Below are 1,153,433 nucleotides of genomic sequence, written 5' to 3'. Positions count from 1 at the left end.
GCTGAGTAGAATTCTATCATGTATATATCCCATAATTTTGTAATCCATTCATCTATTGGTGGACATCTTGACTGGTTCCAAAATTTGGCCATTATGAGTGAGGCTGGGATTGGAGCCTGCCATGAGGCAAGGCCGGTGCTGGGGCCTCTGAGGCCAGGATCAGAGCCTGCTGTAAGGCAAGGCCATTGCTGGGGCCTCCGAGGCTGGGATCAGAACCTGCTGAAGGGTGAGGCCGGAGCCAAGGCCAGTGAGGCTGGGATTGGAGCCTGCCGTGAGGCAAGGCTGGTGCTGGGGCCTCCGAGGCCGGGATCAGAGCCTGCAGAGGGGTGAGGCTGGTGCCAGGGCCAGTAAGGCTGGGATCGGAGCCTGCCATGAGGCAATGTCAGTGCTGGGGCCTCTGAGGCCGGGATTGGAGCCTGCTGAGAGGTGAGGCTGAGGCCGGGGTCATAGCCAGCAAGGCCAGGATCAGGGCCTGACATTTGGTGAGGCCAAAGATGGAGCCAGTGAGGCTGGGACAGGAACCTGCCTAAAGGCAAGGCCGGTGCAGGGGCCTCTGAGGCTGGGATCAGAGCCTGCCATGAGGCAAGGCCAGTGCTAGAGCCAGCGAGGCCAGAAACAGAATCTTCCTGGTGACCAGGCCAGTGCTGGGGCCTTCGTGAGTGGGATGAGAATTTGCAATGCAGCATACACAGAGAAATATCAAAGAAAAATAAAAAATCAGACGCTCTTCCTAATATGCAAATACTAGGAAGAAATGGGTAATAGGAGGGAATCTAGTGGAAGAAAGGGCCCTATGAAGGAGCAATTAAGGTGATCAATCAGAGGGGATGGGAAGGGGGAAGATGGAATCTCATTAAAACAGAAGATGTATATAAACAAATATATCAATGTTAAACACTAAATCAAGCATGGGATTGAAGGAGAGGGAGAGAATGGGATGAATATTGGACAAAGGCTAATTGGATGATGTGTACTTGGATATCCACACAAATCTTGTATTCCATTGTGATGTTTGATTACAGTGCACCAATAAAAATTTATAAAAAATATTTGGCCATTATGAATTGTGCAGCTATAATCGTATTACTATAGTATTACTATGGTAGTCTCGTTTCAATTCTTTTAGGTAGATATCTAGTAGTAGTGAAGCTGGGTCATAGTTTAGGTTCTTCCCATTCTTCTAAGGATCCTCCACACTATTTTCCAAAGTTATTGCACTACTTTTCAATCCTACCAACGATGTATCAGAGTTCTTACTTCTCAACATTTAATCAGAGCAATAAGGCAAGAGAAGGGAATTGGAAAACTACAAATAGAAAAAGAACTTAAATTATCTCTATTTGCAAATTACATGATTCTACACTTAGAAAACTCAACTAAAAGACTTTTAGAACTAATTAACAAATTCAGCAAAATGTCTGGATACAAATCAATCCAAAAATAAATCAGAAGCCTTTCTATATGCCAACCATAAATTCACTGAAAAAAATTTCAGAAAACATTTTGATTTCTAAGAACCCCTTAAAAAATAAATTTTAGTAAGGAGGTAAAAGATATCTACAATGGCAATTATGAAACATTAAAGAACAAAATTGCAGGGCGTCATGGTGCATGCTTGTAATCCCAGCATTTGGGAGGCTGAGACAGGAGGATTGAGGTTCTCAGACAGCCTCAGCTACTAATTATTGAGGCCTCCTGCAACTCAGTGAGAATAAGACAAAAACATGGCTGGGGGTGTCACTCAGAGGTAGAATTCCCTGGTTTACCTCCAGTACCTCAAAAAAAAATTAAAGAACAAAGTTGAATATCTTAGAAGGTGAAAAGGTCTTCCATGCTTTTGAATAAGTAGAACAAATATCATCAGCAAAATGGCCATCCTTCCAAAAGTGATCTACAAATTCAATGAAATCCCCATTAAAATACTATGGTCATTCACAAATCTAGAAAAATCAGTCCTTAAATTCATATTAAACTACGAAAAAACACAGAATAGCCAAAATGATTCTCAGCTATAAGAACCACGCAGGAGGTATCACAATACCTGACTCCAAACTTTACCACAGAGCTATAGTAATGAAAACAGCATGGTATTGGCACAAAAGTAGATACACACACCAATGAAATAGAAGATTCACTAACAAATTCACACACAGACAATTGATTTTTGACAAAGGGATCAAAAACATACACTGGAAAAAATAACCTCTTCAATAAATGGTGTTAGCAAAACTGGTTATCCATATGCAGAAAAATGGAAATAAATCTCACTTTCTCACTCTGCACAAGAGTCGATTCAAGATGGATCAAAGACATGGAAATTAGATCAGAGACTCCAATTCCTTGAAGATGGCATAGGACCAACACTTCAAGAAACATGCATGGGTGAAACCTTTTCAACAAGACCCCAAAGGCATAAGAAATTAAAATAAGAATATGTGAGATTACATTAAACTGAAGAGATTCTGTACAGCACATGTTTATAAAACAGTTCTATTTTAGAAGCAGTTTGATCCATTTAATCCAAGCCTAGCAGGAAGACCAAAAAGTAGGCTAATTTATATTCCAAATCAGTGTAGGTACATTGAGCTTCTTTCAGAATTATCGATAATGTTTCTCTTAACATTGTGCTTTCAGCCAGTTTTGATGGTTAAGGTCTGTCAATTATAACTTCTATTGACCTTTCATTTCTACTTCAACCAACCCTTGCTCCACATCCATTCATCACAGAATACCTTGCTCATCTCAAGTAACAACTTCCTCAACAAGCCTGAGAACATTCCTTCTATTGAATTGTATTCTACTGAATACAACAAAGAAGAGCAGGAGTGGAGTTGGAGGAATGGATAGATAACATTAAATATTAAATGTGCTGGTCAGGATAAAAAAGAAAAAAATTTTACATTTTTTTATTCAATAGATGCCATTTTTAGTTTTGTTTTTCAATACTTATATTTGGTTATGTCCTAAGGTTTAAAAAAACTCAATATGATGAAAATATCAATGTTCCCAAAGTTAATAAATCAATGCAGCTGAAATTTAATAACCAGATGATTTTGAGGCAACTAAAATAAGAAAGTTTTATGTAAAAATGTTTGTCCAAAGATAGATAGCATTATTATTAACAATAAAAGGCATGAAAAATAATAATATCTTATATGGGGAGGACAGAAATTACCAATGCATTTTCTCATTCAAGAGCACAGACGACCAGAAAATAACATGACACAGTGCACAAGTGTTAAAACCAAATCAAATTTAGGAGAATTCTTAAAACTGATATGATATAATGTTTCTGAGAGCCAAATATAATGACATTGTAAAAGGAATGAATAATTTGTAAGCAAACATTTAAGTCATTCACTCTTTCTCTCTCCCTCACACACACACCACCATCATCATCATCATCATCGCCATCATCAATACTTGTCTCTCCCACCCCTAAACCCCACTTTCATCTTAAGTTTCCCAGCCAAGCTGTGTGTATGAAGCATTGTATCTGCTCCTCTTGGATGGCTCTCAGGATCTGCTTGTGTGATTCTAGTCTTCTAGTGAATTCATCACTAGAAGACTTGATCTGCAGCACAACCTCTATTTACACTGGTCTCCTCACAGTGGACCTGAGAGGCCCACAGATTTTGAATATAGAATATCACTGTCGTATATTTTTTCTTTCTTGTATTTCTCAAATAATGACACCTGACTCCTACAGAATTGCTGTACCTGTCCCAGCAGGAGGGCTATCTCTCGCTAGACAAGATTCAAAACAAATTGTCCACCCTCAACTGAGACTGACAAAGCAATAATAGGATGGGGAATTTCTTTGTTTCCTGGAGCTTCCAGAAGAAGTTAGAGTAGCTAAAACTTGGAGAGGATTTGAAAAGCATTAAAATGTATTTCTCTCTTTCTTATTCAGTTCAAATGGACTGAAAGAAAAGGGACATTTATTTCCATGACTACTTCAGGTAAAACCTCAAATCCTCTGGTTTCTCTAAAGTTTTCACTTTTGTGTGAGAAATCCTACTGTCTTTCATCAATAAACCCGTAAGGGCTTTAGAGCTCTGCAGTCCTTGTAAGCAATCCCAAAATGATTTAATGTTATTTTCTGGGTTTTGTTCTTCACCTCAACAGCAATTCAGAATGGATTATAATGAATCCATTTTGGTTTCTAGGCTTCCAATTGCTTCACAAAATATGCTTTTAAAAGAAATCAAAATTATTTCAATGCTACAAAATTGTTCTGTGCTTCTGTACAGGCCTGGAAGAAACCTCAAGGGTCCATAACAGGCAATTTTGTGACCGCAAAGTGAAACCATAGTAAAATCATCCCAGAGAAATAACTATCACACCTTATAAAGACACACAAAAAGGAAGATTTTGTAATTTGTTTCAGCTACTCGGAACATTAACAATTTTTAGTGTAAGCAAATGTATTCCGATCCATAGCATCCCATGTTCTAATTAAACCTGTTGTTTGTTCTACAACAGAGACACATTACTTAGATAACTCATTTTAATTCAATCATCATTTATGAAGAAACTGTTATGTCCACTTTAATGAGCTTCAAAGCTATAGAAATGAAAACTATAACCCCATCCTCAAGAAATGTGAGATCTATTGAATAAAACAGACATATAGACATTATAGTAATATCAGTTACAATAGACACTGGGCAATATTCAGAATATTTATTTTTTAATTTTTATATTTTTGGTAGTACTGGGTTCCTGGAAGCCCTTCTACCTCCGGGCTACACTCCCAGATCTATTTTATACTTTTTTTATTTGGAAACAGGGTCTTTTAAGCCAGTGAGGCTGGCTTCCAACCTGCACGATCCTCCTGTCTCCGGCTCCCAAGTGAGGGGATTACAAGCATGTGCCACCACGCCCGGCTATTCAGAATATTTAACTGTTAACAGCATGGGTACTCACCTATTAAAATAGACATCTATGGTAGAACCAGAAGAATGTTCTGGAGAACCCTGTGGTTTTGCTTCAATGATAGCATTACAGGGAAATGTAAGGAATTATAAAGAAGACTAATACTGGTCTTGAAACAGAGGGCATGGCTCAGTAGATCAAGGTACTAGCTATCTTATAATTGATATTTTTAATACTTTTATTGGTACATTGTAGTCATACATCTTAATGGAGTACAAAATGGTAGAGGCATACATGCACACATCACCCAATTAACCCTTACCTAATTCCCAACGCATTCTCCCCCCACTCCCCGTCTCCCTCCTTATGTTTGGCTTAGTGACTGATTTTGATATATTTGTGAATGTACATCATATATATTAGAGAATTTCCCTCATCCCCCTCCCACCACCCTCAATTAGATCACCTTATTTATAAAAATACTATTTTATAACTAGTGTGGTCATTCTATCACCAAAAAGCTAAACAATAGCATCATATAAAAAGAATTGCTTTTAGAAGAAACCACACTTAAGTACCATCAGCCTGGTTCAGGGTGATTACTGAAGATAACTTTGATAAATCCTAACACTGTTCACCTAATATTCTGGTTACGCTTCTTCCAAGCACTTGGTAGGGTTGTATGTTCTGCTTCTTCTAAGGCAAAAATCTAACCATGTGATATTTCTCCAGTGAAATGTAAATAGATGCCATGAAAGTAACAGAAGGTTTTAAGACCTATGGTTGGCCTGATGTGCGCATCTACCCCAACACTATAACCGAATGAACAGATAGCATGACCCAGACACATGCCTTTTCTGCTTTAAGCTGCTGAGAGTTGGTTGTCTGGTACTATTTTAAATCCAGAATAATGCAATGACTAAGTTTAATTATATAGAGCAAGCCAAATTTAGCCACAAGAGGAACTGATGGCCAATCTAAGCTTGGGAAGTAGGAACATAGGTATAGAAGTAAGACTCTGCCCGGGTACCATAGGATGATGACAAAGATGAGTTAAAGAGATAGGTGGAAGTCTGCCATTAAGTGATTGTATAAGATGTTAAGGAATATTCACTTTACCTTACAGGCAGGATCAAGGAGGGCATAGGAATAGGTCTTTCACATTACCTAGTTCAACAAACTTATTTTTAATAATATTTTTATTGGTGTATCATAGACTCACATCATAATGTAGTTCACGGTGATAATGCCATACATACACACAGCATTCTCCACACTCCCTCCCTCCCCACTCCTCCCCTTCCTCATATAGGGTATTAAGATTAACAGTGGTATTCTCACTTACATAGATGATGTCAATGGAGGCGATGCCTTAATTGACTTTCCCTCTCCCCATTCTCCTTCCTCTAGACCACCTACCTGGCTCCACTGAAGTTTCTCCTCAATTATCTGAAGTCCCACTTGTATCCCAATTACTCCCTAGCTTCCCCATATGAGAGAAAAGACATGAGCCCTCACTTTCCGTGACTGGCTAATCTCATCTAATAAAATGTTCTTCAGGTTCATTCATTCTCCTGCAAATGACATTATTTCGTTCTTCTTCATTGCTCAGTAGAATTCAATTGTGTGTATATTCCATAATTTTATAACTCATGCATCTGTTTATGGATACCTAGGTTGGTTCTATAATTTAGCTACTGTGAATTATGCTTTTTTTAAAATGGATGTATCTATATATTTCTATATTTTCTGATTTCAGTCCCTTTGGAAAGATACCCAGGATCCATTCCCAATTTTCTGAAGAATCTCTACACTGATCTCCATATCAGATTTGCAATCTCATCTATGCAGACTAATTCCTAGTGCTCCACATCCATTTATTGTTTGACTTCTTGATGATTGCCACTTGAATTGGGGTTAAATGGAATCTCAGTGTAGTTTTCATTTGCATCTCCCTAAATGCTAATGATGTTGAACATTTTTTTCATGTATTTATTTGCCATTTGTATCTCCTCTTTTGTAAATTGTCTATTTAGTTCAATTATCCATTCCTTGATTGAGCTGTTCTTTAGTGTTAACTGTTTTAAGTACTTTGTATATCCGAAATATAAGAGGAATAGCTGAAAAAGATCTCCCATTCTGTAGGCTTTCTCTTTAGGCTCTTAATGGTTTCCTTTGATGAGCAGAAACATTTCAGTTTAATGCCATCACATGTATTAATTCTTGTTTTAACTTCCTGAACTTTGGGGGTCTTATTCAGTAAGTATCTACCTCTGTCTATGTTGGATTTATGCCTTCCTATAGTAACTTCAAAGTCTCTGGTCTAGTTTCTAGGTCTTTGATTCATCTCAAGTTGACTCTTGTGCAGGATGTCAAGATGGCCAAGTGGAATTAGGTGCCAGACTCAACTTTTATATCTGTTTTTATAAAGCATTTTACCAAAGCCGTGTGTGTGTGTGTGTGTGTGTGTGTGTGTGTGTGTGTGTGTGTGTTTGGTTTTGAGGACTAAACCCAGAGACATTCTACCTTTGAGCTATACACCCATCCATTTTTATTTTTTATTTTTAAATGGGGTCTTACTAACTTGCTAAGGGCCTCACTAAACTGCTGAGGCTAGTCTCAAACCTATCATTCTCCTTTCTAAACCTCCCACATGGGATTACAGACATGAGCCACCATGCCTGGTTCCAAGCCATCTTTAAGTATCTTGCTTTCCATAGTATTCCTCTCTTCTCACTCTGGGTAGACTAAGAAACAAAAGAAAATCATGTATGCATATATGTCCCTATTACTCTGAACTTCATTATGACTTGTGATTACAGTGTACCAATAAAAGTATATTTTAAAAATAGACAAATTTAGAAGAGAAAAACAAATAAAAAAGAAAACTTTCCTGCAGTTTTCACTATTGGCTTAATGACTAGTACTCATTTCAAAATCTGACTTCTTAGCTAGGCATGGTAGCACACCCTTGTTAATCCCAGTACTTGGGAGAATGAAATAGGAGGATTGCAGGTTTATGGCCAGCTTCAGCACCTTAGTGAGGCCCTCTGCAACTTAGTGAGACCCTGTTTCAAAACAAAGAATATAAAACAGGGCTGGGGGAGTAGCTCAGAGGTAGAATGCCCCTGGGATCAGTCCCCATTACCATAAAAAAAAAAACTGAATTTTTGCTTGAGCCCCCTCTACTATGTTAGTTTTATTCAATTATAAAATGGTACATTTATAACTGGCCTGCTTCCCCTTCAGTGTTATTAACTCACATCCTAAACACAGTGTGAGAGGAGCCATAGGCCACAGAGTCCCCACTATGTCCTTGGCATGCCTCCACGTGGGTGACTGAGAAGGCTTGTCTTGACTCCTTTGTGTTATGGTGTACAATGATGGTATTGAGATAAAGCGCTGAGTGGCTACCTTGATGGGGCTTATCAAAGAGAATACCACCAAATATAATTAAGCAAGAAATGGCATAATAAGTATTTAACTTAATTTAAAATTTTAGGGTGCCCTAGAAAAACACTGAGCATTAGTTGTGTGATCTTATGTCTTAATTTCTGCATTTGTAAATTATTATGTAAAGAATTATTATGTAAAAAATTATGTCTTAATTTTCCTCATTTAAAATAATTTTTAAAGCATCTAACATGTTGTTTGATAAATTGTTTGCCTATGCATATATGCCTATGATTAGATTAGTTTTCTTAACATGTGAACACAAATTAAAAGCTAAAAATTATTTCAAATGTTTGAGGAGACAAAACTCAAAATTTTCAATTTCAATAATATTCATATTAAATCATCATAATTATAATATATAAATCACTATACAGAAATAAGCTATGCAAAAATACATTTTGTTTTCACTACTCAAATTTCAAAACCACAGAATTTTGTTTTAAAAATGTTTTTAAGATAATTTCTTGTAAGTTTGATTCAATATATGCTAAAAATTTGAACAAATTTTGTCAAAATGTTTACCAATGACTGCAAACCATCATTATTTGAAAATAACAATTTTTTAAAATTTTTATCAAATGATAAATCTTAGATACAAAGTTATTTCTCTGAAGTATGTTATGAAACGCTTCTTGCTAGATTCTAGTTTGGAATTTTCTATCTAATGTTTTTGGACCCCATTTGTCCTCTCTGAATTATAGTTTGGAATTTCCTAACATTTTTGGAGCCTACTTGACCTCAGGGAACTGAAACTGTAGAAAGTAAAACCGGGAATAATTGGGGATTACTGTGTATAAAATGTCATAAGGGTTGACAAGAGCCCTCATTGAATGTGTAGCAATTCCACTTAATTCTCATTGTTTTTAGAAAAAGTATATGATTTTTTACTGTTTCCCTTTCCAATAGAAAACACTAATATTTTTACTGGTGTGCCTCCCGTATGATAAAGCTATGTGTGTGTTATATAAGTGTGTGTGCGTGTGTGTGTGTGTGTGTGTGTGTATGTGTGTCTTTTTCTAGAACATCCTAAAGAAGTAGAGTGTACAAGATAAAATCTATTTGTGGAGTTGTGATTATTCTGAAATATTTTATATACCAAAAACATGACTTGCATTGTTAAGTACATGTTTTCCACCTAAAAAGATCATACATCAAATGTAATATGATAAAAAATTTGTTCTGCTAGCCATTCTTCCATGTGTGTAAGTAGCTGGAATGGGCATAATAGTTAAATATATATATGATTTACCCTGGGATAGGGGTGACAAACACATTAAATAGCTGCTAAAAGTCATGTCCTTTACTAGAATACAAATTCCATCCTGGAAGGAACTCTTTCTCAATCACTGCTCTATTCCCAACAATTAGAATCAGTTTGACATATGATAGATTCAATATATCTTTTGCAGTGAACGACTAAATAAATAAATTAATTCTTTACGAGAATCATACATAGATACACCTCTACAACTCACACCAAATACATTTTGGCATACAATCCCCAAATTCCATGATGTCTCATCTGTCGTCCTTAGTTTAAGAAGGTTCTACCACCAATAAATTCAAGAATAGCATTACTTCAAAATTTCTATGTTTTTCCATTTGTGTATTTTGACATTGTACTTGTTTAAGAGACTTAAATTAAAATAGAAAGAGCCAGATACAAGAAAAAGGCAGAAATATACAACCTACCTACAGAAAATGATACACTGAGGTTCTCAGGTTCTAGTTTGGTGAGCTGTTAGCACCAGATTATACACAGCAGTTTTTCCAAAGATATATGTAGATTTAAACATAGCTTTTTGATTTTCTCTTTTCCAGTAGTGAGTACGATATAATGGATTTGTGTTTCATGAATTGGTCTCTAAATTATTCCATAGAAAATGGAGGGAGAAAAGAGTATAATAAATGTCATACCTCAAAATGTCTATAAAAGTTCTTTAAAGTCCAACTTATCAGAGGCCATGAATATCATCTTTAACAGAGCCATAAAGTGCAGTAAAGGCCATAGGGTTTTAGGTGGAATGGAACTGCCAAGATCCCAACCCACTGCTACTTAACTGAGGCTAGGGAAAAAAAAATTGTCCCAACAGTACTTCACTGAGTTCAGAGAGCAGGAAACTCAGCTCTCAAAACCAACTTGAAAGAAGGTCATTCGAGTCCAAAGAAGCATGAGATGGAAATAATGAAAGCTAACAAAAAATCAAGGTCATTTGAGAACTCTCAAGGCAGCAGCAAATGCTAACATTACAGTGCACTTAACAGAATGTTTAAATCACATGAAAATCTAATAATGTAAATACGATTTTAATTTAGAATAAATGTGGCTCTGACGTGCTAAGTGACTAATAAGCAACAGAGATGGGCTTCGTATCCTTAGACCACATTTTCTGAGACTCAACCATACCACCAGAAGCTTTTACGTTGGACTAGCATGCAGTGTGAATGGCTAACAGAAAAGAATACCAGCTCAGTAGCACGAAGTAGATCACCTGCTTCATGCTCAAGTGACAGAGTGATTGTGCGCATCCCAAACATCTGCAACCTGAACAGCAGAACACGTTTGCCCTTCTCACCATTAAGACAACTTGTCCACGTTTACTTCCTTGCAGAATGTGAAGTAAACGGGAGCATGACAAGATGTGGCTGACCTTGACGACACTCTTTGTCTATTTTAAGCTGTTCAAATCGGTTTCCTCCTTGCTAGCAAGTGTTCTCTGGCTGAGGAAATTAAATAATGTTGCAGTGTGCCTTTTATTCACATATATTGTGAACCAGATGAGCATTACCGATTTATTTTAGGGTACATAGGCTTTATTTTTCTTTGTCGTAAGCAACAGGGAACATTTCAGGAAATCTGTACTTTCGTGAAATACACAGGATGTTTTGACATTTAAGAATCTCAGTTTTCTGCACAGGAATATGTACAATATGCCCACAAGTGGTTTGGCAGTTATATAATCTTGGCATTTATTTCCCAAATATTTATCAGGTAATGAAATATATTGTTACTCCAATGCTTTTACTGTTTATTACAGGCTTTTAAAAATAAGTTGGAATAGAGCTTGTTTCTTCTGATCTCTCCAGGAAAAAAAAAATGTTTCCCTTCTACGAAACAATCTAATATTTTTGATTATGCATGTTTGCAAAACATTACTCTGACTTCTATTTTATGATATACTAAATAGGACACTGGTCATGTAACAGTAAAGTTCATAGCCCACATTCCATTTTCCAAGTTTTGTATCTAGAAGCCCATAAAGGCTTTTTCTTCTGCTTTGTCTTGTTTTCTGTTTACATCTGCCCACCAACAGATGCTGTTACTTGACATGGCATTGTATATCATTGCCATGTAGGTGGCATAAAGATTTATGTCCTATTCAAGAATAGTTGACAAATTCTATTTTCATTTCACAATGGATGAATGCAAATCACTTGGCCTTATTGTTTCAAAAACAAAGTCATTACTGTTTGGCATTCTTTTGGGCTTGGAAAAAATTTAGCCTTTGGATACACACAAACACACACTGCATATTTGTAAATATGTGCGCACATACACATCTTTTCTTTTAAGTTTGGTTGTTCTGAGGGCTGACTGCCTTTACATAACCTTGAGTTTCAATTCTCTTGCCTTTAGATCAGCATACTAGGAAATATGCATGGCTTTATTTTTCATTTGCATTGCTTATCTTCAATGTGTGATTTTTTTCTAAAGCACTAACTTACCAGGGCGTCTGATGGATGCACTTGTTATCTCGCATATTGATTTGTAACTGACTTTCTCATTTGTCTTCGCAATTCCATTTTTCATAGACTGGAGTCATTCCCAAACACATCAGATTATATCATTGTAGAGATCAGATATTTTGTTCTTTTCAGCCTCAGGCCTCTCTGTACATGAACTACTCGCCTTTATACAATCTGTCTATTTTTATGCTTCAAATGTATTTTAGTTCTCACTTTAAATATGGCAAAGAATTGGCAATGTGCTTTTACAAAGCAGTTTGATTTTACAGTATTAGTGCAGGCACTGATGTCTAAGAAATATTGTAAGAGGTTATCATATCCACACTACCTCTATTATTCTAGCAGTACCATAGCAAGTGCTCAAAACTGCTTTTTGACAGACACATGTGGAATTGTTTCCAGATTACATAGAAAATAGTTATCTGTACCATATACTAAAATACTTTGAGAGTATAGGATTACAGGGGCAATATATTCCATGGCTTAGAAATTGTGTGTGTGAGAGTGTCTGTGTGTATGTGTGTGTGTGCTTCAATTCTGAATCTCAATTATAAAGCTAAAAAATAGAGGGCTGACATTATCCTAAACAGATAGAGGGATCCAGTCTTAATTTTCAAGATATCACATTCATGACTTCAAGTTCAAAAGCCACAATGAAAGTACTAAACAAAAATACTGGGGAGAATTTGTGATTAGGCTAAATCGGTTCTTCTGGACTTCTCCAAATTAGAAACACCATTCAGGAGAGGATGAAGAGAGATGAGAAAGGAAGTGTAAATTGACTTTAAGAGGCTATCCCCGGGGGGTTACAGTCTTCGTTGAAGTTATACATGAGGCAGAAAGACAGCTTTCTGTAATACTCAGATTCTGAGAGTTGGATGATCTTGTACCTTGCTTCCTAGATCAATCCCAAGGAAGTGCTCATTTCCTGTGGAAGCTAGCCAAGCCTTCCCAGCAGGCAGATGTAGAATAGAATGGTAGCACACCCAGCTGGGTCTAAGAACTGGAGAGTTAAAGACCACACTTGGAGAGTTAAAGAGCACCTCTGTACCAGAGTGGTATAGGAGATTATCTCGTGTCCCAGCACTCTCCAAAGAGAAATGAAGGGAGTTCTGAGATAGTGTTCTCAAGGCCAAAGGAAGTCTTGAACACCCATTGAATGATGCAGTTAGGAGCCTCTTCAGAGGTCTGATGAAGAAGACACTGTATATGCCGGAGGACTTAGATCAATATCTAAAAGAAAATAGCCCCTTCTCCCTGTGATGATGAATTTTCATGCTCTCTTTTCTAACTTTAATTGAGTTTAAAGTTAAATGATTAATGAATTTGTTCCATGGAGCTGATCTATAGCTGACTAAATAAATTTTTACAGATATATATATATATATCTGTGTGTGTGTGTGTGTGTGTGTGTGTGTGTATTATTGGTGCATTGCAATTATACATTAATGTGAGGTTCCATATGTTTAAAACATACATGAACATAGCTTTTTGTGTGTTTTTATGCACAACCCATCCTCCTCCCCCATCCTCCCTCTTCCTTGACTGAGTTAGTGAGATGGGTAATAATACTTTACATATTGCTGTAGTGTTATTTGAACTGTTGCTTTCCCCAGCCCTCTTTCTTTCTCTCCCTCTCAACTGAAACTCCCTCCAACTATTTTATCAATCTGCCTTTGCATTATTTACAGTACCTAAGTGACTTTTTATTAACTATGGTAAATGTGCTATTGAATACTGTTAAGAGAACCCAGTCTGGAATCAGATCAGTTGAGTTCATATTCTAGCTTTGCCTAGGATTTGTGACATTGGTAAGTCACATTATCTCTGTACTTAATTTTACTCATATATGAATTGAGTAAAGTAATAGTAATTTACTTATATTACTATGAGAATTTAATGAGTTGGTGTGTGTGTATGTGTGCATTATACTTAGAATAATACTGTTTTGTATCGGATGGAATGGGTGCTAAAGATAGGAAATAATTTTAAACAGCATTCTTTTCCATGCCTAAGTTTATGGCATGTTAAATGCATAAGTACTACAACAATACATTAATATTATACATTTTCAGAGATATATTATGAAGATCAATTAATTCAAGACTTATTTTTAGAAATAAGAAAAATTAGTCTTAAAAAGGTCAAATAATTTGCCCATGGTGAGATAGCTAATAAATCTCAGAAATGGAATTAAAACGTAGGTCATCATTTTTCCATTCACTGTGCCAAGTACATATATGGAATATATGCATGCAAGGCACTTACAGGCCTAAATCTCAAAGAATGTGCAATAAATATACCAGTAAAAAATAAAGAATGTAGTGATAGAAGATATACGGAGTTCTATATCTCTTGGAGTCAAACAATACTTTTTAACACAATAACTTGAAGTTTAAATCTAAATAAAGTGTGGGGTTTAGGCAGATGAAGAGTTGGGGTTAGAACCCTCCAGGACAAGCAAGAGTTATATAAGAGGATCCAGGGTTGAGAAACAATATATTCTGTTCAATGAGTTGATATAAATTTAGTATATTTTATGAGAGAGTACAGAAACAGAGAATAAATAGGAAATAGTAATAGACTGAAGTGACATTCTTAGGTTGTCTTGCAAACTATGGTGAGAAATTCAGATTTAATTGTACAGATAAAGAAAGCTATCACAGCTTTTAAACAGATAATCAAAAGTAGAAGATTTACAGTTTTAAAGGATCCTTCTAAATATAGTAGAATAAGGGGCTGGAGAGAGAAGTTTAGAGTTGAGGAGCCTTGTAGAAAGCTGCATATCCAAGAAAGAAAGCAAGAATGTATCCCTTTTGTTCTTTTGAATGTCATCAGTGTAGGTAAACAGATAAGGTAGAGTTGAGAAAATAAAGAATAAAAGTTATTCTTGTTGAATTGTGGCATCTTCAACCCGTTCCATATTGATCACAGATTTTCATGGCAAGAAGTCACCTTAAAAATATTCAGCCTCTGAGTTTTAGGAATTGGCTAAGTCAGTACTGCATCTCATGTCTAACCTGCCAGCCCCAGCCTTCCACTACAGCATCCTGGCATAGACCTCTCAGAAGGCAAACAGCCACAGTAATTAAGAGGTTGAGCGGCCTGGAGTCTGAGCAAATCTGAGGAAAGGAGTTCCAATCAGGGTACCCGCAGCCTAGGCCAGAGGGACACTTCAGTCTAATGGGAAAATATCTGGAGATGTGTGCCCTGAATTTTGAAAAATGTTTTTTTTTTCTCCTCTGTCAGTGAAATCTCAATAAAACCAATTTAAATTTCAAATACAGTGAAAAAATGTCATCCAGTTAGTATGGAAAATAGTCTAATGGAAGCCACTTGCTCTCAATAATCTAATTGTTAGGCTGTCCAGTCATAAGGGAGAAATTTTACATTAGGCTGAATTCTTTCAGCTCATAATTTCCACTAACTGGCCTGATTTTTATTCCCAAGATACCTCAAGTGTATCCTCAAAGTGAATAGGAAAGAAAGAATAAAGTTCTGCCCTTTGATTCTTCAGAAAGTAATCCTTGGAGTATCTTTAAGTTGATTAAAAAACACTTGGGGTCAATCCTGGACTTGGAGAATGGACTTAGTTAATTCAGATTCACTTTAGGAGAAAATTCTGAATTAAAAATAATGCAGTTCTCTAATAATTTCTGTGCATAATAGATAGGTAGCAAAGAAACTAAATGCCCAAGGATTTGAGGCCAGAGGCGAGGTCCAAAGACACAAGGCAATGATAACCCCATATCCTCTACCATTGCAACCGTAGGTTCTCTACAGCATGTCCTGGAATGGCAGGGCCTCCAGTAGAAAGGGTCTGTTGTGAAGTTGCCTTAAGAATGATGTAATCATGCTGGCAACACAGTGATGCAAATGACTAATGTATTCTGGAACTGCATTATGTTTGAGGCTTGGATTTGCAAATATATACCTATTTCACTGAGCTCCTAGTTCCACACCAGGCTCCCATTCATCACTGCAGCTGGTAATTCTCCCTCAGGCCAAGGTGTCAAAGGTATAGGTCCAAATCTAAGGATTTCATCTACTCTCTCTCCTTCAGACCATGAAGTTTCCTCTTAAGGGTACATGGACATCTTGACTTTTCTCTTAGGGGTATATGAAAATCTAAAATAACCCCTAATGCCTGTCATATAAGTAGGATGAGACTTATTATCTTTAACCAAAGTAGAATAGTGAATACATCAGAAAAGGTGAAGCCCAGTTTGTGGTGGCTTTGAACTATAAATATCAGTAAAAGTTTTAACCTACAAAACAAAATCATTTGGTCAGTCATTACCAGGTCCAGTATTCAATTCTAAGGAATTCCTCTATTTCTACCATGTCTTCAGGCTACCCACCAAGATAAAGGATGTTAGAGACTAGTACTATAATGGCAAAATAGCAGAGACATCTATGATCCTCAGCCTCCACAAGTCCAAAAGTTTATTTGGTTGTTTTTATAGGTTTTAAAGAAATAAAATGGTGACACTCAAAATGATCCAGGGATATTTATTCATTGATTGTTCTACACACGTGATGCAATTACTCCAACCAAAATCAAACTGGGGGTGGCTACTGCAGGCTGGGATTCACTCTGGGACATGCTGTTACTATCTGTAATATTGTTCAGAATTGCAATGAGGCACGAGAGAAAAGTTAAAACAACCTAAAGGAAGTTATGACAACCTGAAAGTAGAAGTATTTGGAGGGAATGGAGCATCTCTCTTCTTTCTACTTTGCTAAGAGATTTCCCTATAACTGGATTGGATTGAGATCCAGGACCATTTTTTTTTACTAATTAAATCACACTATAAGCCTAAGCATTTAAATTGGTCAATACTAGGCTCTGTGTGTGTGTGTGTGTGTGTGTGTGTGTGTGTGTGTGTGTGTAAATACACATGTACATACATGCTTGCACATAGACACACTAACTTTAGAAACAGGATTTTTGTATAGCTACAAAGTGTTTCTCCTTTCTGGAGAAAAGAACATTAAGTTATTTCTCAGTCTACCCCAGCCAATACCATTTCAGTCCAACTTAGTGAAAACACTATGATTAACTTTAGCAGACAGCCCCTTGGGGAGCAATTGCATCCATGATCCTGTATCCACACAGTGGTAGAGAATATTTGGCTCCAATTTTGCACTCCCTTTCTGCTAGAGAATAGTACTTAACCTTCCCTTTGCCATATGATTTTGTTGAATGTTTAATTAGAGTAAGACAATGTGACTTGATTATGTTATTTGCTTTAGCCAAAGAAACATCAGTAGATGCAATGTGAACGGAAGCTTTAACCATGCTTACATAACTTTATTTGGCTCCTATTATGTCTGCCATCATGATGAGAAAAGAATGCCCCAATAGTCATCCTTTCCAGCATGACACATGTGGTGCAGAACTGAACCCAACCTACAATCTACAGTCAAGCCCAGCAGGAGCCCAGCCATTCCACAGATTCATGAGCCACAAAAATAAATGTCAATTGTTATGAACTTGGAACAGTTTATAAGATATTTTAAAGTTATTTGTTATACTAATCTATTGTTTTAATATCTGAGTAATATACAGGGTGTTCCAGAATCAAAATTAACAGTATTGATGAGATACACTGGAAAATACCACTTAAAATATATAATTTCCATATAAGCAATTGAGTTAGATACAAATAATCCTCCTATTTTTAAACTACTTTAAACTAATTCATTAAATTGTTTTCCTCTTTTTTATTTTACATATGCCTCTCATTAAGAGAATGAGTTAAAATTTGAAAGAAAACCAAGAAAGAAAAAGTAATACCACTAGGCTTTCTAGACAGGTCCCAAATAAATGTTGGCTGAAAAAATTAGAGTCCAAGCCGGGCGTGGTGGTGCACGCTTGTAATCCCCGCGCTTGGGAGGCGGAGACAGGAGGATCGCGCAGGTTCGAAGCCAGCCACGCGCGCTGGCTTAGGAGACCCTGTTTCCAAAAATGAAAATGTAAAAATAGGTCTGGGAGTGTAGCCCGGAGGTAAAAGGGCTTCCAGGAACCCCAGTACCACCAAAAAAATAAATAAATAAATAAATAAAAATTAGAGTCTATCCTTTCCTAAAACCTCTTATTGAAACTAAACGTTTTTCTCAAAATTAGTCATTCTTTGATGAAAATATGGCAGCTTAAAATATATAATGCATTTTAATTTTTTTAATGATTGTGATTATAAATGGTTAATAGAGGGGAAAAGATAAAACATCGTTCTTACCTCTGTCTTAGTAACTTATTGAGCCATTTTTATATCTCAAAAAATCTAATAGGTTACTGAGTTGACACATCTAAAATGACCAATTTAATCATGCTAGATCATTCAATAACCAATGAGAAATTGTCTAAGATTAATATAGTGGTAGAAACAGTACTGAATGTTAAGGCAATTGAAATTTCCAGATCGTAGATTTATTACAACCTTTCAGAACCAGTTAAAAAAATAAGTAAAGGGTCTCCTCTGTCTCTACCATGTCTCCAGACCTTCCAAACACAAGTATCAAGGACCCCTTCCTAAAATACTATATATGATAATATATATATACATATATACACACACACATACACACACACACACACACATATATATATATATATAGAGAGAGAGAGAGAGAAATATAGATTATATATATATATGAAAATAAACCAAACCAACTATCCAGCAGCTAACAGGCATCACCCAGTTATTCTCAGATCATGAGTATTCTACCTATTTAGACCATGTTGTTCCTGGAAACAACTCCTAGACATTGTTTGAGTCTAGAAACCTATAATTTTACTTCCTCTAGCCCTCTTTTCGTGTCAAAAAAATCTACCCATTCCTCAGAGACACCTATTTCCTTTAGCTCATCTTAAAAAAAATAATTTTCCTTTTAATTTTTTAACAACAGATCTTAATGGTCGAATAGACCCAGTGCAAGAATTAAGCCAATAATAATCCAACCAGTGTTGAATATATATATATATATATATATATATATATATATATATATATATATATATTAAATTATTTAAATTTCTAAATTACCTTTCAAAGGTTTTGTAGGTCATTTAAATCATATAACAAACATTAGGTAGGTATTTTACCTTTTTTATAAAATAAATGGAAAGCCAGAGAGGCTAAATAACCTGTCCAAATTTATACATGTAGTAGCAGATTTTGAACCAGGCATTTTGTTTTTCTTAAAAGCCCAGGCAAGTCAATCCACATTGTTTTACGTCTAAAGAAGATGAAGCTAGAAATAAAAGGTCAAGAGTTGGGCTGTAAACTTTCTTCTTGTCTCAAGGACAAAGAAGGACTCTCCTTGTTAAAGATACCCAAGAGATAGGACTTCCCTGAACTGAGATGCCTACATTCACTGCTAATGTCTTTTGTGACATCATGGACCAAAAGTAAGGATTGCCTGAGATGTTCATAAGTATTGCCTTCAAGATAAAGACCTCCACAATAGTATTGCCATACTTGCTTGCCTGCTGCCTCTCCTGCAGGCTTGCTTAAAGCTAAGCAAATATGGTGATGGGTAAATGCAATGGTATTTTGTGAGTTTGTCAGTCTGAATCCAATGCCATGAGGCTAATTAAGTTCAGAGCATTTGGGCAAAGGCTAGAGAGGCTGATTCTGTAACACAGTGAGCTCCTTGCAGAACTTTGATGAAAACATAGCCTCATGCCTTCTGATTCAATTTATCTGTTGCTATATTGCTTCTATGCAGTTTAGTCACCTCAAATTAAAGTTTCAAAGGCATGAATTTTTACTACATAAGGTTCTGTGTATACCACTTCCCAGTCAACCTTTAAGCCATATGTAAAATGAAACACTTAACATGAGGATTTCACAAAACGTTCCATAACACATACACCATCCCCGTCTTCCTGATGTTCACATCATGACTCTTCTGTATGAAGCACTTGTGCACTTAATTATCTTCTGCCTCATGTTGTTCTCTACTTGCTTCACATGTTGTCTGCTTTTCCCTTCAATTAGATAGTCAAGTCTTCAAGGGCAAGAAATATGTCACATTTCATCCAGCTCAGAACTCCATATTAAGCAAAACTAAACAGCAGCTTCTTAAACAAATGAAGCACAATAAAGATTTTTAAATTCGCAGTAGAATATGCTCAGACATCTATAATTTAAAAAAAAAACACTTTCAGTTAAAACCTAATGATATAACAGGTCTAATTAGATTAAATTTTTGTTAGAAATGTTCCCAAGTAAAAACATTTAACACCAAGAAGAAAAGTCCTGGAACCCCCATTAAAAAAATTATTAGATATATAAAAAAATGAAAAGTAGGGTCCTTGTCATCACCAGTCAATTTCGAAGGCACATTAGCTTCAATTTGGCTAAGTCCTGTCATACGATGTAACTAGAAACTGCTTTTCTCCAAAAACACTGTATCATTTTCTTCCCTGGGTTTTATTTTTATTTTTATTTCTAAGAGAACTCAACTCTAGAAGCTTACTTCTGTTTAACAACTGTCTTCACTTGCAATTATAATCTCTGATGTCAGCACATCTCTGCAACTGGTGCTTGTTAAAGCAATTTCTGCAAAGCAAGCACCAAAAACACTGATTTTTCTATAACGTGTCTTGAAACAATAGGATTGTTTTCTCCATGGTAGTTTTTTTTTTCTTCCAAATAAGCTATTATTTACTGCTAGGCTAAATTTTCAGCTAAGAAAAGCTTTCACTTGATTCCTTAAAAATGATCTTCAGCAGCAGGGCGATTATTACGAGGGGAAAAAAAAAATGCTGTCTAAGTATCCTTACCCATAGCAGGTAGCCTGGCCAATTTTTCTAATGATCTTTTATAATTTCCAAAACTGAGTCTATAGAATTCATTTGTAACTTAAACATAAAGTGGCTAGAAAAGAGAAATAGCTGTCTTTCTTTAAGGGTCTAATATATAAAGTCACGCCAAAGCAATAGCGTAATTTAACTGCATTATAGGAAATTACTTAAATTGCCTCAATTTGCTACTCTAGAGTTGGAAGAGATGAAGTTTGCATAGTATATCTGTAACCTAAGATTTCTTATACATGAAATGGAAAAAGAATATTCTCTAAAAGTGAAATTTATGTCAATTATCTGAATAAATTTTCAAAGATACTTCTGGGAAATTAATCAAATAAATACAGGAAGATCTCTTTGTTAACATGAAATTCATTAAATATAAAAATACAATAAAATAAAAATTAAAAAGACACACTCAACAACCTAGAGAAGTATTTTTCAAAAGTAGTCAAATCATGTTTGTACCATAATTTTATGATATGTTTATTAAAAACTGATAGTGATACTAGTCAAGCAGAAGAGGTAACTAAATTTTTAAAAACAGAAAACCATAAAAACAAATAAGACTATAGACAATATTATAAAAAAATATATTTAGGAATAAACTTCAGATGGATAGAGAGTTATATATTGAAAACTAAAACACTGACAAAAAATTCAATGGACATAAATAGAAAGATATTCATATTCATTCCTGAATTAAAAGGATTAATATTTTTCAAGTGTCTATACTATCTAAAGTAGTTTGAAGATTCAGTGTAACCTCTATCAAAATGCCAATGGCCTTTTTACAGAAATATTAAAATATAGACCTATAGACCAGTCAACAAGGGAATCAATAATAGACAATGAGAAAAGGATACTCTCTTCAACAATGTTTGTAGGAAACTGGATATCCTTATACAAAAAAGAATTAAAGACTTTGGTGTAAGGTAACATGGAACTCCTAGAATAAAATGGATAAGCCGGGCATGGTGGCGCACGCTTGTAATCCCCGAGCTTGGGAGATGGAGACAGGAGGATCATGCAGGTTCGAAGCCAGCCACGCTGGCTTAAGAGACCCTGTTTCAAATTTAAAAAAAAAAAAAAGTATTTAAAAAAATAGGTCTGGGAGTGTAGCCCGGAGGTAGAAGGGCTTCCAGGAACCCCAGTACCACCCCCCCCCAAAAAAAGGATGAAAATCCTCATGACTTTGGTGTGGGTGATGATATTTTGGATGTGACACCAAAATTAACAGCAATAAAAGTGATAATAAGCCAGGTGTGGTTCTGCATGCTTGTAACCCCAGTACTTTGGAGGCTTAGACAGGAGGATCTCAAGTTTGTGGCCAGCATCAACTAATTGGTAAGGCTCTCTGTAACTTAATGGGATCCTGTTTCAAAAATAAAGAATTAAAAAATAGGGCTGAGGGTGTAGGTCAGAGGTAGAATACCCCTGGATTCAATCCCCAGTATTGGGGGGAAAAAAAGGTGATACTAGACTAATAGGATTACATTAAATTAAAAAGTTTCTACATAGAAAAATAAACATCAACACAGAAAATGCAACTTAAAGACAGGGATAAAATATTTATAAATTGTCTATCTGACAATGGGCTAGAATTCTTAAAGAACTACTATAACTCAGCAGCAACATATAAGCTCAGAACCAAGTTAAATAGGGCTAAGGACTTCAAAACACATTTATTCAAATAAGACAAACAAACAGTCAAACAGGTAATTATTTTTAAATGCTGGACCTTGCTAACCATCAAGAAAATGCAAATCAAAACCCCATTGAAATAATCATCCCACATCTCTGAGGATGACTATCATAAAGAAAAGAAAAAACAAAGTGCTGGAAAAAATTAGAACGATTATACACTATTGGTAAGAATATTAAATAGTGCACTCATTTTTGGAAAACAGTGTGGAGGCTCCTTAAAGAATCAAAACAGAAATACCATGTGATCTAGCAATTCTGACTGTTTTTTGAAGAAATTGAAATCAGAATCTTGAAGAGATATTACCACTCCTATGTTCATTGCAATACCATATACTGTAGGCAACATATCAAAATAAACCAACTGTCCATTATTAGATTAATGGATAAAGAAAATGTGGCATATACAAAAAATGGAATAATATTCAGAAGTAGATACACATAAGCAAGACTCATTGTAAGTATGAAAAAATAGATGTTAGCCTCCGCATGAATACTACACATAAGGGATAAAGTATGGGTTTTGTTTTATAAAACATAAAATTCTTTGACCCCCACAATACCTAGATGATCTATAATATTAGGAGATTAAAATAGAATAACTTATAGAAAGCATAATATTGTGAATTATGAAAACATATAAGCCTAAATATGGTTATAATAGCATGATTTAGAGGGTCTTCATAGAAGCCATTTACTTTCAAGTAAACAATAACCAATAGAGCAGTGAGACTGATTTTTCTGCCTTTCTGAAAAATGGAAGGTAAATCCAAAGAAAGTAACTCTACATATGCTTTGAAAATTAGAGTAATAGATGATATTTATTTTGCCTATCCAAGAACATGAGATATCCTTCCATCTTTTTATCTTCTTTAATTTCTTACTTTAGTGTTTTGTAATTGTCACTATACAGGTCTTTTGCCTCCTAGGGTAGATTTATTCCTAAGTATTTTATTGTTTTTGAGGTTATTATGAGTGGAAATGCTTTCTGGATTTATTTTTCAGTGGACTTATGGTTGACATATAGAAAAGCTTTTGATATTTTTAGATTGTTTTTGTACCCAGACACTTTGCTGAATTTGTTAATCAGCTCTAAAAGTCTTTTGGTTGAGTTCATTGGCTCTTGTAAATACAGAATAATGTCATGTGTAAATAGAAATAATCTTAGTTCTTCTTTTCCTATTTGTTTTCCTTTTATTTTCTTCTCTTCCCTTATTGCTCTGGCTAGAGTCTCAAATACTATGATGAAAGGAGTGGTAATAGTGGGCACATGCACTGGAAAAATAGCATTTTTAACAAATGTTATCAAACAAGTTATCCATGTGCAGAAAATGGAAATAAATTCTACTTTCTCATCCTGTGCAAGAGTCAATTTAAAATGGATTAAAGACCCATAAATTAAATCGGAAACTGCAGTTACTTGAAAAGGGCACACCACCAACACTCCAACATACAGACATGGGAAAAACTAATAAAACTTCGAAGGAACAAGAAATTTAAACAAGGATTAATACATGCATTAAACTGAAGAGCTTCTGTGCAGCAAAGACACATCAAGAATTTAAAGTGAGAGTTGACAGAATAGGAGAAGAATGTTGCCAGCTACTTCTTTGATTGAGTACTAATATCCACAATATACAAAAAACTAAAGAAACTCTGCCAATAAAACAAATAATCCAGTAAAAATATGGGTAAATGAACTAAATAGACACTTCAAAAGGGAAGAACTAAGAATGGCCAATAAATACATGAAAAAATGTTCAACAGTATTAGCAGTCAGAGATGAAAATCAAAACTACTCTAAGCTTTCACTTAACTATTAAGTGAAATTAGAATGACAATCATTAAAAACACAAATAATAAATGCTGGTGAGGCTGTGGAGAAGTAGGAGCTTGATACATTATTGGTGGGGTTGCAAATTAGTGCAATCACTTTGGAAAACAGTGTGGAGGATTCTCAGAAAAATGAAAATGTACCTACCATATAACGCAGCTATACCACTTCAAGGTATCTACCCAAAAGAACTGAAACTAGACTACCATAGCAACGCATAAATATCTATGTTTTATAGCCACACAATTTATAATTGCTTAACTTTGGAACTAGCTGAGATGTCTTATCAACAAATGAATGAATTATAAAATTGTGGGATTATATATATACAATGGAATTCTATTCAGTCATAAAGTAAAATAAAATTATGATATTTGCAGGAAAATCGATGGAACTGGAGAGTGTTATGCTAAATGAAATTAGTCAGTCATTAAAAGTGAAAGGATGGATGTTCTACTTCATATACTGAAGCTAGAGAGAAATTGGGACACAGGAAGGACTCTAAACAATGGAGAAGAAACCTTACTGGAGTGAAGGAGACAGCATAACTAAGGGAGACAGGGGTGGGAGGAAGACTTGAGAAAGGAAACACTTCAATGGACAATCACTGAGTTGAACATAGAAAAGTAGAGAAGGAGAGGGAGTGGGGTGGGAACTGGAGGGAGAGCTTAATGACTGCTGCATGCATCTATGCCTCTATCATCTTTAACGTCATCAAGATGTACTATTATAATGAACCAATTTTTAAAAAGAAGTAGAGTAATAGAAGTATTGATGAAATAAGTTAGCCTAGAAATTTTTGAAGGAAACATACATACACACATTCTAGAAAGTATGTTTCAGAATAATTTATGGTTATACCTCTCATAAAATAAAAAGCAAATCAAGACCCTACTTATTTTTAAACTTTGAAATTGTATTTATTTTTTAAGCCAAACTGTTCTGAGACATTTTATAATTCTCTGATTTACCAATACTCAGTGAGAATCAATAGATCACACAAGAAAATAAGTTTGGAGCTTCACCTCCCCAGTAAGTCTTTATGTTTAAGAGAAAACAACATCCCTTAGGGAGGTGGCTACAAATTTTCAAATCTGCCAGATGACCAGAAGATGTCATAGATGTATGTACTTTCATTTATGTCCTAAGTTTAACTGCATATCTAACTTGGATGTTTGTGACAGCCAACTTTAAGATTTACATTAAGGCTATGGTGATCAGGATAATGTGGAACTGATGAAAGAATAGACAAATGTATTAATAAGATAGAATAGAGGCCAGAAAGAGACATGAATAATTATAGTGAAATGATCTTTGACAAAAAAATCAAAGATAATACAATAGAAATGATCTTTGCAGTAAATGGTAATAAAAAATCTGTACATACACATACAAAAATCAAAATGAATCTAAAAGAAGACCTTATATCCTTCACAAAAATTAACACATCATGGAATATATACTTTCAAAACCAAATAATAAGCAACCCATTGAAAAAGTGGATTACTTTGAACAAACGCATCAAAAAAGTAAAAAGCACAGAAAGAGGCTTAAGGTTGGTCAATTGAGAAATAAAAATTAAAACCACAATTAAATGCTACTATACACACACCTACTGAAATAGCGGGTCATACCAAGTATTGGATAGGGAGGAAGTAGAACTCCCACATACTGTTGATTAATATGTAAAGTGACATAACTACTTTGGAAAATATTTTAGTGGTTTTTAAAAACATAAACATATACCTATTATTTTCAATTCCTAGATATTAACTCATGATAAACAAACTAGAAATAATCCAAATGTGCATCAACAGATGAAAAGATAAGCTATTGTATAATCACCCAAACAAGGTAATACTATGCAGCAAATAGATGAGATAGTGGTAGAAGTAATAACATAGATAAACTTCAAAGTAATTATGCTGAAGGAAACAAGTCAGAAAAAGACAAAGAAAGAATATGATTTCATTTATATGAAATGCTAGCAGCTGCTATGGAGGTTCCTCAGAAGACTGACCCAGCTATACCACAGCTTGTTATCTTTCCAAATGAAATGAAATTAGAATATTATAGTGATATATGCATATCCATACTTATAGCAGGACAATTCACAATACCCAAACTATGAAACCAACCTAGGAGACACTAAGATTATAAGAGGGACTCCAAATAAACAGAGAAAAAATACAGAACAACGGAGGGGGCCTAAGGGATGGAGGTGGGGAAGGAGATTTGATGAAAGGAAACACTTCAAATAACACTGCACATATAGGAAATTATCAATTCCAAACTCAATATCACATATGGGGAAGGGAAGAGATAAGGGTGGTATCTGGAGGGACGTTCACCAAGTGCTATGAGCGTATATGTCCTATTACTCTGAACTTCATTGTGATGTGTGGTTATTTATGCACCCATAAAAGTGTATTTTTTTAAATTCTATGACACAGATATTGTTATCCTTCTTTTACATATGAGGAAATTAAGACACCAAGATAATATAACTAGTGTCAAAGCCCAGCATCTATCTAAGACACCTCAAAATTATAATTAAGTTTAAGAAATTCCTTTCCACCCTTTGTCATTCTTTGGCCCATTTGTGTTTGATAATACACTCTCTGATAATAGTACCCTAGAGTTTTAGAAAAGTTACCTTATAAAAGATTCTAGGAAATCAATGACTGCATTATCTATCTCAACACCCTTATTGTGCACCATGACATGAACAAGTCAAGATAAGCCTCCCCAGTTACACCATGTGGCCAGTGACATCAGGGAATTCTGTGGCGTTTGGCTTGTCTCACACTTGTGTTTCAATTGTGAGTTATTTAGTTTAAAAAGTACTCTAGCATTATGTGATGGTATTGCTACCAATTTCACTAACAAAATTGTGGAAGGAAGAGATGGGAGTGGGGTGGGATATGGAGGGAAATACTGACAGAGCTGTGTGCATACATGCTTTTAACACACTGAATTTAAATATGATGCTTAATTGCAATGCACCAGTAAAACATTTTTAAAGGAACAAAAGTTATTAATATCAAAGGGGAAAACAGGCCAGTTATAATCATGTCATTTTACAAATGAATGGACATAAATCAGTGCAGAGCCCTCAAGCACTTAGATTCAGTTTTTAGATGGATATTAGTCATTACACCAATAATGGAAACTGTGTAGGAAGATTTTCTTCAACTTGCTTCCCTGCCAATCTAGAAAGAGAAGAAACTTGTGGAAAGAAAGATGCTTAAAGATGACTTGAGTAAATGCTTTTTTAAAAAATAGACCATAAATAACAACTGCTCCTATGTATCACTAAGTGGTGTTTAGTCATTTATGACACCATTAGGGGTGTGTGATTGTTACATAGTGATTATTAACTGACTCAGAGGTACATGTGTTTTGATTTCTATTCTTAATATGTGCCCAATGAGAGAAATTTTATTATTCCTAGCAGTATGGGGCGGGGGGTAAACTGTAGTTTGGGGAGAGCAAGGCTTTATCGATTGTGTCCTCAGCTAGATCTGTGTCACACCAGGTACAGGTTCTTGGGTAAATGAATGAATTAGAATAACTGTACTGTGCTCCTAGTCACTACCCCTGAACACTGCCAGAGAGTGTCACAAGAAAGTCTCATGTTTTATGCCCTGTTTCTTCCTAATCCTTAGATACTCATTCTCCTCACTCACCCTTTCCAACCTATCAGGATCCACAGAGAAGGTTGAGCCTTAAGTACTGAGAACATTAGAGCAATCCAACATGAATTCTTCACATTTCTTTTTTCAAGTATTGTCTTCCAGACTTGCACAGATCTGGCCTGTATACAATAGAGTCTGGAGCAGAAGTAGAAATGGCAACTCATGTTCACAATATTAAATATTTTAAAGTTATTGATGCAGCTAATGAACTAATAAATATATTCTAACTTCTTATGTAAGACAGTTATACCTTCATAATAACTCAACGGGCCATGTTGAGATTTAGGAAACTCAGAACTCCTCCATTTTATATAACAGAACCTGGAATCAGAAGTAGACCAGGCCCAGGGACCCACCTCATCCTTCATTGGCCCCAGAGCGGCATGCTGAACTTCAAGAAGCCTAGTGTTTGAACACCTGGACACTACCACTATGCCTGTGTGTCCAAGACTAAAGCCCTTGGCCATGCTTTTTCTCAAAGGCCATTGTGTCCTGGAAAAGAGATCCATGCAATTTCTGGTCTCAGCTCAGAGCTTTCTGGGTGCTAGATAAATGGAGCACGGTTTAATGGCCAAATGCATGGGCTCGGTGCCGTATTTTTTACCCATTGAACGCCTGGGAAAAGTATAGCTTGGGGAAAGCCAGAAGAGAAGATTCAGGCATGGCCCCTGGGCTGGGTGCTTCTCTTTGCTGAGTCATAAGGCAATGGTGCCTTAGATCTCATCTCAGGAAATAATTGTTTTTTCTACTTCTAAATTTGCTCTTTTATAACAGTGATTTGCCTGCTCTTGATATTTATTCCACCATTTGTCATTTCTTTTTTTTTTTGGCTTTTATTGGCACATTATAATCTCACATTATAATGTAGATTATGTTGACACTGGCATGCATGCACCCTGCCTCCCCATTTTTCTCCTTCCCAATTCCAAATGTCCAGATTGACAATAATAAATTCACATGTATACATATAATCGATGGTAATGTTTCCATTATGAACCTCAGTCTTCCTCTTCCCCTATCCTTCCTCCCTTGCTCCACTGAGAATCACCTTTATTATCTGGAGTCCCTCTGGTATCCAAAATACTCCCTATCTTGAGCATATTAGAGAAAACATATGTCCCTCTGCTTTCTGTGATTGGCTAATCTCAATATAATGTTCTCCAGGTCCTTCCATCTTCTTACAAATGATGTAACTGTTCTTCTTTATTGCTGAGTAGAATTCTATTGTGTGTATTTCTCATAATTTTGTAATCCATTCATCTGTTGATTGACACCTAGATTGGTTCCATGTTTTGGCTATTGCAAATTGTACTGCTATTAACATGGGTATGAATAAGTTACTATATTTCTCTGATTTTAAGCCCTTTGGAAAGATGCCCAGTAGTGTATAGCCGGATCATTTTATGGATTCATTCTCAGTTTTCTAAGGAATCTCCACACTGAACTAATTTGTACTCCCACCAACAGTTTAAAAGAATTCCTATTTCTCCACATCCTTGCCAGCATTTGCTGTTATTTGACTTCTTTATGCTTGCCATTCTGACTGGGATTAGATGGAATCCCTGTGTAGTTTTGATTTGCATCACCTGATTGCTAATGATGTTGAACATTTTTCCATTGGCCATTTATATTTCTTCTTTTGTGAAGTATCTATTCAATTCAGTTGATAAAGGGGTCAAATACATAAACTGGAGGAAAAAAACAGCCTTTTCAACAAATGGTGCTGGGAAAACTGGCTATCTATTTGTAGAAAAATGGAACTACATCCTTACCTCTCACCCTGTATAGGAATCAACTCAAGATGGATCAAAGACCTGAAAGTCAGACCAGAGACCATGAAGCTATTAGAGGAGGGCATAGGTTCAACATTCCAACATACAGGCACAGAGAGCAACTTCTTCAATAAGACTGCAAAAGCTCAGGAAATTAAAACAAGGATTAACATGTGTGATGGCATCACACTAAAAAGTTTCTGCTCATCAAAGGAAACCATCAAGAGTCTAAATAGAAAGCTTAAAGAAGAGGAAAGGATCTTTACCAGCTACCACTCTGATAGAGGGCTAATGTCCAAATATACAAAGAATTAAACCTTTACACTAGAAAACACTTGTCATTACTTGGAGTTCTACTATTTTCCTTACTTTGCTTCCCTGGCCGTAAAGCATTGCCCCATTTCATTCCAAAGCAATGACCCAATGCCCCTTTCCCTTCCATACCAAATGTTTAAATAACAGAATCAATTCATCTTTTCTAGAAAATAAAAAAATTCCAAAATATTCACTCAGCAATAATAACCAATGCCACCTCGTGGTAAAATTGTTCTAGATACTCCTCTCTGTATGTATACAGATAGATTGCTATATAAATGGGTAGATAAATAACAAGAACATTTCTATTGGAATTGTGTCAGACATGGTATTTAATAAAAATCATCAAAATTACTTTTTCTTTAGTTCACCCTATAAAGAAATTGAAATGAATCAGAATTACTCAGCTGCAATTAAATATTTCTTTGTACAGTCAATACTAGATTGTAGCAGATATATTTAAAGATCATAAAGAACAGTTAGGCCTTTAACCTTATTTTATGAATACTGCTAGAGTGTGTAAGTGGGTTATCTCTCTTTTATCTTCAAACATTCCCCAAATGGCCTTGATCGCCTCCATCAAGGGGACACTTGGAAGCACATTTCCTTTACCTCATATCCATAGACCTCCCAAAGAATTTGTGGATAAAATTCAGGGACTTGTGTCTGTGAATTATTAAAAATGATATTTTGTCTAGCCTTTAAATGCAATTTAGAATTTCCCTCAATTATGAACTTGGGTAACAAACCACAGTATTGTGTGAGTTTGTCACTAGTAGAAACCACTTATATTTCCAAAATGTCATTCTTTCTGATATTAAGTGGTGTATCACACTCAATAGTGCTCCATTAATCAAAGGGCATTTATGTTTTTAGTACAATTTTATTTTAGTATACTTTCATAGTTGTATTTTGATATAATTTGCTCCCCATATAATCTTATGTGTTTTATTTTACGTATTTAAAACATACAGAGATGGCATCCACAAAACCCTCAACTGCCTGCGAGGGCATAAGGTATCCAAGCAGTTAAGATTCCTGCCTTGAATGTTTTTGTCAGCCCCAGACCACCAGTTCTTTTTACCTGAATTACAGAAAGCAGGTTAGATCTCCTCTTATTTCTGGTAGAAATTGATTGAGAGTAAAGGTTCAACAGTCACAATCCCCTAACAGACAAATTCAGCACCCATCATTTCCAAGGATACAGTGTCTTTATTCTCAGCAAAATAAAATCACATTCCACAGATGCCAGACCCTCCGTATCACTGGCTTACAGATGGGTTTCCTGCCAGTCAACAAATGCGGTTGCCAGGACTTCTGCTCTGACATTCTGATAAGGTTGTAGGTATGCCTTAGAAAATAAGAACATTTTTAAGGCAAATGATTGTTTCACAGTGGCCTTCTGACAATGTCCATATACAATGAAGTAGTTAAGTCAATCAGATCTGAATCACAGGATCATTCTACTTTACTTGAGTCAATAGCATGACCACTTATCACCTGCTGCTTTTTATTTCTTATAAAACAGTGTTTCTAGCATGTACTATTACTACTTCCATGGCTTCCTTGATTCTTAGAAAGTATAAGGGATATTTTGAATATAGATAACTAATGTATGTGTGCATGAATTATGATACATAGTCTTAGCATGGGTGTATATACATACATTTATAGTGTATGTATATATATTTATAGGTGTATGTATATATAATAGTTTTAGATGTGTAGCTATATATGATTTTAAATATCTACATACCTTTATGTAAAAAAAATGAAACATCAATATTGGTAGTATAGTAACAAATACTGTACATGTTTATAGTACTTTTAAAAATTTTATTGGTACAATATAATCATATAACTTTGTGAGATTCAAAGTGATACATTTGTGTTTCTGTCAGCCTTTATTTTTTCCAACTGCAAAATTCAGCATGTACTCTAACGCACTGCAAAAATATGAGCTTAGTAATTAGTAAAATTACCACCTACCCCTATTATGCTGTAAGAATCGGAAAACCAGAAAATATTATTTTATATATCTACATGTGTATGACTAGTAGTAATCAAAGACTAGCAAATTATCTAAAGATTTTTCTATATAAGAATAAAAGCATCCTTGAAATCTGTGGGTGTTTTGCTTAAGGTAAGATGGAAGTGCAAATAATCATATGTCATAGTTTCAAAATGAATTTTTGTTCCTTACCTTACTAGTATTTACAGTTGGGTTTCTTTTAACAAGCATAGGTATGATGCTGCCTATAGTTCTTTAAAAACATGGGAAGCAAGGGGATGAAGGGAGAAAAATTCTGGAAATAGGATTCAGAGATTATCCTCTACATATTGCTATGCTAAGCACACACAGACTATATACATAATATTAGCTCATTGATTTGGTGTTTGTTTGTTCATTTGTTTTGGTGCTAATAATTTAACCCAGGGAATTTCTACCTTTCAGCTACATTCCAGCTCTATTTTATTCTGTATTGTCAAACAGTCTCACTAAGTTGCTGAGGCTGACCTTGAACCTGTGATCCTTCTGTCTCAGCCTCCCAAGTACTGGCATTACAGGCGTGCACCACCATGAGCTCATTCATTTGTATACTGGAAGTTGCTGACTTACACAAAAGGTTGCCATGAGTATTAATTAAAATAATATGTGAACAAAGTACCTGGCAGAAAATAGCTACCCAATAAATATTAATTCTATTATATCTTCCCTCTTTAAATGATATCTCAAGGCATAATAAAATAAGAGTGTTCAAAGAAACACTCACTGTAGCCAAACTCCTTAAATAAAAGGTCACAAGATAAAATACTCCCAGGACCTAGAAAAGTGTAGAACAGCCCTCTGGAGTGGTGAGCTCCATGGAGCGGGACTCACGATCCCAGCTAAATCCTCACAAACTGTAATCACTAAATAGTACAGTGTGAGCTAAAGGAAGTACCAGAAAGGCAGCATTCAGTCCTCGGGGCAAGCCAGCTACACTGGACAGGAGGTGCTCAGGGAAAATAAATCCCTCACCCAAAGAAGCTCTATCAAGGGCTCCAAAAATGTCCTTAAAAAATCACATGCTTTTCTTAATGTGCAAAATGTTAGGGAGAAATGGGTAACAGGAGGAACTCTAGTTGAAGACAGGACCCTATAGAGGAATAATGAAGATGACATATCTGAGGGGATAAGAGGGAGGATAAGGGAACCTCTTTAAAGCACACGATGTACTTAAACATATCAAAGTCAATCAGGAAGCCAAGCATGGGTAGGAGGGAGAGGGAGGGAGGGGTTAGAGATTAGGTAGGGGCTGATTGGGTGATGTGTGCATGTATATCTCCAGAAGATTTTTATCCCACTGAGATGTATGACTACAATGCACCAATAAAAAATTATTTAAAAAAAAGCTCACATGACCTAATACTAGTCAATTGGCACTGTCATTACTAGTACTTGTAATTGTTGAACCTATTCACGTCCAGATTCTAAGGAATTTGTTTAAAGTCCACAGATATGTAGTATGCATTGACCCTAAAACAAGTCCTGATTCTCTAGGCAATAACCATTTTCTTTTGTGACAGTGCCCTACACGAGAGAAAAACAAAATTGTAAAAAATGAGGTACAGGCAATACAAAATCTCTGCCTTCTACCAGGTACTTGTTTTGTTTTTGCAGGCTCAAACTTTCTGTCTAAAAGAAATTTACATTTGCCTATGACAGTTTAGTTTCTCTCATTCATTTTTCTCTCTCTCTCTTTTTTTTTTTTTTGGCAAGGCGGGAGAAATATAAATCATGCATCCAGCCATTTGAGACTATTAATACCACCTAACTGGGGAGTTTGGGTGTATGAAAAGGTTAAATGAACTTGATTCATCTACTCTCTGTGAGTGTCATTTTGGGAATACCAAGTTTCTAGCGGAAGGTAAAATTTGAGCCACATTTCTCATACAGAGCTGAGTTACTTCCCTATACTGAGTGATGTGACTTGATACATGTGTCCCTCATCTGATGTATGAGCATATTCCTGGGTCCATGGAAGATGAGAACCACAGACTGGTGCACATGGACCTTTACAAGGCACAAGCAGCTCTGGAATCATAAGGTTGCAGGTGCATGAGTAGCTGAGGATAGTCACAATTGACAGAGCATTAATAATGAGGACACAAGCACATAAAGGGAGAAATGACTGAGTCAGCCTTACATACATTCTTTCTTTGGGACTAGACAGTCGATGCGGCTTAGACTAGATCAGAAGAGCCCCAGAAGGGGGAAAAAAAATCTCAGAAACAAAACCATATCTCCCTGATGACCATTTGTCAAACCAGATGCAGGAATAATCTGCTGGTCAGCTGGAAATATGGATTGAGTTATTCTCACTGTTGCCTTTGAAAGCCACCAAATAATAAACCAACTTGGCAGACCCACAAATCAGAACACACAATGCACTAGTGGCTACCCAAGAAAATTTGGTCCTGGAACTCAAGAGAGGTTCCCAGCATCAACTCTCTAGGCACTGGCTGTGCTCACAGGTATTTTGTTAGATTTATGGTTCCAGGGATTCCACCAGCTTTGAAAGAGGATCTTAGCCAGCATTATAAGAACAGAGGCTGTGATCTGGCCTTCCAGGTACAGGATCAAGTGACAAGCAGATTGTCTGGCAGGACCCAGCTTGGAAGGGTAAACTTACTCACATATCTAGACAGAAGCCCAGGCACATAAACTGTCCAAATACATCCAGACTTTAGTCTAATGAACACAAAACTATCCAAGATTCGAGAAGGCATGCTGGTTCCAGGTTTTCAGCTGCTACACTATTTCTAGACCCTTTCCTTTACCACTGCCATAGATCCTACCATTTTACAAAAACACATTCACATGTTACCAAAGATGGCGGGGTGTCCACCACAGTTTCTGATTTCCCCATCCACAATGTATAGCTGTTGCCAAGCATAACATTCCCTAGTTGCCTTGCCTCAAGAGATGTCATATGCATGGTTCTTGCCAAGCTGAGTGAACCTGCCTCTTTCAGCTGAGTTGCTTAATAATTAAATGTTCATATTCTCCTTCTCTATTTGTCAGCTGAATACAAAGGACCATGCAACACTAGGGGAAGTTTGGACCATGCAATGAAGGAAGCCTGGGTCCCTGACCCATAGTGAGGAAGGCAGCCTACTGACAGCACCCCCCAGAACTGAATGCTTGCATGAATGAAATATAAACTCACATTGTGTAAGGCCAGTGAGAGGTATACCAGCAGCAAGCATTGCTAAGATCAATGCACTGACATACATACCATGCAATTAAAATTAGGAAATAAAATCAGGGCAAAGGAAAAATGTATAAAGTCAAAATGTAATGTTAGTACACAAAAGTAAATGCCTAAGGTTTGTAGTGTTTGCCTCAGATGTAAACAGAGCAGATATTAGATTAAGACATCTAGTTTAAAGAGTTTGTCACCTGGGTCTTCATAAAGGGAAGCCAATGGTATAATGAACAACTATAGGCCCAGTTAAAATATTTTGGTGTGAAGGAGTCTGGCTTCCAATTCTGGTTTTGCAACTCATTGGCCGTCTGAACTCAGTCAAAATTATTTAACCTTCTGAAGATTTCATGTTCTGAACTGTCAAATGAGGATAATAAAAGTACATCTCAGGATTGTTGTGAGAATGAAATGAAGATAATACATATGAAATGTCAGAAGAGTACAGCCCAAGCCAGGAGTGGTGGCGCATGCCTATAATCCCCACGCTTGGGAGGCGGAGACAGGAGGAATACACAGGTTGGAATCCAGCCGCGCTGGCTTAAGAGACCCTGTTTCCAAATATAAAAAAAGTATAAAATAGGTCTGGGAGTGTAGCCCGGAGGTAGAAGGGCTTCCAGGAACCCCAGTACCACCAAAAAATAAAAAAAAGAAGAAGAAGAAGAGTACAGCCCATATGGTGCCTAATGAGTGTGCTGAGCAAAGCTGAAGCTGAGCCATCCTCAATATTACTACTTTTTTAAAACTCTAAGTCTGGCTATCAGAAATGATAATGATTTCTGAAACATAGTATGCTTCTGAAACAGCAGAATATAGAAACCCAGATCCTAACTGACATTGTCTGACACCTGGGAGAGATTAGGAAGGAGGGTGCCAATCAGATGTCACAGCTCTGAGCTGTTTTGGGGCATGTCAGAATTTGAGTCTATTCCTCACCCCTGTTGGATATGTGTGGCAGGATTCCAGATTCCACCTGCTGTACCCATGAGGCATCTGATGCTATCCCTGCCTTACTCAGGAGCAACCCAAAGGCTGGATAGAACTGAGCTTTACCCTGTTACACAGTACTGCCTAAAAACAAGTGGAACTGGGGAAGACTGACTACCTGCCACCAATCTTCAAGATTAAGAATTTGAAGTTTTTTGGCAGTGCAATTAAGCTGCCCACAAAATTGCAAAATTATATCAAATTATGTTACTTCCTAACTTTTCATCAGTACTATGAGCTTGGTTTATTATTCTTTTCAAAGAAAGCTGATTATGTCATAAAAGTCATATTAATGTACCTCAGATAGAGGAGCTATCCAGTCCTGGGATACAGGGTCTCATCTCACAGACCTGTGCCTTCTGAGACTCCCTCTCACTTCTCTGCTTGGAAGATTTAGACCATGACCTCCCCCCTCCCGACACACACACACACACACACACACACACACACACACACACACAGTATTCAATTCATTGTCATCCCTCAAAATGTGACTTTTTTCAGCATTTAACTGTCTTCCCTTGAAGAACAAATTATGCTATCCTGAAATAAACGTGAATCTTTTAGTCCACAGAGAAAAGGCAACAAACAACCAAATATCCGCTCATCACAATGAGCTCAAATGAAGCGTGGATTTAAGCTGCTCTTATGTGTATAACCCATGATCTTTATTAGAGTTTGCTTTGCATAATTACCTCAGGGAACTAGGAGAAGCTCAGAGCTGCTTCTGAGTCCTGATTCGTTTTGTGCTGCTGTACCCAAGGAAGTAAATATAAATTGGAGAGTACTGCCAAGCTCCCCGGCTTCTCGAATTAACCCCAACAAAGTGAGAACTGCAGCATCTTGGAATCCTTCGGGTATCTGAGGATACATTCTGAGCCGAAGGAGAAATCAACAGACGATTTCTCTGCCTTGAGGAAAACTAGAAAGTTGCTGAGGGGGCAGTTAAGATTATGACAGTGAGTATTTATACTGATTTTTTTCCCCAAAGCTAATCTAGAGGACTCAGAACAGCTTCCTTAAAAATCTATTATTTGAAAGAACCATAGCATTAAAGAGTTGTGAGAAAAGCAGGTTGTCTTAGGGTAGTAGCTGGGATTCTGCTAAAAATTGTCCTCTAAGCTAGTCATAGGAATGAGAGAGAGCTGAAAGACCAAGAAATAAAGGAAGAAACTAAAAAAATTAAAAATGAGCATGTGAGTAGATGACAAATCCAAGACATCAGAAGCTGCACTCGAAGAGAAGGCAAAAGAAAAAAAAAACCCTTAGCCCACTCAGGAGTGGTGAGACATGAAACAAAGCTTTCAGCAAAGAGGGGTCTGAACTCCTGAGAATCTTGTTCCCCTTTCCAAGGAGCATTGACTCCTCAGCAATGTCAACCATTCAGGAGGAAAAGAAATTCGTTTCTAGGAGAGATAAAATACTAACTATTCATTAAATAACATGGAAGATTTTAAATTCCAAAAATTCTGGCAGGAGTTCAAACCACAGGATTAAAAAGGACACGACAGGAAATATGGGTGAACCTGATTTACTGATAGAGTTGCCCTGCCGAATTCCAGTTATAATTTCTAACAGGAAAGTATACCCAAACCCTAGCAGATTTAGTGATGCTAGGAAAAGTGTGGGGGTTGTATGTAATTCAATTGCTTTCAAACTGTTTTACCATGCCATCCTGTTTCATGTACGTTTTTCCAATTATCTGAACTTTTAATTGAGATTTTCTGTAATTTTCATCCTAACAAGCATGGGGTTAAACTGTATCCATGTATCTTATTCTGAGTAGGACCCAGGATCAGGCATATTCTAGAACCATTAAAACACTGGGAACTACCCTGACTACATCCAAAAGGAAAGAAGTTAGTGAGAAAGTTTCTAGGTCTAAATTGCAATAGAAATTTTTCCTACTCTAATCCCGTGGCTATATCACAAATGGGTAGGATTGGATGTGACACTTGAGACTTGAGATTATTATTATGACTCCCTATTCAAAAGCACCTCCTTTGCTGATGTGGGCATTAACATGTCAGCACTATTACAGAGAAAGGCAAACTGTAGGAATTCCTAGCTAAAATGAAATTTTAATCTGTCAACATGCAATAATGCCTTTTGTTGAATTAATATAACAAATCAACCAATTGCTATAAAACAAAAGAAATGGAGGGGAAATGCTAGTACATGTAAGCATGTGGGAAAGAAAAAGAAGGATATGTAAAAATATGAATTTATTTTATGTGTGAAATAATTTAATGAATAAATGAAACAGGCTCAAATATATAAGGAGGTTGGATAGATACATGAGCCCCTAAAACTAAAACCGAGAGCAGACCTGAATGCTAGGACACTGGTAGCTTAGAAAGAAAAGCTAAGTAGACCATATGTGATCAGAAAAGGAGGACTAAAAAGCAAATATCTTCAACTTTTATCTTTACCCAGGCAAGGCTTCACTTGTCTAATTCTCTTTTTCAAAACTTACATCAATGCAGTGACCACTAGATCAAAAACTCACTGTAAAATTATTAAAAGAAATGGGTTTATGTGTGTATTTGTATTATCTGATTTTTAAGTAATATTTCTTTTCTTAAATCTTTTCTGTGCTGGCATATGTGACATTGTAAATGACTTTGAAAATAATCCTCACTTCCATCTATTCAGCTACTTTCATTTCCTGTACTGCTTTCTGAAATCCTCGCATAATATTTAGATGGATTTTAGACTGTCCTTTTATAAAACCCGCTAGGAGTTCCACAACTGCGAATTGGTCAGAGGGACATGATTAACAGTCCCATCATTGGTACTTTCTAGGTGGCTTCACACAGGTTAGCCTTTGGGGTCCAAAACCCAAAATACTCATGCGTCTCCATTTAAAAAGTGAACTGAAGACTGCTTCAGACCCAAGTTCTTTCCACCAGATTTTTCATTCATGTTTTAAATCTCATTTAACAACTTTTGTCTTGTTTTTTTTTTCTCCCTGTATCTTTGCATTTCATTTACCCATGCGAATTGTTTTAAGCTATTCATTGTATACTAACAGCACAAAGCAAGGTTAAATTATATGGCATTGTTAATGCCATTTTGAAAGCTAATAGCTCTTGGTTTTAAGACTCTGAACATTCCTCAAAGAAACCTCCTAGTGCCCCGCCTCCACTTCACTGCGGTGGTTCATATATGGAAGCAATCAGGGTCAAATCCTGTGCTTTCCTATTGAGAACCAATGGCTGAGACTATGATTGCAGTGGGATTGACCACTATAATTAGCACACACTATGTAGCATGCCACCCTTCACACTCATAGTACCTAAAATAAGCCTCTGTATCACTTTACTTTTTTTTTGGATATCAACATTTATTAACACATTGTCAGTGAATCACTCAATTTACATTTAAATGGCTTCCCACGATTTGTAACCTTGCAATAAAAATAACTTTAAAATTTTAAAGACATCATGAAAATAGACCTTAACTGAAACTTCGTGTCTGCTAGCCAATTGAAAAAAAAAAAAAATCTTTCCCTTGAAACAGGGGAAGAAAAGCTGCAATATAATTTTTCACAAGAATAGTGTTCTGCTGCAATTTGCTAGCATGAGAATTTCTAAAAGCCTGCCTCGTAGGAAGACTCACTTCTTAAAAAAAAAAAAAAAAAAAAAAAAAGCAAAATTTCACTTACTTAACAGGCCCACAAGCCCGCAGAGACATAATTACATCTTCTCTACTTCAGCTTATAATTTCTTCAGGCTCTCAGTTTCCTACAGAAGAGCTGCAGAGATCTGGCATATCCAAAAATGGGACTTTCATTTGATACCTTCAGATTTGCTTTTCATTTCCAACAACAGAAGCCCAGTGTAAGCCAATGGAGTTGATGTCAGAAGTTCTATTTCAGTAGAAATCTGGAATACCCTGTAACTGGAGTATAATTCTCACTTGATCCAATATTTAAAAACCTTTGGATCCATTTAAAAGCAGAATGATTAAAATTTGTGGTACAGACCCTGTGTATTTTGACGAAAAGCCATGTGAAGTATCTAGGTTAATGAGCAATATGAGTTCCTTTTAGAATTGGACAAAAATTCTCCCTAGCTAAAGAAATGTGGAGGTGCATTGTATGTTCCTATGCACCACTGATGTGGCTTTCCTGCTCTCTGGAAACAAAACAACGTGTTCATTAACCCCATTATCCAGGCAAGGACAAAAATTGCTTTTTTCAGCTGGATGATGGGATTCAGGTGTCTTTGTGCCAGCCCAAATCCTCAGAACAAAGAGGAGTTGATGAAATCCCACATTTCATAAGAGGAATCTCGGACTGGGTGAACCATTTATTTTTCAGCTACAAAAGCTTGTCAAGTTCCAGAAGCTTTAGTACCTTCAAATGGAAAATACAATTGATACAGTAAGGGCTTAGCCAATTGTGTCTTTTAAAAAGCATAATGGGGTAGACACATTCCACACAGAACATTCAAAGAGATCAAGTACCCAGGACTGAATAGGACAGATCAAAAAGAACATTCTTTGTTATAACCATAGGCAGTATCCTAATTCCACAGCATGGTCATATTGCCTATCAAAATTCCCCAAATCATGGCATTTGGAGGCTGGAAGAAATCTCCAAAATATCTCCTGACTTACTTGAGGTTAGTGAGTATTAGACAACTAATCTAAAATTTTTTGAAATGAATAAATAAGAAAAGATGTGCTTAATGGATTACTCATGTTATTAAAACTACTCTAAAAGATTAACTGAAAGATTTTTTGGTTCTAATTGATGGGATGGTTCAAAATCCAGTGATATTTTAAAGCAAGTCTTAGCCCATTCTTCTACCCTGCTCCAAGTTTAAGACTGCAGCAAATTTATTTGACTCGTGCTTTTATCACATAAAACTGAAATTTATGAAAAGTTCAACCTGTCACTTCCCTAGAAATGCCTCCTGATGAACATTTATTGATGACTGATTGATATCAAACCATTGTGGGGGAAAAGAGAGATGTCATATTAAAATTGCACTCGCCTGAAGCAAATTATAATAGTAGATCCAGCATATAGTCCATTTTTATGATTTATTAAATTACAAAAGAAATGAATATTAATTTCAGTAATTGTGGTAAAAAAGTAACAAACCAATTGCCTTGTGCTAAGTTGAGATAAAAAAATTATATATATTATATATAATTTTATGGAAAGAGTGGAAAAAATATGAATATATTCCTAAGTCATTGCCAATGTATTTAATAAGTATAATGAAAACATTTCACCTTGTAGCAACTGATAGGAATACCCAGTAACATAATAGAAATTAATAAAATAAAAACTACGTTTCTACTGTACAATATGCAAAGAACTGTTTCTGCACTGTTCTTAACCACACCTGCACACACAGATGGTAAATTGCCACCAGGGGCTTGGCTAGGAAGGAAAAGGAAAAAGAAAACCATCTTTTTAAAAGTATCTGTTTAAGTGTTTTAACACATACCATACCCCCTATGCAGAAAAAAAGAACAGCTTTCTTTTTTAAAAGCCAATTTTCTTTTTTGCTCACTATAAAAGTAATCCTACTCACAGCAGAAATTTGAACAAAAAGTAGAATTTTCAAAAAAAGTAGGAGGAAATTATGATCTTACAAGTCTATTATTCAAATAAAATTCTGGTTTATTTATTTTTTCTTTTCATTTTTTGGCAAGGACTAATTTATTGTTTGCATTTTGTTTTTTATCATTCTAGTCACTTGGAGATCAAGCTGATATAAGTTCAGAAGTGGTTGGCAATTATCAATGTTTGTTAAAGTTGAGTGACAAAATAAAGTCTGGAAGAATATGTATATCAGAAGTTGAGAAGAAATCATATACCTAGAATAGTTGACATAGCTCAGGGCAAAAGAAAAAAACATGACTCCAGAAGTACTGAAAACAATTTCATGGAAGCATGTAAACATATTTTAAACAATATAAGTTTAACTAGAATGCACATAGCAGATTTAGAATATAGACTCAATATATATAATATATAGTCATATATACAGTCACCTGATTCTTTTCTCTGTGTGTGTGCATATGTGTGTGTGTGTGCGTGTGTGTGTGTGTTACTGGGAATTGACCACAGGGACATTCTACTTTCAAGATACACTCTAGTTCTTTTTATATTTTTATTTTTAACTAGGGTCTCGCTAGGTGGCTAAGGGTCTCACTCAACCTGTAGCTGTAGTTGGCTCCAAATCTGTGATCCTCCTGACCTCAGCCTCCCAAGTATTGAGATTACAGGTGTATGCCGTCACTCCTAGCTATAGTCATATGATTTTTAGTAACAGAGATTCATTCTGGAAAATATATTAGGCAACTTTATTATTGCACAACAGCATAGAATGTACTTATACAAATTTATTTTTAATACATATTTTTATTGAAAATAAATGGTATACATTTAAACTGTACTTGGGGTCTTCTCCCCCACACTTCCATTTTCTCTTCCTCCCTCCCACCAATGATTGCCCAGAGTAACCATGTCATATTCATACTTTTACACATATTCGGATGTGGACCCTCATTAATCAAGTTCAGCCTTCCTCCTCTCCTACCTTTCCATTCAAACTTTGCTGAGGTTTCCTTTCCATTATCTGGAGTCCCTCTGGTATCCCCTATGCTCCCTAGTTTGGGCATATTAGAGGAAACATATGTCCCTTCTCTTTCTGTGCTCGGCTGATCTCACTTAACATAATGCTCTCCAGGGCTTTCCTACTTCTTACAAATGACATGATTTTGTTCTTTTTAATAGCTGAATAGAATTCCATTGTGTGTATTTGCCATAATTTTGCAATCCATTCATCTGTTGATGGGGACCTGGGTTGGTTTCATATTTTGGCTATTACGAATTGTGCTGCTATGAACATAGGTATGCATATGTTGCTGTAGTTCTTTGATTTCAACCCCATTGGAACAATACCCAGGAGTGGTAGAGCTGGATCATATGGTGGATCTAGTCCCAGTTTTCTAAGGAATCTCCACACAGATCCCCATAGTGGCTGAACTAGTTTGCAATCCCACCAACAGTGTAAAAGAGTTCCTCTTTCCCCACATCCTCGCCAGCATTTGATGTTATTTGATTTCTTTATGCTTGCCACTCTGAGGTTAGATGGAATCTCATTGTAGTTTTGATTTGCATCTCCCTAATGTCTAATGATGTAGAACATCTTTTCATGTATCTATTGGCCCTTTGTATCTCTTCTTTTGTAAAGTGTCTATTCAGCTCAATTGCCCATTTCTTGATTGGGTTGTTTGTTTTGCTAGTGTAGAGTCTTTTGAGCTCTTTGTATATTCTGGATATTAGCCCCCTATTAGAATGGTGGCTGGTAAAGATCTTTTCCCATTCTGTAGGCTTCCTCTTTAGGTTATTGATGGTTTCCTTTGATGAGAAGAAACTTTAGTTTGATGCTGTCCCACTTGTTAGTTCTTGCTTTAGTTTCCTGAGCTTTGGAGGTTTCGTTGAGAAAGTTACTGCCTGTGCCAATATGTTGTAGTGTTGAGCCTATGCTCTCCTCTACTAACTTCACAGTCTCAGGTCTAATTTCTAAGTCTTTGATCCATCTCTAGTTGATTCCTGTGCATGGTGAGAGGTAAGGATTTAGTTCCATCTTTCTACAAATGGATAGCCAGTTCTCCCAGCACCATTTGTTGAAAAGGCTGTCTTTTCTCCAGCATATGAGTTTGGCCACTTTGTCAAAGATTAATTGACTATAGGTATGTGGATTTGTTTCTGTATCTTCTATTCTATTCCACTGGTCTGTATACCTGTTATTGTGCCAGTACCATGCTGTTTTTACTACTATTGCTCTATAGTATAATTTGAAGTCAGGAATTGTGATGCCTCCTGCGTGATTCTTATTGCTGAGAATTGCTTTGGCTATTCAGGGTCTTTTTTCTTTCTCCATATAAAGTTCATGATTGATTTTTCTAGGTCTATGAAGAATATCACTGGTATTTTAATGGGATTTGCATTGAATCTATAGATCATTTTTGGCAGAATGGCCATTTTGATAATATTTATTCTGCCTATCCATGAGCACGGGAGATCTTTCCATCTTCCAAGGTTTTCTTCAATTTATTTCTTTAATGTTTTGTAGCTTTCTCTGTAGAGGTCTTTTATATATTTGATTAGGTTTATTCCTAGGTATTTTGTTGTTTTTAAGGTTATAGTGAATGGAATTGTTTTCTTTATTTCTTTCATTGTGGATTCATTGTTGGCATAAAGAAAAGCCACTGATTTCTTTAGGTTGATTTTGTATCCAGCAACTGTGATGAATTTGTCATCAGCTCCAGAAGTCTCTTGGTTGAGTTCTTTGGGTCTTCCAGATAAAGGATCATGTCATCTGCAAATAAGGATAATTTTAATTCCTCTCTTCCTATGTGAATTCCTTTGATTTCCTTCTCTTGTCTTATTGCTGCAGCAAGAGTCTCAAAGACTATATTGAAAAGGAGTGGTAATATTGTGCATCCTTGTCTTGTTCCTGATTTTAGAGGAAATTCTTGCAGTTTTTCCCCATTCAATATAATGTTGGCTTTAGGTTTTAGTATATTGCCTTAATGATGTTTAAGTACATTCCTTCTATTCCAATTTTCTGCAGTGTTTTTAACATAAATGGGTGTTGGATTTTGTCGAATGCTTTTTAGCATCTATTGCTATGATGATGTGGTTTTTGTTCTTGGTTCTATTTATGTGGTGAATAACATGTATTGATTTGTGTATGTTGAACCAGCCTTGTTTATCTGGGATAAAACCAACTTGGTCATGGTGTATTATTCTCTTGATATGGTTTTGAATGTGTATGGCTAGTATTTTGTTTAGAATTTTTGCATCTATGTTCATTAAGAATATTGGTCTGTAGTTTTCCTTTCTTGAGGTGTCTTTATTTGGTTTGGTGATTAATGTGATACTGGCCTCATAGAAGGAATTTGGGAGAGTTCCATCTCTTTCAATTTCCTGGAACAAGTTATGAAGTACTGGTATTATTTGTTCACCGAAGGTTTTGTAAAATTCAGCTGGAAACCCATCTGGGCCTGGGCTTTTCTTTGCTGGAAGAATTTTTATTTCCATTTCTATTTCTTTGGTTGCCCTTGGTTGGCTTAGGCTTGCTGTGTCCTCTTGGTTCAGTTTAAGTAGGTTGACTGTGCTTAGAAATCTATCAATTTCTTCCATGTTTCCTAGTCTATTGGAGTATACATTTTTTAAATTAGTTTCTGATAATCCTTTGAATTTCTCCACTATCTGTGGTGATGTCTCCTTTTTCATTTCTAATTTTAATAATTTGAGTTGATTCTCTTTTTCTTTTGTTTAGGTTGGCCAGTGGTTTATCTACTCTATTAATCTTTTCAAAGAACCAGCTTTTTGTTTTGTTGATTCTTTGAATTGTTTTTGTTGTTGTTGTTGTTGTTGTTGTTCTCTATTTCATTTATTTCTGCTCTAATTTTAATGATTTCTTGCCTTCTGATGGCTTTGGGATTAGACTGTTGCAGTCTTTCTAGGTCCTTGAGTTGTGTCATTAAGTTCTTTACTTGGCGATTCTCTGTCCTTATGTGGGCACTCATTGCAATAAACTTTCCTCTTAGTAGTGCCTTCATAGTTTCCCATAGGATTTCGGTAGGTTGTGTCTCTGATTTTATTTGCTTCCATAATTTTTTTTTATTTCTTCCCTAATTTCTGCTCTTACCCATTTGTCATTTAATAGTGTATCATTCAATCTCCATGTATTTGAATAATTCCTTTTGAGTTTCCTGTTATTGATTTCTAATTTTATTCCATTATGGTCTGAAAAGATGCAAGGAATTATATTACATCTTTTGAATTTGCTGGTGCTTTCTTTGTGTCCCAGGATGTGACCTGTTTTGGAGAAGGTTCTATGGGCTGCTGAGAAGAATGTGTATTCTGTAGTTCCTGGTTGAAATATTCTGAAAATGTCTATTAGGTCCATTTGGTTTATAGTTTTCTTTAGTTCTAAGGAGTCTTTACTCATCTTTTGCCTTGAAGATCTATCCAGTGGTGTGAGAGGTGTATTAAAGTCTCCCAAACTTATTGTATTTGGGTCTATTTGAGATCTGATATCCAGAAGGGTTTGTTTTACAAATGTGGTTGCCCCCACATTTGGGGCATAAACATTAACTATCATTATATCTTCTTGGTGTAGTTACTTTTAATAAAAGGAAGTGCCATGATTTGACTCTTCTGATGTGTTTTAGTGTAAAGTCTGTTTTGTTGGATATCAGGGTTGCTACCCCTGCTCTTTTTTGGTCACCAATGGCATGGTATATCTTTTCCCATCCTTTCACTTTCAGTCTGTGAATGTCTTTGGCTGTAAGGTGAGTTTCTTGCAGACATCATATATTTGGATTATGTTTTTTAATCCACATTGCCAGTCTTTGTCTTTTGATTGGTGAGTTAAGTCCTTTGACATTAAGAGATATTATTGAAATATGATTTTTGTTTTCTGTAATTTTGTGTTCTGTCTTCTGTTTGGTAGTTTGGTCTTTCTTCTTTACTTAAATAGCCTACTTATCAATTTCCTCTCTGAAGTCTGCTTCTTTATTCTTCTTTATGTTTTTTTGTTTAAAGAATTTCTCTAGTGTTGAATTCATGAATTTTTTGAGATTCTGTTTGTCTTGAAACACTTTTGTTTCTTCCTCAATTTTGAATAGTAGTTTTGCTGAATATAGTAGTTTTTGTTGAAAGTTATTTTCTTCCAGGGTCCGAATCACATTGTACCAGTCTCTCCTAGCATTCATGACCTGGGTTGTATAGTCTGGGGTGATTCTTATTGTTTTGCCTCTATATGTCACCTGTCCTTTTGTTCTCACTGCTTTTAAGATTCCTTCCTTGGCCTCTATGTTGGTTATTTTGACTATTATGTGGCATGGGGAGGTCCTTCTTTGATCTTGTCTTAATGGTGTTCTGTATGTTACCTGGGCATGAAGATCTGTGTCTCTTTTCATGTTTGGAAATTTCTCTGAAATTATTTCTCTGAATATATTACAGATGCCGTTGGTCTGTACCTCTATCCCTTTTTCAATGCCTTTTACCCATAAGTTAGGAAGCTTCATGTTGTTCCATAGTTGTTGGATATTTAGGTTTCGTTGCTGTAATGACTTCTGTATGCTGTTGACTGTGTTTTTGGTTTTGGATAAATTGTCTTCTTACAGTCATATTCTACTTTCCATTTCATCTAATCTTCCAGAATTTTTTTCTATTGCTGCCTTTGTTTCATTTATTGACTCTTTCATTTCATTCCAGACCTCTTTCTGATTCTTTCTTAGTGTTTCTAATTCATCTTTCATCTCCAGACATGTTTTAAATCCTTTCATCATAATGTAGATCAAGATTTGGAACTCCCCTTCTTGCATTTTTGTAGGTCAGTATTTGTGACTTCTGTCATTTCTCCATTATTCCTGGTTCTCATATTTTCAAAGTTCAGGCCTGTTTTTTTTTCTTCCCATTGTTTGTGGGTATTATGTTTAGTCCAGTCTTAGTAATAGGGATTTAGAAGAGTTAACAGGTAAGCAGTACTTTTTCAAGTGGTGAGGGTTGGGTGATGGTGGAGTAGCTAGGGTGATGGATGTAGGAGTCAGATAAGGTAGAGGATATAATTAGGTTGTGGAAGAATTTTAGTATAATAAGTTTGAATCAGGTTGAAAATGGGAGAAGGTTAGATAGTAGGACACTTGTATTTATTAGAATATTAAAGTATGGAGATGTGAGAAATTTTGTGTGTTAAATGAAGAGATACAGTTAGGGGACAAAGAGAAAGTTTTGAAGGAAGATAGTTGATAGTCTAATTTGTAGACTTTTGTATAGGGAGTGGGGGAAAGGAGCACACACAAATGGATAAAGGAACAAAATAAGGTAGAAAGACTATTACACATCAAATATAAACAGCAACATCTAAAATACAAAAATGGACCACCAAGAGAGAACAAAAAAGGTTAAGAGTATAAACAGTATAAACATAAATTAAAATAAAACGAACTGACAACCATGTGATATGAACTGAAAGATCCAAACAAACAAGAAACCCAAATAAAGTTCAAGAAGAAAAAGATAACCTCCCCACATAAACCAAAAAACAAACAAAAAATAAATAAAACAAAATCAGCAAAAAAAACAAGAGAAAAAATGAAAGAAAACAGTCCTATTTTACTAATATATGGTGTATATGCCAATGTCTCATACTTGCTTGGAGCAATCCCTTGTGGCTCTGTGCAGATATCACGCCTTAAGTGCCCTTGCTGTGTCAATGGAGTTGAAGGTGCCCCCTGGGTGCACACTGGTGCCCTCAGTTATCACCGTGTCTAGTGGCACTCACTGTGTGACAGCTGGCTCCCTTGAATCATCTGAGCTCCGCTGACCAGTCAGGGGCTCTGAAGGGCTGGCAGCTCCTCCATATTCTGATTCTCTGGGAGCACGACAGGTCTGTGAAGGTTTCCCATCGCCTTTGCGGGTGCCTCCTCTGGTGTGCCAACGGTGCCACTCAGGTGAGCTCGAAGCTTAAGATGTTAGAGTTCTATGTCCAGTTTCAGACTCTTGAACAATTCTCAAGACTGCCAACCTTGCAGTGCCCCAAAATTCTTTTTTTGGGCCAGCGGCTCGATATGGCACCAGCGGCTGCATTGTCTTTCGCACGGTTGTGCTCCTTTTGTGTAGGATGCAGTGACTCTCACAGGTCCGAGTTACTGGGTTTCTTCCACTGTAGTCCCTGAGTCTGTTTTGGGTCCTAAGCTGGGCTGGGCCACGCTCTCTTGTGGCTGGGCCTTGGAGCACCCGGGTATGACTGAGCGGGCTTGGGCTCAGGCTGGGGCTCTACTTACACAAATTTAAATGTTAGAGTCTAGAATATTCCTAGGCTAAAGTGATTATTAGCCAATTGCTCCTAGGCTAAAAATCTTCAGCTTGTTATTGAACTGAATACTGGAGGCAATAGTAAAGTACTGGTAAGTGCACCTAAATACATATCTAAATAGGTTTGTTTATACCAACATTACTAAAAACCCATGAGTAATGAATTGTGCTAAGCTTCTACAATGGCTGCATCACTAAAGGGTAGAAATTTTTCAGCTCCGTTATAATCTTACAGGAACCACTGTCACATATGCAGTCTGTCATTGACCAAAATGTTGCAATGCAGCACTTGACTATATATTCAGGATATAGATACACCTTCTCTTCCCACAATGTTTCTGCTAGCACCAAGTATGGACTTACAGAATGTCTTATGCCCTTCTTACTATATCAAATGCTTCTGACAAGAAAACATTTACTCCAGAAAAGAAGAAAATGAGCTTGTAGGGATTGAATTTGTTAGTTTTACTCTCTTAACCCCAAAAGCTGCCCTGATGGAACAGAAGCCTAATCTAATAGAAGAGTCAGCGACTGGGCCAGTAGGATTACTTTATGGGTCCCAGGATGCTGCAGGTTGAGTTTCTCAGGAAACTGAAAGATGAAGTTAGCATCTGAGACATCTTGCACTCAACTCTTGTGGCAGAGAGGGAGGAAGAAGGACTGAACACAGAAGCTAAGCTTCCCTGCAAGCCCAGTGGAAGGTTTGGTCAACTCTGTAACCCTCCTTGGAGTTAGTTCTAAAGATGGAAGTGCTGATGGAAGTGCCATGCAGAGTTGCCCAGGGTGGGGCAACCCTGTATTAAACAGTCACTGAGCACTGGCCCTGGAATGGGGGTCTAACTTGGGACAGGTGGCTTTCTCAGCCAAGGCAATCCTTAAAAAGGGCTGGAGCTAAAGGCTCTTTGTCAGTAATATTTTTAGCAGCTAGGGATATGAGGGGTTTTTTTTCCCCTGAAGCAGGACCTGGGAAATGAATCACCGTTTTCACCATTACATAAGTGTGTACTAGAAGATGTATTACATGACCTAATCAGCAAACAACACAGGTTTCTGGAAATTAGATGGTGAGAGTGGAAATTACTACCTTACTATTAGTATTAGTCTTGCCTTTTTTTTTTTTTTTTGCAGTACTGGGGATAGAACCCAGGGCATTCTAACTCTGAGCTATACCATCAACCCTATTTTTTATTCTTTATTTTAAAACAGGGTCTCACTGAGTTGCAAAGAGCCTCACAAAGTAGCTGAGGCTGTCCACGAACCATGATCCTTCTGTCTCAGCCTCTCAAATGCTGGGATTACAAGTGTGCGCCACCATACCTGGCTACTATTATTCTTAATAACCTACTTACAAAATGTTTGCTTCCTATGTCTCAACAGCTCTGTGCTCTGGTGTTTTAGTTGTCTTGGATCCCAAGAAAAGGATGCTTTTAAGAGAAAACAATAAAAATTTTTGTTAACTGGAATCTGAGATTACTACCTGACCATGTTTGCATCTTCGTGCTACTTTGTTGGCAAAAAAAGGAAGTTACTATATTTCTAGGGTAACTGATCCTGGGTTATAAGGGATACCTTGTTGCTAATATACAATAGAAGAGGAAGAAGTATATTTGGAATTCACCGAGTAGAAGTTATTTGTATACTCCAATAACTCAAGGAAGGATCACTAATAAGAGTAACCTTTTAGAAATGAAAATTTAGAGCACTCTATTAGGTGAATAATTCAAACAAGGTAAGGTGACATGAGGAATGAATACTAGAAAAATAATTTGTAATTATGAAGTATAGTGATGTGACCAGCTTCACACACAAAGATAGAAATAACTATATGTGCTTTGATCCTTGCTTATCTGTTAATTAATCATTTTCTTGATTCTATATCAACCATTATGTATGTAAATAGTGGTAAACTTTGTAATCCAGCATTAAAATTACAAAAATCAAGAATTATAACTCATCTAGTAAACCAATAAACATCCTCTGCCTGGCATATAGCTAGAATAAAAGCATTGCTATGTATAAAGCACCAGAAACAAAAATCCTATTTACTAGGTCATCCTATTTTGATTCTCACAGAAGTATTAAAAATGGAGATCTCTTATATGCATCAAAACCAACACATACTGGTTAAATGAGCTATACTGAGCTCATACAACCTAGAACATTGCCAATTTCTGTCAGAAAACCTACACTCTGAATTTTCTTTTATGTCTTTCTTATTCAGAATCATTCATCTCCAAGTTGAAGATTCCCTCAACATATGAGAGGAAGAGAGGAATGGAGGTAGGGAGGGAAAAAAGCAAGATCCTGAAACACTTTGTGTGGCCTCAAGTGATATCACATGTTCCTCTTCCTCTTTTTTCTCTCAAATTCTCCTCTACTGGCTCCCCTTCCTCAACATAGCTCTTGGTAGTCCCTTGAATTCCAGCTCTATCTCATCATTATCAGGGTTTTCTTTTTTCTTCTGTCTGTGCTTTCTGTCAGCAATCTCATCAGTGCTCATGGACACAATTAGCACATGCGGGTATTTCATAAGTGTATGTCTCAAATACAACCCAAGCCCTTCCTCAAACTTGAGACTTAAATGTCCAACTTGCCACTCTACACATTTACTTGGAAATCTACAAGGTAACTGAGACACATGTCTAAGATCAAACTCACCAAAACCCAGCACCCAACTCAATGAGTCACATCCACTATCATTTGGTTTCTCAAGGCGGAAATGAGATGTTACCTTTATGGCCTTCCCCTCATCCTTTATAGCCAGTAGACCTGATCCATTTTATTTCAGCTCTCAAGATCCTACATCTGCATTTCCACTGCCACTATCCTATTCCAAGTGATAGAGGTAGTATAGTCTTCTCAAAGAAAACTGCCTAAACTACTACCATAACCTCCTGCTGCAATCCAAGACCTCCTTTACCTTTTTATAATCTGTTCTTCACAGTAAGAGAGGTCTTTCCAGAATGTGAATTTGATCGCATCACCTAAAATGTTTCAATTCATTTTCCTTAAGTTTAAGCCCAATAGAATTCCCAAGAACTGGGCCCTGCTTGTCACATTCTACCCTTGCTGGGACCACAGGCACATTGACCTTCTTTACAGTCCTCAAGCATCCTCCTCTTTTCTTAGAACTTCTGTACACACTGCTTCCCTGTCTAGAATAAGCCTGTGCCCCTATCTGGAATGAGTCTATGGAGACAACACACACACACACACACACACACACACACACACACACACACACACCACTAATTAACTACTATTTATTCTAATCCAGTTTGAGTAGTTCTCAGAGGAGCTTCCTCAATGCCCTGTCAAGGACAAGATCTTTATTATGTGCCCTATCTTACATGTTCATTTCCTATATGGCTTTTAGTTAACCTGTCACTTCTGTGATTTTCTTATTTAATCCCATCTTCATCATAAGACTCTGAGCTCCAAAACAGCAGGACCATGAGGATTTTGTTCATTTTATCCTCAGCTTTTAGCAAAGTGCCTCATACACAAGTGGCACTTCCAAAATGTTTGTGGAAGAAAAATGACAAAGGATTTATAATTTTATTGTTGATCTATATCCCAACATTATATGATAAAGTTTATAAAGCACTTTCATATGCATAATTTCATTTTCTATGAACAGTAATATATAAAGTGAAGTGTTAGCAATGCATTGCCACTAGAATTCTCTCTTCCTGACACTAAAAGAAGGTCATCCCAGCCTCCTAGTCCAACTATAAGCATTTCTGCTCCAGGGACAAATATGCTATTATTAGTCAGGGTTCTCTAAAAGAATAGAACCTACAGGGTATTTTATATATTCTAGTATGTGTATGTATATATGTATATGTGTGAATATATGCATATTCATATATATGCCTGTCTATATATGTATACATACATATATGCATATATGTATATGATATATGTATATATCACATATATATGTATTATATAGGTATGTTTAGGTATATGTATATATTGCTTTCTATATACATACATATTTTATATATATTTATGTGTATATATATTTTTATGTATATCTAAGTCACTGTGTGTATGTGTATATATGTATATATATGTATATATATATGTGTGTGTGTGTGTGTGTGTGTGTATGTATACAAACAGAGAAACTTAGAGAGATTTATTATTAGAATTAGCTCATGCTATTATGGAGGCCAAGAAGACCCATCACATACTGTTTGCAAAATGGAGAACAGAGAAGCCAGTGGTATCATTCCATCCTAGTCTCAAGAATGCTAATGTCACAGGGCAGGAGAAAAGAAGATGGATGTTCCATCTCAAGAAGAGAGAACAAATCCACCCTTCCTCTGCTTTTATTTTTTACAGGTTCTTGGTGGACTGGATGATGCTAACGCACATCAAAGAGGGCCATCTGCTTTACTCAGTTCACCAATTCAAATGCTCATCTCCAGAAATATAATCACAGACTCATCATAAAACATTTTATCATCTACCTGAGTATCCTTAGACAAGTCAGGTTGAAACATAAAATTTGCCATTTCGTATGCCTTCCTGAAAAAATTTCTGTGCTTATTGGGAAAACAGGATTAAAACAGAGCTCTCTGTAGAGCTCTATAATCAGGAGACCAAAAGCACCCATCTCAGTTCTGACAAATCCACTAGCACAGTTACCTCCATTAGCATTCACACCTAAAACCGTCCTTGGTCCATCCTTTGCAATCCTATGCCTATGGTTTTTTTAAGGATCTATTTTTGAGATATAGATCAGGGCAGTATTCACTTCCAATAAAAGGCCTATTACATAAAGTTAAAATTCAATCCAGGGAAATTCTTCATGAATTCTTCATTAATTGCGTAGGACACATTTCTTGAAGCCACTAAATTTGAAAGGTACATTTTTTCAGGAAAAAAAGATGTTTCTATAGGTATTTCCTTATGGTCTTCTTAATAACTAAGACTTTCTCCTCAATTGTTAAAAAGTTGGCATCTGACAGCATAAAATATTAATTTTCTCAAATATAACAGAGCCCACCCTCGAGGTTTTGCTGACATCACCCTCTCCTCTTTACCCATTGCATGAGCTAATCTTCATTAACGAAACATGCATTTCAGGAGAAGAAATTTTACACTGTTCATTTCATTTAGTTTATTTCTGAGTGGAATGGAATTGTCAAGCTTATTTCATGACTGAAATTTTATTTCATTATTGAAAATGTATCTCTTAAACTACTATTTGCAGTCAAAGAAATTTATACACAACCTATCTTGCTGATCAAGTTGTTTAATAAACAACAACCGAGTAAAAAGTCCTTGTCAAAAAAAAAAACATTAAGTTGATTTTTCTCTCTGAAGGTTCATTAAGGTTTTCTAACAGCCACATAATAAATATAAAACAAGTACCACTAGGTATGATTATCTGGACCACAGATGAAAACACCCCATTGAAAGCTTACTGAAATTCATATTCTGGTTTATGAGGCCAGCATTTTCAACATAATATCATATATGTAAAAACTGAGTCTAACTGGTATGTTTTACAATTTGGAGCTGTCATGTAGTTGACAAATAAGAAAAATCACACCAACTATAATATTTTTCCATGACCACAGTGTTACACATACTGGGGTCAAAATCTTTCTGAAAGATGCTGTCATATGCTATGACATTTTACTTGACATATGACTTATCCTTGAAGAAAATGGAAGGCATTTTTGTGGTGCTTACTCTGTTGAAATTTTGTGAGATATTCTAAAATTGAATCTCATTTTTCTTGAGATCTTCAAAAAAGAAAACTTAGTTTCCTCAAACTTATCTTTAGATAAGGCAGAGTTCCCTGGATTCTAAAATCAAATAAATATATGTATCCTTTTAACTGAAACATTTACAAATTTGCTTAATATTGCATATACCTATCACAGTGTATAAGAAATGGCAAATATAAAACATTTACACCTTCCTATTTAACCACAAAAATAGAAATATCTAAAACATCAAATTACAAATTACTAGACTAAAGATCTTCAAAAATGGTGGCAATGTGAATAAAAGTAAGACAGACCCAAATCCCATATTCTTAGTAGCTCTGAAAGGATAACCATCAGAATGGGAAAAAATGATCAGTGTGCATGATTGCTTTTTGTGAAATAAATTATTGCTTAAAGTATGAATCTACAATGAATAAATGTAGAATTTGGCTATGTGGTAAGAGTCTTAGAAATAATAATACTTGAAGACTGAAGACAGGGAGGTTCAAGAAAGGAGTAGTGAATGGATCTCATGGAATAAACACAAAGTATAAAATATGTACTTATAATGTATTTGTGTGTGTGCACAAATATTGAACAGAGTACAGAGCAAGTATTAGAATAAATCATCCTATGATGTCCTCATCATATTTTCACTACCATTCCAATGTTTAATCACTGGGACCATGGAAAAGTACTGGGGTAGCACAAACAGAGGCTATGACAAGATCAATAACACAGCCTTCCAATCACCTGCCAACCATGACTGCAGAGTGCCCTATCTGCCAGCCACAGGAAGCAGTGATGAGACTATCCATCCATGGCTGGCAAGGTGATTATATTGCACACCATTCCTCATGGATAATAAAAATGCTTTCCATCAACTCCACCATCCATGTGCTTTTTAAGTGCCTTTATTGTTATACCATTACGCTATTCCAATAATGATATTAGTCTAATCAGCTTTGCTTTTGACTAAGGCCTACAATTTGTGACCAAAACCAGATGGGGTAATGAGCTGACACCTCTGATATTTCCTGTTACTTTAGGGCAACATCATGGAAAGCTAATGACATCACAGAGCAAAGTACTGGCTCCTTGAACACTTGGTTAAAGCACCAGCTCAGAGATGATAGCGTTAGTCAGGACTCCACTTCTCCTACTGGAGAACTGGCTATGATCAGTGTTCTGAATCAACACTTGTATAGCGTGTTTTCTCTTAGATAGAATCCATGTGTCTAGAGAAAGTAATAATTTTTATCACATGTAATTACAAAAGTTTACTTCACAACACTTAACTTTGGGTTTTATTTCTTTGGCTATCTTGGTGCAGAATGAAGAATGCTTCCAACAGGGACCAAACAATTGGTACTACTGTACTTGAAAATGAAACAGCTGTATGGGCATTTTAAAGCATTTACAGCATAAAATGCATAGGGGGAAAGGGGAAGTCTACACTGCCACTTGGAGCAATTACTTTTGATTATCAAGGAATAATATTTTATGCTACGTAATGAAAGTGAAGTAGTACATTTCCATCCTAGTAGTGCCATGGCTGGTGAGTTAAAAGTTTATAACACAGTACAATCAGGATTACTTTTGCAATCCTCATTATTAATATTTAGAGACAACCCAACCAACCCCATAAATAAATACTTTTAAAAAAAACAAGCAAAAATGCAAAAAACTAACTTAGGTCCTCACTTTGGGGAAAGGAAATATAGATAGTAAAGAAAATTTAAACACTGTTTATAGAGAATTCATGGCAGTTTTTTAAAAGGGGAAAAATACTGTAGAAGCTGTGTATTTTCCTTCCTTTTAGTATATAAATTATTCGTGCTTCTTATTTTTAAACATTGTTCCCCTTACATTTTGCATAAAGTATATTGCTAATGGTTAATATACAACTTCATACTCTGTTATGTCAAAATCGGATTGTGACTAAGCTAGAAAATCAGCCGGACATGGTGGTGCACACTTGTAATACCAGCATTTGGGAGGCTGAGACCAGAGGATCATGGTTTACAGTAAGCCTCAGCTACTTTGCAAGGCCCTTCACAACTCAGTGAGACCCTGCTTCAAAATTTTTTTTAAAAAATGGGCTAGGGGTGTCTCTTGGAGATAGAATGCCCCTGGGTTCCATCACTGGTACCCCAAAAAGTAAATATATAAAATAAACTAGAAAATTAATAAACATCATTCAGAGATAGCAACTGATGGGGCTTTAGGTCTTTCCTTTGGGTAAAGAGATTTATTTCACTGGTATAAAGAAGAGTTACTTTATTCCAAGCATGAGCATGAAATGTTCCTCTTTAGAAGGTTCATGTCTTGTCAATTTTCCCATCATTGTATTCATTATATACTCAGCCTCATGACTGGCACATATTGAAGGAACATCAATATGGGACTTAAACTCATGGGTTGAGGCAAAGAAACTTGCAATAAAATCAGAAGTAGTAGTTTTATCATAAGCAAGAAAAATAATTACTGGCTTCTGCCATAAATGCTAAAGTCTTACTAGCATACTTCTTATCAATTTCATAAATTTTACATTAATATTTATTAAAATTTTTAGGCTTTTAATCAATTCTTTTGCTGTCCAGTTGACTGACTATAGAAAACACTACAGCATATAATCTATTAATTTACTTGATTGGAATCAAGTAGTCCTTGAAGATTCATAGTTACATTTATATTCTAGTGTTTATAATTCTAGAATTTACAGTACTATTCCTAAAATTTATGTGCTTACATTACCAGTCAACCTTTATTTCTATGATAAACACTTATTGGCCCACCAAGCACTATATCACTATATATGTACTGTACATATATATCGCATAGTAAATTTTTTCTTTTCTTTTGTTCAGTGATGGAGATCAAACCCAGGGCCTCACACATATTAGGCAAGTATTGTAACACTAATCTACATCTCTAACCCCTAGTAAATCTTATTCTTTGACCACTGACAGGTAGATTATCCACACTCTCAATGACTTCAGAATTTTTCATTAATTCAAAAATTATATTGATTCTAGGCTTCTGAACTATTCTTTAACAGTGTATCAGCATGATCAGATATAGTGCAAGAAAGTACATTTCAAGGTCATCATTTGAAAAAGGAGAAAGCAGTTAAAAAGTTAATATAATCATACAGATGAGAAATTATGTAAATCTGATCTAAAGTGATGATAGTTGGATAATGAGAAAGGAAATGAAAACTATGAGTCAGAGCGACTGGGCTGAGTGACCACTTGGATATGGAGAACAAAAGAGAAGGAGTAGTCTGGAATGACTCCTAGTGTTTTAGTAGTTTTAAGCATATGAAGTGTGGTACCACCAAATGAACTCAAGAAAAGAAAAAGGTCAGTGGTGGACAAATTGTGCTTTAGGTATCATAATGCTCACTAACCATTGTCCTGTAAGTAGCTCTCTGGGCTGGAACTGATTTGAGATTCATCAGTGTCTGGGTGACCATTAACATTGTGCATTTTATAACACTTTACTGATGAAATTGGTTGATACTTGATTTTTCCTTTTCTCAATCTGTTTTCTACCTAGATACATAGCTATATTGATCCTGCCTCAAGATCCAATGAGAGTGAGTCAGGGTAGCCCTATTAGGGGGCTAGCAGAGGTTTATTTGTGCTAATCAGTTTGCTCTGGGCTTGAACAAGGACAGGTTAGTTGTATTGCCTCCATCTTCAGATCTTAGGGAGTTCTAAGTATGCATTCAGAAGTGCTAAGAATGAGCCAGGAGTGGTGGTGCATGCTTGTAATCCCAGTACTTGGGAGGCTGAGGCAGGAGGATCTGGGTTCATGACCAGCCTCAGCTTCTTAGTGAGGCCCTCTGCAATTTAGTGAGACCCTGTTTCAAAATAAAGAATAAAAAAATAGGGCTGGGAGTGTAGGTGTAGCTCAGAGGTAGAATGCCCCTGGATTCAATTCCCCAGCAACACACACACACACACACACACACACACACACACACACACACAAAGTGAGTATGAGCCCAGCATCCCTTTTCCCCAGATGCTGAGGAGGGCCTTCCCTCTGCTCTGTTCTATCCACTGCATAAAGCTGGGAACTGAGTCCAGCTCCATCTAAAGTATCTGTTTAGATTAACTTCTTCTGCCATTCTGCTGTGTGTTGGACCATGCCACCTGTTCCTTCTCCTGAGTTCTCAGCTTGCTTCATTAACTGGGCTTTTTTGTTCTGGCTCCCATTCATAATCATTAACACTTCCCATAGTCTTTTTTATTTCCAGTATCATGCCCAATGTTCCTTGTATTAGTTACTTTTTTATCAATGTGACCAAAATATCTGACAAGAACAACTTAGAAGAGGACAGGTTTGTTTGTGCTCAGAAACATAATGGCATCAGGGTGTGGAAGCAAAAAGCTGTTCAGCATCAAGAAAGCAGAGAAAGGAAAGGACCAGGGCATATATAGTTCCCAAGGTCACATCACCAGTGACCTCACTCCTCTAATCATTACCTTCCTACAATCCTACCCAGCAAATCCATTCAAATTATTAATCCATCAATGGATTGTTTCACTGATGAGGTTAGAACCTACTGATTCAATTATTTCACCTCTAGACATTTTGGCATTCCAATACATGAGCTTTTCCTGAGAAAAAATCTGTATTCAAACCATAGCAGCCCTTCAGCAATATCTCCCTTTTATGATTAGCCAAGACATTGTGGAGAAATGAGGACTGAGAATAAAATATTATGCAAGAGAAAAAAGAATAAAGAGGCTCCAAAAACAGAATGAACAATCAAAAGATGAAATGCTACTGATAATCAAAGTAAGAGAAGTCTCAGTCTCTGAGGAGGAAAATCAGTGGGTTAAGGAGCATGAGGAACTGCCTAAGGTAGAAATGTACACTGCTTTTCTAGAAGCTTGGCCATATTAAAATATGGAATACCAATTCATATATATATATAATATATATAATATATATTTAATGATATATGTAAGCCCATGAACTTTATCTATTAGAGAGTTCTTTGGAAACATTTACCTTTTCTCTAATTTTGTACTTCTGATAATCTTGGTTATCTAATTTTTCATTTCACATAAAAACTACAATGAACAAACCAGAAAAATAACATATTAATAATAGTAAATAAAAACATTACAATTTGACAGAAAAGACAAGCCAAGGGTGAAAGCCGACAGCAGAACTCAAACAGAACAATACTGACTCACTTAGTGTGGACATGAGCTACTCTAAACAAGATGATGGCACAAAAGTCATCACAGTTCATCATAACACCATAAGTGAAATTCTCAAGATGATTTTTGGTTATCAGGAAAATGCTAAGCAGTATTTAGTGGATTCAGTTTTAAAGAACTGTACAGTGAAGAGATTTTTGCTAAACTTTTCTTAGAAGTTTTACTGCTTATAATGTTAGCCTTCAATTACCTAGGAAATGCATGCATACAAAACATTTTATTACCCAAAGATACTAAGCAAATGAGGTTTTATTTGACACAGCACTGGACTTGTAACCAAACATCAAACTGGTCTTAGTCAGACACTAAGACCAAATCAGCATTGGATAATTTGGGGACAATCCATAAAATACCTTCTGCTTATTATTTTCTTTATTGCTGAATTTTCAATGAAACCTTTTATTTCTGCATATGGTGATTTTATTCTCTAGATAACTTCTACTTTTCACTGCTGTTACAGTGTAGATCTTATATGGAATTGTTAGGGCAATGTTCTTCTAGAAAATAACTTTTATTTTCTCCAGTGCACAAGCACCAATTCCATAAATGTGGGGCTTGTAAATACTGATGGATAGAATGCCGTCTGGATTTGCATATTCCTGACTTACCATTCTAAATGTTCACCCTCCATTACTAACAACCTACTCCACCTGCTGGGGCAGTTCTAGGCTCCAGCCTCTCACTTCAGCTCGCAGCTATAATGTGTCTACTTCAAGTCAAGCCAGTCATGAAAATGAGGGAAGTGGGAATTAACAACATATGAGAATCTATTGGAAGCTTACTTCTTGCTTTAGCCCTAAAAGAAAAGCTTTGAAGAGAAAGTTTGTATTTGAGGAAGATGTCTTGCAAAAAAAAGTGAAATGTTTCTGCTTTATGCCTGTAGCATAGGTAAAAAATAAATTGATTTTTAATGTCTATGCTTTATAGAAAATATTTCTCTTATGTCTTATTTAAAATGTACCCAGAAGGGAGGAGAAAGGGCATGTAAGGATCACTATGACACTTATTGTCATACCTATAGTTTCTTCTTGGTTAATCTAAAATGTTGTATCTTGAGTTTTTTATTAATTGGGAAATAGTTGACCATTCTTATATCTCTCTTTAAATACAGACAATCCAAGTTTAGCAGTTAGAACTAGCTGGGTATTGCACTTGGTAGAACATTCTAAACGAGTTTCCAAGGCTCTGAGTGCAGCTGAAAAGTTACCCATGGTGAACACCAGAAGAGAGGGCTGATAAGCAGAAGAGAAAGAGATGGGACAAATCCAGGAGAGGCACTGCACCCTGGAAATGAAGCCCACTTTCACTGCAGAGCCATAAACAGTCCCATTAATATTTTGACTAACCAGATAAAAGGCCTTGCAACCCTGGGCATGTCGGCTTCATCTCTGCCTTCCCCTGATTCCAATCACTTTGGTGCCTACATAAAGCTGTCCAATAAAAAAGTATTACTGCTAACTCCCTTTAACATATTGTACTTTTCAAGGTTGCCCAACCACAGTTATGTTCTCCTGTTACCATTTTTCAAGTGAATTACAGTGTTCCTGTTCCCTCTCTCCCTCCCTCTGTTTTTGCCTCTCTTATGCAGGGGCGTTCATGGTCTCCATATTCTCTCTATAATAATGCTGCTTTCCATCACACACAAAGAAATAGAATTCTACTTGAACAAGCATCCCAGACAGGCATTAGGTACTAGTGAATCAATGGGACTGAGGTTCTTTATAATTATTTAACCTGGAAAAGCAACTGGAAGAAGCATACCAACTTAATGTTCAGTAATGCACTAGGTAAATAAAAAGAAATCCTGGGAAAAGGATATCATTTTCCATCTGGCAGTTGCCAGAAAAAGTAGAAAGCAGACACTCACAATTAACCACATTAAAACCAAACAATTTGTCTGAATTTTCCAGAGCAGTAATAATGTGAACCCTGCCTTTGTGTGTCCAGATTCTGTTTTGTTTTGTTTGCTACCATGTTATGCTGCACCTGGCTCTTTTATCCTCTGCCTAGCATTCTGGTTTTAGCCCCAATATTCTCTAATTAAGTTCTTCTGAACATATTCTTTCTTCTTTCTGAAACAATGGAAGATATTATTTGGAATATATAAATAGAGAAAGAAAACTAAGAGTCACCCAAATTCTCAGCATACAGAATTGGTACTCTGGTTTTATTCTTCATTTTCTAATATTTTCTGCACCTATAAACCTTTTTGATATACATGCATTATATGAATTGTTTTAAAAAACTAAAGATCACAAATAAAAGTAAAGTCTTATTTCAGTATAAAAAGGAAAACAAAGTCCCCTTTGACCATCATTCCAATACACTCCCAACCCCAGTTTTGAGGGCATTACTAGTTTGATGTATATCCTACTATTTCATTTTTATACTTTCACATAAATATGTTGAAATCTAATAGTATATTTTGTGCGTGATTCTGAATATAAATGTATCCTGGTGAATGCATTACTTTACAGTTTGCTTTTTCATTGGACAATTCTCCTTCAAGCACTTGCACTCTTTGTTAGGTTTATTTCTAGATATATAGATTTTTTGCAACTTTAAGTGGAATCCTTTTTCTATTCCATTTTCTAATGGGTTATTGCCAGGATATGGAAAAGCAATTGATTTTGATATGTTGATCTTATATCCAACAACCTTGCTATACTCTTTTATTACTTCTAAGAAGGCAAGTATTTTTTTCTACTTTCTTATGACTTTCAGAACTGAGTGCCACATGTCATCTGTATTTCTGAAAACTAGATAATTTTAGTGAGGTTCTGAAAATAACAAAATCCCACTACAATGAAACTGTGATACCCCATGAGAGTCTTGGCAATGGGAATTGGGCTGTCATGCTCTGCTGATTCATAGCTTGGTCAGATTTTACTTTGTGGCTGCCTCTCCTCATATATGCCTACAAGATAATTCCTCCTTCTATGTTTTTCTTTATATCACTTTTTCAAGTCCAAAGCCATTTCTAATTTTTCTCTGGTGGACAAAGCTAATGCTGGTGACAGTAAGCTTCTGAGAGCTAACCTGCAGGAGATTATGGGAGAGAAGCATTCTTAGCTAGTGCACTGAAAGTTAAAGTAGCTGGGTGTGGAGGTACATGCTTGTAATCCCAGCATTCAGGAGGCTGAGATAGGAGGATCACAGTTTGCAAACAGCCTCAGCTACTTAGGCCCTTTGCAACTCAGTGAGATTCTGCTTCAACATAAAGAATAAAAAAATAGGGCTAGGGGTACAGCCCGGAGGTAGAATGCTCCTGGGTTCCATCCCCAGTACCGAAAAAAAAAAAGTTAAAAGTAGTGTCTTAGCATGATTCTCAAGCACAGCAGTAACACACACACACACACACACACACACACACACACACACACACACACACAATAAAAGTTATAATAAAAAGTATACCCTACAAATCAGTGATTTTATTAAAGCTCTAAATTTAAATTATTATTATGCCAGTCTTCATTTTCATTTACATTGTTCTAATAAAGGAATGGACTTTGTCCATATCTACCTATGTATAATAAGCCATGGTATAATCCATCTCCCCACTTCAGTTGAGTTAATAGTTAATTAGCCTGATCTATGTAATAGATTTACTGGACGATGATCACTAGCAACCATAAAGTGTCCAAAGATAACCAATTAGCCATCTTTTTATTCTGTCTTCATAATCTATATAAATATAACCTCTAATGGAATGCTTACTAGCTCTTCTTCTTTATTTCCTTCCTTTCTTCTCTCTCTTCTTTTCTTCCAGTCCATCTTTGCAGAAGCATTTCATTCAAACAAAAAGGAGAACAAACGCCAACAAAAAACCCCAAACTGATAAAACATTGTTAAATAATTTTTCAATGGTAACTGTGGACTCAGCCAGCCTACTCTCACCTCCCAGTTAGGTTTTAATGCTTGCCAAATGCTCTGTCGAGGTAAACAAAGGTCCATGTCCTACAAATGTCTTAGGGGAAAGTCAAGACACAGTGCATCTAAACTGCTCCAAACTGTGAAAGGTGCCAGAGTATAATGTTGTCAGGATTCCCCTAGATTCATGTAGCAGTTTTTGTGTAAGTAGGTATACATTAAGTTGAAAAATAGCATACTCCAAACTAAAAAATAATTTTTATTCCTAAATTATCATTATAGAAAAATAAATGAAAAAAATAAAGACTTGACACCCACCATCAATCCAAAAGCTACTATTTTTCCTTTTTCTTACTTGATTTTAAAACGCCATTGTGGAGCCTGGCATGTTGGTGCATGCTCGTAATCCCAGTACTTGGGAGACTGGGACAGGAGAATAGTAGATTTGGGGAAGCCTTAGTAACTTGGTGAGATCTTCAGCAACTTAGCAAGGCACCATTTCAAAATATAAAATAAGAAGGCTGGGGATATGGCTCAGAGGTAGAATGTCCCAGGGTTCAATTCCCAGTACCAAATAATAATAATACAAATAACAATAACAACAACGACCAACTGGCCATGACTCGATTGGGTCACTCTCACTTCTATTGGAAAAGCAGAAAACTGATGAAGTCTCTGAGGCTATTGTTCTAACAGTTTGAAATTTTCTTAGTACTAGGTTAAAATGTTAAGTTCTGAAGCTACAAGTTTTTATTTCATTCTTAATTTTATGAGGCCAAAGGTAAGATGATTTTTAAGACAGAAATTATAGGATATGGGTGCTCCTGTGTGGTTAGTAACCTGATGGAGAGGATCACCAAAACTCATCCTATACAACACAATATATATCCTTCCACTGTGATAAGAAAATCACAACAGAATAAAAATCTTTGAATTGTATAGTTATCACATCCAAAGATCTATGTCACATAATACTATGCTTTTTATTCAAATTAAAAAGAAATATTATTCACAAAAAGAACAATTTCCACTGATCATGATTAAAAGATGACAGAAATTTCTAAAGAAGTTGTTTTAGTAGTGTCTTAATATCACCTTTAAGAAAATAAATTTTACCTAATGGTATTTTTTTCTTGTTTAAATAACTCAAACTTCTCTCCATAAATTTAGTCACTATACAAAAGGAGTTCTATTATATTTTCACACTTTATAGTTGTGATCTACTTTGTCATATTGGGATCTTTTGAAAAAAATTTGAGTGCATGAAAACAAAACTAATTTAGTGTCAAGAAGGATATTGAAATATGCCATGAGTAGTAAAAAAAGAATATATTACATCCTTTAACAGATAGTCTTGGTGGAATGCAGTAGGTTTAATTGTAAAGTGTTTTTAAGAGTGAAAAAAATAATTCATATGAGTGCATTATTACAATAATTTAAAATAAAGATTTAATCATTGGACTAAAAGATGGCTCAAATATGCAATTCTCTTCTATGAGTGAAGGTTTTAAAGTGCTTTAATCATTAGCCCTATATTTCTACTTTTTTTCATGTTCAACCTCTTACCAAAATATAATGAGGGAAGACAGTGGAGAAATAGTGGAAGAGAATGATAATATTGAGACCTCTGGTTCTTCTGGAGAGAATATTACTACCAGAGCATGTTCTGCCCTATATGTGTAAAAGAGCTGAAAGATTAGAGTGGCCAACATAGGAAGAAAGTGACAGCTCAGTAAGACATCTCCAGACCAAGATTTCTAGTGGCTCAAGTTCAGACGCCTATGAGTTGCAGGGACTGTGCGCTAACCATTACCATAGCACTTCTATAACAACCTTCAACTCAGTGAGGACCAGCTACTGATTGCTCTTAAGTATGAGAGGAAAAGCATGCAAACCTGGACAAGAATGCCATGCAGCCACAGAATAGTTCTCAGAGTGAAAATGGTTTAGAATGAATCCTTCTCTCTTAACTTCCTTCCAAAAGACAACCCATTGGAAGTTCATAATAGAAACAAAACAAAACCAGGGTCAAAGTGGAAAGGCATGAGTGGCTTAAACAACACCTGCCTGTGTTCTCTGGAACCACTGGGGCAGCTCAGATGTTGGGAAGTCATAAGCAAAGGCCTCTTGAGGAGAGAATGATTGCTTAGTTGTTGGGTATTGAGGACACTGGGGCCTGGCAGAACTTGACTTAGTCCATTTTTCAATGGATACAAAGAATCTCAGTGAAGCCAGACATGGTAGTGTGCATCTGTAATCCCAGTACTCAGGAGACTGAGACAGGAAGATCGCAGGTTTGAAGACAGTCTTAGCAACTAGTAAGACTCTCATCAACCTAGTGAGACCCTCTTTCAAAATAAAAATTGTAAAATAGTGCTTAGGGTATAGCTCAGAGGTAGAATGCCCCTGGGTACAATCTCCAGTACCACAAAAAATAAATAAATAAATAAATAAATAAATAATCTATCTCAATGATAGCTTTTGCATCAGTGAAGTAAAGAAGTGTCTTGAGATCAACTGTTGGAATTTCTGGAATGTCTCACATATGTCTCCTTACAATCCCAGTCTGTGTCAATTTGCAGAAATGCCATATATACCCAATGGCACATAATTGGCAATAAATTGTCACATAATAAAACGAATACAGTTACTAAAAGGAAAAAAAAATCTCTAGAGGAAAATATTTGTGAGTGAGCAATTTATTCATAATCATTTCTCTATTAAAATTCTACCAAAATTCCCTGTTTTTACAAACTTCTGCCTATTAGAGGCAAAATCAAAATATTTGTCCTTGTAAAATCAAGTCAAAGACAACAAAGAGCTTTTCCCAGTTCATTTGAAGAACTCCATTCAATGCAGCATGTTGGAAATTGAGCCGGTAGTTTCTTGGTCCTTTGGAGAGTTGTTTTTCTTACTCAGTTTTGAATGTAGAAAGAAATCATATAAGAACTTCAGGGAAAAAAGGAGAGAGAAGCATGACATCATTCTGTCAAAGTTATTTAGCTGAAAAGAATTCATTATTTTAATGTATGTTCCTCACAACACACTCCATGGTGGTTCAAATGCTATGACTAGAGAATGCAAACCATTGTTAATACATGTTGGAGCTCCACCTTGCCACCTGCATTAATTGTAATTCAATGACAGATTGACAGCTATATATTGATGAATTGTGCAGCACGAAGGCTCTTTTAAAGTTACTATGAATAGTGTGGATACATATTCACAGAATTAATAATTAGCATATTTCAGACTGAACACATCTAGGCTCATATATTTTCCTGTATCTATAAATACAACTAGTATAGTAAAAAAAAAATCCTTGCACAAATTGAGAATAACTAAACAAGCATTTGTCCTCTCATTTGTATCCATGGCTATTTTAAAGTATAAAATAAGTGATCTATCTAGTCTTAAAATTAAAAAATATAACAGTAAATTCTAAATAGGAGGATTATTTTAATACCATTGGTAAAAATATCAAATTTACGTGCACCAAGATTGGCTCAGATAGGGCACATCTGCTTATTTTCTTGGTTCCCAAACATGGGCAGAATGGTTGATGGGAAGAAAGAGGATGGCAGTTGAAACTGTAAGGGTTCTAGAGTCAGGCTGACATGGACTTAAATATGTTTTATCATTATTAGCAATGGCCTTTTACAAACTATTAACACAATGAGAATTATAATATAGACTTCAAAGTTTGGCTTTCACATAAAGAATAATTTTATGAAGCATTTACCATAATGTCTGACATAGAATAGATGCCATACAAATCATAGTTACTATTGGTACTAAAATAGAATTAAAAGAAGGCTTTCTTGCTGTCACTTTCAGAAATTGAGGTTTCAGTGGACAATCAACATAAACTATAGCTTTATGTTTTTTTTTTTTTCTTTTCACAGCTACTTTTCACTTCCATTCAGTTCTCATTCCTTTTCTGGTGAATTTTGCCTTTCTTCACCCAAAAGATTCTGAAGAAGTCAAGAGAAGGGATTAAGACAAACATCCTACCTACAATCAACATACTCCATCTTCCTGTGAAATAGGAATTGACAGGTAGCTGCTGAGTCACTCACTTTAGAATAAAGCTCATGTTTCTTTCCTTTATATGGCACACCTTAACATGATGATTCCTGATTGCTAGACAATGATCTGGTCAGAATTAGTGCTAAAGAATCTTGGCCATACAGTATATTGAAGCATCTTCTATCTTCCTGGTACTCTAGAAATTTTATTAACAAGGACTTAAGCAAATCAAGGCATATTATAGAGTCCTTGCTACTTTTAATTAGAAAACATTCCAAAATCCATAGTTTGCATAATCTAGTGCCCTCATGAGGCTATTTGTTCCAGACAGCACTATGCTTGGGAATTAGAAAATCTAATAATGCATGCTAATGAACTATGAGATTCAGTGTTCCGGGCTAGCACTCAGGCAATCAAAGAATATGTCATTTGCTTAATTGTACAGATCATTGGGAAATAGTGAGGAGGTAGTTTTTCAGTACGCTTACCAAGTTTTATTGCATACACTATAGATTGTCGATGCTCTAACCTCGTGAAGTTAGCACTGATGTAAATTTAATCAGTTGTCACTGATAGACTGCAAAACTCTTGTATGCTGTTTATATAAAATTGATATGTTTTATATTTTCTACAACTCTGCTATTATCTTCATGAACCCTAGATTTGCATAATCCCAAATCTTTCCATGGACTTGGAATTAAGTTTTTCTTTTTTCTCCTTTTTCTTTTTTCTTTTTCTTTGAATACAAGCCCTTATTCTGACAGAGAAAGAGACAGCAAGAGAGATTAAGGTCTATTGTATTTCCTACAAGGCACTGTACAGATGACTTAGATGCTACTAAATAGATGAATCATCATTTAATACATCAGCTTTCCTCACTACCACCTCTATCCTACATTTTGTGGACTTTCAAATCCTGACACTACTATAAAGTGATGCCTTTGTTCATTTCAAAGTACAAGGAGAAAAAAATATCTATCAACAAAGATTTCACTTGAGTTCTTCTGAATTCCAGCTGTGTGTGTGTTCTCTCACATAAAAGCAAACAGAGTTGCACGTCACCTCAGACAAGTCTGACAAACAAATCAGAAGGTCTTGTGGTGCCTTTCCTGTGACATTTCAACAGCAGTATCAGTCAGTCTCATATTTAAACTGTGGCTGACCTTCCTGGGAGCTAAAACAACACAGTTAGTGGGCCTACCAATGACCTTGCCTGGAGTCCATCTTAAAATCTGGAAGAATTAAAGAGACAATTCCGAGCAGTCATTATTAATTGCTCATATAATTTTTGTTGTAAATTTTCATCTACTGCAGCAGCATTTCCAGGAGAGGTAATCATGACAATTGCTGAATAAAATGAAATCTCAAGACAGATGACACATTTGTCTCCCACCAGAGACAAATGCATTTTGAAGTATTTTGGAATACCTACGTGTACTTGCTTAGAGCCATCAGCAAAGCTTAAAATCTAGAAATTCAGTATCCATTTGTGGTGAAAGGATGATGATCCAAGAGGTCAGCTGTCAACAGCCTGCAAAGACCATTGGCCAGCAGCAAACAGTCTTTAGGTAATATTCCAACCTCTTTTGGCTTTGCTCCATGAAACTATACATAAGGTTCTAGATGAACAGTCTATTAAAATGGATATAAATCTAAAAATAAAGAATCATGGGTTCTATAACTTGCAACCCATGCAAAAGAGACAAACTCTCCATTCTGGCTTCTCCACTCTGGCTGTCTTGACAATTACAGCAATAACTTTCCCATCTCTTCTGCCTGCCCATAAGGCCCACCTGTGAGGCCAAGATATGGAAGTTCTGGCTTTGCTAACTATGAACTGAATTAATGATCAAGAATTTGGTTTGCCTTGGGCCACTAATCTTTCCTCAGTCCATTCATATAAAAAGTGAAAATAAGAAGAAAATATCATTTTTGTGGTTAAGAATTCAGAGAAATAATAATTTATTAATGTGAAGAAATAAAAGGAAAATATAAATGTTATTCATTACTAAAACATAGGCTGCATTTGGTACCCCACTGATTATTTTTCAAAACAGGAAAACATCTTTTGGAGCAGACTGACATTTTTTACTTCATCAATTCTCACTGCTCATTAAGGCATGATCAACTGTACATTGGAGCTTCATTGCTTTTAATTCTCTTGTCTCCTCTTGCTGAGCACTTCTCTAAATTAGTGCTTCATTTCATACTAATAGCCTTTGTAAGCTATTAGCAGCAGGTGGTACCCCACTCTCTCTCCTTACTTCATACCTTAATTTCTAAACCTTGCACTCAGCCTCTAATGCAGTAATAAGAGGCAGCCACCTGGTGGGATTACAAGGAGATTTGGGATTCTTCATTCCTACCTACCTGTGAGCAAATTCATACATGCACACATATACACGCACATGTGTCCCCTGGACCCATGCTGCTACCCTTTAAATCCTTGCTGTCTTAATTAGTCTATTGAAATGAAAAGTTGTCATGACAAACACAACAGGATTGTTAGTATACCTACTGGGACTAGTAGGTCATTTCTTACTGACAAGGATTAAGGAAGCTAACCAGAAAGATGATCCTGGGTGAAAAGAGGGGTGAAAACAGTCAAGGAAGGGTGGAAAGTGATCAAGAACCCCATAAATCATCCATGGCACTGAAGAGGGAAGCAAACATTACTTCATACAAGTCCCAAACTCCATAAGACCTGCATGTACACAAAAGCACATAAGTCGTATTCTGACTCTATTCTCTGTCACAATCACTCAAGGACTCTTTGTACTGAATTAGTAACTATAGCAATGTGGCCTTGTGGTCTAAGTAGCTTTATTTCTTGTACTTCTATGGAAGACGACGACGACGACGACGACGACGATGATGATGATGATGATGATGATGATGATGATGATGATGATGTGTTATGCACACACATATTGAAGATTTAACCCAGGGGCATTCTCCCTCTGAGCTACATTCCCAGCATTATTTTATTCTTTATTTGAAAGAGAGTCTAAGTTACAGAGGCAACTTAATCTCACTATTTGCTGAGGCTGTCCTCAAACTTGCAATCCTCCCTCAGTTATCCAAGTACTAGGAGTATATGTATGCAACCACAGCATCCAGCCTCTTGGATGATTTTGACATATGACACCGGCTGAGGATAATTAATAATAACTCTTGAGAGAAAGAAATAACTCTGCTTATACCCTTTGTGCCCACAACATACAATGAAGAAATGTAAACAGTGTTTAGGCACTGCACAACTCCAGGGAATACCCATAACAAACTACAATGTGAATGGGACCCCATAAAATTATGTGGCTCCATTAGCCTCAGAAGACATAGGAAGGATCTGAGCACACAAAGACCATAGAAAAAAATTTTCTGATGACTCGAAGCCATTAGTATTTATAAGTTCAAATCTTACCACTGTCTGGCTTGCTTAGCAGTCAAAATTAAAAATTTTTTTCATTAAGAAAAAAGAAACTGACCTATCATTTCCAATTTCCCCCTCAACAATCATGGAGTATAGCAAGGAAGCCACTGCTTTATTTAATACCTCAGAGTATAATCCTAAATGCTGCTGATAGCGTTAAAGATTCTAATTTCCAATAAAATGTCTACCATTTCTTTCCTAGGGGTTTATTAGGACCACACCCATACCCACAACCCTTCCTAAGAAAACTCTGCCCAATACCTTCCCAAACAGCTCCCTTAGGAAGTGACTCTCTCAAACATAAAAAAAGGAGTACTTTACACAAAGCTTTGAAAGCTTGGAAAATGGATTGCAGCTGTCATTTTGCTGGAATGAACCAGAAATGAACTTCCAAATGTGGTAAGTGTAAAAAACAGTAAAGTGCCACCAACATTCATAGAACATGGACATTCGTGCATGGAGGAATTTTGTGCTATTACAGAATTTGCTTTTTACTGGGTAATACATCAAGTCTCCACTGGACATTCCAAGGACAAGGAGCCCTGTGACTACAGGACAGATTATTTGGACTGATATATTTTGGCTGGAGCTATCTTCTCATTTTTTTCTCCAAATTCTCTACAGTACCACTTCAAACTTAAAATGTGCTTACTAATTATGCAGGGATCACATTCACATGCAAATTCTGATTCAAAAGGTCTTAGACTGGGCCTGAGGTTGCAATTCAAACAGGTCTGGTTGATGCCAAGGTTGCCTGCTGCAAGTGACATTTTGAGTAGTAAGTACTGAAGCACAACGGTGCATAGTTAATGCAGAGTCAGCTCAGGTAAATTCTCTGGAGCTCATAACCCCACTGTGTTCTCTAAGCACAGAATGCCTTTGCCCCACACATTTTTCTGATAATTTGAAAAGTTGATGAACAATAACCACATACAAAGTTGTTTTTCAAAGGGAAAAGATTGATTTTGTCCTTAATTTACCATGATTCAATAAATTCTAGGGACAGAATTAGATAGTAGCCTCCAATGACAATTGCAATATGTCTACACTCCAATTATTCTCTCTGCTGCTATTGATGACCTCAAATCTTTTGTGAAACATTATTACTCTGAATGAAAAAATTTCAGAATGCTATCTAAAGTAACAACAGTGACAAAAAAAAAATTTACCCAGGGCTCTCTTCTACAAAAGAAAACATCCAGTACTGGAAGAAAGCCACTCCCACACTCAAGGCTCTTCAAGACCATTAGAGCCACTCATGGAGCAAATGGAATGAAAAGCCACAGCAGCCATGCATAGAGAAGTGAGAAGCACAGGCCAGGTTTGCACTGCCTGACACTCCACCTGCCCTACACAATTTTTCTGCCATGGTGTTCTTGTTCTTGATTCTGAAGTCTCCCGTTTTCATGACAACTGAAGAGGATAATTTTTCCCTTGATCTTAGCCCAAAGGCCAATAAGTGATGAGGATATTTCTTAAAGTTCCACTTGTGATTATCTAAATTTGCTCTTGGCTGGGAAATGTGAAGCCAATATGTGGAAATTTTCCTCCACAGGTATATTATCTTTCTTTGTGGTAAGAGTCAGGTTGAGACCATAGAACTGATCAAGGTTTAGTTAGTAGGTGTGTTTTCAATCAAAATGTATCAGGAATCAAAAAGTAATTTTGTGCTGGCAAATGAAAACCAACCAGATATATACCCTAATGTATTAGTGTTACTTCCCTGTATAAGATGAAATGGTTAAGTCAGTAGTACAGAGCTTGCTACCTATGCCATGTCTTAGGACTGAATAAGCCCCACACAGTCTGACAGAACAGCTTCAGGGAAAAGGATTTAGAGACAGGCTTTCTGCTTTTGTGTACAAAAATAGAGTAGGAAATTTCTTTTTTTTTAAATTGGTGCATAATCATCATACTTTTTTTTTTTTTTTTTTTTTTGCGGTACTGGAGATGGAACCCAGGGACATTCTACTTCTGAGGTACATCCTCAGCCCTATTTTTTAATTCTTTATGTTGAAACGGGGTCTCACTGAGTTGCAAAGGGAACTAAGTAGCTGAGGCTGTCCGCTAACTGTGATCCTCCTGTCTCAGTTTCCCAAATGCTGGGATTACAAGTGTGTGCCACCACACCTGGCTGTATAGTCATACATCTTAATAGAGTATATGATGGTAGAGGCATACATGCACACATCACTCATTTAGCCCTTCCACACTTCCCATCCCACTCTCTCCCCTTCCTTCCTTCTCATGTTTGGCTTAGTGATTGCTTTGATATATTTGTGAATGTACATCATGTACATCAGGGAATTTTCCTTTTCCCCCTTCCCATCCCCCTCAGTTAGGTCTTCTTATTTGCTCATCTATGGTTTACGCTTCTTTGTCTAGAGTTCCTCCTATGACCATTTTTCTCCCTAGCTTTGGCATATTACAGAGAGCACACAATTTTTACTTTCTGTGTTAATCTCACTTAGCATGATGTTCTCTAATTCCATCCATTTCCCTACAAATAATATAATTTTGTTCTTCTTTATGGCTGAATAAAATTCCATAGTGTACATACTCCATAGTTTTGTAAGCCATTTACCTGATGATAAACAACTTGGCTGGTTCCATAGTTTGAAATTGTGAATTGTGTAGCTATGAACATAAATACCCATGCATTTGTTTGATAGTTTTGTTTCCATTCTTTTGGGTAGATACCCATGTCGGTCGCAGTGACGACTCTTACACGATCTTCCTCAAGCAGTTTTATTACCCCAGGTTCTTGTACAGTTCCCGTAGATCTTCTCCATCTTCTCCCCCATCACTCCACCAACCCTCTTAGCTCCTTCTCCTTCTCCCCGCTAGGGCATGCGCGCTTTTTAACCTTCTCCTGGGCGGGCAGGTGGTAGCACGAGGCGCTGCGTCACTAATCATCCGTAAGGCGCCTGATAGGGCTCACTGCGCAGGCTCAGGGCACCGCCAGCCTCGTGAGCCTCGTGACTTGGCTGCAAGCCCAGGCGCCATCTTGAGTCCACGCTGGCAACAAGCCTGGGTGCCACCTCAGTCCTGCCGAGTGGGCCCCGACATATCTCCCTTTTTGTTTTATTAAAATAAGGCTCGGGATCGTGCCTGTCTTAGGTTGCCGACCCTCAAGGACCATTCTTACCCGTCATTGGGAGAACAATAGCATGATTGTTTCCCTGTCTTAGGTTGAAAGGTCCCGGGGACGATCTTACCCGTCACTGACTACCGATCCAGCATACTGAGCCATACATGGGGAGATAAGCCAGCTTCAAGGGCTGCCATAGCTTGCACCAATATGCGCTGTTGTTGCAGTGTGCGTTGTCGAGTTCGCCTGATATATCCAACCATGAAACATCATGCTACCATCAGCAAGAATGCCCAGAACGCCATGCCACCCCAGTCTTTTAAAAAACCCAATGTTCCATGTATTAAGTCCATTCATTGTTGTACTGCGGCAACTTCCACGCGGGTAGAATTAATTGCAGCGATGGATGCTCATAGCTCAATCATGGTGTGTTCAAATTCACGGCTCCAAGTTCCTAGAAGCGTCTTGCTTAATTGACGAAACAAATTGCCTGCATGGGAGAAATTCTGATACTGCACATACGTTATACATATAGTCCAGATAATTGAGCTTGCTGAGCCATGCCAGCAGCCACATGTGAGGATAGAGCATTCATAGTGGCTGCAATAACTGCCACGGCCACAGAGGCCACAATTACAGCAATAAGAGCAGAAATTCCAAAGTCTCCAAGGGTGCATAGAAGCATAGCAGAAAGTCAGAAAACAGGTATCAATAAAACAACCTCATTAACCAAGGTAAAGGAAGAGGGAAAGTAGAAATAATTCCCCAAAGATCTTAAAGAAAACAACTCATCTCTACGGTACCGAGCAGCAGTTTACAACTCTTACGTTAGGAACTAATCTTCTGACCTATCCTTTACACATTAGGCGCCTTTTCCAACTAACCTCAGGTGTCTTCCATCTATGGTGGCGGATTAGGAGAGGGAGGGGGAGGAGCGGAAGGTTTAGGGCGTTTCATTTTTTCTATGAATTCTAACAGAGCTTCTTCCTTCTTAGAAATCTCTTTCGCTTTCAAATTTTCTAAAATGGCTGCTTTCACTTTAGCAACCTTAGACCTTTTCGTCACAACACCTGTGAACCTTCACAACGCTGTCCCTCGCTTATCCGCGAGCCTCGCTTATCCGCGAGCCTTATTTACTTCTATCTTGTCGAATCAGGACCAGCCCGATTCTCTAACTTGCTTACACTAAAAAATATCCTCCTTAATGGAGCCCCCTTTGATCGGGGTAACTTGCTTACACTAAAAAATATCCTCCTTAATGGAGCCCCCTTTGATCGGGGTAACTTGCTTACACTAAAAAATATCCTCCTTAATGGAGCCCCCTTTGATCGGGGAAAATAACCCTCCGTAAACGGAGCCTCCTCCTCCTTTTTCGGAGTCAAAGGAGTACTTACCAGCCAGCTGCCCTGGACTGCCGAGGTTCTGATCAAAGACACGATCTTCCTCAAGCAGTTTTATTACCCCAGGTTCTTGTACAGTTACCAGCCAGCTGCCCTGGACTGCCGAGGTTCTGATCAAAGCGAAGGTCCCCGTACGGGCCACCACTTGTCGGTCGCAGTGACGACTCTTACACGATCTTCCTCAAGCAGTTTTATTACCCCAGGTTCTTGTACAGTTCCCGTAGATCTTCTCCATCTTCTCCCCCATCACTCCACCAACCCTCTTAGCTCCTTCTCCTTCTCCCCGCTAGGGCATGCGCGCTTTTTAACCTTCTCCTGGGCGGGCAGGTGGTAGCACGAGGCGCTGCGTCACTAATCATCCGTAAGGCGCCTGATAGGGCTCACTGCGCAGGCTCAGGGCACCGCCAGCCTCGTGAGCCTCGTGACTTGGCTGCAAGCCCAGGCGCCATCTTGAGTCCACGCTGGCAACAAGCCTGGGTGCCACCTCAGTCCTGCCGAGTGGGCCCCGACATACCCAGAAGTGGTATTGCTGGATCAAATGGTAGGTTCATTCCCATTCTTCTAAGGATTCTCCATATTGTTTTCCAAAATAGTTGCACTAATTTGCAATCACAACAACACTACAAAATGTCCACACAATGTTCATTTAACCCCCAAGCCTGTTAGTCTCAAACAAATCAGCTAAACTGTGGTTTAGTGATATGATAAGAACCACAAAAACACCTTATTTTTTTCTCTTGCATGTAGAAGCTAGAGAGAAATTGTGAAACCAAAGGAACTTCAGACAAATGAGGAGGGATACAAGTGGAATAATAGAACAGGGTTTGGGGAGAGAGGTATGGAGAGTAGGAGGAGGATTTGATGAAGGAAACAGTTCAAATAATGCTAAATACATGCATGAAGTTATCAATACCAGTCTCAATAATATGTATGGGGAGAAGGAAGCAGGGTGAGATCCGGAGAAGAACATACCAAGTGCTATGTGCATGTATGTTTCTATCACTCTGAACCTCATTATGATGTATAATTACAACATACCAATGAAAGTATACTTAAAACAGATCATTTCCCATTAGCTTCATCTATCCCAAGGGCTTAAACACTTAAACTCATGAGAATATTTCACTCTCGTAAAAGAACTTAAAGCAGAAGAGAAGCTGATAAGTAGACTATTACATTTTTCCCTCTTCTATACATGCATCACACATGTGAATATTTTAATGTCCTGAATAAGAATACTCATGATAGTCAAACCATGAGGAGAGATATGGAGAATGAAAGAAATCACAAATTATTAAAGTTGGTTCATGGGAAGCCCTCTAGCACTGCCCATTCTTGACAGGATGTGCTTTGACTTTCTGATTTTCTCTCCTCCTTCCCTGGCCCAAATTCAATGAATCTGAGTTTCAACATGGCTGAGAGCCTAACTTTTTTTTTTTTTTTTTTTTTTTTGTATGTGTGTGATATGGGGATGGAACCCAGGGGCTTTCCACCTCCAAGCTATACTCCTAGCCCTATTTTTTTTTATTATTATTCTTTATTTTGAAACAGGGTCTCACTGAGTTGCAAAGGGCCTCGCTAAGTAATAGCTGAGTGTGTCCTGAAACCGAGATCCCCAGTCTCAGCCTCCTATATGCTGGGATTACAAGAGTGCACCATCACACCTGGCTTTGTTGATTTTTGAATAAGATCATAGTGCCCTTCATCTGCCCTAAGGTTCCAGCTCATCTGGAGCTATCCTGGACTTTCAGTCACACCTCTAGGGAGCATGAATAGTAGAGTAATTAACACTTAAAAAAAAAGAATTCTGAGAGCCTGGTGTGATGGCTGACATTTGTAATCCCAGCATTTGGGAGGCTGAGATCCGAGGATCTAGGTTTCTTTGGCAGCCTCAGCTATTCAGTGGGCCCTTTGCAACTCAGTGAGACCCTGTTTCAAAATAAGGAATTAAAAAATAAATAGGGCTGGGGGTAGCTTGGAGCTAGAATGCCCCTGGGTTCCATTCCCAGTACCACAAAAAGAAAAAATAATAAATTCTAAGCTCCAACAAAAGTAACTTATCCTCCAAAGAGGATATACTTAAGAAAACAACAAAAATGAAAATTAAGAGAACTGAAGGTGGGAGGGGAAGAAGAGCACCACATAAAAGTTCTAGGTCTTAGTCATGCATCTTTCTTACTGACTAGATTCACAGGATCATGTTTTCTTTTACACATTCTATTTATGGATATTAAGCCTCATGCTGGACAAAGTACAGTATCTTCCGTTTATGTGGCGATGGTGGAAGGGGTACAGCTAGAGAAGCATACCAGAGAATCTTTTTACTATAAAAAATGAATGAGGTGGTTGAATGAGAAAAGAGGACTGTAATACTTTCATATAAATCTTTTAAGACATAATTGAGTCTTTATTTACAAAAATTTAAAGTACCAAACAAAAGGGATGAAAACACATATTCTATGTCAGCCCTAAACACACACTAGCCCTTGGATACCCTTATTCCATATTCCAGAAACTCTGGCTGGGATATATATATATATTAAAAAAAAAAGGTCCTGGATTACTTTCATCAAGTCTATGCAGAAATATCTTTTTTTTTTCAGTACTGAGAATGGAACTCAAGGTCATTCTACCGCTAAGATATACCCCCAGTCCTATTTTTTTATTCTTTATTTTAAAACAGAGTCTCACTGAGTTCGAAGGCCCTTCTCACTAAGTAGCTGAGGCTGTCCTTGAACCACAACCCTCCTGTCTCAGCCGCCAAAATGCTGGGATTACAAGTGTGTGCCACTATGTTCAGCTCAGAAAGATCTATTCATTTTTTTATTTTTTTATTTTTTTTGTATGTGGTACTGGGGATGGAACCCGGGCCTTTTCTACCTCAGGGCTATACTCCCAGACCTATTTTATACTTTATTTGGAAACAGGGTCTCACTAAGTTGCTGACAGCCTCACTAAGTAGTAAGGCTGGCTTCGAACCTGTGCGATCCTCCTGTATCAGCCTCCCAAGCGCTGAGATTACAAGTGTACTCCACCACACCTGGCTTGATCTATTCTTAACATAAATTTCAGCATCCAGTTTGATCTGAGACATTTTAGCCCTTATTTCTATAAATATCCACACCAAAAATGATAAAAATATGATAGAAGGCATAGTTCTAATCATTTTTCTTTTTGAAAAAAATGGATAGCTGTTCAAACTTGTTGAGCTGCCCCTTTGTGATGATTGTGTGTTAATATTAACTTGTTAAGCATAAGTGGTCAACTCATCTTGATTTTTTATTGAAAATGTACTTTTCTTCCCCTGAACCCTCTATGCAACTGCAAGTTTGCACACCTACCCTAAGTCTTTTCTACTAAAAACAGACAGTCATGCTAAGTTGAGCACTAACAGATGGGTTTGTGGTACTGTGAACTAGTTGGGATCAGCAATCATATTTCAATCCATCCATCCCAGGTCTTCTAAGCATGCACACCTGCCCCATAATTCACGAGCCAAGTCCTGATAGAACATTTCCTTTTCACAATGTTTCATGCACAGAGAGTCACACATTGCAAAGAAATAATTTGCTTGAGCTTTCTGCAAAATAACTCAGACTCATGGTGTTGGGTCAGCAGCTGGTAGTTTTCCATTTCAGCTGCCACTCTGATTCACTGGATTGGTCCCCAACAGCACAAGATGCCTTTGATCTCTGCTCAGATAAATGTAATCTTATATCAGACCAGAGAAGCCCAGGGATTCCAATTAATCCAATGCTACCAAAACATCTTGGCTTCTTAAGGGGCAGATTTTAAATAATACGATTCGTTTCTCATCTTGAAATGCTCACAGAATCCTTTAATTAGATGGTAGTCTATTGTAGCAAGAGCAAAAATCTAATTCTTTGGCAGTAATATTAGACTTCTAAAGGCAAAAGAAATTCTCACCATCATTTTCATCAATTGGCATCCTGAAGAGGTCTCCCAAGAGTACCCTTGCTGAGGGGCTCTGTAATAGGTGAACCAGAGCTATAGCAAGGTCATTCTGGCACTTAAAGAAGCAAACTGCTTTGACTGCTCCAGCTGATCTGCTTCACACAGATTTTATGCTATGGTAAGGTTCCTGTGTGTTTAATGATGTGTTTGTCCTGTGGTGACCAATTAGGGAGGAAATAACATACAGTAAGGAAAAGGATCCCTGTTTGACTCCTTATGTGCTTATTTTATGACACGTTAAATAATGAGCAAAACTACCAAGACAAATCCCTAAGATATCTTAACCTTCTTTTTGAGTTTTATAGCAGTTTTCCTTGCAACTATGCTGTACGTTAAGAACATTCAAAAGATGATTTACATGTATTCTCATTTTACATAGAACCCAGATATACTCTGATTTACATGCACACATGAACTTTACTGTATATATATATATATATATATACATACACATACATTCTTATTGGTGTGTCTACCTCTGATTATCAGCTCCAGTGAGAGTGTCTCGGTTGAGCTAAGAATCTTGGCACAATACCAAGACTGAACAGTCATGTACTTATTATCTGTCTTTTTATTCTCAAAATGTTGGATGTCTTATAAAGGAAATGAGCAAATTTGAAGCAAAAATAACAGTAGCAAAGCATTGTGGATGCTAAATTGATTTATTGCTGCTTATTTAAAATTAAGATATGGCGATCTTCTGTTTAGATTTAACCAAAGTCGTGCAATTATCCATATTTAACATATAAATCTTACAACTGCTTGGGAATGTATCATATATTTTCAGAGAGTGATATTCATGAGCACAGAAGGGTCAGAATCCTAGCTTGGCATCTTAGTGATTTGTGAATTGGAACAAGCTTCTTAACCTCTTGGGGCCCCATTTTTCTCCTTTTTAAAGTTTTAAGAATAACATCTGTTCCATAGGTATTGTGAAGACTGAAAAGAGAATGTATAAAATCCAGTTAAGTTTGTCCAGTAAGGTTCCATATATGTATCTGACATCAAAAGTTACTTTAGTGACAATTTCTGGGCATGTATTGAGCACCAACTCAGTTTTAAGTCCTATTCTGATTATGTGAACTACAAAGAACTCAAGCTACTTCCTTCCGATGACCTCACATGTCTATATAAAGGGCTTATTAAATCATACCAAAAATATTCCTACCAAATAAAGACATATGATAATGCTGTCTGGTTTTCCTTCTCAAATCTTTCTATTTGTATATGAATATGCAGATGAAGAGAAATGAAGAATTTCAATAGTTCTAGAAACTACAACTATTTACCAGTGATCCACTACATTATGAGTCTAATTTGTGAAGTGCTGAGACAGAAAGCAAAACCCAAGAATGGAGGTAAAGAAAGAGATTCCATCCAATAGCTCTCCCCAGACATACTACTTCTCTCCCCAAAAGCTAGGAGAATATTCTATCCCCATTTAAGAGCTTTCCAGGGTAACAAATGACATTTTTCTTCTTTTTCTATGACACTCATTATCTCCCCACTCTTTTTTCCCTGTGTACTGTTATTTTTAACTGTTTATCTTGAAATGGTCTTAAGACATACAGAAGTACTGTTTCCCATGTATCCTTTAAGTAGCTTCCCTTAAGTCAATATCTTATATAAGTATCAAAACTAAGAAATTAGCATTAGCACAATATCATTAACTATAATACAGACTTTATTTGGGTTTTTCCTGTTTAATACTGTCTTTCTGCTTAATGACCTAATATTTTATCAAATTGTATCCAATTGACACTGTGATGATATTGCATTTGTCATGTCTCCTTAGTTTCCTCTACTTTACAGCAATTCCTCAGTTTTTGTCTTTCATGACCTTGACACTTTTGAAGAGCACTTGTCAGTTATTTTGTAGAATTTTTCTCCATTTGGATTTGTCTGAGGTTTTCTCATGATGAGATTTGAGGTTATACACTATTAGAAAGAATACCAGAGAGATGATGTCCCTTTCTCAGTGGATCATATCCAGGGGTACAGGTTGTCAGTGTCTTAATTTGTGATATTAACCTTGGTCACTCAGATATGATAGTGTGATCCTGGTTTCTCCACTGTAAAGTTACCATTTCCCCCTTTTTATTTAATAAGTGTTTAATTTGGGTCTCCCTTATCTTTTACTTCTCATATTAGAAATTCTCTCTTTTTCTCCTATATTTCCAGATGTGTTTTACATCAAGATTCAACCATGACATCATAGTAGTCATTCCTCAGGTTACTGGGGATTGATGGATGGCACATGTGCCTCACAGTGAGACAAAAACATGCCAGTGTCATCTGACCCTTTCACCTGCAAGTTGCAGGTGTCCAGCTTAAACCACTAAGTTTATCCAGTCATGGATTTGTTCAGGAATTGTCAAATCTTTGGTCTCAAATGACATCATTAAATCCCTTTCTTTTTTCAACTCTGCTATCCTCTTTGTGCTCATTTTATTTGCAGAGCTTCTCTCCACATGGGGTGGAAGAAGACTACACACAGGCAGCTCCAGATTCATTACCTCTCAAACCCAGCATCACTGAGGATAAGGCCATGTGCATTTTGGTAAATCTGTATACCATTTCAGTAAATTATTCTATTTGGCTATTGAATCTATGCAGGACCTCTGCTGAACCAATCCCCATGGGCACTGGAATGATGTACTCTGTTGAATGATGTTTAATTTTTCTTCTCTAAAGTTTTGTGATCTTTACCAAAAACCAGACATTAACACATTTTAAACAAAAAATATGTTCGCTATAAAAATGTCATCAATGCTTTGAACTTCTCTTCAAGTGGGTTTCATAAAATCTTGTGAGGTGTTTAACAGTCTTTGAGAAGGTTAGACACTCTATTAAGAGTCTTTCTTGCCAGGTGTGGTGGTAAACACCTATAATTCCAGTACTTTGTTTTTATTTAATCCAGCATTCTAATTTGTTTTTTTTTTATTGAACATAAATGGTATACATTTAAACTATACTTAATGCCCTCTCCTCCCTCCTGCCCCTGTTTTCCCTTTCCCCTCCCAGCAATAAAACAATGATTGTCCCGGGTAACCATGCCATATTCATAATTTTACATATATTCAGATGGGAACCCTCATTAATCAAGTTCAGCCTTCCTCCTCCTCTATCTTTCCATTCAAGCTTTGCTGGTATTTCCCCTCCATTATCTAGAGTACCACTAATTTCAGTACTTTGAAAGCTGAGACAGATTGGAAGTCAGCACATAGTAACTTAGTAAGACCCTGTTTCAAAAACTAAATTTAAAAAGGGCTGGGGTGCAGTGCAGAGGTTCAATCCCTAGTACTATCAAAAAGAAAAAAAAAAGTATTCATTGTTGCGATCTTCTAAATTAACAATGCTGACAAACACAGACAGAACCCCAGAAGGGTATGGTGAATGTGAACACTTCTCACAAGGTTCTGCCTGAGATCTCAGTGCCCCATGGTTTATCATGGCTTGGTTCTCTGAAGTTTTCACCATCTCCTCCATCACAGAATGCCTTACCATTAAGAGAGAAATGTATATATGTATATACTTAAATAAACATATGTTCATGTACATATATATATTTTACTATCTACTTAACATGAATTTATAGGCAGAAATCATTCATTTTTACAATACTCCTTATTAAAGAATGAGTCATATTTACCCACCAGAAAACCCAATGAGAAACCTGGGAAGCAAGTATATCTAGATGAAAACTTGGGTCAATCACAAACCTTCCTGAGACTATTATTTAGCTGGAAGAGTCATTAGATGGGAAATACTTATGTAACCCAAACTTGTTGTTTTACCACTTGGAAGATTTGGGGATACTGTACTTTAAGAAGCTCTGACATTATAGTAATAATTCACTGAGAATTCTCTCAAAAAATAGAATGATATATCCTAGCAACAGCAAAGGCAAGAAGCCATTAAGGGAGATTTTTAACAAGCATTACTAGCACATGGAAGGACAATACATTTGCCTACATATCCAGTGGCTTTTATTAAATCAAGACCAGGATGGCAACAATGCAAACCTAGATATTTCAGTTTAAATTATATCTCCCAGTAAAAAAGTAATGCTAGATCTTTCCTAATGTCAGCCAGAGTCCCTAAAGCATCTGGTAAATTTGAATAATGCATAGACAAGAAAGGATTATTGAGACTTTAAAAACAAACAGCATTAACTGTTAGACCTCTAGTCCTCATTTGCTTCCCCAAAGTAATCCTACATTAAAAGAAATCAAATCTAATACAACCTCAAAATTACACTTCTGGAGAAGCACAAAACCGCATATTCTGTGACATTGTGTGTATGTGTTCGTGCATATGTAAATATAACTTTATTCGTTGTCAGTAGAAGTTTTGTATAATTGAACTATAATCTAGTCTCTATTTCATATCTTCTCCTATGCATACATATGGAGAGGTTCTGGGATCTATGAGAGCTAGTATACTTTATCCTCAGAGGCCAAACATGTCTGCGTTATGGTTCATTCAAATTCCCCTGGCTAATTCCATAATTATTTTAATTAAGCATAATTAACTATTACTTAAAATAGCTTTAATTAAACTGCCATAATTAGCTAAAAGGGCACTGTGATTTTTAAGGGTTTCATAACAAATCTTTTGTTCTTGAACCATCTCTTTGGATGCAACAGGATCATATTACTTAGATCTGAACTCTTCTTCTCTTCAGGGAAAGCAGGACTAAGTTAATTGCCATCATAAACGAACATTGAATTAACTTCCTTTTTGTTACCCTAATTATCTAGATGTTAAATTGCAAGCAATTTCTGGAATATTGAGTTTATTGACTTTTATGAACTCACATAAAACTCATGCAGTAAATAAAACTCCAAGTGCAGAGGACAGACAAAGCATAAAACTGTTGTCTTACACAGGCACTTAGTAGTAGTGATTCTGAGATTTTCTTTGGTAAATACTTCAGTTATGTAAGAAAAAGTAAAAGAAAATGTCACAGAAGCACTCATATTCTTCTCGTTCCAGAGCTGCTGAATGGTATCTTAGACAAAGCATGGTGCTTCAGAAAAAAAGTAATTCTAGGTTCACATCCTGGCTCTTCCTTTAATTGATAATGTAATTCACTTTAATTTTTTCAAATTTTTTTTAAAATAAGAAAAGTTTAATTTCTTTTTTAAAATAGTAAGAATACTTTGAAAAGGTATTATGAGGATTCGATAAAACTTTCTCAGTACCTGGGACTCAGTAGATACACAAGAAATGGTGATGTCTTTTTCTCTGCTTTATTCTTTTTCTCTTAGATACCATTTCATGACTCTAAATGGCTTTCACATTAGATGGAATAACATCAAAGATGATCAGTGTAGCTCAAGTGTATGGACACACTGAAAACTATTCTCAGAAAAAAAAATTCAACTGTCCAGTTTTCCTCTATTTCTGACTAAATTTTCTCATAACACTTTCTAAAACATTCTTCTTAGTCTAAAGTCTCTAGACCACAGTAAAATTCAGGGTTCTATAGGACCAAAGAAGTTATATTTAAAATTGTATAAATATATGGTATATGGGTACACACAACCTTTGATGCACATCATTTTTCTTGAGTGTATATAATCCATTAAATTCTCAGAAATTCATAACCATCAATGTAGAAGACAAAGCTCAAGCATCTTAATGAGAAAAAAAAAAGCTCTTTGACCATACACCCTATTATTCTCTTTCTTGCTGGTTCCAGGATTATTGAACCATCTGTTGTCTTTCTCCTCCACATATTACATTTTGTTTCTCTTCTGTGGTTCTGATCACACATTGCTTCTCTGTGTGGTCCTCTCTCCCCTTTAGCTATTTCTAGCTCTAGACTTTTCCTCACTGATTAAGATTCATATGAAGTCACCTTCTCCAGAAGCCTTCTTCAATGACATAATCTTCAATGATCCCAACCCCTCCCCAGATAAATAGAGTCTCCACTGAGCTACCATGATGGAGCTATAAACAGGTCCTACACATATCTGCTTATTATGGTCTTGAATACATACCCATCATGGATATGCCAAAGACCATTGTCATTGCTAAATTATGTCTGTGTCTGTTTTTATCATCTGATTGAAGGATTTTAGGTAGAAGCTGGGTGATTTTCATTGTCACAGTCACATTATTGAGCATAGTGCAAGTATCAACAAGCCACACCATATTATTTGTTAAGTGAATGAAAGGCAATATATCAAGTTAAGAGCATTTAGCTTTGGTTGCACAAATATGTGGCTCTCCATTCCAGCTCCACTACCCAATATGCAACTTTGGGAACCCTCCTTTTGAGGTTTCAATTTCTTCTTCAATAATAATAACCATTATCAACTATGTACTGTTGTAAGATTATGGATGGCAATGCATGAATCATCTGTAAAGTGCTGGGCACATTTGGGAACAATAGGGGGAAGGTAGGAGTGCATTTGTGCATAATGCCATGTATAATTTCATATATTATCAATAGATCAAAGAATAAAGATGTTATTTTGGAAACTGGCACTCTTGTGTTAAATCAGAGAGTTCTATTGCCATTTCCTAGGAGATTCTTAAAAACAAACCCATATTTTATTTGTGTGTGTGGTACTGGGGGTGGAATCCAGAGGCTTTCTACCTCTGGGCTATACTCCCAGCCCTATTTATTTTATATTTTATTTGGAAACAGGGTCTCACTAAGTTGCTGAGAGCCTCACTAAGCAGCTAAGGCTGCTCCAAACCTGTGCGATCCTGTCTCAGCCTCCCAAGCACAGGGTTTACAAGCATGCACCACCACACCCAGATAAAAACAAACCCATATTATCTTATATTATAGACAGGAATCAGTATATCAAGAAAAACCTTGGATTTAATAGGTTTAAATCCTAAATTCTCTAATTTCTAGCTGAGAATGTAGAGAAATCACTATACTTTTCTGAACTTTAGTTTCCTCAATTAATAATAATTCCTAATGCCTGTGGACTAAGGAAGATGCTTCATGATGGAGCACCTACTGTGATGTTTGTTACTCAGTGGGCAATGAGTGGGTTTGTTCTCTCTACCTCCCAAACCTCCTTGAGCTCAGTGATGGGCCTGACGGTACCCACACTGAGTTCACCCTCCATGAACACCACCTCCCTACTGGAGAAGGGAGGAGATGAGAACATCCTGTGTTAAGTCTGAGGCCCTAAAGTACTGGTTGTGGAAAAACTCAAACCCCATCCATTTTGTCGTTCTTTTTCAATTCAGGATATCGGGAATGCTAGGAGAGCATTTAAGGAAGAGTAATAGAACGAACAGAATTCAAAAATTAAAGGAACAGAACTGGCTGGGAAGTCATTTGTTGCCCATAATCTCGTGATTTCTTCTCATGCAAAGAGCAAAGAAGACATAAGGGTCTTCAAATCCATCAGCCCTTCAGGGTATATATGTATATACTGATTGCTTCTCCGTGTTTCTTGAGACCTTGATTTCTCAGTTTCCTAACAGCTTAGCTTCAAAAACCCTATGAGACATTTTTCTCCATCAGGTCTTAACAAGCTAATTTTAATCCTCAGCTTATACAAGATTGAAGCATGGATCTTTGTTGGTTCATTCTAATATCTCCTGGCCTCTTTTTAAATGTAGTGAGCAAATGAAGGAAAATATGTCCTAGAGCAATATGTTTGTTAAGGACTATCTTACCCTGTGAATCCTCACCCCATCTTATTGGCAGCTGCCTTGCTTGGCGCTGAGAGGTAAAACATGAGACCTTGTGCCAAATGCCTATTCTTTGTGACTTTCTCAGGCAGACCCTGTTCTCTCTGCTTCCCTAGCCTGGGGGAGTGAGCTGGACAATTGCAACTGTTCCTTCCTGTACTCTTGAAAAAGTTAAAAATGTTGGCACTGGAGATTCAATAGCAAGCAAAAGCAGACACAAGATCTGCCTTTTTGTAGCTCATAGTCTAGTGGTGAAAATAGATATAAATCAGAGCAACATATAAATAAATATGCAGGATTTTAAAGTCACATTGTCCATAAAAAGGGAGAAAGTGAGTACTCAGGATAGCATGACAGGCCTCAGCCTAGAAGTTGATGGACAACAGAACAAGAAAAAAGAGGAGTCAATGTTATTGCTGTGTGACCTATTATATGTCAGGCTAACCAGGCTGTGGCTCTCAGTTAGTCGAACATTAATCTAGATGTTACTATAAGAGTGCTTTGTTCTGGAATTTATTATTTGTTTACAGTAATTAGCCTTTATAAGTGACTTTAAGTAAAGCAGGTAACTCTCCCTAAGATAGGTGAGGCTAATCCAACAATTGAATGACTTAAATGAAAAGACTGGCATTCCCCAAAGAACAAAGAGTTCTGTATCCAAACCGCATAGAAATCCTACCCAAGTTTCCAGCCTGCTGGCACAGCCCATAAATTTCATTCTCAAGACTTAAACATCAACTCTTCAAAATTTCAAGCCAGCTGGCCTGCACTAAAGATTTTAAAGTCACCAGCTCAAAAAAATTATATGAGCCAAGCACAGAATAAGTTGTTTCTCTGAAGAACCTAATAACAGACAATGCAAATAATCAAATTCAGAGAATACCAGTCACCTTTTCTCTTTAACATCTTTTGATCTTAAATAATATAGTTTATAATAAGGTTTGCTAAATGATAGAGTGAGCCCCCTCTTCTTTTCTTACTTAAAAATTGTCCTTTTGCTCTTTAATAAAAATTCTTGAATCAACTTTTAAAGATCCCAAACAAGACAAACCACTGGTCCTTTCCTGAACTGCACACATGCATACTTATAAACCCTCCCCCCAAAAATGTGCACACACCCACAAGCCAAGTCAATTGATAAAAAGCTCAAAGCCTAGACATCAAAGCTGTCTATGTAGTAGTGACTCTGCCCTGCCCTCAGGAATGAATTGTGGCATCTTCCAGAAGTATCTGGCATATGTAACATTAGGCTGAGTAGAAATTTTCCTGTTGCCTCATAGATTAAGTAAACTGAGGCTCCAGAGCTCAGAACAGAAGTTGATAAGGACTTCACACTGATATGTTGAAGCACCTATGTGTGATCTGCTAAAAGCTGAGCCAAAGCTAGTTATCAACCTTTTGCTTATTCCCTATCTCTACCAGGAGATGAATGAGCAAAGACCATTGAGTCAAGAATACTTCCTGGAGAACTGTGGAGGTGACGGGACTGTCTCTCACCCCCACTGCTACCTTGAGCCAAATGAAAGGGCTTCCATGAAACTGTTCAGAGTCTGGCCTGTAACCCTGATATTTGAAAAGTACGAAGAGAAAGAGGATGCCTCAGAGTCAAATATACCCAATGAGAAGGATGAGTTCGGCTGAGGGGAAGCAGTATGGGTCATTTTACATGATTTACACAAAGAAATCTACAAAATTACCTGGGTACAAATTTACCACTGCAAAATGGCTACCACTCTAGAGCAAGAATTTGGATGTGAAGAAAGTGAATCAGGGTACAGGGTGGTATTACAAATTCCCTTAAGATATCAGCCTAGAACTTAAAGAAGTGACCCAGAATAGAAAGAACCAGCTATGGGACATCATCTCATAGAGCAGATCTAGGTCGGACCCCAGCACCAAGAGCTGAATAAGCCACTGTCCTTCTCCTCCAATTCCCACCCACCTTCTCTCAGGCCCTGAAACAGGGTAACAGGTAGGAAAGGATTAAGACAAAGATGCTTCCCCCTTCCCACCCCAGGCTTCTACGACTGGAAAGAGGAACTTTCAATTAGACAAACAGGACTGTTCTTATCAACACATGAAACTTACTGAAAGGATAAAAAGCTACCACATACTCAAAAAAATAAAAAAAAAAGGAAAGGACCCACATTTTTACCCGAAAGAGCAGTTTTGCCCTCTTTGTGTCAAACTCCTCCACAAAGTGTAGCTTCCTTTGCTATATTTCATTTTTTTCTACTTAGTAGGTGTAGCAAATTTCCATTTTATTCAACATATCTAGAGAAAACAATTTCCAGTTATAATCCTGTCTTATTCTAACATAACACAATTTTAAAGCACTTTTAAATAAAATATACTATCATTTTGAAGTATAAATACAAAATGATCTTTCTGCATGCTAATAATTATGTCTGGATAGCTATAAAAAGGCAAGGTATTTTTTTCATATTTTAATCAAGAATCAGAAAGAAAACTGTAGAAATAAACCACTCATTAAAACAAACATTACTATATGTAATAAATAAAAATGCCTATGAACTCTATACTAACAGAATCAGATTTAAGGAATCATAAAGAACAGCTACATACCTACACAAATTACCAAGCAGGGATTGTTCTTTTCTATTCAGACAACAAGAATAAAATAGATAAGAGATAAAAACAGATTATATAGACAGATGGGACCAAAAATCAGGGCACTGTTTTGTGTTGTGAAAGATTCAAAGTTCTGAAAACATGAAGACATTTCAAATAATGGCAAGATGAGTAGAAGTGATGAATTAAAAATGAGTAGGAATTCTTTGTGTGTATATGTGGCACTGGGGATTAAACCCAGAGGCACTCTACTACTTAGCTAGAACCCTAGCCCTTTTTTTAAAAAAAAAATTATTTTCAAATAGGGTCTCAGGAAGTTGCCTGAATGACTTTGCAATTCCCATCTTAGAGTCCCAACTTCTGGGATTACAGGTATACAGCACCTTGCCTAGCTAAGTAATTCTTTTAATTAAAACATAATAATCATCACTGACATTTTATAGCCATTTAAATGTTTTCATTTGAAAAGTATTGGACAAAAAAACAAATAATCTGATAATCCTGGCTTCTCCATTACTAGTTAGAACACTAGACAAGCTACTTAATCTCTATGTCACTATTTTACTCATCTATGAAATGAGCAAACGTGTGCCACTATGTCCAACTGATAATCTTTAAAGTTATACCTAAGCCAGGCACAGTGGCACACGCTTGTAATCCCAGCATTTGGGAGGCTGAGACCTGAGGATCGCGGTTCGCAGACAGCCTCCCCTACTTAGCGAGGCCCTCTGCAACTTAGTGAGACCCTGTTTCAAAATAAAGAATAAAAAAATAGGGCAGGGGGTGTAGCTTGGAGGTCAAATGCCTCTGGGTTCCATCCCTAGACCCACAATAAATAAATAAATAAATAAATAAATAAATAAATAAATAAATAAAGTTACACCTAAACATAATATCCAACACATCAATTTAAACCTCACTGCTTCCCTTAAAGTTTAACTCCATTTATCTAAACCTTTTCTCCTTCCAGTGGCAAAGAAGGCTGTACAAAGGCAGAAACAGGAGGTGAGGAGTGAGGAAGCTCCATGCAAAGAATGTAAATGGAATCTCCACACCACCTCTCTCCTAATGGTACTAGTTTGTGCTGATTTATTATTTTCCCAGTCACCATTTTATCTCTCATGAGGGTATCCCTCAGAAAACAAATATGCTTGTTTTTCCCCCTTTAGGCTAGTTAGAGAGGAAGTGATACAGAGTCCCCAGTGGCCCTCTGATTGAGCAGCTCTCCCATGATGCACTGAAGGCCACTTGTCTCATGGGGCCCATGTAGGGTGCTTAGGATACAAGATGCAAAGTTGTTCCTAGAAAAATGGATAAAAATGAAGTTCAATCATATTCAGTTTTTTTTCTGCACTTGAAATGGAAAATCTGTATAACCAAATACAATTGCAAACATAACCCCCTGGTGAATTTGTCTGGTATAGGATCTTGACAAGCTAATTCAAAAATTTTTATTAAAGAACAAAAGGAAAATTTTGAAGAGCAGAGGGGAGGCACTCTAGCATATAGCAAGACTTATTATAAACTATATCATTTAAGACAAAAAGAGATTGAAGCAGAGTAGGGAACCCAGAGATGGAGAAAATAGGAAAAATAGAGAACAGGGAGCCCAGGTCTATGTATATTGCATATCTTAATATATAAAAGAAGTATCATTAAAGATCAGTCAAGAAAATGTGGACAATTCAATAAACCGGGCTTGGAAAATTGGTTGGACAAATCAAAATGCTAAAATATTCAGAGGAAAAAATTGTTTAAAAGGCTGAACGCTAAAAAAAAAAAAAAAAAAAAAGGCTGAACGTTGAATCATAAAGGAAAAGATTAGTAATTTAGACTACATTGAAGTTGGGAATGTCTGCATATTAAATGGCAATATTAAAGGAAAAAGAAACATTAGAAGAGAAGCCCTAGCCTAAAAGAAGACTAACCAATTTAATCTACAAGAGATCAATACCCAGGACAAGCAGCCAAAAGGAAAACATGGGCATGCTATTAGAAGGTAATTCATGGAAAAGAAAGCTCAAATGATCAATACACTTAGGGAAAGATGTTCAAGCTCACTAGAAATCACAGAGATACATTAAAAAAAAACCTAAAACACATTATAGCTTTTACATCCATCTGATATTAGCAAGCATTGAGAAAGACATAGAGTAATAGAAACTCATGTACATTATTGGGAGTAAAACTCTGATGAATAATTTAACAATATTTAATGATTTAAATATGCAGAGATCTTTTTTAACCCATGTAATCCACAGAAACAGACAACCAAGAGCAAAATCATGAAAGCAGCAAAAGTCTGAAATTTATTTTTATTTTTTTATTTATTTTTATTTATTATTTTTTGTAATCATACATCACTTTGGAATACAAGACTTGAGAGGATATACAAGCACATATCATCCAATAAGCCCTCATCCAATCCCCATCCCATTCCCCCCCTCAATCCCATGCTTAATTGGTGATTATCTTTGATATAACTGTTTACGTACCTCATGAGTTTTAAAGAGATTCCATCCTCCCCCATCTCCTCCCCTCTGATTGGTTACCTTAATTGCTTCTCAATAGGGCCCTTTCTACTACTTGACCTCCTCCTGTTACCCCTTTCCTCCTAGTTCTTGCTAATTAGGGGAAGCATCTGGATCTTTTTTTCTGTGCTATCTCTGTGCATGCCCCATTGCAAGTTCCGATCCCACTCTTGACGGCCCCAGTAGTGGCCTGGCCACCCGGAGAACTCTTATCACAACCTCGCTGGCTCCAGCACCAGCCTTGCCTCATGGGAGGCCCCGATCCTGGCCTCGCTGGCCCCCGCACCGATCTAACGCCTCGGCTGGCTCCTCTCCCGGCCTCAGAGGCCCCAGCACTGGCCTAGCCTCATGACAGGCTCTGATCCCAGCCTCGCTGACCCTGGCACCAGCCTAACCACTCGTCAGGCTCCTATCCTGGTCTCGTAAGTCCCAGCTCTATCCTTGCCTCACAGCAGTTTCCAATCCCAGCCTCGCTGGCCCTGGAACTGGCCTTACCCCTCGGCAGAGTCCAATCCCAGCCTCAGAGGTCCCAGCACCGGTCTTGCCTCATGGCAGGCTCCAATCCCGACCTTGCTGGCCCCAGCACTGGTCTAACCCCTCGGCAGGCTCCTATCCAGGCCTCGGAGGCCCCGGCACCGGCCTTGCCTCACAGCAGGCTCCGATCCCAGTCCCGGCATTGGCCTAACCCCTCGGCAGATTCCGATCCTGGCCTTGGAGGCCTCAGCACCGGCCTTGCCTCGTGGCAGGCTTTGATCCTGGCCTCGCTGGCTCCGGCACTGGCCTAATGCATCAGCTGGCTCTAATACCAACCTCGGACGCCCCAGCATCAACCTCGTCTCACAGCAGGCTCTGATTCCAGCCTTGCTGGCCCCAGCACTAGCCTAAACCCTTGGCAGGCTCCGAACCTGGCTTCGGAGGCCTCAGCACCGGCCTTGCCTCATGGCATGCTCTGATCCCACCCTCGCTGGCCCTGGCACTGGCCTAACCCAATGGCAGGCTCTGATCCCAGCCTCAGAGGCCCCATCACCTGCCTTGCCTCACGGCACACTCTGATCCGAACCCCCTCTTCACCCAGCAGGTTGTCCCACGTTCCCGAGCTGTGTGGTGGTAGTATTCTACCTCTGAAGTAATTTCTTCAAAAGTTCCAGGTGTATTACGTCAGATCTCTGCCTCCCCTGAGTATTTGCAACTGCTTCCACAATTTCAAATCTTTCCCAAGCTTTTTTCCCATACCACATAATGTCCAGTGTTCCTAAGCATGCGCAACAGTAGCATTCGACCTTTGGGGTAATTTCTTCAGAAGATCAGGGTGGGTTGGATCAGATGTCTGCCTCTCCCAAAGACAAGTCTCCACCGCCATCCCAGCCACTGCTGCTACCACCGCCTTCCTCCTAGGTCTCCGCTAGACTCTCTCCTTACAGGTGATGTCCAGGATTCTTAAAGATGTAGAGCAGCCTCAGTCATCCTTCACAGGGGATTTTTCCAAAAGTTCGAGTTCAGATGTATATGTTTTGTATGCATCTCCAATATTCTAGCTGCCACCTTGGCCATTTTAACCCGTCTCGAATATTTCTTCTTTCTTTTCTTTTATTAAAAAAAAAAAAAGGGAAGAGAGTATGTGTGGTTTGGGGAGGATGTGGGATCAGGCACTCAGTAACGATGAAATGTTTTTTTATTCCGGGTGTGTGGGGTGGGGGTCGCCTAAGAGTGCCCCGCCAGTGCCTGCCCACGTGTCCAGGGTTGGAGCCTGGCGGCCCGGACCAAAAGTCTGAAATTTAATAGGAACAAGAAGGAATTCACTTTGAGGGCTCATGTGAAGATGTGTTGGATGAAATAAAACCTTTGGCTTGACAAGGGGCTCTTCAATCTAGCCACAAGCTAGATTTTCCCCTCAATTCTATTCCATGGACAGTGAGGACCACTGGAAACTGATAAGCAGGAGGAACATGGCACTTAGAGTTTAAACTTGGGACAAAGAAACCTCTGACTGAATATAAACTGAAGAGTAGCATAATCCAACACACATTTGGAAAGATCACCAGTACAAGATAACATTACTTCATCTCTATGTATTTTTTGCCATAATTGATACTCAGAAATAGGGTCAAATGCCCAGCAGAAAACCGTAGATGAACAGATTACATTAGATGAAGGTAAGTGTTGAGAATGTTAATATCAAAAGGTTTTCTGACACGTATCATATCTCTGGAAAAAAATTCATTGTCAAATATTAAGAAAAGGATGTACTATGGGATTTGAAGATACTATTATAATTTGCCTGTTATTGATTTTTGCTTCTTTTAATAAAGCTTTCCTCTTTTGATTAAATGTCTCCCTTTTTGCCAACAGGCATTTTGATATCAGAATTGTGTGAGTAAAAATGTTTGCCTTGTTATTACTTCCATATTTTTCCTTGTCTAGCTGTCTAAACAGCGCCTGCCTGAGAGAATAATCCATGGGAAGAAATACATCAGTGCTTAGAGGAATGTGAAGACAATCAAAGAAATATAATCATGTACCCACTCCCAGTGCCACTTTGTAAATGAATTAAGCTCCTTTGCTATGGCTTAATATTCTTTACAGAGATCTGTAACCAAAACCAAATCCATACGTAGTTCCCAAAATAGTAAAACTCTGATTATTGTAGATTATTGCTTATTAATATAAAACATTATACTATGGAACTTATTATATTATGAATAGCATTACCAGATTTTTATCCCATAAAGACAAAAGAATTCAGTATATACAAATATGGTATGTGACAACTAATTCAAGCATATTACCAACTCTTGAGAATAGTTCTACATAGAGGCAATCAGTTATAATCGTATAAGTAAATCAGATAGTTATTTTTCACACTGATTATTCCTTTTTCTTCTTTTCTTACAATATCTAAAACTGAAAGAATATCTGAAATTTTTCTCAAAATTTATTATAAAGACCTATTGTTTCATTCACTAAAATCCCAATTGTGAATTTCTTCATAACACTAACAGGTACATAGGGTTTCCTTTTCAAATGTACCCTTGAGAAATATATAAATGTCACTCGATTTTGTATGACTGCTTTAAAAATTGCATTCTCCCTAAGAAAAATATAATTAGTCTCATTAAAATAGTGTTTTTTCCAAAATGCTTATTAATTTTACTTTAATATTCCTTTATAGTATCTTAAGATTATATTACCTGACAAGAGTATTATTAGTGTTATTTGGGTACTGGAAATTTAACCTAGGGGCATTCTACTTCCACACTATATCCTCAGCCTTTTTATTTTTTAATTTTTTATATTTTGAAACAGAGTTTCACTGAGTTGCTGAGGCTGGCCTTGAACCTGTGATCCTCCTGATTCAGTCTCCTAGGTACTGGGATTATAGACATGCACCACCATAGCTGACTTGATAAGATTTTTGTTTTGTTATTTTCCTAGACTAAGAATTGAACTTGGAAAATATCCCCCAAGTTCGTACCATAAATCTAGGAGACCATTTTTAAAATGCTGCTGTGTGCTACCTTCTTGCCTCCCACATAACCCCCAATCCCTGAAATGGCACTGGTTAGTCATCTTGGTAAACAAAAATAGATGCTTAGATGCTAGATTTTGAATAGGCTATTTTCTGAAGATGATCATTTTCAACTACTTTTAAAACTTTAGAAGTAGTATAAAATCACTTCCTCCAAACACAGCAGGGGTCAGGTTTGGATACAGTCAATTTTGTCCAAACCCACCTCACAAATGAACAAGATAGAAAAATGGAACATACGTGAGGAATCACTGGTTCACTTCCATGTATAACTGTTGACATAACTACTGTTACCACCGGAAAATACATAGAATTCAGGCACAACTAAGGAACACAGAGAAAAGGCTGAATTTGGGGTTCAATTTTGGAACATTTTTTCCATTATTCTTCTTGGCTTATTACCAGTGTGTTCTTACTGCTATTATAACAGGGGGGAAAATACTCATGCCCCATGAATATAATAGTACCTATTCTTTCCTTTTCTATCTCTACAATGTCTCCTGAATAACCACTTTAGAAAAAAAAATCACAGAATTACTTATTCACATAGATAATTTTCCATAAAACCAGCCTCTACTGAGACACCCAGATAAAGGAGAGTATCAGTATTAGAATCAAATCAGGAAGACCACAAATACCCTTCAAAACTGTTAATATAATTCTATGAAATAATAAGCCTTTAACTTCTCTCATATCTGACCATGAAATCTGACTTCTCAGTATCATTTTGATTAGAAAATAACATTTATTTGATGAAGCATCATAACTTTGGAAGTAAAAGCAACTATGTAAGTAAATTTTCACTATTTTCAGAACTCTTTTTTTTTCAGGAGAAAAATGCTTTTGTAAATATCTAAAGAAAATTATTTTATGTTTCTGGTGTTCTCAGTTACATTCCTGGTAAAAGAACATTTTAAAAACTTGAGAGGAAACCAAAAGAGTAGTGGACAGGTATTGAAGGATTTGGGGCGGGTGAAGAATTGAGGAAGAAAACAGTTCAAATAATATTATGTCTACATATGAAGATATCACTACCAAGCTCACCAACTTGTATGGGAGGAGAGAAGGGTGGGATCTCCCCAAGTGCTGTGTGCATTTATATTTTATCACTTTTACCCTATGATATATAGTGAGGGTAAAATGCGCCAAAAAGTATATTTTTGCCATTTCAGCACTAAAGAATATCAACACTTAATTTTCTAGGCTTTTTTTTACTTATTAAAGAGCCTATTAATTATTATATAGCTATTATATATAAAAATGACCTAAAACACCCCAAATTTTACAAAACTTTTGAATCAATTCATTCTTCATTCTGTGTCATTGTATTTTTTTTTAAAGCCATCTTAACCCATTTCCTGTTGCTAATAACACACTGCCACAAACTGGGTTAATTATAAAGAGAAGAGATTTACTTTGGCTCAGAGTTCTGGCTCAAGGTCAAGGAGCTGGCTACATCTGGCAGTGGCTTTCTTGTTGACAGAGTTCTGAGGTGGCCTAGTGCACCAGGTGGTGAGAGACAGAGATCACTAGAGAGACCTGGCCAACTGGCTCTTGATCTACCCACTCAAAATAACCTCGAATTATTAATCCATTAATCACAGGAATGGCCTAATCCATTCACGCAGGCAGAGCTTTTAAAAGCCCCTCTTAGTACTGCTTCTCTGTTTAAGACAGGGTCAAGTCAAGTCTAGTGGTGCACACCTATGATCCCAGTATTTGAGAGGCTGAGAATTACAGGTTCCAGGACAGCCTCGGCAACTTAGTGAGATCCTGTTTCAAAAAAATAAAAAAAGACAGGGTCTTGCTGTGTTGCTCAGGATGGCCCTAAGTCCTGGATTCAAACTTTCTGCCTCAGCCTCCCAAGTATCTGGTAATATGGTACTATAGGCATACACCACTGTGCCTGGCCAGTCCCAACTTTTTATAATGAGAATTAAATTTTAACCTAAGTTTTGGAGGGGACAAGCCACAGTTATACCACAGCAAAGACCTCTGGGTAAAATGTCCACTTTGTACGGAACATAGTTTTTAACTGCTAAGGGGCCAGAAATGTGCCTTGACTTGTGCCGCCCTCTTTGGGAGCCGCGTCTTCCTGACAAGGCTCCAGCAGAAACCAGGTTCTCACCGCTGCCTCCATTTCCTAGAGTTGTGTTTAACTTCTCTCATCTTAAAAGCCTGAAATCTCTTCTAGGACAGGAAAGCTATAATTTTTGTCTTTTTAAAAGTAATTCCTGACCCTGATTTGATATATTTAAAATGAGGGCAAAACATTCAGATGATGCGTCAGGTTTACGGGAGCCAGCCCTCGCTCTCAAGAGGATGTTTAAAGCAGCTTCATAATGCGACGAATTAATTCTAGCACACTGTCAAGAAGAAACAAATAATTAAGTACCCACTGAAGCAAAACAAATACTCCAATTTCAATACAGCACATAAAACACCACAACTTGTCAGATAATTTAGCATGCTGGAATTCTTTCAATGTAACTGACAGTAGCGGCCCCAATTCTCAAGGTAATCTGGAAATTTTATCATGTATTGAAATGCAATTCCTTTTAAATTTTGGATCCTGCACATTTTAACAGCAGTTATATCGCATCCTCATACATATTCTCATTTATTCTGCTGTCAAAAGCAAGCTAAAGCTGGGGGAAAGAACCAAAGAAATCCCAGTAGTGTATTCCTCTTTCCCTTCCGAACGCACTTTAATAAAACCACTTGCCATTCACAAAGGTCCAAAATTATAAGAGCAAACAGTGGGATTTTAGTGACTTATGTGACAACCACAACTAAGGATGTTAGGAATTACTTCCCTCACTAGCCAAAAATAAGCAAAAACTAATGAGTAGAAACAGGAAGGGTAAGAATTTCCCTAAAATATTTCGGTCTCTCTTTTTTACTGAGTTATCAACAGTGCCTATAGCAGTGTTGATACAAATTAGGCATTTGTTGAATGAAAAAGTGAATGAATTAATATGTCTATTTGAATCCTATATTGGCCTCCACTCTTCAAACAATTTCAACAGTTTTCTTCTATGGAGAGCATTCTACTTCCAAGCTCTACCTCCAGCCCTATTTTATTTTTTATTTTGAAACAAGCCCTCTCTATGTTGCTGTGGCTGGCCTCAAACAAGTGCTTTTGTCTCCATCTTCCAACTACTGAGATTGCATTTGTGTGCCACCATGCCCAGCCACAATATCTTTTTTTAGTGTGGAAATTTAATGCATCAAGTGCACCTCTCTTCCATGGCTTAAAGAAGCAACCTAAGACCCCAAATTATCTCTTTCTCCCTCCCTGCCAACCACACCCTGCCTTTAATTCAGTTTTTACATTTGACCTATCTGTACCTGGGTGAATTTACTTGGTTTATTAGTTAGAGGAGGCATAATTACTGTAACTAATATCTGAAAATTCCCAAGATCCGACATAATTAAAATTTCTTTCTTACTCACCCAATAATACTGAGCAGGAGAACAGAAGAAATAGTCCCTCTGTGAAGCCACTGAACCCACAGTATTATGTAAGTTCTGCCATCTTTACCACAAGGCTTGCAAATTTGTCTTGGGGATTATCTCCATCCCAACTCACTGGAGGGAAAGAAGAGACTGGGAAAGAGTATGATTGAAAGCGTCTATGAGTCAAACCTGAGAGTGATGCATCGCTTCTAACCACTTTCCATTTACTGAAACTCAAACAACAGCTGCATATAATTACCCAGGGGTCCATGAAAATGTAGTCTACAGCTGAGTAAGCACGTGCCACCAATAGTTCTGCAACATGTAAGAAAGTGATACAAGGGGTACAAAATATTTCCTTTGAAAATTCAATGTCTGCCATATTTCCTCATCAGAGATAAGAGGTCCAAGGAAACCTGGAGCCAGGGCTGGCTCCTCTTGATGCTGCCAAGCTTGGGTTACCTAGTAGTTACCTTTGAGAAATGAATGCATTGAAGAAACCCAGGAGAGAGTCGATATGATTGGTGATTATTAACTTTTTAATTGCTGAGTAAATTTAAAAATAAATGCCATTTTTGACATCTAGGAACCATGAGAGTGTTGCAATTCAATTGACAACACAAACTGCTCATTACTTGTGACCACTAATGCAGATGTCTAGGAAACAAGGAAATAGTAGCAAAAAGCGAATTTTTATCTGCTGGAGCAGAATTTGTATTTCTGATAACCTTTCTAGATTAAATTGGTACGGAAATAGATCAAGAATGGCCTTTAATATAGCCATAAATTGCAGAAGCATTGTATGCCATAAATATGATCTTATTTATTTTCTACCCTCAAATTCTGATCATAACCACAGTAGAAACTCATAGTTTTAGGAGTAAAACTTGAAATTCCACAATGGTATTTTTTAAAGGTTTTAATGACATAAATCTCTGACTTCGACCCTGATCTTTTTCTTGGTTATTCAAAGAGGATTAAATGAATCTAATGAGACTATTTAAACTCTTTCCACTTTTAAGTGGCCAGTAATCTAGAGGAAATGCACAAGTTAGAAATAACTGATGAGCCAGGGCGCATGCTTGTAATCCCAGCATTTGGAGGTTGAGACAGCAGGATTGAGGTTCTCCACCAGCATCAGGTACTTAGTAAAGCCCTTTATAACTCAGTGAGAGCCTGTTTCAAATGAAAGAGAGAGAGAGAAAGAAAAAGAAAATAGGGCTGAGGGTGTGGGTGTGTAACTTGGAGGTAGAATCCCCCTGGGTTCTATCCCTAGTACCGGAAAAAAAAAAAAGAAAAATAAAAAAGAACTGATGCCTAATCTATTTCAAAAAGACTGAGCAGGGCACCAGGTGATAACTTTCTTAATAAATCTGTTTGGGTCTGCTTAATGAAATCATCTGTGACAGAAAAAAAAATTAAGATACTATGCAGCTGCCCCCACTATTAAATAATTAAAGAACAAAGTAATTTGCAGTGGAAGCAAATGGGGGTAAAATATTTGTTACGGTAAGTGGTAAAAATAAGTATTTAACCCTGTCGAGAAATAGGCTGAAAGTTAAAATGGTGAGAATTCTTTATGTGCCATCTCACATTCTCTCTCACTTTAGACAGAATGAAAAGATAAGGGAACCTCTCACTTCTCAACATCATTTACTGCCTCTGCAATATCTTCTACCCACTCACCTGAGTTATATGCATGTCTTTGCAAAGCACTTGTCTCTCAGAAATTCACAGCAGCAAGAAATCTACATATGAACTCTAACATCATGTGAATTTCATTTAACAGTGATTTGGTTAAGTATAATTAAGGCCACCCAGATTAGAGAGATAAAAAGCATGTTAACAGCGCTGACAATATGTTGTACATAGCAACCTTGTCCAATTTAGCTTTTGATCAATAACAATGCTAGGAAATAAAAAGAAAACAGACTGGGCAGATTAGTTAAAAGAAATGGTCTGAAATAACAGGAGCCACTTTAGATGAACCTTAACTCCACTGAAAACTAGAACTTTCTGAAAGGCCAAAACAGCTGCTGGCTACCATCAATGGACTCCACTTTTACATTAGTTAGAAAACTGGATGCCTGCCACTGACCTGCACAAAGTATAACACTTGCCAGTTTGCATTTTGTGATTTGAAAGAGAAATGTGCTAGTTCTTCACTCAGATGAACTGTGCAGTAAATGGCAAGTATTCCCAGGCAGATACCCACATGCTGTGGATTGATTTTCACTTGTGAGGCTGCTACAACGTGAGCTGCAGCTAAGCTTCCTAGGTGCTCTCTTGGGATCCTCCCCACATCCCCTAGCCACGCTGCAACCCTGTCTGCCTCATTCAACATAACACATTATGGAAAGGCAGAAGCTGATCCCCCAAAGATAGCAACAAAAATCAACTTGGAAACCTATTTCTCCTCTCCATATTTACAATTTTGTTCCTTGGGTTAGCATGGCAAGACACTCATTCTTGTTAGCTTCTCAGGGGAAAAAAAGATCATCCCACTATCTTTCTCTGGTCTCTGTTTCATTTCATATATAAACATTATTCCCAGTCAGCCCTGAGTAACTGGCAAAGTATAAGCAAGAAGAGATTTTTGCTCCAAATTACTTAGTAATATTTAGATTGGAGGGACTTTAATTTTCTCGTGAAGTATTACTAAATATTCCATATAAACTAATTATTGAAAACAATAATCTTAGTAAGGCAATTCAGTATCCTCTTTACTTTGAAAAACTTCCACACAATAGGTATATGATACTTCACACATAAACTCTAATTACACTAATTATAATGCAAGAGGAAACAGCTTTGCTTTATAACTGCCTAATAAAATTGAACATCAGTGCATTCAAAGTGAACACACAAGGCACTGGTGAAGCAACAGATCTCTTGTTCAGGTTATTTACAGGAGCCAAGAGAAATAACCTTCCTCACACATTTCCTTTGGCCATAATTATCCTACCTGGCCACAAATATTTATAACTGAACTTAAATTTTAAACTGGGAGAGAAAACAGAACAAATTGATGTCTGTATTTATAGACCAAACTAATTTTGTTTAATTATCTTAGATGAGGCTAATCAAATAACATCACTATTTTATATCATGAAGCATCTTACCCATCTGGATAAAAATAGGCTGGGGTTGAGTTAGGCAGAAAAACAAGGACACTGGTAGTTATTTATAGCTATTTCTAAGAAGGCTAGAAAGCATTGTAAGCTCTATATAAAACCCTGAATGGAGCAAAGCACCATATAAGAAAGAATATTAAAAAGGAAAATGAAAGTAAAGAATGTCATATAACAGTAATAGTGGCTAATAACCATCCTGTGATTTTTTAAAAAAATGTTTTAACTGACAGTATTATCACCCATGCTGTGATTACACATGAAGTAAACATAAGTCATGAAACTACTGAACTCATACAAGATTCAAAATGCCCAGAAGTAAAGAAACACACTAATGGGACTATTTCTCTTCCTATTCTTACTTCACCAGGGTTAGAGAGTGTCTGAGAAGATAGTGACCATCTGAGAAGATAGTGCTGAGACTTTTTTGGTCCTGTGGGTCCAGAAATATTCTATTTCCAAGTTTCACCTCCACCCCTTTAATTTTTGCTTTTTTGAAACAGGGTCTTGCTAAATCGCTAGAGTCTCGTTAAATTACTGAAGCTGGCCTCAAATCTGTGATCCTTCTTTCAGCTTGCCAAGTACTGGAATTATAAGTGTGTGCCACAAAACCTGGCACCACATAGTTTTATAATCTTTCTTAATCTTATATAAAAATATATGTAAACAAAGGCCAGGCGTGGTGGCGTACGCTTGTAATCCCTGCGCTTGGGAGGCAGAGACAGGAGGATCGCGCAGGTTTGAAGCCAGCCGCGCGAGCTGGCTTAGGAGACCCTGTTTCCAAATAAAAATGTAAAAATAGGTCTGAAAGTGTAGCCCGGAGGTAGAAGGGCTTCCAGGAACCCCAGTACCACCAATATATATATATATATATATATATATATATATATATATATATATATATATATATATATATTCGAATTGGCAGAGCATCCCCACAAGTCAAAAATCACAAAGCAAATGGCAACAAATCACCAACCACCAGAGATCTACAGGAGATCAGGGTTTGTACAGAAGCAAGCAAAGGAAAATTATAGAATGTCTGATGGGTCTGAGTACAAGAGACTTCAATAATAGGCAATACATGTTCTCTAGAAACCATGATAAGTGTATTTGAAAACTGCACCTGAAATTGGAAGGTATTTGCCAGATCTAGCAGGGGGAGATTATTAGGAAACTGCACTAAGAACTAAAGGAGCTAGAGCAGTCAAGACTTTATGGAATTGACCAGGCAAGCCTTGCTTCCATGTCAAACATTCATGCTGAAAAGAAACAACTTACCACTGTTAAGGAAAACAATTACCCTTGCATCAAAATCAACAAATATGTGTAAGTGCATTAACTCATAATATGTAATTAATTAATAATTTTAAATTAATTGATTATCTTCATAGGGATGATAAAGAGAATCGAGTGCTTACTCTGCCTTTCCTATATGACTTATAGTAGTAAATAGCCAAGTAATAGATGAAGGAAAGTATCTGTTTATAAAAAAATTCCAAATAGTTATTATTTTAAATGCTAGATTATCATTACTTTGACTATTCTTTAATAGATTAATAAATCTATATATTAAATATTAATATCTGTTAATAAAAGAAGAGGTGATTAAACATTTTATGCATACTATACTTTTTCCAAGATGTCAAACATGAGTCCTACCAACCCTCTGGACCTTGCTCCTGTTTCTCAGGAAATAGAAAAGAAAAATATAAGAATTTTATTATATGAATAATCTCAAAAAAAAGAAAAAAGAAAAGTAGCAGCAGACCTGTGGCATTCCAAAGATGTTAGGAGTTGTGTTATAGGTTCTGTCGAAGCATCAGAAAAGGAAGGAGTTAAGACTCACACACATTCAGCTTCCATCTCCCATGAAGCCCAGAATGATATTACAATAGAGCCCAGCGTCAGGGCTGCAGTAGAAAGGGTTCTGTCTCCCCATCTCTGTTCAGATCTCTTCTCACAGCATTTTCACAGAACTAGGCTATAGTAGTCACTATAGATCCTAGGATCAAGGAAAATAAAAGCAGTTCTGGGAAAATTATACTTTAAGTTGACATAAAGAAAAATATGTCAGCTCAATATTCTATCACATGTGAAAAACAAAAAGCTACAATTGAAATGTTTTGGAGGATTTTATTTTACTGGGCTTTTTGCTTTATATATTCCTCACTTCTATAACAATGAAAAAGTTTTGGATAATAATATTTTGTTATATACCCTATAACAATATATGAAAGTATGATTTGATGAAATGACAATCTTAAAGCCTGAAGCAACTACAAAACTGAACACAAACCAGAGGATGCGACTACATTTGAGTTAAATCATAAAGCATACATGGCTCTTCTGTTGGTTCTTCTGCATTCCATGACACTAGACCTCATATAATAAAAGAAAGCAAAGACATAATCAACAACCAAAATGGTCCGTCTTCTTCTGTCTGATGGGGTCCTGTGGAGGTCTTTTTACTACCCTGCTTTCCACTCCAAGGGAATCTAGACATCAGTTGGAAAAGGGAAAGAAAAAGATATCTACCACCCATCTGCCATGAAGCACACAAAGAAATATTAAAAACTGTTTGGTTGGATACTTATTGCAGGTTTAAGCAATATAGAGTCAGTTCACAAGAAAAGTAGAAATTTAAGAGGTCTCCTTCAAAGAAATTCTGGTCCTAATTAAGGCACAGAGGCCTCATTCCTAACTTTCAGAGGACAGCCCCCTGCTCCTTCTTGACAAAAGAAACTCTTTCCTACAGACCGCGCCATGCACTCAGAACTGCTCCTCACTCTCATGCACTCACTGCAGTCCATAGCCCCCTTTTTGGCCTCCAGAGAGGGTCTTCAATTAGTCTCTTTTTTCTCTAGACCTCTCAGTGTTAGGCAGAAAGGGTGCTTGGGATTCTCCATCATGGTCAGCCTTACATGAAATACCCAACAAACAACAACACAATCTTCTAGGAAAGATGATTCCCTCCTGGCATACCTTTTTGTTATGGTTTGAATAGAAAATGTCCTCCAAAAACTCATGTGCTGAAGGCTTTCGGGAAAGAATTAGATCATGAAGGCTCTAAGTTTCAGTGGATTAATCCATTTATAACTGAATGGATTACTGGGAGGCAGTGGAAATTGTAGGAAGTGGGGCCTGGCTAAAGGAAGTAAGTGAATGGGAATACACCCTCGAAGGGCATTTCTTATCTCTTTATCTGTGGCACTGTGTGGGTTCATACTTTCTCTCTCTCTCTCTCTCTCTCTCTCTCTCTCTCTCTCTCTCTCTTCTATGCAGTCAGTAGATCATGGATGGAAACTTTTGTTAAGTATAAGCCAAAATAAATCTTTTCTCCTCTAAGTTGTTTTGGTTAGATATTTGTCACAGCAACAAACAGCTGACTAAGTACTCCTCAATATCATTTTTCTAAAGGAAAAATTTTGATTTCCCTAGCCTTTACCATCTGTTGGTTTAGCTGTAACATCTGGGAATGTAGGAGGATAGACTCAGAGGTAGAGCCAGGGAACCCATAGTATATGGTAAAATATGAGTTGCAAAGTTATACTATATCATACATATGTTTAGTACATAAACTTGCCATACTTTCTATGTTAAGTTAGTTGCTTAAAAAATTACAATGGGCAGTGGCACACATCTAAAATCCCAGTACATAGGAGGCTGAGACAGAAGGATCACAGATTTGCAGACAACCTTAGCAACTTAGCAAGGCTCTCAAAAATTTAGCAAAACCCTGTTCCAAATAAAAAATAAAGTAGGGCTTGGGTATATGGCTCAGAAGTAGAATGTCTCTGGGTTCAATACCCCACAACCTCCAAAAAAAACATCCCCAGGAAAACAGTGTTAAAGGAGAAGGTTATAAAGTTTAGAACAGGTCTGCCTTGAGGGAACACAGGATTGGATTTCCAAAATCTCAGCTTGAAAAGGCTGAATTTTACCCTAATACCTAGCTTACACAGGTCCAAAATTTACCTGCAGTTTCATGTCACTGAACATCTGAAGAGATAGGGTTAGTGTTTCAGGGTTAGTCAAAGAACCAGGACTAAGCCAGGATTCCTGGTGTTTGGTCTAATATTCTCAAGATTCTTTTTTTTTCAGAAGACAAAAGTGCTTTCCTAAAATTTTTTAAGAAGATGGGAATGACTTGTTTGTTTTTTGCAGAATGGCTATCTCTAGAAAACCTCAGGTATATTAGGCATGATGCTAGGTACTACTGATATGAAGATAAGACTCTGCCTCAGTCTTGAAGGCACAAGAGAATGAACACTGGTAAGTATTGTAGGAGAGGAGAGGAACACGCAAAGGCATATAATGGAAGTACCAAAAAGAAGCAACTGAACAATTAGGGTGTCAGAGATAGAGAAAAACAGCTGGAGAGAATGAATTTGAACCAGGCAAAAGAGGAGAAAGGAAATTGCAGTATGGCACTCTATGGGCTGAATTCACAAAGATGCAAAGGTGCTTTGTATGCTCAGGAAAATTTTGAGCACTTGGTATTGCTAAAGCAATTTAGCAAGATTTCAGGCAGGAGAAGTAAGAGATTTAGTCAAAGAGAGCCTGGAGATGATCCTAATGTGCTGTAACTCCTGCAAAAGGGAAAATGTGACCAGATTCACAATATACTGCTCCGGAGATAGCATGGAGAATGGCTAAGAAAGACAAGAGTAGAGTCCAAGTGACCATTTTATAGGCCGGTGTAATAACTCAGGCCATGGGCCAGAATTATAAAGAAGAAATATGCCAAAGAAGAAGAAGAAAAGCTACAAAAGGGTCAGAATCAGCAGTACCAGTCTCCCTCTCCCCCATCTTTGAAGCAATAGTTAAGACCCTCTCATAAACTTATATGTAAGTAAATATTATACAATATTAGCTGTCATCACTGTTAGGATAAGCAGCCCAGTCATGCCAAAGATGGCGCCTCTTCGGCTTCTCTTCCGGATGGTGCTCATAGCTTGCCAAAGGGGCCACGGGATGCCCAACAACCCGTCCCCTGATAACACACTCACTGGGGTATGAACCATTAAATCAGTAAACGCCCGTACTTTGTGCGATCTTCCGCTGTGAGCAGAAGCCCCCTCCCTCCCAGCTGCCTGATATAAAAGGGAGCTGGGCTGTCTAAATAAGGCTTTTGCTTGCTTTCTTGCTTGCTTATCTCCAATGGCTGGCCTTGGGTCTTTCCTGAGCTGACCCCCCTTCAATCACAATACTGAGTTTCAGAACACCACAAATTCTTTCTCCCAACTAATTTTTTGACTACTGACCACTGACCAATCTCTTTTGATCATCCTCTCTTTCCGACCCTCTGCAGACCAGGTAGTCACTATTCTCCTCGGTGGTTCTGTAAGATCACCTTTTTAGATTCCACATAGGAGTGAGATCACGAGGTATTTGCCCTTCGATGCCTGGCATGTTTCCACTTATATTCATCTTTACGTTAACAAAAGTAGAAGATTCTATGTAAACCTTTCCAAAGTATAGGAATGAGAAAGCACCAATTTTTTTTTTCCTGAAGCAAGTAAAACTTCTATACTACTATTTGATTAAGAATAATGGTAACTTGATTAAGCACTATTCTAAGCATTTTTCATAAATTACGTATAATCTTCAGAATAACAGCCAATAAGTGGCAAGCTGGAATTTGAGGCCAGCTGGTCTGGTACTGGCCTGTGGGCTCCCTCCACCTCTTAATAGTCATTGTGATGCAACCAGAGGAAAAATTATATGCAAAAATAAGTAAACCTTTTATATAAAAATAAGTAATTAGAAACTATGAATCGGATAGCAAAAAAAGAAGGAAAAAAGACATAATACTTATAAGTCTACAGAAAAATTTAGGTGACAATTTTTAATGCAAATGAAGAAACTAAAGAGAAGATCCACATAAACTAAAAAGCATAACCTGCTCTTGGGTAAAAAGAAGTCAATTCTTACTATGTTACTTTGTTAATTTATAAATATATATACTCGCCGGGCGTGGTGGCGCACGCTTGTAATCCCCGCGCTTGGGAGGCAGAGACAGGAGGATCGCGCAGGTTTGAAGCCAACCGCGCGCGCTGGTTTAGGAGACCCTGTTTCCAAATAAAAATGTAAAAACAGGTCTGGGAGTGTAGCCCGGAGGTAGAAGGGCTTCCAGGAACCCCAGTACCACCAATAAATAAATAAATAAATAAATAAATAAATAAATAAATAAATATATACTCATAAATTATTTGTCATTTTCTACTGTTGAATTAAAAGACACCTTTTGCCTTTATGTTTAGGAGAAGATGTTAAGAGACTGGATCTAACTAATATATTTGGCCCTATCTTAATTTGTTTGGTGTGTTTAAAGGGGCTAATTGGAACAGACTTCTTTTTCAGTGATTTTTCCCCCTAAAAGATAATACTGATGTTTTTATCCCTTTTACATATAAAGTACAAATCATTGTCCATTATTTAAAGCCAACAACATAGTATAACAGTTTTAAGTTCAATAATGTTAAATATTGTATAGAAATATATCGGAGGCAAAGTTTTTTGTTTGTTTTTTGTTTTTGCGGGTCTAGAGATGGAACCCAGGGGCATTCGACCTCCAAGCTATACCCCCTGCCCTATTTTTTATTCTTTATTTTAAAACCGGGTCTCACTGAACTGCAGAGGGCCTCACTAAGTAGCTGAGGTTGTCTGCAAACTGTGATCCTCTGGTCTCAGCCTCCCGAATGCTGGGATTACAAGCCTGCGCCACCACGCCCGGCTGGGGGCAAAATTTAATTGATGACAATTGTGTATATATTTTAACAAAAATTGTATTATCAAAAATAAAATATATATGACCACTAGAAAAATAATAGCCTTCCATACAGTTAGATACAGAAGAGCTCATAAATTGGTGCTCAGGACTGATATAGTTAAGTCATGAGAGTTTTAATATCAGCAGTAAAACCGGGTGGTAACCTCAGCCAGTGGGGTATGGCTGGAGAAGTGGTCCTGGGAATGTGGCCCCAAGGCCTTTGTGTTTTTGCATCCCCTTACCTGCTTGCTTGTTCTCTCTGCTTCTAGCCTCCATGATGTTGGGAATCAGAGCCTGTGTGGTCTCCCTCTCCCTGCTTCCCACCACTATGCCCCAGCCTCACATGGACTGAACCTAGAACTTCCAAGAAACTATAAGCAAATAAATCTTTCTTCTTCTAAGTTGTATGATCAGGTATTTTGAGTTACAGCAGTGAGAAGGTTGACTGAGACACCTTTTTTATTAACAATGTCTCAAGCTGATTTTGTTTTTGTTTTTGGTGGTGGTACCGGGGTTCGTGGAAGCCCTTCTACCTCTGGGCTACACTCCCAGACCTATTTTATTTTTGGAAACAGGGTCTATTAAGCCAGCACAGCTGGCTTCAAACCTGTGCCATCTTCCTGTCTCTACCTCCCAAGCGCGGGGATTACAAGCGTGTGCCACCACGCCCGGCATTCAAGCTCATTTTTAAAGAACATATGGAGCCAGGTGTGGTGGCACACGCTTGTAATACCAGTACTTGGGAGGCTGAGATAGGAGGACCACGTGAGTTCAAAGCCAGCCTCAGGTACTTAGTGAGGCTCTCAGTAACTTAGTGAGACTGTGTTTCAAATAAAATATAAAATAGGTCTGGAAGTATAGCCCGGAGGGTTTCATTCCCAGTACCACAAAAATAAATAAATAAATAAATAAATAAATAAATAAAGACATGGAAAAATAAAAGGAAAATCAGAGACAAGAAAATTCTAAATAATGAGTAAGTCTACAATATCAAAACACATTTAAACCTGTAGTAAATAAAAATGTTCAGTAGTAAAGAGCAAATAAATCTATGAGCTATCCAGAAACTAACCCAAATACAGATAGAAATTGAGCATTCAAAAAGATGACATTCTGTACGAATGGAAAAAAATAATTGTTCACTAAATGATATTGGGACAATTGGATAGCCATAAGGAAAACTACAGTTGAATACCCTACCCTTTGCAACACAATAGATCCCAGATGACACAGGATTTAACTGTTAAAAGGAAGTCAAAAAGAAATAGAAGCCTGGTGTGGTGGTGCATGCCTGTAATCCCATTACTTAAGAGACTGAGACAGGAGGATCTTCAAGGATAGCCTCAGCAACTTAGCAAGACCCTCAACAACTTAGTGAGAACCTGTTTAAAAATAAAAAATTTTAAAATATGGCTGAGGATGGGCTCAGAGGTAGAATGCCCCTGGGCTCAGTCCCTAGTACCAAAGAAATAAAAAAGGAAGGAAGGGAGAAAAAAGGAAGGAAGGAAGGAAGGAAGGGGAGAGAAAAAGCAGAAGAAATGTTTCATAATTCACAATAAAAAAAACCTAAACTAGTCCAAGAAAAGAAATGCAAACACATTTTAAAAGAATGATAAATTCAAATATAATATGTTAATTTAATACACAGAAAAAGATTTACAAATGAAAAACTAGCCACAACAAAAGCAAAATATATATCATAGACAAATGCTTAATTTCCTTAATATGCAATGTTCATTCTAAAACAAAATAAAATCTACTAATATTCTAGAAGAACAATAGACAAAAGATATGAACCATCACTAAAAAGAAAAAAAAGCATTTAAATATATGTAGAGAATTTAGCATTGCCAAAAGCTTAGCTGAGCTGCCAGCTGTCAGAGTTAAGTGTATTAGTCAGCTTCCTGTCACTACAACGAAAAACCTGAGACAAGCTATTTATGAAGTAAAGAGAGATTTATTTTGGTTCCTGATTCTTCAGGTAGTCCAAGATCCAAAAACTGGTTGGATATCCCCACTCTTCCAGCTTCTGATGAGACGCTGCCACATTATGGCAGGTGGGTGTGGCAGAGAAAAGTGTTCACTACACAAGTCAGGAAGAAGAGACAGAGTCTCACAGTTTCTTTTCAGAGTAAACAGGGATCCAGAGACCACTTGTCCTCACCACCTAAAGGTCCACAGCACTCCCTCTTCCACCTCTCTGAGGACCAAGTCTTAAACAGATTACCTTTGGGGGCACTACTCATATTCAAAACAGGTCAAAATGAAAGTTGGAGTCAAGCCTTTAAACACATACTACAAGAGTGTTAGCAGAAATCTAAGCTGGAGCAGGTGCTGGCTCTTACTCCATCCTCCATGGAACAGTGTTGGGAGAGGCAATGGGTTTGCACAGAGGGAACTCTGAACAAAAGGCTCCCTCAGGTTTATGAACCCAATTTTAGAAGAGGACAATGGAGAAGTACGGGGAAGAACTGGGACTGGGGGACTGAGTCAAAGTGGAGATAACATCTTCAGATCTACCCCCCAAACACACACACAGACACACACACGTACACACCTCATACCCTACTGGCCCAAAAAGAGATGTTAGTAAGGGTACTTGAAAAAGGTCTCATCCCACAGGCCCCAGAAACTTTGGGATGAAAGACACTGGGAATGCATGGGCACTTAGGGCCTGAGTCCCTGACTGTATCCCCCTGAGAGATGCTACGAGCTGCCATGTACTTGAGCTGCGTGGGATTAGGGATGAACAATCATAGAAGTTAGATCTTTTAAACATCAATTACATTAAGAGAATTTTAAAAATAAAACTATCAAGTACTTTTTGTTTGTGTGTTACTGGAGATGGAACCCCAGGACTTTCTATCTCCAGGTTACACTCCCAGACCTATTTTATATTTTATTTGAAAACAGGATCTCACTAAGTTGCTGAGAGCCTCACTAAGTAGCTGAGGCTGGCTTCAAACTCACGTGATCCTCCAGTCTCAGCCTCTCAAGTACTGGGATTACAAGCGTGCGGCACCATACCCAGCTTAATCAAATACTATTTGAATGTATAATTCAGCCAAATTCAAAATAGTTAAAAAAAACAGTTGTGCAATATGAGTGTGGGGCGATGTTCACTTGTATACTTTGTGAGAATATAAGTCATACTTTTTGTTATAAAAACAATCACATAGTAGAAAAATTTGAAAATGTCTGGGAAAAGTAAATATACATATAGATTTTGCCCAGCAATTTTACTTCTAAGAATTATTTTTCTCCATCTGCTTACATATGTTTGAATATATACAAGCTTTGAGATTATTTATTTTTATTATTTTTATAATAGAGGATGAAAATAAAATAATGGTCATAATGAGAGTAGTTAAATGATGATCTCTTCATACAAAAGAGTAATGTGTAACTTTTTAAAAGTCCAGGTTTGGAGACTTCCGGGAAGATGGCAACCAAGAAAAGCGGGGCTTAAGAGCCCCGCTAACAACCAATCTCCATTACCACAAAATCAGCGCCTTTCATAGCCAGAAAACACCATCACCAGAGAAACAAAAAAATCACCAGGCTCCAGAGAGAAAGCGGACTGAGAACAGAGCTCAGAGCCACAGAGGACATAACCGGCCTCACGCCCGAGGACGCGGCAGCAGCGCCATACTGCCGGCGGCAGTGGCAAATTCACCGGACGGCTACAGCAAGCCGAGGTGAGCCGCTACGGAACAGCCAGGCAGGATTTCTCGCCGCAGGTAAAATCTAAAGCTCCCAGTGGCTGAGCTCAGCACACGCCGCAGGGATTCAGAGTGGAAATCAAAACCAAGAAGAAATACGCCAGCCTCACGGCCGAGGGAGTGACAGCGGTGCCATATCGCCACCGGCGGCAGAGGGAGAGAATTCACCGAATCCAGTACAGCTACATCTGTGTACTCAAGAACAGTGAGTCAAATTGTGGGCCACAGAGGAGAAATCCCAGTACTGTACTCCCTGGGACTTGACCCAGTGGGGGAGGGGCGGTGGCAGAGATATCACACCATAGGAGAACGTGCAACCTGGCACCCCCCACAGTCTAAAGCAGCCTCTATCGACTCTCTGGGTCGGAGACTCTGTGATACAACCCAGTAAAGGAGTAGTGGGGTCTGAGATACTACTGACTTAAGATCCAGAACACCTTAAGTGAAGTCATAGTGACCCAAGGGAAGAACCCAGAGAAGGCACAAACTTCCGAAATCATGGGAAAGAGGAATAATACTGGAGCAATGAATGCCCACAACCCCACAACATCAGAACCCGATAAAACAGAAAATCAGAGATTTCTAGAAGATCAAATCAGGAAAATAACTGTAGAAATAATAGAGGTGCTTCGAAAAGAACTCAGAGAGAGCCAAAAAGAGATAAAGGATGCAATTAATGAAGTAAAGGCCTCAATTCAAAGCACAAACAACCGATTAGAACACATGGAGAACAGAATCTCGCTCTTAGAAGGTGAGCAATCCAAAAATGAACGCATAGTTTCTAATCTAGGAAAATATATCCGACAGCAGGAATCTGATATTGAAGAAATATGGGCCCATTTTAAGAGAGCTAACCTAAGAATAATTGGAATAGAGGAGGGAAAAGAAAGTGAAACCAAAGGGATCAACAATCTCTTCAAGGAAGTAATAGCAGAAAATTTTCCAGACATAGAGCAAGAGGTCGATATGCAGGTCCAGGAAACGTATAGAACTCCTTTTAGACAGGATCGGAGAAGAGGATCCCCACGCCACATAATTGTCAAAATGACCAATGTGGAAGCCAAGCAGAGAATCTTAAAGGCAACAAAAGCAAAGGGCCAAGTGACATTCAGAGGCAAACCAATTAGAATCACTCCAGACTTCCCAAACCAAGTCATGAGAGCCAGAAGGGCTTGGAGTAACATATTCCAAACTCTGAAAGAAAACAACTTCCAGCCAAAAATTTCCTACCCAGCAAAACTTTCTATCAAATTAGATGGAGAAATAAGAAGCTTCCATGACAAACAGAAACTGAAGGAATTTTTTTCTTCAAAACCAGCACTAGAGAAAATACTCAAAGAGATTAACTACAAAGAAGAAATAGGTAACACACACCAGAACCAGAGAAACAAGATTTTCTATCCAACAGTCAACTAAGATTGGTTATCTGTGGAGATTCATTACTTATGTTAGTCTTTTACCTATCTCTAAATGGTATTGTTTGCCTTTATTGTTGTTAATTTTTAGGATTTCTAGTTGGAATATTAATATACCTTCAGATATAGCATTTGGAAATATTTTATCCCATTCTATTAGTAACTGTTAACTCTGGTTACATTGTCTTTGGATATACAATATTTTTTTTTATTTTTTAGGGAATTTGTATACTCTTCTGTTGCCTGTGCCATTGAAATCATATCCAAGAAATCACTGCCAATTTCAGTGTTGTGAGGTTTTATGACCCAGATTTTCTCCTAAAAGTTTATAGTCTTAAGATTTATATTTAGGTCTTTTATCTATTTTGAGTTAATATTTGTATATGGGATTAGGTAAGGGTCCAACTTTATTCTTTTCCATGTAATTATTATGTTTCAACAATATTTAGTTAAAAGATTATTATTTCTACCACCAAATGTTCGTGGAAACCTTGTCAAAAATAACTTGACAATATAGGGAAGAATTTAGCTCTAGGCCTTTATTTAACTCCAATGGTTTATATATCTGCCTTTAGAATAGTACTACACTGTTTCAATTATTGTAGCTTTATATGGTTTGAAATCAGAAAATATATCTTCTAGCTTTGTTCTTTTTCAAGATCGCTTTGGGTATCTAAAGTCCATATTCCATATTAGGATAGTTTTTTTCTGAAAAATAAATATATAAATATATGATAGTTTCACCTAAAAAAAATAGAAAAAAAATATTCTCTGGTAAGAAAGAAAGTAAAAAGAAATATTGAAATGTTATCTTTAAGTCATCAAAAGCTTGGTATCAGACAAATGAAACTGTTATGTGAGATTATCATTTTTAATTTTGGATAAATTGCTATAATACTAGATGTCAACCACTAAGCCAAGCATGGGAGGGAGAGATGGGGAGAGAATGGGGTGGGGATCGGGTGGGGGCTGACTGGGCGATGTGTGCATGTATGTCTACAAAAGTTTGTATCCCACTATGATGTATGAATACAGTGCACCAATAAAAAAAAAAGTAAAAAAAAAATAAAAGTCCAGGTTTATATGTACTAAGATTAAATAATATTCACTAAATTTTTTTTGGTACTAGGAATTGAACCGAGGGGCATTTCACCTCTAAGCTACAACCTGACCTTTTTATTTTTTTTATTTTGAAACAGAGCCTCACTAAGTTGTAGAGGATCTCACCAAATTGCTTTGCTGAGGCTGGCCTGAAACCTGCAATCCTCCTGAAATCCACAATGCTCCTGTCCCAGCCTCCCAAGTATTGAGATTACAGTCATGTACCAGCACACCAGCTTCTCCTAAATATTCTTGAACAAAAAAACAAAAAAAGGTAAGGTGGGACACAGATATGCATTGTGTAATGAAAAAATACAACAGAGCGGGTAATCCCGGCTCTGGTCAGATGGCTCAGGTTCACTTTCAGCCTCTGCCACTTTTAAGTCAACTTTGAGCAAATAATATTCAGCTACTCAATTTACTCATCAGAAAGGTGGGCATAATTGAGGCCACTAGGGCACAAAACTACTGTAGAATTAATGAGCTAAGATGTAAGACAGAGGGCCCGCTGCCTTCTCCCGGCAGGCACCAGGCCACACTCCCTTTAAGTGAGAAGTGGCATGTAATTTGATTCTAGCCAATACTCCACAGGCCTGGCACAAAAGAGCTGTCCATCCTCTAAGCCACCTCTCCTTGTCCCAGCCAAATGCTGATGACCAGAGCAGTCTTGGAAGAGGTGTACTGAGGGTGACCAGGCCTCCATTATGTTGCTGACTATGGACCCCCAGCCCCTCACTACCCATGCATACTGCTGATTTAGATCACGTTGATTTGCATTTGGGGGATAATAGCCTTTAGAGTCAATTGTAACAGCAATTAATGTTACCTTAACTAATGGAGTAAGCTTTTATTATGTGTTTTGTTGCCATTACCACAATTATTACTGTTTTGATATTAGCACCTAAAATATCTCTGAAAGATAAATAAGAAATTAATGATGGTGTTTGCCTCTGACAAAGGGGACAGTGAGCGCTGTACGTTTATATGCTCACATCATGACTATATTTCAGAGATGAGCTGTATTATGCTGTAGTCAGTATACCCTGCAGTCTCAAGTCCTTCACACAGTAGAGGTTTATTTCCCCTTGAAATTAGTCTGATTCGGGCCAGTTCTCTCTGTGAACAGACTCAAACACCCAGACCACTTGTGCCCACCAGCTCCTTCCTTGGCTGCAGTCAGTTCCCATCTCTCAGCCATCGCTGTTCGCATTTCAAGAACATGATCCTACTCAGATTATGAGATCCTAGAAAGGTACTTCAGCCTTGTCCTCTGAGAAATTAAATGGCTTGATGGGCACACACCTTTGCTTCCCCCTGAAGCCCTGAAAATTGACAATGTTGATGACAGAGACCAGTGGTACTTGTGTGGCCCTTTTCCATGTCACATTGCTTCCTCCAATTGAAAGCATACAGATTAGAAATCTGTCTCTAGAGGCCAGGCATGGTGACACACCTGTAATCCCAGTAATTAAGAGGCTGAGTCACAAGGACCAGAGGTTTGAAGCCAGCTTTAGCAACTTGGAAAGACCCAGTTTCATAATAAAAAATAGGGTTGAGGATGTATCTCAAAGATAGAATTCCATGGATTCAATTTGAAGGAAGGAAGGGGTGTGTTTCTAGAAAAGCATGATATAGCAAGACTTAGGTCATTCCAGGTGCATCAGATAGTTTATATAACAAAAAATAATTAGTGCTTAGGTCTTTAGTCATTATACCCTACTATGTTTTAAAGGCTATTGTGTGCTTTATATATCAATATATTAACTAAGAACCTGTAAGTACAAGGAAGTCTGGGTATTTTCTGATCCTCAGGTCAAAAATTCTTTTGAAATAATGCTATTAATATTTTTAATTAATTATTTCCAAGTTTAAGTGAACATACCAAAAATAAAATAAAATAAAATGAACATACCTGACTAAAGACTAAGTGTAAATATTAATCATTGGATGTTATTTTGCTTTTTCTCTCTGCCTCCACAGCAGAGGCATTTACTGCTATTGCCCAACACATTTTCCCTGTCCTTTGTGGTTGGCAGGACCAAATGACTAGTTCTTGCCAAAGGGCTGTAAGCAAGTGTGTCATTTCTGGACGGAGGCATTCCAGAGCCAGTGAGTAGCACGTGCACTCTCTCTCTCCTTGTCATGGTGACCTTGAAGCCTCCTGTTGTAGACAGCAGAACTACAAGGTGCCAGAGCCTCGATCTTAAAGTCATCATTTGGAAAACAGGTTTTCTGGGGAGTTACCACATCTGTGGTGCATTTTGCGTAACGGAGAAGTAAACCTACACATGTTAAGCATTGACATTTAGAGGTCTGTTTGTTATCATAACATAGCCTCACCTTAAAATCTGGCTTTAATACATCTGAAGAACCTATTCTAGTATAACTCATTAACCAATGCACATTAAATATATTTTTATGTAAACAGGGCAGGCTGTTAGATAACCAGAAATGCCTGAATACAGTCGGTATGCAATAAAAGTACTAAAAGTCAGACATGGGCAAAATGAAGAAATTGTTATCTCTCCAAAAGTATTAAAACTAGTAGGTCAGCATATCTTTATTTTACTTTAGTAAACATTTACTGAAGGTTTATGAAGGGCTTATTAAAGCATCTTCTAGACAAAAGGCAGCAAAGTTAAATAAGACAAAATCCCTGTCAGACTATGCAGATGACAGAAATGTCCATAGGTACTTAGAAATGCATGTGGAAGCTAAAGGCAACCATGAGGTCCAGCACCATGGTCTGAGGAGCACTGAGGGTTCCAGCTCACATTAGGAGAATTCTGGGAAGATTACCCCAAGGGAATGATGCCTACACAGAAGTAGTTAGGCTAATGCCAGTTCATTGTGTTTTACAGAGGAGGACAGCAATCAAATCTGGATGTCACTTCTCCATTCAGTTGGAATTTGACATATGTAAAGTTGTCTCTTGAAGAATATGGAAGCAAAATATTGACTTCACATTTTTTGGAATTTCAATTTGCTTTCGGCAATCAAGGATAGACAAAACTTATCACCTCTCATTGTGAAATCCAAACCATTGTGAATCTCACCCACCCTTGATATGTGTTTACTGTAAATGTTATGGTCTGTTATATCTTTTACTCATCCATTTTCTTAGAGATGGGTGACCTTTGATTGAGAATTTCACACACAGGCGAAGAGAGAGTTGCTTACTACTCTAGCTTTATTATAAATAGAGCAACTATATAATCAATTAGTGGTCTCACTGTGTTGTATCAATAAAGAAGTCTTTATGTGTAAACATAAAGGTAACTTCATGGGCAAAAGCTTGAAGAGGAAAAACTAGATAAGTGTTTACATGGAAATCTGCAAGGGTACCTTCTATTTTCCAGCCAGGTAGGAATCTGAGTCACTGGACAAGGCTCCAAGCTTCACTAAAACTCATCTTCGGGATTTTCCCAGCTGTGCTCAAGGCCATCCCACTATTTCTCAGAGTTTAACAATTAGTCTGTGAGAAAACACATTCTGGGTCCAAGTCCAATCAGTAAATATCATCTCCATCTGCACATATATATGATATGCTTCTCAAACACCCCTATATCCTGTTTCTGTGCTTTTCTATAGAGTAGATGCCCATATCAGCATAGCTTAGAATGTCAGAGGTATTTAGGATGTTGGGCCCCACAGTTTTGTACAGTGACAAGAACTTGGTTTTGGAGTCAGCCTGTCCTAGCTCTGACCACAATCAACTGAATGACCATAGACAGGCTACTAAACTCAGTGACCTGTTTCCTCACCAGTGGAAAGGAGATCTTAATGAAACCCACCTCAAGCAATCATTATGCCAGCTCTTTAATATAGAGGCGCTACTAGAGACTTCCTCAATAAGGCCAAACTCAGGAAATGAAACAGATTTAATAGATAAGATGGCATCAAATTAAAAGCTTCTGTACCGCAAAGGAAATCATCAGGAGTCTGAAGAGAGAGTCTGCAGAATGGGAGAGAATTTTAACTCTATTCTTCTGATAGAGGATTAATATCTAGAATATATAAAGAACTAAAAAAAATGCCAAAATAACCCAGTCAAAAATGAGTACTTGAAATGAATAGATACTTCTCAAAAAATAGAAATTGCCAAGAAATATATTAAAAAATGTACATCATTAGCAATCAGGAAAATGCAAATCAAAACTACCCAGAAATTCCGTCTAACTCCACTTAGAATGTCAGTCATCAAGAATACAAACAGCAACCTGGCGTGGTGGCACACACTTGTAATCCTAGCATTTGGGAGGCTGAGACAGAAGGGTTGCAGTTCGCAGACAGCCTCAGCTACTTAGTAAGGCCCTTTGCAACTCAGTGAGACCCTGTTTAAAAATAAAGAATAAAAAAATAGAGCGGAAGGTATAGCTTGGAGGTAGAATGACCCTGGATTCCATTCCCAGTACCACCAAAAAAAAGAACACAAACAGCAATAAATTCTGTCAAATATGTGCAGAAACAGGAATTCATGCATTGTTGGTAGGATTGTAAACTAGTACAATCACTGTGGAGATCAGTGTGGAAGTTCTTCAAAAGACTAGGGATGGAACCACCGTATGACTCAGTTATACCACACCTCAGTATCTTTCAAAAAAAAAAAAGTTAGACTACTATAGTGATACACACATAACTATGTTCATAGCACAATTCACAATAACAAAATTATAAAACCAACCTAGGTGTCCCTCAACAGTTGAATGGATAAATAAAATGTTGAATTGTCTATAAAATTTTACTTGTCCATAAAGAACAACAAAATTTTGTCATTTGAAGGAAAATGGATGGAACTAAAGATTATTAGGCTGAGATCAGTCAGACTCAGAAAGTCAAGGGTCATATGTTTTCTCTTATATCTGGAAGCCAGAGAGAAAATAGAAAACGAAAGGGAGTTTAGATAAACGAGGAGATCAATAGAACAGTGAAAGGAAATTAAGGAGGAAGGTTGGGAGGGGGAAAGAGGATTGAGGAATAAATAATTCTATGTTCACATATGAAGGTGTCATGACAATCTCACTGATATGTACAAAAAGGGATGTGGGAGGAGAAGAGAGAGGGGAGGGATGGACGTGGAGGGAAATATACCAAATAATGTGTGTATATATGAATATCTCACTTTTAATCTCACTACGTGGCATAATTGTAATGCACCGATAAGCATATAAAAAGAACTATTGTGAGGATTAAATAATTTTATAGTATTTACCTAGACCTGTAAATGGTTGATGAACTACCTAATATTATGAGTATTATTATTGTTTTGTTGCTCTTAATGCTATACAGGTGTTTTATTTTGGAATTTATAGTTCTATCCCAAAATTGGATACTTTCTTTTGCATGGAAATAAGGGAATAAAAATAACAAAGTCACATAATAAATTACATAACTTTAAAGATAGTGGTCATTTAATAATATTAATAAACTAAAAAATAATAATTCTCCAGAAGTCCCTTGAAAAGGGAAAATAAGAATGGAATTGAAGTAGCCATGAAAATGGGAACTCATGCACTGTTGATAGGATTGTAAACTAATAAGACCACTGTGGAGCCAATCCATTCAGCAGCCCTGTGTCTCCTTTATAAGAGGGATTCACTTTTTGCCAGTTTAAGTGAGAAGGTCTGTTGAAAAGAATATGAACATCAATACACTATCAATTTTATGTCTCTGAGAAGTGCAATCTCTGGAACCCATTCTTTTATACCTGAATAAGAAACATTGAAAAACTTTAAGGTCATGAAGTTATCTGGATCGGTCTCCTAACTTTAGTAAAATTTAAAACAGTTCACTTTATAGATAATACCACTGAATTCCAAACATGTTAGTATTAATTAAAATTAAGAGTTGTAGTAGGGACTAAAACTTGATATTTCTTCTTCCTGGTAAAGTGGCTTTACTGGACTTTACCAACCAGGCAGTGGTTATTATTGCCAAGTATAATATGCCAGAAAACTAAAGGAGGAAATAGATCAATTGTGTGCCTGACCATAATCCTGGAAATTAACAATTGATTTTAAGCATTATTTTGGCTCTCTTCTTGTCTATGCTAACCTTCAAGTCATTTATCATCTCAGAATTTCTCATACTTTAACAACAGAGAACCAAATCACTTTGTAAGGTTCTTGGGGATGCAAAAATAATCGCAAAGTTCTTTGAAATGGCAAAGAAAAAATACACAATTGAATTTCTGTTCCTATTTTAATATCAAAGCCCAATGCTGTGAGTTAAGGACAGAATAAAATCACTTGAAATCAAATAGTTGATGAAATTTTTCAAAGCTCAGCTGTATTTCATTATACCAGATCTTTTCTTTACTAGAGTACACAACTGCTACAAAAAATACACAATGTCTATTCAGAAGGTAGGCTGACAGTCCCTCCATTTCTGCATTATCACAAATATTTGGTCCCTAACATTATTCCAAACCATCTTAGATTTAATAATGTGTGTGTGCGTATCTGTGTGTGTATGCAATGTTCAAATCAAGGTGGAAGTTGACAGAATATGAAAACCCCATTCTTTTCAAAGGAAGAATTCTGTTTCATTGGTCCCTTTTAAATATATTTTTTCAAAAGATTTTCTGCTTCACTTAAACAAAAATAAAAATCTGACATCAGGATAGTAGGTATTTTAATAAGTTAAGCAATATAGCATTTTAAAGGCAAAGACTTCATTTGAAGGACCGATCGGCCTAATTTCTGGTGTTCATTGCTATTCCACTGCACAATAGAAAGGCCTTGTCAAGTAGCCCTCTAGGTATCAGCCGAAAGCTTCCGTGAGTTCCTGGGACATTTATTCTCTAGTCTGTGAAATCATGTAACAGTGCTCAGCCACTGTCTGCAGATAAAGAGAAGACAACAGCATCAACCTTAGGTGTCAATGGCACCACATTTCTCTGTGATACATGTGAAATTCACCTCCTACATATAGACTTGATAATGCAATTAATTCATTATTCTAATCAAAGAATATGGTAGGGGAAACTGACAGTAGGGAAGACAGTGGTTTAGGATTCATGTAAATACTCGTGAATTGGACAAAGCTGTGCTTTGAATACTCCAAATAATTCAGAGATATCAGAGCAAATGGAGAAGTTTGAAATTCATAAAAAGAGGCTGAACATGGAGTTATGCACATAATAGGAGAAAGAGCGTGAAGAAATAAATATAAAGGTATGTAAATGAGTTTTAACTTTAATCTACTGAATATATTGAGTAAGAGATTAATATAATAAGGCATGTGGTTTAGGAGCAGAGATTATGCATTGAAGTCAGAAAGATTAGTCAGGAGGCTAATATATTAATTTGGGAGAAGTTAATGAAGCGGAGCCAGATCAATAGCAATGGGAATGAAGAGGACAGATGAATTTCACAGATAATCATGAGGTAGTTTTGAGAGAAGAAAAATGAGAGGGAAGATGAGAAAAATCGCAAATTTGTGGAAATTTGGTTTCAGTTTGCCATACTGGATAACTTACTGCAAAGTAATGTGATTCAGAGAGAATAATTGCATGATGAGGATAAGGAGCATGTATGAAACACCTACTATGCACCAAACTTTCTTAGGAGCTATTATTACATTGAACAAAACTGCGCCTTGTGTAGATGAAAGGATAAACTGTGGTATATCCAAACAATGGAATATTATTCAGCACTAAAAGGAAATAAGCTATCAGCCATGAAAAGACATGGAAGAACCTTAAAAATATCTTACTAAGTGAAAAAAAGCCAACTTGAAAAGGCTACATTACTTTATTCCAACTCTAGGAGATTCTGAAAAAGGTAAAACTATGAAGAAAGTAAAAAGATAAAGGCAGGGGTATATGAGAGATCCTTATAAGTTTTCCTGTGAGCATAAAACTTCTTTAAAAGGTAAAGCCTATTTAAAATGCATCCCCAACTTTAAAATGTAAATTTTAGAAAACAGCAGTGGTTGGATGAAGATGAGCAGTTGAAACATGGGATTTGGGGAGCAGTAAAACTACCCTGCATGATGCTACAATGGTAGATACATGTCATTATGTATTTGTCAGAAGCCAGAGAAAGTGCATCAAACAGTGAATCCTAATATAACTATGGGCTTTCAGTGATTATGATGTGTGGATGTAAGTTAATCAAATGTAACAGACATACCATCTTATGTCATGTGTTGATAGTGATGGGCACTATGTAAGTGTAAAGACAGAGTATATGAGAACTATCTTTCTTTTCTGCTCACTTTTTTTATGAACTTAAAATTGGTCTAAAAAATTTATGCCTTAGTGGGGAGAGAAGAATTGTGTACATTAAAGAAGGGGAAGCCTACATTTTAGAAAAGAATGACAAATTGTACATGAAGGCAAATCATCATCTGATTGCCAGTGAACCAGCATGGGACATAAAAGTTTATTGAGTGATTGATCTCAACTATGAAGAAAAAAGCTATAACATTGCTGAGCCCAGGAGGAGGGGTAGGGGATACTGGATATCTTCATGGGATCCATAGTCAGGATCCATCCACTTCAGGATCTGTTATGTTCTACAATAATATATATGACATTAATATAATAATATACATTACATGACATTATATATCATGTATAATATTGGGTACATTATAATATATAATGGATTACATACACATATATACACATTACATATACATACATTCTGTGAAAAAAAAACAATAAAAAGGGTTAAGAAACCACAGGAAGAGTGACGTTGGTACTTAAATAGGATGATTACTGCAGGTTTCACTGATGTAGGGACATCTGAGCACAGACATATATATATATATATATATATATATATATATATATATATATACCTATATATATATATATATACCAAAATTTAGGAGCATTTGATTATTAATAAGAAAAAACTCTAAAATTAGACTTTAAACTGGGTATGATGGTGCACGCCTATAATCCCAGCACTTGGGTTGCTGAGATAGGAGAATCACCTTAAGGTAAGTCTCACAACTTAGTAAGACCCTCATTAACTTAGAGAGACTCTTTCAAAATAAAAAATAAAATATGGCTGGCCATGTAGTTCAGAGATAGAATGCCTCTTAGTTCAACCTCCAGTAGCAGGAGGAGGAGGGGGGGGGAACATATGTAAGAAGTCCCCGAGGCATAAGTATTCTTAGCATGTTCAAGAAATAGCACAAAGTCCAGTGTTTCTAGTGCAGACTAATCCAAGGGTTTCTGTACAGACAGGTAGGCAAAAGTAGATTCAGTGACTATAGGACTTTTTAAGTATTGTTTTAGCCTTGACTCTGAATGACATGAGAAATCACTGGAGTATCTGGAACAAGAAATGGCATGATCATACCTGTATTTTAACAGGCTCTGTTTTTGTTTTTGTTCTCTACTTTGATAAAGACATCAGGAGTAAAGAAAGAGAAGAATCAGAAAGAATAGTTAGGACTTGAGACCAGCATGCAGCAATTGTAAGAAGAATTTGATTCTGCCTATAATTTGAAGGTAATATCAACAGAATTTGTTGATGTTCTGGGGATGAGTTGTCAAAAAGGACATCAAGGATGACACACAATTTTTAGTTTTAGAATCTGAAATTCAGAAGTAGTCATTTACTGATAAGGAAAAGGTTGAGGATAGGAAGGGAGATCAGGAGTTTGTTTTTAGGCTTGCTAAAGTTCTTTTAGACATCTAAATGAAGACATCAAGTGGGCTCTTAGGAGAGGATTCTAGAGACCAGGGGGAGGTTCAAGCAAGAGGAGTAAAGCTTGGCATCAGCACGCAGGAAGTACATAAAGCTAACACTAGATGTACTTACCTAAGAAGAGGGGACAGAAAAAAATTTAACAGAAGCCTAGTGCACCCTAACACACATATATACCATGACAGTTTGGAAAGATAAGGAATAAACAGAAAAAGGGTCTGAGAATAAAACAGCCAATGGATGAATGTATGAGAGGTGAAACCCTTGGACAAGTGAAGAGAGGGTTGCAAGAAGGAATGAGTAATCAGCTGAGGAATGAATTTAAAAATGAGAAATTAGATTTAATTCTGTTAAAGCTAACAATGGCAGAGACATTGAGGAACTTGAGAGAGCAGTTTAAGGAAATGGGCGGGGGGAGACCCTGACAGAAACCAATTCAAAGGGAAAAAGGGAAGAACAGAAATTGGATTGGATATTACAAAGATCTTACTGAGTTTCATTATAACTGGAAGCAAATAATATGGTCATAACCAAAAAAGGATATGGGATTAAGAGAGCATTTGTCTGTGTAAATTGAAAATAAATATATCTGACTGATCTGGTGGGAATGATACACTGAAGAGTAATTCATGAGAGAGAGAGAAAGAAAAAAAGAAACAATTGCACTACCAACATCCCTGAGTAAGATCATGGGTCGAGATTTTGTCACATAAACAGAGACTCAATGACTAAGATGGAAATAAGAAATTTACTATAGAAATTAGAACTTACAGTTATGTAGGAAATGCTGGAGAAGTGAAGGTCTTTGAGAGGAATTTTCAGGGTAAAGAGTTACCAATCAGCCTGCCTAGTTGTCCTAGGTAGATAATTTGAAGCTTTCAAAGAAAACCAAGAATTTCCAGTCAGCAAAATAGGACCACAAGGAAGAACTCTTAGAGCAATTTATGGGAAGTTGTTTCTGTGTGGCTACCACCTGTGTAGGTGTACAGACAATCATCTGTTGGTGGGTCTGGGGCCTCTGTTGGCAGCCTAGCCAGCACTTAGGAAGGCAAGCTAGACATGAAGCAGAGAAAAGAAAGCAACAGCCAGCTGAGGCCCCCGAGACACCTCCCCATCTGACTGTCACCCATGCTAGTACCTTCCAAAAGTAGGCTGGCTACTGATGTACTCTGCCTCCTGAATTCTGTGTAAGTTTCTCCCTTGGTCATTTATAATCTAATCATGCAAGGATTGCAAAAAATATAGTTCCTAGATTAACAGTAATATAGTTGAGGATCTTAACTCTTTTAGCTTAGCATTCACATACATTTCTTTTAACCATACTTAACTTTCAAATAGAGTTAATGGCAAGTAGATGCTTTTAATTAATATGATACAACTATCTCACAACCAAAAAGTGCTCGTTCCCCCCTCCCAACAAAAGATGATTATATACATACTTATTTCATTCTTTTTCCTGAGTTACAATCTCACCTTGGTAGTTTATGACTTAAGTAATGAGATAAAAATTAAATGTCATTTATTTTACATTAGTAAAATAAGGAAAAATAGGAGCCTAATTATATTCCTCTACATATGGATATTCTTTTTTATCTTTCAAAAAAATTATAGGCAAACACTATAGTGATGCATGCATATCCATGTTTATAAGCAGTACAATTCACAATACCAAAATTGTAGAAACAATGTAGGTGTCCATCAATAGATGAATGGCTAAATAAAATGTGGCATATATATACACAATGGAATTTTACTCAGCCATAAATTAGAACAAAATAATGTGATTTGCAGCAAAATGAACAGAACTAGAGAATATTATGCTAAATGAGATCAGTTAGTCTCAGAAAGTCAACAGATGTGTTTTCGCTCATTTATGGAATCTAAAGAGAAAACAGGAGACAAAAGGAAATTTAGATCAAGAGAAAAATAAGTATAATAGTATAGTAGAAAAATAAGTATAATAGTGGGAGAGGACTGGGGAAGGGATATAATGACAGAGAAAAGGAAGATTGAAGAAGGAAACAGTTCAAATAACATTATGACCATCTAAAAAATACAAAACTACAAAAAGAAATACACAAAACTACAATTAATTTTTCCACCAGTCACATAATCATAAGGGTATTTATACTGATTTTCTCTTTTGTGTGTGTGTGTGGGGGGGGGTCTGGGGATGGAACCCAGGGGCATTTGACCTCCGAGCTACAGCCCCTGCCCTATTTTTTATTCTTTATTTTGAAACCGGGTCTCACGGAGTTGCAGAGGGCCTAAGTAGCTGAGGCTGTCCATGAACCACGATCCTCCAGGTCTCAGCCTCTGAATGCTGGTATTACAAGAGTGTGCCACCAAGCCCAGCTTATACTGATTTTCTTCTACTACCTATGCTATATATATAGCACTTCAGCTGGCCAAGGTTCCTTACCTGTGAAAGGACACACATTTTCATTCCTGAAGATCTTTTGGGTTTTCAGTAGTTTTTTTTTTTTCTTTTATAGAACCTCTGAGTACTAAAAGGCTTCCCAAGGATCTTCAGCATTCCATATATATTCTTCTTTGGCCCAATTATGTCATTGTAATTCTTTTGAAAGTCAGGATTAGCCACTTTAGTATAGTAACAGTTTTTTTAAAACCTCTTGTCTCACTGACATCAGGAACACTAAGCAGAAAGTGAATGGCAATAAACAAAGTCTCAAAGTCCAATAGGAGAAACATTATTATATATGGGTCAGCAATTCAGAGTTACTTATTCTGAAGGCACTGCTCAAGTCCCAAAGGTGTTGCCACCCAGATGTTGTTCTAATGGAGTCTCCAGAAGAACATCCCACAATCCTCTCTAGTAATACAGTCTCCTCTGTAGTAATAGACCAGCTATTCTAAGGTAAGGACAATGCTGGTAAGACCATGCGCATGGTATTCCATGAAAGCATGATCCCATTTTCTATAAAAGGTGTAGCTTTGACAAAAGCAAATGTATGGATCACCATGACAGTGAAGACACTGTTCTGTACACCTGAAGATAACAAATTTTTTAGAAGATATCTAAGCAGAGAAGGCAAATCCAAATGCAGAGTAAGTATTGAATCAATAAGAACAAAGTTTGCCTCTTTTAAGATAGAGATGGTACAGTATAATTTGCTACTAAGTGATAAGATAGAGGTGGTGCAGTATAATTAGCTACCAAGTATCTGGATGGTTCCCCAAGAAAGTACTGCCAAATCAGGAGCTTAGGACTGATCTCTTCTATGGCATATTGTGTGCTTAGAGATAGACATGGTGTAGTATAAATAATTAGCTACTAAGTGCCTGGCTGGTTCCCCCAGAAAGTGCTGCCAAGTAAGGAGCTCAGGGCTGATCTCTTCTACGGCATATTATGTGCTTAGCAGTGGTTACAGGCAAATCATAAGTCCACATTGCTGAGTGAATGTCACAATGTCCAATTGTTCCTGAGGCAACCATATGGCTAATATCCACAAAATTGGTAATTTCATTCGCCTAATAATTAAAATCCTTCTCTGAAAAGGTTTCCTTTTGGTGGGCATTCACATGAAACACAAATATATTCACATCCTGAACCTTTTGTGGAGATTCATTCATGGACCCATGCTTATACCTCTTCCCATACCCCTAGTTACCAACTTTCCAACAATGTTTCTACCAAGTCTCTCTCCACACTAAGCAAAAACTGTTACCCATTTGCCATGAAATAATGTAGATCTACCTACCTCTGACCATCTCTCTTTCCAAGAAAAGTTAAAAAAAAATTAAGGGTCATGCTCAAAGTTCTGTTTATGTGGGAAATTGTTTATGACCGTTATTCCTAAAGAGCACTCCAGACTAGTGTTCTAGGGATCCTTGTCTACTTTCAGATGGTATCAGCATATTGTGTAGAATCATCTGTAAAATAGACTTTAATTTTTTTCTTCTTCAGTCCAAGTAAGAGAGAACATTCTTTGAGACTGAAAAGGAGGAGATATAATGACTAGAGTGAGGACCATGGGAATCTGAACTACTTTCTTATGCAACTTACTTGAGATTTCAAGTTCTGCTCAAGCCTAATCTCACATTTACCACCTACACTTGATGAAATGCTGCTGAAATTGTTGTATGTAGTCAGACAACAGATTATGATGGTTACCTTGGTAGTCCATAGTCAGGTATAGGACTTGATAGCAAGCTGAAAGCTATTTCTCAAAAGGAGAATAGTTATCTGCAGAAGATGATATGCCTTTAATGCCAAAATTCTAAATTTCTGAGATGGGATTCACTTACAGAAAAGGTTCCATAAAGCATCCCTCTCTCTTCAAGCATCATCAAATGAATCTGTTAGATCCCATGACTTGTCTTAATGGTAGATCAGTTTTATGGCAGGCTCTACCCAGAGATAAACTCTTTACCTCTGAGATACCTTAAAATTGACATATCTTCAAGTTATTTGACCAACATGTCTAAGTAGTGTTCAAAAACAGAGAATATGTTACTTCTCAAATCCAAACAGGCTCAATAGGTGTTATGCCACTATCACTGTTGTAAGAGTGTTCATGCAGCAACTTATCCTTCAATTTGAAAGGGCTATGATAATATTCCAGGAGAGGCCTAGAAATATCGCAGGGAAGAGGGCCTCTAAATAGGAGGACTGGGAGTATTATTTCCAATCCTCTGTTTTGCATGTGTTTTACCAGGATGGCTGAAGTAGTTACTACTTTCTGCTCACTAATCCAATTAGCATAATAACATCAAATTAGTAGAGCAGCATGATGTCTTATGGAATGAAGAGGTAATCAAGGCCCCTATGGACAAAATTATAACCAAGAATTGGAAAGGAATTTTAACCCTGAGTAGGACAATAAAAGAATATTGCTGGCTTTGTCTACTGAAAGCAAACCGCTTCTAGTTTATTAAATGGTATAGAGGAAAAGCATTCACATTAACCTCTGCATTAGTCAGAGTTGAACCAGAGAAAGAGAGCCAATGGGAAGTATATATTAAGAGATTAATGGCAGGCTTCATACTCTTAAGAAAGATAGCCCACAAGTCCACACTCTCCCTTTAATGTGTCTGTACTTTCCTAACTAAAGTTTTGTGCTTATCTCATGTGCACGAGAGAGAGAGAGAGAGAGAGAGAGAGAGAGAAGAGAAGAGAAGAGAAGAGAAGAGAAGAGAAGAGAAGAGAAGAGAAGAGAAGAGAAGAGAAGAGGAGAAGAGCTGCTGGCTGGTAGTCTGTCAGGAAGAGCAAGTTGGAGTACCCAGGCAGGGGCTAACACTGCTATATGCAGATGAAATTTCTTCTTAATCAGGGAAGCTTTAGTTCTACTCCTCAGGTGTTTCAACTGACTGAATCAGGTGTGCCCCAATATGTAAACTTGTCTCCTTTACTTAAAGGTAACTGGATTTTAATAATATCCGCAAAAATACCTTCACAGCAACACCTAGATTCATGTTTAAGTGAAAAACTACAGGCTATAGCCCATCAGTGTTGCATAATTTTTCCAATGAAGGAAGCACATCTTAAAGAAGTAGTTGGAATTAGACTGATAACTCAATAACGTTTACAAAAATTCCAGGGTCATTCTCCAAATAATTGAATTGAATCAGGATGTGGTAAGCATCACCACACACACATCCACCACCCTTTAAGTCCTTGATAAGGGCACAAATCTCTACAACCCCTACAATAATGCAATATTGCTTTTAGGTTAAGACTTTTGTAGGTAAAGCTATTGTAGTGGGATATCTATAGCCTTTCCTACCACAACAGTCCTCTCTCTGTGGGTCTGGAAAGCAGTGTGAGGAGTTTCCCAATGGCTACATACATCTCCACCAACTATAAGTTCCAGGATCGAGGGGACAAGCACTGAATAGACTGGAGCCACTCTAAGATGGACACATGACAAAGTTCCATTAGTTATCATATCTCCTTAAGCCCTTGATTTGAAACCACTGAGGTATAATCTTACACCTCAAAAATTGAAATGTTTTGAGCCCCCAACATTCAGTATCAGTTCAGAGCTAAAAATAGTAATTAGCTCTTCTTTCCCAGTGCATAGTCTCCCAGGTAAGTAACTGCAGGTGTCTTTAAGAAAAAAAAAAAGAAAAAAAGGCTTATAATATAATGTGTACCAATGCAATAGAATACGTCCTCAAAAGAAACTAGTCTCCTTATTTAAGGCAATCTATTTCTGTGAACTGGCTCAGTCTTGGAAGTGGTTGATAAGCCATTTTCTATTGCTTTTTTTTTTTTTTTCAGGTCTGGGGATGGACCCCAGAAGCACTCGACCTCCGAGCTATATCCCTTGCCCTATTTTTTATTCTTTATTTTCGAACCTCTGGTTTCAGCCTCCCAAATGCCAGTATTATAAGCCTGAGCCACCTTGCCTGGCTTTCTATTGCTTTAATCGGATATCTGAGCTGGGCGTGGTGGTGCATGCTTGTAATCCCCACGCTTGGGAGGTGGAGACAGGAGGATCACTCAGGTTTGAAGCCAGCCACACTGGCTTAAGAGACCCTGTTTCCAAATTAAAATGTATAAAAATGGGTCTGGGAGTGTAGCCCGGAGGTAGAAGGATTTCCAGGAACCCCAGAACCACCAAAAAAATAGGATATCTGAGTCTGAAAAAGAGGGAGGTTCTGGTAGCTCACAGTTGTCGATGTCCAGGAGACTGTCATTGACCTTTGCTTAGCCTTGGTGAGGCCCTGAAGATGGCATCACAATGGTGGAAGTGCCTTCGAGAGGGAGTGATCCTGTACAGGAAGCCAAAGCTCATGGGGAGGAGCCAGTCCTTTGATTTCCCAGTAAGCACCCCCCCCATTAAAGTTTCCATACCTCTCAACATTACTGTGCAGAGGACCAAGGTCCCATCACATAAAACTTGGGGGACAAACTCAAACCACATCCAAACCATAATAGGCTGCAACTCTGTTTTGTGGTCAATGAAGTCATAAAACCTAGAACTCTTTCTTCTATTGAAATCAAGTATAATTTTAGTATACTAGCCTGACTACCTTTAATTGGAAGGCTGAAATGGGAGGATCACAGGTTTGAGGGAAGCCTCAGCAAATTAGTGAGGCCCTCAACAACTTAGGCCTTGTTTCAAAATTAAAAATAGGGTTGGGAATGTAGTTTGGATGTAGAATGCCCCTGCATTCAATCTCTAGTAACAAACATTCACTCACATGCATGCACGCGCATGCGTGCACACACACATACAGTTTAGTATACTGCCCAACTATTTCAGTTTAAGAACAGCCTGAGGCCGGGTGTGGTGGCACACGCTTGTAATCCCAGCGCTTGGAAGGCAGAGACAGGAAGGTCACGCAGGTTCGAAGCCAGATGCGCTGGCTTCAGAGACCCTGTTTCCAAATAAAAAAGTTTAAAAATTGGTCTGGGAGTGTAGCCCGGAAGAAGGGTTTCCAGTACCACCAAAAAAATAAATAAATAACAGTATGACCAACTAGCTATCACCAAAAATGTCAATGTTCAACCCATCCTGATTAATATTTTAGTTCTTCTGTTCAAGACAATCATGCCTACTTTATCTCATCTGATCACCTGACCATCCACCCCAGAAACCTTCCTCATTGTCCCCATTATATTCTCATTATTTTCATTGATGCCTGAACAGGCTCCCTGAATTCCTGTCATCCTGACTCAACTCAGTCATTTCAATGGGAGAATTCTCCACTCTCGTTTATGATTACAGACAGTAGCCACCACATATGCTGAGATATTCCTTGCTAATATATTCCTAATGCCTTGTCTTAGTGTGGGCTGCTATAACAAAACGCTATAGACTAGGAACCTTAGACAAAATTTATTCCTCATATCTATAGAGGTTGGAGGTCTGAAGCCAAGGTGTTGGCACAGTCAGGTTCTGATAAGGATCTTTTTCCAGATGGTAGACAGCTGACTTCTCCTTGTATCACATATAGAGGAAAGAAACAGCTAGCTTTCCAGCCTCTCATAAGGGTTTTAATACCATTTATGAGGGCTCCTTTCTCATAAGATAATTACTTCCCAAGGACTCTACTATAACATTAGGATTAGGTTTTCAACATATGGATTTGTAAGGGATACATTCAGTCCCTAACATTTGTTAAATGGAGTGCCTGCTGGAAACACCCTCTTCAGCTGGGTTTTTAGAGGATGCATGAGCAAGACTTCAGAGTACATCCATGATATAGATATTTTCCTCTATTTTATAGATGAGAAAATTGTGAGATGTTTTTACTCAGCTCATTCAATTAACTGGTGATTTCAGAATTTTAATGCTGATTCTATTTGACCCCAACATCATGCTTCTCATGTTAACGAGACCCTTGGCATATAGATGGTGAGTTTACTCCAGCTACTCAGTGAAGACTAAGTGGTGCTTAATACCAGAATCCACCATGTGTCTATTATAATAATAACAGCTCTTTATGTAATACACATAATTTTTTACTCCAGATTCTGGACTCAAATGTTCTTGACAATTTATTGTCCCAGTAAAATCACATATATAAGCATCTTTTCAGATATTGTTATAGATATCTGCTTGAACTTGGTGGACTTTGCCTATTGGAATCAATACTAATCATATAAGAGAAAAACAAGGTAATCAGAATCTAGAACTTGACTCAACCTGACAGAGGTCTACTTCTGCCCATACATGTGCTATACTACACTGTCGCCTTGATATCTCTACTTTTTTACATAATGTTCCCTGTTCTTACACTGCCGTTTCTCTTTGTGAGAATGCCTACTCATATCCTTAAGTAACAAATCTCTCTTCTATCAGGTCTGACTGAGCTCTCCTAAGCGAGAAATAACTGCCCCTTCCTTTAGGCCATACATTTTCAACAGAAGTAACGCCACTCATGTATTAGTTTTCAGTGTTATAACGTAGTACTACAAGTGGGTGGCTTAGAAACAGAAATGTGTCTCTTCACAGTCTGGAAGCTGGGAAGTCCAAGATCAAGGAGGCAGCGGATTCACCATCTAGAGAGGTTTTCTCATTGTATCTGCAGATGTCAGAAAGCAAGAGTGAGCGGCCATTTCTCTTTTCTATGATGGGCATTCTACCACCACGCCCTCACTACCTCCCTAAGGATCCACCTTCTACTGCCATCACATGGGTGGCTAGTATTTCAACATACAAATTCTGGGAGAACCACAACATTCAGTTCTTCACAACCCCAATGAGGCAAACATTCATTTTTTGGGGAGGGGGCAAAAAATGATTATGCTTTTTATGTAGGACCAAAGAATAGATACATAAACAGATATATAGTATATATATAGTATTAAATTTAATTAAAGAGGAGCAACTAGAAAAATGTCTAAAAAGTCTCTTTTTTAGACTGATAGTGAAAAGTTGAGAAACACTGCCCCAGTTTGATACAGTATCTAGATATAACTGAACTTTAGTCCTTCTAATTATTTGTTTCATCTGTTCATTTTTATGTCTATATCTCCTGCTAGACCATAAGACCTTGAAAACAATATATAAGCCTGATTACTTATAGCCCTTACTAAAGCAAAGTAGATACTCAAACACATGTTGAACAAATTCATGAATAAATCAAACAAATGATAATTTGCAAACTTAGGATGAGACCTCTGCCTGTCTGGGAAAACAATATCCACCTCACACTTGTCTCCAGTTTAGAGAGTTGTATTCCGGGGCCCAGAAGCCATTCACTCTCAGGCCTCAAATATTTCACTCTCTTTCTCCCAGGATCTTTTGGGCAAAAATCAGTTGGAAGAGAAAAGTCCTAGTAAAATTACCATGCCTGAGTAAAACCTGCACATGGAAATTTCCCAAGAAAAGTATGTGGACTAATTACTCCTTTCTCCTCCCCACCCTTTATAGGTATTAATTGGGTCATTTTAGGACAGGACTGTTTTTAAATATAGTTATTCAAGTCATCACTAACAGCATAGGACTCCTTTCCAAATTACTTCTGAGATCCAAAGACTGCCCTAATAGAATGTGTCCAAGAGAAAAAAGTAGAAACATTGCTATCAAATTGGATTTTCTGTGTCCCAAAGGCAGTGTTATTTTTGACAGGGTTCAATACAAAATACTTCCACAAATGAAAATGTATGATTCCTAGTACTGCCTTTACCCACAGTCTGAGGTAGGGCTACATCAAAAAGCCACTGGGTGCTCATTAAAGGCTGCCCTTGAAAATAAGGGATAGTTCTCCACCAACCCACAGTAAATAGAAAGACCGAGCAATATCTTCAAGGGTTTCAGAACAAGCAGTTATCCAGCCAGCCGCTGCTCGCTGCCAACAGCAACCGTCTCTCAAATGGGAATGTGCATTTGGCCTCTAATAAAGAGATTCTGTGTACTTGGTGCAGCCAGTGATATTCCGGTACAAACGGAGCTCTAGTTTCAGCGGCTTTTCTTCCTCTGAGAAGCCAGGCTGGGGATGTGTAGGTGTAAAGCAATTAACCTTTTAATACAAACATGGAGATTGGAGCGAGAATTGACCCAGGGAAGAGCTGATTCCATTTCCTAGGTAAGATGAGCAGAGGCGCTGAAGCGTCTGCCAGCTACTCTGTCCACAGGAAGGGAAGGGCATCTGGGGATGCTGGGTGTCACGTCTCAGGGCTATGCTCACAGCCCGTGCCTCCCTCCCACACACTACTTTGCATAGTAGCTCAGGTCTGCAGGCCGCATTCACAGGTTGAAATGCGACACGCAGTAACAAGAGATTAATCAATCTTGGGGCAGGGTTGTGGGAAGTGGGACTCAGCCCCTTATCCACAGGGAGCACCCAAGATCTACTAGGAGAACAGCTTGCCTAGATTGAAAAGGAAAGTGACAATACCAAGGACATCACCCAAAAAGGCATGGATTGTAGAAAACATTTGCTCCCTTGTTCTACCAGTTTCTATATATTAAAGACTACCTTTGCTATTTGGCACATAATAGCGGAGGAATTTTAAAAAATGATCCTTGGCTTCAGGGTGCTTACAATCTAGGTTGACAGGAAGCCAAAAATAATCTAGCCATCCGTGTTGTTTTGAATCAAGGAGACTATAATGAAGAAAACAAGGTTCTGTGGCTGAAAATAAGGCTTCTTAGAAGGCTTTGCTTAGAGATCTCTCTGCTGTGTGTTTCAAACAGTAGGCAGGCAGGGCTGAGGATGTCTGTTCTCATGAGCTGACCCAGTTTCCTTTGGAAAAAGGTCTGTGAGGATGAGGTTTCCCCCTGGCACCTGGGGGAAACAAATCCATAATCCCAGTACTTGTGAGGCTAAGAGAGTAGGATCGCAAGTTCTAGGCAAGCCTCAGCAATCTAGCAAGACTCTGCTTCAAAATAAAAAAGGGCTGTGAGTGTAACTTGGAGGTAGAATGAATGTATGAGAAACATGATGGAGTTTCCAGGAGATGCAATGTGTCTCTGGGAAATGCAATGGTGTGTGTTTCCTGCTGGAGCCCAGAAACTCACTGGTGTACCCAGAGGAGAGGAGGCCAGGGGCAGAAGGTATGATTCATAGATGTTTAGCAAGTGACTTTGCCTAGGTGCCATGATACAGAGAGAGTCAGAGTGGAGAAGGGACATGGAGTCCTTCCATCAGGAACAGCTGGCTGTGATTCAAAGAGAGGCCAGGGCAGGCAGAGTGTGGACACCCGGATATGCACCCTGGACATGGCTATCACTAGAGAGGTCACCCTGGAACTCCACTGGCAGTTCTGCCAAAAAAAAAAAAAATCAGTACCCAGGAAGTTGGAGGCACAGGGCATCTGTAGGATACCTCCCCTTCTCCCAGCTGTGTGCCCATGTTGTAAGATCCTGACAAGAGGGTGCTACACTATTAAACAAAACATACAAAAGAAGTTCAAAGTTAACATGTAATTGCCACATTATGCACCTGGCCTCTATCAGACACTGTGGTAAAATTTTTGTGCATGTACTAACCTCCATATTTTTAAATAAGAAATCTCAGGTTCAAATCCTCATCCAATGTTTCAGACTTATTAAGAAGGAGGTCAAATATTCAAGACTGAACTTTCTGCCTACAACTCTAGGGTATGAAATATTCATCACGTGCTTGAGAAAGTACTGTTACAGAATTATTAATAGTTCTTCTCATTCAAGCATGGTGACACAAGTCTCTAATCCTAGTATTTAGGAGGCTGAAATAGTAGGATCGAAACCAGCATCAGCAACTTAGCAAGACCCTCAGTAATTTAGCAAGACCTTGTTTCAAAATAAAAAAGTGCTGGGAGTATAACTTGGAGATAGAATGTTCCTGATTCAATCCCTAGTACAAGAGAGAAAGAGAAAAAGAAAAAAAGAAAGAAAATCCCATATTTGTATTCTCTCTAATTTCCAAATTATGCAAAATAAGAATGATTTGTTTGTTCTCCCTCATGCCCTACTCTCCTCCCTTCACTTCTCTGCATTCAGTGACAACCAAGGCTTAGCTCAGAGTCCTCTTCCCATCTTAGGTACCTTTCACAGGATGAGTAGTTACAAAAAGTGGCAGACATATAGGCATGTCCTCTGGTCTGGCTCTATTAAGTGATGACCTGGGTGCCCCCCAGAACCATTTTCAACCAGATGATTGCTTGATCCATTTCACAAGTACCATGTTATTATGTTTTCCTTCCATGGAGTCCAAAAGTCCTTACTGGAATAAAATCTAAATAAAAGTTTTTGTTTTCTTGCCATTGTGTGATGATATTTTACTGCATGGTTTATTTACACAGTACCTAGAGTTGCGTATGTCATTTCTATGTTAATATATTTAAGGTCCAGATCTCAGCTTAAGGATGCCATTAAGAATGTACTTCTTGCTACAACCATATTCAATATTCTTCTAACAAGTTTGAAGACTATAATATGTAAGATTATAGACATTACCAGTTTTAATACTCCATTTATATTATTCACAATATTTTACTAAAAATTCATCTTACAATACAGACTCTATTGATTATATAGAGGTAGTTATTACCAAAAGGTTGAACACTGCATAAAATGAAAGTGCCAATTTGCAGTCAATTTAAAGTAGTTGTTTCCTGTTTCTACACTTGACTGACATGTAAAATAGATTCCTTTGTTTCTACATAATAGATATGTGGATAATAACAATGGTGAAGGAAGTAAACATCAACGTACTACTCAATAGCACAAAGAAAAAAGGTTCATGTCCAAGAATGAGTATAAAATCTGTTCTGGATTCAGGGGACTATGTTGAGCCAACATACTAAATCGTCACCAAACTGTGGTTCATTCTGAAATTAGTAATGCTTGCTTTTCTTTAAGAACTTGAAAATCAATTCAGAGGTCAGAGTAGAATGACCCAGTAGCAATTTGTGCATCTGCAGGAAGTTCTTAGAATGGAAAAATCATGTAAACAGCATTGATTCGTGTAAAGAACAAAAGCAGTCATACAAAGCCCATCAACCCAAGAGTCTGGCTCTTTTGCCCTCTCATGTGTCATCTCCAGTAAATACTGCCCAGCCCTCAACAGAAGCATGACCCCTGGCAGTTAAAGTATAAAGACAGAAAATATGCAAACAATCACAAGGTCTTTGTACTGGAACAGTCAACTCATACATCAGACCCTCAATTCCCTAAATCAGAACCTGACTCCAGCCAGCATTCAGGATGGCCACATAGCTCCTCCAAATCCCCATCTCTCATCTGCAGCCCAAGGAACTTCACACCTGTCCTAATCTGTAAACTTCTTTACATTATTTCTTCATGCCCATTGGTGCAGAGTTACACAAACATCACTGCAGTTTAGAGATGCACATTCTTATACATGTATATAACTGTGTAAATAAAAGTAACATTTTATAAATCTTACCTTATTTCGTAATACCTATGAACACCTAAAATATGTTCACCTAAAAGTATGTTTTTGTATTCTATTAATAAGTTTGTAATTGTTTTTACAAGATTGAGGTAAAAGTAGCCAATATGAGTCATACCCTTTTCAGTTTGTCAAGTATATGTGAATCCAGTAGTTCTGCAAACATACTGTGTCTGCCTGGTTTCTGAACTACTTTAATTTATAAAAGTACCTGGCACAAGCAAGGAATGAACAAATACTGAGTCAAAATAAATGGCACCGAGGAAACACTAGACTCACAGAATACCTATATTCAAGTTTGGGCCGGGCGTCGTGGTGCATGCTGGTAATCCCTGTGCTTGGGAGGCTGAGACAGGAGGATCATGCAGGTTCGAAGCCAGCTGCCCTGGCTTAAGAGACCCTGTTTCCAGATAAAAAGTATAAAATAGGTCTGGGAGTGTAGCCCAGAGGTAGAAGGGCTTCCAGGAACCCGAGTACTACCAAAAACAAAACAAAACAACAACAAAAAAACAAGTTTGGACAAATTCAAGTCTTTCTGAGCTACAAAATGGGATGTATATTCCCTGCTTGGATCTGCCTTCCTCCTAGATATCTTCAGTAATAGTAACCACTTCAGTAGCAACAATAACACCAAGAGAATTGGTTTCAGTAGCAGAAACAGTGGCAATAATTTATGGAAATTACATTTGCTATAAACAGTGTACTAGAATGGATTCATTAATTCATTCATTTGATTGTTCCAGGAGCCACATAATTGGCTATATGCTCAGGAAGAAGACAAAATTTCAACCTTATAGACTACCTGAGAGAAAAATATTGCATGACACTTGAATAAGTGTTTATACATACAGATTTACATGGATGCTTTCTCTGCACTTCTTGTCAAGGTAAAATCATCTACCATAATTCTCAAATAAGCATGACTATCCTCTTCATGAGTCTTTTTCTTGTCATATAAATTAGAGCAAGTTGTTTTTTTTATCTTAGGTAGATAACTTTTACTTCCCCTCCCATTAGCCTCTTTTTTAACAAAACACTCATCGATTCACCTGCTACATAACAGGTACTTTGCTAAACCTTGGTTTTCAAAGATAAAAGAATAAAAGAGTCCTTCTCAAGCAAAGAACTTTTCCCACTTTCAGGAAAGCAATAAAAAATTTCCAAAGGGACCACTTTGAAAATAGCTATAAGCTCACTTTGTGACTAAAGTGTCAGTATTGAGGGGTAAAGTGTCATATCTAAAATTTACTTTTAAATGTTACAGCAAAAACTATGAATGTACACATAGAAAAAGCAAATATGGCAAAGTGTTAAAGTTTATTAAATTAATATTTCATCTTCCTTATATGTTTGAACTATTATAAAAAGTGATGGGAAGCCGGGCATGGTGGCACATGCTTGTAATCCTAGTACTTGGGAAGCTGAGACAGGAGGATTGCAGGTCAGCTGTCAGTCTCAGCTACTTAGTGAGGCCTCCTGCAACTTAGTGAGACCCAGTTTCAAAACAAAGAATAAAAAGTAGGACTGAGAGTGTAACTTGGAGGTAGAATGTCCCTGGGTTCAATCACCGGTTCCTCAAAAAAAAAAAAAAAAAGGGAAGGAAAGTCAGGTGTGATAGTGCACACCTGTAATCTGACTACTTGGAAGGCTAAACCAGGAATATTTCAGGTTCCAAGACAGTCTCAAGTAGTGAAACTCTTATCAACCTGGCTAGACTCTGTTTCAAAATAAAAATAATAAAAAATAATAGGGCTATGGTGTAGCTAAAATAGAATGCCCCAGGGTTCAATCCCCAGTACCATTAAAAAACAATTAAAGGAAAGAAAATAAAAACCTTCAGTAGATTCAGATCACCCTGGATCCAAAACAGTCTAGCAGTATGAACTGAAGCAAGTTATTAACCTTTCTAGATATCAGTTTTCTCACCTCTAAAGTGAAGATAACCAATTTTTTTTTCAGAACTGGGGATTGAATCCAGGGGCATCCTACCTCTGTGCTATACCCCCAGCCCTATTTTCTATTTTTTATTTTGAAGCAGAGTCTCACTAAGTTGAGGAGAGTCTCACTAAGAACCTTAGGCTGGCCACAAACCTGTGATCCTCCTGTCTCAGCCTCCTAAGTCCTGGGATTACAAGCCTGTGCCACCACACCCTGCTGAAGATAACCATTTTACATACCAGCATGAGTTGTTATGCACAACAAATTAGATAGAAAATGTAAAGCAGGTAGCATAATCTTGGTACTTAAGAAAAATTATTTTTTGTGTGTGGTACTGGGGGTGGAACCCAGAGGCTAGCTACCTCCAGGTTATACTCCTAAACCTTTTTTTTTAATATTTTATTTGGAAATAGGGTCTCACTAAGTTGCTGAAAGCCTCACTAAGTAGCTGAGGCTGGCTTTGAACCCGTGCGATCCTCCTGTCACAGCCTCCCAAGCGCGGGGATTACAAGTGTGTGCCACCACACCCAGCTATTATTTTATTTTAAAAGAATACTTATGTGAAGTGTTGTAGTGTTTGAAGTATGGAGACCATCTCCATGAATATGCCACACTAGAAATATAGATAGTTCTATTCATATAAAACCCCTAAAAATCGTTTTTAAAATCTTTATTAAGCGTGGCTGAACTGACTGGCAAACTGAGGGAAATCTACATATGTGAGAGGCAGGGGATTAGTAAGTGTGTTTTCAGAGAAGTAGGCAAATGGAAATCTCAGGCACCATTCTGAGGGTCTTTAATCAATCTCTGGTGGGTTTGATCTTGAGTTTTAATAGGTTTCCTGACTATGGTGATCAGGAAACAAAGCCTGGAGTTTTCAGAATGCAGACTTTAGATCAGAGATGATTGAAAGAGTCTGGGTTTAAGTAAGAAGTGTACTTGAGCACATGACACAAGCAAAAACAATCCTTCATGTTCCATAGGTTTTGATGTGTATGGTTTAGAGAAAACTGGATATTAATATGCAAAAGAATAAAATTGGAGCATTGTTCCATATCACATGAAAAGATCAATTTAACAAAGAAGATGTCAGACTAGAGGAAGACAGCATGTTTGGTTGCTCTAAGACTCAAAAATCAACCAGCAGGAAGACTGCTTCTTGGAAAGAGAAAAAACACAGTCAGAAGTCAGCAGAAGAAAGACAGTCAAAATGTGGTAGAATTGAATGCAGCACAAAGAGGAGAGAATTGACCAAAGCTCCAGGCATTTCATCTGGTGTACAGAGAGCAAAAAAAGGCAACAAATTGGCGAGCCCACACTGGAGCTGGTGGCTACTGGGACCCACCAGTTCTTAGAGATTAACTCCAGCAAAGAAGCAGAATTTTGTAAAGCCAGTGATTTCAGAGAACCATCATAAAAAGCAATTACATTCTTCTCTTCATGCTCAAATACCTCAAGGCAATTCCCCAGACCAGACAGCCAAACACCTCCCACGAGCACCTGCAGCTATAGCTGAACTCAGGCCAAGAAACAACATAACATTCCTGTAGGAAACCCAGTGACTACAAGTCACCTGATCAAGATCACTGTGAATCTACAGACCAACCAGCCAAACAGGCCAGTGAACTATAGCTGTAGCTACAGCTGAACTCATCCCTTTCTGCAGGGACCCAAGCAGCATTCAGCAAGACCCTGACTTTACAAACCATTCCAGTGGGAGCCTGCATGGCTGCAGGAACTTGTGGTAACAAAAAGATCTGCAGAGTCTGTGAGCTTGCAGTTCATCCCTACTGAGGTAGAGGAAAGGTCTACAGTTAGACACAGTAGAAATGTGAATTGACAAATACTCAGTGGTACAAGCACTAAGGCCAGAGGCCAACTAGGTCTCTTGTGATGTCAGCTGCATAGAGTAGCAGTGACAAATAACTGAACTACTCATACTGCAGGATCATAATGGTATAATCTCCCCTACCAGAGCCTGAGCCCTGAAAACAGGGAGGCCAGGGGCTAGAAAGGGTTCAAGTGATTGCAGCTACAGGCTAAGAATGCAATACTCTTCACCAGCAAAGTTTGGTCCTGACAAACACACATGCCAGTGTCTGACAGCATCCCACATGATCATAACCAGCAAACCAGCAGTGGTGTCCCTGGTCCAACAAACCCCAGCCATCCAGGCCACAAGCTTAGAACACAGTAATTTTTGTCCCTGTTGAACTTAGGCCCAGTGACCAAGAGACTGGAGAGTTTCTGTTTTGCAACCAGCAAAGTAGTGGCACTATCTGTGGGGCATTAAGTCACAACCAGCAGGCCACAGGCTTTAAATGGAATATCATAGTCTCTGACCCTTCTGAGTTAAGGTCTACAGAGCATGATGGCCTACAGCCAACCAAAGACTCCTGTTTTCTTGTACTGACTAAGAACTATATATTATTAAAAAGGTTCTGGGGGTCAAAACCTCAAAAGTCTGATCATATAATACATATTTGTTGAGGCAAATATATACTCCAAGATACACCTTATTATAAAGGAATAACAAATAGACATAAGATTCTCATACAAAAAGTATTAGGATGACAAGACAACATATACACAATCCCAATAAGTCTGAAAACATGAGAATGAAGACAAATAAGGAAACAAACTCCCACAACTCAACAGCATCACCAATACTGAGCTGCAGAAATGCCAGGAAAATTCAGAATGTTTTCAATATGATCAAAAGCCTCAGAAATTAAATCAGAGAAAGTGTGCAAGAAACAAAAGAACATATGAATAGAGAAATTAAGGCACTAAGTAAAAGAAGAAGCTTTGAGGGAAATGAATAAGACATAAAATGAATGACAGACCACAACAGAAACCATCTCTGGCAGACTATACCACATGTAAAATAGAATGTCACTCTTGGAAGACAGCTCATTTGAAACTGTGTAGTCTCTGACCCTTCTGAGTTAAGGTCTACAGAGCATGATGGCCTACAGCCAATCAAAGACTCCTGTTTTCTTGTACTGACTAAGAACTACATATTATTAAAAAGGTTCTGGGAGTCAAAACCTCAACACAGAGAGAAGTCAACAACACAGAGAAGACAATATGACAATATGACCAGAACAACCAAGGAATATGGAATAATATGAAATAACCTAAGTTATGGGTAGCAGGCATTGGAGAAGATCTAAAAGCACAAAGCAAGGGCATTGGAAATCTCTTTAGATAAATGAAGCAAGAGGATTCCCCGCACAGAAAAAGATTTGGACATCCATGTATAGAACACACTCAGAATTCCAACAAAATAAGATCAAAGAACTTCTCCATACCACATAGTAATTAAAATGACTAACAGAGGCCAATAGAAGAATCTTAAATGTATCTAGAGCAAAGGAACAGTGACATTCGAGGGCAAAACACTCCAGACTTCTCAACCAAAGTCACAAAAGCCAAGAGTGACTGGTACAGTGTATTCCAAACCCTAAAAGAAAATAGCAAAGATTACATTCAAAATTAATGGGGAAACAAGAGTCTCCAACACAAGCAGAAACTAAATGAATTTATTACTATCAAGCAGGTACTAGAGAAAATACTTAAAGAAATAAAACACAACAAATAAATATCAGAATGAGAGAATAAGTGGATTCTATTATGGTTGTAATGGCACTGTGGGATCTTTTTCCTCTATTCAACTAAAATTTGCTGAATAGAAAAATTAAAACTAATAGACAACTCAGTGCAGCTTCAACAAGTGATTATTACAAAATTAGTAGAAAATATGAATGGAAGAGAAGAGAAGCAATGTGCCTGAGGAACCCTGAAAATGCTCACTCCCACTGTCTTCAGCACTGGAGAGCCTGAAAATGAAACTCTGCCCCTTCTCCATCCCCAGCCTTTAAACAGATCTTGTATTTATATGTTCTTAATCAGCATTACCAAGACAATGGGCCAGTAATTTATTTCTTTTGCCAGGTGGTGCCTCTTTGCCTTTGGACAGTGCACTTACTAAGTGCAGGGGTCAATAATCTACCTTGTTTCCACCTTTATTGTATTAGACTGTATTGGTTGCTCAGGCCAGGTCACAAACAGGAGGTAAGCAGAAGCACTGATTGCCTTTACATATTTTTAGGCCTAAAAGGTTCAATTGTCTCTAGGGCTTTTAAGGCTAAAGGCCTTAATTTCCTTTATATTCTTACTATAGGTTAGTCATTAAAACAAAGGGCAGAAAGAAAGGGCAGCTCTGCAGTGTAACAGCTACCATCTCTCCTTGCCTGAGTGTCTACTCAGCACCCAGACTCTGACTGGTTTTTACATTTTGAAAATTAATACAAGAGCAGTTTCCAATATTGGCACAAAGTCTAGCAAATGCACAACCAAGTGAAATGGAAATAACACTACATCAAATGGAAAATATAACTAAAAATGAGAAAAAATAAAAATTATCTCTCAGTTACATTGAATAACAAAGGACTAAACTAGCCAGTTAAAATCAGACTGGCAATGTGGATTAAAGAACATAATCCAACTATATGTTACTTGCAAGAAACTCACCTCACAGGCAAATCCGCCTTAGGTTAAAGATGAAAGAAAGGTAAGAGATATATCATGCAAATGGACACTGAAAATAAGCAGGAATAACAACATTCATATCTTAAAAAGCAGACTTTAAGCTAAAATTTATTAGAAGAGACAAAGCAGGTTATTTCCTACTAATAAAAAGAACAATCCAAGAAGAAATATGATAGTCACCATTTATGCTTCAAACATGGTTGCATCCACTTTCATAAAACAAACTCTATGGAAAATTAGGTCTCAAATAGACCTGACTACAATAATATTGGAAGACTTTAACATACCACAAAATCAATATTCCAGGCAAAAGATGAGTAAAGATTCCTCAGACCTAAAAAACACTATAAACCAAATGTACCTAATAAATATATACAGAATATTTCAAACAAGAGCTGAATAGACATTCTTCTCAGCTGCTCATGGAATCTTCTCCAAAATAGACTACATGCTGGACCACAAAGCAAGTACCAGAAAATTCAAACAGTGTAATATATAACTCCTTGTATCTATTCAGATCATAATCTAATGAAAGCAGAAATTAACAACAGGAAGACCAAAACAAATTGCATTAATACATGGAGACTAAATGATATACTTTAAATGAGGACTAGATGATAGAAGAAATGAGATGAGAAAAAAAATTTTTAGAATTAAGCAAAAATAGAAACATATCAAAAACTATAGAACACTTTAAAGGTGGTTTTAAGAGAAAAACTTACAGCAATGAATTCCAACATAAGAAAAACAAAATGTCACCAAATAAACAACCTAACGACATACCTCAAGGACCTCAAAAATAAAAAACAAACTAATCCTAAAGACAGGAGATAATTAAAATTAGAGCAGGCTGTGCATTGTGGCGCATGCTTGTAATCCCAGCATTTGGGAGACTGAGACAGGAGGATCCGGGTTCACAGACAGCTTCGGCCACTTAGTGAGACCCTTCGCAACTCAGTGAGACCCTGATTCAAAATAAAGAATTAAAAAATAGAACTGGGCCGGGCGTGGTGGCGCACACTTGTAATCCCCGCGCTTGGGAGGCAGAGACAGGAGGATGGCGCAGGTTCGAAGCCAGCCGCCTGCGCTGGCTTAGGAGACCCTGTTTCCAAATAAAAAAATGTAAAAAATAGGTCTGGGAGTGTAGCCCGGAGGTAGAAGGGCTTCCAGGAACCCCAGTACCACAAAAAAAAAAAAAAAAATAGAACTGGGGTGTTGCTCAGAGGTAGAATGCCCCTGGGTTCCATCCCCAGTACCAAAAAAAAAAAAAAAAAAAAAGCAAAGCAGGAATCAATGAAATAGAGAACAAAGAAACAATACAAAATATCAACAAAACAAAAAGGTGGTTCTTTGAAAAGATTAACAAGATTTATTAACTTGTAGACAACCTAACCATAAGAATCAATCCAAATTATTAAACTCAGAAATGAAAGAGGAGACATCACCACAGACAGTGGAGAAATCCAGAGGATCATTAGAAACTATTTTAAAATATATATAATCCAATAAACTGGAAAATATAGAAGAAATAATTCTAGATATATAAAACCTACCTAAATTGAACTGAGTGGATTTAGAAAACATAATCCAACCAATGGCAAGAGAGGAGATAGAAACAATGAAAAGCCTTTTATCAAAGAAAAGCCCAGGTCCAGAAAGATTCCCACATGAATTCTACAAAATCTTTAAAGAAGAAGTAAACCAAATACTTCTGAAGTTATTTTGTGAAATTTAAAGAGATGGAATTCTTCCTAACTCCTACTCTGAGGCCAATATCACCTTAATATGAAACCAAATAAAGATCCCTCAAGAAAAAGTTACAGACCAATATCCTTGATGAGCATAGATTAAAAAAATTCTAAACAAAATACTAGTGATATACATTCAAAACCATATTAAGAAAATTATACACCATGATCAAGTTGGTTTCATTTCAGGGACACAAGGCTGGTTCAACAAACACAATCAATACATGTTGCCAGGGTCCAGCCCTAGCATGAGTTGAGGTTCATGTGTTGGTAAGAGGAGAACCGAGGTCGAATGAGAGAAGATCTATCACATGAGACTAGGTTAAAACTTCTCCATTTTATTCAGGATTTGTTATAATTTTTATACTTTCTTTTTTGGCAGAAAAGCAAGGGCACAGCCATGCAAGCAGGAACTCCAAGGACAGGACAAGTTTTATTTTTTACAGAGTTCAGGGCAAGGGTGCCAGACATTTAAATAATCATAGTATGCTTTGTCTTACTTCACAAGGCTGACTGAAACTTAATCTTATACATTGGCCCAAACTAAGGTCAGTTTGAACTTAATGTTTGGCCCAAACTTTATCCTTGGGAAAAAATCATTGTTGCCTAAGTCTCTCACAAGCCGCTGCCCATCAGTTTTAGTTATAATGCTTATACATAAAATTCCAATTCTACATATAGATCCAAATAATCCTAAAATAATTTTTTTGAAGAAAAGAATGCTAGACATACTTCATGGGGGATTTACGCCATTGCAGATCCCCTGATTGAGCTTTCTCAAGATCTGCATGAGATGCTGTAGCAACATGTCATTTACCACATATGTAGAACTAAGGACAAAAATCATGTGATCATCTTAATAGATGCTGACAAAGCATTTGACAAAATCCAGCACCCATTCATGTTAAAAAACATTGCAAAAAATCAATAGAAGGCACTTACCTCAACATTATTAAGGCAATACACCAAACCCAGTATCATACTGAAAAGAAAAAAAAAAACTACAAGAATTTCCTTTACAATCAAGAACAAGATACAGATGCCCACTAACACCACTCAATATAGTATCTGAGACTCTTGTCAGAGCAATGAGGCAAAAGAGTGATATAAAAAATTCAAATAACAAAAGCTGAAATTATCTCTATCTACAGAATAAATGATTCTTTCTTTAGAAGACCCCCCAAAACAACTTAACCAAAAGACTTCTAGAGCTAAAAAATTCAGTAAAGTAGCAAGATATAAAATTAATCTTAAAATTTAGTAGCTTTTCTGTATGCCAACCAGATTATGGTTTCATTCTCAATAACTTCAAGAACAGTAAAATACCTAGGAATACATCTAAATAAGGAAGTCAAAGACCTATACAATAATGAAAACTATAAAACACTAAAGAAAGACATTGAGGAATCTTAGACAATAGAAGGATAGCCCATGCTCTTGGATAGACAGAATATTATCAAAATGGCCATTCCACCAAAAATGATCTATAGAGTCAATGTAATACCTAGCCAAAAAAATTCTCCACTAAAAGAACCATGCAGGAAGCCTCACAATTCCTAACTTCAAATTATCCTACAGAGCGATAATAAAAACAGCATAGTATTGGCATGAAAACAGACACACAGACCAGTGGAACAGAATAGAAGATACAGAAACAAACCCACACAGTTATAGCCAGTTTATTTTTGACAAAAATGCCAAACACATACATTGAAGAAAAGATAGCCTTTTCAACAAATAGTATTGGGAAAACTGGCTATCCATTTGTAGAAAAATTAAATATCTACCTCTCACCATACACAACAGTCAACTCAAGATTGATCAAAGACCTCGAAATTAGGCCAGAAACTAAAACTTCTAGAAGAGGGCATAATGTTCAACACTTCAAAATATAGGCACTTGTAAGAAAAACTCCCCTAATAAGAGCCTCAAAGCTTAGGAAATTAAAATCAGAATTAATGAGTGAGATGGCATTCAACTAAAAAATTTCTGCTCATTAAAGGAAACCATCAAGAATCTAAATAGAGAGCCTACAGAATAGGGAAAGATCTTTGCCAGCTATTCCTCTGATAAAGGACTAATATTTAGAATATACAAAGTACATAAAAGATTTAACACTAAAAAAAATAGCACAATAAAGAAATAGGCAATTGAACTAGGTAAACATTTCACAAAAGAAGAAATACAAATGGCCAATTAATACATTTTTAAAATGTTCAACATCAGGCCAGGCATGGTGGCGCACACTTGTAATACCCAAGCTTGAGAGGCAGAGACAGGAGGATCGCACAGGTTTGAAGCCAGCTTTGCTGGCTTAAGAGACCCTGTTTCCAAATAAAAATATAAAATAGGTCTGGGAGTATGGCCCAGAAGTAGAAGGGTTTCCAGGAACCCCAGCACCACCCCCCAAAAAAATATTCAACATCATTAGCAATAAGGGAGACGCAAATCAATACTACACTGAGATTCTCCTTAATCCCAATCAGAATGGCAATCATCAAGAAGGCAAACAATAAATGCTGGAGGGGATGTGGAAAATAGGAACAATTCTACACTGTTGGTAGGATTGCGATAAAGTATAGCCACTCTGAAGATCTATGTGGTGTTTCCTCAGAAAATTGGAAATGGGTCCACCTTTGATCAAGTTATACCACTTCTGGGTTTATCTTTCCAAAGAGAATAAAATCAGAATATTATAGTAATGTATACATATTCTAGCAGCACAACTCACAATACTCAAATTATAGAACCAGCTTAGATTTCTATCAAGAAATGAATGGATTACAAAATTATTGCATATACACACAAGGGAATTCTATTCCACAATAAAATTATGTTATTTACAGAAAAATGGATAGACCTGAAGAACATTATGGTAATTTTCTCATTTCTTTAATGCTGTTTAATTATAGCAACTGATTTCTCTGTTGTCTTCTACAGAAGTTAAAAAGTTGACTATTCTTGATTATTCACAGCACTGATAGCATTGTTTCTGCAACCCCTGTGCCCACACCATCAACCAGGGTGAAAGCACGGGACTACCAGAAACCTGTCAGAACTGCCACAAACTTCTGCAATCATCTATGTAAATTGTGAAACATGCAGTTATTCTAGTTTCTTGCAGTCTCAAATTTTCATAAAGAAACAAATTAAGACCTTGACCTACCATAGCCAACGAGTCTCATTGCCAGACACATTGATTATCCTCTGATCTTACTTTCCAAAGTAACACTACTGCGTATTGAGTGCCTCCAAGGCAGCCAGTGCTGTTGGTGACATTGGAAGGAACAGCTGGCTTAGTCCTAGCTCCAGCCCTGGGAAGAAGTTGCTCTCATTGTCTTCAATCACTATACACCAGTTCAAACATCTTTATTGCTTCCTGAAAACTCACACCACACGGTGTGTTGAAGCAAATTCAAGTTATACTTGGTGGATCTGAAGTATTTTTACTGTTTGTTTTTGGTGGATATACCAATATTCACAAAAACTAAGGAAACGGACAAACATTGGAGAAATGAATCAATTTTGCCCCTGAAAAAGACTGAGGATAAATTATTCCTCTTTGACAAAAGAGGTAAACAGGAACTAGAAATGCAGGGATTTCTAAGCAAATAAACACTATACTGAAAGTATTCCAAATGTTATAGAGTATATGGAATAAAGCCAGTAAGACTCCAAAAATCTCACTTAATGCTAGAAAAATGAAAAAAGAATATGACATATGAATAAAAAAGCTTGTGTCTTTTTTTTCCCAACTGTCACACCCTAAAAACAGATTTAACTTAAAGCTTTCTCAGAAGCCACAAGAACCTCATGAGTTTGTTGACAGAGGAGCCTTGTCTCCAAGGCAGAAGTATCTCTCTTACTTACACTTAAATATTAAGCCTCTAACAAATGGTTTAGAGTGGTAGTAAGTCAGTAATTCACAATTTATACTGTTTTATTAATCTTAGTTATACATTAATATCACCTGGGGTGCTTTCTTAAATATCTTTTCCACCCCGAAAAATCTCTTTAGTTTTTAGCCAGGCATGGTGGCACACTCTTGTAATCCCAGCATTCCGGAAGCTCAGACCGGAGGATCTCGGTTCGTGGACAGTCTCAGCTACTTAGTGAGACCCTCCGCAACTCAGTGAGACCCTGTTTCAAAATAAAGAATAAAAAATAGGGCAGGAGGTAGCTTGGAGGTCAAATGCCCCTGGGTTCCATCCTCAGACCCACACACACACACACAAAAAGTCTGTTTAGCTCATGTGGGATGATCTCTGGTACCAGGAGTTTTTACAAATCCCCAGGGAATTCAAAGTGCACCTGGAGCTTGTGAACTGCTGCATCAGACACCTTGTGGAGGAGCTAGCCATTATAGCTAAGCTCTTGCACTTATGTGTTGCACAGCAAGAAAATCAAGAAGCCACGGCCATTTTTGTACAACAGTACAAGCACTGTGGATGGAATTCTGGCCTTTTCCTGAGCCCAGACTGGGGAAGCCGCATATAGGCAGGACCTGCTTGGAACCTTAGCTGTGTGCCAAACTAGCCACTGCTGATAACTTCAGACTTACTCCCTGCGACATAACCTGCAAATGCTCTTGGAGGGAACAGTACAGCTTTCTTCACTGTAACTATGAATTAGACAAGGAAGAAGGAAACATGAGGAGAAACTGTGCCCCTAATATGTATTAGTCTTTATATTTATTTTCCTTCTAATCCTTACAACAAACCTATAGGTTCCTGTTCCTGAAAAAACTGGGGCTCAGGAGATTGTTAATTGACTTTCCAAGGTCACTGGACTACTGAGGAAAACTGAGACCTTGGTACAATCTTCTTTTTCCTATACCACACTGCCCCCTGTGGCTGCAAGAGTCCATGGCAGATGCTGGAAGTCAGGAGAACTTGAAATAACCAAGAGGCAACAGGCTTTGACATCTTCCCTGGTGTACATAATTGGCTGTGATTGCTCCTTCCTCCCAACACTTATAGCCTTTTTGTGGGTACCAACAGCTTGGCACGGAACTCTCACTGTCTTTTGTTAATTGCCAGTTCATGTGCCTTCAGCTAATTGCCATTGCAAGCAAGCTCAGACAGGGCAAAGACATTCCCGATAATTTTTAATCCACCGCAGAGCCCAAAATTGCCTTAGAGCAATACTTCCCAATCTGTGATGCATGTGTGAATCACCTGTGGACCTCTTCAAAATGTAGATTCTAATTCAAAGGAGAAGGGTGGAACCTGAGACCCTACACTTTCCAACAAGCAACTCCTGGGTGTCACTGCCACAAGTGAGAGGGTCAGAGAGTGCGTAGCAAGGAGCTAAGGATTCTAAGTACATGGTTTTTCAAACAGTATTTGAGACAAGCCAATGTGAGTGTATCTTGGGAAATAAGTATTACTTTATCTTTCATTGCTAAAACCTAAAATGAGTGTCTCTGTGTTGCATGCAACCAAGTTATTAACCCTGTCCGGTCATTCCTTTCCTGTTCAGTGAGTCTTTTTAGATTGATTCAGTTAATAGGTAGGACATCTCAACATGAAAATAAATTATCTTGCCGGGTGTTGTGGCACATGCTTGTAATCCCCGCGCTTGGGAGGCTGAGACAGGAGGATCGCACAGATTCGAAGCCAGCCTCAGCTACTTAGTGAGGCTTTCAGCCACTTAGTGAGACCCTGTTTCCAAATAAAATAAAAAATAGGTCTGGGAGTATAGCACAGAGGTAGAAAGCCTCTGGGTTCCACTCCCAGTACCACCAAAAAAAATTATCTAAAGAAATGGAGTTGAATTTCTTATGAAGAACACAAAAGAATGTTAACTGCCTAGTCAATGGTGTTTTTTTTAAATTAATGATAGTAATCCATCCCTCCCACTATTGCTCCTGTGAACGCTGGATTCCCCCTCCCTCACCTGATGTCCTTGGGGATGCCAGCGGAATTCAGATGCTTCCCATAAGAAACCTATGGATGACCTCTGTTATGTACTCTGTACTAAACACAGTCATTAAGAACACCAGCCTCAGGGTCAGCCGACCTGAGTTCACGCCCCTACTGACATTTTACTTCTCAAAGACTTCATTTCTTGCCCAGTGTCCACCTTGAAGCAGGACTCAGAACTTTGACACAATCCAAAAATAGTCCAAACTAATACATTAATAGCAGTATAAACAAGTCAAGCCTAGTGGATCTTCATTATTTCCCTACCATTAGCAAAATTAGATGGGGAAATATTAACAAATCCTCTTAATTGGTTTTTTGCAGCCTCCCTTCACAAAAAGAAACAAATTAAAAGTACTACCAATATTTAGATGACATTTGAGAAATAGTGCAGCAACCAGAACATCAAGCTATCAGAAATACTGTTTTACTCTGCCTAAAGCTCACATATCTCCATGGTAGTTTTTTAAATGTATATAAAACACACAAGAAATTGTTATGTTCTGTGGGATGTATGTTATCCACTTGAAACACACTTTAAACTCCTAAATGAGTTAACATTATCCCACATACTTACAACCCCTCATAAATGAATTCATATTATTATTTTACATAGGCATTTGTTATGGAGAATGAAGACCATGCTATTTGTCTATTTTAGAAGTTAACACTTTGTATATATTAAGGAAGGGATCCATCCAATTCATCTGGATAGCTATTTCCATTTGATAGGCATGGGGGCAAAGAGTGGCCAGTACTTAGTTGACAAGTTTCTTGACTTTAAAAAAAAAGAAGCAATAAAAATCTGACCATAGTATTTTAGGTGTGAAACAATCTTTGCTCTTGTAGTCTTTCAAAGTCTTATGAGAGGGGATGTCAAATTCTAAAACATATAGTTGTCCATGTACTATTAAATCGAATGCACCGGCAGAGGAAGGATGATAAAAAACAAAGCAATGACAGAAAGTCCCATCACTGTAAAAAAAAATTCATAAGAAAAGATCAAATCAGAACACCAAATAACAGGCACTAATAAATCAGGGACACTAAAAAACCTATAAAAAAAACCTGAAAGAAAACTTTACCTAAAGAAAAGCGAAGAAAAGAAAACAATAGTTTTTAATTGAGTAAAATTTACCCTATCCACTTCAATTTTAAATGTGCAAAAAAGATTTTTCTCAGAGATAAAATCTTATTAAAATAAAACACAAATAAACTGTCCAATTGAGTAAGAATAATTACCATCAAACAAAATTCACCGCAAGATGTCAGAGCTAATTGATTCTATCGCAAACATAAATGACAAGACAGAACAAGGGATCGTGGAAGGTATTTTATATTGCATGTTTGCTTATCAATGAAATCACCTTTTCTGTTTTTACCTAAAACTTTTGAGCATTCAACTAGCAATTGCCTTAATGTACTAACTGAAAATCTATTCAATATTTTGTTAAATAGGTTACACACAATTAAATCTTGGGGTTACAGTAAACATATTCAACTGGAAGGTACTCATTACAAAATCCTATTATGTATGATTATATTGCTAAGGCCAGTCAGAGAGCCCATGGGAACGAAGGTAATTTCCACATATGTGGAAAATGTCACACTTCCTCCTTTCTGGGAGGTTTCTGAGGAATGTGTTTTATTCCATTTGCAGCCTAAGGCATGTTAGAACTCCTCAGCCAATGTGCACTCAATAGCTTTGCCTGCCCTCTACACTGAGGCACAGTACCTTAAAAAGTTATATAAATGATTATGCTCAGGAGTGTCCTCTGGTTTTGTTGTTTGTTTTTTCTTCCACAAATTCACATGTCCATCTTCCTGTTTTTTTCCCAAGCTGTGATTTTAACACAACACTTACTTTTAGAGACCTTTGAGGCCTATGAGAAAGCTTTCTCAAATCTGGAACCAAGAAAGTACTGACTAAACATCATTAATAGCTGCTTTTTTTCAAAAAGGTGATCAGACATACCACAGTGCAACACATTCATTCATACCTGCTATTGAAAAGCAAACACAAATTGTACTACTCATAATGCAGGTTCTCTGTGTGAACTGGTAGTAAAAACTGAAGGTACCACTCCATCTCAAAACCAGCCCCTAAGGAAGAAAAAGTCATACCTTCAACCTCAGATTGGAGCTTATGATTCACCAAGAGAGTTAATCTCTGCCGGAGCCAGCCAGCAAAAGTACGGGTTCTGAAGAAAGGCGTGAGGATGAAGAATTCAACCCTTAGAATTTTATTCTCAGAATATTTCACTCTAACGCGGGGGGTGTGGGGCACCAGCCTACTGTCTCTACTGGCCGACCCCTGCTTCTGGGTCAATATCATCTCTCTTGGGCCGACAACTACTCCCGAGTCAGTATTCTCTATTGGGCCGACCTACTGGCCGACGCCTACTTCTGGGGTATTTATGCAGTTACAGGTCAATCAATACTCTTGTGCTATCAGCACCGGAATACAATACAGACCAATTCAAAGCAAATACATTACAGGTAGGTTAATCAATACCCTCATGCCATCACCACCTGATCTTCTCTCAGACCTTTTACTTTGAACTTTCCATGATCCCAAACCTTGTTGACTCTGGGTGAAGGACAGTCAGCTGAGTCAGAAATATTCTTTTAGGGGAAAACCTTAATAGCTTCCCACAAATCTGTTATATGGTAAGTTTCAAAGGTTCCAGAGAATCATCCCTATCCCAATCACATCATATTTCATGTGTGCCAAATAATATACTTTCTGTACCTCTTGGATGATGGTTGAAATTCTACTATTAGAAGTTTTTCCCTTGGCTCTGAGTTGTCCTCCACTGAGATAAAGTATGAGAAAGGCAATGTCCTTGGCCTTAGCAGCCATAGACCCACGTGTTCTGAGTTATCCACCTTTTCAAGAACTGCTTTTTGCAGGTGGCAGTAGTAGGATGATTGAAGAACATGAGGTTCAATGCAGGAAGAAGGAGGTTTTTACTAAGACATAGACATTATATTGAACTCAGTTATGCTTAAGGCTTTATCAGGGGAACTTTTGTGCAAATGAAACTGTAAAAGGAATCAACACATTTAAAGTAGATAAGCCCAAATCTGCTCTACTGATGTTTCAGTTGGAGTCTGCACCTCTACCTACAGTACTTGTCTTTTCAGTCTCAACAACAGCTCAGAGAGAATGCAGGGTTCCAGGAATGGTGCTAGGAGAACCACTCACCAACTGGATTATCACTGTGAAGGAGACATTCTCGGGTATAAGAATCACCCCTTCTTCTATACCTATAATGAGGAGTCAAATCATTAATTTTTGGATAGGTGATTAGAAGGATGAACATAGGAAAGAAAAGAAGAGTAAATAGAAAGCAGGGTAGATGGTTGGTTTTCAGTCAAATCCTTTGTGTTGACAAATTAAATTAACATGCATCTAGTGTAAGTCAATAAAGGGGATCACATCATAAACAGGGACACTCTGAAAACAATAGACACCCAACAACAACATTTCCTCCCCTACACCTCCTGCTTCTCTCTTGTGGCAGGTGGATTTAAGTTCATGTGAAGAAAATGACCATTGTACCAACTCTGGTTTATATTTCCTCTGTTCATTAAACCAGCCAAGCCAACTGCAAATCAAGTTTTTTAGGAAACACAGTGCTTGGGCCAGCTTGAATCAAGTGTCCCATACCTTATCAGAATAATACAGCTGACATCTATGCAGTAGGTAGGGAAAAATTAAAAGCCAATCAAGATGCTAGACAAACTAATAATAGTCATTCAGCAGGCCCTCCCAGAGGGTGCCCTGGTGGCAGTGATGTGCTGGAGACAGCTGCACTGATGAACATGAGCCAATGCTGCCCATCACTTCCCCAATCCTTACTCACTGATGTCATACTAAGATCTTGAAATCCACCCTGGTAGAGTATTTATACCATGAAACCTGACAAATGCTATATATCATGACTTCTTTCTTTTTCTTCTTCTTTCAGACAGACAATTTACCAGTATAGCACTGTCACATAAGTCTCCGTGATTTGTGACTGGAGTCAAGCACATCTAACCACACACTCTGAGGTACAGCTGATAACCTTGGTATTCTTTCCCTCATAAATATAGTCCTCTAGAAGTAACCCAGTGGACATGTTCACCCAGGTATGATGATGTGTTAAAGAAATAAAATAAAGTAGGGCATGCACATTCTATGGGTCAAGTATATTACATCTCTGATTCTCCACACAAAACGTTTGCTTACTCTATCCTTTAAGAAGTTAGACATAGGTTAAAAGTATTTGAAAAATTATCCACATTTGTGGTGAAAATTAACAAATCAAAATCAGATACAGATATCTAATATATGTGGTGTGAAGAAATGGTAGAAAAGAATTGCTGGTATACAATAGGATCTCAAAATTTTGAGAAAGGATGAAGAGAAGAAAGAAAGAGAGAATAAGGAGAGAGGTTCAGGGACAAGAGGGGAGGAAAGAAGGATAGAAAATATAATAAAAATGAGACATCAGCCGGATGTGGTGGTGCACGCTTGTAATCCCTGCGCTTGGGAGGCTGAGACCAGAGGATGGCGGTTCGCGGACAGCCTCAGCTACTTAGTGAGGCCCTCTGCAACTCAATGAGACCCGGTTTCAAAATAAAGAATAAAAAATAGGGCAGGGGGTGTAGCTCAGAGGTCGAATGCCCCTGGGTTCCATCCCTAAAACCCGCAAAAAATAAAAAAATAAAAGAGACATCAACCAAAAGAGATAGCCTTCTACTGGAAGATAAATAACAGACATATTAAATAATAAACACAAAAGCATTCATCCACTCAGCAAACTGCATCAACACACATACATGAACACATGGCAGGGGCTGGACAGAAAACAAAAAGACATGGTCTCTATCTCAAGTATCTCAAGTACCATGCAGTTTAGGGTGTGTGTGTGTGTGTGTGTTTTGGTGGTACTGGGGTTCCTGGAAGCCCTTCTACCTCCGGGCTACACTCCCAGACCTATTTTATAATTTTTTTAATTTTTGGAAACAGGGTCTCTTAAGCCAGCACAATCCTCCTGTCTCTGCCTCCCAAACGCGGAGATTACAAGCATGCGCCACCATGCCCAGCCATGTAGTTTGGTGCAGAAAAGACTACAGGAAACTGTCATTCAGTGTAAGAAAATGCTATGATTAGTTGACCACCAAGTGCTCAGAAAAACCTAGCAAAGCTTCTGGCCCATGCTTGGGAGTCCCAAAAGGTAACATGAACAAAGGTAACATATAAATAAAGACCCAAAGAACAAGCAAAAGCTCCTCAAGTGAATAATAGGCCAAAGGCAGTTCAGATGGAAGACAACATGTTTATAAAGGATTTGGTGGTAAGTGGAAACAGGCTATCATGAGTTGAGTAAGTTTGGACTGGCTGAGTAGCATTTTAGAGGCAGTTGGAGATGTAAATCAAGCCAAACCATGGCAGCTTTATACACAAAAAATCATTTTGCCTCTTGAATAACTCTGAAATTAGTCCAAGTCTCTTCACCGCTGCAACTTTTCCTTCTAGATAGCGATTAATACTATCACCTCCAGTTGTTCTTCTTGACTCCACTTGGTCCCACCTCTCAGCTGTTTTTCACAAGGAACACAAGGAGACCAGCTGTAGGTTGTATTGACAATCTTGTTGAGAGATTGACAGTCTTGTTTTGGTAAAGAGGGAGGAGCCAGTTTGGGAGTTGTTCAGAATATAAAATAAGTGGGACTTATGGGTTGAAGGAAGGAGTTAGGAGGCCCCAAGATTCCTGACTTGGGCAGCAGGATGGATGGTGGTGTCATTAACTATGAGAGGGACATGAGAGAAAAATCAGGCTAAGTGGGGCAAATTAGAAGCTTAAATTTGAGGCTGAATTGCCATAGGACATCCCACCAGAGAGATTTAGTGAGCAGTTTACCAGACAAAAAACAAGAGAGGGATTGCATGATTTACAATTCTTTATATAATTTATAATTAGTTACATGATAAGAGGACCAATAAATATCATTGCTCCTTTTCATCCCCAAATAATCAAATGAGACATGAGTAGAAGTTGTCAGAAGTAAAATATTACTTTTGATTACTGATACATATGATGTTTGGAAACAAGGGTTGCCAGTTAGTCCTGATTTAGGAGAATTCAATTGTCTTCCAAATAGCTCTTAATGATCCCTGCCATCTGGTATTCATGACCTGTGTAGCCCTCCATGATATTGGATAGGGCTGACTTACATGACCAATGAGATACTGCAAAAATGAAAGATATAACTTCTAAGACTAGTTCATAAAGGACATTGCAACTTTTTCTTGCCCTCATGTAGAGCTCTCCCTCAGGGGGAACCTGGCTACCACATTATAAAGTTACTCAAGGAGCCTCTGGAGAGCTCATATGGTGGGAAGCCAAGGCCTTTTACCTACAGCCATGTGGGTAAGCTATCTTGGAAGCAGATCCTCCAGCCCTAAGTCCCCAGATGACTGAAGGCCCAACCAATATCTTGACTACAGCCACATGAGAAAACCTGAGCAGAGCCACACAGTTATGCTGCTTCTAATTTTCAACCCAGCTGTGGTACATGCCTGTAATCCAGTATTTGAGAGGCTGAAATAGGAGGACAACAGGTTCACCAGAGCATTGTAGCTTAGCAAGACCTGTTTCAAAATAAAAAGACTTAGGTTGTTCAGTAGTAGAATCCCCTAAATTCAATCTCCAGTACTACTGATAGATGGATAAATAGATGATAGATAAGATAGATAGATAGATAGATAGATAGACAGATAATAAGTGAAATTCTCAACCCACAGAAATTGAGAAGAGGTCAGTGTTTACTGTTTTAAGTCACTAAATTGGGGGGGGGGTATTAAAACAGTAATGGATAACTAACATACCAATTTCTCTATCATGTTATAGTACATATACTAGAGAACTATACACCTTCCCAGTGCCATCCTGCCTCTACAAAACTCAAAGCAATGGTTATCAAACTTTAGCATGCAACAGAATTATCTAAAAATACTAAGTATTGGACCCCACCCAAAAGTTTCTGATCCAGTAGGTCTGGAGTGGAACTTAAAAATTTGCAATTCAGTAGTAAACTCCAGGGTCTTTGGGGCAGCTGAGTGAAGATGTACATGATGTGTATTAACACACATATCAAAGTCAATCACTAAGCCAAACATGAGAGGGAGGGAGGGAGAAGAAAATGGGGTGGGCTAAAAGAGTGATGTGTGCAAATATGCCTCTACCATCTTGTACCCCGCTAAAATGTATGACTACAATGCACCAATAAAAAATTTAAAAATAAAAAATTTGAACAAGCAACTTAAAAAAAGACATGACCACTAGATGACAACAACACAAGCTTTACTTGGGCTACACTCTGACAAGCTTGCACATGGGGGCTGCCTCTCACAGCAGGAGATTATCCAGAGGCCATCTAAAAGGGGAATACAAGAGATCTCCTGAGAGGAAAGAGAATCAAAGTGGGGGGACATCTCAGCAGCCCAGCAGGGAGTCTCTGGGTCAATGAACTCCCAAGGGTGGTAGCAACTTGAAGCCTTATTTACTGTGACAGGATCTCTCTTTCTTTTGCTAACAGATGTTGGGTACAGCTTCACAGGGTATACAAAGCAAATAAGTTCTCAGTGGCTAGGAACCTACTTATCTGGGTGATGTTTAAAACAACTGCATGTATAAAAATGAGTCCGAAACTATTTGACTTCTGAGCTCAATCTCTGTGAGCATTCCAGAGGCTTGGGTGTTGGCCCAAGCCTCTTGTGAGAAAATAAATAACATAAGGCCAATATACACTGCCATCCTTGGCCCATAATAGAGTCTCCAGGAGATGATGACAATGCTGGCCCAGGAACATGCTTTGACAACTATTGACCAGAGACAACGTGGGCTTCTCATAGGCAGGATGGCTAGAAAAGAGGGTGAACTCATGTCTTCTTGAAGGTAAACTCATGTCTTCTCCAATCTCTTCTCCTAGAGATAAATAAAAAAGAAAATGAAAGAGAAATTATCAGAAGAAGTTCTATCCACATGGAAGGAAGCATTAGAAGTGAGGAATAACTGTTCTTTTTCCTAAACGTACTACCCAAGATGAAGATTCCACATCTTACTCAAACATATTTTTCACACAAGTTTTTTTTTTTTTTTTTTTTTTTCATTATCGAGAAGGAACTCCAGGGAGGACTGTCTGGCTTTCTATAAACAGGAACCGATTTCATTACTCTGACAAATGACAGTACTTTGCCTGTGGGTGGTTAAAGCTGTTTATATATCCTTACTTTAATTAAGTAATCTCTGGCTAAAAATGATTATCTCACAAGTGTTTGCAACAGATTTCCCTTAAAGAATTCCAAGAAATACATCTATTTTCAGCGTTGTAAAAGGTATGCAGATTGAGTTCTAATATTTAAGCTGTTTCCTTTAATCTGGTTTTTTTTTTTTTTTTAACAATTTTTTTTATTGAACATAAATAGTATACATTTACACTATATTTGGTGCCCTCTCCCCCCGCCCCCGTTTTCTCCCCCCCCCCCACCAATGGTTGGCCAGGTTAACCATGTCTTATTCATAATTTTACACATGTTCAGGTGAAGATGCTCCTTAATCAAGATCGGCCTTTCTCCTCTCCTATCTTTCCATTAAAACTTAGCTAGTATTTCCCCTCTAATATCTGGGGTCCTACTGGTATCCTTTGTGTTTTCTAGTTTGGGCATATTAGAGGAAACATGTGTATCTTCTCCTTCTGTGCTTGGCTGATCTCACTTAACATGATGCTTTCCAGGGCTTTCCATCTTCTTGCAAATGATAAAATTTTGTTCTTCTTTATGGCTGAATAGAATTCCATTGTGTGTATTTCCCACAGTTTTGCTATCCATTCATCTGTTGATGGTGATCTGGGTTGGATCCATATTTTGGCTATTACAAATTGTGCTGCTATGAACATAGGTATGCATATGTTGCTGTATTTCTCTGAATTCAACCCTTTTGGAAAGATACCCAGGAGTGGTATAGCTGGATCATATGGTGGATCTATTCCCACCTTTCTTAGGAATCTCCACACAGATCTCCATAGTGGCTGAACTAGTTTGCACTCCCACCAACAGTGTAAAAGAGTTCCTCTTTCCCCACATCCTCGCCAGCATTTGTTGTTGTTTGATTTCTTTATGCTTGCTACTCTCACTGGGGTTAGATGGAATCTCAGTGTAGTTTTGATTTGCATCTCCCTGATGGCCAGTGATGAAGAACATCTTTTCATGTATCTATTAGCCCTTTGTATCTCTTCTTTTGTGAAGTGTCTATTTAGTTCATTTGCCCATTTCTTGATTGGGTTGTTTGTTTTGTTGGTGTAGAGCCTTTTGAGCTCTTTGTATACTCTGGATATTAGCCCCCTATCAGAATGGTGGCTGGTAAAGATCCTTTCCCATTCTGTAGGCTTCCTCTTTAGGTTATTGATAGTTTCCTTTGATGAGAAGAAACTTTTTAGTTTAATGTTATCCCACTTGTTTATTCTTGCTTTAATTTCCTGAGCTTTGGAGGTTTTGTTGAGAAAGTTACTGCCTGTGCCAATATGTTGTAGTGTTGAACCTATGTTCTCCTCTACTAACTTCACCGTCTCAGGTCTAATTTCTAAGTCTTTGATCCATCTTGAGTTGATTCCTGTGTTAGGTGAGATATAGGGGTTTAGATTCATCTTTTTACAAATGGCTAGCCAGTTCTCCCAGCACCACTTGTTGAAAAGGCTGTCTTTTCTCCAGCGTATGTGTTTGGCCCCTTTGTCAAAGATTAATTGACTAAAGATGTGTGGGTTTGTTTCTGTATCTTCTATTCTAATCCACTGGTCAGTATATCTGTTTTTGTGCCAGTACCATGCTGTTTTTACTACTATTGCTCTATAGTATAGTTTGAAGTCTGGGATTGTAATGCCTCCTGCGTGTTTCTTGTTATTGAGAATTGCTTTGGCTATTCTAGGTCTTTTCTTTCTCCATATGAAGTTCATGATTGATTTTTCTAGGTCTCTGAAGAATGTCACTGGTATTTTAATGGGAATTGCATTGAACCTATAGATCAGTTTTGGCAGAATGGCCATTTTGATGATATTTATTCTGCCTATCCATGAGCACGGGAGATCTTTCCATCTTCCAAGGTCTTCTTCTATTTCTTTCTTTAATGTTTTATAGTTTTTGTTGTAGAGGTCTTTTACATCTTGGGTTAGGTTTATTCCTAGGTATTTTATTGGTTTTGAGGTTATAGTGAATGGAATTGTTGTTTTTGTTTCCTTCATTGTGGATTCGTTGTTGGCATAAAGAAAGGCCACTGATTTCTTTAGGTTGATTTTGTAACCTGCGACTTTGCCGAATTTGTCGATCAGCTCCAGAAGTCTTTTGGCTGAGTTCTTTGGGTCTTCCAGGTAAAGGATCATGTCATCTGCGAATAAGGATAATTTCACTTCCTCTCTTCCTATGTGGATTCCTTTGATTTCCTTCTCTTGTCTGATTGCTGCAGCAAGAGTCTCAAGGACTATATTGAAAAGGAGAGGTGAAAGTGGGCATCCTTGTCTTGTTCCTGACTGTAGCGGAAATTCTTGCAGTTTTTCCCCATTCAATATAATGTTGGCTTTGGGTTTGCAGTATATTGCCTTGATGATGTTGAAGTACTTTCCTTCTATCCCAATTTTTTGCAGTGTTTTTAACATAAATGGGTGTTGGATTTTGTCGAATGCTTTTTCAGCATCTATTGCTATGATGATGTGGTTTTTGTTCTTGGTTCTATTTATGTGGTGAATAACATGTATTGATTTGCGTATGTTGAACCAGCCTTGTTTTTCTGGGATGAAACCGACTTGGTCGTGATGAATTATTCTCTTGATATAGTTTTGAATGCGTATAGCTAGTATTTTGTTTAGAATTTTTGCATCTATGTTCATTAAGGATATTGGTCTGTAGTTTTCCTTTCTTGAGGTATCTTTATTTGGTTTGGGGATTAATGTGATACTGGCCTCATAGAAGGAATTTGGAAGAGTTCCATCTCTTTCAATTTCCCGGAACGTGTTATGAAGTATTGGTATTAGTTGTTCACTGAAGGTTTTGTAGAATTCAGCTGGGAACCCATCTGGGCCTGGGCTTTTCTTTGGTGGAAGAATTTTTATTGCCGTTTCTATTTCTTTGGTTGTTATTGGTTGGTTTAGGCTTGCTATGTCCTCTTGGTTGAGTGTAGGAAGGTTAACTGTGTTTAGAAATCTGTCAATTTCATCCAGGTTTTCAAATCTATTGGAGTATAAATTTTTAAAGTAGTTTCTGATAATGTTTTGAATTTCTTCACTATCAGTGGTGATATCTCCTTTTTCATTTCTAATTTTGGTAATTTGAGTTGATTCTCTTTTTCTTTTGGTTAGGTTGGCCAGGGGTTTATCAATTCTATTAATCTTTTCAAAGAACCAACTTTTTGTTTTATTGATTCTTTGAATTGTTTTTTTGTTCTCTATTTCATTTATTTCTGCTCTAATTTTGATGATTTCTCGTCTTCTGCTGGCTTTGGGAATGGATTGTTGCAGAATTTCTAGATCCTTGAGTTGTTTCATTAGGTTCTTTACTTGGTGGTTCTCCATCCTTTTTATGTGGGCACTCAATGCGATAAACTTTCCTCTTAGTACTGCCTTCATGGTGTCCCATAGGTTTTGGTGGGTTGTGTCTCTGTTTTCGTTTGTTTCCATAAATTTCTTTATTTCTTCCCTAATTTCTGCTCTTACCCATTCGTCATTTAGTAGTGTATCATTCATTCTCCATGAATTTGAATACTTTCTTTCGAGTTTCCTGTTGTTGATTTCTACTTTTATTCCATTGTGGTCTGAAAAGATGCATGGGATTATATTACATTTTTTGAATTTGCTGGTATTTTCTTTGTGTCCCAGGATGTGATCTATTTTGGAGAAGGTTCCATGGGCTGCTGAGAAGAAAGTGTATTCTGTAGTTCCTGGTTGAAATACTCTGAAAACGTCTATTAGGTCCATTTGGTTTATGGTTTCCTTTAGTTCTAAAGCATCTTTACTCATCTTTTGCCTCGAAGATCGATCCAGTGGTGTGAGAGGCGTATTAAAGTCTCCCAGAATTATTGTATTTGGGTCTACTTGGGATCTTATGTCCAGAAGGGTTTGTTTTACGAATGTGGTTGCACCCACATTTGGGGCATAAATATTTACTATCATTATATCTTCTTGGTGTATTGTTCCTTTTAATAAAAGGAAGTGCCCTGATTTGTCTCTTTTGATGTGTTTTATTTTAAAGTCTGTTTTGTTGGATATCAGGGTTGCTACCCCTGCTCTTTTTCGGTCACTGGTGGCATGGTATATCTTTTTCCATCCTTTCACCTTCAACCTGTGAATGTCTTTGGCTGTGAGGTGAGTTTCTTGCAGACAGCATATGTTTGGATTATGTTTCCTAATCCACATTGCCAGTCTATGTCTTTTGATTGGTGAGTTAAGTCCTTTGACATTAAGTGATATTATTGAAATATGCTTTTTGTTTTCTGCCATTTTGTGTTCTGTCTACTCTTGGGTGTTGTGATCTTTCTTCTTTACTTAAATGGCCCACTTATTAACTTCCTCTCTTCTCTGATTCTGGAGTCTGCTTCTTTTTTCTTCCTTATGATTTATTTCTTTAAGAATTTTCTCTAGTGTTGGCTTTGAATTCATGAATTTTTTGAGATTCTGTTTATCCTGAAAGACTTTGACTTCCCCATTGATCTTGAATAGTAGTTTTGCTGGATAGATTAATTTGGGCTGGAAGTTATGTTCTTCCAGGGTCTGAATCACGTCGTACCAGTCTCTCCTAGCATTCCTGACCTGGGTTGTATAGTCTGGGGTGATTCTTATTGTTTTGCCTCTATATGTCACCTGTCCTTTTGTTCTCACTGCTTTTAAGATTCCTTCCTTGGCCTCTATGCTGGTCAATTTGGTTATTATGTGGCGTGGAGTGGTTTTTCTTTGGTCCTGTCTCAGTGGAGTTCTGTATGCCTCCTGTACTTGAAGATTCAAGTCTCTTTCCATATTTGGAAAATTCTCTGAGATTATTTCCTTGAAGATATTACATATGCCCTTGGTCTGTACCTCTATCCCTTCCTCAATGCCTATTATCCGTAAATTAGGGCGCTTCATATTATCCCATAATTGCTGGATGTTTAGGTTTTGTTGCTGTAAAGATTTCTGTATATCGCTGACTGTGTTTTCGGTTTGGGATGTACTGTCTTCTAATATTGATATTCTGTTTTCCATTTCATCTAATCTTCCAGAGTTTCTTTCTATTGCTGTCTTCATTTCACTTATTGCCTCTTTCATTTCATTCCAGACCTCTTTCTGATTCTTTTTTAGTGTTTCTATTTCATCTTTAACCTCCTCTATACTTGTTTTAAAACCTTTCATCATATTGAACAACAAGATTCTGAACTCCCCTTCTTGCATTTCTAGTAGGTCAGTATTCGTGATTTCTGCTGTCTCTTCATAACTCCTGGTTCTCATGTTTATAGTGTTCTCTGTCCTGTTTTTCTGATTTCTACCCATCGTTCGTGAGTAATGTGTTTAGTCAAATCTTAATATTAGGAGTTTAGGAGTATCGGCCAGTCAGCTGAGCCTTTCCAGTGTTGAAAGTGGGTGATGTGGGAGGAGCTGGGGTGATGGGTAAAGGAGTCAGATTAGGTGGAGGATATGTTAGGTTGAGAAGGACTTTAAGTATGATAAAGTAATAACTTGCTATGAATGAGAGAGAGTTAACTACTAGGACTCTTGTTGTTAGTAGAGTAGTTATGGATATAAAAAATACTTTGAGTTTTAAACCATGAGGTATATTATGGGGAAAAGTTTTGGGGGGGAAATGTATGTAGGTTAGTGTGGGAAGGTTTGTAAATAGGGATGCTGGTAGGAGCAGACAGACATAAAAAAAAAAAAAAAAAAAGAATCCCCTCAAGATACCAAGACTATTATGTAATCCAAGAAAAAGGAAGGTAAACCAATCAAAGGAGGAGAATGAAAGAAAAGGAAGGAAAAGGGAAGAGAGAGGAAAAAGGAAGAGGAATAAAATAAAAGGAACTAGCAGCCGTGTGAAATAAAAAAATAAGGCAAACTATCCAATGTATATATATATAAAACAACAAGTTAAAGTAAGAGAAGTTTGGATTAAAAGAAGAAAAAAAAAAAAAAAAGAAAAAAAAGAAATCAGCAATAACCATACTAAAACAAAAGCACTTTAAAAGCAAAAGAAAACATAACATCCACATTAAAAGTAAAACAAACAGTCCTCCTTATTTACGCATATGGGGTCAGGTCCATATAATATGTGCGTATCTGATTGCTTGGTAGCTTTCAGGATACCGTCCAATGTCTCTTAGTTTTCTTTGTACTCTATTTTTATCTTCTTAAGTCACTCTGGGTGTTTGGACACCTTTTTCTCCTTTAGCTGCTTTAGGTTTATGTGTCCGGGTGTCTGGTTTCACTGTTATTTGATTCTGTACAGTTCACAGATTCTGCGAAATTCTAACCTGTGGTCAGCACATCTGCACTCACCACCCTCGCCTCCAGCCTGTGCTTCCCTACAGCAGGGGTGGAGAGTGACTAAAGTGTAATTGGAACTTCCCCCTGAGGTCCTGAGCAGATTTTGTGGCCCGATGGATTTTCTTGTGTCTCTGGAAATTCCAGCTGGGCTAGCCGGTGTGGTCCCAAGATGTGCCCTGGGCAAATGAATGCTGGTTCCTGGGTGGCCACACTTACTGCCAGAGCTCTGCCTATTCCAAGAGTGCAGGCTGGATGCACTGTTAATACTGGACCCTAGTGAGAGTGGGTGCAGCTGTCTATTGCTGCTGGTATGTTCTTCCAAGGTGTATTGAGCTGTGTTCTCACTTAGAACTAAGCATCTGGCTACCAGGAGGTTGGGAATACCCCGCGGTGGGCCAGGGGTGCAGGGTAGGTGCTCAAGGGTCCAGTGTGCGGTGTCCAGCAATGGTCTCTGCGTCCCGCGGGACGTAGAGGCTGGGGGTGCCCCAAGGAGATTTCCGGGTCTCCCAGTGCTTTTGCAGCCTGGAGGGTAGGCTCTGGCAAGGTGGCAGGGGTTAGCCACAGAAGCAGGCTCCAATTTAGGAGGGCAGTGTACAGGCACTGATTACTAGTAGGGGACAGGCGGGATGCGCGAGGAGAGTGCTCTGAGGCTTGAGCCCGTGGTGGGGGGTTGAGACTGCGACTGCGCACACGCTAGGACCCCAGTTACTAGGGCGCCCTCAGGTACCTGTCTTGGTGCAGGAATCCGTGTGAGTCTCTGTGCCGATGTGATCCGGTCGCTGGTGGGCAGACAGAGTTCTGGTGGGTGCTGCTCGCTGCTTAGGATGCGGTCCTAAGTCCGTTTTTATTCCCGGATTATCTTGCCGTGGAAATATCGGGCAGGCAGCTCCTTGGACAGCTGCCAAAGCAGCCCGCGGCTCAGCGTTCTGGTCCGCGGTCAGATTGTATCTGCAGCAGGTCCCGTGTCCGATCTTTGTTCTTCTTGTTCAAGTTCAGGGTTCCGCCGAGGTACCAGGATGTGTTTTGGTTCCTGGTATGTATTTGTTTTGTTGATTTAGACACTGCTTTCTCAGTATTTAAACTTTATTTACTTCAGCTACTGAGAGGTGCTGTGTCCCTCAGTCGCCATTTTGGAAAAAAAAAAAAAAAAAAAAAAACTTAATCTGGTTTTTGCTTTTATTTCTCCTTTACAACATTCATGTCTCCATAATCATCCAATCTTTCAACCATTAATTTATTCATCTGGTCTTAATGACCATGTTCTATGCATTAAGAACAGCCCTGGGTGCTCTGAGATGACAGAAGTTGAAGCCAGAGGTGGGAATAAAAATACAAACAAAAACAACTTTTTTGTGTTTTAGACTAGCAAGAACTTTCATAAAGAAAACTTGGTTACTGGGAGCATTTGATATATTCTTCTCAGCTATTTTATTTTTCCCTTCCTCTCCATCCACATTTAGGAGAGTGAATTAACAATAAATTAGTATAAAAAAATTCAAGGAGAAAAAAGTAACAGTGCCACCTTCCCAACAAAGAAAAACTCTAGCTTAAGATTTAGTGAATAGAAATGTGTCACTTCACAGTAGTTTTCATGACACGTGCTGAACCTTTCATGGATCTTACACTTTTTCCTCCTGGCTGAAGTCTATTGGCCCAAAGAAGCTCCAGTCTCTTCATTCTTCAGTGTCAATACCATTTACATAACTACCTGTCATTATCCCCTACCAAGTGCCTCCTTTCCAACCTTGAACATTTCTTCTGGATTCATTATAATTAAAGAGCTAATGTAGCCATTCAAGTTCACATTGTCAATGACCATGTAATCATCTTCCCTAGTGACCAGAATTCCTTTCTCTTTATGAGGTTACAATTAAATTCCTTCTAGCCATAAGGTCAAAAGTATCTGGAACAGTTAGCCTTCCCAGTGACTAATTTCACACCTGCGACTCTGACACATATAAAATAAGACCTCTTAAATAGAAGGTGTCAAATTAAGAAATAATATACATTTGACTACACCACCACTGAAGTCAATTAGACGTAAAAATTAAAGACTGTGGATTCTTTTCCTGCTACTGGAAGTGATCCTTGACACTCCACTTATCAATTTAAGACACATCTGTGTCCCTTGGAAATGTGAAAGTAATTTGTAAGTTAGAAGAGAATTAAATGGCCCAAAGCCTGGGAGAGTACTCTCCAGGAGATTAAGATAACGTACTTATGTCTGTTCCTTATGATAACTTGTCAATCATCTATTTTTACCTTTCCCATGATTTATGTTCTTCTAAAATAGATTTTGTTATTTTTCTGCCATTTTGTAAAGAATTCTAATTATTAGATCACTAGGCATGGCTAAAAATGCCACAAGCAGATTTAGCCTCTGGCTTGCAAGAGGTATCGGTGACCAATGAAGCTTTCCTTTTTTCTTCCAGAATTAGATGTGGACCTTCCTCTTCACCTGCAGCTGTCAATGTCTCAATTTCCCTCTCCACACTCCAATGCTACTGCCAACTCCCTGCACTTTTATCCTTTTTCTCCTCCAAGACAAGGATTGCTTTCAGCAGTAAGGCTATTTAGTAGAAGGCTCCCAAGTCAAACTTCTACTGGAAGTTTCTGTCCATGTATCTCAAGGGGATTTCCAATGAGGAGACTGCCTACTGTGGCCCCTGTGCTTCTGCCTTCTCAGCGCCAAAGACTCCTCGAAGGATGAGGAGTGAGACTAAGCCGAAAACTCCAAAGCCTGTGGTTCAGCTTCCATGAGACTCTAAGAAGTCAAACAGCCAAGTGAGCCGGGCGTGGTGGCGCATGCTTGTAATCCCAGCATTTGGGAGGCTGAGACCAGAGGACTGAGGTTCATGAACAATCTCAGCTACTTAGTGAGGCCCTTTGCAACTCAGTGAGACCTTGTTTCAATAAAAACAAAGAATAAAAAATAGGGCTGGGGGTGTAGCTCAGAGGTAGAATGCCCCTGGGTTCCATCCCCAGAGCCCCTACCCCCAAAAAATAGCCAAGTGAGAACTCTAAGCCCTGAAAAACAAACATGATCCAATTCTTGTACTTGTTGAGCTTGTTGTTGGTACCTCTTGATCTCAGAAGAGAAAAATATCTCCTGCCTTTTCTTCCACTAGCTCAGTTTCTTTCGATCACTACACCTGGATTCCCTCCAGGAAACCATGCTTTTCCACTCAAGCATATTTTGTAACATTTGAGGTGCATAAACCTGACTCTCTAGTCACTGGTGGACTGAGCAATATGAATATGAAATCTAAAAATAAAGCCAAACCCAAAAAGAAAAGAGTCTAGAAATAGAAAAGGGAAAAAACCAGGTTCTAATGATTACTGAGCTCTTTCATCAAGTCACATCTGACATAAAAATTACTTGCAATAGCTCAATTCACTCATTTATTTATTAAAATTTGTATCGAGCACTTTTATGTATCATCCCCTCTGCTAGAGATAGATACACATTGTAGTCCTTGCCCTCAAAGTCTTCACTGACATGTTAAGAAGCAATGACCACTTGGTGCAATTTGTTTTATCACTAGGGAATGGCAGAGCTTCCTGAGGTGCCCATAGAGCAGCAACCTCAGTCAAAGGACATAGCCTGTGTCCTACAGGGCAAAGGATTTGAGGTATTTGGTTGGAGATTTCCTATAAACTCTCTGACTATTCTAAAGTTATTAAGCACCATGTTGATGAGTCCAGCCTGTGGCACCCATCTCAGTTTTTTGGAGTATTCCTGGACAGTGCTTTTTTTTCTTCTCTTGTCCATTGTTTCCTACATTAAAACATGAGCTTAGGTTTTACCTGGAACTTCTGTACCTTAAATAAACAATCAAGTACCCCACTTTCTCATCACAATAAGAGTTTCTCAGTCCTTTCATTCACTATTTCTGTTGGGTCATAGACCCTGGTACTCTCCATCACCCATCTATCTTGTCTTTCCCACCCAGCTACATCCTTACTTCTACTCTTATGAGCATCTTCCCTCACTCCATCTCCTTCACCCTTCTTGGCCTGGCATGTCATGCAATATATATTATCCAATTGTGTGTTTAATACTTTATCTTTCCTGCAAAATTGTAGACTATAAGAAAGCAGCTATTTCTTAATCTATTTTAATTAATATATAATCATTGTACATGTGGGGTAAAATATGATGATTTGAGACATGGATACAAAGTATAGTGAAAAAATAAAGTAATTAACATTTTAATCTCCTTAGACATATCTGAAATGGGGGGGAGTGTATTTATCATTCACTCAGAAAAGACCTACACTAATTATGCAGTAAAAAATACTCTTTAGACATTTATGGTTTTTTTGTGTTTGGAGCCTACAAGTTTCTCTTTTCTAGTTCTTTATAAAAATATAAGGTGTAAACTATTGTTACCTTGCTGTGCTATAAAACACTAGAATTTATGCCTCTATCCACCTGTAATATCCCCACTACTCCCTCTCTTCCTAGACTCTGGTGACCACTATTCTACTGTCCTCTTCTATAGGATCAACTTTTTTAGCTTCCACACATATAAAGCAGGTACCTCTTGCCAGCCATTGCGTCCCCAGAGCTCAGTTTCATTGTGCTTGACGACTAACAATTAACTCCATTTACCTAAATCATATGTTTTATGAATCTACTATGTGCAGATACTGTGTTGATAACCTGGAGTTGAATGATCAGAAAATAGGAACTCAGCCCCACCTTCTTGGGACTTCCAACCAATTGGGTATGGCAGTACTGCAGTGAGCAGGACATGGTGCCAGAAGTCCATCTGTAACTCAGTCAGCGGTCCAGTGAAAAACTCAGACTAATAAATCAGCTCAGGGTTTATCTCTATATATGTGACTTACTACAGTTTCATTTTTTACTATCACACTTTGGGATAAGAAAGAATGAAACTTATGTTTATTATGTTTGGTTATCATGATTTAATTATCAAGATAAACTGAGGAACATTTGGGACCAGTTAGCAAGACCTGGTCATAAGAAATTTTAAATGCTTAGGTGTGTCATCTAAGTAAGATACAGTAATTGAACAAAAAGAAATTATCTTCTTGTCTCTGAATGGGTCTTAGGAGAAATAAGTCTATTTATTTATTTATTTATTTATTTATTTATTTATTTATTTTTGTGGTCCTAGGGATTGAACACAGGAAAATTCAACCACTGAGCTACACTTCAGATCTTTTTTTTTTATTTTTTGTTTTGAAATAGGGTCTCACTATGTTGCTGAGAGTCTCACTACACCACAGAGACTGGCCTCATACCTGAAAGCCTCTTGTCAAAGCCTCCCAAGTACTGGGATAACAGGCATGTCCCCCTCCATCCAACTTAGGAGAAATTAATTCAATGAGAGCAAAGCTACAGCATCAGAAGTAATGCCCTACTCCAGTGGACAAAAGCAAAGGATATGTGAAACACATACTTGGCCCTGGATACAAGCACATCCTAGAAAGTGCTTTGAGACCTGACTTGATCCCTAGGATTTCCCTAGACCAGATCAAGCTCCTGAAAATAGGAAGCTGACAGTGGTCTCAGAGTGTTCAAGTCAGAGCGCTCAAGCCTATCAATACACAGATAAGAATTCGTAACAGGCTGTCAAATTATTTGCTCTTATTCCTAATGCTGGTGCTAAGATTATTTGAAATGCACTGCAGCTATCTAGCACATCTCATAAACAAGAAAGGATCTAATTGTGGGAAACCAAAGTGAGTCAGAGCTTTTGGGATGCTGAGCTCTCTCAGCATGAAGAACTGCTGGAGTTGGCCAATAATCCCGGTTTGACCAGCTGCCCAGATCAAATGGCATGTGGCCAGTGGGGCTTTCAGTTTCCCTATGCCAGCCTGAGACCAGAATTTCTCTGTCTAATTTGGAGGAAGCTTAGATAAATCTTGTTTAGTCCTATGAGATTTTACACGACACCTGGTCTCATATAGCTGGGGTAACTAACTGCCCATATGTCTAAAATGTTCCCAGTTTTAGCACTAAAGATCCTACATCCTGAGAAATCACTCAGTCCCAGGAAAACTGGAATGGTTGTCCATACTACACAAAATTGTATGTCAAGGACCTCTCCTTAGAATTCTGATATAGTGGGATCCTGGGACCTCAGAAGGTGATGCATGAGAGGACCGGACACCTCAGCCATTGAAAAGTCTCCATTCACATCCTTGCCTCTTAATGCAGCGAAGCCTGGAATGGAAGGAGCATTGCCTCATTTTAAAAGGTTTGCAGAGCTGGTGAGGACATGCTGTTTCTCCTTTTGGGATTTGGTTTTGAATAGGATTATGGAATAAAAAGAGAAGGGGAAAAATTTTGTCCAGATACTCACAGTTAATTAGACAACCGCACCAATTTAATTTTGCAATGAAACAGAGATCTTCTGCAACTGAAAGACAAGTGTTGAGACAAAGCATGGTAAACAGAGCTGCAAGTCTGAGTTTAGTGTTTAAGACAAAAGGCAGCCACAGAGCCAGAGAGTAATTCATTAACATTAAACTAGTCAGATTCCATTACCGTGCACTTCTGTGGGTACATAAAGAAAATGGGCATGAGCTAAGTCTTTTTAATCATTTGTGTGTATGGAGATTTTCAACATGAAAGTATCCATTGCTCTAGGATCCGTGAGTCCCAATTATACCAGACAGGCAAGTGATGGTGATGTTTTGTTGATTTATTTTTGAGTGCCAAAAGCATCAATGTCATGATTAAAGATTCTTTACCTGATAAGTGTATTTGCACAAAACATTAAAATTAAATTAGTGGAGAGAATAGGCAAATGGCCCATACAAACAAATAAATATTTCAAGAATACTGAAACCTCTAGACTCCAATTTATGTTCCTTGCCTTGAGTGATGTTTATCAGAGATAAAATTCAGTCAAAACAAAGGCCTAATTTAGACCAGTTAACAAAAACTAGAAGCCCGCAAGATAAAGCAGCCCAGATAGTCTATGGTTGTGTTGTCGTTGCTATTGTTGTTGTTTATTCTGTTTTTTATTATAATTAGGATTAGCTATGGCAAATCAAACACATGTGATTATCTCCACTCGTTCAGGAAATATCACTAAATTAAAAGTAAATTATTAAAAATAGGACAGTAGCCCTATTTGTCTCCAATTTCATTTTCTCAAGTTACAGGTACACTCAGACAACCATGATCCAAAATATTAAATGGAAGCCAGGTGTGGTGGCGCGCGCTTGTAATCCCCGTGCTTGGGAGGCGGAGACAGGAGGATCGCGCAGGTTCGTAGCCAGCCACTCTGGTTTAAGAGAGCCTGTTTCAAAAATATAAAATAGGTCTGGGAGTATAGCCTGGAGGTAGAAGGGCTTCCAGGAACCCCAGTACCAACAACAACAACAACAACAACAACAACAAGTATATATATATATATATATATATATATATATATATATATATATATTAAATGGAAAAATTCAAGAAAAAATGAGTTTTGAAGTACCTTCTGGGGGCTGGAGGTATAGCTAAGTGGTAGAGTCCTTGCCTGGCACATAGGAGACTCTGGTTTTAATCCCCAGCACTACAAAAACAAACAAAGTGCATTCTGTTTTACATATGTGATGAAATCTTTTTCCACTCGGGTCTTCCCACATTGGACATTAATCATCCCTTTTTCCAATGTATCTATGCTGTATATACTACCTGCCAGTTAGTTGCTGGTATCCATCTCAGATCAACTATCACTGTATTGCAGCACTTATGATCAAGTTATTTCATTTTACATAATTATGGTTCCAAGTCTCAAAAGTAGTGATGCAAAGGAAACACCAGGACATAAGACATGGAAGGACAGATTCACTCTGGTACTATGTGGTGATACTGTTCGGCATGTAGGACAAAACATAATAAGTTGCATTCAGTGCTATTGGCAGTTTTAGGCATCCAGTAGGGATCTCCAAAACATATCGCCCACAGATAAGGGAGAACCACCATATTATCTCAGTGAAGAAGAGGGTGGGGAGGAAAGCGACAGAGTACAAGAGATGCAAACAAAATTCTGGAAGACAAAATGTGAATTAACCTAGAAAAGAAAAAGGTAAAACTTCAGTGACTTCACAGGGCAGTGGTTAAAAAAAAAAAAATTGCATAGTCTATCCTTTGGAACTAAAATCTTAGAGCTCACTCCTATGGTGGAAAGCTTCTTTAAGAAGTTCTTGGACCCTTAAGCACCCTTTGGCAGTCTGTGTGGTTAGGCAGTCCTTGCTTATATTCACCCCCAAGAAGATCAGATAATACTTTTATGAATTGTATATCACACAATAGAGGGTCTGAAGAAAGGGAATTAACCAAAAGTCTACACACAGGACTATTCAGAAGCCTAAAGCTCCTGGACTCTTCCTAGACCCTGGGACAACAACAGCTAGACTCCTTCAGCTAGGAAATCTTTTCTGAAAACCTAAACCACCCTAAAGGAAAGACTTAATGATGCTGATATTCTATAGCTCCAAAGAAAGCACAATATTGCTACTCAATAGCTCCATAGCAAAATCACCAGTCAGCTAGCCCTGCCCCTGCACATAGAGCTTACAAACAGCTTTCAATGCTTGCCTGTGTATCAGTAGAATCAGGGGACACCAGGCATTTGAGACATTCCCGAGAATGAAAGAGGCAAAGCAAAAAAAAAAACAAAAACAAAAACAGAAAAACATACTCAGGACAACTCAACACAAATATTATTCCATATCCAAAACACTTGGGACAAGAAGTGCTTCAGATTTCAGAGGCTTTGAGACTTTAACATATTTGCATATACATAATAAGATATCTCAGGGCTGGGATCCATGTCCGAACATGAAATTTATTTATGTTTTATATGTGCCTTATACACACAGCCTGAGGCAATTTTATGCAATGTTTTTATTATGTCTGCATTTTGACTGTGACCCATCACATGAGGTCAGGTGTGGAATATTCCAATTGTGATCTCATGTTGGCACTCAAAGTTTCAGATTTAGGAGCATTACAGATTTTGTATGTTCAGATTAGGGATGCTCAAAATTTGTAAGAAATAAAGGTCTCTTAAAAAATTCAGTGGAAGAAGCAGAAGCAAACTTTAAAGAGAAAGAGAAAGAGCTAAGATGTTACTATAAAAAATTCAGAGACTAAAATAGAGATCAGAAATTTTAAAATATGAGATCGAAGTCTATTTTAAATCTATAAAAGACATTGAAAATATGCCAGAAGGAAAAGCAGAAATATAAGAAATATTCAGAGATAGACAGACTGTGGTGGCGCTAGCCTGTAATCTCAGTACTTGGGAAGCTGAGACAAAAGAATCACAGGTTCAAGGACAGCCTCAGAAACTTAGAAAGGCCCTCAGTAATTTAGTTAGACCCTGTTTCCAAATAAAAAATAAAATAAATCTGGAGGTGTAGCTTGGAGGCAAAATGCCCTTGGCTTCAATCCCCAACATCACCAAAAAATAAATAAAGAAAAAGAAAAAGAAGAAAGAAAAATGGAGGGAGGAAGGGATGAAAGGAGGGAGGGAGGGAGGAAGAAATATACAGAGATAGGCAACAGGTAAGAAGTAATAAAAAAAATCTGTCAGAATCTCTAGCTTAAAACACATTCTTGTGATTTGAAAAGAAGGTTAAAAGGAAATATAAAACTATGAGGTATTGCATAAAGCTTCTTCGTGGAAGTAACATATATCACATGCCAGAGTTCATCAGAGTTGAATCATACAATCTATATACAGGAGGAGACTACTACTGAGCCCACATTTATCTTCAGCAGAACCCAGCAGGAGCTGAGTAGCAATTATTCCTTTAAACACATATGCACACTTCAATGTGCTGGTCTTTGTACTCTAACGTCTCTGACATCAAGTGTTAGTTACCACTCATTATCGCACTTGAGATTTTATTTTATTTTTTTTTTATTTTAATTAATTAATTTATTTTTTTTTATTTATTTATTTTTTTTTAATTTAATTTAATTTTATTTTTTTTTTAACAATTTTTTTATTGAACATAAATAGTATACATTTACACTATATTTGGTGCCCTCTCCCCCCGCCCCCGTTTTCTCCCCCCCCCCCACCAATGGTTGGCCAGGTTAACCATGTCTTATTCATAATTTTACACATGTTCAGGTGAAGATGCTCCTTAATCAAGATCGGCCTTTCTCCTCTCCTATCTTTCCATTGAAACTTAGCTAGTATTTCCCCTCTAATATCTGGGGTCCTACTGGTATCCTTTGTGTTTTCTAGTTTGGGCATATTAGAGGAAACATGTGTATCTTCTCCTTCTGTGCTTGGCTGATCTCACTTAACATGATGCTTTCCAGGGCTTTCCATCTTCTTGCAAATGATAAAATTTTGTTCTTCTTTATGGCTGAATAGAATTCCATTGTGTGTATTTCCCACAGTTTTGCTATCCATTCATCTGTTGATGGTGATCTGGGTTGGATCCATATTTTGGCTATTACAAATTGTGCTGCTATGAACATAGGTATGCATATGTTGCTGTATTTCTCTGAATTTAACCCCTTTGGAAAGATACCCAGGAGTGGTATAGCTGGATCATATGGTGGATCTATTCCCACCTTTCTTAGGAATCTCCACACAGATCTCCATAGTGGCTGAACTAGTTTGCACTCCCACCAACAGTGTAAAAGAGTTCCTCTTTCCCCACATCCTCGCCAGCATTTGTTGTTGTTTGATTTCTTTATGCTTGCTACTCTCACTGGGGTTAGATGGAATCTCAGTGTAGTTTTGATTTGCATCTCCCTGATGGCCAGTGATGAAGAACATCTTTTCATGTATCTATTAGCCCTTTGTATCTCTTCTTTTGTGAAGTGTCTATTTAGTTCATTTGCCCATTTCTTGATTGGGTTGTTTGTTTTGTTGGTGTAGAGCCTTTTGAGCTCTTTGTATACTCTGGATATTAGCCCCCTATCAGAATGGTGGCTGGTAAAGATCCTTTCCCATTCTGTAGGCTTCCTCTTTAGGTTATTGATAGTTTCCTTTGATGAGAAGAAACTTTTTAGTTTAATGTTATCCCACTTGTTTATTCTTGCTTTAATTTCCTGAGCTTTGGAGGTTTTGTTGAGAAAGTTACTGCCTGTGCCAATATGTTGTAGTGTTGAACCTATGTTCTCCTCTACTAACTTCACCGTCTCAGGTCTAATTTCTAAGTCTTTGATCCATCTTGAGTTGATTCCTGTGTTAGGTGAGATATAGGGGTTTAGCTTCATCTTTTTACAAATGGCTAGCCAGTTCTCCCAGCACCACTTGTTGAAAAGGCTGTCTTTTCTCCAGCGTATGTGTTTGGCCCCTTTGTCAAAGATTAATTGACTAAAGATGTGTGGGTTTGTTTCTGTATCTTCTATTCTAATCCACTGGTCAGTATATCTGTTTTTGTCGCACTTGAGATTTTATAGTGTATTATTCTTATGGCAGCAATAAAAATAAAAGAAAATATTTTTCTATATTCCTGAGAGACAAGGAAAAATGCAAGTGCTTCTAAATAATGAAGTGAATCTTTTATTATCACAGAAGTGATGAATATTCATATTTTAGTCTGCAAACAAAACGTACTTTCTTGCATACCCATTTTCTTTACCTTTATTTGGTGGTTTAAGTTGTGCTCCCCCAAAATACATATTGGATTCAGTGTGAATTTACAATGACACGACCACAGTCAAGATATTTTGAGATGTAACTACCAGGATTATCCCTGAGTAACCCTGGTCACCCCTCTGCTTTGCACTGTGTCCCAGCATACTATATATAAACACACATTAGAATAAAATATGAAACTTCATAAGTATATTCTTGTACCCTCAGCACCAAGAATGTGCCTGGCTTCTTTGATTTTAACTTAAGATTAAAGAGCCTTGAATGAAGTCACTTTTGTCTGACTGCTTTGTAAGCTCTGTCCTTCTGACCCAAACTTCAGGGATAGCAAATTTTGCTGCCACCCAGAACCAGGCTCCTGTCTGTGAGCCCTCTGTGCAGTCCTGGAGTTGTCTGCCTCCTCCTTTGTTCTGCACCTTGGGGCTGGTTATTCTGGGATAAATTCTCATCCCCAGCTGGGCATAGTGGCGCTCACTTGTAATTCCAGCATTTGGGAGGTTGAGACCTGAGGATTGCAGTTTGCAGACAGCCTCAGCTACTTAGTGAGTCCCTCCGCAACTCAGTGAGACCCGGTTTCAAAATAGAGAATAGAAAATTGGGCAGGGGGTGTAGCTCAGAGGTCGAATGCCTCTGGGTTCTATCCCCGAACCCGCCCCCCCAAAAAAAATCTCATACCCAGTTCTTCAGAATATGATCTGATAGTGTCCTTGCAGATGAAATCAGTTGGGATAAGATCTTGATGGAGTAGAGTGGGACATTAATCCAATATGTCTAAGGCCTTTAAAAATAAAAAAGGAGGAGGTAGAGTACCTGGGACCATATGCATGGAGATGTAAATGGGATTTCTATACCACCAGCCAATGGTTGCCTGGGGTTATGAGAATCCAGAAGGATCTTCCCTGGAAGCTTCAGAGAAAACACACCCTGGCCAACATCTAGATTCCAGACTTTCAGAACCGTGAGGAAATAAATGTCTGTTGTCCATACACTCAGATTGTGCTACACTCTGTTAGCCAGCCTCAGGACACTAATGTGCTTCCTAATTCTGATGGGGCTAGAGCCTCCTAGTCCCACTATAGAGCACTTATTTTTAGTACCAAGGATTGAACTCAGTGGCATTATATCTCAGAGCTATACCCCCAGCCCTTTTTACTTATTCAATTTTTGGTATTGGAGAATGAACCCAGGAACATCCTTCCTCCAAGCAACAAACCTAGCTCTTTTTATTTTGAAACAGGGTCTCACTAAATTGCTAAGGCTACCCTCAAACCTCTGATCCTCCCATCTCAGCCTCCCCCAAACTGGGATTCCAGACAATGCCTGGCCACTACCGAGCACTTCTGAACCACAGAGCTGGATGGGAACCGCACAAAACTTACCCAACTTCTTCATTTGTCTGTTTGAGTGAAGGCTTCCTTATTTCATTACATATTTAATCGTGACAGAGCAGACTGCAGAAATCCTTCTACTGATAATATCAGTCAGCAAGTCATGAGTAATTCATCACCAGGCAGTTCAACCAGGTTTAGGATTGTGAACATTCCAGACTGTCAAATGCTGCACAAGCCACAGTCTCACTAGGAGAATGGCTTCTCAGAAGGGGGTTAGTGAGCAGCACAAACCTCCAGGGAAAGCTGAGCCCTGAGCTGAAAGTTCTGAGCAGCTGGGAGAGAACAGATTCCATGGTGAGCCAGCTAGAGTTAAAAGCCAAACAGAAGGGCATGAGGAAGATCATTCCAGAGAGCAAGGATGGGAATGTGGTCTCAGACACAGAATTAATTTGTGAAACCAAGCAACGGGCACAATAGAAGATGACAATTTATTCTGAGACAAGATCAGCTGCCCGCTGCAGGGATGTGTCCAGCAGCTTTGCGCAGAGCGCTCTAGGTTGATAGCACAGCTGCAGGTGGCCTCCTAGCGCCCCTGAGAAAGTTCACACCAAGCAAAGTGAGACAAGCAGATCTGAGTCAAGGACCTAAACCATGGAGATGCTGTTTTGTCAACAGGAAAAGAGAACACATATTTTGCTTGTAAATGCAAGGTTGTTCTGGGGAAGGATGTTTTAATTGTTTGTTGGTAATCTAGCCTTGCTTTACATCTCACAGTTCAAGGCTTAATGCTTTCTCATTTGTATTGTGTCAAAGCTGCCCCCACTGTATTGTATCTGTCGTGCTTTCTCTATTTTTCACAGATCACATACTTTTTCATTAGGGAATTACAACTTGTGTCTTTATTTTCCATCATGTTCAAGCAGATATAATTCTTTCTAAATCATTTGTTTCTCCTCGAAAGACAAAGGTTCATTGATACTAAAGGGCTAATTAATTAGGACTTTCATCCTGTGTTTCTTCCCCATCCCTCTAAGTAAAATGGTCAAAGCATGTCATTTGCTAGACACTTTTATAACAAGTGCTAATTTTTAATCTTAAGTAGTTATTGATCTAAATAGAAATCACAGAAGAGTCATTAAGAGAGCTAAACAACTGCCACATAATGGAAGATCAGCACAAACAAGCATGAGGGTTGAAAATAATTTTTTTATACCTTGAAGAAAGACTTGCAATATGGTAAATGAAAAATCAGTTCAAAAAACACAAATACAACATTGTTGTAGTCATGTAAATATATATCAAATTCTAGGTGGTATTTCATTTTCTTGCTCATCCTTTGCCTGCTTTTCAAAGTTTCAATAATTAGCATATATATAAAGAGGGCACCAAATATAGTATAAATGTATACTACTTATGTTCAATAAAAAATTGTTAAAAAAATAATTAGCATATATATAAAATTCTTAAGTATTTGTTTTTTATGTTAAAGTTTCATAAACAGAAAAAAGTAAACTTCTCAAAATTTGGAAGATTAATTATGTCCACATTACTCATTTTTGCAATAATGAATCCACACCCACATTCAAATCATTAAATAATGTTTCATAATAAATGGGATTAAAATTGTATGAATCTTTACATTTGTATCTAGGCTACAATTTTCACACCTGCCATGTGACCTATTAAGGAAGGATACCAAAAACAATGACACTGGAACTCAAGAACATTGTCTGCAAACTGGGTTTTTTTTTCCATTTTTAAAAATTTATTTCAAATAATTGTTATATTTATGGTGTACAGTGTGGTAATTGGACACATGTATACAATGTGTGATGATCAAATCAGAATAAATGGAATTTCTCATCTCCTTAACCTGAAAAATATTCCTTAAGGGGCCAAAAAGTAAATATTTTAGACTTTGGCAGCCATCCAACTTCTGCTGCAGTGTCTCAATTCTGACTTTGTAGCACCACAGCAGCCATGGACAACACAAACATGTGGCTGTGGTTGTGTTCCAATAAAACTTTATTTATAAAAAATCAGATGGCAGTATATGAGTCACCTGAGGGATGTGTTACTAGCCGATTCTGATTCAGTAGATGTACAGTAAAGTGGAGCCTGAGCTTCTATATTTCTAACAAGCTGCCAAGTGATACCATTGCTACTGCTCTGAGGACAGGACAACACTTTGAGTAGCAAGGGAGAGCATATATTGCATTAGCCACACAACATATAGATTAGAGACTGCTGAAACAAACCTCACTAAAAGACAGAAATACATTGTTTACCCACAACACATTTGCAGCATGATGATGCTCTTTTTGCTTAATAGATTTTTATGTGGCACTCTGTTTTACTGAAACAAATTAAGGATGTTAAATGGAAGATAGATTACTTTAAATATTGGAAAATAGTTCACTCAAGAAAAAGAGCTGATTTTAATGTAGAAAAAAAGAAGTGATTTATTTCTCCATTCAATAAGCATTCATTAGTTGCCTCTAGACACAAGGTTGGTGGTTGCTTAGAATATTGGGATAAAGAGAATATACTATCTGTCTTGGAGTAGCTCATAATTGAACAGGAGAGATGAAATAATTACTTCTATTAAAATAAACAAGTGGACTCCAAATAACTTTTGCCTGAAAGCATTTCAGTCATTGTTTAGATTGTAGATAGTAGTAGTAGTCTTGTACTTCTAGTATTTTCAGCACTGGCATTACCAATGCTGAAAATCCAACTGCTTACCAAACTCTTTCATGGACTCATCCAACTTCTAACAAGTCATGGTGACTCTTTATACAAATATCTCCTTAAAGCTTTCATCTGGATTATGATGTAACCCATATGTTCCCAAATTCATCATTACATCATGCCACAATAACTGAAAAAATTCAAGTCTTTACATTTCCGTGTGTAGGATGACCAATAGACAACACAAAATCAACATGGTCAAAACCAATTCCTGAGTCCCTTACTTTCCTACCTCTTTTGTGTCAGTTCCATCCTTCCTGTTGCTCAAGTTGGCCACCCCTGCCTTCTCCTTCTTTCTAGCCCCAACACATCCTGTTGACTTTAAATTTATTTTGCAAAATAAATCTAGAATCTAAGCACTTCTCATTATTTCCACCACTACCATCTAGCCCAAGTTTTCACCCACCCACATGACTGCAATATTCTCTTAGCTGTCCTCCCAGATTCTGTGCTATCCTCACTTTGTTTTCTTCATTGATATATCCCCAGGCCCAAGAAGATTGCCTGGCATAGGTATGTTAATGATCAAATGAGTTCTAGCCCATCGTTCGGTACAGGGACTTCTATGTCCGCCAAATTCTTAACCTGTGATCTGGGGGAGTTTCTTGGAGTGCCTCCCATGAGTTCATGAATAGCCTGCTCACATCTTGACCCTGTCAGTGTTTGCTGCTCATTTTGCTTCTTAGGAAAACCTCCCATTGACCTATGCTGCCAGACGCATGGCCAGTCTAACCATGCCCAGCCTGTGTGAAGGATGAAGCCTCCTGACATGCGAAAGCAGTGATTCTGTGCTACAGTCTCTGTATCCCTCAGTGAGCGGAGCATTGTATTTCTGGAAGCAGAAGAGACTTCACTCCTTACACTGTAACCATGATCGTCATAAGGATATCATAACAGACCTGGACTCAGAAGCCTCTGAGAGCCTAGAAATGCCTGAATTCCACGAGAAGATATAACTTAGGGATGTACAAAGATCCTTCTCCCACAAGTTTACCATTCTTCTTTTCTCAAATAATGATTCCAGGTCATGTGGATAAATGGGTAGACAAGGTAAATTCGTTACTTTGCCAAGATGCCTGGTTATTAAATGTTCTTACAGGCTCAAATCTGTACTGTGGTATCCAGAATTTAAAGGTTAAGTGAAAAAGCATGTGTATGACAAGCCACATCTAACCTAAGGGCACAAAATACTTGTAGTTCCTTGAAAGAAAGACAATAAGTGAATAAAGAAAGTCTTTCTGGTTATACATTATTCAAAGGCAATTTGAATATACATGTTGTTATACATTATTCAACTGCAGTTTTCACGATAACAAATAAATACTCTAAAATGCTCCAAAGCTAAAGGATATATCAATATTAGATGAAGTTCATTCACAGTATTTTATTTAGAAACAATGTCAGAGCCAGACTTTTTCTATTACTTTTATAAATGTTCATTTGGTAGTTTTTTCTTTGTTGAATTTTACCTAAATTCCCTTTTCTTCGAACTACTCTAACTCTAGCACTTTTATTTTTGTGGGAAGCAAAATAAGTGCATCAGACCATTTCTGATAAGAGTGGGCTGCATGATGGTGAGCACCTGGCTTGTTCTCCCTTTTGTTCATAAAATAAAGTGGTTCACAAAGAAATAAGCAATGCTCGAGGTGATGGATAAGCCAATTACTCTAGTCTGACACAAAACAATTGTATTTGTCTACTGAAACATCACTCTGTACCCCATAAATATGTACAACTAGTATGTCAAAACAATAAGTATATTGAGCAATAAAAACAAGACAGTGGTTGGATCAGATCACCCATAATATCTTCTCCAGGAATACGTTTTCATGATTTCATGATCTAAGATGAAACCACCCAATTTAAAGGGTTAGAAGTGACTCTTAGTGTCCACTTAAACTCAAGATCGAGTGATAATTAACAGTTTCAATTCATTTTTAAGAGTTCTCACATGTAGAAGCTAGGGAGAAACTGGGGTACAAAAGGGACTCAAGAAAAAGGAGGAGGAACTCCAGTGGAGTAAGGAAAGTGGTCTAGGGGAAAGGAAGGTTGAGGGGAAGAGAGATTTGATAAAGAAAACACTTTAATTTACACAATTTACATATACAAATTATCAATGCCAATCTCAATATCATATCATATATGTGAAAGGGAATGGAGGGGATGTTCACCAAGTGTTGTGTGCATGTATGTCTTTATCTCTCTGAACTTCATCATAATGTATGATTATAAATCACCAATAAAAATTTTAAAAGCTCTAAAACAAGCTGAGTACAGTGACTCATGACAGTACTTAGAAGGCTGAGACAGGTGGATCACAGGTTCAAGACCAGACTGTGATTCCTTACAAAGCTCCTGATTCAAAATAAAAAATAAAATAAGGCTAAAGGTTTAGCTTGGAGTAAAAAATCCTCTGGATTCAATGCTCAGTATCCCCCAGCACACACAAGAGTTCTAAAACTATATAACATATAAATTTAAACTATTCAAACTATTTAAAACTATATAAAATATAAATTTAAGATTCTAAATTTCCACATATATTATCTGACATACTAATATTTGAGGTAAAATAACCCAGGGTTCAATTCACAGTACTGCAAAATAATAATTGTTAACTGTTGTTTTAACTAAAAGTAAAATAAAAACCAGAGGGTCTTAAGGCCAAAATGAAATAAATGAAACTCCAACTTTCATTTTTGGCCAGATTTCTTGAATTCCACAAGTTTTATTTTTGAGACTACAAAATGTCCCTCTTTGCCGCTCCCTTCATCTTAAACATCAGTGATTATGTGTTTTGATCTGCTCTCATCTCGCAGAGTGCTTCCACCCTCATTGTCCTGTCTCCTGAGCCTGTGCCTTCCTGGTCCTTTAACCTGTCTCCTTTGAAAGGTGCAGTTATCCCTAGACAAGCAGCTGTCAGCAGAGTGCCTCCCTCCCACATATCCTTGCAAGCTGTGGGGATGACCGTTGCCCAGGGCCATTAGATCACTGCCTACAACTCTGACCCCCACATTTTCTTTCTCTTCAGGTTTGTCTCTTAGATTTACAGCTCTGAGGTCATCTTTAGAAACCTTCTGTTCATAGCCAAGTTCTCACTAAATGTTCCTAGCATTTCTTATTCCACCTGACAGAAGGCTAGAGAGGTGAGGAACTTCGTAGATATTTTCTTCCCACTCCTTCCCTGGCACAGAGCTGGAGGTCCAGGGGCAGTGTGACTGCCAGAAGGTGCTGTCCTGAGCTCTCAGCAGAGCCACCAAGAGCACCAGCCTGGGAATTGCGCAGCTATTATTCTTTCCACAAGACTACTCGGATTGTTCAGGTTTATATTTGCTGCTTCTCCTCCAGGAGCCTACATGTTTTATTTTTATTTGTTTGTTTGTTTATTTATTTGTGAGTCTGGGTATGGAAGCCAGGTGCATTCTACCTCCGAGCTATACCCCCTGCCCTATTTTTTTATTATTTATTTTGAAACAGGGTCTCACTAAGTTACAGAGGGCCTCACTAAATAGCTGAGGCTGTCCGTGAACCACAATCCTCCTGTCTCAGCCTCCCAGATGCTGGGATTACAAGCGTGTGCCACCACGCCTGGCTACATGTTTTAGATACTAAAATACTTCTGCTTAAATTCTCTACTTCCAGGCCCTTTTAAAATTGTGTGTGTGTGTGTGTGTGTGTGTGTGTATGTGTGTGTGTGTGTGTGTTACTAGGGATTGAACTCAGAGGCATTCTACCTCTGAGTTGTACCCCCGACCATTTTATTTTTATGTTTTTTTTTAGTTTATTGGTACATGGTAGTCATACATCTTAATGGGATAAAAGACTTGTGGAGACATACATGCACACATCACCCAATTAGCCCATACCCAATCTGTTTGCTGAGAGTCTTGCTAAATTCCTAAGGCTGTTCTCGATCTGCAAACCTCCTGTCTCAGCCTTCCTATTATTTTAACCTTGGCTCTAAGGTGTTAAAGGTAGAATTCCCTTGGAAACACATCTTGAGCTGGGACTTGGTGTGTAGAGTGAGCATCCATTAAAGAATGCTTCAGGACCAACAGCTGTGGCAGCAAGGGACAAAGTAAGTGTAAACAGAGAGAAGATCAAATTGCCAGAGCCCCCAGAACCTTGAACAAGCCCACAGAGATGTTCTAGAGCTAGAACAGCCGTTCAGGGTGGCCCCAGCCAGGAACAGATGGTCAACCTGTGTGCTGGATATGGCCAACTCTGCAAGGACAAGACCTGGGAATAAGGCAGCTCTCCACAGAGCAGCCAGCCAAGATGAGCTGAGAGCTCAGGGCTATCCATCCACTGACAGTCCCCCAGTAACAAATAAATAAATAAATAAATAAATAAATAAATAAATAATAAAAATAATTTAAAAAAAACCTAAAAGGGTCATCTGGGTTGTGAACCACATGCCCATCACAGATACTGTTTACACACACACACACACACACACACACACACACACACACACACACATACCCCTCCCTAATACCAACAGGCTACTCCGTGTGAATTATTGTCTTAGATGTTTCTCATGATCCTTGCCTTAAAGAGCTTAAAAGCTAGTGGGAGAGGCAGTTAATAAATTTTGAAACCATGCCGGGCGTGGTGGTGCACGCTTGTAATCCCTGCGCTTGGGAGGCTGAGACAGGAGGATCGCGCAGGTTCGAAGCCAGCCGTGCTGGCTTAAGAGACCCTGTTTCCAAATAAAAATATAAAAAATAGGTCTGGGAGTGTAGCCCGGAAGTAGAAGGGCTTCCAGGAACTCCAGTACCACCAAAAAATAAAAAATTAAAAAATTAAAAACCAGGTGCAGTGGCCCATGCCTGTAATCCCAGTACTTGGGAGGCTGAAACAAGAGGATTATAGGTTCAAGGACACCCTCGGCAATATAGCAAGACCCTCAGCAACTTAGTGAGATCCTCCTGTTTCAAGCTAAAAAATAAAAGGGCTAGAGGTACAGCCCAAAGTTAGAATGCCCTTGAGTGCAGTTCCCCAATATAAAAAAAAAAAATAGGACAACAATAAGAAGCACAAAATTACACACGTAAAGATACATAGACACATAAGGAGGATATAATTTTGTACAAACACTCAAAAGAGGTAGTGACTGCCTTCCTTTAGAAAGGACCTGAGGAGGAGCATCCAGGGAGACAGTGGAAGGAGAGCTGAGCAGTCTTGTCCTCCTTAGCAAGAGGAACCTGCTCGGGTTTTATGGTTTATTACGTTTCCTTTCTTTTCTTCAATGTCTCTCTTTCTCCTGCAGTGTCTTTTGTATGGATATAATCCTCTTAATTGCATTTCTCACTATTTCACACAGTTTTCTTGTTTCCTTTAATGTATATATATAGAAAGCTATTTTTCTCTAGCTAAAATGCTAGTCCTTCTGCCTATTTTAAGTTAAGCTTTAAAACCCAATCATTGTTCGACATCTTTGCACATTGACTGTGATCACACACCTGGCAAATGGCATTTCCCAGGGATCCATAGACTTAATGTGTTCATATTTCAAATATGTACATAATTAAATTTCTGATCTTAATAAAAAGGTGTTCTAGGCTAGATGTTAAGTAAAATAAAATCCTGAAAAGGGAGGGCAGTGGGGGACTAGAGTCAGGTCACAAATATTTACTCTTTAGAAGATTTCTAACAGGTTACGTTGCAGAATTTACAAAGAGGATGTAATCAGGAAGTGCCAAATTGGGACTTAAAATTTTGTGCCCTGACAAAAAACAAGACAAAAAGAAAACAACTTGCTGCCTTCTGATTCGAGGATAGGAAAAAAATAACACACCATGGTGCATTTGAAAATAATTGGCAAATCCTAAGGCTCCTTCACACCTGGCTGCTTGCCATTGCCAGGTACCTTCAGACACACAGCGGAGCATCACTGCGGAGCCCAGCATGCCCGCCGCGGCCTCATCCCCTGGGGAACTTCCCACACACAGTGAGGACGAGTGAGAACACACCTCAACCGCACAGAACCCTGCGCTGGATCACTTTCAAGCCACTGCACATTGGCAATAGCTCTTTGGCAGGTGACAAATGGAAAGTGCCCCAAAGCTTTCACTGTCTGTGCCAAGAAAAGCCTGTGCAGTCAGAGACCGACCGGGGTTCTGTGCCCAGAGGGCTTCAGCGGGGTGGGTGGCGATGTTACTAAGATCCCATAATCATACTGACTCACAGACTTCCCTCTTCTCTGAAAGTAGAGTCAAGCCCCATCTGCGTTTGAGGGCGTGTATGAATTTGTGATACTATTCGCTAAAATGTTGGGAAGCGGAGGTGAAATTTTATCCACCTTGCTCATCCTTACCCCAGGGCTTGTTAGACGCCCTGGGACACAGATCCATTTTGTGAGATGCCACAGTGGCTTCCCAGCGGTGTGACCTTTACATTGGAATCCCTGGGCTCCAAAGATGAATTATAGCCTAAAAGCAAGGCAGAAAGGTGTGGCAGGCCTCTTTAAACCCATGAATTATGTGTGCTCCTGAGAAGAGGAAGCAGACAATTACACCGGGGTTTAGATGTTGGCGCCTGTCCTTGTGGCCTGAGCTCGGAGGGTCATATTGCAAAACTGAAAAGGACTTGGTGACATCGGAAACCAGAGCCACAACACCACCTCAGCCCTGGGTGCTCTTAGAATAACAGAGAACAAGTGGGTGTATGTCTGTGTCCATGTCTAGGTTACACAGAGTGAGAAGAGCAGGCCATGAAACTAAATGGCCAGCAGTCACCAAAGCCCCAAATGTTGGCATTAAAACTCAATTCAAAACATGACTTAATTTTTTAAATAAGCAAATTATGCACAAACATGGTTTCCCTGTAGGTTGCATTTGGTATATGTAACATTAAAGTTAACCATTCTTTGGGTGCATCATCTATGCTTTAGGCACTATGTCAGATGGCAAGAGAGCATAAAAGGTATGTAAATTTTAGCACAAAAGTGTTCACATCTTCCCAGCATTTGGAAGACTGAGACAGGAGGATCATGGTTCACAGATAGCCTCAGATACCTAGCAAAGCCCTTTGCAACTCAGTAAGACCCTGTTTCAAAATAAAGAATAATAAAAAAAAAATGGGACTGAGGCTGTAGATCGGAGGTAGCATGTCCCTGGGTTCCATCTCTGGTACCGCAAAATAAAAGTGTTCACATCATAGGGAGTCCTGAGAAATTGTTGTGTGCAGCATGTCAGAATGGCCATTATTACAGACTTTGAAGAAAAATACAAATATCTTTCTTAAAGAGACATTTTCATGGGGATATGGCATCTGCTTTTAGAATGTCCCTGTGTATCGATGGTCTCCTCACTCTGTAGGTGTGACAGTAACTGAGTCCACATGAAGCAATATGTATGATTGATGATGATAGTTGGAGCTTCGACCATTGATAGCTCTTGCTGCTGTAACTAATACACTTCCCTCAAGTAGCAGTATGTTAGACAAAAGAGAGAATGAACAACTGGAGGAAGATGTAAATAATAGGAATGAATGGTCCTTTGCATTGTCATTATAAATAGAATGTTTTCTTCCAAAAGAAAATTACCTCAGCCAGATGTGGTGGTGCACACCTGTGATCCCAGTACTTGCGAGACTGAGGCAGAAGGATCGCAGGTACAAGGCCAGCCTCAGCAACTTAGTGAGACTCCCAGCAACTTAGCAAGACCCTCCCTTTTTCCAAATAAAAAAATAAAAAAGATGGGTGGAGGTGTAGCTTGGAGATAGGATATCCCTGGTTTAATTCTCAGTGCCAAAAAAGGGGAAAAAATACCTCTTTCAATATTTGCTAGAATTCTTAGAGAAGTAACAACAGCCAATTATAATTAAATATTTAATATGTACAGGCATAGAGCTCAGTGGTTTACATTAATTTTTTTCACTTACAGTCATAAGATCCAGTGAGATGGGTGCAGTGATGACCCTCACATGAGAAAACTGAAGCTCAGGGAATAACCAGGCGAGTAGTATAGTGAAGGATGGCATGCAGAATTGTACCTGAGCACACGGACTTTACAATTCTGCCTCCTCCAGTTGCCACCCACTTGGAATTGCTGCTTTTCGCTGCTGTCTTGTAACTGGAGGGATGTTTTAAAGGATTGATAAGACTACTTGGTTGAAAAGCTCTCCACAGGACATGTTATGCATTGCCAGTTTCCAAGTGAACCACACATCTGTTCTCTACTTGCCCCTAGCTGCCAACACAACAGCAGTGTGTTCATTTCTAGGCTCTTCCACAGTTCTCCTCTTTGATTATCCTCTACCAAATCCATTTGTTTACTCTTTTACCTCTACTAAATGGTTATACTCAAAATGTGACTTTGAGTTATTCACCTTTGGATCTTCAGTTGTGTCAGGTATATGTGATGAATGAATATTTAATTGAACAAATAAATGAATTAAGTAGAGACTCAGATATAAAATAATCAGAATTAAAATAAATCAGGTAAAGGGAGTAAAACTTGGATTTATTGAGTAATTCTTGGATTTGAACTGGGTTCAGGGGTGCACATCTGTAATCCCAGTGCTTGGGAGATTGAGTCAGGAGGATAACAGGTTTGAGGCCAGCCTCAGGAACTTAGTGAAACCCTATTTCAAAAAAAAAAAAAAAAAAAAAAACTAAAAAACTAAAAGGGCTGAGAGTGTAGCTCTAGCATACTCCTGGGTTCAAGCCCCAGTACCAAAAAAAAAATATAAAAAACAACAACCAAAAACTCCAAACCATAATTTGTTTATTTTAACTCAATTTTCAGAACAAAGTAATGCTATAACATCTCCCATTAATTTAAACGCAAGAGAATTAAAGCTTGGAGGGTTTAAGAAGGTTGCTCTGGGTCACACAGCTAATAAGGGAGACATTGGAATCTAAACCCAAATAATCCATCTTCAAAGCCCATACTTTTTTCAATCTGTCTTTCACTTTCCCTTAAAGATGAGTTTTATCTATTTCTGAGTGCTACCTCAAAGTTCAAAGTTATCCCTTTCTGAGTTGCATCATTTCTCCTCCTCTCTCCTAAGCTTCATGAGGACAGCATCATAATGTTAATCCTCTTAGAATCCGGCAGAGCCTCAGAAGTAGGTGACGAGAGCTTAGATCTGTAGTGTCCCCCAAAGGCCAATGAGTTAAAGGCTTGGTCACCAACCTATGGCACTACTGAGAGGTGGTTAAACCTTTAATAGGTAGGGCCTAGTGGGAGAAAGTGAGGCCACAGGGGTTGTGCCCTTGAAGGGGATATTGGGATGACAGCCCCTTCCTCTTTTTCTCTTTTCTTCCTTGTTGCTATTAGGTGAGCAGGTTTTTGTTGTTGTTGTTGTTGTTATTGTTTTATTGTCATGCACTCCCACCATGTGTGTCTCATCACAGGCACAAAAACAATAGAGCCAGTTCACCATGGACTATCCTGCAGTCATGAGCCATAATAAGCCTTTCTTTCTTTTAATTTTATTTTCTTCAGTATTTTGTCACAGTAATAGAAAGCTGACTAGCACAGTGATAAACGGTTAAACTCATGACTGAATGAATAAAATCATGAATCAATAGGTGGTGAATGGAGGAATAGGTAAATAGATGGGTAGATGGATGGATTCAGTAATACCTTATATCCTTATTATTACAGTGGAAAAACTAGGGAGTAAATGTCTAGCTGTACAGCAAGAATATTCTCTGTAGTTGTTCAAGTGCAAGATTTTTAATTGCATTTTTAATGTTTAAACATTTAGTTTCTTTGCTTAAACCATAAGCATGGAAGTAAATTTTTTGTTTTGCTGTACTGGAGATTAAACTCAAGGGCATTCTACCTCTGAGCCCCCTCTCCCGCCCTCCTTTTTTTAAAAAAAAAATTGAAACAAGGTCTTGCTAAGTTGCTGAAGGTCTTACTAAATTACTGAGGCTGGACTTGAATCTGTGATTTTTCTGTTTCAGCATCCCAAGTACTAGGATTACTAGGATTACAGGCTTATACCACTATATCTAGGTATTTTTTCTCTATATACCTTAAAATATAATTAGAAACAATTTAGAAGAAAGTTAAATTGCACATTAGCCATTTTTAAATTTGTTTTTTTTTTTTTTTTTGGTGGTACTGGGGTTTCTGGAAATCCAACTACCTTTGGAGCTACTATATATATATATATATATATATATATATATATATATATATATATATATATTTTATTTGGCTGGCTTCGAACCTGCGCAATCCTCCTGTCTTCGCCTCCCAAGAGCGGGGATTACAAGCCTGCACCACCATGCCCGGCGTGCACATTAGCCATTTAAAAACAGTTCATTTAAAAATTTCATAACTTAGCCAGGCATGGTGATGCACGCTTGTAATCCCAGCATTTCGGAGGCTGAAACTGGAGGATCGCAGTTCGCAGAAAGCCTCAGCTACTTGGCAAGGCACTCCGCAACTCAGTGAGACCCTGTTTCAAAATAAAGAATAAAAAAATGGTCAGGGAGCTTTTTTTTCCTTTATTCTTCTTTCTCTCTCTCCCCATCTGTCTCTATTTCTTTCTTCCTTTCATACCGGTCCCTCCAATAAATCTCTTGGCTACAAAAAAAAAAAAAAAAAAAAAAAAAAGGTCAGGGAGTATAGCTCGGAGATCAAATGCCTCTGGGTTCCATCCCCAGACCCGAAAAAAAAAAAAAAAAATTCCATAACTTTAAATGAAATTGCAAATGAGTTTAATAATAAAAGCTAAATTTTTCATATATTATATTTAAAAATACAAAAATAGGCCCTGTACCATACAACATTCAACTGCAGTTTCCTTGCTTTAAGTTTTTGGCCCCTTTGTCAAAAATAAATTGGCTGTGTGTGGATTTGTTTTTGAGTATTCTATTCTGCTCCATTGGTCTATGTTTTGTACCAATACCAAGCTGTTTTTATTATGAAAACCAGAACAGCCAAAGGAGTTCTCAGCAACAAAAACCATGCAGGAGGCATCACGATACCTGACTTCAAACTATACTACAAAGCCATAGTAATAAAAACAGCATGTATTTAAGATTTTGGTTTTATTCCAGTTGAGTGAAGACAGTAGTTGGGTGAGGACAACTGATAAGGAGATGTTCACTATTGAAAATAGTTTATCTCAACATCCAAGAGAAGGGCATGCTATGCCATGCATGGCTAACAGGAGAAAATATTCAGGTTGGCTGCAGTTGGAGATAGCAAAGAAACTAGGGAAAGTGTTTATTGTATATTTTCCAGGAATGAGTGGGCGAGGCGGAGTGAGTAGACTGCTCAGGTTAGGATGAGCTAGTTGGCAGTCACTTTTGCAGGTTCAAGGTGTAGGGGCTGCTGCAGTTGAGTGATGTGTGGTACAGTGTCTTAGGGAGTTGAATGGGTTTTAGCTTGGTCTGTTTGCATATGAAAGGCAAACTCTAGAGTCCTTGGCTAACGCAGCAATGAGCAGTTTTTCTTAGTTAGCAAGGACTCAGATGTCAAAATATCAGATACAGAAACTAGATGATGTGATTAACACAATAGAATTTGACCTCGTGTTAGGAAACTTCAGGGAAATTTATAAGAAGTGGGCAGTGCCTTGCATTGGATCTTGTTAAGAACAGTATATTCCTATGATTGAGTAACTTAATAATTTTCATCTGGATAATGAAATAGAACATAGATAAAGAAGCAAGTTATTCAGATTTGCCAGAGAGAGAGGGGGGGGAGAGAGAGAGAGAGAGAGAGAGAGAGAGAGAGAGAGAGAGAGAGAGAGAGAGAGAGAGAGAGAGAGAGAGAGAGAGAGGGGTTTGGTCTTTGTTGTGATTTGGACAATATTCTTTTGTTTTGGCTCCTCCATCCTTTTTTTATTCTTTTCCTTTCCTTTTTTTCTTTTTGGTCTTTAGATATGATTATAAGTGGCTTTTCTTTAACATTTTATCCTGGTCACAGTGACCTTTGTCTGATATAGGTGTCTGTGAAATCGCTTATGGGCCAGTCCAGTCAAGTGCCAACCCAGTGCCTAGACATCTGAGGCTGCTTCTGTTTTTTTTTTTTTTTTTTTTTTTTTTACTGAATAATCCTACAGAATAAGGGCTATTAACATCCTGTTTCCCAAATGTGGAAACATATTTAGAAAGGCTGAGCTATGCAACCAAGGTCACAGCAAAGAACCAGGAGAGCCTCATTCCCAGCTATTCCCAACTACTTTATGATTCTATTTTCTCTCTGTGAGAACACAGTGATTTCTTCTGGGGAACTTTATGGCTGAAGATAAAGGGAAAACAATACTGAGAAAAGGGAGGCAGGCTATATAAACAATTCAAAAGATTTTTAATATACTACAAATGTGTTTAGGTGAGTTAGTAAGTAATTCCACTGGTGCACTGTTTGTAGCACTATTCTGATAATAAAAATAGTTTTCTTTTATTGGTGTTTAAAGTATAAGATTCAGAGATTAAAGTAAAACACCTTTACCTAGGAAATCCCAACTGAGCAGCTAGACATGACCTTGATAATGTATATAGGAACTATCTACTGTGAGGACTCTTAAGAATTAGGTACCAAGAAGTGGTATAAATGGTATAAGGAAAACTCCTTTTAGAAGAAGCTGATTCCATAGAGGCAGATTCTTTAAAACAGACATTACAATTAGTTTGTACTGAATTAAGTTAATTCATGGGAGAAATTATTTTAAAACTACAAGATCTGTTTCTATCCATGTTGTCCTTAGACAAAAAAAAAAAAACACAGAAAAAATAATTTAGCAAATGCCCTGAGTTCTCCAATTATTATTTCTCAGTGGAACACAGAAATTCTTTTAACTTTTCAAAAACATAGAAAGAACTGAGATGGAAGGAATTGTATACAATGGGTATTATTTTACAAACACCATGAAGATAGGGAAAAATCACTTCTATTCATGTCTAAATGGAGTGCTTCATATAAAAGTTATAAAATTCTTCAACCTTGTGATTATTGCATATATCTGGATTTTTCTATTGAGCTTATAAGTTTTAGCATACTATAAAGCCAAAGCAATGGGGTTAGACAAAATGTACATTTTTTCAATGTTCATAAACCTAAGTACACAGAACAGTAACTACAGTAAATATTTCTATAGTATTTTATGTTATACAGCTCTAATGTGAAATAGGTGGGGAAGAAATTACTCTATGCTTGAAAAAATGCCAGGTAAAATTTTGAAGAATTCAAAGGACGGTAATTATGCCAAAACTATTAATCTGAGTTGTATTTTCCCAAGAGATCAAAAAGATTTATAAAATTAAAACAAGTGCCTATTAAGTAGCAAATTAAGTACCGAGTTTTGTCTGTCAGTACTTGAAAACTACAAAGAAACAACATTAATGGTCCAAATGGCCAACTGCTTCCTATCAAAAACCCTAGTTCTTTTAAACCAATGCCTAGGACTAATAGATTTAAATCTAACAAAAGGATATTTAGGTATACACATACATATATAAGACCCTAAACCACAAGGACAGTTATTTAAAAGTCTGATTTGTAGTAACACAACCAAAATAACAACAATTACAACAAATGTTGTCCTCCAAGAATCAAGAGCTCAACAAATAACCAAAACAATTTAAAATGTCCATTTCTTTAAAGTGATTATAAAGCTATTAATATTTCTGCTGTTAACTATTTCCAAATAAAACAATTGTAACCATCATTATATTGTCTCAACAATCTAGTGAAGTTAAAACAGGATTTATTCACTGAATGCAGTAGTAATGCTCTACATTATTTCAATAAATTAGGTAAAGAGCAAGAAAATGCCTACATTGGATTCACTATTGCTTTTTGAAAGTAGTCTTATTGAGAAATAGTTGGAATTTAGAAAAGAGCACATATTTAATGGGTACAATTTGATAAATTTTGGCACATCTATACTCACTAAGTCATCACCGTAATCAAGACAATAAGCATACCTGTGCTCCAGAAAGTTTCCTCCAGTGCTTTGATAATTTCTTCCTTACCCCCCAACCTCCGTCCCCAGGCAACCACTCATTGATCTGGATTACTTCACATTTTCCATAGCTTCCTGTAAATGTAAGCATGCAGCATATTTCCCCACAACTCAGAGATCTCGCCTTTTAAAAATATATACTTTTATTGATACGTGCTGATTATACATCATACTGAGGTTTAAAGTGATCTATGCATGAATGGCACACAGCACTTGGTGTGTTTCCCTCCAGATGCTGTCCTGCTCCCCTGCCCATACATGTTAGTGAGACTGACAGTGATACCTTCATATATGGACACAGAATTATTTGAAATGTTTCCTTCCTCAATCCTCCTTTTTCTTTCCAACCTCCCTCCTCTAGTACCCTTCCACTAGTCCCTTTTCTTTCCTATTTTCTCTCTAGCTTCTATAAATGAGAGAAAACATACAGCCCTTGATTTTCTGAGTATGGCTGATCTCACATAGCATAATATTCTCTAGGTGCATTCATTTATCTGCAAATGACATCATTTTATTTTTCTTTATGGCTGAATAAAATTCTATTGTGTGTATATACCACATTGTTATCCATTCATCTGTTGATTGAAAACTAAGCTCCATAATTTGGTTATTGTTAATTGTGCTGCTATAAACATGGATAGGCATGCATCACTATAGTATTCTGACTTTAATGCTTTTAAAAAAATACTGAGGAGTGGTAGAGCTGAATCCTATGGTGGTTCCAGTCCTCATCTTTTGAAGAACCTCCATACTAATATTCACAGTGGTTATATTAATTTACAATCCCATCAACAGAGTTCCTATTTCCTCACTCAGCTTTGAAATCCATTCATGTTGTGGCATGTACCAGTAATTCATTCCTTTTTATTGATGGGTAGTATTTCATTTATGGATATACACAATTTGTTTACACATTCACATGTTAATAGACAGTGGGCTAAGGGATTACAAGTGTGTGCCACCACACCCAACTCCCCATACTTTTTATTTTGAAGCAGGGTTTCACTAAGTTGCTGAGGGCCTTACTAAGTTGCAAAGGCTGACTTTGAACCTGTAATCCTCCTGACTCAGCTTCCCAAATACTGGGATTACATGTGTGCACTACCATCCTTGTCTCCTATTTTCTTTAAGTCATGTACCAGGGGCCCCTCCACACTGGAGGCAAAGGAAAGAAGGCTGAAGATGCACACTTTAAAGTGAAGCTACCTTGGCACCAGGTATGTCTGCATTTCTCCTTGCACGGAATTCTGCAGAGAGCCAGAGACAGGCCTGTGCTGCCACCCACTGCTATTGGTCAGGCTTTCTCTGGTACTGAGCAACAGGGGATCCCTGGGCAACCTCTCCTGGCATAAGAACTTATGTCTCTGGCTAGACACCTCCTTCCTTGACTGAACTTCTTCCTTCCCATTCTAAATAAACACTATGATACAGAACTCAAGGTTTTCACAAGTTACAGTGGCTGCATACCTGCAATGCCAGCTACTCAGGAGGTTGAGGCAGAAGCATACCAAGTCTAGGCCAGCCTCTACAACTTAGCAAGACTCCATCTTAAAATTAAGGACTTCCTGGAAGATGGTGACGGAGAAAAGCGGGGCTTACGAGCCCCGCTAACAACCAATCTCTATTACCACAAAATCGGCGCCTTTCATAGCCAGAAAACACCATCAGCGGAGAAACAAAAAATGTAATTACAAGGGACAGATAAAAAGAGGGCTGGAAAAACGAGACACCAGAAAGAAACCAGACCGCAGTGCTGCGGCCGGAGCCGCAGCACGAAGTGGCGGGCACCATCTTCCCTTGCAGCACCAGCCCCCAGAGAGGAGGGGAACTCAGAACAGAGCTCAGAGCCAAAGAGGAGATATGAGGATGCGGCAGCAGCGCCTTACTGCCAGCGGCAGCGGCGAATTCACCGGATGGCACCAGACCAATGCACTCAACAGCCCACCAGGCTCCAGAGAGGAGTGGAGGACAGCGAGCTGAGATGAGCCGCTGCGGATCAGCCGGGCGGAATTCGGCAGATTTCTCGGCACAGGGAGCATCTAAAGCTCCCAGGGGCTGGGCTCAGCACACCCTGCAGGGACTCAGAGCGGAGTTCAAAAATAGAGAAGAAATACGCCAGCCTCATGGCCGAGGGCGTGGCAGCGGTGCCATATTGCCACCTGCGGCAGCAGCAGCAAATTCACCGAGTCCACTACAGCTCCATCTGCGCACTCAACAACAGTGAGTCAAATTGCAGCCCCTAGAGGAGAAATCCCAGTACTGTATTCCCAGGGACTTGACCCAGTGGGGGAGTGGCGGTGGCAGAGATATCACACCATAGAATACCCAACCTGGCACCCCCCATGGTCTAAAGCAGCCTCCATTGACTCCCAGGGTCTGAGACTCTGAGATAAAACCCAGTACAGGAGTAGTGGGGACAGAGATATCACAGACTCGAGATCCAGAGCACCTTAAGTGAAGTCGTAGTGACCCAAGGGAAAACCCAGAGAAGGCACAAACTTCCGAAATCATGGGAAAGAGGAATAACAATAGAGCAATGAATGCCCACAACCCCACAACATCAGAACCTGGTAAAACAGAAATTCAGAGATTTCTAGAAGATCAAATCAGGAAAATAACTGTAGAAATAATAGAGGTGTTTCAAAAAGAACTCAGAGAGAGCCAAAAAGAGATAAAGGATGCAATCAATGAAGTAAAGGCCTCAATTCAAAGTACAAACAACCGATTAGACCACATGGAGAATAGAATCTCACTCTTAGAAGATGATCACTCCAAAAATGAATGCATAGTTTCTAATCTAGAAAAAAAATCCCACAGCAGAAATCTGACATTGAAGAAATATGGGTCCATTTTAAGAGAGCTAACCTAAGAATAATTGGAATAGAGGAGGGAAAAGAAGGTGAAACCAAAGGGATCAACAATCTCTTCAAGGAAGTAATAGCAGAAAATTTTCCAAACATAGAGCAAGAGGTCGATACACAGGTCCAGGAAACTTATAGAACTCTCTTTAGAGAGGATCGGAGAAGAGGATCCCCATGCCACATAATTGTCAAAATGACCAATGTGGAAGCCAAGCAGAGAATCTTAAAGGCAACAAAAACAAAGGGCCAAGTGACATTCAGAGGCAAACCAATTAGAATCACTCCAGTCTTCCCAAACCAAGTCATGAGAGCCAGAAGGGCTTGGAGTAACATATTCCAAACTCTGAAAGAAAACAACTTCCAGCCAAAAATTTCCTACCCACTCAGCAAAACTTTCTATCAAATTACATGGGGAAATAAGAAGCTTCGACGACAAACAGAATCTGAAGGAATTTATGTCTTCAAAACCAGCACGAGAGAAAATACTCAAAGAGAGTAACTACAAAGAAGAAATAGGTAACACACACCAGAACCAGAGAAACAAGATTTTCCATCCAACAGACAACTAAGATTGGTTATCTGTGGAGGTTCATTATTTATGTTAGTCTTTTACCTATCTCTAAATTGTATTGTTTGCTTTTATTTTTGCTAATTTTTAGGATTTCTAGTTGGAATATTAATATACCTTCAGATATAGCATTTGCAAATATTTTATCCCATTCTATCAGTAACTTTTAACTCTGTTTACATTGTCTTTGGATATACAATATTTTATTTTTTAGGGAGTTTGTTTACCCTTTTGTTGCCTGTGCCATTGAAATCATATCCAAGAAATCACTGCCAATTTCAGTGTTGTGAGGTTTAATGACCCAGATTTTCTTCTAAAAGTTTATAGTCTTAAGATTTATATTTAGGTCTTTTATCTATTTTGAGTTAATATTTGTATATGGTGTTAGGTAAGGGTCCGATTTTATTCTTTTTCATGTAATTATTATTTTTCAACAATATTTAGTTAAAAGATAATTATTTCCTCCACCAAATGTTCGTGAAAACCTTGTCAAAAATAACTTGACAACATATGAAAGAATTTATCTCTAGGCTTTTAACTCCAGTGGTTTATATATCTGCCTTTAGAACAGTACTACACTGTTTCAATTATTGTAGCTTTATATGGTTTGAAATCAGAAAATATACATCTTCTAGCTTTGTTCTTTTTTGAGATCGTTTTGGGTATCTAGAGTCCATATTCCATATTAGGATAGATTTTTTCTGAAATATAAATAAATAAATGTATGATAGTTTCACCAAAAAAAAAGAAAAAAATATTCTCTGGTAAGAAAAAAAGCAAAAAGAAATATTGAAATGTTATCTTTAAGTCATCAAAAGCTTGGTATCAGACAAATGAAACTGTTATGTGAGATTACCATTGTTAATTTTGGATAAATTGCTATAATATTAGATGTCAACCACCAAGCCAAGCATGGGAAGGAGGGATGGGGAGGGAACGGGGTGGGGATCGGGTAGGGGCTAACTGGGTGATGTGTGCATATATGTCTACAAAAGTATTTTTTTATCCCATTATGATGTATGAATACAGTGCACCAATAAAAAATAAATTAAAAAAATAAAAATTAAAAAAGGCTGGGGATGTAGCTCAGTGGTAGTACACTTTTGAGTTCAACCCTCTAGAAATAATATAAAACAAAACTCAAAGTTTTCTTGCTATGGTTAACAAAAATTGAGCTAGCCCTTTTTCTTCTCTAACTACAACTACCCTTTTTCTTCTCTAACTACAACTATTTTTTATATCTGTGGCCTTGCTTTTGGCACAAACATATCTTAATAGATACTTTTATCTTCAGCATTTTACCTTATGAAATGTTACTAGAAGGGAGATAGGGAAGAATGATAAACATCCCAGCATAGTTTTCATTTTTAGTTAAGAGAAAATAAACTGAAGATGTATTTACAGTATCCACCTACTCCAGAAGGGTACAAAAGACAGGCTAGCAAGGACCCCCAACCTATGCACTGGCCTCCTCACTTGCTCATACACAGGACAAGATCTTGCCTTCCTGGGTGTGCCAATCAAGGGCCAGGCCAGCAAGACTGTGGCTGCTCTGCCTGGTCACTGTTGAGCATAAAAACAAATAAACAAAAACTCTTAACACTATCAGTCATGCTTGCTCCTTCTTGCTTCTGTGTTTATTCCTTGCAATCAGCTGAACTAGGCATGGACTTAACTGTGTGTTTTGGTTAAGAGTCACAAAGAAGGTCCATGGGAGATATAACTTTACAGCACCAGGAGACTGACATGAGGCTGGAGTGGCATTGTTATGGCCTAAGCCTGAAAGATCAAGTAAACTACTAATCCTTCTATTTAATAGATCAAAGGTAGCCTTCTTATAGTCTTAGTCCTATGCTGCCAGAAGTGAACAACAACAAAAAGAATAAAAAGGAGAGGGAGCAGGAGAGAAAGGGAGAGAGAAGAGTAGAGGAGGGGAGAGAGGGAGGGAGTGATGGATGGAGGGAGGAAGAGAAAGAGAGAGAGAATGAATATGAATAAGAATGAATATTATCTGGTGAAAGTAACCGTAAAGATTTGCTTACTTTGTTTTGAAGGAGAGAGGTTTAGGCATCTCTCAGAACCTATTATCCTATTGTCTTAGTTTTCTTTATTAGGCCATAGTTGCTTCTATGGTATCTTAATAAGTTAAAAAGCAATCCTAACAATTCTTCAAGATGGGTTCTACTTTGGGGAAGGAGTAAAACTCTGGAGACATCATCTATTTCCCCACAGCTTGAATACTTTATTTAGAAAACGAATACTCATAAACCCAGAGGCAAAGAAACATTCTGAGATTTAAAATATTTTTATAGAGAACAGAATATAAAACAATAAAAGTTGAAAAATAATAGTTTGGCAAAAATAAGTCAATGAAAACTACATTAAAGAAATCAAGTTTCAGCTGAGCACAGTGGTATACACCTATCCAGTATTCCAGTACTTGTGAAGCTGAGACAGAAGGATCAAAAGTTTGGCTGGGCGTGGTGGTGCACACTTGTAATCCCCACGCTTGGGAGGTAGAGACAAGTGGATCGCACAGGTTCGAAGCCAGCCGCGCTGGCTTAAGAGACCCTGTTTCCAAATAAAAATATAAAATAGGTCTGGGAGTGTAGCCCGGAGGTAGAAGGGCTTCCAGGAACCTCAGTACCACCAAAAAAAAAAAAAAAAAAAAAAAAAAAAAAAAAAAAAAAATTTGAGGCCAGTGTATAACTTAGCAAGATCTTATTTAAAAATAAGAAGTAAAAGGGGTTGAGGGTGTAGTTCAGAGGTAGATCACCCCTGAATTCAATTCCTAGGGAAGGCAGGCAGGCAGGCAGGCTGGCTTTAATAAAGAAGTAACTGTTGGGAGAGTTGGAACACACCAGTAATCCCAGTATTTGGGAGGCTTAGACAGGATTATTACAGGTTTTTTAGCCACCCTCAGCAATTTATTAATACTGTTTCAAAATAAAAAAAATTTGAAAGGATTAGGGGTGTGTAGCTTGGAGACAGAATCCCCCTGGATTCAATCTTCAATACAAGAAAGAAGGAAAGAAAGAGAAAGAGAGATGGAGGGAGGAAGGAAGGGAGGGAAGTAGAAGGAGATAACAAGGAAGGGGGGAGAGAGAGAGTTTATGAGAGAGAGAAAAGAGAAACATGAAAAGGAAACCATTCAGATACTAAAACAAATTGATAAAGGGAGCATGATCATAAACTCTGTGAAACCTGAGAAAATGTTGATCTTATTTACAGTCCAGTGTCTAGAAAAGTTGATACTCAGTAAATATTTACTGCATATATAATATATATATAAACATTTAACCATACTAAATATTTGAAAAGAAAAAAATTGAGCCATGAATATAAATATGTAACGTCAAAAAAAAAAAAGGAAAGGAGAGGTTTGAAACAAGGAGATTTGAAAGAAAAGATAGGAAGGGGAAAAGGAAAGAGACAAGGCCATGAGGAGAGAGATGCATCTGCCACAGAGCTGGGATGAAAACATAAACATAAGCAGCATATTTCATGGCAAAGGCACAGCTAAAGCAAATCTACGGTGCTGATTAACATGACAGAAGATATCCATAAATAAAGCAAACCAAACCCAAACTAAAAACAAGGAGAAAAAAGAGGAAAGTTATAAAAGCTTCCCTGTTGGCTCTCTTCCAGGTTCTATTCCTTCCTGTGGCTTCTCTGCTTTGGATCCTGGCTCTAATACCTTCACTTTGTAACCTGGGATAAATGGTTTAACCCTTCTGAGGGGCTTCTGACACTTCACCTGCAGAATGGAGGCAATAATGCCTTCTTCACAGGTGTGGTGAGAAGAAATAAAAATGTTTAGCATAGTGTTGGGCACACAGGAAAACCTTGGCAAATATGAGCAATTATTTTATCACTAGACACCCCATCCACACCCCCAGACCTTCAGCTGGCTTTAGTGTATTGGAATTTAGTTTCTGAACTTAGTTGTTGTGTTAGAAATGAATTCTACCTTCAGTACCCCAAGCAGTTACCAGCAATCAGTAATAACAGGCAGGTTGGCCTCACCACTGTCCAATTTAAACTTTTCTTGATGTGGTCAGGTCAAATCATAAATCATATATTACCATATCAAACTTTCAGGAACTGCAGAATAATAATAGCTACCAGCCAATGCTAGTGTCATCCACTGAGAGTCTATTCTAGGCTTACAGTAGGTTGTATTAACAGTTTAAGTTCCTATGCCTCTTTGCTTATTGACTTAGTTGTCAAATTCATCAAAATGACCTTGGGCCATTTAAAATACACCTCTGAATCACTCTGAGACCTTAAAAAAAAAAGAAACAAAACGAAAAGCAATGCCCAGACCTACCCTACTCCTAGGTGATTATGATGGATTAGAAAAAAAAAAAAACACAACAAAAATAACGCCCCTCCCAATTACTGCTAGCCCCATCTACTATCAACAATGAGCTAAAAAGCAAAACTAAGCGTAGGCTTTGAGAGAAATCTAGGTACTCTCCTTCAAAGCAAAACACTATACTTTGACAGTTACTTTGACCAGAGTATTCTTTTTTCTTTCCCTCCATTCTTTCTTTGCTTTCTCTTTTCTCATTTTTTAAATTGTTTATTTCTGTTTTCAAAAAACTGAGAAAACAGGAAGGCTTCCATTCAACAAAGAGTTCGTAAATGAGACACAACTGGTTCATTGTGATGGTCACAGAGGTTGCTTCACCAACTCCTCTCTCTCCTCTTTGATCCTGCCCTGCCTCTAGATTCATATCCTCTGCCTCCAACCCATCCCCACTGACCATCCCCAGTTGTAAGGCTGGGACACCTGGATCAGGCCCAAAATAATCTAGACCCCTGCTCAAGTTACTGGTTCATAGGAAGACAAGCAGTCCATACAGGTGAATGTGGCCTAAGGAGAAAGCTTCTGTTCTCAACACGCTTCTGGAAGCAGCCCTTACCCTGCCCATAGATTTAACAGCTCTCAGAGTTGTTAGGAACCACCTGTGGCCACATTAAGGCAGTCTGTCTTGGAATAAAGCTGATTCCAGAGAAAGCAGAAATGAGAGATGTGAAGAATCAGTCGTTCATATTTCTGAAAGATGACTCACTATATTAAGCCCATTCTAAAAACCTACTGCATTTCAGGCCATGAAGTGAGTCTGTAAATTTTCTTTAATGTTTAAGGGGTTTGAGATGGGTTTTCTCTTGCTTCCAACCAGGTGCATCCTAAAGATTCACTGCAAAATTTATAAGGAAGAGAATACCTGTTTTTAAAATTGAATTACATCTGAAAAGCCATTAGAGTTTTATAAATTTAACACATTCAATTTTCAATGATTTTTTTTTTTTGTCATATTCAGAAGCTATTACCATACCACAGTAAGATCGGCTTTTTGGCTTTGGGTTGTTCTTGCAAGAAATGTGGCAAGCTATATAAGCCAGTTATTATTCTTTAATTACAGGGAAAAACTTTGTATGCTGTAACTGCTATTCTAGAGAAGGTAATTAATATGGAGTTAATGCCAAATGAAAAGAAAGCTAACAATAGGCAAATAAAATATACAGTGAAGCAATATATATAATAACACAATGGTTTTATTGACAGCAGAAGAAAAATTCTTCCTTTCACTGTAAAAGGTATCTGCTTTAATTCAGATTTTTCCCATTCTTTGTTAGTGTTGAATTTTCCCCCTAAAATCTGTTTTTTCTTTCTTCAATTAATAATATCCACCACAGTCGCATATCTTATTCTGAAGGGAAACTGGAAGGTCTAACAACAGGTTTTGACCAGGATGACTCAGTCAATGGCTCCTTTCTTCACAAAGATCCTATTTTAAAAAAAGAAAAGAAGAAAATGAAATTGGATCCTTAAATTATACTTTGTCAAGTCACACCTCTACTGCAACTTATTTGCAAATGTGAAGTATAATATCAATAGATCTTTAGAATAAATCAAACATGGCTAACTTGTACATTTAATCTCTGAAAAGCAATACATAAAGAAAAAAAATTTCTAAAATACTTTTTTCTTTTAGAAATTAAAGTACATCTTTGGCACAATATTGCTAGCATGATGTTTTCGGGAATTTGGACTATCTGAATAGTTTTCAAAAAGATAGGACCTAAAAAAGACCCACTGAACTTCTTCTCTATCCTACCCACCTCTGCTTTTTCTCTTTGAACACCATTGAATTGGGTTCGTCCACACAGGTAACTTATGTTTAAGGGGCTTGAGATGGGTTTGTTACCTATCCCTGCCTATTCCTCAGCTTTGTTAGGTACCACTGTATTTGAAACCACCAAAACTTTGTGACAACAGAGGAGCTGAGGTAAATAGTGAGAGATAACTTGCTTGCTCCAGTCCTGCCTGCTCAGCTCCACACATGAACGAGTGCAGGGACAGGTCATCCCGATGGCTGCACAAATAGCTCCTTGGTCATCTGAAGTAAATATCTTCTGATTAGAAAATGGAGCTCTGGATACTATTATCTTCACATGATGCCAGTCCTGTTGGCATCCCAGGGTTCTGTAACAACTTTTTTTTTTAACTTTTTATTGGTGCATAGTAGTCATACATCTTAATGGAGTACAAGATGGTGGAGGCATACATGCACACATCATCCAATTATCCCTTATCTAGTTCTCACCCCATTCCCTACCCCTCCCTCCTTCTCATGTTTGGCTTAGTGATTGGGGGAAATTCTCTAATGTTTATGATGTTCATGCAATTGTACCGACAGTCATACTATTCTGTCAGCACCAATAAATATTCTTAACACCTAATTTTGGCTCACACATTAACAAACATTATCAATGTAACAATTATCTTTATAGTGATCATTTCCCTGACCTGATGTGAAAAATTCTACAAAGGGATATACATACATACATACATACATACATATATCAACGTTTAAAATCACATCTTTTGCTAGCTAAAAATGGCATTAAAAACTGGATATTTGAAATAAAGCCACAGTTCTGATATAATATCTATGCTTAGTTACTGGTTTCAAAGCTTCTGGCTAGTATATAAAACTGTGAAGATCATTCTTTCCATTCTTCCATCAAACAAATAAGAAACTAGAAATGAAGTTAAAAGTAGTCAGCAGTTATTGATCTGTTTTTCACCCTGAGCCTAACCACCACAGCACTGGGGAGCTTACAGCTGGTCTGCCTCACAGACTCTTCCTGCACAGGTCTGCTTTTCACAGGCCTAACTGCCCCTCTAACCTCTTTTCCAGCGGCCCAGGAGAACTGGGTGCTGCAACCCATTCCACACCAACATCAAGCCCTAAGTTTAAATTATTTCACTCTCCTATTCAGAAGTTCATAATTGTACCAAACACAACAAATTCAAACAATTTGTTGTACCAACAGTCATACTATTCTGTCAGTACCAATAAGTATTCTTAACACCTAGTTTTGTCTCACACACTCTTACAGCCACTGAGAGCCACTTGTTATGGCTCTCTTTCTTCCCCTTTTAAAGCTTCCCACTGCCTTTACAATGTCTTCAGGGAACTCCATCCTGCCACTGAATATGGAGTTTAAACTCATCTCTAAGAGCTGGACCTACTAATTGGCATCCTGCTCCTATGACTGCAATCATGTCAGAAACCTTTGGTTTGTTTTAGTGAATGAGGAGCTGTGTATAAATTCTCTGCCCACATTTCCAAGCTGTCAGTGACAACGATGGCAGTGTCCAGGAAGGAGAAGTTTGGGATTGGGAGCTCTATCTCAAGTCTTATGTCCAACTTTTCAACACTTCTCTAACTTGGCCTATTTCTCCACCTCTCTGAGCCTCCTCTCACTTCCCAGGTGTCTCTGCCTTGTTCAGTCATGGTGGCCTAAGTACCATGTTCAGGTGGAATCCAGTTCTCACCTCACGAGGGGGAAGCGATGAGGGGGCTCTGGGAGTGTGGAAGTATTTAAAAACTTTAAGATAATCAAAGAATGTGGAAACTACATACATCATTTTTTTTTCTTGCAGTATGGGGGATGGAACCTAGGGGCATTCTACCTCTAAGCTACATCCTCAGGCCTATTTTTTTTATTCATTATTTTGAAAAAGGGTCTCAATAAGTTGCAGAGGGCCTCACTAAGTACCTGAAGCTGGCCACGAACCCGAGATCCTCTGTCTCAGCCTCCCAAAGAATGGGATTACAAGTGTGTGCCACCATGCCTGGCTCCCTAAATCTTTATCAGTACATCCTGATTTAATAAATACTTATGAATAGCTACTATGTATCATTTATTACCTAGAAAAGTACCCAAAACTTAAAGACTATGACTATGAAACTACATTTTTAAATAGTGGTAACAGAAAGCACCTTAAGTGTTTTGTAATATCCTGAATAATTTTAGACAATAAAACCTTGTAAAATTTGCAGTATACATTAGAATTCAGGTTTATTCTGCTAACAGTCAAACAACTGGCTACCAAGTTTATCTTCTTTTTAGATATTTACGTTGGAAACCAGCAATGAGAAAATAAAAAGAAAATTTCTTGTCTCTCAAGAAAATAATATATCCAATTGCATAACAAGAAAAGCATTATCTTATTGTTGAATTTGCCATTCAAACATAGTATCTTGAAAAGATATTTCATCCTACTTCAGTCTTCCATAATACACATGAATTAAAATGCAAAAATAAATAATTTTCTTCAGCCAAGATCACATGCTTTTATTGTTATTTATTTATTTATTATTTATTTTATTGTGCTGGGGATTGAACATAGAGGCATTCTACCTCTGAGCTACACTCCACCCCTTATTTTAAAAAATATCTTATTTTGAAACAGGACCTCACTAAGTTTCTAAGTCTGGCTTTGAACCTGAGATCCTCCTGTCACAGCTTCCTAAGTACTGGGATTACAAGTGTGCACCACCACACATGGCTGCTTATTTCTTTTTTAGGTTAAATTTTTGTAGTAAGTGTTTTTTTTTTTTTTAAATGATACCATGCTGAGACTGTCTCCCCAAATTATTTTTCTTATTAATGTCAGAAATTCAAAATTTCTGTGCCACATATTTTCCATGAGAACAGTATAAACCAAAATAAGCATTTGGTCAAGATGAAAGTTTTATTTATTTTTTTAAAAGTCTGATTGGTGTTGGGGATTAAACCCAGGGCTTTGCACATACTAAGCATGAGCTCTACCACTGAGCTATACCCCTATCCTCCAAGATCAATGTTTTAACACAGGGAACACACAAAGGAAGACTGAGGGATTTAAGTTAATTAGGAACTGTTTGCATTGTAGTATTTGAAATGAATAAAGAATAGTTACCTTAGGGCTATGGTTTATATTTTTAAGCAGCATATTATTTTTCAAAAGGAAATTTCCATAGAAGCATGATATATAAAATAATACAAAAGAAACTTCAGAAAGGTTAGGAAGATCAAGAGCCCCCACCTGACAGTACCTTCATTCACTTGCCCTGCCTTATCTGCACTAGCCCTTGCTAGATCCTTTCCTCCTCCCACAGCCTCAAAGGCAGCCCTGAGAAACTGTAGTCCTGCAGTCCTCACTCAGACAACCACAGCCCTAGAGCAGTCAAGGAGTTGACAGCCCTTGCTTCATTTTAAAACTTTCCGCTAAGCAATTTGGAAGACCTCAGGAAGCTAAGAGGAATACTCAGCTTCCATTTAATTTTATAAGACATTAATTATCAGCATAATGAGCTTATTTTTAAAAGTGTATTCTCAATCTAAACAATGCAAAGTTCCTGTACTCCTTACACTTACTTTGACTCTGTTTAAATAGTCATGAGCACCAACTGAATAACCAGGTCTTGCATACTCCAGAAAAATGCCCAGAGTCAAAAAGTAGCTCTTCTGTGATACTACAAACAGTGGGCCAGGGCTGTTTACTTAATGATCTTGTATTAAGCACAAACAAAAGCCAATAATAAAGGAAAAGACTGCTACATTGGCTTGTTCAGATAATTCAGAAGTCAATTAGCATTAGACTTTTGCTCTAGGCAGACTGCCACACATACAGAAAAAAAATTTCTTTTAGGACAACAGAATTTTAACCTATGAAAAAAATCTAGAGAAGATGGAGGTTCTAAGATTCTAGGTTCCAAAATTTAGCAAAAATGCCACATAAGACATAAATGTGATTTCTAAATTATTTGAACACATTAAAATAAGAAAAAATAAGTAGGTCAATTTTAGTAACACTCATTTAACATAATATACTTAAAATATTATCTCAACATGTAATCTATATAAAATCATTGAGATAATTTTCCTTTTTTTTAAACCAAGTCTTCTAAATTTGGTGTATACTTAGACCACATCTCAATTTGGCTTTGGTGAATTTCAAGGGCTCAACAGCCACCACTGGTTTGAAAAACTGAGTCACTTAGGGAAAAAATACAGCATGAATAACAGCCATTGCAGAACAAATAACTGAAGTAAGGAATTGAGAGCAATTTCTAACAAATTGTGAGTAGTCTTGCTATTGAGTTACTTTCTCGCATAATATATATTAAAAGCTGTAATAGAAAAACTGATTATGTTTAAATATTCAAATGTATTAGCATAATGAAAAAAGGACTGTTACCAAAGATGACAAAAGTATTTCCTCCCAAAAACATATTAAGAAATGAGGTTGTTGTTCACTATCATGAGATGCCTTAGACTGGTTCCATAATTTCCTGAATTTTTGTTATCTTTCTTTCCCAGCAACTCATTTTAAAACTCTGGCATGCAAACTGCTAGATCAATAGCATATAGCCCCCAAATTACATTTCAATAAGTAATTATATTTTTAATCTAATTTATGAAGATATACTATGAAATATTTCCTTTCTTAAAAAAGTTAAAAAAAATTAAGCAATAAAAAATAAACTAAATTATCCAGGTTGTTTAGTCCTTTGTTTTCTTACAGGTCTTTTATGCTTTTAAAATTATAGTTATTTCAGAGATTATAATCATTTCTAATATTAGAAGACAGTAAATAGAAGAACGGGAATTAGAAATAGCATTTATGAGAAAAAGTTTGTTGGAAAAGCAGTATGTTATCATTCCAAATACATTGTAATTGAAAGCTGTTTCAAAGATCCCATTTTTTTCTATGTATATTACTATGAAATATCAGTAACTGAACTTACACATTCAACATGAAGCACATCTTTATTTGGAAACCACTCTACAAGGTCCAACTTTACCTTTTCATTTTAGTTCCGAGCCCGGGGAGGTTGGTAAAACTGTTGGGTTGGCCGAGTGGATCGTCTTGGCTGGCCATCACCTCCTCTACGGAACTCAAGAGTTTGGTCATAGGTGCCTTCTTCTTCCTATTTGTAAAGAGTAATTTTTTCAACATGTTCAAAGTTGCTCCAACTTTCCTAAGTACACCTTATGGTCCCACATTTTAATATGCCCTCTTAAGCTGCCCTGGGATTTGCATCTGTCAACTCTGACAACAGAGGGAGGCAAGGGGAAGGGGAAAGAAAAAGGCAGGGACATTGTTAAAATTCTTTGGTTCTTGGTAATAGAAGAATGTAGTTTATAGTGGTAAGATAAGAAAAGGAAACTATTTCCAAATAATAGCATGATTGTCTCATTGAACGACTTGATACAATGAGGTGAAACACATACAAGACCAAATATTATAATAACAATTTTCTTGAATAGTTGGGAGTCTAAATATTTTTAAGTATTTATCATGGAAAGGAGTCTTGGAAAAATATGAAGAAAGGGTTGAAGAGCCAGAGAACATTCACCAACTGCCTGTCCTCACTTGATGAAATCTCCAATATCGTTAAGAACCTTACATCTAGAGACAGAGAAAAATAATGAATTGGAATAGGGAGAAGATATACAATTTACATATAAAGAAAGCTTCATGCAAGATAGAGGGTTCACCACAAGTAAAACTCAAACTGTTTTGTCATTTTCTTTCTTACTGAGGGGGTAGATGATGTACTAGCTCAAGGAATAGCGTGGGGGAAATTAGGATAAGCAGATTAAACAGCAGAGTATAGTTAATTATAATATTTGAAAAAGACTCAAAAGCAACAAAATATAGCCAAAGACACACTGGTTTCTTACTGAGTGCTGCCACCCTGTTATTTTCATGTTTCTGAATTAATTCAGCTATAAAATATGTGCCCTGTTAGAGATGGAAAAAATTGGCTCTCAGTTTTGTTTATGAAAGAGATAGCATCTATTTCCCAATGTAGAGAGTTTAAATTGCAACTGAATTATCAGAGCACAATAATTTGCATGATTTTGGAATTTTTTTTCGTTCTTTCACTTTCACTGTATCTCTGCATCTCTTTTCTCAAAAAATTGTTTTCCTTTGACCATTAGTAATGTAAAAAACTTATATAAAATGCTGAGTTTTCTTTTTTATGTCTTTACTGATCCAACTATTGCAATTTTACCTAATGGAAACAAAAAGATCTAAGATAATTTGATTAATTCCTATTATCCAGAAATGATATCTAATATTTGACATGAACATGATCCTCATTATTAGGCATGCCTCGCAGTACTCTTAAGAAAAAAATAAAAACCTGTTATTTCCACTACATATATATATACATACATATATACATATATATATATATATATATATATATATATATATATATATATATATGGTATTGAAGTACATGAAAGCTTTGTAATTTTGCCCTAATACTTCTAAGACAAATTCGGTTTTGAATTCAAACACTATTTAAATCTTTAAGTCTCAATCTCCAGGTAAAAGAAATAAGGCAATAGCAAAAAAATTAATGATCATCCTCAAAGGACTATCATCCCAGAAATTGAAAGAGAAATTGAAAATAATCTGACAATACATCTGATATAATAGCCACCTTTTAGAGACAAACTTCCAGATGAATTCTCCTCACCCTATACCCCTTTCGTTAACAATCTGAAAATGGTTAGAAGTGTCAGATATCTTAACTGTAATTTAGCAAAGCAATAAAAATACAGAACGAAAAATATGAATGTATTCAGGAGAGTTATTTTTATTATTCTGGTCACCATTCTGAATGATGATTGCCAAATATTATAGTTAAATTTGAAAAGAAGCTATTTAATTTTACGAGAAACAACAACATTTACAGCTTTGCATATTAACTGAAAAGGATGAAAATGTATGTTACTGTAGGAAATGAAGTAATTATTTCAGGAATTAGAATGGAAGGTTATTTTTTTCCATACCCAGCTTCAGAATCTGCTGGAAAACATCTAAAAATCTGTACTTTGCCAATAAAATGCACTGTTAAAGATAGGATACTGCATTTACTGAGTGAGTGAGCTGGGTTTATATAATAAAAATGACAGTGCTATTTGAAAAGCTGTCTCTTCTGTGTTTAAAAGATTCACAGAGTGTACTAACCAGAGCCAATTAAATAGTTTTATAGAGATGACCAACCATGAGATTTCTTTTGCATAATGTGATGTCTTTACAATCTTTTTAAAAAAGTAGAAGTCCCCCAAAATAAAAATGATTTTGACAGTTTTTTTTTTTTAATGATTGTCAAAGGTACAATCTTTGCTTTTTACTTTTTTTTTCTTTTTTAACTTTTAAATTCCTTCTGGAGAGCAGCAGAGGGCAAATATGGTTATTCACAACAACAATTTCTTAGTGCATAGCCAGTAATTTTTAGCACCAAATGGGTACCTCTTTCTACTTGATATATATAGCACACAGCTCAATTTAATAGATTAGTTTATTCGAAGCTGATTTTGAATAAAAATTGTATGTTCTTTCTCTTCTAGCCTATCTTCTTCCTTTACAGTTCAGTACTCCATACCAGACTAAAAACTAAAAAAAATTTAAAAATTTAAAAAATTCATAGTTCTAAAACATGTTTTTAAAATATTTGATACTATGTTAGAGCTGCCATACTCCAAAAAGGACATTTAGTCCATCTGTCTAGATTTGACGAACCAACCTGTAAACACAAGACCATGAAGTAATTTTTCCAAGTCACAGAACACATTAGAAGAAGAACCCAGGCTAGGGCCACTTTGTTTCTGACCCTTAAGCAATGTCTTTATAGGGTTATAATAACTTCCATAAAATGGAACTGTCCAAAGTCATCTTCACCTTGGCCATGTTATCAGAAAAAAAAAAAAAAACTGGTTTTAAAAACGTAAATGAAGCTGGGCATGGTGGTGCACGCTTGGAATCCCCACGCTTGGGAGGTGGAGATAGGAGGATCACGTAGGTTCGAAGCCAGCCTCACTGGCTTTAAGAAACCCTGTTTCCAAATAAAAATAATAGGTCTGGGAGTGTAGTCTGGAGGTATAAGGGTCCCATCCCCAGTACCACCAAAAAAAAAAAAAAAAGTAAATTAATAATATTCAAAATGAACCCTCTTTTCATGCCAATATTGAATGCTGTATTGCTCATTTTTCATGAAAAGACACAAAACTACAAAAAACACCATAACATCAAGCATAAATAAAGTGGTATTGTGAAGCATAAAAAAAAAACAATGCAAAAATTAGATAGGTACACAATCTCATTGTTAAAATACATTTCACAGGTCACAACTACATCTTTCCTGCATACCATTTAGTCTCATTAGTTGCACTGTAACTCAACTGACACAAAAAAACTACATATTCTCCATTTATAAATGAGCTGTGTTATGAAAGTTCATTGTAAATTGGTCACTTGGAACCTAGAATATATTCCAGTTAAGTAGAAGGTAAGAAACACACATAATAGGCTATTTGTTCCAAAAATATTCAGGTGCTGTGCAGCTAAGCACACAAACAAGTATTCTACTGGGAGACAGGATAGCTCAGTGGTAGAGGCCTTGCTTAGCACACATGAGATTTGGGTTTGATCACCAAAACTACAAACAAAACAAAACAAGCAAACAACAACAACAACAAAAAGCAAAGGAGTGCTCTCCTGAGAGCAGAGGTCCTCAACTGGGAGCTATTTTGTTACTAAGGGGACATGAGGCAACATCTAGAGGGAGTTGAGATTGCATCTAGTAGGTATTGGACAGAGATGCTGGTAAACATACTACAATGCACAAGATGGCCCATAGCACAAAGAATTAGCCAGTCCTAATGCAAACACTACTGAGGTTGAGAAACTCCAGGCCAGGCAAATAAAACTTGGTGCTCCTAAGGAAGTCCCAGGGTAACCTGAAAAAGAATTCTAAAATTCAGAAAGTTTGGGTTTGTATCCCCATATGCTTTGTTTGTTTGTTTGTTTAACACTTCTTTCTCTGCCTTTGCCCTAAGTCCTAAATCCAACTCTCTGTGGAACTTTTTGGAGGGAATGGAGGAATCTATTTGCTGATAATACCTATTATTTTCCTCTTTTAGCTACAAGTTATTTATCATCCCAATAAATCAATTTATATTAAATTACCATTCCTTCAGGATTTTTCTACATTCATAACGATAAGCTCACAAGAGGAAGTAGGAATGACAATTCTATTTAAAAAAAAAAAAAAAAAAGACTTAGAGCCCGGCATGGTGGCTCACGCTAGTAATCGAGAACTTGGGAAGCTGAGACAGGAGGATTGCAGGTTTGAGGCCAGCCTCAGCTACTTTGTGAGGCCCTCTGCAACTTTGTGAGACCCTATTTCAAAATAATGAACAAAAAATTTGGAGTAAGGGTGTAGCTCAGAGGTAGAATGCCCCTAGGTTCAATCACTAGTACCTAACAAAACAACAGACTTAGAAAATGTGCATAGTACTCACAAAACATAAGCCAGTGTATAAAATTAAATGTCCCCTCAACAAGTATCTTTAAAATTTAGGATATTTTGAACCATCAAATGCTAATTAGTATGCATCTCCTTCAGTTATATACTACTTTGTGAATTTTCAGGTCATATTTTGCTTGCCTGATTAGCTATATTATGAAAATATAACTAATTCTAGCATAAAACCCATGCAAACAATCATTGTAAAGACAAATCTGCTTTCCCAAAACATTATGCAATGAACTCCAAAGGTAGAACTTAAAATGTTTATCATCTATTTTTAAGTTTTGCTACTATTCCATTATATTAGAGTAGCTGAAAACTTAAAGTCAATGCTGGACCAGCTCTTACTTTCTGTGAAGATCATGAATAACCTCTGTGCCTATAAAAGAGCTGTGTAGAAGCAACACAGAATCTCAATTTGCCAAGTACCTATAAGAAATATGTTGCACCTCAGTATTAATACTTGTAATACAAAATAAATCAGGCCCCTGGCATACTAGAACTACAAATTATAAGACAAAGTTCTTATTAAGAACTGTTATTATGACTTGGAAGCTATTGTTTGCTCAAGTAATGAGTGGCACAGTCTGAGCTGGGACAGAGGTCTGACTCTCAGTCCTGGCTGCCTTTCACTATGCTTCCAAACAGTGAAAGTGAACATAGACACCGCACATTCCAGAACTGGAAGGAGAGCTGGAGATAATCTTATAAAGCAGATTTATACTTTTATTTTGGATGTAAATGCAGCACTCTTTTTTACAAATGAAACTTTATGTAAAATACTAACATAAGATAGATGGGCTCAGGTTAAAAGGTGATTTTACATGTGGGAACGGTATCTATGGCCTCCCTTTTACTTATTGTCCACAAGCTTTGAAACCCTCAAGGCACAATAGTTGAAAGATCAGCCATCTTTAATCTCTGCTATATACTGGGAACCAACTGGGTGGAATACTTGGCTAGTATTAGAAAGTGAGCCAGCCAGGTGTGGTGGCGCACGCTTATAATCCCAGCATTTGGGAGGCTGAAACCAGAGGATCGTGGTTCACGAACAGCCTTAGCTACTTAGTAAGGTCCTCTGCAATGTAGTGAGACCCTGTTTCAAAATAAAGAATAAAAAAAAAAAATAGGGCAGAGGGTGTAGTTCAGAGGCCTAATGCCCCTGAGTTTCATCCTCACACCCACAAAAAAAAAAAAAAAAAAAAAAAAAAAAAAAGAAATGACAGGAGTTAGAATGTGGGCCACCGACTCAAGTTAAGAGCCCTTTCTCCTTTGCCTTCCACCACAGAGAAAATCTCTGCTCTACTTCTGACACCCACAAATTACGTTTCATTTGATAATAAAAATTCATTTATATATACCTAGTTGAAAAAAATCTCTGGTGTCATTAACATTTGAGTAAGCTATAATATAACCAAATATAGTAAATATTATAAGACTCATTTTTTTTAGTTTTTGAAGCTTTGAGTAAAATAAAATACCACTTTGGAAAAAAACACAATGGAGTATTATCCCTTTCCCTCGGAGATGCTCTTAGATCATTTCTTTCCATATAAACTGTCTGGCAATATTTCATTTAAACTAAAATATTCTATGACAGAAAAGCAAAAAACAATAATTTAAGACAAAACATTACATGACTAACAAAACAATGTTTTCATTCCTTTATCATATAAAGGATTGTGGGACATTTCGCTAAGGTTCTGATTTTTCCTTTTTAAACTTATTTTCTAAAGTAATATTAAACTGAATTAAAATTGTTGCTGATTCTACAGGGTATCATGAAATTGTCTGAATACTTCACTTAAGAGTTTTTTCTATGCTCTGTTAACTAAAGCACCATCTGAAAAGAATTAAATTCCAATATGAAAATTTAATTTTTAAATGATGTTGAAAGCACACATAATACTGTTCATTATTGCCCTTACTTAACATCTGTAAGATTTTTCTACCCTTTAATACAAAGTAAACAAGTTAGTTTGGCAATTTAGGCACTCAAGAAAATTCAACTAACTATCAAAAGGCCTCCAACCATATTTTAAGCAGAAGAATACAGAAAAAAGGCTTCGACATCTGTGTCATATTTCAAATAAAAGCTATAGATCTTCTTCCATTAAAAATAAAATAATATATATATGTTAACTACATCTTGAAATAGGAAAGAAATGTCTATTATGTGCTTGACATATTGCATGCTGACGTCTAATCCTTGCAGTAATACTCTGAATCTCTTCATTTTATAGATTAAGAAACTAACAAAAGTGGCCATGCTTCAATAAGACCCCTTGGCTGTACAACATAAGTTCTATTACATTATATTTATATTTCTTGCTTTAAATAATTTTCCCTCTTTTTTCTAATAGTTAAATTATTCTATCATGAATTCATTTTCTTTAAATTTTTGTGCAATTGACAAAAAATTTTAAATCGCAAAAAGAAATTATATACATTTTTTTGTGTGTGTGTATAGTACTAGGGGTAGAACCCAGGGATTTTTCTTTTCTTTTCTTTTCTTTCTTTCTTTTTTTCTTTTTTTGGTGGTACTGGGGTTCCTGGAAGCCCTTCTGCCTCCAGGCTACACTCCCAGACCTATTTATTTTTGGAAACAGGGTCTCTTAAGCCAGCACAGCTGGCTTTGAACCTGCACGATCCTCCTGTCTCCGTCTCCCAAGCGCGGGGATTACAAGCGTGCACCACCACGCTCGGCTACCCAGGGATTTTTCTATCTCCAGGCTATACTTCCAGACCTATTTTATATTTTATTTGGAAACATGGTCTCGCTAAGTTGCTGAGAGCCTCACTCAGTAGCTGAGGCTGGCTTCGAACATGTGCAATCCTCCTGTCTCAGTCTCCCAAGTGCTGGGATTACGAGCGTGCGCCAGGACACCTGGCTGTAATTATATAAATTTAAGTTGTACAACTTGATGTTTTTATATATACTGTGAAATGATCACAAATCTAAATAACATATCTACCAACTTAGTTACCATTTTTTGCCTATCCCCTCTTATGGTGAGAACACTGAAGCTCTACTCTCTAAGCAAATTTTAGGTATACAATACAGTATTATTGATTTTAGTCCCCAAGCTGTACATTAAATCTCTGTAACTCATTCAGTTTGCATAAATGAAAATTTGTACCTTTATAACATCTCTCCATTCCTTCAACCCTTGCTCCTGGTAAACATCATCCTATCTTTGATTGTATGAATTTGACTTTGTCTTTATATATTAAGTGAAACCATGCAGTACCTGTCTTACTTTACTTACCATAATGTTATTAAGGCTCCACAGTTAATTGTGAATAAATGGGCTTCAACCCTGAAGGTAGTATAAGCATTATTTTATGGTCATCATCTTTGCTGAGATACTATAGTTAAGTCCAAAGAATGAACATATCACTTGAAAAATGTGTAACTCTCTAAAACTCATCATCTGTGTTAACAGTTAAATAGATTACATAATTTGCAGATGTCAGAGTAGGGGATAGTCCTGCTTTAAAAGATGTTAATCTGCTTGAAAATTTCCTTGAGAAAGACTATATTACAGCATTACAGCCACTGGCATATAAGATCTCCTTTGCCCTCTCTCTCTCTTCCTGTTGGTACCAGTGACTGAATCCAGGAGTATTCTACCACTGTACTATACCAGCCTTTTTTTTTTTTTTTTTAAATCTCTAAGTTACTTGCACTGGCCTCAAACCTGTGGTCTTCTGGTTTCTGCCTCTCAACCCTATATTTACAGGTGTGTGTCATGGGACCTGGCCAGGAGCTCTATCCCTTAAGTCAGATCTGAGTTTGTGTTTAGATTCCACCACGTCCTAAGCACATTACTCAATTTGTCTATGTATGTCTATCTCTTTCTCTCTTTTTCACATAAGAAATAATAATTACTTCCTAAGTTTATTAAGAAAATTATGTGAGATAATAAAGTGTTTAGAAAATAAGTGGTTTACACCAGGCGTGGTGGCACACACTTGTAATCTCTGTGCTTGGGAGGTGGAGACAGGAGGATCGCGCAGGTTTGAAGCCAGACTCGTTGGCTTAAGAGACCCTGTTTCCAAATAAAAAGTATAAAATATGTCTGGGAGTGTAGCCCGGAGGTAGAAGGGTTTCCAGGAACCCAAGTACCACCAAAAAAAAAAAAAGAAAAGAAAAAAGAAAAAAAAAAGTAGTTTATGTTGGCTATTATTCTGAATTACCTGAGGTTAATAAAATATGCATGCAACCTTCACTCAGATTTTGTAGGAAACCAGAAACTTAGTTCCTAGTTAATAGTATTCCTCAAATCATTTTGTGTACGTAAAGAAAGTGGAAAAGCCTTTTGCGAAAATGAAAAGGCCAATGTAAGGAAAAAGGTTCTTGCCACCTGCCTTTCTTTTACTTATTCAGAGGTTCAAAACTACACACAAAAACTATCATTCCACACTAGAAATTATTCTATTGTTACCGTTTTTTGAAGCAATAGTTTTATTCCCTTTTGTAATTACAGAGAAAAAGAATAAAAGGGAAGATATTGGCAAAGGAGCATGACTAAAGAATTAAAAAGTTACAGACACTATTTGCATAAAATTAACCATACACTTAAATTTTTAGTAAATGTCATAAAAGGAAACCAGTCAAGATATTATTTTAAAAGTAGAAGTATGGCAGCAATGGTTAATAATGGAAAATACATACCCTTCTGTATATCTGTTGATATGTTTTCAGGTCAATGTGCAAAATTTATCTTTAGAAAAGCAATGTCATTCCCAAATATGCTAGTAGAGCAAATATCTAATAAAATATATCATAGCTAAAACAGATGAATACTAATTATAAGTGGTTAACTATTTCATTTTTTATAATTTATATCATTTTATATCTTAAATTTGTAGGCTAATATAACTCACTGTAGGTTAACTAAATTCTTTCTCTGAAAGTAATAATTATTACATCATAACACTAGATTTCTTTTTGCTTTAAAACAGTCAAATGCATTTTATTTAACTGACCAACAGGGACAGATAGATATTGTATGCTACAGAGATCTGTAATATAGATTTAAGAAACTGAATTAGAAAAATACTTCATGACAAATTGATAAAACATAGGCCAGATATTTTCTTTCAAAAAGTACCCAGAGCTTTAGTATGAAGAGGAGATCTGATATAAAATGCTCAGCATATTTATAAGATATACATAAATAAAATAATTTGCTGATGTTTTTGGTCCCTTTTTCTGAGAATTAAGAAACACGACACTGGCAAAAAAGGATGGAAGTTTTAAAGTTTAAAGCAGGGAGAGCCCCAATTAATAAAGAGCATTATCACATTTAATTCCTAATCATGTTCAACTACCCACAATAACAATGTTTGCATAACAAACTGTAATTATTTCTCTTCAGTGAAACATAAAGAAAACATGTTTAGAAACCTTTTTGTCAATTATTAGGCTAGTTAATACAGTCATCATTTTAGGTAACCCTATAGGTCACTGATCTCTATAGTACAAAATTCCTCTGTCACATCATATACAAATGGTGCTCCTGTGTCCTTGGAATAATTCTGGTGTAGGGAGCTCAGATGTGCTTGGGCCACAAAGTCCACTGCTCTGTATCCTTCACTATAAGGTATAAATTGGCATTTCTGGAATTTTACCTATATTTTCCAGTTATGTCTGTTTCCTCTACCATATAAGATATTTTAAATTATTTAAAAGCAAATACAATAACTCTCCTTATTCTGTTAGTAAGAATCATTTGTCAAACATCACTACCTCCAGAATCTCCATCATCTTGATGATCCTTCTTTTATAGTTTGGTATTTAGTACTCTATATAGCCTAGTACTTTGAATAATATTCTAAGTATGGCCTGCCTAGAACACAACACTATTATGTATTTCTCATGAGGAAAGAACTTTCCTAGGCAATATATAAATTTATAAGGCAATTGCTTTAATGTTTTTATCAGTTGCTCAATCACCATTCATACTGTGCTTGCCATCCAATGCAATCTGTACAACTTGACCTCAAATATACTGTATTATATATTTGTAGAAAACCGTTTCTCAATTTAAATACAAAGTCCTAAATTTAAGTGCATTTGAAGTCTGTGCACTAATGAAAGATATTATTTTGGCACAGTATTATCATCAGTAAGTTCTAAATAACTGTAACATATCAGGTATTTCTCAAAAGGTTATTTTGGTGATTTCTTAGCCTTTATTTTGCAGTGTGTGGAAATTAAGAGGACTATCAGCTAAAGGAGCATTATCTTGATGAGTTGTTAAAATTTAGCTTAGCTTAACTGGGTGTCATAGCATGCACCTATAATCCCAGTATTTGGGAGGCTTAAACAGGAGGATTGGAGGTTCAAAGCCAGCTTCAGACATCTTGTTTACAAATATAAAAAAAAATTAGGGTAGAGGCATAGCTCCAAAGTAGAATGCCCCTCGGTTCCTCAGCATCACAAAGAAAAAAAAGTAGCCTAATCTGGAAACTAGAGCCTAGGGGAAGTTCAAAATTGATAGGAGTCTCAGTTTAAGAATGAACTATAGTAACAATGGAATGGTAGAATTAAAGGAATAGGAATTATTTATTAATTCTATGTAAAATATCTTCTATCTCCTTTAGAAATATCAGCTGACACCTCTACTTACATCTTCAGTTGTCAGAACTAAGATTAATGAAAATAAGTGTTTGAAAGGAATTTTACCAGAACAATGTATCCCATACTAAGTAAGAACTTACTACTATGCTGAATATATATATATTTTCATTAAACGCACATAAAAATTCTCAGGTTGATTTCATTTTCTTCTATTTATAAGTATAGTATCATACTCTAGAGTGTCAACAAGCATTAAACCTAAATATCAACTCTGCAGCATAGCTCTGAGCTCGCTTTTATAGTGTTCCTTGTGTGTAAAATAGAGATACTGATATTTATTTCATAGAAATTCTGTAGATATTAACTCAGTTAATATATTTCAAGAACTATATTTTGGTGCCTGGCATATGAGAAGTGTTCCAACAATAACCACAGTGATCAGAATGGACTCAGCTCACATTTTTAACCATTTGTGCTACATTTCACCTCAAAAATAAACAGAGAAGCAATATAGCATCTTGTTACTATCTCAATCTATATTTCCCTTAGTATGTTTTAAATCTGTTAATTATTCCTCAATTCCAAGGTGTTAAATATGTGAAGTTAACTTTCTTTTTTTAAAAAGAATTATTTCCAAGCATAGAAAACGTCAATTATTTTTGATGACTAGATGCCTAAAGAAAAAGGTATCACAAAGACTTCCTCCGTGAATAAGGGATGTAAATTTATTCTGTCAAATTAAGTAAAGGAAAATCAAACATTATGTGTCACACAACACAAATATATGGTTTTATTTTTATGCTTACTGAAATTTAGGAACCATCCTTTAAGCACCTATAATTCTATAACTGAAACATCTAAGATATTCAACAGAGGGTAGAGGAACTGATTATATACTCTTTGGAGAGTAATTTGCTTATCATTTATACAAAAGAAAAACAGATTAAATGTGTAATCATATTAAATGTTATATTCTTCTTGGTGCGCAAAAATGAAGTGATTCCCCTTCTGCCATTTGACCACGGCAGGAACAATGACAAAAGGACAAGTTAGAAAAATATAAAGCTTCTGTATTATAGAATCAAAGATCTCTTGTTTTTCAAACATTTTTTTGTGTATCGAACTGAAAAAGATAAAATATTTTTTATTCTAAATTCATCCATAAGATTAAAGTATTTCCCTTTGTGCAATTTAGCACCCCCCCACACACACACACATGCCACATGCAACTTGCTGATATTTTATGTTTGATTATGGTCCTGAAAATTGAACACAGGAGTATTTTATTTCCCAGACAAACCTGCAGATCTTTTTATTTTTATTTTTCTAAACAGGGTTTTGCTATGTTGCTTAGTCTCACTGAATTACTGAAGCTGGCCTCAAACTGCAGTTCTCCTGTTTCAGGCTCTCAAGTGCTAGGATTACAGGCATACGTTACCATGCCTAACTTATACAACAATTTGAAAGATTGAGGGTTATTAGTTAAATCTCAATGAGGAATAAAAAAGACTATACCAGTTAATGGTATTCTAGAAACTTATAAACTTCTCTCTACAGAATGTAACACTTATGATACAATAGTCAAATTTTACTTTCTTATTTCTAAATAAAAGTAAGATGGTCATTTGAAATCTGCATTGAAGTAAGGAGAAGTTTATGCAAAACCCAGGTTTTGACAAGAATCCTGTCAATGTTAAGCAGCAGGTATACTAACTGCAAATCTGGCTAAAAAGCTTTGTGTCAGAGCTAAAACAGAAGTTGCTGATTTATGAAGGCTGTTATAAACAATACGATTAAAAAGTATGGAGGAAAATGGTATGCATAAAGAAAAATGGAATTTTTTTATAATTTTGTAGCCAGTATTATTAGCTTCAAGGAGAATGGTTCTATCATTTTGTGAGAATGTGGATTTTACATTAGAAATAAATTTTAAAGGTCTTAATATAGAAGATCATTTTAACAGGAAAAACAAAGATAAAAAATTAGCTCTACAATAAGCATGGTGCAAAAAACAGACGTTGGATAGCCAACTCCTAAGTTTGATTAGTAGCTGCTGCTCCAAACCAAAGTCAACAAATATCACTTTCAAGAGGAGAACAGTAAGAGAAGCTGCTCTTTCCAATGCCGAACAGGAAAACTAAAGAAACAGAACCAACATTATGAATCCAGGTGCCAGGCCTTTCAATCATCCAGTGACATAACAAAATATTTATTGAGAAGTGTCTATGTTGCTCACAACAGCCCTATGAGGCTACATGTTTTTCAATGCTATTTTTCAGAGGAAAAAACATAACAGATTTGAAAAGATTACTTATCATGCTCAGGTTATGTTGGACTCTGAAGTTCATGTTCTTTCCATATATCACAATGGATTCAGGGGTTACAAGAGAAAATTAGGTTGAGCATTTAAAACATAAACAGATAAAACTCAAGTGCTTTCAATCTCACATTTTAAATATATAATATAAATATAAGAGATTATAGCTAATTAATGTAAATAAAGAGATTACAGTTAAATTAAGTGTTCAATAAAAGCATTATTATTAGTTCCCAAATGTAAAGTTCTATTTTTTATAATGCCAGGTACAGCAGTTATTTTTTTCGTTTGAGTCAAGCTATCTGACTATTTTATTCCAGTGAGTTAGAGATGAAGAACTTAACACACAATAGCAAACTAGCTCTTTTTGGCAATTTACGTTTACAAAATCATTTTAAAATTTATTGGTATTAAAAACTAATGTGATACCAAAGAGAGACGAAGAATCTCACTAATTGGCAACATGTTCGTTTTTATTTTCTTCTAATGAAGAAAGGAAGTTAGAAAGTGACCTTTTTCATATCGTCCCCTAAGACTCCGACCCGCAGGGGCTTAGAGAACGACAGACACCTCTTCAGCTGAAATATGAATTCTTCTTTAATGGATCCTTAATATGTTTCTTCTTCATGTCTCTCAATATATCTAATATGTCTGACAATGCATGCAACAAGCACAATATATATCAGCATCATAATCCCTCCTTCTATTCCCTACCAACCCCAAACTTCCACAGCTAGGGCATGCACATTTCTGACTCTCTCATAGGCAGGCTGGTGGCAGCACAAGGCTTTGCGTCACTGATCATTCTGCAGGCACGTAGCATGGCACACTGCGCATGCTCAAGGAGACATCCATATTGTGAGTCTCATGACTTGGCTGCAAGCCTAGGCGCCATCTTGAATCCACGCTGGCAACAAGCCTGGGTGCCATCTCGGTCCAGCCGAGTGGGCCCCGACATTTTCACTGAGTCAAATCCAACCAACTTATCATATACAGTAACCATGTTTATAAAATCATTAAGTTTTACCTCCCTTGGTATGAACAGACATGGAGCACTAACTCTTCTAAGAATATGACTACTGAGAATAAAGTATAATAAAGCAGTAAAATTCACCAATACAAATATTGTCGCAACAAATTATTGATATAAACTACTATACATTCCAAGACATTTATCTTTAGAAGCTTAGATAAATGCAAATAATTCTGTTTTGTATACTTAATTGTTAAGTTCATAAATAAAAAATTTGGCACCATTATTTTTGTAGCACTGGGAATTGAACCTACGGGCATTCTACCTCTGAACCACAGCCCTTTTATGCTTATTTTGAAATAGGATCTCACTAATTTGCAAAGGGCCTCACTAAGTAGTTCAGGCTGGCCACAAATCTGTGATCCACCTATCTCAATATCCCAAGTACTTGGATTACAGGTGTGCCCATGCCCAGACAAAACAATTTTTAAGTAAAGAATGTTAGTCAGTTTTATCATTTGCAAACCCACAGATATGTTTTCTGCTTAATGAATGTTATAATATTCAGTAGTCCAGTTATTAGGTAGATTTTAACCATCAAGTTTCTACTGAGACCTGTTGAAAATTTACTAAGTGGTTAACTGTTAGCTTGTGCTTAATAAACAAAGAAGAGTTGAGTCATTTGTGTATCAAATGTTTTTCTCGTAGTTACTAAAAAGACTAGATACTAAAAATGAACTGTCACAAAAATTCTTATTTTATTTGCTTTTGCTTTTTTCAATTAAAAACATAATACAATAACTATAGGAAGTTTATAAAACAATTTATATAAATACACAGGTGGTACAAGGGTTGTTTACTGCTTTAAAATAATCATTATCGCCGGGTGTGGTGGTGCACGCTTGTAATCCCCGTGCTTGGGAGGCGGAAACAGGAGGATCACGCCAGCCATGCTGGCTTAAGAGACCCTGTTTCCAAACAAAAAAATATAAAATAGGCCTGGGAGTGTAGCCAGGAAGTAGAAGGGTTTCCAGGAACCCCAGTACCACCAAATAAAATAAAATAAAATAAAATAAAATAAAATAAAATAAAATAAAATAATCACTATCTTGAAAATATTCTCATTCAAGTCTTTAAATTGTTTTTATTTACTTAAAATTTTTTCAAGGCCAGGTGTGGTGGCACATGCTTGCAATCCCAGCATTTGGGAAGCTGAGACCAGAGGACTGTGGTCTGTGGACAGCCTCAGGTACTTAGCAAGGCCCTTCACAACTGAGACCCTGTTTTAAAAATAAAAAGACATAAAAATAGGGCTAGGGGTATAGCTCGGAGGTACAATGCCCCTGGGTTCCATTCCTTGTATTGCAAAAATTTTTTTTTCAAATAATGTAATCTTCATAATGATCTCAACACAGCTATAGAATATTTCAGATAGATGCTACCTTACCATTCTCTTCCTGTCAGACATTTACATAGATTCTAGGGGTTTTTTTTTTACCATTATGATCATGCTGCAATAATAATCTCTCATCAATTGGCTTTTATCCTTTCCTATTCCCATGGGAGACATTAGTAATGAAAGGAATACTGACTTCAAATTTATGAGCCTTTTAAGTCTTGGGAAAATAAATCAAATGGATCATACCAATTTACACAGCCATTAGCAATTTATAAGAGTATCCATATCACTGCATCCTTGCCAGCATAAAAATTGTCATTTACTTTTTTTCCATTAATTGATAAATTTAAAACTGTACCTAATTGTTTCAATTTTCATTTGATTACTACCAGAGCTCAATATTTCTCTCTAATTTTTAGTTATAAAAGATGACGCTGCCACTTCAGCAAGAAACCATATTGAGCATAAGTCAATGGTTCAAGGCTAAAAAAAAAAAAAAAAAAAAAAAAAACCAAAATCTTAAATAAAATTAATCTAATCATGACATGAGTAACTGTTATTGTGCTACACGGTAATTAGGCATTAATGGCAAGCAGTTCATGTAAGTGGTTGTTATTACTATCATTTACACATAGCCAGACTAAGCACTCTTAGATTGGGGGAAGGGTTGTACCAAGTAGAGATATAGGTTATAAGCCTTCATAAGGACCCTTTAATATTGAAGCCAGATGTGATCCAGAAAGCAATTTTCTTTCTACCTCAGCTCCATGCACGTTCTATAAACTAAGCACCTAGTAAAGACAGGCAATATGAACTAAGTTTGTCTGAGAACAGGCCAATACTTACTCTACTAAGAAGATAAGATCATATCAAATATTACTCAAAGAGATAACCAAAGACACAGTCATCAAGTCCATTTCCTCTTCTATACTCCATAAGTTAAGGATCTAGGTTTCCAGTAAGACTTCCAAAAAACTTTTAATGCTAAACTATTTCTATCTCCTTTTCCACGGAGAACACGAAAGGAGTAGAGGCACATTTATATTTCAGTTTCCCAGTCAACTATACTAACAAATAGAGCAGTGAGCTGGGAAGCAGGAATTAAAGGACTTTCCTGTGCCAAAACCTTTTTTCCCCAACACTGACGAAATTTTCATGCATTCTTTGATGTTTCTAAGCATCATAATTCTGAGATTAAAGAAGGGTGACAGAGTGGGAAGGGTAAAAAGGGGTGATAGTAATCCACACTCTATAGTGAAGATTAATTTAATCAACCTGGTTCTACATCCTTAGAATACTTAACTCTGAAACATGCAGAGGGTAGGAATAATAGTTCTGGTATAGAGTGCATATAGGAAAAAGCAAAAGGCATTAAATCATTCCGGATTGCTTTTAAAATGCATAGCTGAGAAGACTAAATTACAGAAAAGAAAGGGAGGAGGCCAAGTCTATAATAACTAAAATGTATGCTCCTGTAGATTTCAGGAGGTTACAAATAACATTTATCTAGATCATATTACTTAATCCTCACAACAACCTATACTGATACTGAGACCCAGAGATGTTAAGTAACTTACCTAAAGTCACACAGGTAGTAAGTGGCAGAGCCGGGACTCGAACCCAGGTCTTCTGATTCCTCCTGTGCATTTCCAGCTCCCCTGGAGCTGAAGCAGGGGCAGAAAGGGAGGTGGAAGTAATTTGCCCAAGACCAGCTTTGCCCTCTCCCTTCTTTCAAAGGCCAAGCAGAGCAGACATTTATCTCTCTTGGTGACCCCTTTTCACCAAATCCTTTCAGGATAGATAAAGCACACAGAATCTGAAAATGTTTCTCAGCCTTGAGCCCAAGAATGGCAACCAGCAGTAAACAACATCAAAAGTGATTTTGAGCTATACTTTGCCATCTATGTATAATTCATTGGAACCTCAAAGCACAGTAATTCTCATTTTAGAAAGCCAAACTTTTTATAATTAAAATTACTGAATGCAGTTTGCTTAAATTTTTTATTTAGCAGTTTCAGTTCGAATTTTAAATGATACTATAAAAATTATTTTGAAAACTGCCAAAGAACCAAGATACCAATCTACCTGAAATATACTCTGTGGCCACTTTATAACTAGCTTAATAATCTTTCCTCACTGATTATTTTCATTAAAGCAGTTATAATCATTAAAATTGAAAATTTGTTCACATATTTACATTGGCAACTTTAAATATTTTCAACAAATAGGAATATGTATGCATCATCTTCAGATAGAAATCTTGTATTTTTAAATAAAATTTACCCTTTCCAGTTTCTAGTTAACAGACTAACTCCTTAATTATCATAAAAATTATATATTTTAATTCTTTGTCATAACTATGTTTCTAATAGGTTTTCAATACATTCAATGAGAAATTTTATTTCATTTGCTAATATTCTAAGAATACAAGGATACAATCCAAGTGGACTTCTAGATCTTTTAGTAATAAGCCCAGTACCCTAACACCTATCAGTAGGACCTAATGCAAAGTAAGCATTTATACAAATCAGGGCATACAAAAGATAAACCAGGGTTATCAAGGCATTATAAACTTTAGATGATACTCTAACCCTTCACTTGAGCACACCAACTTGGGTAACAAAATATCGAAACTAATAATTAAAATCATTTGACACCTTCAAGATGAATAAGGTGGCAAATATGAAACAAAACACAATAAAGGAGAAAGAAGATGAAAAGAAAGAGATTGATAATGAGGAAGAGAAGAGGTAGAAAGAAGAAAAAGGAAAATGGTTCACGTAGATGACCTAACAAATTAGAGTAAGTACAAATCCTCTCAAGCTCTTGATATTTCTCCCGTTTTCCTTTAAGGCTTCAGTTTCATATTTTAAAAATCTAATTAAGTCTAGACTTAATATTTTTTGATATGCTAAGATATATATTATCTTTTCACCTTCTGGGGAAAAAAAGGACATTAGTGTACTTTCTCCATGTTATTAGTTACAGTAAGCCTGGTTTACTTAAGGTGTTCCAAGATAAAATGCGCATTATATTATCCTATGTCATTCATTAAATATTACCAAAAATAATCCAACACTTTAAAATATTACATGTTCATAAATTTTAGAATTTGAAATATATAGAACTAGAATTGCTATTTGTTAATTATGAGCAAGGGGGTTGACCCTAATTTCTTAATCATACAATCCAGGAAAAACAAGAATATTTATGCATGATAAAGATGCCAACGGAGGATTTTTAAAGTTAAAAGATTTAGAAAGTCAACATTGGGTTTCCCAAATTACTTCCTTCACACCATCTCAGTCATTTAACTTGCCTAACAAAACTATAATCAGGAACCAAGCCAGCAATAGCTCTCACACTGGTGTCATTTCAGTCTGATTGTAGCTTTATCAATATTTATGAGGTGGTTTTTGGAGTGAAGAAAATATATATTCTACTTTTCTTATATCTGTTTAATCTTTTGTGCATACAGGTCAATTTACTTTCCAAAGAAGTGTCAGTACAAAAAGAATTCAAGTAATATTTAGTAAAAAAAAAAAAAAAAAAACTATCAAACTGTCATGTTCAGGATTGATGTCTAGAAAGAACTGTTCAGTAATAAAGATGATCCTAGGACCACATCAATTATTCAGCAAATAATTACTGACCTCCTTCCACTGTTTCAGATATCAAACCAATTCATGTACTAACTTAAAATTCTGATGCTATCAAATTCTAAAAGAGATGGTACTTACTGTACATAACTACTGATTATTTCTATAATTCTTTTGCATTTCTGCCAGTTACTATACAACAGTAAATTCTCATTTATAAGTGGCCAAAAAGAGGATATTTCTTGAAATAAGAATATTCTAACCTCCAGATCTCTTAAGGAAGCCCTGGAATAGGGTCCAAGATTATCAGTTCACCTGATTTAACAAATGGTATCAGGAAAATAAAAACAAGAGATCTAAGGCAGTTAAGTATAATAATTTGTTTTCCAGGAGGCTTTGGTTTTTGTTTTGTTTTGTTTTGTTTTGTTTTGGTGGTACTGGGGTTCCTGGAAGCCCTTCTACCTCCAGGCTATACTCCCAGACCTATTTTATATTTTTATTTGGAAACAGGGTCTCTGAAGTCAGCGCGGCTGGTTTAGAACATGCGTGGATCCTCCTGTCTCTGCCTCCCAAGTACAAGTGTGCGCCACCTACAAGTGTGTGCCACCACGCTCGGCTTCCAGGATTCTTTAAATAACACACTTTTAACTAATTAAAACAATAATATCCCAGTACCACCAAAAAAAAAAAAAAAAAATCAAAGGCCTCAGAGACAACATACTAGCATACTATTAAATAAATAATACAAATTTTGAAACAAAACAAATTTTGGTGGAAGACTCTTCTCTTTTTAAGAATGTCTGCAAATTCAATGGCATTAACTTGTTTTGATACTTATTTTAATTTAGTAGCTAATGCTAGTTTAACAAAAAAAAAACTAAAAAAAAAAAACGGGATTGAGGGACTTCTGATTTTACTTTAGACTAGATTACTGGAGAATAACATTGACAAGATTCAAAGAAATGACAAAAATACATTACTGCTGGAACATATAAATATCACTTGGGTTATTAAGTACGGATTACATACAAAGAAAGCAGTACTATGAAAGCTATGATTAAAGTCTTCACAAATGTCAATTTCTGAAATACATAAAAAATCTAAAAATAGGTAAAATAAAATTATAAGATCAGTGAGTTGTGTATAATTAGATGCAAAATATTTTTATGCACTAAAATCTTATTACTGAGAGCATAATGACATAAAGGGACATAAAATTCCAGGAATATATTTTGTACTTTATTCAAAGAAGGTATAAAGTGTCTTGGAATGTTTAAGGAAAACTGCTTTTTAAATATTTACTATCCACTTATAACAAAATACCATATTATTACAGATTTGGAAAATCTATAACTATATATATATTAAAAATAAATTTTATCCATTTTATAGGTGGGAAATTTGAAAACTAGCAAGCTGTTTTCCAAATACCTCATGTAGACTTTTTATAAAAGGTTCTTTATAAAGGGGAATTTTCAGAAGAAGGTAAGTTTGTGAAACAGTGTATACTACTCTGTGTCTCTTGGAGATTTAGCTTACTAACTTATTGACTCAATGAAATTCTGTAATAAAAAATAATTCGTTTTTACCCAGAATTTTCCAAATTTGTTTAACCACAATGTAAAACTCATGTTCTTAGAATACACTTTAAAAAACTGAATGGATGAGGTATTAAAAAACATATACAAAAATAATGTTAGTATTGTTATGATGCTCTAAGATGCTTAAATAGAACCCCTTCATTAGGTTTACTCTTAATAAGTCATGATATTTTAAAGGCAAATAAAATATACTCACTGTTGTAGTACTTCCTGTACCTTCTGAATGGAGCTTTCAGCCAATGATAGACCACTAAGGGAGTTATTTCAAGCCAAGGTGTAATATTCTTGCCAGTAGTTTCCAAATTTAATGAAACTGAAGCTCTACGATACCAAAGTATTTCTCACAAGGAGACAGATCAACTCTGCTTTTACTAAAGGCATGACAGTAAAATCTATTGTACATGATTCTTGAATAAACAGCATATGTCCAGTCACATTTGGGAAATTAGGATCAGTAGTAGGAGTTGTCCACTTACATAAAAAGATACCATCCACCAGGGATTAAAAAAAAGATGCTTAAAAAGCCAAAAAGATAATGTTTAAGTAACAGAATAAAATGAGCAATAAATAATAAACAAGAGATAAAAATGAGTATATAGAGAAATAATAGAGAAACAAAAATGACTGCTTAAGATTAAAAAGGGAGTGGAAGCTGGGCACAGTGGTACACACCTATAATCCCAGTACTTAGGAAGCTGAGACAGAAGCATCACAGGTTTAAGGCCAACCTCAGCAACTTACTGAGACCCTGTTTCAAAATAAAAAATAAAAGGGCTGTGGGTGTGTCTCGAAGGTAGAATGGCCCTGGATTCAATCCCCAGTACATATATATATATATATATATATATATATCAATCATCACAAGTCCACTTTGAGCACATCATCAGGATTAACCACTGCTGAATATAGAAGAAAGAGAACCACACTAAAGGAGTTCCAAAGAAAAGGCCCTATGATAACATGAAAAATTATTTTACTATTTTAGATGCAAGGGAAAAAGGCTTAGAAATTCAACAGAAACTAAAACAGAATTGTATATACTTTTTTATTCAAGGATGCCTGCTCAGATTAATAAAAATCTTCAAACATACTGATATTTATACTGTAAAGGCAAATGCCCAATTAATATCTTTGGGAACACAGAAATAAAACAAAACAAAAATATACTTCAGATTCATTTATTTTACTACTTTATCTCCTATACAATGAGTATATTAGCAAGTCTTCTGCATATATTTTCAAAGGAATGATAAAATTCAGTGCAGTTGGAAATTATAACTTCAAAAGTTTCCTATAGGTGAAGTAAATGAAAAGACAAACTTTACACTTGGAAAGAATAAGCCCTGGGTCTAATGAATCAAAAATGTCTAAAGAAAGAAAACTGCATCTGACAATTCCAGCTCCCTTCAGTTATGGCTCTCACCTATTAAGTCCTGTTAGTACTACTTCAAAAGAAAATTAAAATGATATGATATTCAATGTAAAGACATCATGAATTACTTCTTAATTAACCAGCACAATATATTCAGAGATCATGTTTTCAATTGCCATTAATAAAAGGGAGACTTAGGTAAGAGAGGATTAATGTATACAAAAATGCTGTGAATTTATCAAATGTTTATGCTAACCTGATATATATTTAGTAATTTGGGGCCTAAATTGTTTATAAACTCTAAAGTTAGAAACAAATCTGAGGAATGTCATTAAAATAACTTTCAAAAGAAAGATAAAAGCCGGGCATGGTGGCGCATGCTTGTAATCCCAGCATTTGGGAGGCTGAGACAGGAGGATGGCGATTCATGGACAGCCTCAGCTACTTAGTGAGGCCCTGTTTCAAATAAAGTATAATAAACAGGGCAGGGGTGTAGCTCGGAGGTCAAATGCCCCTGGGTTTCATTCCCAGAGCCGCCCAAAAAAAAAAAAAAAAAAAAAAAAAAAAAAAAAAAAGACAGAAAGAAAAAAGAAAGATCCATCTTAGGTAATACTCTGTCATTTCACTTTAGGAGTTATATCTCCTTCAGGGAAAAAAGAAACATAACCTAATAATATAATCTATACTTTAATTGATGAATAAAAGAAACTCAGATTACCCAAAAATCTTTGAAGTTTTTATATATAGTTTAAGATCACATTATAAAAATTCAAAATTTAAAGTACACTTTTGTACAGGTTTTTCAATAGCATACTATTCTCAGTATTGATTTAAATGATGAAAAAGAAAATCTCTACTGAATAGTATAGCCAGGTCAAAACTAAATCTAAAGATTCTCATAAAATTCCACTAGATTTATCACAAATTAAATTTGAATTTCAAGGGTTAGATATAAGCAGTTTTTAAAGTGACATACTTATGTATATACAGTACATTTATGAATAAATCATTCTCTTCTCTATGGCAGCAGCTTCAGTATCTCCACTAAAGTCTTTTTACATAATCTACAACCTTCTGTAGAAATCATTAAGGGTTTGGGTAATTCAAACAAAGAAGAAATAAAGCAAAGGCAGCTTAAAGACATTGCATGGTGGGCTGGGAACAGAGCTCAGTGAGAGCATTTGCTTACTAGCATGTGCAAGGCCCTGGGTTCAATACCCAGCCTTGGAAAGAAGGCTGGAAGGGAGGGAGGGAGGGAGAAAGGAGGGAGGGAATCTTCAAATTCTATGGCTCATAATTTGAAAATTATGTTCCTAAGTGGGACTAAACTAGCCATAAAGTTTCTGTGTGATGTATTCTGTGTTTATACTGCAAAGGAAGTGAGCATTGCCCATATGTTTAAATTTGAAAGTTTACCAAAATATGTATAGTGGAAGCAAACATATACCAGTGACTTAATCAAATTATGCATTTAGTCTAGAATCAAAGCATGATAAATCATACGTGCCAATTTATTTAAGAATTTATCATAGCTGGGAGTGGTGGTGCACACTTGTAAACCCAGCATTCAGGAGGCTGAGGTGAGAGGATCACAGTTTGGTTGTAGATCTATACAGGCCTCTCACTTAATGCTTAACACTTAGTAGATGTGCAAGGAACATGTAATGTATAAATGAGTATTCTACAGAAAAATATTTCAAATAGGATTATAACCTGAAAGAAAGTAAAAACCCACTGTCTGTCTCAAGAATTACTACACAATAGCATTCATATGATAAGGTCTTAAAACTACACAATCATATATTTTTCTATTTGGAACAAGAGATGAAAAGGTATCATTTCCTGACAGCAAGAAGCAGACACTACAATCTTTTAAAATTTCAGATTCCAGCATGTTCAAAAAAGTCTCAATAGATTTAAAAAGTTTCAATAGGATCCAGCAACTGAACATACTTGAAAAATCAGGACTCAATAGTGTCTTCCTAGGTTCAGAAGAGCAAATCAGAAGTAACAGCACCCACAAAACACAAAAGGTTTGTCTGAGTAGTAGCTTGAGTGGCAGAGCCAAAGTATTCTACAGTGCTTCCAAACTGCCTGTGGCATCTTTTACTAATTTCCTGGTATTATTGGTTTTAGAGTTAAAAGGAACCAATTTGGAAAGGTCCTGCAGGAAAAACAAAGAGTAGGGGTTTTCTGTCCATGTTTTTTCATATAGTGGTGAGAAATAGAAAATGATACTATGGTTTTTTCCATTTATAATTTTATTAGTAATACACAAGACTCTATAATGCTTTATTTACTTTGCTAAAATAAGGAAAACCCCAATGTTCAAAGAACCAAATCTTAAAAGAAAAAAACAGAAAAAAATTAAGCATTTATCCATTACACAATGTGCTACAAACCTCACATTACATGTGATAATTAAAAAGGTGACTATAGTACAGGTATTAAAATTAAGAGAGAATATCTAATGGTAGGGGGAGAAAGAAAAAGAAAAAAAGTGAAAAAAAAAAGACAATTAGAGCAACAACCAAATCAAGGATGAGTTACCAAAAAGTTTATATTAAGTTATTTTGAAAGAAATAGTCTTTACTCATAATCAAAACATATATTTTGGCCATCTAAAATATCATCCCTGAGTATGTTCTGGAATAAAAAATGTATAGCCAGAGAGGAATAGGGAAATAAGTATTTAGCCTACAGTCAGATGTGAGGGGGAAAAAAATCCCAAACCTCATGAGAAAATCATTAACACTTAATGTTTTTACATAATTTTTATTATGATTTTCTGTACAACAGACTATTAGTCATTGAGTTCTTAATAGCTAATGCTTTTAATTAATGATTTATCCTTACACCTTTGAGAAACAATACAAGCAACTGATTTCTATGAAAGCTTCTGGTTTATATGCAGACCTTTTTTATGTGTAGAAACTAATTTTTAAAAATATTCACTAAATATTCACTGGTACATTGGTAAAAACTTAAAGAGGTTTTCCAAAGCTTTGTGTCAATAACAAATGTAAACCTTAATAAAAGATATAGTATCATTTCACAATAAAAATACTAATGTATATATGTAGTGCAAGAGTTAAAAAATAAAAAATTTAACAGTCCACAGAATATACCTATAACTGTGCTAAGGAGGCCTCTTAAGAACTTCCCTGTACCTTTGCAGCCCTTTAATTTTTCTTGTATGACTTATCAGTTAGCTTCCAATTGGTAAAGTGAATACTTTGCTTTGGTAATTTTTTATATATTTGATTCATTTAAACTTGGTTACCATCCCTAGTTACAAAAATTGCTCACGGATTACAACATCAATACTTTCAGATGCTAAGAAAATTCCACACTAACTCTACATCACATGTACATCACATGTATGTACATCCATATAGATGGTATATCTGCAGAGGCTTTTTATGTATATATGGATATATTTTTTTAAAAAATAGAGAGACATATGAAGAAATGTTAAGCTGGTGGTCTCTATATTTCAGAAAGAGACATTTCTCTCAACTGGGTTAATTATTTGTACAGATAAAGAAAGCATATTTTCCACAATAATTATATACCTGATCCAAACATGTCTGTTATATTATGCAAAATCATAAAACATCAAGAATCACTTGATTATCTGTAAGAGAAAAGAAATACTAAAAGCTCCGAAAGATGTAGTGATTTTCTTGCTTTTTTCTGAAAAATATTTTAAACATTGTATAAAAAGACTTTTAAATTTACTATAGAAAAATAAGTTTAAGAAAGAGCAAAATAAAGCATGAATGAGTATACACAAAGAAGTAGAAAAAGATAAACACTGTTGTCCAGAACAGAATCACTAAATGGGTATGACATCTGAGAAATTTATTATCCAGTTAATTTTGCACAGACCTAAAATCAAGGATAAAGCAATGAAGACTAATAAGGGAGAAAAAGGAAAGGTCACTGATTGTAGAAAAAAATTTCATCACTTCAGGACCAAACACCTCTGAACAGAAGAGCTACAGTAAGGAAGGAATAGTGAGGAAATAGCTACAGTGAGGAAGTGTGCTCATCAGTAATGGCCACTCTGGAATAGCAAAAGGGAGGTGAGAAGAAACAAAGTAAGAAAACTTAAGTTTTTCATTCAAGAGAAAGAATAAAATTAATCTTTTACTAAGACTTCTAATTTTTTAAACTAAATAACTTTAAAAATAACTTTAAGAATTTTATGTTGACTTTTTGATTAAAACTAAACTGAGAACATATAATAGCAAAGCAGAAGGCCGACTTCTAGAAATATATATTCAAGAAATGATTACTTTCATCACCAAAACTAGATTAGAGTGTATTAGTGAAACAAAAGAGAACAAAAACAGGCATCACATGAGAACCAGAAGAGTAAAATTATGATTAAATCAAGTTTCTCCCAAAAAGAGAAGTGTTAATTATATATTGACAGTATTTCAGTCTTTTAGAGAAAAAAGTAGCTAAACTTTGAGACTAACAGCAAGGGAAAGGATCTCTTGATTAAACATAGAAAACCATTAGTAATATTATCTCATAAAATATGTAATAAACATTTAGAAAATGACAGCTTTTCTAAAATAAAAAGGAAAGAAATAAAGATTCAAGGCTCCCAACATAATTACTGCTATTAGGATTTATAGCTGTTGTTTTATTTATATTTGAGGGTGAGGGATACCAGTGAAGACATGACAGAAAAAATTTAAAACCAAAACTAAAAGCAGTTCATGAGAAAACAACTTATGCTTCAGTGATGAAGCTACTGTCTGGATGATATAATTTTCAGGCATATTTTGATATTTTAGGGAAATGCAATAGATTACACTTATAATGATAAATTCATTAATAACAATCCACAAATTGGAAAGATGATAAAAATAATTATTTTAGGGAAGTAATTCTAATGGCTTGTATCCTTGTTTTTGCCTAAATGTGGCTGAGAATCTTTAAAATCATGTAAAATGAACTCTATATGACATAAGTTCTAAACTACATCAGTTATCACACAGCTTTGACAAAACATTTGGCAGTAAAATTAAACAATTATTAAAGAGATGTTTATAGTTAAAGTGTACATATGTGTGTAAGGTAAATGCAGTATGAATTCATATATAATTTAAATATTTTTTCTTAATTTTACATCTAACTTAAAGAAAAAACATACATATATCCAACAGAGATTTAAATGTGACAACTGCTGGACATAATTTAGTTTAATTTAAAGTAACAATTTGGAAAATAACAAAACATCCGTAAATCATTTTACACATACAACTTTTTGGTAAACATATAAATAAGATATCTATTTCCAAAGCATAAAAGAACACATTATACAAGAAATGTAATTCCAATGCACTTGTTTTTATTTTAGCTCAGTGTAATTATTAAATTAAAAATCTTATGTTGGGGTAACTGGTTTTAAGCAAATTCAAAATATTTTTCCACTTGCAAATTCTGCCTATGACTAATATTGTAGAGCTCTATGTTTTCTTCAAAATAGTTTATGCCTTTGTACAGAATTTGGATCACATACCCATGCCTCTGTTTGAATGGGCTTGATATTGCTTAGAAGCACCTCTTCATAGTTTCCATAATCAATGAATTTAACCACTGCTGTCATACCGGAAGAATGAAGGGCTTCAACTTCTGCCCGGTAAAACTGAGGAGGCAAAAAGGAGTTTTAAACATGACAGTCAATGTTGTCTACAAAAGCAATGTTTGATGAAAATATAAATTTTCAAAGCAAGACACTATAACAGCATAAAATATTTTAAAGACTTACCTTTAGATAACCTTTTGACTAACACTGATAAGGTAATTATTATCTACCTATCAGAATATATAACAAGTAATATATTTAAAAAAAACAGAAACATATGACAAAAATACACTGCAAAGAAGAATGATATTCTCAGATGGAGAAAATGAGGTAAAGAAATTGGGTAAGAAAGTAAGTACTTTCCCAGGGTTGGATTTGTAGGGTTGAGACACTACAAGACCAAGAACTTTTATCAGTTTACCCAGTGTTTCTTGACTCTGAGAACTCTAATACATTAACTAATAAAGAACTGATTTATACAATAATTATAATTAAATTTTTGTTATAAAAAAAGAGAGTAGGTCATCTAATGGAAGTACTTCTCCAGTATGAGTCAGCAATTCAGGATCCAAATTATAAGTTTGAATGTTGTTTAGTGAAAGTGAAATGGATATGAAAATAATTTGCTTTACAAGAGTATTTTCTTCAAACTAGGGTAGTTGGATGCTTGACTACAATACTATCTGCTCTAATAATATCTCTTTAAAAGTTATCAGAATAAAGGTAACAAAAATTCTTATTCTCTACATCCTTCTAAGAGAATAAGCTACTCCATACACACCAGAAAATTGTGTTTTAGCCAGTATATTTCCTTGTATATTGAACTAGTAATGAGCATATTTTATATTACAAAATTATTAAGTGAATCCATGGTGTTTTCTCCTCAGGTCTGGATACTAGAAAGTTTGGAGACACCATATTGGAGTGAAACACAAAGATGAGTAGAAGAAACTAAAAATAATTTTAAAGTAATTGTATTTTGATGTAAAAAGATGGTTGAACCAAAAAAAAAAATTAGTCAAAATAAGGTGAGATGATGGAGTGCCTTACATGCTGCCTGCTAGAATCAGTATCTATTTAATATATGAAAGACTGTGTGTGTGGGAGATACTGGGGATGAAACCCAGGGGCATTCTAATTCTGAGCTACACCCCCAGCCCTATTTTTTATTTTGCAACAAGGTCTCACTAAATTGCAGAGGGCCTCACTAAGTACCTGAGGCTATCCTCTAATCCTCCTATCTCAGCCTCCCAAGTACTGGGATTACAAGCATGTGCCACCACGCCTGGCTTACATAAAAGATTATTATTATTATTTTTTATGGTACTGGGGATGGAACCCAGGGGCATTGTACCTCCCAAGGTACACCTCCAGACCTATTTTTTAGTCCTTTTAGTTTTGAACAGGGTCTCACTGAGTTGCGAAGGGCCTCGCTAAGTAGCTGAGGGTGTGCACAAACCGCGATCCTCTGGTCTGCCTCCCGAATGCTGGGATTACAAGTGTGCGCCACCAAGCCTGGCTTACATGAAAGATTTTAAAGAGAAAAAAATGGCACCATCTAAGACAAGGAACACATTGGTAGCAGTATAAATGACAAATTTAAGAGGAATAAGGGAAGACAATGAAGCCAACTGGAAGTTGTTACAGTATTCCATTACAGAGGGCAGAAAGAGCTGCATTAGTTTGGAAGCCTGACAAAGGATAGCTATCCCAAATTCTCAAACCCTTCTCTACAAATAATGCTCAAGAAAAGGCAAAATAGCGTGAGGATTTAAAAAAAATACAGATTGCACTAATTGATTATCTCCAAAACATCACAACAATGCAATGAAGAAGATTATGGTTATCTTAATGACAGTTACAAAAATTTTTTTTCTTAAATTTTTACCTTTGTCTCTGGCTACAAAATCGAAAAGTGTCTATTCTTGAAGACATTTAAAAGCTACCTTCTTAAGTTAGGTAGTTTCAGAAGGTAACTAATTTCATCTCTTTCACAGGGTGAATATTGGTTATCTTATTTTTAGTATTTAATAGTATAATTAGAGTCCACAGTCCTTCCTAAAATGAAATTATACCAACTTAAATCAAATTGGTATTCACCTTAAAAAGAGAATCCAGTTACTCTAAGAATACATATTGGAAATGTCATGCGTACTCTTGTTAGGTACTGTGTTCTAGATATTTTTTGATATTTTAAGTATATTCAACAGAGGCAAGAGCTGAATTCAATATTACTGATTTTTATAGATTACAATGAAGATTAAAGCTTTATTAATAATCTTATCAAGTATTAAAAGGTGTCTGGGTAATAGAACACACAGCCAGAACTATGTTACACATCCCAAGCACCTGGCACTAAGCAGCTACTCAATTATGGTTTGTTCAATACTCGATTAATTAACATTTGTTGAAGGAACTTGTCTACTAAGTCTAGTTATGAATGTAGTTTTGTTATTTTTCTCTGTTGCTTCCTTTGCGGTCAATCATTTATATTCATTAGAGAGCAACAAGACACCCTTGATGCTGTAGAGGGCTGATTTTTGGCTTTGTAAAGATTGGCTGTCTCCATTTTGCCTTTACTACTTTGGATAAAATCCACGTGAGATTTCAGTGGGAAACCTGAAGCATTTACAAAGCCTTTCAAACATGGATGAACTTGGACCCCAACCTCTTACTTCTCTGGCTCTTGTCAAGGTCACCAGCAACCTCACATGGTCCATGACAGAAAACACTTTTGCATCTTCATCTTAACCTTGGACAAAAGCATCTGACACAGTGGTCATTCCCTCTCATGCAGACAATGTTGGTTTGATAAAGACTGATTTCCAACTACTTCACTTTCTCTTGCCTCTACAATAAGAGAGAAATAGCTCAATGTAAGAAATTCTCCACTACCCAAATCAAACAGTTCCTTAATTTTGGAAAGCAAGTGGTCTGAGTTGGGGTTCTGAGAGTCTAGGTAGTGAAGAACATCTGCATTTGCTTTCCAAGTCTCTTTAAAGCAAGGCCATGTGAGATAGTTTCAAACACTGAAATTTAAATAAAGGCTTGCTGATATCCCTGGGAAGACTTTTGCCTTTCTAAGGGAAAAAAAAAAAAAAATAGTAAGGACACATAGCCTCCTCCCTTCCTTTTATACTTAAATAAAGACTTTGACAGCCAGAGATACTGTTCCTACTATCCAACATTCATTAAAAAAAAAATTTTTAAAGTCAATGCCACCTAGCTTTATCACCCTGGACCTGTCCTTGTTGCTATCATCAGGTAACGATTAACATACTGCTTATACCTCATAAGTCATTCAACACAAAAGGGCCTAGTTCTTGATTCTAATCTGAATTTCAGTTCCTTGAAATCTTCAAATCTTCAGTTGCCTTTACTTCTACCACTCCATTTAGTCACTCTCTCATGGATACATCCTTATCAAATAAAATAATTTCATAAAACTTTTATTTCAAATATATTTTTCACATAAACCTCACATCCACCATCATCCTTCAATATATAACTCCCTTACATCTGCTTTTCCATGTATCTCCAAATCCCTCATCAGTCTATTTTTTTCTACATAACTTAAACTATATAGCATCCTAATTAATTAAGAGTCAACAAACAACTATGAAATCCCTATACTGGGCAAGTAACAGGGCTACAGAAGAAAACTAGATACAGTCCTGCCTTTAAGGAACATATTATCATGGTAGGGTTAAGAGATACCAGTTAAAAACCAAAATCAAAAATATTTATAAATTGTTATAAGTTTTAAAAAGTAATCAAGGCACTGGTTGAGTGGAATTATGTACTAGGGAAGAAACAAAAGTTCAAAGATGCTCCTCTAGGAGATGTTGTTTGAACCAACCTCAAGCATAAGAATAGTAGTTGGTAAGAAAACATGTTGGGCAAAAGGAAAAAGCACAAAAAGCATTCTTGCTAAGGAATGCTCTGTCCTCTTTCCACTTCTGTACTTCCTATGTTGGTCTTCTAGCTCTGACAGAGCTCTTACTTGATCTACTTATTATTCTTATCTATTCCTTTCCCGTCTCCCCCACAACTTCCTCCTTTCGCTTTTAATTACCATATAATATAGAACAAAGAGATGTCTATAAAGTATTTGTCTGACAATTTTAAATTATTTATTTTAAGGTGATTTTTCTAGAGTAGGTTATTTTGTTCCTTAGGAATCAGTAAAATTTTGCTAGAACAAAAACATTTGTAATTTGGTAAATAAGTATAATAAAGTAGGGCTACACTTAACTATGTAAAATATTTTTTCTGATACATAAGCTAAAACCAAATCTAACTTAACCAAGTCTTATGGAAAAAAATTCTACCTAAGCATTCACAAAAAAACACTAATATTTTATAAATTACATACCTATAAATCTGCTTAAAAGCTTTAAACAGGTATAACTAGAAAATCAAATGCATAGTCTCAAAGTGATGGCATTCCATAAAGTCCCACCAGAATGTTACATTTAAGTAATATTAGTACTTAACATAACATGTTTATAGTATCCATACCTTATTGTCTTCCCAATAAAGTGCAAAACATTCATCTCCAGGTTTCCATATTTTTGCATACTCCATAGGAATAGAAGACTCTAGAACTCTTTCTGGCTTAATTGGCCCAGATCTTCTTTTGGGCCCAGTATTGTAAAATATTTTATCATCATAGGGTATAGTTGTGACAGGTCCTGCTGGCTTAATTGGTCCAACTCGCCTTCCTTTTAGTGGCATTTCTGTCTCTCCATTTGGAACACCAATGAAACTATTACTTCGGACAGGATTCTGGTAGTCAGTATTTACATTAAAATGTTTGTCAATTTTTACACCACTGAAAGCTTCATTATTTATTGTTCGTGATTTCCTGTCATAAAAATGATCAGGGTTACCTGTTTGGTTTTCTCTTCTCCCCCGTTTTTGGTTATTATAGTCTATGGATTCTTGAGGAAGTGGATTTTCTTTTGCCTCTGCATAGGATAGACCTTTTCCTGATCTGCTTTGCATACAGTTATCTCTTTTTTTAAAAGCACCATCATTATGATGAGAACTCAAAGGATACGAAGTATCTTTAGTTCTGTCATATCTAGAATATGGCCTATCACACTTGATTCTTTCTTCGGCCCATACTTCAGATCCTGAAGAAGTACTTGGTCTTTCAGAACCTCTATTTCTAGATAATCCATTGCCATCTAAAACTGACTTTGAATTTTGTGTGTCTCTTTGAAAACGAGGAGGTTTTTCATTTCTTGGCTGTCTGGTATCATTTCGAGGAAGATATCTTGGTTGATTATTATCTTTTACTCCATTTTGTTCGGTGTTTGACATCCTGTGTTGTCCCTGATGAAGCTGCTGCAGCTGTGACTTAGGTTCTGAAAGGTAAGAGTATATCAGATGAATATCAAAATGAAGACTAAGAATTAAACTTAATTACTAAAAAATGTCAAAAAATTATTACATTAATAAAAATTGATCAAACTACTATTTTAACATTTTATCCCATTTTCCCATTTCATTATCCTAACTCCTCTGTGCTACTTTAGATTACTTATTTCTAACATTCCTTGGTTAGCCATACTAGAGATGCAAAATGATATAAACGAGGAAAAGTGGTGAGTAATCAAGTCATTTATCCTTGTCGCTGAATGTTTACATTTTTATAAATAGCCATCTATATATGCCATTTCTATAATTCATCTTTGAAAACATTATAAAACAAAACTGTAAACTGCTAACTCAAAAACAGCTATGAACTGCACAAGTACACATGCTCACGTCCTTTCTGTATCCCACTCTAATTGAGAAATGTACAGATATCATTACCAGTCATTTCCTAGTCTTTGCAAAAATGATCCTTCTCAAATCCTTCAGGATCTGGAACTGATGCTTATATTTCAAACACATATGCTACTATAGAAAAAAATTAATTTCTTGATAAGAGTGGGTACTACTTGAAAATATAGAAAAAAGTATCAAACATATTATTAAGTATAATGATATAATACCCAACTTGAAACCAAAAGCAGTAACATGGTAAATGTATACTAGTAGACAACATAGTTCACCTAGCAATTTTATTCTAATTAAGTCTGTCCCTTGTCACTTACTCTCTTCCTTAGTCGTTTTACACAGCATATCTGTAACATTATTATCAAAAACACTGAGTAATCTGGTGAATAACGTTTTCTTCAACATATACCACAATCAGCATGCAGGTCATAATTATTCTAATATTTCCTGAGAGTCACAACATTTCCAAGAACAGGTACTACTGACATTTTGGCTGAGCCTCTTCCCTACATTACAAGAAAACTTCACTGACCTCCATACACTAAATGTCATAAGCACCCTCCTCCAGTCACTGCAATCAAAACGATCCCCATATATCTCAAAACACAAACTGGCAGCCAAAGGGTATCTGGTAGATTATTTAAAACAAGGAATAAAGGAGATGTTTAAAGGTTCTGAGTGAAAAAACAGGCTACAGATTAAAGATCAAGATTCAACCAGGCATGACAGTGCACAACCTGTACTTGAAAGAAAGACTAAGGCAGGAGGCTGGCAGGTTCAAAGACAACCTCAGCAAGTAGTGAAACTCTCAGCAATCTAGTATGACACTGTTTCAATAAAATAAATAAAATAGGGCTGGAGGTGTAGCTCAGAGGTAGACTGTCTGTAAGTGCAATCCCCAGTAAAACACACACACACACACACACACACACACACACACACACACACATTAAAAATAAAGGTCAAGACTCAAAATGGCAAAGAATACTCCAATAAAACTTTTCAATGGCCAGGCGTGGTGGTGCACTCTAGTAATCCCCGCGCTTGGGAGGCAGAGACAGGAGGATCGTGCAGGTTCGAAACCAGCCTCTCAAATATGCAAGATTTCAAACACTCTCCATGACCAGTAAAAGAAACTTTTTTCAACATCTGATTTTTATTTTTATACTGTGCTTTTATGGATGCATCATACTCTCACATCATAATATAAATGTCAAGTGACATCCACAGCACTTGGTAGCCCCCTACCTCCCCATTTCCCCCACATTGTATATTCACATATGTACACACATTCAATGGTAGTATTTACATTAATGATCTTCAGTCTTCCTCTTCCCCTTCCCTTAGACTACCTCCCTGGCTCCACTGAGGTTTTTCCTCCATTATTTGGAGTCCCTCTAGCATCTGCTTTTTAAGCATAACACAAATGTATTTTTTTTAGATTTTTTTAATTGGTGCAATATAGTCTCACGTCATAATGTAGATCATGTTAACAACGACATATAGTCATGCAGTACTTGGTACACTTCCCCCCCTTTCCCTTTTCCCTCCCTCCCAATACTGAGTGCCCAGGTTAACAATTTATATTCACATGTATACACATATTTGAGTGTAGGTCTTCCATTAATTAACCTCAACCTTCTTCCTCCCCTACCCTGCCTTTCTGGCTTTGCTGAGGTTTCCCCTCCACTATCTGGAATCCCATTAATATTCCAAATACTTCCTAGCTTGAGCATACTAGGAAAAACATATGTCTCTTCTCCTGTGCTTGGCTAATCTCACTTAATATAATGTTCCTCAGGTCTCTCCATCTTCTTGTGAATGGCATGATTTTGTTCTTCATTGCTGAGTAGAATTCCATTGTGTGTATTTTCCATAATTTTGCAATCCATTCATTTGTTGATGCAGACCTAAGTTGGCTCCATATTATGGCTATTATGAATTGTGCTGCTATGAACATGGGTATGCATATGTTACTGTAGTTCTCTGATTCCAACCCCTTTGGAAAGACACCTAGGAATGGTAGAGCTGGATCATATGGTGGATTCATTCCCAGTTATCTAAGAAATTTCCACATTGATCTCCATAGTGGCTGAACTAGTCTGCACTCCCACCAACAGTATAAGAGTTCCTATTTCCTCACATCCTTGCCAGCATTTGTTATTTGACTTCTTTATGCTTGCCATTCTGATTAGGGTTAGACAGAATCTCAGTGTAGTTTGATTTGCATCTCCCTGATGGCTAATGATGTTGAACATTTTTTCATTTTTTTCACCAGCTACTGGCCATTTGCATCTCTTCTTTTGTGAAGTGTCTATTCAATTCAGTTGCCCATTGTTTTAATTGGTTTGTTTTGCTAGTGTAGAGTCTTTTGAGCTCTTTGTATATTCTGGATGTTAGCCCTCTATCAGAGTGGTACCTCGTAAAGATCTCCCATTCTGTAGGCTTTCTCTTTAGATTCTTGATGGTTTCTTTTGTTTTGTTTTGTTTTTGGTGGTACTGAGGGTACCCAGAGGCTTTCTATCTCCAGGCTATACTCCCAGACCTATTTTATATTTTATTTGGAAACAGGGCCTCACTAAGTTGCTGAGAGCCTCACTAAGTAGCTGAGGCTGGCTTTGAACCTGTGCAATCCTCCTGTCTCAGCCTTCCAAGCGCAGGGATTATAAGCATGCGCCATTACACCCGGCTCCTTGATGGTTTCTTTTGATGAGAAGAAAATTTTTGGTTTGATGCCATCCCACTTGTTAATTCTTGTTTTAATTTCCTGTGCATTCAAGGTCTTGTTGAGGAAGTTACTACCTGTGCCTAAATGTCTTATTTCAACAACTGTACTCAATTTAAAATTTTTCTAAAGTTCTTGCTGGGATTGTTTATTCTATCTAGAAGTAAAGATCAAGAGAAGAACAAGAGTGACTATAAGCAGTACATAAATGAGTACTTTCAAAAGAAATAATGTACTAGCATGTTTTTCCAGACATTATTAGAGAATAAAACAGCAGTTGCATATGTTGATTATCTGCTATGGGTACCTTCCATGAGCACTTTATAGATCTTATCCTATAGGTCTTACCCACAGTGGTTTTATGATATACTCATTTGAGGCTTATTTAACAGGGAGGGGTGAGGTCCCTTGTATAGTGAACTGAATCAGCTCCCAAAATAAATCCAATATGTCTTTCATTGGCTGTCAGCTAGGTTTGAATAGCTTTCTGGGAGTAAGGTTTTTAGACCTGCTGTGGTTCAGGTTGAATTTTTCTTAAATTATTCCAGGAAGGGCCACTGATATCTATGATGGTCAGAAAGTACAAAAAAAAAAAAAAAAAAAAAAAGGTCATTATGACAATGACTATCTTGGACTACTGATGGGGCTAGGTAACCACCATATATATCAAATGAAGGTCCAACAAGGTTTGTAGGTGGGGGAAATCTGCATTTAATTCTAAAAGAAAAAAATGAGAGATTTTCTAGTCTCCAATATAGGAGTAAGGGGTACTTTTGAGTATGTGGAACAATGTTGGGAAGCTATATTAGTAGGAAAATATCAACTCTCTTCCTCTGAATACAGATCCAATCTACTTTAAAATTTTCTGGTCTTTTCTATTATTGTCCTTACTAACCTCTAATACCTACATTCATGTACTCAATCACTCTAACACACCAGCTTTCTTACATCAGCAGTATAGTCCTAAATGAGACCTGAGGAAGGGAATGGTTCAAATAATGTTAGGTCAATATATGTTATATCACTACCAATTTCACTAGCATGTACAAGGACAGAGAGGTGGGTATAGAGTAGGATGTGAAGGAAAATACATCAGGTTATCCATGCATTTATGAAAGTGTCATTTTGACTCTCACTATGATGGACAATTACAATATACCACTAAAAGTATAAGAAAAGTACAGTCCTAAAAAAAAGTAAACAAGAAATCCTGGTACTTTTAACAAATAAACAAGTTTAGGAATTTGATAATAAAGTAAAAAATTATTTCATTATTATTTTCAATTATTAAACTGATTATGTTAGTGAGATTACAGAATAAGACAAGTACTTTTACTAATAATACTTCAGCTACTATGCTTAAAGAAAATTGTTATTTTAAAAAATAATATTACCCTTTAGAATAACTCACTGAGAAAATAAAAATAAAAAGTGCTTTAAAAAAGATCATTTTCATATATATTTTTCCAGATGAAAATAATAAAGAGAAGTTTGTAAATGTTTCATCATTCTCAGATCTTAATCTTAATATCATTTAACTTAAATAGTTAAGTAATAAAGTCCTAGATAAAGTATTTTAAATCTGAGCTACTTTATTGAATAAATAATAAAATAGAGACACTAAATTACTATCCTATGAGAAAGGGTATTTTAAATAAATTAAAGAATATCTCCCAAGTCAAGGGGAGACAGTTCCTCAGTTAATGAGTCCAAGCCTAGGTGCCCTCTACCAGGCCTTCTGAGAAGGCATGATGATGGCGAACACCCCTCTATGCCAGGTCTATAATTACTCAAATAATAAATATACTGGTATGTTTTTCCTGTACAGGAAGCAAAGTAAAATGCATCATCTTTTTCTTTCTAAGTAACCCAAAATGGACCAAAAATGAAAACTGTAGAGTTGGGCGTGGTGGTGCACACTTCAGTACTTGGGAGGCTGAGACAGAAGGATTGCAGGTTCGAGAACCGCCTCAGATAATTAGTGAAGATTTTGGCAAGGTAGTGAAACCCTGTTTCAAAATAAAGAATGAAAAATAGAATTTATTATCATTTAATTTTTTTCCTTTTTTATTCCTCCATGTTTCCAATTCAAAATAGGATCTTCCTGAAAATAACTACACATGGTAACAATTTATAGTAAATAGCAGAAAAAAAGAAAGATCAACAAAATGATAAAAAATTACAAAATATGTGAAAGCATCTAAAAGATCAAGGTGGCAAAACTTTATATGTAAGACATTATCAAAGAAAGCTGCATGAATTTAGTAGGACCTATTAATCCAAAGGAAACTATCAGAACATCAAGAGGGGTTAGAACAAAAATCAAAATGATACTCTGATTTTCATTTTTTTCTATATTATAAACATTCTCCAGATTAAAAATGTATATACACTTCAAATTTTTTCTAGATTAAAATATGACAGGAAATATTTTGAAATTTAAAAGTAATTCAGTCCTATCATTAAAAAATACCTATTTAGCCCGGGGTAGTGGCGCACGCTTGTAATCCAGGAGACTAAGACAAGAGGATCGCGGTTCGCAGACAGACTCAGCTACTTAGTGAGACCCTCTGCAACTCAGTGAGACCTGGTTTTAATATAAAGAACAAAAAATAGGGCAGCAGGTGTAACTCAGAGGTCAAATGCCCCTGGGTTTCATCCCCAGACCCGCAAAAAAAAGAAAAAACGCAAACTATTAAATCTCTCTTTTCATGACACTTTCCAGGGACTTATTCTAAAATACTAAGTCCTTTGAATTTGGCCCCCAGTTAACTCTAGAGATGTTTTTGGATAATGTTATTAATCTAAGAAAATATTCACACTTACAATACATTCAGAATAATTAAGCCCTCTGAAATAAGCAGCTTTGAAATCACAAATACTTGGGCAATTAAGTATGATACCAAATTATCTTTTAAAATGTATTTACAAAGATGAGTGTACCACTTCTTGGTATCCTTATAAAAGAATTAAAGTCAAAATACTAGAGTGATACATGCTTATTCATATTTATAGCAGCACAATACACAATAGCCAAACTATAGAATCAACCGAGGTATCTATCAACAGATAAATAGATAATGAAAATGTGATATATGCATACAATAAAATTTTACTTAATCATAAAGAAAAACAAAATTATGTCATTTCAGAGAAAATGGATGGACTAGAGAATATTATGCTAAGTAAGATCAGCCAGTCACAGAAAGTCAAGAGTCACAAATTTTCTTTCATATGCAGAAGCTATAAAGAAAACAGGAAACAAAGAGACTAAGTGAGGAGAGAGACCAGTAAAATAGTGGAAGGAGACTGAAGGAGGAAGATGAAGAAAGGAAAAGGAAGAACTCATGAAGAAAACAGTTCAAACAATGCTATGCCCAGATATGAAGGTATCGTTACCCATCTCACTAGTATGTATACAAAGAGATAGGTAGTGGGGTAGGATCCAGAGGGAAATATAACAAGTACTGCGTGCATATGTGTTTGTATGACTCTGAATCTATGAAGTATAATTACAATGCCCCAATAAAAGTACAAAAATAAAAGAGAAGCTAGATCACAGCTCTAACTGAAATCTTGACACACAGAAAATATGAGATAGTAAATTTGCATTTTTTACATGGCTGACTTTGTGGTAATTTGTTATGCAGCAATAGAAAACTAATATATCATACTTTACAACCAAGGAAAATATTGCTCTTCCATGTTGTTGCTTATAAATCTCATCTATATCAAACATTTATTTTCTCAAGCAATGCATGCCTTTTCTATACAATTGAGCAAATAGGCTTTCATTTTCATGAAATCTAGACACTTCATATCTATAATAAGAGCATTTTACCTCTAAGCTTATTTCAATGTTTCTAAATATATGTGAAAGAAAAACAAAATTTAAAAGTATATTTTTCTTAGCCTTTTAGAACATTATATATATATATATTGTGTGTGTGTGTGTGTGTGTGTGTGTGTGTGTGTGTGTGTGTGGTAATGGGATTCCTGGAAACATATATATATATATATATACATACATATGTGTGTGTGTGTGTGTGTGTGTGTGTGTGTGTGTGTGTGTGTGTATGATGTATATATATATTTTTTGAAACAGGGTCTCCTAACCCAGCGAGGTTGGCTTTGAACGTGCGCGATCCTCCTGTCTCAGCCTTCCAAGCGCGGGGATTACAAGCATGCAGCATCATGCCTGGCCATTTTTTATATTTCTAATTGATGCATCGTATTCATACATCTTTTTAAATTTTTTATTGTTATATTGTAATCATATATCTTAATGAAGTACAAAATTGTAGAGGCATACATGCACACATCACTCATTTAGCCCTTCCCTATTTCCTAAACCATTTTCCTTCTCATGTCTGGCTTACTGATTGATATGTTTGTGAATGTACATTATGTACATTGAGGAATTTCCCTTTTCCCCATTCTAATACCCTCCGGTCACCTTATCTGCTCATCTATAGTTTCTCCTTCTCCATCTAAGTGCCTCCTATGACCCTTTTCTCCCTAGTTTCCACATATTAGGGAGAACACCAATTTTTTACATTTATTTATTTATTTAAATTTTTTGTGGTACTGGGAATGGAACCCAGGGGCATTCTACCCGAGCTACATCCCCAGCCCTATTCTTTTCTTTATTTTGAAACAGGTCTCACTGAGTTCCCGAGGCTGTCTGTGAAACATAATCCTCCTATCTCTGCCTCCCAAATGCTGGGATTATAAGCATCCGCCACCACAGCCAGCTCAATTTTTTACTTTTTATGACTGACTAATTTCACTTAGTATAATGTTCTCCAGTTTCATCTATTTCCCTGCAAATGTCATAATTTTGTTCTTCTTTATGGCTGAGTAAAATTCCATTGTGTACATATCCCAATTTTTAAAACTTACATTTTAAAAATTATTCACTATATATATATATATATATATATATATATATCAAGCTTAGAAAAAAGATACATATTTAACAATTATTTCTCTTTTCAGTGTTTATATTACTCATAAAAGTATATAGATGAGGAAATTCATTTCATTGTGAAAGCATATTCTCTTAGTAAGTGAACATTCTTTAACAATATGTAGTATGTAGAGAAAGAAGAGGCAGTCCAGTTCCAAAATCAAAATAAGTTAAATAAGATTCTGTAATAACAGGTTTTCCAAAACAGCAATCTGTTTACACAGCTACATCTCTCATATGTTAGGAATAAAGTTGGGGGAACAAGTTTGATGATATTACTCATCATACAATTAGGGACAAAATAAGCGACAATTCATGTTTTCAGAATGCAACGATTAAAATTAGGTGATGTGTGCTGGGCATGGTGGTGCACACTTGTAATCCCTGTGCTTGGGAGGCAGAGACAGGAGGATCGCGCAGGTTTGAAGCCAGCCTCGCTGGCTTAAGAGACCCTGCTTCCAAATAAAAATATAAAATAGGTCTGGGAGTGTAGCCCGGAGGTAGAAAGCCCCTGGCTTCCATCCCCAGTACCCTATCTTGCATCCTATTAATATGTATGAATACAATGCACTAATAAAAAAATTTTAAAGAATACAACAACTAAAATTTTTTCCTGTGCTTTTGTCAAGCAAAAAATTCATTAATTTCTAAACAGATACTCAGAATTAGAGTTTCATATTGTAAATTGTTTTATTAACTTTTCTATACATTTCCAAATGGAATATAGTCTTTTAAAAAATCGATTGAAAATGAAATCCATTTTAAGTTAGCCTACCTTCCACATTCAAAGTCCCCATTTTGGATTCTAAGAAATCAAACAATGTGCTTGGTGCTGATGGCCGTGCATTTCCCAGGTCCTCTTCATCTTCAGATCTTATTCGGCCCCTGCCTTTTCCTCTACCTTAAAATTTAAAAGCAAGATTGTATGTGTGTGTGTGTGTGTGTGTATATATATATATATACATACATACATATATATATATACGCACACATATACATGCATACACATAAATGTATGTATATATGTATGTGTGTGTATACATACATATATACATGCATACATACATACATACATAAATACATATTGCATATGGGAAAGCAAAGGGAGAAAATATATTAAAATATAATCAGTAATCATTTTAAGCAGGCTTCTACACATATTTCTTTCCATATTTTTCTATATATTCTACTTCTTTCATAGTTAAAAAAAACTTTTAAAAGTTTATATTAAATAATACCTTTAACTCAATGTGTCACAGTGTTCCAGACACAGAACATTTATAAAAACCTACATTGAGCAACAATTACACCATTTATGGTAACTTAGAAATAATTATTATGTTCATAGAATTTAAGACTTAGTTGGTTAATCCCCTAAATAATCTATCCAAAAATTTGAATTTGCTTATATGAATTATTTTTAATGATAAAAATAAGATTTATATTTTTTTTAACCACAGACTTTTTTTAAAGAATATAGACTTGGGATTTGAAAAAGCACACAATACTTTTTATCATACAATGATTAAAGAATAACACCAAATAAGGCTTTTATTTTCTTGTTCATTTTAAGTTTATATATGACTCAACAGTTTACAAACTGCTGAGTCATTTATAAAATAGCATAATTCTAGAAATAATTAATTGTGCCAGTCATTTTATGCCACATTTTCTCTATTATTCATAATAACCCTATTATAAAAAACAGTTAGACATAGTTTATATAACATGAAGACAGACAGACTCAAAGGTTAAACATCTCTGTGGTTCCAAAACTCATGCTCCCTTTATATATATAACTGTTTCATAAAGTTATAGCCCTTAAAGCAATTTAGCTCAGCCTCTATTGATAGCATATTGCCTAATAAATGATACCTCTTGGAGGTGGACCCATAACAGGTTTCTGTTTATTGCTGTTAAGAAGTACATTCAATGCTGCTTCTAAGTTGTTGCCATTATCCATAAGCGCTTGCCTTGATGCTTCCTTACTGAAGCCCATTTCTGTTATGTGCTTCAGTGCCTTCTCATCGACCTGTAGGAAACAAAGAGGAAACTATACTGTCAGTCTGTAAATAGAACTAGATATACATTTTTAGCTATTTACTTTCTTTTAACTCAAAACTTTATCAATATTTATGGAGAAAAAAATGTCATGCTGATACAACATTCACTTGATGTTTGTTCATACTAATAGTCAAGGAAGAATCCATGTGATATGTGGGCCTATGTCTTGAGTATTCTCTAACTTAGCAAGTTGTACTGTAAATGAAAAACAAAAGCTGTTACAATGCATTAAAATAGTCTCTGAAAATAATATAGTGAAAACTAGCCAATGAATATTTTCATAGTAAAAACTGGAAAAATTTTGATACTCCTCCATCAAAAAGGGAAATATATAGTATCTTGCAAAAACTGCAAAAATATATACAAAGAAATACTGAGATTATTTTTAAAAAAAAGAATATTAACTTTGCTGTTAACTCTTTAGCCTTACCAGTTCTCTATAGACACCTTCATGTTTTCCCTCTGATTTGGTTGACTTTTCTTTCTGTAAAACTTCCCTGTTTCGATTACCCACAGCACTCATATTGAGATTACTTCTGGCACCACCTCCACCTCCTCCAAATGTCTTGGTCTTTAGGATGAAAGAAAAATAAAAGAGATATAAATAAGTATCATTTAAAAATAAGTTACAAATTAAGCTATTACCAAAATATAAAGGAAAATAATTAAAAGTTTTTAAAATTAGATTATACATAAAAATTAAGTAGCTTATCCTTTTTATACAACACAGATCATTAATATCTAGTAGCCATCATTTATTCTTTTACATGTCCAGATCAAGCAATATAAAAATTATATAATTATAATCTTTAAGTCTTTCTAAGGCAACTTGCCAAAATAAACTTGGGTGAACAATAATACAAAAGTAAAAGGAATGAACATTATTAGTTGTCAAAATGATCCTATGATAAAATATTTAATGCATTAGACCTGGGTTCTAACTCCAAATACCAGGTGAGTTTATCCTAGCAAGGTTTTAATCTATGATTCAATTAAAATTATTCCACATTTAGCAACATGATTCAATAACCTTAGAAATTAAACAAATAATATAAATTTGAACACTGAATTAAAATTCTACTATATAATTCTTTACATTAATCATATGTCATTTCTTACCAATTACATATAAAATCATTTTAAATCTATATTCCTTTTTTGTGTGAATTATTTTAAAAAGTATGTATATAACAAAATTTGAAAATTTGATCTAATTTTTTTCAAAACTTATGCAAAAACCATAAAAGAACTCTATTTTGTAAAGATACAAATTCATGACTGAATAACATCTCACAGATGTTACTTGTATAATATCAAACTAAAAATCTGGTTACATAAATTTTCTTTGCTCTGATAGCTTTAAAAAATGGAAAAAGATAAAGCTTGATTTTATTGGAGATAATGATCAATTATTTCTAGATGTGTTTTCAAATTATCATAATAAGAAAACATTTTAGATATAAATTTTACACACTGGTAAATTATTTTGAATCATATAAAATATAAAGAAATAGAACCTAAAAATAAAAAATCATGTTAGATGAACATTAATGGATAACAAATTAAATATCTCTTTCAGAGAGGTGATATAACAGAATATTTAAGTTAAATTCAAATCAAAATTAAAATTATATCTTCCAAGACAAAAACTCATTATTGAATTTATTCAACTTTTAGGTTATGGAATTCCAGCAAAAGATGGATTTGAAGCCCAGCATGCTAGTAGTTTTGGCTACTTGGAAGGCTGAGGTAGAAAGATTACTTAAGCCCTCAAGTTCAAGACTAGCCTGGGCAACACAGGGAGACAAGACAAGAAAATGAAAGAGAAAGAAAGGAAAGGAGGAAAGATGGATGAATGAATTTGAAATGTATTAGTCATTACTTGTTTAACTGTGAAGAAAAATGTGGGTTTGTATTAATGTAAAATATAGTTTGTCAGAAAGGAGACAATGTAGACTAGTTAGGTATACAGGCTTTGGACTAATTAGACAGGGGGTGTACTAATCTTTGTACAATCACTTAGTAGCTCCTATCCTCAGGCAGACCATTTAATGTTTTACCTTTCACAGATCTTCAAGGTTTTCATCCTTAAAGAAAGGATGAGAAAAACTTACCTTGAGAAGATTAAATTAAATTATATCATCAATAGCAAGTGAATATCTCTGTAACTGGCACATGGAAAATACTCAACAGATGGCAATTACCATTTTGGTTAATATATTAGAACATATTTACCTGAAAAGTCTGGAGCCTGACCTGTTCCAAATTAAATACATTTCTGAAATTTATATTTCGTTATTCCAAAAGTGCTTTTTCTTTTGGTGACAATGATATAGTCCCATCTTCTGGAGGTATTTCCTTATTATTTTCTTTTTATTTTATGAATTAAGGAATAGGATCAATAGCATTTTCAAAATTGCTTTTCACTGTTTTAAAACACCTATTGCTCAAAAAGATGCATAAATATCTAGAACCATCACAACTTAAACATTACCCATTACATAACTGGTGTTGCCCTTTATGAACCACATCATGTTCAGGATAACGTGAATGAGGCACAGGTGAGATTATCTTGACCATAAAACCCAAGGGGCTCTTATGCTGCCTAGCATTCTTACTATTTTCGTTAACCATTTTGCTCTCCTACTCTTCTAGACCTCTCTTTTACACATTCTCTTCACTTCTCAAATTTCCAATACTTTCTCCCCCATTGTTACTGTTGCCTTGCATACTTCCTTGATTAAAAATTGAAATAATCATTAAAGAATTTGCACAAATTTTCACATCAAGAGGACTGTAGAGGTAATTAATAATCTCCCTGATTCTACATTGTCAGTCCTATAAGATTTTTCAACTGCAGCTGGTAAATTCCTCCCTCCTTTCTTTATGATATACTTTCAAAAATTCTGTTTCTTTCTTATATTATGAACCACACCCTGGCTGGTTCAATATCTTCCATCCAACATCTAAGGTTAAAATGCCACCAAGTTTATTCCTTGCCCCTTTCTCTTCTCTATCAACACTCATTTCTTTGGTGATCTCATTTGGCCTGATGACTTTAAATACCATCCACATGCCTACAATTTCCAATGCATCTATCTATCCCAAAGCTGCTTTCACTCATACTCTTGTTTTACTGCCTATTATATACTACTACATTCACACCTAGCAGGCATCCCAACACTCACATATTTAGGATAGAGTACAGGATCTATTCTCCTCACATCTGCCACACTCCAATCTTCACCATTTGAGGTAAGCTAATTTTTTAAATTCATTTTTAATTGGTGCATTGTAGTCATATATCAATCACATTGGAGTACAAGACTTGAGAGGATATACAAGCACACATTATCCAATCAGCCATCATCCAGCCCCCATCCTATTCCCTCCCCCTCCCTTGATCCCATGCTTTTTTGGTGATTAACTTTGATACATTCGTTTATGTACCTCCTGCATTTTAAAGAGGCTCCGTCCTCTGCTATTCCATACCCTCTGATTGGTCACATTAGTTGCTTCACTATAGGGCCCTTTCTATAGCTCAACCTCTTCCTGTTGCCCTTTTCCTCCTAGTTATTGCTGATTAGGAGAAGCATCTGATTTATATTTTCTGCGATATTTCTCTGCTCTCAGGTAAGCTATTTAATATAACATCTTGCATAGACTTTGAGTCACTTTTGACATCTTCTCTCATGCCCCATAGCCAATCTCTCAGAAATCCTGAGGGTTCTATTTTAAATTATTCAGAAACTGACACATTTGTCCCACCTACATAGTTGCTATCTTTGTCCATACAACTCTCATCCCTTTCACCACCTTGATTACTTCAATAATCTAATTTATCTAATTCCAAACTTCTTTTTCTACAACCTAGTCTGAACACAGCAGCCAGAATTAGCCTTTTAAAATGTTGATCAGCTCAAAACCTTCAAAATGCTCCCATTTCTCTCTGAATAAGGGCCAATTTTTGGTTCACAGGGTTCTATGTAATCTGACTTCATTCTCTCTCTTGATTTCCTTCTACTTCTTGTCTCTTTACTTACTCTGCTTCCAATGGCCACCCTGCTTTTCCTTGAACATTCCTGCTTTATAGCCTCTGCAATGACTTTTCCCCCTCCCAGAGAACTTCTCCTCAGATAACCACATAGATAATTCTCTACCACCTAGAAATTCTAGATCAAATAGCACTATCTTGAGGCCTAAGCAGACCACTATATTTAACATTACAACTTGCAATTTACTTCTTTTGTATGCTTTTATTATTTATGATATAAATCTTCTATATTATATATAGGTTTTGTCCTAGAATTGTCTTGGGCAACCTTGGGCAAGTCCAAGTTTGTCTGTTAGTTATAAACATTCCAACTCTCTCATATGTAAATCAAGAAGTTCCTTTAATTATCAAATATTTGTAGAGAAAATAAAGTATTTTCAATTATGACTTAAAAATGAAGCATATTACAACATGTTAACTATATTCCAAAAAAGAGCAAGTTGTGTGGGAAGTAGGGAAGGGTTAAATGAGTGATATGTATATGTATGGCTCTACCATACTGTACCCCATTAAGATGTATGATTACAATGCACCAATAAAAAAAGAAAAATATGCTTATTTTAAAATGAATTTACTTGTTTTTAACTACTGATCTAAATAAATTTATGCACGAAACTTAAACAAATTAAAAATAATTCCTTGGGAGGAAATTTCTAAATACTTATATAAATCAAAAGAAGCCGGGCGTGGTGGCGCACACTTGTAATCCCCGCGTTTAGGAAGCTGAGACAGGAGGATCGTGCAGGTTCGAAGCTAGCCTCAGCTGGCTTACGAGACCCTGTTTCCAAATAAAATATAAAATAGATCTGGGAGTGTAGCCCGGAGGTAGAAGGCCCCTGGGTTCCATCCCCAGTACCACAACAAAATAAATAAATAAATAAATAAATAAATAAATAAATAAATAAATAGAACAAGTTTCCCAAAATCATTAGGAATATATCATTATTTTTCTGAAATTCCATAATTTTAATATCTTTTGGGAGAGAAGTAAGTATATTTCATGTAAACTATATAAAGTATATTAATGTAAGAAATGTTTATTTTGAAAGGTGCCTTATAATAGAAGACATACTAAAGAATAGCAATAGTCATGTTTATCAAGAGCTTAGAGAAAAAGCATGTCATGATCTATGCCAGGTGGTAATAGTAATTTTATATGCTTTAAACACTATCAATTTTAGCCAGGCATGGAGGTTCACGCTGGTAATCTCTGTACCTGGGAGGCTAATAGAAGGATCACAGGTTCACGGCCAGCCTCGGCTACTTATTGAGACCCTCCACAATTTAGTGAGATATTTTTACAAAATAAAGAATAAAAAATAGGGCTGGGAGTGTAGCTCAGAGATAGAATGCCCCTGGGATCAATCCCCAGTGCCGGAAAAAAAAAAAAGATTATCAATTTTAATTTATACAAAAGCCATATGAAATAGGTATCACTATTGTTCCTGAAGTTCTTATATGAAGAAAACTGGGGTATAAAAAGCTAAGTCTTCAATTCAAGGCTGTTGCTTCCACAATGTCTGTAATTTGTGCTTTGGGCCCCACACTACATTGATAGAAAAATACTGCAAGAACCAAATTTCAACAAGTCTTCTACTTAAACACTGAAATTAAATAGAAAAGCAGTTGTTAGCTAAGTTTTATTACAGGTTCTAAATAAAAAAACTGTTAATCTCACTGGCAAAGAAACATCTGTCTAAGCAACTCGTGAATTTACATTTTTATAAGGAACTAGATAAGAGAAAATACCAATTCAAAATAAGCGAAATATTTCAAACAATTAAGAAAAACCTTACAAAGTATAAGAGGGAGTGTATGTGTGTGTAAGTATACAAAAAAGATAAAAATTATTTTTACTAAAAACTAAAATAATTTTAAAAAGAAACACTTCAAAAATGTTAATTCTGACCACAGATTTATCCTTTGATTTTTACTCATTCTTCAGAAGTTGCCATTTCTCAGAAGCTCCAATTAGAGGGGAAATCATGCTGAAAAGTGGTAACTAGCCCAACTAATGACAGAAAACCTTCTGCTATATAAAAAGTACGTTCAGTTGTTACTGTTAAAAAGAAAAAGAATGAGGAAAAACCGAAAGGATGATAAGCTAACAAAAAGATTTTACTGGAACTAACAAGGAGATTTGGAAAATGAATAAGTGAATACAATGTGTAAGCTTATTACCCCTTGAAGTACCAAGGTATTTTTCTACTTAAGGAATATGCAAGAAGTATAATGTTAGGGTTTGTTGAATTAGTTATCTTATGTGAAAAGACATTAAGGAATGTAAGTAATCCAAATGAAACACAATGTTAAGAAATAAGAAATATTTGTGACAATTTAATTCCTTACTTCTTTACTCTTCGCAACTTCTGCAATAGCAGCAGTCCTCTGCTTTTCAAATTCATCATTATCATTTGCAGGTTTGGCAGGCATTGTAACTTGCAACGTCTTTCTTCGATCAAGTTCTCTGCTATCCACTTGGACATGAGATACACACTTCTGGAAAAACAAATAAAATAAATAATTTTAGAAGCGATTAAGGTTTTCATTAGAAGTAAAAAAAAAAAAAAGAAAGAAATAGAATGTTCTCCCCAATATGCAGAAGCTAGAGAGAAAATGGGTCATAGGAAGAACTCTAGTCGATGAAGGAGATACTATAGATGAACAAATAAGGCAACCTATCTGAGGGGATAGGAGAGGGAGAAGAGGAAGTCTCTAATGCACATGATGTACTTTGCAGCAGCAAGGGTCTCAAGGACTATATTGAAAAGGAGTGGTGATAGTGGGTATCCTTGTCTTGTTCCTGATTTTAGAGGAAATTCTTGCAGTTTTTCCCCATTCAATATAATGTTGGCTTTGGGTTTACAGTATATTGCGTTAATGATGTTGAGGTACATTCCTTCTATCCCAATTTTCTGCTGTGTTTTTAACATAAATGGGCGTTGGATTTTGTCGAATGCTTTTTCAGCATCTATTGCTATAATGATGTGGTTTTTGTTCTTGGTTCTATTTATGTGGTGAATAACATGTATTGATCTGCATATGTTGAACCAGCCTTGTTTTTCTGGGATGAAACCAACTTGGTCATGATGTATTATTTTCTTGATATAGTTTTGAATGTGTATGGCTAGTATTTTGTTTAGAATTTGCATCTATGTTCATTAAGGATATTGGTCTGTAGTTTTCCTTTCTTGAGATATCTTTATTTGTTTTGGGGATTAATGTGATACTGGCCTCATAGAAGGAATTTGGGAGATGTAAAAGACCTCTACAAAAAAAAAAAAAACTATAAAACATTAAAGAGAGAAATTGAAGAAGACCTTGGAAAAGACCTTGGAAAGACCTCCCGTGCTCATGGATAGGCAGAATAAATATCATCAAAATGGCCATTCTGCCAAAACTGATCTATAGATTCAATGCAATTCCCATTAAAATACCAGCGACATTCTTCAGAGACCTAGAAAAATCAATCATGAACTTTATATGGAGAAAGAAAAGACCCAGAATAGCCAAAACAATTCTCAGCAATAAGAAACATGCAGGAGGCATTACAATCCCAGACTTCAAATTATACTATAGAGCAATAGTAGTAAAAACAGCATGGTACTGGCACAATAACAGATATACTGACCAGTGAATTAGAATAGAAGATACAGAAACAAATCCACACATCTTTAGCCAATTAATCTTTGACAAAGGGGCCAAACTCATACGCTGGAGAAAAGACAGCCTTTTCAACAAATGGTGCTGGGAGAACTGGCTATCCATTTGTAGAAAGATGGAACTAAACCCCTATATCTTACCATGCACAGGAATCAACTCAAGATGGATCAAAGACTTGGAAATTAGACCTGAGACTGTGAAGTTAGTAGAGGAGAGCATAGGCTCAACACTACAACATATTGGCACAGGCAGTAACTTTCTCAACGAAACCTCCAAAGCTCAGAAATTTAAAGCAAGAATTAACAAGTGGGATAGCATCAAACTAAAAAGTTTCCTCTCATCAAAGGAAACCATCAGTAACCTAAAGAGGAAACCTACAGAATGGGAAAAGATCTTTACCAGCCACCATTCTGATAGGGGGCTAATATCCAGAATATACAAAGAGCTCAAAAGACTCTACACTAGCAAAAAAAAAAAAAAAAACCCAATTAAGAAATGGGCAAATGAACTGAATAGACACTTCACAAAAGAAGAGATACAAAGGGCCAATAGATACATAAAAAGATGTTCTTCATCACTGGCCATCAGGGAGATGAAAATGAAAACCACACTGAGATTCCATCTAACTCCAGTCAGAGTGGCAAGCATAAAGAAATCAAATAACAACAAATGCTGGCGAGGATGTGGGGAAAGAGGAACTCTTTCACACTGTTGGTGGGATTGCAAACTAGTTCAGCCACTATGGAGATCTGTGTGGAGATTCCTAAAAAGGTGGGAATAGATCCACATATGATCCAGCTCTACTACTCCTGTACTCCTGGGTATCTTTCCAAAGGGGTTGAATTCAGAGAACTAAGGCCACATATGCATACCTATGTTCATAGCAGCACAATTCATAACAGCCAAAATATGGAACCATCCCAGATCTCTATCAACAGATGAATGGATAGCAAAACTTTGGGAAATACACACAATGGAATTCTATTCAGCCATAAAGAAGAACAAAATTATATCATTTGCAAGAATTTCGATGAAAAGTCCTGGAGAACATTACATTACATGAGATCAGCCAAGCACAGAAGGAGAAGGTACATATGTTTCCTCTAATATGCCCAAACTAGGGAACAGAGAGGATACCAGTGGGACTCCAGATAATGAAGGGGAAATATCAGCAAAGTCTGAATGGAAAGATAGGAGAGGAGGAAGGCCGATCTTGATTAATGAGGGTCTACATCTGAATATGTGTAAAATTATGAACATGACATGGTTATACTGGACAACCATTGGTGGGAGGGGAGAAAGAGAAAATGGGGGCGGAGGGGAGAGGGCACCAAATATAGTTTAAATGTATACCATTTATGTTCAATAAAAATTTTGTTTAAAAAAAGCAAAAAAACTAATTAAATAAATTTTGAATAAATTTTATCAGTAAATGAAATTAAAAGCTGTTCAAAATTTCAATTATCCAAACAAGACATGCATACTGGATGACAAGATCCACGTTTCATTTTAGGGTGATTACTTAAAACAATTTTAGATTTTTAGCAGTCTATACTACTCATAAGAAAAGTTAAATTTGATTTTGCAATTAAGAGCTCAATTTGCACATTGTGCCACAATAGCCAATTGTGAGTTAGGAAGAATAGTTATTTTAACATATCAAAGATGTTTCTGAACTTATAAGCCAAAAGTTTAAAAGCATACCCTCTTCTCCATTTATACTGTATTATTATTTTTTTTAAGTTTTGACTTGTAGTCTCATAAAACAAATTTTAAAAGCCTTTGCTGTTTAAAAATAAGCCCTGAATTCTGGTTTCCATTTCAATTCTACCAGTAAAAATTTTTTACAGCATAACCCTTTTCTCATGCCACAATAATAGGGGGAAATCTTCTTAAATGTAATATATAAACAATACATTTCTAGTACTATAAATATCCTATTGATACCAACAAGGAGCCAGCATGATCTATCCTTAACCCATGTATAACATTGCAATATGATGCACAAGAGTTCTTCAGAATAAACTTTATAAGTAAGTAATATTATTGAAACTGTTTTCTTAGAAAGTATAAATATGAAAAAATATTATCACTAAAATATTTAAGGGCAATTCTTACAAATATATAATTTATCATTTTCAAATATAAGTTTTTAGAATGTTTTCACTTTCTTTTCATTCTGGAATTTTTTACTCCATTAGGAGAATATCATCAACATGAATGGTATCATAGAACTTCATAGCACCTTTTATCTTGACTACCCCTTGTTAAATCAACGAATTTTTAAAATACTTTTAAAATAGCTACAACACAAGAATAACTCTAATTTTCACTAGACCAAATTTTTAAAAAATATAAAATAAACCTTGTTATAGAAGCATAAGTCTATGTTTCCTACCTTTAAGTCCCCAACTCACCTTCACTCTCAGCCAACACTTTTGATGAAAACACCAAGAGTAAGTGTAAGGTAGATTATCATGGGTGATTCTGGTGGAATCACAAAGGGAGCAAGAACCCATGGGGAGAATTCTTAGAGTTATCAAGAATAAAGCAAAGAATGGAGGAAAGGCTGAAGGACATTGATGTGAAAATAATTTGATATAGAGCACAATGAAGAAGACAGAATATTGGCCAGCTGGAGGTGTAGCCTCAGGTAGCACTTTGTAGCAAAGGATATTGAGAAATAGGGAAGGGACCTTGCAGCTCCTTGAAGAAGGCAGAGACCCAACACTTCAACACAGAGACACAGGTAAAAAGTTTCTCAACAAGACTGCAAAGGCACAAGAAATTAAAAGAAAAAAAAAATATGTGGGATTACATTAAACTGAGGAGCTTCTGTGAAGAAAGGGGATAGACAAGAAAATTTTGTTTTATGTAGGAAAAGAATCAAGAATACTGTGGTTGGAAAGGAAAATATTAACTGGAAGTAAAATCAAATCCCTGTCTGAGATGAGTATTTGGATGGAAGTAAAAGAGTAAGATCAGAAGAAACTGTGACATATTTTGGTCTTCTTTTAAATGTCCCATATTATAAAAAACTTTATCATATCCTCATTAGTTGTTAGTTGCTCTTCAGTCAAATATGGCTCTTAATTGTTCAAAATCATTGGTTTAACTGCAAAATCATTAAATTCCTTAATCTCTATATGCCCATATAACTCCATTACTGCTGAATATATAGTTTGGAACCAAATTAAGTCAGCTTACATACAAATAAAGAACACTTTTCCTTGATTTGCTCTTTTCATTTTGGGGAGAGGATGGGTAATTGGATTGAACCCAAGGACATTTTACCTTCTAGCTATACCTTCAGCCCATTTTATTTTGAAACAGGGTCTCACTAAGTTGCTGAGGCTTGCCTCAAACCTGTGATCTTCCAGTCTCAACCTCCAAAACACTATTCTTACAGGCATGTTCCACCTTGCCCAGTTACTTTTCCCAAATTTAAGCTCATCTGCCGCCGGGTGTGGTAGTGCATTCTTGAAATCCCTGTGCTGGGGAGGCTGAGAAAGGAGGATCACACAAGTTCTAAGCCAGCCGAAGCTACTTAGTGAGGCTCTCAGCAACTTAGTGAGACCCTGTTTCTAAATAAAATATAAAATAGGTCTGGGAGTATAGCCCAGAGGTAGAAAGCCTCTGGGTTCCACCCCAAGTACCACCAAAAAAATAAACAAATAAATAAACTCATCTGCCAACATGAAAATCTTTACCTGTCCAAAAGGCACAAAAGGTGGTGGTCCACCTTCAGTTCCAATATTGCTTCTATTGTGTTTTGATAAGCTCTGTGAAGAAAAACACAAAACTCAGTCACAAAACAGAGACTAATTATAAAAATAATTTATAATATTTATAATATACCAGGAATAGTCTACTGCTTCAGTAGAGTCTTATAAGAAATAGGCAAAAGACTTTCTCTAAATTATTTCAAACTATAGTATGTAAAATATTTTATTCCTCACTTCAGTAACTAAGTACAGGCTCTTCCATCATCTCCTCTGACCAAAACAAATGTTCACATATTTTCAGAAATATTTACCAAGCTGTTCTAAAGATAAAACAGTTATACTTAACAAGCAGTAAATTCAAAGATAATAAACTTTGGCAGCAAGAATTTCACATTAAATCCTCTAATTTAACAGAGAAGTATAATCTGGAAATTGTCTTCAAAATGTTTTTAGATACAAATTTTATTAGGAAAAGTACCATTAAATGATTTCTAATTATTTAAAGAAATCAGATTGCTATAATATAGAGGTTTATAATATGAAGGTCCTTTCAAATAAAGTAAATTTTCTTAATGTTTTATGCAGACTTTGAACAAGCATTCAACCAGTTAATTTTTTTTTTAACAAAAATAAGTTTCCAAACTGTACTAACTTCAGTATTCTTTATCCCCATACTCTTAGAGTTAGAAAAGTCATCTGGAACAACAACAAAAAAAAAAAAAAAAAAAAAAAACAGAATAGCCAAAGTGTTCTCAGCAGCAAAAAACATGCACAAGGAATCTCAATACCTGACTTTAAACTATATTATAAAGCCACTGTAATAAAAACAGCATGATACTGGCATAAAAACAGATACATAGACCAATGGAGCAAAATAGAAGACTCACAAACAAATCCACACACTTGCAGGAAATTGATTTTTGACAAAAGGGCCAAAAACATATACTGGAAAAAAAGATAGTCCGTTCAACAAATGGTGTTGGCAAAACTATTATAAAAATGGAAAGAAATTTTTTTAACAAAAGAGATCTTGAAGTATATTAAGTCCTTCTACAATGCACTAAGAAACCTTCAAAAGTACTAGTTTCTGTTATATACTCTTCCTATTCATTTTGCTTTTTAGGTGTAAACAGGTATCCTACACACTAAGTTGTTATTTAACACATTTTCTCAACTTTAAAATTTGTACACTTTAATTATTTCAGAAATGTTACAATTAAAATACAATGTAAAAGGATGACAAAGTTAAAAAAATAACCTGTACTTTTGAACATATTCCAGAGTTCCTGAATTATGTAAACAAACTATGTATTTCATGGAAATTATCTGAAGAGTAGTAAAATTAATGACAACCTAACATTCTGTTCATTGGGGAAAGACTAACTTGTTTGCATGAATGCCACATTTCTTTAGAGCCTTTACTTAAGATATTAACCTACCTATTTCTTTTTAAAAAAAAAAGCACAACAAATTCATAAAGTTATACAGGGATCTTTTTCCCAGTTTTTACATGTTTATAAAAAAGATCATGCAAACAGCTTTAATCATTTCAATTTACATATAACTTTAAAAGTTCATTTAAATTACCAATAATGCCATTTCTAAATAACATTATATAATTCAAAACATCTTATAGAAGTTCTATTTTCTGCCCTGATTAAGTTACAAAAGCCATACTTAACCTTGCACCTGGCACGGTGGCGCACGCTTGTAATCCCTGTGCTTGGGAGGCGGAGACAGGAGTATCGCGCAGGTTCGAAGCCAGCTTCGCTGGTTTAAGAGACCCTTTTGCCAAATAAAAATATTAAAAAATAGGTGTCTTGAAATGTAGCCCGGAGGTAAAAAAGTTTCCCGGAACCTCAGTGCCACCAAAAACAAAAAGCCATACTTTATCTCCCTCTATAGACCAACTGTTTTAAGACAAAGAACAACAGGTAGTACAAGATTATTGTCCTTGAGAGAAAGAAAAGAAGAAAGTGAGCTCTGGCTTTCTGCTTGGAGGCAGGATGTACACAGACAGCATGGAAAGCTGAGTGAGTAAAAACAACCATCTATGAAAAGATGCTCAACATCACCAAGCATTAGGGAAATGCAATGAAAACCGTAAGATTATTTTTCACACACATCAGTGTAGCTACCATAAAACACTAAATAAGAAATGTTGGCAAGTATATAGAGATATCAGAACCTTTGTGCCCTTATGGTGGGAGTGTAACATGGTACTGCTATGTGGAAAAAAGAATGGCAGTTCCTCAAAAAGATCAAAATAGAGTATCACATGATCTAGCAATTCCATGTCTGGGTAGATACTCCAAAGAAACTGAACAGCAAAGATTCTGTGCACCTGTGCTCATGCAGCACTATTTACAAGGAAACCAATTCCATTCAAGAGTAAATGAGCAAAATGTGGTATATGTATAAAATGAAATAAAATTGGCCCTTAAGAAGGAAAGAAATTCTGACACATGCTACAACACAGATGAGCCTTGAAGATATAATACCTTATGTGATAAATACTATCTAATTCCACTTACATGATGTACCTAAAATAGTCAAGCTCATAAAGACACAAAGTAGAATGGTGGTTGTTGGAGACTAGGAGGAAAGAACAGAAATTATTTTTTAATAGGTAGAATTTCAGTTTGAAAAGATAAAAATATTGGAATATGAATGGTGATAACTGCAGGACATGAATGTAACTGATGCCAGTTAACTTTACACTTAAAATGGTTAAAATGTTTAATTGCATGTATATATACTTTACTACAATAAAATGTTTAATTGCATGTATATATACTTTACTACAATTTAAAAAAGGAAGTAAAAAAAATCTTTCATGGGAGGTTAGGAGGGGGGCACTAAAATATAACAGAACCTAATAACGTTGCAATACAGTTCTATAACTCCTAGGACCATACAAATGTACAAAATACTTAGGGTTTGAAGGTATTTTTTATCTCTTTTCTTCACCTTACTGTAACTAACTTGCTTAGCTACAACACCTGCATGTCGTTTATTGACCAATGCTCCCTTTCTCTATTTAAAAAACTGTTTAGGGCTCCACTTACTTCCAAAATTAACTCTTATGACTTAGGGTTTTACATACGCATTTGATTTCTATGTGTAACACCTGACAGCTGCTCAAGCAATTATACCCTCTGTGTTTTCTACATTGCTATGGTTACCAAATTAAAAAAAAACTATAAAACCAAAAAGGACTACAATCATATTAAGATGTTTTTAAACTATTTTAGACATAAATTTTTATGCATACACATACTAAAATATTTCAAAGACAACTGTCAAACTACTAAACTCTGTGTGTGTGTGTGTGTGTGTATGTGTGCGCGCGCAAGCGTGCGTGTGCGCTCACACATGTATGCATGTGTTCAAATGTTTGACTGACTTACTGGTTTTTAAAAAGTGAAGTAGCTCTGGCTAGAATGTAAGAAAATTATGTAAGGTGTTGGTCTGCACTGAGAACTTTTTATCTTTCTTTAAATAATCTCTAGTGAAACAAAAATACAATATATCACCTATAAAAAACTCACATGAAATGAGTGGGATTTCTTTAAGAAATTGAAAGTCCATAAACTTGGCTTATTATGTAAAATTATTAAGCCACTGAATTATGCTCTTCTGTGACATTTTCAATTAAACAATGCAGTAGCACATTACCTTGTATCACGTAGTACAGCAACCCAATATGCAGCACATTAGTGTCATAGGAAATAAGTACTAAAAATAAAAACGTATCTAAATCTCTATCCAAACCCAGGTATTTCCTTACTCAGAAAATAGAACAGAGTAATATATAGTAAAACACCAAAAGCTTGAAAGATTGCTAGGTTCTTGTCTCTAAAGAGACAAGAGAAAATATTTGAAGGTGGCATGAGAATATCAACTTCAGCTAAAAGAGTAATTAGCTTTGCATGCTTTGTAATTTATTCATCCCACAAAATTATCTATGATATATATTCCATGTAAGTCTCAGGAATACTACTCTGGAGACAGAGGAAGGCTGCTCTGATGTAATGATGAAAGAAAAAAAATGTCCAGAATTTTTCTCAGACCCAACACTTGCCCATCAGGTGTCTAACCACAAAGTTATTTAATGGTTCTTAAAAGTGAATTTTCTGATCTATAAGAAAATAATGCCCCCTTACTAATACTAGGATCATAGGAAATTATGAATGCAAGATTTGAACACCATATTTACATACAGCTCAAAAAATATTCGTAGAACTGAACAATTATACAAACAATAATTGATATCAAAAAGGTTGTAACCTATTAAAGGAGATGACAAAATAATTTTAGTGCTAGGCCAAAAGTAATATATTGTTAATATGGATAGTATGTTTCAAGAATTCAATAAAGGGATAATTACCACACTTTGTAAAAAGCAAGCATATGTGAGTCTGAAAACACGGGATGTCTGGGCCATGAAAGGATTAGGAAAGAAAAATTATGATGAATGGATGAATGTGGGAAGGTCATTTTTATCCATAAGTATCACTAAAGAAAGAATCAAAGGAAGAGTAAGTAAGTCCATTTGGCTATAAGAAAATCTATGCGAAAGAATTTAGAAAGTTGAACAAGTAAACTGGAAGTAGGGCTAGATTTTAGACAGCTTTGAAGCCAAATTAAGGCATTTGAAATAGAAGCAGTATGTGACATGTTCTGACTTACACTAAAGGAAACTAATATAGCATAAGTACATAAATAAATTAGAAGATGGAGAAAGGATAAATAATGGAACAGGAAAATGGCTACTGCTAACCATACTTGTGGCACACAACTGTAATCCCAGGATGTGGGAGGCTGAGAAAGAAAGATTGCACATTTGCAGCCAGCTTCAGCAACTCAGCAAGAACTGCAATTCAGTGAGGCTGTTTCAAAATAAAAAAACAAAATAGGGCTGGGCATGTAGTGTAGCTTAGATACAATGACATTAGGTTCAATTCCCAGTACTCCCCCACACACCACACACAGCTATTACAGTAGCTTATGCAAGAGATACTAAAGATCAAAACCAGAGAAATAGCAACAGAAGAGCAAGAGACTGATAGGATATTTGACTATAAAAGATCAACAACTGCAGGAAGCAAAGTAGAGGAACAATTACAAGATAACCCACATGATTAGCAGGATAAAGATAGTCTAAACATAAAAGAGAAAAACATCAACTACTAAAATTGGGAAGTCAAATGCAACAAGAATTCTTTCATTATAGTAAAATTCTAACTTGTTTCCATTGACATGCTTATGCGTATGCAGAAAAAACAAATACACATACACAATATCTATGCACTAGTCTATACACAAACAGTTGTTGTTTGCAGAAATAATTATGTGCAAATACCAAAAAAAGCCATATAGCTGGGCATGGTGGCACATGCTTATACTCCCTGCGCGCTTGGGAGGCTGAGACAGGAGGATCGCACAGGTTCAAAGCCAGCCTTTAAAGCCAGCCTCAGCTACTTAGTGAGGCTCTCAGTAACTTAGTGAGACCCTGTTTCCAAATAAAGTATAAAATAGGCCTGGGAGTATAGCCCAGAGATAGAAAAACCCCTGGGTTCCAACCCCAGTACCACCCAAACACACACACACACACACACACACACACACACACACACACACACACATATATACATACATAATATGTCATATACATATATATACATATATATAAGTCATATATATATTATAACTGCCAAGATACCAGTTATATGACTTATAACTGGTATCTGGGCAGTTTTGAAACTTGTCAGTAAAGAAGGATTTTTTTAAACATGTAATGAAATGTAACAAATACTGAAAAATTATACCTAAAAGTTACATTCCTTAGAGGAAGAATATAATTAGACAAAGGTAGATGGTTTCTCTAAAGATCATCATATTCTATTCTATTCAACCTTGACACAAAGGACTAATTTTATTACTCATTATAGAAAAAGATCCTTAAAATAAGGGAATGCAATAAAAGGCACAGTGTTTTAAAAGTTCAAGCCATTCCTCTTAGTTTATACTTACTCTCTGTAACTCCCATTTCTCAATAAGGTGTTCCACTTCACCACCAAGGACTGTGGTGTTGGAGTCATTCAAGAGCAGAAAGCCATTTTTTACATCAACAATGCCTGAGAGCTTAACTTTAGTTCCAGGTGGTGTGTTCAAACTACAGCAAAGAAAAAGAGAGTTTACACATTGAAAAACTTCTCCAAAACTAGAATTTAGTTTCATATTATGAACTAATCGAGTTCTTCAAAATACATTAACACCAAAACTGTTTAAGAAACTAGGAATAAAGTATAAATATATCACCAGGGAGGAAATCAGAAGACCAGGCACAAGACTCATTTTCTAACAATAAAGAAATGAGCTTCACTTTCCACATGTTAAAAAAATATGTAAAATAATAATCACACCTACAAAGTTACGATAAACAAGTTAAAAGATGAGAGCACTTTCTCAACTCTACCAACACTATACAAATATATTACTGGGCTTTTTACCCCCTGCTAAGTTTTTACTATACATTACAAAAATATACTATGTGATAAAATTAAATTTCAATACATAAAAAGATATCTGACTAGTAATAATCCTAAAAATTCAACATCTATATAAGCTATAGGAAGCCACAAAAAAATGCTATCTTTTGTTTACTATCTAAAGATCAAATAAGAATTACTTGCACAGCAACTTTAAAAAGGCCTTTTAACACACTATTTACACACCGACCTTAAACTATTTATACTAACTGTAAACTATTTACACACTAACTTTAAAAGACTGTTTTTTGGAGGTTTTATTTTGGTTTCTTTGTGGTACTGGGGATGGAAACAAGGACATTGTCTACTTCCGAGCTGCACCCCTAGCCCTATTTTTTATTCTCTATTTTGAAACAAGGTCTCACTGATTTGCAAAGAGCCTCACTAAGTAGCTGAGGCTGTCTGCAAACCACGATCTTCCTGTCTCAGCCTCCCAAATGCTGGGATTACAAGCATGTGCCATCACAGCCAACTCTAAAAGACTATTTTTTAACAGGTTAGTATTCTTAGATTTGGTGCAAACATTATACCATGATCCTTTTACAAAATCCAGAGACAAGATCTTTACCCCTCTACCAACCTTTTAGTAAAGGAAACAAGGAAAGAAATCCATTTCATCAGAAGACTGTTCTAAAGTAAAAGCATATATCCCGAACCCTACCCCATCAATCCCACCTCACTGACAGCAAGGGACAAAATATTCTAAATAGCACTCCTAAAACAGACTGTCCTAAGAGACTTAGAATAAACTGGAAAGTTATTCTGAAATGGATTTACAGCATTCACACTTTAAAAGCTCATGAAATTCACCACATGCTGACAAATGTAGTAACCAATCAGTAAGTGTTAATATCACTGGTCTTTTTTGAAGAAAAATAGATAATAAAATATTTATTAGTAAGAGGAAATAGAGTATAACTATTTTTAGAACTTCAAAGAGCCCATATATTCTAAATATTACTCTGTGCATCTTCTGTGTATATAATACTTACATCACAATATTTCAATAAAGCTATTAAAATTATTCTGAGGATCCCAAAATTATCATTCTTAGTCACAACTCATAACTTAAAGAAGAATGGCCATGAACAATCTTTCTTAATCAAAGGTGTCTCTCATTCTTCAGGATCAGCAACAACTGAATACAGTAACATGAAGTTTTTTCAACTCCACAAAATCAGAAAACACAGATTTTCATAACTCTATAGTTAACATTTGAGGATAAATAAAAACATAATCACCAAAAACTCCAGGCTGCTGTACTCTTTTCCTCTAATGAAATTACTTAATTATATAATTTACCCATGATATAAGTCTATTCTTCAAAGCCACTTCTAGCCAATAATTTCTTGAAATTGATAAAACTGAAAAATGCAATGAGAATACATTGAACCTATGGACACTGCACAAAGACTCATCAAAATAGGGTGTGAATTACAGAAGCATTTAAAATATAATAATAAAACTTTAAAAATAATACCTAATCTATGAGCAAATGATGAGCTAAATTTTTTGTAAAATGACTAAACTCTCTCCATTCTCCCTAATAGTCAAATTAGTTGAGAATGAACCTATAATTTCAAATTTCATTAAGACAATAGACAAAGTCCCACCTGATTCAATTATGGTTTTATTCCCACAAAAAGAAAACACATTTTTCTTTTTTTTTTTTTTTTTTTTTTTTTGGTACTGGGATGAAAACCAGGGACAGTCTACCTACAAGCTACACCCCCATCCTCATTTTTTTTTTTTTTTTTTGTAAACAGGGTCTGAGTTACAAACAAAGAACCTCACTAAGTAGCTGAGGCTGGCCACGAACCATGATCCTTCTGGCTCAGTCTCTGGAATGCTGGGATTACAAGCATGCACCACCACACCTGGCTACAAAAGGAAAATTCTAATACACTATTTTCTACATTGCCTTCAGGACCATAACTATTACTTAGGGAGTATGTCTTGGTTTAATAACTTTTTTATTGCCCCCTTCCAAAGCACTTTGCTCTTTCTTCACTGCCATCAGATAAAACAAAAACAAAACCAAAGAAAGAGTGGGGTAGGAAAGAAGAACAGAAACAACTGCCTCAGAGAAATGCAATACCCATTTGAAGCAACACATCACATACCAGCATTTGGTTTATCCTGGTTGGAGTTCTTTCACTTTCTTGCCAAGATAACCACTAACCAAACTTACTTTGAAAAGAGTCTTCCAAATACATGTGCAGTTTTGTAAGCTGTCCTTTTTATAGCACCAAGGAAGACATGCTGCTTCAATGATGAGTGAATGAGCATATGACAATTTTTTCAGTTGTCAAAATGTAATAAAAGAGGACAGCAGACAGCACTGGCTTGGTCTTGTGTTTTCATTTACCTCAAAGAAACATACTGCTGTAAAAATCTGAAAATGAGCCATTAAATGGCAAGTCATCCTTTGAGTCATCCATGAACTCCCTTGTAGGGGACCTGACTGAATTTGTCAAAAAAGTAAAGGCTGTTTTTCCACAGAAGTAGGGATCCTTTCTAGTCTTTAAAAAAAAAAAAAAGACAGCAATATTACAATGTCATGAAACTTCCTTTTGTATAGGGAAAATGACATTTTAAAGAAACATTCTCCAAGGAGGAGGCCTCCCTTAAAGAAGGCAGAGACACTAGTTGAAGGAAAGAAAAGAAGAAAGGAAGTCACTGAGGATGACTTTTTTTTTTTTTTTGGTGGTGGTGGTACTAGATGTGAAATTCAGAGGCTTTCTACCTCCGGGCTATACTCCCAGACCTATTTTATATTTTATTTGGAAACAGGGTCTCACTAAGTTGCTGAAAGTCTCACTAAGTAGCTGAGGCTGGCTTCAAACCTGCACAATCCTCCTGTCTCAGCCTCCCAAGCGAGGGGATTACAAGTGTGCACAACCACGCCCGGCTGAGGTGAAGGTCTTAACCTAGCATATTTCTCCCATATGCCACTATCCCAAATCACCTAGGTACCACCAATTGGAGCTCCACATCCTATTGCAAGGACACTGCGTCTCTGCACATGCTCTTTCCTTCTCACTTCCCTCAAAACACCTGCTCATATTTCAGGTCTCACTCCTGGCTTCCCATAATTTTCTGGACTACAGAAAAATAATTGTATAACTGTGTACTTATCTCATTAGTATATGAGCTATGAGGAAACAAAATTTAACTCTGCTTACCTTTGTACTTTCAGAACTGAATAGAAGGGCTAAGATACACTGAGTGCAAAGTACTTGATACATACTTGCTCAGGAGAAAAGGTTGATAGAGGATACTTTTTTACATAACATAAAAAAGGTCAAGGAACCCACAATGACAAACATATACACATTAAAGAACTCAGTAGGGAAAAAAGGGAAGAGGGAGTTTGCAAATGTCCAGTGAAAGTGCTTGCCTCATAAAACAAGAGTGCAAGCTGGTCAAATAGGAACAATGAGAATAAAATCGGCACTTTCCTTTCCTTCTCATTACTTTTCTCCATTCTAACAGACAGGATTCTAAATGTCTCATAAAAATAGCTAAAAGGATTTGGAAAGTTGCTCCTTAGGGAGTTCTCTCTTGACTTAGGAAGAGTGAAGTGGACAAACCTCCCTGGCTTCAATCGTTTCCTAGGAAAACTTATTAAGCTACAAATCTTTACTAGAGAGTCAATGATTTAATGGGCATACTATTATACATGCAATTAGCTACAGTGCTATCAGGAAATCATAACATATTAAAGAAATTCTGTTTGTTCCCAAGAATAAATGACCTAAAATTTTCTAAAATAAAAAAAATTAATCTTCATTCAAGAACATCTTAAATTTATTTTTATAATTAACACCAAATCAATGAGTAACAAATTCCATTTAACTATTTTCCATATAACTTCAGTTAAAGTTAAAATGCAAAGCTCTAAAATTTCTTTTGAAATTTTTAACATTTACTTAAAAGTCTATTTCTTCTTTTCAGAGTTCTCTTTAAACCTATTTTGAATAGCACCTCAAGCATTCTTAAACAAGTTATAAAATGAAATGCCAATCACCTTATTTTTGGCATACAACTATATTCTATTGCTGTGCAACTTATATGACCATCAGTCATCTGCAAACGCAGCATCCTTGGTGCAGCCTGAGATTCTTCATTATCCTTTGGTGCAGCAACATTGCGAATTTTTTGAATTTGCAAAACACATGGACCTTCAAGCTGTCAAAACAGAAAAAGAATCAAAATCACTCTCTGGTCATCACTGTTTCCATTTATAGCGTTCTTTTTTCCTTAATGATTACACATTATGATTTACAAAGATAACTTTAATTAAGGTCATAACTGAAATAACATACATATCAAGAAGGATTTGTTTTTAGTACTTAAAGATAAAATTTCAAAAGAGTAAACAATTTTTAAATTTCTGAATCTATTTACTATTCAGATCATAACAGAAAAACACCCTTGAAAAACAAAGCTATATTCAAAGACAAAAGATGTATTCTTTGACGTTTGAGTCTTAAATGTTCTAAATGGTTCACATGCATCTTGCTTTTCCCTGCACAGAGACATTAAAGGACAGTCTAGAGATAAAGAATTTGGCAATTCTTTAAGGAACATAAGCTTTATAGTACAAATTCTAGGGACTGCTATCTGTTCAAAGACATCAAATTCAAAATGCACCCTCTTCTGGTATAAATGAACAATACAATACCCCAAAGTATAAACTATATAAAGTTCAAAAAGTGTGAGTTATACTTGACTTATTCTCATATTTTCTTTTTCAAATAATGTTAAATCAATGCAAAATTATTTGTATTTACAGTGGGCAGAAGTGTTTTCTCTTGCCAAATTTCAATCTAATACAAAACTAAATCAATGGGCTAACTAGATATAGAAGTTTTATATAAGAAAATGCTAACGGCAAAGTTAGAAAATGACAGTATAATCTGCATACAAGAAATTATCATTTCTGCATAATAAAATATATCCTTAAGTAGTTTTATACTTTAGGAGGAAAAAGCTACTGCTCAAATAAAGTCCTTAAGTAAAATGTTTTTGTATATATCTAATTTCTATTTTCAGCAACAAGAAATGTGATTGGGAAACATATATACCTAATTTCCTCAGCAAAAATGCCCCCATGTTGTTATAAATTTAGAACTTGAGAATATAATTAGAAAAAAGTCTAAATTTAATCTAATTTTCAGTTATAAAAAATTCAAAGCTGAAAGAAATCCAAAACCCTTAACAAGTATAGATAAGCTGCTAATTCAGGATGAACTTTTTCTTTGACTTTTGTTAATATCATTAAAAATCATTTAAATTTACAGACATTTTATGGTTATTATAATGTTCATGATGCCCTTTAGTTTAGCATTTCCATTATTTTTAACCTAGACACTGAAAAATATCTTGCTTATGCTGTTTAATACAGACCACCAGTCACATGTGGCTATTTAAGTTTGCATTTAACTAAAATGAAATGATATTAAAAATTTAATGGTTCAGTTGCACTAACCATTATTTCCAGCATTCTATATCTGAAGAGCATAATGAAAGACCATTCACCTCATTGAAAAATGACTGCTAGAGTGTTGGTGGTAATCTAGTCTCATGTATTCCAAAGTGAGGCTCATATATCCTAAGGACTGCACTTTCACTAAAGTGTGGGAAATAAACATTTACTTTTATTTAATTTTATTTAACTTTTATTAATTTAATATCCAAAGTGACAAGGTTACCCTAAGTCCTCATGATGCACAGACCATAGGCATCTTCATAAAATTTTGGATGCCCTATATTTCATGCAGGGTGACATGGCACTTCCATTGGTTTGTTTGCTTTTAATGGGTTATGACAAACTGCATTTATGCACATTAAATGGACATATGGACTATATTACCTAGTTTTAATACTAATACAAAATTGATAAAATATCTTAAAAGATTTTACCAAAGACACAAAGTGAAGATGACAACAAGGATACAAATGTACAGTAGGGATAGAATAGCTAGAAAATGATAGAAAGGAATACCTGCCCCGAACTCCTGATGTGTCCTAGCAAGCAGCCAGTTTACTTGTTTAACCCAAGTCCTGGCCTCTTCATTCCTTTTAATAAACTGAAGAGCAGGCCCTTGAAAATAGAGGACCCCTACGTCCATAAGTATGGTATCATTTTAGGAAGAGGACCTTTTCAGGGACAATTTAAGTAAGGATCCAGAGATAAGAATATACTGAATTAACACAAACCCTAAATCTAATGATGAGTGTACTAAGGAGACATAAGGCATAAAAACCATGTGAAAATGAAGGCAGAAATTGAAGTTATCTATCTATAAGCCAAGAAAGACAGGGAGTGTCAATGGCTACCAAAAGCTAGGGGAGGAGCAAAAAACAGATTTTTCCTCAGGGCCTCCAACAGGAACCAACCCTGTTGACACTTTGATTTTAGATATCAGGCCTACAGAAATGTGACAAAATACATTTCCACTCTTTTAAGCCACCAAGTTTGTTGTAATTTGTTACAACAGCCTCAGTTAACTAAGATGCCCACTTATAGAATGACGGTCTAGAGGAAGAATAAATTGTACACATTAGCCTGAGCCTTGTCCTTTTTCCTCTTGGGATCTAGCCAGGTGCCCTAGGAGGCACATATTTAGCTTCCTCACTGAAGTGAGAATTCCCTGAGTGAGAATATAAGTCTGGATGTTTTGTGATTCAGATAACGGGTCCATTTTGCTATCCCACTAAGTAACATCTTTAAATTAAAATGTTATCAGTAATAAAGTTGATATTTGGCTCATGACTGCCACTCCTTAACTTCCCAATTGGTTCAAAAACAAAGTAGAAAAGCAGGTACTATTTTACCTGGGAAATCTTCAAATTAGGCAAAACCTGATAGTCATTTCTCAGTTTGAATCATAAAAGCCTTAATATTATTCGTTCCACATTAAATATATTCTATAACTAAACCAACCAGAAACAAATTTTTATTACTCTGCTTATAAAATTAAGTTTATTATACTATACCCTGGAGTCAAAACATACATAAATATTAGACCTAAATAACACACACAAACAATAGAAAAAGATACTGTGATTCCAAATATTAATAAAAGGTAAATTTACAGAGAAAACATGAAAAAACGTAGGTATATTATTAACAATGACATGTACAAGGTAGCAAAATTTAATTAGTAAAAAAATATAAATAGCTTGTCTATCACAAGTAACAAATATTTAAAAATTTTTAAACAACATTTACAGTAACAAAAATAGAAAGATCTGGGGGGAAAATATTACAAAAAATACACAATCTCTATATTCTCAGTAAATCATAAAACTTTATGGAAAAATTAAATGAGATACATCCCTAGAGCCATCTTGTAATAATCCACAAGAGCTTATTATGTGCTTTTCTTCCTAATTCCAGTTACAATGGCTTCACAATTGTCACAATTGTCCTTGGCAGGAATATTATACTACCGAAAAAAGTGCCAAATGTCACATATGAGGTAGGCAGTTTATCAGCATTCTATTGAGAATATCATCATATACAGATGCCAATTGTCTTTAAGCTGATCTGCCATTTAAATGCAATTTCAATCAAAATTCCAACATATACTTTAGGAGAATATATGTTGGTTCTAAAATTTATGTGGGAGAAAAAAATGAATAGCTTAATAAAAATAGTGTATTTTACTGCCACAGATCAGAAAACTGATCTTTCCAAGTGCCATAAAAGATATGGTTCAAATAAATCTTGTATACACTACTATAGGTAATGTAAGTTGGTACAACTGCTTCTCAAAATTATTTGGCATTATTTCAGCCATAAAGTTGAACACTAGTTTAATTTTATCATACAGTAGTTCAATTCCTGATTAGAGTCCTACGTAAACTTTCAAATGTATATCAGGAAACATACAAAACATGTGCTTCTAGAAATATTGTCTATTATCAGAAAGCAATAATCTAAATAGCCATCAGCAGAATATTAATTCATAGTTATATTTACATAGTTGAATACTGTGCAAAAAAGAAGAATAATGTACAACACGTATATGCAACATGAACATAAATTAGTTATAATACTGAATCTAATGCAAGTTAGAGCAGAAAATAACATGATAATCATTTTGAAAAGCTCCAATACAAATTCAGATTGTTTAGTAATAACTACATATATAACTAAAATATTTTTAAAAATTAAAACCAGACTCAAAATTCACCACAGCTTGTTCTTGGGGAGAGAGCTTGGATGAGGAGTGACTAGGATCCATAAGTAAAATAATTGCAATGTTCTAGTTTTGAGGCTTCACAAAGTGTTTTGTTTTTGTGGTGGTGGGATTGAACCTAGGGGCTTTCTACCTCTGAGCTACATCTCCAGCTATATTTCATTTTTTATTTTTGAAACAAAGTCTCACTAAGTTGCTGAGGGTCTTGCTAAGTTGCTGAGATTGGCCTCAAACCTGCAATCCTCCTGACTCAGCCTCCCAAGTACTAGGATTGCAGGCATGTGCCACCATACTCAGCTTTACTTTATTATTAACCTTAGAATATGTATTAACTATTTCAAATAATTTGCATAATGTTTTAAAATTAAGACCTTGGGTAAGTCATTTATTTCAAATAATTCACATAATTTTTATAATTATGACAGTAGGTAGATCACTTAAATGTCAACAACAACAATAATAAAACAAAACAAAACAAAAAACTAGAGAACTAGATCCACAACATACAGAGCAGCACACACAAAAAAAATCAAGAGCACATAACTGGTTTTCACCCTAAAATCAAAGAGATGCCGACAACATCCATGAACTAGAACAATCTAGATCTAGCACACAGAAAGCATGTAGCAGTGTGTTACATACAAGTGATCTCATTAGCCCTGGACACTTACCCTAGCATCACTATAGCAGATTAAATATAATTTAGATCAAAATTCCATGATATTTTAAGAGACTTGGTTACTAGATTGCAGAAAGCCTTGCCCCCCTTATACTATTACCAGATGCTTCTTCTCCACAGTTCCTGTTTTTCTGTTAACCACCCCAAATACTTATGTATACACACACATACCACACACAAACACACACAGTCTTAAGATTAAAAGACGTGTGTGTGTGTGTGTGCACGCAGTGTACATGTGTATGTATACTCTAAAACTTTAAATATGCCCTTATAGGGATATCTGCCCACTACCCTGACTGAAAATCACATCTCTCTCACATCTCAAAAACTAACAGTCTAAAAAACAACCTCATCTCAACACTCCTAAGCTGAGATGCTGCCCATTTGTTGTGTATTTTAACATTTGTTCTACTTTGTTGACATTGTTGGATTTTTAATATCTTATCTTTGCCTGGCAGGTGAGGGAAAGACATTACAGGTACTGTAGCAACAAAAGACATTTATTTGAGGGAAACTATAATCCCCATACCTGTAAAGTAAAAGAGAAGGTACACAATTTCTGTTTCTAGTGTTCTAATGATTGCATGAATAACACATGCAAATGATTCAGCACGGGACTTAGCACTGACTAGGTTCTGAGCAAATGGAAGAAGGCAGGAGAGATTTATTATAAAGCAGTTTTCCTAGATAAGTTAGGAGCTTGAACAAAAGCAAATAAATATACTTAAAAAGGCCAAGAGAAAAGAAAATCAAAAGCATCCCAAATACTCAAAGAAATAGCTTTGGGAAGGTACCCTAATCCTGATATCAAATTTTTTAATATTCAAATTATTTTTTCAAATATTCAAACATATCAAAGTTAAATTAAAAAATAAGCAATAACAAGAAAAACTTTCTAAATCATAAATATGATATTTACTGGAATATTTAAAAACTTCTATCATTGTAGAATTTTTAAGACATTTATTTAAATGCCTGATAACTGAGTAAATAATATAATCTTAAACAGGTTTTCTCTAACTTGAGAAGCCTTTAAAGTAAAAAAGCATCAATTCAGTCATCAAAATAATTTACTCTTAGTCACTTAGAGTAACTACGGCAAATGAAATACAAGGAGAACATTGTGGGACATTCAGTCAAAAGTTACACTTCTCATAGTGTGTAATTTCCCAATTTCCACATTTTTATTCTACTTTGATTTTTCTCTCTGACAGAATTAAAAAATAAAAAAGGTTAGGCAAATACTTTATTCCAATTCTCAGAAGATTATCTAATATATAATTCTTGCCATAATTTTTAAATTCCATAGAAACTATTAATAATTACTAATGATCATTTCTAAGTAAATTTAAAATCAGAGTTTTAGTGGTTCACTTCTAAAATTAAAAGTACATGTTTAATTTTAATAACTCACTAAAAGGAACACTGATAAATTATATAGTTTAGCATAGAATAAATTAACATGTAAGAAACATGGAACAATTTTATTTAAATTAAACTTAAACTTTTTTCAAATTATTTAAAAAATACATCTATTTTCTACACTGCAAAGGTCACAGGCAACTATTTGAAGTCTAAGGACGCAGCGCCATCTTGTGGTTGATGTTGGTACTGCAGAGTCTCTGCAATGGCCACTTCTACTTGGAAAACCTAGGTCTTTATCAGTTTCACATTTAAAACAGCATACACCTATGGCAGTCCTAGGATTTATATAGAAAAAAATAAACACAGAACTGAAAGCCTTTCCTGTCAGGGCTCCAAAGCAATACATAGAGCTTCCCAGACAGCTGGAATAGCAACAAAGCATTCCTACATTAATCTATATTTTATAGTTTACATAGTTCTTTAAAATGCTATGAAAATAAGTACAATGAAATGTTGAAACTTACAGAAGAATGCTTAAAATACTGGCTAAAACTCAACCACTGGGGAGACTGCTTCTCCATAAGGAAAGAAAAGTAGTAAAAAATCCAAAAAAGTCAACAACAAAAATGAAAACTGAAAAGCAGCAGAACCAGAACCAGAATAAAGAGCAGAGACCTATAAAGTGCTCCATAGGACCTGCCTGAGAATTCCATCTGGGACAAGGTGCGCCAAAGAAGCTGGCAGCTGCAGTCATTGTAGATTCCAGAGACATCCAGGAAGAAACTGTGGATCACTATGAGGCTGACAACTACAGACCATCAGCGAAAGCAGTCAGTATCCTGCCCTACGCACAGCTGGCAGGAACTCAAAAGAAATAGATGATTCTGATGGACACCTCAGCAACAGCTAAACTCATCTCTTCTCACAGCAATCTGAAGCAGCACCCATCAAGTAAGTTAACAAACCATACCTGCAAGTAAAGCTGGCCATGCCTACCCACAGGGGCTTACATGGCAAGGAAATAAGACCAAATGGGTGCTGAGACCTTGGAGGCTTACTACTGAACATAGTGGAAAATTGAATTAGTAAATAGCCCAAAGAAAGAGAACTATAGTCCACAATTTGAAGAGCGGTAGAGACTACAGGAATCACCATGGTACACCAACTAGTGGTACCAGGGAGAAATAGTGCAGCCTACTGAGTTGCAGACTACAAAAGCAATGAACTCACACCTGGTTGTATCTGGGAGCAACAAAGCAACAGCACCTGAGGCCAGCAAGGGCTCCTGGGAGTGACCACCCAAGTCAGGAGTAATGTCCCTGGAGCTAATGAACTGAGCCACTCAAACTCCTGGTTGGAACTGAACACTCTCTTCCTGCCAGACCCTGGGCCTTGGACTACAACAAGAGGCTAGGACACCACTTGATCACAGCCAAAACCTGGGAATTCAATATTCTTTCTGCCAGCAGAGTTTGTGCCTGGCATACATGTAAGCTAGTGATTGAAAGTACCTCATGTGACCATAATAAGCAGATCTAGAGTGGTGTCCCAGGGACCATCAAAGCTCAACAAGCCAGACTATAAGTTTGGAACATAGCAATTGCTGGCTTTACTGAGCCCAAGCTCAGTAGTCACAAAGGCTGTATGTCAGCACTCTGCTGTATCACAGGCTCACATTCAGCAGAGCAACAGTGGTCTGTGAATGCATAAAGTCCCAACGAACAGGCTGCAAGCCCTGAATAAAGCAACATAGTATCTGACCCTGTGGAGTTTGGGCCAAGGCAGCACAGTGATCTGCAGCTAATCAGAGACTACTACTTACCTGCACTAAGAACTATATCTAGAGACTCTGGGGGAAAAACTCAAAAGTTTGAGTATTTCAGTCAAATTGGTAAGGGCAAATATTTACCACAAGCATTGACCTTATTATTAATGAGTAGGAAATAAACACAGAACTCACACACAAAGAGAAAGAAGATGACATGACACTGGAAACACAAACCCAAGAACTCTTAAAATATGAGAACAAGGAACAATGAGGAAACAATAAACTCCCATAACTCAACAACAAGGGAGCTCACCAATACTGATCTACAAGAAATGTAAGAAGGAGAATTCCTAATCTTGATCTTCAATATGATGAAAGGCCTCACATTAAGTGTTCAGGAAATGAAAAAGGAAATTGAGAACTTAAGAATCAGAAAGAGGTCTGAAGGAAATGAAGAAGTCAATAAATGAATTGAAGACAGCAATATCAAACAATTCTGGAAGATTATATGAAATGGAAACAGAATATCAGAAGATAGTTCATTCAAAACTGAAAGCACAGTCAACAGTATACAGAAGACATCACAACAACAGAACCTAAACATCCAACAATTATGGGACAATAAGATACATCCTAACTTACAGATAAAAGGCATTGAAGAAGGAATAGAACACAGACCAAAGGTATCTATAAATCTCTTCAGAGAAATAATTTCAGAGAATTTTCCAAACATGGAAAAAGACTTGAATATACAGGAGATATACAGAACTCCATTAAGATCAAAGAAGGACCTCGCATGTCATGTAATAATCAAAATGACTAACACAGAGGCCAAGGAAAGAATCTTAAAAACAGTGAGAACAAAAGAACGGGTGACATTCAGGGCCAATAACAATAAAAATCATTCCATATTTCACAAACCCAAGTCATGAATGCTGGAAAGGATTCGTATTAAGTACTACAGATCCTGGAAGAAAAAAATTCCAACCAAGCAGGACTGATAACATTAAAATTGATGGAAAAATTACAACATTCCAAGATAAGCAGAATCATAAAAAATTAATGACTACCAAGCCAGCATTAGAGAAAAATACAATAGCAAGCAAAGAAATAGAAACAGCAATATAAATTCTGCCATCAAAGAAAAGCTCAGGCCCAGATGTATTTCCAGTTGAATTCCACAAAACTTTTAGAAAAGAACTAAACCCAATACTTCACAAGTTATTTTATAAGGTCAAAAGTGATAGAATTCTTTCAAACTTCTTCTATGAGGCCAGTGTCACATAATACCAAAACCAAATAAAGATACCTCAGGAAAAGAAAATTACAGACCAATTTCACTGATGAACAAGGATGTAAAATTTCTACACAAAACACTAGCCATGTACATTCAAAATCACATCAAGAAAATTGTACACCACAGCCAAGTTGGTTTCATCCCAAGAAAGGAAAGCTAGTTTAACATACACACATCAAGTAAGTCAAATAAATACTTAATTCTCCTGAAGAGCTTTCAGTAATAAGAAATTTAGCTGGGGGGTCATAAGGATTCATAAGATCCTAGATCTCTAGGATAAAAATGCCATCCTAAATTGCTCATAATCCTCAAGACTTGTCATATGCATTGCACTACATTTAGCATTTCACATATATTATCTATTTAACTCTTTAATTTCACAAGGAATATTTGAATAATAAAAAACTAAAATCTAACAAGATTAAATAACTTGCCAAAAGTCACAAAAAAATAATAATCAGGAGAAACAGAATTAGAACTCAAGCTAATGACTACATCTGTGTCTCTTCAATCAGTCCCTATGGTTTCTTCTCCCTCCACACACAATCTGATGCATGCCAAGGAGAGGCCCTTCTTGGAATAGCTATTCTAAACATTTTAGGTTTTCTGTCTGAATTCATTTTTGTGAAGGTGGTTTCCAGGATACTCTATTTGAAAAGTATCTAAGTAACCTCTCCCTCACATACAAACATATCTTTCCTCCTTTCTTTCTTAATATAAAAACAAAATTAGGAAATATCACTTTATACCAAAATCTGAGGGTCAACAGGCAGGCAGATTAATTACTCAAATACTAAACTTATTAAATGTTGCCTACAGCTTATGTACAGACTTAAAATATGTTTGCTTTAAACTAAAACTGTAACATATGTAATTTAGTGACTGATAATTCTCAAGTCATGTCTTGATAATGATTCAGTCACCATTAACACCATAAAATGGTAGTGACAAAATGTTTCAATAAAGGCACAAATGTAACAGATGTTAATGCACTGGTCTTATTTTACAAAGAAGCCAAAATAATTCAATTCGTGTAAAAAATATATTCCGCGAACACTTATCTTAGCCTAAAAAGAGCTATGTTTTATATAATATATGGAGTTTTCACTTACTGCAAACAAAATGGGTGACATCTATGTATCAGCTTCTTAAATTTCTAGAAAAAATATTTTAAAAATCTAGGCATATATTTGGTGTCAAGTAAGTAATGAAACAAAAAAATACAGTTAAGGAAGAAGAGCAGAAAATGATATCTAATAATGTGTTTCATGTGAAAGAGGCTAATCTCATGCATTCATTTACATATAAGGTAAAATTAGCATTTAGAATATTTCCAAAGGTAAACTAGCATAGAATACTCAAGAAAGTTTTGTTTTTCATTGCGGTTAGCTATATTCAAAAGAAATCTTAAAAATACTACTAAACAAAACTTTTACAAGAAAAATGCTCTGAGAAAGAAGAGAAAGTGGTGCATGTCACCAGTACTATCTTAAGAGCTCACAACAGAGGTGGGTTCCCAGATTCTCCCAGATTCTTCAAGACACAGAGAGTTAAAAGGAAAAAACAGTAATTCAAAAAGCTCCACGATTTTCTTCGGTAAACTAGTGTAAGGATGTGTAGACACCACTTTGATGTTTTTTTACATTTCCTATAGAGAATTATCACACTCATCAGGCCTACCAAAGACCAATGTCTAATTTGGAGTTTCATAACCCAGTATTTTTCTGTTTTCCTCCTGGACCAGCAAAACCAACATCCCTGGAAATTTTATCAAAATGCAAATTCTTAGACTCCACTCTATCTCTACAGAATCAGAAACACAGGCAGGGGCAGGGGTGATATTCAGTCTAGGGATCTCTGTTATAGCTAGATCTCAAGGCAATTCTGATTTACAATGAAGCCTAAGAACTATTGCAACCAAAAATCAAATGTAAAGAAACTATATAGGACTCAAAAAGTATAACAAAGATGATAGAAGAGCTTGAGAATGAGAACAAACAAAAGAACACACAAAAGATAGATGGCTTAAGCAAAGAGAAACCTGTGGAAATGGTGGAAATGATATTTACAAGTCTCTAAGTCTATAAAAGATTATTCACAAAAAGTAGTAACCAGATGTTCTCCATTTACTCTGAAAGAATATAAAAAATATAAAATTTAAGTTGCAGCATAAAAATTTAGGTTAAAATACAATGTTTTCTCAAAGAGTATTAAATATTAAAATGAATTTCTGCAGGAAGGTATAAAACCCTTCTCTCTGAATATCTTCCTCAAAATTGTTAACAATGCATTAGCAACTCTCTTATAATCCTACTTACCAATACTACCAAATAAATTAATATTTAGAAATATGAAAAATGTTGTGATTATCCTTTTTACCCAAAATTTAAAATATCTATAGTGTAATAAGTACTACAAATGTAAGAATTAAAGATAAGAATATTTATTGAAACACAAATAAATCTAAGTATAATACAAAATGATAGCAAAAACCAAATGAAGAGCTTTGCCTAATAGCTCATAATATTCTCTCATAATCTTATACTTTTATATTAATAAGTTTATTAAATATGCTTAACATTTTAGTAGGTTAAAGTAATTAAAATAAGGTAGGAGGCCTTTGTCCTATGCTCCAGTAACATTTGATGAGTCTCACAAGTAAATTAACTATGACATATTTGTAATTCCTGACAAAAAAGGGTTTGTTTTTTGATGTTAAAAAGTCACCAAAACTGAATTTTTATTGGTTTTGTTTATGTACAGAAAATCATTATAATGATGATTTTGTGACCTTTTCATCTCCAAAATCTTTTAGAATTGCAGTCTGTTGAAAAAATTCTACTAATTTGTTAGGTATTCAAATTTATTATAGCTAGTAAAAGTCAGAAAGTTAGCAATTTTCTTTACCTTTTCTACCTTTCCACCATTGATGTCACTGGGAAGGAATTTCTTGCCAATTGTTCTCAAATCTGTCTAAAATAAAAATATTATTATTAAAATAGAATTACAGAAAAAAGCAAATCTAAACCTAATCTCATGAAAATAAGATGAGATTACTTAAGGTTTATGAACAAAAATTAGTGTCTTTAATTGATTTTAAGATTCATAGATATAATCAATCTTTTCAAATAACATAGTCCCATATATAACTTGTTTAAAGTATGGCATTAAAATGAATAGTAACATATAAGGCCCATATTTCTGTGTGTGTGTGTGTGTGTGTGTGTGTGTGTGTGTGTGTGTGTGTGGTACTGGGGATGGAACCCAGGGACCTTCTACCTTCAGGCTACCCCTAGACCTATTTCATTTTTATTTGGAAATGGTCTCACTAGTTCCTGAGAGCCTCACTAAGTTGAGGAGGCTGGCTTTAAACCTGTGACCCTTCTATCTCAGCCTTCCAAGTACTGGGATTACAATCATGTGCCACTACACCCAGCTTCTCATATTTCTTTACGTAACCTTTTAATTTACTTAGTATTATCTATTAAAATCCCAAACTTGATATTAAATTATAGTCTTATTAAAATCTTAAGGTGTAATCTGAAATCAAATGACAACTTTTGAATACATAAAAATAGTAGCATATTTTTTAACAAATGAATCCTCTATAACTTTGATAAGCAGACATAAAAGCATTTCCCTGTAGGCTATAATATCCATAATACAACAAAGTGAGGTACATATTTGTATATGTGTAACATACTACTAAGCATCTGTAATCACTACTAAACAAACAAACCAGGGAACAATACCACTGAAAGAGCAAAGTAGATTTTACCAAAATAAAAATTTATTTTATTTGCACAAATTATAGAAACAGAACTTGGTGTACAACTAAATATATAAAAATGCAACATGTAAAACTGCAAATCAAAGCAAAACATAAAAAGGAAAATGTATGAACATTGTAGCATTTCTGACATAAAAATAAAACTTCAACTACAGTCTGCATAAATAATAGAACTTTTAAGGATTGTGTCCTCTTGAAAAAATGAAAACCTAAAGAAATGGCAAAAAAAAAATTTGTTTAGAGCAAAACTATCAGCACTCATGAAAAATGTCCAATTTAACCTAAGAAATTATCTTTATGCTTGATAGTGAGATTACAACAATAACTAAAGTTGTACTGTTGTTATTCTTACAATATAGTAAATTGTAGCTCTTCATCACCTTTAGAACAAAATAAAATAGACTTAAGTGCATTTGATCAAATAAATTAGAAGAGAAAATAGAGACAAAAAATTTGGTATAGTTAAGAAAACAATAAATAATTAGAATTACTGTGATACAAAATGAATATAGAGGCAGAATAGTATTCTTTGAACACCTACAATAAAAGAATATCTTATTTGAAAGAGCCAAATATAGTTAGCTTAAAAAACAAACATGAGTTACACAACTCCCCCAGATCCTTGTCCATTTTTTACTACTAGGCTTCATAATTTATTTTATACTGCAATGCAAGAATCACTACTAAACTAAAACTTGCCATATAGGACTGCCAGGCAAACTAAGCCCCAACACAAACATTTGTGCAAAAATGCTTTAGGTTTATGGGGTTTTGCAGCCTCAGCTCAGTGAAATAGGGAAAAAAGAATTATCTACTGGATCTCAAGCTGTATGCTTTTTCATTTGAAAATAGCAGGGTGTGGCTCGTAATCCCCTTGCTTGGGAGGCAGAGACAGGAGGATCGCGCAGGTTTGAAGCCAGCCGTGCTGGCATAAGAGACCCTGTTTCCAAAAATAAAATAGGTCTGGGAGTGTAGCCCAGAGGTAGAAGGGCTTCCACGAACCCCAGTACCACCAAAAACAAAAACAAAAAAAAGAGTAGCATACTGACAAAAAAAATACTTTCATATCCTAGCATTCCTTCTATCAGGACTGTTTTGAATGTTAACAAGTATGTGCACTTGGCTCAATGACTTGCACAGAGTAAGCACTCAGTGAATGTTAGCCATAATTTTTTTAGTGAAAATAAAACATACATTTTGTTATCACCTGAACATATCAGCCAAATCAGGTTAAGATATTTTTTGAAGTCACGTAAAGGCTGTAATATTTTATTTTTTATACTTTTATTGGTGCATTATAGCCTCACATCATAATGTCATTAATAGTGATGACAAACATGCACATGACACTTGAATATAAAATTTTATGAAACAGTATATACAAATCTGATATACCATAGTTTCCCAATTCTGTTTTTTATCAATAATTATGAGATTGATTCAACCTCAAAACAACCTAGGTAAAGTAAATGAGTACTAGACAAGACTAAACTATGATGCATTCCAACTGCAATTAACTAATCCTATGACCTTAGACATTACCACAAGCTTTCTAAACTTATTCTATTCATCTGTAAAATGAAAAACTTTTGCAGCTCTACAAAGTTGCTGTCAGGTTAAACAAAACAAAATATTCAAAGTGACTTTTAAAATGCTATACACATATATATGAAAAGTTATTTCAGTGTGCTTTTAATAAAAGAAAAGTGACATTTTAAATCTTTACAAATTTAACATAAAAATTAAGTATTTAACCTGGGAAAAGTTTATGTTAAAAAATAAAAACAAAAGAAAGTAGACTTAAGTGCATTTAATCAAATAAATTAGAAGAGAAAATAGAAAAAATTTTGTTATAGTTAAGGAGAAAACACTAAATGATTATATTTAGTGAATCACTAAATGATTGAAACACTAAATGATTAGAAACCAAAAAATACATTAAAATTTTGTTGAGTTTTCAAAGCTTCTTCCTACATACACATACCACGCACACATATATTGCTGACAATTAAGTTTAATAATTATTTGGCAAAACATTTAATATTATACAGATTCTGTGTTATTACTTTTTTCTGAATAATTCACATTTTTTTGTGCAGAGTTTTCTTTTGTTTTTTTTATTTTTTGCCATACTGGTGCTAGAACCCTGGGGCATTCTACCTCTGAGCTACACCCCTAACCTTATTTTTTAATTCTTTATTTTAAAACAGGTTCTCAATGAGCTCCAAAGGGCCTCCCTAAGTATCTGAGGCTATCCACGAACTGTGAGCCTCCTGTCTCAGCCTCCCAAATTGCTGTAATTACAAGCGTGTGCCACCATGCCTGGCTAATAATTCACATATCTGAACCAAAATTATATGCAAGATTTCAACTTTCTTAGTATTTCTTGTCACTTCTTAGTATTCTTACACCCTATTTCAGAGAGTAAAAAATTAAGAACTCTCCTTTTCAACATAAAAATCTGAGCAAAAAGACTCTTGCAACAAGGCTGAGGCAGCTACAAGGTTAGGCCTGCTTACAAGGTTAACTCTAGGTAAAATTGCACTTGAATTATTGCCTATCTGAAAATGTGGCTCACTGCCTATATACTGCTGATACAAACAATTCAAATACTTTCTTTGGAGGAGACACAGGGAAGCAGGGAGGAGAGGGAGGATTTTGAGTTTTGATACACACTGGGAAGAGGATACTATGTGAGCAATTCAATAAAAGCTCTGGGCACTAATCTTTAATGGACTTCCTTAATCACTGCACTTGTTATTCTACTGTTCATTGCTAGATAAAGGACCAAGCATTAAGTGTCTCATAGTAGGAAGATAAGAAAGCTTTTGCATGTATTATTCTCCCAGTACACAGTAAGATATATATAAAATCAGATATTCATATATATATAAGATATACATATAAGCTACAAATATAGACATGTGCATTTATAAAATAATATATACATTTATGAAATAAGATATACACATATCTATAAAATAAAAATCAGTAATACAAGGCCTTTCAACCACTGGTTAATATCCTGCAATCTTTCAAAAGCTAAAAAAATTCAACAGGATACTAAAAGTGCCTGAATTTTATTAAAAGGGAATAAACTTGAAAACTAAATTTGAGGGATATAGACTTCACTCTGATTTAAAAAAATTTTTTTTCTATTATCATGTAGTATTTGGTTTTTTTGTTTGTTTGTTTGTTTTCCTATTACCACGTAGTTTCAATAGCTGTGGACTGAAACATTCAACTATGTATTTGGAGAAAATTATAAAGACAAATTCCTTCATCCAGATAATGATCATCAAGTATTTCTTATGGGCACAACACAAATAATTAATTTTTACTTAGTCTGAAGTTCACACTAATTACATAGAGTTCATTGCTATTTCCCTAAATATATATAAGACAATATATATTTAATATATATATATATTTAATAAATATATATAAGACAAGTAATAGCAGAAGACTGTCATAAAATCTCTTTACTGTTTTGGAAAGGTATTCTTAAATTAAAAAAAATTATTTACATCATTTTTAAAAGTAGAATTCACTAATGGGTGCAAGTCAAAGAAAGTTTAAGTATCCAGAAAATATTGCCATTATAGTTATAGATATGAATAATATCTGACCAATGCCTTTTACTTTAAAAAAACTTTTATTAAAAATCTAAATACTCAGCTCAAAAACAAAAAAGATCTTAATTTTACTGAATAAAACTCAAAGAAGCTGTAAAAAATAAGAGCTCAGAAAATAAATTTTATGTTTAAACCCAAGTTCAATTCTATAAATGTACATTTATGCAATTTCAAAAGAAAAAGCTATACATAGTTATACATTTATTTATATTTTCAATATTTGTAGTACCCACTATTTCTGCTTTCCCTTACAAAGTATGCTGTGATATGACTAATTTGTTCGATAATGGTTTTTATTAACTTCATTGATAACATGTTAAAATACAAAGCTTTGATTTAATAATTGTCATTATATAGTCAACATAAAAAACTACCAAAAAGGTAACTGCAGAAATAAAAATGAACATTTGTTTACTTACCTTTTTGTTTCAAATAATTTTTTTAAATTCTTGATAAAAGCCAATCTAATTATAGAATAGATATACCTACACATGTGAAAGAAAACAGTTGGAAAGAAACCAACACACTAAAATATTAACAGTAATTAAAAACAAATTTTGTTTTTTAGTTTGCTTTGTTTCTATAGTCTATAATGTTTTACAAATATTACTTTTATCATTAGTTAAAATTATTATTTTAAATCAATAATTATAATTAGCAAAAGGCTATACCTAAAGTTTCTAAGCAAATTAATATGGCATAAATGAATGGTTTGGGGTTGTTTGTTTGTTTTGGGTGCTGGGAATTGAACCCAGGGACATTTTACCTCTGGGATATACCCCCATTCTTATTTTATTATTTTGAAACAGGGCCTCACTAAGTTGCTAAGGCTGGCTTTCGACCTCCTGTCTCAGCCTCCCAAGGAAGTACTGTGATTACAAACATGAGACACCATGATTGGTTGAATGATCAGCTTTTATACAGCTACTGTAAATGTTATAAAATTTTACAACTAATAACAAGGTAGGCAAAAAGGAGCATTAAACTTTTTTCTTTTTTACTGTATTATGTGTAATAGATGTTAATAACCGGCTATTATGAGATTATATTTATCAAAATTATTAAGCATCACTACAACTTAAAATGGACAAAATAATAAAATATACTTGCCATATTAGTTATCATAAAATCCAGTATACTCTATGTGATGTTTTCATTAGCATAACTTTCAGATTAAAATGTTTGTAAGTTAATAAATATAACCTACATTGAGCGCAATCAGGATGATGTCATTTACATTGACTTTGTCAGGAGAACTTGTGCAAGCTTCAATGCCTTCATCTGAAAGATACCTGTTAAAATAAAATAAATGGATTAATAATATCTAAAACCTAAATTAACCAAATTTCTTTTTTTAAGACTACATGCTATTTTGTCCTCTACTATGAAATGTTTCTATTCCTATACTGAGGAAAGAGACTTCATACAGACTCCCTTTTTACTAATTCTGATAAAAATAGAATGCAAATTTGTATTTTTTCTGTGGACCCTGAGAGGGACATTGATCCAATAAAAATACCCATCCCTACAAAATATAAAAAGTGAAAATATATCTAATAAAAATTCTAAAGGTAGAAACTGTTCAGGGTGAAAATTTATGTTTATATAAGTAAAATATCATTTACCTAAAGCTGCTTCTTCTGTGTATGGTACTTGGGATGGAACAACCCAGGGACATTCTACCTCTCAGTTACACCCACAGCCCTATTTTTTATTCTTTATTTTGAAACAGGGTCTCACTGAGTTGCAAAGGACCACCCTAGCTGAGGCTGTCCACAAACCAAGATCCTCCTGTCTCGGCCTCCCAAATGCTGGAATTACAAGTGAGTGCCACCACATCCAGCTCTGCCTAAAGCTTCTTGAACATAACAAATTATAAAAGTGTGGCTAAAGTTTCACAAGGTCTTCCTCAAAGAACTTAAGCCTTATACCTTTACCTTAAAATTATAAGAAAGCAGGACATTCATTCACAACTTTCCCTGACATGTTAGTGAAACTTCTGTAAATACCAGATCATTTTCACAAAGAATTGAACTAAATTAATCATGATTTGGGATTTCAGATTTACAAATTACTTTCTGTAAATATTTAATCAATATTTAATTAATATCAAATAATTAAGCAAGTGATAAAAATAAACAGTAAGTGCCAAAATTTGCTTCAATATGTACCACAAAATGCAGTAACTGAAAGAAGAAAACAACACAAGATTAATCAGGCTTAATTGTGGTCATCAGGAAAGAAAGGAACTAAAAATTGGAGCAGGCATACCAGATATGGTCCCTGTGGATACCTGCCGGTTGGATCACAGGGAAGAGAATAATAATCACGTCCCATGAATATCACTAAGTATGAACCGGAAAGAAGAAAAATACAGCAGGGAACTCTTGTTTACTACATCCATTTTTTTTCTTCCTAACAGATTTTTAAAACAGTAATATTATAAAACCCTCATTACTGTTTTGAACTTTAAAATACATCTGAATACATTTTATTGTCAATCAGGGCCCAAAAGGGCTAAATTTTTGCCTAACAAACAACAGACTAATACCACTCATACTTTTTTTTTTTCTTTTTATGGTACTGGGGGTGGAACCCAGAGGCTTTCTACTACCTCCAGGCTATACTCCCAGACCTATTTTATATTTTATTTGGAAACACGGTCTCACTAAGTTGCTGAGAGCCTCACTAAGTAGCTGAGCTGGCTTCGAACCTGTGGGATCCTCCTGTCTCAGCCTCCCAAGTGCTGGGATTACAAGTGAGCACTACCACGCCTGGCCTCCTCTCATACTTTCAAATAAAACAATTTCAAATCACCACAGTTTAATAGGCAATCAATAAAAATGTAAAGGAACTTTTACAAAATACATTCTTTTTATATATATACATACTAAAATTCTGTCTAGAGCCACTTACCCAGCCATCCTAAGCAACTTTAACTTCAGAAATAAGAGCCTTAAAATTAGTTACATCTACCAATTTGACGTTTGTAAACTTTTTTTTCCTAGAACAAGTAATGAATTCAATAAGGGCAGCTGTATTCCACTTCCAGAACTATCTTTACTTCATGTTCAGAAGTCACTTGGCATATAAAACAGACATGTCCAAACACAGTTCACAAATCTCAGTGGGCAGAAAACTGTGATTAAAATGAATACTATCACTTTAACTTTGTTTATTAGTTCTAGATAGTGGACATCCATTACCACCCTTTAGCACTAGTAAGAAAAAAACAGAACCAATGTTCCTTCATTCCTCTGGAAGCAGGTAAGAATCCCCAAGTCGAACTTATTCACTGGCTCTGACTTTCACATCATGAAGAAGCTGAGGCAAACTAGAGAACATTTGCCCATCTGAAGGAGGCAGCTGTAGTTTCAGTGCCTGTCTGTGTGACCATGTACAAACCAAACAAAACAGGTTAAGCCTACGTGTGACAAAACAGGTTAAGCCTATCTGTGACGCATACACTTTGTATTTAGTTTTGTCTGTTTGTTCCTATTCACTTCCAAGTTGTTTCTAACATGCAGTGCTAAGCCATAAGTGTCTCAAATAATAGAACATTCAAAGCTAACTTCCTTTTCAGGAAAAACAAAACAAGATATATTTTATATAATTTTGTAAGACACTATGAAAGCAAAGAACACAAGCCCATAAAAAAAAAAAATGTCTTACCGGAGTAATCTATAGCTGACTAAACGGTGTGAAAGGTATGACCAAAATATTTTACAAATTGGGCATACAGAGAAAACCCACACAGAGATCTAGACTACCTATATTTTTAATTGGGAAAAATGTTCTAATTGCCCAGAAACTGAGCTATAAAAGAAAACTCCATATTGTTTCTCTCCAATTACCTCCACCCACTGGAAATAATAAATGCTCACTTAAACCTGAACTGAGATCTGAATTTCTAAAATAAAGACAGAATCTATTACACACTGGTATAAACTAGGTCAATGACATATGAAAACTTAAAAATGCCAATGAGAAAAAACACTAAAACATTCTTCCCAAATGGATATATACTTTATCAAATAAAATGAAGGATATACTTGGATAATGACATAGTATTCACTATTTCTGAATAAAACCTTAAATCAAATGGCTTCATGTGCTTTTTAAGGTTTCTAACCTATAAATGATTATTTGCTACCACACTTAGACTAGCCCCTATATATATCAAAATACAAAATATTAATGTAATATATCCCTAATTCTATTTCAAAATATCTTTATTTTAAAAAAAAGATAGCTAACTCCAAATTACCCAAGCTAATGTGAGGATAAGAGAAAATAAAATAAGCAAATAATAAAAAATTGCTTATATAAAAGATATTTATTTTTATTTTAGAAAATATGGATCTACTGAGAACTACCAAAATATTAAAATAATTTTTTGAAATAATACATATAAAATCTCTCTACTCTAATAAATGTATAAAAATTTTTCAACATCATTAAAAAAGAGAAATGCAAATCAAAACTACCCTGCTATTTTACCTAATTTCAATTAGAATGGCAATCATTCGAAACACAAACAACAACAAATGCTGGCAAGGGTGTGGAGAAGTAGAAACTCTAATACATTGTTGGTAGGATTGCAATTTAGTGCAACCACTTTGGAAAACAGTATGAAGAATCCTCAGAAGAATTAGAACAAACCTACCATATGATCCAGCAATACCATTTCTTCTGGGTATCTACCCAAAAGAATAGAAACCAAACTATCAAACAAATGCATGTGTGTCTATGTTTATAGCCACACGATTCACAATTGACAAACTATGGTACTAGCCAAGATGTCCATCAACAGATGAATGGATTATAAAACTATGAGATATGTACACAGAGAAATTTTACTCAAGCCAGGCGTGGTGGTGCACTCTTGTAATCCCAGCATTCGGGAGGCTGAGACCTGGAGGATCACAGTTCGCAGACAGCCTCGGCTACTTAGTGAGGCTCCCTGCAACTTAGTGAGACCCTGTTTCAAAACAAAGAGTAAAAAATAGGGCAGGGGGTGTAGTTCGGAGGTCAAATGCCTCTGGGTTCCATCCTCAGACCCGAAAAAAAAAGAAAAGAAATTTTACTCAGCCATAAAGAAGAACAAATTTACATCATATGAGGGGAAATGGATGGAACTAAACTGGAAAACATTATAAAAAGTAAGATTAGTCAGTCAAAAAAGGTAAGAAATCGGATGCTCACCCTAATATGTTTTCACATAGGGAGCTAGGTGAAAAGTTAGGGAGGGTCATAAGAGGAACTCTAGAAGAAGGAGAAACCATAGATGAGCAAATAAGGCGATTTAACTGAAAGAGATGGAAAGGGGGAAGAGGAAAAAAATCCCTAATGCACATGATTTACATTCTTAAATATATCAAAGTCAATCATTAAGCAGAACATGAGGAGGGAGGGGGGAGGGAATGGGGCAGGAATCAGGAAAGAGCTAAATGAGTGATGTGTGCATTTATGTCTCTACCATCTTGTGCCCCATTAAGATGTATGACTATAATGCATCAATAAAATATTTGTAAAAAGTAAATGAGATAAAATAAATAAAAAATAAAAATATCTCTACTCACTACCTAGTTGTTTTCATAGTCAATGTTTAAGAAGACTGTAATACATGTGCCAAATTTTTGGTTTTCTATTCTTAAGATTGATGCTGTATCACAACAGAAACACTGAAATAATTAGTGGTTTCCTCCTCTAGGGCAGAAGAAAATAGCTTATAAGTTCCTATTTTGTATATAACTTTGTAAGACACAGTATTCAGCCATATTGAGTAAAACGATTAGTAAGATAAAAAAGAACTAATGTTTAGACACAAAGTGTTTCAGATAACCTGATGCAGATGAAATCAATAGAATTCAGTACAGCTTAAACATATGGGATGGGTAAGACAAGAATAGAAAATGTAATACCAACCATAATTAAATGAATGCATGAGATTCCATGCCCAAATCTCTATTAAGCCCAGCAAAAAGGAAGATCAGAATTATACTAAAAGAAAATCAGAAAAGTACTAGGATAAATGCCAGAAAATGAAAAAAAAGGGATCTTTAATTTCATGTCCCTTACAAAGATCTCTTCCACCACTAGCATTTTTCTTTTCTTCTTTATCTACAGTAGATACCTGCTACCTCAAACAAACACCACAATCTTTACTCCAACAATTACAAGAAGGATTTAAATCACTGCTAACAACACTAAAATTATCAGACAAGACTTCCGGGAAGATGGCGACAGAGAAAAGCGGGGCTTATGGGCCCCACTAACAACCAATCTCTATTACCACAAAATCAACGCCTTTCATAGCCAGAAAACACCATCAGCAGAGAAACAAAAAATGTAATTACAAGGGACAGAGAAAAAGAGGGCTGGAAAAACGAGACACCAGAAAGAAATCAGACTACAGTGCTGCAACCGTAGCCACAGCGCGAAGCAGCGGGCGCCATTTTCCCTTGCAGCACCAGGCTCCAAAGAGGAGGGGGACTCATATAACTGAGCCCAGAGCCACAAGGAGATACGCCAGCCTCACGGCCGAGGACGCATCAGCAGCGCTTTACTGCCAGCGGCAGGGGCGAGCTCACAGGACGGCACCAGACCAATGCACTCAACAGCCCACCAGGCTCCAGAAAGAAGCAGCGGGCAGCGAGCTGAGGTGAGCCACTGTGGATCAGCTGGGAGGCTGGGCTCAGCACACCCTGCAGGGACTCAAAGCGGAGCTCAAAAACAGAAAAGAAATACGCCAGTCTCACAGCCGAGGGAGTAGAAGCAGCGCCATATTGCCACCGGCAGCAGCAGCAGTGAATTCATCAAGTCCACTACAGCTACATCTGCACACTCAACAACAGTGAGTCAAATTGTGGCCCCTAGAGAAGAATCCCAGTACTGTACTCCCAGGGACTTAACCCAGTGGGGGAGTGGTGGTAACAGAGATATCACACCATAGGAGAACACCCAACCTGGCACCCCCCATGGTCTAAAGCAGCCTCCATTGACTCCCTGGGTCTGAGACTCTGCAATACAACCCAGTAAAGGAGTAGTGGTGACTGAGATACCACAGACTCGAGATCCAACGCACCTTAAGTGAAGTCGTAGTGACCCAGGGAAGAACCCAAAGAAGGCACAAACTTCCAAAATCATGGGAAAGAGGAATAACAATGGAGCAAAGAATGCTCACAACCTCACAACATCAGAACCTGTTAAAACAGAAATTCAGAGATTTCTAGAAGATCAAATCAGGAAAATAACTGTAGAAATAATAGAGGTGTTTCAAAAAGAATTCAGAGAGATCCAAAAAGAGATAAAGGATGCAATTAATGAAGTAAAGGACTCAATTCAAAGTACAAACAACCGATTAGACCACATGGAGAATAGAATCTCGCACTTAGAAGATAAGCAATCCAAAAATGAATGCATAGTTTCTAATGAAAAAAAAAAAATTCCAACAGCAGGAATCTGATATTGAAGAAATATGGGCCCATTTTAAGAGAGCTAACCTAAGAATAAGTGGAATAGAGGAGGGAAAAGAAGGTGAAACCAAAGGGATCAACAATCTCTTCAAGGAAGTAATAGCAGAAAATTTTCCAAACATAGAGCAAGAGGTCGATACACAGGTCCAGGAAACTTATAGAACCTCCTTTAGACAGGATCTGAGAAGAGGATCCCCACGCCACATAATTGTCAAAATGACCAATGTGGAAGCCAAGCAGAGAATCTTAAAGGCAACAAAAACAAAGGGGCAAGTGACATTCAGAGGCAAACCAATTAGAATCACTCCAGACTTCCCAAACCAAGTCATGAGAGCCAGAAGGGCTTGGAGTAACATATTCCAAACTCTGAAAGAAAACAACTTCCAGCCAAAAATTTCCTACCCACCCAGCAAAACTTTCTATCAAATTAGATGGGGAAATAAGAAGCTTCGACGACAAACAGAATCTGAAGGAATTTATGTCTTCAAAACCAGCACGAGAGAAAATACTCAAAGAGAGTAACTACAAAGAAGAAATAGGTAACACACACCAGAACCAGAGAAACAAGATTTTCCATCCAACAGACAACTAAGATTGGTTATCTGTGGAGACTCATTATTTATGTTAGTCTTTTACCTATCTCTAAATTGTATTGTTTGCCTTTATTGTTGCTAATTTGTAGGATTTCTAGTTGGAATATTAATATACCTTCAGATATAGCATTTGCAAATATTTTATCCCATTCTATCAGTAACTTTTAACTCTATTACATTGTCTTTGGATATACAATATTTTTTAATTTTTAGGGAGTTTGTTTACCCTTCTGTTGCCTGTGCCATTGAAATCATATCCAAGAAATCACTGCCAATTTCAATGTCGTGAGGTTTTATGACTCAGATTTTCTTCTAAAAGTTTATAGTCTTAAGATTTATATTTAGGTCTTTTATCTATTTTGAGTTAATATTTATATATGCTGTTAGATAAGGGTCCAATTTTATTCTTTTTCATGTAATTACTATTTTTCAACAATATTTAGTTAAAAGATTAGTATTTCCTCCACCAAATGTTCATGGAAACCTTGTCAAAAATAACTTCACAATATATGGAAGAATTTATCTCTAGGCTTTTATTTAACTCCAGTGGTTTATATATCTGCCTTTAGAACAGTACTACACTGTTTCAATTATTGTAGCTTTATATGGTTTGAAATCAGAAAATATACATCTTCTAGCTTTGTTCTTTTTCGAGATTGTTTGGGTATCTAGAGTCCATATTCCATATCAGGATAGATTTTTTCTGAAAAATAAATAAATGTATGATAGTTTCACCTAAAAAAATATATATATATTGTCTGGTAAGAAAGAAAGCAAAAAGAAATATTGAACTGTTATCTTTAAGTCATCAAAAGCTTGGTATCAGACAAATGAAACTATTATGTGAGATTATCATCGTTAATATTGGATAAATTGCTATAAAACTAGATGTCAACCACTAAGCCAAGCATGGGAAGGAGGGATGGGGAGGGAACGGGGTGGGGATCGGGTAGGGGCTAATTGGGCGTTGTGTGCATGTATGTCTACAAAAGTATTTTCTTTATACCATTACGATGTCTGAATACAGTGCACCAATAAAAAAAATAAAAAATTATTAAAAAAATAATCAGACAAATAAAATTATATACTATTTAAACCACCTCTAAGTACATGGTATTGATTTTAATCTGGTAAACTATATTTAATACTAGATTTATTTTATAAATAAGCTATTTTTTAAAATGTATTATTTTTCAATATTTAGTTTTTGTGATTTGTTTGCATGCACAAATGTATATTATTTTCACCATTTAACTAAACTGTGATACCTAGTTAGATACTTAATTTTTCTGAAAATATGTACACACATGCACCAGAAAATCTATTTTAACTTGTTTAATTCTTTTGATTTTTGTACAAGGATATAAGGTCCAAAATCAAAAACGGTGAAAAAATCATTAAAATCTTAACACGTTAAAATGCAAATGTTTCACAAAATTAACCTGCACCAAAACTGAAAGGGTGAATACCTAAAAAGTTATTGAAGCCAGGCATAGTGGCACATATCTGCAAAACCAGTACTTGGGAGGCTGAGAAAGAGATGTGAAGTCAACCTCTGCAACTTAATGAAGCCCTTGGCAACTCAGTGAGACAATTTCAAACTAAAAAATAATATAAGGCTGCGTGTATAGTTCAGAGGTAGAATACCCCTGGATTCGATCCACATTAACATACAGATACATACATACAGATATACACACACAAACACACATACACACACACACACACACATGCACAGTTCTTTAAAAATCACCTAATACAGAAGCATCCTTTTTTCCAAAATAAACAATTTCAAGAGATATGAAACAATATGAAATGCCCTGATGTACATAATGATTAATATCTATGCTAACCAACTTAAAATATTTCAGTGGCCAGATCCTTCCAAATTTTTTTTCAGAATTAAAAGACAACAATTAGGAAATGTTCTAGGGACAACCCTTGGTAATGCTGGTAATGTTGTATCTAATTTAACAACATCGAAGTGTTTAAATTCTGGAAAAATAAATAAAACCTATATTTTTGTTAGGCACTGAAGATTATTAGATAGCTAGTGATGTACTACTTGAAAACACCACTAGATGACAACCTTGTTTCACAAGTAAGATTATCAAACTACTATTGGTAGCTAAGAACCCAAAGATATACTAAACTAGTTATAAAGATTTCTAACATTAGGGTTTTCATTGGGAATTAGAAATAATAAAGTAAATTACATAGACTATAATATTTTTTATATTTGTTTGAACTCAAGTTTAAAAAAATTTTAGTAGGCATTCAGAAGATAGCTCCCCAAAAGAAAGAAGTAATAGAAGTTGAAGTATATCAAAATAGAATTTTCACTCTTATTTTTCTCACATCCTTTGGAAATATGCAAGGTATACTTAAACTATCAGAGATGAATCCTTTCTTCAATATTATTTCAATAGCTGTTTTTCTCTAACATATTAAAATAAATAAACATGACGATTTTAAAATAATAAACTATGAAAAGTTGATATACCACAATAAATCACAATTCTAGTTTTTGACTCATATTCAAAATGTTAAAATATTTTTCCTAGATATAAACCAACCCATGGCCGGGCATGGTGGCACACGCTTGTAATCCCCGCACTTGGGAGGCAGAGACAGGAGGATCGTGCAGGTTCGAAGCCATCCTCTCTGGCTTAAGAGACCCTGTTTCCAAATAAAAATATAAAAATAGGTCTGGGAGTATAGCCCAGACGTAGAAGGGCTTCCAGGAACCCCAATACCACCAAATAAATAAATAAATAAACCCATGAAGATGGTAACTTTGGGATGATTTAGCATAAGCAATATTCTAAAAGCTGAGCAAATAATTTATTTGAAATTCTATAGTTGATATAAAAAGTAATTATACTTTTTTTTTTGCGGTACTGGGGATAGAACCCAGGGGCCTTCTACCTCCAGGGTACACTCCCAGACCTGTTTTATATTGTGTTTGGAAACATGGTCACTAAGTTGCTGAAAGCCTCACTAAGTAGCTGAAGCTGGTTTCAAACCTGCGCGATCCTCCTGTCTCAGCCTCCCAAATGCTGGGATTACAAGCATGTGCCACCATGCCCAGCTTGTAATTATACTTTTTTATTACAAAGTAAGTGGTAGTGATTACCTGTGTTATGAACTTTTGCAAACCAAATTTTCATATAAATTTAAAAATATAAAATGAAGGTCTGGATATTTTTACTTTTACTAGGGATAGCATTTATATCCTTTTACAAATTTAATATTTTGTACTTTAATGTAGAAGCAGAGCTAAGGTTATTTTTTAATAAATCAGGTTTTTAAGATGTAAGATTACTGATATTTCTGACTTTTTTCTCGGCATAGAGGTGACAGCTATAATGCCATCCATCAGGTAAAAAGACTCACCTGATGTCTAAAATCCTGCAGACTATACACTGACTTAATGCACAGCATCAGTAACTGCAGAAATCATGCCAAGCCCCCCCACCAGGGTAAGCCCTTTCAGGATTAACCCCAAGGAGACTGTACATTTGGTTAAAATTACATAAGAAATGCTATTTAGAAATGTAAAATGCCAGAAAAATAGAGATGCACCTACACAACTAAATGCAAATCTCAGCCTCACCATTTAAAATAAGCAGGATTTTAGTCAATTTTTTTCATCTTTCTGCACCTCAGTACCTCCCAACAAAAAGATAATGGTGACACTACTGAAAATGATCTATGGAGTGCCTCTAAAATTAAATGAAACAGTATAAAATACTTAACATATAACTGACAGAATAGATGCTATACATTACTTTTCTACCTTCCTAAACACTGTCCTCGTTAATTCTGAAAAAATATTCAAAGTATAAGGATACTCAAAAATCTGCTGTGTTCTGATGAGAAAGAAAAGGGGTGAAATTTCCCTAACAATAAAGGAAGTGTGTCTTCAAAGGCTATAACTAATAAATGGTCAAGTGTATATGCTTCCTTATTAGTCAGCATACACCATGTATTCCTAAATTGTCAAAGGGAATTTACTGAGAACTAAAATTAGAGTGTCAAGCTAGATGAAAAAGAATTGTACTATTTCATTTTTTTTTAATTTTGAACAATCACACATATACATATATGTTTTTTTAACAAGGAAACAAGTTATTCTATTAGACTATGCAACTGTTTCTGACCCAAAAAGAATTTCTAATGCAAAACACATTGCCATCATTTTTTCCCCAATTTGCCATTTACATCAAGATTTAAAATAATGAGTAAGGAACAAAGATAGTTAAGTAGAGGATGACTGCACTTAGGATCCTAATTCTACACAGCTAGAATCTGAGCAGGATGGGTACTGAGAGAATTCACTGAGATTCCATATTAGACAGCCAAGAGACTCAGAAAGACCCAGAAATGCTGGTGTTTTGAAGACTAGAAAGAGTACACTAGAGCCAAGCCAGTAGCAGCAGAGGCACCACATCACTGCAGAGGGTAGGAGTAACATAAAGGAAAAGAGAAATATACTGACAAATTTGGCACTTGAACCCTATAAAACAGAAAAGCATCATGAACTTAGCTAAATAAGAGGGTACACAGCAAACTGGTGTTGAAAAGTGTTCTGTGTTTCTCCCCTTATACACTGGAGAGCTGAGGCAAGAAGCCATCTTGGGGAGGTCACTCTGGAGCTTACTGCTGCAGGAACCCAGGAGATCTCAGCAAATACAGCCACACTGTCCTGGCCAGCATTTTACTCTTCCTGGGTGGCTCTGGGTGCACCTGGCAGAACACAATGGAAACAGGCCTAATACAGAGAAGACTGTATTAGGGGACTCAAGTCAGAGATATAAAGGAGAACAACCAGCTTTCCTTTAAGTTTAATGGATCACAAGACCAGGTGAAATAGGTCAGGAAACCAAAGGAGCAGGCCTGAGCATTGGAAGGCCATACCTGTGAGTGGTAAAATGCCTGGGACAACTGTGCCCCTTCATTCCAGAGCAGCTGGATACTCTGTCCTAGGAGTAGAATTCTTGGAAGGCACTTGAAATCCAGATGCCCAGCAGAAATCAGCATCCACACAGCCCTCAGGGAATGTTGATCTAATCTCTGGGGTAGACTTCACTGTAATATTCCTATCAGAGCTAGATCCCAGCCTCAGGCATTTCCTATTAAGAACTTTGCATCAACCCTGCCTTGAGAGTGCATCAATCCAGTTTGTATATCAGAATTCCAACAGACAATACTTTTTATTCCATCCTATCTTGTACTGGTGAGCAGAGAAGTCGAGTCATTTCAACCAGCTTGGTTCCAAGCTGCTAAGGCCAACAGTCTGTCAAGCAACACAAAAGGAGGAAGGCCTTAATAACTCCCAGCCCTTGCTCTCTGTAGTTCATAACCTAAGAAGAAACAGAAAGAACTGCAAACTGGCAAAGGCAGTGAATATCCTCCTGGTCCACAGTTTTGACTGTTTCAGCAGAGATAATTTAATTCTTCAATAAAAAATTTGTTATTGTTTTGTGATATTTGTTTTATATACTGTTGTATATACATATACAACCATACTTCTTTTGTAAGACTTTTTTTTTTTTTTTGGTGGTACTGGAGATGGAACCCTCCTACCTGCAGGCTACACTCCCAGACCTATTTTATATTTTATTTGGAAACAGGGTCTCTTAAGCCCACGTGGCTGGCTTCAAACATGCTTGATCAAACATGCACGATCCTCCTGTCTCTGCCTCCCAAGCACAGGGATTACAAGTGTGCACCACCACTTGACTAAGACTTTTTTGTTTTTTCAAAGAAAGTTTATTTTATACCAAATGCCCCTAAAGTTTCTCTTGGCAAAAAAAAAAAAAAAAAAAAAACTGTGGACAAATTGTGAAACAATTTATGCGTAAATTCATAAGGAAGCAAGCTTCTTAACTATAAGCTTGTATCAGCTTTTGGAACCTACCACTCATTCCAAGATTCCTTTTTCCCTCTCCTGGAAAAGACGCTGTTCATTTTGTTTTGTTTTATTATTGGTGCATTGTAATCATACATCTTGATGAGGTTCAGGGTGGTAGAGGCATACATGGACAGAGCACTTATTTAGCCCTCTCCCAGTTCCTGCTCTATTCCCTTCCCCCTCCCTCCTTCCCCTGTTCAGCACAGTGATTGATAAGTTTGTGTATGTACAACATGTCCACTGACGTGTTTTCTTCCTCCACCTCCCCTCTCCCTCAGTTAGGTTATCTTTTTCACTGATCTAAGGTTTCTCCTCTGTATGGGTCCCCCCTCCTATGTCCCATTTTCACCCAGGTTCCCCATATTAGGGAGAACATCCAATTTTTCACTTTTTGTGACTAATTTCACTTAGCATAATGTTATCTAGTTCCATCCATTTCCCTCCAAATGACATAATTTTGTTCTTCTTTATGGCTGAGTAAAATTCCATTGCATACATATCCCATTATTTCGGTTCTGTTTTTTTTTTTTTTTTTTTGGCAAAGGCTTGAATTATTTGTTCTGTTTTGTTTTTATTATGGTTTCTTCTCCAATAGTCAATTTTTTGTGTTTTCCCGCCACTTTTAATTATTGTTTTTCTCCTTATCGATGTCCTTTACTTTCACTCTTTCCACCTTTTGAATATTCTTATTCTCTGTCATAGATGTCATGGTTGGCAACTGGCATTTACTTTAATGCTATATATTGTTCACTGCTGTTGTTGATATTGTTTCTCCCCTTTTCTGTAAGGAACTGAAGATCAAATGTGACATTTCAAATTAACTGAGTAGATACTCTGCTACTAAGCTGCTTGCTACACACAACCTAACCCCAATCCAACATCAGCAATGCTTTAACACAGAGCATAAGAGAGACAAAAACCTCAAACTAATAACCAGGCTCCAAGAAAGAACAGATAGAGAGGGACTTCAGCACACTCATGGACATCTGCTCCTACAGAAACAGCAGAGAAAAATAACACAAAGACTGGACACCACATATGAGAAACTTAAACCTCAGTCATTCCCATGCCCTTTTAGAATATACCCTTTTAGAACTATCAAGTCTAGAAGAGCAATCACAGAGGGTGTACTCATAGAAACTGTTATATACAAGACCTAAAAAAAGAACTCTGCTCTTGTGAGACCAACAGAGAAAGTGGTATCCTCAAGCTCCAACTCAATATGCACTATGTCAAATTACACTGATCATCACCAAAGAACTATCAGGAAAATGATATTATAAACCCACTTGGAAAGCTATTCAACAATTCACAAAAACCTGATATCCCAGAATGCTTCTCCAAGAGAAGGCTATGCCCTAAATGGCCCTCACATAAAAGCGAGGAAATATATATCAAAAAAACATTGAAAAGACATGGTCTCAAGTCTCCAATTAGAAGACAAAGGCTGAAAAGACTGGAAGACTGGATTTAAAAATAAGAAACAATTGTATGTCGCCTCCTACAAGAAACAAACCACACAGATTTAGATATCTACAAGCTGAAAGTGAAATGATAGAAAATGATATTCCATGCAAATGGAACCCCAAAACAAGCAGTAGCAGCTAGTATGAAAGAGAAGACTTCAAGCCAAAATTATTTAAAAGAGACAAAGAAGGTTGCTACATATTGATAAGAACAATCCAACCAGAATATATGGCAAGAGTAAATATTTATGCCAAGTTACATAAAAAAATACTACTTGACATAAAGGCTCTGACAGGCCCAAATACAATAATACTAGAAAATTTTAGTATTCCTTTCTCACTAATGGATGTGTCATAAGACATAAAATTAACCAAAATACTATAGTTAAATCATGCTACAAATGGAATTAATGCAGAAAACATTTTTCTATGTTATGACATTTATTCCTCAACCATAACCCACTGAGAAAGGTACCAAAAACAGATGCTCAGAGAAATCAATTAGTGTATTTTTTATTATTTCTTTTATAAAATGTAATCATGATAGTTGATTACTGTTATACAAATGTGCTAAATTCATGAAGTATTTAGCAACTATCTCTAGTGAGGCAGTAATATTGCTCAGGACAAGCTGGGCATGGTGGTGTACATTTGTAATCTCAGTATTTGAGAGACTAAGACAGAAGAACCACCAGCCTCAGCTACTTAGTGAGGTCCTCCTCAACTTAGTGAGACTTTGTTTCAAAATAAAGAAAAAAATATAGGGCTGGGGGTATAGCTCAAAGGTACAATGTCCTTGGGTTCCATCCCCATTACCATAAAAACATAAAAATGGGGAAAAAATAATGCTCAGGATGATTTCCTTTGAAGAACTCCAATGTGGAGAGGACTAGTCTCCACAAGAAACAAAACACTGCGATATACTGTGATAAGGTAGCAATTGAGGAAAAAGTTCCACTGAAGCCTGATCTTAAAGAAACCAGAGATTTTTGAGCTGGGTCTTGAGGATCTATTAGGACGTTGGTGGAGACAGAATACAGAAAGTGTTTCAACTAGAGGAAAAGGGGGAAAATGAAAAGAAAATGGTGAATGACATGATTTAAGGTAACTGGTGACTTGGACTTAGCTAAGGTAACCAGTTTGTGAATGCATGATGATGACATTTCTGGAGGTGACACTGGAATGAGTTTCTGGGGGAAAGTTATGTGTGGTTTATTTCCTGTGTGCCTTGAACACATCTTTGCAGGCTCCTCTTTCTTTGCTTCTTTTTCTTCATTCTTTTTTTTTAATTTATTTTTTTAATTGGTGCACTGTATTCATACATCATAATGGGATAAAAAAAACATTTGTGTAGACATACATGCACGCATTGCCCAGTTAGCCCCTACTTGATCTCCACCCCGTTCCCTCCCCATCCCTCCTTCCCATGCTTGGCTTAGTGGTTGACATCTAGTATTATAGCAATTTATCCAAAATTAATGATGATAATCTCACATAACAGTTTCATTTGTCTGGTACCAAGCTTTTGATGACTTAAAGATAACATTTCAATATTTCTTTTTGCTTTCTTTCTTATCAGACAATATTTTTTTCTTTTTTTCTTTTTTTTTTTGGTGAAACTATCATACATTTATTTATTTTTCAGAAAAAATCTATCCTGATATGGAATATGGACTCTAGATACCCAAAACAATCTCGAAAAAGAACAAAGCTAGAAGATGTATATTTTCTGATTTCAAACCATATAAAGCTACAATAATTGAAACAGTGTAGTACTGTTCTAAAGGCAAATATATAAACCACTGGAGTTAAATAAAAGCCTAGAGATAAATTCTTCCATATATTGTGAAGTTATTTTTAACAAGGTTTCCATGAACATTTGGTGGAGGAAATACTAATCTTTTAACTAAATATTGTCGAAAAATAGTAATTACATGAAAAAGAATAAAACTGGACCCTTACCTAACAGCATATATAAATATTAACTCAAAATAGATAAAAGACCTAAATATAAATCTTAAGACTATAAACTTTTAGAAGAAAATCTGGGTCATAAAACCTCACGACATTGAAATTGGCAGTGATTTCTTGGATATGATTTCAATGGCACAGGCAACAGAAGGGTAAACAAACTCCCTAAAAATTAAAAAATATTGTATATCCAAAGACAATGTAACAGAGTTAAAAGTTACTGATAGAATGGGATAAAATATTTGCAAATGCTATATCTGAAGGTATATTAATATTCCAACTAGAAATCCTACAAATTAGCAACAATAAAGGCAAACAATACAATTTAGAGATAGGTAAAAGACTAACATAAATAATGAGTCTCCACAGATAACCAATCTTAGTTGTCTGTTGGATGGAAAATCTTGTTTCTCTGGTTCTGGTGTGTGTTACCTATTTCTTCTTTGTAGTTACTCTCTTTGAGTATTTTCTCTCGTGCTGGTTTTGAAGACATAAATTCCTTCAGATTCTGTTTGTCGTCGAAGCTTCTTATTTCCCCATCTAATTTGATAGAAAGTTTTGCTGGGTGGGTAGGAAATTTTTGGCTGGAAGTTGTTTTCTTTCAGAGTTTGGAATATGTTACTCCAAGCCCTTCTGGCTCTCATGACTTGGTTTGGGAAGTCTGGAGTGATTCTAATTGGTTTGCCTCTGAATGTCACTTGCCCCTTTGTTTTTGTTGCCTTTAAGATTCTCTGCTTGGCTTCCACATTGGTCATTTTGACAATTATGTGGCGTGGGGATCCTCTTCTCAGATCCTGTCTAAAGGAGGTTCTATAAGTTTCCTGGACCTGTGTATCGACCTCTTGCTCTATGTTTGGAAAATTTTCTGCTATTACTTCCTTGAAGAGATTGTTGATCCCTTTGGTTTCACCTTCTTTTCCCTCCTCTATTCCACTTATTCTTAGGTTAGCTCTCTTAAAATGGACCCATATTTCTTCAATGTCAGATTCCTGCTGTGGGATTTTTTTTCTAATTTAGAAACTATGTGTTCATTGTTGGAGTGCTCATCTTCTAAGTGCGAGATTCTATTCTCCATGTGGTCTAATCGGTTGTTTGTACTTTGAATTGAGGCCTTTACTTCATTGATTGCATCCTTTATCTCTTTTTGGCTCTCTCTGAATTGTTTTCGAAACACTTCTATTATTTCTACAGTTATTTTCCTGATTTGATCTTCTAGAAATCTCTAAATTTCTGTTTTAACAGGTTCTGATGTTGTGAGGTTGTGGGCATTCATTGCTCCATTGTTATTCCTCTTTCCCATGATTTCAGAAGTTTGTGCCTTCTCTGGGTTTTCCCTTGGGTCACTACGACTTCACTTAAGGTGCTCTGGATCTCGAGTCTGTGGTATCTCAGTCACCACTACTCCTTTACTGGGTTGTATTGCAGAGTCTCAGACCCAGGGAGTCAATGGAGGCTGCTTTAGACCATGGGGGGTGCCAGGTTGGGCGTTCTCCTATGGTGTGATATCTCTGTTACCACCACTTCCCCACTGGGTCAAGTCCCTGGGAGTACAGTACTGGGATTTCTTCTCTAGGGGCCGCAATTTGACTCACTGTTGTTGAGTGTGCAGATGGAGCTGTAGTGGACTCGGTTAATTTGCTGCTGCTGCTGCCGCCGGTGGCAATATGGCACCGCTTCCACTCCCTCGGCCGTGAGGGTGGCGTATTTCTTCTCTGGTTTTGCGCTCTGTTCTGAGTCCGAACAGGGTGTGCTGTGCCCAGCCACTGTGAGCTTTAGACGCTCCCTGCTCCGAAAAGTCTGCTGAATCCCACCTGGCTGTTTCGCAGCGGCTTCACCTCGGCTCGCTGTTCGCCGCTCCTCTCTGGAGCCTTGTGAGCTGTTGAGTGCATTCATCTGGAGCCGTCTGGTGAACTCGCTGCTGCCGCTGGCGGTAAAGCGCTGCTGCCACGTCCTTGGGCGTGAGGCCGGCGTATGTCCTCTCTGGCTCTGAGCACCATTCTGAGTCCCCCTCCTCTCTGGAGCCTGGTGCTGCAAGGAAAGATGGCGCCCGCTGCTCCGCGCCACGGTTCCAGCCGCAGCACTGCGATCTGGTTTCTTTCTGCGTCTCGTTTTTCCAGCCCTCTTTTTCTCTGTCCCTTGTAATTACATTTTTTTGTTTCTCTGCTGATGGTGTTTTCTGACTATGAAAGGCACTGATTTTGTAGTAATGAAGATTGGTTGTTAGCGGGTCTTCTCCGTCGCCATCTTCCTGGAAGTCCTCTTCATTCTTAACAGATATTTATTGAAGACTTTAGTGCATGCTACAAGTTTCTGTTCTAAAGGCTGCTCTTCTCACTTACTTGTTGTGGGTCACATAAACTTCTCTGTTTGACTAACTGTTATCTCCATGTTGATAACTCTCCATTGTTCACCTCAGTCTCAAACAACTCTCCTGAATAACAGCTGACTGCTGGACATTTCCACCTGGCTGTATTATAGGCATAGCAAGTCAAACATGATTTACACTGAACACATCATCTTTCTCCCAAAATGTTCCTCACTAGTAACTTTCACCCTTCATCCTCACTCTCCCTCACGTCCTCTGAAGCCTCAGATACTATGGATTTTTATCTCCTGAATGACTGGTCTCTCTGCTTACCTTCCTTTCACCACGTCATCTAAGATACCATTATCTTTTATTTGGTTTGATGGAATAGCTTCCTACTCAATGTCTGGACCTCTAATATTGCTTTCTTTCTATCTGGTTTTCTGTTGCGTGTAGCCAAATAATTCCTAGATCATCCATATGGATCAATATTCAGTTTTCAGCTATTTTATTAAAAGGTTTATAAAATTTTCATATAAATTTTGCCTGTGACAAGTTTATTTCTTGATAATTTACTATCGTGGGTCTTTACTATAAAGGTTCCTTTTAATTTGCTTTTCTATATTTTACTAAAAAATACTACTTCATGTAAAATATAGACATGGAAAAAAGAGGAATAAAAAGGGAAAATGATAAAAGAGAAAAATAGTTACTACTGTCTTTTCCTCTACTGCCCGATAGAATACATTGGCAGCAAAGTATTTGGTTAAAAAAATGAAGAGCCAGGCATGGTGGCGCACGCTTGTAATCCCAGCATTCCAAAGGCTAAGACAGGAGGATTGCTATTCTTGGACAGCCTCAGCTACTACTTAGTGAGACCCTTTGCAACTCACTATTTCAAAATAATGAATAAAAAATATGGCTAGGAGTGTAGCTTGAAGGTAGAATGTAGCTGGGTTCCATCCCCAGTATGTAAAAAAAAAAAAAGAAATAAAGAAGAAAAAAAGAAAATAAATAAGAAAGAACAGAAGGGAAGGGAGAAAAGGATGTACACTCATATAAACACAGTTTTTCTTTACAGAAACTGAATGATCTCTCTGGCAAAAATCAAGATAGTAAATAGAGTTACTGGGGACAGAACAAACAAGGTACTGGGGACAGGATAGGTACTGGGGACAGAACAAATAAGCCCATTCCAATTCTAGCCTTTCTAGGTCACAATTTGTGTTATTTAGTATCCCACTAGGTTGCTCCAGAGCAAAACTTTTCAATTTAAAAGCTTTCCCAAAGGATACAGAGCTCTTCTGCTGCATTTTTATTTTTTTTTTTTTTTGGTGGTACTAGGGTTCCTGGAAACCCTTCTACCTCGGGCTACACTCCCAGACCTATTTTGTACTTTATTACTTGGAAACAGGGTCTCCTAAGGCAGCAAGGCTGGCTTCAAACCTGCGCGATCCTCCTGCCTCCGCCTCCCAAGCACGGGGATTACAAGCATGCGCCACCACCAGCTCCTGCTCCATTTTTAAATTAAAATAATAAATGCCATGAGTTAATAAATGCCATGAGTAATTGAGAAAAGCCCATATGATGCAACAGAGATCATAACAAAAACACTAAAGAAGCCGGGCGTGGTGGTGGCACACTTGTAATCCCCGCACTTGGGAGGCGGAGACAGGAGGATCGCACAGGTTCGAAGCCAGCCACACTGGCTTAAGAGACTCTGTTTCCAAATTTAAAAAAAAAATAATAATATATATATATATATATATATATATATATATATATATATGTCATATAGGTCTGGGGGTGAAGCCCGGAAGTAGAAGGGCTTCCAGGAACCCCAGTACCACAAAAAAAGGAAAACTAAAGAAAGAAATTACTAAAAGAAAAATCACTAAAAGATCACTAAAAGAAAAGAAATGAGAATGGGAAAGATTCAAATAAAAACAAGTTATCATAAAAAATACTAATATAACTTAGAAATCAAAGGGCAGCTCTTTCATGAATTAAGCATTAATCATGGTACCAAAGAATATTATGTTGAAAATCTGAGAATCTAAAAAATGAAGCTTAAATTACTTCTTCCAAGACATAGATCACTCAAAAAAAAAAGAAAATTAATTCTGAAGATTAATTCCTGAATATCTTTTAAAACTATGATTTTTAAACCAGAAAATTTTAAACATCAATTTGATCATATCTAGATAAATTTTAAAGTTCATTTCCTATAGCCCAGCAATTTCAATTCTACATAAGCAATAAAATTTCAACACAAGAACAAGACAACCCATATAAATATGCTCCTGGACATTGTTTCAAATGAGAACCATAGAAATGGTCTGTAGAAGTGTGGATAAAATAAGTGTAATAGGTGATATATTCATAAATGGTCACATGTTGCAGAATGACAGACAAGTCCTTAGAAATACACGTTAGGCAATTCTGTCACTGTGCAAACAGCATAAAAGTATATTTATGCAAGCCTAGGTATATCCTACTATACAACTAGGCTACATGAGGTATGTATATGTACATACACATGTATATATAGAGGTATGTATGCATGTTTCTACAGCCTTTTGTCATAGGTTAAATTCCAAAATGCTAAGGCCTGCCCTGGTACAAATCCCTGTAAAGTATCCCAATACTAAGAAGTCTTAGGATCATGATGAACAAAAGAACACAAGAGGAAATCAAGCACAAAATGAAAGAATGTAGTCAGTAGAAATAGTAAACACAAGATGCAGGAGGCTACTATCTGTATAAAACAACATACTGTTTTACAGCAACTTTTTTTTAATAAGTAGCAGTAGATTCTAAAATAATGAAATATAACAAATACATGAATCAGTAACTTACTTATTATCATTTTCAAGTATTATGTACTGTACATAATTGTACATGTTATACTTTTATAGGATAGCAGCACAATTGGTTTGTTTATACCAGCATCACCACAAATACATAAGTAATGCATTGCACTCTGTTTACAGAGGCTCTGGTATCACTAGTTGATAATAATTTCTCAGCTTTATACTTTTATGAAACCACAGTCCATATGCAGCCTGTTGTTGACCAAAATGTTATGTGACATATAACAATACTTGACTATTATGTAGCAGTTAGCAATAAGCTAATTAGTTCATATGAAAAATATATATTGAATGAGTAATATACAAAGAATACTGTTCTATGTGCCATTGAAGACAAGTGCAGGGAAATTACAAACAGATCTCCATATACCAGCACAGACAGAGGGCAGAAACATCATATTAAGAGGAAAACACAAGCTTCAAAATAATGTATAAATTCATAAATTGTCTATTTAAATAATCCTATATATTATTTATATACACATATAGGTAAGGAAGAACAGATTAAAAATTACAATAGGTATACTCTGGAAAGGGAAAGAATAGGACAGACCTAAAGATGTGGGTCAAAGTAAATTCTACTTGTAAGTTCTCTACTTCATTAGGAAAAAAGATAAGGCAACTACTAATATTAATAACCATCAATTCTGTGTATTTGAAACAGGGCAATTCTGTGCTTTATTTTTATTACCAAAAATTAAAAGAGGAACTTAAAAGTATAATCCAAAGTCCTACATTCATCTAATAAAGGCTCTAAAAAGAGAAAAGAATAAGAGAGGAAATTAGCAAAGAAAAAATGTTAACTTCCCAAAGGTAAAACAAGAAAGTATTAATGGTATTTAAAGAACCCAGCAAAATAAATAAATAAAGTTTCCAGTAAAATAAATGTGGAGGAAGAAAATACTCAAACATGTATTTAGGAACTTTCAGATTACCAAGGATATACAGAGAAGATTTTATAGACAAAAAGAAAAAAGAAAAAACACTGTTAAATAATAAGAATGAGGCTGGCACCAGACTTTTTATGATTAATGCCCTCCAAACTGTAAAACAAAGTGATTTCCTCTTATAATTCTGTATCCATACAAAATATCATTAGATATAAGAGAAAAATAACCAAAGTTTCAGACATGGAACAGCAAAGACATTTACTTTTATTCACTCATTCATAGGAAATTAAATTACATGAGAATGTAATCTAACAAAGAAATGAAATAAACTAAGAAAGGGACTGGAACCAGAAAATGGATCCAACCCAAAAGAGTAAAAACTGAAATTCCAAGCCCTGCGTGGTGCGCATGCTTGTAATCCCCGCACTTGGGAGGCGGAGACAGGAGGATCACACTGGTTCAAAGCCAGCCTTGCTGGCTTAAGAGACCCTGTTTCCAAATAAAAATATAAGTCTGGGAGTGTAGCCCAGAGGTAAAAAGGCTTCCAGGAACCCCAGTACTACAAAAAAAGAAAAGAAAAAACTGAAATTACAAAAAAGATACACAGCAGGACTAAAGAACAGTTACTTCAGAATTGGGGCAGGGGGAGGGTACTTTAAAGGGAAATATCCAAAAGGAAAAAAGAGGCAAGAAAGACTATGGAACCAGCCAAGATTTTCATCAACATATAATGGGATTACAAAACTATGGGATATGTACACAATGAAATTTTAGTCATAAAAAGAACAAAAATTATTCCATTTATAGGAAAATGGATGGAACTGGAGAACACTATGCTAAGTGAGAGATTAGATAGTCACAAAAAGAAATCAGATGCTATCCCTAATATGCAGAAGCTAGAGAGAAAAAGGGTCATAAGAGGAACTCTAGACAAAGGAGGAGAAAACAAAGATGAGCAAAAAATGAGGCCTAACTGGTGATAATGCGGAGAGAAAGAGAGATATCCCCAAACATGATGTACATTCACAAACATATCAAAGTCAATCATTAAGCCAAACATGAGAAGGAGGGAAGGGGAGGGAAAGGAGTGGGAATTGGGGAAGGGCTAAATGATGTGTGCATACATCTATGAAGATGTATGACTACAATGCACCAATTTAAAAAAATTTTTTTTTTAATGTTGAAAACTCAAACAAAAAGGCAAGAGAGAAATCCACACATTTGATTTTTATTATTATCCTCAACTTTGCTATACTGACATTTTGGGTTGAAAAATCTTTGTTATAGGGGGCTATGTTGTGCACTATAGAATGTTTAGCAGCATCTGTGGGCTCTACACACTAGATTCCAGAAGCACTCTCCACATTATAATATCTAAAACTGTCTTCAGTCATTACCAAATGTCCCCAGAGGACATCTGCTACTGACTGACAATGTCTATCTTAGAAGAACTGAAGAATATGATAAAACAAGCAATGCAAAAAAGAAAAAAAATAGCAATTAGAAACTTAAGAAACAAAAAAAGCTTTGAAACAATGAACTAAAGCCAAGTGTCATGGCACATGTCTGTAATCCCAGAAGCTAGGGTGCTGAGAAAGAAGTGTGGGTTCAAGGCCAGCTTGGGCAATTTAGCAAGACCCAGACTCAAAATCAAAATTTAAAAAACTAATCTTAAAAGCTGGTGCTGTGGCTACTAGATTTTCAGAGTTCCCCTTGGTTTAATCCCCAGTACAGAGGAAAGTAGGTAAGTAGGTAGGTAGGTAGGCAGGCAGGTATGTAAGTAGGTAGGCAGGCAGGCAGGCAGGCAGGCAAGCAGGCTTGCCAGAGCATACTAACATAATCTACTATAATGAATATTTGCGATCCTGATTACAAAAACACCTCAAGCTTAATGTGGCTATAATATCAACCAATAAGAAAGATATGGGATATTTAATTACAGTTGTATCACAACATGTATAGATTATCCATCTTGACACTAAAAATATAAATATGTAATGCAAATAATGGGCTGCTAAAAATTAATTTATTACAAAGGGCAGATAATAGAACTTAGCTATATTAAAACTTAAAAAATAAAGACAGCATGATAAAAACATATTATTTTGAAAGAAAAAGATAATCACCAGAAATATTTAAGAGCTAAAAACAGGAAAGGAGAAGGGAAGAGTGATGTGTACAGAAGAGACTATGGTTTTTCATTATAAATCCTAAAGTGTAATTTTTAAATTATAAACATATATTAATTCAATAAAAATTTTAAGTAATTATTTAAAACTCAGCAACTATTTTACAAGAAGTCATTAGTTATGTAAATGAGAGTCGAATAGCATAGGCAACTATACACTGAATATTTCTTCAACCTAATTCTATCTATAAGTATTATAAGACACATTGATTCAACTTATCCAAAAATATTAGAAAAAAAAACTACTAAAATGTTTGAATGGCAAAAAAAAAAAATTGGGGGGGTGGTGGTACTGGGGGTGGAACCTAAAGGCTTTCTACCTCCTGGATGTACTCCCAGACCTATTTTATTTGAAAACAGGGTCTCAATAAGTTGCTGAGACCCTCACTAAATAGCTAAGGCTGGCTCCTCCTATCTCAGTCTCCCAAGAGCAGGTATTACAAGCATGTGCCACTACGCATGGCGGCAAAATGAGTTTGTTTAATGTCAAAGTTTGACACTATGAGCAATGGAAAATAGTCTCTTGATTAAAACTTTAGATAAATCAGCTTGAAAAATATAAATAAACTAGAAATTGGAGGTACATGCATCAGTTAGGAGACTGCTGCACAAGGTTAAATGCAAAGTAATAAAAAGCAGTGTGCAGATAGATTATGTTGGTGACTGTTAGGACAGAAGATGATCACATCAAAGTAGGAATGGTGATGATTAGAATTATGATAAAAATTTTATTATCAAATGTTTACTTACTTTTAAATGAGACATCACTCTAGATATATATTATTTCATTTACACCTCACAATAACTTTATAAAGAAAGTATATTTAATATTTAACTAATCTAATCAAAGTTATCCACGTAGTAAACAATGGCATGGTATGTGAGAGAAATGGCAAAAAAAAAAAAAAAAAAAAAAGAGTGGCTAGAGAAAGTGCTAAACGCTTTTAGAGTAACCTGCCTTGGGAACCATCTAGAGCTCCATATACTCGTCCAATAATCATGCTCCTCCTCATACCATTAAGGAACTGAGGCAGAAGAAAATAAAACAGGGCTTGCTGAAGGCAATAAAAGAAACTGAAAATCTCATAACTATATTTATTCAGGATATAAGAAAAATATCATGCAGTACTGTAAAGTCACTCATAGAAGGTGCAAACCATAGTTTTCTGAAGCCGCTCACAACCAAATCACCATTTCTTAGAAAAGACTGGGGAAAAAATACTTACTGGGTCTGTTTTCCTTAAAATTAAATAAATAAAGTCAAGTATGGTGGCACAGACCTGTAATTCCAGTACTTGGGGAGGCTAGCACAGGAAAATCACAGGTTCCAGGCCAGTCTCAGCAAGTAAGCGAGACCCTATTTCAAAATAAAATAGGAAGGTCTATCTTAGAGGTAGAACTGTATTCAATTCTCAGTACCAAAACAAACAAACAAAATACATACATACATAAAAGAAGTAATGTGTATCTTATACTACACTTAAGTAAAATTTAGCTTATTTTTTTAAGAAGCAATTTTTTTCTGTGATACGGAACACTCTACCTCTAAGTCCACCCTCAGCCCTTTGTTAAAATTATTTTTCTGTTTTATTTTTACGTGGATCATACTGAAAATGGCATACATTCAGACAGTTGTTGGCAATGCTTGGTGCCCTCCCCCCCCCTCCGCTTCCCCTTCACCCCCTTCTCAACAATGAAAGTCCAGGTTAACCATGCTACATTCATATTTTTACACATATTCGGATATAGCTCCTCCATTAACCTCAGCCTGCTTCCTCTCCTGCCCTTCCATTCTAGCTTGGCTGAGGTTCTCCCTCCATTATCTGGAGTCCTCCTGGTATCCCAAATACTCCCTTAGTTTGGGCATATTAGGGAAAACATATGTCCCTTCTATTTCTGTGCTTGACTGATCTCACTTAACATAATATTCTCCATGTCTTTCCATCTTCTTGCAAATCACATGATTTTGTTCTTCTTTATAGCTGAGTAGAATTTCATTGTGTGTATTTCCCATAAGTTTGCAGTCCATTAATCTAGCTTTTAATTGTAAAAATGCGCTAAATTTTTTTTAATTCTATAATTCCCCGAATTTAGCATTTTACAAGTTAAAAAAGATTGGTATGGGGGGGGGGCAAGATGGCAGCAGTTGCAGCCACAGCAACAATAGCTGACAGCGGCCAAATAGAACATGTATTCCTCTGAGAAACCCCTGACATCAGATTTTGGCTTAATATCTGATTGAAACAACATATAGAGACATTTATAGCCATGCTCTTTCTACCTAAAAGAGAAGAGACAGACGTAGATAGCAGAGACAGTGGTGGTGGTGGTAGTGGTATCAGCCAGTATTCAAGAGAGGTAGATAAATCCAATCCAACCCTCATTGAACTGTTGGAGAAATCTCCCCCCAAAAAGACTGCTCCTGCCTCACATGCTCAAGAATTCTGGACAACATACTATGTAGAAAAAATACTATGTAGAAAAAATGGGAGGGAAGGGGTTAGAGACTGGGGAGGGGCTGATTGGATGATCTGTGCATGTATATCTTCACAAGTTTTTTAATCCCATTGAGATGTATGACTACAATGCACCAATAAAAATTTATTAAAAAAAGATTAGATAAGAAAAAGATTGGTATCTCCTTGGCAACCTAAGCTTTTCTGCACTCTTCTATTTCCTATCATTGATTAAACAAAACATTTGCTGTCATCTACTTCTGGGAGGCTACACCTTATATTTTTGTTTCTTCAGCTAAAAAAATGGCCATTAATTTATACCTACCTGTTACAGGTCTGAAATGAGAGCTACCTTATTTTTATGATTAAAAAACTTAAAGCTACTTACATTGCGGTAGGAATTGGGTAAGGGCTAATTGAGTGATGTGTGCATGTATGCCTCTACTAGCTTGTACTCCATTAAGATGTATGACAACAATGCACCAGTAAATTAATTAATTAAATTATTAATATCAAAGCACAAAAATTATGAAAAATATCCTGATACATAAAGCAATTTAGCCGGGCATGGTGGTGCACGCTTGTAATCCCCACGCTTGGGAGGCAGAGGCAGGAGGATCGCGCTGGTTCGAAGCCAGCCTCGCTGACTTAAGAGGTCTGGGAGTGTAACCCGGAGGTAGAAGGGTTTCCAGAAACCCCAGTACCACCAAAAAAAAATAAATAAATAAGGAATTTAAAAGAATCATTACTCATAACTACTAATCTGTACTATAAATAAACCACATCGATAATTATCAACAGATTTTAGATAATGTAATGCTTACATTTAAATCAACTTATACCTATAATGCAACTTGTATTACAGAAGAAATAAACACAAATAATTAGCACCCTAGAGAAATAATGTCTTCCTAAACATTTTAAAATTCAAATTAAATTCTGAAAAACACAAGATAAACAACACATAATAAAAATTACAACGTAGAAATCTAAAGCATAAAAATAATGTGCTAAAAAAGATAAATGAAAATGCAATTACTACAGAAAACTAAGGAGCATATGGAACCTCATCATGGTTAGACAGAACATAGCAGTATTTTCCCATCAATAAAATAAAAGGATTAAATTTCATGACCATTCATCTTCCACTCAAGAGTTCCATATCACAGTGATCAAGAGGCACATTTGACAATAATAATTCTTTGCTCAATAATCCCCTAGGACAGTAAGCTAGCTTGTATTATTTCAAATTAAGAGTAGACCCTATGAACATTATACCTCAAATGTACAATAATAATAGGCTTTAAGGACAATTTAAAAGATCATGAGAGGGATCGGAGCCTGCCGTGAGGCAAGGGAGAAGCTGCGGCCTCCAAGGCCGTGATCGGAGCCTGCCGAGGGGTTAGGCTGGTGCCAGGGCCAGCGGCCGACATCAGAGCCTGCCATGAGGCAAGGCCGCTACTGAGGTCTCCGAGGCCGTGATCGGAGCCTGCCTTGAGGCTAGGCCAGTGCTGGGGCCACCGAGGCTGGGATCGGAGCCAGCTGAGGGGTTAGGCCGGTGTCAGGGCCAGCGAGACCAGAATCGGGGCCTCCCATGAGGCAAGGCCGCTGCTTGAGCCAGCGAGGTCTGGATCAGTCCACTGGGTAGCCAGGCCACTACTGGGGCCGTCAAGAGTGGAATCAGTACTAGCAACGCGGCATGCACAGAGAAATATCGCAGAAAATAAAAACCAGATGCTTCCCCTAATCAGCAATAACTAGGAGGAAAGGGGCAACAGGAAGAGGTCAAGCTATAGAAAGGGCCCTATAGTGAAGCAATTAAGGTGACCAATCAAAGGGTATGGAATAGGGGAGGATGGAACCTCTATAAAAAGCAGGAGGTACATAAACAAATGTATCAAGTTAATCACCAAACAAGCATGGGATCGAGGGAGGAGGAGGAAATGGGATGGGTACTGGATGAGCGCTATTTGGATGATGTGTGCTTGTATATCCTCTCAAGTCTTGTATTCCAATGTAATATATGATTACAATGGACCAATAAAAATAAATTTAGCCGGGCGTGGTGGCGCACGCTTGTAATCCCCGCGCTTGGGAGGCAGAGACAGGAGAATCGCGCAGGTTCGAAGCCAGCCGCGAGCGCTGGCTTAGGAGACCCTGTTTCCAAATTTTAAAAAATGTAAAAATAGGTTTGGGAGTGTAGCCCGGAGGTAGAAGGGCTTTCAGGAACCCCAGTACCAGCAAAAAATAAAAAATAAAAATAAATAAAAATAAATTTTAAAAAATAATAAAAAATAAAAATGAAACTAAGGTAAGAAAATGATTATAAAATCATCTATGCTAAGGTGAGAAATAAGAGTAATATATTTATGGAAAAAAATTTTAAAACCAAAAAATAAAATAAAAGATCATGAGAAAGAAGATTTATTGGTTACTAACTGCAGTTTTGTTTTGTTTTGTTTTTTTTTTCATTATGAGGAGTAAAGGTTCAATAAAATTAGAAACATTAAGAAAAAAAAGCCAGGTACAGAGACACACACCTGTAATTCTAGGTACTAAGGAGGCTCAGGCAGAAAGATGGCAATTTCAAGGCCAGCCTCAGCAATATAAGAGAAAAAGAAATCATTAAGTCTTAAGTAAAATGATACAAAATGAAACCACAGACCTCATGGAAAGAATTTAAAGTAACTGAAAAATAAAATATGTAAGTACAAAAAATCTAATATTATATGAAGTAATATTCTATCTTATAGTACCATTTTATCTTTATCTTGAGTAAGTCCCAAACACTACTGGCAAAGTATACTTTATTAGGAGATTCAAAATCCGAAGATAACACTCTCAAACAAAAGACAGTATTCTAAAATATATCAACTTTTTCCAGTAGGGATACATGACTAGAAATCCATTATATATGCAAGTCATTTGCATTTATCTAACTGGCAACAGTAAGAGAGTCCAACCTTGATGTACAATAATATGAAAAGTGTTATCTACTGGGTGTTCAGCAAATGTACAGCAGTGTTCTAAACACTCATGTTGTTTATTAATCCATTAACACTCACATTTACACTATGAGATAGGAAATACAAGTGACACCATTTTACAAATGGGCAACTGAGGCAATGAGTAAAGAAGCATGCCCAAGTAGTTATAGCTAATAACTTCAGCTTAGTAAAGTGGCACTTCAGACCCTGCACTTTTAACCACCAGCCATACCACTTCTCAACACTTTGGAGTTCAATCATCAGTACCCCAAAGGGGAAAATAAGTAGATGTAAATCTAACTGAAGATCAACAGTAGTACACAGTGGCATTTTTTAACTATTTCCTTTTTCTTAATCATCTATCATGACAACAAAGTTCTGCTATAAACAGAATTCTAAGTAAATCTAATATGTTTATTAATCTGTTTCAAACAAATGGGCTTTTAAGCCCATTCCTCAGTAGAACACTCACAATGCTCTATTTATTTATTCATTTATTCTTTCATTCATTGATTCATTTACTTGGGTGCTGGGGATGGAACCCAGGGCCTCATTCATGCTAGACAAGCATTCTTCCACTGAGTTGCACCCACAGTGCTGACTTCTCACTGCCCCGTTAATTCACACATATTAAATTAAGTACTCAGGCAAGAGAGAAAACAATTGTGTGGGAGAAGGTTGCTGCACAAGTATACAAGGCAGGCCATAACAGGAAGTTAAATATATTTAACAAGGAAGTTAAACATAAATGTCAGTTACACAGCCTATTCTTCACTTAGAAGTACATGCTCAGATGCACAGAGATCCATAATCATGCACTTTACATATACTTTTGCTTAAAGCATTAAAGTATTACCAGTAACTATAAACAATCCAATTTATACATGAAAGCTATTCGTAAAAACATGAAGCATTTAGCCAATATGATAATGGCACAGATAATTTTCATAATACCAATTTAACCTAATAATTTTTTTGTGTGGTACTGGGGATGGAAGCCAGGGGCATTCTACCTCTGAGCTACACTCCTAGCCCTATTTTTTATTCTTTATTTTATTTATTTACATTTATTTATTTATTTATTTATTTATTTGGTGGGACTGGGGTTCCTGGAAGCCCTTCTACCTCCGGGCTACACTCCCAGACCTATTTTTACATTTTTATTTGGAAACATGGTCTCCTAAGCCAGTGCACGCTGGCTTCGAACCTGCGCGATCCTCCTGTCTCTGCCTCCCAAGCGCGGGGATTACAAGCGTACGCCACCACGCCTGACCTGATTCTTTATTTTAAAACAGGGTCTGAGTTGCAAAGGGCCTCCCTAAGTGTTGAGGCTGTCTGTGAACCTGGACCATCCTGTCTCAGCCTCCCAAATACTGGGATTACAAGTGTGTGCCACCACCACGCCTGGCTTCCAATTTAACCTAATACTAATTCATAACAAAGTTATAAAGTACTATATATAAAAAGACATTATTTCCTAACAAACATGACCACTTTTTGATGTTGTCATACTAGGTATCACACATATAATTAAACCGATAAGGTTTGCAATCCTCTTTTATATGCAAATAAAATATATATTATCCATTATTATGGAATGCCATATAATGTAAAAAGGGGGCTTTGCAAGTTGGAAAAACCTTTATAAACAAAATTATCCTATTTTAAAAATTTTCAAATAAATCTTAATGTTAGGGCATTTATTTACTCAAATCTACCATAATTCAAAAGTATCACTGATTGAAAAATTCAAAATATGTCCAGGTAAAACAGAACTACTTGAAGTGTGGTTCAACAGATCAGTGCCAATCCATAAACTCTGTTACTGCTGCATGATGGGATGGGTATAGAAACTGAAAAAAGCTTCTAGAAACTTTTAGAGCAACTTGACATTGCCATGAGGCTTTATACTTTACAAAAGTATTGATCTGTCAGAATTAGAAAATTTTTTAAACTGGCAGGCACTTTTAGAATCACTGAGCTACACACATAGTTCTCAGGATCTCTTTCAGGAAATGTGAAACTAAAGTTCTTGGAAACCAAGGACATGATAAATGACACCTTCTCCCATCAACAAACTAAGTCTGCCTCTCTGCGTCCCTTCTCTTTCATGTTAGCTGAAACCCAGATGTGACATCTACTCTGCTATGACCATGAAGACAATGACAATACCCTAGAGCTCCTCAAACTTTAATGTGCCCAACAATCACTGAGGGAATCTTGCTAAACTGCAGTAGGTGTCTGGTGAAGACTGAGATTCTCAAGATTTTTAACAAGCTTCCCTGGTGATGACAACACTGCTGGGCTGTTGCTCAGACTCAGAAGTGACAAGGGGCAAGAGGACAACAGAACAGTAAAAAGCGAAGGAGCCTCAATGCCCAAATGACACAGAGAGCAACTGTCCCAACATTGTGGGCTGTTCTGTGACACAGGGAAAAGGCTATGTCATGTGGGCCTCTATAATGTGGAATCTCTGCCTAGGCTTCAACCTAATTTATATATATATATATACTAGAAGGATATAGCTCCAGACAGTTTTGTACTTAATCTGTTTCTATATTTTCATTAAAATAGTATCAATGAGAATGCTTATTTGCTAAGTATAAAGTAGTAAATACGTCAAGGCCTTGTTTGCCCTTTCAAGATAATCAGACTTTAGTATGTAGAGAATGATTTCCATCCTGAATCATTTACATATTAAGTCCATTCTCAAAACACTGTACTTATTAAATAAAGTATATATGCCACTGTACTCTTCTTCATATCAAATCAAACAAACTTTCAATTTATTAAGAACCCATATCTAATTATATGAAGGAATCTTTCAGTTATAAAATAGAACAAAAGAAGTCTTTATAGTTGCTAAAAAATTTAATAAATACAATGGTAGATGTTTTATGTAGCAAAGAGCAGCTAAGGCTGTTATTCAACAAAGTCAAATGCAATTTGGGGTGACTAAAAGAATATAAATACTGACATTAAAATGGTCACTAAACTTCACAGTATTGGTATAGTCATCAGATTTTTAATATTTGTACATTAAAACTTTCATTATATATCCAATTTAATTATCAAATACCTAAATAATATATGCTTATAATAAGTACTGCTGTTAAGTATGCAATTCATTAAATACACAAGAAAAAAAAAGAGTAAAGGCAAAGCAAAAAAAAAAAAAAAAAAAAAAACATAATCAGACAAAATAATTGGTCTACTCAGTTTTCCAACTGCTGTGACCAAAATACCTGACAAGCAAAACTCATGTTTGGCTTAGTGATTGACTTTGATATGTTTGTAAAGGTACATCATTACAGAATTTCCCTCTTATGCCTTCGCATCCCCTCAGTTAGGTCACCTTATTTGCTCATTATAGAATCTCCTTCTTCATCTAGAGTTCCTCTATGACCCATTTTCTCCCTAGATTTGCAATATTAGTGAGAGTATCCAATTTCTTATTTTTTGTGACACTTAGCATAATTTTCACAAGTCCCATCTATTTCCCTGTAAATGATGTAACTGCATTTTTCTTTATGGCTGAGTAAAATTCCATTGTGTATATATCCCATAGTATTGTAATCCATTCATCTGCTGATGGACATCTTGGCTGGATCCATAGTTTTGCAATAGTGAATTGAGCAGCTATAAACATAGATACACATGCATTAGTTTGGAAGTTTGGTTTCCATTTTTTGGGTAGATACCCAGAAGTGGTATTACTGGAACATATAGTTAAGTTTGTTTCCATTCTTCTGAGGATCCTCCATACAGAAACTCAAGCACTAAAAAAACAAATAATCCAATCAAAAAAATGGGCAATGAACTAAATAAATACTTCACAACAGAAGAAATTCAAATGGCCAATAAATGCATGAAAAAAATGCTCAACATCATCAGAAATCAGAGAGATGCAAATCAAAACTACCCTAAGATTTCACCTAACAACAACTAGAATGGCAATCATTCAAAACACAAACAACGACTTCCGGGAAGATGGCAATGGAGAAAAGCGGCGCTTACAAGCCCCACAAACAACCAATCTCTATTACCACAAAGTAAATACCTTTCATAGCCAGAAAACACCATCAGCTGAGAAAGAAAAAATGTAAATACAAGGGACAGAGAAAAAGAGGGCTGGAAAAACGAGACACCAGAAAGAAACCATACCGCAGTGCTGCGGCCAGAGCCGGGGTGTGGAGCGGCGCGGGCGCCATCTTCCCTTGCAGCACCAGGCCCCAGAGAGGAGGGGAAATCAGAACAGAGCTCAGAGCCAGAGAGGAGATATGCAGGACTCACGGCCGAGGACACGGCAGCAACTACTTACTGACGGTGACAGCAGCGAGTTCACCGGACAGCACAAGACCAACGAACTCAACAGTCCACCAGGCTCCAGAGGAGCAGCAGACAGCAAGCCAAGGTGAGCAGCTGTGGATCAGTCGAGCAGAATTTGGCAGATTTTTCAGCGCAGGGAGCGTCTAAAGCTCCCAGGGGCTGGGCTCAGCACACCCTGCAGGGACTCAGAGCAGAGCTCAAAAACAGAGAAGAAATAATCCAGCCTCACGGCCGAGAGCGTGACAGTGGTGCCATATTGCCACTGGTGGCAGCAGCAGCAAATTCACCGAGTCCACTACAGCTCCATCAGCGAACTCAACAACAGTGAGTCAAATTGCGGCCCCTAGAGAAGAAATCCCAGTACTGCACTCCCAGGGACTTTATCCAGTGGGGGAGTGGTGGTGGCAGAGATACCACACCATAGTCAAAACTCCCCACAGGAGAACGTCCAACCTGGCACCCCCCATGGTCTAAAGCAGCCTCCATTGACTCCCTGGGTCTGAGACTCGGCGATACAACCCAGTAAAGGAGTAGTGGTGACTGAGATACCACAGACTCGAGATCCAACGCACCTTAAGTGAAGTCGTAGTGACCCAAGGAAGAACCCAGAGAAGGCACAAACTTCTGAATTCATGGGAAAGAGGAATAGCAATGGAGCAATGAATGCCCACAACCCCACAACATCAGAACCTGATAAAACAGAAATTTAGAGATTTCTAGAAGATCAAATCAGGAAAATAACTGTAGAAATAATAGAAGTGTTTCGAAAACAATTCAGAGAGAGCCAAAAAGAGATAAAGAATGCAATCAATGAAGTAAAGGCCTCAATTCAAAGTACAGACAACCGATTAGACCACATGGAGAATAGAATCTCGCTCCTACAAGATGAGCAATCCAAAAATGAACGCATAGTTTCTAATTTAGAAAAAAAATCCGACAGCAGGAATTTGACAGTGAAAAAGATGGGCCCATTTTAAGAGAGCTAACCTAAGAATAACTGGAATACAGGAGGGAAAAAAGGTGAAACCAAAGGGATCGATAATCTCTTCAAGGAAGTAATAGCAGAAAATTTTCCAAACATAGAGCAAGAGGTCAATACAAAAGTCCAGGAAACTAATAGAACTCCCTTTAGACAGGATCAGAGAAGAGGTTTCCCACACCACATAATTGTCAAAATGACCAATGACCAATGTGGAAGCCAAGGAGAGAATCTTTTCGGTTTTCGGTTTTTTTTTTTTTTTTTTTTTGGTGGTGACATGGGGGTCCCTGGAAGCCCTCCTACCTTCCAAGCTACATTCCCAGACCTATGTTTATATTTTTATTTGGAAACAGAGCAGTGCAGCTGGCTTTGAACCTGCTCGATCCTCCTGATTCCGCCTCCCAAGCATAAGAATTACAAGCATGCATCACCACGCCTGGTGCATGGAGATTCTTAAAGGCAACAAAAACAAAGGGGCAAGTGACATTCAGAGGCAAACCAATTAGAATCACTCCAGACTTCCCAAACCAAGTCATGAGAGCCAGAAGGGCTTGGAGTAACATATTCCAAACTCTGAAAGAAAACAACTTCCAGCCAAAAATTTCCTACCCAGAAAAACTATCTAACAAATTAGAAGGGGAAATAAGAAGCTTCCATGACAAACAAAAATTGAAGGAATTTATGACTTCAAAACCAGCGCTAGAGAAAATACTCAAGGAGATTAACTACAAAGAAGAAATAGGACATACACACCAGAACCAGAGAAACAAGATTTTCTATCCAGCAGACAACTAAGGAAAAAAGAATAAACAGTATTTCAAACAGAAATAAAGTCTTAATGTTTGGAATTAAAACTTATCTCTCAATAATCACACTGAATGTAAATGGCCTCAACTCCCCAATAAAAAGACATAAAGAGGCAAAATGGATTAAAAACCAGAATCCATCCATCTGCTGCTTACAAGAAACATACCTTATAAGTAAAGATAGGAAGAAACTCAAGTTAAAGGGCTGGAGCAAGGTAATCCATGCTAATGGAAATCGAAGGTAAGCAGGAGTAGCAACTATGGTATCAGACAAGTTAGACTTCAAACCCAAATTTATTAGAAGAGACAAAGAAGGTCATATTTTACTGGTAGAAGAAATAATCCAGCAAGAGGAAATAACTATGCCCCAAACATAGGTGAAGCTACTTTCATAAAAAAGAAAAAAAAAAAAAAAAAAAAAAAAAAAACTCTCTGTGACATAAAGTCACACATAAATCCCAATACAATAATACTGGGAGACTTTGAAACACCTCTCATATTAGACCGATATTCCAGACAAAAGGGCAGTCAAGATGCCTCAGAACTAAAGAACACCATTAATCAAATGAACCTGCTGGACATACATAGAATATTTCACCCAATTACAGCAGACTTTACATTTTCCTCAGCTGCACAAAGAACCTTCTCCAAAATAGATCATATCCTGGGACACAAAATGAGTACTAGCAAATTCAAAAAATGTTACATACTTTCCTGTGTTATTTCAGACCATAATGGAATGAAACTAGAAATCAACTATAAGAAGACCCAGAGAAACAACATAAACATGTGAAGACTGAACACCACACTTCTGAATGAAGAATGGGTCATAGAAGATGTAAAGTTGAAATAAAGAATTTTTAGAAACAGAGGACTTCCAGGAAGATGGCGACCAAGAAAAGCAGGGCTTAAGAGCCCCACTAACAACCAATCTCTATTACCACAAAACCAGCACCTTTCATAGCCAGAAAACACCATCACCAGAGAAACAAAAAAATCACCAGCCCCAGAGAGGAGGAGGTCTCATAACGGAGCTCAGAGCCACAGAGGAGATACGCCAGCCTCACGGCCGAGGACACAGCAGCAGCGACTTACTGCCAGCAGCAGTGGCGAACTCACCAAACGGCTCCAGACCAACGCACTCAACAGCCCACCAGGCTCCAGAGAGGAGCGGAGGACAGTGAACAGAGGTGAGCTGCTGCAGAAGAGGCTGGACAGCGAGCCGAGGTGAGCCGCTGTGGAAGAGCCCGGCGGGATTCGGCAGATTTTTCGGCACGGGGAATATCTAAAGCTCCCAGTGGTTGGGCTCAGCACACGTTGCAGGGACTCAGAACAGAGCTCAAAAACAGAGAAGAAATACGCCAGCCTCACGGCCCGAGGGTGTGGCAGCGGCGCCATATTGCCACCAGCAGCAGCAGCAGCAGCTCCATCTGCATATTCAACAACAGTGAGTCAAATTGCGGGCCCCAGAGGAGAAATCCCAGTACTGATCCCAGGGACTTGACCCAGTGGGGGAGTGGTAGATATCACACCATAGGAGAATGCCCAACCTGGCACCCCCCATAGTCTAAAGCAGCCTCGATTGACTCCCTGGGTCTGAGACTTTGCGATACAACCCAAGAGTAGTGGTGACTGAGATACCACAGACTCGAGATCCAGAGCACCTTAAGTGAAGTTGTAGTGACCCACGGGAAGAACCCAGAGAAGGCACAAACTTCCGAAATCATGGGAATGGAGCAATGAATGCCCACAACCCCACAACATCAGAACCTGATAAAACAGAAAGTCAGAGATTTCTAGAAGATCAAATCAGGAAAATAACTGTAGAAATAATAGAGGTGTTTCAAAAGAATTCAGAGAGAGCCAAAAAGAGATAAAGGATGCAATAAGTGAATCAAAGGCCTCAATTCAAAGTACAAACGATTAGACCACATGGAGAATAGAATCTCGCTCTTAGAAGATGATCACTCCAAAAATGAATGCATAGTTTCTAATCTAGAAAAAAAAATCCCACAGCAGAAATCTGACATTGAAGAAATATGGGTCCATTTTAAGAGAGCTAACCTAAGAATAATTGGAATAGAGGAGGGAAAAGAAGGTGAAACCAAAGGGATCAACAATCTCTTCAAGGAAGGAAGTAATAGCAGAAAATTTTCCAAACATAGAGCAAGAGGTTGATACACAGGTCCAAGAAACTTATAGAACTCCCTCTAGACAGGATCGGAGGAGAGGATCCCCACGCCACATAATTGTCAAAATGACCAATGTGGAAGCCAAGCAGAGAATCTTAAAGGCAACAAAAACAAAGGGGCAAGTAACATTCAGAGGCAAACCAATTAGAATCACTCCAGACTTCCCAAACCAAGTCATGAGAGCCAGAAGGGCTTGGAGTAACATATTCCAAACTCTGAAAGAAAACAACTTCCAGCCAAAAATTTCCTACCCACCCAGCAAAACTTTCTATCAAATTAGAAGGGGAAATAAGAAGCTTCCATGACAAACAGAATCTGAAGGAATTTATGTCTTCAAAACCAGCACGAGAGAAAATACTCAAAGAGAGTAACTACAAAGAAGAAATAGGTAACACACACCAGAACCAGAGAAACAAGATTTTCCATCCAACAGACAACTAAGATTGGTTATCTGTGGAGGTTCATTATTTATGTTATTCTTTTACCTATCTCTAAATTGTATTGTTTGCTTTTATTGTTGCTAATTTTTAGGATTTCTAGTTGGAATATTAATATACCTTCAGATATAGCATTTGCAAATATTTTATCCCATTCTATCAGTACCTTTTAACTCTGTTTACATTCTCTTTGGATATAAAATATTGTTTTATTTTTTAGGAAGTGTGTTTTTACCCTTCTGTTACCTGTGCCATTGAAATCATATCCAAGAAATCACTGCCAATTTCAATGTTGTGAGGTTTAATGACCCAGATTTTCTTCTAAAAGTTTATAGTCTTAAGATTTATATTTAGGTCTTTTATCTATTTTGAGTTCATATTTGTATGTGGTGCTAGGTAAGGGTCCAATTTTATTCTTTTCCATGTAATTATTATTTTTCAACAATATTTAGTTAAGATTATTATTTCCTCCACCAAATATTTGTGAAAACTTTGTCAAAAATAATTTGACAATATATGGAAGAATTTATCTCTAGGCTTTTATTTAACTCCAATGGTTTATATATCTGCCTTTAGAACAGTAATACACTGTTTCAATTATTGTAGCTTTATATGGTTTGAAATCAGAAAATATATATCTTCTAGCTTTGTTCTTTTTCGAGATTGTTTTGGGTATCTAGAGTCCATATTCCATATTAGGAAAGATTTTTTCTGAAAAATAAATATATAAATATATGATAGTTTCACCTTAAAAATAAGAAAAAAATATTCTCTGGTAAGAAAGCAAAAAGAAATATTGAAATGTTATCTTTAAGTTATCAAAAGCTTGGTATCAGACAAATGAAACTCTTATGTGAGATTATCACTTTTAATTTTGGATAAAATGCTGTAATACTAGATGTCAACCACTAAGCCAAGCATGGGAAGGAGGGATGGGGAGGGAATGGGGTGGGGATCGGGTGGGGGCTGACTGGGCGATGTGTGCATGTATGTCTACAAAAGTTTTTTGTATCCCACTATGATGTATGAATACAGTGCACCAATAAAAAATTTAAAATAAAAAGAAATTTTGAACTAGAAAAAAAAAAGAATTTTTAGAAACAAATGAAAATAAAGATACAACATATCAAAACCTCTGGGACACTTTGAAGGCAGTATTAAGAGAAAATTTTATAGCACTGAGTGCTCACATAAGAAAAACAGAAAATCTTCAAATGAATAACCTAACGACACCCCTTAAAGACCTTGCAAGGTAGGAACAATCAAACCCCAAAGCCAAAAGAAGACAGGAAATTATTAAAATTAGAGCAGATATTAACGAAATAGAGAATAAAAAAAATACAGAAAATCAACAAAACCAAAACCTGGTTTCTTGAAAAAATTAACAAGATAGGTAAACCACTAGCCAACCTAACTAAAAAAAAGAGAGAATCAACCCAAATTATGAAGATAAGAGATGTAAAAGGAGACATTACTGCTGACAGTGTAGAAATCCAGAGGGTTATCAGAATCTACTTTGAAAAACTAACTCCAACAAAATGGAAAATCTGGAGGAAATTGACAACGTTCTAGATAAAAATAACCTTCCTAAACTGAGTCAAGAAGATATAGAACACTTAAACCAACCAATAACAAAGAGATTGAAACAGCAATAAAGAGCTTACCATCAAAGGAAAGCCCTGGACTAGATGGTTTTCCAAGTAAGTTCTATAAAACCTTTATAGAAGAGCTAACCCCAATAGTCCTCAAACTATTTCATGAAATAGAAAAGAACAGGAATCTCCCAAATACATTCTATGAAGCCAACATCACACTAGTCCCCAAACCGAATAAAGACAGTTCAGGGAAGGAAAACTACAGGCCTCTATCTCTGATGAACTTGAATTCAAAACTACTAAATAAAATACTATCAACAAGCATTCAAAACCACATCAAGAAAATCATACACCATGACCAGGTAGGGTTCATCCCAGGGATGCAAGGCTGGTTCAACATATGAAAATCCAAGTAATTCATTATATACAGAATGAAAGACAAAAATCACATGATCATTTCAATAGATGCGGAAAAAGCATTTGATAAAATCCATCATCCATTTATGATAAAAGCACTGCAGGAAATCAGAATAGAAGGAACATATCTCAACATCATAAAGGCAATCTACAATTAGCCCACCACCAACATCATATTAAATGGTGAAAAATTTCAAGAATTCCCCCTAAAAACAGGAACGAGACAAGGATGTCCATTATCACCACTTCTCTTCTGCTTCCAGAGCAATAAGGCAAGAAAAGGAAATCAAAGGAGTACAAATAGGAAAAGAAGAACTCAAACTTTCACTGTTTGCAGATGACATGATACTACATTTAAAAAACACAACAAACTTAACCTAAAGGCTTATAGAACTGATCAACAAATTCAGCAAAGTGTCTGGATACAAAATCAATCTTAAAAAATCAGAAGTTTTCCTGTACATCAACGATAAATCCACTGAAAAACAAATTCAGAAAACATTTCCACTCAGAATCTCCCACAAAAAAAAAATTAAAATACTTAGGAATAAACTTAACCAAGGAGGTAAAAGATCTCTACAAAGAAAATTATAAAACATTGAAAAATGAAATTGAAGAAGATCTTAGAAGATGGAAAGATATTCCATGTTCATGGATTGGCAGGATAAATATCATTAAAATGGCCATCCTTCAAAAAATTATCTACAGATTCAACGCAATGTCCATTAAACTACCAAGATCATTCCACACATAGAAAAATCAGTCCTTAAATTTATTTGGAATAACAAAAAGCCCAGAACACCCAAAGTAGTTCTCAGCAACAAAAACCATGCAGGAGGAATCACAATACCTGACTTTAAACTATACTACAAAGCCACTGGAAGAAAAACAGCATGGTACTGGCACAAAAACAAATACATAGATCAATGGAGCAGAATAGAAGACCCAGAAACAAGTTCACACACTTTCAGCCAATTGATTTTTGACAAAGTGGCCAAAAACATATATTGGAAAAAAGATAGCCTCTTCAACAAATGGTGTTGGCAAAACTGGTTAACCATATGCAGAAAATTGGAAATTAATCCCACTTTCTCACCCTGCACAAGAGTCAATTCAAGATGGATCAAAGACTTGGAAATTAAACCAAAGACCTTGAAGCTCCTTGAAGAGGGCATAGGTCCATCACTGCAACACATAGGCACAGATAAATACTTTCTCAATAAGACCCCAAAGGCACAACAAATTAAAAGGTTAATCAAACGCTGGGTGTGGTGACGCACGCTTGTAATCCCTGCACTTGAGAGGCAAAGACAGGAGGATTGCACAAGTTAGAAGCCAGCCATTTGCTCTGGCTTAAGAGACCCTTTTTCCAAATAAAAATATAAAAATAGGTCTGGGAGTGTAGCCCGGAGTTAGAAGGGCTTCCAGGAACTCCCGTACCACCAATAAATAAATAAATAAATGCCAAATCAATACGTGAGATTGCAAGAAACTGAAGAGCTTCTGTTCAGCAAAGGAAATTGTCAAGAACCTCAACTGAGAGCCAACACAATGGGAGAAGATTTTTGCCACTTACACCTCCGATATAAAGCGAACTCAAGCAACTCAACACTAAGAAAATAAGCATTCAATAACAAAATGGGCAAGCGAAATAGACACTTCACAAAAGAAGAAATTCAAATGGCCAATAAATGCATCAAGAAATGCTCAACATCATTAGCAAGCAGAGAGATGCAAATCAAAACTACCCTGAGATTTCACCTAACTCCAACTAGAATGGCAACCGTTCAACAGAAACAACAAATGCTGGCGAGGATGTGGAAAAGTAGGAACTCTAAACCATTGTTGGTGGGATTGCAAATTAGTGCAACCACTTTGGAAAACAGTATGGAGAATCCTCAGAAGAATGGGAACAAATCTACCATTTGATCTAGCGATACCACTTCTGGGTATCTACCCAAAAGAAAGGAAACCAAACTACCAAACTAATGCATGTGTATCTATGTTCATAGCTGCACAATTCACCATAGCCAAACTATGTAAACAGCCAAGATATCCATCAACAGATAAATGGATTACAAAACTGTGGGATATGTACACAATGGAGTTTTACTCAGCCATCAAAAAAAAAACCCTCAATTACATCATTTTCAGGGAAATGGATAGAACTGGAGGACATTATGCTAAGTGAGATTAGTCAGTCACAAAAAATAAGAAATCAGATGCTTTCCCTAATATGTGAAAGCTAAGGAGAAATGGGTCATAGGAAGAACTCTAGATGAAAAAGGAAATCCTATAGAGGAGCAAACAAGACAACCTAAATGAAGGAATGGGAGGGGGGAAGAAGGAAATTCTCTAAAACACACCATGTACTTAAACATATCAAAGTCAACCACTAAGCCAAGCAAGGGAAGGAGGGATGGGGAGGGAATGGGGTGGGAATTGGGTAGGGGTAATGTATGTAGGTGTACATGTATGTATACACAAGTTTTTTACTCCGGTATGATGTATGAATATAATGCACCAATAAAAATTAAAAAAAAAAAGACAAAACTGAGAAAAGAGGTCAAATCAACGCACTACTGGAGAAGTCTCATTTGCTATGGTTTGAATACGGTTTGTTCCCTCTGAAACTCACACTGGAGTTTAAGCCCCATCATGAAGTATTAAAGAAGGTAGAAACTTAAAACTACTACAGTGCTTAGGGGCAGGGCGTTTGGGAAGTGATTAGGATCATATAACGTCATCAGGACGGAGCTCGTTATTGAATATTACCAGCTTTTTATAAGAGAAAGACCAGAAGACACACACATAAATATGCTGCTCTTGGTCTCTCGCCATACAGTTCACCACCTTAGGACTCTACGAAAAAGGCAGCTATCAGCCTGGGGTGGTAGTGCACACTTGAAATCCCAGTATTTGGGAGGCTAAGACAGGAGGATCGCAGGTTCCAAGGTCAGCCTCAAAAACTTAGGAAGACCCTGTTTCAAAAGGGGGGGGGGGGCTGGGAGTGTAGCTCAGAGGCAGGATGCCCCTGGGTGTCATCCCTTTATCAAAAAAGAGAGAGAGAGAGAAAGGGGGACATCACCAGCTGCAGCCCCTCCACCATGGACATTCAGAACCATGAACCAAAATAAATCCCTTTAATTTAGAACCTACCCAGTCTTTGGCATGGTGATGTTAGCCACATAAAATAGACTAATATATCATTATTCTTCAATTTAAAGTGAAACCTACTTAGGAAATCAGTAGGCAGCCTGGAAAAAAGATCCTAGTAAACCCCTAACTGAGCTCTCAGCAGAGACAAAAAGGGTCACCAGTACTTGCCATTCTGACCTTGGTCAACTAAACTGGGATATTGAGAAGAAAATTATTTCACAAGTTTTGTGTTCTTATCAGCAACATATACTTTCTGGTGTTCATAATTAAAAGTTAGCAATAGAGAAACCTATGCTTAATAGTGTCTCCAGGCAAAACTCCAATGAACTGCAACCCTATATGAGCTTACCAGACTGCAGAGTGCCTAGATACCTATTTCTGTGCCTCATTAAAGGCCCTAGCATGAATTACAATCTCAACATCCAAACTCCTTTCTAACCGGGAACCCACAACTGTAAGCAATTCTGAAATATCAAAAAAAGAAAAAAAGAAAAAAAGTACTACTTTGTATTACTTTGTATTATGTAATACTTTATGTATTACATATCTCATAAAATAATGAATTGGGTAGAGAAAAAGTTAAAACCAGGTACAAAATCTGAGAGGGAACATTTCAAGGACTCTACCAACTCAAGTTAGTAGTCTCAATCAAAGAAATTGTATAAACATATTTCAAAAGTTACTTCTAATTAAATACAAATACATATTTTATATGATAATTATTTACATATGCATTAATTATAACTGAATTTTATCAACAGGTAGAAAATATCAATAAATTGAGAAAGCATTTCTATAGATATTTTTCATAAAACTTTAAATTTCACAAGTCATTTCAGAAACAACAAACTTTTTATTCTACAAAAACCTTGAAGAAATCTCACATTCTTTGACAATACAACAGCAATATGATGGAATAATCAAGACCAATTAAGATGATGTTAATATTCATTACACAGGAGCCAGGTGTTGTGACAGCACACTTATAATCCCAGCATTTGGGAAGCTGAGACAGGAGGATCATGGTTCTCAGACAGCCTCAGCTACTTAGGCCCTTTGCAACTCAGTGAGACACTGTTTCAAAATAAAGAATATAAAATAGAGCCAGGGGTGTAGTTCAGAGGTAGAATGCAGTGTTTCATCCCCAGTACCGCAAAAAAAAAAAAAAAAAAATTTCAGTGCACAAGCATTTATGTGTATCTGGTAAGCCACACATGCTGATAAATGTTAGGAATATCACAAAAATATGAAAAAACTTGATCCTTCCCTTAATATAAGGCATTAATCAAACTATTTTAACTGATCAAAAAAGCCAACTCTTTATTTCTAAAAGTATGGTATATTTATGGCACAGGAAGAATCATTTCATTAGCTTTGTCACAAAACTTTCTATACAACTTACATATGTCCCTATTTCTCTCTTAAAGTTTGAAATGAATCAATTCCAAGAGAAAAATTTACCATCAATATATTTAATTTTCACATTAAGTACTTTACCATATCCACCTTAACTTCCAAATTGCATGGTTCCACTTAAGAGCATAGTAAAATAACCAGATACAGATAATCTCAGTTCTCAGAAGGGTGAGATGGAAGGATCACAAGTTCCAGGCCAGCCTGGGCAATTTAGTGATACTGTTTCAAAGTAAAATATAAGCTGGGCATGGTGGTACATGCCTGTAACCTCAGTACTTGGGAGGCTGAGATAGGAGGATGGATGGTTTGCAGACAGCCTCACCAACTAATTGAGGCCCCCTATAGCTAATGAGACCCTGTTTCAAAATAAAAGAGTAAGATTAGGCTGGTGGTGTAGGTTAGAGGTAGAATTCTCCTGGATTCCATCCCCAATACCACAAAAAATAAATTAATTGATTAATTAAATATAAAAAGGGCTGAAGTATAAAGTGCCCTTGGGTTCAATCCCCAAAGAACTTAGTAAAATAAGTAAAATGTTTTTTTCTTAACATCTTCATTTAGTATCCCTGACAGACTATACTTTGAAAAGCTGCAGCTGAATTTTTTTTTTTTGTATTTAAATTTTATATTTAGAGGCACCAGTGGGTGGGACTGAGGGAGACTTTTTTTTTAACTGTCATATATCTAAATTTATAAATGTGTATATATATATATATATATATATATATATATATATATAGAGAGAGAGAGAGAGAGAGAGAGAGAGAGAGAGATTTTTGTGTGTGTGTGTGTGGTACTGGGGATGGAACCCAGGGGCCTTCTACCTCCAGGCTACACTCCCAGACCTATTTTATATTTTTTATTTGGAAACAGGGTCTTTTAAGACAGAGGAGGCTGGCTTCGAACCTACACGATCCTCCTGTCTAAGCCTCCCAAGCATGGGGATTACAAACGTGTGCCACCACACCTGGCTTATATTTTCAAAACTGTTCTTGGTCTTTAATATCAGTAAGTCAATAAACTAATATTGAGATTATTCATATAATATTACTTAAGAACTGGTAAAGATACATCCATTTCCTGTTCTTAGAAAACCCAATGACTTTATAAAACATTATCAAGCATTCCCCCAATATGCCAGCTTCTTAAAATCTAATCTCCTCTAAAATTTATAAAACTTCTCAATATGTAAGCCTAGCCTCTTATGCAAAAGCTTAGTCCTTAGATCAGTGCTATTCAAATATCAAACTTTAGTTCATGATCTACACCTCAAAAATGTGGTGACCTTCTAATAGTCCTATCTAAGTGATACATACTCCCTATATAAGTGATTATCATATTAATTATATCCAAAATCTAGAAGCTAACTCTTTGATATCTTCTTAGTCATCTTCATACCCAATCCATAAAAAAGTTCTGTCCATTTATTTACCTTACAAATGCCTCTTAAATAAATCAGTTTTCTATCACCATCACCATCTACTCCTATGCAGCTCCATTTTCTTCAGTTTAAGAATACCTTAAAACTTAACTGTAATGTCATCCCTGCATTAAGTCTCCTATCCTCTGATTACAACTCAACTGATTTCTATCAACTGCCAAATAAAAACAAAACTTAACATGGACTCCAAGTGTCCAAGCTACATGATCTAGCCCTTCGGTATCTCCCAGCCTCACCTCATTACACTATCCCACTTTATTGCTCTATAGCTACCCTGGTCTTTCAGAGAGTCAGGCTCTCCATGCTCCCCACTACCATGGGACCTGTATCCAGGCTCTTCTCCCTTACTTAGGGAGCAACCCCATTAATCCTCCAGGTCTCAGAGAAGCACTGTTTGGCTACCATGTAGAAGCCAAATTCCCATATCTAAGCACATCTGGAAGAATATCTCTTTTCCTTTCCAGTATATTTTATAGATGCAGTATGTTAAATATGTTATCAATGACTTTCTCTTCATAAGACTACATCTGATTACACTAAAGAAAATGCATGCCACAACACAGTGTTCAGTAATTATTTGTTGAATAAGCGCAGTGATAAATCTGCCTTACTTCTTCCCTAAACAAAGACCAAACACAAAATTAAAAGAAGACATATACAACAAATTTTGCTTATATATCATTAGTACTGGAAAGCATTCAAGAATTCCCAGGTCTGAGTTAATTGCTCTCAGATGTGTCTGAACAACACTCTACCAGTAAAATACCAGTGTCTAACATATTTAAAGTTTGCCTGTCATGCATCCCTACATCCCAACAACAAACACAGTGCCTTGTATACAGGAGGCATAAACATTTACTAAGTATATTTCAGTATACACACTACTGTATTGGGTTACAAATGTCTCTACATTGACTTATTTCTGTATAGATATCATCTTTAATAGCACTGTGCTGAGATGAGTCTCTACCTTGAAGCCCATAAAACTGTAACGCATGTGAAAAGGGTATGCATACACACACACACAGGTGCACACACACAAAACCAGAGAGACACACGCCCATCAAGTACATGTGTGAAACCCACAGGGGTTGCAGTCCTAAGGTTCCTACTTATAAGGCTGTCTATTGAGCCAAAGAGCATCATGCAGTTCTTTGCTCTTTCATCACCAATGTGTCTGGTCTTGCTTGTTTTTTCTTTCTTCTATCAATATAATCAATCTAATACCCTTTGTAATACATTACTACCACACATTTTTTTTTTTGTCCCTCTTTGCTGCTTTTCTTTGTTCTATAGCTTCCCAAACATTCTCAAATTTTTACCTTAAAAATTAAATTTTGCATTGTTGGGAGTATAGTCCACTCCTTTAAAAAAAAAAAAAAAGTCTTCAAGTGTTCTTTAGCTACTACTACTTCCATAGACATTTCAAAAAGGAATAATTTTAAGCTGATGAGACGTAACTATACCACAATAAGTCAAAAAGCCAATGTTCTTTTGTCAAAAAGAGAAAACATAAGCTAAAATAAGTTGATATTGTCATATTTTCATGGTTCTTGTAGTGTTACTATGCAATTTTTAGTTGCTTTAGCAAATGCTGCTGTGTGAAAGGAGAAAATTATTTTCAGCCTGCTGAGGAAGCAAGTTTCTTTTTATACCTTCTTTATGCTTGAGGCAGTCAAGTCTACAAGCAGTTGAAACTAGATTTATAGGTTAGTCACAAAAAAAATCACTGCAAACAGCACCTCGAAGCTGAAAAGTTTCATAAAACACCCAGTCATTTTTAGCAGTTTTCAATTATCATCAGAATAAATCAATACATAGCAGATCTTGAGACAGAAGGTCAACAGTGTATCACCTTTGAGCACTTTAATGTTGCAAACAATACACACTAAAGATATAGTTACAACTGTTCATTAAAGAAGTGGGAAATTTTTCAAAAAAAGTATGTTTCCAATGAGTTTCTCCAAAGAACTGAACAAAAAGAAATTAATTTCTTCTAATGTTCTTCAGCTCCTAAAAGGTGTTATAATTGCTCTAATCCTTTCCAAAAGAGTATACTGAGTCTATTTATACGAAAGTGGTAATGAAATTTCATAATTACAGATTTTAATTGCACTAAATATATAACCTTAAAAAGAACTACCATTATTCTCTAGAAATATACCTATTCCTAAATTATAATGGAACAATATAAGGGAGTAAACTTCTGATACACTTTGTATAAACTCTTATTATATGGGCTTGTTATTTGTATAAAATCTTATTATATGAGGTAAAGTTATACTGATGCTACTGTAAAGGGCATATTGATGCTACTACCAAATATTTTCATTCTGAAGATTGTGATCATTCATTCACCAACAATTTTCTGGAAATAGTATCTTCCTCAGAAAATTGAAATCAAACAAACAAAAAAGGTTCAGTGTTAGGAATTAGAAAGCCAGCAAGATGGTGCATGATCAGGATTCACCGCCAGCCTCAGCTACTTAGGCCCTCAGTGTATATAATTAAACATTATAAAGGGGAAGGCACCACTTAATGCATTATTTAAACATAAGCGTAGCCGGGCGTGGTAGCGCACACTTGTAATCCCAGCACTTGGGAGGCTAAGACAGGAGGATCGCGCAGGTTCGAAGCCAGCCTCAGCTATTTAGTGAGGCTCTCAGGAACCTAGTGAGACCCCGTTTCCAAAAAAAAATATAAAAAACAGGTCTGGGTGTATAGCCCGGAGGTAGAAAGCCTCTGGGTTCCACCTCCAGTACCACCAAAAAAAAAAAAAAAAAATTAAAAAAATAAATAAATAAACATAAGCGCTACTCTATAGAAGTCACTCCAACTTCTAAATTCAAGTCAGCAAAACCTAATACTGACCATAAAGGGAAGACAATTATTGAAAGTCTCCCATGGTGGTTACTATTGAAGTTTTTGTTGGTTGGTTGGTTGGTTGGTTGGTTGGAGGTACTGGAACCAGGGGCTTTTCTAACTCCGGGCTATACTCCCAGATCTATTTTATACTTTATTTGAAAACACGGGTCTCACTAAGTTGCTGAGGGCCTCACTAAGTAGCTGAGGCTGGCTTTAAACCTGTGTGGACCTCCTCTCTTAGCCTCCCAAATGCTGGGGTTACAAGTGTGTGCCACCACACCTGGCTGAAGTTTTATTTTAAAATATTTATAATTTTTCTACTGAACATTAGTGACCTAAGAGAAAAATATGTACTAATAAAAATGTAAACTTTACTTATAAATTGGTCTTTGCATCCCCCTAACAATCACATTTTGAGAAGCCTTAGCTTCCAAGGTCAACTATATCAGACTTTACTGAGAACCTACAATGCAGTACACTGCCTAGGATTACCAATATGTAGAAAAATAAGATAGGGTCCCTTGCCCTAAAGGAGATAAGAGTCCAAAGAAGACAAAATTTAACATGTGTTTGGGATACATATAATGAGGCTCACCTTTCTAAAGAAGGAAGTTGTTTTGGAAAGCAGTAAAAAACTGAATGTGTAAATAAAATCATATTTCTAGTTTGAAGAACTAAGTCTAAGGAGGAATGGAGAAAAAAACTCAAAAGTAATCCAAGATCAGGATCACTTTACAAGGTAAAGAAATTAAATGGGAAAATTTTCAGCTAAAGAACAACAATAAAACTGAGTAAGGTAAGCTTTTTAACTTTATACTTTTTTGTTCTAGTGACTTTCTGGGGAGAGAGGGCCATAAGCTATAGAAAAAATAGTACACAAGCATTAAAAGCACCAATTCTGGAACCAGGCTCCCTGGCTCACCTTCAGATTCCACCACTTTCTAGCCATGTCATTAGGGAAAATTACTCAACTCTTTGCTTCTGCTTCAGCGCCTGTGAAATAGGATGGATAATAATAACTGCCTCCTCCAGTGTCTGTAAAGGTAGGAGCAGCTTCTCCAAAACACAGGTGTCATGGTACTGCTCTACTGATGAAACACATTCCCAAAATCAAGTTCAGTTTTGAGCGATGGTGGCCTCTGGAGGCTACATCCTTTTTGATCTTAAATCCTCACTGAACACCCTCCTACGTCCATGAATCATATCGACGGATCACTAGATCCATGTGTCAATTTTACAAAACAATAAGCATTTTTCCAGCTGTGTCTAGAAAGCCTTTTCCTCACCTAGTTTCTAAGCCACTTCTCTAGGAAATGAACTCTCCCTTAATTCCACTGCACACTTTGCCTCTTTTACGTTTTACCCGCCACTCTGTTTGGTCTTTGAATGCCTCCCTCTCCCTTCTCACTGAGGTGGTCATTTCTGGGAGCCAACAAGCCCACCTCTCGCACCCGTCAGCCCAGCCTGAGCCTCCGCCAGGCTGGAGGAAAGCCAGCCTCGCCCGACTAAACTGGATGTTTACCACCGTCATGGCCGCAGTGGTTCTAGAAAAACTGATGAAGAGCCTCGCTTCCTTTGCCGGGGCTTTCAGATATCTACGCTCTTAACCCGAAAACGTCTGAGAGAATCAAAACAACGCCATCCTTTGGCGAGAAGTGGTACCGAGCACCCCGCACACACGAGTCGCCAATGCGGTCATCCTTAGCTCCAGAAGTTGCGTGTGTGCGTGCGTGTGTGCGCGTGTGTGTGTGTGTGTGTGTGTGTGTGTGTGTCTCCGCGGGCGGCTTCACACCGCTCCCTGCTGTACTTTGAAATAAGAAAGAGGCGGCGGCCGGGCTGTGCTCCGCGTCCCCCGAACTTCCCGCGGGCTCCTGCAGCCCCGCTCCTCCCGGCCTCCCGGCCTCCCCGCCCCCGGCCGCCGGGCCCAGGCCGCCGCCGCCCCGAGGGAGCCGGGGACTCGCCGGCTGCGCGGCGCCGGGGGCGGAGCCGCCCGCTGGGCCCGGGGAAGCCGGGGGCGGCGGCGGCCTGGGCCTCGACGCCGCGCTCCCACCGCCCAGCCCCGCTCCCGGGCCGCGGCCGGCGCGACCCGCACTTACCAACCCGCCTGGGACAGCGCCGCGCCGGGGGCCTCGGCCATGGTCGCAGCTTAGGCCGCGGGCGCTGGGGGGCCCGGGGTGCGGGCGGGGGGAAGCCTCCTACTTAAGACCAAAAAAAAGAAAGAGGGGGGAAAAAGGAGAAAAAAAGAAAAGAAAAGAAAAGAAAAAAAAACTCCTCTGGTCGGCTCCAGCACTGGGCATGCTCAGTGCGGCCGGCGCTTCCGCGTGCGGGTTCCGCTCGCCGCGTTTTCCGAGCGGCCGCAGGGGCCGGGCGTGGGCTGGGAGGGCGCGGCGCGGCGACCCGCCCCGCGGCCGGGGCTCGGGCTCGCCCCCCAGGCCTCCTGCCGCCGGTTTTTGTGGTCACTTTTCTGAGTGGCACGCCTTGGGAGCTGGCGCAGAGGTTCTTGGGGAGCAGAAAGTAAGGTCCGTGTGGCCAGCGCCCACAGGCGGCCACCTTAGGGCAGCGCTGGAGTTGGAAGGCTTTCAAGGCCAGCGCCAGAGGGGCGCTGATAAAACCGGGCCAGCTCAAAGGCGTCCCCACCGTGGTCTGCACAGGGAAAAGTTTCCTCTGTCAAGATTCGCCCCATGATTCACCTCGGCCGCTTTCTGCTCTGTCTGGACTCAAAAGAAAGCAGTTCCGGGGGTGCTCTAGGTCCGACACAATGAAAATGAATGGCCTCGCCAATAAAACCTGCACTTAGGAAACCTAGGGAAACCAGGTGTGTCAATGTTTTGTTTTTCCCGTCCCCCTGCGGCTAGACGCGTCTACGTCCCAGCGTGGCCCTGCGATCTTGGCACTGGAGCCGCCAGGCCAGGCTCCCACCGTCACTCGCCGGTGCCCTTCGCCGCGTTCAGCTGGGCTGAAGCCCAGAAGGGTCCCGCAGTGGGCATGCGCGGCGACGCCACCGAGCGGCGCGGAGGACGCTGCAGCGTGATTGGACGGCCGGGATTCACGCCAGCCAATCAAGGAGGAGCAATCGGAAAGGTACGCGGGTCGCGGAGACGCTCCGGGAAAGTTTGCTCCGCCCTCGCGTTTTTCACCTCTGAGGCCGCGGGAGGAGGAGGAGGAGGAGCCTGGGTGGCGCCGTTCCCGGCTGCCAAGGCGAGAGATTGACAGTTAAAAATTTAAATTCCATCACCACTCACAGCGGCTGAGCCATTGTCAGGAAAAGTGACCTGGAACCCAGAGACTGCGGAACTAGGGAAAACTGCTCTTGGGACTGGGGAAGAAATTGGTAGTTACAAAAGGAAGGGGGATGATGACCCTGAGTGCAGCTCAGGTTCCCAGTAGGACTTTTCTCATTTTCACTGAGGTATTTTTTGGCCTTCACAAAAGTTATAGTTCTAAATCGCGATGCTTTGTTTAGATCAAGTGCTGTGAATTTCGTTTCCAAGCTCATTGCTCTGATCATTTCAGGAAACATGTTTCCAAGCACTTTTAGAATAAAAAGTGACTCGTAACTCCAGCCCATTCCGTACCATTTGCAGTACAATTTTTAGGTCATAAATATGCTGTAAGTATATTTCAATTTGTGGACAGCAGTAATCAAATCCAGGAGCCAGAACAAAAAGTTATCATTTTAAAGAAATAGATGACTCGAAATTAATTTGCCAGTCACTTTTATTGATTGTTAAATTCAGTAGTCTCTCACCAGTTATTTATTTTGCAGTTTGTGTAACTTGTTAACTGTGAAAGTGATATGTTGTCTCAAAAATAAAAATTCCTGAGCCAGGCGTGGTGGCGCACGCTTGTAATCCCAGCATTTGGGAGGCTGAGACTGGAGGATCGCGGTTCGCGGACAGCCTCAGCTACTTAGTGAGGCCCTCTGCAACTCAGTGAGACCCTGTTTCAAAATAAAGAATAAAAAATTGGGCAGGGGGTGTAGCTCGGAGATCAAATGCCTCTGGGTTCCAGCCCCAGACCCGCAAAAAAAATAAAAATAAAAAAAATAAAAATTCCTTACTGGATAAATGAGAAGCCTTTACACGTTTGTTCTGTCAGGCAGTATAATACAATTAAAAATTTACTGCTGCAAGGTGAGCCAGATGTGGTGGCTCCCAGTACTTGGGAGGCTTAAACAGGAGGATTTCAGGTCCAAAGTCAACCTCAGTAACTTAGTAAGAACTTGTTTCAAAAAAAAAAAAAAAAAAAAAGGACTGGGAGAATAGCTGGGAGGAAGAATGTCCTTGGGCTCAATTCCCTAGTACCAAAATTTAAGAAGAGTTTAACCATTCCATACTGCCTATAATTTACATAAAATGCTTCACAAGACATTGAATTACTTTAAGAACAGGATTCCTACTGAAGAAATTTGGGGAAATATGAGTATTCAAAATAATAATGACATTAATTGGTAGCACACATTAATTTTTTTATTTTTATTTATTTATTTTTTAATGGTACTGGGGTTCCTGGAAACCCTTCTACCTCCGGGCTACACTCCCAGACCTATTCTATACTTTTTTTTTAATTTGGAAACAGGTCTCTTAAGCCAACGCAGCTGGCTTCGAACCTGCGCAATCCTCCTGTCTCTGCCTCCCAAGCATGGGGATTGCAAGTGTGCCACCATGCCCGGCTGACATTAAATTTTTTAAAAGGCCTAGGTTCAGAATGCTACTTTAAAAAAAAGAAAAGAAAAGAAAGGAGAGAAGGAAGACAATACCTCTTGTGAAGAGGAATACCGGATTATAAGTGAAGAACAAATAAGAGAAATAGAAAAATCATAATTTTCCAAATCAAGATTGCATCAAAGTTGATCATAGGATACGAAGAGCTACTGGATCAAAGATTGTAGGAGTACTGGATCCTCTCATGGTTCAAAGTAACAAAACATAATGTATTTCACAAGGGGAAAATATGTATCTTTACCTTGAAAAAAAAAGATCAGTCTTGATCAGATGACCAAAGCTTGAATCACAGTGAGACAATCTGATGTTGTGTGCTTATTGATGTAATGCAATTAGAAGACATACTCTTTATTTAAGAAAAAGTCTTGTTAAAATTATTTAACCTGAACATAATCAAGCTTGGAGATGGGTTCCCCACAAAGGGCTAGATCCTTAGACCCCTGGGCACATTTAGCAATGTCTAAAGATATTTTGGGTGGTCAAAAACTAAGGGGAATGGATTTTACTAAATGCATCTGATGGGTAGAGGCCAGAGATTTTGCTAATCAGCCTACAATACACAGGACATTTCTGCACCTCCAACATAGGATTATCTAGCACAAAATGTCAGCAGTGCCAAGGGTGGAGAAACCCAGGTCTAACGAAAGCACAAACTAAAAAGGTAAAAGGAGATGAATATGAAATGAATGCACTTTAAATTTAAATCTGACTCGAAAGTGACAAGCTAGACCAATTATCAAGTAGAGATTTGAGCTGTAAAGAGATGGAGGGTGGATTTGGAGATTATAATTTTTATTATAATACATTGCCAAAGCCAAAGAAATGAACTGGCTTCTGAAAAGTCATGTAAAAACTGAAAAGAGGCTCAAAGATTGAACAGCCATAATAAACAATAGAAAGAAGCCACAAAGAACAAGAGAAGGCATAGTGAGATCACTGAAACTATGATGTTAGAAAGACAAATAATACAGATGGATTGCTAAATCAAATAAAACAAATTGTTAAAGCACATTTGCTTAACACCTGTAGACAATTCTTAATAAAACAGCAGTCCCTTCCTTAGCTCTGCATAACTATATTCATGTTATCATCATAGCAACAAAGTTTCATTGAATATGCTGTTATGGTCAGATATAGAGTGATCTCTGAAGAGCTCAGGATTGATATAGTTAAGTCATGAGGGTTGTCATCTCATCAGTGAATTAATGTATTAGGATCAATGTTTCTGGGTGGTGACCATGGCCAGTAGGGTATGGCTCGAGAAGGTCGATCCCTGGCAGTGTGGCTTCAGTGATTATATGGTTCCTTTTTCCCTTGCCTGTGCACTGTTGACTTCCAGTCTCGGTAAGGCCTCTGTGACTAGCAGAGCCTGGGCACTCTCCCACCCTGCTTCCCACTACCATTCCCAAAGAGATCCAAAGGCACTATCATATCCACTGAACTTTGAATCTCCAAGAAAACTGTAAGCAAATAAATCTTCCTTCCTCTTAAGTTGCCTGAATAATTCTTTAGATTATAGCAGTGAGAATGCTGATTCTAAGACATAGGCTAAATATTTTCCAAATAAAAATAAGGAAACAGGATTATAGAGCTGAAATTACCTTTTCAAACAGCAAAGCTGGGATTTGAATCCATATCTGTTCAACACTCAGACCACCCTCTTAACTGGACTGCCATTCCTGAAATGGGAGACAAATAGACATGGAGATCATTTCTAGGTATTGATTGACATGACATTAAGTGATATTGACTCAAGAAATATTTGTTGAATCAATCACATGATGAGAAAGATATTCTTCTGAGTTCTACTTGTCTAATGAGTTCAAATAAGAGATTTCTTCTTAAGCCAAGTAGTGCTAAAACCCCTCTAGCACTTGGCAACCTCCATCTTAACAGAAAGATGGCAGACATTTAGGTCAGAATCTTCTGTAGATTATCTCTCTCATACAATAGACTTTTTCTTCCTTTCTTTTTTCTTTTTCTTTTTCTTTTTTTTTTTCTCTCCTCTCTTTTCCTCTACTTACTAGCTTTCAGAGTACTATCTGGCACACTATGCTTCAGTGGAATTTTTTCGGCCAAAAAAGTTGAGCTGGGCTTTGAGACCCTGCAAACAAAGGCCAACTCTTTTCACTGGCTTTCAAAGCTAAAAATTTGAGACTTTTGACTCAGTTCTGATAACTTTTTTGTTATAAAGAACTTAGAAGTGAAATTTTCTATACTCAGAGGAAACAAATCAAGTTTATATCTCTTTTATGCCTAAAATGCCATACTAATAAGTAAAAGGTGCTTATACTTTTCAAAGAGTAACACTTTTTTTTCTTTTATTTTTCTTAAAACATCTCTCCTCCTTCAAAACTACCCAGTAACATTCATGCTCCACTTCTGGAGGAAGATCTTTAGAAATAGGTTAATTCATGCAAAAGAATGTCATATGAGCAGAGAAGGGAGGTACTGGGAAGAGGTGGCTTTATCCAGTAAGAAAAAAAAAATTGGCTCATAAACTTGGTCCTCTCTTAGGACCCAAATAACTATTTTTTACAATGATTTTTACATCCTTCAATGTATTAGTTCATTAAATCTTTTTCCCCTTTGACTTTAGGTCCTTTTTTATTACAATAGATTTTAGAACATAATAAGTTTTATAATACACTAGAAATAACATTTTCAAATGTGATTTGATTTCTGCTTCCTTGACATGTTTCCTGGGAATGAATAACAAAACTATGGTAAACAACTGTGTAGTCTGAACAAAAATGTTGTGGACTATTCCAAGAAATCTCTGCCAGGAAAGATAAATACAGTTCAGTGGTAAAATTCTTACACTTTACATTATTAGTAGAGAATAATTATTTACTTATCAATATCATCATGACAGAAAAATTTTCATTTCTGTCCATAGTTGTTATGGTTGTGCTCATTAATTGAAGTTTATATTTATAACATATTTTTATCATTTAATAATCCAAAGGACTCATGATTTATAATATCTTTTTTTAACTCTTTTGTTTTTTATTTTTTTTATTTTATTATATTGGTGCACTGTATTCATAAATCATGGTGGGATACAAGCTTTTGTAGACATACATGCACACATCGCCCAGTCAGCCCCCACCCGATCCCCACCCCATTCTCTCCCCTTCCCTCCCTCCCATGCTTGGCTTAGTAGTTGACATCTAGTATTATAGCAATTTATCCAAAATTAACAATGATAATCTCACATAACAGTTTCATTTGTCTGATACCAAGCTTTTGATGACTTAAAGATAACACTTCAATATTTCTTTTTGCTTTCTTTCTTACCAGAGAATATTTTTTCTATTTTTTTAGGTAAAACTATCATATATTTATATATTTATTTTTCAGAAAAAAAAAATCTATCCTAATATGGAATATGAACTCTAGATACCCAAAACGATCTTGAAAAAGAACAAAGCTAGAAGATATATATTTTCTGATTTCAAGCCATATAAAGCTACAATAATTAAAACAGTGTAGTACTATTCTAAAGGCAGATATATAAACCATTGGAGTTAAATACAAGCCTAGAGCTAAATTCTTCCCTATATTGTCAAGTTATTTTTGACAAGGTTTCCACGAACATTTGGTGGTGGAAATAATAATCTTTTAACTAAATATTGTTGAAAAATAATAATTACATGGAAAAGAATAAAATTGGACCTTACCTAATCCCATATACAAATATTAACTCAAAATAGATAAAAGACCTAAATATAAATCTTAAGACTATAAACTTTTAGGAGAAAATCTGGGTCATAAAACCTCACAACATTGAAATTGGTAGTGATTTCTTGGATATGATTTCAATGGCACAGGCAACAGAAGAGTATACAAACTCCCTAAAAAATAAAAAGAAAATATTGTATATCCAAAGAAAATGTAAACAGAGTTAAAAGTTACTGATTTAATGGGATAAAATACTTCCAAATGCTATATCTGAAGGTATATTAATATTCCAACTAGAAATCCTAAAAATTAACAACAATAAAGGCAAACAATACCATTTAGAGATAGGTAAAAGACTAACATAAATAATGAGTCTCCACAGATAACCAATCTTAATTGTCTGTTGGATGGAAAATCTTGTTTCTCTGGTTCTGGTGTGTGTTACCTATTTCTTCTTTGTAGTTACTCTCTTTGAGTATTTTCTCTCGTGCTGGTTTTGAAGACATAAATTCCTTCAGATTCTGTTTGTCGTCGAAGCTTCTTATTTCCCCTTCTAATTTGATAGAAAGTTTTGCTGGGTGGGTAGGAAATTTTTGGCTGGAAGTTGTTTTCTTTCAGAGTTTGGAATATGTTACTCCAAGCCCTTCTGGCTCTCATGACTTGGTTTGGGAAGTCTGGAGTGATTCTAATTGGTTTGCCTCTGAATGTCACTTGGCCCTTTGTTTTTGTTGCCTTTAAGATTCTCTGCTTGGCTTCCACATTGGTCATTTTGACAATTATGTGGCGTGGGGATCCTCTCCTCCGATCCTGTCTAAAGGGAGTTCTATAAGTTTCCTGGACCTGTGTATAGACCTCTTGCTCTATGTTTGGAAAATTTTCTGCTATTACTTCCTTGAAGAGATTGTTGATCCCTTTGGTTTCACTTTCTTTTCCCTCCTCTATTCTACTTATTCTTAGGTTAGCTCTCTTAAAATGGGCCCATATTTCTCCTATATCAAATTCCTGCTGTGGGATATTTTTTTCTAGATTAGAAACTGCGTTCATTTTTGGAATGATCATCTTCTAAGAGCGAGATTCTGTTCTCCATGTGGTCTAATCGGTTGTTTGTGCTTTGAATTGAGACCTTTACTTCATTAATTGCATCCTTTATCTCTTTTTGGCTCTCTCTGAGTTCTTTTCGAAGCACCTCTATTATTTCTACAGTTATTTTCCTGATTTGATCTTCTAGAAATCTCTGACTTTCTGTTTTATCGGGTTCTGATGTTGTGGGGTTGTGGGCATTCATTGCTCCAGTATTATTCCTCTTTCCCATGATTTTGGAAGTTTGTGCCTTCTCTGGGTTCTTCCCTTGGGTCACTATGACTTCGCTTAAGGTGCTCTGGATCTCGAGTCTGGAGTATCTCTGACCCCACTACTCCTTTACTGGGTTGTATCACAGAGTCTCCGACCCAGAGAATCGATAGAGGCTGCTTTAGACTGTGGGGGTGCCAGGTTGCACGTTCTCCTATGGTGTGATATCTCTGCCACCGCCACTCCCCCACTGGGTCAAGTCCCAGGGAGTATAGTACTGGGATTTCTCCTCTGTGGCCCGCAATTTGACTCACTGTTCTTGAGTACGCAGATGTAGCTGTACTGGACTCGGTGAATTCGCTGCTGCTGCCGCTGGTGACAATATTGCACCGCTGCTACGCCCTCGGCCATGAGGCTGGCGTATTTCTTCTTGGTTTGAGTTCCACTCTGAATCCCTGCAGCGTGTGCTGAGCTCAGCCACTGGGAGCTTTAGATTTTACCTGCGGCGAGAAATCCCGCCTGAGTGTTCCGCAGCGGCTCACCTGGGCTTGCTGTAGCCATCCGATGAACTCGCCGCTGCCGCCGGTAGTATGGTGCTGCTGCCACGTCCTCAGGCGTGAGGCCGGTGTATCTCCTCTGTGGCTCTGAGCTCTGTTCTCAGTCCGCTTTCTCTCTGGAGCCTGGTGATTTTTTTGTTTCTCTGGTGATGGTGTTTTCTGGCTATGAAAGGCGCTGATTTTGTGGTAATGGAGATTGGTTGTTAGCGGGGCTCATAAGCCCCGCTTTTCTCGGTCGCCATCTTCCAGGAAGTCTTATAATATCTTAATATTGGACATTTACTTATAGTTATATAATTTTATTACTTATATTTATAATATTTCTAAAAATTATGGAATAAAAACTGACCCCAGAAAATTAGGATGTGATAATATATAAATGTATTGTCTAGATGATTAATGAATTTCTGCATCACATCAAGAGTTTTTTTTTTCATCAATTGGATTAGTAGAGTCAAATAAATTTGGGCTTGAATTCCAATTATGTTGTGTGATTATTGGCAAACACTATCTTTTTTTTAGTATCCATTGATTTTACAGAATAGTGAATTTCATTGTGGCATATGCATATACTCACATTACATGATTTAATCAATCTCACTCATCTATACCTCCTCATATTCTCCTCTCCCCTCAATCCCTTTCTCTTACCTCAATGGTGTCCCTTCTATTTTCATAATGTTCTTTCTTATTTTTTTCTTCTACTTTTTACATATAAATAGCTCATTAAATCTTAACAACAAAAGGTGTGTGTGTGTGTGTGTGTGTGTGTGTGTGTGTGTGTAAAATTCTCATTTTGCAGATGAGAAAACTAAGGCTCCAATTTGCACAGCTGATCAACGGCAGGGCTGGAATTCGTTGATGAACTACTGATAACACATTGTCCACCCTTCACCATCTACTTTCACACACCATTCCAACTGCACTTTTGTAGTTTTTTAGGAGATGTGAAAGTTATGGGACTAGCAAAGACTAAGACAGGAAATAGGGCATCCAGATTGAAAAGGCTATAAATTTCTACATTTTAACAACAAAACACCATAAAGGACATTTTCAAGTAGCTGTTTTGATAAATGTTTTTGTAAAGAGTGAAAATTGGAATAATTTTTTTAATGCTTTTCCTTGAAGGGAAAAGAAGTTAATAGTTCAGTTTTTAAGACACAGATTATCCAAATAATTCTCCAAATGCCCTTCAAAATTCTAAACTGTCAAAATCATTACTAATTAAATGTTAATTATAGATAACTTATTAGCGTGAGCCAAATTTTTACAGGCCTTATCTGCTTACAGGTTCAAAGAAAGCTTCATTAACATGTGTACTCAAATTTTACTGTCACTCTTCACAACATAACCACAGGATTTAAACATCACCTTCCCCGCGCTTGGGAGGTGGAGACAGGAGAATCGCGCAGGTTCGAGGCCAGCCATGCTGGCTTAAGAGACCCTGTTTCCAAATAAAAAGTATAAAATAAGTCTGGGAGTGTAGCCCGGAGGTAGAAGGGCTTCCAGGAACCCCAGTACCACCAAAAAAAAAAAAAAAAAAAAAAAAATCACCTTCCTAACCCGTACCAGGCAATCATTCATTACAGTTCTGCAAGGATTCCTCAGGAGCTATATAACACAAGGACAGAACACTTTGCTTCTTTGGTTCTAGCCTCTTTATCCACTGCTCACAACCCACGGGGAGAAAGTATCTGGATACGGTAATTACTGCAGTTACTCCTTTGAAAATGCTCTTTCTCTGCTTAGGGGTTAGTCTATTACTACCCCCAAACCTGCACAACTTCAGTATGTCAAAGAGCAGAGTGTTTCCTCGACTGTGTTTGTGCATTTTACATGGGACCTCTCTCTAGATCATGGTTGTCCTTGTGTCACCTGGGACCCAAGGCAGCCCTACTTCTTTTATGGTCTCAGCGATTCCTTCTGAAATAGCATTTTCATCAACTCTCTGGTTTTCTACCACTCAAGCAACTGTACAGAATGGGGTAAAGGAAGAAGCGCTTCCTATCTTGGTGAAAACTACCCCAGACATCCCGCTCATATAAGCAGATGATATGTGGGAGCTCACAAGCCAGCCTATTTTTCTGGCATGTTCTAAAAATCCCAACTGGGAACACAGCCTCTGCCAATATTTGTTTTTGTTGTTGTTGTTGTTGTTGTTGTTTCATTTTGTTATGTTCGCAATATTGGAGATTGAACCTAGGGACTCTTGTACCATTGAGTTACACCCCAGGCTTTTTTAGTTTTTATTTGAGGATAGGGTCCTAAGTTTCTCAGAAAGGTCTTGAACTTGTGATCTTCATCCTGAGTCACTGGGGTTAGAGGCATGCGCCACTACACCTAGCTTCCAGTATCAGTTAGTTTTAATAATTCAAATTTTTCAAATAGAAGAATAATTTTTATATAGGTAGATAGTTTAAAATACTTTAAGCCTCTTTTCTAATCAATGAACAAATCTGGAAACATTTTATGGAATATTTATAAAATAAAATACTAAACAATGGAGATTCAGAAAACCTGAGTTTAATTCTTTTTTTTGGGGGGTGGGGGTTGGTACTGGGGTTCCTGGAAGCCCTTCTACCTCCGGGATACACTCCCACAGGCTACACTACCAGACCTATTTTTTAACATTTTTATGTGGAAACAGAGTCTCTTAAGCCAGCGAGGCTGGCTCCGAACCAGCGCGATCCTCCTGCCTCCGCCTCCCAAGCACCGGGATTACAAGCGTGCGCCACCACGCCCGGCTGAGTTTAATTCTTGACAATGTAATTTCCAGTTGAGTGGACCCACTCATATAACTCATTTTTCTAGAACTGTTTTTTTTTAAAGACAATTTAATTTCTTAAATACTTGGATCTTAAAATATTCTAGACCCACCTACTTTCTACAGTTTCAAGTGCAATTTTATTATTTCAAATTATTGGCAGGCTGACCAACTGCATTTCCTCAGATGGCAGTATCAACATATATCTCATCTCATGACCTTCTTACAACGTGATATCTACATGCCTCTCAGGAGGTGAGGTTTATATTTCTTCCTTTTTATATCTTTGTGGTCTTTTGACCATTAGAATGTCATCTAGCTTCCATACACAAGTAAGGAAGCAAAACAGCTTCTGCTAATATCTCTGTATCTACCCATCCATCCATCCATCCATCCATCCATCCATCCATCCATCACCTACCAAGCTTTCTCACTGCTCGCTCATACTCCCCAATCACTATTCTGTGAGGAGACTCAGAAGACAGAGGCCACATGTAGAGGTTACTGCTAACAGCACTAGTTAAGTCCCCAACAGAAAGTCACCATCTGCTACCAGATGTGTGAGTGAATGAGCCTCCAGCTGCTTCAGCCTTCAGGTGAGGTTTCACAGACCATGGAGCAGAGAAAAACTGAGCCTGCTGTGTCCTGTCTGGTTTTCTGTCCCTCAAGAAACATGTGACAGAATAAATGATTATTATTGTTTTTTGTTTTTTGCTTGTTTTGTTTTTGCGGGTCTGGGGATAGAACCCAGGGGCATTTGACCTCCAACCCACACCCCCTGCTCTATTTTTATTATTTTGAAACAGGGTCTCACTAAGTTGCGGAGGGCCTCATTAAGTAGCTGAGGCTGTCGCAAACTGCAATCCTCCGGTTTCAGCCTCCCGAATGCTGGGATTACAAGCTTGCGCCACCACGCCCGGCCGATTATTATTGTTTTAAGCTACTAAATTTGGGGGCAATATTTTAGGCAGCCAAAGGAATCTGAAACTAGAATGCATAGATTGCCACTGTCTGCCAGGCTTTCTTGCTAATCCCCTTATTTGTATCAATTTCCCTTAGTCTGCACTAAGTCTCAGTGTTTGCTTTTATGCTGTATTATTGGATGTATTTGTGATTTATTTTATGCCAAGTGTCTGTGCAACAATGCAACTTCCAGATATGTCATTGTCTCTTGAGGAAAAATAATCATTATTTTAAGATGTTCCATTTCTTAGTGCTATATCCAGCAATTTCCTACATTGTCTGTATAGTACAAAGGAAAAACTCTCAAAAGGTGATGAAGACTCATTTCAGGGTTGATCTTCAGAAAGAAACTTTAATACTGACAATTTTTTTTTTTTAGCTGATTACAATTGAACTCTAAACTGCCTTCTATCTGTAAGGTTTAATTCTATAAAATTATCAATATAGGTTTTTTCAGATTTTTTTTGTAAAAAGGAACTTTACTCATTCTTTTTAAGTATTTCTTCTACCTCCTATAAATAATATGCATTTTTCTTAAACATTGCTGAAGGTAACAAGGATAAGGAAAAAGTAGTCAATTATGATAGATTGTCACTTCTTTAATTTTGTAAAATATATTTTATGCCAGACCCTAATTTATTACATAAATTCAGCTGGGGTTTATAGCTAATATTTGAGTAAGACACCTTTTTCCCTAATCAGTCTCTCTTATGCAATCATAAAAATGGCAAACATAGAAATATTGTAGAATTATATACATAGAAGTTAATATCAGTGTTTGATTTACGCATTGATTATAATTAATGCTAATTAATATCAAGTATAAATATTACTATTTATTATAAGTAGTATATAAAGGTATTGCAAATATCATTATTATTGAAATACTTGGGGCAGAAATTCAACCCATTTTGAGTTCAAGGCAGCAATTCAAACTGCTTTGTTTTATCGGTCATCAACAAATGGAACAGATGCAGTATTTTGTTGACAGATAATATTCAGTGGTATATTGGATCTTGAGCTAGAAACACTGGTGAATATTAAAGTCATAAATAATGCAATTCTTTGTAGCATCAGCGTATGACCTTAAAATAACCCTGTTCAATCTGAAGCCACTGTAATGGCCCAAAGTTCGGAAAGGCCAAATCATACCCTGCCATATTTAGTAACACACAATAATATAGAGTTTCAACAAAGAAAATATGGTTAGCATAATAATGAGGCATTAGCTGAAATGCACATGGAGTTGTTGACCTGAGACAAAAAAAAATCCACAGAAAGAATGTGTTCTGAAGGATGCTGACAACGCAATTAAAATACCTAGAGAAATAGACCTAGCTTAAAACTTAGCAAGTCGTAAGTCCTGTCTTAGTCACTTAACCTCTAACTTATACTCCCCGATCCTTACAGACTATTTTAATATTCATTTATTCAATAGAGTAAATTCAGAGAATTGCTGTATTTAATTCCAGTGCTGCACCCACAATCTCCTCTACCCCAGTACTGAACTTTGGTGATTTTGTATGCTCAAATGCCTGAATGCTTTCTCTTCTCTGTTGGCCCTTTACTTACTGGGCTCTTAGCCTCGAATGCCTCTTTTTTCCTTTTTGCCTCAGATACCACTTCTGTGAGCCTTCACCCCATTTACCTAGACAGAGCTGCTGCCTCCTGCCTCTTACATGCCATATTGTTTATCTATTTTTCTATAGTTCTCACTATGCCACATTGATACCATTTCTGTGTTAATACATTCCTTTCTGAGGTGTAAAGTGCTCAATGTCAGGGCCTCAGTTTCACCCTTTTGCTACCCAGCCTGGTCACAGAGCTTGGTGTGGCCTTGGAAGTCAGACATCCATGTTTGAATACTTTTTCCACTTTTCATTAGAAATGTGTTATCAGAGAGCCACTTAGCTTCTTTAACCCTTATCATCTTCTAATGGACCCTCCAGGTATGATTGCTTTGGGAATTAAATGAGATTAAATCCATGTACAGTGCCTATCTTACAGCAAAGGCACACTAAACATTAATTATTAAATATATTAATTGTTTGTACCCATCTGGGATGTTTACTCTAGGTTAGACCAGACTAAAATCAGTATATTGATAGCATTCATCTTTCCTAAATTAAAACAACTTTAGATATTTATGTATGTTATTTAACAAATTTCTGACACATCATGAAATGTGATTTTTAAAATCTTTAAAGATATAGCTGGGTGTGGTAACATATGCCTGTAATTCCAGTACTTGGGAGGCTTAGACAGGAAGATTGCAGGTTCAAGAACATCCTCAGCAACTTAGTAAGACCCTCTGCAATTTAGTGAGACTCTGTTTCAAAAAAAACAAAACAAAAAAAAAAAACAGAGTTGGCAGAGTGGAGCTCAAAGGTAGAATGCTTCTGGGTTCAATTCTCAGTAACACAAAATAATTAATTAGTTAATTAATTAAAATCCCTAAAGATATTATTTGAGCCAATACCTCTATCTGTTGCAAGACATTCTCAAAATGACAAAATGATCACTATCATAATAATATATATGAGCTGGGTGTGGTGGCGCACTCTTGTAATCCTCCCCCCTCCCCCCTCCCCTTGGGAGACGGAGACAGGAGGATCACGTAGTTTCAAAGCCAGCCGCTCTGGCTTAAGAGACTCTGTTTCCAAATAAAAATATAAAATAAGTCTGGGAGTGTAGCCCGGAGGTAGAAGGGTTTCCAGGAACCCCAGTACCACCAAAAAAACAAACAAACAAACAAAAAAAAAAAAAAACCATAATAATAATAATAATATATGTGAGTTATACCAAATTTGTTCCCTTATAATATTTATTAATAGGAGCCTGTATTTAAATTGATTAAAGGAGCCGGGCGTGGTGGCGCACGCTTGTAATCCCCACGCTTGTAATCCCCGCGCTTGGGAGGCAGAAACAGGAGGATCACACAGGTTCGAAGCCAGCCGCGCGCGCTGGCTTAGGAGACCCTGTTTCCAAATAAAAATGTAAAAATAGGTCTGGGAGTGTAGCCCGGAGGTAGAAGGGCTTCCAGGAACCCCAGTACCACACACAAAAAAAATTTGATTAAAGGAAACTTAATGTGCTAAGGTTTAAATATGAAAAAGGGTACATTATTACCATTACAATAAATGTTCTTATATTTTGTTATATACAAAATGTTCAAAATATCAATTATTTAATATTTTAACATATATAATTTAATATAATATTTAACAACAGTGCATGGTAAATGAATAGGAACCATGGTAGGATAGTTTTCTATTATATTTTCTTATGAAATAGCAGTGGCATTATGCTTAGCTCCACACTAAATAATAAGAAAATCAGTATTCCAAAATGTGCATCTACAGGCTTGCACGAGACATATTACCCAGGATCCATGCACTGTCGAAGGCACAGCAGGTGGAGTGAACTTGGTGTGGGAATCTGACTGGGCTCCTGCTCCAGGTCCAGGAACTTGAAACCTTTTGCATTTTTCAGTATCAAACTGGTGAAGAATTTAGTCTGGATAATTGACTGGTAATAAGTTAACCTTGTTCATGGCCCTGGACAGTAATAATAATGAGCTGCCAACTGCTGGAAGCCTTAGGTCTGGACACAGGACAGTGGCTGAATGAAGGGAATAAGTCTGTGTAGAGCAGAGAAGCCAGAGTCCTTCCCAGGGGACCTGGAAAGAGTTTCAGAAATAAAGCAAAAATGAACCTTGTGTCTCTTGTCCAAGTCAACCTCTTTGTCTTATAGGGATCGGAGACAGTTCCCTCCTCCCCACATGAAAAGACAAAGACACACAAAGAACAGCCCCTACTGTTTAAAAACAGCGTGCCGGCAGGCGGTAGAGATGGGAACCAGGCTGAATGATAAAACTGCTCAGCCTTTACTGCCATTATCACTGCTCTTCATTTCTTCTTGTACTTAAGCTCTTTTCAGAAATGTCAAGCAAATAGCCAGTGTGGTATTACCTCAAAATGCACATTCTGTCTACAAATAATGGGGGATTTGATCCTTGTTATATATAAACTGTAAGGCTTTTAAAATTCATGGCTCTTAGGAAAGCCTAAGTAAATTCATTCATTCTGAAATTTAGACCTTCCAGCAGATGATGGCTTAAAAATTGATTATTCTGACTTTACCAAAGTAAAAGGAGATTTCCTAATAAGTATTGATAAATGGAATTAAATGTAATGAATAAAAAGTAAATAGATTAATAATGCCTTGGCTTTATATGATTTTTGTTTGTCAGACTTCAAGCTACGCGATAAGCATGTTTCTGTTCTTATTTCAGCATTATATAGGCACTTTAAAAATCTTCATTTATTACTGAAAAATAAAAATATGTGGAGTGTGTGTGAGGGAAGCGGAGGATGGTGGTTAACTATTATTGGTAACTTTGAAAAAGTTAAAAAGAAAACTCAGGGGTCCTAACAATTCATATCAGTAAATATGCTAGTTCTCAAAATATTCTCAACCAATGGCCCTAGCTGTGAGGATCCCTGCACTATGGAAGAACTACAAAAAGCAAACATGTACTATCTATAGCTACCAGCAGGTGGCAGTAAGTTGGGGCTCATTAGAGTAGTTACAGCAAAGTGATAAAAGAAACACTTCTAGGGACATGAAGTCAAACAAAAGCTTATCAGGAGCTGGTCTGGGTGGTGCACGCTTGTAATCCCAGCATTTGGGAGGTCGAGACAGGAATCGTGGTTCGTGGACAGCCTCAGCTACTTAGTGAGGCCCTTTGCCACTCAGTGAGACCCTGTTTCATAATAAAGAATAAAAAATAGGGCTGGGGTGTATCTCAGAGGTAGAATGCCCCTGGGTTCCATTATCATTACCCCAATAAATAAATAAATAAATAAATAAATAAATAAATAAATAATCAGGATAGAAATAATATTGGAAACTCACAGCAAAACTCCATCAAACACCAGATTTCTCCAATTCCTCTCCTCCCGTCTTCACTTAAACCCTCTACATTTTTGCCCCCACTATTCCTTGAAACTGTTCTCATCAAGGAAACCACATATCACATTGCCAAACCTGGTACCCAATCTTTCTTTACTGTTTCTGACCAACCCATCTTGACAATGAGTACAAATGAGCCTCTTTTCCACCCTGATATACATTCTTCACTTGGCTTGCAGGACAAAAAAACAACTTTATAGTAATTGACCTATTTGAAATATTTTGAAATATATAGATTTTTTTTTAGGGAGGCATTTTTGCCTACTGTCCTATAATCTAAGATGCCTGAGGGTCCAATGATCTGAAGGTTTGCAATATCATTAAAATAAAATTATCTGCACCAAGATCAAGAAAGGTAAGAGGTAGAAAAACTAGTATGAGATGAAATTGGAACGCAAAAGAAGTCCAGTAATCATGCTCTACTATCTAGACTCTCTTGTTAGAAAGTCTCTCCATGTGCTACTCAGGACTGAACACAGAGGCATTCTTACCCCTAGCCATTTATTTATTAATTTATCTATTTGAAACTGGGTTTTACTAGGTTGCGGAGACTCTTGCTTAGTTGTTGAAGTTAGTCTCAAACCTGTGATCTTCCTGTGTTAGCCTCACAAGTACTGGGATTACAGGCTTGCCCCAGCACACCCATCAAGGGAATAATTATGTGTGTGTGTGTGTGTGTGTGTGTGTGTGTGTGTGTGTGTGTGTGTGTTTGTGTGTAACTGAGAATTGAACCTAGGGGCATTATAACTCTGAGCTACACACTAGTCCTATTCTATTTTTTAATTTTGAAACAAGGTCTCACTAAGCTGCTGACGGACTTGCTAAATTGCTGAGACTGGCCTCAAATTAGCGGTCCTTCTGTCTCAGGTCCCTTAAGTACTGGAATTACAGGCATGTGCCACCACACCCAGCCAAGGGTAATTATCTTAATTGCAAATATTTATTGGGCATGTAGCATGGGGGCCAAAAACTAATGACCTATTTCCTCTTCACCTGCAGATGACAGTGTCATTGTGCTGTGAGATAAACAAGATAAAGGACCTCCCTAAAACTGGAATCTGGTTAAAGAAAGAAGAAAATAATGGCAGGAGACTAAATACAAATTCCCTGGCCAGATTCTAAGTTGAAGGATTCTCACTTAGTCGACGGATTTGGTGATTAACTCATTTAATTAGACTCAGAACCAACTAAATTTTTCAAAAAAAAAAAAAAACCTGAATAAACAAACTTTTTAGTAAACAAAAGTTGGTAATTATTGGACCTCCAAGTCCTAAGTAATCCATAGGCCAGCTTCCAGTGATTTCCTGGTAAATGGTAAAAGGGGATATGGAGGCAGGGTACCTTGATTCATGAATCATTTGCTGCTTTCTGCAGTATAAATACTCCTTCCATGACCATTCAAGCTCCATGTGTGCCACTGATTACAGAGTGGAGAAGAGATGCACACAGCTGACTCTGACACTCCTGTTTCCTCTGTACGAACATGAAGTAGGCTGCTAATGATAGCCGCAAGGGCTTTCTCCCTGGTGCCTCTTATCTATGAAGGATATTAGACTTGGAAGGTCTTTACAAAGAGGGAGAACCAGAGCCAGCAGAATTGGCTGCCCAAGCATTTTCCTTCACTGCCCAGGCAAACAGTTCCTTCTCTGCAGGATATAATATGTCCTATTGAATCAGCAGCCACTTCTAGTTGTTTCCCATTTTACTTTTTTTTTTTTTTAAGTGTTCCAAATTGGTACGAGCCTTTCCAATCTATAATAAAATTTAGAATATATTGAGAGTGATTAGATTTGCTATTTATCCAGAGGTTCTTTTTTTACCCTATTTTATTTTTTATTGCATTTATTTATTTATTTATTTTTGCAGCACTGGAAATGGAACGCAGGGGCATTCTACCTCCAAGCTACACCCCATCCCTATTTTTATTCTTTATTTTGAAACAGGGTTTCACTGAGTTGCAGAGTATTAGCTGAGGCTGTCCAAGAACCAAGATCCTCCTGTCTCAGCCCCCAAATGCTAGGATTACAAGTGTGTGCCACCACGCCCTGCTCCCAGAGGTTCTTAAAACATGGGAATCATATCCACACTTATTCAAAAACATGCACAGTCTGGATATCCTAGATTTAGAATTAGATGCAGTAACTGGACCAAATGCTACATGTCTCTTGGGAGAGGGCATGAGTACACAAACTAAGGCTTGCTTGGAAGTTCATATATGTGAAGAATGATGTGTATTGATGTTGAGCTAATCAGACCTCAATTGACTTTCTCTAATAACCATTACCCTCTTAAGCTAATAGTATTATATTTGGCTTTCTTCTGGGATCCTATCTTTCTCTAACTCTCATCCATATGACTCAGGTATAATTTTATCTCTTGTCCTCAGGGTTAAATATATGACTCAGGCCTGGCCAGATTGATTTCCTCTAGAAAGAGATTCAGTCTAGAATGGGCATATCACCTCAGTTTGTCCAATAAGAAAGAAATCTAGTTAGGACTTCTGAAATAATAGAAGGGTTTTCTCTTTTTATCTAGACTTGAATCTCAGAAGATATAGGTTTGGAGATACCAAGGACACCAGCAGGGGCCTTAAAATGATGTCCCACAGTGGGAAGCATTGTTTAGAAACATATACTGATTTGTTTTAGCCCCTGGATCAAGCCAAACCTGAAAAAAAAAACAACATAAACAAGTCCTTCAACCCATTTAGATTAGATTTTCTATCTCATAACTACTTTTAAGTACTTCTTTTAGCATATTCAAATTGAAAACAAAATATTTTACCAGATTATATAAATTTTACAGATTAATGTATTCTTCAGATTCTTTTAGCCACAATCTACTTATTTAATTAAATATAATGCTACCATTTCATGAAAAGACAAATCACATTTAGAAAAGATAGAAGACTGATTACTATATTCTACCTGGTACTTTTTCAAAAACTCCAGAAAATGAATGAATGAAAAATACTAGAATATTTTATGTTTACCAAGTTAAATTGAAAATTTGAAGTTTCTACAGTAACTGGCTTCTGACATTGTCCCAGCCCTGTCAACCTATGATAAAAATTCTATTGCCATCAAAACCTTGTCTTTACTGTGTTTCACTCAATTTTACTGATCTTCAGACCTGTCAGATTTCTTTTTATCACTATAGAAATCAAGATGATAAATACCTCATACAATTAAATAATTTATATTACCATAACAGGAGAAGGACATGCTCTACTAAAATATCCCTTTTGACATGACATGTACACATATTTTGGAGCAAGCTGACCTGTCTGTGCCCTTTAGATCAAAATTGTTCTGGAAACATCCACTTTGTCAAATTATTTCAACAATACTAGAAAGTCTTAAATTTAAAAAATATATCTTGGAAGAGCATGGAATTTTGATTATAACAAAGCTTTACTTTACTCACATTAAAGATGATTAAGTATCAGATACAGGTAAATTATAATCTCTATATAAATTGATATATACATTCCTTAGATTTAATGATCTATAACATAACATAATATATTTAATCTTTCATTGAACAGGGACACTAATTTTCTTTCTTTTTTTTAACCATGTTTATTTAACATCCATCTTCCCCTTCTTATATTCCTAAAGAATGCTTGCCCCCCCCCACTGCATGAGAGTTAGGTCCATCAATTAAAATCATCTTTAAGTTTTTCTCAATTTTGTGACCTTAGTGGTATTTTTCAGCCTTTCAAGGTTTGTAATTTATTGTGATTTCCATCATATTCCTAAATAAATTTCTTACCAAATATTATGTGAATAATTTTGTATTTTTTTAAACATTGCTCCTTTCTAAACCCTAAATTGTATAAATTTCAGGACACACAAAACTAGGATTCACACATGCCTTGAAAATAAATATTAAAGCAATTCTATATGAATGCAAAGTAAAATATTGTGTTTATCACTCAGGAGTTTCTAAATATCTAGTTGATTTTCTGAATTTTAAAAAATGTTTCATCAAAATGTTCAGCATCAAATATCCATAATCAATGACTGGCATTCTGGGAACAAACACACACACACACACACACACACACACACACACACACACACACAAGGATCTGATTTACAGCTTCTGCCAATTCCCCAGGCAGTGAAACCTCATTTGTTTGAAGGTTTGGTCCTACTAAAACTTAAAAAAAAAGTTTTAAATTACTCTAGTTATCATGAAAAATCATTTCTGGCTCCCTCCTTCCTTGTCATATGGTTCTTCTCATCTGAACCCAGCAAGTTCTTCCTTTACATTTTTATTCAATATCTTTTGGCTAAGCATAAAACAGTCACTATCAATTTCTCACCAGTTCCTGAACATTCCTAAGTTGAAATTATTTTAGAGTACTTATTCATGGGGCTTGCAAGTTGAAATGAAAAAAAGCACTGAAAATCAATTTCATTATAAGCTTTGAAGTAAAGGGATGTTGCATCAAAAAAAAAAATACTTGACTGGTTGGTAGGTGGTATTTACTTATTTTATTCTGGAATGCTACAGCACAGCAGCTTTTAAACCACTGAAAACCCCAGCTGGTGATTTTCTGAATACATTCCCTGTACATAATCAGGGAAGTCTCAGCTTGACTGGGTGTTTGCACAGAATTCACTGAAAAGAATACATCTGTATTATTTCATGGCAGTGACTTCATTTATAACATTTTGTTCTTCTGTTCTCATAGTGGCTGCTTCAGTTAACGATCCTGTTCCATAGCAGGTTGGATATTTTCCCTGGTGGGGATCAAAACAGTGAGACTAACAAACGGTTCTCAAAACCCTGAGGACAGTTCAAAAATCAAAGTTTACAGTATTTAATGGGCCAAAAGCCTAAGGTTTTAAAGCTATGCATACACAAGCAATGCCATGGGGAGAATAGCAATCGACACTCAGAAATTTTAATACAACGAAGCGTTAGTAGCATGCTAACTTCTGTGAGAAATCAGAGAGCTTCCCTAGCCCTATTCACTCCAATTAGTGGAAAGAGTCAAGGACAAAATGGAGTCCCAAGTTCACCAAACCTGGGTCTTGTTATTCGGGGAGGACATTTTAGAGGGAATTGCAATGACATGGGTAAGAATTCTAATGTGGCCATCAGCTTCCCTTCCTAAAACCCTGGGCTGGTTTTGTTTATCCTATTCCCCTTGCTGTGACTAGTGTATCAAGGCAAAGCCTGCAGGTACTTCCAAACATAGGAACCCACCCCATCACCAAGTAAAACAGCATAGTTCTTCAGAATACTGGTATATCTGAGAGCAAAGAGAAGGCTTTTCACCAGCTGCATTCTTGCTGGTGATGCCTTAACTTTGGAAGGTTTCATGGATGGCAGGCTGGGATAAGGGAAAGAACACACACAAGTAACTCTCTAGTCCTGAAACAAAGGTTTTATTTTTCTTTACTTAGTTCTTGGGTGAAATGCCAGAGGTTGGTCAGCTGGTGTTGTGAATAATGGTCTCCTAAAAGCTGTCCACATCCTAATTTTCAGAACCTCTAAATGTTGTTACCTTATAGTGCAAAAGGGACTTTGCAGATGAGATTAAATTCAGGATGCTGAGATGAAAGAGTTTCCTGGGTTATCCAGATGGACCCAGTGTAATCACAGAGGATGTGGTATGAGAAAGGCATGATAGAGATGGGATACAGTCACAGCCAAGGAATATGAGTAAACTCTAGAGGCTGACAAAGGCAAGCAGCACTCTTCTCTAGGACTCCAGGAGGAATGCAGTCTAGTCCTGACTTTGAAGAGGCCAGTGAGACTCATTTTAGAGTTCTGACAACTAGAACTGTAAGATCAGGTGGTGGTGGTGTTTTCAGCCTCTAAGCGATAGGGGTTTTGCAGCAGCCAATATAGGAAATTAATACAACTGCCATGCTTCCAGTTCTTCAAATATTGTGTAGATAAGAGAACAGATACCTAGTTAATACTATAATCTAAAGATAATGTAGCACTATAAGTAAAGATTTTAATATAAGAAGAGATTTATCCACAACTCCAAGGTTATTATAACAAGATGAAACAAAAAAACAAAATTTTCAGTAAGAAAATAATTATCAAATCATTTAAAAGGTGGAAATTATTTTATTAAAATTAAAATCCAGGCATGGTGGTGCATACTTGTAATCCCAGCATTTGGGAGGCTGAGATAGGAGGATCGTGGTTTGCGGACAGCCTCAGTTACTTAGTGAGGTCCTCCATAAGTTAATGAGACCCTGTTTCAAAATAAAGAATAAAAAATAAGGCAGGGGGTGTAGCTTGGAGGTCGAATGCCCCTGGATTCCATCCCCAGTACTGCAAAAAAAAATTAAGTTGGATTAAATAAATTTTCATTTACCTAGGCTGGTTTATCAATCAAAGTCCGAGTTCCAGTTGAGCTGATCCAGAGCCATCAAGCTAAGCAGAAAACAAAAGCAGGATGGAAGTTAATGGAACTGCCATGAGGCCATGAGAAGATGTGCATGTTTCTGGAGGCAGAGCATGGACAGCAGCTCTGATGCAGTGGTGTGCAGGAGGGACCTGCTCCTGACCTGCTTCTGCATCTCCATCTGTACCTGGGAGGAAAGACAGTTATTAGGATTTCCTTCAAAAATTAAAATGGCCAGAGTGACTTGGCTGATTAGTTTTTCATGCTTCAGCTATAACTCAAACATCTACAGAACACAAGTAACTTTTCACATTCTCAGTCAATAGTCTAAGACTACTTGACCCTCATAGTCATCATAATGTCAGTGCAATAAGCAGTATAGTATCTACACCTGGCAACAGAACCTTTGTTCCCTTCATACAATGTCCTAGAAGAATGAAGAATCTTGATAATACAACTTTCTATCTCTTACTTCCCTCCTTTCACCTACTGTCACTGGGTTCTTGGGCTCAGTAAAACTGTGAAATATTTATAAAAACCTATTCAACATATCTTTGTTTTAGCCTTCTTTGCCATGAATTTTTGTGAACATGAACAATAAAAGAAATCTGGGTGGGGTGGTGCATGCTTAGAATCCCAGTATTTAGGAGACTGAGACAGGAAGACCACAGGTTTGAGGACAACCTCAGAGAGTAATGAGACTCTCATCAACCTAGGGAGACCCTGTTTCCAAATAAGAACTAAATTCAGGATGAGGAAATAGTTCAAAGGTAGAATGCCTCTGGCTTCACTCCCTAGTACCACAAAATAAATAAACGAATAAATAAATAAATCTATGCCTGTTCCAAAATCTGTTTGCATTAAGGCAATTTATTAGTAGTTACTTAATTACGTATTCTTAAATATTTTAGGAACTAAAAATGGGAAGAAGGGAGTGTTGCTCAGTAGAATGACAATTCACTGGTAAAACAGAATTAACATTTTAATGGTATAAATATGAAGAGTTAAATTTTATATAGATGGACTAATATAATTTCTATTTCACTTCTTGACTTCTAAAACAAATTTACCTAACTTAACACAAATTGGAAAAGTTAGTGGTCTTAACTCATTTAAAATAGGTTAAATATATTATGATTAAATGGAATATATCTAACTATACTTTAAGAGATAATTCAAAGAAATACTTATATATGTCATGAAACTATTAAACTTGTACTTATTGTGCTCTAGTTAATTACCCTATTATCTGCATCTTACAATTCTCTACACCTAGTTAAATACTTGGTTTATAACATATTAAAAGATGAAACCTGGAAACAAGAATTAGATAAGCTGATGATATGATCAGTAAATCAAATTAACTTCACTCTAGATTAAAACTAATAGAAGAAAAACTATTTTTACAGAGAGGTGAAGAATCAAGAATATTATAGACTGAACACTTTTTCTGTTGTCATTTAAAGCATTTTTGTACCATTTAAGCAAGACTGAATTTGAGCCTTGCTCTTAGACATAAGTAGTTATTACTCAAACTTTTTTCTCTTGACTTTAGAAATAAAGATTTGTAGACCTTTGAATATTGGGAGTTGAGGGTGGCGTCTCAGTTATGGGCTTCTGCCCAAAGAGCAGACTTCCCAGCACACAGGGATAGATCCAGGAGCAAGCCCTCAGTCCAAGCCAAGCTGTTTATGACACCTTGCCTTCCTGCACTGGGATCCCAGAGGATGGGCGAGGGATTGAACCAAACCTTTTGAAACCCACTCCAGTGGCTGAGACTTTCCTCCTGGTGATGACAAAGCTGAGAAGCAGTAAACTTGGGGTTTGGCTTCTGCTCCTACCACATCCCTAAAACTGCCACCAAGCATCAAGATCACCCCATTGCTTCAGTTGGTCACTGTTGAAAGCTGCTTTTCTCTTCTTCCCTTACTTGACCACTCAGCAGAGGCATTCAAATGCCATTGACCTTTGTCTTTTCCTTTTTGAAGTCTTTTTGGAGCCTATATTAAAGAGCTCTGCTTTCTTTTTCATCAATATTCAGCGTATTCTTAGGTGTTGTGTGTGTGTGTGTGTGTGTGTGTGTGTGTGTGTGTGTTTGCCATTTGAAGAGATTTTGTTTGAAAATGCAATTGTACTTAGAATTCTGTCCTAAAGGTTTTTCTCTGAATGTGTTCTCAGTCTTTCCTAATGATTTCTCTTTTCTCTCTTTTTTTCACTGCTGAGACTTACCTGATGTTTGTCTATCTTACTAGCCCTTTAAAGATTTTAAATATTAAGTCTAATATTGTTTTCTGTCTGTTTTATTGTACCTATTTAAAATTCGTCTTTTAATTATACATTGATTTGTTAATTCTTCCTTTTTGTTTATATTTTTGTGAGCTTCCCATCAACTTTTTAGTTGTGCACATTATTCACTTAAAATTTAATTTTGTCTACTCCAAAATAATTTTTCCCCTGAAGTGTTCTTATTCTTAATTTCTAAATTGTCAGGAAACTTTCATTTCTGGTAACTCTGGGCAAAATAATTCAATATTTCCATGATAAGTAAAAAACCAACTCTTTAAAATAATACTGATTAAATTGATGAAATTCTACATATATTTATTTATGTCCTGCTTTACTTACCAGTTTTGGTTTCTACATTTACTTCTTTCATCTTTCTGAAATTTAGGTTTGATGTATATCTGGCATGTGTGTAATAAAACCAGAAGCATTCTACCTCCGAGCTATACCCTCATCCTTTATTTTTATTTTATTTTGAAACAAGGTCTTCCTAGGTTGATGAGAGTCTCTCTTTGTTGCTAAGGCTGGCCTCAAACCTACAATATTCCTGTCTCAGCCTCCCAAGTACTGGGATTATAGGCATGTGCTACCATACCCAGTATGCTATCTCTTGCTGTCCAACAAATCGCTATGACTTAGTGACTTACTACAGCATATATGTATTATCTTATAATTTTCATGGGAGATAAGGCCATGTGTGGCTTAAAGAGTCTTCTGCTCAGATCTTACAGGCTGAAATCAGGTATTGGCCAAACTATGATTCTCTTCTAAAGTTGTGGATTTTCATCCAAACTTTTGCACTTAGAATTTACTTCCTTGAAGTTTTATGATCCTCTTTCTTACAGACTATCAGCCACTGAGCATTCTCAACTCTGAGAGACCCCCATACTTTCTTGCTATGTGATCTCCATATAGCATGAAAGTTTGTTTTTTCAAGAGCAGTAGAAACGCAGACATCGAAAACCTCCACTAAAGAACTCATTTGATTATTTTAGGCTCACCAAGATAATTTTTCCCTTGAGTAATTTAAAGTCAATTGATCAGAAACCTTAATCACATCTCCAAAATCTCTTTACTTCTTTTGTATAATATAATCACAGCAGTGACACATGTCCATAGGTCCTGTCTATAATCAAATGAGAGGGATTTCAGAAGAAAGCTACACTAAAAGACAGGGATTGTAGAGGTCCTCCTTGAATTCTGCTATGATTTAGATGTGTTTTGTCTTCCAAGGATTCATGTGTTGGAAGTGTGGTCCCCAATGTGTAAATATTAAGGGGTGGTCGTACATTTAAGATGTGAGGCCTAGTAGAAGGTCATTAGGTCATGGAGATGCTGCCCTTGAAATAATTAAAGTAGTTCTGATGAGGCACTGCTTATCTCCCATGAGAGAGCTGTGAAAAAGCAAGGCTGACCCATCTTCATGCTCTAGCTATCTTTCCGTCTCACCATGTAACCTCTCCTTCTCTCGCAGGCTCTCATCATAATGTCATCTGTCATGGAGTACCATATCCAAGGGAACTCTTACCAGAGGAACTCTTACCTAGAGGACTGCTCGATCTCAGACTTTTATTTTCCAAAACTGGGAGCTAAATAAACTTTTCTTTTTAAAGCATCCAGCCTCAAGTATTTTGTTATAGCAATGGGAAACAGATAAATACATAAAGTGTGAAACATCTTAATTTTTTTCAGAAAACACCCAGTTTCCATACTACTCTTTGGTTATTTCATTTTCCAACCATTTCAGTTATTACATTTAACATCTATCAGTTTTTTTGTTTGTTTGGGGTTTTTTTGGGGGGGTAATACTGAGATTCCTGGAAACCCTTTTACCTCTGGGCTGCACTCCCAGACCTATTTTATATATTTTTTTTAAATTTGGAAACAGGGTCTCTTAAGCCAGTGAGGCTGGCTTTGATCCTGTGGGATCCTCCTGTCTCCACCTCCCAAGCGCGGGGATTACAAGCGTGCGCCACCACGCCCAGCTCAGTTTTTATTGTGGATATTAATATGTATTTGGCTCTAATTCTGTTTGATTCTTATCTATTTACTTTTCTGGAGGCCTTGTAACACTTTAAAATCTGGTATGGTGCCGGGTGTGGTGGCGCACGCTTGTAATCCCCGCGCTTGGGAGGCAGAGACAGGAGGATCCCGCAGGTTCGAAGCCAGCCGCGCTGGCTTAAGAGACCCTGTTTCCAAAAATAAAAAAGTATTAAATAGGTCTGGGAGTATAGCCCAGAGGTAGAAGGGCTTCCAGGAACCCCAGTGCCACCACTAATAATAATAATAATAATAATAATAATAATAATAATAATATCTGGTATGGTTAGTTCTATCTTACTATTATTTTATTTTTAAAAGAATATTCATGTTTAAATCTTGCTTTTAAATATTTTGTGTTAAAATTTTTAATAAATTTTTATTGGTGCATTGTAATCATACATCTTAATGGGATAAAAAATTTGTGGAGATATACATGCACACATCACCCAATCAGCCCTTACCCAATCCCTAACTCCTTCCCTAACCCACCCTCCTACCCATGCTTGGCTTCCTGATTAACTTTGATATGTTTAAGTACATCATGTGCTTTAAAGAGTTTCCCTCTTCCCTCCTCCCATCTCCTCAGATAGGTCACCTTAATTGCTCCTCTATAGGATCCCTTCTTCATCTAGAGTTCCTCCTGTTACCCATTTCTCCCTAGTTTTCACACATTAGAGAAAGCATCTGATTTCTTATTTTTGTGACATTTCATTGTAAATGCCATAATTTTGTTCTCTTTTATGGCTGGGCAAAATTCCATTGTGTATACATTCCATAGTTTTGAAATCCAGTCATCCATTGAAGGACATCTCGCCTGGTTCCACAGATTGGCAATGGTGAACTATTGCAGCTATGAACATGGTTGGTAATGCATTAGTTTGGTATTTTGTTTTTCATTCTTTTTGGTAGATACCCAGAGGTAGTATTGCTGGATCATATGGTAAGTTCGTTTTCCTTCTTCTGAGGATATTCCATACTGTTTTCCAAAGTGGTTGCACCAATTTGCAATGCCACCAACAATGTATTAAAGCTTATATTAGAGCTTCTATTTCTCCACATCTGATCAATTACAGTTTCTTTCTTCCTTGGAAGTTCTTCTTTTAATTTCCAAACTTATTCCCACTTACTGAAATCCTGAAAGCCAGAAAGTGAGTAAATTTGACAAGATGATCTACTCACAACCAATTTTTTTTTAATAGAGGTCACTTGGATCTGGAAATCTGCTGAGAGATTAGATGAGGCAGAAGTAGCTTCTGGTGCTTCCTGGCCACACAGTTGGAGGGACCTGCTGGCTCTTTGCTGTGGAGCAGGCCCCAGTTCCAGGCCTGCCGTGCAACAGGCTCTGGGCCTGGCCGCGTGGCAGGCTCCGGTCCCTGTCACCATGGCCAGGACTTCTACAGAGGTTCCTATTTTTCCTTCCATATATTTTTTTTAGTAGGAGAAAACAGCATTTGTCATTTGCAGAAGCTGGGAGCCTAATTCTCTAGCAGCAATGAATTTTATCTTCCCCACTAAAAACATAGGCCCACAGTCTCACCATGGAGAGTGGGATCCGCTGCTCCAAGCACACTCTGGCCCCCAGGATGGCACAGAGAAGTGTGGTGGCCATGAGTGCTGAGGTCTCCTGAGAAGCTCGGCGCAGTGAGCAGGCCCGGCCATATGGGCAGGGCTCCCTCAGACTCACCCTGGACATTTTTCTTACATAGTATGTTGTCCAGAATTCCTGAGCATGTGCAGCAGGAGCAGTCTGTTTTTAGGGAGATTTCTCCAACAGTTCAAGGCAAGTTGGATTGGCTCTGTCTGCCTCTCCCGAATACTGGCCACCTCCGCTGCCACCATCTTGGTCCATCTCCATGAAACTTTTTCTTACATAGTATGTTGTCCAGAGTTCCTGAGCATGTGGGGCAGAAGCAGTCTACTTTTGGAAATATTTCTTCAAAAATCAAGGTGGATTTGATTGGATCTGTCTGCCTCTCCTGAATACTGGCCGCTGCCGACGCCACCTGCCGCCTTCTTGATCTTTCCTAGAGTATGTTGTTAAGAATTCCTGTGCATGTGCAGCAGGAGCAGTCGACTTTCTGATCTATTCTGGGATGTCCCTCCAAAAATCACTTTTCTTGCAGTGGCAGGTGCCACGCTGCAGTCTTGCCTCTAATTTCGCCATTTTCCACTCTCTCTCCTATATTTCAGATGTCTCCATATGTTGTCCCAATCAGCTATTAAACCAAAATCTGTTGTCCAGGGTTTCTCAGAGGGATGCATGTCCTATTCAGTCACTGCCAACCGTCACCGTCGTGGCCGTGGTCACCTCTGCGGCTGCAGCTGCCACCATCTTCCTCCATCTTCAATATTTTTTAATAAAAGAAAACACTATATGTCTTTTGTAGAAGTTGGGGGCCCAAGTACCTAGCAGCAATGGGTTTTATCTCCCCACCAAGAGCAGGGGCCCATAGCTTCACCATGGAGAGCGGGTTCTGCTGGTCCGAGTGCACCCCGACCCCTTTCACAGCGCAGAGGAATGTGGCGGCCAGGAGCGCATTTGTCTCCCTGGATATGAGGCACCGGCAGACCGGCTATGCAGGGCTCCCTCTTATATGCCCCAAAGCTTTTTCTCACATAGTATGTTGTCCAGAGTTCCTGAGCATGTGAGGCAGGTGCAGTCTACTTTCAGGGAGATTTCCTCAAAAGTTCAGGGTGGTTTGGATAGAATCTGACTGCCTTTCCCAAATACTAGCCACAGCCACAGCCACTGCTGCTGCCGCTGCCACTATCTTAGTTCTCCTCCTAAGCATTTTTTCTGACATAGTATGTTGTCCAGAATTCCTGAGCATGTAGGGCAGGAGCAGTCTGTTTTCAGGGAGATTTCTCCAACAGTTCAAGGCAAGTTGGATTGGATCTGTCTGCCTATCCAGAATACTGGCCGCCTCCACTGCCATCTTCGTCCATCTCTTCTCTCTTATATTTTAGGTAGGAAGTCATGGCTGGAAATGTTTCTGTATGTTGTCCCAATCAGATATTAAACCAAAATTTGTTGTCCAGGGTTACTCAGAGGAATACATATCCTAATCGGCTGCTGCCAGCTGTCGCCACTGTGGCTGCTGTCACCACTGTGGCCGCTGTCACTGCTGCAGCCATGGCCACCACAATCTTCATCTTTTGTGTTAAATTTAAGAACAGTTTTTCTAAGTGAAATAATTTTGTTGTATTTTCATCAAGACCATAATAAATTAATAAGTTAATTTAAAAGAAACTAATTTAAATACTAATCAAGTACATGTCTTTCCATTTCTTCAAGTGTTTGTATGTGTTCTTCCTTTGTGTTTCAATATTTCCTTTATATAGGCCTTATAAACTTATTAAAAAATAGATTTGGAGCTTAAATTTTTTCCATGCTTGGAACAGTTTCAACAGCAGTGGAATTAATTTTTTGAAACATTTTACAGAAATTCCTATAAAGTTGTCTGGAATTGGTAATTTTTTAAAGAAGATCACTCTTTGACAACTGCTATTTCTTCTTAGAAATTGGTTTGTTTGCATTTTCTATCATTTTTATGGTAATGTATTCATTTCATCCAGGTTTTTCAATTTATTTGCATAAAATTGAGCAGAGTAATCTCAGGATTCTTTGAATGTCTTCCTTCTGGGGTTACTTTTCCATTGTCATTTATTAATTTATGTAGTTACATACTCCCTATATTTTTCCTTTAATAAGCAAGGTAACTTGTGTATGCCATTTTTTCTCCTTCAAATAGGTTTCAGATTTATCAGTTCTATTTCTCTGTTCTTTAATTCTTTTCCTTTTGTTTTATTAATACTTCTTTGTGTTTTCTTCAGTTTGCTTTTCTTTTTCAAATTTTTTGACCTGATAGCTTAACTCATTTATTTTAATTTCTTCTTTTTTTAAGGAATATAAATATTTAGGGCTATGATCTCTTTCTGAGGAGAATTTTATAGTTATTGTTATTTAATAATGAAACATTTGTCATTAATTTCTAGAAATTTTGCAATTTCAGTTTATAGTTCCTAAGAATAAAGTGTTAATTATATTCTTAATTCTTAATTATATAATTAAGAGGTTAATAATATAATTCTTAAATTTCCTAGTTAAGAATTTTTAAATTATCAGATGAAAAATATCTTTTACTTTTATTTGATTTTGCTTACAAAGTTATTAATTGTGATCAAATGTGTTGATTAAGGATTACTCTATAATCTAACATATTATCTATTTTTATCACTTTTCAATAGACATTTTAAAAGAATATATATATATATATATATATATATATATATATATATATATATTCAGGATCAGAATTTAACATGTATCAAATTATATTTCTTTTAACAATGTTGTTTAGAAAGTAGACTGGTTGTTACCAAAAGCTGAGATGGTTGGAGAGTGGGGTGGAAAAATGTTGATTCAAAGATATATAAATACAGTTAGATAGAAGACATAAATTTCACAAGGTCTATTAAACATCAAGGTGACTATAGCTAATAACATTTGTATTTGTATTCTTAAAAATTATAAAAAGAGTATAGTTATGTGCTTTCACCACAAAAATGATAACTATGTGAGGTAACTCATTTGTTAACTACTTGGATTTACCCAGTGCACGAGATATATCTATATATCTCGTGCACTGGGTAAATAATTTTAAACATCATGTTGCAAACAATAAAAGCATAAAATATTATCTGTCATTTTTTTTTTTGGTAGTACTGAGATTCCTGGAAACCCTTCTACCTCCAGGCTATGCTCCCAGACCTATTTTATATTTTATTTGGAAACAGGGGCTCTTAAGCCAGCTGAGGCTGGCTTCGAACCTGCGCGATCCTCCTGTCTCCACCTCCCAAGCGCGCAGATTACAAGCATGCACCACCAGGCCCAGCTTATCTGTCAATTTTTTGTTGTTGTTGTTGTTGCAAGTCTAGGGATGGAACCCAGGGGTATTCAACCTCCGAGCTACACCCCCTGCCCTATTTTTATTCTTTATTTTGAAACCGGGTATCACTGAGTTGCAGAGGGCCTAAGTAGCAGAGGCTGTCCACAAACCGCAATCCTCTGGTCTCAGCCCCCCAAATGCTGAGATTACAAACGTGAGCCACCATGCCCGGCTCTTATCTGTCTATTTTATTTATTTATTTATTTATTTATTTATTTATTTATTTATTTATTTTGTGTGTGTGTGGTACTGGGGTTACCGGAAATCCTTCTACCTCTGGGCTACACTCCCAGACCTATTTTATACTTTTTTTTTTTGGAAACAGGGTCTCTTAAGGCAGCACAGCTGGCTTCGAACCTGCGTGATCCTCCGGTCTCTGCCTCCCAAGCGCAGGGATTACAAGCGTGGGCCACCACGCCCGGCTATCTGTCAATTTTTTAAAAATAAAAATAAAACTCTTTTAGGTAATCTCTTACACAGTATGTTTTTGTCCATTTCTCCTTGTAATGTTTATTATTTATGCCTTATGGATGTTGCTATTTTGATTCGTGAGTGCATAGATTTTCATGATTTTTCTATCTTCACTGTCAGTTCTTCCATTTGGTGTTGGACATTTGCTATAAAATGATTTTTATCCTGAATTCTACTTTATTTTATATTTACATCTCAAGAACTTTAATTTCAACTCTTCTGAAAGTTTTAGATGTGTCCCCAGCATGCAGAACAAAGTTATGTTTTACTTTGAAAACTTTTCAATCTGAAAACTGTTTTCCTTTTATAAGTGACCCAGACTGGATTACTTTTTTTTTTTTTTCTTTGTGGTACTGGGAATTCGACCTTTGAGTAAAATCCAGGGGCATTCTACTTTTGAGCCCTATTTTATATTTATTTTGGAACAGTGTCTCACTGAGTTGCTGATGTTCTCACTAAGTTGCTTGGGCTGGCTGTAAAACCGCGATCCTTTTGTCTCAGCCTCCCATGTACTGGAATTATAAATGTACACTGCCATGTAGGCAAACTTACATTTATTGATACAATACATTGTCTGCCTTTAGATCTGTCTTGGTGTTGTATATTATGTTATCTGATGACAGTTGTTTTTAAGACTTTCTACAGTAATTTGTTTTATATTGAAGAAGACCTATACTTTCATTTTTCTATTTTCCTCTATTTCTTTAGATGCCATTAGTTCCATATGAGGACCAATCATAAAACTGGAATATTTTCTCTTCTTCCTTGTTTTCCTTTGTCTCCATTATGAATCAATAAAATTAAATCCATAGGGTTCATTATATTTTCTTCTATTTATGATATTAATTATCAACTTGGAATAATACTTATGACTTCAGATATTATAGATGAGACAGTCTCTCTCTCCCACACTCTCCCAATTTATTAGCTAATTAATTTCTACACTTGATGTTAGCCAAAAGACTGAGCGTAATTAGTGTTTAAACTGTGAGCACATACAAGTTTTGCTTTATCACTCTAATCTTCTTACTTGTAGTTTTTGTTCTATTGTTAAATATATTTAATACTTACTGCAAGTTCTTTTGTTTCCCTAGTTATTCTCAGTTAATTAAGTTTATCCTTCCATGATTTCCTCAATGAGGGCTCATAGACATCTTATTTCTTGAGTTCTTATGTGCTCAAATGTTATGTTTTCAAACTGCCCATCAAAACCTCTTCCTCTAAAATTTTTCAACTCCTTAAATTTTTTACTTTCCCAATATTTTCCCTCTATCCCTTATGTCCTCACAAATTTCTACAGTACCTATTTTTCCTATATTATTTTCTCAGTTGGTTGATTTGTCGTTTGTTGTTTATGGTGGTATCGTTATTGTTTTGCATGGCTGAGAATCAAATCCAGTGCCTTGTACCTGCCAGGCAAGTGCTCTACCACTGAACCACACCTTCACCCTCTTCTACTTTTTTCAGTTGAGTTTTGCCAACTTCTGCTTCATTTTTGTTGTTGTTAATTTACAATACTCATATATACTCTGTGGCCTCTTTTTACAGAAGTAATTTTTATGTATCATTTAAAAAAAATCTTCATTTAACCTGCTGGATCTCAGTTTCTTTACCTTTAAGAGCCTAGGTTTAAACTCAATGATCTAAAATTAATATTCAAGGGGACTATCTCTCAGTACCGATTGAACTGAGATACAGCCATGACATCTTGAATCAAGCACCAGACTCAATCACAAGATGAGACTTACACCTTACCTTTTCTGTAAGAAAAGTAAACACAGTTTCCTTACAGAAGATACCATAGGAAAGACTTTCTACAGATCTCCTAATGTGTCTCTCTTCCAGTTCATTTTTATCCAGTAACTTAAGGCAAGACAGACAGATACTAATGTCTGAGGTGACTCCTGGGATGGAGAGCTGACAAAGCTCTTTTTTTTTTCTTTCTATATTTTGTTCTCTGTGTGTCTCCCTTCATTGCCTTTGATGTAACATCTACTGTGGTTGTACTTCCTTTACTCAACAGAGATCTGGCCTCCTACATTTCAACATGATACTTAGTACTGGGGTTAGTGCTTGAGAACAAATTCTTATTGAAAGTGACTTTCAAATTTTGATCTATTTGAAGAAAATATGGAAATTCAATCAATAAATTAGGGAAGCTGTTGTGCTATATCTTATTGTTATCTCCAATCTGAAAATGTAGCAACAAATATACTTTGTGGTTTGCACAGTTTTTGTTTATTATACATCATTTTCTCCTTCAGCCAGATTTGTGGTTTATAAAAATAACCAAATATTTGCTTACAAATTGTTATAATGAAAATCTGTAGTCTGCTGCAGTAAGATTCATGGTCATGATAACTTTGAAAGCATTTGTTTGCATTTGGAGTGTGGGGGAATCATTTAAATTTAAAATTTTTGCATAAATTATTTATATGTTGAGTCCAAGATGCAGTGCAATTACTACCACATTTTTAGAAGGGAGGCAGAAGTTTAAAATTTATAAATACCTTTTTGCATTTTGGTAGCACTAGATATAGTTTTCTAGAAAGCTGTATTTTTTGTTGTTTGAATAGCAGTTAGCTGTTTTCACTCTCTCTAACAGATGGAGCCAAAGCATTGTGAACATTTTTATTAAAACAGCAAATGAAGCTATGAAAGAAGTGTCACATTGCCAAGTATTCATCTTGCAAATTAAATTCTACAACTTAGCAGGTGGTTTAAGTTCCCTTTAGAAATTTAAAATCAGCTTATTTCATTTCTCTGTGGTTTAACAGAGACACAGGTTCACTGCTGCATTCACTTACACAGAATCTGTTTGCATATTTCTTAGAATTGACAGTTGGGGAAATATTTGCTAACTCTCACTCAAAACGGCTCATGATTGCCACATTCAGATGGTTGAGTCTTCCATTTTCTTCCCTATTTCTGCCATTTGTCTCAAGTCTGTAAGGTCCTGATGAATCAAAAAATGTAAAGCCCACATTCAGTATGGCTTTTGACTATTTTGATATACCATACCATTCAATACCCTGGCACTATACTGCCCAATATAGAAAACTTCAATACTCAGCTAGTCTGCTTCTAGTTCAGAAAATGACAGTGAAGTACCATCATCCCTTGGTATCTATAGAGGATTGATTCTAGGTCTCCCACAGATCCCAAAATCCATGTTTGCTCAAATCCTATATACAAAATGGTGTTGTACTTGTATATAACCTAGTTATGTCCTTCTATATATTGTAAGTCATCTCTATATTACTTGTAATACTTTATATAATGTACATGCTACATAAATAGTTGTTATATCATACTGTTTAGGGAACAATAAGAAAAAAGTCTATACATGTTCAGTATACTTTTTATATAATAATTTTTATCCAAGGTTGTTTAGAAAACCAACACTTCCAAGTCTACAGATGCAGTGAAGAGCTAAGGCAAATCAGATGCATGAAAGAGCTACCTTTAATGGTCATTTCAGATGTGAGAAAGTAGAATTCCCTTTACTGCTTCAAATGTCACTACTGTAAGATTAATTTCAAGATTGTTTTGGGTATTTAGAGTTCATATTTCATGTTAGGATAGATTTTTTTCTGAAAAATAAATACATAAATGTATGATAGTTTCACCTTAAAAAAAAAGAAAAAATATCCTTTGGTAAGAAAGAAAGCAAAAAGAAATATTGAAATGTTATCTCTAAGTCATCAAAAGCTTGGTATCAGACAAATGAATCTGTTATGTGAGATTATCATTGTTAATTTTGGATAAATTGCTAGATGTCAACCACTAAGCCAAGCATGGGAAGGAGGGATGGAGAGGGAATGGGGTAGGGATTGGGTAGGGACTAACTGGGTGATGTGTACATGTATGTCTACAAAAGTGTTTTTTTTTTAATCCTATTATGATGTATGAATACAGTGCACCAATAAAAAAATTTTTTAAAAAGATTAATTTCACAAAAGCATCATTTTCCCTACACAAAATGTTTCAATATTTCTCCAATACCTATAGAGCAAAGCTTAGACTCATCATAAACAGACTTCTTAAATTTAGCCCCCAAACTCTTTTTTTGGTGGTACTGGGGGTGGAACCCAGAGGCTTTCTACCTCCAGGCTATACTCCCAGACCTATTTTATACTTTATTTGGAAACAGGGTCTCACTAAGTTGCTGAGAGCCTCACTAAGTAGCTGAGCTGGCTTCTAACCTGTGCGATCCTCCTGTCTCAGCCTCCCAAGCGCAGGGATTACAAGCGTGCACCACCACACCCGGCCCCCAAACTCTTTTTGAATTACTTTTCAGAAAGATCTTTTTTTCAGGTAAACTGAACTATTTATTTATTGCCTCCCAAGCAAGACGGTACTTCTTTACCTCCCCATCTGTTCACATGTACCAGTGCATCTTTTCCTTTTTTATTATCTGAGTGCTTATTTTCTCTTCAGACATAATAAGTCATAGTACAGTGAATTCTTTCATAATTATCTAGCTTGCTCTCGTTTTTCACCTTTAAGCCTTTTTAGCACCACTTATCACATGGTAACTTGAATTTCTATGTGTACATTCTGTCTCTCCAATTAAAGCATAAGATCTTAAAGGTAAAAATATGTGTGTATAACTGGGGATTGAACACAGGGACATTCTACCTCTGAGATAAACCATCAGTCCTTTTAAATTTTTATTTTGAAACAGGATCATGCTAATATGCTGAGGCTGCCTTGTACCTGTAATCCTCCTGTCTCAGCCTTCCAAGTACTGGGATAACAGGTGAGTGCTACCATATCCAGGTTAGAGATGTTATTTTATACACTGAATAACTAGCCCCTCAGTATCCAAGACATAGTAGAAAGTCATTTGTATTGATTTTGAAAAGTAACCAAGATTTTCCCAGACTACCTTCAGAACTATAAAACACAGTAAGGGCTGGGTCAAAGATCTTACTATTTAAACATAAAGTGCTGTATTTAGCAGGATAGGCCAGTATACAAACAACTTTAAGATATTAGAAAATTCAAACAAAAGTTTAGCTCCCCTGCATACACCCAGTGAACCCAATCCTTTGTACAAGGTAGACATGTGTTCTATGGCTGAGCTACATCTCCAGCCTCAGCTCTTAAAACTTCACATAGAAGATACACATGTGTACTGGCAGAAAGCAAGGCATATAGATCAATATAATAGAACAGATAACCCAGAAGTAAACCTTTACATTGATGTTCACTGAATTATCTTAGCACCATTTTGAAAAGGATGCTGAGACAGTTCAGTAGAGAAAAAAAGAGCCTTTCAAATAACTTATGTTAGAACATGCAGATATTCACATAAAAAAGAATGAAATTGAACTACCACTTCACATCATATACAAAAATTAGCTCAAATGGATTGTAGACTGAAATGTAAACACAAACTGTAAAATGTAAATGTAAAGCTGAATGTAAAAGCTAAAATTACAAAACTTTTAGCAGAAATAAATCTTCATAACCTCAAGCTTCTTATATATGACACAAACAACAAAAGAAAAGTAGATAAATAGTACTTCATTGGAAATTTAAAACTTTAAGCTTTAGGGTACACTATCAAGAAAGTAAGAAGACAACTCAAGGAATGAAAGAAAATATTTACAGATAATAAATCTGAAAACTCAAATCCAGAGCATATAAAGAACTCACAGAAATCAACAATAAAAGGTGAGACCCAATTAAATTTAAATATTTAAATATTTAAATTTAAATATTTAAAAATTTAAATATTTCTCCAAAGAATATATACAAATGGTCAATAAGGAAGTAAAAAGATGCTCAACATAATTAGTCATTATGGAAATGATGATGAAAGTCACTATGAGATGCCACACAAAAAAATAACTACATTTAAAAATAAAGAAAAGAAATAGGGCTGGTAGAGAACAGAGACCCTTAAACATCGCTGGAAATGGAAAATGATATAAGAACTTTGGAAAACACTTCACTGCTTCACTGGCAATTCTTCCAAAAGAGCCTCAAATCTTAGTCACCATTTTTAAGAGAGAAAAAGAGCCAGGGTTATTATTTAATCTAGTAGTCACTTCCTGGGTATATAACCAGGAAACAAAAATATATGTGTACACAAAAACCTCTTTGCAGATGTTTATTATCAGTATTTGGTATAACAAGTCCAGAAATAGAAACAATCCAAATGTCCTTGAATTGGTAAATAAATGCAATGTGGTATTTTATGGTATATTCATAAAATGAAATATTGTTTAATTATGAAATGGAATGAAGTAATAATACATAACACAACACTGATGAAACTTGAACATTTATGTAAAAGAAGCCAGTAACCAAAAGGCCATTTATTGTATGAATTGTTCATGATAAGAAAATCCATAGAGACAGCCAGGCATGGTGGCTCATGCTTGTAATCCCAGCATCTGGGAGGCTGAGACCGGAGGTGGTTTGCAGCCAGCCTCAGCTACTTAGTGAGGCCTTTGTAACTCAGTGAGACCCTGTTTCAAAATAAAAAAAAATAAAAAATAAGGATGGGGGTGTAGCTCAGAGGTAGAATTCCCCTGAGTTCCATCCCCAGTATCACAAAAGAAAGTCCATAGAGACAGAAAATATATTAGCAACAACCAGGGAATGCTAGAAGGGAGAAATGGGAAGTAACTGGTAATGAATATAGAGTTTCTTTGGGGGATAAAAATGTTCTGGAATTAGTGATGATAGCTGCATAACTCTGTGGATATATAAAAACTAGTGAATTTGAGCTGGGTGTGGTGGTACACGCTTGTAATTCCAGCATTTGGAAGGCTGAGACCGGAGGATTGCGGTTCACAGACAGCCTCAGCTACTTAGTAAGGCCCTTTGCAACTTAGTGAGACACTGTTTCAAAATAAAGAATAAAAAACAGGGCAGGGGGTGTAGCTCAGAGGTCAAATGCCCCTGGGTTCCATCCCCAGACACACACACACACAAAAAAAAAAATAGTGCATTTGTATGATTTAAGATGTTCTGCATGTAGATTATAGCTTACTAAAGTTTTCTTTTTAAGTGACATCCATTATTTCTGCTCACTTTTATGGGTCCAAGAAAGTCACATGGCTATAAGTTACTCTGATGGTATAGGGAAATTCAATCCTTCCATGTGCCTGGAAGTAAAGTGGAAATATTTGGCAAGTGTATTAGTGCCAAAATTATTGGCACTAATTACTGCAACAGAGGGTCTCAGACCTATGTACACAGATGGACATGGGTCTCAGGGTAGGTCAATTGTTATACTGTATCCTTCAGGGTACAATTATTGGTCCAATAATGGGTATATAACGTGAGCAAGCCAACCAGCTCTTTTATAGAATTAATATATGCTACAGGCAGAAAAATGTTATGATTACTAAACAGCAAGTTCTCAAGAGTCTGCAACTACCCAAAACTATCTTACCAGCCTTATGGAGAGAGATTGCATCCAGCTGTGATAACTCAACCCTAAGAGGCAGAAAAATCCTGATTAATAAGTCATTGGCAGCAAAATGGAATTCTAACCTTACAGTTCTTTGTCCAGCAGATGTTGCATGTATTTCCAGAAATACCTATATAGTATTTTTTCTCTGCTAACTTCTGGAGTGTCTGCTCTTCCCTACACTGTTTCTAATGCCTAAACAGTAGGTTCTCCCTTTTCCACAACCTCAGGCTCCATCTCTCTTGTTGCCCCAGAGCAAGAGACTTTTAACAGAGCCTATTTTTTTCTGTGTTTTACTTCTGGTGCTAAATGGCTTCTAATATGGCTCTCAATGGTTCCTACCTAATCACATGTATGCGTAATCCTCCCCTTGACCTAGTGACTGCCTACTAACAAATAGAACACTGCAAACACAGTAAAGCAAAGGGAAGTCACATCCAAGATTAGGTTACAGTAAGGCTCAGATTTGTTTGCCGGCTGAAGGCCACCAGTTTCCATACTATGAACCGTCTTATGCAAAGGCCTACTTTGCAAGGAACTGAGGATGGTCCCAGTCAACAATCTACAAGAAAATAAAACCCTACTAACAGCCATGTGAGTGAACATGGAAGTGGATATTTCCCTAGACAAGTCTTTAGACACCCAGAGGGAATCTGGTGAAAGACCCCAAAGCAGTAGGCCCATAAGCATGTTTCTGATATTACACAAATGGCTAGATAAATATTGTTGTTTAGAGTCACTAATTTTTTTTGTTGGGGGTAATTCGTTATATATCAGTAGATAACCAATACAATGCTCCTTTCTCACAATCATGGTATGGTCTTTCTTTAGGTCTGGATTAGGAGTCATTATTTCTAACTTTTTTCTAAACTGCTCTTAAAAAACAAATGATTGCCGGGCGTGGTGGCACAGGCTTGTAATCCCAGCATGTGGGAGGCTAAGACAGTAGTAGCTGAGGACAGCCTCAGCTACTACTTAGTGAGGCCCTTTGCAACTCAGTGAGACCCTGTTTCAAAATAAAGAATAAAAAAAAAAGGCTGGGGGTGTGGCTTCGAGGTAAAATGCCCCTGGGTTCCATCCCCAGTACCTCCAAAAAAAAAAAAAAAAAAAAAAAAATCCCTCTCCTCTCTATTCTCCAAGCCTAACAGACCCATTTCAATTCTCTTCCTTTCAGTAGCTGCTTCCTTATCTCCATATGCTGCCTGGAGAGGTAAAGACACAGTTTCAGTCAAGTGTCCCCAGTATCTTTCCTCTCTTAACTACAACTCTGCCCTCCCACTGGTGAAACCTTACTCCTCCTGGACAGCCTCCAATATGTTCCAAATTGCAGTGAACATGTAGTTAATCGCCCACTATAGGAATCTCACTTCACAAGTTCTGGGACTAGATGAGAATCAGAAGAGTAGCAAGCAAACTGCAGAATGGACCCAAGTGGGCTTTTTCTATGAAAACATGATGTTTTTACATAAGCATCTGATCATGTCACTGCTCCTCTATCATCTGATGACCCATCAGATTGCTACAAAGTGATGCCCAGCTACTTAGCATTCCTCCTCTCAGCTCTGCCCCACCATCCTTCCTTATATTCTGAGCCTAGCCATGCTTCATTTCCTTGAACTCCCTGGATTTACTGCTATCTTTCATGCCTGGTATCTTCAACAAAGTTCCCTCTCTTCAGAACACTCATTTCTAGTTTCCTTTCTACATCAACGTTTCACTCATAGAATAGCTTCTCCAGAGAAGTCAGAGATCCTCTCTACCCTGTCCTTCCTCTACAAACTCTTTAGATGCTAAATACAGTCATGCTGAAAGCATTTAATTGAGCATCGTGAGAGGAATAAGTTTTTTCCAGGGCTGAGAAAAGAAGCCAAAAGGTGAGTTTGTGAGCAGACAGCCCTGGTGGTTCCCTCATCTGCTGATAAACAGGTGCTGTGGGCTCTGGAAACCAACCTGTCAGCTTGAGGCTGACCTCAAGTAGATGGTCAGCTCTTGGCTGGGAGTCAGAGGGAAGGACAGGGCAGAAGACGGCAAAGAGGGATTTTGAGGCTTGGTCCTAGCCAGCTTGGCTTGCACAATCCTTACACTGTCCTAACTCATTCATTCAACTGATTTAGGGCCAAGCTGTCTGTTTATACATTTATCTGAAGCACTTTGAAAATGAGGAACTATAGATTTAAAAAGGATTTAGTAATCCAAGACTCCCTGAACCAGATATCTGTCTCTCTATATAAATATATAAATGTATATTGGTGTCCCATTTGACATGACTTTTAACCTCTGGGAAGCTGTCTTTAGCTCTCAGGCTGAGTTGAGTGTCCTCTTCTGAGCTCCTGTAAGATCTGATAGAGCACATAAGGCTTTACTGTGTCTTTTTTTTAACTCATGTGTTTATCATCCAGGGAGTTTCTTTAAAACAGTGAGAATGACATTCATCTTTGTGTCCTCCATACCTTAGAATGTTTTTTTTTTTTTCTGTAACACTTTCTCAACATTTATTTATGGTATGAATCAGTGCTCTACAATGCCCTAGTTTTTATTCAGGCTTTGTCATATAATAACAATTGAGCATATATTGTCTCAACTTGTTCTGTAATAAATTATCATTCACAGAAATCAGACTGTGTCCACACTGATATCAATTCTTGTCCCTGTCTTAGTCACTTTCCGCATGGTCTCGACGGCCCTCAGTATCTACAAGTTACTCGGCCTCACTTCAAAATTGAAAAAGATAGTGAATCTGCATATCAACTTTCTCATCCAAGGAACCAACAGAGTGTGAAATATTCAAATCTGATATAGCATTGATAAGTCAGTTCACAAATCCACGTAGGAAAACCTCATAAATAACCCCACTGAGGCTATGCTACCTCACTGGCTTCTCTCTGATCTTTAGGATTCCTCTTCCCTGGCCCAACACAGACTTACAATCCCAGTTCATCTCACACGGACTACTTCAAACACCAGGCTCCCTGTGGGGCTTCAGCGATCATGCCCTTTGAGTAGCTGGGATCTGTCCATCACCTTGGTCCTAAGAGCCCTGCTCCAAGGGGACTGGGCCCTGCTCAGCTCCTGCCCTGACACAATCTGGTGACACTGGTGATATAAAAGGCCTAGTGACTAAGTGTTACGTGCATTATGTCACTCTCACTATGAGTTACCTTATGATGTGAGACGATAACTCACAAATAAAAGTATAAATATAATAAAGAACCTAGCTAGCTAGGTCTAACATACGGTACTTGATATTCAGTATAATCTAGTGTACGCCTGGTATTTCCCTCCCTCTCAGGTCTTCATAACAATTCCCGTCCCTTCCTGCACACATCTGGAGCCCTCCCTGTGACCCCCTATAGCTCTCTGGAAAGGCGTTCTTTTTTATTTCATTGTATTCTGAATACCCATCTCCACCTTTGCACCAGTTTCTATAGAAATCCAACCAAATTTTGCATTCTGTAGTTTTCTGTAGGTTGTTATTCAAGTTGGGGTGCTGGAGGAGCAAAATGGGGGAGGGGAGTCTAGAACAGTGTTTTACTATTTTGGCTTTATCAGCCTCTCCCACCCCACATGTCCTCCAAATGACCTTTCCTGTCAAGCACAGATGCAGATATGAGTGTCTAGCCTTCTGAAGTTATGATTTAAAAATTTTTGTCCTTATCATCTCATTTAGGATGCAATTTTTTAGCATGATCTGGTACTATGATAACAGCTTCCTTCTCTGTAAATACCTCTACTTTTACGTTTTCCACCACCCTCCTCTCAACAACAGAGTACCCCTTTGGTTTTCAGAGCTTGCTCTACAATCTGCCAGGCCTTGGATGTACTGGGCTGCACCTCAAAGATTGTTCTCCCTTCCCCCAACTGATCCCCTATTACTTACCACTACACCCCTTCTTTGGAAAAGCCCTAACAATTCTCCAGAAAAGTGAAGCTTTTTTTTCTTTTTATGGCTATGTGTGCTGAGCCCCAGGTGGTGTTTCTCCTGATTCTGCAAGAGGGGAAGCAGATTAATCAAAAAGATCTTAAGCAGGCACTGTTTGTTTTGCGTGAACAAACAGCAATTGCTCTTTGTTTAAATTTAATAGTTAAAAATGAACAGTTCTGGTGATAATTATCACATATTTCTATTGGCACTTTACCTTTTAAGTTCTAGAGGAGCAGCAGTTTAACTCAATTGAATCATATTTATCAAGTCAAAGTTTAAGTACTGCTGCATTTTAAAATTAGAGAAGACAGTGAGTTTAATAAGAAAATGCTTTGAATTAATAGCCATGTAAACATCCAACTCTTTTGTGGGGGAGGGGGTACAAAAAGAAGTAAGAGAAATAAATAGTGGATGGAAGGAAGGAAGCATAGCATTTGACTGTTAGTGTGGGGGAAAGTGTGTAGACGATTGTCATGCATCACTGCTGCTCACATTTGCACACACTGACTTCGGTCATTACACCAACAAAACAGTTTGGTGTAGAAGAGACCGCGGCACAGACTAAATTCTATAAACTTCGCATCACATAACTAGCCTGGTTTATGCAATATGTAACACTATAAATGGAAACAATGGCATTTTTAATAAGAATGTTGATGATAATCCCATGGTTTATGAAATATATTACTGATTTAAGAATCACTCTCACTTGTAATCCTGCTTCTAGCCACTACAAAAAAAAAAAAAAAAAGAGCTTGCTTTTTTCATTATGACAATCTATTTGCACCTTTCTTTAAAATGTGTCTTGCTAGTGCATGGTATGTAAGTATTTTAATTAAAACTAATTTATATGGAAGCTTCTTACCTATTCCCAGTAAATAATTCCAAATAGAAAATGTTTGAAAAGAGACAAAATTACAAATTGGAAGCAATTACCAGTTTGGAAGGAAATTGAGTGGTTTATAAATAACGTGTTTGTAAATATCTGTTATAGTTTATTTTACTTTAGAAATTTAAGACATAAATCATAAAATTATAAAACTGGAAGAATTTTGTAGGTTACCAAACTCTCCTCACTTTGCTAGATAAGGTAATAAGAGGTTAATTGTGTACCACACACCAGGGGGAGGGATGAAACTAATACATAAAACTCCTGATTTCTAGATTAGCATTCTTTCTATATTTTCAGTGTTTTTTCCAGTAGTAAATAAAATTAGTTTGAAGAATTAAGCTAAATTGTATTTTAATAGATCAATTCTGTAAATGAAATTAAGATATCAATATTTCAACCAGCCAAACCATTGACTTTGTGTGGATATATTTTGTTTTATAGTATTTTGCATATTTAATATTCAAGACATTCCTTCCATAGACCTAATTTTCAATCCCTACAATTACTCAAGGTTGAAGGAAGGATAAGACACAGACTTTCAATATTTGCATCTTTTATGCCAAATGAGAATTCAAAAAATTAGTTTCAGTGAAGTTTTAATATTAAAATATGACTTGAATTTTAGAATACATTAATGAGAAATATATATTCATTCTCAGATAAGTAAATTGCTTAATCTATTATTCCTAAGATGATTTTTTGTTGTTGTCTTATAAGATTAGGTTGCTGATTCCATTTTATTACAAAAGTGCTTTACAACACTAGCTGAAAATACTTCATACAAATAATCTTCCTTGAGAATTTGAAATAAGTTGGTGACTCTGACAATTAAAAATTGAAGCAGCCTTCATATATCACTGTATCAGATAAGCTATTTCCAGCTACAAGTAACACAAATCCTAAATTAAGCAGACTAAACAACAAGGGGATGTATTAACTCATATAACAGAAAGTTTGTTGTTGTAGATTTGGCATGTCTAAAAGTCTGGTTTCCTTTAATCTCTTTGCATTGGTGTCCAAAGTGTCAGCTTCATCACTTCTGAGGTAGATAGTAGATAGTACCATTATCTTCATTTAACAAATGAGTAAACTTACGCTTTTACATGGTGGTTTCATGGTCACAAAATGGTAATACAGTCATCTTTTATCTTCAGGTTTACTTTCTATAGTTTCAGTTAACTAAAGTCAATTACAGTTAACTTTTTAATTCCAGAAATAGCATTTTGAGTAGCATAATAAACTTATGTATGATCTTTCTCTGTCCTATGTGGGATATGTTAGCCCACGTATCCATACTGTGTACACTGCCCTCCCATCAGTTACATACTAAACATCTTGGTGATCAGATCAACTGTCATATTGTAATGCTTACCTTCAAGTAGACCTTATGGTAATGACCTGATGCTGTGTCACACTGCTTAAGTCATTCATCCAATTTCTCATCACATAGGCATTATATTATCTCACGTCATCATCATCAGAAGAAGAAGAAGAAGAAGAAGGAGAAGGAGAAGGAGAAGGAGAAGGAGAAGGAGAAGGAGAAGAAGAAGGAGAAGGAGGAGGAGGGAATAAAGTACAATGAGAGATTATTTTTTTCCTGGTAGGGTTGAACCAAGGAGCATTCTACCGCTAGCTATACCCACACACCTATTTTATTTACCTTTGAAATAGGGTTTCACTAAGTTGCAAAGAGCCTCACTAAGTTATTGAGGCTGGCTGCAAACCTGTGATCTTCCTGTCTCAGCCTCCAAAGTACTGTGATTACAGATCACCATGCCTGGCAAAATAAGAGATTTTGAGAGAGATAAATGCATTTGTATAACTTTATCACAGCATTGTTATAATTTTTCTCTTTTATTGCTGTTTATATCTAACTATACCTAATTTATAAACTAAACTTTATCATATATATATATATATATATATATATATATATATATATATATATATATATATGGAAAGAGAGAGAGAGTGAGAGGGAGAAGGAGAGAAGACTGTGTGTAGGGGTCGGTACTATCTGCAGTTTCAGGGATCTATTGTTGTCTTTGATGTATCCCCCACAAATAAGAAGATACTCCTGTACTCATTATTATATTATTAATACCCAATGAAAAGGACAGACACTTGCTTTTTATTACTCTCTATTAAGAAAGGAAGAATTTTTGCAAAAGTCTTTAATATACTTCCTCTTGCATTTTATTGGCCAATATAGAGCCTCATGTTCATTCTTCTACCTGACATTGGCAAGATAGAACTATTTTTTACTCCATCAGACCCACCCTTGAGTCAGAGTCAGGGTCAGTACTCCAAAAATACACTGTTATTACCTAATGAGGAGGGTAGAATTTCTGCATTCAGCAAAGGCGGCCCCTACTTCCACCCTTAAAACTACATTTTTGACTTCCGTATCATCACACTCTTTGCTTGCTCCTCTTGGCTTCTTTTCAGACTCCTCCTCCTCTTCCTTCCCTTTAAATGACAGCTACCCATTCCTCAATCCTAGGTCCTCTTTCTGTTTTCATCTCCATCCCAATTCCTAGGTTATCTTACTCATCTTTATGGCTTTAATTATAACATTAAGTTGATCCTCTCCCACCCAAAACATTCTCCTAAACTCCACATTGAAACAGCTTTGTTCTACATGGACATTCAGATACTCAGGTTTCTTTCATTTTGTACCTCCTCAATTTCTAGTACAGAGGTTCTCAAGCTTGACTGAGTGTCAGAATCACTGGGAGGGGTTGTTAAAACATACTTTGCTTGTTTCTAGGCCCCATCCTTTAATGAATGATGAGCACCAGCTCCGACAATGTAATTCAAGCCTTAGCACTGAGTTGTAAAGGAAGTCTCTTTTTCTGCTGTATGCTTCAGGAAGGGTGTCTAAAAGAGGAAAATAGACAAGGAGAAAATCATCTTGCTACTTCCTTTTCCATGTGTTTTTGCCCCACTGAATTCAGGCTGTGGTATTTTAGAGTGTCAGCAGCAATCATGGCTCCATGAGGAAGATCTCACTCACACACTGAGGATGGCTAAGTAGAAAGACTCAGGAAACCTGGGTCTTTGATGACATTACTGAATGGTTGAATCAATTCTGTATCTGCCTGCTCCAAGTTGACTAAGTAAACAGCAGATATATTATTTGTGTGAGCCACTATTTATCAACAGTTGCCTGTGGACACAGATTCTCCTTGATGCTGATGGAAGGCATCAATGGCAATGGATTGATTAAAGTAAAAACACGTGATAGTAAAACAATTATTGAGCACATCTTGTGTGTAGCCACTAAGTAAAAAATACATGTATAGCATTTCATATGAAGCATGTTGCTCCTTTAATCCTCATAAAGCTTCCATGAGACAAGTACTATTATTTTTCCCTTTTTCCAAGTGAGAAAACTGAGTCATAGACAGATGATACAATTGGTCTGGGGACAGAGACATAGCAGATAACAGAATATTTAATTAGGCAGTCTGATTCTGGAGCCTGTACTCCTATCCATGAGTACATATTTACACACAAGCACATAAGTCCTATAGGGAAGATACCATGGTCATGGCCATTTTTTATTTTATTTTTTGATACTGAGGATTGAACCCGGGGCATTATACCTTCAAACTACAATCCCAGACCTATTTTATTTTTTATTTTGAAACAAGTTCTTGCTAGGTTGCTAAGAGTCTTCCTAAGTTGCTGAGGCTGGCCTCAAACCTAAGATTCTCCTATCTCAGCTTCCCAAGTACTGTGATTACAGACATACCTCCACCATGTGGAGCAATTACATTCATTTGAAAGACAAGTGAAGTGAAACAGAAAAGTTTAGTAATTTAAGGTCTCAATGGGCCTTCCCAGGGTCCACTAGCGTAAATCCTTAATCACTTTGTTCTTTCCAGTTTCAGTACCTCTTTCTTAGTTCCAGTAATCACTGTAGAAGTTTAGCTCCTGGCCAAAGCATTGGTTTTGGATTGGTAATTACTTTTTTTCATCTCCACCTGAAGCTCTATTGGTGGCTTCTAGAAATTTATCTTAGTTTATTCAATAAACTTCCACTAAGCATTGACTAAGAGCCTGACGCCACGCTAAAAGGTTAAGGCCTGTGACAGTAGCACTTCTCCAAATGAAAGGTGCACTGGAACCACATGGCCATCTTGTTAAGGAAGCAAGTGTGAATGCAGGAGGTCAGGGTGGGGCTTGAGAGTCTGCATTTCTAAGAGGCCACAGGGGAGGCCCTTCTGGCTGTTCCTAGGAGCCTATTTTGAATAGCAATAGATGAAGATGGGAATATAAGCAATGGGTCCAGTAAAAAGTTACAGCTGCTCTGATAAAAGTGTAAAACCAGAATGAAAGATGGCAGTGTCTCTCAAATCTCTAGCCCCCTCTGACTCCTCAGTAACCTTTCCAGGATGCTCCTTTTTCATTTCTGTCCCAATAAACCTCTGCCATCAACTCCTAGAAATTTACTAAATGCCTACTAACAACTGGTGTTTTTCTTTTCATCACGTTAACAAAACCATCTCTCTGCTGTACTCTGTCCTTCATTTGGTTCACGCCTTCTTTTTTGTCACTTCAGCCTTTGTGGAATTGCCTCATTCTGTCTTAAAATGTCTCACCTTTGGTCATTTGTCACCTCTCAGGAAGCTCCATTTTCCAGGCACACAATGCAAGTCTCATCTTAGTGAACACTACTAGTAGTGTTCACTACTAGTATAAATATGTACAGATAAATATATACATGTACCTATTGATTCTTTGCATATAATAATAATAATAGCTAACACTAATGAGGTTAAACTAAGATTAAATGATATGCTGCTATATTATAGGCTTTTTTGAGACAGATATTAGTAATATTAATATTGATACTATATGGTAATATTAGTATAGAATATATGGTATAGGTACTAACATAAGTAATATTAGCAGCATAGATACTAATAGTGCCATATTTTGTGAGTCAGATATACCAAGATAGAGGTTATGGCCACATTACCATGCAGTGGTATAGACGTGAATTTTTTTGTTTTTATTCTTTTGGTACCAAGAATTGAACCCAGAGGCATTCTATGTCCAAGCTACACCTCCAGCCCTATTTTTTTAAACAGGGTCTTCTTAGGTTGATGAGAGTCTCACTACTTGCTGAGGCTGCTCGCAAACCTGTGATCCTCCTGTCTCAGCCTCTATAGTACTAGGATTACAGGTGTGCACCACCATGCCTGGCTGACATGATTTGAATATGGACACTTAAGCCCTCAGAGAATAATGCTTTTTAAAAATACAATAGAGCATTATAAAATCTACTCATCATTGTGGTAAGGCTGGGAATGTGTATGTTAACTATTCCTGTGACATGAGAAGCCTCATGATATGGAAGGAGTTGGGCATTTTCTCCTCTGTCTGAGTGGAAAGGTATTGGAGGGATCCTGTATCTAACAATCATGTTTTCAGACCTGTTTAAATGGCTGTGCCTTGGTAACTTATTTCCCCAAAAGAATCACTTAAACTCTTAATTCAGTTCTGCTTTATTTAGATGACAGAGTCTCTTTTATTTGATGCTTTAGGTTCTGATCAAGCCTCTCAGTCAAGTATCTCAAAATGCAAATACAAATTTTGGTTTTATAAAATCATCTGGGTTTAGCAGTAAATCTGATCTCAACAGAGAATTGTATCATATTGGGCTCCTTTTATGGTGTCACTATAATTGAATTGCCTTTTCACCAAAAGGATTATTTTGAACTTGTGGAAACTTCTAAAAAAAAAAAATGACAATGAAAGCCCAAAGGACATTCAATATGAAACCAAATTATTATGGCATTAAAGGATCTAAGTTAAATCCACAAAGGCAAGAAAATTCAAAGCGAGGTTTTAGGAGTAAAATTTCCTTCAGTCTCATGCCTCACCGCATGTGCACGAGCACTTCCTTAATATACAGGAAGAAGTAGAGCAATTCAATTATTTAGTGATGACAACTCCCGTGGGTCTTTCCATCAATGTGGGAACTCAAAACATTGGTAATAAGAGGAGGATCATGAGGGAATATACGTTTTAAATAATGCCTTTAATTGTTATTGTTCTCCTGTCTCTCTCCACCCTTTGATATTTTCTTCAGAATACTCCCTCCAAATAATATCATAAAAAAAAGGAAAGTCTGGGCTGGGGATGTATCTCAGGGGTAGAACATTTTCCTAGCATGCACAAGGCCCTGGGTTTAAACCTTAGCACTGCACAATAAATAATACAGGAGAGAGTCTATTTCAAGTCCTATACCCAGCACTTTACCTCGTCTAATCCCCTTCCACCCACAACCATCAGTACTTCCCATATTCTATCTCCTCATCTCCATTTTCCTTCTTTTAACCCATTCTAACAAAGACGATCTTCATTCTGTGTGTGTGTGTGTGTGTGTGTGTGTGTGTGTGTGTGTGTGTGTTGCTGCAGACTGAACCCAGGGGAGTTTTACCTTTGAGCTACACCCACAACCCTGATTTTTGCTTTTGTTTTTGCTTTTGAAACAGGGTCCCACTAACTTGCCAAGGGCCTTTCTAAGTTGCTGGGGTTAGCTACAAACCTGCAATCCTCCTCTCTCAGCCTCCCAAGCAGTGCACCACCATGCTGGGCTATGCCCCCCCCCCATTTGGCTCCTGTATAAAATCTCAAATCCAAATCCATTTCTTATATTAGTGACCTCACCAGATCTATGTACTACCCTGATGATGAAGCACATTTGTTTTCAATGCACATGCCTGTGGGGTGTTCTAACATGCCTGTGGGGTGTTCTAACATGATAAGCTGTAAGGGGTGATGCTCCTGCATCGGTTGGAATGGAGAAGATTTTCTTCTCTGTCATCGAATCATTCAAAGGACCTTGAACTTACCCATAAAGTGCTTCACATTGAGCCTAAAAACAAACATTTCCTATATCTTTTTATAACAAAGTGAGAATTCAGGAATCAATTTCATTAATAAAGGAAAACTCTTTTCTGTATGTTACAATAAGCTCTGTCCACTCTCCAGATTCTCCTTCTAGGCCAACTAAAGGATATCCCTGCCTTGTATACTTCTGATGAATTCATAGTACAGGTGTTTAACCAGTGTTGGGAACAATTCCTTCTTCATTCAATAATGTTTAGAAACCTCTTGTTCAGTCATGTACCAAAGACTGCAGTTCAGAACATTGGGCCTAATTTTTTCCTCCTTTCTTTCTTCCCCTTAGAACCAAAACTATTCTGAAAATTGACAATTTCCTTTGCATAGTTTCAACTCAATATATTAACTTTTTCTTTCTGGCTCTTATCCATGCAACAGAAATATCTAGAAGGGTGTAAAACTCATTTTGATTATATATTTTAACATTTAATCTAGAAAGTTAACAGAAATATGCTGATTAATCTTCACCGTGTACAACTTTTAGCTCTTTGTCCCTTTCTCCACATTTCAACTTACTCAAATAAGTTAGTACAGTGCAGTTCTGAATCTTTTCCACAAGATGGCACTGCAAGTTTCTGTATTTCTTGTCAAGCCGGGAAATTCAATAGAATTTTAAAATTTATAGTTTAAATTACATAAATTGTAGTTGAATATTAAAGGGAATATAATAGCACAAAACTATATGATGATCTAATTTTCTTTAAGATATTTTTAACTCCCTTTTAAAAAGTAATAAGTGAAAATCAGAATGAACTCAGGGAAAATTGTGTTTCTATTTCTTCCTTGTTTTTAATATGTATTAAATCAGGGAAGCCTTCTCTCCTTCAGAATAATATGACATGATATTTCCACTGGTGCAGAGATTCCAGACCTCTATTTAACTTCTACTTTCTTGATTTAGCCTTTCTAATAATGTAATACATACTCACCAGGATAAAAAAACCATTCCATTGTTACTAATAAATAAAAATGTCAGAATCCCCCTCCCCCGAAACAGTCTGGGAGGAAGTCACAGAAGTATGAATTCTAATTGGGTTCTTAGTGCCATCTATGAGCAAGAGTTTATAAAGATCGGGCGTTTTTCAAAAGCAGATATAAATTACAGAAATGCAAGGAAATAAAAGAAAAAGGTAAGAAATGTACAATTACTCAAATTCTTCTATGTCTAGACTCTGAGATATGCAGTTCAAGTAACACTGTGGCATAACAACAGTAACAGTTAACATTTGTTGAGCTCTTCCTCTCTCTATGCTAGACACCATGCTGGTCTCTTTGTGGGAATGAGCTCACTTTATTCTCCAAGCCCTGTGGGGTGGTTACTGTGATGATCCACATTTCACATGGGAGGAGCTGTTACTTGGCAAGATCATTTATCCATTCATTTATGCCTTCCCAAACTGATTACTGAGAGCCCACAATGTGACTTGAACATGCGAACATGGCAGAGTTGGTATTTAGACCCAGAATCTGCTGAGACCAAAGCCCAAGACCCCTTCACTTAATTAAAGGGCTGTAAAAAACCAATTGCTCAGATAGAGCTCATGAGCTATTCAGACTAGGAAAGGGGAAAGCAATCCACTGTAAAATGAGTAAGCAAATCGACAGGCTACCAAAATCAGCATTCATCTGTTACTTTATGTATTTTCCAAAAGGTTTCTTAAGCTTCTTTCTTTATACAAGATTTGACTTGGCCAAATTATGATTTATATGTTAATTATACAAAAAATCAGTAACCATTTCATGAACACCTAATTTATACCAGAGTAACAAACAATGTTGTGGCCAAGCTATAAAAAGCCTAGAATGTCTTCCGGTTAAGATGGTAGATGGAGCAGAAGAAATCCTCTCTACTCCTCCAGCATAGAAATCTGGAATCCTCAACCAGGCATTTAAAGCTAACTCATTCTAGAACAATCTCCAGGATACATAAATGAAGAGTTTAAGAATCATGAGAAAATCTTAGAAGTAACCAGAGAAAAAATCAGACTAACTTCCAAAATATACAATCAACATGAACATTGACGTAAAAATGTTAAAGTACAATGAGACAATCTGTATTCTAAGCTAAATTTATTCTAAATTGGAGGATACTTTACTTTCAGATAAATATACTTCCAGATTTATTTATAATATCTAAAAGAAACATATGTTGGCCAACATTCCCCTCTTGTACAACAGAGCTTTCTTTTGAATAGAAAAGTTGCCCAGAGTGGAGATAAGGCTGATAGAGACTGATGAGCATGGTAAAGTTCACTTCTAGTTAAAGGGATCTATAACAGTTCAGAAATGGGAAGTACTTTCTCATTTACTGTCTTTCCTGCTAGTTTGCCAGGCGTGTTATGCATACCTATAACCCCAGTACTTGAAAGGCAGAGACAGGAGGATCTCAGGTTCAAGACCAGCTACAGTAACTTACGCAGACTCTGGGCAACCTAGTGAAACCTTGTTCTGTTTCAAAATTAAAAATAAAAAGGGCTGGGGGTGTTGCTCATAGGTCAAATGCTCCTGGGTTCAATCCCCAGTAGAGAGAGAGAGAGAGGAGAGTAAATTTCCTTCCTAAGAATTTTCTTATTATGTAAAAGAAAAAACAGATTTAAATAACTTTTGTGTCCGTGAGAAAGCAGTGAGGAAGGGGGCAGTATACTTTCAGACAGCAAAATGTTGACAATAAAGGTTGTACTGTAATAGTCTTATGTATAGCTATAATCCCAAAGCATTATTTTTTTTTTTCTCCAGCTTCCAGGTATGTTGTTGGACCAGGAAGTATATTAGGGATGTGAAATATGGGGAATTTTCATTTTGGGGCAAGCCAGTTCTACTTGTGTGGGTCTGACCTGCGTGTTGCAGAGAGTTTCACAACTCTGGTCTCCACCCACTAACTGCCAGTGAATCTTCTAGCTGCAGTAATTATTTTCACTAGAAATTCCCCCAGACTTTTGGAGGAGCAATTCCACTTCACTACAGGACTAATTGCTTTGCTTTTCCAGTCACCACCAGAACTACCATTAGCACAGTGCTTATCTAAAGACAGCTCTTATCACCTTCATCTTCCCTCCCGTTATCACCTAGACACTTAAACAAAGCTGGCTGCACCAGAACGGCAGTTTCGTTCTGATTAATGCTAATTCCCAATCCCTACCCAATTATAGGCAATGCAATCTACAAAATATAAAGGTTGATCCCTAATTAATCAATCACAGAAGAATCAGTTCAAATTATAAATGCTTATGTTGTGGCAAAGGGAGGCCTGATCTCCCGAGACCTTGTACCACTGTTTCGGTTACCTGTCTATAGACAAATCCTTCAGCTTGTACTTAATTCTGAGCCCTGGTCAATTGATAGAAGAAACTACAGGATGATGTGAGGAAATGTGACTTCTGCCTGGGGTCATAGAGAAAGCTGAGAAATACTTCACTTTTTTTTTTTTTTTGGTGCTGGGGATGGAATACAGGGGCATTCTACCTTTGAGCTACACCCTCAGCCCTATTTTTTATTCTTTATTTTGAAACGAGGTCTCAATGAGTTGCAGAGGAACTGAGGCTGTCAGTCAACCACGATCCTCCGGTCTCAGCCTCCTGAATGCTGGGATTTTAAATGTGCACGACCACATTTGGCTTCTTCACAGACTCTTTAAAGGGTGAATAGAAAACCCAGGACAGAGACAGAGGGCAGGATGTTGTAATGCAGGGGCCAGAGTTGGTCCACAATGGTTAATGCCTTGCTGGTCAATGGCAGAGGGTGGGGCATGAGGCTACAGAGGTAGGAAAGGGCCTGTTTAGAAATTATCTGTGCACTAAATGGAGTCTTATGTGGTAAGAAATTCAGAGAAAATAAGGATTTTAATTATGGAAAATGCTATGATCTCAATGTTTGTGACCCCCTAAAATTCATTTGTTAAATCCTGATCCCCAGAGTAATACTGTTAAGAGGAGGGTCCTTTAGGAGGTGAATAGGCCATGGAGACTTTGTAAGATAGGCCTCAGGGAGCTTGTTCACCTCTTTCATCTGTTGAGGACATGGAAGCCTCCATCTAGGAGCAAAAGGCCCTCTCCAGAAACCAAATATGCTGGCACAACATGATGTAGTTAATAGTGACAACACCTGGTGAGGTTTTTTGTTGTTGTTATGTTTTGGGTATTTTTTTTTCCAGTACTGGGGATGGAACCCAGAGGCATTCTACCTCCGAGCTACACCTCCAGCCTTATTTTTTATTCTTTATTTTTAAACAAGTTCTCACTGAGTTGCAAGGTACTCACTAAGTAAATGAGGCTGTGAACTACTGTCCTCCTGTTTCAGCCTCCCAAATGCTGGGATTACAGGCGTGCACCACCACGCTCTACTACCTGGTGAGTTTTGAAACAAGTTTCGCCAAGTTGCTGAAGGTCTTGCTAAGTTGTGGAGGCCGGCCTTGAACCTGTAGTCTACCTATCTCAGCCTCCCAAGAACTGGAGTCACAAGTATGTAACCACAGCCGGCTTATTACTGGGTTATTTTAAAGATTAAATATGAAGCCAGGTGCAGGGAATACTGGTGTATTTCAGTATTTAGAAGGTAGAGATAGGGAATTCACAGGTTCAAGGCCAGTGCACAGTTAACTAAGACAGACCCTATCTCCCAATAAAAATTAAAAAATACTCTGTATATCTTAGCATGCCTCTGGGCTCAATCCCCATTATCAAACACTCAAAAAAAGATTAGATTTGACACTGTGCTCATATTATTCTCATAAAGTATGGGCAATTCATATATATGCTTTCTGAAATACAAGTATTCCTGTTTTCCTCTTTTCCTCTTTTGGGGAAGCATTCTTCCTTCCACAAGGACTGCCAGGCTTAGTGTTATGTTTGTTTAGATGCTGCTCTAAGATTCTCCCCCTGGGATTGCCTAGTACCTTTAGTCACCCTGCAGAGCTCTGCCTTGCAGTCCATTCAAAAGCTGGGGCCATCTTCCCTGAGGTCACCATTTTCTTTGGGTCTCTTCAAAAAAGCACACCACCCATTGTGCAGGTATGTGAAAATTCCTACTGGATCTCTGGCAGGGTAAAGAAGAAGTTTCTAGCTAACATAAAATTATCCTTTTGGTGTCAAAAGGAAGGGCACAGACTTCTACCTTTGTAAGGAGATCACTCTCCGCTCCCAGCTGCCTTCCCGGTATACACAATCATGCCCCCTTCTTCAGTTCTTTCCTTCTGGCACTCTGTTCTCTTCTGTGAATACTCCCCACCTTTCCACGATAAGAAACCCCATTTCCTTTTTCCCCCTCTTCCCATTATACAAAACCCAAATATAAACTGCCATCAGGTGATTAGGACCGGGTTCTATTTCCGTGTGCGAAACTGGATATAGATTTTCTATTCTGAGTTACTGTTCTATTTTCCCAGTGGTTTCTTCACCTGTAACATGCAGATAATAATAGTACCTCACTTACAGAGTGGCTGGGAAGATTATGCAATAGTTCCCAGCTTATAACAGTGACAGACACACAGAAACTGCTGCAGAGACGTTAGAAAATATGTAGCAGTCCTTTGTCAAATATTTCTGCTGAAGATGGGTCTTTTCTCTCAATGAGAGCTGCTAGGTTTTTTTTTTTTTTTTTTTTTTTTTTTTTTTTTTTTTTCCGATGTAGAATGGTCAAGTTCTGGTATGGATCTGAATGTCCCTCAGAAGTTCACATGTTAAGGGCTTGGTCTCCAGTGCAGCAGTGTGTAAGGGTGGGGCTTGTGGAAGTCACTGGCTCCGTGTTGAGTGCTGAGTGGAGTATTACTGAAAGGTGGTAGAAACTGTAAAGGGAAGTAAGTCACTGTAGGCATGCCTGTATCTTGTCCCTGGCGTCTCCTCTTTTCTTCTCTCTTGTCTCTTCTCTGCCTGCTCTTCTCTCTCTCACCTGGCGGCCATGAGCTGTCATTTTCCTATGCCACACCCTTCCACCATATATTCTGCCTCATCTTAGTCCCAAGACAATGGAGCCAGACAACCACGGACTGAATGCTTTATAACCATGAGCCAAAATAAACATTTCCAGCCGGAGGTGGTGGCACACACTTCTAACCCCAGTACTTGGGATTGCAAGTTCACAACCAGCCTCAAAAACTTAGTGAGGCCCTCTGTGACTTAGTAAGACCCTGTTTCAAAATAAAGAATAAAAAATACGAATGGGGGTGTACTGGGGTGTCATCCCCAGTAGGGCAAAAAATAAAAATAAATGTTTCCTTTTTAAGTTGTTTATTTCAAATATTTTGGTTGCAGTGATGAAAACTTAGTGAATATGGTATGTTTAGGCAAATAAATGAAGAATTACTGCAAAGTTTAAAAAGCATTATTCCATCCCCAGACCCACAATAAATAAATAAATAAATAAATAAATAAATAAATAAAATCCAGTTTCTCCCCCTGTATTTCTGTTTGTTTTTTTTTGTTGTTTTTTTTTTTTTTTGGTTGTTGTTATTGTTGTGGGTCTGGGGATGGAACCCAGGGGCATTCAACCTTGTAGCTATTCCCCCTCCCCTATTTTTAATTCTTTATTTTAAAACAGGGTCTCACTGAGTTGCGGAGGGCCTAAGTAGCTGAGGCTGGCCACGAACCATGATCCTCTGGTCTCAGCCTACCGAATGCTGGGATTACAAGTGTGTGCCACCACGTCCGGCTGATTATTTTTAAAAACAACATATAACAGGACATGGTGCTTGAGAGGCTGAGACAGGAGAATCACAAGTTCGCAGCCAGCCTCAGCAACTTAAGATGTTCCACAACTTAGCAAGACCCTGTTTTCAAATCATATATATATATATATATATATATATATATATATATATAATATTATATTAAAACAAAAAATAATGAGCCTGCAATACAGTACTTTGGAAGCTGAGTCAAGAGGTTAGAGGCCAGCCTCAGCAATTTAGGGAGACCCTGTTTCAAAATTTAAAAAATAATAAAATAGGGCTGGGGGTAAAAAACAGAAAGGAAGAAGAATAAGAAATTAAAAGAAATAAGAGAATGGAAATAGAGTATTCACACACAGTATGGAAGAACAAAGTGAAAAAGAGTAAGAAAATCAAGTTGTTTGTTCCATTAAGCAAGCCTCAGAGTTAATAAATCCAGTTTCCTGTGGATTACGGCCAGAAGAAAATTAACAGTTTAGGTAATAGCCAACCCTCACTGGTTGCACAGGTCCAGAAAATTGCCAAAGCAATAGCAGCTATTTATGACATTCTGAGAGGAAGGGAGATTGGGAATTTCTTTTTATTAAGCAGCTGAGGCTATGGCAGAAAACCATCAAATGGCAGAGCCGAAGAACAGAGCATGTCCAAAGCCCAGCAGAAGCACGGTCAGCAGAGGTTCAAATGGAAGGGATGCACTCGGAACTCAATCCAATTCAGCTGACAATAAAAGAGATGTAAGAATAGGGGGGAAATACGGAAACTAAAAGTGAAACAAAAGGAGCAACGCGGGGCTTTACAGCCTCTATAAAGGTGGGACACGGTTTACGGCTTGTAGTGCCAAAACAAAACTTGGCTTTGAATCCTGACCATATGTTACTGGACAAGTTACTTAAGAGCTATGCACCTCAGCTTCTTACCTGCAGAAAGGAGATGATCTTAGAGGATAGTTGTGAATTTAAGTGAAATATTGATATGTTGATCCTGCCTGTCTGTTTTATAGTAAGTGCTTCATAAATTTTCTCTCTCTCTCCCTCTCTCTCTCTCTCTCTCTCTCTCTCTCTCTCTCTCTTGCCCTTTATATGGAGAATTGGAATATTCAACAATTAGAAAGCATAAAACTAAAAAAATTGCCTAATGATATTGTGTTTGGACTAAAATTAAAATAAAATTAACTAAAAGCCAGGCGTGGTGATGCACGCCTATAATCCCAGCACCTGGGAGGTTGAGACAAGAGGATTTCAGTTTCAAAGCCAAACTCAGTACCTTAGAAAGGCTCTCAGCAACTTAGAAGACCCTGTTTTTGTTGTTGTTGTTGTTGTTGTTGTTGTTTTGTTTTGTTTTGTTTGGTGGTACTGGGGTTCCTGGAAGCCCTTCTACCTCTGGGCTACACTCCCAGACCTATTTTATATTTTTTAATTTGGAAACAGGGTCTCTTAAACCAGCGAGGCTGGCTCCGAACCAGCGTGATCCTCCTGTCTCCAACTCCCAAGCACCGGGATTACACGCATGCTTCACCACGCCCCGTGCTTCACCACGCCCCGCAGAAGACCCTGTTTTTAAATTAAAAAAAATAGAGCCAGGCGTGGTGGCGCACATTTGTAATCCCCACGCTTGGGAGGCAGAGACAGGAGGATGGCGCAGGTTCATAGCCAGTCTCGCTGACTTAAGAGACCCTGTTTCCAAATAAATATATAGAAAAATGGGTGTCTGGGAGTGTAGCCTGGAGGTATAAGGGTTTCCAGGAACCCCAGTACCACCAATAAAATAAAATAAAATAAATAAAATAATAAATAAATAAATAGACCTGGGGGTGTAGCTCAGAGGTAGAATGCCCCTGGATTCAATCCCCAGTAACACACACACACACACACACACACACACACACACGCACACACACTAGTCATTGAAAGGAATCTAAAGTTTATTTCAACTCTCTAAAAAAAAATCAAAGGATTAAAATATATAATCCTCTATGAGGTTAACTATAGACTATAGCCTTTATAGGAATACTATGTATATTTAACAATATCTAACTTAAACTCATAGCTCCAGTTTCCTAACTTACCTCCTTTCCTGACTATCTCATAGGCATCTCAACCCCCTGCATGTTCAAACCCAGTTTCTTGGTTCTTTCAATGCACACATCATTTTTGTAATACTTTGCAGTACACCACATGGCACCATGTTCACATACCAGACATCAAACCCAGGAGGTTTCCTTGATGCATCCTTTCCTCCAGCCCCCACACCCAATTCACCTCCAAGTCCTTTTCATTTTATCTCCCAAATCTGCCCATCGGTCTTCACGTATTTTACCACTCTGTGCTCCAAGCCACTATCATCTCTGGCCTGAAAGAGTGCAACTGGCCGGTACTCAGCTTTTGACATCCACTCTCACTTTGCTGTCTATTCTCCACCCTGCCGTGAAAGTGGTCACTTGAGAACATAAATCAGAGCATGCCACTTGGACCCTAAAAGCCTTCCATGAACTCTCTTTGAACTTAGGGTAAAAGCCCACTCCTTTTTAGGGCCTCCAAGGCCCTAAATGATCCGGCCCATAACTACAACTTCCTCATCTCACACCGCTCTACCCAGGTTCACTGACCTTCGACAGTTCTAGACTATTTCATATTCTTTATTATTTGGGGAATTTTGTGCTTGCAATTCTCTTTGTCTGAAAAACTCTCTCTCTGATTTTGACACAGCTGACCCCACTCTTCCTTTAGTTCTCAGACAAGTCTTTTCTGAACATCCAATGTAAACAATTCCTTTACTTGCTTTTAGTCACAACTTTTACTATCACAGCCTGTAATTATGTATTGACTTGTTGCTTCAGCTCCTACCTACTCATTTCTCTCACTAAAATTTAGGTTGCATCAGGGTACAGACTGACTCAGTCAGTGGTGTATACTTTACATTTAAGATGTACCCAGCACATATGAGATACTGAATAGCTATGTGCAAATGAATGATTTATAGCTTATGTCCTATGTTTTCCTTTTTGTTAATGGATAGACATGCACATTTGCACACATATTCAGTATTCAGAAAAAAAATAAGCCGTCCTGAGAGTGCAATCCAAAGTTTTTCTTCCTTTAATTTTTCCATCATTTTAAAAATATTTGCATCTTGTTTCTGTGGTTATTCAAGCCAAACATGAAATTTACTTTCCCCCAAAGTAATTAGCTTCTTCTGGGAAAACTTTTTAGGAAAACTCTTTGTGGTCTTGCCCAATCTGAGCTCTGGTCTTATGTTAACTTTTTAAAAATTGTTTTATCTCATATTATATCTCAACTGGCAAAAATACTGATTGACGGTTTAAAATCCATGTTCCTTTTTTGGAACAGAATTGATAAAGGGATTTGGAAATTCCAGCACAGGGTAAGAAATCCAACTGGCTGCTACAAATTTGAAGTCCTAAAGAACACCCAGAGCAGATGGTTTAAACATGCCTTTTTACTAATAGCTTAGTAAAAAGAAGAAAAATAACTCCCTTGCTAGGTACCATGTTTCAAATATTTAAAGATGAGAATTAAGGTAATGAAAACCACGTGAATAAATACCAATTTTTCTTATTAAAAATGCAAGTGGTACTTTCAAGTAAAGCTGTTATGTTTTGGTGGAAGATAATAGAGATATGTTTTTTCTGATTTTACTATTTATTTATGTGTATGTGTGGTACTGGGGAATAAATCCAGGAGTATTCTACCTCTGAGCTACACCTCCTGCCCTATTTTATTTATTTATTTATTTATTTATTTATTTATTTATTTATTTATTTTTGCAGTACTGGAGTTGGAACCCAGGGGCATTCTACCTCTGAGCTATACCCTCAGCCCGATTTTTTATTCTTTATTTTGAAATGGGGTCTCACTGAGTTGCAAAGGGCTATCTGCAAACAAGGATCTTCCTATCTAAGCCTCCCAAATGCTGGGACTACAAGCGTTAAGGCACCACGCCTGCCTTTATCATTTATTATTTATTTATTATTATTTTTGTGGTACTGGGGATGGAACCCAGGGGCATTCTACCTCTGAGCTACACCCCAGCCCTATTTTTTATTCTTTATTTTAAAACAGGGTCTTACTGAGTTGCAAAGGGCCTCATTAAGTAGCTGAGGCTGTCTGAGAACCTGAGATCCTTCTGTCTCAGCCTCCTAAATGCTGGAAGTACAAGTATGTGCCATCAGGTCTTACTAAGTTGCTGAGGTTGACCTTGAGCCTACAATCCTGTTTCAGCCTGCCAAGTACTAGAATTACAAGTGTGCACCACCACAACTGGCTTGGTATTTTAAAATTTTATTTTTCCTTAGAAAAATTTTAAGACATTATATAAATGCAGGGGGTTTCATCATCATCATCATCATCATCATCATAATTATTATTATTATTATTATTATTATTATTATTATTATGGTGGTACTGGGGGTGGAACTCAGGGGCTTTCTACTTCCGGGCTATACCCCCAGACCTATTTTATATTTTATTTGGAAACAGGGTCTCACTAAGTTGCTTAGAGTCTCACTAAGTAGCTGAGGCTGGCTTCAAACCTGTGCAATCCTTCTGTCTCAGCCTCCCAAGCACAGGGATTACAACCGTGCGCCTCCACACCTAGTGACTTGTTATTATTGATATTGACATTATTGTCAGTATTAGTTACCTGTGGCTATTTAGCAAATTATCCCTAAATCATGTTAGCTTAAAACAACAGTGTCTTTAAGCAGGAATCTGGGTATGGCCTGACCATGTCCTCTGCTTTTTATCTCACAAGCTAGAACCAACATGGCAGCCAGTCTACAGAAGGGCTGTGCTCACTCACACAACATTCCTTCCCTTGTAGGCTCTCCTTAGGGTGCTCAACGTGGAAGCTAGTTTTGTCAGAGCAAGCAAGAGGGCAGAAGAGAGTGCCCACTAGTGAAAGAGCTATTCTGCCTGAAATCACAATCTTTTATAGTCCAGTCTCCAAATGCGTCTCAGCACACTTGCCACATTCTGTTGGTTAGAAGGAGTCACTAATCCATTTTTATACATACAGGAAAGGGGATTGTGTAAGGCTGTGACTAGCATGAGGCTGGCCAGGATCATGGGGGTAATTTTAGAAACAATCTACCATATCATTATGACTCTAGGTATGTAAAGGCAATGTCACACTGTGCTTCAGAGCCCAGTCTTTAAGACAGAAGAAATTGAGGGCCAGGGTCATTATATCTTAGCCTTGTGTCTAGACAAGCCACTTAACCTCTACAAATTTTTATTTCTTCATCTCTAAAACTTGTACCTACTGCATTTAGTTAGAGGAAAATTAAAAGAGACATCAGAGTCTTAGAATAGAACTTGGCACATAGTGAGTGCTTAATATTATCAATTATTATCAGTATAATATGAAATCATATAAGTGGCAGGGTTATCAGTATTCAGAAAGGATTCTTATATGCAAAACCCAAGACCTGGATGATGATAATGACCTCATGATGAGGCAGTCAGGTGAACAGCCCATCATCCTTTCCTGTGAATTCTACCTCCAGATTATACCCTCAGTCTATAGGTTTCTTCCTTTCTCGTCAGACACATTCTTTTGTCTAGATTATGGGCATTCCCTCCCAACTAGTTTCTTGAATCTCTCTCTCTAGGGTCCTCCACTGAAATTTCTACTGGACAACAAAAGTGACTTTAAAATATGTTAAAAGACCAAAGTACTCTCTCTATATAATACCTTTCAATGGCTTTACATTTTACATGAAATGTAAGCGTTTCAATACGTCTGCAAGGCCCTCCCTATCTTTCCAACCTCCTTGTGTCCAGCCTCACCTCAGCCTTTATACTCAGCCATATCCACTTTCTCTTGAGTCCTTCAGCTGTCAAGTTCTTGCACACCTCAGGGCCCTTGCACATTCTACTTTCTCTGCCTGAAACCCTCTCACTCAAACACTTTTTCTAGCTGACTCCAGGCATCTTTAGGTCACAGTGAAGAGCACTCAGTATGAACTTCTGTTTCCTTCCTCTTCCAATCCAAATAGGCTCTTTATTTCTTAGAGCACCTTGCTCTTTCCTTCACAGTCTCTGACTTTATAAGGGGGTGGAGGGTTCATATGTTCTATGTCTGCCTTTTTGGAAAGGGCTGAGACTCTTTTTTATTCACCACTTTATATTAAGATCTAACAGAAGGCCTGACACATACTATCTAATAAAGAAAGGAGAAAGGGAGAAATCTCAAAATTCAAAATGTGATATGTATCCTAATACTGAACTCCTCTCTTTACTAGCAGCATCTCATTCTACTTTCCATATTATATTCCCTATTAGAAGAGGCACATGCCTGGAATCCCAGAATTTGGGAGGTTGAGACAGAAATATTATAGGTTCAAACCCAGCCTTAGCAACTTGGGCTGCCAGCAACTTAGTGAGACCCTGTTTAAAAAAAAAATTACCTGAGGGCTCAGCTCAATCCCTAGCACCTCACAAAAGAAAAAAATCACCTAAATTATCTATATCCACTATGGAACAGTTTTCTGTCTGTTTCATTTATGTATAGTTTTAGGGTTTTTTTTTGTGGTACTGAGGTTCCTGGAAACCCTTCTACTCCCAGGCTACACTCCCAGACCTATTTTATACTTTTTAAAATTTGAAAACAGGGTCTGGTCTTTTAAGCCAGCGAGGCTGGCTTCGAACCTGTGCGCTCCTCCTGTCTCCACCTCCCAAGTGCAGGGATTACAAACGTGTACCGCCACGACCGGTGTTAGTTTTTAGTATTTTTAAGTTAACATTTGAACACTAAGAATAATCTGATTTAAAAGCATTTTTATATTTTACTTTTGTCACTGAAATAATAATGTTGGAGTTTTTATAGTTACGATTACATATGTATATTACATGTTATTTACAGGTTAAATGATATATTGTTTAGGTTTCGTTTTAAATAATTTGGTGTGTTGGTGGGGGCATGAGGTTAGATGAAACATAAGTATTGAGGCTGAGCAATGATGCATAGGTGTTGATTATACTGTTCTCTTCATTTCTGTTTTCCTGAAAATTTCAGGAATTCAAAGTTTTAATGATTTTTAAAAATAATACAAAGCTTAAGTGAATCCTTAGAATATATTTTTAAGATTCTGTAAATCTTATATGCCTGCATTCCTTCCTCTCGCCCCACCCGAGGTTATGACACTTTCCAAAGTGGACTGAGAACCTCAGAGACCGGAGTGTGGTCAGGTGATGTAGACTTCCTGGGTTCAAGGCCGACCACGACCCCACCACTCACCAGCATGCTGGAACAGCCCACGCTGGGAAAGGCAGCTTAACCTTTCTGTCACTCAGCTTCCTCTTTTGTAAAGTGGGGTTAAAAACCCTAATGTCAAACTATTGTGAAGATACAATAAAATAACAAATGCAAATGGAAGAATCTGACACGTAAAAAGTGCCTTTTGATGTTAATAATGACAATCACTTATAAATTAATTCAATCGATTACCTACTATTTACTTTCATTTGGGAAACTGATCTGAAGATAGCGATTAGTATTCCGAAGTGAGATTTGGCTATCAGCCCTACATGCCCAGAAACACTGAGCAGGAGGAGGTTATTTACAGAAACTAAAGGGGATGGGACTGCCAGAGAAAGGGCATGGAGGAATCAGAATAAGGAAAAAAGGAAATAAAGCCAGGGGTGCCCGGGCTTGTCTCTGTTTTCCTCCTTTGTCTCTGTTCTCTTTATTCAGCGAAGGAGATAAGAAAATGTCTTCCATTTCTGAAGGACATAAGACCCTCTGGGCAGAAGATGTACTTTGAGGGTCCTCCTCACAATGGATGAGAACACAATTGCCTGGTTAATTAAAAAAACTAAAATTCTATGTGCTGGGAACACTCACCCACTTAGTAAGGAAAAAACCCAGGAGAATTTTTATCTCAGGCTCAAAAACTCAGGGGAAAAGATTCATGAGGATTTGATATGCATTACTTTTTCAGGCTGCAACTAAGGGGGGGAACCCTCACCTCCATCAGGAGTCTTGTGTTGTGTATTCAGCCACAGCAACCATGGCCTTTGAAAGACCCAGAAGCAGAGGAAAAGAATTTCTTCCCAAGGATAAACTTGGTTGACCTTGTGAGTGCCTGTCCTCACCATCTGCAGCTGCCTGGTCCTGTCCCTGCTCAACAGTTTTCCCCAGCCTCCCTCTCTGGTCAGGGGTCTCAGAGTCCCTGGAGTCTCAGCCCTGATGAGATAGATCTCCTCTACTTTCCAGTCTTCTGCTTCTGCCTGTCCACAGCCCGTGTGCCCAAGCCCTGCTGCCCTCCTGGTCTCCGGGTCAGCAGTTTTGTGAACCTGCTGCCACCCTGTGCCTTGATGCTGTCAAGAGAAAGAAAGAACAAGAATCATGACCTTGGTGCTTAAGATTCTTAATAGGAGCAGAATTATTGAGAGTTGTATTATGACAAGAAGCAAAGAATCCAAGTAGGATAAAGCTTTTGTTTCCCCTTAAAGTATATTTGTTTCTTAAAATGTGGAAGCTTTCTTAGGGAAAGAAATCTTCAAATGTGTGTGAAAGACTTAGAAACATAAGTTGTATTTAAATCTCAATTACGTGATCCAATTCAGGTTGAAGACAAAAGGACTGCTTTTTTGGGGGGAGGCAGGTTTCCTCTTCCCTGAGCATGTGGAAGTCTGACACAATAAGCTGGCCACCATATTCTGTGCATGCATGCTGAGAGAGGGGAAGGACTGGGGATTTAACCTAGGGGCATTTTACATCCAAGCTATACCTTCAGATCTTTTTATTTTTCATTTTGTAAAACAGGGTATCTCTAGGTTGCTGAGAGTCTCACTAAGTTACTGAGGCTGTTTCCAGACCTACAATCCTCCTGTCTCAACCTCCCAAGTACTGAGATTACATGTGTGTCACTGCACCCAGTTCCACTGTTTTTTTTTTTTTTTTTTTTTTTTTTTTTTGGCGGTACTGGGGATGGAACCCAGGGGCCTTCTACCTCCGGGCTACACTCCAAGACCTATTTTATATTTTATTTGGAAACAGGGTCTCTTAAGCCAGCTGAGGCTGGCTTCGAACCTGTGCGATCCTCCTGTCTCAGCCTCTCAAGTGCGGGGATTACAAGCATGCGCCACCATGCCCGGCTCCACTGTATTCTTTTAAAAGTCATTTCTTTGTGTTATTGGGTATTTGTCAAGATATGAATTAAAGGTAATTTTTCCTTTTTTTCTTTCATTTTTTTAAGTCAATAGTTGAGAACAGGAGAACTATCCCATGGTATCTATCAATGATCATTATAGCAATTACAGAGAAGAATTGAAACTCAGATGATTCTTACAGAATAAACGATGCTCTCCAATGATTCTCTCTTATTGTTTTTGTCTGTTTTGTTTTGTTTTTGTTTTTCTCCTTTGACTGCTTGTGTAGGAATGGTTTGGGAGTTGGTGGCATGCTCTTTTCTGGAGGGATGCTGGCAGGATCCAGTTATCTATGTGCTCAGTGTTGCTCGGTAACTCTCCTTCTCATGGACATTTCCTATTCCCCTTGAGTTTCCAGGCTGTCCTTCCTCTATTCATTGTTTACTGCTAATAGCGTTTCCTCCTCTCTTTAAAAAATCAGAGCCATTGAATGTGGTTGTCAGCTTCCCCCCTCTCCACTGAGATTCTCAAAATCTGTCTAATCTCAGTAAAGATTAAAATGTGTGGGTGTGTGTGTGTGTGTTGAGGGAGGCAAGCAAGAGTTTTGTGAAAATACTCGCAGTGGTATTCTCTAGCAGGAAAATTTTAAGAGATTGTTACTTGCTTCTTAAAGCTTCTATCCTTTCCAAGCTGTCAGGAAATACAATTAATAACATTTAGATCAGAAAAATTCCATTTATTTTGCAAACAGCCTAAGAAATATTTTCCTGTTCCCTTCAGTATCTCTTCCATTCTCCATCCCCTGCAGCTCTTCATCCCCTAAAAGAAAATGAAAATCAATTTCAGAGCAAGAGGGGAAGGCAACAGACTTATTTTGACACCTCAGAAGAAACTGTTTTTCTCCTCAGTCCATTTCCCAGAGGCACTGTTTCTGTATATAATCACAAGACTCTTCCTTCCATGTTTATCCCTCACCCTGCTCTTGTTCCTGGTTGCTTTTCAGACTCTCTCATACAGTGCCTGACCTTACCCAATTCCTTTCCTTAGGCCTTCTTGTGTCTCTTAGGCCTTCTTGTGTCTTTTAGAGTCTAGATCCATAATTAATGAACTTCACTATAACTCCAATTTCCTGCTTAAACCTGAAACCTTGCTGTTCTTCAGGAAGAGTTAGTTCCCTAACAACCTGCACACACTCCATTCTTATCAAGGCTACGGTTAGGCACTCAGTGCTCATTTCCACACCCAAGCCATTGCCTCCAAAGCTCCAGGTTCCGTGAGTCCCCTGGCTTCTTAATTCCCTAAATATTCTTCCTTTCTTTGGCTGTCACTAACCGAACTACTTCTTAAACTTCTGTCTTTGGAAATTTTTGTTCATAGTCTCTCTGCCTCTTCAGGTGTTACCACTCGCAGTAACTTTTAACATCACAGGAATAACACACCCTGGCCTCTCTGTTCTTGTCCCCCCACCCCAGACTCCATTCTGCTCTTCCTCCATCCCACCAAAGCCACCCACCTGTGGGAAAAGCATAATCCTTGTCATTGCCAGAAACACTACCCCTCCTCTGAGATGACACTTTGAACATCACCTTCTAGCTTTCCAGCTTACCTGTTACATACACACATAAGAATACTGGGATCCCCTTAGTTTATACAAAAGTGACCACTCTAAACTTTTCTGTTTTCCGGTCCTTGCTTCTCAGTTTAGATTTTATGACCCATCACTCCCATGGTCCCACTCAACACACTTCCCTCTCTTCTCACACTGCATTCACCTCTTAAGACTGCAGCCTGTTTAGAACCAAAGCTGCTGACCTACACACGACCTGGGCAGTAACTGGGTTGTGTTCAGATTCATGATCATAATGCATCCAACATGCTCATGACCATGAGCATCCAACAGTGCCCAGTAAGCCACTCCTTATCTGCGTGTGTTCGCTTTCCCACTATCTGAAACCAACCGTTCACACCTTCTCTCTTTCCACACTCACTGATGACTTTTCTTCACTCCTCATCCACAAACTAGAATTAGGAACTCCCTCTTCTTCCTACTACTAAATGGAAAAACCTACCTAGTTCTCAGGGCCCCCTGCCTTCTGGTGTTACCTGTTCCTCTTGTTACCTTCCTCTGCTTGTGTCTTGGATTCCATCACCCCTTTCCTTCTCAAAGGCTTTCTTTCTTTGCTGGTTTCCTTTCTCTAGCACCACCATCTCTCCTTTTCCCCAGGATTGTCATATCAGCACAATAAGCACATTGTGCTGTGTACTATTTTAAACCCAAACCAGCTAGGTAGGTATGGTGGCACATGCCTGTAATCCCAGTACTTGAGAGGCTGAAATAGGAGAATTGCAGGTTCAAGGCCAGCCTCAGCAACTTAGTGCTGCCCTCAGCAACCTAATAAGATAGCGTTTCAAAAAAAAAAAATAATTAAAAGGGCTGGGGTAAAATGTCCCTGGCTTCAATCCCTAGTACCAAAATATTTTTTTTAAATAAATAAAACCACCATTCTCTTCCTTTACCCCACATTTCTTTCCTGCATTCTTTTTTTCTTTTGCTTTGCACTGCAAGATACCACTAAATAATATTCTCTCTTCAAATAATGTCAGTGTAGATTCTGTGTCACCATTCAACTGAAATGCTCTTCTCACCCTACTAACAACCTCCATGCCATCAAGTAATAGTGATACTTCTGTGTCTTCCTCCCAACCTTTCTGGAGTTTTCTTATACAACTGATAAGCTCTTTTCTTTGGGAATAATTTCACCCTCTAGAGCTTCTGTAATCTCTCAGTACTCTTGTTCTCTGTCTCCTTTACTGACTTACCCCTCTAGCCCTTTCCTCTAGTCCAAGTACTAGAGGATTTCAGTGCTTCCTCTTTTTCATTTATGTTGCTACTTTCTCCAAAAGTGATCTCATTCCCCTGCATGGCTTTGAACATCACCAATATGCTGCTGCTTCTTGGATTTAGTCTTTGCCCTCATCTTTCTCCTCTGAGCGCCAGACTTGTGTATACAGCTATCTATAGATCTCAATGTCATATGCACATCTAAAAATTACCTTGTTTATAGCCATCTCAGCTCTCAACATTGTCTGTCATCTAGTCTTCTACATCTGGCTAATGGAATCTTCCACTCAGATGGTCAAGCAAAATTTCCAAGGGATATTTTATTTCATCTTAGTTCCTCCTCTTCCTCACCCCAATCAATTAGCAAATACTGTGGTTTCTTCCACAAAATATATCTGGAATATGGTCATTTCCCTCTGGACTGAGATTATGCTTCCTCTCATTCCCCTCTTAGCAACCAGGAAGGGTAATCCGTCTAAATGTGAACTGCTTCTTTAAGTACATCGTGTGTGTGTGTGTGTGTGTGTGTGTGTGTGTGTGTGTGTGTGTGTGTGTTACTGGGGATTGAACCCAGGGCTATTATACCTCTGAGCCATACCCCCAGCCCTATTTTTATTCTTTTTTTTTTTTGGTGGTACTGGGGTTCCTGGAAGCCCTTCTACCTCAGGGCTACACTCCCAGACCTATTTTTTTTTAATATTTTTATTTGGAAACAGGGTGTCTTAAGCCAGCACGGCTGGCTTCGAACCTGCACGGTCCTCCTGTCTCCGCCTCCCAAGCACGGGGATTACAAGCGTGCGCCACCACGCCCGGCTTATTCTTTATTTTGAAACAGGGTTTCACTAAGTCTCGGAGGGCCTCACTAAGTAGCCAAGGCTGACCATGAACCTGAGATCCTCCTGTCTCAGTCTCCCAAGTACTGGAATTATAAATGTGTACCATCACACCCAGCTCTCAGTACACGCTTGATGGCACCTCCATATACATAGAGTACACTCCAAATCACCTTAGTCCTAACCCTCCTTCCTGAATCACTTCCTCTATATAGCCCTTTCTTCCACTCCACCTCCCAGAGCCACAGAGTAATCCTCTTTGTCCCTCCTCTTGCCCCCGCAGGACTTTGCCTACAACTCAGTCCTACTACTTATCCTTATCTGCCTCTTTCATTATGCAGCAAATAGAACCCACACTTCAGACTTTTGACCAGGGATTTTGCCTCCTGTGCTCGTGACTATAACCCAGGAACACAATGTCTAGTAGATAGTTATAATATAAATAGACAAATTATTTTCTCTACTACATATATCCCTTCCCTGTATGGACCATACTTCACACTTACCATAGTCCAGGTAGAGACATGTTCCCGCGTGTAATTGATAAAGAATTTTGTTACAGATTTAAGCAAAATTTTTAGTCAATACAGATTTATTGATCTTCTCTTGATGAACACAAAGCAAATAAGACAAGCAAGCAAGTTTTGCCATTTGTAGACGATTCAGGACATGAAATGGTTCTGCGAATGTTTTCTCCTATAGTTCCAGTTGCCATAATGGCTTGTGGAATGGTGATAGATATTCAGCACCTTCAGCCTTCAATTGCTAATCACACAAAAATATATCCCAAGAGCCTAACCCCATGTAAGATTGTCAGTGAGAAAAAAATTTAAGGCGCAACTACTATAAAAAACTTCCAACTTAATAGTTTTCTTCTAAACATAGCTTAAAATGTATCCAAAATGTAAAGTTTATCTCATTTGAGTTCTTTTGAACTTTTTTCAAACTACCTATACTAAATATTAAATATACAGTTTATTGTCATTCATTCATTCAGTCAGTCAGTCAATGTATACTTCCTGAAACCTTCTATGCATAAGGCATTGGGTCAGGTATCAGAAATCAGGTCAGGTAGCAAAGAACAATACCCAAAGATTAGCTGGTAGGTACAAAGTCACTAACCACTCATTATACAATCCAATTTTAGTTAAAATAATGACAAATGCCACAAACAGAAAAGTGTGAGAACACATAGAATGGACATACCCTCCATGTGTGTCCTGGCCCTTCTTGGCCTTGTGCCTTGGGACAGCAATTTAGTGAGATTGCTTCAAAAATAAAATAAACCGGTCGTGGTGGTGCATGCTTGTAATCCCAGCACTTGGGAGGCTGAGACAGGAGGATCACGCAAGTTCAAAGCCAGCCTCGCCTGGTTTAAGAGACCCTGTTTCCAAATAAAATATAAAATAGATCTGGGAGTGTAGCCCAGAGGTAGAAGTTCCCTGGGTTCCATCCCAGTACCACCAAAAAATAAAAAAATAAATAAAACCAGACTGAAATTATAGCTCAGAGGCAGAATGACCCTAGGTTCAATCCCCAGTACCAGAAAGAAAGAAAGAAAGAAAGAAAGAAAGAAAGAAAGAAAGAAAGAAAGAGAAAATCAGAGAGATATTCTCCAAAGAATGCTGATATTTATTTGGGAACAGCAGAGCTCTGCAATGGGAATACTCATGCCATGATAAACTTTAGGCATAATCAAGAAGGTTGAGATAAAGGATAGGTTTTAAGACAAAGGAATGGAGGATTATATAAGATACTTTGAGACAGTATTCTTTGGCCACAATGACAAATAATCAGAGTGGTGATTGGTTTAAGTTCAGACAGACAAGCGCGTCTTCTACAAGGTTGCAATGACCTTCCTGGGAAGCTGTGGTCCAGCAGCATCTATTGTGGTAGTTATGATCAGGCACTTGTGCCTAGGGACTCTTTCTTACTAACCTCCTGGCTTTATTTACTTTTTTCCTGTTAGGTGCCTCTGTTCTGCTTCTGACACAATCCCATGCTGTTCCCATTACTCTCCCGTCTCCCACCCACCCACGATGGCGTGACAGTAATGGCACTCCTCACTTCCATATCCCGAAGACACTTCCTCCATTTACCAACACTCATATCACAGCTCTCTCCCCTGGCTGGTCTGCATTCCTCGCCATCCCTATTGGTTTCCCTTAACCCCCCACACACCTTAAGGAATCATCTCTTTGTCGGACTCATCAGTTTCCCAGTTTGTGCCATCCATTTCCTTTTGGGATCCTGACAAATTCAGAGCAGAGAGCTGGGGAATCCTACTCATGCTAACAGAGGAGTGAAGTCAGAGGTTTCCTTGATGAAGAAACGCTGATGCCTGACCAGCCCTCCTACATCTTCTTTCCTTCTCTTTCACCCTAGAAACACCTGCATCAGGGGAGAGTAGGGGCCAGCAGCAGTGGTGCAGGCCTGTAATCCCCATACTTGGGAGGCTGAGATATTTGGAGGAGTTTAAGTTAGAGGACAATCTCAGTAATTTTATGAGACCCTGACCCTGTTTCAAAATAAAAAAGTAGGACTGGAGGTCTAGCCCAGTGGTAGAATGCCCTCTGGGTTCAATTTTGAGAGAGAGAGAGAGAGAGAGAGAGAGAGAGAGAGAGAGAGAGAGAGAGAGAGAGAGAGAGAGAGACAGGAGAATATATCCGCTGTGTTCTTTTCTTTATCCTTTCTTCTACTGCCCTTCACAAATGCCAGAAGTCAACACATTCTTTTTCTGGTTAGACCAGAACAGTGCCTGTTCATAGGTGTCTGATCTCTGAGACCTTTCCCTCTTCCTTCCTGATTTTTTATGTCCTGTCAGTATCACTATAATATTGCAATCCCTCCTGGTGCTACCCACAATGTAACTGCATTTTCCTCACCTCTCCCCGCCCCTTAGAATCCAGCCACACCAAACCACTCACTGTTCCCACGCCTTTGTTCACACAGTTTTCTTCTGGATCTGTCTAACCTCCTTTGTCCCTTCTGTTGAAATCTTTTCCAGTTTAAATGCTACCACTCTAAAGCTGGCCTAAAGGTCTTGGCAGGAAGTCCCCACTTCCATTACTTTGTCATTTGCACAAATACTCACCTTTGTTCTACTTCCTGCATGCTTTATAGTTTTGATATTTGTGACAGTGTCTTTTTTCTCTCCCAAGACTATCAACTCCGAGAAGGCAGGGATCAGTTTGTCTTTGGAATCAACAACATCTAATAAAATCAAAATATCCACCACATAGTAGGAACATTATGGCATTTAAAATCAAGTAATACATATTTTATATTCTATGTTGTGGAAGATCACTCTAAAGTTACTCCCTTACACAATGAAATAGCTAAAAGCATTAGTGTGCTCTCTCTGCATGTGCTCTTTGGCATGGTTACTTTGATAATGTGCTTTTTTATGGCAATGTAATTAAATTGTACAGTTAAACCCAATATAAGTAGGAGAAATAGAGCTAAGAATATTTCCTCCCGTTCAACCTTGCAAGGCCTGATTTTATTTCTCCACTTCCAGTCTTTTCGCATTTGAGAACCATTGGTGCTGAAATATTTGTCATCTCAGGAAAAATAAAATAAAAATCTTTTAAGAGCCCCTAGATACCATATGGCTGCATAGAGCTGGAGAAGTAGGAGTGAGACCTAGACAGATTAATTGAGGGAGAAGTGAAAATATGCTTCTCCCAGCTTCATGCTCCACACTTTAGACTCGTATGTCTGAAAGTTCTCCTCCAGGTTTTTGTGATATCTACTGTTTGGTTTGAGGATGTTGGAAGGTGACAGATTTGAGAATTTTAAATCCTCAAAGACTTTTTAAATCATTGTTTTCTGTGAAACTGAATTTGTTTTTAAGTGACAACACTTTAAAGATATATTTAAAATGAGGCAATAGTAACTACCAAATGTCCTCATCTAATAATTCTCTGAATCTTGTAAACAGCCCCAATAATATAATATTGCCCCCATTTCATTGATGAAGATATCGCAGTTCAAGATGTGAATTGCCTTGTTCTAGGGTAGTTTTCTAGTGACCATTCTTCTTTGTCCAATGTTCATGTTCTTAAAGCCAATATATAAAACCCTTTTTGTAAGCCAGGCATGGTGGCACATACCTGCAATTCCAGTACTTGGGAGGCTGAAGCAGATCTCAGATTCAAGTCCAGCCTTGGCAACTTAGCAAAGCCCTTGGCAACTTAGTGAGACCCTGTTTCAAAATAAAAAATAAAGTCGTGTTGGGGTGGAGCTCAGAGGTAGAACACTCCTGGGTTCAATCTCTAGTACTACAAAAAGCAAAGCAAATGTTGTGAGTGCATACATTCTCAGCTGTGCTCTACAAATACTGCAAATGTTGTAGAACCCAAAAACCTGTACTGACCCAGAACATCCTTGCTCATCAGAAGCAGGGCTACACAAAAGCTAAAGATGGCTGGAAACTGGGCCAGACAGGATATGCCCGGTGTGGACCAGGTCTACTCAATGCCCTGCTAGGCTTCCTGTGCCTTCCAAATCAACAACAGCTGGAAAATGAGTCTGTTAATCTGCTGGGAATGAGAGTCTGTGGAAGGACAAAAGAAGGACTTCCTGCCCTGCATACACACTGGGTGCATATATCACCCTCTACTTCAAAATCACTCCTGTACAAGTGGGTTTCATAGTGATTGGGGGTAGATGTTTTACATTGCTTTCTATGCATATTTAAATACACTTTTCTCAGTAGTTACATAAATTGTCTAAACTTCAAAAGCCTCAAAGACACAGAAACCTGGAGAGAACATTTTCTCTTGAGTTGAAGCTTTATTTTTTAATCGAGAAAGCCGTCATCTGAGTGATTTTTCCTATTTTCTATCTCACATGTAACAAACCATCTCAACGGTTACATGAGAGACAGTACTCAGAAAGTAATTCCAAGCACATTAAAAAAGAGCGGCTTTGGAAAAACACGTTAAGTGAGTCTTTTCCCCTTTAAATGCCATAAAAAAGAAAGAGAAAGAAAGAAAGAAAGAAAGAAAGAAAGAAAGAAAGAAAGAAAGAAAGAAAGATGGATCCTTCTTATAGAGTAAAAGGTTGAAAAGGGTATAGGAAGGGAAACACAATATCTCACCTAAAATCTTGCAGGCAAAACGTTTATTATTGCAGGAAGCAGAAGGTGAGCCCAGCTTATAAATGAGATCCTGCAGACCAGGGAGATGTATCTTGCTGAAGTATTACTATACAGAATGAACCTTTAAAGCTTGGACTCTGGAGGCAAAAACCATTGTCAAATAAATCTAAACCGATGTATTCATTTTTAATAAAAGGAAACATGACATAGCTTGACCATGATGATACAAAATTTCATCCTTGCATTTTAAGCCTCAAGACTTACTTTTCCTCAAAACATTACAAAAAACTGAAAGTGGTAAGATGAAAATAAATATTCTCAATTAGAATGGCATTAATTTTGTCAACATTTTCCCTGACACTGAAAAATAATTTTACAATAGTCAAATATGAAAGCCATCAATGGTTTATCTAGAAAATTTTAAATAGCCTCAATGACACATAAACAGGAAAAGAGATGGTTTAATTTTCTTTCTTTAGTTTTTTATTTGGACATTTAAATTAAAAAAAAACAGGAAAACATAAATATAATATTAGTTGTTAATATGGATAACTGAATAAACAGAAATATTTTCTTGAAAGTGTTTTTCAATACAAATAATAGAATTAATTGCAGCCCTGAATCCAAGTGACTGCCAAAAAATGATTCTAGAAGACATTTTCTCTAATGGTATATTAGACTTTTAACTTTAGTTTTTTCTCTTTTTCTTCTTCTGTTCTTCTTGCATTTTTTGATATTTTCAAAGTAACATTTAAATTAGTTATTATAAAGAATAATAGTGATGCATGCATGTAATCCAAGTACTTTGGAGGCTGAGAAAGGAGGATCACAAGTTCAAAACCAGCCTCAGAAACCTAGCAAGACTCTCAATAACCTAGAGAGACCCTGTTTCAAAACAAAAATAAAAAGGGCTAAGGGTGTGTCTTTGAGGTAGAACTCCCCTGAGTTCAATCTTTAGTACTACAAAGAGGGGATAGGGAGACAGACAGACAGACAGACAGACAGACAGACAGACAGAAGAATAAATCAACAGGAAGATGTTGATTTTTAAAAAAGTTACTTGAAATTAATGTTTTTACTACTCAGGTGGATGTTAGATCCTCTTTCTCAATGACTAGAGTCATCAGTTACTTGCCTTCCACTAATATCTAACATATCAGAGAAACTTCTGACTTCTATTACATAGCTGTATTCATTGACTTAATGTAAGCATACTTTGCTTTGCTTTTCCTTTTTTTTGTTTTTTGGTGGTACTGGGGATTGAACCCAGGGGCATTCTACCTCCAAGCTATACCCTCAGCCCTATTTTATTTTATTTATTTATTTTTATTTTGAAACAGGGTCTTGCTAGGTTGATGAGTCTCACTATCCTCAAACCTGCAATCCTCCTGTCTCAGCTTCGCCAACTACTGGGATTACAAGCATGCACCACCACACCCAGCTTTGTAAGCATGCTTTTCTTTGAGCTCATATCATAATAGATACTGTTAATAAAGTTACTACTGATTTTGATTTTAAAATTCTGGGTATAATTCAAGGAATGATGACTTCCAGGGATACATTATCTAAACTTTAGTTTTTGTATTAAAGGGATCCTTAAAAAACTAAGAATAAACACAGGTTTATTGTTCCTCAAAACATTACACAGAGAATTATCATACCACACAGCTATCCTATCAACCCTTCTAGAGACATACCTATAAAGAGTTGAAAACAGACACTCGAACAAATACATGTGCATGCCTATTAGTACAACACTATTAATAATGGCCTAAAGGCGGGTCACCCAAATTTTGATCAATGGATGAATGGACAAACAAATCATGATATGCAAATACAATGGTATATTAATTAGACATAAAAAGATTAGATACTATCCATGTTACAAAAATAGATGAATCTTGAAAACATGCTAAGTGAAAGAAGTCAGACACAAAAAGTCACATATTGTATAAATCCGTTTATCTGAAGTATCCAGAATAAGGAAATCCATAGAGACTAATGAAGGCCAGTGGTTGTCAGTTGGAAATAGGAAGCAACTGTTGAATGGGTACAGAGTAACAAAAATGTTCTGGAACTAGATAGAAGTGGTGGTTTTATAACAATGTGACTGTACTCAATGCCAGTCAGTTGTTTCAAACAGATAATGTTAGGTTTTGTGAATTTCACCTTAAAAAGCAACAGCAAAAAAACTGGGAATAGATCCACCATATGATCTGGCTATTACCACTCCGGGGTATCTTTGCAAAGGGGTTGAAATCGGAGAACTACAGTAACATATGCGCACCCATGCTCATAGAAGCACAATCCGTAATAGCCAAATATGGAACCAACCTAGGTCTCCATCAACAGATGAATGGATTGTGCAATTATGAGAAACACACACAATGAAAAACACACACTATTCAGCTATAAAGAAGAATAAAATCATAGTATTCGCAAGAAGATGGAAAGATCTGGAGAACATTATGTTAAGTGAGATTAGTTAACCACAGAAAGAGAAAGGACATATGTTTTCTCTAATATGCCCAAACTAGGGAGTAGTGGGAATACCAGAGGGACTCCAGATAATGGAGGGGAAACCTCAGCAAAGCTAGAATGGAAGGATAGGAGAGGAAGAAGGCTGAGGTTGATTAATGGAAGAGATACATCTGAATATGTGTAAAAGTATGAATGTAGCATGGTTAACCTGGACACTCATTGTTGGGAGAAGGGAAGGGGAATGGGGGGGAGGGCACCAAGCACAGTTTAAATATATACCATTTTCAATATGTTCCACATATAAATAAAATAAAATATGAAAAAATAACAGCAACCCAGAAGAAAAAAAAAAGTTAAGTTATGACGACTTGAAATATGGCAAACACACACACACACACACACACACACACACACACACACACACACAGCACCAGACAGTCAGAATTTGATATAAATGAACAGTATCAGGATATGGAAAAGAAAAATGAGCCCCCAAGCAAGTATAAGGACAACATACTTCCACAAACCCAACAAAAGCACCCCCCACTCTAATATAAACTTAGCTTTTTTAAAATGAAAGTAAAATATTTTAAAATTTTATGTTATTGAGCAAATTATCTAGTAGAGGTTCTAACTGAATTTTTGTTGATAATAGACAATTCATTTATAATTAATTAAGTTATATAATTATGCATAATATAAATCAAAGAGTTTAAGTATGCTCCTTCAATCTTGTTTGCACTAAAGTTCTGTTTCATACGCCCTGTTTTCAGAAAGTAATACAAAGGAAATTTAAAACTCTCTTTGGTCTCTTGTCAAAACAAAATCCTATGTAAGCTAGCTTTAAATATATTTAGCACACAAAACAAAGGCCTCTGTAAAAAAGGAATATTAAGCAACTTTTGAATACAAAAGGAAGATTATAAAAGTCCACCTGTTGGTCTGAGCTATAATGATAGTATGGTATAGTCATTTCAAGTAATTTTAATGAGTAGGGTAAGCTAATCGAAAAAAAAGAAGAAAAGCAATTCGGAAAAAAAAAATGGAGACCACGTTGAGTACAACACAGAGGGATAAGAGTACAAATAGGAAAAGAAATGGAAAGTGTTCAGGAAGCAATTACTGGCTCTCCCAGGGTTCTGTGAATGATCTAACAGTAGGTGCCCTGGGAGTGGAGAGGGGCCACTGAAGTGAATAGGACCTGAGGGAAGTAATCAGAGATAAGAATAAATAGCATCGAGGCCGAGATGCAGCCTAGAGAGAGAGGATGACAAAGTTTACAGCCTGAACTTCAAAGGCATTGCAGAACGAGCAAGCAAGCTAAAGCTGAGAGTTAAATGAAGGGTCTGCTCGTAAATACTATGAAACTGTAAGATGATGGAATACCAGCTCACTGAAGGAGGCGGTGGGGGCGTGAGAGAGAAGCCCCGGAATGAGCTGCAAACACACAGTCCCATCACCAAAAGCATAAATGAATTCTTAGCCCTCATGCTCAGATGTGTAGATGGGAAAGTTGAATAGTGCTATGGTTAGGGGCATAATTCTCCAACAAAAGCAACTTGGAAAATCAGAGTCTCATCTAAACCAAAACACAGAAAATTAGTTGCTGGCAGTCAGAGAAGCACAGAGCCAGTGTGTCCCTTCTCGAAGTTTCAAGAAAAGGCAGTTAACAAAAAATAAAGCAGAGAAACCTAGAATTTCCCTAGCAGTGATGGTGTATTGGGGAAATAAAGTAAATATTGGAAAGAAAATGACTAATAAAAATAATATAAGAAAAAACTCCTTACTCTCTATCCACATTTATAAAAAATGTGAAAACCGAGGAGCATATTTAACGACTTGAATGATGTCAGAAACAGGGCTACAGCCTTAGGCCCTTCAAACATATTTACCTCTATTCTTTTATAAAAAATGATATCATGCTGGGCGTGGTGGTGCACGCTTATAATCCCCACGCCTGGGAGGCCGAGACAGGAGGATTGCGTAGGTTTGAAGCCCGCCTCAGCTACTTAGTGAGGCTCTCAGCAACTTAGTGTGACCCTGTCTCGAAATAAAATACAAAATAGGTCTGGGAGTATAGCCCGGAGGTAGAAAATCCCTGGGCTCCATCCCCAGTACCACCAATAAAATAAAATAAAATCAAAATGATAATAGCCAAGTGTTTTATTTTGAGTATTCTAAATGCCAGATGATACAGCTTTTGGGTATGTGTGGTGTTAGTGATTGAACTCAGGATCATTTTACCTCTAAGTTATACCCCCAGATCTTTTTATTTATTTATTTATTTATTTTGAAATAGAGTCTCACTAAGTTGCTGAGGCTGGCTTTAAACCTGTGCTCCTCCTGTCTCAGCCTCTCAGGTAGTGGGATTCCAGGCATGTGCTGCCACACGCAGCTAGATGATACAGCCTGACATACAATGTTGTCTCTTTCCAGTTGCATCATTTCATATTCCTATATCCTCATTTTCTTACCTGTGAAAAGAAGCTAGAGACACTAGCAGTCTATGCCACACAGTGTCGTCATCGTAAGGAGAGTATAATATAATGTTGTGATGTAGCCTTCAATTTGTGACATGCTATATTAATATTAATTTTTTGTCATTAGTTTTACTAATACATTTCACTAATGTCATACTGCCAATATGCATTAGTCAAATAGCATGAAAAGAAAATGAAAGTTTTTCTGGTTAAAAACAATGAAAGTTTTTTTTTTTTTAGTAAAGACCTAACATGATGTAAAAGAAAATGATGAGCTTGCTTTTTCCCTATGAATTGTTAAAAATTAAATTCTATTTTTATTAATAATACTTTTTTAGAAAAGAGGCAATATGCACATTAAAAATGCTTCAAGCAGAAATTAGACCAGTATAATTAGTGTGAATTATCAATATACCAGCATGAAAACATATATTCATGCCCTATTCTTTAAAAAACACAGGTGTTTAAATAAGATAAAACTGCCTTATGAATTAACAGTGGATTTGAGATGTGTTATACTTTTTAACTATAGGAAATATTGTTTCTAATTGCTTTTGCATAGGTACCACATTTGTACATTTTATGAAAATGTTTCAAAAAGAAGTTTTCGATGTGATGAGAACATTTGTATGCATTTTATCCCCTCTCAATGTATCTTCACCCCTGACTAAGAAAGGGAATTTAAATATCAATTTAGTATAGCATATTAGTTGGGAACATGTTAACCAAAATGGAAGAAAACAATTTGTTGTAAGGTCTTGAACCTAGCATATATTTCTGCATAGATTTTTAAATCCCAGGAAGGGCATGTAAAGATGGGGCAAGGTCTGAAAAAGGGAGAAGGTGATGTCTCAAGGCACAGGCAGAGGGTTCACCCTTGAACAGGAGGAGGGAGTACCTGAGCCCATGAGACAGGGTGAGGGGACTGAGAACCAGTAAGACTGCAAACAGTTTATAGGTAAGGGGTCAGGACTTAAGAAAGTTCATGCTCAGTGGCCTTAATTATTTTTGATTAATTGGGAGGCATGATTGTCTGTTGAGAGTAAGGTGGGTAGATGCAGGTTGGGGAGCTAAAATTAAAAGCAAAACTAAATAAAGCATTAATTACTGTCATAAACTCCAGAATTGGGATTAACCCTGAGAAATGTTAAGCATTTTTTTTTTTGATTATTACATCCCTTCCCAAAGAGGTAAGAGATCATAATCAGAGAGATGCAAATCAAACTGAGATTTACCTAATGTCAATTTGAATGGCAATCATTAAAAACACAAGCAACAACAAATGCTGGCAAGGATGGGAAGAAGTGGGAATTCTAATACATTGTTGGTAGGATTGCAAATTAGTGAAACCACTTTGGAAAACAGTGTGGAAGATTCTCAGAAGCATACGATCCAGCTATACTACTCCTGAGTATCTACCCAAAAAGAATGGAAACCACACTACCAAAGCAATGCATGCATATCTATGTTTATAGCAGCACAATTCTCAATTGCCAAACTATGGCACTAGCTGAGATGTCCATCAAGAGGTGAATGGATTACAAAACTATGGGACATGAACACAATGAGATTTTACAAGACCATAAAGAACAAACTTATGCCATTTGTAGGGAAATGGATAGAAATGAAGAACATTATGCTAAGTGAGATTAGTCAGGCTCAAAATTCACAAAGTCAAATATTCTCCCAAATATGTGGAAGCTAGGGAGAAAATGGGTCATAAGAGGGACTCTAGACAAAGGAGGAGGCACCTTAGTTTGAGTGAAAAGGGCTGTCTAACTGAGGGAGATGGGAGAGGGAAAGAGAGAGCCACATCAATGGACATGATCTACATACACGAACTTATCAAAATTGATCACTATGCCGAGCATGGGAAGGAACAAAGGCGGAGGGCATAGAGAGGGAACTAGGGGAGGGCTAAATGAGTGCTATGTGTATGTATGCCTCTACTACCCTGAACTTCATCATAATGTTTAATTACAATGCACCAATGAAATAAAAAAAATCCTAAAATTTTTATGTGATGATCAAATTATCTTTTAATTTTCCATGTAGCTTCCATACTATTTCTTCTAAGTATTCTTCACTAAAACACATATATATTTTGTTCTGGCTGAAAACCCAAAGCATGGATCTTTAATTGTCCCAAGTTAGCCATGCTTACAAAAATTGGTTTTCAGACCAATAAGAGAGGTCTTTTCGGGCCCCTTATATGCTGTCTCTTAGCAATAACATCATTAAGATATTTCAGTTATTACTGAAAATCTTAGCCTTTGAAGATAATGTTGTAGGTAGGGAAATGCCTATAATTCCTACCCTAATTACTACAGTGATCCATGGGAGGCTCTGTTTGAGGGCAAAGTCAATTTACCCTGCTCTTTCCGTTTGCCAGAATACAACATTGGGATCTTGTCCTTTCCATTTTTAACAAAAATTTGTCAAAGACAAATATTGAGCATCTTGCCAATAAAACTTACTTGTCTGATTAGCTCTATGTATCTGTTCAGTCCTCAAATATCAATGGTGGGATGTGGACTTTCAAAGGGAACTCAAGCCTTCCTCCACATAACATCAATTTGTCAAACCACAATGAAGTGGGACTTGTCACATGGGCACCCAGTGAAATAACTGCTTTACTTTTGGGTAAGTCGTTTAGGTGTATCCAAGACGATTACATCAGTTTGCATTTCAGCTCCAGGCAAACAAGAGGAGCCCACCACTACTTCTGTTGGGGCCCTTTGCATCTTCAATTAATCTTTGCAAAGTCAGAGAAGAGTTTTTTAAATAGTAAGGGAAGGATTTCTGACTCCAGAGGAATCAGAAATACATGTGGAATATATGTGAAATATATAGGTATGTATGCATACGTATAATTATGTATATAAGATTAGATATTAACATGTATTATAAAAATAAACAGAAAAGGAAGGCAAAAAGGTGCAGTGTACAATTTTATCTATGGTGATTGAGGAAGTCTTCACTGATGCATTGGCTGCTGAGCAAAGACAAAGGAGATAATGGAGTGGACCATTAGTGTGTCTGAAGAGGAAGGCTTCAGGAAGGGGAACAGCAAAAACCTCAAGGTCACAGAAATGGGGCGGGCAAGGGAAAGAAAAATAGCTGAAGGCCGAGAGAGAAAGCCATAGGATCTGATTCATTTAGGGCTCTGTAAAGTCTGGCTTTTACTCTAAGGTACAAGGAAGCCATCGGAGGCTTCTGAGGTAAGGAGACCATGGTTAAAGAAATGCTCTGGTTGTTCTGTTGATAGCAGATTCTACAGAAGCAGCAACAGAAGGAGGGAGATGATTTAGCTGGGTGGTAACTCAGAGGAGAGAGAGAGAATATGATAGAGATGGTGACGAGTGTCAGACTTGAGACATATTTTTGGGGTAGACTAAATAGGGTTTGCTCAAAGATTGGACATGACACACAAGAGAAACAAAAGGGCCAAGGAAGACTGACATTTTGGATTAAACAACTGGAAAAATTAAAAACTGAAAGTACAAAATAGGTAAAATGTAGTATAAGCAGTGAAAGGCAAGATGTAGGGAGATAAAATATAAATCCACAGTTTGTATTGTGTTGAAGTTGAGATGCTTTTATACCTCCAAGAATCAGGATATGATAGTATTCATTCCTAAGTCAAGGCCATAAGTATTTTCACATATGTATAATTTCAAGCCCCCTCCAGTGATTTGCTTCTACAGTCATATATACACTTTGTTGTTTAAAATTAACTTCATTTTTGCCAGGCGTGGTGGCGCGCTTGGGAGGCTGAGACAGGAGGATCGTGCAGGTTCGAAGCCAGCCTCAGCTACTTAGTGAGGCTCTCAGCAACTTAGTGAGACCCTGTTTCCAAATAAAATATAAAATAGGGCTGGGAGTATAGCCCGGAGGTAGAAAGCCTCTGAGTTCCACCCCCAGTACCACACACATACACAAAATTAAATTAAATTAAATTAACTTCATTTTTATGTTAGCCAAATGCTCATCTTTTCTCAAATGAACAGGAATTATAACAACCAACTGCAAAATGTTGTACATGAATAAGCAAAGGTAGAATCTGACCCAAGTCCTTTTGCATGTCAATCACACAATTTGAAAATTATTGCATTAAAAATGATAAACACATTCTTCATTTTATCTTCATGTATATGAGAAATAAAATTTGACTTGTTTCTAATTTTTAAAAAATTCATGAGCTTATATCTGGTGTTCAGTCATGCAGGACTGTAATTTGCTACTCTTATATTCTATTCATTTTTTTAAGTTCAGCTTCTTTGACTTTTGATGTCAGAAAGAAAATGTGTCATGAGTATTCCTGATGTGTTCCAGAGAGTTTTAGAGAAGTCAGGATTTATGCAGTAGACACTCAGAACACAAGTTGTATATAAATGACGTTTAACAAAAATAAAGAGAGGTCCTTTTTCAGACTGAGCTCCTGGACCCAAGAGACCAACCAAACCAAAATGGGGTCACTCTTCCAGTACTTGGGAGGCTCAAAGGAGGATATATAGGAAATTTGAAGGCTTGAGGCCAGTCTCCACAACCTAGAGAGGTCCTTAACAACTTAGTGAGACCTTTTTTCAAAATAAAAAATAAAAAAGGGTTGGGAGTGTAGCTCAAAAGTAGAATGCTCCTGGGTTCAATCCTCAGTACCATCTACATATGCACACACACACATGCACACACACACACACACACACACACACACACACACCATGCACAAATGGAATCACTCGTGCTAAATGCCACATAATCAAATTAAAGCTTTAAGAATGCAAAATGATCGATCCCCAAACAGAACAGTTTTTCCTGAAAACAGGAAGTTTCAGTCTACCTGAGTCATCCCAATAAGAAATTCTCCTCAGCTCTAACCCTTACTTTAAAAAAAGTAACCTGAAGCAACCAAATGTAAACCAGTCAGTGCTATTTTTCCCATTGTCCTGTTTCCTTCTTACAAAACCCTGTTTTCTTATTGCCCAGTAAGAGCTCTTACTGCATTTTGTAGAGTAGAAGCCATTCAGACTCATGAATCCCAAATAAAAGCCAATTGAATCTATAACTAAATTTGTTGTAATATTTATTTTAGGGTTTTGTTTGTTTGTTTGTGTGTGTGTGTGTGTGTGTGTGTGTGTGTGTGTGTGTGTGTGTGTATAGTACTAGAGATTGAACCCAGGGGCATTCTACCTCCGAGTTACTCCCCCAAACCCCTTTTTATTTTTTTCTTGAAACAAAATACTTGAAATAAGTTACTAAGGCTGGCCTCAAACCTATGATCCTCTTGTCTCAGCCTCCTAAGTACTTGCATTACAGGCATGTGCCACCACACCCAGCTTTAATTTTGTGTTTTGACAGTGAGTCCTGGTAATCATTACCATTGTGCTCAGAGGCAAATGGATATGCAAAGCAGAAATACAGTTTCATGCATGCCATTATTTCTGTGACTAAACTGATTTAACTTGGGCTATTTATCACATAAATCACTTGTTTCAACAGGTTTTATGTAAACAATAAAAAGACTCAGTATTTCAATTAGCTGAAGAAATTTCTGGATGGTCAAAAGAATTAAAACAGAAATAAGGAAAAGATATAGTTCCGGGCATGGTGGTGTATGCTTGTAATTTCAGTACTTGGGAGGATGAGACAGGAGGATCCAGATTCACAGACAGCCTCAGCTACTTAGTGAGGCCCTCCGAAACTTAGTAAGACCCTGGTTCAAAATAAAGAATAAAAAATTGGGTTGGGTATGTAGCTCAGAGGTAGAATGCCCCTGGGATCAATCCTAAGCACCACACACAAAAAATAAAAATAATAATAATAATTTTTTTTAAGGAGGGAAGAAAAAGAGGGAAGGAGGAAGGAAGAAAATAAGGAATTCCTGAAATTTGGCTTTATGTTTATTTTATTATTTCCAGTTTTCCCTATCTCTCATTTCATAGTCACTATAGTGTAAGTTTTAAGTTGCTGATTAAGCTGACTTTACAATTTGTGTCTCTCCCCCTCCTTTTCCCCTATTCCCCCTATTACCCCTCAGAGAGCTTTGAAACAGACAGAATGTCCATTAACCTAGACACAATAGTTCAATGTAGGTAAAATACCAGAATGAGTAAATGTTTGTACAATTAGCAGGGTACTCTCTTTTAACTTAAAGATTACCAGGGATTCATTCTCAATCATTCCTCAGAAAGAAAAGAAAAATCCACAATCATATGCCTGACCTTGTATGAGAGAATAAAGTATTTCAATAGTGAAGGCTGCAGACTGGTATTTAATTAAATTATCCAGATAACTGTGAAATTCTTCACATCATTCCACTAATATATGCACAGACTGAGCTAGCTAGAGTCTTGTCTAGGATGCTATTTATTCGGCTTAGGTGCAACTGTGGAGTATTTCTATGTTCTTTGTAGTTGCTAGTTTTAAAAGAAAAGTAAGCATGGGGGCGGAGGGTGGGGGAAGAAGCTGGAAAGAAGAAAAGATGAGCGATTTGATAATCAAACCCCAGAGCCCTGTTAAAAAGTATTTGTACTTTAAAAAAAATCTTTTTTGCTGAAAGCTTTTTCAGCAGAAATAAATTATACTGACTCTATATAAATAAAAGCAGAAAGAGCAAAGACGAACATGAACATATATTACCAATGCCATTCATCAAATATAGTTGACACTTCAATCTAATCCAGCAAATGAAAACACAGAAGTTTATAGAGTTATAGGAAGTAAGCAATTTAAACATACCGGGGCACAAGGTCATCTAACAACACAGCTAGCAAGATGTCCCTTTTTCTTTTCTCCTTTTCTCTTTTTTTTATTCGTTCGAAGCTCTCAACTACTGATTGATAATCCATCTTTCTCACAGGATGAGGTGATCTTTAAATCGGATAATTAATAGCAGCAGTCCAAATGTTCCTTAACAAGTCCACCTTCCTCTAATGTCATAAAATAAAAGGATACTTCATGCATTTCATACTATCATTATAGTGCAAGGTTTCTCTTTCCATAATAAAGTAATACATTTCTTAACTAATTAGTTCATTAATTTTAAATGTGATTCCCAGTAAAAACTCTTTGAGATAGTTAATCTTTCTTAAAAGTGTATGAGATTATAAAAAAAAAAAAATATGGTTCTGGGAGCTCTGTCACCACCAATCGTTAAAAGTCTGAATGGGCCAGGAACTCAGAGCTGCAAAAAACACATCTCATTTGTTTTTGAAAGCAAACCTCCAAGGCCGCTTTATCACCAGAAATCATACCCATGTCATGCAGATGCCGTGGTAAACTTTATGGTTCCAATTAAGAATGGACAGTTTTCAGTCACTGCTCAAACACTTTGCTAGTCTATATGTAAATACTTTACTAAAACCACTGAACGGTGATGGAGTTCAATATTAATATCGCAAATTAAAGATGACATCTGAAAGCCCAGTATCCAGAAGAGTGATCAGAGCTCATGGCAAGGCAATAATCGGAGGCTTAAGCAACTTTCAAGCACCATAGGGGAGAAAACAAATGTGACGGTGCTTGGAAATAGCACTGGTGCATGAAGAACATACCGTATTAAAGAGCAAGTGCTGATTGACCCGCTGATGAAGTGGAGGATACGACCATATGTTTCCATAAGGGACATTTGGAAATGGCTTCCAGATGATTCCCCGAGAGCTCATGACTATTACCCGGTGTATTCCCATTAATTGACAATGTAAACTTTATCTGTAACAGTGAAATAAGCTGTCAAAGTAACTGCCTGTCCTCCTGAGAGAAAAAAAAATTACCTGAACAATTATCACACCCAGCATATTTTCCAAACAGAAATATCAAAGGGTTTCACCAGCTCGGTTTCCCTTGTGTATTGTAGTCACTGCCTTGGAAAGAGGAATGGTTTTCACTTTTTTACTCCTATCATTTGGATGGGAAAATAAATATGTTAACATGGGAATTAGAGGATGAAATTGTAAGAGAGGCAAGAGATGAATCAATGAATAGTTCATAATCTCATCCTAGCACCCTTTGCCACAGGCTAAGAAATATGTGGTCCTACTTCTTTTGGTAAATCATGTTTTTACTTATAGAAACCTATTATCGCATGTGTAAGGAAGATTGTCACAGTCAGTCATGATACCCAAACCCATGATTCTCACAGAGGAATCAATCTCAAGATACCACATCATCATTTCTTTTTTTTTTTTATAATCTCACATAACAGTTTCATTTGTCTGATACCAAGCTTTTGATGACTTAAAGATAACATTTCAATATTTCTTTTTACTTTCTTTCTTACCAGAGAATATTTTTTTTCTACTTTTTAGGTGAAACTATCATATATTTATATATTTATTTTTCAGGAAAAAAAAATCTATCCTAATATGGAATATGGACTCTAGATACCCAAAACGATCTTGAAAAAGAACAAAGCTAGAAGTTATATATTTTCTGATTTCAAACCATATAAAGCTATAATAATTGAAACAGTGTAGTACTATTCTAAAGGCAGATATAAAAACCATTGGAGTTAAATAAAAGCCTAGAGCTAAATTCTTCCCTATATTGTCAAGTTATTTTTGACAAGGTTTCCACAAACATTTGGTGGTGGAAATAATAATCTTTTAACGAAATATTGTTGAAAAATAATAATTACATAGAAAAGAATAAAATTGGACACTTACCTAATCCCATATACAAGTATTAACTCAAAAGAGATAAAAGACCTAAATATAAATCTTAAGACTATAAACTTTTAGGAGAAAATCTGGGTCATAAAACCTCATAACATTGAAATTGGCAGTGATTTCTTGGATATGATTTCAATGGCACAGGCAAGAGAAGAGTATACAAACTCCCTAAAAAATAAAAAAATATTGTATATCCAAAGACAATGTAAACAGAGTTAAAAGTTACTAATAGAATGGGATAAAATATTTGCAAATGCTATATCTGAAGGTATATTAATATTCCAACTAGAAATCCTAAAAATTAACAACAATAAAGGCAAACAATACCCTTTAGAGATAGGTAAAAGACTAACATAAATAATGAATCTCCACAGATAACCAATCTTAGTTGTCTGTTGGATGGAAAATCTTGTTTCTCTGGCTCTGGTGTGTGTTACCTATTTCTTCTTTGTAGTTACTCTCTTTGAGTATTTTCTCTCGTGCTGGTTTTGAAGACATAAATTCCTTCAGATTCTGTTTGTCGTCGAAGCTTCTTATTTCCCCATCTAATTTGATAGAAAGTTTTGCTGGGTGGGTAGGAAATTTTTGGCTGGAAGTTGTTTTCTTTCAGAGTTTGGAATATGTTACTCCAAGCCCTTCTGGCTCTCACGACTTGGTTTGGGAAGTCTGGAGTGATTCTAATTGGTTTGCCTCTGAATGTCACTTGGCCCTTTGTTTTTGTTGCCTTTAAGATTCTCTGCTTGGCTTCCACATTGGTCATTTTGACAATTATGTGGCGTGTGGATCCTCTTCTCTGATCCTCTCTAAAGGGAGTTCTATAAGTTTCCTGGACCTGTGTATCGACCTCTTGCTCTGTGTTTGGAAAATTTTCTGCTATTACTTCCTTGAAGAGATTGTTGATCCCTGTGGTTTCACTTTCTTTTCCCTCCTCTATTCCAATTATTCTTAGGTTAGCTCTCTTAAAATGGGCCCATATTTTTTCAATATCAGATTCCTGCTGTCGGATATTTTTTTCTAGATTAGAAACTATGCATTCATTTTTGGATTGCTCATCTTCTAAGAGCGAGATTCTGTTCTCCATGTGGTCTAATCGGTTGTTTGTGCTTTGAATTGAGGCCTTTACATCATTAATTGCATCCTTTATCTCTTTTTGGCTCTCTCTGAGTTCTTTTCGAAGCACCTCTATTATTTCTACAGTTATTTTCCTGATTTGATCTTCTAGAAATCTCCGATTTTCTGTTTTATCGGGTTCTGATGTTGTGGGGTTGTGGGCATTCATTGCTCCAGTATTATTCCTCTTTCCCATGATTTCGGAAGTTTGTGCCTTCTCTGGGTTCTTCCCTTGGGTCACTATGACTTCACTTAAGGTGTTCTGGATCTCGAGTCAGTAGTATCTCAGTCCCCACTACTCCTTTACTGTGTTGTATCACAGAGTCTCCTACCCAGAGGTCGATAGAGGCTGCTTTAGACTGTGGGGGGTGCCAGGTTGCACGTTCTCCTACGGTGTGATATCTCTGCCACCGCCACTCCCCCACTGGGTCAAGTCCCAGGGAGTATAGTATTGGGATTTCTCCTCTGTGGCCCGCAATTTGACTCACTGTTCTTGAGTACGCAGATGTAGCTGTACTGGACTCGGTGAATTCGGTGCTGCTGCCGCCGGTGGCAGTATGGTGCCGCTGCTACGCCCTCGGCCGTGAGGCTGGCGTATTTCTTCTTGGTTTTGAGTTCCACTCTGAATCCCTGCAGCGTGTGCTGAGCTCAGCCACTGGGAGCTTTAGATGCTCCCTGCGCCAAGAAATCCCGCCTGGCTGTTCTGCAGCGGCTCACCTCGGCTTGCTGTAGCCGTCCGGTGAACTTGCCGCTGCCGCCGGCAGTATGGCGCTGCTGCCGTGTCCTCGGGTGTGAGGCTGGTGTATCTCCTCTGTGGCTCTGAGCTCTGTTCTAAGTCCACTTTCTCTCTGGAGCCTGGTGATTTTTTTGTTTCTCTGGTGATGGTGTTTTCTGGCTATGAAATGCGCTGATTTTGTGGTAATGGAGATTGGTTGTTAGCGGGGCTCTTAAGCCCCGCTTTTCTCAGTTGCCATCTTCCCGGAAGTCATCATTTCTTTTTTTTTATGTCAGGAAAATTACAAGAAGTAAAGATGAGAACAGATATAAATAAATATTATTCCCCTGTGACGGTGTGTCCAATGGTAAGAAAAGGAAGCCCTGGGGTTCAATACCAGCTGTACTATCTCTAGTTGTGTAACCATAGGTAGGTTACTGAATCTATCTGTGCTTCATAAATTGGACCACCTCCCACATCAGGTCACAGAGTGAGCTCTCTGGCTATTGCTTCATATCATCTTCCTGACCCTAGAATAGTCTATAAGTAGGTCTAGGGAGCAAATCAAGAATTCATTGGTGGTTCTGGCCCCAGTCATCAAATTTCCTCTCTCTGGTTCAAAAAGTGAGAAGAAGAATTTGAGGTCCTCCCATTCCTCCAGTTGGCTGCACCTGACTGGCTTCACACAGAATTTGAAGCCTGGGCTACTGCCCTGTTGAAGCTGGGCCCTGGGCAGGGATGCTAGTCCACAGGCACCTTCTCCAGCAGGCCTGGGCTACTTGGCCTCTTGTCCCACTACCTTTCTCTTCACCGTGTTTTCCCACAGTTCTGCTTCCAAAAATCTGGAGCTGAGATACTGCACAATGCAGAATATGGATCCACCCTTTTGTGTACTCCTGTCACCCAAGTATCTTACAACCATGAAATGCACCAGATCTCAGACAGCAGACAGCATCAGCTCCTCTGCTTCCTGGAATTGTCTCCTAAATAAACAACTTGTCCTAGGATGTTGTGCTGGACTCTGCTGCTGAAGAAACTCAAACTAAGACAATGGGTCACCATTGTTTCTGGTGAGATCAGTGGGCCCGAGATACGGGTGCAGATACCATGTCATTAGCAGAAAGCAGCAGGGCTGACACCTGTCAGCGGTGAGCAGAGTGAGAACTGACCATCAACATTCTCATCTCAGGCCAAACATTGTGGCTTTTATTTCTGGCCTCCTCTTTTTCTGAATATTCTTTTGTGCCAAGAGACATTAAAGTAGGAATAGTATAAGAAAAGAAACAGGATAGGAAACAGCACTAGAGAGAATGCTGCTTTCTGCTCTAATTGCCACAAGTAGAGAGACAGACTGGAGCATGGGTGCCACACGGGGTGGAGAGTCTGTCACCTGTACTTTTTCCCCCGGGGGCTGACATAAGAGAAGGATGTGACATGAGCACAATCTCACCGTGACAATCGTCTACACACCCATAGGATCCATAATAGCTGTAATAGAGAAAGCAAACAGTAATAAAGGTACATAGCCTTGCCTCTGTGAGATCAAACAACGACTGGGTTGACAGAGGGTACACTTTAATGCTGTCTAAAAAGTCCATATTTCTGGATATCGCTGAACTACCACATCTTTTCCTAAGGTAAGGTTAAAAAAATAATTGTGGTTTGGGCATCTGTATCAAAAGGAGAACAAACTGTTATTTAAGTTTTGTGAGAGAACAACAGAGACACTGAATATAGACCGTGTCTCTGACCCATTGTATAACAGAAGAAAAATAAAGCTGGGGCCATCCATTAATACCCTGCCCTGAATTCAGGAATTGTCAGAGTGACGGGGGGCATTATTATTTTTTTAATGGCTACTTCAACACAGATGTTCATGCCATCATTGTTCTTGGGACGAAAGCTTCCATTCCGTAAGACACTTGCCACACTCTAATTAAAAACAGAACTTATTGTTAAGGGGCAAGAGAGGACTGGTTTTCTTCCACTTGTATTTTGTCTATTGTTAAAAAAAAATCTTACATAATAAAAAAGTTGGAGGCTTGAGAAAGAGCTTTTTATAAGCCTAGAGTGGGAAATACTGCCACTTAAAAAATATCATTTTTGAAAGAAAGCAGAGGTGTCAGAGACAAAGAAAAAGGAGGGAGATGTGTCAGTCAGTCGATAGTATTTATCGAACACTTGCTGTGTGGGGAGAGTGTGAGGGCATAACACACTGGCTACTTGTTCTCTGGGAGTCTCTGAACTAACGAACAGAGCAGCGTTAATGCAAGTAAACACTTTTAAAGCAGATACTGGTAAGAAGCCACCGACTAATTGCAACTTGTAAGAACTGTGTGCGAGTCTGAGTGTGAGTGCTTGTACGTACATGTGCTTAAAAGGAGCCGGAAAATAAGAAATGGCATAGTAATGAAATCAGAGAATAAATGCCACTGAGCACAGGAGCAATGACACAAGCATTACAAATTATCCTGTGGCACTTTTGTCTTTCAGTTGACTCTCCTCTGAGTGTAAATCAGAAGTGGAAACACAGCTCAGGGTACCTTTCTTGTCATGGGGACATCGGAAAACTAGCGTCTCCCCATGTCTCCCAGCGAGTGCTTCAAAGATACGCATTGTAAGTATTACTGTTCCACCTCATGGAAGTGATTTGACTTGAAAATGCAGTGACAAGGAGCCATATTGGGGAACAGAAATTGTTTACATAATTGCTTGCTCTGTTGGTGAATCCAGGCCTTCATTTAGAATTCATTATTTTATAAACTGCACAAAGGGATTTCCAAGTTGTCAAGCTTGGTTTGTAAAAAATAAAATAAAAAGATATGATAAAATGTCTGGCACAAGCTTTTCTGACTTTAATTTTTTTCCTCCATCCTATTCATCTTCCCAGTCATAGCGGGTACTCCATCAGCTGTGATAGCTGCTATTTTCTCTGGATTTAGATCAAACAACCTCAGAACATCCATCAGGGCCATTTTTACATCCTTTCTCCTTTGATGCCAAACCCCAAAGATTCCCCATCATATAGAGTCTGCAAGTTGTTGGACTGACAGGTATTAGTAACCTTGGAATGTCACCCAGACACCAGCTTTCATCCTGAAGGAGGCTAATGAATTTTGCTGCAACCAGCTTGGTCTTGAAATGATTTTTCTTTAGGTCACCTTTCATAGTTAAAATAGTTTGCTTTCTTAGAGTTTACTTTTTGTCTGCTGAGTTAAAGTGGCAAAGAGAATGGAGCCCAAGGACAAGAGAGTCTGGAGCACCACATTTTAATACCATTAAAAATTTTTAATTACCTGGGTAAAATTTTAATTTCTTAAGAGTGTCCTCATCTGTTAAATATGATTATAAAACTATCATCTACAATTTAGGATTTTTCAACATTTGAAGCAGATGAGCCCCTGTATGAATATATATACTCAATTAATACACCTGTGTGTGCATTCTCTCTCTCTCTCTCTCTCTCTCTCTCTATCTCTATCTCTATCTCTATCTCTCTGCCTCTCCCTCTCCCTCTCCCTCTCTCCCTATCTTTCCTAGGTGAAATTAATTATAAATTTGGTATATCTTAAAGAACAATATGCAAAATGATATAATGCACAATAGTAAATAGTAATACATACTTATTAACAGGGTAATATAAACAAGTGTGATACATATCAATTGCTTGTGAAATTTTGGTATGCATTAAAATATGCCTGTTCTTGCCGGGCACAGTGGCACATACTTGTAATCCCCGCACGTGGGAGACTGAGAAAGGAGGATCGCGGTTTGAAGCCAGCTTCAGCTGGCTTAAGAGACCCTGTTTCCAAATAAAATATAAAATAAGTCTGGGAGTGTAACATGGAGGTAGAGGGCCCCTGGGTTCCATCTCCAGTACCACTGGAGGTCCCACCGAGACATCATCTATGAGATATCATCTATGGAAGGGTGAGTAATTGCGTGAATCTCCTAGTGTTTCTAGTGTTTTTCTATAGGATGTTTTCTGTAGCTGCTCAAAATTTCAGTAATATGCCATCTGAGCAGAGATTAACTAGTTGTGCCTTTACTCGATACTAGTGGAGATGCCTTGTACTTTTGGAAGGAAATGAAGCTCACAGATAATATCAGAAATCCCTCTCCAAAGAAATAGAAAAAGGGAAAGATTGGTAACTTAAAATGTGCTTTAACATCGGGCTTATTTTAGAAGGAACAAAGTTTGAAGCTGGGGACGCAAAATGTAACAGACTCTCGTCAGGATTCTCTCCAGAACCCTCTCCTCATCTAACAAAGGTTCTGGGTTTATTCAGCTAGGGCGGAACCAGGCTTATTCACCTAAAACTTCTCTTGGGGATTTAGGGCCCACAGACAGGCACTAGGGGTACATGCACAGCAGCATGTGCTGACGGTTGTCAGGGTGCTTGGGCGCAGCTTGCTGACATCCTGCCATTAGACCCGGGTGTCTAATTGTGGTGACGGATGCCAGTTCCAGCCTCGACGGTATAGCATGGATGAGTCCAGTAGGCCCAGGCATACTTGTTTATGGCCATGCATGAAACGATATGCGAGCCCAGAGGACGCTCTGGAAATGTTGTGATGGTGGGAGAAATTATGGGATGCCGTTATTTTTTTCCCCTGTCTTTCTGATGGGAAATCGCCCATCTCCAAAGCTCACCAGCACCCCCAGTAGATTGCATACAGAACAACTGGGGATCCTTATCCCCAGACACTGAAGAAGAAGAGTTTGGCCTTCTTCTCCACCCGTGCCTGGCCTCTATCAGGTGGGAGATGGTAGAAGCTGCCCCCACCCCCCCGTGGAAAATACAAATTGTGATACCATCTTAGATGCCTTTTGCGGGCGAAAGGCTAAATGGGCTGAATTGCCTTATGTGCAACTATTCCTGGCTTTAAGGGAAGATTAACAGCGTGTAAATACACTGGTTGGAACAACTCAAATGCCAGTAGCACCCCCAGAAACCCCAGAAAAGGAGAAAAATATAGCCAATGTTCCTTCAGCACCTTACTCAGGGTCCCTAGATCAGAGAAGGCCTATACCCCCATTGTATTGGATGCTCAGGGTGCACACAGGCATCCTTTACCCCCTCCAAGCTGGGGATAAACTTGGAGGAACTATTCAGGTACAGGTCCCATTTTCTCTTCAAGATATGAGACAGATTAAGGTAGATCTAGAAGAATTTTCAGATGGTCCAGATAAATATAGTGGGAAGTTTCAGGAACTTACTTAGACCTTGATCTTTCCTGGAGGGATGTGAGATTAGTAATGGATCAAACTCTCAACTAGTGAGAGGAGGGTAATTTTAGATGCTGCTCAAAATTGTTAAAGGTTTAAATCTATTAAAAATTGTTTATGTTTAACTTAAATGGCAACTTCAAATACAGAGATATAGTCCTACAAGATATAGAGGCTTTAAACTAAAATTCCTTTGTGTAATTGGTAATTAATATTGGACTAATATAGCTTGCTTTTATCTTTAGCCTAAACTGTTATAACAATTTATACAATAGTTTTTCTAAGTGTAGGTGTTTATGTTTTAACACTTGGTGTTAACTAGACTAAGGGTCAGTTTTGTCTGACCAAGATCAATGTTTAAAGCAAAATTATAACTCTAGCCTGACGGCTCAGAGGCAAAAAAAAAAAAAAAAAAAAAAAAAGATTTTATTGTTTGGCCTATATATAAAGGCTTCTTCTTGATACTGGCTCAATCCTGGAGGCTCAGTGTCCAGCAGCTTGTTGTTCTTAAAGAAAAACTTTGTTAAATGTTGTTAAATGAATAAAAAAAAGTAAGAAAACATCTTAGTTCATGTGGCTTAAATTGCTAAAGGTTTAAGTTTGTTAATTTCAAAATTGTCACTGAAAGATTAACATACTTTGGTTTCTTCAGGTTAAGACAACCACCATCATATTGTCTTCCTGGTAATAGATGTTTAAATTGTAATGTCATTCTAAAGATATGTTCTGTTAAAACGATAGTTTAATCCACTGGCTGGTTACTAGAAGGGATAAATTAGTAGGCAAATGTAAGTAAACTAATTGTGTCTATACATGTGACCATAAATGTATCTATATCTAAAAACTAAATGTGTTGTGTATCTAGAGTCATCTAAATGTACTAAAAAATTTCAAAAATCAGAAGTTAAAGGTTAAAGGTATAAATTTAATATTTGTATGTGAACTGACCAATAAAGACTTATAGTTACCAGTGTAGTCCATTATAAAATTGGGTAAATGGACTACCAGAGCAAGGCCAGCATAAAAATGGGTCAATATACAGAAAACCTTTATAGATATATAGACCTAGCTATTATGTTTGATCTAAAAAAATTAGATACATATCTTGTCTCTGGAATGAATGCTCCCATTAATCAGCTTTTAAATTTTACCTTTGGGGTGTCTCAACAACAGAAATAAGGAGACAAATGCAGACACAGGGACAAGCCCATTTAATAGTCCTGCATTTGGGTAATAAGTCTTTGCCCCCTCAAGATATCAATGGCTTCCTATACAGAGAGGGAAGGAGCTAAAGGCTTTATACCTGCCAGCATGGCAAAGGTGCCTGGGTGTTGTGTCGAAGACTGCCCAAAGAGTCTGTCTGCATTTGGGCAGTGCCACCTCTAAAAGGCATGCTACCCTCACCTCCGAAGGGAAGTAAGGTCAGTCTGCTTCCTCGTGGCTACCCTCAAAGACTGAGGACTAAAGATGTCCAAGGCTCAGCAAGGCCCCTCTGATCAGCCCTCTGACCAGCTTGGAGAAAGCCTGGGTAGCTCTTGAGGTGATAGGCAAAATATTGGTTTTTTTTTAATACAGGGCTTAGTCCTCTGCTTGCTTTGTCTCTTCTGTTTTATATCTGGGGTTGACAACACCCCAAGGCCAAAGAAATTTATAATGTCTTATAATTCAATTATTAAATTGGGAAAACACAAAATGCAATGCTTTAAAATGCTCTTAGCTTTATAAGATTTAAAGTGACTCCTAAGTCTTTTAAATGGTTTTAATTGCTGGTATATGAACAAAATTAAATAACATACTTTCTTTTGGGTTTGCTTATATATAACAACAAAGACAGATATATAAAATATATATGTTGGTGAATACAGAGAAAGGAAAGTTTGTAAGGCAAAGAAAGCATATTGTAAGGTTTATCCTGGTTGTCCCAAAGGGAAAATAAAGGACCAGATAAAAAGTCAGAGAGTTCAAGCAAGGTGTAAAATATTGATGGAATATTTGTTTGATTATAAATTTTATCCTGATTGTCCCATATTGGAAAGAAAGGACCAGAATAAGACACGAAGGCTAAAGTAAGTTGCAGAAGGTGTGTGATAGGTTGCAAAAAATGTCTGTAAAATGTTTGTTTGCATAAGTGATGAAGATGGATTATTAACAGGATGGAGGTTTCTAAGAAACCTACTGTTTGTATATTCCCACAAAAAGAGTTCAACAACAGAGCATATTATGATACAGTTTTAAGGTACGTGGTCAAATAAGATATCCATTGTCTTTAAAATTACTCCTTTTACAAAATTAAAAATTGTTGCTGGTTTAGGAGCAAAAAATCGCCCTAAACGCAGCCTCAGCGGCTAATTTAACTACAGTGACTCAAGTGGCCAATGACACTAGACTAAATTAACACACATTGGCACACATGGTTTTAAATCAGACTAGCCCTCAATTATTAGCTAGCTGACCAAAGAGGAGTTTGTGCTATTGTTAATACTTCCTGTTATATACATGTAACTCCTCAGGAACAGTAAAAACTAAAACTGAGAACATTCTAAGACAAGCTCAGTAGCTACAAGAACAAGCTGCAAAATCTCTGTCACCCAAATATGGGAACAGATCCAAAATATGTTTCCATCCGTTACTTCATGGCTGCTGTCCTTTCTGGGCTCTTTAATCATGTTAATTGTCATTCTCATCTTTGGTTCATGTCTTCTTAACATGCTAACCCAGTTCATCTCTTCTCATTTAGAAAAATTCAAGCTACAAATGGTCCTTCAAATGGAGCTTCACATGAATTTCCAAGCCCCAGTCTACCCTGGCCATTTAGATTGCCCACCTCCGATGGGGTCCTAACTGCCGCTGGCCTATGATGCCCCCTTACAGCAGGAAGTCGCTAAGAGTGGTCGTCGTCCCATTTCCCTAATGGCAGTTAGGGTTTCCTATTCGGAAGCGGGGATTGAGGAGATAGAAAGGAAGTAGGCAGATAGGGAAAAGGCCTTGGTAGAAAAAAGTTAATTTCCTGAGTTTCCTGAGGGGTGACAAATGCCTGAAACTCCAAAGGCTCAGAGATAAGAAGGCCAGAGCTTCACAAAGCCATCTGTTTACTAATCAACAAACCCACAGAGCAAGTCTGGCATTCCTGAAAGGAGACCCTTCAAAGGACTTGCAAATACCCTATGCAAATTCTCCTTGGAATCCCAAAAGGCACCCTAACCACAGGCAAGGCCTAACCAGATGGCAAAAGGGGGACTTCCCGCTCAGGACCCCCTCCCCTTTTGGGGAGCTGTTCTCTCTCTTGCAGGTCCTGTTGGCCCTGAGAGAAGGCAGAGTGCATCTGAGGGCACGTGGCTCGGGCTACTCTCAGGTATTGTCCTGAAGGCAGCTGCTGGACCCAGAGTTCCAGCCCCTTTGTGGGTGTTCAGCCACTCTCCCCCCCATTCCCTGCTGCTTCCAATAAAACTTTTACTCCCCTTCCTGAGGTCTGAGTGTCGGTGTCATTCTTCACTCACCGTATACAAGAACTCGCCAGGTTTTCTCTCAAGAAACCTCTGTTTCACCACTACAAAAAAAAAAAAGTGCCTGTTCTTTGAGATAACTGAGTTCTGTGTGGATGCCACAAACTCAAAGCCCATTGGCCTGGGGCTATAATATGCAATGATTTAAATGCAGTGAATTACTCATGTAGTAAAGTGAGATAATGGAGCCTGATTCAAGTGTCCTAACCCAATAATTGTACATTTATGAGATTATTGCTTGTTGATGACTTGCCACATGTATGTCACCCCTGTTTACACAGTCATTGCTTGGAGCAGAGTAGGCCCTAAAATTTTCAAATAAACCCCAAGTTTTCTTTCTCTCTTTTCAGTTCATGACCTCTGGTGTAATTCTAAGATTCACAGATATCCTCACTGACTCTTGCATTTGCCTGGACTTCAGACCCCTGGCCCCCTAAAAACAAAAAACAAAACAAAACAAAACAAAACAAAACGCCTAAGAATTCCTGTATCCCTCGTCCTCAGAAGTATCTAGATGCTGAGTCCTTTCCTGTGCCTTGATCTAGTCCCCACCCACAGATCCACATGAGGGCGCCAGTGCCTTCCAAGAGAAAACCCCATCGCCCAGGGCTTCCAAAGAAGCTGCAAACTAGTGGTTTGGAGATTGTTACATTCCCTGGGATTCCACATCTCTCACAGCAGAGGAAGGAGTGCCCCCTTCCCCCACCTGTGCCACACTGTATTCACTAGGCATCCAAGGAGCAGACATCTCCCCTTACCCCTCACCCCTCCTGACAACAGTACCCTCTCAGCTCTTCCTGTAGCCACTGGCCCAAAGGCTTCAGGAGGAAAGCCTGCATTGTGTGAAATGTGTTCAAGTTGTCCCCCACCCACCCAAGTCCCTGCCTCCCTCACTCTCCCACCTCCTGACCCCAAGACCACGTCTTGGGTCATCTACAGCAGATCTTCTTGAACAATCACTTGGAGATCTTGCTAAAATACAAATTCTGATTCCTAAGGATGCCTCGGGGTCTGAGATGATGTGTTTATCAGGGCCAGAACTCAGAGCAAAATTTCAGAGGGTGACGGAAACTTAACAATCAACTAATGTTTTAGTGAAAAACTTTGAAAAATCCAAACTAATATCCCCAAATCTAAGGAAGAACAAACTATCCATATTTTAATGCAGAATTAAAGATCCCAGTCGACATCGGTCAGACCTTATTTTTTGTTTTATTTTGTTTTGTAGAATTGGGGATTGAACCCAGGAGTGTTCTACCTCTGAGCTATACACCTCCATATCATTTTATTATTTTGTTTTGAATCAGAGTCTCACTAGGTTGCCAAGAGTCTTGCTACATTGCTAAAGGTGTCCTCAAACCTGTGATCCTCCTGTCTCAGTTTCCCAATTACTGCGATTATAGATGTGCACCACATCTGGATCGTTCGGCCGCATTTTAAGCAACAAGTTTTCATACATTTTTAAAAATGTTAATTTGCTGCAAGGGGCCACGTCCTCCATTTTACCAATTATGTACTAGTCTGCTAAATTGAGTATATGCTAGGACAGCATCTCATCATATCCTTAAAAAAACAACCCTGCAAAGAACTTATCATTATCCAAGAAAAGTCACACTCTAGAGCAGTGGATCTCAACTGGGGAAAGGGGTAATTTTTCAATTTCAGGGAGACTTAGGAATGCCTAAAGACAATAATAGTTGTCACTAGATCTGAGGGGTCTACTGACAACTGGTGGGTGGATGTCAGGATGGTCTTAAAGGTTATACAATGCACAGGACAGCTCTTCAGGACAAAGAATTACTTGGCCTAAAATATCATAAGTGTCAAGAGTGAGAAATCCTGCTATAAAAATAGTATGCCACATGTAACTATATACCATAAACAATGGATGTCATAACTGAGTTTGTACTCAAGTTTTTCTGATTCTTATATGTTTTTCTACTCATATGCACTCACCAGAAAGAAAGCATTTCTACTTTTAAATTTGGGTATTGACTAAATCACAGCTGATAAATAATACCTCTCTATAGGTAAAGGTACAATATAAGAAAATTAATACTCTCAGAAGCTTAGGGGAAAGGCCATTGGATGACAAATTGAAAAGGTTAGGAAGAGTTGCTACATGTTACTAATTTATAGCCAATTAAGGAAGCAAGCCCACTGTGATTCTGTAGAAACCTGGCTTCAACAATATTTAAGGAAAGTAGATCTGGAACCACATTATCTGGTATGGAATTTAGAAAATTTAACTTACCCTGAAGATCTGTGGCTCCTCAAATTTTTTTACTCAAATAATTTTTACTTAAAATAGTGATATTAATTATAATATATATTTTTCTTTTGAATATCATATCTAAAATCTTCTTAGATTTTATTGATTATAAAGTATTAGTATACTATACAGTGCATAGTAAGTTTCAAAGTGATAAACACCAAACATGCACACAGAATTTTGTGTTTTCCTTCCACATCTGACTTCAATCCCTCTTCCTACCTCCCTAAGCATGTTAGTGAGATGGGTAGTGATACGTTCATATGCCAACTGTTTCCTTCCTCAGTCCTCCTATTTCTCCTCCCACCTCCCTTCCCCAGTTCCCTTCCACTATTCCACTGATCTCTCTCTTCATTTATTTCAAGATGCTTTTGTTTCCTATTTCCTCTCTAGCTTCCATATATGAGATAAAACATTCGACCCTTGACTTTGTGAGACTGGCTGATCAAACTTCACATAATATTCTCTAGTTCCATTAATTTTCCTGCAAAGGACATAACCTTATTCTTCTTTATGTATGGTTGAGTAAAATTTCATAATGTATATATAACAAATTTTTGTTATCCATTCATCTATTGATGGGCACCCATGTTGGTTCAATAATTTGGCTATTGCGAATTATGCAGCTATAAACATGGGTATGCGTGTAGCACTGTAATATTCTGCCTTTAGTGTTTTTTGAAAGATATTGAGGAGTGGTATAGATGTGTCATATAGTGGTTCCATTTCCAGTCTTCTGAGCAACCTCTATACTCACCTCCATAGTGGTTGTACTATTTACAATCCCTCTAACAGTGTGTAAGGGTTTCTGTTTCCCCACATTCTTACCAGCATTCATTATTGTTTGTATGCTTGATGATTGCCATTCTAACTGGAATTAGAATCTCGGTGTAGAATTTCGGTGTAGTTTTGACTTGGTTTTTTCTGATTGCTAATAATGTTGAACATTTTTCATTTGTTTGTGGGCCATTTGTATTTCTTCTTTTGAGAAATGTCTATACAGATTTAAAACCAATAAAAACTCATCTAGGTTTCCAAAATTTTTTAAGTCTGTCAGTTAAATAATAATATAAAAATAAAAACAAAACCCCAAAACACCTTTGGAATATCATTTAAATAAATGTATGAGTATATTAATTAATAAACATTAGCAGAATGCTTTCATTTCATATTTTAGAGATATTAAAGATGATGCAATTGAACCTTACACTATACACCTTATGACCACGACGGTCCAAGGTTTTTAAAACTATAAGTAATTTTAAAGTCTTAAAGAAAACAGTACAACTGGCCTGCTCTGTGCAAAATGTAAACATAAATATATCATATTAGTTAACTATAGCAGAGCTATGGTTTGATGATTGCCACACTGACTTCCAGCTCAAAAGCCTCCTTGCTATAATATACTATGTGATGCTGAGGTTCTAGTCTACCTTGACTTCTGCCCTCTCTTAGGTTCTCCAGTGGAAGGCATAGATAGGATATTGGAAAGCAGAGGGAAGGTGAAGGTATTTGGGTTGTTTTCTACAGTTTCTGGACAGTAACTGCTTCAGCCTCCAGGTTCCTTTGCTAGCATCAGACGTGTTCTCTTCATTCAGGGAGCCAACAGCAGTGTGAGTGAGGTAGATGGTTCTTCTGAGCTTCCAGATTTATACCCTTGTCTCCTCTCTTTTATTTCACCAGGCCTAAAGTTTGTGATTGTCTCCAGCCTTTAATATCAGAGCTTTCAATGGTTAATTTTATGTGTCAACTTGATTGAGCTAAGGGATGACAAGATAACTGGTAAACATTATCTCTGGAAGTGGTAGCGTTTCTGGACGGGATTAGCATTTGTACCAGTGGACTGAGTAAAGAAGATCCATCCTAGCTAATGTGGATGAGTGTCATTTAATCTATTGAGGACCTAAACGGAACACCAAGGCTCAGGAAGGTCAATTCTCTGCCTCTCTTCTTGAGCTTAGACCTCCATTTATTTTCCTGTTCCTTCTAGTCCTCAGCCTTCAGTTTTAGACTGAAACTATACCATCAGTTTTCCTGGGCTCCACCCTTGCAGATAGCAGAACTTGGGACTTCTCAGCACCCAAAATTGTGTGAGTCACTCCTTTGTAGTCTCTATGTATCTAGGCAGGCAGACAGAGAGGCAGACAGACAGACATCCTATTTCTCCAGAGAACTCTGGCTACTACAAGACTACTTCAGCATTTTTTTTCTGTTCTTTCAGCCTTCAAACTCCAATACAAATAATTCCCCACACAAAGTCCCCTCTGCTTGAAATACTTATTCTGCCTTTCTTTTTTTCTGTCTAGAACTAACTGATGTGGTATACTACAACAAAAGTGTTAGATATATAGGGTATAGCAATAAAATGCATGCAAGCATACTTATTATACCTTTTCATTTACAGTTTATCATTGTGCATTGTCTGTGACCCTAACAGAAATAAAATACATGAAACATTATACTATACACCTGGAACAGAAAAAGAACTTAGAAACAGGGTATTTTCCTTTGCTATTCATGTTTTCTTTTCTTTTTTCTTTTCTTTCTTTCTTTTTTTTTTTTTACACACCCAGAGAATGTTGAAGATGAGGCTCATCAAAATTATTTAAAGTATTTTTTTTAAAAAGGGATTCCAGCTGTTTGACCAAAAGAAGCAATGTCTGGAATGTATTTCAATAATGTATCATGACCAGATGTTAACTAGAGTTTTCTCCTTTTTAAAGAGCAATGAAGCCTGTCCAAGAAAAACACTTTAATCATCCCACTCTCCCTTTGGGGCTATGGAAAATTGCCACTTGCAAATGCTACAGGCCTAATTGATCATGTATGGGTAGGTAAAAGTGACTGCATAACTTCTGACTTGCCTGTTCATTTTAAACAGATACTTATATATTTTTCTATGCATGTTGGATGGACTCAAATCTTAAAGAAACACATATTTTGGCAGCCTGGATTCAGTCATCTAAATTATACTATGCCATAACTGTGAATGTTTTCCCTAAAACACAGAATCCTAGGAATGAAAATTTTCTAAATACTCTGACAATCATTTTATTTTATATAAGCACAGCAGTTAGTGATTTTATATCAATTCAGTGGCATTTGGTAGATTTGGAGAAGACAAATAAATATCTATATCTTTATAAAACCAGTTAGACATCTTAAAGGAAATATACTAGTTTGTAATATTCATGTTAGTGGAAATTATTTCTTACCTTTGTTATGTAACTATACTGACTGAGGTCTATACTGTACAGGACCTTTTTTCTTTTTTGCTGGTCTGGGGGTGGAACCCAGGGGCATTCGACCTCCGAGCTACACCTCCTGCCCTATTTTTTATTCTTTATTTTGAAACCAGGTCTCACTAAGTTGCAGAGGGCCTCACTAAGTAGCTGAGGCTGTCCACGGACCTTGATCCGCCGGTCTCAGCCTCCCAAATTCTGGGATTACAAGCATGTGCCACCACGCCCGGCCTCTGAGACCATTTATTTTTAACTATGTTTTATAGGATCATTTATAGGACCGCTTTCTTCAGGTTATCAGTGGTTCAACACCAGGAATTTCCCAGTGAATTATTAATAACATCTTGGATGCTATTAGAAGGTGCCAAAGGACATAAAATATGGGCCTACTTAATTAACCAACAATCTAAAAAGAGGTGATAAGATCACCATGTGTGATCAATTCATAAATACATGCACCTATGGAGGGCTCTTTGTGATGCACTGAGATAAGCTTAACTGATAGAGAATTCATGGTAGAAGTCAGGTAGAAATTTAGGGAATAATTACAGTAGCCAATAGTACGAGTTTGCTGTCTTCCTTCTAAATAAACAAAGCCTGAGACTCAGGCTTTGTGCAGATAGTTTATTTTGAAAAGCAACCCCTAGGAACAAGTAAAGGACCAGAGAGAATGAAACCAAGAGAAGGGAAAAGGCAAACCAAGTGTGTGTTGTTGTGTTGGTCGCCACTGTGGGCTCTTGGAGTTCTATCGTACTGTTACCTTATAGAATACTTGACCAAATGATCCAAATAGAATACTCAACCAAATGATCACAGGGAAAGGTATTTATCCACTGGCTATCCTTTGGGAGAGTTACAGTTGCCCATTGGGAATTACTTCTCTCCTGTGCCGGGGGTCATGGGCACCCCATACTACAGCATAAGAACCTAAGGCAGGTTGAGTGCTGTATCTTCAGCATTAAATGGGTCAAACCTTACACAAACTTTTTACAGTTGCCATGACTACAACAAGAAGCCACACTGAGAGGACATGTGTAGTGCTCAAAGGATTCCGATAGGTCCAAAACTAAGTTGAAGTGAGGAAGTCTCACAAGAGAAATTTAGCCCTCTCTATTACAGTATATGTTTTTATAAAGAAGTATCTGCCCCATCAGCATGCCATGGTTTATCTGTCTTATTTTGTTTTTTCCTTTCTTAAGAAGTGAATCATCTCATTTTTGCAGACCTCACACCAATAAAAGCTAATTAGCTTCTTGGCTCTTATGTAAGTGATACATCATTAACTTTAAAGAAAGGAAAAGTTGCCTCATTTTAATCTGGTTAGATTTTAACTCTTGTGGTTGACAGGAACTATCCATAGGACTACCCTTCCTTGAAGGGAGGCAAATACGTTTTTAGAGAGCTTCCAACTGTGCACACAAATTGAATCTGCCCAAATCAGCTGGTTACCACTATTCTGACAGCCCACATCAGACGATCTAGCAAAAGAGATACTGAACCTCTAGCAAGAATGATCTGCTCACCTGGCTTCCCTCCAGGGAACAGCAATTGGTCACAAGGCCCTAAAAATGCCCAGAAGATAGGAGTCCCAGAGCTTCTCAAAGCATCCAGCTGACCCATACTTGGTACAAAGACAGAGAAGATTGGAAAGCACACAAAAGAATGGCAGCAGGGGCTTGTTCTGGCTCCAGGTGTACTACTTGGATAGCACTATTGTTCTGGCTGGTCCTAACCAAAAGAAGAAGACTTAAGACATCTTCAGGAACTTGCTGGTCCTAACCAAAAGAAGAAGACTTAAGACATCTTCAGGAACTTGATCCAGAATGCAAGAGGGAGAGAAGGGTGCAAATGCTCTTCCCATTCACCCCTGTCCAGGACCCAGAGTTAGGTCTTCTTACCTGGGTCTAAGAGTAACACCAGTTCTCCATGTCACATGCTTTTATGAAAGCATCTTCTTGAGAGGCTAACTCTGATTCTGACAGGCTTAAATACTTGAAGGAATGAATTTTATAAATTGGATTTTGTAATGTAAAAACATATACACATATTGGAAACCTGTTTTTATCTGTAATACAACTGAGGGGTAACCTGTCAGCAGTATTAAAAAAATCTTCATGTCTCATTTATTACTCCCCAGACATTCACATTCTACTTAGAGAGTAGTCCTGGTTTAAAAGGAATGGAACTGACCTCATTTTCATTTTATATGTGATAGAATCTATAGTTAATGCCTTATGTTTTCATCTTTCTTTTATTTGTTAAGGTGACTATTATTTTAGTGTTTGGTTAATATTTCTTACTACCTATATTTATATCATAGATGCTACATAAAATAACATTACCAAGGTCATACAGCACAGACATGGCCATATACACCCTTTCTTAAGAAGACAACCTTAATGCTGCTGTTACTGTTCAACTATTCTCGTTTCCATGAGGTTAACATATAAAAATGTATTATTCATGATAGAAAATACATTTCATATATTTCACCAATTGTTATTATTGTTCTAGAGGGAAAAATAAATGAAAATGGTGGCAGTTGTAGAAATGCATCCTTATTTGGAACTTAATATACAATACCAATTTAGACTACTTACCTTCTTCAACTTTAAACCTTCCATTAAACTGCAAAGCTTGATGTCAGCTAAACTCTATAAATGTTAATTTAAGGTCAAGGTGCTCCTGGGAAGCATTTGAATGCTTAGAGCAAAGCCCAAGAAAACTTCTTTTCAAAGATTTATGGGATGATATGGCTCCTTTCTAAAAAATAGGAACTCTATTTCTACTTTTTCCAATCATTTTCTATTTCAAGCTCTAGGACACACTTTCCTTTATGGATCTCTCTAAGATATTTAATAGCATTCTGGAGATGTTAAAATGCAAATTTTTTCCATGTGTAATGTATAGTGTCTCTTCAATTTAAACTTCATTTAGTAATGCCAAATGCTTTGTACAGTGAGAAATGAAGCATCCATAACTCAGGAGCACCTTTGTCCATAAAGATGGCCAAAACACAGACGCATCATTTCTAACATCAAAATTATTATAAGTAGGGTTTTTAGCCCATAATCGCTTTTGCTGAAGCTAAATCACATACCAAATGCATTTTAAGTTGGTTCAAAGAGGCCTAGGGTCCAGTTTGTTGACTAATTGACTACATGGCATAAAGTTAAGTATACAAGAACATTTTTGATAACCTAAAATGTTCTTTACATTTAGTTTATTAAAAGTTTCAAAGATTGGGAATTTTTTTTGTGAGATCAGAGAGAGCAGCACAATTTATTATTTGCCTGGAAGCCATGAGATCCTATCATTCCATGCATCAGTGTGATGCATGAGGATAAGGGTGATGCCATCACCATAGGGGTACTTCTTGCTGGTATATGGAGTAGATCAGCCAAAATTCACTCATCCTAAAAAGATCCTATTTCTAGACATGGTCAAAGAAGGCAGCTCTGATGGTCTGCTCACATTTTTTATGACATTTTCCATCACACACCGTGACCTAGTGATAAAAGGCTAGCCAATAGAGAGGTATCCAAAAGTTTATCAGGGGTGTGATACAACAGCTTTGTTCTGAAAGTTATGCTGTTGATTAGGCAGAGCAATGAGCTTTATCTCTTAAGAATTTAAAAGTGAAATAAAAACTCAGAGTTGAACAATTAGCAGAGGGACTCAAGGTGAAAGTTCACAAACAGAAGGCCATTTTCAGAGGCTGTGCGGCAGTAAAGGTTATAAATGAGCAGATATTCTAATAAGGCCAGAGTCATAAAGGAGAAAATGGGCATATTGAGAGAAATTCCTCAGAAACAATAGGGTAAAGAAGTTAATCTATGTTAATCAACCAAAATACAAGGATACAGACCTCCATACGACCTTGATACAAGCCCCCCCTTTAATTGACACATTATAATTATACGTTATTGTGAGGTTCGACATGATACAAAAATACATGCATATAGCACTTGGTGTGTTTCCCTTTGCATCCCATTCGTATGTGTTAATAATATTGGAGGTGATAACTTCAAATATGGAATTAGTATTTGAACTGTTTTCTTCATCAATTCTCCCTTTTCTCTTCATTTTCCACCCCAGTCCTCTTTCCCTATTTTTTTTTTTTTTTTTAGTACTGGAGATGTAACCCAAGGGCATTCTACCTCCAGGCTACACCCACAGTCCTATATTTCAGTCTTTATATATTTTTTGAAACAGAGTCTCACTGAGTTGTGAAGGGCATTGATAAATAGCTGAGGCTCTCCTTGAACCACACCACGATCCTCCGGTCTTCGCCTCCCAAATGCTGAGGTTAGAAGCATGCACCACCACACCCAGGCCCTCTTTCACTATTTTATTGGTCTCTCTTCATTTATCTGAAGTTCCTTTTTTGTGTGTGTGATATTGGGGATTGAACCCCGGGGCATTCTAATTTTGAGCCATATCTCCATTCTTACTTTTATTCTTTTATTTTTGAAATATGGTCTCACTAAGTTGAGGATGGCCTACTATGTAGGTGAGGCTGGTGCGAACCTGCAGTACTCCTGTCTGGGCCTCTCTATTACTGGGATTATGAGCATGCACCACCATGCCCTTCCTGAAGCCCCTTTTGTCTTCCAATTTCTCTCTAGTGTCTACATATAAGAGAAAACATGTGACCTTGACTTCAAATTATCTAATTTTGATATTCTTTATGGCTAAGTAAAGTTCCGTTGTGTGGATGTACCATATTTTCTTTATCCATTAATCTACTGATGGACGTCTAGTTTGGTTTCATACTTCAGCTATTGTGAACCGTGCTGCTATAAACGTGGATATTTATGTATCACTATAGTGATCTGACTCTAATCCTTTTGGAACAATACTGAGGAGTGGTATAGTTGGATCATATGTGACAGGTTGGGTCCCACGGGGCGGGACCTTAGAAAAGGAGGAGACTGCTGGGTGATATCGCGAGACAGGCGATATCCCGAGAAGGACGGAGTTTCCACACGTAACTCCGCCCACAAGATGTAAACTTTATTTTTATTTTTTTAATTTTTTAATTATTTATTTTTAATTGGTGCATTGTAATCATATATCACATTGGAATACAAGATGTAAACTTTAAAAGGAAGGGCATTTCCCTTCTAGTATGGCGGAGATCGGAGGTCTTCAGGAACGGTCCAGCTCTGATCCCCGGGAGAGACTGCATTAAAATTCTTTTTCTTCTTGGCGCACCAGTCTCTCTCGCCTTTTTATTGCGCCTAAAAATCTAACATCTGGTGCAAAAACCCGGGACAATTTGTTTTAATTTAATTAAAAAATTTTTTTTTATTTCTTGCCGCCGCTGCTGCGGCGTGCTCTGGGCTGGCTTGGTGGAAACCTCCGCCTGAATCTGCCAGGGTGCTTGGACAGGTCCCACCCCACCCGCCGCTCCAGGACCACCATCGCTCAGGACCATCACCACCGCCGCCCCGTGCCTGCCCGGACCCTCCACAGCGTGCCCTCCTGGCTCTGCAGCCTCTCAGCACTTCAGTTTCATTGGCTGATAACACTACACTGTGCTCCCTACCGGAACAGCTGCAGTTTCTTCTGAGGATCCCCACTGGGATTATGATGACAGGGGTGAGAGAATAAAAAAGAAATATCACATGATGTTATGCCTTCAAGCAGAGCCCAGGGTAACTCTCCAGGTAGCGGGTAAGCCAATCTCCTTTATAATTGATATAGAAGCTACCTACTCTGTCCTCCCTTCTCAGGACCTAATTTTCCTTCACAAATCGAGGTTCTGGGGATTGACAGCATGCTTTCTTGCCCACGTACTACAGGCCCCCTTTAATGCCATTTAGAGACATTTATGGCTAACCATCCATTCCTGATTATCCCTTCATGTTGTACCTCCCTTTTAGGTAGAGACTTTTTAACCAAAATTGGGGCTGAACTCTCATTTAATTTCCCCATGGCTTCTGTTTCCTGTAATATAAGTTTAATGGCTGCAGCTACACTTGATGACCAGAAAGTCAAACCTCCCCTTCCAATAGATTTGGTTGACCTGCTTAATCACACTCTCCCTTCAGATCTCCCTCCTTTGGCTTCCTATCCTCCTTACTTGTCATTTCTCAGGCACCTTCTTAAGGAACATACTGACTGGTATCTTCCCCAACCCGGCACTGAAAAAGCAGCTCCACACCGGCAGTCAAGGCCCTTAAGCCAAAGGATCAAGTCCTCCTCAAGTCACCTCAATCAAAACATCTCCAACTATGGTGGACTGGGCCCTTCACAATGATCCTCACCACAGCCATACTCCCACTTGCCCACTTCTGAAGGACCCAACCTGTCCCAGCTGCGGGGCCCCCTTAAGATTCCCCTTGACAGCAGGAAGTAGTTTAAGATTCGAATCTCCACCCATTATCACCAAAAGTCCGGGATGACAGGTTGGGTCCCACGGGGCGGGACCTTAGAAAAGGAGGAGACTGCTGGGCAATATCGCGAGTTTCCATGCATAACTCCGCCCACAAGATGTAAACTTTAAAAGGGAGGTCATTTCCCTTCTAGCGTCGGAGGAGCTCGGAGGTCTTCAGGAGCGGTCCAGCTCTGATCCCCGGGAGAGACCGCATTAAAATTCCTTTCTTCTTGGCACACCGGTCTCTTTCGCCTTTTTGTTGTGCCTAAAAACCTAACAATATGGAAGTTCCATTCCTAGTCTTTTGAAGAAACTCTATACTGATTTCCATAATGGTTGCACTCATTTACAAGCCCACCAACAGTGTATGAGTTCCTGTTTCCTCACCAGCATTTATTATTGTTTGTATCCTTGATGATTTTCATTCTAATTGGAGTCAGACTGACTGTCAAAGTAACTTTAATTTGTATTTCCTTGATTCTAATGATGTTGAACACTTTTTCATATATTTATTGGCCATTTGTATTGTTGTTTTGAGAAGTATCTATTCCATTCAAGTGCCTATTTTTTTTAATTGGGTTACTGATCTTTTAGCGTTAGGTTTTTAAAATTCTTCATATATTCTAGACATTAGCCTCCTCTTAATTCCCTAAGATAAATGCTATCTTCATTCCTATACTTTTCTGCTAATAAATTGCCCATTAATTGAGATAAATTGAGTTCTTTGCATAGCACCAATGAAAAAGGGGCAAGGTAGTAGATTATGAAGCTGCCAGATAAGGCTTTCAAAGTAACCAATGAGCCCTTCTCTTCTGATAGAGAACTCCTGGGATCATTTGACTGACAATGGGTTGAATTGTGCAAACTTAATATTCAGTGTGTTCCTGAGGCAAGCACTATCTAGAAAGCACCTCCTTTTGGGTAGAAAGTAGCCAAGTGGAAGCTGGTATGGATGTGGACCACAACAGCAGCCACAGAAGGCATCCAGATGAGTCCAAAGAAAGGCAACTCTGAAGGGCTAAAGGAAGAAAGTCAGTCCTGAAAATACTACTACCCCTAGTTAATGCTGTGAGGCCTCTTTTATGAAACAAAAGCATATCTTCAAGCCTCTTCCTCTTGGGTATCTGAGCATGGCAGAAAGAATTCATAATGAATCGTTCTCTTAAAGTCCTTGACATACAGATTTGTTTCTGTCAGTGTTTGCCTCCCATTAGGAACAGTCTCTCAGTGAAAATCTAGTCTAAAGTAATTAGAAACAAGAGGGAAGAGAAATTTCAACTAACTCAGCCAGTTTTGTTTGTTTGTTTGGTGGCAAAATCTGGCAGAGAAAGCATTAGAGTAAGAATTTGGAACCCATCTGTGACTGATAGCATCTCACTGTCCCTCTCTGGACCTCAGGTTCTTTGAGGGCATGGTCGGGTGATGGGCTTTGATAAACAGTAAGGCCCCAATCCTAAATGCTGAGGTCTCTGATTTGCCTTTGATACTTCCATAGTTTAGAGCTCTGCTCTTTATAGCACAAAGTCAAGGGTGAAAAAGAGCATCTTTCTAGTAAGAGTTTTGCCATTGTTGGCTTTAATTGCCATACAGTAACTTCCAAGGGTACAGATAGGTATGTATGTACTGAGCCATACACTGATAAGCCTCTATAATATTTTGGCTTTATTGAATCTACAAGATGCCTTCCTATAAGAAAGGTTGTAATTATCTTTTCTAAACAATACAAACAACACACTTAGTGAAGCCATTTTTATATAAACCTGGCGCTCTGAGCCAACCTCCAACCGCAGTCTCCTGCCTTTCAGTCCCACATCTTTTGAGGAAACAAGCCCCTCATGGCAATCCTCACCTGACTAGTGTATGCCCAAGGATGAGAGGACATTTACATTAGTTTGGGGTTCCCTTACAAGCAAATCTTGAGACAAGAATTTGAGCTTCTTTGAGTGATGATCTAGGAAACTATAAAGGAGAATGTAGTGGAGGAAGAGAAGAGAATCTAAGCAAAGTGTGTTATCAAGCTAGCTTTCGCCAGGGAAGCTCTGGGGCTGGGCATGACACATGCTTGAAGTCATCTCACCTTAGGGGCAGTCATATCCCAATTCTGTTCAGTCTCTGCTTGAGGGTTGACAAGAAAATCAATTCCTTGGTACTTCCAGCCTGCCCTACTGGCTATGAAGAGGGCTTTGACTCTTCTAATATGTGCTACCAGTTTGAAGTCACCAACATAAGGATTGAGGAAGAAAAGGTATTTTCTTAGGATGCTGCAATTTTTGCGTTGCAAAATTTTTTAAGGTTTGAAATTTTTTAAGGTTTGAAAATTTTTTTAAGGTTTGAAAAGAATAGACAAAAGGCCTTATTCTCCTTAATCTTTGCTAAGTGGCTTTGTATTCTAGCAGTGTGTGTGTGTGTGTGTGTGTGTGTGTGTGTGTGTTAGTGGGAATTGAACCCAGGTGCATTCTACCTCTGAGCTATACCTCACCCTTATTTTATCTTTTATTTTGAAACAGGGTCTCACTGAGTCTGGTCACGAACTTGCTATATTCTTGTCTCAGACTCCCAAGTACTGGGATTATAATCACATGCAACATGCTTGGCTTCTAGCAGTCTTTCCAGCCAGCTGTATGAAGCTTGCTGAACTCAGTCTTTCTTGCTGTGGAGGAGTATTTGTGGTGTTACTGCACCCTAGGTATTGCACTTTGAAGTTAGAGTTTTGCCCAATTCAGAAAAAGTGTGAAGAAATTTTTAATGTTTAAAGTTTTCATAACACCCACACTACTGAAGTGTGTAACATGTATTTGGATACTAATAGGAACTGGGGTCTTACATCCTCACAGTTTTTGATAACACTATTCAATAGTCTTTTAAATTTACTCATCTATTAAATATATAATCACCTTTTACAATGCACTTGGAAATATGCTAGCTGCTAGCTTTGGGGAATAGTGATGAGTAAGATACGGGCCCCAAACTCAAGGAACTTTGCCTCCAGTGAAAAAGATGGGAAAGTAAATAGCCAAGTATGATAGTATGTATAATATAGGGTGACGAGCTCACTGTTCAAGTACATACAGAGGGTGCTGCACAATGAGTGTGCTCAAAAGAGGGATAACACTGAGATGTGGAGTGCTGTGGACCAGAAGGAAGGAGGAATGAGTTAATAATCATAGACAGAAAAGGGACATGTATTTGGTGGATGCACACAAGTGTGTTTGTGTTTGTGTTTGTGTGTGTGTGTGTGTGTGTATACACATGTGCACAAGAGCACATACATGCATATTTTTCTCTTTTCACACATCTGAGGGGCCTCAATTTTGAGGACAGGACAGGCAATTTCAGGAAGAGAGAGATTCACATGCAGAGGCCCAGAAGTCAGAAAGAAATGATGACTTAGAGAAATGGCAAGTAATTCAAAGTAACTGAAGTTCAAGGTGAGGAGCAATGGAAGAAAAGTTAAAGATGAAAGGAGGAGCTAGATTAAGGGCTTAGGTTTATGTCCAAATGGAAAGCTACTGAAGGCCTTTTAGTGGGAAAATGGAGTTTTCTTTTTGGAAATATTATTCTGGCTGCAGTATTAAAGAGTGGAAGAAGAGCAGCCTAAGAAGCTGGAGGAGTTTGAAGATGAAAGATGATGAGGTTTTGGACGAGGTGGTAGAAGTAAGGACAGAGGAAAATGGGCTGTTACTCAAACTCTGCTCGGCACCCCAGCCAGGTCAGGGTGCCTTCCTCTGTTCTCTTGTTGAACACGTGGATACCTGTCTGGTTGCATTTATCATGACCTATTGCAGTTGCTGACTTCTAGGCTCAACAGTCAAATCCTTTCAATCATTTTCTGACTTGGTTTTGAATCCTTCATTTTTCTAGTTCACCTAATTTTTCGCCCAGAAGCCTGAAAAATCCAGTCAATACTATACCATTGAATAACACCCACTTGTAGCTGGCATGATCCTTTTATCCAAAGTCAAGCTAAAGACAAAAAAAAAAAAAGAGCCCTTCAAAGAAGTGAATGGTCTCCCCACACATTCTACAACAATGTATTTTTCCCCTTGTGACACTGAGGATTGAATCTAGGGGCGTTCAACCTCCAAGCTATACCCCCAGCCCTTTTTATTTTTTTATCTTTTGTTTTGGAATAGGGTTTTGCTAGATTGCTGAGAGTCTTGTTGTGGCTGAGGATGTCCTCAACCCTGTGATCCTCCTGTCTCAGCCTCCCAAGTATTGAGATTACAGGTGTGGGCCACCATGCCAGCTACAATAATTTATTCAATGTAAAGAATGGTGATGCTTGGAGTAAGGGTCCAGGTGGGCACAAGTGAATCCAGCCCCACTACAAAATGAACAAAGAAATAAAACAGTTGAAATGAGAACCTAAGAGGGTCTACATTGAGTGGATACATCTGGTTATCAAAGCCCAAAGTATCAACTTCATCCCACTATCAAGTACCCAACCATCTTTCCTACAACACTAAAATATGTAACATTCCTTCTTATTTTTCTTTATATATATATATACACGTAAGCACAGACTTTTTGGCAGAAGAAGAGAGAGACAGCAATATTGAAGAATAAAAGTTCCATTGTTCTGTTGCTTCTAAAGTAAATGATGGAAATTATAAGCTAATTTACATATGGGAGATTAGCAGAGTATCCCTTTATTCCTATTAATATATTTCCCCTTCCTAATTATAAAGATTTGAATCTTTTTAAAACAACTTTATACAAAACATTTGTGTGGATATAAGAACTGCATGTTAAATGCTAATTCAGGATGAGTTATTTGCATAACCTTACAAAGGAGCTAAATTGCTTGTATTTAATAATAAATAGAGAGGTAAAAAGGATTGCAGATATCTTGAGAGAATGTGAAACAGAGAAAAAATTTGCTTCTATTTTAAGACATAGAACTTTTTTTCCACTTTGAATTTAAAACCACTCTCCACCCTCTAGGGAAAATTTGTCCTAACTTTCTGATAAGCTTAATATTCCAAGGCTCCTACAACATGACAATTCAAATACACTGAAGGTGAAGAGCTAATATGTTTTTAAATGAACATGGATAGTTTTCAAAAGATAATAAACTCCATCTTAAGATGGCTTTGCATTTGAAAAGTGGAGGCTTTTGTATTTGTACTCTGCATATGGTGGCCAAAGAGAATTGTGGAAATTACCCAGAGAATTCAGGGATAATCAGAATTCATAAAGAAAAATAGATTAAAGGTTTTTCTTTAAAGTTTGTGATCTAACGGTGTTCATAACTCACATAATAGCTATCATTTCTGCTGATAAACAGGAGAAACACCTTAGCAGGTGAAACACTCATGAAATAATTAAGGTGTTAATACATTAACTTTGATTTGACGCTATGCTCTTTGAAGTCAGGAACTAGCATCTTGCCAGCACTCAGTGCATCAGATGCTTCATCCTTCTTTCCCTCTGTGCCCCTCAACTCTATGTTAATTGGCACCATACTTTCTTGGGTTTCTTTCTAACTACTTGCCAAATCCCCCTCCAACTCCTCTGTGGACTATTTCTCTCTTTGACCTCTAATTGTTGCCTTTCCCCAGGATTTAGTCCTGAGCCCTCTATTTTTCTCCCTTTAAAGCCCTCTCTCTATGTGTTTTCTTCAGTTCCCATGACTCTAAATTCCATCAATAGGCTTCCTAATGCCACACTTACACTCCAAACCCTCCTCTCTGAGTTTGGTTTGCAGATGCCTGCTACCTCCTCTCAGATGCCTGCTAGCATTTCAAATGCAGCAAGTCAGTCCTACACTGCACTAGCCATGTAGTCCACCACTTCTGTCTCCCTAAATGTCTCTACTCAGCAACTAACATCACATCCAGCCATTCCACCTGCGAGACAGCAACACAATAGCTCTGTCATTTCTACATTGAAAATGCAGGTCCAGTTCCTTACTTCCACCACTACCTCCCTAACCTACGCCACCACTTCACAGCATCTGTAGTCTTCCCTGCTCACACTCATGACTATTCCAGCCAGCTTTCCCCACAACCACCACAGTGACCTTCATGTGACATGATTTATTACTGGCTGCTTTCCTCAGAGTTAACAATCTGGTCCTGCAGAGCAAAAGCACTGGATGGCCACAAGTTTGCTCTGATCTAGGAGCGTGCTGCTTTTTCTGTTAAAACCCATTCAATGATTTCCTAATGCATAAGAATCAAATTCAAACTCCCAAGGTCTACAAAGATCCCACATGATCTGGCCTTTGGTTGTCTGACAAAATTAACCCTCATGATTTCCCCAATCTTGGGGACTTTATGCATGCTGGGAATGTGTAAAATTGCCCTCTTCTGGAAATATTATTTCCCTTTTTCATGTGATCCACCTGTTCAATGCTTAGTTTAAGTGTCCTTTCATCAAAGAGTTCTTCCTCTACAATGTATCATGCCTCACCTGTTTGTTTCCTTCAATGCATTTATCATCACTATAAAGATACTTGTCTATTGACTTCATCTTCTCTAGACCAAAAACACCCTGTAGTACCCAGAACATAGGATACTTCCTGCCATATATGAGTTCTTCAAAAATTGTTGTTAACTGAGTGAAGGAATGAATAAATGAATGAGCGAGAACAATTATGGAGATAAAATGTTCTACAAAATATCCTGGGGACTGAATGAGACTAGTCAACTACTGGGTACCCAGAAACTCAGGGATGGGTGCTATAGTTTGCTACTTGAGAACTTGATACACTTTTAGGAAGAAATTATGTTCTATGGCAATATTTTCATGTCTGGAGAATAGAGCTTTGGAATGTAGCTATTTAAAATGTCAAATATCTGTCTTATTGACGTTGTAAATGTTTTTAAGTGATTTAAGCCAAATTGTATTCTCATTATTTGTTCACAGAAACTCTTGCATGGCCCCAAGGAACAGAGTCAAGCCCTACAAGTGAAATCAGGAAGGTGGTCAAATAGAAACTGAAGTGGGTCATCATTACAGATCTCCAATTTTCCTGGCATGAGACGGAAAAACATCATGGCAAAGTGACTGTAGAGTCGAATTACTCATCAGTGTGGATTACGGCCAAACATCTTTAACTTTGAGAGTATGTGATTCAGTGGCTCTCAACATATTTATTGAGTTGACATGGCTCTTGAACATCTATGCTGTTTTCTCTGTTCCAAGGTGATTTTTCTTCAAGTCATAAATATTGCTTCTGAAGTTATCCAGAACAATTAACTATGCAAGGAAGATGTCGAGTCCTTGAAAATTAAAAAAAAAAAAGTGTAGAGACCTTCCAGAGAATAGCCTCTGCCCTGCTGATTCCGTCTGAGTGACATTTCAAAGCTGATTACTTAGCCCTATTCAGACAGATATCCCACTGCAATCAACATCCTTCTTGTGCTAGCCTAATAGGGATTTTGCCTTAATAAGAAATATAGAATTGGGTTCTTAGCGATAATTATTACAATAATTTTCAAAGGATAAGTTTTTCCCTTAATAAATAATCCTTCTCTGAGAGCAAGCATCCTTGAATCTTATCTCTGCTGTTTTCTAAATTAACATTTTAAAAAATCAATTTCAATACTTGAGACTACGAGGATAAGTGGGACGCAGAAGTGACAGATTCCACTTTTACGTGGATATGAATGAGTACCTGTTGCCAGCTGTAGAGGGAAAGCAAGCAAATTGACTTAGTAAGGTGTCCTTTCCTTTTTCAGACATCAATGACAACTTTCAATGTATGTTTAATAAAATATCCCACCTTCCTCTTAAATTAATGAATTAAAAACAGTAGCGGCTATCATATCAGCATATTGTTATCATTGTAGCTCACTGTGGTTTTGATTGTTTCTCTGAATGATTAGTAATGTTGGACTTTTTCCATGTATCTTTTGTCTTTCTTTAAGAATTATCTTAGTGTTCTTAGCCCACTTTGTAGACAGGTCATTACTTCTTTATTGAATTGTGGAAGTTCCTTATACATTATGGAAGTTAAACCCTTATCAGACACATGGTTTGCAGATACTTTTTTTCCCAACCTGTTTATTCAGCTGCTGCGCAAAAGTTTTTTAGTTTGATGTAGATTCAATTATTTCTTTTGGGTTTTGTTGCCTGTGCTTTTGGTATTGTGTCTATTTCTTTAGTCTGTTCATACTGCTATAACAAAATGTCATAGATGGAGTAGTTTATAAACAAAATTTTATTTCTTATGGTTCTGGGGATTAGAAAGTCCTGGACCAAGATCCCACTGGATTCAGGGTCTGATGAAGGCAAGCTTCTCATAGATGATCTTCTTGTTCCATGTAAAACCTCCCATGGCCAAAAGAGTGATAAATCTCTCTGGGATCTCTTTCAGAAGGGCACCAATCCCAATCCCTTATGACCTAATAGCCTTTCAAGGCCTTGCCTCCAAATACTCTCACATTGGGGTGTTAGGTTTCAGTGTATGAATTGAGGGCACACAATCATTCAGCCTTTAGCATCCACAAGATCTTTGTCAAATGCAGTATCAAGAAGGTTCCCCCACCCCCTTGTGTTCTTCTGGGAGTTTTATAGTTTGGGATTTTACTCTTGACTCAACCCATTATAACTGAGTTTTGCATAGGGTATAAGACAAAGGTCCATTTTCATCCTACTGCAGGAGGATATCCTGGTTTCCCACACTACTTGTTGAAGAAACTGTCCTTTTCCTATTTTGTCCTTTTGGCAATAGTTAGAGATCAGCTGATCATAGATATGTGGATTTATTTCAAGACTCTTCTATTTCAGTTTTTATGTCTGTGTTTATGTTAGTACTATACCATTTTTATTACTGTAGCTTTGTAATATATTTGAAATCAGGAAGTGTGATGCCTCCAGCTTTGGTATTTCTCAAGATTTATTTGGCTACTGGTGGCCTTTTGAAGTGCTATATAAATTATAGAACTGTAGAAGTGTGGGTGAGAATATGGAGAAATTGGAAACTTTAAGCACTATTGGGGGATACATATTAGTATGGCTGCAACAAAAACTGTATAGACTTCTCTCCATAAATTAAAAAAAAAAGGACTATTACCCAGGCACGGTAACAAACACCTGTATTCCCAGTACTTGGAAGGCTGTAACTGGAAGAGTGTAGATTCAAGATTAGCCTCAGGAACTTAGAGAGATCTCATTTCAAAATTAAAAAAAAATAAGAGAGAGCTGAGGGGATGTAGCTCCAAGGTAAAATGCCCCTGGGTTCCATTTCCAGTAAAAAAAAAAAATAGATAGATAGATAGATGATCCAACAATACCACTGATGAGTGTTTATCAAGAATATAAATCCTGAAATTAGAATCTTGAAGTGATATTAGCACTTCTGTTCATTGCAGCACAATGCATTCAATGTGGAAACAAATCTCTATCAATAGATGAATGGATAAAGAAAACATGGTATATACATATGAAGGAGTACTAATCAGACTTAAAAAAAGAAGGAAGTCTTGACACTAGTAACAAGATGGATAAATTTGGATGACATTATGATAAGTAAAATAATTCAGGCACAGAGACAAATATTGCACAACTCCACTAACATGAGCTATAATAAAAAATAGTCAAATTTATAGAATCAAAAAGTGAGATGGTTGTCAGGGAATGGGGAAGGGGAAATATGGAGTAATAATAAAAAGGCATAAAATTTCATTTAAGCAATATGATATATTCTAGAGATGTGCTGTAGAACATTGTACCTATAATCAACAATATTTTATTGTACACTTAAAAAGTTTGTTGGCACTGGGAAATAAGCCCAGGATCATTCTACCTCCAAACTACTCCTCCAGCCCTATTTTATTTTTACTTTGAAACAGGATCTCACAAAGTTGCTGAAGCTGACCTCAAACCTGCGATTTTTTTCGGTTTCAGCCTCTTAAGTACTGGTATTATAAGTGTATACCACCACACCCATCTTATACACTTAAAAATTTGTTAAAAGGGTTGATTTTATGTTAAGTGTTCTTAAAAAATAAAATATAAGGCAGGTGCTAGATATGTCATCTATCAAAAATTTTGAAGAGTTGAGTTTGAAGTCTATACCTCTATTGAATAAGAAGATGCTAAAAAGTGGAGCAGACAACTATTATATACCACTTTACTTCATGGTTAAATTGTATCCATGTTGATTCTTTTAAGTTACTTTAAAATAATTTTTAAATAATAAAAGCATAAAATAAGTGGTCATCTAACAGGCATTTAGAACTGGTGACCAATCTGTCTTAATATATGATTTTTCTTTAAGCTTCTTTTTTCTTTTTCAGAATATACCAGTACTTAGGCCTATTTGAAAAGTAGATGAAGAAACAAACAGAAATATCATGAATAAGGTATAAAAATAATGAAAACATTAAGAGCTATTAAGACATATGATGAAGCCTAAACATTAAAATATATAAATCTAGATAAGTTTACTTTCTTTTAAATTAGTCTATAAACTACTATCTAAACCTATTTCTAGTACTTAATTGATATTTAATAATACTCCCTAGAATTTATAGAATTAATCTAATTAATTTTACTAAGCTGACAACAAAAAGCACATAGAACAACTCAAATGCATACCATATAACAAATGATTTTTCTTATTACCTCTGGAAATAATAATTCCCAGGGAAGATAAAGCATTCATCATACTGTTGTAAAATGACTGAAAGCTGCAATTTAAAATCCCAAATCCTGATAGCATAACTGTACAAGAGGGGAAAGTGAAATTTACAAGGAACAATTAGAAAAATTATAAATACGTGGGCTTTCTAAAATTATTTTATAATGTATTTGATCACTGAGCTATTAAGATCTTTCTCTCATAAAATTATAATAAATCCTAGCCAGTCTGAAAATCCTATCAGCAGGAAGCATGTGTCTTTTTTTACTGTGATGTGGCTTTAAAATGAGCAATTCCCAATTATTAACCTTAAAACATCTTAACAGACAGAAATAGAGATAAATGCTTTGTTTTTCTGGATCCCACACCAGGCATTTTCATCATCTCCTCCTCCCTTGATAGGAAGCAATTAAATCTTTGCATATAAGATTTTCAGTTCTCTGGAAAAGCAAAATTATTAGAACAAAACAATGTGGATATTCGAAAAGAGTATCAGAGTAGGTAATAACAATTGAACTTTGAGTTATTAAAGCAATACATTTTTAATCAATTTGGGAAGTATGATGAGTATCTGAAATCTTTACCTTGGTACTAGATGATTTTTTCTCTTCTGAAACAAGCCTTCTCAGAGTGACCTCTTAAAATATCTTCAACATCTAACTCAACTCAATTTCCTTTTCCAATTTCCTAAAGAAATATAAAATACTTTAAAAAGTCAGCACGGTGTTAATTTTGTTTTGCATAATTTTTGTGAAGTTCCTTGGCCCCTAGGTCTTAGGAGTTTATAATCACACATCAGCTTTTGAGCCTGATGCACTGCCGGCATTTGCCAGAAGCAATGACACCATCATTTCCCACTCCTGAGTTGAGGCTAATACGCGATGCAATCTGGTGGGTCATGGTTGACAACATCATGTTGGGGACGGACCCATCAACAGCAGAGGAGTGAAGCAAAGCACCTATGAGATCCAGTTTTTGTGTAAGCATGCTTAGAGTTGCCAACAGGATCTAGGAAACTAACATTAGACTTCTTTCAAGTCTTTGGGGAAACTCAGCTCCAGAGAGTGCAAACACCATAAAAAAAAAAAAAAAAAAAAACAAACTTTCGTTTGTTGAACTGCTGAATGGTGAGACTTCCAGGAAGATGGCGACAGAGAAAAGCGGGGCTTAAGAGCCCCGCTAACAACCAACCTCCATTACCACAAAATCAGCGCCTTTTATAGCCAGAAAACACCATCACCAGAGAAACAAAAAAAATCACCAGGCTCCAGAGAGAAAGCGGACTGAGAAGAGAGCTCAGAGCCACAGAGGAGATAAACCGGCCTCAGGCCCGAGGACACGGCAGCAGCGCCATATTGCCAGCGGCAGCAGCGAATTCACCAGACGGCTACAGCAAGCCGAGGTGAGCCGCTGCGAAACAGCCAGGCGGGATTTTTCAGCGCAGAGAACATCTAAAGCTCCCAGTGGCTGAGCTCAGCACACGCTGCAGGGATTCAGAGTGGAACTCAAAACGCCAGCCTCACGGCCAAGGGCGTAGCAGCAGCGCAATATTGCCACTGGCGGCAGCAGCAGCGAATTCACCGAGTCCAGTACAGCTACATATGCGTACTCAAGAACAGTGAGTCAAATTGCGGGCCACAGAGGAGAAATCCCAGTACTGTACTCCCTGGGACTTGACCCAGTGGGGGAGTGGTGGTGGCAGAGATATCACACCATAGGAGAACGTGCAACCTGGCAACCACCACAGTCTAAAGCAGCCTCTATCAACTCTCTGGGTCGGAGACTCTGTGATACAACCCAGTAAAGGAGTAGTGGGGTCAGAGATACTACAGACTCGAGATCCAGAGCACCTTAAGCGAAGTCATAGTGACCCAAGGGGAGAACCCAGAGAAGGCACAAACTTCCGAAATCATGGGAAAGAGGAATAATACTGGAGCAATGAATGCCCACAACCCCACAACATCAGAACCCGATAAAACAGAAAGTAAGAGATTTCTAGAAGATCAAATCAGGAAAATAACTGTAGAAATAATAGAGGTGCTTTGAAAAGAACTCAGAGAGAGCCAAAAAGAGATAAAGGATGCAATTAATGATGTAAAGGCCTCAATTCAAAGCACAAACAACCGATTAGACCACATGGAGAACAGAATCTTGCTCTTAGAAGATGATCATTCCAAAAATGAACGCATAGTTTCTAATCTAGAAAAAAATATCCAACAGCAGGAATCTGACATTGAAGAAATATGGGCCCATTTTAAGAGAGCTAACCTAAGAATAATTGGAATAGAGGAGGGAAAAGAAAGTGAAACCAAAGGGATCAACAATCTCTTCAAGGAAGTAATAGCAGAAAATTTTCCAAACATAGAGCAAGAGGTTGATACACAGGTCCAGGAAACTTATAGAACTCCCTTTAGAGAGGATCGGAGAAGAGGATCCCCACGCCACATAATTGTCAAAATGACCAATGTGGAAGCCAAGCAGAGAATCTTAAAGGCAACAAAAACAAAGGGCCAAGTGACATTCAGAGGCAAACCAATTAGAATCACTCCAGAATTCCCAAACCAAGTCATGAGAGCCAGAAGGGCTTGGAGTAACATATTCCAAACTCTGAAAGAAAACAACTTCCAGCCAAAAATTTCCTACCCAGCAAAACTTTCTATCAAATTAGATGGGGAAATAAGGAGCTTCCATGACAAACAGAAACTGAAGGAATTTATCTCTTCAAAACCAACACTAGAGAAAATACTGAAAGAGAGTAACTACAAAGAAGAAATAGGTAACACACACCAGAACCAGAGAAACAAGATTTTCCATCCAACAGACAACTAAGATTGGTTATCTGTAGAGATTCATTATTTATGTTAGTCTTTTACCTATCTCTAAATTGTATTGTTTGCCTTTATTGTTGTTAATTTTTAGGATTTCTAGTTGGAATATTAATATACCTTCAGATATAGCATTTGCAAATATTTTATCCAAATCTCTTAGTAACTTTTAACTCTGTTTACATTGTCTTTGGATATACAATATTTTTTTATTTCTTAGGAAGATTGTATACTCTTCTGTTGCCTGTGCCATTGAAATCATATCCAAGAAATCACTACCAATTTCAATGTTGTGAGGTTTTATGATCCAGATTTTCTTCTAAAAGTTTATAGTCTTAAGATTTATATTTAGGTGTTTATCTATTTTGAGTTAATACTTGTATATGGGATTAGGTAAGGGTCCAATTTTATTCTTTTCCATGTAATTATTATTTTTCAACAATATTTAGTTAAGAGATTATTATTTCCACCACCAAATGTTTGTGGAAACCTTGTCAAAAATAACTTGATAATATAGGGAAGAATTTAGCTCTAGGCTTGTATTTAACTCCAGTGGTTTATATATCTGCCTTTAGAACAGTACTACACTGTTTCAATTATTGTAGCTTTATATGGTTTGAAATCAGAAAATATATATCTTCTAGCTTTGTTCTTTTTCAAGATCGTTTTGGGTATCTAGAGTCCATATTCCATATTAGGATAGATTTTTTTCTGAAAAACAAATGTATAAATATATGATAGTTTCACCTAAAAAAATAGAAAAAAAATATTCTCTGGTAAGAAAGAACACAAAAAAATATTGAAATGTTATCTTTAAGTCATCAAAAGCTTGGTATCAGACAAATGAAACTGTTATGTGAGATTATCATTTTTAATTTTGGATAAATTGCTATAATACTAGATGTCAACCACTAAGCCAAGCATGGGAAGGAGGGATGGGGAGGGAATGGGATGGGGATCGGGTGGGGGCTGACTGGGCGATGTGTGCATGTATGTCTACAAAAGTTTGTATCCCACTATCCCACTATGATGTATGAATACAGTGCACCAATAAAAATAAATAAATAAATAAATAAATAAATAAATAAATAAAAGACTAAAAAAAATAACTGCTGAATGCTGATGAATGTGTGCCTAAAGAGTGCTTATTCCTGCAGATTAGCCAAATATGGGACTGTTTTACTTATTTATCTTTTTATTTTGAAACAGGGTCTCACTGAGTTGTGGAGGGCCTCACTAAGTAGCTGAGGCTGGCCATGAAACCAGATCCTCGTGTCTCAGCCACCAAAATGCTGGATTACAAGCATGCACCACCATGCCCTGCTTGATAAGAGACTGTTCTAGAAAGTCAGCACAATGTTGTGCACTCATGATCAACCAAAGACCTAAGACAGGCTGCAGCCCAAAGATATGGACACCTAAAGGCACAGTTCAAAAACACACAGCCAAGGGCTAAAATCAATTTTAAAATGTACCCAGAGAGATGGACACTAAAATCCTTCCCACACTTTTTCCATTCTTTCCATGGCCCTAATATCACTTACCAGAGCTCCTGATTCAGCCTCTGTCTCCTTATCATCAGTCTCTTCCATTACTTTTCAAATCTGCCTGTGGGCTGTTGCCAAACTAATCTTCCTTGGGAATTGTTTTATTTATTTTTTCATAGTCTCTATACTTTAGTGAGCTGACCCCAAGTTAGCCCCTGTCTGATATCCATGCCCTTTACAATGTGACTCTGCAGCTCCTCTCATTAAGAGGTGGAGCCTAATTATCTACCATGCTCTTGAGTCCTGGCTGGCCTAGTGAGATGCTTTGACCAATAGAATATGGTGAAATGATAATGGGCCATGTTCCATCAGGCCTCAGAAGACCTCGGCATGCTTATGTTCTTGCTGTCTTGTAGCCCTGCCATGTTTAGAGAACAGACACAGAAAGAAGCACTGACTAGTGTGTTGGAAGGTGGGAGACTGAGGAGGGGGCCAAGGCACTTCAGCCCACAGCCAGCTGATGCGCCTGATGTGTGGGCTGTTGCAGGCCAGGTGACCTTCCAGGGGGACCAGGGAGCTGGCCCACATCAGCAGAACCACTTGGCCAACTTGAGAATCATGGGCAATAACAATTGGCCCTTGTTTTCAGTCACTAAATTAGGAGTTGAACAACAAATTAATGTAGAACAAATCACTCCACACATTCCTTGCTTATTCTCACTTCTGTGTTCAAATCTATACATCATTGTTTCTAGAATAAATTCCTTTTTTCTTTTTCTTTAATCTACATTCTAACTCAAAAACCCTTTTTTGTTGTTGTTGGTTTGTTTTTTGGTACTGGAGATTGAATCCAGGAACATTCTACCTCTAAGCTACATCCCCGGCTCTTTTTCATTTTTATTTTGAAACAGTCTTCGTTGAATTGCTGAGGGTCTCACTAAATTGCTAAGGCTGGTCTCCAATCTGCAATCCTCCTGCCTCCCAGGTACTGGGATTCTAGGCACATACCACCACTCAGCTTTACAAAACCTTCCTTGACTACACTAATCCAAATAAATATTGCTGTTCAGTTTAGAAAAAGTTTATTATTTTCTAATATTTTATTTATCTTTTATCATATTATTCAAGCCCTGAGTTACCTGAGTCTCTAACAAAGGAAGCTCATCCTGAATGAGTAATAAAAAATAATATATTTATAATATTTTATTTTAATTATAATTTATATTTTATATTTATTATAATAATAAAAATATACTGGTTGAATACAAAATAATTTTATATTCTTCCCACCTATGCAACCTGTGGCTTGATTTAGGCATCAACCAATTTCCTCAACTTACTGTGTCTTGGAACTGATTAACAGGTGCAAAAATTTCCCAGTGAAAGATCTTTATAAAGAGAATCAATGGATATATAAATACAGTTTATTTAAACCAACAATTTCCTTTAAATAAAATAACTGTGTTGATATATATATACACACACATTTATATGTATGTATGTATGTATGTATGTATGTATGTATGTATGTATAAAGCATAAAAGAATTCCTCCTTTGTAAGGGCTATCAATTTTTGTTTCTGTTTATTAAGGATACACTTCATATTCATTTTACTTGACACCACAGGAAATTGTGCATGCCTCAGGCTACATAATTCTGAGCCTATTTCCAAGAAGCTTTGTCTATTCAAACTGTCACAAGGTCGGTTTACTCTTCTGCATCCAGTAAGATGAGAAACATGTATATATGTATTAAGTTAAACACCATAATAAATTCCTATGTTCAGTATCATCGATGACCACCTCCTGTTATAATGTCCCAGTTTTCTAGAACATATGATGCTTACATATGACAGTACAAATATTACAGCATTGGAACTTCAGTGAAATAAATTATAGTTATAGCATACTTGCTACTTTTTTTTTATTGGTACACTATAGCTTCACATTGGAATGTGGATCATACTGATAATGGCATACATTCACATGGTACTTGGTGCCCTCCCCTCCACTTCCCCTTTCCTCTTCCCAACACTGAGTGTCCAGGTTGACCATGCTACACTCACACTTATACATCTATTCGAATGTAGCTCACTTAACATAATGTTCTCCAGGTCTTCCATCTTCTTGTGAATGACATGATTTTGTTCTTTTTTATAGCTGAGTAGAATTCCATTGTGTGTATTTCCCATAATTTTGCAATCCATTCATCTGTTGATGGGGACCTAGGTTGGTTCCATATTTTGGCTATTACGAATTGTTCTATGAACCACCTCAATAAAATTCTAACAATTAGTCTGGATAACTTACCTACTTAAAATAAATGTCAGCTGGGCAAGGAGGTGCCTGCTGAGCTTAGGAGGATCACAGGTTCAAAGACAGCCTTATCAAATAATGAGACTCTCATCCACCTAGTGAGACCCTGTTTCAAAATAAAAAATAAAAAATAGGTCTGGGAGTGTAGCTCAGAAGTTCAATCTCCAGGGCTAAATAAATAACTGAATAAATATATTTTTAAGTATAGTTTTTTTGAAATTGGAAATGCATATCCATTACAAAAAAAAAACTGTCTCAGCTCCAAACTTTATTCTAAGATTAATGTTAAATAATACATTACTGAATATTATACACATGCCATTCAAGAAGCAAATTGAAGTCAATGTATAAGTTGGCTCATAAAGGTGATCTGTTAGAAGTCATGCTGGTTAGGAGTGATTTAGCCATCATTATTTTTGTTTTTATTGTTGGGGTTTTTTTGTTTTGTTTTGTTTTTGTTTGTTTGTTTGTTTTTGGTTTTTGATGGTACTGGGGTTCCTGTAAGCCCTTCTACCTACAGGCTACACTCCCAGACCTATTTTATACTTTTTTATTTTTGGAAACAGTCTCTTAAGCGAGAATGGCTGGCTTCGAACCTGCGTGATCCTCCTGTCTCCACCTCCCAAGCGTGGGGATTACAAGCGTGCATCACCACGCCCGGCCTTTATTCTTTATTTTGAAACAGGGTCTTATTGAGTTGCAAAGGACATCACTAAGTACCTGAGGCTGATTGTGAACCGCAATCCTCTGGTCTCAACCTCCCTAATGCTGGGATTACAAGTGTGCACCACAACGCCCAGCTGTACATTACAATTTTAATGTTTACATTTTCACTTAAAGTCAACTAATTTTACTAGTGTTAAGTTTTAGAAACTTGATATGTTAAATTTTTTTTTTAAATTCAGGGTTTTTAAAATTATTTTATTGGTGCACTGCAGTAATACTTCATAGAGAAGTTCAGTGTAGCCGGGCGTGATGGCGTACGCTTGTAATCCCCGCGCTTGGGAGGCGGAGACAGGAGGATCACGCAGGTTGGAAGCCAGCCATGCTAGCTTAGGAGACCCTGAGGTAGAAGGGCCCTGAGGTAGAAGGGCTTCCAGGAACCCCAGTACCACACACACACAAAAAAAAGTTCAGTGTGATGTAAACATATGTGCGTACAGCTCTTTGTGTATTTCCTCTCACTTCCCACTCTGTTTCTTGCTCCTCTTCCCTCCCACATGGAATGAATTAGTGGGGTTGGTAGTAATATCTCCACATATTGCCATAGTTTTCTTTTTCACTTCTTTTTCTTTTTCACTTTCTCTTTCACTGTGTGTGTGTGTGTGTGTGTGTGTGTGTGTGTGCATGCTTGTGTATAAGTAAGTAGGTAACTAGGGATTGAACCCAGTTGTACTCTACCTCCAAGCTACACTCCCAGTAGTTGTTTATTATTATTATTATTATTATTATTATTATTATTATTGCTTTTGAAGTGTCTCCCTGGGTTGCTGATCTCAAACCTGTGATCCTCCTGTCTCCGCCTCTCAAGTACTGGGATTACAGGCATGCACCATCATGTCCAGGCCCCTCTTCTTTTAAAAGAAGTTAAACAAAAGTAATTGTTTAGTCCAAAGGAAGCAGTTACTAATGATAGGATCTTGGGCAGCTGTGAGAATGTATAATTAGAGAAGTGGTTCTCAGTCTTAATAGCACATTAGAATTACCTATGAAGTTCTAGACCCCAAAGATTGCTTTGTGTGGTGAATACCAGGTGCCAGTGGGTTTTAGAAAATCCTCCAAAGTGATAATAATGGCCAAAATAAGAAAATCACTGCTTTGGATAAGGAGGTCCTAGACTTGTTCACAAAATATTTACATACACAGACATTTAGATCTGGCTCTGGGTTTTTCTCAAACACTGCATCAATGTTTAAACATTGAGCTTGCTGACCAAATAAAACACAAATTTCTCACCAACACAAAAGTATATGCACTTTAAGACTAAAAACAAACAAACAAACAAAAACCTTTGTATGAAACTACAAAAAAAATTGGAAAAATATTTGAAACTCTGAAGTGAGAAATGTCTAAGTAAGATGTAAATCCCAGAAGCCAAAATAAAAATGATTGATAAACTGGCTACAAAATTACAAAATTCATCACAAATAAAGTCAAAAGAAAAACCTCAAACTGAGAGAACCTATGGGCAATACTTAGCACAAGTGGAAATTTTTCTTGATATATAAAAAGCTTGAAAGTGCTTAGAGGGCCAGGTTCAGTGAGCACACCTGTAATCCCAGTACTTGGGAGGCAGAGACAGGAGGACCACAGGTTTGCAGCCAGCTTTAGCAACCTTGTGAGGCTTTCCACAACCTAATGAGATAATGTTGCAAGATAAAAACAAAATAATATTAAAATAGCTCAAGGGATACAGCTTAGGGGGAGAATATGCCTCTGAGTTCAATCCCCAATACCACAAAAATCCCAGTACTTAGAGGGCCTGGGAGCAGGCAATCCAATAGCAATGAGTACATGTAGTGACCAAAGCTTGGTTTTGCATACAATTCTCCATTAAAAAGAATTAGGTTCCAAGACAAACATCTTGTTGTGCCAAGTAAGGAAATGCTAAAATATGATGGGGACATTTCAAGGGGACATGGAAATCAGCTTTAAGATTCTTGCTGGCCAAATCTGGGACAAATAAAGTATCAAAATATAGAAACTTCATCAATTGAGTAAAACGAGGATCCATAAGATTTATTGATAAATGAGTAAATTGAAAGTTATATTAGAAACAGGATATTTACATTGACTAGAGTATCTTTGCACAAAATATTAATTAAAAAGGGGGAAAGAAGAAATAAAAATAGCCAATACATAAATTAAAATATATTCAACATCATTAGCAATCAGGGAAATGCAAATCAAAACTACACTGAGATTCCATCTATGGAATGGCAATCATCAAGAAGCCAAACAACAAAAAATGCTGGTCTAAATGTGAGTAAATAGGAACTCTTCTACACTGTTGGTGGATTGCAAATTAGTACAGCTGCTATGGAGATCGGTGTGGAAATTCCTCAGAAAATTGGGAATGGATCCACCATAGGATCTAACTAAACCACTCCCAGGTATTTTTCAAAAGGGACTGAAATTAGAATATTATAGTAATATATATAGCAGCACTATTCACAATAGCCAAGTTATGGTGCCAACCTAGGTGCTCATCAACAGAGGAATGAATTACAAAATTATAGGATTATAAACACAGCAGTATTTTCCTCAGCAATGAAGAACAAAATCATTTGCAGGAAAATGGATGGACCTGTAGTACATTATATTGAGATTAACCAGTCACAGAAAGTGAAGGGTCATATGTTTTCTCTCAGATGCAAAGGCAAGAAAGTAATCAGGATACCAGAGGGACTTGAGATAATGTAGGAGAAGCCTCAGTGGAGCCAGGGAGGTGGTCCAGGGGAAGGTTGGAGGAGAGGTAAAAATCAATGAAGGAATCACTTCTGTGGACATCAGGTACATATGGGAGAACACCAGTGCCAATCCTAATAGTTTGTATAGGGAAAGTTCACCAAGTGCTATGTGCATGTACATCAATATCACTATGAACTACCTTATGATGTGAGCCTGTAATGCACCAATAAAAGTATAAAAGTGTAACTATAAAGGAGACAGGCAGAGCCAGACATGGTGGCACATGCTTGTGATTCCAGCATTTGGGGGGCTGAGACAGGAGAATGGCGGTTAGTGGACAGCCTCGGCTATTTAGTGAGGCCCTTTGCAACTCAGTGAGCCCCTGTTCCCAAATAAAGAATAAAAAATAGTGCTGGGGTTGTTGCTTGGAGGTAGAATGCCCCTGGCTTTCATCCTTAGTACCTAAAAAAAAAAAAGGCAGACAAATCTTTAATCAGGCCATCTAACTGATTAACTGCTTAAAAATCAAATTCCATCCGACAGAATGCAGTAAAAACCCAGTATTTCTTTGGTGATATTTCTGCTCAGGCTGCATAACATGGATATAATCCTGACTTTCTAAATGGAAGGGTTAGGGTTAGGGTTAGGGTCATAAAAGTCAAAAGAAAAACCATGGAACTTTTCTAAATTGAAGGAAACTAAAGATACATAACTACTAAATGTAACATTTTATTGTGAACCAGATTTTTTTTTATAATAGATATCATTAGGGCATTTGCCAAAACTTAAATTGGGTCCAAGGATTAGATGACAGTAAAACATGAGTTTTGATTGCCTTATTTGGGTTCTTAAAAAAATAGAGCTTTGAACTAAATCACTTGATTATTATGGGACATCAGGTTAGCAACTTACTCTCAAATATTTCAGGGAAAAATTGTACTATATTTGCAATTTTTATAAGTGAATTTTTTTCCAAATGGGGGCATTACAATTTATTAGGAAAGTTCAATGAGATAGAGATGTGAATCTGAGTATTTTCTCCTAAAGAAAGTAAGAAGAATCCTCTAGGTACATAGCTAAAAAAATACAAGAATTTGGTAGGTCAGTGCTATGGTTTGAATGTGGTTTAAGAGTTCAATTGCCAAGTTGTATTTATGATTTTAAGAGGGTAGAAACTTAATCTGACTATGTTGTTTAGATGTTGTGTCTCTGGGAAGTGATTAGATTAAATTAGGCCAGGAAGGCAGAGCCCCATGACTAAATCCTGGTGCCTTTAAAAAGAGGTGGAAAAGATCACACAGACATGTCTACACACACACACACACACACACACACACACACACACACACACATTCATGGCGTGATATGAGGCAACCAATGGGCATCTCAAGAATTTATACCAAGCCGGGCATGATGGCACACGCTTGTAATCCTAGCATTTGGAAGGCTGAGACAGGAGGATTGCAGTTCGAAGACAGCCTCAGCTACTACTTAGTGAGGCCCTTTGCAACTCAGTGAGACCCTGTTTCAAAATAAAGAATTAAAAAAAATAGGGTTGGGGTGTAGCTCAGAGGTAGAATGCCCCTGGGTTCCATTCCCAGTACTGCCAAAAAAAAGGGGGGGAGGGGTTTACACCACACTGTTTGGACTTCCAGCCTCCAAACTATGAGAGATTGTAACCACATTTTACTCTTTCTTGTGACATTTAATATGACTGCTATAAACTGTAGCAGACTGCTGGGAGTATAGGAACTTCTTGGAGGAGAAATAGCATATATTTCCTTCTCAAAATTTAGTTAAAGAAAGAATCTATAAAGAAAAAGATTGTGTAAATGAAGTCCAAAGCTTCATCAGCAGACCTCTAGAAAATTTTAACATTTAACTGTAGTTGGAAAAAAAATTTTTTTATGGTACTGAGAATGGGACCCATGGGCTTTCTACCTTTGGCCTACATCCCCAGCCCTATTTTTTATTCTTTATTTTGAAACAAGGTCTCACTGAATTGCAAGGGACCTCACTAAGTAGTAGATGAGGCTATCCGCAAACCTTGATCCTCCTGTCTCAGCCTCCTAAATGCTGGGATTACAAGTGTGTGCCGCCACACCCAGCTGAAAAAAAAATTTAATAGCACAGACACTTATAAAGTTTCAACAAATATCTCACAAGAACAATTTTTCAAAAGTACACTACGTGTTTTTAGAATGCTACCTCTTCTTAGAGATAAGAAAAACACACTGTTGAAGGGGAGTTTAAAGAGACCTCGGGAGCTCATCTAACCCAAATACCTCCTACTGGATTATAACCCCATCCTTTTTGTTTTGTCCTCTGGGTGTGGAGAACAGATGGAAGTCCTCCTCTGATCCTGGTGAGCTCCGGGGTCTGCAGTAGAGAGCCTGCCCCCTGCACAGGCTGCAGTCTTACTGTGCAGATTCCCCTTCTCTCTCCTCTAGCTGGATGTCAGGGTTGATGTTTTGTGGTTAATACACCCCCAGGAGAAACAGCTGCAGAACAACAAAGCTAATCCTTCTGAACTGTGTTGCTTCAGGATCAAGCTGGAGTAGAAAGGGTAGAAACTGGGCTGGGCATATAGCTCAGTAGAAGAGCACTTGCCTAGCATGTGGGAGGTCTCTGGGTTTAATCCCCAGCACCACAAAAAATGGGGTAGGAGGAACTGTCTCATTACATTACACTGTGAGGATATCTGTGGAGATGCCTGAAAGTTACATTTCATCCCACTCAGAGTATAATCATCTTTTAAAGAAGATGCCTCTTAAAGCCACCTGTCTTCTCTTCTCAGACTTCAACTTACCCTTCAGAGAGTGTCGCACGGTCTTGTGTTTTTCTCCCCTAGTCCCTTCCTCCTACAAGATGCATTAATCCGCTATCACAATATTGTGCTGTCACCTAATATGAGATAAGTGGGTCCAAAGTGGACAGCTCCACAGAAGGGGGAAGCCAGAGACAGAGATAATGCTAAAAAACAGGAAAATAGCCAGGGAAATCTGTCTTTGAGAAATCTGAATTCACATGTTTTATACCTGAAATAAACTGCAGGAAATCAATGCATCTTCATAAAACCATAGAGCATGAACAGATTTTATAGCTCCTCGTTCCATCTGAATCCTGTTCTTCATGAATACTCACAGAAGTTCTTGAGCTATAATCCACACCTTTCATTTACAAATAGCCTTCTTTCTTCCTTCAATCCATAGGAAGCAAGTTTTTGTAGAATGGTTTGATCAACACCCTTTATAATGTCTTTACCCTCTGCCTGGATAAAAATATACAGCCTGTATTTCTTAAATCTATCAACTTCCATCTGAAAAAGGAGTTATTCTTTTCTCCACTTTTCAGATAAAAAAATTAATTTTAGAGAGATTAAGTGACTTATACAGGGCTGCGGAGCCTAGGAGAAACAGAAGTGGGATTTGAAGGCACAGATGGCTGATTCCAACATATCTTAGTTATCTAATTTTTTCAAAATAATTGTAATATTTGCATTTAAAAGAATGTATATGACATACAACATTCTGGTTATCTCTTTCATGACAACTTCTAACTTTGTGACTTGAAATGGCAGTTGTTTACCATTACCTGATTGCAGTCAAGTAATGGCTGGGGCTACGTCATCTGCAGACGCAACAGTGCTAAAACACATACGGTAGCTTCATACACCTGATAATTCAGCTGAAAATACCTGGCCAGACTTTATGCAGCCGGAATCTCTGTTTGGATAACTTGGGCTTCCTCGTGATATGGTGATGGTTGGATTTCTTATATAGAAACTTGCTCTCCAGAGGCATGTTTTAGGAGGCTTCATATAACCAGGCTTGGAAGTCACACAGCACCACTCTGCTGCATCCACTCAATTATACTCCAGGTTCACTCTAGGAGAGGATTATGTAAGGGTGTGAATACTGGGAAGCATAATGCATTGGCGAACTCATCTTTTGCAGAGTGGTTTCCAAATATAAATTAGGAAGCATTGTTAAAATACAAAGAGCCATCAACCCGCCATTCAAGTGAAGAAGGAAAACATGAGCAACACCATTGTCACTATTGTGTCTTTCCTCCTGAGTCCATCCCCCAACCTCTACAAATGTGAGCGCTACCTTGAATCATGCATGTTTTATTTGTTGGCTTTGTTGAAAGCAGTGTATGCACATATACTATTTAATTTGCTCATTTTAAAATTCTATTCAAATGGTGTGATGTAATATGTAGTCTTTCATGAATTACTTTTTACTCCCCAAACTTGTAAAGTTCACTTTTTCAGTTGAATATGGATTTGACTCATTTATTTTCACTGTTGTAGAATTCTCTTTTTAAATTTTTTATTGGTGCATTGTAGTCATACATCTTAATGGGGTACAAGATGGTAGAGTCATGCATGCACACATCACCCATTTAGCCCTTTTCCTCTTCCCACTTTGTTGTAGAATTCTCTTGTGGGGAAAAAAACACAATTTATCTATTTATTGATATTTGGGGTATTCCTGGTTTTGCCACTACGTGCATATATCACTACTATAAGTATACTTCTACGTGTCTACTAAGTTCCATATACTAGAGTTTTCTCAGATATTTAGCCAAGAAGGTAGATTGGGTGATAGGTCATAGAGGAAATTAGCATTTCATCAGTTTCTCCATCACCACATACACAGCCCTCTAGTCCATTCTCTACAAACTTAGCAAAGCAGTCTTTTTAAAATACAAATCCCATGTTTCTCCATTACATCAGGGCCTTTGGTGTCTCCCACTTGCTCTCCAACTTCTGTGTAGATTTAAACTAATGAAGGACCTTATCAAAAACATTAGTGTTCCAGTCCTGTCACTCGAGATGATCCAAGTCAAGTCCAAGGGTATACATGCATGTTTTAATATTTTTCCCCAAATAATTCTGTTGCATACCAACATTTGAGAATCAGTACACACATGATAAAGTCCAAAATTTGTATTATAATGTAAAAGAAACCCCATAATTTGGCTCTTGCCTGCCACTCAACCTTGCCTTTGAACTACCTTATCAAGCACCCTAAAGCCAAAGCTGTGAGTTAGATATGGTTTGAATATTTCCCCAACATTCATGTGGTGGAAAGCTTGGTTCCCAGCAGTGTTGAGATGGTAGGACCTTTAAGAGGTGGTGCCTAGAGGAAAGTGATTAGATTATTGGAGATGCCACCTTTATTTTTTTTTATTGGTGCAATGTATTCATACATCATAATGGTACAAAGAAAATACTTTTGTAGACATACATGCACACATCGCCCAGTTAGCCCCTACCCGATCCCCACCCCGTTCCCTCCCCATCCCTCCTTCCCATGCTTGGCTTAGTGGTTGACATCTAGTTTTATAGCAATTTATCCAATATTAACAATGATAATCTCACAAAACAGTTTCATTTGTCTGATACCAAGCTTTTGATGAGTAAGATAACAGTTCAATATTTCTTTTTGCTTTCTTTCTTTCTTACCAGAGAATATTTTTTTTTCTTTTCTTTCTTTTTTTTTTTTAGGTGAAGCTATCATACATTTATTTATTTATTTTTCAGAAAAAAATCTATCCTCATATGGAATATGGACTCTAGATACCCAAAACAATCTCAAAGAAGAATAAAGCTAGAAGGTGTATATTTTCTGATTTCAAACCATATAAAGCTACAATAATTGAAACAGTGTAGTACTGTTCTAAAGGCAGATATATAAATTATTGGAATTAAATAAAAGCTTAGAGATAAATTCTTCCATATATTGTCAAGTTATTTTTGACAAGGTTTCCACGAACATTTGGTGGAGGAAATACTAATCTTTTAACTAAATATTGTTGAAAAATAATAATTACATGAAAAAGAATAAAATTGGACCCTTACCTAACACATATACAAATATTAACTCAAAATAGATAAAAGACCTAAATATAAATCTTAAGACTATAAACTTTTAGAAGAAAATCTGGGTCATAAAACCTCACAGGATTGAAATTGGCAGTGATTTCTTGGATATGATTTCAATGGCACAGGCAACAGAAAAGTATACGAACTCCCTAAAAAATAAAAAAAAAATTGTATATCCAAAGACAATGTAAACAGAGTTAAAAGTTACTGATCGAATGGGATAAAATATTTCCAAATGCTATATCTGAAGGTATATTAATATTCCAGCTAGAAATCCTAAGAATAGCAACAATAAAAGCAAACAATACAATTTAGAGATAGGTAAAAGACTAATATAAATAATGAATCTCCACAGATAACAAATCTTAGTTGTCTGTTAGATGGAAAATCTTATTTCTCTGGTTCTGGTGTGTATTACCTATTTCTTCTTTGTAGTTAATCTCTTTGAGTATTTTCTCTAGCGCTGGTTTTGAAGACATAAATTCCTTCAGTTTCTGTTTGTCGTGGAAGCTTCTTATTTCCCCATCTAATTTGATAGAAAGTTTTGCTGGGTAGGAAATTTTTGGCTGAAAGTTGTTTTCTTTCAGAGTTTGGAATATGTTACTCCAAGCCCTTCTGTCTCTCATGACTTGGTTTGGGAAGTCTGGAGTGATTCTAATTGGTTTGCCTCTGAATGTCACTTGGCCCTTTGTTTTTGTTGCCTTTAAGATTCTCTGCTTGGCTTCCACATTGGTCATTTTGACAATTATGTGGCGTGTGGATCTTCTTCTCTGATCCTCTCTAATGGGGGTTCTATAAGTTTCCTGGACCTGTGTATCAACCTCTTGCTCTAGGTTTGGAAAATTTTCTGCTATTATTTCCTTGAAAAGATTGTTAATCCCTTTGGTTTCACCTTCTTTTCTCTCCTCTATTCCAATTATTCTTAGGTTAGCTCTCTTAAAATGGGCCCATATTTCTTCAATGTCAGATTCCTGCTGTCGGATCTTTTTTTCTAAATTAGAAACTATGCGTTCATTTTTTGAATGATCATCTTCTAGGAGCGAGATTCTATTCTCCATGTGGTCTAATCGGTTGTTTGTACTTTGAATTGAGGCCTTTACTTCATTAATTGCATCCTTTATCTCTCTTTGGCTCTCTCTGAATTCTTTTCGAAACACCTCTATTATTTCTACAGTTATTTTCCTGATTTGATCTTCTATAAATCTCTGCATTTCTGTTTTATCAGGTTCTGATGTTGTGGGGTTGTGGGCATTCATTGCTCCATTGTTATTCCTCTTTCCCATGATTTCGGAAGTTTGTGACTTCTCTGGGTTCTTCCCTAGGTCACTACGACTTCACTTAAGGTGCTGTGGATCTCGAGTCTGTGGTATCTCAGTCCCCACTACTCCTTTACTGGGTTGTATCTCAGAGTCTCAGACCCTGGGAGTCAATCGAGGCTGCTTTAGACCATGGGGAGTGCCAGGTTGGGCGTTCTCCTATGGTGTAATATCGCTGCCACCACCACTCCCCCACTGGGTCAAGTCCCTGGGAGTACAGTACTGGGATTTCTCCTCTAGGGGCCGCAATTTGACTCACTGTTGAGTGCGCAGATGGAGCTGTCGTGGACTTGGTGAATTCGCTGCTGCTGCCGCCGGTAGCAATATGGCGCCACTGCCATGCCCTCGGCCATGAGGCTGGCGTATTTCTTCTCTTTTTTTGAACTTTACTCTGAGTCCCTGCAGTGTGCGCTGAGCCCAGCCCCTGGGAGCTTTATCTGTTCCCTGCGCCGAGAAATCTGCCGAGTCCCGCCCGGCTGTTCCGCAGCGGCTCACCTCGGCTCGCTGTCCGCCGCTCCTCTCTGGAGTTTGGTGGGATGTTGCGTGCGTTGGTCTGGAGCCGTCTGGTGAACTTGCTGCTGCCGCCAGCAGTAAGGCGCTGCTGCCGCGTTCTCGGGCGTGAGGCCGGCATATCTCCTCTCTGGTTTCTGGGCTTGGTTATGAGTTCCCTTCCTCTCTGGAGCCTGGTGCTGCAAGGCAAAATGGCGCCCGCCACTTCACGCCGTGGCTCCGGCTGCAGCACTGCGGTCTGGCTTCTGGTGTCTCGTTTTCCCAGCCCTCTTTTTCTCTGTCCCTTAAAATTACATTTTTTTTCCTCTGCTGATGGTGTTCTCTGGCTATGAAAGGCACCGATTCTGTGGTAATAGAGATTGGTTGTTAGCGGGGCTCGTAAGCCCCGTTTTGCTCCGTCGCCATCTTCCCGGAAGTCCGAGATGCCACCTTTAGAAGGGATCAGCCTAATTCCAATGGCTAGTTCCCAGAAGAGCAAAAGTAGGTTGTTATAAAGAAAGTAAGCTGGATCCCTGGGCCTCTCTCACTTCCTGGCACCATGTAATCTCTCTCTCTTGCATGTGGTCTCACCATGTCATCCACCATGGTGGGTCATAGACAAGGAGCAATCACCAAAACACTGAAAATGTGCCCTCGAACCTCCAAAACTATGAGCTAAATAAGCCTCTTTTCTTTATATGTTACCTGGACTCAGTTATTTTGTTATATCAGTTTAAAATGGACTATTACATCAAACAGGGCCAAAGTGCTGAAGTTCCTCAAATACTTCCTCCTGCACCTAATGCTAAGCCTGTTCTACCTACTCCTACTACTGTATCTGTGGTTCTTTATTGTCATTACTTTTTGCTGTCAGTTTCTCTCCACAAAAAAGAAGACACTTGGAAATCAAGGAAACTCTTCTATTACCATTATATCTCTAACATCTTGAGTAGTTCCTAAGCCCTTAAGAAAAATTTGTCAAATTCATTATTTTTCCCAAGGTCACAAAATCAACTCTTGGTACATCTAAGATGAAAATCTAGAATTCCTCCTTTCTAGGCCAGTGATCTTTCTGGACAAAAAAAGAAAGAGGACCTTCATTTCCCCTTCTCAGGAAGAAAGTGAAAAGTCATTCCTGAAGGGTTACAATGTAATATAGAGTGTATATGTATATACACATATACATATATATACATATATGTAATGTAATGTACAGCATATATATACATATATATATATACAAGAAATTGAAAGTATGATTGCATTTAATTTTTAAAAAGCCACCATTGTTTTTAAGGTTTGCCTTTGGGAAAGTCATAGAGATATATTTTTATTATTCAGCTGTGCCCACTCATTATAATTTTATAATCTTTTATTTTACCTCATAAATCTTTACCGTAATATTTATAGTTGCTCTCATTCTGTTAATAGACCCACCCAGAATATGTGTAATCTATATAAACCTTCCTATAGGTGATAGAAATTTTTTGTTGGTGGTGGTAGTAGGGATTGAACTCAGGGGCATTCTGCCTCTGAGCTATACCTCCAGTCCTTTTTGTTTTTTACTTTGAAACAGGGTCTCACTAACTAGTGGAGGCTGGCCTCCAATCTGTGATCCTTCTGTCTCAGTACTGGGATTATAGGTGTGCACTACCATACCCAGAAAACAACCTTTTTAAAGGTGTCTTGGAGAAGTATTATATTTGAAGATCTTCCATAGTGAAAATCTGAATGGAATTGTAGTTGTTGTATTTTTAGATTTGTCTTCCAGCACTGGAATTTTCCCCAAATGCTTTCTCAAGATGACTTATAGGATCTTCTATAATTTAGTGTTCTCATGCTTCTGAATTTCTGCTCTTTGTAGAAAAGTCATGTTGCACACAATTTCACAGAAAATATAAAGAACAAAAAATTATCTGGAAAATCAATTCAAGTGACTATTGGGTAAATGGGGTTAATTCCACATCGAAACAAGCCAAGATATTTCCCTTTTGTGACAGATACTATTTTACTGATATAAATTCTTGCCCTGACAATTAGCCACAGCAGACAATTTGAGACAAGAATAATTAATTAACAGATACTTTTCATGAAGCAGATGACATTGACAGAGTACGAAATAAGCAAAGCAGGAAGGCGAAGCAGAATTCACAATCGAAAGATGAGGCACTAAAAGAAAAAAACATCTCAGCTCCTTCAAGTGGTATAGGTATTTTATTCTGATGAACAAAAATGCAGAAGGCAATGCAGCCCTTTAGAGGTCTGTTTTTCATCAGCTTTGATCTGAAAATTGAGACAAGTGTTTGGAGTACTGTCACTGATAAGGAGGAAAGTGAGGGCTGGAAGCACACTTGAACAGAATGTGGTTACTCGCACCCTGAGCGATTAAACACTCACTGCATTTTTTAAGGCAAATTCCACAAGTCACACAGCTTCAGAAATCATTACAGAGAAAAAGAACACCACACACAGCACTTTCATGAGAGCAAGAGCTGTCATGACCACAGACTACCAAAGCAGAAGCTGTGCACATATTCCCAGTTTCATCTTTAGTTTTTCTTATTTGTTTCTAGACACTGTTTTCCCTGCCACCGACAGTGTTTACAGTCTCTGACTGTCACATAATGAAACAGAAGCAGAAAGCCTTTATTATGGTGTTAGTACTTTAGAAAGACACCAGCATAGCTGGGTGCTGGGCTTGCTTTTGTTTTACTTCCTTTTTATTTTCTTTCCCTGGGAATGCTATTTCCTTGCTCTGATATCCTATGAAATTTGAGGCCAACAGGTCATTGCTAATTGAAATTCATGAGACCAGTGATATGGTTAATATGCAACCTAAATTTTCATAGATGAAACCTAAATTATTATAGACATTTGCCCCCTAGAGTGAGAAGTGCTATTGCATAAGTCAACACTTGATGACAATTCTAAGATCTTTGGGTCTAGGCAAGAGGTAGTCCAATAGGAGCAAAGCTTCTCCACTTGACCTAGGTTGGGATGGTGGGAAATCTGACCATTTTTATTCATTTCTTCTCAGTTGTAGAGTAGTGGTGGGGTAAGACTCAATGCTTCTCACCCAATCATTGTACTTTACCTTCCTCCTTTTCAACAAGCCATTTGTTTGTTTAGTTGGTTGATTTGGTTTGATTTTTTGATGGTGCTGGGGATGGAACTCAAGGCCCTTGTATGCTAGGTAAGCCCTGTACCTCTGAGCACCAGCCCCAGCCCTAGCTCCCCTTTTCATTACCAGAATGCATAGAATCACTTCCGAACCATAACTTTTCTGTATCTGTGAAAAGTGACTGTACTTGTATGACATATATAAATGAAATAACTTAAGCATTATGCAGCATCCACCATGTGGCAGTTACTGAAGGCACTGGAGACACAAGGAGGAGTAAGCCATAATTACCCTAGGCCTGGAGCACTCATGGTCTAGTGGGGAAGACAGATCTACAAACGCTAATTATAATAACATAATGAGGCAAATGCTATCTATAATGCAGAATACACAGGGAGCTGTAAGAGAATGGGCGAGGGTGGAACTCATGGTGCTGGGCTTTCAGGAAAATGGAATCTGGGACCAAGTGACAAATGAACTGATATATTTATCAGCCAGGCCAGAGTTCCCCAGGTAGAAAGACATAAAAGGCCATTTGGGAAAAGTAAACAGTGCTGGGGATGGTGGTACATGCTTGTAATCCAAGTACTTGGGAGGCTGAGACTGGAGGATTGCAGGTTTGAGGGCAACTTAGCAAAACTCTGTTTCAAAAATTTTAAGAAGTGGCTGTAGCTCAGAAGTAGAATATATCTGGGTTCAACCCTCAGTACAAAGAAAAAAGAATAAAGGAAAGAAAGTTATAGAAAGAAAGGAAAGAAGGAAGGAAGGAAGGAAGGAAGGAAGGAAGGAAGGAAGGAAGGAAGGAAGGAAGGAAGGAAGGAAGGAAAGAAGGCCGGCCAAGCCTGACTGAGTGTTTGAAAAAGAAACTAGTTTGAAAAAGAACACTAGTGCATGACATCATCCAATAAGAAAAGCCTTAGAGAAATGAATAATCTCTCCTTCTGGTTCTTGCACACAGAGGAAAAGAGAAACAAATGTTAGAGTTGCCTTCAAAGAGAAAAGAGATAGAGGTGCTCAGAGGTACTGGGCTCGTGGTGGGGAGAGAGAAGGTGGCATAAAGCAGAGCCCAGACAGACCAGTGGCCTTCCTTTCACATGCAGTTGCTATGTTCTTGCCTGTGTCTGGAGGTTTCTTTTGCATTTTTTGCACGTTGCCCTCGTCATGTAGTCTCTGAAGCAGCCCTGAACCCCCGTAAGTGACTGGATTAAAAAATATATCTAGGCTTTTCCATGCCCTAAGGATGATGTTGTTTAAATCTCAGGAGAGAGAAGAACAAAAACAGGAGGAAGACAAACACTACCTTGGTGGAATTTGAGCTCTAGAGAAGACAAACTTTAGAGAAGTGAGCCCTGGGCTGCAGCGTATTTGAGAAACAACACAGAGGCTGGTACCTGAGTGACGAGGGACACTTGGCCAGAACAATTACTGAGAAGTTCAACTCAGTTGGGGGCTCTTCAAAAGGATTTAAACCCAGCTGGGTGTGGTGGCACACATCTGTAATCCCAGTACTGGGGTGGCTGAGGCAGGAAGGTCACAGGTTTGAGGACAGCATCAGCAATGAAGCAAGACTCAGCAGCCTAATGAAAGCCTGTTTCAAAATGAACAAATGAAATTAAAAAGGGCTGGGGGTGTAGCTCAGAGGTAGAATGGGTTCAATTTCCCAGTACAAAAATAAATGAAAGGATTAAGGTTGGATTGAAATTGGAATAGCAAAGACTTTACTTACTCTTTGCATAGGCCCGGTTTCTTGTTATACTTCCTTCAAGATTCACTTGTCGTCTTCTTTTTTTTTTTTTTTAAGTACTGTAGATGGAACCCAGGGGCATTCTACCTCTGAGCTACACCCCCAACCCTATTGTTTTGTTCTTTATTTTGAAACAGGGTCTCACTGATTTGCAGAGGGCCTCACTAAGTAGCTGAGACAGGTCGCAAACTGGGATCCTCCTGTCTCAGCCTCCCAAATTCTAGGATCACAAGTGTGTGCCACCACGCCTGGCTCACTCTTCTTTTCTTAAAAAATATTTTTATTGTTGTGTCATAGTCTCACATAAAATAAATCATAGTGATAATGACCTACATGCACACAGCACTTGATGGGCTTTCCCCCAGCTCTATCCCCACACCCCCACTTCCCCATACAGGACAATGAGATTGACACTGGTATTCTCATAATCACATAATGGAAATGTTGCCTTCATTAATTCTCCCTCCCCTTACCCTCCTCTGGACCACATCCCTCCATCCACTGCAGTTTCTATTCATTATCTAAAGTCCTTCTTGTATCCTTACTACTCCCTTGCAGTCTATTCATCTCTTGATGGATACCTATGATGGTTCCAAATTTGGCTATTGTGAATTTTGCTGTTCCTCTTATGCCACACAACTTAGCTCATGGTAGATGACTCATTTTTATTTTTATTTTTATCCCTTGATATCTTTTGATGAATGATTGCAAAGTAGGCTCTCCTATTTGGGGTGGGGGGAGATTGTTCCATAATTATATTTGTGATCATAACCATAAAACAACTGTTAGATATTTAAATATGACAATATCACCATTCATCTAAGAGTATCTCACAGATGACTTACAGAAGGAGATAAGAAGAAGAAAAGCCGGTTTGCAGTGTGTAAATGTGCAAAAGGAATTGCCAAACTCCTCTGGTAATGTTACTGAAGATAGGTAACATTCAATCAAACTGTTTTTCTTCCTCTTTCCTCTACCACATTGAATTTCTTCCTGTTCCTTGAACATGATGTGTTCTTACCTGTCTCTAGATCATCACACAAGCAATTCTTTCTGTCCTGGTAACATTTATCACTTGATTATATAAATAAAGTTCTACTGAAACAGTATTATGGACTTAATGTTTGTACCCCCTTGCCCCAAATTGGTATGTTGAAGCCTTACTCATCAGCATATTTGGGGTAAGGAAGTCATTCAAGTTAAATGAGGTCATAAATATGGGATCCTGAGAGGATTAATGTTCCAGGTAGGTTGCACACACACCTGTAATCATAGTACTTGGGAGGTTGAGACAGGAGGATTGCAGGTTAGAGGCTAGCCTCAGCAACTTGGTGAATCCCTGTTTTTAAATTACTAAAAATATTTTAAAAAAAGCTCGGGGTATAACTCAGAGGTAGAATGCCCCAAAGTTCAATTACCAGTACCAAGAAACAAAAATAAAAAGGAAGAAAGGAAGGAAGAGATAGAAAGAAGGAAAGAAAGAAAGAAAGAAAGAAAGAAAGAAAAGATGGAAGGAGAGAGAGATATCAGAGATCTCCCTCACTCTCTCCTGTTCTCATTAGGATTCTTGTCTATAAGCCAAGATTATAGATTCTTGTCTATAAGCCAAGAAAGAGTACCCTCACCAGAAACTGACTATGCTGGTACCTCAGTCTTGAATGTCTGGCTTCTAGAACTGTGATAAAATATTGTTTAAGTCACTCAGTCTCTGGTATTTTGTTATGGTGGCCCAAACAGATTAAGACACACAGCCATGCCCTTTTATTTATATATTGTCTAGGGCTGCTTTTCTGCTACAGTGACAGTGTTGAGAAGTTGTGATAGCATATTGACTATATCTACACTCTATTCTTTTCCAGAAATAAAGTTTGCCAATATCTGTTTTAGATCTTTGTTAAAACTTTCGGGAAATATAATAGGCATAAGATCAAGTTAAATGTTACAACAGCGATATAATTAGCCAAATTCAGAATGTGGTACATTCTACCTCAGTTCAATCAATGGATCAAGAGCATTATAAATGGACATTTAGGGGAGATGAGAGATGACAGTATTCAATAAACTTACCAAACACAAATGTTTATAAGAGACCAAGAAAATAAATAAATGAGTAAAACTTACCAAATACATATAGGAAAGGAGTGGTAGGACCTCAAGTAAATTCAAAAGCAAAATTTAAAAAAAATGTTATGAACTCAACAGAACATATTGGTTTACTGTCTGAATTTGATCAGACAAAACAAGTTTGTGACCACTTATGTGGATGACAAATGCTCCTTAATACAGTTCATTAGTATCTCAATTTCTTCAAATTAAATACGAATTATTATAGTAGCAATTCTCCTATTAGTAATGTATCATTCAATATTAGTATTAGGTCTACCTGTTACTTCCAGGAGGTGAGAAGCTAATGCTCATGGGCCTCTAGAGACGTGCAATATCAATATCTCCCAGATGAACATTAGTTTTCCCAAGATTAATCATGTCATGGTTGCCTACCCACATATTTCCAACCTTGCTAGCTCCAAAGGTACTGTTTTTGCATTATGTCTTGTGTTGAAAATTTCTGGGTTAGTACCAATTGCAAAATTTAATATTCTTTCTTTTTCAGACGAACAAGAATATTAAAGAAAATTTTTAAAGTTGTAACGGGAAGTCACAAAGCTCAGTCTTTGACTTGGTCTGTGGTCTTTGCCGAGATTTTTACTATTAAAGCCATTTAACATCTTCTCATTTTCTTCTCTGCTTCATTCTCTCCACTTCATTTATTACTTACCTTGATCACAATTACTTATGGGACTGTCTCCTCTTTTTTCAAATGTTAGAGTCATACAATAGTCAAGCTGTTATAATTTCTTTTTTCAAAAATTTTTTTGCTTATTTGTAATCACTAAGTAAATATTGCATGAAGGTGTCACATGAAGAGCTCTTCAATGAATTTGCTTTTTTTGCTTCTTCTGTGTCATTAATCCACTTTGTTATTAAAATTGTGATTGTAGCAGGGCATGGTGGTGCATACCTATAATCTCAGTACTTGGAAGGTTGAGACAGGAGGATTGCAGGTTCCAGACCAACAGCACACAGTAACTTATTGAGACCCTATTCCAAAATTAAAAAATGGTACTAGGGGTTTAGCTCAGAAGTAAAGCATCCCTGGGTGCAGTAATATATTTTTATAATCATTAATTGCAAAAATATATTTTATACATATATATGTTTATCCACTATATATATATATTTTTTTTATCATATATGATAGAGTCTAATCTCTCACTATTGGGTAGAGAGATAGATAGGCTAGAACAAACCCTGTGGTAGTGGTCTAGAATCTAAAATAGCAGCATAAACTTATGTTTTTAATATAGAGATATTGATAAAGATGTAGGTGAGTGCATGTATGTGTGTGTACACATAAATATATTTTTATCTGCCTTCTCTGAGAGAACCTAGACAGAATAACACCATGGCAATGAGCCCACCCTGCACTCGGAATTTTGTTTTATCTTAAAACCATTCTCCAATAAGATGAGCCAGGCCTTCTTGGCTGATTCCAGAGCTGAGGCAAGAACAATACAACAGATGCATGAAACATCTTACAGAGACAGTAAGGAAGGAAATGGTCAAAAATTGATAGGGCAAGTAAAAAAGACACAGGAATCCACCTAAGGAAAATCCCAGTGACCAAGCTTGGTGTTATGGTTAGATAATGTTCCCTGAGCGGCTCATATATTAATGTTCAGAGTTTCTGTAATGAAGTCACGAAGGTTGTAACCTCACCAGTAGATTAGTCCATTGTAATGGATTCACTGAGTGGTAACCTAGGCTTGTGGGGTGTGGTTAGAGAAGGTGGGTCCCTGGGGATGTGACCCTTATAACTGTGCTTCTGTCTTTGAATCCCCTTGCTTAATGCTCTCTCTTGCTTCCAGTTTCCATGTTGTGAGAACAAAGCCCTTGCTCTCTCCTCTCTTCTTCCTACAGCCATGTCCTGAGACCCCTCAGACCCTGGCCTCACATGGATTGAACCTGGAATCTCCAAAAATTGTGAGCAAATAAATCTCTCTTTCTCTAAATTGTGTGGTCAGTTGTTTTAGAATTATAGCAGAGATAATGCTGACCAAAGCACCTGGAAAATGCAACAAAATAAATAAGATTATAACCTATAGAACTAAATATGGATCCAAGTTGACATGGATTCAAATCAATAGCATTTTTATGTGGACCTTTCTGTGACTCCACCTTTCTGTGGACTACAATATCTTTACCTACATAAAACAGGACCAGTAATATTTATCTTGTAATGTTGTGAGAATTCATTGAGGGAGAACTGTAGAATATTAGATCAGAACACATAAAGTCTTCCTGTAGTCTATAAATGAACTTTCTCATTTATTTCCCTATCTTATTCTCTTTGTACACAGTAATATCCCAGAGAACCAGAATATCACAATTTTAAAGTGGAGTTAATGGTAGAATTGGATTTAGTTTTAGAAACATAGCATTAGTCATTCTTTTTAGCAGTCTCCTTCAAGTACTTATTAGGAATTCGTCCTTTCCCAATGCATTGTCTTCAGCTCCATCCCTGTATGTCCATGATATTCAGGTATATGATGTTCAGACTTCATCTGTCAGGATGCTGTTTTTCTGCTGCAGGCCCTGGACAGCTGGCCAGTAGGAGATGCTGCAGGCTTGGAAGTGGTGACATTTCTCCCTCCATGTACTGCCATGAACCTCTAGGTTCAACAGCTTTCATGAATAAGGATGTTGAACCCCCATGAAAGAAGTCTCAGATTGGCCATAAATACACTTTCAGCACTTTGTCTGTCTCAATATTTCATTAGCCTATTTTTTAGAATTGGCAAAAAGAGTTTGATGAATCTATTTTCCTACCTATTTTCTATGAATATTGTCCTCTCCTTCAGTTGGTATGGTCCTTGAAGGTAGAGAATGTTTCAACTTTTCTTTGCTAATCCCTCAGCATCCAATTTAATAATCTGCACACTGGACTTGATGTGATGTTATCAATCCAGATTTGGGTGCAAGCTAATCTTAGGAAATAGATATAAATCAAATCCTCCCTCTGTTAGAGGGAGATAATACTGCCTGCTTTTTACCTATTATACAGAGATGTGTGGTCACATTATTTTTTTAAAAGTTAGGAAAATATACTGCGATCTGTGTATAAGTGCTTCAAACTTGGCATAAATATAAATAATTGAGTGATACGCTATTGGTTCACTTATTCAACAAATTGTCAGGCATTCCTAGTATCCATAATACTGTTAAATAGTAAGGATAAATTAAATGTGGGGCCAATAAAACAGAGTGTCTACCATCGGTGGGTTACAGTCAACAAGCGCATGACAGATGTGCAGATGTATGCAGTGAGGTACCATCTGTCATGATAACCAGGGCACAATGAGGCACAAAGAAAGTACAGCGAGGCATGAAGCTTAAGCCATTCTACTGATGCTGCAGAGGAAGGCTTCACAGAGTAAAGGTGGAAGGACAATCTAGCAACAGCATGAAAAACATATAGTAAGTCAGGTGTGCTGGCGCAAGCCTGTAACTTCAGTACTTGGGAGGCTGAGACAGGAGAATCACAGGTTTGAGGACAGTGTTCGCAATTAGTGAGGCTCTCATCAACCTCGCAAGACCCTGTTTCCAAATAAGAAATGAAATAGATCTAAGGATATAAGGATATAGCAGAGAGAGAGAGAGAGAGAGAGAGAGAGAGAGAGAGAGAGAGAGAGAGAGAGAGAGAGAGAGAGAGAGAAGAGGGAGAGAGCGAGCAATATAGCAAAGAGAACTAGTTGTGAGCAAGAAGGCCAGTTTGGGGACAATTGCAAAAGCCCAGACTGGAGACAATGCCATCTAGGGAATGGCTGGCACTCAGCGCTGTGCAGGCCTTGTAGGAGGATTTAAGTCAATATTCACCAAATGTGTGAAAGACAAAGCTAAGGAAGACACTAGGTGTTAAAGAACAGATACAAGATGAGTCATCTAACAATTTTAACAAATCTATATTGTGCATCTCAGTTCTAGGTGATACGGATCTCAAGTCAATAATGCAGACCCTCTTTTCAAGAAATGCGTGCACAGAAGGGAAGAAAACTTGGGTGATGGAGAAAGGTGTCTGTGACAGCAATCTCCTTCGGCAGAAAAGTGAGGGAAGGAAGATGAGGAGCCACGGGAGTGTCTGCAAAAGACACATCCAGACAGCAATGGCAAGGCTAGAGTTCCCTCTGCAGAAAAGATAAGTGAAGAGAGAAACAGATGTGGGTGGAAGGGAGGAAGGTGATGCATTGATCTTGGACTCATGACGAGATATTTATGCTTTTGCAGGAGCATGGTTGTCCTGTAGGTCTTGTTTCCAGATTTTTTTTTCAACACTGGGAATTGAACTCAGGAAATTCTACCCCTGAGCTATATCCCCAGCCCTATATATTTTTTTAAATAGAGTATCAGTAAGTTATTGAATATATTGCTAAATAGCTGAAGCTGGCCTCTAACCTGTGATCCTTCTGTCTCAGCCTCCCAAGTATTGGAATTATAGGCGTGCACCACCATGCCCGGTGCTCGGTGTGGACGTTATGTAGAGTCTGGTGCTTCTGTTGGCAGCACTGATGATGATGGAGACCATGTCTCCAAGGTATTCAGGCTCCAGCCCACTGAGGAAAGGGGAGACCCAAATGTGACTCCAAACTTCTCTGTTAGTTCCTAGGGAAAATTAAACAGATTCATTGCAGGTAAAGCAGGCTGCGGTTGGGGGTGCTTTCAATGAAGACATGTTGAGCTTGCAGTATCAACAGGGTGACTAAGAACAGAGGCTGAGTAGGTGCTTTATATAGGAAACTATTGTTCCAGAGAAATTTCAGGAATGGAAATGAAAGTCACACGCTTAATCTGTGATAGATATGGGAATTGACGTGGTACCCAGGGAGAAGTGAGAGAGGAGTGTTGTCAGCACCTAAAAATTACCAACATTTTAAGAAAGGACAGAAATGACACTGCAAACTAGATCAAGAAGGAATTTGGAAGTAGGAGGAGAAATAATAGAAAAGTGGGATCACAGAAACCAAAGGAGAAGAGATTTCTCAAGGAGACAGAAATAAGCAACATTGTCCATGAAGAAATGCCAAATGGAGGTGAGAATAGAAAGGCATTAGGCATGAATTGCTTTTCAGAGGAACGTCGGTGCACAAGGAAGAGAAAAGAAAGGTTTTAGAGAGGAATCAAGGCAATTGAGATGAGGCAGGTCTTGCTTCTGCTTTTTGCTTTGAAGGTAGCATATGTTGGCTTTGGGGAATGAGTGGCTATCTAGCAGAGGAAACTGACAATTTAGGAGAGATAAATTGTGCACAAGCAAACTCACAAGAGACTAAAGAATAGGGTATACCACTTAGGAGCCTGGTTTACTATTGAGAATACCACCCTCTTTGCAAAAAACATGATTCAGCCTTTATTTCAGATTTTGAAATTTTGTAATAACATAAATTTTTCACATTAATTTTGATTTTGTGTGTGGGGGGGGGTCTGGGGATGGAACCCAGGGGCATTTGACCTCTGAGCCACACCCCCTGCCCTACTTTTTTTCTTTATTTTGAAATCAGGTCTCACTGAGTTGCAGAGGGACTCACTAAGTAGCAGAGGCTGTCTGTGAACCACAATCTTCCTGTCTCAGCCTCCCAAATGCTGGGATTACAAGCATGTGCCACCACGCCTGGCTTAATTTTGATTTTGAAAAAATATTGCATTAAAGTGTTGTTTTTCAGGTAGGCATGGTGGGCCATGCCCGTTATCCCAGTACTTGGGAGGCTGAGACAGGAGAACCCTGGGCTTGAAACCAGCTTCAGCAAGTTAGTGAGATTCTCAGCAACCTAGAGAAACCCTGTTTCAAAACCCAAACCAAATGGGCTGAGGGATGAAGCTTGGAGTGCCCTTGGGTTAAATACCCAGTGCTACCAAAATAAAAGTTATTCATTTTTATTACATAGCTTTTAGTGCCCTAAAATTTTGTACCAGAACCTTCGTACACACACACACACACACACACACACACACACACACACACACACACGTTAGGATTAAGAGTGACCTTTGGGATGAGGGATGTAAGACTTAAGGTGGACACAAATACCCTGGGGCTCAGGACCTGGACTCCATAAAAGCAGAAATGCTGAGTGACTTCCTTGGTAAAGGAAACTAAGTGGGAAGGCACCACACAAGGCACTCGCACTCTACAAAAGGTACTGACTTTGATTAGATCTTCACTAAATCATTATTCCCTGGATATTCAGTAGTCTTCTTTCTATCAGGGATAAACTACTGCCTAGCAAAAGCACACTAGGCCCTTGCTAATGAACTCACATTATTATCAAATTTATAAACTATGCAATACATTTTCTTATTTTAGTATGTTTCTTTCCTTTCTCATAGCACAATTTATGTCCTTTCTCTTATGACAACTTTTTCTCCATTTCTGTCTAATACATTCATGCAATAGATTTATGAGTTTCATATCTTTAATACTTTTCTAACAGCATGAAGTGCTACCCACATAGCTGATTGGCATAGTTTTCATTTCTTGTTGAAACCCAATTTAATTCTTTATTGCCACTGATTTACAATTTCCACTGGTGATAAAGAGAATGAGGGAAGATTCTTGTGAGTATCAGAGCTTACAACATTATAAAAATAGCTAGTTGGTGTCAAAATGTGCCACTAGCCAGTCATGTAAACAAACATAAGTAATGGCTTTGTCAGGTATTGGCAAGGGACTGACATCTATTCATACTCTAATTGCCAATGATGTGATGGGAAACCTAACATCTAGCTTGCCTACATTTTTGTGTTTGCCGATGTCTGTGGTGTAAATGCTCATGTTTGGTTTCAAGCTACTCAACTGACATGAGTGAATGTGAACTGGGTTAGTTGCACCATGGCTCACCATCATATGTTATTTATTCCATAAAATGAATGTAAGTCGTGAATGCACATAGTCACAAAGTGTAGTGAAATGACGAAGATGTGATGAGTTTCGACTATTTGTTATCTTTGTAAATAAAAACTTTTATTCTGAATTCTAAATGTATACAATTTGGTTTTTAATAATGGCTTGCAAAATTCCCGGAAACAGAACAGTCAACTCCAGTGAGGTCATGTGTCCTGACGTCAGCACACCCCTGTTCCTCACTGACCTTAGTGAAAGGAGTCGCTTATAAGGAAACAGAGATGAAGCACAAAACTCATTACTTATAGGAATAGCAGCAGCTCTGAGGGATGGTGGCTGCCTGCTCCGAGGACACAATGGAGAAAGCAGGAGATTCAGGAAGAGAAGCTTTTCGATGCAATGGTACAAGATTAAAATATTTTATCACAACTGCCATGTCCCCTGAGCCATTCATAATGCTTTGACATATCTGGCTTTGTGTTATGCAAGTAAGGCCGGTTCTTGAGTCAGCCCCACTCCACTGCTGTGCTAGATAACTTTGTTTAGAAGATGGAAATGCTGCTTTTTTTCTTTTCAGGTTTATAAAATCCAAGGGCCTACTCTGGCACTGGAAAATGAGGGTTCATCCTAAAGACAGTTAGTCTTCTCAAATACAATACAGGGGGAATTGTTATTTGTATAGGAATGCCTCTGGGAACAAAACTACTTTTAGCAAAATAAGATTTGACATGCTTGTGTTGGAAATAAAGTCTCCTTCGTTCCAGGCTTGAAGTCAGAACAACTTAGAGAAATATTTTTCTATGATCTTCACTATAGGTTTCTTCTTGAGGGGCCATCTTCTGTACTCCATCCCCGGGGTTTGGATAAGTGACCCAGGTCTGAAAGTCCTGGCCTTGAGATATGTGCAAATTTCATCTATTGGGAGGATATCCATCTAGGAGATAGGCAAGAAATCAGGCTGCTAATGTGCTGCCCCAGCACCCCAGCCTATCACACATAGGGAATTCAGTCTTGAACCTATTGCAAATCATGTTTTTCATGAATATAGTTACTATATATTATTATTTTCTATTTACATAATACTTGATAAATTTCCTTTGTTTTTGGGGGGGATACTAGGGATTGAACGCAGGGGCATATTGATCCCTCAACTATACCCCAGCCGTTTTTGCTCTTTATTTTGAAACAAGGTCTCACTAAGTTGCAGTGGCTGGCCTCAACTCTGCAATCCTTCTGTTTGAGCCTCCCATGTACTGAGATTCAAATATGTGCCACCATGTTCAGCATGAATTTCCATTCTTTAAGAAAATTACATTTGAATGTCTCTCTTCTCTGCCTGTGAAATCTGCCACTCAGACAAAGCATTCTGGTATAGGACAGTGCTTTTCTAGTGATCTTCCCAACAGGAGATACTTCCTGAGCAGTTCCACTCTGCTATTGCATTCTGAAGAAGATTTTATCAAATAAAATTCAAGTTTGAAAACCACTGGTAAAAAAGAAAAGAGGCTGTACCTTTGCTACACGACAAAAGAAAGAATTAATCTGAAAGCATTGGAAAGTCGCTGTTGGAATTTAGACTGTGATACAGGCCAGTTGGTTTAAAGCTAAAAGAGATGTGAAAAAAAAGCCCTCAATATTAAATTGAAGATTGTTGTTCTGATATCATTCTTACTCAAGGACTATTGATTTTTTTTAAAATCAAGCTGTTTAAAAATGTTGTGCTAAGGATGAAACCATATTCAATGACAAATGGACTACATAAACTGTCTTCGCAGGGCCCTTATCAAAGCCTTTCACATGGTGCTTGGATGGTTTGTTTTGATGGGCAGAATCTGAGTATGGCGCCCTTATCTAGCTTCATTATTATGGATATGAACACGCTTCCCTAGACTCTGGCTAGTTCCACAAAAGAAGATTTTTTTAAATGCAGCCTGATAAATTCTCCATTCAGTGAGAGCTGGAGAATGTTTTATTCTACAGTATTGTAGTTTTAAGACATCTGACCTGAGTCTCTGCAGGAAGTTGTCCTTATAGGAAGAATATTTAGGTTACAGTCCTTAAAAATTACTCCTTTCTTTTCTCTTTTACCTCCTCCAAATCAGGTTTCAGAACATTTTATTTATTTAATTTATTTATTTAGGTTAATTTTCCACAATGAACCACCCAGGAAAACTAGAATGAAAGACAGAGGTTGGGAGAGAAGGGATTGAGAGCTTTGCTAAATAGCTGAAGACACATTTTAGAGAAAGACCACTTTACCACCATATTAATTGAGATCAGTCCAACGTTGAGGAGAAAAGAGTAATCTTAGAGTTGAAGGCCCACAGACCTGCATTCTCTAGTATAGATTCTTCCCCAGTTTGAGCAGTTGTTCGTGTGTGTGTGTGTGTGTAATATATATATTACACATATAATATATATATAGTTCATATGTAAATATATATACATAATTTGAAAATTGAAAAGGATTTAATGAGAAGATCAGGAAAGAAAGAAGCCTGCCGTTGGAGATAGTAACGTTGTGCTCTTAATTTATTAGCAGGAGTATTTACTATAATCTGGGCATTATGCCAAGATTATTTGATCCATGTCTTAGAACCGTGAAGAAGGAAACCTTAGTGTCCTCGCTTATAGATTAGGAAATTGAGGCTTAAAGGGGCTAGGTAAATTTACAATGTTGTTCAGCTACATGATGGTAGAAAAAGGATACAAAATCAGGCATCCATCTCCCAGGGTCTGAGCACTTAACTGCATACCATAAAATAGTAGAGTAAAATGAAATGCAGGGAGAAGCATCAAGAAATGACAGAAGATGAAGAACAATCATTCTTTTCTTGGTAGGGGCTATTTTGAGTTTGCTTCTTAGCATTTATGTGTACAGAAAGACAACTATTTGTTTACATTCATAATGTAAAACTTCCTACATCTCTAAAATCTTAGATGTGTCTATGTAATCATTTCTGTAATGTCAAATTTACATGAGTCAAGTGTTGAGCAACCTGGTAAGCAGCTACGCATCATTACGCCACAACTATTTATATAATTATAATAATTATAGGAAGGAAAAGGAGAGTGGTGGGCAGGACAGGATCTGTATTTGAAGGCTGAGGGAGAAAGGACTACAGGGAATTAAAAAGTAGAAATGGGAGGAAAGCCGAAATTATGAGAAAAGAATAGTAATTGGAGAGGAGGCTCTTACTTGATAAAAAAAAAAAAAGAAGGCATGTTCTAGCCTTGAGCAGTCCTATTGCTTTCTCTCTCTATCTCCCTTCTTTCTTCCTCGGTATTTTTATTAAGCTTTTAATATCTTAGAACTATAAATGTTCGTGACCAGCCTCAGCTAACTAGTGATGCCCTCCTCAGCTACTTAGTGAGCGAGACCCTGTTTCAAAATAAAGAATAAAATTGGGCTAGAGATGTAGCTCAGAGAGGAATAAGCCCTTGGATTCAATCTTCAGTACCACAAAAAAAAAAAAATCTGTAAATGTGCAAGAGGCAACTCAGTTAATGGGAATTACTTGCAAGGAGACTTTAAGAGGTCAAGAATTAGGGGAAACAAAATCAAGTCCAGCCCTTGGGCATTATGGAAAGGCCTGGGGGAAAACAGCCCTTTCTTCACAAAGCCAGAACTTGGGAAGAACAGGAGCAGTATTCAGCTACAACATGGTGGACTCTCGCTGTTCACCCGCTCCAACGACAGGTTTCCAGCATATACACATCTCAGCTTCAACCACTCTTGACATCACCGATTCTCCTCTGTCTCTCTTCTACCTCATACCTTTTTCTTGCTCTAGTCTTTTACTGCTGTGTCTCTTTAACTTCCTTCTGTGTAAATCACTGCTTTGGCTACAGCATTCTACACAGTTCACTTTATTCAGTCTGTCATTCAGAGGACACTTAGCCTGAATTAGATGCTGCTCCCATATGTCCCCTTGAACCCATTTCTTCCCTGTATTGAACACCTTTTAGAAGTTCTGGCCAGTTCACAGGAAACTTCCCTAACTGTCCCCCCTCAACCCAACCTACATGACCCAATAGTCAGTGTTCACAGGATCCCATTCTTCTGTCACTCAGAACCATGCAGAATTTCTTTCTTCGGCAATAAGAAATTTTTGTTTTGTTTTACCACTTCATTCAAAAAAGCAATAATTAATTTTTTTTGGTGGTACTGGGGTTTCTGGAAGCCCTTCTACCTCCGGGCTACACTCCCAGACCTATTTTACATATTTTTTATTTGGAAACAGGGTCTCTTAAGCCAGCGCGGCTGGCTTCGAACCTGCGCAATCCTCCTGTCTCCGCCTCCCAAGTGCGGGGATTACAAGCGTGCGCCACCACGCCTGGCTAAATTAATTTTTAAATAACTCTTCGTTATCGTCTCCTATAGCAGTTTTTTTAAGGGTTAGACTATACATGTAGCATTTAGTTTTGCTGAACTTCAGTTTAGCACTTTGCATTGAATGGGATTGGCTTAGATTCTAGTGCTACTAAGTGTCAAAGTATAAAGATGAGAAACCTCAAAATGGCGACTGAGGGACACAGCACCTCTCAGTAGCTGAAGTAAATAAAGTTTAAATACTGAGAAAGCAGTGTCTAAATCAACAAAACAAATACATACCAGGAACCAAAACACATCCTGTACCTCGGCGGAACCCTGAACTTGAACAAGAAGAACAAAGATCGGACACGGGACCTGCTGCAGATACAATCTGACCGCGGACCAGAACGCTGAACCGCGGGCTGCTTTGGCAGCTGTCCAAGGAGCTGCCTGCCCGATATTTCCACGGCAAGATAATCCGGGAATAAAAACGGACTTAGGACCGCATCCTAAGCAGCGAGCAGCACCCTCCAGAACTCTGTCTGCCCACCAGCGACCGGATCACATCGGCACAGAGACTCACACGGATTCCTGCACCAAGACAGGTACCTGAGGGCGCCCTAGTAACTGGGGTCCTAGCGTGTGCGGAGTCGCAGTCTCAAACCCCCACCACGGGCTCAAGCCTCAGAGCACTCTCCTCGCGCTTCCTGCCTGTCCCCTACTAGTAATCAGCGCCTGTACACTGCCCTCCTAAATTGGAGCCTGCTTCTGTGGCTAACCCCTGCCACCTTGCCAGAGCCTACCCTCCAGGCTGCAAAAGCACTGGGAGACCCGGAAATCTCCTTGGGGCACCCCCAGCCTCTACGTCCCGCGGGACGCAGAGACCATTGCTGGACACCGCACACTGGAACCTTGAGCACCTACCCTGCACCCCTGGCCCACCGCGGGGTATTCCCAACCTCCTGGTAGCCAGATGCTTAGTTCTAAGTGAGAACACAGCTCAATACACCTTGGAAGAACATACCAGCAGCAATAGACAGCTGCACCCACTCTCACTAGGGTCCAGTATTAACAGGGCATCCAGCCTGCACTCTTGGAATAGGCAGAGCTCTGGCAGTAAGTGTGGCCACCCAGGAACCAGCATTCATTTGCCCAGGGCACATCTTGGGACCACACCTGGCTAGCCCAGCTGGAATTTCCAGAGACACAAGAAAATCCATCGGGCCACAAAATCTGCTCAGGACCTCAGGGGGAAGTGCCAATTACACTTTAGTCACTCTCCACCCCTGCTGTAGGGAAGCACAGGCTGGAGGCGAGGGTGGTGAGTGCAGATGTGCTGACCACAGGTTAGAATTTCGCAGAATCTGTGAACTGTACAGAATCAAATAACAGTGAAACCAGACACCCGGACACATAAACCTAAAGCAGCTAAAGGAGAAAAAGGTGTCCAAACACCCAGAGTGACTTAAGAAGATAAAAATAGAGTACAAAGAAAACTAAGAGACATTGGACGGTATCCTGAAAGCTACCAAGCAATCAGATACACACATATTATATGGACCTGACCCCATATGCGTAAATAAGTAGGACTGTTTGTTTTACTTTTAATGTGGATGTTATGTTTTCTTTTGCTTTTAAAGTGCTTTTGTTTTAGTATGGTTATTGCTGTTTTCTTTTTTTTTCTTTTTCTTTCTTCTTTTAATCCAAACTTCTCTTACTTTAACTTGTTGTTTTATATATATATACATTGGATAGTTTGCCTTATTTCTTTATTTCACACGGCTGCTAGTTCCTTTTATTTTATTCCTCTTCCTTTTTCCTCTTTCTTCCCTTTTCCTTCCTTTTCTTTCATTCTCCTCCTTTGATTGGTTTACCTTCCTTTTTCTTGGATTACATAATAGTCTTGGTATCTTGAGCGGATTCTTTTTTTTTTTTTTTTTTTTTTTTTTTTTATGTCTGCCTGCTCCTACCAGCATCCCTATTTACAAACCTTCCCACACTAACCTACATACATTTCTCCCCCAAAACTTTTCCCCATAATATACCTCATGGTTTAAAACTCAAAGTATTTTTTATATCCATAACTACTCTACTAACAACAAGAGTCCTAGTAGTTAACTCTCTCTCATTCATAGCAAGTTATTACTTTATCATACTTAAAGTCCTTCTCAACCTAACATATCCTCCACCTAATCTGACTCCTTTACCCATCACCCCAGCTCCTCCCACATCACCCACTTTCAACACTGGAAAGGCTCTGCTGACTGGCCGACACTCCTAAACTCCTAATATTAAGATTTGACTAAACACATTACTCACGAACGATGGGTAGAAATCAGAAAAACAGGACAGAGAACACTATAAATATGAGAACCAGGAGTTATGAAGAGACAGCAGAAATCACGAATACTGACCTACTAGAAATGCAAGAAGGGGAGTTCAGAATCTTGTTGTTCAATATGATGAAAGGTTTTAAAACAAGTATAGAGGAGGTTAAAGGTGAAATAGAAACACTAAAAAAGAATCAGAAAGAGGTCTGGAATGAAATGAAAGAGGCAATAAGTGAAATGAAGACAGCAATAGAAAGAAACTCTGGAAGATTAGATGAAATGGAAAACAGAATATCAATATTAGAAGACAGTACATCCCAAACCGAAAACACAGTCAGCGATATACAGAAATCTTTACAGCAACAAAACCTAAACATCCAGCAATTATGGGATAATATGAAGCGCCCTAATTTACGGATAATAGGCATTGAGGAAGGGATAGAGGTACAGACCAAGGGCATATGTAATATCTTCAAGGAAATAATCTCAGAGAATTTTCCAAATATGGAAAGAGACTTGAATCTTCAAGTACAGGAGGCATACAGAACTCCACTGAGACAGGACCAAAGAAAAACCACTCCACGCCACATAATAACCAAATTGACCAGCATAGAGGCCAAGGAAGGAATCTTAAAAGCAGTAAGAACAAAAGGACAGGTGACATATAGAGGCAAAACAATAAGAATCACCCCAGACTATACAACCCAGGTCAGGAATGCTAGGAGAGACTGGTATGACGTGATTCAGACCCTGGAAGAACATAACTTCCAGCCCAAATTAATCTACCCAGCAAAACTACTATTCAAGATCAATGGGGAAGTCAAAGTCTTTCAGGATAAACAGAATCTCAAAAAATTCATGAATTCAAAGCCAACACTAGAGAAAATTCTTAAAGAAATAAATCATAAGGAAGAAAAAAGAAGCAGACTCCAGAATCAGAGAAGCGAGGAAGTTAATAAGTGGGCCATTTAAGTAAAGAAGAAAGATCACAACACCCAAGAGTAGACAGAACACAAAATGGCAGAAAACAAAAAGCATATTTCAATAATATCACTTAATGTCAAAGGACTTAACTCACCAATCAAAAGACATAGACTGGCAATGTGGATTAGGAAACATAATCCAAACATATGCTGTCTGCAAGAAACTCACCTCACAGCCAAAGACATTCACAGGTTGAAGGTGAAAGGATGGAAAAAGATATACCATGCCACCAGTGACCGAAAAAGAGCAGGGGTAGCAACCCTGATATCCAACAAAACAGACTTTAAAATAAAACACATCAAAAGAGACAAATCAGGGCACTTCCTTTTATTAAAAGGAACAATACACCAAGAAGATATAATGATAGTAAATATTTATGCCCCAAATGTGGGTGCAACCACATTCGTAAAACAAACCCTTCTGGACATAAGATCCCAAGTAGACCCAAATACAATAATTCTGGGAGACTTTAATACGCCTCTCACACCACTGGATCGATCTTCGAGGCAAAAGATGAGTAAAGATGCTCTAGAACTAAAGGAAACCATAAACCAAATGGACCTAATAGACGTTTTCAGAGTATTTCAACCAGGAACTACAGAATACACTTTCTTCTCAGCAGCCCATGGAACCTTCTCCAAAATAGATCAAATCCTGGGACACAAAGAAAATACCAGCAAATTCAAAAAATGTAATATAATCCCATGCATCTTTTCAGACCACAATGGAATAAAAGTAGAAATCAACAACAGGAAACTCGAAAGAAAGTATTCAAATTCATGGAGAATGAATGATACACTACTAAATGACGAATGGGTAAGAGCAGAAATTAGGGAAGAAATAAAGAAATTTATGGAAACAAACGAAAACAGAGACACAACCCACCAAAACCTATGGGACACCATGAAGGCAGTACTAAGAGGAAAGTTTATCGCATTGAGTGCCCACATAAAAAGGATGGAGAACCACCAAGTAAAGAACCTAATGAAACAACTCAAGGATCTAGAAATTCTGCAACAATCCATTCCCAAAGCCAGCAGAAGACGAGAAATCATCAAAATTAGAGCAGAAATAAATGAAATAGAGAACAAAAAAACAATTCAAAGAATCAATAAAACAAAAAGTTGGTTCTTTGAAAAGATTAATAGAATTGATAAACCCCTGGCCAACCTAACCAAAAGAAAAAGAGAATCAACTCAAATTACCAAAATTAGAAATGAAAAAGGAGATATCACCACTGATAGTGAAGAAATTCAAAACATTATCAGAAACTACTTTAAAAATTTATACTCCAATAGATTTGAAAACCTGGATGAAATTGACAGATTTCTAAACACAGTTAACCTTCCTACACTCAACCAAGAGGACATAGCAAGCCTAAACCAACCAATAACAACCAAAGAAATAGAAACGGCAATAAAAATTCTTCCACCAAAGAAAAGCCCAGGCCCAGATGGGTTCCCAGCTGAATTCTACAAAACCTTCAGTGAACAACTAATACCAATACTTCATAACACGTTCCGGGAAATTGAAAGAGATGGAACTCTTCCAAATTCCTTCTATGAGGCCAGTATCACATTAATCCCCAAACCAAATAAAGATACCTCAAGAAAGGAAAACTACAGACCAATATCCTTAATGAACATAGATGCAAAAATTCTAAACAAAATACTAGCTATACGCATTCAAAACTATATCAAGAGAATAATTCATCACGACCAAGTCGGTTTCATCCCAGAAAAACAAGGCTGGTTCAACATACGCAAATCAATACATGTTATTCACCACATAAATAGAACCAAGAACAAAAACCACATCATCATAGCAATAGATGCTGAAAAAGCATTCGACAAAATCCAACACCCATTTATGTTAAAAACACTGCAAAAAATTGGGATAGAAGGAAAGTACTTCAACATCATCAAGGCAATATACTGCAAACCCAAAGCCAACATTATATTGAATGGGGAAAAACTGCAAGAATTTCCGCTACAGTCAGGAACAAGACAAGGATGCCCACTTTCACCTCTCCTTTTCAATATAGTCCTTGAGACTCTTGCTGCAGCAATCAGACAAGAGAAGGAAATCAAAGGAATCCACATAGGAAGAGAGGAAGTGAAATTATCCTTATTCGCAGATGACATGATCCTTTACCTGGAAGACCCAAAGAACTCAACCAAAAGACTTCTGGAGCTGATCGACAAATTCGGCAAAGTCGCAGGTTACAAAATCAACCTAAAGAAATCAGTGGCCTTTCTTTATGCCAACAACGAATCCACAATGAAGGAAACAAAAACAACAATTCCATTCACTATAACCTCAAAACCAATAAAATACCTAGGAATAAACCTAACCCAAGATGTAAAAGACCTCTACAACAAAAACTATAAAACATTAAAAAAAGAAATAGAAGAAGACCTTGGAAGATGGAAAGATCTCCCGTGCTCATGGATAGGCAGAATAAATATCATCAAAATGGCCATTCTGCCAAAACTGATCTATAGGTTCAATGCAATTCCCATTAAAATACCAGTGACATTCTTCAGAGACCTAGAAAAATCAATCATGAACTTCATATGGAGAAAGAAAAGACCTAGAATAGCCAAAGCAATTCTCAATAACAAGAAACACGCAGGAGGCATTACAATCCCAGACTTCAAACTATACTATAGAGCAATAGTAGTAAAAACAGCATGGTACTGGCACAAAAACAGATATACTGACCAGTGGATTAGAATAGAAGATACAGAAACAAACCCACACATCTTTAGTCAATTAATCTTTGACAAAGGGGCCAAACACATACGCTGGAGAAAAGACAGCCTTTTCAACAAGTGGTGCTGGGAGAACTGGCTAGCCATTTGTAAAAAGATGAAGCTAAACCCCTATATCTCACCTAACACAGGAATCAACTCAAGATGGATCAAAGACTTAGAAATTAGACCTGAGACGGTGAAGTTAGTAGAGGAGAACATAGGTTCAACACTACAACATATTGGCACAGGCAGTAACTTTCTCAACAAAACCTCCAAAGCTCAGGAAATTAAAGCAAGAATAAACAAGTGGGATAACATTAAACTAAAAAGTTTCTTCTCATCAAAGGAAACTATCAATAACCTAAAGAGGAAGCCTACAGAATGGGAAAGGATCTTTACCAGCCACCATTCTGATAGGGGGCTAATATCCAGAGTATACAAAGAGCTCAAAAGGCTCTACACCAACAAAACAAACAACCCAATCAAGAAATGGGCAAATGAACTAAATAGACACTTCACAAAAGAAGAGATACAAAGGGCTAATAGATACATGAAAAGATGTTCTTCATCACTGGCCATCAGGGAGATGCAAATCAAAACTACACTGAGATTCCATCTAACCCCAGTGAGAGTAGCAAGCATAAAGAAATCAAACAACAACAAATGCTGGCGAGGATGTGGGGAAAGAGGAACTCTTTTACACTGTTGGTGGGAGTGCAAACTAGTTCAGCCACTATGGAGATCTGTGTGGAGATTCCTAAGAAAGGTGGGAATAGATCCACCATATGATCCAGCTATACCACTCCTGGGTATCTTTCCAAAAGGGTTGAATTCAGAGAAATACAGCAACATATGCATACCTATGTTCATAGCAGCACAATTTGTAATAGCCAAAATATGGATCCAACCCAGATCACCATCAACAGATGAATGGATAGCAAAACTGTGGGAAATACACACAATGGAATTCTATTCAGCCATAAAGAAGAACAAAATTTTATCATTTGCAAGAAGATGGAAAGCCCTGGAAAGCATCATGTTAAGTGAGATCAGCCAAGCACAGAAGGAGAAGATACACATGTTTCCTCTAATATGCCCAAACTAGAAAACACAAAGGATACCAGTAGGACCCCAGATATTAGAGGGGAAATACTAGCTAAGTTTTAATGGAAAGATAGGAGAGGAGAAAGGCCGATCTTGATTAAGGAGCATCTTCACCTGAACATGTGTAAAATTATGAATAAGACATGGTTAACCTGGCCAACCATTGGTGGGGGGGGGGGAGAAAATGGGGGCGGGGGGAGAGGGCACCAAATATAGTGTAAATGTATACTATTTATGTTCAATAAAAAATTGTTAAAAAAATAAAATAAAATAAAAAAAAATAAAAATTAAAAAAAAAAAAAAAAAAAAAAAAAAAAAAAAAATAAAGATGAGAAACATAGAATAATGTGTCTACTACAGTATGTTGGTAAGTAAAACTACACTTCCATTCTTAAAGTAGAAGTATGAAGTGTAACAGAGAGAATGGGTCAGTCTCTTTAGGTGACTGTAACTTGTATAAGGTGATCTTCCCTATCCCTTGGCTGTTAATGTATGGACTCATTTTGCAAACCTGTACAGAATTTGGCTCTTTCACTAGTTTCTGTTCCCAGCATTTGAGAGGCCAAGACAGGAGGATCACAGGTTCATGGCCAGCCTCAACTACTTAGTGAGGCTCTCTGCATCTTAGTGAGACCCTGTTTCAAAATAAAGAATAAAAAAAAAATAGGGTTTGGGGGTGTAACTCAGAGGTAGAATGCCTCTGGGTTCCATCCTCAGTACTGCAAAAAAATAAATAAATAAATAAAGTCTTGCCAAATATCTTATGAATAGCCTATACCTTAAATAGGATGGAAGGGAGAGTTCATTCAGTCCCTTCCCTCTTTCTTTTGGTCTGTCTGCCTGTCTGTTTGTTTCCATGGCTGCACTAATTTTCCTTATTGTTTTGGGCATAGCAGTTTAGAGCAATCATCTTTTCCAACTTGAGCATATCCTGCAGGTTTATCCACTTAAAGCCTGTCAGCTTATTAAGTATTACTTCTGAAACAAGATATTCCTCCTTTGGGAATTCTCGTCAATACAACTGTCTTCTTCTCTGGACAAGCCTATTCTTGGAAACTATGGCCAGCTTTACAACAACACTCAGACCATGAGGACAAAGGGTAAAGAGAAAAGTAAAGAGAAACAAACAAGAGAATCTAAAGAGAACATTTTTCTGGGGAGACGGTAACTCTTTAGTTCTTGGTCCCCTTTCCTCCTAAAGCCAGGCTGCAATCTTCTTCTTGTATTCTGTGAAATGCCTGTTTTCTTTTTAACTTGGAGTAGCTAGGCTATTGACATGTCCCCTTAAAACCACAATTAATACATTTTCCAATAAAAAAAGTATCACTTTTAGTACACTTGCCAGTTATCTTCTCTATATTTTCCACTTGATTGAAAGCTTCCTTGGGCAAAGACTGCATTTGTCTCACTCGCTATCCTATGCTCAGCACTTGGCAACACTTCATCAGCACATTTTGAAAGACTGTAGAGTCATTGACTGCCCACTGTGTACTAAGCACTATTTTATGCACTGTGACTGTAAAAACAAAAGACAGGATCTGATCCTTCACCTTACATTGCTTTAGATTATCCCTAAATCAGTCTAGTTCCTCCGTGACTATAATTGTCTCTTTCCCTAGCTCGAACTCTTTCGAGGGGCAGTTTGAGGTCGAGTGATGAAATCTCATGATCTCTGGAAGGGCAGGGAAAAAAACCTGAGGACAGCTGGAACTTGGGACAATTATGTCAGGGCCTTTTTCCTTTTATTGTCTTTATCAGTGGTTGACTTCACTACATCAGACTCATTTCCTCCCAAGTATGAAACAGTAACTGCTAGAAGTTTCCAAGCTTACTTACGTTATTCCAGCTGTATCACTCAGTATTTCACACTTTCTATGGTTCCAAGGTGAAAAATGTTTGGAAATCCCTTCAGTTGGCTCTGCTTGTGCTAAATGTATCTCTCTGGGTCAATGTCTGTGAAGGAAAGACACTAGGATTATTTCAGTGTGGGTTTCTATCTTGACACCAATCACCACCAGCTGGATCTTTAAGAAGACAGCACCTTTGGATCCTGACCACATATGAATGGGGCAGGGCCAGAACAGTGTGGGTGTTCTGGGCAGACAAAATTTACTGGGTGTCCATCCAATCTATCTCCTCGTCCTCACATCTGTGAACTCTTTCTTTCTGACTTTACTTAGTAAATATTTTTAAAATACTCATTTAGTGCAAAGCTGCATGCTGGGCTCTTAGACTAAAGTCTTATATTTTATGCATCAAAACTAATTTTTATAGCCAGACATGATGGCACACATCTGTAATCCCAGTAGTTGGGAGGCGGAGACAAGAGAATCACAGGTTCCAGGACAGACACAGCATTAATCTCTTGCGACCTGGTTTCAAAACAGAAAATAAAAAGGACTGGGGGTGTAGCTTGGAGATAGACTATCACTGTGTTTAATCTCCAGTAAAACACGCACACACGCACACACACACACACACACGCGCGCGCGCGCACACACACACACACAATTTTTTATAAGAAAAACAAACATTTTTTCTTAATCCTTATAAGTATTGCCTAATCTTTCCAGAGTTACAGCATAGTAACTTCAAGCGCTGGCTTATTTGGACCATCTCCACGCACATGAATCAGGTGATGTTATCAGGTTGCGCTTATCCTTGCTGCTTCTGATCTGCCAGGCAGTCCTGAATCTATACCATCGGGCTTGCTTGTGCTACTTCTCTATCCCTTTATCATGGTTCCATTAACTCACATCCAAAGATGTCGAGAGAACAGATAGCCCAATAAAACAAAAGAATCTACTTCCAGACTTAAAAAGAAAGAAGCAAACAAGAAATACATAAATCATAGTATACAGTGATAGCCCAGAAGATTGCATAGAAGGATCTTTGTGTTTCCTGTAAAAGGAAAAAAATAGAATTTCTATTCCTTACACCAACACTTGACAGCAGGAGTTATTGTACACTGGGCACCAAAAAAAAAAAAAAAAAAAAGCAGAGATGGGCATCAGAAACAATTTGGACTTCAATAAGTACAATTACATGAAAGATGACAACACATTTTCCTAATGATTGTCTTATAATCTGGGACAATTAAAACATGGATCTAACCTCTGTTTCATTTAACTTTTTGTTTCTTTGTTTTGGGGTACTTGGCATTGAACCCAGGTTCATTCTACTTCTGAGTTATACCCTCAGCCCTATTTTATCTTATTGTTTTGAAATAGGGTTTTACTAAATTGCTAGGGTCCCTCATAAGTTGCTGAGGCTGGCCTTGAGCCTTTGATCCTCCTGTCTCAGCCTTCCAAGTACTGAGATTACAGGTGTGTTCCACTGTTCACTCCAAGCTCTAAAAAATTCTTCATCATGAACATTTGCTCATAATAAAGCTTGTCCCCTCACAACACAGGCTTGACTTGCCAGCGTCCTATCACTTGATATCACACTTATATAATGGGGACTCATGTCTCAACAACTGCTTCCTAGATAAACAGAAGGCACTTGTTCAGGAGTAATAAACACCTGGCATGCAGGTATCTAAGAGCTCAAATAAAGATAAATTTGTTGTTCTACCCGAACATTCTCTGGATCTCAAATTAATCTAATGTTATCTGACATTTGCCACATCCTCTATCTGAACCCAAAAGACCACACTTTAGACAGGATCTCATTATTCTTCTTGGAGACATAGTTGTTGTTTTACTTCCAGGTGAGCAGGGTGCTGTCATCTCCACATGAAGCACCCTCACTGGAGCAGAACATCAGCCTAGTCCTTCTCAATCAGAGGCTGGGTTCCTGGAATTAGTCCTAATATACTGCTAAGCCTAACATCAAAAGAAAACTTCTTTTTTCAGATTCTCTCTCATTTTTTTTTAAACTGGGAATTGAACTTAGGAGCATCTTACCTCTGAGTTCCACCTCCAACCCTATTTTATTTGTTTTGAATTATGAGACAGGGTCTAACTAATTTGCAAAGGGCTTTGATAAGTTGCTGAGGCTGTCTACCAATCTGTGATCCTTTTGTCTCAGCCTCCCAAACACTGGGATTACAGGAATGTGCCACCACAACACCCAGCTTTTTTTTTTTTTTAAGGTTCTCTACATGACTTGATTTAGAAATAAATTATATTGGGATTTAAAAATGTACCTTAGAGATTTCCTAAATTAAGCTTATCCTTTTACAGTTAAGGAAACTCATACTCCAAGAAGTCATTTCCCCAAGTCATCTCCCCATGGAGATCTTAATGACAAAGTACTAACTTACACTAGAACATAATTCTACTTTACTTTCATTACGGAGAAAGCAAAACTATTAATCTGTTTGAAAACATGTTCTGTGCATTTTAATATATTTAGCTATGATAAAGAAAAAATGTTTTTTTCTGTCGATAAAAAGATTCACAAATTAGGAGTAACCTTACCTTTCTAAAAAAATAAAGATTCAGCATGGCAAGCTCTGAGCAGGGGAAATCGATGCAGATGGAGAAGAGAAACCATTGAGGTCACCAGGTATAGATGCACAAAACACTCATCCCAGTCTCCCCTGCTAGATAAGAACAGACTCACACTATTCATATTATTATTACTATCATTTTTCTTTAGTAACCTAACCTAATCTCCCAGGGTAAGCTGTGAAATGCAGTTTATATCTCTTCCAAATCTGTCCTCTTTTGCTGACCAAAGCATGTCTGCTATTGTCTAGGGGCCTGGGGTGTGCAAACGCAGCTTGCAGACAGCTAAGACTCCTCGGAAAGCTTGTCCTCATCTGTCCCACTGGACTAAGCCGATCTTGGGCCTGAAAAAGGAGAGATGGCCTTAGAGCTTAACAGACGAGGCCACTGGAATCACACTGTACATGCATCAAAGCCTGGAGTGCACGGGATGTTTTGACAGTGTGTGTTGTCTGCAAGCTCTCCTGGCTTGCCAGCTTCCTTTTTATACCATTTTGACCAGTTGGTCCATTTTCTCTTTTCTAGATGTGCCTACAGTCTCTATAGGATTACCATACAACTCAATAGATTTTTCCCATTTTGCTTATCTGCAAGTAACGGTTCTGTTGTGGGCTATAGCTGACCTTTTGTTGGAATCAAATGCTCTTAAGTAAATATTTCTATTTCAAACCTTGTCCTCTTAATGAAGTTTGTTTTTTAACTAATACATAAATTTTTACATAGATTTTTACAAAATACATAGATTTTTTAATGAATACATAAAAGTATAAAAATTTTATGTATTGATGGAGTACCATGTGAGTTTCAAAACACATGCATTGAATAATGTTAAACACCTCTATCTTCTCAAACATTTATTATTTCTTTATGATAAAAACTTTCAAAAAGTTCTTCTAGCTTTTTGAAATGTGTAGTGCATTCTTATTCTCTGTAAGCATGCTACCATGCAATACCACACCAGAACTTCTGGCTCCCAGCTAACTGCAGTTTACTAACCATTGGACAACCTGTCCCATGCTCCCTCCCCACCACTTCCCCAGTCTCTGGCAACCACCATTTATTTCACTCTCAACTTCTAGAAGATCATTAGTGGCTTAGTTAATCATGCAGTTATTTCACATCGCAGTAAATTTTAAGTAAAAGGAAATTCACTCACTTTGCTATGTCCTGCATAAGCAGATCTGAGAGATCTAAGTCCAGTGACAATCAAGAACGCAGTGCTACTTGTACACACTTCTTGTGGGTGACTCTCTCAAAGAGAATGTTGAACAAGAGAAAAGGGACGAGGAAGAATGCATAGTGAGGAATTCCCATAGCAAGTTCAAAAGTAGCACACCTAGACTACAGTGTCAGGTCGTGGATGATTTAGGCAGAATCATCAGCTGCCAAGTGGGGAAGAGGAGGCTCTGGTGGTACGGGAAAAGTTCTATTTTGGTATATATAGTAGCCAAGTGAATTTATATTTGTATAAATAATCACCCAGGTTGTAGACTTAAGATTTGTGTACTTGACTTTGTGTAAATATATATTGTAAGCTGGGCATGGTGGCACACACTTGTAATCCCAGTACTTGGGAGGTTGAGACAGGAGGATTGCAGGTTTGCAGCCAGTCTCAGCAACACAATGAGGACCTCCACAAATTGATGAGACACTGTTCCAAAATAAAAAAAGAAAGTAATGTGTATTGTAAAAGTTCGTTATACTTCTATTTAAACAAGTGTTTTAAGAGATTCAAGGATGTGCTCTAGTCTCTCATTCATAGTAAGGACATTCCTCAGGGTATGTATAATTATAGCATTTCTGTAATTATACATTTCTTGTCCAGGGTGTACAGATTCTGTGGTCCTACTTTTTGTTGGTGGGGAAGACTCACATCTGCCCAACAACTTGGTTTCCCAGCAGGGGACAATTCTGGACAGGCTGCTTTGCAGAGAAGGTAGGATTTCCACTCTTAGGAATTCATAAGCAAAAGTGTGTCAGACCTATAAAAAAAAAGCATGTAACTTTCCCCATAGTTTTGTCACTGAAGATGGTATACATGGTATAAATTTCCAAGGGCAGAATTACTAGATGGGAACACTTATACTGCTCATAGAACATGTAGTCAAATTTGAGTTAAAAAACAAATACTGATTTCTAAGCTGCTAGCAAAGTATAATTTTACCAGTCTGTGAGTCTTGAAAATACCAAATAATAGCAATCATTTTAAAAATAATAGCTTTATGGAGATATTATTATTCACATACCACTCATATCCATTAGTAGTCACTTTCTATTTTTCCCTCCTTCCAGGCATTAACAACCACTATTTACTTTTTTCCCCTTGTGGTACTGGTGATTTTATCTATCTATCTATCTATCTATCTATCTATCTATCTATCTATTGAAACAGATTCTTGCTGAGTTGCTGAGGGTTGGCTTCAAACCTACAATTCTCCTGTCTTAGTCCCCCAAGCACTGGAATTACAGGTGTGCACAGAGATCATGCCTGGCCACTATTTACTTTTTATGTCTGTAGATCTTCCTATTTTGCATATTTTATATGAATGGAATCATATAATGTGTGACCTTTTATGTGTGATCTCTTTCACTGAGCTCAATATTTCTTAGATTCATTCATGTTACAGAATGAATCAGTATTTCATTCCTTTTTAGGGACAAATAATATTCTATTATATGACTATATCGCATTTTGTTCATTAATTGATTAATTGGCAGACATTCAAAATGTTTTTAGCAATATAAATAATGCTACCATAAACATTTGTGCACAAGCTTATTTGAACATGTTCCAAATTCTCTTAGATATATACCTAGGAGTAAAATTGCTAAATTATACTAACTATGTTTAACTTCACGAGGAATTCCCCAAAGATTTTCCACATTTTGTGCCATTTTTGCATTCTCACCAGTGAAGTATGAAAGTTTCAATTTCTCCACATCCTTGTCAACACTGAAAGACATTATTCAGTGAAAGGCATTGGATGTCTTTCGATTTATTTAGGTCATTGTTTTCAATGATGTTTTTTGATTTTTAGTACATGAGTTTTACTAGCCCTTCATTAACCTTATTCCTAAACATTTTATTCTTTTGTTTTTAATTTTTTTTATTGGTGCTTTGTAGTCATACATCTTAAAGGGGTACAAGATGGTAGAGGCACACATGCACACATCACCCAATTAGCCCTTATGAAAATTCCCACCCCATTCCCTCCAACTCCCTCTTTCTCTTGTTTGGCTTAGTGATTGGCTTTGTTTTGTTTGAAAATGTACATCATGTACATTATGGAATTTCTTTCTTCCCCCTCCCATCCCCCTTAATTAGGTCACCTTATTTGCTCATCTGTAGTTTTTCCCTCTTTGTCTAGAGTTCCACCTATGACCCATTTTCTCCTTAGCTTCCATATATTAGGGAGAAAATATGATCTTATTTTTTGTGACTGACTAATCTCACTTAGCATAATGTTCTCCAGTTCCATCCATTTCCCTCTAAATGATGTAATTTTGTTCTTCTTTATGGCTGAGTAAAATTCCATTGTGTACATATCCCATAATTTTATAATCCATTCATCTGTTAACCCAATAAAAAATGGGCAAGTGAACTAAATAGACACTTCACAAAGAAATTCAAATGGCCAATAAATGTATGAAAAAATGCTCAGCAACATTAGCAATCAGAGAGATGCAAATCAAAACTACCCTGAGATTTCATCTAATTCCAATTAGAACAGCAATCATTCAAAACAAACAACAAGTGCTGGTGAGGATGTGGAGAAGTGGGAACTTTAATACGTTGATGGTGGGACTGAAAATTAATGCAACTACTTTGGAAAACAGTTTGGAGGATCCTCAGAAGAATGGGAATGAACCTACCACATGATCCAGCAGTACCACTTCTGGGTATCTACCCAAAAGAATGGAAACCAAACTATCAAACTAATGTATATATACCTATGCTCATAGCTGCACAATTCACCATTGCCAAACTATGGAACCATCCAAAATGTCCATTTTATTCTTTTTGATGCTATCCCAAATACAGTTGCTTTGTTAATTTCATTTACAAATCATTCATTACTATCTATGCAAATGCAATTGTTTATATATAGATCTTTTATTCTGAAACCTTATAAAACTTATTTATTAACTTTCTTTTTTGTGGATTTCTTTAGATTTTCTATGTATATGACCCTGTCATTTGCAAACAGAGACTGTTTTACTTCCACCCTTCAAGTTTAGGTGCCTTTTATTTTATTTTCTTGCCTACTGGCTGCAACTAATACTGCTAGTACAATATCAAAATATCAAGTAGAGGTAATGAGAGCAGATATACTTGTCATGTTTTTTATCTTAGGGAGAAAGTATCAAATTTTTCACCATTAAGTTTGATGTTAGGCCGGGTAAGGTGGCATATGCCCGTAATCCTAGTACCTGGAAGTCTGAGGCAGGAGAATTGCTGGTTCAAAGCCAACTTCAGCAATTTAGGAAGGCTCTCAGCAACTTAGCAAAATTCTGTTTCCAAATAAAAAAGAAAGTCAGGATGGGGGAGTATCTTGGAGGTAGAATGTTCCTGAGTTTAATCCCTAGCAACACACACAAAAATGTTTGATGTTAATCATTATTTTTTTGATGGCCATTATTAGGTGGAGGGAGTTTCCATTTTTAGCTCATTGAGTACTTTTTCATGAGCGTTGTGTTTTGTGTGTATTTTTTTCTGTGCATTGCGATGATTATGTATAATTGTAATATACTACACTGATTATTTTGCATGTTGAACTACTCATGCATTCCTGGAGTAAAACCTACTTGTACTGGGGCATAATCTTTTTCTATATATTGATGGATTTGGGTTGCTAGTATTTCAGTGAGGATTTCTGCATCTGCATTCAATAAGAGATAACAGGATACAGTTTTATTTCTTTGTGATGTTTTTGGCCAGTCTGGTATCGGATAATACTGGCCTCATAAAATGAGTCAGGAAGTGCTCCTTTCTTCTTCTATTTTTCCAGGAGCTTGTGGAAGATTCAAGGTAATTTTTCTTAACTGTTTGGTAGAGCTGACCAGAATATCATTTTCTTATGCATTTAGATGGTGTAGGATACTAACACAGTTATTTTGGCTTGTTTTTCTTTGATAACCAGCAAGGTTAAACATCTCCCCATATGTTCCTCACTAATTATCTTTGCCGGTATGTATTGTTGTTGGTGTCCTTTGCTCATTTTCATATTGGGGTCTCAGTAGTTTTCTTATCAATTTTAATGAGCTCTTCATATTGGTAACCCTCAGACCATTGTATTTTAATAAAATAAATTTTCATTGCCCAGAAGTATTCATGTAGTTTGGGCATAGAGAAGATAAGTCAGACACTTTTGACTTTTAGAGACACTTCTGTTTATAATAATTATCTTACAATTTTTATTCTGTTAGCATATAAATTAGTTCATATGTAGGAAAGGAAGCAGGAGTTCACAAATCTAATTGAAAATAAATTTATGTTCTTGATGTCCAGACCAATTTTTAAAATTTATTTTCTTAAATATTTGTTTCAGAGGTAGGCATGGTGATGTATGCCTGTAATCCCAGTACTTGGGAGACTGTGACAAGAGGATCATAGGTTTGAAGCCAGTTTCAGCAACTTAAGTGAGATCTTGAAAAACTTAGTGAGACCTTCCTTCAAAATTAAAGATAAATTATGACTAGGGGATGTAGCTCAGATGTAGAATGTCCCTGGGTTCAATCCCCAGTACTAAAAATATCCATATATAGATAGATAATGTATATCTAAGTGTAATATATATATAAATCCATATATATTTATATACACATATTTATATATACATATATATTTATATATATAAACCCATATATATGGTTTTTAGTACTATATATACACATACTTTAGATAGTATTTATATATTTTTATTCGCACACACATTCACAAATATACACACATTCTTAGTTTTTGCTTTTAGTTTTAGTTAATATACCTAAAAACTTAGCTTAACATCTAATTTAGCTTATCCTGACTCCCTGAGGTTGTTTTGTTTTTATTTTGTGTGCGTGTGTTTGTTACTGGGGATTGAAACCAGAGGCATTCTACCTCTGAGTTACACCCCCAACCCAATTTTATTTTTTATTTTGGAACAGGGTCTAAGTTAAGGAATCTCTGACTTTTTCATCTCAGGAAGATATGAAAATGGGAATAAAAAATTTAACAACTCTATACATTCAAAACCTAATTTTGTTCGCCATGCTAATAAAGACCCAGTATTATAAGGAAACATTTCATGAGCCCTCTGTAGACTCGAGGATTTGATTAAGAGACCAGTTGTATAAATTGTAATTAGAGGATTTTACATTTGTCACAGGCATATCACAGGACCTGAGCCTTCCCCACTAAATATACATTATTTGTGACTCACCCTGGAACAGGCCTGTCCCTGGCATATTCATGTGGACTGTGTGTGCAGGCAGGGATGTGAGGTGACTGTGTGAAGTTAAATGCAGGAAAACTAAAAACACACCGTGGTGCACACAGGGGACAATGGCACATTTTTATTAATATAGATTGAGAACCAAATTACTCTGTCTCCAGAAACTAGTTTAAACTGGCCAGTGCATAAAAGTTTGCTTAGCTCCTGTCAGTACTACCAGAGCTGCCATCTGCCTCCGGCAGTATCTCCCATTCAGTTGCCACTGTGGACCGGTACTGCACGCAGTGCTACAGCTTCTCCCCACACCAGACCTACACCAACAGTGTCAGTGCTGGCTATATAGGAAGTGGGCCAAAAGGTGTACTTTATTGTCATCATTTTTGGGTTTTCCATCCTCTTTTATTTTCTGATATTGGAAATTGTACCCAGAGGGATTCTATCTCTGATCTAGACCCCCAGCCCTACTTTATTTTTATTTTTAAATAGGGTCTTCCTAAGTTTTTCAAGGATCTTGCTACATTGCGAAGACTAAGTTTCATTGTGATCCTCCTGTCTCAGCTTCCCAAGTACCAGGATTCCAAGTGTACTCCACCACTCCTGGGTTTTTCTTTTTTATTCTATTTCTCCCAATGACAAATTGTCACCTTTCTTGTGGTTTACAAAGCAGGCCACAAAATGTATATCTAAATGTAAATTTTAATAAAAGTATAGCTACCACTGGAACTTGCTAGAGAGTAAATTAAGTAAAATTATTTTTTCCGACAAATTTTCTTTTTTTTAATGATACTGAGAATTGATTTCAGGGGCATTTTATCTCCAAGCTATACCGCAGTACCATTTTGTTTTTATTTTGAAACAGGATCTCTCTAGGTTAATGAGAGTCTCACTATATTGCTGAGGCTGGCCTCAGCCTGCAATCTTCTTGTCTCAGCCTCCCAAATACTCAGATTATAGGCATGTAAGCCACCACACCTGGCTTACTTTTTTTTGTTTTAACTAGACAAAGTTTCAGGCTCTTTTATTTTTGCCTACTTGAACTTTGTACAAGCTGCATAAACTCAGTGGGCCTCAGTTCTCTCATTCTTAGAAGGAAGATTTTTCTTTCCTCTCAAGGTTGTCAAGGGGGCCTATCAAACGTTCCCTCTCATTAACCTGCAGTTGTGGGACTCCTTCCTCATAGTCCCTGGAATGCAACACATCCATTCTCTTCATTCACAGCTTGATCTGTGTCGACAGAAGACCTGGGAGATTAGGAAATGGGGAGGGGTTGCATACTGTTCCTGTATCCTTTCTCATTATCAGATTTCCCATGGATGTCCTGCCATCATTATGTCCTAAGTATTGATGTCAGTACTTATACACAGTCTTTCTTTTGAAGCTGAAAGATTTGAGTCACTGCTTGAAAACTTTTCTCTAACCTGATCATTTATGTTTGGCCTATTGCAAATGGAAATATTTTATCCAAAGTTCAGGAAAAAAGTACCCTTTCCTTACCTTATTCACATAAGCATTTCCATTATGAAAGTATCTACAGTCTTGACTGTGTGAACATTACAAATAAGTGCAACTAGGTCATCGGAACCTGGAGCAGAAGATGAGCATCACCATTAGCAGGAGCCCAGAGAGCAGAGGTTGAGAGTTAGGTTTCCATCCAAAGCCTTATCAGAGGAGGCTGTTTATTATATCTCTTTACAACCAGTGACTTGGCTAAGTCTACTCATCGGAGAGCACACTGATGCTGTGAAGGGAGAAATCTCCTCCCTACTGCCATTGGCAGTGAGGCTTCTGATCAGAAGCAACACACCTCCTTCACAGGATCTTCTCCCCCAACTGTGAACTCTGCTTAGCATGTTAAGGAGAACAGAAAATGAAAACCTGAAAACAACTTGAAGAAAGAGGGAGTACCTCCTTTCTCATTATGGAGTTTAATTGAACTGAAAACTTTCCCTAAGTTTGGTACAAATTTATTTGGCAGCAAAACCTGAACTGATATGAGGCTATTTAAAAAAAAACAATTTATTTACTCTACTTAGTATGAGTATTTATTCATTTCTTTCCACAAATGCCAATGTGCTTGATTCAGGGCATAGACAATTTGGGATATTATATAACATATTTCAATACATTAATTACATAACACCTTCCCTCAACACCTTCTGAATTCTAAATACTGCTAGCCTCAAAGTTTCTTTATAAGGAAGTATGAATTCTACTTAGGTTACATGGAAATATTCTAGACACTTTGACTTGATATATAGAATTATACTTGACCCATAGTCCTGCTCCTAGTTTTTTCATCTAAGTCTATAAATTATAAAGTCTCATTTTTAACCCAAGAACTAGATAATAATAACTAAGCACTTAAAATGATATGTGCATCAGGTGTGGTGGAGCACGTGGGTAATCCCAATACTTGGGAGGCTGAGACAGGAGAATTGCAGGTTCAAGACCAGCCTCAACAATTTAGTGAGACCTTCAGCAACCTATCAAACTCAGTTTCAATTTTTAAAAAAATAAAATAGGGCTTAGGGTATCTCTTGGAGGTAGCACGTCCCTGGGTTCACTCTCCAGTAAAACACATGCGCACACACACACACATACACACACATACACACACACACAACACACACACACAATGATACGTGCATATATGTATATAAAAAGTTATATTTATGTGTATGCAAACACACAGAAAGCTGCCATGGACAACACTAAGAGCCCTGCATGGCAACAGATAAGAAGGCATGCCACTAAATGTTGATTTAATAGAGGATATCTTTTTACTGCTTCTTATTGGTGTGTTTTAGCTATACATCATAGTGAGGTGCCAAGTCATATGTGGCATGTTTCTCTTCATGTCCCAGCCCGGCACCTACCCCTCCCCACACTTTATAGACTGGCAGCGATACCTTCATACACGGGCAGAGTGTAGTTTGACTTGTTTCTTTCATCGGTTTTTCCTTTTCCCCTCCCTCCCTTCCTCTCTCTTTTTCCTTTATTATTCTACCGGTTACTCTCCTCAATTATCTCAAGTTTCTTCTGCCTTTTGTTTCCTATTTTCTCCATAGCTTCCACATATAAAACATTTGTCCCTTGACTTTCTGAGACTGGCCGATCTCACTTAGCATAATATTCTCTAATTAAGGCAGAAAACACAGAGGTCCCTATTTTTATTTGTTTATTTGTGTGTGTGTGTGTGTGTGTGTGTGTGTGTGTGTGTGTGTGTGTGGTTCTAAGGAATCGAATCTAAGGGCATTCTACCTCGGACTTATGCCCCCAGTCTGATTTTATTCTTTTATTTTTGAAACAAGGTCTCATTAAGTTGCAGAAGGGTCCACTAAATAGCTGAGGCTGACTGCAAACCTGTGATCCTCCTATCTCAGCCTCCCCAGTGCTAGGATTACAAGCCTGCACCACTACGCCTGGCTAAGATCTCTGTTTAAAATTGCTAAACATCTTCAAGAAGCTTGGGGGTCATACTAAAAACTAATTTATCAATAGATTTTTTTTTTACTAGCTTGTATCAGCCCTCTACTTCTATGCTGAGCACAGCAAGCATTTCTTCTTGATAACATTGCAAGATTTTTTTTAAAGTTTCCATTATCATTTTTCAAAGAGCTGCAATATATACTCTCTATATTTGATTTTGCATAATGGGATAATAATAGTCACATCAAGAGTTATTTGGAGGATTAAATAATGCATTAAATGTCAAGCCCTATTCATTCCACATGGTACCAAGCACATTACTATCCCATTTTCAGATGACACCCCCTCCCCCAAAATTATAAGTAGCTTACCCAAGTTTACATGACCAGTACAGTGAAAAACTGACACTTGATCTAATTTTGCTGGCAACAATTGTTCTTGTTCTTCCTTCCTTCCTTCCTTCCTTCCTTCCTTCCTTCCTTCCTTCCTTCCTCTTTCTTTCTTTCTTTCTTTCTTTCTTTCTTTCTCTCTTTCTTTCTTTCTTTCTTTTTGGTGGTACTGGGGTTCCTGGAAGCCCTTCTACCTCCGAGCTACACTCCCAGACCTATTTTTACATTTTTAGTTGGAAACAGGGTCTCCTAAGCCGGAGCGCGCGGCTGGCTTTGAACCTACACGATCCTCCTGTCTCTGCCTCCCAAGCGTGGAGATTACAAGCATGTGCCACCACGCCCGGCTTGTTCTTGTTCTTTCTATGCCATCTCTCTATCTAAAACAAATGATAATATCACCCCAAAGCTTTTCTTTTTTGAAATGGAAATGATTTTGTTTTTACTGATTATTTAAGTAATACATGATTATTATACAAACAATTGCACAGATCTAAAATTGGGTTGATAAAAAGAAAAAAGTACAAAAATCACTCATCATCTAATCACCCACAAAAAGCCATGCATAAGAGGGACCACAAACTTTAAGACATTTTTGTAGGCATAAACACATGTAAATATAGCATAACAACTAAAACTGGATAATAGAATATATCATGTTTTGAAATATGATTCTTTCATGTAATAATGTAGACATCTTTCCATATATTGTATTTATGAATTTAAAAATACTTACTATGATGTACCACCTCTTTCTAAAATGCTATATAACTTATTAAAATCCACAACTAAGTTGGATGTGGTGGCACAAAGCAGTAATCACAGTACTTGGAAGGCTGAGACAGTAGGGTCACAGGTTTCAAGCTCGCCTCAGCAACTTAGTGAGGCCCTCAGCAACTTAATGATACCTTGTTTCAAAATAAAAATAAAAAATAAAATATCTGGAGATGTAGTTCAGAAGTAAAATGTCCCTAGGGTCAATCTCCAGTTACCCACCCCGCAGAACACACAACTAGCAGGAAAGTCAATCTGTCCAATTAATAACGGCCTCAGTCACTCCAGTGCTTTCTTGTCTGTTAATTGTTTTGCATAGTCTCATTACTTTGGGAATTTTTTCTCTCTTCTCCTTCCCTTCACCTGAGCTAATTTTTCAGTACGTGGAAAAGAGCTGGGAATCATCTAGATAACAGAGAGATTTGAGTTGGATCTTCCCTTTGGTTAGTGGCTTTTATTCTTGCTACATTTGCAAGGATGACTGGAATCTTCCTTTACACCTAGATGTCAGATTCCACATTCTTCATCCTCCATATTTCCAACCCAAAGCCCCTTCAAGTCTACTCGCCATTCCATCTGTAGCCTCGGGCTGCGTTTCCAGCTCCAGGAGAGCCCACTTGCAAACACATACAACACAGTCATTGCTATTCTAATGTTGGAGTATCATATTATGGAAGAATGATTAATGATCCCCAAAGCTGTTGAAATTCTTATTTATAATCTTGTGAATATGTTACCAAAAGTGGTCAAAGGAACTTTGCGTGTATGATTAATTTAGAAATTTATAAATGGTAAAATTATGATGGGTCATTTTGGTGGCCTGTCCAGTATGGAGAAAAAATTGGCAAGATACTTTCTTCCAAATATATTTTTTGTGTCTCCGCCCCAACCTTTGGTACTGGGGGTTGGACCCAGGCAAATTCTACCTCCAAGCAATATCCCCAACTCTTTTTATTTATTTTGAAACAGGATCTTGCTAGGTTGCTAAGGATCTCACTAACTTGTTGAGGCTGGGCTACAATGTGCAGCGTAACTATCTCAGCCTCCTAAGTGCTGGATTTCAGGCACAGGCCACTATGCCTGGATCTATTATTTGTTATTAATACTTTAGAGTTTTAGCTTTTAATATGCATGGTCAAACTTTACAAACTAAGGATCTTTCAAAGTCTAGCTCTTGCAAGCCTATAGCTTAAGTTTAGGAAGTATTCACAAACTTATTTGTTCTGTTCTTTTTGTTCTTTTTCCAGAGCAAGAGCCAATGAATACATTGATTCATTGGTGAAGTGGAGCCTGAATTATTATTTTTGCAGTTTAATCCTATTTATATAGACCATCAATATAAAATATTATATTAAGTGGCTTCTCCAGAATTTACTGACTTCTTCTACTTATTATTATTATTATTATTATTATTATTATTATTATTTTATTTTTGCAGTACTTAGGATGGAACCCAGGGTCATTTTGCCTCTGAGCTATATCCCCAGCACTTTTTTTATTCTTTAGTCTTGAAACAAAGTCTCACTAAGTTGTTTAGGGCCTCACTAAGTAGCTGAGGCTGTCTACAAACCATGATTCTCCCATCTCAGCCTTCCAAGTACTGTGATTACAAGCATGTGCCACCATGCCTGGCACCTGATTTCTTTTTGATGGAAAATTTGATGAATGCTAAATTTTTACTAGTATGGAAAATAAAGAAAGGAATATTATTATATATATATATATATATATATATATATATATATATATATATATTCTGAACAGGTATGTATTCAGTTTTTTAAGGGAAGGCTCTAGAGACATATTTTCTAGTTTAAAGTGTATGTGTATTTTAGATTGTGTGTGTGTGTGTGTGTGTGTGTGTGTGTGTGTGTGTGTGTATGGTGCTGGAGATTGAACCCAGAGGCATTCTTCCTCCTAGCTACACCCTTAGCCTTATTTTTTATCCTTTATTTTGAAAGAGGGTCTCACATTGTGGAGGGCCACACTAAGTAGCTGATGCTGGCCACAAACCCAGATCCTCCTGTCTCAGCCTCCCAAGTACTGGGGTTACAAGCATGTGCCACCATGCCTGGATCATATTTTCGATTTTAAAAGAACTTTTCACTAAACTTCTTTATTTTGTGGTTAAAAGAAGAGGGGGGGGATCATCCTACTGGTTGTACAAATTTTTGCATTACATATACTTCAGTGTGCAAACATATTAGTTTATCCATAGTTTGTCCAATTATAGACTTTATTTTTTATTATTCTCTTAGTAGACCAAAAATAATATTAAGTGGGGAGTGAGCCGAGGATTGAAAAGAGCTCCCTGCATCTTTCCTGGTGAGCAGAGAGCAACAGTGGTGCATTATTTGCAAGTCTGCACCAGGGCTGGCAGTTGCCTAGACCGCAATTCTCGGAGACCAACTCCAGCAAAGCTACAGAGAACCGTATTGATCCAATGACTACAGACCATCATCAAAAGCATTCACCTCTTCCCTCCATGCTCAGATACCTCAAGAGTCCCCAGACAGCCCACACAGCAAAATTCTATGGCTGCAGGTGAACTCATCCCTTCCTATAGGTATTAGAGCAGTGCTCATCAAGACCAGAAGTTAACAAACCATCCCAGCAAAAGCCTTCTCTGGGAGGCCTCAGGGACCTGTGTGGCACCAAACACACCAGTGGGGTCTGTGACTTTGCAAATCACACCTGCAGAGGTGGGGATGGAGACTACAGTTGGACACAACAGAAATCTGAATTAGCACACAGCCCCTATGAACATTGGAGTGCGAGGGACCTAGAGTCACCAGTTCACAGTGCCCTTGCAGAGTCTCCAGAGATCACGAATAGACTTTCAACCATGGTGTCTGTGAGGTGGAATAATTGGACCTACTAGTTGCAGACTCAGAAAGCTATAAATGCATGCCCACTGTATTTGGGCACTGCAAGCACTAAGGCCAGAGGCCAAAAGGTCTCACAAGATCATAGCCACAGAGATTAGCAGTGATGTCCCTGAAGCTAAATAATTGAGCCACCCAAGCCTGATCCTCAGAATGGTACGATCTCTCCCTGCCAGGGTTTGGGCCCTAAAAGCAGAGAATCTAGGGGACCTGCAAAGATTCAAGAGATCACAGGTACAACCTGGGAACTCAACATTCTCTGACTGCAGAGTTTGTTCCTGGCATGTATGCATGTCAGTGTTCCACATAATCATAACCAGCAGGTCAGCAGTGGTGTCCTTGGGCCATTAAAGGACAGCAATCCCGGCCACAAGTTCAGAACATAGAAATCTCTGGCCTTACCAAGCTTGGGTCCAGTGGCCCCAAAGGCTGAATGTCAGTGCTTTGCAGTTTTATGGGTTCACAATCAGTTGAGCAGTTGTGATATCTGTGGGGCATTGAATCCCAACTAGCAGGCTACAAACTCTAAACAGAATACCATAATATCTGGCCCTACAGAGTTTGGGCCTAGAGACCACAAAAACATGTAGCCAATCAGAGGCCTCTGTTTGCCTACACTCAGAACTATATCTGTTAAAGAGGCTCTGGAGGACAAGCTCAAAAATTTGATTATATGGGAAAGATTTGTAGAGGCAAATATATACTCCCACCATAGACCTTATTTTAAATATACAACAAATAGACACAGGACTCATACACAAAGAGGAAGTAAATGCTAAGACAGAAGAAATACAAACCTGAAAAATTTGAAAACATGAGAATAAAGAGCAGCGAGGAAACAATAAACTCCCATAATTCAATAAGGGAAGCCACTAATAAGGAGCTGGAAGAAATGCCAGAAAGAGAATACTGAATTTTAATCTTCACCATGATTAGAGGCCTCAGAAATGAAATCAGAGAAATTCTACAGAAAATAAAAGAACATATGAATAGAGAAAATGAGGCCCTAAGTAAGAACCAAAAAGAGGATTTGAGCAAAATAAAGGAGTCAACAAATGAATTTAAGAATTCAATAGAAAACACCTCTGGCAAGATAGACCACATGCAAAATAAGAGTATCACTCTTGAAAGACAGATCATTCAAAACTGAAAACACAGCCAACAATATGGAGAAGACATTAGAATAACATTGCCTGAACACCCAAGAAATATGGAATAATATGAAATGACCCGACATACAAATAATAGGCATTGATAAAAGGTCTACAAACACAAACCGTGGGTATCAGAATATACTTCAGAGAAATAATATTAGAGAACTTACCACAAAAAAAAGATTTGAACAAGAGAATGACATCAAAGGAATTCAAAAAGAAAAGGAAGATTTTAAATTAACTCTATTGGTGAAAATGATTGCTTAACATCATGGTGTGATAAAAATTTTATTTTCTTGGCCAGTGTACTTTTCATCAGTATACTCTTATGTTGTTTGACTATTGTCTAAGGCTAAAAAATATTACATATAATAAAGATGGTTATATTTTAAAATAATTCAAAAAGTTTGCAGTAAGTTTCTATTAAAATAATTTCCAGCTGGGCGTGGTGGTGCACTCTTATAATCCTCATGCATGGGAGGCTGAGACAGGAGGATCACACAGGTTCAAAGCCAGTCTCATCTACTTACTGAGGCTCTCAGCAACTTAATAAGCTCCTGTTTCCAAATAAAGTGTAAAATAGGTCTGAAAATATAGCCCGGAGATAGAAAACCTCTGGGTTCCATCCCTAGTATCACACACACACACACACACACACACACACACACACACACACACACAAAAGATAACTTTCTGTGTTTTCTACTATCTGTTTTCTATGATTATCTCTTCTATGGTTTCACTTTTAAAGTAAAAGTTAACTCTTGTGTAAAAAAACAAAAACTCTATTTTCAGATTACATGATCTTCTATTAAAAAGACCCAAAAGATTCAACCAAAAACTACTAGATCTGATTAACAAATTCAGCAAAGTAGCAGGATGCAGAATCAACCTAAAAAAATCAATAGCATTTCTATATGCCAAGCATGAGTCCACTGAAAAAGAAATCCAGAAAACAATGCCATTCACAGTAACCTCAAAACCCAAAAAATACCTAGTAATAAACCTAGCAAGGAGGTAAAAGACCTTTACAATGAAAAGTAATAAGCATTAAAGAAATTGATGAATAGCTTGGAAGATAGAAAGATGTCCTTTGCTCTTAGATAGTCAGAATAAAAATTATCAAAGTACCATTTTACCAAAAAGGATATATAGTCAATGAAATCCCTATCAAAATGCCAATATCATTCTTCACAGACCTAGAAAAATCAGTCATAAATTTTATATGGAGAGATAAAAGACTCAGAATAGCCAAAGCAGTTCTCAGCAATAAGAACAATGCAGAAGGCATCACAATTTCTTACTTCAAATTATAATACAAAGATATGGTAATAAAAACAACATAGTATTGGCACAGAAACAAACACATAGATTAACAGAACAGACTAGAAGATCTATGCAATTATAATCAATTTGTTAATTTTCAACAAAGGTTCCAAACATATACATTGGAGAAAAGACAAACTTGTAAACAAATGGTGTAGGGATCAAGTTATAGAAAAATGGAACTATATCCTTATCTCTCACCCCACACAAGAGTCAACTCAAGATGGATCAAAGAGCTGGAAATTAAACCAAAAGCTTTGAAGCTACTAGAATAAGGCATAGATAGATACAACACTCCAAAATATGGACACAGGTAGAAACTTCTTCAACAAGACCTCCGTAACTCAGGAATTAAAACAAAACTTAATAAATGAATTGCATTAAACTAAAAAGTTTCTTATCATCAAAAGAAACCATCAAGAGTCTAAAGAGAAAACATAAAGAGTGGAAGAAGATCTTTGCCAGTTATCTCTCAGATAGAGGACTAATATCTGGAATATACAAAGAACTTAAATTATACTAAAAAAAAAGTAACCCAATCAAGAAATGGGCAATTGAAAACTTCACAAAAGAAGAGATACAAATCACCAATAAGTACATAAAAACATGTCTAACATAGTCAACAATCAGGCAGCTGCAAATCAAAACTATGCTGAGATTCCATCTAATGCCAATCAAAATGACAAGAAGTCAAACAAAAATAAATTTTGGTGAGGATGTGGGGAAATTGGGACTCTTCTACACTACTGCTGGTGGGATTGCAAATTAATTTAACTGCTATGGAAATCAGTGTGGAGATTCCTCAGAAAACTGAGAATAAATCCACCATATGACCTAGCTATTCTATCTAGCTACTAGCTATCCACTCCAGGGTATCTTTCCAAAGACACTGTAGTCAGAGAACTACAGTAATATATGCATATTCATAGCAGCACAATTCACAATAGTCAAATTATGGAACCAACCTAGGTGTTCTTCAACAGATGAATGGATTACAAAATTATAGAACATTCATACAATGGAATTCTACTCAGCAATAAAGATAGCCAGGTATCCCAGCACCATTTGTTGAAAAGGCTGTCTTTTCTCCAGCATATGAGTTTGGCCCCTTTGTCAAAAATTAATTGACTATAGATGTGTGGGTTTGTTTCTGAATCTTCTATTCTGTACCTTTGGTCTGTATACCTGTTGTTGTGCCAATACAATGATATTTTTACTAATATTTCTCTGTAGTGTAATCTGAAGTCAGAGATTCTGATGCCTCCTGCAAGTCTTTTATTGCTGAGAATTGCTTTAGCTATTCTTGGTCTTTTCTTTCTCCATATAAAAATCATGACTGATTTTTCTAGGTCTATGAAGAATGTCATTGGTATTTTGATAGGAATTGCATTGAATATGTAGATCAATTTGGGCAGAATGGCAATTTTGATGATATTTATTTTGCCTATCCATGAGCACAGTAGATCTTTCCATCTTCCAAGGTCTTCTTCAATTTCTTTCTTTAATGTTTTATAGTTTTTATTGTAGAGGTCTTTTACATCTTTGGTTAGGTTTATTTCTTGGTATTTTATTGGTTTCAAGATTATAGTGAATGAAATTGTTTTCTTTATTTCTTTCATTGTGGATTTGTTGTTGGCATATAGAAACTGATTTCTTTAGATTGATTTTGTAACCTGCAACTTTGTGAATTGATTAATCAGCTCCAGTAGTCTTTTGGTTGAGTTCTTTGGGTTTTCTAGATAAAGGATCATGTCACCTGTAACAAGGATAGTATTAAGCCCTCTCTTCCTACTTGAATTCATTTGATATCCTTCTCTTGTCTTATTGCTGTGGCAAGAGTCTCAAGGAGTATTGAAAAGGAGTTGTGATAGTGGTCATCCTTGTCTTGTTCCTGATTTTAGAGGAAAATCTTGCAGTTTTTTCCCATTCCTTATGATGTTGGCTTTGGGTTTATTGTATATTGCCTTAATGATGTTGAAATACATTCTTTCTATTCCAGTTTTCTGCAGTGTTTTTAATAAAAATGGGTGTTGGATTTTGTCAAATGCTTTTTCAACATCTATTGATATGATGATGTGATTTTTGTTCTCAGTTCTATTTATGTGGTGAATAACATGTATTGATTTGTGTATGTTGAACTAGCCTTGCTTTTCTGGGATAAAACCAACTTGGTCATAGTGTACAATTCTCTTGATATGGTTTTAAATGTATAGTTTTTAAATGTGTAGTTAGTATTTTGTTTAGAATTTTTGTATCTATGTTCATCAAGGATATTGGTCTGTAATTTTCTTTCCTTGAGGTATCTTTATTTGGTTTTGGTATTAATGTGATACTGGCCTCAAAGAATGAATTTGTGATAATTCCATCTCTTTCAATTTCCCAGAACAAGTTGTGAAGTACTGAGATTAGATATTCACTGAAGGTTTTGTAGAATTCAGCTGGAAACCTGTCAGGGCCTGGGCTTTTCTCTGATGGCAGAATTTTTATTGCTGTTTCTATTTCTTTGTTTGCTATTGGTTGGTTTAAGCTTTCTATGTCCTCTTGGTTCAATTTAGGTAGGCTATATGTGTTTAGAAATCTATCAATTTTTTCCATGTTTTCCAGTCTATTGGAGTATAAATTTTCAAAATAGTTTCTGATAATCCTTTTAATTTCCCCACTGTCTGTAGTGATGTCTCCTTTTTCATTTCTGATATTAATAATTTGAGTTGATTCTCTCTTTCTTTTGGTTAGGTTGGCCAGGTGTTTGTCAATCTTATTAATCTTTTCAAAGAACCAGCTTTTTGTTTTGTTGATTCTTTGATTATTTTTATCTCTATTTCATTTATTTCTGCTCTGATTTTAATTTGTTTCTGCCTTCTGCTGGCTCTGGGATTAGACTGTTGCAGTCTTTCTAGGTCCTTGACTTGTGTCATTAGGTTGTTTACTTGGTGGCTCTCTGTTCTTCTTATATGGGCACTCAATGCTATAAACTTTCCTCTTAACACTGCCTTCAAAGTGTCCCATAGATTTTGGTAATTTGTTTCTCTATTTTCATTTAATTTCAGATATTTCTTTATTTCTCTTATTTCTGATCTTACCGACAAATAATTCAATAGTGTATCATTCAATTCCCATGTATTTAAATAATTTCTTTTGGTTTTCCTGTTGTTGATTTCTACTTTCATTCCATTGTGGTCTGAAAAGATGCTAGGAATTATATTACAACTTTTGAATTTCCAGGTGCTTGATTTGTGGCCCAGGATGTGATCTATTTTAGAGAAGGTTCCATGGGCTGCTGAGAATAATGTGTATTCTGCTGTTCCTGGTTGAAATATTCTGTATATGTCTATTAGGTCTATTTTGTGTATAATAATATTTAGTTCTGAAGATTCTTTGCTCATCTTTTGCCTTGAATATCAGTCTAGTGGCATGAGAGGTGTGTTGAAGTCTCCCAATATTATTTTATTTGCTTCTAATTGATATCTGATGTCCTGAAGGGTTTGTTTTACAAATGTGGCTGCACCCACATTTGGGGCATAAACATTTACTATCATTATATCTTCTTGGTGGATTATTCCTTTTAACAAAAGGAAGTGCCCTGTTTCGTCTCTTCTGATGTGTTTTAGCTTAAAGTCTGTTTTGTTGGATATCAGCAGTGCTACCCCTGCCAGTCTTTTGTCTCCATTAGCATGATATATCTTTTTCCATACTTTCACTTTCAGTCTATGAATGTCTTTATCTATAAGGTGAGTTTCTTGCAAGCAGCATGTATTTGGATTATGTTTTTTAATCCACATTGCCAGTCTATGTCTTTTGATTGGTGAGTTAAGTCCTTTGACATTCAGAGTAATTATTGAAATATGATATTTGTTTCCTGTCATTTTGTGTTCTATCTTCTGTTTGATATAATGTTATTTCTGCTTTGCTTAGTTACCCCACTGATCAACTTCATCTCTTCTCTGGTTTTGAAATTTGCTTATTTTTTTCTTCTTTATGGTTTATTTCTTTAAGTATTTTCTCTAATGTTGGCTTTGTGTACATGAATATTTTGAGATTGTGCTTACCTTGAAACACTTTTGTATCTCCATCAATTTTATAGAATAACTTTTCTGGATATAGCAATTTTGGCTGGAAGTTATTTTCTTCCAGGGTTTGGGTCACATCATACCAGTATCTCCTGGCATTCATGACTTGGGTTGTAAAGATTGGGGTGATTTTTATTGTTTTCCCCTATATGACACCCATTCTTTTGTTCTCACTGCTTTTAAGAAGCTTTCTTGGCCTCTGTGTTGATCATTTTTAATATTACATGGCATGGAGATTTTCTTTGATATTGTCTTAACATTGTTCTGTATGTCTCCTGAATGTGTATGTCCAAGTCTCTTTCCATTTTTGGAAAATTCTCTGAAATGATTTCTTTGAAGAGATTATGAATACCCTTGGTCTGTACCTCTATTCCGTGTGTGTGTGTGTGTGTGTGTGTGTGTGTGTGTGTGTGTGTTACTGAGGTCAGAACTCAGAGGCATTACTACCTCTGGTCTATACTCCCAGACCTATTTTATACTTTATTTGGAAACAGGTTCTCACTAAATTGCTGAGAGCCTCACTAAGCAGCTGAGGCTGGCTTAGAACATGTGTGATCCTCCTGTCTCAGCCTCTCAAGTGCTGGGATTACAAGCATGTGCTACCATGTCCGGCTCCTCTATCCCATGTTTAATGCCTTTTTTCCATGAGTTAGTATACTTCATGTTGTCCCATAGTTGTTGGATGTTTAGGTTTTGTTGCTATAATGACTTCTGTATGCTCTTGACTATGCTATCAGTTTTGAATGGACTGTCTTCTAACAGTGATATTCTATTTTCCATTTTATCTAAAATTTCAGAATTTCTTTCTGTTGCTTTCTTCATTTAATTTATTGACTCTCATTTTATTCCAGACCTCTTTCTGATTCTTTCTTAATGTCTCCATTTTCTCTTTCATTTTCTGTACACTTTCTATGAGGCCTTTCATCATATTGAAGATCAGGATTTGGAATTCTCCTTATTGCCTTTCTTGTAGGTCAGTATTTGTGATTTCCCTTATTTCCTCGCTGTTCTGGTTCTTATATTTTCAGGGTTCTCAGGCTTATTTTTCTGTCTTGGCACCTTCTCTTTTGCATGTGATTCTGTCAGTATTCTGTCTGATCCAATCTTAGTAATAGGAATTTAGAGGTACCAGCAGGTAAGCAATGCTTTTTACAATGGTGAGGGTTGTGTAAAGGAGGAGGAGCTGGGGTGATGGACAGGAGTTGGATAAAGTAGAGAATATGATTAGGTTGAGTAAGAATTTAAGTATAATAAGGTGGAATCTGGTTGAGAATGAGAGAAGGTTAGATAGTAGGATTCTAGCCAGGTGTGGTGGTACACACTTGTAATCCCAGTACTTGGGAGGCTGACACATGAGGATTGCACAGGTTTGAAGCCAGCTGAAGCTACTTACTGGGTTCCACACACAGTACCACACACACACACACACACACACACACACACACACAAATAAAATAAATAGTAGCACGTGTGTGTGTGTGTGTGTGTGTGTGTGTGTGTGTGTGTGTGTAACCCAGGGACTTTTCTACCTCTGGGCCATACTCCCAGACCTATTTTATACTTTATTTTGGAAATAGGTTTTCACTAAGTTGCTGAGAGCCTCACTAAGTAGCTGCAGCTGGCTTGAACATAAAACAAGGAGATACAGTAAGTTTTGAGAGAAGAGAGTAGATGGGCTAGAGTGAAGACGTTTGTAAAAGGAATAGGGGAAGGAGCAATTAAACATGAATAAAGTGACAAAACAAGTTACAAAAACTAACAATTATAAATCAAAGAAAAAAACAAAAGAAAAAAGAAATAAAGAGAAAATAAAGAAGGGACAAAAAATTAAAAAGATCTAACAACAGTGTGAGAGAAAAACAAAACAAACAAACCCCCAAAAAACCTTAAAAAAATCATTAGTTTTATTTAGTTAGTTTTATATTTTCTTTTATTTTTATGGTTACTCTGTTCCCATGAAGTTGTCAAGTATGTCGATCATTCCTGTACATTTCCTGATTTTGGTATTACTGTAACTATTAATTTTGGTGCTGTGTGTGATTTGCAAAATACAATATCTGAATGTTTGGATAACATAGAAAAGTTTTTTAAAAGTCCTTTTCAGTGATACATGTCAACAGGCTTTCATGTCCAATAAATAAATGAATGTACTCTGATTGAACTAAAGATTCAGGGTCTTTAAAAGCTGTCAGGCATAACTGAATGGCTTTCTATAACTATACAGTAACGTTTCAAGCATTACAGCCCACAAAACACACTCATTTAGTGTTTGTGGTCCAGGTAATACATTATATTTCACATTTGGCTTCTTTTTCTTCTGCAAACTATAGAGTCTCCAAAACACATTTACCTGAGTTTTCTTTTTTGCCATGCTGGTCCTTTGAAGAGTTGTTTGAGTTTTCAAGAGAATTCAGAACACTTAGTCTCCAGACAGATTCTTTCAAAGTAGCCCCTTGTTATTAGACACATGTGACAGGAGTCGGATCAGTGTTGAACACACCAGAATTACCTCCCAATCTTTTGAAAGGCTCATGTACTTTGCTAGGTAGACACATAGTTTGAGTCTCTGAGGAAAAGGTGCCCTCCAAAATAATCAGGGGGAAACTGGGGCAGTACACAAAAATGCCAAATCAAACATTGACAAAAATTCATAGTCAGTTCAATTAGGTAATTAAACTGACTGTTGATTGAGCAGTTGTTTGTATACATTAATGAAATCAACCAGTGATTTGGTATTTTATAAATAAGCTCAATTTTGGATGCTTTAAAAAGAAAAGCATTGTCATGGCTTTGATATTCAACTTATTTTTAAAACCTTATTTTCGCCGGGCGTGGTGGCGCACGCTTGTAATCCCCGCGCTTGGGAGGCAGAGACAGGAGGATCGTGCAGGTTCGAAGCTAGCCCCGCGCGCTGGCTTAGGAGACCCTGTTTCCAAATAAAAATGCAAAAATAGGTCTGGGAGTGTAGCCCGGAGGTAGAAGGGCTTCCAGGAACCCCAGTACCACAAAAAAAAAAAAAACCTTATTTTCAGAATTTTAAAAATATGTAATTGACAAAAGTCATATATGTATATATACATATATATGAATATATCTATACATATGTATGTTCACGGTGCATAACATGATGATTTCATATATGTATATATTGTATACTCTTTACCAAAGTAATTGCATTCATCACTATTCATAGTTAACATCTGTGTGTGTGTGTGTGTGTGTGTGTGTGTGTGTTTGTGTGTGTATTGTGGAGGAAAGCAGAGAGAAATCCATTGTTCTATAGGTAAAATTATTTTAACATGGTATCTCTTTCAAACATCAATAACCCTTTCAAAAACATTCTTGATGAACTGATATTAACAATTTTGTAAATAAATATGGCTACATGCATATCCAAATAATATAAATGTCCCTACATTAAAATAGCTAAGTAAAAGAAATGGTGGAATATTAGATAGCAATTAAAAGAAATCAGTATAAATTTTAAAATAATATTTGATGGCTTTTCCTCACACTTTACCAAGTGGCACTTCATCTAACAGATACGTACACTTAAAAACTGCTAATCTATGAGTGTAAATCAATTTATTTTTAAAAAATAACTAGCTCAAAAATACTATATTGACTATTTCAAAATGTCAGATAACTGGAATGCTGGAAGTCTTTAATTTGGCTTTGCTAAAAACACCATGGTTAAAAGTTAAGACTCTAGGTACTATGTTTTACCCCTGATAAAGTCAAGTAGCTTGTATGAAAAATATCTAATATATTTTCATCTTAAAATCTTTACTAGAGAAATTCAGAAAGATTTGATTCCTCTTGACCACATTCAATCTAAATCAAATTCTTTTTTTCCAACAAAAAGTTCAGGAAGCCTGCACAGAAATGTCATTAATGTTGAAATACCAAACATTTTCTAGATAATTCTACAAAATAGATAATTCTGAATGGGATTTTTTTATCTTGATGGTGTGTTGCTATTCATTTTTCTTGAGACCATTTTTCCCTTGTTATATGCAGCTTTTCTCCTGTGGTGGTGAAAGCACTATTTGCTAATAGTTCACAATATTCCTCCCAGATGGTCATTCTCTCAGCTTTAGAGCCTTGACCTTTTCTTTCAGCAGTGCAAAGTTCTTTTCAACGAATGTTTTCTAAAGCTGTTCACTGGTTTTTAACAATTAAATTTGCAAGAAACCCAGTAAGTCCTCTGTCTAAATTCTTCTCATCTCTGACCAATGTATGTGTGGCTGGTGATTTATGTATGTCTAGAATAACAATCTTTCTTATAATTCCTGTTATTGTTACTTTAGCAAGATCTTTATTATTTCTAAATAAATGCTGGGAATGCTGTGTGTCTAGAATAACAATCTTAATAATTCTTGTTATTGTTACTTTAGCAAGATCTTTATTATTTTTACATTGTTCAAATTTTATTTTTATTGTTCAAGATTTTTTAATAAAATAACTTCAGTGGCATGGGCATTTAAGGGATGTAATTAATTTTATGCTTTTTTTTATTTATTAGCAAACTTATTTTATTTTTGTGTATTTCCTTTCCCTGATATATTTGTTAACACCCTGCTGATTAGTGTTAATCCTTTATGTTATTAGAATATCATGTTTATTGCGAAACATCTTTTCAACTAGCCTTGTCTATTTATCTGATGTGTTTTTGCTTTGCTTCCATGTCAAGTTTGCATTTCACAGTTTTATTTGTAAAAGAAAAACTATCACCAATATGGTTTCAGTCTACTGTTTGAAGAATTTTTCTTTCCTGAAAAGTTAAAAAAATAGACTGGTTTTGTTTTGTTTTGTGTTTTTTGTGGATTTTTTTTTGGGAGGGGGGGTACTGGGAATGGAACCGAAGGGCATTGTACCTCTGAGCTACACCTCCAGCCCTATTTTTTAGCATTTTACTTTTGAAAAAGGATCTCAGTGACTTGCAAAGGGCCTTGCTTAGTAACTGAGGCTGTCCATGAACTGCAATTCTCTGGTCTCAGCCTCCTGAATGCTGGGATTACAAGTGTGTGCCACCACACCCAGCTAATACACTGAGTTTTAATTAAAATCTCTAAAAAAGAATATTTGTTTTGTACCTTTTTATTTTAAAATTTTTTTATTCCAGGCAAGTCTATTATTTGGGGGTTTTTTCATGACTTTTAATACAACCAAGTTTCAACTACTATACTAGAGTAAATAATACTGTGCCCTTATCTGCTTTTATATCCATAGCATTTCCCAAAACACTTTGTTATATTTTACAACAAAACATTTTCTACAATTTTCTAAAAGACTTAGTCATTTTTCTCCATCTCTCTTACATTCCTTACAGATGTAACATTTAAGATTAAGAACTAATTTAGCCAGGAGTGGTGGCGCACAGTTGTAATCCCCGCGCTTGGGAGGCGGAGACAGGAGGATCATACAGGTTCGAAGCCAGGCTTGCTGCCTTAAGGGACTCTGTTTCCAAATAAAAAAGTATAAAAATAGGTCTGGGAGTGTAGCCCGGAGGTAGAAGGGTTTCCAGGAACACCAGTACCAAAAAAATAAATAAATAAATAAATAAATAAATAAATAAATAAAAGAACTAGTTTAAAGTCAGGCAGGATGGCAAGTTCAAGTTCAGCCTTGGCAACTTAGTTAGACCCTGTCTCATAATAAAAATAAAAAGGGATAGGGTTAGCTTGATGATAGAACCTCTCCTCAGTTCAATTCACATTACTGATTTTTAAAAAATAGCCAGGTATGGTGGCACACACCTATAATCCCAGTACTTAAGTGGCTGAAACAGGAGGATTGCAAGTTCAAAACCAGCCTTAACAACTTAGTTAAGACCTTGTTTTAAAATTAAAAGTCAGGAAGTGTAGCTCAAAGGTAGAATGTCCCTCAATTCAATCCTAAGTACTAAAAAAAAGTAATTTAAAAATAAAAGTATTCATTCCAATAATTATTTGAATTTTGTAACTTTCTTTTTTTTAGCAAAAAACTTGAGGCAACTTTCTGAAATAGACAAGGCACTATATCCATCTTAATGGTTTGTATATTATCACTATTATTCGCTAGCTATACTCTTGGATGGGTTGTGTAAGCAAAATATGTCTGTGTCTCCATTTATGAAATTGTAATATAAGAATTGGTTTGAGAGCCGGGCGTGGTGGTGCATGCTTGTAATCCCTGTGCTTGGGAGATAGAGACAGGAGGATTGGATCGCTCAGGTTTGAAGCCTGCCGCACTGGCTTGAGACCCTGTTTCCAAATAAAATGTATAAAATAGGTCTGGGAGTGTAGCCTGGAGGTAGAAGGGTTTCCAGGAACCCTAGTACTACAAAAAAGAAGGAGGAGGAGGAGGAGGAGGAGGAGGAGGAGGAGGAGGAGGAGGAGGAGGAGAAGGAAGAGGAGGAGCATAAGAGCATAGTATTGAAAAATCTATGTAAATTATAACACATTCTGTAGATACTAATTTTTTAATAAAACTATGTAGGGGATCAGAAAATGTGGTGTTCACTCCTGGGTATTTGTCCAAAGGGGTTGAAATCAGAGAACTACAGTAGCATATGCATACCCATCTTCATAGCAACACAATTTATGATAGCCAAAATATGGAACCAACCCAGGTCTCCATCAACAGATGAATGGATTGCAAAATTATGGGAAATACACACAATGGAATTATACTCAGCTATAAAGAAGAACAAAATAATGTCATTTGCAAGAAGATGGAAAGATCTGAAGAACATTATGTTAAGTGAGATCAGCCAAGCACAGAATGAGAAGAACCATATAGTTTCTCTAATAAACCCAAACTAGGGAGTATTAAGGATACCAGAGGGACTTCATATAATGAAAGGGAAACCTCATCAAAGCTAGAATGGAAGGATAGGAGAGGAAGAAGGCTGAGGTTGATTAATGGAGGAGCTACATTCAAATTTGTGTAAAAGTACAAATGTACATTGGTAAATCTGGACACTCTTTGTTGGGAGGGGAACCGGGGGTGGGGGAGAGGGAACCCAGTACAGTCTAAATGTATGCCATTTTCAATATGTTCCACATAAAAATAAAATTAAAAAAAAATTTTTAAAGGAAATGTGATGTTAACTGGTTTATAGATAAAAGTTTGGTCTAGGGGCAAATAGAAAATAAAATAAGTTTAGGCATAGGAATGGAGGTTGGAGAAGTGAGTAGAGGGGCATTCTTCTTATCTTGGAAGCTTTAATCCTTTTTTCTCACTATGAGTGGTTCAAGTTAGTTAAGAGAGCCTCTCTAAGCTCTCCCACTATCTCTCCTTTTCATCAGTCTACTTACTCCATCATCTCAGGACCTCATGATGAATTGAAAAATGCAGCTACTCCATGGCAGTTTTAGATATTTTATACCTAATCACTTCTCCTCCATTAATACTTCAGATTTAAAGTACATGTGTTTCTGTGCTGCGGCCGTTTAGAAAGCCACAAACCACTGAATCAGCTAGTTTTTTGTTTGTTTGTTTGTTTGCCATAAGTCATAGTTATCACCCTCTTAAAGGTAATATTTACCTCGTTGAGGATTTGTGCTATGTAGGAGATGTGATATAATTAATACCTCAAGCCCATTCTCCTCATCTTGTCCAAACTCACAATAAGGTTCCCGTTAAAATAGTTGAAATCCAGGAGGCAAGAAACTTCAGAGCTGTCATCATTGCAGGTCAGCTTCTTAGGGCAAGAGCTGGAAGGACAAAGGTGAACAGTGGAGCGAACTGTGTGAACAGAAGATCTTAACACAGACAAAACCCAAAGCGGTATGAAATACATGTTCTGTGTATCATAATTTTGACAACAGGAAAAGTCAAAAGTCAGGTTTGTTGATGCTTTAGAGGAGACAGAGCAGACAGGACATCAGACCAATAAGTATCTGAATGCAATGCACAAACAAGTAGCAATGGCAAGGACAATTCAAGACCTAGGTCTTCTTTCCAAACCTTGACTCGAGGAGTCCTCAAACTTTATGCCAGTGTGGACACTCTCCTGCTCATGTCTTGATGGGTTCCTTGTTGAAGTTGTGGCAGGGTTGTGGTATAAAGGGCTGAGCACTTGTCATTGAATACAAGGATTAGTGAGGCCTAGAAGAGGATGTGCTATGAGTAAACTAGAACTTATGTTGACAGGGCTTTCCTGATATAGCACATTGTATCAGTACCCTTCTCTTGCTTATCCAAATCTCCCAGATCTTTCCTAAATTCATCTGCTTAATTCTTTCTCATTGAAGAGAAAATCTTATTTCCACTTTTCTTCTTAAGATTTTACAAGTGGAAGTAATACTTAAATTTTTTTCATTGAAGCATGGTATTGCACAAAACGAGACACATAGACCAATGGAACTGAATAGAAGATACAGAAACAAATTCATACACTTAGAGTCAATTGATCTTTGACAAAGGGGCCAAATATATACACTGAAGAAAAGACAGCCTTTTCAACAAATGGTGTTGGGAAAACTGGCTATTCATTTGTAGGAAAAATAGAGCCGGGTATAGTGTGCATGCTTGCAATTCCAGCATTTGGGAGGCTGAGACAGGAGGATCTGGGTTCGCAGCCAGCCTCAGCTACTTAGTGAGGCCCTCTGCTACTCAGTGAGACTCTTTCAAAATAAAGAATTAAAAAAAATGGCTGGGGTATAGCTCAGAGGTAGAATGCCCCTGGGTTCCAATATCAGTGCCACAAAAAAAAAGAAAGAAAGAAAAGAAAAGAAAAGAAAAGAAAAGAAAAGAAATGGAAGCCCAGCATGGTAGCACACGCTCATAATCCTAGCATTTGTGAGGCTGAGACAGGAAGATCACAGTTTACAGACAGCCTCAGCTACTTAGTGAGGCCCTTTGCAACTCAATGAGACCCTGTTTTAAAATAAAGAATAAAAAATAGGGCTTGGAGTATAGCTCAGAGGTAGAATGCCCCTGAGTTTCAAAATAAAGAATAAACAACAACAAAAAAAAAATTGGACTGGGAGTGTCGCTGGGAAGTTGAATGCCCATGGGTTCCATCCCCAGTATGGCAAAAAGAAAAAGAAAAAGAAAGGAATGAAGGAAGGAAGAAAGGAAGAAGATGGGAAGACCTGGAGAACATCATTTAAGTGAGTGGAGTGTCACAGTCACAGAGAATGAAGGGTCATATGTTTCTCTAATATGTGCAGGATAAGGAGTAATTGGGATAGAAGAGAGACTCCAGATAATGGAGGAGAAACCTCAGTGGAGCCAAAGAGGAGATCTAAGTTTAGAGGAGGAGGAAGACTGAGGTTCTTTAATGGAAATACTACCATTTACTGTGTGTATGCATGTGAATATACAAATGTCAATCTGGGTGCTCTGTACTGAGAGTTGTGTGCATGTAAGTCATTGTCAACATGATTTACATTATGATGTGAGACTATAATGCACCAATAAAAGCAAAAACAAAAAAACCTTTTCACTGGAAAATAACACTTAATAAATTGTTTTCAAGCATTCACACATTTGACTTTTCCTTTTTAAACTCAATTATATGATTAACCCCAAATTTTTATGACATATGCTTCCTTGTGTTATAAAGTCCTCTAGCTAGTAAGTAAAGTGGGCCACATCCATCCTGCTTGCACAAAACAGCTTTGTGTTCAGCAACTCTTATGGCCATATACAAAGTAACTCACAAACAGAAAACTTGGGTGATATCTAGGAAAAGGGAGCTTTGCAAATGCATGGTAAGGTCCCAATAACATTGGTATACTAAGACTACAGAACTAAAAAACATGAGATTTCTCACAGAAGTTTAGTTTTGTCATCTTTTAGATGGCACAGAAAATAAGGCTTCAGGAAATGCATAATTAGGAGAGAAAACACAGAGACTTAGTCATTATTCTCTTCATGATAAAGTTCTAGAACAAAGTTTGCTCAATTTATCTAACACTCTTAAAAGGCACAAAATGAAGCAAATGGTAATTTTCAGAGCAATAATACTGATTCTGTTCTACTTAAAATAAAAGTATGTATTCTCTTACTTTAAAAAGATGTCAGGGAGTTCTATAAGTTTCCTGGACCTGTGCATCAACCTCTTGCTCTATGTTTGGAAAATTTTCTGCTATTACTTCCTTGAAGAGATTGTTGATCCCTTTGGTTTCACTTTCTTTTCCCTCCTCTATTCCAATTATTCTTAGGTTAGCTCTCTTAAGATGGGCCCATATTTCTTCAATGTCAGATTCCTGCTGTCGGATATTTTTTCCGAGATTAGAAACTATGCGTTCATTTTTGGATTGTTCATCTTCTAAGAGCGAGATTCTGTTCTCCATGTGGTCTAATCGGTTGTTTGTGCTTTGAATTGAGGCCTTTACTTCATTAATTGCATCCTTTATCTCTTTTTGGCTCTCTCTGAGTTCTTTTCGAAGCACCTCTATTATTTCTACAGTTATTTTCCTGATTTGATCTTCTAGAAATCTCTGATTTTCTGTTTTATCAGGTTCTGATGTTGTGGGGTTGTGGGCGGCATTCATTGCTCCAGTATTATTCCTCTTTCCCATGATTTAGGAAGTTTGTGCCTTCTCTGGGTTCTTCCCTTGGGTCACTATGACTTCACTTAAGGTGTTCTGGATCTCGAGTCAGTAGTATCTCAGACCCCACTACTCCTTTACTGGGTTTTATCACAGAGTCTCTGACCCAGGGAGTCAATAGAGGCTGCTTTAAACTATGGGGGGTGCCAGGTTGCACGTTCTCCTATGGTGTGGTATCTCTGCCACCACCACTCCCTCACTGGGTACAGTGAGTACCTCAGTGAGGTACAGTACTGGGATTTCTAGACAGGATCGGAGAAGAGGATCCCCACGCCACATAATTGTCAAAATGACCAATGTGGAAGCCAAGCAGAGAATCTTAAAGGCAACAAAAACAAAGGGCCAAGTGACATTCAGAGGCAAACCAATTAGAATCACTCCAGACTTCCCAAACCAAGTCATGAGAGCCAGAAGGGCTTGGAGTAACATATTCCAAACTCTGAAAGAAAACAACTTCCAGCCCAAAATTTCCTACCCAGCAAAACTTTCTATCAAATTAGATGGAGAAATAAGAAGCTTCCATGACAAACAGAAACTGAAGGAATTTATGTCTTCAAAACCAGCGCTAGAGAAAATGCTCAAAGAGATTAACTACAAAGAAGAAATAGGTAACACTCACCAGAACCAGAGAAACAAGAGTTTCCATCCAACAGACAACTAAGATTGGTTATCTGTGGAGATTCATTATTTATGTTAGTCTTTTACCTATCTCTAAATTGTATTGTTTGCCTTTATTGTTATTAATTTTTAGGATTTCTAGTTGGGATATTAATATACCTTCAGATATAGCATTTGGAAATATTTTATCCAATTCTATTAGTAACTTTTAACTCTGTTTACATTATCTTTGGATATACAATATTTTTTTTTTATTTTCTAGGGAGTTTGTATATTCTTCTGTTGCCTGTGCCATTGAAATCATATCCAAGAAATCACTGCCAATTTCAATGTTGTGAGGTTTTATGACCCAGATTTTCTTCTAAAAGTTTATAGTCTTAAGATTTATATTTAGGTCTTTTATCTATTTTGAGTTAATACTTGTATGTGGGATTAGGTAAGGGTCCAATTTTATTCTTTTCCATGTAATTATTATTTTTCAACAATATTTAGTTAAAAGATTATTATTCCCACCACCAAATGTTCGTGGAAACCTTGTCAAAAATAACTTGACAATATAGGGAAGAATTTAGCTCTAGGCTTGTATTTAACTCCAATGGTTTATATATCTGCCTTTAGAACAGTACTACACTGTTTCAATTATTGTAGCTTTATATGGTTTGAAATCAGAAAATATATATCTGCTAGCTTTGTTCTTTTTCAAGATCATTTTGGGTATCTAGAATTCATATTCCATATTAGGATAGATTTTTTTCTGAAAAATAAATATATAAATATATGATAGTTTCAACAAAAAAACAGAAAAAAATATGATCTGGTAAGAAAGAAAGCAAAAAGAAATATTGAAATGTTATCTTTAAATCATCAAAAGCTTGGCATCAGACAAATGAAACTGTTATGTGACATTTTTAATTTTGGATAAATTGCTATAATACTAGATGTCAACCACTAAGCCAAGCATGGGAAGGAGGGATGGGGAGGGAATGGGGTGGGGATCGGGTGGGGGCTGACTGGGCGATGTGTGCACGTATGTCTACCAAAGTTTGTATCCCACTATGATGTATGAATACAGTGCACCAATAAAATAAAATAAAAAAAAAATAGGTATAGGAGTGTAGCCCAAAGGTAGAAGGGTTTCCAGGAACCCCAGTACCACCATAAATAAATAAATAAATAAATAAATAAATAAATAAATAAATCCCATCCATCCTTAAAAAATAAATAAATAAATAAACACGCAAAAAAAAAAAAAAAAGATGTCAGGGTTAGCACAGAAGAATGGATTTATGTTATTAAGAACTCAATTAAAATATTAAAATTCTGACATTATAAAAATTTTCAAACCCACAATCATCATTTGATGTCAAGATGATATTGTAGTCATTAAAAATAATATTACTTAAAATTCCATTCCGAACAAAGAAATCAGAAGAATTTTATTAAATAAAATTAGCACTTCTAAAGATGTTTGAAATATACTTTAAGACACAGTCTGCACTTGTGAAATGTGAATATCAGTGTTAAGTACATATTTAAACCTGATAGATTACATTTATGTTTTATTTTAATCATCTTAGAGTTTTATACTTCATCAGAAATACCAGCAAATTTGCATTCAGAACAGTTTTCAATGTTTATGTGCACATTTAAGCATATTATACATATATTTCTTAGCAGTGTGATTCCTTCATAAGCACTATAGACAGACGACTTGGCACTGTGTGTGGGTGAATTGTATTTACTTATATGTTCATTAATATAGAATATGCTTGTTTATTTTTGTCTACATAGTAAAGCAACACTCCAAGATAGTCAACCTTAGCTGGGTGTGGTGGCACACGCTTGTAATCCCAGCATTCTGGAGTCTGAGACCAGAGAATCGTGGTTTGCAGACAGCCTCAGCTACTTAGTGAGGCCCTCCGCAAAGTAGTGAGACCCTGTTTCAAAATAAAGAATAAAAAATAGGGGAGGGGGTGTAGCTCAGAGGTAGAATGTCCCTGAGTTCCATTTCCAGACGCGAAAAAAAAAATAGTCAACCTTAAATAAAAGTTAGAAGTAAGTGTCCATTAGTGAGAGTTTGTACAGAACTGGAAATGTGCAAGAAAACTGCAAATTTATTTACTAATATATTTCATCACACAAATACCTGTATGACAACAGTAGAGGACTTCTTTTTAGATATACTCTCCCCTATGTCATAAAAAACAGCAAAACAATCTCTTTTATCATTAATCCTTTTTTTCTTTTTGCGGTATTGGGAATGGAACTCAGAGGGTTCTACCTCTGAGTTACACCCCCTAGCCATATTTTGTATTCTTTATTTTGAAATACGGTCTCACTAAATTGCAGAGGACCTCACTGAGTAGCTGAGGCTGGCCACAAACCTGCATTCTTCCTGTCTCTGCCTCCCAAGTACTGGGATTACAAGTATGCACCACCACTCCAGGAATCTTTAATACTTTTATTGGTGCATTATAGTCTCACATCATAATGTAGTTCAGAGTGAGAGGACATACATGCACACAGCACTTGGTGAGCTTCCCCTCCATTGGCATTGGCCATTTTACCTATGTACATAACATTAATGGAAATGCCTCCTTTGTTAATTCTTCCCCACCCTTCCCTGGACTACCTCCTTCATTCCACTGGGCTTTCTCCTTCACTATTTAAAGTCCCTCTTATATTCTGATTACTCCCTGGTTTCCATGGCATCTCAAATGTAAACTCGGAAGAACAAAAGTCAGGAGCTACTCATTAGTGAGAGAAAAACATGTTTTTATTTGCAGTACTAGGGATTGAACCCAAAGCCTCCTGCATGCTAGGGAATTGCTCTACCACTGAACTGTATCATCAGCTCACACTTTTTTCCTTATGATGGAAAAATAATATTCACTATTATGCCAAGCATACCATTTGGTTTTATCATATTGAAAATATGGAAACAAGGATTTTTTTTTATAAATGATTTCATTTTCAGACTCTAGGGGATAGGTAAACATTGCAAAACTAATTATCACTCTCATATACTCCAGTAAATTATTTTTCCACTATCTTCATTATATATATATATATATATATATATATATATATATATATATATATACTGAGAAAAGAAAACATTTTTAAATCCAAAATTTCATTATAGTTCCACTGCAAATATCTTTAATTTAACCAGAAAAATATTTTCAAATCATAGCAAGTTAATTTTTCCATAGCTATTTTAGTCCCAGGATTATACATTTCATTGAGTTAATTATTAATTATTAATCTGCCTTAATTTGTAAATAACAATTCTGCTGTAAAATATTTTAGTTCCTTGTAAGTATAATCATCTAAAACAAGACATTCAGTCTCCAGCTATTTATTCCACTTCTTTGATTAAGAATGAATGTTTGGGGCTAGGGATGCAGCTCAGTGGCAGAGACCACTAGGTGTGAGTTTTCTTCTTCTCTTTTTTTATTTTTAATTTTTATGTGGATCATATTGACAATGGCATACATTCACACAGTGCTTGGTGCCCTCTACCTCCCACTTCCCCTTTCTCCCCCCTCCTAACAATAAGTGTCCAGGTTGACCATGTTACATTCACATTAATATACATATTTGGATGTAGCTCCTCTGGTTGATCAACCTCAGCCTGCTTCCTCTCCTACCCTTCCATTCTAGCTTTGCTGAGGTTTCCCCTCCATTATCTGAAGTACCTCTCATATCCCCAATACGCCCCAGTTTGGGCGTATTAGAGAAAACATATGTCCCTTCTCTTTCTGTGCTTGGCTGATCTCACTTAATGTTCTCCAGATCTTTCCATCTTCTTGCGAATGACGTGATTTTGTTCTTCTTTATTGCTGAGTAGAATTTCATTGTGTGTTCTTCTTAGCTTGTTTTCCAGGAATGGGGAGGTTGTTGTGCTCTTACATATGAAATGTGGAAATGTGTCTCCATTTGACTTATCTCCCTCTTCCTAAATCTTCTCACTTTGTTCTTAATTTCTTTCTCAGGGAGGGAGGATTGCTGTTCTTTCTCTCTTTCTTTCTTTCTTTCTTTCTTTCTTTCTTTCTTTCTTTCTTTCTTTCTTTCTTTGTATTTATTTATTTTGTAGCACAAGAATTGAACCCAGGGGCATTCTACCTCTGAGTTACAACCCAAGCCCATTTTATTTTTCATTTTGAAACAGTCCCAGTAAGTCATGCAGGGCCTCACTAAGTTGCTGAAGCTTGCCAGGAACCTGTGATCCTTCTGTCTCAGCTTCCCAAGTCTTGATATTACAAACGTGCACCACCATGACTTTCTTGTTGTGTCTTTTGATATAGTACTCTGTTTACCAGACTTTAGGAAGCTGAGACTCCAAGAAAAAAATTGTCATAATGGGGAAATTTGGTTCCTGGCATGACGGCCTAGTGAGTTCACACAAAGTTCTGGCAGCCTTCCCCATGAAAGGGAGAAGGACCCAGACATCTCTTTGAGGTCTCTTCTATGGAGTGGGCACCTTGCCTGGACCAACCATCATTTCCACCAGGACTGTAAAGAAGCAGCTGATGGACCCCTGAGCAATACTCTGAAGGTTGCAGTTTCTCCTAGTCTGGTGCTGGGTATGGTTTTCTTTTCCTGATATTGCATTATTCTGTGTTCTTAATATTTTTAACATCATCTTGGGTGCAGAAAAATTCCCTGGGAATGTGTTGCATTAATGCTACTGATCTTAACACATCGAAGGGGGTTTAGCCTGTCTCTACACTCATGTTGAAATGTAATGCCCATTGTAGAATATTAAGAACATAGATACTTAATCCTCTCTAATGTTTAGAGGTGGTACCTTTGGGAAGTGACTGGGATTAGAGAAATTCTTCAGTGGGAAACCTTCAGAATTGGATTCTGGTGGCTTTATAAAGAAGAGAAACCAAGGATTGACACAGGTATATTTTGTCTCTTGCTGTGCGATTCCCACACTACTAAGGGATTCTGTCAGCATCAAATGCAGCCCCTTGACATTAGACCTCCAGAACTGTGAGCCAAAACGAACCTCTTTTCTTTATGACTTACTTGTTCTGTAGTATTGTGTTGTTAGCCACTGAAATGTATTAAGAGAAATATTGTTCACTGTGATAGGTAGAATAAGGGCCCCTCAAAGGTCTCCACAATCTAATCTCTGGAACCTGTATATATGTTGCCTCACATGAGAAAAAATATATAGCTGTAGATGAAATTAAGATTGCTCATCTACTGACTTTAAAATAGGTAGATTATATATTTTGGTTTTCAAGGGGGGCCAATATAATTACACAAGTCGCTAAAAGCAGTCAAGGAATTTAAAGAGTGAATCAGAGATGAATGATAGTTGAAGAGACTGGTTAGATTTGAAGTTTGAGAGGGCCTGGACCTTCTGAGGGAAAGAGCTCTTAGGGTAGGCATCTGAGTGGTCTACAGAGGCTGAGACCAACCCCCAGCTGACAGCCAACAAGGAAATGGTAAGCTTCAACTACAAAGCTGACATGAATTGTGCCCACCATCTGGATGAGTATGGAAATGAGTTGTCCCCTAGAGCCTCCAGTGAGAAATGGAGCCATAAGTGATGAGCTGATTTTAGACCAGGGAGCCCTATTCAAACTTCTGATCTCCAGAGTGGTAAGATAATATATTTCTGTTTTTTTTAGCCTAATTTATGATAATATGTCCTGACATCAATGGAAAACTATTCTAACCACACTCATCTTAAACTATTAGCTTATTAGTATATTTATTTATTTGCCTTGTATGGATTTGTTAACATAGATAGATGGGCTTGCTTTTGTTCCACTAGAACACACAGAGCTACAAGATTTTTTCTGCCAGGCATGGTGGTGCATGCTTGTAATCTCAGCTTTTGGGAGGCTAAAATGGGAGGATTGCAGTTTGTAGACAGCCTCAGCTACTTAGTGAGGCCCTTTGCAACTCAGTGAGACTCTGTTTCAAAATAAATAATAAAAAGTAGGGCTAGGGATATAGCTTGGAGGTAGAATGCCTTTGAATTCCATCTCCCCTACTGCAAAATAAAAAAAAAAAGATTTTTACTCTCATTTTTCAAAAAATTCCATTCAAATATTAGTAAAGAAACATACAGGAGACTATATTCCTCAAGAATATAATAAGAGAGAGAGAACATCAACACATAAAATATTTTAATGAATGTAGATGATAGAAAATAGCTGGAAACACTGATGAATGAGAAGGAATAGATACATTTAGAGGCCAAAGTCTGCAGGAATAAGCTTACAGTGAATGTGAGCATGGCTATTTCCTTTCAACTTCTGGAGGGATTCATATTTTATATTGGCAGGTTTAGAAAGGGGGAGGGAGAAGTGAGACAGACATTTTGGTGACTATATGAACCATTAAGGGCAGTGTACCTGTGTACACATCTTCCCCATTGCCAGGTTAAAAAAATGAATGGGGAGCTAGGTGTGGTGCCACATGTCTATAATCCCAGTGCTTGGGAGTCTGAGGAGGATTGCAGGTTCAAAGCCATCCTTAGCAACTAAGCGAGATTCTCAACAACTTAATGAGAATCTGTTCAAAACTGAAAAAAAAAATAGGGCTGGGAATATATCTCAGAGGTAGAATGCTTCTGGGTTCAAGCCTCAGTACCCCTCCCCCCCAAAAGTGAATAGGATATTCTGCAAGAAAAGGGCTAAGGTTTCTAGAGGTGGGTTGCCTGATGCAGTAAGCCCTCTGCAAATTGAAAGGCAAGAGAGAAGACCTTCTGTCTATTGCTGAATTTTATTCATAAAGGAAAGACAGGAGACAGTTAATAGAGTCAATTAGATTAGGCAAATGATATAAGTTTAATAATGTAAACATGATAGTCTATTTGATAGGATTGACAGGGGTCTGCCAACAGACGGGTGGAAGGAAATAATGTCTCTGTCTTGAAAAATATTATCCAAAGATTTGAAACACGAAACAAGACTTATTGTGTGTCTTTTGTTTTTTTAAATAGTGTGCCTAATTTCTTGTGATAGGCCACCTCCCAGCTCATCCCCAGTGATCATTGCCTCCTGGTAGTCACATCTTTGTGTAATCCCCTTACCTTGAGCATTTATTTACTAACTCCTTAAAACAGAATATGGAAGTGATAGAGTGTTACTGGAGACCAGGTTATTAAAAAAATAAAAAAGATGGTGGCTTCCACCTTGAGGGCTTTCTCTGGCTCTTGGATCACTTAACTTCCAGGTTGTGAGACAGTTCTCTGAAAGTCTGCAACTAACCCTTCTTCTGAGATGGGAGAGTTCAAGTGAGACTGAAGTCCTGGCTGATCATCCGACTGCAGCCTTGTGAGAAATCTCAAACCAGAGGTACCCGGCTAAGCCCTGTCAGGTTCCTGACCCAAAGAAACAGAGTGAGTACATTTTTATGTTCTATTTATTTTGGTATTATTTATTTATTATGAGAACAATTTGTTATGCAGCAATAAATGTTGTATACATATTTACACACATGCATGTAAATATGTAATGTGTCTAATAATTTGAGAATAGTTTGTCATATAATTTTTTGTCATAGAGTGCTCATAAAGTTTTAATTTTTGTATAGTCAAACATATCCTGATTTTCAGAAATTTTAGTTTTCCCATTCCTAGATTCTATATAGAGTGCCATAGACTTTTATATAAGAATGTTTTTTATTTTACACTTATAGCTTTAATCTATATGAAATTTATATTTTGTCCTAAATGAGATAGTTTTCTTTTCTCATATAACCAGACAGTTTTGTCAGAAAAATTTATTAAATAATCTATCACTTTTCTACTTACATGGAAAAAGATCTGGAGACTATTCTGTTCCACAGATCCATTTACCTGTTCCTATAAAAATATCCTATTGATTTGATGAATGTGTGGCTTGCTCTACAGTAAAGCAAGTTCTGACTCCATCCAAATTACTTTTCTTTCCCACATTTATTGGCTATTCAATTTATAATGTACAAAGAACCCAAGATGGATAAGAAAAAGATAACTCAGTTTTAAAATGATCAAAAAACACAGTTAGTTATAAAAAAGGAAATTCAAATGACCCATAAACATATCAATCTATGTTCAAATTCCCTAATAGTCAATAATAGCCAATTAAATTATCAATGAAATGTAATTTGATCCTATCAGACTGGCAACAATTTAAGAGCCGTAAAATCTATTTCTGGTGAAGAATTTTTTTTTTTTTTACCTTGCCTTACTTAACTTACTGATAAGAAACCAAATGTGCACTGTTATAGCCTTATGGGAAATCTTCTGGTAACATCAAAGAGAATTTTTAAAAACCATATACCTAGCACTGGGGATGTTAGATCAGTGGTAGAGTCCTTGCCTACCACTAGCATATATGAAGCCCTGGGTTCAATTCCCAGCAAACATATAGCTTTCAGCCTAGCAACCCCACTCCTGGAAATCTATTATATATAAATTTGTCAACCAGTACTTAAGAATATTTGTAGAGTATGTTTGTTGAAACAAAGATTGTTATAGCACACACAAAATATATTGTTGATGCTCAGTAAGGGAATAGTTAAATAAATTATAGTTTCATGAGATCTGCAACTCTTAAAAAGAATCTCTTAGCCGGGCATGGTGGCTCATGCTTATAATCCCCGTGCTTGGGAGGAGGAGACAAGAGGATTGATCGTGTTGCTTCGATGCCAGCCTCACTGGCTTAAGAGACCTAGTTTCCAAATTTTAAAGAATATATAAAATAGGAATGGGAGTGTATCCCGGAGGTAGAAGGGTTTCCAGGAACTCCAGTACCACCAAAAAAAAAAAAAAAAAAAAAAAAAAAATCTCTTAAAGCAGTACTAGATGATTTTGAGAAATTTTCACAAAAAATTCTTATGTGAAAAAGGCAAAATGCAAAAAGCACAAGTAATGTAATCTCAACTTTAAGTCAAACAGACCCTACCCAGGCAGTTGTCCCTTTGCTTCTAGGTGAGTGCCATAAAATGAGCATGCAAAGTCATCTTAAACCTTGAAAATATTTAGTTAGTCAAAGCATTAAGATCCCCTTTTCCATTATAAATATATAATTAAAAATATAAAACAATTTTTAGTATACTGTAAATTAAAACATTAGAAGCATTCAGAATTCAATCATTTATTTTTTGGAAAAAAAAAAAACTTAGTAAAACAAAGGTATCAAAAGTAGTTGGGAGCCATGGCACACACATGTAATCCCAGCATTCTGGAGGCTGAAACAGTAGGATGGCAGTTTGTGGACAGACTCAACTACTTAGTGAGGTCCTTTGCAACTCAGTGAAACCCTGTTTCAAAATAAAGAATAAAAATAGGCCTGGGGTGTAGCTCAGAGGTAGAATGCCTGTGGGTTCCATCCCCAGTACTGGAAAAAGAAAAAAGTAGTTGGAAACATGCTGCATTCTTCTCATTATAAAACCTACAATATGAAACAAGGATATTTTTCTCTATGCCTTGGCAAATTGTTATATTTTTAAGTTTGAATCAGTTCTGACATTTTAACTTGGCACTTTCGATGTTTTGATTTATCTTTGAAAATTCCTTCAATGCAAAGTCTTTATGTTGGCGTCCTTTCCTCTGGGACTTCGTTCTTCTAGTCACAATCACTTTATCTTTTATGTCACTAAGTGCACCTTTGCTAAATTGCCCTGGCTGCATAACCATCTCTTGAACAGTATCCGTGTCACCAATCCTATGGTCAGCTATTTTCTTCTATAATTCCATTTATGATCAATTGGAACTTCACTTCCAGCTCTTCATTACTTTGCTGACTTTTCACTTTTTATGGACCACTTCCCACTTTTGATTATTCATTCCCGTAAAATGTCATGTGAGTTTATCACTAGGAAAGAAGGAGACAACACGAGTACATGCTTTGCTATCTACTCGTGAATGGAATAAAAACTTTACGATGAGCCCGGCACCGTGACACATGCTTGTAATTCCAGTATTTGGCAGGCTGAGATGGGAAGATTGCAAGAGTGAGGGCAGAACGAGCAGCTTAGCAAGACCCTATCTCAAAATAAAAATAAAAAGGGCTGAGGTTGTAGGGTTCAATTCCCAGTAATACACACACACACACACACACACACACACACACACACACACACACACAGTACAATGACCAGTCACCAAAAATTTTTGAAAGAAGCAACATGATTAGCCACTAAACATGATGCACAATTGTTATTTACATAGTGATTTGCAGGCTGACAAGCTTACAGTGAAGTTTATGCTTCATGCAATCATGTACAGTTGATAAACATGCCATGGTAACTCAAGCCATGTTGTTGGGTGACTAGTATTAATTAATTGAATGGTCGTAACTTTAATTCATTTATAGAGGAACTGTGCAAAGTGAAGATTTACTGTATACATACTTATGTGCATGCTTATGTAATCATAAATTTTTATTTATTTTTTATTATTATTTTTGGTGGTACTGGCATTCCTGGAAATCCTTCTACCTCCAGGCTACACTCCCAGACCTATTTTATACTTTTTTTCTTTTTTTTGAAACAGGGTCTCTTAAGCCAGCTCTGCTGGCTTCGAACCTGCGCAATCCTCTTGTCTCCGCCTCCCAAGAGTGGGGATTACAAGTGTGTGCCACCATGCCCGGCTTTTATTTTTAATTGTGATAAAAACATATACAATAAATTGTTTTATTTTATATAAATAAAATTTATCATAAAATTTATCAACCATTTTAAGTATACATTTTAGTAGTCTTAGCTACTATTTTCACTGTTGTGCAGTAGATCTCCAAAAATATTTTTATCTTGCAAAACTCAAACTCTGCACCTATTATATGATCTTATAATCATAAAGTCAAAGGATTCTTTTTTTGTGTGTGATACTGGGGTTTCTGGAAGCCCTTCTACCTCCGGGCTACACTCCCAGACTGATTTTTATACTTTTCTAATTTGGAAACAGGGTCTCTTAAGCCAGCGCGGCTGGCTTCGAACCTGCGTGATCCTCCTGTCTCCGCCTCCCAAACAGGGGGATTACAAGTGTGCACCACCACGCCTGGCTTCAAAGGATTCTTAATAAGTTGTAAATATATGTTGATGGAGAGAGACTTTCTGAATTGAGAGAGGGAGAATTATGCAAAAAAAGCATATGAAAAAAGAAAAGAAAGACTGCATTAAGACATAACATAGTCACATTTATGTACTTAAGATAAATGTAAATATATGTATGTAAACATAAAAATAAAAATAATGGAATTGAATTGAACAGAAATAGAAATTAAGTTAGCAAAAGTTGGATGGAGAAGAAGAGATGGAGAGAGAAATAAGTTCATTTTCTCATCTTTCTAATAGAGTCAGTTCATACTGTTGAGTACCAATAATCTGAGAAAATGAGTCATAAGTATAATATTCAGTGTTATAGAAGTAATGACCAGAAGAACTTTAAATGGAAACAGTTAGATATGGTTATCTCTGTTGAATAGAACTAGGAGTAGATGATGGTGATTTTTACATAATCTTATAATTTTTATAATGTTAGATTTTATATTACCACATTTATCTTATTTTATAATTTTTCAAAATGGCAAACTTATTCTCTAAGTGTTTATAATCAAATTACAAATTACATAAATAATCAATGTCTTATATAGGCAGTATCATTCAACAGTACAACTATCTGTATCAAAATATGTATATAATATGATCAATTTTTCTTAAGAAGTGAAGTTTAGTAGCACCATTAATGAGGAGAAAGGAGACATTACATTTAAAATTTCCATGCTCATTATGCAGACAGTAATATCTAACACCATAAAATACTAAGATGAATTAAGGTAAGTAGCAGGATAGCAGTAAGAACATTAACCTAAAATTTGAAACCAATTTAAATTGTCTATGGTCAGCTCTACTAGATAATGGAAAAGCATGTCAGTTTCCTTCTAGAGTGGACCAAGGCATTTTAGCATTACTAGTAGACATAATAGAAAAATGGATCCTGATTTAAAAAGGTTTCTAGAACATGCTTGATGTTGTATAATTTAAGTAGAAGTCATTTGTTTCTTTTAAACACTAGCCACATCTAAATCATGGCTTTAACTATAACAGTGGGCAAATTTCCAGACTTATAGAAAGTGTGTGAAGGTGTGTCAGTATGGAAGAGGGGAATCACTGGATTTGCCTTAGATTATGAGTAAAGGTCAAATAACCTTTTGAGTTGTTAGAAACCCTTAGCATGATGGTGTGCAGCTGTGTTTGTTTTCCTCCTGCTATATGCATTTTGGTATTTCGGTATTGAGTTGGAAAATGGTGTGGGGTATTTATTTGTGCATGACGTAAGGTTGTGGTCGGTAATAGGCATTCATTTCCCTAAATTTTGATATTGAAAGATGACATATTAATGGAAGAGATTAGATTTTGTTTAAAAAGAGAAGCAAAAGATGTGATTATACTTTCTCAATACTAATTTTCAGAATAGCTCATGTAAATGGACAGAAAGAATGAAATAAATGAGCAAACCAAATGCAGAAGAACATCTGTTGTCCAATCTTATACATGGTAATTAAGGCAAATAGGCTATTTGTTTGGTCCCAGCTATGACTGAATGCAGGAGGAATTCCATTTTGCATCTATGACGGCTGCTTTCCCAGGACTATCACAAGTCTTTACTACTCAGAGTGAAAAAACGAAAGAAGAAAAAAGAAAAGAAAGGTAATGCAGTCAACACTTAGCATGTTTTTGCCTAAAAAACACTATCTAAAGAGATTCCATGAATTAGTGCACAGAAAAGCTTTATAACATCCTTTCAGTTATGTACTACATTTTGTTTATGTATTTATTTACTTATTGGTACTGGATATTGAACCCAGGGGCATTCTACTTCTAAGTTACACTCAGACCTTTTAAATTTTTTTTTATATTTTGAAAGAGGGTCTTTCAAAGTTGATAAAAATCTCACTAAGTTGCTAAGGCTGATCCTGAACCTGCAATTCTGTCACAGCCTCCAACGTACTAGGGTTACAAGCATGTACCACCATGCCCAATATGCATTACATTTTTGTAACAACACACACACACGCACACACACACACACACACCCTATTAACCATTTAACATGACTTAACTTTTTTTTACTTTTTAGTATAGTTCTGAATTATTTTCCATATGAACAAAAATGAAGCCGGAAAAGAATCAAGATAGTTCAAAATGTTCATCTTCTTAAAATACTTTTTATTGGCACGTTGTAATTACACATGAACATGAGATTCATAGTGATACATTCAGGTCTGTACCTACCACTCTGGTCTGTTTGCTTTCCATATTTCCCCATTCCCGCTTCTTCTCCCTGTCAGAATGTTTAGCTTTTAACTGGCTGTTTATATTGATGATTGGTCAATTCCCTGTGTTACTCTGCCTGTAATGAAAGCAAAATGTTGATTTTTACCTTTATCTTTTTACCAATTCTCTTGTCTATCATAAGTTCCCTGTTCAGCTCTTCCTAGGAATTAGACTTTTTCTCTTTTTCTCAGAGGTTATAGAGAGCCTCTTTCTATTCTACAATATGCTTTCAATAATGCATGGAAGGTGTAACCAGTACACCCGTGTGTAAAGAAAGGTAAGCTCTGGAATACAGTTCAGAAAGTTGAAAGAGAAAAGCACAGAAACAAAACAGGCTGGACACCTGATTAGGCAATGGCCAGTGGGAACTTGAAGAAAATAGCTTACCCTAGGATCCTTAGAAAAGTTGCATTTGGTAAATTTTTTAAATTCCCCATTGTTAACTCTGAATCTTCTGAAAAAGCTTCGCTATCATTAAGGGCTGTGCATCTGTATTGAGGTGACTTAAGGGACAGAGCAAAACCTCAAAATAACACATATTCTCTCTTCTTAGGAAAACCTACCTCCGGGCTATACTCCCAGACCTATTTTATATTTTATTTGGAAAAAGGGTCTCACTAAGTTGCTGAGAGCCTCACTAAGTAGCTGAGGCTAGCTTTGAACCTGTGCGATCCTCCTGTCTCAGCCTCCCAAGTGCGGGGATTACAAGCGTGCGCCACCACGCCCGGCTATAAATGGAAATTTCTTCTGCACTGCACTGCCATTGCTCTTTCCAGTTTCCTTTACAATTATTATTGTTTTTATTTTTATTTTTTGGTGGTACTAGGAATTGAACCCAGAGACATTCTAACTCTGAGCTACATCCTCAGCCACATTTTAGTTTTTATTTGGAAACAGGGTCTCACTAAGTTGTTGAGAGCCTTAAAGTTGCTGAGGCTGTCTTCAAACTTGTGATCCTCCTGTTTCAGACTCGTAAGCACTGGAATTAGAGGTGTGCACCATCACACTCAGCTTCCTTCAACTTTTCTATATGAATGTTTTGCAAAAGAGGTTTAGAGCCAGAGAGAATCACTGTGCATTTCATTTTTATCTATAAATTTTTAAACTGAACCTCTACTCCAAATTAATGATAATTTTTATACCCTCAGGCCCACACTAACATTAGAAAATGTCAAAGAAACTAATATCTATTGAGTGACCACAATTGTGTATTAAGCATCAACAATTATAGATTAGAAAGATTAAACACTGGTAACTAGCAGGGGATTAGTCAAACCCAGAGGGCTTTATGTGGTAATTTCAATTTTGCCCCTTTGGGGGTACCATTGCACTTTATTTTTACATTGATATATGAGTATATCTTTTATTTTATTTTATTTTAGTTTAGTTATTTATTTGTGGTACTAGGAATGGAACCCAGGGGCTTTCTACCTCCGGGCTATACTCCCAGACCCATTTTATATTTTGTTTGGAAACAGGGTCTCACTAAGTTGCTGAGAGCCTCACTAAGTAGCTGAGGCTGGCTTTGAACCTGTGCGATCCTCTTGTCTCAGCCTCCCAAGCACGGGGATTACAAGCCTGTGCTGCCACGCCCGGCTGAGTGTATCTTCTAAATGGTCATGTTTTGAAATTGATCAATTTTAGTGTGGCACTGAGAGGTGTGAGAGGTGGTTAGGGTTAGATAGTCTTCAGGGTAAAATCCTATGATTGAATCCTAGTAGTTGTATAAGAAGATAGAGTCCAGAGAAGACAACACACATGCACTCTCTTTCTATTACCATGTGTTATGGTTTGGCTGAAGAATGTCCCCCAGACCTCATGTGATGGACAGGACAGCCATGTTTGAAGTAGGATTTGGTTGCTGGGGTGGGACTTTGGGGGTGTCGTTTGGGAAAATATATATGTTTCTCCTCTTCCTCTTACTCTCTGCTCCCCATCAGGATGTCCTAAGAAGTACAACTGTGGCACAAAATGGAGTGTGACCTCTGATCTTCTCCAAATCTGTAAGCAAATAATTCTTCCTCCAAGTTTTGAGTGTGTCAAGTGTTTGGGTCATAGAGGTGAGAATGCTGACTGAAATACCCAGGGTGTCCTGTGACATCTTGGAACACTGCCAGAATGAAGACCATTGAGAGACGTAGATCCTCAACATTGGACCTTCAGAACCATGAGCTAAAACATCACTCTTTTCTTTATAACTTACCAACTCTGGGATATTGTGTTATTGGCAACAGAAAACAAACTCAGAAAAGCATCCCCTCTTTCTTTGAGAAACTCTCCCTCAAGTCCTCGTGGTTTGGATAGGTAGGTTCATCCGTTCTCCCACATGTGTAGTTCCACCTTTCCCCTGGAGATCCCCTCAGCACACCTAGGCCTGACCAGTCAGAGGCCTCTCTGAAACTATTTGCTTGAGTTAGCAGAAAAGACTGGAAAGAATGAGAAAAACACAGAAAAGTAATCAGAGAAAAGTGAATATGAGACATGTCAGGGAGAAAGAGAAAAGGTAGACTTGACTCTCTAGCCGGACCAGCTCTATGGAGCCCATAAAGTTACATGAATCCCTGATCTCAGAAAGCCCCCACACTTGGTTTCATGCTTTGCCATGTAAAAATTCTTAATAATTTTTAAACAAGTGACTTTATTTCTAAGTAAGCAAATTATGTGGCTAGTCCTGAGTACCAGCTCCAAATTTCATTCTTCCTGTTATGTGAACTTCCCAAGTATTATTCTCAGTGTCGTGAGAAAATAAAATGCCCTTTGGTGCTTAAGCAAAGTAGTTTGAGTTAAAAATGTGTGACTTGCAATCTGACAAACATACCTCCAAACCTGTACTTTCCATCAGTCCTCAGGTTGTGGTACTATTAACCTCTGATTATCTGTGAAGGATAAACTATTCATTTATGAATCATTTATGACAGTTTAACACTAAATATTATTTTCTTGCCATCTGTCATGCTTTCAGCTAACTTCACAACATCAATTAGATAGTCTATGGAATAAAAACTAATGTAACAACATTTAAATATACAATATATATATAAGTATTTAAAATGTGATACATATTATGTGCACACTTATATATGAGATACTTATATAGTATGTAGTGAACATATACAAGAAAATATTATAATTTATATTTTTAAAGTGAATTCCAGTTTAAATAATTCTTTTACATACAATATATTACTGTAAGAAGTTCTCTCTTTTGGGGAGAAAACTTGGGCCACTGGTAGGTATATTCTCACATTTGAATATTTTGAAACTAAATGAGGACAATATTCCACAGTCATAGAAAAGCATGGTTTATCTGTATATCTGAAATTCAGTTTGTGATACTGATTAGCATTTGTTAAAAAAGATAAAGAGAAGTAGATAAAAATCATCTATGACTAACCAGAGCACCGAGAGAGGACTGTGTGCTGCCGCATCAGGACAGATCTAAAGATGGGACTGCTTCAAAAAAAACCCTGAAATGATAAATTAATTGTATGAAAAAGAACATGTACTTCAAAATATAAAATATCAGAATAAAGTTTTGTGTTATCAAACCTCAGTTTAGAAAGCTAGGTCCGCATTGTTTAATTTAAAGAAGCATTAGGCAAATTTATTAAGACCAGAAGAATATGTGGTTACTAGAAGAAAATAAGACTATCCCTCAACATTAAGGTTTAATATAGATTTGAAGGCCATCTAGCACATGTTTCCATAGTCCTGTGATTTTACCTGTTATAAATGGGGGTGGGGGCTAGAGTCCTGCCACAGACTGCATGCTTATGCCCCCCCCCAGACTCATATATTGAAACCAAATCTCCAATGTGACCGTGTTTGGAGGTAGGGCTTTTGGGAGGGGATTAAGATATGAGGACTTAGCCCCCATGCATGGGAGTGGTGCCTTTATAAAACGGACCCCAGAGAATTCCCTTGCCCCTTCTATCATACGAGGGCACTGCAAGAGCAAAGTGGATGCTGAGTGAGTCCTGAATTCATTTCGAGGCTTTGCCATCTTTGTAACTCCATTTCTCATCTGAGTTAGAGAAGTTGGTCTTTACCAGACACCCACTCTCTGATGCCTTGATGTTTATCTTTCAGCCTGTAGAACCAATGAGAAATAAATTTTTGTTGTTTATAAGCTACCCGCTTATGGTATTTTGTTAGAATACCCCAAAAGGATTAAGACAAGTGCCCAGGGATGTCCATCTCCCCAGAGGACTTCAACAGGGCCACAGTGTTCTAGAATCATTGTTTTAACATCCCCAGTAGCTCTCCTCATCCTTCCTCGTGCCCCAGGTAGTTTGACCTTGCTTGAGACCACTTCTCAGGGAACAGGTCAACTACAAGTCTTCCCTGTTGTCATATGAATGAAGGGAAGATGTTTTATTTTGTTTTTGACAGTTCACTCCCTCCTGTTAGTAAGAAATGGAAATTAGGTTTAGGGAATCATATAACTGTGAGAGGTGAGAAATAGAGTTATCGAAATGGCAAGACCTTAAAACGAATTCAGGATTTAGTAACCATCTGAAGGACAACAACAGATGGTGGGTGTAGAGGTGTACAAATATAACGGGAAGAGGGCAGATGAATTTCGATAGCAATTGTGGAAGAATTGCATGATAGTTTTGAGGAATAAACAGAAGAGAAACCATATGGTGGGAAGATAATTAGGCTCAAGCATTTGCCTTTAAGAACAATCTTTGAAACATATTTACAAAGACACAACCTAAAGTAAAAGAAAAGATTTCTTGGAGAAGAGAAGGAAGGGAGAAGAAAGACAGTGATATAAATTTTGGAGCTTCTTTTTTTTTTTGGTACCGAGGATTCAACACAGGACATTCTATCCTTGAGCTATACCGTTTACATTTTTTATATTCTAAAACAGGGTCTTGCTAAGTTGCTGAGGATGTTTCTAAGTTGTTGAGGCTCTTCTCAAACCTATGATCCTCCTGTCTCAGCCTAAGTATTGGGATTATAGGCACGCACCACTCCACCCAGCTAGGAGAGTTTTTATAGAAAAATTATAGCTAGAAAAGAGTTTTTTCTCTTTATGAAGAGAGGGAATATATATTAGGTTAAATTATACAAATGTCTGAATCAGGTTTCCTAATTATAGGAATGGTAGAATACTACTTAAGAACTGAATAAAAATCCTAAAGACATTATTTTGACAGTGAAAATAAACCGAGTGAATTCTTGGCTTATTAAAATGCAGATTTCCTCTTTGTGTCCTCGAGGAAAATGTCAATATTTTTTTTTTAAATGTGGAGAAAGAGCCATGCTCAGTGTGGAAGACTAAGTACTTAAGAGTTTGCTAAATTCAGGGATCGCTCAGTTCCCTAGACTAGGCTCAAGTTCATTTTAGGTCAATAGAAGGTGGAGGGAGGTTCATGCCATGGAGCCACAAGTCACAGGGGTTTTCAGCTGCTCATTTTCTACTCAAAGCAATACTACCTCATTGATCTGTGGTAGTCTCTCCTGGAGAGGTTTCCCTCTTCTTCTTTTGCTGTAAGAGAGGGGTAGGAGGGTGGGGCAGCTGGATTTTAAACCCACGGAATAACATGGATTATGGGGATCCTTTTCACAGAGAGTTTCGTGGTAGTATCTGCCCAGGGATGCCTCAGAGGCTTGGGAGTGTAACCTGAGAATGCAGTGCAAGGTAGGGGCATCCACTGGAAGCAAGGGAAGGGCCTGGCCTCAGGAATGATGGTAGAGATTGAGCAATGCCAAAGACAAAAACAAGGCAGTTTAGAAACTGGCTGTAAAATGGAAGAGACTATGGTGACATACAGTGAGATGGGTTTCCTGGGTGAGGCAGGTGTAGGTTTTAGTTTTTATTTTTATTTTTTTAGTACTGGGGAATGAATCAAGATAATTTTTGCCTCTGAGCTACCCCCCAGTCCCTATTATTATTATTATTATTATTATTATTATTATTATTATTATTTTAAATCTCAAAACAGGGTTGTGCTCTAAGTTGCTGAAGCTGGTCTTAAAACTACAATCCTCCTTTCTCAGCCTCCCAAGTATTGGGATTACAGGCATGCACCACAACATCTGATTGTTTGCTTGTTTGTTTGTTTTTGAGGTTGGCTTTGAGCTTGTGATCTTCCTGTCCCAGCCCCCCAAATACTGAGATTATAGTCATGTGCCACCACCAATAATTCAGTTTACTTTTTAGGTGTTAAATTTTAAGTGTCTATGGGAAGTATCTTTTTTTATCCTTCAAAATTCTGTCAAAGTTCTGATTAATGTATTTTTATATAGATTAATATATTCTTGTTGTTAAAGTTATCAGTTCTTTAGCCCAAAAAGAAAGTGAAAACCAACCTTCTTCTCATTACACATCAATTAAATTGGCTCAGTTCTTGGAAAGACATTCTTTTTTTTATTCCTTTCTTCCAGATTTTGGGGTAGTGCTCTATTTACCCTGTGTAATCTTGAGTTGGGTGCTGTTTCCAAAGGGAAGGACAAGTCAAAGAAAACCATTTGAATTTCAGCCTGGAATAACTGAAAATGCTGCTGCTGCTGGCAATTAGGAGGGAAGTTGTAGCAGCGGGATTGTGAGAGATTGAGCTTTTTATGTGTTTAATGCTTACAATATTCAGGCAGAATGGCGATTTCACAGAATGTCAGACCATAAGGGACTTTCAACGTGAAGGAAAATTAACATTCGGTGAGCTTGTCATATGTACCAAGCATTTCGCTAGAACTCTGTCATGTATGTTACCACTATTAATCTTGATAATATGCTTGCAGATTAGCTCTCCTTTTTCTGTAGATGGAAATAGAGATTCTCAGAGGATGAGTAAGCAGCTCAGAGTCACCCAGTTACTTAGTGGATTATTAAGTGCATGGGACGGCTGGTGCCATCACACTTGGTATCTATGTTAGTCAATTTTTGTTACTATGAACAAAATACCTGACATAAACAACTTCGAAGAGGAAAGCTTTGTTTTGGCCCAGGTTTTCAGTTTATGGTTGGCTGGTTCTATTGCTTTGGGCAGGAGGTGAGGTGGAACCTGTGTGTGCAGGAGGTGTGGTGGAGGAAATCTGCTCAGTTCTGGGCCAGGAAGCAGAAAGAGCAAACGGTAGGAAGGGCCAGAAACAGATACAGTCGTTAGGGGCACACTCCCAGTGACACACTTCATCCCACCTTGCCCCATCTGCCTACAGTTTCCACCACCTCCCGTAGCCCACACTGCTGTCAGTGGGTTCACCCTCCAGTTACTTCCCCATACCCCACTGCTGCACGGGGGAGCAAGCCTTCAGCACATGAATCCTTGGGGGAAACTTAACATTCAAACTATAACATTCATACCATGATTATGATTTTTTTTTTTTTTTTGCGGGTCTGAGAATGAAACCCAGGGGCATTCGACCTCCAAGCTACATCCTCTGCCCTTTTTTTATTTTTTATTTTGAAACAGGTCCTTGCTAAGTTGTGGAGGGCCTCACTAAGTAGCCGAGGCTGTCCGTGAACCACGATCCTCCTGTCTCAGCCTCCCGAATGCTGGGATTACAAGCGTGCACCACCACGCCCGGCTGAAAATTGGTTTTCAGGAGACAAAGAAATTTTCCTTTTTTATGTATAAACCACTGATATACATACATTGTAGAAGTAGACATACAGTATATCTGAGGTCTTAATACTGCATAGGAGGGACAACAGGAGAAATATATCCAAAAGACTTTTTAAAGGAATGATAAAAACTGAAGGTTGAGAAGAAATTATTTATATTCCATTTCACTTAGGTAGGGAAGATTTTACCTTTTTTTTTTTAAGAATTCTTTGTTTGTTTCACATGTGAAAGAATAATTCTAAAAAGGTTAAAGCAGTATTGGTTTAAATGTCCCTGGGGAGAGGGCCTAGAGTCATATCACTTTTTATATTTTTCCTCACCTTCTGAGATAGCTCATGAGGGACTGGGTGTGAAAGCTTAGAGTCTATAGGTCCGAAGAACACAGTTTAACATCCTCATTTTGCTGATGAGTAAGCCAAGGCAAGTTTGAAATGTGTAAGCATAACTTCTCTAGTTATTTGATTGGAAGTCATCCACCAAGTGGGACTGAATCAGGCTTTCTACATTATGGCATACCACATAGCAAGGTGTGTTAAAGGACACTAGAAGACAGGAGGAGAAAAGCCCCAGAAGAGTTGGAGGAAAGACTGAGTTTAGAGAGATGATGAGAGAAAGAATTGAGAAAAGAATCTTAGGAAGGGTACTGTAATAAACAGCAGTAAACACACAGAGATTAAAGACTGGCAATGAGGATCCAACAGTATAAAATTGGTGACTTGTGACCACAGTGTCAGGACAGTGTGTGGACAGGACTTGATTTCACAGGAAATTCCAAAGATTTCATGCATCTCAGCAAAAAGGTAAAGGATGATATATTGCACATATATGGATGCCTTAATGAGACTTCATAAAGACAGGTTTCATGTACATTTGATCTTATAAGATGTGCAGCACACAGCAATTTGCCAGGGCATGAAAAAAAGATTTTGAAGTATGCTGATGAGCTAGAGACATAGATGAAAGAAGATAACTTGAAAAAGTTCCATTGGGCACCATTGAATTCTTATAGCTTATTTTATACTTATTTTTAGCTTTGAGTGACATAGTTACATTTGTTATTGTCAGACAAATTATTTTCCAAGTGACTCAACAAATTGTATTTAGGCTTTAGTAGTTGTGTTTTAATATGAAGGAATTAGACCATAATCTTACAACAGTCTCAATAATTACTTAATTTATTTTTTCTATTTATTTCAAATATTGAGAGTGCGATCTGGTAGTGACATCTAACACTTTCAACTGAACCTTAGTTAAGTGTCTCACACTAATAGGAATATTTCTGTTCCCTTTTAAATGGCTCTATCATCTACAAACATGGGCAGATTAATTTTCTAATCAGAACATTCTGGGAAACTATTAAGCATGACATTAAACTGTGTTATACTAATTACATTCCCCATGAAGAATTTCTATCTGAACTTACAGCATAAGACCCTGGAGAAAACTTATCAGAGCACAAATTGCTTAGCTGCTTTTTTAAGTAGAATCACATATCCACATAATACTTTTGCTTTCCATATGCAACTTATATCAACTCTGTTCTCCATGGTGATTCATTATAGTGGCATGATCTTCTTGACCTTGTTAGAAGTCTTTTTTTTTCATTAAAGGTATTAAATCCCATGTGGATATATATAATATGGCAAACGCAAATACTTAGCTCTATTGTGAAAATTAATATCTGCATCTTCCTAGAATACTACTCATATTGAAGAAAGAAAAATAAACAACATAACAAAAATAATTGTGATACATGAAAAGGAAACAAAATACCTCATATCCATTTCTAGTACCACACATGCAATAAAAAGCATACAAAATGTCATGGAAAAAATTGTAGAGGATGCAGCACATAAGCAACTTGCATGGACTGCTAGTGCGAATATAAAACAGGGCAGCCACTTTGGAAAAGCTTGGCAGTTCTTCAAACATAGGGTCACATATGTATAGACCAGGAATTTCTCTTCTCTGTATTGAGAAAAAATTATCTCTTGATCTAACCTTGGGCAGACTATTCTGGATCCTTTCTCACTAGACTAGACCTTTGATTTCCCTCTTTATAGACTCCAGAACAAAAATCCTGCTAATCCTGCTAAATCAGCTTGTCCCTGCCCTTGGTATTTAACTGCACTTGGTATCTTACTACCCTGGCCTGCCTTCAGCAAGACTCCCCTTTGCCTTTTATTTTCCTCTTAGTAATATCCCATTATTGACCCTCACTCTACTCCTTGATTATCAATCCTCAATTATCCTTACTGTAGTCAGAGTTGAACCCAATTGCTGTCCTTCCCTGAAAGACCTCAGTATAGTGGTCCTTATATCTCCTTTCATAGTTCCTCCTTTAATACGTTCTGTGGATAATTTTAAAAGAATATATGCCCCCAAAGAAATGAATATAGTTGTCCCTTAGTATCCTTGTCTGACCGGTTTCAGAATCTCCCACAGATACTAAAAATCTGCAGATGCTCAAGTTTTTTATATAAAATAGTATAATACAGCCAGAGATGGTGGCACATGCTTGTAATTCCAGCATTTGGGAGGCTGAGACAGGAGGATCCCAGTTCGCGGACAGCCTCAGCTACTTAGTGAGGCCCTTTGCAACTCAGTGAGACCCTGTTTAAAAATAGACTAAAGCCGGGCGTGGTGGAGCATGCTTGTAATCCCTGCACTTGGGAGGCTGAGACAGGAGGATCGTGCCGGTTCAAAGCCAGCCTCAGCTGGCTTAAGAGACCCTGTTTCCAAATAAAAAATAAAATAAGTCTGGGAGTGTAGTCCAAAGGTAGAAGGCCCCTGGGTTTCATCCCCAGTACCACCAAAAAAAAAAAAAAAGAATAAGAAAATAAGGTTGGGGTGTAGCTTAAAAGTAGAATGCCCCTGGGTTCCATCCCAAGTACTGCAAAAAAAAAAAAAAAAAAAAAAAAAGGTACAATACTAGGTGTCTGTCAAAAATAGTGGAGGGGCAGGTCCTGGTGCTGTATGACCGAGGCCATCTTCTGGGCCACCTGGTGACCATCGTGGCCTAGCAGGTACTTCTGGACCAGGAGGTGGTAGTGGTGTACTGTGAGGGCATCAATGCTTCTGGCAATTTCTACAGAAACAAGGTAAAATACCTGGTCTTCTTCTACAAGCAGATGAGTGCCAATCCAACCCGGGGGCCGTACCACTTCTGAGCCCCCAGCCACATCTTCTGGTGGACTGTGCAAGGCATGCTGCTCCACCAGACCAAGCAAGGCCAGGCTGTCCTGAACCATCTCAAAGTGTTTGATGGGATCCCACTTCCCTATGACAAGAAAAAGGGAGTGATAGTTCCTGCTGCCCTCAAGGTTGTGTGTCTGAAGCCTACAAGAAAGTTTTCCTATCTTAGGTGCTTGGCTCATGAGGTTGGCTGGAAGTACCAGACAGTCACAGCTGCCCTGGAGAAGAGGAAGGAGAAGGTCAAGATCCATTACCATAAGAAAAAGCAGCTTATGAGGCTATGGAAATAAGCAGAAAGGAACATAAAGAATGTAACATTGAAATTGAGTCAGGGGTCGCAAAGAAGGCAAAAACAAGCCAAGTTTTTGTGTGAAACCAAGCCTGTTTAATTGGCACCATTGGGCAAGGTCTGCCGACCATGGGGAAAGGGACTGATGACTGGGCAGCAGAGTCACGGTCAGCAGAGTCAGGCTGCACAGAGGAAGTGAGGGTATTTATGTAGTCAGGGTCTTGGGGTGGGGCTAGCATCATGGGAACGTCAGTCCTCTGACTACATCTGGAGTCTCACAGCATCTGAAGTCTGTGCCACAATGTCTGGAGTCTTGTGACCTCTGGAGTCTCACAACCTCTGGAGTCTTATAACATCTCTGCTTCTGGCTTCCATATTTCTGCCTCCTGTCCTGTTAGGGGAAGGGGAGGGACCTGACCTATCATCCTGGCCTTTTGGTGATATTGGGCGACAACTGAGTCAATAGCCCCTTCCTTCTGTCAGAGGGAGCGTTGTAATAGGGGCCCCTTGGCCAGGTCAGGTCATTCAGAAATATGCAGGTGGGAGTATGGCTGTAGCAGGAATTGACTGAAGGTTACCCTGGACAGCTTGGTAATGCACATTTGAATGAACTTTAGCAGACAGGGGCTATCAAAAAGGAAAGGCAAATCATGAGAACAGGTCCTAGGAAAGGACCCTAGCAGCTACTGGCCCTTGGAACCCTTACAGATATGAGGTAGACTGTCAGTATCATGGTTTTAGATTCTTGCTTAACCTGGTCAGAGCTTAGACGTTTTCCTCCACTAGACCAGATTTATTAATGTAATAGCAGCCTGTTTTCAGGCCATTGTGACTCATTATTTTGGAATTCTGGCTTCCCATGTCTGGTTCATGGGTGAGAATGAAGAACAGGAGATAGGCATTCCCGATTACCCTGATCAACATCCAGGAACAGGGGCCAAGGACAGGAGGAACATCTTCACTCCTTTCTCAAGCCCAGAGAACATCCTGGTCATCCGGAGGCAACTTTGAAGCAGCCACACATTTGGGTAAACAGAGAAGCCAATGGCAAGAAGCCGGCAGCAAGAAGCCAGGACCCACTGACCAGAGGAAGGGAAGGGAACATACCCTGTCTGAAAGTGGAAGCGGTCAGTCTAATTAAGGGTCGAAGAGTCCAGGGTCCTGGGAGTAAGAGGAGGGCTTGCAAGGGGAGTCACAGGGGCTCAGGGAGGGGTAAGAAAGAAAGAAAGAAAGAAAGAAAGAAAGAAAGAAAATAAAAAAATAAACCCACTCAAGTTTGGCGGGTTTTTGCACCAGATGCAACTTTGAAATTGAGTCAGGGGTTGCAAAGAAGGCAAAACCAGCCAAGATTTGTGTGAGACCAAGCCTCTTTAATTGGCACCTTTGGATGAGTTCTGCTGACCATAGGGGAAGGATCTAATGACTGAGCAGCAGTCATGGTCAGCAGAGTCATGCTGCAGAGAGGAAGTGAAGGTATTTATGTTTCCAGGGTCTTGGGGTGGGGCTAGCAGCATGGGAATGCCGGTCCTCTCACTATATCTGGAGTCTCATGGCATCAGGAGTCTGCCCTGTGATCTCTGGAGTCTTGAGATGTCTGGAATCTCGTGACCTCTGGAGTCTTGTGACATTTCTGCTTCTTGCTTCTGGGGATCTACCTCCTGTCCCGTGAGGGCAAACGGAGGGACCCAACCTATTAGAGAAGAAAATAAGTTCACAGAGGTGTTCAGAACCAATTTACAGAGGTGTTCAGGACCAATAAAATCCTGGTCTGAGCCCAATAAAGTTTGCTTTTGCCTCAAAAAATGGTATAATATTTGTATATAGCCTCTGATCATCCTCCTGTATACTTCAAGTTAAATCTAAATTACTTATAATATCTAATACCATATAAATGCTATGTAAATATTTGTTATACTGTATCCCTTGTTGAATGACAAGGAAAAGGCTGTATATGCTCAGTAGGTATGCTGATTTTCTTTTTAAATATTTTCCATCAGATGTTTTTTTTATGAAAGGATGCAGAACTCACAGATATATAAGGTTGAGTATGTTTATTCTTCACACAAAACTTGCACATTAATATTTGTAGCAGTGATATGGGGCTACATATTTTATTTTTATTTATTTACTTTTTTGTGGTACTAGGGATTGAACTAGTGCCACAAAATGCCCCTAGTACAGGGACATTCTACCTCCAAGCTAAACCCTTTTTTATTTTGATTTTGAGACAAGATCTCAGTAGGTTGATAAGAGTCATACTACTTGCTGAAGCTATCCTTAAATCTGTAATCCTGTCATAGCCTCCAAAGAACTGGGATTATAGGTTTGAGCCACCATGCCTGGCTGGGTGTCTCCTCTTAATGGGCTTCTGTCCAGTAGATTTCAATGAATCCACTGGACACATGAAGGACTAATGAAGGGTATAGAAAGTTTAGCTGGGCGTAGTGGCACACGCTTGTAATCCCAGTGCTTGGGAGGCTGAGACATGAGGATCCCACAGGTTTGAAACCAGCCTCAGCTACTGAGTGGGGCTCTCAGCAACTTAGTGAGAACCTGTTTCCAAATAAAATATAATAAAATATAAAAATAGGTCTGGGAGGATAACCCAGAGGTAGAAAAGCCCCCAGTGCCACACACCAAAAAAAAAAAAAAAAAAGTGAAAGTTTATTTTAAGTCAAGGAAAGATAGAAAACAAAAACAGCTTCCCCCTACAAGGTGGGGAGAGGTTCCTGGAAGAGTTGGAGTTCTTGACAGGTAAGCTTTTAAAATTTATTGAGGTTCCCCATCTGCTCTTTTATGATTGGTCAGAATTGGGTCTTGGGGGACCAATGTCTTTTGCTCAATTTCCAATACTTAATTTGAATTGTTCTTCTTTGGACTGTTGGGTTCTAATCTCCTGGCACCACTTGTTGGCTCACGCCCCCCCCCCCATCTTTATTTACACAGGTTGTCCTCAGGAGGGGCTGAAGTCTTGTTTTGATTTACATAGTCCTTGCCTGGTCATTGTTACCTTTATGTCTCAATAATCTCCCTTGTTTTTGTTCTTTATATAGATTGTATCTTTTAACTCTTCCTGCTCCCAGGTCTTCTTCCCTGACTCAGGACCATTATTAATAATGCCCAAAGGTAGAAATACCTCAAAATTCACCAAATGATGAATGGGTAAGCAAAATGGATGTGGTAGATCCATACAGTAATCACTTAGCCCTTCAGAGTAAGGTCTGGAGAAAATTTTGATTGTAACAACTGTGGGTATGCTACTGGCATTTGGTGAATAAGGCTCAGAATGCTGCTAAGTAGCCTATAATACATAGGGCAACCTCCCGTAAGAAAGCATTATTTAGCCCATGTGTCAAGGGTGCCATGTGCTGTGGATACATACCTAATGTGAATATGTCATCGATCATTTTGTGCATATCATTTCTTTCCCACGCAAACTTATATTGTATAACAGCAGCAACTTTAACACAGACAGACAAATATGTGTAGAGTGTGATAGGCCTTATGCTCCAAATCTGACAGGGTAGCAACACTGTTATGTCTTGCCAGTGAGGGTTTGAATGAAAATGCACAGTCAGTGTTGTTGGCCAGATACTTACTCTAATACCTTATCATTGGTTACACAATGATAAAGAAGAATATTCCTGAATTCCAGGCTTATCCAGTGCTGCCTTTTCTCTCCTTCAACTCTGTTTCAGCCCTGCTCTTTAAGCATGAGGCAAGGCAGTGGTGCTTCTATAATTGATGATTCCATGGAATATTTCTTATTTTTCTTGTTAGATAATTAGAATGAAGGGCAGTACACATTGCTGTGAGCTTTAAATAATAAAAATATATGAAATATACTTTAAAAATGCACAATTTAGCTAGGCAGGGTGGTACATGCCTATAACCTTAGTACTTGGGAGGCTGAGTTAGTAGGATCACAGGTTTAAGGTTTCAAGGCCAGCCTCAGCAACTTTGTGAGACTCTCAGCAACACAGTAAGACCCTATTTCAAAACATAAAAATAGAAAGATTGGAAATGTAGCTACAGGCTGTGCCTGGGTTCAGTCTGCAACATCAGAAATCAAAACAAAACAAAACCAAAAAAATGCCTAATATAAAAAGACACATTTGTACTGGTACATTGTGGTTGTGATGAATTCCGATCACCAAAAAGAATTAGCCTCCAATTATTTATATTTAGTACTTTTGATGTGCCAAGGACATTGGAAAGAAAAGACTAGCTCTTGACATCAAGAGAACTAGTTTGAGACCTATAGCTAGGCTCCAGGTTTTAAAACAGCCCTGACACTCAGAGCTAGACCATGCTGTTTGCCTGATGGACAGCATCTTATGGAAGACCAGTATCAGACAAGGTCATTCTGTGACCTTGAAATGATATAGAATAAGACCACTTCCTAACAAAAAGGTCAACATGCACATACTACAGTATTGATGTTAAGTAAGTTCACGGGAGACCATTATCGTTTAAACTTAGGTTTTTTCTTTTTTTTGTGGTACCGTACTGGGGATGGAACCCAGGAGCATTCTACCTCTGAGCTATACTATCAGTCCTATTTTTTATTGTTTATTTTGAAACAAGTTCTCATTGAGTTGCAAAGGGCCTCACTAAGTAGCTGAGGCTGTTCTCGAAACAGGATCCTCCGTTCTAAGCCCTCTGAATGCTGGGATTACAAGCATGCGCCACCATGCCTGGCTTTAAGCTTAATTTTTTGTTAAGCTTTTGTCATAGGCTCCAGCAGGCCAAACTAGAGCAGAGTTAACTCATGCTTATTGGTATATGTTCAAGCCAAACTATGAAACAGGCCAGTTTCCAGACAAAACAATAAAATAAAAGACCTATGAGATTTATAGCAACTAATCAGAAGGGTTACTGTTTACCTGAGTGGCATACTAAGACAGTTCCATCCTTTTTAATTACAACAGAAAAGTAACTTTGAAATGGCCAATCTGTTTTTTGTTCTTATCTTTTTCTTTCCTCAGCATTTTCTGCCTTTAAAGCCTAACTCCTCTGTTTAGCCCATCTAAACACTCATTTTAAATTATAGAATAAGGTATTGTCCTATTCTGGAATCACAAATATCAGCCAATTGGATCTTTAGATTTGTTGTAATTCTGTCTTTTGATACCAAATATTCCCTTGAGGTAGGATAGAAGAATTAAGAAGATAGGTAGAAAGAAGACAAAAGACAGGACAAGGAAATATAATTTGAATCTGAAGTTCCGCATGCCCTTCCAGGCCTGTCTATCCCCAAATTTCTTTTCTCAGATTTTCACTTCCTAAGTTTTGGGAAATTTGTATGTCTTAGTCACCATAAATTTATTCAGCTATGAAAATTAACTTGTACACTGTTAATCAGCTGACATGATAACCAAATTATAAACGATATATATATGTATATATGTATATATGTGTGTGTATCTATCTATCTATCTATCTATCTATCTATCTATATATGTATGTATACATTAAAAGTCTATAATTTAGCTGGGTGTGGTGGTGCACGCGTGTAATCCCAGCATTCGGGAGGCTGAGACCGGAGGATCTCAGTTCGCGGACAGCCTCAGCTACTTAGTGAGGCCCTCTGCAACTCAGTGAGACCTGGTTTCAAAATAAAGAATAAAAAAAGAAATAGGGCAGGGGGGTGTATCTCGGAGGTCAAATGCCCATGGGTTCCATCCCAAACCCGCAAAAAAAGTCTATAATTTAGAGGACTTTCTAATGTTAATGAAAATTCAGCCTAAGAATCCTAAGAGCATCAGGTACCATAAATGAGTGACCAGAGTAATGTTGCTCACATATTCAACCCTTCTAAGTTTCCTTTAAAACAATACCTAAGACCCCTCCCCCAACTTCTCTTACTCTTGAGATTGCCACCTTCTTCCTTAAAATGTATTCTTTGCTTTACCCCAAAAGGCATCTCTCTCCCGAGACCTGTATTCTCCCTTGAATATGTCTTTTCTTTCTCTGTGTTACTAACCTTGCACCTTTAATTTCTGTGATGTTTACCAAGAACTCCACTCATTCTGCTGGGTGTGATGGTGCATGCTTGTAATTCCAGCATTTGAAAGGCTGAGACAGGAGGATCTTTGGTTCATGGAAAGCCTCAGCTACTTAGTGAGGTCCTTTGCAACTCAGTAAGACCCTGTTGACCCTGTTTCAAAATAAAGAGTAAGAAATAGGGCTCAGGGTGTAGCTTGGAGTAGAATGCCCCTGGGTTCCATCCCCAGTACTGAAAAAAAAAAAAAGCTCCCCTTGTTCTGCGTCAGGGTCCCTCTCTTTGGGAATTCCTCAGATCTCCACCAACGACAGAATGTCTGCTTTGTTCTGAATTAAAACTTTAGCATTGCTCTTTGGCTTGCCATGGCCCTAGATAAGATTTAAGTTCCCCAGTCATTGAGTTGACCCCATTTCCTGACAGCACCTAGTGCAGAGCAATGCTTCCCACTGAGCCAAACCCTTATCCCGTAAGTGCTTCCTAACACTCTTTTACTGACATATGCCTGGTTCCTCATAGTGCAAGAATGGAATTCTCCATAATAAACGTAATCTGTTCCAATTACAGGCATGTTTCCTGGTGGTCTTTGGTGGGGGCACATTAGTAGTTTTAGGAGCTGTCTTGTTAGAATGCTCTTTGAAGACAGAGAGTGATACAACGTATGGCATAGTATAACAAACAAAACAAAACAAGACAAAATAGAAAACCATAAAAAAAAAAAACCAAAGCAATAACAAAAAGCCCACCCACCCCAAACCAAAAACAGCCGTAGAGTGAAGTTTTACTTGGAATCAAGGCACATTTCTCTGAATCTCTATGCTAATCTCTCTGGAGTACCTGGAGTTGTTTCCTGTACCAAAATCAATACTGTATGTTTACTAGTCTTGGCCCACACCACCTCTGTATAGTCAGAAGATCGATATTCTAAGAAATACTTAAAAGGAAAAGATGACTTTTAAAGGGGGAAGGCAATTGATGTATAAAAAAACTGTAGCAGCCTCATAGCTTGACGTTCGCTATCCACAATAAATTATTCTGCATGGTTCCAGTTCAAGGACCTTCATTACAGACCAGATATTTTTCTTTAGCTCCACGCTCTTGATCCCTCCTGCCCTCGCACTTGCCTGGCATGCCTTTTATGTGACAGCCCTCCAGTCTTCTGCCTAGTGAAAATCTACATATCCTTCTTTTTTCCTTCCCAGATCCACTCTTTTATACATAATAACTCCCCCCCTTTTTGTTTTGGTTCTCAATGAACTTGTGAAGTAACTCCTGTAAGACTAACATTACTTTGTTATTTGTGTAAAGGTTTGCAAACCGCTGTTGACTGTGATCAACTTAAGGGAGTGGCCTAGTTAGGCTTATTTATTTATTTATTTTTTGGTGGCCCTTCTACTATCGCGGAGAACACTTAGACATGATGCAGGTGTTCGGGAAACGCCTTTTCAGTCGTGGACGCTGCGGTTTTCCCCCTTGGAGTGTAGATCCTACAACTACTTTTCCCAGCTGAAACAGCACCGAGCTTCCCGAGGGGTGCAGAAGTGCATTCCAGCGCAGCCCAAACTGCACAGAGCTGACCACGCCCGCATCCCATTTTTGTGGAGAACCGGTTCTCCAAAGTCAGTATCAATTTAGGCAAGAGATTTTCTGATTGGTTCTCTGAGCGTCTGCAAATCAGCCCCATCCTTCCTCCTAAAGGATGCTGCAAAAACTGTCCAGTTGGCGTAATAGACAGGCGGATCAGCCAATCACCTTTTGTCTTTCCCGGAAGGGGCGGGACCCTGTCGTGTAATTGAAGAGGCGGCGTGGGATTGGCTAGTCCAAGGCGGACCCGCGGTGGCGGGAGATTTCGGAAGTCCCGTCCCGGGTCGGCAGCAGTTGGACTGGGCTGGGCTGACAGCGTGGGTGGCGATCGTCTAAGGCTAACTCGCCGGGATCCCTGAGCCCAGCGATCGAGCAGTGTAGAGCAATCGGACCAGGATCGGGGAAGGATGGAGCGGCACCGGCCGCGGTTGCACCACCCGGCCCACGGCTCGGCAGCCGGGACCCCCTGTGCCTCCTCCTCCTCGCTTCGCAGCTTTGGAGAAAGCAAGATGCAGCGCAGGAAGGGCTCCCGGCACGCTCCGCTGCCCAGCGCTTCCGAGGAGCCAGGGGAGAAACGCCCCAAGTTTGTAAGTGTCGCCTGCAGCTGGGATGGGGCAGCTCCGGCTCGGCCGAGGGGCCCTGGGTCCTTCCAGCCGGTTAAACTCAGACTTGGCTGATAGCCAAGGGTGGGCACACAGGGGCCCGGGGGAGGGGGATTTTATTCTAGATATTTATAGCTGCCAGTATTCATAGATCGACAGGGACTAGGTCCAGTTCTATCCGGATATTGTGACAAACGTACAAATGTGGTGCTGCCACCCATTTCTTAAGGCTGACGAGCGAAGCAGTTCAAATGTACATGCACTGACGTCATCTAGGTGAGCACTGCATTTTTCTCAAGTCGAACTTCTCCCCTCCCCCTTAGTGTAAAGTGAACTTTGAGGTGATATGAGTGTTTCGTTTTCAGTTTAGTATTCTAACCCAGTAAGAGTTTGCTTGCTTGCTTGCTTTCTTTCTTTCTTTCTTTCTTTCTTTCTTTCTTTCTTTTTTCTTAAGGTAGACACTTTTTCCCCCCCCTCTAGGTTGTAACAGCTCAGTTTTAAAACTTGGCGGGCCATGTGTTCACTACTTAGGAATGTTTTGTTTAGTTTGGAAAGAAATCCAAGTATTTGAAACTTGCTATTCTGGTTTGCATTACTTATTCACGTTAACACTCAAATGATGTGTCATGAGTAGCAAAATTTCCAAAATAATTGGAAATTTAATACTGAATTCTTTATTCAGGAGTATGGAAAACATATTTTAGTGATAAAAAAGCATTTGCCTTTTATGGACAGGTAAAACTTGAGAGATTTAAGCTATGATTCACAAATTTAAGGAATAATGGTTTGTGAACCAGTTGTTAAATATAACATATATTTGTGGCTGGGTATGGTGATGCACACCTGTAATCTCTGTACTTGGCAGGCTGAGACAGGAAGATCACAGGTTCCAGGCCAACTCAGTATTTCAAAGAAATAAATGAAATGGGGCCCAGGTGTAGCTCAGAGGTAAAATGTCTCTGGGTTCAATCCCCAGTACGCACCCCCACACAAATATTAATAATTGAGTCTGCTGGGTGGTGCACACTTGTAATCCCAGCTATTGGGAGGCTGAGGTGGGAGGCTGAGGTAGGAGGATCTCAAGCTTGAGGCCAGCCTCGGCAACTTTGAGAACCTGTCTAAAAAAAAAAAAAAAGGCTGGGATGTAGATCTTGCCTAGCATTATCCATAGTACTGCAAAGAAAAAACAAACAAACAAACAAATAATACACACCACAGACACACACACACACACACACACACACACACACACACACACACACACCTGAGTTGCTGAGTTTGGTGAGGCTGGCTGTAAACCTGTGATTTTCTTGACTCAGCCTCCTAAATACTATATGCCACCATGCCTGGCTCTGGCTTATTTTTTATTTTGAGACAGGGTCTCATTAAGTTGCCCAGGATGGCCTTGAATTTGTGATCTTCCTATCTCAGTCTCCCAAGTACTGGGACTGTAGGTGTTGGCCACCTTACTGGACTTGATTGTTGTTACAATCAAGAATTGAAGAATAAGAAGACAGTTAATGTGAAAATGAAAGATTCTGTCCAATATGAAAAGAATCTACTAAGACAATGACTTTTTATAATCTACTTATTGGGATGATTATCCTGCTCTGTTTTGTCTCCACTCTCATATGGGAGGTGTTATTTTTCCATCACTTATTCTTGTTTCATTGAAGAAGTTTCATTGAAGAATATATTAGTGACTTGGGTTCTATTCTCTGTGCTGTTTCATTCCTTAAGTATGCCATGCTGACTATTAAATACCATTGGTTAAAAAGGGTTATTGCAAAGATGAAGTAACATCTAAATGACAAAGCTTTTTATCTCTAAAACTGATAAACATCTAAAATACTGTTTGTGGGAGGGGTTTAATTTGAATCCTGACTTCATAATTTAGACGTAATTTGGACTCTTAGCAATCTCTGATTGCTCTTAGTAATCCTAAATTCTTGCTTACATGGTAATTTCTTTAGATATATCTTCCAGTTGACTAATTCTATCATTAGCTAATCTGCTGTTTAACTTGTCCAAATATTTAGTTTTAGCAATTTTCCTATCTTGATAAATTCCCTTTGCTTTTTAAGATCTACCTTGGCCATCTTGATAGTCCCTCGTTTCTTATTTATTTGTTTGTTTATACACTCCCTACTTGGCTGTTACTATATTTAACAGCTTTTGCACTGGCTTACCTACATTGACTTGACTTCACACCGGCTCACTCTTTCCTCTTCTTGTAGATCTCTGTAAGTTCATTGCTTTGCTTTAACTTGTAGGGTCCAAGAGGTGTAACTGGAAAACTAGAAGATGTAATTTTTTTTTGTTTTTTTCTGGTGATGGGAATTGGACTCAGGGCCTTAAGCATGCTTAGCTATATGCTAAGTCTCTGGGAATGCTTTTCTTTCTTTCTTTCTTTTTTTTTTTTTTTTTTTTGTGGCACTGGGGATGGAACCCAGAGGTATCCTACCTCTGAGCTATACCCCCTGCCCTATTTTTTTATTTTTTATTTTGAAATAGGGTCTCACTGAGTTGCAAAGGGCTCACTAAAAAGTGGCTGAGGCTGTCTGCAAACCGTGATCCTCTTGTCTCAGCCTCCCAAATGCTGGGATTACAAGCGTGTGCCATCACGCCCAGCTTGTCTGGGAATGCTTTAGTATGGGGATATTTTGAATTAGTTTTCACTAGGAATCTGTTCATGCTGCCAATTTGGGACTATCTCTCTGCTGAGCTCTGATTCTGAAGAGGGGCTGGAGTTCCAGGCTCTGCTTTACCTTAGTTTCTAGTGAAAGACGCGGTATTCCAATCTTAAGGTTGCCTTTTAAGTAGCTCTTCTCAGTCTGCCTTTTTTTTTTGTGTGTGTGGTGGTACTAGGGATTAAACCCAAGGGCATTCCATTTCACCTCTAAGCTACACTCTCTAGCTCATTGTAGTCTTTGAGAGTTTCATCAAGTTGCCGAGTTTGGTTTAGATCCTGAGATCCTTCTGTCTCAGCCTCTCATGTAGTGGGATTATGGGTATGCACCACAAAACCCAGCTTCCCTACCTTTTTATTTATGCAAAGCAAAATAAAAATGATTCACAAATTGGACAGCTCCAAAGACCAGATACAGTTCTGAGCCAACATAGTGCTCAGACAGTATGTATAGGAAAACAACTGAATTGACTATAGCCTAGTCACTCAACCAGCCAGTTGGTTATGATTTAACTAGTTACTTGTTCATAGCTGGCCCTTCTGCAACAGGCCATACTCAGTTACTGTATTAAGCTCTATATTGGTTTGGACTGTTGGACACAGTGCAAGTGTTCAGTCCAAGTTCATAACTTCCACCAATTGTATATTATTAGCCTCCTTTGCTATATGGAGAGACTGAGATATAGGGAGATCAAGCTGCCTAAAGCCACACACCTTTAATCCTCAATCACTTCCCTGTATTATTCTCCCATGACTATTAGGAATTTTAATCTTTTCTCATCCAAGAACTGTGTGTGTGTTGTGTGTGTGTGTTGTTGGGGATTGAACCCAGGGGCATTCTTCCTCTGAGTTACACCCCCAGCCTGATTTTATTTTTATTTTGAAACAGTTTTACTAGGTAGTAAGTGTCATTACTTGCTGAGGCTGTCCTTGAATCTGTGATCCTCTTGTCTCAGCCAACCAAGTACTCAGATTACAGGGGTGCTCCAAGAACTATTAACAATAATTCACAGTGCTTTTTTTTTTTTTTTTTTTTTGGGTACTAGGGATTGAACCCATGGGTGTTCTGAGCTAGAACTCAAGCTCTATTTTATTTTTTATTTGGAAACAGAGTCTTGCTAAATTGTTGAGGGTTTCCCTAAATTGCTGAGGCAGCCTTCAATCCACAATCCTCCCGTCTCCACCTCGAAAATACTGGGCTTAGAGGTGTGTGCCACCATGCCCAGTGTGATACTTTTTTTTTTTTTTTTTGGTGGTACTGGGGTTCCTGGAAACCCTTCTACCTCTGGGCTACACTCCCAGACCCTATTTTATATTTTTATTTGGAAACAGGGTCTCTTAAGCCAGCGCAGCTGCATGGAAACTGCGCGATCCTCCTGTCTCTGCCTCCCAAGCGCGGGGATTACAAATGTGGGCCCCCATGCCCGGCTATTGGTGTGATGCTTTTAATGAATGTAGAATTAAGGATTTCTTGGTTATAGGCACGTTATGAGATGAAAAGGTATAAGGTTGGAAAGCTTTTGTTTACTGTGTGGGAATTTGGAGCTGAAAGCGCAGTAGGTTTGATGAGATTAACAGGTTTGCATAATTGCTTAAGTGTATTTCAAGGCAGGTGTAATAGGCTGAAAAATGACTTTCCAAAAGATACCCATTCCTTAATCTTTGGAACATGAGGATGTTACCATCTCTGACAAAAATGGACTCTGCAGATATGGCTAAGTTAAGGGCTTTAAAATGCACAGATAAGGTCTGGGAGTGTAGCCTGGAGGTAGAAGGGTTTCCAGGAACCGCAGTACCACCAAAATAAATAAATAAATAAATAAATAGATAGATAGACAGATAAATAAATAAATAAATACAATAAAATGCACAGATAGTTGTGGATGATCAGGCGTGGGTCTTAAATGCAGACACGTGTATCCTTCTACAGAGGCCGAGACTGGCGACACAGCATCAGAAGCTGGGAGAGTCAGCAATGCTTTCTCCAGCCTCCCCAGGGAGGGAAGCCCACCCAAACCTTATTATGGTCCAGAGAAACTGATTTGGGACTTCTGGCCTCCTGAACCGAGAGGATGAATTTCTGGTGTTTTGTGATAATTTGGTACAGTGGCCATAGGAAATAAAGCAGATATGATAACTAGGAGGTTGGCCATATTGAAAGGCTTTAGGAGAATATCACATGCACTTAAATCTGTCCCTTGTGGTATCGCTTGGATGTTTTGGAAGGCTGTTAATTTGGGGAAGTTACAAGGTAACCAAGTTATAACCCCAAAGTGAAGAACAACTGGGATAACAGCCTGAACCTTGATTTGGCTTTTGCCTAAGGTATCATTTTCATAGTTGTTAGAAAGCTGAGAAAAGATGGAGCTGGTTTCTGTATGTTCTTACTTTTTAAAAACTTATTCCTTTATTGAATCCTCACCTTAACTGGTGCTTTCGGAGTCCCAAGGCTAAACAAACTGTCAAGGACTGAGATAGTATCACTAGTTGAAGGTGTTAGGCACCTGAATTTTATTCATGTCAAAATGCTACCTATCATCAGACATAGCAACCTTTGGATGAAGGTAAAATAAAATCATGTATTCGGGCCACTCTTCTAAGAAATTGCTCTAAATTTTCCTAGACATTATTTCCTTCCCATTCTTACCAATAAAATAGAAAAAAAATCCGGGTTTTTTTTAAACTGTTGTTTAATATATGATTTATCAAAAGAATATATGTCAAGTGGCTTTCTCCGGGAGTACATTTATTTGGTGAAAGTAGATGATACACAGTATTTAATACTTCTGGAGTAGTTTGGATCTTTTCTTTGAGGGTAAAAAGGGATGGAGGTAGGGATGATTGTCTCAGATTTAGAGCAAGGCTTAATTGCTTTTTTCAAAGACTCATGTCTTTAATTATGAAGCAGGCAAACTGACATCCATTTATTACACCGTGAAACCTTGCATCTCATCTAGTCTATCTTGTAGCAATTGCCTCTGAACAGATGTTACCTGAAACACCTTTGTGCAGTTGGTGGAATGCTAAAATTTGTCATGATTTTATTATTGTTGTCTCAAATTAACTCTACTTTATGGCATAACTTTATTGCTCTGTCTAGAATCTTTATATATTTATTGCCTTATAAATTGGATTTAAAATTGGCTTTTTATATAGAATGTAAATTAACATGTATATAACTTGTTTATGCTTGCAGAATAATACAAGAAAAAACTGCTACGTATTACACTAATGTAATTGTCTTTAACACAGCACATAGTATCCTTTAAACCAGGAATCAAGTGAATGCCAAAGAATATGCTTACTATCACACTTTTGCTTGTTTATCCCAGAAACTAATTTGACTTTTAGATCTATAAAATATAGATTAAGCATAACCTTTTACTTCATGGGATATTAAGGATCAAAGCATGGGCTTTCTTTGAACAGGATCTACAAAGGTAACTGTTCACTTAATACCAGCAGGATGGCATTGAAATAGCTTACCATTGGGAGTAATTTTTTGCAAATATAAAATCTAATGGTCATAATTAACTTAAGGTAGATTTTTTTTTTTTTTTTGTGGTACTGGAGATTGAACCCCAGGGGGCATTCTACCTCTGAGCTACACCCCCATCTCTTTTTATTTTTTGTTTTGCAACAGTGTCCTGCTAGGTTTCTGAGAGTCTTGCTAAGTTGCTGAGGCTGGCTTCCAATCTGTGATCTTCCCATCCTAGCCTCCCAAGTGCTGGGATTATAGGCATAAACCACCATGCCCATTTTGAGAGAATTTAAGAGTTTAAATAAATTTTGAACTGGGTATGATGGCACCTGATTGTAATTCCAGTACTTAAGAGGCTGAGACAGAAGGATCACAGGTTCATGGCCAATCTCAGCAACTTAGTGAGACCCTGTTTCAAAATAAAAAATAAAAAAAGGGCTGGAGGTGTGGCTCAGAGGTGGAATGCCCCTGGATTCAATCCTCAGTACCCCTGCTCCCCTCCAAAAATTCCAAAACATTCAAGTTACTAGCTGCTTAGTTAAAATTATTTGGACATAGTTGACATAGATTTTATTCTTCACAAGAATGTTCTCCTTTCTTCTAGTTTAGTGTAGAAGAGGCACTGTCAATAACATTTATGAACACTCCCAGGCCTTGAATCCCAGCTATATCACCTAGTAACTGTGTGAATTTTGCCATTTACTTAACCTCCTTCTGTGCTTTTCTTTTCTCATGTATAAAATGAGGTTATTGTACAGATTAAAAGTTAATATGTCAGTGGCCTAGGACAGTACCTGGACTGTGGTAATCTCTGTATAAATGTTTGCCATTTATAGGATTGCTGTCTTTTGTTGTGTTTTCTTTTTTGGGGATGATACTGGGGGATTGAGCCCAGGGGTTTTGGACTTCTGAACTACACCTCCAGCTTTTTGTTTTTATTTTGAAACGGCGTCTGGCTAGGTTGTTGAGACTCTTGCTAAGTGGCTGAAGTTAGTTCTGAAGCTGTGATCCTCCTGTCTCTGCCTCCCTAGTCCTGGGATTACAGATGTGTGCCACCACACCCGGCCATTATCATTATGATTAGAAGTAAAGGTAGTAGTACAATTTTTGCTCATTTTTTAAAGCATTGGGAATATGTATTATATATATGATAACTTTTTCATACTGGAAAATTCTCATTGAGCCAGGTATTTTTCTCATGGTGTAGTGGAGGCAGAACCATTCTATTCTCAGTTTATATTCTGGACACTAGGTGACACTTGACTTGATACAGACTCTAGTCTGACAGCTGACTGGACTGAGAAAATTTCTAAAGCTTTATGATGGGTCTTTATTTGTAAAAATAAATTTTTTTTTATTTGTAAAAATGAGATTTGTGTAACTGAAATGCGCATGCAAATGAAACTTACAAAGTAGATGTTACATGGGAAATAACCCCAAAGTTAGAAAAAAATTCTGTGATACTTTTGTATGGACTTGGATGATGAAAATAATGTTATTGATATATGTAGAGATGTAAAACTAAAAGTATAACTCTTTATTTTTATGGCTCTTTCACAGCTATAAACTAAAACAAATTTACATAAAAAATCCAAAACAAAACTATAAACCAGTAAAATTTAAATTAACACCACCATTAATTTAATGTGATTGATGATGATATTTGCTGAAAGTAAGTTACATTATTGGATTTAATAGTGGAAAATATGTGTAAATTTAGCTGTTTTCTTTGTCGACTTGATTCTGGGATGGAAATGAAATCCCACAGATTTCATTTGAGATATACATATATATATTCATATGTGCTAAGTGTAGACAGAATATTGTTACTTGTGTGCCAAGGGACTTGTCACAAGTAGATGTAGCCCAAGTCATCATACTTTCATGAATTAAAGATGGCTAAGTACCATAGCTTACTCCAAGGAGTTATGGTTTAGCCTCCTTCCTTCCTTCCTTCCTTCCTTCCTTCCTTCCTTCCTTCCTTCCTCCCTCCCCCCCTCCCTCCTTCTTTCCTTCCTTCCTTCCTTCCTTCCTTCTTTCCTTCCTTCCTGTACTGGTGATTGAACCCAGGGCCATTTTACTTCCAAGTTTCACCCTCATCCCTTTTTAGTTTTTATTTTGAAACAGGTCTCACTGTGCAGAGGGTCCCACTAAGTTGCTTGGCTGGCCTTGAACCTGTGATCCTCCTGTTTTAGCCTTGAAAATACTGGGATTACAGGTGTATACCACCATGCCCAGCTTGCTATAGCACTTTTTTTTTGAAAATTTTAATAAGATACATAGATTAATTGTAAGATCCTTAATACTACATTTATTTGGCTAATTTTATTGTGAAATATCTTTCTAGGGTAGGGGGAGTTTTCCCAAGGTGGAAATTTTCCTAAGGTAGGCTGTTTATTTGGGTGTGATAAAATAACTTTGTAACATTCAGTTTTTCTTTTCTTTTTTTTTTTTTGCAGTACTGGGGATGGAGCCCAGGGGCATTCTATCTCTGAGCTATACCTCCAGCCCTATTTTTTATTCTTTATTTTGAAACAGGGTCTCACTGAGTTGCGAAGTGTCTCCTTAAGTAGCCGAGGCTGGCCACGAACCAGGATCCTCCTGTCTCTGCCTCCCGAATGGTGGTGGGATTACAAGCGTGAGCCACCACACCTGGCAACATTCAGTTTTTAAATAAAAGATTTGCACATTGGTAACATTACTTGTGGACTTTAGAATGAAACTTTTTTTAAATTCAAGCCTTGGATAGAATTCAATTCATAATGACAATTACAATTCATTTTTAATGGAAAATTTGACAGCCTGAGAAATGAACATGAAAAATGGAATATATATAATCTGCATTCAGAAATTCAATGTGACAGTTTCATTTCTTTATAAAAGGTGATGGTCTTCAATTAGAACCATGTTATAATTCCCCTCAGCCTCTCTTCTGAGGGCGTTTGTTTGCTCTCGTTGATATGTTGTCTTGAAGCTTCTTTTAGTTACTTTATGCATATGATTGTAAGCTTTTGGAAGCCTCTTCGTGAGTCTTGGTTTAGACTTGTGTTTACAACAGGAATTTGAATGCTTAGCCAATGGAAACCTATGCCAGATCACACTTGTAACCTTATACCACCTAGTTCATTCATTTATTCATGATTAGTTTAAGTGTTATAGGTACACCTCAAAGTCCAGTTCTTTTCATAAAAGTTTCCAGTGATAGTGGGCTGGGGCATGTAAAGACTACCAGAAATATATCTGGATCTTGGAAAACTGGGCCTGGCAACGTGTCCACAGAGTCCCAGTCCTAAACCCTGATAAAAGGGGCTTCCACTAGATTCAATATGGATGGATATCCTTGGCCAAATTAATCAACCTCATTGACTTAGTTATCCTACCTGTAAAACAAAAGTAATCTGTGTCTACACTTAGAGATTGTGAGGACTAGTTTTGTTAATGGGTATTTTGGTAGGTTAGGCTAATGCCTAGCAGTTAACATAGGGCAGCTTTTACTAGCTTTATTCTTGTAATTCCACAGTAAGAAAGGTCCCATCACTGTCATGCTAAATTATCTAGGTCAGTCATCTTGAAGGGGGAGGTGACCGATCTCAGCTGTTGACAGCTTGTTGACCTTTCTTTCTCTTGCTTCTCACCTCCCTCTGTCCTCATTACTTCCTTCTTCTGGACATTGGTGTTGTGTCCGGAGGCACTGTCCTTCCCAGGATCTTTGTGTCTGGACCTGTTCCCGTCCTTTCTCTTTCATATTGACCTCCAGCCCCTTGAGTTTGCTCTTCCCCATTCACTACTAGCCTTCGACTGCTGACATTTGCTAGCACTAAACTCATACTCCATTGAAGTTGTCCTTTACTTTCCTTTGAGCTAGGATTCCTTGAAGTGCTTCCCTTCTTCGAACCTTATACAAGGTAGAATATTAAAAAAATAAGATGGCCTTGAGCCTCCTTGTCCAGCTACCTCAAAACTCCAAGTCTGGAGCCACCTGGCCGGTTTCTCTGTGGTTGAACTAGGCTGTTGCATCATCTTGGAAACCCAGCTATGTGAACTGATGCCATTAGCTACAATTGTTCAGTTCTTACAGGGGGCTGTGCACTATTTTAATCACTTCTTCCTCACATGTTGCCTTGCAGTCGGTACACCCCACCCTTCTTTGCATATGATGGAACTGAGAGAGGATAGGAAACTTCCTTAGACACCATAGCAGGGAACAGGGATTGGTGGATATGAACACAGGCAGTCTGGCTCCAGAGTCCTGAGGGTTTTTTTTTTTTTTTTTTTGTACTAGGGATTGAACCCAGGGGCATTGTACCTCTGAGCTACACTCCCAGCCCTGTTCTATTTTTTATTTTGAAATAGAATTTGGCTATATTGCTGAGAATCTCACTAAGGAGTCTTGGCTTTTAACCAGCATTTTGGTCACCTCCATTTCCATTTTTCTTATAATTTATGTTAAACTTATATCACTGTTTACCCCACCTATGGACCAGATGACTTTCTGTTGTAAATAACTTCTTTTCTTTTTAAATTGGAAAGGTAAGTTCTATGTCTCCCGTGCAATGCTCAAAGTGAATCTGGATAAGCTCTGCTGTAGTCCTCATCTTTCTGTACCTTAGAAATCAAAGGTTCTTTTAACCTTATTAGACTGGCTGGTGTGTGGGGGCAGTGGGTATACTGAGGAGGGCAATTTTTCTATATTTGAGCCTCTGTTTTCAAAGATGTACAAAGCAGGTACAATCTTACCTTTTTTGCTCCAATCTTGTAAATTTAAGAACCCGGCTCTTCATTCTTCTAAACATAGCTGTATATTCTCTTTAGTGTACAAATAGACACGATGACACGTGCTGAGACTTTCTCCTATAGGCAGCTTTATTTTTTGTTTTGTTTTTAATTCTCTTTCAGCTGGGAGACATTGGCCTATAGTCATGTTTAAAGGGACTCCCTGTGGCCCTTGTGGACATTAACTCTGGTACCCTTATTGGTAGGTCTATAGGAGCAAAACAAGTATAGTGATGCTATAAACAGGCACGGCAGAATTATTTTCATATTTTTGTAGGATCTGTAGTCCTTGGTAATATTGCAGTAGGTTTTTGGGATCACTGGGGTATCTTCCCATAGCTGTGGGTGTAAGCTGCTGACTTGTTTACAACTTTTGTTGATTTGTTTTATTATTATTATTATTATTATTATTATTAATTTTTTGGTGGTACTGGGGTTCCTGGAAGCCCTTCTACCTCCGGGCTACACTCCCAGACCTATTTTATACTTTTTTAAAATTTAGATACAGGGTCTCAAGCCAGTGCGGCTGGCTTTGAACCTGTGCTATCCTCCTGTCTCTGCCTCCCAAGCGCGGGGATTACAAGCGTGCGCCACCACGCCCGGCTTGTTGACTTGTTTTATTCGTGTGCTTGAATCGTACAGTAATGAACCTAAAGCTACTGTGCTTTTGAAAGTTCCAGATAAGTATGCTTGGGTTATTGCTAGAGAGTTTTAGCCAAAGTCTTCTTCGGTGGTGTTTGAAGATTGCCAAAGACAGGTAGGCTGTAGTTGCTTGAGCTTACAGTTTGACTTCAGGAATTGGTGTGTTCATTTAGCTAGAAAACTTTTTAGTTTTTTTTTGGCAGTGCTATGGATGACATAGAATGTTATATGTTGATTATGTATGTATGTGAGAATACCAATGCCGACCCCAATATTTTGTATGGGAAAGTGGAAGAGTGGGGGTTGGGGGAAGCCTACCAAGTGCTGCGTGCATGTATGTCAATATTACTATGAACTCCAGTAGGATGTGAGACTATAACACACCAATAAAAATATAAAAATAAAATAAAAAAGTAAAAAAACAAAAAATGTTATATGTTGAACTTTGACTATTTATTTGTTTATTTTTGTGCTACTTGGGATTGGAACCAGGGGCATATATCTCTGAACTATACCCCAGCTCTATTTTATTTTTTGATACTGGAGACTGAACCCAGAGGCATGCTACCTCTGAGCTATATCTCAAACCTTATTTTATTTTTATTTTGAAAGTCTCTGGAGGTTGATGAGTCTCATTTCTTGTTAATGTTTTTGAACCTGTGAGGACCCTTCTATCTCAGCCTCCCAAGTACGGGAACTACAAGCCTGCGCCACCACACCCAGCTAAAATATGTGTTCTTATCAGTGTTAGTCAATTTATAGAAATCACTAGGCCTGCAGCTACATTCCCCTAGGTCCTTCAACTCGTTGATCTGAAGTTTTAGTTTTAAGGTATGGTTTTGTAGTTAGTGTTAATAACCATCCCCTTGGAATTAAGCTCATCTTACTAAGATTTTATTTTCAAATTTCTTTTTCCCATAAGTAACTCAGAAATGGCCACTCTAGGCTTCACAAAAAATGGCTGTCATAAAGGCAGAGACTGAGAGAACGGAAGGGAGGGGACCTGCGTTTTTGAGTCAGAGCCTTTCATGGTTCCATTTCCAGCCTGGCCAATTACCAGAGGTGGCAAGTCACTTCTCTGTCACTCAATTTCCTGATCTCTAAAACAGGGATAATAGCTAACTTAAAGGGTTGCCAGGTATTATTGGTAGTTGTAAGCACTTTGTGGGGAGTTATGATGATAAAGTAGGATGTATCATATGGGTTTTTAGGGACCCACTTAGCAACCTTGAGTTCTGTCTTGGTCAAGGCCCACAGTATAAAAGAACAGATCCCCATGCAATATCTCATTTAAGCCTTGAAAGGAGAATTACAAAGTCGCACAGCTGTAGCTTCAAGAATCAAGCAGGGTAAGTATAGCTGGGCCTCATGAGATACTAGAACAGAGAACTGAAATTTGGCAGTCCCTCTTTTCATAGGCATTTGATCCACTGTTGTATTTCTGCATAATACAGCTTCCACTGCTTATAGTTTCACCCTACCCAATCTGAAGCCTCTCAATTCTAGATATACACGGCTGCCCTTGGCCTGAGCAAGAGCAGATTCTGGCATTTCGTCTCTGAATCTCAGTTCCAGAGTGAGGATTTGCCTGGCTGTGCTCGGGTTTATATTCTGCCTGGAGTTTAGCTGTGCCTGGGGCTGGCTCATAAAGAACAGTGAAGACGGTTGGACCCACTCCCAGCACTCCGGTGTGCTCTGGGAAGGCGTGTGCACGAGGTAGATAACCAACAGGTGTCCCGCTAAACCTAAATGTGTGCGAGTCATTGGAGATTCCTTGATGATGGTCTCTGTACTAGAAAATTCAGCTTAAAATAGTCCGCCTAATTTAGTAGTCTTTAATGCTGGTTGTACATTAGCGTCAGCTGGGAGAGCTTTAGAATTATGCATGGGAAGCCTCTCATCTGGGTATCCTGATGGGTTTTGTCTGGGAGATGAGTCAGGTCCTGTATATTGGGAAAAGAAACACTCTCAGGTGAGTCTCCTTTGAAATCAGATTGAAAACCACCGGATTAAAATGTTCCCGTGTGCTGGATAGGTTTAATGATTTGAGCATAAGGGGAATTTAGCCCTGCAAACAAAACACACACACACATACACACACACACACACACACACACACCTACAAATAGTGATCAGTGACCTCAGGGAACTGTAAACAAAGGGGTTATGAGAGATTGGCCCTACACTTACCAAAAATTTACCTGTGTAACAAACACCTATTCTTTGTGTGTGTGTGTGGTACTGGGGATGGAACCCAGGGGCATTCTACCTCCGAGCTACATCCCCATCCTTATTTTTTATTATTTTTAAACAGGGTCTCACTGAGTTGCAAAGGGCCTCACTAAGTATCCGGAGGAGGCTGTCCTTGAACCGCGATCCCCCTGCCTCAGCCTCCCAAATGCTGGGATTATAAGCATGCACCACAACGCCTGGTTACTTGTTTATCTCACATCTCATTCACCCACCTGGCTGATATCTTTCCAAGCCCCAGCATCATGCCATCTCTGGCTTTGGGAAACTGCCACTGCTCAGGATTCTTAGCTCCCAGATCTAACTTCCAAAGGAATTTGACAAAACATAAGAGGTCCCAGCATCCCAAGAGAGGACCGTCCAATCTAATCGACACCCAGCAAAACAGAGGTGCTGGCAAAGTGACCCTGACAGGAATCACTGTCTTTCATGAGCATAAGCCAGTGGGGACGGCTGGCTGGCATTTATCAACTACAAATAGATTTCAGCAGACCAGAGACTGCTGACAGGGCCCTGGGGGAGAGAAGACTGTTAGGGAAGTGTGAGCAGAATAGTCACCGGTACCAAGGTGAGCCCGTGGTGTCTCAGTGGAAAGGATGGGGAAGCTGATGGAGCCTCCTCACCCCGGAGTAGTACACTGCGTGCCCTGTGTGGCCTCTTGCTATGGCTCCTGTCATGCTCATGTGCAGATAAGAAACCGAGGCTGGGAAGGTTTAAGTGTCTTAGTGCACACAGCTGATGGCTGTCAGGGGAGATGCCAATGCAGGTGGGCAGGTGGATCTGATTGAGAACCCCACGGGCGGCGTTTCCGTGGTGCTGCCTTCAGGACAGGATATAAGGCTCCCAGGAGAAGCCTAGATGATGTGGAGCAGTGAGAGCCTTCCTGAAGCAGGCCGTGTTGGAGGGTGAGTAGAAAGGAGGTCCTGCGACTTATCAGAAGCACCCCGAGGGAGGGGACCTGAGCAGGGCTACACAGTCCAGCCCAGACATGGTGGGGTAAGGTTGAGTTAACCTGGGAGTTACTTAACTACAGAAAGGGGAAGGGGAGTTAGAAAGCTGAGCTAGTCTGAAGGTCAGCAGCCCCAGAAAAGAGAGGGGCTCCTTCATTTCAAGAGCCAGGTGGAGGGCCAGCCGTGTGGCTCGTAAGTAAAGTCCCGGTGGCCAGGCCCGGATGTTCCTCAAGCACTAACAGAATTATCTGAGCTTGCCCCCCCTCCCCCCATTGTTTCCTGGTGTTTAGGGTTTTGGAGCGGGAGTAGGAAGATGTGCCTTGTAAGAAATAGGCTGAGTTTAGGAAAGGGAAATATGAGAGGCTTGTCCTGGTGGCTGACTCCAGGCCGCATCAACAGACAAGCCCGCCGAGCGGCCCAGGAGTAAACGATGACCTGAGAACAGATCTCTCTCCCATCACATAACTTGCGTATCACACCAGTGTAGCTACTAAGTACTGCTCAAGGTGATTATTCAGAAAAGGGTTTTTGTACCTACAAAATACCTGACTACTCACTTAAAAGAATAAAAGCCCATGTCTTTAAAGTAGTCTGGGATTGATCTGCCTTTGGCTTTATGGCTTTATTTTGAACTGTGGGAGCCACGCTTGGCTTCCTTTTGTTCTTTGAACACAAGGGATACTCCATCCTAATGATATTCTGGCTGCTTTTTCAACTTGTTTTCAAGTTTTTTTTTTTTTTTTTGGCTTGGTGGGGTTAAAGTTTTGTTTTGTTTTTTTAGGTACTGGGGATGGAACCCGGGGGCATTCTACCTCTGAGCGGCATCCCCAGCCCTATTTTTTATTCTTTATTTTGAACCAGGATCTCACTGAGTTGCAAAGGGCCTCACTAAGTAGCTGAGGCTGTCTGTGAACCGCGATCCCCTGGTTTCAGCCTCCCAAATGCTGGGATTACAAGTGTGCACCACCACGCCCGGCTGGGGTTTAAGTTGGAGCCTTGCAGGTTCTAGGTGAGTGCTGTACCACTGAGCTCCACCCCCAGCCTGACAGACATAATTAACTTCTTAGCCTACTGGCAGCTCTGCTTAAACATTATGTTCTCAGAGACCTACATCCACCCCAATTCCCCATAATTACAACTGCAACCTGCAAACCTTCTCACCCCAAATCCCAGCCTCCCCCTCATCTACATCCCCCTTTTTTTTTTGAGTGCCCATCAACTTCCAACACTTTATAAGATTTTTCTTGTATTATGTTGCTCCAGTAGAAGCTTCCTCTGAGACATCTTTCAAGAATATAATCATGCTTAAAAAATATTTGTACGAATGAGTATTTTAGGAATCTCTGTAAGATTGGATTCTGTATTTCAAGTTTTACCTGAATCCTGGTTAAAAAATTGATGCTGGTCTTAGATCATTTCTGTGATTATACATTAATTAGTGTGTATTTAAATATCCCCAATTAGGTAGTCAACTTGCCCTTTGAGTCACCACTGAATATTATTATGGCACTATTCCACTGTCTTGCATTTTGGTTATTTGCTTATTTGTAGCTCTTTAGTTCTAAGCTCCTAGAGTTAGAGACTGGGTACTCTTTGTATTTAATAAAATGTCTTGCACATGTTGACAACTTAATTATATTATGTAGTAGGAATATTAGGGTTGAGATGAGGCTAGCGTGAAAAATCCTGTCTTATTTTGGCATCATGTCCTCATTTACATTAAGGGATTATCAAGTGGTAATGAAGGTGGAGCGTGGTATTACCTCAACTTTCTCAAGATGGCATAATATCGTTTACATTTACAATAAAGAAAAATGATAGATTTCTTCTATCTTCACCATTAGTGTCATAAAATAGAAAAATAAAGCTAAGTCAATGCATTATTGTTGCCACAGAAATTGAATTTGTGTCAGAAGGATTTGTGCTTGTGATGTAGTGATTCGTATATTTTTCTTGGAATTAAGTCTCTAGCAGGTGACAACATCAATAATTCACAGAACCTAGGAGCTTTTTGAGATTGGTTAATTTATATATGTGAATTACAAAACATTGTGCTTAATATATTCTGATACTGAAAATAACAAACTCAGCCTATTTAAAATTCTGTGTTCACTGTATTTTTAAGTTCATTTTTACTAATTTTTTTTTGGAAAGGGACTAATCTATATTTTCTGATCATTGTGAAAACTATTATCCATAGCAAAGTTAAAGCTATTCATCTAAGTATGACATGTATATGAATGGAAAAGTACCTGAAATTATGAAAACCTCAAATCCCAGAACCTAGATAAGTAAAATTAACAATGTTCCTGTCTCCTATTATGTATCAGTGAGGTTGGAAGTACATCATAGGGTATTTTTAAGTGTAATATCTTTTCTTACATAATATTGTAAGCATTTTGCCTTGTGGCAGGACTAGTGAAGCAGAGCATTGAGACTAGATCTTGTGCCCAGCTCCCTACTTAACCTCATGTGGTCCTCCTTTTCCACAGCTAATCAGATGAACTTGTTACTGTGAGCTTGGTCAGCAACAGGGCCTTGTGCCATTCCTGTTAGGAACTACACTCGGGCAAATCACTGACAAGAATAACCTGAGGAAAACATCTTGTGTCTAGGTGATTAAGATCAGATGTATATCTTCTGATCTTAATAAACCTGCACCTATGAGAAGGTGCTTGTCCATCTGGGCCTAAACTATCTCCTGTATAAGCCACCCCTAAATCAGCTTTCTGGCAAGATGGTTCTATGGGGTAGAATTACTGCCATCTTATCTGCTGGCTCATCCTTTATAATAAAGCTCCTTCTTTACCCCCACCTTGTTTCATGTGAATAGCAGAGCAAGCCTTTTGCCTAGTAGCACTGTAACTTAATCTTTCCCATGTTTGGGGTAATTTTTAGGTTGATTACAATTCTTGCTGTTTAATGCTGTAATGATACATGTTTGTTATATAAACCTTTGGTTGTATTTCCTGAGTGGATTCTAGATGTAGAATTACTATGTTAGAGTGTGAATATGGAATTTGCTTTTACCAACTTGTTCACTAAAATGGTCTAACCAGATGGGTGCAATGGTGCATGTTTGCAATCCCAGTACTTGGGAGGCTTGGACAGGAGGACCACAAGTTCCAGGACAGCCTTAGCACAGCAAATCCAACCTAGTGATACGCTGTTTCAAAACAAAAGTAAGGCTGAGGGTATAGTTCAGGTATGATTCACCTGGGTTCAGTCCTCAGCACCCTAAAAGTCTAACCAGATTTCCTTATGGCGATGGTAGAATTTACATGAAGAAACATGTCTTGGGCATATATGCAGTAATACTGAGCTGGATGTGGTGATGCATGCTTGTAATCCCAGTACTTGGAAGGCTGAGACAGGAGGGTTGGGTTCATGTATAGCCTCAGCCACTTAGGCCCTCCACAACTTAGACCCTGTTTCAAAATAAAAAAATCAGGCTGGGGGTGTAGCTCGGAGGTAGAATGCCCCTCAGTTCCATCTCTGGTGCCACACACACACAAGATACAAACTTAATGGAATTATTTTACATTTGGCAAATGTTATTTTAAAATATATTTGGCTGTGATAGCATTGAGAAATTGATTTAAGCCCACTAGATCGACACTTGATGGTGGCTGTTAGGTTCCTAATAAAGGACAGGTTCTTGCTTCACTGGCTGGCTAGCTTACTTGTGCCAACCAATGAACGAAAACAAGATTTGCGAAGTCTGGGACTAAATCTTAGAATCTTCAACATTGCATGTAGGCCTCGGGTTTGTATGTTCCTGTGTATATTATTTACTTGCAGACTAAGTTGGGGAGGAACTGTTTTCATATCTTTTCATATTCGCAGTGTCATTTAACACTGCTCTGAGAGCTCTAAATCTATTTTTTGACAGCGTGTACTATCTTCAATAGAAGTTTTGATGCATTGCTTAAATGGGAATATAGAGACCTATGTTCTGTGTCTCTTTTCCCACCAGATCCTATGTTCTTTTGAAGAAAAATCTATAAAGGCTTTTTTTTTTTCTTTCAGTTCTACAGTGACCCTCATGACCATTTGTCCTAGGAATTGTCATTAGCAGACAACTTTGTTACCCATCTATATGTGGTACTCCTTACTTTTTAGGGAGAAAATGGAATTAGCAAGTTTAGGATCATAAGACCGCAAGAGGGCATGATTTTGGCTTGGGAAAGAGCCTTAGTGCCCTTGAGTACCACACCTTAACCAATTACCAGTGGTCCATTGGACAGAAATGTCTTATCAGTCTTATTTTGTCCCAGTGCTATAAAACAGTCATATCTATGGACTTGTAGGCCAGGCAATGTAACTGTCACAAAGTCACATTAATATGTCTAAAGCTGTTTTTTTGACATCAGGTTATTTTTAAGGCTTAACTAGTTTCTATTAATCCTTTAATTATCCTCTTTGGAGTGGATGTCAGCAAATGCTGCTCATGAATGGGATTGATGTGTACACTTAGTAAAGACCATTGCTTGTAGCTGTGAAACAGAAGTACTTTAAGTGTCTTGGTTATCCAGACATTTAAACAGTATCTCAAGTACCAGTATAAAAGTGATATTTGATTTTTTAAAAAATTACTTTACCCTCAGTTTTATATCCACAAAAGTAAGGCCCAAACCTCAGAATTGTATGATTTTTTTTTTTTTTTGTTAGCCCTTTCTCTCAGCCATCTGAGCTTAATGGATGATCTTTTCATGTGTGTAAGTCAAACAAGCAGGACCTTGAGATAATGTAAAAGCTTTATAGTGATAAATTTGAATTTCATGTTAACATTCAGACATCTTACAAAAGATTGCCACTTGATACAGCCTTTACAGTTCTTTGTTTAGTGCTTATTTTCATGTTTGAATAGACATGATTGGACACTACAGTTTTTAGATGAAACTACCAGTGCTTGGATCTGTTCAGACTTTTAATGTTAGCCTGTCCCTAATGGTTTTTTAAAGATCACGTATGTATAAACAAATTACTGTATAGTTTTCTGAAAGCTAAATCTTAACCTTTGACTTTGATATAGAAACAAATTTCTCAGATTGGTTTTCTAGTTGTCTACTCTGTTAGTTAATATCTTCAGCTTGTCATGGCCCCTTGAATTTGCTGTCATTTTCCAAAGGAGAAGCAATAATGAACTTGACCTTATTAGCTTCTTTTCCTTGGACTCCATTATACTTTGCACAGCTACATCTGAGTTTTTATTTTTTCTTGTTAGCTACCCCTTCATTCTAACTTATTTCTCAGATGGTTTGTGTGTGTGTGTGTGTGTGTGTGTGTGTGTGTGTGTGTGTGTGAAGTAGATTAAGCCTTTAGAAAATTGACTGAATCCTTTTATTTTTTTGTGGTATTGGGGATGGAACCCGGGGGCGTTCTACCTTCAAGCTCCACCCCCAGTCATATTATTCTTTATTTTGAAGCAGGGTCTCACTAGTAATTGAGGCTGTCTGCGAACTGTGATCCTCCTGTCTCAGCCTCCTGAATGCTGGTATTGTATGCGTGTGCCACCACGCCTGGCTCTGAATCCCTTTTAATAGTTATAATGAGATTAAGAATCAAAAAACATTGACAGATTCTTGTTACCTTTTTTTTTTACACAAGAGTGACCACTTTTTTTTCTTCTGAAAATTGAATACAACTCTAACAGTATCCAGTTTTAGTCCTTTAAAGGTATAAAATAGTTTTTTGGATATTTACAATTTCTAGATTTCATAACATGTAGCTTTCACTTATTTTTGTTTTTCCTACTTTGCTTTCTATACTTTCTGTATGGTTTTTAGATCATAAATCTTACATGGGCACTAGTCTCATTTTTCTTAAAGTTGTCTTTTTCCAGCTTCTTTCTGAAGCAACTCATATTGGTCTTTGGGAGATTTCATTTTTGTAAATAGATGTTTGTATTTATTATATATATATATATATTTTTTTTTGTGGGTCTGGGGATGGAACCCAGAGGCATTTGACCTCCAAGCTACACCTCCTGCCCTGTTTTTTATTCTTTATTTTGAAACAGGGTCTCACTAAGTTGTGGAGAACCTCACTAAGTAGCTGAGGCTGTTCGCTAACCACGATCCTCTGGTCTCAGCCTCCCAGATGCTGGGATTACAAGTGTGCGCCACCATGCCTGGCTCTATTATACTGTTCTAAGTAGGTCTTCAGCGGTATATTTGATTTCCTTGGCTTTTTTTTTTTTTTTTAGCATTAGACCACTTGGCATACTATTGTTGGAACTTGACTACATTCTCTTGGCATACAGCTTGAAATGATTCCTTACAGGAGCAGTAAGAGTGCTTGGGATGATTACTTCTGATGGTAGAAGAGACTTAACCAATTACAGTGAGCAGAAAACCTGTGCAGGCAGAAAGGCACACATACAGTAGGCAGGTGGAGGAAAGGGAGGGAGCCCTTCCAGGCCATTCTCCAGTGGTGGTTTTTTTTCCTCTTCCCAATTAGAGAATGCCATGGTTTGGGGATTGATTGTTGTAATGGCCTCTGGGATGACATGGACTGTAAATGCCTTAGAAACTTTACAGTCTTGCTTAGGACCACACCCACTCTGAAAGACCATTGTGCATACTCTTATTTCAAAGACTGAAATAGTATTGATAAATTCTATAGCCTAGGATTAGACTAACACATAATTCAATATTTCTTCCTTATTCTATGTCAGAGTTGGCAATTACAATTCAATCAGGTCAATTTGGAACCCACTAGTATTGATAACAGTGGTCATTGACTTGTCTCTGTACTTCTCTTTGGCATAGACAGTAAGTTCTTCCAGTCAGTTTTTCTCTGATGGTATCAGAAGGAATATCTTTAATGAAAGATAATTTAGTGACTTAGGCTGAACTATTTTTTTAACATATTGATGCATTTTAATTATACAAGGTAGACTTCCGGGAAGATGGCGACCGAGAAAAGCGGGGCTTAAGAGTCCCGTTAACAACCAATCTCCATTACCACAAAAAGAGCGCCTTTCATAGCCAGAAAACAACATCACCAGAAAAACAAAAAAAACCACCAGGCTCCAGAGAGAAAGCGGACTGAGAACAGAGCTCAGGGCCACAGAGGAGACACACGCGCCCGAGGACGCGGCAGCAGCGTCATACTGCCGGCGGCAGCGGCGAACTCAACGGACGGCTACAGCAAGCCAGGAGAGCCGCTGCGGAACAGCCAGGCGGGATCTTTCGGCGCAGACAGCATTTAAAGCTCCCAGTGGCTGAGCTCAGCACACGCTGCAGGGATTCAGAGTGGAAATCAAAACCAGAGAAGAAAAAATACGCCAGCTTCATGGCCGAGGGCGTGGCAGAGGCGCCATATTGCCACCGGCGGCGGCAGCAGCAGTGAATTCACCGAGTCCAGTACAGCTACATCTGCGTACTCAAGAACAGTGAGTCAAATTGCGGGCCACAGAGGAGAAATCGCAGTATTGGGCCTCCTGGGACTTGACCCAGTGAGGGAGTGGTGGTGGCAGAGATATCACACCATAGGAGAACGTGCAACCTGGCACCCCCCACAGTCTAAAGCAGCCTCTATCGACTCTCTGGGTCGGAGACTCTGTGATACAACCCAGTAAAGGATTGGTTAGTGGTTGCAGTGGGGTCTGAGATAATACAGACTCGAGATCCAGAGCACCTTAAGTGAAGCCATAGTGACCCAAGGGAAGAACCCAGAGAAGGCACAAACCTCCGAAATCATGGGAAAGAGGAATAACACTGGAGTAATGAATGTGCACAACCCCACAACATCAGAACCTGATAAAACAGAAAATCAGAGATTTCTAGAAGATCAAATCAGGAAAGTAACTGTAGAAATAATAGAGGTGCTTCGAAAAGAACTCAGAGAGAGCCAAAAAGAGATAAAGGATGCAATTAATGAAGTAAAGGCCTCAATTCAAAGCACAAACAACCGATTAGACCACATGGGGAACAGAATCTCGCTCTTAGAAGATGAGCAATCCAAAAATGAATGCATAGTTTCTAATCTAGAAAAAAATATCCAACAGCAGGAATCTGACATTGAAGAAATATGGGCCCATCTTAAGAGAGCTAACCTAGGAATAATTGGAATAGAGGAGGGAAAAGAAAGTGATACCAAAGGGATCAACAATCTCTTCAAGGAAGTAATAGCAGAAAATTTTCCAAATATAGAGCAAGAGGTTGATACACAGATCCAGGAAACTTATAGAACTCCCTTTAGACAGGATCGGAGAAGAGGATCCCCACGCCATATAATTATCAAAATGACCAATGTGGAAGCCAAGCAGAGAATCTTAAAGGCAACAAAAACAAAGGGCCAACTGACATTCAGAGGCAAACCAATTAGAATCACTCCAGACTTCCCAAACCAAGTCATGAGAGCCAGAAGGGCTTGGAGTAACATATTCCAAACTCTGAAAGAAAACAACTTCCAGCCAAAAATTTCCTATCCAGCAAAACTTTCTATCAAATTAGATGGAGAAATAAGAAGCTTCCATGACAAACAGAAACTGAAGGAATTTATGTCTTCAAAACCAGCGCTAGAGAAAATACTCAAAGAGATTAACTACAAAGAAGAAATAGGTAACACTCACCAGAACCAGAGAAACAAGAGTTTCCATCCAACAGACAACTAAGATTGGTTATCTGTGGAGATTCATTATTTATGTTAGTCTTTTACCTATCTCTAAGTTGTATTGTTTGCCTTTATTGTTGTTAATTTTTAGGATTTCTAGTTGGAATATTAATATACCTTCAGATATAGCATTTGGAAATATTTTATCCAATTCTATTAGTAACTTTTAACTCTGTTTACATTGTCTTTGGATATACAATATTTTCTTTTATTTTTTAGGGAGTTTGTATATTCTTCTGTTGCCTGTGCCATTGAAATCATATCCAAGAAATCACTGCCAATTTCAATGTTGTGAGGTTTTATGACCCAGATTTTCTCCTAAAAGTTTATAGTCTTAAGATTTATATTTAGGTCTTTTATCTATTTTGAGTTAATACTTGTATATGGGATTAGGTAAAGGTCCAATTTTATTCTTTTCCATGTAATTATTATTTTTCAACAATATTTAGTTAAAAGATTATTATTTCCACCACCAAATGTTCGTGGAAACCTTGTCAAAAATAACTTGACAATATAGGGAAGAATTTAGCTCTAGGCTTGTATTTAACTCCAATGGTCTATATATCTGCCTTTAGAATAGTACTACGCTGTTTCAATTATTGTAGCTGTATATGGTTTGAAATCAGAAAATATATATCTGCTAGCTTTGTTCTTTTTCAAGATCGTTTTGGGTATCTAGAATTCATATTCCATATTAGGATAGATTTTTTTCTGAAAAATAAATATATAAATATATGATAGTTTCACCTAAAAAAAAACAGAAAAAAATATTCTCTGGTAAGAAAGAAAGCAAAAAGAAATATTGAAATGCTATCTTTAAATCATCAAACGCTTGGTATCAGACAAATGAAACTGTTATGTGAGATTATCATTCTTAATTTTGGATAAATTGTTATAATACTAGATGTCAACCACTAAGCCAAGCATGGGAAGGAGGGATGGGGAGAGAATGGGGTGGGGATTGGGTGGGGGCTGACTGGGCGATGTGTGCATGTATGTCTACAAAAGTTTGTATCCCACTATGATGTATGAATACAGTGCACCAATAAAATAAAATAAAAAAAATAATTATACAAGGTAATAAAATGCACACATCACATGGTATCTCACTCCATTTTGTTTCTCTCTCCCCATACATATTAGTGAGACTGGCGATTTCTTCATATATAGATATAGAATTAGTTGACTGATTTTCTTCCTTATACCTGCTTCTTCCCCCCCTTCCTTACTTCCCTCATCAAATACCTTCGACTATTTTACTGTTCTAATTTATCTGAAATCCGTTTGGCTTTTCTCTCTAGGCTCTATGTATAGAAAAAAAAAACACACCTTTGACTTTCTGAAACTGGCTGAACTCACTCAGCATAAAATATTCTACCTATTTTTTCTACGGATGATATCTTTATGGCTGAATAAAATTCCCTTGTGTGTATGACATGTTTTCTTCATCTGTTGGTGGACACCTAAGTTTGTTCCTTAATTTGGCTATTGTGAATTGTGCTGCAATGATCATAGATGTGTGTATCACTATGGTATTCTGACTTTTTAATTTTTTGGGAAAGGTACTGAGGTGTATTATAGTTGGGTTATACGGTGGTTCCTACTCCTTGGAGGAATCTTCAAAATGATTTCTACAGTGGTTGTACTAACTTGTAATCTGGCCAGTGGTGTACTAGACTTCCTATTTCTCCACCGTTTTGCCAGCAGTTATTGTCTGTATTCTTGAAGATTGTCATTCTAACTAGAGTTAGATGGAATCTCTAGTTTTATATTTCTGATTGCTAATGATATTGAATTTTTTTCAAATACTGGCCTTTTGCATTTCTTCTGAGAAGTGTTTATTCAGTTCAATTGCCCATTTTAAGCCAGAAACTTGAATTACTAGAAGAAAACAAGAGTTAACTCACCAATGTCTAGGCACTGGTTGAGACTTCGTCAATAAAACCTCAAAAACTTGAGAAATAAAACCTAGACTCGACACTTGGATGGAATTGAACTAGAAAGCTTCTGCATAGCAAAACGAGTCTGGAGAGGGCCTAGAGGATGGGAGAAAATTTTTGCCTGCTATTCTTTTGGTAGAGGACTGAATACCTAGAATATATAGAGAACTCAAAAATACCAACTACTAATTGAATCATCTTTGAGGTGGAATCATGAGCATGGAAATGTACTTCAGTATTCAAAATGAGTCTATTCTAGTAAATGTTAAATTTAAATATGTGCAACTTTGTTAAATTGTGAACTTACGTCCTTTTGTAAATTTAGTAGACCTCATTTTGTACTTAAAAAATGACCTTCTTTTTGAAAGATATAATCTAACAAATGAAAGAGAATTGGCAATTAATTCCAGGTACTTGAATACAAATTTTTGCCCTATTCCTGGGTTTATAAAACAGATTTTTTAAAACATCTTTTATTTTGAACTGTTCTTTGCAGGAAACTTAACTTATTCACTTCTTACAGTGGCCTTCTGTTTAACAAGAAAATAGGCAAAAGGGTTCTCAAGCAAAGAAATTGAAAATTGTCTGCCGTCACCAGTGGTGATAAATCAAATTGATGTTAGAGATGCAAATAGTCATTCCAAGCCATTCTTCTCTGTTACTAGAATTGTTTAAGTTAATTAAGCCAGTAAAGTACTTCATTATCTATTATAGTGAATACTAATTGTGAATTTAAAGTTTTACTGTTTTAGAATATGAAATTTTCTGAAACTCATACTTAAATCCGTTCTGTTCTAGGTCTGTGTATTAATGGTAATGTTTGTTGATTGAGGATATATTTATTATACCATAGTGAAGTTTCTAGTTTGTGAGATTCTTAAAACCAAGAAATCATAGTAAATGTTTGAAACTACTGCATTCAGCGTAACTTTTGTCCATCTTTTTGAGGGAGATTAAAGCAATATATAACACATTTTTATTAGACTGTCAGGAATTTAATTACCTTCAAGTTAGCATAGTAGAATTTAGAATATAATCTATTAAGTAAAATAAAAGCTGTTATAAATTACTGATTGATTTTTTTTCATTTGCAGCATTTAAATATTAGGACACTGACGGATGATATGGTAAGGTTATCCTTCATATTTCTTTTGTTATGAATTTAAACTAACCATGTAATGTCAATGGTGTGCTCTGCTAACATCTTCAGAATTGCTAAAAGCCACATATATTGGCAATGTACCATTCCATTCTAAAATAGTCAACTCTTAAAATGCATCAAATTGTTGCTTTTAAGTTGTAACATGGAATAGTCAATATGTTGATTTAAAAATTTGTTTAATTACAAATTGTTAGTCAACTTTGAATCATTCTAATCAAGTCTCATTCTTTGGGGATGAATTGCACATTTCAAGAAGGAGGTATGAAGAAATAGCTAAAGGCATGTTGACTTTTCAGAAACGTGTAGTTGCTAATTAAAGTAAACCAGACTAAAAGAGCATGCATATATTTTAGAAATTTTGAGAACCAGGCATCCCTTACTGGATGTTTTTCATGTTGATAATGAGGTTTTTCATAAGTGACTAATACCTTTAGTAATGGTGTAAGCACCGTTTCAGATACTTGTAAATATAAACACTAGAATATTCAAGTGGATAATGGTAAAGGAACAATAAGAACAATGAAGCCCAAATAATAACATCATAAGTATGTGAACATGATATAGAGGAAAACACGGTGCTCCCCATTGATCAGGTTTAAAATCAACATCACTATCTGTCCGGCACAAAACAGAATGCATAGACCTTAGCAACCATGCCAAATGTTTAGGACCTCTGAGAGCCAGAGTGTTGTCTTTGGCACCTGGGTAAGGTGTGCATGTAAAGATAAATGAAACAGTGACTTTGACATGATTTAAAATGAGAAATGTTGGTATGTTTTCCTCTAAAATCTGAGCACAGGATAGTTATGTTAAAACTTTTGGGATAATATTTGTTAATATACAGTCATGTTTCATTTAACAATGGAAATATGTTAAATGAATTGTGGGTCATTGTTTTACAATGTACAGTGTACCTAACACAGCTAGATGGTATAGCATACTGCACATCTACGCTGTGTGGTATATCATTGTATATGTAGTCCATTGCTGACCAAGATATGGTACGTGATTTTACTAGTATTTAAACGATACAGAACACCTTCATAAATTCTAACACTTACCTCATAAGGCAAATGTCTTTATTTTGCAGCTGAGGACACTGAGGTTGGGATAGGTTAAATAGCTTACTTAAGTATGTTCAGCTAGCATGTGGTGTAGCTTTGGCTCGAATCTTAATTCATGTGGCTCTAAGTCCTGTATTCTTTACTGACTGCCTCAAATGGTTTCTTTTTTTTTTTTTTTTTTTTTTTTTTTTTTTTTTTTTTTTTTTTTTTTTTTATTTTTTAATTTTATTTTATTGGTGCACTGTATTCATACATCATAGTGGGATACAAACTTTTGTAGACATACATGCACACATTGCCCAGTCAGCCCCCACCCGATCCCCACCCCATTCTCTCCCCATCCCTCCCTCCCATGCTTGGCTTAGTGGTTGACATCTAGTATTATAGTAATTTATCCAAAATTAAAAATGATAATCTCACATAACAGTTTCATTTGTCTGATGCCAAGCTTTTGATGATTTAAAGATAACATTTCAATATTTCTTTTTGCTTTCTTTCTTACCAGAGCATATTTTTTTTCTGTTTTTTTGGTGAAACTATCATATATTTATATATTTATTTTTCAGAAAAAAATCTATCCTGATATGGAATATGAATTCTAGATACCCAAAACGATCTTGAAGAAGAACAAAGCTAGCAGATGTATATTTTCTGATTTCAAACCATATAAAGCTACAATAATTGAAACAGTGTAATACTGTTCTAAAGGCAGATATATAAACCATTGGAGTTAAATACAATCCTAGAGCTAAATTCTTCCCTATATTGTCAAGTTATTTTTGACAAGGTTTCCACGAACATTTGGTGGTGGAAATAATATTCTTTTAACTAAATATTGTTGAAAAATAATAATTACATGAAAAAGAATAAAATTGGACCCTTACCTAATCCCACATACAAGTATTAACTCAAAATAGATAAAAGACCTAAATATAAATCTTAAGACTATAAACTTTTAGAAGAAAATCTGGGTCATAAAACCTCACAACATTGAAATTGGCAGTGATTTCTTGGATATGATTTCAATGGCACAGGCAACAGAAGAATATACAAACTCCCTAAAAAATAAAAAAAATATTGTATATCCAAAGACAATGTAAACAGAGTTAAAAGTTACTAATAGAATTGGATAAAATATTTTCAAATGCTATATCTGAAGATATATTAATATCCCAACTAGAAATCCTAAAAATTAACAACAATAAAGGCAAACAATACAATTTAGAGATAGGTAAAAGACTAACATAAATAATGAATCTCCACAGATAACCAATCTTAGTTGTCTGTTGGATGGAAAATCTTGTTTCTCTGGTTCTGGTGAGTGTTACCTATTTCTTCTTTGTAGTTAATCTCTTTGAGTATTTTCTCTAGCGCTGGTTTTGAAGACATAAATTCCTTCAGTTTCTGTTTGTCATGGAAGCTTATTTCTCCATCTAATTTGATAGAAAGTTTTGCTGGATAGGAAATTTTTGGCTGGAAGTTGTTTTCTTTCAGAGTTTGGAATATGTTACTCCAAGCCCTTCTGGCTCTCATGACTTGGTTTGGGAAGTCTGGAGTGATTCTAATTGGTTTGCCTCTGAATGTCACTTGGCCCTTTGTTTTTGTTGCCTTTAAGATTCTCTGCTTGGCTTCCACATTGGTCATTTTGACAATTATGTGGCGTGGGGATCCTCTTCTCTGATCCTGTCTAAAGGGAGTTCTATAAGTTTCCTGGACCTGTGTATCAACCTCTTGCTCTATGTTTGGAAAATTTTCTGCTATTACTTCCTTGAAGAGATTGTTGATCCCTTTGGTTTCACTTTCTTTTCCCTCCTCTATTCCAATTATTCTTAGGTTAGCTCTCTTAAGATGGGCCCATATTTCTTCAATGTCAGATTCCTGCTGTTGGATATTTTTTTCTAGATTAGAAACTATGCGTTCATTTTTGGATTGCTCATCTTCTAAGAGCAAGATTCTGTTCTCCATGTGGTCTAATCGGTTGTTTGTGCTTTGAATTGAGGCCTTTACTTCATTAATTGCATCCTTTATCTCTTTTTGGCTCTCTCTGAGTTCTTTTCGAAGCACCTCTATTATTTCTACAGTTATTTTCCTGATTTGATCTTCTAGAAATCTCTGATTTTCTGTTTTATCAGGTTCTGATGTTGTGGGGTTGTGGGCGGCATTCATTGCTCCAGTATTATTCCTCTTTCCCATGATTTCGGATGTTTGTGCCTTCTCTGGGTTCTTCCCATGGGTCAATATGACTTCACTTAAGGTGTTCTGGATCTCGAGTCAGTAGTATCTCAGACCCCACTACTCCTTTACTGGGTTTTATCACAGAGTCTCCGACCCAGGGAGTCAATAGAGGCTGCTTTAAACTATGGGGGGTGCCAGGTTGCACGTTCTCCTATGGTGTGATATCTCTGCCACCACCACTCCCTCACTGGGTACAGTGAGGTAGCTCACTGTACCTCAGTGAGGTACAGTACTGGGATTTCTCCTCTGTGGTCCGCAATTTGACTCACTGTTCTTGAGTACGCAGATGTAGCTGTACTGGATTCGGCGAATTCACTGCTGCTGCCGCCGCCGGTGACAATATGGCGCCGCGGCCACGCCCTTGGCCATGAGGCTGGTGTATTTTTTCTTCTCTGGTTTTGATTTCCACTCTGAATCCCTGCAGCGTGTGCTGAGCTCAGCACTGGGAGCTTTAAATCCTCTCTGCGCCGAAAGGTCCCACCTGGCTGTTCCGCAGCGGCTCACCTCAGCTTGCTGTAGCCGTCCGATGAGTTCGCCGCTGCCGCCAGCAGTATGGCGCTGCTGCCGCGTCCTCGGGCGCGTGTGTCTCCTCTGTGGCCCTGAGCTCTGTTCTCAGTCCGCATTCTCTCTGGAGCCTGGTGGTTTTTTTTTTTTTTCTGGTGATGGTGTTTTCTGGCTATGAAAGGCGCTTGTTTTGTGGTAATGGAGATTGGTTGTTAGCAGGGCTCTTAAGCCCCGCTTTTCTCGGTCGCCATTTTCCCGGAAGTTCCCTCAAATGGTTTCTTAAGGCTGATAATAAAGCCAGTTGCAATTTTTTTTAACTTTTGTGAAAATATACAGTGGTATAACAGTTTTATTGAGGTGTGATTTGTGTAGCATCCAACTCACTAAAAGTCTATAGTGGTATAAAATATATTCACAAGACTTGTCCAATCCCAGTATGGTCAATTATAGAAAATTTCATTACCGCTGGGCGTGGTGGTGCACGCTTGTAATCCCCGCGCTTGGGAGGCGGAGACAGGAAGATTGCGCAGGTTCGAAGCCAGCCGTGCTGGCGTAAGAGACCCTGTTTCAAAAATATAAAATAGGTCTGGGAGTGTAGCCCAGAGGTAGAAGGGTTTCCAGGAACCCCAGTACCACCACCACAAAAAAAAAAAAAAAAATCCATTACCTTTAAAAGAAAATTTATACCTATAATAGTTCCTTGCCTTTGTAACTCAGCTCACTCAGTCTACTTCCTTTTTATTTGCCTATTTCGGGAATTTTGCATAAACAGAATCATAGTACATGGTCTTTTGTGACTTCATTTACTGTTAAATTTTCAAGGTTCATCTACAGTGTTGAATGTACTTCATTCCTTTTTCTATTCTAGTATTACATATATAGTATCTTACATATTTTTGAGGTTTATTCATATTTTGGCATTTTTCTTTCATTCAGACTTGTGATTGTCCTTGAACAGTATGAACCCCAGTATTTAAGTCCTAGACGTAGAGTCATGAAGTGGCTTCAGTAGGCCATTTGAGGAATCCTCTTTGCCTATCTTAATAACTGACTTTTTTAATGAAGACTAATTCTTTCCCATTCTGTTGCTTTCCTTACCTCTACCATCACTTTTACACATACCATCAGTGATAACAATACTTTTGATACCTAGTGCATAATTTTAAATACTTTATTGTTTATCTGTCTTCACTAGTTAAAATTACTTGAAGGCAGAGCTGATGTGTTAATACATCAGTACCTAGCTTGCTGTCTGGTATGTAGTAAGCGTGCTGTGTTGCTGAGAGCCTTCCACCCACCTTTCTGCCCATCTATCAGGTTTAGTGACTGCTACTTGTCACTGTTTTCATTTTAAATGTATGCGTGACCTTCTATCCTGGATTTTTTTTGCTGACCAGCACATGGGCTTGCTGACTGAACTGTCTCTTACTGCTGTTCTTCTGATCACATTCTTTAGCTTGTCTCCTGAGTAGGCGGGGGATTTAGTCCAGAGAAGAATCCAGCAGGTAGCTTAGTCCAGGCAGCAGGGTCCACTGTCAGAGGTAATCCCAGCTGTTGTGAACAGGAGATGGCGAAGAGTAGATTCTTCCTGATCATGGTGGACTGACGCAGTATGGAAAGAACATTGGGTTTAGTCAGAAGAGCCTTGTTGAAAGACAGAATTGAACTGCTACTTAGTTCTATGATGGACAATTACTTGTTTGATTGCTCATATGTGAAGCAGGACTAACCAAACCTCTCCCTTCCTCCTGGGATTTCGATGAGCCTCATCCAAGATGAAGTATGTTGAACTGTGCCTTCAGTGCTCTCTATATGTTCTCCATTTTACAAGTACTTCCTGGTGCATGGATAGAGGGCTGTTGTAACACATTTGCAGCTGAGCTTTGCATGGATCGGTGCAGAGTTGTGAGAAGAAAAGGGTAGCTGGATATTTCGAGGGCCCTTTATACTATTTCTGGTTTGTCAGAGCTCAGGGAAGCATTTGCCAATGATGCTTTGATAGACACTGGCAATGTGTCTTCTAACTAAGTTTGCCACCCTCATAACACATATGTGCCATGTACACTTTTAACTTAGAATTTTTTTTAATGCGAATAGCCATTTGGGAGCAGAACTTGAGACAAGGCATAAGAATAGAGTTCTGCTGTAGTCATAGGTTTGAAGAACAGTACTTTAGAAATATTAAATAGAAACATGGGAAGCATTGATGTTAACCCATCTCCTTAACTTGCCTTGGTAAAGGTCTTCAGAAGTGCTTCTTGTCCCAGGGCTATTTCATAGGACAGTATTGTTACAGGAATGAATTTCATAGGACAGTATTGTTACAGGAATGAACGTGAACTACAGTGTTGGGATCCCTGCGCAGTGTTTATAGACTTGAAGCAGTGAGCATTTCCTATGTATAAGGTGCAGTTCCAGGTGCTAAGATACAGGTGAAAACATTGTTTAGTCAGTAACCACCCATTGTTTATAACGGGATTGAGAAGATGGTTTTTCTTAGAGGCAAAAGGGTTGGGAGGAGGAAGAGAAAAGAGAGAAGTTTGAAGAGGTAGGTTGGAAAGGAAACTGCTTGTGGAGTTAACAATGATGAATTATCCATCAAAGCTTCCACTGGGTGTTTTGGAGTTCAGGAGTTGTTTTTGACTTGTTCTCTTCTCCCTTTTCCCTCATGACCATTTGTCCACAGCACAACATTCCTACTGATCTTCATTTCTTTTATCTCATTGTAGTCAGCATTACTGTCATCTCTTTTTGGTCTGCAGCAATGGTTTTCAAAATTTAAAAAAAATTTTTTTTGGTCTGAGCAGGGCTCACAGTAAGAAATAACATTTTATTTGGTAGTTTAGCCCACATAAACCTACAAACTGTCTCAGTTGAAAACAGTTTTTACAACCAGTATTTAATGTTTTTAAGCTAATGAACTCTGATCTCTTCTATTTTTTCCATTTTTTTCTCTTTTCCCATTACTTACAAAAAAAGATGGTGATCTAGTCCACTAAATGGATTTCATGACCCACAAATAACAACTATATCTAGAAAAACAAACATTGGCCTGCTTAAAGTGGAGGAAGTCATGAGGTCTTTCCATTAGTGTCTGTTGTGTATCACATAGCTGCATGTAGGAAAGTTAGTTCAGAATGACAGCTCTCCCACCTGCTAGCTATGTGACTTTGTGTAGGTTATGCAGCTTTTGAGCCTTGGTATCCTTCTTTATAAGAGTCATTTAAGGGACAGTTAAGTAAATATGCATTTATAATTGATAACTTGTACATTTTTATTGAGACATGGTTTACAGTTTAATGTACCAGTCTTAAGGGTGCATCCTGAACTTTGACAAATACATATATAGTTATGCATACATTACACTCATGATACAGAGCATTTTGTCACCCCAGTGGTTCATGCTGTGCCCCTCTGTGGTCACTTCTCTTCCTTAATGTGGCTCTTGGCACTTAAGCAGCTTCTGGAACTGTAGTTCAATGTCTAGTGTTGCATAGAAATCACACTGTATATTGTATATGTTGGGCTCATAAGTTTTGAGATACTACCATTGGTGGTTCTTCCCAGTTTGGGGCTGTTAGGAGTTTCTTCGTCTCTGTTAAGTTTATGGACATGTAGCTGTTGGTGGCATCTCTTTTTTCTTATATGAGATCTGTATTGATGTCCTCTTTCCCAAAGCTGATGTTGAAACTTTGTGCCCCTGTTTTTCTTTGTTCAGTCTGGGTAGATTTATACTAGTTTAACTGATCTTACAAAAGACCCAGCTTTGGATTTTACTGATTCTATATAGTTTGATTCCTTTGGTTTTATTCCTTTTCTATTTGTCCATTTTCTGGTTTCTTTAGGTAGACGCTTAAAGGTTTGATCTGAGACTTTGTGCGTTGATAACAGAATCTTAGGCTATAAATCTGAAAACGGTTTTGGCTTCATCCCACAAATTATTGGATGTCTTCATTTTCATTGAGAATCTTCATGTTTTCCTCTAGATTTATTCTGACCTATGCATATGTTTAGTTCTCAAATTTGGGAATATGCCAGTATCTGTGTTTGATTAGTAAATCTCTTGTGTTCAGGACAGTTTTTGTGCCTTTAGGCCTTCTCAATTTGTCTTACAGTTCCAGAATGTGGTCTAAATGTTCTGTGTGTATCATTTTTATTGGAAGTGGTCTATAGATAGTGGATAAGTCTTGATGTTTAGTGTTTACATTTTCTATGTCCTGGATTTTTTTCTGTTTGATTCTAGAGAGAAGTGTTAATCTCCAGCTATAATTTTGGATTTATTTCTTCAGTTTTATCAGTTCTTGCTTTTTTCTTTTTTTTTGGTATTGGAGGACATTCCATATTCAAGCTCCATCCCCAGCTTCCTTTTTTGTTGCTTTGAAGCAGGGTGTCACTAGGTTGCTGAGGGCCTTGCTACCTTGCTGAGGCTGCCCTTAAAGCTATGAATCTGTCTCAGCCTCCCATGAACTGGGACTAAAGCCATCATGCTTGGCATTGTATCATTTATTTTGCAACTTCATAATAGCATATAGTTGGCCTTTGGTACCTGTAGAGTATCTGTTGCAGAATTCACTGCAAATACTAAAATTCATAAATGCTCTAGGACCTCAAATAAGATATTTACACATAACCCATGTACATCAGTACCTTATATGATGTAAACTTGAAGTATTTGTTATGCTCCATCTAAGGAATGAGGATTAAAAACCTGTACATGTTCAGTATAGACATAGTTGTGTGGGTGCAATCATTGTGGGCCTTAATACATTTACCACTTACAGTTCATGGATACGGAGAGTAAACCATGTACATTTAGGATTTTTGTGACTTATTTATGTGAAATGACTTTTTTTCTAGTAGTCATTACCTTTTTTTTTTTTTTTTTTTTGCACTAAGGATTGAACCCATAGGCATTCTACTATTGAGCTATACCCCCAGCCCTATATTTTGAAACAGGGTCTTCCCGTTACCGTGTGGTAGCCTGGATCCTATGATCCTGTTTCAGTCTCCTAAGTACTAGAATTACAGGCGTGTGCCACCAAGTCCAGCTATCATTCTCTTAATAGTCCTTGGAAATTTACTGGATTTATCTACTTGATACATTTACTTCCTCTTTGAAGAGCAAATATTTCTTGGCTTCTTGGTCAAATTTCTGTGGTTTAATTCTTTGCTGACCTTTTCCATTTCTTTGTGGTTGTGTCCTCTCAACCGTTTTGCCTATCTTATGCTATTTTTTCCTGGAAGCTACTGCTCTTCTCTGTATATAGTGCTTTACCTGGATTGTCACCTGGAAATTACAGCTACTCTTCACTTCATACCTTTAACCTTCTCCAGTTGAGTCGATTAATTCTATCAGTGCTAGTAGTGCCCTTTCTTTTGTCTGGACTCATGAACAGTCTCTAATTACTCTTTGAAAAGCTGGCTTCCTGCAGAGTGACCTAGCTAATTTGTGAGTCTGTTCATCTTTCCTACCTGAGACTACTTAGTTGTACATGTCATCTTTGGGTTGAACCTATAGGCTCTTTACCATGACATATAAGGTCTCCATTGTAGGACCCTGCCTCTGTAACTTGGTGTATGCTTCAGTCAATATGTAGGAACCCTCCAGGGAACAGAAATGCTATTCAAGGATTTAAAATCATAACGGTGCCAGCCTGGAAGAGGCTGGGCATCTATAGGCTCAGAGGTCCTCCCATGGAGAAGGTGTGGCCTGTTGAAGGTGGAGTGGAGGCAGCTTTGCTGTTCCCATATCGCAGATTTGAAACAAAAGAAAAACAGCAATTCTGGCTGTGAATAAAGGTATACCAAGTATTGTGCTATGTGATGGTTAGGTACGTATATGTTTAATCTCACTTAGGCCTCTGATGAAATACCTTTTTGTGGTACTGGGGACTGAACCAAGGACATTCTACATCTGAGCTACCCCCTGTCCTATTTTAATTGTATTTTGAAACTGGATGTCTCTAAGTTGTTGAGGACCTTGCTGAGTTGCTGAGGTTGGACTTAAACCTGGAATCCTCTTGTCTTTTAACTTTATTTTGAAATGGGGTGTCCCTAAGTTGGTGGGAGGGCCTTGCTGAGTTGAGGTTGACTTTAAACCTGCAATCATCCTGGCTTAGCCTTCCAAGTACTGGGACCTCAGTCATGTGCCACCACCCCCAGCTTATTATTCCCACTTTTAAAGACTGGAAAACCAAGGCAAGAGAGGTTAGGTTGTTCAGAGTCATATGGGTAGCTAGGAAGACTCTGGAAGACTGGCTCCAGGAATCTTTATCAAAACTATATTCTGCTGCTACTTCAAAACCATCCCTTTTCACTGAAGACTTTGTGTGAAATCTTGAAATGTATTCTGTCCTGCTTTTCTATTCATGGCATCTGAGACTTCTCAATTGTAAAATGACAGGACAAAATTGTATTGAAGACATTAACCTTAATCTTGAGAAAATTATTATTTGTATATGGTATACCTACATTTTACATGGTATACTTAAATTTTGTTTGAGAAATGAAGTGCTTTGAGTATTTCAAGTAAAGAACATAGAAAAATTTTTGTATATGGAAAGTACTCCAGATGTAGCCTGCTCCCAGATAAAGGTATAGGCTTCCCTGGGTTCCTTGAAGTTCCTCATGGAAATGGAGTCTCCGAGCCTCTGATAACCCTTGGTTGGTCTGGGTTGGGTTTTAACAAATGCTTTGAGAAACTCTAACCTGCCTGTTCTTACTGGAGGTTGTGGACCTTCTTATTTGAGGTAATTAACTGTTACATTCAACTTGGGCAAATTCGAGTGTTTTCTATAAGACCAATTCAGTTAAAGATAGTTCCCCGGATGAATATGGCCTCAAAGGACTGACTTTGTCTACCTGTGGATGCTTCATACACCTACTGAGATGTGATGGAGTGCATGGGGTATATGTGAAAATAGGTTTCACCAAAAAGGGAGGAAAAGTGATCTTGATTATTTGAATTTGTGCCTAACTTGAGTCAGGTGGTAAAATATAAATTATTAGCTTTACAAAAAATAAAAGCTCAACTTAAAATTTACTGGCCAATAGGATATAAGGCTTTCTGTATCATTTATTTTGTGATTTAAGTGTTTATATTTTCTTACTAAGTTAAAGGCAAGCAGTAGATCTAAAAAGTATAATTTTTTAAAGTAGTTTTTCTGTAAAACTCTCTGGAACTGTTTCTCTGTATCGAGTGGAAATACTGGCATGCACTGATAACTATTGGGTAGTATCGGGGCAACTCAATATATGTAGTAAAATACATCAAAACAAGATTTAAAGTATTAGCCAGGCAGATGGTGCGTTCCTGTAACCCCAGCACTTGAGAGGTTGAGGTAAGATCCTAGGTTTGAGGTCATCCTCCTCAACTTAGTGAGGTCTTGTTTCAAAATAAAAAATAGGGCTGCAGGTGTAGTTCAGAGGTAGAATGTTTCTGAGTCCCCAGGATATATACACACAACAATGATTTAAAGTATTTACTAAGTCAGGTGGGCCGTTCAAAACCCATTAATGAATTAATTAGAACTTCCTGTTCTTAGATTTTCAGTAGTAGCAGTTGAGTACTATCTCAGAATCTTTAAATATTCATAGGATAGTTTGGAAAGTGCCTCCTCAAAACAGAACGTGGGGATGTGATCAAGAGCTCTCAGAGTGGAGTACACTAAGAGGTAGTAGTTATGCAGACTTGGTTATTTTGTCAATGTATTCGCTAAACATTCGAGTGCCTAATACTGTTACGGAAATGGAAGGATCTGTAAGACTTTGTCTTCTGGGGACATAGAACGTGTACACAGTCAGAATACTGAAGTGTTAAAAGGGCTGCAACACTAGGTAGCATTCAGTGGAAGGTAGTAAAGTCAACTTGATGTCAGGAAAGACTGTAGAGATGATTTTTCAGCTGAATTTCGAAAGACATTAGAATCCAGAATGGAAGAAGTGATGAAAAGACAGGGGGATGGATTCCTAGAGGAGGCTTCTCGGTTTGAGAGAAAGCAGTTCATATTGTCAGATGACTTTTGTACATTGTTAATATTGCACTATGCCTTTTTAAAAAGTGCAATATTTAGAGAGCTAACTTAGAATTTCAAGTACATACCTATATATTAAAACTGTACTTGGAGCAGATGTGGGTATATGCAACTTTGGGTTTTTCTTAGTGGTTTTGTTTCTTTCCTTCAAATGGACATTTTTCTTACTTGCCTATATCAGCCAACTTTCATTACCATGACAAAATACTGGAGATAATCAAAAGGAGGAAAGGTTCATTTTGGATCAATTTCAAAGGTTTCAGTCCGGTAGCATGGCTCTGCTGCTTTGGACTGGTGGGAGCACATGGTGGAGGAGGCCTGCTTTCATAATGGTGACGGAAGGAAAGAATGGCCACTATCCTATATAGGGGCCCTTTGACCCCTTTGACCCTCCCTTTGACCTTTTTTCCTGGGCTCCATCTCCTAAGTGTCCCACCATTTGTCAGTAGCACTACAAACTGGTGATCAAGCCTTGAACACATGGAATTTGGGGGATAGTCAAGATCCAAACTAGTACTACTTTACATTTTGATATTAAGCTTATTTATGATATTTAGAATCTGGGTTCTTACTGAAAATATAAGTGGCATGAACACCATGAATTCTCCTTGATGCTATGGTTTACTGTACTGAGAATAATTTAGGGAGGCAAGAAGCAATGGCTGGTTTTCAAGGCCTGGAGATTATTAGGAAGGGCATTATCTACTCAACAAATATTAATAGAGCATTCATTTTGTGCTTAAAATGGCTAAATTCCAGGGTTGGTTTACTAAACAGAATAACAATCTCTATTCTCAAGGACTTCAAGTCTTGTCAAACAAATGTATTTCTTGGTGTGCAGGTTCAGGAGAGTATACATAGCATGTATGCAAAGAACTAAGTTTGTGGACATCCAACCTATCCTCATCTCTTCTATCTTAAAATAGAACTTCACTAAGTTGCTGAGGGTCTTGCTAAGATGCCAAGATTGACCTCAAACCCCTTTCATCCTCTTGCATCAGTCTCCCGAGTACTGGGATTACAGTAGTGTGTACTCACACCCTACTATCTGACACATTCTTGTGGAGTCGGAAGAAGCAAGCGCCTACATGACTTACAGCTCAAACCAAGAGTTGAAGATTGAGTTGACCTTGGCTGGGTTTAGAGGATGGGGTGATAAGTTCCAGATATGAGCAACAACATATAGTATGTGCACATTAAGGAGACTAAGCTATTTGTTACCTCTAGCTCATATAACATAAGATGGTACAAGAGTGAAGAGATAGAGGAAGTATCAGATTGAGGCGAACCTTAAAATCATGGTAAGATATTTAAATGCTGCCTTTTGTATAATGGGGAGCCATTGAATGATTGTCAGTAGGAGTGAGGGATGGGATTAGATTTGTACTTTGACTAAGATTAAAATGTTGATACAGAGAATTGTTTGGGGTGATACAGGTAGTTGGGTAGTGAGTGTTTAGAAGCAGGGTTAGGAGGCTGTAGCAGTACGCTAACTGGCCTATAACTAAGGTGATGACAGTTTGGAGAAGGGGAATTGAGGTATGATGCATATCGTTTACTTTATTTTCACTAGTTATCACAACTCAGCTTAGGTTTCAGCTAATAAGTGTCAACATAAGCCACCATTATCTGGCCATCTAGTCAGTAAAGCACCTCTTTATCTCAGATTGAAGTCTGATGATTCTCCTATAGAGATGTTATCTGAACTCCAGGCTTCCCAGAACCTCCTCCTTTGCCCTTTGGAACTCAGTCTGTTATCTTCTAATACTTTCTTTCCTTTTTGCTCTAATTGAAACCTAGCTTTTCTTTGATGGCTTTATTTTCTCTGTGGCTTCTTTCTTCAAAAGCTTCCAGCTCTTTTTGAAGCACAGACCATGAGAGTGTGCAGCCTGTAGCTTTCTTCCACGTTGGTCTCAAGTGTAGGTCTTCTGTTCCCTCCCACTGATTCGCTTAAGGCATTAGAGCTTGAGTTACTTTCTTCTTTTCGATCATGACTTATGTTACCATTCCATAACCACATATTAGGGTTCTTAACCTGGTGTCTATGGGCAACCAACAGGTCTGTGGTAGATCTCATGGGATCCTGGAAAAAAACTTTTCCGTTATCCTTAAGGTGAAATTTAGTATTTTCCTCCCTTATGAACATAGAAAAAAATTAGTACAGAAACAAAAAAACTACAATAGTATTTGGCCTATGACTATCACCAACAGAAATCAGATTTTCAGAGCATAGTTATCGAAGACATTTCAAAATGTTTATATTTGATGTGTTGACATTAGATCTATATATCACTACTTAATGAAATGATGAACATCTTTTACTATGCTAAATTTTGTTTTAATATTCTGATAACTTTTACTTTAGTTTTTCCGGTAATGGTATGCATTTCAAAGTCATCTCTGAGGTGCTCCATATTAGTAATTTAGTGCTCTATAACAGATTTTCTTAATTTGGTTTACTTTTTTGTGATACTGGGGATGGAATTTGGGGACATTCTACCTCCGAGCTATGCCTTAAGCCCTATTTCTTATTCTTTATTTTGAAACAGGCTGACTGCAAACCCTTGATCCTCCTGTCTCGGGCTCCCAAGTACTGGGATTACAAGCATGGACCATCATGCCTGAAAGTTTTTTTTTAAAAACTGACTTTCTTGGGTTATAAACTTGGAAACAGCTTAGCAAAATAGTGGTCACTTTAGGTCTTCCAGGAAGTTATGCCAAAACTCAGGCCATAGCCCTCTAAAGTCATCACGGGGCTGGATCACTCATTTCCAAAGTGGCTCCTTTGCAGCTGGCAGTGTGGTGTTGACTGAAGCCTTTTCATCAGTTGCACAGTGGCAGAAATTAAGAGCTAGAAAGCTCCTTCTGTAACATCCAGGAATATTGAATTCAGAATGCAGTAGTTGGTAGGATAATAAGAGTTATTGAATAAAACTGGCCTAATATTGGGATATTTAGCTTATCCCATCTGAAATAATGGCTGGGCTTTCTTCCTACAATGATATCTTTGTTACAGTGTTTTAACTGTTTTTTTGAGGGGTGGTGGTACTGGGGGTTGAACCCAGGGACATGCATTCTACTTCTAAGATATAACCCCAGCTTCCATTTTTACATTTAAGGTGTTTTTTTTTTTTTTTTTTCCCTTGTACTGAGGATTGAACCCAAGGGCATTTTACCTCAGAGCTACAACCCCAGCCCTATTTTTTATTTTTTATTTTTGGAACAGGGTGTCACTAAGTTGCAGAAGGCCTAAGTAACTGAGGCTGGCTGTGAACCTGCAATCCTCTTGTCTCAGCCTCCCAAGTATGAGGATAATCGTGCACTGCCATGCACGGCATACATTTAAGTTTTGATAGCGGGTCTTGGTTTCTTTGACTGGCCTCAGATGTATGATCCTTTTGTCTTAGCCTCTCAAGTACTGACATTACAAGTGTACACCACTTTTGTTTTTATCAAGTTGCTAGTTAGTAATAAAGTCAAGAATTCAAGCAATTTTAGTTATTTTTTTGCCTCCTTTCAGATGATACAAAAATTGCATGAAAATTGGTGATTTTAAGCAATATACTTTATACTTCAAGTATGCATTTGATTAGAATTCTGTAGTTTGAAGGAACCTCTATTTGCTTAATTCACCTGGATTGCATGGGCATTTCACATCCCTTCTGGGTTCTAAGGAAGTAGGTTTATGATCATGTGACTTTTCTTTTGTGGTGCTGGGGATTGAACTCAGGCAGGGGCATTCTACTTTTAAGCTCCACCCCTAGCCTGATTTTTTTATTTATTTGGAAACGGGGTCTCACTACGTTTTGGGAGGGGCTCACTAAGTAGCTGAGGCTGGCCACAAACCCGGATCCTCTTGTCTCAGCCTCCCAAGTACTGAGATTACAAGTGTGGGCCACCACACCTGGCGACCGTATGTGATTTTTAAGACTAATTTTTAAGAGAAATTGTAAGATGACTAATAATTGTATTATCTTTAATTAAAATGGAACACTGCTCTTTTGGCATTTACAATGTTATGACAGTGAAGATCCTAAAGGTTGAGTTTTCACTGTTTTAATCTATAATAGCTAAAAACTTGGATCTTTTTTTAAAGCCTGTGTTTTGTTAATTAATTTTATTTAAGCTGTCATTACTGATTATCAGTGTGATTACTCAGTATGAGATAATACTCAGTAGGGTGCTCATTTAACTTCCCCTGAAGATAAGTGATATTAATTTATAAAACTTAGTACACCCCAGACACTGTCAAAACCATCTTAATTAAGTGTGGTATACCACCTCCAAATAACATAATAGAATTCTCTCAGTCTGGTCTGTTTTTTAACCAGTTCTTCAGTGTGTGCAATGTTTGTATGCTTTACCTGCCTGGGTTGAATTTCTAGTTTGATTTTTGAGAGAATTTCATATACAACTATGAAGTTCTTTTATGATAAAGTGCACTAGATATAAAGCACACATGAACTAGCCGGGCGTGGTGGCGCACGCTTGTAATCCCTGCGCTTGGGAGGTGGAGACAGGAGGATCATGCAGGTTCAAAGTCAGCCGTGTGTGCTGGCTTAAGAGACCCTGTTTCCAAATAAAAAACTATAAAAATAGGTCTGGGAGTGTAGCCCGGAGGTAGAAGGGCTTCCAGGAACCCCAGTGCCACCAAAACAAACAAAACACACACACACACACATGAACTACCCACAGTCAGATTGCCAAGTATAAGGTAACAGCCAACTTGAAGTTAGCATGATGGGAATTTCTATCATAATTTTTATGTACAAAAGTATCTTAATATTTGCTTGTGGTTAACTCTGTGAAAGATAGTGAGGATGAGTTTCTATTTTTCATGTATGTGCAGAGTCGTAGTACCATCACTTTAAAAAATGAAACTATAGCATATTTAAGCTGATTTGACCCTAAAATTCACTTTACCCAAGCTTTGTGATAGTGCCCGGATTTTGTGGCCTTTACCTGTAGTTCAGTTAGGCCCTCATGAACCTGGGCATGCTTTTACCGTAAGCGTGAGGTATTCAGCCGATTCAGCTTACTATTTTAGTGTAGGAAGGAGGATTGTTTTTATTTTTCTCTGTGGCTCTTTTCTTATTTTGTCTTTTGCCCTTCTAATCAGGGAAAATAAATGTATTACATTGAGAGAAAATACATATTAGCCATTGTTATTTTTATGACTTTGGTTCTAATTTATTATTTTTGTGGCACTTGGGGGTATTGTACCTCCAAGCTATACCCCAAGCCCTATTTTTAAGTCTTTTTGTTTTTTGAAATGAGGTCTCACTGAATTGCAAAGGGCCTCGCTAAGCAGCTGTCCGTGAACCGTGATTCTCCCGTCTCTGACTCCCCAAATGCTAGGATTACAAGTGTCCACTACCACGTCCGGCTGAATGGTTCTAATTTTATTATTTCATTTTGCAGCACTGGGGATGGAACCCAGGGGACATTCTACTTCCAAGCTATACCCCCAGCCCTATTTTTTTTATTCTTTATCTTGTTTTTGGTTGGAAAAACTAGAATTTTAAAAAATCATCTGTCTTTAGAAGCATTAGATTATGAATTTATACAGTAGCTCGTTAAATGCTTAAGCCAACTATTCCCACTTATTGACGTGTTTACATTTATAATATTGATGCTGCATTAATGATCTGCTTAATTTCACTGCATTATAAGTTTGGCATACTAATTAAGTTACACTCTGTATATGTGAAGAGGAATCAGGATAGTTTCTGTACTTGAGAGTCAATATTACCTGTGTAAAAGTGTTGGTACCAGTGACTTAAGATGGGTAGAGAAACCAGTCTCATTCTTAAAACACTACCTATTTCCAAAAACAAATTAAGAATTAGGGTAAAATGTCCGTAGTGACATCAACTTCTGGGTATATGCTCCTGTGGAGACAGTTTTGTTTTCTGGGTTATCCTGAAGCGAATAATGGTCATGTTGCTGAGTCAGATGCTGAGCCTTTGCTATTTTAATGCATTCTACATACGTGTTGCTAAGTTTTCTATGCCTACTTATGTGCTCATTTCCTCTACTTGATTGATGTTTAGAATGTATAGAATTTATTCTATACAGCTCATTTATCTTTGTATCACCAACAACTAATTGATTCTCCCTTGTTCATCTTTTTATAAATCTGGGATTCCATCTAGTATCATTTCTCTTCAGCCTGAAAAACTTTTGTAGTACAGGTCTCTTGGAGACAGATTTTGTCAGCTTTGGTCTCTCTGCAAGTGTCTCTATTCTGCTTCTACTTATGAAAGGCATTTTCATTTGATAGTGGATCCTAGAGTGGCAGTACTTTCCCTTCAGACTTTAAAGGTGCCAGTCTATTCGTTCAGCACTATTGCCATCATTTCTGGTGAGAAACCAGCTGTCGTGTTGGATGACTTTTCTCCTATGTAATGGATCTATTTCTCTGGCTGCATGGCTATGGTTTGTCCAGTATTAATTTTCAGCAGTTTGACTATGACGTGCTTAGGTATGTGGGATTTTTACTTAAAATTTTTTTTGTATTCATTTAACTGACCAACTTGGATCCATATTTGTATATTTTAATCAAGTTTTGTATTTCCGGAAGCACTTTGCAGTATTCTTTCCTTCTGTACTCCAATTACACTTGTGCTGAATATTTCATATTTTATCACATCTTGGTTGCTCCACCCTTTTTTCTTCATATTTTAGATGAGACTTTCTTCTAATCTTTGTTTAGGTTCACTGAAAATTTTTTCAGCTATGTCCATTTTATTATACAGGCCATTTAATGAAATCTTTTTATGTGAATTTATTTCTAATGGATCTTTTAGAAAAGTGCTTGTGACTTTTCTTCTGAAACAAATTGCCCATCTTATGTGTGATGTCCAATTCACTCTAATTATGTTGTTTACTGAGGATGGAACTCAGGGGTATTCTACCTCTGAGCTAAAGCCCCAGCCTTATTTTTTATTCTTTATTTTGAAACTTGGTCTCACTGAGTTGCAAAGGACCTCACTAAGCTGAGGCTGTCCGAGAACTGTGATCCTCCTGTTTCAGCTTCCCAAATACTGGGATTACCAGTGTGTGCCACCAAGCCTGGTTATCAATGATCAGATCCAAGCCCTCAAAGCAAAGCCACTGATAATCTGAATAAAAACTAAAAGACAAAGCCCAGCTTCATCGCAACTAGGATCAAACCAACTCAGCTCCCCCACTAGCATCCTAGAAGGAAGGTATGACTCTTCAGGGGAAAAATACTGTTTCTGTTAGCTGAGTTGGCTGAGGCTGATCTCAAAACCACAATTTTTCCTGTCTCAGTCCCGTATGTACTGGGATTATGGGTTTTTGTACCACCACACTTGGCAATATCTGTGAATTTAATTTGGTAACCATGTGTAACTAACTTCAGGTTACTGTAATGAGTAGTACAGTTCTATATCTTATCTACATTATGGTGAAAGCAATAGATAAATTCATGGATCAATGATGAGAAATTATTGGAACCATTGATTATGGTTTTTAAATCTACTTCATTCCTTGGATTGCAAAATTATGAGAAATACACACAATGGAATTCTACTCAGCAATAACAAAATCATGCCATTTGCAAGAAGATATAAAGAATTGGAGAGCATTATGTTAAGTGAGATCAGCCAAGCACAGAAAGAGAAGGGATGTATGTTTTCTCTAATGTGCCCAAGCTAGGGAGTATTAGGAATACCAGAGGAATTCCAGATAATGAAGGGGAAAACCTCAGCAAAGCTAGAATGGAAAGGTGGGAGTAGAAGGCTGAGGTTGATTAATGGAGGAGCTACAATTGAATATGTGTAAAAGTATGAATGTAGCATGGTCAAGCTGGACACTCATTGTTGGAAGGGGAGAAGGGAAAGCGGGGGGGGGCACCAAGTACTCTGAATATATGCTATTTTCAATATGATCCACATTAAAAAAAATGCTTCCATCTTTAACTTCCTTAAAGCTTTTGATTAACACTGAGTCTTGAAATATGAGTCTGGGTTTTGTGAGGACTAGAACTTGTGAATTCAAATAATTTGGAATGAACAGTGAGCTTTGTAAACTAATTACTGCATTTTCAATATCAGTGAGCTATTTGATAAAGCTGTAGAAGAAATCCCATTATAACAAAGATGTAGTTTTATTTCCTAAGGCTCTGTAGATATTCAAGAAGCTCAAATACGAACCAGCGGAAATATGCTATCAGGTTAATGAGCTATGAAGATATAAATGGAATTCAGTTACAATTCTCAAGTTATCTTCTATGCCCATCCCCCTTCTCACCTGTCATATTCATTCCAGTACTTGTCAGGGGGGCCAAGAGGTGGACTGGGAGCAAGACACTGGGTACTAGTTTGGTGTCACCACTAAATTAGCAAACTTGCCTTAGTAGAACTGCTTAGTGTGTGAATGTAAAACCAAAGGTCACTTGTTACTAGAATCTGAAAGCTATAATTGTATGATTTTAAGATTAGAGGGAATCTTTTGAGGTCATGCAATTTCTCTTTTGCCTTTAGAAAGGATGGCTATTGAACACTTTTGACCTCTTCTTATATTTTAAAGATTCCAGTTCCAAATGCCTCTTGAAATTACAGTGATAATATAATTGGCCCTGTTTTTTTCTACTTTGGGAATTAGATAAACATTGTTGGGAGAGGAAATACTGATATGTGTGCTCTTATTTTTCCTTGTAGCTGGACAAGTTTGCCAGCATAAGAATTCCAGGGAGCAAGAAAGAGAGACCTCCTCTTCCCAACCTGAAGACTACATTTGCAAGCAATGACTGCCCTTCAGAATCTTCAGAGAGGATGGAAAACATCCCGAAGTCACTCTCTGAGAATGAAGTCTTACAACTTTTTGAAAAGATGATGGTAAGAATTTGGATTCTGCCTCAAAAGAGGAAAATCCTTAGCATTTGCCAGTGTGAATGGAACTCTAAGCATATTTGTAACTTTTGTTCCATAGAGTGATTCCTGTGGCCTTTAAGATAGCACTTTACGCCTGGCGTGGTGGCGCACGCTTGTAATCCCTGCGCTTGGGAGGCAGAGACAGGAGGATCACACAAGTTCGAAGCCAGCCGCGCTGGCTTAAGAGACCCTGTTTCCAAATAAAAAAAGTATAAAAATAGATCTGGGAGTGTAGCCCAGAGGTAGAAGGGTTTCCAGGAACCCCAGTACCACCAAAAAAAAAAAAAAAAAAAAAAAAACCTTTCATAATTGCCTTTAGATCACAAAAACAAGAATCTGAAAAACATCAGTTTTTACTTTTATTCAGAGTACTTACCACTCTAAAGTATCAAATGATATATATTTTTGTCTTGAAAGATTGTTGTCTGGGTTCAGTTGATTTTTAGAAGATGACCACATTGGTCTGGTATTAAGAATTAAACAAAAAACTTGTTTTATGCCTTTCTTGGTTCTTAGTATGTTGGCTTATGGTTCTGCAACAGTTATATCTTAGACTTGTATCTACTTTTGTGGAGTGCCTTTTCTGGTAGAGACACATGGTTTCTTGTGGGGGCCATGCCTTTCTGACTCAGCTTCTGTTTTTTAAGCCAGTTGAATTAATTTGACCCAAGAGCCTATATTTGTTAACTGTTTGCCAGGAATGAATGCTGTTTTATTCTAAAAATACTTACTTATATACATTGTTCTTATTTTCAAGTTGATGATCTCCTAGGATTCAAAGCAAACATTTGAAAAATGAGTAAAAAATGCCAAAGGGTAGAATTTAATAATTAAGGTCTTTATATAAGTTCAGTGTCGGAAGAAACTACTTCAGTTTTGAGACTTAATTAGCTTTTGTGGAAACCACAATAGCTAGAATAATGTAGCAGGGTAGGGAAATCTAGTAGAGAGGGTGAACGGGCCAGGTCCTACCCGTTTAGGATGTAGATAAGCAGAGGGAAGGGCCACTTCTGGAGATGAAGTAGCAGTGAGCAAAGTCAGAGTTAGGGTGAAAATAGCTCCAGGGAGACCAGTATAAAGTGGAAATTAGATTGAAATGATAACTTGACAGATTATGAAAAGATTTTCTGTCATTCTGAGTTGTGTATTTTTCAGAATTATGACTTATTCAGTATATAACTGTTCTTTGAATATTTTTGACAGCTGTATCGATTTTTCAGGAGAATTAGTACATTTACCTATTAAGCTCCGAGTTTGCTATGTACATGAAATTTGAGAAATGTTACTAGCTGGCCTTTTTATTCTGCTGGAATCAACAGAGTATTTTTCATGATGGTGCCATATTTTCTATTTGTTACATCTGTCCATTGTTAGACATAGAGCTTCATAAGGTCCCAGGAAGGAAGAATGAATGTTGAGTTTGTGTTCATAGGGTACTCATTATCAGCAACTCATAACTGTTCATCACCAAGCATATATTTTTAGTATTATGATCTTTGCAAGAAACTTAGGCTTGGGGAACTCATTACCCTGCTAGCTCTCTAGGAAGGTACTACTTTTGATCTGTTAACCACATGTGTATAATCCCTTCTCCACTCTTCTGGCACCATGAGTTGATATATTTACAGCTGAGAACAAAGAAGACTTAACCTTTTTTTTGTTAGCCTTTGCCATCGTCACTGAGGCTTGTATGAAGCCCGCTCTCTAACTTTGAGGGCTCAGGATGGTACAGTGCTCACTCTCTCTCATCCGTGTGCTATAAATGGAATCACTTACCTTAATTATCCATGAAATTCGGGAATGATACTTTTATGGCTCACTTGTGACTACCTTTCTTTTTTTTTGTGGATGCTATCTGAGTAAGTAGAATAAGTGGCCTATTGATGTTAAACATTTATGGAGACCACATTTTATTATTACACGGAGTTAGAAAGAAAACTACCCAGAAAGTATTGAATATATACTATTTTTGTGTTGCCCTTATCCAGAAAAGGAAGAGGGCTGTGAGTTTTATTAAAATATACAGGGCAGATACACGCATTTTTGAAGTCTTTAGAGAGTATTTTTTAAATAACTGGGACAGATCACTTGTTAAGCCTTAAATAGGTCTGCCCCGTTGGCAACAGATTTTTTTTTCACAGTCAAAGCTCACTTTACTCAGCATAAGTCAAATGAAGTTGTTGCTTTGTTTAGGGTTCAGTATGCTAAGGAAGGAGTTTATCACGGCTAAGATATTAAAAAAGTATTCTTTTCTTTTACTGATTCATTGAGTATCACAGTATTGTGAAGGGCAAAGTGAAGAAGCCAAGGAGGGTCTTTTTCCTTTTCTAAATGTGAATTACTGATATTCTCAGAGCTCCCTAGGGCATTGCATTTTTGACAAAGCTGCTTCTTTATCTATGGAGAGTGTTAGATTTTAACTGGATTTGATTTTTTTCTTGCACATATCTGAATACTTTCAGTATTAAGATTTTTCTTGGGAAAGCAACACTCAGTAATCAGCCATGTTAACCTTTTGGTGTATGTACCTACCGAGGTTTTCAAACTATTTACAATTTATATTTAGGTTCTTGGTTTTGGCATTGTGCCATTTCAAAGATAATTATCAATTATCAAATAGATTTGATTTTTTTCATGAAATAAAAACTTTGTTTTGAACACCTCTTTTCCCTCCTTTGAAAGACTGCTGACTTGATTACTTAATGAATGCAAAGTGCATACTATGAGACTTCAAAATTTGTGCTCCTTTTTACTTAGGAAATTGACTCAGTTGGTCTCTGGAATACTCTGGTTTCCTTGTGCTTTTCTGAAATCATGATGCATTTTTAATTATACTTTTTAAGGGCTTTCCTCCCACTTGCCTTTGGGTATAACTTAATATTTTTACTGCAAGCTCATGTTAGTTCCTCTGTGGATATTAAATTTGTGAAATTGTGTTCATCATTGTATGTACAGTCTTATTTTCTCAAGTCAGTTTTCAGCTTTGACTTTCGCACTCCTTGTAGATGTGTGCAACTGGTTTTTTGAATGACATGAACTTGACCAGTACAAACTGAGTGACTTTGTTTTGTCTGGCTGTTGCCTTTTTATTTATTTTTGCAGTACTGGGGATTGAACCCAGGGCATTTTACGTTTGAGCTATACCCCAGTCCAATTTTTTCTTTATTTTGAAACAGGGTCTCACTAAGTTACAGTTGCCCCACTAAGTAGCTGAAGCTGGCCATGAACCAGCAATCCTCCTGTCTCAGCCTCCAAAGTACTGGGATTACTAGCATGTGCCACCGTGCCTGGCTTAGCTGTTCTTTTTTTGTGGTACTGGGGATGGAACCCAGGGTCCTTCAACCTTCGGGCTATACTCCCAAACCTATTTTATATTTGTATTTGGAAACAGGGTCTCACTAAGGTGCTGAGAGCCTCACTAGATAGCTAAGGCTGGCTTTGAGCCCTTGTGATCCTCCCGTCTCAGCCTCCCAAATACTGGGATTACGAGCATGCGCCACCACACCCAGTTAGCTGTTGCCTTTTAAGCTGGCTTTCTCCACTGCTTTTTTCCTGACCCTGGATAAAAACCCAGATAGGTCTCAGGTTTTTCTTGGTGCGTCCAGAGAATAAAGACCTTAGGTTAAAATAACTTAGCTGGGCATGGTGACACACACTTGTAATCCCAGAATTTTGGAGGCTGAGATAGGAGGATCTTAAAGGTTCGAAGCCAGGCTTAGCTGCTTACTAAGCCTCTTAGCACCTTAGTGCTAAGAGGCTCTCAGCACCTTAGTGAGACCCTGTTTCCAAATAAAATATAAAATAGGTCTGGGAGTGTAGCCTGGAGTTAAAAGGCTGTTGGGTTCCATCCCCAATACCAAACAAAAAATAAAAATAAATAACTTTGTTTTCATCCAAAGAAAGCCACTTTCTTTCCTCCTGGCAAGCTAGCCCCATGAGTCTGCAGTAGGGGCTGTTTGTGGGGCATGGCTGGCCTCTGTCCCATACCTCCTGCCTTCTCTTTACTCTCTAGATGACATCCACCTCCTCCAGGCTTAGACTGGAGGTGAGTAGGAACACGTACTTCCTGGCTAAGAGTATTTATAAACTGCCATTGGTGCCTTATTATATTGCTTTCCTATTGCTGCTATAAAAAGTTTTCATGGACTTGTTTGAAAATTTTTCATGTTTTCAAACAAAAAAAAATTGTGTAGAGTAGAAATTCAGGCTGACTTTAAAGGGCTCTGCCGGTTTACAAGGCTGAAGCCAGTGTTAGCTGGCTGGCTTTTGGGTGGAGGCTTGTGAAGGCTCTTCCCTGTTCTGTTCTTTAGGTTGTTGGCAGAATCCAGTTCCTAGCAACTGTAGGATGATGTCCCACGTTCTTCCTATCTGCTGAGGGTTGTGTCGAGCTTCTCCAGGCCTTTCTCTTGTCCCTCATAGGTGTCTTCATAACTCAGATGTATGAAATTCATCTCACTCTGTAGAGTTTTTCTAAAGGCTTCTCCTGTTGAAGTGCCAATCTTTGATTCAAAGAGTTCCCTGCATTAAAGGGTCTCATGTTAGATTATACTCACCCAGACAATCCAAGATAATGTCTGTTTTACAGCCTGTTACCTTAAATATACCTACATAGTCCCTTTTGCCATGCCAAGTAGTGTGCACACAGGCCCAGGAACAAGAGCATGGCCTCTGTTGGGGAGGGAACATTCTATCTCCTGTGGGTGTGGAGGGTTACAAGTGCCTGCTCTTTTGCTACTTTGATATTACAGCTTGGCTTTCCCAGAATCTCACCTGTAATTCCCATGCTGCTGACTTCCTTTGTTGCCTCTCCACCCCATCCCCTATCCCAGTCCATTTGCCCATTGGGATCATCTTTTGGATGCAGTACTACTTAGATGGCTCAGGCCTTAGTATTTATGGAAACTAAAATATATCCATCTTTTTCATCCAGATCTCATCTTTTACTTTTTTTTTTTTTTTTTTTTTGGATACTAGGGATTGAACCCAGGGTCATTCTTACTCCAAGGGACCCCCCCCCCCTTTTATTTTGTTTTGAAGCAGGGTCTTACTTAGGTTGCTTAGAGTCTTGCTAAATTGCCAAGGCTGATCTCAAACCTGCAATCCTCCTGTCTCAGCCTCCCAAGTACTAGCATTACAGGCAGTGCCACCACATTCAGCTCTATAAGCTGCATCTTCTACAAAGAGTTAACCACTGTCAGCTGTTTCTACTAGTACCGTATAATTACAGCAGTTTTTTTTTTTCATTTTAGATACCCTTGTTGATGGCTTTTTAATCAGATTGTCTTTGCAGCATGTGACACTATCCATTTCTTCTCGCTGACATGTTCGCTTTCTGTAGTGTCATCTCTTTCTCCTTCCTGATGTTCATCCTTTCTGGCCAGTTCTCCTCTTCTGTCTTATTTCCCGAGTGTTGCTGTTGCTCTCCTGTCTTTATACACTTTAGTTTTCTCTACACTCCTCTGAGGGCTCTGGAGTCCTTCTGTGCTGTAGACTGTTTCCATATCGGGATATTTTGCTATGTCTTCTATAGAGATGCAACAGCAACCCAGCTCTTAAGATGCTAAACCTTAACAGGGCAGAAACTGAATGTGTCATTGTCCTTAAAAACAGCAGATTGTTTCTTCAGTTCCCTAATGGAAAGCCCTCACTGAAACCCAACTGATTCCCATGAATGCATGGCTTACATCCATTTACTTCTCTCTCCTTATTCCTCTGTTTCTCTCCTGCTTAAAGCTTTTGTTATCTCTTCCTGCTCTATTGCAGTGACCGAGTCCATTTGTCTCTCCATGTCTTTACTTGAACTCTTATTTGCACGTTGCTTTAGCCCAAACATCACTCCTCTTTAGGATCTGGCCATCCCTCCCAGTCTTAGGCACTCCTTACCCTTCCTCTCTGTGCTGCTTGTGCCTGGGCCAGGAGTTCTTACAGAATTTATCCTTCTATTTATTTTGATTTGTCTCCCCACTAGATTAACTTCATGAAATATCAGAATCCCAAAGAAACATGTATTGAGCTGAGTGTAATTTCTTAAGATTGGTAAGGTATTAAATTTCTCTTCACTCCAGACCCCAAGCTTAGATGGAGATTAGCTTTAATTGCTAGTCTGCCCAATAACACAAAAACATTAACATAATGAATGGAAAAGATTTTTCATGCATTCATACACTTCCTTGTTTTCTCACTTGTCCTGTTGAGAGAATGAAAGCTTGGCAATCGATCAGGACACTGTCATTAACAGGCATTACATGGGTGCCAGTGATAGCAGAATCATTCTGACAAAAATTAACTTCAAGACTTCCTGTCCAGAACTATGGTAAGCATGGGAAAAAATGGTCTAATAAAATTGCTTGAAGTACTGAGGTATGAATAATTATGCTCTAATCTTTTCCTGGGAAGATATTTATCAGGCTTTATTGTAATGTTGGAGAAAGGACATTTCTAAAATATGATCATCGTGTCAGGTGTGGTGGCGCATGCTTGTAATCCCAGCACTTGGGAGGCTGAGACAGGAGGATCAAACAGGTTTAAAGACAGCCTCAACTACTTAATGAGGCTCTCAGCAACTTAGTAAGACTGTTTCCAAATAAAATATAAAGTAGGTCTGGGAGTATAGCCCAGAGGTAGATAGCCCCTGGTTTTTTTTTTGCACTGAAAAAAAAAAAAAAGTAAAGTCTCCAGGCATTAAGAGCTTGGATGACCTACCATCTAATACCTACATGGGCTTTTTAATGTGGGGAAACAACATAGATAACATTAAAGGGATTCAGATTTTATCTTAAAATTTTTCTTTGTAATGTAAGTAGAATCTACTATTTAGAACTATTTCTTAATTAATTATTTCATCATATAAAAATGTTATAATTAACATCACCATAGATGTAATCGAAATCCCACCTGAACTGCTTCTTCCTGGAGGTGAATGATACTGCAAACTTGTAATTTTCATTTATCAAACAACTTTTCTGTGTAGTAATTAAAAATATAAAGTCCCCCTTTTCTTCTGGACTGTCAGGCAAGTTGCTGACTCAAATCCCCATAATCTAATATTTAGTGTATGTTTCCAACAAATAATGACATCATCCTACACGACCACAATACAACTACCCATATCAGAAAGTTAATGCTGATCAGTTTCTGCCAACTAAATTTTCACTGTTTAAGTTCTAATAGTACCCCTTATGCCCTTTATAACAAAATCTAGTTCAGAATCATGTATCATAATTACTTGTCATGTTTTAAAAAAAAATCTTCAGTCAGAATAGTACCTGACTTTTCCTCAATATTTTATGAATTGGACATTTTTAAAGTTTCCAGCCTGGATAGTACATAGAATATCTGTTAGTTTGCACCAGTATCATGACTTAAGTTTTACAAGGCTGTTGAATGTAGACAAGATACCTTGTACTTCTATGATTTCTTTTTTGATCATAAATATAATTGAACATCTTTATATATGCTTCTTGGCCATGTTATCTACTTTTTGAGTTTCTGTTCATATGATTTCCCCATTTTTTTTTTTTTTTTTGGAGTTTTGTCTGTCTTACTGATTCGTAGAATTTGTCATAACACTAATGTGACCAGTTTATGTATAATACAGTGTTATCCCTGTTGGACTCTTTGCACTTTTGGTGGGGAGTTAAAAGTACAGAAACAGCCGGGCGTGGTGGCGCACGCTTGTAATCCCCGCGCTTGGGAGGCGGAGACAGGAGGATCGCGCAGGTTCGAAGTCAGCCGCGCTGGCTTAAGAGACCCTGTTTCCAAATTTAAAAAAAATTAAAAAAATAGGTCTGGGAGTGTAGCCCGGAGGTAGAAGGGCTTCCAGGAACCCCAGTACCACCAAAAAAAAAAAAAAAAAAAAGTACAGAAACATAGCTGGGCGTGGTGGCGCATGCTTGTAATACCCGTGCTTGGGAGGCTGAGACCAAGAGGAGTGCACAGGTTCAAAACCAGCCTCAGCTGGCTTAAGAAACCCTGTTTCCAAATAAAAATATTAAGGGGAGTGTGGCCCTTGGGTTCCATCTCCAGTACCACAAAAAGAAAAATATTAAAACCAGAAATATAAAATGCAGTGATATTATAATATAATCATTATATAAATATATAAAATGATTAGTTCCTTCTATATATTGAAAAAATCCTTTTGTATCCTGCCATCAAAATCTGTTATGTATTCCCATCTAAAAATACTTGAATTATATATCTCTAGGTCTAATGTGAGGCTTAGATCCATTTTTTTCTTACATAGATAACTAGTTTCTTCTACAGTATTCTTCTTTCATCATATGTGATGCCTCCAGCACTATCAAATTCTTATGCGTAGGTGAGTTTGTTTCTGAGGTTTGATTTGGTTCTTAGGTGGTTTTAGTTCTGGGTACTGAGGATTGAACCCATGACTGTTTTTACCATTGAGCTATGTCCTCAGCCATTTAAAAATGTTCTATTTCGAGATGTAGGGCTTTGTTGAGTTGTCCAGGTTGGCCACAAACTCGCAATCCTCCACACTCGGCCTGCAAATACTGGGATTACAGGTGTGCACTGCCATGCCTGCTTCTTTCTGTTGCCTTAGTTAATATATCTGTATAATAAACCTTGATATTTAAGATTCCTTTTTCTTCAAAAGTACCCAGACTATTCTTGGCCCTTGGCTTTTTTTTAAATTTTAGAATCAGTTGTATATTACCACAAAGCCTTATTTAATAGAATCTTTATTGAAATTGAAAAAATATATTGACTGATCTGAGGCAGAATGGACACCTTTTGGTTACTAAGTTTTTCCATCTATAACACTGCAAATACATTTATATCTTAATGTACTCTCTTATATCTTACTAGTTATTCCTATTTTTTATGTAAGCAATTGTTTTTTAGTACTCTATTAATAGCTTTTGTTTGACTTTGGTATTCAGTAACCTTGCTGAACTCTGGATAGTTTGTTTCTTAATTTATGTTTCTATGTATATAGTCAAAACACTTGTGAGTAATTGTTTTGCATCTTACTTACTGATTTTTTTCTCTGTTCAGAATAGGATTGTACAATTAAAGGTTATGAGTTGTGAATATTCAATGTTTTACAGGTCTGAGATACTGTATCAAACATAATTAAAAATAAACAACCTTAGTTAAAAATAGATGCTGTTCTCGCTGGAAACTTGTGTACTCATCTAGTACTTGCCCCACCTTCCAGAAAGCCTTAGCCTCTCAAAATGAAAATCAGATTGGCCAGTTCCAAGGTATCAATTCCATGATACTACCCAGATAGCATAGATATTTTCTCTGGTCTTAGAGTACGTAGTAATGGCCTTTTTGATTTTTCTTGTGTGTTCCACTTTAAGTTGGCTTACTTCTCATTAGACCTTCTGATAGGGGAGATGATTTTGGTAATCATAATTTGGTAAGGGTATATCTCTTAGTAATTAAAATAGTGACTATGGTACATTTATTTCTTAATTTATTACATCAATTGTCCGGTCTTAGAATAATTTTATTAGATTATGAACATTTAACTTAATTTAATTTTGTATTCACAGCACCTCATGGTACATGTTTGTATTTAGTAATATATTGAACAAGTTGACTTGTTTCTTTCTGCTTGGTAAATACCATGTTTAAGCAATAAAATGATAGAAACCAGTCCCCATAGAATTAAATGTCAGTAGGCCGGGTGTGGTCGTGCACGCTTGTAATCCCCATGCTTAGGAGGTTGAGACAGGATCCACATAGGTTCGAAGCCATCCTCAGCTACTTAGGCTCTCAGCAACTTAGTGATATCCTCTTCCTAAATAAAGTATAAAATAGGTCTGGGAGTGTTGGGAAACCAGCCCACCAGCGGCAGGGCTTGGCGAGATGAGTACCGACGGCCCAATTACCAAACGGAGCCGGGAGATATGTCAAGCAAGATCTCATTTCTCTCCAAGCAATCATATATATAGCACCAAACCACGAGGGGAATTCCCATGGGAAATAGCCTAGCCTATCCAGGATAAAGATCACTAGCACGTAGCTCACGGCCAATCCCAGGCCAGTACATGAGCCATTCATGTGTGTGGAACCTCCTTTAAAAGGAAAAACTGCTCAGTCTCCCCACCCATAATGAATGGGGAAACCACGCCTCCGGTAGTTTCCTCCAGGCACCATCTTAGTCCCTTTTCTGCTGAATCACTTTACTTAAAGTTTTGCCTTAGGCTGCAGGCCGCTTAGGCGAGGGAGGCTGCACCTCCTTAGGCACTGAATGGACACACCCCATCATGGGAGTATAGCCTGGAGGTAGAAAAACCCCTGGGTTCCACCCCCAATACCACACTCACAAACACACAGAAAAAAAGAATTAAATGTCAGTGTTTTTGTTTTTAGTGCAGGGCATCTAACCTTTAGGCCTTGCACATGCTAGGCAAGCGCTCTACCACTGGGCTACATCTCCACCTCATCTTTGTGGTCTTCTGAGCTTTGCAGTCAGTTCAGCACAACATCTTAGAGATAAACTTTAAGGTCCAGAGGAAGAAAGAAAAGCTCAAGTGAACAGAAAATCAAATACTACCATGTGCACTTGATACTTCTTGATACCCTGGCAGGAGGTGGATTTACCTAGCTTACCTTACTTATGTTGCCCCTCTTTGGGCACACTGTAATTTTTCTCCCATCATTTTCATTAATCCTTGGCTTTTAAAGATTTATCATAACTTTTCCTGTAGTTAAACGAATGCCTATTGTGTTGAGCATGTCAGGTATCTCTTAAGGGTCATAAAGACTTTGAAAACTCATCAGACCTTGTCAATTCTCTAAGTGATTGACTGCTGTATATTTCATACCAGTAGTTTAAGATTTTTTACAAATAGACTTTTCTATATCATGAACATTTTTACTTGCAAACTTAAAAAATGAAGTTCTGTGATAATTCTTTGATCAATTTTCTTTCCTCCCCACCCCAAATTGGGTAGGAATTTAGGAGGTGGTTTAAGAGCACTTACATAAAAATCTAAATTTGAGGATGAAGGGGTGGTGTAAGGCAGCTGGCAGGTTGATTGATGACTTGTGTTTGTTAGGAGGATAATGTTGATGCTTAGCTGTTTGTTCTAGATCAAAGTAAATGAGAAAAGAAGTGATTTGGGAGCATTTGATTTTTGCCTGGTGGCAGTTTGTAGTACCAATGAAAAGGTTTTTCAATGAAAAGGTAGTACCAATGAAAACATAAGTTTTTTTTTCCTTTTGCTTTTTGATACTGGAATTAAGACAAGTTGAAATTTGCTTTTCAATTACAATAGTTTATACTCTTCTTATAAACTCCAGGTAGACTATTTGGTCAAATAAGTCCATTGTTACTATTTTAGCCATCTATGTTCCTATTTTAATGGGGATTTAGTAAAAAGATAGTATATGTAGAAAAGTAAAAGTTTAACCCAACTTTTGAAGCAAAAAATATTACCTCTCCATAATCATATTTGTATAAAAGAGATTTAAAGATTTATAAAAAACCTTGGTAAAAATGGACAAAGGAAAGTTTTATTATGTTAATGTATTTATGGGCATCTCAAATATAAATGTAATAAAGTTAAGTCAAAGTCCCAGGTTCTATTAGGTTTAGGGCCAGTTTTCTAATCATGTCTAAAACTCAATCTAAAATATAAAATTGAATTGCAGAACTATTTAAGATTCATTTAGCCCTACCCTATTTGAGGTCATGAATTCTTATCTCTAAACCATTCATGGTAGTAATAATCTACCTATATGTAGGGATAAATATCAGCAAGACTTTTTGACATTATGTGATATGAAAGAGGAATTTAAATGTGGTTAAAACAGAATTAAACTTTAGAGAACTATAGGTAAATCTCTGGAGAGAGCACTGGGGGTTCATTGTGGACTTCTTCTTATTCTGCTTAACGTGTTTGTGTAATGTTAACCAGACAAAAGTTGCTACCAAAAATGGTAATGTTGGCTATAACCCAGGGAACAAAACATAATATACTATTGAAATCAGATGATTGCTGTTGACTTAAGAATTAATGTTTTGGTTTTGCTATTGCTGTGTTTCCAACTTTTATCTTATAGTATTACGATGATCAATTCATATGAATGTTCTGATCTATTACAACACCATCTTTCCAGTATCCATTTTGTAGCTCCTGTCATCCTTCCGCCTGTCTGTAGTATTTCTCCTTTCTGGCTGTATTACCCGTACCTGACCTGTTTTCAACAACTTACTGCTTGTATATATTCACCCAATTCTCCAATTCTCCAAATAGTCAATCATTTTAAATTTAATCTGACTCTCCATGATGTTAACTATCCCACTCAACTTGATGTATGTAAATTTAATGAGCTTGCTGTCTTGTAAAATCCACATCCATGAATGAAAATACTGAGCCTAACGTTTGTAATTCAGTTGAAAAAATGTCCACTTTGTTTTTCTCTGCTTGATTGCTTCTTAGTGTTTTGACAGTAGCATGTATGTGCTCAGGTATTAAGATTACATTTTTTTTCCCTCTGAGCAAAGAATATGTGGAAAATGTTTATTTTGTGCTAATAATTTATAAGTCTGATAGTCAAGGTACTTAAAGTTATCACAGACTAGAGTTTTGTGGGTTTTTTATTTAAATGTGAGTGTCTAGTCCCATGGACATAATCTTCTGAAGTTGAAGAGCTGCTGTCTTGACCTGGTTTCTGGTTGGGGCTGCACTGACCCATTTGGTGTCCTTGTGCAGGTTAAAAGAGGTTGTATGTGTTCTTCTGGGTGAACATAGCACCAAAGCGTGGTGGAAGTTTGGAGGGATCTCAGTTCCATCTGCCCCTTGACCAGGTGCCCACTGGGCAGGGCTTAGTCATGTACGGGTCCTGTTTCCCATCACCGAGGTTTTGTGTGTTTCCATCAGTACTCTAAGTGATGGATATATCACCTTGGCCCACCCTGTGTCACTAGTGCTGCTTGAAGAGTCCACAGGGGTGACATCAAGGTGGTGGGTGGGAATCACCACCAGGTGTTGGCTGCATTTGCATTCACTTGGATAAGAAAATGGGATTTATATAATCACGGGACCAAAAATATGGAAATAAGAATGGGGATGTTAAATTGATCAAAATTCAAATCTAAGCTATAACACTACAGTCAGTCAACCTAAAGACTTCATCTAATCTGCAGTTTTTTTCAATAGAGGATACCTTAAATGATTTAGTGAGGATTAAGTGCCTTGCTCAACTGTTCACCCTTTAAGACTATAGGTATACTAGGGTCTTGTTGGGAGAATAGATATAAAGGGTGGTGGTTCATAGGACAGGCTTGGGGTAGAAATTGGCAGATACATGGGTAAACTGAAGACCTGTGTTAAGAATTTCAAGAGGTGCCTGTGGGTTTGGAATGAATTATGTTTAGCTGTTTTTGTACCTTTACTCTCAGTGCCCTTAGATTAGTTATGAGGATAGCTTCTTCCCTCTCCTCACCTTCAGCTATTTAGTTGATCTGTTGACTGTACCAAATACTTTAAAGAGCCATTTTTTCTTAAAACTTAGGGGTCTTAAGTTTTCTAAACAAATGTGGCAAATTCTATTTTGTTCTTCAAATTATTCACAGAAATTCTGTTCAGTGTTTCAAGTTTGTCTTTTAAAACAAGTTTATTTTTAAATACTTTTAGATTTAAGAACTGGAAAAATAGAGAATTCTATTATACCTGCCATCCTTCTTCCTCTAATGAATATCATATAACACTAGGACATACTAGATCTTATATAACTTTAGGACAACTATTAAAATGAAGAAACAAGCATTGATATAGTACTATCAACTAGACTACAGCCTATGTTTCCAGTCATGTCCTCATATTCTAGGTTCTAATTCTGATCACAACTAGTCATCCTGTCTCCTTTGTTTCCTTCAATGAGTTCCTTGTCTTTTGGGACTTAGACTTTTGAAGAATCCTGGTTCTTGTAAGGTGCCCTCAATTAATTCCCTGACTGCCCCCCCCCGCCCCGCCCATGATTACACTGAGGTATTATTGTGGTAATAACACCAGATATAGGGCCTTATCAGTGTATCATCAGGGGGCATGTGAGGTTGCTTTGTCTCACTGTTATTATTAGCCTAGACTACTTTGTTAGGGTGGGAGTGCTGGTTTTCTTCACTGTAATGTTATGTTTTCTCCCTGGTAATTAGAAGAAAGATGATTGCACAGTTTCAAAATATCTCTATTTTGGGGGCTCTAATTCACTGCTATTATCTTGTTTCTCATTGTTCTCTCTTTGGTCATTGAGAGCTTGTTCAGGTTGCCTCCATGTTCTTTTGGAATCCCTTTTTGATTCTGGTCTTTTTTGATGGCATAGCTATGTTCCCATTTATTGAACTAAAAATATTGCTTTGCACAGTATTTTTTTTCTCTATTTCTAAAACCTATTCCTACTGGCATTCATACTAGCACAGTAAATTAGCATAGCTATTCAAGTTAGGTATACATTTTTATTGTAAAGTATCTACAGGACAATACTTTTTTGAAGGAACTCTCAATTGCTTCTGGCAAAATTAACTAAACACATATCAAAGTGATGCTATACTTGAGATAGACCATTGTTTATTGCTAATGTAGTAATGGAACTTTAGCATAAAAAAAGGTATGCTTTTCAGACATGAGCTTTTGATTGGGGCATTGCTAAGACGATTCTTTTAAATTACATATATTTGGCTAAATCCAGTGAGATTTTTTTTTTTTCCATTCAGAGAGTGGACATTTATATCCAGTGAAATTCTGCTTTCATTCCCATTGCTCATCAAGATTTGTACAATTTAGTCTTCTGTATATTTCCTCTCTAGTGTTTTATAATAATTGATAGAATGAATGTGTCACATATTCAAGTAAGCGGCTGCAGGTACCTGTGAGGTAGGTGTCCAGTGTACATTTGAATTAAAGAATGGATTAACACGATTGTTACAAGCAACATTTTGCTTGTTTAAGCCATCTGTCTGGGGTTTTTTTATTCACTGCTATTAGAAATATTACTTTAGTTTTAAGTACATTATTTTCAAATCTTGTGGTGGACACTACAAGCTTTGGTGCCCCTCACTTCATCAGATAGATGTACCCACACTCCAGGTGATACCCCAGGCCCTGATGGCTCATAGGTGTCCCTTCCCCAGAGATTGGTCCTCACCAGAACTAGGGCCCAACCACCAGGGACTGGATGGGCTGAGGGGTTGAGGTAAATGCGTGTCTAAGTATGAATGTAGCTTGGTCAACCTGGGCACTCATTGTTGGGATGGGGGAAGGGGAAGTGGCGGGGTAGGGCACCATGCACAGTCTGAATGTACGCCATTTCCAATATGATTCACATAAAAATAAAGGGAATTGGTTTATGAGATGACTAAGTCCCATAATAGGTCAGTTGCAAGCAGGGAACCAGGGAAGTCAAAAGTGTGGCTCAGGCCCTAGGATACAGGTGGGGGCCCGAGTAACATTGGCCTACGTCCTAGAGTCCAAAGGTTGAAGAGCTGTGGTCAGGAAATGGGTGTCTCAGCTCAAAGATTTTTGCCTTTTCTCTACTATTGGGACCTTAAGCTGATCAGATTGTGCTTGTCCATATTGGATGTGGGTGTTTCTTCTTAATCAGTCCATTGACTGAAATGCTAATCTCGTCTGTAAACACCCTCATGGGCTTAACCCAGAAGTACTATTGTACTGGTTTTCTAGAGTCCCTTTATCTAGGTGACTAACCTAAAATTCATCATCGCAGCCCCTTCTGTGTATGAACTAATGTCATCTGGAAGCATCTTTCTAAAAATGCAGGGTTTCTTTTCCTCTCAAATACTTGAAAATTTAATTCAATTTTAGCCACATCTAATGGGCTATCTTTTAGTATTCTGTATCTATTAAGTCTTTTAATTTACTGATTAAAGAATCTGGAACATGTTTGGCAATTAGAAATTAAAAATACAGTGAATAATTTATAACAGATTCTCAGAACTCTAAGGTCCGCCTTCCCTCCCCCTCCGCATTTTATAACTATCCTCTAACTTCCCCATTATTTCCAGGGAATTTCCTTTTATCTTTAGTTGTCACATGATAATCATACATATTCCTGGGGTAGAGTGTGGAATTCAGACACATGTATACAATGTGTAATGATCAAATAAGGGTAATAAACATATCCGTACCCTCCAACATTTAGCATTTAGCTGTACTATCTTAGAAGCAGTATTAATGTACTATATCATTATTTTGGACACATGGAAAATTCTTTTAGCTATATTGAAATATGTTACTGACTGTAATCACCGTACTGATCTATAGGACATTGGAACTAAATGTTCCTATCTATTTTTTTATTCCCACTAAAGAGCCCTTGTCTGATGTCTCTTCTATTTCCCAGTCTCTAGTAACCACTGTACACCTCTTATGAGATACATGATTTTGGTTTTCACATATGAGAACGTCCTGTCTGATTTCTCGAAGTATTGGGATTATAGACATCCACCACTGTGCCTAGCTTTATCAGTTTTATAATTTATATCTAATTTAATTGTATTAGTGTCCAGGCTTGGATAACTATCTTTCTTTTTAAAGGCATGTGTTATCCTGTAGGGTATAGGATTTTTTTTTTCCATGTAGAACCATCCAAGGAATGTCCTGTGTGCTTTATCTCTGTATCTGCTAATATTATCACTTAAGTCCTTGGCAATCAGCATGCCTCCAGAAACTACATAAACTGCTTCCTAGGTGTTAGTAGGGCCTACTGAAAATTACTAATTTTTTAGAAAAAAATTGAAACCAGTCATCACATTCACATAGCTTCAAGAATATTTCTAACTAGAGTAGCAAGAGTGTCATTACTAATCATTACCTTTTATTGGAGTGTCAAATGGAAAAATTTTAAGGTCTCAAACATTTCTTTCAAGGTGATATGAAGGGAAGAGTTTGGCCCCAAACTGAGAAAGCTAGAAGCAAAAATTATCTGATGAATGTGTCACCCTTACAAAGTTGGAAGCTATTTAATTCAAAGTCCTGATATTTATTGACCCATTCTGAAAGATGGAACTGATACATTCATGTTCTTTACATGGTGTATCACATATAGTTCTGGGCTGTGCCTGGGGAGGCATGCATTTGAGTTGGTCCTTGTCAGCCATTTCTACCTTCAATCTCATTCTTTTTTTTTTTTTTTTAAGAATAGCTTCTTGTGCAACCTAACTGGCAGCAATTCATGCATTTATGTGGATATACCTGACTTGTATTTAGTCACAATTACTCCCGTAGGAAGAGAAGTAGGATGGTGTGTGTATGTGAGTGTATTACGAGGGACTGAACCCAGGGGCATTCTACCTCTGAGATTTACCTTAGCCACTTTAAAAATCTTAAGACAGGGTCACATTAGGTTGCTAAGTCTTTCTATGTTGCAGAGGCTGGCTTTGAGCCTTGATTCTTCTGTCTTGGCCTCCCAAGTACTGAAGTTACAGGTGTGTACCACCACACCTGGCTGAACTAAGATTCTTTAACCCTTATTCTGGTCAGTGCTGTTGAGAAATGTTTTAATTGGTACTTGTTCATAGAAGTGCAACTTCTATGACATTTAGATCATTAGGTGAAATCAGCTAGTTAATTGTTTTGTGATGGGACAAGAGGATTAAAACCAGAGGATGCTTCATCATTTGCTGGGATCAGTACTAGATATTTGATGATGTGGTCTTATAGTTCTCAGAATCTGGAAGGTGGTGGTTTATTTACTTTTTAATATTTTTGGTACTTAGGAGCTCTCTCAAAACAGTACAAGATAGCTTCAGGTGCAGCTGCTATAAAATAAATATATTGACATTGTGAATCCTAATGACCTCATGAAAGGCAGAGATCTGCAACTGTCTAATTATCTGTGGTGATGTGAACATAATTTTAATAGCCTGCTGTGAGCCTAAAGTTTTTCTGGTAAGCATTTTATCTGTGAAAATGACCTAGAATGCTGTTTGTCCGTCTCTCTCCAGTTTCTGCCTCTTTCGCCTAGGCAGCACTACATGTAAATCATTCTGAAACAATTAATGCTGCTTTAGTCACAAATTATTGATTTTCCGTTCCTAGTGTATGTAGAATTGCTGCTTTACTTAAGTTCTAAAATCAGGCATTTTAATTGTGTTTTCCAGGAAGATATGAATTTAAATGAAGATAAAAAGGCACCATTGCGGGAAAAGGACTTCAGTATCAAAAAAGAAATGGTGATGCAGTACATTAATACTGCTTCAAAGACAGTAAGTAAAACTGTCAAGTTGAGAAATGCTGTTGGAGCACGTGGCGGTGTGGAAAACAATGCATTTGTCTAATGAAGTCCTTAAGGTGGTGCACAACCATTATCAGAGGTCCTCTGAATATATCACTAAAGGCACCCACGTCATAATTTGTATATTCAAAAATAGCTGGGCACAGTGGCCCACGCCTGTAATCTCAGTAGCTGAGAGGCTGAGATAGAAGGATCGTAGGTTTGAGAGGAGGCTCAGCAAGTAGTGGGACTTTCATCAACCTAGTGAGACCCTGTTTCAAAATAAAATTGGGCCAGGCGTGGTTGCTCATGCGTGTAATATCAGGATTTTTGGAGGCTGAGGCAGGAGGATTGCGATTCACAGCCAGCTTCAGCTACTTAGACCCTGTTTCAAAAATAAAAAAGCCAGGCGTGGCGGCGCACAATCCCTACATGTATAATTTGTCACAATTTTATCCATAGGAAAACTAACATTAAAATATGCCTATGAAAACCAGGCATGGTGGCGCACGCTTGTAATTCCAGCACTTGGGAGGCTGAGACAGGAGGACTGCACAAGTTCGAAGCCAGCCTCAGCTACATAGTGAGGCGCTCAGAAACTTAGACCCTATTTCCAAATAAAGTATAAAATAGGTCTGCGAGTATATCCTGGAGGTAGAAAGCCCCTGGGTTCCACCCCTGTACCACCAAAAAAACCCCAAAAAACAAAACAAAAAAAACCCCAAAAAACATAGGGCTAGGGGTATAGCTGAGAGGTAGAATGGCCGTGGGTTAAATCGCCAATGCGCCCCCCCCCCCAACAAACATACAAATATTTCTCATAACTTTCAAACTGTTCTTGGTTTTGGCTAGTCTCATTGGTAAGAAACACTGGTCAACCGAGACTTTCCTTGTTAGTGAAATAAGATGGTTATTGATGTCCAATGTCACTTATAATATTTGCATTATAGGAAGGAGACTGATTTTTAGTTTACCTATCCAAATTAGGTTACATTATACGCATTTTTATTTTATTTTATTTTATTTTATTATTATTTTTTTGGTGGTACTGGGGTTCCTGGAAGCCCTTCTACCTCAGGGCTACACTCCTAGACCTATTTTATACATTTTTTATTTTTGGAAACAGGGTCCCTTAAGCCAGCGCGGCTGGCTTCAAACCAGCGCGATCCTCCTGTCTCCGCCTCCCAAGTGCGAGGATTACAAGCGTGTGCCACCATTCCTGGCTTTAATAGGCATATTTTAATGTTAGGCATATTTTAATGTTAGTTTTCCTATGTATAAAATTGTAGCAAATTATACATGTAGGGATGGAGAGGATCGTTAAGCATCCCCATCCATGGTCCCCAGTTTTTCACAGAAATATGAAATAATGTGGGTGAAAGTAATGACTAAGAAACCAAGGCTGGCACACAGAATTGATTGCATTTATTTTATGGAAAAACAAGCTTGACAAACAAATCACATATGGATTATGAATAAATGGATTGGATGAAAAATGTAAAATAGAAGCCCATGAGGAAGCAAGGCAGTAAGGAATGATTTTGGCAGTATCAGAAGGCTGAGACAGGAGTATTGCAGGTATGAGGCCAGTATGCAATTTATGGAGACCCTCTGCAACTTATACCCCATTTCAAAATACAAAGTTAGGGTATGGCTTGGAGGTAGAATGCCCCTGGGTTCAATCCCCAGTACCCCTCTCTCTCCCCTAAAATACAGTTGGATTAGAAACAAGTTGCTTAACACACTAGCTTTCACTGGATACTTTAACCTAAGGCCAGGTTACAAGAGCATAAGTTATTTATACTTTAACTTCATTTATCCACCAGACCAGCCAGTGACTCTGAGGTATTTCTTTTGGAAGAAAGACTCAAGTGATGTTCAATTTTTAAACATGTTTCACGTTTTGGAGCCCAGTGTTCAGTTGTAGAAATCATTGCGTATTGGGTATTTTTCAGTTCTTCCTATAAATGGGCTCTATATATTGTTGTTGATACTGATACTAATTGCTTTTATCCCTCAAGGATACATATATATTGCAGATCAGCATTAGGAGTATAGGGATTTGCTCTGTTGGATATTCTTTGTTTTTTTTTTTTTTTTTTTTTTTTTTTTACAAAAGTTATTTAAAAATTAGCCATGTATGGTGGTGCATGCCTGTAATCACAGTACTTGGGAGACTGAGACAGGGTGATAGGTTCAAGGTCAGCCTCAGCAATTTAGCGAGGCCCTCTGCAACTTGGTGAGACTCTACTTCAAAATAAAAAATAAAATTATGGGGCTGGGAGTATAACTTTGGAGGTAGAATGCCCTTGGGTTCAATCTCTAGTATCACACCAAAAAATTAAGAATTAAGGCAGACCTCTAAGCCTCATGTGTGTCTAGAAGTACTGATAGCTTCAATTTTGTAATATTTGCATATCACTTAAAGAGCAGTACCAGCCAGTGTCAAAGGTCATTATATAACATTGAATATTCATGCCATCTCTATGAGGTGTCATATTATCTGCATCTATCAGGTTAGAAAATTGAGACAGAGGCTCAGTAACTTGTCCAAGACTCTTAAAGTTATAAAACAACAGAGGGTCATCCAGGTGGTCTGGCAAGAATCCTGTTCCTAAGCACTGTGCTGCACTGCCTTTGTATAGAGGTGGGAAAGTATGAGCTGCAAAGAGCCAATTATGAGGGGTCCACAGGAAGCTATTGTCATCGTTTAGCTTTGGTTAAAATGGAATCTAACCTATTTTACATGATAACAAATGAATTCAGAGATCAGGTCTTAGATCTGCTTGTTTATCCTATTTGACCTTTAGGCATCTTATTTTACCTCTATGATCTTCAAATTTTCTTATCCATAAAATGGGAATAGTGATGACATATGCTTGTTATCAGCAGTAAATTGTTCTGGTTTTAAACTGGGCTGCCTTCTGTGGTAGTGCTGGTGGTAATAGTAATTTGTTTTCTTTGATTCTTTTATTCTTGTTAGGACAATTATTATACCATAATACTACCGGGAAAAGTACATCAATAGAAGTACTGATTTACTATTTGAGGTCACATTTTAAGATGTTGATTTGCTTAGCACAGGTTTACTGTCTGTCTATAGTGTTCTAGGCACTGGAGCTGGGCCCAGGGTACTTTCTCTGTCCTGTGGAGCAGCACCTGGCACACATTACACATATGTGTAAAGTAGGTGCAGTGTGACCTGGGAAGACACAGTAGAGACGTTGTAACTTATTTTATGTGGAGTAGTTTAGAGAAGACAAGCGTTGGTGAATTTTAAATCTAGCAAGTATGAACTTAAAAGAGGACACTACAAAAACACTGGTTCAGAAAACCTTAATATGCTAATGCATTTTTACTTAAAAGAAGAACAAGCTGTTTTCCACTTAATACTGAATCTATTTCAGTTTGTATTCAATGATCTTACATTTTAATCCTCTAATCATTTTGGACTAAGGTTGGAGTTTATTTACCAGAATGGGGTAATTAAATTATCAGGATTGGAATAGATTAGTTATCTAAAGTGTGATTACAGAATTGACTCATTTAATTAGTGTGTGGAGGATCATGGCTTTTCCTAGGAGGGTTCTGAAAAATTTGGCAAATGGTTAACATTCTAGAAAGTCTAAGCTGACCAGTCATGTTTCTGCTCTGGAAATGAAAGCACAATTTAACCCTAGGGTCCGTATTTTATTGCGGTGCTTTAATGACTATTGAAAAAGTTATTGAAGAAAAAAATCAAAATGTATAGATTGAACCCATCAGTGGAGCCGAGCATTTGCTCATCGGTGCTTCTAGGAGCCGACTCTCTTCCGTTTATTTTTTGCATATGAAGATGGAATCATCCAAATGTTTGACAAGTGGACTGTTGCCTGCCATCATGTGATCTCTTTTGGCTGTGTCATTAGGTATGGGTGAATGCTTTAAAGCTTTCTCTTTAAAGTGTATGTTTGTAGTTAAAAGCTCTTCAGTATAAGTTAGAAATTGTTGCAGGTTCCGCATCCATTTGTTGGTATGTTTCATAGTTGTCATGACCTGGTCATTTCAGGTGGGTTGCAGTTTAATCCCACACTCTTAAGATTCTTCCTGAGAGCATCCGTTCTTTATATTCTGTTAAGATTTTTTCCTTTTTGATTATTTTATTTCTTTCTCTCTCTTTCCTCCTAGACATTTGCTTGCTCCTTCTGACTCTGTTCTCTATTTCTTTCCTAATTGAGCTGGTTTCCATGTAAGGGTTCCAAGGTAGTTATTGGAAAAGTTTAGATAGTTTAACTTTATTCCTTGAATGCTTTCTTAAAAATTACTATAATTCTTGCCCAGGCTTTAGGAAGTAATTTTCAAATGTTAAAGAATATAACTTCAAAAGAGACATAGACCACAACAAATCCTTCTTTAAAAATATGATGAAATGATTTTGAATATAAACTGAGTTCATAAGTACAGGATTATAGTATTATGTATGTAAGTATATATATATATATACACATGTGTATATATTTGTACTCATGTAAGATGTAGTGTTTAAGTTTTTTGAAAGGTTTTATCATGGTATACTTGCTCTAGTGGGGCATAAATGGTCTTAAGTATGAAGGACATAGTATTTTACTGAGTGATCCTTCAACACATTGTTTATCAGAAAATAACTTTTAAAATATTAGTCATAGCCAGGCATGGTGGCACATGCTTGTAATACCCACACTTGGGAGGCTGAGACAGGAGGATCGCACAGGTTCGAAGCCAGCCTCAGCTACTTAGTGAGGCTCTCAGCAACTTAGACCGTTTCCAAATAAAATATATATGAAAAAAAAAAATAGGTCTGGGAGTAGCCCAGAGGTAGAAAGCCTCTGGGTTCCACCCCCAGTACCACAAAAAAAGTCATATTTAGATTTAAGCTTTTTCTATATGTAAAATTTAGAATGGATTGGTTTTAGCATCGATAATACTGTAATAGTGGTGAGAACTTTCTATACCTTACAATGTCTTGTTTTTCTTAAAGAAATTTGAGAAATTTTGATTTAAAATGTTAACTCTAGAAAATGTAACAAGTAAATAAGATTATTTTCTCACTGTTTGCTACTAAAGTAGTTGATATTTTAACCACAAAACTTATGTGAACCAAAGTTCTCCACATTCTTGGTTATTAAAGTTAATGTGGATTACTTTTTGGCTTACCTTGTAGTATTTGATAAAAGTACCCTTATAAAAGCATAGTAAAGGGCCGGGCGTGGTGGCGCACGCTTGTAATCCCCGCGCTTGGGAGGCGGAGACAGGAGGATCGCGCAGGTTCGAAGCCAGCCGCGTGCGCTGGCTTAGGAGACCCTGTTTCCAAATAAAAATGCAAAAATAGGTCTGGGAGTGTAGCCCGGAGGTAGAAGGGCTTCCAGGAACCCCAGTACCACCAAAAAATAAAAAAATAAAAAAAAAAGCATAGTAAAAGTTGGTTGCTGGTAGAAGCAATGCCTTTGCTTTTGTGATACTTTGCCTGTTTGTCTCCAGGTCTTGCTTGCTGAGTAGGAGAAATTTTCAGAGCCTCAGGGCAATGAACCAATTTCTTGTTAAGAGTATTTCCTAATAATCTGGCACTTTAATTTCCATTTCTGCCTATGTAGGACAGGTTTTATTTATGCACAATTAGAATTATCTCCTCACAGCTCAAATTCATCCAGCTTCCTTATGAGTTGTTTCTGGGCAGCACTAGTGGTGTTTAATGCTCTGATATTACTGCTTTGTGTTGTTCTTTAGGTAGGAGATGATAATGAAACCAATCTTTTCTTTTTTATAGGAAGCAATTATATTATATCCAAATTAGAGTTGTATATTTTTGAGCTTTTAAAAATCTTAAAGTTTAAGATACCTTTTATTTTTTAGTTAATTTTTTAATATATATGTTTTAAGAACTCCCCAGATAGTTTATTCCCTATCTGCTCATGGATTTTAGAGACCTATTTGGTCAATGGTTATACAAATTGTGGACATTAGAGGTCATGTGAGGTTGTTTTTTTTTTATCGTGGTTATTGAGTTGTTTTTTTTTTGTCCAAAGTCATAAGTTATGCTCATACTTTTTAGATTATTTTTTTGTGGAACTATCTCTGAACTAGACACACAGCCACTCTTTTTAAAAAAATTTAAAACATTATCTTTCTAAACTGCTAAGGATCTTAATAAATTGCAGAAGCTGGCCTCAAACCTGTGATTCTCTTATTTCAGCCTTCAAAATACTGAGATTACAGGCATGTGCCACCCTGCATGACAGTTTTATTTTCTACATCTGGGATATATTTGAGAGCATCTCCAGTTTGCAAGTGAGGGAAAGGCCCAAGAAATGTGACATCTTTAAGTTAATGTTGCAAGCCATGCCTGGAGACCAGTTTTTTTTTTTTTTTCATATATATGTTGTGTTTGTATGGGGGTGGTATTGGGGATTGAACCCAGGGGTACTCTATCACTGAGCTGTGGCCCCAGCCCTTTTTATTTTCTTATTGACCCAGGATCTCATTAAGCTACTAAGACTGCCCGTAAACCTTCAATCCTCCTGTCTACAGGTACAGGCTGGGATTACAGGCATTACCACCATGCCAAGCTCTTTTGTTTTGTTTGCTCTCTTACTTGATGGCTTGATCTTCTGGTAGGGATCACACTCAGGGCATTGAGCCTGCTAGGCAAGAGCTCTACCACTGAGCTACATTTCCCTCCGCCTTCAGAACCTTTGTGAAATAAAACATGTATGAAGTAGCATGATCATAAGAATACCACCTAGATTAATAAAATCTTGCTAACCATTCGAGACAGCCCTCCGTCTACCCTGTCCCAGTCTATACTGCCCTTCAGAACTGTGCAAGTCTTTCCATAAAAGCAGTCATGTTTATGGAAATCATTTCACTGAATTTCCATATGGTTTTAACATCCAGCCGTGTATCCCCACACACCATAATTTGTTGTCTTATTTTGAAAAATTGAGATACGCCTAAATCTGCTTAAACCTTCAGGTTGCCCGTCCTTTTCCTGCATGTTATATAGTACAGGGTGGATTGTGCTGATTGGCTCCTCATAATAAACATGTGTTTTCTGCAAAGTAGCAGCTAGATTCGGAGGCTGGGTAGCACTCAGGTTTGATTCAACCCTTTAGCAAGGCCATAGGAAATAGTATATCCTTTCCTTTGGGGCCTATTTATGTCTGGTTTTAATTCTATAATTTTTCACTTATCAGTTGGAAAATTATATTAGATATTTTAGTATTTGGTTACACAGTGATAGAAGAAATTTAAGATTAATGCTTAATTCTATTTGCCAGCTTTCAGGTTACTGAACTGTCTCCCTATCATCCCATAACTGACTCCCTATCACAAATTCTGAATGATATTAAAAATGTTAAGAACTTGTGCATAACAGTTATAGCAAAGCTTAGACTATCCAGTCTTTGGTCAGTGGGACATTGTCTTGTTGGCAGCTGGTCATTTTGTAAGGACTCCAGGAAATTTGAATTGTTTGATTTCTGCCAGGTAAGATAAAGGCAAGGTGGTGTGGGACTGTAATCCTCATACTTGGAAGACTGAGAAAGGATGATAGCACATTCGAGGCCAGCCTCAGCAACTTAGGACTCTCAGCAACTTAGTGAGATCCTTTTTGAAAACAAAATAAAATAAAGCTGGTGGTGTAGCTTGGTGCTAGAATGCCTCTGAGTTCAGTCTCTAATAGCCCTCTTAAAAAAAAACAGGCCGGGTGTGGTGGTGCACGCTTGTAATCCCTGTGCTTAGGGGCCAAGACAGGAGGATTGCACAGGTTCGAAGTCAGCCGCACTGGCTTAAGAGACCCTGTTTCCAAATAAAAGATATAAAATAGGTCTGGGAGTGTAGCTTGGAGATAGAAGGGCTTCCAGAAACCCCAGTACCACACACACACAAAAATAATATATATGTTTACACACATATACATACACACACACACACACCAAAACTTGATTCATCTTGTATATTTCTCAACACAAGATCTGTAACTGGTCATTTCTTTTAGTTCGGGAATGGTATTTCAAGACCACCATGTCGACACCATGGATGGTTCTTGCTAATGGGGTATTGCTATTTCTACGCCTTTAACTTTTAGTTTTTTGTTTTCAAATTTTCTAGGCCTTTTCATTGAATAGGAAAGCTAAGTAGAAAGGTGTGTGTGTGAATGTACTTAAAGTTTTGCACTTGATATCTCTATCTCCAACTTTTGTTCTTGTTCTTGACCTAAGTCTACACTGAGAAAATAGTCATTATATTTCATTCTCCTGAGTCCTCATTTAATCTTCAATGGGAATTTATATTTTCGTGTTCAACCCTAGTCCTTTTGTTCCTACTTCTTAGACATTTTGTTTGAAGTTTATTCTTCAGTAGATTCCTCAGAAGGCCTCATGGGCACAATATTTTCTGAGCTTGCATGTTGAAGTCAGTTTAACTGGATATAAAATCTAGGCCTTACATGTCGTCGTATCCCTGCTCCCTTTGGTATTGTTTTCTTCTAGCATGAAGCTTAATGGCATTACTATAAAAAATGTCTGACTAGTTTTTATTCCCGACTAGTTTTTATTTCTTCTTGGCTACTATCTTTTATCTGAATGTTGACTTAGGATGATCGAGTAGGCAGTATGATATTTTTGTCTATTTTTAAATCTTTAATTTCATAAAAATGTTTTTTCAGGGGGTCTATTTGTATGTTAGAAGTTTGTCTATGTAATGTATTGCTTTCTCACAAATGATTTTGTTTTTGATTTTTCAAAATTTTACATGTGTGTGTGTATATATATGATACTAAGGGATTGAACTCCGAGGCATTCTACCTCTGAGCTATATTCCCAGTGTTTTATTTTGAAATGGTCTCACTAAGTTGCTGAGGTGGGACTTAAACTGTGATCCTCTATTCCTCCTGTCTCAGCCTTCCAAGCACTGGGATCTCAAGCATGTGCCACCATGCCTGGCTACTTAGTTCATTTCTGAATCTGTGACATTATGTTGATTCTTATCTCCTTGTATTTTAGTTTTCATTTCTGTATTTTAGTTTTCATTTCTGTATTTTAGTTTTCATTTCAATTTTAAAACTTTTTCCCCCTGAACTCTCTAATCTCATTTCTTACTCTGCCCAAATATGCTTTGTACATTCATAATATTTTCTAGCTCATTTTGAAATTGTAAATTGCAGCTTGATTCACGAGTTTGTCTTTGAGTTACTTTGTAGGAATGTTGTGCTCAGGTGTGATTCACCCTCATCCCACTCTCTTCAACATGATCCTTTTCTAGAAGGGTGCCACTTAGCTGAGTGTTGGGAGTTCATAGGTCATAGACTGTCCCTGCCTCCCATCTTCTCTGGACGTCTCACACCCCTTCCACAACCTCAGGAGGTCACATGCCTTCCACTTTCAGCTGTTGATTCTAAACGGACCTCCTGAGATCTCCAGCAATATACTTCTGGGCCAGTTAGTAGTTCGCCTGCTCTAGTGTCAGATGCCTTGTTGGTCTAACCTTGGGGGTTTCTCTTTTGGCTACACAGATTTTTATACTACAAAGAACTTGTGGTTTTTGGTAGTTTTTTGTTCAAGTGCTTATATTTTGAGAGTTAGGGAGAGGGCGACTTTGGCATTTAATATTGGTCTTTATTTTATCTCTTTGAGGATCCAGGAACTTTCCAAAACCATACTGTGACAACCTGTATTGAGGTCTTCCAATTTTTTAAAAAATACATTTTTATCGATGCATTGCAATCATGCGTTATCTTGAGGTTTTTAGTGGGATAGATGTATATAGCACCCGGTGCAGTTTTTTGATTTTTTAAAAAATCTATTTTACACCAATTTATGTTGTTGGCTAAAGAACAATTCAAAGTTATTAGCATTTCTTTCTACTCCTCCCCATCCCTTTTTTTTTTTCTGGTGAGAAAATGATACATTATGAAATTATATTTTTCTATATAACTGGCTCTAGGTTTGCTGTTTATTTCATCTGTAAACTTTCATCAAACCTCTTAGTAGTCCATGACCTACAGTACATTTTTAGGCATAATTTGTAGGCTGTGTTTGTACAGTGCTGTCATCTCATGTAGTTTTGGTAAATCATGCAGGATGCATCCTTTTCTGTATCCTATTGATAGTTGGGAGATTTACACTGCCCTTCAATGTAATACCCCACCCCCAGAAAAATAGGTCTCATCTGCTTGTGTGTCTATAAATTAGCGAGTGTGTTAAATCTATCACAGCATGAAATCACTTCAAGCACTGTGAAAGACTATCTTAAAGAATTTAAATTGATTGCAGATGGTAGTGCAATTAAGCTGGCCTGATGAGTAAGAATCATGTTTCTCAGATCTGAATATGAATGCATTTAAAAAAATCATAGTGATGTACTTCATGTAAATGGAGTTCATAGGCATCTGAGAGTTTTATCACCTTCTGTTTTAAAATGGTTCAGAAAGTGATGTGTGACCCCTTATGCACGTACTCGAGTTACTTTGAATAAATATGTATTATGCTTAAGTATGTAGTTTTGTGCCATTCTTAACAACTAGAATTGACACTGAATGATTTCTTCGTTTCGTTTGTCTACCAATTAGCTTATCTATCTTTTGTGCATGTAATTGGCTTAAAAATTATTCTTCATGTAGAAAGTATAATATTTCATTCCCATTTTTAAGAAAATATATGACAGAGCCAGAGCCTTTAAATGATAGAAGCTGAGGACCTTTGTCCTATGAGGTCAGATCTGACTAGCAGAACTCTACCTATGCTAAGTTGCTTTTGCTTTAGCTGCTGACATTTAAAATAAAACTTTCTATTTCTTAAAACATAGCATACTAAGCCGGACGTGGTGGCGCACGCTTGTAATCCCCGCGCTTGGGAGGCGGAGACAGGAAGATCACGCAGGTTCGAAGCCAGCCTTGCTGGCTTAAGAGACCCTGTTTCCAAAAATAAAATAGGGAGTGTAGCCTGGAGGTAAAGGGCTTCCAGAAACCCCAGTACCACCAAAAATAATAATAAAAAAGAAAAACACCAAAAAAAAAACCATAGCATACTAGGTGTTATATTAAGCAAATTCTGAAACTAGACTATAGCAAGATTAATTGGTGTACAGTGTTCATTTTCAATTTATTTCAAATTGATCCATGCACATTAAGTAATTAAAGTCATCAGTTTCTGTAACATATTGTAAAATGTTATGGACATTAGGACTTACATATATGGTAGTAAAAATAAAGCATAAAAATGGTAATTGTATTTAGATACTCTTAAATATTAAGAAAATTAAATATCATTTGAAATGTAGCAATATTTATGATTTTAAATAGGATCAAAGAATATATTTTGTAGATGGTAAAAATTAAAGCTGTGTTTTAAAATCTTATAGAAGTTTATTATATCCCATTATTATATGGAAGAGTTGACTTTGTTTTCAGAAATTAAGAATACAGCTCTATTACTTCCAATTTTGATTTTGGAAAATTTATTCCTCTAGGACTCACTAAATTATAAAATGGGGGGGCGGGATGGAAAGGATGGATCTCTATAGGCAATATTTAAAGTGTCTTAACAGCCCTTATCAAAGCATAAAATGGTACTGGGTGAATGAATATTATAGCTGAGGCCTTTCAATTATGGTTCATAACTAGAATAAAAAGTTTAACAAAAAAGTCAAGCCAGGTGTGGTAATGCTCGTAATCCCAGTATTTGGGAGACTAAGAAAGGATCACAGGTTTGAGGACAGCCTCAGCAACTTAGTCCAGTAATTTAGTGAAATCCTGTTTCAAAGTTAAGAAATAAAGGCTGAAGGTATAGCTCAGAAGTAGTATACCCTTCCCCCCAAATTAACAAAAAAAGTTAAAACTCTGAGCATTATAACACATTATTTTACCCTACAAAACATACAAATATATAGTCCTATGTCAGTATTTGGAGATAAAACCAAACTCTTGGAGTAGGAATGGCTTCTAATTTCTTTTTCTAACATTAAGGAATGCCTATGAAATGTCACCTGTGATCACATTTGTTTTATGTAGACCAATAATTTACAGGTGTAAAGCAATTCACATTAGGGCATATGATAGAATTGTATTATTTTTACAGTATGATCTTTTCACTTACCTCACAGACGCCTAATTTGAAAAAAATATTTAAAGCAAATTAATCTGTATTTCTTATGCTGAATATAATATCATAGAATTTTCTTTGAACTCTCACCTATATCATTAACTTTATAAACAGTTTGGGAGTATAAAAAAGTCACACCTTGGTGTCAAACTTTAATTCATAGGACTAGACATGTGTAGCCTATAACATACCTTAGGTATGAACCACCGTGTTAGAGAATTATGAAGTGCTCTGTGCTGTGTCTATCCTCAGAACCATAAGAATCACGTCTATTTACTCTTCCCAGTGGGATCATAAAAATAAGCATTCTTGTAACTTTAGGAAACTACTTTCTTAAAACATTTAGAGCCGGCCCTGGTGGTGCACGCTTGTAATCCCAGTACTTGGGAGGTTGACACAGGAGGATTGTGCAGTTCACAGCCAGCCCCAGCTACTTAGTGATGCTCTCTGCAGCTCAGTGAGACCCTGCTTCAAAAGCTCAGCAAAGCTAGAATGGTAGGGTAGGAGAGGAAGAAGGCTAAGGTTGATTAATGAAGGAGCTACATTTGAATATGTATAAAAGTATGAATGTAGCATGGTCAACCTGGACACTCATTGTTGGGAGGGGGGAAGGGGAATTGTGGGGAGAGGGCATCAAGCAGTCTGAATGTATGCCATTTTCAATATGATCCACATAAGAAAAGAAAAACATAATAAAAAAAATAGTTGGGGATGTAGCTGGGAGATAGAACGCCCCTGGGTTCCATCCCCAGTACCACAAATAAACATTCTTTAGATATGTATTTGTTTGATGTGGGAAATGCTTTACTTCCCCACCTCCTTGATTGTTCTATGAGCCTCTGTTACAAATGATTGGCTCAGTTTCAAGTGGATCAAACCAGAACACATTAGCTTATGCTTATGAGAAGCAGTGATTCTGTTGGCCTTAGACAGGTTCAGACCCAGTTTCGTTTTTTTCTTTTAATATTTAGTGGCTACCGGAAGCTCCCAGATTAACTCTTACATCTTTGAGTCAGTAGTGCTCAAAAGTTTTAGGTATATATCCTATTGATTAAAAAGTCACAAAGCCAGTATGCTTGTTTACTATAAAAATGTTACACCATTACTTCATTATATTCATCTTAAATATATCATAGGTTAATCTTTAAATACATGAATTGGAAATATAAATACATGCTGGGCATGGCAGTGTATACCTGTATTCCCAGTACTTTGGAGACAGAGATAGGAGTATTACAGGGTTAAGGGCAACCCCAGCAACATATCAAGACTCTCAGCAACCTATTGAGACCCTATTTCAAAAAACAAATTCAGGCCTGGGTGTGTGGCTTGGAGGCAGAATGCTTCTGAGTTCAAACCCCAGCAAACACACACCTAAACACACACATTGAAAATGTGTTAAATGTATCATTTGAAAATATTGTTTCATCTTCACAAATGTAATTTGTTGTTTCTCATTCTTACCACATTGTTGCTATGCTAATTTGACATGAATCGAATGTCTATTTCTACTCTAAAATAACTTTTGTATATTCTACAAGTATCTTGACCTATTTTTAAGATCTGTAAAACTTTCTGGAATTGGTACCTTTTATTTTTAGATTTTTTTTTTTTTTTTTTTTTAGTACTGTGGATGGAATCCAGGGTCATTCTACTTTCGAGCTACACCCCCAGACTTATATTTTAATCTTTATTTTGAAACAGGGTCTCACTGAGGTAGAACTGTAATCCTGTCTCTGCCACTCATATGCTGGGATTACAAGTGTGTGCCGCCATGTCTGGCTTTAGATTTATTATTTTTTTAATGTGTACTCTTGACTCTGCTCTTCCCGATTAGAACTTTAAAAGTACTCATTCTCTTTTATAACTGAGCCTACCATAGCCATTCGGGGCTGTTCTGGGAGCATGCACAAACACAGCAACCACTGTACTTTTTCAAAGGTAATCTGTCTTTTCTACTTCAGCCCTTCCCACTCCTTTTTCCAAGGAGGGTGCTGGGTTTTATACTTGAAGCCTTAGGCATGTTAATTCTCTGATCGATCACTGAGTTATACCCCAGTCCCAATTCTTATTCTTTCCTGTCCTGGTTCCCCTCTTCTGATGCCTCCAGCCAGCTCCTTTCCTCCACTTAGCCACATGTAATTGCCGACTGAATTTGAGTTTGCTGTTCTGACTAGAGCATTGCTACCCTCTTTGCCTATGGGGGTTAGTGATTGAGGCCTAGAGGAAGATATGGCAAGCTCTGGCTCTACCTTTATATGTTGTTCACTATTATCCACATTTGGGGATCTTGGAGGCTCAAAAACTTAGTTGATAAACATGCTAATATCCAGTATGTTTCTCATGAGCAGACATGTAATCTAAGGTGATAGTTTCAAATTTCAATGTCACTTTAAGAATATATTCAATGGTACATTCTTTCATTATAGGAAATCAAATATGCATTGCTTGCTTGATTGAACAATTTGGAGATACTGGGCTGTCATTTTAGACTAAGTTCTTGCTCTGGTGTGTACCTGTAGTATCTCCTGCTTTAACTGTCCTACCTCATGTGGTAATCCATTTATTCAACCTGATAGACTACATAAGTGTCAGGAGGATGGGGGATAACTGCTATATCTTATAGCACTAGGTATATGTGTTAATATTTGGGGGACCTCTTTCCTGGGGAGCCTCAGTGGGGCTCTGCAGAATTCTGGGTCTCTTGACGTATTTGAGGTACTGTACAGGTTGTCCTTTCCTGACAAGATATGCTTACTGCTCCTGAAGGTTCCTTTAAATTGATGAGGCCATAAGTTCATTTGAGGTCACACTTGATCTTGGGTCATTTTAATGGAGACCAGCTAATATTATCTCTCATACATTGACTTTTTTCCACTATCAGAAGTTAATACAACAAGATCTTGGGTTAACTTTAGCTGTATATTTATCTCCTTAAAAGTATGCTTCTTACCTGGTTACCTTTTAGAGGAGAATCAGATGGGAATTGCTTATTTTCTCACTGTTTAGGTTTTATAGTTCAGGATCTTCATACGCTTATTTTTTTGAGAATTTTCTTAGGACACAAAGGTTGTTTAAATAATCAAAATAAAATGATTAGAAATTCTGAGATGAACTTGTTTAGTAATCAAGTGACATCCCAAGTATCATTCATTTATTCTGATACTCAAATTTAAAATTATTAAAATCAAAGACACAACTTAAAAAGATAAAGTGTCACTTAATGAAGCAGTGTTCAGTGTAGAATACTTTCTTACTATCTTATTGCGTTGTCTGGTCTACTTAAGTTGATTGCTAAATACTTCTCACACTAACAGTGCTGTGAAAGGAATGCTTTTCTTCTAATATATGGTTAGAAAAGAATTCAAATACCATTTAATGCCCAACAAATGAGTAAAAATGAACCAACAGAATAGCTCTAAATGTTTAATTAAAATAAAAATCTAGGTAAGAATGTGAGTAATAAGGAATCTGGTAACAGTCTTTAAAGTGCAGTAGTTCTAGCATTCTTCCATAAGGATGCATTATTGCAGGAAACTTAAATAACAGACACAGAAGGAACTAAACTAACATTAATCAAAGTTAAAGTACTTAGCTAAAATACTAACATTGTTTTGATTTTGAAAAGGCCCAAAATATTAGTCAAACTAAGATTTCGGTGAAACTAAAGTAACAAAAATTAACTCATGTTGGGGTTTTGGCAGAAGTCCAACGCTAGAGGTATTAGAGCATTGTAGTCCTGAGAAGAGACTGAAACTGATGAGGCTGCCATTACCTCGCTGGCTACCTTGAGAATGTAAGAACAGATTCATAATTACTGGAAAAGGAGATTGATGGAGAGGGACTTTCAGCAGAGAGAGAGAGAGGTGTCTGGGTGGCATGGCATTTGACTCCTTGTGAAGGACTGGAACACAATGAAAAAGAGGGTAGGGGAGAGAACTCGGAGGTGACTTTGCATTCCTTCCAGCTTGGGAACGTAAATCCTGGAAAGATGCTGTTTGCAGGTGGTAGGCTGTAAAGGTAAGAGGCTGGGGAACTGCTTTCATGATGGAGCAAGGCAAAAGGATGAGGCTCTTAGACCAAACTGGACTTGCAAGAAAACGTTGCCTGGATGTGAACTTTCATGACTTTTTCAGTTGTTTTTTAATTGTTTCCTATCCAGGGACTAATTAGATCCCATCCTGCTTAGCTTATGAACTCAGAGGAGATTGGGCAAATTCAGGTTGGTAAGGCCATAGATAGAATTGACCTGGAGAAAGTTTTGTTCAAGGGAACCATCTGCCCGTGTGGTGACCCCAATATGGAATGTCTACACGAGGTGGACTTCCCAAGTGATGCTGAGTAACCTGTAAAGATATTGTCAACTCTTAAGTATTGCCAAATCTTGAGGACACAGATGCTAACAGTGATATCTGATTAAAATAGTTTTCTGCATCCTCTTAATTCTCTTCAGCCCTGAATATGCCCAAGAAAACCTGATTAGTCAGGATGGTGGAATTGAAAAACGAGGTTGGAAAATAGTTGGAGACCCACAGCTGTGTTTATATCAGTGTGGATTTTCTAGTCTAAGGTCTGTACCAAGGGAGGGGAGAAACTTTAGTTAAGATTGAGGTTTTAATAATTAGGTCTTTCCACAAAGAAAATGCACTTTATTAGGATAAATAATATGAAACTTAGAATATCTTCTTGAGGTGATATTAAAAATGGTATTGAAATGATAGTGTTATAATTAAATCTGAAGATGGGTATTGTGGCACATGCTTGTAATCCCAGTAGTTGGGAGGCTGAGACAGGAGGATCTAAGGTTTGTGGCCAGCCTTAGCTACTTAGGCCCTTTGCACCTTAGACCCTGTTTCAAAATAAAGAATAAAAAATAGGTTGGGGATATAGCTCAGAGGTAGAATGCCTTTGGGTTCAATTCCAATGACTGAAAAAAAAAAGTGATAAACTAAAAGACAAGTATTACGTTTGCATAGGTAGTGAACGGGGGGAATAAAAAAGTTAGAACAAATTAAAAAACAACATGGAAGAAAAATACTTGCAATATAGTAGTGTATAAAGAACACCTACAAGTCATCAAGAGAAAGATGAACAGCCCAATAGTTTATTTAATGCAAATAGGCAATTCACCCTAGAATTACAAATGGCAAGCATCCTTTTGAAAAGATGTTCAATCTCAATATGTAAATTAAAATAGGTATGGAGTACATTTTTCATCTGTCAAAATAGGAAAACTAAAAAGTGAAAGCTGTGACAGTGTTTGAGGTTGTAGAAATATGTATCGATGTAACCTTTTTGGAGTATAATTTGACACTATCTATCAAAACCTTGTGTACCTTACTGATGTAACAATCCCAATATTATGAATCTATTTTATAACAATAGCTTAAATGTACAAAGAACCATGCATGAGGGTACTGCTGATAGCAGTGTGTGAAATGTCAAGTTATTTAAAATATCCATATTTAAGAATATTCATCAATAGAGAAATGACTCAGTAACTTACATTACACTGATGCAGTTGATGGATAGTATGGCTATTGAGATGAGTTACATCTGACTTGGAAAGCTCAATATAAAAGGCAATAGGAGGAAGCATGGGTATGGTATGAACTTATTTTTATCTATAGGGAATTGGTGTGAGTCTATATATGTGTATGTGAGTTACTCTTATCCAAGTTTTCAGTATTAGTGTCCCCTAAAAGATATCCTTTTAGAATAATACATTCATATCAGAAACAAAATTTGACATTCCTAAACAAGAACACCATTTTTGTCTTGTTTACCAAGTCATTTTGTTACAGTGCAGATGCCCGATAACATGGACCACATTTCGATTAGAAAAAATAAAAACAAATCAGCAGAGGTAATAGTATGCTGTTTACGAAGCTTTTAAATGTGACTTGGAATAGCACACAGATTCATTTATATTCTTGTAGTAAATTGGTACTCATTTAATAATCACTTTTATTTACAGAACTTAAAGTTTTGGAAGCATCTGGATAAATCTATGAATAATTTAAGTGTTCAGTTTGTGATCATTGCCAAATAGTGTTTATTAAGCATTTACCAAAGCATGACAATGCTGGGTGCTGTAAATAACAACATAAAAGGAAACTTGGAGACCTGGAGAAGAGGTGTATTTTGCTGCATTAACACACACATGAAAAATATTCTGTATTAGTTTTCTGGCTATCTTAAGTTCAGTGGTATGTAGACTGATTTTTTTAAATATGAAAATTGAGAAGGGGACTAGATCTGATAACGCCTAAGTTACTTTCCACTTCTGAAAATTTTTGATTCCTTTATCAGCAAATGCCACTCAATTTCAGTTTTTGCTTTCAAAGTCACTTAGTTGAAAACCTAATGTCATTTTCCTAAGATATCTTTTCAACAGTAATGTATAAATATTGTAGAAAATGTAAGAAAATGCAAGCAATCTATAACTTCTCCAACAGAGGTAACTCTTGTGAGCATTTGTGGTTACTTATTTTTTACTCTTGAAAAAATGAGCTTTTGAATTCCAACCTCAAAGGCTGGTTTGGATGGTGAAGGTGATATTACAGTATGTATGGTGTCTGTATGTGTTGAGATCTGGTAGTATATATCTGTAGTAGTTGTATTCTTTAGTTAAGAGTAAATCTTGTTTCTATTTTGGTTTTTGTCAATAGTGTCCCGATTATGTTTCAGCTTCTTATATACTGACCCCTAGTAACTGATACCAAGTAGTAGAGAATATTCTGTGATAAAGCTACATTTATGGCCCAAGCTTTCAGGTCCTATCCAATTCACTATTTCAAGAAAATCTGCAATGTTGATGTATTTAAAATCTAAGTCTCATAGAGAATAGTTGTCTGTAGAGAAAAGGATACACATTTCCCCCCAGAATTGGACAAAGCATGCCAGAGAAGTTCCTAACCATCTCTTTACACAAATGAACATAAAGTAGTTAATGAAAACTTGAAGTGATAGTGAAAGCTTCTTAGAAGTGTCTGAGGAGAAAGCCAGTTCAGCACAGTGACTTACCTATTGCTGCAGTACATCCTTGTGTGTAGATAGGGTGGGGAGAGGAATTAGTCAGAGAGAAATTCAGTGAGAATTCAACAAGTGATTGGCTTTTGCAGACTGTGGTGGATGAGCATTGGGAAGAGACTTGTGGAATAGGGGGTCCTTGGTGGTAATAACCCTGGCAGAGTACCAATGACGAAGGTAATCAAATGTGTGGGTGTTTAGTGAGGAAGAGACAGTGAACAAATACCAGAATGATCATTTGGTGGCTATAGAAAGGAAAGAAATGAATTAGGGAAGCAGGGTTTGGGGAGGTTTGAGTGAGAGGGTGGGTCTAGTTTAAAGATGGGTGGAGAAAATGGCTGGAGAGAAAGATGAAATAGGTGTTGAGATGACACTGATGGTTTGGGGGAGGATGACTGAATATCGAAGGAAAACTTGACAAAGAGGAAAGCTGAGTCAGTTTATAGGGCCTCCTTTTTCTCAGCAGAGTAAAGGGCAAAGTTGTGCTAAGTGGGTGGAAGTGAAGATGGTTTTGTGAAGTGCTCAAGGATTTTGAACAGACGTGGAACGAAATGAAATGTGAATGAAAATATCCACAAGCTACTTGAAAGCTTATTTGAGGTTGGAACATAGAAGCAAACACTATGGTAGTCATTAAATTTTGTTCATTGTGAAAACCCTTTGTTGTAAACCTAATTTTATTCAGCCTTCTCTCCTGCATCAAATCTGAAGGACAAAAGCAGAGCTATTTTGTTTGTTAGGATTTGTATATAGAATACCCACTGAAAAAACTCATGTACTAATGCAAAATGTTCAGTGGTAGAATAATTGAATAATGAGTTTGAAAAATGAGTTTTTTTGTTTGTTTGTTTGTTTTGGTACTGGGGATGGGACCCTTCTACCTCCGGGCTATACTTCCAGACCTACTTTATATTTTATTTGGAAACAGGGTCTCTTAAGCCAGCGCGTCTGGCTTCGAACCTGAATGATCTTCCTGTCTCTGCCTCCCAAGTGGGGGGATTACAAGCGTGCACCACCACTCCCAGCTGAATAATGAGTTCTAATATCATCAGTGGGTAAATTTACTGATGGTTTAATGGATTTATTGAGTGGTTTGGCTGGAGGAGGTGCAGGTTCTTGAAGGTGTGGCCTGGGGACTGTCTAAATTTCCAAGGGCTTTCTTTGCACACTTTCTGCTTCCCACCACAATTTTCTGATCTGTGCAAATATGACACAGCTTAACATAGACTCAAACCTTTGAAACCTCCAGAGCTAGGAGCAAATTTTCCTTCATGTAAGTTCATCAGGTGTTTTGGGTCACGGTAGTGAGAATGCCGACCAAAACAATTTGAAACAGGGTGTTGAACCTTAGAAGTTATAGTTAAATCTTTTAGTCTGAGTTCCAAGGTGTGTCCACAGAAAGCTAAGAGCACTGAGGAACATGATATAGACTGATCGGGACTGTGCTGATGGGATAGGAAAATAAGAGAATCAAGCCCCTCCTCCCCAGCTGCCCACTTCTTGGCTACAGATATATTAAAACAATCTTGACCTAGCAAATAACAAAGTGATCCCCAGATTAAGGCCAAAGAGCAATCATGGTAATTTTACTTCCTAAAATTAAGTATTGGATATCTCGTCGGTAATTCTCTAGGCCAGGAGTGGTGGTGTAATCCCCGCGTTTAGGAGGCAGAGACAAAACGATCTCGCAGGTTCGAGGCCAGACGCGCCGGCTTAAGAGACCCTGTTTCCAAATAAAATATAAAATAGGTCTGGGAGTGTAGCCTGGAGGTAGAAGGGTCCCATCCCCAGTACCCCCACCCCCCGCCCGCCCACGCACAAAAACAAACCAAAAAAAAATACAATTAAAAAATAATTTTCTAGCCTAGTATGTGTAGAAAGAAGTAAAACTCTTCCTTGCTTAGTATGTAAAGATAAAGAATTGAAAGAATGAAATTTTTATGAGCATTTGTCAAAAGAAAATTAGAAATTCTAAGGGTGTTATCACTGTTTTTAGTAATTTAATCCTGCTATATATAAATTTTAAAAGCTTTAGTTGTTACACATTCAGAAATACATTCCATTTTCCTTAAAAGCAACTATCTAATGATACTTTCTTTGTATAAACATGTAGAGACTTAGGAAAACTCACATCAGTAGTAAGAATGGAAAATAATAGAAAAATTTTATATGATATCAGTTTTCTAGTAATGGCATAAAACTAGTGTCTTTCACATAATGATCCAGTTGGGTAAGTACATGGAAGTATTTGTCAAATCTTTCTTGGTTGTCAGTGACGGAAGTTTAACTTGAAATAATTTAAGCATGAAGGAAATATTTTTTTTAGAATTTGTTACAATATAGTTACAATTCTTAGTGGGATTCAAAGTGATACATTCATATATATTAATCTTGCTGTGGTTCCCCCCTGACCCCATCCTGTTCTCCATCCCCCACACTGAGGTAGTTAGCCATATCTTTATATATGTAAACAGATTGTTTTGCCTGTTTCCTTCCTCAAATCTTTTTCCTGTTCCCTTTCTTCCTTTCCCCATTCCTTTCTCCCTTTGTCTATTCCCCTCCTCTATTCTACTGGTCTCTTATTGTTACAAAGTCCCACATAAGGAAAACTTACTGTCTTTTATATATGGGAGGAACGGGGAATTCCTGGAAGGACTAGGATGTGAGAATCTGATGTCTGGGCAGTCTCGTTCTTTGTCTCTTTCTGAACATTGGAGTCCTCTTTTTGGACTGCAGAGCATCTTTCTTTAGTAATAATAAACTTTGAAATTAAAAGAAAACATAGATCAGTTATTTACAGTATGGCAAAACTGTGTGGCAAACTATAAATGGGGAAGAGAAATACTCTGGTAAACATACTTCTAATATTTTTAACAGGGAATATAACCTAGATATGCAGTGAATTTTTAATGAAGTGACTAGAAACAATGAGCTAAGTATCTGAAAAGATAACTCAAGAAGAGCAGATCCAAATCTATGAGTATACATGTAAAGAATTTTAGTTTTGGACAGTCACATTAAAGAGACTGTGCCCATCTCATCTCTTCAATATTTGGGCAGAAAGTACTTGCCTTCATGGCTGGTGGAGCTGTGAAGTGACAGCAGTTTTGAAAAGCTATCTGAATTGTCTGTGTAAAAGGAAAGTTCATGCATACTCTTTGACCCAAGAGTTTCACTCTTGGAACTTGATGACACAGAAATAAAAGCATTTATAATAGATGAAGACGTGGAAATCGTTGTTTCCTGTAATGTCATTCAGTGGTAAAATCGTGGAGACAAAAGTCATTGGTTAAATTGTTCATAGCTATGGAATATTAAGCCCGTTATAAAAAGTGCAGCATAATATCAGATAATCTGAGGAATTTGCACAAAGTGAGAAACGCAAGAGATAGAAGATGATCAGATGAGGAAAAGAACCAAACTATGTGTGTATTTGTGTTTTCTCCCTTGGAGGATCACTGTGCCTTCAGCTGGGCTTTCTGTTGATAAGTTACAAAGACTTTAATTATCCTTCCTCCCTTGCATATACCTGGAATATTACCTTTTGCTGCTAAAAGCAGTGATTGGTGGGGTTTTCCTCCTCTTGGGAAGATAGCCTATTTATAAACTCAGAATTTATAAAAAGTGTTTTAAGATCAACTAAGGTGAAAAATGTATTGATGGTGGACACAGGGCAGGTTTCCAAGTCATGATTGTTAGTCATTATAACAGTTTATCTATTAGATTCCTAGGAATGTCTCTTCTTAAAATCATTTGATGTGTTTTTTTTTTTTCTTCTCAACATATGTTGCTTTGTGCCAGGCATGATTCTAGGCAGTAAAGAGATTGTGCATGTGCTATACGTTCTAGTGGGGGAAGGTCATGTCTAAAGACAAATTTTATTTTCTACTATTAATACTTTTTTTCGGGTTCCTCCCTAGTACCATGGAACACATGTATCTAACATTTTCACCTTTTCTTCTGTGATGATATCCTTTTATAGCCCTAATAGTTTATGGGATAGGGGAGTGCTTGACAGGTACTTGGAATAATAGTATTATAAAATCATTGGTCTAAGAAATAATAAAAATAAAAACTATTCTGAGAATAATTCTCCAAATGAGTAAAATTCCCAAGAGTGTGTTTTGAAAACTGGAATTTTGCTGGTTTTGTTCATTTCATTATTTTTAACATGTAGAACACTGCCTGCCTATGGCAGATGTTTGGAAAATGCTGTGGAATTAATAAGTCTAATGTGATTCTAATGAACTCTAATGCGATCAAGGTAAGACCTGGCTTTCAAGTTCCTGTTTTCTGTGATGCATATAAAAATAGAACTAACATTTATCTTCCAAGAAGCCTTAAATCTGGCTTTAGTGATGTAATTTATTAATATCTTCCTAAAACAAGGTATAACTAAAGTGCATGGTAGGTGGGTGGGGAAGAACCTAGAATGGGAATTTGTAGATTAGAATCATTCTTTATTTTTATACTTTTGTTGGTACATTATAGTCTCACATCATAATGTAGTAAATAGTGATAGTGGAATACATCCACACAGAAGTTGTTTTTTCCCCCCACATGTACATAACATCCATGGGAGTGTTTCCTTCCTTAATTCTTTTCACCCACCCTCCCTCAGACCACCTCCCTCAATCCACTGTGGTTTCTCCATTATGTAAATCCCTTTGGTATCCCAATTATTCCCTATTTTCTTCAACTGAGAGAAAACATAAGACCATTCGCTTTCTGAGACTGGCTAATGTCATTTAACATAATGTTCTCCAGTTCTATCCATTTTCTTGCAAATAACATAATTTTGTTCTTTATTGCTGAGTAGAATTCCATTGTGTGTATATCCCATAATTTTGTAATCCATTCATCTGTTGATGGACACCTCAGATGGTTCCATAATTTGGCTCTTGTGAATTGTGCTGCTAAAACATGAATATGAATGTATTACTATAATAATCTGATTTCAGTTCCTTTTGCAAGATGCCCTGGAGTAATACAGCTAGAATATATGGTGGATTCATTCTCAGTTTTCTGAGGAATTTCCACACTGATCTCCATAGTGGCTGCGCTATTTTACAATCCTTGTGTCCTCTTGTGACCCCAGTCCCCACAGGGATAGTTCACAACTCCGAGGCCCACAGGTTTGGTGCTTGTCAAGCAAGTGCCCACAGCTGTGCAGTCTCCTGCTCAGATAGTCTGTAAACTTGGGTGTCTGCAGGAAGTTCTGTAGTTTCTTGGTCCTGCTGAACTCAGTTGTAGCCACAGGAGTTCAATGGGAGGTCTGGAGAGTTGCTGTCTTGAGATATTTGAAGGTGGAGAGAAGAATGGAATTGCTTTTGGTGTTGATGCTCTGCAATCTCTGCCTCAAGATCTAGCTGCTGCTTTGCTGTAGATGTTCTGAGAGCCGCAGGCCCCCAGTATCTGCCCGCCCCTGTGCAGGTTCACCAAGATGGCACCTGCTTTAATTCTCTGATCACCAGATGAGACATGTGGGGCTTTTTCTTAAAAATTTAAACCTGTTGTGAGCAACAGGCCACAATGTCCTAAGACTAATATGTCACACTTTGTGTCTCTCCACAGTGCCACGAGGTTTATTCAACACTCTAAAGTTATATGTACACATGAACTTATTTGGGAAAAAAAAAAGTCTTAGGAGTCACTCTAAGGTTTGTGCATGGGGGTAAACTATTGTTGTATAGGTAGATAGGGAGCATGCTCATTTTTTTTTTCTGGAAGAAAACTTCCATGAAGGAGAACAGTGGGATATGAGATTGGGAAAAAAATAGGTTTTAGAAATTTTGATTTATTTAAAAAAAGTGTATTAGCATATTGCAATTATATATCATAGTGAGGATCACTGTGATACATGAATACAGTTCTTGGTGTGTGGATAGTATAAGAATATTCCTGAGGAGTGGGGTTGATTTTGAGAGGACCTCCTTTATGTCAGTTTATTAACAGGAGAAACAATATATTTGTTTTAAATGCCTTGAAAATGGAACATGTTCAGTTTTCTTGCTAGGGGTGGATACTTGTGAACAAATATAACTGTTAGCTGTTAATTTTCCTATTAAAGGTTATAATAGAACCAGGAAGATGTGTTCTTTCTTATAAGTCCACTTAGCACCTAGCTTCTTGTCTCTGCAGTCCTATAATCCTCTCTAGGCTTATGTTTGTCTCTCTCACAAATGTTTGAGTATCTATTTAACATAAGGCTTTCTTATATTTTTCCATTCTTGTAGTGAATTTTGAGTGGTATAGTTTGAGTGTCTTTCAGAAAGGCCCGTGTGTTGAAGGCTTTGTTCTCAGCCTGTGGTGCTCCTGCGTCATGGTGCAACCTTTAAGAGGCGGGGCCCAGTGGATGGAGGTTAGGCCATTGAGGGTATGCTTTGATTTACTTGTGTGTGCCATGATGCATGGGTGTAGTTATCACGGACCAAAGTTAAGGGGACTACTATGTTAACGACTGGGGACTGAAACCTTTGATATCAAGAACCAAAATAAATAAAATAAAAAAAATTTTCTCAGGTGTTTGTTATAGCAACAGAAAATGGACTATAGTTATTAGTGTGGAGTTAGAATGTGAAAGGCACCTGATTCCTGTATGTTCTTTCTACTTCCAATGTGGTGAGACATTTTAAAAATGTCTTTTTTGTGTGTGTGTGTGATACTGGGGATTAAGCCCAGGGGTGTTCTACCTCTGAGCTATGTATACCCCAGCCTTATTTTATTTTCACATTTGTCTCACTGTTCTGGAGAGCCTCACTAAGTTTGAGTCTGGTCTCGAACCTACAATCCTTCTGTTTGTCTCCCAAGTACTAGGATTATAAGCATGTTCCACCACGCCCAGTAGTGTCTACATTTTCACCTAGCTATTCTTTGCCTGTGTCGTTTGTGTTAGTCTACTTCTCAAAGCCTTACTCTTGACCTACTTTTTCAAGTGTCTCTACTAGGAAGCCTGCCTTACCTTTCTGAATCTTATGGCATTCCATTTCAAATCTCTAATGTACAATGACAATAATTGGAATGTACTCTGTTTTGTTCAGAGAATTTATATCTAGCACCCTCCACCTTGTAACTGCTCAACTTAGGTTCTCAGCCTACGATGAAAATCTCATGGGCATAGTTCTCTTACTCATTTTATTCCCAGTGTTGATCATGACTGTACATAATGAATATTTGTGTTCATGTTTATTGAGTGAATCTTTAAATGGATAACTAGGTTTTACAGAATATCCTAGGAATTATGAATTTATTAAATTGTTATGAGCCTATCAATTTTTGATTTTCATATTTGTGAATGTTTTTAGTAGGTGCATAGTAAACTTAGGTCCATTTTATTCTCATTTACTTATGAACTAAATTCTCTCTCATATATAAAATTGGTTTAGAACGTAAGTTTAGTGATTCTGGAAAATAGATATTTTGAGAATTTGGGTCTTTTCATATGTCAGTTATTAAGATGAAGTATAAACAGACTCATTTGAACTTTGTTGCTTCTCATTTTATTCAGTTAATGAGTTCAAATTGCTTTTGACCCCACCCTGTATGCTATGATTCTTTGATTCATAAAGAGTATAATTCGTAAACGCAAAAACACGGAACTGAACTAGGTCTTCATCAACAGATGGATTGCAAATTTATGGGAAATAACACACAAAGAAATTCTATACAGCTATAAAGAAGAAAATCATGTCATTTGCAAGAAGATGGAAAGACCTGGAGAATATTATGTTAAGTGAGATATTCTCTCTAATATGCCCAAACTAGAGAGTATTAGGAATAGCAGAGGGACTCTAGGTAATGGAACGGAAACTTCAGCAAAGCTAAAATGAAAGGATAGGAGAGGAAGAAGGCTGAGGTTGATTAATGGAAGAGCTACATTTTAATATGTGTAAAAGTATGAATGTAGCATGGTCAACCTGGACAATCATTGTTAGGGGGGGAGGGAAAGTGGGAGACAGAGGGCACCAAGCACAGTCTGAATGTATGCCATTTTCAGTATGTTACACATAAAAATAAAAAAATTAAAAAATTAGAAATAGTCATCGTGACCACAATATAGTTATATACCAGATGTCTTTTAATTTTACAGTAGCTTCTTCATTATCACTGAACATTTTCCATGGAGAAAACCAGAGAAAAAGGTCATGTAGCTAGTCATAATGGGATGTGATCCAAAGATTTTTTTTTTTGTGCTCACTTTTTGTTCCCTATTTAGCTGTTATTTATATGAATAGTAATCTTGAAAGTATATTAGATATTACAATGTTTTGTAATTTTTAGCTTTTTACTTACGCAGAATTAATAGTCTGGTATGTATATATGGGGTGGTTTTCTTCCCATATTAAGAAGGGAGAAGAAGACTTAAACTTTAAATGCTAACTGTGACACTTAGAAGTAGAACTCAGAATTGTGGAGGCAAATAATTGCACAATTACCTGAAGGAATTGAAAAAGAAATTGCCCGATTTTAAAGAATGGAACAGCTGGTGTTGTTTTCTTTTTTCCCCACCCTCTTTAGGTAAATGCCCAAAGAAGTTTTGTTGTAGATTTTTTTCATTTTACATAAATGTAATCAACACAATAAAGAAGATAATGAACCAGTGACTAAGAGCATAAGCGTGTTTCCTCTGTTTAGATGTGCCAAACAGTTCTTTATCCTTCGCTGAACTATCAAATAGAGGTTGGTAAACAGGAAAATCCATGTTTGTTTACTCAGTTCTCTCACTCCAAACTTTGTGCTGTTTAAAAAAATTTAAATTGCAACTTGTTGTTCAGGTGAAACTAAACATTTTCTAGTCACAAAGGTTTACTGAGGATGCTAAATAAAAACTATCAGCTTTATTTGACATCATATTACCTTTTAAATTTTTTCAGTCAAACGTATGCTACTTGGTATAACATTTTAAATGGCATATCTTAAAACTTGAATTCAAGATTTGGAAGGAATTTGATTTGAGTACAGTTAACCTTAGGATAAGACATTAAAGTTAGTAAATTTGAAAATTGATTTATAGTACTTCTAGATTAATATAGTACCATCTACATATGGTAAGCATCCCTCTCAGTAAAGTCACTGAGTGATACACCTATATCCTTGGTGCGTAGATGGGGAAATATGACTAGGCCTGTGCACCCAAATTTTGGTTCTTACTACTCCCTGGACAGCACATCTTTTGGGTTCTAATGCTATCTACTAATTTTTATTTTCAGTTTCAAATACTTTATAAAACCTTTATTGTGGTAAAATTCATCTAACATACTCATCATTTTAAAGTCTAATAGTGTATTTAGTATCTTCATGTTAGATAGTTATCCCTACCATCTACTTGGAGGACATTTTTATTAAACCATTCTCCTTTTCCCCAAATTTCATACCCTTAAACAGTCACTCTCTTATTCTTCATAGATTTGGATAGTAAAAACTCCTTTAAACCATTCCCTTCATCTGTTAAGCCTTTCTTTATTTGTACATCTTTCAGGATCATTCTATACCGTCCTGATGCCAGCTCTGGAATCAGCTGTTTCTTCAAGGAAACAAGATTCCTTTTAGTGGAGAATGGTATTTTAAAACTAAGATTTTGAGGAGGTTTTATGATGGTTTGCCTTCTAGGCCCTTTCAAACATCTAGACAGAGTGAGTAGAGTTTGTATTTACACAGTGAGATGCACATGAATGAAGTTGTCCTTTGGTACATACAGGGGAATTGGTCCTGGATCCCCTCCCTTATGTAACATGATGCATTATTTGCCTATGGCCTACATACATCCTCTTCTACACTTTATATTTTATCTTGCTAGGAAAAAAAAATACTTGTTTTTGAACAGCAGGGATAACCATTAGCAAATTTATGACTCTACTTTAAATCATCTCTAGATTACTTATAATAGCTAATGAAATGTAAATAGTTCTCATATTATATTGCTTAGGGAATAAGAAAAAAAAATGTGTACACATTCAATATAGATGCAGTTTTTCCCGAATATTTTCCATAGGCTCTTGGTTGAACTTATAATGTATAACCTGAGGATACAAAGGGCTGATTTTGTATATACATACATGGAAAACATATGTATATACTTACCTGTCTAGAGATATTTTTCTTTTCTGTTATATCTGTCTTCTTGGCTTTTCTCTTTATTTAATTTATAAACAAAGCCCGGCGTGGTGGTGCACGCTGGTAATCCCAGCATTCCAGAGGCTGAGAATGCTAAATGGTGTTCAAAGACAGACTCAGCTACTTAGTGAGGCCCTTCGCAACTCACTGAGACCCTGTTTCAAAATAAAGAATACAAAATAGGGCGGGGGCTGTAGCTTGGAGGTCAAATGACCCTGAGTTCCATACCCAGACCTTCAAAAAATAAAAATAAAAACAAATTTATAGGATTAACATTCAGTTATAGTCTTCCGCTTGTTGAGTTCAAGCTAGTCTTCCATATTTTTATATTGTAACTTATTTCTTTGGCTTCATTTAATATATTTGGGATCTAGATTTGTTTCATTTTAGAATTCCTCATGTCCTTTATTTTCCTATATGTGTATGCACATCATAAAAATTCAGAACTATGCAGTTATGACTAAAACTCCCCTCTTTCCTTTGCAGTGTTTTTTCCCCCTCATCTTTTCTTTCACGTTCTCATTCACCTCCCAAAGATTTATAATCTTAATAGATGCTTGTTTCTTCTTGTGTCTTTTTGCACAAATGAACACATGTGTATTTTCTTATTCCTTGTACTGAATACTGAGTATACATATAAATATAAAATGATACAATATATATGTGTATATATATGTATATATTTGCTTGAAAGTATTGCTTCAGCAGTTAGAAAACTCTTATGTAGGATATTATTGAAGGCAATGGGAAAATACTTCCAGTAGAAAGTCGCTACTGGTTAGTATGGATAGATAATGAAAAAAGGTAGTGTGTTGAATTTTGTTGATTATTTCAAGTTAACCCAATAGTACGTTTAAGCTATTAAAAGTTGTTAGGTTTCAAAATTTTTCTTTGTGGAAAGATTTTAGGAGCCAAAAGTATAGCAGATTTTCTGTATTGTATTTCTTTGTAAAATGTACTTGGTAATTCTAAACTTTTAACATTAGACTAATTTTTATTTGGGATGGTACTTGGGCTTGAGTCTAAAGGGGTTCTATCACTGAGCTACACTCCCAGCCTTTTACATTTATTTATTTTGAAATAAGGTCTCCTGAAGTTAAAATATATTGGCCTTGAACGTATGATTGTCTCAGTATCCCACATATTGGGATTATAGGCATTTACCACTGTGCTGGTGAACATAAAAGATTTTTAATGCACATTAAACTCACCTTATAAAACTATAGGGAGGGTTTGGGGGCACATAACAGTGCTCATTACATGTTTATAGCAACAACAAGTAATTGTTTAACATATTCTTTACTAACCCGTTTTTGACCTCTCTGTAGTACTTTTTACCTTTCATGTTTCAACTATGAGTTTGTACAAAATCTTATGTGGATAACAGATTTTATTGGCACTAGAGATCTGCTTTAATTATACATTTTCTGAGAATGAGTATTTCATGTTGTGGTGACAGCGTAGTGTTTCTGTTGATCAGCCACATTAGAGATGCTTGAAATCATTAAAAACACAAGGAAATTGTTGCTGTGTATCTAAATAGTAATATACTTGATAGTAATTTAGATTATAATTATCTTCTTGGCAGCAGCTTCCTTACCCTTGTTTTGTAGTGTGCTGATTCTGCTATTTTCTTTAAATAGTATCGGTGCGAACTATTTTTTAAATATTCTCAGCATTTTGTATCTCACTCTTGACTAGTATCATCACCTGCATGGGTAGAAGAAATCCATAGATCATAATACCAGAGAGAAGTTTTGGCTGCTAACTTACGGTTACTAACTTAAAAGGCACAGAGATGGGCATGTATACATTTGCAATAGAGACAAGAGTGCGTGCATTCTCATCACTATAAAAACTTAGGACTGCCGTGCTTGGTGGCGCACGCTTGTAATCCCCGCGCTTGGGAGGCAGACACAGGAGGATTGCGCTGGTTCGGAGCCAGCCTCGCTGGTTTAAGAGACCCTGTTTCCACATAAAGTTAAAAACTAGGTCTGGGAGTGTAGCCCGTGGGAGTGTAGCCCGGAGGTAGAAGGGCTTCCAGGAAACCCAGTACCATCACAAAAAAAAAAAAAAAAAACAACTTAGGATTTATTTTGATGTTTTTGTTCTTGTAATTTACCTGCTTAACTGAGGGGATGGGAGGGGGAAACTCTCTAAAGCACATGATGTACTTAAACATATCAAAGTCAATCACTAAGCCAAGCATGGGAAGGAATGGGGTGAGAATTGAGTAAGGGCTAATTGGGTGATGTGTACATGTATGTCTCCACCATCTTTTATCCCATTAAGATGTATGACTACAAAGCACCAATAAAAATTAAAGAAATTAATAGTGTAAACATGAGCAAGGATGTAGAATCTAACAGATACACATAAAATTTGTCAACCTATTCTTACTGGTCTCCCAACTTAAAATTTCTTAATTTCCAGAGGCTGTGTATCTTTTAGTCTTCCTGTTAAAAGAAATATTGGAGCCAGGCTTGGTGGCACAAGTTTGTAATCTCTGTACTTGGGAAGCTGAGACGAGAGGATCCCAGGCTTGAGGCCAGCCTCAGCAAGTAGTGAGACGCTCATCAACCTGGGCAAACCTTGGATTCAGTCTCTAGAACCATATACACAAAAGTGTTTTTGTAAGGTCAAGTGTGATTGAAAGACCAAACTATTAACCTCAGTTGAGGATGCATGGTGAATTTTGGTATAGGTTACTTTCTGAGAGGAATAAGGCATGGCTTAATAATTTGAGTAACAATCTGTAACAATTGGAATAGTTTTTAAGAATATAAATGTGAGTCTCATGATGTCTCAGATAATCTAAGCAAACTTTAGTTTTGAGGAACTACCATGTGTGCTACACAATATTAGATACATGCGGGTTGGTGGTATTCTGACCCATGTTACCATTACGTCATGTCTTCCTGCAAAGTATGGAGAACATTCTAAAGTTAGGGCTTTTCTTATCTTTAAAATCAGGTCATCATTCTTCAAGGTTGTATGAGTCTTTGGTTATTTGAAAAGTGAAAGGAGATCCATTCTTTAGTGCTTTCCACTGGTAATGGAAATACAGTGTTCTTCTATTTTGTCTGAGAAATGGTATTCCAAGCTTCTCTGCAAAACAAATAAGAATAGTGAGAAAGCATACACTAAGGAGGTCTTACACCTGAACTGAGATGCAAGGTGGACAATCGGGCAGGAACAAAAGAATCTGGTCAAAATCGGTCAAAGGAAATGGTTACTATTACCTGTAATAGTTACCAAGCAAAAGGAAGAATGTGTGGCTTGAGGGAAATAGAAATGGCAGGGAAATAAGTATGCATAAGGATATATTACTTCTTTATATCATAGGAATACATTTAATAAGGAATGTGACAAGCGAAATCTATGTACTTTTTTTCCTGTCCTGCATTTGGTAGTTTAGAATAAAATGTACTAGGGGATTAAAAAAAGATTTAAAAATTATGTTGGATAAATATCCTTCTAATTTGTGTGATGTCAGGCAGATGTCCTTATCTCGCTAATGTGTTTTGATACCACAGGGGATAAAGCTCTCTAAGTATATTCATCTTCATGGCTAATGGACTTGGAGATTTACAGCCCTGAGTGTCCTTCCCCTTGATTCCCTACTTCCCACTTCCTTTGAAGTTAGGTAAAATGAAAGAAACGCAGGAAGACCTGTGCCGAAAAGGAATGCTTTTGATTCTCATATCCTTCCCCACCCCATTTTTCTTTCTTTTATATCTGTATTTTGATAGTAGTATAATAAGCGAAGGAAAAATGTGTTGAAAGCTTCCAGTTACCTGAAAAAAAATCATAAGTAACCATTTGTTGCAGAATTTTATTTTTCTTTGAGAATGACTTAATTTCTTTTTCCTAATTTTAATTCTTAGTTTGAGTATTTCCATTTATCATAACTTCATTTATTGAATGTCAGACACTTGGCCAAGAACTGGTGATGGAGTGATGAATTATGCAGAACCTTGGCTCAGCAGGGTTCATGCTAGTAGAGAAGGGGACATCATAGGGAGATGTGTGCTTATTGATAAGCTCCACCTCCTTCCCAGAAGGTTTAGCTCTCTAGCCCACTGTTTTCTTCCTGCTAAGACCACTGCCATTGTCTTCAGTGACTTCATTCACACAGATGATCCATCTAACATTTCACTGTATTATTTATTACTCCCAACAATCATTTTTTTTTTTTTACCCAATCTCGACTATCATGACCTCTAAATACAGTCTTATCCCCCCCCCTTTTTTTTGGTACTGGGGATGGAACCCAGGGCATTTTACCTCCAAGTTACACCCCCAGCCCTATTTTTTTTTTTTATCTTGAAATAGGGTCTCACTGAGTTGCAAAGGGCCTCACTAAGTAGCTGAGGTTGGCCAAGAACTCAGATCCTCCTATCTCAGCCTCTCAAATGCTGGGATTATGAGTGTGTTGCCACCATACCTGGCCTGTCTTTCTTTCTTGGTCACTCTCTTTACTTCATCTTCCCTCTTTAATTATCCTTTAAATACCATTGGAAGCTGAGTATAGTGACATACACACCTCTTGGGAGTCCTAGCAGGGTCTCAGGTTCAAGGTCAGCCTCCTCAGCAACTTAGCTCATCAGGAATTTAGTGAGAATCTACTTAAATAGGGGTAGGTGTGTAACTCAGACATAGAATGCCCCTAGTACAACAAACAAGATACTGTTGGAAGTGCTAATCCATGGACTCTACAGTTATTTCATGCCTGTCCCCTCCCCACTGTATCTGGGACTTGCAGTTGTATACTGTGACACAAACCATTGGTTCATTTGCTTCTCTGTCCATAAAAACCCTGTTCATGCTCAAACTGCATTGCCTGAGTCCGCTACACCTGCACTGCAGCACAGGACCCTTTGGAGAAAGCCACCTTGACTGGTCCAAATGACCAAAGCTCACGAGCGCGCCCAGAACAGTGAGCACATAGCCTACCGCAGGTCCTTAGGGGATGACTTTGTCAAAATAGTTTCATGCTTCTAGCTCTTTTATGTTTAGCTGATTATATTGCTGCTATTTTATCTGAGGATGGTGACAGTCTGAATAGAACCGGATTTTACTTTCTAATCACTAGATCTACAGAATCTATACACTTAAACTCTGCTTTGCTTCTTACAGTGGTTAACTTTTCCCTGTAACTGCATAAGGCCTGTCCCTTCTCTTTTCTAGTCACCTACTCGGGGTCCTCTTTCCCTGCCTCTCTACTGGGGATTGAACCCAGAGGCATTCTGCCTCTGAGCTATACTCCCAGTCCTATTTGATATATAATATATATATAAATTTTTTTTTTTCCCCCAATAGCATCTCACTAAGTTGCAAAGGGCCTCCTGAGGTTGCTGAGGCTGGTCATGAGCCTTCGATTTCCATCTCAGCCTTCCACGTACTGGGATTATAGGCATGTGCCACCATGCCCCACCCCTCCCTTCCTCAATTTTTTTGTGATGCTGGGCATTTATTGAACTACTGAGTTACCCCTCAGCCCTTTATTTTGAGACAAGATCCAAGTTGCTCAGACTGGCCTCAACCCTTCCATCCTCCTACTTCAGCCTCCTAAGTAGTCAAGCCTGCAGGTGTGCACCACGCTTACTAAGGGGTTATTTGCTTTTGTTTCACACACGTGTTCCTACTCCTGCATCAGTCAGTGTGCAAATATGGGGTATTACCCTCCCAAACCCTCCCCAAATTTCAAGTTTCCCTTTATCTATTGCATTAATTCTTTGGTCCCTTTTACCATTTCCTTGGAAGAGTTGTCTGTTTTTCTTTTCTTTCTTTTTCTTTTTCTTTTTTTTTTTTTTACTTTTTTCGGCCATTTCTTCTCCCTTTGAACTTCAGATCAGCTCTATTTCCAGCCTCCAACAGATTAAAGCTGCTTTTATTAGGGTGACAATGATCACTTGTTGACCCAGAACTTGGTCATCATTGAATTTTCCTTCATTTATACTTCATGCTCAAATTCCCATTAAGTCATGTGTGCTCTGCTTTAAAATCTGCCCCCATGTGGAGCAAATATCAGGCCTCCTGTCGTTGGCATCTAAGCAGGTTGACTGTCGGCTTCTGACCAGACAAGTGAGGCGGGAGCCTTGTGACGAGTCTCTTCTTTCATCTTTTGCCAGTTACTGCCTGTTGCCATGTAGCAATTAGATTACCTTAAATTCTACGTGCAAAGACCTTCAGTAGTTTTTCATCTTGCATATCATAAAATCTAAAGTCTTCACCATAGTTTATAAATGACCAGATGGTAATACTTCAGGCTTGAGGGTCTTCTGCAGTTTAGTTGCTTCTGACACTGCAGACTGCTCCTCTTCTTCTTATAGACAAACATTTAAACATACAAAAACCATTCCTAGCTCAAAAATCTTGAGCATATGGGACCAGACTGTTCTTGTCAACCACCTGCCTCTAGGATTCGACTCATGCTTGTTTTATCTGTCCTTGTTCTCTGTACCTCTTTGTCCTGGTCACTGGACCTGCCAGGAGTCATCTTGCACTCTGTTGAGAATGCCAAGTTAATTCAGAAGTCAGTCAAGCTTGAGACCTTTGAATTTTTCTCTGAGGTTTTCATTGACCACCCTGATTAAAACTGTATGCCTCCTAGGGTGTGGTAGCACGTGTCTGTAATTCCAGTAGTTGGGAAGCTGAAACTGGAGAACCATAGATTCAAAGCTTGTCTCAGAAACTTAGACCCTAGAAACTTAGGGAAATGCTATTTCAGAAAATAAAGGACTGGGGGTATAACTAGAAAGTAGAATACCCCTGGACTCCAGCATCAAACACAAATAATAAATAATATGACTCAGAGCATACTCCTCTCCCTTTTTATAACATTTACTTCTATTTGCAATACATTTTTTTTGTTGTTGTTATCAGCCTTTCCTTGTTAGAGTAAAACTACACTAGGATAGGAATTCTTGTTCACTGTTGAATTCTCAGCAGTAGAACAGTGCTTAGCATTCAGTGTAGGCACTTAATGTTTGGCAAATAATGAGTGAACTCCGCTTTTTCCTACCTGCATTTCACACTGCGCTAGATCCTTCTAAATTCCCCTTGGAAAGCTCATTGTGTAGTTGTGTTGTACCATGTCATCATCTGGTCTTTATCTTGGGTTACATGTGTTTTTGCTTTGCTCTGTGTTTGTGTGTTTGAGGCTGAGTTCCTTTCTAACTCTAATTCTCTGACCTTTCGTGAGGTAAGGCTTCACTGATTAGCTCTGCCGAGTCAAGTGTCTCTCCTTTGGTTCTCTTGGTTATGTTATTGGAATTAGATTGCACTGATAAATATTTTCTTGCTGTGTTTCTCTTTCCATACTTAGAATTTAATAATCCCTGTGTTTACCTTGCCTAGAACAAACTTTGAATGGTAACTGTTGCCCAGAATGCTAATTTTAATAGGCTGTTCTTAAATTAAGTTTTTATATTTGCTTTGAATAGGACTAAAATGTATTACTATATTTTAAAATTTCCTGAAATAATGTCTAATAGTTTTGCATGACTATACGTTTGAAAAAGCAATTGTCTTAGTTCGCAAATCTCCTGATAATGTTACTATCTTTTGTGGGTGCTGTGGGTTATGAATTGATTTATGGGCAGAAGTATGGAAATCATTACCCCCAAACAGTGATCATAATAGTGGGTCCAATCTTAGTAGGAGAGGTAGGTTTAATTGATTTTGTTTTTAATCTTTATGCAGCATAAATGAAAAAAAAATTGCCTATTTTGCAGGGAAGTCTTAAAAGTAGCCGACAGACTTCTCCTCAGGAATTCATCTATGAGCTGAAAATGTGGTCTGCAGATGAGAGGCTGGTGACATCCCTGGAGTCCCTCCGAGTGTCTCTGACCAGTAATCCTGTGAGGTAATCCATCCATCTGAACCACATTGGGGTGGGCTATCAAACTGAACAGATAACATTAATTTTTCATTTTTACCTAATACTTCATGGTTCTTTCAAACAGCTGGAACAGTTCAATAGTTTCTTGAGGTAAAAACTGAATATGTAATTATATGCATGAAGAAAGAGTCTCAGTAGTACTTCTTGTATTATTGAGTGGCACATAGCTCATGAACTTGTTTCAAAAATTATGGAAAAATTAAGATTTTTAAAACAGTCACAATCAGAAGCTCTTAGTGTGACTGAATTTTGCTGGCTTTTATTTTTTTTTATTGTTATTTTGGTGGTACTGGGGGTGGAACCCAGAGGCTTTCTACCTCCAGGCTATACTCCCAGACCTATTTTATATTTTATTTGGAAACAGGGTCTCACTAAGTTCTGAGAGCCTCATTAAGTAGCTGAGGGTGGCTTCAAACCTGCACGATCCTCCTGTCTCAGCCTCCCAAGCGCGGGGATTACAAGCATGCACCACTACTCCTGGCTTTTTGCTGGCTTTTAGAGATATTCTTTTTTTGGTATAGCAACAAATACCATTAATTAATTTTTCCCTTTGTTTGAAATGATGTCTTTGTAGGAGCCCATAGGTCACCATTGCCATTTAACAATTAAGAATGTAGGACACTAAACACAATTTTAATTTCAGATGTACTAAAAAGAATCTTGGTTACCTAAAATTTAACTTATATTTTGTATAAAGTATATTATATTTTGTCTGGTAACACTGCCATAGGTATTTTTATAGATCACTCTTTAGATTTTTGGAATGAGACTGATTTTGGTGCCTTTGAAAAATTTTTATTTTTAAATTGTGTGCAAAATTTAAAAATTGCTGCAATTTTGACAAGCTGGGCACATTATTAGGTCATGTTACTAGATGATTGGAGGTAGAGGTTTAAATGATAAAACAAGATATATCTGACATCATTTATTTTAATATATAAGGTCAAAGATTTCAATCTATTGACACTATATGCTGATACTGAATTAGCTGGGTGGAAGAACCAAAGTATTTTTGAAGAAAATTAAGTAGAAATTTTTACGAAATGTCTGAGCAACCAGAATTAGAATATTTTAGGGGGACACAAGGGTCTGAGGAAGATCAATTTCAGCTTTTTCTTATAGAAAAAATGATTACTTTTGCATAAGAATATGTGTGCAGAGATATACGAGTACTATGAATGCTAGACTGGTGTACTGTAATTGGAGGTTAATGATATACAAAAGACTTTATTTGATATTCTCTCAAATTCCTTTTTGGGTATTTCTGAAGTTTGGGTATAATATGAAACAGTCCATGACCATATAAATACTGAAAACAAAACTATACTATTTCTTGAAGTATGAGAGCCAGTGAGGTTAGTGTATAAAGAGTAAAAGAATATTTAGTGTGCTTCACACTTTTTCCCCCGCATTTTACCAACTCAAGCCTGTTCTTCGGGCTGTAAACTGATGGTGGGCATGAAAGTAGGGTCTTCCTGTGTGTTACTTACTTCTTTACCCAGCAGTGTTTATACCTAATAACTGGCTTATGAGGATTTCTTGTGAATCAGATTTTAGTTAACTTTCTTCAGTCTTACCTAAACTGTGCTAGAAATTGAGATTGAATTAGAATTTAACATATTAATGAAGAATTTCTCCTTTCCATTTATTCTGCATCTATGGAATGTATTCATTCAAAAATATGCACAGAAGCCAAGTGTGTTAGTCTATGCTTGTAATCCCAGTACTTGGGAGGCTGAGATGGTTGAGGTTTGAGCAGCTTCGGCAAGTAGTGAGACTTTCATCAACCTAGTGAGACTGTTTCAAAATAAAAATAATGGAGGGTGTAGCTTGGAGGTAGAACACCTCTAGGTTTAATCCCAGTACCCTTTCCCCAAAATATATGTATTAAGGACATACTACTTTTTCAGGTATTATGTTAAACGTGGGGCTCTAGTAAAGCAGATCCAAACCCTTTTTTTATAAACGTTAAATGCTGGAAAAAGAGAATTTGGCGATCATTTGGGGAAATAACTCCATCATTTCTAATAGTTGGCTACTGGGCACTGGAGAGATACATAATTTCTTAGTAAAATTATAAATCCCTTAATATTTCCTTTTTAGAGGTATCAAAATAACACTGAAGGACTTTATATGTATATTCATGCATATTACAATAGGTAGGATTTTTTAATGTAAGTTACCTAACAACATTGGAAGAATGTATTTTTGTATCCTTATTTTAAATATGATAAAACAATTTTATAGAATCATTTCTCTAAGAATGGATAGTTTTAGAATGTTACTAGAAATCCATGTATTTTGAATTGATATTTAAAAGAAAAGTAGATATTAGAGATTTTCTTCTGAATTATATAGAGAAAATTCAAATGTAGATAGAAAATTGACAAGATACTTGAATATTTCTGTGTTTCAGTTAGAGTGATGACTTGGTTAGGCATATAAAACTTGGAAGTTAGGCCTATAAATTTATGACTTTCCAGTTATGGCCTGCCTGCTGATAGTTCATGTTATATTTTATATATACAGTATATGACTAAATTCTTAAAATGAATTCTGATTTTTGTAAGCTTTCAAGATTAAATTAAAATTATTTATTTGCTGTAAATAGAATCAGAAGCAGGTGAACTGATTAATGATGGTTCTCCAAATCTGGTTTAGGGCTCAGTATTTATTTAAATAAAAAATAATCAGGGAAAGAGATTCCCTTTTCCTCAAATTAGTTCTGTCTCTCATGCCCCCCTACCAATGTAACATATTTGGAGCCCTCAACAAATTCTGAAATTCTACTAATTATGAGTCCTATTGGCCTTTGATTAGCCAGGTAGTGAATTATGTGAAAACTAGTATGTTAATAGATTATGTGCTTTATTTTAGGAAGATCTGATGGAAAGATCACAATATTCTGTTTTAGGTTTATTGATTATCCAATATTTTTGGTGACGATTTAGATGTAGTTTTGCACATTAAGGGGAAAAACCTAACTTCAAATTATCAAATATAACTTATTAAATCTTGACATAGTCAATAGTTATGTTTCAGTTAATTGAATACAATTGGGTAAAACAAAATAGTAGACACAGTATGGTTGATTTCAAGCTTTTATAGTTCATACCCATTTATAGACATCCAAATTAGTTCTAAAATATCTATTCTTAATTTGATGCACCTGTTAAGGGCAAGATTTCTGGCTTCATAAAATAGTCTTCTGAAGTCTCTGTGTTCTGTGATCTTAGGCATTCTTTTCTTTTAAACACAGCTGGAATTTGCATTTTGAAATTTACAGGGAATGTTTTCTCACTGAAGTTATCATTTTGTTACATAATTTCTAAGAACATTCTGGAGCTAGGTTTGATTACATTGATAACTAACTTTGAGAAAGTCATTTTGGAGGATTTTTGAGGAAAATTGGTTGACAGCAAAATAAGTAAGCAGTCTTCTTAGTGTCATAATCCTATTTAATCAGTGTCAATTTTAGTGTCAGGCTTTTCTGCATTTATGGGATTGAAAATATAAAGCAGGCAGAAGAGCTTGACCTTGAAGTTGAAAGTTTGTGGCAATCAGTATACTCATTTGTATTAACATGATCTGAAGGACAAAGTCAGTCAAGACAAAATTTTGTTAGTATTATTTTCACTTATTTAAAATTTTCTTTAAAAGATACTAAAAGACTACTTGTAACCTTATATAAGTACCCTCTTATCTTATTATTGAGGCTGAGTTATAGAATATTAATCTTCTATCCATCTCTCCTCAAATTCTGTAGCTACCCTAACCATCCTGTTAACTGTTACCCTGAATTTTGAATTTATTTGTCCCCTTTATTTCAGTTTCATCATATATCTACTACTTACTAACATATTACTTGACTTTGTATCTCTTTGAACTTAATGTGAATGGATTTATGTTCCAAAAATTCTTGAGGCTGGATTTCCTTCCTTTCTTCCTTCCTTTCTTCCCTTCCTTCCTTCCTTCCTTTCTTTCTTCCCTTTCTTTCTTTCTTTCTTTCTTTCTTTCTTTCTTTCTTTCTTTCTTTCTTTCTTTCTTTCTTTCTTTCTTTCTTTCTTTCTTTCTTGTGGTACTGGGGGTGGAACCCAGAGGCTTTCTACCTCCAGGGCTATACTCTCAGATCTTTTTTTATATTTTACTTGGAAACAGGGTCTCAGTTGCTGAGAGCCTCACTAAGTAGCTGTGGCTGGCTTCAAACCCGTGCGATCCTCCTGTCTCAACCTCCCAAGCGTGGGGATTACAAGTGTGCGCCACCACGCCTGGCTGAGGCTGGATTTTCTTTAAATAATGTTCATAAATTTGCCCACTCTGATGTGGATAACAGTTCATACTTGTTTACAGATTATCATTTTTTTTACACCTTATGCTTCAGAGACTATCTGATGTAAATACTATATGCAAGATTTTTTTCTAATCTGATCTTTTGTCTTCATCTGGTAGTTTTATCTTTTTCTATTGTAAAACTGTTGGGATTCATATTTGACATTTTCATTTTGAATGTTCAGTTCATGCTTTTGCCACATTGCCTTTCCCTGCCTTTGTTTCCTTCTAGTCTTTATTTCTTACATTTTTTTCTCCCCTTCCATACATGTTTACTTTCTCATTTCATTTTTATTTTACTGGTTGAAGACAAATGATCTATTTCTGATCTTATAGTGCAAAAGAAATTTAACATGGCTATATTTAAAAGTGATGATATTAAGCAGTAATCTCTTATCTCTCTTTTTTTTTTGTGGTACTGGGGGTGGAACCCAGAGGTTTTCTACCTCCAAGCTATACTCTCAGACCTATTTTGTACTTTATTTGGAAACAGGGTCTCATTAAATTGCTTAGAGAGCCTCAGTAAGTAGCTGAGGCTGGCTTCGAACCTGTGTGATCCTCCTGTCTCAGCCTCTCAAGCGTGGGGATTACAAGCCTGAGCCACCACTCTGGGCTTAATCTCTTAAGACAAAGAACTCTTGCACTCCTTTTTTCATGTTATTGAGTTGTAAGTGCTATTTTAGTGATATGCTTTTTTCCAAAATTTTATGTTAGATATTTCTGTTATTAGGCTGCAGATATTTATATTGCCAATATGTGTATGTTTGTATACACAAACTCATTTTCTGCTCTTTGTGCTTTTTCTCATTCTATAATCTCCCTTAGATTCTGTTAAAATTTTGTTTTTTTTTTGTTCAAGATTATCTATTTATTTATTCATTTATTTTTGCATGTCTGAGGATGAAACCCAGGGGCATTCGATCTCCGAGCTATACCCCCTGCCATATATATATATATATATATTTTTATTCATTTTGAAACCTGGTCTCACTGAGTTGCAGAGGGCCTCACTAAGTAGCTGAGGCTGTCTGTGAACTGGTGATCCTCTGGTCTCAGCCTCCAGAATGCTGGGATTACAGCGCTTTTTCTTTTTTATATCGAGGTGAGGTTTTGCTAAGTTGATAGGACTGGTCTCCAATCTGCTGTCATCCTTTCTCAGCCTCCCAAATACTGGGATTACAGGGTTGCAATGTAGTGCTGGCTAAAAATTTTAAATTATGAAGCATTGCCTCTGTGCGTTAAATATTTACATTTCTTAGATAAAAATAAATGAAAACCTTTTTGTCATTTGATTGATTAAACAGCTGCACAGCTATGAACTTCTGTTAATAGTTTTTATCCTATATTTCTAAGGATATTATGTTCATATTAATATTGCTTGTACACCTTACTCTTTTGGTATTCATTTTTTTTTTTTTTTTTTTGTGGTACTGGGGTTTCTGGAAACCCTTCTACCTCCAGTTTACACTCCCAGACCTATTTTTATACTTTATTTGGAAACAGGGTCTCTTAAGCCAGCGCCGCTGGCTTCGAACCTTCTCCATCCTCCTGTCTACGAGTGTGTACCACCACACCCGGCAGTGGTATTCCTTTTTTAATAATATGCTTAAGTTTATTTTTTCTTATGAGTGGTTTTGAAATTTAAATGAAGGCATGAAAAATAAAAGGAAGTATGGAATCTGGCTAAAAAGTGCGTGAGAATTAACATGGACAGGTTTATAGTAACATTAGTAGTTGTGGTGTTTGAAATGGGTCCGCAGAGTAGAGTTTTTCTAGGTGATCTGTGTCACTTAAGGTCTCATCACACTGACAAATACTTAAGAACAACTGTTGAGAGGAGCAAAGATTATTTTGGCTCTTGGCTTCAGTCTCAGTGGGCTTTGGGCCTGAGGCAAGATAGGGTGTCTTAGAAGTATAGAGTGTGGGTTAGGAAAGATGCTTACTTCCTAGACTGCCAGAAAGCAAAGTTTGGGGAGGGGCCAGGGATAAGAAATAACATCCCTCCCTTGAGCTGCTTCTTCCAACCATGCCCCACCCTCCTACAGTTGCCATCTCTCCCAGCAGTCCCTGAAGCTGTTAATGAACTAACCCACCAAGGCAAGCCTTCAAGACTTGATCACTTCCCCAAAGTTCTGGACATTGCCCCACTGGCCATCATGCCTTCAACACAGGAGCTTTGGGGAGATATTCTAGATATCTTCCATGTGCCCATATATTAACAATCTATGTTCTTGCATTTCTATTTGTTTTTCCTTGTTTTCCTTTATTTTCCTTTAATACAAGGAAGGCAATGAAAGAAGAAAACTGTTTTTCTTCTGTTACTAGATACAGTAGCCACTAGCCACTTGGGGCTATTTAAATTTAATTAAAATTTAGTAAGCTGGGCATGTTGGTACACACTTGTAATCTCAGTACTTGGGAGGCTTAGACAGGAGGATCACAGGTTCCCTGTCAGGCTCAACTACTTAGGACCTCTGCAACTTATTTCAAAATAATAAAAATAGGGCTGGTGGTATAGCTCAGAGGTAAAATGCCCCTGGGTTCCATCCCCAGTACTGCCAAACATAAAAGCAAAAACTTTGATTTCCAATCCAAGGCTAACTACAAAAGTAGAACTCATTGGAAATTTAGTAATTGCTTTTAACAGACAAATGCACATTCTCTGTAGACAGTGAATCATCATCAGCTCAATTTATACTTGGCCTGAAAGATCTTACAGATGTAAATTGCTCCTAGTCTATTTAATTTTGTAGTTCTAGGAATTAAACCTTGAGGCATTATACCTGTGAGCTATACACCCAACACTTAGTTTTGTTTTGAAAGCTCCCAGTCTATTTTTCATACTTTTTTTTGATCCTTTGTAATTATACATCAGACTGGGGTGTAGAGTGACAGAGACATAGCAAGCACTTCTTTCCCATCTAGCTCCCCTGCTTCCCTCCTGGTACATGTCCTTGAAGATGGTAATGGTAATTTTTTATATGTAACATTACTTTCATGGTTACATTCTTTTACTTTTCCATACTTTTTCCTCCCCTGAGTCTCTTCTAGTCTTGTATATGTGTGTGTGTGTGTGTGTGTGTGTGTGTGTGTGTGTGTGTGTGTGTGGGTGTGTGTGTGTATGTGTGTGTATATGTATATGGTGTGTGTATGTGTATGTATATATGTATGTATGTATATTTATATATGTTGTATTTCTATCCCAATCTACTTAAAGTATAAATTGCAATTTAAATGACCAAGATCAGATTTTTAAAAAAGTATCCTGTTATTGAGGCACTGTGGCACACACCTGTAATTCCAGTATGTAGGAGGCTGAGACAGAAGGAGGGTTGCAGGTTCAAGACCAGCCTCAGTAACTTGGACCCTGTTTCAATTAAAAAGGGGAGTAGCTCAGAGGTGGAATGCCCCTAGGTTTGAACTTTAGTACCAAAGGAAAAACATTTATTTTTTTAAGTGAATCTCTATGTAACACAGGGTTCAAAACCTTTAGTTTTTTTTTTTTTTGTTTTGTTTTTTTAGAGCAGATAAGTAACATTTGTTCAGTGGAAATGGTATGTCTGTGCTATTCAGTACAGAGCATGTGGCTCTTGAACACTTGAAATGTGGCTGCTTTTGAACTAGGTTATGTGAAATTACTACTTTAAAAATGGTTTGGGGGCTGTGTATAGTTCTAACATAAAGATAATGTAACTGAAAACTATTTGTAAAGATCAGTTTACTTAGAGATAAAAAAAAAAAAGATAGTGGTCATGCCCTCACAATTGGGTGGTGGTGGTGGAAATTACTTAATTACCCATTGACATAAATGTGGAATATAAAAACTTTTCAGTTATGTAAACTTTAAGTATTGCAGGATGTAGCAGTTATAGTATAAAATTATTGCCCGAAATAGTTTGGTTCTGTTTTCTGTTCAAAAACATTTTAATAAGAGAAACTATTGAACTGTAGCACTAAAGTTTCTAGTATTTTATATATGCAAAACGAACATAGTTTGCGCCTTAAACTTATTTGGAGAGCTTGCTACCAGTTTAAGGTTATTGTTTTAGAGCTTGTTGTCTGATTATTTCTAGTTGAATTTTGTGAAGGACTTAAAAACAATTTTTGTCTCAGTGTTTTTGTAAATAAATATGTACCTATATATGAAGATAGGCCTTGGTACAAATGCAGATGTAACGCTAAAAATAGGAGGTGGCTTTTAATATTTATGATTCAGAAAACCTCTTAGAATATGATTTTACTCTTGGTATTGGCCAGGGGTTTCTTCTTCTGTTATGGGGCCATATTTGAAAGAAATGGATATAATTTATTACAGTATCATAGGTTCAAATTCATAATGGGTATCAAAAGAAACACTCAAATTAGATTTAGAACCACTGAGAACCCTTAGTCCTTCTAGGGCTAAGTGGATATCTAACCTAGTTGAATCAGTGTTCAGTAACACTTAACAAATGGGTTATGTCTCTGGTGTTTTGCAAGGTGGCCACTTCTCACATGTGGCTATCGAGCCCTGGAAATGGAAATGTGGCTAGTGCGAAGAAGGAATTGAATTTGAGGTTGATACAGCAAAACATGTGGCTAGTGGCCATTTTGGATGGCATAGTTTTAGAGATCAGAAAATTTTTCTTTTGTTCTGGTTTTTGAGTCTGTACTTTTGAGTATATACCTATGGCTGTTATGTTGGAGTGAATTTCTGAAAGGGGAGATGAAGTATTATGTTTGGAGGAAATTCAGTGTGGGACTAAAGATCAGAGTGCGCAAGTGGTTTTGAACAGTCAAATCAGAATGGGCAAATTAACGCATGAGCCTGTCCTGCTTATTTTGCTAGTGAGAGTATTGTCTTGTTGCAAAAGATGAGGTACAAGATCTTCTTCCTGTCCTCAAATTGGGTGAGATTCATTCTAGAAGCAACTATCTAACATATATGAAAGAATAAATGAAGCCGGGCGTATGTGGTCCATGCTTGTATTCCCAGGACTCGGGGATGCTGAGAAAGGAGGATCGCAGGTTCACAGCCAGCCTCAGTAACTCTAGGGAGGCTCTCTGCTACTTAGGTCCTATTTCAAAATTAAAGCTAAAATAATGGCTTCGGACGGGGGTGGAGTAGCTAAGAGGTAGAATGTCTCTGGCTTCAATCCCCAACTCCCCCAAAAATTAAAATTAAAAGAAAAAATAATCTGGGCGTGGTGGTCCACTCTTATAATCCCTGTACTTGGGAGGCTGAGACAGGAGGATTTCGCAGGTTCGAAGCCAGCCTCAGCTACTTACTGAGGCTCTCTAAGCAATTTAGTGAGACCCTGTTTCCAAATAAAGTATAAAATAGGTCTGAGAGTATAGCCTGGAGGTAGAAAGCCTCTGGGTTTCATCCCCAGTACCACACACAAAAAATAATAATATCACCAGCTTTTACATACTTAAATTCCTAAGCATGTAGTGGGATAATGCGCGTCTAGAGCGTGGGTTGGTTTTGTTAGTCCATGCAAGCAGTATTCAAAGTGCTGTGCAGGTATCATAGTCTAGGTGGAGAGAGCCAAACCTGGAGAACAAGCATGTAAATAACAGATCTATTCTGTTTAGTGCGTTTTGATGTAAGCTAAAAAGTCTTTCTTAGATGAAGTTTAAGAGAAACAAGGGCAGTGGTCCTGGTCCAGAACCAGATCTTGGGCAGCAGAGACCCTGAGAACAACAATGTAGCACAAGAGAGGGGCCATCAGAGGTGGGCAGTGGATCTTAAAGGTCCTGACTGGGCAGTTGGACTTTTTTTCTAAGTATAAGGCTATTAAAGAATTTCAAGCAGACACGATACTTTAAGTTTTGAGTCCTCCTCTGTGTGTGTAGGGTGATGGGCTGCAGAAAGTGGAGTGGAGAGTGGACACAGGGACATGAGTTGGGAGGCTCTGGCAGCAGTCATGGGAATGATGGGGTGGCTTGCGTAAGAATTGTTATGGTGGGTGGGGAGGGAAGGGGTGGATTTTGCAGATAAATTGGTAGTAGATGCTCAGGATCCTTTGGATTGGATGTAGGTCATGAACCAAAAGGAATGAAGAACTGTTTTGACCTGAGCAAATAGAAGTAGTGCTGTTGATGGAGATGGTGGTTGGAACTGGCTTAATGCATTTTGGAGAATAAAGTAAATATCAAATATGTTTTAAATAGATATGGCTAAGCTTTGTGGTTTGAGACACCCAGAAAACAGTAGATAATTCCTGAGCTTAGTGGGGAAATATAGAATGGAGATACTTATCTGTTTATATGTGGACTGTTCATAAAACCTGAGACTGGACGAGATCCCAGGGCAGGCATGGGTGTGTGGAGATAGGGGGGTAAGGATATGAAAGGGTGTTCAGGAAAAGCGCCAAGGGCCTCGAGATTTAGAAAGGGTATTATAGTGAGTCCACAAAAGGGAGAGCCAGAACAGACTGAGGTGCAGGAGCCAGCTGGAGAGGTGTGAACGCAGAAGGCTGAACGAAAGGAAGGAAGGGAACCTCAAAATTACGGGGGTGACGCATCACGGAGCACAGAAGGAAGGAAGGGAACCTCAAAATTATGGGGATGACACATCACGGAGCACAGTAATAGGAGGTGTGGGACAAAGTAATACTAGTGGAATTGGCAAGAGGAGCGTTGTTCACAACTTTTGGGTAAAAAGCTTTTAGTCTTAGTGGCAAAAGCCAGACTTAGGTGAGGTGGAGTGAATATGTGTCTAAGAGGTGCGGACAGTGCTTTGTACAAATGGAGAAAATTAAATCGGTGAGATTCAAAGAAGGAAACTTGAATTGGCCCCTGAGAGAGGAAATTGTTTTGGTCCTTAAGCAGGAGTTGTTGCATTAGGAAAGCATTGGGAGTGAAGGTCAAAGGTAGCCATGAAACTGATAGAATCAGTGGTAGGTTATGAACATAATTAGGGCTGATCTGAAAAATATTGGGGCAGTAATGGTAAAGGATGGGAGTAGGTGGTGGAAGGCCTGAAATGCGAGCAGAACTTCATTTCTCTTAGTTTGGTGGGATTAGTCTATGTATAAGGTCAATGATTCAGTTAATGCTTTTATTAAACTAATATTTCTTTTGGCACTAAGAAACCTGCTTACTAATGTTTTTTTTTCTACTTGTACCTATTTTTTTAAACACACACACACACACACACTCACATACTCACATACACACTTTTATTGGAGTTCTGTAGTCTCGCATCATGATGTAGTTCAGAGTGATAGGGACATACATGCACACAACACTTGGTGTGCCTCCCCCCATCCCCTCCCCACTCTGGTACATGATATTGAGATTGGCATTGGTAATTTCAATTATAGACACATTGTCAGTGGAAGTGATTTCTTCATTAATTTTTTCTCCCCCATCACCCCCATTCCCTAGAACCTCTCCACTGGTGTTTCTCCTCCATTATATGAAGACTCTCGTATGTACGAATTACTCCCGGGCTTCTGCATATGAGAGAAAACATTTGACCTATCATTCTCTGTAACTGGCTAATCTCACCTAACGTAATGTTCTCCGGGTCCATTCATTTCCCTACAAATGTTGTAGTGGCTTTCTTTCTTTATTGCTGAGTAGAATTCTACTGTGTGTATATTCCCCATAATTTTATAATTCATCTGTTGATGGACACCTAGGTTGGTTCCAGAATTTGGCTCTTGTGAATTGTGTTGCTATGACATGAATATGCATGTATCACCATAATCTGAGTTTTAATATTCCTATATTTGAAACTGAATGCTTTTTCATACCTTTTAATAGCGGTTGTAAATCTTGATTTGAACACATAGTAGTATGTTAATTCAAATCATAGTTCTCTTACTGTCTTTTCATCTAAAGATCTAGATTTATTGTTTCTTTGTGCTTCATCTGTAACTTTTTTTTTGTGTGTGTGGTATGGGGGATTGAACCCAGGGGCATTCTACCTCTGAGTTAAACCCATGGTCCTATTTTATTTATTTGGAAATAGGAATTCACTTAGTTGCAGAGGGCATCATTGCGTTGCTGAGGCTGGCCTCAACCCTGCAGTTCTTATTTCTCAGCCTCCCAGGTACTAGGATTACAGGCATGAGCTATCATGCCTGGCTCTTCTCATCTTATGTGGTATGCTTCCTCTAGATAACTTTTTGCCTTTATATGTCCTGCTAAAATGTAATGAGAATAGTCTATTAAATTTGTTTACTAGCTCATCTAATGTTATATGTTGGAATAAGTGTTTAATTTTGAATATATACATTCTTTGAAAGGCCAATTTCCAGAAAATATACGTATGAAAGATATTATTTTGAAGTTTGGTAGATCTTACGACCAAAATATTTAGTTTCTGGTTTCTTGGTCTGGCTCTATAGTACACTTTTTGTAGATAGGTCTTTGGAGGAATGTGTGTGTATATTTATTTTGTCCTAAGGCCATGCTAATCACTTTGCTCTCCTTCTGGAACTGTTCATTTTAAACATTTAGTCCCCTTGCTAAGGGCAGGTGAAAATGAAACCTTAAAATAACCTATAGTTGTTTTCAATATTGGTGATACATTACTATGACAGGAATGTAAATTGGTTCTTATATTTAAGCTGACCTTCTGGGTTTAAGGTTTGAAAGTTTTTAGTTTGTCACAGGTGCAATGACTCCTCCCTTAGCCCCTTAAAGCAGCTTCCTATATTGATTTTTAGCAAAGTCTGTTAGTATTTCTTTAGGCATTTATGTAAGTTTGTTCTTTGGGGTAATTGAAAATAAATATTTTTCTTATGAAGATACAAATTCATTATGGGAAAGTAAATATGCCAACATAGTAAAAAAAAATTAAGAAAACTGTATCATACCTATTTAGACCCCGTAACATAACTGGCGGGAGGGATGCGAGTGTGTCTACACAAAGGAAGTCCTCTTGTCTAATGCTAGTGGTTATTTAAAAGATAGTCAAAGCAGGGCGTGGTGGCGCACGCTTGTAATCCCCACACTTGGGAGGCTGAGACAGGAGGATTGCACAGGTTCAAAGCCAGCTTCAGCTACTTAGGCTCTCAGCAACTAAGACCCTGTTTCCAAATAAAATATAAAATAGGGCTGGGAGTATAGAGTATGGTCCGGAGGTAGAAAGCCCCTTGGTTCCACCCCCAGCACCAAAAAAAAAAAAAAAAAAAAAAAAAGTCAAAGCGAAGCATGGAATAATGACTCAAGTATACTCTAAGAATTTTAAAAATATAAAATGTAAACATTCTTTCACTAGACATTGTATGTGAACCAAGACTTTTTCTTAGAATAGGTAAAGGCTGATTGTATAAGCTGCATTCTCTATACGTTGTCTTCCTGGTATTGGTGTTTTGAAGTGGAACGAGAACTAGAGGATTATTCAAAGTAGTCTGAGTGCAGAATTCTTTTAAAACAATCTTTTTGATGGTATCTCTCATTCAGTTGCAGTTGTGCCTGTATCTACTTTTAAGGCAATTTAAAATCTTTTCTGAGCTCTTCTAAAGCATTAGGTTTAGGTTTTTTTTTTTTTAAGTAGCAGCTCTTCTCTGGATAATATGCTATCTGTTTATAGGACTCAACCTTACATAATTGCAAAAATAAGTACAACTATATCAAGAATAGATTTGGTAACCAGATTCTTGGTTAGCACAAGCAGGTAGATGTGGGAGGAAAACCTGGGCCTTGAGTATTAATTAAACCATGAGAATTAGTAAATGTTTCACAGATGGGATAGAAAACAGCAGGTAATCCAGTGAACTGGCTAGTATGAGGATGATTAAGAATTAAGAATAGGAAATACCTTTTATAACATTTGTTTCAAGTTTAAGATATGGGAGCAACCTTCCACATCAATTTTATATGGCCCCTGGCTAGATTAGGTAGCCATCTCCCTTGTTTGATACCTTGGTTTTGTCATGGTGTTTATTCCATATTGTTGTTTATTGGCCTCTTATTCCTTTAAATTTGACTCATTTTGTTTATTTATTTATTTATTTATTTATTTATTTATTTATTTATTTATTTATTTATTTATTTGGTACTGGGGTTCCTGGAAGCCCTTACCTCCGGGTTACACTCCTAGACCTATTTTATACTTTTTATTTGGAAACGGTCTCTTAAGTCAGTGCGACTGGCTTTGATCCTGCATGATCCTCCTGTCTCCGTCTCCCGTGTGCGGGGATTAAAAGCATGCGCCACCACACCCGGCTCTTTCATTAGATTTTTAAAATCAGATTTAGTTGGTCCTTACCAGTGTACTGTCACCTATTCAGTGCTTTGCTTTCACGTTTTAACTGTAAGTGTTCAGACCTGTATGTTTAGGAAGATAGAATAAGTGTACTTTTTCCTGTTTCTCTGGCCAGGTCCAACTAAAAACCTAGCTTTTGTATTAATATAAGAAGGCAGACAGGCTAGGAACCTTGGGATTCACAGCATAGCAGTAGAAAGCCTGCTGCCTTTTCTTTTTGCGAGATTTGGAGGTGAGATCAGAAATCCACCCATGTCAGTAGTCATAGTCACAGATCAAAGAAATCTCAACCAACTCCTGCTCTCTTAAACCTAAGGACCCCAAAAGGGGCAGCTGGTGAGACAAAAACATTGAAAATAATTTCTCTGCATCTGCCACACACCACAAAAGAGACCTGTGGCTAGGTCCTGACATGCACTATGGAAAACCAAAGTTAGAAAGCCTGGACTTCTATTCCCAGGCACCAGTTACAAGACACTCATTCTCCTTCCTACTGGCATGGTGTCAGGAGTCCAGTAGAGCCAGAACTTTCACTGCCTCCTGGTCCCTAGCCCCCGTACCCAGTGCCAGTGGAGATAACGTGATGGACATATGAGGCAGGCTGCTGCCTCCCTGCCAGGGAGCAATCAGTAGAGGCCTAACAGGTGCTCACATGTCCACTCAGGTCAAAATGTAATGAGCAACCTCTCCTCTTCTAGTCTCACCTGGCAGTTAATGATGCGCTTCCTCTTCGTCCATTGAAACTCATTAGGGATAAGCTGAAAGTAGAGATTTAAATTGGAGTTTAATAAAATAATATCCAAAATTTCCAGTTTTTAATATAAAAATCAGTTATCCTAAGAAGCAGGAAGATCTCAAATGAAAACTGATGATAATTAATGGATGACAGATGCTAGAATTATTTGGTAAAAATTTTTGAAATAGTCGTCATAAAAATATTAAAATGACAAGTTGTGACTATAGGTAAAAATCTTGAAAGAAATAGAAGAATGACTCAGGAGAAAACAAATGACAGTGGACTTTTCATCAGGAACTATATGCAGGTCAAAGCAAATGGTATAGACTGGGGAGAGGCTGGTTCAAGTAGGAAAATACACGAGGGTCTTGCTTCAGGAGATTGGCAGATGTGACTTGTGAATTGGGGAATTCATCGATGGGCACTTCCAAGAGCCACTCTGGGAGAGTGCTAGTGAAGAAGGTAGCTATTGAGTCTAGCGAGAAAGGGGGTGGAGAGGGCATTGCATAGTACTCATTCACTTGGTGGTGATAGAAAAGGCAGAGGTAAATCAGTAGCCTACAGGGAAGCTGAGTTAAGGGAGGTTTCAATGCGAGGGCTGGTCTAGTTGAAAGATGTATGGACAGTAGTGATGGGGGGAGAGTGAAGATAAAAGAGGAAAGTGAGTGTTGATGATATTGGTGTTTGGGGCCTAAAAGTATTAAGAAACAGAATACATTTCTCAGCTGGGCATTGGTGCACAACCGTAATCCCAGTACTTGAAAGGCTGAGACAGGAGTACCACAGGTTTGATGCAGCCTCAGCAACTTAGGCTTTCAGCAACTTAACAAAGAACCTATTCAAAAATAATAAGCCGGGCGTGGTGGCGCACACTTGTAGTCCCTGCGCTTGGGAGGCTGAGACAGGAGGATCACACAGGTTCGAAGCCAGCCTCAGCTACTTAGTGAGGTTCTCAGCAACTTAGCGAGACCCTGTTTCCAAATAAATATAAAGTAAGTCTGGGAGTACAGCCCGGAGGTAGAAAGCCTCTAGGTTCTACCCCCAGTATCACCCCCCCAAAAAAAAAATAAAAAATAAGATAAATAAAATAGGACTAGATGTGTAGTTCAGAGGTAGAACACCCCTGGGTTCAATCCCCAGTACCATACAAACACTATATTTATATACCTGAGTAGGGAGAATGCATATAGCAGAAAATTGGCTTCGTTGGCAAAGGTAAGTCGAGTCATTGAGTCTTCTCAGTGGAGTAAGGGACTAAAAGGTGAAGATGGTTTTGTGAAGTGCTCATGGCTTTTGAACAGGTAGAAGTGTTGTGTGAGTGAATATATGTGAAAGCTCTCTTGAAGGCTCTATTGAGCTTGGAAAATACAAGCAAATACTAATGCATAATGATGGTCTTTAAATTCTGTTCAGCTTGAGAACCCTTTGTATAAAAATAGTTTTATCTAGCCTTTTCTTCTATCTCATGTTTGAAAGATTAAAGTGGAGCTCTTCTGTTTGAAACAGGATGATGAACCTTAGAAGCGGTGGTTAACCCTCTTAGGGTCAGTTCTGAGGAAGCTGAGATGGCTGGGGGTGTCATCAGCATAGACTGCTGTGAACTATGCTGATTGTGGGGGAGGAGCAGGGTACATAGAAAAAAGGTGATACAGACCAGTAGGGACCTTGGTGTCAGCTGGTCCCTGACTACCAATACATCTGCATCATCTTGATCTGGCAAATAACACAGAATTGACCCAAGGTTCAGGCTAGGTTGAGGGGCAAGTGTTACCAGTATCCCAGTATGAAGCAAGAATCCACACCTATCCACACCTAGGGAATCAGCCAAAGAGGCTTCTTGTAACTGAGGACACTCACGGAACTAAGTGCTTCCAAGAGTTGGACAGAGAGAGGTACCAAAACAGTGCAGGGCACGAGGTGAGTAACACATTGGCTCTGATCCTATTTTTATTCTCCCACTGGGTTTGGATAATTTTGTTGTTTACGTGGGTAAGATGAGGGGAAAAGGAGAGGTATTAAATCATTAGACTGGCAGAATGCACAAGTCTTTCAACAATTAATTGTACTACTAGATAGGAAATCAGCAAAGATACAGGAAACTCAAAACCTAGCAGAAGGATATAATGAGTATTTAACGTATGTTCAACACAATGACTACTGGTTCTTTTTTTTTTTTATGGTACTGGTGTTCCTGGAAACCCTTCAAACTCCATTCTACACTCCCAGACACCTATTTTTTATATTTTTATTTGGAAACAGGGTCTCTTAAGCCAGTGAGGCTGGCTTGGAACCTGCGCGATCCTCCTGTCTCTGCCTCCCAAGCGCGGGAATTACAAGCGTGCGCCACCACGCCTGGCTCTACTACTGATTCTTTTAATATGTCCACAGCACTTATGTCAGTGTAAACCATATCTATGCCATGAAGCAAAGATACAAATTTAAGAGTCAAACTAAATGTGTTTTTACCACAAAGGACTCAAATTAGAAACCAGTAAGAGACAGGTAAAAAGATCTCTATAATGTTGATAAATAATCTTTCTTCCTTCTTCTCGTCCTTCCCTTTCTTTCTCCCTTTATTTTTTGAACTGAGGGTTGAACCCAGGAGCAGTCTACCTCAGAGTTATACCCACAGCCCTATTTATATTTTATTATTTCTTTAAGTTTTGAAGGAGTCTCACTAAATTGAGAGTGTTACTTCCTGGTGAGGCACTCTTCCAACCTGTTTTCCCCCTGTCTCCCAAGTGCTGGGATTATAGGCTTGCACCACCACACCTGGCATAACACACTTCTAAATAATGGATGGTCAAGGATTTTAGATGGGAAATAAAATATACAATGAATTTATTGAAAATACAACCTTTAAAAATCAATGAGAAGCAGAACTTAAAGGGAATTTATAGCATTAAGTGAATTAAAAATGAGCAAAAGGATCAAAGCAGCCTTTGTTGGCTACCTGGTGTCATCTGGGGTTGGGATATGAAAGGCCAGAAGAGTGGAATTAGTAAAGAGTAGAATTAAATTGAAAATAGAAATAGGAAAGGATTTTCGAGGGATAAAACATACACGGAACTTAGTGAAAATACAACCTTTAAAAATGTGTGATACATCTATAGCAGTACTTAGAGGGAAATTTAGAGCTTTAAGGTAATTAAAGCATAAAACATTCAACTCGATCTTTGTTACTACCTCTGAAATCTGGGGTGTAGGGATGAGGAAAGCAAATAAACCAAAATTAAGCATGAAGAAATAGTAAAGAGCAGAATTTAATAAATTGAAAATGAAAATGAGAAAATAAAGCAAAGATTTGGTTTATTTTTTTGAAACTACCTCAGGAATTTTTGGGTAGGAGGATGAAGAAGGCAAAAGAAACCAAAAGTAAGCAGAAAAAAGGAATTGGTAAAGAGCAGAGTTTAATAAGTTAAAAACAAAAAGATATATAAATGAAGAGCTGGTTGTTTGAAATGATTAATGAAATTCACAAATCTACAATAACATTGAAGAACAAGTAAATTACTGATAAGTATGAGATGGGCTATTACTCTAGACCCTAAAGACAAGAGTAATCAGGTACCTTTGTTTTAGTGTGGATACAGTGTGTCCTGCAAGGGATGATGACATTGGAAGCTTGGTCCTAAGTGTGGCATTGCTGGCAGGTGGTTTGGAACCTTTAAGAGGCAAGTGTAATGCTCTTGGGTCTCTGGGCCATCATCCTTAGAAGGGGATTAGGTAGTTACTGTGGAACCCCAGTTAGTTCCTGGAGAATGAGTTGGTATAAAAGGATGATCCAGGCCCACTTGCTTTCTTTTGTATCCTGAATCACTATGTGATCGCTCCCCATATGTTGCATGGAGTACCACTTTTGCAATGCCACTGGGCCCTCACCAGAGAGGGAACGCATGGAGCTGCTCAAATACGGAGTTTCAACTTAATCTGAGTTAAGTCTCTTTTCTTTATAATGTACTCAGCCTTAGGTATTTCAGCAGGAAATAGATTAGTACAACGGAACAACTTTGAACATACAATTTGGACAATTTAAATGAAATGGACCAACTTCTAGAAAAGCACGAACTACTAGAAAAACCAGAAAATTTAGATGTTGCAGTGACCACTAAGGAAATTAAGTTCCTAATTTGAAAATCTCCAAAGAAAAAAGATCTGTGGGTATAAATAATTTCACTGGACAGTGCTGTTACACATTTAAAGAAAAATTAATGCCAATTCTATTCAGTCACTTCCAGGAGGCAGAAGAGCAGGAAACGGTTGGCAATTTATTTCATGTAACTGGTTTTACCTATTAGTTAAACCAGAACAGAGTGCAGAATTCAAGATGAACATCACAAAATTTAATTTCTATGTTTTAACAATGAAGTTGTAGATGTTGGAACTAGAGACATAATTATAGTTGCTCAAAAGTATTTCACTGCAATTTTAATGATTTAAAGAACTTTTATGCCAAAAACTAGAAAATGAGGGAAATCAAAGAATATCCAAATAAATGGAGGAACATCCTTGTTTATGAATTAGACTTAGTTCTGTTTGATCATTTGGGTAGTGGGCAGAACCCACTTCCTTGCAGCTGTGGAGATCTCCAATTCCTTCCTAGCTCTGCACTGTGGATCATTTCTTTTGTGGAGTCTACTTAGGTTCCTTGGCTTTCATTCCCCTTTCTCCATTTTCAAAACTGTTGGGGTGGGTGAAGTCCATCTCATGTTTTGAATCTTCTCTTTTCCTTGCTCAGTCTTTAGCTTTTAAGAGCCACATGATAAAATTAGACCAACTGAATAACCTGTTATAAACCCCTTATTTTAAGATCATCCCATTAGGAAATTCATTAGGAAAACTGGAGAGTATGCTAAGATTAGTCAGTCACTAAAAGTGAAAGGTCTGATGGATGTTTTCCCACATATGTGGAAGCTCAGAAGAGATGGGACACAGGAGAGAATCTAGAGAAAGGATAAACCTAGTAGAGTGATGTGGCGGAGGGGGACTCTGAGGGAAAACACTTTGATGGTCTTGATGTACATACACAAATTAATGCCGATCAGTGTCGTGCATGAGGAGGGCAAGTGGGATGGGCTTACCAAATGCTGTGTGCTCTATGCCTCGATTACTCTGAACTTCATGATATGATTACAGTTCATGGAAAGGAGAAAAACTATCTCATTAGCAATCTTAATTATCCTTTCGCTATGTGAGATAATACATTCATTAGATTCTAGGGTTAGGATGTTCACATATTCTGGTGAGTGGGGATTGTTTTTGCCATGCACGTTTAGCCCTTGATGGCTCCCTGTTGCCAGTGTCATTGTGTGTAAGGGTCTTTTTTTTAAGGTATTGGGGATGGAACCCTTCTACCTCTGGGCTACACCCCCAGACCTATTTTATATTTGGAAACAGGGTCTCTTAAGCGCTTGAGGCTGGCTTTGAACCTGCGTGATCCTCCTATCTCCACCTCTGAAGCGTGGGGATTACAAGCGTGTGCCACCATGCCCAGCATGGGTAAGGGTTTTTAATGTACAGGATATACATTAACAAACAAATCAAAGTCAATCACTAAGCCAAACATAAGAAGAAGGGAAGGAATGGGGTAGGAATTGGGTAAGGGCTAATTGGGTGATGTGTGCATGTATGCCTCTGACATTTTGTATTCCTTTAAGATGTATGACTACAATATACCAATAAAAAAATTAAAACGAAGAGAAAATAGATGAAATCTTTTTCTACCTCTTTGGTTTTATTTTTGTCTTGGCTACCTGTTGTATATAATCCAGGCCATATATTTTATGGCTAATAACTCTGTATATTTCCTCCTGTTTAGAAACTTCTCTTCCTTTCTATAACTTGACCTTCAAGGCCCAAGTCAGATATCAGATCCTTAGAAGTTCCAGAAAGAGAGAGTGATTGAACTTTCTGTTCTCATAGCTACACAATTACAGCACTTCCTACTTTATGAAAATAATTTTGGTTAACTTTGCTTTAATCCTCGTCTGTGATCTTTTCAAGGACAGATTTTATTCATTTATTGTATTTCTCCTACTTAGAGTAGGCTCGGGCACATGGTGAGCCCTTAAGAAAAGGCTGAATGACTTTGTTAATGAACACTTGAGGCTTGATACTAATGAAGCATCACTCTTTGAGTAGCAGTCAATCAAATCCTAAAGGGTGATGTAGGACAGGGACTCCAGATTCATCATCCTTGGTTCAGTATGGGCAACTTCCAGTTCCAAAATCAGAATTGATGCTTCTACCATGAAGGGTGAGATGGGCTCAGTAATTCTGCATAGATGATGTCCTTTTATCATGCCATTTTCTGTGTGTATAAAGAAAGGGAACCGGGCCTGGGTGTCAGCACACCTCTATTTAGGTTAAGTGACCTTAACCTCTCTCTGCGTGTCTCTTTCCTTTTAACAGCTGAAGGGGATTCAGTTTTGTTCTATACATTTAGAGTGCTCATTCTATGACAGTGCTCGGTCAAATAAGAAATGTTTTCTACCCTTAGGGAATTTGTATTGGGTAAGATCGCCTTTAGATTCTGACAGGTTTAATTTTGTTCTGATAAACCATGATGTACTTGTCTAAGTGCACATCTAAGAAGATAAATAACATGAAACAAGAGTGGGAGGGCTACTGTTTGGGAAACTCTTGATACCGGTATGTTCTTTATGGCTGGAAGGTAAACCTGAGACCTGTTGTCTGCATTGCTTGTTGTTGACTGGCTATATTTGCTTCCTAAAACCAAGGTGCCAGGCGTGGTGGCGCACACTTGTAATCCTAGTACCTGGGAGGCTGAGACGGGAGGATTGCAGGTTCATGACCAGCCTCAGCTACTTAGTGAGGCCCTGTGCAATTTTGTGAGACCTTGTTTCAAAGTATAAAGGATAAAAAATAGGGCTGGGGTATAACTTGGAGGTAGAATGCACTTGGATTCCATACTCAGTACCACAAAAAACAATAAAAAACCCCAAGGTGGCAGAAACCACTTAAACACTTCTGATTTCCTCCTATGTCTCTGGAAGCAACAACTGAATTTCAAATCCTCAGCTGCTTATGAACATTTAAAGGTAGTTTGATAATTTTAATTCTAGAAACTTGTTCTACTTTTTCCTAACTCTCCCTCTTCCCATTTCTCTTCATAAAAGTTATCTCTTTGCCTTTTCTCTATTGTGACTCCTACTAGGAAGCACTATGTGGTAATATATTTAAGTTTTCCTTAAGGCAATTAAGCCAGATTGATCTGCTACAAAATTTAAGAGGCAGATTTTTGGCCAGATGCTGTGGCGTACTCATGTAATTCTGGATTTAGGAATCTGCAGCAGGAGAACCTCAAGTTCAAGGCCAGCCTAGGCAACCTACTGAGACCGTCTTTTAAATTTGAAAGCAACAACAAAAACAATACCACCAAAACTGTAATCCTAATACTTGGGAGCCTGAGACAGGATTGTAGGTTCAAGACCAGCCTCAGCAATTTAGTGACACCCTGTCTTAAAACAACCAACCAAAAAAAGTGCTAGGATTGCGACTCTGAGGTGGAATGCCTCTGGGTTCAATCCCTCCCCCCAAAAGAGGATACTGGATATAGCTCGGTGGTAAAGTGCCCCTAAGCTCAATCCCTAGTACCACACATATTTGAAGGGCAGATTTTGTGTTTTATTAGTACTTAGCATAGTCATCTTTTGCTGTTTTAAAGCAGTTTTCCCCAATATAAATGCCACATGGATGTGTCACTTTTATTCATGGAGAATAAACATTTACACTGTGCTCATTCTTCCATGAATGCAGTTTGTACTTAAGCCACATAATGCCTGATGGCACCATGCTGGCAGGCACAGAACAAATGGTGTAGATTCTGTTTTCTGATGATTGATCATTTATAGATCAGTTGATAATTTTTTTCCAGGTTGTTTCTTACCCTGATGATGAGAAATTTTTCACATTTGTAGAAAGCTATGGATTTCAATAAGCCTCTGTCAAGCCTGCAGACCTACCTACTCAATATCACTTTTTATCTTGAACATCTTTCCAGAAGATAGGAAGTAATCTTGTACCCTCTTCTTAAAAATTATATTGTTGTAAATAGCAGGGTTGGGGGTTAAAATACTCAGGATGGGATCGTGAATGATAACTTGCTAATATGTTGGCCTTGCAGATTTTTAAGAAAACAGAAAGACCTTTTATATGTGTTTGATTTAATACTACATTTTCAATAAGTTCTTCCATGAGCTTAATTTCTATGTTTAAATATTGGTTTTTTTTTTTTTGTTGTTGTTGTTATTCGAAGTGTTAGTTTGCCCTCCCAGTACCCTGTCTCACTTTTGTTTTTGGCATGTCTTATGAAATGTGTAACCTGGTTAAACTGAACAGTGTTGCTTACCTCTCCAGTTTTATTGTTTTTGGGAAATTCTCACAATGAATTAAGACTAACAGTGATTTGGTATAATGCCTTCTTACATGCAACTTTAATAAGTTTTTATGGAAAATTCATTTATGTATAATAAACACGAGAGGGTGTAAACTTTGTTCTAAATATTCCTATTCTGTAGTTTAGAAGAACAGTATCTACTAGGTCTAGAAATAGTTGATTGGAGACCTGTTGATTGGAGATCCATTCTAATTATTATGTTAGGAGTAATAAGTTTTAAATTAGTATATTATTAATTAGTTTGAACAACATTACTGACATACCTTGATTGGTATGTTTCCTAAATTTTATAGTGAGCACCACATAAGCATAACTAACAAAAAGCCTTTTTGTTGTATTAACATAATTTAAAATTACTTTGTATATTATGGATTATGGCGGTTCTGTGAATACTTTATTCTGCACATTGAAGGTGGTAGCAGTATGAATAGTTCTAACTCATTTATATTAGCTTTTAGAGCATCTTTATGAATATAGTTTTGAATACAGAGTGGTTAAAAATTCACTTGAGACAAAATATTGCAGGCCCACTGAGAAGTGCCAAGACAGTATGCGACAGACTCTCCATGCCTCTCAACAGCAGCAGAGTAAAACTCAAATTGCTCCTCATGTATTTGATTTTTAAGCTTCCCTGCTGCATGTGAAATAAGAATACAAAATAGGATGTCAGGAAGGCAAACAGTTCAGCGGATGCTGTAGGTGTTTTCATGAAACATGAGAGCGAGATTGGAAATGCCTCCAGGTGACTGTTGCTGAGAGTGGAGAGTAAACTCTTCACATCGGAGGTAGCATCTTGATTTGAAAACAGCTACTCCTATGTAGATTTTTTTATCATCCTAGCTGTAATAACACTTCTCAATTTTTAGAGGGTTTTTCCTATTCATATGCATTCTTGAATTAGTTATTCTGTGGCTTTCACTGGTCCGAGAAAAAGTGAAGAAGATACTGCGAGTCTAAATGGTGAGATAACTGTTTAGAAAGAAATTTTCTTTTCTATCTTTCTTTTTTTTATAGTATCAGACATCATGAAAATCCATGGGTGGGCACCTTCTGTTTACAGAGTGTGCAGATAAGGAAAATTGATTTAAAGCAGTGTTTTTACACTTTGTGTGTGTGGTACAGGGATTATAACTCAGGGGCATTCTACCTCTTAGCTATACTCCCAGCCTTATTTATTTATTTATTTGGTGGTACTGGGGTTCCTGGAAGCCCTTCTACCTCCGGGCTACACTCCCAGACCTACTTTTTATATTTTTTATTTGGAAACAGGGTCTCTTAAGCCAGCGCGGCTGGCTTCGAACCTGTGTGATCCTCCTGTCTTCATCTCCCAAGTGCGGGGATTACAAGTGTGCGCCACCACGCCCGGCGTCTTCTTTATTTTTAAATAGGGTCTCATTAAGTTGTGGAGGGCCTCACTAAGTAGCTGAGGCTGACCACAAACCTGTGATCTTCCTGTCTCAGCTTCCCAAGTACTGAGATTACAACTTTGCACTACCTCGCCGGGTTTGTATAATTTTTACTAAAATTTATTTTTAAATGATAATAGGAACATAAAAACATATATAAAATGGAGTGCCATGTGTGATGATTTGATATTACACATACACATCTATATCTCTACAGCAGATTAAACATCTATTTTAGACATTTAAAAAATTTATTTCACAGTACTGGGGATTGAACTCGGCCATTCTACCCTCTGAGCTACACCCCTATTTTTTATTTTGAAACTAGGTCTCACTAAGTTGCAGCTGGCCTCACTATGTAGCTCTAAGGCTGTCTGCAAATGCAATCATCTCATCTCAGCCTGCCAAGTATTGGAACTGCAAGCGTGCACACCACCACGCCTGGCTCTAAGACATTTATTTTTGCGGGTCTGGGGATGGAACCCAGGGGCATTCGACCTCTGAGCTACACCCCCTTCCCTATTTTTTATTCTTTATTTTGAAACAGGGTCTCACTAAGTTGCAGAGGGCCTCATTAAGTAGCTGAGGCTGTCCGCGAACTGCTATCCTCAGGTCTCAGCCTCCCAAATGCTGGAATTAAGCTTGCGCCACCACGCCCGGCTCTGAGACATTTTTTAACAGTGAAAAAAATCCCAAACTCTTCTGGGTTTTGGAGATATACAGTACACAGTTGTCTGTAGTTACTCTTGTGCAACAGCACACCAGAACTTCTTGTTCTTATCTGTGACTTAGTATACTTTAATCCGCCTTTCCCCATCCCTCCCTTACCCTGCTCTCTCCCGTTACTGGTAACTACCATTCTACTCTCAACTTCTGTGAAATTAACTTCTCTAGATTTTACACATAATTGAAATAATGTGGTACTTGTTTTTTAGTGCCTAGGTTATTTTTCTCAATATAACGATCTCCAGTTCCATACTTGTTATTGCAAATGCTAGGACTTTGTTATTGTTGTTACTATTGTTATTACTATTATTACTTATGGCTGAATAGTGTCCCATTGTGTGTGTGTACCATGTCTTCTTCATCAGTTGATATACACTTAGGTCATTTTTATATTTTGGCTGTTGAGAGTAGTACTCCAATAATCATATGAGAATGCAGATGTCTGTTTGATATACTGATTTTATTTCCTTTGGCTCTGGACCCCATAGAGGGATTGCTGAATCACATGGCAGGTTTATTTTTATAATTTTGAGAGTCCTCTGTACTGTTTTTCATAATGGCTCTGTACTAGGGTCCCCTTTTCTCCATGCCCCCCTCAGCACTTCCTACCTGTTGCCTTCTTGATAATGGCCATTTGTACTGGCATCAAGTGAGATCTTGTGGTTCTGACTTGTATTTTCCTCATGATTAGTGCTGTGAAGAAGTCCCCCCCCCCCATATACCTGTTGGCTATTTTATTTCTTTTTTGCAGATATGTCTGTTTAGCTCTATTACTCATGTTTTAGTTGAGCTGATTTTTTGCTATTGAGTTTTTGAAGTTTTTATATATCCTGGGCATTAGCCCTTTGTCAGCTAGAGTTTACAAATATTTTCTCTCATTCTTCAGGCTGTTTCCTCACTCTGATGACTTCCTTTGCTCTGCAGATCTTTGTAGTATGCTGCAGTCTAATTTTTTTCTGCTTTTGTTTTAAGTGTTATGGGGAACCTCAATTTTTTGCCCATTCCAATGTCCTGAATCATTTTCTGTTTTCTTTAGTTTCATAGCTTCAGGTGTTACATTTTAGCCTTTAGTACACTTGGAGTTGATTTTTTAGAAGGGTGAGAGGTTTTCGGGTCTAGTTTCACTCTTCTGAGTTCGCGTTCTGTTTTCCTACCACCATTTACTGAAAAGACTTTCTTCACCGTTTCTCAGCACCTTTGTCAAAAATTAGTTGTCGACTTGTGGCTTTACTTGTAGGCTCTACTACTGTTTCATTGATTTATGTGTCAGTTTTTATGTCAATATTCTGTTTTGATTACAACTTTTGCTTTTGTTTCTTTGGAAATGTTGTACCCTAAGTAGGAAAATAGTAATTTTATGGTATGTGGCATAAACTTGCTTTGATTCTTCATGAGGTCTTATTTTCCTATAAAATTTTGTTTCTAACATCTTATTTAGGTTTTAGATGTGCACATAATGATACATATACAAAAACATACTAAGAAATATACACACAAAACCTAATTTTCCTTACTCTCTACCTTTTAAGAGGCAGGTCATTACCATTATATTTTTGACAATCACCACTATAAAAGGTATTTATTTCTAGTTTTTCTATAATCAAAGTGAGCTGCTGTCTAGTAATAATTATGCCCTACATACTTGAACATAATGATTGGATTAGTGGTTTTATAGAACTGGTGTTATATGGTCAGAATTGAAATACTCATTTAAAACATTTTTAAGCAACTGAAATTGGAAACTTTATAAATTCTTAATATTTATAAAGATTCATTATAGTATTTTGTGAAACAATTCAATTTCAGGCCTTTTTATTATGTTAATTTTTGTCAGTAATCTTCATTATATCAATCTGTATCTTCCCTGCATAGATCTTCAATCATTTGTAAAATTTCTGCTCTTTGGAATAGTTCAAGGTGAGGTTTATCCAGCATTGTGCTGGCATGTTTTATAGCTAGATTCAGGTGGATGGGTGGGTGAAACTTTGTTTTTTTTGCCAAGTTTTTGTGATGTGAATTCTATCACGCTGGATTAGAGCTCCCAATCTGATGGAACTGAGATGCAGCGTAGGTGAAATGGGCTCAGCCTGCTCTCAAGTCTGTGGAAGCTAAGCAGATCACACCATTGGCTTCTCCCAGCTTTCTCTCTTCTAAGATGGTAAATTACATATGATCTTGTGTTCAGTGTTGTTTTTACACTATAGTTATGATAGTATAGAGTGTAAAAACACTTGCCAGGATGTATCATTATCCAAATTAAAATAATGAATGCGCCCCTCCATTGTTTTTCAGTTGGGTTGAAAGCTTTGGACATGAGGGTCTTGGATTATTACTAGACATTTTGGAAAAATTGACTAGTGGAAAAATGTAAGTATTGCTTATAATTTCCATTGAGCTACATCTATATATCCACTTATAATTTCAACACTGATAACTTTTATGTTACTATAGACAAGAAAAAGTTGTAAAGAAGAATCAGCACAAAGTCATACAGTGTCTGAAGGCCTTAATGAACACACAGGTATGTATGTCACTAATTATTAACAATTCTTACATGAATTAGTTTGTAATTTAAAACTTGTTTTAAAGGGATATTTTTCTTTGTGTTTCTCAGAATAAAATGGGAAAAATATTGAATGGAATTCTAGTTTTTTATTAAACCAGCTGTCCTCCAATTGGAAAAACAAATTTGAATGGACGTATTTGTGCTCAAGTCCTCAAGTATATATAAGTTCTTTCTCCTCCTTTTCTCCTCCTTTTCTCCTCCTTCCCCCCCCCTTTTCTCTCCCTCTGTTAATTTTCAAAAGTACAGCATGAGCCAGCTTTAAAGTAATGTATGATTATTAAAACTTAAGATGAACTTTAGTCTGTGATAATATTTACTACCAGAGATTCAAGTTGAAAAGACTTAGCACTTATATTCTAGGAATTTAGATTTTACTATACAGTTAATGTAAACATGTATGTGCAGGTACCAAAAATGGAGCAGTCTTGATTAATAAAAATTGGTAAAATTGATATAAGTATAATATGGAGCATCTGTAATACTTTCATATTTAAAGAGAAGACACTAGAAAGGGGACATTATTTAAGCTTTCAACTAAAGTATTTTTCTGAAAGCATTTTTCTTCTATATACTGTTACCGCTCAAATTAGCATTATCTCTTGCCATTTTCTTAGCTCACACATCTAAGCACATTTATCTCCTGAAGACTGAAGCAGTGCTGAGCAATTTAATTGCTGATGGACCTTGGGGAAAATAGTTTACATATGGTGCTCTGATGATTTTTGTTGTATAGTAAAACTTGGTATATGTTTCTGACTAAATTTACGTATAATATTTTATCTTATTCTTTACAAATAAAGTTTAAAGGTCCACATACTTAGGTGCTAATACTTAAATTTTATGTAGGGAATTAGATTTTTCACTTTATCTAAAATGTTTTTAAGACTTTTTTAAAATTGGTGCACTGCATTCATATATCTTAATGGAGTATAAGATGGTAGAGGCATACATGCACACATCACTCAATTAGTCCTCCCCCAATTCCTACCCAATTCCCTCCCTGATTGCCGGAAATTCCATCTGTTAGGTAATAATAGTACTCACATAGAATGCACATGGAACCTGGTGTTGCTTGTCAGATTACCTGAGTGGGTCTTGAACATTCAGGAAAGAATCATCCTTAGACTGTCAAAATTTGTCACACCTCTCTAAACTATAATAGCCTTCATTAAAAGCACTTTAATTGCTAGCTCAGGTAAGTTGATTTATCACGTAGAATCAATAGCTTTTGTTTTTTTGCTCTATTTTGTAAATAAATGAGAATAATTTTATATGAGTAGGTAGCAGTTCTATGTTTATAGATAAGAAGAAATGGTCATCTGGCCTCATTCATCCTTAAAATGAGCACTACTATACATTTTTACATTACTTCCTGTTAGGAGTCTTGAGATCACAGGATGGTTAAAACCATGGAGGCAGAGAATACTGATCTTGTACCCTTCGTACATGATAGTTTAGAGGAGGAGACTTGTACCACTTTGGAGATCACCATGAGTCATCTTGAGTGGCTGGAGGGGCCACATAACTCTGCTTCAGAAGAGCAGACCCTGACTCCAGGCAGTCAGGTGGACGGAAAGTGAAGGGGGAAAGGCTGGAGACAAGCTTTACTCCATCCTCAGTGTAGTAGGACAGAACCAGCTCTTTGGTACTCAAATCTAAATGGCACTTTATAAGTTGCTGAGAATTCTTGAAATGATTATCAACGTTTCTGGCCCTGTGTCTTGCCTGTTAATTTTCTGATTTCATTTGCCAAACAGCCCAGGGCATTGCAGAAGAGAGCATTCCTTGGCTGGCTTAGCTGTCTCTGTAAACCTGTCCCCATCATTGGGATGATAAATCTTTGCTAAATTTCTTTTGTAGGACCCTTGGCCCATTTGTTTCTACTTTCTCCTTTGCACCTCTGTTCCTTAGTGGTTTCAAATAAATGCAACATTTCAGGACAGTGTAAAGGGTCTTTTATATATGTCACATGTAAGATTAGAAAGTTAAAAGTAGACTTTTATGACAAACATTTGGGTTGAAGCTTTTTATAATTTAGCTTTAGTGCTTATATGTAGTGCTAATTTTGAGTCATTGATGATAGGTTTATAATCAGTGTTAAGGCTTTATCACTTAGCAATCACTGATCAACCGTTTTCTGTTCTTTAGAAGAATACTTTGAAATGCATGATGGGTAAATAATATCTTTTCACTGCTCTGTTCTTCGCATTTTGACATTTCTATAGGTTGTAAGTAGGCTTACAGAAAACACTGTCATCAATATAACTTGTTATCTTCTAAATGGATGTAACATCTGGATGTAACAAGCAAATTTTATCCTTATTCCAGAGCAATCTGTTATTTATGTGTTTACAACTGCATTGTCTTCCTTGATGATAAATATTTTGATTAGAGTACATATGTTCATGATGGCAGTGTGTTCACAGTATCTTCCCATATCGTCTTTCACCTTTACCTGTGTCTGAACTAAGTTTTCCTATCTAAGCCCACACTGTAATATGGTGACAAAATTTCCAGTGCTTAAAAGCACTGGAAATGTGTCAAATATGAATTGAGATGTACTGTAAGTGTAAACTATACCTGGATTTCAAATTCTTAGGAAGAAAAAAGTGAAATATCTCACCAGTAGAATGTTATACACATTAGTGAATTTTATCAGTTTTACTTATTGCTTTAAAAAATGAGACATAATTAGTGTGGTTTCCATTATATTTCTCCTTGGCAGTGTTTGCGTGTTTACTTGTGTTTGCAGCTCTTATTTTGTTTTTTTACCAACCTTCTTTCCCAAGAAAATTGCTTATAGCTGCAGAGTCGGCTTCAATTTTTTTTTTTTTTTTGGTATGTTCCTGTTGGAAAAATTCCATATTACTTGTTGGCTCTCGATATTTGGTAGAACTTCGTAGTTTTTGACATAAAGCAAATACTTTTATAAATTTTTTTTAGGGTAATATGAAGTCTTTCTATTTTCAGGCTTTGTAAGGTGTATAGATTGTATTATAAGATTTTTTGAGTAACTGTATTTCTGTTAGACTATTTTTTTCAACTAAGTGCTAACATTTACTCTTATTTTCAAAACATTATAGTATGGCTTAGAAAGAATTATGAGTGAAGAGAGGAGTCTTTCCTTATTGGCCAAAGCCATGGATCCCAAGCACCCCAGCATGATGACAGATATTGTTAAACTCCTTTCTGCTGTGTGCATCGTGGGCGAGGAAAGCATGTGAGTTTTCTCTACTTTATGCTTTAGCTATACAGAAATTTTAAAAAGTTGGACTCATTCAATGTTTTCTGTTCTATATAAAGTTTAAATGTATGTTGAATTATATTTCAGCAGTTGATTTAGATTCCTATTGACCTAATAGACGTGTTTGAGTTATCATTCTCTTAATTGATATTAATTATGGCTAAAATGTTTCTTTGAAAAACTTCATATTTTAAAAACTGTTTTGTACTCAAATTCCAAATAAAAATTGTATGTGCAGAATAAAAAATATATCTATGGGTTCTGCCTATTTGAATTTTTTCCAGATAGTACTAGACTGAAGAAAAATTAATATTTAAAAACTTTACATGTAAGGCAGATTGAGAAAGATATATATGTAACAGTACTTCATTGGTTGAGGGTATAATGTCTTTGATCATGAAGTACGTTCTCAAGCTTTAAAGTTATTAACTATATTTGTTTGGGCTACAACTAAAAGGTCATTATGCATATTAAAGATAATTGTATAAAACTTATTTAAAGAAAATTGGTGTTCTAATTATAAGGAAACATTTAAAATGCCTTCTACAAAAAGTAAAAAAATGTGTTAATTGAAAACCCAAAAGAATTGTCCAACCTTCTTATATTTCTCATATAAGAAGGGGCAGATCCTATAAACGGTACCTCGTGTATTCACTTGAAAATCAGCCCTGTGGAATTGGAGCCCATGGGATTAAGTCTACTCAGTTGAGTCCTACTTGGAAATTTAGAGGCACCACTCGCCTGGCTCTGTCCCCAGTATGTGCCTATAGTGTGTATCTCAGAAGAGGCTTAACTAAACCCAGCTGCAGTCCCAGGCCTAGAAAGCCAGACATCAGTACTTTGCTTCCCAATTTAAAGACTGTATAAATTGTGCAAATCTGAGTCGATATCTATTGTGTATGTACATGTTGATACAGATGATACTTAAATTTTCCCCTTTGTCTTTTTCTTTCCCCCTCATCCTTTCCTTATTACCTCCCTACTTCTTTCTCTCTTCTTCCTTTTTCTATCTTTTTTTCCTTCCATTCCTTTGCCCTCTCCTTGTTCCTTCTCTCTTCCTTTCTTCATTTTTCTCCCATCTTTTTCTTTCTCTTCCCTACTTACTATTTCTTGTCTTCAGAGTGGAGGTCAAGATAACGTTTACGACTCCATGCCTTCATCCACAAATTGAGCATCATCTATAGTAGCTAGTCACACAGTTCTTTAAAAGAGGAGGGAATAGAGGCTTTGAATAATTATATTTTACATTTTAATATACCTTACTGCTACATAATTTTGACCATCTTTGTCACTTACTTGAAAGGTAAGAGAGCGTATTGGTTAGAAGAATTTTAATGGTAACTGAACAGGCTGTGTGTTTCAGATCCCCGCCCTAACATTTAGCAGGTGCAAGCCCTTTAACAGGTTGCTTAGCCTTTTTCAGCTTTACTTTCCTAATCTGTGTTATGGATTAATAATGGTACCCAATTGATACATTTATAAGGTATACTAAAATTCATGGTAGACTGACTTTAGGTAATATGCTGTATATTTCAAAAAACCTACAAAAAGATTTTGAATGTTTTCATCATAAAGTAATGAGACGTTTGACAAGATATGCATTCTCTGATTTAAACATTATATAATGTATACATGTGTTGAAATGTCGCATGACATCCTACAAATATATATATATATTTTATGTATCAAATAAAATGAATTAATACTTATAATGTGCTTTAAATAGTGCTTGACAAATAGTAAGCTTTATATAAATGCTTGGTAAATGTCCTTACAGGGCATTGTTGAGAATGAGTGGATTAAAACTTACATGCTTAAAGTGGTTGTTGTTTGATATGCATTCAGTAAGCCATTTCTAAAATGTTATTGGTTGCCTAGCATACAGACTCCTTTAGCAGGATGAAGCATTTGTTTTTTGGCATTTGTGTTATTTACTATTTGCAATTTAATTAATAGCTTCCAAATTTCCAATAGCCTTGAAGAAGTTTTAGAAGCTTTGACTTCAGCTGGAGAAGAAAGAAGAATTGATAGATTTTCTTCTATTGTGGAAGGCCTTCGGCATAATTCAGTTCAACTGCAAGTAGGTTTCATGTGTATAAAATGTTTAAGTGACGTATCGTGTATGTTTTGTAATTGTTTTATGGCAGGCTTATGTGTAACTACCATATAACGAAACTCTGTGTACTATATAATCTTTTACAGCATTACTATTTTTTTAAACAGGAAGTTTAATTAAACAGAATACTTAATTTGAAGGGAAAACTATCCAGGACTTTTTTTTTTTCAACAGAGTAATTTATCCCTGCTGAAAAATACATTATTCTACATGTAGCATCTATGTGTAAAAAAGTTATAAAGTTGTCCTTGGTTTTATACTAATAAATGGAAAATATTAAAGTTCTCCAATCAAATAAGGTATACAAGGATTTTTATATCTTTGTCATTGTAAAACAGTGACTGAAATAACTCATCTTTGTTATAATAAGAGCAGAGTGAGCATTCCACCAATGGAGAAAGAATATTTTTGAACAACCAGTATTTTTTCTCGTACATCTGCATTTGATGTTAAGACAAATCATTGGCCATTTATTTTAAAAAACAATATGCTTGTGTACACACATCAGTTATTTTATGTACAATAAGAGGAGGGGGAAAGGAAAAATAAACAGAAAACTATATTGTAGTCAGGGTGTGGTGGAACCAAAGCAGTTTTCTAATTGAGAGCGTATAGGTGTATATTTCAGCACCATTTGCCACATAATATTCCGTAGTGTGGATATGGTACACAAGATGTCATCCATTTTGTGTGTCAGTTGTCAATTGACAAATATTTGGGTCATTTCCATGTGTTTGGCAGTTATGAATAATGCTGTTTTGAACATTTGCGGAAATGACTTTTTAACTACTTATTTGCTTTATTTGGTATTGAGCATATTGGAGGGGCCGTGGGGGTTGCTAGCAGGGGCATTGTCTTTTGATAGCTGTAGAAATCATGTATTCGGTTCTTGAGAAACTTTGCAAATTATAAGTGACTGATTATATTTGAAGCTAACTGGCTTTTCGAAAAGTAATTTGCTTAGTTGTAAGCAGTTGTATTTTGCTCATGATACTGTAATTTTTTCATGTCCCATACTAAAATATACTGTGTGTGTGTGTGTGTGTGTGTGTGTGTGTGTGTGTGTGTGTGTGTACTGGGGTTCCTGGAAACCATTCTACCTCTGGGCTACACTCCCAGACCCATTTTATACTTTTTTAAAATTTGGAAACAGGGTCTCTTAAGCCAGCACGGCTGGCTTCGAACCTGTGCGATCCTCCTGTCTCCGCCTCCCAAACATGGGGATTACAAGCGTGCACCACCACGCCCGGCTTTAAGATGTAATTCTTGATAGAGTTCTTAAAGCTTATTTTGCAATAATAAGTGAGAGTTCATGTTAGCATCATTTAAATTTACTTTCATTTTTCTGATGTGTTCAGGTTTAACTTCTATGCTGTTGATGAAGACTGGACAATGGGTGGATGTTTTAAGTTTGTGTCATCTTTGTTTGGTCTTTTTTGTGATAGGCTTTTATTCTTTGAAGCCTTCTCATTGCTATTAAGCCTCTTGTATGAAATAGCTAGCAGATAGCCAACTTAAGAGTAAAAGGTACCATTTTCCAGAAAAGCTAGTTTGGGCCCCCTTAAAAAATTACCTTTTCTGGGGATTACTGATAATGCATTTTCTATTTTCTTTAAAATTATCAAGTAATTCTTTAGCAACATTTAAAAAAATTTTTAGGTGTTTCTGAATTTTCCACAAGTACAGTATATTTTAGAATTAGCTATCAGTTTTCCAATAAAGCTATTGCTCTAAGTGCCCATTTTATTCCATTAGCTATCTAATTTGCATTTATTAAAATGTACTAGTCTGGGTGATACTAGCAAATCATCAGATTACAAATAAAACTTGTTTGCTGAAGAAAATAGAAACCAATTGTTTGCATTTAAATTGGAGAGAATAGGAGATAGTAAAATAAAGAACATTGAGGGTTTTTATTGCAAAGTATATTTGTAACAAAATAGTTTTTAAAGGAAATAGCTATCTTCTCATAGTCTGATACTAACAAAAATAATTTGACTGCCTATGATTATGATAGAATTGAGCATATTTCTCCCACTTGGTATAGTATAGCAAGAAAATGAAAAACTGCACACCTGAAATAATTTAAAGTTATTCTCAGTCCTTAGAGAGTCTTATTTTCAGAAAAGAAAGTATAAATATAAATATCGGACATAAAATAAGTATACATTGGTTTCTTTTCTCAAATATGTCAGGGATTTTCAGCTGCAAGCAACCTAATCCATTCTAGGTCATTAAAGCAGAAAATGGTATTGAGTACCTTACAGGATTTCTGCAAGGCCCAGGGAACCATGTGTGGATAATGGATAGCCAGACGTAATGCAGAGGAAGAAATGCCGCAGCACACCGAGCCGTGTTCTGGTAGAAAGACCACTCCAAACAGTGCTCTGGCCGCACCTGAGGCACTAGGGACAGGCCAACCTTTTGGCACAGCTGTCTCAGAAAATTAAATCGTCCTTCACGGGGTTCAGTCTTATGTGTGTGACTGTCCCTTTGTCTTGGCCAGCTCTGCCTTAGAACACAGCTGGAGTAAGTGTAGGTTACCCAATCTCCAGTTGTTGCCACTTTAATTATTTTTCTTTTTCTTTCTGTGTACATCTTATCTCTTATGAGAGCCATGTTTTATTAGGCATCATGCATTATCTAGATGCCAGTTTGTGGAAACTTACTGAATGGAGTGTGTGTGTGTGTGTGTGTGTTTGTGTGTGTGTGTGTGTGTTCGTTCTATATGGTGCTGGGGACTGAATCCAGAGGCCTATCTCCAAACTATGCCCTCAACCCTTTTAATTTTTTTGTTCTGAAAACAAGGTCTTGCTAAGTTGCTGAGGCTCACTACAAGTGCTGAGGCTGTCCTCTAATTTGCGATCCTTCTTTTTCTTAGTCTCAAATACCTGGATTACAGGTGTGCACCAGCAGACCCAGCTTGTAATACATTTTTCTCAGGAAAGGAATTAAACTGTGGGAATCTTAGGGTTTTGGGATGTACATTTGGCTTTCTCCTTGTATATGTCCTGAAGCTTGTAGCATGTTGTACCTTTTTTCCCCCTCCACCATAGCTTCTCCCTGACCCAGTCCCCTTGGACCTGTGGTTGGGAGTGTCAAGATCATCAAGGTCCTGAGGGTTCTTAACCCTGGTACATTAGCCTCTCAGTTTGCCATGGTTTTATGGGTGATGTCAGCAGACATGACCTCCTAAGGCAAAAATAAAAAAGGACTTATTGACCACAGCAATAGTGACAGCCAAGGTAATTAGCCTTATATCATCAGACCCATGATGTCACTCTAGCATGCTGTGAAGAAGGCAGTTACAATAGGGTTTTTAAGGAGTAATCCTTGACGTTAGGAAATGAAATCTGTCTATCCTGGGCAGCAGTTACTCTCACTGATCTGGTATAGGCGCTCATGAAATCTGTTCAGTTTACCTCATGGAGTATTTAGTGAAGGCTCCTGGTAAACAGGATGAGGCCATGCCTTGCAGGCCTTGATAACACACATGGAACAAATCCTGTAAATCAAAAGACCAGAGTCAACCTTAGAATACCAGTTTTGGCTTTCTCCTTAAAATGTTTAATTGATCTTTCCCTTTGGCTGGGGATATTATTCAAACAGATATGTTAGTGATTGTGCAAACTTTCCCTTTTTCAGCAAGGAGGAATTTCATCTATAACAAGTCTGGCCAGCAATTGAAGCTGGCCTGAGTCCTGTACAGGGCTAAAGTAGTATCATTGATCTGCCCAGCTAAAATCAGGAGCATATTTTAAGAGCATCTTTTCTAGTTGTGTCCCTCTCATTGTGGGAATGACTTCCTGTAGGGTGCACACAAGGAGTCATTTTTCTTTCCAGAAAGTTCCCCAGAGTAACTCAAGGGTAGCTTGAGTTTTGTGTGATCTCCAATGTGGCCTCAGTGCTGTCCGATATTCTAGTAGTGTTTTACTAAGCACCTGAACATCTGTTATGACCATCTATACTGTGTAAGTTACAGTGTTTTTGAAGAGTGACTAGTTAATGCTGGTCTTCCATGTGAGATGTATAGTCTTGAAAGTGTATGCCGTACTCTTGGCAAAGAAAATATTTATTGTTGTTGGGACCCCTCATTTGGGACTTTGAAAGGGCCACAGGGAGACGAGGCTTACAGCATGGCCTTCCAGCTGGCTGATAACCTTTTTGATTGTTAGTTGAGGAAATAATTGAGTCTACTCTTTCCTTTTGGAATGTCAATTTGACCACAGTCGAACCTATTCTTCTTGGCTGGATGTTCACCCACCCCACAAAAAGACTAATCTATGGTTAAGGGGGTTGGGATGGGGCAGATATCCAGAGATAAGATGTTTAGCATGAGAGGAACAGGAACTGTAGATCACTTCTGCTATTCTGGCAGACTTGTTAGTAAAGTTACAGTTAAATGGTCAGAGCCTTCTGCAGGAAGACAGGTTGGGCTGTAGGAGAGGAACTTTGAGCATGTAGTAGCTGAACCTTTTACAATGAATTTTAAGCTCTGCCTATTCTTTGGCAAAGGGTGACATTATCTTCTCTATACAGGACCAGGAGCTTGCCTGCCTTTTGCTTCAGAGGGAGAATACTTTCTTTGTCTTCTGAGGTCATTTGCTCCATAAATATCTAATACAAAATGCTTTTTTTTTTTTTTTGTGGTACTGGGGTTCCTGGAAGCCCTTCTACTTCTGGACTACACTCCCAGACCTATTTTTACATTTTTATTTGGAAACAGGGTCTCCTAAGCCAGCGCGCGTGGCTGGCTTCGAACCTGCGCGATCCTCCTGTCTCAGCCTCCCAAGCGCGGGGATTACAAGCGTGCCACTACCATGATGCATGTAGAAATGGGAGGGACCCAGGGAGAATTATCTTGAGACGGAACACACCATCTTCTTTCCTTGAGTTGCTTTCTTCATTACTTCTCTTTCAGTCGGTCCTCCTAGTCCTATTCCTGAATATTCATTGTACTTTGGATGAAGATTGAATAGAATGAAACACCCATTAATACTGGTTCATGTGGTATGAGACCATTTTCTCTCCATTAGTTTTTTCTTTTCTTTCTTTGTGGTACTGGGAATGGAACCCAGGGGCATTGCACCTATGAGCTACACCCCCTGTTTTATTTTTTTAGTCTTTTTATTTTTTTGAAATAGAGTCTCACTGAGTTGCCAAGGGCCTCCCTAAGTAGCTGAGGCTGACTGTGAACCGAGATCCTCCGGTCTCTGCCTCCCAATGCTGGACTTGCAAGTGCGTGCCACCACACCTGGCAGCTTCCATTAGTTATTGACTAAAAGAAAAACACATTTTCCAATCTAAAGAGGAATAGAAGAAGTAGTTCTATCAGAGAGTAAAATGAATATAGGATAAGGTAGATGAGGTTGTTTCTCAGAAGGCCAAATCCTTTGCCAGATTTAATTGTGAATATGCAGCATCTTTAGTTTTTCTGAGCTTGTTTACTTAAGATATACTGAAGTTCTGTTATTTAACTGGCTCCATGTTCCTAAAAACTGTGCTTTTTAGATCATGATGTTTAGTTGGCTTTACTTTTTTTTTTTTTTTTTGGTGGTACTGGGGTTCCTGGAAGCCCTTCTACCTCCGGGCTACACTCCCAGACCTATTTTTTATTTTTGGAAACAGGGTCTCTTAAGCCAGCGCGGCTGACTTCGAACCTGCGCGATCCTCCTGTCTCCGCCTCCCAAGTGCGGGGATTACAAGCGTGCGCCACCACGCCCGGCTAGTTGGCTTTACTTTTCATGATGATTAACTGGGCCATGCTTTTCTGGAGCTCTTGTCATATTTTGTAGTAACTCACATCTTGGAATTTATTCTTGTTGAAATACATCGCCATTATTCTCAATTTTTTCATTGTCACGAAATAGATGTAACAAAATTGTCCATTTGAACCATTTTCAGCATACATTTTAGTGGAATTAAGTACATGCACATTTTTGTGCAGTCATATCTTTAGCATTCTTAAGCTAAAATATTAATATAATCATGGACAGGATGGTAGGTAGATAGTTGATATCTTTATCCAGAATCTCTATGGTAGATATTTCTCTACTCTGGAATATATTTTTCAAAAGCAAAAGCCAGGAATACGATCAAAATCTTTAGTGTCTCTGGAACTTTTACGAGAAGAAAATTCTTCTTCAAACTTATTCAGATGTCTAGTATGCACACATGTCTCTTCATAACATATGAAAATACAGTGAATAAGAAAAATTGATAGCATGCTGTTGCTTTTTTTGTTTTTGTGGGTCTGGGGATGGAACCCTGGGGCATTCGACTTCTGAGTACACCCCCTGCCATGTTTTTTATTCTTTATTTTGAAACAAGGTCTAAGTTGCAGAGTGCCTCAATAAGGACTTCAGGCTGCCCAGGAAGCACAATCCTCCAATCTGTCTTCTGAATGCTGGGATTACTAGTGTGCACCACCATGCCCAGCTTATTAAATTCTTAAAAATTGGTTGTTTCTCTAATTCACGTGATGTATATTTTATTTTATTTTATTTTATTTTATTTTATTTTATTTTATTTTATTTTATTTATTGTACTGGGGTTCCTGGAAACCCTTCTACCTCCAGGCTACATTCCCAGACCTATTTTATACTTTTTTATTTTTGGAAACAGGGTCTCTTAAGCCAGCGTGGCTGGCTTCGAACCTACATGATCCTCCTGTCTGACTCACGAGTGCAGAAATTATAAGCGTGCACCACCATGCCCGAAAACACATGATGTACTTTAACAAACATATCAATGTCAATCACTAAGCCAACATGAGAAGGAGGGAGGGGGAGAGAATGGGGTGGGAACTGTGTAAGGGCTAATTGGGTGATGTGTGCATGTATGTCTTCACCATCTTGCATCCCATGAAGGTATATGAATACAGTGTACCAATAAAAAAATTAAAAATTGGCTAAGTTTAATTATAATATTTATGAATTATCTGTGTTAAGTCTGGATCCTCTGAAAAGTTGAGAGTTTTAGAATGTATGCAACTATTGGAAACTACTGTGATGGAATCTGGAAAGGAAGGTGAGAAGGAGTGGAAAATTGTCAAACTCTATGGGGATCTGATCTTAGGTGAGGAAGTGGGAAAGATCTGAGGATGTGAGAAGTGTCTAGGGCCACCCTGCAGTTCTAGGAGGGTATGGGAAGACCATCGGGAAATTCTTGAGGAAAATGTCCCACATGTCCCTGAACCAGGCCTGTCCTAGAGGATCTACTGCATTGGTTCAGGCATGAGGCTGAGAGCACGTGAGGAGCGAGGCTTTACTCTGTTGCTGTGACAGGCTTTAGGTGGGGTTTTCTGCAGTCAAAAATGGGGAGTTGTATTCTTAGGGCTGCTGTAAAGGCAATGAAATTCTTTTCTACCTTAAACAAGTCTCTTCAGTTTTGTTTAGTTCAATTACAGAATAGATCTTTAAAATTTGGCTAAATCTCATTTTTCCATGTGTCAGAAAGTAGGAGAAACCAGGATCCTTTAAAACTTAAAAGTCAAGAACATCTTCCCATTATGTAAATAGTTTAAGTTCATTAGAATGTTCAAAGCAGAGAAAGAATTTCCTTGAGTTGTAGTCATTGTACTTTGAAATTTGTTCCGGAACAATGATTAGACAAATTATTAGAAAAAAAAAATCAGTTTAAATGCCTTTCTGAATTTTGCCAAGTGTATTTGCTTGAGTTGACTTTTTTCACCCCTCTCTAACCTATAAATTATTCAAAATCCCCGAAGTTTATTTTATTATATTTTTTATTTTATTTATTTTTTTTTGTAGTATTGAAAGTGGAACCCAGGGGTTTTTCTACCTCTGGGCTATACTCCCAGACCTATTTTATACTTTATTTGGAAACAAGGTTTTACTAAGTTGCTGAGAGCCTCACTCAGTAGCTGAGGCTGGCTTCAAACGGGTGTGATCCTCCTGTCTCAACCTCCCAAGTGTTGGGATTATAAGCGTGCACCACCACAAGTTTTATTTTGTATAAGACCAAATATGTCTTCTAGTAATGAATGGGCATATCTTTATTTACTATTTTTAAATTTACTTTATTTTCTTTATTTACTATTTTTTGGGAAAAGTCTCACTGCCTTTTCCCAAATAACTATTAACTAAAGATTTCAAGTTCAAATTATTCTTAAGTTTAATCAAAAACCAAAGGAAGACTGTTAGTTATGCAGACAGAATTTTTTTAAGGAACATTCTTAGTGTATGCCACAATGATGGGGAAATCTATCTTCCTCTCTGTTTTGGCTACTACCTTTACAGAGGCATGGATCAATAGAATTAATGGGCAAGTATGGATCAAGAAAAATATCAAACCTTAAAACGAATCAGTAAAAAAGAGCCATTATGCTAACAGACATCAAGAGACATTATTAATATCATTATGATTATTTTTTGTGATACTGGGGATTAAACCCTGGGCCATTCTACCTCCAATATACACCCTCAGTGTTGTTTTATTCCTTTTTTTTTTTTTTTTTTGGTGGTACTGGGGGTGGAACCCAGAGGCTTTCTACCTCCGGGCTATACTCCCAGACCTTTTTTATATTTTATTTGGAAACAGGGTCTCACTACGTTGCTGAAAGCCTCACTAAGTAGCTGAGGCTGGCTTCGAACCTGTGCGATGCTCCTGTCTCAGCCTCCTAAGCGCAGGGATTAGAAGCGTGCGCCACCACGCCTGGCAGCGTTGTTTTATTCTAACTTTGCAACAGATTCTCCCTAGGTTGATGAGCGTTTCGCTACTTGCCAAGGCTGACCTCAAACCTATGATCCTCCTGTTTTAGCCTCCCAAGTACTGGGATTACAAGCTCACACCATTATGCAGGACAAAACATTAAAATTCTAATGTGAACTTATCAGCATATGGATTGCATGTAAGAATAAGTTAGTGGTTAACATTATCTAGAATCTAAAGATAACACATATCTTTGCTAATGCTGTGAAATACTGCTAGGAAGATAAGTTTAAAACCAATGTCTCAAAGGTAACTGCAAAATCTTTTAATTAATCCATCAGTTAGTTACCTGGTGACTGTTGTACACTGGGCTATGATAGATAATGAAACTACAGAGTGATATATACCCCTGCCCTTAAGACACTTATATGCAGGAAGTTAAAGCTTCCTATCATTTGATATGCAAGTTTTATACTAGCAGTTTCAACAAAATGCACAGGACAATATAGAAGAAATTAAAGATACCTCAGGGGGAGTGTCTGAATATTTTGGAAAAATCAAGTTTGTTCTGTATGGTGTGACTCACAGCCCCTTGAGGATTGCAGTTCATTTCCCCAAGTGTATGGGGCATAGGCAGTTTTCCAGCTCTGACTTGTTCTCTTACCATATTTATCATTTATAGAATGCTCACTTGGGAATATAAATAAAACTAAAGGACCTTTCATCTGCTGATATATTTTACTGTTTGTGTTTGTCTACATTATGTAGTCTTTAGTTTTTACTCTGAATTAATGCATACATCTAGAATTTAAAAATCTCTAGTTTTTTTATTTGCACTGGAGGCAAACTATTTCTTTGTAAGCATCATTTCCTCATCTTGATAAATGTGAAGTTTGATTGTGCAAAGAGAGATAGATGATTTCTGTTATGGGGTAGGGAAGATGAATAGCAGTCTCAACTGTATCTTCCAGCCTCGGATAATATGTATTTGCAGATTCTGATAGAGTTTTCATTTAGATGTTTTTTTGGTATCTTTTTTAGTCTGGATTTAGCTATTGAAGTTGCTGTGTTTTTATAACGTAGTACAGCTATTATTTTACTTATAAAAAATGTCTACCTACACTCAGGACAAACAAGGAATGAACTTTCTAAAGAATATTTGCTTTTCTGTTCAATAGACTTCCTTTCTTTCCTGCCTTTCCCTCCCTTCCTCCCTTCCTCTTCATTTTATTTTTACCTTATTTTTATTTTTGCAGTACTAGGAACTAAAACTAGAGATACTTTCTACTGAGCTACCGTCCTAGCATTTGTAATTTTTTATTTTAAGATACGGTCTTGTTGAGTTGCCCAGGGTGGCCTCCACATTGAATCCTCTTTCCTCAGCCTCCTGTATTGTTGGGATTGCAGGTGTGCTGTGGTTCATATATGAACCACTGATCCTCATTCATTTATGCTACTGCTTAAATTCTTTCAGCATAATCAGGTAGAAAGCATCTGCTCTGGTGGCCTTTGCAAAGACTGGACAGGCCTTGTAGATGGGCTCAGGCATCACATATGATATGTACCTTGAATTTTGTGCTTAAGATTGTTTGCCCAAAAAAAGGTCAGAAACCAAAGTTTAAAAATGCATAAAGTGTTTACTTTTTGTGCTGAGCCAGAGCAACAGCAGTAAATTGTGTACTAGAGGGAATTTAGGTTATATGTATTCATATTTGAAGAATTCCTCTCATTTATTTTCAAGGTCAGGAAGCTGTCTTGTTGGTTAAATCGTGCAGATAGCGGCAAGTTCCTCACTTTCTGTTAACCTTTCTACTTCTAATTGTTTCCTTTGATCATTGCCTTCTTAAGGTTGCCTTTGTCTGCTTCTATCTCACATACTGTGTATCTTTGTGATTTCTGTTTATAGTTTATCTACTTTATTATCTCCTCTTATGTGTTTACATTCTATTTTATGACACAGCTGACATTTGTGCCTGTGTTTGTAATTACCTTTTGGCTGCTTGCTCTCCTGGTTTTAGGCTCTGTGCGCTCTGCTGGTCTTAGTCCTTATACTTTGTTGCTGCCCTTGAGGAAATCCTCAACTATACTAAATCTTAGAGTGAATGCACATACTTCTAGATAGAAGTTATATTTTTAAAGATATTCTTTCTGCTTAAGTTTTTTTTGAAAATGGGAACACGATTAATAAGAGTATTAGTATTTGTAACAGTATTTGCTTTCCAAACCATTAGAATTGAATCTATGATTTGGAACACCTGGAGCTGTTTACCTAACCCACAATTTGAAACCTGCAATTGAAAAGCCCCAACCAATCCTTTCACCCTTTTGCTCTATGTTCTTTCCCAGTTGATGGCCATTTTGTCTTGCATGCTGTTGCTATAGAAGTGTCTTTTCCCCCTCCCCTCTCCCTTCTTTCTCTTTCCCCCTCCCCTCTTGATCTCCCCTCTCCTTTCTTCCACCCTTCCTCTGCTCTTTCCCTCTCTCTCCTCCTCTTTTTCCTCCTCTCCCCTTCCTTCCCCTATCTTTCCCAGTCTCTCTCTCCTCTCCCTCTCTTCTATTTCTCTCTTCTTCCTGCTCCCTCTGCCCCTTCCTTCCTTCCTTTCTTCCTTCCTTCCTCTTCTCTTCTTCCTCATCCTCTTCTTCCTTCTCCTCTTCCTCCTCTTCTCCTCCTTCTTGTGTTATTGGGATTGAGGATTGAATCCAGGGGAATTCTACTTTTCTACTTCCAGGTTACACAGCCAGACCCCCTTTCTTTGGAAACAGGTTCTCCCTAAGCTGCCGAAAGTCTTCCTGAATTGCTGAGGCTGGTCTTAAATCTCCAATTCACTTGTCTCAGCTACCTGAGTACTTGTATAACAAGTGCGTACCACCACACCTGGATTAGAAGTTTCCTTTTTGAAATAGTTCTTATATGAATTTTCTTAAAAATTGTTTTCATTTTAAACAGAGTGGGTATGTTCAACTGAAGATCTCTAAAACCGGGTCCCCATTTGATTTATTGTCTTTTTCTTTCTCTTCCTTCCTTCCTTCCTTCCTTCCTTTCTTTCTTTCTTTCTTTCTTTCTTTCTTTCTTTCTTTCTTTCTTTCTTTCTTTCTTTCTTTCTTTCTTTCTTTCTTTCTTTCTTTCTTTCTTGTACTGGAAATGAAACCCAGAGGCATTCTACCGCTGAGCTACACCTCCCAGCCCTATATTTTATTCTTTAATTTGAAACAGAGTCTCACTGAGGGTCTCACTTAGTGAGTTGCAGAGGGGCTCACTAAGGAGCTGAGACTGTGAACCGTGATCCTTCCTTTCAATACCTCGATCAGGCCAATAATCTTGGAGTTTTGTTCTTTTTCTCTTAGGACTTTGTATTTTTTCATATAGCTCTTTCTTTAGCATAGATATCAATGTCTGCTACATAGTAGTTATCAGTAAATATGTTAGAAAATATATTGGAAGGAATGAAATGTGTGCACTAATAATGAGGAGGCTATAGTTCCCCAGGAGGGCAGATGTTTCTTGTCGTCTTATGCTCATCAGCTACAGAGGGAGATGGCTTTTGTTTGGCCATTTAAACAACTTCCATAGTGCAAGATAACATAAATCATATTCTACATTTTGTGACTGTCAAGCTGAACATAGTGATTACTTCTTTATGATGAATGTCTCTCATTTCTCATTTCTTTTGTTTCTATTAATATTCTTATTTGACCCAAGGTGGATACTCAACTATTTTCTTAAGTGAATAAATGATTCCTAATGTACACCTCAGTCTCAGTTTTGAAAGTGTTTTACCTATTCTCTAACACCTATGGTGCACGCCTGTAATCTCAGTACTTGGGAGGCGAGTGCAGGAGAATCACAAGTTCAAGACCAGCCTGGGAAACCTAGACCCTGTTTGAAGATTAAAAAAAAAAAAAAATAAAGGACTGAGGGGCTAGCCTAGAGGCAGAACCTGTTTGAATTCAGTCCCCAGTATTACAAAACAATAAGATATTCCCCAAACCAATTGCTTTTCTAGCATTTTGTATCTGTTAATAGTAACATTTCCTATCTAGTGAACAAATCTGGGAGGCTTATTGTAAGCTCTTTTTTCTACCTAAAATCCATGTCCACATCACAAGTTTTTCTCATATGATTGTTCAAGTTCTGCTCACATTGACAACTAGTTATTTCTACAATAATTTCTTTGCCTGAATCTATTGCCTCTACGTCCTTTGCATACAGTCCTTTATGGTTTCCATGTGAATGTAAATTTTATGGTTTGGCATAAAATGACCATGTCTGATGTGTCCTTGTCTCCTGTCTGGCCTCATCTCTTTTGACTTCCTCACCTGTTCTCCCCTTCACAAAACTAGTCATGAAATTTGAATTACTTGTAATTCAGTGAAATGGCCCATGTCTTTGATTATGTTAATTTCTTTGCAGAAAACATCTTTGTCCATGGCTTTATTAGGCACCTTCCTATTAAATCCTGGAGCTAGTGCTTTTACTAAATAGTTTTTGTTCTCAGTATCTTTGCTCTCCATCATATACCAATCATATCTCATATATTGCATTGTGGTTTTACCCTTATAGCTGTTGATATTCATCTGGGCAGAGAGTTTGTCCTGTTTACAAAGCCCCTGAACCCTTTTCGTTTTCTCTAGTAATTAATGGATGCATAGATTCTGACCTGACACCTATTGCTGGTTTGCTGGATTGGCTTAAAATCATGTGATACTAACAGTACTATATATCTTTGTATGTGATATCACAGGTCTATATATCTGGAAGAAATTTAAGAATCTTTACCCTGACCAAAGAATTTTCTTATGTGTAAGAAAAATCTCTACTCTTTGGCATATAGTTGTATATATTCAGCGACATGTTAGTATGATATAATCAAAAGTTAGTTACAGGCTGTGAGAAGGGCAAATAACCACTAAATTTAGGAAAACATTTCATAGACTTCATTTTTGTGTAGTTTCCAACTTTTTCTTCTATGGAAAATGACCCTTCTGAATATTTTCTGAAAATAATTTTCTGTCCTCGTCCTCTCTTCTTATATCATGCTACTACCATCTATATATATCTGCCTTTCATCTAGGTGATTTCCATGAATTTTTCTGTTGTTTTATTTTGTTACTTTAAAAAAGCCATTTAATCTGCATTTTTTTTTTAGAACTTGGGTGACTGAGAAATTGTTTCTCTGAATATAAAAGAACATATGTATATAAATATACAAACATTTTATGTACATATGTGCATGGATCGACACATACACTTTGACATCTTTTAAAATTACATAGTATTGTTGGAAAAACACCAGATACGGAGTAATGGGTGTCAAGGGAGTGGAAGGAAAACATTTTAAACTTGACTTTTTGACACGAACTGGTTACGGCTGAGTGAATATGTACTAGAAAGGTAGACTGTTTTGTTTTGAAAGTATGTTTTCTTTTTCCTCTGTCTTCTGGCACATTTCCCATCCTTAAACAATCTTAAGTTTTGACAGTAAAGGCATGCTGGTCAGATTTTAGTGCTTAGATATCAAATATAACAATTACTCTATATTTCAACCAGCAGGAACTGAGACCCCTGTTGGTGTCTTAATCCAAAAACAGCATTTTGAATTCATATAAACCTTGCCTTAAGGGATGGAGAAAAGACAATTTAGGAAACAGCATGAGGTTAAATATATTGATCAGTAGTCCAGTAGTTCTTGCTAGACTTTGGGTATAATGTAGACATAGAAAATATAATATTACCAACAACAAAGAATGCTTTGCTCCTCTAGAGATTATCTCTTTTGTTTCTATTATATAGATTTTTGATGATGAAAGATATATTTGAGTCAGGGATAAAAAATATTGCAGAAGTTGAAAGTTGGAGTGTGCAACTTATATTAAAATGTGATTTGTATCTGAGCTGTAATTTTTTGTTAATAAATATAACATACGGTATTTTCCAATTTTTAATTTGCTAATGGGTAAAACTATTGCTTGGCAGATTAACTTTCATAACTTAGTTATGCAATGCTCATTATGTAGCTTTTGGTTATAATAACCCCATTAACCAGATTGAGGACCCTGTTGACTTTGAGGTCTTTGGGAATTTCACTTCTTTTGATCATTGGAAAATTACTTTTTTTTTTTTTTTAAGATGTTATACATCCAGTATTACTTATGGTTTTCACCCAGGGCATGTTCCACTGTGTGTGTGTGTGTGTGTGTGTGTGTGTGTGTGTGTGTGTGTGTGTTGAAATAAAGACCTTATCTTTGGTAATGAGTGAATTTTTTTATGGAGATGCCAATAGCTAATGTCTCTTCATCTCTTCACCTCAATAATACTTGATAATAAATGAGAAAGAAAATCTACTGAAAACTATGCCATCTAAAATAGTTATTGACTAAGATAGTTTACTTACAAATAATGGTTTTAATAGGGAAGTCTGTGAAAAGATGTTAATACTTAGAACAAGACCTTGGTTTTTCTGTTTTTATTTTTCTATTCTGTTGCTTTTTCTTTAACATTAGAAACCAAGCCTTATCTCACTGTGTAATCTCTTGTAGGTAGCATGTATGCAGCTCATAAATGCCCTTGTTACATCTCCTGATGATTTGGACTTCAGGCTTCATATCAGAAATGAATTTATGCGTTGTGGATTGAAAGAGATATTGCCAGTAAGTGCCCTGCAGTCTTCTTTTTAATATTTAAATTATAAGAGTACTTGAGTGGGGGAAATTTAGATAAATTACCCTCAAGAATAACTTATCTATGGGAAAAGGCTTGAGTGTAAAAATCTATTTTTGAAATATAGATGAATAGCTGGGTATTAACACCTTAAATGTTTTAATGTTATAAATCATGTTGAATATTTGGTTTATTATTTGTATGATCATTAATTTTTTGCATAATTAAAACAAAATCATTCATCATGATTTCTGTTTGATATTTCCAGAATTTAAAACGTATTAAGAATGACGGCCTGGATATCCAACTTAAAGTCTTTGATGAGCATAAGGAAGAAGATTTGATTGAGTTCTCTCATCGCCTGGAAGATATTAGAGCTGAACTTGAATATCCTTTTGTTCTGTGATCTAGTCCAATAATACGTACAATTCATGCTAAATCCAAAACACGCAACCTTTCCCTATTAAAAAAAAATTACCCACCACTATATAAACAATAAAAAACTTTTATCCATCAGGAAAATGTTAATACTTCATTGATGTATTTTCAAAAAATTATATACACATAATGTAAATTTATGTTAAAATTAACAAGTGGCATTAACCACCTTTTGTATTGTTACCCAGGGGTGTTCTACCTCCAATCTCCACCATCATCCTGTTTTATTTTGAAAGAGTTTCCTTGTGTTGCTGAGGCTGGCCTTGAATCTGCTAGCTCCCTGGCTTAGCCTCTCAAGTCCTGGGATTATAAGCATGTGCTGTCTGTTCAGTACCTCCTGTTCCACAGTGCTTTCTATCCTCAACCCATTGGTGTTTGCTTCCATGTGCATTCAGTTCATACTTGTTTAGGCCTTGTGTCAGTTCTGTGGATCTGCAGATGTCTTCACTCTTCATGGGATCTTCCAGGTTCCTATCCTCAACTAGGGCTTCTCCATGACAGATGATGCCTGGCCCAAGTTCTGTAGGGCAGGGTATCCTTAAAACCCAATATGATATCCACAACTATCTGCATACTGTTTTTGCCCCTAGCAGCATTTTCTTTGTCTCTTTCTACTAAGGATCGAACCCAGGGGCATTCTACCTCTGACCTTTCTGCCTTTTAGGCCTTTCTATTTTTTTGTTTGGAAACAGGGTCTCATGAGGTTGCTGAGAGTCTCACTAAGTTGCTGAAGCTGTCCTTGAACCTGCCATCCTCCTGTCTCAGCCTCCCAAGTACTGGGATTACAGGTGTGTCCCACCTTGTCTGGCTCCCTAGGAGCATTTAAAGGCAGATTGTTTGGAGCTGATTGTAAAGGGGAAGCCACAATGTGTCAAGTCAGGTTTACATTTCCACAGATTTTGCCTCTTCCCTCAATTCTAAATAGCTAGATTAGGTTAAGACACGGCAGTTTTTCAGAGCCTCCATGTTATATTATTATAGTTTTTAAGTGTTACAGTATAAACAATGTTTATGTTCCTTAATGAACATACTGAAGCATCTGATGTTTACAACATGGTGTGGAACACAGTTAAGGAAACTAGAGCAGAAGGATATTTTATTTCTATTCTTCAGCATCTTTTGCTTGTTCGAAATGATTGCTTCATAAGGTAAGAAGCTACATTCTAATGTTTAATTTTACTATAAAAATCTATTAATTGTGAAATACACCCGATGTTTTATTTGGACAAGCAAATACTTTTTATTTCTGTCACAATATTGATTTATAGAATGTGTGGTTTCCTCTGGGCATGCATTTGGATACATGATGGTAAAATGATATTACTATTACTTTTTAAGCCCCAGTGGATTCTCAGTTATAATCTTTCATCTGAATAAAATGTGAACTAGCAACAAATTACTAGTTTACCCTGTGATGGATAATAATTTGTGGCTATTCCTTAGGCAGTAGGAATGTTAAGTTTCATTTTATAAGTTATATGAAGGGTATTAAACATTGCTTTTATTAGTGTTCAAGTAGGTAGAAAGTACTTTAATAATATAGGAGCATTTAATATTTCTGATGTATTGAAAATGCTATAGAAATGACTTTTCAAGTTTGATTATATCTTAGCCAACTGAACTTATCAAATTGTTCTTTCTCTACCTCTTCTACATCATAAGGTAGCTATGTATGTAACTCACTGGGTTTTTAGGGAGATTAAATAGGATAGCATCAGTAAAACTCAGCTCAATCCCTGGCACATGTTGCATGCTTAATAAATGTTCTTTCTCTTCATCCCACTTTTATTGCCATTTTATGATAGAAATTAAGATCTTTGAATATAAAACACCCCTCTTTGTCACTAGTTTAGCTTTGCTGAGAGTTCATTCTCAAATATTGTGGGGTAATGTGTCTTCCTACTTAATTCCAGGTAAAAGGATTTGTTAAAAAAAAAAGCCACATTCTGATTATGCCCTCTGGTTGATGGCAGAGGGTGCCATTCATTGATACCTAATGAGAGTAAAGTAAGAGTAAAAAGAGTATTAGTAAGAGTAAAAATGGTGAAACTTTTGACTCTTTGGGAAGACTATATATTGGGCTTCTTTTTAGCTTAACATTCCATTGATATGCTATAATACGAGTTTAGTAACCTGTTTTAGTGTTAACTTTGTTGTTTTCTGATGTCTTATCTTAAATAATAGCTTAAATATTTAACTTTTTTAAAATAAATCTTAGATAAAAATACTAATTTGGTTTTAAAATACTACTTGTACTAAGGTAAATGCACCTAATTCATCCAAATGCACTTTAAACCCATTTCTATTTCTTTCCTTTTTTTTTTTTTTTTTTTTTTTTTTGCAGTACTAGAGATGGAACCCAGGGGCATTCTACCTCCGAGGTACATCCCCAGTCCTATTTTTAAATCTTTTTATTTATTTATTTTTGGTGGTACTCAGGTTCCTGGAAGCTCTTCTACCTTCGGGTTACACTCCCAGACCTATTTTTATACTTTTTTATTTGGAAACAGGATCTCTTAAGCCAGTGTGGCTGGCTTGGAACCTGCGCGATCCTCCTGTCTCCGCCTCCCAAGCATGGGGATTACAAGGGTGCACCACCACGCCCGGCTGGCTTGCTTGCTTGTTTGCTTATTTATTTATTTATTTATTTATTTATTTATTTATTTATTTATTTATTTATTAGTACTGGGGTTCCTGTAAGCCCTTCTACCTCCGGGCTACACTCCCAGACCTATTTTTACATTTTTATTTGGATATGGTCTCCTAAGCCAGCGCGCGCGGCTGGCTTCGAACCTGTGCCATCCTCCTATCAGCCTCCCAAGCGCGGGGATTATAAGCGTGCACCACCATGCCTGGCCTAATCTTTTTATTTTTTGTAACAAGGTCTCACTGAGTTGTAAAGGGCCTCACTAAGTAGCTGAGGCTGTTGGCAAACCATGATCCTAAGGTCTCTGCTTCCCTAATGCTGGGATTACAAGCTTGTACTACCACACCCGGCTCTCTTACTAAGTTTTTGAGGTCCTCAGTAAATTAATGGGGCTGGCCTGGAACCTTGATTCCTTCTGTCTTAGACTCCCAAGTAAGGGGATTACAGGTGTGTGTCACCATGCCCAGATTCCTCTGTCCATTTCTTGATTTCTAGTTTGAATGTATCTATACTGGTGTGTGTGGGTTGTGTCTTAATATGACTGGTTCCTTTTTTTTTTTTTTTTTTTGCTTCAAGAAAGCATTACATTGTCTTAACTTCAAAACAAATCATAAAGCGCATGTGTTGTGCTGTGTGCTCAGGACATCTTACTGTGTTAGAGGAAGACATAGAATTTACAAGTTCAAGAAGGCTCATCTCCCCCCCCCCCCCACACACACACACACTATGTTCCCAAACTTTCATTTGTTATTTCTTTTTAAAAAATTTTTAAAATTATAATTTTATTGTAAGTATATTGTGTCACAGTTGTGTAGTCGTTTGCATATTGTCATACATTCATCTTATAAAATTTAGTTTATTAGTTACATACCATAAAATTTAACTTTTCCTAGTGTACAGTTCTGTAATGTTTTTTAGTTTTCCCTTTGTTATTTTGGTTTTGTATACTATAGATGGGTCTGGATTTTGCCTTTTCAAAAATCACTGATGACCTAGACATTTTTAATATTTTAAACTAGTTTTGATATAAGCATATTCAACTTTTCATTTTTTAAAGTAACAGTTTATTTTAGCAGAAAGTAAAATATCCTCATTTAAAAAAATAGTTCATGGGAAAAATCAGAATATTTTCAACTTTCCACCTTTGTAATAAAGGAAAATTTTTACTGAAATGTAATTTCATTGGAGAAGATATGTCAACAGTAGTCCCAATTCCTTAAGAAAAAGGGGGGAAAGCAAAGTGTAGCTACAAAATTGGAAGGAGGAGGAAAAGATCAAATTTGATTCTGTACCAAATAATTAATGCATTACAGGTGCAAAATATCATGCTAGTTGAATGTTCATGGGAGATAATTTCTGATATTTGTTAAAATACTACAGAGGAAATGAATATGAATTCATGACATCCTCTAACAAAAATGGCATTTTATCGGTGAAGTAATGCAATTTATGTTCATCCTGTAATTAAGTTATTTGCATATTCCTCTGACAAGTTCACTAACTCACTAATATTGCTCAGAGTTTAGTTTCTAGGTAAACACTTTTGGAATCCAGAAACAAGTTATTCTTGGCTGATAATGCCTGCAGAATGAGTTTTTGAATGAAGCTTTAGCTACATCATTAATGTTCTTAAATCTGGGCATTGTAAAAGATTTACTCTTTTTAAATAACAAATGGCATATATATTTAAACTATTAAAACAGTGTTAAGAGTAGAAGGAGATACATCATGTTAAAATTTAAATGTGATATATACAAATATGTGATATATATGTACCTAAATTTAAGTGAGGCTATAATGGCTTAAATATTAGAATATGACATTTCTTAATGTCCTTGAAGTTTAGAAAATTGAAGCAAACATAGGTGACATAAACTTCTTCCTTTGGTTTGTATCCAAGAATCATTTAATTTTTTTTACCTTATGGAAGTTAGTTGTCTTCACCAATGTTCAGTTGTACTAAATTTTATTCAGCAAAATAGAAGACTTATTAGGTATAAGGTAAATGGGTCACGGACAGTAAGTCACAATTCATAGGTAAGGAAAGCTCAAGTGCTCAGAGGGATAATTACACATACGATGGAAAAAGGGTTGAATAGGGAGAGTAGAAGAAAAATCATTGACAAAAGAAGTCCTATGGTTGGGGAGGAGTACTTAATGCCATTAAGATTGTACCCATCCATCATGTTAGTTAAAATTTGTTCACAAAATCTTATGTATATTTCTTTAACATTTGTTGGCTTGATTCTTAGATGATACTCTCAGTTTATCCGAAATGTAGAGGGGATTGTATTTAACTGTAGTGAAAACATTAGCTCTATTTGGGGACTTTAAACTTTGATTTGTGGACATTGTTATTATACTACATTTTTCTACCTTTTGTTAGCAATATTAATTTTATTTCATTTTACATTCTGGAAATAATAATTTTAAGAAGCTCCCATATAACTTTTCTTTTTGGTTTGTAATAATAAAATGTACTAATGGTAGATATTTTGGTGTGGTACAGTGGTAAGTTGATGGTCCCTGAGGATATATCATTTCATCTCAATCTCTTATTGAAGATTAAGTGAAGCTTCTGACTTTGAAGTCATTGTGTGTGTATGTGATGTTGGGAATTTATTTCAGGAATATTCTATCTCTGAGCTACATTCCCATATCTATTTTATTTTTTATTTTAAAAGAGATTCTCACTAAATTGTAGAGCGTCTTGCTAAGTTGCTGAAGCTGGTCTCAAACCTGTGATCCTCCTGTCTCAGCCTCTTCAGTGCTGAGATTACAAGTGTGTGCCACCATGCCGGGCTAGAAATTAATCTGTAAAACAGTGTATTCTCAAACTATTATTTAAAATTGTCTTACCTGGGTGTGGTGGCACACACTTGTAATTCCAGTAGTTTGGAGGCTAAGACAGGAGCATGTAGCAGTTTTGAGGACAGCCTCATTAAGTAGTGAAACCGTCATCAAACTAGCAAGACCCTGTTATACCTGGGTTCAATCCCCAGTCCAAAAATACAAAAAAAGACCCTCACCCAAAAAATAGGGGCTGGGGGGTATAGCTCAGAGGTAGAGTGTCTTAGTACCACACACACACACACACAAAATTCTTGAAATCATTAAAAGCAAGGTGATGAAAGTTTTATTGGCCCTTTCATCTGTCAGGTCACTGTTTAAACCCAATATTAATAGGGTTATATTGATTAGTTTATGTTAGTAGAGTTGTATCTGTGAACTTGAAAGCTCACAAGTTAAAACTGTGAACTTGAAATCATGTTTCTCACATAATTTGTTAGATGTGAAGTTGTGTGTACGTTTACTGTTTTTTTCTTTGGTTTTAGACAACAGTACTTCAAGTTAATTGATGAATGTGTATCCCAGATTGTGTTGCATAGAGATGGAATGGATCCAGATTTTACGTATCGAAAAAGATTAGATTTAGATTTAAGTCAATTTGTAGGTGAGTATTTCTGTTACGTAAATAAAAAATATTCTATTGTCTCTTATTCCATGAGCTAGAGCTAGGGTGTTTGTTCTCTTAGTATGGCATAGGAACTTCATGATGGTCCTTGAGACCCTTTTAGAAGGTCTTCAGAGTCAAAACTATATTCATAATAATACTAAGACATTATTTGCTTATTATTTTCTGTTCATAATTGCACTGATGGCACAAAACAATGGTGTGTAAAACTGCCGGCACCTTGTTTTGAATCAAGGTAATGACATTAAACTGCAGTCAATGTAGTCTCTACTGCAACAAAAACTGCCAGGTTTTTTTTTTTTTTTTAAACTTAAAAATTCCATAAGTCTTAGGAATAATTACACATTGATTCTTGAGGACATCTATGTATCTATTTTTAAGACACTTTCATTGGTACATTGCAATGTAACATAATAAAGTTCAGAGTGATAGGAACATACATTTATAGCACTCTTTTTAGTGTTCTGTGTGAACAAATGGTATATATGCATAAAACAGTTCAGGGCACCAGAGTACAATAAAAGCATCTTGAATAATAGAATTGTGAACAAAACTGTCCTTTTTTCCTTTCTCACTCTGACTCATATGAATTGAGTACTTTAAGTGTTTAGCACACATTTTCTTAAAAATGAAATTATTCTATATGTCAAAGAAAATGACTGATGGAATTGGTGGCCAATGAGAAAATCTGAGCTTTTATTTTTTTTCAAACAATATTTATTAATAATTTTTAATAGTTTTATTGGTGCATTAAATGACCATGTGAATTTTGAAAACATACCTACTGCTGTAAGCATAAGAGCTTCTTAATATTAAAAAAAAATTCTGTTGAGATCAGAAGGTCTATTAACCAATATCATTTTTATATTGTATCTTAGAGATTATAAAAATTTGGACAATTTCTTGATCCAGCAAACCACTCTCTTCTAAATGTCCCGATGTCTGACAAAACAAATTTAGCATAGACAGATTCATTAAAGTACAAATGTTATCTTGAAGTATAAGAAATTCTTTGATATATGTGATTTCACGTCATAACTATTTAAGAAGTACAATTTGTGAAATTTTTTTTGCAATATCAAACAAGAATATCCACAATGAAAATGCTGTTAAGATACACCTCCCCATGTTAACTTTATAGCTCTACAAGGCTGTTTTTCATTCTATGCATTCTTCAGCCCATGAAGAATCTATAGGATGAGTAATGCACTAGGTAACAGTGACACGGACAAGACCCTTATTTCAGTGGAGAGAAATAATTAGAAGTTCCTGAGGGGAAAGGAGAGGAACATAGAAATTAAGAAAAACATGCTTTAAAAATATAGCAAATTAAAATGTGAGATGATTTTGAAGGCTGTCAGAAAAATGTATTCTACATGGACATTAGAAATATCTTCCTTCATTAGCTGTGGGGTTTTATCATTGAAATTTGAAGGAATGTCTTTGAATTCTGCTTGGCTGTGTAAGTGAAGCATACTTAACTAGTTTTAGTAAATTAATTGTACTTGTTACTTTTACATGCTTAGAATAAACTTACAGACTTAAATATAGGAGAAAATGTTTTATTTATTTAGTAGTACTAGGTATTGAACTCTCAGGGGTATTCTACCTTCAAGCTACACTTCCCGCCCTTGTTAAAATTTATTTCGAAACAGCCTCACTAAGTTGCAGAATGCTTCACTAAGTAGCTGAGGCTGGTCTTGAATCTGCAATCCTTCTGTCTCAGTCTCTCAAACACTGGGATTACAAGTGTATGCCACCACATCTGGCTGAAAATATATTTATATGAATAGGTATGAAAGGAGATGAGTTTCTGCAACAGGGTAGAAACATTTTGGAAAGCATGGAGTGATAACTTGATACAGTAGTGATCAAGTGACACTATGTTACAGGAATCAAAGTGTTAAATAGTCAGTGCTATGGAACCAAGCAATTTAGTAAGTAGAATGGTAAAATACTGGGATCAGGCAGGGAAATTGTCTTCATCTTTTATAATGGCAAGTTATAATGTCTTCAAGAGACAAATCAAGAAATAGCAGCATGTACATATTTTAATTAAGAAACTAATCACAGGAAAAATTAAAGGACCACTAAGAAGCTGCATTTAGGAAGTGGGCTAAGATTTGCATGCAGTGATTTGTTTGACTTGTTTTCCTGTAAGTATATAAAACTTATTTCCATGTATTGGCTTTATTTGAAAAGGGATTAAAATGAACCATGGAAAATTCATATGAATCACTTCTACATTGTATTCCATCCTGTAGATATATATAATTAGTATTTAATCTGTTATTAATAAGCATTCAAGATATTTACAGTTGTTTTCTTGTTAACATAAACAGTATTTTAATGAATATTCTTGCCCAAAGGCAAAGTCCTAGAAAATAGAATTTTTGTGTGTGAAGGCATATTTTAAAATTTGAGTATGTACTGTATAGTTATTCATCAACCAATCTGTCAACTTCCACTAGTATGGAGGAGAGTTGTGTTCTTCATCTCAACTCTAGTACTTGGCTTTATGGATCATTTTATCTTTGATATATATATATATATATCTTGTAATCCCCGCACTTGGGGAGGCGGAGACAGGAGGATCGCGTGGGTTTGAAGCCAGCCATGCTGGCTTAAGAGACCCTGTTTCAAAAAAAAAAAAATTATGTGTGTGTGTGTGTGTGTGTGTGTGTGTGTGTGTGTGTTTGGGAGTGTAGCCCGGAGGAAGAAGGGTTTCCAGAAACCCCAGTACCACCAAAAACAAACAAAAAAACTTATATGCTCATATTATTAGAGAAACACTTTAACAGTTATTTGTTTTTTTCTTAATTTTCTGGTTATTATTTGTTCCCACTTTCTTGTAATAAGTACCATCTTCCTTCAAAATATCTCTAGGTTGATAATTTTTGAATATCATGTACTCTCATTTTGTTTTTTTAGTACCATGCTTTAAAAAACTTCCTCTATTCCAATGTTGTATATTTCTCCATATTATCACTAATTATCACTTTTATTTCTCTCTTCTATTCCTTTTTCCTTAAATTTTACTGATACAATGAATTTAAGTAGTACTGTGATAATTTTTTGTCATTACAATTTTAGATGTGTGCATAGATCAAGCAAAACTAGAAGAGTTTGAAGAAAAAGCATCAGAACTTAACAAAAAGGTATGTAGCTTTGATAAGCTTTACAATATTGTGTGGGGAAACAACAGGTATGATTGTACCTTAGGTTCTTTGCTTGTTATTCCCTTTGTCGTCTTTACCTTTTTCAGGTATGTACACAGATGCCCCTGTCTAAGGAGGACTCTCTAGAACATTTAGAAGGTTTAACCTCCTGACTCAACCTTTCACTTGCTCTTCCATTATTTTTTCATTATATTTTTTACCATCTGATCTGTTACCTTGTTCAGGTGTGTGTGTGTGTGTGTGTGTGTGCGCGCGCGCGCGTAGGAATATAGTAACTATCTCTATACAGTGAACTTTGTGGGATCTTTGCTCTATTCAGTATACCCACACTGAGAACAATTCTTGGCTTTCTGGAAGAATTAAAAATTCATGAATGAATAAATAAAAAATGGGTGAGTGAATAGTTGAACAAAATGTATAGAGTATACATTTTTGGAGTAATTAATAAGTCATAGTTTAGACCCATAAGAGTGAAATCATACCTAAAATTTTGAGAAAGGTTAAACTTTTTGTTTTGACTGAAGTTGCTTCATGATATAAAGTTGCCGTTGTAATAGTTCAGAACTATGTAATATCCCTAGCTTCATTTGTATCAACCTTGAAGTATCTGACTAGCCAGATATTCTCTATTGTTCTTTATAGTAATATTTTGATCTTTTATCTCTGGCTTAGCATATACCTATTAGAGTTTTCTTGGTTGGATTCTTCACATTTCAAGTAGTAATCATTCTGATTTGAATTCCTAGAGCTCTTTTGTCATATCAGTAGAAAATAGTCACTACAACTATCATTACAGTCAACCTATGGTATGTATTTACTGTGGATGGTGAACATTGACTGGTTGGTTGGCACCAATCCAAGTAATGTACCTTTTCTAATTGTGGGTCTGAAATGTATCTTGAAAGAATTGAACTTTTCTGTAAGCCTTGAAGATCATACATAATTTGCACACGATAGGTAACTTATGAAAAACATTGAAAATATTCTTAGAAGTCCTGATGTGTTCAGTTCATCAAACACTTAGAGAGCTTTAATCCCAGACATTTGGCTGTAGGCTAGGGTTACAGCTATGAATATGATACTGCCATTGCCTCAAAATGGTTTAGTGGGGGAAAGGGAAACCAGTTAATGGACCACCTAAATTAAATGTCAAGTGCTAGAACTGATAGATGCTCGTGTTCTAGGGCGAACTTTCCCCCTGCCAACTTTGTATTCTCAGCTCAGTAAGTACTTCCACTCTTCATTGGAAGGTAGGAATAAACTTTTAAATAGTAGATTTGGAATCATTTCAGCTAGTATAAATTTGCTCTTGTTATCAGTTTGGGGTATGTGGTGTATATGAATGGAGCTAAACAATAGATTTCTCAATATATTTCTTTTAAATTGTGAGTTTTACATGTAAATAATAGAAAGACCTTGTTCAAGGTTAGTTGTCTTATTTAGTCAGAAATTGTATGTCTTAGGTATATTCAAAAAAATATTGTTTGCCTCATAAAAGATTTCTACTGCCATAGCATTTTGTATATATCAGCAAGAACTTTGTTCTGATAGCTTTATAAGGACACATGTAAATACTTTGCTTTAGGCAGGAAACTATCATAGTTGCTAGATGCATTCTTTATTTTGGTGCATAAATTTGAAAAATGAAGACCAGAAATGTCAGAAAGTATATAGAGAATATTGAATTATCAACCTTCTTGTACAGATGCACTAATACATTTACCCTAGGGAGTGAAATTAAGCAGAACCTCAACCTTAACTGTGCTTCTTGACATTTTTGCGTGTAATTTTGTAAGTGCAATATTGCTCTAGCAACTCTTTTTGGAGAAGGCTATCACATCAGTTTTTATAAGGTGTGTTTTTAATGGAGATTCATTTTATCCCCAAGGCTACAGTGATTTGACTGTAGATATTACAAAAAATGCTAAAGCAAAGTTTATATTTCCTTTGATCCTTTCATAGGGGAGGATATAGAAGTTTTTTTCTTTGGTGAGTAATACAGATGCTTTTAGTATTGCCAAGTTAATAAGTTTTTATGGAATGTACTAATTTTGGCTCTGATTGTTTTCATACTGATTTTTCCTTTGGTTCTCCAATGTTTTTTTTTTCCTGCACTTTAGTGATAGTACATATATTGATGTTGTCAAAAGCTTTCTTCATTCTTACTCCTATAAGAATTTTTTTTCTTGCACTATAGCAGTGAACTTTGTCTTAGTAGTAAAAAGGGGAGAAGAGAAAATGACCTTTCAAAGATTTTTTGATGCTGGGAGAGTAATGATATTTAATATGTGGCACTGACACAGTCTTTCAGCATATGAAGATTTGACAAGAGTTGGCTTGTCATTTCATTCTACAAATATTTACTGTGTTTAATTATAAATGTAAGTCATTGGAAAAGTGATGAATGGAATAGAAAAGGCTCTCACTCTTTTGGGCTTCCAAGTTGGTGTCTGTTACTGAAATGCGTGATGGACATTTTAATTTATATTACGATTTGACAATTTTATTTTTAGTGGAAAACCCCTGTGTGGTGTGGATAAGGCATCTCAAGCTTCACAAAGCTTCTATGGTTTGGATGCGTCTCACCGTGTCCTCCAGACTGGCTGTGTATGAGGTCTGCAGGGCCCCACTCATGGGAAATGGCAGAAATGCTAAGAAGTTGGGCCTCATGGCAGGCCTGTGTGTCGCTAGGAGCATGAGATCTCTGTACAGCTTCTTGAGTCTTGGCTGCAGAAAGAGTATGATGCAGTATGAGCAAGCCCTCACTCCTGCTCTTTGTGATACAGTTGCTTGCTCCTGCACAAGCTCTGGCTATCGCTGTCTGTGACCTGAGGTCATTCAGCCTGGGGTGGCTCTTGCCGTACGGCCTTTGCCGTGCCATGTCAGGTACTTCATTATCGTGATGCAAAGCTGCTTCCAGAAATCAAACTCGGCTTTCTTGTCCCCTCCTGCATTTTATATACTCAAAATTTCCTCTAGATTACGACTTTGTTTCTGATGTGAAATCCCACAGAACACATTATCTTAGATATACCCCTCCCTCTTTTTTTTTTTTTTTTTTTTGCAGTCAGATAAATACTATTTTTCAATTCTGTTGTCTCAGTGCCTCTCCACCTCAGTTCAGCCGGGCCCTTTGTTTGGCTTGGAGAATTGCAGTGCACTGTAAACTGATCTCCATGCTGCTAGCATTTCTCCCTTGTTCCATCTTTCACACTGCTGTTGGTAGGGTTTATAAAAGTGCAACTTTTAGCATGCTACTTTCTTGGTAGATGTACTCTCATAGCTCTCTGTGGTTTTTAGGATAAATAACCCTTTGGCTTATCACAGAATTTCTTTCAACTCTGATTTCTGCATGCATCTCTAGCTTTGTCCCTCCTTGAGTGCGACTTTCTCAGGTGGCTTGTCCTTCATCATGCAGTGTTCTCTTGCCTCTGCTTGAAACACTGACTGCAGTTCTTCACCAGCAACTCCAGGCTAACAGACGTGGTGTTGAGCTTTGGTCTTCCAAGAGTCCTTCACTGGCCTCCATCTTCCCCTGTCTTCATTGCTGGTGACTTTCATGGGCATAGGGTGGGTTGGTTGCATCTTCTCCACCTCCACTGTGTTTACCCACAACACTGACCACATCTTGCTTAGTTCTCTACCTCTAGCCCTTACCCCTCCAAGGGTTGTGTCTCAGGCCAGGGTATCTGGTATTTAATGTGTAATGTGAAAGAGGTAGGGGCCAGATCTCGGAGGCTCCTTTGGTAGTTAATGATCATAATGCAAAGCTTTTGAGGAAAGGAGTCACAATATTGATTTGTCCTTTAAAAAGAATAGTTGAATAGCAGTATTCAAAAGACAGGGTTTGTAAGTGTGGAAGAAATAAGCTTGATTTTGAAAGAAAATTTTTACTTGAGAAATTTTTAGTAAGCCTTCGGAAAAACACTTTACAGATGGACCCAAGGTAGTCTGGACTTTGAAGTGAGAAGATGTGCTCGAGATAGGGCTTTGGAAGCCCTGTCGATGAATGGTAATTGGAGCAGTTGGGTGTGGGAGTTACCATTTTATGAAAAATGTTTTTTAAGACCAGCAGAGGGGTAAAGGGAAAAGTCTTGTAGCATGGCAACATTAAAGCCTGGAATTTGAGGAATATAAAACCCAGGGTTGGGGGAACCTGGTAGGAGCAGTGGGGCAATAGCAAGAGAACCAGAAGCCCATGCTGTAATGAAACACACAAAAGACAGATTGAATGAAGAAGACTATTTGTATGTATGCGCACTACAGAGCAGGCCTGTCTCCTCTGGGAGGATGACAAAGTTGCCTTTGGCATTTGGCTTTCTATGTTGTATACTTAAAATGGTGGGTGTGACCAAAGTCTTGAATTTTTAACTTAAGTTGATTTTTAAAAACCACTTGTGGCCAATGGTTATGTTGTGTGGCCCAACTCTGGATTCATCACCCAAATGGGAGGATGCAGGAGTCAGGGGATTTGGAATTTAGTGACTATAAGTGTTTTTAGAAGGAAAGAGCGATTGCTCATTTGTAGTGGATAATGAAATGAGTAAGATTTAGCAGGTGAGAAAAATGAGTATGGTCTAAGAACCCTCTGAGGAAGTTGACTTTGAAGCAAAAAAGGTAAGATAATGGTAAATGGTTGTAAGGAATTAAGATATAACACCAAAATATGAAGAGGCTAAAAAAATGCAGCTAAAGTGAGGAGGCCAGGACTTGGCAGAGTGCTGGGTAAGCCCTGGGTGGCAGAGGAGCATAAGTTGCTTTGTAGATTTTTAGGGTCAGGCTCAGTATCTTTTCAGTAATGGAATGGTAGGAGTGGTGTGGAGGAACCCTCGTAGTAGTGGGATTGATGTGGTTTGGGTGAGGCAAAGGCAGTTTGTGCAGTTTTTACCTATTAGCTGCTGTGATCTTTATAAAAAACACAGGGTGGGAGTACACACCAGTAGCCTGCAATGTACTTTCCTCATTTATAAAATGGAAATGAATTTTATCTGAGTTTTGGCTATAAAACTTAAAAATGGTTTTTGGGGTGTGCTATAAATACCAAAGTATAGTAGAGACTGTATGCCTGCGTGGAGGTATAGGAATGTACGATATCCTGTGGACTTAAACTAAAAATGGTGGATTTAGGAAACTGAAAGGCATTATATAAACATTAATTGTAAGGCGGTGTGGTTTCATCTGAGCAACTCATGCTCTGAAGACAGAAAAGGCTGGCTTTTTAATCTCTCCTTTACTAGCTGCAGTCTAGTAACCACCTCTTTGTGTTAAGGGCAGGATAGATTTTCTTTGTAAACTAGATTCAAATGAAAGCTCTTGGCAAAATTCTGAGTTCTATATTGTTATTTACCTAGTTAAGGTTTGACTGTTTAATTCTAGAGGCATCTTTTTGTAATGATTTTTTTTTCTTAAAAAAACTCATTCTTGATTATGAGACAATACCCTACTTAAATTCAATTCTCTTAGAGGTTTTCAGCACTGATGATGGCAAAAAAGAGCTATTTAAATGCAAGATGGGAACTTGTGATTAGTGGCTATATAAATTAGAAAACTCACTGGATTTCACCAAATTTTTTTTTGCTTGCCTTCTTCCCAGAAGGTATTACATTAGACAGTGTGAGAGATTAATTTACTATTAATCTCAGATAGTAGGAGATACATTGTTGTAAGAAAAAAGTAATTGATGCGTTTATAGAATGGAATTTATTAATAAAGTAGAATGCTTTTAAATCATATTGGTAAACTTCAGATAAGTTTCAAGTATAAATTTTTAAAAATGGGGGTGGCCAGAACTTCAATACAATGCTTTGCTCTCTAAAATTGCAATGATATTTAGGGGCTTTTAAGAAAAATGCCAAGGTCGTAGAAAACTATGGGCCAGTTTTTTTCTGCTCTGAGAAGGTCACAGACTCCCTCTCCAGCTTTGTCTGTTCCCTTGTGAATGAATGATTTTGGTGAAACCTGCAGAGAGACCTCAAGAAAGGCTGTGGGCAACTCATCAAAAATAATCCACCACTCCTTTTATAAAACCAATTCAGAAATGTATATTCTCTTAACAGATGATTAGGATAATATTTTCATATTAAGAATAGTGTTTTTCATTTCTATTTCTCTTTTCAGTTTGAAAAAGAGTTTACCGACCACCAGGAAACTCAGGCACAACTGCAGAAAAAAGAGGCAAAGATTAATGAGCTTCAAGCAGAGTTACAAGCTTTTAAATCTCAGGTAAAATGCCATCCTGAGTGAATTTGGTATTGAAACCACACCAGGGGAACAAAGGTCGTATTAAAGCTTTGGAGCACCAAGATCTTTAAACTTTAATTTCACTTGTATGTTTTCATAGTATTGATAATACGTATTTCTGTACTGCTATGTTTCTTTTAAAAATCACATCGCCACATTTTTTTTTCTACTTTAATTTTAGGGATATAAGCCTTTTACAAAATTAGCCTGCTTCTTTGTTTCATTTGGGTTTTGTTTTCAATGTCACGTGCTTCCTCAGTAATTATGCATAAAGTTTAAGAAGGTCTTTGATTCTGTAGATTTGTCATTCATCAGCGATCTCTATCGTACATACAGGAAATTATTCCTCAAGCTATTTATTTTTCAAAACCTTCAGCCTATGGGTACCTTGCAGTGAAAGATAACCTCTAGCTGAATGAGAACATTTTCTGATAATTTTTCAATTTCCAAAAGTAAACAGATTTAAAACATGACCAAAAAAAAGAAAGAGCAAATCTGGATTATGAAGCTGATAGGTCACGTACCCACTCTCTACACATAGAACATTAGGTAGCAGGAAGTTCAGTACGTGTATGTTGGTTTAAAGTAAGGAGGTAGCTACATTTCTTAATGAAGGTTTACTTACAGAATGATGAGCAAGAAGTATGGTTTCACAGTTTTTCTTTCATCCTAATTTATAGTTATGTTAAAATAGTCTGAGGTGTAGTGTTTTCTATATTAACATTTTTTTTCATTTCAATACTTAATGGGTAGTTTTGTTACAAAGGCTATCTGAAGATACTTTAAGAAACATTTAACTTTAATATAAACACTGTAAGAATTGTTTTCCTTGTTCTTTCTGTAGGGCTGCCTGAGGAAAGTACCACATTTTGTTAAAATTTTTTGATTTCATGTGGCACATTATTTCTCATTAAAAAAATTGTGTTCTGTACTTCAGACTGGCATAGACGATGGCGGTAAAATTTAGGAAAAGATTTTCTCAGCCTGGGATGATATAAATTAAAATTTTTTATTTTAATTTTCCCAGTTGAATTATATCAAATCTACTTTAGAAAATCTCTCTCTCTCTCTCTCTCTCTCTCTCTCTCTCTCTCTCTCTCTCTCTCTATATATATATATATATATATATATATATATATATTTATTTATTTATTTACAGTCTTTAGATAAATTGTTGCTGCATGGTACTTTTAGATACATTGGGAATACATTTATTTATTTATTTATTTTTGGTAGGGTAATGGGGATTAAACCCATAGGCATTTTATCTTTGAGCGACACCTGAAACTTTTTTCTATTTTGAAACAGGCTTGCAGAGTTTCTGAGGCTGGCATCAAAACTCTGGTTTTCCTGTCATAATATCCCAGGTCCTGGGAATACAGGAATGTGCCACCATGTCCAGCAATAGATTTGTTTTGAAACAGAATTTAAATCAAGAAATCTCTTACATTGTGCATAATTATGATCTGTATGTATACCTATCAGAGGAAATTCTGAAACTAAAGATCTAAATACGGGCCACCATATTTTTTGAAGAAAAATGAACAATGTTTTTCTTTGGACTTTAATTTCACCCTGAACTTATGTTATAAGATTTAATTTATATTTCTTACATGTCAACAATTTGCAAAGTAGATCTTATATATTATATAAGATCTTGTATATATATAAGATATCTTGTATATAAGATCTTGTATATTATATGTGCATGTTTCTGTGAGTGTATACATACAAGTCGCTTAGAATGAAAGTTAATGATTTTAAGAAATCAGTACTATTTTTAGTAAAGTGTACTTCTGCATATTTATAAACATGTTCTCAGCTGTACTCCATATTTTTTTTTTTCCTGTAGTTTGGTGCCTTGCCAGCTGATGAAACTATTCCCTTGCCCCCATCAAAAGAAGGAACTGGCCATGCTGTACCACCTGCTTCCCCTCCACTGCCCCCTGGTGCAGGGCCACCACCCCCACCTCCTCCTCCTCCTCCTCCTCCCCCACTTCCAGGAATGCCTCTGCTGCCAGGTGGTCTTGTGCCTCCACCTCCTCCCCTGGGCTTTCTTGGTGGAGGAAGTGCTCCTCTTCCACTAACCCTGCCATTTGGGTTGAAACCAAAGAAGGAATTTAAACCCGAAATCAGCATGAGAAGATTGAATTGGTTAAAGGTAAACAACATAAATGGAGGAAAGCATCCTTCTACCTAGATTATAATTTAATTTTGGATTGATAATATAATGTTCAATGGGAATTCTAATCAAAGTCACACTAAATAAAATGGTACATTTTTTCGCCTTAAATATGTGTTGAGTCAAAGCCTTATGTCACTGACTAAGGTATTTTGGTTTATAAATTTGGTAAGAATTGATGTTTCAACGGGATTAGATTTGTAATTGGCAATTCACTATAACTGCAATGGAGAATTTGTTGTGTTTTTCAAAAGTACAAAAGTGTTCTTAGGGACTTTATCATTGAGCAGACTTTGAGGAAAATCTTAGAGATTACTTCATAAACATCTGCTGGCATCTATGGGACGCTGGGTTTGCATATCATGATTGGGCCGGGACAGGTGACGCACTCAGCTGTTTGAGTCAGTCTTTTCTCTGATTACAGATCAGACCTCAGGAAATGACAGAAAACTGCTTCTGGATAAAAGTAAATGAAAATAAGTATGAAAATATGGATTTGCTCAGTAAGCTTGAGAATAAATTTTGTTGCCAACTGAAAGGTGAGTTCACATCTTGGTTATTTATTTTGAGAATTTTAAATTAATCACTTCTTTTATACCAGCCTGTAAAAACGTTAATCGTATACCTGATATTTTTACATTACTAAAGGTATAAATGATCTAATGAAATGCTTATTTTTATTTTATGTTTATAACCAAACTGCTCTTTTATCAATGGAACGTACCCCCCTTAGTGCAGTGTTGAATCAAACACTGGAAAAAAAAAAAGCCCAGAGAAATTTCTGTAGATAAACCAGTGAAGAGAACGCGCTACACATTATTGTCAACATCATCATTTCATCTAATGAAATGTTTAAAAAGTGAATTTTGTTGTACATTATATTAAATGAGCAATTTAATATTAAAATGCAAATAGTACAAACTTTGGTTCTTAAATTTCATATATAAAAGTATTTGTTTTCTTTTTATCATAATCTGTTGGAATAAATTACTCTTTGTAAAGAAAGTTATTTTCAGAGATAGTTTTAGCATGAGAATTCCCTGTAGTTAGAGAAATGAAAAACAAAATATAAGGATTCCCCTAATCAGTTTTGCCATCCTTTAGTATTACAGTAACTGTTTCATAATTCATATCAGTCACATGAGATCAAATTTCAAATATATGGCATATCAGAAATTGGCTTGGGAGACAAGTATTTGAGTATATCATATGATCTTTTTATTAAGAGCAAATAATTTCATTTTCCAAATTATTTTGTGATAGCTTAACTCATACAGTGTGATTTAAAAATAAGATTGTACTCTTTACTGAAAATCGAATTTATTGTATCCACTCTTCCTTGGGCCTGCCACTTAAACTTAATGAATGATATTGGTTTATATTAAGTCCATTTTTAAGTATAAAATATATATTTAGGCCTATAGCACAAGGCTTTTAGATCTATAATTGGATTTTTTGCTATAGACCTATGTCATCTCTGTTCCTGGGCTCATTGAACATTGAACACTTGCAGGTGGGAGGCCTTGGTGTACCAAGGCTTCATAAAACGCTTACTGTCTACCAGACACCTGCTACAGATGCCTCCAATATCTGATTTAACTTGATCTTCACTGCAACCATTAACTACTGGCAGTGGCTTTAAAAATGTATTTGTATTTCTTTGAAATGTTTTCAAAAAGATAATTGTCAATCAGGAATTCTTTCTAAAAGATAATTGTAAAAAAAAGTAGCTTTCTAGAGTTTGTCAGAAAAGCCTTTCCTAGACATTTAACATCTTAAATAAAATGTTAAAAATGAAATATTTTAAGTCTTTGAAAACAGGGAGTATTCTCAGCAAGCTCACCATAGTAAAACTTGTGAAGTAAGCAGATCTTAATTTTACCTTTTGATTATGGAGAATCAAAAATTTCTTTGAATAAGATTAGTGCACCCTTCAGGCAATCAAGGAAAGTATGTGGCAGTTAAAATGTGTATTTACATGTAAAACACTTCAGAATTTCAGATTTCATCATCTGGAATTGATTAGTTTTCCCTTTGCTTTTCTAGTAGGTGCAAATGGTGGTACCTAAAAGCTATTTAAGTAATGCCACCATACAGCTACTTTCTTTTTTTTCCCCCTTTGCTCTGATTACTTTCTTAATTAATGAGGCTCAAAAGGGAAACTTGTTAGCATGTCTTTAATTTAGCTGTAGTGTTAGCCCTAAATGAAATAATTGGACCTTTAAAAAAATTCTTAAGTCATCTAACTTAAGCCTTGATATTCAAGGTTATAAAAATTGATGTATTTGCTCAGTCTAATAACTTTATAAACATTAAGACGAGAAATGGTGATCATTTTCTGAATATTCTTGTTTTCGTCCCTCTCTGGTCCCTCACTGCCTTTGTCCATGTTACCTTTTTGGCTTAGACTCTCTGACTTGACTCAGAAGCTGGCAGAGGACTATCATACGTTATTTTTCTCAGCTGAAATGCAGCTGTGTTTGTGTCTGTGTCTGTCTCCCGCGACCCCCAATGAATGATATTTTCAGGATGGAGAGAAAAGACAGGGTAGCCTAGGGTTGCAATCCTGAGTAATGCCAACCTTTCATAATGCCAGCCAGAGAAAAGCTGTGAAAGTGGCTGGTTTTGGTTCTGAAACTTGAGTAATTTCTAGAAAGCCCAAGGAGTACATTATATAGTTAAGTATTTTACTGTTAAAGGCTAATCATTGAGCCAGGCATGGTGGTGCATGCTTGTAATCCCTGTGCTTGGGAGGCTGAGACAAGAGGATTGCACAGGTTTGAAGCCAGTCTCAGCTAGTTAGTGAGGCTCTCAGTAACTTAGTGAGACCCTGTTTCCAAATTAAAAAAAAAAAAAAATATATATATATATATATATATATGTATATGTATCTCTCTCTCTCTCTCTCTCTCTCTCTCTCTCTCTCTCTCTCTCTCTGTGTGTGTGTGTGTGTGTGTGTGTGTGTGTGTGTGTGTGCATAAAATAGGTCTGGGAGTATAGCCCAGGGTAGAAAGCCCCTGGATTCCATCCCCAGTACCACCAAAAAAATAAAAAAATAAAGCCAATCATTGTTGCTTTAGCAAAAGAGGATTTGATAGTGTAGTAAAAAGATAAGAAAGGAAAAAAAAAAACAAATGTTGAGAAAGCTTAGAGTATGGGTTGGGGGAGTGGCATGTTCTGTATCATCTCTATTCATGGCATAGTTGCTGAGGTATCAGGTCCAAATGTTTACTTTTGTTTGTCCCACATTAAACCTTGGATACTCCTGTTATTAAGTCCAAGGTGAAAATCCAGTTGCCTCTTCACTCTTTAGCATGCAAAGGGGATAGAGGCATTGGTTGCTGACTGATTTTTATCATTGTTTCACTTTATAACCAGGCAGCACAGGACAAAGAATTCAGATTACTAAAGAATAGTGTTTTTGGGTAAGAAGTAGTATATTTTTTTTACATTGCAGAAACTCTTTAGAGAAAGTACTCAGGCCATTTCTCTGATTACAAAGAGGAATGTTCCATCGTAGGCATTTATAATGGTAGACACCAATTCTGAGTGCTAAGAATTTGGAATAGATAATGAAGGCAAAGTAATTGAACTCGATCTTTTAAAGAGAACCTTGATATATTCCACATATCCTTTATTTATTTTTGTCAGTAAGTATAGCTTCTCTCTCCCTCCCCTTCAAGTAGACACTGTTCTAGGTTTCTGAGAGGTTTAGATTATTGGAGTTAGAGTTAGAAAGGAACAGGAGCTAATACTTAACCCCATGGTGTACCAAATCCCTGGATTGGTGTCTTTTTTATATTACCCAGTTATTCTTTACCACATTTTCTTTTTTTTTTCTTAAAAATTTTTTATTGGTGCACTGTATTCATACTCTTTACCACATTTTCTGATGAGATCTTTTCTCTTTGTTTTCTGATTATACAATTATTTTAAATTCCCAAAATACCATCCTGTCCCACCTTCCCATAGATATAGCAAGATACTTAGTAAGGGTGTGGACATTTTCTCAACACCCATTGTCCTTTATTTTATATGTGTGCGTGTATAAATATATATATGTGTATGTATATATATACACACACACACATATGCATACATATATATATATATATTTTTTTTTTTTTGGTTAAATCTCACTTTGTTATTCAAATTAATTCCCCTGTTACCAATTATAACATTGCTTCAGGGTGGGTAGTGCCTTGTGCCATGTCTTAGGAATCCCCTTTCAAGCCTTTTCCTATGAAATGAGAAATTTCCCCCACAATTTTCTTGTATCATTGCCTCTTTAATACTTTAGTTTACTGTTAAATAGCTGACGTTGATTTTCTGGTCTCTTTTCTAGGTTTTTGACATCTTAGCTTCCCATATTTTTAATTCTTCTGGAAATACATATGGGTATATCTCCAGGATCCTTTTTTCTTTTTCTCTTTCCTCCTCTTATCTCACTTTCTTTGTCTACCACAATTCCAGCCAAGAAGTGTATATTAAGTGTTTGGCCTTGTGTTTGATATTGGGGCACTGGAAAGAATAAGTCAGACATGTTTCTTTTTCATATTGTTTTTACAGTCTTAATGGAACTGTAATGTTCTTAGTTGAAACATAAGAATAGAATGGAACAAAAATACTGGCTTTTATTTTAGAAGAGAATGCCATATTTTACTATCTTTGGCTTCTGTTAAGTCTTAACAGAAGTCTTAGCAAGGTTATAAAAGAACACTGTTTATATAGCTTTCTGAAATTTATTCACAATATTCATATATGGAACATTTGGTATCATCAAAATAGTGCTAATGACCTGTGTATTTTTTACCAGATTGGAAGCATCTGTTGGTTAATTTTTACAGGTGGTTAGAAAATAGATTGAAGTATACTACCAGGTTATTGGTGTTGAATTTGTCAACTAAAATTAATATTAATTACTTTCATTATTCATAAACTGTTAACTTAATAGGGATTAGAGGGCTTTCCGGAAGTATATGAATAGTCTAATTCAGTTCGATTGATTTATTATGAAAATCTGGTTCCACAATTGTTAGCGTTTTGAAGTAATCACATTTTATAACAGGTGTGTCATATTTGCCAGATAGGGCCAATAAACTGGTGTATAAATAATTTCTCAGCTGAATAGTTATGGCATATGGAAACAGTTAATGGATTATGCACTTAAAAACAAATCAAGCTTATATTTCTGGCACTATATTTCAGTAGACAAAGTATAGTGATCAACCAGTGACTTGGCTGTGTTCATGATGTTTTATATTTAAACACTTTATTTTTTTATACATGAAAGTATACAAAAATTTTTAAACTACTTTCCCAAACCTACGTTAAGATGAAAAATATAATTTATAACAAAAGCATGGTTTTGAGGAGTCCACGCTGAGGAAGGGAGGATGCCGAAGTGAAAGCTGCATATCTTACACATATTAGAAGTATCTGAAAAGAATATTTGACAACTAATTGGTAAAGATTAGAGAAGTGAAGATATTTATCACTTGATTTGTCTGTGACTGAGTCTCAGAACTGACATAAGAAAATCATGAGAAGGGCCAATAATGTCTCATTTATCCATTAGAAAACACCCCATTGTTACCAATTACAGTGTATTTTCTGTGGAGTTAACAAGTGAAAATTTGTTCTTAAATCTTGAGAGAATTAGAATCTGAAGGGAAGATAAGGAAAGTGGGTTTCTTTAGCTACAGAAGATGTTCAAGTCCACAAACACTGGCTACATGCTCAGTTGTATATCTCTGGTATAGAGTGATTGAAATTTAATGGATCTTTGTGTAAAAAGACATTTCTTGGATACTGTACAGATGGTGAAAACAGAGAAGGGGGAGACTTGAGGGGTGTGTGTGTGTGTGTGTGTGTGTGTGCATAAAAATTGCTTCTTTTTTTCTCCTATTGGAGGAAGGAGCACCAAGTTGACTTTGGTATTTTAATGTCTTTGGCCTTATTCCCCATTTAACTCAGAGCATCTCTTCTTGCCTTATGATTGTTTAAAGTATATCTCCCTCTTTCAGATACTTCTTCTTTGGCTTATCTGCATCATGTCTTATCATTCCAGATTCTTGCTCACAATTAGTGCACATTATCATTCAAATGAAAATAGAAATGAGGCTCATCCTTCTGAATATACTATTGCTCTCCCCTCCCCTGATACACTTTGGCATGGAATATATTTTACCTGGATTTAGCATTGTAACCTGATTTCCATACTTACAGTACTTAAAGAGAGCAGGCTCAGGGGAGTGGAATCACAATTAGAGCCAGGGGCTTCTAGCCAGAATTGAAATTTTAAAATACAGTAAATTCTTTTGTAATAAAAAAATAAAACTTTCAGTATTAAAGTAACTTTGTGTTTCATAACCTTGAATTTCACAAGTTAAATTTTGAGGTGATTATGTGGTATTTTTGTTGTTCCTCAAGGTTAAATCACTTGGGCATATGAGTTTATACCTTATGACACATTCTTTGTGCTCACCATGAGCTTTCACATTTCATGGCATCTGAATGGAAAAGCAAGGTTAGAGGACCTTTGGTCACCTTAGCTCTAAATTGACTGAGATCACCTTTGACTCTTAAAAAAATGGACACTGCAAAACTAAACACACCTTAGCCCAAGAGTTCTAAATTTGAGGTCTGCAGGTAGAATTCAAGCGTATATGAACTTGGATTTAAAAGACACATCCACTTTTACTAACCTCTAATTGAAATTTAACTTTCCCTTCAACTGTAGACAACAAATTGAAGCAGTATCTATGACATTTCTACCCGCAGATTTTATATATACTTTCATACATAACACATTGGAATTATTTTAAAAACATCAAAATCTCATTTAAACTGAATTATTCCAAAAGTAGGGTAGTTACTATACCTGAAGATAGATGTTAATACATTAGTAAAGAAGTATATATATTTTGTCAGTTGAGTTTTCCCAGAAATGCTGGAGTGTAAGAGTTGGTGGCATTTTTGTTGTTGTTGTTGTTGGAGAGGGGAGGGTTTAGGGAGTGTGTAATGCCCTTGAAAAATGAAAGCAGAACTGGGCAGAAAGAATGATCATGGTACAAATCTGACAGATTTTTAGCCAATCCAGCGAGGGGGGCATCTTGGACCAAAGAATGCCTATTTAAGGGAGACCCATGTTGGGTCCTAATGACTAGTCCTTACTACCCCTGCCATTCTCGGTCACTGGTTGGAGGCTGCCTAAGAAGAGCTTGGCCTCAGCTTAAAATTAAGTCGGATCCTAAAGGTGCAAACAACTTGTAGCCCATCAGCTAAATGCACTCCTCACTGTTGAATGGAAAGTCTCCCTTTAAGGGAGATCTGAGCAGTATATCTCTTTGGCTGCCTCACAGGGTTGCTACTATTTTGAGCACTGGAGGTCAATGCTTTTATTTTCATTCTTGTTACTTCTTAATAAGTTTATTGAAAAGTATATCCATTAGTACAAACACATAATGGTAGTTGGTTGCCTCTGCCAACTCAAAAATTAATACTGATGTATTGAAATATCAAAGTATATCAGCTCTTTGAGAAAATTGAAAAGGTATCTATAAAACATGGTTTAAAAAACAGAATAAGATATGCAGTGTTTCTTTGGTTTATTTTTAGTTCTTTTTGTTTTAATCACATAATGATGTAAAAAATGGTTCTGGCCATTCTGGGTGGGCTCAGGCTACCCATTACACTGAGCTACTAGTTACACATCTTGAGTAGTATAGATGTCCTTACATTCTCTGACATAGAGAATCCTAAGGACTCTGTGGATAGCTGCATTCAAGTACAGCTGGCCTTCTTTGAAGTTTTTTGTATTTCATGCATTTTTTTGCAGGTCTGGGGATGGAACCCAGGGGCATTTGACCTGCGAGCTACACCCCCTGCCCTATTTTTTATTCTTTCTTTTGAAACAGTCTCACTGAGTTGCGGAGGGCCTCATTGAGTAGCTGAGGCTGTCCGCGAACGGTGATCCTCAGGTCTCAGCCTCCGAATGCTGGGATTACAAGAGTGCGCCACCACGCCCAGTTGACCATGGAGATTTTGGCAGCAATGTTTAAGGGTCTTACTTCTTTGATTTGTGTATTGGGACTAATAATGCATTATTTATAATGAGTTATTTCATCCAACGTAGAATTTTCGGCAGCTTCAATATCAGCTTATTGTCTTTGTTTTGTTTTGTGGTAGGCCAGATCTTGCTGCACTGCCCAGGCTAGCCTTGACCTGCAGGCTCAAACCATCGTCCTGTCCCTTAGCCTCTGATGTAGCTATGATAGCTGGCACTTTGCCTGGCTCCCATCGACCCATTTTTACCATCTTTCTTTATTAGACTAATGATTTTTTTTTAAAAAACAAAAGTATGTATGAAATCTGGATAAAACATGAAACTCCTGAGATAATAAAACACCAGCATTAATAGTATATTTTTGTTTATATTACATTATTCCCTGCAACAATTTTGTAAGAGAGCCAAGACAAATACTATATATATTTCATATATATGAGTTATGTTCTTCAAGTGAAGTTCAGCTAAAAAGAGCAGCCACTCTGAGCAGAATACAGATCTGAGGCGAGAGCTATTGCTCTTTCTCCTGTGCCATGCTGCTTCTCTGATTAAAAGAAATCCTATTATGTTTTATTTAAAGTGCTCCTCTTTGATTTAAAATAATTTTCCTCTCATCTCCTGCCACCTTACCACTGCCCCACAGCAGTTCACCCTCATCCCACAATTTATATTAAAGGCTTTAAAAACTTGCCGCTTTTTATTAAGACCGTCTTTCATCATTGGCTCCATCTATTCACTTCTATAAGTATTTGAGCTGTAAATACTAACACCATGCTGTGGCGTGTACACGAGGACTGAGGACCTCTGCGGAGTCCACGCTACAAGTGTGCAGCCCTGGCTTTTATGGCTCTAGTTTTTTCCCCTCTAAAATGGGGGACATAATACCCATCTCATTGGGTTATTGTGAGGACCATATAATATTGTGAAGCATCTTTTGCAATGCCAAGTTCATTGTGTTGCTGAAGAAATATTAAATTTTGAGAATATAGGTCTGATTTCCATTCTTAATTTTCTATGATGTACAAATTAGTTTTAAGTGGAAAATTGTCTATCTTTAAGTTTTATTTCATTTAATTTTCAGTGATACATAAAAAGCTATAGGTATTTATGGGGTATAATGTGATGTTTTTATTTATTTATTTTTTCGGTACTGAGGATGGGACCCAGGGGCATTCTACCTCCTAGCGACAACCCCAGCCTTATTTTTTTATTCCTTATTATGAAACAGAGTCTCAATGAATTACAAAGGGCCTCACTAAGTAGCTGAGGCTGTCTGAGAATCACCATCCTCCTGTCTCAGCCTCCCAAATGCTCGGATTACAAGTGTGCGCCACCACATCCGGCTTAATAAGATGTTTTTTATGTTTCCATTTCATTATGTTTACATCAGAATAACTATCCCTTAAAACCTTGATCATTTTTTTTACTTTATTAGTGGGTTGTAATTGTTAATCATAGTGAGATTCAAAGTAATACAAACATATATGCACACATGACTTAGTGTGCTTCTCTGTCTCACCCCATTTCCCTCCCTCCCTTCCTCTCCCATATTGGTAGTGATACCTTCATGCATGGACATAACCTTATTTGTTCACTTTCCTTAATCTTTATATTTTCCTTTTGTTTCCTTTTTTTTTCTAGTTTATACATAAGTGAAAATAATGATTCGACTTTAAGTCTCGCTGATCTCACTTAGAATAACATTTTCTAGTTCCTTCCCTTTATCTTCACATGACATAATTTTGTTCTTTATGGCCAAGTAAAATTCCATTTATTTGGGTGTGTATGTATCACATTTTCATAATTCATCTGTTAATGTTTTTCTAATTTGGTTCCATAATTTGTCTATTGTGACTTGTGGTGCTATAGACATGGTTATGTATGTATTATTATAGTTACCAAGGAGTGGTATGGGTGAGTCATATGTTCCATGGTAATCTTCGGAGGAACTTCCATACTGTTCTCCATAGTGGTTGTACTAATTTACAGTCCTATCAGTGGTGTATGAGTTTCCTTTTTCCCATATCCTAATCAGCATTTATTAGTGTTTTTATTCTTGATGATTATAATTATAATTCCAATTAAAATACATCTTAGGGTAGTTTTTTCATTTCCTTGCTTTCCAATGAGATTGAACATTTTTATATATTTGTTGACCATGTGTATTTTTTTTTTTTTTGAGAAGTGGTTTAGTTCAGTAACCCACTTTTTAATTGGGTTATTGTTTTTTTATTGGTCTTAAATTTTTTGAGTTCTACATATAAGGCATCTATTGAGGAGTAGCTGACAAAGATATTTTCCCAGTCTGTAGTTTCTCTTCAGATTCTTGATCATATCCTTTGCTGCAAAGAAGCTTTTATATTTAATGGCATACCATTTGATTCTTGATTTTTATTTCCTGAGCTTTATTGTCTTGTTGAGGAGGTCTCTACCAGTGCCTATATGTTGAAGTGTTGGTCTTGTGTTTTTTTCTGTTAATTAAAAAGTTTTTAACTTAATTTTTAGGTCTGTGATTCATCTCCATTTGACTTTTGTGCAATGTGAAAGATAATAGGGGTCTAATTTCATTCTTCTACATATGGATAGCTATTTTCCACATACTGTTTGTTGAAAAGGCTATCTTTTCTCTAGTATATTTTTCAGCACCTTTGTTAAAAATCTAACGTATTTGTATTTTCTATTGCTATATGTGTCTGCTTTTGTGCTAATTCCATGCTGTTTTTGTTATTATGGCTCCGTGGTATAATTTGAAATTTGTTATTGTGATTCTTACTGCTCAGGCTTTATTTGGCTATTCTGGGTATTTTGCTCTTCAATAACAATTTCAATACTTTTTTTTTCTAGCTGTGTTAAGAATGACATTGATATTGAATCTATAGATTGCTTTTATTAGTATGGCTATTTTGATAATGTTCTTTCTATTCAAGAACATGAGAGGTCTTTCTATTTTCCTAAGATCTTTTTTCAGTGTTCTATAATTTTCATTATAGAGGTTTTATACCTCCATGATTAGATTTATTCCTGAGTGTTTTCTTTTTTGTTGCTCTTTGTAAATTCATTTTATGGATTTTTCCCTATTGGGGTTGTGGCTATAAATAAAACTAAATAGCAAAGCTATTTACTTTTTTAAGTGGGTTTTGTATGAGAATACTTAGCTTTGTCAGCTCTAGAAGTCTTCTGGTTGACTTTCTTGGCAATTCTAAGTATAGAATCATGTCACCAGTAAACAGAAATAATTTCACTTCTTTCACTATTCATATCCCTTTAATTTTCTTCTCTTGCTCAATTACTCTGGCTAATATTTAAAAAATTATATTGGAAAGGGGTGAGGATAGTGTGTATCCTTGTCTTTTTCTTGGATGTATTGACATGATCATGTGATTTTTGTTGTTGGTTGTTTATGCAACAAATTATACTTATTGACATTGATTGTTGAACAAGCCGTGCATGTTGAACAAAACATGCATCCCTGGAATGATATCAACTTGTTTCTGGTAAACAATCTTCTTAATGTGGCTTTTAATGTACATTGTTCGTATTTTATTAACAATTTCTGCATCTATTTGATCAAGGATATTAGTCTGTAATTTTCTTCCTATGAGGCTTCTCTATTTGGTTTTGGTGTCAAGGTGATACTTTGTAGAATGAGTTTTGGAGTGTTCTATCTTTTTGAAATTTCTTGAAATAATTTGAGGAACATTGAACTTAGTTCCTAACTAAAGGTCTTGAAGAATTCACCTAGGAACCTGTTCCTGGGCTTTTCTTTGTTGTAAGACTTTTTATTACTACTTCAATCTTTGTGATTAGTCAAATAGACTCTAAACAAGATATTCTATATCCTCTAATTTCAAATTAGGTAAGTTGTATATGTGTAGAAATTTGTTGATTTTTTTTTTTTTTTTAGGTTTTCTGATTTTTAGTCATATAAGTTGTCAAAATGATTCCTAATGATATTCTGGATTTCCACACTGTGATGATGATCTCCTTTTTCACTTATTTTAGTGATTTGGGTCATTTGTCTCTTGGTTAGGTTAAGTTCAGCAATCTTGTTTACCTTCTTAAAAATGCTCGTTGATCCTTTGTATTACTTCTCATTGATTTTTGCTTTGATTTTAATTATTCCCTGCTTTCTGTTGACTTTGGTTTGTTCTTGTTTTTCATGGGACTCAATATGTACCATTAAGTTGTTTATTTGGAATCTTTCTGATTCTTGTTTAATATGGGTAGTCAATGCTATAAAATTTCCTCTTAAAACTCTTCCTACTGTCTAAAATTTTGCTAAGTTGTGTCCTCATTTTCATATCCTTGCAAATGCAAGCATTTCCTTATTTTTTAATGGATGAATAGTATTCCATTACTCACATGTATCACACTTTTTATCCATTCACCATTAGGTGAAGATGTAGCTTGTCTCCATTTTTTAGCTTTCGTGATTAGTGCTGCAATAAACATTGGGGTGCAGATGTCACTTTAACATATTGATATCATTTCATTGGGATATATACCTACAGGGAGATTGTTGATTATATCTTAGCTTTATTTTTAACTTTTGGAGGTGCTAACATATTCTTTAATGATTATATTAATTTCATTTCCACCAGCGTTGTGCAGGGTTTCTCTCTTCTGCATATACTCATCAGCACATGCTATCTTATGTCACTTTTATATTAGCTATTTATATTCCAGGTGTGGTTTTGACTAAAATTTCTCTAATTATTTGTGATGTGAAGCACTTTTTTACTGTACCTATTGGCTATTTTTATGTCTTCTTTTGAGAAATGTGTACTTAAGTAAATTGGCCAATTTTTAATTTTTTTCTTACTGGGTTTTGGAGGTTCTTTTATTCTGGATATTAACTCTTTGTGAAACATATACTTTGCAAGTATTTTCTCCCATTCGTTAGATTGTTTCTTCACTCTGATTATTTCCTTTTCTCTGCAGAAGCTTTTTATTTTTTTTTTTTTTTTTTTTTTTTTTTTTTTTTTTTTTTTTTTTTTTTTTTATTTATTTTTTATTGGTGCAATGTATTCATACATCATAGTGGTATAAATAAGATACTTTTGTAGACATACATGCACACATCGCCCAGTTAGCCCCTACCCGATCCCCACCCCATTCCCTCCCCATCCCTCCTTCCCACGCTTGGCTTAGTGGTTGACATCTAGTATTATAGCAATTTATACAATATTAACATTGATAATCTCACATAACAGTTTCATTTGTCTGGTACCAAACTTTTGATGACTTAAAGATAACATTTCAATATTTCTTTTTGCTTTCTTTCTTACCAGAGAATATTTTTTTTTCTTTTTTTTTTTTTAGGTGAAACTATCATACATTTATTTATTTATTTTTCAGAAAAAAAATCTATCCTGATATGGAATATGGGCTCTAGATACCCAAAACAGTCTCAAAGAAGAACAAAGCTAGAAGATGTATATTTTCTGATTTCAAACCATATAAAGCTACAATAATTGAAACAGTGTAGTACTGTTCTAAAGGCAGATATATAAACCATTGGAGCTAAATAAAAGCCTAGAGATAAATTCTTCCATATATTGTCAAGTTATTTTTGACAAGGTTTCCATGAACTTTTGGTGGAGGAAATACTAGTCTTTTAACTAAATATTGTTGAAAAATAATAATAAATGAAAAATAATAAAATTGGACCCTTACCTAACACATATACAAATATTAACTCAAAATAGATAAAGGACCTAAATATAAATCTTAATACTATCAGCTTTTAGAAGAAAATCTGGGTCATAAAACCTCACAACATTGAAATTGGAAGTGATTTCTTGGATATGATTTCAATGGCACAGGCAACAAATGGGTAAATAAACTCCCTTAAAAAATAAAAAAATATTGTATATCCAAAGACAATGTAAACAGAGTTAAAAGTTACTGATGCTCTTCCAAGAGTTCCTCCTATGACCCATTTCTCCCTAACTCTCACATATTAGGGAAAGCATCTGATTTCTTATTTTTTGTGCCTGACTAATCTCACTTAGCATAATGTCCTCCAGCTCCATCCATTTCCCTGAAAATGATGTAATTGAGTTTTTTTTGATGGCTGAGTAAAATTCCATTGTGTACATATCCCACAGTTTTGTAATCCATTCATCTGTTGATGGACATCTTGGCTGGTTCCATAGTTTGGCTATGGTGAATTGTGCAGCTATGAACATAGATACACATGCATTAGTTTGATAGTTTGGTTTCTTTTCTTTTGGGTAGATACCCAACAGTGGTATTGCTGGATCAAATGGTAGATTTGTTCCCATTCTTCTGAGGATTCTCCATACTGTTTTCCAAAGTGGTTGCACTAATTTGCAATCCCACCAACAATGTCTTAGAGTTCCCACTTCTCCACATCCTCGCCAGCATCTGTTGTTGTTTGTGTTTTGAATGATGGCCATTCTAGTTGGAGTTAGGTGAAATCTCAGGGTAGTTTTGATTTGCATCTCTCTGATTGCCAGTGATGTTGAGCATTTTTTCATGCATTTATTGGCCATTTGAATTTCTTCTTTTGTGAAGTGTCTATTTAGTTCATTTGCCCATTTTGTTATTGGATGTTTTGTTTTCTTAGTGTTGAGTTTCTTGAGTTCTCTGTATATTCTAGATATTAGCCCTCTATCAGTGGTGTAGGTGGCAAAAATCTTCTCCCATTCTGTTGGCTCTCGATTGAGATTCTTGATAGTTTCCTTTGCTGAACAGAAGCTCTTCAGTTTCATGCAATCCCATGTATTGATTCTCCTTTTAATTTGTTGTGCTTTTGGGGTCTTGTTGAGGAAATGTTTGTCTGTGCCTATGTGTTGTAGTGTTGGACCTATGCCCTCTTCAAGGAGCTTCAAAGTCTCTGGTTTAATTTCCAAGTCTTTGATCCATCGTGAGTTGACTTTTGTACAGGGTGAAAAAGTGGGATTAACATCCGATTTTCTGCATATGGTTAACCAGTTTTGCCAACACCATTTGTTAAAGAGGCTATCTTTTTTCCAGTGTATGTTTTTGGCCCCTTTGTCAAAAATCAATTGGCTGAAAGTGTGTGGACTTGTTTCTGGGTCTTCTATTCTGCTCCATTGGTCTATATATCTGTTCTTTTGCCAGTACCATGCTGTTTTTATTACAATGGCTTTGTAGTATAGTTTAAAGTCAGGTATTGTGATTCCTCCTGCGTGGTTTTTGTTGCTGAGAACTACCTTGGCTATTCTGGGCTTTTTGTTATTCCAGATAAATTTAAGGACTGATTTTTCTATGTCTGTGAGGAATGATCTTGGTAGTTTAATGGGCATTGCATTAAATCTGTAGATCAGTTTTGGGAGTATGGCCATTTTAATAATATTTATTCTGCCAATCCATGAACATGGAAGGTCTTTCCATCTTCTAAGATCTTCTTCGATTTCTTTTTTCAGTGTTTTATAATTTTCTTTGTAGAGATCTTTTACCTCCTTGGTCAAGTTTATTCCTAGGTATTTTATTTTTTTGTGGGAGATCCTGAGTGGAAGTGTTTTCTGAATTTCTTTTTCAGTGGATTTATGGTTGGTGTACAGGAAAGTTTCTGATTTTTTAAGATTGATTTTGTATCCAGATACCTTGCTGAATTTGTTGATCAGTTCTATAAGTCTTTTGGTTGAGTTTGTTGGGTTTTCTAAGTATAGTATCATGTCATCTGCAAATAGTGAAAGCTTGAGTTCTTCTTTTCCTATTTGTACTCCTTTGATTTCCTTTTCTTGCCTTATTGCTCTGGCTAGAGTCTCTAGTACTATATTGAAGAGAAGTGGTGATAGTGGACATCCTTGTCTCGTTCCAGTTTTTAGGGGGAATTCTTGAAGTTTTTCCCCATTTAATATGATGTTGGCAGTGGGCTTATTGTAGATTGCCTTAATAATGTTGAGATATGTTCCTTCTATTCCAATTCTCTGCAGTGTTTTTATCATAAATGGATGTTGAATTTTATCAAATGCTTTTTCAGCATCTATTGAGATGATCATGTGGTTTTTGTCTTTGATTCTGTTTATATGATGAATTACATGGATTGATTTTCGTATATTGAACCAGCCTTGCATCCCTGGGATGAACCCTACCTGGTCATGGTGAATGATTTTCTTGATGTGGTTTTGAATGCGTGTTGCTAGTATTTTGTTTAATAGTTTTGCATCCAAGTTCATCAGAGATATAGGCCTGTAGTTTTCCTTCCTTGAACTGTCTTTATTCGGTTTGGGTATTAGTGTGATGTTGGCTTCATAGAATGTATTTGGGAGAGTCCCGGTTTTTTCTATTTCCCGAAATAGTTTGAGTAGTATTGGGATTAGTTCTCCTATAAAGGTTTTATAGAATTCACTTGGGAAACCATCTGGTCCTGGGCTTTTCTTTGATGGTAAGCTCTTTATTGCTGTTTCAATCTCTTTAATTGTTATTGGTTGGTTTAAGTGTTCTATATCTTCTTGACTCAGTTTAGGAAGGTTGTATTTATCTAGGAAGTTGTCGATTTCCTCCAGGTTTTCCATTTTGTTGGAGTATAGTTTTTCAAAGTAGTTTCTGATAATCCTCTGGATTTCTACGCTGTCAGTAGTAATGTCTCCTTTTTCATCCCTTATCTTCATAATTTGGGTTGATTCTCTCTTTTTTTTAGTTAGGTTGGCTAATGGTTTATCAATCTTGTTAATTTTTTCAAGAAACCAGCTTTTAGTTTTGTTGATTTTCTGTATTGTTTTTTTATTCTCTATTTCGTTAATTTCTGCTCTAATTTTAATAATTTCCCGTCTTCTGCTGGCTTTGGGGTTCAATTGTTCCTGCTTTTCAAGGGCTTTGAGGTGTGTCATAATGCTATTTATTTGAAGATTTTCTGTTTTTCTTATGTGAGCACTCAGTGCTATAAATTTTCCTCTTAATACTGCCTTCAAAGTGTCCCAGAGGTTTTGATATGTTGTTTCTTTATTTTCATTTGTTTCTAGAAATTTCTTGATTTCACCTCTTACATCTTCTATGACCCATTCTTCATTCAGAAGTGTGGTGTTCAGTCTCCACATGTTTATGTTGTTTCTCTGAGTCTTCTTATAGTTGATTTCTAGTTTCATTCCATTATGGTCTGAAATGACACAGGGAAGTATGTAACATTTTTTAAATTTGCTAGTGCTCATTTTGTGTCCCAGGATGTGATCTATTTTGGAGAAGGTTCCATGAGCAGCTGAGAAAAATGTAAACTCTGCTGTAGTTGGGTGAAATATTCTATATGAGTCCAACAGGTCCATTTGGTTAATGGTGTTCTTTAGTTTTGAGACATCTTTACTGACCCTTTGTCTGGAAGATCGGTCTAGTATTGTGAGAGGTGTGTTGAAGTCTCCCAGTATTATTGTGTTGGGATTTATGTGTGACTTCATATCACAAAGAGTTTGATTTATGAAAGTAGCTGCCCCTATGTTTGGGGCATAGATGTTGATTATTGTTATTTCCTCTTGCTGGACTATTCCTTTTACCAGTAAGATGTGACCTTCTTTGTCTCTTCTAATAAGTTTGGGTTTGAAGTCTAACTTGTCTGATATCATAGTTGCTACTCCTGCTTGTCTTCGAGTACCATTAGCATGGATTACCTTGCTCCAGCCCTTTACCTTGAGTTTGTTCCTATCTTTACTTGTAAGGTGTGTTTCTTGTAAGCAGCAGATGGATGGATTCTGGCTTTTAATCCATTTTGCCACTTTATGTCTTTTTATTGGGGAGTTGAGGCCGTTTACATTAAGTGTGATTATAGAGAGATAATTTTTAATTCCCAACATGTTAAGATCTTATTTCTGTTTAAGATACTGTTTATTCTTCTTTGCTTAGTTGTCTGCTGGATGGGAATTCTTGTTTCTTTGGTTCTGGCGTGTATTACCCATTTCCTCTTTGCAGTTAATCTCCTTGAGTATTTTCTCTAGCGCTGGTTTTGAAGACATAAATTCCTTCAGTTGCTGTTTGTCATGGAAGCTTCTTATTTCCCCATCTAATTTGATGGATAGTTTTGCTGGGTAGGAAATTTTTGGCTGGAAGTTGTTTTCTTTCAAAGTTTGGAATATGTTACTCCAAGCCCTTCTGGCTTTCATAACTTGGTTTGGGAAGTCTGGAGTGATTCTAATTGGTTTGCCTCTGTATGTCACGTGGCCTTTTGTTTTTGTTGCCTTTAAGATTCTCTCCTTGGCTTCCACATTAGTCATTTTGACAATTATGTGGCGTGGGGATCCTCTTCTCTGATCCTGTCTAAAGGGAGTTCTATAAGTTTCCTGGATCTGTGTATCGACCTCTTGCTCTATGTTTGGAAAATTTTCTGCTATTACTTCCTTGAAGAGATTGTTGATCCCTTTGGTTTCACCTTCTTTTCCCTCCTCTATTCCAATTATTCTTAGGTTAGCTCTCTTGAAATGGGCCCATATTTCTTCAATGTCAGATTCCTGCTGTCGGGTTTTTTTTTCTAAATTAGAAACTATGCGTTCATTTTTAGAATGATCATCTTCAAGGAGCGAGATTCTATTCTCCATGTGGTCTAATCTGTTGTTTATACTTTGGATTGAGGCCTTTACTTCATTAATTGCATCCTTTATCTCTTTTTGACTCTCTCTAAATTCTTTTCGAAAGTCCTCTATTATTTCTAAAGTTATTTTCCTAATTTGATCTTCTAGAGATCTTTGGATTTCTGTGTTATCAGATTCTGATGTTGTGGGGTTGTTGGCATTCACTGCTCCATTGTTATTTCTCTTTCCCATGATTTTGGAAGTTTGTGCCTTCTCTGGGTTCTTCCCCGAGTCACTACGAGTTCACTTAAGATGCTCTGGATCTCGTGTCTGTGGTATCTCAGTCACCACTACTCCTTAACTGGTTTGTATCACAAAGTCTCAGACCCAGGGAGTCAATCAAGGCTGCTTAGACCGTGGGGAGTGCCAATTTGGGCGTTCTCCAGTGGGGAGTTGTGACTATGGTATGATATCTCTGCCACTGCCACTCCCCCCCTGGGCTGCACTGCTAAAATCTCCGACCCAGGGAGACTATCTGCGCAAGTCCCTGGGAGCGCAGTACTGGGATTTCTTCCCTAGGGGTCACAATTTGACTCACGGTTATTGAGTGCGCTGATGGAGCTGTAGTGAACTTGGTGGATTCGCTGCTGCCGCCACTGGCAATATGGCACCACTGCCACGCCCTTGGCCGTGATGCGGCGTATTTCTTCTCTGGTTTTGAACTCCGCTCTGAGTCCCTGCCAGTTGTGCTGTGCTCGGCCCTTGGGAGCTTTAGATGTTCCCTGCACCAACAAAACTGCTGACTGCCGCCCGGCTGTTCAGCACCTGCTCACCTCAGCTCGCTGTCAACCGCTCCTCTCAGGCTCCTGGTGGCTGGTTGAATGGATTGGTCTAGGGCTGTCCGGTGAACTCACCACTGCCGCCAGCAGTAAGACGCTGCTTCTGCGTCCTAGGCCGCGAGGCCAAAGTACCTCCTCTCTGGATTTGAGCTCTGTTTTGAGTCTCCCTCCTCTCTGGAGCCTGGTGCTGCTAGGGGAGATGTAGGCCGCTCCGCTCCGGCCGCTCTGCGCCCGGCTCTGGCTGCTCTGCACCGCGGGTCTGGCCACTCCGGCCGCTCCGGCCGTTCCGCAACGCGGCTCTGGCTGCTCCGACTGTTCTGGCCGCTCCGCTCCAGCTGTTCTGGCCGCTCTGCTCGGCTGCTCTGGCCGCTCCGCTCAGCTGTTCTGGCCGCTCCGCTCCGGCTGCTCCAGCCGCTCCACTCCGCGGCTCTGGCCACTCCGCGTGGCCGCTCCAGGCAATCCGCGCTGCGGCTCTGGCTGCTCCGGCTGTTCTGGCCACTCCGCTTGGCTGTTCTGGCCGCTCTACTCGGCTGCTCTGAACCGCGGCTTCGGCTGCTCTGCACCGCGGGTCTGGCCTGCAGAAGCTTTTTAGTTTGATGCAATCACACCTATTTTTATTTCTTGTGCTTTTGGATTTTCCCAAAATTCTTACCCATTTTAATATCCTAAAATATTTTCTGTTTCTTCTAGAAATCTCATAGTTTTAGGACTTAAATGTTTTAAAAATACGTATTGGTGATTGTAGTTATACATTTTAATGAGGTACAAGAAGGTAGAGGCATACATGCATACATTACTCATGGTGCCCTTCCTCAATTCCCACCCCATTACCTCCCCACTTCCTCCTCCTCATGTTTGGCTTAGTGATTGACTTTATATTTGTAAATGTGCATCTTGTACATTTGGGAATTTTCCTCTTCCCCCCATCCATCTCATTGAGGTTGCCTTATTTGCTCATCTCTTGCTTTTCCTTTCTTGTCTAGAGTTTCTCCTATGACCATTTTTCTCTCTATCTTCCACATATTAGGAAGAGCATTTGAGTTTTTACTTTTTGTGACTAATTTCAGTTAGCATAATGGTAGAATGGCAATCATTCAAAACATGAACAATGTTGGGCGGTGGCGCACACTTGTAATCCCCGTGCTTGGGAGGCAGAGACAGGGGGATCACACAGGTACGAAGCCAGCCTCGCTGGCTTAAGAGACCCTGTTTCCAAATAAAAATAAATGGGTCTCGGAGTGTAGCACGGAGGTAGAAGGGTTTCCAGGAACCCCAGTACCACCAAGAAAACAACAAAACAAAAAACAAAACACAAACAACAAACAAATGCTGGCAAGGATGTAGAGAAAGTGGGAACTCTAATACTTATTGGTGGGTTTGCAAATTTGTGCAACCACTTTGGAAAACAGTATGGAGGAATCTCAGAAGAATGGGAAGGAACCTACCATATGATCCAGAAATATAACTTATGGGTATTTACCCAAAAGAATTGAAACCAAACTATCAAACTAATGCATGCATATTTATGTCCATAGCCACACAATTCACAACTGCCAAACTATAGAACCAGCCAAGATATCCCTCAAGAAATGAATAGATTACAACATGAGATATATGGAATTTTACTTAGCCATAAGGAATAAAATTACGTTATTTGCTGGGAAATGGGTGGGTTTATAGTACATGAGTGTTCTTAATCCTTTTAGAGTTGTTTTTCTTAAGTGGTCAAGAGGAAGGATCTAGTTTTATTTTTTGCCTTTGAATACTCAATTTCTTCTACTCCATTTACTTTTCTCCACTGCATATTCTTAGCATCTTTGAAAGATAATTGGCATTAGATATGTGGGTTTATGTCTAGGTTCTGTTTTGTTCCATTGATTGGTTTTTATGCCAATACAAACTCTATCAATTTAATTGACCTGCATATAGCCATAACCTTGCTTTCACATGAAGATTTCTAAATCACAATGCTACTGTGTTAACTGACTTATCTTAATAGCCATTTATGGAGCATCAAGTCACCCTGGTCTGTACTATTAACTTTAAAGAAAAACAATAGATTTTTACATCTTTTTTTTTATGGTGGTACTGGGGTTTCTGGAAGTCCTTCTACTTCTGGGCTATGCTCCCAGACCTATTTTATACTTTTTGTAAAATTTGGAAACAGGGTCTCTTAAGCCAGCATGGCTGGCTTCGAACCTGCTCGATCCTCCTGTCTCTGCCTCCCAAGTGCTGGGATTACAAGCGTGTGCCACCACGCCCAGCTGTTTTTTGTCATTTTTTGGCTATATCTTGTTAAGTGCTTTATTAAGTTTCTTTAGCCAGAGATTTGTTGACTAAAATAAATGTAACAATATATTATTTCTACTTTTCCCTTTTCTGAGTTTTTCATAATTTTTTTAAGTTTATGAGTCATTGATATAGTTGGGACCTAATTATTATAGTTTATGAGAATTATAAGTTGAAAATTTAAAATTTGTATTTCTTTGTGTGATTTAGTTTAGAACATTGAGGTGATGGCTTCAGAGTGACTTTTGTAAAGCTTATTTAGTTCTTCATATAACCTTACTTGTACTTTTTAATAATTCATTATTATTTTTGACAGTTATTTATGGTTTCAGAGATTACTGAGGATGGTATGGATGGCTTAATGTAATTATGGAACTGGGCTGCATTAAGGCATAGGGAACCTTTAGTTGGTGGGCAAATATGAGTGCCAAAGAAATCTTAGGCTGGATTCTCCCCAGGATTTGCAGGCAGGGTAATAACTGTCAGTTTTCTTAATTCCATAGAGTGCTGGCAGAAGGTTCAAAACAGTAATAATTTTTTTTTGAAATATATTACTTCTCTCCTCCCTCCTCTAGCTGAGTGCTGTAAGCTGGGGGAATTTAGTTGGATGAATTACATAATATTGTTGAAATTTTCTTGTTTTTAACATATAAAGAATTTCATGTGGTTCCACCTAATATTTGTTTCCTAAACAAATTAAGGAAGTGTCCTTAGTTTGTACTTTGAGAAAAGAGATTTGTATTTCTATTTTCCCAGTAGCTTGTCAAGTTATCCAAAGAAATTGGAACTCTCAGCCGGGCGTGGTGGCGCATGCTTGTAATCCCTGCGCTTGGGAGGCTGAGACAGGAGGATCGCACAGGTTCGAAGCCAGCCTCAGCTACTTAGTGAGGCGCTCAGCAACTTAGTGAGACCCTGTTTCCAAATAAAATATAAAAAAGTCTGGGAGTGTAGCCCGGAGGTAGGAAGCACCTGGTTTTCACCCCCTGTACCACCAAAAAAAAAAAAAAAAAAAAAAAAAGAAAATGGAACTCTCCGAGTAAGTATACATCTCTGAGTATGACTTAGAACCGCCCCAGTCCATGAGTAGAAGATGACCTGGATGTTTTACACGCTTCCCTGGTGTATATTAATCTAGCTTCTTTTGGTGAATGGATGAGGAAGTTTCCCTGCATTGAAACCAGGAGTCTGGAGGTTGGTGCTTCACAGTTGGTTTGTTTAACATCACAGTGACATCAAGACTCTAGGTTGACAGTTTATTCATTTTCTCTGCTTTCCATGCAGTTTTGGCATAATGTGGCTAGCAGAGGTAGGAGGAAGCACACTCACAAATGGAGTTTTGTGTTTTCAATGGACTCTATAACTAATTACCATAGATTTAGTAGCTTACCAAATACACATTCATCTTCCAATTCTGCAGCTCAGAAGTCCAGTGTGGCTCCGAGTGGTGGTGCACACCTATCATCCCAGTACATGGGAAGTGTGTGACAGAGGAGGGTCCTAAGTTCGAGGCCAGCCTCAGGAACTTATCGAGAGAAACACTCAGCAACTTAGTGAAACCCTGTTTCAAAATAAAAAGTTAAAATAGAGCTAGAGGGTTAACTTAGAGATAGAATGCCCCAGGGTCCAATCACCAGTACCCAAAGGTGGAAAAAACATTCATTGTGGATCTAATAGGATATAGTCAAGAGGTGTGCAAGCTGTTTTGTTTTCAAGGGTGTGGTGGTTATCTACCTTTTCTAGATTCTAGAGGCCATCCACCCTTCTCAGATGTGGCTCCCATTCTGTTCGTCATCTTCATAACCAGCAGCAGTGGAGCAAGGCCTCATGTTAAGCCTTCCTTCCCTGCCTGTCTTCAAGGATTGCACCTCTCTTTCTCTGACTAGTGTAGACTTGCTTCTGTTATGTCCAGATGATTAAGTCAGTCCACCTGGATAATCCAGTCTGTTTTTCCTAGGTCACGACCCTTAACCTCAGTCACACCTACAAAGTTCCATTCCCATTTAAAGTGAAACATGGTTTCAGGTTTAGGACATGGATATCTTTGGTACAGGGGTTTGGGGTGTGGGACATTGCTATGCCATAATATTTCACAAGGTTCTTGGCCTTGATATACTCCTGCTTTACCATTATATCAACTTCTCTTAGCCATGGACTCCTTTTACAGACATGCCATTGTATAAAGATTTAGATCATTATCAATCACATAAACATGTTACTGTTACCTCAGCTAAGTATTTTTCAACTCTTTATACCTAAGCTATTTCTATTTGCTATTAGCTTTTTACCTTAGCTATTCTGGATTTGTAGGAAAATTCCTTATGTCTTAGTGACAGGAAGCTTTGTTTTCCTTCTTTACTCATAGACGTGAGACAGATATCATAGTCGTCTTTGTGCTTCCCAGTTTCTAATGTATGCTGCTATTTTATTTTTGCGGGGGACTTATTAAATTCCATATATTTTTACTCACATTTCTCTTTAACTTAGAAATATCCTTTTTTAAACTCTTAAGGGTAAAGAATCATTGATATTTAAAAAAAATTTTTGACTGTCTCTTGCTAATATTTAAGGATGAAAGAGACTAGTTCTCATTGGGAAACACATATTTTATACATTATAAATGTATAATAATTATTCCATTGCCTTTTAGTAAACCAAATTTTCTTTAAAGTTTGATTATATTTTAAAATATAATTATTACTCTTGTCCTATGATGTTTCATAGCACATTTTTATCTGAATGACATTTATGTTCTTGTGATAGAGAATTTGGGAACTTAAGGCCATTTTCCTGGTCCAGATATTACTCAAACCTAATAAGCATCTACAAATGAATATGAATATCTAATTTCATTACATCTTGCAAAATATGTTATTGCATGTTTCAATAAATAATTGAAGATACACTATATACACGTTTATTTTAATTGGAATAAACTTTGTCACTGAGGAAATTCATATTTATCAAAAGATCTAATACAACTATGTTTCACAAAAAATGAGTCATTTAATTTAATTGTTGGCTCTTAGTCACTTGCCAGTCTACTCTTCTATCATCATATGCCTTAGACTTTTTCTTCCCAGAGCCAGGCTCTTTCCTCCTTTAATCTTCTTTTCTTTTTCAATTAGAGAACCAATTATTTTTCAGGGTTTCACAGGTCACAGAGAGACAGTTTGGCTCTGTGTTCCCATAGTGTGAGATTCAACTCAGTAGAGTTGAAATAGCCAATGGGATAATTGTGTTTGTTTTTAAATAAGAGGCATTAGTCTTTAAAGCCTTTATGATTGTTTACTTGTTGCTTTTTTGGGGTTAATATGATTTTTTTTTGCCTTACCAAGTTTTATTTTGCTTTATTTTGAATCTAATGTATCTATATAAAATATTTTTTATTTTTATTATTTTATTTTTATTTTCTTGGTACTGGGGTTCCTGGAAGCCCTTCTACTTCCAGGCTACACTCCCAGACCTATTTTATTTTTGGAAACAGGGTCTCTTAAGCCAGCACAGCTGGCTTCGAACCTGCACGATCCTCCTTTCTCCGCCTCCCAAGTGCGGTAAAATAATTTTTAAATTAGCCAGTTATTTATATTTGCATTGCATGCTTTGACACATTTAAAAGGTATTTTTTTGTATCAATAGTAAGGAAAAAAATGCAGTGTGTGTCACTTCAGCATGGAAACACTATATAATAGAATTTACCATGTACACATATATGTATGTATGTATGTATGTGAAAGGGTATTGTATAAGCCAGATAACCCAAAGGTGAATACTTACTGATTTTTGTTTCATTTGTTCCCATCCTTTCTAATTAGATAATTGAGCTTGGAGAAGGCAGCTACCACATGACCTCATCGCTGCCCACTATTGAATCTCTTGGGTATTCTTTCATTAGGAAAGTGGTTTTTGTGAATGTGGTCTTGATGAAGAAGCTTAACCTTCAGCCCCAACGGGATGTCAAACTTTACCATTATTCCTGGTTCTTTTAGGGGATTGAGAAGGTCAAACCTTCTCTTTGCTGCTTAGAAGCAAAGAAATGTGGGGGAAGGAAATGATGTAGAGAAGAAAAGGGGGAACATGAGTGCTCTCCAAGCCCAGCGACTTCACTGGTCCTCAAAGCATCTGATTTAGGCCTTTGCTCACTTTAATATGAAGAGGCCAAGGCACAGGAATTAAAAATTTGATATTCCAATTCACATTATTAGAAAGGAGCTGAAAGTCAAGAATTGATTCTACTTGACTTTATAACTTGTGCTTGTCTTCTCTCTGTCATGTTGGGATGCTAGGGAAAAAGGGAAGGCAGGAAAGCAAATCAAAGGCAGCATCTTGGAGGCCACTCTGAGTGGGAAAGTGATCAGGTGTCTTAACCATATGGGCAGAAGGTAACTTCTATTTTCTTCATCTTTTTTTTTTTTAGCGGTGGTGGTAGCTTTTCCTTTTTATCAAATACTTTATGCCTTTAAAAAATACCTTATAAGCTCTCCGTTATTGTATTTGTCTAAGATAATCAAACAATCTTCAGATATGTCATGCCTATAAATATCACATTTATAATGTCCCCCATGTGCACACATGCTATAAAGGCTTGAAAAGAACAGTTCTTAATTGAGCATTTGTTACCCCTTGTGGTCAAGCCCACCTTGGGTTTCTAGCTGTGTTCTCTTCTTGGTAGTTTTTATTCTCTTCAAATCTCTCCACCAGCAGCAGTGGGCTACTTTGTTCATATTTTTCATTGCCCCACCTGTATCTTCATCACTTAGTCTTGAGTGGTTTCATTTAAATTTACAGTCTCTTCTCATTCTCTATCTGCTAGGAAAATTCCCACTGGGAGCGGTGGCCTGATAACTGGCTTAGTCACTGGGAAGGCTGCTTGGATCCTGCCCCTGTCCTGCACCTTCTGTATTAGTTTTTTTTTTTTTTTTTTCCTTTTACGTGGTTCAGTCCTTTATTCCCAGAACCCAGAAAATGCTGGAGCCTTGGGAACCTTTCTTTTTCCTGCTCCTTTGCTCTGTTTCCTGCTGCCCTTCCCTCAGTCCTTTCGTTTCAGCCTCATGCGTGGCCTTGATGACAGACATCACATGTGCCAGGTATGCTCCTGCCTTTGACTTTTTCCTGCCAGGAATGTTCACATTAGTCTCTCTGCTCTATAAGCTTCTTTTCATCTCCAGGCTTGACACAAACATCAGCGCCTCAGTGAGACACTAACTTCAAGTCATCCAGCACTTTTTCTCTTCCCTCATCAATTATCCCCCTCTAAAGTATTGTTCACTACCTATTTGCTAAGTTCATGCTTATCTTTTTTTCTCCCTACCTTTTTACAAAGAGAATCATAGTTTCATTTACCAATATCCCAAGCACCAAAAATGTCTGGCACACAAGTTAATATTTGCTGCATAAGATGAATGGCTTTTCATTTCTTTAAAATAGAAATGAAACAATTTCAGCCTTCTCAAGCAAATTGTCTTTTTTTTTAAGACAGTGGGAATTTGGGAAGGAGAGTAGAAATATTTAAATGATCTCCATTCCAATTAACTGTACTACTGATGACTTTTACTCTGAGTGAATAACAAGCTCGTTTATAAATTAGACTAAAAAAACTCGGACTAATGAAAGTGGTTGAGAGTGGGATAGGTTTGGGACCTAAATGCTAATGCGATTTGCCTGATTTTCCTGTGTAAGAGGCAGACAGCTATGTAAGGAGGAGGCAACGTAGGTGAATCGTTATTACCAGATTGAGTTTAATTTGGTATTTACAAAAGAGGAACAACTATTAGCAGATATATTGTAATGCATTTTTCCCCTAAAGTTATTCTTATTTTGGATACTAACATCTTAAAATTGAGATTAAATTTGCACTAAATTAACCATTTTAATGTATTTCAATGGCATCTAGTGAATTCTCCATTTTGTACAATAATGTCCTGTATCTAGTTTCCAGACATTTGTATTAGTTTAAAATCTTGCACTCTTTGAGCAGTTTCTCCCTATGGTTCTGATATAGGATTTCACTAATCTCTTTCTATAAATATATCTCTTCTGGGTGTTTCATATAAATGAAAAGACAAAACGTGTCTTGTGACTGACTTTTATTTTGCATAATATTTTTTAGGATATATACAATATGTTAATCCTCTTTTTAAATGGCTAAACAACACTCTTATTTGTGTATGCCATGATTTACAGTTCATATTTACAGTTGATATTTGGACCATCTCTACTTTCTCGCTAATGTGAATATTTCTGTGGATATGCAGGCCTTGTATTGAACTCGTCTTGTTTTTAAATTTTTTGCTGGTGCATTGTATTCATACATCTTAAGAGTACAAGATGATAAAAGCATACGTGCAAACATCACTCACTTAGACTACTGTTTTTTTATTCCTTCGGGTATGAATGTAGGAGTGGAGTTGTCGTGTCAAACGCTAATTGTATATTTACCTCTTGAAAAGTTATGTTTTCCACAGTGCCTGAGTCTTTTTATATTTCCTTCAGTAATGTATGTGGGTTGTAACTTCTTTGCATCCTTACCAACGTGTGTGTGTGTGTATGTGTGTGTGTGTTTTACTTTTGGATAGGTATTTTAAACTTTAAAAGAAAAGTCAGAGTTTTAAAGAAATGTATTTTATAAAGGTTTGATTATATATAACACAGATAATCAAGTATTTTGACTCCTACTCTTATAGAACTAATAAAGGATTTAATCAAGTAGGTAAATCTCAGGATACAAGTGATATTTAACTCTAAAAGGTTGCAGTGAATAGTAGTGTAAGATTCACAAGTCTGTCTAAAAGGCTTGCAATTTTACTAGAAAGATAAATGTATTAAGAGTTATACTGTATTGTACAGTATTATATGTGTATCCGCAATGAATTAGACAAAATCTGTGTTAAATGTATATGCAGATAGTTAACCATTTGAAGTGCTATGATTAGTTCATTCTAAAATAATTGTTACAGAAAACTTAGAAGATAAATGAAAGAAAAAAATACCACCCTAAACTCTGCCAGCCTATTCAAGATTATTGTATAATTTGGATGTACATTCTTTTCCATTTTCATGTTTTATTAATATTTAACAACACATTGCAGACATATTTCCCTAGAACATAACTTCCATGCTGTTAAATAGCTTTTTGTGATATAACTTTACTGACCATATAGTATTATATTTAGTCAGTACGTCACAATTACGCATATTTAAAAATCTATTCATTTAAATTGGAGCAATTACATCATGAAGGAAGTACCTAGACTTGCTGTCCCCGTATATACAACTTCTTACATGTTATTTCTTCCTTTGGGAAGTGACTTCTGTAACTTTTCAGATTAAGAGAGATCTTCCTGTAATTCTACTCACAGTGCCCTTTTCTGTTTATGGCAGTGGTGTGTAATTTTAACACAGTTCTATTTCTGTGAGTGCTTGTGTTCATGAAACCTTACTTATTGGCCTTACGTCTCTGCTTGAGCCTGATCTACACTTGTCTTCCACTGACTGTATTTCCTTCACTCAGGGCTTGTATCTTGCCATGTACCTTGGTGCTATTTTAATGAGCACCTTAGAAGATGAGTGAAGGAATGAGGAGGGAGAAGGAGTTGCCTCAGATACTACCGAGGTTCTTGGGAAACCACGTGAGCTGGAGAGCTAAAGAGTAGCAGTAGTGTGCACCCAGGTGTGTTGGCAGATAGGAGGAAAATGGGGCAATGTCGCTGGAAGGTGAACCTGGAAGGGTTTTTGTTCATATTATGAGGTATTTTATTTGCAACATTTCAACATCTAAATTCTCTTTTGTTACTTTTGTATTAATAATTTAATGTACTTAATATTTAAATCACATTCTGTCACAAATTTTAAAACCTTTTGAATATATACATAAAATGTCACCTATGTTTCAGAATGATAATTTAGTACTCTCTATTGGAGGTTAAGTCCAGAGGCTGGACTAGTGGTTTAAATGCTACTTTAATTATCCAGGGGATTGATGATGTCCTGAGAGTAGGTTAATTCCACAGGAGTATAATATTTGTAGAAATGTAATCAAGCAGGTTTAGATGAGCATCAGCTGATAGGTTTTGGAGAATACAACACAGCATGACTCAGTTTTATACAGCAAATTAGGCTGGTATCTGCAGGTTTTGGGTTAAAGATAAATTGTTTTTATTTTTATCCAGTTGACTTGAGATACTGTGGTGGATCTCTACTACAGGTTATACTGTAGGTTGTCAAAGTTTTCCTATACAAGGAAAAGTAATAAGTATTTAGTCTTTTTGGGCCATATGTTCTCCTACTCAGCCATGCTGTTGTCCTGTGAAAGTGGCCACAGACAATGTGAACTCATGGACATGGCTCTGTTCCTCTAATACTCTATTTAAGTGGCAGGCACAACTTTGCCTATCAAGCTTTCGTTTTCCAACCCCTGGTTCTATTATCAAGGTTTTAGTTCAGATAGTAAATCATATTGGATTATAAATTATAGTGAATCCTACTCAGCATTATGTAGCTTTCAACAGTGAAAGCAGGACTGTAGAAATGGTATGTTGTATTCAGGTTTTGTGATTCGATTTCTATCCTTTGATGACTTAACATTGTTAATCAAATTTTTGGGAGGCTATTGTTTTGGACTTAGCTTCTGTACTGGGTCCCCACAGACCAGACCAGAATAGAATAACTCATAGTAGTTGCTCCATAAACTGAACTTGATATGGGTGAGATTTCAAAAACAACAACAAAAAAATCAAGAAATCGCCAACAGCCAGTAATGAGGGGCTCAGTTTACCTTGAGTTGGCATGATAATTAGTCCTATGTCTTACCTATAAAGCCAACTTGGCCAGGTATGGTGGCACATTCCTGTAATATCCAGTACTTGTGAGACTGAGACGAGGATTTTGCCAGTATGAGGCCAGCCAGCCTCAGCAACTTTCTAAGATCATGTTAAAAAAAAAATAGGGCTAGAGGTATAGCTCAGAAATAGACCATGCCTGCATTCAGTCCCCAGTTACCCCTTCCTACCCACAATGCCTACCTTCTCTGTAATCTCACCAGATCACTTTGCATAAGTTTTTTTTTTTTTTTCCCTTCGGTACTTGGGATGGAACCCAGGGGCATTCTCCCTTCAGCCTACACCCATAGCCCTATTTTTTATTTATTTTGAAACAGGGTCTCACTGAGTTGCAAAGAACCTCACTAAGTAGCTGAGGCTGTCTGCGCACCACGATCCTTCTGTCTCAGCCTCCCAAATGCTAGGATTGCAAGTGTGCGCCACCATGCCTGACTACCTAAAATTTTAGATGAGATGCTTACTCATGACTTGTTGATAAGAACCAATTAGATCTTTAAATTTTTTAAAAGCTACCTAAGAAAAAAGAAACAATGATGTCATATTAGCAAGACAAAGCGTATAGCAAGATCTAAGTTAGGACTTACTAATTTTTTATTGGTGTATTGTAGTCATACATCTTAATGGAGTACAAGATGGTAGAGGCATACATGCACACATCACTCATTTAGCCCTTTCTCAATTTCCACCCCATTCCTCCTCCTTCCTTCTTATGTTTGGTTTAGTGATTGACTTTAATATGTTTGTGAATGTATATCATGCACATCAGGGAATTTCCCTCTTCCCTCCCGTCATCCCCAGTTAAGTCTTATTTGTTCATCTATGTTTTTTCCTCTTTTGTCTAGAATTTTTCCTATTACCTTTTTCTCCTTAGCTTCCAGATACTAGGGATAGCATTCAATTTCTTACTTTTTGACTGATTAATCTCAGGATATTCTTCTCCAGGTCCATTTATTTCCCTGCAAATTATGTAATTTTGTTCTTTATGGCTGAGTAAAATTCCATTGTGTCCATATCCCATAGTTTTGTAATCCATTCATTGTTAGGCATCTTGGCTGGTTTTATAGTTTGGCATTTGTGAATTATGTGGCTATGAATATAGACACATGTGCATTAATTTGGTAGTTTGGTTTCCATTCTTTTGGGTAGGTACCCCGAAGTGGTATTGCTTGATCATATAGTAGGTTCATTCCCATTCTTCTGAGGATCCTCCATACTGTTTTCCAAAGTGTTTGCACTAATTTGTAATCTCACCAACAGTGTATTTGTTGTTGTGTTTTGAATGAGTGCCATTCTAGTTGGAGTTATGTGAAATCTAAATAGTTTTGATTTACATCATTATGATTGCTAAAGATGTTTAACATTTTCTCATACATTTATTGGCTATTTGAATTTATTCTTCTGTGAAGTGTCTATTTAATTCACTTGCCCTTTTTTTCATTGGGTTTTTTTTTTTTAGCAGTGAGTTTCTTGAGTTCTCTGTATATTCTAGATATTAGTCGTCTATTGGAGGAATAGTTTGCAAATTTTTTTTTTTTTTGATTGGGAAATATAAGCTGAGTCATGGAAAAAGTAAAGGTAGGGTAATCTTAAAGGGAAACTATGTTGAGTTCCAGAGATGAAAGGTTTATAAGCAATAAGAATACGTATCTTGGACATGAGAAGAGTGGAAAAAATGTTGAATTTTAAATGCTGTATTTTTAAATAAACACCTTCCAGGCATAGTCCAATTCCATAGAACCAAAGAGTTGTACAGTAAGAATTTTGGGATAAAATAATGTAAATATAAATAGGAGGCCAATGTAGAAATTAACAGTGAAGCCAGGTACAAAGTATCAACTTTGTGGTCAACTTACCTGGTTGGAATCTTGTACTCTTCTTATCTCCCCATCCCTCCCTCCCTCCTTCTAACCTCCCCCTATTCTCTCTAGGGCTTTATCTCCTTTTGATCTAATTAAGATTTGCTTCAGTTTTCTCATTGGAAAAAAGGGTTAATAGCTACTTATAGCAGTATTAAGCAATATTTTGAGTGCCTATCATGGTACATTATTCATATTACTTCGTAAATAGCCACTAGTATTTTAATTTCATTTTATTTGTATAGTGATGGCAGATAAGTAGAGTAGCTGTCAGAGTTGCTATGAATAGGAATTTGGACTGGATATTTTAAGTGTTCTTCTATATCTCATATCCTTTATTGATACCATTCCAGCCTTTTATGATTTTTTTTGGAATGGCATTTTAAGCATAGTATTCTAATTTTAAAAATAATTTTAAGACTTGATACAAGTTTTATCAGAAAAATGTGAAACTCTCCTCTCTTGATAATCATTAAATTACATCATAAATTTAGATTGATTGTCCTACATCAGAAACATTACTTTGGTTCCCAAAATAGTTCAGGAACCAGCATCAATGCTTATCATCAATTTATTTCAAAATAGTAAAGTGTCTAGAGTACCTGGCAGCGGGCCAGACAGAGTTAAAGTTAGAAGAGATTGCTGTTTGTACTTAGGATATTTTCTGAACTTCTTTTGAAAACTACTGAACATGAGCACACGACTCTTTTATACTAATTGTAATGCATTACTGTACCCCATAATCTATGAGAGTGTTCACCTCTGCACTCTGCCTGTCCAGCTGTTGTCTCGAACAATTATCAGCGAGTTATTATTCCGGTATGAGCTGTGTCATGCTCGAAAGTGGGATGAAAAAAAAATGTTAATGAGCATGCATGAATGTTGGTTGATGAAGGTTAAGTGGTTGCAGATATGCTCTCTGCATTCTTTCCTGTGTGTGTTCAGACTGAGGCAGTGGGCCCTAATGAGGGATTACAAACAAATGGTGCTGATTGACAATTCCCCATTTAACATTAAAATGGTATCTAAAGGCAGATTGTGAGTTTCAGCTGAATAATAGACAGAGTGTTGTTGACCTCTGGTATAGCCCATTCTTCAGTATTGGTTTTATTCTACAATTTCATTTTGTTTCTCTTGTGTCAAAATTTCAGATTCCCTCATTTTTGTATTACCCATTATTTTAAAGTTGTGCCCGGCAGAGTTGAAGGCTTAGTTGAAAATACACAAAGACACCATTAACATGTCTATCATATTCTTGTGTTTTTGGAAGAACTTTTCAGTTTTAAGTGTCATCAAATAAAAATATTGTACACAATAGTCTTCTAAGTAGGTATACATGGACAAGTACTCACTAGCAGTATGATTTTTTTCTTTGTGTGTTTCAGTGTATATGAGATAATGATCCGAGTGCTTTTTCAGCATTTGTTGTTTATTTGTAGACTTATTAAAATTAGCTGCATTATACTCAAGAATTTTTTGAATTGGTTACTTTGAACATAGCATTTCATACAAAATCTATTGAGCATTAAGTACAAATATTTCTTTAGAAAACATGACAGTGTAAGAAAGTGCATTAAAATTATGTTAGTGAAGATTTTTTTTCCCCTCATTTTTCATTTTATAAGAGTCATGTGTTTTCTCTCATATGCAGAAGGTCGGAGCAATTGGGATAGAAGACGGACTTTAGATAATGGAAAAACTAGTGCAGCTAGGGAAGTGGTTTGGGGGAGAATGGGGAAGGTAGATGTAATGAAAACACTTCAACTGAGATTATGTGCATATTTGAGAATACCAATGCCGATCTCAACATCTTGTATGAATGAGGAGGAAGACTGGGAAAACTCACCATCTGTGTGCATGCGTGTCACCGTCACTATGAACCACATTATGATGGGAAACTAAAATGTACCAATAAGAGTATAAATATAAAATAATTGAATTTTGTATATAAAATGGTATTTGTGCTTTGTAAACTATAAAATACAGTGTGCATATTTGTTTTTAACCATTTTTGCTGAAAGAATAACACATATGGATCACAGTGCTCTGCATTTTGTAACAAGTCCAAAAAGTGGGACTGATGTAAAATAATCACGGGATTGTAAAGTTAATAAGAGCTATAGTTATCATTTTATTAGATGAAAATTTTGAAAGCTATATATAAGGAGATTTGAAATGTTTGCCAGCAGAAATATGATTTGACATATTTAGGTTATTTGATCATTAAAATATTTTCATATTTATGTGCTATATGGAGATAACTTCCTATAACTCCATGCCTGCTTAATATGTGAAGCTTGCTTTTAAAATTTAAACGTGAAGGTTTTAAATTTTTGTCTGATAAAATTCATAATTACTATAGAAAATTCTTAAAAGTTACCCTTGAGTTCTGAAGGACACAGACAGGAATATTCACCCCAATCCCCCCCCCCCCCCACACACACACACTTTTTTTTTTTTTTTGGACAGTGCTGAGGATTGAATTCAGGGCTTCATGCACACTAGGGAATTCCTCAACCACTGAGCCACATTCCCATTCCCCATCTTTGACACTGGTTCTCACATCCACACTCTTCTGCAAGAATCTATCACATCTCTTAGCCTTGCTACTGTGTTCTTAAGGACTGTGTTTCTGCAGAGCTCTGTAATCCCTATCTTATTAAGTGCTGATGTCTTAGTGCTAGTGTGACTTTTTTTCTGTTACAAACTGAAGTTGGATATACAAATCACGCTCCTTCAAGGCTAGCTACGTCATGGCACTGCACTTGGGATTGTCTTTTGCTGCTGCCAGCAAGCAGGGCTCTGGTTTTGGTTACTGATGCAGCAATGACATTGGATATCTCTCCTATGGAAGGGGATCATTCTGGCATCCAGGACACCGTGCTGTGCCAGGCAGACCTTGCCTTTATATAGTAAATGATCTAATAGATGTCATGGGCAATAAGGCAAAGAAAGATGACCAGTTTTCAAATGCGCCCTGCAGGTGGTAAGCAAGGTGTGAAGATGGGTGCTAGTTTGGAGAGGGTGTAATGAAGGCCTCTGAATTCCTCATGCTTACATAGAGACTCAAAGGAAAAGTAGGAATTAGTCAGCCAATGAGTTGAAGCAGAAGAGCTCTAGGGGTAGGAAATAGCGTGTGTGCAGGTCCTTAGGTTGGAATGAGTCTAGGAGCTTGTCAGAAGTTCAGTACGATTGGAGGGTGACCATGGAAATAGAAGAGGCTTGAGGCCTGTGTTGATTGGAAAAGCATTAAAGGACCATTTGGATTTCTTTAATTGTTGAATATATGGTGTATGAATGCAGGGAGAAAGGAGAAGTCCGATCCAGTGAAGACAGTAGCCACTTCGGGCAGGACATCAGAAGGATGAGGATGTTCTGCCTAGAGGCCTGGCATGACCTGCACGCGGGTGATGCCACAGGCCTAGAACATGGGGGTGTAGAAGATGATGTTAGTGGTGTTGGCCTGTAAGACAGCACAGTGGTAAAGGCTAGGTTAGGTCCCAGTTTTGAATCTCAGAAGATTGATTACCAGGGACAAGTACTTTCCAGAGGCCTTGCCTCTTTACAAAAGGAGATATAAAGGTCAATATCTGGTTCTAATACAAAAAAGTTTGTTGGAAATAAATAGGTGTTAAAAACAAGAAGTTTTGACTCTAACGTGTTAATAAATAAATATATTTAAGCTGTCAAAAATCCCACTGCACAGAAGGCTGGGTAGAGTAGCAGGAGTAAATCTATATCAATTGGTTACTTTCCTTAAACTGTGTATTGCAATTCTGCTTCTTTGTGAGGACAGTTTTATTTTAATCCTAAAGATGCACCAAGATTTCCTGTGAAAAGAGAATTTTTGGAATATGCCTTTCTATTCTTCTGTTGTCTTGTACTGAGTAGTACTGAAAATTCCTGAAACGCTTCCTTTGAATTTATGTAGTTTTTACTCAACTTTTCTCTTGTATCTGTGTAAGATTTTTTTCAGAATAATATTTTACTTCTTAGAATGTATATTTGATTATAAATGCAAATGTTTGTTTAGAAAATGGCTTTTCATAAAGGGGAGAGAAAAAGAATGTATTCTAACCCTGCCCACTCTTCATCTTTCAAAGGACACATGTAACACCACTTAATCCATGAAGACTTTTCTGATTCATCTAGTGAGGTGTTATTTTTTGATTCTTTGAAATTTGAAAGTGCTCCATTGATCTTTTTCCTTGATTGGCCTCAAAGAATTGTGGCAAAATAAGTCCTTTGAAAAATTTACTCACCTTTTTCATAAATTCTTTGACCAGGCTTCTGATAGGATAAATATCAAAAGATGCCTGACCTCAGTAATACATTTCCCTTTATATAAATGATAGTATTATTGTATAACTTTATTTTTGCACACCTCATTGTCCCAAATTCATTTGAAGTCTTTAAGAGCAAGCCATATGTTTTAGTTTTCTGGGTCCCATCTCTGGAGAGCCCTAACTCAGTGGCCTGTGACTGAGTGAGCTAGTGATGGAATGAATGATTTTCTCTGTAGTGACAAGGAAGTCCTTGGGGAGCTCCACAATGAGAACTTTTGCATTCCGGTTTTTGTTTTGAACAAGGGTCTCTTGGCCATGGTTCCCTTCTTCAGGAAATGGAGTGTGATACAGGGACAGTGGTACAGAAATAGGAAACTGGTTTCTAATCGTGAACCTACCAGGAGGCAGCTGTATGACCTTGGAGGTGAACTCTCCAGCTCTGTTACATTTCTATATAATAGCTTCTTGTAGTTGAGATTCCAGGATTCTTTGAAATTGCTGATCTTAATGATGATTAAAAAATAATCAACCAAAAGAAAACTTCTTAACAAACTCTAATAAGCCACATGATATTTAGATTCAGTACAAGAGCAACTTTGCAAATAGTGGTAGGTTGATTGTTCTTTACTCATAATGGGATTATTAGGTATGACTTAAAGTAGGCACAAAGAACGTTATATGCATGGGGAAATATGTGTGTAGGAATGTTTACTATAGCTGGGCATGGTGGCACAGGCCTGTAATCTCAGTACTTGGGAGGATGAGACAGGAGAATCTTACTTTCTACATCAGGTCTCAGCAACTAAACTCTCAGCAACCTAGTGAGACCCTGTTTCAAAATAATCGAAAAAGGGGCCTGGGATGTAGCTTGGAGCTAGAATACCTCTGGGTTCAATGCCGAGTACCAAAGGGGGGAAAATAAATTCACTATAATACTTTTTTTTTTTTTTTTTTGGTAGTACTTGGGTTCATGGAAGCCCTTCTACCTACCTTCTATGCTCCCAGATCTATTTTTTTATATTTTTATTTGGAAACAGGGTCTCTTAAGCTAGCCTGGCTGGCTTCAAACCTGTGCAGTCCTTCTGTCTCCACCTTCCAAGCGCGGGGATTACAAGAGTGCGCCACCACGCCCAGCCACTATACATTTGATAGCACAGGTTTAGAAACAAACACTACTCAATAAGAAAATACCCATATTATGTTGTGGTATTATAGCTAACCTATATTACCAGGTAATATACTTGGAAGCTGTATAAAAGAATCTAGATGATATACATATATTAGCATGCACAAATATCTAGGGTTTATTGCTTTCTGAAACATGTAAAATATAAAGTAATATATATGGTACATGCTAAACTAGGCTGCATATCTGTATACATACATACAACTTTTTGTATTTGTGTCCCCCTCCATTTTTCTGTGTAGCCTTCTAGAAGGCTACAAATAATACCTTCTGGTATCAGTAATTATTGTTACCAGTGGTTTTCTTGGGGAATATGACTACTAATGTTAGGAGAACTTTCACTTCTTATGTCTTTTTTTTTAATTTTTATTGGTGCATTATATTTATACATCATATTGAGGTGAAAAAAAAAAAAACAACTTGTGTGGACATACATGTACCCATCACCCATTTAGCCCCTACCCAATTACCACCACATTCTCTCCCCATCCCTTCTTCCCATGCTTGGCTTAGTGGTTGACTTCGATATGTTTAAGTACTTTTGTGTTTTATAGAATTTTCTTCTTCCTCCCTCCCATCCCCTCATTTAGGTTGTCTTGTTTGGTCCTCTATAGGATTCCTTTTTCATTTAGAGTTCCTCCTATGACCCATTTCTTCCTAGCTTTCCCATATTAGGGAAAACATTTGATATTTTATTTTTTGTGACTGACTAATCTCACTTAGCATAATGTCCTCCAGTTCCATTCATTTCCCTGAAAATGATGTAATTGAAATTTTTTTCAATGGCTGAATAAAATTTCATTGTGTTCATATCCCACAGTTTTGTAATCCATTCATCTGTTGATGGACATTTTGGCTGGTACCATAGTTTGGCTATGGTGAATTGTGCAGCTATGAACATAGACACACATGCGTTAGTTTGGTAGTCTGGTTTCCTTTCTTTTGGGTAGATACCCGGAAGTGGTATTGCGGGATCAAATGGTAGATTTGTTCCCATTCTTCTGAGGATTCTTCATACTCTTTTCCAAAGTGGTTGCACTAATTTGCAATCCTACCAGCAATATATTAGAGTTCCCACTTCTCCATATCCTCGCCAGCGTTTGTTCTTTGTGTTTTGAATGATTGCCATTCTAGTTGGAGTTAAGTGAAATCTCATGGTAGTTTTGATTTACAACACTCTGATCGCCAATGTTGTTGAACATATTTTTATGCATTTATTGGTCATTTGAATTTCTTTCGTGAAGTGTCTATTTAGCTTGATTGCCCATTTTTTGATTAAATAATTTGTTTTTTTAGTGGTGAGTTTCTTGAGTTCTCTGTCTATTCTAGATATTAGTCCTCTATCAGAGGTGTAGGTTGCAAGAATCTTCTTCCATTCTGTTGGCTCTTGGTTGAGGTTCTTGATAGTTTCCTTTGCTGAACAAAAGCTCTTCAGTTTCATGCAATCCAATGTATTGATTCACCTTTTAATTTGTTGTGCCTTTGGGGTCATGTTGAGAAAGTGTTTATCTGTGCCTGTGTGTTGCAGTGTTGGACCTATGCCCTCTTCAAGGAGCTTCAAGGTCTCTGGTTTAATTTCCAAATTTTTGTTCCATGTTGAATTTACTCTTGTGTAGGGTGAGAAACTGGGATTAATTTTCAATTTTCTGCATATGGCTAACCAGTTTTGCCAACACCATTTGTTGAACAGGATATCTTTTTTCCAGTATATGTTTTTGGCCCCTTTGTCAAAAATCAATTGGCTGATAGTGTGTGAACTTTTTTCTGGGTCTTCTATTCTGCTCCATTGGTCTATGTATCTGTTTTTGTGCTAGTAACATGCTGTTTTTATTACAGTGGCTTTGTAGTATAGTTTAAAGTCAGGTATTGTGATTCCTCCAGCATGGTTTTTGTTGTTGCTGAGAACTACTTTGGCTATTCTGGGCTTTTGTTAATCCAAATAAATTTAAGGACTGATTTTTATATGTCTGTGAGGAATGATCTTGGTAGTTTAATGGGCATTGCGTTGAATCTGTAGATCACTTTTGGAAGAATAACCATTTTAATGATATTTATTCTGCCTATCTATGGAACATGGAAGGCCTTTCCATCTTCTAAGATCATCTTCGATTTCTTTTTTCAATGTTTTGTAATTTTCATTGTAGAGATGTTTTACCTCCTTGGTTAAGTTTATTCCTAAGTATTTATTTATTTTATTTTATTTTATTAGTGGTACTGGGGTTTCTGGAAGCCATTCTACCTCTGGGCTATACTCCCAGACCTATTTTAAACTTTTTTTTTTTTTTTAAACAGGGTCTCTTAAGCCAGTGTGGCTGGCTTCGAACCTGCGTGATCCTCCTGTCTCCACCTTCCAGTCGCGGGGATTACAAGTGTGTGCCACCACATCCGGCTATTCCTAAGTATTTTATTTTTTTGTTGGAGATCCTGAGTGAAAGTGTTTTCTGAATTTCATTTTCAGTGGATTTATGGTTGGTGTACACAAAAGCTTCTGTTTTTTTAAGATTGATTTTGTATCCATACACTTTGCTGAATTTGTTGATCAGTTCTATAAGACTTTTGGTTGAGTTTGTAGGGTTTTCTAAATATAGTATTATGTCATCTGCAAATAGTGAAAGTTTGAGTTCTTCCTTTCCTATTCGTACTCCTTTGATTTCCTTTTCTTATTGCTCTGGTGATAATGGACATCCTTGTCTCATTCCTGTTTTTAGGGGGAATTCTTGAAGTTTTTCCCCATTTAATATGTTGGCGGTGGGCTTTTTGTTGATTGCCTTTATGATGTTGAGATATGTTCCTTCTATTCCAATTCTCTGCAGTGCTTTTATCATAAATGGATGTTGAATTTTATCAACTGCCTTTTCAGCATCTGTTGAAATGATCATGTGATTTTTGTCTTTGATTCTGTTTATGTGATGAATTACATGGATTGATTTTTGTATGTTGAACCAGCCTTGAATCCCTTGGATGAACCCTACCTGGTCATGGTGTATGATTTTCTTGATGTGGTTTTGAATGCGTGTTGATAGTATTTTGTTTAATAGTTTTGCATCCAAGTTCATTACCTTGAGTTTGTTACTATCTTTATATGTACGGTGTGTTTCTTGTAAGCAGCAGATCGATGATTTCTGGTTTTTAATCCATTTTGCCACTTTTTCTTTTTATTGGAGAATTGAGGCGATTTACATTCAGTGTGATTATTGAGAGATAATTTTTAATTCCTAACATGTTAAGATTTTATTTCTGTTTGAAATACTGTTTATTTTTCTTTGCTTAGTTGTCTGTTGGATAGAAAATCTTGTTTCTTTGGTTCTGGTGTGTATTACCTCTTTCTTCTTTGTAGTTAATCTCTTTGAGTATTTTCTCTAGCACTGGCTTTGGAGACATAAATTCCTTCAGTTTCTGTTTGTCATGGAAACTTCTTATTTCCCCCTCTAATTTGATTGAAAGTTGTTTTTTTTCCCAGAGTTTGGAATATGTTACTCCATGCCCTTCTGGCTCTCATGACTTGGTTTGGGAAGCCTGGAGTGATTCTAATTGGTTTGCCTCTGAATGTCACTTGGCCTTTTGTTTTTGTTGCCTTTAAGATTCTCTGCTTGGCTTCTACATTCGTCATTTTGACAATTATGTGGCATGGTGAACCTTTTCTCCAATCCTGTCTGAAGGGAGTTCTATAAGTTTCCTGGACCTGTGTATTGACCTCTTGCTCTATGTTTGGAAAATTTTCTGCTATTACTTCCTTGAAGAGATTGTTGATCCCTTTGGTTTCACCTTCTTTTCCCTTCTCTATTTCAATTATTCTTAGGTTAGCTCTCTTAAAATGGGCCCATATTTCTTCAATGTCCAATTTCTGTTGTCAGATTTTTTTTCTAAATTATAATTATGCATTCGTTTTTGGAGTCATCATCTTCTAGGAGCGAGATTCTATTCTCCATGTGGTCTGATCGATTGTTTATCATTTGATTTGATGCCTTCAATGATTGCATCCTTTATTTCTTTAGGACTGTCTCTAAATTCTTTTCGAAGGTCCTGTATTATTTCTACAGTTATATTCCTGATTTCACCTTCTGCAGATCTCCGAATTTTTGTTTTATCAGGTTCTGATATTGTGGGGTTTTGGGCATTCATTGCTCCATTATTGTTTCTCTTTCCCATGATTTCAGAAGTTTGTGCCTTCTCTGGGTTCTTCCCCGAGTCACCACAACTTCACTTAGGTTGTTCTGGATTTTGAGTTTGTGGTAATCTCAGCCACCACTAATACTTTATTGTGTTGTATCGCAAAGTCTCAGACCCAGGGAGTTAATCGAGGCTGTGTGAGACCGTATGGGTGCCAGGCTGGGCATTTTCCCAAGCTGCGACTAGGGCTGATATGGAGCTGTCATCAGCATGGTGAACTCTGCTGCTGTTGGTGATATGGTGCCAATGCCACGCCCTTGGCTGTGAGGCTGGCATATTTCTTCTCTGGCTTTGAGCTCCGCTTTGCGTCCCTGGAGGGCATGATGAGCTTGCTCACTGGGAGCTTTAGATGCTCTTTGTGCTGAAAGCACTGCTGAACTACACCTGAATGATCTGCAGCTGATTGCCTCAGCTCCTAGTTTACCTTTCCTCTCTGGAGCCTGGTGCTGTGAGGCAGGATGGCGCTGGCACGGCTCCGCTGCCGCAACGAGGGGTGGTTTCTTTTCCTGTCTCTGGTTGTTCTTCTAGTCTTCTTTTTCTCTGTCCCTTGTATTTACAGTTTTTATTTCTGTGCTGATAGTTATTTCTGCCTATGAAAAGCGCTGATTTTGTGGCAGTTGAGATCCAGTGTATGCGGGACTCCCAAACACCACTTTTCTTGGTCGCCATCTTCCCCGAAGTCCTTTATATGTTGTTTGAATTATTTTCTTTTTCTTTTTACTTATTTTATTTTATTGCAGTACTGGGGATGGAACCCGGCACATTCTACCTCCGAGTTACACCACCAACCCTATTTTTTTTTTTTTTTTGTATTCTTTACTTTTGGAACAGGTTCTCACTGACTTGTTAAGGGCCTTGCTAAGTAGCTGAGGCTGTCTGTGCACCACAATCCTCTAATCTCAGCCTCCCAAATCCTGGGATTACAAGCATGCACCACCACACCTGGCTTGAATTCTTTTCTTATTACTTTTTTTTTTTTTTTGTACTGAGAAATGAACCCAGAGGCATTCTACCTCTTAGCTACACCACCAGACTGATACAGGGTCTCAGTAGGTTGATGATTCTCACTAATTCCTAAAGCTCTCCTTGAACCTGTGATCTCCTGTTTTAGCATTCTAAGTACTAGTATTACAAGCATGCACTACCACAGCAAGCACTTTCTAATGCATTTTTTTCTAGATAATAGGTCTTAGAGTAATAAGACAATTAGCTGGAGTAGTATATTTAGCTTTTTTTTTAATCTTTATTTACATAGGATTGCTTAACTGAGAAGTTACAAGGTGACATTCCTTTAGTATAAATGAATTTCAGAAATTGTAATAAGATATTTGAGTCATTTATTTTTATATGATCACAGCTTAGAAATGACCTTAGCATTCTAAGTGAAAGAAATTTTTATCAAGTATATTACATACATAGAGTTCCATTAACTCAGTAAACTCTATTCAGAAAGCAGTATATTTGATATTTAATTATTCCAAATGGTACCTGTGATCAAAAGGGACACCCATTTATAATGAAAAAGATCTGTGTAATAGTTCTCTTGAAGAATGTTTGCTCAAGTGTGAGAATGGAAGTAAAGGATGGAGTGAAAAGTTGCATATATCTTTATCAAGTTTAGAACAGCACATGAAGAGCTGAGAAAGCATTATGAGCCCTCCAGTAACTAAGCAGAGAGGCCCATGTGGGGCTGCTCAAGTAATATAGGTCAATGAAAAGGCAGGTTTTTTGTTACATTCCCTTTGGGCATTTGCATTTAGTTATTGGTGAGGAAATGGTTTTCCTTTGTGGCCTATCTGCACCTGTTCCTTGAAATTGGAAACTTAGTATTTTTTGCAAGTAGATTTTTTTTTTCTAGTTGTATCCTGTGAATTTTCCAGTTATGTAGAGAATCTAATATGATGTAGCACAGATTTCTGAAAATATGTCCACTGACCCTTGAGCTCTTGCATGTCCCCCCTTTACCACTCACAAAGCAAGCTGCTTCCCCAGGAGCCCTTCCTTTCTCCACGAACCCAGCACTGTTGTTCCTCTCCGCCACTTGCCCATGCTGGTAAATGAGCAGACATGTCTATCGAGGTCTAGATGGGATTCTGGGAAACAAAGACTGCTCTGAAATTTCCAATCTCACTTGGCTCTTCTGTCACTCCCCAGGTACCTCTCCCCAAGCCCATTTATATCACGGGGAAGAGGAAGGGAGCTCACCCTGCAGAGTTGCATCAAAATCCTCATCTTGTCCCTCTGATCCCTTGCAAGTTATTCCTTGGCTCAGGAAGGGTTTTTGTGACTTCTTGTGTCGGAGACTGTCTTTGTTTGTATTCTATAGTATTCTATATCCTTCCCATCCACAGCTTATAGTAAGACCTTGCTCTCAGTTCTATATAGTTTAAGGAAAGTTAAATGAGTCTGTTAACATTCCTCCCCTTCTCCCCTGAAAGTACACAGCTCTTGCAATTGAACCACATAGTTTTTGGAACTGTTGCCTCACTGTGTAGATATTAAGAGAAATCTAGTTTTCTATTCAATGCTGAGGAGTGATTTTTTTTTTTTTTTATTAAAGGGCATACCTTTCTTCTCTAGAGAAAATGACTGCCCTTGGCACTGAAATGACAAGGTTATAGGAAAAAAAATTCCCCCAAAGAAAAACTTCCTTGCTAGTTATCATCTCCAATTATCGTCTGGCTCTGCTTTCTCTGAGAGTAGAACAGATCTTAGTCATTCTGCATTTAATTCCATTCTGTTCCTTTGTCGTCATATCATTTGCGATGTGCACCGATGGGCTGGCTAGGCTTCAATGGACAGGAGAGAGGAGGCATACCGATTCAGAATCCTCATATCCATTTCCCAGGCTCAGCTTCTCTATACTTTAATTATTTTATTTTAGAATGAGACCTCCCATTCTTTGAATTACCACTGTCTATTATTAATTGGTGGGAAAAAAAGATTTGAGGCTTTCAGAAATTCAAGCATATAAAATATAGATTTGATATTTCCAGCATGAAGAAAAAAAGCCTTAAGAACATGGATATGATTTATTGAAGCATTTTAAAGATTAAAAACTTTGACATGTGCCAGTGGGTCAGAGGTAGGTTCTCCTAGATGGCAAAGGTGTCTTTCCATTAGGTATTTCACTGCCTGTTCTGCATTGTACTGTTGGTATGCAGGTTTTGAACAGTAACTTTCTATCTGAAATTCTCATGGAACATTTAAACTTGGGTAGTTACTACTTAGGTTAGGGAGTTTACAGTTAGGGATATTTTACTTTCTGTATGTTTCTTCACTAAGATGGTAGTGCTCCTCTATTCAAGTGTCAGGTGGCTCAGGAAACTGTAAGACGATCAATTATAAAGTGAGATGTTCTAACAAGATTTAAGCACTACAGTCCTATCACTAATAGGTTTCCTTTCTTCCTCTTCCACAGAATGGTTGTATTGAGTATTCTAGTAGCAGATTTGGTCCTATGATGAAGATTGAGTCCCTTTGGTTATGGATAGGCAATCGAGGAGATACTGGGAAATCGTGATTTTATAAAAAGCCAGTAACTTTAAATATGGACATTGGAGGTGATATGTGGTTTAGCTTATGTTCTTAGGAGTTTTTGTTGAGACTTTGGTGTAATGTAAATCATCCAGGGTTTTCTGAATCATGATGTGGTTTAGTTCTCATTTTTTTCTGTGGATGTTTTCTGTGTTGATCTTAATCCAGAAGCACAACAAAGAAATAATCAAGGACCATTGTGTTCACATGGCTTTCTTCTGGATATACCAAGTAGGTCACTATGCTCTGTATTTCTGAGACCAAAGGCCAATTTAGATTCTTTTTCCAGAATCGAATTCTGTCCTTTGTCCATGTGGCAGCCTTCTATATGGAGCCAAAAAGTGTCCAGGGAAATTCCAGGGTAGAGAATACTATGCTAAGTGATATTAGTCAATCTCAGAAAGTCAAGGGTGATTTTTTTTTCTTTCATATGTGGAAGTTGGAATATAGAAAACATAAGGGACTTTAATGCAGAGAGAGACCTGTAGAGTAGTTGAAGGGGTGGGGTAGTGGAGGTAGAGAAGGGAAGAGAGAGGACCTAAGAAGGAAACAGTTCAGATAATAATGTGTCAGTATGCTAAGGTATTAATACCAGTCTCACAACTCCTTCTGGAGAGGGGAATGGGGGGAGGGGGAATGTGAGGGGAAATACACAAAGAACTATGTGCATGTATGTTTTTTTTCCAACACATTGAATCTCATTGTGATATATTACCACCATGCACCAAAAAAACTGAATAAAAAAGGAAGGATATAAAAGGGTAGATGATGGCATTCTTATCTCTAACCTTATAAAAGGGAGGTGTACAAATGGAGTAGAAAGAGAAAGTTAGATATATCAGTCATAAAAAGATATGACAGAGTAGTTGACATGGACTAACATGTTCATAGAACCTTGAGAGCTAACATTTAAAAAAAATGGAAATGGCTTAGGTTCCCAAAACATCGAATCGCCTAAGAATTAAGTTAACTTCATACAGGTTGGAGGGATGATACAGGCTTTGTGATGAGAGGAAGGATTCCTCTGTAGCCGCATTCTCTGTGCCATGATAAGCAGTGAGAGTTGTGTGTGCATGCGTGTGGATGCATGTACATGCATCGATGTTGTGTGTGTTAGCAAGCAATGAATGGACACCATCTCTGTCCCGAGCAGCTCTTGGGAAAGACCATATGTATTTTAAAAGATCCCACTTTGGTCTGTTGTGAGAATTTTGTGGTTGAGATTTTTGTCTCATTTAAAAGAAGAGAAGTGTTGACTGTCTTCATTTCTGCTTGCATTTTCAAACCAACAGATTCAAGTAACATTGTTATAAAGGAGAGTAACTTGAAATCAAACCTTATAAAGACATTTTTTATTTTTAAAGTTGTGGTCAGATATACACAATAGTAGTTCTGTGGCATTGAATACATTCCCACTCTTGTATAACATTCCACTATCCATCTCCAGAACTTTTACATTTTTCTTAGTTGAGGCTTTCTATTTAATATTAGCTCTCCATTTTCTCTGTTAATAATCACTATTTACAACATCATTTTCCCATTAATATGAACTCTGCTCTTTCTTTGCCTGTAACCTCTCTTTTTATAGTGGGGAGGCATAGCTGGGATATTTGAATCACAGATGTTGGAGTCATTTATTTTTATATGAATACAGCTTAGAAATGACCTTAACATTCTAAGTGAAAGAAAAAAAGTGTGTATGTCAGCCAGTCACATTATGTGAGATGGCTACTGGGAACCTACACAGTAGCAGATCTGACTGTGAAGAGAGACAACAGGTAGAAGCCTGGATTATTTTTTCTTCCGTCCCAAATTCAGGTGACTATGAGAACTTAAATTAGCATAGAGTAGTTGTTCCTAGAAAACAGAACATGTAAATCATGGAGCTCCAGATATAAGCTAATTGATACCAGCAAGATCGGACACTACTGGAGCCATACCAGAGCACAGAGGAATAAAGATTCAACAGCTGAGAAGTTGGGGAAATCACTTGATTCCCAGCTGAGATAAAAGACAAAAGAATGTAAAATTGAGGTGACAGAATGACCACTTAGCAGGAAGGTTGGATAACAAAGCTTAGGAGGAATTGAAGGAATTCAAACTCTTCTCACTACCCCTTGCTTCCTCCAGAAAGTAAATACATATATTTTTGGTGGTATTGGGTATTTAACTTATGGTCATTCTAACCTCTGAGCTGTTCTGAGTTCTATTTTTTTTAATTGTATTTTGAAACAAAATCTAAGATGTGGAAGGCCTCACTAAGTTGTTAAAGATGGATTTGAGCCTGAGATCCTCCTATCTCAGCCTTACAAGTGCTAGGGTGACAAGCATGTTCCACCACTTTAGGCTCAGCGATTGTATCTATACCTCTTTCTAGGGCAGTGATAAGCCTCACATGGAGATAAGTCTGTGGTTCTTATGGTGAGGGTGAGGTATCACAGCTTTGATTTTCTAATATGAAAATGTTAATGTGAAATTTGTGTTGGCACTCCATCCTAATTAGGTTTATGAACAAATACAAAAAGGGGGGTAGAGTGTGGAAGCATGCTTGTTATTCAATAGTGAAAGATATTGCGGGTGCCCCTGGTGCACAAATACACGCGGAGATCCATTATAAATGATATGGATGCCTTTATTCGTGGGAAGTTGGCTGCCAGCCCCCGCGTGCCCGAGGGGGCTGGTGGGGGAGAGTGCATCTCTCTGTCTCTTTGTCGGGCTTCCCTCCTCCCTCTGAACTCCCTTCTCCCTGACCAGGAGGCATGGTCCCCTCTTGGAATCACCTGGCTCTGCCTCCTAGCTTCCGGTCCTGCCCCCTGCGGGGCAGGGGCAGGGGCAGCTGGAACCTTTCAAATAGGAATCAACTTATTGTGAAATTTCTTAAGCCTATCATATTACTACCAATGAAATTGTTTTTTGGCATTTTGGTGTAATAGTGATCTTTTTGTCAGATTATATTTCTTCTACCACATTAGAGATAATCACTTTATCCACTCTGATGAAGTCAAGTGTTATGTTTTCCCCATACTCAAATACACTAGGGATGGTCTGCTCACTATTTAATATGGTATTGCTTTTTATCTGTTAGTATAATTTTTACTAGTCTCAAGTTCTTAGCACTGTGTGTAAAATACTAATAGGTTTGTTTATTAAGTCTTTGCATTTTGCAGCATGCTAGATATTCTGAATTATCTGTGTCCTCATTTGGATATAATCCTTTAAAATTAGGAATGTAAGCCAGGAGTGGTGGCACACGCTTGTAATCCCAGCATTCGGGAGGCTGAGACCAGAGGATTGCGGGTCGCGGGCATCCTCAGCTACTACTTAGTGAGGCCCTCTGCAACTTAGTGAAACCCTGTTTCAAAAATAAAGAATAAAAAATAGGGCAGGGGTTATAGCTCGGAGGTCGAATGCCCCTGAGTTCCATCCCCAGACCTGCAAAAATAAATAAGGAATGTACACTAAGTTCTAGTTCTTTTCATAATAGGGTTTATTGCTCTATCAGTTTATTCATTTTTTGTGTATGCATTAGCATGTCATGTATTAGTTTATAGAATCTACTTTGTAATTTGTTTAGCAGAGATACATTTCTACTTTCTAATATTATCAGAACATATATGGGAGAAGATACTGGCAAAAATAGTTGTTAGTAAGTTATTTTTTATGAATACATGTATTACTCTATGTGAAGGAAACACCAACCTTTTGGAAGAATGCACAGGGGCAGTTGTTAGATTTTTAAAGTGAGTTTTGTAGATATGTTATAAATTTAGGTAGCTTTTTTTTTTCTCCTGAATAGTGAAGAGCTGAGAAAAGTCATGTGAGAACTGGATTCAGCTTTTTTTTATTGGTGTTTTTAACTTTTTCCTGAAAACTTTTTCCCCTTCAGATATTGGATCCACTTAATCAAAGCCTCTTGTGTAGCACAATTAACACTTATGATATATTTGATAAATGGGCATGCATTTCTCAGGTTATTTTAAGCTATTTAATGTAGGAATTTGGTGCTAATATTTTGTTCTACTTGAACTCTTGTTTTTCTGCTATTTAAATCTTAGGTAATTGAGGGTATATTTACACCAAAGAGGAGCTCAAGAAAGTCCTTTTTTGTTTGTGTGGGTAATCCTTTCAAAATGAACAAAGTTGCTAATTGTTGTGATTGAGAAATTCATTGGAGATGAAACAGTTTTTATGAATGCTTTGTTTGAAAAAATTTTTTTGAACAGGAGGATAAACCCAGAGGGATTCTACCTCTAAGCTATACTCCTAGCCCTTCTTATCTTTATTTTGAAACAGAGTCTCACTAAATTGCCAAGGTCTTCCAGAAGCTGCTGAGACTGGCCTGGAACCTCTTGTTTTAGCCTCCCATGGTCATGCCTGGGTTTTTATTTATTAATAAGGAGATGGGAAAGTTATTCAAATCAACTTTATGAAAATCATTGTCATTTTTAGGGGTGTGTGTGTGTGTGTGTGTGTGTGTGTGTCTGTGTGTGTGTGTATTTTTTTTTTTTTTTTTTGGTGGCGGTCCTGGGGGTAGAACCCTTTTAACTCTGGGCTACACTCCCAGACCTATTTTATATTTTTATTTGGAAACAGGGTCTCTTATGCCAGCAAGGCTGGCTTTGAACCTGCTCGATCCTCCTGACTCTGCCTCCCAAGTGCGGGGATTACAAGTGTGCGCCACCATTCCCAGCTATGTTTTTGTATTTTTTAGAATATATTTTCAGTGCCTTAATAATCCTTCTATACATGTAATAATTTTTATATCTTCATTATGGATTTCCTAAATAATGAAATGTTTCTTCATATCCATATAGGACTTAAGTTACAGAGAAAAGACCTTCAAAGCTATTTGTTTTGTAACATTGTCTACCAACGTGGACTGTAACTTAAAGAGGAATATGCATTTATTTGTACACGTTTGATGTTTGCGATAGTTAAAATAATCAGTTTCACAAATTTTTATGTAGTGCTTCATCTACTATTTCTAAATATTGTATAATTTTCAGCCTCGAATTGTCAAACGGACTTCTTTTTGCTAGTAAAATACTCTGATTAGTTATGGCAGTCATATATTAATATTTGAATAGGAGAACAGCCTATTTCTTTCTGATTATTTTCTATGTAGTTTGATACATAGCCATTTATTTATGTGCCTGAAAATATTCAAACTGTGTCTGACAGATCAGATAGGAATAAAATGATTTATACAATTAAGGTTTTCACTACCAAAGCATTTCATATTTTGCCAAGGTTATATTGCTAACTTAAACAATCTTTCTGCATTTTTTTCCTGTGTATTCCATATCTTCTGCCTTTTGGCTACCTAAATCTTTTTTAAAACAATATTTTCTGTCATAGCCACCAATTGGATTAACTGTCAGAGGTTAATCCTATTTTCTTTTCTCAGCTATTTGCCTGTTTTCAAATTCTGACTTTCAGGCCTATCATTTCATGCGCTTGTATAACAAGATAATATCCAGAGTGTTTCACCATTTCAGGGGTAGTAGTGGTAGAATTCTTGGCTTTTCCTTTATAACTAGAATTGTTTCCCCTAAAGCTTTGAATCCTGGCTCCTTGTGTTCAGCAAGTCAAGCACTGCTCCTCCCTCCTTCAAGCCTGCCCACCTACCAGGTCACTATCCCACTGGACATGTTGAGCAACAGAAAGTTGGATCAAGAGTAAATGCAAAGCATGGGGAGCTGCCTTTCCCCAGGCTGCTTTCTTTTTGCATATTTCCTGTCACATAGGTTGCTCTAGGTCTGTTGTGTGTTGGCCCCTGGCCTGGTCAGCCCTGGTAATAGTTGAGCTCTGTGACCTGCAGCAAGTAACATAGGTGCTTTGGTTTACTTATACATAAGATGAGGAGGCCCGAATGTCATGCATGTCTAGGGCACTTTTTCTCTAAAACAAGTTTTTATATTTTACATTAGCTTTTTAGAATTTAAATAGTTGGAAAACAAGGAAGAAATATAACAGAAGTTACGTAAATAATCCATAGATATCTCCCCATCTTAATCCCTTACTTCATTTGAAGACTGTTAGGATTTTTTTTTTTTTTTTTTTTTAATGGTACTGAGAGTTGAACCCAGAGGTACACCACCAAGCTACTCCCTCAGCACTTTGTAATATTTTTGGTTTTCAAATAAGGTCTTGTAGGTTGCTAAGTCTTGCTATGTTGATGAGAACGGTTCTTGAACCTGCAATTTTCCTTTCTCAGCTTCCCAAATATTGGGATTTCAGTCATGGCCTGCATGACTAGCCCTATTTCTTTTAATTTTGAAACAATATCTTTTTAAATTGCTGAGGCTGGCCTCAAACATGCAATCGTTCTGTCTCTGCCTCTCAAGTACTGGGATTATATGTGTGAACCATCATGCCTGGCAGGCTCTCATGTTTTTCATGTCTTAAATTAATTTCACTCTTTTGTAGTTCAGTTGAACTTACTGGCTTCTCTCAGTGGCACAGAGATGGCTTACTTATTAAGCCAAATCTTCTTTTTAACCTCTCAAGGTCAGAGTAATAGTCTTAATAATAGTAGGATATTTATAGTAAATATAAATATGTAAGATTTTATAATCATGCTAAATGATTGCCAGAAAACATTTCTTAATGTTTAATATTTTAAAAAATTGTCATAAGTGACGTTTAACCTAAGGAGCATCCACAAAAACATATAGCACACTATTACCAACATTTACTGGTTTAAAATATTTCATTCTGAAAAACTTGACTTTTATCAGCTTTTGTGTTCTACTTAAATCGAACTATATATTTTAGGTTTCTAAAAAATGGTGAGATAATAGTGTCTGATATTACTTATATGAAATTTTATTTAAAAGGTCACATATTAAATGAATCTGATTAGAACCTAATAGTAAATGAACTGGAATAAGATGTATAACCATGTACAATGGAACTATAATTTTTAATGGAAAATTTAGTGAAAGAAGATTGTGAAAGGAGATTCTTTATATAATTTTGCTATTTTTGAAACTTTGAAAATAGAAATAAGAATTAAGTAAAAACATAATTTAAAAAAGCTTTTCAGATATGGCTCTCAGCTACATAGAAAGTTTTGTCATCATTGACTTCATTCTGATATAAAACCAGTATCAAATGTGGCATTCGCTGTGTTAGTGATCAGAACCGTTACTGAATGGCATTAATCTTCTCTTGGAAAAATGGAGCCTTACACAGCGTTTCTAGGAAGTAAGATTAAACACAAACCTCATATGGCAAGCTAGCTAGATCACAAGTATAGGTGGCACTAATAATCTGACTTTATGGCTCAGAGTGCATGTTGTACATGAGAGAATGTAGTCTTTCAGTAGAGTGTATTTTGCTCTGGCTTTAGAAGAGGAGCTCCACCAATGGGCAGGATGGAGGCTCAACTCAACTTAGTTTCGCTGTTGGCTGCTGAGTTGTGCTTAAGTTTTTGCTTCTCTCCCTTCTGTGATTCTTTGATTCTCTCCCTTCTGTCTCTGTGCAGGGAGGGTCACATGAAGGTGGTACCTTCCAGTACTGCAAAACACACACACACACACACACACACACACACACACACACACACACACACACACACAAAACCACCAAATACACAGTCACCACTTCTTACAGGTCCCACTACTTCCTAACATCACCATCACCAGAGCCAAACCTTCCAACTCCTGACTTTTGAAAGACCCTCAAACTATACCCAAACTATAGTAATTGCCAGTATTAAAATGCTGGTCTATCAATGACTTTTGCATTAACATTTTTTTCTGGTTTTCTACAGATTTGTGGCAGCTCATTGTCTGGTTGCATTTTTTAAAAAAAATCATTTCTGCCATGATGTACTTAAACATATCAAAGTCAATCACTAAGCCAAGCATGAGGAGGAGGGCGAGGGAGGGAGTGGGGTGGGGATAGGGCGTCAGGGGTAATTGGATGATGTGTGCATGAACGTCTCCACCATCTTTTATCCCATTAAGATGTATGACTACAATGCATCAATAAAAACATTTCATTCCTGAATATGGAAAATTTTTTTAAAGTTCTGTTTTGATAATAAATGTATTATCTGGTATTTTATCAGCATAAGCATATTTCAGCTTTGGCTTATTTTTGATTCCTGTTATTTTCTCCGTTAATTGATTCTTCTAGTCGCTTTCCATAATCTAGCTTTATATTTCATCCTTTCTACAGAAGTAGAGATAGTAGAAAAACATACATTTTTTGTCTTATGAATGTTCTGATATGTTAGACTTAATAAGAGTCATTTTAATAAAAATGAATAGTTAAAATAGCCACAGTTTATGATTTGGAAGTTGACTTGGTCACGATTTATTGTAAACTAGTTTTTATTATGATACCCAATGCTGAGTTTCCACCAAATTCCAATTAGGATGACAATCAAGAATACAAATGCTAATAAATTGTGGGGAAATAGTACCTTTTATATACTGTTGGTGGGATTATAGATCAGTACAACCACTGTGGAGATAAGTATGAACGTTCCTGAAAAGACTATCAGTGGAACACTATATGACCCAGTTTTCTTTATTAAATACTCGAAGTTAGAATACAACAGTGATACATACTCAATTTATGGTAGCACAATAGCCAAATTTAGTAGCCAATGTAAGTGTCCACCAAAGGATGGATTGGTAAAGAAAATGTGGGACTGAGACAGGATCATAGGTTCCAGTTCAGTGCACAATATCTAACATTCTATTTCAAAATAAATAGAAATTAAATAGGGCTAAGGTTGTAGTTCAGAGGTAGAATGTCCTTGGGTCCAATCTCCAGGACTATGAAGAGAGAGGGAGGGAAGGGAGCTGGAGAAGGGATGAAGAGATAGATGAAGAGGATAGAAGGAAGGATACACAGTATTGTTTTTCATCTTAAGAACACAATTATACCATTTTCAGGAAGAATAGATGGAACCACAAAATACCCTAAATGAGATCAAGCAGTCTCCAAAAGTCAAGGGTCCTATGTTTTTTGTCACATGTGGGATTTAGAGAAAATAGGAAACACAATTGATTTCAGATAAATGAAAGACTGGGTAGAATAGTAGAAGGGGAGGGTTAAAACAGGGCTTTGGGAATGGATCAGTTCAAGTGTTATGTCCACATATAAAGGTATCACTCCCAGACTCATATGGTATACTCAAGGAAGAGGGGAATTGGGGTGTATACAGGAAGAAATATGTACCAACTGATGTGTCTCTGTATGAATGTGTCAATTTGAATCTATAATGTACAGTTTCAATGCACCAATAAAAGTAGAAGAAAAACTATCAAACATAGATACCTAACATGCTTTTATAACCAGTAAAAAGATTTTGGAGTTAATTCAGGTGACCTTATTTTTAATTTAGGACCTCTGTTGCTCAAAATTATTACTCCAAACATTGCCTTTTCTCATTGTGGTGTTTTTACTGGTGTTAGTGATGGATGATAGTTATAGTAGCACTAGGATGACTGTTAGGAGAATTTCATAAGAAACTGAAGGAGGAATTGCTTATAGTGCCTAGCCAAAAGTTCAGTAAATGCTATTTAAGATTTAAGATTACTTCTTTGACTCTCTTCTCAGGGAGACAAGAAAATGTTTCAGAACGTGAAAGGATCTGAAGGCAAGAAAGTGAAACAAATTTTATAAAATTAGACCCTACCTTTCTCTTAGTAATAAAGATGAGAAAATGTGTTTTTCTAAAAGGGAGCAGATTCTTATGGGTCATACTAATAAAAGAAACCACATATACCTTATTAGTTTTTCTCTGACATTTTAGCTAGTATAATAAGACAAAAAGTTTAAATACAGGTTTGAAGGAAACAAATATCCCATCCTATGATACCTAGAAAAACTAAGGCAGTTAATAGATTTCTCCTTATCCAAATATCCAGTTACCTCTTTTACATGAACACCTGGATATAGAAAGATGCGTGAAATAAATACGTTTAAATCTGGGCCACGTTCAGACCTGTTTCTTATTTATTGGTGATGAAACAACATCATCATCATGTCCCTGACTGCTGAAGCCTGAGTTTCTTCCTTTTTTTTTATAGATTCAAATATGTACACAGAAGGGATAATATGTGTCTACATGTACAACATTTAGCCAGAACGTACATTTCTGGCATTGGTCTTGGTACTAAGTATACAGTGGTCAACAAAGTTTCTGTGGTCAATATTTTGCTTTTTTTTTTCCCCGGTGGTATTGGGGTTCCTGGAAACCCTTCTACCTCTCGGCTACACTCCCAGACCTATTCTATACTTATTATTTGGAAATAGGGACTCACAAGCTAGCACGGCTGGGATCAAACCTGTGCGATCCTCCTATCCTCCTGTCTCTGCCTCCCAAGCGCGGGGATTACAAGCGTGCGCGACCACGCTTGGTCAAGGTCTTGCTTTTTAATGAATGCAGAGAGATAGTATAGTATCGGATTTATGGCATGTGAAGAAAAATGCTTTGAAGGAGAAGACCGCAGAGCTGTGGTGGTGGGTACTGACAGGGATTTGCTTCTATATCAGGTGGTAGTGTTAGGATTTGTCAACATGTTCCAATGATACTCTTCTTCCTGTGAGAGAGACCACAGTCAGGCTAGGAAGTGGGGAGAGTAGGTAGTAAGCAGCCGGGATCTAGGTAGCCCTCAGAAGGGTAAACACAGTAGCCAGCGGGGTGGTGAGGGATGATTATTTTAGCAAATGCTTTGGAATTAGAATCAACTGTACTCTGTGATGCATTTGGATGTAGTTGTGAGAGGGCAAGTAGAACAATGGAAGCTCCTGGCTGGAGCAGCTGCTGTAGGAGTGTCCCCATTTTCTGAGACTAGAAAACACAGTAGATATGGAGGAGCTATGTGCTTGTCTGGAGTTGGTTTTTAGATGTGTTAGGCTGAGTTATCTGTGAGATCTCCAAATAGAGATAGTGAAGGTAAGCAGCTGGATATTGAAGTCTGGAACTCAGAAGACAGAATGAGTTGGGCCAATAATTAGAATGTTTAACCTCTATATTCTACTCTCAGAACTCATCCTCTATTTCCATTTCTGTTCTTGGAGAGACGGTCTCCTCTCACGTGGAATGCTGTCACTCTACGGTTCTGCCCCTCTTTTACTTGTGCTAGTCTTTCAATTCACCGTCAATAGCAGTTCTATGTATCTTCCAAGATACTTAAATTTTCCATGGTTTTCAAGTATTTTGAAATATAATTCACATGAATTTTCTCTTTGGAACTTTTGCAAGACTCCTGTGGAAAAACAAGTGAGAAATGTGATGAAATTATAGAAAAGGAGGAAAATAATGAGTACCTAACTAGTAAAATGTAAATCTATAATACTTAAGGCAAAGTAATCATAGCACAAATAGCATACTGAACAATGGAACAGAATTAGAACCCTGAAAAACAGACTGAGTGTATCTAGATCCCCTGAAAGTGTGATGTGAAATCAGCTGAAGCTAGGCATGGTGACACATGCTTGTAATCTCAGTATTTGGGAAGCTGAAAACAGAAGTATCACAGGTTAACAGCCAGTTCTTAAAAGATAAAGTATGGCTGGGATTTTATCTTAAAGATAGAATGCCTCTGGGTTCAATCTCAAGTGGATGGCAATAAATTTATAAATAAGTTGAGAAAGCTACTTATAAAATACAGAAATAATGTTTTGAGAAATATAAAATTTGATGATTTTTTTTACCTCAAAATACCTCAAATATAAAATTTGATGAATTTTTTTTTTACCTCACAATACCCAAACATGTAATTACAACATGCCTCTTCCAGGATGAGAATAATGGAATTTTGCAGTCTTCTACATATAAAGATCTTGCAATAATTATCAGTTTTTTGTGCTTTTAGAAGTTACTTTTCTTCAACATTAGTGTTTCATATATAAGAAAATTGCCCCCCCCCCTTTTTTTTAATCATCATTATATTGACTTTTTAAGATGATTTTGAGTTTTGTCTGTGGACACAAAGGAGAGGAAAGGCATCCAGAGCCACCTTGACTATACTTGTTAACCTTGAATGTCACAAACTGTACTGTAACCACAGAGCATGTTATTTAGCATAATGTATTCTTTCTTTTCCTTTTTCTCTTTCCTTTTTCTTTTTCTTCTCTTCTCCCTTTTTTTGTACTTGTGATTGAATCCAGGGACAATATACTTCGGAGTTACATTCCCAGATATATTTTATTTTGAAACAGGGTCTTGCTAACTTGCTGAAGATCTTCTTCTGTTGCTGAGACATTCTCTGAACCTGTATTCATCCTGTCTTAGCCTCCCAAGTAGTAGGATCACAGGAGTGTTTCACTATATCAGACTGTATATTTCTTTCAAGCGCAAAATAGTTAGATTCATTTACTAATTTTTTAGAACCCTGAAGTAAAATGAGTATCAGAATTTGCTTACCTTCAAAGATTTGAGAATGAAGTGGTAAACAATTTATTCTTCCAATTTGTAGGAGCTATATTTTATGTTTCTTATTTTTTGTGGTACTCAGGATTGCATTCCAGGGACTTTATACTTTTAAGTTATACTCTCTAGCTCTTTTCATATTTTATTTTGAGACAAGGTCTCCTTAAGTGTCCCAGGATGCCCTTGAATTAAAAACCTTTCTTAGCCTCCCAAGTACAGGGATTACTTGTGTGAGCCACCTAAGAGTTACATTTTCAAGTAAACATATGTCAAAAGATAGCTTTATGTTTGACTTTGTTTAGCTTTTAGTGCTGACTTCTTAACCCATCCTAAGTGTATGTATATTGTTATAACTGTGTCCTGTACACTATTGAAATGAATGAATTATTCTCATGCCATTGGTTTGTATAGTGTTTATCAGTGTTACTGTTGATCTTAGCCAAAAGGCCACGAAGCAATGTGTTTTTTTTTCCTTAAACCATTAAATATTTACTGTTAGTAGCTTTTTTAGTTTAAGAGTCATGTGTTTATCAGAAACAGTTTGAGCCTTAGACTATGAATTTTATTTTTAACTAATTTAGAAGCTATATATTTGTATGTAGTTTCTTGTATATACATGGTAAATATAGAAAATATATATATATGTTTCTTTGATGAAATTTCACTTTTCTTTTGCATTTGAATATCTTTACTGCCCATAACAGATTTATGTGGTTTTACAGAGAAAAGAGATGAAGAAGATTTAGAAGAGAAGAAAGCTATTAAGAAAAAAATTAAAGAACTTAAATTTCTAGATTCAAAAATTGCCCAGAATCTTTGTAAGTATGGTATTTTGATATTGTCAGACACATTACTTTTTTTTTACTTTGTGACTTTTTATTTTATATTTATTGATCATTCACATAATTTTAAAGGTAACTCTCTTTGTACAAAGGTTAGATTCTTAATATTTGTGACTGTAAACAAATAAGGACTTAGGATGAAATTCTATCTTCCATCACTGTAGAGAGAAGTTTCATTTTTAAGTATAAAAATAAAGGAATTCAGGTAATGGCATCATATTTTGGAAAAAATTGGTAATATATTGCTTCTTTTATACCTCTGAATCTTATTATTTGTGATACTTGATCACCCATGAAGGCCGTTACAGTATTAATGGGAATAAGGATGATGAGTAAAATGAATTTCATTATCCCATCTGAGCAGTTCAAAGCCTTTCCTCAAAAGTACTGACTGGAAATATTTTAGATTTAATTACTGTTAGAGAAGCTAAATACTTAGTGTTGAATTGTCTTCCTGACTGAATTACTGTGAGAAATAATTATTCTCCTAACTCATTTCTAACTGCATTTTAAATGCATCAAAGATAGTTCTGCTTAGAGCTGAGGTTATATGACATATATATTGCATTCTGTTGGTGCAAGAGGAATATAATAGAACATAGAGGGGTGAAGAGAGTCAACATGGCTTTTAGCTCATCTCTCAATTATTACATACCTCATGTGAGCTTTCACCAGGTATTAAAACAAAACAATTCTTCCTTGAGAGGATAAAGAACTATGCTATTGTTTAAAGAGAACTCTATTAGAGGTTATGTATGGAGATAGTAAGAGACAACATTCTTTTTGTGAAAGTGTAGAACTGACCACCTCCCTTCTTCATACTGTGTGAGTGTTATCCCTCTTCTACAATGTGAGCTCCTAAGATCCTCAGGGAAAATTATGGAAAATATCAATGCTATTGCCAATATTTAATTTTTCGGGGGCCACAAATTGACTATATGCCCCTGCCCTTTCAAGTTAAGTATCACCATGTGATGTGCTTGGGCACATTGAAAATGTGTGGGTGACATCACTGTTGGATGGAAACATGCGATTGGTGGTGTGAGAAATGTCAGTGATCTTTTTCTATAGGCATCCAGAGGGGCAGTTAGAGGTGTTTATTATCTGATAAGAGGATCCTAATTAATTTAGCCCTGCCTCTCCTATGTGTGATTGACATATAGTCTTGACAGGAAGTTTGTGTTAGGTGCTTTTGAGGCCACTGAAAATTTGGGTGCTTTAACATGATGCATACATCTCAGGGAAGAACTTTGTCTCCATTCAAAGCACTGCATTATTATTTTAGATATGTCTTATAGTTCTGTGCTGTGTGATATAAAAGAGGTGATTTTGTTGTGAAGTATACCCCTGGCCTGCATTAAAAACTGTTATCACTTTACAAATCTTGTAATGGTTCTTGAAGAAATATCCTTTCAAAAACTATTTTCTGAAAGAATTAGCCATTTTGGTTTAGTTTAAATACCCATCTTAAAGTTCAATTACTCATTGGATGGGGTTAATTATTATGTATATGTTACATAGCATGTGCTAAATAGAATGTGCCACATGGATAATAGCATATATTAATGTCCAGTGATTAACTTTGTATACTAGTTCTGTAGTTGTCCTTTTACTTCTTACTACAACCTCAGCCCACCAGGTAGGTATTAACATTCACGTTATAGGTGGAGAATCTGGTAGGGTTTACAGTTAAGGGACCTGAATGAGGTTCATTTTGAAAACAGCTAGGTGTAGGGTATCTCTATTCCTGTTTATGCATTACAGAATCACATTATTATCATAGACAAAGACCTACTCATCTTGTTTGCTTTATGTAGAGCATATATATCGCATTTGTTTTAGTCATATGTTTTGAACTATAAACTCGGGATTTTATGCCATATTATAGTATAATCCACTTTAGGATTACTCTTGCCCTCTCAGTTTGTAGCAAAAGTGTTCTGATTGAAACTTTATGAAGCTTTAGCAGCATGTAATGTTGACTATAATTACAGTTGGATTCACAGCTGGTTTTCATCTATAAAATTCAAAATCTTGTGATACTAAATTCTGATAGGTAGTGACAAGTGTTTTAAATGATAAATCTGTATTAGATTATTCTTTTAGATTCCTTTTAACTAAAAAATTTTAGAGTTCTGAGAAAAGAATCTTAAAGTAACTCATCTATTTGCCTACGTACTTAAAGGTGATTCAGATTTCCTATATTTTGAGTTCTTAAAGGTTTCATCAAAGATCTAGGCCTATCATTAATGATAGAATTTCAGGATCAAGAGACGTCTCGGGAGTTTTATAAGATTCATGAGTTTTGACCAGATTTTTTTTTTTTTTTATGGGTTAGTATTAGAGCTCTAAAGGGAGAAACCTTGGACTCTACAAATTAATGTAAAGTTTTAAATATTTATAAATTTCCTCACAGAAAACAAGCATGACTGGTTCTAAAATCTGCACAGTTTACTCTCCTTAGCGGAACCTAAAGCTTTCTACTGGGATCTATATAATCACATTTTGAAGGATAAGATGTATGTTAGTAAAAAGATGCATTTTAATGGGCCTTTTGGAGGCTTTAACTGAGTATCTCTCATGTTATTCTCAGTAACTTTTAAGTACTTAAAAAATAAAATCTATACTCATCTTTTGAATTGTCTCTTAGGCATTAGGTCAATTTCTACTCTTCTGTAATTTCCCCACAGTTATTAAGGCAAATACCTTCCAAAAGACAACTTATTAATAAACTATTAAAACCCTAGTTTGAACTTTATATACATGTATATCTAATATTGTATACTATTTTACTTCAGGAACAATACTTGACAGTAGTGAACAAATGACAAATTGAAGATAAAGTGAAAGAAAACACTCTCAGTCTGCAAAGAATATTTTCTTTGACTTTTTACTCTCCTGTTTTTTTAATGTATTATGCTTATGTTTATTTATCTTATCTTCATCATTATGGAATATAAAATTTTTTAACCTCTAAAGTTAGTGGGTCCCCAATACTACTTGTGGCACCAGTTGCAAATTCAGGGTTTCTATGAACACTTTGAGGCTTGATAACTCATTAAAAGATCTTAAATAATCAACAGAAGCTGTTTTAATTATGCCTGTGGGTTTATGTCAGCAAAATGGTAGATTAAAACCAGGACAATGGTGCATGAGCTGAGTCCAGACATGCTCTAAGCATGAAATTTCCAGTTCTATCCCAGTGTAGCTGTGGGAAGTTCTAACTTCTCCCCACAATAACATAGATAATACTCAGACCATTGCAAACTAGGAAAGCCCCTTTCACATTTAGAACTGTTTTGGGACTTGTTCCTAAATGAACTTCAGCAGGAATGACCTTAGTTTTCAGTACCTGCCCTAGAGGCCACACGATAATCTTTATTGTTAGCATAGACCATCTGTTCCACCATCTCCAGATAATAAGAGTGATGGCAAAGACAGATCTCACTTGGATATGGTTAATTCTTTATCTTATAGAATTGTTTATTTTTAAATATAATACCATATAATGTTATTCACTTAAATAATGTAATATTACTATGTAATAACATATATATTATATATAACACATCTGAGAGATGTGTATTAGGTAATTATAGTTTTATATGTATATATATTACACATCTGATAGACTATAAAATGCATAATGCAATGTAATAAACATTCATAGCTGTAGAAAATATTGCCTCTATTTCAGAGGCTTGACTCTGACCCCTTCAATTTTATCCCTAGTAAGAAGTAACCTTGTCCTGAATATTTGATTAAGTATTCATTTAATATTTTTTGTAGTTTTACCAACCATGTCTATGTTCCTAAGCAATAGGTTTGATCTTTGACTCATTTTAAATGAATAAAATCAAACCATGTTATTTCAGTCAGCATTACAGTATAGGATTGGGTTCTTTGAATGTCACACTTTAGTCATGCAGTGCTCGGTTGACATTTGGATGACCTTCGTGCTAACTCGGCTCCAGTTCCATTGCTGTTTTATAAACAAGTTTATTGGAACATTCTGAGGGTATTTGTTTACTTAATGTTTTGCTTGAAGTGTGAACTGTTGTGTATTTCTACTACTTTACCTTTACCCCCAAATGCATGAGCACCTCTGTTCTACAATCTCATCTATTTTTTGTGTCTAACAAGATTCTAGGTTTTTTTTTTTTTAGTTTATCATATTTGGGATTTGCTGTACTTCCTTGATTCAATGATTTGTGTCTTTCTATAACTCTGAAAAAATTTCATGATCTGCTTGGCAAATGTGCTTTTGCTTAATGTTCGCTTTTTAAATGACACACTGATTTTACATATTGATGCTGTTCACTGTGATGTTTCCATACTTACTTACAATGTGCATTGATCACTCTTCTTCCACCCTGATTCCCTCACTCCCTAGTCCCCTTCCCAACACGCTTTCCAGTCTCTAGCAATCACTATTATAATTTCAGGTCATCTATTGTTTGTTTTTTAAGTAGCCACATATGAGAGATAATATATGGTATTTGTCTTTCTGTTTCTAGCTCATTTCATTTAACAATATGTCCTTAAATATACTACTGTTTTCTTTGTAATTGATTTTTGGATCTCCAGTTATGCTGTTTAAGGTATCCTTACTCATTTTCTGTGTCTCTTTGCTTTAATATTTTTCCATCTATTGTCCTATTTGTAATATACTTTGGATAACCATCCTTAGGTCTTTTGCGCTACCAGTTTTCTCTTCATTAGATGTCTAATCTATGTATATGTTGAGTTTTCGATTTTAGTATGTTTATGTATGTATGCATATATACATATGCATGCATATTTTATAAAAGTTTTCCATTTGTCTTTAAATTATTTCTCTATAATGAGGACTTATTTCCTCCCTTCCCAACATTTTTAATAATTACTTTTAGTTCTGAAAGTAATTATTTATCTCAGATTTATTGCTTTTAATTTTTAGGACATCTCAAAATTGTTTTGTAAGATTAAAAACATCCTTCGATATTTCTGGAATGTCTATTTTGCCTTACTACTTGAAAAATGAAAGTGTAATTTCTGAATTCTCTATTATGTCAGAGTAATTCTCTCTTTTCAAAAATTTTCTTTCTTTTTTTTTTTTTTTGGTGGTACTGGGGTTCCTGGAAGCCCTTCTACCTCCGGGCTACACTCCCAGACCTATTTTTACATTTTTATTTGGAAACAGGGTCTCCTAAGCCAGCGCGAGTGACTGGCTTCGAACCTGCACTATCCTCCTGTCTCTGCCTCCCAAGCGCGGGGATTACAAGCGTGCGCCACCACGCCCAGCTAAAAAATTTTCTTTTAATGTTCTAACCATTTCTTTTTTTAATTATAACTGTAAATTGTGTATCTTGAAAAGGATCTGTTGTTTCTCAGAAAGCATCAGTAATTTTAAGCCATCACATTAATCTAATTAAATTTATGATCCAGATATGTCCTAATTTGCCATCTCAATTTGCTTGTTTCTGAAACTTAAAATATTACATTAATTTGTCACTTATTTTATACTCATTGGTTCATTGTAAATATACATCACAGCGAGGTTCAGAGTAATAGAAAAGTATGCACATGGTGTTCATTGTATGTTTCCCTGTGGTCCCTCCTGGTCCCTCCCTTTTCCTGTAGATAATATTTATATCACTATAGACAACTTCATATATGAGCAAAGGATTATTTGAACTGTTTCCATCATCAACTCTTCCCCTTCTCATACTCACTCCCTCCAAGCCCCTTTGCACTATTCTACTAGTGTCTCCCATAATTTTCTGAAGTTTTTTTCTCTTTAGTTTCTCTCTAGCTTTCACATATAAGTGAAAACTTAGGACTCTTCACTTTCTGTGATGGGCTAATCTCATTTAGCATAATATTCTTGAGTTTCATTCACTTTCCTGCAAATGACATTGTTTCTTTTGGCCGACTGAACTAACTGTATTTATGCATACATATATATCATCATTTGTTAATCCATTTGTTGGCAGACACCTAGGATGGTTCCATAGTTTGGCTCTTGTGAATCCTGATGCTGTTATATACATGAGAATGCATGTATCCCTCTAGTGGTCTGACTTCAGTTCCTGTGGGAAGACCCCTAAGTGGTATTACTGGGTCATGGGTGACTTCATTCCTAGTCTTTTAAGGAACCTTCATGCTGATCTATATAGCAGATTTACTAATTTGCAACCCTACAGTTTTATGTGGTTTTTTTTTTCTATTTTCTAATTTGGACCTCATGATATTCTAATTTAGATGCTTATCTGTATTTAAAGGAAAATAATATTCTGAATATTAAGACAAATTTTTTACTTTAGTTTTTGGTGCTTTGATATTAATGTTTTATGTTGTCTGATATAAATCTTTACATATTTTCCATTGATTTCTATGTTTAAGAAGTCCTTTTAAACTAGAGATGAGCTAATCTGTCATGTTAAGTTTTACTTTTTTAACTATTTTTTTTTGTAGGTACATTGTAGTCATACATCTTAATAGGGTACAAGAGAGTAGAGACATACCTGTACACATCACTAAATTAGCTCTTCCCCAATTAAGTTAAACTTTTCATTTTTTTGGTTATATTAAATCATCTATAAGTTGCTTTGTACATGTGAAGATTTACATTTTATTTTCTCTTTATTTAATATACCGTTTAAGCTTTATAGTTAATATATTTTTGCTAACTAGATAACTACTGAAAAGTTGTCCCTTTTAATTCCATAAATATTTTATCTTTAAGATTTTTTATTTTGTTCATGGGATTGAAGTATTATAGTCTCCATATTTTCTAGCACAGTTACCTTGTATTTATTTCTTATGTTCAGAAATACATGAACGAAGCTGTGATGAGAACACAGGGGCACCCTGTTTAAGGGATATGTGCTGTCCTCAAGAATAAAAAATACTGGTAAACAACCCAGTAAAGAAGCAGATCATATTTTCTGAGACTTATGAAATATAATTTATTTATATGCAATTACTTTTAGACCAGATGACATGCTTCAGTTGAATAAAATGTGGGGGATTATTGGTAGCCATTTTTGCTTGTAGTGAAGAAATGCCATCCTTTTGAACATGGAAGCATAATAGTAGAATATCGGAGTAACTAGCAATAGCATTACATCTAAAGCTGTAAAATATCTTTACATACATCAAAACCCTTGAGAAGATCATTTTAAGACTAGATATCTAGAGCCGGGCATGGTGGCGCACGCTTGTAATCCCCGTGCTTGGGAGGCAGAGACAGGAGGATCACGCAGGTTGGAAGCCAGCCACACGCGCTGGCTTAGGAGACCCTGTTTCCAAATAAATAAAAATGTAAAAATAGGTCTGGGAGAGTAGCCCGGAGGTAGGAAAAAAAAAAAAGCTAGATATCTAAGTGTAAAGAAAATGTAAATGATGCCATCCAAACCATTTGGGTATTTTTCATGGATATTTTATTTTCTAAATAATTTAAAAATTAAATGCAAAAACTTTCTCAGCATAGTGTCTACAATATTTGAGTAGTAAAGTGCTATTAGTTGGAAAAATATTAATGTAATACTTAGCAATTCTCTTAAAATGATTTTGCTTAACTATTTAGTAGGCTGGGAGATACTCTACAAGCCAATTACAAATGTTTAGACATATTATACATACATCTATTAGCGTTTAATAATTCTTTTCCATCTAATGTAATGGTTTCATGATATGCACAACATATTTTAGTTTTATATTCTATGAAAATTGGCACCCTTTCTTTGTTGGATGAAAGAAGCATTAAAAAATCAACCTTAGCACCTGCATCGTAGTACAGGATTGTTGTTTAAACACTAATTCTACAAACAGAAAAGAACATAAATGTGCTAATGAAAGTTTACCCTCTCAGTAACCTTACCAAAAGAATAAATTCTCTCATTTAATTTTATTTTTGATTTGGAAATAGAACTACATCTCAAAGTCCTCCATCACCTGATTCATTATGGACCTTTTTTCCTCTCTCTCTCAGCAATCTTCCTGAGCTCTTTTCGGGTGCCATATGAAGAAATCAAAATGATGATATTGGAAGTGGATGAATCACAGTTGGCAGAGTCTATGATTCAGGTAAACAAACAGGCACAGCTTAAATTCCAATATTTCTTTGCAAACTTCTCATTAAATAGAAATCTGTAAGTGAAGCAAAATTCTTAACCCAAATCATTCAACTGGAAAATCATTGCTGCATAATTAGTTTTTGCATAACTTCTGCATTGCCAGTAGATAAAACTCTGCATCTTCTCTTGACTGCAAACTAAATATAATGCTATCGAAATGATTACATTTTAGTTATTTTAAATGACTGTTTCTGAAATACGAATTGTTTAATTTTGCATACATGTTTTTTTAGGGGGTATAGTTAACACTGGTTGTATGTTAACCTACATTTGTTATACAGCCTTCGTAGAATGTGATTTTCTCAAACTTATAAAGTTGCATTATTATTTGGGATAGTAGATTGAGGGGTTTTCATTTAGTCACCTTTACTAACCTCTCCTAAAACATTGCTAATTCCTACTAGTACTAGAAATTGTTTGCATCGTACTCAGAATCATTCAGAAGGCTAGATAATTTTTATAATTTTAAAAACAGTATTTTTAAAAATGAATGCTACTGTAGTATGAATCACTAAATTCCACAGAGGGATTGAGCACTCTGTGTATCCTGAAAAAATTTAAAATTTGAGCATCGAAACACAAATGAATTTCTTCATTTTACCTTTGTTCTGATAAGGAAATGCTTGGATAAATGGATTTTTAGCAATAAGAAGCCAATGATTATATGTTAGTGTCATCAAGCAGTTAAATTATTTTAGATGTTTTACCACATCAATAAATGATACCTTCAGAAGTTGTTCTAAGTTTTTTTCTCCTGTCTTGTCTAAGTTTGGTAATAAACTGATTTTTTATTTATACTGTGTGTCTCAGACTCATAAACTTCGAATTTAACAGCTCTTCTTTAAGCACTTTTTTTTTCCCCCTCCAGCAGCTTTTTTATTTTAACTGAATTTTTGTCTTTATTATTGTTGATTGTGTATGTGGCTTCTTGCTGGGAGCAGATGCCAAGTTCCTTAAAGAAAATTTTTCTACTTAATACATGTTTGTATTTCTTGTAATGAGTATGTTAAATATTTACAAAGTAGATTATAACTTGATTACATGAACGTTCTGGATGATCGTGGTGGCTTTGTTGTCTGGAAAGAGAATAAAAGTCTTTTGCAGTTTTATGTCTCGTTCCTATGTAGGTGCAGCTTTGCATAATTTCTTAATGTATAGCTTTCTACTGCTGCTATAACAATTCATCACAAACTTCCTAGATTAAAATAACACAGATTTACTATTTCAATTTCTTAGTACAGCAATGTAGCTTTGGTCTCACTGCACGGAGGTCCAGGCATTCGGAGGCCTTGTCCCTTCTGTAATCTCTAGGGAAGGGTATTTATCTCTTCCATCTACTCCTGGCTGACTGTGTTCCCTTTGCTGCTGGGCCCATTCATTCATCTTCCGAGCCAGCCATCTTGCCTCTTTCTGTTCTTTACTTTCACGATGGTCTGTCTTTATTGCTTAGTCTCCTACTTTTAAGGGCTTCTGTGATGACTTTACCCAGACAATCCAGGATAATCACCCTAATTTAAGGTCAGCTGATAGCAATCTTATCTGTAACTTTATTTCCCTTTGAAATATAACAATATTTTTGTATCTTACGAGGACTACAGCCATGGAAATCTTGGGGGATGGGTGTCATTACTGTGTCGGTAACAGGAAGCCAATTTTATATGTTTGAAACCTAAAATAAAATTTGGACATATAAGATATATATATACATATATATATATGCATTACTAAAAACAATAAATATATATACTTAACTATATGTATACACTTGTGACTTACTGTGATATATATAGCTAAGAATTTTTGGCTAATTGAACTCTTAGAAAATTTTTTTTCTAATTTTAACATAAAGTGCTGCCTAGTTTGAATAGTGGGTATAATTATCATCACTTTGTAATAATCACCATTTTGGTTTGGTTTGTTCACTGTCCTGGTTGAAATTTTGCATATCTGGTTATTTATATATATATCATAGTTCAGTAGTATGCAATTTCTCATGCCATTTTAGCATGTCATTCTTGAGCCATTTAAAATAAACACATAAAAATAAGACTTGGGTCCATCAGACTATGATTGATTTCTGGCATGTATTTCATTGTAACCACCATGTTAAGGGCATTTTATTAGCTTCTATTGGATTGAGACCTCATTTTGAAATTTATATTTTGCCATGATAAATGATAGTTGCATGTATAATTATATAGGCATAGCATTTTTAAGATTGGTTTAGAATCAGAGAATGTGGGAGTATATTTTGTGTGTTGTGCAGTGGAAACAAGGGTACTTAAGGGTGAATAGGCATGGCTATAGGAAAAATTTGCAGATTTGTATGGAAAATATAGTGCCAGGCAGTGGATGTGGCTGTAATGACATTGTAAAATGTGAGGAGAAAACTCGGTGTGTTTGCACAACTTCTGGAATTTTGTTGCCCAGGAGCTTAAGATTTGTGAAGGGCATGGGAAATTTATTGAGGGGGAAGAATGAAAGGTTGAGTCTGTATTCATACAGATAATAGGATATCATACCAGAATGCAAGAATGATAAAATGAAAAAGCAAATTTCTGGTGTAAAATTAAATTTTAAATATAAACTGAAATTATTCATGGAAATTTGATGGTCATCTGAAGGGATTCTAAAGAAATTCAGGGGACTAATGTCATATGTAACTTTGAAAATCCAGCTGTCAATGAAAGTGGTTAAAAGAAATTGTAACCCTGGCATGATGGCACATGCTTATAATCCCAGCATTCAGGAGGCTTAGACTGGAGGATCGCTGTTCCCAAACAGCCTCAGCTACTTAGCGAGGCCCTTTGCAACTGAGTGAGACCCTGTTACAAATATAAAAACACTAAAACGTAGGGCTAGGGGTGTAGCTCAGAATTAAATGCCCCTGGGTTCCATGCCCAGTACTACAAAAAAAAAAAAAGAAAGAAAAGAAAAAAAAAGGAAATGTAAATTGTAAATATCTTTGTCTTTTGGTCTCAGTCATTCCCACTAAGGGAAATATCTATTTTTCAGGAAAATTATATGCTTTTATTTTTGTTCACTTTCCTTGTATTAACAGTGAATACATTTTCTAGTTGATTTTTTTTTTTTTTTTTGGTACTGGGGATGGAACCCAAGGGCATTCTACTTAGGAGCTATGCCCCCAATCCTATTCTTTGTTCTTTATTGTCTCACTGAGTTGCAAAGGACCTCACTAAGTAGCTGAGGCTGGCTGAGAACCAGGATCCTTCTGTCTCAGTCTCCCAAAGGCAGGGATTACCAGCATGTGCCACAATGCCCAGCTCTAGAGGTAAAGTTAAATTGCCATGTCTTGTTTCTGGCCAGTCAACCATGTTTTTCGAAGGTACACAGTGAGTCAGCAACATGCTTTTTGATCTAATTACTTTTGATGCATAACAGTCTCTAACACTATTGTTTTTTTTTTTTTTTAATTTTGGCGGTACTGGGAATGGAACCTAGGGACATTCTACATCTGAGCTACAACCCCAACCCTATTTTTAATTCTTGTAACAGGGTCTCACTGAGTTGCAGAGAGCCTCACTGAGTAGCTGAGGCTGTCCTCGAACCGTGATCCTCCTGTCTCAGCCTCCCAAATGCTGGGATTTAAGCTTGCGCCACTTCTAACACTATTTTTAACTAATGATACCCTTGGAGTTTTTTTCTGCCAGTAAATAGTATAACATGCTATAGCATTAATTATAATTTGTACTCGATTTTGGGCTTGCACATGATTTACTGACATTGTAATTTGAAATTGTGAGCACCAGCCACTCTTTTCTTCTCTCTAATTTTAATATCATTACATTAACTAGCTATAACATGGTTACGGTTGATTATATTTTGATGCAGAGGACTGTGTAGACATTTTCCAAGGGATTGTTTAATCATTTAAGTTGTCTGGAAAGCATAATTACATGTACTCCCCTGATCTTTCTCTTGTTTAAGTGTGTGGCTCGGAAAAGCTGCATGGATAAGGAGAAAAGTCAAGGGATGTGTGGTTTCCAGATACAGATGATAGGGACAAAGGGCTTTTTAAGCCATGGACATTTGGACACTTCAGTTACTAAAGTATCTTTTTATATGCTTTTGTTTTGCTTTTTAGTGGTACTGGGAATTGGTCCTAGAGGGGGACATATTACCTCTGAGCTACACTACCAGTCCTTTTCTTATTTTTTTTTTTTTTCTTGTAACAGAATCTCCCTAATTGCTGAGGTTTTCACCACATTGGTGAGGCTGGCCTCTGACTGGTAATCCTCCTGTCTCAATCTCCCTAGTGCTGGATTCCATTTCTTGTGTTTGACACCTAGCCTGGCTCTTTATAAACTTTTTTTTTTTTGTCTCTATTTTTCTATATCTTCAATGCCTATTAGATTTTCTTTCACATTAGAAAAGTTACTTTGTTTTAGAGCTATCTGCAGTTTTTTATTAAAACATAATCTTATTGGTTAATTCTTCTAATCACTCATTTAATCCCCTCGATTCCTATTATTTCCTTGCCTTTTAATAGAAATGCAATTTATTTGCCTAAGTGACTAAAATCTGTTAGTGTGTGCCTGAAATTTGTTCCATTTAGACCCCTAAAGCTGAAATGTCAAATGAACCACATTTATCCAGGTAAGAAAGCTGATCTTTGGTGTAGGTTCAGTTCTTCTTTCTCAATTATAAGCTAATTAAATAAACATTCAGTGGTGTTTGGCTTGAATATATAATAACTCTGAGATAGAGAAAAGAAAATTATTTTCTGAATGCAGAGAATGTTGAAGGCCTAAGTGTAAGAGAAGTTATCTAGAAATAAAACAAACGATTAACTTTTTCAACTTTTTTTCTTTCTGTGGTTTTTTAATTTTTCTCAAAATCCAGAAGTACATCTAGTGAAGATACTTTCTTTTGGTTTTAATTTTAGAACTTAATAAAGCATCTTCCTGATCAAGATCAATTGAATTCATTGTCTCAGTTTAAGAGCGACTTTAACAACCTATGTGAACCCGAGCAGTTTGCCGTTGTGGTAAGTACCATCAGTGTGAACACTCTTCCTACGGGATTTTCATACTGTATAAAACTGAAGAACATATAAGGCTTTTCCTCACACTTGCCTGAATGCATCTAATGTTTATCTGACTTTTTTTTTGGTGGTGCTGGGGTCCCTGGAAGCCCTTTTATCTCTGGGCTACACTCCCAGACCTATTTTATATTTTTATTTGGAAACAGGGTCTCTTCAGCCAGCACTGCTGGCTTGGAGCCTGAGCCATCCTCCTGTCTCCGCCTCCCAAGCACGGGGATTACAAGCGTGCGCCACCACGCCTGGCTAATCTGACTTTTTTTTTTTTTCAACTTGAGGCAATTCATGAGACATCTTGATTTAAAATAATGTATCAAAACTTGATTCTTAAATGAAATTCAAAGGGCTTTCTAAAAGTGTATTTTTGTGTGTTCTCTAGTGTCAAAATGTAAAATAAAATTGTATTTCTTAAAGATACATTTGTGGCTTACTTTAAAGCTATGCATTCCAACATACTACAAGAGTAGCTGCAGCTTCTTTTTTTTTTAATCACTTATTTGAGTTCATCTCCTGGTTTTGACTCTGGAATTAGAAATACAGTTTCTCAGCAATGATGGTAAAAAATAATATTCATTAAAAAAATCTTTGAGGCACCTTGATAATATTATTCCAACCTTTTTATGGAAATTGTGGTCCAAAGAGGTGAAAAGATTTGCTAGTAGAATAAATTGCATTATAACGTAAAACTAAGATTTTTATCAAAACTTTTTAATCCTACCATCAAACTATCACTTTTATGTTGCTTATACCAGTTATCATAATGATACTTTGAAGTGGTGATTTTTTGGAAATCGTTTTTATTTTCCAGTTCATCTTCAGTTTTGTTACCAAACTCTAGTACCAGGATGGAATTGTGTTTGGTAGGATCTTGAAGATTTGGGTTGTCTAGGTTATTGGGTAGATCTGCACTCTATTAGATATACCGTAGGCATTTACTCTTAAACTTCTTCCTTATACTCTTAAGCCGACACTACTAGTCACTACGTATAAAGTTCAAAGATCTGAAAATAGAACAAAGAAAAGGTACAAGGTTTTTATTTATTTTTACAGTCTTATACTTTTTATTGTAAAACTTTTTAATTCAGTATCTTAAAAAAAACCTCTTCAATTTTTATACCAGCTCTCCAGGTTATTGTCCTCTTACACCTTTTCCACATTTCCTTGTTTGTTTCATGTTGCATTATTGTTTGCTTTTCCTTTTTCTTTTCCCTTGAGGTACTGGGGTTTGAATCTAGGGGTGGTCTACCAACTACTCACTGAGTTACATCCTCAGCCCTTTTAAATTTTTTATTTTGAGACAGTCTGAGTTGCTGAGGCAGCCTTTAACCTGAGTAGCTGGGATCACTTTTGTCTTTCTCTTGAACCTTGCTTGATATTTCACTTGCCGTGTCTCACAAATGAGAATAGGTGAGTAAAGGAGAATTTGTAACACATTTTTAATCACAGACCATCGTGTTGATTTTTGTCCATATATTGCAGCTCCTGAAATATGTGCGATTATAATTTTGAAATATTTTATGTATATAAAATCTCAAACACATGCTAGATATGAAAATGTCTATTAGCAAGGGACTTCTGATGTTGTATGTATTATGTAAAACGTTTAAACTTCTATGTTCCAATCATTCACAGAAACAGCTAATTTGCTCCTATTTTACAGGTATTTGCAATAGTCGGGATATGTTCTATTTTGAAAATCTAGAATTCATGACGAAAGAGCTATGGTTTATAAATACTCTACTTGTAGGGATCATAAAGTTAAAAATATTTGGAAAAAACAGTTCTTGAGGACATATTTTTTATTTTAAGACCGAAATGGATCACTTTTATTTCAGGGTCTCTCAACTCTAATTTGATCTGAATTTTGCAGATTTCATGTCAGATTATATTTGATTGTAAATGGAATTTAATGTGGAAATTCAGAGTCAGTAAGCTCAATATGAGGAGGGAGGGGAGAGGAAATGGGGTTGGAATTGGGAAAGGGGTAATGAGTGATATGTGCATGTATGCCTCTACCATTTTGTACCTCTTTAAATATATGACTACAATGCACCGATGAGAAAGTTAAAAAAGATGCAAATTCTCCCCTAAAATGCAAAAGAAAATATTTCCTCTGGATAATAAGATGTTTTAGTCACTTGATGTATATAATTATTATCGGACACATTGTGAAAACTAAGGGGAAAGATAGCAATGTATAACATAGTCTTTGCACCATTCTTAGTCTGGCTCCTTCTACTTACTTGATTCCTTACCCTTACTTTCCTTTCCTTCTAGGGAAGCTTACTTAAAGCTCCACATAGTAAGAAGTAACCAAAAACATATGGGAAAAGCATGTTAAACAGTGACTAATGGCTGAAATTTTCTGTTCTTGACCAATAGCTCAATTTTATTTTGCTTGTTTTTCAAAGAGTGATACATTTTCAGTATATCAACAGTATATCAGTAATTCCATATTTTGGTGAGTTTTTGGAATTGAGTATAATTACTCTGAATTTTTTCTATAAGATTCTCATTATACTAATTTCAGTTTTAAAATACCAACTTTTAAAAATTATGCTTGTATATCCAGGTGTGGTGGCACATACGTATAATCCCAGTACTTGGGAGGCTGAGACAGGGGGATTGCAGGTTCACAGCCAGCTTCAACTACTTAGACCCTGCACAACTTAGTAAAATCCTTATTCATAATGAAGAATAAAAAAATAAGGTTGAGGATGTAGATAGAATGCCCCTTGGTTCAATCCCCAGTACTGCAAAAGAAAAAAAAAAGTATCAAAGATGAGTAATCAAGTTATGGTGAACTTGAGATTTCTACAAGACACTTTTCTTGCCCATAAAACACTTTTATTTTTTATTCAGCCTAGATTGTAAAGTACTAGGCATTTCTACCTGACTTATCAAAGAATCACAACAAAGACTTAATCACACATTGGTCTAGCCTTAGTCTATCCCACACTCACGGAAGGCCCAGGCATGCCCCTTCATTTGTTTCTCACTCGTGCTAAACTTAATTTTAGCTCTGTTTTATCTTTAGGTTTTATAGGCAGATGCTATGATTTATAGCACTTTTCCACTGACAAAAATTAGTTAAAAATTGACAGTTATGTGACTGCCCAGTGAGATTAACTTTGTTCTCTTGTACAATTATAATTATGTAAACTTATTGAGCCATCTGAATTAAGATTTCTTAGAAATTGTGTTGTCTTTTAAGACATATATACTGAGACCTGAGCTGATGGATAAATTCACTGAAGTTGTTTGCATTATTTAACTTTAATTCTCCACAGAAATATATACGTTGTTACATATATTGTAAATACATTATCCACAGAAATATATATGATGAATATATACACATGATGCAGCTCTATCAGAACATTGATATTTATCTCCATTATTTTTTTCTCTGAGAGTCACACATCCCATGTTTTAGTAACCAGTGTCTAAATTCAATTTGAATATATTAGAAATCTGCAAATTAGAAATATTCTCCCTTTATCATGTTTTAGTTACAACTTTCTAAGGCTCTATGTTATACAAGTTTACATGAAAAAAATATATATGTGCATATATGTATATATATGTATATATATAATATATAATATATATTATATATATATATATATATATATTATATATATATATATTTTTTTTTGGTGGCACTAGGGTTTCTGGAAACCATTCTATCTCCCAGTACACTCCCAGGCCTAGTCTGTATATATATATTTTTTATTTGGAAACAGGGTCTCTTAAGCCAGCAAGGCTGGCTTTGAACCTGCGCAATCCTCCTGTCTCTGCCTTCCAAGCACGGGATTACAAGTGTGTGCTACCACCACACCCGGCTTAGAAGATTTATAGGTTAGCACTTCTTGATCTTTTGACCAAGATCAAAGGTAATACCTGTGCTTATTTGAAGTATTAGGTCAATTATGATTAAACTGTATGTCTTTGAAGCTTTCTTTGAATCACTACGTTATTTGATTTGTCTGTTTTCTCCAAGTTTCCCATTATATACAGTTTATTTGCATTTGTTCCTTAAAATTGGAAACAAAATTCTTAAATGGAATATCTTTTCTTCTCCAAATGAGTCCTAAATGTACAAGTAGTAGATATGCCTACCGCCCTGGTACTAAGGACTTAGTTGTTCATCTGATTTTTTTTTTTTTTTTAAGCGGTACTGGGGTTGGAACCCAGGGGCTTTTCTACCTGTGGGCTATAGTACCAGACCTATTTTATATTTTGTTTAGAAATCGGGTCTCACTAAGTTGCAGAGAGCCTCACTAAGTAGCTGAGGCTGGCTTTGAACCTGTGTGATTTTCCTGTCTTATCCTCCCAAGAGCTGGGATTACAAGTTTGTGCCACCATGCCTGGCCATCTGATGTTTAGTAATCTATGGACCTCATTACTAGACATGGACCCATTTGCTAAGGACAGCTCTCAGGGTGTTTTAGAGCTGGCCCTCCACATATATGGTGGTTTAGTGGCAGTGATGTACCTTTGCTTGTTTTTTTTTTTTTTTTTTTTTTTTTTTTTGTGGTGCTAGAGATTGAATCCAAGGCATTGGACATGCTAATTATGCACTCTACCTCTGAGATAGAACCCCCAGTCATAAATTTTTAATATTTTTAATTTTTAAAAACTGATTTTAAAGATTAACTGACAGTTAAAGAGTCTTTCATGCTTATTGAGTACAGTGTGTTGTTTTGGTATATATACACATTGTACAGTGATGAAGTCAAGCTAGTGAGCATGCCCATGCCCTCAAGCATATACCATTTTATGTAGTAGCCACAATTGCAATCCTCTCTTTCACATATTTTTGAAACATAAAATTGAAAATCCAATAATGGAAATTCAGTGCTTTGAATATTCATGCTATTATTGACTTGTTTTTGTAGATGATCATATTTTATATTTCATATATTCTAGAAAATGTTGGTATATGAAAACATAAAAATTTTTAGTAAAACTGTCATTCAATGCTAGGAGACCAAAAGGTTTTGGCCAAGTGGTATTTTAGCGGGGTACTCTAGCTGGTCTGTGTCTTTTGTTGCTTGTAATCAAGACAGTTCACATGCTGTTTTAACTCATTGTTTTAGTTTCTGGCAGAGGACACTGAATATTGACTAATGTGCTTAATTTGAAATATTATTTTCCCTGGGCAGTTTATGACAAAGTTTTTAAAAGAAATTGGCTTATATTTTGGACGCAGTTGTCTTTTGTTTTATTCAACTTAAATTTCACCAACAGATTAAGAAATAAAAAATATTTTTTAGAAATCATCACTAATTGGATCAGCTACCTCTTACCTGTTCTTGAGTTCTTAACTTCCCACTTTAGCCCCAACATCTCTCATCCATCCTCCCACCCCAAATATTGCCTACTTACCAGAGGTTGATTTCCATGGAGTAGAACCTGACTGCAGTTGCATGACTGCAGTTTTTATATTTGCAGGGTTTCTTTTTTTTCTTTTTTTCTTTTTTTGGTGGTACTGGAATTCCTGGAAACCCTTCTATCTCTGGGCTACACTCCCAGACCTATTTTATACTTTTTATCTGGAAACAGGGTCTCTTAAGCCATCGTGGCTGGCTTCGAACCTGCATGGTCCTCCTGTCTCCGCCTCCCAAGCCCGGGGATTACAATCATGCGCCACCACGCCCGGCTGCAGGATTTCATTGATCAGTAACCCACTAGGTAAAAATCACTGTGTTCATAGTAGCATGGTTTAAATGTGTGAGAAATGACTTATGTAATTATTTAGTCGGTTCAGAAGATTTCCTGAAGTTTGGAAGAGGCCTAAAATTTGCATTTAATGCTTGGTGTACTAGACTTCTTTTGATTAAAAATTCTAGGATTTTGTGTATTTGTCTATTTCTGTTGAACTGCCTGTTCTTCAAAGGAATCAAGCTTTCATAGGAAGATTTAATCTAACCACTGTCCTATTTGTGTACTGTATTTTGGTCTGCTACCATTTGGTGTCACTGTAGGGCAGGCCTTTTAAACTTTGTGCAATAGAGACCTTCTTTTGCTATTCTTTAAATGAAGAAATGGAGGAAGTTTATATCTTTCTGCATTAAACTATGTCCTGTGTCAAAATACACCATAATAGACTTTTGCAAAATATTCAAATAACAAAAGTATTGAATGCACTATGAGGGTCCCCTGTTTCCAACTATCGCACTTCATTTCACACAAATTGTCATTCTTAACAGTTGGATTTCTGTTTTTTTGTATTTACCACTGTGTGTGTATTCATATGAACAATTTAAATACATTGTTCTGAGGTTATATTTGCCATTTATTTTGAAGATTTCTTTTTCATGGGCTGTTTTTTAAACATGTTTTGTAGTATTTTATAACCTATACTACAACTTTTCCTTTCAGCTATCCTCTTAATGAAGGGTGGTTATTTGCTTCTCTCTGGTTCTATAAAAAGTAATCCTACATACATCTTTATGTATGTATTCAAAGGTAGTGTGTCATAATAGTTATGAGCACGGTCCTGCTTTAAATCCTAGCTTAAGCTGTACGTCTCAGGAGCTGTATGATCTTGGGTGATTATTTCTTTTGCTATACCTCAGTTTCTTATGAATTGGTAGCCTGGTAAGTTTTCTGTTGCTTTGGTAACAAATTACCACCCACTAGTGGCTTAAAGAAAACTCTAGATGAAGATGAGTAGTCTATACTGGTTTACAGAGTAACAGTCCTGCTGAGGGCTCCAGGCAGAGAATTTCTATCCTGGCCTCTCCAGCATCTGCAGGCTTCCTTTATGTCTTGGCCCAAGGTCCAGTTTCATGCTTACTCCTGCTTTTCCCGGGATCTTGTTCTCTGAACCTCCTGCTGCCCTCTTAAGAGTCTGTGATGATACTGGTCCTACCTAGGTAGTCTGGAATGACCTCGCCATTTGTGAAGTCTTATCGTATCTGTAAAGCCCATTTTCAGATGTTTTGGAAATTATGATGTGGATATCTTTGGAGAAATATTCTTTCTATCACTGGGACAATAATAGTACCTGCTTACATTGCATTATTCTGCATATTAAATAAATTGGTATAGTAGATATGAATAAATTATCTTGAATTCATAAGTTTTTTATGAAGGTTAGCCTTTGTTACTATTTTCTGTAGAAAATAGTTCCCAGAATTTGAAATGCTAAGTCAAAAAGATGTGCATGCACTTGTATGTGTGTTTGTGTGTTTAGGTGTTCTACGTCAAAACAATACCTCCTGCCCTACATTATTTTTTTATTTTAAAACACGGTCCCACTCTATTGCTGAGGGATTCAGTTGCTGAGTTTGTGCTCCACCCTGTGATGTCCCTGTCTCAGCCTTCCAAATACTAGGATTGGAAATATGCACCACCACACCGGCCAGAAGGTTTTTTTTTTTTTTTTTTTTTTTTAAATTGTAGTTACCACTAATTTGCTCTTCCAGGAAATATGAGAATTTATGTTTTTATGAATTATATAATTGAGACTTTTCTTTGTAGACTGCCAACAATACTTAATATTTTGGGGCTTATATTTCCTGGTTATTAATGAAACTAAAGTTATATATGTATCCATTACCTACGTCTTTTAGAATTGTCTGTTAATATTTATTTTCCTATTGTTTTTTTCTTTCTATATGATATTCAGAAGCTCCTTGTGTAACTTTGCTGTAAATGTTTGCAATATTACTGGCTCTCACTTGCCTTTCCTCTTTTATGATGTCAGCTGTACCTTAGAATTTTGAAGTTTAGTTTTAAAAGCAAATTGAGACAAGAAACATGTCACTGACAAGGAAGTTTTCTGTTTATAGCACACAGTTGGTCCTTTTTAACTAATAGGAGCACAAAAAATAGCAATTGGTCAATTACTTCTTTAGTTTGATAATAATGGAGAATCTTGAAAAGATGCAAAATGAAGAATGAAATTACATTAACCATCCTTCACAGAGGTCCTGACTTCCTTGTTATTTCCTATTAACACTCACATAGAAGCCAGTTCGTTGAAAAGCATTAGGCATTAATAAAAAGCTTCATTCAAGTATTATAGACATATAATAATAAATGATATATGAAGACTTAATTACTTTTGTCATGTGAATAAATCTATGAAATGTTCACCACAATCAAGATATAACCTCAGTGTTTCTTTATGCCCTCTATAAATCCCCCACTTTCCATCACAGTAGGTTTTTCTTCCTTTCTCTCTCTTCCTCTGGTGCTAGGGATTAAAACAAGGGGCATTCTACCTCTGAGCTACACTCCCAGCCCTTTTTTTATTTTATTTTATTTATTTTTTTAAATTTTTTATTGGTGCACTGTATTCATACATCATAGTGGGATACAAACTTTTGTAGACATACATGCACACATTGCCCAGTCAGTCCCCACTCAATCCCCACCCGATTCCCTCCCCATCCCTCCCCATCCCTCCCTCCAATGCTTGGCTTAGTGGTTGACATCTAGTATTATAGCAATTTATCCAAAATTAAAATTGATAATCTCACATAACAGTTTAATTTGTCTGATACCAAGCTTTTGATGACTTAAAGATAACATTTCAATATTTCTTTTTACTTTCTTACCAGAGAATATTTTTTTCTATTATTTTTTAGGTGAAACTATCATATATTTATATATTTATTTTTCAGAAAAAAAATCTATCCTAATATGGAACATGGACTCTAGATACCCAAAACGATCTTGAAAAAGAACAAAGCTAGAAGATATATATTTTCTGATTTCAAACCATATAAAGCTACAATAATTGAAACAGTGTAGTACTATTCTAAAGGCAGATATATAAACCATTGGAGTTAAATAAAAGTCTAGAGCTAAATTCTTCCCTATATTGTCAAGTTATTTTTGACAAGGTTTCCACGAACATTTGGTGGTGGAAATAATAATCTTTTAACTAAATATTGTTGAAAATAGTAATTACATGAAGAAGAAGAATATTGGATCCTTACCTAACACCATATACAAATATTAACTCAAAATAGATAAAAGACATAAATATAAATCTTAAGACTATAAACTTTTAGGAGAAAATCTGGGTCATAAAACCTCACAACATTGAAATTGGTAGTGATTTCTTGGATATGATTTCAATGGCACAGGCAACAGAAGAGTATACAAACTCCCTAAAAAATAAAAAAAAAAAACTATTGTTTATCCAAAGACAATGTAAACAGTTAAAAGTTACTAATAGAATGGGAAAAAATATTTCCAAATGCTCTATCTGAAGGTATATTAATATTCCAACTAGAAATCCTAAAAATTAACAACAATAAAGGCAGACAATACCCTTTAGAGATAGGTAAAAGACTAACATAAACAATGAATCTCCACAGATAACCAATCTTAGTTGTCTGTTGGATGGAAACTCTTGTTTCTCTGGTTCTGGTGTGTGTTACCTATTTCTTCTTTGTAGTTAATCTCTTTGAGTATTTTCTCTAGCGCTGGTTTTGAAGACATAAATTCCTTGAGTTTCTGTTTGTCATGGAAGCTTCTTATTTTTCCATCTAATTTGATAGAAAGTAAGGCTGGGTAGGAAATTTTTGGCTGGAAGTTGTTTTCTTTCAGAGTTTGGAATATGTTACTTCAAGCCCTTCTGGCTCTCATGACTTGGTTTGGGAAGTCTGGAGTGATTCTAATTGGTTTGCCTCTGAATGTCACTTGGCCCTTTGCTTTTGTTGCCTTTAAGATTCTCTGCTTGGCTTCCACATTGGTCATTTTGACAATTATGTGGCGTGGGGATCCTCTTCTCCGATCCTGTCTAAAGGGAGTTCTATAAGTTTCCTGGACCTGTGTATCAACCTCTTGCTCTGTGTTTGGAAAATTTTCTGCTATTACTTCCTTGAAGAGATTGTTGATCCCTGTGGTTTCACTTTCTTTTCCCTCCTCTATTCCAATTATTCTTAGGTTAGCTCTCTTAAAATGGGCCCATATTTCTTCAATATCAGATTCCTGCTGTCAGATATTTTTTTCTAGATTAGAAACTATGCGTTCATTTTTGGAATGATCATCTTCTAAGAGCAAGATTCTGTTCTCCATGTGGTCTAATCGGTTGTTTGTGCTTTGAATTGAGGCCTTTACATCATTAATTGCATCCTTTATCTCTTTTTGGCTCTCTGAGTTCTTTTCGAAGCACCTCTATTATTTCTACAGTTATTTTCCTGATTTGATCTTCTAGAAATCTCTGATTTTCTGTTTTATCGGGTTCTGATGTTGTTGGGTTGTGGGCATTCATTGCTCCAGTATTATTCCTCTTTCCCATGATTTCGGAAGTTTGTGCCTTCTCTGGGTTCTTCCCTTGGGTCTCTATGACTTCACTTAAGGTGCTCTGGATCTCGAGTCTGTAGTATCTCAGACCCCACTACTCCTTTACTAGGTTGTATCACAGAGTCTCCCACCCTGGGAGTCGATAGAGGCTGCTTTAAACTATGGGGGGTGCCAGGGTGCACGTTCTCCTATGGTGTGATATCTCTGCCACCGCCACTCCCCCACTGGGTCAAGTCCCATAGAGTACAGTACTGGGATTTCTCCTCTGTGGCCCGCAATTTGACTCACTGTTCTTGAATACGCAGATGTAGCTGTACTGGTCTCAGTGAATTTGCTGCTGCTGCCGCCGGTGGCAATATGGCGCCGCTGCTATGCCCTCGGCCGTGAGGCTGGCTTATTTCTTCTTGGTTTTGATTTCCACTCTGAATCCCTGCAGCGTGTGCTGAGCTCAGCCACTGGGAGCTTTAGTTTTACCTGCGCCGAGAAATCCCGCCTGGCTGTTCCGCAGCGGCTCACCTCGGCTTGCTATAGCCGTCAGGTGAACTCACCGCTGCCGCCGGGTCCTCGGGCATGAGGCCGGTGTATCTCCTCTGTGGCTCTGAGCTCTGTTCTCAGTCCGCTTTCTCTCTGGAGCCTGGTGATTTTTTTTGTTTCTCTGGTGATGGTGTTTTCTGGCTATGAAAGGCACTGATTTTGTGGTACTGGAGATTGGTTGTTAGCGGGGCTCTTAAGCCCCGCTTTTCTCGGTCGCCATCTTCCCAGAAGTTCTTATTTTATTTTCAAATAGGGTCTTTCTAAGTTTGTTCAGGGCCTCACTAAGTTGACAAGGCTGGCCTTGACCCTGCAATCCTCATATGTCAGCATCCAGACTATGGTGACTACAGGCATGCACCACCATGCCTGGCATGTCTTTGAAGTGATTATGTCTATCTCTCCCCACCTCATATCATTTTTTTCCAGCATGCTTCACTTTTACTAAATATTTTGCCATCCTAAGAAGGAGCTTTTCTTCCTCTATCGATATGTTTTTTTTGGGGGGGGAGGTTCTGGGGGGCAACCCAGGGGCTCTCTACCTCCAGGCTATACTCTCAGACCTATTTTATATTTTATTTAGAAACAGGGTCTCACTACAAGGCCGGTGCTGGGGTTTCCGAGGCCATGATCGGAGCCTGCTTAGGGGTTAGGCCGGTGCCGGGACCAGCAACCTGCATTGGAGCCTGCCGTGAGGCAAGGTCGGTGCCGGGGCCTCCGAGGCTGGGATTGGAGTCTGCCAAGGGGTTAGGCCAGTGCCGGGACCAGCGGCCGGCATCAGAGCTTTCCGTGAGGCAAGGCCGCTATTCAGGCCTCTGAGGCTGGGATCGGAGCCTGCCAAGGGGTTAGGCCGGTGCTGGGGCCAGCGAGGCCGGGATCAGAGCCTGTCATGAGGCAAGGCTGGTGCTGGGGCCTCCGAGGCCGGGATCAGAGCCTAGTGAGGGGTTAGGCCGGTGCCGGGGCCACTGGCCAGCATCGGAGTCTTCCGTGAGGCAAGGCCGCTATTGAGGCCTCTGAGGCCGGGATCGGAGCCTGCCAAGGGGTTAGGCCAGTGCCGGGGCCAGCAGCAAGCATCGGAGTCTTCTGTGAAGCAAGGCTGCTACTGAGGCCTCTGAGGCCTGGATCGGAGCCTGCCGAGGGGTTAGGCCGATGCCGGGGCCATTGGCTAGCATCAGAGCCTGCCGTGAGGAAGGCCGGTGCTGGGGCCTCCGAGGCCGGGATTGGAGCCAGCTGAGTGTTTAGGCCAGTGCCAGGGTCAGCGAGACCAGAATCAGGGCCTCCCACGAGGCAAGGCCACTGCTTGAGCCAGCGAGGTCTGGATCAGTCCACCAGGTAGCCAGGCCACAACTGGGGCCGTCAAGAGTGGGATCGGTAATTTCAAAGCGGCATGCACAGATAAATATCGCATAAAATTAAAACCAGATGCTTCCCCTAATCAGCAATAACTAGGAGGAAAGGGGCAACAGGAAGTGTTCGAGCTATAGAAAGGGCCCTATAGTTAAGCAATTAAGGTGACCAATCAGAGGGTATGGAATAAGGGAGGATGAAGCCTTTTTAAAAAGCAGGAGGTACATAAACTTATGTATCAAAGTTAATAACCAAACAAGCATGGGATCGAGGGAATGGGATGGGGACTGGATGAGAGCTAATTGGATGATGTGTTTGTATATCCTCTCAAGTCTTGTATTCCAATGTGATGTATGATTACAATGCACCAATAAAAATAAATTTAAAAAAAAATTTAGGACAAGCCACCCTGGCATTTAAGGGAAAAAAAAAAAAAAAGGGTTTCACTAAATTGCTGAGATCCTCACTAAGTACCTGAGGCTGCTTCGAACCTGTGAGATCCTCCTGTCTCAGACTCCCAAGTGCTAGGATTACAAGTGTGCACCGCCACGCCCACCTTAACAATATGCTTGTATTTTATTTCTTTTCCCTGTGAGGATTTTTTCTGTAAAGCTTACCATACACTTCTATTATTTCATACAAGCTTTAGGACCTTCTTTGTTATCATAGAACCCTGTGAGTATCTCTAAATATCTCCTATTATATTTGAATATTAGTGTTACTTTATAAGACACTGTTCATTTATACTGACAGGCTAGTATATACAATCTGCTATGCTGTTATTTTTTTTGTGTGTGTGTGGGTGGGGGGTACTGGAGATGAAACCCAGGGGCATTGTACCTCTGAGCTAGATCCCCAGCCCTGTATTTTAGTCATTTTATTTTTGGAACAGTGTCTCACTGAGTTGTGAAGGGCCTCACTAAGTAGTTGAGGCTGTTCGCAAACTGTGATCCTCCAGTCTCTGCCTCCTGAATGCTGGGAGTACAAGAGTGTGCCACCACACCCGGCCCATACCTGGATTTAAACTTGCCTTTATGCTAGGCAAGTGCTCTACCTATGAGCTACTCTCTCAACCCTTTTATTTTTTATTTTAAGAGAGTCTTGCCATGGTGTCAAGATTGGCCTCAAACTTGTGATCTTCCTGCCTTAGCTTCTCAGATAGCTGGGCTTTGAAACAAATACCACCACACTTGGGTTCTTCTTTATATAGCATGTCTTCCAGCTATTTGATGCCCACATAATAATGTTTAAATGAATCATGGAATAAGAGCTAAAGAGACAATAATCAGAATGAATTATCAATCATAAAATAAAATGTTTTTATGCTCACTTTTTTAAAGGAAAATTGATTACTTTTAAGATAATTATTTTATTTCTGACATGGTATCAAGGAAAACAGGTATTGAACAGGATATGTTTGGAAAGAACTGATAATTTCCTTAGGTAATGCTTTTTAATACACTAATGTAAGTTTGCTTACTTGGTCATCTAAGTATGTGCTGCAATATATAAGCAGAACTGAAACTCTTGCTAGACATTTGATTTTTGAATAACAATTCCAGGATATGCCCTTGAATTAGCATTTTGAAATATTGAGCCAAATTAGAGCATATACTTGTTTATGACACAAAGTTCAAATTGTCATTGTCATCAAGGTAGACAATATTTGGATTGTTCCTTTTTATTCTTTTCAAAAATTTTTATTGGTGCACTGTAGTCTTACTGTACATCTTAGTGGAGAACAAGAAGCATACATGCCCATATTACTTTAGCCCTTCCCCAATTCTCACCACATTCTCTTCTCTTTCTCACCTTCTCATGTTTGGCTTAGTCATTGACTTTGTTATATTTGGGAATGTACATCATGCACATTAGGAAATTTCCCTATTTTCCCATCCCAGTTTGCTCGATTAGATCACCATATTAGCTTATCTCTGGTTCCTTCTTAGTCTAGAGTTCCTCCTATGACCTTCTCTCCCTAGCTTCCACATATTAGAGCATCCGATTTATTATTATTTTTTCAAATGAATCTTTAAGCTGGGCACTGAAGTAAGCACCAGTAATCCCATTACTTGAGAGGCTGAGACAAGAGGATCACATGTTCAAGGCCAGCCTCAGCAACTTAAAGACTCAACATAGCAACGTTCTGTTTGAAAATTAAAAGTCTGGGTGTGTAACTTGGAGGTAGAATGCCCATGAATTCAATTTTTAGTACCAAAAGAAAAAATAAATTTTTTACATTGTCACGAGTGAGAATGGATCAAATCAAAAGTAGACCAAGGAAGTAACACTATTTTTTTGGGGGGGGTAATTCTCTGGTTTAAATCCATGCCCTTCACACATTCTAGGCAGACCACTCTACCACTGAGCTCTATAGCTTAGCTTTGCACACTTTGTCTTTTAACTAGACATTACCACTCTGATAGGTGAGTTTTAAGTAGTAGTCTTTGCAATAGTCTGCTGTCCTCGTCTACCATATCTTAGAAAGGTTTTATTCTCTAACTCATAGTCCATGTTTTTGAGTATAGGAATACTCAAAGTATTGTACAAGATACTTTTTTTTTTTTTTTTTTTGGTGGTACTGGTGTTCCTGGAAGCCCTTCTTCCTCCGGGCTACATTCCCAGACCTATTTTATATTTTTGAAACAGGGTCTCTTACGCCAGCACGGCTGGCTTCGAACCTGCGTGATCCTCCTGTCTCCGCCTCCCAAGCGCGGGGATTACAAGCGTGCGCCACCACGCCCGGCGTTACAAGATACTTTTTATGGTACTACTTTTATGGCCTTATTTTCTAAAATACTTCAGGAAATTTTGATTTGGTTTAAGAATTATGACTCATTGAAACACCTTTAGAAAAAAAGACCAACTAAGACAGGTGAGGAAACTAAAAAGGTTATCTTTCCTAAACCATCACTTTCTCAGACCAAGTAACCCCAAGCCTTTCTTAGGTTTCTGATGTGTTGATTATTTAAATGCTTTGCAAATATCTCAATGCAAAACCAATATGTTTTAGACATAGTACTTGTTTTAGAGATAGTACCCTGAACAAAAGACCTGGAGTTAGTCTGATACGGTTTCCTTAAGAGTTCATTTTGGCTTCTTATAATTACAACTGTTTTAATAACTACTATTTTGTCTACAGTTACATAATATGTGCCATTCTGAAGTGTTAGAATACCATGTCATCATCTGCACAAGTTCTGTGCACCCCCTGCTGCTGATTCCTTTCCCCATCCACTCTCCTGGATCCCTCATAATCCAAAATGTTTTGGACAGTGGTTGGCAATCTCAGCTGCAAATTTCTCACGGTGAAAATATCTGTTTGGAATTATGAGCTACTATTGAATATATTCATAGTTATACAAATTCTAGGCAGATGTTTTTCTTAGGATTTTAAGCATTTGGCTATTGTTTTCAAGTACTTTTATGACTTTAATTTGCAACCTTGTCCACCTACTTCTACCAGAAAACAGTTTAGTATAAATACATGTAGTTTTCTCCTACCTAGTTGAGGGACTACTAAGTTAGCTGGCTTTGAATTATCATTGGGTTTTTAACCTAACTCTTTTTCAGACTTAAGATTTCTATAATTTTTACTTTGATCTGTTTTCTGCCTTCCATGTCATTTAGCAGCTTAAGTCAAAACAGTCACAATGCTGTTTGAACTTTTAATTAAACTGAAATTTTGCTGGTTTGTGTAAAATCAGCTGCCAGCTGAAAGATAATTTTTATCTTGCCTACTCTAATATATATTTTCTCTGAAGATGTTTTTCTTCACATTTATTTTTTCTTTACATGACACAGTAGAGTTGCATATTGACTAAATTCATTAAGAGTCTATATATATCTTTTCTTTGTCTTACAGATGGTCCAAAATAATTCACGAGAGATTTATCAATTTAAATATATTGTCATTCATTAACAAAAAAAATAAAAAAAACTAGAGGCTTAGTTTAGGTGGGTGTGGTAGCACAGGCTTGTAATCCCAGTACTTTGGAGACTGAGCCAGAAGGATTGCAGATTTGAGATTAGTCTCAGCAACTTTGAGGTTCTTTCAGCAACATAGCAACACCCTGTTTTGAAACAAAACAAAAAATGTATAAAATAGAGCTGGGGGGTGTAGCTCAGAGGTAGAATGTCCCTGGGTTAATCCTATGTGTCCCCAACCCCCCCCCAAAAAAAAAAGAAACCTAGAGGCTTTTTATAGTCAGCATTGCTTTTACTGCTGATAGGTTATGTGTATTTTGTGTATTGAGGAACTTTTCTAATGAGTGCTCATCGAATAATTCTGTGGAAGTGGGTCTAGGTAGCGACTTTTCCATTAGTGTAGGTCTCAACCTATTGATATTCCAGGGGCTTGGATTTCACAAATGAACTTAGGCATTCAGCTTATGTTGATAACTGTACTACTCTGATATGATTTACTCGAACTTGTCTCTTTGATTCAACAATAAGTTTATGATTCCCTTATTTGTTGGGTGTTTATTGGATACCTCCCACATTCTAGGGATGTTCTAGGCTCTGAGATTTTATTATGATAGGTAGAACATCTCTTAATGCTTTTGTTTAGTTGGTGTAAATAACAATATACACATAAACAAAAATGTGATATTGTACTCTCAGGTAGTAGATCCACAGGAAGTGGTGGGAAGAGAGACATTAGGATAGTTATGAAGGCCTGTAAGAAGTAAGTTGAGCAGAAGTCTGAATGACTTCAATAATATGTACAGGTATCTTGAGGGAGTATATTATACACAAAGGAAAAGACAAACACCAAGCCCTTGAGGGGCAAGCCAGCTTGGTGATGCAAAGCCGGTAGTTGTGGCAGTGACTAATAAGAGGTAGCAGGTGACATTGCAGGGGCCGCCAGGGACTCGATGCCATGGTATGAGGCCTATGGATTTTGTTCTGCGAAAGCTGCTGGAGAGTTATAAACAGAGGACTGGAATGATTAGGTTGCTGCTTTTTAGGAGCGTTCTTCTGGCAGCTGAGCGGGGAAACAGATTGTGGGGTGGGGAGCATAATTGAGGCCAGTAGTTGGTTAACATGCTATTGCAATGATCTCAATTAGTAAGATGTGAATCAGTGGTGGCTCCACGGGCTGGATGGCAGCAGCACTGGTGAGAGCTGGTCAGATTCTGGATGATCTTGCAAGTCAGGGGATAGGTTTTCTACAGATTGGATTTCTTTGTGTAAGAGGAGTCAAGGATAGCTTCCAGGTTATCCGCCTCTATGCAGTTAGAAGAGTTCACACTTACAGAAATGAGGGCAAGCCTTACATAAGAAATAAAAGGGATTTAGGGAAGAAAGATCACTTTAAAATGTAGGCATCCAGGTGGACATTTAGTATGTCCATTTGGGATGTGAACTGGGAGTGCAGGAGTAGAGGGATAAATTTTGGAGCCAATAGCATATAGGTAGCATTTAAAGCTAGGGGACAAGATGTGATTGCCCAAGGAATGAATTAGCAGGGTGACCTTGGAGGTATTGCAGGGCAGGAGAAATTGCAAACCTTGCTGTTACTCTCAGCCTTCTCCCTGGAGAGGGACTCATCAGTAAAGTTTTGTTTTTGTTTGCTGCTGGTTACTACCTCTCTGAGGAAAATGACAATTACTGTGCTAGGGAATTGTGCAGGGTGATTTTTAATATGACATTATTGCAGTTTATTTTAAAAACTAAACATGAGTTGGGGTTAGAGGGGCATTTGGCATCTGTGGCATGTGTAATTTGTCAGAGACCTTGGGAAAGAAGTTAGTGGTCGTGAGAATGAATGTGTGTCTGGAATGAAAGGGTAAAAGGCGCTTTTGCATCCAGACCTGGCTCTCACATGAAATAAAATGGAACAATCTCGAATGCATCATTCTAATAGATGTATAGCCCTATTTTATGAACTTAGATAAAGTTAAGAATGCCAAAGTATGCAGGCATGTTCTTTGATGAAATAACTCTCATTTAATCAGGGGATTGACTTCATTTAGTTCAAATCTACATCAAAATAATATCAAATCCTGCCATTAAGTGGAAAAATCACTCACATGCTACCAATTGTGTTCTCTGTAGAGTGGGCGGATAAGTGGAATTGAGCTCTGAATGAATTCTCTTATGAGCTTTTGTTACCCGCGTTCCCTTGAAATTAGTAGAATGTCAGCTGTATTAAATAACTCTGCAATTCTTTAATTTATTAGAACTAATAAAAAACACAGCATGATTAGAATAATATGCTATTTCGTTTAGTTGCTAACATTGGTGAGTTTCTCAAAGTTTGAACTTTTTAATTGATTTATACTAATCTGTCCCCTCTTTCTACTTGATGGCAAAAGGTGAAAAATTCTGCTTTTGGTTAATAGAACATGCATTTAAAATGTGCAAGAGAATTTAATATAGAGAAACAATACCTACCTATCTTAATTTATCTTCAACTTAGTTGGTTCTTTTTTTTTTTTTTTTTTTTTGTGGTACTGGGGTTCCTGGAAGCCCTTCTACCTCCGGGCTACACTCCCAGATGTATTTTATACTTTTTTTTTTTTTGGAAACAGGGTCTCTTAAGCCAGCACAGCTGGTTTTGAACCTGCGTGATCCTCCTGTCTCAGCCTCCCAAGCACAGGGATTACAAGTGTGCGCCACCACACCCGGGAAAAGTCTGTTCTTAACACAGTGGCCGCTGATGAGTGAGAGAATATTTCGGCTCTATCTGTAAACCTATGTTGGCTTCCCACTTCAGAAGGAAATTCTAGCTGGTTCTATGTATTCTGTCCCCACCTTGGTTTTTCTTATCTCTCACCCCTTCTACCAATCACCTCTGGATAATGGCTTTTATCCTCTTTCTGAGGCCGATGTGTTCTTGGAATATGATTCTCAAGGTGTTCCCATCATCCCACATCTGTTTACTGTCTTTGGACATTGCTTTCTCCAGTTCTCCACATACCTCTTTCTCTTGCTGTTCTCATCATCCTCATATTTATATTTTGAATTCTTCTGTTGTGCTCCTGCTCAGGACCCGCTTTCCTGAGGACCCTTACCTCACTTAGAATTTTCTGTCTGGTGTTCTTTAGCCAGTTTTACGTGTTCAGCATGTTTGGTAGCTGTGCTTTTGCTGGCATCACTGTCCTAGTGTTAGTGTGTTACAGACAACCTGGAATTCAGACCCAATTTATACCCTTACATCTGTCCTCATGTTTAATCTTGACTTCTGGTCACCATTTCATCCTATTTGTGACATGGTCTTCTGTTCTCTGTCCTGGCTCCCTTGTGCTTCATATGTACTCTTCCTTGACTCTTTCCCATTTTCTTCAAGAGTAGAATAAATATCTTATTCACTTTTTCCCCATACCTTTTGTTACTCATTGATTTTATCCATCCCACATTTATTTTATTAATGTATTTTATAGCACTTTATAGTTCTTGCTTTCTTATTGTGCTTTGGCTTTTAGATATACATGATTTATTGTCCATAGAGAAATACTTGCCCTTCTATTTGAGCCTTGGGATTTGGAAGAAAGAGAATGGTTTATATTTGGCTTCTTCAAAAAAAAAAATTAATGTTTAACAGGGTAAGTAACCAGTGATGAACACTTCACTTATGATCAATGATCATGACTCTGATTTCATATTGAGAAATGTTGATGGAGAAATTATTGTCTTTTCATGGGAACAGTCTTCAAGAATATGATTCAAGTTACTGAAAACTGATTAGGATAATCTTCTTTTACCATTTGTACATATTAAAGCCAAAAATGTTTGTCAAAAACTTTAAAAGCTTCTATCTTTCTGACTATGTATATTCAGCTGAGGACCTTAATATTAGGAATATCCCTGAAATTCAAATTACACAGCAGCATACAACAACAGCTTGATGGTTGTTATGGAAAGTGTAGTGAAGTAGCAGTTATTTTTAATGTTTAATTTTTATTTTATTGGTGCATTGTAATCATACATCACAATGAAGTTCAGAGTGATAGAGGCACACTAGTGCCCACACTACTCCTTTGCTCCCCATTGCCCTGTCTACAACATTGTGACTGGCATTGATACATTTGTGTATGTACATCTTGTCCTTTGAAATGTTTGCCTCTTCAAGTTTTCCTCTCTTCCTGCTTTCCTTAGGTCTCCTCCTTTACTCCACTAAGATTTCTGCTCCTTTGTCTCTAGTCCATTCTGGGGCCCAATATTTCTCGAGCTTCTACATCTGAGGGAAATACATCAGACTCTTCATTTATTTTAGGGGGTATATGTATGTGACTAATAATCTTACTTAGCATAATATTCTCCAATTTCATTCATTTTCCTGCAAATGACATAATTTTTTAATCACTGAGTAAAATTCCATTGTGTGTATATCCCATAATTTTATAATCCAGTCATCTGTTGATGGATACCTAAGCTGGTTCTATAGTTTCACAGTTATGAATTGTGCTATAAACATAGATATGCATGCATTACTATGGTAGTCTGGTTTCAATTCTTTTGAGTAGATACCCAGGAATGGTATAGCTGGATAGTAGATAGGTTAATTGCTATCCGTATGAAAAACCTCTATACTGTTTTCCAAAGTGGTTGCACTAATTTGCAATTCCCACCAACAATCTATCAGAGTTACTGGTTTCTCCACATCTCACCAGCACTTGTGTTTTGATTTATTTCCATTCGAATAAGGGTTAAGTGAAATCTTAAAGTAATTTTGATTTGTGTTTCTTAGATTGCTAAGGATGTTGAAAATTTTTTCATGTTTATTGGCCATTTGTATTTTTTTGGAAAACTGTATTTAATTCTCTTGCCCATTTTTTGATTGGGCTGTTTATTTTTTGCTATTGGGCTTAAGTTTTTTATATAGTCTAGATATTAGTCCTCTATTGGAAGAATAGCTGGCAAAAATCTTCTCTTATTCTGATAGTATCCTTTGCCTCCTAGAAGCTCTTGACCTTAATGCAGTTTCACATATTAATCCTTGTTTTAATATCTTGTGCCTTTGGGTCTCATTGAGAACGTTTTAACCAATGCCTATATGTTGGAATGTTTTTGCTATGCCTTCTTCAAGTAACAGGAAAGTCTCTTTAAGGAGAAGCCGGGTGTGGTGGCGCACGCTTGTAATCCCAGTAATCGGGAGGCTGAGACCTGGACGATTGTGGTTCATGGACAGCCTCAGCTACTTAGTGAGGCCCTCTGCAACTCAGTGAGACCCGGTTTCAAAATAAAGAATAAAAAATAGGGCAGGGGGTGTAGCTCGGAGGTCAAATGCCTCTGGGTTCCATCCCCAGACCTGCAAAAAATAAAATAAAATAAATAAAATAAAATAAAAGAACAGTGAGAATTGACACAACTCTCTGAGATATTACAAAACAGTTGCTTAGGCTTCTGTTTATAAATCATCTCATGCCATGCAAGAGACTAAGATCTTATTCTACATTAGTTTGGTCTGGTTATTTTGTAAAATATGGCATCTGATTTGTTATACTTAAAAGAAGAGTGTTTAGATAACAGGAGCAGGAGGAGAGATTAATTTTGGAGCTTGAAGTTAATGTTGTAGCTATTGCATCAAATAAACCACCACAGAGCAAGGATTCCATAGCCGTTATGTCATCTCACTTTTGCTTAGTGATGTACACTACACAGAAGAGCTCTATGTTCATTTAGCTGACCATAATCCTTACCGTAGATAGCCCCTTAAGGTTGCAAACGCCAAAACTCATATAAATAGGTGACTTAAGCAAGAATCCTCATACCCCATAAGAAGAAAAGGATTCACACTGAGGATTTCTGGCTTCTTCAGGTTTTTATATTTCCCTTTGTGTCTACCTTATCTTGTTGTTTTTGGGTACAGGGCTTTTGCTATATTGGCAAGGAAGTGGATGTGTCCAAGTGAGGAAAAGATGATAAATAAATACAAAGGAGAGGTTTGTAAAACCTCTGTCTTTGAAGAAACCAAATACTACCTATTCTCTTTATTCAGAAACACAGGGCCCAAATGGGAGTGGCATCCTCTGTCCTCCCTCACAGGACCCAGTGGAGGACAACCGTTTCTGATGGTGACCACTTGAATACCTTATCAAACATTTTGCATTATTACATGTGTTGAAACCCAGAATCAGTTGTACAAAGTTTTATTTAGCTTTATTTACTGGTGTCTTCCGGAACAGAGTGTGGTGGTATTTTGGCCTCGTATTTATTTGGGTAATTATGGTATTTGTCTGAGTTGTTTTTCTCCCTGTTCTTTGCTTTGCTTATATTTTTATTTTGTATTGAACTGTATGTTTCATTAAACATCCTTATCTTCCATACCAGACTTCGCTCTTTTGAAAGGATAAATGTGTTTGTTTTCTTTCCTGTAACATTAGGTCAAGTTTGCTATCCTGCAACTCAGCTATTATCCATTATTGCTGCTGTTTTCTTTCTTTTTCTAGATATGCCAACTTTATATCCAAGTCCAGATATTATATTTAGTTAGGGGTGGGGATATGGATAGTGAAAGTGATTTTTTCCCCTTTAATGAAAAGCTTACATGAACTTCTCTAGTACCAGCATCTCCACCACTAAATAATCCAGTTTCCTATATTTTTCCAAATTGCTATCTTTTAGGAAAATCCAGGATTTTTGTCCAAATTTGTTATATGATAAGATAGTATTTTGTGTAAGTATATACTGTACGATGTATAGTACAATGACTTAAATTTATATATTAAGTAGTCAAGATAGTATATGAGTTTTGTCTAAGGGTTCTCATTGTTGTGGTTTAATGGTGAAACTTCTTGGATATGTGTTCTATCAAATTTTTGGTCGTTAATGCCACGTTATGTGTCTCTTCTTTTTCTTCTGTAGTAAGCTATAAGACTATACCAAAGTTTTATGCTGCAGGCAAGTAGAGTATTTCTATCCTATTTTATCATTGTTTCCTTTGTAAGTAGCTCCCCTGGAGCCACTAGCCACAATAATGCACCTAAATCACTCAGATCAATTGAATAGTGTGTATTCTGCAAGGATATAAGTGTCTAACAGCTTTATATTATGGGTTTCCTTGACACTATATTTATGTTTGTTTTTAAGTTCTAATGAAGAGTTGTAATAAATATTCTTTATTTTGAATGTAATTAAGGGAAAACTAAGCTTTTTGGATAATCATTTCCCTTATTATTTAGTTTTCTAAGTATTTTTCTGTTCTTAGGTGCTTTACTTGGGGTTTTCTTTACTTTTTTTTGCTAGAAGCACTACATCTTCTGTGGTCTTAGCTTCTTCTTAGAGGATTCTAATGACCTCCTTTGGAATTACTCATTATTTTTATGCCTGATTGTAGTGATTGACTATAATTAGAAACCACCTTTTCCCTAGAGTTTTGTCGTCCTTAAAATGTTTCACCTGTGTTCTTCCTAACCATGGGGTCTGAGTTGTAGTCTCATCCTTTATTGCACTCATTGCATGAATCCTACCTGTCCTCTGTCTTAGCTTCAGGAGAATTTCCTTGGTCTTCCTCATACCTTAGTATCCATATAGTTCTCCCATTCTGCTTGAATTGCAAACCCTAGAATGGCCCTCCCTGTCATCTTCAGACAAAGCAATAGGCATGTTTTTTATGGAAGGGTTGAGGAGTTGCTGGAAGAATGTATCACAGTGATTTAATTAGAATGCTCCAAAAAATATGCCTGCCAAATCAATGACCTGAACTGAAGCGTGAACCCAAACACTGAGTGAATGTATGGAAGGCCATTGATTTATTTATAGAGATCTCTAAATGAATTTTTATTTGCACTAGTATAGGAACAGAGTAAAAAGTGCCAACAGTTGAGAGGAGAAGCACAGCAAGGTGTCATTGTTACGGGGTTTGTGTTTGAAATACAGAAACTCCTTTAACATCAACCTTGTGGCACTGGAGAAAGAACAAATTTTGTAAAATGGCATAGACAATATTAAAGACAAAAATTAGTCATTCAAAAATATCTTTGTAGCCGGGCGTGGTGACACATGCTTGTAATCCCGGCATTTGGGAGGCTGAGACAGGAGGATCGCAGTTTGCAGATAGCCTCAGCTACTTAGTGAGGCTCTCCGCAACTCTGTGAGACCCTGTTTCAAAATAAAGAATAAAAAAAAAAAAAATTGGGCAACGGGTGTAGGTCGGAGGTCAAATGCCTCTGGGTTCCATCCCCAGACCCGCAAAAAAAAAAAAAAAAAAAATCTTTGTGATACACACCTATAATCCCAGTAATTGGGAGGCTGAGACAAAAGGGTTGCAGGTTCGAAAATAAGACTCAGCAAATTAGTAATACTTTCAGCAAAGAAGGGAGATCCTATTTCACAAAAAGGGGGAGGGTAGTTAAAATTTGAATATATGAACTTTTTAGCAGATATTATAGGAAAAGGCCCTCTTACTCCGTACTTCTCTTATGTCACTCTTTGTAGCTCCTCTACCAGACCCTGTCTCTGCCAAGTATCACTGAACTTGAATATTAACAAGGGATATTAGCTTTTGGACATAGACATAAAAAGGTCAGCTGCTTACTATTACACCCTGGGACCTGACTGTGTTGTTATATTTTTTTGTTTAGATCCTGTTTCCGGCTCCAGCTTTCTCTTTTACTCTGTGATTAACCTTTACCTCATCCACTGATCAATCTTGAACATGTAATTAATTAACCACTTGCAAGTTCAGAGGATTTAGCCAAAGTGACTCTCGAATGGAAGTATCATGTTTATGGTGTTCTAATGATTTTTCGAAATCCCTCTTTTGTTAAGTGAAATTCTGAAAATCATGCAGGGATTGCTCTGCTTCTAGTGCGTTTGTTTCATCAATGTTAATGAAATGGCAGTGGAAAATCATTTAGAGTTGAATATAATAGAGTTACTTATCTTAGAATAAAACTGTTCTGTGAAAAGATTTAATCTCAGGGTTGGTAATACTGTGCCATTTAATCACAACCATGCGTGTTTTTGTATCTGTTATTGACTATATTTTCAGGAATTAAGCTTAGTATTTGGAATACAGTATTTTCCCATATTAGCTAGTGAATTATTGTCTCTAAGCTTATAGTCTTGAGTTTCTAAAATTACTTAATCTTATATTACTTTATTGTTATTAGTGATATTATAGTCTACTTTTTTTTCTTTTCCCATTTAAACAAATAATCTTAAAGCATGATTATTGAAACTTGCTTTCTATCCAGTTTGACATTTTTACCGTTTGATAGGACCATTTGGTTTAATATACTTTAAAATGGTGGAGACCAATTTTGTTTAAATGCCTGTTTATGTGGTAGGTTTCGAATCTACCACCTTATTTTCTGTTGATCTCATTTATTCTGTGGTATGTTTTCTGTGTTCTTTTGTGTTCAGTTTCTCTTTGTTTACTTAATAGCTCTTACACTTTAATAGTGGATTCTTTAAGGTTTGGAGTATAAATTTTTCAGACATTTGTAAGTCTCTTAAAAATTGGCGTTTGTATCTACTGACTTTTATACCATTTCCATTGTTCTCTTTTGTGTGTAAATCTAGATTTTCATTTAAATTGTCTCCTCTCTTTCTAAAGGATTGCCTTTAACATTTCTCCTATTACCAATTCATTCTATTTTGTGTTTGATTCTTGTCGTGGTTTCTAATGTCATAATCATTTTGAAGATAATCTGCGTTTTGTTGTTTCAACCTGATTGTTTACCACTCTCGTCCTAGCCCACTGTTTCCATGTATTTATTTTCTGTTGATGATTTGGTTTTGCCTCTGTTCTTGTTGCTCCCTCTGCTTTGATTCAGTTGCCAGGCCTCATGGAAGGGCTCGTGATAATAAAGTCCCCACCTTCATCATTTATCTACATTGCCCCGTTTTTGATGTTTCATAATCCCTATCACAAATCTTGTCCGTTCTTTTGTTTTTCTTTTGCTCTTCCTTCGTCCACTTAATTTAGTATTCAAGTCCTAAAGCATTTTGACACTCAACTATTGAATAAATATTTGATATACAAATGAGTAAGTACATCTTATTCACATATATATTCACAAATAAGCGTTTCCATTGTTGAGATGAGGTATCTCAACTTTTTCTATCAACCAGTACCTATTACAGCACAGCTATGAACCAGGGCTGTTTTTCATGAAAGGCCATTCTTCATTTTGCACTCTGGCAATTACTCTTAAGTTTCCATTTGCTGTAGGTGTCTTCTGTCCTCAAAGTTCCTTTTCACAGTGGTTTCTGCATATTTTGTTACTGCAGCAATTTATTTTTATAATTGAGGGTTAAGTTTGAGTTAGTAATAGGTATAAATTACTTTGAAATATCTAAATAGGAACTTGACATTGTTGCTAGGTCAAAATTTTTTTTGGAAATTGTGTTTCCAGTTAAGTTGTGGATTTTTTCATAGACAGCTACAAATTGGGGCATTTAATGCCATAGGAGAACTGTGGAGTTAATTTTTTTATGGTAAGGTTTTTTGTTTTTGTTTTTTCCTATGAAAACATGTTTTCTCCTCAGACCATCTATGTAGTATTGAAATTTTATGGCACAATTTGCTTAATTTGTTTCATTTGGAAAAACAAAACAAAACATCATTACAGTCACATGCTAATTACTAGCCATGCATCATTCATTTGAAATAAAGCCTAAAGCATTTTGTAGTTATAAGCAAAAAGGTCTCTTATGATTCATCACTTCACAAACAGCATTGTTTTAAGTTGCTTTTTAGATCTGACTGTCATCTAGTGCCCGGGAAGCATTTTTCTCTACTCTGCAATCTCATTATGTAGATCTATATATATTCTTGTAAGACTACTTTGGAAATATAATGGAAAAGGTGAAGCTGGACTTATGGAACTAAATTACTGTGGAGTGAGGCAATTTTCTTGCAGTTGCGGCTTAAGGTATAATTATTACAGATATATCTTGCTTCATTTGCACTTTTATACCAGGCTCTTGAAGGTACCATTGTTTCTGAAAAGGTCCATAAAGTTCAGTTTTAGTAAAACTGAATAGGTAATATAATGCTTTTCTCCTCAGTGTATTGTCCCTACTGATGTAAATTTAAAAATTTGATGACAATATGATTTATACATAGTATTTATGTAAGTATTTGAGACTTCTTGGTGTAGACCTCAAAGCCACCTCTTATAAATTTTTTGACATTGTCATACACAAACATGCACGTGTGTATATACACATATGTGTGGAAAATACAGGAAATATGAGGCAACATATAAACAATCTTGGTGAAGAGTTTAAACTGTTTTGAATTTTTTTTGAGGGTCTTTTTTTTTTTTTCCTTTTGAAACTGGGGATCAAACCCAAAGCACTGCACCTGCAAAGCAGACACTTTGAGCTACATCCCAGGCCCTGTTTGGAATTTTAAAAGTATAAATGATGTCATAAAGCATTTTATTCTTTTCAAGCTAAAAAAAAATTTTTAAGATAGCTAATTGACTTACAACTGCTTAAAAGGAGTCATAAACCACATCTTCAAACACTTAAATTATTTATTTATTTATTTATTTATTTATTTATTTATTTATTTATGTATTTATTTATTTATTTATTTTGGTAGTACTGGGGGTGGAACCCAGAGGCTTTCTACCTCCGGGCTATACTCCCAGACCCATTTTATATTTTATTTGGAAACAGGGTCTCACTAAGTTGCTGAGAGCCTCACTAGGTAGCTGAGGCTGGCTTCGAACCTGGGTAATCCTCCTGTCTCAGCCTCCCAAGCGCAGGGATTACAAGCGTGAGCCACCACGCCAGGCAACACTTCTAAATTTTTATCCAAATTTAATATTATACTTGCTAGTTGGGCATTCATAGAATTCCCTTGCCTATCTTTATCTATCACATTTTCTGTTTTAAAAGCTTTCTTCGCCAGCGTGGTGGCACGCACTTGTAATCCCAGCATTCGGGAGGCTGAGACTGGAGGATCGCGGTTCGCGGACAGCCTCAGCTACTTAGTGAGGCCCTCTGCAACTCGGTGAGACCCTGTTTTAAAAATAAAGAATAAAAAATAGGGAAGGGGGTGCAGCTTGGAGGTTGAATGCCCTTGGGTTCCATCCCCAGACCCACCAAAAAAAAAAAAAAAAAAAGCTTTCCTTAAAATCTGAGATTCAAGGAATCTTATTTATTTTTAATATTTGTATTTGCTTTTGTGAAATTGTATTACTTTTATGCTTTTATTGGTGCATTACATTCTTATGATGTAGTTCACAGTGATAGTGACATACATGCATGCAGCACTTGATGAGGTCCTCCGTTCTCTCCCCAAGTTTCTTCTCTATACTCAGTATTGAGGTTGGCCTTGCTATTCTCACATATGTACATGATGTCAATGGAAGTGTTTCCTTCATTGACTACCCCTCCCCCCCTCTTCCCCTTGACCGCCTCCCTAGCTCCACTGGAGTTTTTCTTCCATTATCTGAAGTCTCTCTGATGCACGGTCACTCCGTATCTTCCACATATGAGAGACACTTTCTGTGACTGGTTAATATTAAGGTAATATTCTCCAGTTCCTTCCATTTTCTTGCAAAGGACACAATTTTGTTCTTTATTGCTGAGTATTGTAACATCTGTAAGCGGTGACAAAACTGGAGAGCATATGCAAGTCAGCTGTTTTGAGACAGTGGACAGCCAGTAGGAAAATTTTTCAGTTCTTGAGAGGAGAGAATCTTATGAAAACCCAGCCTTTGGCCTGATGGGAAAAGAATTTTGAATTACAGTGTAAAAGGTGACTTGTTGCAGAAGATTTTCTTTGAGCTGAGAAGGAAGGAATCTATGGCAAGAAAACTGCTAGGGTCTGCAGGGCAGGAACTGAGGAGGGAATTGTGCAGGCGGGGACTCCAGGAGTCCTTGTGGGGATCTCCCTTGAGTCTGTGTGTAGCGAATGAACTCTTCAGACTCAGCGAGACTTGCCAGACAGCAACTGGTGCAGCATGAGAATAGCCAAGTTACTGTAGGTCCAGCATTTCTAGGAAGTTTCAGATGTCAGGCCTTGTCAGAAGGGACCTCTTCTTAACCCTCCATCAATGTAGGTGGCGTTCACCTGAACAAGGACAAGCTTGTGCTGTAAGAATGAGGGTCCTGCTATAAAGAAGGATCTACTCTAGATGTACCTAACCAAGCCTACATCAAGTCCTGAGAAACTTCTCATGGAGGACAGGTTGGAGATATGAGACTCTTAACTAAGAGGGGCTAGGGAAACACCTCTTAATTTCCAAAGAACTATGCTGACAAATTGTACATTGAAGCTTTTATAGGTTTATGTGTGATTTGCCTTTGGTAGTATGAGTGAACACGCTTTAAGGGGATATCTCATAAATGAGTGGTTACAATATTTACATGTACAGTGTTCAGTACTTAAAATTAAATGGGATATGTCATCACCAAAAAAGTAAAATCACATCCCAAATGGCCACACTTTTTGTTTCACTTGCAAAAATATAATGTGGGTTTGATGAATATGTTCAAAGAGCTAAAGAAAATAATTTTCAAAGAATTTAAGGAAAATATGGTCTTAATTAAGGAATATTTGCAGAGAAATGAAAACTAAAGTTTTACCATATGGAAATTCTCAAACTGAAAAGTTCAATAAACTAGTTTTAAAGTATAGGTTCATGGTATATTGGAAAGAGCAGAAGAGTCAGTGAATTTTAAGGCAGACAGTATTTTATCTTAAGAATGTACAAGTCTTGGCTTTCCTTTGCTCCTATGAAACATGTAAAAATTTTACCATATGTACTTTGCTGTTGTGTAGTTTTCTTAATTTTAGCATAGCAGCTTTAATATCTTAAGAGCACATTTATTTTAAAAACATTTTTGATATTCTGAGTACAACCCAGACATAAGGCACTTCAATAGCTATTTTTTTTTAAAAATCCCTTCTTCCAAATGAAATGAACTTTTCCTTTTTTTTTTTTCTTTCTTAGAATTCTGGAGATCATGAACATATTGGCCTGCTAGCATTGGAAGATAGACATATTTTTTCACATAATTAGAAAAATCGGTTCAAAACTTTTTAAAATGCCTTCATTCTGTTATTAGATAATGCTACTTTCTCAAAGTGCTTTCTCTTCACAAAGATATTTTTTCTCCACATTTTTGCTTATCATACCTCTGTCACAGAGGACTAGAAATTTTGCTAATATGCTATAAGTAGAATGTGCAATGTGGAGAGACGCAAAAGAGAATTTTTAAAAAGTATTAAAAATTCTGCACAGTATTTTCATGGGCATCTGAAGGAGAAACAAGATATATCTGTATGGTAGTGGAGCTCATAAGATCATTCTTTGTAATGCGGTACCTAAACACTTCTGTGGAGAAATCAAAATTTATTAGAGTAAAACATAAGAATTTGAGTTCTAGATGGTGTTTAATTGTGGGCATTGACTTCCATTGTTTTGATGCTCTGAATGGTAAGAATACTTCATTGCTAGTAAGCTGCCCATATGACTTGAAGATTTAACATTCCTGAAAACATGTTCTTTTCCTCTTTATAGCTGTATATTTAGGTAGTGTATGAAATAAAGCTTTAGGGTATTAACACAATTAAGATTGAAGCCTGGGCCAAGTGTGGTGGCACAGGGCTGTAATCCCAGTACTTGGGAGGCTGAGATGACAGGAGAATAGGATCAAAGCCAGCCTCAGCAATGTAATGAAACCTTATTTCCAAATAAATAAAACAGGGATAAGGGTGTATTTTGGAGGTAGATTATCTGTGGACTTAATCCCCAGCACCACTAAGGGGGGACAAAAAGGCCAGGCGTGGCAGTGTACCCTTGTAATCCCAGCATTTGGGAGGCTGAGACAGGAGGATCACGGTTTGAGGACAGCCTCAGCTACTTAGGCCCTTTACAACGCAGTGAGACCCTGTTTCAAATAAAAGAATAAAAAAAAAAAAGAGCTGGGGGTGTAGCTTTGAGGTAAGAATGCCCCTGGGTTCTATACCCAGTACCACAAAAAAAAAGGGGGGGGAGAGGAAGAAAGGAAGGGAGAAAGAAGAGCCAGTATCCAATTATTCAATGAGTGACTTCTGTCAAAGATATTGAGCATGAACTAAATTTCTTTTGAGGCGAACCTATCTAAGTCTACACAGTGGGATAGGGAGGATACCTCTCTTGTTTTTTTTATGGATGGCACAGAACCTTTTATTTATAAAACTATAAGGAGATTAGATGCAATGTTACAAATGATTGGTGTAAAAATGTCAAATTGTTTTCCCCTTCCCACAATAATGGATAAAATTAAAATCATATGTGAGAAACATAGCAATGATGAGATTATGGGAGATTACATCTTCCTAGGAACATTGTCTGCTTTTTAACTTATAAGACAGATGGATACAATTCGAGGCTGTGGGCTATGAAGGCAGCAACTGTGAGTTCTGTGCCTCTCCTAGCTCCGAGGGGAGGCCAGGTCTATACCTACTGGCTCATTGGTTTTCTGAAAATCTTCTCATTTTAATTTGTTCTGGATCTATCATGTGTTGTCAGCAAACATAATTTTTGAAATAAATTATCCTTCAGATTTTAGACATTGCTTGTTTGATTTTCAGTAATCCACTATTTCTCCATTTTCCTCACTCTGGCATGTGCTATTTCTAGAAGATTGTGTGTAAGTATGAGGACTACCCTTTTTGGTTTAAAAGATATCAAAGAAAAAGTAAATATTTTTACTCTTACAGATTTTTGGATTATAACTCATTCTCATAATTTGTCATTGCGGTTTTATATTGCTAAGATTCCCCCAAAAAACCTTGAATAGTACCTGTATAAAAATGAAATTCTTATTTCTTTTAACATTCTAATTATAAGCTTACAGTTCCCTTCTGCTGCAACCTTTCCTTCATTTTCTTTTTTTTTCTTTTTTTTTTTTTTACAAGTGCCTTTTTCTATTCAGATTTTTATGTGAGCACCACAGCCTTCCATTTCTACATTCAGGCTAATCTTTGACAGACAAATCAGAGTTCTAGTTTTCATAGCAGGAGAAAAGAATACACATCTCTAGTGTTGATAGAATACGGGAAGGGGTGAGGATATATGTGTGTGTGTGAGTATTATACCCCACTTGTACCTTTATTTTTTATTAGATTTCACATGATGAGACAATCTTTTTTTTTTCCCTAGAAAAAGAAAAAGGTATTATAATATGCTATGAGACATAACAACTCCCTGTTTGACATGAAGAAGGAGGCAGGCCCAGTCAAACTTTAAGGATCAGCGTAGGGCATGTTTCTGATTATAGCTCTAACAGGGCACTGACCGTTCCTAACAGTGAACCAAGACCAGAAAATTCTCTCCAAGAACACTAGCACACTAGGACAAACGCTTGAGTCAGAATGTAACTTTAGTCTCCACATGGAATAAACAGATTTAATATGAAAATATATTTAACAACAGCTCAAATTATCTAAATTTGAGCAAAAGGAGCAATAAAAGCATACTGAGAAAAAGTATTGTTCAAAGCTCTGCTTTTTGGTTACCTTTCCTGAATCTGCTTTGTCAGGGTTTTTTTTTATGAACTTGGAGCACTTTGTTTTGCATTACATCATAGATTTTGTTTTCAAGGTACATGTCCCTAGTGCCAGATAGACTCATTACTCATACAAATCTGGGTTATATTTTCTAAGAAAATTAATTACTTTATGCTGGGTACATATGGTTAGGTTGTCAACAGGAAGGCTTTAACATATTTTGGGGTGGTATAATGTAGGCATTTTAAGTCTTTTTCTTCCCCTCTTCCTTGTGCATGAAATAGCCCATTAATATATGTTAGAGTTAATATATTTTGTAACAGTACATTTTACATGAGCTATTAAAGGACTTCTTCTTTGAGTTTTTGCAAAGTTCCGAGTGGATTAATAATCATGAATAAAGGCACATGCTGAAACCAGAGATGCCAGGGACCCACTCTACACCTTTTGAATGGTTAGACTCCCATGCCTTACATGTGAATTCACTTTTGCATGTCTCACTATGCAAAAGGACATATTAAGTGCAACAGAGCTTGATGAGGTCCTGTTTCTAAATGAAAAGTTAAAGGTCTGGTGTGTAGCCCAGTGGTATAATGCTCCTGGGTTTAGTCCTCAGTTGCCCCCCCCCCCCCGCCACACACACACACAAGGTATAGTAGAGTATTATTCATGTCCTCAGTATAATATGGATATCTGCTATTATCATTCCTTACAGATTTAAGTCCAGGGAAATTAATCCATTTTAGTTCATATAATATATTTGAAAACAAATTAGATCATTTAATAAGAAGCAACCAATGCTTAACTCTTTTTTATTGCTAGAGATACACTATCTAAAAAAAGTACAATTCATTCCCATTCCCGGCAACAATTGATATTCTAACAGGCTCATTCTTTGTCTCTACAATTTGATATTGCCTTAACTTACAAAACATTTTTAAAATATTTTTGTTGAGTTTATAGTTTTCCTATTTTATAGAATAAAAAAAATTTCCTTAGGGGCATGTTAAGGAATTTTCCGAATTTGAAGACAGTATTTTGTAGAATGGAGTTCTTAGCAGCATGAATTGAGGTCTTAGTATCTTGCTTGCATGCACTTAAGCATTAAACATGGTATGTGGCTGGGGAAAATGTTATGTATAAATCAGACATATGTATTATTTGATAATGAAATTTTTCAGTCACTGAGTCTTTGTGAGTCTTCTAAACATACTCTTTACTGAGAATATTTATTGCTCAGTTTTTTTTTAGATCAGTAGAGTGGGTTCTTTGGTCATTAAGGCAGTGTCTGTACTATATTGATGTCTAATGGTCTTTTGTATAGTATATTTTATTTCCGTAAATCATTCTTAAATCATGAGCACATAACTTTGTCTCCTAAATAATCATGATTTTCATTGTTAGTCATCGTACAGGCTTCATAGGGCACCCTCCCCATATTTATGGTTTTTAACAAAGAGAGCTAGTCTCTGTTTTAACCTTCCTGTGGCCTGTCATTATTTTTAGTCTGGCCTTGTATCAAACTGCTTATATTTACAGAAGTTCTTGAACTTCAGAAATTTTACTATTACTGCCCCATCAGTATGATATAATTCTCAAATTCCTAATGATTTTTTTGTAGCTGCGGAGTCAAATCTAGTTTAAAAGCAGGATGTGTCTAGCCTACACATAAGTGGTAATTCCCCTCATGTGGTGATACAACAGAAGTAAGCTTATTGGCAAGAACTTACCCCTTAGTTCTTTTTTCTGTTTTGTTTTGAACTGGATCTCGGTGTCGCTCAGGCTGGTCTCAAGTTCCTGGCCGCAAGCGATCCTCCTGTCTCAGCCTGCAGAACAGATGGCACTTTAGGTGTGCACCAGCACACCCAGCCCGTTTTGTTCTTTTGACACTTTCAGCTCCCCACTTTCCCAACAGAGAAACCCTGAGTCCCAAACAGAGTTAACGTGGCATGGAACAGGCCTGCGGCTCTGCACTGCTTCCATCTCCAGTGACTCCATGTTTCCTAACTCTGATTTCTGCTAATTTAGTATGTGTCAGGAGTCATTCTGCTTTCTGTGTTTCTGAAGAAAGTCAATTTAGTACAAATTGGGACCTATTTACTTTCCCTCTATCTAACACATACTGTTAGTCAGCAGGGCTTCTGAGGACGGCAATTGCTATTTGAAGAAAACAAACCCTCTTTGGACCTTTCTGACAATGTTTTAAACATGACCTCGTATATTTCAGTATGGAACAAAGATTATTTAAAGTAACGATGTGTGATGCTTTGTGACTTGTTGCCTGTGTATCCCGCTACCTTTTTAACATTTAGTGTTGTCTCAGATATGTTTAGCTTATTACTTAATTAAACTTTATTATATCGTCAAAGCTTTTTATTGCACATCTAAATTGTTAATCTTGTTTTTGAGGGATGGCTCTGGATTCCTTACAAAAAAAAAAAAAAAGAAACGGGATTTTTCTCTCTTGCTGCCATCAGTTTCAGGGGACATATTGCTTCTTTGGTACTGTCATACCAATAAATCATCCCAGATTACTTGCAGTCGTACAGTACTAAACCATACTATGCATTTTAAAGGAAATCTGCTATTTTCTTTTCAATCAGATGAGCAATGTGAAGAGACTACGGCCACGGCTCAGTGCTATTCTCTTTAAGCTTCAGTTTGAAGAGCAGGTGAAGAACATCAAACCTGACATCATGGCTGTCAGTACTGCCTGCGAGGAGATAAAGAAGAGCAAAAGCTTCAGCAAGTTGCTGGAACTTGTATTGCTAATGGGAAACTACATGAACGCCGGCTCCCGGAATGCTCAAACCTTCGGATTTAACCTTAGCTCTCTCTGTAAAGTGAGTTTGTTTTTTAAAAAAAACACATATTTGCCTGAGCGCTTACTCTTAAATGTCAGCCCTGATTACATTATTTAAATATTTTTATTTTGATGTGCTCATTATCGGGAACTCGAACTGAACCATGAACTCAAACTCAGAGTGAACGAAGCTAATTTACTCAACCTCTGAACTAAATCCAAATATTAATTTTCTCTGATCTGCAAATCCAATGGAAGGATTTTGTTTAATAACAAAATTATATCGTTAAACCTGTGCTTTCTCGAGCCAATGAAATAGAACATCAAAATATTATTTAAATTTTATATTTATTCAGTTCAGGTACTTGCTGCATAGAATGGCAAGTATTAAGTATTGCTAAGGATTGCAAAACTTTTGCCTTTATTTTTCTGCATTTTTTCTTTTTTTGTTTTGTTTGTAGGCTAAAAGACAGAAATAAGACTGCTTTATGTAAAGGAAATTAGGAATAAGCATTCCTCGGATGTCATTAGTGATTTTGGAAAACTTCCCTTTAACTATAAGATATGAAAATTAAGATTAGACATTTTCTTTTCCTCCTTCTGAGTTCTTCCATAGGCTTCCATAAGTTGAATTTCCTCACAACAGAGATGTTCAGTGTTTTTTCTTTTTAACATTAGATCTCTTTCTTGAGGAGTGGGCCTTGTGCTTTATTGATCGCTTACAACAAATTCCTCTTTGTTACACATCATAAGGAAAGCGTTCTCTTGTTCTTTACCTTGGAACATCTATACTCCCTCATTAAGGAATTTGATTATTGCAATTGCCAGTCAGGTAGGGAAGGTGAGACACAAGTTCAGCTTCAGCTATGGGGTTACTGGAAGCAATGTTTTTAGTATCAGTGCCGTGTGTGCTTTTCTGCTGTCCATTTCTATCATTTTATTTCCCTGTCCTTGTGTTCTTAGACTTCTGTATCTTGGCTTAAGCCCCTATTATGTGTAGGATGATTCCTAAAACACACTTTGAAGATTTTGCACATTCGTTGAGTGCTTACTCAGGGCTTCAGTCCTAAGCCAGATGCCTCACCAGGTTATCTCATTAATGGAGGTGATTAATGTTTTTGCCTGGCATATGCGGACCTCATATTTTCTACATGTAAACCGTTAATTATGATTCAGTGCTTTAATGGAGCTATATAAAATCATGGCAGCAGATGTAGGCCAGCAATGCACGCTTAGTTGAGAGAGGACAGCTGAATATTCCGAGAAGAAGAGGAACTTGTACTGCATCTTGAGAATGATATTCTGTGGAGGAAAGGGCTTTCTAAGCAAGGGAAAGAAGTTTGCATAAATATATATGGCATAGTGTTCGTGGTCCAGTACTTTTGGAGCCTGCATGGGACAGGGTGCTGGTGTGTGTGGGAGGGTAAGAATGAGGTAGGAAATTGATTTGGATGGCGAAAAGCCTTGAATGTCATACCTACTGGTGGAGGTTTTATATGGAGATACAGATCTTTTGCCATCAGATTTGCAGTACAGAAGAAGGGTAAACTACACTATCTCAAACTATTGTCATCACCATAAATGGCTATTTAAATTCAAATTAACACATTTTTTTTGTGTGTTTATGTTTAGTTCCTTAGTCACATTCACGGCATTCCAAGTTCTCAGTGTTTATACATGATGACAGCAGACACACATTCCATTCTCTTCATTACAGAAAGCTCCATTAGACAGTGCTGAGCTAGAGGTTCCATGACTGGCTAACACACGTAGTATGCGACTTAGAGTTTGGATGAATTTGAGCAAAGTGGATACAGAAGATAGTATGTGAGGTAGAGGAGAAGTGGGAGGGCTCAAAGGTGATTCCTTGGTTTCTATCCTAGCCTGCTGGTGGATGATGATATTGCTACTGACGTGTTTGTAGTTGTTCAGAAGGGAATTAGTTCAGGGTTGGTTGTTTTTTCCTTCCTCCTGTTTTCCTCAGTGTCTTGAAGGACATTTAAGTGAAGCTGCCTTATTCAATTACTTAGCAAACACCTGAAGGTCTGCTACTCAACTGTGTCCTTAGACATGTTGGAACTCCATGGCCAGGTAGTGGCAAAAAGCTCCAAGGTAGAAAAGCAGGTGGGATTTGGAAAAGGTGGACCAATTCAATGACATACTGACTTTTCAGGATGTGATGAGAGGCTGAAGAAGGCTAGTTACACTATACATTCAGGCTTTTTCTGAGGAGAAAATCTAAGGAAGCAAAACAGAGGAGGAGCAAGGTGGGGGAGGAGTAAGTCCACACCCACAGATCAGCTGGGGTTGGTTTCCATGTGCAAAATGTCTCTTCCTCTTTAGCTTTTCCACCTCAGAAGCCCAGTTGACACAGACAGCTGGCTTCATGCCTTCTCTCAGGTCTTCCTCTAAAGAGAGCCCTTGACAGAAGAGTAGGTCTGATTAATGAGACAGAATAGCCTAATAGTGTTTGATACATAGTAAATAATAAATAGCTATGGAAAGAGTAGAACTTGTTGCAGTACATAGATGTCCTCTCAGTGAGATACAATCACGGATGCATACTAATTTTAAAATCTTTTTACAAAGGAGACATATGTTATTTTACTATAGTTAGTCTGCAAACCAGATAATCTGCCTCCAGACAGAGTTGACTTTATTTTCATGCAGTGATTCTGGTTATTTTGATCATCCCACTTAGGAGCCTTCTTTTGTGCAAGAAGCCAAATAAATACCACAACTTCCTATTTTTATTAGCCTACATGTCACGTTGAAAGCATATATTGAACAAGATGATATCTCATCATGTTTGTCATCAGAAGTAACAGCTTGATCTTTGACAATCGTGATTGAATTTTTCACACCAAATATAAAGCATTTGGTTTCTTAAGCCCTCAAACAAAGAATTTCGTATTTATTTGATGGGAAAACTCAGGGAAATATTTTGATCTGTTAAAACATACTGAGTAATTATATGACATTTAACACTGCATTTGAAATCTTTTAAATAAACTTTAAGAAGTTAAACTCAAGTATGAAAAATACATGATTTTTTTTTTTTGGATATTAGGGATTGAACATGGGTGTTTTACTTTTGAGCTACATCCTCAGCCCTATTTTCTGGTTTTTTTTTTTTTATTTTAAAACAACACCTTTCTAAATTGCTAAGGCTGGGCGTGACCTGTGGCTCTCCTCTCAGTTGTACTTGTATTATAGGCGTGTTCTACTGTGCCTGACTGCATGAAAATTATTTCAGATTATTAACATTGCTTGTTTAAAGACAAGTACACGAGTCTTAAATTCCATATAGATTATGACCTAATCTTCTGTATCTCTGCATGCATTCATTGGTAATCAGAATGGCTAACTATAATGTCTCTGAGTTCAGAAAGAGAAAGCTTAATTTCTAATATCCCAAGGAGGTCATGTAGCATATGAGAAATGCAAGAGTAAAATGTGAGTTTAAATATAAACATAAACTAGAATCTTTTAATATGTGAATAAAAATGAAGGTTGATGGATAAGTGTTGGGCTTTCATAGTGCAAATGTTTTCATGACACTTTGCATGAGCTAAAAACAGTATTTTCTGATTAGATGAATTTCATAAGAAATTTACTCTTTATATCTTTGTAAAGTGTAAATGTGGCATGAGCAGGATTCTTATAGACAACTGTGGAAAAATCAATTCCATGGGGATCTTCATGCCAGAACCATTCCTCTATCCCCTCCCCATGACGTATGTGTTAAGGGCCCCCTACAGTCTTGGTGCTTCAGGAGAAGAAACCTTCATGGAAAGATACAAATATACTTTTCATTACAATAGTGCAACTCTTAGTAAAATGCTGCAAGTACCTTATTTTCTGATCGCTTGACTTTTTAAAAGGATAAATTAAATGGGGAAGTGTTTATCATTTATGAAATCCTCCAAAAATATTATGGGGCTTTACATAAAATTTTGATTATGAGAATTTTGAGATTGTGTGTGTATTTTTAACTTGTATCGATAAAATTTAAATCCATATCCTAAGAAAGTCATTCAGCAGACAGCAGATACTTGTCTTATCAAAATGCCTACATAGAGAAAATGATAAAGGTGTCTCTTCAAGAAGAACCCACTGGTAGGGCCAAGTTTTTTTGTTTTAGGCCAGGAAGACTAGCATTCAGCTGAAGAATCAGATGGCTCAGCTGTCAGAGTTCAGCACCATATTAAAATCTGTGAGATGATTTTGACTTGTAATTTAAGGACCAGATGGTACAAATCTGCACACAATGGCCATACCATGCATTTGATATTCTCCACTAATGCCTAATGAAATGTGTGATTTGTGAATAACAAATCATCTTGATCGATTTAATGGGGTGATATAGCTCTTTGTTCTAGGTAATTAATTAGATAAGCTGACTTCCTATATTGGAGAATAGGAGTTTTAAAGGAGATTACCAACAATAATAACTAACTTTTATTAGTATTTATGCTGTTATTGGAGAAAATCACAGGAACAAATAACTATTGATTCTACTTTAAGTTTATCCACATTGGGAAGCTCTCTATATTCTGTGAGTGTAGAACATTAATACATTGATTTTATAATTGACGTCACCAAAAGATTCATAGTACTAAGAGGGGTAATTGGGAGTCCGGTGTTCACAGGGTAGGAGGCAGCAATGAAATTGATGTTTAAGTTTTCTTTTACAGGAAGAATTTTGTGTTCTTACCTATTTTGTTTAGAAAAAATCGGCTAATTAAAAGTAGAATAACTTCACCAAAGTTGTGATGGGAATGATTTAGAATAATGACATTGAATTTCCATATTCTTTAATGTTTCCATCAACCCCAGTGAGTGGCTATTTAAAATAGTGAGTAGCTTTTTCTAAGATGACATTGATTTGCAATCAGGAGTACGCTTTAAGAAATACTCATACATTAGTCCTCATAGATTCCAATGATCTCTGAAAGTATGGGTACGGATTGTGAGTAGTGGCATTTTAATAAGAGCTTCCCAGGTGATTGCATTATTACTATTATTATTTTTTATTTTGCAGTACTGGGGATGAACCCAGGGGCATTCTACCTCCGAGCTACACCCCCAGTCCTATTTTTTTTAGTGTTTATATTTTTTGAAACAAGGTCTCACTGAGTTGGGAAGGGCCTCCCTACTTAGCTGAGGCTGTCCGCCAACCATGATCCTCCAGTCTTCACCACCAGGTGATTTTAATGTGCAGCCTAAACTGAGAATCATTTTGTCTTTTGCCTTACATACGTATGCCAAAATGGAAAATGCCTGATCGATGGCCTGAAACCAACCAACCAACAAACATAAAGAAATCAAAACTAACCAACCCCAAAACAAAAACAAGAAACAACGTAAAGAAGAGTGATGAAAATATTTCCCCAAACTTCTATTTGTCTTTCATGCCAAAGCTGAACACTATTCTAAGGAGAAAGACATAGAAGAGGAGTTTAAATTATAAATTTCGTGCACGTAGTATAACAGGAGTAAGCTGAAGGCCAGGATCCTGAGACATGCTGCAAGTTCCTATGTCGTAGAAGGTAAATTTCAGTGACCACAGCACAGTGGACAGGACACTTCTGTCCAGCACAGGCAGGTTGTGAATTGCATACCTGTCGCAGTCACACAGTTTTAAGTTTTTGTGAAATTTTGATCCTCATATTTCACTTTTGCTTTATGCAGTTATTTTTTAAGAAAAGATCTCTGCCCAAAAATGCCATTGTTCCATCTGCATTCAGTATGTGTTTTGGAGGGATTTTTTAAAAAAAAAATCAGATTGGCAAAATCCTATCAGTACATTTTGGCACCCTTTGAAAGTAACGCAGTTATGGGCCAAAGACTTGCAAATAACAAATGCCATTCTTATTTTACACACAGCCAATTAAATCACAGAAATGCTGATTTCCAAGGCAATGTGAAACTATTTGGAAGGCTTTACCCTTTGACTCATTCAGTAGCACATTTCTTCTATAGCATTTTCTAAGCAGCATTTAATCAGATTTACTAAGTAGTAGTTTTGGTAAGTTCTCCCCTCACCTTTGTTTCTTTCAATTGTTATAAAACGGTGTGAATTAGAATTAGCCTTTTAACAGAATATACAGAGTAGATTTGCTAAGGGAGAGCCAGCATGCTTCTTGTGTGTTGTCAACTCAACACTTGCTTACCAAGCATGCTGGTTCAACTGCCTGTCTCCTAAGAATCCGGCCTTAGAATCTTCCTAGCACCATGTAGACAGCTCCCACCCATCAGAGATGGTGCCTGGATGAAGTCAACTGCTATCTCTGGCTAAATTTGGTCTATTTTTTTTTAATTATAAAAGTCAAAAGACACCTCCCCCCCATTGCTTATAACCCCAGGAAGCTCATTGTTTATTTATTTTATTTTTGTAGGTCTGGGGATGGAACCCAGGGGCATTCAACCTCAGAGCTACACCCCCTGACGTATTTTTTTATTCTTTAATTTAAAACAGGGTCTTACTAAGTTGTGGAGGTCCTCCCTAAGTAACTGAGGCTGTCTGTGAACCGCGATCCTCCGGTCTCAGCCTCCTGAATGCTAGGATTACAAGCGTGCGCCACCACACTTGACTCATCATTTACTTCTTTATCAAGGGTCTTCATGGTTTCTATATATTTCTGATCACAAGCATAACACACAACATCATTATCCACATGGTAATACTTAGTGGTATCTACAAACATATCTTGTTAGGACAGAAAGAGTATGAGGAAGGAATAGGTACATAGGCAGCTTTGAATTATGGTCCCAACATTGGTAGGTCAAACTTTGTTGGAAGCAATGAAAACAATCTTTGCTGAGAAATTTATAGCATTTACCACATATATTAGGTAGAAAGGATCTAAAATCAGTAATCGATTCTTCAAACATATGACACTAAAACAAAAATCTGAAGAACTGAAGCAAAGACATATACACATTACAGCAGATATTAGTGAAGTAAAAATAAGAGAAAATCAACAGTGTTATGATGCTGGGACTGTTCTGGGGGCCCTGTTGGGTGCCTTGAACTGTTGCAGTGATGTATAGATGTGGGTTCTTGTTCTCAGCTATGTATAGAAAACACTAGCCCAACTCTTGCTAGAAGCTTCAAACAATTTTATTATTACAAAGACAGAAAGATAGGACAGAATTAATAAAGCCCTATACCAGAGGTAGTATGGGGGGGGTGAATTGAAAAGTCACTGAAAATTTTGGTATCCAGAGCATCTTATAGCTTCATAGTCCTTCATCTTGCTCCACCAAGTAATCTTCTGACCTAGGTGTAAGTCAGCCATTCTCACTGTGCAGGCCCCTTTTTGATGATTATGGGAATTATGATTATGGGGATTTATAGCTCAGACAAAATACTTTCCTGCCTTACTGCTGGTACAATCCCAGTTTTCTTTGTTAGGACTAGAATGATTAACAAAGTCAGAACCCCTTTCACAGAGGCCTGTACCCTTCTCCCACACTCTGCACCCTCCTTCTGCACTCTTGGGGGTATTCTTAGCTCTTCTGTTAGATGTTATTTATTTATTTATTTATTATTTATTTATTCATTTATTTATTTAGTGATGGGGGTAGAACCCAGGGACTTTCTACCTCCGGGCTCTACTCCCAGATGTATTTTATATTTTATTTGGAAACAGGGTCTCACTCAGTTGCTGAGAATCTCACTAAGTAGCTGAGGCTGGCTTTGAACTTGTGCTTCTGTCTCAGCCTCCCAAGCACTGGGATTACAAGCAAGTGCCACCATGCCCAGCTTAGATAACATTTATTATGTAAACCAGTTAGAATATGAAGGCCCTCTGCCCCAGCTCTGCTACTTGTTACTTTTAATGAGGAGACTCTGTATTATAACAGCTGCCTGAGTGCTGACAGCAACCAGGCCCTGCTGCTTACATTTTGAAACCAATTTTTGATACTACCAAATTCATTTTCCAATACATTAATACAAAAGTCATTTTCTAGTACCAGAACATTAATACCACAAGCCGTTTTCAAATACATTTTGAAGCCATTGCCCAATACTGGTACAAACAAAGCCAGAATCTTTTTAAAAGATCAATAAAATTGTTAAACGTCTAGTTACATCAGAAAAGCAAGAGGGACTATAGTTACTGATCACATGAGTAGTAAAATAAGTGACAAAGGAATATCAGAATCAACTCAATGCCCACAAATGGAGTAAACTAGATGAAATGTATCAGTTTCTTGAAAGACAATCTAGATGTATCACAAACCTTATGGAATTGGGAAAGGGCTAAATGAGCAATGTGTGCATGTATGCTTCTACTCTCTTGTACTCCTTTAAGATGTATGACTACTGCGGGGCGTGGAGGCTCATGCTTGTAATCCCAGCATTCTGGAGTTTGAGACAGGAGGAAGGCAGTTCACTCACAGCCTCAGCTACTTAGTGAGGCCCTTTGCAACTCAGTGAAGACCCTGTTTCAAAATGAATGAAAAAATCAGGGCTGAGGGAGTAGCTTGGAGGTATAATACCCTGGGTTCTATCCCTAGTAGCGCGAAAAAGAAAAAAAAAGTATGACTACAATGCACCAATAAAAAATTTTAAGGAACAGGTAATCTAAATAGATTTATATCAAATAATCAATAATTGATACTTTTAGATATAACACTGACACCATAATCTGAAAAACATTGATAAATTGGATTTCATTAAAAATTTGTGATAGTTATGAGAAAGAAAATATAGCCATATGCTGCAGAAAGGGGGTTACCCTTGGCAAAATCTATTGAACTTTTATGTAAAATCATATAAAATAGCCAGGCATGGTGGAGCAGGCTTGTAATCCCAGCTCTAGGGAGGCTGAGACAGGAGGATCACACAGGTTCAAAGCCAAAATCAGCTACTTAGGCTCTCAGTAACTTAGTGAGACCTTTTTCCAAATAAAGTATAAAAGAGATCTGGGAGTAAGCCTGGAGGTAGAGACGCCCCTGGGTTCCACCCCCAGTACCACCAAAAAATATATGTATATAAATATTTTTATATATATAAATATATATTTTATATGTAACATGTGTGTGTATATACACACATTATATATTATGTATGTGTATATATACACATACATAATATATATATAACATATGTATATATATACACACATATATATATATTAAAACTCAACAATATGAAAACCTAGTTAAAAAATGATCAAAAGACAAGCACCCTACTAATAAAGGCTTACAGATAAACATATAAAAAGATTCCTAAGGGATTAGAATGTGCTATTAGCATATTCTCTATGTAATCTAAGAACACTTGAAAAACAGCAGATGTGAAAAGATCACCTAGTCCTCTGTACTCCTTCTTAGCCAGAAGATGCAATTCCTATATACACATACCTGAGTATAAAGATGAATTGTGTCCATCTGCAAGGATCAGAAGTAGAGACTGAGAAAATTATGTACCGACTTTTAAAAAATTATCTTTTAAGCTTTCTCACAACACTTAGTTGCTTTTTCAAAGTCTTTGAGTCTTAGTTTCTGAGAACTCAAAAATTATCTCCTGTTAATAAGTCTTTTGCTAGTTTAATTCTCTGTGGGTGCATGGGTGAGGATTAAAGTTGGGGGCACTCTACCTCTGAGCTACACCCGCAACACTTATTTTTATTTGGAAGCAGAGTTTCCCTAAATTGCGGAAAGCCTTGATAAGTAGCTGAGGCTATCTTCAAACCTACAATCCTCCTGTCTCAGCCTCCAAAGTACTGAGATTTCAGGCATGTGGCAGTATGCTTGGCTTCAGTTTAATTTTTAAATCCAACCATAAACTGAAGAGATTGGAGATGTAGGTTGTCTGCCACTACCATGTATAGTATCACATGTCATTAGGGAATTGCTAAATATAACCATGAGACACCAGTGTATACCTGTTCAAATGGCTGAAACTCTTATCATTGACAGTTTAATATGCTGGTAAAGATTTAGTACAAAAAGAACGCTGTCTCACTGTTAGTGGGAATGCAGAATTGAAAACTGGTAGTTGATATGCTACATTTAAATTCAAAAATCCAGCCAGCAATGACTTACGTATTTACACACATGAGTTGAAAATTTGTCTATAAAAATCTGCATAAAAATGCTTTACAGGAGTTATGTTAAAAAAAAATGCCCAAACCTGGTAGCAACCAAGGTTCTTCAGTAGGTGACTAGATAAACTATGGGATGTCCCTACAATGGAATATTAAATATTCCAAATGACCTCTTAAGAGAAGATATGTTGAAATCATAGATTAATGTTAAGCAAAAGAAACCAGTCTGAAAAGTCTACATTCTGTCTTATTATGTGACATTCCTTAAAAGACAGAAATTATAGAGTGATACTAGATTAGTGGTTGCTAAGGGGAAGAAAACAGAGGAACAGACAGAACCATAATTTTTAGGATACAGAAAAAACTTCTGTATATTATAATGATGCATTACACAGGTTTATCAAAACAGCATTATTGTAGACCATACAAAAAAGTCAATTTAAGCTATGTACTAGCAATAGTGTTTCAACGTTGGTACATCATTTGTAACATATCACACTAATGCAAAGTAGTATGGGTACTAATAGGTTCTGCATAAAGGGGAGGGCATATGGAGACTCTATATTGTGTTTTTTCTATAAATTTGAAATTGCTTTTAAAATAGTTTAACTTAGACAGGTGTGGTGGTGCATGTTTATAATCTCATTACTTGGGAGGGTGAGACGAGAGGAGCACAGGTTGTTGAGGAGTGCATGACCACCTATAATTTAGTGAGAATATATTCCGAGGTAAAAATATGTGGCTAGGGGTATAGCTCAGAAGTAGAATGCCATTAGGTTCAATCTCCAGTTCAAAAAAAATAAATAAATAAATAAAAGTTTTATGCATCTTTGACAAACCCGTAGCAGTTAACTGTCTGCTGCTAGGGTTTCTAACACAGATGCAAGAAAAAGCATCCTCGCGCTTTCTCCCTGTCTGATTGTGGCAGCTGAGAATGAATAGGGGAAGACAAGGGCAAAAAGTGTTTTTAAATTAAAGGTAAAAATTGCTTATTTAAAATTCGTGCTTTTGACTCCTTCTGTTGATACTGTTCACTTCAAAACATTTCAATTTTTATTGATGATAAATTCCATGAAAATAACAAATTTATATTCTAAAATAACTAAAGCTATATAGCTTAAGTTGACAATATTGGACTCCAGTAAATTTTCTGTAGATACCCCAAACGAGAATAATAATTACTGATAGAAATTAATAAACTGTTTCCTGGTGGATTTTTGTAATTGGATATGCCTACATGCTTTGGCATTTGAAAGTGCCAGTCTCACTATAACCATACTGTGATGTCATTGGCTAGAATACTTCTGTTTAGTGAAGAGGATAATAGAATTGGTGAACAACAGTTTGTATATTTTGGTTTCTTTGATCACCAAAGAGTTTAGCATTTTGCTGTGTTTGCATTCTAATTGTATTTCTTCCTGTTTGAGTTGTGTATGCCAGTTCTTTCCCCATTTTTCTGTTGTGAATGTAATGTTTTTCAGCTTATAAACGTTAAAAGGTATTGAGAAATAGTAGTTATATGAAGAATATTGAAGCTGGGTATTGTGGTGTACACCTGAAATTCCAGTCTTTGGGAGGCAGAGACATGATGATTTTGGGTTCTAAGCCAGCCTCAGCAAATTAGCAAGACTGAAGATCTTGTTTCAAAATAAAAGAATGAAAAAGGCTGGAAGTTTAGCTTGGGAGTAGAATACCTGTGGATTCCATGCCTGGTACAACAAAAGAGAGAATAGTGAGCAGTTTTAAATCTTTGCAGAACAAGTGTTTGTGGGGTGGGGTATACATATGGAGAACACTGAATATATAAATATTAGCTAAACTTTTAAAATGCAAAAATACCTTTCATAAAGAAATTTCCTAAAACTCAAGAGCAATATGTTAACAATATAATTCAAAGAAATTTATTTTAATATTCCTTTTAGTTATTTAGTACTTCAACTTAGTTTAAAATGAAAACTTAGTAATACCATTTTTTAGTGTATGGGTGTCATAACTGATTTACCTACTAGTTTTATCTACCACTTTAATATTAATTGGTCTATTTTTAAAAATAATTGTGAAAGTTTTATTATAAGTGTTAATAGCTATGACAGTGGCCTAAGCATTTTGTTTTATTTATTCAAACATTTTTATTGTCTGTTTTATTGGAAGGTCTACCCAGTGTCTTTGATTAATTTTGCTGTTTGTAATCTCAGTACTTGGGAGCCTGAGACAAGAGGAATGCAGGTTCAAACACACACACACACACACACACACACACACACACACACACACACACACACACACACACACCACCTTCTCACTCCCCAAGACATTATCCATTCTCTAATATACTAGTACTTTGAATTTTTGAGATTTCTATCTAAGCAAGTATGATACCGTATTTGCCACTACATCTTTATGCATCCATTTTCTTGTGGATGTTTTGACCGTATTTTTGGAGATGTTTTTTCTCAATCCACTTTATTCTGCAAAGTGTTTGAGGTGAAATATATTAAAATAAACTTGTGTAAGTTCTTTGAAGGTTAAGCCTTACATCTTTCTCCTCTAACCATACTAGTAGGATATTTTGTTAGCAGTAATCTATTAGAAGTATGCAAAGATCTTTGTTGTTTGAATGGTATGATTCAGGTGCCATTTTACTCATTTTTAGATGCAGTAGTATTACCTAATGCTAAAAACAGCCCCAGGGAAAAAAGGCTGTATGGCTTCAGAGGGTAGAATTAGTAGGCTGTAGAGCATTAATACTTAAAATTACATTGATGCTCTTTTGTTACTCCAGTACTGTTTTAGTTCACTATGTTATTGATAATTTTTTTTTCTTGAAGTTAGACTAAATAAAAACTGTGTGTGTAGAAACTATATTTTAAAGTGCTTTAAGCGTGGTCTTCACATAAACATGGGATCTAATTGTGTTTTACCAGATAGTAAAAATGTGATCCTGGTGAGATGCACAAACTCTGTTCTCTCCTTTATATAGTGGATGTAATATGAGCTTCTTTCTCATGGGGATGTTTTGTGTTTTAAGAGCTTCACATGTGCTGTATTTGGCTAGTTCCTGTCTCCCCCTGAGTGCCAAACAGAAGCATTCCTGCCGTCTTGCTCAGTACTGATACAGGTTGGAGTCTCGTAGAAAAACAAAAACAAAACTCATGGAGGCAGTGTAATCTCAGAATTTTATCATGTTTCTAGTGTTTACCAATGTCCACAAAATCTAAAGAGACAGTTCTGTTTTGATACATATATAGGTAATATGAATATTACCTGTTAGGAGGAGAGTTAGTAATTTGACAGCATTTTAAAGATAACCTTTCATTGTTCAGAGAGTAAGGGGTTCTAGTTCTCATATTTACAAGATTGCCAAGAAGATACTGAGTTTTTATTTTAAGAATGTTCTTCCTTGTGGTTAAAATCACGGAATGGTCGTTAAATGTCATCTGAATTTGTGCCGAATACCTTAAAAATATTCCAGAACTTTGCCTTGTAGCTACAAGGGAGCTTTACTCCAGACTGACAACTAGGCCATGATTTATTACAGGATCTGCTTTTAACATTATTTTGTCTGGAATGAACAGAGTGGTTGAAGAAACTCCATCCATCTTTTGTTTATTTGACATTTATGCCACATTAAATGTACCTTAAAGAAACAATATGTGAATAAGAAATTGTTTTTAACAATGATGATTACTCATCAGTCAGGTAAATCTCTTGACAATAATACAAAAGGAGTCCTGTCAAGCAATGTCTGTTAAGATTTAAATAAAGCATATTTTTTAACCTGAGTAAAGTGAAGCAGATATTTTAGTTTCATATTCTTTCTAAGAGCTAGCATTGCAAAACATACTTAACTTGTTCTTCATTTCCACAAAATTAACACTATCTCCCAAGCTTTACTTGATCTAGCTCAGTCACTGGTTATCATTTGTGATTAGTAGAATAGAATATATCATTTTTAGTTGTTAATGTTTATCCAGAAGTGGAAAAAACATGGAGCAAATAATCTTTATTAACTACATTTTATTGTGCATCGAGGTTTTTGGAAACCTATCTTCTACTTATTAAATGATATTTGTGAGGGAGGGAGAGAATAATCGAGGCAGGAAAAATACCTTGGTAGTGTTGTTAAATTTTTCTTGAGTGCTAGGATATTGAAGAATCTCTGCTTTGGGATTTAGAGTTGCAGGATGGTATGTAAATGAGATCACACATTATGAAAAAATGTTGATTTGACCTTTTATTAAGTTTAGCTTCTTAATAATTTGGAAGTTTGAGAGATTTTTAAGAAAACACAATTACTTCATGTACATTTAGAAATGATGGAAGAATTGTGTTTTCATTTACTATTCTGTGGGTATATTTTCTAGTATTTGACTATTACCATTATGTGCCTTGCTAATCAGTTAATTGTTTAACTGGAGCAGGCAATGATAGCAATCTCCTACCTATATTAGCACTAGCTTTATATTGTTAACGCATAAGTTGAATTTGTGTTAGACTAAAGTGCTTAAGATTTATCAAACAGGTAAGATACTTTAGTATTTCAAAATTCTAATTCTGAATTGTTATTGCTTGTGAACAGTGATTGAGATTGACCCATTTTTATTGTTTCATCAGAGTTTTGATATCTTCATCTGGATTGTTGCTGTATTCCAAATATTTAAAAAAAAAACTTTTTTCAGGCTTTACCAATTATAGAGGCAGATGGTGCTTGTCTTAATCAACATTTCACACAGGTCATTTATCTCATTTCTCCTTTCAGTAGACAGGGCGTAGACGGGTAGCAGTGGGTTGCTGAGAGTCCATGGTAGGAAGAGTATTCCCAAAGTGATGTAAAATGTAATAAAAAGAAAGGAAATTTGCTAGTAGGGTACTTTTTAGCAAAACAAGTCAGCTTTTCTGCTAAGTATTTGTAAAAGTTCGCTGCTTTTGAACTTGCCTTATTTATTTAAAATGCCAGTATATATTAAACTATAGAGCTATAAGGAAAGTTACAATTCAGATCAACATTCTCAAGTTTCTGTGTAAAATCTCAAACCCATAGAAAAATTTCAACTGACCCAAGCATGCAAAAATAACTTCTGAAACTAGGTTCCTTCATTTTCATCCTAGTTTTTGGTTTTGTTACTAGATTTCACCATGCCTATGCATAGTTAATTCTACTGTACTGTATACTTAATGTTTTTGGAATATAAGGCAAATTTACAGTGCTTTTCTATGTTCAGTTCCATTCTGATAATTTACTTTTGTTTAAACTAAGGTCCAAGAACTTAGCATGTTTATCATGTTTTGCATTATGAGGTCATCCACAAATATTAGTGGAAAGTCTAGGTAGAATTGGACTCATTTTTAAAGTACTTTTTAAAAGCACTCAGATGGTTATTATGAAATCTATGAATTTTATTGCTACTGTTTGTTTGTGGTACTTGGGATTGAACCCAGGTACACTCTACCACTGAGCTACCCGTCTGTCCTTTTTATTTATTTATTTGGTTGGTTGGTTAACACAAAGATCTTGCTAAGTTGTCCAGTCTGGCCTCGAACTTGTGATACTCCTGCCTTAGCCTCCCGTGTACTGGGATTATAGGCTTGTTATCACCATATCTGGCTCCCTTTTTTATTCATCCCTTCTGTGTTCCTGTTAAACAAATATTAAATAATGACTTAAGTGTTGCTATCTAATCTGTTTTTAAACTGTTAGGAACCAGTCTTTCTATCAATCAAAATCTATCATCTATCTACCTATGTATGTCATCTATGTTTGATGCTGGGGACCTACACCAGGGCCTCACCCATGTTAGAGGCAAGTGCTGTACTACTGAGTCACACGCCGGCCCAGGAGGAGCCAGTGTACCATTTGATTGTGTTACATGTGTAATCACATAGAGGACCAGATGTGAGGTCGGTAGCCCAATGTGTCCAGTGCTGTAATATTTTTCAGCATATTAATGTGTATGGCGACAAAAATTTATTTATTTATTCATTTTTGGTGGTACTGGGGTTCATAGAAACCCTTCTACCTCCGGGCTATACTTCCAGACCTATTTTATATTTTTATTTGGAAACAGGGTCTCTTAAGACAAAGAGGCTGGCTTCGAGCCTACACGATCCTCTTGTCCCTGCCTCCCAAGCCCGGGGATTACAAGCGTGTGCCAACACAACCGGCAAAATTTCATTCTTTCACTGTCCAACACTATTTGATATCCACAATATCAATGATAGGGTATTTGATTTTGAATATTAAATCTTGAATGTGAAAGCATTTACTCCCTTGCTATTTTAAAGTGAAAAACTGTCAGAAAGAAAATAAGTACATGGGGCTGTGTACCTAAGTCTTTCCCATATTTCCAGCTCTGAACTTAATCCTGTTATGAGAAGTTGCTTGTTCATTTTATTCCTGATATACATAACTATTCTGAACAACTCGTCAATGATAGGGAACACTACTGAGTTATTCATGAACCCTGTGTTCAGACCACCCTTGGTACTCAGTACTCCCTAAGCCAGTCATCTCAGGAATCGCAAGCCAACTCCCATCCACTGCTCATGTGTTCGTCCACCACCTCTCCTGAGTGCATTCCTTGCCCATCTCAGTTTAAGATAGGCAAATGCGACTCTCCTCAGGTCTATACTCTGAGTTTTACTGCTTTTAATATATAGAGGACAAGATAGAGTACATTAATATAAACATATTATATTTGTGGTTTTAAATTTTTTTAGGTGTAGACTATTGGGAGAAAATACTGGAACATCTAAGGAGGTATTAATGAAAAGCTCAGAAGCACTATTCTGCACTTATGTAAATCTGTCTTTTTTATATTGGTGATATTTAATGTTTCTAGTTAAATATCAGTTTATAGCTTCATATTCATTTTGTCCCAAACTGAAACTAATATCTTCATTTCTCACACCAAGTCCACTTTTGATCCTTTCTCACCTGTCTCAAATAATGGCATCACCTGGGTTTTTAGGCCCCTTGGTCATGTTATCTCCATTCCAAGGCACAACCATAGTTCAGGTTGTCTTATTTCCCTTCCTGTATTATTGCCACAGTATTTTAAATTAATCTTTTTGCTTCTGGTATTGCCCTTGCTCTAATCTTTTACCTCCACTACACTAGAGGAAGCCTTTTTTAAAAACATTTTTATTGGTACATTGTATTCATACATCTTAGTGGGATAAAGATGATAGAGACATATATGCACACATCACCCAATTGGCTCTAGAGAGATCTTTCTAAAATGTACAACTATCTCTCACCCAACTTAAACATTTCCCTTGCTTAGAATCAAAATCTTATTTCCATTGCAAAGCTTCCTCAAATGGGCCATTCAGTTTTCTCAGATAGGCCATATTCATCCTCATCATAACTCTGTATTAGCTGGCTTTGTTACTGTAACAAAATGCCTGAGATGATTAGCTCTTAAAGAGATTTTTTAACTTTCCGTTTTGGTGGTACAGAGGTGAGGTGCCTGCCTAGGCTCAGTTCTGCTACAGGGTCTCCAGTGCACCCTTTCATGGCAGATGACAATGGGGCGAGTAGGTGGTGGAGCAAGAGATGGAATCTCAGTCCAGGATGCAAAAAGACAGGGTGGGCTCTGGCCTTCATAACCTTTCTGTGAGAAATTCCTTCATCCCTAAGGACCTCTGAACAGGGCCCATCTTTTAAAGATTCCCTGAACAGGGCCCATCTTTTAAAGATTCCATCTACGAATATCACCTCACTGAAGACCAAGCTGCCAATGCAGTGTCTCATGAGGGACAAAGTATAAACCATACTTAGCCTTTTTCTAGGCCTATTCTGTGATAGTGTATTGAATTTTTTCCTTCCCTTCTTCCCATACAAATTCCTTCAAAGGTTCATTCAGATCACAATTTGCGTAGTTCTAAACATATTTTGTGATTATTTTTACTATGCTATCTGTCATACCAATTACCTTTAAAAAAAAAAACAAACAGCTTTTTGACATAAAAGTATTCTTTTGTCTCAAACTCCTAGAATATCCAATAGACATTCTATGAGGAGGAATACCAAGGGTGATTTTAAATATTCCTGCTACACGGACTTTCAGGTTATTCTATCTTCCTGGGCATTTTGCCATAAAATTTTCTCATAAAACTTTGCATACTAGACTGGATTAAAGTTATTTCTCTTTTAAAACAAATATGAATAATTTTAACCAGACAAGTAAAAAGTAGCTTTTCAAGTACTGAAACACTTACTTTTCAGAACTACAATTAATTTTACCACTTATTTTTTCTTATCTACAAAATACAGTATTAATATGATTTGAGTAGGTAGAGTATCGAAATGCTTTTGACAGTGTTTTGTCTCTCTCCCCTTCATTTAGCTAAAGGACACAAAATCAGCAGACCAGAAAACAACACTACTTCATTTCCTGGTTGAAACATGTGAAGAAAAGTACCCTGATATCTTGACTTTTGTGGACGATTTGGAACATTTAGACAAAGCTAGTAAAGGTTTGTGCTTCTATAAAACAATATTTTATTGCTTTGGTCTTTGGTTCTAAAAGACAGAAAAATAATGATTCTTACTTTTATATACTTCTTTGTTATCTAATTTTCATATTGAATATCTCATTTTAAAAATAGAAAATCATAGGATATTTACTTTAGAATTGTGTTGGTCAGATATGAGTGTATTTGGTTAATGAGGCTTTATAAACGTTTTGTATAATAGCGTAATTATCATGGATGCCTGCTACCCTCCCCCTCTGCTGTTAGATGGCTGTGCTTGCTAGGTGATGCTTTTCTGATTCCATGTCATCCACTACATATATATTGTTTGTCTGATTCCAGAACTAGCAATCAGTGTCCCCCTATTGCCAGCATTTAAATCTAGCCAAAGTGGAACTATTTTTCTTCATCCTATTTGACACCAGAATGCCAGGGCTTAAATTCAGCCCTTCCTAATGCCCCCAATTTTTTTCTTCCTTTTTTTTTTTTTTGGGTCTGGAGATGGAACCCCAGGCCATTCAACCTCCGAGCTTTACCCCCTGCCCTATTTTTTTATTCTTTATTTTGAAACAGGGTCTCACTAAATTGCCGAGGACCTCACTAAGTAGCTGAGGCTGTCCGTGAACCGCGATCCTCTGGTCTCAGCCTCCCAAATGCTGGGATTACAATCGTGTACCACCACACCCGGCGTATGTCCAAATTTCTAACCGGTTCTCACCTCTACTTTGGGTGATATAAGGTTAGGCCTTTTTATTAATACTTTGTTTTTTAACTTAAAAGTCAAATTATTTATATATCACACTGATTGTATGAAAAGCACAGTAATTGCTTTGAAACAACCCACTTATAAAGACAGTTTAGAAGACCACAGATGAGAAGCAGTCGACATCTGTACTTGTGTATTTGCCACTTGTCAATAGTAATGTCAAATAATTTTTGTAATCTTTTTATTTCCTCCTTAATATTAAAAATGGTCACCTTCTAGGAGGACATTTAAATTTCTTTAGCGTTAGAGTGACTATTTCTTCTTAAACAATTTTATCTACTCCTGTCGACTTTAAAATTCCATTTTCTACAAAATGCCAATTATAGCACTTCATCTGCATAGAGGTATGTGATTGGATGAGATGTTCTTTGCAACTTTCTTTTAAAATATATATTCCTCTGAAATATATGTTTCCTACAGCCTGTTGGAGAAAAGCTGGAAATAGTTTGTTTTTAAAACCAATAATTTCTTACTTTTTACACTGAATCCTAATGTTCCCATGATATTGAGTTGTTTATGTTGTCCCTGTGCTATCTTAGAATGTCCTTTGTGTAAGACAAAAATATGTTGAAATATGTGTGTTATAATTGGATTTCAGAAGAGGGAAAGTCCAAGTTATCTTTTTTATTAAGCCATGTAAGATAGGACAAAAGGGCATAGAACTGAATAGGAGGAAAACATTAAAACTAACTCGGTGATATTAAAAAAAACTTAAACGATTGTTTCATTAAGTCAGGAAAGTTCTAAAATGAGATTTCTGATGTTTTGGTATATTTGAACAAATGGAATGAAAACATTGAAAATGGGTATTTTTGGTATATAGTTTGACAACTAACAGATTTATGGATAAAAGTGGCACACATATCCTTGAAATACAAAGGGAGTTCTTTTTTCAGGTTAATAGCTCATATCGTTTTTAGGGCGTTAGCAAGAATCAGTGTTAAGTACTTTTGGGTACTGATAGTTTTCATTTCTCACCAATTCACCAATTTTCAAACAGGCTTTAAAACAACAATAAGCTGGAAACTACTTTTCTTTAGAGGCATTGTTTTTATTATGTGATTTATATTTGAGGAATTTTGCTGTAAATCAAGTTTTTTAAAGTATTTGTTCTGATTTTATTACACTCTAAATTCTGTGTAACGATATTTGCTTTTTAAAAATAGTTAGCCTTTGTAAGGACTTGCAGAGTTTTAACTTGGTAATGTGATTGTTTTCCTTTTTGGTGTTTCCGCTGGGCATTCTGGGACATTGGGACTTTAGTTCCCATCTGTTACAGTGCAGGCATGGGGATGTGTGGGTCAGCAGATACTGCTGGTATATTTCTCTGAAAGTAGCAACTCCATATTCCAAATAGAAGAGCCATCATAGTTTGTTTGGGTTTTTTTTTTTCCTGTTGTTATTTTGTTTAATATTGTAGGTGAGCGTTGGTCATAAATTCTTCTTTTATGATTATCTGACCCAGTTAATGAATGAGATTTTAGAGGAGTAAACAGAATGCTTGAGATGAAATAAGTCTGTGTTTGCTTTGGAGAATTTCAGTGCTCTTATATATCACCATTTAAAAGTTTCCAGACTTGAAATCTCCTCAATGAGCTATCACATAAATTAAAAAGTACCTTTGTTTTTGAAACATAACAAATCCTGGTCATTAGGTACTCCTAGATCAGCAGGGGGAACCTTTCATTGCAACTAATGAGCTTACCCATTTGACAATTTTCAAAAATCTACTTCATTAGGACTGCTTCTTTTCCAAGAGATAATGGCTTACAGCTTTTTTGTTGTGTTTCAGTGAGAATATTTTGGTCCATTATTGTATTTCTGTATACCATCGTAATATTTCTTTTTTATGGACTTTCTCGGGGTTGAATACATTTTCCCTTGTCTAAACACTTAAAATTAATTGATTATGAAAGTGTTATTGATCACTTTCCTATAAGCTATTTCAGTATTAAATTGAAATGCTGTTTTATTGATGTGTACATTGTGACAGTGCTAAGTTTTCATCTATTTGGAGGGGTTATACTAAAACTTAAGTTTGTGGCATCACTGTAATCAGCCCTGTTTTAGAGTTATTAAAACTGTCTCAAATATTTTGATTTTTCCCTAATGGGATCTTGAATTCTCCATACTTGCCATTAGATCCAGTCTATAGCTCACTTACTCATCTAACAAGTCTGAGCTTAGTGATCACTGTTCAGGAACTGCACTTACCTTGCTGTTGGCCCAGTGTTTAGTGTTTTCATTTTTGTTCCGCCATGTTTCCCTCACTCATGTTAGGTGTCAGTGCCAAGTGGCTCCTCCCTCTTACTTTCAACACACCTTATTTTGTCCTCTTTCTCTGTATTCCCTCTCTGAATTGCTGCTGCTGTTAGCCTAATAAGGAACCCTGCTCACTTTCTTTTCTGTAACTTCTCCTGAGATGGCTCTTTCCATTCGCAAAAACTTAAACCATCATTATATTAATGACCTATGAATTTCTGTCCCAGAGTTCACTTCTAAACTTCCATCCTTCTGACTGCCTTTGTCTCACGTATCCTGTATCTCTGCACCTTGTCTCAGTGTTGCCTAGTGGATGAATTCTTCCCCTGTTAAATCCGTGGGAAGTGGCTGTGGGGCCAGAGGATGTCACCTGCTTTTCTCCTTCATAAGAAACTCAAAGTAAATGGCAAGCTCCTGCTGGTGCTTTTCCTGCCGCTCACTGGGACTCTCCATTAAATTTCTGGATATTCTATTCTTTCCTTGAGGATAAATTCATAGATTTCCCAGAAATTCTTACGGCGCTATTTAAGATCTGTTTCTTTAACTTAAGAACTCTTCCCAGGACTTCTGAGAATGGAATTAGCTCCTTGGAAAAAGCAATGTTCAGTATATTACCGGACTGGATTCAGTGATTGTCCATTTTTATTTTTTGTCTACTTTCAAATTTGTAGCTTTTGGTAATATTCTTTGGTATCTTATATTTGATTTTTATAATCCTCTTTATTTTATATCCCTCTTTCTGCTTCTAAGACTATTTGTATGCTCTTAGCTAGCTAGCAATTCTTTGGTCTGACCCAAATATTTGCTTACTGAAATATATCTCCTGGTTTTCAGTTTCTAATGCGTTTCCAACACTTTATGATAAATGCCGTACTAAATACCAAATGTTTATCTTTTATTCACCTACTGTGAACACTTAGAACACTTAATTTCCAGGTGGCTGCCACCTGGAAACTGCATAGTGTTTGAAAATTTCAGATTCATCTGCTATAACCTGCAGACGGTGTTTTCAAAGACATTCGTTAACCTTTTGCTATCACCTTCCAAAGATGCCAATTAAAGTTTATTAGTGAAGTTGAGAATGCTAGTATTAGTCATTAATTCAATTTCACTTTACATCCTCCTACAGTAGAGTTAACACGGCTAGCATCCTGTTAGCTGAAACCATTATGTCCTCAAGATTGTACATTGAAGTCTCATAATTTGTACGAGATATATAATTTTTTGGTGGTTCATATTAATTGTTAGGTATTAGAGTTTGATGAAAATATGCTTTAGGTTATACATTTCTTCCTGTATAATGAAAATGAAGTTAATTGACAGGGTACTGGGTTGATTGTGGGGAGGTGCTTAAAATAATTAAGTCATAGAAGGCAACCACTTGGAATATTGCCTTTCTTGAGTTGCCAGTAAAGTGCATAAAATTCATTCTAATTGTTATGTGCAGCACTGTATCTTATAAATAGGGCCTTATTAGTTAAAATGAGATCATTTGAATTGACCTTTATCCAATCTGACTTATTGACTTAAGAGAAAATTTTGAACTCTCAGGCCACCCAGGATGTATGTTCTGAGGCTTCAGAACAAACTCAATCTGCCAACATCATGAACTTGGTTTCCAGAACTGTAAGAAAGTAACTTTTGGTTGATGAAGCCATCCAGTCTTTATTTTGTGATGGCAGCCATAATAAACTGACATACTAACTTGTTTCCTTGAAGTTCTATGGCTGTAGTGTACATTATACTAGATGAATTTCTACTACATCAGGTCAATTGAAAAAGCAGTTGTGGATCTGCAGTGTTGGATGCTCATGAGTAATCAATTTAGGAGATGCCTTTAAGTAATAACTGTTCTTTAGTTCTCATTTTGTATAGTCAAGCCACATAAGCGAGTACATATATGGAAATATTAAGGCATTCCAAATATACATTTATATATGCATGTATATGAGCATTTACACTTAATTTTCTGGTTGGATCAATGACATTTCTTATATTCATTTACATTGGAGTATACTAAATTTTTTGTTTTATCTTTTTACTCACTATTTTCCATTCACATTTGATTTGCTAGTATTAGTGAATGGCATGTAATTTTAATATATATAAGTAATTAATAGAAGTCAGTAACACTGATTTACCTGTTAACACTTTCCATCAGGGAGCAGTTAGATGTTTTCACTTTTTTTCTCATTCTCTAATGAAAATTATGAAAATATTTTGTGTCTCCAAGTTATATAATACCAGTTGTTTAAACAGATTGTAGAGTGAAAGTTATGTCCAAAAGCTATCTATGACTCATAAGTTGTCTCTCAATGATCTAATTTGATTTCCTGTGGTTTTACAATGAGATACTTAAGAATTGTAAAATAATTTTAATATTAATACAAACCAAACATAATTAAAGATAAATTTATTTTGAAATATATTTTGCCATTGGTTTGTATAAATTTCAAAGATAATGATGCATGCCTGTAATCACTTTATTTGAGGCTAAGACAGGAGGATTACAGGATCAAGGCTAGTCTGGAAAACTTAGTGGGACTCTGTTTTAAAATAATTTTAAAAAAAGGGCTAGGAAACTAGTTCAGTGGTAGAGCACCTAGGCTTCATCCCCATTGCCACACACAACAAAAAAATTGCATTCAGCAAATTAACACAAAAGGTATGATAAGATATAACTGGGCCATTCCCAAAGTAATCACAGGATTTATGAAGAGCATCAACAGCACATTGCAGGCATGTTTTACTGGTAAGGGGCCATGTATATAAACCTTGCCATTTTATTTCCAAAGATTATCTATATAGAGTTCGCCTCAAATGTTTAAATTGGAGAGTTGGTATGAGTTGTGAGGGTAATCATTTTAAAGTGCAAATACAGACTATTTTGGAAAGCAGCCGAATGGCAGGGAAATAGCCAGAATCAATCACAAGAAGGATTAAAGATTCTGTAGAGTAGCACCGAAGAACACTAGGCTTGGAGGAGCGACTTGAAGATTGCTTTTTGAGATACTGAGATAGGAACATTTCCTGAATCTGTTGCTGTTGGACTGATAGATGATGATGAAGAAGAAAACTACATCGGGAAGACCTCTATATCTTTTTGGAGGTTAACAGACTGAAAGTGGCATCGATACAGCATTCATCTTTTTCTAGAAACTAACAGTTTACAGTGTTTGCAGATTTTTGGCCAGCTACAGAATCAAAGTCGCTATTCGAACAGCTCTGTCAGTGTCACTTAGAGCCATAGGTAGCATCAAGTAGCAGGACAGTATCGCCAGTGGCGGCCAAGGTCTTGGAGCTCTCTCAAGCTGCTGGCTCTGAAGCAATATTTACTGCACCTCGAGTTGCAGCATGAAGTGGGAAATTAAAAAAAAAAAAAAAAAAGGTAGAAGAAAGAAGATTTCAGAATAGTGCATTCTGAGGATGCCTTAATGTAGCAAATCTGCATTTCACAAAGAAACCTCAGTAAGTGGAGAAAGCACATCCGTGGGGATCTCCTTGAAAGCCTTTGGCACCTGGACAAAGTTGGCATGCCACCTATGAGAGGAAGAGGCAAGGGGCTAATTGGTTGCTGCAGGCAGAAGTGTTCCCCAGAAAGCAGACTGTATTTAGCCAATTGGCACATCTATAATTAACAGTAGTATTAGTTTCCTAGAGTTGCCATAAGCAATTAATACAGACTAGGTGTCTTTAAATAGAAGTCCATTCTCACATTCCAGGAGACTGGAATTCTGAAATCTCGAGGGTTGGTGAGTTTTGGTTACTTTGGGAGGCTTCAAGGAGAAACTGTCCATGCTTCCTCTTTGCTCTAGTGGCTGCAAACAGTCTTTTTCCTTGGCTCGTAGGAACATCACTCTAGTCTCTGCTTTTATTTTCTCTTTGCTGCCATCTCTACTTCTCAAGTTTTCCCTACTTGTGAACACTATCCACTGGGCAATTTGTCACAGGATGGTGTTATCTCAAGATGCTTAACTAATCCCATGTGTAAAGACTGTTTCCAAATAATTCATATTCTGAGGTTATGGGAGAATGTGCATTTTAGGGGAACATTATGAAATATTTAAAGAAAATCACACTAATAGGTATTTCCCATTAATGATACATGTAGCTGGAAGACATGTATCATTATGTTGTAAAATGATTTGTCTTTAAGGGTTATTGTTGATAAATTTGTGAAATATCTTTTTTCATCATGCAAAAATACTAAATCAGTTGAAACCAAAAGGCATGTGTGCCTCTGAATTTAAGGCAATGATAACTACAGTAGCCTCATTAAGTAAATTTGGTTGGCAAAACAAAAATAGCATAGTTTTAGATTATAGAGACTTTATACAATTGGGTAGGCTGGTTTTTAAATCAGGGTTCAAACCTATTTCTCTACAGATGTAACATTAAACATGTTTCCTCTTTTCTCTGCTTTGTTTCCTTACCTCTAAAATGGAGATGACACTAGTATTGAACTCAGAAGTTTGTTATGCAAATTAAATGGGTTAATTTATATACAGATACTTAGTTTGAACAGTATCTGGTAAACACTGTATCAATATTTGTTTATAGTTGTTTATATTTGGCATAATTGTTTTTCAGGGAGTGTTCTATCCCCTCACCCCCCAGTGCTAGAGATTGAACCCAGGGCATTCTACCTCTGAGGTACATCCCCAGCCATGTTTTATTTTTTATTTGGAAACAGGGTCTGGCTAAGTTGCTTAAGACATTGCTAAGTTGCTGCCACTGGCTTTGAACCTGTGATCCTCTTGTCTCAGCCTCCCTAGTCCTGGGATTATAGGTGTGTACTGCCAGGCCTAGCCCCAATGAGTGCTTATTCTTGACACACATCTACCTATCCCATCACTTGCAGGTGGACAGGAGTCTCTTTGAATAATATATCTTTATAGAATTTCAATATGTATTGTCAGAAGTTATTTGAACATATTCCAACTCTTAAATTTATGAAAGCTTTAGATTGCACAACAAAGAATTTTGTAGACATAGGTTGGAAAATGTGCCTTCTAAAAATTAAAGCAGTATACCTACAGAAAATTACACAGATTCTATGCATCCATACAACTCACTGCATGTTTACCAGGTGAACAGACAAGAATAGGGAATAGAGTTTGGAAAGAGGGTTCTATTTTTATCCCCATTGCTTCAGCCTGAAATGTGCTATTTTTATTTCTTATTTTGAACTTTGACATAAGATTTCTTTTGAAAAAAGCAGTTCTATTACTACACAACCTTTAAGAACAACTAGGCTCCAGCAACTTTTCAGTTGGTCCAAGTTTATTTTTCTGGAGGTGTTTGCATGATACTTACAGTTTTTTTTTCATCCTACAATTATTAACGAATGACATCTGGAAATAGGAGTTAACTTATGATAGAAATATCTAAAATGAAATTTATTCACATGCATGGAGAAAACCTAAAAAAAAATTGTGATCTTAAATAATTTTTCCTCTGCCCTCAGTAGAGGTCTTTCTAGTGTAGATTTTAAAATTGATTAGTAGGCAGAACCCTTTGTCCTATCAATATGTCTATCAATGTAATGAACAGTTTCTTAGCCACATATTTTATACTACATATTTTATGAAAAATTAGCACTCATTTATTGTGTTTAAATGTTTTGACCCTGTAAGGAATAGACTCTTAAAAAAAATTCTGTGGAGCTTTAGCTATTAGGCACAATGTTAGTAGATTATATTTATAAGCATCAGGCTTGGCCCTGTGCAATGCCCTGCAATCCTAGTACCTGGGAGACTGAGAGAGGAAGACAGCATGTTCCAGGTCTCAGCAACCTAATGGGGCCCTGTTTCAAAATAAAAAGGGCTAGAGATATAGCACAGAGGTAGACTGCCCTGCATTCAATCCCCAGTACCTAAATTCAAGGATAAGGCTTGACTGTGAGTGTCCGAAAAAAGGAGGCAAAAGGTAAATACAACACACCCATTGATTGTTTACTAACTTATTGCCAAGTGCTTCTTCTCTTTCCAGGTATGATTTAGGTTCACGGATAGAGTTGGGAATACGAAAGAAAAGCCCAGTATCTTGAAGTTTTCATTTTAGGTGATAGACCTAGAACAGGAAGCACAGGAGGAAGTCCGTACCTGTCAGGTGACCAGCTTTGGCGGGCCAGGGTGAGGTATTTTTTTTTTTTTTTTTTTTTTTTTTTTTTTGCAGTTCCAGATTGTGTAGTTAGAGAAGGTAGCCTTTGGGCAAAATCCTAATGTAGCCATGGGGAGCACAAGGCATTTTGGTGTTCAAGAGAAGCACTTTCTAGGCAGACAGGAGGGCAAGGTAGCGGCCCCCCTGGATCTGAAAGTGAGACTGGAGTCAAGAGAGGGAGGGGAGCTGAATAGGAACTCAGGTCAGCAGCCAGATGACAGATCCTATATGATGTTAGTTGCCATTGTGAGGATTTTTCCTCTATGCTGAGATGAGCCATTGGATGGTTTTCACTGAAAGTGAAATATGACTTAATTTTTTTTAGAGGTTCACTTCGGCTGTCTTGTGGGGGAAAAGTTTAGGGGAACAATGCTAGAGTCAGTAAACCCACCTGGCCATTTTAAAAAGGTCCAGAAGACTGTCATTGTGTTGGCCTGGACCAGAGTGGGCAGCTACGTAGGTGAGAAATACTTGGAAAACAGAATTATTTTGAAATTAGAATGAACATGATTTGCTTTATGATCAAATGTGGAGTAGGGGGAAAGGGCAGAGAGAGATCATATCGCCAAAAATGTGTTCAGATGTAGGAACAAATTCAAGGAAGAAGATAAATTCTAGTTTGAAAAAATGTTGATTTAAGATGCCTATTAAATGTCAAGGAAAGATCTAGGGAGGAGAAAGAAAAATGAAAATTTTCAAGTCCAGAGATATATGTAGTATGGGACTTTTGAGGCTCACATGGTATCTAATAGCCATATATGACAACTAGTCTTATTTGAAAGTCTATCTATACTTAATATTTACCCTGGAACACACTAAAAAGCAGTAAATATGGCTCTGCCGTATTCACACATACAAATCAGTTATATAGTATCTAAGGGAACATTTTGACAGAACACCTCTGAGGTATACCTCTTTATAATATTTGCCATGTTCTTGAATATATTTGTCCAAATGTATCCTCAAATTATTACAGATAAACATTTGTTTTTAGATAAGCTTTTCCCATTAATACAATTTTCCTTTCCCCTCCCCTACTTTTCTTTTTGTGGTACTGGGAATGGAATCCAGGTGCATTCTACTTCTGAGCTACAACCCCAGATCTATATTTTTATTCTTTATTTTGAAACAGGGTCTCACTGAGTTCCAAAGGGTCTTACTAAGTAGCTGAGGTTGTCTGTGAACTGAGATCCTCCTGTCTCAGCCTCCCAAATGTTGGGATTACAAGAATCCACCACCACGCCTGGCTTCCATGAATACACAATTTTAAGAAACTGCCTTCCCTTTGATTCACTCCTCATATTGGTAGAGAAGAAGACTGCTACTTTTTCCCCATAGCAAATAAAATGTTGCAGCAGACTAGAGGTTTTTTCTTTACATTTCTTCCACTTTTATCTTTTCTTTCTCCTGGTCCCATTGCAAATAAAGACATTTCTCTCACAATCAGAAGATAAAGCAGCACAAATAAAATGCTCATTGCATACAGTATAATAAATTACCTAGGGAGTGCAAACTATGGTATGTGGTTATGTGGGGGTCCCATCAAAAATCAGAAAGAACTAGGGGAAGAAAGGATATTTTGGGAGAGGAAAACATTGCCACTTGGTAGGGATGGCTGGGTATTCATTTAGCATAGTTTCTTTCAGTTTTGCCTCATAGGAAGCAAGCTATAATTTATATTGAGTTTGTGAAAAAATTTACAATCTTGTTTCTGTTTTGTACAGTTCTATCATGCTTATTTAATGATATTTTGGAATTTAGATGTTATGATAGACTAATTCAGCATCTTAAAAAATACTTCTGTGATGTGTTTTTGTCCATTATATCCATCTTATATTATTATAGCTTGCATTTATAAAATAGTGTGTCTTTATATTGCACTCATCTAGAGAAAAATTATTTTTGTTGAGTCAGACACTCATTAGTTGCTCACATAAGACAGTTGTTTCTCTTGGTGTAGGAAGGTTAATTTATCTGAATGTTTTGATTGTCTTCTGGTACTAAGTTGTTGCTTAAGCTTTCTTTACGGAAGTCAATTTCACTATATGATATGATATGTAAGAACGGATGTGGCATTTCTCAGTAAGCTTATGAAATGGTGATCAACATCTCCAGGAGATATTCACAGAAGATTGGTTTTTAATTACAGAGATTACATAAGTGCTTGTGATTTCTACTTTTTTTTTCAAACTGGAAATATTAGCATAGTAAATTTTAGGCCCTTTGTTATCATAGAAAACCTGTATTCATGATTGTTAACTATTTATAGCTATAATTTCTAACCTTTATTCTAAAGCTTCTTTAATACCTTTGATGTATAATTATCATAATGACGAGATACTCAGAAAAGTCCATGTCTGCAATTTTAAAGTTCTAGACATTTGTTAAATTTTCTCCATTAATAATTGCTTTTATCATGTGAAGTTTCAAATCTCGAATGTGTTTCTTCAACAAACATTTGAGTATCTGACATATGTTATATAGCTGAAGGTAGAAAAATGAATAAAATATTATGTCTTCTCTTAAGGGCTTCTTAGCCAGTTGGGAACAGAGGACGCATTCAAAATGAATAAATGTGTTTAGAGTTCAGTGATTGGTAAGACAGAGATTTGACTTTTGTTATGAAGTATGATGAGTAATTCAGGGGTGGATTCAGGAGTGATTAACTGTCTCTTGATAATGCAGAGAGACACTATTCCTAAAATCAGGGACAACATGAATGGATAAGAGAATATAGGCAGGAGAAGTATAACTTATATGGTATTTTGAGAGTGCCTTGTACTAGAACACAAAGTAGAGCTAGCCTGATAATGAATAGGGCCTTGTTCAGAAGTTCAGCTATTATGTAACCAGTTTAGTGGCATGCTTTAAACAGGAAAGAGAAATCTTTAGAGTCCTGGTTATAGGGGACCTCCCTCCCACCACGTACTGTCTGTAGAAATCCAGGAGATCAGAGAAGAAATGAGTTCCCAATAACTTGGATAGTGTTAAGTGAGGAAAGAATTAAGTACTGTTAAGTCAAATTAGTATGGTGCCATGATTGTGTAGAGCTAAGGAGTACAAGAGATGGAAGGATCAAAAGTTACAGATTCCTAGTAGGAAACAGAATTCATGGTCCTGCCCTCTGAAGTATAGAGATTATGGAGGAGCTGCTTGAAGGCAGAGACACATGTATGAGGTGACTGAAATTCCATCTGACTGAATATTAACGAAGCAAAATGGGAAAATCACAATTGCCTTAACATACTTTATTCACCTGTTTGACCATTCTTTTTTATTCTTCTGGGATAGTGAAAAGTAGTAAGATTAACTTCTTGGTCAAGAACTGACTTAGTTGAAAGATAAATTCACACACAGGCCACATATAGATACACTAGTAAATTAACACTACTTTGAATGTGCATAATTTAAAACTTTGTGGTCTAGAAGAGACTTCTAATCCAAAAATATAGTCACTGACCTTAAAAGACTTGACATGTGAAAAATGTGGCCAAAATTATGTCTGAAGATACCTAAAGGGACTGTCTGTGGAATTATAATAAGAAAGTACACACTAAGGGAATTCTCAAAATGCTCTTTACTTTTACCCATCCGATGGCTCTGAACATTAGATTATAGTTTATTAGCCTAGTATTCACACACTTCATTCTCTCTTCCAAGTGTGCTTTGGTCCTTATTTAAAAACCAACAGTGAGAGGTTGGTCAATTACATTTAAATCCACTTAACTATAATGTACAAGTAATGTAATCAGAGAATGCTGATAAAGCATAAGAAATGGCTTAGTGGGATTTTCATCTGTAGAATAGTTGTAAGAGCCATTTTAAAAGTCGCTTGCTTACTCTAGATGGAGTTTGAATATCCCCTAACCATTCTGAGTGTCGTATTCTTGAATACCGCAACTCTTTGTAGCTTTTTGTAATGTCTTGTTCCTGGCCTCAGGTTGGTGATGAGAACAGCCTGTTTTACTCTTCCTTTTAATCTAGTAACACTGATTTCTAATTTTATCATTTTGTGTTTATTTCTAAGAACAACAAAAACATAGCGTATTTATTTTGAAAAAAATTTTGTACTATTTTATAGGAATTTTTAAAATGAAATATCTGAGAGGTTAAAAATAAGTGAGAAAGATAAGATTCTATCCATTTTGTTTTTTTTACTGATACTGAAATTAAGCCCAGAGAAACTGCTTCAAATCACAAATAAAACAATCTCTGACCCACTGGCTATGAAAAAGTTGGAAATGCTCAAATCTTTCATCCACTGGGGAGTGATCTCCAGATGTATGATTCCAGACTTAAGAGCCATCAGATGAGGCCTTGGCCTTCAGGAGGTAGAGGTACTAAAGATGGACTCTAATCATGAATGATCAATGATGGAATAATACCTTCTCATGAAGCTTTAGTGAAGACTTTGAAAAATAGAGCTTTGGGAACTCCTGGGTCAATGAGCCCATGGATGTGCCAGGAGGGTGTGGGCCCAGAGGGCAGAGAACTTCTGCCACCCTCTCCTTTCTCATATTTGTCCAGTGCACCTCCTCTATTTCAATGTTCGCGAGTTGGATCCTTTACAATAAAACTATAACTGTTACATATAACACCTCCCTGTGTTCTATGAGTCATTCTACTGCATATGGAACTCAAAGAAGGGGGCTTGTGGGAATCCTCAAATTTAGAGCCAGTCCATCAGAGCATCATTGGTCTCCTAGACTTGGAACTGCTGCATGACATGAGAGCAGTCTGGTGGATCTGAGCCCTTTCTATGGAGACTGTGACACTAATTTTTTGAAATTAGCATCAGAATTTAATCGCAGGAAATCTATATGGTGACTGAGAGATAATTAGTCGATGTTAGAATAATTCATTTGGTTTTCAGGAAAAAACCATGAGCACTCCTGCTGTGTTCTCTCCCAGCACTTGATTTGTCCTTTTTGTCAAGTGAGAGGCTCTCAGACTTGTATTTGTTGGTTCCCTAGATATATTTATAATTTTTATAACATACTAAAACAATAAAGTATTTTTCAGCAGTGAAATAATACTTTAAATGTTCTTTTTTTAAGGACAGTATTTCTATATCTAATGGTCCATCCGTCCATAATGCTTTGATATTTTCCTTTTTGCTCAGTTATCATTGAATCACTTGTGGTTATAGTAGACAAGAATGTATGAGAAATCAGTTATATATGAGCACTCCATTGAAATGTTAATGATAGGGAGTATAGTGCTGTGAAAAACAAAGTAGATTGCTCTAAAAATTTCTATATAGCAGAATGGTTGAAAATAAGGTCTGGAATAGTACTGCCAGAGTACAGATTCTGGCTTTGCCACTTTTGAGATGACCTTTTTATTTAGACATCTGTAAACTTGAGATAATCACTATACCTACTTCATGATTCATTTGAGAATTTAAATTAATTAACCTATTTAAATTAACTAATAAACATATGAGATAGTACCTCAGCTATGCTAATACTCAGTAATATTTAGCTGCCATTATCACTTGTTCTTTTCTTTTCAATACTGTCATACTCATTACTATTAATACTATATACTCATAGCCTAACATTTTTTAACCTCATCCATAGCACAAAGTGGATGCATGGCTTATAAACTTTTCTGTGCACATTTTTACTTAATATAAAAATCTTAGGTGTTTTTGAACCTTTATTTGATCAGAAGTTTTGAGTTTGGGAAGTATAAAAATAACTGAACCACCTATAAGATTTCTTGAGAAATGAGAAAGGAAATGCTAATGAGACATTAGAGGAGAGATCAAATAGACTAGCAGAGCAAAAGGAAATCTCTTCTGGAATGCAGAAGAAACTTTGAAAGAAGCAAAATAACCATTTGGAAGTGAGAAGAGCTAGTGAAACACCAAAGGCATAATTAAATTTAAGTTTTGGTTGTGGATAGTTTACCAGCAGATGTAAAACTGAAAGTGTACAACACAGGAAATATGTAATATCAGCATGCGCAATATACAGAAGACATGGGCCATGGGTTGAATAGATTAATACACTAAATTCTACCATAATGGAAATTAAATATACCCAGCATGAGTTATTGTTCTTACCTTTTCCTGTTTTTGTTTTGTTTTTGTTTGCTTGCTTGCTTGCTTGTTACTGAGGATTGAACCCATGGGCTTTCAACCTCTAAGCCACATCCTCAGACCTATTTATTTATTTATTTATTTATTTATTTATTTATTTATTTAGAAACAGTGTCTAAGTTGCTGAGGCTGTCTGCAAACCTGCAATTTACCTGTTTGTCTCCTAAGTACTGGGATTACAAGAATGTCCCACCATATCTGCCTCCCCCATTTTTTAAACTTTTGATTAGAATTGAAACTAGTGTTTTCTACATGCTAAGCAAGCTCTCTCTCATGAATTACACTCCCAGTCCAGTCTTAAATTTAAAAACCACAGGGCATATGTGAGAAGGAAAAACATATCTTAGAAAATTTGTATGAGTAAAACTATAGAATGGCTTTTCCACCATGAGACCCTGTTAAAAAATAAAGAATTAAAATAGGGCTGGGGGTGCAGTTTGGAAGTAGAATGTCCCCCTGGGATCAATCCTCAGTACCACACACAGAAAATTAACTTTTCCTTTATCTTCCTGCAGAGAACTGTTACAAGTGTCTTTCTGGACAGTTCAGTCATTGGACTCATTAAATGTTGTATCTGAGAATTAGAACAGCAAATGTTCTTGTATACAGGGAAGTAAAACACACAATCAAAGCACCACTTTATGCTCTTAGACAACTTGTTTTTAAGCCTGCTTAACTATTCCATTCTTTTGAACCAAGGTTATAAACCATAATATTTAAATTTTTAACTTTTAACTTTTTATTTTTTTATATTTTTATTTTTTAGGTTGCTTTCAAAGATATCCCCATCTTTATATGTAAAAGTAAACTTCTTTATATGTAAAATTTATCTTCTTTACTTGTTGGTAACTCTTTACCCAAGTGCTGTAAAATGGACTATGAAAAATTTTGGAAAGGGTTTATAATGTGTGCTGTCTTCCTGGGAGCCCAGTATATTTTGATAGTGCCCCTGTGCCCTGGTTTACTGTTGTTCATTCATACTAGGAGGAAAATAATAATTATTAGACAATAAACAAAGATTGTGCTAATGGTACCAGTACAGGAAGCTTGTCATTTTTCATTGTATGTAGCCTCTGTTAGCTTTTCTTTCATATAACAGATTAGCATGGATGATATAAACCACTTCCCATCTATTTACTGTTCTATCAAGAAATGGTTTTGAAAAAAAGTTAAAATATATGTAAATAAGTTTAATTTTAACAACATTAGTTTTCATGTCTATCACAATAGACTATCTTAATTATAGTGGTTGAGATCTAATTTTAAACAAAATTTTTAAAATGTTTATATAGGCATTTCTTAAATTTTGCTTTGAAAAGAATATTGTCAAATTTATTTTATAACTGGTTTTGAAAATCAGATGATTAAAGAAAAAAATTTAGTGGAATTTAACTTTTAATAATGAACTGTCTTACATGATTATGAGGATTCCATGAATGTTTTGTGTCTATATTGTTTTAGCTTTTATATATTATAATTTTGTCCTTTCAAGGCATTTAATATGCTCTCTTTTAGTCTCTATAGAAATGCTGGAAAAGAATTTGAAGCAGATGGGAAGGCAGCTTCAACAGCTTGAGAAAGATTTGGAAACCTTTCCCCCTCCTGAGGACTTGCATGACAAGTTTGTGACAAAGATGTCCATATCCTTTTGATATCTAAATAGCTAAAGTCAGTAGTCAATTGGGTTACAGTTTATTTAATATTTTAAGTGTGTTTGCATAACCAGCCCTCATTTTGTAGTTCCAAATTGCAGAAGGCTTAACCTTTGCCTTCTTGCAGGGAAATTAATCAGTGTTTTTCATGAGTAACATACCATCTTCTGATTCTATTCTCTTTATTTTCATCTACTTGGATACTTGTACATTATTCTATCTTTCCACTTCCATACACTTTGTTTTCTTCTGATGTTCATGACAAAAGATACTAAACTCATTTTGAGGAAGCTTGAATCCAAAGTCATAATGTGATTTAGATACTTTCAGAAATGTTCTGGAAACAGAGTCCATAAACTCAAAATGTGACTAGTCAGCTTCAAGAGTATATATTAGAAATTAACTCATGCGCCACAAAATTTAATGTTTCCTTTAGAAATACTACATGACTCCAAACTCAAAATTGAGTTTCAGAATCGCTACTTGGATTCATAATCTCTTTATCTAAAATAAAATTGGCAAATATATAAATTAATAGCATGAATTTTGGCTTGCATCTTGTTTAAGACTTTTTTTGTATTCAATTATCTTTGTTATCACAAACTTTGTAGCATAATCTCTAATGAGTAACTGAAGTAATAAAGTTTTTTTTCTTTTCTGACACTAATGTTGAGTCTCCTTGCAAACCATTATACAAAATTACAGACTGATATCTTTTGTGCTGTAAAGAAGTATTATTACAATGTTATATTAAAATCTCATATGGACTTATGAATTCTATATGAAAGGATAGCCCACTTCTATGATGAGCTTTTGACATTCCTAACATTTTCAATTGAAGCCCTTGAAATAAAATGACTATTTTTCTATTTTTCCCTTGAGCAGTAGTGAATCACAAAGTTATTATTTGGCTTGTCATAGATTTTATTGCATATGCTTCCATCTTAATTGTGAATTAGTTCAGTTTGAGCTTCCTTCACTGTCTCAATTGGGAAATATCATAAAAATGCACTCAGGCAGCAATCAATTCAGGCTAATGTGGTTTGTTTCCTTTTGCTATCTTTCCTACCCATTTTCAATTTTATTAGAGTGGGTGCCATTATTGCTGTAGTGGGTAAGGCTTTCAGTTTTCTTTCTTTTAAACTAGTCTAAAGTCTGTATTTATTCATCAAAATATTTTGGACTACCTTCTCATTTGATAAAGTATGGCTATTTTAAAAATAATTGCATCATCGTAGAGTTATATCAGTTTCATCTTTCTTGGCTTTACCTTCAATCATTCCATCATGTTAAAAGGTGCATGTGTGAAATTTTATTATTTTATCGTTAAATAATATTAAGTGTAGAACTTGTTATTGTGCCCTATGGATAAAGAGCATTTTAGTAAAAATTTCATTCGATAGCTTTTGGTAATACAGTGAATGTGCTAATTATGAAGCTTTCTTGAATTAACATGAATTCCTGGGCTCAGAGGAAAAGTTGTAGAACCCTGTGCAGCAGACAATTTCAGGGCATAGTCATACTTGTATTCATATGACTTGAGAAGCTGAAAGATGTCGCTTCTTGAAAGGTATGCAGCTCATAAAAAGCAGCCAGCAGGAAATCAGAAACAGGAAGGATGATGCTTTGTTGGAAACAATTTTTCATTCTGAGTACAATTATACTCCATGGACAAGAAAGCTACTATATCCTGTCGTTAAATACCACAACCTAGAAGCCTCTAATGAACTGATTAGCATTCATGTATCTCTTGGAAGTCAGATATATGAACAGTTGGTGCACTTTGCTATTGACAAAGCTTATAATCATAAATATTCTTTGCTGAGATTAGATTGCACTCGTTTGCTTTTCATCTTAGTTAGACATACTAGTTTTGAAGTAATTAAATTCATTCATCGCAAGACTTTGTTTACTTTAATTAGGACTGACAACAAATCAGATTTTGAATATTAAATGCATTTATACAGATCTTATTAAAAAGGCAAATTGTGAGCCTCTTAGATCTTAGAAAATGAAAGTGTTTGGAAGCTAAAATGCACAATGGATATAATGCATTAACTGAAGTTTAAGCGAAGATTCAAGCTTTGTTTTATATCATATGTCTAAATGCTTATTTGAAGCACATATCTACTGGTTGACTCATCAACCAATTCTGAAATAATATATGTGTTATTTAACTTGTTAAAGATTCATTTTTGTAAGTAAATATTTAGCTTAAACTATCATGATTTACAGAGCTATTAACTGTTAATTGAATTGTTTTCATTTACAAAGATACAATTTTGTTATATGAAATTTCACTAATAGTCGATTACACTATATTTTTATAGTACATTCATTTTTATATCTATTTCTTAAAATATGAAATTAGTATGCCCTTTTAAAAGTATGTACAATTCGTTTATCACTGACTTTTCATAATAATTGTTTTCTAGTTTGCTAAGTCTGCTCAGACTGTAATTAGTGTTGAATATTTCCACAGTAAATATTATTGTAAAACACAAATTCAAGGTAGTTTTATGCTAACTATTATGAGAGATGCACATACTTAACCGAATTTTTATTTAGTGAGAAACTTAAGAAAATGCTAGGATTTATGTCATGCGATGGCTGTTTCTTTTGAACTTTAAATTCTCTAGTATTTCTTACTTTAAGGAAAATAACAAATAGATCTTAGAGCATGCCCTTGATAATCTCCTCGCACAATCACTTGCCTTTCTATTTCTTTCTCCTCCCTCTCCTGAGTCTCTTAGAAAAAATCATTTTTCTAGCATTTATATATATTTTTATGACAACTCCTATGACAAATTAACTCTTTCCCGTGATCCTTATCTATGAATATATATACATATCCTTCATCAAAATCTCACTTTATTTTCACACTTCTTTTATTCTTGTTCCACTATATACTAAATGTTTTAGGCTCTTGCGAGATTACTGGGTATTTGCTAAAACCACGCCAGTAAACTCAATGAAAAAGATATCTATATTCTATACTACAAAAGCACAGTATTTTTCAGCTAGAGAAAATTAAGACTTTTTATTGAGTTGTGGCTAGGAAGTAAAATGAAAGATTGGAACAAATGAAATGTAAGCCTGTGTAATACATGACCCAGTTGAAAGGGTGGGAACTTGAGTAATTTAATGATTTAGTTCAGCAGATTGTTCTTCTCTTGAAAATAATACTTTGACTTTTTCTTCATGTCTCTTTTCTATTTAACCCATTCTTAACAAACTTTTAAGATTCTGATTAAATATCCTTCTTATCCTTGATGCATCTTCAAATTTACTGTGATCTCTCCTTTTTGAAGTCATGTTGTGTTTCATTTACAAGATAATGTCATACAACATAGTGCCCTCTGCCTTTTTTCTGTCATGCCTGTTGTTTTTATAACCTTTGTAGACAAGATTCACCTGACCATCCACCCTGTTAGTCTGTCTCTCTATATAACATCAGAAATATCATTTTCTTCAATATACTTAAACCATATGAAAATCTCATTTACACATTTCTAATCCTACTTATTATTTGTCTTCAGATTGCAGAGTACATATTTCAAGACCCAAGAGACTTTGCCTCTCTTATTTACTGTTTTCTCTAATGCTAGAGGGGAATATTTGGAATACTGTGGACTTAATGGTTACTTAATGGCTGGCTAGATCATGGCCTTAAGAAGACCTATTCATGTTATCAGATGTATAGAATTATTGAAGCTGGTCCTTGTAACTTGTGTTATTGGAAGCAATGGGCATCTTTCATGGCAGAAGTACAATAATGAGGTCTGGCCTAAGAATATATGTGGAAACTACTTGTGGGTAGATATTTTGAGAATAAGCACCACTGTCAGACAAGAAGAGGAGGCCCAAATCTATATCATGCTCCTTAGTTGACCAATGCTAAATACTTGAAATTTGATATGTGTGAACAGAGATCTGGTTGTTACCTCCATTTCAAGTGGGAAGTTTACAGTGACTCAAGTGAAGATTAATGAGTTTTGCTTAGTTTGGGGAAAGGTAATATCAGGTCATTGGAATATAAATGTTTGTGCATGATTTTCATTAACTTTAATTTGTTGACTATTACATTCATTTTTTTCTAAAGCCCTTTACAAATACAGAACTCAATGCCCAGAAAAATATCATTACGAAACTACTACTGACGTGGACACTGAACAGTTGGTACAAGGACAGATGTATTTGTTTTATTTTTGTTTTTGCCTGATGATTATATTTCTGAATGTTTCTCCATCCATTATTAAGACCGTAGCTCATCAGTACTGATGGTGTGCCTTCTTTATGTATTCAGTTATTCCAGCCTATCAGTCATTTGAAACTTCCGAGGATTGATTGGCTATTTCCAAAATTGTTCAGCTTAATCACGATTTTGCTATTCTCATGGGTGATTCCAGTTATTCAAAGCTCCACTTCATTTCCTTTGGGAATAAATCGTTTTATATATAATAATGATAAGAAAATTACCTTAAAAGCTCTCTAGCTGTTAAAACCATGTCATTTCCATGGTTTTGGCTCTTGGTCATCTTCTCTATCACATCTTACAATAGATTTGTGCTGGTTTTATAAATATTCACTGACATATTTCCAATGTTTTATCACTTAGGGCTTTTGCCTAAAAATCTGAAAAATGTCATTGCTTTATTTCAATCTGTTTACCAAATAGATTCTTGAGTTTAGGCATATTTCTGGGTGTTAGAACAAAAATACTGAGATTTGTGAAGTGTATGTTAATAAGACTCAAAGCCTCATAAATAGCGATGGGGCAAGAAAGAAGCAGCGGTAGAACCATCCAATTAGAGACATGGACCACAATATTTTTCTTTACCTGGTGATCTGGTCAAATACTTTTTAAGGATTCTTTAATTCTTGGTATCCAAATTGTTTGTGTTATATGTACAATTTTGCAAACAAAAGTTCTATGGTTTCCATCAGATGACTTTGGAGGATACTTGTTATTCTCCAGCCAAAGTTGAACAATAGTGCTGTGGTGAAATACAGAAGTGGCGCCAATGTCATTGCAGATGACTGGACTTAATGCAGCTAACAAGGTAGAATATGTCATCTAGGGATTGTGCCGACACTAAGAGGTGACCACACGTAAGTGTGGCAAGAACAAAGCCCTACTACTCATTTCAGTAAGAAGGGAAAACTCAAAGCATTCATTATGGATCCACAGTAAGAAGATGCCTGAAGGATTGTCAGATAATTAAAATAGGCTACAGATGATATGGTTTACCCATGGAAGAAACAGTTAATCCTGGTGTGGGGACAAGATGAAAGGATCATCAACTGGTGATACACACCTCTAATCCCAGTATCTGGAAGGCTGAGACAAAAGAAACACAGATTCCAGCAACTTACTAACACCCTCAGCAGAGATGTTTCTAAGAGATAGAATGAATCATGGGTTCAATCCCTTGTACCACAAAAAGGAAAAGAAGGCAAAATAAATGATTATGAAAAGAAACTTAAAGTTTTTGATTGATAGGTTTGGACAAGCAAAGGCACAACTAAATTTTTTTTGTGTGTGTGGTGGTACTGGGGTTGAAAAACAGGGGCTTTCTACCTCCGGGCTATACTCCCAGACCTATTTTATATTTTATTTGGAAACAGGGTTTCAATAAGTTACCAAAAGCCTCACTAAGTAGCTGAGGCTGGCTTCGAACCTGCGTGCCTCCCAAGTGTAGGTATTAAACGTGTGCACCACCATGCCCAGCTAAATTTTTCTTTTAATTATATATATATATCTCCATCCATCCCAGGTATACATATTCCAAATAATCTAGCTAAACCTATTAATCAGTTTTGATATTTACATGATTATTCACATTATAAATGATTATATCTTTTATTTATAGTTTATGTATGCATTTAAAATCTGATCTTTACAAAAATTCACTTTACCTATAATATTTTATGAATATTGATACCACATATGGAAACCTGTCTTGTGATTCTGTTCTCAGAATCTCTTGTGATATTGTGGTTTGATGAACTATACAAAAAGTTCTGTTACTCCTCCAAGAATTTCAAAATGGTACCATATGTAACGTGTTAGTCCCTGGCACCATGAAGAGCTAGACCCTAGAAAGTCTAGAGTGTCGTTTTGCTCTTCAGATGAACATAGCACATGTACATAACACATATGAGTCACATACACATCTTAAGGTCATTAAAAAAGATCATCTCTTGGTTCAGAATCTGGATTCCCTGTCTTGTCTCATTTTTCTTTTAAATTACTACATACACTACTAAGCAGAGCATGGTATTAAACAAAGAGAAAGGAAACATATACCCTGTAGACTGACTTATAGGCATTTGAAGAGCAGAGCCCCAATTACCCGGGCTCCTTCTTGCCTATGGGGAGATTAGGATCTAATTGTTAGAAATTTTTTCCTGTGTCATGGATTTACCTGGCAGCAATACTTTTTTTTTTTATTGATTCTCAAAATGAAAGGCATACCTCAGTTTTCTTATTTTATTCTCCACTAGGAAAAGCTTTAACCACCCCCAAAAATATATATATATCCTTTTTGTAAATTGTGGAAGTTTTTTTTTTTCCCCCTTTTTTTGTGGTGCTGGGGATTGAATTCAGGAGCATTCTACGAAATTTTATCTTATTAGATATAAACATTATATTTCTGGTTTTCTACTCATAGCCTGAATCCAGTTTTAAATTTTACTAATGTCTTTATACATAGGCATTAATCAGAAGATAAGATGACTTCTGTAAAACTAACTCTATGTATTCTATTCCTTTAAATACCTCAATTTAAAAAAAGCCATAGACAATTATAACTAATACTCTATGCACAATCCTTTCAGAATGTGGTGTGGTCATTTTGTATCTTACTGTATCAGCTATTTGTTACTCAGTGATGGAAATTATATGATCCATTTAGAAAATATTTTCTACTGCCAATGACTATTATCCCATTAAATTAGTAACTCAATTTCTTTTTTTTTTTTTCCTTTCCTTGTGGGGCTGGGGATTGAACTCGGGGACATTCTAAGTAACACCCCCAGCCCTTTTTATTTTTATTTGGAAATAGCATCTCACTGAGTTTCAGAGAGCTGCCTTATTTGTTAAGGCTATCATTGTGACTGTGGTTCTCCTGTCTCAGCCTTCCAAATACTGAGATGATAGGCATTTACCACCACACCCAATTCTTAGTGACTCAATTGTATCATCTCTTAAACTGTGTTATAAATGGGAGAATGGTATTTATGTGTGTATCTGTGTGTATATAATCATTTTAGTCATATACTACATGGAAGAAAAGAGAAATTAAAACAATTTCCATATATGATATAACTTTTAAAATTACCTCATAAGACATTGCTTTTAAAGCCTTAAATAGCTGGGCATGGTGGCGCACCCTTGTAATCCCTGCGCTTGGGAAGTGGAGACAGGAGGATCCTGCAGGTTCAAAGCCAGCAGCGCTGGCTTAACAGCCCCTGTTTCCAACTAAAAATATAAAAATAAGTCTGGGAGTATAGCTCGGAGGTAGAAGGTTTTCCAGGAACCCCAGTACCACCACAAAAAAAAAAAAAAAAACCCACCAAAAAAATGTCTTAAAGCTATAGATGAGTAAGTGGGCAATAAAATACCAAGGATCTCTATATGGTACTGAATGGCCAGTTTTCTAAGAACATTGCTTGTATTTGTAAATCTCATTGGTTACTCAGAACAGCATCATGAGTTAGGTGGTATTTTTGTTTTTATTCCTCTTCTGTAGATGAAGTCAAAGCAGGGGGTCAGGGCTTTGTCTACAGGCATACTACTACCAAGTAGACAAACTGAGTTGACCCCATATTGTTCAGTTTAACTGTTGAACTCAGTGCCTGTATTATCGATTTCAGTATTTCATTTACTCAATTTGAGCTACTGTACTATAATTTTACTTTTTATTTTGAATCATCTATGTGATATACATTATTATAGTAAACTGAAAGAAAAGTTTTATTGAACTCTGTGAAAGTTTAGAAAGGAACATATTAAATATATAAACATTTGAATTTTCTGATAATTTTGCCAAAGTTAATTAAAAATTAGATTTCAAACCAGGCGTGGTGGTGTATGCCTTGTAATCCAGTATTTAGAGGCCGAGGCAGGTGGTTCAAGGTTTGCAGCCAGCCTCAGCATCTTAGCAAAGCTTTTTGCAACATAGACCCATTTTCAAAATAAAAGATAGGACTAAGGATTTAGCTAGAGGTAGAATGCTCTTGGATTCAATCCCCAGTACTAAAAAAAAAAAAAAAAAAAAAATTCAATTTTCTTTGCTGTACAGTAGAATCTGTCTAGTAAGAGTGGTTGAGTGGTAATTTTAGAGATGTAGTAATAGTAAAAATATTGGAGTCATACATGTGTTTATGCCTAAAAATTTACTTTGTAAATTTCAAAACACCTTAACTACATTATACAGCTTTGTTATCAGTGCAAAAGAACAATATGAGAAACTTTCTAAATTACATGAGAACATGGAAAAATTGTACCAGAGTATGATGGTGTATTATGCCGTGGATGTGAAGAAGGTGTCCGTGGAAGAATTTTTTACTGACTTGAATAACTTCAGAAGTACATTCAAGGTACGGTAAAATTTTTAATTCATTTTTTAAGAAAGAACTTTTTTATCCATACTACCTCATTTATTATTTTACTACTTTAGTTTATTCATGTTGTCTGTGACAATAGCTACTTTTTTTTAAAAAAAATGCTTTTTATTATGAGCTTCCCTTGGATTCCTCCCCTCTCCCTTTCCCACCCCATTCATGAAATGAGATTGGCATTGGTAATTTCACATATGTACCATAGGTGGAAGTGTTTTCTCTGTTAATTTGCCCACACCCTCTTCTATACCATCTCCCTCTTTTACTCCACTGGAGTGTATCCTCTATCGTCATCTGAAGTCCCTCTCATATCTTGATTACTCCCTAGCTTCCACACGCAAGAGAAAACATAGGACCGTTCACTTTCTGTGACTAGCTAATCTTACTTAATATAATGTGCTACAGATCTGTCCATTTTCCTTCAAAGGATATAATTTTGTTCTTTATTGCTGAGCATAATTCCATTGTGTATATATATCCCATATTTTTATAAGCTCTTCATCTGTTGACAGACATGTAGGTTGGTTCAATAATTTGGCTATTGTGAGTTAAGCTGCTATAAACATGGATATGCATACATTCCTATAATCTGATTTCAATTCCTTTGCAAACATAGCCAGGAGTAGTATCACTGTATCTATGGTGGACCAGTTCCTAGTTTTCTGGGGAATTGCCCCACTGATCTCTATAGTGGTTGCACTGATTTGCAATCCTACCAACAGTGTAAAAAAGTCCCCTTTCCCCACATACTCACCAGCATTTATTGCTGTCTTGTTGATGATTGCCGTTTTAACTGGAGTTAGAGGGAATCTCAGTGTAGTTTTGATTTGCATCTTCGTGATTGTTAATGATGTTGAAAAAACTTGTAGCTAAAATGGAGGTGCTACATATGAATATGTGTAATAGCATAAATACAACATGATTAACCTGGACACTTTCTATTGGGGGGGGGAGGGAAAGGGTGGGGGAAGGGCATGAAGCACAATGTAAATGTACACCACTCTCAATATGTTCCACTTATAAAAAAATTAAAAAAATAAAAAATAAACACAAAATAAAAATAAAAAAACAAAACAAATGACCCAATCAAAAAAAAAAAAATGGGCTAGGGAACTAAATACACTTCACAAAAGAAGAATAGAAATGGCCAATAAACATATGCAATACCTACTTTCCTAATGTTGAAAGTTAGCTTTAAATTTTTTAAATCTATTGAAAAATGTGTGGTGTGTTCTCTTCTTGGCCTTTCTAGCATTAAGCTTTAATCAAATTTTGATTGAAAAAGTGACAAATTCTGAAGTTTTTCATAAAGACTCCCTCTTGGTTGATTACATAGCACTTTTGTAATAGGTTTTTGGCTATGAATTTATTTCTTTATATTTAAGATTGATTTGTATTTTTTGTGGTATAATTTTACCAAATTCCATGCAGCTCTTATGAAGCTTTTTTTTCTTTTCTTAATGCATTGTACAGTGAGCTACCTGCAATTTTCCTTTGAATAGATTTTATATTCCTAGGGTTTCCTTTAGATAATTTAATAGGGAGGTCAGGTCTTTGATGTGGAATCCTTTCATTTAGGCATTACAAAGATTTTTTGAAAAGTATTAGCTTATTAGATGAGGGGGGGCGACCACACACACATTAAATTGAGAAGGCATTGTTGCTTCCCTAGAGAAAGTGGGAATATATTTCTACAAGGAAAATTGATATTCTTAATAAATAGGTAAGTTATTTCTATATTTCAGCAATGCTTGTGAGGATTAAAAAGTTTTGAAGTGTAAGAAAATGAAGACTGAATTTAAAGAGCTGGTTCTTTTTAAGCTCAGAAAACTTCATTGTGTAGTTTATTGGAGTGGGTGATTGAGTTAGGAAAGATTATATGATCTTTTAATAAAAACCCACTATTTTAAAGGAAAACTAGACTGCAATAAACACATATTTACACACAGCACTAGTTTATTTGCTCCACAAATTTAGTGATTTTAATTAGTTTTTTCACGACTGACTATTAATTTGATATATTTATGATGTACCTATGTGTCATGTTTTGTATAATGTGTTATTTTAAATTTTGCATTTTCTGCGGCAATGTGACTTGACAGAGATGTAATTTAGAACTTCTGTTGTCTGAGATACCTAGTTTGGATTCTTCCCTAATTGTGTGTATATAAACACATATTTAACCTTCCCAACCTTCCATATTTGTAAAAAACAATGTTAATTTTTCCTTAAAAATATATAAGTAGCCGAGTGTGGAGGCAAATGCTTGTAAGACCAGTACTTGGGAGGCGGAGACAGGAGGATTGCAGTTTCAAAGACAGCCTCGACAAGTAGCAAGGCCCTCCGCAATTTAGTAAGACCCTATTTCCAAATAAAATCGGGCAAGGGGTTTAGCTCAGAGGTAAAATGTTTGTGAGTCCAATCTCTGGTGCCTCAAAAAACGTATAAATAATATGCAAAATATGTCAAAAATAGCTTCTGGTTCATCAGAGTTAATCATGTATCATGCAGAGAAAAGTTAATTCATCAGGTGCAGGTTACTACACCACTTGTCTGAAGAAAATAATGGCCATTGAGTAGCTCCTGAGAGATCACCTTTAAGGCATGAGGATATCCTGCCTGATGCAGGTATTTTTATGTACCTAGGATCTTGGGTCAACCTAGATGGATTATGCTAACAGGATTTGTGGTGAGTACCTGTCTTTTTCACTTGGTGCCCTGGGCATGCTGTCGTTTTGGCCTCACAGAGACTGAATAGCTCAGATGAATCATGCAGGCATTCCATCAACAATCCTGACACCTAGGCTGGGTTGCGCTTTCTTCCTTGGCAATTCTTCCTCTATAGGTACTTTTACTTCCTGTTTCTGGGATAGTGGAGTGCAACAGCACTCCACCAGAAGAATATTGGCAGGATTACACCTACTTTTTTTTTTTATTTTATTCTGCCTTAACTGCTTTTTTTCCTTTAATGATTTTAATCTGTATCATTTTAACAGTAGTAAACCACAACATTCAGTATAATGATTTTTCTTTGTTCTATCACTTCTTTTTTGTGGTATTGGGGGTGGAACTCAGGGGCTTTCTACCTATGGGGTACATCCCCAGCCCTATATAATTTATTTGGAAACAAGTTCTCACTATGTTGCTGAGAGCCTAAGTCACTGAGGCTGGCTTCAAACCTGTGCGATCCTCCTGTCTCAGCCTCCCAAGTGCTGGGATTACAAGTGTGCGCCACCACACCCAGCTTCTATCACTTAATTTAGCAAATCATCTAACCTGAGGTCAGTCTTGGGGACCATTGACACAACTACAAACACAGTATACAATGGATATAAGAAAAAAATATATATACTTTGTGTATTATTTTCTAGGAATAAATTATTTTCTATGATTCATTCTTCTAAATGATCAATATACATTATAATATATATTTTACATAATACATATGTAAAATCAGTCAGTTGCCACAATTGTACACTGTTTCATTGTCACATTCTTCTGTAGCAGAGGAAGAAACTGAGGCCCAGAGACAGAGAAATTTATGGCATCTAACACATGATCAATTGGTGATATGCTTTGATAACTAGCACATACAGTGCCAACTATGTTCCTGATAGTATTTTCATTCATTTAATCCTTGTCCTGATCAGATGTGATATGTATATTGCAAATCACATTTTGCTGATGAGATGGCTTAGACATAAAGAGGTCCTGGCTTGCACATCACAGCTACCAAGGAGCTAAGATGCTAAGCCAGGGTTGTGACTCCAGAATAACTGCTAGGGCTGTTTTAAAAAGTACGATCTTAAAATTGAGCCCCTGCTTCCAAAGTAAATATTTTGGCCATTCTTATTTCTAACCATAATTTGGTTTGTAAATAATGCGTGTAAAATTAGTATTGTGTCCAAGTTTAAGTTTAAGCAAGCAAAGACTGACTATTCAAATCCCATTACTATATCATTGACTAATATAATCTCCCCCTAAGTATTATGAGGATCACACTACTATTTTATATAGATCTAGCTCTTTAGGTTAATTTTTGCTCCAGGCGAACCTTGTTACAATAGCTAAAGCTGGAACATGTGTTATACACTGCTGCCTTTAGTCATGTAGACCATGGGGGCGGTGTTTGAATATCTTGTTACTTTCTCTGAAGAACAGCTGTTCATTTTGACAGCAGTTTAACTTACCCCTCTTCTGCTTGAGAATTCTCAACTGTGATTTAGCATTTTTGTTGTTGTTTTGTTAACCATTTATGATTGTGATGTGTCCATTGAGGAATGGTTCTGTTTATAATTACTGATCCAGCTTCCCCAGATATGGGGTGTAAGTTTGCATTTTACTTTACTTTTATTTTTGCTAGCATTACCAGCAGGACAAAACCCAAAATAAATGCTTCTGATTGAGCGCTTACGGGTTGCTTAGCCTTGTGCTAAGTACTTTACCCATGAAACTCCACTTTTTCTTCTCATGCTTTCCTGAGGTACAGCACATTACAGATGAGGGAGCGCAAGGTGGAATGGCCCCATGTCCTCAGGGCCAAGAAGGATCAGTTACGTGACTGACTCCAAGGCTTGTATTTAGCTGCTACTCAGGTATTACAGGAAAGTTCAAGATTGTAATCTTTGTAAGGGTGTTTTCAGTAACTTATTAAGAATATCAGCATAAGGCATACTTTATTTTTTTGTTCCTTGGTATAACTTTCAATTTCCATTGGCAGGCTTATGATTTCAGGACTGGTTCTTTTTCAAAGCATACAGTGTTCTCTTAGAGGACTTGTGAGGCATGAAGCCTGTTGCTGGCCTGGGGGAAGAGTAAGGGGTGGAGAGTCAGCACCTTTTTGTAAAAGATTTCTTTTATTTTTTAAACAAATTTTTTATTGAACATAAATGGTATACATTTAAACTATACTTGGTGCCCTCTCTCCCAACCCCCCACTTTCCCTTCCCCCTCCCACCAATGGTTGTCCAGGTTAACCATGTCATATTCATAATTTTACACATATTCAGATGTAGACCCTCATTATTCAAGATCAGCCTTCCTCCTGTCCTATCTTTCCATTCAAAATTTGCTGATATTTACCCTCCATTATCTGGAGTCCTACTGGTATCCTCTGTGTTTCCTAGTTTGGGCATATTAGAGGAAACATATGTACCTTCTCCTTCTGTGCTTGGCTGATCTCACTTAACATAATGTTCTCCAGGACTTTTCATCTTCTTGCAAATAATATAATTTTGTTCTTCTTTATGGCTGAATAGAATTCCATTGTGTGTATTTCCCAAAGTTTTGCTATCCATTCATCTGTTGATGGAGATCTGGGTTGGTTCCATATTTTGGCTATTACGAATTGTGCTGCTATGAATATAGGTATGCATATGTTGCTGTATTTCTCTGAATTCAACCCCTTTGGAAAGATACCCAGGAGTGGTATAGCTGGATCATATGGTGGATCTATTCCCACCTTTCTTAGGAATCTCCACACAAATCTCCATAGTGGCTGAACTAGTTTGCACTCCCACCAACAGTGTGAAAGAGTTCCTCTTTCCCAACATCCTCACCAGCATTTGTTATTTGATTTCTTTATGCTTGCCACTCTGACTGGGGTTAGATAGAATCTCAGTGTAGTTTTGAGTTGTATCTCCCTGATGGCCAGTGATGTAGAACATCTTTTCATCTATTTTCTATAGGACCAGTGTGCAGCATAACGATCCCATTGGGGATACTAGGTGGAACTATCTGATAACCCATATAAGCTGAGTAAATCTATGGCCTGTGAGCATTAAGCTTTATACCAGGTGAAGTTCATGTCTGTAGTCACATAGTCTTATGTACCAGTGGTCATGATTTTGTGACTGATTTTAGACCTACTGTTTTCTGTTACTAAATTTCAGCTTATTAATAGATGATAACATACTTCTGTGGGTGAATTAAGTTCATGATGGAGTTTTTGTTGGATCTTGGTAGCTTATTCAGCAGCTGTCGTGTGTTTGTTTGTCCTTTGAGTTTAAGCCTGATTTCCTTATCTGTCATTGGTCACTGTGGCCTTGAAACATGATGTATGTCTTGGCCCAATTCCCTGTCCCAGCAGAGTATTTTGCTCTTCTGCTGTTCTGGCCAAAATTACATGGTTTCTTTAACATTTGTCTTCATGACAAAGTTTCCCTTTTTTATCATCAAAAGTTCTTTCGCTGTTCTTTCATTAACAAAAATTATCAGTTCCATCCAACACTCCTAGCTCCTTAAGCTTATATCATCTGATACCTTATTTGTTTTCTTTAACATTTCATCTTAGAGAAGTACTTTCTAATTCGTTTACCTTTTCAGAACCCTGTTTTTATCCTATACATATGTAACCTCGTTCATTTGGTTTTTCAACCAAATTGTACTTAATAGAAATGTCTCATTTTTCTGTTTTGGTTGAACATATTTAATTGCTTGAAGGTCCTTTGAGTTTGCAGTCAGATATGCCCACATGGAATTATTATTATTTTTACTTGTACCATTTTTTTCCTGAGCACATAAACATACTCTGATGGAATGCCACTACCTTTTTTATTTAATCATTTCTAAAACCCTGAATATTTTAAAACCCACTTTAGGATTTAGAGGTCAATCAAAAGAACTCTTTGCCGAAATTGGGAGATACTGTATTTGTATTCTCATATGTATATGGGCATAGATATATGCACCAAGCTTTGCAATTAATATTTTCTAGTCTGTTAAATCCAACCTGTTCCTGCCCTAAAGTTTATTTCCAGCTTGCTTAATTCCTATCTGAATTGTGTGTGTGATGACAATTAGGGAGGTACTGTTTCTTCTAGTCTTAAGTGATAGATGGATGTTGCCTATGAAAAGCCTTGTGCATTTCATTTTTCTTTTTGATATTGTTGTTTAACTGTTTGTCTCACTAGTAGGAAGACAGTAGTGTTGGGAGTCCAGACTCTGATCCGAGCACTCTGGGTTGAATCCCATCTCTGGATATTATCAGTGATGTGGCTGTGGCAAGTTACTTCTTTTGCCTCATTTACTATCAATAACGGCATGTGTATCTTAGTGATACGACCTTTTAAAAATCAAATTAATATATATATATATACATATATATATATATATACACCCCCACAATTCATTTACTGTGTACCAGTAAAAGAAGTAAAATAATTTTACCTTTCACATTTCATTATAGCACTATTGATATTTTAAGTATTTTTCCTTTATTTTATGCATCTATATAGAAAGTGTGAGCTGGATAAACAGCTGCCCGCTTCTCATATTTAATCCTTTCTATAGATTATTTCTAAAATTTTGCTAAAATTGTGTTTCACCCAGATAAAAAGTTTTCACTCATGATATTTACAGAATTTAAGTTGATTAGGGGTTCATATAATTGAAATATGTGTAGTAAACAAATATAAAATTAGTTGTAGCTCATTTAATCTTGCCAATATGTTGGTCAAATACAATGTATTATTCTAATGAGTTCTCATTTTGATGTGAATTACCAAACAATAATAATTTTATCCACTGAGAGGGTATTTTTAGTGTTGGTGGGTTTTTTGTTTTGTTTTGTTTTGTTTTTTTAAGGAGAGCAGCTAAGAACAATTTTTTTTTTTTTTTCCAGGCTTGGTGGCACACACTTGTAACCCCAGTACTTGGGAGATAGAGAAAAAAGGATCAGGGTTCACAAATAGCCTCAGCTACTTAATGAGGCCCTCTGCAACTCAGTGAGAACTCTTTTCAAGATAAAAAATAAAAAATAGGGCTGGGGGTATAGCTCAGAGCTAGAATGTCCCTGGGATCCATCCCCAGTCTTAAAAAAAACTTGTTTTGCCAAATCGTATAAATTACACAATTTTTTTTTTTTTTTTTTTTGCTTGTCTATTCTCAGTGCCACTTGTGCTGACTGCTGTGTGGCCCAACAAGGCAGTATCAGGAATCTCAGGACCCTAAGCATGTCCTGTGTGCTCCTTGAATATTTTAGATTGATTCATTTTATGTCTTCCTGGAAAGGAAAACCCATGTACCAGTTCTGTGTTAGGGAGTTGAGCCAGCTTGTTGAGTTATACTAGGGTACATCTTCTCTTAATGCTTACTTTGGTTGGCTTACAACTTGAAAATCATATTTGGAGTCTTCATATAGGGCTTATGTCTTCATTAGCACCTTTGTTATTCTAAGATCATACTTGGAGCTATAAAGCTTCACACCTAGAAGAAAATATTCTAACTATAGGATGATTTTTTTTATCCTTTAGTATCAGTTTATTTAAAGAATTCAATCAATTTCATGTGCTGTGTATTTTGAGTTTTCAACTTTGAAAATTATTTGAGTAGGTTCACTTAACTGTTGCTCTTTAGGCCTTGTCCAGGAAAACTTAACTAAATGACGTAACCTTTACTGATCTGTTCTTATGTGTTCCTCAATGGGATAATGAAAGCATTTACTGACAAATTGTGTGTGAGTAAGGGAATGGTAACTTGTATTTCACTTTCATACTTATTGTGTTTATTCACTGAAATGGTATAGTTAAAATAAAGAATAGATTACTAAAACATTGTCAATAACATATGTAATAAGATATATTAACCCATGTAAATGTTACACTAAACTAGGTTGTCACAAATAAGAATAAAATGATGGCATTCTCTTTGTATATTAGATATAGGTATTTTTTCACAGTACACACGCATACACACACACACACACACACACACACACACACACACACACAGTGCTAGTGGTGGCTTAAAATGAGCTCTATTTGGGTATTTTCCTTGGAGAGATGATTAACGGCTCAAAAAATGGTGTCCTAGCACCAAGCTTTCCTGTACGCATAACATGGCTTCCATTTTGTGTATACACATTCTTTTATTTATTCTCATAGTGTTTTATATCATTTTGAACACAAGGAAAGTGCATGGAATAAATTTATATTTTGGAAAGCCTTTATTATAGAAGTATTGTATATACTGAGTGTCTCATTTATCTGAGAATTTTGCAGCTTATTTGAAGGAATTACAAACAAACTCATAGCAAAATTACAAATGGTCAATAATGTCTCAAACAGGTTAATAAGTAATTTGCTGTTTCATTTGATTCTGACATTAGGAAACAAATTGATTCTGAAACAGTTTAATCACCAGCATCTGCACAACCTTAGGAATGTTCTAGCTTGCTTCTCAAAGGATAGTTTCCCATTTTCATAAACGTTATGTTCATATAAAGTTGAGCTAATAACAACTTGCATTGAATGTTAAGATGATGAATTGTTTCTGCCAGAGCATAGTACATCATGCTCTCCTGTTCTCATTGATAGCATTTTTAATTGGATTTGGTAATCCTAGAAAAATTAGATGAATTTTACTGCCATTCTAGATTGCTTTCTAAGACATCTACTTTGTAATTATAAATAGGTGCTTCTAGGAACAAACTTCCTTTGCACTAAATATTCATTCTTTGCTGTTTGTACTTGGGAAAGAGTTTTATGTTTACTTACAAAAGGAAATAATCTCCAAAAACTGACAAGTAGATCAGACACTTTGTTTTCTTAAAGAGAAACCTGTTATTATTTTTAAAATATTTTCTTTTGTGTTTTTTATAAGAGTATGCTTAAGGGAATTGAAATTAATTTTTAAAGTGTGATATTTTTATTAAAATATTCTCTTTATTCTAGAAGACGAAATTGTCAATAGTTTTTATAAGATAGCCATTAGTATGGTTGATCTTTGCTTCTACCCCAGGGTAAACAAATTCCAAGCAAAGTGTTTTGCCAAGAATGTATTGGACACATAGGTTGCTATTTACTTTGAGAAAACTATCCTCATTTTCATAAGACCTAGCACCTATTTCTCTGGAAAGCATAAATACACTTAAGTTAAATTTATCTAACTCTCTTTAGGGATCTGAGAGAAAAACTCTTAGTTGAAATAAAAATATTTTTTAGTTTAGTGAAACACATCCAAGCTTACATTGCTTGAGCATCCACTAATGTTGAAAGAAATTTAACTGAACAGGAAGACATAAGCTTTCCAAATTAGTTTTCAAATAATGAAATCAGAGTTTTCTAGTCACAAATATATTGGACATGATGTCTTGAAAAATATTGAGATGGACAGATGAAGAAATTTACTGGACTAAGACTAAAAAATACAGAAGAAATATAAAAAGTCAGAATCTAGTCTGGCATGGTGGTGCATGCTTGTAATCCCAATACTTGGGAGGCTGAGAGGGGTGGATCATAAGTTCAAGGCCAGCCTCAGGTACTTAGTGAGACCTTATTTCAAAATTAAGAATAAACACTAGGACTGGGGGTGTAGCTAGGAGATGGAATGCCTCTGGGTTCAACCCCTACATTTGCGGGGGGAAAAAGATAGTCAACTTTTATTTAATACTATTACTTTCATATATTATCTTATACAATTTTATAAGACTATAATCTATCAAGTAAAGATATGTATGGGATATGTATACTCTTAAGTTTATTGGAAGGGAGACAGAATGCACACTGATACTTTAATTTTACTTTTGGGACAAAAAAATGAAACAACTGTTAATTGTAACATTGGGCAGTTCTTTTAATTGAATATTTGAACTTTTCAAGTGACAGCAATATTTTGGTGAGAAATCATAATAAACTAAACTGATTCTTTTCCAGAATAAAAATTTCAAAACACGCATTTTATTTGGAAGTATTAAAAACAATGTGTATATATATGTAAATTAAGTCCTTAGAGGTAGCATAGCTAGACTTGAGGTTGAGAACTACATCTTGCCTTCCATATTTCACCATTATACATTCCCTGCCAAGTAATCCAGTCTGTATTGGATGCATCCACTTAACTCCCAATCAACTTAATGTACCATCTTATTCCAAAATTTCTGAATAGAAAGCATTTATATTATCATAGGAGCTCTGAAAATTGGCACTCCCCCATATGCTTGAAAGAAGCATATATAATTGATAGAGGCTAGAAAGTTGTTCTTCCTTGTATTTTCACTGGATATATGTGTTTGTGACACCTGATAATCCTTTTCATTTATTATATGCCAGGCAATTAATCAGTCATATATATGAATTAACTCACTTCCTAATATATCCCTAAATATAATTTACTATTTTTTCCATTTTACAGAAGAGTATACTGTGTGGCATAGTGAGAATTCTTTAGTGCCAGTTACTTTAAACAGTGACTTTAGATTTCTACCTCTTGCTATTTTATTGTATTCTCTATATATAATTATTTTAAGACTTCTTTAATTTTCAAGGTAACATATTTTGGTGAGTTCTTTGCTAAGAATTGATTTTATATACTTGTCCAATTACCCTCATTTACATGTGGCTTCTAAAACACATGTATAAAGTATAAATATACATATAAATATATAGCTGCTTTATTTACCTCATTAAAATATATATTTTTGAGGACTTTGCTTATTATGATATGGTTTAGTAGGAACTCTTAAAGATCTAACCCATCAGAATAGGGAAAACTTTTTTTTTCAGTACTGGGAATGGAACCTAGGGTCATTCTACTCCAAGCTACACCCCCAGCCTTCTTTTTTATTTATTTTGAAACAAGGTCTCACTGAGTTGCAAAGAGCCTCACTAAGTATTTGAGGCTCACCAGAACTGAAGACCTCCAGTCAGCCTCCCGAATGTTAGGATTACAGGGGTGTGCCACTCTTGGCTGGGAACTAGTTTTAACTGTGGCTATTTTGTAAAAAGGAAAATGTCCTCAGGCAAAAAAGTATCAAAAAGAAAAGCACAAAGTTGAAATCTGAATGTCCACCATGAGGAAAGCTAAGCTTGGCCTAGAATGTCAAGGCTGAGACTATGGCTTAGTCCAGCGTGAGTATATTGAATAAAACTTTTATAACAAGCCTGGGACAAGAGGAAATGAATTTATGCCGGATAGATGTGATCCCTGGATATTTACAGAAATACATTAGAAGTTCTGTGAAGGAAAACAATTACAATTTAGGACCACAAAATTCTGACAAATTTACTAAGAACTCTCCCAATCACTCAGCAAATAAGGAAAGAATTGTGTGGTGAACAGACCAGGGGAAAAAATCCAGTGCTCTAGATATAGACCTCATTTTAGGTGTAGATTTACAATTTTGTTCAAGGAAATTAAAGAGATAAAGGTAGAAACAAAAAGTATTAAAAAATAAAAAGGACCAAGCAGCTTTGTAAGAACATAGTAGAATTCATGGAAACGAAAGTATGATGATTAAAATTAACAGTAAATTGAAGAGCTGATTATATTCCAGTAAGAAAAATGCTAAATTGTATAGTAGATCTAAATAAGTGGTCCAGATTGCAATCCCTAGAGATAATGTGATTAGAGTAAAAAATAATTTAAGAAACATCTATTAGCTGAGATGTAGCTCAGTGGTAGAGTACCTTCCTCACATGTATGAGGCCCTGGGTTGATGCCCCAGCACCATAAAAAATAATAAACGTAAAAAGGAAACATGTAGAGCAGGATGAAAAGCTGATCCCTTTTTGTAATTTAAGTCCCAAGGAATATTCTGAAGAGATTGAATTAAAGGCAAGATTCAAAACCATGACTAAAAAATTTTCATATCAAGAATCCATGTAACAGTAACTGCAAACTACAAAAATAGATAAAATTAAACTCAATTTTAAAAATCATAAACTATAGAATACCACCAAAACCTTTAATGAGCCAGAGAAAATATATGATCCCCCAATACAAATGGCTACATATTACCTCTCATTAGTGAAAAGTAGAAGCCAGATAATATTAGTATCCTCACAAAGATAAAAAAAATAACCGTTCTTCTGATATGAGGTGCCCAGCAAAAACTATAAAACAATGGCAGAATTAGGCTATTTGAAAATTCTAAAATACATTACCTCTTAAGAATGAAGTCACAAAAGAAAATTTAGATCCAAACAATGTCAAAAATATCCTCAAAATTTGGAAGATGCAGTAAAGGTGGCAAAGGGAAAGGCATGTTGTAGTGCTTACATTTTATTAGTGTAGTGTAATATATTTTACTGAAGTTCAAGGTACTAGAGGCATACATGCCCACAGCACTCATTGAGTCTTCCCCTAGATCCCAACCTACTCCCTCCCTCTCCCATCCTTCTCATGCTCAGCACAGTGATAACTTTGTGTATGTACAGCATGTCCGTTGAGGTGTTTCCCTCTTCACCCCTCCCATCTCCCTTAGGTTGCCTCCACTCATCGAAGGTTTCTTCTCTGGAGTTCCTCCTATGTCCCCTCTTCTCCCTAATTTTCCACATATTAGGGAGAACATCCAACTTTTCACTTTTTGTGACTAATTCTCATTTAGCATAATATTCTTTAGTTCCATCCAATTCCCTACAAATGACAAGGAATTTTGTATTTTGTAGCTTAATAAAATTCCATTGTTTACGTATCCCATAGTTTTTGTAATCCATTCATCTGTTGATGGACGTCTCAGCTGTTTCCATAGCTTGACAATTGTGAATTGTGCAGTTATAAATATATATACATTACTCTTGTAGTTTGCTTTTCATTCTTTTGGGTTTATATCCAGGAGTGGTATAGCTGGGCCATATCATAGGTTCATTTCCATTCTTCTGAGAATCCTCCACAGTTTTCCAAAATACATGCACTATATCCCACCAGCAATGTATCAGGGTTCCAACTTCTCCACATCCTCACCAGCACTTAGCATTGTGTTTTTAATGATTGCTATTCTGATTGGAGTTAGGTGAAATCTGAGGGTAGTTTTGATTTGCATCTCTAATTGCTAATGATGTTGAACATTTTTCATACATGTATTTGTCATTAGTATTTTCTTTTGTGAATTGTCTGTTTAGTTCACTTGTCCATTTTTAATTGGGTTATTTTTTTTAAGTTTTTTTGGAAATGAGTTTCTTGAGTCCTCTTTGTATTTAGGTATTGGTCCTCTATTAGAGGAGTAGCTGGCCAAAATATTCTCCCTTTCTATCATCTCTTTGTTGAGGTTCTTGATACTTTCCTTTATTGTACAGATGCTCTTTAATTTAACACAATCCCGTGTATTGATCCTCATTGTAATTGCTTGTGCCTTCAATGTATTGTCGAGGACATTCTTACCTTGTTTGTGTGTTGAACTGTTGGTCCCATGCTCTCTTCAAGAAGCTGCAAGGTCTCTGGCCTAATTTTTAGGTCTTTGATCTTGAATTTACTCTAGTACAGTTTGAGAAACTGTGTTTTTTTTTATTTGTTTGTTTTTGTTTTTTTTCTGGCCAGGTTTTCCAACAATGTTTGTTAAGCTCTTTTTTTTTTCTTTTTTTTTTTTTCTCCTAGTGTAAGGTTTTGGGCCCTTTGTCAAAAAACCAATTGCTGTAAATATGTGAATTTGTTTTTGAGTCTTGTATTCTGCTCTATTGTTCTGTCTACTTTTATTCCAATACCATGCTGTTTTTATTACTTTGGCTCTATAGCATAGTTTGAAGTCAGGTATTGTTCTGTCTCCTGCATGGTTCTTGTTGCTGAGAACCATTTTGGCTATTCTCAGTTTGTTGTTCCAAATGAATATAAGGACGGACTTTTCCGTATCTGTGAGGAATGACCTTGGTAATTTAATGAGTATTCCATTGAATCTGTAAACCACTTTTGGAAGAATGACCCTTTTGAATATATTTATTCTGGTTATCTAAGATCATGGGAGGTCTTTCTATCTTCTATGGTCTTTATTTTTTTAGTGCTTCATAATTTCCTTGTATAGGCTTTTCAAATATAGCTCAGGAAAGGAAAACTATAGACCAATATTGTTGATAAACTTAGAAGCAAAACTTCTAAACAAAATACTAGCAATACAGACATGTAATATTTATTCCAGGGGTAATATGCCCATAGAACTATTGGGTATTTTATTACCAAAAGAGGAGTGGATAAATATCGAGTAGGCCCAAGCTCTTTTAACAAGGGTTGCAAAGGCAATTAAATAAATACTAGCTTAGCCGGGCGTGGTGGCGCACGCTTGTAATCCCCGCTTGGGAGGCAGAGACAGGAGGATTGCGCAGGTTTGAAGCCAGCCGGGCGCGCTGGCTTAGGAGACCCTGTTTCCAAATATAAAATGTAAAAAGAGGTCTGGGAGTGTAGCCCGGAGGTAGAAGGGCTTCCAGGAACCCCAGTACCACCAAAAATAAATAAATAAAATAAATAAATAAATAAATAAATAAATAAATAAATAAATACTAGCAACACATATTCAAAATCACATCAAGAAAATTATACACCATGACCAAGTTGGATTCATCCCCAGGATGTAAGGCTGGTTCAGCATATAAAAAACAATCCATGTAATTTACCACATAATCAGAACTAAGGATAAAAATCACATGATCCTTTAAAATAATGAAAAAATATTCTACAAAATCCAATACCCATTCATGTTAAAAACACTGCAGAGAATTGGAATAGAACATATCTCAACATCATAAAGGCAATATACAATAGGCCCATAGCCAATGTCATTTTAAATGGGAAAAAAACCTGAGTTTCCCTTAAAAACAGGAACAAGACAAGGATGTACACTATCACCACTCTTTTTGATGTAGTATTTGAGACCCTAGCCAGAACAATAAGACAAGAGAAGAAAAAAGATTTTCTTCAAATAGGAAAAGAACTGAAACTATATTTGCAGATGATATGATACTAAGAAGCCCAAATAAGCTCATCCAAAAGGCTTTCAGTATTGATCAATAAATTCAGCAGTGTTTGGATACAAAATCAATCTTAAAAAATCAGAAGCTTCTCTGTATGCCAACCATAAATTCTCTACAAAATCCAGAAAACATTTCTACTCACAATATCCCCCCAAATACTTAGGAATACGACTAAGTTTAAAAAATTGAAAATGAACAAGTTAAGCATTTGACTTCAGAAAATAAGAATAAGAGAAATTAGAGAAAATAGGGAAATTAATCAGTTAATGAAGGAAAAGGAGACAATTTTAAAAGCCAAAATGATATTTTGAAAAGTTAATCAGAAAACATTTCTCAGAAGATTAATCATGAAAAGGAAGATACTGTAAAAAACAAAAATACAGATGATAGTAAAGAGAGCATACTATACAAATTGGAGACCAGAAAGAGAAAAGTTTTGATGAACTAGATAAATTCCTAGAGGAAATAAACACTGAAATATATTTAAAGGAGGTAGAAAACTTGAGTACTTCTATAACTAATTTTTAATTTAATAACTTTTTTAGTTCTCTAAAAAAATTAAATGTCATAGAAAGTTTTACAAGTGACTTTCACCAAGTTTTAATGAAACAATTCCACATGAATAGAGAATTTAAAGTCTTCACAAAGATAAATTTCTTCTGTGCAATTTTAGTTCATCCCAGAATTGTGTAGCTTAATATTGGAATATTCATAAATATATTTTTTTTGCCTACAGAGTAAAGGAAAAATGAGGATTTTCTCAATAGGTTCAAAAAATCATTTGATAAAGTCCAACTACTGATTTTAAAACAAGAAAAACTAATTGAATTTTTTATCCTTCAATAGAAAACTAGGAATGACCGGTACCCTCTTAATCTAATAGGAATGTAACTCTTAGCCAATACAGTAAAATAACACAAGCAGGAAAGTAACAGTATAAAGAATAGTAAGAAATTAAGCTTTTGGTATAGTGCTCTTCTCAATAAGAAAGGAAAGTATAGGAAAGGTATTGAAAATAAGAAAAATGGCACAAATAATATATGTTATATATTATTTACAAAATAGTAATTTTAAGGTATTTACAGTAGCACTAGAAGGATAATAGAGTAAACATTGCAAAAATATCTAAGATATGCATGAAAAATTAAGATTTTTGGACACAAGTCAATTAAAAACTGGGTTATTGGATGTCTTTGAAATGAGCATGCTAATAGATACTGGAAATTATACATATATTAATCTCTGCACTAATCTGCAAAATCAGTTGTTTAAAATTTTAGTAGTATTTTTTATAGAACCTTAGCAAGTATATTCTAAAATAACAGGAAAGCAAATGCCAAGAATATTGAAGACTCTACTGGGGAAAAAAGTTGTAATCTATGATAAGAAAGCATTATAGTTGCAAATATAGACAAATTGGTGAAATGGACTAAACCTGCCTCTAAATACCACTTAAAACTCAGAAGAGATCACTTTGCATGTAAATGGGAAAAGAATAAGCAAAATAATTGATTTGGATCGCCACTTCATACTATTCAAAGGCATTGATTTTATACAAAGAAGTTACTGAAATTTGAAGAGCAACATTAAAACTATGAAGAAGCCAGGTATGGTCATACAAGCTTGTATTTCAGTATTTGAGAGAGTGAGACAGGATGATCTTAGGTTGGCAGCAATCCTCAGCTACTTAGCCTCTCTGCAAGTTAGTAAGACCCTGTTTCAAAATAAATAAAAATTAGGCCTGGGGGTGGAGCTCAGTGGTAGAATGCCCCTGGGTTCAATCTCCAGTACCATTAAAAAAAAAAAAAAAAAAAAACTTTATGAAGAAAACATGGGCAATATCTGTCTTTACTGTATGGAAAGATAGCTTAAGATAAAAACTCAGCCCACAATGAAGGAAAACAGATTTTAAGTAAGTTATAAACAGTTAGAAATAGTTCTGTTTACTGAAGCACAGTATTAAATACAGTGACAGTTATAATCTGGGATTATGTTTATAAAACATAAAACTGATAAAAGTTTTGTTATCAAGAATATTTAGAGACATACTTGTCGCGTCCCTAGGGCTCTGACCAGCAGAGCCTAGGGAAGAGACACACGAACGCCGACTCTGTTGATGAAGCTCCTTCCTCTTTAATGCTCTCTCAACGCCCTCTCAGGTAAAAACAACATCAGTCTTCTATCCCCTCCCTCATCACTCCACCAAACCTCCTCTCTTCCCCGCTAGGGCATGCGCATTTTCAACCTTCTCCTGGGCGGGCAGGTGGTAGCTCAAGGTGCTGCGTCACTAATCATCCATAAGGTGCCTGATAGGGCTCACTGCGCAGGCTCAGGGCACCGCCAGCCTCGTGAGCCTCGTGACTTGGCTGCAAGCCCAGGCGCCATCTTGAGTCCACGCTGGCAACAAGCCTGGGTGCCACCTCGTTCCAGCCGAGTGGGCCCCGACAATACTAATCATTAACAAAAAGATAATCTAATGGAAACATAAGCTATATGAAAATGCAATTCCCAAAATAAGAAATGGAAGTGTTTTATAAATAAGTGAAGAGATGCTTGCACTAATTACTAATGATAGAAGGACTGACTGGAAACATGATGTGATATCATATATAGAGGAAAATGGAAACATGTTAAGGAGACTTGTGAGGACAGCTTTAAGTGTGTAGGCTTCGATTACACACTGATGGTAGGAGTGTACATAAGCATAAACACTTTGAAATAATTTATTGTCCTGTAGTATGAAAATGTGCCCATTGTTTTATTCATCAGTCCCACTCCTGTCTTACAGAACTGTGGCCTCCAATCTCTTTTGAGCATGATCAACTTTATAAAATGTTTTACAGGTTGATATAGCATTTACATATGTGTATTTTTGGAATAGAAACAAAAGGTTCAATAAATAGTACTTACCCTGATCTGCTTGTATTGCACTCAAAAGCTTTCTATTCTCTTTCACTTAAAGAGTGGCTTTCAATAATTTCTAAACTGATTTAGGAATGAAGTAATGAGAACTACCATTTTAGAACTCTTACATACATGAACTAAGACACGTGTCCAAAACTGTATCTGCATGATTCTTCATGGCCCCAAACTGAAAACAACCTAATCCCACTGAGAGACTTACAAAATAATACAGGCAATGAATATGAAATATAATTTATGTATAAAAATAATGAATCAATCTTAGAAACAAGTATGTAGTGAAATTCAAGTCACAATAGTTAACAAAGATAACATTTTATAAAATTAATACTGTTTATAATAGTTATGACTTAGTATCACTCTCTTCTAGATGTTTCTAAGTTTCATACATATATATTCACTTAAATTTACTGGCTTTAGGCCATTTTGGTTTCTCTGGAAAGAAAATGATCTATAGTGATATAACATATTTAAAATAGTTTTGGCAAGTAAATTATATGGGGAAATTAGTTTGAGCCCTTATATTCTTCCAGAATACACATATACCCACATGTCTATATATTTTCATAATATATTTTTGTTACTATGCCCATTTGTTGTTATGTAGGTATTTTACAACTTGTTATAAAAATATTTGAGCCTTAGAAATCTGTTATTGATTGTCTTTTAAATGAACAGTCAAAACATGGCTAAAGTTTTGAACCCTTCTGTGATCACTTATGTGGATCTATACACCTGCACATATTTTATAGAAGGGCATATACTAGTGTTTGTCTGGGAAAGACTATCCAAAGAATAACTTTGACATTACTTAGCTGAAAATCATCAGTGATAGCAAAATGTATTTGCCAGTTGATTAAATAGAAAACCCAGTCAAGGATAATTAAAAAAAAAAAAATCAGTGCCTTGTAGCCAGCTATATTTATGGTTTACACTCACCCTTAATTTCCTTCCTGACTGCTAGTTTAGGATTGAAATGACTAAAAAACAATTATATCTAAAATATTATTTGTTCATTTTCTACTTTCTTTAACTTTTAGCATATAAAACAATTCCAAATTACTGTTTGAACTAGGATATTAGTCGCATACTAAATACTACTTCTATGCTATCTATTGACATTTTTCTAGCTGAAGTTCCTAATAGTTATAACATCAGAATAGGATAAGTTTTAAATTAGGTAGACTTTTAAATGAAAATCAATAGTGCATTTCCCCCCCAAACAAAACAGTGTTGATAACTACTTCAGACCTTATTTTTAAAGGTAAACATTGCTTTTATAGATCCTGGAGAGTAAATTTTGAATTGTTACTACTCGATGGAATTCTAAAAGGGAGTGGCAATTATATCTGGTAATAGATGGCCTATTAAATGTTCAGAGTGAAATGTATTCAGTCATAAAAGTGAAAGATTTACATCAGAGAATTTTATAAGTTAATAAAATCCATAAATAAGCCGCATGATATATTATGTATATATTGCAGATTCTTTTTATTCATTTTTCTTAAGTGAGAAGTACAATTTTGACTACAGAATATTTGCTTATATTTTTCTCCATCACAATCTATTCTTAACTCGTCTCCCTTATACATAAATGCATGGAACACATGAGCTCTTCTGTCAACTAGCATGTTGCTGCTTGATTTGTTTAACACACATACACACAATTTATCTTCAAAATCACTTTTGTGCCACCTTCCCCACCTTCCTAGCATGTATTGATTTTTACAGCAGCCATTGTCTTCCAGCTAGCAGTTAAAATATGTGACCATAATATGAAACAATGTGGTGGACAGACACTAGTTTGTAATCATGCGACTTAATGCCTCTTACTACTTACATTGCAGTAAACAAGTATTTAACCATTCACTGTTAAAATAGGTGATACAGAATTCAGTATCAGTTTTGAAAAGATTGCATATGAAAGCATCTAGTATTGTAGCTGGTGTTTTAGAGCTTAATGATAATAGCAGTATATGTCAAGAACTCTGAAAGTATGCCTATTGGCAGGCAAGGAGGTTAAGCTCCTGTATTTTCAGTGGATGATGGTAGACAATAAAAGACTCTGTGGTCAGAGACAATAATGTACTACTCATAGCAATAACATTAGCCAAAATAAATGATTTTGTAGATCTTGAGCCCAGATTCCCATAGGGCAGTTTAAAGAGAGCCAGATAACCTTTGAAAAGATAGTTTGGAACAAAGATGCATGGTTAGTACTTGTATCTTAGACTGCTTATTTTCAAGGTCACCTGCTGGGAAATGTCTATTTCTCTAATATATTGTTTGTTTTTTGCGGGTCTGGGGATAGAACCCAGGGGCATTTGACCTCTGAGCTATGCCCCCTGCCCAATTTTTTATTCTTTATTTTGAAACAGGGTCTCACTGAGTTGCGAAGAACCTCACTAAATAGCTGAAGCTGTCTGCAAATCGGTGATCCTCCCGCCTCTGCCTCCCAAATGCTGGGATTACAAGTGTGTGTCACCACGCCAGGCTCTATTTCTCTCAAATATTCAAAGAGAACTCAACTACCATGTCTTGGCCTAGAAGACCCTAAGTCATCAGGCCTCTGCTTACCTTCCTGACCTCATTACCAATATACTTTTCTTCTATATCTCAGATTGTCCTGTAGCCTAGAAATTAGCTCTTCCCTTTGCCTTTTAGGTTCCTAGCCCAGATGATCATCTAGATACCTCCTTCACATTTAAAATTTAGCTTGAATCAAATATATGTATATATATATATATATATATATATATATATATATATCCTTGCACTTCTAAAAATATTATATAAATATTTATTTCCTCTACCTCCTGCCCTATCCTGTTACATAGAATGTAACCACCTTCCCCATTCTTAAAATTTAGCCTCTCAGTAAGTATGTGATGATGGCTGGCTGGATGAGTCAATATTCCCTGGACTCTATGCTTTTTGTTCTTCCTTTTTTTCCTTTTACCTTTATTGTTTGACAAAGAATATTAAACTTTATTATGTGATTTCTAATGAAGAACTTGCATTATCTTTGAGATTAAAAAGAAAATATGCTAGCAAAGAGGAAATGAAAGTCATCCAAAGAACCTAGTTAGTAATAGTCTATTTATGCATGTTTTAATATCATTAGTGATTAATATGATAACCTGTTTGGTTTCATTGGCTTTTAATTAAAATACAATCTCTGTAAGATTTTGTAATATGGTACCATGAGACTGGTCTTAGAAAATTTATGTTTACTTAAAATTCTCCCTAATGCCACAAAAAGCATTTCTTGATTTTGTGTAAAACTAGAAATATATTGACTAATCACATATTGATATTTTCTTTTTATTGACAAGTTTATTGTCTTCAATGAACAGACAATCCTACTTTGGAACATTAAATATTTGGTTATCTTTATGACATTTCTCATTTTATGAGAAAAATTAACAAATTCATTATAACATAAGATCACCAATAAGATTTAGGATCTTTTGTATCATTTCTTCAATTATTTTCCTAATACTAAATAAGTTACTTCAAGGAGAAGCATGGAAGATGCAAATACAGTTTCAAGATACTTAAAAAAAATACATAGGCAAGCAGATTTGATTTGTGAATTAAATGCTTTATTTTTAGTTTCTGTCTTCCCTTCTCTTTTAGTGAGTTAATTCCACTTAGATGCAGGTGTTTTAAACATTACAGTGTATTTATAGATATATAATATATTTAACATGGGCTTATGTGCATATCTTTTAAAAGACTGTTGCTAATATAAGAACTAACCATTATCTAAAAAAGGTACTCAGTCCTGGATTTACCTTGAGTATAATTTCAGGTTGATAATTTTCCATTTTCTTGTGGACTCACTGGTTAAAACTGATCATTTTTCAAATTTTATTTGTAACAGCAAGCCATAAAGGAGAATATCAAAAAGAGAGAAGCAGAGGAAAAAGAAAAACGTGCCAGGATAGCTAAAGAATTAGCGGAGAAAGAAAGACTTGAACGCCAGCAAAAGAAGAAACACTTACTGGAAATGAAGACTGGTGAGTATGACAAAATTTGCTATTTAGGTTTCATATGCTTAAGATTTATATAAATTAATTCATTGGTTTTTAACATACTTGGTAAAAAAGAGAATTGTCTTTGCAATTGAGCCATGGCACCTCTTCTTGTGGGCTTTCCTCCCTTTAGTTTTCTAACAAGTGCTGGCTTCACTATAATATTGGTCATAAGAAGTTGCTCTGGCATACCCTAGGTTTTAGTACAACTTTCACTCTTACTTTGATAACCTTTTTGTAATGATGTATCTCAGTTAATTTATAACTATAGGAAAATTACTCTGGTACATTTTATAGGACGTATAACCTGGTTTCTTCAGCAAACTATTCCTTGAGAAGGTAAAAAGAAATGGGAGGTTGGTATGATTAAGAGAGTTAAGAGTGAGCTGGAAAGCCAGGCATGGTGGTACTGGCCTTTAATTCCAGTACTTGGGAGGCTAAGATAGGAGGGTCACAGTTTGAAAACAGCCTCCATAATATCCCCAGAGTTTCAGTAACCTAGTGAGACCCTGTTTCAAAGCTAAATAAATAAAAAATGGAAGGAAGGAAGGAAGGAAAGAGAGAAAGAAGAAAGAAAAAGAAAGAAAGCAAACCAGGGGTATCCTTTAGAGGTAGAACGCCCCTGAGCTCAATTCCCAATATCCTCATCCCTCTAAAAAAAAAAAAAGGTTTATTTCTCAGAGGTGAGCTTTTACTTAGTGTGAAGGAGGCCTTGTGTTCAAACCCCATCATCATAAGACATATACAAACCAATTGCAATATATGTAACTTACATGTACCCAATCTTAACAGATAACTTATAGGAAAAGCAGTCTAAAAAATTGAAGACTTATTTTTCATTAGAAATGATGATGTTGAGCTAGGCCTGATGGCTCACACTTGTAATCCTAGCATTAGGGAGGCTAAGACAAGAGGATCGAGGTTCATGGACAGCCTCAGCTACTTAGTGAGACTGTTTCAAAATAAAGAATAAAAAATAGGGCAGGTGGTGAAGCTCAGTGGTCAAAAGCCCCTGAGTTCAATCCCCACACCCACCAAAAAAAAAAAAATAATGTTGAACCCGGTGTGGTGGCACACACTTTAAATCCCAGTACTTGGAGGCTGAGACAGGAGGATCACAGGTTTGTGGCTAGCCTCAGCTACTTAGTGAGGACCTCCACAAGTTAGTGAGACACTGTTTCAAAATAAAGAAGAAAAAAACTGAGGGCTGGGGGTTTAGCTCAGAGGTAAAATGCCCCTGGATTCCATCCCCAGTACCACATACACACAAAAATAGAATAAACCAGGCATGGTGGTGCACATTTGTAATCCCAGCATTCAGGAGGCTGAAACAGGAGGATCATGGTTCACAGACAGCCTCATTTACTTTGTGAGGTTCTTTGTAATTCAGTGAAACCCTATTTGAAAATAAAGAATAAAAAATAGGGCCAGGAGTATACCTCGGAGGTAGAATTCCCTGGGTTCCACCGCAAGTACCACTAAATAACTATGGCTGAATACATAGCTCTGAGGTAGACTGCCCCTGGTTTCAATCCCCAGTACTGAAATAAATAAATAAATAAATAAATAAATAAATAATAAATAAATAAATAAATAAAATTGATGATACTATTGTCAATATGTCCCAAAGTATTATTTAGAAACTCATACTGAAATTTCAGATTATAAAAGATGCCTGGGTGTGGTGTCCCATGCTTGTAATCCCAGCATTCGGGAGGCTGAGACCAGAGGATATCGCTTTGTACACAGCCTCAGCTACTTAGCAAGGCCCTTCACAACCCAGTGAGACTGTTTCAAAACTAAAAAGAATTTTTTTTTTTAAATAGGGCTGGGTGTATAGCTCAGAGGTAAAATGCCCCTGGCTTTCATCACCAGTATTGGAAAAAAAAAAAAAAAGACATGATATCTGGGATTTAAGTCAAAATCAGCTGTAGTGATATGAATGTAGATGGTCATATAGTTGAATCGATGTATAGCAAGTCATCGGGAGAAAGGTGTATTCACTCTACTCTCTTCTCTACTTTTGTATATTTTCAATTTTTTAATATGTTTTTGGAAAAAGCTAATTAAAATTATTTTAAAACAGGATTCTCTCAGGTTTTACTATATTGCTGAAGCTGGATTCAAACTTGAAATCTTCCTGTCTCAGCCTCCCAAATACTGGGATTACAGGCATGTGCCATCACATCAGCTTCACAAATATCTTTAAGTATTAACAAAAATGAAAATTGGGAACGTTTACACTTGATTTTTAAAAATATCCATATAGAATAATTTTAAAATAACCTTCTACAGCCTAATTTATAGAATGTTCTGTTATTTGAACATTTTTTTTCCATGTTATATTGGAAGAAAATTATCTGCGTGAGTTACTAGTTGTTAAATCTGTTCCATTGTTAGGGGGTTTTGCCCAAGGGCCTATTAATACGCAGTGCCTCCTAGAATTTCTCTGTTAAATCAACTTGGAAAGATGAAACTTGATAGGATAAAAAAAAATTGAATAAGACTTCCAATGGAATCTTAATAATGTTGAAACATAAATTTGTTACTTCTCTTGAAAGTTTCATTTTTAAGAGTTTATTTTATTCTTCCAATTTAAATGTAATTTTACATTGTAGAAAGCACCTAAAATATAGTAGATCCAAAGAATGCTAGGCTTAATCTTTCTATTCCATGAATCATTGTTAACATTTTGCACATTAATTTCCTTACAGTCCTAGTGAATAAGCAAGTTAATGTCTTGCATTATTTTGCTGAACTTTCTGAAAGTTCACGATATTCTTAATCAGTATTCTTAATATCTATGTAATTGAATCCACTGACTATGTCACATTCAATTTGTTACATCATTCAATAATCAAGTCAATGAAAAAAAGTCACTTTTCAATGCGATCAAGATATTTATTCATAAATAATTAGAAGATATAATTGTTAGGCTATAGAATAGAAAGGATAAATACAGACCTGGGGAGTAGGTCAGTGATAGAGCACTTGCAAGACTCTGAGTTGGATCCCTAGCAACACACACAAGAATAGATATTAAGAATTTTTTTGGCTTTTAAAATATTTTTTTATTGGTGCATTGTAGTCATATATCTTAATGAGATACAAGATGGTGGAGACATACATGCATACACCACCCAATTAGCCCTTACCTAGTTCCTACTTTATGCCCTCTTTTTCCCTCCTTCTCATGCTTGGCTTAGTGATTGACTTTGATATGTTTGTTAAACTACATCATGTGCATTAGAGAATTTTCCTCTTACCCCTCCCATCCCTCAGGTCGCCTTATTTACTCATCTATACTATCTCCTTCTTCAACTAGAGTTCCTCCTATGACCCATTTCTCCCTAGCTTTTGCATATTAGGGAGAGCATCTGATTTCTTATTTTTTTGTGACTGACTAATTTCACTTAGCATAATGTCCTCCAGTTCCATCCATTTCCCTGAAAATGATGTGATTGTGTTTTTCTTTATGGCTGAGTAAAATTTCATTGTGTACATTAAGACTTTTGATGCATATTGCCAAATTAATTTTCAAAAATTTTCTGTTTTCCCCGACTTTCAACACATCATTTTTGAGATATTTTGCAAATTTAATAGATTAGTTTTTATTATCTTAAATTGTATTTCCTTGAGTGCAACTGAAATTGGAGTTCTTGTGAGTAGTCATAGCGTGTTTGTTTCCCTTGTAAATTGTATTCTTAACCTTTTCATATTTACATGGTAGTTCCTTACACAATACTATTTACTTTTAAATACCTTCCTAATTTAGCTTATTACTTTGTGAAATATATTATTTCATTTTTTCCTATAATATTTTTGCAATATTTTTATCACCTTCAAGTGTAGAAAGTAGTTTACAAATTTCTTATCTACTTCATTTCTAGCTTTAGTTATTCATAATATGACTGTGCTTCACTTATGCCATTCTTCCTTAATCATTCATATATATGATATATAGTTTATAGCATATAAGTATAAGGTCTATGTCTGAATTTGAACAAAACTGCTCTAATATTTAACCAACAATTGAGGTTAATAAATGGTTTGTTTTTCTTTAGGATAATTTTATTTTGAGAACATTATTTCTTAATCCAAAGTTTTCAAATACGTGTGAATATAATTTTTAAACAATTTTTTGGGGGGTTCTGGGGTTCCTGGAAGCCCTTCTACCTCCAGGCTACATTCCCAGACCTATTTTATATTTTTGAAACAGGGTCTCCTATGACAGCGCGGCTGGCTTCGAGCCTACGCGATCCTCGTGTCTCCGCCTCCCAAGTGTGGGGATTACAAGCGTGCGCCACCATGCCAGGCTAATTTTTAAACATTTTAAAAAAATATCCTGCTTTATATTTCACCATACAGCTTGTCATATATGACCTGTTGCATTATTTTGTAAAAGTTGTATTTGCTATCTCTTCCCAAATATGACCTTCAAATTATCATAGATGGGATACACACACACATATGGAAGGGTAAATAACTAAATATACATAAGTGTTTTGTTACCTCTCTGAGACAGGAACTTTTGTTCTTGTGTGCCGAACACACATCTTTAAATGATAGTAGATGAGAAAAATCTTCCCACAACTCTCATATTTATATAAATACTACTTGGGAATATCTCTGACAGTCTCAACAGATGTGCAAACAACATGTGTACTTGATTTTATAAAGGCTTTTACAATTCCCCTGTCCTGTATAGATATTTAAAACTTATTTTCCATAATTGCGCATAAACCACAGAGAGCTTCCTTTCATAGGTTTTTATGACTTTGGTATTTTACCTTGTAAATAAGAATTGAGTTTTTCACAAACGTAGAAATTCTTGTATTACTACTTGTGGTAGTATAGGAATTAAGTCTCTTCTTTCTTACCCGTTATAAATCATAAGTTGGCTTTAGTAAGAGAATAGGCAACTCTTCATATCTTCTGTTATTTATATTATGCCATCATATCAGAAGTTGATTTAATATAATGAAAATAAAGATGAATAATGGCCTAAGTTTTCTCCAAAAAAAATGAAGCATTATAAAAAACATTTTGAGCTCCAAAACTAAAAATGCACAGAATCTGTTAAAAAAATGTTTTTTCTATGTTTTTAAGTGATCCTCAAGTTTTCTTAGTACATATACAGTTTTGGCTATTTCCAGGGAATGATTTGGTATTTATTACATTAAAAAACTGGCATGTAAATTGGCATGTGAATTTTGAATAAATTGTGTAAAGATGATGGTTAAATTTAAATTATTTTAATTTAGAAAATATGTAAGGCATTAAACATCATGGAAAAACTGGGATGCATGGATGCTAGTCTTTAAAGTACAAAACTACCCTTATGTGTAATCATTTCTAGAAAGACAAATGGGAATAATGATTTTATGTGATTATGTACAATTTTTTTCTAAACTCCATTTCTGTTTCTTAATCATGGAAACAAATAGGGCATTTGATAATAGAATTCAAATATTATGCTTTAAGACTTCCAGAGTATGTAAGCTGATTCACATAATTTTTAAATAGCACATCAGAATGGCCTCGAAATGGACTCTGTGTTATGTAATTATGTTTTGTGGGGGAAGTAAATAAGAGCTTATTTAATGGAGCAATAAAAACTATATGAGCAGCTCCTATATTTTAGTCTTTAGGTTACAATTTGTGCATTATTTATTAGACTTAAATGTCTCATTTGGTGCAACTTCAGTCTATTAAATAAAGAGATAATTAGCTTTTAGAAATTTGTTGTTTACCCACATGGCCAAAACTGCTCCTTTGTTTTCCATTCTGCAATTTAGAATAACTAAGCAATTAGGCATCCATTTTAGAGGAAATGCATATTACATAAATACTACTTGGGAATGTCTCTGCCAATCTCAACAGATAGGCAATTAATGTGTGTACTTGCTTTTTGAAAGGCTTTGACAATTACCCTGTCCTACAGATATTTAAAACTTCTTTTCCATAATTGCACATTTTCTACTTTTGTGCAGTATTACTTTCAGTTTTGTATGGTTATTGGCAATTGATACATATAAATAAGGAAATAGTTTTAATAATTTCTCTGTATAGAAAGTTAGATCAAATTAAATTGCATTGGCTAGGATGTGTTTCTCTTTTCTCCATACTTTATAGAACAGTAGTAATAATTACATGTTGTTTGCCAAGCTCTGCATATGTTTTTCATGTAATGCTTATCACTTCATGAAACTATCAGAGAATTTAGTGCACATAATCATGGGCTTAGCAAGCAGTGAAGCAGTAAATCGAGTCTTATAACTAAAGATCATCATTTTAACTATTGTGCTACCATTCCTTTACCCCTGATGATTTAACCATAGTACATGGTAGATAAGTCAGAACAATTATTAGTAGTTGGTAACTAACATTAAACTATACGTATATGTTCTCTGGAATCCTTTGGTGAGAGAGACAACCTTCTCTTTGGTACCATAACCAGTGTTTTTGTTGTTGTTGTTATATTGTGCTTTTATTGGTGCATTATAGTCTCACATGATAATGTAAATCATGTTGACAGTGACATACAGCACTTGGTGGGCCCCCCACCTACCCATTTTCACCCTTACCAATACAAAGTACTAAGATCGATGTTGGTATATTCACATATGTATACATAGTCAATGATAGTATTTCCATTACTGAACCTCAGTTTTTCCCTTAAACCACCTTTCTGGCTCCATTGAGGCTTCTCCTCCATTATCTAGAGTCCCTCTGCTATCCTAATTATTCCTTAGCTTACACATATTAGAATATATGACCAGACCTGAAGAACATTGAGATGAGCTGGTTGTAAAGAGTCATAACCATAAGTAGCTCCAAGCTAGGAAGTCTTTTTGTTGGATATGCAAGTTTTAGGTGAATGCCAAAATTATGAATGTTTTCCTCTTCTGGCTCAAATTCCACTTTGATGTCCAAAATTTTATTTATCTCATGCCAAGGACCAGGAGGATAACATCAGCAACACCCAGCCCCTTTATTACAGGAAGATCTCTCCAATGGTCTGAATAATTGTCAACCCAACAGTGTTGCCAGTGTGCAATAGTCTTTGGGTGGTGCAGGGATGGAAATGTCTCCAGCCTTTTCCATGTTTAACTCAGAAGTTGAGAGACCAGATAATTTGCAGTAGAGTAGATTTAAGAAGAGATAGAAACACTCAAAATGCTTTTCTCAAACACATGTGTTTCTCCACCCTGCATGCACCCTCTCTACCTCCTCCAACTCTGCAATGCAGTGAGTTTCCCTTTTGATATTGAGACATTGGAATTCTACTACGTGAGTGGTATCAAGGGTACTCTTTTATTTGAAAGTCACAATTTCAATTGGAAAATCCTTAGTTTAACCTGTGTGCATGTGCAAATACATAAATATACATATGCACGTTTTTCTGTGTACCTAGACAAGGCCCATACACCAACCTATTTTTTCTTCCAACAAAACTCAGAAAAGAGAAATGAGAAGATGATGCCCGCCGGACGTGGTGGCGCACGCTTGTAATCCCAGCATTTGGGAGGCTGAGTCTGAAGGATTGCGGTTCGCGGACAGCCTCAGCTACTTAATGAGGCCTTCTGCAACTCAGTGAGACCCTGTTTCAAAATAAAGAATAAAAAAAAAAACATGGCCATGGGGTGTAGCTCGGAGGTCAAATGCCTCTGGGTTCCATCCCCAGACTCGCCAAAAAAAAAAAGAAGATGATGCTCTTAGGATTATTTAGCTGAAAATCTCTTGAAACAATGATTCTCTCCTCCTATCTTTAACAAAGAATGATGTAGATAAATTGGGGCAGAAGGGCAGTTACCTCTGTCATACATTGGTAAGCATCTTTGTGATACATACTAATTGGTTTTCTGCTCATTTCAATTTTTTTTCATTGCCTTCTGGGTGTTATAACTATATGCTGAATAGAAAATAGACTCCGATTTGTTGAATAAAAGATTAAATAATAGTTATAAACATTCTTTGGGGCAAAATATTATGTAGCATGGATTAGTTCTAGGAATTTCATCAAAAATATCTTTATTATCCCTTATAACTTTTCTGTTACCAAGCAGATATTCATGCTGCTTGTATACTAAGGCAAAAATACCAGTGAATCATTTCGATTTTACCCCAATATGGAGAACTCTCTAACTTTGATAACATCAACTCTGTTTATCTTCTTGAAGACTCAACCATGGTGACCTCTTTGTATACAACACTGAATGTTCCTTAGCTAGCTCCTGCCCCTGGTCAGTGCCCATTTACATGGTGTGCAGTTGCTGAAGCAATGTATTATTGTCCTGACTAGCTCTTCCACACTGGATTACCAGTCCCGAGTGGAATTATTAGGTTTGGTGGAAAATTATATTATTTCTAATTTCAGAGAGAAAATGAATATGGTCTTGTTTTTAGACTTAACTATAAACCTTCTTACATCTGAAGAAATTTGTTCTATTTATATTATATAATTCATAACTTTAAACATCATATAAATTTCTATTTTAGCACTTACCTTAAGATAAAGAGGCCTCCAAAGACTTTCAGTTGTTTTAAAAGTATAGAAAGATAGACATTTGAACCTGGATAGCACCGTCATAGTATACGACTTTCAAAAAAAATATATGAAATATGCAATATAGCATCACCAAAGCCTCACACTTACTGATACCAATCAAAAACTGTAACAACTAATCAGAAAGTACAGTAACAATCACACACACACACACACACACACACACACACACACGATTGCTTTTGCCCTCATTCCAGCTAATTCCAATAATATGTCTATAGCCCTTTTGCAATTTAGAAGTACAAAATGCTCTGAAAACTGAAAACTTTTAAGTGACTTTAATGTCAAACCTAATCTGAACTGATAAGAGGTCCCATAGAATTTGAATCTTCATGGAAGAAGTTTAATTAAATGGATACTGCCCAGGTTGCATGGGGTATGTTATGGTTATACAGTATATGTATACCTCATTCTACTTTTCTATACTGCCCTCTACCATCTGAAAAATGCTATATTGTAAAACATTTTTGACCATAGAGGTTGCAGGCTATGAATGTGTACTTATTAATGATTTCTGTTTCTCATGCACCTGTTGTATCATCCATTATATCTCAAGCACAATCATTTCTCATTGTTTAGATTTCTGGTGGTTTCCTTTTTTTTTTTTTTTTTTTTGGTGTTAAATATCCTTCCCCAAATTCTTAATTGTCTGAAGACTATAAAATATGATTCAGTTCAGTTTTCACATTCTCCAAATTGTCTTCACAGAATATTTATACTAGATATTAAATAATTCACTTTTATTAACCCTTATTTTTGCCATATAATGTACATATGAAATATTTGCTTATATTCATTTTATTTTTTTGTTTTTGTGGGAGGTTTTTTTTTTTTTTTTTTTTTTTTTTTTTTTTTTTTTTATGTGGGTCTGAGGATGGAACCAAGGGGCATTCGACCTCTGAGCTACACCCCCTGCCCTATTTTTTATTTTTTATTTTGAAACCAGGTCTCACTGAGTTGCAAAAGGCCTCACTAAGTAGCTGAGGCTGTCCGCAAACCACAATCCTCAAGTCTCAGCCTCCCAAATGCTGGGATTATAAGTGTACACCACCACACCCAGTTTTTCATTTGTTTTAATTTTAGGCTTCTAATGGAATCACTTCATTCAAGACTTGGTCTTATACACATTCTTTGTTTCCTGAGACTAGCACTGTGTTGCAAATAGTTGATATCACAGAATAATGAAACTCATTAAGATTGGTCAAATGATTGATAAATACTTAACTGGTCAAAAGGCACTTTTTTCTATTTTGTGTTCTTAATATTTTGTAATTTCTATTAGCTGTAGCTCAGATGTAGCTTAAACTACAGGCAGATGCATCAAACTACAGGCAGATGTAGCTCGAACTACAGTAAGCACCAAACTAGCCTGTACCTCTGTTTTTAAGTAGTTTGATTGGAAAACAGCCACATCTATTACTTAATGTCTGTGGCTACCTTTGTTACAAATGCATATGGGTAGTTATGAACAAACCACATATTTGCTATCTTGCACATTTTAGAAAAAAATTACTGGCTCCTAATATCTAGAATATACAAAGAACTCAAGAAACTCAGCTTTAAGGAAAAAAAACAATCAAAAAATGGGCAAGTGAGCTACATAGTTAATTCATAGAGTTTGACTTTTTAAGACATAGAATGAAAAAAAAAAACTATTCTAAGACATAGAATATTCTAAGACATTGAACTCTTCTATTTTTTCTTGGCTTTCTGTGTCCCCAAAAGCATGCGTTTGCAAAATGGCCCCTTTGTGTTGAACAATAGGGAATTTAGTAATTGAATAAAAATATTAATAATTCAAAATAATTGTAAGTGCAAATTCCGACTTGGTATTTCTGACTGCAGAGGATTGTCTGACTTTTGGATTCTATTGAAAATGGAAAGTTGTGCCACTGAACTTTTGAAATGCTCACAAGCACCTGAGCTGCTGATTGTTTCAGTGTCAAATCTCACACAACCATTGTGCTTTCTTTCTTTTATTCCAGCTTGTAGCCTCAGCATTTCTTTACCATTGTTTGTATATCTTTTGAGATGAAAATATCAAATGTGTCAAAAGGTTATAGGTGGAGTAGGGTTTTTTATTTCTTTATTAATAGGCTTTCTCTTTTCTCTTCCTATTTTTGGTCATTCTGACATTCAGTCCTTAAAGTGGAAGGAAATCCATTCACTTAGTGCTGAAACTAGTCTTGAAAGTTGTACAAAGGTCTAAAGTCATTATTTCAAAGAAGTAAAAAAGAACTCAATAGTATTTGGCTTCTGAAGATGTATAAATATACCCTGGGGCAGACTGGGAAAATTATCCAGAGAAATTGAATATTAATATGCTACTTGTAAATGGCATAAATAGGCATTAGTGTTTAGATGAAATTAGGCATTATTTTGTAATAGGATTTTAAAATATTGTTTCCTGGATGGCTTCCTTCCTCAAATATCCAATGTTCTTCAAGAAATTAGAAGCAACATAATATTAACAGAGTTAACATTGAGGGCAGCCTTAACACAGGCTGTAATGCCCCAAGGCAGGAAGAATATGACAGACTAGTGTAGTAACAGAAATAGATGGCTGACCATTTTGGGAACAAGCAATTCTTGTGAAACTATTGCCGGGCTAGAGTGAATTGTCACCATAAAACTGCCAATAACAATTATCATGAATGGGTAGAAGTGACAGTAACTTTAGTTCACTGCCATCCTTGGAATGTTTATTTTCAAATGATTAGCACTATTAGGCAGGAACTCTTGAAAAATAGAAATATTTTCATCAAATTGATGCTGAGTCAGAGATTCCATGGCTACAATTCGTGTTGCAGGAAGGATCAATGCTTTAGGAAGCTGTTTCCCTACAAAGTCACTCTATCTCTTAGTCTCTGACTGACAATTAGTTGGGAGTCTAATTATTTAACAATTCCTCTTTTTAACCTATCTGCAAGAAACCTTTCAACTGTTAGAAAGTCAGGAAGATTGTTTGAGAATGAAGAGGATTAGATTCAAAGACTCAGAACTAAGAAAAAGGTATTTTTTCTACCGCATTTCAGAGGCATTGTAGAAGTATTGATCCTGCTAGTGCTCAGTTGCAGTTATGATCTCTGATTTCCAGTGGACATTCACAATACTATTTAGACTGTGCACTCTGCTGGATTCCTGTGTAAGGAAAACGTTGTCCTTCATTATTTGTTTGTAATGGGCCAGTGATGCTCTTTACCCCCCTCAAAAGTGTTCTCTGATACTGGTCACTCCTTATTTCCTGAATGCATGTAATATTTTTATTAGGTAAGTAGCAAATAAGTCTATTAAGTATTTGAACAGATTACCTTGTCATTCTGCTATGACTGTTGATTACATTATGTGTTTTAGCTTTGTTGGATAAAAATACTAGTGATAATACCTAGAAATCTCCTATATTCTTGAGAAAACCCCCGATTCTGTTCTCCCTCTACATGGCTGAAGCCTTTAGAGACCTTTTCCATGGGATGTTGAAAGAAACTGGCCTAAGAAGCCATGGGTGATACTATGTTCTCACTGATCTCACCGTTCCAGCACGTTAAGGTACACAACACTGCAATCTGAAAACGTGCTGCTTCCTAAACCATGATATTGGCTGATACTGAGCATAGAATTTCTGAATGCTATATGCAAGCATTTAAAAAATATTTATGGAATTAACTAGTGGGACAAAATTCCCTCATCTGTACATGTTATATTTGTACACACCCACCTAAGTTGGCCCAATTCTAGGGCAATATATGACAAACGTCAATTTTATTTGCTGTAATATTAGGTAACTAATAAAAATTTTATAGTCATAAGAGCCAACTCATGTGTGCAAAGATATAACTATTTTTTCCACAAAGTGAAAAACTAATTAGTTTATTTTTATTGGTGCATTATAGTCATACATTCTAATGGGGTACAAGATGGTAGAGACATACATGCACATATCACTCATTTAGCCCTTCCCCAATTTCCACCCCATTTCCCAACTATTTCTAAGCCACCAGCATACCTAGTGGTAAAGAACTTAGTCACTGTATTCTCTCTCTGCCTCTGTGTGTGTGTGTTTAATAATTTCTTTGTAGAGTTCATTTGTTTATGTTTGAAATTTCTTTCCTCATTCTCTCTTCTTCTTAAGACAGATCCTAAGTTTAAAAGCAGACTTGGGCAACCTTCTAGGCATTAATGATCTTCCTGGTTTAGTTCTAACTAGGTTTGAAACAACAGCCATACATTAAGTTGATTTCTCCGGTCTGCTTTTGGTAGAGGTGGTGACTGATTTGTCCTTAAGTGGTAACCCAGGAATTCTGTTTAATTTCTCTGAGGTTGGCTCTGTGATGTTGGTGATTTTCAGAAATATTCACTTGACATTGCACTGTTCCTCTGTGGACTTTTCCCCCCTTCCTAGCTAGGACCCATAGGAAGTAACTGTTCCATCCACAGCATTCAGCTGCTTGTGGGGAAGTCTGCAGCCTTGAGACCAGTGGGTTTGGCTTTCTCTTCTGTTTGATATGTTGGGCACAAGACGATTCCACTCTTGGTTTCCACTATCTGGGACGCTATAGGAAGTTCTCCTCATGTCTCGTTTCTACCTGGAATGAGTATTCAGCGCCTCAGCGCGGCACACAACCTCACTTCTAATCTCTTTTCCATATAAAGGAGGTATCTTTTCCATTTACAACTTTAAAATGTATGCATTCTCTGCTGTGTGGGTAGTTTCTATACTAAGAATGGTCCATTTGGCTTCCACATTGGAGGGTGTGAAAGAAGGGTGAGTTGGCATCTGAGCTGTAGTACAGAAATAAGTAACTCTATTGGTCCTTTGAAATGTGGAATTTTGAAGTAGGTGGATACCAGATGAACACAGAGTAAAATGAAGGGTTAGAATCTCCACGTATGGGAATCCAATGGGCTGAGTAAATTAAGACACAGAGGCATGAAATTTGGATTTTGACCAATAACAAGTAATGTAACAGGTCTGGCATGAACTTTGGGTACAACTGTGGGAAGAGATTTGGCTAAATTGGAAGTAGAGAAAGTCTGCTATGCTTTGGATTTCTGCCTCATCCTGTAGGCACCCTCCAAGAGTATGAAGCAGGGAAGTGTCATGGTTTGCTTTTAAAAAGATGGCTTCGTGGCAAAAATGCAGACGAAATAAAGGATGTGGGGAGCTAAAAGAAGGAAGACCAATTAAAAGCCTGTTGCAATTTTGTAGGAGTTAAATGGAAAAGGATTGGATGAACTAAGTAAGATATACTAAGAAAGAAGAGACAAGATATATTTGAAAGACCGTTTAAAGATAGAATCAATAGGGCTTTGTAGTAGATTGTGTGTAGGGAAACATGGAGGACACTTTTATGACTGGGTGGATGATGTCCAAAATAGCTTTAGGACATTGATTTTGTATCTACAATATAAAGCCTTTTTAATCAGAATGGGGGATGAATTTAACAGAGTAGACCTGGCATTAGGGTATGAAATACAGTGACACCATAATGGTTAGGTTATTTCCTTGGGGAAAGTAAAAACAAATTCTCTTGTTAACATGGACAATTAAGCCATATTTAGGGAATAGACTAACTCTGAAAACAAGCCATCTTTATTACTTCATGAAAAAATCAGAGGTGGCCTGTGCCTGAAGCGTCTGAGCAAGGCTTGGGGGTTGAATAGCTGTAAAGGAGAGAACATATCCCATCATTCCCTTGAATCAAAATGAGTCAGTCCTACTCCTCCCCACCCCCCTTTATTTGGTACTAAGCCCATAGATTTAGTTCTAAGAATCTGGGAGTCTCATTTCTGAAATTTGTTTTCATTTTTATTTTCTGATGCTTTTAATATTGTCAATAGTCAGTGATATTTATGTTTAGGCACTAATCATACTTAGCTATTATTTTGAAAGACATTCTCAGGACGCCTTTGTGATTTTTAAGTTTTTGCCAAAATAAATGTATGTATACATACATACGTATACGTATGTGTGTGTACCTAGGCATCAAAATTAATTCTTTGTTAACTGAGTTATTCCTGTAATTGTGAAAAATTTCTTCCTATGAGAACTTTTCTTCAACAAATATTTAGCATAGACTCAATCATTGTAGGCTACTAGACAGGGGAGACAGCAGGAAACAGAAGAAATATATATTCTGCCCTTACACCTTACATTCTAGTAGGCAACAGGCATTTAAAATGGATATATATTAGGCAGAGTTCTCAGAGCCAGGACAGTGCAAACAGCAGTGTCATGCACTATTGAGTCCTACAGTTGAGGGCTTGAGAGTGACTATTTTTTCAGACCCTGCTTTCGTGATACCAGGTCAGTCAACTTCCCAGAGCGTAATCTCTCTTATCTCCAAAGGAACATTGCTTCTAACTTGGAAAATTACATCTTTTTTTTTCTGTACATTTTTAAACTAAAAAACAAACCAAAAAAAAAAAACCTGCCTTTTTTTTTTAAGCCCAACCAATCAATTTGTGTGTGTGTGTGTGTGTGTGTGTGTGTGTGTGTGTGTGTTTGTGTGTGTGTGGTGCGGAGTATTGAACCCAGGTACATTCTACCTCTGAGCTATACCCCCAGCCTAATTTCTTATTCTTTGTTTTGAAACAGGGTCTCACTAAGTTGCAGAAGGCCTCACTAAGTACCTGAGGCTGACCGGGATCCTCCTGTCTGTCTCCCAAATACTGGGATTATAAGTGTGCAGACCATGCCCAGCCCAACCAATCAAAATTTGCTTAGTTCTCCACTCATCCCTTAACATTATCCTCTGTTACAATATACACTCTATTATAAGACACTTTTCATCATGGAGTAAGTGTAAATTTCTCTTCATGGACAATGTTTTTGTTTTCCATTTGGTTAATAAATCTATTGCCGGGCATGGTGACGCACTCTTGTAATCCCCATGCTTGGGAGGTGGAGACAGGAGGATTACGCATGTTCGAAGCCAGCCGCGCTGGCTTAAAAAACCCTGTTTCCAAATTAAATATAAAAAATAGATCTGGAGTGTAGCCCGAAGTTAGAAGGGTTCCATCTCCAGTACCACCAAAAAAAATTCTACTTTAAAGTTACTTGTTTATATGGTTTTCCCACAATTTTAATCAATTTAATATCGACATGTCTAGAAAAAGTTACTGACATGGGGAACATAAGGAAATACTTTCTGAATGGAAAATGTATGATTGTATGTAGAAGAGAAATGAAAATATCATAGATTACAGAATTAGTTGGCTTTTCTCCAGATTGACAACTAAGCAGTTTTCTTAACAAGTACTCAATGCCCACTTTATTAACAGGACTCATTAACATGCACAAACTAGCAGTCTAATCTAGTTATAATGCATATTTAATGTGTGAAATTCAGTGCAGTGTAACTACTTGGTCTTGTCATAAAAGATAGGGTGGCCTCCAGCGATCAACAAGGTTCTGAGATCAATTTAACCTGGATACAATCTTTTTCCATAACAACTGTCATTAGAAATGACTAGCATTTCACTAATTAGCCCACCATTTACAACCCATAGGCTTCTCGCAGATGGTAAATGTTTATAAACACCCACAGATGTGTGCACAGCTGACTCTCAGTTATCCGCAGGAATAGGGGAATATAGATCATTTAGATTCACTTATCATACAGCACCCCATACACACACACTTTAGTTAGCTTCAATCCTGTTCTCTTTGGACTTTTTACCATCGCTGTTAATGAAGTAGCAAATTAACGAATTTCAACTTCACTTATTGATGCACATACCCCCTGTTGGAAGCACTAATATGTACAAATGTGGTTAGAAGGCGGCTGGCAAGAGGGTGAAATTGGTAAGCAGGAGCTCAGATGAATGCATCTAGCAATAGTGAAACGTCATATGTTTGTAGCTTTGTGACTAATAACAAATTTTAAATTGAGAAACCAGGACAAGCCACCCATTTCAAGAATGTTACACTTAAATCCCCTGAGATAGATGGGAAAATCTTAAGTTGAAGAGAAAGAATGCTATACTCCTGGTCATTCTGGTCCTGTATTAAGCCTTTTCAAATAATTCTTAAATTTAGTAACAATTTTTTATTGTAACATCAGCCTAGCTACTGTCCCATGCTGATTGAAGATGAAGAAATGTAAATACAGTAATACAGGTACCACGCAGTTCTTTGTCTTTTTGCCTTCGGCCTAACAAGTCTTGTAGGTTATTAACCTAAAACTCCAATTCATTCTGCTTTGGGTAGTTGCCCAGGCATGTTTAAAGGCAATACTTGTCGGAGAACACAGAGCACCAGCAGATGTGTAGAAATAACGGAGGCCCACAGGCCATTTACAGAATGAACTATGAAGGGCAATCATTTTGTTTCCTGGTGACCTACAAAATGTATTCTGTGTCTTCCCAACTGAGGTGTTTGCGAGTTAATACAAATGACTTTCCCCAGTTTTCTTACTTGGGAAACATTATTTTAGCTTATTGGAAAGGAAAAATTAATCATCCCTAAATAGTATTTTAATTTTGCATCCCAAAATGTTTTGAAAATGTTTAGAGATGGTGAAAAAAGAAGTCTCACCATCAGAGCTACCCAATGGATGTGTAACTTTTCAACTGTATGATAGCATTAATTTTTTAATATGGTTTTGTTGATGCATTGTAATTATACACCATAAGGAAACAAATGCATATAGCATTTGGTTTGTTTCCCTCCACATTTTAAAATTTGTTTTCCTGAGAGGAATTTGGTGATGTTAACAGGTTATATATATGAATCCTATTGTATATTCCCCTAATTGGAAAAGTGATTGGTAGCTCATTGCTTAAAGATTCAGAGAGATTCGGTAGTTAAAAACCCATAAACAGCCGGGCATGGTGGCGCAGGCTTGTAATCCCCACGCTTGAGAGGCGGAGACAGGAGGATCATGCAGGTTTGAAGCCAGCCACGTGTGCTGGCTTAGGAGACCATGTTTCTAAATAAAAATATAAAAAAAAATAGGTCTGGGAGTGTAGCCCGGAGGTAGAAGGACTTCCAGGAACCCCAATACCACCAAAAAAAAAAAAAAAAAAAAAACCATAAACACCTTGCTTGAAAAGGTTGTGCTATTCACTGAGATAAAGGAGATAGAATTTTGAGCAAAATGATGAATTCAAGCTTTGTATATATTATGTTTGAGGTATCTGTAGGCTAGCTACATTGCCATGTCTAGTGAGCACTTAGTGACTAGTGTGACCATGTTATTCCCATTTACCTACAATTCCCCCAGGTTTAGCACCAAAAGCCCTATGTTTCTAGAAACCCCTTTGTCTTTGGCAAATCTGAATGATTAGATACCCTTGGCAGGGCTCAGGAATCCATTTGTGCTGATAAAAAATTGGTAGTCCTTAGGATAGGAAGCCACAGGAATGACTGAATCATTCCAATGGAATCACATAAAATTGGGCAAGTTAAAGAAAAAGCCAGGAAGGGAGATTGAAACAATCACCATAAAAATAGGAAAGAACTGAGGAAGTCCTGGTATAAAGTTTAAGAAAGAGACCTTTTTAAGGGGAAGTCACCATTGTTAATGCTGCTGCCGAGGCAGTATATATTTGTCTCATGGACTTGACATCAAAAGAGAGGATGAGGCTTGATGAATGAATGTAGGGGCTAAACAAAAGGATAGTCACTGGAGAATCTGAAGTTTTAAGGGAGAACAAAGCATATGCTTTGAGAGCCAGTTGAAAAGAATGAGAAGATTCAGAGATATTGGTAATGACTGGAGCAAAGTCTCCAGGCTCACAGGACAGGTGGGGGCGGTGGGCAGATTTCAGTACAGGCGTAAGAAATTTTCTTGGAAAGCAATATGGTCTGCTGTAGGTATAGATGAGAAGGAGGAAAGGCTCGGCCAAGTAGGTGCAAATGTGTTTGTAGGTTTAATAGTGGCAAGTTAGTTTTTATCAAGTGATTGATACTTTCTACCTAAAGTAGAAGGAGGCTTGAGGAAATTGTAGAAGAATCAAATCAGCATGTCAGGAAGTGGGCTTAAGCATAAACACAGAAGTATTCAATAGCAGTAAGAATCCACTTGCTAACAGACTATGAGAGTCCATACTCGTCCTGATCCTATAGTATTTTTTTTTCTCCCAAGGTGATGTATTTGGGGTTCTTGTACATACTACTGAGAGTCTAGAAAAAGACAATGGAGACAAGACACTCACCAGTGACGCATGGTCAAGGTGGGCTGTAGTGTCTAAGCTCACAGGCTAGGGTATGATGATGGTGTGGTCCCAGGTCATTGGAGAGGTTCATGAATAATAAGGACAGAAAGAATGGGTCTGTGAATTTATTAGATATAAAACAGTTCTGGGTGGCAACAAGGTCTAGATTATAACTATGAAGTGGGTGACTGAAGGTAGCAGAGGTTGGTCCATGGGAAAGAGAAGGTCAAGGGACATTGGAGGGTTTGTTGTTGGATTGTTTGCTTATATGAAAATGAATTCATGCAGGATTATGTTGGAACCCAACCCAAAGAGGAAGATCAGATCAGATGGTAGTCTATTCCCAATGAGAAGGTAGATTGAGGCCTATGAGAACAGTGACCTAGGGGAAAGGCTGTGGTGTTATTAAATGTCCAGTGTCTCAAAGGGGAGTGCTTTTTATATAGGGGGAAAAAGTGATAGTTTGATGTAGCAAAAAAGCTCAAAGAGAAAACAGACATTCCCCTTTCCTCTATCTGCATCCCACAGATTTTAGGTGCATCAATTATGAGAGGATGCACAATACCTCTTCTAGATAGAGATCATTTCTTCATTTTCCAGGTAGAGCCCATTTTAAAGTTAAGTTAACTAGGTGAAAGGAATATTTGTTGAAGTTGAGGTGGTAGAACAGTGGCTTATGCTAATATTGTTAGTCAAAATGCAGACAGAAGGGTCTGAGCTCTTGGTCAGTGGGAACCAAGAATGATAATGAGGGTGCTTTATCTGTTGTCAAGGTCATCCACTGTGGTAGTCACTGATGGATGGGATATAGAGAGGGCTACTATTTAAAAGTCTTGATTTGCTCACTGAACAACGAAAGTCAAATAATAGAGAGGATAGTGCTAGAGAAAGAACTTTATAACTATAAATTAGTCTATCTGAAATATGGCAGGCTCTCTTGTGAAAGAGCCATCTTGCTGTCAGGCTGATATATGGGTAGTTTATATAGAAGAGTGATCATAGACTGGTGGGCAACCTCTCCGGAGTAGAGGTGTGTTGCCAAAAGATGCACTCTGATCCTAATCGCTTAACCTAGCAAGATGCTTTTGAGTTGTGAACTCTCAAGAACAAAGACCATTAGGCTATCCTTGTCCCAGATTAGTTTGCCACAAGCAGTTCCTGGGCAGGCTTGAGAAGGTAGCAGCTCCAGGCTGTCTTCTTCATCGCCAAACCAGGGGTTCTGAAGGAAAACTTAGTTTGCCTGACTATTGTGGAAGATGAGAATCGGGTGAGGTTAAGTAGTGAGTGGAGCACCACATTTGGTTTCAATGCTGTGCTTCAGGAAGAGCTAGGAAGCCCCTGCAGGCTGCACTGATTCTACTATTTCCAAATACTCCTCATCTCAGGAGGGGCCTGCCTCTGCTCTGTGGGAGGAAGTCATCTCTGAGTGGCCTGTATCTCTCTTCTTTTTTGCCAGGACAGGCAACTGGCAGTCAGTGAATTTGGAGAAATCCAGTCTTACTTAAGTTGCCAACTATGAAAGCTACTGTGCCTTTGTGCCTTAAGGATATTTCTATAAACCTTTAAGCATAAATCAACAAAGCTAAGGATCTGAGTACTTTTCAATTATCATATAACACCTCTGTATTAAGAAAACAGTAGTGAAAAGAATGAGGTTCGGAATCAAAAGGTTGTTTAACCTCCCTCGCCCCAAACACACATACACACACACACACACACACACATACACACACACACACACACACACACTTATGCATCATAGGACTTTGGGCACATTTTCTCCTTCAACTCCCAACTTTAAACTGAATGTGATAATGGCTACTTTGCATAGGTGGAATGCGAAGTTAAACAATCTAGATAAAATGCTCCACAAAGACACTAGCACACAGACATTCAATCCAAGTGATAGTCCCTGGTATATATTAATAGCCATTTTGATTTTGAAATGCATTATCTCGTATGTTCTTCATTTCTTAAATAGAACTGTTCTCAATGTCACCCGATACCAGCTTTTATTTGGGGACAACTCCACTGTATTCATCTTGCCAGCTTTTTGTAGTCGGGGTGGGGGGGTTTCCATTGTTCTCAAGAGAATTCCCTACATTTTTTTATTTTTGCGCCTGTTAATGAGTTCACCTAACGTTCAGTGGTCTCCCATTTCTATTGCTATTACTTGCTCGCTTCTGAAGCACGTCAGTTACTTTTCTCCCTACTTCCCACTCTTGCAGCTTTGCCTTGCTGTCCTTGCCAACTTCCTTTCTTTCAAAAATCTGTTGGTTATTCTGATTAGGATATTTGAGTTTCTTCAGTTCTTTAAAACCGATTTCTGCCTCCAGTTGTGGAAGCTGAAGCGTGTTTCTTAGAGTGAAGCCCTGGGTGACAGGTAAAGCTTCTACCCAGAGTGGCAGTGGTGTACTCTGCAATTAACCTTTCCTTTCTAGGAACACTGAATTTGGGCAGAATAATCTGTATTTCTCCTTAGAAATGAAACTGAAAAATAATAAATATTTACAGTAATTTGGCCAAAAATTTATATTAGGAAAAAAACAAGAATTTGAGTCTGGTTAAATTTCTTTGTTTAGACAAGGTTGGTAACAGTGCAATAAGCTTTAGCCAAGGAATTTTGAACATCTAAAATGTTAATTCATAAATGTGTACTATTTGCGTGGTATCTATGAAATTCTGTATTTTAAAGCACACATAAAATTGGGCATAGTGGTACATACCTGTAATCCTAGAACTAAGGAGGCTGAGACAGTAAGATTTCAGATTGGAGACCAGCCATAGCAATTTATTGAAACCTGGGTATGGTAGTGTGTGGTTGTAATCCCAGTACTTGTAAGGCTGTGACAGGAGGATCCAGGTTCACTGCCAGCCCAGCTACTTAGGCCCTATGCAACTTAGACCCTGTTTCAAAATACAGAATAAATAATCAGGCTGGGGGTGTAGCTTAGAGATAGAATGGCCCTGGGTTCAATCCCCAGTATGAAAAAAATTTTTTGAAATATATAAACAAATGTATATTCATAAAGTACAAATAATATAATACACATATATGTACATATGTATATATATATATATATATATATATATGATATATGATTAAAATCTTTACAAATTTTAACCCAAATACGGATGTGAAAGGATAACCACCGAAACCATCACTAAGCAGCCACCACTGTCACTTGAGGCAGTCCCCTGGCAGCTTGGGTCTTTTTTGTACAGGTAGTTGTGTATGAATGTCACTCTCAGACTCTATGTCCCCTGGGAGCAGGGGCGAGGGGCTGGCGCTCTGCCTGGCACTTGGCACCAGTGCATATTTGCAGAGTTGAATTGGACTACAGACTTTATAGTTTAATCTCTCCAACTACTTCTCGAGCAAAACAGTTTGAATATTCTGCCGGCTCCTCAAAGTCAACCCACTTAAAACCTAACTTATCATGTTCCACATAAAACCTGATTTTCATGTTCTCATTTTGGGTTAATGATACCACCATTTTCCCAGTCACCCAGGCTTGACACCTTCACACCATGCCAGCTTTAATCATAGTGAAGTACTGTTTTGATTATTTCACACCTTTCAAAAATATTCCATGGCAGTTCTTCAGCCTTGGATCCCAGCTCCCTCCGCCTGCCTTCCTGACCTTATTTTCCCCGTCCTCCAGTGCGCACCATATGCTGCTGTCAGAGTATGACTGTCGGGGACCCTCTGGGCCCTGCGTGGCATCCCAGGCACCACTTACTGGTTCCTCATAGCCTCAAGTCCATTTATCTCAGCTCCTCCTGAAAGAAAACTCCTGTGAAATTACCAACACGAGTGCCTAACTCGCTCCCTCCTCTCTTTCTTTGATTTTTGATGTTGAACTAAGCATTTTCATGATCTGAAATCATCTCATGCTTTGTTCAAAATTTTATAAGGAAAAAATGCCATTGAAAAGTCTTGTTTAATTCTTCACTGATATAAAAATATTAAAACAAAATCTAAAACATATCCTAATATAGTTTCAGTGTGAAGCACATATTTGCCAGGCTTAACCTCCTCAGGCTTATTTCTCAGAGTAAAGTGAAGCCCTGGGTGAAAAGAGAAACTTCTATCCAGAAGTGGTGGCGGAGTGCCCTGCAATTAACCTTTTCCTCTCTGGGCTGCACTGACTTAAAGTGCCATAGGTATTCGCTGTGCATGCAAGCCACATCTTGTCAACTTTCATTATCATTTTATATCTACTTATTTGCCTAAAGAGATCATTCTTCCCTCTGACATTCTGTGCAGTTGTAGGCATCCACTCAGCACCCTAGACCCTACATAGGACACAAAGCCAATTATGACAGTGTGTTTTTTGCCAAGGAGTCAGTGCTGGTTTTTAATTTTTGTTTTCTCTAGTAATTGTTACAGTAGGTTATAGTAAAGAAGCTCATCAGATGTGAGTCCTTGAATCCTTGGGAGAAATAATGATACACCACTGGAAGCTTGACTAGTGCTGTTCTTCAGCACCATGTGGTGGGGTGGTGCGCCAGAGGTCAGAAAATAACTGCAAAGCTGTAAGTGATCAGAGAAAGGTCTACTTAGAATGTCCTCAAGTATAAAATAAGGCTTTTTTATTTACTCTATTTTGGAGATGGCATAAATCAATAATTTATGTACATTCATTATTTTTTCACATATCAACATATTCTGACAGATGTTTCAGCCTCTTGCATATGGGCATTTAGGTTGCTTCCAGTCTCCTACTTGTTAACAATGTAATGACCATTTCTTTATGTATGCCTTTGCATGCAGTGAATTATATATGTAGGATAATTTTCTTAAGAATAATAATTTTATATAATGTATGCAGTTTTACCTCTAATAAAATGGTCATATTACTTCCAAAGAGTTTCTGTTTTTACTTCTACCACCATTGTATGAAGTGACCCGCTTTTCCAAATATTTATTAACAATAATTCATCCTAATTTTTAGTTGTTTCTATGCTGGTAAATGATAAATGATAATGGTCACTCATCAATGTATTTGTAATATCCTCAATTATGAATGAGATTGAGGAATGTTTCTTCTGTATAATACTTCCATAACAAATTTGTCCAAACTTATTAGACCACAGATGATTTTCTCTTACCTCCACTTCCAATAGACAGGCATGCGTGTGCACATGTGCACACACATACCCTCACACTGCTTCTTGTGAGAACACTATTCTTTGATACTTTAGGAAATGCTCTATTATTTATTTAAGTTTTTAAATTTGGTGTCTCATTAATACAAATTAACTTTTTTTTACTATACTATTTCGTAATGACAAATTCCTCTATTATATGGTTACTTTTAAATATTTAGTGCTTTAACATGTTTACATTCCAAAAAATGACTATGTCCTTGATATTTAAGTAGAGAATTAAATAATCTGAGAAGTATCTCCCCTACCCTGTACCCCATGGAACTTGCTCATTGTTTACCTAAGTTGGGGGAGTAAAATAAAATAAAACATTTTTCTTAAAAATTCAGAAGGTACATTAGATACTTGTATATGTTAAAGTAGTAAGAATAATGCAAAAATCATCTTAGAAAAAATCTAAATAATAAAAAATTATCAGTTAAAACTAATAACAATACTATATGATTTGATACAATATATTACTATTTTCCCTGGTTGCTTATGAAGTTAAAATTGGATTATAATTTGTAACATCGAAAAATAGTTTGTTAATGTGTTTATGTTGTTAAGCCTAGAGAGTTCATATAAGTCTTTATAATGTCATCTAAAATCCTTTTTATTATTAAACATGAAATTATTTAAGTTCACATCTGAATTCAGTGTAATAAATCACTTTGTAATTGTGATTTACACTTAAGTTTCAACAGTTGAGCCTTATATGCTATCCAAAACAATAGAAAGAATAGCCTTGTTATCTGTGCTTTTTGTAAGATGACTGCCACAGATTTAAGCATAATTGAAAGTAGGAAGAACTTGTGGGCAGCAACTGGTGGTTGTAGCTCCAAGTTGTCAAAACTCCAGCCTGTATTGAGGATGGGAAGAAAGAGGGAGAATAGTCACCAATATATACCACGTTCATTCCTAGGAACCTAGCAAATGTCCTCTTAGGCTTCACTGGACAGTAGTACATCGTGTGGCCACCCTCGCTTAGCTAAAAGGGAGTCACAGGAAGTACAGTTTTAGCTTTTCCAGCCTCTGTAGTTGGAGTGGAAAAGGAAGGGAGGGTAAGAAATGAATGCTGTGTCAGTCAGCAATGTGTGCCAATGTAGTCTACATAGTAGTCATTACATGTACTAATAGCTTCTACTTATTAGGCCTTTCCCCGTGGGAAGCACTGTGTGGTTTACACCTCTTAATTCAATTCCTTGCAACAGCCTTGAGTCAAATACTAGTATTTCACCCATTGGATAGGGGACACACAGCTGATAAGAATAGGAGCCAAGATTCAATCCCAGGAATTTGGCTCTTGATACTTGCTCATTTTGTTTTTGTGGTACTGGGGGTGGAATCCCAGGGCATTTTACCTCCAAGCTACACCCCTAGTTCTATTTTTTCTTTATTTTAAAACAAAGTCTCACTAAGTTGAAGAGTACCTCACTAAGTAGCTGAGGCTAGCTTTGAACCTGCGATCCTCCTGTCTCAACCTCCCAAGTACTTTTTATTTGTTTTGAACCAGTCTTGCTAGGTTGCTCAGAGGCTGACTACTTGCTGAACCTGCCCTTGGACCTGTGATCCTCCCATCTAAGTCTCAAGTACTGGGATCATAAGTGTTTATCACCATGCCTAGCTTTTTTTCACTTAACTTTTCTATTTTGGGGAGTTGGAGGTCTCCGTTGTATGTATGTATGTATGTATGTATGTATGTATGTATGTATAAATAAAATACACACATCTAACATAAGAAATGCTATTCAAATTGTACAAATAACTAAGAATGGAGGAGAGAAATGAAACTATTGGACTACTATCGTCTCCCTATAAAATCCTACTTATAGCATAGAAGAAAACTGTTCTGATTCTTTTATGAGTTAAATCCCAATGAAAACTGGCTTTCTCACTCCCTTGACTCAAATTTTCATTTTCACATCTGGATTAAGACAAGTTGAAAGACTTTGTTTTAAGTTATTCCTGTCTTTTTTGCTATCTGGGTTAAGTAGTATTTTGAGCTTTTGCTAAATGGTTAAAGACTGAATTAGGTTACAAAAAAAGCCCATAAAATCTGTTTCTGAAATGCTTTGTAATCAAAAACAAAACAATCATTCACATAACTATGTTAGGATAATAGTCTTCTTTGTTTTGTTCTGGTTTGGTTTTTTGAAATGATTATGTTAAATTATGACCCCATAGTTTTTTTGTATGTTACCTGCATACTTCCAACAGTTTCTCAAGAGGACTGTGCTTTCCTTCCCCGTTCCTGCTCCAAATTCTAGATTGTAATCTTTCTCTCACTATTTCATGACTAAAGTCATATAAAAAGGATGAGACTTAAGGTAGATCAGGAAACATGAGAAGTAAAAGAGATACAAATGTACATGCTAAGCAAGGGATGGAAATGGTCACAGGCTGAGTGAGAATAGTCATAGCTTCCTAGAATCCCTTACATGTTAGTTTGCCTTATGACTCACCCTCAACTTTTTTCTGTACCCTTTCCACAAGAGAGCTCATCTTCTACCATGATAGCCTTAGCCACCACCACAAAAATTATTGTTAACACTATGTGCTGGGTTCTCTGTTGATCCTTATAAATTATCTTCTTCAGTCCTCTCAATAATGTGTGAATGACCTGTTCTTCTTTCCATTTTATTAAAGTATTTTTGGGGGTGGCACAGAGGGAATGAGGGTTAGGAAGGGTAAAGGAATTTGCTCAAGCCAATATTCAAATCTTGGTTATCTGAATTCAAAACTTGTCTTCTTTTTTATTTAATATATTTTTATTAATGAATGGTATTTATACATCATAATGGGGTAAAAACCTTGTGTAGACATGAATGCACACATCACTCAGCCAGCCCCCACCCAGTCCCCACCTCACTCCCTCCCCATCCCTCCCTCCCATGCTTGGGTTAGTGGTTGACTTTGATTATATGAATAAGTATATCATGTGCTTTAAACAGTTTCCTTCTCCGCCCTCCCATCCCCACAGTTAGATTGGCTTATTTTCTATATCACTTCACTGTACTCATTCCCTAACCTTGCTCCACACCCCCGCCCTTGGTTTGAATATAACCTATGTTCTTCTACGTTAAATATTGTAGTATAACCCACTTCTCTACCCCAAGCTATAAACCCATGAATCCATTGGCCTCCTTGACCCCCAGCCACCTGCAGGTGGACGGCTCATGAATGCCGCTGTCCCCTCCTCTGCCCCATACCAGGCGCCCCCTGCGCTGTGTGCTGCAGACCCCTGGCACAGTAGTCAGCCTGTCATGCTGTGCCATCTGTTACCTGTCTTCCTTACTTTCCCCAATGTATGCCCCTGAGGTCAAGAGTTGATCTCTCCCTTCATTTGATGTTTTTCTTCTTCAGTCTTCTCTTTTGCCTTGTAGAGAATTTTTTAAAATTACTTTATTAGCACCATGTCCTCACACTTTTTAATTAAATATGAGAGACTCGTATTAACATCCATTGTCACTCACTCCGTCAACCTCTCCCACCTCCTGAAGTGGTCACTTTTAGCTGTTTTTACTGGTATTTACCTGTTCTTTCTGTAATATACAGTTATTGTTTTATATGTTAGAAAGTATTGAATCCTTGATCAGGGCTTGAGGATTTAGCTCTCTGATGCCCTCTCTACCTGCATTCTCCTTGGATATTCTAATTCCTCCACCCTGTTAACTTTCATGGCAATTATATCATAAATGATGTGTGTCACTATGTAAGTATTCTGTTTTTGCTGCTATGAGAAAAATACCTTATACTAGTTCATCTGTAGACAATGAAAACATATTGGTTCATGATAGCAGAAGCTAGAATGTCCAAGATAGGACATCAGTAAATTCTGGATCTGTTTCAGAGGCAGCACTATGTTGCTGTGTCCTCACGGGGTGGAAGGGATGAAGAGTGCCCTGGCACCTCTTTTATAAAGGGCAATAATTTTACCCATGGGAGTGCTGCCCTCATGACCTAATCCCCTTCTAGGGTCTCCACATCTTAGTGTCACATTGGGAATTGAGGGTTTTTATTTTTAATTTGGGGGGTATGCAAACATTCAGACCCTAGCATTTCCTGTTAGTCATTATTATATTTAGGCTACTATTAATTTTTTTAAAAAAATTATTAGTAGCTGAGTGTGGTAGTGCACATTTGCAATCACAGTACTTGGGAGGCTGAGACAGAATCTGGGTTTGCAGCTAACCTCAGCTACTTAGAATCGTTGCTTAAAAAAAAAAAGAATAAGAAATAGAGCTGAGGGTGTAGCTCGGAGGTAAAATACCCCTAGGTTCAATCCCCGGTATGGCAAAAAACAAACAAAAAAAAAACCCAAAACAAATTCTTAGGACGCGTTTATCTGTTACCATTTTATTCAGGACTCTCTAATAGATCTGTGAAAATAATCCTTCTTGCAAGTGGACCAACATCCCAACATCAGCTCTGCCCTCAGATCCTGGCCCACCTTTCTCTCCTACAGCCTGTTTCCACCCTGTGGTCTCCACAGGCTGCTCTGGGCCCTGTGTCTGGGGATTCTTTGTCACTTTGATCTTTTGTCCCCTCCCTTCCTGACATCTAGATTTTCTTCTTTCTTTTCTCCCTTGTTTCCCACTAGCACATTTTCCACTCTCTAAGAAAATGTGTATCAACAACTTGCACATCTGAAAAATGCCTATTTTCTGTCCTAGTCTTATTGGCAATGAAACAACTTCTTCAATGAACTTGGAAACCCTTTCTTTTTGTTTTGTTTGTTTTTTGTTGTTGTCGTTTCTTTTGCAATTCACTGTGCTACTAAGAACTTTAGTCTCATTCTGATTTCTTTGCATGACCTGTTTTGGGTTCTTTTATTTGTTGTGCATTTGGTTAGTTTTGCCTCTGTTTAGCTTTGTGGAAGCCTTAAGGAAATTCTTTGTTTTCTTAGTTATCTGAAATTTCAGTGTTACGTCCTGATTGAAGAAAATGGACTTAAGGAAGGAGAGTTTCTACTAGTTATGGATTTGTATTTTCTGTCCCTACCCTTTTGCAGGTGGCTCCCAGGGTGCCTCCTCTCTTGTCAGTCATTTGCACTTCCCAAGTGTCACAGGTACCTGAGAAAGAAAAGGTCTTATCCTAATATATCTTAGGGCCTTTCTCAGACTCTGGCCCATAGTGTTGAACGAGGTTTGGTGGCTTTTGTTTGTTTGTTTTGTATTGTTTTAAACATGGCAGTGACTTAAGAGATATCTACCTTGTTGTCTTTTTTTTTTTTTTTTGTAGTAGTAGTACTGATGATGTGATGATGGAATCCAGGGGCATTCTACCTCCGAGAGACACCCTGAGCTCTATTATTTTTTTGTTTTTTTTATTTAGAAACAGGGTCTCACTGAGTTGCAAAGGACCTCACTAAGTAGCTGAGGCTGGCTTCGAACCTGTGCAAGCATCCTGTTTCAGTCTCCCAAATGCTGGGATTACAAGTGTGCGCCACCACGCCTGGCTTGTTGTCTAAATTTGAGGACAGAATTTCCAGCTTAACATCGTGAAGTTATCTGAAGGTCCCGACTAGCACCTTCCATTAACTTTCCCAAAGCAAACTCATTCTCATTAACTGTTTCTCTTACCAAAATTGATACCATTTAAATTTTTTTCTATATTTTCTCTTTCTTCCACCACAGTCCCCAGAAAATTCAGACATGCTGTTAGCACCTCCCCTGTCTTTCTGTTCTATTGATTCTGCTTTAAATAAAAACTCTTCCTTAACCCCCTTCATATATGCCCCAACACTGTGATTTTTAAAATACCATTTACAAATTAAACCTGGTGATTTGTTATTCAGGCATAGTGTAAGGCTTCAACTATTGCTATGAGTCCATTTATTTTAAAGGTGTTTTCACAGCAGGAGAAAGGCTATAAATATATTGAATATAAATTGACTTATGGTTAGAGAAATGGAATTTTGTTTCTGATTTAAAAAATGACAAATTTTTCCCTCTCTGGTTTGTGTATAGCAATGTAAATATAAATTCTTTAAACACTCCATTATACTTTATTTCCTCATTTGTATCTTTTGCCATTGTACCTTCTATTCTTTCTGCCATGAATGTGTTTCCCTACCCAGTTTCTTCCATGACGAACTTCTGCTGATTCTCCTGATCACAATTCACCAGAGAGGCTCCTTTCTCTAGTAACTCAGGCATTGCACCAAAATCCATCACCCTTCTTCCATTCTGAGAGCAAAAGAGACTTCTCATTAACCCTTGGAGACTTTAGTGCTAGTAATAACCTCACATACTATACCGTGTGCCAAATAAACAGGTATTGGATAGGGTTAGAGGTATAGTTCAGTAGAAAAGTATTTACCTATCATGTGCAAGGACCTTGGTTTAACACCCAGTGCAAAAAATAAAATAAATAAAATTTAAAATACTTCTATTTGATCATTTATTAAATGTATTTTCAACATTAGGAAAACACCTTACTTATATATCCCCATCTTACATTTAACATTAGTTTTATTTCAAGAGTTTATTTATATTTGAAAGCAGTTTACCTTAGAAGTATCATATATGATTGATTATGTCTTTAACCAATAACATAAATATACTATAAAAAATCCATAATGTACTCTATCTAAAATAGTGCTTGAAATAGGCAATGAGGTATTTCTTAAACTTCCCATGGTTCACAATGGCTAGTATTCTTTTCTGAATTTATTTCCAGATATTTTTATACCACTTAGCAATTTACCAGGCATTTTCATTTGCCTTATCTCATTTGATCCTCTCATTAACCCTAGATAGGTATTATCTCGATTTCCACATGGCAAGAATGAGTATGTAAATAGTTGTCACACATGTAGTTGGGAACCTAGAATGCAAGTTGTTGTATTCCAGTATTATTTTCATTATGTGTATGGGAGTAAATGCCAAGAAAACCCATCAACCATGGGTGAGATAATCTGTTCTGGGCCAAGAGTAGTGGACAGTCTGTCTCCATGGATAATCACAAGCACTTGGCTTTAACTGAAGAATAGATTCTGATGGCTATACAAAGAGATTCGATTGGAAAAGCAATTGTCATCATTTTTGGGAGGGTGCTAAAGGGTTTTTATTGTGTGCTTTTTTTTTTCTTTTTTGCCAAGAAGTTTTGGGATTCTAAACTGTGGGTACTGAGAAATTGAGAATTTGTGACTGGGCAGTTGAAGATCATAATCCATCTGCAATCATTATCTACAATGTATGAGATGGGTAGGAATTAAAGAAAAACTCGAAGCACCATAAGTGGGCATCTCATGCAGTTTAACTGGTGAAAAAAATACTTCCCTCTTGTACCACCATCAGTATAGCTGCAAAAGGAACAACAGATCAATTCAGGAAATGAATTTAGAGATACTTCAGTCAACAAGATCCGGGAAACGAAATAGATGTATGAGACAAGATAAAGGGAAGAAACAATGCAGTGTTATTGTAATGGTGGGAAGCGTACACCCCCACTACCTCTCTAGTCCTTTGTCCATCTATAACCTTGAATCTAATGCATGATAAATCCTCACAGCTGACCAATGTAGCACCTCTTTTAATTTAGTTAACATATTTACAGTATACTTTCTATGTAATACATTTGCTAGGTATTAAAGATACATGAAATCTATGATCTCTTCTTTCAGGAAGCTCAGAGTCCATTGGTAGAAGGCAGTTGAGTAATCACTAAAACAAAGTAAAGGATTTTCTGGCGTATGTTCTACATGCCACTGGGACTCAGGTCAGCCCCCATTGGTCAGGAGAAGGTTCTCAGTTCCCTGTCTTGAAAAAGAGGTAATTACTAGCTTGGTGAAGAAAGTGGGAAAGATGTTTCATGTAGAGAAAACAGAATGTTCAAAAGCCAAAAGCGTGAAGTGTTGAACATGGAACTTAAGTTGCTTAATGGGCCTAAATAGGTCAGCATCTATCTCCTGAGGACAATGGAATTATCCTGCCTAGTCATAATGCAATCACCACACTCTAATAACCTAACATTGGTACCATATAATTATCTAACATCCAGCCCATATTCGGATTTCCCCAGTTACCTCAATAATGTCATTTGTAACTATTTTTACAGTCCAGGAGCTCATCAAACACTGTCGAATTTAGTTAACTCTCTCTTCAGTCTTTAACGTTGAACAGTTTGCTAGCTTTTTCTTTCATTGCTCTCCCTCTTTCTCCGTTGGTCTTTCATGATATCAGTAGTTTTTAGATTGCAAACTATTTGTGCCACAGAATATCCCTCACTTTGAATTTGTATGGTTGTCTCCTTACATTTATATTAGAAATTTCTATTTTCAGTACTATACAGGTTATGTTGTGTATCATTTCAGGAAACCATTGATATCAGTGTGTCCTATTATTGGTGACATCAGATTTGATTATTTGGATAAATTGATACTTATTAGACTTTTCCAGTCTTGCATACATGGTTTTGCAACCACAGATGATTTCTGCCCAAGTCATTTCTTACAGTGTGAGCTGTAATGTGATTATTTCCTTCATATTTTTAACATCTTACTTGACACACTCTGTAAAGAATAGTTTTCCTTTCCATCATCATCATCATTATTTTAGTACAGTGAATATATTTGTTCCAATGTGTAATAATCCATTCTCATCGTTTCCTTATTTGATGCTCAGATGTCCTAAATTTAGCCTAAGCAATCCTTTAACATGGCTTCTCTGTCCTTTTGATACATATCCCTGTTTATGAGCCTTTTAAAATTTTCTGACATGTTTCAGACTTCACATTTTTATGGCCGTGGATCTAGAGTCAGCCATTTATCTAACTGGTCTTTTTAATGAGTAATTGTATTTAGAAACAAAGATCTGAGGGCTAGTGTGTTCATTGATTCAGTTGTCCCATTGTTTCTGAACTCTTTTGGTCCACAAAGCTAAGCAAAGTCAGTGCTTTGTTTGTTTGTTTGTTTGTTTATTGGTGGTATTGGGGGTGGAACCCTTCTACCTCCGGGCTACAATCCCAGAACTATTTTATATTTTATTTGGAAACAGGGTCTCTTAAAGAGAGGCTGGCTTCGAACCTCCACCTCCCAAGTGTGGGGATTACAAACGTGCGCCACCATGCCAGGCTAAAGTCATTGTTTTAAATCCTGACACTAAATTGATTCCTGTAAATTCAGTTCAGCACTCATGGTTCTTCCTCCCTCCTCCTGTTCCAGGTTATTTCCTTTCCCATAGAGAATGTCACTGTTGCCAACAACATCAACAAATTTACCCATCTGCTCATATAATACACATATAATAGTTTCAGAATCCTTATACATCAATGCCACTACCAACAATGAATTTACTAGGGAAAAGTTCAAATTCTCTTGGTACCATTTTCCTTAAAATATGTGGCATTAAGCGTGTTTAAACATTGGTTATTTGGTGTATCTTTCTTTTTAGCTAATGTTATCAATATCACATGTTCCTATGTTTCCATTTTATTTCAACTTGAGTATTTTTTAAATTTCATGCTCTCCCTTTCATATGCTTTATTTCTAAAAGCAAGCATGAAAATTTAAAAATCCAAAATTAAATGTTTTAATGTTTTACTAGTGAAATATATTCATGGCCTTAAATACTTGTTATTACCTGAAGTTCTTTTTAGGAAAAAAAATGAGTTCTAATGTAAATTTCCAAAGATAGCTGGATAGTTACTTATTATACTATCTGTAATATTTAATGTATCTTAATTAAAAATAGCCATCAAACCATTTTAGAATTAAATTTACATGTAAATTAGCAACTTCCAAATACTCTCTCTCACCCACCTGTTTTGATAACACCTACAAGGTTTAGTACTCTTCTAAAAATATGAACTAGAACCAGATGGAAAAGCAACTGATACATATTTATATTTATATGTCTGTTTATAAACTGTAAATGAGTGTTATTTGTACTCTTCTGCATTTCCTTCTTTATTAAAAGGGTGTTTCAAAAAGGAAAGCAAAATATCAATAACAAAAAGTAGCAGAGGAAAATAATTTTCTATTATTTTAGATGTCATGTTATATCACCCATACAATTACATAGAGAATGCTTGCAAATACCATCTTTTGCAGGGTCAAAATAAATATCCTTTAGAATTTCCTTGAATTTGGGTTGTGCCAGTAGCTTCATGGAAACTTTTCCTTCACTTTTCTTTGAGTATTTAGCATTGATAACCATAAACACCTGTGAATATTATATAATTTATTTGTAGGAAGAATTAGCCCTCCACATTCTTCATTAATTAAAACAATCATCATGGCATGGAGTCCTTTAGACTTTTGAGAGTTTCTTTTGTTTTTTTTTTATTATAGAAGATAAACTTTTCACATATTCTATAAAAGTTTTAGTGATTGTTCTGTGTCACCTTAAGTCAGAGGACAGTTACCTTCTGATATGAAAAAAATCAATCATGGGGAACATGTTCAAGTTTTTCCCATGGAACCATTTTATACAATAAGTTCATACAGCAGAATCTCAGTAACAACAACAAAAATTCTGTCCCACAACTGGTCGATTTTAGAATCAAGGCCAATGCCTTAAAAAATAACCCATTTGTACGAGGGAAATGTGATTTATGATAACTTGAGACACAAATACGACTAGAACCAGATTCCATTTAAAGTTATTGTGCCGTTGGATTATAAAAGCTGTGCTCTGAAGTGAATCCACAGAACCTGGTCCTCTTTAGGAGACAGAAACATAAGCACTAATGAGACAGATTTCATTAAAAGATAGTTGATTTATGGGAGTCAGAGTTCTTTATTCTGAAATTTCTGGTTTAGTCCTGGCATCTGGTCTTTTCCTCCCCACCATTACCATCCCCAGTTTCCGTGTATGCTTTGACATTGCTATGGTAACCCCGAGGGCTGATGGAATTCCCTGCATTTCTTTTCACAGAGGGTGATGAGACAGGTGTGATGGATAGTCTGCTGGAGGCCTTGCAGTCCGGGGCTGCCTTCCGAGACAGAAGAAAAAGGACACCAAAACCGAAAGGTGAACTCTATACTTGTTTCATGTTACTTTCCAGGGAACTATCACAGAGAGGATGACTTTTTTCTTTTCTTTTTCTCTTTCTAATTCTTTTAAAGTCATATGTCAGAAATGCAATGCTGTGGGCAATAACTGTTCAGAAGTTTCATAAGTTTGCTTAATCCCTTGCAAAGACAAATGTCAGAGAGATACACATTCCAGTTGGCTAATGTCAGTGGCACGTTAACAAATCAATGCACCGAACCTAGAAAATCCTGATTAGTGTGACAAGTCTCATCTAAAGTGCCATATGTACTTTGTCCCAGTGGAGTTTCCAGTAGCTTAATTAAATGGGAAGCAAAAGTCATAGCACTGCTGCGACAAGTATTTCAGGGTACTTTAGTATTGCCTTGCTTCAAGAAATACTTAACCTTGGGGGGAAAATAAGTTTGCCTAATACTGCTTTATTTCTGATGATGAACAGACCTCTATATTAAGTTTTTCTTCTATATTGTTTTAACAGATATTCGGCAAAGTCTCAGTCCATTGTCCCAGAGGCCTGTTCTGAAAGTTTGTAACCATGGTAATAAACTGTATGCGTAAATTGCACATTCTTCTTATCTAATTTTATCTTGTTGATCTGTGGTTTTAGTAGGCTGCTGTGAAATTCTTGAGTTTCAACATAAGGAAAACAGTAAAAATGTATATTGTGTATATCTGCTATGAGATAGTTTACTCATGTTTTCCAGCCTTACTTTATTGCCTTGAGGTTGTTTTTTAGGTTCTTTTTAGCGTCTCAAGTGAATATTTATTATTATAATTGTTAATATTACTGAAAGTTACCTTCACACATTTCTGATCACTATTGCCCAGCGTACTTTAAAAAGCAGTGTATTTTCACAATGCTATTTTTTAAATAGAGAGCTTGGTAAACATCAAAATACAATTTGAAGCATGGAAGCCATTACCTGTTTTACTTTATGATATTTGCCGATAAAGTTAGAAATAATACTTCAATTGGCATTTTGGCAAGATCTTAAATGCAGATGATCTCTATGATATAACTGGACAAGAATGTGCTACAATTGTAAAAGTGAATTTATTTCATCTCTGATATTTAAGTCTTCCTTTAGAAATCCCTTACCAGTCCAGTATATTTACCTGCAGTCTGTCCCCTTCCTCTCTTCAGGAGACCATGCGATGTTGATTGACTTTTATTCTCTTAAGTCTCTTTTCCTCTCTAATCTGTGTCATGGAGGTGTGCTTACATTTCATAGTTAAAGGTACATCCATCCTTTGTGAGAACCATTTAGTCAGAGCAAGGCTGGCTTCAAATTTTGCTATATTTGTAAATGGAAAAATACCTGACTATTTCATTTAAGGGGGTTAGGGATGCTGATGAGTTAATTTCTAGAAATATTTCCACATGACTGAGAGGAGAATTTGAACCACATTTCTAGGGTAGCTTAAAATAATTGAGATAAATGATTTTTTTAAAAAGAGATGTAATGATTTCTAAATAGTTGTGTGGATTCTTATTACCCAATGCAGAGTATATGTAATAGATGTTTAATAAATAAGAAAGGTAAAAATCAGCAGTATTTTAAGTAGATCTTTTGACTTATTTCATATGTCGTTGTGCATGTTCTGTTATATCTTATTCCAATAAGAAAAAAGTAGGAATAAGTAAGAGAAATTAATTGTGGTTATTAAAGTGACTTATAATTGTGGATTTTTTATATTGAGCTATTATAACTTGGTAAACTATGGTAAAAGTGTAGAGGATAGTTGTATCCGGGACCTTAGAGATGATTTGTATAGTAAATGAATAAATGAAAACTCAGGGAGCCTAGAATTCCCACAAATACAGAACTAAAACAGTTGTCTAATTCCTGTAACATTTGTTATTCCATATCGGCTTCAATTTAGTTAGCCCTCATTGTAAGTTATTCAAGAACTACAGAAAAACACAATGATTACGATGTGATTATAGTGGTATCCTATGCTTAATTTAAAATAAGTATTTTAGATATTATGAAGGGGAAAATTATTTAAGATAAATTATTTAAGATTATAAACCAGCCTCCAAACACCCACTCCCTTTGTGACCATAATGTTAGCAAAGTGCCTGCGACAGAATGTCTGGGCCATAATTACTTATAAATTGTGACATTTCTGCTCATTATATAAAAGCAGATATAAATTGCATTTCTATAATGCCAATATGTACTGTCTCAAAATTCTAAGATATTGTGAGAATTGAGCTGGTAGATTATACAGCAAGCCAAAAGAAATGCTTCACTCAGAGAAATTATATTTTATAAATCTACTGGATTTAAGCATATTTAGAAATTTTCCTGCTAGATATTTTTTCTCCCTTTCACATTTTTAGCCAAATAGAAATCCAGATGACCAAAATTATCTTTAAGAATGATATGAATAACAGTAGCTTTATTAGACCACATGTTGAAAAATACAAGATTTGATCAAGAAAATTTTCTTAATTGCAGAAAGACTCATTTTTTTTTTTTTTTTTGGTGGTACTGGGTTCCTGGAAGCCCTTCTACTTCTGGGCTACACTCCCAGACCTATTTTTACATTTTTATTTGGAAACAGGGTCTCCTAAGCCAGCGCACGCAGCTGGCTTCGAACCTGCGCGATCCTCCTGTCTCAGCCTCCCAAGCGCGGGGATTACAAGCGTGCACCACCACGCCCGGCTAGAAAGACTCATTATTTTTAAAAGAAAATAAGAGTTTATTTTGTAATGTTTCTTTTTCTAAAAATTACTTTGTTTTCTTTGAAAATGTCCTATAATTGAACTCCATGATTAAGATGGTAATACGTTTTAATTTGCATCCTTATAGTTTAAAGAAAAATGTCTGATATTTTCTATAAGTATGTGTTCATATTCATCTATAACACATTTGTAAAAGATTTGTAAGGTTTTCTACAATTAAATTGTACTTCTTAATTTATATCTCAAGTTAAATATTATTTATAAAATAATCTAATATTTGCTAACTTATTTGGCTTATTAAATACCAAGCATTATGCATCACCCTTTTTAATCCTCTCAATCCTTTCAGTCAATATTTTTATCTTCATTTCATATAGTGGAAAATCATTAAAGATTTAACATATCTGATAACTTCCTTAAAGTCATGCAGCCAAGTTTTGAAGCTAGGCCTTTCTGACCAATTTCTCAATCTATTGGCAGTATATGAAAAGGACTGCTTCAATCTGTGTCTAATCTCCCTCCCATCCATGAGTGTCCTTTTACTCTTGTGACAAAAAGTGGTGCTATTGAGAGGCAACCTCTAGGAGGTTCTCCAGCCTCGGGTGTGCCTCATCTCTTGTTCCCAGATTTAACCACTAGATAACACTATTTTCCCAATCTGAGGCTTGGATTACAAAAATAATCTTTGAGAAATAATGCTGACAACTTTTTATTTTTTTAATAAACCCAGTATTAAAACATCTTTGTTAATGTTAATAAGTATATGCTCTCTTAGATCATTAAAGGGTTTAGTAAATATGTATATTATATATCTATATATCTCCAAAGCCCAAATTTAATCATATATATATCCAAAGTCCAAATATAATTTTATTGGCTATGATTTTAATATTTTAATATATGCACTTTTTATTGTCTGTGCTGTGTGTATGTGTGTGTGTGTGTGTGTGTGTGTGTGTGTGTGTGTGTGTGTTGCTGGAGATGGAATCCAGAGGCTTTCTACCTCCAGTCTATACTCCCAGACCTATTTTCTATTTTATTTGGAAACAGGGTCTCACTAAGTTGCTGAGAGCCTCACTAAGTAGCTGAGGCTGGACTTGAACCTACACGATCCTCTGTCTCACCCTCCCAAGTACTGGTATTACAAACATGCACCACCATGCCTGACTGTCTGTGTCTTTTTTTAAATCATAACTGTAGCACCCAAATGATTACATTTATTTTTATATGGTCAGATCATCACTTATTTCAGAATTTTTAAATCCTGATAAAATATTAGTATTTAAAGGATATTCTGGGATGTTGGGACTGAAATATCCTGAAAAGTATTTTGGCACATTAGCCTCAAGCATTATGACTCCAGTGGTCTTTAGAAGCAAAGATCTTTCCCACTAGGTAACCTAGCCCTTATACTATCTATCAAAAACTTTTACCTGTCTTATCTTTTGTTCTGGCTATCAAATTCTAGGCAGAAATTAAGTATATGATATTTCTTTCTGCTAGTCCTTCATTCTTTCAATAAAATAAGGATTTGATGACCACTTAAGATAGAGAAACGCTACCAGTGGGTACTGACTAGTTGGCAGACAGACCAGGACTAATTCCTGTACCACTGGTTGATTACCAGATAGGACTCACACACATTTTTGGCAAGACCAGAAAGTCAGAGCAGTCTTATCTTTGTGGGGACAATCCAGTGTTAGCATCTTATAGGACCTGAAATCCAAGCTGAGTCTTGAAGGATGAGCAGAAATGAAGCCAGAAACCCAAGGCAAGGGTGGGCCTAAAGATAATGGTGGCAGTGCAGCATATGAGTTTGTACCTGAGCCTTTCTGACCCTACTTGAACTTTGGAGAACTTTGGTTTCTAATAACACCCTGGTCTTCCATGTTGTATCACCCACTGCCTGTAAGTTGTTTTTATTCAGTGGCTGTTTCCTATGCTACTCACAGGTTCCATGAGAGGAGGGAGGACAAGGCAAAAAAGGAAGATGCCTGTATTGTTTCCTGCAATATCCCCAAGTCCTTAGAGGCACTGGTGGCTTGAGACATGAGTGTTTAGTAAGAATGTGTTGAATAAAAGTTATTTCGTTTATAGGTTTAGATGGAGCAATTGATGTATAGTAATGAGCAAAATAAAATCATAAAATCTCTGAATGCCATATAAATAAGTGGGATTTAATATGACAAATGTTAAACCCTCAGCTGTGAGGAGTTATCCACCCCTCTTCTCTTCTCTTAAATATTACCTGTTGTCAGAAAGATACTTGATCACCTGTCTATGCCTCAGAAGGTTGTTTGATTAAATATGGAGGGCAGGATTCAGTCTTGTCTGAACTATTCCTTAGAAGTAGATGGATGCTTGTTAAATATCTTTCCCTTATTTTATTCCAACAAAATACAACATTAAAAAAAGAAAAAGATGGCATCCACCAATGAGTATAAACCATTATCTCTTTATTTAACACAGTGTGTCCCAGATCTGAAGATTTTCTGAAGTCTATGGAAAATGATAAAAGCTTCTATTTTCAGTAAAGCTAATCAAAATATTAATGCATTTCCATGAAGATTATACTATGGTGGTTAGTTGTTGGTGAATCAAAGGGCCTAGGTGAAAATAAAGGACGACATGGAGAAGTATATTGGGAGTCTGATGCTAGGCCAAGAAACTTGGACTACTGAAGAATTTGAGTAAGAAAATGATAGCTGCAGGTACCGATGTGGCATTTGTAAGCAAGAGGGAGGAATTGAAAGGACTTCTCAGCTACTTTAGTGACAACATGGATCACTCGCAAAGGGTGGAAAAGTAGCCAGGGTGAGAGTACTGGGTCATGAGACGCAGAGACCTGCTAAAGTTGTATAAGATAATGAGCTACATAGAGGAGATCTTTAAAACAACAGAAGGACTAGTTGGGAACTGGACACTAGGAATGGACTCAAAGACCAAACATTAGGAATGGATTAGAATGAGTAATGAACTGAAAAAGAGAAGCACAGAAGATAAATATGTAGGGTAGTAGGGCCTGTATCATGAAGAGTTATGAGAGCCAACACTTTTTCTCTTTTTCTTTTCTTGTTTGTTTTCTGCATAACCTCTGATATACCACTGAGTGACTAGCATCTTTCAGGGTATGTTAATTCCTAATCTCCTCAGGGACTTTGCTTCCCCTGTAATTTCTGTAAACCTTTTGTGACAGAGTTTCACAAATATAAATCGTGAGCCACACGTCTTGGTGCATATGCCTGCAATTTGATTGCATCTTCATTAGACAGTTCTCTCTTCATTAAGTAGTACAGTGGGATTTTTTTTTCCCCCAGTTAAATGGATATAGAGTAATCAGAAAGAATTCTATAAACTATATGCAATTAAAAACCCTAATGATAAAACTATTTAACTGTGACAAAATAAGATAAAACATAATCAAATTTTTAGGCAAACAAGTATTACACATTTTTAGTGAATATCCATAACCTAAACAAAATCTTGCTATATTATCTTTACACTAAATCAATTCTTAATAGCCTTAATTTGGATTTGATTATCTATTTTTACTCTTCCACTTATATATGGAGCTTTGAGAGATTTTTATAGAAATAAGATTGTATTGCCTCCAGGCACAGCTGCTCTGCCACTCTTAAAATTTGAAGTCAGAATTAAATGTGAAGCTAGTTAGATATCTTTGAATTAGCATATTTCTCTACACAAAAACTCTAAGGGAGGCACACAAGATAGGCTTTGTGTTGATGTATCAAAACTTGATATGCAGCCACCGCATTCCCCAATCCACTAAGTCTTGAGTCCTCTTATTCTCCTACCTTTTCCCCAAGCTGCAAGAATTCAGCTTGAGGCAGAATTATGAAAAGTCTACAGCTTGTAGTGGTGTCTACTGAGCACTAACTGCCTTAAGGCTTCTTGAAAAAGAATGAGAACACCACCACAACAGCCTCTGTCTAGAGAACTTTGGCAAAGTAGTAAATGTTGACAACTACCATTTCCGTTTCTTTTAACCATAATCCTATTTTAAAGTAGAAAGAGCATACGGAACAGTATAGTAAAACAATAACGATTTTTCTACATGTCATTGGCTTATTTTCCTGAGAACATTTTTCATTCTCTTGCTGATGTATTCCTACTTGCCTAATAACGTGCAAAAGGGAGCTATTAAAATACTAATTGTTTTTGACACCCTTATGGCTTGGGCTTTCAAGCTGAATCAAATGCTACCTGTAACTGTCAAAAGACTTAAATTTTTTTAAGGAGCTTCTTCTAGACCAGGAATGTTAAACAATTTGTATGATTTCACATTTTATTCAAACATCAGTCTCTTGTATTTACCATGTAGCTGAGCATAAGGAAGAGTGGAGCCAGCAGGGCTCTGCTGAGGTAAGGATGCCCCGTGGGTAGACAGGAAAGGCTTTTCTTCTCTAATTTTACAGGCAGGGCAGGACAGCCTTTTGTCACAGTCATTATCAAACAGACTCTTAAGCATGAACAGGTTAGAAAATTCTCAAGTACCGAAGACTTTGAGTTGTTTTAAAAGGAAGTTTATGCAAGAAATAGCAAATGTCTTTTGCTTAATGAGCATTCACAGGTGTTTGCTGAAAGCTGGAATAAATTTAGTGAAAAGAAGATAAAGAACTATTGTATAAGGAAAATAATGTCCTTGACTTTCCTGAAATAGTGGTTATGATTAACATGTCTTTTGTTGTGTTTGTGTTCCATAGTAGACTATAATTATTGTGATCTTTTAAACATTTTTGCCCACTCTGAATCAATTCCTATAGAAGAGGCTCAGAATCTGGGTTTATAATGCAGATACTTTAGAAGTTCTGTGAATGCTGTAGTTTTGTTTTAAATGTCTTTTAATCTCATGTTTGGACATATTTTTTCATCTGGGTGAAAAGAACTATTGATTTTATCAATCTTATTAAAATATAACTATTGCACTCAGGAGGCTGAGACAGGAGGATCGTACTTTGCAGACAACCTCAGCTATTTAGTGAGGTCCTTTGTAACTCAGTGAGACCCTGTTTCAAAATAAAGAATAAAAAAATAGGGTTGTGTATGTTGCTCAGAGGTAGAATGTCCCTGGGTTCTATCCCTAGAACTGCAAAAAATGAAAAGATAATTCTTGATTTTTGTTGTTTTATTACTGATGTAGTAGTTTTGCATGTAATATCTAAAGGAAGCCATTTCTACCATCATTTTCCATTTGAGGACTAAGTCTTCATTAACATAAAGGAAAACATGTCAAATGCATAGGAGACCTGTAGTTTTCATGACAAGTTATTTAAGATACAGTTAAGAGCCACTGAATCTGTGCATTAGGCATGGTGACACATTTCTGTAATCCCAGTACTACCAAGGCTGAGCCAGGAGGGTTGCAGGTTGCAGGTTGGAGTCCAGCCTCAGCAACTTAGCAAAACTCTCAGCAACTTAGTGAGACTCTGGTTCAAAACCAAAAATAAGAAGAGTTGAGAATATAGCTGAGAGGTAGAATATCCTTAGGTTCAATCTCTAGTGCTAGAAAAAGGAAGAGAGGGACTATGGAGCCTTGCTGAGAATATAGAAGAGATAGTATCTGTCCCTGGGACAATCATTATTCCTATGGGGTCTCCCAGGCAGGAAGGTATACTGGGCTCATTGGGTTTTGCAATTCAGAAGAAGCAGGCAAGGGAACAAGGGAATGAGAAGACTGCAGAAGAACTTGTTCCCCAGAAGCCAAAAGAAAGTCACCAGAGTCACATGTTCAGAAAGGCCAGGTGGGATAAGGTTGAGTGTTGCTTGGTACAGATTGGGCTAAAGGACATGGATGACACTGTTCACCTCCGGAGGAGCATTGCTGGTAGTGGAAACTGAGCCAGGCAGCCTGGGTTGGAGGAGAGAAGGGGTGGAAATTTTGATCAGAAAGTCTAGATATGAGGAAAAGATGGGAAATTGACCAAGGTGTTGTGTAACTTAACAGGCATGATGGGCATCTTTGTCTTTCAGGGGTGGAGGCTTTACTGTCTGTGCACTGTGAAGGGAGGTTACTCTGGAGGTGAAGGGTTGAGCGTTAGGGAAGCAGTGACCAGGGTGAAGCTCCTGGGGGATGAGATGCAAGAACATTGGACTTGACAATGAAGGACATAAGACTAGAAGTGGGCACAAGTGTTAAGTGAGGGAGAGGAAGCACAGGCCACGCTCTCACGAGATCTTCTCCTTTCTCTGATAATTATGAGATCTTTTCCTGAAAGTGATGGTCCCTGAGTGGGGTCAACGGGATGGAAGACAGCATGTTTTCTCTAGGGAGTGTGAGAGAAATTAGTCAAGGAGACACAAACTGACATTTACATCAGTGGCCCAGGGGAGTGGGAGATGATTAGTGGTGTAGTGACAGTTGTCTGTGAAGGCTGAGAGGAGGAAAAGCAGCGCAGGTGCTTCCTAGGCCCTGTGACAAATGGCAGATGGTCCGTAGTAGCCTACAGGCTCTAAAAATTAGTCTCCACCTGTGACTGATATCCCAAGGTCAGTAGTGGGCAGACTGAGAGGGCTTCAGGGTACCCACCCAGCAACCTCATTACATATTGTTAGAGGATGTTTTATATTTAAAAATTGTAGAAATTATAAGAAAATAATAAAAACTTTTTTGGGGGAGCATCGTCTACCAGTGTGTGTTTCAGCATTGATTTGCTGCCCTGTCCCATCTGTGAGACGACATCATGGCAGGAATTGTGGGGACCGTGAGGCAGCTATGTTTGTTCCAGGCACGTGCTGCCTTCATTGTCTGAGATCTTGTCCTATAAAAAACAATACTTGATGTTAAAGTAATTATTTTAAGGTTCTATTAGCTTTACTTTTGTATTTGCCTTCCTTTAAGATCAGCCCCAAGTAGCCACAGATACAGAAACCACTTTGAAAGATTGCCTGGAGTATTAAAACAAAATCATTTTGGAAAAATCCCTGATACATGGTACTACGTACTATAGTTATTTTTATTCAGTGACTATTTGTGGAAGCATAAAACCAGCCTGATTTTTTAATACCTAAAATAGAAACTTCCAATGACTGTTCTTCCAATGACTTGGCAGAACAGTCCAACCTTGAAACACCATGCAGTCATGATTTAGATTTGGAACCAAACAGATGTTGGTTTCAATTCTTGACTTACTAACAGGGTGACTGTGTTAGCTTTTTATTAGTGTAACAAGTACCCAAGAAAATCAGCTTACAAGGAAAAAAAAAGATTTATTTTTGGCTCTCAGTTTTAGAAATTTTAATCCTGGTTTATTTGGCCAAGTTGCCTTGGACCTGTAGAGATACCTCAGGGCAGGAGCATGTGGTAGAATAAACTGCTCACCTCAGGGCCAACACATGAACGGAAACAGTAGGTATTCCCACCCACTTGCTGGTTATACCCCCCAACGGCCTAAAACCTGTCCCTAGGCCCCACCCCTTAAAGAATCCACCACTTGCCAATAGTGCAATGCTGGAGACCAAGCCTTTGATACAAGAGCCTTTGAGAGGCATTCCAGATACAAGCTATAAACACTGACCATGGCAGGTTATTTAGCCTTCAACTCTCTCTTTTCCCAGCTGCAAAAAGATTATACAGTGTATTGCATCAGCAGTTTGAAGATGAAATGAGAGTGTGTTCTTACTAATACAGTGCCTAAAATTGTGTATATATTCAATGGATTCAAAATGTGCTACCGCCTCCTCAGTCTTCTCACTTCATCTCCCTTCTGTGATGCATTTGCTCAAAGAAAGGAACCGTAAATTCTTGAACAAAGTGACAGTGGTATGCACAACAGGTATAGTAATGAGAGAGATTAAAACCAATTTTCTTGCTATAAATATTTCCAGTATCATATTTAAAATGCAGGAACTAGTATGAAACAGTATGACAGTAAAAAAAAAAAAAAAAAAAAGTGAAAGATTATAGAGACTTTTGTTTTTAAAATAGAATAATAAATGTGTTAACCTTTTTTTTTCTCCATGGGATTTGCCACCATGACACCGGGGGGGGGGGGGGGACACAAAAATGGTTCACAATGAAATCGAGGCATCTTTAACCTGAAACGACAATAATAAAGACAGAAGGGAGGTCATGATGGGGCAGGAAAGAGAAAGCTGGAGTCCACTAGTATTCATTTCTTAAAGTTCCCATAACTACCACTACTTGGGGGGCTTCCCACAGCAGAAATTTATTTTCTCATAATTCAGGAGGCCAGAACTCCAAAGGCAAGATATCAGCAAAGCTAGTTCCCTCTGGAGACTCTGAGGCACACCTGTTGCCTGCCTCTCCCCTTGCCTCTGGAGAGCACTGGCAGCCTTTTCTGTTCCTTGGCTGGCAGCTGTGACCCTCCAACACAAGCTCACTGATTGCATGGTCCTCCCGCTGGGTGTCTCCGTGTCTTCTCAGAAGGACACCAGTCACTGGACTAAGGTGCACTTTAATCTGGTAGAGCCCTGCCTTGACTTGATTACATCTACAAAGACCTTGTTTTCAAGTACAGTCATGTACTTGAAGTCCGGTGCATGGAATTTACCAACAGAAGAAACAAAGCCTGGAGCTGGACCTGGGGGGACTGGAGAAGGAGCCGCTCAACCCCCATTGGGGTGGTCCGGCTCCAAAGTTCAGACGTGGACCCTTATACTCTGCATTGCCTCAAGCCACTACTCTTTTCTCTACCCTTCAGAGATGAAAGGGTTCTTTTTTTTTATGAAAAAATTGTGCTAGAAACTCTAGTGTGGGAAAACAAGGCAGGAATGAGGTTTTCTACTGAAAATAGGGATTATATGAACATATGTTATAGGAGAAAAAAGTAAAAAAAAGAAACAAAAAACCATCTTCTGACCCCCTTCCACCATTTATTTCTTTAGTGCAGACGAGCGAAGCACATAACAATATTCCGGAAATAACAGTTTGTGGGGAAAGGCCTTCAGATATCAGCATTTAGAACCCTTCCCGTAGTGCTAGCTTACAGCAAAAGGATTCCACAAAGAGATCCACTAACCTCGTCATGCAAAATTAATACTCTTAAATATTAATTTGGGCTAAGGACTCATTAGCTGACTTTAGGAAAACATTTAAGGTTAAGATAGGAAAATAGACAATTACAATGATGAAAAGAACAGAATACTGTCAAAGTGTAGTGTATATATAAAAAGATGTTTATATACAAATAAGTAGAAAATAAGCATTCTTAAGTATAAAATATGGTAACAAAAAGTACAATGTTTGAAAAAGATACTAAGATAAAGGTTCTAGGAGAATGTCTTGTTTTGTGCTACTATAACAGAATACCACAGACTGGGTAATTTATAATGTGCAAAAATTTATTGATTCAACATTCTAAAAGCTAGTAAGTCCAAGATAAAAGGGCCAACATCTGAAGATGACTTCTTCCTATGGCATAAGGGCAAAGAAAAGATGAGATGGGGGGGCTGAGCTTGTTCTTTTTTAAATTTTTTTAATCTCACATAACAGATTTATTGGATATCAAACTTTTGACCACTTAGAGATAACATTTCAATATTTCTTTTTGCTTTCTTTCTTACCAGAGGATTTTTTTCTTTTTTTTTTAAGGTAAAACTCATACGTTTCTTTTTTTCAGAAAAAATCTATCCTAACATGAAATATGAACTCTAAATACCCAAAACAATCTCGAAAAAGAACAGAGCTAGAAGATAAACATATTCTGATTTCAAACCTTATAAAGCTACATCAATTGAAACAGTGTAGTACTGCTATAAAGGCAGATACATAAACCAGTGGAGTAAAATTAAAAGCCTAGAAATAAATTCTTATATATACGGTCAAGTTATTTTTGACAAGGTCTCCAAGAACATTTGAAGAAAATAATGATCTTTCACCAAATATTGTTGAAGAATAATAATTACATGAAAAAGAATAAAATTGGACCCTTACCTAACACCATATACAAATATTACCTCAAAATAGATAAAAGACCTAAATGTAAATCTTAAGACTAAAAACTTTTAGAAGAAAACCTGGGTCATAATACTTCACAACATGGAAATTGGCAGTGATCTCTTGGATATGATTTCAAAGGCACAGGCAACAACAGAATAAACAAACTTCCTAAAAATTAAAAAAAATATTGTACATCCCAAGACAATATAAAGAGAGCTAAAAGTTACTGATAGAATGGGATAAAATATTTCCAAATGCTATTTCTGAAGATATATTAATATTCCAAATAGAAATCCTAAAAATTAGCAACAGTTAAAGCAAACAATACAATTAAGAAATAGGTAAAAGACTAAAATAATGTATCTCCAAAGATTTTTAACCAATAAACACATGAATATATTCTTCTTTGCTTAGTTGTCTGCTGGATGGAAAATCTTGTTTCTCTGGTTCTGGTGTGTATTACCTATTTCTTCTTTGTAGTTAATCTCTTTGAGTATTTTCTCTAGTGCTGGTTTTAAAAACATAAATTCCTTCAGTTTCTGTTTGTCATGGAAGCTTCTTATTTCCCCATCTAATTTGATAGAAAGTTTTGCTGGGTAGGAAATTTTTGGCTGGAAGTTGTTTTCTTTCAGAGTTTGGAATATGTTACTGTAAGACCTTCTGGCTTTCATGACTTGGTTTGGGAAGTCTGGAGTGATTCTAATTTATTTGCCTATGAATGTCAGTTGGCCTTTTGTTTTTGTTGCCTTTAAGATTCTCTGCTTGGCTTCCACATTGGTCATTTTGACAATTATGTGGCGTGGGGATCCTATTCTCTGATCCTGTCTAAAGGGTGTTCTATAAGTTTCCTGGACCTGTGTATCGATCTCTTGCTCTATGTTTGGAAATTTTTCTGATATTATTTCTTTGAAGATGAAACCCTTTGGTTTCACCTTCTTTTCCCTCTATTCCAATTATTCTTAGGTTAGCTCCCTTAAAATTTCTTCAATGTCAGATTCCTGCTGTCTGATTTTTTTTTCTAAGTTATAAATTATGCGTTTGTTTTTGGAGTGATCCTCTTCTAGGAGCGAGATTCTATTCTCCATGTGGTCTAATCGATTGTTTATACTTTGAATTGAGGCCTTTACCTCAATGATTGCATCCTTTATGTCTTTTAGACTTTAGAGAGATATGATCTCAAAGGCACAGGCAACAACAGAATAAACATTTAGAGAAATTCTTTTCGAAGGTCCTGTATTATTTCTACAGTTATATTCCTGATTTGATCTTCTGGAGATGTCTGAATTTCTGTGTTATCAGGTTCTGATAATATGGGGTTGTGGGCATTTATTGCTCTATTTTTGTTCCTCTTTCTCATGATTTCAAAATTTTGTGCCTTCCCTGGATCACTACGAATTCACTTAGGGTTCTGTGTATGTCTAGTCTGTGGCAATCTCAGTTGCCACTACTCCTTTACTGGGTTGTATCGCAAAGTCTCAGACCCAGGAACTTTTTTTTTTTTTTGCGGGTTGGGGGGGCGGTGGTACTGAGATTCCTGGAAGCCCTTCTACCTACAGGCTACACTCACAGACCTATTTTATACTTTTTTATTTCTTGAAACAGGGTCTCTTAAGCCAGCACGGGTGGCTTCAAACCTGCATGATCCTCCTGTCTCTGCCTCCGAAGCGCAGGGATTACAAGCATGTGCCACCATGCCCGGCAACCCAGGAAGTTAATCGAGGCTGCGCAAGACAGTGGGGGGACGGTGCCAGGCTGGGCATTTTCCTACAGAGAGCTGCGACTAAGGTGTGGTATCTCTGCCACCACTACTCCTTTACTGGGTTGGACTGCAAAATCTCAGACCCAGGAAGATTATCAAAGTCCCTGGGCATACAGTACAGGGATTTCTCCTTTAGGGGCCACAATTTCACTCACGGTTATTGTGCGTGTTGATCAGGAGCTGTCGAGGGCACGGTGAACTCACTGCCACTGCTGGCAATATGGCACTGCTGCCACGCCCTTGGCCGTGAGGCTGGCATATTTCTTTTCTGGTTTTGAGCTCCATTCTGAGTCCCTGGAAGGCATGATGAGTTGACCACTGGAAGATTTAGACGTTCTTTGCGCTAAAAGAACTTCTGAATCACACCTGAATGATCCGCAGCTGCTCACTTCAGCTCCTTGTTTACCTTTCCTCTCTGGATCCTGGTGCTGTGAGGGAAGATGGTGCCGGCATGGCCCCGCTGCTGCATTACAGGCTTGATTTCTGGTCTCTGCTTGTTATTCTTGTCTTTTTCTCTGTTCCTTGTGTTTACATTTTTTCTCTGCCGATGGTGTTCTCTGGCTATGAAAAACGCTGATTTTGTGGCAATAGAGATCGAGTTTTAGCAGAGCTCATAAACGCTGCTTTCCTTGGTCTCCATCTTTCCAGAAGTGAGCTTGTTCTTTATAAGAAACTCACTACCAATATAACAGGCACTTTTGTGATAGTGATATTAACCATTTATGAGGCACGTAAGTTTCCACATGAGTTTGGAAGAGGAAAAACATTGAAACCATTGCAGGGAAGATAGAGTAAAATGGATCATCTGAATGTACAATCATGTGAAAATGTCTTAGGAACAAGTTTGGGACGTCTTAGTGATAGGCATTGAGAGAATAAGAAACAATTAAGTTTAGGGGGGAAAGGTGATATATAGTCATAGTACACTACCCCACAGAACTATTTTACATAGCTATAATAAAAACACAGTTGTAACAAATCAAGAAGGTTCCCAATGACCCTTGCCTTCTCATATTTACGTCCTTATGTAATTTACTACATCCCTTTCACCACCAACAACAACAACACAAAAATTGTATCAGGGTCAGTCTGTAAGCACTTAAATATGGCAGAAACAATGGTATGTTGCTAAAGAGATTAGGTTGTAAAAGATGCAACTTCAGCTTGGTGGTCTGTCATTCTTTCTCCCTCTCGCTTGGCTCTGAGGGGGGGAGGAGAAAGCCATATCATAAACATCCCTTTGGAGGCACTCAATTTGTGAGGAACCGAAGCTTGCATCCTGAAGCTGTGTGGGCTTATAAGGCTTTATTCCTTTTAAGATAGAACTAGAATCCAAAAATATTTTCTTTTATTATTTATCTATCTCATTTATTTCCTAAAGTAATCTATCCTTTGATTCCCCCTTCTCTTTTTACTCTTCATGTTCTCTTTCCCAGGACCCTATATGAACCTAAAGGTGCCTTCTCTGTTATAACTCTTGGCTGTTTTTATTTGATCCAGAAAGTCAATTGCTCTCTCATGTGCATTCTTAAGGAGTGATAGGGGATGATAAGAGGATGCCTCTATCTCACGTTAATAATCGTGACTTTGCATATAAAATGGACATACTTCCAACCTTTTTTTCCTGTGTTCTGTAGATAACATTGGTCAGTGATTTTGTAGCACATTTCCAAATTAATTTTCCTTTGTCATTCTTAACATGAGAGAAAATAATGATAGAAATGAGCAATAGAGAAAAATAAAGTAGCACTCTATTTTTTTTCTTTTTGCCTCTTAGAGCAAAAGTGGCCTTCCAGTGGTGCATAAGAACTTGATAGCTAATCTCTGTCCACTGAATCTTTAGAAAGCAAGTGAATGGGTTGAAATTAGCATTCTGAAACATTGATATTCATTATAGTCATTGACTCTGGTAAAAAAAAAAAAGAGAGAGAGAGAGAGAACTTTATAATATATTACAGGGATGGTATGAATGCCAGGCTGGTATTAGCTGGAACTGCTCGTAGTGTGGAGGAAAATGGTGGTATGATTGCTTGTTGTGTAACCAAAACACTATTTTTCTACTTTTAAAAAGATTATAAGTTGAATCAAGCATTAATATGCATTAAGAAAGTTTCAGTTTTTTTGAGTCCTAAAAAAGTGAGAAATTGTTGGTGTTAGCCATGATGTACATTTGTAATAGACAGTATTTAAGCAGTTTTACCATTTATTAGCAATAATATTAGAATAAATGATAATGATCATTAAGTGATATGTACATGATCATTTAAGTAATCATGCTTGCAAACCCTTTCTATTAGTCGAACCCTTCTGGGTTAATTAGTCAGAGGAGCTGTTTTATCCCAATTCTAGAGGAATAATGAAATAAAGGATCACTGAAATACACTAAAGAAAACAACAACAGCAATCAACGTTTACCTCACATGTTAACATTATTTATCCTTACCTAGTCCACTATTGCAACCTGAAGGTTAAATGTTTCTTCCAACTTTTTAATTTTGAAATGTTATTAGGCCTATTAAATTATATGTGCATACTTTTTTCCATTAAGGCTTTTATGCAGCAGAAAAGTACTAATATGATATGCAAATAAAAATCTAATCCTCATTTACCAACACATCCACACTTAGAGATGAGCTAGTAAATACTGTTTAGATTGAGCACTAAAAACGTTAATAACATCTTGTATTTGGTTATGACAAGTCAGGAACTCAGAATCCATATAACTTTGTGGCTACAAAAATAGGGAACAACTAAGAAACTTTTTATCAGTCTGAGTATTATTCACATCCTGTTACCATAGCTACTCTGAGAAGTTTTATATTTGTGTTTGATAAATCATGAACAAAGTTTCATTTAATCTAAAGTATCATTTTTCCTAGTAGGTAAAAATCCTGTGTCATACTGTTTTCTTAATTTTCCCCATGTCCCAAAGGAGCAGAAAAGATCAAGAAGAGTGACTTTTAGAATTCATTGTGTTTCATCATTGGGCAGCTTCCAGATGATGATAACGATGATGCTCTATTTTTTTAGCATGCTGAAAAAATAACTGACTGGCAGAACTTATGAAGGGAAATCCAGCACAGTTGTGTGGGGAAGAGACAAGCACTGTTGCAGACAGCTCCAGGGACCTGTTGCTACACTTGCAGCCTTTGGCAGTAGCATCCTCTAATAAGTCTCCGGGCTTTCATCACTTCTTAAACACTGGACTTTCTGTTTGCTACTCACTGGAAACTGGATCCAGCCTATTATTCACCATTCTATTAGCCTACTTTCTCTCCATTCACTGATACCCATTCTTGCTCCTTGCCCAAATAAAAAAGATGTGTTCTGCTCAGACTGAGTGATAGGATAAAGTAATGAAAGTCAGTATCTTGAGGTACTATGTTGTTAAAAAAAAAACACTAATATTTGCTAGAAGGTATCCATGTCCTCTGCACATCTGTGTTTTCGGTTGTTTGGTTGGCTGATTTTTTTTGTTTGTTTGTTTGTAGTACTGGGAATTGAACCCAGAGGCATACTTCCTCCAAGATACACAACCTGCCCTTTTAAATTTTTTGTTTTGAATTTTTTTTAAATTTTTGTTTTGAAAAATTAAGGGTTTCACTAGGTTCCTGAGGGCATTGATAAGTTGCTGAGGCTGGCCTTGAACCTGCTTTCCCTCTTCTTAGTCTCCCAAATACTGGTATTACAGGTGTTCACCATGCCTGGATTTCTCGAAAGGTTTTTGTTAAGTAAAAGAAATATGCAAGCCAAAGATGGTAGACTTGGGGACAACCTCAGCCACACAGTGAAGACTCAGCAACAGCAAAAACCTATTTTAAAGATAAGGTCTGAGTGTAGCTCAGATTTAGAATGCCTCTAGGTTTAATCACAGTACCAAAAAAACAGAGTTTTAAAAGTAATTTTTAAAATTATATTTCATCATCAGTTTCCTGCTGATACCACTCTCTTTGTGGTGGCTTTCTGCCTCAGGTCCATGCTTTTTTGTTTAAAAGTTTATTTTTCCCATGCTTTTGGCCCATATGGTTACATACATGCCCTTCATCTATGACAGGTCAAAAATCCTATCCATAACCTTTGGTGCTTTTGCACCAAGTTCTTTTTTAGCCCTGTCATTATCACCTTTAATGAAGTACCAAACCCTATTTCTGTAACCAGAGATAAGACAAACTATTGGGTCACAAAGTGCCCTCTGTTTCACTGAATTGCTCTGTATTATCACTGAATTATCTCCCATTGCTCTGGGAGATGTTACTTTGGTTTGTAAGTTCTCCACACGTCTTCCCTCACTTTGTTTGTATACTTTATATTGCAAAATAATGCAGTTTCTAAGTATATTACTTGACCAATGTTTGTAAAATGAACTTATTCATGGAATCATCACCCAGGTTAAAATGGTTTTATTGTGTGTGTGTGTGTGTGTGTGTGTGTGTGTGTGTGTGCGCGCGCGCGTGTGTGTCTAGAATTTGAACCCAGAGGCATTTTATCTCTGAGCAACACCCACAGCTCTATTTATTTAACTTATTTTTTAACTGGCCTTGCACCAGCCATGATCCTGCCTCAGCCTCCCACATACTGGTACTATAGGCCTGTGCCACCTCACCCTCCAATAGTTTATCCCTAGAACCACAGCAGACCTTCCAGCTCCTCCCAAACATTACCTCACATTCCACACATATCTTGGACCCCTCACATTCTGATGTATCTTGGATCCAACAGTAAGAACTAGTTTTTCTTTGTTCTTTTTATAAATAGAATGATACACTTTGCTCATGTTACTGTGTGAGGTTGTAATTCATTCATCCTTAATGTTTAGTATTTTACTATATGCATATGTCACAATTTATTTTTTATTTTTTGTTAATGGATATCTATGTTCATAGATTTGGTGGTGTTATAAATAATGCTGCCAAGGACATTCTTATACAGGTATTTTGGTCCTCTTAGTTGTAAAGTAGAAATAGAATTGCTACTTCTTCGGGTATTCATATATTCAGCAGTAGTAGATACTGCCTAATGGTTTTCCAGAATAGTTACACCAGTGTTGATTTCCATCAGCAGTGTGAGAGTTTCAACAATTCTCAGGATAATTTCATCATGATTTTGATCTATATTTCACTTATAAGTTCCTTGAGCACCATTTCATATGCTTATTGGCTTTGTGGCTATCCTGTCATGTGGAATGCCTACTTAAGTCCTTTGCCCATTTTATCATGAGCTCAGGTTTTGTTTATATTTTGTTGGGTTTTTTTCATCATAGTGAGAATAGATGCAATTTGGAATTTGTTTCAGTTTTATTTTTGTTTGCCTTAGTATGGTATGCGTTGTTTGGGATTGAACCAAGGACCTCAGACATGCTGGGCAAGTGAGCTATAGCCTTAGCCCCATAGTTGGAATTCTGTCATAGCACATATGTCAAACTGTCAGTTTAAGGAAAGGCTCTCTCTCCCTTTTTGGGAATGTTGTAGTCTGCATCACTCAGTTCTACCAGTGAGAGAACTCAGTCTAATTAGTATTATGTTTTAAAAATTAAGCATGTTATAGTCTCTTTCACCTGCTTTTTCTATTTTGTTAAAGTTCTCTTAGTGTAACTGTCTCCTCCTTGTTGTCCTATGATAACCATTTTCTAGCTTCTCATACTGCACAATGACCCTCTAAGAATGTTCTAGAAAACCTGATTGTGCCTTGGTAAGACTCCAGAAAACTAGTGAATGAATGAATGCATGAAAGAAAATACTACACTTGATCTTAGCCAAAAGGCCGAGAAGCGATAAGAAAATACATACCACTATAATCACAGTATTTAATGTTAACTAGGAAGCATTGCTAGAGTATGGTGCACTATTGTTCTAAAATCTTGTCTTTCACTTATAGCTCACAAACATGAGCTGGGCAAACTCTCAGGTTAACAAACCTAAAATATTAAAATTTTATACCAAATGTCATTTACATTTTTTAAATTTTTTAAACATATGGTCCATTAACAAAGCAAAATTCCTTACATCTTCCCTTAAATACTGATTCTATTATATAATGAGGTAGACTCAGAATTAATTTTCCATAATTAATAGCTTTCATTGATTTGCCTCACAGAAACATGTAGTGTCTTCCAAGACCAGATTTGCACTGTATTAATTAAATTATTTTAAATTGAGAATGAGTTTATATGAAGTAGAAACTACACTTTTTTTAAAATGTTGATTCTCTGGAATGGGGAGAGATTTGGTTTACCAAGCATGTACCCTTAAGTTCATCACATAGCATGTTTCTTCTTCTATATAATGTAGTATTAGACTAAATAAACAATTGCTATTCTTTTACCCTTAGAATGTCCTCTTTTTATATTTTAGACTGAATATGATTAATTATAATCAAAATCTAAAATACAGCATTTTATTATGTAGGCTATTTTGATTGCTACACTGAACTGCCATTGAGGCCAGATATGCCCAAGTATAGATTGCATTGAGTTTGTTTAGAAACCAGTGTACTTGAGCTTCCTGGTTATATAAGCCTCTACTAATAGTTGAAATGTTTTAATAATACAGAAAAGTATAAAGGAGCAAAATTTTACCTGTAGCATAACTACTGATTTTTAAACCTTGCTTACATTTTTAAATTCAGACATGCCGTGCATAAGTTGAGTTTTGAGTATTCTCCATATAGCCTGCCTTCCTTTATTAACAGTGTTCCAATGGCTGCTTGGTGTCCTGGAATAATGATGGACCATACATTATTTAGCCAGCTTTCCTAGGATTTTACTTTTACATGTTTTTTAAAATGTTTACCATTATGAGTAGCACTATTTCTTCAGGATAAGTTAAGAGGTATGAGCAATTTTTAGGCTTTTTTATATATTGCCACAGGGACCTGGAAAGGTTGAAAAGAATATACTAAATGTATTCATGCCAGCAGCCTGTGACCATGCCCATTCTTCAAATCTACAAAAATGCTAGGTATGTCTTAGACTTTTTACCAACTAGACAAAATGGTTTCTTACTGCTTTGCATTTTAATTTAGCTGTGCAATTGCATATTTTTTTTTATTTATAACTGACAAAATGGTGGGAGGGTGAGATACCAGAAATGGGGTAGGGAAGAGAAACCTCAGTATTTCTTACCAAACTATGTCATCCATTAAGGAGAAATCAGAAACTTTATGCTATTAGCTCCTCTGTCTTATTTCTTCACTAGGAAAAAGTAATTACTTTTCTTACTATTATCTCTGATTTTTCAATGTTTTCAGCCCAGGAGTACATTTTTTTTTTTTTTAATTGGTGCTTGGTAGTCATACATCTTAATGGGGTACAAGATGGTAGAGGCATACATGCACACATCACTCATTTAGCCCTTCTCCAATTTCAGCCCCATTCCCTTCCCCATTCCTTCTGCTCATGTTTGGCTTAGTGATTGACTTAGATATGAGTACATTTTATTAATGCATTTTGACCATTATTAATAACAAATGCAGGCTGGAGATGTATCTCAATGGTAGAACTTACCATTCAGGAGGCCCTGGGTTCAATCTCCAGCACCATAAAAGGGAAAAAATGTTATCAACTTACCAACTTTTTTTGTACTGGAATAAGATAGCATGATGGAAATCGGAGATGGACTTGAATCCCTGTGGCTTGTAACTGGTTAAGAGATAGCTGGACCCTCAGATAAACTCACACCTCCTTCACTTGGGGTTTGGGGTAATAAGCAGCAGATTCCTATATCTATAGAGATAATTTTGACTAGACCTGGTCCACTTGATGTGAGCAGAGCCAGTTGAAAGATAAAAATCCAAGCCAACCAACGGAATTAAGTTCTTTTCAAGGCTTGTAAAATAGCAACTCTGAGCCGGGAATGGTGGAGCACACCATGCTTGAGAGGCGGAGACAGGAGTATCGCACAAGTTCGAAGCCAGCCTTGCTGGCTTAAGAGGCCCTGTTTCCAAATAAAAATATAAAAAATAGGTGTCTGGGACTGTAGCCTAGAGGTAGATGGGTCTCCAGGAACCCCAGTACCACATAAATTAAATAAATAAATAAATAAACAAACAAATAAACAAACATGAATAAATAAAAGAGCAATTCTAGTATGTTTTTTTCACTGAAATTAGCACATACAGCTATTTAAGAAAGCATATTTCAAAAGTGAAGGCATTTGTAGATTATTTTCTTAAAAATTTATATCATTTACATCCTACTTATTTCTTGGAAGATTTTGAAATGGCATACAAAATGAGGCATTTTAATAATCCTATCATTATAAGAAAATCAAATATAAGAATAATGAAGACAGTTTTTCACTATTGACAGCCTTCGTTCTTATACCATATCATGTAACAGAGTAACATGGAGGAATGTTAAACCAGGCTTTGAGCCCCAGCCTAGAATTACTGATTCATTAGGTTTGTGGTAAACATGAGAAAATTATTATCTTCCGAAATTCCCAGAGGTACTTGTCTGGGAACCAAACTTTTAAGATCCACAGATCTAGATTATTAATTGATATCATATTCTTTATTAGTTTTTCTTTGCAAACCAGTATCTCACCTTATAATAATAGCCATATTGTTTTACAATGTGCATTTTATGGATATTGAGGGTATGATTTATGTTCTCATAATTCCATATCTTGGCCATATTAGAAAAACCCAGAGAGTTTTTAAGGAACCTTATCTCCACATATTTTGATTTGGTTGGTCTAGGATAGGGCACGTGAAGTAAATTTTTTTAAACTCCCATTGTGATTTCAGTGCACTATCAGAATAGTAAGCCACTGGTAGCTAAAGACCAAAATAGCCCATATTTTCAACAGGTAATCAGATTATTTCAATTATGGTTCTCCCACCCCTATTACTGTGCCTAGCCACACATTCTCTTTTGTTTACATCTTTGAGGTATACATTTGACATTTATGTATGCCAGTTTTTCTTCTCTCAATTGAATTTCATCTTGGTTTTGATGAACCATTTCACTAATTTATCAAGGTCTTTTTAAATTTGATTTTTTTTCTTCCAAAGGATTTAACCCCTGACCAACTTAGTATTATCTGCAAGTTTAATGAGCGGATTTTCAGTTTCATAATTGAGACTGTGCTCATTACCTTTTAATGTTTTAGAATTTTATTGAGAATTATTTCTACCATATGGGTGATGCTACCTTGACTTTACTAGTGCACATTTTCTTCATTGAACATTTATTTAGTACTTTAGAAGTTGTGTAGTAGTCAACAACTTTCTGTTACTTCTGGATAATTGGTAATACTGAATCTGACTTCATGTAATTTTAATTCTAATGAGAATATATAACATGAACTGTATTGAAGAACACAGAACATATAAGCATCTAAACACAAAAATTAAATAGTTGGCATAATGATCTCAACTATAGAAATAAAGTAGAGGTTAGGAATCCAGGCTTGCTACTTTACTAGCTATATAGCCTTGAACAAGTTTTGTGCCTCTTGTACCTTATTTTTCTCATCCTTAAATGGGATCATAATTGTTCCAGCCTTGACATGTTATAAAGATGAAAATCAGCTAATACATGGAAAGTTCTCAACAGAACCTAACACTAACACACAGTAACAATTACAATAGTAAGAATCAAAAGAGTCAATTGAAAAAGTGATGGAGGGTGTTTTACATGTGGTTTGGCATGACATAACAATCCAAGTGACACAAGAATGGTTGGTCTCAGATCTGTCCTCTCCAGTGACTAATGAGGCTAATCAGGACCCTTTGGTTTGGGCTAGTTAAGGGCTTGTACTTTTTGTGAGCAAACAGTTTAGAATTTTCAATTTTTATATGCTATGTTTATTACATGAAACGGTGTTTTCACAGATTATTAGAACTATTAATTGGCAACGCCTGAATTCAGGCTTAGGTTTTTAACTGCTAAATGGTAGAAACAAGGGAAAAGACTCCCCCAGAGTGCACAGTGAGAGAGTGGGAGTCTATTTTAGAAAAGATTCGAAAAATAATTATATTTGACCACTTACTGCATCTCAGACGCTGTTGGGTGCACTATTTACACTGTCTTCGAACTGAGGCATTGGAAGGCTAAAGAACTTGCTCAAAATCATAAAGCTGATGAATTATAGAGCCAGGAATTGAGCTCAGATCTGTGACAGCAGATTCCACACTCTAAATCACTTCAATAAATTGCCTATCTTTGAATGGAATCAGGAGATTACTTTTTCCAGAATGGAAGATGCCCTCAAAATACCAGAAGTAGAAGATATAAAGTGGGGATTTGAGTTGTTTATTTCCTGTGTTATAAGAGAATAAAAAAAAAATCAGGTAAGAGAGATGACTTGAGATTAGCATATATTTAGATTTACCTAAATAGCTATGAGGTGAAGGTGTCCAAGGAGAAGGAGACTAGAATTGTCTTCGGTGAGGGTTTGGGAAATAGATTAGAAGGAAAAGGTTAGAAGGATATGCAACATATATTCTTTATCTTCTTCTCCTTTGATTTGCTTAAAATAAGTAAATGCCAAGGGTGATCTCTTTGAGCCCATCAAAGCTAACACCTTTGTAAAGAAACACACACTTTTATAGCATTTTGCAGTTCTTAGAGTGCTCTCACATACATCATGTTGTTTGATCTTCATGTATTGGTGAGTACTTTTATAATTTTGCTTCTGTTATCTTGAAATATCCATAAGCACAAGAAGTACATTTATAACACATTGGGTGGATGACATAACCATTCTGGAGTTTCTTTGCACACATTTTTTAAAATGTGTATTTTTTTCATGATAAATGACAAGTTAAACTATGCTTCAAAATAAAAATACAGATATTATTTGGAAGATACTGGGCATCAAGTAATATTATGGCAGGATATTTGCTTTTCTTTCATTTTACACCTTTTTCTGTCCCAGAAATCTCAATTCTGCTACTGCTCAAACATGTTCAAAGTGAAGTAATTTCCCCATACAGTGCAGTTTTGAATCTCCAAAAATCAGGAAGGTAAAAGCTTCTCCTTTTTCAGGCTTATAGTACTATATCATTTGGAAATATTATAAAAAAAAACTTTATACTACATTTTGCCCAATGTTTTAACAATTTACAAAAAAAACTCAAGACTTTATAAACTAAATTTAAATATCTAGTGTTTCATGAATGAGTAGAAACTTTAAGTATTGAATTTCTTGGAAAGACTTCCAATATTTGCTGTTTATAGATTCGACTAAAATCAGTCTATGTGAAGGTTTTTTTTTTTTTTATTAAGAAACGATCATTAACCCTAAAATTATTTCTGCTTTTCTTTTTTAACTAAATTGATTGGCATGACTTACAAGAAAGTATTCTGGTATGGTTTGAACCATTCCGTATTGTCTGAACTCCTCAGGTACCATATAAAAAGCTATAAAGCAGCTGGATATGGTGGCACACACCTATGATCCCAGAACTTAGGAGGCTGAGACAAGAGAATCACAGGCTCAAAGCCAGCCTTGGCAATTTAGGGAGGCTCTCAGCAACTTGGTGACACCATGACACCAAATAAATAAAATTGGGATGGGGTGTGGCTCAGAGGTAGAATGCCCCTACCTTCAATCTTCAGCAACACTAAATATAAATAAATAAATAAATAAATAAATAAATAAATAAATAAATGGGTGGATGGATGGATGATGAGTAAACAAACTATGAAGTAGAATTATTTCTGCCAAATAGTAAATATTTCTAACTTTTATTAGTAGCTATGTACAATTAAGGTATTTACTTTTTAAATCAATTTTTATAAAATAAAAATAAATGTCTACCTAAATTAACATAAAATTTCTATTCAGATTGGTTAAATATATGTTTCCAGGTATTTTGTACAAAATCAGAACCAAATAATGTGTTTAGTGAAAATTTCAGCTCTCACTCTCTTCAACCCCACTTAGCATATCCTCAGAAAATTAGGAATTTTAGTTCAAGAGCACTATATTTATTATATACTCTAATATATACTCTTTCGCATTTAGATTTTTCCCATTATAAGATTTGTATTTAGAGCTAGGTTTAGTGGTACACAACTATAATCTAGTATTTGAGAGGCTGAGACAAGTAGATCACAGGTTCAAGGCTAGTGCACAGTAACTTAGACCCTGTTTCAAAGTAAGAAAAAAGTTTAGTATTGTAGATAAGTGGTAGAATGTTCTTTGGTTTGATCCTCATTACCACAAAATAATATGAAATTAAATTTTTGTTTGTTCTAAATAGAGACTGGAACATTTGGATGACCTTTTATTACTTACATTACATAACACTACTAATGAAGCCAAAATAAAATTCCACAGAGTAGACTTAGTTTTGCGTACAAGCTTTGCTATTTATATGACAGAAGATAATAAATTTCTGCATACCTCTGTTTTCTTATCTGTCAATGGGCATAAATTATACCCACCTTATTTTAGGGTACTTATGGAAACTAAATTATTTGTGCCATGCAAAGCACTATACATTCAGAAAATTTTAACTGTTCCTACTGGTAATATTTATTGCCACATTGACAAAGATATTGGCTGGGAAAGAGACTATACCCTGGAAATATTTGAATTTGAAATTTTAGAAAGACAGCTGGCATCTACCAAATTATGCCAACTAACCTATTGTCCTGTGTTGCCTGAACATATCCTCCTTCCTGGCTCATTAAGAAGTATCCTGAATAGGATCCATCAGTGGTTCGCATGACTATGAGTAGCACTGATCCAATTTTGTAGTGAGACAGCATAGGCATTTAATGGTGGCCAAGGTAGATTACTTTTATGTCATTTAGATTGATTTTTTCCATTTTACTTGTACTCCTGCTTAATGAATTTCAAGGAATTTTTTACTTTTCTGCTTTAAAAGTTTACTTCAAAAATAGTGTGAGAATCTCCTGTTTGATGTTAATGATTAAAACACCTGCAAGATTATAGTTCTTAATGTAAGTTGCTTATGCATTGTTGCTCATTTTTTCATACAATTACAGACATCTAAAGTCTGGTTAAATAACTGAGTGTGAGGAAGCTCATGTTAAATTTTCACAAGTTGTATATATTTATAAACTAGGAACTGATTGAGGGGCAAATGGATTTGTAAATAACAGTGTTATGGCAAATCAAAATAATGACTGCTTCTTAAGATGTTTACAAATAGAAAAGTCAAGTTCAGAGGGATCGAATGTAACCATTCTTTAATTATTTTAGTAAACTTTTAAAAGATTGGATCAATAATGATGCTATGTTTCATGCTGTTAACAGCCAGCACCTTGGCTCCCCAATTGGCAAAATCAGTTCTTGTTAATTACACTCTAGTGTGATGGCAGAGATCTCTGTGCCATGAAGCGAGAGCTTGGTCGGTGGCTATTTTGCTCCACACTTGGTAGAATGTGGTACCCTGTTCTCCGCCAAAGCCCTATGTTGTCTGGGCAACTCCGTTGCCATGGCAATGAAATTCTTTTGCGGGAGCAGGGCGAATGCTAATTGTAGCCATTTGTTGTTCCTTCTGTCGATCCCTTAACTAGCACAGTTGTAGAGCAGCCAGAGACTCTGGGTGAACAGCACGGAGTGCCCCAAAAGCATTGCTGCTGAAGGCAACCGGCTGCTCTGCTTAAAAAATCATTTGAGCAGCCGACAGTGCTGACAGTGCCACTATGTGGGCAGAGACACAGCTTGACTCAGACCCTGACAACTGTTGATCTGGGACTGAGAGGGAAAGAGAAGACTGTTTAAAACCTGTTGAGAAGGTACTGATGACAAGGAGATTAATTTGACACAAGTCCCTCAGAGGTAGGTGCTAGGCATATCATAACAACTGTTTACTCAGGCCTAAATTCAATACTGGAATGCCCAGAGGCTGTGGGAGACAGATCAATGGTGATGCCTTTTATTTCCTTCTGAAACTGCATTACTGTAGCCTAAGGTAAAAATATGCATTTGGTGAGAACCAACCAATTGTAATTCACATAAGTATTAAATTCAGTTTGTACTGGTTACCTCCCTCCTCTCTTTATAAGCCCTTATTTTTAGAGACTTATGATTTAACTGCCAGAAATGAATTGAAACTGAAAATCAACTCGATATAAATGAGAATAGACCCCTTTTGGAAAATAAAAGACAAAAGTGATGTCTACCAATCATATGGTCTTTCATGCTAGTTCAGTTTGACAAAATGTTCATAAACCTGGCAAGTAGTAATTCATTGTGAGGCCTAATTGCTATAGGTACTTGAGGAAGAAAAAAGATCATTCTAATAGTAAGAAAAAAACATGAGATACTATTATACTGTTATATCTTTTCCTTAAAGGTATATTGATCTATAAAAATGGTCGAGTCCATGAGATTTTTAAAATTTACCAGCCACTATGTAATAAACATGGTAATAAATTTTCCTGGCTGAAATCCTTTTAAGATTCAGGAGAACTCACATTGGAGGCTTGTTAAATCAAGCTATTTCTTACCCATAGCTGTGTGTTCATTTCTTTTAGAGATGGTCAAAATTGGTATAAAAATGACTCAATCATAAGTACAAATTTTTCTTTTAACTGAAGAGCAGAGAAAGAATGCCTCTCAATTCAAAGTGATGCTTTTGTTTCCTTGAAAGAATTCTAAGTATATTTTTTTTTATCATGAATCCTGATTATTCCATGGAGATGGCTATCAAAGTGCATCTCATGAACTGGAAGAAGCTAGGTTCTGAGAATGGAAGTCATAATAATTATTTATGTGCTTCAAACACTAAACAAGTTAGTCCCATTCATGGATGAAAATAGATATCATTCTATAAAGTCCAAGGGGGAAAAATACTTCACATTTATTTAATTTCTAAGGCCTATTTCTTTCTTTTTTTTTTTTTCTTTTACCTCTGGACTACACTCCCAGACCTATTTTTTTATATATATATTATTATTTGGAAACAGGGTCTCTTTAGCCAGCACAGCTGTCTTCGAACCTACACAATCCTTCTATCTCCGCCTCCCAAGTGTGGGGATTACAAGCGTGCACCACCACGCCCGGCTAAGGCCTATTTCTTTTAATAGTTTTTAATTATGATAAAATGTCCATGAACTATAAATCAGTACCCATTCATAAATATGCATCTTATTAATGAATCAGAGAATATATTTTAGATATTCCTTAATTCTTGTTATATCAGGCTCATTAAATTCTAAAATTATTTGGCTTCTAAAACATATTTTCAATATAACAAATGAGGAAAGATTACTAGAATACCAGGAATGCTCCTAATTCCTCCGTCAGTAGAGCTTGTAAAGCTGTCAGGTTTACCACCACTCATGGCTTCTGGCCTTCTAAAATTGGTTTAGTGTCCCATAGAGCTCTGAGAACAATTAAAGTCTAAAATTGTAGTCAGACCACAGCAGCCCTATGGAGAAAGAATAATCAGCCTACCCTCAGTGGGCTACAGTTCTTTTCCCTAGTGGCCAGAGAGATGAAAGGCCTTAAACCAGGAGCTGAGATGACGATTGGTCTAATCAAGTAGTTTTCCTTGAGCATGTGATATTCAGATGTGTAGGAGAGCAGCTCTCTGATACCTGCAGTTCCCATTTTGTTCTGGGGACAGAGTCATAAATTGCATTCACAGTCCTCCAGTGTGAAAACCTGTCACTGTTAATGCTCTTGGATGGCTTCCAGACCTTTGCTTTGAGTGGGGAAGCTTTTCCTGGCTAGCTGAGCTCACTGGGTTAAGACAAAGCAATTTCTAGTGGAAGATATGAGTTCATGCTCTCTTCCATTCTGACCACTCCATACAAGTGGAACTTGCTCAGGACTCCACCAGGGATGGAAGAATAGACTAGGAGGAAAATAAGTCAGGGATCAATGTGATTCCTCTCCCCTCATTCTTATGTGGATGTCAGAATAATTGCTTTCTGAAAGGAGAAAGTCAATCACAATTATCTTTCAAGTAGGAGACATTTACTCTTTTTTTTTTGTAAATTTTGATTTGTTCTTGGTGCAAAATATACAGAATAGTGAGTCACATTGTGGCATATTTATACATGTACATAACATAATTTGATCAGTTTCGATCCCCAGTGCCTCCCCTTGTCCCCATCCCTCCTCTCCCTGGGGACCTGGCGCCTGTCTCAAGTACCCCAAGAGGACATGGTGTCTGATTGTTCACGGGGTTCTATAGCCCTCTCTTTCAGCTTAAGAGTTCCTCTTAGGCAGGTGTCAGTGGCCCAGACGAGTCTTGAGTACTTTCAAGTACTCTCCACTGGGAAAGAGAATGCGTGCCCTGAATTTTAAAATTCTATTTTGACCCCTTTTGGAACCACTCACACCTTGGCCCTCATTTTAAATAAAGGAAGCTTGAGGAAGCCACAGATCATGAAGATCTCCTCACTATCTTCCCAGGAAGATAGATGAGCCATTTGAGCAAGCTAGTGTAGGCAAAAGAACTGATAAAAATCTAGTTGCATAAATCTCAAGTGTGCTTCATGTGAATATTTATTGAAAGATTCAGTACTTCTTGGTTTATGCCAAATTCAAGCCTCACCAGGATATTATCTGAGAAATTTCTCTCCAAGTTTATGTGCTTCAAGTTTGCTGTTGTCATTTTCTGCCATTCTTAGTCAGTTTGGCTTCTTCATTGCTTAGCAATTTATTCTGATTTTCTTTTCAATGCCAGGGATTAAACCCAGGGCTAGACAAGCACTGTGCCCCTGATCCTCACCCCAACCCCATTCTGAGTCATTTTTAATTGTGTCTAGCATTACACAAGTTGTTCCTAAGACAACCAGACAAAACTGGATGTTTACAATGAATGAATATATACATATTCAAAATTTTTTTGCCTCAGAATAATTTTATTACTTTTGGCTGATGGTAGTTCTTTTTAAAAATTAAGGTCATTCATTGCAAAAAAAAAAAATGATTAAGCTAGCACTATTTAAGCCAGGTGGTGTAGCACACAGCTATAATCAGAGCACTTGGGGAATGAGGAAGGAGGATTGCAGATTCGAGGCCAGCCTTAGCAATTTAGTGTAACCATATTAGAATTTAATTTAAAAAAGGGAGTGGTGGGTGGTATTGGAGGGACCTTAGATGTAAAATGTCCCTGGGTTCAGTCCCTAACACAAAAATAAAAGCCCTATTATAAATCGTAAACAATGAGAAAAACTTTCGTCAATAGTTCCAAACCTTACTAAATGTCATAATTGACTGGGCAGCTTTTTAAAATAAACAAAATAAAACACTTTCATGCACTGTATTTCGTACCTATTGAATCAGAACTTCTAGAGGTAAGTGTTTACCAAATGTTTTTAAACAAATTCCCCAAAGATGTATTGTAGACCTAAGATGTCACTGATCAGAAAGAGGATTTTGGAAATAATTATCTGAAATAATGCTCACATTTTAATAGAAAGTTCTATTATGAAAACGAGGCTTTAGACCTTGATGAAAACTCCAAAAATATGCAAAATTGGATGGGCTTATTTATTCTTAGTCCTTGTTTGATGTTTCTTCACTAAAATGAAAAATGTCAAAGCTCTTAGAATATAAAAAACATACAATAAAAATGTTAAGTGTTTAATATCTTACTGAAAATGAATTTAAAGTAAAAGAAAAAAATGTAGAACATGGACAGAATTGCTATTTTTTTAAAGTATAAAAATTGCTTACAACATTCCAGAGCGCAAAAAATAAAAAGGAAAGAAAATCACTATATGAAGTAGTGATCGGAAATAGTCATTTTCAATCCATATTCTTCCAGACTATTTAAAACTTGAGACATACTTTCAACGTGAGTGAAAACTGCCAGATAAGCAGAGTGTAGGCATCATTGGGTCAAAAATTGGAACACTTATTTATTTAAAAACTAATTTTTAGAAATTCCCAAAGTGTGCATTGCTTGTATGTATTCATTTTGTCTCAGTGTGCTATGACAGCTCCCTATTGCTGGGAGGGGCAGTGCCATGTGGGCTGCTTCCCTCCAGCCTGCTGCTCCAAAGCTAATAGCATATTGTTTCATTATATATATAAAGTCTGGGCTTCTGGTTAACCAGAGTATAATATAAGAAAACATATCATTATACATGGAACCTTTTACTTCCTATGTTACCTACATTTGGGAATTGGTAACTATCAGCTTGCAGCCCATTCTCAGTTGTACAAGATATTTCTTAAAAGACAACCATTAATCAGTCTGTTTCTTCTGTCTGTCCACTAAAATCATGAAAGAACATATCACTATGAATATCCTTGTCTGAAATACCTCTTCTAAGATTTTTTTCCTTCCCTTTTGGAAGTAATGCTAAGTCTCTGACATTCTGTTGTGAGGAGATAATCACTCCCTAGGTTAAACAATTCAATATTCACACTTGAAATAGTTTTGGCCCCTGCCATGTTGCTTTTTGGTCTCATCTCCCTTCTGTTGCACCCACTCTTTCACTTTCTTGCTTGGCTCTTGTTGAACATGCAGATGAACCTCAGGCTGTGTGGCAGAGCTAGTGTGTGGGGTGGGGGAGACAAAGAAGTAACTAACTTTTAAAATGTGTCTTTCTAGCAGGCTAAATTGTTGGTTCTCAGGAAAATAACTAGAGGAAGAAGCCTTCCTGGAACCCCCTCCCGCCAAAATTCCAAGTCTTACAAGTTACCTATACACTCTAGTGTATTCTAGCTGATGTCTATCTCCACATCTATTACAGCCCCTTTGACTGGGATGCTTTTCTCCTTTGTTCAGGCACATGCTTCATCTCCAAGTTCTCTCTCAAATGTCATCTCCCTGGCCCAAGAAAGATAATTACTGCTGCTCTTTGCTGCCCAAAAAATAAAAATAAAAAAAGTTATATCTCCACTAAAATGTGATCACCTGTTGATGCAATTGTCTCTCCTACCAGGGTGTGCTTTCTTCTAGGGCAGGAACCATCTTCTTTATTTTTGATTCCATAATGCCCAGAAGAACTCCTGCAGATAGTGTGTATGTCCTAGGATCGCGGTTTTTCAGATAATTAGCCATCATCTTTTAATCATTGGGTATTACATCATCATCGACTTTCCACTTCATAATCATTGTTAAAAGGGTTTTAGTTTTTGTTGCTGATATAATTTTATTACAAAGATATTACATACATGCAGAAAATGTGCATCATAAGAATGCACATATATACACACACACACACACACATATATATATATATATATATATATATATATATATATATATATTTCAATGTATTTTCTCAAAATGAACATGTCATATAACCAGCACCCATATGGTTTTAAGAGCACAGGAATTTATCAGAAAAATAAAGAATTGATCCTAACAAACTTAGTATAAGAATAGTGTGGTTTGTCACCAATTTGTGTGTGTGTGTGTGTGTGTGTGTGTGTGTGTACACGTATTCTGAGACAAGAAAATGACAGGGATGCCTGTGGGGTGTAGACATTTTCCCTCTATTAAAGTGCTTTTTTATTCTCCCTGTTGCTGTCCCTTGGCAATTTCAAGGGAAATTGAATTTAAATATGCTTTTCTAGCTGCATTTAAATATATGTAAATGGATTGTAAATAAAAACTTTAAAGGAAATGAAAATGCTTTACAAATATCCCATTAATTCCCCAAACATCCCCATATGACTTTGAAAAGGGCGATTGTCATAGAATCAGAGGGCTGGAAGAGACCCTTTAGTAGATCTTGGAATGGCCATTACAGCATGATAATAAGCCACTTTTACTAAAGACATTCAGAAAAAGAAAAGTCACACTCTTTCTTGGCAGTCCTCAGTGTGGGCCCCTGCAGCCCTGTCAGGAATGAGGCTCAGGCTAGGAGCATTCGTGCCTTGGGTGTTCACATCCACGCCAAGGATCCTAGCTCAGGCATCCCCAGCAAGGTGTAACTGGATCTTCTGTCACTCCTTAATTCCAACACAATCTGCATCTTTGTGTTGAAAACCTCTTTTCTTGCCCCAGATGCAGCCAGGACCACATACACACTGCATTCTTAAGCACACACAGTGTACTCCATCTCAAAGATGCAGGTCTAGGCTTCCCTGTATTGAATTTCCATTGACTGCTGCTTATTTAAGTCCCTTGTCATTTTGAAAGTGTTTAATTGAAATGGTGTCCCACCCACTCCAGTTTTTCTTTCATCCACTTCATTGCTTCATACTGCTGCTGCTAAAGAGATCATTCAAAAACACAAATATTTTCATGTCGTGTCAATTACAGTAGTTTGGAAGGTGTTTTCTCAGCATGATCCTATATGCGCCTCTCCAGACTCCTCTCTCCACACAGTCACCAGATTACACTGCTTGGCTCTCCTGGAACCATTGGTGCTGCAAGCGTGACCTGCACTTTTCAACTTTCACAATTCTTTCATCTTTCAAGAATATGACCTCTCTATTTTACATGCCAACATTTCATTATGATTGGAAATGTGATATTCTGTGTGAAAATGATCTCCACAGAAATCCTTCATTTCTTCATCTCTGTTGAGTCTTCTCATTATGTATGAAACACCATTGCTAAAAACTACTTAAATACCCACAAAATAGAAACACAAGAAGCAAAATCATGGGCTACTGTGAATAGATATGTCTTGATCTGTTCATTCTATATATTCCTTCCTCCCATTTTTCCCCCTTTGGGAAAGATCTATTCTTATATCACCTGCTGGTCCTTTTAGATTATAACTCGTCTGTGAATTGCTGAAAATAATAGGTATTGCAAGAGTGGGTGGATAGAATGAATCTGTATAGTCTCAAACTATGATTCAAGTTTCTTAACATATTTTCATTGCCCTGAACTTTCTGTTCCTTTTTGGTGTCCATCCAAGTAGTTGTAGCACTTAGTAAAGACTTGTGTTATTCTCATGATGAGACCTGGAAATAACACTTCTCACCCTGCAATGGTCTCCCTTCCTTTTCTGAGAAGGTGAAATGTAACTATTAATTTCTCATTCAACTCCACATCCATAAGACTGTTTGGATCTCTCTCTTACACTCCCAGACCTATTATATATATATATATATATATATATATATATATATATATATATATATATACATATACATATACATATACATATACATATACATATACATATACATATATATATTTCTATTTGGAAACAGGGTCTCTTAAACCAGCATGGCTGGCTTCGAATCTGCGTGATTCTCCTGTCTCCGCCTCCCAAGGGCAGGGATTACAAGCGTCCACCACCACGCCCAGCTATTTCTAATTTTCATAATTGCTAGTTTCTAGTTTTAAAGTACAAATTTACAAAAAATATATAGCTTATATATATATAATATTTTGTTGGTAATAATTTTACCTGATTTTGATTTAGTACTATTATGCTGAAACTACTTATAAGAGGCAGGAAAAAATGTCTTATCAATTAAAAACCCTAGCCCTAGTAAAAATCAAAGCATCTATGAATGTGATTGGGATACAAGCAATATCCAGAAATTTCTTTTATATTTTTCTCTTTAGAAATCATGTTATATTAAGTAATATTCAAATAGACATCCAAATATTAGAAGTTAAAAATTATATTTTATAAATTTTTACCTTAGTACATTAGCTATGCCATATTTGAAATTAGCCAGGGGGGTTTATTGTTAAAAAAAATTGTTATCATTCTACCTATTTATTGACAAAATTCACGATGTGCTTCCCCAAAGTATAGCCCTTGGCATTTAGAAAACAGCAGAAGCAGGAAGTTCTCTCTGCCCTTCTATTGGCTTCTCCCCTCGAGTAGAGCATAAAAGAACCCTTGACCACCTTCTACAGTAGTTCACAGGCTTTGTCAACCCAGAAGGTCCTACCTGTTGCTGGACAAAAGGAATAAAGATACAGACACAGGACACATCTGAACAAACTGGTTTTGCTAATCCCCCAGTTCATTACCATGGATTTGCCCAGTTATACTTGAGCACAGCCATCTATTCTTCAGAAATAGGCATGAAACATAGCTCTCCTCCTCTCTTGGGTCTTCACTTTGAATGATTGATTGATTGATTGATTGATTGGTTGATTTTTTAATTGTGGTGCTAGGTATTGAACTCAGGGCACTATACTTTTAAGTCACAATCCTTGCCCTTTTTCTTTTTAATTTGGTTAATTTTAGTTATCTATATGTTGTAACTGTACATGATACTGAGGTACAGAGTGATAAGAATGCATACAACTCATGGAGTATTTCCATCCTGGTCCCATCTCCCTCCCTTCCCTTCCCTGCGGTTGTCTGTGAGATTGGCATTTGTGGTTTTACATAAGTATCCAGCATTATTTCACCTGTTACCTTCTTTCCATCTCTATCCCCCTTTTTCCCACCAAACACCTCTCCATCATTTCTGAAGGCTCTCATGTCATGTGAACTTACATTAAATAAATTTGCAGGCTTTTCTCTCATTATTCTTTCTTTTGTAATAGGTATGAACCAAGAACCTTTGGATGGGTGAGAAATCTTATCGTGTGTGTGTGTGTGTGTGTGTGTGTGTGTGTGTGTGTGTGTGTGTGAGTGAAAAGGGGTCAAACCCTGGGGCATTCTCCTCCAAATTACACCCCAAGCCCTTTTTATTTTTTTATTTTGGAGGCCATAGGAGATTGCTAAGGGTCTCACTCAGTTACTAAGGCTGTCTTCAAATCTGTGATCATCCTATCTCAGCCTCCCAACAACTGGGATTGCAAGTGTTTGCCACCAGGCCTAGTCACATCATTCTCTTTAAAATTATATAAATTGTTTACAATTATGGAATGTAGGACCTCTTGTTAATTTTTCATTTTTATTTTATTTTAATTTATTGTTTGGTACTAGGGATTGAATCCAAGGGTGTTATACCTCTGAGCTGCACTCCTAGTCCTATTTTATTTTTATTTTGAAACAGGGTCTCACTAGGTTAATAAGAGTCTCACTACTTGTCCAGGCTGTCCTCAAACCTGTGATCCTCCTGTCTCAGCCTCCCAAGTACTGGGATTACAAGCATGTGCCACCACACCCAGACAGATCTCTCTTTTTTAAAGTAGCATTTTAAGCCAGGCGTGGTGGTGCACACTTATAATCCCAGTACTAGGGAGGCTGAGACAGGAGAATCTGGGTTCTCTGGCCAGCTTCAGCTGCCCTCCACAACATAGTGAGACCCTGTTTCCAAATAAAGAATAAAAAATTGGGCTGAGGTTGTGGCTCAGAGGTAGAATGCCTCCAGGTTCAATCGCTAGAACCTAAATTAATTAAGTAGCATTTTATAGCCCTCTCTTATCTAGTAAAAGATAACTTATCATGTGACCTTACATTAGTTTTTGTCTCTCTTAAATACAGTTAAATCTGTAATACTGTTATGTGAAATATGAGCAACTCAAATATGCTGTAGGATAACACAAATATTACCAGAGTATTATTTTTTCTTTTTCTTTCATGGATTTGTACTCGAATTTCCTCCTCATATATTTGACATCTTTGACAAAGATATATAATAGTAATATCTGTAATGCAATAAATTCAATATAAAGGTTTCCTTGTGCATTTCTTTCCCAACTTAACCCAACCCTTTGACTCATCCTTTTTCCTTCAGATAGCACCTACTTCATCCTCCGTTTCCTCTAAGTTGATCATGCTTGTCTCTTCCAAGGTGATAGTGTGTTAAACCATAAAACTGACTTGATAGTGACTAGAGTTGGACCCAGCATGTACCAATTGCCTTGCTTTTCTATAATCCCAGGGCCCACATGCTCTCAATGCTGTATGCTCAGCATCACTGTTTTTACTCTTCCCTTCAGTTTTGAATGTAGATTCCTTCACCGTTCACCAGTTCTGTTTGAAAAAATGATCTCCAGGCTTTGAAACTACAATTTCTCTGTTCATCTCTTATTCCTTCATTTCCTGGCCTCTATTCTTATTAAAGTGTGGAAAATGATATTGCTTCTCTAAAATCGATCAGTGATTCTAACTTGTGAAAACAGGTAGATAAGTCATCAAATTTCATCTTGCTACAAATTGCTTGACTCTTTTTATACAATTAGAAATTTTTCCTAGGATATATAAGCTAGAATTAAATTTACTTTCTTTATATTCATCATGTAAGTTTCCATCAATTGCTAATTTTACAGATCTTTAAGAGCTTGTTGTTAGACACAACATCTGGTAAATCCCAGAAAACAGGTTGATTAAATGTCACCAGTTCTGTTTATAATTAATACCCATAGACATCATTTACTGAGCACTGTCTGTGTGACCAGCACTATGTACTTTCTTAGTTCTTTTTTTTTTTTTTTTTTTTTTTTTTTTTTTTTGGTGGTACTGGGGTTCCTGGAAGCCCTTCTACCTCCGGGCTACACTCCCAGACCTATTTTTACATTTTTATTTGGAAACAGGGTCTCCTAAGCCAGCGCGCGGCTGGCTTCGAACCTCCTCAATCCTCCTGTCTCTGCCTCCCAAGAGCAGGGATTACAACCATGCGCCACCACGCCCGGCTGTACCTTCTTAGTTCTTATAAGTCCTACAAAACAAGACAAATTATTCTCTTTCTAAGATGAATTGAGGTGAAGTTGTTTGTATATGATCTCCTCAGTAGCATATGGTTGATTTGGAACTCAGATCTTTATGACTGCAAACTACATATTTCTTAAACACTATGCTAAGTCATTTTTTATTATTTGACAGAGGTATATTTTCAAAGGAAATAAAATATTTTAAATATTTCTGCAACATAGCTTTGAGTAACTAAGAAAATGAATATATACAGAGTATTAAATATTTGAAAGGTGTATGTCTGCTAAGTTTCATTTTTAGTGTGTACATGTTATTCTTATATCTTTTTCATAATCCTTCCTCTGTTGTGTTTCTGTGGTACTTGGTTAAAGTAATCTTAGAACTGTGATGTATATTTGGATAAGTAAACTTGAGTTCAAATTCCAGCTCTTTTGTTTGTTATTTAATCTGTGTCCCATTTTCTTCTTTAAAATCCATAAAATAAACACTTTGTAGATATCTGTGGGTTTGAAATAGGTTTTCTATTGAAAAGCATTCTTTTTACAGAATGCCTAAACCAAAGTAATACTGAAGTAGATATCAAAGACCATAGATCGAGTTGTTATTACACTTCTGACACTACTGTTCCTGGCATAATCATCCACACAAAGATCAACACTAAGACACAAGTTGATACTAATATTCCCAATTAAGAAATAAGAACATGAACTAAGTGACCAGATTACATTGCTATGTATGGAGTAAAGAATTTCTGGCTCTTTAAACTGGTATGATCTTTCTGCTATACTCATACAGCCTCCAACAGTTCAGTATTAGGATGCCAAATACATTCAAGATTCCAATTGCAATTCAGTAGATGGAATGTAGTTAGTTTATTTTATACAGCACATTATTTGAAAGGATCACATTCTTTAACAAAATGCAAATTCAAACCTTCAAATCCCTTTACTAATCCCTCTACTAACAGTTGTTAATTTTGATACTTTGAATTTAAGCATGAAGAATAGTTCTTTAGAGCGTGATCAGAAGAGACAGGAGGCCAGTAAAGAGAGTTTAAATGTCAATTCTAAAATGTCCTTAACACATGAAATTGTATTGCTTCATTCTTTAAAAAGAAAAATGAAAGAAAAGTTTAAAAAAAAAGAAAAATATCTCTTCTAGAAGCAAGAAAGCCATAAGTTGCAGACAGGGTCAAGTTTTTACGACAGGTTATATTAGAGGGGAAATATCTCAGTATACAGACATAAGGTAAATATATACAGTGGTCAAACTGACTACAATCTAAGAAAATATTTGAATCTTTTCAAGTCAGTCTGTGGCTGTTGCTAAAGCAGATGACTTGATCTAAAGAATTCACCTCTGGGTGCTGCAAGATGTTTCATAAAATAGAGGTTTTTGTTGGGTTTTTTGTTTGTTTGTCTTTTGTATTTTTGTTTTTGCAGTACTGGGAATTGAACCTGGGGTCATTCTACTCCCCAGCCATACCCCCCAGCCCTATTTTTTAATTTTTATTTTGAAACAGGGTCTCACTAAGTTGCTGACGGGCTCACTAAATAGCTGAGGCTGGCCAATACTGAGATTACAAGCATATACCACTACACCTGGCTCAAAATACTAGAGTATTAAAGTGATGCCACTAAAGGTGGCTTCAGGGATTAACAAGATTATAGGTTTTTAATCACAGGTTAGGAAATACATCCTCTTGTGTATAGTCTCTTCTTGGTTGTCTTAGTGTCTGACAGTAGGCCCAATCTATCTTAGCTGGGGCCTTTAGCATAACTTCACCTCACTTTCCCAGAACAAGGAGGGGGAAGAGAGCTGAAGGGAATTCTCCAGCGGCTTAGGGAGGACTTTGGTGAGTGGGTGTGCTCTGGGTCTGGCCAGTGTCCAGTGCTCTGGATACTTGGGAGACTGAGTCAGGAGGATCACAGGTTCAGACCAGCTTCAGCAAGTGTCAAGACTCTTGCGCAATCTAGCAAGACCCTGTTTCCGAACAACAACAAAAATTTGTTTTAAAGGGGAATAGGGGGTGTAGCTTGTAGTTAAAATGCCCCTGAGTTCAATCCCCAGTCCCACAAAAAAGCAAAAAAAGAAAAAGAAAACCTAAGAAAACATACATTGTGTGTTTAAGAATGGCAACTGGATTCAGGTGTTTAAAGAAAGGTAAGGGTTTGTTTATAAAAAGGAAGGGAATCTAATATTTAATAACCAGCTATTATTTCTCCTGTGCTGTTGTATAAGGAAAATTTTCTTTAGAACTTGGAACAACTTTTTTGAGCTAAGTCTCTTTTTACAGATAAAAAGGTGAGGCTAAGAGAGTAACTTATTCATAGGTATCCCACTTCACTGAGTACATGAAGCTTTAAATCCAGTCTAGCCCACATGTGTTAGAGGTTAGAGCTGGCGGAACCCTCACTGACTTTCTCACTGTGAAATTATATTTAGTAGCTGGTGTAACCTCCCTGGTTTTCTCATTTGTTTACCTATTTCCTCAGTGCCTGACTTTTGTTCCTTTTTCTTTGTCTCATGCTTAGCATAAAACATACAGTAGGTTACCAATAAATGAAGAGTGACAAATGACTAGAAAAGAAATGTAGCCATTGAAATTAGACAAAACTGACCTCAAATTCAGTCTTTGTGACATGGTCTTATGTCTTTTTTTTAATTGGATATAAAATTTCCTACCTTAGAGCTTGAAGTGCAATGAAAGCATGTATGTAAAACACCTTTTTGCATCTTATATAAAATAGGTGCTCAGTATATATTACCTTCCTTTTCCATCTACTATCCCCTCATTTAATTGTTTTATGGTATTATGAATTGTCTTTCTTTTACTGTATTGGATCACTGCAAGAATCATACCAACTTAAATTATCACACTACATAATACATCAAATATATACAGATTTTTATTAAGCATTTTGATGTTGAAAATTAAATAGGTGTTAAAGATTTTCAAAGTGCCCAAATTATCTAAATTAGATCAATATTGTTTTCTTTTTCTATAAATGACCAAGTATTATTCAATGCCACAAAAAAATATAAAGTGAACTGGTTTCAGTATGTAAATAGTAAGGTTTTCTGCAAGTTTAATATTTCATATCTTCAAATTACAGCTTTGTATGTGCAAGCAATAGTCCACATTCGCTAATATTTGCTTATGGCATTGCATTTAAGTTCTTGCTCATTTTTGCAGTGACGGTACTCAATCATTTTAAAATATTCTATTTTTTAGAAGTTTCGATGAAATATTTTTAACAGCCAATTAAGAACATGACATCTGATCTGAAATAACCTGAAGGAAAATGACATTTTCAATATTAAATATAAAATCATAAATTTTCAGAATGCAAAATTTTCCCTTTCAAAGTTTTAGTGATTCACTTTAAAAGTTGAATTAAAGAACAGGAACATTCTGTACTTGTTAAATTCTAATTTGAAGTGGGGATTCTTTGGTACAGGATTACTTACCTGCATTCTTAGACACTTGAAGAAATAAACTTTTGGCATTAGTGTCGCCTTAATAGTTATATTTTAAGATTTTGAAAATAAAGTGAGAACGGATGGACTGAAGAGTCACAGGCCCCTTTCTGCAGGGTAGAATTGCTATTGATTTATGACAAATGCCAGGAGGAGCAGGCAGGGCAGGGTTGTTGCTGTCAGATGAGAACTGAAAGCAGACAGGTTTTGTTATCAATCACTGGTTGTCGGTGTAAGACAGCGGTGGCTGTTATAATTGATTTGATGGCTCCGAGTGACTTGAGCCTTAGTGGCCAAAGCGGATTGTGGCAACTCGGCCGTGCATGACATTGACATGAAGAGGAAGTGACATGACTCCTCAGAAGCAGAGTTAGGCAATTTGAAAGGGCAAATTACTCACCGATTCAATAATTCATAAACTTTAACTTTTGATATGAGATGATATGGGTGAGATAAAATGAGTTTTTACTTTTGATGGTCAGGATTGAGGTGCTTCTGGTTGGCTTAAACAGGCCTTCCCTTCTTTTTCTTTTTACACCCGTACTCTATTATTCATAAGTAATACTTACCTGTTTTAATGCTGAGCATTACATATTATACATTATTTCCACCATGAAGCTATTTGACGGGAATGTGAGTTTAAACAGGAAGCAAAGGAAGGGATGTCCTAAGAACCAGCTATCTACTTTCCATATATAACCTTGATTCCTGAGTCTGAAGAATGTGAATAAATTGATTTTATTAAATCAAGTAGTTTCAGAAACTAAACCAATAAGAGGTTATAGTTGCTGCATATATCATGCCAAATTTTGGTGTAAATCAACCAGATTTCTGAACACATGTATGTATTCACCTGTTGAGCACACATATGTGCATGTACTATACACACACATAAAAATATATACCTATTTATATAGTGCATATGGTAGATAGATATACATATCACATATATGTGTTTAAATTATATATATCATATATAATATATTTAATAACTGATATATGAATATATATATACACTGAATACACACACACACACACAAAAAAAAATAATCAGGAACTTGGTTTCTCTACTAATCATACCTAACTTTTCTGACATACATAGATGCTGGTCCGGGACAGAAAGGGAAATGGTTCCTCTCAACAACTCATTGACTGGCATTTGCTTTCTTGAGAACTATATTGGGAATTTCTTGATCAGAAATAACGTGGTGGTCATTTAGTAATGCTGTGATGGGTGCTGAATAGAAAAGTGCCCTATTATGTACCATATGCTTACCTTTACTGAAAAGTACTTGAGGCTGTTGAGGTTGGTAGTAGAAAGATTGGGGTGATGATTTGCTTTGGGTTTTCTTTTCCTAGGTAAACATGTATCAGAAACCTAAGGTACCATTGTATAAAAGATTTAAATAAAATTAAAATTTCACATCTTAGAAATCTTTCTTCAAATTCCATCTGTATTTTCTAAGATCAAATTTTTCTTGTGTAAAGATTGATTCCACAGATATGAAGTCAGACAGTTTTATTTCAAACTTCAGAGTAAGTTAGTTAGACACAAGTTACACACAAGTTTTTCAATAGTCTCTTTTGGAGCCTGTCGTGTTGATGCTCACTTCTAATTCCAGTATTTGAGAAGCTGAGACGGGAGGATAAGGGGCTCGAGATCAGCCTCAGCTACTTAGTGAGGCCCTCTACAGCTTAGTGAGACCCTGTTTCAAAAGAAAGAATAAAACTAGGGCTGGGGGTGTTGTTCAGAGGTGGGTTCAATCCTCTGTACCACACAAAAAAGTCTCTTTTGTTAATTTATTTTTAGTAGTTAGTAAATTATGGGTATTTGGGTTTGGAAACTTTTATAAAAAATAAGTTCTAACTTTGTGTTGAGAAAAAGAAATTGTTGGAAATCCATTTCTTGCAAATTTCACTTACTTTAGTAATGAGCATTTTTACATTCATTAATGCATTAATGTACTTAATCTACTAAGATATTTTTAAATGGTCTCATTTAGATAAAATTACCTGTAATTCAGTAACAGTCCTTAATGAGCAATGATGTAAAAAGTAAAGTTAACACTTGAGTGCCTTAGAAATTAGAAACCTGAGTAATCAGAGGAATTTGAAGTTCTTCCATCCTCAGTAGCTTTCAAACTCTTTGGACTGCAATCCTTAGTTGAAAAAACAAAATACACCAAAACTCTACTCCATACACATATACACACACCTACCTAAAAAAGTGAAAACAAAAGAACTTACAACTTTAACCTTTACTTTATGTGACACTTTGTTTTCTAATCTGTTTGGTTCTAATCTTTATTCCATACAATCAGGAATATATAATATGATGCCAGTTTTGAAATGTAAACATCTAAAGATTAGGAAATAATGTTCTACTCTGATTTTGTCATTTAATGGATCAAAAACACAAAGCCAAAACTGAGAGGCACCCTTTGTAAAATAATGAGAATAAAGAGCCAGAAAATAAGTCCCACACCTTTGAGGAATGTATAGATTGAAATATAAATAGGACAAAACCAATTAAATATATTACATCATTAACAACCAACCCCCTTAATACCAACCTTAAAAGGATTGCAAATACTTGTTTCTTCAATGTAAAGAATGCAGATAGACTAAAAAAGATAAAGACTTGATGAGCTAAATAAAATTTCAACTAAATTTGGGAGGAATGAGAAAAGAAACTATATTTTGCAAGAAAAATTTTTGGAATATATTACAATAGATCTGATGATGGTAACTACTCATATCATATGTGAAGATACTTGTATCAGTCTAAAGACTATCATTTTGGGGAGAGTGGGACAGAAACAGAAGGGAAATATCCAAGGAATGTTTCAACTATGTATGTATTTATCACTCTGAACCTCACTATGATGTAGAATTACAATGCATCAATAAAAAATTTAAGAATATAAACAATAATAAATGCTGGTGAGGGTGTGAGGAAATAGGAACCCTTTTATACTGGTGGTGGGACAGTAAATTAATAACACCACTATGGAAATCAGTTTGGAGGTTCTTCAAAAGACTAACATTGGAACCACTATATGATCTAACTATTCCACTCCTCAGTAGGTTTTCAAAATAATTAAAGTCAGAATACTATGATACATGCATATCCATGTTTATATCAACACAATTCACAATAGCCAAATTATGAGCCAACCTAAGTGTTCATAAACAGACTAAGGTATAAAGAAAATGTGGTATATATACACACAATGGAATTTTACTCAGCCATAAAGAACAAAATTGTCTTTTGCAGGAAAATGGATGAAACTAGAGAAAATTATGCTAAGATCAGCCAGTCTCAGAAAGTCAAGGGTCCTGTGTTTTCTGTCTTATGGGGAATATAGAGCTAAAATAGAAAATAAAGGTAATTTAGAAAACTGAGAGAGACCAACAGAACATTAGAAGAGGAGAGGAGGAGGATGGGGGAAGGAAAGGAGAGAACAATGAAGGAAACAATTCAAATTACGCTATGCCCATGAATGAAGGTACCTGACCTTTCTTGCTAGAAGACTGTTCCCTTCCCTCTGGACCCCCAAGTCTGACTGAAGGAACCTCCTCCTGCTGCATCACTCATTCTCCCTAGCTTGACCTGCTTCATAGCACTTCCCTCTGGCTGCTATGCTCTTGTCTCTCTGTATATTTTTGCCCTGTCTTCCCCTTTTCTTCCCCTGTCTTCCCCTTATAAAAGCTCATAACCTCAGGGGGTGGGGAATTTTTTTGGAAGACATTATAAGAGCAATCATAGATAAAGCATGATGAATAAAATCTTATAATGGGGGTCTAAGTTGAAGATTGCTCTCTTTGACTGTATTAAGAATATTATGCTACTGTTCTAAATTAAATATTCCACAAAGATTCAGCTTTGTTTAGCACAGATGATCATTTCTCATAATTACAGGCTTTTAAGCATTCTCAATGACATAGACACCAGGATTATGACAGATGATCTGTAAAGACCATGTAGATGTTAAAAATTTTTAAGTGAAACCAGCAGAAAATAAACAAGGAATCTCTAAATTTGGGTGCGAACCTTTTTCATGTCATCTGTTAGAGGCTAAGCAACCTAACTTTTTTATTCTATTTTCCCATTTTTAATAACTATATTGGATTGTGGATAACAAGCAGCTTCATATGATCTTTGAATATGGCAATTATGTCTTTTATGTTGATTTACTCGCTCATTCTGTTTCTAAGCTTTTTAACTGTGGTGATCAGTGTAATTACAGTGCTGCCTTTACAGTGTGAAGTCACAATTTGCAGGTCAGAAATGTTATACAAAAGTAGGTATGGTAGCTGTCTAATTAGATTGCTTAATATTTATCAAAATGACATTCTTTTTTGTTATTATACTATTGCTTGTCTCAGTGTCCCAAATATCCTTTTTTGATATAATTATATGATTGGATTTTCTTGTGAACTTTATAAGGCATTAATCAGAATTAAACATTTAAGCTTGAAATGTTTTCTGTTGACCATAAAATCTGGCTTCTTCTGCATGATGGTAGTTTAAGGCTGAGAAAGCCATCCTGTTGGTTTTCATTGCATGTGTCACCTAGAACCGTTTGTTTTAGATGCCAGAACTCTGTCTGTCCCTGCCTTTTATGGATCTTACAAAGTTCACCTTCTCCTGCAACAGTAAGTGAAAAAACAACAGCTGATTGAAGTTGCTATGAATGAAATAAATGAGAAGATGTGAAAACTGGCCCAAAGTCTTTCTTCATGACATTTGAGCTGCAAGATAAAGGGAGACCGTCAAAGGAGAGTCCCAGCCAGTAAAAGATAAGGAAGAAATAATATTCAATGCACATAGGTAGTAATAATCTAGGCATGTCAGAAGATCCAGTAAGAAAATCTTGATATTGATGAGATGGTGGATGATGGGGAGTAATGAGAGAAGGTGGAGAGAAGTAGGCTAGGACCAGACTGCCATGGTGTTTTACAGGCAAAGTCAGGAGTTTGATTTTATACTGACAGCAATAATACTGTCTCATTTTTATTGAGCAATTCCTAGGTTCCAGTAACTATGTTAAATGTGTTCCATGCATATCTCATTTGATCATCACAACATCCCATTCCTGTGCAATTGATGGTAATATTGTCTCTGCTTTATGGGTGGCAAATGACAAAGCTAGACTGATGTGGAATGGCCTTAAATTCCACTTGTTAGTTTCTAGAGCTCATGCTCTCAACTCTTAGGTAATACTTTTGGTACCAACTTATTTACTTTTAATTTTAAATTCACTTTTCTGTTGGTTTTTCTACAATGAATAATTTTCCTAGCTACTAGCTAAATGTATGAGCAACAGAAGAATCAGAGTTTTGCTTTTCTGTGATGCTTTTCTGTCCTACAGTTTCTCCCCTCATAGTAAAAGGAATTTAAAAGCAATTAGCTCTTTCCATTTTACTCTATTTCTTTTTATTTTGTTTACCCTTGTGTAGTCAAATTAAGCACTGTTCCTTTATAATATTTTAAGCACTTCAAATTTCATGAAACACAGAATATAAATTATTCTACTGCTGAAGTAGGTACTAGGCGCTCAGTTAAGCCATGTGATGCCAGGCCCGGGTTTTCTGTTGTCCAAAAGAAAACAGAAGTTGATATTTTTATGGGAAATGCCACATTTTTAGTTTACTTTCTTTAAGTACTCTGACCAAATACATCTTCAGCCAAAGAATCCAACTAAGTTTTCCTCTAAAAGTTTTTTCTAAAAATTGTGTTTAATTCTGTGATCCATCTGGATTTTATTTCAATTTATAGTATTTGATATAGATTTAATTTTTTTAACTTTCTATCTTGAAGTTACAAAATAGTAGAGAGAGCCCATGGATCCAGTTTCCCCTCAATGGGACTAGATAGTGCATCACCAGGAAATTGCCAAATGGACGTCAATATATTCTGCAGACTTTACCCAGATTTCATTAGTTTTCATCATTCCTTTGCATATGTTTCTTGTATGCCCGTGTATAGGCCTCTACAATTTATCATATACATAATTTGTGTAACTTACTGCAGTCAAAATATGAATTCCATTACCACAAAGATCTCATGCCACCTCTTTAGGACAAATTACTTTCTGTTTCTCCTTCACCCCTCCCACTTTCTTTCCCTTCCTCCCTCCCTCCCTCCCTCCCTCCTCCCAGGAGCCACCACTGTACTGTAAACTTGATTATTTTTAATCTATTTAATTATCAACTGCTTTTATATTAGAATTCTCTCTGTTGGCTATTCCAATACTTATCTCTTTGGCTCCTCGGGGTTACTGTAATCTCAACAGACCAGAAAGGAGAAAGAATATGTGTTCTGACCAGCCAAGAGTAAATGCTCTAAGTAACCACCTTGATTTACATAGAATCTTATTTCTTCCAAGGTCAGTAAAGCCCTGGTTTTGATCTCCTTACTGTTGTTTTGCTTCAAGTCAATCTACAGACTGTAGATTGTATTCTACTAGTGGAACTTTACAAATGTGTAATTTGCCAGGCATCTTGATGCTTCTTCGCCAAATGAATGTCTTAGTCACCTGCTGTCCTGGCATATTTCACCGTGGCCATCAATATATCTTTTGAGCATCTCATTATAATTAGTAAAATCATTTAGGGATGTTTACCTGGCAGGAGCGAGAGCTGGTTGAGGGTATACCTGCAGCTGTATCTGTTCATCCTCAATGGATTCTTCACAGTGTTGTTCTACTTCTTGAAATCTATCCTATTTGATAAATTTATATAGTTTCCTATTGCCCTTTTCTACTTCTACAAGTAGGGAACAATACATCTATGTAAGTAGATTGGTTCTTTAGGTTGTACTATTCCACCATGTATTATTAAATTGATAGCATATATTTTATATATATCTTATGATTTTTCACTTGTTTTTATCTTCTTGGTTTATATAAGAACCTGTTATGTTTATAGTCCCAGACATATAAAACCTTAAATTGAGCAACAAGGTGTCCTACTTGTGGCAATTTTTTAAATATTATGATTTAAGAGCTCTGTTCTTCTGCCAAAGGTAATGGGTAAGTGATTAGAGATATTTCATATATATTTCACACATCAGAAAATATATAAATGGATACATAAGGTATATAGACCTTATAAGGTCTAGATTTTTATTTCTAAACTTTTAATCCACTCAGTCCACTTTTTTGAAATATTAGCAGAATTAAAAACCTGAGACTTAATTGAAAAACTCCCCTTTTTTATTTGCTATAATCTAATATTTATAGGCATTAATTATGATTATACTAATTTTAGGGCTTTATTTTAATAGATAATGCATTTTTTTAATGGTACCGGCCTGGCCCAAATTCATCTCTTATTTGGAAACAGAGTCTCGCTAGGTTGCTAAAAGCCTTCATTGTCAAGTTTGGCTTCAAACCTAAGATCCTCCTGTCTAGCCTCTCAAGTACTGGGATTACAGGTGTGTGCCCACACACTCAATTTAGGTAATACAGTCTTATGGTTAAAAATTGAAAAAGAATGTCACTCCTGCCTATATTTTGAACATAAATTTTCTATTTACAAAGTCAATTAATGAAACATTTATTCCTTCTATCTTTTCTTTTTTAGGGTGTAGTGTATCTTTTTATATCATTTTCCCACTTAAATTGAATTATCCTTATTCTTAATTATTTCTAGAAATGTTTTATATATTCATAAATATATCAGTCAACAGCATAACATTTATAGCACAAATTACCAAGAGAATTGATCTTAGAAACATTTCATTCTGAAAGTTAAATTGAAAAACAGCTGGGCGTGGCGGCGCACGCTTGTAATCCCCGCGCTTGGGAGGCGGAGACAGGAGGATCGCGCAGGTTCGAAGCCAGACGCGCTGACTTAAGAGACCCTGTTTCCAAATAAAAAATAATATAAAATAGGTCTGGGAGTGTAGCCTGGAGGTAGAAGAGCTTTCAGAAACCCCAGTACCACAAGAGAAAAGAAAGAAAGAAAGAAAGAAAGAAAGAAAGAAAGAAAGAAAGAAAGAAAGAAAGAAAGAAAGAAAGAAAGAAAGGAGAGAAAGAAGGAAGGAAGGAAGGAAGGAAGGAAGGAAGGAAGGAAGGAAGGAAGGAGCAAAAAGAAAAATCTCTTTTATTTTCTTCTTAATGTCCAAACTGTCAGAGTTGTCTAATAAGAACCCTCTTTAAGTTTCTGTGTAGTTTTAAAACTATCCTAGGCATATTTTAATGTTTTTACATTTTGACAACAATATATCCCAATCCCATTTTACTATTTTTTTCTCTGCTTCTGAACTTGGAATCCATTATCCTCCACAGATACTGACTTATATTAATAGAGAGGAGTGTTCAACACTAAAGCACAGGCATCAGAGCTGCCTGCCAAGCTACTTGTGGTGGTAGGCCAGCTGCAGTAGCCCACATCCAGACCTCTTTAATAGTAACAGATGAGACAAGAATGTCTTTAATTCATAATGGCTTATTTTTCCTCTATTCTACCTACTAAGAGAAATAATATCCAATATTTATGTATCTCCTACCAGAGGCAAACACTGTTATACCTACAAGTGCTAACTTATTTCATCATCACAAAAATCTTATAAAGCATAGGCATTTTTTTTATATAGGTGAGGGACATCAGACACCAGTTAAGGTGGTTACCTCAAACTAAGTAGTTAGTGGATGGGATTGACCAAAATATTAAGTAGCAGAGGTGGGATTCAACCCGGCATATGTTAACCAGCTTTTTGTTACTGTGGCCAAAATACCTGACAATAGCAACTTTGAAGAGGAAGCATTTATCTGGGCTTGCTGTTTAAAAAATTCAGTCCATGGATAGCCAACTCTGAGTCAGAAATATCACAGTAGAATGGCATGGAAGAGAAAAACTGCTCACCTAATGGCAGCTGAAAAGTAGAAAGAGAGGAGGGGTTGGGAGAAGATCAATTCCTCCAGGACATACCCCCAGTGACTCACCTCCTTCAGCTATGTCCTACCTCCCTACAGGTACCACCATTCAAATTATTTACTGCTAGGCATAGTGGCACATGCCTATAATCCTAGTGTTTGGGAGACTGGGACAGTATCTGAGGATTGCATGTTCAAGGACTGCCTTAGCAACTTAGCAAGACTCTACTTCAAAATTTAAAAGAGGCTGAAGGTATAGTTTTCAGGTAGAATGCCCTGGAGTTCAATCCCCAGTACCAAGAGAGAGAAAAAAAAAAAAAAAAAAACAACTATTAACCAACCAAGTGGGTTAATCCACTAATGAGGTTAAAGCCCTCATTGCTTCAGCCATTTCCCAGAATCCCCACCTGGAAACCTTGTTATATTAGGGACAAAGCTTTTAACACATGAACTTTTGGGGAGAAAGGGCATTGTAAACAAATCATGGTGCCATGCATTTGTCCATGTTCTTTACTAGAAAGGAAAGATGATGGTAAGGACTCCAATGGCAGTTTCCAAATTCCATGTTTCATTTCTGGCAAATATTGGGTAAAGAGTTATGCTCTGAATCAGCCCCCAAAAAGTTTTAACAGTTAACTTCCCTGAATGTCAAATAATTTTCTAATGACCTCATGAATATTGGACCTAGTTATTATCCCAGTTTCTGGAACAATCTGTACTCCCTAAGAAACTATTGCATGGAGTTGACCGTCAACTGTGGCCAAGATGGAATAAATACCTACTTTATTACTGGAGCTCATAATGACCTTACCAAAAAATCCACAGAGACTTGCTTTGTTTTTGAAGAGGTTTCTTCAGATAGAACTAATGCCCTATTGAGAGACGTGGTAAGGAACAAAACATTTAGTATAAAAAGAAACTCTATTTCTATTTCTTTGAAGTTCTTTAATCTCTTTATAGAAAAGATAACTTATATGAAAGCTTTATAACTGAGTACATTTTATTATCATCATTGATTTCTAACCTCTAATCTCTATTCCATTCACTGTGAGCTCTTAGCCAACCATCTTATACACTTTCATTTTTAATATGCTTGTATTACTGCTTTGCTCCTAAGGGTAATTTTTCTTATGAGATTGCATTTTAGCACCTGTTTGCCTGTTTTTCGTAAATGTCAAGTGAGGACACTTAAACTATTAGTTGAGAACTATAATACTGAGAAAGGAAGAGTCCAAAAGATTAACCCTCTTATAAGTAAAGGGTCATAAGATCATCCACTAGGCCCCTCTTGGCCAACTCTGGAGAAACTCTCAAATGGACCAAGAGGCTTCACCATCTTCTGAAAATAAGGCCCTATAGTAAGCCTCAGAAGCTACAAATAGTAGCAAGCCCAGTGATGGAGAGGTCAGACAGAGAAGAGCAGGATTCTAGACCCAGCTGTTGTTTAGAGATTATAGCCTTTTTCCAGAAGTCTTAGATTCATACCACTTTGATCTGTGAACAGTGCATTCACACAAATTTAGAATGCTTTGATTCAGTAATGCCTGCTTTATTATATTTACATGTAGGAAAAAACAGCTATATATTATAAATTATAAATTATAGGTAGGACCATATACATTCACATACACTATTAATAAAAATAGAAATAGCTAGTTTTATACAAAATGCTTTCTATGAATTTGGTTTTATGAAGCAATAATATATGTAAATCTATATATTTTATTTCAGAATAATTAAGTTCTAATTTATCTGATAGAATAGGCATTAACAGTGTATTGGGTATGGCAGTTATGTTTTTAGAAGCAATACTTTCTTACAAAGTTAATAATTAGGTTTGAATCATATAAGTAATTATAAATTTTTAGCAGAGGAAAGACATTGGTCATCAAAGCATAAGACGCTATGTTTTTCCTTCTGTCCTTCACCTTTGTAATAAGGCTTTTTCTTACATTGCTTTCTGCTGTTAAAATGGTAGCATTCGTGTTCTAGCAATAATTGTAGAGGTTTGAGTTATTATAAACTTTGAATATCAATTCCTTTCCTTCGGTGACAGTTCTACCACTAGGGAAGTCAGGCTTGCGAGCTCTAATTACTGCAGCATTTTGATATCCCCAGCTTCAATATTGGCAGGAGTTTAAGCCATGGTAGAATTCATTGGTGACACTGTTGTAACTGTAAAGTACAGAATCTGTTTTCAAGCTTGTTCAGGACAGAATCAAGTATTGGGTGATGTCAAATAGTCTTGAAGCAGGTTCAGAAGTGCCTTGGACGATTCTAATATGAAATGCTAATTATTTGCAATAGAATGTAAATAAGGTGGCACTAAGTCCTATTTGCAGTGACTAATGAAAGTGTTGTACTGTAATCAGTGAGATACAGAGCAACAGGGCAATTCATTAGGAAAACCATAGTTGACAAGCAGCTAATGCATGCCTGTCTGGACCTTTCCTCTAGCTTCTGTTTATTTCTATTATTTCTTCTCACTGATAATGATAAGTCCCATATGGAAATGTATAACAAGGATAAGAAGAAGCTAGCAACTAAATTTTGCCAAGCTCTGCTGAATATCTACAGACTGTAAGTCTTTCTTAGCTTTTCTTTGCCTATGAAAAACAACTGCCATATTAGGCTGATTGAAAATATAGTGATTTTCCAGTCAGCAAATTGCTAGTCTGCAAATTTTTCATGTTATCACTGCAGACTTGAGCAAAACTTAACTAGGCTGCAAATTATTTTATTTTCCAGACATAAATTACATTTCAAAGTTTATCCACATTTTCACTTCCCATACTCTAAAAGAACACTTTTAACAAATAACAGCACCAAATTGTTTGATACTGCTCTCTTCTCTGTGTTAGGAGTAGATATCTTGGTAAATAACACTTGAAACTCTTGCTTTTCTATTCTCAGGCTTTAATAGAGATACTACACTGTTTTTAAACTTGCATAGCCAATTTTCTAACTTAGAGAAATATTAAAGTCAACAAAATCATTATTTTCTATTTCCCAAAGGTACAAAATTCAAAAGATGATTTCTATTGTGTATAATTCCTGCAGCTGTTTCTTTCACTGACTAGAAATGACAACCATAGAAGGAAGCCAGATCTCTCATTCAATCAATAATTTATGGCCCGTCCTTTTTGGGAAGGATGTAAGGTGGCTAGTCTATGCAGAGGATGAAGAAACTATTGAAGACTCGATACTGTGACATATTTTAGTTTCCTGAGAGCTGGGGATGGGGGGGATGGATAAGCAGAGCTGGTTAGTGCCAAAAATAAGCTGTCTCCTCTGATAAGAGCATGCTTGAATCTAGGTTTAAAGAAATAAAACCCAAGAAATACCAAGAAGGTGAAGCCCACTAAGAGTTTTATGTACCTTTTATTCCCTATTATTTATAATGCCATAAATTTCTCATTCTGAGCCTGCTCCATCTGTGTGAAGGTAGGTATCTTAAATCCCTCAGGCAGCCTGAGGCTCCTACACTGGTGTGAATAAGCCACTGTGCTGAGGAAGTGTGTACAAGGGATCTTAACAACTAGGGTCACCAGGCAAAACCGGCAGTCGGTTGGATTTCATTTTTGCATAAACAGTCAATAACTTCTCATATAAGTATGTCTCAACGTGGACCCACACTATGAGTACATGTAGTTCTTACACAAATATAGATATGATGAATACTTTAAAAGATGCATGAGTTTCCGGACATGGTGGCGCACGCTTGTAATCCCCATGCTTGGGAGGCGGAGACAGGAGGATCGCGCAGGTTCTAAGCCAGCCGCGCTGGCTTAAGAAACCCTGTTTCCAAATTAAAAAGTATAAAAATAGGTCTGGGAATGTAGCCGGGAGGTAGAAGGGTTTACAGGAACCCCAGTACCACACACACACACACACACACACACACACGTTGCATGAGTTAATAGCGTGAGTACTGAAGCATGGTTTCACATAGGATATAGTGAACAGTTACTTGTTTATCTAAAAATTCAAATTTAACTAGATGTCCTCATTTCTCATGTTATTTTGTTTTTTACTAATCTGGTTTTGCTAAGTCTGTCTCTTTTATCATAAAAACTTCCCATAGTGACAGCCAATCTTAGTCTCTTCTGCTTTTTTTAGCCTTTGTTAGATGTTCATGGGGATACATAAAGCATCTTTTTTTTAAAAGTTGAGATTGAACTAAGAATCTTGAGACAGTATATAAGCAAACAAAAGAAATTCTTTTATTAAGAGCTAGAGGTGGTAGCACTTGGGCAGCTAAGTCATGAGGATCATGAGTTTGAGGCCTGCATGAGCAGCTTCCAAGACCCTATCTCAAAAAGAGTGAGAGAGACCTGAATATGTTGTGTATTGGTGTGAAAGGACCATATAGCCATTACACACAGTATAGTTAAATGAAGTTTCCAATATAATTAGACAAAAACACAAATATCACAGAAAGTTAGAAGAGTGCCTGGCAGGAGTGACCATAGCACATCTCAGAATCTCAGCAACTTCAGGAATTAGTGAAAGCCTACAGCTACTGGAATGTTGTTACTGGAAAATAGGGTCACACCACCTCTGAGGGGATTATCTTTTCTACACTAATATCCTGTTAGACTTGGAATTTTAATTTTTTTTTTTTTTTTGTGTGTGTGTGTGGTACTGGGAGTGGAACCCAGAGGCTTTCTACCTCTGGGCTATACTCCCAGACCTTTTTTATATTTTATTTGGAAACAGGGTCTCACTAAGTTGCTGAAAGCCTCACTAAGTAGCAGAGGCTGGCTTCAAACCTGTGAGATCCTCCTGTCTCAGCCTCCCAAGCGCAGGGATTACAAGCATGCGCCACCATGCCTGGCAGAATTTTAAATTTTGGATATTGTCCTGTAAGTACTTAAATGAACAATATAAATATCTCAGGCCAAGAGAATATTTTAAACTTTGGGTCCTCCTGATCCTGGAACACATGAGACAGAGGGAAAACAGAGTTAGAACCCATTAGTCCCTGAATCCTGGAGCTCCCCTTTTCTTGGGGACTTTCAGAATTTCCATTACAAACGTGCGCCACCACGCCCGGCTAGTCTTTTTATTTTTGAATCAAGATCTCACTGAGTTGTGAAGGGCCTCACTAAGCAGCTGAGGCTGTTCGTGAACTGTAGTCCTCCAGTCTCAGCCTCCCAAATGCTGGGATTACAAGTGTGCGCCACTATGCTTGGCTTGGAAAATGGTTTTTATGAGAACCTTTTGTAAATTTCATCATCATCATTTTCTTCTATAAGGACACAGACCAATTCTTAAAGAATGGAAGGCTTTCCTTCTGGCTTTGAATTCCTAAGAATCTTAAATGCAGAACTTTTCATAGTGATATTGGATGTTATATGCATGGTATTTTAGCAGTGGTTTTATATCAAATATAAAAGTTGCTTCATGAAAGTGTATCTTGACCCAGAATCTTTTGTACTGCTTCTACTGTCCAATGAAACCCGGTTTCCGTAAGCACAAGCAAGCCAGTACTGTTCTGATCATGACTTTCGTCCTGCTGTCAGAATAACCTCCTTGATTAATTCTGCTTTGGTTCCTCCAGACTCAAGCAACCTGTCCAGTGAAACTGCAGTTACTTTTCTCTTTTACCTGTTATCATGGCAGCATGGATGGCAATTGGGGCATACTCAAATTCAAGCAAGTTTTGTTTTCTTTATTGGTGCAACCTTTCCCACTGTTGTTACCATTATTTTTGTCAAATGAATGTAAAGTGAAATGCAAAAATTCCTAAGCAATGATGAGAGGCAAATAGGGTAAGATAAGAGGTAGTCCAGAAATATTTATAGGTCTATTACTCCTCTTCCCTCCTCCCTTGGGATTTTGATTACAATGAACATGGAGAAGCCCACACCATCAGTTCACCTTGTTCTTATTACCAATGTAGAAATGTTGGTAGATAACTGTAAAAGAAGAACAAATTAACAGCTTGAGTACTGAAGTATGCTGCTTCTTCTTTTTTTAACAATTTTTTTATTGAACATAAATAGTATACATTTAAACTATATTTGGTGCCCTCTCCCCCCCCCGCCCCCGTGTTCCCTTCACCCCTCCCACCAATGGTTGTCTAGGTTAACCATGTCTTATTCATAATTTTACACATGTTCAGATGTAGACCCTCATTAATCAGGATCAGCCTTCCTCCTCTCCTATCTTTCCATTTAAACTTTGCTGGTATTTCCCCTCCATTATCTGGATTCCCACTGGTATTCTCTATGTTTCCTAGTTTGGGCATATTAGAGGAAACATATGTACCTTCTCCTTCTGCGCTTGGCTGATCTCACTTAACATAATGTTCTCCAGGGCTTTCCATCTTCTTGCAAATGATATAATTTTGTTCTTCTTTATGGCTGAAAAGAATTCCATTGTGTGTATTTCCCTCAGTTTTGCTACCCATTCATCTGTTGATGGTGGTCTGGGTTGGTTCCATATTTTGGCTATTACAAATTGTGCTGCTATGAACATAGGTATGCATATGTTGCTGTATTTCTCTGAATTCAACCCCTTTGGAAAGATACCCAGGAGTGGTATAGCTAGATCATATGGTGGATTTATTCCCACCTTTCTTAGGAATCTCCACACAGATCTCCATAGAGGTTGAACTAGTTTGCATTCCCACCAACAGTGTAAAAGAGTTCCTCTTTTCCAACATCCTCGCCAGCATTTGTTGTTGTTTGATTTCTTTATGCTTGCCACTCTGACTGGGGTTAGATGGAATCTCAGTGTAGTTTTGATTTGCATCTCCCTGATGGCCAGTGATGAAGAACATCTTTTCATGTATCTATTGGCCCTTTGTATCTCTTCTTTTGTGAAGTGTCTATTTAGTTCATTTGCCCACTTCTTGATTGGGTTGTTTGTTTTGCTAGTGTAGAGTCTTTTGAGCTCTTTGTATATTCTGGATATTAGCCCCCTATCAGAATGGTGGCTGGTAAAGATCCTTTCCCATTCTGTTGGCTTCCTCTCTAGGTTATTGATAGTTTCCTTTGATGAGAAGAAACTTTTTAGTTTGATGTTATGCCACTTGTTTATTCTTGCTTTAATTTCCTGAGCTTTGGAGGTTTTGTTGAGAAAGTTACTGCCTGTGCCAATATGTTGTAGTGTTGAACCTATGCTCTCCTCTACTAACTTCACAGTCTCAGGTCTAATTTCTAAGTCTTTGATCCATCTTGAGTTGATTCCTGTGTTTGGTGAGATATAGGGGTTTAGATTCATCTTTTTTCAAATGGTTAGCCAGTTCTCCCAGCACTTGTTGAAAAGGCTGTCTTTTCTCCAGCATATGTGTTTGGCCCCTTTGTCAAAGATTAATTAACTAAAGATGTGTGGGTTTGTTTCTGTATCTTCTATTCTAATCCACTGGTAACTAATACCAATACTTCATAACATGTTCCGGGAAATCGAAAGAGATGGAACTCTCCCAAATTCCTTCTATGAGGCCAGTATCACATTAATCCTCAAGCCAAATAAAGACACCGCAAGAAAGGAAAACTATAGACCAATATCCTTAATGAACATAGATGCAAAAATTCTAAACAAAATATTAGCTATATGCATTCAAAACTATATCAAGAGAATAATACATCATGACCAAGTCAGTTTCATCCCAGAAAAACAAGGCTGGTTCAACATACGCAAATCAATACATGTTATTCACCACATAAATAGAACCAAGAACAAAAACCACATCATCATAGCAACAGATGCTGAAAAAGCATTTGACAAAATCCAACACCCATTTATGTTAAAAACACTGCAAAAAAATTGAAGTATGGTTCTTCATCTTAAATTACTGGCAGACCCTTGATTGTTTGAGACTCACAGTACAATAAACACAATAAAATAATCTTTATCAAAGTAACATTTTTTACCAAGACATGAAAAATGAAACTGACAATAAGTTACACATTCCTATCAATCTTTTGGATGTTTCATACGTTTGCAAAGTAACCAAATTTTCACGAAAGCTGGTTATAATTGTTGACAATCTTTTTGGGAAGACGGCGTATTTTTAATGACAAAAATTACATTATTATGTAAATTATTAATAAAAATTCTTGATTTATTGTTGAGAGAATTTTTGTGTTGATTTTTTTTACAAAAAAATTAGCCAACATTTACTAACTCGGTTTTTTGATTGTTTCAATAAATTATAAATCATAGGTATTAAGACTAAATATTTACAATGCTTCCGTAATAGCAACTCTGTACCCCACACTACTTGCTATTGTTTGGAAATACTTTGTTCCCCAAAGATCCATGTATTTGGAACTCAGTTCTAAGTGTGGCAACATAGAGTTGGTAGATCACTCTTTTGCTTTCTGTTTCAGATGTGATTTCTTCTCCCTCCTCCTCTTTTATTTCTCCATCTCTTCCTTGAAATGTTAACTCCAGGGGTTCTAAGCCAGGGCCATGTTGATTAGACTTGAAGGATCTAAAATTACAAACAAAATAAACCTTGCTATTTTATGCTATTATTGGTATATTATAGTCTCACATTGTAATGTAGTTCACAGTGGCAATGACATACATGCTTAGCTCCTGATGGGCTTTTCCCTGACTCCCTCCACACTCTCCACCTTCCCTTAGACCACCTACCTCCACTGGAATTTCTCTTCCCTTTTCTGAAGTCCTTCTGGTACCCAGATTATTCTCTAGCTTCCACATTTGAGAGAAAACATATGGCTCTTCACTTCCTATGACTGGCTAATCTCACTTAACATTATATTCTCCAGTTCCATCCATTTTTCTACAAATGACATAATTTTGTTCTTTATTATTGAGTAGAGTTCCATTGTGTATATGTCCCATATTTTTGTAATCTATTTATCTGCTTATGAATATGTAGGCTGATTCCATAATTTGACTAAGATAGACTGTGCTGCTATAAACATAGATATACATGTTTTCCCAACATTATTTGCTGAAAAGTTTGTCTTTTCATCACCTTTCTCAAAAATCAATTGGCTGTGTGTAAATTTGTTTCTGTATCTTCTGTTTCATTGGTCTATGTGTGTTTTTGAGTCAGTATCTTTCTGGTTTTATTACTATAGCTCTGTAGTATATATTAATTTAAAGTCAGGGATTATTATATTTCCTGCATAATTCTTTTTGCTGATAATTGCTTTGGATATTCTGAGTCTTTTGTTTCTCCATATAAAATGCAGGACTGATTTTTCTGAGTCTATAAAGAATATCATTGGTATATTGATAGGAAATGCATTTGACTCTGTAGCTCACTTTTGTAGAATGTCCAATTAGATAATATTTTTATTGGTTATCTAAGAGCGTAGGTGATCTTCCTATCTTCAGTTTCTTTCTTTAGTGTTCTATAATTTTCATTGTATTTTCTTGGCTACATTTATTCCCAGGTTTCTTACTGTTTTTGACATAATTGTGAGTGAATTTGTTTTCTATATTTCTTTTTCAGTGGATTCATGGTTGGTATATAGAAAAGCTAATGAATTTTTTACATTGATTTTTGTATCCTATTTCTTTGCTGAATTTTTTATTAAGCTTTAGAAGTCTTTAGGGTTTTTTGAGTCTTATAAATATAGAATAATATCATCTGCAAATAGAGATCATTTTAATTCTCCTTTTCCTATTCTTATTTTTTTGATATCCTTCTCCTGCCTTATCACTCTGAAAAAAGTTTCAACTACTGTATTTAAAAGACATTGTGATGTTGAGCATCCTTGTCTTGTTCCTGATTTTAAAGAGAATTCCCAATATTTTTCCCCATTCAATATGATTTTGATTTTGAGTTTCTAATGTTCCTCTGGATTTCTTTAGTATATATGATGCTAATGAAATTCTAGGAAATTTTTTTTATGACTCTCCTTATTTCTCTATGCCCTAGTCCTCATTCAAAAGTATTTTTTTCAGTCTTCATGAATATTTGTAATTTCTTTTGGTCTTCTTATTGTCGATTTATCATTTCATTTCGTTGTGATCTGAAAAAGATGTCTGGAATTGTATTACAATTTTTAAATTTTCAGTGCTGTCCCTTCATCCAGTTTGGCTACTAAAGTATCATCTGTTATTTTTATATGTAGCAAGGAAAAGGAAGTCAAAAAGAGCCAAAAGCTGGTTGTGGTTCACATGTTGTATTTGATAGATTTGGGAAAATGTGGATCTTTATTTGATATGCTATAATTCAACTCAAATTACAGAAGTACATTTTTCCTACTTCACTAATGTGCTGTTTTTCAAGTAAGGCATTTTACTTTATGGCTTAATTTCAAGGGGAAAAATATTCTGGATAAAGCATTATATGGTATGTCACAAGAAAAAAGGCAATCTACTGTTTTTTATGCTAAGGAAAACCAACTGCTTTTTAAAAAGATATATTCCCTTACCAGAGGTAGACCTTGAACTCAATATCAGGGAAAGAAATAGGCCATAAGTAGTCATTATCCTGTGCTTATTTCCAGGTTGGATTCTGAATATAATTTCTTCAGGTTATCAGTGAATTAAGTGGGGAGGGTGAGTTTTTGAGATGGCACTGCCATTAAAATATATGGGTGTGAAATGTCTTCTCGCACAAACCCTAATAATCTTATAGAAAGTTATTTTGTAATCTTTGTGATGATTGAAAACCAGCTCCAAAAAAAAAAAAAAAAAATACTACTGTGTTGGGAATCCTACCAAAAAAATTAACAAATATTGGTTGCTTTTTAAAAAGTTATTACTTTCTCCTGCCTTTTATAACATTCCAATATTGAAAATGTCTCAATTACAACAAACTGCATGAGGTGCACACATTAATATTAGTGTTTATTTTTAAGAGGTTTTATTACAAATAGGACTTTGGAGGCCTGCTCCTAGTGATCTCTGTTCTACCTAACATCATCTTAGTATACACATTAAGCTCATTCAATAAGCACTTTATATTCAGTGCATGTGAATAGGATTAGAATGTGTTTTATTTAGACCAGTAACATTTCAGAATTTGTCATTTGTAATGATTTTATTTGAGTAAGATACTGTCGATATTTCTGAAATTTTGAATGGGTTGTTAAGTACTGAACATCTGATTTTGCGGTATCCGGGTATATTTCAAAAGAGGAATCTAGCTTTATAATTACAAGAACTTTCAGTAGATTGTCCTTTAAATGTTTTGGACATTATTAAAGTGGTTTGTGTTCTATATTCTTTCTAAAGGGAGGTGAGTTTGAGTTTTTCCCACACAGTAGGCTGTATGTTAGGGAGGTGGTCAAGATCTTGACCTCTCCAATAACTACCTCATTTGTAAAACTGAATTTGGATTTATGTAAAAGGGCCTGGCTAGATCCTGGTATATAATCTATAGTTATTAATTTTTCTCTTGACACTTTAAATTTCTTATTGTGTATGTCCTGCTCTCTACTGAGATAACTAAAAATTCAGTAGGATTGGTGACATTGAGGTTGACTGTTTTAATAGTTGCTCCGTCCTGTTTTTAATTTTTGGAACTCCAAGGGCTATGCTTTGGAATATTACTTTCTTATATGTATCTTCTTCATTACACCAAACCAGTGGTAGCAATGTTGAAGTGGTTTTATGGTTATCTGAAAAAGTCAACTAGCATTTTGCTATTTTTCTTGTATAATTATTTGTAACTTAATAGTAGGCAGATGGCTAGAAAGCAAGATTTCTCCCAGAGGGTCTAAGAGAGTATTCAGAACTACAAACACTTGGCTTTGGTGGGCCAGGAAGAATGGGTCGTTGGGTGGCAAATTAATGCAAGACATGGAACCAAAGGAAGCAACAGAGACCACAGTTCCTGCCTCTGTGGATCACTGGATGGCCCTGAAGGTAACTGGGTGCCAGATGTCTGCATTTGTGCAGACTGTTAACTAGACCCCCGAGAAAGTACTTAAAAATATTTAAAGTATAAAGTGCAGTACTTAAAGCTTACAGGCAGTATGTATAAGTACTATTCCTACTTTAAAATTTAAAGGACCTGATTTAAAGGAGCTAACATTATATGAACTCTTAACACTTTAATGCTGACTTTTTTTTTCTCTAAAACATCAACCACTCCGGACTGCTACAGTGTTTATCTTTTAAATGTATTTTGTCACTGTTTTGAAGATAGTATGTGCATGTCACTATACCGCTCTGGGTTCCTTTTGTGTTTTGTGGTAGTTACCACAGTGTGTGGAATCTTAGAGAAAAAATTAAATGAGAATTTCTTTTATTAGTGTCATTATCTTTTAATTTTTTAGTGGGTACATCTGTCACTGCAGTCACAGAATCATCATAAAGGCTGAAGTAATAATGGTCGTAGATAGCTTATTCTATTTAAAACCAAATCCAGTGGGTAAATATATTCTATAATAATTCTGTCAGCCCCACGCATTGTATAAAGGAATGTAGCAAAAAAGGCAATAACATCGAAGATCAAGTCCCAAACCCAGCCCCAGCTATGCATGGTGTGACCATGTTCTGAATTATTTAAACTATCTTAGGTTTAGTTTCATATTGTAAGACAGAGTTGATGATATCTACTTCAAAAGGGTTTTATGAGCACTGGTTGCTATTCCCTACATGACAGCTTTTGCATATTGCTTGGCTCATAGCACCTCCATGCAAGATACCTCTATTTTTGTTGTCAACATCATCTTTATTATGTCTTTTTATTTAATATTTTTATGGCGGCATTATTCCTGTAGAAGTAAGAAGGGTAGGATAATGAATACTTGTGATTTTAATATAAAAATATAATCAAAAGATTGTCCATAACCACTGCTTATAATATAGAACTGAGGTTAACTGTTAAATGTTGTGTCTGTCCATTAAGATCTTATATATAAAAATTTGACTAATCCACTTAATTTTTAACTTATTTTCATCCCTTTTCAAAGAGCAGCAGTCCTTAGAAGTATTCAGTTATAGTATTAACTTCTTGCACACTTTTTTTTAAAAAAGTTTTATCTGCAAGCAAGAACTGTGTAACTCCACTTACGTGATCTCATATATTTCCCACAATAAGTATGACAGGTAAAAGTTAATTGGGGAACAGATTTTTGTCTTACTCTAAAGAACATTTTAATGGCCATGAATGGATGATGACAAAATGACTGCTCCTCAGGTTGGAGTGACCTCATTTCCAGCACAGGAAAGTACAGGCAGGACTGTTGGCTGGCAAAGAAGTTATGAAGATGTTGAAAGTTATGTGAATGTCTAGATTATAAGTCTATAAGGATAATCCAAAACTCAAAATTATATCTAATAATCCCTTTTCCCTCATACCCACCTCTAATCAGATGCTACATCCTGAAGATTTGACCTTTACAAAATTTTAGAATCCTCTCAAAACTATAATGCAATAGAACAGATGCACAAAACAAATATTCAATCACCTGCTTTGCTAAGCAGATAATTTGTGACATCTTCTTGAGATGATGTCTAAGTAATTCTTTGTGAGTAAAAAAAAAATGATGTGCTCTTATTAACATCTAGATAATAGATGGCCTCATAACAGATGGAAACACATACTGAATAAATGAGAGGAAGACAACCATATATTGCATATAAATAAAGGGAGAAAAGGGAGTGAGCGGGGATACTTTGAATATAGCTTTAAATAACACATGCAGTATTATCTGCATAGAGCCTATTGTTCAGAAAGGACAACTAATTAAAATGAATAAGTGGTTGTAAGTATGATATGAATAAGGAGAAGTAGAGGGTGGTGAATGAATTAATCACAGGAGGACCCACGTACTATGAAGGTGAGCTTACCCTAAAATGAGATGTGAATAAGTCTAAAGTGGGTACAGAAGGTAAAGGCAGAAGCCAGTTACAGGGAGAAGAGATTGGGAGGAGCAAGAGTAGAGAGGAGACCAGTTTGGTGGAAATTGATACCTTACAGAAAGGAAGATGGAGGTGAAGCCTTGGAAATAGGCAGGAATTGCAGAACATGCTGATTGTATGTGAGGGATAAAACAGATTTTAGTATTTCTATACTATTTGTGCCCCTCTCCATAGAGTTTATTGTTGCAGGAGAAAACTGATGCCTAGTATATAATGTCCTGTAGTGCATAGTCTCCTGCCATGTGTATACAGCCTATAGATCAGACATTATTTCCTTGTCTGGTGTGGGACCCAAAGCATGACTACTTCAACTTCACCCTTCATGCCACAAATCTCTTTCTAGTATTAATGCTGTGTCAGATTATAGGCAAGACTGTAAAAGAAACAGGTGCCTTGGAATTATTAAAATTATGACCTATATACTGGCTCTTTCCCATTCACCAAATAAAGAAAGATAGACCAAAAATTATCTTCATCTTCTGCGCTTTGTTTTCCACATCTCAAAAATGGATACAACACACCTCAAGTTGTTCCAACGTTTAAATGTAGTAATCCAAGTAAAGGTCTTAGTTAACTCGTAACTGTGATTAGTGGTAGTAAAACTGACAGCAGCAGTGGTAGTGCCATCAATGATGGCGGTCATAGCAATGGAGGAAGCCACTGTGGCAGGGGAATGGGCCGCCATGGGGGTAATAGTTTTGATTGTGACAGTTGTGAGGATAGTGATGATAGTACTTTTTCTTTCTTTTGATAGTACTTTTTCTTGTTTTTGGTGGTACTAGGGATTGAACCCAGGGACATTCTACTTCCAAGCTGTACTCCCAGCCCATTTTTTATTCCCTATTTTGGATTTTTGTTTTGCTTTGTTTTTGCAGAACTGGGGATGGAAACCATGGGCATTCTATCTCCAAGCTATACTCCCAGCCCATTTTTGTATTCCTTATTTTGAAACAGGGCCTCACTAAGTAGCTGAGGCTGGCTGGGAACCTGCAATCCTCTTGTCACCGCTTCCAAATCAGTAGGATTACAAGCATACGCCACCACACCCAGACCCAGCCATGATAGCACATTAGATACACACACAAAAAAACTGCCCTTGGCTGCTTTGCTTTGAGAGGATGGTGGTTACAAAAGTGCCTCCAAGCTTCAAGGACTGTCCAGTAAAAAAGGAGTTTTTGAATTTAGTTGGGCTCTATTGTTAGGAAACAAATCACTATGCTCACTTAAACTTGGACCTTGGAGAGTATATTTTACGAGTTCAACACTGAATTACTTTCACAGTTCAAGAACACTGACAAAGTGACTTAAAAGTCTGTGACAATTATCTAAGTATTTCAGAAAGTCCATTTAGGGGTGGAAGTCTATATTAAAATGGCAAGAATAATGCTCACTTGCATGTACTTTAAGGAGCAAGTGAAAGCCTCGCTTCTTGGCCGGGGATCATTATAGTCATTCAATTACATTCCTGAGTGTTTTTGTCTTTTTGACAGAACAAACTGATTTCAGAGCGTGGCTTTGTTCTTGGCAATGAATTGTCTTGTTTAAAACTTTCCAGCAGAATTCCAAACTCAGTGTGAATTTTCTCTTTGTTTTAATTTAATTTTCACTTGTTCACTTAAATAGCTTTTGTAGAAAAACTTCTTAAAGCCAGGCTTGGTGGCACATGCTTATAATCCCAAAATTTGGGAGGCTGGAACAGGAGAACCACAGTTCACAGACAGCCTCAGCTATTTAGTGAGGCCCTTTGCAACTCAGACACTGCCTCAAAATAAGATTAAAAAAATAGGGCTGGGGCGGGTAGCCCATAGGGAGAATGCCCCCATGTTCCATCCCCAGCACACAAGAAAAAAAAAAAAAAAAAAAAAAAAAAAAACTTCTTGAGGGAAAAAAGAATTAGCAAGCAAAGTTGAGAAGCTAACATAACGCCGGGCGTGGTGGCACACGCTTGTAATCCCCGCGCTTGGGAGGCGGAGACAGGAGAATCATGCAGGTTTGAAGCCAGCTGCGCTGGTTTAAAAGGCCCTGTTTCCAAAAATATATATAAAAATAGGTCTGGGAGTGTAGCCCAGAGGTAGAAGGGTTTTCAGGAACCCCAGTACCACCAAGAAAAAAAAGAAAAGAAAGAAACTAACATAGTGGTAATAACAGTTATATTTGTTAAGCCCTTCCTTAGTTTATAGGTCAAGTGTTAGGCTAAAATACTTATATTTGTCAGCTAGACGTGGTGGCGTATGCTTGTAGTCCCAGTACTTGGGAGGCTGAGACATGAGATTGTACAGGTTCTGAGCTAGCCTCAGCTACTCAGGCTCTCAAAAACTTAGTGAGACCCTGTTTCCAAACTAAAAAATATATAAAATAGGTCTGGGAGTATAGCTTGTTGGTAGAAAGCCCCTGGGTTCTATCCCCATTACCACACACACACACACACACACACACACACACACACACTCACACAATACATATATATATATATATATGTCATCTCAATAATCATAACCATCATGAGATCAGAGCCAGCATTATCTTCATTTCACAAATAAATTAAGACTTGGGTCTCCCATCTCACACAACCAGTGAACCAATCTGTTATCAGAGCTTGTCTTTAACCATTGTTAATTGAGCAAGTTCTTTATTGCTTTTTCCTTGTTCTATTAATAATAGAATTGAGTCATTTTTAAAATAGATCCTTCATTTCCCACATTTTTAATCACATGCCATTTTCAGATTGGAATTTTAATTATCATTTGTTTTGTCCTGTCTTATTCCAATATTTAATGTAGAGAATTCAGTTGAAATAGCAATACAGGTTGACCATCTGTAATCCAAAAATCAGAATTCCTTAATGCTTCAGAATTTGAAACTTTCTGAGCACTGACATGGCACCACAGGTGGAAAACTTTATACTTAACCTCATATGACAGACTGCAGTCAAAACACATGTCAGTAAAATATATGTAAAATGAACTTCAGGCTATATGTATAAGAATAAGGTGTACATCAAACACAAACACAAATGAACTTTGTGTTTAGACTTGGACCTGAGCCCTAAGAAATCTCATTTTATATATGAAAATATTCCAAATCTTAAAAGAATCTAAATCTGAGGGCAGGGGTGTTACTGAGAATTGAATTCAGGACCCTGCATTCTCACAGAGTCACATCCCTAGTCCTTTCTGCATTTAGTTTTGCTTCACATTGTTTTGTGTTAGACAGGACCTTGCTAAGTTGCCCAGACTCAAACTTGTGATCCTCTTGCTTCAGCCTCCCAAGGAGCTGGGATTATAGGTGGTGTATCACTGCACCCAGCCCCAAAAAGAAAAAATCCTAAACGTTACTTATAATGTCAAGCATTTTAGATAGGGGATAGTCAACCTGTAATCAAGGGTGTATTATTATTATTTAACTTATGTTCTATAAGATAATTTGTAAATATACCATGGTGTTTTTAGCACAATTTTTCTGCCTTAACTATCTTCAATCTTTTTCTTTTTTCTTTTTTTTTTTTTTTTTTTTGTGGGTCTGGGGATGAAACCCAGGGGCATTCAACCTCTGATCTATACCCCCTGCCCTATTTTTTAATCTTTATTTTGAAACAGGGTCTCACTAAGTTGCAGAGGGCCTCACTAAGTAGCTGAGGCTGTCTGCGAACCGCGATCCTCCAGTCTCAGCCTCCCGAATGCTGGGATTACAAGCGTGCGCCACCACGCCCAACATCACCAATCTTTTTAAGCCTTTTTTTTTCTTGGTGGTGGTGCAGGGTATTGAATTCAGAAGCATTCTACCGCTGAGCTGCACTCTCAGCCAGCCCTTTTTTTTAAAAAAAAGTTTTGTTTTGAAACAGGGTCCTGTTAGATTGCTGAGTGCCTCACTCCATCGGTAAGGCTAGTCTCCAACCTGGAATCCTCCTGCCTCAGCCTCTCAAGCACTAGGATTACAGGCCTGCACAACCATGCCTAGCTATAAATGAACTTTTACACTAGTTTGTTTGCCAGAGAAAAATAAGATCTTTTTCTTTTATCCAGAATAAAAGTAGCGTTTTAAAGAATTGTTAATATTCCTGTAAAAGTAATGCATCTTACTTATTACTGTAAATACAATATAATTTTCAAATACACATTCTAGAAACCGATCAGTGCTAGGAAGATAAAAATTTGGAAATTAGAGGTAGATAATGGTACAAAATATGACTGCATGCAGTAAATTACTTTGAAATTAAGTGTAGTTAGATAAGACACCCAAAGACATGGGCCATGCTGCCATTTTGGGCTGGGATTGAAAAAGGGAAAAGAAAGACTCTCATGTAATGTGGATATCCTAGAAACCAAAAGAAGAATGAATTTTAGGGAGCAAAGAATGGCAACCATGTCCAATACTACTAGGAAGAGACCACTGGATTTGGTGATATGGAGGTTACTAGAAACCTGGAAAAATCTGGTGCAATGGGAAGGACAAAATACATGCTTGAAATGACTTCAAGAGAGAATAAGAGATTAGAAACTGAGATAATAGTAACTCCTTCAAGAGAGCTTGCTATAAAAGGAAGGAGAGAAATGAATTAGCAAATTATAAAGGTAGAAATCGGTCAAAGGAAAGGATTTCTTTTAATTTTTATTATTTTATTGGTGCATTGTATCCATACATCATATTGGGGTAAGGATTTTTTTTTAATGAGAGAAATATTAGTGTGTTTGCTTCCTAAACAGAATATTCCAATGAAGTAGTTAGAAATCAATGCTGTTATAAAAAGAGAAGTGTGGGCTGCTGCTCTTTGTCCTTGAACAGAGGTGATGAGGTCTAGTCGCTAGTAGAGGAGCTGACCGTTGAGTCTGGGCAGTTGGCCTGCACAGGTGGGAAAGAAGAGCATTAAAGGGACTGCGGGTACAAGGGTACAGCGGGCATTTGTGCGGGTGAGCAGGCCGTGTGTGTGTTTGTTGCTGGTGACTGCACCCAGGGGCATTTTACCTTCAAGGTATACCCCCTAGCCCTACTTTATTTTGTATTTGAAAACAGGGTCTCACTAAGTTGATACTTGCCTCACTAAATTGCTGAGGGTGGCTTCGAATTGCAGTCCTCCTGTCTCAGCCTCCCACGTACTGGGATTACAGGTGTGTGCCACCACAGCCAGCTGCACACGTGCTTTTCTCACTGGTTTTAGTAATTTATTTTCACTTCTTCTTTTTCAGTTTAAGAATTTAATAAAATCTTTTTGAGTTGTAGCATTTATTTAAACCATCTTTGTAGAAATATTAAACCTTGATATGAAATATATCGTCAGACCTTCTAAGTTATAAACTCTGGGAATTTCAACTTCCCAGAAATACCATATTTTCTACTTCAGTCCCTTTGATTCCAATTGCCTTTAATATGTTCACCTAATTTTAACTTCCTAAAACCTTATTCTGCAGTTTTCTCCTGATATGTAGTAACTATGAGAAAGTCTATTTTATTTCTCTGCGTTTTCACGTTTAACTTGAGAAGTCCCTGTTTTCCAGATACTTAACCAGTTTCTAAATCACTTAACCAGGTGCCACGTACTACATTTAATGTACCAAGTAATGATTACTGATTGCTGGTCAATCCATATTCTAATTGCTTTTCCTCTCAAGGTATTGTTCTCTTGGGGGAAATTGTCAGCTGTTCAATGTTTTGAGACCAGAAACATTTAAAAATGCATTAAAACTTAAACTTGCAGCTTGGTAGAAACACATTTAGCTGACTTTACTACGAGGTTCTAATCATTTCTTTCATGGAATGAATATGATTTCATTTTGTGTTAAAGTCTGTTTTCTTAGACAGATGGATATAACCATTTCCTGAAATTATTACCACCATAACTGCTAATAATATCATCATAATTACTTTTTTGCATTTATGTGCATGTGTCAGTTCTACCCAATCAAAATATTTCAATGGAAAATATGTTATAAAAATCAACATATTTTTGTTAGTAGTTCCTATTTGAAGAAACCAATTTAACTGAGTTATTAATAGTAATCTGAGAATGACTAGCGGGGGATGGAGGCAAAAGAAAGTTGACCTCTCAAAGGCTTTGAGGATTCCTGTTGTTAGTATCAGATCTCATAATCAAAACCTATTTTATTCAGGAATCTAGATAAATGAAAGTCTTCTTAATAGGGCAGCATATGGGTTATGGATACTTTCAGGTATCAGATTAGTAAGGGGTTCTATAATTTGGAAATAAAAATGTCAAAGTATTTCACAAAGATATGTATTTCTATGTTGGGTTTTTTTTTTTTTTTTTTTTTTTTGTGTGTGTGTGTGTGTGGTACTGGGGTTCCTGGAAGTCCTTCTACCTCCGGGCTACACTCCCAGACCTATTTTTATATTTTTGAAACAGGGTCTCTTACGCCAGCGCGGCTGGCTTCGAACCTGCATGATCTTCCTGTCTCCACCTCTCAAGCGCGGGGATTACAAGCGTGCGCCACCACACCCAGCAAAGATATGTATTTCTAAGTGTGTGTGCACTACTGGGTATTGACCACAGGGACATTTCTACTTTTTTTTTTTTTTTTTTTTTGTAGCACTGGGGTTTGAACCCAGAAGCTTTCTACCTCCAAGCTACATCCCCAGCCTTATATTTTATCCTTTATTTTCAAGCAGGAACTCATTAAGTAGCTAAGGTTAGCCTCAAACCTGCGGTCCTCCTATCTCAGCCTTCCAAGTAATGAGATTACAGGTGTGTGTCACCATGCCCTGCTGACATTCTACCATTGCGAGACCCTGTTTCAAAATAAAGAATTAAAAATAGGGCTCGGGGTGTAGCTCAGAAGTCGAATACCCCTGGGTTCAATCCCTAGTACAGAAAAAAATATATATCAAATGATGTATAAAATGTATCTTTTTAGTGGATAACAACAGTGAGGAAAACAGAAGCATTATGTATTAGGACACAGTACAATATCGTGAAGTACAAAATAAAATTGTCCATTTTAAAGAAGTGCTTAGTAACATGAACACAGGAAAGTGTTCTATTTTAAACTATAGAGGATTTGACAAATTGAAACCATCTCATTTGCCATAACAATTAGTACTATACTTCCCTGTGTTCTTAATACACTGATTTTTCTCTGTATTCTTCATCACCTTTTAGTGGGTATTGTCTTCTCTGAAAATTATATGTTTTACCATAGGACTAATATAATAAAAGAAAGCATTAATTTAATCAACAATATTTTCATGCTTACAATTTTTTTCATTTTGGGGGGGTGGGGGTTAAGGGGATGCCAGAGACTAAACCCACATGCTATAGGGACATGCTCTAACACTGAGCTACATCCCCAGCACAGGTACAGTTTCTTGAATTTGACCTTCCAAAACACACAAGAAGTTCCATTTACTATATAGTTTGCCCTCTGATTAAAGATGATTCTTATGAGGTTCCTTTTATATCCAACCTTACTCCAAAGAGCATCTATTTGTAATCAAACCTACTGATAAGAGGAAATTTTGCAGTCATTGAAAACAAATGCTCCAGGCCCCAATGACTACTGTAGAAAAATGAGCCAAAAATTCTGAGTAGAATTAGAGGAAAGAATGAGGAGAAGAAGCTTAACTTTCCATAGAAACTTTTGAAAGGGTTGTTCATTAGGTCCACATGTATTGAAAAAACCATTTGCTGTTCTTCAATTGTGGGTTCAGAAAGTATGTTGAGATTTTGTGTGTGTGTGGCACTGGGAATGGAACCCAAGAGCATTCTACCTCTGATCTACACCCCCAGCCCTATTTCTTATTCTTTATTTTGAAACAGAGTCTCACTGAGTTGCAACATCCTCACTAAGTAGCTGAGGCCGTTTGCAAACCTCCATGATCCTCCTGTCTCAGCCTCCCAATTGTGGAATTACAAGTCTGTGCCACCACGCCCAGCTGGGATATTTTGTTATTTTGTTTTTAATCTTTATTTTTGATTAGTCACTTTCTTTAAGGACAGTGTTGTCCTTAGTCTACATTTCACTTTTAGAACTTCACTTACTCTTAACATTCATTTTTGAATCTTCAACCCCTCACACACTCTGGCACCCAATAGAATGAATTTCCATGTTCTTGGCTGTGAGATTAAGTGGACAAATAAGTTCATTTTTATTCAAGAATCACTGCTATTCTGGTTTTTCCCTACCTTATTCATGCAATGATCACAAGTGCATTATTATCACATTTTTAAAGAACTGAGGGCTTTTTTTTAGCTTTTGGACATTGTGACTAAGTACCTGAGAAAACAACTTAAAGGAGAAAGGTGTTTGTTCATTTGTTTGTTTGTTTTGAATCCCATGGTGTCAGAGGTTCAATCCCTGGTCTCTTGGACTCATCACTGTGGGCCTGTGGTGAGGCAGAACATGGTAAGAGGTGTGTGATAGAGAAAAATTGCTCACCTCATGCCAGCTAGGAAGGGGCCGCCAGGGAAAAGATACAGTCCCAGGGGCATTCCCCCAAGGACCCACTCCTTCAACCAGGTCCTATGTCTTACAGTTTCCTATACATTCTGAGAGTTTATTCAGCTATGAATCCATCAAGGGGCTAAGACATTGATGGGGTCAGAGTTCTAATGTTCCAGTCAAGGTCCCAGAAGCCCCAACTCTGAACATTGCTGCTCTAGGAGCCAAGCCTTCAATGCATGATGTGTTGTGGGACATTCTAGATCCAAACCAGAACAGTACAGCTGTGAATAAAAACAGAGCAAAGCCCCAGCACTTACTGAAGGAGGAAAAGAGTGAGCTAAATAATAAAATACTTTATGTATTAGGTGGTGAAGAGTGCTTACAAAAGTACGAAAGCAAGCTTCTGCCTCTACAATGAGCACAGTTAGTGGTAGATCAGCATTCCCCTTAGGAATAACTAGGATGCTGGGTTTAAAAAAAAAAAATAAAGCTACCCCATGGTTGTGGAGGTAGTGAGGAAGACAGGGCTATGCCTTTCAGTGAGATGGTATCCCCAGACAGCTCAATAAGCAAAGAATTTGGGTTTGGCCCCAGGGAAGGAGCAGGCTGATGCCTTGGGACTGAGAAAACAGCCAAGTTTTGGCAATCATTTGAGGTCAGACTGGCAAAAGGGAAGATTTGAAGCACCTCAGCCCAGAGTAGGTTTCCCCTTGATGAGGTTTAATGAATTCTGAAGCTTTGGATGATGAGATGCTGCATGAAACCCAAGAAGTCTAGCAGAAAAACCTCTTGTTGCTGAGGCAATGACAACCTGCCAGGCCATCAGTTGAAAACCCCAGAGGGCTAGGAAATAGGGTAAATCAAAGAGTGATTCTTGGTAAAACTGCAGCTTAGCCCCAGGCTAGCTGGGTTCCTGGTTGGCTTACAGTAATATGATTCACCTTTTCTTCCTAAGGGAGAGGAAATCAAATTATCTGGTAGAGGACTTTATCATCTTGCACCTCCTAGGTTTTTTATTTTTGTTTTTCAGTATGTACAAAATGTCCTTATTTCATTTAAGAATCGTTAGGTATGCTGAGAGATAGGACGTAAGAACAGCACACATACACATACATACACATGTCAGAAATAGGTATGTAGAATATTCAGATACTGGAGTATTAGACAAGGGCTTTGAGGTAAATATATCCATAAAGATAGATGAAAAGATGGAGTGCTTCATTAGAGAATTAGAATCTACTAAAAGAATCCTAAAAATATAGAGAGAATATGAAATTAACTGGCAATTTAGATTAGCAAAATCAGGATTGGTAAATTGGAAAATAATTTAATAGTAACCAATCCAAAGCAGAGTGGGAAAAGGATGTATATTTTTTTAAGAAAGTAGAATATGAGATAAAAGGGTTTAACCGTGTTGTCTAATGGACTTATAATGAGAGATGCATGAAACTTAGATCAAATTAATTTTAACAATTTTTCTTAGCCCAACATATTCAAGGTATTATTTCAACAAGTAATTATTATAAAAATATTTTATTCATGTGAAGTCTTCAAAATCACTGTCCATTTTGCACTGACCACATGTCAGTTAGGACGAGCCACTTTCATGTGCTTCTGATCACTGGTCACCATGGCTACCACACAGGAAAGCTCATATACATATATATGTAATAAGAGGCCTAGGAAGAGAAAAAAATGGGAAGACATCAGAAACATTATTTCTAAAAAGAATCCTAGAAGGTAATAGAGAGTGCCAAGTATTGGTTGTGGGGACATGAGGAAGCCCGTGGTTTAGACAAAGAGATGGGAAATGAGCTGGGGGAGAGAGTGAGCTTTGCCATTAATGAGGGAAGCAGAGGAGTTGAAGACAGGGACCTGAGGCAGGAATGGGGGACTTGTAGGAGGGATTGGTTGAGACCAGGAAGAGTCTAAGTCAGAGAAGCAAAGGGGCTGGATTATGGAAAGCCTTGGTAGACTTCTAGAAGCTTATCTAGAGAGAGAGAAAATCTGCATATGTATTTTTTGGTTTTTTTTTTTTGGGGGGGGTTGTTTTGTTTTGTTTTGTTTGGCAGTACTGGGATGGAACCCAGGGGCTTTTCTACCTCCGGGCTATACTCCCAGACCTATTTTATACTTTATTTGGAAACAAGGTCTCACTAAGTTGCTAAGAGCCTCACTAAGTAGCTGAGGCTGGCTTCGAACATGTGCGATCCTCCTGTTTCAACCTCCCAAGCGCTAGGATTACAAGCATGCACCACCCCGCCCGGCTCTACATATGTATATGTATTCTTATGTAGGTGATCCAGATGCCTGTTCACTCCAAAAAATCAGGGCTTAAAACAGCTTTGGCCGGACGTGGTGGCGCACGCTTGTAATCCCCGCGCTTGGGAGGTGGAGACAGGAAGATTGCGCAGGTTCGAAGCCAGCCACGCTGGCTTAAGAGACCCTGTTTACAAATAAAAAAGTGTAAAATGGGTCTGGGAGTGTAGCCTGGAGGTAGAAGGGCTTCCAGGAACCCCAGAACCACAAAAAAAAAAAAAAAACAGCTTTGACTTCTCTAATGTTATTAATTGTAAAAAAAAAACTCCCTAAGAGGGACTGACTGGTAATGTCATATGATGCCTTTCTAAGCCACTAAATATGCAGTGTGAAAACTCAAGAAAGATGTGTTTGTTTTGAGGATGGTTTTTAGAAGTTCTCTTCCCCCACTTCCCCTAGTCTCTAGGACATGATCAAACTCTGTTAGTATAAAGACATTCTACCTCTGAGATATATCCCCAGCCTTTCCCTTTCCTTTCCGTTTTTTTTGTTTGTTTGTTTGTTTGGTTGGTTGGTTGGTTTTTTTTCCTTACTTTGAAACAGGGTCTCACTAAGTTGCTAAGACTGGCTTCTCACCTACAATCCTTCTGTCTTAGCCTCCAAGTATTGGTATTACAAGCATGCACCACCAGGGCCCAGTATATAAAAATACTTTAAATAACAGTTTTTTCATTCTAGGAATATAATGTCTAGCAAGAAGATCAATACTGTTACTCATTTTTAAATTTCTTATGATTTGTTTTCTTTTCTAAAGATAGAGAATAACCACGTTCAATTAGTAAGTTAGACATGCATTTCTTTTTTAATGACAAGCTTGTCATATGTTGGACAAAAGAAAGATAGCATTTCCTCACCTGACAAATGAAGATCTTAAAGGTGAGGATGTATGTGTGTTATATACCATCTCCCTCCTCCCAAAGATATGAAAATGTGGTTCCCATATGCAAGACTGGAAAATAAATAATGAGTCTTCCTTCTTTGAGGTTGGATGAGAGCTTTAATCATGGTAAAAGAACTGTCTTAGAAAAGGAAAACAAACGGTGAAAGGAAAAGGTTGAGAAGTTTAAGGAATAGGTTTCTTCAAAAGCGTTGACATTAGCTCTAGGCTTACTTAACACTTTTACAAATAATCTGGAGAGAGGCAGTACTCAGTCAAATATCAGAGGTCTTAGAGAACGCTAAACTTTCTAGTAAGAAAGAATCAATAAATTGGTGCACATCCTCAGGGATCTGTGCAGGCGAGCGGATGAATGCCAACGTGGACAGGAGTGTGGGGAATGCTGGCATTGAGCATCCTGTGTGTGCGCATAAGACTTCAAAATTGGCACTTTTAGACGTGTTAAAGGGTATCCAGATTCCTTCAAGGTGGTCATGAATTACCTAAATTTTCAGAAATAATTTTCAATCTATTCATTCAGTGAATGAACATATACCCATTAGCTTCAGTGATAAAGTTGGGGCTATATTAGGTACTGAGAAAAGACAAAGAGACCAAGACAAACTTGGCTTCTAACTTCAAATTGACCTAGGATACAATTTGAAGAAGGAGCTAAACATTCATGTCTTAACGTAATGACTATTCTTTCCCCGTGCCAACATGTTATGGATATCTCTGAAAAGTTACCTTTCCAGATCTCAGAAATGACTTGTAGGAAACATCTAACTGGTAGCCAATAGTCACCTTCAGCCAAAATGAAAACAAAACAAATGAAACTGAAATAAATAAATAAATAAATGAAAAATAAATGAAATAACACAGAGGCAGACCTGTGTTATATCTGTATTGCAGACATTTTATATCTGTGGTTTCGATGTAGCACAAGATAGGAATAGTAGAATAAGGCAACTAAAATTGACAGGAGATGTATGATATTTTTAACTTGAAGGAAAAGACTAAGAAAGCACTTTATAAAACACATGTATCTTCATGCATACTGTATATGTCTATATGCATGCAGAGAGTGAGAAAGCCGGTGTTGGTTAAGCTTTATTTATCATGTTTTCTAATACTAAAAAAGAACTACCTTTCAAACTTGATCTGGATAACTTTCTTTTACTAAGTAAATAAAACTTTTTAAGATAATATTCAGTGTGTGTGTGTGTGTGTGTGTGTGTGTGTGTGTGTGTGTGTTACTAGGGATGGACCTCAGGGGCATTCTATCCCCAAGCTTACACCCCTAGCCCTAGTTTTTTAGTCTTCTTATCTTTGAAACAGGGTCTCAGTGAGTTTGAAGGGCCTTGCACTGAGGCTGTCAGCGAGTGGCGATCTTCCACCTTCTGAAATGCTGGAATTTCAAGCATGCGCTACCACACCCAGCAATACTCATTGTCTTAAAGATGGTAATAGAAGTAAATATTAATAAAAATGAGAAATTTTATTAAATTCACAATCTCAGGAGTATTAAAATATTTAATATTTATAATTGTCTCAATAAAGATGCCCAAACAATTTTTCTTAGGGTAGTTAAGACTTACTGTCATAAAAGACAAATCCTAGAATCTTAATGGCTTAGCACAGTAAATGTATCTCTCCCCCACATGCAGTTCAGCATAGGTCAGGTAATCTCCTATTATATAGCTAAGTCCTCTGAGAAAGCAGTCTTTGCAAGAGGGAAGTGGGGGTGAAGTAGACACTTTGGCTCTGAATGTGACACAGGTTACTTTATTTCATATCTATAGAGACCCTCACAGGACTGCGATCTAATTGGAGAAGGAACAGGGAAATGTGGGAGAGCATATGAACTATTTGTTGAGCTCTGTGTCTACCACATCCCCCAATATTACATTTTTTGAGGAAACTGGTCAGCAAAGATGTAACTGAGCCTAGTAAAGGAATTCATGTGCACCTGTATCCCTCTATCCCAGGTTTCTCCAAAATGAAAATGATTTACCACAGACATATTTGGCTACTATTATTACCAAGGTTTAATGCCCATTGTTGGTTAAAACTGAAGGATATTATATAAGTGTTATACTCTAGGAAGATACACTATTATTAGAATTATTATTTTCCCCCTGTCTTTCCCCATAACATAAAAAGTAGGTTAAGTATAAAAATATGATACCACTCACCAACTGATATGGGGAAGGTAAAGAAGAGAAGCAGGGTTTTCCCCTTGAGTAGAAAACATGTGCACTCAAACATGAGAAGTTTGGAGAAGGAGACATACTAAGATACATAGATACAGATAGTTTAGATACAGTATGTATGTATGTATGTAGGTAGGTAGGTAGGTAGGTAGGTAGGTAGGTAGATAGATAGATAGATAGATAGATAGATAGATAGATAGATAGATAGATGATCTTAGTTTCTATCTGTGTAGTTTCTAAAATTTGTAACTCAGAAAAGTGTGTAGCATAGAAGTGTAGAAACTGAAGCCTAAAACCTAAGATCGCACACAGCTATGGCGACAGACAGACTGACCTCTCTCTGGAAAGAGCTCCCATTTGGGGTTGGTGGAGTGTGTGCCTGGACCATTAAGAGTATCAAGGCATAAAAGAAGGGAGTGAGCAGTATGACCTCAGGGGCCACAAGTATATACCAGAAAGTTTTTAAGAAAAGCAGTAGCTCTTTTCACTGGGTTTAAATATTAGAGAACCTAAATAAGTACATCAGCCTTACTCAGACTCAGGACACTAACTGGCCTGCCTTTCCTCAGTGGGCTTTGATTTCAAACCATTTCAATGTTTCACAGCAGAAAGGAAGTTCTGGAGACAGTCTACCTGTAAAGTAAAATAAAGCGAGTTACTGAACTGACTTCTTAATAAACACCCAGAATTAAGACCAGAGTTTGCCAAGTGTTTCTGAGATCAGGACATAGGGAAATGAATTAGGGAACTGTAATTAAAATGACTCTGGGTGGCTTACCACCTCACATTTTCTATGGATCTCTGAAATAGAACAACTCTAGTCACATCATCCCTGGCCTGGATTATGGCAGTTGCCTCTTAACTGCCCATCCTGTTTCCACCTCTTCCTCTTCCAGTCCATTCTGAGCAATGCAGCCTGGGTTGCATTTGTTTAAATGTGGATCTGATTAGCTGACTCTTCTCAAAACCCCTCAGTGGACACCTTAGACCATCTGTCTTTGTCATCTCCCGACCTCATTTCTGCTGCTCTCTCCCAGCCATCTAGCTAGTCCTAGAACACAGAAGTGTTTATATTGCTTTTCCTTCTGCCTGGAATATTTTTTCCTCCAAAATAAATGCATACTCACTTTCAGAAAGGGGGATATGCTGACCATTTTTTAATAAAAATAAAACCCCAACCCTCTCTGCTTTTTTCTCCACTATACTGGCCACCCTTCTACCAACTATATTTCTAGTGCTTGTCTCTTGTGAGCCACCTTACCACCAGAGAATGGGTTCCACGAGGGTATAGACCTGGTTGTTCTGTTTTTTTCTGCTCTTCTTAGAACAGACCTTGACCCATAATAGGATTTCAATAACTAATGAATTAATTAATATAAAAATTGATCCTTTGGGATCATTAATATTCCACTTTTTTTTAAATTGGTGCATTGTAGTCATACGTCTAGTAGAGGCATACATGCACACATCACTCATTTAGCCCTTCCCCAATTACCACCCCATTCCCTTCCCGCCTCTCGTGTTTGGCTTAGTGATTGAATTTGATGTTTCTGAATGCACATAATGTACATTAGGGAATTCAGCATATTTTAATGCCCAAACAGGAGGATGCAATCTTAATTCTAAATTCATACAAGTTAAACTTCAATAATCATTGTTTTTCCCACTTTGCCTCAGTAAACAATCGTGAGCAACTATCGAGGACCACCACCGTGCAGTCCTGACTTTTTCTGGGTCTATTAATCCTTGCCATTTAGCATTTGTGCTCTGCATAGAAAATAAACGACTTCAAGCTAATTCAAGGCAATAAGAATATTGCTTACTTTCTATTTTTTCTGGAGCAGGAATGTGGCTTATTGTGCTATTCCTTTTGTCAAGACATACAATTAAAGTACTTCTTCGTGCACTCATTTTGCCACTTTTGTTTTGCACAGTTGCTCTGTAATGTTTTAACAACAAAAATTTTGGAAAGCTAGATGAAAGAGATTCAGGTTGGTGCTTTTTTTATCTGTAGTATTGTTAAATGTGATGTTCCTAGCCAAGTTGTTCCAGCAACTGCTGTGTTTGGTAGCACCAATTTCTAAATGTAGCACATTGTCATGGAAGGTTTGTTGTTACTTTCTTATTTGTTTTTATTCATTATTTTGAGGCAGTAAAATAGGCTTGTGTTCTTTCATTAAAGAAACATCCTAAGTCCTTGATAAGACCAGTTTACCACAGAGAATCAGCAACTGAAGGCAGGAAAAGACTTTAAAACCCCATATTAAGCTCAGAGTGAAATTGTAATCAGACAACCAATTATTTAATTTTCTTAATGATGCACTTCATAAATGTCAATGCAATAACTTGCAGAGCAGAAATAATAAAAGCATGAAATGTATTGATAAGTATAAGATTGAAGAAGGTAGATCTTTGAAATGTTTCTGCCCCTGTTTCAGTAGTCATAAAATAAGAATTCTTTAATGTATGCACATTTGGGCATCTATATTTTATTGGACTTTCCTGAGTATGTTTATTCTTGCCAATACATAATTAGCTTTGACTACTAGAATTTAAAATAATAGTAAAAAATAAAATAAAACTCAGTAGGGCTGGGGATGCAGCTCAATGATAAGAGTACCTAACTAGCATTCCTGGGTTTGATCCCCAAGATAAAAACAGGAGTGTTTGTGCTTCTAAATAAAATTTTACATAGAAACAACTGTTTCTAAGCATAATTAACATCTTGAAATAAAAGCATAATTATCCACTTTCTAACTCGATTTTTGGAAATATAAAACTATTAGCATAGTAAATAAGGGGAGATGAGAACTTAAAGTTGTGTTTCAACAAGAACATATATTCTTCACTTTTTTTCAGTAGGTAATTATTTTTCATAGCTTGTATAGAAGTGAAAACCAGCCTCTAGATCTCAGATTGCTTTTTACAATTAGTGAGCCTAATGAATTAATAATTTCCAAGAGATTTGGAGTATTCCATTTCAAACCTCTGGATCATATAGAAGACAAGAGTCAAGTTTACTGAATAGAGGAATGACCTTACATCTCTAGCAGCCCAAGAGACAACACAGCCTCCTGGTAGCTAAGGTGACTAATGACCAGTCACACAGTATCTCTGTGTGTAGTAGTATTTAAATAAACTATATGAAATGATTATAGATGTCAGTACATGATTCTTTCCCTTATTTGGAAAACCTTTCTGCCCTCTTATGTATATTATTATCAGCATGTGGAGTACCTTGAGAAGGTGTTATTATTAATTTCATATTGAAATGTATTAATTTCTACAACTACAATTAGGTTATATAGCCCTCAAGATAGTATGTGCTAATTAAGTTCTTAGTCAACTTAAATGATCCAGAGGTTTGAAATGGAATACTCCAAATCTCTTGGGAATTATTCTTAATTCATTTCACATACAATTTACAAAGTTTATTTTACAGGTGACTAGGATAAAATTACAAATTTGCATTGACTTTCAGGGAGAAAGTCAAAACCAATACATTTCAGTGAATAAAATGAGATGTTTCTGGTTTCTTTATTAATGATTTACATAAAATCGAGGGCCTACTTAATCACATACAAATAGGGAAAACAAAAAGCACTGTAGAAAATTCAATTTAGCATTACAGAGATTACTGCAGCACAACTCTGTACCGGTATAGAAAAACACTCCCTAACAGTGCATCAATTTTCACAGCCATTTAGTAGATTAGAAAGCAATTGTAAACAGTGTAAAACCCACATTAACTCCTGTCAACATCCTGCCTTTTGCTCAGTTATGGATTTGTTTGAAATAACAGAGAGATCTAAAGTGATTGCTTCGACATCACAGATTGTATTATAAATATGAATGAGTCCATTGTAATGGGGTGCATGGCAGTATAGAGCAGGTGTTGGTCCACTCTTTCATGGTAACAGGTTTGTGACATAAGGCATCATGACACTGTTTCTGAGAAGTAACTCCACATGTTCTCATACGATAATCATGGAAAATGACGGGTTTTCAGATTGCCCTAAATTTTCCTTTCCAGTATCACCCCATTAATAACCATCTGTTGTTTAATGTTGAAAAGTCAACCCAGATAATATGAAATCCCTTAAGCTATTTTTAAGAAGTGATTATTAATTTCAATAACATACCATTTTTATTTTTAGTGGATTATCTTGATTCAAATCTGCCTCAAAAGCACATCACCACCACAACCATCTCATCTGAATAGGAACTAGAGAATGGGTCTGAGTGCAGTTAAAATGGAATTTTTTTAATGAAAGATAAGAGCTGCATCAATACCTTTCAAGTTTCTTCAGTAAGGGTTTAGTAAGCTACTGTTTTCCCCTTTTTTTGGAAGTTTAGGGTATATGTCTAACTTTGATTTCCTTACTGTTGTTTTTAACGATAACCACATTGAGAGGTTTTGGTGGTAGGACAGAGAATTTTTTAAGAAAAAAACAGATTTTTTTATACTATTAGATAAGAAGAAAGGGTACCAGTGCATATCTTTTTAATTGCTTGACTCAGCTTGAGTTGTCATTCTTTTTTAGATAAGGGTCATTTTATTCTACTACTTAATGTCCTGTTATTGGAATACTCATGCTAGTAAAAGTTTAGTTCTAATTTCTTATCTTGTAGTCTTTAGAAGGAATAAAGTATATGTTTCAGTATTAAAGCCGTAAATCCAGTTTGATTTGTATCTTATTAGTAGATCATTTAACAATCTGTAGATCTCCCTTTGGTGAGAACTTTGCTGTCATAGTATTCTGATACTTAGGAAAGGGGACATGTAGTTACCAAGTTGAAGAAGTATTTGCTTAGTGACTCTTTAGTGTAAATAAAATGTTGTGCTTTATATAAATGGTATAATCTTATTTAATACACGTTCCCTTTAAATGGTAAATATTCAAAGGAAGGAGTCATCTGAGTATCACAGTGGACTCTTTCCAAACACACAAGTTCCAGGAGAGAGAATATCAGGCTGGCATTATTCCCCCAGTTCCTCATCCTCAGCTGGGTCCTCTAGCCATCACCATAATTCCAATATTAGGGAACAAGGGAAGAGCACCATGGTACTCATCTCTGGGGAAAATATCCGTAGAAATATTGAGAATCTCCTTTTCTCCTGTGAAGTAGGTATTTAATGGGACTGGCCAAATTATATCTATGGTAATCTTGTTCTTCAGATTGAGACCAAAGGTACAGTGAAGCCCAACTAGGTTACTACCTTTGGCCTGAAGCTATGGCCATGGTTCCAAGTTAGAAAGATGATTAGTACATTCATTTTTATTGACTGTAGCACTTTATGATGCTTATGGAAATATTCTTAGTAAATTATTTAGTCAAATAAATTTTGCATGAGGGTTTTACTAACAAGTCTAAAAAATTATTTTCAACTAAATTCAGCCAGACAGATGGATTCCATCCTCCAGGTGGTTGCATTTTTTTTTTTTTTTTTTTTTGCTTGATAACCTATTTGGCAGTACTCTTGAACCTGTGAATATTTATGTTTCAGGCCCTCTCAATAATTAAGAAATCCACATTCAGTACCAGATGTTTCTGATGACTAAACAACTTTGTTTCAGTCTAGAACTGTAAGATTTTTTTTTACTTTGTTTTTGTTTTCAACAGTGTTTTTCCAAGAACAAAGCAAGCATTTACTAAGTCATATGTTCACTAAGAGGCGATGTTAAGGCTAATTTACTTTATTAAGCAGAAATGTAGAAATCCCAAGAGCATTATTTATTTCAACCTCCAAGCATTTTAGAAGCTCAGAAAATCAGCTGGTTTATAATGTTTTCAGTTACGTTTCCTAGGTTGTTAAGTACCCAAGAAACAACTTTGACTTTTTAAAAAATCTTTCCACCCACACACAAAAGAAGGAAAGACATCTTAACACCTAGAAATCAGAGATGTAACAAACTACTCTCTTTTCTAAAAATGTATCTTGGTATCAACCATTTGACTTTTTTTATTTTCATTACTTAGTTGTAATTCACAGGAGAGCTCTCCTCCAGGAAATGCCCCCAAACTTTTATCTGACTGTTGGTTAGTTTATTTTATTCTTTATACTTTTATTGATGCATTGTAGTCTCATCATAATGGATTTCACAGTGATAGTGACATCCATGCACACAGCACTTGGTGAGTTTTCCCTTGGCTCCCTCCATACTTTCCCCCTTCCCCATATAGGGTATTGAGATTGACACTGGTAGTCTCACATATGTACATTATGGCAATAGAAGTGATCTAAAGTCCCTCCGGTATCTCAATTACTCCCTAGCTTCCACATATGAGAGAAAACACATGACTGTGTTTTCTGTGATTCTGTGACTGGCTAAGCTCACTTAACATAATGTTCTCAAGGTCCATCCATTTCCTACAAAGGACATAAGTTTGTTTTTTATTGCTGAGCAGAATTCCATTGTGTGTATATTCCTAGAGAAGATCTTCGCCAGCTATCTGATAGAAGACTAATATCTAAAATAGACAAAGTTTGTAAAGATTTAACACTAAAATAAAAATTAAAAACCCAATAAAGAAATGAGCAATTGAACTAGACACTTCAGTTCACACACACACAAAAAAAAAATACAAGTGACCAGTAAATACATGAAAAAATGTTCAACATCATTAACAATCAGGGAGAGGCAAACCAAAATTACACTGAGATTCCATCTAATCCCAATTAGAATGGCAGTCATCAAAAAGTTAAACAATAAAATGCTAGCGAGGATGGGGAGACTTAGGAACTCTTCTATACTGTTGGTGGGATTGCAGATTAGTATAGCTTCTATGGAGACCAGTGTGGAGATTCTTCAGAAAATTGTTAATGGTTCCACCATATGATCTATCTTTACCACTTTTGCGTATCTTTCCAAAGGAACTGAAGTACAGATATTATAATAATATATGCATATCCATGTTTATAGCAGCGCTATTCACAACATTTACTTTAGAAAGTATGAAATTATGCTTGCCTACAATGCATCATCTAACTTTTGATCATAAAGGTTTCATTTGTTTTACTAAGAAATTGGATACAAATGAAGAATAACATGTTGTCTTTGATAAGAAGCTCTACCAAAATCAATGTGTATCAACCTCATACACTTGTCCGTAGGGTGAACTCCAAGCAAGAACATATTGTCTGTTCTAAAGCAAAACTTGAGTATCCTGGGAAAATTAGGAGCATCACACACAATCCTCTTGAGTTTTGATCAATCTCCTATTTCATTTTACCTTGATTAGATCCATTCAAAGGATTGCTTTTAACATTATTGAGGTTGGTTATTGCTTATTAATACTCATTTGAAGGCCTAAAATATTTCAGTCTCTTAAATCTGTCCTTTTTTCTGTGATAGGCAAATCAAAGGTGGAATATTTGGTGACTTTGGTTTATATACAGCACAGCAAGAATAATTCAAGATTACCAAAAACCACTTATTTGAGAAATTACATCTCAGGGTATTACTAAGGAATTTTTATGATAAATTGAGAGTATTATATCCAAAACAGATTTTTATTTCATAATTTACTTTTAGAAACTGTTCTTGAAAATACCCTTTTAGCTTAGTGCCTAAATGTGCATCATAAATATAATTTAATATTCAAATTAAGTAATATATAATTTCTAGCTGGGCATGGTGGAGCATGCCTTTTATCCTAGTACTCAGGAGACTGAAATTGGAGGGTGGCAAGTTTTCGGCCAATCTTAACAACTTATCAAGACCCTCCACAACTTGGTGAGACCCTGCTTCAAAGTAAAAAATATAATAGTTGCCAGGCATGGTGGCACACACTTTGTAATCCCAGCATTTGGGAGGCTGAGACAGGAGGATTGCAGTTGGCAGATAGCCTCAGGTACTTAGTGAGGCCCTTTGCAACTCAGTGAGACCCTGTTGCAAAATAATGAATAAAAAATACAGCTGGGGGTTTAGCTCAAAGGTAGAAGCCCCTGGGTTCAGTCCCCAACATACACAGTAGTAGTAGTAGTGGTGGTGGTGGTGGTGGTGGTGGTGGTGGTGGTGGTGGTGGTATAAACTAAGGCTTAGAGTTCATTCTCCAAGTAAGAAACTCACATTTGTCATTTTTTTTGATAAATTTCTTTGTCTTTTCAAGCCACTTCTCCTGTTGGCCCATCACTGTCCACCTTGGCCACTACTTTCCAATCATAGGAGCCTTCTGCAAGAGACCCTCATGCTATTCCTTCCCACGAGAAATGGTATTCTCTCCTAAGCCTGTCTGGCTGACACTCTAATTGTGGTCTCAAGTATAATTTTCTCATAGGAGCTTTCTTCTAACTACCTTCCATCTAAAGCAAATCAGGTTCCCTGTTCCGCTTCAGAATTGCATCCTTTACTTTTCCTTCGTTGCATTTACAAGTTATAATTATGGATTTGTTTGATTATTTGTTTAATGCCTGCCTCTCTCAATAGAATGTAAGCTCTGTGATTAAAAATAAGTTGGAGTCAGAGGAAAGACTTTATTATAATCAGTATTTCACACTTTTGACAGGTAAATTAGACCCAAAATAACTCCCAAGGAGCAATACACAGGCTGAAAAACATGAAGTCACAGTGGAGGATGATACAGAGACTGTACCATCTGAGTGTCAGAGGCCTCAGGCTAGGCCTGTGCCGGTGCCGGGCTGGTTTTCACATGGAGAGAGTGCACCCATTACACTCTGTCATTTGGGGCACATTTCTTGCTCTCTGGGCTTTAAGTTTTCTTGTCAGTGAAAAGCAACTAAAAGCCCTCTAACCATAAATAAAACCTCGAAAAGAAGTATCAAATGAAGCTTAGATTGCAGTATTCCATGGACTTCAGAATACTGATTACAGTTTAAAACCTTGCCAAAAATTCCACACCGAGACCTATAGAGCCTGGGGGTTTGGGGGAGCAGAAGTATTGGAGGGGAGCACAAGGAGAAACAAGTGATATTCAAATTCACAATTAGTTATTTACCATTCACATTCCTCATTAGCCCTCTAGTCCTAAACCTCAACTCTACTTTCTGTCACCAAATTTCATAAATTCTCAGGCATTCAGAGGAATAGCCAAGGATTCAGGTGTGAACGCTGATATTTTATTTAAAAAAATAGAACCAATCAATAATTTCTCAAAGCTATGAGAGATCTGTATCAAGTAAGATTGGGGAAAGAAAGTATTTCATCCTATTTTTAGTTACCAGAATTATACAACAGAAAATACTACGGACTACAGCAGGGATACTCTACAATCTAAATTCTAGGCTTTTCAAAACCCTTCTGCTTTGTCTTAGAATGAATGAAGTGTTTTAGTTCTAACACACACATTGCATGGGCTTTTTGCTGAAGGTCAAGATTATTTTGAACTAATGTTCACAAAGGACCAGTGAACTGTATCATTTTGTTTATGTAATAAATAAGAGAAATGCAGTTTACATAGTCTTAAACATCCTCAGTCAACCATCTCTAAATGGATGATGTGCTTGAATATAAAAAAGTATGGTTTAAAATATACTTGAATGGAGACATTTTCCTCCTTATTTCCTTCTCTCCCTTTCTCTAGCTTTGCTTCCTCTTTTACTTGGATTATGTTACTAGTTTTACATGCTCTAACTAAAATTTATGTATTTAGAGATTGAAATATCCAGAGAACTGTCATTCTGCATTTTTCTGAATCTGGTTTACAGCAAGACAGTTTTTATAATAAAAAAGTAATGTTTCTATTATCAAGCATGAGAATTTAACAGAACCAATCACAAGAAAATGGTTGAAATCTTCCAGTTTTTATTTCGGCATCTGATTTTACTGTATTTTCTAAGACATCAGTCAAGCTTTTATAATCCTTGATTTGATCTCATGGTTCAAAAGATTGCTAAAGACTGGCAATATAACATGGAGAGAAGAACAAGACTAACAAAACAAGTAAACAAGAATGATAATCTTGCAGGCAGAGCAAGGGTCTGTATCATGCTCTCATATAGTCCTCATCCTTTGGAAAATTCAAGAAGCTAAGGTGGTTGAAGAAGTCCCAGTATAGACAATCGTCTATATACTAATTTGGACTCTTACTAGTCCCTTCTCCAAGAGCAGGTACTTAAGTTTTTCATGATTACAAAACAACTGAGAGTTGATGGCCCTCCTTATATTCCTGCCATCATTTCATCAAAACACAAGACCCTCTCACGTCCTGGCATTTTATGTTCTTTATTCTTCCTGAGATGCCCTTCTTCTACTCTTCTTCACTCCACAGACTCATATATAGAGACCCAACAAGAGTGTTACTTCCATAGCAACTCGCTTAGTTCCTCCATCCTCTTTCTTCCTGCAGCATTTTTTCTATGTGCTTTACCAGTTATTTCTAATTTATTTGTTTTAATAGCACACTTTCCTTTGTAAGATATGAGTGTCTCAAGGTCTAAGATCTTATTTATCTTTACATCCCTTGTCCCAGCTCAAGTGACTATGTGGTACACAGTAGGCAATCCATTATTGTTGCTTCAATGCATGAATTAAGCAACCAATTACATGAGATATCTGACAGACAACTTTCTGCTTTCAAAACAGTGTATTCCCAAAGTTAATTTTTAAGTCAGTTTTTTTAGAACTCTCAAAGCAATTTCCCATAGAAACAATGTTATAAAACATTATAAATGATAGTTAGGTTCCCAGGCTAGCCCTCAGGAGCCTATTTAACCCATAAGGTAGCAGAAACGCTATGCAGTTGTGATGAAAAATAGCAGAAAACAACACTGTTTTGCATGTGCAGTGTTTTTATTGCATTAAGTAAAAACAATTCATCTTTTGTGGAGAAAGAACAATCTTAGGCAAATTGTACGAACAGGCAGGTGTGATATGATCTAGTGACAAGAGCAGGAGAGTCAAAAATAGGCGAAGCTTTTTCACTAAGTCACCTTATAAGTGTTTAATTTTACCATGGCAAACTTTCTGCATCTGTTCAGCCATCTTGGTAATTCTTGCCTGCTTCTGTGGAAGAACAAGTAAGGTAATATGAACAGGAACACACTGAAACATTTAGAGCACCACATAAATGCAACAGGTAGCATGGCGTAAAATATCCAGACAAATTACACTGACCTGGGTTAGGTCCTTTAAATGCATGAAAAATAAAGTAGCAGCGTTGGGGCCTAACCCTCAGTTGGCCTGACCCCAAAGCAAGGAGCTGGGTAACAGAGTTGTGTTTCTGCTGCCACCACAACAACCAACTTGAAGACACTTGTGTTCATCTCTCTGGGTCTTAGTTTCCTCTTAGGTAAAGTGCTATTGCTTAGGTTAAATGATGTTCCATACTTTCTAATCTGGATGTCTGTATGTAATACTGTTTAGAAAGGGTGGTAACTTTTGTGGTATCACAATACGCTGTAAAGGGGGTCAAAATTACTTGGTTTGAATTTCCTCCATTTTATCCTCCACAATCAACTTTCATCAAATACCATTTGACCACCATATAGCTGTGTTGCATGGTATAGTTTATTTGTCTGCTGGACGTGCCCACCTTAAAACCAACTCATTCCTCAGCATCTGCCATCAAAATGTACAGAGAATCTAACTTCTGTCACCTAACTTCTCCATCCAAACTTGCAGAATAGCAATCTTTATGTTCTTTCTGAGAATTTTACTTTCTCCTTCATGACTTGCCTAAGAATTTCTCACTTGATTCTGGAATCGCAGATACATACTTTAGCAGACTGTCTAATCAAATTTTATTTTCTATTAGGAGCCATCTGTTTGCCGATGACTACTCCGCTTTTTATTTTGATGCAACCCATTTTAGCTCCTTCATCTGTTTTTGCCATGCCACCTGCACTCCCTGCTTTCCCATCTCCTTCCTTCCTTCTTTCCTCTGGTTCGGTGAAGAAGAGCTCTCCAGCTAGAATGCCTCTTCCTTCGGACTGTCGAAGCCCTCTTTATTTTCTACCCTATATTTAAGCTTCCTCGAATATCTTGTAGCCTTTCGGGTGACTTTCCTGGAACAAAAAGTACATTACAAAATTCTTACAGTCCTCAGCTTTCTCTAGCAAGAGAGTCATAGTCATCTCCCAAATCACTCCTCTCCTTTCAGGCCTACAGATTGACTAATGCATAATAAGCAGGCAACCCCGCTCACGTAGATGGTTGCTTTTGAGTTACACTCCCACAAAAATGTGGTGTGTATATATGTGTGAGTTCCACATTAATTTGACAGCCAATCCATGTTCCATGGTTCTTCGCTGTCTTCATATGTTCGTCTGCATAAAGTGTTGCTTGGCCTGAATCCTAACCATGTACTAAGTGGACCTTTTGAGCATTTGAAGTAGATTTTCTCAGGTAGGACTCACTGCAAATAGTGTCTCGTGTATCTAGGTACTGTTGTTACTTTAGCTCAGGTGAGACCCTGCTAATAAGGAGCCTGCCTTTACTTTTTTTTTTTTTTTTAATTTATTTTTTATTGGTGCAATGTATTCATACATCATAGTGGTATAAATAAGATACTTTTGTAGACATACATGCACACATCGCCCAGTTAGCCCCTACCCGATCCCCACCCCATTCCCTCCCCATCCCTCCTTCCCACGCTTGGCTTAGTGGTTGACATCTAGTATTATAGCAATTTATACAATATTAACATTGATAATCTCACATAACAGTTTCATTTGTCTGGTACCAAACTTTTGATGACTTAAAGATAACATTTCAATATTTCTTTTTGCTTTCTTTCTTACCAGAGAATATTTTTTTTCTTTTTTTTTTTTAGGTGAAACTATCATACATTTATTTATTTATTTTTCAGAAAAAAAATCTATCCTGATATGGAATATGGGCTCTAGATACCCAAAACAGTCTCAAAGAAGAACAAAGCTAGAAGATGTATATTTTCTGATTTCAAACCATATAAAGCTACAATAATTGAAACAGTGTAGTACTGTTCTAAAGGCAGATATATAAACCATTGGAGCTAAATAAAAGCCTAGAGATAAATTCTTCCATACATTGTCAAGTTATTTTTGACAAGGTTTCCATGAACTTTTGGTGGAGGAAATACTAGTCTTTTAACTAAATATTGTTGAAAAATAATAATAAATGAAAAATAATAAAATTGGACCCTTACCTAACACATATACAAATATTAACTCAAAATAGATAAAGGACCTAAATATAAATCTTAATACTATCAGCTTTTAGAAGAAAATCTGGGTCATAAAACCTCACAACATTGAAATTGGAAGTGATTTCTTGGATATGATTTCAATGGCACAGGCAACAAAAGGGTAAATAAACTCCCTTAAAAAATAAAAAAATATTGTATATCCAAAGACAATGTAAACAGAGTTAAAAGTTACTGATGCTCTTCCAAGAGTTCCTCCTATGACCCATTTCTCCCTAACTCTCACATATTAGGGAAAGCATCTGATTTCTTATTTTTTGTGCCTGACTAATCTCACTTAGCATAATGTCCTCCAGCTCCATCCATTTCCCTGAAAATGATGTATGAGTTTTTTTTGATGGCTGAGTAAAATTCCATTGTGTACATATCCCACAGTTTTGTAATCCATTCATCTGTTGATGGACATCTTGGCTGGTTCCATAGTTTGGCTATGGTGAATTGTGCAGCTATGAACATAGATACACATGCATTAGTTTGATAGTTTGGTTTCTTTTCTTTTGGGTAGATACCCAACAGTGGTATTGCTGGATCAAATGGTAGATTTGTTCCCATTCTTCTGAGGATTCTCCATACTGTTTTCCAAAGTGGTTGCACTAATTTGCAATCCCACCAACAATGTCTTAGAGTTCCCACTTCTCCACATCCTCGCCAGCATCTGTTGTTGTTTGTGTTTTGAATGATGGCCATTCTAGTTGGAGTTAGGTGAAATCTCAGGGTAGTTTTGATTTGCATCTCTCTGATTGCCAGTGATGTTGAGCATTTTTTCATGCATTTATTGGCCATTTGAATTTCTTCTTTTGTGAAGTGTCTATTTAGTTCATTTGCCCATTTTGTTATTGGATGTTTTGTTTTCTTAGTGTTGAGTTTCTTGAGTTCTCTGTATATTCTAGATATTAGTCCTCTATCAGTGGTGTAGGTGGCAAAAATCTTCTCCCATTCTGTTGGCTCTCGATTGAGATTCTTGATAGTTTCCTTTGCTGAACAGAAGCTCTTCAGTTTCATGCAATCCCATGTATTGATTCTCCTTTTAATTTGTTGTGCTTTTGGGGTCTTGTTGAGGAAATGTTTGTCTGTGCCTATGTGTTGTAGTGTTGGACCTATGCCCTCTTCAAGGAGCTTCAAAGTCTCTGGTTTAATTTCCAAGTCTTTGATCCATCGTGAGTTGACTTTTGTACAGGGTGAAAAAGTGGGATTAACATCCAATTTTCTGCATATGGTTAACCAGTTTTGCCAACACCATTTGTTAAAGAGGCTATCTTTTTTCCAGTGTATGTTTTTGGCCCCTTTGTCAAAAATCAATTGGCTGAAAGTGTGTGGACTTGTTTCTGGGTCTTCTATTCTGCTCCATTGGTCTATATATCTGTTCTTTTGCCAGTACCATGCTGTTTTTATTACAATGGCTTTGTAGTATAGTTTAAAGTCAGGTATTGTGATTCCTCCTGCGTGGTTTTTGTTGCTGAGAACTACCTTGGCTATTCTGGGCTTTTTGTTATTCCAGATAAATTTAAGGACTGATTTTTCTATGTCTGTGAGGAATGATCTTGGTAGTTTAATGGGCATTGCATTAAATCTGTAGATCAGTTTTGGGAGTATGGCCATTTTGATAATATTTATTCTGCCAATCCATGAACATGGAAGGTCTTTCCATCTTCTAAGATCTTCTTCGATTTCTTTTTTCAGTGTTTTATAATTTTCTTTGTAGAGATCTTTTACCTCCTTGGTCAAGTTTATTCCTAGGTATTTTATTTTTTTGTGGGAGATCCTGAGTGGAAGTGTTTTCTGAATTTCTTTTTCAGTGGATTTATGGTTGGTGTACAGGAAAGCTTCTGATTTTTTAAGATTGATTTTGTATCCAGATACCTTGCTGAATTTGTTGATCAGTTCTATAAGCCTTTTGGTTGAGTTTGTTGGGTTTTCTAAGTATAGTATCATGTCATCTGCAAATAGTGAAAGCTTGAGTTCTTCTTTTCCTATTTGTACTCCTTTGATTTCCTTTTCTTGCCTTATTGCTCTGGCTAGAGTCTCTAGTACTATATTGAAGAGAAGTGGTGATAGTGGACATCCTTGTCTCGTTCCAGTTTTTAGGGGGAATTCTTGAAGTTTTTCCCCATTTAATATGATGTTGGCAGTGGGCTTATTGTAGATTGCCTTAATAATGTTGAGATATGTTCCTTCTATTCCAATTCTCTGCAGTGTTTTTATCATAAATGGATGTTGAATTTTATCAAATGCTTTTTCAGCATCTATTGAGATGATCATGTGGTTTTTGTCTTTGATTCTGTTTATATGATGAATTACATGGATTGATTTTCGTATATTGAACCAGCCTTGCATCCCTGGGATGAACCCTACCTGGTCATGGTGAATGATTTTCTTGATGTGGTTTTGAATGCGTGTTGCTAGTATTTTGTTTAATAGTTTTGCATCCAAGTTCATCAGAGATATAGGCCTGTAGTTTTCCTTCCTTGAACTGTCTTTATTCGGTTTGGGTATTAGTGTGATGTTGGCTTCATAGAATGTATTTGGGAGAGTCCCGGTTTTTTCTATTTCCCGAAATAGTTTGAGTAGTATTGGGATTAGTTCTCCTATAAAGGTTTTATAGAATTCACTTGGGAAACCATCTGGTCCTGGGCTTTTCTTTGATGGTAAGCTCTTTATTGCTGTTTCAATCTCTTTAATTGTTATTGGTTGGTTTAAGTGTTCTATATCTTCTTGACTCAGTTTAGGAAGGTTGTATTTATCTAGGAAGTTGTCGATTTCCTCCAGGTTTTCCATTTTGTTGGAGTATAGTTTTTCAAAGTAGTTTCTGATAATCCTCTGGATTTCTACGCTGTCAGTAGTAATGTCTCCTTTTTCATCCCTTATCTTCATAATTTGGGTTGATTCTCTCTTTTTTTTAGTTAGGTTGGCTAATGGTTTATCAATCTTGTTAATTTTTTCAAGAAACCAGCTTTTAGTTTTGTTGATTTTCTGTATTGTTTTTTTATTCTCTATTTCGTTAATTTCTGTTCTAATTTTAATAATTTCCCGTCTTCTGCTGGCTTTGGGGTTCAATTGTTCCTGCTTTTCAAGGGCTTTGAGGTGTGTCATAAGGCTATTTATTTGAAGATTTTCTGTTTTTCTTATGTGAGCACTCAGTGCTATAAATTTTCCTCTTAATACTGCCTTCAAAGTGTCCCAGAGGTTTTGATATGTTGTTTCTTTATTTTCATTTGTTTCTAGAAATTTCTTGATTTCACCTCTTACATCTTCTATGACCCATTCTTCATTCAGAAGTGTGGTGTTCAGTCTCCACATGTTTATGTTGTTTCTCTGAGTCTTCTTATAGTTGATTTCTAGTTTCATTCCATTATGGTCTGAAATGACACAGGGAAGTATGTAACATTTTTTAAATTTGCTAGTGCTCATTTTGTGTCCCAGGATGTGATCTATTTTGGAGAAGGTTCCATGAGCAGCTGAGAAAAATGTAAACTCTGCTGTAGTTGGGTGAAATATTCTATATGAGTCCAACAGGTCCATTTGGTTAATGGTGTTCTTTAGTTCTGAGACATCTTTACTGACCCTTTGTCTGGACGATCGGTCTAGTATTGTGAGAGGTGTGTTGAAGTCTCCCAGTATTATTGTGTTGGGATTTATGTGTGACTTCATATCACAAAGAGTTTGATTTATGAAAGTAGCTGCCCCTATGTTTGGGGCATAGATGTTGATTATTGTTATTTCCTCTTGCTGGACTATTCCTTTTACCAGTAAGATGTGACCTTCTTTGTCTCTTCTAATAAGTTTGGGTTTGAAGTCTAACTTGTCTGATATCATAGTTGCTACTCCTGCTTGTCTTCGAGTACCATTAGCATGGATTACCTTGCTCCAGCCCTTTACCTTGAGTTTGTTCCTATCTTTACTTGTAAGGTGTGTTTCTTGTAAGCAGCAGATGGATGGATTCTGGCTTTTAATCCATTTTGCCACTTTATGTCTTTTTATTGGGGAGTTGAGGCCGTTTACATTAAGTGTGATTATAGAGAGATAATTTTTAATTCCCAACATGTTAAGATCTTATTTCTGTTTAAGATACTGTTTATTCTTCTTTGCTTAGTTGTCTGCTGGATGGGAATTCTTGTTTCTTTGGTTCTGGCGTGTATTACCCATTTCCTCTTTGCAGTTAATCTCCTTGAGTATTTTCTCTAGCGCTGGTTTTGAAGACATAAATTCCTTCAGTTGCTGTTTGTCATGGAAGCTTCTTATTTCCCCATCTAATTTGATGGATAGTTTTGCTGGGTAGGAAATTTTTGGCTGGAAGTTGTTTTCTTTCAGAGTTTGGAATATGTTACTCCAAGCCCTTCTGGCTTTCATAACTTGGTTTGGGAAGTCTGGAGTGATTCTAATTGGTTTGCCTCTGTATGTCACGTGGCCTTTTGTTTTTGTTGCCTTTAAGATTCTCTCCTTGGCTTCCACATTAGTCATTTTGACAATTATGTGGCGTGGGGATCCTCTTCTCTGATCCTGTCTAAAGGGAGTTCTATAAGTTTCCTGGATCTGTGTATCGACCTCTTGCTCTATGTTTGGAAAATTTTCTGCTATTACTTCCTTGAAGAGATTGTTGATCCCTTTGGTTTCACCTTCTTTTCCCTCCTCTATTCCAATTATTCTTAGGTTAGCTCTCTTGAAATGGGCCCATATTTCTTCAATGTCAGATTCCTGCTGTCGGGTTTTTTTTTCTAAATTAGAAACTATGCGTTCATTTTTAGAATGATCATCTTCAAGGAGCGAGATTCTATTCTCCATGTGGTCTAATCTGTTGTTTATACTTTGGATTGAGGCCTTTACTTCATTAATTGCATCCTTTATCTCTTTTTGACTCTCTCTAAATTCTTTTCGAAAGTCCTCTATTATTTCTAAAGTTATTTTCCTAATTTGATCTTCTAGAGATCTTTGGATTTCTGTGTTATCAGATTCTGATGTTGTGGGGTTGTTGGCATTCACTGCTCCATTGTTATTTCTCTTTCCCATGATTTTGGAAGTTTGTGCCTTCTCTGGGTTCTTCCCCGAGTCACTACGAGTTCACTTAAGATGCTCTGGATCTCGTGTCTGTGGTATCTCAGTCACCACTACTCCTTAACTGGTTTGTATCACAAAGTCTCAGACCCAGGGAGTCAATCAAGGCTGCTTAGACCGTGGGGAGTGCCAAGTTGGGCGTTCTCCAGTGGGGAGTTGTGACTATGGTATGATATCTCTGCCACTGCCACTCCCCCCCTGGGCTGCACTGCTAAAATCTCCGACCCAGGGAGACTATCTGCGCAAGTCCCTGGGAGCGCAGTACTGGGATTTCTTCCCTAGGGGTCACAATTTGACTCACGGTTATTGAGTGCGCTGATGGAGCTGTAGTGAACTTGGTGGATTCGCTGCTGCCGCCACTGGCAATATGGCACCACTGCCACGCCCTTGGCCGTGATGCGGCGTATTTCTTCTCTGGTTTTGAACTCCGCTCTGAGTCCCTGCCAGTTGTGCTGTGCTCGGCCCTTGGGAGCTTTAGATGTTCCCTGCACCAACAAAACTGCTGACTGCCGCCCGGCTGTTCAGCACCTGCTCACCTCAGCTCGCTGTCAACCGCTCCTCTCAGGCTCCTGGTGGCTGGTTGAATGGATTGGTCTAGGGCCGTCCGGTGAACTCACCACTGCCGCCAGCAGTAAGACGCTGCTTCTGCGTCCTAGGCCGCGAGGCCAAAGTACCTCCTCTCTGGATTTGAGCTCTGTTTTGAGTCTCCCTCCTCTCTGGAGCCTGGTGCTGCTAGGGGAGACGTAGGCCGCTCCACTCCGGCCGCTCTGCGCCCGGCTCTGGCTGCTCTGCACCGCGGGTCTGGCCACTCCGGCCGTTCCGCAACGCGGCTCTGGCTGCTCCGACTGTTCTGGCCGCTCCGCTCCGGCTGTTCTGGCCGCTCTGCTCGGCTGCTCTGGCCGCTCCGCTCAGCTGTTCTGGCCGCTCCGCTCCGGCTGCTCCAGCCGCTCCACTCCGCGGCTCTGGCCACTCCGCGCGGCCGCTCCAGGCAATCCGCGCTGCGGCTCTGGCTGCTCCGGCTGTTCTGGCCACTCCACTTGGCTGTTCTGGCCGCTCTACTCGGCTGCTCTGAACCGCGGCTTCGGCTGCTCTGCACCGCGGGTCTGGCCACTCCGGCCGCTCTGGCGGTTCCGCGACGCGGCAGGCCGCTCCACTCTGCGGCTCCCCCCAATCCGCGCTGCAGCTCTGGCCGCTCAGCGCCGCGCGGGCGCGGCACTTCGGGCTGGTTTTTTTCTGGTGTCTTGTTTTTCCAGCCCTTTTTCTCTGTCCCTTGTAGTTACCGTTTTTATTTCTTTGCTGGTGGTGTTTTCTGGCTCTGAAAGGCGCTGGTTTTGTGGTAGTAGAGTTGGATTGTTAGCGGGACTTGTAAGTGCCGCTTTCCTCCGTCGCCATCTTCCCGGAAGTCCTCCTGCCTTTACTTAAACTCTCCTCACTCCTGAAATCCTAGTCCATTTATTACACTCACAACACATATGGCATGTCGATAACACTAACAAATAAGACCACCTAAATGCTTCTTATATGTTTCTTTTCAGACTACTGAGAGCACCTTTAATTTCTTAATGGTTTCTAGTTCTGTGGCATATACATGTAGTTATCCAACTAACACTTATTGATTTATTATTCAATTATGTATGGACTTATTCATTAGGTTGGAATTTTCAATCGATCCATATTTTGACCTTTTCAGATTTTTTTCTTTAGTAGTTTGATTACCCAAGTGCACCATTGCCATCAATAGGTTATCTATAAATAGAAATCTAGAGATATTTTTTAATGTGTTTGGGGAAAAATGAATAAAAAGTTCAGATTTTAAAATTGCAGATGAATATTGTGTTAGTGATTAACTATGGCAAACATATTTCGAAACCATTTATCTAGCTGAGAAAAAGACAACAATGACAGCCATCCCTTGTGACCATGGTTTCAATGGCCCCCTTCAAAAATAGTCATTTGAGGTTTTTGTTTCCTCCTCCTTTTAATCTCACATATTATGAATAATATTTGGTTGAACTCCCAAAACAACTAGAGAAAGAAAATCTTTGGTGTTGATTTTTGATAAAATATGAGACATTTACTTTTGTGAATGTTAATCCCGGAAGGCTTCGATGCACTCTTTTGTTCTCTGGGTTCTTATGTCATTCAAAGATTTAAACAGCAGTGTGTTTCTGACCACCAGAAAGCCCTCTGAAATGCCTGAGTATGAAAGTTTTAGTTATTAATATCTGTAGCATTCCATTATTTTAATTACCATCTCAGCAATTGCCAGATGGGTACACATGGCATGTGACTCTCCAGCCTGTCTTTCTATAAGCAAGTTGTAGAATAATAATCCCAGTGTTATATACTACTTTACAGTTTACTCTTTGAACTTTTGATGTTACCCATTTTTGCTTAGCAAAAAAGTTACAGTTGTTTAAAAATTACTACTTTAGCCTTGTACTGGGTAGGTTGAAACAAGATCATGGACAGAAGGCCAATCTCAACAACATAGTGAGGCCGTCAGCCACTCAGACATATTTCAGAATAAAATAGGGATTGGGGTGTGGCTTGGAGGTATAACATCCTGGTGTTCAATCCCCAATACCATGCACATTAAAAAAAAAAGATTACCATTTTAATTACTCTGAGTCCCATACATTATTTCAAAACACTAAGAGAAAGTGTCAGGTTTTGTATTGACTTCTTGTCAAAAGTTAAAATTCTACTTTTTATATTTTTGACCCCATAAAACTCTTCTCTTCAATAAATTGTGAAACCTTTCTGAACACAAAGCACACTAAGAGATGTAATGATTTGTATAGTGTTTTTTAAGAAAAATATATTTAATATGGGCAGATGCTCAGGTCAAACGTTTTCAGCTATAGTTCCCTGTTATAATTTTTTTTAAGTCCAAACTAAGTTATTTCTCTCCAGTTTAAGCATTTTGGCTGATTTTTAGACTTGGATGCATTTCACTGTCAATTGCTGTTGGATGTGACTGGAGTACCCAGGAGCTGTCAGGATGGCTCAGTGATTTAACATTGGTGTCCTGCAGCTTTGACTGTAATCAGCAGATGCTGTGGTATTACCATAAATGTTTTCCTAACTGCTTCTGTCAAAAAGAGAAAATTCTTCTTGCACCAAGTCTGCTGCTTCTGATTAAATTCAGTTTGCCTTCTTTTGCATAATTAATGTCCCATGATGATCTCTAACCTTTTGTTTTTAATATTGCCTCTTGGTCTAGACTCACTCTTCACAGGGATGCTCAACTAAGAGCAAAGAAAGGGATGATGCTTTTACATGCACCCCCAGCATCTTTTTGGCTCAGAAATTGATGGTCTTTTATAGACCATCACTTGTCAAAGATCATGAAAGGTTCTGGTCTTTGCAGTGTTTTCCATTGTTGTGCCAGCTCTCTGTTCTACTTCAGAAGGCTGTTTCTGTAACGCTTTGGTGCCCATGGTTTTGCCTGAGGATGTGTGATGATAGGATCTGCTTTAGAATGTTCTTATTCTGGGTTTATAAACTGATAACCTTCTGACACAAACCAGGCAAAAGGCCTGTTCTCCTGCAAAACTTTCTATACCAGGAGCTCAAAGTAACTCGGAGCTTATATTTTGCTGTAACAAAGCAAATGTGTACATACCATATACATGTTAAGAAACCATTGCTGTGTTTTGTCAGCAAATGCAATTTATACATGATCTCAATGGGGAAAGAACCTTGATTTTATTAAATAGCAGTACTTTTTTTCTGAAAAGCCAAGTGCTTTTCTATTTGTTCTTTTAGAACATATGAGTATTCTTGCTGAAAACTACCTGTGAGCTGATTTTTTTTCTCAAATGGATCATTGATGTGAATAGAAATCCTTTGTGATCTTATTCTTACAGTGTAAGAAGAAAAGTATGCATGATCTCTCCCAGGTACTAAATAAGGCCTGTAGAAACTATCTCAGAACTACCCAGTAACCATATTTGTCTAAAATTAGAGTTCTGTCTAGCCTCTTTGTTTGCAAAGAAAGGATGAATGACTGAGCATCACTATTTTGGAGCTTACTTACATATTCTATAGGAGATCCCACTAACAAATATTCATCATATTATGATTGTCAGTTTTTTTCTTTATAGAATCTAAGAATCTCAGGATGGAAAAGGATCTCAGAGATCACAAAATAGTCATTTTGTGACTGACAAACTTAAGCCTAAATGACATAAAAGCCACAGACAATGATACATTTAATTTTGAGATTTTCTACTTTTAGCTACTTAAATGTTAAATTTGAATGTAGATTATAGCTTACCACAGATAAAACCAAGTAAGAAACACTGAAATTTCAAAGTAAATTAGCCCTCAAATAGGTTCCACATAAAAGCAGTATTTATAATCAGCAAAAACTTATTTCCTTTCTAAATTTATTTTTAATACATTTTTATTGGTGCATTGTAATCTCACAGTTTTCTTTTACTACAAACTCTCCAAGCTGGTAGCTACTTAGAACTTCTGCGGCTCCAGTGTATAATTCTTTTTCTATACAATCTGCAGCAAGATTACTTTTCCATCTCAACTTGTCATTTCTCCAATTCAACCAACCTACTACAATAGGGAGCACCCTCTTCCAAAAGAACAATCAATTTTGTCATCTAGGGGACCATGTCAATGTGCCACTTGGAACCCAGACTAAATTTTCATTCTAGTTCTGCCTTTTTCTTACCTGTGTCACTAGAGTAAACCACCTAACGTTTGGGCTCAGTTTCCTGGTTGGGAAATAGAGATAAACAGGAACTGCCTCCTCGGAGGACTCAGTGGATGCTCTTTGTGCTATGGTGTCCACACCTTCTATGAGACTATATGTGATAGCCAGAAAAACTAGGGAAACACTTCGAGAAAACAAGAGTGCAAGACAAGCCAGTTTAGATTTAATTAAACAAGAGCTTTCAGTAGCTCTCTTTTGTCTGTTTCTTCATTCCCAGTTTATTCACGAATACAACATGTTAGTTACTACTCTAAAAAGTCACAGATGTGTCTCTTTCAAGATCTTTGAAGGTGTGACTGGAAGGAATTTGTTTACAAAAGCACATTTTAGTAAAATGTGAAATGTCTCTGGCTCTATGAAAGGAAAAATCTCCTTCCCACCATAAGCCCTCCCCCCCGAAAAGCTTTTCATAATTTATTTCTCACCTTGATAACTCCAGAGGCCCTGAAATAAGCAAATTTGATTTTAAGGATATTGTTGTAACTGTGTTTGAAGAGGAGGCTGTCAGCTTATTTTAAATGACAAAGAGCTGTAATTCACAAGCATAAATTATGATAGCTTCCATTCTTGCTGGCTATATCATTCAGAATTTGGATATCCACCCACCTTATCCCCATCAGTTTAGAACATAAATACACACCACAGGCCTTATCACAGTAACCATAAATTTAATAATACTACCTGTGAGCATAAGCCAATTTCTTGGTGCAATACATTACAATAAAACTCTTAGCAATGAAATTTCTTTCCTTTTTATTTTACTTTAAAGGACGTATCTTAATCAATTATTTGATGGTTATGTTTAATCCAGAGTACATGTCTACAGCGTCTAGGGGTGTTGTTTACTCTCTATCTGTTGTGCCATCAGAAAAGAGGCCCAAACACAGACAATTTCAAGGTTTCCAATGAGAGGACACCTTATAAGGCCTGTACATGTATAATGATCTGTTCTTTTCAAAGAGCATTTGCATAAAAATCCTTGATTTGGTTTATTTGATTATTGGAAGGAAGGAAGCTTAAGTTTAAGGGGATTAAGACAATTCCTCAAGGATATAAAAAGTGAAAGGTCGAGCACAAAGGGAACCCTTAAAAATTTCTTTTTAAATCGAAACTAACCCTGTAACAGGACCCCATCTTATCTAAGGAGTCTCAGACCTATAGCACAGCTTGCAACTGACTGCAACCAGAAGAGCCCAAGGAGATTGGTTTTGGTTCCCTTTCATGTAATCCAAAGAACAAACAAATCCATAAGCATACAGTTTGATAAACAAAAAGGTTGTTTGATGGCAGTGAACTTAGTTAAAACCAAATCTGCGGAGACAGCCAGGAATGGATGAAGCTAACTTTGCCTCCCAGGAAAGGGCTTATAACTTGCCAGAAAAGGCCATCAGAGTCCTCTCCGGGGGACCCAGAGGGAGTCACAGCAGCAAACCAAGAACACTGTCACCACCTAAGAATCACTGAGCTCTTTGCCTTGATTTTTTTTTTCTATATAATAAGGATGCTAACAACTTCATAGGGTCTGTGAAAAGGAACTAATTAAATGTTATTAAAGCTCCTTGTCACTGGTAGTAGCTTTGTCATCACCACCGGTAGACTGAAAACTCTTCTGCCCTCTTTGGTAGAACGTGGTAGATATATTAAATCATAGAGTGCGGACATAATTACACAAATACACCACGGTGGTGGGAAGTTTCAGAAAGGAACACAGGGTGTCAGGGGAATGAACAACTAGGGGTATTAAGCAGACTTCCTGTGCTGAAGCACTCCTGACCTGGCTGATGAGGAGAATGAGTAACTCTTAGGAGAGGCCCAGGTCGGATGAGGAATTGGTTTACTCTTCTTCCTTTAGTAAAGCATAGACAGCAAAGAGTAGCAGGAGGTCCTCAGTGAGAGACCATTAGAGGCAGCCCCCATTGCCAACTCCATCTGTAACAGGAATCTCAGACTCAGGCCCTGATTGTGAATTCATTTCCTCCTTACACATTATTCTTCAAATCCTGCCCAGCTTATCCTTATAAACTGTTCGAGATTTTATTATCCCATACCTCCTGTATTTCTTCACTTTTTTTTCTTCCTATCTCTTATTTTAGTCTGCCCAAATAACCTAGTTTATTAGTTCTCCTTAGAAGATTGTTCTAATGAGTCCAAATTATGTCCACATTGCATAGGTTCACTTCATTCACCATCTACTGATCTCTCTCTCCCTCTTTCTCTCTCTCTCTCTCTCTCTCTCTCTCTCTCTCTCTCTCTCTCTCTCACACACACACACACACACACACACACACACACACATATATTCTGTGCATTTTCTTTTGAAAACACTTAACACTTAAACTTTTGTTTTCAGCATTTAAGAGACAAGGATCATGATTTTGCTAAAGGCCCTAACAGAAACCACATTTGATAATGCATTTTTTAAGATGAGATACATAATCAAATATTCAACACTTTGAGCAATCGTGTGTGTGTGTGTGTGTGTGTGTGTGTGTGTGTGTGTGTGTGTGGTACTGGGAATGGAACACTGGGGCATTCTACCTCAGAGCTATACCCCCAGCCCTGTGTTTTATTCTTTATTTTGAAACAGTGTCTCACTAAGTTGCAGAGAGCCTCACTAAGTAGCTGAGGCTACCTCCCAAGGACTGTGATTACAAGCATGAGCCACCACACCCAGCTTTGAGCTAGTCTTACTGTTTCTATTTGTTATGCAGGATAGGTGAAAAGCAAGTACCTCTGTAAATAAACATATATTTATGTGCTTAGATTTTATGCATGCTGAAGCCAAGGACCAAGTCTGTTCATTCTCTGCTATATCTCTGATACCTATCACCAAGTAGTACACTGTGCTTACTTAGTATTTTCTGACTAAATGAATTCCATAGTATAACAAAGAACTATGAAACATAATCTATTGACTATAAAATTATATGATGAAATATGACACATTGACCAACATGTCAAGTACTATTTTTACACTAGGAGGAAAGGAAAGAACATTAACTATAAGTACATTACGGTCTTATTGCTAGTTTTGAGCATGTATTAGGGACATGACCAGGCAGGCAAGGATACAAAACATACAAGAGCTATACCATGGGAGGTGGCATCTGATGATATTTGAAGGGTCATAAATTATCAGAGGAAAAGATTAGGCCTGAGGAATTGAGAGGGGGTAGTATTGTAAAGAATTCACTGCATAAATACAGTTAAAACAATTTAAGAAATTTTACCACTTCCTAAAATAATAAGGGGTTTCCTCCACACAGATTACTAGTGACAGAAAACCATATTCTCAAACTTTAACATTTAAAATAAATTAAGGCTTTTATGGTTAGCTCATTTCATTTTTAAAAAATTAGTAATTTTATAACTCTGGACCCTCTACTTGGTACAAATTGGGTAGTAGTGTTAAAATGTAAAGTTTTTATGTGCAGTAATGTCAGAAAATAACTACTTTGAATACTTTCTAATGTACTTGTGAATCTGGACTGTGGATTTTGCTGCTTCTGTGAATAACTTGTTATATAGCAAGCATAAGTATAGTTGGTACTTTATACCATACGAGAGAAAAAAATACACCTGCCTGGAAATAAATATTCCTGGTTTTCTCTCTTGAGAACTCCATAGATTTTTAAGATATTTGTCAGAAACAATATCAGTAAAAATGAAATGTCTCGTAGTTCCTTCCTGGTTCCTTGTGCTAATGTAGGAATAGTGCATGCTTCTCCTTCAGCATTTACACTTTTAAAATAATTAAACAACAATGCCATAGTGCGGAGCCAGAAGCTAAATCAGAGGACTCTGTCCTAACTTACTGTGATGCCTGGGGCAAGTTTCTAATCCCTCAAACCTCCCATCCTCCTTCGTGAGCTGGGGAGGATAAAGATCATTCTTCATTAGGCCTAGGATGATTCGGGAAGAACACCGTATGCAGACCTGGCACTGATAAGTGCTCAGACATTTTCAGTAGCATTTTTATTATTAGCCTTCTGTAAAAATGGGGGAAAGAAACCTAAAATTATCTAAAGATGGTGAGAAAGCAAATACAATTTTGTTAAATCTGAGTTCTGTTTGCAGATTGTGTTTTAGTTTGGAATTTGCTAGTTTTTGTTTGTTTGTTTTTGTTTTTGCAATGCTAGAAGTGGAATCCAGGGGCATTCTACCTCCAAGCTACACCCCCAGCCCTATTTTTTATTTTATTTTATTTTTTATTTTGAAACAGGGTCTCACTGAGTTGCAAAGGGCCTCACTAAGTAGCTGAGGCTGTCCAAAACCCTGATCCTCCTGTCTCAGCCGCCCAAATGTTGGGATTATAAGTATGCATCACCACTCCAGGCTTGGAATTTGCTAGTTTTTAACGTGTGTTTGGGGTGTCACATGATAAGCCTCTGACAGTGACCTTCCCCATTATGATTAATCTTTAATAAGTAGGGTGATAAGTGCATAACATAATAAGATGTGTTTATACCAGGAGAACACAGACATGGGAGGATAGATTAGAGGAATGATCCAGATGGGATGGTCTTGAGGGTTACATTACCATGTGGACCTGGTACAACTAACGCTGTTCTTCTCCTGCCACACGATTCCATGAATCACAGTGGTTTCCTTGCTCTTCCTTCTAGAAACAGTCATTAACAAACATGTTAATATTATACATAGGCGGTAAAAGAATTTTACTGTGTTCCATATTTAAGTCACTACCTTGTTCAAATAAGGCCCACTCAAATTTAGTGATTGGTGACAGGTGTACCTGTCTGACCTCTAGTGGCTGTAGCTTATAGCTGCATCTCCATTGATGGGGTTAAAAAAAAAAAAAAAAAAAAGCTAGGGGTGATCTTGTGTAACTTATCATAGTACTTGGGAAGCTGGGACAGGAGGATAGCCGGCTGGAATGGAGGCCTTCCAGCCTCAGCAATTGAGCAAGATTCAGTTTAAAATTTAAAAATGGTTTGAGGGTGTAGCTTAGAGGTAGAATGTCTGTGGGTTTCATCCCTAGTACGGCCCCAATACCCACACACACTGACACTTAAGGAAAGTGTCTCGGATCCCATAATAGAGTGGGACTATTGAGAGTGTGACCAGCTTAAGTTTTCCTAGTTGAATTGTTGGAGTACCGTTTTATAGGATAGAGTTTAGGGCCATCTTTGTCTTTCTGTGAGTGCAGGTGCATGAAATGAGTCAGCAGACACTGCCCTGGGCAGTCAACACGGCATCTTTAGTAGACATTCCTGACCTGGTAGCCAGCTCTCAGTATTGCTGCCCAGTAGTATGTTGTAGACTTGCATGAAATATTTTTTAAACGTTGAGAGAAGACCTATATGTGACAATATTTATCACTGTATATTTTCATTAGATATCTATGTGGGTATCTTTAATATTGTCCATTGTCCTTGAAAAGAAAGTGTTTGACAAAAAAATGCAGTGATCTAATCCAACTATTTTGAATGGCTTACGAGTATGTTTTGCTCTATTTGGACTGGACGGTAACTGTGAAATTAAAGATGATACATTTTGTTAATGCTGAAAAAAATATTGTGTAAATGTGTAGGTTTGCTGAATATTTCCAAGTGATAACATTATTGTCTTTCACATGCTTTTCCATGTTTTTGAAAGAATCTGTGGGTTAAAAGTTGTTTGTGACCAGGTAATAGATTGGCTCTGACCAACAATTTGGGGCATAAATCCTCTGATTATTCAGAATCAAAGAACTAATAGATACTATCATTTACTCTGGTGTCCCCAACTAAAAAGACTAAGAAAATTTGTATAACCCATGATGGAAAATAAAAGGGAACATTTTATCATGTGGTAGTAACATTATCTCCTTTGTCTTTAACATAAACCATGCTGGAATATTTGTTATAACTTTTTTCTTTTATATCTCACTTAACAGGGAACTCTTATCTAATCTCAGTAGTCTAATGAACTATAAATTGCTTGACACAGCTAATCTGGGCCTCCAGCATATTTTCTTAATTTCATATACTATGTGGATCATAAAGTTCCCTGTGACTTAAGGTCTCCTCTTTCCTGACACTGGAAGCTCTTTGAAGAGTCTGGCCAAGGATTAGAACAAAAAACAATTATCCCATCTTTCTACCTTGCCCATTTTCCTGCAGCCAGCACCTTCTTTAGCTTACCAAGAGTACTGCACTCTAATTTCTTCCTTTCTGCCCTTTGTATGGTACTTTCCCAGTGCTTTGTGTTTCCTGTTACCATAGAGACAGAAGGTGCTCCAAAGCCCCAGGAAGGCAAGAGGAAGCAGGTCTTTGAGTTAACAGTCCCTGCTGGCGAGAGAAGCCCGAGGCAGGAATCTATAGCAGTAAACGGAGAGAGGGAATTGTGTGGTCCGATCTGTTTGTGTATCCACAGAGTCTTAGGAAGCACAGGCTCAGCTGAAGCGGCATTAAAAATGAGTTGTTTACAGAAACCAATTTTCAGAGATCTCAGTTCAGCCTGGGGTTTCACAGAAACCAGACTTAGTGTTTTATTTGCAAGAAGATGACTGAAGTAACATTGACCTATTCCTTTTACTGTTTTCCTCATTAAAGGGAACAGCTTCTAAGAAAGGTCCTCTTTGCCTGACTTATTTTGCTGATCAAAACTCTCACCTTTAAAATGAAGGTCGATGTTAACTCAGCCCAAACCATCCAGAATCAAATTGTAGTTTGAGCACAAGGGACTCTTCCTCCAGCACCCAACTCATTGATCTAAATATACTGGTTCTAGAAATGAATAGTTTATATCTACTCTCAATTGTAATGTACTCCCTACACAGTTTAGTTCACTGAAAGCATTTAAACATTTCTCTAGATTTAATGAATTGTTGTATTTCCTATTATACTATTTTAACTCATAAACTGTGCTTGTTGATATTTTTATTTAGGAGAATGCTGCTAGATAGATTTTAAATAATACCTTTTTCCTCTTGCTTTTCCATTAGAGATATAAGGCCACTAGTGAAGGAGGAAAAATATAAAAATGATGCTTTTAATAACAAATAGTGTGAAATGGAATTTTAAAGCAACAGATGTTTTGTAAATTGGATTTACACTAGTCTCTCTGCTGGAGTAGAATCAGATCCATCCCCAAGGTGTTTGCTAGATTTTTGTCCCAGATCTTGTAGTCTAAGCAGGGCATCAGTTCAGAGAAATTCAGAACACATCAACATCTCTTTTAAAGTTACCTATGCAAAATTGTCCTTTGGAGGAAGAAGGCCAGTATCTCTAACTCTGTACACAGAGTAAGGCTGAATAAGGGCCTCTGAGGCACTCACTTTCCTCAAACTGACAGTGGGAGGCAGTAGTGTTCTAGCCTGAGCTGCTCTCTTTAAGGTAATGTCTATGACTCATACCAGATTTCCTTATTTCATTCAATTTCTAGAAATACATGAAACTCAAATCTTAGAAATCGCTTCAGATTTCATAATGAGACTTGGTAGCATCAATCCAGTACAAGATAATGTTGCTGTGCCATGAATAGAACAACCAAGGAGACCAGGCTCTGAGAACCTCACCCCAATCTAGTTTCTGATGCAGTATGAACAGGCAAATGGCATGTTTAGTAAGTTTGATTCCTGAATCTTATAATTTACTAAAACATATAAAACTGTGAAGTAAAAGAAAAATCTCTGGGTGGTTACCTAGTTCTTGTGTGTAAGGGGCTGGATAAGCATGTCAGAATGTGGGCAATAGCAGCAGCAGTAGGCTTGCCAGTATTAGAATCTGAGCATACTTTTAATATTTAGCCATTGTCAGATTCCCTAGAAAAGTGTAACTGTTTCTTCTTTGTATCAAACAAAACCCCAGTTAACCACCAAGTACTGGAACACTACCTTCTTTCACTTGGTTGTTTTGCCTTCTATATTTGATTCTATTAATAGATTTTTCTTTCTTTTACTGACTAAATAGGTGACATTTGGGGCGGTTTCGCTACCCCAGCATTAGGAATATATGTCTTATCTTCAATTTTATTTTTATTGCAAGATCAAACAGCACATTTATTTGACGATGAACTATGATTACTATACAATCTGTGAACAAAGAACAAAACCGTATTTACGGGAGTGAAACTCATGATCTCGATTTTAGTAACTTCATCTTTAGCCAGGTTATCTAATGCTATTATATAGTAACTTATTAATAAAGACTTTTTAATAAGCCTTAGGAATAGGCTATTAATTTTAATTAGTATATGAATGATTGCAATTTAACTTTATTTAAAGTTTTATTTGTACTTTATAGTTACACATCACAGTGGGATTGGTATATATTCATGTACATAAATTTTTGTCAATTGTAACTTTTTACTAAATTTTAACTTTTAACTAAAGTTTTACAAATTATTTTGTCCTAACTCTTAGTTTAATAATTATTAGTTTTTTAGCAGTATGGATTCAACTTGAGATACCGAGACTCTTCACTGAAATTTTCTGTAAAGATGTCCAACCCTAGAAATGTTGTAGGCTAGTGGTAGAGTTAGAAACTCCAGGTTCTAGACCTGTGCTGTCCATTATAGTAGTGAATAATGGCTCTTATGCTCTTGAAATATGACTGTTCAGAATTAAGATATGCTGCAGCCAGGCGTGGTGGTGCACGCTTGTAATCCCCACACTTGGGAGGCAGAGATGGGAGGATCGCGCAGGTTGGAAGCCAGCCGTGCTGGCTTAAGAGACCCTGTTTCCAAAAATAAAAAAGTATAAAATAGGTCTAGTAGTATAGCCCGAAAGTAGAAAGGCTTCCAAGAACCCCAGTACCACCACCAAAAAAAAATATATGCTGCAAATATACACATTTGATTCTGAAGATTTAATACAAAAATATTAGAAATTTTACTAATATATTGCTTTTTTTAATTACATGTCGAAATATGTGTTATGAAGAGTAATTTTAATGTGGCTTCTAGAATTCTTTTTTGAGGCATAGCCCAATTTTGTGACTTTCATTTGATTTCTATTGGACTGCACTGCTCTAGACCCATAAAATGCCAGAAAGCAAACATTATATATACACATTTAAACAAGATGATATGTTAAGAGCTTAATTTTTATCCAGATACTATTATTCCAAAGTGTTCTATCTGTCACAAATTAACACAAATCGTCACATGAAGCAAGGCGATAAAAGCATGCCGTCACTCAATAAAAAGCTGTTATAAAGCACCTGTTTAGAGACAGGCACATGGGTATACCAGTGAATACAGCACATGATGCTCACCTTCGTGAAACTTATGTTCAAGCAAGTTAGGCCACATTTAGATGGATACGAGGTAGTATTTTCACTACTTGAGCATATTATTATGCTTAAAGTAATATCTCTATGTATATATAGTAATATATAAAATTATTTCAGTGTGAAATTTTCTTCAATACAAATGTAACCCAGGTTTGAATTCCCTACTTAATAAAATCAGATTGCTCTAAGCATATTCTAATTAGACATCTATTGACCATCAACCTCAAGTATTCAGCCTATAAGGACATTTTTTAAGGGCTGTAATCAAAAGGATTATGTAAACATATACTTGTATTGCTTTATAGTGCTGGACACCCTAGTTGGCTTTTCCCCCCAGAATTTTAAACTACTAAATGAATATGATTTTGCATACTCATAGTAGAAATAATAGGATCTTAAATGTTTCAAGGACTTTGCATCTAGCATAAAAAACTGAGCAGTCACTGAATTAACTAATGCTTTGGCTTGTCTATAACCCCAATTTATGATCTCTAGGGGAACAGTTGGAGAAGCTAGAGTTGTTTGGCTTGGAGAAGAAAAGATTTGGGGAATATTATGATAAAGTGAGCCTAGGCCTCAGCTTCAGTAATGCCATGATGTTACCCTAGGTAACCCCAAGGCACTAATGTTTGTCAGCCTGAGAACTAATGTTCATCACCAGGTACTTTGCTAGTCACGCATAACTGCCTGTTTGACTTCTGTCACTCCTACTTAGCTTGCACCTGCAGAGAAACAAAGGCTGTTAGGACCTTTCTAAACTTAAAACAATCAAAAGGTAGACAATAGAAGGGACAGACCTGGTTGCTGAGCTCCTGCACAATGCTGTTCCTAGTTTCTGTACTTTCCGCTTGACTTGCACACCCAAAGAAACTGTTGGGAATTGTCAATATCTGTGAGAACCTAAACTCTTCACTCCTGAGCTTGTGATTCTGACATATAAAAGGAGCCCTGAGAAACAGCTCAGGGCTGCACTCAGGACCAAACACCCTGCAGTGTAGTTGCCGGCTGGCTAATAAAGACTCGCTATTCGGTTTAAATTAGGTCTGAGTAGTCTTCTCTGGTGGCTTCTCTATAACAGTGTGATATCTGTCTTCAAATAGTTGAAGGGCTAGTGACTGAAAGAGGAACTGCATTTACTTAATACAGTCTAATGAAAAAAATAGCATCAGTAAGGCCAGGGACTATGACTTCAGGGGAACACACACTGAATAAACATGGAGGGTTAATACCTAATTTTAGAGTTGTAAAAATTTTTAAATAGCAGATAAAGGATAGTACTATCAAACTGTATTGCTGTTATTTTTCCACTTTCTTCCTCATGAAACACCAGACCAACATGAACTGATCAAACTATTACCCACTAGGTACTACCTGGCAAACACTTTACTTCATAGCTGTTAAGCCACAATATTAGTGATCACAAAATATGGTAGCTTGAAGCAGCTGTCAACAATAGCAGGACTGGTAATCGAATGCTATTGTTGGTTTCCATAGGGGAGTCTGAAAACAAGAAAGTTGATTTGGATATGAGGTATTATTTGAAGTAACACTAGGGAGTATATGTTGAAGTGTTTAGAGAAACCCTGGCAAGACACACTTTTGAAGCTGCACTGGCACAGCTGGAAATGCAGAAGTGGAGTCTTTTTTCCAAAGGATATAGTTAAAGCTGTGAGATCTTGGGGTGGGGGGAACGTAGAAGGGATAGAAAAGGGGACCGTGGATCTGTGAGAAATGGCCACACTGTGTGGTCTGATTGTTACAGAAGGTTAGGAAGGTAGAATGAACTGCCAAAGAAGATTAAAAATGAAGCAACAGAAAGTAGAAGAGTAAGCATGATAGACTCTATTAACCAGGAATCTGAGAACTTTAGTTTTGTCTCTAGCTCTGAAAGTTATGTCTGCTCCTCAGCTTTATGTAACATAAAGTGTATATATATTTACAGTGTGTTATAAGAATCAAATGCATGGATATTTCAGGAAAGTGTTTGCAAACTATAGATAAGCTAAACACATATAAAAGATAGTGTGATCTTTTGATATTATACAATAACGGTATTCTGTGTTATGAGTTTACTACAATGCCTTTGACACCAACTACCTGGTGTTAAGCAAAATTTCACAGGTCGTCTCTCAAAAGGCTTCCCTAACTTCAGACAACAGCCACAGTTTGGGGTTTACAGACTTCCGTCACTTTGGGCCAGCAGGATACAAATTCAGTGGTTCCTACCACCACCTCGGTTTCAATAGTTTGCTGTAATGACACAATTCAGGAAAGCATAATATTTAATATGACTTAGTTATAGCAAAAGGAGACAAATCAGAACCAGCCAAAGGGAAAGCCGCTTGAAGCTTCCCTGCCTTTTGGTCACATCGCCCTCCACAGGGCATAGTCACACCCCTGCATCCATGGATTTCATATGCATGGATTCATCCAAGTACAACCTGAAACTATTCTCTTAAAAACTAGGGCTATACTGAATATGTACAAATATTAAAAATGTAAAAAAATGTATATTTTTCTTGTGATTATTCCTTAAACAATATAATGGCTTTTTACATAGCATTTATAATGTGTTCATTTTTGTAAGTAATGCAAAGATGATCTAAAATATATGGGAGGATGTGCATATAGGTTATACACAAATACCTAGCCATTTATATAAAGGACATGAGCATTCAAAGATATGGGTATCCTAGAGGGTTCTGGAACCAATCCCCCATGGATAGCCAGGGTAACTATATGCCCAACAAGGTTAACTTACCTTAATGTCAGTGTCCTGAGTTTATATTGAGGCTTCATTACTTAGGCATCATGAATTGAATCACTGACCACAAGATTGAACTCAAATTCCAGCCCCTTTTCCTTCCTCAAAGATCAGGCTAGTATCATTTGACCCAAAAACATCCACTCTCTAATCACAAGGATTTTGGTGTTTCTGGCTTAATGAATCCCCATCCTATACCATTCTTTATCATCATCATCAACCCTCTAGGGTCCTACCCTGAGTTACAGAATCCCAAACGTTTTTCATTATTGCAAACATTCCAAAATTTTACAACATTGAATAATCTTATAGGGAGCAGTTTTGATAGAGAGTAATGGACAAAAGCCAAATTCGGATTGCTGAGAATCAAGTGGAAAAGTGAAAAGGGGGGAAACAGCCATGGAAGGGGATCTGACTCCTTTCACACATTACAAATCAGAAAGGTAAGCAGTTGATTCACGTGACCATTATCTTTGGAGCCCAGGCCAGATTTAGCCTGTCCTGAGCTCTGTATCCTGCACTACTTCAGATTCCTTCCTGCACTCAATTGGGAGAATCCAGCAGAGGAAAAGGCAAAATGGCAGTGCTGTCTTCAAGCCTTTTTTCCTTTTTTTTTTTTTTTTTTCATTTCTTTCTTTTCTTTTTATTTTTTTTAATTTTTTTTTTTTTTTTTTTTTTTTTTTTTTGGTGGTACTGGGGTTCCTGGAAGCCCTTCTACCTCCGGGCTACACTCCCAGACCTATTTTTATTTTTATTTTTTGGAAACAGGGTCTCTTAAGCCAGCACAGCTGGCTTCGAACCTGCGCGATCCTCCTGTCTCTGCCTCCCAAGCACGGGGATTACAAGCGTGCGCTACCACACCCGGCTTCAAGCTTTTAAAAGATAGTGAGTGGTGGAGAAAAACTCTAAATAGAAGTGTGTGTAAAAGTTTCTGAAGAGAATGGTCTAGCTTAATTGTCAGTCCTCTCCTATCCAAAGATAACTTTTATCATCTCCTTAGTCTATTCTGTTTGAATAGGGGATTGTTTTGTTTAGTTGTGTTTTTTACATAAATGATTTTAGTAAGAATTTCTTGGCACCCTAAAAAATTTTAACCATATACAAAATGCCCTTTTTATCATCTTTATATATTTTCAATATGTAAGATAAAATAACCAGCAAAATGAAACCCAGGGATGACAATTATTTATAGCTTCAGTAAATCAACAGTAAGGAAAGCCGTGGGGATGTGGGCTGCGGGCGGCCAGCACTAACTTCAGCTCTTGCATAGATTAAAAACATATATTTGCCGTACACTTTACTATCATGTAGACCCAGTGGTACTTTAAACGTTATATTTATGGGATATTTTTGTCTTTCACCAAAGTAAAGCCATTGCTAGGGTGAAACAAAACAGCTATTTAGTAGGTCAAAGTAATAGTAAAGAGCAAAAGGTAAAGAATTATAGAGACAGACCAAATTTCAGGACGACTGAAGAGAGGCAGTCACTTTAGGACACTAGAGCTCTAGATCCTTCCTCCTGTCAAGGCTGCCACAGGCTCACCATTGACCACAAAAGGCAGGAGCTCGATTTTATTTTTCATCTGAGAGTTGGCACTTCTAAGAAGCCAGTGCCCATTAAAACCACAAGGTGCTGAGGGATCGATACTGACTTAAAGAGAAGAACGCCTCTTTCTGAACCAGGGCTGAGGCACCTGCAGTGGAGAACTTCCCCCAAGGGCCCCGGCCCTGCTATCTGACCTCAAGAAGCACAACTACTGGCTGCAGCATTTCCTCATTTGGATGCCAAGTTACATATTTATATTTCATTTTTGCCAGCATCTTTCCTACTTTCCTGCATCTTTTGTGCTTCTCAAAAAACAATGGAATTTTTTTTTTCAGGATGGTGGAGGGTTTTTTTTTTTTTTTTTGAGCTTTCTCATCCAAATCTCTAACAAAGGTCATGTCCTGGGACACAACACTGGGCATGTAGTTTACAGCCTTTATTTTTAAGTTCAATGGGGTCTCTTCACTTAAGAGTGGCTCAACATCCCAACAGTTTTTTAACTTTTCCTTCTGTTTCAGAAGGGGGTGGGGAGCTAGGGTTAAGCTCCAGATTCAATCTTGACAGTAAGAATCATATGAAAAATTAAACTGAAATAAGTGAGTCTTCCCATCTTAAAAGAAAATAGCATGTATTCTCATCCTGTTCATTTCCAGAGAAACACGGATACAAGATGCGTGGATAGGATTTCCTTACCGTTTGGTTCTAAGCATAGCCTAGCTGTACCATAGGCACCAGTGGCCCTGGATATTGGAAGTCATCCTCGATATATCATACAAAGACATCAACTGTAATACCTTAAAGAAAAAAGCAAAACGCCTACAATTGGATTCATAAAATAGTACAAACATATTCCATTTAGACAATTAAGGGATCATCCTATTTTACTTTAATATTTTTATTTTTCATTAATATTATTGGTAAGGAGTTGAGGAGAAATAGAAATGCTTCTCTTTTCATTTGCACCCCAGCTTTACTTTTTATGTCATCTTATATTTGTTACTCTCTAAGGTGTAAAGTAAGAGCTTTCATACATCTTAATGCAGTGTATTGATGCCTCTCAACATCTTGTAGAGCTCCATCCCACACACTGTCTTCTCTTTGATTTGGAAGTCAACCATTTAGAAATAGTGCATGGTTTTGCAGAGAATTTAGACTTCCAGTTCAGTCTACACAAAGTCACCAATAACAAACATCATAGTATTGTCAAAAAGACTGTTTTTGAACCAATGCTGTAAGATTGTATATTAAAGTGAACTTTTCACTTTGGGAGCTTTCTCTATACCTGTAATCATTTTTTCGAGTTACAGTGGGATAAAGTGACTCTTCCCACCCAGTTTCACTTATCTGCTTTAAGACTCCCTCCACTCTACACTTTTGGTCTCCTATGGATGGGGACAAATCAAAATGAAGCTGAGGGCCAGGATTGAGGATGTTTAGAAAGGAATATGAGTCCTGGAGTTAAAAGATGTTATCTAAGAACTTCCAACAGAGCTTAGGCTCATCCTGTAAAAAAGCCTTACGCATTGTTCTTTTTATTTCTTCAGTGGTCTCTAGAAAGGCCTGTCTTTTTTATATCATCTGTTGCTCCTCATGAAAGATTCTCCACGTGAAGCCACAGAGGAGTTAAGTACCATCATAGTTATTCTCTCATCATTTTGTCCCTAAAGCAACCCCAGGGCTATTCTGAGCTGCTCAAAGGGTAGAATGCTGTAGCTTGCAGAGGCCCACCCATTGTTATTCACCCAGTGCTCCAGCCAAGTTCAAAGACCATGCACCAAAAAGAGCAACTCAGCCTGTGCTAGGCATTTCATCCTTGGATCTGGCATAGGCCTAATATGTACAAATAGACACACAGTCCTTGGTTTTGGCAAAACGTAATTCATTAACAACCATAACTAGAACTGTTTGAAAAGAGTAAAGTGGACCAAAGCATGATGATAATGGGTTCGGGAGAAAAATGGGATGAGGGTTTCAGATAGTAAGCACAGCAAATTCTTTCAAGATGTTTTGCTCTAAAGGGAGACAAGAACTGAGGTTGTAGCTGGTGTAAGAAGTAGAGAAAGTGTCTGTCTGTCTGTCTCTCTCTCCGCCCTCCCTATGTCTCCCTCCCTTCCTCCCTCTCTTTCTCTTTCTCTTTCTCTTTCACTTTCTCTTTCTCTTGAGCAGGGCTATCACAAGATACCTGTCTGCTGAGGGGACTGATTGCAGGGTGAGGGAAACCTTTAAATGCAATAAGGAGGGCATGGCTTCCAGAGGGATGCTACAGTAGAAGAGGGCAGCCTTTGTGTGAGGGGTGGTCCTCAGAGGGGAGCACAGAAGCTTGCCCCACCCTAATGGAAGAGAGGGAATGGATGTGTGTGATATGTGGGGGTTGGGAGGAGCAGCTGTGCTCATTCTCTTTTGATTGGTGCTCTGAATGAGTTAAATGAGAGTGCAAGAGGACATCTTAGAGGTTTGTAAAAAGAAGGTATAAAACAGTTGTCTGGGAGAATGAAAGGACTGGAGAAATGTGGGGTTAAAGTCTCACTCTAAATTCATAATCATGAATTTGAGAGACTAGGAGATGAAGACAATGTGACCTTGGACCTGCTGTGGTGAGGTAGTAGACATAGGTAGACTACCTGCTTTACAGAGTTACTGAGGATTCAGTGTGTCAGGAAGCATTTCAGAGTGTAAATACAGGAGAGCATTATTATGAAACTTGGTTTTGAGTTACTTAGCATTTTACTTTGGCAAAAAGCTTCTCAGATTTCTTTAGGACAACCTCAGTATTTCTAAAGACAACTTCTGCCACTGACTTAGTAACTGAATCTAAACAATGGTCTTTACCTTCTTTTGCTTTCACCCCTCAAATAAATGCTTTATAAGTAAAGGTGCTACATAAACACAAGCTATTCACAAAATGGTGTCAGCCCTTGCTGACACAGTAGTCTCTAGAGAGTCAGAGACTATGAATAAACCTAAGTGTTGAGTGGGAGATACCTCCCTTAGAACGCTTGGGAAGGAGAAATGAAAAGCGATTGCTGTGTAGGTGCCCTCCACATTATTTTCTTTGATCCTCAAAGCTACCCTTTGAGATTGATTATTAGACTCTGAGAATCAAAGGGGCTGAGTTACGCATTAAGATTTGGTTTTCATCTCAGGTTTACCTTAAAATCCCATATTCTTTTCACCCTGCCTCACATGGAATCAAGCTGGGTACTATATAACCGTAGAAGTTACGGGACTTTAAACATACATATATTTTTTTTCATATTCCAGATCCATAATTTAGACAACCTAATCTCTTCTCTGCCATGAAACATTTAACTGGAGTTGCCCGGTAGCAGAATAAACTGGAGATACCATGAAGGAGTAGTTTACAAGAAATGAAATGATGGAAATGATAGGAACATTTGGAGGGAGGCAGCCATAAGCTGACAAACTGTGCACTTACCCACAAATGCACTTTTCTAATACTCATTGGGACAGGAAGGCGTGTGCTAGGAAAAAATGAATGTATGTGCTCATGGGAACTGCCATATTTACTGTGCTTTTTCCTGTAAACACTGCATGTGTATTATAAGCTATGACACACAAACTATTCTAAGAGAAAATCACTGCTCTGTTAAGTTTTGATTTTTGAGTAACAATTGCCCACTTGATAGAGAAAGTGATAAGGAAGTGTATTTTCTTCCAACAGCTAAAAGGTGATCATACTTCTAAAATTTGTTGAGACTGTCCAAGAAACTGTGTAAAATACTCATCCATCACTGGAAGCCCCTGGTCAGGAAATGACAGTGCAGTAAATATCTTCAGCAGCCACCTTTTAATGTACAAGCTGTTTTCGGTTGGAATTTTCAGCACTCACATAAAACACACTGTCATGAGTGACTGCTTGTGCTCCAAAGTCATTACTATTGGGATAATGGAACATCTCTCAGCGAATAACCAAAAAACTTTAAATGTCATGTCAAGTTTGTTGAAGCCATTTCCAAGCCCTGTTCAAGGTTACGTGAATATTGGGGGTATCTATCTGCTTTCTAAGAGGTTGAGTTCTACAAGAGAGCTCACCCAGAAGGGTGTGCACTGTGAGAATGGTTAATTAAATGAAAATCTAGGTGTCTATGAGAAAGTCCATCAGGCAAGCTACTTGATCATTAGCTATTGGCATTCTCTCCTTAGTTCCTTGATGAGTCGGGATCATCATCATTTACCAAGTATGATGTGTACATGTATGTATAGATGTACATATACTTGACAAATGATGATATAATTCTGATTTGCCAGGAACTTTTAACAGTTTCCCTGCCAAGTTTGATTTCTTTTAAGGGAAGTTACTGACTTAAAATTCTTTTGTTTGTTTATTTTGTGGTACTAGGGGTGGAACCCAGGGGCATTCTACCTCTGAGCTACACCCCCAGCCCTATTTTTTATCTTTATTTTGAAAGAGAGACTCAACGAATTGCAAAGGGCCTCACTAAGTAGCTGAGGCTGTCCCTGAACCACGATACTCCTGTCTCAGCCTCCCAAATGCTGGGATTATAAGCATGCACCAACACACCAGGCTTGACTTAAATTCTTTTTTTTTTAATTTATTTTTTATTGGTGCAATGTATTCATACATCATAGTGGTATAAAGAAAATACTTTTGTAGACATACATGCACATCTCGCCCAGTTAGCCCCTACCACGATCCCCACCCCATTCCCTCCCCATCCCTCCTTCCCACGCTTGGCTTACTGGTTGACATCTAGTATTATAGCAATTTATACAATATTAACATTGATAATCTCACATAACAGTTTCATTTGTCTGGTACCAAACTTTTGATGACTTAAAGATAACATTTCAATATTTCTTTTTGCTTTCTTTCTTACCAGAGAATATTTTTTTCTTTTTTTTTTTAGGTGAAACTATCATACATTTATTTATTTATTTTTCAGAAAAAATCTATCCTGATATGGAATATGGACTCTAGATAGAGATTAGTCAGGCACAAAAAATAAGAAATCAGATGCTTTCCCTAATATGTGAGAGTTAGGGAGAAATGGGTCATAGGAGGAACTCTTGGAAGAGGATCAGTAACTTTTAACTCTGTTTACATTGTCTTTGGATATACAATATTTTTTTTTTATTTTTTAGGGAGTTTATTTACTCTTTTGTTGCCTGTGCCATTGAAATCATATCCAAGAAATCACTTCCAATTTCAATGTTGTGAGGTTTTATGACCCAGATTTTCTTCTAAAAGCTTATAGTATTAAGATTTATATTTAGGTCTTTTATCTATTTTGAGTTAATATTTGTATATGTGTTAGGTAAGGGTCCAATTTTATTCTTTTTCATTTATTATTATTTTTCAACAATATTTAGTTAAAAGACTAGTATTTCCTCCACCAAATGTTCATGGAAACCGTGTCAAAAATAACTTGACAATATAGGGAAGAATTTATCTCTAGGCTTTTATTTAGCTCCAATGGTTTATATATCTGCCTTTAGAACAGTACTACACTGTTTCAATTATTGTAGCTTTATATGGTTTGAAATCAGAAAACATACATCTTCTAGCTTTGTTCTTCTTTGAGACTTAAATTCTTAATAGAAACTTTCTTCCTTGGAGTTATTAAATAAAAAGCATTATTCATGTGTGCAGATAATTCTTACCCAATATGTATTTATAGAGCATTTACTTTGTACCAGGACCATTTGAGGCACTAAAACTAAGGCAATATTCCAAAGAATGTTTCTGGCATCTTGGAGCATATATTCAAGTAAAGAGACAATATTGGACAAGTAAACAAGTATGATGCATTTGGTGGTCATGAGTTGGGTGAAATAAAAGGTGAGGGAACAAGCCAGGCGTGGTGGTGCACGCTTATAATCCCCGCGCTTGGGAGGCGGAGACAGGAGGATTGCTCAGGTTCGAAGCCAGCCAAGCTGGCTTAAGAGACCCCGTTTCCAAATAAAAATAATATAAAATAGGTTTGGGAGTGTAGCCCGGAGGTAGAAGGGTTTCCAGGAACCCCAGTACCACCAAAGAAAGAAAGAAAAGGTGAGGGGACAGAGCAATGAAAAGGGTAGCTATGATATTAGATGAATGGTTGCGGGAGGCCTCTCCATTCAACTAGTGTTTTGGTTGAAACCTCAATAATATATGGGACTGAAACCTGGTGATACTTAGTGACAGGCATTTCAGGCCTAAAAGAAGAAGAAAAAAATAAGCATTAGTGCTAACAAAATGGTTTTCTATTGTGTTTTAGTTTTTTTAACCTCCATGTGTTTATTTTAAATCTATCTTTTGGATTTTTTTTTTTTTTAGTCTTACAGAAGAGGGTGTGCTCATTAAAAATAATTATTTTAAATTTATGTTTTATGTGCACATTCTTGGCTCTCACTATAACGAGTTTTAAATTTCTCTCTTCCTTACTGCAGAAAATCAGAAAGTGCAGTTGACAGAAGGGTCACGTTCACACTACAGTATCAATTGCAACTCCACAAGGACTCCAGTCACCAAGGAGCTTAATTATAATCTAGACACTCATACGTCTACAGGGAGGATCAAGGCAGTAGAGAAGAAGGAAGCCTGTAATGTGGAAAGCAACAGAAAAAAGGAAATGGAACTTCTTGGCTCTGTTTCTAAAAGCGAATCGGTTCCTGAAGTCGAAGCCCTGCTGGCAAGATTACGAGCTTTATAAATTAGACTGGAAAAAAAAAAAAAAGTGATTAAGCCAAATATAAAGCCATGCTCTAAGCTATGACACTTGAAAAATTGCTTTCATATAAGTCACTTTATATAGTTTTAAATTATGGTATATATTAGAAAAACAAAGCAAAATATGTGATTGAGATGCTTTTTCTACGTACTTGAAGTTTTGGCTTATTCAAAATTATAATGGGCTTTAATGCCTTTTTTGTTTCCCAGTATTCATCTGCTCTAAATTTGGTGGTTAAATTATACATACTGCTGTAGAGAGCAGGTAGGTGGCCATGTGTTCAGCAATGTGTCCTTAAAGAAATACCAACTTTCTAAGTCACTGCAATTTTTACTTTACTATTTCAACATTAATGAATGTCAAATCACCGACCTGAAGGCTTGCTACATATCCATGTATTGTCTGTGTGTATTATTTATATAGGCCTAGGTTTCTCCAATATAGCATCATAAGCATATTAACTGAATATGTCAAAGCTGTAAGGAAATGTCCAGTGAGCTCTTTATCATGCTTGTTGGATTCATATCAACTTGACCCTGTCGAGGACACTGAGACTAATGAGCGCATTTTCAAAAGGGATACAATAGGAATGCACACACTATCTCTGCAAAATGCATGTGCTTTTGTATAAAGCACATATACACCATATTCCAATGCTTAGTCTTAGCCAAGAGAACATTTCCTCCCCCGTAATAATGACTGTAGAATAAAATTGCCATTTTGAAACTTCCCAGGTCATGAATTTTTTTTCTGTGAATAAACTTTGAGTTTCACTGTCTTTGATCTGACAATCAATAACTTAACAATGATCTGAATCAGTACTTCAAGGAAAGTTTTCTTATGTAAATGTTGCAATTGTACCTCACTTCAGCATCATTCCTTTGTTAATTCCATATCAAAGAAAATAAACTTGCTATTTGCACTAAAAGAAAAAAAATTTGCTTTCTTCTTTCTCATTAACATATTCTTTGGAGAATATGTTAAGCTCCAGATAGACTGTGCTATACATTCTGTCTAGGCATCTCTTTGCTTTATTACATGTAATAAGTAAGTGACTGCTCTTTTACTTTGAGATAAAAAGCAGTTATATGGAACTAGTCTGATGAGGTCTACTGCTTTTTATTTCCTTGTTTAAGTTGCCACCTCCTTTCAGCTCTAAGTTAATAAAATTAATTAATTAGAACTATGAACCAGGCTCGGTTTATAGACATTGGGGAACAAGTGCTATCCGTAGCCAACAGAGGAATAAATTTGTTCCTCTGTGTATTGCTAAAGTGTTCATTCTGCCCTCCAGCTGCAATTCCTGTTTTCTTGAAAACAAATCTTAAAAATCAAGAAAGGTGAAAGACATTTTACAAATTTGAGCAGTCAGAGGCCATAACAGCAAAGCAGAATTGTTTTGATTAGAAAAGTTAAATGAAAGAATTCTATCTGTTCTTAATGTGATTTTGCAAAGACTTGGGCTTTTCGGAAAGAAAAATTCAACCAGAGAGTTTAGACCTGCCAGATATAGGTAAACACCAAGGATACTCGGGCTGGGAAGCAGCCACAGGGGAGAAGCCAAGCAAGTCAAGTGACAATAACACAGACTCCCAGGGGCAGAGAAAGGTAGGGGAGTCCAGCAACGGAGTAGTAAGGCCCCAGAGCATCTGTCTGCAGAAGCTGAAGGACAACCTTGAAGCAGCAAGACAGGGACAGAGCAGCTGCCCTCTGGCTGGTCAGCCGCCTCCCTCTCCCTGGTGACAGGAGCTGGTTCTGAGCAGCCCTGGATAGAAGTATCCATAGTTGTGAAAAGCAAAACTCACGTGAAAGAGAAGAGTGCCATTTTCTGTTGGAGGTTTCCCTGACATAGGCCCCTTCAACAAAGGTTAAAGGTGTAATTAGAATTTTAAATTTTATAGTTTTAACAATTGTAATAGAAAACTATAGCAGAGTCTCACTAAGTTGCTGAGGCTGCCTTCAAAGGGATTACAGGTATTCACCCCCATGCCTAGCTATAGCAATGACCTTTATAGACAGACAGACGTGGAGGTATAATTTCATATTTCCAAATTACACACACACAAAAATAGCTTTCCTTTGGATTAGTGAGTAGGATTGTAAGTTTTATGTGTCAACTTGACTTGGATAAGAGCTATCCAAGAACACTGGTAAGACGTAATTTCTGGGTATATCTGTGAGCGTGTTTCTGGAAGATATTAGCATTGGAATCAATAGACTGAATAAAGACCATCATTACTAATGGGCATCACCTGTTAAAGGCACAATTAATGGAACAGAAATATAGGAAAGGCAAATTCTCTGTTGGAGCTATGCATCCTACCCTCAAACATCAGGTCTTTGGTTTGGACTGGAACCACGAGCTATCCTGGCCCTGGCAGATGATATCAGCTGAGCTCATCCCTAATAATAAGGCTGCTTCTGCATATCTATTTGTATCCTACTGTTTGTTTTCCTGGAGAACCCTACAATTTTAGCACAGAAGGTAGATGGCCAACTCAAAAACCTCTGGTAGTGCTCAGTACCCTTGACAAGCATGTTCAGGCCAAAGCATTGACAACCCCAGATACATATCCTCTCCGTACTCACACCAGCATAAAAGATCTGACTAAAATACACAGACACAGACACCTAAGTAACCATCAAGTTTTCTAAAAGCAAAGACCTGAAGAGTTTTCCCAATATATATTAGTGTTTAACAGAATAATATCTGACCATTAAGGGTTAAGTCCTGTCATTTGTAACACAGAAGTAGAGGTCATTATGTTAAGTGAAATAAGCACAGAAAGAAAAAGAACCACATTACTTCACTCATATATAGAATCTTAAAAAGTCGATTTTAAGATGAGAGTGGATCTCAACAAAATATTAGCTATACACATTCAAAACTATATCAAGAGAATAATACCAACATAAGCAAATCAATACATGTTATTCACCACATAAATAGAACCAAGAACAAAAACCACATCATCATAGCAATAGATGCTGAAAAAGCATTCGACAAAATCCAACACCCATTTATGTTAAAAACACTGCAAAAAATTGGGATAGAAGGAAAGTACTTCAACATCATTAAGGCAATATACTGCAAACCCAAAGCCAACATTATATTGAATGGGGAAAAACTGCAAGAATTTCCGCTACAGTCAGGAACAAGACAAGGATGCCCACTATCACCACTCCTTTTCAATATAGTCCTTGAGACTTTTGCTGCAGAAATCAGACAAGAGAAGGAAATCAAAGGAATTCACATAGGAAGAGAGGAATTAAAATTATCCTTATTCGCAGATGACATGATACTTTATCTGGAAGACCCAAAGAACTCAACCAAAAGACTTCTGGAGCTAATTGACAAATTCAGCAAAGTAGCAGGTTACAAAATCAACCTAAAGAAATCAGTGGCTTTTCTTTATGCCAACAACGAATCCACAATGAAAGAAACAAAGAAAACAATTCCATTCACTATAACCTCAAAACCAATAAAATACCTAGGAATAAACCTAACCCAAGATGTAAAAGACCTGTACAACAAAAACTATAAAACATTAAAGAAAGAAATTGAAGAAGACCTTGGAAGATGGAAAGATCTCCCGTGCTCATGGATAGACAGAATAAATATCATCAAAATGGCCATTCTGCCAAAACTGATCTATAGGTTTAATGCAATTCCCATTAAAATACCAGTGACATTCTTCAGAGACCTAGAAAAATCAATCATGAACTTCATATGGAGAAAGAAAAGACCTAGAATGGCCAAAGCAATTCTCAATAATAAGAAACATGCAGGAGGCATTACAATCCCAGACTTCAAACTATACTATAGAGCAATAGTAGTAAAAACAGCATGGTACTGGCACAAAAACAGATATACTGACCAGTGGATTAGAATAGAAGATACAGAAACAAACCCACACATCTTTAGTTAATTAATCTTTGACAAAGGGGCCAAACACATACTCTGGAGAAAAGACAGCCTTTTCAACAAGTGCTGGGAGAACTGGCTAACCATTTGTAAAAAGATGAATCTAAACCCCTACATCTCACCAAACACAGGAATCAACTCAAGATGGATCAAAGACTTAGAAATTAGACCTGAGACTGTGAAGTTAGTAGAGGAGAGCATAGGTTCAACACTACAACATATTGGCACAGGCAGTAACTTTCTCAACAAAACCTCCAAAGCTCAGGAAATTAAAGCAAGAATAAACAAGTGGGATAACATCAAACTAAAAAGTTTCTTCTCATCAAAGGAAACTCAATAACCTAAATAGGAAGCCACAGAATGGGAAAGGATCTTTACCAGCCGCCATTCTGATAGGGGGCTAATATCCAGAATATACAAAGAGCTCAAAAGACTCTACACTAGGAAAATAAACAACCCAATCAAGAAATGGGCAAATGACCTAAATAGACACTTCACAATAGAAGAGATACAAAGGGCCAATAGATACATGAAAAGATGTTCTTCATCACTGGCCATCAGGGAGATGCAAATCAAAACTACACTGAGATTCCATCTAACCCCAGTCAAAGTGGCAAGCATAAAGAAATCAAACAACAACAAATGCTGGCGAGGATGTGGGGAAAGAGGAACTCTTTTACACTGTTGGTGGGAGTGCAGACTAGTTCAGCCACTATGGAGATCTGTGTGGAGATTCCTAAGAAAGGTGGGAATAGATCCACCATATGATCCAGCTATACCACTCCTGGGTATCTTTCCAAAGGGGTTGAATTCAGAGAAATACAGCAACATATGCATACCTATGTTCATAGCAGCACAATTTGTAATAGCCAAAATATGGAACCAACCCAGATCACCATCAACAGATGAATGGATAGCAAAACTGGGAAATACACACAATGGAATTCTATTCAGCCATAAAGAAGAACAAAATTATATCATTTGCAAGAAGATGGAAAGCCCTGGAGAGCATCATGTTAAGTGAGATCAGCCAAGCACAGAAGAAGATACACATGTTTCCTCTAATATGCCCAAACTAGAAAACACAAAGGATACCAGTGGGACTCCAGATATTAGAGGGGAAATACTAGCTAAGTTTTAATGGAAAGATAGGAGAGGAGAAAGGCCGATCTTGATTAATGAGGGTCTACACCTGAACATGTGTAAAATTATGAATAAGACATGGTTAACCTGGACAACCATTGGTGGGAGGGGGGAAGGGAAAACGGGGGCGGGGGGGAGAGGGCACCAAATATAGTTTAAATGTATACTATTTATGTTCAATAAAAAAATTGTTAAAAGAAAAAAAAAAGATGAGAGTGGAATGGTGGCCACCACAGGCCTGGGAGAGGGTTGATCAATAAATGCTAAGTTATAGTTACATAGGAGAAATAGGTCTTGGTGTTGTATTGCAGAGTCGGGTAGCTATAGATAATGGTAATTAACTATATTTTTTTAAAAGATAGGAGTAAGGATTTTGAATTTCTACCATAAAGAACTGATAGATGTTTGAAGAGATAGATTTACCCTGATTCAAATATTATACAATGTATACAAGTATCAAAACATAATGTGGAATCTCATATGTATAATTTATGTATTTCAGTTTAAGAAAAATACCTAGTGTTTACATGAGAAAGTAGACACTGCAGTAATTAATATTAAAATTTTCTGCTAAATCTAGAAAACTCAATTTTCCATGCCAACTTACGCCAAAACTCTTTTGTTACTATACTATTTAATAGGAGTTATTCGTGACTTTAAAATGTTAATTTAGTCATAAAAATTATTTCCAGGGTAATTCATTTTTATTTTAAAATATTACAATCCAATGTAGATCTGAATTCACTAGTTAGAAACTAAATCATTCAGCCACAATTTACATCTGTGCTACGTTCCACTGTATTAATTAAGCTTTTATAATACATAAACACACATATACTAGAAGCACATTTGATGATTAGTTTCATGGCAAACTTTTGTTCAGTCTATGTGACTTTTGGAAAGTAATGGGTCCTAGTATATAAACTGCTAACTTGATTAAACACCAAAAAAGAAAGTGGCATCCATTTTCTTTTTTCATATTAATTATTAAAAGTTTTGAATACCTGGAATTGTATCTGGCAGCAACCCAGGACTCATTTTGGTGAATTGTTAAATGGTAGCTATTACAAGTCCTTGCCAGGCATAAGTGTTCTTAAAATATGTCCTGGGGCCAAATTGTCCAACCATTTTGGTCTAAGAGCTACCGTTTAGCAAAAACCATAAAGTTGCCAAAGAACCACGGAGAGTGAATGAAATTTTAGAATTGGATCCAAATTGCCCCTGTATGATGCAAATAATAGAACCTTAATCCATCAAAGCTCATTTTTTCTGAACACACCTTTACCTTTTGAAGTGGGTAGAAGAGAGAATGTTAAACTAGGTTGGAGGTGGGTCTGAGGCAGTACAAAAGTCAACAGTGTCCTCTAATTAGGGCTTAACCATAGAGGTCTCTGTGGCCAATGCAGCTAATTATATTTTAGTGTCATATTTTACTTCAGTAGCCTCTCTTTAGGCATCTGCAATAAACAAGAACTTAAAAGGAAACTTGGTTTCTTGCAAGAACCCATAAAATGATAGAATTTTTCCCCTTTACCATCCATTCCGAAACCTAAATCATTGAACAAAAGTGTTGAAAAGCCCCAGATATTGCCTCCTTACAACTCATATTACCATCATTCCCCATGTTCCCACAGATTTACATTAATATACATTTCCTATTTGAAATCTAATTTTTTTAAAGGCGTTCTGATGATAGAATTGGAAACCAAATTTCTGGATTATCTCTTTGGGGCAAATTATCCATTTTCTTTTTACAACAGCCTTTTAAAGTATTTCAGTAAGTATTATGTTACTTAGCTTTTTTTTGACAGTATTTAAAGGTTGATATTTTACACTGTACATGTCATTTTTATCCCATGTTATATATAGACTAAAAACCCATTTCTAAAAACGTATCTTCTTAATTTTTAACTGTGAATTACTAGAATTTATTTTAAAGATGAATCTTCAGTGAAAATCTATAATCTTAATATATTCTGAGTAGGTGTGAATGGATAATCAAATATGAGATCTATGCTAGGAAGCTATAATAAAGTAAACAGATTAAAATAAATATTCTGATTTTTTTTTTCTTGAGAGCAAGTTTAAGTCCTCAAATAGGTATATATCAGTTCATTTCTCCCCAAAGTGCCTGTCTGTTTTCTCATAGATGCGACTGCTGCAGTAGACCCATCTTTACATCAAAAAGCAGATTAACCACAAATATTTAATAAATATATGTAATACAATTCATACCTATAAAGACAGATGTAATTATGTATAGATATACATGAGTATATAGAAATATCTAAACATCTTTTAATAGACTATAATTGTTTCAAACCTTAATGTGTATAATAAAGAATTCTGCATTAAAATACATCAAAACTAGATTACTTTTAATTAGAATTCATATTTTAAGTACCCAACCCATTAGAGAAGCTTGATTTTAAAATGGAATACTTCTTTCCTACTCTTGTTTCAGGTACAAATACATGACCCTTTCAATGCAAAACCAGCCAGGAACTCAGTAAAAGCAAACAGGTGCCTCTCCAGCCTGAAGAAAAAAAAAAAATGCCGGAAATTTTCTTTGGAGGATCTCATCTCGAGTCCCTTACTTGTCTTAATGATCTAACAAGAGCCAGCCTGATGAGTGTAAGAGCCATGACTGGCATCCCACACCTGTGGCCTACCAGAGCGCACGAGTCCAATTTGACTGTGATAATAAATAAAATCTTGTCATACTATTACAGGATGTTTGGCAAGGACAAGAATTAAGGCACCTTTATAACTCCCAAAGGAATCTGGTGATATTTCTAACATGATCTCACACATCATTCTGTCCTGCCTGACCTTCCTTGTATCACCCTCCTGAATTATGGCTTGTAGCAGCTACCCTCTCCTCCTTCCGCAGCCTCTCCCCAAGAGAAAGGACTGCTGACCTGAAGAAAATAAACCTGATTTTAAAAAAAAAAAAAGTCTTTGTCAAAAAAGTATGTTAAAAAGTCCTGGAAGTCACTCCACATATTCTCCGTGGAATATTTACTGCCTCCATCAGATTAAATGTTGTGTCTCACTTTATGAATACTGAAGGTCTCTTAGAGATTAAAAAACCTCTTCAAGAAGTGTCCAGCCTCGCCAGGCGTGGTGGCGCACGCTTGTAATTCCCGCACTTGGGAGGTGGAGACAGGAGGATCACACTGGTTCAAAGTCAGCCTCGCTGGCTTAAGAGACCCTGTTTCCAAATAAAAATATAAAAATAGGTCTGGGAGTGTAGCCCAGAGGTAGAAGGGTTTCCAGGAACCCCAGTACCACCAAAAAAAAAGTGTCCAACCTCATTCCTTAGGAATTTCTGGGTCCCAAAATTTTGAAACACTATGTATTCACCAAGTTCGCCAATTTGCTTTCTACATCTCCAACGATAAGTTCCTTTAGCCTGGCACTCATTGGTAACTGTTGCCTCTCAGACACTTTATGAACCCACTTAGAATCTTTCTGATACTCTAATAGCTTCCCTCCTACTCCACTCTCTAGAGAAGAAGCTTAACAACTTCTGTCCAATGAGTCATAGGGCACATTTATGTAGGAACAGGCACAATCTGCATGGTCATTATCCAGCATAAAGATGGTGGCATAAGGCATAGCGGGCGTGCCTGGAAAGACCAGGCCTCCTCATCACACAGGATAACCTCACTGAGGGTGACTGTTCTCTGAGCATGCCCCAGAAACCGCAGGAGGAAGGCAACACTGGATTTTGATGAGTTCCAGCCTTCCTGAAATGCTGGGCTTTTGCCACCCTTATGGATTCTCTTTCCCTGTTTGTGAGCCTCCTTTTGAGTTCTTTATGAGGAAAGTAACAGCAAAATGTTACTCTTCTAGTATTTGATGTTGGATATTTGAGTTATATTTACAGTTGGACCATAGGAGCTGAAAGTCTATTGATGGAGAATTTATAGCAACAAACTGCCTGCATCCATGACCTCCCTGAAGAACACCTCCCTTCCTCCTGGGGTTCCTTGGTGGGAGTGACCTTGTTATGCCACCCTCAACTTCAGGAGGAGCCATTTTCCTTTTAATGCTGAGGTCACTAAGGCCCCTGGCAGAGGTGAGAAGAGAAGGAATTTTCACAATATAAAATTCTGAGCAGAAAAATGGAAAGATAGATGAGGCAAAAAAAAAAAAAAAAAAACCCACAGAGACAGCAGAGCTAATAAAGGGCAGTGTTCACCCTCCACAGTAAACACACTCCTCCCCTTCCTAGGAGATGTTGGGGATGACAAAGCAAGGGCACTGAAGGCCCATTCCTGAGGGACAGCGCAGCCCTCTTACAAATTCAGGTGTCCCACAAATAGAGACCATTGATCTAGTCCCAGAATGATACCCCTCATATCCACAATGTTTGTGCATCTTGACCTTTCCTAAGCCTTAGAAATGAGATACCGGGCTTTGTCTGAACTCTGAAAACATCTGATCTTGACATCTTTGCTGATTTGGATACTTGGGGTGGGGTAGTGGGACCACTTTCAAAGGCCCTGGTTACCAGTGGGCCAACAGAGCGCACTGTCTGGAGAGGGTAGGTGGAAACAGACTCTAGTCGCATGCATGGAGAGTTAAGAAGCAGAATAAAGAGCATAAGATCAGAGGTTTATGAACTGGCTTAAGAAGCAGAAGTCCTATGACTCCTCTAGTAGCTTCGAAGTCCCTGGCCTAACTTCCAGGTCTTTCAGCCATCTCAAGTTGACTCCTGTACAGGGTGACAAGTAAGGATTTAGTTCCATTCTCCTACAACTGGATAACCACTTTTCTCAACACTAGTTGCTGAAAAGGCTGTCTTTTCTCCAATGTATGTGTCTGGAACCTTTGTTGAAAATCAATTGGCTATAAGTATGTGGATTTGTTTCTGTATCTTCTATTCTGCTCCATTGGTCTATGTATCTATTTTTGTGCCAATATCATGCTGTTTTTATTACTATAGCTCTGTACTATAATTTGAAGTTAGAAATTGTGATTCCTCCTATATGGTTCTTATTGCTGAGAATTGCTTTAGCTATTCTGGTCTTTTGTTTCTCAATATGTTTAGGATTGATTTTTCTATGCTTGTGAAGAATTCTTACAGAGATTGCATTGCCTCTGTAGATCACTTTTGGTAAAATGGCCTTTTTTTTTTTTTTTGTGGTACTGGGGTTCCTGGAAGCCCTTCTACCTCCGGGCTACACTACCAGACCTATTTTATATTTTTATTTGGAAACAGGGTCTCTTAAACCAGCGCAGCTGGCTTCGAACCTGCACAATCCTCCGGTCTCCGCCTCCCAAGTGCGGGGATTACAAGCGTGCGCCACCACGCCCGGCTAGAATGGCTATTTTGATATTTATTCTGCCTTTTCAAGAGAGAGATCTTTTCTATCTTCTAAGAAGCTACTAAAGGAGGGCATAGGTCCAATACTACAATATATTGGCACAGGTAGAAACTTTCTCAACAAGACCTTCAAATTTTAAAAAATTAAAAGAATAATAATAAATAGGATGGCATTAAAAAGTTTCTGCTCATCAAAGAAAACCATCAAGAATCTAAAGATAAGGGAAGATCTTGTGCCAGTTATCCCTCTGACAGAGGATTAATATCTAGAATATACAGAGAACTTAAAAGACTTTTCACTTTAAAAAAAAAATGCCAGGCGTGGTGGCGCACGCTTGTAATCCCCCGTGCTTAGGAGGCAGAGACAGGAGGATCACGCAGGTTCGAAGCCAGCCGCGCTGGCTTAAGAGACCCTGTTTCCACATTAAAAAAATATAAAAATAGGTCTGGTAGTGTAGCCCGTGGAGTGTAGCCGGAGGTAGAAGGGCTTCCAGGAACCCCGGTACAACCAAAATATTAAACAAACAAACAAACAAAACAAGAAATGGGCAATTGAATTGAATAGACAGTTCTCAAAAGAAGGAATAAATACAAATCACCAATAAATACATGAAAAAATGTTTAACATCATTAGCAATCAAGGAGATGAAAATCAAAACTATACTGAGATTCCATCTGATGCCAATCAGAATGGCAATTATCAAGAAGTCAAAAAATAGTAAATGTTAGTGAGTATGTGAGAAAATTGGAACTCTTCTACACTGTTGGTGGGACTGCAAATTAGTTCATCCATCATCCACTATAGAGATCAGTGTGAAGATTACTCTGAAAACTGAAAATGGATCCATTATCTGATCCAGCTATTCCACTCCTGAGTATCATCCCAAAGGGATTGAAACCAGAGAACTACATGGATATATGCATATCCATGTTCATAGCAGCACAATTCAAAATAGCCAAATTATGCAACTAATCTAGGTGTCCATCAACAGATAAATGGATTACAAAGTTATGGGATATCCACACAGTGGAATTCTACTTTTTCTCTAATATGCAGAAGCTAGGGAGTAATGGGCATACCAGAGAGACTCCAGATAATGGAGGAGAAGCCTCAGTGGAGCCAGGGAGGTAGTCTAAGGAAAGGGGAAGAGTGAGGTTCACTGAAGGAAATCCTACCATCAGCTATGTGTACATATATGAGAATGTCAATCTCAGTATTCTGTATTGGGAAGGAGGGAAATGGGAAGGCAGTGGGCGGGCATCAATTGCTACATGTATGTATGTTATTGTCAACATAATTTACATTATGATGTGAGACTATAATCCACCAATAAAAGCTTATATATGTATATTTTATTTGTGTATTATATATGTATGCTTTTATTTACAAATATGTGTGTGTGTGTTTGTGTGTGTGTGTGTGTGTGTGTGTGTGTGTGTGTGTATGCATATTAAAAAAAAGTACAAGTCTAGTTGGACATGGTGTTATGTGTCTATAATCCCAGTCTATGGGATGCTAAAATAGGATTGCAGGTTCAAGGGCAGCCTTAGAAATTTATGGAGACCTTGTTTAAAAATAAAAATGGCTAGGAGTGCAGCTCAGATGTAGAATATACCTGGGCCCAGTCCCCAGTACCAAAGAAAAAGAAACAAGAGTTCTTGATAGTAAGGTCTTGAAGCAACACAGACGCATGTGTGTCTCTGTTTTCTGGGAAGATTCACAACAGGAGAGCTGCCTGCAAGTCCTTAAAAGATTCATATGGAAAAGATAATGAACTACTTTCTCTGTGTCTCTAGAGGATAGAGCTAAAGCCAACAGACAAAAATAGAGTATATATAGAAAAGTATTTTACTGCAGACCTGCCCAGAAATGAGGCAGACTGTCCTTCAAGACTATAAATCCATGGAGTCTTTAGAATAAAAACAAGTTCTTATGAGAAACATTGGAGCTGATGTGATTGGAACCCTTGGCCCTCCATCCGAGGGGGAACCTGACCGACAGCCATGGCTCCTGTCCTGTCCACTTCCTCTCTTCACACGGCCTCTCCTGCCAAGTCACCTCAGCAAGCAGAGGCCAGACTGTGTGTGTGACCCTGGGAGATAATAAAGGAATCTATTACTCAGGTAGGAGGTTGGCGTATGTGAGCCCTGAAGGACTTTATCACTCTTAGAATCTGTGTTGTGTGGTTTTATGGAATGGTAAGTGGGCACCCTAGCCTTGAGGCTTATCACTGCCTTCATGCCTTCACATATTTTGCTCTCTTATCTCTTTAAGGGACATAATAACTGTCTTGGTTTATTCATGTGCCTGCACTAGGTCTTGCAACTGAAATAAATCAGCCCTACCACAGAAAGGAATGGTCTGGACTGGCAGAAAGCCTGGTGGGAAAGGGCATACTACAACCTGGGATGGGGCGCTGCCTGGGTCTCAGCAGGAAAGCAGCTCATTCTGCCCAGCAGACAGGAATGCAGGGAATAATAAAAACATTCTATATGGGTTGCGCCCTTTCACACCAAGCACCCTTCTAAGTACATCATGTGTATGACATCATTTTATAGCAGCCTCAGGAGAAGGAGTCACTGTCGAAGCCATTTTCTAGTAGTGGAAAAACTATTAAGTGAGATTAGTAAGTCACAAAATTTAAAAATTGGATGCTTTTCCTAATATGCGGATGCTAGGGAGAAAATGGGTCATAAGAGGAGCTCTAAATGAAAAAGGAGAAGCCATAGCTGAACAAATAAGGCAACCTAACTGAAGGGAATGGGTGGGGGAAAGAAAATTCCCTAATGTACATGATATATATTCAAAAACATATCAAAGTCAATTCCTAAGCTGAATATGAGAAGGAGGGAGGGGGAAGATATGGGATGGGAATTGGGGAAGGGCTAAATGAGTGATGTGTGCATGTATGCCTCTTCCATCTTGTACTCCATTAAGATGTGACTACAATGCACCAATTAAAAAAAAAGTAGCCAAGTTATGGCCACGCATCTAGTAAGATATAAATGGGATAAAAATCTAGTTATTTCTAGATTCTGTGATCTTACACAGTACTGTACCCCTTAGACAGAACTGCCTTCAAGAAGAACTCCAGGGACCAGAACTGAACACCTGCCTCACCCTGGTCTTTGCACAATCTCACAGTTGTCTTTAAAGAAGACTCTCACCACACCCAGCTTCATCTTTTTTGTTCCAAGATGCAGTGAATCTCCAAAACACCTACATACCAAAGATTAAAATGGATATGTTTCCCATTTGAATTCCTGTCATCTCTGTTTCTCTTTTATTACAGTATTATCAGATAATCACACATATAAATTCAAGGTGAATAAGTTTAAACATGAGCATTTGCTGCCATACTTGGTCAAAATGACCAACAGTTGACAGGAGTTCGGGTCCTCTGAGATCAGTCCACTTCCCTGGTACTACTCCCTCTAGGAATGCTTTTCCTGCACAGATGAGCAGGTTGTCAAGCCCTCCATGTTGGGAAGGCCCCTGAGATTTCTCTAAGGATGGTATGTACAAGACATGAGTTCTTCCCAAGCCGTTAGGTCTCTGCAAAATAACAACGTTCATCATTTTTGTTTTTCCCTTGGCTTCCCTTTAGTTCCCTTTTCTCTTTCTGAATTTAGGGGAAAACAGAAGCACAATATATAAGTAGTGACTTTGACAAGACTTCTTTTGTACCAAAACAATCACTTTGTTTAAAATAAGCCTTTTAACAAGATCCAAAAAATTATAATGCACTCTTTTTAATTTGGAATGTGTGAAGTTTTAAGGAGAGTAGTCCACTCATAAAACTATCTTTCACACCTTTGATTAGTAGTTAGCTGTATGGTTTGGAATAATGTTTGAGAACTTTCTGAATTTTGCTGTTTGACGAAGAGGCGATTTATGTTCCAGTCTTACTGAAGGTAAGAAAAAGACTTATTGCAGCTGATGTGAACTTGGTATGTGGCCTTCCTGAAGACGTGCCTTTTTTATTCCATAGATAGTAATACTAAGAAGTAGATTTTTAAGACAGCTTAAAAAGCAAATTTGTCTTTTATTACTAAAACACTCCACTCTAAAGTTTCTCTTAGACTACCCTTTTTATTCCCATAGTTTAACCCTTCCAAAGTTAGTTGTTCACATTATCATTTGCATACAGATCTAGCAGCATTTATATCCCCTATTAATTTGCCTACTGAGAACAAGAACTGTTTTGTTAATTACAAATACTTTCAATGTGCTGTATGATACTTGACATAAAGCTCTATAAAATTGATTTCAACCGTGTCAGAAATAATGAACAAGGCATGATGCATGCTTGTAATCCCAGCATTCGGGAGCAGAGACCAGAGGATTGCAGTTCATGGACAGCCTCAGCTACTTAGTGAGGCCCTTCACAATTCAGTGAGACCCTGTTTCAAAAATTTTAAAAAAGACTAAAAAATAGGGCTGGGGTGTAGCTCAGAGATGGAATGCCCCCGGATTCTATCCCTAGTACCACAAAAAAGAGAAATAATGAACAAGGTATTTAATGAAAGAAGACCAAGTGGTCTGTTAGCGAGTGATCTAGTTGATTCTTTGACAACTCTTACCTTTTTAAAAATTCTATATATGTTGTATAACTATCACAATTAGGTGCAAAAACCCATCTCAATCCTTAACATAAACCCATTCGTTCTAATAGTACCTGGAACAGTGCTAAATACCAGGGATATAAAGCTCAACAAACAAATATAGTCCCTGCCCTAGAGGGATCTATAATCCAACAGAGAAGACAAACATCAGATATGTGTGCATGGCATAGGAAGTACAAGAAAGCAAGTACAAGCTTGAGAAGGAGGAGGATATCCTGGCAGGCTGACTGAGCTGATGTAGGTCAATGGAGCACTCCTGGGTGGTGACTTGAATTGGAGCCGAGAGGATGGGCAGAAGGAGGTGGGTAAGTGCATGGAGGGGTGGGAGAGTGTCAAGGACTAGAAGCAACATACATGAGACTTTTAAAGATGGAAACAGCATGAAATTTTTGTTGGGGACACAAAAGAGGCCGGAGATTGAGGGCTAGCCAGCTAAGCTAGCACAATACTGCTTCTGTAATACACAGACACATACACTTTTCTTAAACCATTGGAATTTTTTTTTAACTTGAGAATGGAGTTGTATATATTCTGCCAAACCAAGTACGAAAGGAAAATTACTAATAATTACTCATGGTATTAAACTTCCTAACATTTAGTTTCATCTTCATAAAAATATACAGAATTAAATTAAGAAGCTTCAAATTCTTATTAAATGTATCAAAATTTCTATATGCAAGATATTCCAAATTGAACATCTGTTATACTAATTATTGCAAGAATTAGTCTGCAGTGAATGATCTTGGTATTTGAGGAAAGCACATCACCTTCCTACTTGAAGAATTTTAGGATTTGCTTTCATATGTTTATTTTAGAAAGTAACTACAGAGTGTGAGATTAAGTCTGTCACTCTAATTTTTAACACCACTGGTACAAAATGCCATTAGATCACCCACATCACTGTGGGATGTACATTCTTTAGAAATGATAGGAAGAACAAATAAAGACTATGTAAAAATAGCCATTTTGTTCGATTTTTCAGATAACTTTTTTTCTCCATAGATGTATATACTTTTTATGAAAACTACAAACAGTGATGTTTTGTCTAAGATCCATGCAGGCAAAGTTGTATCCACTAGGGAGCTTCCCAGAGATAGTACTTTTTAAACAATAGAGCAAAAATGCATGGATCAGCCAAGTAATTTAGACTACATCAATTTTACACACCCCAAAAGCATGAAACTTTAGTGTGATCTCACCAAAGTTGAATAAGCCAAACAGAAGTTACCAGAACAGGCTGGGCCCTTTTATCTAAACGAGCTTATGTCATGCTGGTTTGGAGAACATAAAGAGTTCTGAAAGGGCAGGTGTCCATGCTTCTCAATACATGTAATATTAGACAGCAAAGAACTACAAAAGGCAGTCAAAGCAAGGCATGTGGAACCCGGGGTGATTAATGTGACGCTCAGTTTCCCTTCAGGGGTAAAGGATTAGAAAGGAAAAGAAGGCCAGCTCATTTGCCAATTGCAAAGGTCACAAAGGAGATGATAGCAGGTGATGTGATGCTATCAGGGCTGCCAGGGACCTGGCCACTCAGGAAGGCTTGGGGCACCTGGTAGAGTGTTCAGGCCAAGGGAAAAGAGCAGCAGAAACCTGAGCCCCAGGAACCCTTAGTTCTAGTTCAGGGCCCTGTCCTCCAATGAGTGACACAAAGTGGATCATCCAGGATGAGGGCCCTGGGGCGCTACCTCAAAGGACTTTGGTTCTCACCTGCTCTCTCTTGCTCATAGTGGCCCCTTGACACACATTACTAGTGTGTCAGTAACACACACACACACCAGCGCCAGTCAACACTATCATTTTAATCACAGATCTGGGAAAAATCGCATTATTGTGAGGCTGGGACAGGGGTTCCAATTTGGTTTTCTGCAAGGAAGGCTCTGGGAAAATGACCTGAAGAACAACTTGTCCTCAAGCAACACAGGAAAAAACAACGAGGCTTACAAAACTTCTCTTCTATAAACTTCACAGCATTGAGATCCTGGACCAAGATAAAAATTGCACATTCAAAGGTAAATGCTGAGCTGAGCATGGTGGTGCATGCTTGTAATCCCAGTACTTGGGAAGCTGAGACAAGAGGATCATGGGTTTGAGGAGGAGCCTCAGCTACTTAGTGAGGCCCTCTGAAACTTAATGAGATCTTGTTTCAAAATAAAGAATAAAAAATAGGGCGGGGGGTATAGTTTGGAAGTAGAATGCCCCTGGGTTCCACCCTCAGTACCTAAAAAAAAAACAAAAAAACATATATATAATAAAATAAATACTTGCATACATAAAATCTGTTCAGTCAGTTCCTGGCTGTTTATGTCAGAGGACTGGAGCTCTAGTCCTCCAAAACTGGTAATAAAGAATTGCCTTTGATAGCAATTGAAATCAAAGTCTCATCACCACCAGTTTTGAGGCCTTGCTCTTCCACAGAATGTCAAAATTCACTTGGTTAAAGTCCACGATGATGTTGGGGAACTAAGAGCTTCCCATTAAAAAGCAGAAAGAACGCCGGGCGTGGTGGCGCGCGCTTGTAATCCCCGCGCTTGGGAGGCGGAGACAGGAGGATCACTTAGGTTCGAACCCAGCCGCGCTGGCTTAAGAGACCCTGTTCAAAACAAAAATATAAAAATAGGTTTGGGAGTGTAACCCGGAGGTAGAAGGGTTTCCAGGAACCCCAGTATCACAAAAAGCAAAAAAAAGGCAGAAAGAGCAAAGAAACGATCATGATTAACAATCACCATATAGCTTATATATCAATCAGTACAATCTTATAAAACTTAGATATCATTAAGATACAGGCAAAAAAAGATTAATATAGCCATTCCTTAGTAACTCTGAGGCACTGTTTCTGGAATCTCCTCTGCAGATATTCAAATTCACACATGCTCATGCCCTTACATAAAGTGGCATGGGTTTTTTTTTTGCATACATCTGACACATACCCTCCTGTACATTTTATATCACCTTTAGATTACTCAAAATACTATATAAAACATAAATGTTATGTAAATTACTATATTATATTGTTTAGGGAATAATAATAAGAAAAAATGTCTGTACATATTCATTACAGATGCATTTTTTTCTGTGAATATTTTTGATCTGAGGTTGGTTGAATACGCAAAAGTATCCCTTAGCTATGGAGGGCCATTCACAATCTCTTTCTTCCCAAGCTCACTCTGATCCCTTTCTCTGAAGCTTTGTAGGGAAGTAGTATATTGAAGAAGGGGTGAAGTATCTGAAGAAACCATAATAGCATTACACCAAAAAGAACAAGAAAGGACTTGCAAAAAAAAAAAAAAAAGTAAGGGAAAGAGGGAGGAATAGAAAGAGATATTTGTACAGTGCTGTAGGGATTTGGTAGGGTTGAATGGGTGATGAGGAATCTTAAAATATTTCTGTGTATAAATCCCTGTAGTTCGCCTTCCAAAAAACTTTAATAAATATTCATATTAGTTCTCAAGGCTTCTGGAGGCAGACTTGTGGGCTATGTATGAAAGGCTCAGCTGCACTTGAGTAACATCTGAGACAGGCTCGAGAAGAGCAGTCAAAACAGCGGGCCTGTTCTAGAAGGAGACAACCCTTCTGAAGTCTCTGCAAGCCTATTCCAGAACAGCACATGTTATTTAGTTTTAGTTTTTGTTATAACTGTCATTTTTTAAACCTTTGGTTTCTGCTAAATATGACTTGTTGCAGCTATTTTTGCACTTTTCTAAACCGCAGCTTCAGCTACCAGCTCAGATTCTCATCCGCAATTGTAACAAACCAAATGGGGCTGGTGAAAAAGGCGGCTCTGTTTAACTTTTGGCATCTGAGACGCAGCCCACAGAGTGTGCCTCTGTTTCACACTGAGCGAAAAGATGAACAGTTTCGCACCCAGGAGATCAAATTAACTAATGAGGTAAATCTGACATTCATGGGTGAAACACCATACAGTGTTGGAGGATTCATCAGAAGGGGACTTTACAAGCAGCCATTAGAGGAGAAAAAAAAAAATCCTCATTCTGAGGTCATTTCTGAGAAACTCTTGAAAATGTGCCATTGTTTAAGTTAAGGAGGCAAGATGGGAGAAACGAATACATTTGAAGAATCAAGGTTCAAGGCCACACAGTTAGCTTCTTGCTTACTTCACGGTCAAGAGAGGTTTGGAGTTAGCAGGGCATGATAGCTAATCCCAGTATTTGGTGGACTGAGACAGGAGGATCACAGGTTTGAAACCAGCCTCAGCAACTTAGCAAGAGCCTGTAAAAAGGGCTAAGGGTGTGGCTCAGAAGTAGAATGCCACTGGGTTCAGTCCCTAGTACCAGAGAGAAAGAGAGAGAGAGAGAGAGAGAGAGAGAGAGAGAGAGAGAGAGAGAGAGAGTGTCAGACAGGCTTGGGTGAGGTGTGGGACATTCCACATTATCCTACAGATAGAGCCCCAGGCTGACCTTAGTTCTGGCATTTCTGCACATGGCTTTGTGATTTCTGGTGGGAGGGTGAGGCACAGACAGCCGGAAGGAAAAAGGAACATGGAAGAAGGGTCCCACAGGTTTTATGGTCAGGCCAGGACGAGGCAGATGCTGCTTGGCTCATGTTCCACAGAAGAGAACTTAGGCATCTCACTTTAAGGAAAGCAGATAACTAGACTTCTGTGCCCAAAGCAATGAACAAACTGATGGTCTCTATCATGGCCATTTATCTAACCTGATTTTCTGCTTTTAATAACTCAATTTAGCTGGATGTGGTAGCACACACTTGTAATTCCTGGGAGGCCCAGGTAGGAGGTTCACAGGTTCAAGGACAGCCTCAGTAACTTACAAAACCCTGTTTCAAAATAAAAAAGAAAGCCAGATGTGGTCATGCACATCTGTAATCCCTGTACTTGGGAGGCTGAGATAAGAGGATCACAGGTTTGAAGCCAGCCTCAGCAACTTAGAAAGGTGCTCTGTGATTTATTGAAATCTTGTTTCAAAATAAGAAATAAAATATGGCTGGGGATGTAACTGAGAGGTTGAATGTCCCTGAGTTCAGTTCCCCAGGACTAAAAAAGGAAAAAATACCACATTATTTATGCCTAAAAAATAATTATAGAAATCCCATATGTAGGAATCCTCTGTTATGAAGTGCCTTACTGTGATGTGACTATATAAATTATAGATTTGTCTTTTCATAAAACAATCTCAACTAAAGATTCTAAAATGCTTACACATAGAAAATAATCACAATAATATATGTGTATGTATTATGTAACTATGTAAATAATATATGTAAATTTAAACACTGGGTGTGGTGGTGCACACTTGTAATCCCCACGCTTGGAAGGTGAAGACAGGAGGATCGCACTGGTTCGAAGCCAGCCATGCTGGTTTAAGAGACCCTGTTTCCAAATAAAAATATAAAAATAGGTCTGGGAGTGTAACCCGGAGGTAGAAGGGTTTCCAGGAACCCCAGTACCACCAAAACTATATATATATATATATATATATATAGAGAGAGAGAGAGAGAGAGAGAGAGAGATTTATAGTTGATAAAGCATAGACTACCTTAGGAAAGTCAGTTAGAACATTAGAACTATAACAAAAATATTTTTAGAGAAACTTCTAGGGAATAGCAGACACTGATTCTTTCAAATCACAGAAAATTTTCTCTGCTATATCTTGAAGTCAGATAAATTTAGTACACATATATGTATATGCATATATGTATATATATATATATATATATATATATATATATATATATATATATGTTTTTGTTGTTGTTGGTTTTTTTTTTTTTTTTTTTGGTGGTACTGGGGTTCCTGGAAGCCCTCCTTCCTCCGGGCTACACTCCCAGACCTATTTTATATTTTTGAAACAGGGTCTCTTACGCCAGCACGGCTGGCTTCGAACCGGCGCGATCCTCCTGTCTCCGCCTCCCAAGCGCGGGGATTACAAGCGTGTGCCACCACGCCCGGCTATATCTGGGTTTTAAAATCTAAAAATTATAAAGAAAAACATAAACTGAAAATCACTTGAAATCAACCAAATCACCACTATTAATATTTTGAGAGTGAGATATTTTAATTTTTTTTCCAAAATAAATATCTCCTTTAACATTTATTTTTTTGTGCTTAAGATTTAATTCTACCTCTGAGTTACATCACCAGCCCCATTCATTATATATATATATATATTCATTCATTCATTGCTCTACTGGGGATGGAACCCAGGGGCATTCTACCTCCGAGCTATACTCCCAGCCCTATTTTTTATTCTTTATTTTGAAACAGAGCCTCACTGACTTGCCAAGTCCTCACTAAGGAGCTGAGGCTATCCATGAACCACGATCCTCCTGTCTCAGCCTCCCAAATGCTAGGATTATGAGTGTGAGCTACCACGTCCAGCAATATTATAACTATTTATATAACATTTTTATTAGGTATTATAAGTAGTTGAAGCATGATTTAAAATATACAGAAAGGGCTGGGCGTGGTGGCACACACTTGTAATCCCCGTGCTTGGGAGGCAGAGACAGGAGGATTGCGCAGGTTCAAAGCCAGCCATGCTGGCGCTGGCGTAAGAGATCCTGTTTCCAAATAAAAATATAAAATGGGTCTGGGAGTGTAGCCCGGAGGTAGAAGGGCTTCCAGGAACCCCAGTACCACCAAATATACATATCTATATCTATATCTGATCTGTATATATATATATATATATAATCTGTATATATATATCTGTGTGTGTATATATATATATATCTGTATATATATATATCTGTATATCTGTGTGTATATATATATATATATATATATATATATATATATATATTGGAAAGATTGTGTTTAAAAACACTTCATTCTATTTCAGGGACTTGAGCATCCCTGGATATTGGTATCTCTGGAGTTCCTGTATGAACTCCCTGTGTATAAAGGGATGACTATACTTAGTGCATTTCAGTGCCCCTTCCAACTTCTCTCACTTCATTACTTTCCTCGATAAGTTTGGAAGTTATGTTCTATTATTTCAGTGGTAACCCTAGCTATCTTGAGAATTTAACTTTAAAAATCTAAAGTTAATTTTATTATTCTTCTTCTAAATGGCACAAGCTTTGTAAATAAATGCTTTAATACCAACTACACCCTCCAAAACAACATGCTGAAATTGTCCTATATGTAACTTCTATCTTTAGCTCCATATATTAGACATTATTATCACTGTTTTTCACAATTGTTTTCTTAGTTTTATCCTATATTTACCAGTATCATTGCTTGTCAAGCCCTGCTGGAATTATTTTATATCTACTTCAGAATTTCCCTTGGTAAGTATCTACTGAGGGTAAGCTTGTTTCGTTTTTCCTTGAGAGATTTTTCTTATTTTGCTCTCATTTTTAAAGGTTTTATGTTTGCAAATTTTCTTTTAGCTCATGATGTTATTATTTCACAAGGGACATTGCTGCTGTTGAGACATCAGTTGTCAGTGTAACTGCTGTTCTTTAGAGATAATCTCACTGATTGCTTTTAAACTTTTCATCTTCAGAGTTCTTTGCAATTTCACCATGGCATATCTAGGCATGGCTTTGTTTTTATTTATTCTTTCTACAATTCATTTAACTCTTTGTATGTAAGGATGTCTCTCCATAATTCTGAAAAGTTCTGGCCATTAACTCATCAACCACTGCTTCTTATGTAGTCTAATCATTTGGAATTCCTGTTAGATATATTTAAGGCTTTGTCTTCTATTTCTCCTAACCATACTTTTGAATTTTCTATTTGACACTTTATGAGGCAGTCTAGATTCTTTCTTTCAATCTATCTTCCAGGATACTAATTTCTTTCCAGCTGTGTCTTTTCTTCCATTTAACCCACCTGCTGAGTTTTTATATTAATTATTATATGGTTCATTTATAGAATTCTATTGTTTCTTTCCTAAAAGAGCTTGTTTTATTTTAACCATCCTTTGTTCCCTTCTTATATTTTTAAACTTCTCTTATTTTTACTTACATGTGTTAGATACATTATTTTATCGTTTGTGTCCAGGATCAAAGGATTTTGCCAGCTCTGTCTCAGGCTCTTGCATTTGGTACCTTCTTTCCTCATTCTAGCTGCAAGATCAACAAAGATCTACAGTTTCTGCAAGCTGCCTGGGGCCACTGGCAGCTAGTGGTTTCTGGTCCACACTCCACCAGGCAGAGGGAGAGGTCTGGCTGCAGAGCCCCTGGGGGGTGGGGGCATGAATCCTCAGGGGAGGTGTCTCCTTGTCCACTTACTGCCAAGTTCATCACAGGCAATTTCCTGGTGTCCCTTCCAGGCCACAGAGCTTATTTCCCATTTACCCTACAATAAAAAGGGCAGGACTCTACCTTCTCCTGTCCTCTTCTTCCTGCACAACGACCACAAAGATAAAACCTGCATCACCAGGGCCTCCAGACCCACAGAGGGAAGACTTTTTCAGGGTTCATGTATGGCACAGGGTCTCACTCCATTTCACTTTTTTTTTGGTAATGGAGATTGAACTCAGTTACATTCTTCCTCTGAGCCAAATCCACATCCCTATTTTTTTGTTTTATTTTATTTATTTATTTATTTATTTATTTAATTTTATTTTTTGGTGTTACTGGGATTTCTGGAAGCCCTTCTACTGCGGGGCTACACTCCCAGACATATTTTACATTTTTTAATTTGGAAACAGGGTCTCTTAAGCCAGCGAGGCTGGCTCTGAACCAGCGTGATCCTCCTGTCTCTGCCTCCCAAGCGCGGGGATTACAAGCATGCGCCACCACGCCGGCTTTATTTTTTTATTTTGAAACAGGGTCTCACTAAATTGCAGAGGGCCTTGCTAAGTTGCCAATTCCGGCCTCAAACTTGTGGTCCTTTTGTCCTTCCCTCCCAAGTACTTGGATTATAGGTGTGCACCTTCATACCTGGCTCAATTTTACTTTTGAACCCTGAAAATTCCTTAATTTGGGGGCATTTCAGCAGAACATATAGAAATGTTTAAAGTTGTTTTTATGTAGAACTTTTAGTTGTGTTTAACAGGAAAGTTCTTCAGGCTATCTAATCTACAATTCTGCCAGTAACCTGTCTGGTCCAGATTTTTTCTCATATAGGTCACATATATATTTTTTTAGATATACAGAATTTTGTATTTTATATGATAAAAGTCAATGCATCCCACATTATTTTTTTGTTTTCTTGATATACTTGGAAAAAAACCTGCACACTTGCTCCAAGATTATAAAAATATTCAAATATGCATTCTTCTCATATTTTTGTTTGGCTTATTTCCCATTAGAATTCTTGATTCCTCTGCAACTTATTGTGATGAGGTTGTGGATCCAGATGACTCCTTTTTACAAATGGCTAGCTAATGACCCTACCATATTTTATTAAATATTTTTCATAATGATTGGAAATATTAACATCTTAATAAAGTATAATCCTGTACATTTTGTCTTCTGCTCTTGTACTTTGTTTCAGGTAGTAAAGTTTTATAATTGATTTTAATATCCAACCAATTAAGACATCTATAATTATTTTTACTTTAATTTTTTTTCCAGGATTTTTCTACCTTCTTATTTTTTTTTAGTACTAGAGATTGAACCTAGTGGTCCTCTACCACTGAGCTACACCCTAGCCCTTAGCCCTTTTTCTTTTCTTTTCTTTTCTTTTTTTTACTTAAGGGTATTATACCTGTGACCTACATCCACAGACCTTTTGATTTCCAAACAGGAGTTCTTGAGGGTCTCACTAAGTAGCTGAGCCTAGCCTGAATCTGTAATTCTCCAATCTCAGCCTCTCAAATACTGGGATTACAGGCATGTATGATTACAGACCTCGCTTTATTTGTTATTTTGAGACAATCTTTTGCTAAATTGTCCAGGCAAACCTCAAACTTAATGACTTTCCTGCCTCAGCTTCCCAAGTAGCTGGGATTACAGGCATGTACCACCATGTCTAGACTTGAATGGTTTTTCTTTCAGATAAAATTCAGACTTATTCTGTCAAGTTTCCTAATATGCCTGTTAAAGTTTTAACTAGAATGAACATGGTTGGCCGATGCTGGGGCCAGCGGCCAGCATCGGAGCCTGCCATGAGGCAAGGTTGGTGCTGGGGCCTCCGAGGCCAGGATCAGAGCCTGCCGAGAGGTTAGGCCAGTGCCGGGGCCAGCGGCCGGCATCGGAGCCTTCTGTGAGGCAAGGCTGTTACTGAGGCCTCCGAGGCCTTGATTGGAGCCTGCCAAGGGGTTAGGTCGGTGCCGAGGCCAGCGAAGCTGGGATCGGAGCCTGCTGTGAGGCAAGGCCAGTGCTGGGGCCTCTGAGGCCGGGATCGGAGCCTGCCGAGGGGTTAGGCTGGTACCAGAGCCAGCGGCTGACATCGTAGCCTGCCATGAGGCAAGGCCGCTACTTAGGCCTCCGAGGCCAGGATCGGAGCCTGTCTTGAGGCTAGGCTGGTGCTGGGGCCACTGAGGCCGGGATCAGAGCCCGCTCAGGGGTTAGGCTGGTGTTGGGGCCAGCAAGACCAGAATCGGGGCCTTCCATGAGGCAAGGCTGCTGCTTGAGTCAGCAAGGTCTGGATTAGTCCACCGGGTAGCCAGGCCACTACTGGGGCCATCAAGAGTGGAATCGGTACTTGCAATGCGGCATGCACAGAGAAATATCGCAGAAAATAAAAACTAGATGCTTCCCCTAATCAGCAATAACTAGAAGGAAAGGGGCAACAGGAAGAGGTTGAGCTATAGAGAGGGCCCTATAGTGAAGCAACTAATGTGACCAATCAGAGGGTATGGAATAGGGGAGGATGGAGCCTCTTTAAAATGCAGGAGGTACATAAACAAATATATCAAAGTTAATCACCAAACAAGCATGGGATCGAGGGAGGGGCAGGGAATGGGATGGGGGCTGGATGAGGGCTAATTGGATGATGTGTGCTTGTATATCCTCTTAAGTCTTGTATTAAAATGTGATATATGATTACAATGCACCAATAAAAATAAATTTAAAAAAGAATGAACATGGTTATATCTACAGAAAACTTTACATTATTTTACAGATAGTGTCTTAGCGAAATGTGACTGTTGTCTCTATCAGAGAACAGAAAGAAGACAGATGATGCCCTCAAAGTGTTTCAAGAGATGCCGGGCATGGTGGCGCACGCTTGTAATCCCTGTGCTTGGGAGGCTGAGACAGGAGGATCGCACAGGTTCGAAGCCAGCCTCAGCTACTTAGTGAGGCTCTCAGCAACTTAGTGAGACCCTGTTTCCAAATAAAATATAAAAAAAAAGGTCTGGGAGTATAGCCCAGAGGTAGAAAGCCTCTGGGTTCCACCCCTAGTACCACACACACACACAAAAAAAGTGTTTCAAAAGATGTTAAAAAAGGGACTTCTTGTGGGGTGTGGGTAGTACACAGAGCCCACAAGGATGGAGAAGCAGCCAGGAATGAATGGTGCTGGGCACCATCCTTCTGACCCTGAGTGGGTAAAGTGAGGGATGCAGATACTGGAGTCTACAAGATGGCCCATCTGGTCAAAAGCTCGACAATACATAGAAGGCAGTTAGAGGCTCTGGGGAACAGGTACCTTCACCCTCTTCACATCCTGCTCGCTGATGTTTTGGTGCCCACTATTGGACAAACCCAACCAGAATCCAGAGAACAAAGAGATTAGGTGAAGCCTTGCCTGGAGGCTAGCTTCTCGAAGCATAGAAAAGGCCAGAAAACAGATGGGGAATGACTTGCACAGCTAGATTTAAGGCCTTGTAGCTTTTACATTTCCAACACTGGAGTGCTGTTAAATTTAAAACGTATTCACTGGGAAATTCTATTGAAAGTCCTTCTAGAGAAATAATGGACTCATTATCCGGAAGGCAGATGACTCTTAAAATCAGATGCACGGCTACCCGCATCGATAACCATTGTTTTTCACTCCAGGTATGACATGTTCTAGGCTGTGGACCTTCCTTGTCAGATTGTAAAACTGAAGCTCTTCTGGTGACAGAGAAAAGCAGCAGGCAAATTGCCTGTCTCTGCCATCCTTCCCTCCTCAGACACGGAGCTTCGCATCCCATTCATTACAGGATGGTCTCTCATTATCTCCAACATGGAAATACAATTTTCTACCTCCTGATTATAAAATCCACAAAGATGCCTCCAAAATTTTGATTGTTTCTCTCAAGAAGTGCAGAACGGCAAATCTTTCCATAAAGAGAGCCAACAGAAATTAATAAACAGTGGCTTAGATTCCAGAATATCCGGAAAAACTGCAGAAATCAGCAGGTCAAGATGTGCTGGGCCCTTTTCAGGAAAGGTTGTTTGGGATCATTTCTCTCTTCCTTCTGCTAATTTCTCTGTTGGCTGAACCACAGGAATCTGTGGTCCAATGACTTGGGCTCAGTGTGGGAAATGAAACCAACCTCCAGCAGTCCTTCTCTGGTTGGGCATTTTCCCTCCACATTTTATCTGGGGCCAAAAAGGATTCAGAGCCTTGTTCTAAAGAGCAGTGTGAGAAAACACAGCAACTGGGAGACCTCGACTGAAGGACAGACCTGGGCTACAGGGAACTCAGCCTTCACATCATGGCCCATCATCTCTACTATATGCCAACAGGGCAGAGTGAACTGCAAGCTGCTGTTTCCTATGGAAACCATGACCTCCAGTCCTGATAATGTGCTTTGGCATCAGGGCAGCCAAGTGGATGCAGAGAAAGCACCCCCGCCCCTCCTGCCAGCCCTGGCCACTCTGACAAATCTCCCATCAATGGAGCTGCCGAGCCAGACTCTAGCAAATGAACAGATGATTGAATTTTTTCAGGTCATTTGAAGTATGCGAGCCTGCCTAGGATAAAGAAAGCAAATAAATCTGTCTCTTCTGTGTCACATTCTTCACAATGAGATTTCTGGAATAGAACGGGGTGGCGCCAACCCTACTACCAGGCTTACTGTGGCCCATTTCTTGACATGGTTTCTTGTGAATGCACTACATCATGAATATATATTTTGATAATTTCTGACACAGATTACTGCACTGTTTGCTCTCTGGAGATTGATTTGCTTGGGCCTGACTTCCCCTTTTCCTATTGCAACTCTGCACTTGCCTCTTGTGGTATTCTGTGGCCCAGGGTCATTCAGTTACCTCGTCTGTTTCTCTGTACTCTGTGTCTAAATGAGGATCATCTCCAAGGTCTGTCCTTGGGCTCCACACTTTCTTTCTCTCTAGACTCTCAGCATTCCACCCAACACTGAATCCACAGCATCAATCCCTCATCTGAACCGAAAGTCTTTTCTCATCTGCAGGATACCCAGTAAGATCTTCCGGATACCTTAACTGGACATCTGGAAACCCAACCAGCCATTTCCCCCAATACCAAAGCATCCTTCTTGCTTCTTTCTTCCTGGCCCTATATCACTTTTTCACACCCATGATAAAAACAGGAGACCTGATTTCACAACTTCCCTCATTGCTCTATTTCTGGGCTTTTCATTGGAGACTTATAATCTCTCACTTAGATTATTCCAGTAAAACCTCTGTGCTCCCCACTGAGCCTCTAATCTCTTCTGATTCAGTCCACCACAAGACTGAATGGGATGGACTGAATCAGTCCCATCAGTCTACCACAGGATGGACTGAATCAGTCATACTTTAAAATGAAAGATCAGTCACACTTTAAAACCTACTCTAGTCACATACTTCCTTTCCCCAAAACCTGCAGTTACTCCCTATTTTCTCCCTAATGTTTTATTGTTGAGGCAGCTCAGAACCAAGAGTGCTGTGCCAGCCTTCAATTTTAGTGTTCTCATTATTACCTAGACTGTGGGTCAGCAAACTGATACAAGCCAAATCTATTCCGGTGCATGTTCTTCTAAGTAAAGTTTTATTAGATCTCAGCAAAGCCCATTTGTTTGCATATCATCTATGTTAGCTCTACAATATACCTGCATGGTTGAGTAGTTGCAACATACTCTAATGATCTAAAATGTCTACAAACAGATCTTTACAGGAAAAGCTTGCCAGCCTCTACCCTAGATATATTCTCATATTAAATCAATTTTCTTATGCTTATCTGCCAAACAGTAAGCCTTGGAATGCCCATTTGTATCTTCATTCATTCTTCTAGAATGTTTTTCCTACCCCATCTCTGATTTCTTTAAATGTCTCCTCAAATGTCACCTCCTTCAGGAAAACTTGTATCCAATTGTTTTCATTCATTGCCACTGAATCGCTCTTTCTGCAAATGTCTTTGTTGCACATCTATCCTCCAAGAACTGTGATATAGCATGGGTTATTGTAAGAAAGAATGAACCTAAAGAGGTTTCCTATCCAAAGATCCACATCAAATAAATAACCACACACCTGCATGAATGAATGACTGCAAACTGAGATAAATGATAGGAAGAAAAAGTCAAGGTGTTATTAGAGAATATGACAGGGAATCTAATTTCAGTAAGAGAACCCATGAGACTAATAACCACGAGTAGCTAAAGTCTGGGATGAGGGTATTCTTGGAGAATGTCCCAAGGCAGAACAGAGCTTGGCACGTATGGGGAATTGATTGTCATGGGTTCATGTGGCTGGGGCCTACCAAGCAAGGCAAAAAGATAGGTAGGGCCTGCCATACTAGGAATCTGGTTTTATTATTTTTTTAATGAAAAGCCATTATATAGTTTGAGTCTGAAAGAACATAGTCAGGTTTATTTTTAACTCATTTTGGCCTCTGGAGAATAGATTGGAGGGGATGACAAAGTGTATCTGCTATCACCAGACACCACATTTTGTTAGTCCTCTCTCATGACCTCCCTCACCTTCTACCTTTTATTAGAGTGTTTTGCATAATATTGTACATTGCCATTGTGTTTGAACATGTTTCCAGTGCCCTGCTGTGCTGAGATCCTGAATTCTTTTTCCATCCTAGAATCCCCTACACCAGACACCACGGCTCATTGCACAAAGTAAACACATCATAGAGTAGGCTCTGAATTCATAGACCTCCACATCTCCCTTACCCTCAATGTTTTATACTTCACCCTATTCATTACTCATATTGGAAAAGGATTAAATTTCTTATGGTTATCCCCATTAGCAGAAATAAAGCTAATGGGGAGAAAGTTACAGAGGTACTAATTTGGGCTATATATGAAGATTATCTTTTGTAAAATTAGCAAAACTGGAATCACCTTTCTTATGAAAGAAGTTGCCAGTTATTGCAAGTTGGAGAGCTGAGCAGGGTAGCACACACTTGTAATCTAAGCATTTGGGAGACTGAGACAGAAAATTGTAGTTTGATTCAGCTACTTAGTGAGCCCCTTTGCAACTCAGTGAGACCCTGTTTCAAAATAAAAAATAAAAAAAATAGGACTGTGAATGTAGCTCAGAAATAGATTGCCCCTGGGTTCCATCTCCAGTATTAAAAAAAAAATTGGAGCTGTGATCATACACTGTTTGTCAGAGATGCTGTGAATGATGCAGTGGGTTGAATGATGGCTCTCAAAAGATATGGCCATATTCTACCACCAGGAATATGACCTTATTTTAAAAGAAGCTTTGCAGATAGAAAAGTCAAGGATCTCAAGATGAGATTAACTTGGATAATCTAGGTGACCTTGTATTTAATGAAAAATCTATTTATAAGAGACAGAATAGAAGACACAGAAATAGTAACAACAGGCAGTGGAGACAGTTTGTTTATGCTGTCATAAGCCCAGAAATACATGGAGCCTCTGGAAATTGGAAGAGACAAGAAAAGGTATACCCATAGAGCCTTTGGAGAAAGCACTGCTCCCCAAGCAGTGGAGACCTTTGGCCTCCAGAATCATGATAGAATAAGTTTATGATGTGTTTATTTTTTTTAATTTTTTTGGTGGTACTGGGGTTCCTGGAAGCCCTTCTACCTCCGGGATACACTTCCAGACCTATTTTATATTTTTGAAGCAGGGTCTCTTAAGCCAGCATGGCTGGCTTTGAACCTGCACGATCCTCCTGTCTCCGCCTCCCAAGCGCGGGGATTACAAGCGTGCACCACCACGCCCAGCCTATGATGTGTTTAAAGGTAATGAATTTGTGGTAATTTGTTGGAGCAGCAATTAGTAACTAATAGGCTAGACAAAGTGGCACATGCTTGTAATCTCAGCTACGTAGCAAGGCCCTTTGCAACTCAATGAGACGCTGTTTCAAAAATAGAGTAAAAACTAATGCCCCTGGGTTTTATGCCCAGTACTGAAAAAAAAAAAAACCCAACTAATATAGATAGCATTCCTATATGGGGAAATAAGTTTGTACAGGTCCATGAATTTTTAAACAATTTTTAAGAAGGTTTACATCTATTGGGCATGGTGGCACATGCCTGTAATCCCAGTGCTTGGAAGGCTAAGCCAGCAGAGTTGCAGAGTTGAGGACAGCCTTAGCAACTTAGCGAGATCCTCAGAGCTTAGCAAGACTCTGTTTCTAAATAAATAAATAAATAAATAAATAAATAAATAAATAAATAAATAGCATTGGGAGGGAGGACAGCTCAGAGGTAGATTACTCCTGAATTCCATCATTTGTACTAAAAAGGGAGGTGGGTAGATCCTTTAGTTCCAGTGAAGTATTACTGGCAAGGAGTAAAATAAATCGAAACTGCCCCTGTTCTAGTTGAAAGAAATGGCTAGAGCCTACCTCTCTTTCCTCCACTCCGAAGATCAATGTGGAGCTAGTCAACACAGAAGGTCTAATTTACTTCTTGGATCCAGTAGTCAGTGATGTATGACAAGGAAAGTCCTAAGTCCAGGAAGTTTGGTGTCTCGGCTTGGTTTCCCCCATAAGTAGAACTTGAATTCACTTGGCAGATTGGAGCAGAAGGCACTGGCTGGGAGTAGGGAAGTGAGGCTGGACGGGAAAGTAGCACATTCATAACTATCTTTTGTGGGTAGCAGTTAAGTCCTGGAAGGTCTATCCTATCCCTCAGCTCTTCTCCCTGAGAGGCAAGAAGGCAGGATATTGACCCTCTGATTACAACTCTTCATTGGGTAGGGCTGCTCCCGGGGTGCTAATTTCATGGTACTTCTGGCACATCATCCTCTCAAACTGACCACACAAATGGCCAGAGGAAAGGCTTGCAAGTAGAGGGATGGTGCTGGGTGAGGGGATATGACTTGTGGCTCTGCACGGGGAGACAGATTTGGAAAAAATAACCCAGAAATGGGAAAGACTAAAGAAGTCGGCTATAGATATTCCATTTAAGAACCAACACTACTATGTCAGGCCACTGCAACTATCCAGGTGGAAACAGGTGGAGGAAGACCTTTACCTCTCAACTTTCTCTCTCAACCCAGGAAGGGAAAGTTTTAAAATGAACTTCTGTGTAACTTGTCATTTGACTTTGTATAAATAAATCATTGAACCACTGAGCATTTGCGACACAAGAAAGATACAACATATGGGTGTAGGAAGAAGAGAAATAGAAAACAATAGCTGTCCAAATAACTTTGCTGTCTTTGTTTTAAATAAGTTCCCAGGAAAAAGAACTAGACATGATGCATCTAATGTTTTTATTGAAAGTTGTCAAGGAAACAGACCAAATAATGTTATGTGCATATATGAATGTATCACTATGAATCTAGTATCCTGTACAATTACAATGTACTGATAAAAATTTTAGAAGAAGAAAGTTATCCTGGATAAGCTCTAAAATGAAGAGATATAGTATCCTCATAAATAAATACAGCATCCTCATAAGGCTAGGTGGTGGGATATCAAAGCAAAATACAAACATCTGACCACATCACTGTGCTGAGAACACAGTTTCTGGTTGACAGTTCATGTCACAGGATGAGATAGCTCCTACATCCCAGAATATTGGAGTGTGTGGTAGTTTGTAGGTGGTTGGTTAAATCATTCAGACTTGAGGTTGAATTCCAGCCATGCCACACAAGGGTATTCTACTGCCAAGCTATACCCCCAGCCCTATTTTTAAATTTTTATTTTGAAACAAGGTCTTGCTAGGTTGATGAGAGTCTCACTACTTTCTGAGGCTGGCCTCGAACCTGTGATCCTCCTATCTCAGACTTCCAAGTACTGGGATTACAGGCATGTACTACCACACCCAGCTTGTAAATGATTTTTTTTCTCAAGTGTAAAAGGCAGCAGCATAATCTCAATGAGACTAATGGTATGAATCCCTTCCATACACCACTGCAGTCACCTCTGTTGTTTGCAACAGACTCAATCCTTTGGTTTCTGTGTCACTCAGGAACATGCAACCAAGAACAAGCACGCAGAAAAATTTGGACTTCCCGCTTTTTCTCTCTGGCACAGGAAAGGGTCATGAGAAGTTCACTTGTTGAATATTTCTATTAACATGCTTGGATGACAGGTTTGAAGATAGCCTCAGCAACATATAGAGACTCTCAGCAACCTAGCGAGACCCTGTTTCAAAACAAAATAAAAATAGAAAGGCCAGGGATGTAGCTTGGAGATAGAATACCCCTGCCCCTGGGTCTAATACCCAGTAGCAAAAAAAAAAAAAAAAAAAAAGGAAGAAAAAAGAGAGAAAACCACTTCATGCTCAATACTTCAATACATACAGAATGCCATCTAGTTCAAAGCTCAAGCGAGCCGGGGTACAATCTAAATCTGCAGAGAAAGATTACAGAAGAGCCTTGTTGACCATGAGGAGGCCTTCCTGAAAGTGGTGGGGTTCCCTGGACTGAGGGCAGACACAGGCTTGTCAGTGAGCAGGCCTGTGAGGAGTGTCTGCTTCCTAGTCAGTGTTGCAACAGCTCCCCAAACTGTCCACGGGCTTTCCCCAGAGCACCCACATTCCCCAGCCACTTGGCAAAAATGCCCTCCCTCTGCCCCATGCTGCAGGCTCCGACCGTTTCTAAATATCTTAAGCAGATGTAGTGGAATTAACAGAAAATCTATTTATAGAATATATTTTTTATTGAGGAGCTTGAAGATAAAATTGGAGAGATGCTGAAGTCCTCCTGGAGCTACTGCTGTACCTGCAGACAGGTAGATTAGAAAGACGACTCCGTCTGATGAGAGCCGTGAACCATCTTCCGGCAGAGAGCCTGGCGTGTCGGTGCAAACTGTGCCGCCGACCCACCGGCAGGCCAAGGCGAATGGCTGATGCTAGCTGTGCCTCAGTATTACCATATGCAAAGTGGAGATAAAAATATACCTCCTCACCCACTGGGGATGTTCTGAGGATTAACAAAACAATATCACTGAAGCACTTTGTGGCATTATAGACCCCGAAAGGTATTGCCGTTATAAAAATGCACAATGTAAGATTCTATTTTTTCACTTTGTGACTTTGATGGCATGAACAAACTTCACCCTCCAGCTTTTTAATATGATTATAAGCCCTTTACAAGAATACAGCTTTCACTACGCGCAGCAGGATACATAATATTTCTTATAAATTTAATTTAGAAAACGGCAGGAAAATAATGTTAAGGATTTGCCTTAAACCTACTAAAGCAAGGCAATTCCATTAATACTGCCACTCCATCTTTAACACGGCGCATTGTGGTTCAGATGGCAGTCTTCTAAGATCCCCGCTATTCTTTGGAACAATAAAGGTAAACTTGAGATACAGGACACATTCTGTCTGTGAATTTTTTTTTCCCCTAAAGCCGCCTAGTCAGATCCTTAACAATCCCTTAATGTTTATTTCTCCTTTTGAAGTAGTAGTCCGAAAAGCTCCGAGGTAAGTTTCACACTGACTTCCAGTAACGCATCTCTTCCATAGTTACTGAGCTCCCGCCCAGTGCTTCTGAATGCTGCGGTCACCGGGGATCCGGTTTACACTCCGCGTGCCACAGGGGAAGTCACACTGGGAAGCTTTTAGGTTTTGATGAGAGAGGAGAAGTTGCGCTCTTCAGGCACTAAAAAACTGATTCGCTGCCTTAGACAAGTCATTCCGGCAGGAAGATTCCTGAATCACAGCTCTGACGTGAGCTGGTTTAGCTCTCTAGGGCTGCTGTAAGAAATTCTCATAAACTTTGAGGCTTCAGCTAATACAAATTTGTTATCTTACTGTTCTGTAGGTTACAAGTCAAACATGAGTCTCACTGATGAAAATCAAGGTGTTGGCAGAGGCATTTCTCTCACCAGGAAAGATCTGTCTTCCTACTTTCCAAGCATCTAGAAGTTTCTCGCATTCTTTGCCTGATGGCCTCCTTCCTTTATCTTCAGAGTCAGCAATAGTGTCTTCTCTTTTTCCTTCCTTCCTTCCTTCCTTCCTTCCTTCCTTCCTTCCTTCCTTCCTTCCTTCCTTCCTCTTTTTCTTTCCTTTTGTAGTACTGAGGACTGAACCCAGAGGCATTCTATCTTTTAGCTATACCACCAGCCCTACTTTTTTATTTGGAAACTGGATCTGGCTAAGATCCAGTTGAGACCCTCACTAAGTTGCTGAGGCTGGTCTTTAACCTGTGATCCTCCTGTCTTAGCCTCCTGAGTACTAGAATTACAGGCATGTGCCACTACACCCAGCTTGTCAACTTCTTATATTGTTACTCTGACCTCCTCTGTAGTTTCCCTCTTGTACTTTTAAAGAGAATTTATATTCCATCCCCCTATATAATCCAGGATAATCTCACACATCTCCTGGTGAGCTGATTAACAACCTTAATTCTATCTGCTACTTAAATCCCCCTTTAGCATGTGACTGAACATATTCACAGGTTCCAGGGATTCAAATTTATACATCTTGATGGGGTAGGGATATTATTCCTCCTATCACAGTACCTAAATATATTGCTAAACTTTTGCTACAGTGGACATCATAGGTCCTGCAAGTTACAGAGATGGAACAATGGGATAGCAAACGTTGTCCTACCTCTCAAATTTTTCAGTCCATGGGCAATGCTGTCTTCTTTATCAGATTCCATAACCCAAATCCCTGCCTCTGTTCTAGTCATCAGACAGAAGTTTATCAAATCCTATTGGATGCCAACCTCGGAATCTCATGTAGACAACAGTTATCTTCCTTTGAACAATTAGATGCAGCGTCTCAAATGTTTTGAATGCTGGGTGTCTCATAATGTATCTCATTCTGAACCCCTGCTCTCCAAAAAACTGTGTGTGTGTGTGTGTGTGTGTGTGTGTGTGTGTGTGTGTGTGTGTGTATGTGTGTGTTCCTGAATTAAACCAAGGAGGCTGGTCAAAGCCAAATTCAACAGCAAGCAGAATTTGTCTTTATTATTATTATTATTATTATTATTATTATTTTTTTTTTTTTTTTTTTTGGTGGTACTGGGGTTCCTGGAAGCCCTTCTACCTCCGGGCTACACTCCCAGACCTATTTTTACATTTTCATTTTGGAAACAGGGTCACTTAAACCAGCGCGCTCGGCTGGCTTCGAACCTGCGCTATCCTCCTGTCTCTGCCTCCCAAGCGCGGGGATTACAAGTGTGTGCCACCACGCCCGGCTAGAATTTGTCTTTATTATGACACATCTATGTGGTGGGGAAGCACTGTATAACATTTCTGCATTGTTAGAGTCTTGAATGAAAGTGACCCCATCCTTTGAAGATATGTCATTTTACAAAACAGATCTCTTCCAGGTCTTACTCATATGTCCCTACTGTTTTGCCTAAGATGTGCCTGAGAAGTCCCTTGCTTATCACATCCCTCTGCTTATAAAAATTGTCTATTGTCTTGCTTAACCCATCTTTAGCAACCCAACCAATTCCCCTTAACAACCCTTTTAGCAATGCCTAATCACCGATCTCCCTTGCCCCATAGAATCACCTCCTAAATGACCTATATAAGCTTCTAGTCTGTAAGAAGACACAGGCTCCATCCTTTCCTGGAGACGCCCCTCCCTAGGTTTTATCCCAATAAAGCCTATATTGCCATTGAACCATCTCCCATCTCTTTCCTCCCTAGACCTTTCATGCATATCCTATCCAGGTCAGTAGTTTATCTGCCTTGAACAAACCCACATTAGTTTGACTCTAGAGTCAGATTGAGCTCTCAGCTGGGACCACTACTTGGAGGTATGTTGTACTCTCAGATGTCTTGTGACCCTGAATCACTTCTCTCATACCCTGTCCTATCTTTTGACCCTTACCTCTGCATAGACTCTGTTTTGGGGCATCACTACCCTGTTGAAAGCAGTTGATTAATTTTTCTGGAGGAAGTCCTTATTCTTATAAAGAACCCCTAAGGAGAGAGGGAAAGGGGCCAGAGGCGAGCTCCCACACTCTGACACTGATAAGCTGACACCTTTGGTCATCTGGGGTCTACAGATCATCCCCGAGGGCAGCTGTCTGTGTTTCAGCCATGGCTCATCTCACACAGAAACAAATGAAGCTGGAGGCTCCCCCCTGTGAAACTCTAGTATTCAAGGAGGAAGTGTGCTGGATTGACTGGCAACCAAAGATTAATTGGGTCTGTGTGGGTAAGTGGCTGATGAGACAAGGTCAGCCTTTGCTCTGTGTCAGCTTGAAAGAGGATGTTGGGAGTGGAGTCAGGAGGCTGTGAAGGGCGGCCTCAGGGTCAAAATGACAGCAGCTCGGGGAAGGCTCGGGGCTGTGAAGTAAAACAACCACAAGTGTAAATGACCCGGGGCTCTGATGATGTGCACGCTCTTCCACTGACATTCAAATGACTGAAATATCACCCGCCCCAGCAGCCGCTCTATACTGAGGGAGAGTGCACTCATCCACAGCCCAGGGCTTAACGTTTACTAAACAGAGTGTTAAAAGGTTTCTGGGTCCCCACGGTTTGAAGCCTGCCCAATAATGTCACAGTAAGGCATGTTTAATGCCACGCATGGGTGGCCCGTTTAAAATATTTACTTCTAAATGAGTCTATTAAATTTCTAAAAATATTAAGTCTCTAGCAGATATAGCCTTTTCCCCCATAGACAGATTCAAAGAAAAATACATCAATTGCATTGGCGGCCTTCGCTCCTGATCCATTTGAAGCTGGGAACTGTAAAACAACCCTGGCTATTTCTCATTCTATCTTGGTGTCTGATAGAATGAAAATGTGGGGAGAGAGGTCAAAGAAAAAAATTGGAAATTTTTTAAAGTTTGAAAGGTTTATCATGTAAAGAGGGATTAGATTTAAAGCATGTTATTTTATACAGCATACCTGGAAATTGCTAATGTTAATGAGAGGTAAAAATCGCAAGTCAATTGGCACCTCTCTCAAGGTTCTTCTTGGTGGAGCCACTGGACCTTGGCCCGAAATTCAGCCCTAGATGCCCACATCAACTTACCTGGAGATGTGTGAGATTATACTGAATCATCTAGAAAGGCCAATGTTTGGTTCTTCATGGAGATGATTGAGTTTAGTATACTTACTAAAGCTAACCCAACTCAATGAAGACTAAATGTAAGCACATTATTATATTATTAATATTAACTGGGAAATGGTGGCCAGGATACTCATAAATCAGGTATCAAGGAAGTTAATAACCAGAGGGCTTCTCTGGACAACCAAAACAAAATTGACTAAAAATGAACAGTGTTGGATGCATCACCATACCTGATGTCAAAACAGACTATAAAACTTGGGATGGTGGCTCGGTGGTAGGACACTCACCTAACATGCAGGAGTCTCTAGGTTCAATCCCTGGCACTATAAACAAACAAAAACAGTCATACAAACTGTAAAGCTATAGTAACAAAAGCAGCATGGCATTGGCATCAAAAAAGAAACATAGATCCCCGGGTGTGGTGGCACATGCTTGTAAGCCCTGTGCTTGGGAAGCAGAGACAGGAGGATCGTGCAGGTTTGAAGCCAGCCTCAGTGGCTTAAGAGACCCTGTTTCCAAACAAAAAATATATAAAAATAGGTCTGGGAGTGTAGCCCAGAGGTAGAAGGGTGCCATCCCCAGTACCACACACACACAAAAAAAAAAAAAAAAAGAAAAAGAAAAAAAAGAAACAGAATGAATACAATGAAACAATGAAACAGAATAGGAAACACGAAATAAATTCACACATTTACAGAGTTTCAAAAAAGAACAAATCCTGGAAAAAAAGGCCAGTCTCTTCAATAAGTGGTACTATAAAAACTGGATATTCTTTATATTCTCACTTGGTACAAAAGGCAGATCGAAATTGTGAGGAGATAAAAAGGAAATAGGCAGATAGGGAAAAGGCCTCGGTAGAAAAAAAGTTAATTTCCTGAGTTTCCTGAGGGGCGACAAATACCTGAAATTCTAAAGGCTCAGAGATAAGAAGGCCAGATCTTCACAAAGACATCTGTTTACTAATCAACAACCCCCCCCCCCCAGCAAGTCTGGCATTCCTGAAAGGAGATTCTTCAAAGGACTTGTAAATACCCTATGCAAATCTGAGAGCTTCTTCCCAGAATTCTCCTTTTGAATCCCAAAGTCAACCTAACCAAAAGCAGACTTGCAAGCGGTGGACAATGACCCTTGGGGATCAGCAATTGGGGCTTTCCCTCTCAGGACTCGCTCCCCTTTGGGGGAGCTGTTCTCTCTCTCGCAGGTTGTGTTGGCCCTGAGAGAAGGCAGAGTGCATCTGAGGAAACGTGGCTTGGGCGACTCTCGAGTAGTGACCTGGAAGGCCTCTGCTGGACATCAAGGCTGACCAGGGCCCCTAGGAGTGACCTGTACCTCTTTTCTGGCAGATCATGTGGACTCTGGGAGAAAGTTTGTAATTGACGGCACTTGGCTCGGGCAACACTTGGGTAGTGACCTGAAGACAGCTACTGGACAACAGAGACCCAACAGCCCCTTTGGGGTTTTTGGCCACTTTTCTCTATTCCCTTCTGGCAGATCGCGTGGACTCTGGAAGTAAGCAGCCTGCACCTGAAGGCAATTCGGCTTGGGCTACTCTCAAGTATTGTCCTAAAGGCAGCTGCTGGACCCAGAGTTCCAGCCCCTTTGGGGTGTTCAGCCACCCTTCCCCCATTCCCTGCTGCTTCCAATAAACCTTTTACTCCCCTTCCTGAGGTCTGCGGGTGTCATTCTTCGCTCACCGTAGACAAGAACCTGGTAAAGAAACGTCGAGTTCCTTCTTAGAGAACTCCGTTTCATCTCGAGGAAACGCCGGGTTTCCTCTCAAGAAATCCCCGTTTCAATTGGTCAAAGACTTAAATGTAAGGCCTCAAACTATAAAACTACTAGAAGAAAACATATGGGAAAAGCTTCAGGACATTGGCTTCATCAAAGACATTTTGGATAGGACCCCGAAAGCATAGGCAACAAAAGCAAAATTTGACAAATGGTATTTCATCTAACTAAAAACCTTCTGAACAGAAAAGGAGACAATCTAGAGAGTGAGAGACAACCCACGGGACAAGTTACAAATCATTCGTCTAAAAGAGGTTAATATCCAGGACATAAAAGGAACAAGCAAGTCAGGAGCAAAGAAAGCCCAAACACTCCAATTAAAGAATAGAAAAAGGAGCTGGGCGTGGTGGTGCACGCTTGTAATCCCAGCATTTGGGAGGCCGAGACAGGAAGATCACAGTTCGCAGACAGCCTCAACTACTTAGTGAGGCCCTCTACAACTCAGTGAGACCTTGTTTCAAAATAAAGGATAAAACCCAGGCGTGGTGGCCCACTCTTGTAATCCCTGAGCTTGGGAGGCTGAGACAGGAGGATCACACAGGTACGAAGCCAGCCTTAGCTACTGATTGTGGCTCTCAGTAACTTAGTGGGACCCTATTTCCAAATAAAAGAAATATAAAAATAGGTCTGGGAGCATAGCCCAGAGGTAGAAAGCCTTCCGGGTTCCACCCCCAGTACCTCCAAATAAATAAATAAATAAAGGATAAAAAATATAGCTAGGGGTGTAACTCAGAGGTAGAATGCCCCTGGGTTCCACCCCTAGTACCACAAAAAGAAAAAGAAAAAAGGATAGGAAAATGATCTGAATGAACATTTTTTACAAGGATATATACAAATGGCCAATAAATATGAAATTATGCTCAACATCACTAATCTTCAGGGAAATGCAAATAAAAAATAAAAAAAACATAATGAGCTATCTTCTTATCCTAGTTAGAATGGCTACCATTAAAAAATGACAGAAAATAAGTGCCCGAGGAAAGGGAACTCTTAGACACTGATAGGAATATAAGTTAGTACAGCCATTATAGAAAACAGTATGAAGGTTCTTCAATAAACTAAAAATAGATCTAACATATGATCCAGAAATTCCACTACTGGGTTTATGTCCAAAAGAAAGGAAATCATCTTATCAAAGAGATACTTGTGTGCCGACATTCATTGCAGCACTATGCATAACAGCCAAGATAATGGTATCAACCTAGATGTCCGCTGATAAAGGAATGGATAAAGAAAGCAGTAAATATACCTAATGGAATAGCATTCAACATAAAAAAGAAAGAAATTCTGTCATTTGCAGCAGCCTGGATGGAACTATGGAACATTAAGTGAAGTAAGTCAGACACAGAGAGACGAAGGCTGCATATTCTCACGTTTGTGTGGAATCTAAAATAGTAGAGCTCATAGTAGTAAAGAGTAGAACGGTGGTTACCAGAGATGGGAAGGATGGGAGATGGAGAAAGGATGGTTGATGGTTGATGTGTACAGGGGTGCAACTGTATCAAAAGAATAACTTCTAATGTCCCATACAGCACAGCAGGATAGCTATAGTTGATTACAATTGAGTGTTACAAAATAGGGACTGGAAAGGATTTTGAATCTTCCCAACACAAAGAAATGATGACTGTTTAAGGTGATAGACATGCCAGTTATCCTGATCTGACTGTTACACACTGTATACACAGGGTGTTGAAATATCACACTGTACCTCATAAGTATGTACAATTATTATGCCTCAATTAAAAAATTTTAAATTAAAAGTCTGGAGCAAAACAGATTGGATTTTTGATTTTCAGAGAACCATGTCAAAAGAAGGGGTAAATACTATGTGTTCTCACTTACACATGGACTCTAGAACGATGGACTCATAGGAACAGAGAGTACAATGGCAGTGACCAGAGGCCGGAGGCAGAGAGAGTGGGGAGATGATAGTCAACGCTTGCAAAGCCTCAGTGAGACAGGAGAAACAAGTATGATTATTTTTTTTGGGGGGGGGAATCAGTTGCAGAGCATGTTGAATATGGCTAATAATTGAATATATTACATTGCAATATCATTAAGAGAGTAACTTCAAATCTCTTGTCATATGTTAAATATTTGAGGTGTTGGATATGTTCATTAACTTAATTAAATCACTCCACATTGTATTAAAAAAATTTAATAGCACTTTGCACCTCATATGCACATTGTATATGCAATATATTAGTATATGTTAGTATATATAATGTGATTAGCATATTATATTATTATATAATTATGCAATAAAATTATTTCTGTTATATAATTATGTAATATGATTAGTGTATTAGTATATATTGTCAATGCACACTAAAAAGGGGGTAAAGGCCACTGAGGCCTTACCTAGGTCATTGGGTAACTGACTAGAATTTCCCAAGCCTTAAACACGGTATACCTAGTGATATAATAATACTAGCCAGCATTTATTTATTTATTACTTATTATTTATTTATTATTTGTGTATGGTACTGGAGATTAACCCAGGATCAGTCTACCTCTAAGCTAGTTTAAATTTTTTTTACTGGAAAATAGGGTCTTGCTAGGATGGTAAGGCTATCCTCAAACCTGTCTCAGCCTCCCAACTACTGGTTCGGCACCTGGCCATACCAGTATTCCTTTAGCCCTCACACATAACAGGAATAAAGCTAAGCAACTGAAAAGTATTATCCCTGTTTCACAGAAGAGGAAATCATGGCTTACATCACATAAGCTACAGAGTGATAGATTTGGGGTTTAACCCAGGTCTGTCTGACTCCAAGCCTAGATTCCTAACTACCATTATATACTTCCTCTCCATCTCTGGGAAGCTCTGACTCTCAGATTTACTGCTTCTTCCCTGACAGTGTTGGAAAAACACTGCCAAGTCTGGCTTTCCAACTTCCTTTCATTGCAGCTGCCACACTGACCATTTCTTTCTGTTACCATAATTTTTTCCTGTCTCTTTTCTTCTAATTCATTCTTTACACCATGGCCACTGTGATCTTTCTAAAACACAAATCTGATCCTGTCACTCCCCTGCTTAGAGCCCTTAATTGGGTTCCCTAGGATAAAGCACAAACTCCCGTGCTCTGATTTCAAACTTCTTGATGATCTGACTGCTGCTTGCCTCCCTCTCCTCACCTCTCTGCCCTCTTCTCCACCCTACTTTATACTCCTGCTGTATTTAACTTCTTTCTGTCCTTGCAATCTAAATCTCAAGTCAGTGAATTTCTCTTGCTGTCTAGCTGGCTCTCACTCTGTCAAAATCTCTCCTTATCCTGCCATCTATCTCTCCTTTTTCTTTAAAAAAATTTTTATTGGTGCATTGAAGTAATACATCTTAATGAAGTACAAGATGGTTCTTCTCACCTCCTCATGACCACCTCCTTTTTTACTAACATCATCCATCTATTAATTCCACACCTATTTTTGAACGTTAAATATATATATCAGGCTTTGTTCCAGGCACCAGTAATACAAAGATAGACAAGGCAGGAAGAGAGCTTTAGTTCAAGTAGCAAGAACCAAACAAGAATCCAGGAAGCCAATTGTATTAGTCAGCTTTTGTCACTGTGACAAAACACTTGAGGAAATCAGCTTAAAAGAGGAAGGGATTTTTTTGCTCATAGTTCAGAGGTTTTAGTCTATTATTTCTGGGCCCATGATGAGATAAAACATCATGGTGAGGAGCATGTGGTGGAGCAAAGAGGTGGTCAGGAAGTAGGGAGGAGGGCTGGAATAAAACATACCCTTCAATGACATGTCCTTAGCTACCTGCTTCCTCCAACCAGCCTCATGTCCTAAAGCTTCTGCCACCTCCCTACAGCTCATTAAGCTATGAACTCATCAACAAATTAATTCAGGATGAAGTTGGAGCACTTGTGATCCAACACTCCCCAAATGCCTCTCTCTGAACACTACTGCCCTAGGGACCAGGAAATCAACACATGAGCTTTAGGGGACAGAACAAATCTAAACCTTAACTCTAACGAAGAGAAAATCTCCCAGATTATGTTACGTGGCATGCTGAGAATCGAGTGGTGGTGATATGGTGTTGAGAGGAAGAGCATGACTCAGCATGGTCATGAGGAAGCCGACTGTGTATGGATCGAAAGGACCAGCTGAACAGAGGCCCAGAGTTGGAAAGGTGGTTGGTGAATCTGTGATGCAGAGTGTGGCCACAAGAGGGGAAAACAGTGGGAGCTGGGCTCAGAGAGGAAGATGGCGTGAGATCACGGATGTCTTTGCAACAGAAGCAAAGAAGCCTGGATTTTATTTCATATGAGAGGGGAAGCCACCATACACTACAGCATGGCACCTGCTTAACCTTGTTAGAAGTTCATTCTGGCTGCTGAGATGAAAGTGGCTGGTGTGTGTTTGGGCTGGAAACAGGGTGACCTTTGGTGATCACCTTACATGGGCCAGGGAAGAAATGAGGGTGCCTGGTCAGAATAGTGGCTGTGAGATGGTGAGAAGAGGGTCGATTTGGGGTGTGATTTATAATTAGCAAAGTTTGTTTCTGAATTCTGTGCTGGAAGTGAGAAGACCAGGGGCAGGGAGGAAGGTTAGGTGAAGGGAAAGCAAAAGATTGACAATGATCCTAACAATTTAGGCCAAGCAACTGAATGGACAAGATGTTTTCCATGTGGAAAAGTCAGAGGAAACACTTGGTAAGTAAGTGCTATAAAATCTGTGAGAATCTGGGCATGGTGGTGCACACCCGTAATCCCAGTATTTGGAAGGCTGAGTCAGGGGGATTGCAGGTTTGAGGCCAGCCTCAGCAACTTTGTAAGAGCCTTATTCAAAATAAATAAGTAAGCCGGGTGTGGTGGCACACGCTTGTAATCCCCACGCTTGGGAGGTGGAGACAGGAGAATCGTGCAGGTTCCAAGACAGCCGCGCTGGCTTAAGAGAACCCTGTTTCCAAATAAAAATATAAAAAAATAGGTCTGGGAGTGTAGCTCGGAGGTAGAAGGACTTCCAGGCACCCCAGTACCACACACACACACACACACACACACACACACACATTAAATAAAAAAAATAAGTAAGTAAGTAAGTAAGTAAGTAAGTAAATAGGTAGAGGGTATACTTCAGAGGCAAAATGCACCTAAATTCAATCCCTAGTACCAAAAAAAGAAAAAAGAACTGTGAGGGGAAAGGAAAAGATATACGTCCAATACATACACAACACCTGAATACATGAATACAGTTAATTATTTCCACTCTTTTCACTGCCTCTAGATTAGATAATAGCTCGGATTTCACACAGGCATGATTATCATTTAGGTGTTTAACATCTTCATCACCACCCCTGCACCAATTATTTTTTGAGGTCAGTCTTTTCTATGTATAACTAATCTCATTTCTTGGATTTTGATTCTAATTTTACTTTCCACAGCTGCTGAGGGTGTCTTGGAGGGCAGGGACTATGCCTTATTTGTTTTATTACCAGCGACTCACGTACTATCTAGCAGGTGGTGGAGGTTCAGTAATAATTTATTACATGAATAAATTGACCAATGGCTAAAAAATAGATGGTGGGGGGAGAGTTCAGCTTTATCAAACATTTTATAACGACATGGGCACTTAGGGAATGCCAATCTGTCCTATCTGGAATCTGAGGTTTTTTTTTTTTTTACAATAGAGGTGACGGGAGGAGGTGACATATGTGCTATAAAGGGATATTCTTGGAAGGAATGTATTATTTACAGCAAGCCAAAATGGAGTTGTAAACACTCCTCTGGCTCTACTTATCACCATCCCTTTTCTTATGAGAAAATTATTTGAAAACTCCTCATATTAAGGAGGCCTCTGAGAATAAAATGATGTTCTGAATGTCCAGAACTTAGATTTCCAAACTAATTTCAAGTAGCTCAATCCCTCTGGTATAAAGTGAAGAATTATAGTATTTCCCACTTTCTTTCTTTTTTTTTTTTTTGGTGCTACTGGGGTTCCTGGAAGCCCTTCTCCCTCCAGGCTACACTTCCAGACCTATTTTATATTTTTGAAACAGGGTCTCTTAAGCCAGCGCGGCTGGCTTCAAACCTGCGCGATCCTCCTGTCTCCGCCTCCCAAGCGCAGAGATTACAAGCGTGCGCCACCACGCCGGGCTAGTATTTCCAACTTTCTAACCAACAACTTCACGGAGACCTTTTTCTTTTGAGAATGAATTAAGAAACGAGTATAAAGCATTTTGCCTAAGCCATCGCTGTGTGTTACAACATACCATCAATTTCAGCAACAGCCACATTTACCCACTGAAGGCTGCTGTATGATAACAAGCATTTAATTATTGTGTAGCTCTAATGCTATGTCCTACCAGTTGCAAGTTCAAAAATTCACAAAGCGGTCCGATACTGTGGTAAGGCTTGGCCTCCTGAAAGGGTTTAGTCTCAGTTTCAATAATCAGGCCCAAGAAAGACTTGGCTAATATGCTGACATTTACTGATGTTTTTCATGGTTCTAAAGTATGCAACAAAAGCCCAATAAACACTTCAGAAGGTGAGACAAGCACTCATTTGGGAGTGGTAGACATTTAAGTTCCTTCCAAAATTAGTTATATATTTTCAATAGAAAATGATGATGACTAAAGATTTCAGCCGTAACAAAAATTTCCTGGGAGCAGTGGCACTAGATTGACCTTGCAGCCAGAAGTACACCTAGGGAAAGCAATCAGATTATATTTAGCACCACAGATTTATCTGTTATTTCTAATGTTTCTATTTGTGTGTGTGTGTGTGTGTGTGTGTGTGTGTGTGTGTGTGTGTGAGATAAGGGAGGATGAAAACCAAGGGCACTGTACTTCTGAGCTACACCTCCAGCCCTATTTTTTTTACTCTTTTTTATTTTTGAAACAGGGTCTCACTGAGTAGAGAAATGCCTCGCTAAGTAGCCGAGGCTGTCTGTGAACTGCCATCCTCCAGGCTCCACCTCCCAAATGCTGGGATTACAAGCATCAAGCATGTGCTACTATGCCTCTCTCTCTCTCTCTCTCTCTCTCTCTCTCTCTCTCTCTCTCTCTCTCTCTCTCTCTCTCTTTTTTAAAATAATTCCATTAACTTAAAGAATGTATACTGAGACAGACTAACTAGGTGATCAAGGGATTCTCTTTTGTAGAGAAAATACAGTACAATGCAAGACAAAATGAAACAAAAATTCAACCCAAAATATGGCAGGAATTAACATGCTTTCTTATACAGGAAAACAAAACGTACTTCTTCAATGTAGCTAAGTCTTGATTATTGTCTTCCAACAAACCCCCAAACATAGATAAAGTACTTCAAGTGCCAATTTGAATTTGGCAGGCAAGTTGGGCTGCAAATGATCTAATTTATCTCAATTCAAATTAGCTTAGCAAATTTGGAAGATGCTCCATGAAAATAGGTAACATGGGAGTCACAAACACATGAATTTTAAGGTCTTTAAGCAAAAGTGACTTTCTAGGACAAACTACTTCCTATTATCCCTCCAGTAAACAGTGCATGCAGAAGCCAGGGAGACAGGACAGGCTACTGGGTAAAAAGCTTTCCTATTTAAATGCTTGGCTCAAAAATAAGAATTACAAACCACCTGCCTTCTTTTCAGAAGGAAAGAAACTTTGAAAAGGCAACAATCTTGCTGAAACCCTAGGAAGAAGTGGGAGTACAAAGAGAGGGCTCAGTGGGAGAACACCGTAATTATTCAATAATTATTGGCAGTGAATAAAATGCATGAAATGCAGGTGTAAATTATAATGCAAGAATGCCATCATATTCTAATGGCGGTGCCTCCCCGGTCCAGGAAAGAGCACCCCTATGGATTCCTTTTCCAAACCCTTTACTTAGCCAGCAAGCTTTAGAAAGGGCAGCAGACTGTGGATTTATAAAAGTCCAGTAAATTTCATAAGGGCAATTGAAGCTCCTGTCGCCGAAGAATTTTGGAACTTCACCCTCTCTTTTCTGAGTTTGGCAATTTTACTATAAAATGTAAAGTATAAATTGGTGATTTGGTTTCTTAACATAAAAACAGTAACAAAAAAATCAGCAGCACAAAAAGAAAACTGTGGACAAATGAAGCCTTTAGGCCTGGGCAAACTTAGGGTACTATTTTTATGGTAATTAGGGCCACAGAAAATGCATGATTAGTGTTACACAATGATCTCCATTGATATATTTATTTCTTTATGGTTTATACACTGCTTTTATGTTCATTTGCTCATGCGACTCTCCCAACAACCCTCTTTTAGGCAGGAATTATTAAATTCAGTGAGTCAGTGAGGAGCCTGGCATATGCCTGGTACATAGTTGGTGTCTTACAAGTAAGCAAACTTGGGTGCAGAAAAATTAAGTGAAGTGCCTGAGGCAGGAGCCTGGCTGTGTCCTTGAAGACAACTCTTGGCTAAAAGCCTAGGAATAAGATGGAAGAATAAAGCTTTCTTTACAGGCTTCCCTCTGAGGTGAACAAAGCCGGGCCTCTCCTGGTAGCTAAGACTACAAGATAAAGCATCTAAGTCTGGCAAGACTGTGCCATCCGGTCCCAACCATGTGGAACACAAGATGGTGCTGCTCAGTCCTAGCCACATGGAGGCTAATACAGGAAATCTAGCTTAGGAAGCTGAAACAAAGTGAGCTGAGGGCCTAGCCCTCCTGTATGGATACCTCTGCCTGTTATTGATCAAATCAAAATCCTCTCTCTGGAGCTATATACCCTGTATGATGATGCCATATGGGGCTCAGATCTGGAGCTTTTGCTCACTGGGCCTTCACTAGTGAATAAAGAGACCTGTTTTATCCTACTCCAGCCTTGGCCTCTTGTTCTCCATAGACCTTACATCCTACAACAGTGCCCAAGGTCATAATTCCCTTTCATGCCCAAATCACCTCTCAACTCCAGATTTTTTATCCCAAGATCAACATATTCCTTTACTTTCTGACTTTCTGGGGTAGAAAGACACAGAGACAACTTGGAAATATTGAGGGTGAGCAACAGCCTCTAGTCCTCTCAGTGGAAGCTGTTAACTGGTAGCAATGTTAACTAGTTTACATGCCACGTTATTTCATTTTTTGCTTTCTTAAGGGGTGATGATGGGCATAAAAATGAGCTATGAAAAAAGGGAAGGGAGCAGTCAGGTACAGTGATGCATGCCTATAATCCTAGTACTTGAGAGGCTGAGATAGGAGGATCACATCACAGGGTCAGGACCAGCCTCAGCAACCCAGTGAGCCCCTGCTTCAAAATAAACAAATAAGCAAATAAGCAAATAAGTAAATAAATAAATAAATAAATAAAGCAAGCAAGCAAGCAAGCAAGCCAGGAATATATCTCAAAGGTAGAATGCCTCTGTGTCTAATCCCTACTACCACAAAAGAAAGAAAGAAAAATGAAAAAATAGGTGTGTATGGAGAGGATCAACCTAGGACTCATTCATCATTCCTGCTATGCTGGAAAATCTCAAAAGATCCAGGATTTTTTTTTCATGCACTCACTTCTTGAGCATGAAATACCAGGCTAAGGGTCTATTTATTTGATTTGTGTATGGTGGAAACTTTCTGTTTCATACTCTCCAGATTCTCAGGGCCCACCTAGCACAAAACGGGGCTGGAATTTGGAAAACATAAGGTTGATTTTTATAAATATGTAAAATTGGAAATCCCAGGACTCAGAGGAGATTTCTCTTTCTGAGTATCTTTATCCATCACTTGATGTCTTTCTTTGAGAGGTCACACTCAACGAGGCAGAGGTTCCCAAATTTATTTGGCTTACTGCCCCTTTTCAGAAAAAGAATACTCAGAATATCCCAGGAAATCTACCTCCTTTTAGGGAAAAAACTGGAAAGATGGCAATGACAAATCTGTGTTCTTTTTGTATATCTAGATATTGTTCCAGCATCCTGTGGAGGCCTCAAGTAGGTTATGAATGATCTTCAGAGAACCAAATACTACTGAAGTAACAGCTGGTGCTCACTCCACTGGCAGAACCAGGGCATCTGTCAGGACAAGTGCTTCAGATGAAAACAATGTACCTGCCTCGCCTCCAAACACTAAGTCTTGCTAAGTTTCTGAGGCTGGGCTAGAACCTGCAATCCTCCTGTCTCAGCCTCCCGAGTGCTAGGATTACAGGCATGTACCACCATGCCCAGATCTGGAACTCACACTTTAGAGCCCACAGTATGTCATCATCAACACCCCCCTAAATCCTCAGTCTCACCTTCTTTATCCTGTTCTTACAAACCTCTTTGTCCTTGGAAGCCAGTACTTTCCCAGTAAACCTCTCAAATAATGGTTGCTATTTCCTTCAACTACTTACAAACCATGGTAGCTAGAGTGGAGATGCTCTTTAGTACCATTTCCAGACCACCAGTCTCCCTGGTCCTCCCTCTCCCAAATGTGTTTGCTTAAACTATTGCTATCTCTCTTTTCAATAATGATTTACCATCCTTCCAATTTTTTATCTTCATTACTTGAAGAATATTAGGCACAGCTTACTGAAAATTTCCCTACCACTATTCTGCTTTCATTTTTCTGTCTTTAATAACTAGATGAATACATTCTCTTTGCTTTCAGTGATTTTATCTTCCATTGAACCTTAGACATAGAAATTCACATCATGTTCTGTATCAATACATCTATCTCCCAAATCTTGAAATTAGGTTTGTCACTCTGATCACCTTCTACTTTTCCAGTTCACCTGTTCTAACATCTCCACACCATATTTTTCAGTGTGTGTGTGTGTGTGTGTGTGTGTGCGCGCGTGTGTGTGTGTGTGTGTGTGCGTGCATGCACGTGTGTGCTGGCGATTGAACCCCGAGGCATTCTACCTCTGACCTACACACCAGTCCTTTTTAAGTTTTATTTGAAACCAGGTTTCACTAGGTTTCTGGGAGTCTTGCTAGGTTATTGAGGCTGGTCTAGAACCTGCACTCTTCCTGCCTCAGCCTCCCAAGTGCTGGGATTACAAGCATGCATCACCATACCAAGTTTTTCCTTCCTTCCTTCCTTCCTTCCTTCCTTCCTTCCTTCCTTCCTTCCTTCCTTCCTTCCTTTTTTTCTTCCACCTTTTTTTTTTTTTTACTTTTCCTACTATAAGGTACTGCCCCATCCCCTCAATTCTTTATCTTAGATTTCATAGTCAACAATTAATTAATGTGATACTGGGGGTTGAGAACCCAAGGGTTTTCTACCTCTGAGCTACACCCCCAGTTTTTATTTTGTTATAAATCAGGATTTCACTAGGTTGTTGAGTCTTGTTGTGAGCTATGATCCTCCTGCCTCAACCTCGTAAATACTGGGATTACAGTGTGTGGCACTATGCCTGTCGATAATCAGTATTTATAACTGTATCCACCTTCAAATCTCCTTCCTTCCTTCCTTCCTTCCTTCCTTCCTTCCTTCCTTCCTTCCTTTTTCCTTCCTTTGTGTTTCTTTCTTCTTTTCTTTTTTCTTTCTCCCCTTTAACTCTGATTAAACCCAACTTTTCACTTTCTTCATGACTACTCCCAATCAGCTGATCGTGGCTAAGAAAAAAAACGCACATACCCTACTGCTTTGAAATTAATGACTACAACCCTCAAGAGACTTTCAACACTTCCTAGGAAACTACAACATTTCTCTACTTGATGCATTCTCCTACTCTATGAAAAGATAAATATTTCACACTTACTTGTCTCTTCTGTAACTATCAACACTCCTCACCCTGGTCTCTCTCACATGTGCACACATCACACACACACACACACACACACACACACACAAATACATGTGAAATGCCCTCACTTCTTCTGACTCCACAAGAGAAAAGGTGCAAAGTACTGGTTTCCCTACATCTGTCACTTCTCTCTTATTGCACTTTTTCCCAGTAGAATAGTAGATGGGGGAAGGAGCAGGAGAGGGAAATGATAGGTATGGGGAAGAAAATAGAGTAAATAATATTTATCAATTTCACTATCATTTATAATTTCAATATACTAACAAAAAGTAATTAAAAAGAAAGAGGTTGGAAATATTTTGGAGAAATCTAGAAAATAAAAAAGAAAAGAAATAAAGAAAAATTTCTGTTCCCATAGAGATCAATCGCTTCACTTGTTCAATGGATCCCACTGCCCTCTTGCTTACACAAGGACCATACTTCTACTTTGAATTCCTTCTATTTCTGTATTACCCATTTTTTCTCTTTACTGGAATATTCCTATCAGTTTTACTGACTTGATATATCTCCAGTGTAAAAACACAAACAACAAACAACCTCATTTATAAACAACAATACCAATATTTTCTTTGGCCACAAATGTTCTTCAGCCTCTAAGTCAAATCAAGTTCCAAAGGAGCAGTCAATCGAAGAAAATTTTCCAACGACCAAGGATAAAGTCCCAAATCCTTTCACAGTTTGTAGCTCTTACTTGCAGACTCCTTATTTGACCCCATTGTTCGTCCTCTTCTCTTTACTCACGCTTTCTTTTTGTTTGCACCACTTGGCTTTTCTTCAGAGCCATCGGTACTTGACTGTGGTCAGCCCAGCAAGAGCTCCTAAAGATGTCCACATCGCAATCCCCGGAGTCTATCATTCTGTCAGCATACACGGCAAACAGGAATTTGTAGATCTGATTAAATTAAGGATATTGAGATGGGGGATTATCATGGATTATCCAAGTGGGACAAATATCCTTACAAGAGGGAAGCAGAACGATCAGAGACAGATAAGTAGCTGTGTTGATGGAGGAGGTCAGAGTGACCCACCACAAGGGGGCGGGAGCCTGGGAAAGTGAGTGGCCTCTGGCAGCTGGATAGGTGCAAAAATGGGTTCTCAGAGAAATAATGTTCTACTCCCACATGAATTTTAACTTCCAAGATTCTTTTCTAGATTTCTGACCTCCAGAACTATAAGAAAATAATTATATGTTGTCTTAAGGCACTAAATCTGCAGTAATCTGTGATAGCAGCAATAGGAAGCTAATATGGTGTAATTACTTTGTGTCTTTACCTGTTTATTATCTATTTTCCTTAGTACAGTGGAAGCTCTATAACGCCAGGGGGATTCTTTCTTTTCTTCACTTTAAAATGTCTAGGAGTCAGAACAGATGTTTCACAAGAGAAGAAATACCAAAAAATGGCCAGTAAATATATGAAAACTATGTTCAACATCATTAGCTTTGAAGAAAACACAAATCAAAAATGCAGTGAGATTTCATCTAACTCCAGTTAGAACGACAGCCATCAAGAACACGAACAATAATGCTGGCAAAGAGGTGGGGAAAAAGGAACACTTTACACTGTTGTTGGGACTCATGGAGTTCATTGTGAAGGTTCCTCAGAAGACTAGGAATGGAACTACCATATGACCCATCTATGCCGCTCCTAGATATCTTTCCAAAGGAATTAAAGTCAGAGTATTATAGTGCTACATATACATCCTTGTTTATAGCAGCACAATTCACAATAGTCAAACTACAGGGCCAGCCTAGATGTCCATTATCAGAGGAATGAATTATGAAACTGTGGTAGAATTATAATACAATAGAATTAGACTCAGCTATAAAGAACAAAATTATGCTATTTGCATAAAAATGGATAGAACTTGAGAATATTATGCTAAATGAGATTAAGCAGTCTCAGAAAGTAAAGCGCGGCATGTTTTCTGTCATATGTGGAAGCTAGAGACAAATTGGGAAACAAAAGGACTTCAGATAAAAAAGAAGATACTCCAGTGGAGTGAGTGAGAGAGTTAGGGAAGGGGGGAGGATTTGATGAAGGAAACAGTTCAAATAATGCTATGTATGTATACAAAATTATCAAAGCCTAGCTGAATAATATGTATGGGAAGGGGATATGCAACCCAAGTGCTGTGCTCACAGTATGTTTCCATCACTCTGAACCTCATTATGATATATAATTACAATGTACCAATAAAAATACATTAAAATATTCATAGAAGAGTGAGAATCAATTCTTCCCTGGCCACCACAGGTCCTTCATGCTTCCTTTTTGCTCTGTGCCACTAGTCTCTAGGACCAAAGACACAGTTCACTGCTCAGTGTTCTCCTTTGACCCCATGTGTCTCAATTTCCACGCTCAGTCCCGCATTATGGAAAACCAAGCCCTTTAAAACTGAATTCTCCAGCTCTAGCTCCAGCTACTCAGCCTCAACAGATCATCTTTACAATATTAAACTAGGTAGTTTGCTTTATTTTCTGGAAAATTGTTCATTTCTCCTTTACACTGCATGATAATATGAAGGCCAATTAAGTTGGGTATGGTGGTGCATACCTATAATCCCAGTATTTGGGAGGCTGAGAAAAGAGGATCACGGGTTTGAGGACAGCTGCAGCAATTTAGCAAGACCCAGCAACCTAGTGAGACTCTGTTTCAAAACAAAAAATAAATTGGAAGCCGGGTGTGGTGGCACATGCTTGTAATCCCAGTGCTTGGGAGGCTGAGACAGGAGGATCTCAGTTTACGGTCAGCTTCAGCTACTTTGTGAGGCCCTCCACAACTGAGTGAGACCCTGTTTCCAAATAAAGAATAAAAAATTGGGCTGGGGATGTAGCTCAGATATAGAATGTCCCTGGGTTCAATCCCCAGCAGCACAAAATATAAAAATAAATAAAATGGCAGAGGGTGTAGTTCAGAGGCAGAGCACTCCTGATTTCAATCCCCAGTAATACACACAGACACACACACACACACACACACACACACACACACACACACACACTAAGAAGGCACTAACTGTAAATTAAATGAGCCTTAAATAAGTAAATGGGTTTAACCATTTACTGTATTTTTCCCCCCTTGTTTAAAATAGAAGGTAACCAGGGCCCTGAATATGTTATTCACTACTTTGTCCTCAAGGTACTTACTAGGTTCTCAATCAGCTTTAATTAATGAGTTTTCTTTAATTCTTTCTTCCCTTTAACTCCATGTTCAGTCTTCAGGTTTGATGGATTTCTTCTCTTAGCATAGTTCAAGCTGTCATCTCCCCTTTCTCTCCACTGATCTAGCATCAGCTTATGGTCCTCGTCCATCCTTTGTGGTGGAAGCCGATGGAGCTCAGCTAGGTGATTCCTCATGTGTGGAACCATCATGAGGTTACAGTTGGTATCTGGAGTCAATGTAAATGTTTCCTCATTTATATGTGTGACAGTTAATGGGGATTGTGGGCTGGGAGTTTGGTGGGGATGGCAGGAGCCTATGCCTCCTCTCCATGGGGCTGGGAGAGGAGCATTTCAAACAGGTACAAGTGGCACAGCCTTCTCTAAATTGCCTTGAAAGTCACAGGCATACTTATGCTTTTGTCACATTTTACTAGTTAGAAGTGAGTCTCTAAGAACTACTCATAGTCATGGGTAGGGGAATTAGATCCCAACTTTGAAGTGAGTAGCACTATTCATGTACAAAGAAGGAAGAAACTGAAGGGGGACCAGCTACCCCAATCAGAAATGCTTTCCTCTCTTCCTTCTGCTTTACCTCACCCACTTGCAGACACACCATTTTCTTTCCAAGATTAAGTTTGTACAGACCTCCACATCTTAAGGCAGAGGCAAGCCATCCCTCCTTGGTTGGCCTGTTTAAAGACAAACTCACAGCAAATCTAGTTTGGCAGATCTTAATTGGGTCTTATGTGCTCATTTAGAAGAAGGCAGCAGTTTAGACCAAAGATGGTTAGGGATTCTCTGTCCATCACACAAGCCAGAGAAGCAGAAGTGATGTGTAGAGAATGGGAGTGGAGTCCAGAGACAGCCTAATTGGTTACATCTAGCATCTCTCCTATTTGACATGGTCTGACCACTTGCTGATTGTGACTGGCTGAGACTTAGATACTTGTTATGTGTAATTTAGTTTGTTTAAATATGAGTTAGGTTACAGTTTACTATGTGTGAAGAAACCTTTAGTCCAAACTTAAAAAATGAATGAATGAAAATTTAGACCAAATTTAATTCAACTGAACAGCTTAATCTTCCCCTTATTGAGTTCTTTTTGGGCATTGATGGGCTTCAAGACCCACAAAATATAATGCCTGAAAACTTGAGAAGACAGCAGAAACAAGAAGGTCTTTCTGACTTTTCCTGCATTCCTCCCCTGAAATAAGCCATGAAACAATTTTCTACTTTACTCTGAAGTGCTCATAAGGGGCTCATTCCAGAGATAAATTTTCTATACTACCAAAAAGGGAACATTCTTATCCTTAAATATACAGAGATGCCAAGAAGAACCTGAAAAAACAGACTGTGTTAAATTCCCCTCAGTTTAATATCATAGATCATACTACCTTTGTCCACTCTTTATCAAACTTAGAATAAAAGTAACTGATTTGAGGGTCTCCAATTTCTTTCTTTCTCTCTGTCTGTCTTTTCTCCCTCCACCTTTTTATCTTTCTGATTGATTCCAGGGCCATTCTACCTCTGAGCTATAACCCCAGCCATTTTTTAATTTATTTTGAAACACAGTCTCACTAACTTAATGAGTCTGACCTCAGACCTACAATCATCCTGTCTCAGCCTCCCAAGTCCTGGGAATTACGGGCCTGGCCACCATGCCAGTCATGTGTCTTCATTTCTGAAGGCTCCCCAGTCATGTTGAATTTGTGGGAAGTGCTTTTCTTTTGTAATATCTCCTTTGCTATAGTGCCTCAGCTAGGAACCTAGAGATGTTAGGGAAAGAACTCCTTTCTCCTCTGCAGCACCTACAACATATTATGTTGCTTACACTTCTGCCTCTCCTAATCTGAGTCTGTTTTCTCATTTGTGCCTGGGAAAGTGCTAGATGCAAGTTGGGCCCTTAAGCTTATGTTTCATAAAAAAAAAAAAGAAAAAAGAATAAAATTTCAATTCTTTGTTTTAGAGGATTAAATAAGCCAGAAATATGCTTTACACAATTTGCATTTGAGAGATGTCCAAATGGAAATATTGACAGGTGAATCTTAGGAAGCTCATGTTGGAGGCACAGAGACCTAGGTCTCCTGGTGCACTGGTGAGATTTCATAGGATCCCAGGCACATTTAAGGCAAAAAAAGAACAACAACAAAAAACGATTTTAGTGTAAGGAGGTATTTTAAGCTCATTTGAAGAGGTCATAGGTCACCGATAATGAAAAGGAAATTCTGTAGCTGAGAATTCCAGGTGACCTTAGACTAGACATACCTTTGGAGGTAGAAAAAGCTTTAGTACCTTCTTTCCTCAGTGGACTCCAGCTGTTTATGGTGTGAGCCCATGGGGCTGAGATAATGGTTAGGCTCTGGAAGTACAGCCTACACTGGCACTAGGAATTATCTCAGAAGTTTACCCACTGATCAAGCGCGCAATAAATTAAGAAAACGTTTAGCCAGGAGTGATGAGACAATCTAAACTACTTCTCTGTTCAGATTTAATTTTCCAAGCAATAAAGTTTCTAATATTAACAAAGGTGGTGGAGTTCCTAAATTATTTTTTAAAATCCTTTTTTAATTTCTCTGAATATCTCATTCCAATGACTAATCAGGACAAGACACCAAAATAGCAGGTGAGTGGAATTGTTCCCATCAGCATTACAAAGCCAACACCAGAGGATCCAGTCCTTTTGGATTTAATTTCCTAATTATCTTTTTAGAAGAGAAGCACAAAGGTTAAAAGCTGTGCCTTTCTAGAATTCAAGTATTTAAAACTCCACTGCCAACCTGGAAAGTTAATTTCAAAATTAAACAAAGCAATCTGTACAGAGCATCTAAATAAATAGCTAATAAAATGTGTTTATAGATGAACCAAACTTAGACTTATGACAAAGCTCGCTATGATCTGCTTCTTTTTAAATTCAACACTTTGTGGGCATAAAGAGTGTCTTCATAAACCCTATACTGTGGCCTATTTCATGCTGTTGGTAAGGTGGGAAGCAGCTATTTTATGAATATTGCTCATGTTCTTTAAGCTGGTGCCGTAGATCAGACTAACAAGAAGTGCTGATTTTTCCTTGGAGTGGTTAAAAAAAAGCAGCAAAGAGTTATGAATGGGGAAGGGCAAGCTTCGGGATATAACAACTCTTATATTTCTTGAGAATCATATCTATGTAGTACAGTTTTATTATTTAACACACCAAATTTTAAATATGTTTAGCCATCAAGTGATTTTATATTTAAATTGCTTCTCCAAATAGAGAAATGTACACCTGTATTTTCTTTTGTAATTTTACTTACCTACTTTTTTATTGAAGAGAAATTCTTATGGCATAAATTAACCATTTCAAGGTGACATTTAATATATTTGCAGTGTTGTGCATCTATCACTTCTTTCTAGTTCTGAAATATTTCATCACCCCTTAAGGAGACACTGAGCTCATTAAGGAATCATTCCTGATTTTATATGCCACCTTCCTGCAACCACCATCTGCCTTTTGTTTTTGCATTAACTTATTCTATATATTTCCTTTCCTTCTTTCTTCTTCTCTTTCTTTCTTTCTTTTTTTTTTTTTTTGTACTGAGAGTGGAACACAGGGTCATTCTACCTCTGAGCTTAATCCCTAGGCTTCCCACTCATTATTTTGAAACAGCATCTCCCTAGCTTGCTAAAATTCTCAGTACATTGCTGAGGCTGGTCTTGAATCCACACTCTTCTTTTTGTGAGAATATTATTAAATCTTTTCTATCAAAGGAATAGCATGACTTAAGCTCCATTTTGTAAAACCACCATTTTGTAAAGTTAGCATTTCTTGGAAATTGTTAAGTATCAACGCCTCCCCTGGCATCCCCTATAGCCAATCGCATGAAGATTGTGACTCTAAGGCTCCCACCAATAGGAATACAGCTTTGTCTTAGGAATAAAAGACCCAGCAGGTTCCCTCCATTTTGTTCTTGTAACCTGACTTTGCTGGTAGGAGCCCTTTTTGCAAAAAGTAAAATCGCCTTGCAGAGCTGCTTTCAAACATGTATCTTTTCTTAATGACACCATGGAAATTTATTTCTAACACTTTCTCATCTTCCCAAGTACTGGAATTATAGGCATATGCCATAGCACCTGATTCTATATGTTTTATATAAACAAAATCATATAACTTTTTCTATTTTCTTTCACTTTGTGTAAGGTTCATCCATACTGTAGCTTATATAAGAACTTTGTACTTTAGTCCTTTATATTAATAATATTTCATTACATGGTATACTTTCTTTTGCTTATCTACCCATCGTTGATGATATTCAGGATGTTTCTATCAATTGGCTATTGTGAATATTACTGCTATAAACATTTTTTACATGTATTTGAGTACCTGTTTTTAATCATTTTGAGTCTAGGTGGAGTGGAGATTTTGAGTTTTAACATAATTCTCTGTTTTCTTTTTGAGGAACATATTTTCACGGTTAATTTATTATTCTATCTGAAAAGCAAGGCTCTAAATGGATTATTTCCAAATTGTTGACTTAACCATTTATTGAATAATTATTTCTTCTATAACTTTGTGGTTCCATTATGCTGTATGAAACTTCTTCCAGCATCAACCACTTAATTTTTTTTCTTAACTACAGCCTTAAAGCTTTTTAAATCGGGTAAGAAAAAAGTCTTCATATTCACCTTTTTAAATTTTTTCTTGGCAACTTAGCTAATTTATTTTTATTTACTTCCCCTCTACTAGGGATTGAACCTAGGGGCATATTATAACCAAGCTATATCCCGAGCCCTTTTTATTTTGAAACAGGATCTCTTTAAGTTGCCAATGCTGGTCTTGATTTATTTGGATACTAATAGAGATGCATATGGTATTTTACCATTAAGTATAGATTGCCTTTTGGTTTGGCATAGGTATTAATCATTATAGTCTGTTAGGAAAATTATCTTCTATTTCTAATTTTCAAGACCTTAAAATTATGAGAGTAAAATTTTCTTAGATTCTTCTTCTGCAAACATTGATCTTACTCTATATTTCCTACTTGACTTTTTAAAAAATATTGCTCATTAACAAATTTCCTGTAACAAGTTATGCTTGTGGATGGTGGGTTTTTTATTTTAATATACTGTTAAACTCAATTCACTGACATTTTACCTGAGTCTTCACAAGAAGTCTCAAAATTAGCTTGGAGGATGTGAAGTTCAAACGCTTGCTGATAAGCGCCCTTCCTGCCTCACCTCCCCAGGAGTAATGGCAAATGTGTTCCTGGAAGGAACGGAATTGATGCCAGATAGGAGAGTCCCAGGAAATGGGGCTCCAGTGTTGCACTTTGCAAATCAATTCTCTTTTTCTTCAAATCCCTTGAAACATCAAACTGGCATCAGCTAGTGACGTCTGATGCCTATTGCTAAGCCGAAGCCCTTCCCACCAAGCCCTCATTACTTGCAGACTTCTCTTTTTCCACAGAGCTTGCAGTTTTCTATTTTATAGGATGGTTTTGTTTCTGTTGATTTGAGTAAGGTCCAGGGCTATTATTTGCATACATTTTGTAGGACATTAGGAGTCAAAACCTGTTCATCACAAGCCAGAATAACTGTCAAAAGAGGATTACACTATACATATGCAGAGCACAACAACACATGGTAACCTGAGCAGAGTGTTACCCTGCTCAGCTAACTGTCAGGTTAACACTGCCAGGAGTGCACAGCACCAAGAATGGGAGCAGATTCTTGCTGCCTCAAGGCACAGAACTGTGTTTAGGGCATAGAGAAAATCACTAAGTAACTTTTTTTTTTTTTTTTTTTTTTTTGCCTGTGTGTGATGTTCAGACACAATCCATTTTTTGTTTAACCAGCGCTACTCATGACAGCATTATGCAGAGTATGTGTTTTAGAGCACATATCAAGCCCAAGCCAAGTGGGAAGGGCAAACAGAAATAATTATTTAATAATATGCTAATTTAGCAAGATCCCTAGCACGGGCCTATAATTCCCATATTTGGGAGGTGAAGACAAAAGGATCTCAAGTTTAAGGCCAGCCTCAGCAACTTAGTGAGACCCTCTTTCAGAACAAAAAAGTTAGAGTATAGCTTAGTAGTAGAATGCAATGCCCTTGGGTTCAATCCGTAGTGCCACCGCCACCACAACCACCACAAAAATAAGCTAACTTGAAGTCAGGTGCAATGGTGCATGCCTGTAATCCCAGCTACTAAGTAGACTGAGAAAGGAGGATCACAAGTTCAAGGCCAGCCTCAGCAACTTAGCAAGATTTTCTTAAAATAAAAAATAAAAAGGCTGGGGAAATAACTCATTGGTAGATACCCCTGGGCTCAATACTCAGTACTGAAATAATAATGATGATGATGATGTTGATGATCATATGCCAACCTGAATTACAGAAAATATTATTATGCTTATTTCTATATGAATTCAGGGGATCTGGAAAAGGCGAAAGTCATATTTGTGTTGCTAAACTATCTTTTTAGTCATACTGTGAGTGGAGTTGCAGGAGCATTTCTGGTATGGACTGTCAGAATGTGCCTTTGCAAGCTGCCTTGAGCACAGTTAACACTAAATCCCCTAGTAATGGTAGTTACAGTACCTGGTGCTGGCACATCCTGGGTGATCAATAAATATCTGTAGAATAAATCAATGAATGAAGAGTTTTATATCAAAAGATGCAACTGATTATTTTATAATGAATATTTAAAAGCAGCTAATATTTTCTACCCATTAGTGTAGCACTATGATCTTTGAAATAGCATAGAAAAAAAAATCAACTCTTATAAAACTGTTTAAGGTAAAATATCTATCATATAGCCAGAGAGCCTGTAGGAATAAACCAAAAAGTTATATACTTGAGGATTTTCTGAACACATTTGCTTTCTCTCAAATCCATTCTTATTAACAGAGATGGGGGCAGGGGTGGGATGGGCTGGGGTGAAAATTCAAAATGGGCTTTAGGGAAGAGCAATAAAAATGATGAGCAGGTTGTATATATGATTATCAAGAAAGACTAAAAGAATCAGGACTTTAGCTAGGTGAAGAGGAGAATAAGAAAAACTCAATATTTGTCTTCAAGGATATGAAAGGTTATAATGAGGAAGGTGCTGACAGCTGTTCTTTACTGTCACAGAAGACAGAACTAATAAAAAGAGGAAGACTTTCTAGAGAGGTAATAGAACTTCATAGAGAGGCCTATTAAATACCAGTCTCTGTTACCAAAACAGGTGGGGCATGGGAAAGATGAGTGTCTTGGGTGTTGCCATTGGACCAGCATTATTGGCTTTACCTGCAAAACCTGTTAGAAAGGTTAATCTTACTGAATCAGAAATGCTGTAAGTGGGACTCCTTAGCCTTTGGTCTTTGTGTTGGCTTTCCATGATGGGCAAAACACCCAGGATAAACACCTTAAAAAAGGAAAAAAAAATTATTTTAACTCACTATTTCAGAGGCTTCAGTTCAAGCTCATCTGATGACATCGCTCTGAACCTTTGGCAGCAAAGGACATCATGGTGGGAACATCCCAGGAGAAGACTGCTCACCACTCCAGTAGCCAGGAAGCAGAAGAGAGATGGTACTGAAGTTCTCTTCAAGGACACGCCCCCAGTGATCAACTTCCTTCCATCTGGTCCACTCCTAATTATGCCATAGGCTGGGGCTATTAAACCCATGGGTGGGTGTGAGGGATATTAGTTTCAAACCTTAGCAATATTTTAAGCCAGTAGGTGATTCTGATGGATGTTGGGATTAAAAACCACTGGGATAGAAAAATTCTATTATAGAGACATTGCTTTCAGCTAGTCTTAAAAAGCAGGGTCAAGAAGACCTAAGGATGATAAGCTTCTAGCATCTTCCCGTCTTTTGTTCAGTAGACACTTGCATCCATGTAGCTTATTTTCCATCAGTGCTATGAACCTCCGCCTGCCTTGGACAATAGAGTCAATGCTTGTATCCAGCAATGGTGAGAAATTCTCCAAAAGAAGTCCTTTTTGTCCAGAAATTACTGGGATATTGCACAGAGTGATGCATTAAGAAGAGAAATACAAATGTAAAATACAAACGTCAAGATTTTCAAGATCTAGCAGGAGCTGTGGATATACAAAGGGATGATTATGATTAGGGATGTTCTAATGAAGAAGAGTTAATGAAGAAATAAGAATGAGATGCTGAGTAGGGGGAGGAATGCTATCAAGCAAGCCCATTCATAGTCTGCTAGATGGATTAAAAAGGCCATGACCACAATCTATATAGATAAAAACTTGGCACTGTCCATTCCACCTCATTAATTTACTAATTCAACTTTTAGAAATTTAGACTAAGAAAACAATTGGAGGCAGATTCTGGAATGTGTGTTGTAGTTTTATTTGTAGTAGTGACAATTTTTAAAACAAAAGAAACCCAGAAATTACAAAGAAAAAGATAGGCATATTTGACTTTTTTTTTTCTTTTTGTGATAATGGGCATTGAACCTGGGGGCTGGCCCTCTATCTCTGAGCTATATCCCCAGCCCTATTTTATTTTTTATTTTGAAACAAAGTCTTTTTTTGTGTGTGATACCAAGGATTGAACCCAGGGACATTCTACTTCCAAGCTACCCTCAGCCCTATTTTTAACTCTTTATTTTGAAACAGGGTCTCACTAAGTTGTCGAGGGCCTCACTAAGTAACTGAGGCTATCCACAAACCTGTGATCCTCCTATCTCAGCCTCCCAAATACTGGGATTACAAGCATGTATTACCATGCCTGACTTTAAAACAGGGTCTTATTAAGTCACATAGGGCTTCACTAAGTTGCCAAGGCTTACCTCGAACTTGCGGTCCTCCTGTCTCAGCCTCCCAAGTACTGGGATTACAGGTGTGTGCCAGCACACCTGACTGACTTTATATTAATTAAATATCCGAGTGATTTATTTTAACAGACAAAATTGAGTGATAGGGAGAGTAAATACAACACATATATAATAAACATATAATATTTAATACAAAGGAACAAAAAAAATATTCCTATGAAATGAGTAAGAAATATACACAGACATTTTACAGATAAAAAATAAACATACAACTTTCAAGCTTTACAAGTGGTTCTGAAAAGGTTCACTACAGTTGCAATGAGATATTAGTTCTTTGATTAGACTGACAAAAATTCAAGAGTGATCTTACCTACTAGTGGTGAAGATCTGATGAAAAGAATATTCTTTCTTTTGGTTGGCAGAAAAGTGAATCATGGAAGTGTATTTTTGGCATATAATTTAGCAAAACCCACTATAATAAGAAATAAACACAATCTTTGACACGGTAATCTTGAGGTAGAAAAGAAGAAATAAAACATTAGATAGAAAGGACAAATTGGGAAGGAAAAGGAAAATGTACTTTGATTTTTTTTTTTTTTTTTGGTGGCACTGAGGTTCCTGGAAATCCTTCTACCTCCAGGCTACACTCCCAGACCTATTTTTTTTTATGTTTTTATTTGGAAACAGGGTCTCTTAAGCCAGCAAGGCTGGCTTTGAACCTGCCTGATCCTCCTGTCTCTGACTCCCAAGCGAGGGGGCCATGCCTGGCGAAAACGTAGTTTTAAAACCCAGCAACTTCATAATCCCTCACCTTACAGAATCTGCTCTTTCTTAGACAAAGCCCCTTAATGGGCCTTACTTTTAATTATGATAGCCTATCTGACCTGTCCTTTTCTTAGGCAAAGGTCTTCCATAGGCCTGGCCTACATCTTTTTAATTATAATAGTCATCTGGCCTGTCCTCCTGTTAGGTCCTCAATAGGCCAGGCTTACACTTTTAATCATAATGGCCTATCTCCACACCTGAACTATCCCAAAGGAAGTCTTGCCTTCTGTCAAATCCCAGGCAACACCCACTACCCACTAATGAAATGGTGAGAACCTGATAATTCAAGGAAAGGACACAACCCTACCAAGTGCCCCTAGTCACCCTCTCTCTAGGGGGTGGGAGAGGATCCCATATAAGTAAAGGATTGTAAAGGCCCCAAGGACCTTTAATACTCTCAAAGTGACTCACATTTGTCATAAGAAAGCACAACAACTTCTGTGGGGTCTTGGCTTTCCATGGTGAAAAGAATTTTAACATGCTCCAGTCAGAGATAAAGGCAGAGTTTTTTTTTTAATTAATTAATTTATTTTTTAAATTGGTGCATTGTAGTCATATATCAATCACATTGGAGTACAAGACTTGAGCGGATATACAAGCACACATCATCCAATTAGCCCTCATCCAGCCCCCATCCCATTCCCTCCCCCTCTCTCCATCCCAAGCTTCTTTGGTGATTTACTTTGATACATTTGTTTATGTACCTCCTGCGTTTTAAAGAGGCTCCGTCCTCCAGTATTACATACCCTCTGATTGGTCACATTAGTTGCTTCACTATAGGGCCCTTTCTATAACTCAACCTCTTCCTGTTGCCCCTTTCCTCCTAGTTATTGCTGATTAAGAGAAGCGTCTGATTTATATTTTCTGTGATATTTCTCTGTGCATGCTGTGTTGCAAGTACCGATCCCACTCTTGATGGCCCCAGTAGTTGCCTGGCTACTCAGTGGACTGATCCAGACCTCGCTGGCTCAAGCAGCAGCCTTGCCTCATGGGGGGCCCCGATTCTGGTCTTGCTGGCCCCTGCACCGGTCTAACCCCTAAGCTGGCTTCGGTCCTGGCCTTGGAGGCTGCAGGAGTGGCCTTGCCTCACGGCAGGCTCCGATGCTGGCCATTGGCCCCTGCACCAGCCTAACCCCTTGGCAGGATTCCAATCCCGGCCTTGGAGGCCCCAGCACGGGCCTAGCCTCACGGCAGGCTCCAATGCCGGCCTCGTTGGCCCCAGCACCGGCCTAACCCCTTGGCAGGTTCCGTTCCCGGCCTAGGAGGCCCCAGCACTGGCCATGCCTCACGGCAGGCTCCGATGCTGGCCTCGCCTCACGGCAGGCTCCGATGCCGGCCTCGCTGGCCCCAGCATCGGCCTAACCCCTCGGTAGGCTCTTATCCCGGCCTCGCTGGCCCCAGCACCGGCCTAACCCCTCGGCAGGCTCTTATCCTGGCCTCGGAGGCCCCAGTACCGGCCTTGCCTCAAGGCAGGCTCCAATACTGGCCTCGGAGGCCCCAGCACCAGCCTTGCCTCACAGCAGGCTCCGATGCTGGCCTCGCTGGCCCCAGCACCGGCCTAACCCCTCGGCAGGCTCTTATCCTGGCCTCGGAGGCCCCAGTATCAGCCTTGTCTCAAGGCAGGCTTTGATCCCGGCCTCGGAGGCCCCAGTACCGTCCTTGCCTCATGGCAGGCTCCGGTGCTGGCCTCGCTGGCCCCAGCACCGGCCTAATCCCTCGGCAGGCTCTTATCCTGGCCTCGAAGGCCCCAGCACTGGCCTTGCCTCACGGCAGGCTCCGATGCCAGCCTCGCTGGCCCCAGCACCGGCCTAACCCCTCGGCAGGCTCTGATCCTGGCCTCGGAGGCCCCAGGACCAGTCTTGCCTCAAGGCAGGCTCCGATCCCGGCCTTGGAGGCCCTAGCACTGGTCATGCCTCATGGCGGGCTACAATGCCAGCCTTGCTGGCCCGAGCACCGGCCTAACCCCTCGGCAGGCTCTTATCCTGGCCTTGGAGGCCCCAGTACCGGCCTTGCCTCAAGGCAGGCTCCGATCCCGGCCTCGGAGGCCCCAGTACTGGTCTTGCCTCAAGGCAGGCTCCGATCCCGGCCTTGGAGGCCCTAGCACTGGTCATGCCTCATGGCAGGCTACAATGCCAGCCTCGCTGGCTCCAGCACCGGCCTAACCCCTCGGCAGGCTCTTATCCTGGCCTCGGAGGCCCCAGTACCAGCCTTGCCTCAAGGCAGGCTCCGATCCCAGCCTCGGAGGCCCCAGCACCGGCCTTGCCTCAAGCCAGACTCCGATGCCGGCCTCGCTGGCCCCAGCACAGGCCTAACCCCTCGGCAGGCTCTTATCCTGGACTCGGAGGCCCCAGTACTGGCCTTGCCTCAAGGCAGGCTCTGATCCCGGCCTCGGAGGCCCCAGTACCGACCTTGCCTTATGGCAGGCTCCGATGCCAGCCTCGCTGGCCCCAGCACCGGTCTAACCCCTTGGCAGGCTCGTATCCTGGCCTCGGAGGCCCCACTACCGGCCTTGCCTCATGGCAGGCTCCGATGCCGGCCTCGCTGGCCCCAGCACCGGCCTAACCCCTCAGCAGGCTCTTATCCTGGCCTCGGAAGCCCCAGTACTGGCTTTGCCTCACAGCAGGCTCCGATGCCGGCCTCGCTGGCCCCAGCACCGGCCTAACCCCTCAGCAGGTTCCAGACCCGACCTCGGAGGCCCCAGCACCAGCCTTGCCTCATGGCAGGCTCCAATGCCGGCCTCACTGGCCCCAGCATCAGTCTAACCCCTTGACAGGATCCAATCCCGCCCACGGAGGCCTCAGTAGTGGCCTTGCCTCACATCAAGCTCCGATGTCAGCCACTGGCCCCAGTGCCCGCCTAACCCCTCAGCAGGTTCCGATCACTGTCTCTGTGGTTATTATTTAAAAGGTTCCAGGTGTAATGTATCAGATGTCTGCCTCCCCTGAGTACTGGCCACTGGCATTGCCACTGCCTCCACCATTTCAAATCCTTCCCAGGCTCTTTTTCCACTCTGAATGTTTTCCGGTGTTCCTAAGCATGTGTGATGGTAGCATTCGACATTTGGTGTAATTTCTCCAAAAAAATAAGGTTGGTAGGATCCGGTTTCTGCTTCTCCTGAATACAAGTCTCCACCACTACCGCAGAGAACTCTTTTAACACCACCTTTCTCCTTGGTCTCCACTAAACTCTCTCCTTACAGGTGATGTCCGAGATTCTTAACAATATAGAGAAATAGCAGTCCTCTTTCACGGGGAATTTTTCCATAAGTTCCAGTGCATTTAGATAAGTTTTGTCTGCATCTCCAGTGTCCTGGCATCCATAACGGCTTTCTTACCTCCTCTCCGATATTTTTCTTTTTCTTTTTCTGTTCCTTTTTTTTTTTTTAATAAGAGAAGACAGTATATGTGGTTTGAGGAGGTAGTGGGATCAGGCACTCAGTAGCACTGTAACCCTGTCGGTTTCCCCATGGGTCCAGAGTGATCCGCACTACTCTGCCTGGGGCCCAGGGTCCCACGACCCGGGCCCCAGCTGGCGTGCTCCGCGTAACCCCTGCCCGGAACCCAGGGTACTGAGCCTGGTTTCTCCAGGGGTCTGGCGTGTTACGTGCATTTCAGCCCGGGGCCCAGAGTCTCGGAACCCGGGCCCTGGCTGGCGTGCCCCGCCTGACCCCCGCGCGGATCCCAGGGTACTGGGCCCGGTTTCTCCAGGGGTCTGGCATGCTACGCGTGTTCTGGCCTGGGCCTGGAGTTCCGCTACCCGGGCCCCAGCTGGCATGCCCCGCGCGACCCCTGCCCGGAACCCAGTGTCTTACTGGGCCGGGTTTCTCCAGGGGTCTGGCATGCTACGCACAGTTCGGCCCGGGGCCCAGAGTCCCGCGACCCGGCCCCGGCTGGCGTGCCCCTCCAAGGCAGAGGTTTTAATTAAGAAAAATAATGGATTTGAGAGGAAAGGCAGGCCATCTTAAGAGGTAGAGAGCATCCAAGCAAAAGCAAGGGAAAAAAAAGGGTGTCTTGCCACTTTTTTCATTCTTTTATAGAACTTCCAAGAACTGGTGAGTGGGGTCCCACAGTGGAGGTCTGGACTTTTGATCTTCAGGTTCCCCAGGCAACAGGGACGGGTAATGGGTAGCTGGTGTCCCCACCTTTGTCCTCCTCCTCCTGAACCCTTTGTTTACTTGGCACCCTAAAAATCTGAGGTGGGGAAAGTGGCCATGGTGATTAAGAGTGTGGGCCCATTGAGGCTTCTGGCTAAGACATACCCTATAGAAGTCAGAGATTACGACCTTTTCAGATTTTAAAACTATATTTTCCTTTCCTTCCCAATGTGTCTTCTTGTTACTTAAAATTTCACTTCTTCTATTCTACCTCATCAACATTCTTTTTTTTGTGTGTGTGGTACTGGGGATGAAACCCAGGGGCATTCTACCTCTGAACTATACTCCCACCCCTTTTAAAATATTTTTTATTTTGAAACAGGGTCTCACTGAATTGCAAAGGGCCTCACTAAGTAGCTGAGGCTGTCTATGAACCGGGATCCTGTTGTCTCAGCCTCCTTAATGCTGGGATTACTAGGGTGCACCACCACGTCTGGCTAACATTCTGCTTTTTGAATGTGTATCCCCACTTTTCCTAAATAAAACCTATGTCTTAGTCTGGTGTGTACTGAAATTCATTTCAACCCAGAAGCTAAAGACCCTTGAAGTACTGAGATGAGTTTTCCCATCCCCAAATCTGGAAACTCCTCAGGGTTTTCCATAGAATTATAGTATTTTCCCCTTACAAAATTACTCCTAGACATAGAACAAAAAATAAATAAATAAAAGTGCCCAGTGTAATGTTGAAATTGAGTCAGGGGTCACAAGGGCAAAATCCAGCAAAAGTGTTTGAGACCAGGCACTTTTTATTTTTATTTTTTTAATTTTAATTTAATTTTATTTTTGGTGGTACTGTGGTTCTTGGAAGCCCTTCTACCTCCTGGCTATACTCCCAGACCTATTTTATACTTTTATTTGGAAACAGGGTCTCTTAAGCCAGCGAGGCTGGCTTTGAACCTGTGTGATCCTCCTGTCTCTGCCTCCCAAGCGCGGGGATTACAAGCGTGCGCCACCACGCCCGGATGAGACCAGGCACTTTTAAAATTTGCGCTCCCAAGCGAGGTCTGTCAACCGATATTGGGAGACCTGTTAGTTAGCAGAGTCATGCCAAGAGAGGAAGTGAGGGTACTTAGGTAGCTGGGGTCTGGGAGTGGGGACTAGTGAGGCAGGAGAATGTGTTCTCCTCACGACATCTGAAGTCTGCCCCTGTCTCAGCTTCTGGCTTCCTGGGCTCCAGGGTCTCTTGTCCCAGCTGCAGGGTCCTGTGAGGGGACAAAGAGGGGACCAGAATTATCACTCAGCATATAAAAGATTCATGTAAAAAGATAAATATTCATCTCTCATCGTGAAGAAATAATGTGATTGTCCATCATCAAGGGAATATTATGCTGACATTAAGAAAATGGATGAAATTTAAACCATTGATTTAAAGGGATTTCTACCATGCAGTGTTAAGTGATAAAAAGAAGATGAAAGAAGGAACACATAATTTGTTTGGTTAAAACAATGACAACCATCTCATACGTGTTACACATGT

At 37.2% G+C, this 1,153,433-nt stretch overlaps 2 protein-coding genes and 1 pseudogene across 6 annotated transcripts; 2 read left to right on the top strand and 1 right to left on the bottom strand.

The window, feature by feature from the left end:
* Positions 1-212,424: 212,424 nt before the first annotated feature.
* On the bottom strand, positions 212,425-347,851 carry TDRD3 (tudor domain containing 3; the record flags this gene model as incomplete). The annotated part of the gene is made up of 13 exons (XM_080719972.1): positions 347,551-347,851; positions 295,902-295,986; positions 290,177-290,242; positions 277,975-278,135; positions 273,427-273,568; positions 267,376-267,447; positions 262,352-262,501; positions 256,379-256,519; positions 255,760-255,916; positions 254,660-254,785; positions 244,922-245,772; positions 240,335-240,460; positions 212,425-212,541 (listed from the first exon to the last, which is right to left on the bottom strand). The coding sequence occupies exons 1-13, from the start codon at positions 347,589-347,591 to the stop codon at positions 212,425-212,427; spliced, it is 2,235 nt and encodes a 744-aa protein (XP_080576098.1). The 5' UTR covers positions 347,592-347,851.
* A 214,783-nt stretch (positions 347,852-562,634) lies between these two features.
* Positions 562,635-574,499, top strand: LOC308258852 (large ribosomal subunit protein uL13-like; annotated as a pseudogene). The gene is made up of 4 exons: positions 562,635-562,714; positions 569,941-570,008; positions 570,340-570,423; positions 573,868-574,499. The product of its transcript is annotated as a large ribosomal subunit protein uL13-like (transcript).
* Positions 574,500-582,394: 7,895 nt separating this feature from the next.
* On the top strand, positions 582,395-1,083,340 carry DIAPH3 (diaphanous related formin 3; the record flags this gene model as incomplete). 4 transcript variants are annotated; one of them, XM_080719967.1, is made up of 28 exons in its annotated part: positions 582,395-582,574; positions 609,031-609,063; positions 629,622-629,798; positions 647,938-648,042; positions 685,048-685,178; positions 713,330-713,404; positions 713,489-713,558; positions 716,687-716,823; positions 718,822-718,927; positions 734,174-734,284; positions 734,563-734,696; positions 735,764-735,880; positions 740,715-740,833; positions 743,948-744,012; positions 750,151-750,255; positions 752,126-752,434; positions 752,880-752,994; positions 811,130-811,225; positions 819,225-819,319; positions 824,276-824,377; positions 859,595-859,834; positions 878,207-878,336; positions 895,145-895,271; positions 903,723-903,885; positions 926,389-926,524; positions 961,301-961,396; positions 961,896-961,955; positions 1,083,078-1,083,340. In XM_080719967.1, 28 exons carry the CDS (start codon positions 582,395-582,397, stop codon positions 1,083,338-1,083,340), a joined length of 3,597 nt encoding a protein of 1,198 aa, XP_080576093.1. The 4 variants fall into 4 exon arrangements, with proteins under 4 accessions (XP_080576093.1, XP_080576094.1, XP_080576096.1 ...); XM_080719968.1 differs by lacking the exon at positions 609,031-609,063; XM_080719970.1 differs by lacking the exons at positions 609,031-609,063; positions 629,622-629,798.
* Positions 1,083,341-1,153,433: the final 70,093 nt, after the last annotated feature.

This window comes from Muscardinus avellanarius (genome assembly GCF_963383645.1).
Source record: "Muscardinus avellanarius genome assembly, chromosome: 2".
NCBI lineage: Eukaryota > Metazoa > Chordata > Mammalia > Rodentia > Gliridae > Muscardinus > Muscardinus avellanarius.
Note: the sequence above shows the minus strand (reverse complement) of the source record. Positions and strands in the feature narration are given on the sequence as shown.